Source organism: Lissotriton helveticus, chromosome 6 (assembly GCF_964261635.1).
Source record: "Lissotriton helveticus chromosome 6, aLisHel1.1, whole genome shotgun sequence".
Lineage (NCBI taxonomy): Eukaryota > Metazoa > Chordata > Amphibia > Caudata > Salamandridae > Lissotriton > Lissotriton helveticus.
This window is the reverse complement of record NC_136067.1, coordinates 1,421,905,511-1,422,910,389: the sequence shown is the minus strand read 5'-3', so window position 1 is coordinate 1,422,910,389 and position 1,004,879 is coordinate 1,421,905,511. Positions and strand designations below refer to the sequence as shown.

General features: G+C 45.8%; 1 protein-coding gene and 1 pseudogene across 3 annotated transcripts; both read left to right on the top strand.

Moving 5' to 3' along the window:
* Window positions 1-197,125: 197,125 nt before the first annotated feature.
* Window positions 197,126-881,644, top strand: MED23 (mediator complex subunit 23). Of its 3 annotated transcripts, none has more exons than XM_078649213.1 (30): window positions 197,126-197,293; window positions 249,459-249,490; window positions 249,595-249,682; window positions 250,098-250,222; window positions 251,942-252,053; window positions 265,541-265,639; window positions 266,369-266,470; window positions 321,589-321,658; window positions 344,768-344,880; window positions 376,758-376,853; window positions 377,437-377,454; window positions 406,892-407,092; window positions 411,378-411,521; window positions 441,489-441,634; window positions 458,915-459,160; window positions 514,758-514,900; window positions 560,276-560,450; window positions 591,243-591,406; window positions 627,730-627,854; window positions 636,552-636,757; window positions 700,303-700,483; window positions 732,067-732,237; window positions 771,108-771,321; window positions 793,271-793,507; window positions 813,842-814,007; window positions 827,564-827,636; window positions 847,849-848,063; window positions 856,048-856,168; window positions 869,749-869,880; window positions 880,807-881,644. In XM_078649213.1, exons 1-30 carry the CDS (start codon window positions 197,234-197,236, stop codon window positions 880,978-880,980), a joined length of 4,149 nt encoding a protein of 1,382 aa, XP_078505339.1. In that variant the 5' UTR covers window positions 197,126-197,233; the 3' UTR covers window positions 880,981-881,644. The 3 variants fall into 3 exon arrangements, with proteins under 3 accessions (XP_078505339.1, XP_078505338.1, XP_078505341.1); XM_078649212.1 differs by having other exon boundaries at window positions 771,105-771,321; XM_078649215.1 differs by lacking the exon at window positions 377,437-377,454 and having other exon boundaries at window positions 771,105-771,321.
* Window positions 881,645-994,117: 112,473 nt separating this feature from the next.
* LOC144765825 (5S ribosomal RNA) lies at window positions 994,118-994,236 on the top strand (annotated as a pseudogene).
* Window positions 994,237-1,004,879: the final 10,643 nt, after the last annotated feature.

Sequence of the window (1,004,879 nt, the reverse complement as noted above, 5' to 3'; positions counted from 1 at the left end):
ATTAGGAAGCTAAACAAGGCAATTTATGATTTCAAAAGAAATAGTAGATGGAAGAGAACAGTTAATCGTAGTAATTTTTGTGAAGTTTTTTCCGGAGAATGGATGCATAGTTCAAGTTGTGAGGCATTTTTTAATGAGGAGAGTTATTTCCAGGATAATGATTTGGTGCATGCAGTTGACATCAGTGGTCGAGCTTATGAGGTGAAAGATGGTTGTCCAGTTGAAAAAGAAAAACTTGTGACAACAGAGACAGAAGAGGTGTTAGGTAATGAGGTTTTAGGAAGACGTCCTAAGGGTCCTGTGTACACCTGGAAGTGTAGTAGTATTTGCAGTGTGCGACAGGATTCCATCAATTTGCTTTGTGATTTTGTACGGACATTTAATAAGAAAAGTTTGAAGCAGAAAATGAAGTTGTTGCAAGAATTAGATCCTTGCAGAGTGAGAGAAGTGACAGGTTTGCATGGTCATTCACTGGCTTGTCTTTCCAGGAGAGTATGCCAGAGTGTTTTTCATCATTTCAGGATGCTAGCAGTGCATCATAATAAAGTGAGGAAATTAGTTAGAATGTTGTATTATGCTAAGAGTCCAGCAGTTATGCTTAAACAATTATGCGCTGCTCTTTTGCATGGTTCTGAAATAGATGTGAAGAATATTTGTGAAGAAATTGAGTTTTGTTACTTTGGAAGTAAAGAGGAGAATGTTGAAATTGACCAAGAAGAAGAGGGTAATGTGGAAGATAGTGTACAGGTTTCCAGTACAGATAATTTTCAGAGGGAAATTGCGACGTTTCAGGTGAAATCAAGTGAGAGGCCTAATTTCACTAGTGTGTGTTGTCGACGCACTTGTTATAAGAATCAGACTAAGTTAGTGGATTTATATGCAAAAAGTGAAAGGGAAAATAATAGTGAATGGAAGGATTTCACAACATACTTGATGGTAGAAAATTGTTTTGATTTGGGATCGGATCAACGTGTGTGTACTTATTGTTGTAGCAAATTAAATCAAAACCAGATGCCTGCTAGAGCAGTTCATAATAATCTGGAATTGGTTGAGATTCCTTCTGAATTGAAGGATTTAAATACTTATGAATCTATTTTGATTCAAAGTATCCATCCCTTTCAGGCTATTGTAAGAATGGAGCCAAAGACAGGGAAATTGCCTCCATCAGATTTACAGAGAGGATTAAAGGGAAGAGTTGTTTATTTGCCTCTAGATTTGAAGAAAAACATTAACACAATTGGAGTAGAAAAAGTGGAAGAGGACCCTCTGGTTATCTTAGTTAATGGGGTTCCGACAAAGAATAAGAAAATATGGCAAGATTTAGTGGATGTTAGGAAAGTCAAAAAGGCAACATTGTATTTGAAAAAAAATAATAAGTACTATAAGAATATATATGTTGCAGAAGAGGAAGTAAGTGAGGAAGAGGATAGCGATTTGTGTGCTGGTCAAATTGAGAAAGTAGAACCCTCTACTAGTGAAGAAATATATGAACATTATAGTGTTCATCCTTTGCATTCCAAGGAAGTCATGGGGAATGCTATTGAGTTGTTTCAAATGAAACAAGCCAAAGGGAGTCCCATTAGTGTTTGGGAGGAAAGTTTGGAAGCTCGGTGTTTCCCACAGCTTTTTCCAACAGGTCAGGGAGGAAGATATGATGAGCGACCTCATCAAATTCCTGCTTCTCAATACCGGACTTTGCGATTGTATGCAGGAGATGCTAGGTTTCGACAATGTATTCCCTATTTGTTTCATCTCCTGTTTGAAAGCGATCTGTCTGGACTGTCATATGCAGTGAACCACATCTTGAAAAGTGGTATACACATGCAAAACATCTCGGCAAGTGACTTTATGGATAAAGTCAATGTCCAAGACAGTATTTTGGATTCTCACCTGATTAATCTCATGGCATGTCAGCGTGGTACTAATGAGTACTGGTACCGTCGTCATGGTGATTTAAAATGTATGCTGAGGAACTTAGGAACTCCCACATGGTTCCTCACTCTGAGCTGTGCCGAGTATGGCTGGGAAGACTTACTTGAATTTCTAGGAGAGGCAAATGGAAACATCGAAAACATCGAATTCAAGACACCCGGAGAACTGTGCTCTTTGGATCCAGTCAATGTATGCCGGTACTTCAATCATAGATTTGAAGCTATGATGTCTTTCATCATGAATAAGAAGAATCCACCTCTTGGAGAGGTGTTGGATTTCTTCTGGAGAAAGGAGTACCAAGCAAGAGGTGCTCCTCACATACATATGCTGTTGTGGATCAAGGATGCACCTAAATTTGGAACAGATCCAGAAGACTCAGTGATGAGTTTCATACAACAGTATTCTACGTGTGCTGTTCCAAACGCAAAGGAGAAGAAAAGCCTAAGAGAAAAAGTTCTACGTTTCCAAAGCCATCGTTGTGGAAAGTACTGTCGTCGTAAATTCCGAAACAAGGACAAGTTCTACACCAAATGTCGTTTCGGCTTTCCACGACCGGTGATTTCTAAAGGAAGAGTAAACAGTTTGATGTCTTCGCTGCGACATAATGTGATGAAGAAATCACCTAAAAACACATACAATTTGAAGAGGAATGAAGAGTCCAAGTACATCAACGACTACAACCCAGTGATTTTGTCCATGTGGAATGCTAACATGGATATACAGTTTGTGGCTGATAACTGTATGGCTGTGGCTCGGTATGTGACATCTTACATCACCAAAAAAGAAAAGACAGAATTGAAGGATATGTGGGAGGACATTTGCCATGAAAAGAGCCTCAGTAAGAAGTTGTACAGTTTCAGTCTGAAGATGTTGTCGCATCGAGAAATCGGAGCTTACGAATGTTCTGACCGGTTGTCTTCAGCAAGTCTCTATGCCAAATCTAGGAGTATCGTTTGGGCGAGTCTTGGTCTTGCTGCAACACGTAATTGAGTTCTGAAACCTGTGCGGGAAATTGAGTATTTGGCGGAAAAGGAGCCAAACAGTACCGACATTTTGAAGAGCAACATGTTGGATACATATTATCCAAATCGAAGCAGTCACCTCGAGAATGTTTGTCTGTATGAGGTTCTACAAAATTACATATTCAAGAGGAACATCAAAGAAGATACTGAGAAAGGAGTGTATGCTGTAATTGGAAGTGAGGGATGTCTGGTCAAGCAAAGAAAATGCCACTTGGTAAACCATCGGAAATTGAGTGGCGAATCTCCTGAAAAAAAGGAGTTTTTCTATTTAGCACTTTTGCAACTTTTCAAGCCTTGGCGTGCAGAAGAGGAACTGCTTGGAGATTTCCTCTGTTACGAAGACTCTTTCACTGCCGCCAAGGAGACCATAGAATGTCCTGCTTTTCCTAAATATGTAGAAATGTTGAATGCGGAAATCGAGCAGGAAGCAACGATTGCAGCCCAGATTGCCAGAGACAGTTCTCAGGACAGTCAGAGTTCTGCTTCATTGAGTCAGGATCCACTAGGAGGACCTGTTATCGAAAATGAAGCTGCCACTGCCATGAATGAAGTGGAAAGAGCCATGGCACATGCTCAGGAGGATGCAGTTAACTTAGAAGACTTGGAAAGACAACTCAACGTTGAGCAGAGGAAAATATATGACGAAGTTACCAAGCAAATTGATCATGGATTAAGTCATGAGAAGAAAGAGTGCTCATGTACGTCGTTGAAGCCTGTCCGACTGTACGTGAGTGGAGAAGCGGGAACTGGAAAAAGTTTCCTCATTAAAGCAATTTCATGTTATTTGCAGGAAAGGACTGAGTCATCGCTGTCTTGTGTTGTCACCGCTCCAACTGGACTGGCAGCACATAACATTAAAGGTATTACTTTGCATCGTCTATTGATGCTGCCAGTGGAGCATGACAACAAATTACAATATCACAAGCTATCTGGAGATGCTTGTTGTGAAGTTTCAAGAATCTTGAGGAAAATGAAACTTCTTATCATTGACGAAGTAAGCATGGTTTCCAATGTCATGCTTGCCTTTGTACATTTGAGAATGCAAGAAGTTCTCAAAACAGAGTATGATGTGTTATTTGGTGGCAAACACATCATTGTTTTCGGAGATCTTCTGCAGCTGACACCAGTGAAAGGACAACCTGTGTTCAAAATGCTCACGCATGAAGATACCAGGAAGTGCCTAGGGAGCATTGGCAACGTCAATATATGGTTAAACTTCAATTATGCTGAACTGCATGAAAATATGCGTCAGGCGAAGGATGAAGTTTACAAGAATATTCTACAAGATGTTAGAATTGGAAAAGTGACCGAGCATGGGAAAGAAGCTTTACATGCACGATTACTGTCAAATTTATATCCAGAACAAGATGTTGTGCCTGAGAATATTTTTCAGAAAATTACTGAGAAGAAATCTGGAATATGTTTGATGCCAACTCTTGCAGAATGTGCCATCTTCAACAACAAAATGTTGCATTTAGAAAAGCAAGAGATTGTGAAACTGGAAGCTATTGACAGAGTAGAGCATATGGGATCAACAATTATTTTGTCTGAGAATTTGAAAACAAAATTGGATTCATTAGAGAAGACTATATCTAAAACTGCAGGTTTTGAAAAGACTCTGAATGTGTGCTTAAACTGCAGTATAATTTTAAGAAGGAATTTACATGTTGAAAGAGGTCTGGTAAATGGATCAATGGGTAATGTTGTTGATTTTGTGAAATACAGAAATAGAGATGGAATTGAATTTTTAAAAATTAAATTTGATGGCATTGAGGAACTACAGCTAATTGGTCGTTGTTCTGCTAGATTTTTGCTTGTAAAAGACTTATATGTTCGCCGTAAGCAGTTTCCTGTTTGCTTGGCATATGCGGTGACAATCCATAAATCGCAAGGTTTAAGTGTAGACAGTGCATTGGTGAATATTGGCAGTTCTGTGTTCAAGGAGGGTATGGCATATGTGGCATTGTCACGAGTTAGAACTTTATCGGGATTGTACTTGATTGAGTGTGATGTCACAAACATTTGTGCGGATCTAGATTGTGTTAAGGAATACAATAGGTTAAGAAGAGAGTATGCGCCACATTTGCCTCAATATCCTTTGTTTGAGAAACGTGTGGTAGGCCGGAAACGAAGAAATGTGACCAATACTAGGGAGGTTGTAGCAAAAAGACGAAAAGTCGATGAACCTGAAATTATAAGCAGAAACAAAAAAAATTCTGTTGAAGATGTTGTTGGTTTTCAATTTGAAAACAGTTCTGGTGTCAACTGCTATGCTAATGTAGTGGTTAATGTTTTGTTTTCTCTAGAAAATGTAAAAGAAGAGATTGTGGTCAATTCTGATCAAAGATTTTGCAGTTTGTTAAATTCTGTGTTAGAGAAATGTAGCACTGATAGAACAAAAATAGAAAGTGTGTCTGAAATTCGAAATCTGTTAGACAGATGTTCAGGTCAAACACAATTCTCTCAAAATATTCAGCAAGATTGTCAGGAGTTTTTAATGTATATACTTGATGTATTGCATGCTGAAGGTGTAGATGTAGATCACCTGTTTGGGCTTTCTTATCAATGGCAGCATGACTGCGAGAACTGTAGGGTATCAAGTACTACTAGTGTAGACTCAGAAAGATTTATATATTTAACTTTGCCAGACAGTAAATCAGTCTCTTTTAATAAGCTAGTAAAAGCAGCTGATCACAACATGGAGTGTAGCCAATGTAAATCTGAAATGATGTCAACATTATTTATACGAACATATGGCCAGTATGTCATTTTAATGTTCCAACGATGTAGGCCTGATGGAACAAAATTGACAACTTTAATTAAAAATTTTGTGGCTTCACAGTTGTCAATATCAGGAAGGACTTTTGTAACTGCAGCAATTATATATCATGACGGTCCTTCAATAACATCAGGACATTACACAGCTTATTTAAAGTCTAGAAATGGCTGGTCATTCTGCAACGATTCTGTTTTAATTTTCAAAAAAAAATTGCCGTATGACCTTAAAAATTCTTACCTGGTGTTTTTAAAACCAAAATTTTAGGGAAAGAATCTCGGGATGTGCTCTGAGGAATTTCAAGAAGTTCTAATGGCTCCTACACGATTTGGCCTTGAGGATAAGTGTAGTACAGAGACATAACTTCTTACCATAACACTGGACGTCATGGAAAAATAACTGCACTTTGAATGAGTTCAGAAAAACTATTTCTTTTTATAAGCTAATTCAAGCAGCCAATCAAAACATGGAGTAGAGGGAATGTAAGTCTGCAATGCTGTCTACTGTTTTATATTGCTTTGTGATTAAAAGTGATGTAGAGAATTAAATAATTGTAGTAGTCATAGAGGTAGTGTAAGTCTGCTTCATAGTAAGCAGTATCAGTGTCATAGGACATGTAGAACATGAGTGAGCAAGAAGGGTAAGATATTACTAGTCCAGGATTGTGAAAATTATCTTCAACATTTTAATTCTGAAAGTTGCGGAAATACAAAATGACGGGATTGGCTTACAAGAATTCCAAGAGTTATAAATGGCTCTTACATGATTTGGCCTTGTGGAAACGTGTGGTAGAGAGCGAGAAGTCATTTATTGTATGTAACATATTTTTCAAAACGATGGAGGTTTTCTTTCAGAAAGTGGCGGGCTGAAAGTAATAACAGCACAACAGAGTGTAAGCTGTTCATAGGACATCCTTCGACGTCATGGAAAGTAAGTTAATTTTAAGGAGTTCTGAATTCTGATTTGTTATGTTGTATGGGTTTTTTAAACACAATCATTTTGATTGTGTTTTTTTTCCCCCGCTGTTATATGATGAATACCTTCAAGTCACTGTTTTTAGTGAAATTTGATACATTCTGAGAACAGCAAAAATAAACCATTTAACATGTATAATTAATTCTGTACTGTTTGTATTTATGATGTACATTTAGAACTGTGTAGGAGGCATGGAGAAGGAGAGGCTTCTGTAAGTGTCAAAGTTGTTGCATACAGTGCTCACATTCTACGTAGTCTTTCATATGATAGACTACATTTCCACAATGAGATACCTAAGCAAAGGAAACACAGGTGATATGATTGTGGAATGAGCAAAAAAAATTGCACGTTTTTCAATTATATTACCTGTGTTTCCTAACATTACACATCACATTGTGTAGATGAGGTTTAGGCCTGTTCCAGGAGACAGAGGAGGTCTGACATTTGTTCAAGAGTGCAGTGGACATTGTGGAAAAGTAAATTTTGCCATGTTCTGTGTCCCTACGCGTTCTCCATCATATGTTATCTGTGCATGATTAATATGCATATGTATTCCCTATGTTCGATTAAAGACGCAATTACAGTTGTGTCCACCTCCAGTATGTCAGTTTCCAGTTCTCGTGAATACTACGAATATCAGGCCTATGTAAAGCTACGTTGCCACGTTTCTCAGTGTGCACGTTATTTCATTGTAAAGTCCCCGTTTCTAGGCCTCAAAAGGGCCTGGACACCAGATTCAGCTCCTGACTCCTGAGCCTCGCTGAGGAGCGATACAGCCCCCACCTGTGTTCCTGACCCTTCACTTACTTCCTGCCTCGCGGTGCCCGGCTCAGCCTGGCTCTGCCTCTGAGTCTGCCAAGAGTATGTTATGATTCCAGTTATCAGTTAGTCCTCCTTCTCTGCATTCCTAAAGCTACTGAATCGCATCAATAGTTTCCGTCATTGTCTAGCCTTTACGTCTCCATGTAAGAGAAATACTGTATTAATGGTCCTTTAATATTCTTCATCACGCACTACATGTAGAATAATGCATGCTCCAGTCTTAGAGTCTGTTAGCCTTTACCCCGATAACTTTTGGATTCTATCAACATGTTCTCTAAACATCAGATACTAGATACTGCTTAGGTACATGTCGCCCTGACTCTCCAGACTTCAGTCTCTGCTCCTAGCACAGAGTTCGTAGCCCCCAGCTTCTCCTAGTAACACGTCATTGCCAGTTTGCGCGCACCATTAGGTCAGAGGTCCCGGCTCCTTAGGTAGCCCCCTCCATGTCTCCACCCCATTCATGACATATTCTGTTACGTTTGCATCACATGTCTATGTATACGCCTCTGTTACACCTACTTTCACCCTTATCTTTCGCGACTGCTATTGACCACACCCACTGCTCCGCCTATCGTATGTATTGTAATGCAACTGTTTTAGTATATATGATCGTGCACTGTTATTAAATGGTACGCCGATCCCGATTCTGCCCCCGGCAGTGCTGCCATCCTGTTCCCGTGCAGGTCGTCCTGTTCCTGTCCTTATGCTGTATTAAACCTGCAAAACTCCTACTACCTCGAATCTTGACTCTTATTTATTGAGCTATCTGTTATTCATTTATCCATTAAAAAATAGAGGTATTATTTATTTATTTACCACATAATGGCGCCCGAACAGGGACTTGCCCTTTCCCCACGCGCCGGTGAAGCCACGCCGGCCCCCTGACCCTCTGCAGCCGTGACGGAACCATACCGTGCACGTGCAGATATTTCTGCTTCAAGTATCCCTCAGGCCCACGGAGGAGACGGAGGTGGCGGTCCAGCATCCAGACGAGGCGGTGGAGGAACGCGGCGAGTCCCGACCAGAGCCCAAGCCAAGAGTCCAAGGTCCGAGGTATCCGGAGGCCCACCCGTAACAGAAGTCCGAAGTTCGTCCGTCCGGCGTCGAAGCAGTCCAGTCCAGTCCGAGGCCTTCCGTTCTTGCTGCCCGGTGAGTACCGTTGCTGGGGTAGTATCTAGACAGGGTCAATCTAATTGACTCTGGTCTGTGGGTTGGTGGTACACAGGCCCACAAACGAAGTGTCCACTTCGGTGGATGCGGGTCCTGACGTGTCTCTGTATGAGACCGGTAAGTTTCGTACTGTTTCAGCAGTGCATCTAGTTTCTGTTCTAGTCAGTTCTGTTCTCGAGAAAATTCATGTATTCTGTTTTCCGTATTCCAGGTAGTATTCTGTTCGAACTGTTATTCTGAATGTTATTCATGTATTTTAATGTCGTGGTATGAGTGCGAAGTAATTATCGTGTTTTATTGTGTATTGTGTTGTGTCCAGATTATAGTTCAGTCATGCCGCTATTTTCAAAACTGCGTCAGTTAAAAACCAGAAAAGGTCTGCTAGAAGCAGCAGTTCCTGTCCCGCCTAGGGACAGTCCAGGTCATTTTATGTATCAAAAGCATGGCATAAGTGCCATACTATATCTAGATTTATGGGTAGAGTATACCAAACAGTTAGAAGAAAAGTATAGATGGCCCGTATCGGGTACATGGGATGCCGAGTGCATCATGCGAGTAGAAGAAGCATTATGGAAAAAGAAAGCCAGACAGTCACAGAAAGATGCCATCGAGTTATGGCGCAAAGAATCTCATAAAAGAACCGAAAAAGAAATCAGAAAGTCAGAATTAAGTAGAGAATCCTTAGAACGAGCCCAAGAAAGGGAATTAATCGAGATAGGTGAACGAGTCAAAACCGAACAGACAGACAGACAGAGGAACGCCCTCATTAAGGGTATGTATCCTCTTCTTGCCGAGGGCTTGCCAAAAGCGACCCCGGAGGCATCCAGTAATTTCCCGCCACCATTAGTTCCGACCAAGCTACGTCACAAACCGACCGCAACTGATATTTTCATTTCGTCCTATTTGGACGACACAGTCCCAGAATATGCAAATCCTGTTCCTACTCCGCCAGTCCCTGTAAATCAGGCACTTCCCGCTCCTCCAGACACCGGAGTACCTGTTACGGTACCCCCGGTCCAGCCCGCCATACAAGTCCAGCCTACATTTCCATTTCCCACTCTGCCAGGACGAAGAGCATCAGTGGACGACTCTAGTTTAGGGGCCGCAGGGGGAGGTCCTCCTCAGACCCCGCCGCCACACAAGCGTTTAACGTTAGCCGAATTACATGCACAAGCGTCACAGCGTACGCCCAGGTATCAGTCTGTTGCAGAAATAAGAAAAGCCCTTAATGAATGTGGCTATGATCCAGTCCCAGGCGAGGATAGTATGGTTTTATATTCATTACGTGTGAGAAAGGTGACCGAGTATCTAGTTACCCTACCAGATATGAAAGAAGATCTAGACAGAATATATCGTTTCATCCGTACAGGGAATGATCCAGAAAGTATTAGTGACGTCATGTGCCAAAGAAAAGTTGAAGTCCAGCTCATGATATTAAAGTTTCTGATTAATTGTCTAATAAGAGAACAAGATTATCCGACCAAAGATCGAGCCGAAATGAAAATCCTGACAAGGTGGAGTGATAATATAGCCGAGGGTAAGCATAAGACCATCAGTAGTATAGAGAGTATGTACAAGAAGATTCGTAAAGAAATAATAAGGGTACACGAACAACGTAAAGAAGCACAAGTAAGCGAGAAAGAAAATGACTCTTCTACAGAAGAGGTAGAGGACGAGAATCCCGACAGAATAGCGTATGTAGGAAAATCTAGATTTCCAGATCGCCATTTACGCCTAGAACACAAGTCAACTTTCCATCATCCAGCACCAGAACAAGGTTCTCTAGAACAAGTATTTCAAGTTACCGATCACATTCTGAAATCACGAATCGGTTATAGCGAGTTAAGTACCATGCATGAACAAGAACTAGTCCGATCAGCAGTCCGATGGATTACTGATTCTACCACTTTTCCAGACGAAATAGTGGCACAAATGTTTCTGAAATTGCCCCCAGCCGAGCAGCGACTGGCGGGTATGTATATGATCCAGCACCTCATTACTTTGTATGAGGGTCAACATTCTGATCCAGGTCCGTTACACGATGTCCTGAACGAGTTACTCCAGTACAAATGGAAAGGTTTAGGTACCGATTTAATTAGTGTCATTCTAGAACAGCGCCACAAATATAGTATGTTTTTGAACCTGCATTTTGTTCATGTCTCACCCCCAGAAAGTAAACCCTTTTACATAGATAGACAGAATCCGTTACGAGAAGTGCATCCAGTTAAGACAGACGGTGGTGAAATGCAACGAGTGTTTGTTTACACCCCTATCACAAAGATGGAACTCTTAGAGATGAAAAAGTTAATTCCCTGTCATGATAAAGATCCAGCAGGGTTCCACCGAGAATTAAAAGACATGCTCCGTATGGGAGAATACACGTATCCAGATATTATTAAAATGTTAAAGGTCCTGTTGCCCGCAGGGGTATATGAGAAACTCAAGGAAAAAGAATGGGAGGTGGGGGAGAAAAAGATCGATTGGACAGTCCTAGAAGCTGAAGACAAGGCACGAGTACCAGGTACCGGTCTTGGAGATAAATGTAAAGAATTACCAGAATTATTAATACAAGTTTTGCCCAGACTATTAGCAACTAAAAAGGAAGACTGGGATGCAATCTCAGCATGTAAACAGAAACAAGACGAAGACACTAGTGATTATTATTCCAGATCTGAAAAATGTTTTACCATAAACAGTGGCCTCAAGACGAGTAGCGAGTCATACCCTCATCTTTTTGTTACTAAACTAGTCGAGAATTCAAGTCCACAAGTTAAGAATCGAGTTTTGAAAGTCGAAAGTACCTGGCAAGCTAATACCCCGTCCCAAATGTTACAGATGCTTCAATATCACCAGAATAGAATCAGAGAAGAGCAAGAACACGAGAGAAAACGTATGAAAGACACAAAAATGAAAGTACTAGTTGCACAATCTGTTCCTCAAGACAGTCAGAAAAGGGGTCCGAATCAAGCCAGTCATCCTGCAGCTCCCGGTAAAGGAAACTGCAATTATTGTAAACAGCCAGGTCATTTTATAAACGAGTGTGCAGTTCTGAAACACAACATAGCTACCGGTAAGACTAAAGAAAGACCACGTCCGCCGAGACAAGAACAAGTTATACAGACTCCTCAGTCACAGAATGCACCACAGACAGTTACAGCACCGCAGCCTATCGCTGCAACACAGCATGTTACACAGCAGATGTACCAGTATGCACAGTCTGAGTATCCAGAGTATCAGCCATATTCATGAAATAGCCTAGAGAGGGAGGTAGGCTTGCCTCTCATCGAGATACCTGTAGATCAAGAAGGTCCCTATGTTCATAGTCAAGTATTAGGGAAAGACAGAAAGTTTTTGATTGATACAGGGGCAAGTAGGACCACTATAAGTCACGCCGAAGTTCCAGGGGCTCCGCTCTCAGGCTCTAGAAATGTTTCCCTTGGATTTTCAGGAAAACCTATTGTAAATGAAATATCAAAGCCAGTTATTCTAGAAGTAGGTCCATTGTCCCGCACTACTGATCTGTTACTTACTAAGTCATGTCCAGAAAATCTATTAGGCATTAAGACACTGAAAGAGTTAGGTGCAGTTATATGCTGTTCCCCAGAAGGAATACGATTGTTCCTACGTGACTTCAAGGGTCACTATGTATTACGAGATTTTGATCCAAGACTGTCTAATGTTCCGCAACATCTATGGGCGCAAGGTCCAACTGATGTTGGCTTTATGCAAATCACACCCCATCGTGTGACTCTCAAGCCAGGTGTAGTCCTACCACGAATAAGACAGTACAGATTGCCACCAGAGGCTGTAGCAGCCTTATCCAAAATTATTGACGAGCTCATGGCTCAAGGAGTAGTTGTAGAAACTGACTCCAATGTATGCAATTCTCCGATCATTCCAGTCATGAAACGTACTGATCCGAATGCACCTCCAGTATATCGTTTAGTGATTGATCTCCGAGAACTTAATAAATGTATTATTCCCCAGTATCCAGTTGTCCCAGATATCTCTTCCCTATTGACAGCCATTGATTCCGAAGCCTCATTTTTTTCAGTCATAGACCTCAAGAACGCGTTTTTCAGTGTCCCCATTCATCCAGACAGCCAGTTTCTTTTCGGATTTTGTTTAAATGGAAGGAGCTATATGTTCACACGCGCTCCTCAAGGTTTCACAGAAAGTCCTAGTATTTACAGTCAAGCACTCAAGAGACAACTAGACAACATTCACATGCCAACTGACACTGCCCTGCTCCAGTATGTCGATGATCTACTGATCACAGCCCGTTCTGAATGTGCTTGCGAGCGAGCATCCCTTACAGTCTTGTATTTCCTAGCCGAGATGGGACACAAGGTGTCCCCTTCGAAGCTTCAATTCTGTGTCCAGCAAGTGGTCTACTTAGGACACTTACTGTCCAAGAGGGGTAGGCAGTTGACACCAGACCGTATCCAGTTAATAGCGAGTCTTCCTCAGCCCAAGACCCAGAAGGAGGTACGTGCTTTTATTGGCCTCACTTCTTACTGCAGACAATGGATTCCTCAGTATGCATTTCTAGCCAAGCCACTGATACAGTTAACGACACAGGAGGCAGCCGTATCGACTGTCCTCCCTTGGACATCTGAACATACACTTAGTTTCAATGAGTTAAAGAAAGCCCTATGTCAAGCTCCAGTTCTAGCAACACCGAACTACAGTAAGCCTTTTACACTTTTCGTCACTGAACGCGAAGGTACAGCATTATCTGTTCTCACACAAGATCAAGCAGGACAATACAAGCCCTGTGCTTATTTTTCGAGCACATTAGATCCTGTAGCCCAGGCTCTGCCTGCGTGCCTCAAGTCAGTTGCAGCCACAGCACTAGCTATCAGACAAAGTGATTCCATAGTATTAGGACACTCCCTGACAGTACAAGTTCCACACTCCGTGGAAGTTCTTTTAAACCGAACACAAACTCAGCACTTGACAATTGCACGTTTAACAGGTTATGAATTGACACTGTTCCAGCCACACATAGAAATCAGACGCTGCAACGTCCTAAACCCTGCTACATTGTTACGATCAGTTACTTTGAATCCTGCCACACACGACTGTGTGGAAGTAGTTAACATCATGACAAAGCCAAGACAAGATCTGACAGATATTCCATTACCAGATCCCGACCTGACACTTTATGTGGATGGTTCATGCATGAGAACTAGTACAGGAGAACTAGTAGCCGCGTATGCAGTGACTACTGACACTGAAGTTATTGAAACACACCGCATTGACACCGTGTCTGCTCAAGCAGCAGAGCTAGTTGCTCTGACTCAAGCCTGCATTCACGCCAAGAACCTGAAAGTTAATGTTTACACAGATTCACGTTACGCATTTGGAGTTGTACACGACTTCGGAGTGCTCTGGCAAGAGAGAGGTTTCATGACTTCTCATGGAACCAAGATTCAGCATGGTCTCCTTATTCAGGCTCTGTTAGATGCCATACATTTACCGACATCCATTGCTATCATGAAGTGCAAAGCACATACGAAAGTTACTGACACTATTTCTCAAGGTAATGATCTAGCAGATCGCACAGCCAAGCTTACAGCTCAGACTCCAGACATTCCAGTTAATAAGACACCGACACCTACTCCAGATCCGACTACATGTATGACAGTTAAAGACCCTACTCAAGATGTCATAGATATCCAGTTACATGCTACTCCCGATGAAATCAAGAAATGGTCCGAACAAGGAGGGGTCCAGACAGATCAGGGATGGGTAACAAAGGGTAGAACCACATGGTTTCTCCCCGACTCTATGGTTCAAGTCATTATTAATACCGCACATAGTCCAGCACATTTAGGAGAAAAAGCCATGTTAGACAGTATCCAGAACCTTTGGTTCAACAAGCATTTACGAGCTGCAGCCAAGCAGAAAGTCCGTACCTGTATGATATGTTGTCAGTTTAATCCAGGTAAAAGTGTCCCGGTGGAACAAGGTGGATTCCAGCCCCCTGACCACCCTTTTGAAGTCCTCCAGATGGATTACATTCAGATGGAGCGATGTCGAGGTTTCAAGTATGTCCTTGTAGTTGTATGCGCTTTGTCCAGGTGGACGGAGGCATATCCAGTCCCAGATTACACAGCCGCGACCACTGCCAAGCAGTTGGTTCGTGAGTTCTTCCCCCGTTATGGACTCCCTAGGGTCGTATATTCTGACACCGGCCAGCCATTCTCATCTGAACTCATGAAACACGTGTCCCTTTTGTTAGGGTACCAGTGGAAGTTCCATTGTGTACGCCATCCTGAAGCAGCCGGTCTCGTAGAGAGACATAATCAGACCCTGAAAATCCGAATTGCAAAGGTTTGTCAAGAGAAAGGTGTGGACTGGCTCATAGCTCTGCCAGTCGCTTTGTTTTATATGCGCATGGTCGCACATTCCAGATCAGGTCTGTCCCCGTATGAGGTCGTTTTCGGCCGCCCCCCTAACATGTGGGGTACTCCTAGACCCCGAAGTATTACCGATGTTTCAAGTAATATGCTGACAGATTACCTAGCTTCCTTGATGTCTGCCCTCAACTCTTGTCGTTCACAGGTTGCTGCCGCATTTCCAGACAATACCGAGGTGGCACCGCATGAAATCGTTCCCGGATCCATGGTCCTAGTGCGAAATTTCGATCGCTCAAGTCCGCTGGAGCCTCGCTGGAAGGAGCCCCGACAGGTCCTCCTGGCCACCCGCACAGCCGTGAAGTTGGAGGGACTCAAAGGCTGGGTGCATCTTTCGCATATCAAAAGGTTTCATGGATTGAAACCAGTTTCAAAGAACATTTCCGAGGATTCTAAAGACTGCCAAAGTACTATTCTTAAGGACTGTCCCGCAAAAGACATTGCTACGAACCCTTCCCAGTTAGAGACAACTCCGCAACAGGAGTATAAGAAAAAGCTAAGGTCTAGTAAAATAAGTCAGCCAGTTTGATTGTCTAAGTCCTCCCCTAGGTGAAACGGTTAGACCGGTTTCTGACATGTATAAAATAGACCCCCATAGTGAGAGAGTTAGTCAAAACTCAATCCGATGTATCGTTTTTCTATGTTTCATATTATTTCTCAGTATTATGATTTCCTGCACCAGTTATGCGTTTTATCTGTATTTCCCAGTTTCTCATGTAAATAAGTCTTCTAATGCTACAGTAGAGCACACGTTTAGTGATCTGCCTCCTCATGAACTCTCTTACCGCCTCGCTATGCGTAACAATTCTTTTGTCCGCATGTTACATTATTCACACCAGACCAGCAATGCCACTAATTGTTGGGTGTGTGGTCGACTCCCCCCTTTCCAGACCCCGAAGGGAGTTCTGCCACTCTTTCCTTATCCATTTTCACATAATGGTTCGTGTGGCGCATGGTCCACGTTAACATCATCTTCAACAGATATGTCTTTTCTTAACAGTACATGTTTCCCAGACAAGCAAGGTCTTCCCCACAGAACAGGGTTAGATCTAGAAAACGAAGTTTACAATTTAGGTAATTATTCTTTGAATTTCATGGTCCTGAATGTTCAGTCTGATTCCACTCCAGACTTACCTGCTATTTCAGTACTACCAGTCAAAGGCGAATTATGTGTCCGAAATAATGGTTCCGTACATGTAGGACATAGTGATTGTAATACTATTGTCAAATATAGTGACAGTGGGAAATCTATTTTCAAAGCTTCCCGTCATTCTTATTTTATTTGTGGTCAGACCGCATATGTTCGTCTGCCCCTCGATTGGGAGGGAACCTGTTACATTGCCTTCCTACTGCCACCTGTTTTCCTAGCCCCATCTGATTACCATAGAAACACACATCTAGTACACCTTAGACATAGAAGGGAGTCCCCCATTGTCGATTATACTGAAACTGCCCTAGAACAGTATACAGATTTCAATAGAGGTTTCTTCTTCTTTATAGGACCTATCCAGAATAGTAAGCTAATTCGTAGGTTAACCAGAACCCTTGAAGCAGTAGTTAATGAGACTGCCTCTGCTCTAGGTAACTTAACTGAAGAGCAATCTGCTATGAGATTTGTCGTTTTACAGAATCGTCTCGTCCTTGACGTCATATTGGCCGATAGGGGCGGGGCCTGTAGAGTCATCGGATCTAGTTGCTGCATTTTCATTCCAAATAACGCGCCGTCTGTTTATTCAGCTATAACCAGACTCCATAAAATTGCCCATCTGTTACACCAAGACCCAGGCACCTGGACATGGTCCGGTTGGTTCTGGAATATAATTTCCGCTTGGGGATGGAAAGTCTTGTCCTTTCTAGGTATTGCAGTAGCGATCATATTCAGCTGCTGCCTCTGTATACAATGTGGCCCTGCGATTTGCGGCATTTGTGCTACCTCTTGTATTCCTAGTCCCAAGTCCCGTTCTAAAACACGTTCCCAGAAAATTCGAGACGAGCAAATGATACTGTATGAAATGATAGATGGTATCATGAATATTGATGTTTCCTGATGGAAACGTAGTGACAAGGAGGGAATGTGGAAAAGTAAATTTTGCCATGTTCTGTGTCCCTACGCGTTCTCCATCATATGTTATCTGTGCATGATTAATATGCATATGTATTCCCTATGTTCGATTAAAGACGCAATTACAGTTGTGTCCACCTCCAGTATGTCAGTTTCCAGTTCTCGTGAATACTACGAATATCAGGCCTATGTAAAGCTACGTTGCCACGTTTCTCAGTGTGCACGTTATTTCATTGTAAAGTCCCCGTTTCTAGGCCTCAAAAGGGCCTGGACACCAGATTCAGCTCCTGACTCCTGAGCCTCGCTGAGGAGCGATACAGCCCCCACCTGTGTTCCTGACCCTTCACTTACTTCCTGCCTCGCGGTGCCCGGCTCAGCCTGGCTCTGCCTCTGAGTCTGCCAAGAGTATGTTATGATTCCAGTTATCAGTTAGTCCTCCTTCTCTGCATTCCTAAAGCTACTGAATCGCATCAATAGTTTCCGTCATTGTCTAGCCTTTACGTCTCCATGTAAGAGAAATACTGTATTAATGGTCCTTTAATATTCTTCATCACGCACTACATGTAGAATAATGCATGCTCCAGTCTTAGAGTCTGTTAGCCTTTACCCCGATAACTTTTGGATTCTATCAACATGTTCTCTAAACATCAGATACTAGATACTGCTTAGGTACATATCGCCCTGACTCTCCAGACTTCAGTCTCTGCTCCTAGCACAGAGTTCGTAGCCCCCAGCTTCTCCTAGTAACACGTCATTGCCAGTTTGCGCGCACCATTAGGTCAGAGGTCCCGGCTCCTTAGGTAGCCCCCTCCATGTCTCCACCCCATTCATGACATATTCTGTTACGTTTGCATCACATGTCTATGTATACGCCTCTGTTACACCTACTTTCACCCTTATCTTTCGCGACTGCTATTGACCACACCCACTGCTCCGCCTATCGTATGTATTGTAATGCAACTGTTTTAGTATATATGATCGTGCACTGTTATTAAATGGTACGCCGATCCCGATTCTGCCCCCGGCAGCGCTGCCATCCTGTTCCCGTGCAGGTCGTCCTGTTCCTGTCCTTATGCTGTATTAAACCTGCAAAACTCCTACTACCTCGAATCTTGACTCTTATTTATTGAGCTATCTGTTATTCATTTATCCATTCAAAAATAGAGGTATTATTTATTTATTTACCACAACATGACTCACTTCGTTGGTAGGTCTGCACATGTATTATCTCCTCTGTATTCTTCAACAAACCTAAATTTCATCTGCAACCCTGAGTAGGACTTACCTGAAACAAATCTGTGGATAGGTTACACCTTATCGGCATCTTGAAACAATCATTTAAAATGTTGGGATCAGATTTATGATGGCCGTGCGCCTCTTTTGCGCCGCTGTGGGTCAGTTTTGTGTAAAAGATGCACCATGTTGCAAGATAGGTTTTAGTTCATCTCCAGCAAGATACCATCAGTTTGAAATGTATATAATTAGCACTGTGTAGGGAGCATGCAGAAGCTGAAGCTTTTGTAAGTGTCAAAGTTCTTGCATGCAGTGTGCATTTCTGGGTACTGTTTCATATGCTGGACTACATCTGCACTATGAGATACCTAAGCAAAGGCAACACAGGTGATGTGATTGTGAAATGAGGAAAAGAAACTCCACATTTTTCAATTACATCACCTGTGTTTCCTAAGTTTACGACTGACATTGTGCAGATGAAGTTTAGGTCTGTCCACGGACACAGAGGAGGTCTGGCCTTTGTTCAAGAGTGAAGTGGACATGACTTACTTCATTGGTAGCCTTTCACATGTATTATGTCCTTTGTATTCTTCAACAAGCGTAAATTTGATCTGCAACCCTGAGTAGGCCTCACCTTAAACAAACTTCTGGAGAGGCCACACCTTATCGTCATCCTGAAGTAATCATTTAAAATGTTAGGGACAGATTTATGATAGGTGTATGCCTCTTTTGCGACACTGTGCGTCACTTTTGTGACGCATTGGCGGTGGAAAAGATTTGCTATGAGGCGACAAAATTACAAATTGATGCATCTAGGCAGATGTGTCATGCTGTAAAAAACCCGTGCCACATGAAACGATGCAGCAGTGATGCAAAAGATGCATCATGTTGCAAGACAGGCCTCACTTCATCTCCAACAAGATAAGAAGCTGAGTCTTCTGTAAATGTCAAAATTGTTGTATACACTGCTCAACTTCTGTGTACTCTTTGATATGCTAGACTCCATCTGCACTATGAGATACCTAAGCAAAGGAAACACAGGTGATGTGATTGTGAAATGAGGAAAAGAAACTCCACATTTTTCAATTACATCACCTGTGTTTCCTAAGTTTACGAATGACATTGTGCAGATTAAGTTTAGGTCTGTCCACAGACACAAAAGAGGTCTGGCCTTTGTTCAAGAGTGAAGTGTACATGACTTACTTCATTGGTAGGCCTTCACATGTATTATCTCCTCTGTACTCTTCAACAACTCGAAATTTCATTTGGAACCCTGAGTAGGCCTCACCTGAAACAAACCTCTGGATAGGACACATCTTATTGGCATCCTGAAACAATTATTTAAAATGTTAAGGGCAATTTTATGATGGCTTTGCACCTCTTTTGCGCTGCCATTGCATCACTGTTGTGAGACAGCAGCAGTGCAAAAGATGCACCATATTGCAAGATAGGCCTCACTTCATCTGCATCAGGATACTGTTAGTTTAAAATGTATATTTTTAGGACTGTGTAGGGGCATGGAGAAGCAGAGGCTTCTGTAAGTGTCAAAGTTATTGAAAAACTGTTTGTCCTTCAATCTTTTCCCTTGTCTTTTCTAATTTTTAAATACATGTTTTAATATTTTTCAAATGTTTGTTCTCTCTCTCACAGATTGAAAGTATAAAAATTACAAGTGACTAAGTTAACGACAATTATAAGGTAAATGTTTTGTACTCTTTTCGTTACATTTCTATCACATTTAACTTCTATTAGTTTCACTACTTCATTTCTTTAACCCTCACTTTCCTGCCTTTGCTACTTCCCTCAATCCTTTCTCTATTACTTACTTACTCTACTCCTTCCACTATTTTTGTCAGTCCCTCTCTTCTCATACTTCGTCACTCTTGTTCACTCACTCTGTCTCTATTACTCTCACTGTTTCTGACTGATCACTCTTTCACTACTTGTTCATTATGCTTTCTCTCTGTAGTTCAAGCACAGTAAGGGGCATATTATCAACACAGGCAATACATTTATCAGTGTTTTTATCGGCAGAAAACTGCTGCAAAAGTGGCTTTAGCAGCAGTTTTCTTCAGGAAAAGCGGCTTTAGCGGCAGTTTTCTGCCGATATAAGCAGTAATTATTGGCAGAAAACTGCCGCAAAAGCGTCTTTAGTGTCAGATTTCTGCTGATAAAAGCAGCAAATTTTTTATCGCCTATGTTGATAATATGCCCCTATGTTATTTACATTTCTTTGCTGTTTCAATCATTCCTTTTCTGTTACTTCTTCTTTTCTGCATTGTGTTTTTTCTCTCTGTTATTCCGATGTTTTAATCTTAATTTGATTATTCATTCACATTCTCTAAGAAACTCTTGTTTGTTATTCTTCTACTCTCTTTTTTTTCTCACTTCCTTATCTATTTTGTTTTTCACAATTATACTCTCTTAAATCTTTTCTTCAGTAAATAGATCTATTAAACAGTATCTCTACTTTACTCCCTATAGCTGTCTTTCTTTTAACATAACTGTCTGTTTCCTTCCCTTATAATTACTCTTCTTTTTTTTTTTTTTTTTTTTTTTGGTTCGCTCCCGGTTCGCGTACCGGAGAGCGAACGGGGAAGCGAACCAAAAGAAATAGAGGTTGGCAGAGTTCCAAATATTCTACCAATTTTTTTATAACAGGGAGGTAGTTCTGAAAAGAACTTTTTTTTTTATTGTTTTTGTTTTATATTTTTTTAATTATTTTTCCGAACATTTTTTTACTTTTTTTGTATTTTCTGAACAGTTTTATATTTTTTGGGGGTTTTTTTGGGGGGGGGAACGAAAACGATTCATTGTAAAGGGCTCAACAGGAGCAACAAAAAAAAAAGAATTTATTGTCTGGGGCGTTTCGGACAATCATGATTGTCGATAGCTCTGTCGATCAGAGTGATGCTACTTTCTCTGTAGCAAATGAACCCATTGCAATGCACGCACACTTGTTTCACTTCCCCGAATTTCATCTGAATATTTGGGACCAACTCCCTCGCCTCTGGTCCCGTCACTTCCGGCACAACTGATCTTCTGGCCATAGAAGGAGGATTATCTTGCTGGTCACGTAACTGCGCAGCACTGTAGTTGTTAGGATGCCACCTACTCATATGGCGATGCATCGTGTAATTGCCGTAACTCTACTTCTTCTCGGTGCCTCTGGACAGGCTTTCTTTACATATAAGGCAAGTTACGTACCGTGCATTGACTTTTTTTTGGCCCTGGGGATAACTAAAAAATTGACAAATATAATTGACTTTCACATGAGACCTCCTGGGCTCCTCACGCAAAAATTGCCTCTCTTGCTGCTCTTCCTCTTCTTCCTCTTCTTCCTCCTCTTGCTGAATAATAACTTCAGCAGGTGGTCCTCTCTTCTTTGGATGTGGTGGAGGTGGTGGGGAAGCACCAGCTGAAGCTACTAATGAAGCCATTGCTCACTAATCACAAAGGGTCTTTCTCTCACAAAGATGAAAGTCAGAGTGAGGAAAGAAGGAGGGGTTTTCATCATTTGGAAAAATAATAGTTCTAAACCAATGAAAAGTGTTACTTTTAGGTCACATGACCTAGTCTTACATCATTAGGAAACCAAAAGTGAAATGAACCAATGAAAAGTGTTATTACCGAGTCACATGACTTGTTGTGTTTACGTTACGCGCTTTGGGCCGTGTCCCGGATCGCTTCCGGGAAGCAGCGCTTCGCGCCTCGGTTCGCGTACCAGTTCGCTTCCGGGTACGCTACCTTGGCGCGTCATATGACGTATTACGCGACAACGCGATACGTCACGCTGACGCGACGCGTCACGATGTTGTTTTCTAACGCAGCAGTTGCGCAAATGGAACGTTTACCGGTTCGCGGACCGGGTCGCGGCACCAAATTGCGCTAACGGGAAGCTAACCGGTTCGCGTACCGGGAGCGAAACAAAAAATGTAATAAAAAAAAAAAAGTATTAAAAACATGTAAAATATATTTTTTGATTTAAAGAAAAATACATTTTAAAGCTTTTGTTATTTGCTATTAAAAAACCATTGAAATTCACTGAAAAAACCATAGGTTATAGACCATATATAGTTAGGAATTAGCATTTAAAAAACCTTTTTTTACTCACACAAAACCATTGAAATTCCATATATAGTTAGTTGTACTAACTATATATCGCGCACCCGCAATCCACTGCTGATCATGTCACATATTACATCATTCATGACATGGTCAATGACATCACTGATGACATCACTGATGACATCTCAAATGACATCACTGATGACATCACTGATGACATCTCAAATGACATCACTGATGACATCACTGATGACATCTCATTTGACATTACTGATCACATCACTGATGACATCATTCATGTGATAATACGATGAACCTCTTCAGACTCTAATATAACCTTAGATACACTCAGTGTAAACAGACTGTCACTCATCCATGGAGTTACTCAGACACTTAGTCAGTCATGCAAAGAATCAATCACACCTCCATTTCCTCAACTATACAGTTATACACACCTTACTTATTCAAACATATACTAACACATATTTACTCTCTTTTACAATGCCTGATACAAGTACACAATGATCCATACAGCCACTCACACATTCACTGGCTCTTATGCACAGTTATTTATATATGTCAACTGTCACATGTACTGTGTTTTACATATGTACTTACTTTGACATGTAGCACTGAGATATCCATTCACTCACCAATGCACTCAGTCAACCGCCCATACAGGTGTTTCCACATGCACTTTTGAACCCATACATCTATTGAATTAACTGCTAACACATCTATGCACAGAGTCATACACCTCCCAGCCACCCACACACACACACTCAGTCTCCCATACAAATACTTGGGCAACCAATCAATAACCCATATACTTACTCATATAGCTACTGATCAACACATGCAGCAGTTTACAGAACAACAGACATAATGATGCACAAATTAAGACAGTTTAGTCACTAACTCATGCACTCAGTGACACACATTTATTCACTCACTCATACAGTCAATCATGCACCTAATAAATCCTTCATCCAGACACTTATACATCCACTCATTCTTCAATATGTAAGACATATTTTAACTTTACAGAAACATACAGTCACTGGATGTTGTCATCAGTGATGTCATTTGAGATGTCATCAGTGATGTCATCAGTGATGTCATTTGAGATGTAATCAGTGATGTCATCAGTGATGTCACTGACCATGTCATGAATGATGTAATATGTGACATGATCAGCAGTGGATTGCGGGTGCGCTATATATAGTTAGTACAACTAACTATATATGGAATTTCAATGGTTTTGTGTGAGTAAAAAAAGGTTTTTTAAATGCTAATTCCTAACTCCGATTCTGGCCCTCCGATTCTTGCCCCTATGGTTCGCCCTTACAAGCCCACACGCTTACTGCGTTCGGACCAAAGACATCTCTTGCAGTCAACTAGAGTAAAGAGAGCTCGCTCTGGGGGGAGGCGTTTCTCAGTGCAAGTGGCGGCACTGTGGAACTCCCTTCCCTTTAAGATCCGTTCAGAGCCTAAGATCCTACCTTTTAGGAAACTTTTGAAGACCTACTTGTTTCCAGCGTAGTGACAAATTGCGCTACTTCTTGTTCTGTACTGCGCCGGGATGCCCCTGGGTAACTGAGCGCACTATAAATTTCATATAATAATAATAATAATAATAACTATATATGGTCTATAACCTATGGTTTTTTCAGTGAATATATATATTTAAATATATATATATATATATATATATATATTTATATATATATGTATATATATATAAAGAAATATATAAATATATATATATATATATATATATATATTTATTTTTATTTTTTTACCTACTGGCAGTCACCAGTAGGTAGTTATAGTTAGGACCTATTATGCATAGGAAATCCGCAACATTCTATTGCCAATAACTTTGGCGCCAATTGATGAATCTTCTCGAAAGTTTCCAAACGTTGTGCCAGCTCAGTTCCGCTCCTTCCCTGAAAGTTTGAGGGTGATTCGTCAAGTGGGGGCCGAGAAAAAGGGGGCTCTCAAAACAGGTTTTCCCCATGCAATTTCCCATAGGACCTTTAGCCACTGCTACAGCCAGAACGGCTGAACGGAATTACACCAAATTTGGCAAAGAGGTAATCCTCAGTTCAGACTTGTGCCTTTTCCTTCAATGGTGTTAATCTGTTCAGTAGTTCCTGAGAAAATTACGGTTAAAGTCATTTATATATCTATAGGCGCGGGGGATCCGCGGATTGTGCGAGGACTGTCATCGTATCATAAGCGCACCGTCGCGATCACGTGCTCAATCCTAATTGGCTGTCAAGTGGTTGTAAACATTTGAAACCAGGAACTGTTGGCAGCCATTTTGTGCGTCGGTAGAAGCGAGGCTGAGGAAGTCAGTGGAATATGTGTTCAAAACGGAGAAAGGGGGCAGGGTAGAAATAATTTTACCCTCTAGACCTGCTTAGGGGGTCCCAGAAGGACCCCCAGGGCCGACATTTTTTATTTTTTTTTAAAACCGGCAGGTGCGTGTAGGGTCAATACGAAAGGGGCCCCCTGGAAGCGATATAGGGCAGACAGCAGGGGGAAATTACACTACTACAATAGAACAAGTCCACCCTACCCACATAGGAAGATGGCCCACAAGGAGTCCACGGATTTAAATACGCAACATTGAGCTCATCAACCAGCGACGGGCAGGCCACAGGATAGGTAAGACTCCAAATTATAAATGTACCAAATCTTTATTTTCTTTTTTGTAGTTTCTTCACACACATATCATTGATAAAGGTGATTGATAAAGTGATCCATAGGTTCATCAATTCATTTAAATAACACACAAATCAATAAATACATTTTACATAAAAACCCCACATCAACCTCTCATCATACAACCTCATACCCTCATCCAATCACACACAAGCATCCGCTTCAACATCAGGCACTTTATACACATTCCTCAACGCAATCCCCAGAGTGACACATGAGTAGGATCCTGCGGAGTCTTCTCAGCAAAATGCCGGAGAGTCCAGATCAATATGGCAGGACCCCCAAAAGTAACGCCAATGCGCGTTTCGGTGCTCGGCCCGATCTACGGCCGCACCTTCATCAGGGCTCTCACGCCGAGGGAGTGGGGAAAACACAGCACAATTGAAACACACCCGTGGCCAATCTGTTGTAAACAAAAAACAGTTTTTAGAATCTAATACTTCACAGAAATTTCTATTGCATTCTAGCTTCAGTTGATACATAAGCGATAAAACATCCAAACATTATTATTTTCCTAGAATTCAGAAGTCTGTCCCATGTTATGCAGATATCATCAGAAAGAGAGACATATATGGTTTATACATTCTATTCAGCTCTTTATCAATGACATCTTCTCTTCAATCACAGCCCCGCATGTGGTGAGCTCAACTGTTGCTGTTAAGTAATTTCAAAGTATACTCATGGTAATAACGCACAAAAAGGCACACACAGGAATCCCTAGATCAGCAATGTACATAACATTCTACCCGAAGGAGTCAGTTAATCACCATTCTCTCCACTCATATTTGAACGGTCATGTAATAGCGACAAACCCCATTAAAGAACATTTCTACCCTCCGTCGAGGGATGATATATTTCATCTATAGACAGGTCAACCCAATTTCTCTCAGCGATACTCCATCTTTTAAAACTGTGCTCAGGGTGTTTACCTGTGTCCCGGGTCTAAGTGTCAGTCTCACTAGCAGAGTTCTCAGTGGTCACCCCCAGGTGCCCAAAAGTATTGGAGCAGTGGCAAGCACCCATCCAGTTCGTATAGGTTTCTAATACACGAAAAATAGATTTGTATAAAAAACTTGAACTCAAGCCAGAGAATTGCCCTGCTATTCAGTAGTGCAACCCACTACAGTTGCCCCTTACCGAACTTACCCGATGTACTGATTTTTTAAGATAGATATCTTATTCGGGCCGAAAATACAGCGACTTCCTGCGCCGGGTGGCAAAAACGTACAAGCCTAGATAAAACAAAGACAAGGGTGTCAGAGACAATCGCCCTAGACTCAATTGGTGCTGAGTCAGTTCCAAAAGGCAGTACTAACATGGCTTTGTTTCACGGGCCATGTAGAGGCCTGATTAATTCTCTTTTTAGATATCGAGGCCGTTAAGGACGGCTCGACTCAGAAGGTGCGGTTCGCCGTAATGCCTCAGATGGGGGAGGCTACAATAGATAAAGACAAAGTCCACATACCGTTTATACAGAAAACGGTGTGTTAGAAAGATTCCAGGTACTCGGTTGGAGAAGTCAGCTGGGTTTTCCACGAGTGGGTGCAGATCCTCAGCGTTCTGGGGAAGATCGAGAATACAATGCACACGATAAAGTGCAAAGAAGCAACATAAAATTTCCTCAAAACAAATAAACCATGAATCTTCAAACAATTCACATATTAGTAGCTCTGTAGTCGACTCCTCCCTAGATTACAAAAAATAGCGTCTGGTAAAAATAATCATCATGACGCTTTATGGAGGAGGTTTAAGATTAGAGTCTTACGGAGACAGTTTCAAAGAGCGGCGAAAAATAAACGATCAAGATCTCATGCCACAGAGTCCCTATCACCTGATGTCGGATAGTACGGATTAGACTCTCCTCTCGTACCGAGCCCTCAAAAGTGGCCAGTGGGTTTCAACGGACGCCAACGTCAAGAATCTAAGCCGTTTTAAAGGGCCAAAGACACGCCCCTCACACATAACTGAGAGCACCTGGGGAATACGTTCTCGACATCCCCGGGCTCGCTACAAAACATGGGGCGGATCCGAGGACCGTTGCTCACTGACAGGCAAGGCATGCCGATCCGTTCTGTGACAGCAAAGATGATCAAACACAGTTCGTTACATATGGCAAGGCAGCAAGCAACGCAAACGGGGGGATATAAATTGCAATGCATATTTCCATAATCTCACAGAAGGAGTATCTACAAGCGATCAAATAACAGGGAGGATCTCAAACCTGTTCACAGAATCGCATTCTCCCAGGGGCACCAATCGTTCAGACCTGATTTAGCAGCATCCAGAAGGAAAAACCAGAATACCTCCCTTTTCTTCCTCACAGCAGTCACATCTTTTCCTGGGATGCTGCGGATTTTTTCGAGGACAGACCATTTCAAGTCAGTGTCACAATGGTTCGCCATGCTCCAATGGGCTACGAGTGGAGCCCCACTCTTCAGATTCCGGATATTGGATTTGTGCTCACCAATCCTGGTTCTGCACTCACGTCCAGTCTCTCCCACATAGGGGAGCCCACAGGGGCAAATAATAACATAGATGATGTTCGAGGTCCGGCAGTTGCTACTCAGTTTGATATTCCGATTGCCAATTTGCAGGGTGCTGCCGATCAGAACCTGAGGGCAGGTGTGGCAATTCCCACAACGGTGGTTTCCAACCACGAGGGGAAGGCCAAACACTCCCAGCTGTTTGGGTTCCCCAGTGGTCTCCACTGTCCCTTTCACCAAATGGTTGCGGAGATTTTTGTTGAGGCGAAATGCAAAGATGGGTCTAGGTATCTGATTTTCAGAGTCATTCACATTTAAGATATGCCAAAGAGAGTTGACTACTTGTCAAAGTTTATTATTCACTACAGAGTGTTTGGTGATGCATATTAGGCTTTCAGGATTCGTTCGATCTCGCTCTCGGAACATGCTGTCCCTGTTGAAATATCTCGCTCTCTTAAATGAGTCCCTGATAAGGCGCCGAGGGTATCCCCTTCGAGACAACTTCTCTTTCAAGATATCAGATTGAAGAAGGAAATCCCTCATTTGGGAGCAATTTCTCCTTATTCTGAGGAACTGACTAAAGGGAATAGAGTTGCGTTGGCTCCGCGGATGAAAACTTCCATACTCCAACAGCGTGTTCTTGGCAGTAGGTTTCGTGTATAATGAAACGTAGAGTACTCTATCCGCATGTCTCACCCACACGTCAAGAAACTCCACCTGCACACAGCTGGCATTGGCAGTACAATGAAGGTTCGGGTCAGCAGCGTTGACCCATGCGAAAAATTCGTCCAATGAAGCCTGGTCGCCGCTCCAGATGAAGAAAATGTCATCAATGAAGCGCGACCAGGCTCGGATGTTCTCGAAGAATGGCGCCATCTCGTTGTAGATGTTAATCTCTTCGAAATGGCCCATATAAAGGCATGCCACGCTGGGGGCACAAGAGGCTCCCATGCTGACTCCCTTGACTTGATGAAAGTCCTGTCCATTAAACTCAAAGTAATTTTCTCCAAGAACACTCCTCAGGAAGCTAACTATGATGGACGCGTTAGAGAGATTCACTTGCCTTGTCAAAATCTCCTCCACAACAGAAAGGGCTACTTCCTGGGGTATGTTGGAGTATAATGACTCCAGATCCATGGTTACCAACAACTCAGTGTTGGGATCAAAAGGAAGACTTTCAATTTTCGAAATGAAGTGACCTGTGTCCCTCACAAAAGATCGCAGTTCACTCACCAAGGGTTTCAGGAATTTATCGATATATTTCGATAAAGGTTCCGTAGATGCTCCAATTGTGGAAACAATGGGGCGCATCGGCGGGTCTTTACTGTCCTTGTGGACTTTAGGGAGCCCATAAATGATGGGCATTCTCGTAAAGGATGGAGTTAGGTATTCAGCCTCTTTGGTACAGATGAAACCCCCATCGACAGCCGCCGTCACTAGGTGGAGGATGCGTTGTTTGAGAGCCTCCTCAGGATTTCTCAAGATTCGTCGATAGTGAGCATCCGAGGATAAGAGAGAGTTCATCTTCTCAATGTATTTGGAGGTTTTAAATACTACAATTCCCCCGCCTTTGTCGCAAGGCTTAATGGTGAGTTTGGGGCTGTCACCTAGTTCTCTCAAGGCCGTATTCTCCTCGCCAGAAAGATTGTTGGCGGGCTGCGGGACAAATTTCAACACTTTACTCAATTTATTGATTACTGCTTTCTCAAACACCCCTACCTCAGGTCCTATTACATCAAGGCTAGGAGTGAAATTAGAAGGAGGCTTTAAACCGGAGGTAGGAACAAATGACAGACCATGGGATAAAAGAGCCATAGACTCGGCCGAGATATCAGTTCCAGATAGGTTGAATACTGGGATATTGCTCACCTTCTCCAGTATTGGGTATTCCTGGTCTGGATATACCTCTGAGGACGGCCCTGGCCCTGATTGAATTGTGGCACTTGAGGTGTCCGATTCCTTAGTCTCTGGTTGCCCCGCGGTTGGATAAAAAATGGTCCTGGCCATTCGGTCTCTCAAAGTGATCTGGGCGTTGTTGAAAGCCACCATTGTACTGGGGATCCTGGTAGGGACCACTCTCCCCCTCCGAGTCTGTCGTATCGGAGAAGGTCTGTACTCTCCTGTTGTTCCCTCTGAAGTTAGTCTGATACCTGCCTCCATTATCCGCGTTAGTATAGAATTGGGAGGTTAAATAAGGGTAGGCCTTCTCCTGAGAGAATAATCATACATCCTTTCTAAATTTGGCCTCCCCTATGTGGGAGAGACTGGACGTGAGTGCAGAACCAGGATTGGTGAGCACAAATCCAATATCCGGAATCTGAAGAGTGGGGCTCCACTCGTAGCCCATTGGAGCATGGCGAAGCATTGTGACACTGACTTGAAATGGTCTGTCCTCGAAAAAATCCGCAGCATCCCAGGAAAAATGTGACCGCTGTGAGGAAGAAAAGGGAGGTATTTTGGATTTTCCTTCTGGGTGCTGCTTAATCAGGTCTGAACGATTGGTGCCCCTGGGAGAATGCGATTCTGTGAACAGGTTTGAGATCCTCCCTGTTATTTGATCGCTTGTAGATACTCCTGTCAGATTTTGGAAAATGCATTGCAATTTATATCCCCCCGTTTGCGATGCTTGCTGCCTTGCCGAGTGTAACGAACTGTGTTTGATCATCCTTGCTGTCACAGAACGGATCGTCATGCCTTGCCTATCAGTGAGCAACGGTCCTCGGATCCGCCCCATGTTTTGTAGCGAGCCCGGGGATGTCGAGAACGTATTCCCCAGGTGCTCTCACTTATGTGTGAGGGGCGTGTCTTTGGCCCTTTAAAACGGCTTAGATTCTTGACGTCGGCGTCCGTTGAAACCCACTGGCCACTTTTGAGGGCTCGGTACGAGAGGAGAGTCTAATCCGTACTATACGACATCAGGTGAGAGGGACTCTGTGGCATGAGATCTTGATCGTTTATTTTTCGCCGCTCTTTGAAACTGTCTCCGTAAGACTCTAATCTTAAACCTCCTCTATATAGCATCATGACGATTAATTTAACCAGACGCTATTTTTCGTAATCTAGGGAGGAGTCGACTACAGAGCTACTAATATGTGAATTGTTTGAAGATTCATGGTTTATTGGTTTTGAGGAAGTTTGATGTTGCTTCTTTGCACTTTATCGTGTGGATTGTTTTCTCGATCTTCCCCAGAATGCTGAGGATCTGCACCCACTCGTGGAAAACCGAGCTGACTTCTCCAACCGAGTACCTGGAATCTTTCTAACACACCGTTTTCTGTATAAACGGTATGTGGACTTTGTCTTTATCTATTGTAGCCTCCCCCATCTGAGGCATTACGGCGAACCGCACCTTCTGAGTCGAGCCGTCCTTGACAAACTCGATATCTAAAAAGAGAATTAATCAGGCCTCTACATGGCCCGTGAAACAAAGCCATGTTAGTACTGCCTTTTGGAACTGACTCAGCGCCCATTGAGTCTAGGGCGATTGTCTCTAATACCCTTGTCTTTGTTTTATCTAGGCTTGTACGTTTTTGCTGCCAGGCGCAGGAAGTCGCTGTATTTTCGGCCCGAATAAGATATCTATCTTAAAAGATCAGTACATCGGGTAAGTTCGGTAAGGGGCAACTGTAGTGGGTTGCACTACTGAATAGCAGGGCAATTCTCTGGCTTGAGATCAAGTTTTTTATACAAATCTATTTTTCGTGTATTAGAAACCTATACGAACTGGATGGGTGCTTGCTACTGCTCCAATACTTTTGGGCACTTGGCGGCGACCACTGAGAACTCTGCTAGTGAGACTGACACTTAGACCCGGGACACAGGTAAACACCCTGAGCACAGTTTTAAAAGATGGAGCATCGCTGAGATCGCAGGGTTGACCTGTCTATAGATGAAATATATCATCCCTCGAGGGAGGGTAAAAATGTTCTTTAATGGGGTTTGCCGCTATTACATGACCATTCAAATATGAGTGGAGAGAATTGTGATTAACTGACTCCTTCGGGTAGAATGTTATGTACATTGCTGATCTAGGGATTCCTGTGTGTGCCTTTTTGTGCGTTATTACCATGAGTATACTTTGAAATTACTTAACTGCAACAGTTGAGCTCACCACATGCGAGGCTGTGATTGAAGAGAAGATGTCATTGATAAAGAGCTGAATAGAATGTATAAACCATATATGTCTCTCTTTCTGATGATATCTGCATAACATGGGACAGACTTCTGAATTCTAGGAAAATAATAATGTTTGGATGTTTTATCGCTTATGTATCAACTGAAGCTAGAATGCAATAGAAATTTCTGTGAAGTATTAGATTCTAAAAACTGTTTTTTGTTTACAACAGATTGGCCACGGCTGTGTTTCAATTGTGCTGTGTTTTCCCCACTCCCTCGGCGTGAGAGCCCTGATGAAGGTGCGGCCGTAGATCGGGCCGAGCACCGAAACGCGCGTTGGCGTTACTTTTGGGGGTCCTGCCATATCGATCTGGACTCTTCGGCATTTTGCTGAGAAGACTCCGCAGAATCCTACTTATGTGTCACTCTGGGGATTACGTTGAGGAATGTGTATAAAGTGCCTGATGTTGAAGCGGATGCTTGTGTGTGATTGGATGAGGGTATGAGGTTGTATGATGAGAGGTTGATGTGGGTTTTTTATGTAAAATGATTTATTGATTTGTGTGTTATTTAAATGAATTGATGAACCTATGGATCACTTTATCAATCACCTTTATCAATGATATGTGTGTGAAGAAACTACAAAAAAGAAAATAAAGATTTGGCACATTTATAATTTGGAGTCCTATCTATCCTGTGGCCTGCCCGTCGCTGGTTGGTGAGCTCAATGTTGCGTATTTAAATCTGTGGACTCCTTGTGGGCCATCTTCCTATATGGGTAGGGTGGACTTGTTCTAGTGTAGTAGGTGCGTGTAGGGTGCCTGGACTGTGCCATAAAAGCCCTGTCGTAAGGGCTACGTTGGTGAAACAGGAAGACAATTTCGGATGCGATTTTGCGAGCATAAGTCATCCATCCATAATCTTCACACTGGGGCACCGTTAGTCGCCCATTGGAAGGAATTCAAGCATTCTATTGAAGACCTTAAATGCCTTATTCTGGAACATGTCAACTGCCCTAAAGATGGAAATATTGATGCCCTTAGAGGCAAGAGGGAGGTGTTCTGGATTTTCACTCTCCAGACAGCTGTGACAGGTCTAAATGAATGTCTTCCGTGGGAAAATGCCATCATTTAATTAGCCAGTCATTTCTTATTTTTTCTTCTTTATTTATGGTCTTTACCTTCTGATCTTTTAAAGTCTGAACTTAATACTTTTATGTTTGCTGTGATATAATACTCTTTTGCGTTTTGGTATTATCCCTTTTTGATATTGAGTTGATGTTTATTCATTTTCTACTTGTTTTGGTGCATGATATTAAAAGGCTTACACCTTTCTTTATCAATATATTTTTATCTGGCTTCAGTCCACTCTTTAACTTTATCTCTGGTTAGCTGCCAGTGATGAAATAATGATTTGCGGTACTCCATCACCGCATTATTTCTCGTGGTTATTTGGTTCTTCTCTTTTTTGCAGTGCACACTTTTGCGGATTTGCCCAAGTCCGATCTCTATTGAATTCAGGCTATTTTTAGGGAAGTACTGTCGTCTTACCCTTTCTGCCTTAGTCGCTCCAGTCCACTTTTTATTATTACTATCTTTGGTTAGCTTTCAGTGCCGAAAAATGGCATGTGATATTTTTCACCGCGCTATCTTCTGTGGCGGTCTAGCTCTTCTTTCTAGCACACGTAGGTGCAACTCTTCCCGGTTTTGATTGGGCCAACGTAGTATTTAGGGTAGGGCGTTTTTTCCAAGATTTTCCCGGCCGACCGCGTTTGACGACGGTACCGTGATCCAGACGCCACGATGAGGAATCTCTAATACAGGTTAGCGGTGGTGAGGGGCTTTGGCATGATTTGGTTTCTAGCTATTCCCTTCACGTACAGACTTTTAACTCGATCATCTTTCTGTCTGTCTTTTTGCCTGTCCAGGATTTGTAATTACCCCGGCAGGAAGTCTGCGTCACTTTCTTAATTTCACTTACAAGGATTCGCCCTCTTGAAGTACATCCTTTAGTAAGCCTGTGCCCCCGGGGCCACGGGGGTGTGTGGGGGGGGGTCTTTTAGCTTGATTGTGTGACAAATGTGCACATTATATCCAAGCTTTTATACTCCTTGTGTGATGTGGGTTGGATCCCACCCATTGAGTGTTCTTGGTTTAATTCTCTTTTAGATTTTTGCCCTTAACCATTACGGAAATGTTTGGATCTTCTACATGTTTTTCTGCACCATATCCATTAGGAAATAGACCTTTTGGTCTCCCTCTCCAGTTTTCGGGCCTATATAGGTGAGCGATGGGTTTCCCCCCCCCCTTTTCCATTCTTCATTGGGTTTTTTTGGTAGTAAATTGTGTGAGAACAATCTCCTCATTTCTCCTTTATTCCTTTAGGAGTGTGTGTAGGGATTTTAAATTAGTGGTCCACAGTTAGAGTACATAGCCTAGATTATTTTCAGTGCGCGTAGTAAATATCAACTCATGGTTGCCATAGTCCCCCTTATTTTCTCATCGTTTTGGCTTTATCTATCCAGGACAATAGCCCCACATAGGATATCTTCTGTTGGGACCTCTATTGATTGAAGGAATCTCACCACTCTCGACCCCAGACTTTTGAGGGTTGTACTACTGTTGACACGTTTTCGGTTCTACTGGGCATATAAGGTGCAACAATAATGGTGACTGATGTCTGAGTCACTTTTATTTTTATTTTGTGTGGATGTGGTATGTTTCTTGTGATTGTCTTGCTCAATGGTTGACTGTCATTTTTAGTTTCTTTGATATATAGAAAAATATTGTATCTTCTTTTCGCCCACAGATATGCTTCGTCAGCCCTGATGTTCACATTGGTTCATATTTCAATATTATGATGACTGAATCCTGGGTCACTAATGGTCTATGAAACATAATATGTGCGCCCTGATGAAGGATTTCTATAAAATTGTTCTTGGTACTTTCCAAAAAGCGCGTCAGTGCTTTTTTTCTGTGTTTGCTACAGTGGTCTATTGTTTTATTGATTGTTGCTTGTATTGTCTTATGTCTTTGAATGTAATTTTGGACTTTGTGTCCGTTTTTTTATGTGATTATTTCTTGGCTGCTGAACCTTATTCATGTGAACTTTTATCTACATATTTTTGAATACTGTTATTTATGGGTTGCCTTCCTGTTCTCATATGTCTAATGGAATACTATGGGGTACCTAAATGAGACTAAGTCACTGTGATGATTTATACAAATGGATTAATGTAAGTGATCTGTTCTATATTTAGCTCACCTTGTTCCCAAAAAAAGAGAATAATATAACAAAAAATAAAATGAAAAATAAATAATGAAACATAAGTGAGCGGTTCTGTGGGTGTAATATTCTACATTTTGGAACTTTTGTCCTTCTCTTATATATATTGGGGGCACCCTTTTCATGTTGTTTAGTGCGTGTAGGGTGCCTGGACTGTGCCATAAAATAAATAAAATAAAACAGAGTTTTTTTAATAATTAGTCTCCGGGGGTCAAATACCGGGGGCAAAATTATAAAGTTTTATGTGGGGCCCATATAAAAATCCCCCGGGTCTACATGAGTCGTCCGAACCACCAGGACGGGCCATCACAGCGCTTGCGATGGGAGCAACTCTAAAATGGCAGAGAGCACGTGCGCCCCGGCTTTTTTATAGGTGGGATCACCTGTGTAGTGACGCATGTGCTGGATGGGTGTGGTGTGGGTGTATACCAATAATCAAATGGGGAAGGATCACTTGTCCTGCATGAACCAGGGTATGCAGGAAGCGGAATAACTGTCTCCAATAAAAAACCCTCATGCACGTGTTTGGGAAGTGTGGTTAGCGGTATATCTTGGTTCTCCGCTCTTCATACACGTGTGTGTATAATCATAGGGTTAGTTTGTTAGTATGCAGCCTCCACCAGGAGGATCTTACCCTTGGTTGATAGCAGTAGTGACCCAGTGATGTGGACAGTGATTAATATAAAATATACCTGGATAACCAGAAAAATAATTTTATTGAATCTGGGTTCAGGTAACTCCCAAAAAGGGGGAATGCTCTATATAGTGCGTACTATTGAAAAAATTAGGTTTTTCAGGACGTACCAGCATTAAAGTATCAATAAAAAATGGCCGACATGTTTCAGCCCCATACGCCGGGATTCGGACTTGGGGGCTTTCTTCAGGACCAATAGTGGTATGTGAAAGTGATAATACTTGACTAAATTTAGCAAGCAAGTGTGTAAAAACAAGGAAAATTGAACCTGTTTTCAGCTTCGAGGTAGCAATGTACTTGTGAATCAAAAAAAATTACAAACATATACAGACAAGACAAGGGAAAGTGGTAAAGGAGACTCTCGAGACCCTGTACAGCGGATTTAGCGCTGCAGAGGGCGAGGCTGGGCTTGATTGAACCGCCGCCTTCCTCGCGGTGCATAGGCCACGCCCACTTTTTTAGGCCACGCCCCCCCCGCTCGCCAGCATACTTAAAGCGCTGATCACAAGCGCTGCTGGTCTTCACTAATCTCCTGAGGCACAGCCGGGAGCCACGCTATTACTGCTCTTTTTAAAACTGAATTGTGTACTATTCTTTTAATCTTTGTTATTTGCCTGACTCTCGAGACCCTGTACAGCGGATTTAGCGCTGCAGAGGGCGAGGCTGGGCTTGATTGAACCGCCGCCTTCCTCGTGGTGCATAGGCCACGCCCACTTTTTTAGGCCACGCCCCTTCCCTCTCCAATCCTCTACAAGCATATAGGATGTGTCCATACCGGAAGCGCAGCGGACGAGCGCAGCGGGCGCGCCGTCTGCGCGCCGAAGGCGCGCCTAAGGCAAGCCCGTCTGCGCCCGTCTGCGGCCGGACGGGGCCCGGGCCATGTCACTCTGCCCAAACTACTACCCTCACTCCCAGGGACTTGATTGCCCTACACTCAATGAGGTCACTGGACACCACCAGCTCCACATGCCTGCAACAACTAGGTATTTATCAACCTCGGAGTACTTTCCCTGAGCTACAGTCCCTCCCGTCCCTACTCACGTCCAAACCCCCAGCTCCTCCTCCTCCTCCTAAACCCTCACTTGCCCAGGCACCCACCAATATGGAATTAACGGTTATTTACCTTAATACTCGTTCACTTGTCAGACACCAACTTGACATCTTCCACCTCCTAGACTCGGACCGACCCGATATTCTTCTCCTAACCAAGACTTGGCTGACTGAGGATTCCTCCCCCGACATCCTAGCAGCCACCCCTCCAGGGTATTATATACTTCATGCCAATAGGCTTGCCGGCAAACTAGGAGGCGGTGTAGCCGCCATTATCAATCTCTCCCTCAGGTTCACTTCCCTCTCCCTTCTCAACATCCCTCAGGTGGACTGTCTGGGAATTAGACTCGAATCTTCTGTTTCCCCTCTTACCTGCGTTCTGGTTTACCGTCCCCCACAATCTATGCCCAATTTCTACTCGAACTTTGGTGACCTGCTCTCTCAGCTCACCATCAACAATTCTAAACTCCTAGTTCTGGGTGACTTCAATTACTGGCCGGCAGATACCCATGAAAGCCCCCAATCCCTGGCTTTCACCGATCTTTTAATTGGGCTCAACGGTATCCAACACATCCATCTACCCACCCACTCCAAGGGACACACCCTTGACCAGGTGTGGACCTATAACCTTGAAATCAAGTCGCTCACGATCTCACCCTGCCACTGGTCCGACCACCATTTAATTTCCTTTCTCCTCCTGGTTCCTCCCCCGCCCCGCGCAGCCGAGGTCCTAGCCTCCAAGCTCGCAATTGGAACAAAGCAGACCTTGACTTATTCCTCACCTCTTTATCATCCTCGGCTTTGGTTACTCTAGGCCCCATCGACTCTCAAGAAGCTGCACTAGTCGACTGGCTAGAACAGGCCAGCGACAAGGTTGCTCCCCTTAAACTAATAAGATCCAAGCGCCCCCACGACGCACATCGATGGTTTTCTGATAGTCTTAAAACCTTAAAACTAGGTCTCCGCCAGGCCGAGCGCCGCTGGCGCAGAAACTACGACCCTGTAAAGAAACAACTCTTTCTAAAATCATTGGGAGAATACAAATTAGCCATATCAGCTGCAAAAACTACTTACTTTTCCACCAAAATCCTTAACTCTGCGCAGAAATCTAAAGACATTTTTGCAATCGTTGACGAGCTCTCACACCCGGATAGGGTAACTCTCAAACCCCTTCCGTCTCAAGCACTCTGTGACTCCCTCAACTGCTTCTTTATAGAAAAAATTATCAAAATCAAAAATAGCATCTCCTCCACTCCCCCGGCTGCACCCTCCACTGAGGCTGCACCCTCTGTCAACCCTCAATCTCTGACTCAGTTCCCCCCGATATCAGAAGAAGTCCTCATCAGTCTGCTTAATAAAGTCTCCTCTGGTTCCCCCACAGACTGCTGCCCCCCCGCGATTCTCCAGGCTGCCTTCTCAGCCTGCCCCACCCCTCCACTGGCCCTCCTGAACAACTCCCTTCGGCTCGGCGAGGTTCCCAGTCTGTTTAAGAACGCGGAAGTAGTACCCATCTTGAAGAAACCCTGCGCCGATCCCACAATCATGGCCAACTTCCGTCCCATTTCCCTCCTTCCCTACCTTAGCAAGGTACTTGAGTCATATGTCACCAGCATCCTCAGTTCCTTTGTCGAGGACTCCAACTTCTTGGACCCTCAACAGGCTGGGTTCAGACCAGCCCACTCAACCGAGGCGGTCATTCTCTCTGTAATGGAGGAACTCCGCAGAGGTGCTGACTCTAACACCAGCCAAGCCTTAATCCTCCTGGACCTGTCGGCAGCCTTTGACACGGTCGACCACTCCATCTTGGTCGACCGTGTCAAGGAGGCTGGTATTGGAGGGACGGCCCTTGACTGGGTTCGTTCCTTTCTGACGAACCGCCACCAATCTGTTCGAATCTCCCAATTTTCGGCGGATAGGACGAAACTCACCTGCGGGTCCCGCAGGGCTCGTCTTTGTCCCCCCTCCTTTTTAATTTATACCTCACCCCCCTGATCCGCTCCCTCTGGGGAAGGAATGTCACTGCATTTAATTATGCAGATGACATCCAGCTCATCTTCAACCTTGACTCGCAGGAAGCGGCCCAGGATTTCCAGTCCACCCTCTGCCACATCAGCGACTGGATGGGCGCTCACCACCTTAAGCTTAACCCCGACAAGACGGAGCTCGTTCTTGTCGGAGGCTCAGCCAATCCATGGAACTCCACCTTCTGGCCCCTTTCCCTCGCCCCCCCCCTCCCCCTATTCCCGCCGAAAAAGTAAAAAGCCTAGGGGTCTACATCTCACAAGATCTTTCCATGAACCATCAGATCAGTGCCACAGTATCCTCCTGCTTCCACCAGCTCAGAAAAATCCGGAAAATAGCTCACTTCCTGACCACTGAAGCTCTCACCTTGGCGCTGCTGGCGCTAGTCATCTCCCGGATTGACTACGCCAACGCCCTATACGCAGGCATTCCGCAATACCAAATCAAGAGACTTCAGTTAATCCAGAATCAGGCCGCCCGTCTCATCTACCATCAGCCAAAACATCACCACGTCCGCCCCCTCCTCAAAGCCCTTCATTGGCTTCCTGTGTCGGAACGCTGCAAGTTCAAACTTGTCTGCCTAACCCATAAATCCTTGGCCGGCATCGGCCCCTCTTTCATTTCCTCTCTTCTTCATCCGTACGCCCCCCCCAGACACCTCCGTTCCTCCCATCACTCCCTTCTCCAGACACCTAGGTTCAGGCGAAAAAAGCACGGAGGCCTTAGATTCTCCTTCTTGGCCCCTTCACTCTGGAACTCTCTACCTCTAGACCTCAGACTCCCCTCTTCCTACCCTCACTTTCGGTCTCTCCTAAAAACTCACCTTTTCCGCGGTGTCTTTACATAATGCTCTCCTTTCTCCCCTCTCTGCCTCTTCCTGGGTTAGTGATCAGCGCCAAGAAACCGTCCGGTGAACGCAGCGCTCTACAAATCCTTTTTACATTACATTACATTACATAAAAAGTAGTGAATATACTACTACTTATACAATATTGATGCAACTTAAAATGGCAATACTTTGTAACCTTCAGTAACTGGCAGTGTCAACTCTCTCTTTCTCCACAAACGTGTGTCATGCAAAAAGGTTGTTGGTGACAAAGGTGATGGTATGTTTCTTATTGTCATACCGGGTCAAAGCAAATAGACAAGTAACCATTAAATGGAAACATGATGTATACATTGCTTTAAAATAGATCTCACGTGAAAATCCCGTCAGTTGAGTAATTAGTCATCTGTTTTTCTTTAAGAATGTTAACTGCGTAATTCGAGTGAATGGAACAGATAATTACAGCGTGCACGATCTAGTGGATCAATGTATACATGCTAATAAAGTATGGCGAGTCACTTCAAACAAGTTAATTTTTACCACAAATGCATACCTGAAGTGTAATAATGTTACACCTCCTTCGGGTTATACGAGGGCCTCGAGGGGGCTAAAATTTAAAGGAATTAAGCAAAGGGATACTTTAGGACCAGCTTCTAAAATACTTGCGGTTTTGTCGCCGTGCGCTCGGAGGGTGTTGTGTACCTGGCACTCCGCTCCTCGCGCCTCGCATTACGCTGTGGCTGCCTCTCGTAACCCGGAAGTAGTCGTACTGGGCTACCGGGTTGATTATAATCCCTCAAGTAAGCGAAGTAGAGAGGGGACTACATTGAAAGAGGAACTAAAGTGTCTTAATGTTAAGTAATCACGATGCAAGGTGGATGATTTTAAACATAAACAGAGGGCGGGAAACATGAAATTCCCCATGGTTAATTTAATAACTCATGATGTACGAGATTTGGAATTAGCGAAGTGCATGACACCAATTACACACATAGGAGAGAGACTTCGTGCAACCGGTTTGACATTAGACCTTGACACATCGTATATATTTGGTGGGGGCATGTTGTAGGATACGTTTAGTGTTTGCAGTATAGACTCGAGGGATTTGAGAAAGAGTGTATATAATAAGAGGCTAATCTTTTGTTGGTCAGGTCGGGAGGGGGGGCGCCGGGGAGGGGTGGGGGGAGGAGGAAAGAGGGGGTGGTGTGGGGGGGCCATTCGGAATTGCTTTAGACCAAAATGGGGTAGAATCTCTGAATATTCAGGGCCCATAATATCATTACGGGAATGTTGGTCCCATAATTGGACTAGATCTGTAGAAAGGAAAGGTTAGTTCTTATTTTAGAAACCGAGGTTGACTTCATCGCAATAGGCTTAGCCATGGAATATTATCATTCAAGCCATCTGTATCTGTGCCCAAACGGTGTATCCAACGCTGCTCTTTTTCAAAAAGGATTTTTTCAGCATTATTGTCCTTGGTTTCTAGAGTCTCCAGAATAACCCAGTTCAAATCTTCCACTGTGTGGTTCTTTTCAAGATAATGACTGGCCATCTTTGTGGTGCTCTTTTTACATCTGACATTACTCTGATGTTCTCCAATCCTTTGTTTCACTTTTCTGCATGTCATCCCGATGTACCTTTGGAGACACGGACAGGTTATCATGTAGATAACATGACTGGTGTTTCAATTCGTATGTTTTAATATTCTCCTTTTAAAGTTCGTAAGCAGTTGTAATTCTTTTGTGGGTTGTGTCAGACTGCACACTGAGCAAGAACCACAGGGGTAATGGCCAGTTACTGGAGCGTTCCCCCATAGGTTTGGTTTGTCACGTTGTTTCACCGGGGGTGGTCTTGTGTGAACCAAAATGTCCTTTAGGTTACGGCTCAGTTTATTTGCGAACCTGGGTTTTGGCCATGAAAGTGCTCCAGATGTGAGGATCCTCCAGTTTTTGTTAATGATTTTTTTAACTTTATCAGTCACAGGGCTGTACGTGGTGACACAAGTCATCAAGTTCTCTGGTTCTATTTTTGTAGATGTCTCCAACAGGCCCTCTCTGTTCTGATTCCGAGCCCGTTTCTTACATATGTTTATTACTCGTCTCGGGTAATCACGATCTGCCAGTTTTTCACAGAGGTCTTCTGCTTGCGCTCTGTATTCAAAGTTCTTACTACAGTTCCTTCGTAGCCTGAGGAACTGGCTATAGGGAAGGTTTTCCCTCAGAGGGCGGGGATGAAAGCTGTTAAAGGATAAAAGACTATTTTTCGCTGTTTCCTTGAAGAAGGTGCGTGTTTGCAGGGATCCGTTGTCTGCATAGATGGTGATAGCTAGGAAATCTAAGGTCCTCTTGTCAGCACTATAGGTGAATTTCAAACAGTTATCTTTGGTGTTAATCCAGGTGTGGAAGTCTTTAAGATTGTCTTCATTCCCTTTCCAGATTAGCAGAATATCGTCAATATACCGCTTCCAAAGCAGTATATGACGAAAAAAGGGTTAGTTTCTGTGTGAATGTGGGTCCTTTCAAAGGTGCTCACGTACAGCCTCGCCACGCTTGGGGCAAAAGTACTGCCCATCGAGGTCCCGTGGCATTGCAAATATAATGTCTCTTTATATTGGAATTAATTTTCTGTTAGGGCGAGACGGCAGCACTCCAGGATAAAATGTCTTGGTGTCTTATGTGGCCAATCTATATTGAAGACGATTGTCTCCAACATCTCGAGGGTCTCTTGTTGGGGCAGACTTGTATAAAGACTTTCCACGTCGAGTCCTACTAGCATCATAGTGTCAGGTGAGTACTCGACGTCCTTCAGGATATTCAGAAGGTCCCTAGTATCTTTGAGATAAGTTGGCGTTTTTTGTACCAACGGTTTCAGGTAATGATCAGAAAATTGTGAAAGGGGCTCAAGAACTGATCCGATCCCGAAAACGATGGGTCTTCCAGGCGGTGGCGTTCGACCTTTATGCGTTTTCGGTAATGAGTAAAAGTATGGGATTTTAGGATTCTTTGTCTCCAGGAAAGCGGCCTCTTTTTTGGATAGCCAATTGTTGGCTTCTGCTTCTACAATCATCATGCCTATTGTTGTTTGTAACCTATTGGTGGGATCCAAAGTCAATTTTTTGTAGAATTTTTTATCCGATAATAAATCTAGGCATTGTATGTCATGCAGTGAGTATGACCACTCCCCCGCCTTTGTCCGCCGGTTTGATTATGATTTGTCCATCTTTTTTCAGATCATCCAGTGCCATCTGTTCTGCTCTTGTTATATTACAGAATGGTCTTTGTTGGTCTAATGCAATATCATCTATTTCTCTCATAATTGCTTGCTCAAAGGTAGCAATCTCAATTGGTACCTGTGAGTTCAGTGGGCAGAAAGTAGACTTATTCCTTAATGATGTATCTCCGTCTTGGATGTTCTTTGGTTGGTCCTTAAAGAAGGCTTTAAGTTTCAGGGTGCGACAGAATTCCGCTAATTCACATTTTGTCTTGAAAATGTCAGTTCTCGGGGTAGGGACAAAGCCCAAACCTTTATTAAGGACGTTCTCTTGTTCTTTTGTTAGAACTTTATCAGTTAAATTTACAATGCGGGAGTTGTGTCTGGTCCTGTCTTGGCTTTTGTGACGCTCCTCGTTTGAACCTGCCGAGTCTGGTCGGACCATGTTATTCCTCGTTTTCTCCCTCGTTGTTGTGTTTGGCCATTCCCTGAAAAAGGAACCCTGGGTTGAAAATGTTGTCCCTGTTGATGAGGCATTTGTTGGTTCAACGGGGGGGGGGACCTGGAAAGAACGGATTCTTCCAGCCTTGGAATTGAGGATTGAAGGGTTGGAAAGGCATCCCTTGATGACCTAATTGAAAAAATGGTGGGCGCCATGAATTCCTACCTCTGCGGTTGCCTCTTCTATTCTGGAATCTCCCTCTATTTTGATTGGAGAATTCGTCACCACTTTGGTCTGATCCGTCTCCTGACGACCCACTTGTAGACCCATAGTTTGATGTATTGTCATTAAATTTGTGATCCTTACTACTATAAGGATGTGCGCGTTCTAGAGAGAACCTTTTGAGTTCTTTAGGCAACTTCTGTAGTTTTGTTTGGGTAAGATATTCCTGGGTATCATCCATCTCTTTGTTAATCTCTTCAAGTCTTTTTTTGTAAATTGTTACATTCACTGTGTTGTTAAGTTTTGTCTCCAAAATCTGTATTTTGATGGTAAGTTCATCTGTTAATCTGGAAGCAGTCTTGATGATCAGGACTAAATAGTCTCTCGTGCATTTCCAGGAAATGGCTGACCAGTCCTTTCTAAATGCAAGATCCTTCAAAAAAATTCGAGGGGCATTAGTCACCCAGAGACCTCTGGGCGCCGCATTGACTCTTAGGTATTCAGTCATGATTATGCCATGAACAGCGGTTCTTACTTGTTCTTTCCTTATCTCGGTCAGTTCATCCCAATCTGTAGTGTTTGTTAGAGTCTGAGTGAGGTCACTGTCCAGAAAACGTAGAGGTCATTGTAAATTTAACTGATAAAGTTCTAACAAAAGAACAAGAGAACGTCCTTAATAAAGGTTTGGGCTTTGTCCCTACCCTGAGAACTGACATTTTCAAGACAAAATGTGAATTAGCGGAATTCTGTCGCACCCTGAAACTTAAAGCCTTCTTTAAGGACCAACCAAAGAACATCCAAGATGGAGATACATCATTAAGGAATAAGTCTACTTTCTGCCCACTGAACTCACAGGTCCCAATTGAGATTGCTACCTTTGAGCAAGCAATTATGAGAGAAATAGATGATATTGCATTAGACCAACAAAGACCATTCTGTAATATAACAAGAGCAGAACAAATGGCACTGGATGATCTGAAAAAAGATGGACAAATCATAATCAAACCGGCGGACAAAGGCGGGGGAGTGGTCATACTCACTGCAGCCGGCTATGACAAACAATGCCTAGATTTATTATCGGATGAAAAATTCTACAAAAAATTGACTTTGGATCCCACCAATAGGTTACAAACAACGATAGGCATGATGATTGTAGAAGCAGAAGCCAACAATTGGCTATCCAAAAAAGAGGCTGCTTTCCTGGAGACAAAGAATCCTAAAATCCCATACTTTTACTCATTACCGAAAACGCATAAAGGTCGAATGCCACCGCCTGGAAGACCCATCGTTTCCGGGATCGGATCAGTTCTTGAGCCCCTTTCACAATTTTCTGATCATTACCTGAAACCGTTGGTACAAAAAACGCCAACTTATCTCAAAGATACTAGGGACCTTCTGAATATCCTGAAGGACGTCGAGTACTCACCTGACACTATGATGCTAGTAGGACTCGACGTGGAAAGTCTTTATACAAGTCTGCCCCAACAAGAGACCCTGGAGATGTTGGAGACAATCGTCTTCAATATATATTGGCCACATAAGACACCAAGACATTTTATCCTGGAGTGCTGCCGTCTCGCCCTAACAGAAAATTATTTCCAATATAAAGAGACATTATATTTGCAATGCCACGGGACCTCGATGGGCAGTACTTTTGCCCCAAGCGTGGCGGGGCTGTACGTGAGGACCTTTGAAAGGACCCACATTCACACAGAAACTAACCCTTTTTTTCGTCATATACTGCTTTGGAAGCGGTACATTGACGATATTCTGCTAATCTGGAAAGGGAATGAAGACAAACTTAAAGACTTCCACACCTGGATTAACACCAAAGATAACTGTTTGAAATTCACCTATAGTGCTGACAAGAGGACCTTAGATTTCCTAGATATCACCATCTATGCAGACAACGGATCCCTGCAAACACGCACCTTCTTCAAGGAAACAGCGAAAAATAGTCTTTTATCCTTTAACAGCTTTCATCCCCGCCCTCTGAGGGAAAACCTTCCCTATAGCCAGTTCCTCAGGCTACGAAGGAACTGTAGTAAGAACTTTGAATACAGAGCGCAAGCAGAAGACCTCTGTGAAAAACTGGCAGATTGTGATTACCCGAGACGAGTAATAAACAAATGTAAGAAACGGGCTCGGAATCAGAACAGAGAGGGCCTGTTGGAGACATCTACAAAAATAGAACCAGAGAACTTGATGACTTGTGTCACCACGTACAGCCCTGTGACTGATAAAGTTAAAAAAATCATTAACAAAAACTGGAGGATCCTCACATCTGGAGCACTTTCATGGCCAAAACCCAGGTTCGCAAATAAACGGAGCCGTAACCTAAAGGACATTTTGGTTCACACAAGACCACCCCCGGTGAAACAACGTGACAAACCAAACCTATGGGGGAACGCTCCAGTAACTGGCCATTACCCCTGTGGTTCCTGCTCAGTGTGCAGTCTGACACAACCCACAAAAGAATTACTACTGCTTACGAACTTTAAATGGAGAATATTAAAACATACGAATTGCAACACCAGTCATGTTATCTACATGATAACCTGTCCGTGTCTCGAAAGGTACATCGGGATGACATGCAGAAAAGTGAAACAAAGGATTGGAGAACATTGGAGTAATGTCAGATGTAAAAAGAGCACCACAAAGATGGCCAGTCATTATCTTGAAAAGAACCACACAGTGGAAGATTTGAACTGGGTTATTCTGGAGACTCTAGAAACCAAGGACAATAATGCTGAAAAAATCCTTTTTGAAAAAGAGCAGCGTTGGATACACCGTTTGGGCACAGATACAGGTGGCTTGAATGATAATATTCCATGGCTAAGCCTCTTGCGATGAAGTCAACCTCGGTTTCTAAAATAAGAACTAACCTTTCCTTTCTACAGTCTAGTCCAATTATGGGACCAACATTCCCGTAATGATATTCAGGGCCCTGAATATTCAGAGATTCTACCCCATTTTGGTCTAAAGCAATTCCGAATGGCCTCCCCACACCCCCCCTCTTTCCCCCTCAACGGCGCGCCCCCCCCGACCTGACCAACAAAAGATTAGCCTCTTATTATATACACTCTTTCTCAAATCCCTCGAGTCTATACTGCAAACACTAAACGTATCCTACAACATGCCCACACCAAATATATACGATGTGTCAAGGTCTAATGTCAAACCGGTTGCACGAAGTCTCTCTCCTATGTGTGTAATTGGTGTCATGCACTTCGCTAATTCCAAATCTCATACATCATGAGTTATTAAATTAACCATGGGGAATTTCATGTTTCCCGCCCTCTGTTTATGTTTAAAATCATCCACCTTGCATCGTGATTACTTAACATTAAGACACTTTAGTTCCTCTTTCAATGTAGTCCCCTCTCTACTTCGCTTACTTGAGGGATTATAATCAACCCGGTAGCCCAGTACGACTACTTCCGGGTTACGAGAGGCAGCCACAGCGTAATGCGAGGCGCGAGGAGCGGAGCGCCAGGTACACAACACCCTCCGAGCGCACGGCGACAAAACCGCAAGTATTTTAGAAGCTGGTCCTAAAATATCCCTTTGCTTAATTCCTTTAAATTTTAGCCCCCTCGAGGCCCTCGTATAACCCGAAGGAGGTGTAACATTATTACACTTCAGGTATGCATTTGTGGTAAAAATTTACTTGTTTGAAGTGACTCGCCATACTTTATTAGCATGTATACATTGATCCACTAGATCGTGCACGCTGTAATTATCTGTTCCATTCACTCGAATTACGCAGTTAACATTCTTAAAGAAAAACAGATGACTAATTACTCAACTGACGGGATTTTCACGTTAGATCTATTTTAAAGCAATGTATACATCATGTTTCCATTTAATGGTTACTTGTCTATTTGCTTTGACCCGGTATGACAATAAGAAACATACCATCACCTTTGTCACCAACAACCTTTTTGCATGACACACGTTTGTGGAGAAAGAGAGAGTTGGCACTGCCAGTTACTGAAGGTTACAAAGTATTGCCTTTTTAAGTTGCATCAATATTGTATAAGTAGTAGTATATTCACTACTTTTTATGTCTCCTTTACCACTTTCCCTTGTCTTGTCTGTATATGTTTGTAATTTTTTTTGATTCACAGGTACATTGCTACCTCGAAGCTGAAAACAGGTTCAATTTTCCTTGTTTTTACACACTTGCTTGCTAAATTTAGTCAAGTATTATCACTTTCACATACCACTATTGGTCCTGAAGAAAGCCCCCAAGTCCGAATCCCGGCGTATGGGGCTGAAACATGTCGGCCATTTTTTATTGATACTTTAATGCTGGTACGTCCTGAAAAACCTAATTTTTTCAATAGTACGCACTATATAGAGCATTCCCCCTTTTTGGGAGTTACCTGAACCCAGATTCAATAAAATTATTTTTCTGGTTATCCAGGTATATTTTATATTAATCACTGTCCACATCACTGGGTCACTACTGCTATCAACCAAGGGTAAGATCCTCCTGGTGGAGGCTGCATACTAACAAACTAACCCTATGATTATGCACACACGTGTATGAAGAGCGGAGAACCTAGATATACCGCTAACCACACTTCCCAAACACGTGCATGAGGGTTTTTTATTGGAGACAGTTATTGCGCTTCCTGCATACCCTGGTTCATGCAGGACAAGTGATCCTTCCCCATTTGATTATTTGTATTGATATAAGGAAATTGAAGGATCACAATTTCCTCCTCCCTCCCTTTGATTATAAGTGGGTGTATACCAGCCATGAGGGAGGGTGTGTGCCGTTCTGACAATTAGACCTGGAACTAAGAAATCACTACAATTGAAATCTGGGCCATGTAGCGTTGTTGTGTTTTCCTGGAAACGTAAGTGCAGTGGGCTGGCCTGATGTATGCCAGTGCTGCGTGAGGCTCTGAACCATGACTCCGGCGCTATGGGCATGGTCCCGTCGTGAGCTATACTAGAAATTAAGCTATTCGGGTGTCCGTTTTGTAGTGCTGACGTCACCCGGGTCTTAAAAGCAAATGTGTCATTATATCTGTAAAGTTCCACAACTTGGCCAACATGGAAGGTACGGGGTATCACTGACTCTATATTCGTTCATAGTTGCATAGATAAAAGATGGTGGGCATGACACATTTCTGTGATTATGAATGTTTGTTGTACATTCAGTGGAGTGTTGTAGCTGTAGTAATACAGGGCTGTGAAAGGTTTAAGTTGTAATTTTTTGGCACATGAAGGGCAGCTAATTTATATACGTATGTTTATATACTGTACAACTTGATGCTGAAAGTCAGTGTTCGAGTCTCGGAGTTGCATGCACATCCTGTTATTGTAGAATAATGACATAATGTACGTGTGCCTGAAAGTGTATTGTAAATATGGTGCTCATAAAAATAGATGATATCGTTTTGGGTGGATTTTGCGCTATAAAAATATACTTTAAAAAAAAAAGAGGTATAGCCCACACTGACTGTCACAGGTAAGTTGGTTGCATACGCTATTTATAGCACAATATAAAGTGGTAGGGTGGAGGAGCAGCATTTTACAAACACAATGAATACACAGAGACAGATAGATAGCTGAAGTGGGTACGGGCACGTGTGCTCGACTCCATTTTAATCATAACGGTTTATGACTTCTGTTGTACAAAGGTATGAATATTGTATGTGAAATAATGTACAGAACATTCTATCGTAAAGGGTTCATGAGTTGTGGGGCACTGAAGTAGGTGTGGTTTGTGTGGAGCCTGCGATGATGCGTGGTTCAGGCAGACTGCACTGGTAAAAATGTGTCTTGACTATTAAATTTTGCCATAACAAGGGCACGTGGCGATTTGCTACTGGAATAGTGGTATTATACTAGGTTGGTGGCGCCACAGGGAGATGTGCACTTTTCTTGTATACAAGTAAATAGATTACAATTTCCTCACGGTGCTAAAAGGAGAAGAGAACCACTTCCCTCTTCTGTCTAGGCAATGCCACAAAATGTTTGTTACTCCTTAGCACACGTTTTAGTATTAAATGATAATGTTAGATACACGTGTTTCCACAATACAGTTCATCCATCAGCAAATAAAATGTCTTAATCCTTTTGTTCAGGGTTTGTCGCTGTTTATTGAAGAAGACGTCACAGCCAACACGTGTTTCGTCGTACTGGGGAATGTAACCCCCGACTTTTTCAAGGCTATTCTCCGTTGCTGTTTCACGTTGTTAGTTGAGGTGATACTTCCAACCCTCAAGGGGTTCTGGTGTGGATATCGTGGGTGCTATTCAAGCTTTGGTGATATGAAGACCAAAATAATGGTTCTCTATCTTTTCGTTGTTTTCTACCGGGAGTGAATCCGTCCCGCCTGCCTCGTGTAAGATGCAGCATCTTACACGAGGCAGGCGGGACGGATTCACTCCCGGTAGAAAACAACGAAAAGATAGAGAACCATTATTTTGGTCTTCATATCACCAAAGCTTGAATAGCACCCACGATATCCACACCAGAACCCCTTGAGGGTTGGAAGTATCACCTCAACTAACAACGTGAAACAGCAACGGAGAATAGCCTTGAAAAAGTCGGGGGTTACATTCCCCAGTACGACGAAACACGTGTTGGCTGTGACGTCTTCTTCAATAAACAGCGACAAACCCTGAACAAAAGGATTAAGACATTTTATTTGCTGATGGATGAACTGTATTGTGGAAACACGTGTATCTAACATTATCATTTAATACTAAAACGTGTGCTAAGGAGTAACAAACGGCACGTGGCGATTATTTATGGTGTACTGAGCTAGTGGTACGTGTGGTGTTTATCGTGTGCTCACCCTGCGATGATGCGTGGTCTGAGCAGGCTGCACTCAAACCATTCACTGTTGCATACTGGACTATATGAACTTTGAGGGGGGGAACTAGCATTGATGGTTATTAATTGCTCTGTAAACTAGGTCTACTGATTGCCCCCAAAACAAATGAAACAATTGCATTTCACGTAGTGCATTCTAACTTTCTCAAAATGGGGACGTATGTCTGGTGGCGATGTTGAAGGTGATGTCCCAGAGGTGCTTGGTATTGCCGGTGGTGGAGGTACATTTTGCCGCAATTTTCTACATTCTTTGTTATCATAGTTCATAGAATGCAACGATTGAAGGAGCTTGCGCATACTAGCAGTGCAACAGCACTATTTTTTTCTCTGCTTTAAATTAATCAAGGCTGAATTTAATTCTGTCTGTAGTGTAGATGAAAAAGGTAAATTCAAGTTGTAAGCCCTACTGTGCACAGTGTATATGGAAGCTAGTAGTCAGAACAGTTATAGAACAATGCTTTTTTTCACTTGTTTTAACAAAATCGGAATACATACAGTATAATTGTCTCTGCATTAAATAAATCAAGGTTGAATTTCATACTGTCTATAGAGTAGATGCAAAGGTGAATTGAAGTTGTAAACCCTGCTGTCCGCAGTGTACATCTTAGGGTGGAGTGTATCATCAGCAATCATAGTGGAAGTGGAAGATCGAGCATGTATGCAGCGTGCATTTTATTATTCAACTAAATCTATAAGTGATATGAAAAAAATTTGAAGTAATCATACTAAAGGGACATTGTCTCGGTTTTGATAGGTGTTATACTTATTTTGGTTTCCACTGAGTTAGTGGTACCTGAAATAACAAGGTTCTGTGGAGCCTGCGATGATGTGTGGACTGGACAGGACGTACTGTTTTTTGTCTTGGGAATTCTGGCTTAGTAGGGGCAAGTGGCGATTTTGTGTAGGTTTGAGGGAGGTTACTTTATTTGGTACTGCACTTTATACATAATGAATGAAGAATCAGTTAAAGTCTGCCTGAATACAGCCAGGTGGTGATGAATTATGGTGCACTGAGTTAGTAGTAACTTTGGGACTGAGCGTATACGTAACCTGCGATGATGCGTGGTCCGGATAGGCCACACTGGGGATAATTTTTTTTTACTACAGAATTTTTCGTTAATAAAGGCGTGTGGTGATTATTTATGGTGTACTGAGTTAGTGGTATGTCTGGTGTTTAGCGTGTGCTCATCCTGCGATGATGTGTGGTCTGAACGGGCTGCATGCATTCAAAGAATTGAATGTTGCATACTAGATTGTATGTATTTTGAGGGGGGGGGAGTGCTATCGATGGTTATGAATTCTCCAACAAGAAAATAATCAGAATCAGATGATTGTTCCAGTAGTGTAGCCATTTTTGTCTCCAAAAAAGAGATTCAGGTTTCCAATGAAGAAAAAGTGAGGTTCAAATTGTGACCTATGCTATCCACAGGGTAGACTATCATTAAGTGTACCTTTGCACTTGCAGCGTGAAATGTATTATTCAAGAAAATCTATTTGTGATATTAAAAAAGTTGTTAAAGGAAGCATAATAAAGGGATATTGTATAGGTTTTGTTAAATGTTATACTTAGTTTGGAATTGTAGTCTGCAAATAATAAATCAACAGTGTAATTAATTGTAAGCTCTGATGACCGCAGTGTAGGCAGGAGGCAGTGGTTAGCAAGAGCCCATGTCTACGTGACATTGATTAGAGCTGCACAGTATTGGTAATTTAGTGTATGTGCACGCAGAGATGATAAGTGGTGGAAAGAGTTAGTGGCACCTGAAGCAACAAAGTTCTGTGGAGTCTGCGATGATGCGTGGTCCAAGCAGGACGCCCTGGTAGCAAAGTCTTTAAAATCAAGTTTTCTAATAAATTTTGGTTGTCCATTCATAGAAGTAAGTTGAAGTATATCTCCAAAAACTATGATATATTTTTTTCTAAATAAGTCATAACATTCAATACGGTCATGTGGCGATGATTTCTGGTGCACTGAGTTAGTAGTACCTTTGGCGCTGAACTTGTACGTACCCAGCGATGATGCGGGGTTGGGGGGGAGGCACAGTAATTGAAGTAATGTATTTTGTCAATTGAATTCTGCATGAATTCCATTTAAAAGTGACATTATGCCTCACTGTGACATAAAACTGTTCACTCTTCTTTGCGTTGATTAATGGTGCACTGAGTTAGTAGTATCTTTGGCGCTGAGCTTGTACGTACCCTGCGATAATCTATACTACTATTATAAAGAAAGAACTGTGTCCTTTTAGCCAGGTAAACTCGAAAAGTACACAACCAATCGCAACACCCAATACAGCGTTGGAAAGGGGGGGTCCTGTAGATGGATATAGGCTATAAAAAAATAAAAATAAACGTTATTTAAAAAATAAACAATAAAAAAAGTAGTCCCTAAGAAGTAGCGCCGGCCGTGTGAGCAAACAACGTGGACGTGCGTGCTGACATCATCTAGCGTGGGAAGGAGCGGCGGACAGTAGCGGTGAAGTCGGGCTGAGATAGATGAAGCGCGGGTAGGAGCGGAACGTGTGCGGCTGACTGAAGCAATGGGAGGAGGCGGAACGAGGAGCGGTGAAGTCGGGCTGAGGTAGGTGCGGAAAGTGTGCGGCTGACTGAAGCAATGGGAGGAGGCAGAACGAGGAGCGGTGAAGTCGGGCTGAGGTAGGTGAAGCGCGGGAGCGCTGGGAGGAGGCGGAACATGTGCGGCTGAGTGAAGTGCTGGGAGTAGGTGGAACGTGTGCGGCTAAGTGAAGCGCGGGGAGGAGTGGCCCGTTAGCTCGGGGAGGAGCGGTGAACTGTGTGCGGATGATTGGGGGCCATGAAGGTCGCGATTCGGCTGATTGGGGGCCCTGAAGGTGGCGGTTGTGCTCCAGGGGACCCCCGGACAACGTCGGGACGGGCTGCGGCCCTGAAGCAGCCTTTTGCTCCCGGGCAACGTCGGGACGGGCTGCTAGTGAGTGATAAAGTGGGGGGCCGCATTCTGACCAATGTCTTTTCTCTATTGAATTCTGCTTGAATACGGCCATGTGGTGATGAATTATGGTGCACTGAGTTACTAGTACCTTTGGGACTGAGCGTACACGTAACCTGTGATGATGCATAGTCCGGGCAGGCCGCACTGGGAGCAGTGTTTTTTGCGTAGTGAATTCTGCCTTAATAAGGCCACATGGAGATGACTTGTGGTGCAGTGAGTTAGTGGAACCTGAAGAACTCAGCGTGTGCGCACCCTGAGATGATTCGTGGTTCGGGCTGGTCGAACTGGTACAATGTCTCTTGGCTATTCCAATGCGTCATGTGCAATCGCCATTCCACCTGAATCGTGAGCCGTCACAATGTAGCTTGTAGGCAGTTGTCAGCACAGATATCGACGAATGATTTTTATGACTTATGTAAAAAAAATCTGAACATATACAGTAGAATTGTCCCTACATTACATAAATATAGGCTGAATTCCCTACTGTTCGTACTGTAGATGGAAAGTTGAATTCAAGTTGTGAACCCTGCTGTCGGCAAAGTAAATTTTGGCAAGAATCCACAGAAACATCGACAAATGCTTTTTTGACACATACGTTAACAAAATCTGACAACACAGTAGAATTGCCTCTGTCTTCAATAAATCAAGAATGAATTCAGTGTTGATTGTAGTGCTTCACCGCTTCTGGTATTAAGTGGTGAACTCTGTTGATCGCAGTGTACACTTGAAGGTAGTACTTAGTACAGACATAGATGAACTTTTTTGTGGCATCCATTAATAAAATTGACTCTTCCTTTCATAAATCAAGGCTAACTTGCATGCTGCCCATAATTGTCTCTGTATTAAATCAATGAAGGCTGAATTTCCTACTGTTCAAACTTTAACAACATCTGAGGACATAGTGCAATTGTCTCTGTTTTAAATAAATCAATACTGAATTCAATGTTTTCTGTAGTGCTGATGCGCAACTGGTATCAGGCTGTCACTCTACTGACCGCAGAATAGATTGAAGGCAGTTCTCAGCACAGATACTGAAGACAAATTTAGATCCAAAGTTGAATTCAAGTTGTGAACCCTGCTGTCCGGAGTGTCGATGGAAAACACTAGTCGATACAGACATAAGTCTGCGGTGGTGTGGCGCTGAGTTCGCAGTCGGCTTGTATCGAGGAAGCACACGGTCATGGCGGCAGCCACGTGGGAGGGTGGGGACCTTCGCTGCGGCGCAGTCTCTTTTCTTTGCAGAAGTGAACCACGCCCAAGGCGTAGTCTAATTATTTATAGTCTTATGTTGACGTTGTTTACGTTGGACTAGCCCACTCCGCTTCTGTTTCAAAGGTGGTGGGTGAACACAGGTACATGACCGTAATATTCCCCAGCGTCTGAGATAATATGGTTGCGTCCACTATTCAGTACACTACACTTATCAATGGTATATGTACATACTGAAAGGTTTTTGATTTCTATAGTGAATTGTGTATAGTATTTCACCGGTAGTCTTAGCGTTGTGTACATTATTGTTGATGTTCAAGTTCTTTCCCTTATACATACTTGGTTGTCACATCTCTATAGATTGAGCAAGTGTACTGTTGAGGAGATATATTATTTTAGAAAGGTCCGTAGTACTGTTTTGCGCTGCCTCTGAGGTAGTAGGGGGGAGGGGTTCGTGGATATGGTTGTGGTGATCGTGGCGCTGGGTATTTTGATTTTGTTGGGTGTTGGAAGTGTATAATTAGAAACTCTATGACATATTGCTCTTTAAACATGGGTGTGAGTTGAATGTAATTCACACAGTACATATTCGACGTTCTTACAGTACTTAAATGTTGATGTTAATTTGTTAGTGGTAAGTGGAACTATTGCCTGATTTTTAGGTAGCATTGCAGATTTGGTTACTTGTTGAAAATATGGGAAAGTGGTCAATATTATAATTAGGAATTGTCATTTAAAAAACCTTCGGAATTCACTGAAAAAAACATAGCTTTCAAGCAGGTTATAGTTAGGAATTTGCATTTAAAAACCCTTAGAAATTCACTGAAAAAAACATAGGTTTCAGGGGTGTTATAGTTAGCTGGACATTTCACTCATACAAAACCATTGAAATTCCTCCATTACTCTCGCGCCCGCAATCCACTGGTGATGATGTCACATATTACATCATTCATGACATGGTCAGTGACATTACTGATGACATCACTAATGCCATCTCAAATGACATCAGTGATGACAAGTTGGCTATCAAACCTGTCATTGTATTATAGATATGTAGTTGATTCAGTTGGTACTGGAGTCCTTTCGGATTTAGGGACAAGATTACTATGTCATCTGCATATGCTAGGTATGATATTTTTTGCCTCCTAGTTTAGTTGCCACACCCATATCGGAACTTAGTGCCAAATCTATTTCTGCAATATTGAGAGAAAATAACAGCGGTGCAAGGACACAGCCTTGCTGAAGACCATTTGTGGTATCCATTTTTGGCTATAGTCTATTGTCATGAACCAATTTCACCTGTAGCCATGTTTCCAATTGCAGGCCAATAATAACATTCAAAAGATTTGGATCAATTTCCCATACTGTTAATTTACTTCACAGCCTTTGTCGGTTGACCTTATCAAACACTGTGGAATAATCCACAAAACAGACGTATAGCGTTATTTTCCGTATGCTTGCTTTTTTTCCTAACAGGGCCAATGAAATTATGTTATTGAGTTTCGAACATCCTGAGCGAAATCCGGTTTGTGTTATTGATATTAATGACTTTCCTCTACCCATGACCTTAATTTATTTTGAAGGTGTTTTGCAAAAATTTCCCTTTAAAGTCCAACAATGCTATTAATCTGTAGCTGGATGGATCGTATTTTGGGCCACGTTTATAAATTGGATGGACAATCGCTCCTTACCAGGAAGGTGGTATCCTTCCATATTTGATTACCTGGGAAAACAGCTGTTTTAGCATCGCACTCCAAAAGGTTATGTTTAACTTTATCAAGTCTATAGGGATACCATTTGGTCCTGCTGCCTTGGATGAGCGTGCGCTCATTATAAGTTCAACTATTTCTTCTTCAGTTATATCTGCAAATGTTCCATCAACTTTTGATAACGTATAATTACAGGTTAAAATTGTTTTATATAGAAATTTTATTTAATTTTCCCACTTATTGCTTGGCATAAATAGGTTGTCTGGCTGTTTATATGAATTTGTGCCATGTCCCACCAGGGACCAGTATGCTCTTTCATTCCTAGTTGATATAGCATGATATAATTTTGCATAGGCATTATTCACGCTATCCCGCTTTATCTGTAAATTCTTGTTATTGAATTCTTTCTTTATGTCTTGTATTCTCAAGTTACGCTCATTAGATATCAGGAGTTTTAAGATATGTCTCATCTTCTTGCAATAAATTCTCTTAGATTCAATTAATTCTGAAGTCTTCAGTGCGTTAATGTTTGGTCTCGACTCCTGTAAGCTTGCAACAAGACTAGATAATATATTTTTTTAGCATCGATTGCCAGGCATCCAACCAGCCCTCCACAGACTTTAGTAGTACAATATCTTTTTCGCTACTCAATGTCATGATTTATTCAAGATTGGATGCCTTCACTTTTAGCATATTGTTCCAAATAAGTATTTTTCCATTCACAGCGGTCAATCTGCCCCTATTGGCCTTTGCATGGGTTTCCCAATAATCATGATTAATGTTGATGACTAGTCTTTGAGGATCGTGATCACTCTCGGATCTTGGTATATTATGTAAAATCTATGAAGGAAGGCCCTGTCGGCCCGCGGAAGTTTAAAGAGGCTGGTTGATCTTCTACTAGTCTTCCATTAAGAATTCTGTATCCTGAGTCAGTCAATAAATCATATGTGCACTTAATTGAGGTACTGATCTTTTTAGGCTTATTCCGTGAAGGAAATATAACTTGCGGGATATTATAACATATGTCTGGTTCATCACTACTTGAAGGATTGGTCGCCAAAGGCAATAAAGTTTGATTAAAATCTCTTGTTATTATAACAAACATTTATTATTATTATTTGGAGTTTTGTATAGCGCGTGGTTACCCTAGGGCATCCCAGCGCTCTTCATATCTCAAGGAAATCAAGCAAGGAGGACAGCACTAGGCGGGAAACAGATGAATCTTGAGTAACTTCCGAAACTGAGTAATGCAAACCTCAGTCCGCAAGTTAAGAGGTAGCGCATTCCATAACTTGGCTGCGTTCACCGAAAATCTCCTACCACCCGTCCGGGCTCTTTTAACTCTGACCACTTGTACCAGGGATTTATGGTCAGAGCGCAGGGCTCTAGTAGCCCTGTAGGGGAGCACCATATTAACCAAGATAGGAGGTCCCTTCCCATAAAGGATTTTATGGGCCGTACAGAGGGATTTAAATTTAATCCTCTCCCGCACCGGGAGCCAGTGCAGCGCTTTTAAAACCGGCTTTGCAGACTGTCTCCTTGGGATGTTCATCAGGAGCCTTGCTGCTGCGTTCTGCACTTGTTGAAGTTTGTTAAGTGTTGCTTCCGGTGCGCCCAAAAAAATCGCATTACTGTAATCCAGTCTCGAGACAATTAATCCCTGGATGAGGAGTTTCCTAGAGGCCGGGGGAAGAAGAGGTATCACCTTACGGGCTGACCGGAGCATACCAAAACAGACTCCAGCGGTTTTTCTTGCATGGGTCTTAAAAGACAGGTCTTGCTCCAACCACACCCCAAGGCTTTTGATCTCATTTTTCGGGGTTGGAGGGTCGCCAAGACAGTCCGGCCAGCTACCTGGTGGAAGCGAAGGCCCCGAATGTCCAAGCAGCATCATCTCTGTTTTAGAGCCGTTCAATTTTAATGCTGAGTTGCACATCCATGTGTGCACCTTGGACATACAGGAGTGGAGTAAGTCCGGTTGGTTTACCAGTTGGGAAAGGGCCACCACCAACTGGGTATCATCAGCATAGCTGATAATTTTAATACCCAGTGGTGCCACCACATTCTCCAATGGTGCCATATAGACATTAAACAATGTGGGGCTCAGGGATGAACCCTGAGGCACACCACATTGGAGGGGGATAGGGGCTGACTTTGCGCTACCTTCCCAAACTTGGTAGGTTCGCTGATTTAGAAAGGACGCGAGCCACCTTAAGGCCATTCCTGTCACTCCTACCTCTGACAGTCGTTGGAGCAGCACCTGGTGGTTTACGGTATCAAAAGCCGCACTGAGGTCCAGGAGGATCACTGCCACTGATCCTCCTGAATCCAAAATGCTCCTAGCTTCTTACACGACTGCCAGCAGGGCAGTGTCAGTGCCTTGGCCTGGCCTGAATCCCGTTTGGGACTTCCGCAACAAGCCATTGGACTCGAGGTACTGTGACAATCGCCTATTTACCAGTTTCTCCGCGATCTTACCAAGCCCAGGCAGCAGAGAAATCGGTCTGAAATTAGCCAGGTCAGATGGATCTAGACCCGGTTTTTTCAGAAGGGCTTTTACTACCACTTTTTTCCAACTGGGTGGAACCACCCCCTGCACCAATGATAAGTTGATAAGGTCTGTTACTGGTGCAGCGATAGTAGTTGCAATCTGCTTGAGGTATTTCATCGGGACGGGGTCGCTAGATGAGCCACTCTTAATGGCTCCTAACACCTTAAGTACTTCGTCTGTTGTTACTGGTCCTAAAGCTTGAAGCTCGATTTCCACGTTACTCCCCTGCTTGCCTATATCCAATCCCCGGACTGGTCGTGGTAGGGAACTTACGATATTTTCTACTTTCATATGAAAGAAGTTAGCCAGTTCCTTACATTTCTCCTGGGGACTTTCATGGGTCACTGGGGGTTTGGGCGTTTTTAACAGGTCTCTAAAGACCTTGAAGGACTCTCTAGGAGAATTGACAGCATTGCCGATTCTCTCTTCGAAGAACTTAACTTTAGCTTCCCGGAGGGCGGCTTTATAACCTCTCATTGCCGTCCGATACTCTTTTCGGGTTATCTCTCCCCAATCCTTTCTCCAATTCCGCTCTAACCTCTTGCAGTCTTTCCTAAGAGTTCTCAAAGTCTGTTCATAGGCTGCCATTATTTGCTCCAGTTCGTCTAATGTTGTCTGATATCTGCACTTATTTTTCACCAAATGATGAGGGAGCATATGTTCATAATCAAACCCTTTGTAGAGTTTGGATGTATTAAAAGAACTGGCAATATATATATTGATGACGTTTTATATCTTTTTGCTTTTCATGCATAGTTTAGTGCTAATTAATGTTTTGCCACTTGGTCTTCCAAAGGCATTCTTTTTTGCTTTAATTTCATGTGTTGTATAGTTGTGAATATTTAGATTAACTGATTGCCAGGTTCCCTGTAAATATATTACACACTTATCTTGTAGAAAGCGCATCATTTTTTCCCTGGCCTTTTTTAGTTGTTGCTCAAAGTCGGCTTTTTTCCATGATAAAATGGAGAACTCATTGTGTTGGGTTTACCTTACATCAGTTCTATTAGGAATACTTCTTTGCCACATGTGTGTACTGCATCACTCCTGAATATGGAGCATCTGCAACTGATTGACCATTAACATGTATTTTCCCTGCAGTGATTTGAATATTTTCAAATCTAATGTTAACCTCAGCACCTTTATATGATGGTCTGGTACTTAGTAGCTTTTTTCATATTCAGCTCGTATTTTGGCTGTTCTCAGAATATGTGGGATGCCCATGCTGTTCTAGTGATTTCGTGAGCAGAATTAACTTTATTATCTGAGATAAGGCAGACAGCAACAAGTGATTTTGAGTTAAGTTCTTTCAGACTTTCAAAGCAATTTAATAACTTTAGTATATTTTGCCAATTTAGTATGTCGTGGAGACCTTTGGATTTATATATAGGTATAAAGTCAATTATAACATTTTCTTCACTAAATGAGCATTCTTTATATAATGGTTTGTTCTCTTCAATTAACTTATCTTTATTTGCTCTTAGGGTTTCCCCCCTATTTGTCTGTTGAATACCCACAAGACCGTCATTTTGTGCATTTTCTGACTTCGAGCAATTTTTAACTTCCTCAGTTTTCCCTAGATTCATTGTATTTGCTGGACGTCTTAAATCCCTGTCTTCTAACTTTTCAGTTATCCCTAATATGCCGTCCATAATCTGTTTCATTGGAACTTCATTGTTGCTTGGGCGAGGTGCAACTCTAGCCTCATTTTGAATATTTGCGTTGACCATAGATGTACTAGTGTTTTATGTTCCATGCTGTACTACTTCACTAAACCTTAGTTGTGGTACTGTTGTTACAAGGCAAGTATTTGTTGGTGCCTTGATTTTAGGTGAATTAAGTGACGTTGATACAGCCCTATTTACCACTCTTGGTGTGCTTTTCTGCACCTGTTCTGATGTTTTGTCTTCTGATATTGTAACTTTATCTTGATTTACTAAAAGACATGGCCTATTTACGTCATACTTATGAATACCATCAATGTTAATATTGTTATATTCTTTTGCCTTTTTTGTTGACTTATTGAATGTTGGAAGTTATCACTTTCCTTTGGGACTAGAGCATCAGGGAGTGTTTGTTTGATGTCATTTTTTCTCTCAAGTTTTCTTAATTTTTTAAGTCGCCTCTTACTCAAATATGGAGCGAAGCCCTCTTGATGTCCATCAACTTGTATTCCACTACAGATGTTTATCTTGTTTATTTTTGCCTCTGCCACTATATTCACAACATCTTTTCTATGTTCAAAGCTGTCTAGAATTACATTGCTTATTTCATTGTTTGTTTCCTTAATCTTCTCTTCAATACCCGGAAGTGCAGTTTTATTAATACAATTCAAGCCGCAGTTCCGATTTTTCTTGGTAATGACTGTTGTGGGTCGACAATATCATCCATATGCTCCAAATGTTTTAAGGCTTTAGTTAGTTCGCTCATATCCTTTTTTTATCGATGACAATGTTGCAGAATTTGCCTTTATTAATATCATTTCTGCTGCAATTTGTCTGAGATAGTTGACCTGTTCTGTCAATAGGTTTGATTGTGTTGTTAAAATATCTGACATTTGAGACAGTGTACTACTTATTGCCCCCATTGCGGACAGTACCGGGAATTCTGGAGGCGTATCTTCATCTCCTGTTAATTTGCCTTCATTTATTTCCATTTCCGTCTTTTTGTTTCCAAATCCTGATCTTGTTTACTACACCGTCTTGTACCTGAGACATTTTGTGTGGTATTATACTGTAACCTCGATGTAATTGAGTTAAAGTTCGTTTTTGAGTTTGGTGAATTAACTAAAAAATCCAGCTCCAGCAATTGACTGGATGAAATTGAAGCATTAAATGAATCGTATGAGACTTCAACTTGCTCGGATGCTGAATCATCAATAGTATTCTCATCCCCTGATATGTTTGGATCTTCACGTCCGTATATCGAATTAGTTTCCGAGTTTATTGCCTCATTACTTCCTACATTGCTTTCTACATCTATTTTATCATGTATCATTGATTTCTCATTCTCCTTTTCCACCACTCTGAGCAAGGAAGACAGGAGCGAACTTTCTGATGTAATCGAAAGATCTCCTCTTCTGTTATTGCCTCCGTGGGTGCTCTGTACGACTGGTGTGGATTGTGTAGGTGATGAGGTTTCCTTGGCTCGAATCGTCGGTGTAGGCGCACCTTGTACCTTGGATTTATTCATGCCAATCTCATTTCTCACTTTGACATTATCTCTATGCCCTCAACCCGCTGTATTCTCTTTTCTCCCAAAGCATTCCTTGATTGACTTCTGTTTCAAGGCTGGTGAATTCATTGAAACCGTTAAATCGTATGATAACTTTCTTGATGTGTTTCTTGAACTGGTTTTTAGTAGTGTATCACGGGCAGAACATATTTCCACATTTCTCTTTTTTGCTCTGACACCTCTATGTCTACCTTGAAGGATCAGCGTATTCAAAGTAATTGGACTTGCACCTCCCTCAATACGGGCCCCTTGGTCATGCCCTCTTTGGGGTGCCTCACTTCCTTTGTGTTCTGCTGCTTGTACTTTGCTTCTTCTGTGCCAAGGTTTTTGCTGATCTAGTTTTCATCATCAGATCATCTCTTGTTGTTATTTTTTCAATGTGAGCACATTGCCTATACTATACAGCTCTGTAGTCTGTTATCCCACACTATAACAGCTACATTCTGGTAACCGCTGATATAACAGTTTACAGCAGCCCACCACTCACTGTACTTTCGCTGCACTTTCAACTGATTTCTGTAAGCTACATTCTGCCCTTGTTTTAAATAACCTGACTCAATCAGTGCCCAATAAACGAGCCATAGTAGTAAGGCCAGGACACAGTGGGGCAGGAAGGCGAAACGGTAAGGAGGAAGCAAGGCCTCGGACACAGGCACAGGGAGCAACAGCAATGTGGGAAACAGGGGAAACAAGGGCTTATATTGGAATATAATAAAGCGCTCACCCAGAAAACGTGTCATTGATACAGCAATCCAAAAGCGTCTTTTACTTCCATACTTTTCATTGTTCCATGGCATTGGACAATAGTTGGTCAACGGTTGATAAAACCACAGTGGAGTTTGAGGAGCAGAGGACTGACTATTCACCAAGCCCCAGGCTTCCAGAGTGCAATGGTACAGAGGTGTGTAATCATCTCACTATTTATATTTATATATTACTGACAACCAATAGAGCCTTGTACCTTCGGAGCACCTTCAGAACAGGTGTCCCATGCTGGAGAGATTTCCGATACAGAGGGAAAGGTAGCCACGAGGCCAGGCCAAACACCAATACAACCTCTGGCTTGCAGTCTTGCAGTCTCCTGCAGCCTGTAGTCTGCTACACCTCTTAGTAGTAACGTCCTGCGGCTTCCGGCCTCTAGGATTAAATCTAGGCGATTGGCTGAGCGATCGGTTGAACAGCCTCCCACCCTGCTCACCTCTTTTTCTTCAGGGCACTGCCACCCCCTCAATGAGAAGGCAGACAAGTAGGGACACAACGGGCCATCCCGCAGGCCACTGAGTCTCACACTCAGCGGCCACCAGCTAACGGTGGGCACACTTGTCACGCACTTCCTCAACACACACCGCACTGCACAGAATCCGGCAAAAGCAGTGCAATCTCCAACAGCGCAATTCGGCAGTTAACGGAACCCCCAGTTGGAGCAGAAGAGAAGAGGAGCTGAGCCGCACTCGTCAGCTTGTCCCTTCATTACGCGCACCACGTCACTGCGTCACACAGCGGCAGGTGCAACACTCCTGACTGCAGAGCTCATTCAAGGCCACTAACCTAGTTCCATTTTTTAAGAAGGTCATTACCTCCTCGTCCAGTCTCCCCGTCCCATTCCTTAACAGTGAGCAGTTAGTCTGCTCCACAGAAACGTATAACCTAGCTGAGCTTTTTGCACTTCCCCCAACATGGCGTCACTATCACGTGACAATAAAGGGGGAAGTGCCGGAAAGAAACATCCTGTTCTTTTTTTTCTGCCTACGCGGTGTGCCTTAATGCCTGGCTGAGCTCGGGGGAAGTTCCCTGTTTTTTTAATTTATTCGTTGTGCTGTTGGGCGGCCTGCCTTAGCGGCCGCCTTTGTTTTTTCTTCTTTGCCCCCGCGCTGCCTGCTTTGCTGGTATTTTCACGCGGTTCGCGCTAGCGGCAGCCTCTGCCTAGCACCCTTACCTGTTGGGACACGGCCTGCTTCAGCGGCCGTTTTCCTCGTGTTTCCCGGTCCCGCTGTGCCCTGCTTTAGCGGGCGGGGATTGCTGGGTTGGTGCTGCAGCGCGTTTGTTTTTGGCTTCATGGGGACGAATTCTGGCGGCCAGCTGTGCTTTTATGCCGGCCCCTTTTCTCTGGTCCCACGGGAGCTCGGGTCCTCGGGACTTCGTTGCTGCTATAAGTGGGGTCCTTGCTTTCAGGTTTTTTTCCTTGGTGTGCGCCTGTTTTGGTACTTGGGTCTTGCTTGTTTGCTGTCATGTATTCTGAGGCCTCTTCCTCTGCTTCTCCTCTTGATGCCCTGCGCCTGATGATTAATGAGGCGGTGGCTGCTGCTTTCCTGGCTAGGGACGCGGCTGGCCCTCCTCCCAAGGTGCCTCATGGTTCTGGGGATCAGCTGGCTGTTCCTGATGAGAAGATGGGTCCTGATGAGGATGAGGGTGTCCGTAGGTGCTTTGTTCAGGGTGCTGAGCTCTCTGACCTGTTTACCCATGTAAGGGCCTATTTGGGATTTTCTCCTCCTGTTGCTGATGTTCTGGAGGATGACTTCTTTACGCAGTATGTCCAGCCTGCTGCTGACTCTTTTCCTTTGCACGGGGCTGTGCGCAATGTGCTGGCTCATGAGTGGAAGGAGGTGGATAAGTTCGCCTTCCTCGTTTCTTGTCCAGGCGTTACCCTCTGGAGGGCTTTGCTGATGAGTTCCCTCAGGCAGTGAAGATCGACAATTTGATGGCTGGTCTTTCCTCTCAGGGTTTGGTCCTCTCGGATTACGCCCTTCCTGCGGACGCTGTGGATAAGCGTGTTGAGGGGGCGGTGAAGCTTTCTTATGCTGCTTCTAATTTTTCTGTCCATGCAACTGCCTATTCTAACTACATGGTCCAGTCCCTCCTCAAGGATTTTCAGTCCCTGTCCCTTCTGTTGCAGGACGGTGAGGATGCAACACCTCTTTTGTCTATGATGGAGTTGCAGGTGCGGTACTTGTCGGATCTTTCCTTTGACAATTTGGAGGCAGCGGCGGCTGCTTCTGGTACTTCCATCGCTGCACGACGTCATATCTGGATGCGTTCCTGGAAGGCTGAGTCTTCCCAGAAGTCGGTCCTCCTTAAGCTGCCCTTTGGGGGTTCCAAGGTGTTCGGTCCTCAGCTGGAGCAGATGGTTAAGCAATCAGCGGAGAACCGCAAGCTTGTGAATCCGGTCCGCCCTCCTTCTCGGGGGCGTGGTTTTGGCTACCGTCGCGCTTTTGGGCCTCCTGTTGGGGGCGCTTCACAGCACTTTCGTGGCAGGGGTCATGGCTGGGGAGCCCCTGGAGGTGCTAAGTCCCGGGCCCCTGCCAGTGCTGCTGCCTCCACTTCCTCCTCTTCCCAATGACTGTCTGCCTTTGCCAGTTGGTGGTCACCTCCAGTCCTTCCTGTCCCAGTGGGTGTCAGTTCCGGATGCCTGGGCGGTTCGGACTGTGTTGAAAGGTTGCCGGATAGAGTTTTCCACTCCTCCTCCTCTGGTTTTCATTCTGACTCCCTTGCCCCATCTTCCTCTGCGACGGGAGGATTTGCTAGCAGGTGTGCGGCTTCTGTTGGAGAACAAAGCTGTTGTGGAGGTTCCTCCTCTGGAAAGGGGCGGGGGTTGCTATTCAATCCTCTTTCTGGTCTCCAAGAAGGATACTTCGGATCTCCGCCCTGTTTTGGATCTAATGCAGGTCAATCGCTTTGTTCTCCATCGTCCGTTCAAGATGGTGAATCTGCAGTCCATCCTGCCTCTGGTGCTTCCGGGTGGCTTTCTGGCATCCCTGGATCTGATGGATGCGTATCTGCACGTCCCTGTCCATCCGGCGGACCAGCGGTTTCTCCGGTTTGCTGTGGGTTCCCTTCACTACCAGTTCTGGGTGCTCCCAATTGGCCTTTCCTCGGCGCCCAGGATTTTCACCAAGCTCTTGGCCCCTCTGGTGGGTATTCTTCATTCAAGGGGACTACAGGTGTTTCCCTATCTGGATGACTGGTTGATTGTCTCTCCTTCTTTTTGTCAGGCTCTGTCAGATGTGGACCAGGTGTGTCTTCTCCTGGGTTCTTTTGGGTTCCTCATCAATCAGCGGAAGTCCTCCCTGGTACCCTCCCAGTCCCTGAAGTTCCTGGGGGTTCTCTTCCGCATGGATCTGGGCATGGTGTTCCTCTCCCTGGAGCGCCAGTTGACTTTGTTTCATCACCTTTCTTGGCTTCTGTCCCAGTCCCGGGTGTCTGCCCGTCTCTGGTTACGGAGTCTGGGGGAGATGGTGTCCTCTTTGCATCACCTCCCTTGGGCCAGGCTGCATCTGTATCCCCTATTGCATCATGTCCTGTCGCACTGGGATCCTGCCTCCCTGGATTACGAGACACTGATACCTATCTCTCTGGGGATTCAGGCGGATCTCCAATGGTGGTTGTCCCCTCAGTCTCTCTCCCGGGGGTTCGATCTCCTTCCTCCTCGGTCTGTGGTTGTGTTGTCCACGGATGCCAGTGCCTTGGGTTAGGGTGCCGTACTGGGTGCCTCCAAGGCTCAGGGTCGGTGGTCCCATTTCGAGTCCCTCCAGTCCTTGAACTGGAAGGAGTGGAGGGCGGTTTGGTTAGCTATTCTGAGGTTCGCTCCTTTCCTTTGGGGTCAGGCGGTCTCGGTGCAGACCGACAACCAGGTGGTTCGTGCTTACATCAATCGCCAAGGGGGCATGTGTCGGTCTCTGTTTCTCCTCTCCCGGAAGATCGGGCTTTGGGCCGAGTTGAATCTGTTGTCTCTGATGGCGGTCTATCTTCCGGGGAAGGAGAATGGGCCTGTGGACTCTTTGAGCAGGGTGTTCCCCTCCTCGGTGTCTCTGTGTCTGTCCCCGGATCTGTACGTCCAGATTGTCCTCAGATTCCGCCGTCCTTGGCTGGATCTCTTTGCCTCAGAGGATTCTGCCCTTCTTCCTCGGTTTTGCAGCCTCATTCCCTTCCGGTTGGCGTGGGCCACCGATGCTTTCTCAGTTCCATGGTCCCAAGGGCTGCTGTTTGCCTTCCCTCCGTTTGCCTTAATTCCGCGGGTCCTCCGGAAGATTCGGTTGGATCGGGCGGAGGTTCTGATGGTGGTGCCGGAGTGGTCTTGTCAGTCTTGGTTTCCCCTGCTGCTGACCTTATCTGTTTGTCCACATTGGAGGTTTCCCCTGTGTCCCTCCCCTCTGCGGGCTCCTCTTCTCGGGATTGCCTCCCTGCGCCGCCTCCGGCTGGGGGTTTGGCACTTGAAAGGTTGAGTTTGCTGGGTCAGGGTTGCTCTGTAGAGGTTGTGCAATGTCTCTAGCTGTCTCGGCGCCCTTCCATCTTGAAATCCTATGCCTGTCATTGGAAGAATTTCTCCTCCTGGTGTCTTGGGAGGGGTCTCTCTTCTGACTCCTGTGAGGCTGTACGAGTGTTGGACTTCTTGCGGGAGGGTTTCGTCTTGGGGCTTGTGGTTTCTTCCCTGCGGGCGCAGTGGGCTGCCATTCTTGCCTTTTGGGGTTCCTCTGTGTCCTCTGTTTCCCCGTTGGTGGCTCGCCTTCTGAGGAGTTTTTTGCTTCAGCGTCCTGTTTTACGCTCTCCTGTGCCTCCTTGGGATCTTCCCTTGGTTCTCCAGGCTTTAACGGGACCCCCTTTCGAGCCTTTGTACTCCGTGGCCCTGAAGTACCTCTCTGCTAAGGTCCTTTTCCTGGTGGCCATTACTTCTGGGCGGAGGGTTGGCGAGATTGGGGCTTTGATGGCTTCTCCCCCCTTTTTGCGCTTTTGTGCTGACAAAGTCATTCTCCGTCCCAGTCAGTTTTCTCTGCCTAAGGTGTTGTCTGCCTTTCACTGTCAAGAGGGTATTGTTGTTCCGGTCTTTTTTCCGGATCCTGCCTCTCCTGAAGAGGTGGTCGTCCATTCTTTGGATGTGCTGAGGGCTCTACGCATCTACTTGGAGCTGCCCTCTAGTTTCCGTAAGGTTGATTCCTTGTTTGTCACATCTGGCCTCTCTGGGATGGGTCTTCGTCCTTCTTTGTCCACCTTGTCCCGTTGGGTCAAGGGTGCTGTGGCTTCTGTTTACGAGTCTGCCCACTGTCCTCTCCCTTCTTCTGTTCAGGGTAGGTCGACCAGGGGTGTTTCCTCCTCCTGGGCCATGTTCAAAGAGGCCTCCTTGTGAGACATTTGTAATGCTTCCACTTGGGCCACTCCCCATACTTTTGTTTCACATTATCGTCTTCATTTGGAGATGGCGGCCTCTGCTGCCTTTGGTGCTCATGTCCTGTCTGCGGTACATGGTTTGTGATATGTACTGTTTTCTGTTGATTAAATGGACATGTTTTTCTTGCACTTTTTGGTCTGTTTTTTCTTACAATCACCTTGTGCTTGGGTATGGGCTCACTGTTAAGGAATAGGACGGGGAGACTGGACGAGGAGGTAATGCCCGGTTACTCACCGGTAATACTCATTACTCCGAGTCCTGGTCTCCCCGTCCCATTCCTGAGCCCTTCCCTCCCTCCCTGGGTTGCATTGTTGCTTTGGGGGGATTGTTTCGCTTTCTGGGATTGTTTTCTTAGGTATTCTCAGGATGTTTCTTTCCGGCACTTCCCCCTTTATTGTCATGTGATAGTGACGCCATGTTGGGGGAAGTGCAAAAAGCTCAGCTAGGTTATAGGTTTCTGTGGAGCAGACTAGCTGCTCACTGTTAAGGAATGGGACGGGGAGACCAGGACTCGGAGTAATGAGTATTACCGGTGAGTAACCGGGCATCTTCGAATCATTTATGGCGCAATAAAAAATGCAACCCCATTTCTATCTTGTAGCGCTTAAAGTAATGCGTGGGCAGTGATAGGGTGCTGTGTCCCATGCAAATTCGGGTTCAAACAGCACTCTCAGATTAATCTTTAGTTCCGACTGAGGCTGACATTAAAATTCAATAGATTTCAATAATGTGAAACATGTTAGGCTCCACAAGGATGCCAGAGAGTACTTAAGTTCATAACCATAAAAGTTTATTAAAGGATTGGCAAAGTTACAAACTAAAATCATCACTATTAGTTGCGATCAATAACCAATACTTGAATGCATTAGTCAATGAATAGTTCAATGCAGTTCAAATTGATAAAACCTAAGGCGAGCTATTATAAAGTTGTCTCAAAAGAAAATGTGAGCAAAACCAGTTCTCCCAATGAGAGAGGACCCTACACTGCTAAGTCATTGGAAAAGAAGCTTCTATAAGCAAGTAGAAACTGATATGTGAATTTAAAGGACAGCAGAAAGGCATCTGAACTCCTGTCTACATTGCATTAGTTTAAAACACACGTCAAACATTTTGCTACTCCTAAACATGATTCAAAGGCGAAGAACAAATCTGGGTGAGGCACAAACTGATAATACAACTTCGTTATTTTTCTCATGCTAAAACTCAATTAGCTCACCCCTAGCCCCCTGCAAACGAACAGTTATCTGAAACATAATGACAAGCATTCGGTTTAGGCAATAAACTGAAGGTACACATTAGTGCACTTCACAAAGAGTGCATAAAAAAAACAATTTCACATGGGAAAAGAAAACAAGTGATACATGCTGGTTTGGTTTTCTCCTGAAAGAAAGGTACACGACATGGACAGAATAGCAACCATGTTAACCATTATAAAATGCGACCTTCATTCACTATGCTCTCATCAGTAGCAGACTTGACTACAGCAACACTCTCAATGCTGGAATCAACAAGAAACTCCTTTGCAAACTCCAGACCAGCCAGAACGCCACAGCTGGACTGATCCTCGACATCCCCGCCCCATCCACAACACCCAACACCCCAGCGAGCTGCACTCGCTCCCAGTCAAAAGAAGAATACATTTTAACATCCTCATCCACATATACAAGGCCCTTCATAACACTGGACCAACATACCTGAACAACCGCCTCTCCTTCCAGCGCCTTGAGACCATCGTGGGTGAGGAGCTGCGCTTTACCAACCCTGATTCATTGATTAACTACGATCATGCTAAATGTGAACATTTGTATGTTCCATGATACTATTGATATTGAAGTAAAACATTTAATTATGAATAAATCTCCATAGCAGTGGTTCACAAAGGGCCTAGCATGTGAACATCGGCAGTGTAAAACTTCCTGTGAGAGGGTCGCATTGGTTTACATGGGAAAACGTGAGGAAGCAGCTCGGGCGTAGATCTAAGACAATAATGCAGACAGTATGTAACATAAATATGTCCATAGTTCTGTCACAATATAAGTTTTCAATTTTGGGTACACGTCAGTACTGATTTACAAGAGTAGTTTGTTACCTCTTTGAACAAAATACTGGCAAATAACTTCATGCGATATCATAAGGCCATTTTCAACAGCCAGCAAAAACTGACATACTTTCAGCCATTGCTTTGGATAACACGTATCCTCAACAACATAACCATTCTGACATTTAGAAAGTCTGTTAAAACATGGTTTTGGCACAGTGTATGTTTCTCTACAGCACTCATGAAATCATTATTTACTTCAAATTTCATGGAATGCTTTGTTCTCCTGCTGTTTAATACATCAACCATCAGGCAGTCTGTTACCCAAATTAGTTAATTACTTTCTACTTACCACAGCTGCATCACTTGCCCCAGGACACTCAGCATGTACCCAAAAGACAAATCATCTCCAGACAGAGGGCCTTGGGTGGTCAAACCGCTATTGCACCTCAGCAACCGCCAGGGATAAGAGATCCCTGGTGGTGGTGCGGCGTTCTTGAGCCTGCAATAGGCTTGGTGGGACCACTACTGTCCAGCCAAGCATGTTACGAGTCTCCTCGCACCCACGGTTTTCATGGCGGTTCCTCCTCCATGAAAACTGTGGCTGAGAGGAAACAAAGGGGACCCTACAAGTCCCCCTGTTGCCTCAGGGCCATGGGGGTGCATGCAGGGGGGACCTGTTGTGCCCCCCCCCTGTGTGCATGCACACCAGTACCTGCACGATGTGTGAATATAACCAAGAACAATCCTAACAAAGAGAAGGGTGATTGCAAAAAGAAGAAACCTGTCGATATATTTCAGTACAAAATTCTATTCTTTTTAATAGATTTTCATGTTAAAAACAAACATAATATACAAATTACATCAAATTAACACACAAAACCAATTTATACAAAATTCATAAAATATTATCATATAATGTTAAAAAAGGGCAAAAAGTGGCAATCAATACTTTCGACGCGCGTTTCGGCGTTCTGAAAAAACGCCTTCCTCAGGAGCCACAAATATATCTGAAATACATAATTAATAAACATAAAAATACAAACACTAACATTTACTAAAAGAATTTATTTCAATTAACAGTAAAACATCGTGTAAGATATAATTAATACGACATATTTACAACAATCTTTTTATGCAACACACCTTCCCTACTTGCTATAGCAAAGTGGTATTTGCTAGACAAGTTACAAAGCTAATAGTTCTATATTTGAGCAGTTGTTTAGTAATCATATCAAAGTAGATAGGGACTCAATAGAGAATAACCATCCCAGGTTAAGAAGATATTTGGGGCGATTGTATCTAAAGGGTAAAGACCCAAGACATCCAGTCATTGAATAATGATGACCCCCATTATAAGTCCTAAAGAGTATCATAGGTAATTATGTAGTACAGGATGGACACTACTTACTTTTAAAATTTCATCACAATGGCTAGAATCCACTTCTAATTCCTTAACAACTGATAGTTCGCTGTTGCAAAGGATATGACACTAAATCACTACGGATGGAAGAGGACATACATTAGATGCATTAGATGCCGTACTTCAGTATAAACCTATAATGCAGCTCAATCACATGATGACAAACATAGCATAGTTTGCTCACCCAAAGGATCGAATTGTTGTTTCTAATTAGTGTTAGATGATTCTAATCGTCGCATGTAGAGACCACACAACCACGCTTGTAGTTCAGAATGTGGTTTCGTTTCATAAGATATCACTTAGTATCTATATGGTAAACAAAATTTAAGCCATAATTACTTGTATATTTGTGAAAACGATGGACGAAATGAAACGTCAAGAGCGAACCACTATCAACATAATGTGTTTACCTAGATACATTCTAAACATAATCTCCTTATGGCGATTATGAAGAAGCTCAATACTCTCATCCTACGTCCTGGTAGACCTTGTGTCGTATGGTTAGATTCTTTGGTTCCCCTGGACAGAAACAATACCCACACTAATTGATATTTTGATCTATAATCTTTAAGGTTATTAACTGATCATCATCTAATCTTTACGATTATCGTTCGTCACTCTATTAAGCAAGGGCGTAACTATATACATACGCTTACCTATAGATAAAAACAGAAATCCGATGACATGTGGAGTTCAATTAAAACCAACACGTTCCCCTTAATCACTTGCCTCACGTCTGGTCTCTTGTATGAAACCGAAGAAGGGCCATGAAAAAAGGAGAAAGAGAAAAAGTAATAATTCTTACAGTATTGCTAAATGCATCTATTTTAATATCGAAACCTCCCAAAAAAACATTCAGGGCTTCTCATTTGAAAATATACATAACTTACATGTAGCTATGATTTGTACTAGACCAGACAGCCAAACCGATTATGATCGTGTCCGTGAGGGTTACAATCTTCGAAATCCGGGCATTAAATAACCGGTCCTTTCCCTCGCTCCGCGTGATTCTAGATTACAAAAACAAACACAACCCACAGTGTTTGTAATTAAGAACACAAAGTTCATCACGGTTCAGGCAACATAAAACGTCAGGCCAAATGGCTTGTGCGATTATCCTTACCGTCAGAGGTTATACATGTCCATGTCGTGCAGGTAATGACTTTGAATTTCCCATTGCAGTGCCTATGAAATAGGCACAGCCGTGTGACAGCCAAAAAACTGCCCACCAGTGTAAAAAAAGTAATAATCTGGTATGTGGTGTACACGGGTTTGGCGGTGCGGAGCTGGGCGGCGGCATGGAATACCCCTCCCACACTGCCAATCTCGTAATCAGGCCCAGATTGATTCCTCTCTGGGCCATGCTTTTGGAGTTGTGAGATACAGTGTTTCACATGCAAGTATAATGAGAATGTAGTGAGGACGAGCCTTACATTCACACAGTGTTAAGTTAGCATGGTTTATTAGAAGCGTAAACGCCATTTTTGCTTTCCTTCTCTGCTTTGCACACAACACGCACTTGCGATATTGTTTAGAGAAGGCTTTTGCTTCAGATGAGAATAACTTGTTATGCTACATTTCTAAACTGTCTCGCTAGTCTGCACATAGAGAGCCGAGACTGTCAAGGTTATCTTGGACACTGTGGGCCCGATGTAGGTCGCCAATTACCGGTCGGTAACGGCCGATTTCGGCCGTTACCAACCGGTATTTGGGATTTGACATGTAGGTAGACTTAATTTACAGAATCGGTATATTTACCGATTCGGTAAATTTACCGATTCTGTAAAATACCGAATCGGTAAATTTACCGAATTGGTAAATACAGATGTAGGTGGCACAGAAAACAGTGCCACAGGCCATTACCGATTCGTTATTTACCATGTAATACTATTACATGGTAAATAACGAATTCCAGTGTACATGCACATCTGTGCATGTACACCTGTGCCATGTGGCACACATACATGCCCTAAGGGCATGTATGTGTGTCACATAGCACACAAGCCAGAAACAGGGGTGCAACAGGGTGTCAAAGTGACACCCTGTCCCCCTTGTAAAATCTGTAATTTTACCGATTCGGTAATTACCGAATGTTAGAAGCGGCTGTCTCTAGTTGGCAGAGGTATACACTTCTGACAAATAGGGACACACCTTTTCTAGTCAGGGCAAGGAGATCCCACACTTAGATAACCCCTGCTCACCCCCTTGGTAGCTTGGCAAAGCAGACAGGCTTATCTCAGAGGCAGTGCGTTAAGCATTTATGACCACATACAGTAATAAAGTGAATACACTACAAATGGACACGACACAGTAGTATTATAAAAATAAGTATTTTTATATAAGGCTTAGCACAAGACCAAATAACGATAAAAAATATACCACAGTCTCAATAAATACTCTTGGAAGGAAAAATAATAGTTCAAGCACGGTTTCTTCTTAGCACAAAAGTCTTTAGTATCAAAAGCAACTCTTCTTCTCTAAAACACAGTTCTTGGCAACAATGTAACCCACACGGGAGTCACACGACGTCGAGGCAAAGTTAATCCAAAGGTTCGGCGTCGACCGCGAGGAGCGCTACGTCGAGCCCGGAGTCGCACAGACCCCAACAACACAGTACCTTGGAAAAGTGAAGCACTCGATGATCAGCGGCGTCGAGATGTCCGGCGTCGCGTCTTCGGCGTCGATCGGGCCTCGGAGTCGGGGCGATCTGCAGCGGCGTCGACCGAAGTCAGGCGGGAGCAGCGCTCACGGGATGAAGCAGGATACGGCGTCGTCGATGTCGATGTTGCAAGAGTGAGCAGCGCTCACGGCGTCGAGAGGGCTCGAAGTCGATGCGATCAGCAGCGGTGCAGACACGGGGTCACTTGGAGCTGGAGCCGAACTCACTACTCACTGGCGTTGCTGCTGGCGTCGATCGGGCCCGGCGGCCGGCGTCGAGGAAGCGGGACACTGGAGCCGTTACTCACGATGTCGAGCTGGATTCGGCGGCGTCCGTCGGCGTCGAGATTGCTGGATTCTTTCAGAGGTGCTGGATTCACAAATCCCAGCAAATAGCACTTTAAGCAGATGAAGTCCTTTAGCCCTGTGACTTCAACAGGAGACTGGCACTCTTCCAGCCCTTGGAGATTTTCTCAGCAAAGAGTGAGAGTACACACAAAGTTCCTCTCTCCTGGTTCCTTGGCAAAAATAAAGAAGCAATGCAGGATTCCCCCAACAAACAGCACTCTGGCAGAAGGGGTAGGCAGTCCTTAGATCAGCAGGCTTCTTGTCCTTGGTTCAGGTTTCCTTGTCAGAAGTGATCTAAATTCTTGGTTCAGGGGTCCTTCTCTTATACCCCTTTTTGGCTTTGATCCCTTTGTCCATGCAGGGGAATTTCCCCCCATCCTGGTTTTGTTGTGGGTGTTGCCAGGCCAGAGCACCTGGCCTATTCACTGGGCAGGGCAGAGTCCTCAGCCGCTCAGCAGGAGCGGAGCCAGCATTGTTACTGGCAGGGGCAGGGCCATCAGCTGCCCGGCAGGAGGCGGGCCAGGAAAGTCCCAGGCAAGCACAGAGTCATCAGTCGCCTGGCAGGGGGGGCGGAGCCAACATTGTATCAGGCAGGGCAGGCTATCAAGAGCTACTCTCCCCTACTCTCAATGCAAATGCCCCACTCATCCCACACTGACTCATTCAGACTCTCTGGAGCCACCCAGCTCCTGTCACACGCACACCAGAACCAGCAGAGACCGGTAGACAGTTAGACAAGAAAATAGCTACTTTCTAAAAGTGCTATTTTCAAACACAGAGTCCAAAAACCATCCATACAAACGGATGCGTTATTAAACCCTGAGTTCAGGGATACCAAACTCGACATTGCACCATGCTCCCCGAGCCCGCTAGGATTATAGCATTAATAATCCTGGCAGCCCATTCTAACTGATGGAGAGCAGGCTACCTTACAATAGTGAAAAACGACTATGGATGTAATTCACTATTAGGACATGCCAACCTTGTCAGGCTTGTCCTACCTTATGCTTACAATGCACCCTGCCCGCGGGCCTATCATAGGGGTGACTAACATGAAGTTAAGGGAAGGTTTAGGGACTGGCAAGTAGGTGTACTTGCGCAGTCTTCGTGACAGTCAGACTGCACGTGGTCTGGCAATGGCAGACCTTCAGACATACTTTTACTAGGCCGCTCTTGTGGGTGGCACAACATGTGCTGCAGGCCCACTAGCAGCATTTGTATTTACAAGCCCTGGCACTCCTGGTGCACTCTACTAGGGACTGATAGTAAACCAAATAAGCCAAACATGGAAGTCAATCAATACAGCAATTTCACATAGGGAGCACTTGCACTGTGGCACTGATCAGCAGTGGCACAGTGCCCAAAGCATATACCAGCAAAAACATCGTAAACAGAGGAGGCAAACAGAAAAAATGGAGGAGAGACTCATGCCAATGATGCCAGGTCTAACACGTGTCCCCTCCAGCTGAAATGTGGGGAGAACTACCCTTACCCTAGGGAGTCCTCATCACTAAGGCGGAAAAATCTGGACAGACCATCAGCATTGGCGTGATCTGTGCCAGGGCGGTGTTCCACCGTGAAGTCCATCCCCTGTAGGGAAATGGACCACCTCAACAGCTTTGGATTCTCACCCCTCATCTGCATCAACCATCTGAGGGGCCTGTGGTCTGTCTGCACCCGGAAGTGAGTCCCAAACAGGTAGGGTCTCAGCTTTTTCAGTGCCCAGACCACAGCAAATGCTTCTCTTTCTATCGCACTCCACCTCTGTTCCCTGGGAAGTAACCTCCTGCTGATGAAGGCTACAGGTAAGTCTCGGCCCTCTTCATTCACCTGAGCTAGAACAGCCCCCACGCCATGCTCTGAAGCGTCCGTCTGAACAACAAATTCTTTAGAAAAGTCGGGTGCCTGGAGTATGGGTGCTGTGCACATTGCAGTTTTCAGGGTGTCAAAGGCCGTCTGACAGGCGTCAGTCCAGTTCACAAGTCGTGGCTGCTTCCTGGAAGTCAGCGAAGTCAAGGGGTGCACAATGTTACCATAATCCTTGACAAACCTCCTGTAGTAACCCGTGAGACCCAGGAAGGCTCTCACCTGAGTCTGGGTTTTGGGCGGTGCCCATGCCAGGATGGTATCAATCTTGGGTTGCAGGGGGGCCACCTTGCCGCTCCCTACTTGGTGCCCCAAGTACACCACTGAACCCTGCCCAATCTGGCACTTACTGGCCTTGATTGTGAGGCCTGCTCTGCGCAGGGCCAACAACACTTCCTGGAGGTGGCACAAGTGTTCTTCCCAGCTGGCGCTGAACACTGCGATGTCGTCCAGGTAGGCGGCACTGAAATCCTCCAGTCCAGCCAAGACCTGGTTGACCAACCTCTGGAAGGTGGCAGGGGCATTCTTCATCCCAAAGGGCATAACCCGGAACTGGTAGTGCCCATCTGGTGTGGAGAATGCTGACCTCTCTTTTGCCCCATCGGTCAAGGCGATCTGCCAGTACCCAGACGTTAGATCAAACGTACTAAGGTACTGGGCAGCCCCTAACCGATCGATGAGCTCATCAGCTCTGGGGATGGGGTGCGCGTCAGTCTTGGTGACTGAATTGAGTCCTCGGTAATCCACACAGAACCGAAGTTCCGGTGAAGCACCAGGCGCTGCAGCCTTTGGAACCAAGACCACGGGGCTGGCCCAAGGACTGCTAGAGGACTCAACCACCCCTAGGGCAAACATCTTGGAGACCTCCTCCTTGATGTATGCTCTGACCTTGTCAGTCACTCTGTAAGCCTTGTGCTTGACAGGAGTGCTGTCCCCGGTGTCTACATCATGGACACACCACTGAGTAACACCAGGAATCAAGGAAAACAGATCAGGGAATTGCCCCAACAAATGGCGACAATCCTGCTGCTGTTCAGGGGTCAGTGTGTCAGAGAGGACAACACCATCCACTGACCCATCTTGCTCTTTTGCATACAGGAGGTCAGGAAGAGGCTCACTCTCCTCCTCCATTCCAGCATCTGTAGCTAGGAGCATGCCCACTTCGGACCTTTCTAAGTGGGGCTTCAAACGGTTGACATGCAGGACCCGCAAGGGGTTCCTGGGAGACTTTAAATCCACCAGGTAGGTGACATCGCTCTTCTTCTCCACAACCTCGAATGGTCCAGTCCACCTGTCCTTGAGCGCACAAGGTTCCACAGGGGACATGACCCAAACTTTCTGTCCAGGCTGAAGCTCTACCAGAGTGGCCCTCTGGTCGTACCACCGCTTCATCTCCTCCTGGCTGGCCTCCAGATTTGCCTGAGCAAGATCCCTGAAGCGCCTAGTCTGGTTCCTAAAGGCCAGCATGTAACTGTATACATCCTGGGGAGGTTTCCTGGGAGATTGCTCCCAGCCTTCTTTGACCAGACTTAAAGGTCCTCTTACCGGGTGACCATACAAAAGCTCAAAGGGGCTGAACCCTAGAGACTTCTGTGGCACCTCACGGTAAGCAAACAACAGGCATGGCAAGAGGACGTCCCATTTACGCCTCATTGGTTCTTCAAGACCCATGATCATGCCTTTAAGGGTACGGTTGAATCTTTCAACCAACCCATTACCTTGAGGGTGGTAAGGAGTGGTGAACTTATAAGTTACCCCACACTCCTTCCACAGAGACTTCATATAGTTGGAAATGAAGTTGGTGCCCCGGTCTGACACCACCTCTCTGGGGAACCCCATTCGGGAGAAAACACCCATCAGCGCCCGTCCCACCACGGGGGCAGTCACTGTTCTGAGAGGGATGGCTTCCGGGTACCGTGTGGCATGGTCCACCAAGACCAGGATGAACCTGTTGCCCAGGGCTGTCTTGGGGTCCAGTGGCCCAACAATGTCAATCCCCACCCGGTCAAAGGGGGTACTGACCACGGGAAAAGGTTGGAGGGGAGCCTTCTGCTTCCGCCCGCTCTTCCCACTTGCCTGGCAAGTCTGACAGGTCTTGCACTGGATGTCTACATCCCTTCGCATCTGAGGCCAATAGAAATGGGTGACAAGCCTGTCATAGGTCTTGTCCTGCCCCAGATGTCCAGCTAAAGGAACGTCATGAGCCAAACCCAGTAGGAAGGCTCTGAAGCGCTGGGGTACCACCAGCACACGGGCTGACCCAGGCTCAGCAGCCTTAGGCTCGCTATACAGGAGGTCGTTCTCCCAGTACACAAAATGTGACCCTGACTGATCACCTGAGGTTTGGGCTGAGGCCTGCTGCCTCATACCCACAAGAGAAGGGCACACTTTCTGTTCTGCACAGAATTCCTCCCTGGAGGGACCACCATCCTGCTGCCAATGGGTCAGCTCGGGCAGGTCTCCCAGTTCGGCAACTTGTTCACCTGTGGGTTCCAGGGCATCCCCCTCGAGGTCTGCCTCCTCCTGGACCACGGGAACTACGGGGGACGGTTTCCCGCGCCCCCTGCCTCTTCTCTTCACAGCTGGGTCCTGGGCCATACTTTCAGGCTCCAGAACCCCATCAACACCCTTACTTGCTGTCATGGATCGAGTGGTTGCACACACCCACTCTGGCACACCCAACATTTTCAAATGTGTCTCCCTCTCCACCTTAGCCCAAGGGGAGTCTTCTAAATCGTTGCCCAGGAGACAATCAACAGGCATGGCGGGCCTCACAGCAACCTGAAGAGTACCTGAAACTCCCCCCCATTCAAAGGAAACTTGAGCTACCTCACACTCTTTCTGGGAGTTGTCAGCAGCTATCACAGGGTAGAATGCGTGGGGAACAACCTGCTCTCTGGACACCAAGTGACACTTGACAGCTGTCACACTCGCTCCGGTGTCTCTGAGAGCTTCCACTCTATGGCCATTAATGGTCACCCACTGCCTATATTTCTTAGTGTTACTAGGCAGAGGGGGTGGCGGGACCAATTCCATGTCTCCTAGGGAGACCAGGGACATCTCTGCGGGACCCTCCCCACCATGGGCAACCATCTCCTCCCCTCCCAGAGCTACACTCGCCAACTGACGGGGAGCTGCACGGGGTGGTGCAGTAGAGTTCTTCAAGGGACACTGAGGGTCATAAAAACGGTGTCCCACCTGCTTACAAGCGAAGCAAGTCATGGGGCCCCTACGACCAGGTTTACCTGTCGGGGCCTCTGACTTCTTATCTGGGGGAGGCTGGGAACCCTTCCCTTGGTTCCCTTGGGGATTACTTTGGGGCCCTTTCTGGAACTCCTTCTGTTTACCCTTGTCCCCCCCACTCTTCTGCTGGGGACCCTGCCCACCTTTGGCTGAGTCTCCCACTGGACCCTTGTGGACCCTGGTACTGACCCAGCGGTCCGCCTCCTCAGCAAGTTTTCTAGGGTTAGATATCTTGCTATCAATAAGGTGCTGGCGCAGCTCTGGAAAACAGTTATTAGACAAGTGCTCCCAAGCAAACAAATCATAAAGAGCATCATAACTTTCCACTTTGCTGCCCTTTACCCAACCATCCATGGCTCTGCAAAAATATGACACATACTCCACCCACGTGGTACCAGGCAACTTCTTACATTCTCTAAAGGCCTGTCTGTACTTTTCTGGGGTTAGGCCATACCTCAACATTAAAGCATCCTTCATATGAGCATAAGACATCCTATCCTCAACAGGCATGTCTAACAGGGTATCTCTCCCCTCATTCACAAAGCGACCCCACAACCCCGCTCCCCAATCCTTCTCAGGGACCCGGTGGGCCAACAATGCTAACTCATATGCTTTAAACCATTGACCAATATCCTCATTCTTCTGAAAATCTTTGATCACATCTTTGGGAAAATAAAACCTACTTTCTGCAGGCACAGATGGGATGCTGCCACCAGAGGGATTCAATTCTAACTCTTTAGCTTTGAGCTCCAACTCCCTCAACTTGGTATCACGCTCAAAAGCTAACTTCTCCCTTTCAAACTCTAACCTTTTGATCTCCAAATCAGCTTCTCTCCTGCCTCTTGCATTCTCTATCTCCAACTGCCCATTTATCTTAAGTTTTGCCATTTCCATGTTGTAGGCTCGCTCCTTCGCCCTTTCTTCTCTTTCTTCAGGGGAAAGACCTTTGGAGGAAACACTGCTGCCAGGAGGGGATACAGGCCCAGTCACGGGCACTTCCTCCTCCCCTTCCCCTGTCGGTACCACCACCGGATCAGAGGGATTTCTGGCCTCTAACCAGGCTTCCAATGCTTTGAAATATTCTGCTTTCTTGGAGAGGCCTGGAGTAGGGACTTTCAATTGTTTGCAAAAGTGTTTCAGCTCCTTTAAGGAATAATCATTTATCTTACTCCTATCAAATTCCTCCACAACAGCAACAACAGGGGCAGTGACTCCGGCGTCACTCATGGTCAAAACTGGCAGTTTCAAAAATCAAGCTTCAGGAAATTGGAGAACAAAAATAGAATATCCAACCAAAACAGATTGTGGCTGCGCTATGGTCTGCTTTCACTATGTAGCGCACACTAATCACTGCACATGGGTCATAAATGCAAAGTTCAAATCCCACCGCTGACCCACCAATGTTAGAAGCGGCTGTCTCTAGTTGGCAGAGGTATACACTTCTGACAAATAGGGACACACCTTTTCTAGTCAGGGCAAGGAGATCCCACACTTAGATAACCCCTGCTCACCCCCTTGGTAGCTTGGCAAAGCAGACAGGCTTATCTCAGAGGCAGTGCGTTAAGCATTTATGACCACATACAGTAATAAAGTGAATACACTACAAATGGACACGACACAGTAGTATTATAAAAATAAGTATTTTTATATAAGGCTTAGCACAAGACCAAATAACGATAAAAAATATACCACAGTCTCAATAAATACTCTTGGAAGGAAAAATAATAGTTCAAGCACGGTTTCTTCTTAGCACAAAAGTCTTTAGTATCAAAAGCAACTCTTCTTCTCTAAAACACAGTTCTTGGCAACAATGTAACCCACACGGGAGTCACACGACGTCGAGGCAAAGTTAATCCAAAGGTTCGGCGTCGACCGCGAGGAGCGCTACGTCGAGCCCGGAGTCGCACAGACCCCAACAACACAGTACCTTGGAAAAGTGAAGCACTCGATGATCAGCGGCGTCGAGATGTCCGGCGTCGCGTCTTCGGCGTCGATCGGGCCTCGGAGTCGGGGCGATCTGCAGCGGCGTCGACCGAAGTCAGGCGGGAGCAGCGCTCACGGGATGAAGCAGGATACGGCGTCGTCGATGTCGATGTTGCAAGAGTGAGCAGCGCTCACGGCGTCGAGAGGGCTCGAAGTCGATGCGATCAGCAGCGGTGCAGACACGGGGTCACTTGGAGCTGGAGCCGAACTCACTACTCACTGGCGTTGCTGCTGGCGTCGATCGGGCCCGGCGGCCGGCGTCGAGGAAGCGGGACACTGGAGCCGTTACTCACGATGTCGAGCTGGATTCGGCGGCGTCCGTCGGCGTCGAGATTGCTGGATTCTTTCAGAGGTGCTGGATTCACAAATCCCAGCAAATAGCACTTTAAGCAGATGAAGTCCTTTAGCCCTGTGACTTCAACAGGAGACTGGCACTCTTCCAGCCCTTGGAGATTTTCTCAGCAAAGAGTGAGAGTACACACAAAGTTCCTCTCTCCTGGTTCCTTGGCAAAAATAAAGAAGCAATGCAGGATTCCCCCAACAAACAGCACTCTGGCAGAAGGGGTAGGCAGTCCTTAGATCAGCAGGCTTCTTGTCCTTGGTTCAGGTTTCCTTGTCAGAAGTGATCTAAATTCTTGGTTCAGGGGTCCTTCTCTTATACCCCTTTTTGGCTTTGATCCCTTTGTCCATGCAGGGGAATTTCCCCCCATCCTGGTTTTGTTGTGGGTGTTGCCAGGCCAGAGCACCTGGCCTATTCACTGGGCAGGGCAGAGTCCTCAGCCGCTCAGCAGGAGCGGAGCCAGCATTGTTACTGGCAGGGGCAGGGCCATCAGCTGCCCGGCAGGAGGCGGGCCAGGAAAGTCCCAGGCAAGCACAGAGTCATCAGTCGCCTGGCAGGGGGGGCGGAGCCAACATTGTATCAGGCAGGGCAGGCTATCAAGAGCTACTCTCCCCTACTCTCAATGCAAATGCCCCACTCATCCCACACTGACTCATTCAGACTCTCTGGAGCCACCCAGCTCCTGTCACACGCACACCAGAACCAGCAGAGACCGGTAGACAGTTAGACAAGAAAATAGCTACTTTCTAAAAGTGCTATTTTCAAACACAGAGTCCAAAAACCATCCATACAAACGGATGCGTTATTAAACCCTGAGTTCAGGGATACCAAACTCGACATTGCACCATGCTCCCCGAGCCCGCTAGGATTATAGCATTAATAATCCTGGCAGCCCATTCTAACTGATGGAGAGCAGGCTACCTTACAATAGTGAAAAACGACTATGGATGTAATTCACTATTAGGACATGCCAACCTTGTCAGGCTTGTCCTACCTTATGCTTACAATGCACCCTGCCCGCGGGCCTATCATAGGGGTGACTAACATGAAGTTAAGGGAAGGTTTAGGGACTGGCAAGTAGGTGTACTTGCGCAGTCTTCGTGACAGTCAGACTGCACGTGGTCTGGCAATGGCAGACCTTCAGACATACTTTTACTAGGCCGCTCTTGTGGGTGGCACAACATGTGCTGCAGGCCCACTAGCAGCATTTGTATTTACAAGCCCTGGCACTCCTGGTGCACTCTACTAGGGACTGATAGTAAACCAAATAAGCCAAACATGGAAGTCAATCAATACAGCAATTTCACATAGGGAGCACTTGCACTGTGGCACTGATCAGCAGTGGCACAGTGCCCAAAGCATATACCAGCAAAAACATCGTAAACAGAGGAGGCAAACAGAAAAAATGGAGGAGAGACTCATGCCAATGATGCCAGGTCTAACACGTGTCCCCTCCAGCTGAAATGTGGGGAGAACTACCCTTACCCTAGGGAGTCCTCATCACTAAGGCGGAAAAATCTGGACAGACCATCAGCATTGGCGTGATCTGTGCCAGGGCGGTGTTCCACCGTGAAGTCCATCCCCTGTAGGGAAATGGACCACCTCAACAGCTTTGGATTCTCACCCCTCATCTGCATCAACCATCTGAGGGGCCTGTGGTCTGTCTGCACCCGGAAGTGAGTCCCAAACAGGTAGGGTCTCAGCTTTTTCAGTGCCCAGACCACAGCAAATGCTTCTCTTTCTATCGCACTCCACCTCTGTTCCCTGGGAAGTAACCTCCTGCTGATGAAGGCTACAGGTAAGTCTCGGCCCTCTTCATTCACCTGAGCTAGAACAGCCCCCACGCCATGCTCTGAAGCGTCCGTCTGAACAACAAATTCTTTAGAAAAGTCGGGTGCCTGGAGTATGGGTGCTGTGCACATTGCAGTTTTCAGGGTGTCAAAGGCCGTCTGACAGGCGTCAGTCCAGTTCACAAGTCGTGGCTGCTTCCTGGAAGTCAGCGAAGTCAAGGGGTGCACAATGTTACCATAATCCTTGACAAACCTCCTGTAGTAACCCGTGAGACCCAGGAAGGCTCTCACCTGAGTCTGGGTTTTGGGCGGTGCCCATGCCAGGATGGTATCAATCTTGGGTTGCAGGGGGGCCACCTTGCCGCTCCCTACTTGGTGCCCCAAGTACACCACTGAACCCTGCCCAATCTGGCACTTACTGGCCTTGATTGTGAGGCCTGCTCTGCGCAGGGCCAACAACACTTCCTGGAGGTGGCACAAGTGTTCTTCCCAGCTGGCGCTGAACACTGCGATGTCGTCCAGGTAGGCGGCACTGAAATCCTCCAGTCCAGCCAAGACCTGGTTGACCAACCTCTGGAAGGTGGCAGGGGCATTCTTCATCCCAAAGGGCATAACCCGGAACTGGTAGTGCCCATCTGGTGTGGAGAATGCTGACCTCTCTTTTGCCCCATCGGTCAAGGCGATCTGCCAGTACCCAGACGTTAGATCAAACGTACTAAGGTACTGGGCAGCCCCTAACCGATCGATGAGCTCATCAGCTCTGGGGATGGGGTGCGCGTCAGTCTTGGTGACTGAATTGAGTCCTCGGTAATCCACACAGAACCGAAGTTCCGGTGAAGCACCAGGCGCTGCAGCCTTTGGAACCAAGACCACGGGGCTGGCCCAAGGACTGCTAGAGGACTCAACCACCCCTAGGGCAAACATCTTGGAGACCTCCTCCTTGATGTATGCTCTGACCTTGTCAGTCACTCTGTAAGCCTTGTGCTTGACAGGAGTGCTGTCCCCGGTGTCTACATCATGGACACACCACTGAGTAACACCAGGAATCAAGGAAAACAGATCAGGGAATTGCCCCAACAAATGGCGACAATCCTGCTGCTGTTCAGGGGTCAGTGTGTCAGAGAGGACAACACCATCCACTGACCCATCTTGCTCTTTTGCATACAGGAGGTCAGGAAGAGGCTCACTCTCCTCCTCCATTCCAGCATCTGTAGCTAGGAGCATGCCCACTTCGGACCTTTCTAAGTGGGGCTTCAAACGGTTGACATGCAGGACCCGCAAGGGGTTCCTGGGAGACTTTAAATCCACCAGGTAGGTGACATCGCTCTTCTTCTCCACAACCTCGAATGGTCCAGTCCACCTGTCCTTGAGCGCACAAGGTTCCACAGGGGACATGACCCAAACTTTCTGTCCAGGCTGAAGCTCTACCAGAGTGGCCCTCTGGTCGTACCACCGCTTCATCTCCTCCTGGCTGGCCTCCAGATTTGCCTGAGCAAGATCCCTGAAGCGCCTAGTCTGGTTCCTAAAGGCCAGCATGTAACTGTATACATCCTGGGGAGGTTTCCTGGGAGATTGCTCCCAGCCTTCTTTGACCAGACTTAAAGGTCCTCTTACCGGGTGACCATACAAAAGCTCAAAGGGGCTGAACCCTAGAGACTTCTGTGGCACCTCACGGTAAGCAAACAACAGGCATGGCAAGAGGACGTCCCATTTACGCCTCATTGGTTCTTCAAGACCCATGATCATGCCTTTAAGGGTACGGTTGAATCTTTCAACCAACCCATTACCTTGAGGGTGGTAAGGAGTGGTGAACTTATAAGTTACCCCACACTCCTTCCACAGAGACTTCATATAGTTGGAAATGAAGTTGGTGCCCCGGTCTGACACCACCTCTCTGGGGAACCCCATTCGGGAGAAAACACCCATCAGCGCCCGTCCCACCACGGGGGCAGTCACTGTTCTGAGAGGGATGGCTTCCGGGTACCGTGTGGCATGGTCCACCAAGACCAGGATGAACCTGTTGCCCAGGGCTGTCTTGGGGTCCAGTGGCCCAACAATGTCAATCCCCACCCGGTCAAAGGGGGTACTGACCACGGGAAAAGGTTGGAGGGGAGCCTTCTGCTTCCGCCCGCTCTTCCCACTTGCCTGGCAAGTCTGACAGGTCTTGCACTGGATGTCTACATCCCTTCGCATCTGAGGCCAATAGAAATGGGTGACAAGCCTGTCATAGGTCTTGTCCTGCCCCAGATGTCCAGCTAAAGGAACGTCATGAGCCAAACCCAGTAGGAAGGCTCTGAAGCGCTGGGGTACCACCAGCACACGGGCTGACCCAGGCTCAGCAGCCTTAGGCTCGCTATACAGGAGGTCGTTCTCCCAGTACACAAAATGTGACCCTGACTGATCACCTGAGGTTTGGGCTGAGGCCTGCTGCCTCATACCCACAAGAGAAGGGCACACTTTCTGTTCTGCACAGAATTCCTCCCTGGAGGGACCACCATCCTGCTGCCAATGGGTCAGCTCGGGCAGGTCTCCCAGTTCGGCAACTTGTTCACCTGTGGGTTCCAGGGCATCCCCCTCGAGGTCTGCCTCCTCCTGGACCACGGGAACTACGGGGGACGGTTTCCCGCGCCCCCTGCCTCTTCTCTTCACAGCTGGGTCCTGGGCCATACTTTCAGGCTCCAGAACCCCATCAACACCCTTACTTGCTGTCATGGATCGAGTGGTTGCACACACCCACTCTGGCACACCCAACATTTTCAAATGTGTCTCCCTCTCCACCTTAGCCCAAGGGGAGTCTTCTAAATCGTTGCCCAGGAGACAATCAACAGGCATGGCGGGCCTCACAGCAACCTGAAGAGTACCTGAAACTCCCCCCCATTCAAAGGAAACTTGAGCTACCTCACACTCTTTCTGGGAGTTGTCAGCAGCTATCACAGGGTAGAATGCGTGGGGAACAACCTGCTCTCTGGACACCAAGTGACACTTGACAGCTGTCACACTCGCTCCGGTGTCTCTGAGAGCTTCCACTCTATGGCCATTAATGGTCACCCACTGCCTATATTTCTTAGTGTTACTAGGCAGAGGGGGTGGCGGGACCAATTCCATGTCTCCTAGGGAGACCAGGGACATCTCTGCGGGACCCTCCCCACCATGGGCAACCATCTCCTCCCCTCCCAGAGCTACACTCGCCAACTGACGGGGAGCTGCACGGGGTGGTGCAGTAGAGTTCTTCAAGGGACACTGAGGGTCATAAAAACGGTGTCCCACCTGCTTACAAGCGAAGCAAGTCATGGGGCCCCTACGACCAGGTTTACCTGTCGGGGCCTCTGACTTCTTATCTGGGGGAGGCTGGGAACCCTTCCCTTGGTTCCCTTGGGGATTACTTTGGGGCCCTTTCTGGAACTCCTTCTGTTTACCCTTGTCCCCCCCACTCTTCTGCTGGGGACCCTGCCCACCTTTGGCTGAGTCTCCCACTGGACCCTTGTGGACCCTGGTACTGACCCAGCGGTCCGCCTCCTCAGCAAGTTTTCTAGGGTTAGATATCTTGCTATCAATAAGGTGCTGGCGCAGCTCTGGAAAACAGTTATTAGACAAGTGCTCCCAAGCAAACAAATCATAAAGAGCATCATAACTTTCCACTTTGCTGCCCTTTACCCAACCATCCATGGCTCTGCAAAAATATGACACATACTCCACCCACGTGGTACCAGGCAACTTCTTACATTCTCTAAAGGCCTGTCTGTACTTTTCTGGGGTTAGGCCATACCTCAACATTAAAGCATCCTTCATATGAGCATAAGACATCCTATCCTCAACAGGCATGTCTAACAGGGTATCTCTCCCCTCATTCACAAAGCGACCCCACAACCCCGCTCCCCAATCCTTCTCAGGGACCCGGTGGGCCAACAATGCTAACTCATATGCTTTAAACCATTGACCAATATCCTCATTCTTCTGAAAATCTTTGATCACATCTTTGGGAAAATAAAACCTACTTTCTGCAGGCACAGATGGGATGCTGCCACCAGAGGGATTCAATTCTAACTCTTTAGCTTTGAGCTCCAACTCCCTCAACTTGGTATCACGCTCAAAAGCTAACTTCTCCCTTTCAAACTCTAACCTTTTGATCTCCAAATCAGCTTCTCTCCTGCCTCTTGCATTCTCTATCTCCAACTGCCCATTTATCTTAAGTTTTGCCATTTCCATGTTGTAGGCTCGCTCCTTCGCCCTTTCTTCTCTTTCTTCAGGGGAAAGACCTTTGGAGGAAACACTGCTGCCAGGAGGGGATACAGGCCCAGTCACGGGCACTTCCTCCTCCCCTTCCCCTGTCGGTACCACCACCGGATCAGAGGGATTTCTGGCCTCTAACCAGGCTTCCAATGCTTTGAAATATTCTGCTTTCTTGGAGAGGCCTGGAGTAGGGACTTTCAATTGTTTGCAAAAGTGTTTCAGCTCCTTCAAGGAATAATCATTTATCTTACTCCTATCAAATTCCTCCACAACAGCAACAACAGGGGCAGTGACTCCGGCGTCACTCATGGTCAAAACTGGCAGTTTCAAAAATCAAGCTTCAGGAAATTGGAGAACAAAAATAGAATATCCAACCAAAACAGATTGTGGCTGCGCTATGGTCTGCTTTCACTATGTAGCGCACACTAATCACTGCACATGGGTCATAAATGCAAAGTTCAAATCCCACCGCTGACCCACCAATGTTAGAAGCGGCTGTCTCTAGTTGGCAGAGGTATACACTTCTGACAAATAGGGACACACCTTTTCTAGTCAGGGCAAGGAGATCCCACACTTAGATAACCCCTGCTCACCCCCTTGGTAGCTTGGCAAAGCAGACAGGCTTATCTCAGAGGCAGTGCGTTAAGCATTTATGACCACATACAGTAATAAAGTGAATACACTACAAATGGACACGACACAGTAGTATTATAAAAATAAGTATTTTTATATAAGGCTTAGCACAAGACCAAATAACGATAAAAAATATACCACAGTCTCAATAAATACTCTTGGAAGGAAAAATAATAGTTCAAGCACGGTTTCTTCTTAGCACAAAAGTCTTTAGTATCAAAAGCAACTCTTCTTCTCTAAAACACAGTTCTTGGCAACAATGTAACCCACACGGGAGTCACACGACGTCGAGGCAAAGTTAATCCAAAGGTTCGGCGTCGACCGCGAGGAGCGCTACGTCGAGCCCGGAGTCGCACAGACCCCAACAACACAGTACCTTGGAAAAGTGAAGCACTCGATGATCAGCGGCGTCGAGATGTCCGGCGTCGCGTCTTCGGCGTCGATCGGGCCTCGGAGTCGGGGCGATCTGCAGCGGCGTCGACCGAAGTCAGGCGGGAGCAGCGCTCACGGGATGAAGCAGGATACGGCGTCGTCGATGTCGATGTTGCAAGAGTGAGCAGCGCTCACGGCGTCGAGAGGGCTCGAAGTCGATGCGATCAGCAGCGGTGCAGACACGGGGTCACTTGGAGCTGGAGCCGAACTCACTACTCACTGGCGTTGCTGCTGGCGTCGATCGGGCCCGGCGGCCGGCGTCGAGGAAGCGGGACACTGGAGCCGTTACTCACGATGTCGAGCTGGATTCGGCGGCGTCCGTCGGCGTCGAGATTGCTGGATTCTTTCAGAGGTGCTGGATTCACAAATCCCAGCAAATAGCACTTTAAGCAGATGAAGTCCTTTAGCCCTGTGACTTCAACAGGAGACTGGCACTCTTCCAGCCCTTGGAGATTTTCTCAGCAAAGAGTGAGAGTACACACAAAGTTCCTCTCTCCTGGTTCCTTGGCAAAAATAAAGAAGCAATGCAGGATTCCCCCAACAAACAGCACTCTGGCAGAAGGGGTAGGCAGTCCTTAGATCAGCAGGCTTCTTGTCCTTGGTTCAGGTTTCCTTGTCAGAAGTGATCTAAATTCTTGGTTCAGGGGTCCTTCTCTTATACCCCTTTTTGGCTTTGATCCCTTTGTCCATGCAGGGGAATTTCCCCCCATCCTGGTTTTGTTGTGGGTGTTGCCAGGCCAGAGCACCTGGCCTATTCACTGGGCAGGGCAGAGTCCTCAGCCGCTCAGCAGGAGCGGAGCCAGCATTGTTACTGGCAGGGGCAGGGCCATCAGCTGCCCGGCAGGAGGCGGGCCAGGAAAGTCCCAGGCAAGCACAGAGTCATCAGTCGCCTGGCAGGGGGGGCGGAGCCAACATTGTATCAGGCAGGGCAGGCTATCAAGAGCTACTCTCCCCTACTCTCAATGCAAATGCCCCACTCATCCCACACTGACTCATTCAGACTCTCTGGAGCCACCCAGCTCCTGTCACACGCACACCAGAACCAGCAGAGACCGGTAGACAGTTAGACAAGAAAATAGCTACTTTCTAAAAGTGCTATTTTCAAACACAGAGTCCAAAAACCATCCATACAAACGGATGCGTTATTAAACCCTGAGTTCAGGGATACCAAACTCGACATTGCACCATGCTCCCCGAGCCCGCTAGGATTATAGCATTAATAATCCTGGCAGCCCATTCTAACTGATGGAGAGCAGGCTACCTTACAATAGTGAAAAACGACTATGGATGTAATTCACTATTAGGACATGCCAACCTTGTCAGGCTTGTCCTACCTTATGCTTACAATGCACCCTGCCCGCGGGCCTATCATAGGGGTGACTAACATGAAGTTAAGGGAAGGTTTAGGGACTGGCAAGTAGGTGTACTTGCGCAGTCTTCGTGACAGTCAGACTGCACGTGGTCTGGCAATGGCAGACCTTCAGACATACTTTTACTAGGCCGCTCTTGTGGGTGGCACAACATGTGCTGCAGGCCCACTAGCAGCATTTGTATTTACAAGCCCTGGCACTCCTGGTGCACTCTACTAGGGACTGATAGTAAACCAAATAAGCCAAACATGGAAGTCAATCAATACAGCAATTTCACATAGGGAGCACTTGCACTGTGGCACTGATCAGCAGTGGCACAGTGCCCAAAGCATATACCAGCAAAAACATCGTAAACAGAGGAGGCAAACAGAAAAAATGGAGGAGAGACTCATGCCAATGATGCCAGGTCTAACACCGAATTAGCGAATCGGTAATTACCGAATCTTACCGATTCGGTATTTTTACCGATTTTTTTTCCGACATAGCAGTTACCGATTAGTAAACACCGAATCTGTAAAATTCGGTATTTACCATTCAGTAATTTGCTATTACCTACATCTAGGCCTGTGTCTGTTATTCGGAATGATCCTCGCACGTTCTAGCCATAACACATATGCAGCTGTGCCCACCTCTGATACTGGCGCGTTTAATAATGCACTATGCAGGCATGATCACACACACTTGGAGAACTTTCGTATCCTGACAGCCTGTGCAGAACTCGATGTGATCCACTACTGCTGAGTATCAGAGGTATGGGGCGGCCCAAGTAATCCTATGAGACCTTCATTAGTTATAAACTAACTCACTAACTAAGGAGGGTGAAATATAGGTATATTTTAAACCTGTTTCAGATTAGCAATATAAGATGCTTTCTCCCTTTGTATTTTATGGAATAGTAACAATGCTGACAACCTTGTTTCAGATAATATGTTTGCTTGTATTATCTAAAGTACTGCGCATGAGATCACAGCGTTAGAAATAAACATTTCAAACTTGCATGTGTCTCTATTTACTCCTTGTTTTGGACTGGTGTAAGACTGACACGAAAGAGTGCTCTTGTTAGCCACCTTACCTGAGGTAACCTAAGTCGCATGTTCTGGGTTGACTAATCATTGGTGTTTTTGCAATAGGACGAAGAACCAATGAGTCACTGATTGCTAGTCTGGTAGGGGGTTTGGGTACTATGGTGGGTTTTGGTACACCCTAATTCACTGAGGTCCTAAGTCTCTATGCACAGTTCTGTGTAGGAGCAGAATCCCTGCAGAATGGCGCCCAATGTGGTTTGGTCGTATTTACAAGGCGCTTGAGTAGTGCTTATATCAGTCCTTAACCCCCTCACTATCGTTTCCGGATAACGGTGGTGACGGATAAACCTACCTATAATTACATAAGTCTTTTCAAGCTTGAATCTATCAAAATAGTTTTCTTTTGAGTTACTACCCAGTTGTGCTACATAGATTTTCACAGTACCACTTTCTTACTGTGTTGTTATGGGTGACGTTGACATACTGCAGGATAGTCGCATTGCGGTTCGCAATCATTTGCAAACTTATAACGTCGACCTGGAAGGCATGGCGGTTATTATGGTTGTGAGTGCTGAAGAAGCTTACCCTTTTGAGATCTTTTACTCGTGGGTGACCTTCCCTGCTGTAAACGCAAATACTGGTGTGTTTCACACGTATACTCACACAGCGTGCCCGCAGAATATGTTCCTTATAGGACTCAGGAAGTTCCAATTAATGCTTGGCAGCATCGAGTTTGGTTTAATGGCGCCCTTCCCCACTCTTTAACGACAATTAGGTTAGGTCCTTTGTCCATTCCAGGCGCTACTTGGCCTGTTTTGGCGGGACTCACACCGCATCCTCAAGCAGGAGCGGTTCCCGTTGCAGATGTAAGGCACCTACATACTGTCGCGATTAGCGTGATTAGGTCCTTAGTACAATACATAACCCGCAATCTCCCGGGCGGGGCCCCAGGTGTTGCGGCGCATCCACCCGGACCGAGCGAAATGAAACTTAGTCCTGTAATGGTTAATGTAGTAATGGGCAAGCGTCCCTGGTCATTTTAAATGTAAAGTAAATGTAAAAAGGCTCAGCATATTACTGTCAAGACTACAATGTATAATTCTATTGTCCTGAAGATGATGCCTTGTATTTAATAGTAAAAAACACAGTTGATGGACAGAATGTAGAACAATGTCATACATTCACCCCAGTACAAGGATCTGGGCCTAAATCCATCGTTTTTTTGCACTCCACACCACCCTGGGTTAGACACTGGCTATATGCAAATCAGCTCTGACCCTGTGCCTCATGGGAACAGTCCAGTCCGAACTACCAAGCCATGTCTTTCCCAGACCAGAATCAAGCATCCAAGGACCGGTTTCTGGCTATCAGCCTTCATCAGCCTGGATAGCTTGACTCCAGTGATGTGGAGTGCCTGGGACTCACGTCTGAGCATACCCAGCCCCACTCGGGGTGAAAATTGCAAAAAACACAGTTGATGGACAGAATGTAGAACAATGTCATACATTCACCCCAGTACAAGGATCTGGGCCTAAATCCATCGTTTTTTTGCACTCCACACCACCCTGGGTTAGACACTGGCTATATGCAAATCAGCTCTGACCCTGTGCCTCATGGGAACAGTCCAGTCCGAACTACCAAGCCATGTCTTTCCCAGACCGGAATCAAGCATCCATGGACCGGTTTCTGGCTATCAGCCTTCATCAGCCTGGATAGCTTGACTCCAGTGGTGTGGAGTGCCTGGGACTCACGTCTGAGCATACCCAGCCCACTCGGGGTGAAAATTGCAAAAAACACAGTTGATGGACAGAATGTAGAACAATGTCATACATTCACCCCAGTACAAGGATCTGGGCCTAAATCCATCGTTTTTTTGCACTCCACACCACCCTGGGTTAGACACTGGCTATATGCAAATCAGCTCTGACCCTGTGCCTCATGGGAACAGTCCAGTCCGAACTACCAAGCCATGTCTTTCCCAGACCGGAATCAAGCATCCAAGGACCGGTTTCTGGCTATCAGCCTTCATCAGCCTGGATAGCTTGACTCCAGTGGTGTGGAGTGCCTGGGACTCACGTCTGAGCATACCCAGCCCACTCGGGGTGAAAATTGCAAAAAACACAGTTGATGGACAGAATGTAGAACAATGTCATACATTCACCCCAGTACAAGGATCTGGGCCTAAATCCATCGTTTTTTTGCACTCCACACCACCCTGGGTTAGACACTGGCTATATGCAAATCAGCTCTGACCCTCTGCCTCATGGGAACAGTCCAGTCCGAACTACCAAGCCATGTCTTTCCCAGACCGGAATCAAGCATCCAAGGACCGGTTTCTGGCTATCAGCCTTCATCAGCCTGGATAGCTTTACTCCAGTGGTGTGGAGTGCCTGGGACTCACGTCTGAGCATACCCAGCCCACTCGGGGTGAAAATTGCAAAAAACACAGTTGATGGACAGAATGTAGAACAATGTCATACATTCACCCCAGTACAAGGATCTGGGCCTAAATCCATCGTTTTTTTGCACTCCACACCACCCTGGGTTAGACACTGGCTATATGCAAATCAGCTCTGACCCTGTGCCTCATGGGAACAGTCCAGTCCGAACTACCAAGCCATGTCTTTCCCAGACCGGAACCAAGCATCCAAGGACCGGTTTCTGGCTATCAGCCTTCATCAGCCTGGATAGCTTGACTCCAGTGGTGTGGAGTGCCTGGGACTCACGTCTGAGCATACCCAGCCCACTCGGGGTGAAAATTGCAAAAAACACAGTTGATGGACAGAATGTAGAACAATGTCATACATTCACCCCAGTACAAGGATCTGGGCCTAAATCCATCGTTTTTTTGCACTCCACACCACCCTGGGTTAGACACTGGCTATATGCAAATCAGCTCTGACCCTGTGCCTCATGGGAACAGTCCAGTCCGATCTACCAAGCCATGTCTTTCCCAGACCAGAATCAAGCATCCAAGGACCGGTTTCTGGCTATCAGCCTTCATCAGCCTGGATAGTTTGACTCCAGTGGTGTGGAGAGCCTGGGACTCACGTCTGAGCATACCCAGCCCACTCGGGGTGAAAATTGCAAAAAACACAGTTGATGGACAGAATGTAGAACAATGTCATACATTCACCCCAGTACAAGGATCTGGGCCTAAATCCATCATTTTTTTGCATTCCACACCAACTTGGATTAGACACTGGCTATATGCAAATCAGCTCTGACCCTGTGCCTCATGGGAACAGTCTGGGCTGGGTATGCTCAGACGTGAGTCCCAGGCTCTCCACACCACTGGAGTCAAGCTATCCAGGCTGATGAAGGCTGATAGCCAGAAACCGGTCCTTGGATGCTTGATTCCGGTCTGGGAAAGACATGGCTTGGTAGTTCGGACTGGACTGTTCCCATGAGGCACAGGGTCAGAGCTGATTTGCATATACCCAGTGTCTAATCCAAGTTGGTGTGGAATGCAAAAAAATGATGGATTTAGGCCCAGATCCTTGTACTGGGGTGAATGTATGACATTGTTCTACATTCTGTCCATCAACTGTGTTTTTTGCAATTTTCACCCCGAGTGGGCTGGGTATGCTCAGACGTGAGTCCCAGGCTCTCCACACCACTGGAGTCAAGCTATCCAGGCTGATGAAGGCTGATAGCCAGAAACCGGTCCTTGGATGCTTGATAACCGGTCTGGGAAAGACATGGCTTGGTAGTTCGGACTGGACTGTTCCCATGAGGCACAGGGTCAGAGCTGATTTGCATATAGCCAGTGTCTAACCCAGGATGGTGTGGAGTGCAAAAAAACGATGGATTTAGGCCCAGATCCTTGTACTGGGGTGAATGTATGACATTGTTCTACATTCTGTCCATCAACTGTGTTTTTTGCAATTTTCACCCCGAGTGGGCTGGGTATGCTCAGACGTGAGTCCCAGGCTCTCCACACCACTGGAGTCAAGCACTGATGAAGGCTGATAGCCAGAAACCGGTCCTTGGATGCTTGATTCCGGTCTGGGAAAGACATGGCTTGGTAGTTCAGACTGGACTGTTCCCATGAGGCACAGGGTCAGAGCTGATTTGCATATAGCCAGTGTCTAACCCAGGGTGGTGTGGAGTGCAAAAAAAGATGGATTTAGGCCCAGATCCTTGTACTGGGGTGAATGTATGACATTGTTCTACATTCTGTCCATCAACTGTGTTTTTTGCAATTTTCACCCCGAGTGGGCTGGGTATGCTCAGACGTGAGTCCCACGCTCTCCACACCACTGGAGTCAAGCTATCCAGGCTGATGAAGGCTGATAGCCAGAAACCGGTCCTTGGATGCTTGATTCCGGTCTGGGAAAGACATGGCTTGGTAGTTCGGACTGGACTGTTCCCATGAGGCACAGGGTCAGAGCTGATTTGCATATAGCCAGTGTCTAACCCAGGGTGGTGTGGAGTGCAAAAAAACGATGCATTTAGGCCCAGATCCTTGTACTGGGGTGAATGTATGACATTGTTCTACATTCTGTCCATCAACTGTGTTTTTTGCAATTTTCACCCCGAGTGGGCTGGGTATGCTCAGACGTGAGTCCCAGGCTCTCCACACCACTGGAGTCAAGCTATCCAGGCTGATGAAGGCTGATAGCCAGAAACCGGTCCTTGGATGCTTGATTCCGGTCTGGGAAAGACATGGCTTGGTAGTTCGGACTGGACTGTTCCCATGAGGCACAGGGTCAGAGCTGATTTGCATATAGCCAGTGTCTAACCCAGGGTGGTGTGGAGTGCAAAAAAACGATGGATTTAGGCCCAGATCCTTGTACTGGGGTGAATGTATGACATTGTTCTACATTCTGTCCATCAACTGTGTTTTTTGTATTTAATAGTGGCATCGAAACGTCGTCGACACCAATACACCTTATGCACTAAGATTGAGCTTTATTAGAGTGGGCAATGGTGTTTAGAAGTTAATCTATGTCTGTGTAAACTGAGTACAAGTATACAGACCCATTTTGGCTTGCCTTTTGGCCAATCCTTTTCGTTGTTTTGTCTTGTGTTTTGTGGGTCACGGCTGTGCCCACTTGTTATTGACTGTTTCTTAAACGCTACTAATTGAAAACTATTATGAAAATAAATTCTTGTCCGGCTGGACAAAAGACATACTTTCTATCTAGTGTATGATTATCTCCCCTTGTTTATTCTTTTAGAATAGGGAGCACTGTTCTCTATAATATGATACTACCCAAGGTCCCTACCGAATGACCTTTGGGTTCCCTTGTCCTTGTATAATAGTACTGGGACAGCTCAGGCAGGTTTCCCAGTTCAGCCAGATCTTCTTGTGTAGGTTCCAGAGCATCCCCTACAGGTTTAGTCCACTCCATGATCGTGGGAATTTCTAGAGCGGGTTTCTCACATCCCCTGAGCTTCCCCTTCTTGGCAGGAACCTGGGCCATCCTTTCAGGCTCCAGGTCCTTCTGACCAACCTCACGTATTGCCATTGACCATGTGGCAGGCACACCTATTCAGGCAATCCCAACATCTCCAAGTGTGACCTGAGCTCCACCTCCTTCCGGGCGGTATGCTCTAGGCCAGTGGTTCCCAAACTTTTGACTCCTGAGGACCCCCATTGAGTCACCACTGGAAGCCAGGGACCCCCAAGCAATTTGTATGAATAAAATTTCAAATATTAAAACAGTAATAAAAAAAACACACACACGTGTTCACACAAAACAAATACTCAAAGTACTAAGGATTTTGGGGCAGATGTACGACCATTTCATTTAGCGCCTTGCAAGTGTTTTGCGACCGAAAAACATTTGTACATGGTTGAGACTCGCTATTTGGAAGGGAATGCTCCATCCAAATAGCAAGTTGCAAAACCTATTTAGCGAGTCGCAATCAAATTGTGACTCGCGAAATAGGCTATGTACATGGCCCAATAGGTTTTTGCATGCGCAAATGGGTTCACGAACCCATTCGCGCATATAAAAACGAATCGCACATCTGGCCCGTAGTATTTTATATTGAAGGAACAGCCCCTCTGTCACATGTATTTCATTTGTTTTATAGCATCTCTCATACCATTGTAGGATGTCAGAGCACTTTAAATCACACACATATAGAGACATTGAATCATACATGTAAGTTACATAAGGTAAAGGGGACTACAAGGTTCACATGTCATTCATACTGGTAGGCATTTTTAAAGAGTGCTTGGTCTGGAAAAGCACAAACTCAGGATTCAGAACATAACAGTGGCTAGTAACATTAAAAATGGATTTCCGACCAAATAAATCTTTTTAGCAGCATCAGGATAATAAATAATTGGAAAAAACATAAGTTACTAACTGGTACTATGCAGTTTGCAAGCAGCTCTATAATGACAGTTTATAGGTCCCTCTGCTAGATTACGATTGCCACTTATGAAGTGCACAGTAACAAAATAATCTCTGTGACAAAAGCAGTAACCACAAACCTATGCACATAAAATACTGCTTTTCTAAAATGCATGTTACACGTTCTTTGCAGTAGGTACATTAACCCTCTGTGCCAGAGGCGCAACTAGAGTCAAATTTCGGGGGGGGCTAAGAAAAAATTTCGGCGGGGCTGAATCTTTAGGCACTCGGCAGAGTCGAGCTGCAGGGGCTCTTACAAGGGGTGAAACAACAACAAAGCCCCATTAACATGCACACGGTCTTTCAAAGACTTGTGAAGTGCCCGGGTGCGGCTGTGAGCAGGCCCCGGGAAGTGTCTCATCCCGGGCTACCACACACGACGGGGGGCTGAAGCCCTTTGAGGCCAATGGGTGTTGCCCGCCTGCCTGGGCCCATGCCATAGTGCAGTGGTTCCCAAACTTTTCCAACCTACGGCTCCCTTTACCTATTGACTGTTGGCCGCGGCTCCCCATTATGGTACCTTTTGTGGCGGATGGTGAATGTAAGCCCATTCTCTGGAGTACTTTCATGTTTTTCCCTAAAAATAATTGGGATAAAGCTGAAGGTATTCTAAAACATAGATGTAATCATATCCTGGCCACTGCAGAGCCCCATGCTGTATCAACAACTGATTGGACTAATTGGAGAGAAATAGTGTTCTCAGAGAAGTGAACTGTAAATGCACGTCAGTGTTCATGCCTGAAACACATTGGCGTGTGCACTGCAGACTGTTTGACACACTGCATCAGACAAAACCCCAACAAGGTTTATTCACCTCAAATCAGAGCATGCCGTGTTTCTTAGCCATTTACAAATTCTGAAAAAGACAGCAGGTGAGGAATTCACAAATGAATTACCAACACGTTGTGAGAAACAAAATATGCCATTGCTGCGGAACTAAATATTCACTTTTGCAAACAAATATATATTGGATGATACTATTAATAGTGATCACTGTTCTCTGCTGTTTATTCCAATTTCCTTTTCAATATAATGTGTAAAACGTGGACAATGGAATAAAAGAATTAAAACGAACATGATCTAGACACATTCAAGCACAATCAAGGTTTGGAGTAAGTCTGCAGCAATTTTTGGCAAACAGAAAAGGCAAACAAAAAACATTTGATTGAGCACTGGCAATGCATGTGGTTTTCCTGCAATTTCAATATTATCTCATTTGATTTGATGATCACAGGTGATTCTGTTTGCTAGGCTCCTGGGTTCTCTATTCAGGAAAGAGAATAAGAAAGGCACAATAGGGAGCTAAAGCGAAGGCGTGATAACAAATTGTTTACTTACAATAATATGTCAGACTGTAAAGGCATATACCTGAAACTTATTTTCTAAAGTGAATAAGCAGATTTTTTCACCTAAAAATAAATAAATCCTAAAGCAGCCTTGGAATTTGGACACATGGATGTTAACCCTGGTTTCTATCAGGTCAAAAATCATGCAATTGTGGACAAACTTCTGTGTTTGTATGCTCCCTAAATTGTAAATATTTGTGATAAAAAAACCAGTGTAAAAACAAATATTATATTGTGTTGTTCGCTACTGCCCCGTTAACCCAAAAGGCTACTACTGGCATTTGCACTTGTGACCTGCAGGTCTGTTGCTCGCATATGATTACAGCAGACTCTCAACCCTCTGAATGATCTTACTGAGACTGGAGCATGTTTTATGTATACTGTAAGTCGCACTGTTTCATATCCCTTGCTCCCCACCCTCACCCCCACCCCCACCTTTTTCCAAATAAGTGTATAAATAATACATGTCCCGCCTTGCAAAGAGATACTTTCTCTTACCGCGTATCTCTGGCTAAGGCCTCAGCAGCAGCTTTCAAATTTTGAAAGACCCCAGGAGAGTCTGGGCTGAGCTATACTGCAATTCCGGGCAAAAACCCTCTAGATTAGGACAGAAAAAAGGAGACAAACAGCACCGGACAGCATGAAAGCAAAGACATTGAAACATCCTCGCCTCCCTCCTGATCTGATAGTAGACGCCTTGAAAGTAAGGTTACACTGCCCTCTCATTGCCCAGGGCAACCACTGCAGGCCTGACCACACGGAGCAGTGTTCAATTTAGATGCACGTAAGTGAAAAACATACTATTTATTTGTGATTCCCAAACTGTGCGAGAATCTGTCCGTGGCGCCCTTGGCTAGTTTTCATGGCGCACCAGGGCGCCGGGGTGCACAGATTGGGAACCACAGCCATAGTGTCACAAGACTTATGTCTCTCCATCTCAGGCAGACAACTTGGACATCTGCCTGAATGCATGTCTCACCAGTGGCAGACTCCCTCGGCACAGATCTACCCTGGTTCTTGGACATCTGTCTCTCAAATGTCAGACTCCTTGAGCCCCTATCTCACTAGTGTGACAAATTCCTTCGGCCTAGGTCTACCCTGGTTCTTGGACATCGGTCTTTCAGATGTCAGACCCCTTGTACCTCTATCTTACTAGTGTGACAGACTCCCTTGACCCAGGCCTATCATGATGCCTCAGCAATACCACAGAAGCCATCCTGGAGAACTCGTCATGCATGAACATCAGCAATGTCCCAATGAGGTCTGCATCAGATATGTTTAAAACAATAACTTGAGACATTTCTAGTTATACAGACAATTAAGTACTTACACAATCACTGACACATTATTTATTTTTAAAACATATCTGAAGTACGGGTCATTGGAAGATGGTTAAGGATAATATAATGAAATCGCGGGCATCTGTCTGTCAGGTGTCAGAAGCATTGAAACAGTGTCTCACTAATGTCAGTCTCCCTTGCCCCAGTCTCTTGGACATTTGTCTCCGAGGCCACAGACCCCCGAACCCATGCCCCACTAGTCTCAGGTCCTCTGCCCTGCCTCTACCAGGCCACCTTTTTATTGGGTCCCCGGGCTCAGGTTTCTGCAGTGTAAGACCCCTCACCTCCCCATCGCTCTTCAATGTCAGCCACATGGACCCCTGCCTCTTATTTCTTTTTCTGCTACTGACTTTCATCCCTCGGCCACTGGAGCGCCGTGGGTGAGATGGCGAGCCGGCTGTGAGGAGGTGCCCGGAGGATGCCCGAGGGATCAGGTGAGGGCCGCGCTCGTCGCTGTTGTGTTTGTCTGTAGCTGCTGCTGCATCCATCGGTGTCCGCGGCATGGACCACCCCCGCCACCACCGGTCTGTCAGTGTGGTTTCCGACAAATCACAGTACGCTCTCCGCTATTCTCAATTGCCTCAGCCCCCCCTCTCTCCAAGTGCATCAGCACCCCACCAAACGGTGTCTCTGCCCCCCTCTCCAAGTGCATCAGCACCCCACCAAACGGTGTCTCTGCCCCCCTTTCCAAGTGCATCAGCGCCCCCCACCAAATGGTGTCTTGCCCCCCCCCCCAAGTGCCCCAAACCCCTCACCAACCGGTATCTCTCTCCTCCCTCTCTCAAAGTGGCCAAGCCCCTTACCCCTTAGAGTTGAACTCTCAGGACTATGTGCCTTCAATCTCCCATTGTCTTATGTCTCTCCCCTTTGCATGCTCTCTATCTCTCGAGTCCTTTGTGCCCGCATTCTCCCTGTCGATAACACTCTCGGGTACTCTGCTCCTTCATTCTCCCTGTGCCTCTGTCTCTCATTCTCTCGAGTTCCCGGCAGTGGCGTAACGAAACATGAGGGGGCCCCCCTGCAAAGTACATGGAGGGGGCCCCCCTAAGGACTCACTCGGGATCTTTCAGGCCAGGTCACTGACCTGAAGGGGACCCTTGGAGCTCTAGGGCTCTCTGCATTGCAGGGGCAGCGGGGGCATTGTTATGCCACTGCCACAAGGCTCTCACAAATATGCCCCCTGTCTTTACAAACCAGTTCCGATATGGCAATGTTGGGGTCTGAATGTTCCTCTTAACCTGCAACCTTTCCTCCTTGGTGGAGGAACGTTCTATTCTGGCCCCCAGAAAGGACATCTCCTGGTCCTGGGAGACCTCAGCGTATGGTTGAAGACTTCTGATGGTCCTGGGAGACCCAGGTCTATGGCTTGAGTCTCCTGGTGGTGTCCTGGTATATATTTGGAGTCTCCTGATGGTCCTGGGAGACCTCAGGCTCCATCTGGAGTTTCCTGATGGTCCTGGGAGAACTCAGGTTATGGCTGGAGTCTCCTGATGGTCCTGGGAGACCTCAGGCTCCATCTGGAGTCTCCTGATGGTCCTGGGAGACCTCAGGCTCCATCTGGAGTCTCCTGATGGTCCTGGGAGAACTCAGGTTATGGCTGGAGTCTCCTGATGGTCCTGGGAGAACTCAGGCTCCATATGGAGTCTCCTGATGGTCCTGGGAGACCTCAGGCTCCATCTAGAGTCTCCTGGTGGTCCTGGGAGACCTCAGTTTATGGCTGGAGTATCCTGATGGTGCAGCTCTTACATGTTCACATGATGTGGACTCTGTGAATTTGCATTTATTGAACACATCATTCATTCTGCTGCTCTCTTACTAGGCCTTCATCTTTGTCTCTCGTCACTTATTTGTTGGCAGAGACCCTTTCCCAAGTGCTTTTTAGATTGCATTTCTCCAGCTCTGAACCTCTCGAAAGAGTCAATTAATTTATTAGAGAGATTGCAATCTCCCAATATTTGTTCAGGTGCTCTCTAAAAGTCTCAACAACTTTGCAACGGTCTGGCACTTTCTTTTTAAGATTAAAGAAATATGTGAAAACATTCTGACTGAAATAATGCCTACACCCAACAATCTTTCTTTAAGATCGTACCACCTGTACCTCCTTTGCACCTGTTGCTGCAACCAACCTTGATACTGCACCTCCTGTGCACATGTTGATGCAACCAACCTTGCTGCCACCCTTGCAGGCTGCGCCCACAAGACCCCAGTCAGATTCTGCCCGGAGAAGCTAAAGGAGCTCTGTTTCTGCTTCTCAAGATCCCCTTGTTGGAATTGTTGAGTCCTCCTTTAGGACAAGGCACCTTTCTCACTGCCAGGAAAAATGCCGCAGTGAAACCCCTCCTGAAAAAGGTTTGCTGCACCCTCTGGATATTATTAACTTCAGTCCAATCTCTCTCTCACCATTCTGGGTCAGTTAATTGAAACACTACTTTTCCAAGATCTTCAAACATTCGCAGGAGAAAGCAATATTTATACCTTTCTCGACTGGATTTGCAGTTTTGCTGGAAATACTTGAGAGTTCCTGGAAAGCTCCACCGCCCCCTGCAAAGGAGTTAGATCTATCACTGAAGGCAGACGGCGGCACCCAAATGTCAGCCCTGCGGACAGTGTGAAGCCCTTGGCTGGATAACTGTCTCCTGTGTGGAACAAGCTGCGCCTGTCTGCTCCTGTCAGATCCTGACTGCACCTGTCTACCCCTGCCTCCTCCTGCCTGTCCCTGCCTGTCCCTGCCTCCTCCTGTCAGATCCTGACTGCTCTTCTTTGCTCCTGCCTGCCCTGCCTGCTCCTGTCAGACCCTGCCTACCCCGCCTGCTCCTTCCTGCCCGCCTGCTCCTGCCCGTGCCGCCTGCTCTTGTTAGGCCCTGCCTGCTCTTGTTAGGCCCTGCCTGCTACTGTCTGCCCCTGCCTGCTCCTGTGAGACCTTGCTTGCCCCTGACTGCTCCTGTCAGATCATCACTGCTCCTGTCAGATCCTTACTTCTCCTGTCAGATCCTGACTGCTCCTGTCTGCCCCTGCCTGCTCCAGTCAGACACTGCCTGCTCCTGTCTGCCCCTGCATCCTCCTGTCAGGTCCTGCCTACTCCCGTCTGTCCCAGCCTCTGTCTGCCTGGTCGTGTCTGACCTTGTAAGATCATGCCTGCTCCTGTCGGCCCCTGCCTGCTCCTGTCAGACCCTGCCTGCCCCTGCCTGCTCCTGTCTGCTCCTACCTGCCCATGTCTGCCCCTGCCTGCTCCTGCCTTCCCCTGCCTTCTCCTGACAGCCCCTGCCTGCTCCTGTCTACCTCTGTCTTCTGATATGTTCATAACCACCTCAAACACAACGGGCCCAATTCACAAAGGCAAAGTTAGACTTTTGGTCTAAGTTTTGATCAAAAGTCCAACTTTAGTACTTTTCAGTGTGCACAACATAAGTTGCGAGTAAAATCTTTACGACTGCAGAGTTTCCACACTCATAGCAGAATCGCTGCATTCGGAGTGGAATCTCCGCACTTGGGGCAGAGGTCCACCTGGGTGCGGAAACTCCTCAATCATAAAGGGACTACTCGTAACTTATATTTGTGAATACCAAAAAGTAGTAAAGTTAGCCTTTTGTTCAAAACTTAGACCAAAAGCCTAACTTTACCTTTGCCCAATGCTGGCTATAGCCTTAGGGCTGCAATTCTTTGGAACAGCTTTGACCCCCATGGCATGATACTGCTCACTCCTATGAGATGACTGAAATGGCATATTTGAGGTTATTCTTTATATATTGTGGACATTGTTGGTATAATAGTGCCTATGCTTGGTGTAATGCTTGCACTGGCATAATGTTGGCAATCCCTAGCATTTTAATAACATTATCACTTCTGCCATTGATTAGTTTAACCTCTCTGCACCTATCCGTGCCATCACACATTCATCCATTATACATTTTATTTTACTATTCTTTCAAGCAATTGCCCATTCAAATACCCATACATGCATTCATTCACTTACCTATCAAGTATCCATTCATTGAAACACTCATTTATCCATTCATGTACACACCCATTCAACATTTTGTACATTGTCAGATTCACCAATGAAGCCACTAAAACACAGCACAAACTCGGCAATAAAGAGGCAATGCCAGTGAAGCCTTTAGCCAGATGTATTGGCTTTACCAATGCTTAAATATTTTGCCGAACACAGAGGTGTTTTGTTTTGCTGTGGCAAACACCATTCTATTGATTTAGTTTGATCCTGAGAGCTAGCTTCCAAGAGTGAATATTTTAACACTCATTTACCATAGTTTCGGTGACGGGGGAATGCTAGGCAGAATGGCAGATAGGAAATGCTAGTTGCATGAGCATGGTGGCATTTGCGTTTTTCTTAATAAATGGAAGTATTTTCTTAAATACTTGGACACATGTATATTGTGCTCGCTGTAGTTTTCTCTTCGGTTTGATTACATCAACTATAGTGAGGCCCCCGCCCCAGATTTCATCTAGAGCTCTCCGGCCTCATTACTGTGCTGAGGGGGCTCCCTGCAGCTCGGGGCCCCCTGCAGCTCTGGGCCCCCACGCACTGCGGGGGCTGCAGAGGCCTGTGTTACGCCCCTGGTTCCCGGTGTCTCTCTATCACAGCGTTCCCTGTGTCACTCTTTCGGGTTCTCTGTCTCTCACTCTCTAGGAAGCCTCATTTACATTTAAATGGTCTTTAACAGACCTGTGAAGACTTCGGGTGCGGCTGCAATTAGACGCCGCCAGCCGCGAAGGAAGCTGTGTCAGCCCGGGCTGACACACACGACGGGGGGGGCTGAAGCCCCGTGAGCCCAATGGGTGTTGCGCGCCTGCTCTGTGCTACATTTGTTAAGTCAAAGCTGCCACTGAACAAAACTCGCCTCACTCTCCAGCAGGTACATTAATCACTGGCATTATCTTGACACTTTTATTGCTGCTGGAAAGCTGCTAATTACACAAGAAACTTTTCTGTGCTTTTAAAACCGCTGCCTACGGACCCCCTGGGAATGTGTCAAGGACCCCTGGGGGTCCGCGGACCACAGTTTGGGAAACACTGCTCTAGGTGATTGCCTAGCAGACAATCCACAGGTATGGATGGACTCACAGACCTACCCTTAAGGAACCTGAGACTCCTTCCTATTCAAAGAGAACCTCAGCTACCAAACGTTGGCACTCACTGTTGTATACTGCAAGGACTTGGTGGACCACATTAGGGACTACCTGCTCTGAGGATATCAGGGGACACTGGACGGTTGTCATGCTGGCTCCTGTATCTCTCTGAGCCTCCACTCACTGATCGTCACCCACTGCCTGTACTTCCTAGTATTGTCAGCCTTGAGTGTTTTCTGGACCATCTCACTGTCACCAAGAGAAACTAGGGTTATCTCAGCTGGCTCCCCACCACTAACTGGGACCAATTCCTCCTCAATCACCATCCTCAGTGACTGCCCACCAGTGGGGGACTGTGCCTGCTTTGGATACTTGGGATCCCCCTTGAAGTGCCCTTCCTGACTACAGGCAAAACATTTCAGAAGTCCCTTCCCTGCAGGCTTTCCTGAAGGGAACCAACTCTTCTTCTGAACAGGAGGTTGGGAATATTTACCCTGGAAACTACTCTGGGATCCTTTAATGAACTCCTTACTTTTATTTTTGTCTCCACTCCTTCCTTTGTTGTGTACCCTGTCTACCCTTGGCTGAGTGTCCCACACACAACTTCTAATGGACCCTGGTGCTGAGCCAGAGGTGTTCCTCCTTAGCAAGTGTCCTGGGGTCAGTAAACTTACTATCAACCAAGTTCTGGCATGGCTCCAGAAAACATAGACCAAACATGTACTCATGTGCAATCAAATAGTACGGCCCCTGATAGTCTCTCACCTCACTGCCCTTCACCCAACCATCCAGTGCTCTGCAAAAGGAATCCACACACTCAAACCAGGTCTGGGAACCAAGTTTAGGGCTCTCCCTAGACTTACTCTATAGGCTTCTGAAGTCAGACCATAGCTTCTAATCGGGGCTTCCTTCCTGTTGGGATACCTCATCTGTTTTGCTGGCCCTAGTGCCAACAAGGTGTCCCTCCCCTCCTCTGCAATATGCTTCCATATGCCTGCCCTCATCTCGGTCAGGGACCTTGTGCATATGTAAAGCTGCTTCATAGCCCTGAATCCACTAATCTATGTCAACTCTGCTGCAAGCAGGCTCCTAGATGAAATACTACTGCTAGGTCTGAAGGGAAATCTTCGGCCATTCAGGCTCATCCCCCACCCCACAGGCAATGCTGGATCCTGCTGCCATTCTAGGTACAAACTTGGTTCCAACTCCTCCACAACACCCTTCTCATCCTCTGGGTGCACAGATTGTATCCCTAGCTGCTAATCAGGAGCTCAGGGCCTTTTGCAGTGCCTCTTTTTTAGTAAGGCCTATAAAAGAGCACTTGAGATCCCTGAAGAACTTCTTGAGCTAAGGCACCGTATAGGTTTCCAACCTCTCCTGCTCAAACTCCAAATCTGCAGGTACAGCTAATGGCTCTCCAGACTGAGACATGATAGCAAAAACTCAAAACAGTTGCCAAAGCAAAAAAAGACAAAAATAGTATTTTGGTATTTAGTGGTCTGAGACATAGAAGTAGAGTACACCAATTACTGTATGTAATGTGCAAATACACCTACCCTGATCACCAGTGTTAGAAATTGGGACCCACAGTCCAAATCAGGGTAAGTATAGTACACACCACATTTACCTGTGCTCCCCCTCTGGTAACTTGGCTCAGAGCAGTCAGCCTACACTAAAGAGGCAATGTGTAAAGTATTTGTGCATGTTCACACACACACATACACACATAGTAACACAGTGAAAACACCACAAAAATAATCCACACCAGTTTAGAAAAATAGGCAATTTATATCTGACTAAAACAAGACCAAAACGGTAAAACTCCAAATACACAAGTCAAGACATGAATTTTTAAAGATTAAATCAAGATATAGCTCTTAAAAACACAAAAGCTCTGGCTGGGGCTATTCCAACGTGCTTGACGGAGTCTAATCCACAAGTTCAGGCCGACTGCGAAGGAGCGCGGGTCGGCTACAAAGTCGAACAAACACCATGTACAGTACCTCGGAAACGTTGAGTAACAAAGATGTTGCAATGCCCCGGGGAGGTTAGGCGTCGCTGAGGAAGTTGCGGCATTGGTTCCTTACTGCTATGCAGGTCATTGGCATGTCGACGCTCAGGGACTGTGCGTTGCACAAGGGAGGCGAGGCGTCACTGAATCAAGTGAGGCGTAGATTCCTGGAGGTGGTGCAGAGTCGTTGAGCTGCAGACACCCGGGTACATTTCAAGGCGCAAGGGGGGTGATGCTTTGGCTGTGGTGAGGAGTCGGTTCTGCTGGAGGTGTGGTGTTGATGAAGCATTGAGAGTCAAGCCACAAGGTGTTGATTTCGCAGCATCTATGTCACACCATGGGGTCACCAATTCGGTGGCGGAGTTGGGTGCCCTGGACTTCGGTGGCACGGTATTGAGGACTCCCTCTGTGGCAGTTCTTCGGAGGAGCTGCAGCTGCGCCAGTGCTTGCATTGTGAGTCGCAGTTGTTGCGTTCAGCTGGGACCACGACTTCAGTGTGTTGTGTAGTTCCTATATATCCTATACAGGATCTGCATGTTCGGATAACATAAACTGTGGGTTTGGTGCAGGCTGGTTCCGAGCACCCCCTCCGGATATGTTAGCCTGTTTGCATTAGCTAGCTCACGCTGCCACTAGAATCTCTTCTTATTGGAGAGAGAATTGTTTCTGCCAACCTCAGAACATGACAACCCTGATCCCCCAGGATCGTGGAAACAATATACTACTTTTCGCTCAGTCAGTCGTGCTCACTTAATTTGTCTCAGAGATACACAGAATAATCAGTCTGGGCTTTTCAATAAGGATTTATTGAACAGTTGTTATTCTAGTGTAGAATAGATTTGCTGTAACAACCATCAGACAGTAGAAGAGATATATGATTAGCAGTACTACGAAAGTAAATAGATGGTACAGTTCTACCATTTTGCAGTTATCATGAATATATACAAGTACATAAAACAAATGATAAGAAAGTACGTACTCCAGTGATGTCTCCCTAACTAGATATACCTAAATGTACCTAGTATCTGTGTAGATGTTCTGGCAAGAATCCCTCTAAGGTCTAGTCACCCCATTACCTGAGAAAGGAGAGAATATGGGACCCCTATCTCGTCTTGAGTTGGACACCCCGCGAAGGATGTTAGACCACTGCTAGCTGGAGTGTCTGCATGCAGGAACCTCAGGGTCTCTGGTCAGTGTGTCAGCCTGGAAGTCACGGTCTCCTCTGTCTGTCTAAGCAGGACATGATGTATATATACCCACAGGTCTCCCCAGGGGTCCTACCTTGCTGTGTTACTGTGTCGGCCTGAAGGATGAAGTTGGACTTGAACTTTATACATAGATATTATACAGGAGATGTTCGTCCTGCTGTCAGTCCTGCTGTGCTTCCAAGAAGCCTCAAGCATAATGTATGAGTTTCGAACTAGGGAAAAACCCACGTTCTGAATGCAGTGTTGTATCTAAGTAAAAGGTCAGTTCAGATGAACTGTTATGTATGTAATGTAGGAAAGGATATAGGTGAAAGGTTGCAGTGTTACCTGCACCTATATAGGGTACCCACAAGGAATATAACAAGTGCAGGGAGCAGTGTCGGAGTGCAGCCCCAGTTCTGAAGAAATCAAAGTGTTGCCTTCTTTTTTTTAGCACAGCAACTCACTTCCAAGGGCCCAGGAACTGGATTTGGCACCACTTGGCAGTGTAGTGTAAGGATCTCAGCAGAGGAGCCCCTATGCTGCAGGTGAGGTTTTTGATGGATGGACTTGAGACAACCAACAGGAGGCAAGCTCAACTGAAGCTCTTTGAGAACCTTTAGAAAGCAGGATGCCGAGAGCAAAGTCCAATCCTCTGATTCCCTAAGACAGAAGCAGCAGGCCAACACAGCAAGGCAAGCAGCAAAGTGGCAGTCCCTATTTGAGACATAATTGAAAAACACACTTCATAAGAAAACCGCTTCAAAGAAAATAGCTCTATATTAGGGTGCACATGTGTAATCAAGAGTGAAATACTTTCTACATTTTATTAATGAACTACAAAAATATAAGAGAACAAAAATCCTTAACAACTTGACTTATTTCAAAGTATGCCCTGTGCAGGAGTAACATGCTAGATTAAAAAAAAACACACAAAACCAACACTCTAAGGGAATGCAAGAATAGGTAAAATGTGTGAAATATAAACAGGAACTAAGGGGGTCATTATGATGGCGGGTGGATCGCCACCACCCGGCTGGCAGTGGCGATCCACCCGCCATAACAACATGATTTACCCCCACCACATTGGCATGGCGGGGGGGTACCGCGGCAGACGGAAAGTCCGGCTGCCGCTTTTCCGACAGTTGGCAGTCGTTACGATTGCCGGCCGGGCGGACCTGGGGTATAACATGGTGGCGGTACATTCCAGGAACCGCCAACCATATTATATTAAAGGGCAGACAAGGCCTTTCCATGGATGCACAATGGAAAAGCTGACGGGAATTGCTTTGAGGGCCTGTTGAGGGCCCCCGGTAGGGGTGGGGAGATGCACTTGGGGGTACCTATAGTACCCCCCTTCATTGCCATGCACAAGGTGGCAGGCACCGCGCGGTGTCTGTCACCTTGTGCATGGCAATTCACAGCATGCCTCATTGGCATTGGGGCGGGTGTTGCTTACCGCATCACCCGTCGCAATGTTAATGATGCAGAATGCGACCACCAGGGTGGCAGACGCATCTTAATTGGCGGTGCAGGACCGCCACACCGCTGGTGGCTGGTCCCAGCACCGCTAGAGTGGCGGGCGGGCTGGCATTAAGGTTGAGAAAACAATCACTCACTCACGCACACATGCACGCACGCACACACATGCGCACACACATGCTCATTCAATATTGCCACCACGTTTGTCAACATTATTAATGTTAATGACGTGAACTTACAGTTCAATGGGCAGATGGACAAGTTAGTCATTTACTTTTTAGAGGTGCACATCCAATTAGCAAGGCAATTAATGAGAATCAACTCTACATCGCAAGAGTATTGCAGGAAATTCAACTTTGTATGCCTTGAGTTTCGATCCGCACCATCTTATCAAGAGTATTCCCTATGGTGAATTTTTAAGACTATGCAGGATAAATAGCACTGTGCAGAAATACCACTGTCTAGATGAGGCTAAACCTAGATTCTCAGAAAGGGGTTATGATGACCACATTGTTCAACAAGCTCTAGATAAAGCGACTAATATTAAACAAGAAGAAATGCTCTTTCATGAATCTCAAAGCAAAAAATGTCATATGTGTCTAAGATAGAACGAAAGGTAGCGCTGAGCTGTAGAGCCGCCTCATAACGACGTACAGTAGACAACAGAGACAGATAAGGTCTATCATCAACAATCAGTGGCCAATCGTTATGACAGATGCCATCCTGGGTGAGCGCTTACTTTCTCAACCCACTCGGACTTTTAGACGTGCCCCTTCCATGAAAAGTGCATTAGTAAGAAGCAGTCCTGAAATAGCATCTTGCAATTCTACATCCCAAACCAATTGGCTCACTCTGAAACATGGCTTCTACAAATGTAGTTCTTTTAGAGAAGGCAAATTTGGAAAAAATACCTTTGAATACACTTCTGCCTTTGGTAGTAAAACCATCCAGTTAAAAGGAAGTCTACAATTACAGAATGGAATTTGCGGTTTATGTTTTGACCGGCACATTTGGACTCCAATATGTGGGAAGTACGACGTTACAAGTTCATGTAAGAGTCCTGCAACACTTGAGGGCCATAGTCAATTCCGATTCCACGTACCCTGTAGCCAGACATTTCAAAACAGTACAAAATAATGACCTCAACTGCCTCAAATATTTTGTGATTGTGGCAGTGTCCCCATTAAGAAGAGGCTACAACAGGGAGAAATTGCTTAGACAGCTGGAGTCCAAGTTCATTTTGGAATTGGACTCCAGAACCCCTAACGGTCTCAACAATGGAGAGGATCTTCACAATTTTCTTTAAATCCTCCCAGGTTGAAGGATTTTAATTGTGTCCTTTACCTGTCCCTTCTGATTCCTGTGGTCCCTATGTGAGTCCTAAGTCATGATGTCTATTGCTGCGATTCCTTTACTAGCCCAATACTTTACCCTAATGTCATCCGTTTCGATTCTAATTAACTCAGGATCCCAGGATCAATACAGATACATATCTAATTACCTTTTAGCTGTGGAGTACATGTCAATTTAATCTACTGTTTCATTGGTCTCTGACTTTTGACAGGGATTCATATCACTTAGCACCGAGCACTTTATAATATTGTGGCACTTTAAAGTATTTGCACTTTGTACACAGTTGTGTTATTATATATAACTGGATGACTATAGGCAATATTTGCACATGATTTCCGGGTATTAACCCTGCTATGAACAGCGTTGAACATATATTTTGTTTGCAATAGAATACGTTTGCATTTGTGCCCGATTCAGGTGGACTCCAAAAATGGCATCATTTTGGCTGTCTCCGGCCTGAAATGATCTCTGCTTCCAAAGAAGTTAATGGGGAAATGCATTCTCCGGACTCTTTTTTTTCACTCTCTCACTTTCCTCTTCTAAAATGTCAGAATATACAATATGCTGCAAATTAAAAACAACAATACTGACTGTGAAAATGGGGTTGCTGTGAGGCATGGGAAAGTAAAGTGCAATCACATGGTTCTCCCCGGTTGCTCGTAAACATCCTATGGCCGCTGGCGCTACCTGCTATTACTCAAACTGACTGGTGTCCTCCACTCAAGAGTTGCTCGAGTCACAAGGTGTCCCTTGTCTGGGCATCTGCCAGCAAAGAGGTAAAACAATCTGTCATTGGTGTGCAGCACTGCTCACCTGGACCAATGCTCAGAAACATGGGTGAAAAAAGTCATAACAATAAATCAATCTAAATATTTGTGTATAGAGGTCTGGCCTATTTTTTATCAGTTACGTTATTGTAGATTATATGTATAGAGTCTAAACGACCCAAGCTATTGTGATGCACTCACCACTTAAGTACCATTGGCTTTTTAAACAGAAATAGGGAAGCAAAGTGTAGTAAATGATGAACAATGAAACAGAAGGAGCAGGAAACTGGTTTATTTCAAGTAAATGAGGTTCACAGGAAACACAGCAAAATGGCTTTGCTACAGCACCCCTCTCCCGTCAACTGACCACCCAACATTCCTGCCTCAAAATACCCTTACCTCAACACGAATGGAATGTAAAAAAAGTTCCATTCCAATACTACTTAATAACGTAATATATCTCTTTCCTTAACAAAAACATAAAAATAAAAAAATTCAATCATTTGTAATTATATATATATACTAGCAGCCCATCCCGACTTTGTCCGGGTATGAATTGCTGCTGGCCAGTAGTATATTGTTTTGTAGGATTTCGTTTTGTTAGCATTTCTTATCTGTGACAGGCCTGTGAAACTCTCCGATTCGCAGTGCACTGCTGATGTGAACTCGAGTTTCCCTACTTTATTTTTCCTTGCAATATTATATAGCGTGAACTCGACAACATGGCATGAGCACAATTTACATTACAGAAGAACACATTCATTTGTGGTAGGCACGGGGAGACAAAGCGATTTGACTGGAATCACAGGATGTTGAGCTGATGCCGAGATTCGAACTTAGCTCCCCAGCTCTAAAGTTCGCAATTCTAGAACTTGTGGCGGGAGGTGTGTCTAAAAGTGTATGTCGGTGCTGGCCATCAATGAGAGAGACCTGTGCATTTTTCAAATCGGTGGTTAAAAATATGAGTATGTTGCTGGAGATGTGGGCCGCCGTGCCACCAATGTACTTACCGGGGGAGGGTAAACACCCATTATTCCGCAACTTTCTTTCCGCATACCATCACTCCGCGTACTTTCATTACGAAAGTACCATGACTCCGCAATGCCATTATAACGCATGGCATTACATTTTAAATGCTTTTACCACGCATACATTTACAACGAAATTCGTTGTAAATGCATGAATGGTAAAAGCATGTTTTTTTTTAATGTTTGGATAAGGTAAGTATGGGTATAGGGGTATATGTTTTGGGGTACTGAGGTAAATGTTTTGGGGTGTTTGGGTATTTTAAGGGTTCAGATATAGTTTTGGGTTATGGGGTACAGGGGTAGTTTTAGGATTTAGGGATAGGTATGGGTTTTGGGGTACATGGGTATTTTTAGGGTTCAGGGCCAGGTTTGGGTTTTGGGGTATAGGGGTATTTTTAGGGTTCAGGGTTAGGTTTGGGTTTTGGGGTACAGAGGTATTTTTAGGGTTCAGGGCTAGGTTTGGGATTTGGGGTACAGGGGTATTTTAGGGTTCAGGGGTAGGTTTGGGTGTTGGGGTACAGGGTTATTTTTATGGTTCAGGGCTAGGTTTGGGTTTTGGGGTACAGGGGTATTTTTAGGGTTCAGGGGTCGGTTTGGGTTTCGAGGTACAGGGGTATTTATAGGGTTCAGAGCTAGGTTTGGGTTTTGGGGTACAGGGGTATTTTTAGGGTTCAGGGGTAGGTTTGGGTTTTTGGGTACGGGGTATTTTTAGGGTTCAGGGCTCGGTTTGGGTTTTGGTGCACAGGGGTATTTTTAGGGTTCAGGGGTAGGTTTGGGTTTTGAGGTACAGGGGTAATTATAGGGTTCAGGGGTAGGTTTGGGTTTTGGGGTTCAGGGGTATTTTAAGGGTTCAGGGCTAGGTTTGCGTTTTGGGGTACAGGGGTATTTTAGGGTTCAGGGGTAGGTTTGGGTTTTGGGGTACAGGGGTATTTTTAGGGTTCAGGGCTAGGTTTGGGTTTTGGGGTATTTTTAGGGTTCAGGGATAGGTTTTGGGTTTGAGGTACAGGGGTATTTATAGGGTTCAGGGCTAGGTTTGGGTTTTGGGGTACAGGGGTATTTTTAGGGTTTAGGGATAGGTTTGGGTTTTGGGGTACAGGGTATATTTATAGGGTTAAGATGGGTTAGTGTTTAAGGGTGTTGGGGTATTTTAAGGAGTAAGGGTGGGTTATGATTATGGGGTGCAGGGGTATTTAAAGGGAGCAGGGTGGACACCCGGAGCTGGAATGTACAGAACCTGGGAAGAAAAAACAATGAAATATTGGGCACAACGCTAGTTTTTTTCCCCGTAATCCCGCGCCCCGCACACGCCCACGCCCCCAGCACACGCCCACAGCACACGATATGAGACATGGCATGAAGAGCGGAACGTACCACACGCCCCCAGCACACGCCCACAGCACAACGCAGACACGCCCACAAGGGACTACTTTGCTGGCACGGTTCTTTTACCTTTTAAATGTATATGATGGGCGTCTGCATAGCCTATGTCCTTCTGCTGCAACTGCCCTTTCCAACGCTGTATTGGGTGTTGTGATTGGTGCTGTGGTTCCTGAGATTACCCGCCTCAAAGGTTTGGGCTCTCTCTTTATTATATTAGTATAGATATATATATATTTGAATCAAAGAAAAGGCAATAAGTAGAAAACTCAAATATATATACATATCACAAAGGTTTTTAGCGCGTATAGATACACAAGCAAGTTGAAAATACTAAAACAGTATTCTGGGACCGATTCACAGAACTAATTTAAGACAAAATCCTAAACTTACTACTTTTGGTATTCACAGAAGTTAGGATTTTGTCTTAAATTTGTCTTAAGACAGACTTAAGACAAAATCCTAACTTAAGTCTGTCTTAAGACAAACTTAAGACCAAACCCTAACTTCTGTGAATACCAAAAGTATTAAGTTTAGGATTTTGTCTTAAGTTAGTTCTGTGAATCGGGCCCATAGTCATTAAATTTTGCTGGAAAATTAATCCTTCTACCGCTGCATTCTGAAAATACTGTTCCGGAACTTGAACTAGCTTTAGCTGTTTGTTGTTCATTGCAACTTTCACATTGTTGTTAACCTGTGTTTGAGGTATTACATTCCTCATAATAGTCACAATTTCTAGTTGTAGTTTGTATTTCCTTATCGCCAGAGAAATTGTATGTGTCTAATTCATTTTCTTCCATGTCAGCACTAAGATGTTTTTCTTGTCCTGGTTTAAGTAACGCAACACACCCTTTATTCCACCAACTTATATTTTCTGATAAAACTGTACTTTTTGTAACTTTCATCACCAAGCTGGTTTAGTGTATTTGGTCTCACCTTACGGTGTCCTCACAGGTTTTCTAACCATGACCCAATCTCTAACAATGATTTGTTTAGTTTTGTATCTATGTACATGATCGTGATAGACCTTATCTATTTTCCGTTTTTCTTCACATTTTCGTTTACATGCAGATTCTCATCTCTTATGATATTTGTGGTAGTATTTTTTGTTTCTGTCAAATACTGGCATGAGCGTGGTACAGCTGAATCTACCCCTTAATAAATAAAAATGTGTAAACCCTGTTACAGAATGTGGTGTGTTGTTGTATGTGAAGACTATTTTTTTAAATAAAGTTTCTAACACATAGATTTGATGTAAGTGCCATTTGAACTCCTTCCTTTAATTTCCTATTAACGCTTTCCACAAGTCAGTTGGAAGATTGACTATATAAAGGTGTTTTCTGTTGTGTAATACTATACCTGGCAAAATATGAAACCATTTTTTTAATTTATTTGTTTTCCATTATCTGATACCACAATATCAGGATAACCTTTTTTTGAAAATACTCCTTCCATAAAGTCAATCACCCTTTCTGAAGTGATAATGTTCACAAACTCATATCAAATCCAGTTATTATAGTAATCTGCTAATATAATTATGTAACACATTCCTTGCCCCAAACTCATGTATAGTCCTGCAAAATTAATGGCCAAGTTTGACCATGGTTTGTTTGGTATATCCACCAAATGCATTTCCTCCTTCATACATTTCCAATGTTAGTCCAACTTACGGCATTCTATACAACTATTAACATGAAGATCTATTTCATAGTCCATACCAGGCCACCAGTAATGTTCTCTCAACAATTTTTATTGTGGCAGTTTAACCTGGATGACTCTCATGTGCCCAACAATGAGCCTTTTCCTGGGACTTGAAGGTGGTATAAACAAATCATTTCATAAAAGAAAACTACATTGAATGGTCAACTCAATCAATAAACCAATCAATCAATCACTAAAACTTTATTCGGCTTTTGCGAAAAAACCCATAAAAGTCATAAATACCACAAAGCTATGAGCTCCTGTCCAATTGATATAATCGAACACCATATTTCATACAAAAAGATAAAACACAATTTTAAAATGAGTAGATATAAAAATTCATCCATCGAGCCTACTCTATACATGGTGCTAATCACAGCTAGATCTGATCTAAGCTGAACTGCGGCATTTAAAAAACTAAGAACATACCATAACGTGGACTCTGAGAGTTTAGCTAGAAAAGTAAATGCAGGACGGACTTGATTAAAATTTGCTGATTTTAAAATTGGGGTTAAGTAGGTCTTCCTTGGCACCTTGTAATAGCTACAAAACATTAAAAAATGAATCATGGAGGAGGGCCTTCGCAGGCATCCAAGATGGTCGCGTGAGCACAGAGCTCCCCGGACGCCCGCCACCCTTCACGGATATCCTGACTACATCCTGATTTTAAGGACGGGCTTTTGTTTGCACATCCTCGCTGATCTTCCTATCCTTTGAAAAATCGAATTCGGACGCTGGGGTACACTTTTACATCGCTGCTACTTTTTGCGGCCCACCCCGAAGCAGACCGGGGGCTCAGTTGCTTGGCAGGCCGGGGAGTAGTTGAACAACAACGGCTGTCTGGTCGACCCCCTCTTGACTTTCGGTTTCGTTTTCTACTCCCGGCTCGGATTGACGGAAGCGCAGCCCTGATCCTCCTTCGGCTGACCTGGTGTCTCTCTGCTGTTTAGTGCTGGCCCTATTGAGTGCCCAAACTCCGACTTCTTGGTGCCTATGCACATCTGATCTGGTCTTGTTGTCTGTCTGGCCACTCCACGACCGGCCATTTTTACCAGGTCGCGAGGACCCCTTCGGGGTCCCTTCTCCAATATGGCCACCGGACCTGCTCCCGAGAGGCGCAAGATCAAAACACCTCTCCATGGGGGCCAAACCCAGACGAACATTATGGACCACTATTCGCAGATAAAGGGGTCCCCTGGCGGTTCTGGTCGCACTTCAGATGATCCTAAGACTGTCTCTTCAGCGCCTTCGGAAATATCCTTGCAGGACGTCATGGGCGCCATTACCAACATGCAGGCCTCTATGGGACAGCAGTACGAGGCCCTTGCCTCTAAGATCGACACGGTGGCCGTCGACATCACGCTGATTAGAGCGGATCTGGCGAAGACCAACGAGAGGGTCAAGTCATTGGATTTGAAGACTTCTAGTCTCACTACGGATGTCGCGGAGGCCCAGACTGAGATTGGTAATCTGCGTTCCTTACACAACCTGATGGCTCGTCATCTCGAGGATTACGAAAACAGAGCCCGTCGCAATAACGTACGTCTTATTGGTGTCCCGGAGAATCCCGAGATGCTGGCGGTTGACCTTTTGGTGGAGGATCTGGTTACGAATGATCTTGCTCCCGCCAGACTTAGCAAATTCTTTGCTGTTGAACGCGCTCATCGAGTCCCTGGCGGGAAGGCGAAGTCGGGTGCTCCCCAGAGGCCCATTATTGCCAGATTATTCCACTTTAGGGATCGGGATGCTATTCTTCAGGCCTCTCGGGATAAGGGCCCAGTGAAATTCGAAAATGCCTCTGTTTCTTTTCATCCTGACTTTTCACCGCTTGTTCAGAGACAAAGACTTGGATTTCAGGGTGTGAAGAGACGATTGCGGGACTTGGGCCTCAAGTACGCCATGTTGTTCCCGACCAGGCTTCGGATTGAATATGGAGAACGTACATTTTTCTTTGATCGCCCGGAAAATGTTAGTGACTGGCTTGACTCCCTGCCTAGAAGAGACGAACGTACTGGGCACCCAGGAGGCGCCATCGGGGGCGCACCAGAGTGAAGGTTGCCCCGTGGATCCTGGCGTCTGAACTTTTCTACTTTTGCAGCTGAGTCTGGACTTTGGTCTTCTTTTTTAAGCCTAGATTAGCCTGGGGGTGGCGGGGGGTAAATGGGGACTCTTCCTCCTCCTGGGTTCTTTGCGTAGCTTAGTTTAATAATGGGGCGACAGGCACACTGCAAGTTAGGGTGGCTCATGAGTCGTACGCAGGGGTGCAGGGTGGGGGGTGTTGTAACATGTTCAAGTTGGGGGGGGGGTGCGGGGGTGTGTATGTGTTTCCTTTTATTCACGAGGCATCGTATTGTTTTCTTCCTTTGCTCTGATCATTGGGCCCTGTGTGGGTGCTGCTCTGCCTACTTCTCGGGGATGGGGGGTGGCGAGTTGAGACTGCTATCCTGGAATGTCAATGGATTGGGTGACAGGATTAAGCGTGGGATTGTGTTGCGGTTCCTTAGGCGTCATTCTCCCGACATTGTTCTCCTGCAGGAGACGCATCTAATAGGTAATGCATGTCAGGCTATGAACCGGCGTGGATATCGTCTGGTGGCCCACGCTGGGTTTACTTCTGGTTCCAGGGGGGCCGGTATTCTTATCCGGTCCTCTCTCCCGTTCGAAGTTGATGAAGTAAGGCTTGATGACAGGGGGCGCTATGCAACGCTAACTGGTAGATGGGAGGGGAAGACATTGTCCATACTCTCAGTGTATGTCCCCCCGGGCCTACAGACCTTGACCTACGCTGATCTCTGCAGGGTCCTTATGGAACTTCCTGAGGGCCTTCTGATCATGGGTGGGGATTTTAATTCGGTTGTCTCAGGCACCTCTGATCGTCATCCTCCTAGGGATTTGCCCAGGGCTCAAATGTGGCTGAGTGATTTGCTTGAAACCTTCGGGCTGGTAGACGGCTGGAGATTACTGCACCCCACACAACTACAGTACACTTTCCACTCTGGGTCACATGGTAGTCTTTCAAGATTGGATTACTTCTTAATGCCATTGGTCCAATCCTCCTCCATTAGAGAGATTTGTCAGCTCCCTAGGGGAATTTCCGATCACTCCCCCTTGTGGCTTCGTTATGAGGTCGGGGCGAGCAGTGAGGGTAGGGTCGCCCCTATCAACCCCTGGTACTTCCGCAATCCTAAAACCCGCTCTGAACTTGTGAAAGCTATTGAACATTATTTTGACGAAAATGTGGGGTCTGTTTCTTCTGCTGTTTCATTGTGGGAGGCTTTCAAGACAGTTGTACGTGGGCAGTCCCTGTCCTTGATTGCCGCTGCTAAGAAGGCTGCACATGTGGAGGTGGTGCGATTGGAATCTGAGATAACCGCACTTGAGGACGATCTTCAGACAGGCGTCTCCAGTGTAAAGTTGCATTCCCTTGCTTTGAAACACACTGATTACAGGGCTCTTGTGACTGATGCGGCGAGAATGATGCATAGGGAGCAGCAGGGCAGGCTGTATAATGTGGGAGACAAGGCGGGTAAATTGCTTGCGTGGTTGGACAAGAAAGAGAGAGTGAATCGTGTTGTTCCCGTGATTGAACGGCCTGATGGAGAGTGTGTTATTGACCCAGTTGGGATCGTTCAGTGTTTCGCGGACCACTTTAGGACTGGGTACACCTCGGTTTGTGGTAGGGATGAGGAGGACTCTCGTTTGCTGCTGCGGGATATCGCTTTGCCTTGCCTTTCTGATGCTGACAGGGACCTCATGGATGCTCCGCTCACAGTGGACGAAGTCCCTGTGGCTATTCGTTCCCTTCGTTCCGGTAAGGCGACGGGCCCCAATGGTTTGCCCATTGAATTGTACAAGCTGCGACCCGACAAAATGGCGCCCTACTTAAGGGACATATTCCTTGAGGCTTTGGAGTCTGGTTCCCTCCCCTCGGACCAACGACTTGCTACCATCGTAGTTATCCATAAGGAGGGTAAGCCGCGGGATTGTTGTACTTCGTACAGACCCATTTCCTTGCTCAATGCCGAACCTAAAATTTTGGCTAAATTATTGGCTAATCGCTTGATTACCATGATCGGGGACTTGATCCATCCAGATCAATCCGGTTTTATCCCGCACAGCAATACTGCTCTGAATCTTCGCAGACTCCATGGAGTTCTCGCGAGAGCCGGGACGCTCACTGAACCGGCCATTTTGGCTTCCCTTGACGCTACCATGGCCTTCGACACCATCGAGTGGCCTTATCTTTGGGTGGCCCTCTCGAAGTTCGGGTTTGGGCCTGTGTGAAACTTCTTTACGAGATGCCCCTGGCTCAGGTGGTAGTTAATGGGAGAATGTCTTGCGTTTTTACGCTTGGGCGTGGTACCCGGCAGGGCTGTCCGCTGTCTCCATTGCTTTTCGCTCTCGCTCTGGAACCTCTCGCGGAGTGGCTCCGTTGGGAGCCTTCTATGCGGGGTATCCGATGGACTCCCGACTTTGAGGATCGAGTCTCGCTATATGCGGATGACATCCTTCTCTATCTCACCTCCCCTCGGAAGTCCCTGAATGTACTTTTTGATGTTCTGACCTCCTTCGGAAAGAACTCGGGTCTCATTATTAATTGGGCTAAATCTTGCGTCTACGTTTTGGCTGGGGATCTCCCTCCACTGCCTCGTAGATTTCCGATTCAAGTAACTGAGACCGGTTTTAAGTACCTGGGGATCTACGTTTCCCTGGACCCTTCTAGGCGATATGAGCGTAATTTGCTACCCCCCCTTCCACGGCTCAAACTGGATGTTGCGCGCTGGCGTAGGTAGCCGTTATCGCCCCTCGGTAGAGCAGCGCTTTTTAAAATGATGTCGCTGCCTCGTTTTTTATACGCACTTCAGAACTCCTTTGACCCGATCGCCTCGGGCTATTTTCGTGAAGTGGAGAGCCTGCAGAGAGAACTGGTCTGGGATGGGCGTGCCCGTATCGCTCTTTCTAAACTCACACTTCCGTGGTATGATGGCGGTATTGCCCTCCCGGACATCAGGCGTTATTACTGGGCATCTCAGTTGAGTGCGATTAACCATGCGACCTACGCACCGGGCCCTACCCCGGCTTTCTCCATGGATACATTTCTTTTGCCAGGGGGGACCTTTAACAGAGCGTTGTACTCCGGGGGACTCCATGGAACACTGACTAGTCCCACCAAAATTGCTGTGAGGGTGTGGCGGGATGCGAATGCGGCATTGGGTTGGTGTGGCAGATTTACTCGGGCTACCCCTTTGTATGATTCTGAATGTTTGGGACATCTTTGGAGAACGAAAGGCTTCGATAAATGGGATATGATTGGTATAAGCAAGGTGGGTGATCTGTGGTCGAAAGGTACCGTCAAGTCCTTCGACATGTTGAAAGTGGAGTACGAGCTTGGTGACACGGAATTCTTCAGGTATGCCCAGGTCCGTCACGCTTTATTATCTGTGTTTGCTGCGGGTGATGATATTCCTGAATCCTCCCCCCTGGAGGACCGTATTCTGGATGACCATGTGCCCGACAGCACGATTTCATTGATCTACAAGAAACTGATCAATAATAGAGCTGACTTGCTGGTGCGCCTTAGGGCCTCGTGGAGCACTGACGGACTAGAACTGGATGACGAGGACTGGCAATCTGCTTTGTCCTCGCCCAAGGAAGTCGCTATTCCTGCTCGCCTGAGGTTCGTCCAGCTTAAGATACTCCATCGAGTGTATGTTACCGGGCTGTGTCTGGTTCGCATGGGCTATTCCTTGGATGGGTTGTGTAAGCGTGGCTGTGGAATGTCTGGCACCTTCCTCCACATATTGTGGGAATGCCCGGAGGTGGTTGAGTTTTGGTCCCGATTACATGTTGTGATGGAGAATGTCACGGGTGTGTCGCTGCTGCCCGAGGCCAGGCATTGTCTGTTGAATGTTTGGGAGCCCAATGACTACAGCACCGCACAGATCGCATGGGCGACCCTTGGAAACATGGTCGCAAAAAGAGACATTGCTCTGCTTTGGGGATCTCACAGACCGCCCACCATTTCCAAGTGGAAGGAGAACATGGACTGGTGCATGTTCCGGAAGAAGACTGTGTACCTTTCCCGGGGCCGGCCCGGGAAATGGGGTAGGATCTGGTCCCAATGGAATGCTTATCGTGGGAATATATGTACTCCCCCACAGGATGTAAACCCTGATGTTTCTACGTCCCCCTAATTGGCATCCAGCTCACCTTTATCGTCAATATTTTTGCTTGTTTCCTTGTCCGCCCCTTTTACCCCACGCTAATTGATTGCAATACATGTATCTAACTCTGGAGCTCTGCCCGCATGGACTCATGATCATGTACCACTGTACTTTTGCCTTGTGAGTTTTTTTTGTTTTTTTTTGTATGTTTGTTTGATTTAATAAAAATGTATAAAAAAAATGAATCATGTACTGAGGGGACTTGCTGTCACAGCAGCATGGCGGCAGGGTCTCACCTTTGCTACTCTCTCGAGGATGCGCGAGGAGGAGATAAAATAGGTAAACACTGAACCTTGCCAAAAGAAAACGGTTGTATGTATTGGAAAGCCCAAGAAGATATGGTTCCAAAGTGTGTACAATTTTCAGGATGATGTATTTATGTACACTGGGCTTCATTAACTCTCACTCCTCCCTGTTCCCCGCACGGAGTCTGCAAAAAGACTCTTTAGCCCAAAGTAAGTCCTTTCTTTTGATTGAATCCGGCTTACTAAAGAGATCCGACCTGTCAAGAGTCCAGAACCCTTCCCGAATATATTTGAACCAAGGGATATGATGGGCATGGTTGAGGGCCATACAATCCCTTAGGATGTCTTTGTGTAAGGGTGTCCCCTTGTTCAACCAAACTTTAAGCCAATAGGATAATGGGTGAAATGACAACAGGTCTGACAGGTAACACATACCCAGTTCTACATGTACGGAAAAAGTGGAGGCTCCCTGAGGTACACAAAGGAGTCGTCTGAGGAACCTATTTTCGACTCTATGTAACTCTTCATGCGATGTATAACCCCAAATTTCACTGCCATAAGTTACCTATGCTAAACACTTAGGGTTCTATTAGGATGGCAGTCGGTAAACAACCCCGGACGCCATGGTAGCAGAAACCAACCGTCCGCTGGTACCAAAGCAAAACCGGTGGTCTGATTAGGATCAACTGCCACAAAATTCAGACCGCGGCGCAATGATGCCCCGAGAGGGCGGAGCAGGTGAAAATCCGACCGGGGCAGTCAGATTCACGACGGAAACTCACAAAACTGCCGTGAGGCCAGCGGAGTGACTGCAAGGGAAATTAGGATACCATTGAGGTGACAGCGGAACGATCCGCTGTTTCCGACCTACGCAATCGTAAACAGTGATGAATGGGTGAGCTGGCCGAAGGCCAGTTGCATGGCCACAGCCGCGAAAGTGCCGTGACAATATGGCGGTCAACCAAAAAAACATACAAGGCCACCAAGTGCACACATCAAACAAGCTCAGCCCCCAAAAACACCTAACACACCCCAATCACAAACACCCATGGCAACCTCAAAAATACAAATCCCAGGACAACCCACACAACACACCTGACAGCAATTCTCCATTTTTTGACACACCCACATAGATGAGAATAAAACCAGTTCATTCCCTAATCAGAATCCTTTGCACTACTCCAGCCCTGAAGGAATCAAACCCTGCAGCACATTGGATAGGCAAAAGTAAACACCACACGTCTCACCAGCACAACAACACACACACCCTACACCACCCTAACAACTGCACCTCAAACCATTTGCACATCACACACCATGGTACAAAAGAAAAAAACAAAATTCACTGGCAGTGAGTTGTCAGTCATGGTAGATGAGATAATCAGAGTAGAACCACAATTGTTTGGTACCCTGATCCAACAGACACCATCAGCCACCAGAGAACATATGTGGACAAGGCTAGTCAGCAAGGTCAATGCAGTAGGAACTGTCCCGCGCAACAAGAAGGAAATCATGAAGCGGTGGAATGATCTCAAGAGCAAGGTGAAAGAGAAGAATAACAAGAACCGTCAGCTGGCTCAGATGACTGGCGGAGACCCTCCCATTCCACCATGAACATTCACTGCATGGGCGGGGAAGGTGCTTGCCATACTGCATTCAGAGAGTCTCACAGGAATACCTAGGGGAGTGCAGGCTGGTAAGTACAAACAAATGTCTACCATTAAACTGCTATGTACTGTCTCGCACAACTACAAAGCTACACCTCCTAGGCCAAATCCCATCCAACTGCACAACAATACCCAACACAGGTCTCACAGATGTACAATTCACCCCATTTGATTCACCCCAAAGGTAGCCAGCTACATTCCCAGGGTTAAGTGTGTACAGGCAGCAGCACTACAAATGCCGGCCCTTGTTCCACAGCTCAGCAATATGGAGCCCCCCCCTACCCAGAAGCATGTGGCAGCCATTGTATGGTTCACCTTCACCTAATAGGTAGGTAGCCATCTTCCCAGGGAGGGCTGATGGTGGGTGAGAGGCCTGCACTACAAACCCCCCGCCCAACCCCTGAGCAGGATGGGCACCCCCACCCAGCCAGAAGCATGTAGCAGCCATTGTAAGGTTCACCTTCACCTAACAGGTAGGTATCCATCTCCCCAGGGAGGGCTGCTGGTAGGTGGGAGGCCTGCACTACAACTCCCACGATCCCCCCTGTCCCACCCCTAAGCAGGATGGAGCACCCCCACCCAGCCAGAAGCATGTGGCAGCCATTGTATTCCCCAAACAGCGCAGATGCCTGACCGGAGTACCGACGGATAGAGCGGTGCCCCAAATTCCTGAGCTGTGGCCAGGTGAGGAGCGGCGCTGGTCCCTCAAACTCTAGAAGCATTGGGAGGACGGATTCAGGTGATATCTTGGTAGATTTTGTTTTCATTATCCATGCACGCACTTTATAAGCAGTAGCAAAGAAGATTGTTGGTCCTGAAGAAGCAGGAGATACCTTTAGGATCTATCAACTGCAGAAACATGTCGACCTTTTCATACACGCAGTAGATATTTGTTACAAACTACTGTCACTTTGCACTTTACGTTTTTAATCTTGGAAGTGGTCTGCTCTTCATTATAGTTACTTGTGCACCCACTATCCATTTTTAATTGTATCACTTTCACTCACATTTTTTGTTTAGCACTGCTTACAATTACCACTATTCAGAATAATTGTATGTACGATGTGGACATACCACCTTGTGAAAATGGCCCAAATGATGACAATAAGGGCGGCTCAGAGTGCGTAACTGATGGGAATACATATCATATAGTGATGAGTCCCGATATATTTCATAGCAGATCAGACACTTTTTGAATACAGAGACCTGAGTTTCTTTAGACGCACAGTTATTATTTTTGTATATACAGCCATTGTATTTCACCAACCAAACCTACAGGTAGGTAGCCATCTTCGCAGGGAGGGCTGTTTCGGCGTGGGAGGCCTGTACTACAACTCCCATGATCCCTCTTCCCCACCCCTGAGCAGGATGGAGCACTCCCCCCACCCAGAAGCATGTGGCAGCCAGTGTATCACAACAAACAAACTTACAGATAGGTAGCCATCTTCCCAGGGTGGGCTGCTGGTGAGTGAGAGGCCTGCACTACAACTCCTACCATCCCCACTGTCCCACCCCTGAGCTGGATGGAGCACCCCCACGCAGCCAGAAGCATGTGGCAGCAATTGTATGGTTCACCTTCACCTAACAGGTAGGTAGCCATCTTCCCAGGGAGGGCTGCTGGTGGGTGCGAGGCCTGCACTACAACTCCCACCATCCCCCCTGTCCAACCCCTGAGCAGGATGGGCTCCCCCACCCAGCCAGAAGCATGTAGTAGCCATTGTATGGTTCACCCTCACCTAACAGGTAGGTAGCCATCTTTCCAGGGAGGGCTACTGGTGGATGGGAGTCCTGCACTACAACTCCCACCATCCCCCCTGTCCCACCCCTGAGCAGGATGGAGCACCCCCACCCAGCCAGAAGCATGTGGCAGCCATTGTATTTCACCAACCAAACCTACAGGTAGGTAGCCATCTTCGCAGGGAGGGCTTTTTGGGGGTGGGAGGCCTGCACTACAGCTCCCATAATCCCCCTGCCCCATCCCTGAGCAGGATGGAGCACTCCCTCCCCACCCAGAAGCATGTGGCAGCTATTGTATCACAACAAACAAACTTACAGGTAGGTAGCCATCTTCCAAGGGTGGGTTGCTGGTGAGTGAGAGGCCTGCACTACAACTCCCACCATCCCCCCTGTCCCACACCTGAGCAGGATGGAGCTCCCCGACGCAGCCAGAAGCATGTGGCAGCCATTGTATGGTTCACCTTCACCTAACAGGTAGGTAGCCGTCTTCCCAGGGAGAGCTGCTGGTGGGTGGGATGCCTGCACTACAACTCACACCATCCCCGAGCAGGATGGAGGACCCCCACCCAGCCAGAAGCATGTGGCAGCCATTGTATCTCACCAACCAAACTTACAGATAGGTAGGCATCTTCCCAGGGAGGGCTGTTTGGGGATGGGAGGCCTGCACTACAACTCCCACCAGCCCCCCAGTTCCACCCCTGAGCAGGATGGAGCATTCCCCCCCACCCAGAAGCATGCGGCAGCCATTGTATGGTTCGCCTTCACCTAACAGGTAGGTAGCCATCTTCCCAGGGAGGGCTGCTGGTGGGTGGGAGGCCTGCACTACAACTACCACCATCCCCCCTGTCCCACCCCTGAGCAGGATGGAGCACCCCCACCCAGCCAGAAGCATCTGGCAGCCATTGTATCTCACCAACCAAACTTACAGATAGGTAGCCATCTTCCCAGGGAGAGCAGTGTGCGGGTGGGAGGCCTGCACTACAACTCCCACCATCCCCCCATTCCCATCCCTGAGCAGGATGGAGCACCCCCACCCAGCCAGAATCACGTGGCAGCCATTGTATCTCACTAACCAAACTTACAGATAGGTAGCCATCTTCCCAGTGAGGGCTGTTTGGGGATGGGAGGTCTGCACTACAGCTCCCACCATCCCCCAGTCCCACCCCTGTGCAGGATGGAGCACTCCCCTCCCCCACCCAGAAGCACGTGGCAGCCATTGTATGGTTCACCTTCACCTAACAGGTAGGTAGCCATCTTCCCAGGGAGGGCTGCTGGTGGGTAGGAGGCCTGCACTGCAACTCCCACCATCCCCCCTGTCCCACCCCTGAGCAGGATGGAGCACCCCCACCCAGCCAGAAGCATGTGGCAGCCATTGTATCTCACCAACCAAACTTACAGATAGGTAGCCATCTTCCCAGGGAGAGCAGTGTGCGGGTGGGAGGCCTGCACTACAACTCCCACCATTCCCCCTGTCCCACCCCTGAGCAGAATGGAGCACTCCCCTTCCCCGCCCAGAAGCATGTGGCAGCCATTGTAGCACAACAAACAAACTTACAGGTAGGTAGCCATCTTCCCAGGGTGGGCTGCTGGTGGGTGGGAGGCCTGTACGTCAACTCCCATCATCCCCCCCTGCCCCACCCCTGTGCAGGATGGAGCACCCCCACCCAGCCTGAAGGGCGTGGCAGTCATTGTATCTCACCAACCAAACTTACAGGTAGGTAGCCATCTTCCCAGGGAGGGCTGTTTGGGGGTGGGAGACCTGCACTACAACTCCCACCAGCCCCCCTGTCCCACCCATGACCAGGATGGAGCACACAAACACACACCCATAGAGATGTGGCAGAAATCCCACCCCTATGTGACAACAGAACAGGTGAGCAGACAGTGCATTCACCCCATCATTCCTCTAGAAAGGCATCGAACCATATGACAATGCCAGCCCTCACATTCCACCAAAATTGACACAGATCAAATATCCAATTACAGTGTGCAGACAGCTAAGCGTATGTAACTGTCACGGAAATCAAAGTGTGACTCACCAAATCACATGTCGAAGAAATTCATGGCACAAGTATGCACAGCACTGAATGCAATCTGTAAGTTCCATTGGGGCAGAGCTTGAGGATCACATGAAAACAAAGCAAGCATGGTCTGTAGAACAAATAAAGCTAAGCATTGGTCATGACAGAGGTATGCATGAGATAACAATGGCTAGTTCATGCGCAGATGTTACGCCTGCCAGGCAGAGTAATCAGCAAAGATTCATCACATCAATTCGTAGTGCCGCTAGTCATGTGATGACAAAATGTCCTCGTAATCACAAATTCTGCACGTGGGGCATGGTATCCATTGACATGTCACACCATGGACAAGTAATTTATGCACCTCAACATCATGTCATGATGCACATCATTGTGCAAACATACAATGTGACAACTAGTAAACTGTGTGTTGCATAAGCTGTAAATAAGATACATTGAACACCAAGCTTTCGGGGGTGCACGTCAATGACCATTTCCCCTCTGTAACACAGGTGACCAAGAATTGACTGCAGAGGATGACAACACCAACCTGCAGAGCCAGTCCCCTCCCCCTGAACGTCGACTTTCTGATGATGACTCCCTGGATTTGAGGATACGGAGCAAAAAGACGGCCCATCTGGCATGCCAGGGCGGTACAGGTCCCACAACCCTACTGTCCCCCCGCCACCACATCAGCAACAACAACTACGCTGACCTCTCCTGTAATTACATGACATGTCTCCACCACCACCACCAGTGCTGCCTGCAACACTGTCCCTGCCCCAGAGGATGACCACCCCACCAACTGAGGAGGGCAGGGAGAGTAGGCGGGTGCTAACAGTGGTGAGGCAACAGGTCTGTGACAGCAGGGCAGGTGGGAGGGCAAGGGGGAGTCAAAGCCAAACTGACACTGGGACCGAAGCCCTGGACAACATCACCAGAGTCCTTGGGGCCTATGACAAACGGACCAGGCTCAGGAAGATTCCCGTGAGCTCCACCTACTGCTGAGGTCCTTAGAAACCCTCATGGGCCAAATCGTGGACCTCTTAGGCTAGCTAGTGGCGATTCTGAGGGACAGGCCTGCTGCCCAAACAACACCTCCACCTCCTTCCAGTGGCCCTCAGCATGACTGTCCTTCCCCACACTGCCATGTTAATGGCATCCGTCTGTTGAACTGGGTCACCTGATTGTCTCATCTTACATCATTGACAACTCATTGATTCACTAACCACTGTTTTGTAAATATTCACTTCACAGTCACATGTACCCATTGTAAATAAACACTCCTTACACACCTATGTAGGTGTGTCTGCTCCATGTTTCTCACAGGATATACAATGTTCACCATTATAACAATGTACCTAGAGCACAGATTGTTTGTAGGCAAGGAGAGGCTGAAGGGACCTAGGAAAAAACAACAGAACAATATTCACTAGTCAGGCTGTGGCATCACAGCCATCATACAACACTTGTCATCAAGGTACTCAAATCTATACACATTACAATGAGAAACAGTACCGACACAGACATCTTGTATATGTGCTAAACTACCCTGTCCCAGAAACATTAGCAGCCAGCACAGAGTCAACTAAAGGCTGCAGTCACAAAGCTCACCTAGACCTTTACACCAACAACGACATCAGCAGACAATGGCACTGTTGTATGTTGTCACTCACCTTCAAGGGAAGCAGCGGTTGATGAGCTGTTGACGTAGGTCGACACCTTCCTCCTCTCCACTATCCCTGTCACTGGACATGGTTTGGTTAGCAGGTGGGGGCCTCGGTTGCTCATCTGCGTCCAGGAGCAGTGGAATCTCCTTGTGCAAGGCCAGGTTGTGGAGCATTCAACTATAATCTGACACACCTTTTAGGACGAGTAGATCAGTGCACCTCCGGTCTTGTCCAGGCAGCAAAATAGTGACTTCAGGAGACTAAAAGTACGCTCTACCATCATTGTAGCGGACTTCACTTGGGGTCCTGGGATTTGGCAGTGGGCTCAGCAACGAAGGACGGTTGGGATATACAGAGTCACCTATGTGTGAGATACACAGACCAACTTTGTAATATAACTATGGCAGAGGACACCATGTCACACACATAGCACGCTACCTGACTCTGCGTACTCGCCCACAATCCATGCACGCTCCAGAAGCAGATTAGCCATCAGCTGTAGCACAATGCGGTTATGCAGGATGTACGAGTCACGGGCCGGTCCAGGAAATTTGGCACAGATGAGTGAGATCATCATATCTGCCTGGCACACCACTTGCACATTGATGGAATGGAAATGTTTCCTGTTCCTATAGATGTGCTCACGTGCCTGTAGTGGAACCAGGCCAACATGTGTGCAGTCAATGGCACCCATAACATTAGGGATGTGGCCAAGGGCATAAAAATCAGCCTTCACAGCCGCCAATTCATGCCTCCCGGGGAAATGGATATATCTGTCCTTGTAGGTCATCATAGCGGACAGGACATCACTTAGGGCCCGATGTAGGTGGCCATTACCGGTCGGTAACGGCCGAATTCGGCCGTTACCGACCGGTAAATGGGTCATTGAGATGTAGGGGACCATTTTTACAGAATTGGTAAATTTCCCGAATCAGTAAATTTACCGATTCTGTAAAATACCGAATCGGTAATTTTACCGATTCGGTAAATCTCACATGTAGGTGGCACTGCAAACAGTGCCACAGGCCTTTAGGAGTCGGTATTTTACCACCCAATCCAATTGGGTGGTGAAATACCGAATCCAGGTGTGCATGCACATCTGTGCATGCACACCTGTGTCATGTGACACACAGACATGCCCTTAGGGCATGTATGTGTGCCACATGGCACACATGCCTGTAATTGGGGTGCCAGAGGGTGTCAAAGTGACACCCCCTGCACCCTTGCAAAATTCGGTATTTACCGATTCGGTAAATACCGAATCGGTAATGCCCATTGATTCCTATGGGCTTCAATGCCCATAGGAATCAATGTTCGTTACGAAAAAGGGGTTGAACCCATGCAGTCGCGGGGACCTGGGTGCTAAGTAGTACATAAACAGAGGGGTCCCCACAAGAATAGCGTATTGTACACTACATACACTAAAGACTAAAACACAATACAAAAGGTACTAAAGAAAGTTTAAGTATTGGCATTTATTTGTCAACACTACGTATTTGCCAGATAGCAATCAAAATTCACAATTAATTGATAGCCCCATAGGAAAGGGGGGGCAAGGGACAGAGGAGGAGGGAAGAAGGTGCTCGTGGAGAAAGTGAAGAAAAACTGAACACAGTTCCAGGACGAAATCAATTGCAACTTTATCAATCAATCACAATACATAAAATACACAAGCCCTAAATAAGGGCGGTCAGTGAAACTAAATAAACAAATGACAATCAACGGTCACATACAAAATTTGAAACAATCTGGGGCATGTGCCGGAAGTCCAAGGGAAAACAGTCGACGTTTCGACCCCTGTCTATAGGCTATCTTGAGTCCTTTTACGGGGTCTTCATCAGGACATAGAACCGGGATGTAGGGAGGGAAGAATGGGGCGATAGTATCTGAAAAATTAAAGGAAAATTGCACTTAGTATAGCGAAGGTGGATATAATCCAACCATCCATATGGCGTTCTAACATAATAAAGTGGTGAATTACCATGGAGTAAAGGCCCGCAAAGGCTCTGAACATGGAAACGAAGATGATGCCACGCAATGTGTCGTGATCAATCTCATCAATAAAAATCCGCAACTACAGAGGGGGGACAGTAAATCACGGAGGTGAGTACAATCTGACATCAGTTAACATGATCTCCTAAAATGGAACATAATGAAGGACTTACACATGACTCAAAGAGGTATTGCCATGATGAACGGTAAGTGAGTCAATTTCAAATTCAAATTCAAGGCCAGTCCAGCCCGCAAAAGCGCCGGCTGTGAATAGAAATCATTATACTACGTGAGAATAATGATAATACCATTAAAAAAGGGAGAACAGATCAACCTCAGCTGACCGTGTGTGTCTAGGCCAAAGGTACATACCGTTGCTTTGGCGTTCAACCAAACATGTGTCCTGTTGAAGTTTGAAAGGATTTTCAACTGTGGTAGATATTACTGTAATGTACAAAAATTGGGAACTTAGTTGGTAATCAATTGTAACATGCACTTCGTAGGACTGGCGTCTACAACATACCTCCAAAATGAGCAGCGAGGTGCTTTACAGCGTTGTTATTATCAAACTTGATTCAAGATTGAAGGACCATTTATTCATGGGTAAATTCACTCGTGGGTGAAAAAACGTAATTCACACTATGAAAATGAATAAATAAATGACCGGGATTAGTGATTAAATTATATCATCCATTGCTTCTAGAAAACAAGCAAAATCTGTTGCCTACCTCCGAGTTCAAACGGGCTGTCTGCAAGCTTACTCGAATGAGGGCCGGCACCAATGGCGCGGGGCAAGGAAAGCAGGGTAGAGCGGTGATCTGTCCAACCGCCTAAACAGAGTCAATCCTGCAGATTAACAGAGAGACGCTAAGTGAGCGCGTGATCTCTCTAAGATCTAGAGAGATACTTGGCAGGACCCACCGCTACTTACATGTATCCGAGGGGATACTGCCTTGTGAGACAGTCGCGCGAAAGTCAGCCAAACCGCTACGCGTGGTTGGAGGCGGAGTCTCTAGATTAAACGAAGTTAACACTAAAAAGGGAAGAAAGACTTCTCAGGTGTTCGAAGCGTTTGGTGGACAAGGGAGCAGACTCATTTACAATTAATAAACTATCACTATTTACGATCAGAAGTAGAAATAATGCATTACAGTGTATTTAACATGTACTTGCTCCCGTGCAACTCTCACACAGGAGGTTGAACGGGTGCGACCATAGTAAAACTCTACGTGCCACAATACACAATCCTATTAGTTGGTAATTTAAAAACAAAGCATTAGATGAGCAGACCGAACTACAGTATCAATAAGCAATAACGCGCAACTCTCTATACATGAGGTTGTAGGCGAACATTGATACATATTTATACTTGATCTCACAATCTGCAACAATCAATGACACTACTACAGGATTTAGAGTGTGCATAAAATGACAGAAGTTAGTGGCAGTTTCCGATGAGTAATATTAACCCAATGATGCCAATTGTGCCAAGCTGCTGTCCTGCTCATTCAACCCATTATTAATTGAATCAAGGATGGACATCCATTTGGATTCACGTGTGTTTTGTACCAACGGAAGGTTACCTCCTCTCCTACCAAGGACCACCTTTTCAATTACAAACCATCTCAAGTCTAATACAGTATGGCCTGCAATCTGCCAGTGTTCTACCAGCGGCGCGCCCGCCACTTTGCATCGCAGTCTACTGCAATGGGAGGAAATCCGAGATTTGATTTTTTGTTGGGTTTGTCCCACATAGACTAAACTGCAAGGACACTGGATGATATAAATCACACCAGTAGAGTTGCAGTTTCCTATGGGGCTATCAATTAATTGTGAATTTTGATTGCTATCTGGCAAATACGTAGTGTTGACAAATAAATGCCAATACTTAAACTTTCTTTAGTACCTTTTGTATTGTGTTTTAGTCTTTAGTGTATGTACTGTAGAATACGCTATTCTTGTGGGGACCCCTCTGTTTATGTACTATATAGGAATCAATGGGCATTACCAATTCGGTATTTACCGAATCGGTAAATACCGATTACTTCCGATTCGGTAATTATTTACCTACATCTGCCCTCCTCTTTTTTACCACTTCTTAAATACCGATTCGGTATGATTCGGTATTTAAGAAGTGGTAAAAAAGATTCACCTACATCGGGCCCAAGGTACCATGCTGAACATAGGTTGTGACATCCCACCTGCGCTGGACACCCTGTACTGGAATGAACCAGTAGCAAAGAAATGCAGGGCCGCCATCACCTTACACATTGGTGTCAAAGGAGTTGGATACGTTCTGTGAGGCCACAGGTGGGGTTCCAACTGAACACATAGGTCTTTCAGGGTGGGTCGATCCAGACAGAATTTCCGTAAGACGTCCTCATCCTCCATGTCCGCCAGCCCTGTGAAGGGACGATGCACATTTGGTCGCCTCCTATGTGAGATGAAAGGGAAAACATGTCATTACAATCCACCATGTGATGTGTCCGACATCTTAAGCTTTGACTGACACAACGCCAACAATGACTGGCATCAAACCTCAGCTTACAGCACAAATTACATGCTGTGACACCTTCAGCTACACTAGTTGTACACTTGTCGACTGTACACACAGTGAGTATCTCACAAACAATATCTGACTATGAGAATGCCCTAAGGCATATGGCCACATCTTGCATAAGCAGCACTGACAGTAGTTCATACAGCATATGTTGGAAACAGCAACACTACTGTCTCCTACCTAGCTGCTGTACCTGCCACCCCTTCTTGTGTAAGTCGAACAGGGCACACATCAACAACACAATGAGCACAGTCTGCGCGTTAAGAAAAAGTATGTGCATGGGCCAAGCAAAGTAGACAGTCAATTATGCACATTGTGTAAACAGACATTCATCACTGCGAGTTGCTCAGCCCTATCACACATTGACATGTGTACCTGTTGGACTTGGCCCTTTTTGCAGGGGCATCCCTGAACTTTTTGCCTTCCTCCTGTATTTTGTCTGACCTATTTTTGTTGGTTTTATGACTCTGGGCACTTTACCACTGCTGATCAGTGCTAAAGTGCATATGCTCTCCCTCTAGTAAATTGATGTATGGATTAGTGACTCCATGATTGGCTTATTTGATTTACTGTCAGACCCTAGTACAGTGCACTGCGGGTGCCCAGGGCTGGTAAATCAAATGCTGTACCTAACCTTTCCCTTTTCTGCATATTAGTCACCCCTATGGTAGGCCCAAGGGGATGGCGCATTGTAAGTAAAAGGTAGGACAAGCCCTGATGTGTGGGGCATGTCCTAATAGTGAATTACAGCCATTTTCGTTTTTCACTATTGCAAGGCTACCTGTTACCTACAGGCCAGAATGGGCGGTTTGATTATAACATCTTATAATCCTAATGGACTCAGGGAACTAGGTAGAAATTCTAGTTTAGTAGGCCTGAACTCAGAATGATAACATACATCTTTTAGTGAAGTTGTTTTTAACATTCTGTGTTTGAAAATACCACTTTTCGAAAGTAGGTATTTCCTTGTCTAAGCTATCCAAGCCTGCCTCTGCTAGGTTGTGTATTCCTTGTCTGGAGTTTGAGTGACAGGGGCTGGGGGATTCTAGGAGACAGGGTGAGTCGGCATAGGGCTGAATAGAGAGATCTGCATGCAGATGGGAGGGAGGAGTTGTACCTGGGACCTGAATAGGGCTGTGCCTTCCATCCACAATGCTGGCTCCACCTCCTGTGGTGCGTCTGATGTCTCTGCCCTGCACTGTGAAAGGAAAGAAGGAGTCATGTAAACAGAGTGCTCCAGGACTGACCAGAACTGGTTTGGACTAGGCAAAGGCCTCTCTGCCTTCAGAGAACAAAGAGAAACTGTGTATAAAAGAGGGGACCCAGACCCAAGAACTTTAGATCACTACTGGGAAACAAGAAAAAAACCTTTGCCGAGGAGAGGAACCAGAGAGACTGAGAAGAGACTATCCCTAAGCTGGAAGTGCTGCTTGGGGGATTGGCCTGCAGTTTTGGCCTGACTGCCAAAGAAAGGAGAGGGGAACTTTGTGTGTACTCTCTGCAACTTGTGAAGGTTCTCCAAGGGCTTGAGAAAGAGCTTGCCTTCTGCTGAAGTCTCAGGGACAACAGACTTCAGCCACCAGCTCCCCAGGAGTTCTTTGGAAGTGCCTGCAGTTGTGTTGGGCTTTCTGGAGGACTGCGTGTCGCAAGGAGCTAGAAGCGTGACACAAGAGGAAGAAGCGTGTCACCGCCACTGCCGTCGCATCACTGAACAAGGGTGTCACCACTAGGGCTGTCGCATCACACCGCAGAAGCGTCTCGCATTACCGGAGAAGAGTGTCGCTGCCGCATCACTGAACAAGGGTTCGCCGCTGGGGCTGTCGCATCGCAGAAGCGTCTCGCATCACCGGAGAAGAGAGCCGCTGCCACTCTCGTCCCATCACTGAACAAGGGTGTCGCTGCTGCAGTTATCGCATCGCCTCACCAGAGCGCCCCGCATCACCAGAGAATCGGGTCGCAGGGCCTGTCGCTGCTCAGAAGAATCGTTGAGTCACTGCACGTTCATCGGGCATGCACGAATCATGTTGCAGATAGGAGAAGACGCAATCTTTGTTTTCATCGCACCAGATTTTAATCGGATCACGGCGCTGCAAGCCGCATCGCCACGGAAGCGCAGTAAGAAACCGACGCATCACCGTTCCTGCATGTAAGGAAACCGACGCATCACCTTCCCTGCAACACTTTCGTTGTATAGCGTTACGCATCCAAAGGTACATTGAACTCAAAGTGTCGCATTTTAACATCTAAAGAGAGCTAAGCTAATTTTACCATTTTAAGTACAGTATTGTGGATTTTTGTCGTTTGTGGTCTTGTGATAAGTCTATATAAAGAATACTAAGTTTTGATATAAAACTTGTGTCGTGTCCATCTGTAGTGTTGTCACTGGGTTACTGTATGTGTTCACAAATGCTTTACACACGGCCTCTGAGATAAGTATGTCTGCTTGTGCCAAGCTACCAAGGGGTTTAGGAGTGTACCCACTTACCCTGACTAGACGCAAGGGTCCCTATTAGTCACAGGTACCCTACCTATGCCAAATAGAGACCCCCAAATCTAACAGTACCCATTTGAGAGTCCATCACAACACTGTTCTGTGTACATGCCCAGAAATATCACAAGTGACATGTGAGTGAGTACATGCTGATGTTTGCAATCATATACACCAAGATGGCATGTGCAGTCAGCAGTGGGCTAAATGTAACATTGGCATTGTGTGCACTATCTTGTGCCATGAATCAGGTGTCTACTGTGCACCATTGGGAGCTGGCCATTGCCATTGACACAGCATGATATGTCCATAGATGCCGTCAACGTGCTCCGCCACCCAAATCACGGTCATTGGCACCAATGTATAGCAGCCACATTGCAGTAGCAACCGCCTGGCCCCTGCGGTGTGTCACCGCCATCGCCCATGCCCTTACATCCCATAGGAACCGCAATTGCGGTAACCCAATGCAGTTTTTTAATATAGCGCTAGGCGTGCTCTGCTACCACGGGGCCGGTCATTGGATGCAATTGAAAGATACATGATCGCGGTAGTGACCGCCTGGCCCCTGCGGTGTTTCACCGCCATGGCCCATGCCCTACAGCTAATTGGAAATGCAATCGCTGTAGCCCAATGCATTTTTTTAAAATAGCGGTAGGCGTGAATTTGAAAAAAAAGCGGACTTGGAACAACAATTGCAGCAGTTTAAAACCACTGAAACTATCCCAGGGGGCTATATATGTGTGGGAGAGAGCCTCACATTTCCACAGCTTCCAGACAGCTGCCTAACACTTCTCACCACCAACTGCTGCTGCTCCTGCCTCCTGTCCCCAGACACTGCTCCCTGACACTCCTCACCACCAACTGCTGCTGATCCTGTCCCCTGGACTCCAATGATGGTGAGGACTGAGATCATCAGGGCCCGTCTCTTCACCACAGAGGAGCTGGAGATCCTGATGGACGAGGTGTTCACACACTATGGGAGGCTATATGGTGCTCCAGATGTCATGGTAAGTGTTTCAGAGTGGGAGTGAGAGTGTAGGGAGTGCACACATGAAGTTAATCTGCTGCACTATGTGCCGCAGAGTGTGGGTTTGTGTCTTACACTGCCTAGCATGCTGACTCCAGGGTAAAGGGGTGTGTAGCCTATTTTGGACATGTCCCTGGCTGCACATCAGGATGGGAGGGACATGTGTTGTTTTAGCAGCCATACAGGGACATAGCATTGTTGAGCTGGAGTCAGGACAGGAATTGCCTGTGTGAATGGATGTGTGGGTCCATGATGTTCTTCACAGGCTCATCTGTGACATTACCAAGGGTTTATGCCCAGAGGGTACTGATGGAAGTGTGTCTGACTTAATATTGCCACCATGTATGGGTCAGCATTAAGCATAAGAATGAAATGCCAGAGGGTGGAAATTCACCTCTGACACAGAAGAATGTTGTACTTTTCAACTGACCCCTTCCATCTTCATTATCATGTGTACTGACTCGCATGTGTAGGCACTGTTTGCCCTTTCATTATGTCCCTGCAAGTGACATTCCTGAAGCCCCACATTGAATCTCAGTGTGATCCCCCCTGCTCTGCATAGTCACTGCCCAATTTGACAAGGACACATCACTGAATGTACAGAGTGAGACATATGGGTTGTCTGCTACTCAATCCATCAAAGAGCTATCTCAAACCAGTAGATTGCACATGGCAGACATTTTGATAAGGGTGTGAGATTGTAAGATCATGTCCTTAAATGTGACCTCCATGACACAGTGAGCCATTCACAGGGCAAGGACATTGAGGGCTGTGCAGTTTTGGACACAGTGGCTCTGCCCCAACACATCATTTCCAATGTAATGTATGCCTTGCTCACCCACCAACTGGAGAGCAGATGTTGGCCTCCTACACATAGCTTTCTGTGCTGGCATCCTGCATGTGTATGGGATGGGCAGGTACTGTGTTCACCCATATACCTGCATGCTTTTTGGTATGATTATCCCATGCTTATGTACTACGTGTCATGCTGTATTGTCTCTGCTCAACATATCTGTGAAGTAGTGCTGAGTTAGTATCATGCTCCTGTACTGAGAGATAGTGGTACACAACCCAGTGTCACTGACATTTCCCCCTCTTGTCTCCCATGCCTGCAGCTCAAAGTCTACTAGTGTAAGGCCGTGTGGATGGCCATTGCACGCAAGGTGCGGGCTCTGGGTGTCTCCAATCGACGGCACACACACTGTCACAAGAGGTGGGATGACATCGGCGGGCTGAGCAAAAATGTGGCAGAGATGACGCTGGGGCTGCTTCCTTGGACTGGCAGGTTGGTGCGCAGGAGTATGACACCACTAATGGCCCGTATTTTAGCAGTGACACAGCAAGAGCTGGATGCACGTTTGAAGGACCATCAGCAGCAAGCTTGGGGTGAGTATTCTGGCAAGGGTGACTTTGGTTGTGAGTGATTGCATGTATTCCAAGCCTGAGCCAGTGCTGAGTTCTGTGATGTTGCTAGTGTGATGCAATGGTGTGTAAGTGGCTTCTGTGTTGGGTGCAGCTGTCATGCATTTTCCCTGCCTGTACTTTCTCATGTCATTGACGTAATGATGCTTGACAATGCATTCTGAGTTGTGGCCTTATGGCATCGGCTGCATTGGGGGAGTCAGGGACATCCCATGGAAGTGAACGTCAGTGTGCATCATCTGAGTCTGGTTTCATCAATGTGTGCAGTGCCTGACCTCAAAATTTTAAGAACTACACATCTGACAACAATGTGCAACTGTAGTTGTGCCCCAAACTGTGACATGGTGGATGGCATGAGTTATGGCCATTGTGAACTGATATTTAGAAGTCTGTATCTGTGTTGTCCCCTTATGCTGACTCCAGATGTGACTGTGACAACATTTTGGGAGGTACATCTTTTCCCCCCTTCAGAGCCCTAATTATGCTCAGAGGGATCTGTATGTCTGGTTACACGGAGGCACGGGCAGGCTATTTGGCTGTGTGGGCATCACATGGGTCAGTTATGCCATGTTTGCATGATAACATGCAGTTTGTGACTTATGAACTGAGGTTGCACAAGTTACTGCACAGGGTGGTGTAAAACATGGGGGTATCATCAACTTGTGTTGTGCTTTGCTTGCATATGATGTTTGTGTGAATGGCACTAAACTGAACCTACGTCTCTGTCTCTTGCAGCATCTACCATGGGCACAGAAGGACAGGGGATGGACATCAGTGGTGAGGCATCAGGCACAACTGCTACACACGAGCACACTGACACTGATGTGACCAGCGCCTTGGAGGGGGACAGGAGTCTGCTTGAGGAATCACAGCCATAGACACCAACCTCATAATCATCTGATGCCAGTGGTGACTCATCTAGGTTGGTGGGCACAGGGAGCGTGGACTCTGCCTCCTCTTCCACCACACATTGTCCAGTGCCCAAACTCCCAGCTACTTCCACTAGTGCTGCGCGTGCTTGCATCATTAAGAAGGGAAGAGTGTCCTTCACCCCAGGCACTGCTGCCCCTGCTTCGGTCTCCCCTGCTGCCCTCAGTGCTGAGGCTGTGGACCTTTTGTGCCAGCTGTAAGTGGGTCAGACAACTCTCCTCAATGCCTTCCTTGACCATGACAAGAAGTTGGCACAGGTGGTTGCCTTCATGGAGGGAATTCATTTAGACGTGGGTGGGCTACACAGGACTGTCCAGTCTTTGTCCGCCACAGTGACGGCAGACATTCAGCTGTCACAGGCTCAGAGTCCAGCTCCAGTCCCCTTGGCCACCCCCACCCCCGCCGGTGGCTACTTCTGACGAGAGGGACCACACACCACAGACCTCAGGCTCAATGTACAGCACACGCAGCACACAACAGCAGCAGCAGCCCAAGCAGGCCAGAGCGCAGACACCATCCCCCAAACAATCAAAAGCCACTCCAGAGCTCAAAGGGAAAAGCCCTTCAGATGACACTCAGGGGCATCACGCCAAAAAGCAGGCCTCTGGGTCACATGCCTCAAATGCATCCCCAGGCAATGTCACACCTGTCCCAAAAGTGTCTTGCAGAGAAAAGCAGTCAGTTCCTCTGCCTGCTGTGAAGCTGGTCCCTGCTAAGAGTCCACATAAAAAGCCCTCTAAATCAGATTCACCCACAACCTCAACTCCCACCCAGACCCATGTGAAACAGGTGAAGGAGGTCACTGTAGGGGGTTCACCTGCTCAACAGGTGATATAGGGGAAAAAGAAGGGGCAGGCCAAGCGTACCGCCGGATCCAGCAGGTCCCCAGAGGGAGGCCCACCGGCTGCACCTGATGCAGCCTTGGTGGAGAGCGTGCCTGTTGTCCCGTCCCACTTCCCACTCCTCCCAAGACAATCATTCCACATATCCTCCCCAAAAAGTGGAAAGGCACCCCTCCACAATCTCCCACCCACAGTGTGTCTCACTGCAGCATGGCTCCACCTCCACGTGCCACCACACCACCCGGTCCAAGCAGCCCTCCGGCTCCCAAAGCCATTGATGCCTCTACCTCAGCTGGTCCTCTCTCTCCCAGGTCCAGTTCTCCAGCTGGCCAGACACTCAGCCAACTGCCAGTCCAACTGCCAGCCAAGTCTGAGTCAAAGTTGCCCTTACACACCTGTCTCTCCCACAGCGGTGCCTGGACTGCCCCTTGTTATCACCTTAACTGTGTTGCTGACCATGGCAGTGTACATCTCACCCATTCCCTCTGCAGACTCTCATGCACACATGTGCCTACTCTGCACTCTGGACTGTCCACTGGCCTTGCTGTTCAATACTGTGTTTGACCATTCCCTGTACAGCTTCTTGTGTGCCTACTCTGCACTTTGGACTGGCCACTTGCCTGGCTGTTCAATACTGTGCTTGTCCATTCCCTATGCAGCCTCTCATGTACCTACACTGCACTTTGGACTGGCCCCTGGTATTGCTCTTGTCTACTTTTGATGCCTAACTGTGTATTATGTAATAAAGACAGTTACTCCTGTTGTCTGCTTTGTCAGTCTTCTTTATAAATAAAGGGTTTTCTGTGTGGGGATGGTTTAATGTGGCACATGCTCTGTATGCCACTTTATCATTGCCAATGACTTGCATCACTTTTTCAGGGTTTTGCAGTTGTGACAGGCACTTCAGTTCTTCTTCACTCTGAGGTTTGGGGGTGCAATGATGGTTGGTTGTGAAGTACTACTGTTATCCTAATCATTCTATGGTCAGGTTAGCCAAATTGTACACATGTCATGTTTGGATGCACTGCCAGCACAGGGTAGGATTCTATCCACAGGATTGCAGGCAGGCTGGCCAGGGTCCATCATGTCTGTGTGATCTTTCTTGATGTGTGAAGAGCAGTGTTGGTGTATGGTCATCTTGTGATGGCCAGTCATCCTAGTCACATGAGTACATTTCAATGTGTGCACTTGGGGTGGGGGTCACGGAGTATGCAGTGTGAAGGGGTGACTTTGTAGTATTGATGTGTGTGTGCCCCTGCAATGGCAACTGCACACATGTGTCACCCAGGAGTCGAGTGCCTGTTAGTTTAATTAATCAGTCCTGTGCTTGTGATTGTGTGCAAATGTGGGAGTTGTAGGTCTGGCAACTGTGCAGTGTGTTGGTGTGTCCTTGCACTTCTGTGGTACACCTACTTGTTGTTGGTGCCAATTGTATGTAGAGGGTGTGACGGGTAAGTCAGTGTTGTGTTTTGTTGATCAGCCATGTGTCTTGATACTGTTTGTGCTCACTGTGCAGACCTGCTCAGCCACATTGACATTGTGGGTGTGTTTTCTTATGCATTGCTGTCACTTGAGGCTTTTTTGTCTCCAGTATGGCATGTGGAATGTGGAGTTATAACATCCCCTATCTGTGCTTCTGATGCCTACCCATTGAGAGTGAGCACTCCATCTATTTGTGTATGGTGCACTCCTGACATGTCCACTACTGATATACACACCACTTCACTCTCATTTCAGCTATCCCCTTGGGTTGCCAGTGTGTGTGCCTCCCCACCATTTCATTTGTTACTCTATGCTTTGTGGTGCTGGTCTGTGCACAGGAGCAATGTGCCACTCTGGACAGTTTCCAAATTGATTATGTGTGATTTTCTTGTACTGGTTTGCAGTCAGTTTTGCTCACATGCAGTGCATCTGTTTGTGCTGCACAGTCCTCTGGTCATGTTGTTTGCACCTGGGTGTCCATGAGTTGTGCCTCTGTGAGTGATGAGTGAGCTGTATGTGTGTTTGCTGAGGTACTGCTACCCTTCATGAGTGTGATGTCTGTGTGCTGTGGTGATTCGTGTTGTAGGGGTTCATGTTGTGGCACTCAGATATGTGTGCAATTTGTTTGGATGTTGTGCACACACTACTTGTTGTGCATGCAGTGCTGTGAGCGTATGTTGCCTTGTAATTGCCTGTTGTGCTTCCTCTGATGTACAGCTGTGATTGAAGTGTGGTGGTTTGGCAGGTGCATGTGTTGTGTGTTTGATGTGGATGTGTGCAGTGTTTGGCCTGTGTTGTCTCTTACAGCTGACAGACGCTCTGTGTGTGATGTTCTATTTGCATGCCATTGTGTGTGAGTTGTTTGTGCATTGTGATACATTCAGATGTGTGTTGCAAATGTAGTGTGCATTACTTGTGTGTCTGTCACATGCCCTTATGAGTATTCTTGTTCCTGAGCTTGTTTTGAGTGCACCTTGGTGGTTTCTTCTCTTATATTTGACCTGTCACTTGTCAGGATTGTGCATGTGCATGCATGTGGTACACTGTTGCACCATGTTGACTTGATGGGTGGTGTGGGATGTTTTCTTATTGTCCCATGCTCCCAGTTTCTGTCCATGATTGTTTTGTGATGATACACTTCTTCTCAGTGTTGGGGTATGGTGTCTGTGCATTGGTCCTGAGTGATGATGTTGTGTACTCCTGTTCTGTCTGGGCTCCCATTGCCTTTCTACTGTTTGTCTGCACATGTCTGAGCTTGTTGGACTTCTGTGTATGTTTGTGAGTTTTGTGTTTGGCTCTTGTTTTATTGCCATCATTGGTTCAGGCCTCCCTGAGTGTGTGTGTGTGATGTTTGTGGATGCCCCCCAGGGAGTGTGATTGTTTGTCAGTGTACTCCCAAGACATTATTTGCACCATTTTGTATGTTTAACAGTGGTGTTGAGTGTTGCAGGTGTGAGGTGGGTGGAGGAAGGGTATGTGTAAAGGATCCAACTTGCGTTTGACAGTCATTGAGTGTGTCAATGAGCCCTGTGTGTTGTGCTGATGACATTCACATGTCAGGTAAGGAGATACAGATATGTGGCTGATCACTGTTTGACTTCAGACACTTCCTATCATCCCTATGCCTATGCATGGCTTGCTTTTCTGTCTTCCTGAGTTGTGGCACAGAGGTCACTGTGGTTTAATTTCACTCACTGTGCCAGCCATGTGTGATTTGTTGGCCCAAGGGTGTTGCGATATGTTCCTTCTCTTGCATGTGATGTGCACATGCTTTGTGGCTAGCTCCTTGTCTTCCCATCACTGTCCACCTCACCTTTGTCTTGCCCATTTTTTGTCCTCCATTGCTGCTGACATCTGGTATGTGTATGTGGCTGTGTGTCATGGTGGGGTGTGTCTGGGTGACGACAGGCAGTGTGTACAGTTATGTGATTGTTCATGTTCAGTGTGATTGTTCATTTTGTGATTGGATTCAGTTTGCTTGACATGACAAGTGTGGGTGTGGGCTGGAGGGTTGCCCTGGCCCTGAGCTCCTGTGCTGTGTGTTCATCTGCAGCCCCACCTGCTGAAACTGGCTCCCTGTTTGTTTGGTTGTGTGGTGCAGGGTCTGGGTTCACCTGGCTGGTTAGTTGTGCAGGGAAGAGCACAGGAGGGGCACACAGCATGTCCCCTAATGGTGTGAGGCTGTTACTTTTTGTGGACTTCCCATGCCTGGCACTGGCCCTGCCAATTACATTGTGCTCATGTTTCCCGCGTCTTCACCGCTGCGGTAACGTGACCGGGAGATTGCATATATTTCGAGGTTGATGGGTGATCTGGATGCGGAGGGGTGATTTTGAGACAGGTAGGACATGTGTGGGTACACTTGTGGATGTGTTCCTGTCCCCACCAGAGTGTCTGGTGTGGACAGGAACAGTCTATCAGCCCAGGAGTTGTGTGTTGTGGTTGTGTGCAGGATTGTATCATTGCGTACTTGCAGCGTTGTCCGCGACGGTGCTTTGCTTGCTGGTAGTGTATCCGGTACAGCACCGGAAAGGCGTGTAAAGTTGGAACCATTGCGGTTCAGATCGGGAGTCTGTTTTGGCGCTCTGCTGAGCGTGCTTCCGCAGTCTCCGGTTCGGTGGTTTCTCCGCCGCGGTGTGACCAATTAATGGATACACAATCAATGTTAGCAGGCTCCTAATAGTAGGGACTGGGGATTGGTCGTTTCTGTAACAACATTGAAACCTTGTTTTTATGTCACAAAAGTCAAAATCGGTATTCGTAGGTTTCTCCTTTTTTCACTTGGGACACTCAGCACTGAGAATTCATAACAAATGTGAATTTTCATATATAAAACAGCTTGTTTCTCTACACACTCTGTGTTACATGTCCTTCTTTCTCTGACATTTATGTAACCCCATTTTACTGCGATTGTGCTGATATGTATATTGTAATATTACTGTTTGTTGTCTAAATTGCCCCCACCTGCTTAACATATGACTTAGAGTTGTTAACTAAAGTGTCCCGGTCCTCCATAAACTTCACAAAATTGTTGAGTAGGGTTTGCAGGCCCCTTGGTGTCCGGGCCATAAGGACAGCTTCATCTGCACACAATAATAGCGGCAGGCCACGCCGTCCCACCTGAGGGAAGTCTACCTTAGTGTCAACTAGTACCCTCTTCGAGTCGTTGATATATAAGTTAAATAAGAAAGGGGCCAAGATACAGCCCTGTCACACCCCTCTCTGAATTGGGAATTGATAGGTGACCTTATCGTCATTTGTGTACTGTACCTCTGCTTTAGCATCCCTGTGATTCTCACGGAGGAAGAGGATGATGTCTTTGTCCACGCCCATACTCAATAGGGTCTCCCATAACTTGTTTCTGTTTACACAGTCGAAAGCGGAAGACAAGTCCATGACGGTCAAATATATACTACCAGATCGAGCAATGGTATATTTTTTAATGATCATGTATAAATTCAAACATTGATCGACTGTAGACCTCCCTGGACAAAAACCATATTGGATGTCTGTTAGGATGTTATTATCATCTGCCCATGTGGATAGCCTGTCCAACAGAATACGCCCCATCACTTTGACTGATAAGTCCAATAGGGATATGGGTCTATAACAGAGGGTACTATCCCTATTCTCTTTTTTAAAGACCGGAACGATGGTGGATAGGGACCAAGTGCAAGCCTAGTCCCCTCTTATTGCGGCGTTTAAAACTATGGTAAGGATTGGTACCCACAACTGGGGATTAGATAAGTAGAGGTCCAGAGGGATGCCATCAGGTCCTGGCGCCTTGTTCCTGGACAACGCTGCTATACCCTTACTAACGTCATCTGCTGTGAAGACAAGGGATGACTTCCCTCTGCCACCAGCTACACTTGGATCTGATGGACTGCTGAACATATCCTGGAAATAGCCAACCCATTCCTCTTCTGTAATATGTGCGTCAAGGGTCTGTGAGTTTACACCGGACAGAAAAGCACAGTTGACAATACTCCAGAACTGATTACTATATTTCATTGTACATACCTCAATAATCTTACTCCATGCCTCCTCCCTTAGCTCAGACTTGCGCCTTGTTATTGTTTGGCTTTATATATCCCTCTACACTCTTTTACCAGAGCAGAATCCCTTGGTTTAGTGCCTAGCGCCCCCCTCAGGTTCCTGGCCGCACAGGAGCAATCGTGCTCAAACCATCTCGTAATTTGACCCTTCGAGGACGTGGGCGGTGCCTTAATCAGGTGACCAATTGTAAATGAGATGGCCAAGAATGCTTCCAGAACAGCCCCTGTCTCCCCAGGTCCAAATAAGCAGAAATTGATCTCCCTCTTGCACTCGGCCAAAAGGGACTCGTAAAAGGTGTCTAGGGTTATCTGCGCCCACCTTAACCTTCTGTCCGGATCTGTTGTCCTTAATGTTCCCCTAGATACTTGCATACAGGTTTCCCAGGTCTTGGCCAAGTGGTCGAGATGCACAGCGGATTATAATCACTGTAAATACTCTCTTCAACACTATATTCCCAAAAAAATTGGAAGAAGGGGCTAGAGATAAAATGAAGTCTTTAAATGTTGAGCTCCCCCTCCCAGTAAATGTCGGATTAATATGGTTCCTGCCGTGGGCCACCCTGCTCATAGACATGATTAGATCAAACTCATCGACTAGGGAATTAAGACTATCTCTCTGTGGGGTGTGTTCAACATGCAAACCCACCATCCAAGGGCATCCTATGTGGATTATAGTGCCTGCGTTTGGATCCCCACATAGATGAATGTTGAAATCTCCTGCGATCATACGATTTGGAGATGCAGAGTTGGCATTATAAAAGTTCAACACAACAAGTTTACCAACCCCTGGGAAAAAGATAAAACCTGCAGACAATCATTATCAGTTGGTAATTCCTTCAGGCAGCACTGTATGTTCAGGGAGACATAAATTAGCATCCCACCCTTAGGTCTTCCCATGTTGAGCTCCCCCTCCCAGTAAATGTCGGATTAATATGGTTCCTGCCGTGGGCCACCCTGCTCATAGACATGATTAGATCAAACTCATCGACTAGGGAATTAAGACTATCTCCCTGTGGGGTGTGTTCAACATGCAAACCCACCATCCAAGGGCATCCTATGTGGATTATAGTGGCTGCGTTTAGATCCCCACATAGATGAATGTTGAAATCTCCTGCGATCATAAGATTTGGAGATGCAGAGTTGGCATTATAAAAGTTCAACACAACAAGTTTACCAACCCCTGGGAAAAAGATAAAACCTGCAGACAATCATTATCAGTTGGTAATTCCTTCAGGCGGCACTGTATGTTCAGGGAGACATAAATTAGCAGCCCACCCTTAGGTCTTCCCACCCGTGAAGGAATGGCTGGTACAAAAAAGGTCTTAAATCCCTCAAGAAAGAAACTGTTAGTAATAGACCACGTCTCCTGGAGACAGATTACATTAAAACCTTTTATATAACTAATCCATCCGGGGTCTTCAATCTTTTTAGCTATTCCGGCAACATTCCATGAAATGAATTTACAAGCTTTACCATCCCCAGGACCTATAGAAGGAGACCCTGTTTTCCTATGGTGAGTTGATGCCGTCTCCATGGAGTCTTTAACAGTATCAGTGAGTCAATCACAAGCGTCCAATGATTGCAGACGTGTGAAAGACCTGTGAAGGGGTATGTCTTGAGCTGCCATCTGACGGTTCAATTCAGGACGATCGGGATAAACTGGGAGCCTCCAGGAGCCCACCCTATTGGGCATCAAAGCACAGGTGAAGGATCGGTAAAAATACCCCAGGGGGAAGGCCATGATGGACGATACAAGCCCACCCTTGTTATTCTGTGACACTGAATGTAAGATTCTCTCAATTAATTGGGGTCTGTCAAAGTTGACAATTATACCGTCTCCGGACAGGATTTTTATAGTCCTCCCAACCCAGGACACTCTTTGTGCCATAATGATGTGTTTTTCCAACCTGAGGCCAAAAGACGTATTATGATCCAACCAATGCAGTACCTTGTCCTTGAGTTGCTCAAATTCTTCCACGGTGCCAAGAGTTAGCACCGGAACATTACTAAGTACTCCTACATATGGAGAGGATTCTGGTGGAAGATGTACCGTTGGTAGCCTCTGCCTCGGTCTCTACCCCATAGAGTCTGATGCTTGGGGCTCTGGGAGAAAACCCCTACCTCTTCCAAGCTCTCCCTTGGGGGTTTGGCTGAACCAGAACAAACTGCGAGACCCTGTAACTTCAGTGCCCCAGCTCCACCCATAGGGACCACCACCCATTGGTTTATGTCCACCAAAGGCTGTGAAAGGAGGTTGGCACTACTTTGCACTGGTGTTAATGGAGGCCTATACCCACATGAGCTTTGCTCACCGTTTGTGTTGCCTATGGGACAGGCGCCAGTTGCAGCCCCGCCAGGAGCAACCATCTTCCCAGCAGGACTATTTGGCAAATCCTTGTGAGCTCCTGCTCCAGTGAGACAAGACTTTGCATGATGGGGTCTAGTTTACGGTCAATATTAATCATCAAGGCACACATCCAGCTGTCCATAATGGCATCCATGTCCTCCTTAGACAGAGGTTCCGGATTACTAACACACTGTCATGACCCCTCTGCCCTTGGGCGTTTGTCTTTAGCCCCTGTCGCCGGACCTTTCCTTTTTACTCCCATACCTGCCCATGCTAGTGATCCCCTGGGCCTGACCTTAACCCCCAGGCCCTTGATCGATACAATTGGGCCTGTAGGCTCGAGTCCATTGTTGCTGACTATGGCTACCTCTGGGCCATGGTCTCCCTCAATCCCCAAGGATGGTGATCCAGCTTAGCTTAATGAGGGTCCATGTTCAAGTTGGGTCTCCAGGGCATGATGCGATACAATACCCCCCACCGCACCTAGTGGTCGAGATACAGGCGAATGAGAGAGCCAGAAGGCCACCAGCTCAATTTCCTTATCTATAATCCCGTAGCCCGTAATAAAAAAGCATCTATCGTCGTGGCTGAAGGGCCTGGGGGTGCTAACATTGGGCCTTTGCGTTTCCCCATAACTCCCACACAAGGGTAAATATTGATTAAACAGGATAGACAGCTCCAGTATTAAGGGGGACTAAGGTGCAGCCGCTGGCTGAGCAGAAAATCCTCTCACTTCTATTCAGTTTGATAACAGAGACGCCTCCTACCTTCGAGTGTTTATAGCTGGGATCAATCCACGCGGGTCCTTTCTTTATGCTTTCTTTTGGGATTCCAGTCCTGGTTGTCCAACGAGTACCAGAGTCAATAGAGGTGGCCCAGCCTCCTCCGGGCTCTGAATGGCGCGGACAGGCCCGTCCTAGGCCTGGGCGTGGCCCATGCGCTTCCTGCACCGCGGGAGGCACTCAGCACTTTTCAGCACGTGCGGCTCGGGCGTGCTGCCCAACTCCTCCTCCTCGCAGTGTCTGGTGGGTTTCTGGGACACCAAGTCACTTAGGGTAAAGACAGTGGCACTACAGGTAGCAACAAGATCCTTGAAGCAAGGCAGAAACACATCTAACTCATCCCTAAATTGACAAAACTGTTTGATGACTGTCTAAATTCTGACTGGTGGCCATTCCTTAACCACATGTTCTTTAACTGTTTGGAAATTAACATCTTTTGCCATGGCTTCTAACCAGCCTCTTTCACTTATTACACTCTCACTCATTTGGATAGCATCAATCATGGCAACAACACATTCCTCCTATGATTGGGCACCTACACTATCATCTGCTTTTACTAATGGCAATCTTTTTTTTTTTTTTTTTTTTTTTAAAAACCTTTATTGAAAGACACGTATAAGTACAAGCGCTGGCCTACAACCACAGGGGCCGGCCGCAAAGTCAGGAGAATCAAAATAACAAAGCAATGTATACGATAGGGAGAATACAGGATGGATGCAAATAAAGTCGTTACATCGCCAGCGCCAGGATAAAAGAGGTTTCATTTTACATTATATAAAGGAGGCAGCAACCATATCTACCAGCGCGTCATGCAACATATACAGAAAAGAAGGGGGGGGGGCGGGAGGGAAATAGCCCCCCACGCAAGCAGACGACCACAGTAGGGCAAAGCCCAAAGACCTCACACGCCCATACCAGATGCAGAATAGAGGAAGAATACCAGCAAACAAAGAAAGTGGACGCCACACGTATAGCCCACCCGCCCCGAAAAAGGAGAAAGTGCAGACGCTAGCGATACAGAGGAGTAAACACCAAGGGACATAGCCCACCCCCTAGAAAAAGGCAATAAAGGGACCATAGAATAAAACAAACTAAAATAACAAACACCCCCCCCACCCTACATCACTGTAATGGCTACGGCCTACCCCACTAAACAGCGTGCCTGTCGCCCAGAGTCACCCGAAATATAGAAAAAGAGAAAGGGAATTATAACGAAGAAAGAGAGGGGAATAGGAAAAGGAAACAGAGGATAAGGAAGAAAGAGAGAGGAGAGGAGCCAGCGACCGAGACATAAAACACTACCCCCCCGCAACAATAATGCACTAATCGAGGTCGAAAAGGAGAGTCAAGAAAAGCCTACACCGGGATGTAAACAGGAACCATCCAGAATAACGAGGCCCGGAGATGCCATGTAAAAAGGGTCCCACAGGCATCCGGGCACGATCACCCCTGTCCACTTTTATGAAGAGTCGAGCTTCCCAACCCCGCCACAGCCAAAAAACAGCAGAACACAGTGGGTCCACACCAGTCAGGAAAAGCCGGTGGGATCTCCGCAAAACACCGTCCCGGCAAACCAGAAGCAACCAGGAGAACTCGGCAGCAGTCAGAATGCAAAAGTTCCTCAAGGATCCATGTGACCAAGCACAGTATCTGAGCCGTCCAGAACGAAGCAAAGAAAACAGGATGTAGAAAGCACTGCAGCATCGGCACCGGGTCCGCTAGATCCCATAGAATCGAGCACCCAGCCGGAGATCCCAGCACAGCCGCCGGCGAAGTTCCAGGCAGTACAATTCGGGGAGACGACACTTCGTCACAAAATGGCGGAGCCACCATGGCAGCTATCCGCAATTCCATGGCTCGACATTTCAAGGACAGGTCGATCCGCAGAGCAGACAGGGCAAACAAGATAGCACTCCGAGTAGGGGCCGCCCAAACCACGCGAGGGCTGGAGAAAGCAAATGCGGCAGCCTCCCTGTCTCCAGGAGAAAGACACCCCGAGGGGCCATCCGCCATCTTAAGTACAGCACCCTCCGCCATCGCCACAGGTTCTTCCAAGTCCACCAGGAGCACCGGCGGCCCCAGGGCTCACCGCCAAACCGCGGCGGAAGGCGCTCGGCGGAGAAAGGAGAGTCACCAGAAGAACGGGCGTGCTCCCCACAGCACTCGGGGGGAGCCCAGCACCGGATCCCGGTCGGGATTAACAACAGGAGTGGGTTTCTCACTTGAGGGGTGCCGGACAGCGCGGCTTCTCTTCTTCGGGCCGGTAGGCGAACGGACATGCGGGGTGGCCCACCAGCGGGGGCGGGTCCGCCCCGGGGGTCCCGGCCCGCGGCTCTCAGGCTCCCACCATCGGGTCTCTCCACCGGTTCCGGACCGCCGGCACTCCGAACATCTCCGGGCAGGCACAGCACTCGAGGCCCCGGCGTCAGGGCCGGGAAGGCCAACAAGGTGACCAGGGCAGAACGCCGAAATCACTGCACGCCAGAGCCCCGGAGAAGGATGGTAAGTGACGGCTCTTCCTCAGTGACCAAATTCGGAACACCCCGAACAGGATGAAATACAGGATAGGTGGCGGGGAGGAAGAGATCACGGAGCGAGGCGGTTATGCGACCGTTCCGATCGCCATCTTGGCTCCTCCACTAATGGCAATCTTGATAAGCAATCAGCTCTACATTTAAGCCCTCCTGAAATATATTTAATTCTGAAATTGTGTTCTTGAAGTTTAAGAAGTAGTCTGACTAATCTTGACAAAGCTGTTGAATTTCCACGTCTTGAGCCATCCATCATATAAATAAATGGTTTGTGATCTGTTACTAGAGTGAAAATTCTTCCCCATAAATACGTTTTTTATTACTCTACTGCCCAAACACAATTTAATATCTCTCTTTCTATTGTGCTATAGTGTTTTTCGGCATTCGTAATGTTCAATTAAAGAATAGCCACGGTTTGTTTTTTCCCTTCTGATATCTGAGTAAAAACAACTCCAAATCCTAATGCACTTGCATCTACTGTCACCACATTCTCTCCTTCATGATCATATGCTTTCAGTGATGGTGCTCTCATAATCATATCTTTCACTTTACTGAAAGCTTGCTGTTGTTCCTCACCCTAGACAAATGTTGCTTTTTTACGCAACAAAGACCTAAGTGGTTCAACAAAAAATGAATAATTATTTACAAAGCATGAATAGTACTCGCTTACCCTGAGAAATGACCCTTTAGGCATCCCTGTTCTCTGGTACTGGTGCTTCTCAAATAGTTTTAACAGTATCTACTTTGGGTGAAATTCCTTCTGAAGAAACTGTATGGCCTAAATAGTCAACAACATTTGTTTGCAAAAAATAACATTTTCCTTTGCTGACAGTAATCCCTTTACCTTTCAAAATTCCCAGTACATGTGCTAAGATCCTGTTATGTTCTTTCACATTTGTGCCATATATCACTATATCGTCTTGAAATGTTTGCACTCCTTCTACCTGACCAGACAAAATGTCCATTCATTTTTAAAAGACGCATGCCGATGACGCAAGGCCAAATTGCAGGCCTAAATATCGATATGCACCAAATGGTGTTACAAATGTGTTAGATCTTTTGATTCATTGGTTCATTTGACTTGATGGTAAGCTGATTTAAGATCAATTATAGTGAAATATGATGATCTATGTATTGCTGCGAACATTTAATTGATTTTTGGTGATGGTTGACAGTCTACAATGATATTCTTAATTAATGATCTCAAATCAGCACAAAGACGGATGTCCCCTGTATTTTCTTTGTGATAACAATCGTGGAAACCCATTTAGATGAATCTGTAGGTTTAATTATACCATCACTACACATTTCATGTAATAATTTTTTTAGATCACTCTCAACAGACAATGTTACACGTCGTACTTTGTGAAACATGGGTACTGCATCACTTTTCAGCTTTATTTTGTGTTCAAAACCTTTGATGCATCCTACATTTGCAAAAAACACTTTGGTATATTTCTCTAAAATTCACTCAGTGCTTACTTCTTCTAACCTTTCTTCCTTTATGTTTTAAATGGGCATATCACCTAAAACAACGAGGTCTTCTGATACAGGTTGAAGCCAAATCCTTAACCATCCTAAGACTTGCCACCCAACTATATTTCTCCCGTTCTCTGCAACATAAATCTTTGTTCTGGACACATTTCTTTGAAATTCAAGATCATCTTCAAAATAACCTAACAAAATTATCTTTTTTTTTTTGGGGGGGGGGGTTTGTCCTCATATGCTACCTAGGTTCCAATTATGCAAACTGCCGGTGAGTGCAACATGCTTCTTCAGTACTGTCGACTGGTGGGGATAGAAGAAAGGAACGGGGTGCTCATCCCTCAGCAGTTGCGCCTAGACCTGCAGCTATCGCAAAACAGAATCCTGTAAAGGTGTCAAGAATGCAGCCAAAATGCTAGGTTAGCATGTTAATTCGGCTCTACCCAAGGATGGGAATGATGGCTTAATCATTGGACCTGGGGAAAAATAAACCCAGACTGTCAATGATCCCACCTCAGGAGATGCCAAAAAGATTTTTCCACAGTCGTCCCGGTACTGGCCAGATCCAACTTGGAAACCTGTAAGGCCGAAGTGTACCAGTCATTAATTGAGGGAGATAAAGAGTCTTTCCATTTTTTACATATCTGCCTCCTAGCGAGTAGGATAGAATAGAAAATCAGCTTCCTTGCCGAAGAGGGAACCCCATCTATAAGACTAAATATTACGGAAGTAAGGTCAAGAACAATATTTGTTCCAATTGAAATTGATAGAGTCTTACTTATGGATTCCCAAAATATACCTAGTTGGGGGCACTCAAAGAACATGTGGGTATCAGCTGCGGCTATAAGACCACATCTTGCACATGCTACTCTGTTCCCCTGGTCAAATTTGGACAATCTCAGGGGCGAGTAGTAAGCTCGGTGTATAGTAAAAATATGGTTCCTACGTAACCACGCCGGCTTAACAATATCCCACAACATGTCACATGAAGTAGTCCAAAGATCTTGCAGGTTGGGGTTGCTCAGATGTGATGCCCAAAGCTGATCTCGTAACAAAAATTCCCCATCCAATTCTTCCAGAATTAAATTGTACCAAGATGAAATTTCTTTTTTAAACGGGGGCTTGTCCAGTAGAAGGGTGATAAGATAACTGTGTGAGCCCAACGGAAATTTAGGTCCTCGAGATGGTAAAGTACTGTATGATCTGGACCAGCTGGATATTTGTAGATATTTAAGTCTCGCAAAATTAGGACCTATTGTATTTCGTAAAGACTCCCAGGGTAAAAGAACACCATCAACAAATAAATCTCCCCACACCATAAGGCCCGCATCTCTGATAGGTTGAGCAAGTGTATCATCCAACCAGGTCGGACTGTTGGGAAGACCCCACAAAGGCGCTCTACTACCATAGTACCCTATTTTAATAGCTTTTGTCAGCTCAGCCCATATTCTTGCCATGCCCCGTAAAATCTTCAGCTTGATTTTTTTTTTAAACTTGGGATCTCCAAATTTAAAAAGGAAGCATGACTGTCTCACACCCTCTACCAACAACAATGTAGAGTATATATAGCCTATTCGAAGATCAGTTGGATTCTTTAATAACATCCTAGCATGTGCTAGCTGAAAAGCCCAGGCATAGATCTGCAAGTCTGGTGCAGCAAGGCCCCCCTTATCCCTACGTCTCCTGATTTTTTTCCAAGAAATTCTTGGAAGATGTTTATTCCAAATAAAATAATTAATGTCGGCCTGTAATTTTTTAATTAAGGAAGGTTCAAAATATAAAGGGATGATATTAAATAAGAAAGTTATTTTGGGTAAGATGGACATTTTGATAAGATTCACCCTACCCAATAAAGATAATGGAAGATGAGCCCAATTTTGAAGCTACTTGCGACATTCCTTAGCCACCCTCGAGAAGTTATTGGAAGCAATCTGATCAATATCCCCACCAACCTCCAGTCCCAAATACCTCATCCCCTTGCTCGGTCGTACATCAGGACTTAGGGAATTCTGGTCAATATTCCAAGTCATCATCTCAGTCTTTATTGTGTTAATTTCATAGCCCGACACCTCACCAAATTCTGATGCCAACTTGAAAATTACCGGAAGGGCCAAATTAGGTGCAGACGTGAAAATGAGGATATCGTCCGCATACAGGGCCACCTTTCTCTCCCAACCCCTACATACAAAACCCCTGATGTTAACATTATCCCTCAAAGTCTGGGCAAAGGGTTCGGCATATAGGTCAAAAAGGAGTGGGGAGAGAGGGCAGCCCTGCCGGGTACCCCTGGAGATATTAAAAGGGTCAGATAAGATCCCATTGATCAGAACACTTGCAGTAGGGTGCTGGTACAAAAGACTAATCGCCTGACGAAAACGGCTCCCCACATTGAACTTAGCCAAGGCCTCCGACAGGTACAACCAATTGACCCTGTCGAAGGCCTTGGTGGCGTCCAACATAAGGGTGGCCAAAGGAAGGGATTCCAAAACAGCTAAATCTATTGCTCCCAATAGATCATAAGTTAATTCAAAAAGCTGGCGCCCCCTAACGAACCCCCTCTGATCTGGATGTAAAATTGTGGGAGCGACTGAGGCTAGTCTATCCGCAAGAATCGAGGAGAATAGTTTCTAATCTCCATTTAAAATTGAGATTGGTCTGTATTCAAAAAGCTGGCGCCCCCTAACGAACCCCCTCTGGGATAGTCCCTCAAGATTGGAAACTAGCCATGGTAAAGGCCTTGTTAAAAAAAAAAAAACCTCAACCCTGAAGATTTTTCTAATTACCGTCCCATTTCCCTCCTCCCCGGCATTAGCAAGCTGGCTGAAAAGTGGGTCAACAAACAACTGGCATCATACTTGGAGTCTCAAAACCTGCTCCATCCCACACAAACAGGCTTCCGAAAGGGACAGGGAACGGAAACAGCCTTGCTGAGGGTGGTTGAGGTATCCAGGAGGATTCTGGACGCAGGTGGCAGTGCGGCCATTATCCTCCTGGACCTCAGCGCCGCCTTCGACACGGTTAATCACCGTGTCCTACTCGCCCGCCTAGAGAGAATTGGAGTTACAGGCAAAGCTCTCGCATGGCTTGAATCTTTTCTCAGTAACAGATTCTTTAAAGTCTTCTCAGACACCAACTGCTCCCTTCCAATACCATTACAGTGTGGGGTGCCACAGGGTTCTTCCCTCAGCCCCACACTGTTTAATGTGTACATGGCACCCTTGGCAGAGGTAGTAGCCCCTTTCGGAATCCAATTGGTGAGCTACGCTGACGATACCCAGCTAGTAGTCTCACTCACCCAGGCAGACTCCCCTCAAAGCAATCTCTGTGGCTGCCTGGTTGAAGTCGCAGGATGGATGGATGCCTCCCAATTAAAACTGAATGGAGGAAAAACGGAGCTGATGTTGCTCGGAAGAAAGGCCTCCTTTAACACCCCCTCCATGTGGCCTCCCTGCATGGGACCCGGGCCCACCCCCAAAACGGAGATAAAAAGTCTAGGGTTCTGGCTCGACACAGAGCTCTCCTTCAAAACTCAGGCGAAAAAGACAGTGGCTACGTGCTTCGGTCTAATAAAAACAATCCGGAAAATTCTCCCCCAGTTGCCGGAAACTGCGAAGAAAACCATAGTCCAGTCCCTCATTCTATCTAGGCTGGACTATGGGAATGCTCTCTACTTAGGAGCCCCCACCTCAGTTATCCGTCAACTGCAGATAGCTCAAAACTCTGCAGCAAGGCTACTTACCGGAACCAGCCGTCGTATCACCGCAGCCCCTGCATTAAGGGCCTTACACTGGCTCCCAATAAAGGAGCGAATCCATTTCAAGACCCTTTGTCTGGTCCATAAAACACTTCAGGGGAACGGCCCCCCCATTTTGAAGGATATGATTAAACCATACATTCCAACCAGGCACCTTCGGTCCAACCATCAAAACCTCCTCATAACGCCCAGGACCAATAAGGTCCGGTCTGGGGACCGCCTTTTCTCCCGAAATGCAGCAAAACTATGGAACGCCCTACCATTATCACTCCGTCTAGAACCCAGCCTTCTGATGTTCCGAAAACAACTAAAAACATCATTGTTTCCCAGGCCATAAACCATCCTTCTCTTTTTCCTAGTCTCTGCATCAACTTTCATCTTTCTTTAAGCGCTGGGATGCTTCCGAGTAGCCATGCGCTATATAAGAACCTTCCAATTCCAATTCCAATTCCAATGAGCCACATGCTGATGATGGCTTCCCAGGTTTTAATATTACAGTAATGGAAGCATTATTCCATGATACTGGAGGAGGCACCCCATTCAAGAGTATCTGATTAAACAGGGTTGTCAAAAGGGGGACAAGTTCTTGTTCCAGGTTTTTATAGATTTCAGCAGGTAGGCCATCTGGCCCGGATGCCTTCCCCTTCTTGGCCTTCCGAATAGCTGTCATCACTTCTCCTTCAGAGATTTCTCTATCTAGCATCTCTCTCTGATCAACAGAAAGACGTGGGAGAGAGATTTTATCAAGCCAATCTTTAATTAAGTCAGGATCCAATACCCTGTTCTCATGATATATGTCCTGAAAATAATCTCTGAAGGCTTCTCTGATATCACTATCTGCAGACAGAGGGACATTGTTTACTTTAATCATGTCAATGTTATTACAGACCTGATCCGTTTTGGCTTTCCATGCCAGTAGTTTCCCAGCACTTTCCCCATACTGGAAATGTGCAATTTTACTGGCCTCCCATCTTTACTGTATCCTCTGATTTAGAATTGTGGCTAATTGACCCTTTAAGGAAAGCATTTGTTCTCGTAAAGATGACTGAGCTTGATCCGTACAGGTGGTATTAGAGTCAATGTCTGATTGGACCTTAGCTATATTCGCCTCAACAGAGGCCACTGCCTCTCTATACTCTCTTCTTCTATAGGCAACTTTGTTTGTAATTAAGCCCCTTAAAAATGCCTTAAGAGAGTCCCAGACGAGTCCTACTCCAGCCGAGCCAACATGTATTTCTATAAAGGACGCTACCTCGGTCTTTAAAATAAGAAGATCTTCGGAGTGGGAGAGTAGCGAACGATCAAAAGACCAGATCCTTGCTGGCACTGTTAATGATATTATAAGTTCCAACAACACCGCCGAGTGATCTGATAGGTGTAGGGGAAGGTATTTGATGGTCTTAACAGCGTCTACCAATCTCTGATTAATCAGTATAAAGTCTATTCTCGATTGGTGATGGTACTTATAATTCCTAAAAGAAAAACTCTGTTGCTGGCCGGACCTTAACCTCCAACTATCCACGTATCCATATTGCTTCATTGCATTCAGCAAAAAGGATCTTGATTTTGACGGGACTTTGGATCGATTGTTAGGAGATTTGTCTAAAATGGGGTCTAAAACTATATTAAAGTCCCCTGCAATTAGTACCGGCTCAGGGAAGGACAGAAGATGGTAAAAGATAGTTTTCAAAGCAGATGGATCATCTTGGTTGGGACCATAGTATCCTACTATGGTCAGGTGAAAACTCAAGATCGCCAAAGAAGCAATAACCCATCTACCCTCCGGATCGACCTTCGAGTCCAAAAGCCTACCCTTAAGACTTTTCTTAAAAATAAGCGATACCCCTCTAGATGTCAAGGACTGAGAAGTAGAAATCGCAAAATCAATCCATTTATTAACCTTAACCAATACTTCGATTTCTGCCTGAACCAAATGTGTCTCCTGAAGGATGATTACCTGAGCATCGGAGTCTCTAAGGTACTGCATCAAGGTTCTGGCTCTAGCCTTAGTTCGCAAACCATTAACATTCCATGATAGTATCTTTAGATTGGCCATCATGAATGTTCAAAACCCCCTCCAACCTCAGTTCGAGACAAGAAAGGAGCAAGAAAAATGCCGCTAAGCAGGCCACCCCCATTGAATTTAATAGCACAGCACAAAAAGATGTATAACCGACATAGTGTTAGAAAGCATCAAAATGACAAATGAGGAATTTTCTATATATTCTTACCCCCCCACTATCCCTGTGCCCCCTCCCCTCTCCACCCCCAACCCATGGAGAACCTGTGCTATATCTAACCGGATTAGTTCCAGTAGAATAGCACCCCTGCCTCAGGTTACCGCTACCCCTCACCCGCCCCAAGCCTAACTTATATAAAGTAATAAAGTAGTAAAAGTAATAAAGTAGTAAAGTAATGATTAGTGAATAGTGCAACAAGAGCGAAAACAAGAGTGAAACAAGATTGAAACAAGAGTGAAAACAGGAGAAAATACCCATAAATATAGTAAAACAAAAAATTTCCTTTCCATTTTTTTTCTTTCTTTCTCTTTTTTTTTATTTCTTTAACCCATTTTTTTCCATTTTCTCCCTTATCCTCTTCCTCTCCTGCTTGTTTTCCTCTTTTTTTTTATACATTAGTACCGATAAATTTCTTATAATACATTTCATTTCTTCCTATCTTAATTTGATATTTTTTAAAATGCACGCTAACTTCAAGATAGTAAGATTCCCCTAGTTTAATCTAATTCTCTAAAGGGGACCAAAACCAAATCCTTATCTTAAACTCACAAAATGCTTTGGGATTGATGTCAGGTTTCAGCAATGTAACAGTTTTCCAAGATCTTTTAAATACTTCCTCATCTAATATAGTTATTGGCAACCCTGAGTCAGGTATAATATTCATCTCCACTCCACCATTGTGAACCGTACCAAATGGTCCCTTAAATCTAGTTGTGCCAGTACTTACTTCTACAGTTAGAACTATGTTCGCACACATATCTTCCTCACATTCCTCAACCGAATTTACCCTAACACTTGGTTTACTACTCCTACACACTGTAGAGAAATGTCAAATTTTTAAGCATTTTGGCATTTTTTTCCATACGCCGGAGAGCTAGGAATATTGCCCAAATGCATTTTTGACCCACATCTCTAACACACAATTTGTCATTTATTAAATGTTTTACCGCTTTTGCATTTTTCATTACCACTTCCACCAGCATAGTTTCCACCAATCAAACTTGCAGTATTACTAACATAGTTTTTTTGTAATTTGTTTTTCACTGACAGCATACACATTAGATGACATACTCTCATCAGATGCTAAGACTTTAGCAGAAATAATTGACCTCTCTAATCCTTTAGCAATGTCAATCACTTCTGACAAAGTTGGGTTCCAACAAGCTAACAACCTTTCCTTAATTTTCTTTGAATAGCAATACAAAACAAATTGATCTCTTATATAAACATCACTATTATTTTCAAATTCGCATGTAGACGCCAGTATTTGTAGCGCCGCTATATATTCTTCCACATTCTTGTCTGGTGCTTTGTTTCCTCAAGTAAAATAATAGTTGGTTCACTTGTATACTGTTTCTCCATTCTTTCTACTGCCTCTGTATATTTATCCCACCGACCAAATTGATCATGAGGCACATCGACCTCAGATAGATTGCAAAACACTTCTTGTCCTGCGGTCCCTAGCAAAACATACATAAGTGCTTTCTTCCTTTCTGCATCAAATTTTTTGCCATCCATTGCTATCAAGTAACTTTAACCATTTTGGTGCCAATTCTTCAATTTTATTAGTGGATTTACAGGACTTTGTAAAAGAAAGTCCAGGAGGGGTAGCATACTGATTGTTTGCCATACTTAAGATTTTTTTTTATTGAAATGTAATTTTGGGAATGTTTTTCTTTTTCTTTTCTTTAAAACTATGTATTTGTACTTTAGTTACGTACCGTGATTATACTTTTAAGCTTGCCTGTCGCTGAAAGAAGGCAACAAGATAGATCTCCATTAAAAGATCTGATTATGTTGTGGCTTTGAATCAAATTCAGTTTGAAGAACAGGTTGCAATAAGAAGTGCATATCGCCGTAGATATCCACTTAGTTCAAAGTGTTTTGGATGCCATGTAAGCCACGTATGTGCTTTCTACAGGAAATTTGCCTCTTAAGCAATACCCAGTGATGATCAGCGTATGCGGCTGATAGCACGGAGAACGGTATAGACAATGGGAGTCACGTGTCAAAGAGAATCAGCCTACTGCTGCGAATGATAAGTGCGTGCAAGCCCGAGCGCATGAAAGGGTTCCGCTGTAAGTATGTTAAACAGCTAATCAGCTCGCACAGTAACTGGCAAAGCAATACCACCGCAGAGTAGCTAATTGCTTTTAATTAAAAACAGAACTCACGTGTTGGATTCAAGATAAACACTCCAGAAATGCGTTAAAGATGTTTACTCCTTAGAACACATGCATTTAAAGGTAAATTAACCTACACAACATCGAGTTGAAGATATAAACAGTGTGAAACCCTATGATTAATAAAGTACTTGCTGTGTCTTTGGCAGGCGGCCCAAACGGTATATTGTCTATGGACCTCTCGTAATTACACATCCAACAGGCTGTGTTCAATCCCATCCTCAAGCTGCCAACTGTAGTAAATGATGAACGATGAAACAGCAGGAGCAGGAAACTTGTTTATTTCAAGTAAAGGATGCTGTGAAAGCGGCCAAAAATGCACGGGACGCTTTCATGGAAACCATACAACGTTTATTAAGGTTCAAAGATCAACCTGAAACGACCTCAGCCACAGCATCAATCAGAGTCAGTTTCTCACACTCGCCCCCGGCGCTCGCCTTGGAACGCTGGTCGCGGTGACATTCTATGTGATGTCACCGCGAGCAGCTCCATTACATGCGGAGCCGCCGGGGGGAAATAAAGGTGGGCGATACCACACATCCCCCTCCCCTGCGGAATGAAACATGAGAATTAAACAAAAGAACATTAGCATTGCAGTGCGTCACATCATAACATATTGATCAAAATGTCTGGGGGGTCTGGTCACTCTCCTTCTAGACCTACCACCTGGGTGGGGGACCGGCAACTGCTTCTTAGTGTTAGAACCTTTGCTCTCCACCACAACACCTTCCCTCTCCCCTTCACTATTGGAGTCATTCCCGGGTGGGTGAAATCTCACTACTCTTCCCAGGTTCCAGATCTTCCCCTCTTGAGTCTTCACAGCATTCTTGAACAATTTGGTGATCTTGGTTGGACCACTGTAACCAGACCAACTTGCTCTACCAGTAGGGGTCCTGATCTTGATGTCATCCCCTACTTTGAACCCGGCCTCCCGTGTTGATTTGAGCCTGTCGTATCTTACTTTTCTTTCCATCATGGCTCGCTCTTGTTTCTCCAGACTCTTCGCTTCTTTGGAGTGATCCGACCATCCCTTGTTCCACCCCATCCATCCTGGGGATAGCTTGGTGTTTGGTATCCTTGCTCAGAACAACTCGAAAGGGGTGACTCCCATTGTTTGGTGCGGGGTGAACCTGTACGCTTCTACCCGCCTCCATATTTCTTCCTTCCAGCTTAAGCCACCAGCCTTGGCTAGTTGGATGCTTTCCTTGAGGGTTTTACTAAAACGCTCGATCATGCCGTTGGTCTCGGGGTGATACAGAGCACACCGTTTGTGTGTGATTCCTCTTCCCTCCAGAAAGTCTTCCATCTCTTTAGAGCAAAATTGTACCCCATTGTCTGTGAGTAGGCTGCTGGGTAACCCTTCCCTGACAAACAGCTCTTGCAAGAATTCGATGACGACCTTAGTTGTGACTTCACCCACAAGTCTCACCTCCGGCCACCTAGAATACCTGTCCATGAGCACCAGAATGTACGGTGTGCGTACTTCTCCAGTCAATGGTCCCACAATGTCCAGTGCCAACTCCTCCCAGGGTCCTGACGGTGGCGGCCTGCACACCATTGGAGGTGTCAGTTGTTTCAAGATTTTGTCGCTGTGGCTGCACGGAATGCAGTCCCTTATTTTCCTTTCAATAGCAAGGTCCATGCTTGGCCACCAGTAGTTCTCTCTCAGCCTTTGCTTCGTCTTGGTGATTCCCATGTGGCCTTCGTGGGCAATCTCAACAAGGTTCTCTCTCACCGACGCAGGTGGTACTAGTCTTGTTCCCCTGAACAGGCACTCATCGACTATGGACAGCTCGTCTTTGACAACCCAGTTTTCCATTGTTTCCTACCTTCGGACTCGCGGCTGTGCCTCCAGTTTCCCGTTCAGCGGCCGGGCTTGGCTCCGCGCCCCCCCCCCCCCTCTGCTGCAAACGACCGGCCGGGCTTGGCTCCGCCGGTCGGACGGTAGGGACTGCAATCCCCAGGATCCCATGGGGGAAATTGGTCACGCGACTAGCCAGCGCGCCAGGAGGCGCATATAACAGCGGCAGGGGCTGAGTTCCCCGTTTTCCATTGTTTCCTACCTTCGGACTCGCGGCTGTGCCTCCAGTTTCCTGTTCAGCGGCCGGGCTTGGCTCCGCCCCCCCCCTCTGCTGCAAACGACCGGCCGGGCTTGGCTCCGCCGGTCGGACGGTAGAGACTGCAATCCCCAGGATCCCACGGGGGAAATTGGTCACGCGACTAGCCAGCGCGCCAGGAGGCGCATATAACAACGTCAGAGCCTTCGTCCCGCGAGGACGCGCGCCGGACTAAGCCCGGACAAAGGGCGGGCCCTCTGTGGCCCTCAGTGGCTGAAGTAGGCTGGGCTGGGCCCATATACTTATATTTTTTATTGGAATTTTTTTATTTTGTATTTCGTCTAGCCTGTTAGCCTTTTATTTGTCATTCATGCTTACATAGACATTGACTTGTTCACTAACATTGGAACTCTGACTCACGTTATCCAATCATTTTTTTAAATTTATTTTAAGCTGTTAAATATTATCTGTCTTACTGGCACTGTGTTCTGACTTCGTCTTGGATATAAGACTAAGGATGACTGCTAAAAAGTTACGCTCTGGGAGACTCTTGGGGGGAAGGTCATGTGTTAAAACAAGATCTAACCCCCTTAGAAACAAGGAGTCAAAAAAACTCCAAATAAAGGGTCAAAGCCAGCTATTCCAGTTATGGGAAAAGACTTTGGATAAAGATCTGTTGAAGGAGGCTGACTCGGAAGAAATTACAATAAACGAGGACTTAGGGGTAGCTCTTTCTCTTGGCGCAGATCCTGTGATAATTAATAAGAGTCCTGTTTTGATAGAAAAACTGAGTCCCGATTTACAATCTGGTGAGGGGTTCAATTTAAAACCGGGAGAAAGCTCTTGTACTGCTAATGTGATTGTTTCTAGAATAGAGAATGTGCTTCAAAATAATGTCCCCTTAAAGATTGACTCGTATTTGTCTAATGATTTAGTGGGACGTACCCAGCCAAAGGAGGTATATAATGGTGACTCCCTAGGGCTAGATATTGACTTGGAGTTGTGTGGTCGTTACCTAGCAGAAGGGTCACTTAAATTATTTGAACCCACTAAGACCCCGATTCTCACCATTCCTTCTGGCTTACAGCTGTATAGTAGCACCCGCTCCCTCAAATCTCAAGAATCATCTACACAGTCTAACCTTTCAAAAAGCCCTATGTTTAATATTTCAGGTATTGATCCTATTATACCACCAGGCTTGGATAGACATGAAAAACCTATTTCAGAGTCTTTGATTGTTTTGGAGCATCTGTTGTCTTCGATATTACGATTATTGAGTAAATTTTTTGGGAAGCTCAGACTGTGTTTTGGAATCCGTCACTCAAATATTAAAGGCTTTATTGCTTAGAATTCCAGAGAAGACACTGGAACCAGATCCTAGAGTGGGGGCGCAGGAACCGGTGTCCTCTGGTGCTTCTCCTTCCGGAAATAATCCTTTGTGCATGTCTTATAATTCTGATCAAATTATTTCGGGGGTTCCAGCCAGAAGTGAGCCTCCTCTAGTCCCTAAATCTTCAGCTTATAATTGTATAAGGGATTCTGATCTTGAAATTGTAGAAGAAGACGGGTTTCCGCAGACTATAAACCTGATAAAGCGCTCTTCCCAATTTTCATGCCAGAATCCAAGGGGACTGAGAATGAAGAAAAAGAAATAATAGGGAAGCACAAAAGGTGTAGAGGAAAAAAGAGAAAACCAATTCGCAGATATAGGAAAAAAGAGTGAGACAAATAATATTTGAGAATTCCCAAGAACAGTCAACTGCCCTACCTAGTACAGAAGAACCAAGTAAGGGGTTCTCGAAGCAAGATTCTAATATTTGTATCCCCAATATCCAAGTACCCTCTGCAGAATGCTATAAAACGTTCCCTACTTGTGCCATTTCTACTATAGGAGGACCGCCCCCAGAGGGGGGGAGAGCCTTGAGTCTCCTCCCAAAAATAGAAGAGACAAAGATAACATCACCTGTCCCAGTTGTCCTTAATCCAGCTGCTCCTATTTTTCATTCTCTGGTGGAAGGTACAATCTGTTCGCAAGAACCACGTGGAAAAATTACGGAAGATTTTGTAGATACATTGATTCTTGATTTTCTTCCGTTGTTTGACCACGATGTGGCATTAAATAGAACATGGTTACTTAAATGTTTTAGAGATATAGAGAGTCTAAAATTAATCCAATCAAATGATATTGATTTAGTTTCTATGTCAAGAATTGATAATACATCTCATACTAGGGTAACGTTCTATTCTAAGCTAATAGTGAACCTCATCTTGAATCAAGCTGAAAACTTCCAAAGTCGAGGAATTGATGTGATACCTGTTTTGTCGAATGGTGGAGATAGACTTTGTGAAAATAGACCTTTTCAACGGGGACTGGGACAAGCAGGTCACCCCCCTCTTTTTGAGGAATTAAAAATATGTGTATTAAAAACCAAACGGCTAGTGTCCCATGTAATTCCTGCCCCACAAAATATTGACACCACTTCAAGAGAGGATAACCAACAATGGAATTGGCTTCCTGGGGCTCTGTTAAGTAAATCAAAAGATAACAAAAAGCTATTTCCTAACCTTTAGCAGTAGCTTAAAAATTCTTTTCTGGAATGCCGCGGGGTTCAACAATAGTTCTGAAAAACTACAATATCTTCTTTCATTGAACCCCGACGTGATCTGTATCCAAGAGACCTGGTGCACAGATAGAATTGATATGGGGGAGGGATTATTTTGTGCTTGATGTCGCAGCCTCCCCCTCTAGGAGAGGGCATGCAAAAGGAGGAATTGCGTGCCTTCTCTCGAATAGAATAGATTGGAATTTCTCCCATTATGTGGATCAGAGTAATCTTTTTCAGGCGGTCTCCCTTAGTAGCTTTGGTAGTGGGGAAAATAAAAACCCACTGGTTATAATAAATGCTTATATCCCTCCTGAGGAATGTTACAACAGTGTATTAAAGAAAGTTTTTAATTTTATTGAAATGATAAAGCAGACAACAATTACTCCTCAGGTGCTGTTAGTGGGGGATTTCAATTGTAGAGTTTCTAATTATAGCTTAGAGCTTCTTAGAAATAAATCCAAAGAGGAAGCCCTCTTGATACCCCAAGCTCTTTTCCCCGATAAAATCAAAACTAATAAAAGAGGGAAAATGCTACTGGACGAATTGTTTCATATGGAGGGGCTAATAGTGAATGGTAGGCTCACATCCGATGTCCCAGCAAAATATACCCATAAATCCAGCACAAGTGAGTCCATTTGGACTATGTAATCACAGACTACCACACCTTCTCATTACTTGGAGATTTGATAGTTTCAGAGAATATATTCAGTGATCATAGGTTGATAACTCTAAATCTTTTAATTCAACCCCCTAAATCTGACCCGTGGTCACTCAATGGTGATGTGGTTAATTTTCACAAGAAGTCTGGAAGATGTTTTTGGGACTCTAAAGCCATAAAGGGCCTGGGACGTATCCTTGAGAAAACCATATTAGAATTAAATAATTGGAAAGGGTCTGAATTAATCCTTTTTGAGGACTTTATGTGGAAGATCACTCTGGCTTGTAAAAAATCACATTTGCCACCAAAAAAGATCCTCCCCCCAAGATCGATTACTCTCCTCAATAAGGAAATAAATAAGTTAGTGCGGGAGCAATATCTGTGCAGATCATTTGAAAGGCTCTGCAAAATTGATTGTTTAAAAAGAAGGAGAAGTAGGACCAAGAAAAAGATAAAAAAAGAAAAAGAGGATTCTCTATGGATAAGTTTACGGGAGGCTGTGGCTCATGGCAAAGCCAGACAGTTTTGGTCTCTCATTGGGGAGGGATGTGGTGCAAGAGTTCGTCCCCGCCCAATTCCTATTTCTGAATCGTCATGGGTCAATTATATCTCCACTTTATATGCTATGAATGGGCAGTTGGTGGAACTTAGGGGCCTCAGTACTGAACTTGATTCCCCAATAGAGTCCCCCTCTGAAAGAACAATTGAACAGGCGATTAGGGACATGCGTATTTCAGGAGCCATGGGACCAGATGAACTCCCGATTTCTGTCTTGAAGCAGGAACCAGTATTATGGAGTAAAATGCTGTTTCCTGTCTTCAGATTCTGTTTTAATAAGAAAATTATCCCCTCTTCTTGGAAAGGGAGTATACTGGTGCCACTGTTCAAAAAAGGCAATAGGGATATTCCAAAGAATTATCGTCAAATAGCCCTCCTCGACGCAATTGGAAACGTTTTTACTCCTGACCCCAGTTGAACTCCGTCTCTTTCTTTAGTAGCAGCCTGATGGCGTACGTCCTTCCTGCAAGGTTCCGTATGTATTTCCCGTAGAACTCCAGCATTCCCATGAATGACTTGATTTCGTCTTTACTTGTGGGGGGCATCAAACTTACAATGGTGTTCTGGAGCTCGGCCTTAGGGCAGATTCCTTCAGCTGTCACCTTGTGACCCAAAAAGTCTAATTCTGCACAGCCAAACACGCACTTTATCCTTAATTAATGATTGGGTTGATGCGAACCATATTCTACCCCTAGAACAGACTGGCTTCCGCAAAGGGCACGGCACCCTAGATAACCTCACTGCACTTCAGATTATTTCTGATAAATATGTTAGGGTTCGTGGGGGATATGTGTACACGGCATTTATTGACTTCTCCACAGCATTTGACAAAGTGGAATGTCCATTGCTGTGGAGAAAGCTGTCAGTTATGGGCATGCCTCCCCATTTGCTTGATCTGGTGCAGATTTTACATACTGATACATGGTGTCGTGTTCTGCAAGGTGGAGAAAGGGGATTATCACGTGTCATTCCATCAGTTAATGGATTAAAACAAGGTTGCCTTCTTGCCCCACTGCTTTTTTCACTGTATATTGCAGATCTCCCTGCATCTGTCTCCTCAAGTATTGGCATAGCCCCGGTAGTAGAGGGAACCCCTATTTCCTGCTTGTTATATGCAGATGACATTATTATACTGGATTTAACTCCTAAAGGGTTGGCCAATCGTCTTCATGCACTACATCTTTTTGCCGAAGCCCATTTCTTGAGGATAAATACAACAAAAAGCAAAATTATGTGTATTGCAGGGAGAAAAAAGTTAAAATACAAGAACTTTGAGTGGACAGTGGGTGGCCAAAAATTGGAGGTAGTAAAGACCTATGTTTTTTTAGGGAAAATCATTTCCAATAATTTGAGCGATAAGCCCCATACTGATAACAACACTCGTAAAGCCCTATCCCAGGGAAAAGGCTTGAGTGGGTTATACTCAGCCACGGGGAGAAGACACTTTAATTGCTTACTGGAAGTCTTTAGGGCAAAAATCCCTTCTTCCCTTTTGTATGGAATGGAATTAGTTGACCTAAGGCAATGGAATTTTTTATATTCTGTAGCAGGGAAGTTGTTAAGATCTTTATCTTCTCTTAATACCGCTTGTTCAGTAGCTGCTTGTAGACTTGAATATGGCCTTCGCAGTAGTTGGGTGCAGGGCCTTGCAGCTATAGTACGGTGGGTTGCCAGCTTAGCTAGAGGAGAAATGGGTTCACTAAGAAATCTTATGAAGGTTGAACTGCTGGGCAGCTTAAATGAGTATTCGCAAATTGTTAAAAATTTTAGAAAGGCGGCTGTCCTTCTCCAATTGGAAGAGAGCACACTTTTTACTGTTTCGGCTGCACAGTTAAAAACGATTTTGAAAAAGGCATCCTGGGACCTTAGTTTTAAAATGGATAAGGAGGCTATGTATCTAAAAAAGGGAGCTAACCATCTGACTGACTCGTATGTTAGTACAGTTATGCAACCCTATGTCGCCTGGAATTTACCACATGGCATTCGGCGATTTTGGTTCCTCCTAAGACAGGACTTGTTGCCATTATACAATCTATTGGCAAAGTGGTATGGTACTCCTGCAATCTGTAATTTTTGCAACTTATCCACCCAGGATCGCTTGCATGTTCTCTTCATATGCCCTGCTCTGCGTCCATTTCGGCGTAAGTGGTTAAGATTTGTATGTTTGCAATTGGGTATTCTAAATGCCAACTCTTTTTTACTTGCACTGTATAACCCCCCAAATGAAATTTTCTGCTTTAACATTTTTAACATTTTTAAATGTTTTTTAGCTATTTATTGATGGCTTTTGTGATATGTGAATCTGAGTATTTTTTGCTTTGTAAAGATTGTAGATGTCTGTCTTGCATTGAATGTATTATGTATTGTAAATGGTTTTTATGTGGACCTCCTCAGAGTTCCTAAACATAATAAAGAATTATTAGGGACAACCCAGTACGGCCGCAGAGCCTCCTCCCGTTTATCTTCGTGTTTCCACCTGCCTTTTATTCTTTTGAACACCTCCTCCAAGATTTCATCTTCCTTCATCGCATTTTTCCATGTTTCTTCTCCTAATGCCCTCTGGATTGCGCAGACATTTTCCAACTGATGTTCATCCGCTTCATCATCCGCCTTGTCATGCGTCTCCTTCGCCTCCTCTTCATTTACAAGTCTTGACAAGCAGTCTGCTGCAAAATTACGTGTTCCCGGGACGTACTCGACGCAGAAGGTGTATTCCTGAAGGCCGACCACCCAACGCCTGATCCTGCTGGAGATGGCCTCTAGGCCCTTCTTGCTGAATACTTCTACCAACGGCTTGTGATCAGTACGAAGCGTGAATTGTGTGCCCCACAGGAAGTCTCTGAATTTTCCCACTGCCCAGGATACTGCCAGAGCCTCTTTTTCGATCACCGAGTAGTTGTTTTCAGACTTCTGGAGTGATCTAGAGGCGAACGCTATCGTTTCTTCACCGTCTTTGCTTACTTGGGTGAGGACTGCTCCCAGTCCTTTTGCGCTTGCATCGGTGGTGACCACTGTCGCCCGGTTGGGTATGTAGGACTTAAGGCTGGGGGCTTCTGCCAGTGCCCTTCTCACATCTTCAAACTCCCTCTGACACTCCTGACCCCAGTTGAACTCCGTCTCTTTCTTTAGTAGCAGCCTGATGGCGTACGTCCTTCCTGCAAGGTTCCGTATGAATTTCCCGTAGAACTACAGCATTCCCATGAATGACTTGATTTCGTCTTTACTTGTGGGGGGCATCAAACTTACAATGGTGTTCTGGAGCTCGGCCTTAGGGCAGATTCCTTCAGCTGTCACCTTGTGACCCAAAAAAGTCTAATTCTGCACAGCCAAACACGCACTTTTCTCTCTTCACCGTTAGCCCTTGCGACCTGAACCGTCCCAGCACGCGTTTCAGCCTCTCATCATGCTCTTCATGGTCTTTAGCAAATATCAGCACATCGTCCTGATAACACACGACGCCTGGGATGCCTTTCAAGATGTTCCCCATGAGCCTCTGAAACACGGCAGCCGCCGAGACTAACCCAAATGGCATCCTTTTGAACTTGTACGCGCCCATGGGTGTCACAAACGCTGTGAGTTCTTGCGATTCTTCGTGCAGTTTGATCTGAAAGTACGCCGAGGTGAGGTCGAGTGTGGAGAACACCTTTGCCCCCTCTAGCATGCTCATCATCTGGGTGATGTTCGGTAGAGGAAATCGATCGACCACAACCTCTCTGTTCAGTGCTCTCAGATCGATGCAGATCCGAACCGAACCATCTTTTTTCTTCGCGGCCACGATGGGTGCCAACCATTCCGTCGCTTCCACCGGTTCGATGACTCCTGCCTTGCAAAGTTTCTCCAGTTCAGACTTCAGCTCTTCTTGAATGGCAATTGGAAGCTTCCTGACCTTGGCCATGACTGGCATAGCGTTCTCTTTCAGCTTTATCTTGTGACAGTAGTTCTTTAAGCATCCTAGCTCTTCTCTGAATACTTCTTTGAACTCAGACACTACGTCTTCCTTTTGTTCCTGTATCTCCTGTATCAAGATCTGGGGATTACTATTGGGATTGAGATAGACCCCCAACTCCTTCTGCGCTTGCCACCCCAAAATGTTATCCCCAACTGTAGACACATACACCTTGGACACTGTTGACCTGTTCCTGTATTCTATTTTGTCCCAAAAGTACCCTTTCATTGAGATGGGGCGGCCCGCATACCCTACAGGCCTCAAATCCATTTTCCTCAAAATTATCTTCCCCTTGGACACACGGGCGAATTCTCTTGCACTAATGATCGTTATCCTAGAGCAGGAATCGAACAATGCCTCTAACTCAGTGCTTCCCACTTTTATGATGTCTTTAGGGCTGCTGACCTGACCCTCATCAACCTGCACTACAATTTCTTCACACATGGTGTCGTTATGGCTTTTTACCTGGCTTTCGTCAACCTGTACTACAATTTCATCACAAACTGCATTCGTCCTGTCTCTACTCTGTCTACTGAATCCTTGTCCACTCTTGCAATACTGTTTAAAGTGACCTTTTTTCCCGCACTTGTTACATGTGAACCTGAGGGCGGGACGCTCTTTGTCATTTGCTAGATGCCCCTGCTTGCCGCATCTATAGCAGGTGCCCTTGAACGATCCTCCCACTCTGTTTTCCTTCTGCTCTCTACCTGCTACTTTCTGGCCTTTGATCACAGACACAGCCTCGCATTCGGTCACCACTCCACTCACACCGGGCTTATCTTCGTTTCTTTTCTCCCCAGTGTCTTGCTTTATTTCCTTGACGCACTGCAACATGTACTCAACCTGTTTTGCAATAATCAAAACTTCCCTCAAGGGCGGATCATCCTTAAGCCACAGCTCCTCACGCACACGCTCCATGCTGCAAGCTAACACAAACTGATCCCTGATGCTTTCTTCACTAGCACCACCAAATTTGCATGTCGCAGCTAGTTTCCTTAATTCAGAGACAAAATCTTCAATAGATTCCCCCTCCTTCTGTGCTCTCTTCCCAAAATGGTATCTCTCCATTATGGTGCTAGTCTTGGGGAGGTAGTGTAAATCTAATTTTTTCAGACTTACTTCTAGCTCATTAAGGCCCCTCGCTTCCTGCGTCCCTAAATCTGGAAGGTGATCTAACACTTCTTCCCCTTCTGCTCCTAGGTAGTATGCCAATAATGCTACCTTCCTTTCTAGTCCAAGGTTTGGCCCACACACAGTGGCATAATTCAAAAACACTTTCTTCCACTTTTTCCATTGAATGGTGGGATCACCCGGGTTAATCAGGAAAAAGGGCGGAGGAGTCACACTCTGCATGGTACCGTGTCACAGAGTGTAAAGCAACGAGGGAACCCAAATAATCTATGTATGCTGAACTACAGTGATGAGGTGGGGAACAGAGCTATACCCAACCCACTAGTATTGCAAGGTTCTAGGATTAGCTACCATACACTTTGTACTAGTGGGTAATTACCACATTAGAGGCATAGTGGCGAGGGGATACAGATCATACACTAAAAGATGCTTTTCCTTTGACTTGCACAGAATAAATCCCAGACAAGCAGTGAAAGGCCCACAGTTATGGTTAACAACTACCATGCATTTTGTATTAGAGTAATTACAACATAAGTAGGCACAGTGGCAAGAACGCCAGTCCACAAGGATACTGATCATGCACTAGGAGATGCTTTTCTTTTGACTTGCACAGAGTAATCCCTGACAAGCTGTGAAAGGCCCACAGTTACAATTATACGCTCCGCCAAAGGCGTCTAACCATCCAACACTCCTCTGAGGAGGATGCCACAGGCCAGAGAGGGGGATCCGCACCAATTCCGTGGTGGTACACAGGCCAAGGTTCACGAAAACATTGCGTCTATGCAGTTACAAGTACGGGTACATCGCAAAGGTTTTCATTTATCCTCGTGCGCAGGAGCAGGGGTGGAGCGCTGCTTACTCTGCCAGTCACTTCGCTTGGTGCGTCCAGTAAGGAGATGACTGAATAGTAAAATGTCTTTTCGCGCTGACAGCTTCTAGTTGAAGGCAATACAAACGCTGCCGTTGGTGCGAGGGTAGTCCATATTAAAATCGCGCCTCTACTGCTACTATTCCACGTGATGCTAGCACTTCGAAACCAATTCAAGCCGTGCAGTGCACTACGCGCTACCCTTCAAATGCGCTACGCTGCACTCGAGTCAGGCGTGGGTTTAGATTGTCTGTTCCACGCTTCCGTGACTGCCTGTCACAAACTCGCCATAAAATCCTCATGTGGGTGGAGGAACAGGGTGCCTGGCTCTCGCATGTCAGATCGATACAGCTGGTGCTTCGCTTCGCCGTTTGTCAGACACTCGCCGCACCAAAACGCCTCACCCGCATACGTGACCACAGAGGCCAGTTCACAACATGCAGTTCGTTGATCGCGGGTCTATGTGCAGCGCGCCTAGAACAGCTGGCAGGCGTTACCTCACTTCTTGCTGTCGCACTGACGGGTGATATATTCTCACTGACCCGCAGTCGCCCTTTTCTTCATTCCTTCTTCCGCACAACCTTCTGCTACAGGATCGTCACTTCACCTCTCGACCCCGCTGCTGCTCCTTATTTCGGAAATACTCCGCGGCGCGGTCTGCTTCAGGAGCGTTCGAATACTTTTCCCCGTCAGTTGTCACCTTCTTTATTTCGTGCGTGTTGAGGTCGCAGGTTAACACAGGTCCTCGTCGCCAGTGTGAAAGCGGCCAAAAATGCACGGGACTCTTTCATGGAAACCATACAACGTTTATTAAGGTTCAAAGATCAACCTGAAACGACCTCAGCCACAGCATCAATCAGAGTCAGCTTCTCACACTCGCCCCCGGCGCTCGCCTTGGAACGCTGGTCGCGGTGACATTCTATGTGATGTCACCGCGAGCAGCTCCATTACATGCGGAGCCGCCGGGGGGAAATAAAGGTGGGCGATACCACAGATGCCCACAGGAAACACAGCAAAATGGCTTCGCTAGAGCGCCCCTCTGCCATCAACTGATCACCCAACATTCCAGCCTCAGAATACCCTTACCTCAACATAAATGCAATGTAAAAGAGGTTCCTTTACAATACTACATAATAACGTATTACTACATGAAGATCCTGAAACGAAATGCGATCTTAGAATGTCTGTCCCCCCCATCCCCGGACGGCTCAGGACAGATTACTCCCAACGCGCTCTATCATCTGGCCAGCAGAGGCCATGGTATGGCGGGATATCACCTCAGAAATAACGTTGTGATGTCAAAAGGCCGGCTTTCAGGAGGGGAGAAGAGTGTGTAAGGAATAATGCTGCCCTGCATACTGTCTAATTGCAGAGGAAGTCACTTCTTGCTGTTCCTTCAGCTGAACTGAAGCTCCCACCTTCAGCTGACGCAAACGCACACACACAATGCCATCTTTCATCACTGCGCCAACAATAATAACCTCCCCATTGTCTATTCTCTTCGAGTGTTATAACTGAAGGGCCCTGCAATTTCACAAAATCAACCTTCTCTTTATCAGTGATAGAGCGCGCAGGTCACCCGACTCAGATTACCATACTCGCCATACTCATCTGGACCCACCTGGACCCATAAACAAGATATGATGAGATTTAATCAGGTAACCTGTCCACTTACTCTAATCAGTGATTTATACATTTCATTTAGGACCTATACCATTGTCTTACCAATCTTCGTCATCGGTACCTAAGTCCTAAGGGATCAAAGGTGTTAGAATAATAGGTAGAATATGAACATTTGTACTCTTAAAATAACCACAACTCAGGAAAGGTTTAAACTATTTCTCTAAAATCTTTAGAATGTCATAATCCAAGCATTGAATAATAGAAAATTCTCAATTTGGAAAATAACGATTAGAATGAAAATATGCAGAGTTTTTATAAAGCTGTTTTTACTCATTTGACAAGAGGGTGGGAAGAGAGAAGGAAACAGTACAATGACATACCCACATTTAATATTTGCTACAATACAGCAGAGCCTCAGAGCGGTTAATGCTGGGAGTAGGACTGCTGATAATGATAGACCCATAGCATTGCCTACCCATATTATGGAGACATTTACCCCCCCCTCAGTGGAAGACACCTTGCTTGTGATTAAGTCTCTGAGATCCAGTGCCCCTGGTGATACATGCCCGGCCCGAGAGTTGGCTGCAGTGGCAGAATCAGTGGCAATAGAGGTCTCGCAAATAATGGGCATATCCTTTAAAACATCTAAAGTTCCCGAGGAATGGAAACAGGCAAAGCTTCTTCCTTTATTGAAGAAAACGGGTGCTGATCCTGCTGTGCCGGGCAACTATAGGCCTATTTCCCTGCTTCCAGCCATGGCGAAAATTGGAGAGAAACTTGCTTTTCGTCAGCTTAATGCCTTTTTTTAATCTTCTGAGGCTCTCCACCCTGCCCAGTCCGGCTTTCGTGCAGCACATAGCACAGAGTCAGCTTTGGTGGAGACCACAGAGGCTATTAGGGAGTGTTTGGACAGTGGCGTCAGAGCGGTTCTAATTCTATTGGACCTCTCTGCCGCGTTTGACACTGTCCCGCACTCTCTCCTCCTGACTCGATTGGCTGAGATTGGTGTGCTGGGTTCAGCGCTGGAATGGGTGAAATCTTTTTTGTCCGATAGGTCCCAGCAGGTTTGGATCCCACCTTTTTCTTCCTCGGCCAAGCCTCTTACTACCTGGGTACCCCAGGGGTCCACATTGAGCCACTTGCTTTTTAATGTATATCTTACCCCGCTTATAGTGATGGCGGAACAAATGGGGGGCCAAAATTATAGCGTATGCAGATGATACGCAACTTTTATTTACATGGCCTGATACAGCACTCGACACTGAGGTCATCTGTTCCTGTCTTTCTTCAGTTTTTAATTGGTTAGCAGCGGCTCAGCTGAAGTGCAACGAAGACAAAACAGAAATTTTGTTGTATGGCCTATTTCCGCCTAATTTTAGAGAACTATTGTGGCCTCTGGATTTTCCCCAGCCAAGCTCAGTTACCATCCCTGCAAGGTACTTGGGAGTATGGTTTGGGGAGGATCTGAGGTTTGAGGCACACATAAAAAACTTACAGGGGTGTGCTTCGGTTCTCTTAAGGCTATGAGAAAGTTCTTTCCATATCTTCCATCTTCGGCAAGAGAGTCGGTCGCGAGGGCTTTAATACTATCACGGCTCGACTATGCTAATTATCTTCTTAGTGGAACCCCAGCCTTCCTAGTCGCTAGATTACAGATCATCCAAAATGCGACGGCGAGACTTCTCTACAATGTGCCCTGTTGAGAGAGTGTACGAATCCATCTGAAAGAGCTACATTGGCTACCAGTGACTCAAAGGATTACTTTTAAAATCCTAACATTAGCATTTAAAGCAGTCAATGATCTTGGGCCTTCGTATCTGAAGAAAAGATTCAGCCGCTACACCCCCACTCGATCTTTACGCTCAGCTGATTGTAATTTACTGAGTGTACCCCGCTTTCAGCGAGTGCGCCTTGGAGGCCAGTCAATTGCTGTCCTTGCGGCTTCGGCCTGGAACACTCTGCCTTTGTTTCTGAGATCAATTCAGAATTTTATACCTTTTAAAAAAGGCACTGAAAACGCATCTTTTTAGGTTTGCTTATTAGATTTTTTTTTTTTTTTTTTCTTCTTCTCTTTTTTCGTTTCCTTTGGCCACCTGCTTGTTTTCCCTTACGGGCCAGGACACTCTGGTAGTAACAGAGCGCGTTATAAAACAGCCAAATAAAATATTTACCTAGAATGGTGAGAATAACTAACCCTGGCCACGGGTCAGTTTAAAGGACAGAACCCCGAAAGTGAAGGCACCATAAAGGCAGGCAGGTGCAGATCGGAATCAGAACAGGTAAAGCCAAATTGGATCAGGACAGGACCACCAAGGCTAAGACCAGCACCCGCAGTTAATGTCGCAAAGCCTGCGTTACTCCCTCTCTGCAGCTAACAGCCAGATCCCGGTAAAAGTTATCGATTTCTCGAAAAAGTGCTTCGCCAGCACTTCAGCTTTCAAACCCCGATCTGGGTTTCGAACCTTCTGACAGAGGGCTCCGCCAGCACCTCTGCTCCCGATCACCTATTGAGTGCGTTGGGTCAGTGACAGGTCAGCTATTCGGACAAGTCAGACAAATTAACTAGCTAAGCCTACCCTAGTTATACTATTTTCCAGGTCAGTGTACCACCCCCCAAAGTTGCAAGTGTAAGGATCCCCAATTTTGATTGGACAAAAGAATGAGGAAAGGTCATCACACCATACCAAAATGAAACTTTTCTCCTGAATATTCTATTAATGTTCCCGCCCATCAATTTAATTTTTCTCATGCATCTTTATTCCACCCAACAATGGATGTTCTTATAGAAATACAATGTTAACAATTTGTCTTCCGCTTGGGGTCATCAAGTCAGGCTCCTCTTCTAGTGTGATGAAATCTTGGCTTTGGTTCAATAACGAATGACTTAAGCTCCTTCTGGAGTTCGACATGCGCAGTGCGGTTTTTCAAGATGGAGTAATAGCCTCTGCCATGCCCAAAGATTACGATACATGAAAAATAGAGAAGAAACAGTTTTAGAACACAGAATAAATGAATGCACGGTATACCACTTACTTCTATTCTATTCCCATTACTTTATTTTAACTATTGCATTAGAAATTTGGCAGAACAAACAGCTTAGCAAAAGCAGCAGTGCAAGCTTCATGCATGCTGTAACACAGAGCAGCCATCTTAGTTTTTAATACGCAGAAGCGAAAGATTCCCTCCAAAGCAAAGTGTACGTCATGTCTCGTGAGAGTGACAGACGCATGCGCAGTAAGAAATCCCGCGTAGCAGCGGCCATTTTAGTGCAAGCAGATTATTGTTAGTAGGAACACATATGCAAGCTTCTTCTAGATACCCAATGTTTTTGTGCAATGCAATATTAATAAACAAACATGTTGGTTAGTACTTTAACGTTATGTCGAGAGGACTGAATTCAAGCAAGTTGCATTACGTGCAAATCCTTGCTCCATCAATCCCCTCTTTGATGATATTTTATATCATCACCAATTAATGAAACAGATGCCAACTTTTCACATCTCACCCAGCTCAATTTCTTCAAACTTTCTATTTTGTTTCTTTTCATTGTTTGTGTGAAAGTTTTTCACTTTCTTGTATATATTTCCATTCAACTCTTCTAATTCAAGCTCATCAATATTTCTCTTGTTCCCTCTCTTATTTACTGTATATGTCTTTTTGTGCTTCCGACATTTACAACAAATTATTATCGCTAAAATCAGTAGGCCTATTCCCACCATTGGCATCAGTATTCTACCAACAAAACTTTTTCCTATATTAGAAGGCCAACTACCTATAGAGGAGAGACCATCAGTAAGTCTCTTCCATGCACTATCAACCTCCAGTGGTATGAGCTCTTTTTCCAAATGTGTAATATTTCTTACGTACCCTTTAATTTCAACACTTTTGTCAGGTATGTAAGTGCAACAATGTTGCGCTTTCAACATTCTACAGACTCCGCCCTCTTTTGCTAATAATGTATCAAGAGCAAGTCGATTTTGTAAAACCATTGATCTGATCGCAACCAATTCGGTATTGACCATTAAGAACCCTCCAGCAGTATCAGTCGATAACCGATCCACTACTGTTGACAATTTGCAAATTCTTTGCGTATTCAGAGCCACTCCTACTGTAGGTATTAATGCACTAAATATATCACTTACTATTTCTCCAAAACTAGCTCTTTTGCTACGTATTAATCCGTTAGTTTCTTCATTGTTTCCAGTGATTTTGTTTACATGATATATCTTTGGGAATACTATTCCAAAATAACAGCTCCCATAACAATGATCTGGCAATTTGTAATAAGCTTTGTTTCCACATATAAAATACATTCCAGGAAACACAGGTTTGGTTCCATCTTTGAAACCCCAACCCCCAATTACTTTATAATTGTGTTCACATTTACTGGAACCAATGAATATATTGTTATAATAACTAGTTCTTTCCCTGTGGCGACAGAGTTTCCCATTCTTTTAAAAATCCAGCAACATAGCAGCATGAACATTGCCATTTGGGGTGAACCCTATATTTTCAGCCCATTTAGGAATTTTATGATTCTTATCATTTGCTTTTCTTTGGAAATTCTCTCTCCTTTTCTCAACCATATTCAAAAATATTTTCTCTTTTCCTCGTAATAAGCATGTTAAATTATTTTTATGTGCTTCAGCTATATCTATTGTACCTATAGTTAGAAAGTATTCACCCATATAACGTGTTACATCACTCTTAGTATGTACAGGATTTAGGTTACTACATATAGGAAGTTCAGAAAATATCACATCTGAATTAGAATAGTAATACTGCAAAGGTCCTTTCTTATAGAATAAACTAGCTAAAATAGTACATGAAATACCATATGTTAGCGGTAAATGGTGGTAAGTCACACCTTCGGCTACCGAAATAGGTAACTTCATTCAAACATAGCAATCTTCTATTTCCATAGCTTCTACATCGTGTACTAATAGGTTTGCAAATACATTTAAGTGAATTCTGTTTTTAATTGCAGTATAATGTAGTCCTTCCTCATCTGATGCATCTAAATCTACCTTATGTTGGTTAATGCTAAGTGCTTTCTCTTGTGTATCTATTTTTCTAGGTGTATCAATCGTTTATAGCTCATTAGTATCATTCTTCATGTCTCTACTCATTATGTAAGGAATAGCTATTGTCAGTCCTAACCATACTATGAGTACTACTATTGCTATACTACATTTGCATATTCTACAGCATGTTTTTAAACAGTTTCTTTTCGATCTTCCATTAACAGTATGATCAGCCATTTCTGACCAAGGAGACTTAACCCCTCTTTGTAGCTTTTACACAGTCTTTTCACTTGTGAAATTTTTCAAGTGGGTCTCACTTCTCCGTCAGTCTGATCAGCAATCAATTCGTTATCACTTTCATCACTTATTTCTAAGTTTTTGAAATCTTCAAGAACGATGTAAGTCCATTCAGGGCCTCTGAATTTAATATTTAGTCTCTTTAAACGTGAACTTCTCCTTCTTGATTGTACTGTAGATTGTTCAGATTGACTTGTTATTTCATTTACTTGTTCTGGTTCTTCATTTATTGTCTTTAGACAAAATCTCAGCCTTTTAACAAACCTAGGCCACTTGTCTCCTTTTCTGAGCCTTTTTGCTGGCACTGTGCTCTGCCCTTCTTCGAGTGTGCTCTTATTTTCATTCAGTTGTGGCACATCTATTTCAATGCTGTCTTGTGTATTCCTCTCTATCTGACTAGGTCCAGGTCTTATTTCTGTTTCTTCTGCCTGGTTACTGATCTGGCCTTGTTCAGGTATCTGCTGAATTTGACTTTGATTTGGATTTGTTTCGCCTTCTTCTTCCTGAACACTTTTTTCTACTTCTATCTGGTCCTGCTCAAGCTCTTCGAACCCTTGATTTTCTTCTGCCTGAGCTCTCACCCTATTATCTGTCCCTCCTCAGACTCAAGAGTTCTTGATGTAGTGTCATTTGTCTCAGTATTCTGATCTTTCTTTATCTGTTCCTCCTCAGGATTACTACTGGCTTGTATTTCTGTAATCTGAGTACGTTCTTCTAGACCTATCTCGTCCTCACTATCACTCTGACTGTCTAGATAAATCAGACTTCTGGTTCTCACGTATTCTGCAGTTATGTCAACTACTGAAATCCAGTCATCTTGACTGGTGCTCCGTTGTACCTCTTCAGCTACTTCAGAATCGATATCTTGAGACCCCTCAGCTGCACATCCTTCAGCTTCAGATTCATCAGGTTCAGTCACTCTTTTCGTTTGACTTGCATGGATCCATTGTGGAACTCCTTCGCACTTTACAGCTGTGGTGGTAACCAGAATTACTTGTCGTGGTTTTCCCCACCTCGGTGCAAGGCAAGATTTTCGAGTATGTTTCTTTAGCACTACCTAGTCACCTGGGTTCAGGTCATGTGCTGGAGTTGCTTGTCTGGCGACAACGTCTTCCCCAACCTGGTGAGAGATAGAACGCACTTGGTCAGCCAGTTCCTTGCAGTACTCCAGTACTAAATCATCAGATATATTTATCAGCTTGTGTCCTGGCACCCATGCTTGCCTCATTGCTCTTCCCATTAGTATTTCATGAGGACTCAAGCCTGTTCAGGTCTGGAATACTTCTGAGTCCCATCAGAACAAAAGTAAAGCATCTGGCCACTCTAATCGGGTAGATTCATACATCTGTCCCAATCTCGACTTGATTGTGCCATTTAGTTGTTCTACCACTCCAGAAGCCTCTGGGCGGTATGCACAGTGTAGGTTTTGTTTAACATTAAATGCTTCACAGATTAGGCCAATTATTTCTATTATTAAAATGGCAGCCTCGGTCTGATTCAATCGTTACTGGAAAACCGAAACATGGTACGAGTTCTCTGAGTAGGAGTTTGGCTACAGTGATGCTATAATTCCTACGTGTGGGGTAAGCTTCCACCCATTTTGACAAATAGGCAGACAATGACAAGAATGTATTTTAGTCCTTGACAAGGGGGTAACTGAATGAAATCAATCTGCAATCGTATGAAGGGACCCTCTGCCTTCCCAATCTTTCCTGGTAACACTACAGTTTTCTTTCCAGGATTCATTTGTTGACAAATTAAACACCTCTGGCAAAGTGCTTCTGCTATGTTCCTGAATTTCACATTGAACCTCGACTGTCTGAACAGACGTATCATGGCATCTCTCCCCAAATGAGAATCTCCGTGGAACATCCTAGCCATAGGAGCAAGCAAACAGTCTGGTAACACAGGCCTACCATCAAGGTAAACAATGACACCATCTTCAACCCTTCTCTGACAACCTATCTTTTTCCACTCTTCCTTTTCTTTCGGTTCTGCTTCATTTTGCAAGTCTCTCACTTCTTCCCACATTCTCACACCTTCAAGCAATATAAGTTGGCAGCTGTTTCCTCCTACTCCAATTTTCTTGTTTACAGCTATTCTAAATTTGGCGCAATGTTGGGCTAACTGGTCAGCATGTCGGTTACCAGCTGTCACTTTGTCATTTCCAGATTTGGGAGCAGCACACTTGACCACAGCCACTTCTTTTGGCAATTGGATTGCTTCAAGTAAATCTTTTACATAATGACCATTTTTAATTGGAGTACCTGAAGAAGTCAGAAACTCCCTTTGCATCCATAATTGGCCATAGTCGTGCACAACCCCGTAACCATACTGGCTATCAGTGTATATGGTTACTTTCCAATTTTTCCCAAATTTGCAGGCTTTTGTCAATGCAATCAATTCTGCTACTTGTGCAGACTTGACTCCAGGTAAATAGGATGCTTCAATTGGACCTCCCAATGTGCACACTGCATAGGCTGCACTCAAACCTCCTTCTTCATGTCTCATACATGAGCCATCTACAAATAGCTCATATTCAGAATCAATTAATGGCTTTTCTCTTATGTCTGGACGTGGTTTTGTACTGTATTTAGTTAAGTCGATACAATCATGTTCGACTTCTCCCTTCACTTCTGCAAAGTGTGAATTAGGTAGCAGTGTTGCTGGGTTCAAAATATTACACCTAGCAATGGTTACATTCCCTGCACCTACAAGGATTCGCTCATACTTAGTCAGCCGACTAGGAATGAGGTACTCAGTCTTGGTCCTTGTTAACAAAATCACAACTACGTGTGGAACATACACTGTCACTGGATGTCCCATAACAATGGACTCACTTTGCTCAAGGCTCATGCAGGCTGCAGCTACTGCTTTCAGACATCCGGGCAATGCAGATGCCACTGGGTCTAGTGTGGAAGAAAAATATGCCACAGGACGTCTCATCAGACCGTGAGTTTGGGTCAAGACTGAAAATGCACAATTATCTCGTGTGTCACAGAATAGTGCAAAATCTTTTGAATAGTCAGGCATCCCTAATACTGGAGCTGTACACAGACATTCTCGTAATTTCATGAAAGCAGTCATGCTTTCGTCATCCCATTCTACTGGGTCTTTTGCTCTTTTCTTTGTCATTTGTATCAATGGTTTTGCTAGAACTGCAAATCCCACAATCCACTGCCTGCAGTAACCTACAACTCCGAAAAACATTCTGATCTCCTTCTGAGTTTGAGGTAGATTCATGTTTTTGATTATTCTGATTCTTTCTGAGGTAACCCTTCTGACACCTCTTTCTATCTGGTGCACCAGATATTTCACTGATGTGGTGCAAAACTGTAATTTCTCAGGTGACACTTTATGCCCTCCTTCACCCAAATGATTCGGCAAGGCAATGGTATCTACAACACAGTCATTTCGAGTTTTAGACGCCACCAATAGGTCGTCTATATACTGAGCCGGTACTGACTGTCCGGGCAGCCCCAAAGACTCAAGGCACTTTTTCAAAATCTGATTAAAAATCGATGGACTTTCTATATACCCCTGAGGAACGTGGTTCCAGACGTACACATGACTGTCGAATTCAAAAGAAAAAAGAAATTTGCTATCTGGATGCAATGGAATCGAGAAAAATGCGTGCCACAAATCGATTACGGTAAACCATCCAGCTTCCCACGGTATCTGATACAGAATCGACTGCAGGATTTGGCACAACTGGACAGCCGGGGACAACAATCTTATTAATCTTACAGAGGTCTTGTACGACCCTATACTTGCCACTTGGCTTCTTTATGCCAATTATAGGCGAATTACACGGACTGATCATTATTTCTTGTAAAATGCCTGCTTCAATCAAACGCTTTATTTCTGCTGCAACACCTGCTTTTATTGCTGGGCTCATTTTGTACTGTCGAGTATTTGGGTAAACTGCACCTTCTTTTACTGTAACTTTTATTGGATCAGTATTTGCCATTAATCCTACATCTTTTCCAGTAAAATCCCACAAATTAGGATTTACAGCATGCTGTAATTCTCCTGGTAAATCTTCTATAGTTAACTTTTTATTTTCTGTTTCTTGTTTTGCTAACATTAGTTTATAAATTCCGTCTTCCTCTGGGGTTTGAATTTCAACACCACTTGGGGTGCAAAAGATGGTGCAATTCATTTTGCACAACAAGTCGCTGCCTAACAGGTTTACTGGACTTGAATCACACACAACAAATCTATGCATTTCTTTGAAATTGCCTATTCTAACTTCCATTGGTTCTGTAACTGGGGTACTAATTTGTTTATTAGAAACACCCACTACTTGGATCGCTTCTCCTGAGAGGGGTAGGTTTGGAACGTCTGCTGTTCTCACAGTAGAACGGGTAGCACCAGTGTCCAATAGAAAGGTGACATCATTTCCTTCAACCTTTCCTTCAATGTATGGACCTGACTGATCTACCGGCAAGGAGGTGCCAAGTACGCACTCCTCGTCCTCCCCTCTCAGGCACCGTCAGTATGTATCCTCACTGAAAAACGTATCACTCAAAAGAAATTGTGATGTCGCTGTGTCTCTCCTCTCACTTTCCTCCCAATTTGTGGTATCCACACTCTGATGTGCTTTGCTCCTAAAATTGTGCATAGGTGCAAGGGGTAACTGGTTTTATATTACCTGCTGCTGTTGTTTCCGTGGCATTTCATTCTGCGTCTGTGGATTTAAATAATTATTTTGCATGTTACCGTTTGGCACAGCCTTACTCTCGTTCTTCCAGTGCCCCAAACTTGCCACACCCATGACAGGGAAATTTCTTTTTGGCTTCTTCTCTATTGAATTTACCCCTTGGCTTACCCCCATTCCCATCACCCTGAGTCTTGTTATTATTTATTTGGCTTAACTGGAGTTCCTGTTGCTCTGCTAATTTCACTTGTGCCCACATTACTTTTTCTTTTAATTCTTTTCGTTTATTGTCGAGTTCATCTTCACAATATTTTGCATATTTAAGGATTTCATCAATTGGCTTGGCCTGCCAGCAAATTTTATGGTCTTTAATCCATTGCGAAATTTCTGGCCTTAATCCTGACACAAACCGATAATGATATGCGTCATGTCTTTCATATCGATATTATCTAAACCACTATACTGTTTGAATACTTGTAATAGATGTTGATAATATGCATGCACAGATTCATCTTTATTCTGAGTGGTTCTATTTATCCTAGTCCAATCCATCTCTTTTGCAGGCACCTTTCCTTTGAGTATTACCTGGTTGTACTTCTTCATCATCTCATCAGAAGGTGCCCCTCTCTTCGGATCTCTAGGATATTCATCACTAATCAATAGCAATTTTACATTCTGTCCACAAATCTACAGGAACAACAATGTGAAATAGTCCATCTAAATCTTTCAAAAGACATTTTGAAACCTTCACAAATCTCTCAACTTGTCTGTACCACTCTACAGGTTTTTCGCAAAGTTTAGGGAAGTCATTTGTAAATGACAAAATATCCTGTCGGGACCATGGGACATGTACATAACCTCCACCTGGTACCTCTCTCATGGGACATAAACTTTCCATTTTGTCTGTTTCTTTTAACACATATTCGGATGCAGTTTGTTTTGATCGGGCCTCTTCTTTTTTCTTTGCCCACCTAGTTTTCCATTTTTCTATGTCACCCCATTTCTGAAATAATGTCATAAACTCCGTAATTTGTACTTTTCTACCTGACACATTCATATTTTCCAGATCTTTTTCAGAAAATTCAGCTCGGTATGGTTTCTGTAACACTTTAGATTTGCCAATATAAATTCCCATGTTAGCTGCCATATCCATTAATTTTTCATGAAACACTCTTGTATTTCTGGTAATACTTTTCATATGAACAACAATTCCCCTAGTGCACCATCACGGGTATGCCTCAGTAAAGAACCAGGTCTTTAATGCTTTACGGAAAAGCACAAGGGAGGGTTGCCCTGCAATTTCAGGGGGAAGCGAGTTCCATAGCCTAGTAACAACGGTAGCGAACGCTCTACCTCCCCATGTTGCTTTTGCAAATCTAGGAATCAAGAGGAGATTTTTATTGGATGAACGAAGAACTCTACTGGGGGAGTAAGGGTAGAGGAGGGACCTAATACCCTCTAGGCCAGTACCGTACAGAGCCCCATGCGCGAAACATAGGATCTTAAAAGAGATCCTAGACTGGATGGGCAACCAGTGCAGGTTTCTTCTAGCCAATGATGCAGAAGAAAGCCTGGGTAGATTGAGGACCATCTTAGCCACCGCATTCTGGACTATCTGCAAGCGATGGATAAGGCTCTTATTAATACCCACATAAAGTGCATTGCAGTAGTCCAGTCCTGAGGAGACAAGTGCCATGGTGGCTTGCTTCCGAGCATCAGGGGAGAGATAGTGAGCGATCTTTCTGAGGATCCTGATGATACCACAGCAGGTGGAAACAGCCCTACTGACCTGACGGCCAAAAGAAAGTGAGGTATCTAACAGAACCCCTAGATTCCTAGCGAATTGACAGGAAGGAGGACAGTCCCCAAGGGAAACTGGCCACCAGTCATTTGACCAGATGTCCTGATTACCCCCGAAGATCAAGACCTCCGTCTTCTCCCCATTTAACTTCAGGAAGTTCTGGATCATCCATTGTGATACCGCCTCCATACAGTTCCTGAAGTTCAGGGCAGAGTTCCTCACGGACTGGGTGAGAGAGACCATAATTTGGGTGTCGTCGGCATACGACAACACCTCAAGCCCAAAAGATCTCACTACCCTGGCACGTGGGGCCACATAGATGTTAGAGAGTATGGGACTCAATGAAGAGCCCTGGGGGACCCCACATTGCACAGGTTTTGTGGGGGAAAGAAACTCACCCAACTTCACCCTTTGTTCTCTTTGATTGAGAAAGACGGCCAAAAGGCTCAGAGCTGGACCTCCGACTCCTATCTCCCTAAGACGATTGACCAGGAGACAGGGCATCGAAGGCCGCCGTGAGGTCAAGCAGGACCAAGAGGGTAGTGACTATGGCTTCTCTATTTCTTGTGTCCATCTCTCTATTTCTTCTGGGGTTACTACTGTGGTATTTCTTGTACCTGAGGATGTCTCCATTTGTACTTCTCTCGAATTTATAGGAGTGGTTTTTCTGACCGAGACACCCACTGGTTCTGTTATGGGCAAATCCATCAGGGAAATCACTGATTCACATTCACTTGCTTGATCATCAACTATTAAGGGTTCTTTTCTTGGCTGAACTACACGTGTAGTCAGAACGGGAGTTTTAGGACTAGCTTGCTTATCTCCGTACAAAGGAACAACTGGGCCAATAGTTACCGGAATTTTTAGGGCTTCAGGACTTGTATTTAATTGGGAAATTTTCTGAATCAACTCACTTCTCTGTTTATTTAATGCTTCTCTTTCCCTGTCTTGCAGTACTTTTTCTAACGAAGTCTCATGTACCACTTGCGGAATCAAAGGTGGTTTCAGAAACGGAGCATTTGGATTAACTGTGCTTGGTTCCTCATTATAAGGTGGTGGATTTTTCAATAACAAATCCTCCAAATAATCATCATCCGCCTCACCACTAGTCATTAAATGTTTCGTTTTCTCTGTCCTTTTACTTCCAGTGGGTTCTTCTAAAGTTAATACAGGATACAAGCCTTCCACTAACATAGACTGTCTCCATTGTTTCATTAATTTATCTCTTGTATCTTTTGGAAATCGGGGATAAAACTTACTCCAATTACCATTACTTCTGGGTCTATCTCGCTCAAAAGCCTCAGTTTCCCATTCCTCCAATGCCTCATACTGCGTTAATCTAGGTCTGCGATCTAATTCATTCATGCGAGTTTTCAAATTGTGCAAAACTCTGCCATTAAATGTACCATTTTCTGGAAATGCTAAACACCATCATCTTTTGTGTACTCCATCCAATTTTCTAACCACACACAAGTATGATAGCCCCTTTCGACCATCATGTGTGATGCAGGCATATTTGGTGGTGGAATAATAATCCCTTCTCTTGTTTTAATTGCTTTATCTTTCTTGAAATAATTCTTGATTCTTTTAATGAATGACATCATCCATTTTCCTCCGTACATGATAAAAGTTCTTCCTCTTATATGCTGTTCTTGTGCAAACCCTAAATATCTCCTATCGGGTCTATTTCCTACAAGCGGACCTATATGCCACATATATTTTAAACGCAAGTCTTCTGGATATTCTCAATTTGTTTACAAATTACTTCCAATACCAGCGCGTCTTTTATTTTTCAGTGACCAATCAAAATTTAGAATTCAAATAAATTCAACCAATGGTTGCGCTGCTTTTCTCATGAGACTAGTTCTCCCGCTCCTGTACTCACCCCTCCTTTACAATTATTACCTCAGCTACACACCCGCTGTCTCGACCAATACCAGCGCGGCTCTGAGTGACGTCAGCGCAGCTCCGCGACTGACTCCCTCCTTTGCAAGGTAATACGAGAACTTAATTTCTTTCACTTTAAATGCTGATTTTTTTTTATTATTCAACAACGTAAAAACATTCGCCACTGTACCTGAGTGACTAATTTAAAGGAAAGATATACTTCACTCACTACGAGTAAATCCCTTCCGCTTACTCTTCATATACTACGAGTAGAGCCCTTCCGTCTACGCTTCACGCAAGCATTAGAGAACCTGCTACTCCTTTAGACTTATCCTTTCTGGGATATACTAAGGCCAAAGTTTCACCAGCGAACCCCTTTGCTATCAATCAAGCTCAGATGAACCTGCTACTCCTTCCGTGTGACACTTTCTAGGTGATATCACACAAAAAGTTTTGCTAGCGAACTCTTTGCTATCATTTACTCACACATTCATACAGAAAACCCTAAATAGTGCTTCCGGTTTTACCTAACCATGCACTTATTTCCTACAGGTAAGTGATCTCACTGCAGTGTGGCTTCCATTTACCACCCGCTATTCTGCCCCCAGGGATTGCAGACAAAACATATAACAGGTACGAACAATTTTGGTTAATACATAAATCAATACAATCAATAATACAGTTTCAAATATGTAAAAATATTTTCCATTAACCAACTAACTACAACAAATACCTATCTTAACTAAACCCTAACCATACTGCTGCTACCAAAAGAATTACTGATAGAGAGCGCAGGTCACCCGACTCAGATTACCATACTCACCTGGGCCCATAAACAACATATGATGAGATTTAATCAGGTAACCTGTGCACTTACTCTAATCAGTGATTTATAAATTTCATTTAGGACCTATACCATTGTCTTACCAATCTTCGTCATCTGTACCTAAGTCCTAAGGGGTCAAAGGTGTTAGAATAATAGGTAGAATATGAACATTTGCACTCATTAAATAACCACAACTCGGGAAAGGTTTAAACTATTTATTTAAAATCTTTAGAATGTCATAATCCAAGCATTGAATAATAGAAAATTCTCATTTAGGAAAATAACAATTAGAATGAAAATATGCAGAGTTTTTATAAAGCGGTTTTTAATCATTTGAAAAGAGGGTGGGAAGAGAGAAGGAAACAGTACAATGACATACCCACATTTAATATTTACCTAGAATCGTGTGAAGAACTAACCCTGGCCACGGGTCAGTTTAAAGGACAGCACCCCGAAGGTGCAGGCACCATAAAGGCAGGCAGGTGCAGATCGGAATCAGGACAGGTAAAGTCAAATTGGATCAGGACAGGACCACCAAGGCTAAGACCAGCACCCACAGTTAAAGTCGCAACGCCTGCGTTACTCCCTCTCTGCAGCTAACAGCCAGAACCCGGTAAAAGTTATCGATTTCTCCCAAAAAAGTGCTTCGCCAGCACTTCAGCTTTCAAACCCCGATCTGGGTTTCGAACCTTCTGACAGAGGGCTCTGCCAGCACCTCTGCTCCCGATCACCTATTGAGTGCATTGGGTCAGTGACAGGTGAGCTATTCGGACAAGTCGGACAAATTAACTAGCTAAGCCTACCCTAGTTATACTATTTTCCAGGTCAGTGTACCACCCCCCAAAGTTGCAAGTGTAAGGATCCCCAATTTTGATTGGACAAAAGAATGAGGAAAGGTCATCACACCATACCAAAATGAAACTTTTCTCCTGAATATTCTATTAATGTTCCCGCCCATCAATTTAATTTTTCTCATGCATCTTTATTCCACCCAACAATGGATGTTCTTAAAGAAATACAATGTTAACAATTTGTCTTCCGCTTGGGGTCTTCAAGTCAGGTTCCCAGGCGCATCTTCTAGTGGGATGAAATCTTGGCTTTGGTTCAATAACGAATGACTTAAGCTCCTTCTGGTGTTCGACATGCGCAGTGTGGTTTTTCAAGATGTAGTAATAGCGCCTCCCATGCCCAAAGATTACGATACATGAAAAATAGAGAAGAAACAGTTTTAGAACACAGAATAAATGAATGCACGGTATACCACTTACTTCTATACTATTCCCATTACTTTATTTTAAGTATTGCATTAGAAATTAGGCAGAACAAACAGCCTAGCAAAAGCAGCAGTGCAAGCTTCATGCATGCTGTAACACAGAGCAGCCATCTTAGTTTTTAATGCGCAGAAGCGAAAGATTCCCTCCAAAGCAAAGAGTATGTCATGTCACGTGAGTGTGACAGACGCATGCGCAGTAAGAAATCCAGCGTAGCAGCGGCCATTTTAGTGCAAGCAGATTATCGTTAGTAGGAACACATATGCAAGCTTCTTCTAGTTACCCAATGTTTTTTTTAAATGCAATATTAATAAACAAACATGTTGGTTAGTGCATCAATGTTATGTCGAGAGGACTGAATTCAAGCAAGTCGCATTACTTGCGAATCCTTGCTCCATCATCAGCCCATCCAAACAGCCTCGACCCTGTTACAGCAGGCAGGGACGGCTTTAGGGCAGTTTGACCAGTGTCACTGCTCCAGGCACCGATGTCAGGGGCACCGGGTGCACTTGCTGGGACTTTCCTGGGATAGTGAATTACCCGGGACTTTCCCGGCAAAAATGGTACAGTTGGCAGCTATGTCAGCAGCGGCAGGCCAGTCCCGGTAAAGCAACAAAAGGCATCGGATCTAGGTGAGTCAGGCTGGAGTCAGCGTTTCTGTATCTTTGTTTATGCTTTTTCCACCATGTTCAGAAACAAAAGTATCCAACTGCAGTGTAGGACACAATAGCAACGACTTACAAAGGAGTCCCAAGCCGACCACAGGATATTAACTAGAAAGTTGCCAGGGCAGGGCTGCTTTCATTCAGCTGAGCACTTCATGAATCCAGGGCTTTAAGTGGGCCGGGTCTCACCGGTGCTGAGCACCGGCAGTTTTTTAAAGGGGGACTTCAAACGGGTCTCTATCGGGCTTAGTTTTGTGCCCTGGCACAGGCTGTCAGTTTTTTACGGACTGCAGTTACAGCAGGCACATCAGTGTGCGCGTGCTCACACTGATCACTTCTCACTAGTGGAGAAGTTACGGCATGACGTCATGCCAGATAAGCATTGTAGGGGAAGGGAAATCCTTTAAAGAGAGTCATTTTTGTCTCTGGATTTCCCTTCTCTTTCTGAAACTCAGGAGCAGCAACATTGTTGTGATGTCACCAGGGCATTAAGTGGAAGATTTTTCAATATTATATACAAGCCACAGTTGCTGCTTATTTATCTTATGCAACTAACAACCATTGACAAAGCCAATAGTCCTGACTTTTTAGGTCTCGCCTAGACGAAAGCAAAAGCGAAAGCTTTTGCTGTCTAGGGAGACAACTTATGTTGCCGCTTTCTGGGGAATGAAGGGGAATGTGGACAGCAGACTGTTACGAATTTCTTCTGCTGGAGTTTTGACCTCGTGAGCGCGCCTTGACTGCATCTAATGCGTGTGGTTTTTTTTTTTTAACGTGGGCCGGGCGCTTGCTTTAGTCAGTTTCACTTTGAAGTGCAGGCGTCAATGGGTCTGGTAGTTGTTCATGTGGAGTGCCTTTTGACCTCGTGAGCGCGCTTTGCCTGCATCTAATGTGCACACGCATGTACACATACAGAGACATTCCCCCCCGCCCTGCCGCATACACAGAAGCGCCCCCGGCCGCCGCATACATACAGAGACATCTCCCCCCCCTCCCCCGCCCCCGCCGCAGCTCTCCCCCCCCTCCCCCGCCCCCGCCGCAGCTCTCCCCCCCTCCCCCGCCCCTGCCGCAGCTCTCCCCCCCTCCCCCGCCCCCGCCGCAGCTCTCCCCCCCACCTGACAACACTCACCGGCACCGGGCTCTGCTGGCGGGGGCTACACGAGAGCTCCCGCTCCTCGGGGCTCTTTCCGCAGCACTTCTCTTTGCTCCCGGTGTGACTCCTCGGCTCTGCAGCTCTTCTCCGGGGCCGCGGGACAAAAGCTACTCCTCTGCGCAGGCGGCTCCGGGGCACTCCGCAGCTCACGGGAGCCCCGGGCCGCGGGAAGACTTTTCCTCTCCTTTCTCGGGTGCTCGAGGAGGCGGGACTTCCGGCCGGGCCGCGATGCAATTGGCTGGTTTTACCATACCAGTCTCTGTTTCCTTTAGTTAGACAGACCCTGCCTGGCTTCGCTACTCTGGTTTGGCCAAAGAAAATCTAGTTCTCACCTATATTCAATCATTACACGGGGCCCTGTTAAATCACGGCCCCTTCTTCCTGGCCTCCCTCAGTCTTTGGCGTTTTATGACCAACTTCCTGTGGGGTGTAGACAGAAAAAGCCCCCAGCATTGCATGCCATCTGCCAGACCTCCAGGCACCAGCCGCCACGCCACACGAGTCCACGTGACTGTTCCAGCCTGCGGCGCGGGAAAAGGATGCGGGGTCTCGGGGAGGGCGCCGAGAAGCCTCGGAGGACTGCTAGGTGCAGAGGTGTGCCCGGCAGGGCTGAGAGGCGTTCCTGACCCCGAGGCCTGAAGCCCATCGTCGAAAGCGCCACGACGCAAGGCAGGCGCGAGACTCTTCGGTTGGTAACTATTTTGTATACTTCTGGCTGTGCTTTTTTTTTTTTTTTTTGCTGCTGTGGTGTAACTTGGTAGTGACTCCAGAGCCGTCCTTAAGGGGTTAAACACCTCAGTATCGGACTGTCCCCGACACCAGACTTAGTAAGGCTGCTATATATGTGCTAATGAGCGAAAACTTCATACAGGGGTAGGCACAGTGTTAGCAGCATAAACTGTAGTTACAAACGGAGCTGCTTGAGTTTCAAAGGTTTTTTTCAAGCCCACATACTATCTTTTATATTGTTCATCATATTATTTTTTCCTCTCTAATTTCGTCTTTGGACGTTCCTCCCTGCACATCAATAATTTTCTTCAATATATACGACTTGCTTCTTTAACGCTTCGAAATGCACAAATAGTGTCTGTGCACTGCACGCTGCTCCGAAGCAGGCCCTTATCCTGCCGCCAGTACTCTGCTACCGTATAAAGTGCTGTATGCGGGTCTTTAAAGCACAGAAGACCCAGACGTGGCCGCAGGCATAGAGGAGCGTAGAGGGGCAGATATACACAGGTGCAGTGACAGTGGTGAATGTACATTTGGTCCAGTTAAGGTACCCAATGCCTGAGTGTCCAGGGCCCTTCCCTCGGTAATAAAATGAGACAGGATGCATCTACCTGCAGACCAGCTTGATAGCCCACGCCAGACAGCACCTGTTCCTGACGCGCAATACAACCAACGCCTCTAGAATTACCAGTTTTCTTTTTTACGCGCATTTTTTGGACACTGGCATTTTGGTCCAGAGAATGTTAAGGGGGCTTCTTTATGCGGCTGCAAGTCGTTAAACTGTGAACACGGCCAAACGGATGTTGAATGCTAACCATTCAGGGGCCTTATTTATGAAGGCCTTGCGCCACCGGTGCGTCACTTTTAAAATGGGAAAAAGTGACGCACCTGTAGCGCAAGGCCTTCATAAATAAGGCCCCAGGTGCCTTGGGCGCGCTTCGTGTGCTCGGTCCGTGTGGTGTGCACTCCCGCCCAGACACCCCCAGTAAGGGGCCATCGGTAGGTAAAGCTTTGAATTCGTGCACAGTCAATGGGCGCATCACCCTCTTAGACTACTTGCTTATTCTGTACTTATTATTTTGTTTTTAGAGAGATTTATCAATCTCTATGGTGCACATTCCCTTAGTTGTCCACTTTATTCTCTACCCTACTAGGCTTTCCATACTCAAAGGTCTCTATGATGCTAATGTCAACATGCTCTTGCTTCTGCTGTTTAATTAGCTGCGCGGTTTGCCACATTTTGCCTAAATTGTTCCGTGCGCTTGTATATCTGCACTGATCTGCTTGCGACCTAAATTAGCGGGTATGCTGCTTTTCCAACCAACCTGTGTCTCTTTACCTAGTACTGTATGCGCCCACTGCAGCACGCATCCTCCCATTATCAAATACACCAAGGTAAAGAGGCCAACAGCTGTGCAACTATATCCTGCTGTCCTGTTTGGATATCAGACTGCACATTGCTTTGAAACCTGCTTGGGTGAAGTCTGCAGTATAGGATACCATACACAAATAACAAGCATTTGCAATGCAATAGGTCTCTTACTTACGAGAGTTTGACCTATTTGCAGTGTAAATGACATTGCCTTTTATTTATCTGATGATTTTTAAAACAAAGTAAAAGGCATTGTCATTTACAATGCCACTACCTTAAACTCTCGCAAATGCGAGACCTATTGCATTGCAAATGCTTGTTGTTGGTATGATGCTACTTGTTGTATAGTATATCTGGATGCAATGACAGAAACAGCAAAATACAAGCACACTATGTTAAGCACAGATTTTTAGCTCACAACTTTTTAAGCCACGCCGTAAATTACATTGGCCACGCCCCTTTGAGAGACCCCCTTAGTTTTTTCATCCCACTTAAAGCCCGGCATGAATTTACAGGAGCTTTAGAAATGCGTGACTACTACATTTTAGTGCAGCGATGCGAACACCAGCATTAAAATGTGTTAGTCTAACCCGAAGTGTGTAGTACTTTGCAGAACTGAAGGGGCTGACTGGAGACTCGCTTACTCTGTATTTATTAGTAACAATAGGTTTGACCAATACACAGCTAAACCTGTCTGTAGCTGAGACATAAAAATAGAACGAATGCCGTTGGGCCAAGTTCAGGCTATGCAGAACCGCAAGAAAACAGAATGAGCTACTAATGTGAGATAGGGGACAAAAAAGAATGAACTACTAGTGTGTAACATGAGACAACTTAAGACATTTTATTATTTCAGGTTTGCGCTATTCAAAACGTTCCATAACAGAATGCATTGTAAACCTCTAGAATGGGTGCTTTTGTCTTTCTCAAATCTGTTTCAATGATTCTTAGTGCTGCGAGACTAGTCCTTTTTCCATGTCGGCGGGTGCTGACATTCTTTCAGCCTCCATAATCGCTGACATTTTAGTGCTGGAGTTTCTAGGTCTGTGCCCTGTGTAAAGTTTTTTGATTTTGAAAAATCTGATCGGAAAAGTTTGCACCCCAATCACTCTCGTAGTTCACAGCAGTCGCTGGTCCAAACCTAAACAACAAAGCTAGTTGGCGAGTATAGACGCAGAAAGCTAAGCATTTAATGTTCGTTTATCCTCTCAATTATAGACGTGCATTGGACAATAACAATGCCGCGAATCTCCACTGTTTCGTTAACGACAGCCATATTATATGGCAGTGCTCGAACGGCTTAAAACGAACTTTTTATGTAACAATCTCATCATGTTTACATGTGGGTCATTTTGTAAAAGAATAATGTATCTACAGTATTTTAAGATAGTGCGACAGTGTTATTTTTTTAAAGACTAAAGAATTATTTAAGTTTTGTTTAATTGCTCAACGCACAAATGTTTCCATAATCATTTATTACAAATAACTTGTTATACTTTTGCCAACAATTTCTTCACCAGCCGCTCAATGCCTCTCAAAGAATAGCACTTATGTTCCTTTCCAAGATGGCAATTACGGTTGCATCTCGCCAGCGGGTGTTATTCCGGGCATGTCCTTCCTCTATGTCAGGGGCTCCTTCCGGCCTCTTGGAGCCCTGTTGTGCTTCTCTCGTGCTCAGGGGTCTCTAAAACGGAGGTGCTTGGCACCGGCTTCGCGGGTGGGGAAGAGAGGTCATGGCGCTCCCCATGGTGCCCATGGAGTCGCAGTTGCAGAGCATCTTCGAGGAGGTGGTGGTGAGTCATTCATACTTCTAGGGCTGTATCGCGCCTGTGGTGGATGTCAGTGACAGCAGACACCGCATCTCTTTTGCTGTCCCATTCTCGTGGGCAGTGCTTTAAATGGGAAAATATAAGTGCAGGTGTTGTAGTCAGAGTCTGACACTGGATAGATGATTTAAGTATTTATTATGTAAATCATAAGGCTCACAAAGAAACGTCAGCGATCAACAAGGCGGAACAGCTGAATGCTCATGTGGAATATGTGACGTCACATAAATACCATCGGAGAGTTCCATGATGGAATTATGTGACGTGACACAGTAAACATAGTAAAGGTAATGAGGGCAAACGTGGCAATAGAAGAAATACAATATACAACATCTCCCTTCCTCAATGGAAACAAAACATCTATCACAGGTAACTGTTACAGGGTGATATAGGATAATCATTCCAGTACATAACTGTCATAACGTTTGGGAATACATATTTCCCTACCAGACCTAGTATGGTTGCGTATGTCAACATGTCTGTTGTCCATTACATTCTCATTTCTTTTGCAACCCTCTCTCTCTTTGGATCCCTCCAAAACATATGATCTTCCTTCTATGTTCTCGTGTCCACCATCCATACTTGCATTTCTCTCTTCCTCTTGTCCTTGAGTATTGACATTGTCATTGATAATTTGATCACTGTGGTGCACAGGCACTTCATCCCATTCCAGAATGCTGTCATCCAATTTGCTTTCCTCATCCTCCATACCTTTCATTATTAGTGATTCCTGACCTTTTTTTAATCTTACAACATCGTCTTTGCTGCGCCATCCTTTTCCATCTATGAATACTGCACCTTTGGATGCTCTACTCACTTGTTCTGGTCTACTGAAAATAGATTCTCCTTTGTTCACTTTGAATGGTTTCCTTACTAGAATCCAGTCTCCTTTTTCCATTTCTTTGCTCTTCACTTTATTGACCTCATCAGAATATTCTTTAGTCTTTAACTGTTTATTCACAATGTTCTCCCTCACTTTGAGTGTTTTATCATTTATGCTCTCCGTAGACACATCAATTTTGTACTCTTTCCCAAACTTGGGAGTCAGTTCACTTTTGCACCTCCTTCCTCTCATTAAGTAAAATGGGGTGAATTTTGTAGTACCATTTGGTGTAATATTGTACGTGTTTACTTTATCTCTTAGAAAACATTTGATGTTCAATTTAGAAGCAATTGCCAATTGAATACCTTCCTTCATGAATTTGTTCATGCGTTCAACTTGGCCATTACTTTTTGGGCTGTAAAGAGGTGTTTTTTCTTGCCTTACACCTATATTTTCCAAAATCTCAGTAATTTGCTTTGACACTAGCTGAGTTCCATTGTCAGACACCAAGGTTTTTGGTTGGCCTTCTATAGCAAAGATTTTCTTAAGATACTTTATCACATTTTCTGTGGTCACATTTTTCACAAATTTAAAATCAACCCATTTCGAGTAATAGTCTGTTAGAACTATCATATACTTTTCATATTCTGGTAGCAAATTAAATGGTCCTGCAAAGTCAATTGCTATTTTCGACCAAGGTTCCTCTGGTATGTCCACCATCTGCAATTCTCCTTTACTGGTCTTCCAGTGCTTATCTGCTTTCAGACACTGTACACACCTGTCAATGAAACTGCACACATCGTTGTCCATTCCTGGCCACCAGTAGTGCTTTCTTAACAGACTCTTCGTTGCACTACTTCCGGGATGGCCCTTGTGTGCTAGAGATATTAACTTAGGTCTGATGTTTGCAGGTGGCACAAACAGGTCACATCTCTTTAGGAACCCTCCTTCGATAGTCAACTCATCACTAACTTGTTGGAAGCTTCTTAATTCATTATGAAGATTTCTGACTGGTGGCCACTTTGTTTTCACATGACTCAACACTCTTTCCATTACTTTATCTTCTTCCTGGCACTTCAACCATTCTTCCTCAGTTACTGACCCGTTGCACATTTCAGTCGCATCGATCCATGCTACAACACATTCAGTTTCGTCAAGAGTAGTTTCAGAAGGACCTTTTATCGGCAATCGTGATAAGCAGTCAGCTCTGCAATTCATACCCCCCTTTATGTGATGTATGGTGAAGGTATACTCTTGCAATTTTGACATTAACCTTATCAACCTGGAACTCGCTTTGCCATTGCCACGCCCTTCCCCATCCATCATGTAAATCAATGGTTTGTGGTCTGTGATAATTTCAAAACTTTTTCCCCACAGGTAACTTTTGAGTCTTTGCACTGCCCAAACACATGCGAGTGTTTCCCGCTCAATAGTGCTATAGCTTGTCTCGGCCTCACTTAACCTCCTGGAAATGAAAGCTATTGTGTTTTCCTTCTTCCCTTGTTTCTGACAGAAAACTGCGCCTATGCCCTTTGCACTGGCATCTACTGTGATGACATTTTCTAACTCAGGGTCATAAGGTTTTAAGGCAGGAGCCTTGGCAATGTCATTTTTTATTTCATTGAAAGACTTATCTTGGTCTTCTGTCCATTGGTAACTCACGTTTTTTCTGAGAAGCTTTCTCAGTGGTTCAACTTTGGTGGCATATGCTTGAACGAACTTGGAATAGTATTCGCTTAATCCTAAGAAGGACTTTAGTGTTTCCTTGTCTTGAGGCTGGGGTGCCTCTCTAATTGCTTCCACCAGGTCATCTTTTGGCGTTATACCATTTGAAGTCAATACATGTCCCAAATACTCAATGCTGCTCTCCATAAACTTGCACTTGTCTTTGGACACTGTCATGCCCCTTTCATTTAGTGTTTTTAGTACTTGATCCATTAGTTTAAGGTGCTCTGTTTCAGTCTTTGAATGGATCAAAATGTCGTCCTGAAACGCTTCAACCCCATTTACTTCTCCAAAAAGACTATCCATGAGTTTTTGAAACACACCTGAAGAAGAGGCAAGACCAAATGGCAGTCTGATGTACCTGTACGCCCCAAAAGGAGTCACAAAAGTGGTCAATTTCTTTGATTCTTCTGTCAAGCAAACCTGATGGTAAGCTGCTTTCAGGTCAATCAATGAAAAGTACTTGGACCCTGCTATGGACTGTAGTATGTCTTGTATCATGGGGAGTGGATGGCAATTTATCAGAATGTTTCGGTTTAGCGATCTTAGATCTACACACAGCCTGATCTCCCCTGTTTTCTTCTTCTTTGAAACGACAATAGCCGACACCCATTCAGAGGCATCTGCTTCTTCTATTACTCCCTCTCCTTTCAGTTTTTCTAATACACCTTTTAATTCTTTCCTTATTTACAAGGGTACAGACCTCACTCTATGCTTTGTTGGCATTGCTCCATCTTTCAGTTTAATTGCATGTGTGAATCCTTTTACACAACCAATCTCATTTCTGAATACATTTTCATATTTCTTCAGTAATTCCTCTATGTCATTTTCTTTTACTCCCAGTTTTATGCTATTTATAAAATCCTCCCTCAATATTATAGGATTCTCAGAACCTGGTTGCAGGATCACTCCAATCTTTGCTAGATCCTTCCACCCTACCAGTATTCTACCTCTCTTGGCTACATACACTTTGGTCTCAATGGTTCTCCCTTTGAACGTCACAGTGTCATTGAAGTAGCCCACCATGTCTATGTCCTGTTCCCCAAATGCTTTTGGGTTTACATCAGTTTCCTGTAATTCAATACCATTCCACTTTTCATCAAAAATTTTATCTGATATAATTGTTATGGGTGAACCAGAGTCTGCAGTGAATTGTAATTTAACATCTCCTATTTTACCTTCTCCTATCGGCCCTTTTATTTTGCCATCTACCATTTCCACATAAAGCACTATGCTTCCACACATTTCCTCATCAAAATCTCCAACAGCATTTACATTAACATTACCTGTTGCTTTCCTGGTTTTGCACAATGATGTATAATGACCGTATTTTTTACACTTCATACATTTCTTTCCTATGGCGGGACATGCCTTACAATCAGCTAGGTGTTCTTGAGAACCACATCTATAACAACACACATTTCTGCCTCCTACCTTTTTATCACCCCATGTTCTCTCATTACCTTTGCGTTCATTTCTCCTCTTGTCCTGTAAGTAAAATACATTAGAATTACCACTGGTACAAGATAACTCTTTAGTAGAAATTAATGATCTTTCAATCCCCTTGGCAATGTCCACTACTTCCTGTAAGGTTGGTTTCCTACAAGCTAATAATCTCTCCTGCACTTTTTTAGAATAGCAGTAAAACACCACCTGGTCTCTTATGTACGTATCGGTCAAATCGTCATATTCACAATCTCTTGCCAGTACTCTTAGGCACGCTATATACTCCTCTACAGTCTCTCCTTCCTCCTGCTTTCTCAAAGCGAATTTGTGCCTTCCCACCATTATGTTAGTTTCTTCATCATATTGTTTTTCAAGCCTTTTTATAGCCTCCTCATACTCATTCATAGGTATAAATACACCTGGTGGATATTCAAATTCTGGCAGGCTGTCAAATACTTCTTGACCAACTTTTCCTAAGAGACCAAATAATAGCGACTTTTTCCTTTCGGCGTCATATTTCTTGCCATCAATAGACACAATATAATTTTCAAATGCCCTTAACCAACTCTTCCACTTCATAGCTGGCTTTCCTGGTTCTTCTAAGAAAAGTGGTGGCACACATATATTATTGCTTTGCGCCATTTGTTTTACTCTGTTCAGATGTCTGGCTGTAGTTCTTTATATAAGTTTATGCTCAGTCCCTCTTTTCAATCCTTTCACAGAATGTCACACACTTAAAATATTTTTATTTTCCTCCTTACTTTTATGGGATATTCCTTAATATTTCCCTGTATAGTCATTCATATACCTTTTAAAAATGATTGGTATACAGGCGCGCTGTTTATTTTATTATTTGCACTTCAATATCGTTTTTTCAAACATTTGTGCTTGTTTCCGCCTCAGAACTGAAATTGACCCGATGAAAATGGCCGCTTAGACGCTGCAATGGTGACGTATGGAGCTGTACAACCAATGGCAATGGTTAACACGCTCGTGCCACTCCCAGAATGCTTCACGCGTTAGGTCTGTCAGAAGCTCTGTCACATTTCCATCGCCTGTTTTCCTTGCGCGTAGCTCTCAATCAGCTGTGCTTGCGCGCGCAGGTATTTTACTTACTTCGCTGATTCCTGCTCATTACCGGTTAGGCATCTCACTTTCTAACCGCTGCGGGTGATTTTCTCAAACCCGATACAGTTTTTCTTCGTGAGCCTGTTCCTCATCAGATTCGTTTCTTAGCCCTCGTCGCCACTTGTTGTAGTCAGAGTCTGACACTGGATAGATGATTTAAGTATTTATTATGTAAATCATAAGGCTCACAAAGAAACGGCAGAACGTCGGCGATCAACAAGGCGGAACAGCTGAATGCTCGTGTGGAATGTGTGACGTCACATAAATACCATCGGAGAGTTCCATGATGGAATTATGTGACGTGACACAGTAAACATAGTAAAGGTAATGAGGGCAAACGTGGCAATAGAAGAAATACAATATACAACAGCAGGTACTCTTAAATTTATTGATTGATAGCAAGTGGGCGGGGCTAAGGACAAGACATAGAAGACATTTCTACTATGTGGCCGAATATTTATATATTCTTGATTTCGCACTCACATAAACAAGCAGCAATGCTCACTCAAAGCATTTCAAGAATGTTCTTTAAAATACCCCCCTAGTGTCTGGATTCTCTCCCTCTTTCACTCGCTTTTCTCTCTCACACACACACACAAACATGCACACACAAGCAGGGCCACACAAGCAGGCAAACGCCCAGACAGAAGCAGACAGACACTCACACAAAAGACTCAGTTGAGATAAAGGCCATTTTACACCCCTTATCTCCGGTGGCTTTCTTAATTGCTGCAGTCACTGGGATGCCTGGATTCGAGGGTGTGCACAAATGCTCATCATGGTGTGAATGGACACTGCTCTGTCAAACACAGCTTGGCGGTGAACACCGGACATTATGCTGATGAGCCCTGCTGAATTGTTTAGAGGTGGCTCAGCTTGGGCTAGAGGCGCTTTGGCTTTCAGACAGCCTCGTTCGTGCGCGCGTGAGCCAAAGCAACGATGAACCTACCGTTGATGAGTACCGATACTCTCCTTGGTAGCAGAGAAGTGCTGGTACTCAGAGTGGTAAAAATTAGAAGTGCCGGTACTCAGTACCGGTGAGTACCGGCCCATTTAAAGCACTGCTCGTGAGTAGTAGTTTATGTTGACGAGGCATATACATGTAATGAGAGGAGGCTCGAGTGCTTTGAAGACTTGTGCCCCCTCTCTCATGCAGTGTGAGGTAATTTTGGTTGGCTGATGAAAGCAAAAAGTATATTCCTCCCAGGGGTGTGGGATACACAAAATTTCTCTTGGAGGGGCTGTGGTGTTGGGCCTCAGGCCCACATGACGTGAATAACTGTGACAGACACCAGAAGATTGGGTACAGTAACTGGCCACGAGCACGTGCACTCAGGCCCTTTTATTAACGGGGCCACGTCACTCGTGATGGATGGGTGAGGGGGTGCAGTGTGTTTAGCCCTCGAGGGAGTGGCTGGGATGACAGCTTCCTGCGGGACACTAGAACGTGTCCCGCAGGACATTACATTCCTCCCAACTTTATTGAGGAACGAACAAGGGGTTAGTCCAACCTGTGGGGATAAAACAAACAATTAAAGAAATACCACAGGGTGCATCAGTCTCTCGAGTCAGGTGACAGGAAGGACATCAGACATGGGCTGGTGACTTTGCTTGCAGCAGAACCTTCTCAGCGGGCACCCGTAGTTTAACCTGAGGGGCTCCGGACACGACCGCTGGCTCGGAGACGTCCGCTGCATACGGTCGATCCTCTGTTAATGACATGTCTTGCTGGGCTCCCACTTGGCTGACGTCGGTGATGGTCTGTGGTGAATTCTAAACAGTTCCTTTTAGTGAGGTTGCGTCGTGAAACCTGGATGGAGTCCCAAGTGAGAATTCACAGAGGTGTTGCTGGGCCGACTGTCCCTGTGGAGCTGCTTGGCTGTGACCGGTAACTTGTCGGTGGGGCAATGTCTCTTCTCGCTCTCCCGCCTGGGGCGGCCCATTGTCGGGGTTGCTGGGGGCTGCTTGTGTGCCGTCTGGGGGCAGATGCAGGACCGCTGAGGAGCCGTTACTGAGTCACACGCACAACTCTCACTGGTGGATGAGTCTTGGCCAAGACTTGTACACGCTGCCGCGGTTCCAGTGTAGGCCAGGTTCCCAGGTGGCTTCTGATTTGTTTTGGTCGGCTGGTGTGGCAACGGTGTAGGACTCCAGTCCACATGTGCTCTGGTAGTGGTGTTTGACGCATGTGGTGATGGCTGGCGTGATGGCGGTTGCCAGCCAATTGGTGAGCCGGAATGATAGGTGGTGGTGACTTGCTGGGAGAGTTCAGATGGCAGGAGGGACTTGGCAGCCAGGTGTCTCCTCTTCGTTGAGGTTGATCTCCGGTGGCGGCTTGACACGTAGAGTGTACGGATCCTGTCTTGCCTGTTTTGGGGCCACTGCCGACTCCATCTTGAGGCGGTGTGAGGGCGGGCACTCAGTGCTGATCTTCACCCATGGCATCTGTGGACAGGAGCAGGGATGCAGATTGACTCAGACTGCCGACGCTCGGGATGGACAGTCGTCTGGGGAAGCGTTGGGATGAGACACGGTCTGCGCTTGCTGCGGCTTATGTTCGGTTCATCCGTTACGCTGTATCCTGGTACGTCGGTCCGCCTTGGCGGCTGTCTGATGTGTCAGGGTGTGCTCTTGGCTTGCTGTGGATCTTCGGTCTTCTCCCTTTGTTGGTCTCTTTAGCCCACCTTTGTTTCTCCGATTTACGGGGTGACAGGGCTGTCACTCTCTTCTTTTCTTCGAGGGCGTTGCGCTTGGACTTCGAGGCGGCGCTGTCAGGGCGCCGGCTTCTGCCTTCGCTCCGGTGTGCTTGTCTGGACTGGTCACTTTGTGACGTGCTCCTTGCTTGCTGGGCGATGTGACGTTCGGTCTCGTGTCGCTGTTTGTTGGAGCGCATTGTGCTGTGGTGGCCTGCCACGTGGGGTGTGCAACTCCTCTCTTGCCAATCTTGGGTCGCGGTCTTTAGGCAGTGTGAGGGAGGACACAGTGTGTGGTTTTCGGCCTACTGCGGGGCTTCGCTGGGGCGGTGGAGACGTGGGTGCTCTCTTACCTGCATTCAGCAGTGCTTCTTTGTGGAGATGTCTCTGTTTCCTGGTTGCTCACCCATTCGTCAAGTTCACTGGCACTGCTTTGTGCGTGCATCTGACTTAGCACACTCCGCCTTCTCCTTGGGTGCTTTCTTTGGGCAAGTGGTATGCATGCAGTGTTGCTTGTGGTTATTCCTGTGTACTAGGAGGGGCGAGTGAGGCGATCTCTCCTCCGGCAGTGGCGTTGGGCAGTCACGTGTGGTGTGTACTCTGGCGCTGTTGCTGGGGGCAGTTCCCCTGAGACATTGCTGTCTGGCTGGTAGGCCACTCTTGCTGATGTGGGCTGTCTTTGGTGTTACTGCGTGTGTTTGGTCAGCGCTTGCTTGGGCTGGAGAAGTTTCGGGCTTCCTGGGGACCCTTGGTGACGTGCAGCAGTCTTTCTCCTTTGAACAGTCTAGGCAGCCCATGGGAGGGGACATGCAAGGCACCTCGCCTTCGTGTGATTCTCTTGGGGCTTGCCGTCTTGCTGGGTGTTGTTGTCGTTTGCTTTGTGGCACGCTCTGTGCTGTGTTCGTCCTGGGCCCCTGGTATCTCTCCGCTTGTCTTGCCGGGAAGTGGGCTCAGGATGGCGTCACGTGCCGGCAGACTTCCGTGGATGTCTTGTTACTTCCTCCTTGACGTGCAGAGACCGGCTGACGTGTCTTGAGGTTTGTTGTGCTCTGCGGGGGCTGCATGGGAGCAGGAACTTTTCGTGGCACTGCTTCTCCTATTTGCGAGTCAGTGCTGGGAGTGTGGCTGCTGTTGCCTTTAACAGGGCGTCCTGGGCACTCTCTGGGATTTGCTGACTGCTGTTGGCGGCTGGTTAGCAGGACACTGCGCTGTATTCTAGTATCGCTGTTCTGTACGGTGCAGTGCCGCCACGCTTGCCATTGATCTGTCGCTCTTGTCTGCTGACGTCGGTCGTGGTGGGCAGTTAGTGCGCTTGACCGCTCTTGGGATGCACCGGTGTGGACCCTCCTGCCCGGATCACTCTGCAACTTTCTCTTGCTGCTCCTGCCCTTTCCGGTAGGGTAGTGGGCGTCAGTGCTTCTCCTCCGGCCTACCTCGCTGCTGGGGACGCCGGTCCTCGGGGCACAGCTGGCAGTCGGTTCTGGCTGGGCAGCCTTCAGCACGCTGCTTCTGGGGAGCCAACCAGTGGCGCTGCGGTCGTTTTGGTGGCTCTTTCCTTGATTTGTGCAGATTTTGGGTGTTGGAGGAGCTGGTGCAGGGTTCTGTGCAGGGCTGACACGTGACACTACATATGTGGATTCGGTGTGCAGTGTTGGCCACCAGGTGGCGCTGACATCGATCCTGGTGTGAGAGCTGTTGTTAAAAGCAGGGTCCCTTCCCGGGGTCAAAAGGTGTCTTCAGTGTTCTGTTTTCTTACGAGCTGGCGTGCAGCTTACGTGGAACACTAGGTGGCGCTACTGTCCTTTGCTAGGCTGCGGCAATGGGCCTTGGGGCGTGTCCGCGCCGAGACATTGGTGTCTCCTTGCCACCTCCTTTAGCCGGTGCAGTGCTGCTCGTGTCAGTGAGGGGCGCTTTCAGCCCACGTGTCGCGGTGGCCTATGGCCGTGACGCTGTGGCCCTTCCCTCAGGCAAACTGCTGGCTCATTTGCAGGTGCGCTCCGTGTCTTTTCGGGGCCGTGGCAGCTCTCTTCCCTCGCTGTATTCTCTGTGGGTGGGGCATTCCCTCACTCCATTTTATTATGACACCAGCTAGACGTCCCGCACTGCTCGAGCCCCGATGTGCATAGATCATCGACGCGCTAGAACGTGGAGTCTTGGAAGGTGGGTGTGAGGGGGGGCTGCGTGGCACGGCAGGTGCTGCGGTTCGCAGGCTTCACCGCTGCTGCGGGTTGCGCGCAGTGCTAGCGTGGGGGCTTGTCTGCGGGTGCGGCTATGGCTTGCTTCTTGTGTACCTTCAGCCCGTCGCTGGCTGCACGGCCTCCGGGTCTTTGTTGGGTGCTCTTCTGTGGCACCTCACTGGTGGGACAAGCGTTGACCAGCTGGAACGGACTGCCACTGTCGGGCAATTGCTAGTACCGGTGAGAGTCAATCGGGCTATGTTGTGGGGTCCTCGCTTCCACCAGGATCGCTTGCCCCCCTTATCCTCTTCTAACGGGGGAAGGGGGGGGGGTTGATGCACGGCTAGTCTCAGCTGGGGCTCCGTGGCTGCATGAAGGAGTGGTGTTGGGCCGATCACTACTGCGGTCCTCGCCGGTGGCTAGGAACAGCGCTGTGGGAGTGTCGCTTGTCAGGCCTCTTTCCTCCCCCACAAGGGGAGATGACACAGAGCGGCAGGCATGCGGGGTCAGCTACCTGCCTCGTCGCCAATGTGGTGTTGGGCCTCAGGGCCACATGGCGTGAATAACTGCGACAGACACAAGAAGATTGGGTACAGTAGCTGGCCACGAGCATGTGCACTCGGGCCCTTTTATTGACGGGGCCACGTCACTCGTGATGGATGGGTGAGGGGGTGAAGTGTGTCCAGCCCTCGAGGGAGTGGCTGGGATGACCGCTTCCTGCGAGACACTAGAACGTGTTGCGCAGGACATTACAGGGGGAAGGGGTGGGGGGCAGGGATTGCCTTTGTGACTTTCTATTGACCATATACAAAGTGCCTATGATCTGCGAGCCGCAGGTTTTGATAAACGTATGCAATCATAGTTTTATAGTCCAATAGTTAAAAAGACGAGCAGGTAGTCACAGTTTGCAAGTATGCTTTATTACTGTTTACACTCTGCAATGTAATTAGGAAATAGATAGAACTGAACCTTGCATCTTCATGCACCAAGCATACAAGAGGGGGTGGGGGTGGGGGGGTGCAAAAGGAAGAATAAAATCTTCCTCGCCTTATTCCTAAATCTCAAACGGCAATTGTACTAATCAGAAACCGTTCTTTTTTCGCTGCAGGGAGTCATAATGAAATCCTGAACTTAAGTTTTAAATAACTAACATTTTTTTGCCCACGTCAGTGTGTAGAACAAATTATTTTGCTATTGGCTTTGTCAACTGACTCCATCATTTCTTAATGTATGTTGCGTATAGCACCATTGCTTTTCTGGCAGCAAAGACGGTGTAATATGCAGAATGAGATGCATATGGGTAATGCTTGGTTAATAAGCAAATCTAAGGGTTACTTTGAAGTTAGTATAGGCTTTAATTCAGAAAATCATTTGAAGCTTTGTGGTATCAGATTTTTCTTTTTGGAAAGGTACTTTGAGGTTTTTACCAGTCCTGGAAAGGTTTGCACTAGGTACAGTCTGAACGTGTAGTATTAAAATAATATTTTGAAAGTACTGAAGGGCAAATTTGTAACTTGATACAACACAATACTGCAACCAAAGCTGCTTTCCTGCTTCAATCGGCTAGAGTAGTACATCACCATATCTACTAAGATAAAGCGCAGGTTTTATCTCACTCTGCCCTGGTGCATTTTGGCCGCCATGCGCCAATGCTCACAACTATGCCTTCTAGTGCATGGGTGTGTGAGTGTGATGTCAAGTATAGGGGTTGTAGTGGAAGGACATGGTTCTAGCACAAAAACTATGCTTGACATAGTTTATTATTGTTACCTCTGTATGTATGCTGTGAAGTAATGTATATGTGTAAAGTTTGAAAGGTTTAGAGAAAAGAAAACCTTTCCCAAATTTTATGCCTGCCTCGAGGAGGCGAGTGTTTTTGGTATAAAGTCCTGTCTACCTTTTTTGGTAGATAAGGGTATGTATTAAAACCATGTGTGGTTATTTGGGAATGCCTGTGTACTTGCCTTGAAGTAGCATGTATCTCTACTTTGCGTTATGTTAGACAAATTTCCAATGTAAATCAGAATGTGTTGGAAAGTAATTCCAGCACAACGCTTTGTCCCAGGTTAGCATCACACTTTTTGTGAGACAAACCTGGTGAAAAAAGATAGTAAATTTACCCCGAGTCTTTCTGCACATTTTCTGGCAGTTTGCCTCATCATGATTTTAGCATATAGTTAATTTTAGTGAATTAGTTTTATTAACCTAGTGAACTTTTCTCCAGAACAATCAATTTCCCAAAGATTAGTTTATTATGCATTTATTTTTCATGTAAGGTGTTTGCAAGTTTATTTTACATCCAGGTATTGTCCGTGGTCAGGGCCACTAGAATAATGTAGTAAAGAAATTATGTGACGGCATTGACTAAATTATGCAGCCATTAAAAAAGCACATAATGCTGCATAACGCGGCACATTATCCGATTGTAATTCTTCATTATTTTGACATTTCTACTAATCTTAACTGTGCCTAGGTTAAGGTTCTACCTCATTAGAACCGATTTACTGCCCAAATGTTGTGCATATGTTGTATGTGATGATCAGAATTGTGCTCTTAACATGTTGTTTCTCCGCTCATATGCATTATATTTGAAGTGAAAAGTATTGAGAGAATAATGGTTGCTCTTGGATGATTCTAATGAATTGATGGATAGAAGCGTGTGAGTGCTTTGTGTTCTATGTTATGAATGTTTTGATATGAGATCAATAAGTACCGTCCTTCAGAGGTACAAGTGATTGAAACAGTTAAAAGGCGAAGAAGTTCACCCAAAAGCCCCCAAAGCAGCTTCTGTGAAATGGAAATGACACATGCATGTTGGACTACAAGAGGGCGTACATCACACAAAGCACACGTTGCCAAACGCATCTGCAACCTAGAATGAGATGGGTGGAGGAACATGGAGGGTTGGTCGATTAAACTAATAATTTATAGAACCTGATGACAGAATATAACTTTTTTCATGAACGTTTCTGTTTAAGTAGTGCCTTATGCTATGAATGGTTTCAAGACAGTAAGAAAATATATATATTTTTTTAAAGTTACTATTTGTATTGTAATGTCATAAATATTTATGGCACCGAGCCTTTGGGCTCACAAGCGTGGGAAAAGCACGATAGAAAGATAATATAATGCAATGCACTGTCTCGCTCAGTTACATTTTAAATAAAATTTCCATAACCTCCTCTTCATTTTTGTTAAATCTGTTTGAGTTTTTCATTTATGAGTAATCGTACCAGCTTCCATAGCTTCCCCTTTATAGTATTAAAGAGTGTGACAAAGTACTACTGTCGTGTATTTGTCAGGGGGAAGAGATATAACAATAGAACCATTCTTCCTTGTTGGTCTCTCCCTACCAAGTCTTTATTTAACACCTTGCAAGTGGGCTGAAGTGAGAGCAGACTTCAGGGTGTACAAGAAGCAGTCAAAAACCAAACTCTCCTTTATTTTTTAAAAACCTGTGAAGGGCCTGCAAAGTTACTATAGCCAGCACTCAGCTAAAAGAATTCTGTGTGTCATCAAAGCTGCTACAGCCTCTGCTACAGCACACGACTGTGTGGGGCGGAGGATCTGAAGAGCGTTTTTAGCAAAATGGGTGCTGCTTACCAGGATCTGTAAATCGGAGGCATGCTGAATTTAAATCGACAGTCTCTGTGTAAACTTTGTTTTTCAGTCCCCATGCTTTTAATGAACTGAAAAATAAATGTAGTTTAAGTAGGGGCTGCATTGCTGAACAACCTTTAAGTTGTAATAGAGACAGTGTGAAGCTCGACTTTGAGGTGACAAGCAAGATAGGGCTGAAAAGGGATGGGGCTGGTTCTCCCATTCTTTACCACTGGGCCCCCCTTTCCAAAATCTGGGGGTGATAAATCCCTGTGCCCCCAACCAACTCTTCCTACGACCATAATTCCACTGTTCTGAATTAATGCCAAGGCATCCTCAATCATCAGGAATGAGACTGGTACGTTTGTTAGGTCTAGTTGACATCTTCAGTCGCGCTCTGCTAAATCTTACACGTAGCGAGTGCAAGGCCCTGATCTCAAGCTGGTTAATAGCTCACCTTCATATTAAGTGGTTCTTGTCGGCCCAAGTGACTACTAGAAGTTTACCTACCACATTGGATCCCTACTACAACATCCTTAGTGAGGAGTAGCAGATGAGGATGATATATTTTTCAGTTTTAATTTGTATTTTATGTTTTAGTGAGGTCTGCTGGCAGTCTAGTCATTTCTAATTTACTGTAATTTTGCACTCACTCATTAATCACTCACTCAGACTTTGACTGTTTAATCTATGCATGGTCCCACTCATTTATCCAACCAGTGACACTTTCTCCAGTCCACCCACTCAAACTCCCCCCGTCACGGAATAAGCCAATCATTACACTTATTAAAAAAGCCAAACCTATTGTTTTGGTCTTTGCTAGTTTTGTTGCTCTGCATAGCTTGTCAGCAATCTTTGAATTGCTTGGCAAGCCAGTCGAGGTAGAATCATTGTTCTTTCTTGAATCTCTGTATTTTGCTGTTGTTTTTAAAATTAAAACAACATATTTTTTACTTTCTTCTATTCCTTGGCTTACCTCCGTTGCAGTTTACCTTTTTTTAACGGTAGCACATTTACTTTTCATTGTTGACTGCCAGGCAGTGAATGTGCTACAATCTTCTCATAATGTGCTTTAAATGTATTAGTTCATTCATTCATTCAATATAGTTTATTCGGGTTACATATTAGAAAACCATAAAAAGTTACAAGTCTTCACAAAATTATACAAAACACATATATACATATCAATACAAACTGTACAAATAACCAAATTTTTTGTGTTTTTAAAAATATGAGAGGATATGGGTACACCATCATCAAAATGTAAAAGGTTGCTTCTTAGACAAATAAAATACAGCAGCCAACTTTTAGATTTCCAGACAGTTTCTATACCTTAGAGAGCATTTAAAAAATCCAACCACAAATGGGATACATTCTGGCTTTAATAATTGTAAAAAATAGAGAGCTGGGCCGACCGGAGTAAAATTTAGCTTTATTAAAAGTAATTTTAAAAAGAACCTCCGGGGGGCTTCATAAAATGTATTAGTTGACATTGTAAACATTTGGAAAGTTTGTTACTGGCCAGAGAAGTGGTACAATAACAAACAAATAGCATGATCCGTGTTAAAACCCCATTATGATTGCAGTAGCAGTACTGGCATTAAGCTGCTGTTTGTTGCACAGTAAGGATAGATCCAGACTGACCTCTTCCTTTTACCTTCCATAGTCTCACATCATTATGGTGCATCTCACCTACTTGATTACTTCCCGTTTGACATTTCCAGGTGATCTGTGTCATAGTGGGTTCTTTTTGTGGCAGAAGCGCATTTTTTAACATCAGTGTATGTAGATAACATTGTCATCAGACAGTCAGCTGTGTATATGTATGGTATTGAAACATTGAGTAGAAGACTTCAAGGCACAATAAACACAGAGCAGCAGACTTGTAGAATAATGAAAGGACAATGTAATGTATCATTATACGTTCTTTGCTTTACTTAGCCACATCCAACCATCCACATAACATGTGAGAAAGCTGACAAATTAGAAACTTATGACATTTTGTTGTTGCTGACACAATAGACCCTAAAACGTGCACGTCAAATGTGCATGTTTCTTTTTCGGTGAAAAAGAAACATTTTGTGAATTAGATTAAACTGTCTGGTTTGCTGGTCGTTGTATTTTTCCATGACTAACAGATGTAATATAGCAAGCATGAAACCTGCAGCATGTTCTGATAGAAATGCAATTGCTTTCATATTGTTATATTTACGCACTGCTTTGTCTGCAGCCTGTTGTGCAAATAGAATGAGTTCATGCAATATATTTTGAAATTATTTTCCCAGTGGTGGAAAATTACGTGAATGTAATGAATGCTCAATAGAAAATCATAGTGTATTTGTGTTGTAAACTGTCCATACGGAAATAAAGAGAAAATGTTTCAATTTGTATGTAATATTTCGGTTCTGGGTCACGTTGTTGACGGAATGTCATGTATTAAATATGTTTCTATTTTTTTTCTATATACACCAATTGTTCATATTGTTCAAAATCCTATTCATATTTATTGGCAAGTAGCATATTTGATGAATGTGTGCGGGTATTGCACTCAATTCCCCTTATTTTATATGTTTATGCGGTACGTGTGCAGTGTTGGATTAGTGCCTGCCCACTGTGATAACTAATTGTATTCAGCCTGGCCCTTGAAAGTGACCAGGACTCCAACACGCACTACAAGAATTCAATTAAACCTGTTGAACATTTCAATGTAATTTTATCAATGTATCAAATTAGATCATCACAATTTCACAATTCAAGTGTACATGTTGAAGGGTTATTTACAATGCAAATAATTATATATGCATAACATCAATATGTACTCAAAACATAGTGTTTTCAAACAAATTCTATAGAAACCCAATGCATTTCGGGGCATGGGCCCCTTCGTCAGGGGTCTGTTTACAAGAAGAACTAAACATTCCTGCTTATATACAATCTCTCTCAAAGTTTCCTTTCTTTCTTTTTCTTTTTCTTCTTGTAAACAGATACATACCCGCACACATTCATTACTATTCCTCTACTGCAAACGACGGGTATTAGCACCACACTAAAAATGTCTTTTGATTCGATTGCTGCAATCAAAGACAACAGAGCAAACACTAAAGTATACACTACAGATGAAGCGACCCAAATCTACAAATTAATTAAGGAAACGAAAACTTTTGATGCCTGAGGAGGGTCTACCGCACAACAATTAAAACAACTAGAATATCTGACGAGGCGAGAATTGAATCAACGTTTACACGCATCAACATTGATACAATATCACAGCGTAAAATGAATCCCGAGAGGCCTTAGATTGGCTATACGACCGATGTTATATAGATTAAATAACAATCCCCAATTCATGGAAAAGTGGTTTGAGATATTAAACAAATGCTCGCTCGACTTAATTTTACTATTGATTGAAGAACTTGCCAAGACAATAAATGATCTAGAGGAAGAAATTTTCAACATAAAGAAAGATTTGTCTGCTAAAATGGAAGAAAAACCATGGAATACATTTTTGGAAGAGATTGAAATTAAACTAGATAAGTACGGAAAAGAGCTTCAAGAAACAAAACTACGTAAATTCAAACGTGACACGATTGATTACAAGTTGAATGAGGCCTACACCTGGGCTGAAATTTATGCAACAAGACGCTACACGGGCGGAAAACAACAAGCTGCCTCATCAGAAGAAAGTGTAGTATCGGACAACGACACAAGTATTTCGAGGCAACCTGTGGGCCAACAACAGCGCCCCAAACCTAGTTTGCAAATATCAACAGCAACAGATTTGGCATCCGTATCATTAGCCAATACTTTTTTAGAACAGGGCCAACTTCAAAGCAAACCACCGGATCAATCCACCACTCAACAGAGCGACAAAAAACGCGAAGAGGAAAAGGAAAAAGAAAAGGAACGAGAGAGGAAAACGGGTCTACGGAGCCAGACCAAAACCTCGTGATTAATATCTCTAAATACTCATTGTCCAAGTTTGAAGTAAAATTACTGAATAAAGGAACAACCTTCGTGAGTACTTATCGCACAAATGAGTTGAAAACTGAAGTAGCTTTTTTTAAATTCATGAGGATCCTACGATTAAAACATTTTTTACAATATTAAATCCAATTGAAACAGAAGACAACTCCACAACTATGTTCAAACCTAAAAGCACCTTTCTAGCTCCGATCTCCCACAAAAGTCTTGACACGTTTGAAACTCTGGTTAAAGCAGATATGAGTAAAATCCAATACAGGAGTAAGTTGAAGAACTTGACAAGAGCGGAACATAGTGCCTTACAAGCTTTGGCAAAAAATATATCAATTGTAATTCAAAAGGCGGATAAAGGAGGAGGAATAGTCCTAATGGACGCTGACTTCTACATACGAAAGGGCAATGAACACGTTCAGGATGTGAACACATATGCTAAATTGGATAAAGATCCCACCACAGAAGTCGTGCAACTTCTGGACAATATTCTTGATAAAGCGGAAGATTTGGGTTGGATCAACAACACAACCAAACGCTATCTAAGACAAGTTTATCCTAGAAGACCAAAGATATATTTCTTGCCCAAGATACATAAGGACTTAAACAATCCTCCTTTTAGACCTATAGTATCTGGATGCTCATCAATTTTTGAAAACCTAGGGATATATATTGATGCCCATATGCAGCCATTTATCCGACAGTGGCCGACATACCTGGAAGATACATCAGATTTTCTAAGAAGCCTTTCAACAATCAAAACAGAAGGATGCAAGGACTGGACCCTATGTACAATAGACGTGACATCTTTGTACACATCAATCCCGCACAAACAAGGACTGGAAGCCATGGAATGGGCTCTACTTAGACATGATAAACCAGAGGGACTCAAATGCATAATCCTACAACTGTTAGAATTTTGCTTAGAAAACAGTTACTTTTCGTGGTTGGAAGACTATTACATCCAGCTCACTGGAACAGCGATGGGATTCCCTGGAGCATGCATATATGCAAATATTTTCATGGCTAAATTTGAACTGGACTATATCCTGGAAGATCTTACTTGGCAAGAAGGAATCGTATATTACAAAAGATATATAGATGATATCTTCATAATTTGGAAGCGATCAACATCGGAGCTTATCCAAAATATTAAAAGTTTGAATTTAGCAAATTCAAGAATCCAATTCACTCACAATATTAGTCCTTCAGCATTACCATTCCTTGATGTCATGGTAGAGATAACGGGTGATTCTATCCATACAAGTCTTTACAAGAAAGCAACAGACAAGAACACAGCATTGTTATATGGAAGTTTTCATCCTGCAAGTTTAATCAACAACCTCCCAGTATCACAATTTATGAGGATAAAGAGGGTATCCTCGGACAGTACAATTTGTGATAAACATTTCGAAGAGCAAAAACAAAGATATTTAGACAGAGGGTATCCTAAGAAACTATTGGAAGCCCAGATTGACAAAATCAAAACTATTCCAAGGACAGAACTTTTGCAAAAGAAAGTAAAAACAGCGAACAAAAGACTGGTGTTTGTATCCAAATACTCGACAGCTTCGAGGGATATAAAAAGGATAATTCAGAGAAGATGGGAAATCTTGAAAGTTGAGAATGATTTTGGAACACTGTTTGTTGAAAAACCATTATTTGCCTACAAAAGAGCGCAACATTTGAAGGAACTTTTGAACAAACCGGCACAAAAGGTGGGGTATCCTGAACAATGTGAAACCTACAAAGGAACCTCCCAATGTTTTAACTGTAATAATCTCAAAACAAAATGAGGGTTGCTCCCTCTCAACCCCAAAGGGAATGGAGCACCAGTACGTTCAGTAAAAAAGGATTTATCCCTTAGGGTATAGACTGTACTTTTTTATATATAAACTCCAGCAGCACACGGAACTTCTCTCTATACAATTGCAACCACCACTCTTAGTGTACTACAGTGAAACACTTGCAAAAGAAATTATACATTCAAATCTATCAAGGATATACTATTTAGTTTTTGAAAATGTTAAAAACACATATAAAAAAAGACATGTACATAAAATTGATTAAAAAACATGTTAGAAAACATAACAATTCATACAATAGTTTTGGAGAAATCTCAAAGAAAGACACTCAAATCTGTCTTGTATTAAGTTAATTCAGAACATTTTTGGTACAACATAAGGTTTGGAACCAGTTCCTTATCCCCTCATCAGTGTTGACCACTCCAAATTTAACTTCAATAAAAGCGTCGACGCGTTTCGGCGGTGTTGAATTATTGTAAACCACCTTCTTCAGGACAATTAAATACGACTTCTCCTTTTAGTCAGCATATCCCATACTATCGGACATAAGTCACGTTGTATGGAGGTAGGTATCCTCGTAATTCTTTATCGGGAACCCTGTCTCCCTATTAAAATTCAATATCTTCGTTAGGTATTATCAACTGCTTTTATATGCTTCCTTCACTTATATAAATTCTGGATTTTACTGTTCCTTATATTGTATCGATTTCGCTTTGCTCCTTTTATCTTTTTTTCTAGCGTTGTTTATCTCTCCTTGGATTGGGATAGTAACTTAAGTAATTTATGCCGATGTCCCGCATTCGGGTCTTCACTGTGGGTACTATTCGCTCGTAGCTTATGTTTAATACGATGCGTTTCCCCGTGTGGCGTGTTAGGTCCCGTCGTATGTTTCGTCTCGTTTCAAAATAGTAAAACCTTAATACAAGACAGATTTGAGTGTCTTTCTTTGAGATTTCTCCAGAACTATTGTATGAATTGTTATGTTTTTTTAACATGTTTTTTAATCAATTTTATGTACGTCTTTTTTTATATGTGTTTTTAACATTTTCAAAAATAAATAGTATATCCTTGATAGATTTGAATGTATAAATTCTTTTGCAAGTGTTTCACTGTAGTACATTGAGTGGTGGTTGCAATTGTATGGAGAGAAGTTCCGTGTGCTGCTGGAGTTTATATATAAAAAAGTACAGTCTATACCCTAAGGGATAAATCCTTTTTTACTGAAAGAACTGTAATAATGTCATCCCTGGTAATGTCCTACTGCACCCACGCACTGGAGAAAAAATTCAGCTTAGGCATACCACTAATTGCAATTCAGAACATGTGGTTTACTCCATCAAATGCCCCTGCGGACTACTATATATTGGCAAAACGGATAGAAAATTGAAATTACGGCTCTCCGAGCCTAAAAGCCGGATTCGCAACAAGAATTCCACCTCACCAATAGCAAAACATTGGATGGAAGCAGGACATACAATAGCACAGTTAAGATTTCAAATCATTGAACTGATTCCACAGCGGCCAGGAATGGACAATGCTAAAATTCTCCTCCAGAGGGAGACCTTCTGGATACGTAGACTCCAGACACTGATCCCAAATGGGCTAAATGATAAAATGGAGATGAGTTGTTTTTTGTAGAAGGCCAACCCAACAAAAAAATTATATACAATAAGAACCTCAAGGGATTCTAATTCGTAGTGTTGTGTATATATATATACACTGTATAATAGCATGTCACAACAAACTTACTGATACAAATTTCAAGATACATTCACACATGTCAGTGGGGCAATTGCAAACAATTTACTAAATGATATAATTGGTTTGAGAGAGATTGTATATAAGCAGGAATGTTTAGAGATGAATATTCATATCGCCCAGTGTTTAACTTCTTGTATATAATTTGCTTTCTTTTCTTCTTTTTTACACCTCTCAGTATAGTCTCCTAAAAATGTAAACATTGAGAACACTTTCCGTTATTTCACATACCAAATAGGTTAAAGTGTAAGCATGGCCGCTTTGCGAATAACAATAAACGAAAGTCCTCTTTCTATTACCACGTTGTTAGGCATAGTGAGTAGGCAAGCGAAAAGGGACTATAAACACAGGAGACTAGCTCCGGTCGCCACCCTCGATCCGAGACGTTACTACGAGTGGTTTTGATTGCGAAAACGGTAAGCCCCGAACTTTTCTTTGAACTCCTGGAGCCTTAAGCAACCTTGACGTTCGTTGAACCTTTAATTAATAACAGTCTACTGAATGCGTTTTTTCCGCGTCTTTCACCCACAGCTAAAAAAGCATGCAAACTTAAATAGCGAGACCAATGGATCATCGAAAGAAGGCTCGCAGGTAAAGACAAATCTTTAATAACGCGGCATAGACTTTGGAACTAATATTACGATGTTCAATGGGACTTTTTCATCTTTTTATCCCTTAAGTTAACAGTCTAACGTGAAAACAAGACGAGTACAGGTGAGCGCTAGATACCATAGAACAATTGCCCCTCGACACTGACTAGGTTTTAAGTTGTGATTAAAACCCAAAACGAGATCAAAATACTTTTCTTTTTACTATTTTTTTCAGATACCCTTCAAACAAACTAGGCTCGGGTATAGTAAATAAAAGTTTGGATAACCTTATACTAGTGTATAGAAACAGTCAATATAATTTTCTTTATTAATAAAATTCTCCTATTTTAGATCTACTGTAGCGACGCTACAGATTTCGCAGTCTAAGATTGATTGAGTCACCTCACACTTGAGGTAAGATAGGCGGTATACATTACTAGTTATGATAACTAGAAAAAATTTTGAATCCTCTAAAGACATCATAAGTAACTAAAGTTTCCTTTCTTTCTTTTTCTTTTTCTTCTTGTAAACAGACCCCTGACGAAGGGGCCCATGCCCCAAAATGCATTGGGTTTCTATAGAATTTGTTTGAAAACACTATGTTTTTAGTACATATTGATGTTATGCATATATAATTATTTGCATTGTAAATAACCCTTCAACATGTACACTAGAATTGTGAAATTTTGATGATCTAATTTGATACATTGATAAAATTACATTGAAATGTTCAACAGGTTTAATTGAATTCTTGTAGTGCGTGTTGGAGTCCTGGTCACTTTCAAGGGCCAGGCTGAATACAATAAGTAGCATATTTGAGCCTATTTTTATAGAAGCACATGTTACAGGCACTTTTCACACGTAGTTCTTGTAGTGCAGAGCGCTCTGTATCTCAGGTTAATGATTTTGGCTTTTTGATCATACTCTATTGATTTGGCTTGCATATTGGTTTTGTAGGCTGTTTGTGCTGTTAGTATACAATTTTACTGATTATTGGTACTATTTGTGCTAGTCACTTTACTACTGTAATATTAACTGTATTTAGAGAATAAATGTAATACTTTAAAAAGACGAAGTGAGGGTCTTTGGTAGAATAATTTGCTGCAAAGTTTCTGAATCCATTTTGCCTCCTACTGATCCTGCATATTAAGCTTTCCTGGTATAACAGAAGCGTCAACACATGCCCTCCCAAGAACAATTATAACCTTCATATTCTATTCCCCAGGATCAACAGTAGAACTTAAACAGCAGTAGTGCACTCAATGCATCACACATCTCTCACTGGAAAGTGAAGGCCCCCACACATGGACTAACATACACAGGACCCAGCACCAGCAAAGGTATCATACATTTTTTTTCAGAAAATACAGCAAAGGAAACTAATGAATCTGTGAAAACCTATTAATAGAGACATAGAAGCTAAGGGATTTGAATGGAATGTAGTGAAATATTGTAGTGAAATAATTATGGATTCGGCCTTTTACATGAAAATTAAGGTCTATGGGATAAGTATCAGTAAATTATTAAACTCTAAGTAATTGTGTTGTAGGACACTTGCGCAGACACTGGTCTGGACCAGGCTTACCACAGGCTCAGTAAGTCAGCTAGTGCCATATCATGATCGTCTTACCACTATCCTTGAACGCGTGAACCATGTTGAATATTCTGGGCTAATGGAATCAAAAGTAAAGGAATTACAGAATTTGAGGAAGGCAAGAGTGAAGATTGCGGATACCAGGCTTATCACTCCACAAAGCACTTCTGTACTTCCCAAGACCTCTGATTCCCTAAACCCCGTGACAAGAGCTGGGGAAGCCTTTGTGATACACTTTTTAAACAATATCTTCAGTTTTCCTTAGAATATTTTCTTAATTCCCTCTTTATCCCTTTCTTCATTTATCCCAGTAGATCATTTTCTCAGCTCTATTTAATGTTTTTTGTAACATTGCTCGCATTTAATGTCATTTTTCATTATGCTGTTCTGAAAGCTAAAGTTTGCTCCTAAGAATGAAGGCGATATTTGTTTGTACTCTTGCCTAATAGGGGTTTTAGTGTCTGTAGTATTAAAATTTTTATTTGCCGTAAGTAGTTGCACCTGCTCTGGACCTCATCTGCGTTACTTTGCCAAGCTGTTTGTTGCTAGGGTGCTAGGTGGTGTTCCTTTATATAAAGGCCTGATGGTATAAACCTAATTGGCACTTTTGCACCAAATATACTATAATGGCATTTCAGATAATAGAGCTCTGAACTACACCCACAAGCCATGACCAGGTTTCTAGTTCATGTTCATGTATTCAGGGCACCATATTTATCAACCTAATGTGTTCTGGAATTTATAATTATAGTTTGCTTCCAATAACCAATTGGACGGTTATATTGAATGACAATTTGCAACAGGAAAACCCTGCCTTGGAAACATGGTATCCTTATGATATGAAGAAAAGTGCTTAATGAATTGGACAGTCCCAGATATATTTAAATTACAAAAAGGTTAATCTTTGATTCTTGAAAGACCTGCATGTGGAAAGAAAAACGCTGTATACTTTTGGCACCAAAATCCTTTTCCAGAAAACCTGGTACAGCAAACAGAATGAGAACATATTTCAAAGTTTAATCTACGTATATCAAAATGAAGCTAGACCAAGAAAAAAACCTGACCAAAAAAGATTTTTGATTTGAGGGGCAGTTGAGAAGTTTGACTTGGGACCGTGCAAAGAGAGGTGGGTCTAAGATCTCTTGGGTGGATGAATGCAATACCTGTGTAAATATTGTGGGTTTTGTTATGAAAGGCCATGCTACATTTCCACACAGCCACAAAGGATTTAAGTACTATGGGCAGTTTTTGGAGTGCATTATGTCCTCAGCAAGCCAATATCTTAAGGAAATCTTAAGCATGTAGCTTGTCCTTAAATCCAATTTGAGCATCTGATTGACCTGTAGTCCAACACATACACAGTAATTGTCTGACTACCTTCAATCCAGAGATTTTATTGAATACATTTTCCTTTGAATAGTTTGATTTGTGGATATTTCACCAAAGGTCATGTACTAGAGCACTCTTGGCAAAGGTGATTGTCCTCCTGCTTTTTAGGTCTCGCAGACCTGCTTTGCAGCGCACAAGCGCTGCTCGCGCTGCGAGGCTTCTTGTAATCAAGCCGATTTCAGAAGTGGAGTATAGGCTCCGCCCCTTCTTTCCATTGGCTTGCGTCATCGTTGATGCTAAACGCTAGCTTTGGATTGTGGGTGAGGCTTCTTAGCCCCTCCTTGTTACTGCCCTGTCTCCTTTTGGCCCTGCCCACCCGGACTGGATCGTTTCCTTGCGGTGTTACACCCAAGGTCTCCATAAGTCTGTAAGCACTTTTATGTTTGGTCCGCTTGGCCGTGCTTGTTTAACTGGTCTGCTTCGGCCACGCTTGTTTATTTATGTAATTTTTTTGCCACACGGGCCATGAGGGAGCGTTTCTCCTCACTAATGCAGTCTGCTTTATTTTCAGCGCAGTCCGCTTCGGCTGTGCTTGTCTGTTAATGTTGCGCTTACATGGGGTTTAGCTTCCGCTCCCAGCCCTCCCCAGTTTCTGTCGGAGTTCCAGTGTTTGGAAGCAAGTTTCAGGGCAAGTCGACATCTGACACCGTTCCGAGCCAGGATAACCTTTCTGCCGCAGCTCCTCGCTACTATGTTACTTTCTGCCTTCACTCGTGACCGGTCCGCTTCGACTGTGCTTGTTTGTTAATGTTGCGCTTTCATGATGTTTAGCTTCTTCTCCCAGCCCTCCCCCAGTTTGTGTCAGGGTTTGGGAGCAAGTTTCATGGCAAGGTTGACATCTGACACCGTCCAGAGCCAGGAATACCTTTCTGCTGCCGCTCCTTGCTACTTTGTTGCTGTCTGCCATCGCTCATGACCGTTCTACATAGTGGCAGCCATAAACCAGACCAGAAGGACATATTCATTATTTGGTGGGCACGGGAAGATTGTGCGGAGATTAAGTGATGCACCCAGATTCACCTGATGATGAGCCCACGCTCGTTTTTTTAAAATTATTGGAAGTCTGCCCACTGGCTCTCCAGTCTGTAAACTGTATGAGTAGGATTTGGGAAACGTAAGCTTAGGTACCCGTTTATAGTTCCACCGTACATATGGAAATTCAAGTGCTGTAGGAGGCCCCTGTCCATTCGTGGAGGTCAGTGCTTCCTGTCCGTGCTCTCTATCCGTGTCTCACATAAACTTCAAACAGGCAACTACCACACACATTTAAACACATACACGTTTTTTAAATACTCTACCTACGACCATCTGTTCATAAGACACCTAAAGGAGGCACCACTGCAAACAACAATTAATCAAAAAAGTGTCTAATATTAATCGGCATCCACGCTGCAACCACCAAAAACTGAATGGGCTTTGTAGCGCATCTCAAAGTGATAACAAGCTGAGTGAGGCATTCAGAGATGTGTGGGAAATATAGACATCCCAAAAGAAGGCGCAGTCTCCCACCGAGTTATCCCGCCAGGTGGAGCCCTGGTCTATGTAAAGGTCGCATTAATTTTCGGTGATACCCAGGGACATTTTAAAATACTAAGGAAGCAGTGTGAACACGTCACAGACTCCATATTCCGGCTTAATTTGCATCGGCCCCATTCATTTATTGTATCGGCGTGGTTTGTGTAGCGCTCCCTGCAAAAGGATTCGCCTCAAGCTGTTTAGTTTAGCACACACTTCTGGTCGAAGATCAGCGATTAGCGGAAGGATGAGGTGACCACTGGCCTAACTGAGAGTCTTAACTGCCAAGTGCACCCATGTCCGTGCGCCTGTCAGTCAATGCTTTTCTGCCAACCAGGCGTTGCATTTTGGGGCTTGTAGTCGGGCCCAACCTTTAGCATATGTATGCTGGGCCCAGGGCGCCAACCTCCAGAGGGGCACATCTGTCTGCAAGAAGCTTCACTTCCACCTGGGACAAATAGACAATTAAAGAAGATGAGTGAGAGGTTTGGGGAGGGGATGCATAGTGTATTTCGCCCAGGGCGCTCCCTGATCAAAGGCCAGCTCTGTTCGTGGTCCAGCTTTACCCATTATAAACACGATTCTACATTACGTCACTGCTGCTGGCACATTGAACCAGCCATGGCGGGTTGATGAGGGTTGGGAAAACTCTGTTTTCATTACTTTTCTTAGTGTTTTTACTTTTGCAGTTGGATGTAGCTCGAAGTCGACCGTTAGGTATTGGAGCGCTTTACATGACCTTCAGTTACATTACACAAGGACACGTTGGATGTTGGTAGGCACAGGGAGATGAAGTGATTTGCCCTGTATCACAAGATATTGAGCCGACGCGGGGACTGAAACCTCCTTACGTGGTAGCAAAGGCGGAAGCTCTGGCCGTTACGCCACATTCTCGATGTGCCACTTGCAGCTCAGCTGTTCATTTTGCTGGGGGTAGGAGATGTGATGGGGGTTGAAGGTTAAGGGGGACTCCGGAGGGGTATTGGTTGCACTATTGTAACACCTCACTAGTTGTTATTGGAGGGGTAACCAGACGATTGAGTCCATTTCACTGGAACATTATGTCCTAGACCTGAAATTTCAAGTCCCCATCTGTTAGATTCTGGGAGCTGTAGTCTTATCCTAAGGGGTGAGGGGGTGGTGATGCCATCAGCTAGTTCTGGCTATTAAATCAGCAACTTTGCATTTTGGGTTGTGTAGCTTGCATCCTACTATTGGATGTGTGAGGTAAATGTCAGCGCAGGAGGAAAGTGTCACACAAGGCACTGGACTACTTAACAGCTGTAGGATTTTGTTTAATTTGAAGTGCAGCCAGAAATGTACAACTTTGCAAAATGCACGCCACCCAGGACTGAAACATAATTGCCCCAGTGGCATAGATACATCTGCTGCCACATGAGTGGAGGAAGGCATACACTCATCTGCTTTGCAGACCGGTTTTACATCAGGGGCAAGCACCACTCAGCAAAACTCTTCATCCCATCCTTCTTTAGTTTTTACCGTTACACACTGCAGGACTACAAGAACCAAAATGCAACAGGTAAATTAAACCTAGACGAAATGCCGCAGTTGAGAGGTGTTGCCCTCACTCGAACGTGGAGTCAAATGTAAAAGTGTGAACTATGGGAGCCTTTCTGTGATGAGCTATGAAAAGTGCCTGCTCTCATCCTTTCCCCTGCAGAAGGGATGCTGCCTGCGTACAGGTGCTTGTAGGCAGAGTTTTCATAAGCACGAGATGAATTTTAGACGAAGATGGATTTTGAGTGCTGTTACAAACAATAATTTGCAATGCAGTAGGTCTCGCATTTATGCGAGTTTGAGCTATTGACATTTGAAATAACAATGCCTTTTATTATTATTTTTTTTTAAAACCGAAATAAGTCATTGTCACTTACAATGCCAATAGCTATAACTTGCGTAAATGCGAGACCGATTGCATTGCAAATGCTTTTTTCTTTTGCTGTTTTTCCTACTCTTTCATGTTTTTTAAGAGTAGTGGGTTGCATTTATTTTAAGCATGTGGACATCTAGGTCGCATTCTGCATAATGAATGAAAAAACCACCTTCCTCTCTGCCACAGAAACAAGAAAGGGAAGCAGGAACCCCTAAATGAGTGTAACTTTATGCCTAAACAGAAGAAAAAGGGCATTCTCCTGTTGTCTCAGAGAGAGGCCGTGTTAGTCCCCCTATTGAAGCTTGGGCCGCCCTTAAATTACCCTTCCTCCTGTAACACCCATGGCAATTCTAAATTCGCATTATAATATAGAGTAAAGTCCTGGCCACTTGAATGCTCCCACTTGCCCTGCAACTAATCCACCCTCATGAAAATGGGCTCATTTCATCAAGTAACACCTCACATAATCTCCATTTGTCTCTACAGAATCCTTGATGCATCTCCTCAAACCTGACCAAGATTCATGGCCCCTAGCCTGCATCTCAAAAAAGTATTCAATATTGTTTGTTGGGACTACCTTTTGTGAAGTTATTAATTTATTTTGGATTTGGCCCCCGAATCATCTGGCTCATACAAATACTTTAATTTGACTGGACAACACAAGTATGTGTCTGTGAATCCATTTCTCCCCACTTTGACGTGGGTCAAGGAGTGCACCAGGTTTGTCCCCTGTCCCCACTCTTATTTGCCCTGTCAATGAAGCTGTTGGTGATTAAGCTTCGTGCCACAGGGGCAATCTGGGGAATTCTTTTACCAGATGGGGTACACACCATCTCCCTTCATGAAAACGACCTCCTCTCGTATAACAAACATTTTCAAGACACTAAATCTGAGTAAAACTACTCTTTGAAGTCTTTACGGCCACTTCTGGGTCAAGTAGCTGAAGTTGTACGCCTTCTCATTAGTTCCTGAAACCATGATAGCACAACATGGGGTTCCTGTCTGCTGGGCACAACATTCAGCTACCTAGGCTTCAGGACCCACCATTCAGATAGGAACCTCCTGGATGGCAACCTGACCAGAACAGTGCCTGCCATTTCCTTCCAGATATTGTTTTGGAGATTCCTTTCCCTGTCTCCGAGTGGACTCGTAGCCCTTTCAAAAGTGGTGGTCCGTCCCCACCTTCTTTATTATGTAGTGTAGTTGCCATAGGCTTTACCCTTTCTGACACGGAAACCCTATAATCACTAGGGACCTGGGGTGGCAATTAAAAAAAACAAGCATTTGCAATGCAATAGGTCTCGGATTTATGAGAGTTTGAGCTATTGACATTGCATACGACAATGCCTTTTATTTTTGTTTTCGTTTTTAAAACATAAATAGAAGGCATTGTGATTTACAATGCCAATAGCTTAAACTTGTGTAAATTCAAGACCTATTGCATTCTGTAACTTAAATCGAGTAGGAGACTCGGGATTCCATACAAGAGCATTTAACCACAGGTACACAGCTGTTGAAAGTATTACACCCCACATTGTCCTCTAGTAAGTAATATGCAGAGGAATTTAAAATTCCTCTATCTTTTAGGACAACTCCTGTGTGGTAGATGTTGGGTGTAAATTCGGACATCCATATACTGGTCTTGTTTACCAGGAATGCAGCCTTATCCGAGTACAAATATTAACTCACTCTATCAGCAGCTGAAGGCCCACAGACAGCAGGAGAGCTGGTACCCTGAGTGTCAGCACGGGGGTCGCATCAGTCCCAGGACCGAGTACAAATATTAACTCACTCTATCAGCAGCTGAAGGCCCACAGACAGCAGGAGAGCTGGTACCCTGAGTGTCAGCACGGGGGTCGCATCAGTCCCAGGACCGAGTACAAATATTAACTCACTCTATCAGCAGCTGAAGGCCCACAGACAGCAGGAGAGCTGGTACCCTGAGTGTCAGCACGGGGGTCGCATCAGTCCCAGGACACGGGGAGCCCCTTGTATCTACCGCCCTCGTTCTTTGCATCCTGTTTGCTGTGTTACAAACACTCCGATGATGCATATGACTAAAACATATTTTACTCAGTTCTCGCACACATCTGCATTTGTTGTTATCATTATTTTTAAATCTCAATGAATAAATACATTTTGGAAACAATTTCCCCCTCTAACCTAATGTCCTTCCAAAGCCTGCCTTCGATTTTTTTTTTACCCATTACAATAGTATTTTTTTCAAGACATCTCTAGACATAAATAACCCAAAACATAACTCAAGATGAGGCTGCAACGACAAACACTCCTTCTCTGTCAGGGAGGGTCGTCGGGCCTCCGTGGTGCCGAAAGACACTTTATAATGGAATTCTTGCTATAAGTTCTTTAATAAAATGTATGTTGGGATTGTTCATGTGCTTCTGTGAAACGGGCGAGTGAGAGAAGCAGCGAAAGAGCCTTAGATGCCGAACACGGCTCGGAGGCCGGATATTTACATTTAAACCAAAGATATTTACTTTGCAAAGACGAGTGTATGAAGGGGGGAGACAGTCAAACCCGGCCCGTGCCCGGCCCGAGGGGGGGCGATGGGCCCCTCGCCAGGCTCCCCCCGTCTGAAGACGCATCCTCCGAGGGCACTTGACCCCTGCCTTGTAATCTGTGGGCACACTGTGACCCCTCTGAACTGTGCTCGGTCTTTGCTTAAAAAAGATCTTCACATTTGAGGCCAGAGTGAGACCCAAATCCAGTGCAACAATCCCCCCATCCGGCAGCTGCAGGTGGTCCCTGGCGGACTCCAGCCGCCGGTCCCCGGGCAGAAGCTGGTGGTAAATGGTCTGGACGTGTGCCCACTTCCTCCAGAGCCAGCAGGCCACGTCGGGGTCGGAGAACCGCCGGAGCACCTTCAGCAGGCAGTTGGCCAGAGCGGAGGGCTTGCAGATCAGCCTGCAGCCGCAGGGGAAGCGCAGGGAGCGCTGCCATCTGGGTCAAGGGAACGCCTGAGGGGCGGGCACTGTAAAAACTGCGACCTGAACTGCACACGGACGCACGGCTAGGCGGGTGAGGCAACCACTTTCACACGGGGAGGGGGGGGGCGGAACGGACTCACGGGGAGGGGGGGGCGGAACGGACACACGGGGAGGGGGGAGGGAACGGCAACACTCACCTCGACTTCCTCCAGCGGCGGTCGGCCGCGTAATAGGAAAAACTAACAAAATAAAAAATAAACGAAACTCCGCCCACCGCCGCGATGACGACATCGCAGAGGCGGAGAGGGAAAAAATCACGGGAACGCCCCCGAATCTGGTCCGGCCTTTGACGGACAGATCCGGCTCCCAATGGCTAGCCTCCATTTATGGAGCTAGCCAATGGGAGGAGGGGGCGAGGAGGGGGCGGGATACCCGACCCAACAGAGAAACATAAGGATTTTGCAAGCGCATGCGTACTTCGTACGCATTGCCAGCAAAACCTAAAAAATGAGCGATTTCACTAATAGGTGGCGCAAATTACCATGAAGTTGAACTTCATGGTAATTTGCAAAAACTTTGAAAAATGCACTAAAGTTCCATTTTACACACACATGCCCTTGGGGCATGTGTGTGTGCAAGATGTACTCATATGCAGATTTCAGGGGTGCAACAGGGTGTTCTTTTGACACTCTGGCACCCTTGAAATTGCATTCTCAATTTGCGATTATCTAATTGAGAATCGCAATGTCTTCCCATTCGTTCCTATGGGCCTCTAGGTCCATAGGAATGAATGGGGAGGTATTCCTTAATTGCAACTCGCAATTTGCGACTCGCAATTAAGGAATGTATAGAAATCGCAATTTTTTAAGCGATTTCTACATGCATAGGCTTTAGCGATTCCTTAATTGCGATTCCTTAAAACTAGCAATTAAGAAATCGCAAAAGCCAACATTGATGCATGTGCCTGTATATGTTTTACAAACTAAGCACTGGCTTAGTGAATATTTGTGTTAAATGTCAGAGAATATTCATCTAGTGCCATGTTGCAAAACTTGCACCAACATTTATTAGCATTTTGAGCAGGGTATAAAGTCTAGAATAAATAGCCCAAGTGATGTGTATCCAGGGGCGTAACACAGGCCCACGCATCCCCCGCAGTGCGGGGGGGCCCTCAAGCTCAAGGGGGCCCTCTCAGCACTGCACTTCGGCCTGAGAGCTCCTAATAGAGTCCGGAGGGGGCCCCTCCACGTAGCTGGCAGGGGGGCCCCCTTCAATTATCGTTACGCCACTGTGTGTATCAGATGGTGCTCCCATTTTTCATAATTATATAGAAATTTGTATATAGGGCACTCTAGAAACAGAATTGTTTCTCATCTTTATTGAACCACGCAATAGTACTTATTTAACCAACCTCAAAAAAGAGAAAGACCAAGTCATGTATGAGAATTGTATTTTCCTCTTCGCTTGAGGGGCCCTTTAAACTTTTGGTAAGGCACACCTTGGAACCACATAGATGCCAACTGTACAACATTTTGGTTAAGGCAAGTTTTTATATTTAAATTATTTAAATGTAGGTGAGGCTTTAACTTTCTATTGCATAGAAAATGGCAACATGTACACTTCATGATTGTAACAAAAGCAAAGGTGTATATTTTTTAGTAACAAAAAAGCTGGGAGAACGACAGTCGGACTCTGCCATAGCAGGTCTGTTGACATTTATGGAAGGAGGCTGACAGACTACTGCGACATGCCCCGCCCTTCATGACCCAACCTTCCAATGGTAGGGACAACAGCATTTTTTAAAGCCAGGAAACAATCTCAAGTTTTTCAACTTATATATCGTATTTGATATTTATGTTTATGGGTAACTCCTTTGGTTTAACCCTAGAGCTTAATAAAAAAGTCCCAGTCAGATGTGAGTACTGTCAGATAAAAGTGGTTTGTCAGGCAAGTCCATTGTACCTGTCACACGATAACCAATCCACGTGCGTCGATATGCGCATTTTAAAGATTTTTATTTCTGTACTTTGCATTAGTGTTAATGATATCATGGAAAATGTCATCAAAAAAGTAGTTTTTGCATGAAATGTGTAACAGTTAAGGGAAAACACTGAGCGCATTTTGAAAGGCTGGTTGGAAATGATAAAAGGAGCATTTCTTTACCAACTGCAAATGTGCTGCCCACGCCGAACGTCACCTTCAACAACATGCTGTACTCGTGTTTCTTTTAAAAACACGTTGGAATCATGGTAGTGTTTCGTTGCTTTGCTCTAGTAATTGCTAAAAGTGATTGCGGCCTGCGAAGCAAGCAATATTTTGTGGTCACCCGGGGAGCGTGTTTAGTGAGGAGAGGCGAGCGTGTCGCGCGCTGGCCTGGCCCCGGCTTCTGTTCTGAGAGAAGTGGCTGTATTGTATTTCTTGACCTTTGTGGTTCCACTTGTCTGGCGTGGTTAGCGTATGCCACAGGCAATACAATTAGTGAAAGGAATCCGCAGGCCCGCACATGCACCTGCTTTACGGGGAGGGGCTGTGGCGGGGGCCGCGATCTAATCTCCTCAGACAGAGATTGTTTCCTAACGTTATTTCGGATAAATAAAGTGCAACAATTGTTCCAGAGAAATTACACATGTGAAACGAGAACTCGCTAAAAGTATGTAAGGGGTGCCAAAGTAAACAGTACACGTTGAGGCTTGCCTAGGCCGACTTTGCCCCTGTCAAGATGTCTGTCACAGAGACAGAGTTAAACACGAGCAATAAATAGAACAAGCACGAGCACGGAATCGAAACCGGCCGACGCGGGAATAGAAACCAGTGGTGCGCGCGCACCAGAGGAGCGGGGGCAAGGGAGCGCGATGACAAGCCGAGACGAGGTAGGAGATTTGTGTGTGTAAGGGGGGGTTCTGTGTGTGTATGCGCGGCGGGGGGGGCCTGTATGTGTGTATGCGCGGCGGGGGGGCTGTATGTGTGTGTGTGTGTGTGTGTGTGTGTGTGTGTGTGTGTGTGCGTGTGAGTCTGCTTCCAAGGAGCCATGGGAGACAGGAGGCGCGCGACCTGGTCCCAGTTCCAAGGTTGCGCGTGCACCGCAATTGTCTGTCTCCCTTGACTCCTTGAAACCGAGAATGATTACAATAGAGTCTCGGAACGACAGATTGCTTCGCAATCTGTTCGCAGTTCCGAGACCTAAAAAGAGAACAATGATCCCAAATAACAACATGTCAGGGAATTCATATAGTCATTATTTTCTGTGATTAAATAATCATATATATATATATAAATTCATATCCAACAATAAATCCCAATATACAATGAGGTGCAAAAGTGTTTGTCCTCGGTGTTCAGAAGAGTGACACGCTCTGTAATCGAGAGCGTGAAACAAGTTGTGTTTCACAAAGCTTCCTTAAGCGATGACCAAGAGAATAAGTTGAGATTAAAATTTGATTGATTTCGCCTAATTTGTCGATACTGTCAATCCCTATTATTGGCGGGGTCATCTTTAGGACTCCTAATATATTTGATCCCGAGAAGACGCTCTATGTAGTTGGGTGAGAGAAAACAGGGGAGGGGTAACATAGTAATTAGGAAACCTGAATAAAATAATAAATACACGGGCACATTGTATACAATCATAAAAAGCATGCAACAAACTCAGCACATACCATTTTCTCTAGTAACTTCCTCCTTTTTAGGTCTCGTGTTTGGCAGCGCATGCGCTGTCTCAGCGAGCCCTATAGTAATCTATATGTTGGGTGAAACTCTGTGTCATTTGTTATACAGCTTGTGATTCGTTTAACTGTAAAACTGCTTTTCTTATCTTGCTTTCTGTTGGCCCCATAGTAACTTCCTTGAAGTCCTGAAGCAGCGGTGCCTAACTACTGTTTCCTCCGCTCGCACTTGTTTTAATTGGCAGTGATGCTCTTTAGCTGAGGAAGAGCAGCCTCCTGGCCTCTTCTTGACCGATAGGGAGCTAGGAATTGCATCAGCATGGTGCTGTGAAAGCCAGCGTTCATTTTCAACATGATAGGGTGGCCGCCGTACTCCCTGATTCACTGCAGTGCAGCCCAGACCTGGTATTGTATTTGAAGTAGCGCCACGTCCCGCATTCCGATCACGTCGGGAATTTGGATGCCTGTTCCCTGGACCCCGCCTTGCATCGAGTCCCTGGGGCTTCGGTGGAGCGGGCAAGGAAGAGGCTTATCAGCACAGGCCGTGGGGGAACCCGGCTCCCAAGGAAGGCAGCAGCTTCCGAATCCACTCTGCCTGCCCGTCGGAGGCAGCCCAGTAGTCAACCCGAGGGCGGGGAACCGACAACCCCACCCTGTCCGCCCGCCGAAAGCACTGCATCCCGCCCCGCCCGCCGAAAGCACTGCATCATGCCCCGCCCGCCGAAAGCTGTACATCCTGCACCGCCCGCCAAAAGCACTACATCCCCGCTCCCCCTCCCCCTGCAGCACCCTGGCAACACACAAGCACACAACCTCTTCACACAGCAGCAGCCTGTTCCTACATCCCTGCTCCCCCTCCCCGTATCTCAGTACCTCAGCCACGGGCACCACGGTCCCCCAGATGCTGCAAAACACCAGCTGGGGCAACAAACACTACCGAGCCCAATTGAACCACGGCGCCACACCATCCCCTGGGAAATACAACACCGGCCAGCCGAAAACGCTTCTTCTGCGCCACCACCACTGCCCGTTGCGCAGCCCCCAATGCACCCGTGACTGACCTGAAGGTGTAACCGTGAAGCCCCCCAACCACCGGCGTCCCTATGGTGGTGCCAACGCTATCAGTCATGCTCACACCTGGTCAGCACCCAGGACGTGCTAACATGCTGTCCAGCCTCCCGGGACTGCAGTATCACCCCCACGTATCCCCACTGACTCGCGCCCCTAGAGCCCACTCCCCCTTTCCTGAAGGTGACCGTCCGCTCCCCAACCACCTGCGAAAACTACCTCTTGCCGCTCCCACAGCTCCTTACGACCTTTAACCCAACTCCGCCATTCCAACCCGACTCTCCACCCCAGTCTCTCCTTCAGAATTTTTTTTTTCTTCTCTTGGACGGCCTTGCCCCCCCCCACCCCCCTCCCTTACCCCTCAATCCCTAAATCAGACCCTGTGCTGCCTGGTCCCGACCCCAGCTGCCCAAACCAGTGCTCCCCACTTCTCCTACTGGCGCTTCCCCGTCTCCCTCCACTCCCAATCAGTGCTTGTGTGTGTATTCCAGACTTGACCACCACGTCACACCCGGCTAACGTCCCTTCCGTACTATTTCCAGGACTATTCCCAGGATACTAACCCATCTGCCTAGGATCACCGGATGTGATCAACACTGAAATCTGCACGCCATCCCACCGCCCTAAAGTCAACAGCCTTGCACACAATGCCTGACGCCTCCCCATGGGACCCCCACATTGCCCACCATATGCCTGCTCTAACAACACTGTGCCCTGACCACCCCTCGCAATCCGCCACCTCCAAAGCGCGCACCAGCAGTCCGAGAAACAGTCTCCCTTCACCAGCTCCACCCAGCCCTCCCGCACCCCTTCCCGTGCGCATTTCCACCCATCACCCACTTGTGTAAATTCGCACCCAAACTCCCTACATCCCACCCCCTAACCACGTGCATTGAACCCTCTGCAGCACTTCCAATTCCCCACCCATAACCACCGGCAAAAAAAACAAACCTCCATGCAAAGCACCCTAGAAAGCTATTTTGTCGCAACTTTGCAAACTTATTCATATACCATCTAAAGCGTACAGTCAAAACATTCTCTAAAAAGAATCCTCTTAACCTCTTCTGCAAAGCCCCTTCTATATCGCCTCTGCAAATAACCTATTCCGACCAATCTACGTTTACATCCTGAAAACGTACCCCTCTCTGCAAAGCCCGAGTCAGAAATCCTCTCTGCAGCCTGCTGCGACACTCAATCCAGGTAATCTCTAAAACATAATGGGTCCCCTTTTCAAAACCACACTTACTTTCAAATCGTAAAAAACCCCTTCCCTAGAAGGTCCTATCTAATCTCCTTCCTCGAATCTTAAACAGCCTCCCTTTTGTAGAGCCCCATACTGTCCCATTTAGAAAGTCCCACACATCTCTCATTGTTTAAATGCATCTACCATTGCTTTTGCATTAATTTCTCATGTCTCATATAGTATGCCCTCTTGAAATTCGCATCGAGCTTCTCTTAAAAACAGTCAATCGAGACTTGGCTTCACTCATCAATAATTTGTCTTTGAAAACTACCTGGAATCTGGTCTCAACTGAAAGCAACACATTGATGGGAACTCCCGTAAGCTTTGGATGATAAAGTTAGCTGTCTAAATACAGCAGGAAGGATTAAAATGAGTATATCCATTTATTTTTTACCTGGCACTGCTATTTTTTTTAGATTGTTTAAAGGCAGGGCTTTTCCTGTGTAAGCTTCCCTTTGCATGCAGCATAGATTCAATTAGGTCAGTGCATGGAAGCTTTACAAGAACTACTATATTATGGGCCACTTTGTAAATGAATGCACAAAAGTCTATCAAATAGGATTATAATGATCCCTGTGCCATGTGCCTCTGTGCTACATACCACAAGGTAAATGCCCATAATTTCTCTTTCAGGCAGCACCCACCTGCCTTGGGGACCGCTTCTTCCTCTTCACCCCAAGAATACTGCCTATCGAGCCTAACTTTGCTCGCTGTTTTTGCTGCTCTTTGAAGAAACCTGATACACCTATATGGCACCAGCTCCCCTGTACACTTTTAAGGTCTGGGTTGACAGCGCAGCTGTTGTCAGACCTTATGAGATCAACCTAAACAAAAACGCAATAGGTCTCGCATTTGCGTTAGTTTAAGCTATTGGCATTGTAAATGACAATGCCTTTTTATTTGTTTTAAAAACCGAAACATAAATAAAAGGCATTCTCATTACAATGCCAATAGCTCAAACTCTTGTAAATGCGAGACCTATTGCATTGCAAATGCTTGTTGTATTCTGCCGTTTTATTGTTCTCTGCTTCTGTCTGCTTCCCCTATACCGATTCTACACTACTACTCTCTTTTACTATTTGATTTCCATGATTTTTTGTTATTAGGGACAACTGTTCTTTCTTCTTTAATTAGCTTTAGCCTTGACATTTTTCCAGGACCTAGACTTGCTTCTGGGTGACCTGATTGGCACACAGGGAGAAGGAGAATGGCAATTGCCAAGCTCCGCCTTCTGGTTGACTCGGGAGGAGTGGGCGCTTCACAGTTTGAGCTTTAAAAGTAGCAGGCCTTGGCTGAGCACATAAAAAGACACACAATTGATGGACGGAATGCAGAACAAATCAAAACATTCACCCCCACTGAAGATATCTGGGTTAAATCCATCATTCTTTGGCTCCCCATGCCACCCCAGTTTAGACCTGGCCATATGCCAATCAGTCTTGACCCTGTGCCTCATGGGAGCAGTCCAGCTCGAACTGTCAAGCCAGTTATTAGGGACCACTGTTCTTTCTTCTTTAATTAGCTTTAGCCTTGAAATTATTCCAGGAGCTAGACAGGCTTCTGGGTGACCTAATCTAGCACACAGGGCAAAGGAGAGTGGCAATTGCCAAGCTCCGGTTTCTGGTTTATTCGGGAGGAGTGAGCGCTTCACAGTTTGAGCTTTACAAGTAGCAGGCCTTGGCTGAGCAAATGGCTTGTGAGACTTTCCCTTGAGGAAAAGGCTATACGGTCTCCCCCACTTCAGGTGGGAGACTTTTTAATACTCTTGCTTACAACCTCTCACCACCCACAGCCATGCTCCTGGCCCTTCCGGGTATTGTGAAGTTTCTACTCCTGTCCATTTATTCTCACCAAGAGGGTGATCCCTATGCCCTGATGGTCTCCCTCAACCCCCCTGGTCTTTCCCACCCCTTCTGCCACGCTTAGCTCCTGGGATCTCCAACTCTAGCATAAGTCAAACCTCCTGACAGTGGGTGATTTTTTTGAGGATGACCGCCTGCTTCCTTTTGAGGAGCATGTTAATAAATGTGGCCTGCACCGGGGCTAAGTCCTATTATTTAATACTATTCGACATGCTCCACATAAACGATGGTCTTTCACTGATTCACTGCTCCCCATCCCTTTGTTCATGCGCCTTACACAATGGGTCATGGCCGCTTGCATATTTCCTGATTCTAAAAATACCTCCTTCTGTAGGTTTAAATGATAATGACCCAACTTAGGGATAGGTGGGTAATGGAAGCCAACATAGGCTTTCTCACTATGAGGAATGGGCCCGCGCTCTTCAAATGCCCGTATAACATCACACACTGAGAATTTATTTTGATGCGGTGCTAGGTACTGCAAAGACCCTATCTTTCCCCTGCTACCCTCAATGAACGCTTCTCAGAAGTTGCAGCCTCCTGCCCTCCTTATTTGGCTCCTGTAGCTGATTTTGCACACATACTTTGGCCCTGCTCAATCCTCAGGTTTTCTGGACTTGTACTACAAACCTATTGTCCAGCATTACAGCCAAACCAATCCCTTTATATTGGTCTTTCATAGCACTGTGAATATACAAGCACTCAAGAAAAGAACCTGTGATCCCTAAACTATCCATCTTAGCCCGACTCCTGCCTATGTGTATGATTACATCACCCTCGAGGTCTAAATCTCTGCCCCTTTTGCAGCCTAGTAACGAGAGTTCCAGGGGCAGCTCCTCCGTTATGGAGAAGGAGCGTCACTCCACTGTCAGCAGATAATAAATAAAACTATAATAATACCCACTGTTAGTATTGTTTTATTTATCTCTGTTAGAGTTACTTGCGTTTGACAGGAGGGATCAGGCCGGGCCATAGCAGGGAGGAGTACTGTGCACTTATAAGGCCTCCCTAGGCTGGCCGTTAAAACACACAGGCGCACTTAAGTTTCTCCAACCCGGCTGTATTGTACAGCTAGGTTGGAGAAACCCTACAGGCTCCCAGGCATCGTCTAAGCGGCAAACGAGGCCACTCAGACCAATCCTACCTCTGCTCTGTTGCTAGAGAGCAGCGTCTGGATTGGGTGGGTAGCCTGTGCCTTTAGACTCAATTGCTTCTGGGATGAGAGGGGCAGGAGGAACAAGGCGGTCGGCAGCAGAAGCAGAGCGGAGTGGCAGGTAACTGAATTTTATTTTTTATTTAATTATTTCCTAACCTCTCCCTCTGGCCAGGCTGCCCTGCCGGTTTTCATCGGCGGCAGCCACTACTGGAGAGCTCTCAAATTGAGCTGAGGGATCAGCATTGCATAGGGATACGCCCCTAGAGCACTTAAAGACTGCGTTTCATGAGCATAACCGCCCTCCTCCCACCCCCCCCAACTAGGATACGTTGTTAATATGTCTGGACTATTCATTGTTACTGCTGACCCAAAGCAATGCAACCACTGGACTTTTTTAAGTTCAAAAGGATTTTATTTGATAATAATAAAAAGATAAGAACAGGTGTCAAAACAAAATACAATGGAATACAAAGTTAAAGACTCTTAAAAGGACATAAACGTACAAATGCATTTGCAATAAAAAAGAAATATGGGTACAAAATGAAAAATAAGGAAGAGAGAACGGAAAAATGCATGAGCGTAAAATATGGCAATCATAAAATCATTGGGAAAATTTAAGAGAGTGATACAATGAAGGATAGATGGAATGTATTGAGCGTTTAGGGGGGTTTGGGAACTTCTTGTTGTGAGGGCAGTGGATGAAACAGACGTTTACTGCAAGAGTCCAAATAAAGTGTAACTGGAGTCCATAAGTCCATGCGTTTAACAGCCAAACATGCCGGGAAAACATGGGTGGTATCGAGTCTGTGGTTATGGCAGACATTAAACCACCACGCTTTGAAAGAAATTTTGGAGAAATCCTTCCAGTTAACTGTTATTTGTTGGAAAGCAGCAGCAAGTAAAAGGTCAATAATCTGGGGTTTTAAGTCAACATCATCCCAGCAAGGGGAGAGGCTACCCATAAAAATATGCGTGTGGGAGAAAGGGATGGAAGTATGAAAAATCACATTAAGTTGAGCCCATACTTGTAACCAAAAACTACGAACATGAGTGCATAAAAATAACATGTGGAATAAGTCAGCTTGTGGAGAGGAGCAAGACCAGCATGTGTGAGGAGTATTGGGAAGGCGTTTGTGTAGGTCAGAGGGTGTGAAGAGGAGTCTATTGTAAATAAAGAATAAAGTCTGAGTGAGTGTTGCTGCTCTTGAAGATTTGCGGAGTTTGATCCAGATTTTGTCCCAGAAGGGAACTGACCAAGATACAGACAAGTCATGCTCCCAGGATTCCTCGACTTTGGATTTAGGTCTTGGAGTCCTAGTAGCGTGGAGATATTTATAAATAGTAGTAGCCTTTGGTGCAGTGCGCAAAAAGGAGTGGAGCGAGATAGCGGGTGTGGGTGAGGAAGAAGGAGGGTTGGGTTGAGCGAGGAGATCATATTTCGATAGAACTGCATTTTTAAGCGAGTGATATTTGCGTGCGAAGGAGGTGGGTAAGTCATAGAGGATACGAAGTTCATGAAAAGGTAAAAAAGAAGAGTCGGAAAAAAGTTGGGAAATCCATTGCAGACCCCGAGTGTGCCAAGATTTCCAGAAAAAGGGTCTGTCTCGGATGAGTAAGGAGGTATTATGCCATATGGGGGAGGATAGGAAATCGGCAATAGTGGTAGGGGGTGAATGAGAGGAAGAGAGGAGTATTTTTGTGGTAAACTTATGAATCGGGGTAGAAACAGATGCAGGTTTGCGAGAGAAGGAGAGGTATTCGGAAAAAGAGAAGGGGGATAGAAGAAGGCGTTCAAGTTTGGCCCATAATGGACATGGAGTATCAGGATCCTGGAGCCAAAAAGAGGCTTGTCTCAATTGGAACGCCTTGTGATAGGCTGGGAAATCAGGGAAGTTGACCCCACCCTCTGATTTGGGACGAATCAAGCGTGCCAAGGACATTCGTGGTTTCTTTTTGTTCCAGAGAAAGGAGGTTAAAATGGAGTTGATCTGTTTAAAAAATTTGGATGGGATAGGGACCGGAATATTAGAGAGTGTGTATAAAACAATGGGAGATAGCATCATTTTTATAGTGTCTAAACGGCCCCACCAGGAGAGGTAAAGGGGGTGCCATTTGGACGTGAGATCTATCAATTTTTGAACACATTTGGACATACACAAGGAAACAGTATCTGGGATGGTGGGGGCAACATGCATTCCAAGGTACTTGATATGGGAAGGTTTCCATGTGAAGTTGGAAGCAGCAAAATCTGGCTTGAATGTAAATTTGGTTAAAGGAAGGATTTCGCATTTATCATTATTAAGTTTGTAACCAGAGATTTGGGAATAAGCATGGACTTCAGTAAGAAAAGCAGGAATGGAGACAGAGGGGTTGGAGACAAATAACAGAATGTCATCCGCATAAGCAGCTAGTTTGACGTGGGAATCTGGTAGTTGGTAGCCATGGATGGAGGAGTTTTGACGAAGCTTGGAGAGGAAGGGTTCTAACGCCAAGTTAAAAAGAAAGGGAGATAGGGGACATCCTTGACGAACGCCTCTGTTTAAATCAAAAAATGAAGAAAGTTGACCATTAGCACAAACCGCTGCGCGTGGGTTAGAATAAAGTAGCGAAATTAAAGACGTGAAAACAGGGCCAAAACCGAACCATTGGAGGGTATGAAACAAGTAAGTCCACTGTTGTAACCTAGTTCTGTTTCCCCCCTGCAACCTTTGGCAAGTGGTGCCTACCAGCTCTCCTGCGCGAGAGCATCCATTGTCCCCTGCCCTCCTGATTGGTTCCCCCCACACTCCGCACTGTCCTGGTTCCGTCCCCCTGCCCCCAACTGTCATAATGATTCTAACTAACTGACCGACGCACCGCCTTAAGGTGTGGGGCTGATTTAATAAAACTTCTACTTCGTTATCTTACCTTGACTCTGTCTTCAATTCAACAGTGGCGACGAGGACCTCAGCCCCTCACCGCGAACCCACTGCCGACTTTTGAGTGAGTCGAGCGTGAAATGAGCCATCGACTTGTGAGTGAGTCGAATGTGAAAAGAACCAAGGACGCTTAGCAGATTGATCCGACCAGTGAAGACCATTTGAGACTCGAGCGTTCTTGTGAAACTGACGGAGTAAGACTCGAGATAAGGGTAACTGGATTCTGCGCAAGCAACCTCTTCTAAGGGCTCGGTGCTGCAGCTGGTTCAGGGAAGAACTGGCTTGATATTTACAAGTCGGGAGCAATTAATAGCTCCGTAATTCCGGCGAGTCGACTTTTGAGTAAGTCGAACGTGTAATGAGGCATCGACTTTTGAGTGAGTCGAATGTGAATTGAACCATGGACTCATAGCAGATTTATTCGACCAGTGAATACCTTTTGAAACTTGGGCTTCTTGTGGAACTGACTAAGAAAGACTCGAGATAAGGACGACTGGACTCTGCGCAAGTTCATGTGGTGAGCCGTGAAGTACAGTGAGGAAACTGAGCAGCCTCCATCAATCTCGGCAAGTTTAATTGAATAGTGAAAGTGATAAATGAACCTTGGATTTTCTAAAAAGTAATTGTGACCGGTGATTACTAATGAAACTCTGGGCGTTTTTGTGGAGCTAGTAAAGCAAAAAAAAAAAAAAACGCTAGACCCGAAGCAGATGAACACTGGATCCTGAACAAGTCCTGGAGGTGAGCCTGGGCAGCCGGGTGGTGGTGAAGTGAGCGGAGCAGGGAACCATACTAAAATAATCTCTGTTACCGCGTTTATTGATATTTAAGCTGCGCGTTAGCGTGTGAAGTGAGACCTTCTTCACATACAGCGCAAACCCAAAGCCAAACGAGACAACGCTGTGTGAAAAACAAAGAATTACCAGTTGATAGTATATAAGCGTTGAAAGGATTTAGTGTGTAAAGTTCTCCACAATACTGAAGATCAGTGCAGCGCATGTCAAATGAGCAGCGTCTTACGTGAAAGTGAGGTGCATTTTAGTGAAAGTGAGGTGCGGCGTAAATCCTTGAGTTTGTAACTGTTCGAATGAAAAAAGGGTGATACCTGGTGAAGCCTTCTCGCTTATGAATGAAAATGGACTTTCTGTTGTGAAATAATGATGAAGACATCACTCACTGAGGTCGGAGGTGTGTGCCGATCCTCTGCGGTGTAAGAACCTGCTGGTGTCAACTTCTGGTGCAGAGATTTGAGTGTCTCGAGTTGTGGATGCCTAAGGTGGACCACAGTCATCGATGAAGTTTTTCTCTGTCGGCCGAACCTTCGTTTCATGCGCATATTCTCTGAGGCAAATCCAGTCAGCTGTTTTCGCGCTTCTTCTTCAAGCCAATCTGCGCATGCTCAACTGCGTGTGACGTCACTGGAACGCAGCGCTGGAGGCCATTTTGAGTAATAAGTAAACAAAGGCGTCCCACTCACGCCTCCCACGAGTCAGTGTTCAAGCCTGCCAACGTTGTGATTGCGAACTGTGCACTAATTAAAAACAAAAGCTACTAATACTACAAGCATAACGTGAAAGTACTAGATGTGTAACACCAACTGAAATAACACACGCTTCCGCTGCAATTACACAGATCGTGTTGCTCCTGTTCCTGTGGTTTAATCCCTTCCCCTAATGTGAATAGAAGGTAAACGCGAAAGGTAATCCACTCTACCTGGTGACATTTCATGAACTGCTGCAATTCCCTCCTCACACATTGCAAAATTCTATTTCATAATAATTACATAGACTTCATGTACACAATAATTCCGAGCAATAACGAAATCAAGTGGTACTGCAAATGAATGAATAGTACCCCCTGGTGGAATTTACTAGCAACACTTCAAGAATTTACTGTGAAGAGAAATCTGTATCCTTTAATAAGTTAATACCAAGAACTGCTTGCTGTGTGTGAATTCAAAGAGATAAGGGATAAGGGAAGCGACATTGTCCTTTAATAAGTCAGCGCCTAGATCTGCTTGTGTGTGTGAATTCAAAATTTGATAAGAGAAACGACATCATTTATATCATTGCGCATCCTAAAACAAACAGAGCAGTAATATATACGTGCGTCCTAGTTTTATCCTGCACAGGATTATAGTTTCTCTGACTTCATTGGAAATCCTTGTTTAGGAATATTGGATATTCTAACTGAAGAAACGGAGATACTGGGACATATAAAGGCGAAATTATTGGAATAAATATAAATGGATGTAAAAGATATGTACATCATAGTAGGAGGAATAAAAATTAAAATCATCGCAGATTCAGGGTCACACTACACGGTTATCAGCGCGAGCATGTGGAGTAAGAAATTTGCAAAAATACATGGGTTCAATTTGAAGGTGGCCAATGTATCCCTGAAATTGTTCACGGGAGAAGACATTATATTGATAGGGTACAAAGTGATGGATTTATGTTACAAAGAGAGGAGCACTAGGAGTGCTATATACATTTCTGATAACCAACTCTCCATGCTCGGGTGGAATGATCAGAGGAAATTGAGAATATCTCTTGACCAAAATTGGAATGAACACCAAAGTAATCTGGCGCTTTGCAAAAGCATACAATTGACAAAGTGCGAAATGGAGAATGAAAGTACGCCACCATCTATTAGCCTAGTTGACAAGGAGGAAACTGCTAGGAGGAAGATAAGGAAAAAAGAAGCAGCTGAGGACAAGGTCAATAAGAAGCAAGAGGCTTACTGTGTATTTAAGGATAAGTTGAATTCAAGCAAGTGGTATGAAAGAATAGACAGTGAAGAGAATTTTGGGAAAAATGGTAATTGCGAGAAATTAGGAAAACAAATTGTTACACAATCCACAAATGGACGATCAGAAAGAAAGAGTAACCCTTTCAATTTCCGGGCAGTGCGGCAAAGAGCTGCATTCGCAGGACTCATGTCAAACACAGGAGATGTGTATGGGGGTTGTATGACTAAGGAAAGGGAAAACAATTTGAGTTTCGAATACTGGAAGACTAGACACAAAGCAAATTATTCTAAATGGTTGAATTGTGGTATGCTGTTGGATAAGAGCAGGGAAGCACAAGATCTCTTTCCATATCCTCCAAATAAAGTTGCATCAGGGAGGATGGATGTGCTCGATGAGTACCTAAAGAAACATGAGTCATCCAGTCCAGTAGACCCAACGGAGTTTTTCCACGGAAGTCAGTTGAGGGAACTGGAGGATGGACTGTTCACAGTTGAGGCTAGTACCAATGTAGCAGAATGGCCTGAAGTGAAAAGTGATAGTGGCTTTGATAACGTCCAAAACCAAGGAAATAAAGCAAGAAGTTGGTCAAATACAAATACAGATGATGACATCGAAAAGGTGGCTGGTTGCAGTAAAGGACATAGACGCAATGTAGTGGATACTGAAGTAGCCCACGTTTCAATGCTATTCTTACCACGTGACGTCCCCCAGGGTGCTCAAGGGGTGCTTGATGTCGTTACAGGAGAAGATGTGTTCCGGAAATCCAAGGTCTCAGCAACATCCACTAATGAATGTCGTTCATCCAAGTGGGAGGTTGGACCGGTCTTTGCTGTGACCCTTGCAGAACGTATGAACCTCTTATTCTACAATGTCACCAGAGATTCCAGTGCTGATGATAACTAGCAGTTATTTAGGCTCTCCTGAATGTGACTCTTGAATAAGGATACTCTCTTTTATGTACATGGAATCCCATTCTGACACAGTGAGTGTTCCTCATGCCCTTGTTGCCAAGAGAACATCAGTGAGAACCACCCACAATTCCAAATGTTATTAAGACTGTGTTTGTGACTAATGTTTACTAGTTCACTTATCACCCAAAGTTCCCTTTGCCACACGTTGGGCCCACCTGTCAAAACCCTCAAGAGAGGAAGATGTGTTGTAACCTAGTTCTGTTTCCCCCCTGCAACCTTTGGCAAGTGGTGCCTACCAGCTCTCCTGCGCGAGAGCATCCATTGTCCCCTGCCCTCCTGATTGGTTCCCCCCACACTCCGCACTGTCCTGGTTCCGTCCCCCTGCCCCCAACTGTCATAATGATTCTAACTAACTGACCGACGCACCGCCTTAAGGTGTGGGGCTGATTTAATAAAACTTCTACTTCGTTATCTTACCTTGACTCTGTCTTCAATTCAACATCCACTCAACTCTATCAAACGCTTTTTCAGCGTCCAAAGCAATGGCCGCAAGAGGGTGAGGTAAAGGGCGGGATTTAGAGAGAATGTTAAAGAGGAGTCTGGTGTTATCAGTAATAAATCGGCCTTTGACAAAGCCGGACTGTTCTTCACCCAATAAGTCTGGAAGAAGAAGGTCGAGTCGAGCTGCGAGGGATTTTGCAAAAATTTTGTAATCAATATTGACCAGAGAAATCTGCCTGTAATTCTTGCAGTATTGAGGATCCTTCCCCTCCTTGGGTATGAGGCAGATATGAGCGTCTGAAAAGGAGCCAGAGGAGGAACCCAAGGAAAGGAAGGTGCCAATAAGGGAATGGAGTCTGGGTATGAGAAGCTTAGAAAAGTGGAGAAAGAATTCTACCGTAAAGCCGTCGGGCCCAGGGGCTTTGTCTTTTTGGAGGGCTTGAAGTGCTTTGAGTAATTCTTGTTGGGATATATCGTGTTCTAATTGAGAAAGGTCAAGTGGAAAATGTGATGGCTTTTGGATGGTGGAAAAAAAAGTATCCAGTGAATGGGAGGATGGTTGAGTTTCAGAAGAATATAAGGTCTTATAGAAAGTAGAGAATGCAGTGAGAATGTCTGCGTCTGTGTGTTTAAGGTTTAAGTCATTGTCGTAGATAGATTCAATGTTTAGTTTGTTATGTTTCACCTTTAAATAATTGGCTAAGATCTTGCCAGCCTTATTTTTGCCTCCATAGAACTTGGCGCTAGATTTTAATAGATATAGTGATGCATCATCAGTGGATTTTTTGTTAAATTTCATCTTAGCGCTGATGAGGGCGGTCAGAGTTGACTGTGAGCGAGAAGTAAAATAAGAATGCTCCAGTTTCTTAATGTCTAGAAGGATGGTTTTAGTAGCTTCTCGAGCAGCTCTACGTTTTTTAGCAACAAATCTAATGATAAAGTCCCTCGCTGCTGCTTTAAAAGCATCCCAAATAGTATGTTTGGGAACAGGAGAGTCATCGTTTAGGGCAAAGAATTCATGGGAGAAAGAGGTGAAGGCGGTAGTAAATTTGGGGTCGAGGAGAAGAGAATTGTTGAAACGCCAACGTTTAGGACCTGTTAATTTGGGTAAGAGATTCAATTGAACTAATGTAGGGGCATGGGCAGAAAGTAAAATTGGACCTATTTCTGCATAAGAGATAGTTTGGGCAATATTGTGAGTAACAAAAATGTAGTCAATTCGAGATTGGGAATGATGACATGGGGAGTAGAACGTAAATTCTTGGAGATTCGGATTACAAAGACGCCAAGCATCAGTGAGTTTATGTTGGGAGATGGTGTGGGAAAAGGATTTGTGAGGTTTATTAGGAATAAAATGTGCTTTGGAGTTCCTGTCTAAAAAGGGATCCAAGGGCTGATTGCAGTCTCCCGCTAAAATAAAATTATCATCAATGAATCTGGTGACATGTTGGGAAAATGAATGCCAGAAAGTGGGATCACCAGTGGTAGGGGCATATACATTTAGGAGAGAAACTGGAACATTCCTAACAGAGAGTTTAACATAAGTCCAGCGGCCCTCAGTATCTGACTCTTGAGCAATCATAGAAGGAGAAAGAGCTTTGTGACAAAGGATAGCAACTCCATTGCGTTTACCATCCCCAGGGGAAAAATAAACATCACCCACCCAGCTTCTTTTCAGCTTAACAGATTCTTCAGCAGACAGATGGGTTTCTTGTAAAAAAGCAATGTCCACATTTAAACGAGAAAGATGAGACAAGATTCTTTGTCGTTTGATGGGGGAGTTGACGCCCTTAACATTCCAAGTGATTATTTTAAGAGACATATCATATCAAAGAAGAAGAAAAAAAAAGAGAAGCAAAAGAAGAGAATAAAAAAGTACTGAAAAAGAAGATGCGGAAAAAATGAGAAGGTGGTCCAGGGACACATCATGTCAAAGAAAAAGAAGAAGACCAAAGAGAGAGAAAGGAGTGCAAAAGAGACCCAAAGGATTAAAAAGCCAAGAAGAATAAGAGAGTCAATAAAAAGCAGTGCAGTACAATAGAGAGTAAAAGGATGAGGGAAGAAGAAATAGGGTGAGGAAAAGAAAAGTAGAAGCGAGTTGTGTAGAGGAGAAGATGAGGTAGTCCAAGAAGTAGGCAGAATAATAGATATAAGACAACAAAAGAAGAGTATTCGAGAACTAAGAAGAAGAGACACCTGTGAAACAGAGAAAATTGGGAGACATAAAAGCAAAAAAGATACAAGGAGGAAAGTGAACACCTGGGACGAAAGGGAAAACATACTTACGAAGGGTAGAGATGGGGAGGGTTGAGCACCAGGGGGAGGGTACGCGAGGAGATGAGTGAGGGGGGGAGCACCAGGCAAAGGAAGCAAGCGCCCGATGCAAACGAACCAACAGGTCGGGGGAATGACGCCAAACATATGGGAAAACCTGCAAGGAGAAGGGAGGAAAGACAATAATGAATGAGACGCATGAAAGAGGATGGGAACAAGGCAATAATGAGTAGCAAAAAGGTACATAAACAGGCGGCAGTAAACAATACTAAGTATTGAACAGGGAGAGAAGAGATACGAAGGGAAATGAGGGGGAGAACAGGGGAACATGAGAACAAGAGCCGCCTGACAACATAACAAGGACAAGCAAAAAGACGTTTAACCATGCACGACAAGCATGCAAATTAACTGAAATTGCAAAGCTGTAACACATAGAAATCATGGCGGAAAGGCTGATGATGAGCTGGAGAAGTCCATATCGGAGGCTTGAGTTGCATTCAAAAAGCTTCGTAGACGGACAGGATCTTCATATGTCGTAGTCTTGTTGTTGTAGGTCACTCGGAATAGGCATGGGTGGAAAAGACCGTATCTGGCTCCAATGGCGCGAAGATCTGGTCGCATGTCCAAGAAGGCCTTGCGTCGAGTAGCTGTAGCTCTTGCGTAATCCTGTGCAAAGAAAAGGTTAGAACCTAACCATTGCAGTCGAGGTGTGGCACGGGCTGCTGAAATAACTTTGAGGAGGTCAGTGTATTCTAAGAAGTACATGATGACACCTCTTGGCCGTGAAGAAGGAGAGGAAGTAGAAGGGGGGCGTCCCAACCGGTGCGCACGCTGGATATTAAGTGCAGTATCTTCAGGTAGGTGAAGGAGCTTGGGTAGAAATGATTTGAAGAAGGCAATAGGATCAGTCCCCTCACAGTTCTCCGCCAGGCCGTAAAGACGAAGATTATTGCGCCTATTTCGATTTTCCAATTCTTCAACTTGCTTTTGGAGAGAGGAAATCTGAGATTGCATGTGTGATACCTTGGAGGATGACTCCTGGAGAGAAATGATAGAGTGTTCCACTGTAGTCACTCTGGCATCCATTTGGGCCCAATTGTCGGTAAGAACTTGCAACTTAGAATTGGTTTCTTCCATGAAGGGCCTGAGAGCACGAATCTCTTCCAATAACAGATCCATAGAGACAGCCGATGTGGACCCCGTTGGCGATGGAGGATCTTTTTTGAGACGTTTCGTCGTGATTTTCCCTGAAGACTGAGTAGGTCGTTCCGCAGATGACTGCGACATTGGAGTGACAAGATTCTGAGAGGCCTCAAGGTGTGCCAGTGCAGAGAAGACTTTGGAGTTTTTGATGAAGATACGACGCGGGTTTTTGGGGGCCCGAGAGAATGTCTTCTTATCCATAAAAGTGAAATAGAAGTGAATCGTTGGTAAGGAAAACAAGAAAGATAAAGTCCGATGATAAGCACTGCTTGTTCAAAGACAGCAGAAGACTGCACAGAATGTAATAGCGCCAAAGAGTCAAAGAGATGGGTAGAGCTGCAGCCAATTCCCTTTGTGAGACAGAAAGGATTCTTCAGGTGAAAAACATCAAAAAGATATGGATGGTAGATGTGGAGAGCGTGTAAAAGTCAATTTGAAAGCTGCCCTGAGAATATAGGAGCGTGAGAGAAAACAGCGCCTCCAACACAAAGGTGACTCAGTCCAATAACACCAACAGGGTATTTGAGGAGAGGAAATTCAATTTACTTAAAATGGCTGCCCAAGACATGCTGAACGCTGAAAAAACTCGTTTGGCTTCATTGAAGAGCAGCTCGTATTAAACTTGCGCAGCGTTGAGATAAAAGTGCAGAAGAAAATCTCACCAGAAGGAGTTGACAATGCCCGGGTGTCATAAAGAAGCTCGCATGGTCGGGTGAGAGATGCGCCGCAGTCCGCGCTGACTGAAAACAAAATGGCGGGCGCGACTCTCACTCAGCCGCGTCCGCTACGTTATTGCTGAAACCAACCATCTCGGCGCTTAATGAAGCCAGCGCCCGGAACCGCTTTGTGGGCTGTGGTCTCCGCTTCAAGGAAAACTGATTTGCAGGTGGAATTGGTGAGTTGGTAGCGGCGGAATCCCCGAGCGACCGGGAGCGCTCACATCCGCGCTGCCGTCCTCGCCGGGCGCCAAGCCACGCCCCCAACCACTGGACTTTTAATCCCTATCACTCCCCATGGTTTATCTTTAAGATCCATATTTAAAGTCCGCCTATCTCTACACACCCACCAGCTCCTCCTCACATAAAAGCTCTTTGTGTTCCTCGGTTCCACCCTACATTCTCACCCTAGTTGTATTGAGTGGTTGAATATATCAACGTCTAGTTTCTAAATGCATTTATTGAGCTATACCCATATAGTAACAACCACAGTGCAATTTACCTGTAAATGTGCTATACAGCCGCTAACAGAAAGTACCATCATTGTAGCTTGTAATGTTTAAAATAATAACATGCCAATAAAACTTGTTGGAAAAAAAAAGAGCTGCAAGATGCGTATTTAAAAAAAAAATAATAATAATAATAATTGTGGGAAATATTAGTGTATGCTCAGGATTCAGTGCTTTCTACTTGCCGGCATTGCCACAGTTTTGGAGCTACTGTTTTGTCTCCCATGATCCCTGAACGTTTCTCTTATTAATAAGTACAACTTTTAAGATACAACTGTCTTTTTATTTTCTGTCTTTTAGAAAACTGAAATTATAGAGGAAGCCTTTCCGGGGTGAGTTTGCTTTTAGTCCAAAAACTATTATTTGTATTTCGAAAGCATTCCCTGTCTAAGAGCGTTTTGCATATGTTTTTTTTCTTTTTGTATCTTTCTAATAGCATGTTTATGGATACACCAGATGATGAGAGAACCAAATTGATTAGCTGCTTGGGTGCTTTCCGTCAGTTTTGGAGTAGTCTATCCCAGGTACCAATGCTTGTTATATTTCTTCGTTTCTGTAACCACGAAATGAGCATCTAAGCTATTGACTAAGTAGTTGAGAGTGAGTTTGTGCTTTTGTGCATGTCTTCGACTCTGAATATCTAATGAGGTAATAATATGATGAGTTTGAGCTATATTCGTCTACAGCAGTTGTGCCACAAACAGCTCTCAGTTGTCTTGTTTGTTTCTGGTGTTCTAGTTTAAGCATCCATTTCAATGTCATGCCTTTTATAATTCATATGAGTGTCTGTGAGTGATTACTTTAGGCATCCTAGAGCCTCCAACCAAAGAGATCTCAAGGTTATGAAGTGACCTCCGCGAAAAGCCACTTAATTAGTTGGATTGTTATATGCTTGTTTTTCGGGTCACTGTTAAAATAAATACACTTGCTCTTTTCTAGGATTCTCATGAACAGTGTGTCCAGTGGATTGTGAGATTCATACATGGCCAGCACAGCCCTAAAAGGATCTCCTTCCTCTATGACTGCCTGGCAATGGCTGTTGAGACAGGCCTTTTGCCACCAAGGTATTGTTTATTTCTCATTTACATAGATAACCATCTCAGTACCTGGAATATTTAGATGTGCATTTTTTGGTAGTGTTCGATGTATGTTTACGGTTCTAACTTTATGCATACCGTGTAATGTATGAGTGAAAGAACATCAGTTCCCATTTTTTCTGTATGTGGGATAAACTTAAGTTGGAAAATGGGTAGCACACATCATCAGGCTTTAAACAGACTTTTGACTGCACATAACGTAAATCCCTCGTGCATTCGTAGTGAGCAGATCTACTGCTTTTCAACATTTACAGTGTAGCATCTGGAAACTGGTAACCGCTGCACTCTCAAGTTTTGGGGAACTGTGTGAAGTGTTGACTACATGGATGCTAAATGCATTATCGGTTTCCTGAAACCGCTTAATGTTTTGTTTGATTCATGCAAAAGTTTATAAAGGATACAGCTGAAATTGTTACTCCTTTGAGCATGAAGTAAAATTAACAATTAGATGGGTCAGCCTGGGGCGTGGTAGGCAGTCTGCAACCTCATGTAAATGCCCTATATGCTGTTTTGCAGTGATGTCCATTCAGTTCCACTCTCTGTAATTTAAGGCAGAAAACAAACGATGCGTCTTATATAAAAGTACCCAGAAGAAGCAGCATATTTGTACTGCTTTGTGTAGATGTCTAGAGACGGGGGAAGGTTTGGTTGAAAGGCGCATCCTGTGGGATCCTGATTGTGGAGGTGGAGGGGCACAAATCTCTAATGAATTTCTTCATTACCTTGTTTATGAATAATTAAGGAGTCTCGTGGCAAAGTGTTTTGGAGCATACTATATACCACTACCTTTAAATGCTAAAGTAGAAAATCCATATTCAGCGGCATCAGAACCCTTCCCTCGGATCTGGGAAGAAATATGTATGCAGAATATTGAGCAGATACACTGTTTGCTTAACTGCTGCACACATCTCAGTTTGACAGATTAGGATTCAAAGACATTCACGCAGGTGGTCAAATCTGTTTGGGTCTACTAGTGATCTACAATGCCGCATACAGAATATTTCCATTATGGCTGCCCTAAATTATCCACTCGTCCAGCCTCCGTGTAAGACAAGTGAATGCATTTACATACTTCCCTGGACGGTGGACTAGCATGTCTGTGCTAAGATGCATATTCATGCAAGAGAAATGGAGACAGAGGGAGACTGAGATTCCTTTTCTAATGGAGGGACGTGGAAAGTGACTTGCAGAGTTCAGGGCAGTTAGTAAATACATTTGGGTCGAAGATCTGTTCCGTGATGAAAGGCAAAAAAGCAAATCCTAAATCTCTCCCTTAGTGTGCTGCTGTCATTAAAGTGGGAATCCTAACTCAGTGGCTCATTTCGATTGTTTTAGAACAGCCAGATCATTGCATCTTAAAGGTTCACTTACATTACATTTAAATCCTTTTTATTATAAAAATGTTTGTTTTACCAGTTAGTACAGTACTGTATCACACAGGAACACAAATTGTAAATCCAAGTTTCATAGTGGTTGTACGAGGAAGGTGTTGCAACTCAAATGTTTTAGAGATTAGCAAATGACTGCTGTTTGAAATGCAACCATCACCCACTGGTCTTCATAGATCTGTTTGACATACTAAAAGTGACGTGTTATTCATTGAAATAGTTTATCTCTCGATGAGTAGCTACATTTTCTTTTACGGTTATGAAAAAATAAAGTGATTTTTGTTTTTAAATTTTCTAGAATGGTATGTGAAGCTCTCATAAATTCGGACACCTTGGAATGGGAAAGAACGCAGCTTTGGGCACTAACATTTAAGCTTGTCCGTAAAATAATCGGTGGTGTGGACTACAAGGTATGAGCTGGATTTCAAGCATGGCTGTTCTTTTTAATTTGTAGTCAATAACTGCAGAAACATTTTGGCTCTGCTGTCCAAGGACATGGGGACTTGCTGCAGTGTTGAGTGTGTCTGAAAATATGCAGTTGACAGCCAAGGAGTGTACTATGTATTCTTCCATATCACACGAGTTTGTTTGAAATCTGTTTTTAGCATTAGTTATTTTGCTACAGTCATCAAGAAACAATTATCAGAAATTCCCCACACCCAATCAGACCGTGCTTCCTAATTTGTTTTTCTAGGTTTCTATAGCGTTGTACCAAATTTATATCAACAAATAAACATCTTTTCATCAAAAACAACCGATCATTGCCCTTTCCAAACAACTATTCCGAGATTGCTACTCGTTGTTTTGCCATGTTTTTGGACTGCGTTGGTTTACCTCCCAACAAAACGAATGACCAGCCCAAAATCCTATAACATTACAGTGCTGAACCTTACAAGAAAGAAGTGCTGGAAGAAACATACCAGATCCCAAATGAGCCAGACTGCATGACCCATCCCACTACCAATTTATCTTGCATTTGTTGAATTATGTGCAGGCCCTGAATTTAGTGGCTAAGGCGTCATCAGGCTGTCTCTGGACAAGTGTTTGTGTCTAGTGTTGCAAGTAAAAGACTTTGCAGTGGCCATCATAATCCATTTTCACAGATTCAACTTCCATTGGCTAGGCACTGACCTTGGTAGGAGCTGACCGCTTCTGTCTAGATTGGCACCAGGCTCCACAGCGCACATATCCTCCTAGCACACCTGTCTTGTTGTGGATTTCCAAACATTAATGAATGACTTATGTGGAAGGTACAGTGGCCGATACAAGCTGCAGTTTCTTTCTGCTCACATTAAGCAATATGACATACTTTGTGCCGCAGGGAAGGTCACCCATGGCTCTCTTCTCCTGCAGGTATGGATGCTGGAGAAGGGAGAGTGAAACCTACAAACCTGGTTGGGAATGAGTGCAGGATATTTGGGCTGATGGCACATAGCTTTACACATACCCATGAGGTAGGCTTGTATGCTATCACACATAGCTTTTCCACAGGCAATATTAGTATCCAAGGGCCTTATTTATCTTGATTGAAGAGTGCTTTTACTGGTGCATTTTTGAATTTGGTTTTACTTGCGATACCCTTCATGTGCATTTTGTTAACCTCCTGACTTGTGGATATTGTTTGTTGTATAATTCATACCTTCTGTTTTATTTCAAAAGCCGTTTGCATCTCAAGATTGTTCATTTGATCCCAACCATTCCTTTTCAAAATTTAAACCGTTACAGATCTTATTGCTTTGTATAATGAGTGAAAGTCCATTTCTGATGCGAAGGAATACAGTTCTCTTTACAGTATGTTATGGGGAACAATGGTGCAAGATCCCCTGTATATGTTTGAGCTGTAGAGTGTATAACCAGGCATCCTCCAAAATGGTCTCAAAAGGTTAAGTGCGACTGAGGTAAAAGTGCAATTTCTCATTGTGCATAACCTGGAGTCTGGTGGGCAGTGGTACCAGAGGTTAAATCAGTTTAATGTGTAGCCTGCAATATATTTTTTCCTATAAAGGGAATTTTAAAACTGTCTTCGTGTCCATAAACTGCTCTGTGGCCCCTGAAACAATGAAAACAATAACCTCTGTCCTCTTAACTCATCAAGCAAAATGACAAACTTAAATTTGCCTGTAATTTATTGATGATGGCTTGATTCTTTCTGGGTTGTCTGTGCTTGGCTTGTCCCTTCTTAAAACCACGCTTGTGTCTTAGACTTGGCTACACATGTTTTAACAAAGTGCCTGTATTTACAAATACATATGTATGTATGGGAGCACTGTCTCTTGGTCTATTCTTATTAATGGGTACTTTACATTCCCTTCTATGTGGGCTGTGGTTTATTGACTGGTCTGATTTGGTTTTCTGTTTATAGTCGAAAGAAACCCGTGATCTTTACTTCTTAACTTATTATCTGAATACCAACCAATACACTTTGCTTGAGGATATAGCCAAAACATTTTTTGTCATCATGTAATCAAAGAAGCCTCAAATTGTCCTACCTACTAACCATTTTAAAAATGTGTTAAATAGTTAGACAATCTTTTGGAGTTTAGGTACAGATGTCCTATCGAAAATTAATTAAACTGTGCTTAGAAGGAATCCCAATCATGGAAAATAGGAGTGCTCTACCATACTTTGAAGCCACGTCACATGCCAATTAAAGAATTAGAAATTCAAATCTGCTTGGATAACTATATGATGAATGTGTGTGGTTTTTAGAGTTTAAAGAGTTACGTGGTTACTGAACATTTCACCTAACTATAACATTACTTTACCCTGGTGTGAGTTTGTCCCACCAGTCTTACTCCTCTAAGAGACCACACCAGGACAGCAAGACACCAGGACAGCAAAAAACTGTTTTTCATGACTGCTGGTGCACCATTAAATGATTTGCTATTGTGAACGGGCTTCATTCAAGAATAACTGCTAGGGGAGGGACATCAAGGAAAGAGAGGTGTGGAGATGCTGATTGGGAAAGCAAGGGAAAGGTACGTAGGTGGCAAAATAGAGCGTGCAAACGTTAGACACCAGTGTTCCCATGGAGGCAGCATAAACCAGATAGATCCAAATCCCATTCTCCACTTACCACTGCATCACTTCTTCTCCGCATTGTACACCTGTTTAGTTTCTTCAGAAACGCATATGGTTGCCCCTTCTATTCGCCCCTCAATCTCACCAGATACCAAAAGAAGACAAAAAAAAACAAATGCGCAAACTCCTGCCTTATTACCTGGAGGTCTTTTCATCATGTGAACATAGCTGACTTAGAAAGCACAGGATCTTCCATTTCTGGTTCTTTCATGGTTACTCTAATAGTGCCCCCATATTCATATCAGATATCCATTCCACTTGGCCTTTCCCACACTCCAGACTCCTTCAAATCCAGGTGGTCTGAGATGTTGCACAAATATTTATTTTCTATTTCCCTTATTACACTTATCCTCTGACATGGGTTCTGCTTCTCAAAGTGTGCTTCCACTATATACTGTTCGTGCCCCTGTCACTATGTCTTGGAAGTCTTCATTGCTTTCAAATATTCATCACTTTCACTCACTCTGGCCTTCCCCCAATATCAGTTACTGACATTTCTATTTGCTGCGCCGTGCGTTCCACCCTCTTGAGGTAATCATCCATAGCCAGTGACCTCTCTTAACTATGTCCAGAGGACAGATTCAATGCTAGGCATTATTCTGTTTTGGCACACTTCATATCTCCACGTTTTGGCTTTTTGCCTCCCTTGCTCCTCTGTCATCGCCACCTCTGTTGGGCTGAAAGTGGCAACACAATTCCCACTTTTCCCTTTTTTGACATTAACTGACCTTGAAAGTGGCTACTGTTGTGAAATAGTGGTCTGATTTCCAAGTCGATCTACTACAACCACCTCCCCACCAGGGCAGCACTTCCCTACTCTCTTTCATCACTCCAGTCCATCTCCTCCAAGTCTAGAATGTCTGCACAGACACTGATTATGCTAACATCTGCTCTCCACTAATTTGGTTTCCCAGACTTCTTTGATCCATAGTGGAGAAGGTAACACAGGGTGAAATCTGTTTGCGTCTCTCACCAGCTGGCAGAGTCCGAGAGTTCTAAATACCCACCAGTGTATTCTTGAAACCACCACCACCATTACTTAGGGCATGGGTGTTGACAGTCTTGTCTATAGGTGAAGGATATGAGGAGGTTTCTGCAGCAAAATTATAATCCTTGAACATAGCAATTGCTGTTGATCGTAGGAATCTTTTTTTGTACTCATAACTAATCTGGACTACATTTCAATTGGATATTAGCATATATATCAGTTAATAACCGTTCCAAAATTTAACCTAAAGATGCTCAACATCCTAAGGCACCTTGTTACGTTGAATGATAAGCTTTTGCGAACACTTTAGGATAACTTAACATGTGTATTTTTAAAGGGCACGTTCACCCGTAGGTATCCTGGCGCTGAATAACAGATGTTTATTGTTACCCAACTGAATGGTACTCATTTTATCGACCTCAGATGGATGAAAGGCTGAGTAGAACCACCACGATTTGAACCTGTGACCATGAGGTCGAACACAGGCCCCTGCAGTGGGCACATTAGTCCACTGAGCCACCAGACCAGGATCTGTTCACAAACCTAAATTCAGTAGTAAAAATAAGATTTTTACCGAATTTACCTGTTTTATGCCCCTAAAGAATAGATAAAGATTCATGGCATACGTTAAAACCCATTTATGAGTGCAGAGATCTCTGACACGAATGTGGAGTTCTTCGCACTGAAACTTTGTTCTGGGGTGGAAAAAACAGCATTCCACTGTTCGGCATACAAAAAGATATATTCCAACTACCCGCATGCACCAGAAACAATCTAGTGCGGTTAGAATTTAATCTAAATCAACAAAAACTGGAAGAGATGGCTTCCCTGAGCAAATACTTCTTTCTCACCACGGCAGCAACAGTGAACACACTGAAGTCTACCTTAAAAAGTATTTTTTTGGAGCCTGACAACCCCTGGTCAATTAGCCTTTCTGCCGCCAAAGAAGCTTTGAATCTTGCACTGGAAAACTGGGACCCCAAGTTAACTAAGTATACCGCCATCAAAAGTGCGATTAAAAAAACGGGTCCGCCTCTGCTCTCGCACCTCAGACCTGGAATCATTGGAAGTAAGAGGGTTCCATGAGTCCCAAAGCCGCCCACATACAGAACACATGTCCAAACTCCATCTTACCCAGGCAGTGGGAAGACAAGCTCTCCAAAGGATCATAGCGTTCAGATTACATCCTCTCCCCCTTAAAGAACTATATCCCTCAAAGTCGACAAGGTCGGGGTACACGGAGTGTCGGCTATGTAAATATAAACAGGAGAGTTTGGCCCATATTCTACTTTGCTGTCCGGTCTTGCTTTTAGAGCGTAGACTTTACCTCAAGACAATTTTACTACAACAAGGGATCAGAATGACAAAGGAGGCTGTGCAACATCTGTACACACTGGAAACAGTGAAACATATGGCTATGTTCGTCAAATTTATACAACAGACCCGTCGGAAACTGATGGAGTTCCACTGCTAACTAACCGGGATAGTACTTGCACCGATGTGTTACACTGCCGAGACTGTACAGCACATCCCATTGTGACTAGGCAAGACTGTCGGCTGAGTATAAATGGACTAATGAATTTTAGATTTTAATGTCTCTTTGTTAACAAAGCTTACGGTTTTAAATATTTAATCTTTCATAATAATGCCATTTTCTTGTCTTATTTTAATGGTTTTGAGTAACCACAAATAAAATTCATTAATTCAGTGAGATTTGTGTTGTAAATCTCCGACTTTCTTTGTGAATCTGGCCTTTGGTATCCAGTAATAATGCTCTGATGACCTCCCATTTGTTGTTTGTTTAGGTAGAAGAAAGCTGGTTTGTTTTGATATTATTCGTGGATATTCACCCTTTTTCAGAGAATCTCAATAGAGTGTGAATTTGCGGAATATACTCATGCTGTAAAAGAGATAACATTCTGGGCTACTAACCATTCACTTTACTTAGCACCAAGTCACATACGATATTGTATCAGTCTCATTGGCTGCTTCATTCAAGGATATTTATAATATTAAACTCTGGTTGTGAATGTTTGTTCTGTCAAAGTTGTTCAGCTTGGCTCTTAGAGTTACTCTGCATGGTGTTTTCTTGTATCCACTGTAAGAAATTGAGTTATTAGGAGATGGTGTTGGCTTGCAATCCCAGTTAGTGGGCACTCAATAATGCTCAATAAATTATTGTCCAACCAGCTCTTTTTTGGCTAAAGCAAAAGTACATGTATCTCACACACTCCCTATAAAATACTGCTCATTAAATTACATTACTCCTTAAATTACAAATATATACACGCAGGTAGATGGAAAATCATTGGTGACACCCTCATATCCCATTAACTCCTAGTGGGTCCTGCACCTCACAATACCTCCCACCTATACTAGTTGCAGCATCACAATATAAGGGGTGTCACTTTAAATAAATCAAACCTGATGGCTTTGCCAGGGGGTCACCACATTAATAAAAACAATGACCTGTTATCCTCCGTCAGTGTAGCACATTAAAAGGGGTGTTAGTATATAGAAGGCAGGTCTACTGGCTTTGTTGGGGCATCACCATGTTACTAGAATCACCCACATGCCATGACTCCACCTTGCATCACCATTTAAATCTAAGGAACCCTTGAAAATAGTTATTTACATTTATTATAATGGTAAACGTTCATTGGCCAATCTGTAAATTGTTAAAAAGCATTGAAATTCAAACCAACATCTATGTATAAATCTTTCTTCACAATGTACAGGTAATGTAATGCAGTCATAGGACCCGCCACAAGGGTTACCTGCACTCCTAAGACTGGGAGCATACAGCTGCATCTCTCAGAGCTTTTACATGTAAGTTAAACTTCTCCCCAGGGCATGCCTATACCTCCCTGCAAAACCTAGGGTGCGCTTTCTAAAGAACACTTTTGAGGGTCTGCAGCACTCTTTACAGTCCCCAACAACACTTAAAAACATACTCTGGTGATGCCCCTCATTGGTGTATCATGGACAACGCATGTTAACTTCCAGCCCTTGCACGCGGCATTAGGGGCCTCTCTGACCCAATACTGGTGAATTTTAAATTTGGTGGCTTTGCTGGTTTATTTTCCCCTCTTCGCTGCCTTACACTGTTTGTCTTCTGTTTTGAATTCCCATCCTTTTGGCGTTTTTGGTGTTTTGTTTAATGGCAGTGCAGGGAGTCCTCTCCCACGCAGCTGAGCTTCCTGTGTGCCCTGCCTACCCATGCCTGCCCATGCTAGTGTGTGCAGGGAGTAAACCGGTCTCTTTCTTCCGCCTGAGTGAGGTACAGCTGCCTTGGTCACCCTCCGCCCTTCCTCTTGTAGTGTAGTTCCTATATTCCCAATGGGCTCTGCGCATTGGAATAATATATTCAGCAGTGTAGACGTAGGACTGAGGTTATCTAGGTCTCTACTGACTATATTAGACTTAAGGTTTGCCAGCTAGCTCAGAGGTCACTAGAAACTTTCTCAAATAAACGAGGAGGAGTTTAACCTCCCTGGATAGACGAGAAGGGATTAGCTTCTGACAACCATAAAACATGACAACTTTGCTCTCCCAGAATAAGAGTATATCTCTAGAGTCGTGTGAAAACAATAGACAGCTATTTCACTCAGTCAAGTGTGCGTACTTAGTTTCACCAGAATGCAGAGAAAAGAGAGACGGGCGTTTTCAATAAAAAGGTGTTATTTATTGAGCAGTCTTCTTCCTCATACAAGAGAAATGAATTGCCACGATTGTAATGCTCATGGTAAAGTAAAGTGCGTACAGTAAAAGGAGGATTATAAAATAATACTGTAAAAGCATTGATATGGTTTCTTAGCCATATGATACTTGAAAATAGATAAAATATATACATACATATATACATTGACTAATCGTACTCAACTGGTGCTTCTAAATACGCCTACCCCGGTGTACCTAACCTAAGCCTAATACATGGGAGGGAGTAAGGAAGTAGCAGTTTAAGTTAAGTTTGTTTAGCCAAGAATCTGACTCAAGAATTCTCTGTAAGGGTTTAGTCAGTTCCGTACCTGGGTAATAGAAAGCAGGAGGTCTGGTATCTCTCTCTCAGGACTCGATATCCCAGCAACCCGCAAGGGTAGGCTGGAAACGCCGGAGCTGGATTTCTCGGCAGGAGAAAAGACAGCATCTTTCTCAGCGCATCAAAGAGGAGGGGCAGCTTCCGTGGGCTCTCGCATCAGCTGGGCTTTCAGGCAAGTAGATAGCTGCTCTGCTCCAGATTCACCACCGTGTGTTTGCTTAAGGCAACGTTGGTATATTTATACCTGAAAGGTGCCTGGGTTTGACGTAAGGTTGGACATAAGACGTCAATAAAGATGTCACTAAGAACTGGCCGTTCTTACAGTGCTTTACAGGAGTTCTAGGACGAAATCAAAACAAAAGCAAGGGGGATTTCCCAGGTTGCTGGAGGCTTGGTTTAGTTTAGAGAACTCGGTGTGCTTACTAGGGGGCCGGGGAAGTAGCCTTGCTTAATGTGACAGCATGTGCTACGACTGAATTATGGATATGGTCATTATGCCGTTGTATGGATATTATTGATTATAGCCGGACAAGGGCATAAAATAGGAATATCGATTCAGGTTTCCTAGATAAAACACTACACTCTACTCCTGTAAATGGTTGCATAGAGAGGTGGAAGAAGTACGCTGCATTTCTCCGGGGATCTAGGAACAAAGAGCGTATGGGAGCTCCAGTGGTCTACTTTCCTTGTCTGCCCCTAGGTGGAAAGCATTCAGTTCGGGAAGCGGGCCTCACGCATGGACCCTCTCCAATAATTTGAAAAATAAGAATCCACTTTTGTGCTGACCCCTGGGGATGTAGTCCACCCTGGGGGTATTTCCTGAAAATGCAGTGGAGCGTCACATGCTTTTATTTTATTTTTATTTTTTAAAACAGGGTGCAAGTCTTTAATAATGCTTATGTAGGGCCTGCTACGCCAATTTGTATGTTGAAACCTATCAAAAAGTGCAGCTGTCTGGTTTGCTAAAGAAATCGTGGGGATATTCAGAAAGCTTCCCATGGAATGCATTCTGCCCCTTGCTCACCATTTTGCTTTGTGGTTTGTAACTCACATTTATTTGCCTTCTATTTGCAGGCTCTATTTGTTTTCAGACTGTCCAGCTCGAATTTGTCCCTTCTCTTGCCAAACCATGTTTGCTGTATCCATCCGAGATCTTGCTTTCTGTAAACGACCCTTTAAATCTTGCTCTTATCTGGGCACCTTTGTTGTGCATTTTAAAAACAAAGGTCAAATGTCAGACTCAGTTTTCTGAGGGAGCTTGGTGTTTTTCTTTCTTTCTGTGACTTCAAAGTGAGTGTTTATATGTAAGCAAGAGGAATGCAGATTGCTCTCCCCTTTTCCTCTCCTATGCTCCAATTTGCGATGATGTAACATAACCCTTAAAACAGGTGTGCAGGGAGAAGGTGAACTCACAATCTAAAGCGGTGCTAAACAAATATTCATGTCCAGTTTCTTCTGTCAAAACATTCTTGGCTTTTGCTTAGTGTGACCCTCAAGTGAATGTCACATGATCTTTGTTTACAGTCAGCGAGTAAGAGTACCAAACCCTTCTAATAACACGCATTGGCAAGCCAAAAGGTGTAGCCTGCACAACTACAACTAATGAGCAATAGCCTCAATATGGGCTGTACGTGCAATAAGCATTGTGCCATAAAAACCTAGATTATACCGATTACTGCTTTCCTGAAAACTACAAACTGGACATGAACCCGTAAACCCAATACTTGCACTACAGCCTCAAACATCTTGCCTATGTCAAAGCATAGTTTTTATACTATTTGGTGGATGCTTGTGCTGTTCTCAATGAAATAGGTGAAAGTGTTTCACTGAAACAACAGTCTACCACCAGGACCGGCTTTAGCACTGCTGATGTCTGGTGTAACACTTTACGCCACTTTGCTCTAATCCTCTCTACTCAACTCAACTATGCACCCCTCTAATCTAAGCCAGTGCACTCTAACCATTCTGCTGTGCCCACTGCACTCTTCGCCACTGCACTCTACATCAGTCCAGTTTAAGCCACTCCACTCTACGCCACTACTCAATGCCACCGCACTCTGTCCTGCACCACCGCACTCTGTCCTGCACCACCGCACTCTGTCCTGCACCAACGCAGTCTGCCCTGCACCACCGCACTCTGTCCTGCACCACCGCACTCTGTCCTGCACCACCGCACTCTGTCCTGCACCACCGCACTCTGTCCTGCACCACCGCACTCTGTCCTGCACCACCGCACTCTGTCCTGCACCACCGCACTCTGTCCTGCACCACCGCACTCTGTCCTGCACCACCGCACTCTACCCCTGTCCTGCACCCTGTCCTGCACCACTGCACCCTGTCCTGCACCAATGCACCCTGTCCTGCACCGCCGCACCCTGTCCTGCACCGCCGCACCCTGTCCTGCACCGCCGCACCCTGTCCTGCACCGCCGCACCCTGTCCTGCACCGCCGCACCCTGTCCTGCACCGCCGCACCCTGTCCTGCACCGCCGCACCCTGTCCTGCACCGCCGCACCCTGTCCCGCACCGCCGCACCCTGTCCCTCACCGCCGCACCCTGTCCCTCACCGCCGCACTCTGTCCCTCACCGCCGCACTCTGTCCCTCACCGCCGCACTCTGTCCCTCACCGCCGCACTCTGTCCCTCACCGCCGCACTCTGTCCCTCACCGCCGCACTCTGTCCCTCACCGCCGCACTCTGTCCTGCAACACTGCTCTCTACCCTGCACCCCCTCACTCTACCACAATCTACTCTGCTCCACTCTACTTTACGCCACTGCACTCTACTCCACTCTCCTGCACTGTATGCCACTACTTTATGCTACTGCACTCTGCCCTGCACCATTCCGCTCTTCCCTGCACTATTCAACTCTATGCCACTTCACTCGGAAACACTCTACTCTATACAACTGCACTCTACTCTGCACCACTCTTCTCCCCTCTGCGCCTTTACGCTCTACGTCATTCTACTCTTATCCACTGCACTCTAGGCCAGGGCACTCAACACCACTTTACTCAAAACCAAACACACTCTACACCAACTACTTTGCACCACTTCACTCTACACCACTATACCCTATTCTGCAACACTCTGCGCAACTGCACTCTGCCTGACTCTGCTCTGCAAGACTGCACTCTCGGCCACTGAAGTCCACACCACTCTTCTCTGCGCCACTGCAAGCTACGCCACTCTACACTATTGGTTATGTGTCACTACACTCTGTCACTCTGTTCTACTCTGCGCCACAACACTCTATGACACTCTACTCTGCAAGACGGCACTCTGTGTCACTGAACTCCTCACCACTGTACTCTTCTCGACTGCACTCAATGCCACTGTATGCTATGCCACTCTACACCATTGCGCTCTCTGTTACTGCATTCTATGCCACTCTATTCTACTCTGCATCACTGCACTCTACTCTCCACAACTCAACTCTAAGCCACTACACTTTGCGTCACTCTGATCTATTCTGCACCACTGTACTCCACATCACTGCACTCTACCCAATTATACACCTCTCTACTCTATGCTGCACCACTCCACTGTACCCTGAACCACTCCACTTTACTCTGCCACGTTACTCTGCCACGTTACTCTGCCACGTTACTCTGCCACGTTACTCTGCCACGTTACTCTGCCACGTTACTCTGCCACGTTACTCTGCCACGTTACTCTGCCACGTTACTCTGCCACGTTACTCTGCCACGTTACTCTGCCACGTTACTCTGCCACGTTACTCTGCCACTTTACTCTGCCACTTTACTCTGCCACTTCACTCCATGCCACTTTACTCCATGCCACTTCACTCCATGCCACTTCACTCCATGCCACTTCACTCCATGCCACTTCACTCCATGCCACTTCACTCCATGCCACTTCACTCCATGCCACTTCACTCCATGCCACTTCACTCCATGCCACTTGACTCCATGCCACTTCACTCCATGCCACTTGACTCTGCCACTTCACTCCATGCCACTTCACTCTACTGTGAAACAATCTTCTCTACGCCTCTGCACTCTAGTGTGCACACCACTCTATGCCACTGCACTCTACACCACTTTACTCAAAACCAATGCACTCTACTCCACTGCACTCTAAGCCAATCTACTCAGTACTCCACTCTGTCCCTCTACTCCAATCTACAAACTGTCACTCTACAACACTGTCACTCTACAATGCTCTACTCAACTCCCTCTGTGCCACTCCATGCCACTTTGCTTCACTCTATTCTTTGATACCCTACTCCACTCTGCGCCACTTCACTCTACTCCATTTTTATGCCACTCCTCTTGACACTATGCCACTTGACTCTACAACACTATACTCTACAACACTCTGCTATTCCACTCTCTTACACTACTCTACTCTATGCCACTCCACTCTATGACTATCTACTCTGCTCTAGGCCACTATACTCTACAACAATCTGCGCAACACCCTCTATTGCACTCCTTCCTGCTGTACACCAGTCCCTAACAATAATTGATTCAACGCCCTTCCACTCTACAACACTCCAGAGCACTCCACTCCGACACTCCTTGCCACTTTAATTTACCCCACTAATATTTAGCCATGCTGTACAGCAGCCACGCTAAGGTGCAGCATCGCTAAAACATATTGACAAAGGCAACATATGCAAGACCGATTGGCTTTGCCAATGCTTGTTTTCTTTTTGTGCTTGCCGTGCTGCTGGTGGCCAGGTGCCGTCTGATTATCCGATTCAGATTTCCTGTCCACCGCTTAGTTTCTCAGGACCTGCGTCAATCACTGTTGATTGCCCCTTTTGTGTGGGAAGGCCTTTGATCCCTCTGCTGGGGAGAATAGTAATACACTTGGCTTGATGGGGGGAGGGAACAACGTTCTGGAATCGGAGCTGAGCTGGAGAAATATGCAAAATCATGAAGTTCCATGAGATGTTGGATATTGGGAACTGCAAATGCAAGCTCTGCATGTATGTTTTACTTCGGGTTGGTACCTGGCAGGATCCTATAGGCCTAAGTAGAGCAAAACTGTACTTTAGGGCAGATTTCACCTAGCCCAGTGCCTCACACCCTAACTGCCAGCAGTGACTTTATCTTAAAAGGTGTACACTTGCTGTTAGCATGGCCAGTCCAATTAATGTGAATTTATGGTGAGTAAGACTCGGGTAGCAAGACTAACTCACAGTTATATGTCTAAAAACTGAGGAGTCAAAAGCGAAAAATTCTGGTGAACTAAATGGTTGGAATACATTTTCTATACCCACTGTGCCGGTGTTACCTTCCTTCATACTTGTGTCAACAGATGTCTTCTTTGTGTGCTCAGTATACAATGAGAGGGATTCAACTACTCTCGTTGTGGTGGTATTTGTATATCTAAAAGTACTCATGTCGGTTTGGGCTAAATGTTCCACTCCTAACTTTTAAGTGCAGCAGGCCATCAGAGAGTCTTACTGGCTCCTTTTAGGTCTCTTTTTATTTGAAGGGTAAACTCTGTGCACAGTTGTGTGTGTCGTGACTCTTACTCATGCAGGAGCATGGCTAATTTAAGAGAAATGCGGATGTCTTGTGGTGCTGCAGGTACTTTAAGCGCTACATATTTTTGAACATTTTGTCCTTCAATTGTTTTTTTTTACAGATTTTTGATAGGCACCTGGATTCACTGAATAGCCTTTTCAGCACTTTAACACCACTATTTCTTTAGGTTTTCATTACTTGACTGCCTGGACAATGTGCTTAGGAAGGATCAAAGAAAGATCTAGTTGACAATACATTTATATTCATAATGTTTATCTTTGTTTCTTCAGGGTGTGAGAGATCTGTTGAAAGTAATTCTGGAGAAAATCCACACCATTCCCAACACAGTGAGCTCTGCAGTGGTACAGCAGCTCCTTGAAGCAAGAGAGGTAAGAGTTAGCAGCGCTACATTGGCTGTATGTGTGTCTGATGTCAGAACGTCACAGCTTGTCAATGCTTGCAACCTAAAAACTAGTCAGAAAAATAATCTCCATACCATAACAAAACCCCTACCAACATTTCGTAGAAGTTGCTGAATTATTACCCTTCCAAATGCCTTCTTTTTTTACTCGAGGTCTGTTGTATTAGGTTTTCAACAAACAATACAGTAACTTACAGTAAAGTTGCATGAGATTTGTGTCCATTCAAAGGCAAGTTTGGTACATGCATTCACATTACAGTGTAGCACAATTGTGACATAGGCAAAGAAAGCAACAAGCTGATGAAGTGGCAGAGGCGCAGATCGATGATAAAAAAGAACAGCTGGGGAATACACTAAAGAATTACAAACAGGAGTACTGAAATAAGCCCCTAAGTCTGTGCTTTCTGATGAGCAAGTAAGGGGGTAGAACCCACTAGGAGGTCCAAATGCTTTCCTCATATGATAAAGCACTTCCACAAAGAAACCCCTTGACTGCAACAGTCACAAATAACAGTTAATGTAGTCAATTTGTCCCCAAGTGGTGTATATATATCAGTGGGTCAGTTAGAAAGAGAATGGAAGCGAAATTGTGACGCGGGGACTTGTAATGTTCCTTTGAGTTCAAAACATGCATGTATCTTTTCCTGAAGAGCTGTTCTTATTAAATTCATGCCGTTTTGTTTCATTTTCCTTTTAGGTGGTTGCCTACATTCTGAATAGAAATGCTTGCCTATTACCAGCTTACTTTGCAGTGACTGAGATCAGAAAGTTGTACCCAGAGGGCAAGCTTCCACACTGGGTAAATGTTTGCTAGCTTGAAAAACTGAATACCTTTCCTGCGTACATAGTTGATTAATATATTTATTAAACATTTATTAATGGGTAATACTGTAGTTTGGTTGCAATTCCATTCAGACCTATACACTCATGCAAACCCAAGTTCTTAGTAACCCACCGTACGTTAACTTATTTTTCATACTAATTTATTTATTTATTTATTTATTCAAAGTTTTATATAGCGCGAACAAGATCCTTACGGATATCAGAGCGCTTCACAGAGACAGGGGTAGGGGCAGCAGGAATGGACAGAGATAATGGGAGCAGTATAATAGTCACTAACATAATAGGATAACAATAACGTACAGAAAACATAGCAATATACAATCAGGTAAACAAGTAATATAAGGCGGCACAAGTCATTGATCCCACTACAGAAGGGTTCAGGTAAACCTTGGATGTGTGGATGGCTTATATCAATTTCTTAGGATAGAGAGAACACTGGGTGGGGGCATCGGGAGGGTGATTCAGTAATCCAAAGTGTGTCATATATTGGTTGGTAGTAAGAGAGTAGCGTAGTAGTGTCACCATCAAGTAGGAGTATAGTGCCAAGGACAAGGTGATCAGTGGTACAAAGCGATGCAGAGTCTCTGATCCAGCACCTACAAAGTTCAGGAGATCTTGGCCAGAAGGAAGGTTTTCACCTCTTTCTTGAAGAGTGCAGTAATGATGATAAGCAAGCTTGTAAAGCGCCTGGTTACACCACCTGAAGTGTGTCCCCGCGCTGCAGCAAAAACTCAACAGACCGGAGATATAGGAGCAAGTGAAAATCGGATCCTAAAAACTATGCGCGAAAGAGCCATGTTTTTATTTTTTTCCTGAAGAGTGTTTCAGACTGTTCTATGCGTAAAGAGTAGGGGTGGGCATTCCAGTGTTTAGAGGCGAGATAACTGAAGGAACGTTCTCCCATTCTCGCTTTTTTCATTTTCGGGACTCCGACCAGATGGGCCTCAGCTGATCTAAGATTGCGGGAGGGAATGTAGGGAGTGAGAAGATTATGTAGATAACTTGGCCTTTCCCCTGCAAGATGCGGTGGCTGATACACAAAGCCTTGAAGAGTATTCTCTCTCTCATTGGCAACCAGTGTAGAGTAGAAAGAGCTTTCCTCGACGGGACTCTTCAAGGCTGCATCTGCACAAGGCGGGCTGCCAATTCTGAATGTATGGAAGCCTGTGTTTGCACTTTTCCGTAGCTCCCAAATATAATACATTTCCATAGTCCAGGTTAGAGGTGACCAATGCATGGACTAGGGTTTTCCTGGCAGATATGGGAAGCATATGTAATTAATAACTTGAAATCTTTGTGAGTTGGCTTGTTGCAGGTTGGGGTTGCATTGATCATTACTGGTAGCAGGTCAATTTCAAGTATTGTGGCTTATTTTCAAGAAGTACATCAGGTTTTAAGGTTGAAGCCTACCAGACAACGCAGCTCTCTGGTTGCAAAGACATATTGAGAACATTCTGAAAGCTGACCTAGGAAAGCATTCCGCCCATTGCTTACCATTAGCTTTTTGTTTTGTCACTCACAGATGCTGTCTTTCCATTAGCTAGCTCTACTTGTTTTTAGCCTGTCCAATATGTATATTGCCCTCCTGTGGAGCATTGTCTGTTTACAACTTATCTGGTTGGCTTTTTCATTTCTTCCACATGTGGCTTGCTTTTCTGGAACTTTTTCACTTTTTTTCCTGAAGCACTCTATGAGAATGCATGTGTTTTCGAGTTGTCTCTCTTGCGTGCTGCTCTCCCTGTTGCTCTCTTATTTTCGTTTTTGTTAGGCACTTCATAAGAGTGCATGTGTGGCCTTCACATGCTACCCCTCTCTGAGTTGCTCCACTCTCAGATCCCTCCCCCTTCTCTGCTCGCCTGCGTAATCCCAAACTCCCCCTTCAGCCGTTAGGCTTGCCTGTTGTTTCCCCCTTTGGATTTTTATAACACTATCGTTTTAAAAGTGTAAATCTACATGGGCTGGTGAATTGCTTTCCCAGGATGACATCATCCTGTTCCACTACTCGTACCAGTCGCGTTCTTGAGCAGCAAGCATACTGATCTCGCTCTAACGTCTTTGAAGCCTGTCAGCGTTCCTTGCCTGCTGGTGACATTAGCACCGCAAACACTCTGTTACTGTAAGCAGAAGTACCCATCTCATCCGACCCCTATAAAGACTGGGGTGGAGACCGCATTCCATTTAGGGAGCTGCTTAAAAGAAGCGATGCTGCATAAACCGCAGGACTTGGCTGCTTGCATGCAATGCTTGCCAGCCGAACGGAAGCTTTACTTTAGAAAGGACTATTCCAAGTATTGAAATTATTGTAGAAACTAAAGTTGTGTAACCATCAGTCAAGTGCTACCTTTTTTTAAATTGAAGATTTTTCTCTTTGCTGCTAAGCAATACTTTATCTTTGGGTGATTTAGTTCTGCTTTACATACTAGCAGCCAGGGACTCCATCTTCATGGCATTTTCAGCACCATCCTTTTCAATTTCCATGTGTGACCCCAATCCCCAGTTGCTCATTTTTCCTTAACATTTGGGGAGAAGAATGTAATTAATTATTTGAAGAAGGTTGAATCTGTTTTCATTCGAGGCTTGCTTACTTTTCAGTCCTCCAACCCCTAGATGAATCTTGCTTGCAATTGTGCATATATTTAAAGGTGTTTTTTGCAGGTTAAAAATGATCCAATTGCCTAGTATGTGGGCATTGCACTTGTTTAAATTTATGTGTGTGTATGTATATATATATATATATTACCTACTGGCGATAGCCAGTAGGTATATATAGTTAGAATTTTCAAAAATCCCATAGGGAAAAAATCCTATGTCGAATAACTTTGGCGTTTGAGGACAGAATTGGCTGAAATTTTCAGGAAAATGGAACATTTTGTTTCTGAGCAGCCCCTGAAAATTTGAGGGGGTTTTGTCAAGGGGGGGGCCGAGAAAAAAGGGGGGTCCCAAAACGTGCTTTTCCCATGCAATTTTCCATAGGGCGGTTGGCCTCACTTTTAGCCCGAACGGCTGAATGGATTTACACCAAACTTGGCAAAATTGTAGGGACTGGTAGCACGATGTGCCTTTGCTATGTCTCAAGATATAGGCTCCAGTGGTTTTTACGAAAATTAACTTTGAAAAACTTATATTGGGGTACATTGGGCTATATATATGTTGGAGCCCAAATGTAGCCCAATGTAGCCCAATGTAGCCCAAAGATGGCCACCAGAGACAAAAAAAAACAAATGTAGCCCAAATATCAGCCAGATGTAGCCCAACTATAGCCCAATGACAGAATGTCCCAGAGTGTTCTAAAGAACAACTAGAGTGCTAACAGTCCTACTTATTACAAAGGTATGGCACACCTGAAGCCATCTTGATTGGAATAAAGTGGTAACTCTTAAAACATTTAATTTAAAAAGGAACAAAATGAGGGGGTTCATTTTGCCATAGAAAGTATGATTAGCGAATATATGACGAAATCCCGCATACCATCAGTCCGCAAAAAAAATCCTGCATGTACTATTAGGCCGCAAATTAAAATAACGAAAACTTTTAGAACGAATATGCCTTTAGCATACACTAAACAACTAAACTACCCTAAACCCTAAAACACTACTCCCAGCATGACCCTACACTACACAAACAGTACAACACTACCCTAAACCCTAAAACACTACCCCCAGCATGACCCTACACTACACAAACACTACAACACAACCCTAAACCCTAAAACACTACCCCCAGCATGACCCTACACTACACAAAAACTACAACACTACCCTAAACCCTAAAACACTACCCCCAGCATGACCCTACACTACACAAACACTACAACACAACCCTAAACCCTAAAACACTACACCCCAGCATGACCCTACACTACGCAAACACTACAACACTACCCTAAACCCTAAAACACTACCCCAGCATGACCCTACACTACGCAAACACTACAACACTACCCTAAACCCTAAAACACTACCCCCAGCATGACCCTACACTACGCAAACACTACAACACTACCCTAAACCCTAAAACACTACCCCCAGCATGACCCTACACTACGCAAACACTACAACACTACCCAAAACCCTAAAACACTACACCCCAGCATGACCCTACACTACGCAAACACTACAACACTACCCAAAACCCTAAAACTCTACACCCCAGCATGACCCTACACTACGCAAACACTACAACACTACCCTAAACCCTAAAACACTACCCCCAGCATGGCCCTACTCTACGCAAACACTACAACACTACCCTAAACCCTAAAACACTACCCCCAGCATGACCCTACACTACGCAAACACTACAACACTACCCTAAACCCTAAAACACTACCCCCAGCATGACCCTACACTACGGAAACACTACAACACTACCCAAAACCCTAAAACACTACACCCCAGCATGACCCTACACTACGCAAACACTACAACACTACCCTAAACCCTAAAACACTACCCCCAGCATGACCCTACACTACGCAAACACTACAACACTACCCTAAACCCTAAAACACTACCCCCAGCATGACCCTACACTACGCAAACACTACAACACTACCCTAAACCCTAAAACACTACCCCCAGCATGACCCTACACTACGCAAACACTACAACACTACCCTAAACCCTAAAACACAACCCCCAGCATGACCCTACACTACGCAAACACTACAACACTACCCTAAACCCTAAAACACTACCCCCAGCATGACCCTACACTACGCAAACACTACAACACTACCCTAAACCCTAAAACACTACCCCCAGCATGACCCTACACTACGCAAACACTACAACACTACCCTAAACCCTAAAACACTACACCCCAGCATGACCCTACACTACGCAAACACTACAACACTACCCTAAACCCTAAAACACTACCCCAGCATGACCCTACACTACGCAAACACTACCCTAAACCCTAAAACACTACACCCAGCATGACCCTACACTACGCAAACACTACAACACTACCCTAAACCCTAAAACACTACCCCCCAGCATGACCCTACACTACGCAAACACTACAACACTACCCTAAACCCTAAAACACTACCCCCAGCATGACCCTACACTACGCAAACACTACAACACTACCCAAAACCCTAAATCACTACCCCCAGCATGACCCTACACTACGCAAACACTACAACACTACCCTAAACCCTAAAACACTACCCCCAGCATGACCCTACACTACGCAAACACTACAACACTACCCTAAACCCTAAAACACAACCCCCAGCATGACCCTACACTACGCAAACACTACAACACTACCCAAAACCCTAAAACACAACCCCCAGCATGACCCTACACTACGCAAACACTACAACACTACCCAAAACCCTAAATCACTACCCCCAGCATGACCCTACACTACGCAAACACTACAACACTACCCTAAACCCTAAAACACTACCCCCAGCATGACCCTACACTACACAAAAACTACAACACTACCCTAAACCCTAAAACACTACCCCCAGCATGACCCTACACTACACAAACACTACAACACAACCCTAAACCCTAAAACACTACACCCCAGCATGACCCTACACTACGCAAACACTACAACACTACCCTAAACCCTAAAACACTACCCCAGCATGACCCTACACTACGCAAACACTACAACACTACCCTAAACCCTAAAACACTACCCCCAGCATGACCCTACACTACGCAAACACTACAACACTACCCTAAACCCTAAAACACTACCCCCAGCATGACCCTACACTACGCAAACACTACAACACTACCCAAAACCCTAAAACACTACACCCCAGCATGACCCTACACTACGCAAACACTACAACACTACCCTAAACCCTAAAACACTACCCCCAGCATGACCCTACACTACGCAAACATTACAACACTACCCTAAACCCTAAAACACTACCCCCAGCATGACCCTACACTACGCAAACACTACAACACTACCCAAAACCCTAAAACTCTACACCCCAGCATGACCCTACACTACGCAAACACTACAACACTACCCTAAACCCTAAAACACTACCCCCAGCATGGCCCTACTCTACGCAAACACTACAACACTACCCTAAACCCTAAAACACTACCCCCAGCATGACCCTACACTACGCAAACACTACAACACTACCCTAAACCCTAAAACACTACCCCCAGCATGACCCTACACTACGGAAACACTACAACACTACCCAAAACCCTAAAACACTACACCCCAGCATGACCCTACACTACGCAAACACTACAACACTACCCTAAACCCTAAAACACTACCCCCAGCATGACCCTACACTACGCAAACACTACAACACTACCCTAAACCCTAAAACACTACCCCCAGCATGACCCTACACTACGCAAACACTACAACACTACCCTAAACCCTAAAACACTACCCCCAGCATGACCCTACACTACGCAAACACTACAACACTACCCTAAACCCTAAAACACAACCCCCAGCATGACCCTACACTACGCAAACACTACAACACTACCCTAAACCCTAAAACACTACCCCCAGCATGACCCTACACTACGCAAACACTACAACACTACCCTAAACCCTAAAACACTACCCCCAGCATGACCCTACACTACGCAAACACTACAACACTACCCTAAACCCTAAAACACTACACCCCAGCATGACCCTACACTACGCAAACACTACAACACTACCCTAAACCCTAAAACACTACCCCAGCATGACCCTACACTACGCAAACACTACCCTAAACCCTAAAACACTACACCCAGCATGACCCTACACTACGCAAACACTACAACACTACCCTAAACCCTAAAACACTACCCCCCAGCATGACCCTACACTACGCAAACACTACAACACTACCCTAAACCCTAAAACACTACCCCCAGCATGACCCTACACTACGCAAACACTACAACACTACCCAAAACCCTAAATCACTACCCCCAGCATGACCCTACACTACGCAAACACTACAACACTACCCTACACCCTAAAACACTACCCCCAGCATGACCCTACACTACGCAAACACTACAACACAACCCTAAACCCTAAAACACTACCCCCAGCATGACCCTACACTAAACAACCACCACAACTCTACACTACACTAACACAACACTACACTACACAACACTACACTACACAATCACTAACCCACGAAAAAATTAACAAAAACCCACTTACCTCTCTCGTCATCGTGGTTTTCACAACGCAAATGCATTTACCATACATGCCTTTAAAACGTAATTCTTTGTAAAGGCATGCGCGATAAATGCACATGCGTTTTGAAAAAATGCGGGATAATGGTATGTGAGGTCAATGTAATACAATGAAAAGGGAGGTCTCCTCACAATCCGTAAGGGGACGAGGAGAGACACAATAGTTGCAACTAACAAGTAGTCCCTAGTAGGCCTATCGATAAGGCAGAGAAGGAGGTTCCTCAGTTGGATTTGACAATGGGGTAAAGGGGAAGGGGGGGGAAGCCTAATAGCCACCAAATGCCATAACCACATGAAAAATAAAACACAGAGAATGAGGGAAAATTATCAAAATACAATTCAAAACACAAAGTATATGTACTTGCACAATTTTTAATTCACAATATACAACAGTTAATATATGGTAGCAATTTAAAAAACATAAAAATGTACTTGAAAATGTACATGGGTGCACAGGAATAAATTTAAAAACACAAGAACACAGGTTGTCGACGCAGCGTTTCGGTATCTATGATTTTGACCTTCATCAGGACAGGGTTTCTAAAAGAAGAAACATCTTATTTAGTAGAGGATATATTACATTTTGATCATCAATTTATTCACATATTCACAGTATTACAAGGAAGACCCATGTTGTCTAGCATGATTGCCTGGCAAGTACAGTGTCACATTATTTCTTTACACAAAGTGGGCACATTTTCGCCTCTTTTATTAAGCATGTGGTATGGTCTTGGAAGGATAAAGGGGGAACCATTTGGGAGGGTAGGGTTTGTGGATATTCCATAAGCCCAGGGCCTGAAGTTAGGATAGCGCATTCGTAGTCAAATATTGTATTACAGCCAGTTTTTATTAAACAGTACTGGAACAAAAAAGGGGACTGTACATTTCTTACCCATACAGAAACTCATTAGAATGGAGTTATATGAGTACCTTTGAAAGGAGAAGACAAGATCCTCTCTATTCGGAACTGTATAGGTGTTGTGACATCCAACCTTCTGGGGGCACGTTCCCTTAGGTGATGTGGTAATACTAAAAGTTTTTTTTAAAAGAAATTTATTGGTATTATTCATATGGGACATAATAACAATTGTTCCTGCAGTCTGAGTGTGATGTGAAGAATTACCTTTGCAGTTAATCTTCTTGGTGTGTCCTTTGGTACTAAGCACCAATGAGATGGTTCAGATGTGAACTCTCTGGGGACTACCTTCATGGATTGGATAGTCTCTGTGAGGGCCCTGTGTGGTGGCAAAAGACGGGTAGATACAGTATATTATCTCTACTTAGATCGTGAGAGTATCTACTGAGGGCAGTTTGTATGTTTACCTTCAATGAATTTAGTATTCCTGGTTTGCGTGTGATTATTGAACGTCGCTCAGGTAGATCACGGGGATCTCTTTGGAGTTTACTGTCGTCAATTAGTAAAGCTCTGTGGGAGTCCTCTGGCGTCCTCTATATTTGGAAGAACAATATATAGTATGTAGTGTCCCTCATTAGGAATCAATTGGCATGTCTACAGTTCTAAACTATTTCGTGATTACCTTGTAACTTTAAGAAGCAAAAAGTGGGAGAGTGCAGGTAGCCACCGGTTATTCCTTCATCCCTGGTCAATTCTGGGGGAAGATTAATAGGCACCGTTTAGTGATAAGCCTATTTTGCATTCATTATGGAGTAAGAACATAGTCGTTCAGTACTTACCCCAGTGTCCATCTTTTTCAATGTGATTCTTAAAAAAGTGGTCCCGAGTCTGATATCGAGACGCAGATAATTCTTTACTGCGGGGAAATGATCTGTTACTGCGCTGGGTACGTAATATCACCAGGCTGAAGAAAAATATGCAGAATATTTATTTGCGCTATTTTTTTAAAGTTATTATCAAGATGCTAAATATCTCTGCAATTTGGAAAGCTCTTGTTCTAACGTATTTTACCGCTATGTTTCTAAATGCCATTCTTACGTGTAGTTGTAACAAATAATTAGTTAGGACAAACAGTATTCTATTTATTTTATCTATGGCCACTAGAGGGGGCTTACTGCTTACAGCTAAGGTTTGCTCTACTCTTCATTGAGCCTGACATTGCCTTACTTTAAAGAGATTTTTACTTTCTTATGAACTGTGGAATCAGACAGTTCAGTGCCGCTGAGGGTGTTTGACCTAATTTCGCCCTACCCACGGGAAAGCTTACCTTCAAAACGCGCTTCGGCCTCCCTGCTACCTCGCAACTCTCCGTCCACGAATGCAGCAGGGCGGAGGTCGCGTCTTTTTATATACAACGCCTGGGCACTTAGCTCAGCCGGCGCTCGTTCGGCTGATTATTTGGCGCGCTATTTTTTTCACAAGTAGAACTACTCGAGTAGTTCAGGTGATGGAACTACTGGTGTAGTTTGGGATGGATTCTTATCTAAACTTATGCTTCACTTCCTGTCGGGCAGAAGTGCTTCAAACCCAGCGGAAAAATGAATTACCGCGCGGATTCCGCCGCGTGTCTGACCGATCTAGTTGTGCATAAAAACTATATGTTTAGTTTATACCATTTAACTTACGATCGGAGGGGCTCCTTTATTCGCCACATGCAAACCGGGGACCCGCCCTCATGATAAGATGTTTATTTATGGGTAGAGGTAACCACCTAGATGTCCATCGTGTGTCATTACTGGAAACAGAAGCACATAGCGATGGTAACCTTTGTGGAATATGTCTCCTAAGTAAAAATGCATTCTTAACACTTAGAGGACTACCAGCAATGCCTCTTGTGGTAAAGTCTATAGGGCTTCATACAATATGTTGTGCATTCTTATAGTTGTCATCGAAACACCCGAGGGGCATATAATATTGGTAGTTAAAAATATAAGGATAGTTCCGGTATCGGAGGGCGCAAAAAGGTGCATATATATCTTTGGGGGCACTACTAGACTAAGATACGCTCCCAATCCTCTTTGTTATTCAATCCTTTCTTAACTGTTTTGAATTTTGACATGAAGAATTGTTCTCTTTTCCTTCGTTTGGCTTCAGTGTCACCGCCTCTGGCGCTCATGTGTATTTGTTCCAACACACACCAGGATAGGTCTTCTAGTGTGTGGTTGGCCTCCTGCCAGTGTTCGGTCAGGGGTGCTCCTTTCTTTTTGGTTCTTATGGCAGATCTATGTTCATTAAGTCTTAATCGAACTTCTCTGGAGGTTTCGCCTATGTAGGGTAAGTTGCACGGGCATTTAATCAAATATATTAAGTTTTTAGTCCTGCAGTTCATCATTGATTGAATTTTATGAGTGTTTTTGTTTACATCTATGCAGGCACCCTTAATTATTGACTTGCAGTTGCCACAATTCCCACATGGGAAAGTTCCTGTTGGCAGGGGAGCATTGTTAATGCTTAGTTGTGGATCAGGTTTAGTTTCCCTATACGTGTGGACTAAGCTATTTCTTATCGTTTTATTGCGTCTGAACGCAAACATAGGTTTGGGTAATTTTTCTTTCTTTTTATTAGTCACTAAGTGCCAATTTCGGTTTATAATGTTCTTTATTTTGTTACTGACAGAACTATAGTTAGTTACAAAAATAAGAGGTTTGGTTGCTTCAGTTTTCTGTTGTTTGTTCTGCAGGAGGTTGTCCCTATTATAATATTTTGCTCTTTTATAAGCGTGTCTGATCATCTATTGTGTCTCTCCTCGTCCCCTTACGGATTGTGAGGAGACCTCCCTTTTCATTGTATTGTCTTTACACGGTTTGTTAACCGGGGAGGTGGTTCTTTACATACCTCAGAGCAAATCCTGCTCTCTAGGCCACTATGGAAGGCCTGAAAACACTCAGCTATAGTGAGGATCAATTTAACAAGATCATAAATAGCACTATCAAAAATGTAACAACTATCAATGCTAATAACAGTGATGAGGAAGAATGGCGTATCCTGTGGAACAACAAAAAAAGGATAATAAGAACAGAATTACATTCAGATTTCCTAATAGATTACTGCAGACATGGGACTATTCCCAAAGGTCTCCAGGTGACTAATGAGCCCGGTATTTTTATAAACAATCAAAAATTCATCAAAAATTGGACCCTTATAGCAAACAGATGCAGCAGAGACTGGATGCTGTTAATAATAGAAACGGCAACCGACATCCTGATCATAGAGAGAGAGGAATTAAAAGAACTAGAGAAAAAATTAGAAGAATGCACTGGTCTGGAAGAAGCCCGAAAAAAGTTAGAAGACATCCAAAATGATGTGAATGGCTACAGGGATTATCTGATAAACAAAAAGAGTAATAAACTGAAGAAAGATATAGAAAAATACAATCCGGAACATGTTTATCCCTATCTTCAGAAAGATTATTACGAGCGACCACGCGAATACCCCCAGTTCCGCAGACCAGGACAACAAAATCAAAGACAAAATTTCAATCGTAAAAAAGTGAGGTTTTTCGATACCTCGTATACGAGCTCTGACTCAGAAACTGAATCAACTGAGCATGGTCAACACTCTTCCCTAAAAGAGAAGGATACGATCGGAATTCAATCGAGAGATACCCTCTCTTTTTTAGAGCAGCGACAAAATTTTCCCCACAACCGTGGGAGAGCGAGAGGCAAGAGCAACTACACCCCTCGACCTCAATACAATCACCGATACCAGACAAGGAGCCAGAAAACCTGGGAAACATAAATAAGGCACCTGTAATCAATCTATCAGAGATTAATCTAACAGAGATAGAAATACAACTTTTAGAAAAGGGTTTAGGCTTTGCCATTGCATCCCCCATAGATAGGTTCAACTTAGAGAGAGACCTCCAGGCTTTCTTCAGAAAAGTCAGATTACTAACCTTCTTTGAAGGGAAAGAAAAATTACCCTCTTCCAATAAGTCCGGACTGAAACCTAAATCCTCATGGACCCCAAACATAAGCCAGATTAACAAAGACATAGAAGCCTTTGAGATAGTAGTTGAGAAGGGTATTTCTGACCTCTTGGACCAAAAGAATTGGACCAACTTAAATTTAAAAAAAGAAGAAAAACAGGCTCTAGAGAAACTACAGAATTGCCAAACATTGACGATTAAACCCGCAGATAAAGGCGGTAGCATTGTGATCATGTCTACACAACAATACACTGAAAAAATGCGGGGTTTATTAAACAATCAGGATCACTATAAACAGGTCAAAAGAGAAGATTGGCTACAACTAAAAACCACAGTCAAAAGAACACTAGACCTAGCATTAGAAGATGAGGTGATTTGCAACGAAGAACATAAATACCTCTGCAATGAAAACCCAGTGATACCGGCCCTCTACGGGTTACCGAAAGTTCACAAAGACATTCTGAACCCACCCATGAGGCCCATTGTCTCTAGTATAGGCTCCCTCACAGAGCCATTAAGTCAATACGCAGATATCTTTCTCCAACCCCATGTCGTTAACCAAAGAGCCTACGTTAAAGATACAGGAGATATCATTCAGAAACTTGAGGGAATTCCTTTTAATAGTGACACCCAAATTTTAGTAACCCTCGATATAGAGGCTTTGTATACAAACATACCCCAGGACAGCACTATTGAAATGATAGAAAGCCTCTTTTCAAGTCAAGAGAGGGATCTTACTGCACAAGAAACCTTTATAGTGGACTGTGTGACATTAGTCCTGAAAAATAACATTTTTATGTTCCAAAACGATTTTTTTAAACAAATCAAGGGGACCAGCATGGGAGCCACCTGTGCGCCGAGCCTGGCTTGTTTATACGTGGCCAGGTTCGAAGATAACCATATTTTTAACCCCATGGCACCATTCTATGAGAACATATCCAACTGGTCTAGGTATATAGACGATGTTTTCTTCATATGGACAGGCCCAGTAGAAACTTTGGAAGAATTCATCATATGGCTGAACTTAGGTGACAGCAATTTGAAATTTACCTCTAATCATGATACACAGCAGTGTGAATTTTTAGATATTTTGATTAAAAATGAGGAGAATAAACTATTAGTTGAGTTGTTTACAAAAAAAACTGATCGCAACACCATGCTGCATTATGATAGCTTCCATCCACCATGCCAGAAAGACAATATACCTTTCGGCCAATTCCTCAGGTTGAGACGAAACTGCACCAAGATGCAAGATTTCGACAAACATGCCAACATTCTCACCGAGAAATTTGTTAATCGAGGTTATCCGAAACGAATGATCAGACACGCTTATAAAAGAGCAAAATATTATAATAGGGACAACCTCCTGCAGAACAAACAACAGAAAACTGAAGCAACCAAACCTCTTATTTTTGTAACTAACTATAGTTCTGTCAGTAACAAAATAAAGAACATTATAAACCGAAATTGGCACTTAGTGACTAATAAAAAGAAAGAAAAATTACCCAAACCTATGTTTGCGTTCAGACGCAATAAAACGATAAGAAATAGCTTAGTCCACACGTATAGGGAAACTAAACCTGATCCACAACTAAGCATTAACAATGCTCCCCTGCCAACAGGAACTTTCCCATGTGGGAATTGTGGCAACTGCAAGTCAATAATTAAGGGTGCCTGCATAGATGTAAACAAAAACACTCATAAAATTCAATCAATGATGAACTGCAGGACTAAAAACTTAATATATTTGATTAAATGCCCGTGCAACTTACCCTACATAGGCGAAACCTCCAGAGAAGTTCGATTAAGACTTAATGAACATAGATCTGCCATAAGAACCAAAAAGAAAGGAGCACCCCTGACCGAACACTGGCAGGAGGCCAACCACACACTAGAAGACCTATCCTGGTGTGTGTTGGAACAAATACACATGAGCGCCAGAGGCGGTGACACTGAAGCCAAACGAAGGAAAAGAGAACAATTCTTCATGTCAAAATTCAAAACAGTTAAGAAAGGATTGAATAACAAAGAGGATTGGGAGCGTATCTTAGTCTAGTAGGGCCCCCAAAGATATATATGCACCTTTTTGCGCCCTCCGATACCGGAACTATCCTTATATTTTCAACTACCAATATTATATGCCCCTCGGGTGTTTCGATGACAACTATAAGAATGCACAACATATTGTATGAAGCCCTATAGACTTTACCACAAGAGGCATTGCTGGTAGTCCTCTAAGTGTTAAGAATGCATTTTTACTTAGGAGACATATTCCACAAAGGTTACCATCGCTATGTGCTTCTGTTTCCAGTAATGACACACGATGGACATCTAGGTGGTTACCTCTACCCATAAATAAACATCTTATCATGAGGGCGGGTCCCCGGTTTGCATGTGGCGAATAAAGGAGCCCCTCCGATCGTAAGTTAAATGGTATAAACTAAACATATAGTTTTTATGCACAACTAGATCGGTCAGACACGCGGCGGAATCCGCGCGGTAATTCATTTTTCCGCTGGGTTTGAAGCACTTCTGCCCGACAGGAAGTGAAGCATAAGTTTAGATAAGAATCCATCCCAAACTACACCAGTAGTTCCATCACCTGAACTACTCGAGTAGTTCTACTTGTGAAAAAAATAGCGCGCCAAATAATCAGCCGAACGAGCGCCGGCTGAGCTAAGTGCCCAGGCGTTGTATATAAAAAGACGCGACCTCCGCCCTGCTGCATTCGTGGACGGAGAGTTGCGAGGTAGCAGGGAGGCCGAAGCGCGTTTTGAAGGTAAGCTTTCCCGTGGGTAGGGCGAAATTAGGTCAAACACCCTCAGCGGCACTGAACTGTCTGATTCCACAGTTCATAAGAAAGTAAAAATCTCTTTAAAGTAAGGCAATGTCAGGCTCAATGAAGAGTAGAGCAAACCTTAGCTGTAAGCAGTAAGCCCCCTCTAGTGGCCATAGATAAAATAAATAGAATACTGTTTGTCCTAACTAATTATTTGTTACAACTACACGTAAGAATGGCATTTAGAAACATAGCGGTAAAATACGTTAGAACAAGAGCTTTCCAAATTGCAGAGATATTTAGCATCTTGATAATAACTTTAAAAAAATAGCGCAAATAAATATTCTGCATATTTTTCTTCAGCCTGGTGATATTACGTACCCAGCGCAGTAACAGATCATTTCCCAGCAGTAAAGAATTATCTGCGTCTCGATATCAGACTCGGGACCACTTTTTTAAGAATCACATTGAAAAAGATGGACACTGGGGTAAGTACTGAACGACTATGTTCTTACTCCATAATGAATGCAAAATAGGCTTATCACTAAACGGTGCCTATTAATCTTCCCCCAGAATTGACCAGGGATGAAGGAATAACCGGTGGCTACCTGCACTCTCCCACTTTTTGCTTCTTAAAGTTACAAGGTAATCACGAAATAGTTTAGAACTGTAGACATGCCAATTGATTCCTAATGAGGGACACTACATACTATATATTGTTCTTCCAAATATAGAGGACGCCAGAGGACTCCCACAGAGCTTTACTAATTGACGACAGTAAACTCCAAAGAGATCCCCGTGATCTACCTGAGCGACGTTCAATAATCACACGCAAACCAGGAATACTAAATTCATTGAAGGTAAACATACAAACTGCCCTCAGTAGATACTCTCACGATCTAAGTAGAGATAATATACTGTATCTACCCGTCTTTTGCCACCACACAGGGCCCTCACAGAGACTATCCAATCCATGAAGGTAGTCCCCAGAGAGTTCACATCTGAACCATCTCATTGGTGCTTAGTACCAAAGGACACACCAAGAAGATTAACTGCAAAGGTAATTCTTCACATCACACTCAGACTGCAGGAACAATTGTTATTATGTCCCATATGAATAATACCAATAAATTTCTTTTAAAAAAAACTTTTAGTATTACCACATCACCTAAGGGAACGTGCCCCCAGAAGGTTGGATGTCACAACACCTATACAGTTCCGAATAGAGAGGATCTTGTCTTCTCCTTTCAAAGGTACTCATATAACTCCATTCTAATGAGTTTCTGTATGGGTAAGAAATGTACAGTCCCCTTTTTTGTTCCAGTACTGTTTAATAAAAACTGGCTGTAATACAATATTTGACTACGAATGCGCTATCCTAACTTCAGGCCCTGGGCTTATGGAATATCCACAAACCCTACCCTCCCAAATGGTTCCCCCTTTATCCTTCCAAGACCATACCACATGCTTAATAAAAGAGGCGAAAATGTGCCCACTTTGTGTAAAGAAATAATGTGACACTGTACTTGCCAGGCAATCATGCTAGACAACATGGGTCTTCCTTGTAATACTGTGAATATGTGAATAAATTGATGATCAAAATGTAATATATCCTCTACTAAATAAGATGTTTCTTCTTTTAGAAACCCTGTCCTGATGAAGGTCAAAATCATAGATACCGAAACGCTGCGTCGACAACCTGTGTTCTTGTGTTTTTAAATTTATTCCTGTGCACCCATGTACATTTTCAAGTACATTTTTATGTTTTTTAAATTGCTACCATATATTAACTGTTGTATATTGTGAATTAAAAATTGTGCAAGTACATATACTTTGTGTTTTGAATTGTATTTTGATAATTTTCCCTCATTCTCTGTGTTTTATTTTTCATGTGGTTATGGCATTTGGTGGCTATTAGGCTTCCCCCCCCTTCCCCTTTACCCCATTGTCAAATCCAACTGAGGAACCTCCTTCTCTGCCTTATCGATAGGCCTACTAGGGACTATATGTGAGGTCAATGACCTTGCGGGATAATGGTATGCGGACTGAAAGTCTGCGGGATAAAAAATGCGGGAAAATGGCTGCAAACCATGATTAGCAGCAGACTTCCCTGGTGAGCACTAGCTTTACTACAGTGATCTAATGAGCAACTAGAGTGCTAACATTCAGAATTTATGGCAAATGTGTGACACATCTGAATGCCTTCTTGATAGAACCAAAGTAAACAAGCATTGAAAATGCAATAGATCTCGCCCTCGTTTAAGTTAAAGCCATTCTGTTTGTAATGAGGTGGCTTTTTAGCTTTGCTTTTATTAGTGTTTTTAAAACTTTCATGTAAATAACATGCATATGTATGCATATATGTATATGTATGCATGCATTTATATTTATATAGATATGCAGATTATATATGTTTATATATGTATATTACCTACTGGCGATAGCCAGTGGGTATATATAGTTAGGATTTTTTCTCTATGGGATTTCTGAAAATTCTATGTCTAATAACTTTGGCGTTTGTGGACGGAATTGGCTGAAATTTTCAGGAAAATGGCACATTTTGTTTCTGAGCAGCCCCTGAAAATTTGGGGGGGTTTCGTAAAGGGGGGGGCCGAGAAAAAAGGGGGGTCCCAAAACGCGTTTTTCACATTCATTTTTCCATAGGGCGGTTGGACTCACTTTTAGCTCGAACGGCTGAATAGATTTACATGAAATTTGGCAAAATTGTAGATATGGTTTGCCCGACGTGCCTTTGCTATGTCTCAATATATGTGCTCCAGTGGATTTTGAGAAATTAACGTTTAAAAAAAAAATATATATCTGTGACAGCGCTCCGGTTAGCGCCCCGGTTCGCGTACCTGACGCGTAACGGAACTTCGCGAAGCGAAGCTGATTGGCTCTCCGGTGTCTGTCAACATTCTAAACAGTCCGGAGCGGCCGCCATCTTGTCTCTCGGTAGGATCGAGAGACAAGATGTGGTGAAAAACGAAAGGGGAAATGAAGGAAAGGGGGCAAGGTAGACCCCTCCTGACCCCCTAGGATTGATGAGGGGGATATTAAAGTGCCCCGCGGGGCAAAAAATAAAAAAAAATATTTTTTTGCGATTTTACGCCGTAGAAGCGCATCCCGGTACGCGAACCGGGCAGCTCACCGGGCAGCTAACCGGGCAGCTAACCGGCAGCGTAGCTGTCAACATTGTAAACAGTCCGGAGCGGCCGCCATCTTGTCTCTCGGTAGGTTCGAGAGACAAGATGTGGTGAAAAAAGAAGGGGGAAATGAAGGAAAGGGGGCAAGGTAAACCCCTCCTGACCCCCTAGGATTGATGAGGGGGATATTAAAGTCCCCCGCGATTTTTCGCGGTAGAGGCGCTTCCCGGTACGCGAACCGGGCAGCTAACCGGCAGCGTAACGGGAGTCCGCCATCTTGTGTTTTTGGAGCGTCCGGTTCGCGTACCGGGTAGCGTCCCGGTAAGCGTAACAAGGGGAAGAAAACCAAGGGAAACAGTAAAAAAAAAAAATGAAGGGAATAGATTTCCAGCAAACTTGGCAAAATTGTAGGGACTGTTTGTTTGATGTGCCTTTGCAAGGCCTCAAGATATGTGCACGTGTGGATTTTGTCTAATTAAGGTTAAAAAAAATATATATATCTGTAAGCGTGCTCCGGCACGCTTACGTTACGGGTTTTGTTTGCGCTGCAGAGCCGATACGTCACGGTTATGCGACGCGTCATGAGGCGTCTCACGTGGCTACGTGATACGTCACGTAATAAAGAATATATTTTACCGCTATAGATATTAGCTTTTAAAAAACCAATGAAATTCACTGAAAAGACCATATATAGTTAGGAATTTGCATTTACAAAACCTTGAAAATTCACTGAAAAAACCATAGGTTAGAGACCATATATAGTTAGCTGGACATTTTATTGACATAAAACCAATGAAATTCCATATATAGTTAGTTGCACTAACTATATATCGCGCACCCGCAATCCACTGCTGATGATGTCACATATTACATCATTCATGACATGGTCAGTGACATCACTGATGACATCTCAAATGACATCACTGATGACATCACTGATGACATCTCAAATGACATCTCAAATGACATCACTGATGACATCACTGATGACATCTCAAATGACATCACTGATGACATCATGACACACCAATACCAGTTACTACATACGCACTCACTGATTCCTACGTCTACACACACATTCACTCATTCACCCATACAATCACTCATACATACAGTCACTCATTATTACAACACTATCATATGCACTCATACACCTATGCAGACACTCACACACTGCCACTCATCCATGGAGTTACTCACACACCTAGTCAGTCCTGTAAAGAATCAATCACACTTCCATTTCCTCATCTATACAGTTAAACACAGAACACCATACTTCAGTGACATCACTGATGACATCTCAAATGACATCACTGATGACATCTCAAATGACATCACTGATGACATCATGACACACCAATACCAGTTACTACATACGCACTCACTGATTCCTACGTCTACACACGCATTCACTCATTCACCCATACAATCACTCATACATACAGTCACTCATTATTACAACACTATCATATGCACTCATACACCTAGTCAGTCCTGTGAAGAATCAATCACACTTCGATTTCCTCATCTATACAGTTAAACACAGAACACCATACTTTTTCACACATATACTAACACATACTTACTCTCTTATACAATCACTGATACAAGTACACATTGATATGCACAGTCACACACCTCCCAGCCAGCCACACACACACTCAGTCTTCCATACATCCACTCATTCTTCAATATGTAAAACATATTTAAACTTTACAAAAACACAGACACTAGATGATGTCATCAGTGATGTCATTTGAGATGTCATCAGTGATGTCATCAGTGATGTCACTGACCATGTCATGAATGATGTAATATGTGACATCATCAGCAGTGGATTGCGGGTGCGCGATATATAGTTAGTGCAACTAACTATATATGGAATTTCATTGGTTTTATGTCAATAAAATGTCCAGCTAACTATATATGGTCTCTAACCTATGGTTTTTTCAGTGAATATATATATATATATATTTGGATCTAATTGTGTTTGATTTCCACATTTCATTTCACTTCGAGCACAATGTTTTTCATTTAAAGCTCAATCAGACGAATTGTGAACTATTGTGAAAAAGGCTGGCATGGGTGTAAGCCTGAGAGTTTTGCATGAGAGGTAAGCACGAGAGAGTTGTTGTGAAACATCAGCGAACATCCTTTTACCTACGTATGACTTTTATTGATGTACATATGTATTTGGTAAGATATAAGTGTGGTTTACGTTCAGGAAGGTCATCTAGCATGATGCTGCCACCTCAGAAAGTAGACCGCTGCATTCCTCTGTCTTCTTCATACTACCTTGCAATAATCTTAGCATTTTCTCACCTTGTTTGCCACACTTGTTGTCGATTCTTTACATAGACCATTTTCCTCAAGTACTTGAGGTCCGTGATATAAAATCGTCCTTTGTGGCAGGTGAGTAAATGCCTCCAAGTAAACAAGCTGCATTTGCTGAATGCATGTTGCCGGTATCAGATAGTTTATTTAGCCTTTAAATGCCTGCTGTTTCTTTTGATAATGCACAATAGGATATATCAGTGTCAGCTGCACACCATCATCTTCCCAGCAGTTCTGCACTAACCAGCAACTTAGAAAGTCTTTCTTGCAATCATTTTAATTTTTTTGCAGCATTGCAACAGTCTTTTTTGTGGTGTCAATAATTTGAGGCATACATTTGTCATACTTAATTTCTAGTTTTTTAAAGTTTAAGTTTCTGTGTCTGAATTTGTCTGATAAGCGAACTGAATAAAGTGTGATAAAGGGGGTAGGTAGGACTAGAAAGGCAGTTTCTCAATGAAGCATCTAACCACATTCACAAATCTAGCTTTAAATGGTGTGTGCTGGTTGGATTCCAATATTAAGATAACACATTTCTTATCTTAGAATCCATTGTGTACGACATGTCATTATATCTACAGGCATTTAACTATCAGCCAATTTTGGGCTGGGGGGAAATGGAAGATGGCGGATGTTTGCCGCCGCTGAAGGACGCTCGGCTGCTCCTCTCCGAAGTCTCGGCTGCCTGCCATGATGCTCTCCTGAGAACCCTGCTCCCAGTGCGGCTGGATGAAATCTTTAATCGCCGCTGCGGCGGTTAAAGAAAATCAGAGGAAAAGTGGCAGAGGTGGTTTCTTTTTCCAGACGCCGCTTGAGACAAACGATCGGCAGAGCCCAGCTGTCCCGTCCCTGCTTCGCCACCGTTTTCTGGCTCTGGCTCCTGGCTTCATGTTTTTCCCCGGCTCCCGGCTCCTAGCGGCTGAAAAAAACCACAAAAAAAAAAACGCGAGGAAAGGATATGATTCTGGTTTTTCCTTCCCAACGACGCCGCTTTCGATCAGGACTGGCGGAATACAGTAGTTATTGCCCCGACTCTGACTCCTCTGATTACCAGCTCCCGGCTCAATTTTTTCCGCATCTTGTGTGGGACAGGTTGTTGGCGGTGGCTGAGTGTTGAAAGTAATGGTATAACATCAGCTAGGATTGCAGTTTGATGGTGCGTTTGGGGCTTTCGGACCTTCAGTAAGATTATTATTTTTTGGCTGGTTCTTTTGCCCATTTCTACGGATGTGCCGTTTCACTGGTGTTAGTTCTCTGCTCGGAACGGCTAGGTGGACTACAACTAGGTGGGAGCTTCGAAAGCTGGCCTGGTGCAGCCAGCCGAAATCTCCTGTTCGAAGTAATAGCTGTTTTTTTGGATCCAGGGGTGAGCAGCAAAGTCATATAAAAGTGACATCGACGCCTGGGGCCTTTGTTGAAGCAGGGGAAAAGTATAAGAAAACACAGAGATGGCTCCACCACGTGCAACCAAGAGAGGGCGTGCTGAGGCTCACGCTGAAAATTTGACAACCACAGGAGCAGAAGCTGAAGGTATGAATGGAGAGACTGTGTTGCAAGATAATTCTTCTGTAGATAACATATCAATGTTTGAAAAAACTTTAACAAGTAATAGCGCTTGCAGCTCTCAGGTGGACACGCAGGTGGGGGAAGCCCATTCTGAAACTTCTGCGCTCTGGAAAAGCGACAGCGCTTCTCCGGTCCTTCAGGTCTGAATCTGCTGTTCCCCTCACTCAGATGGCAGAAGTTTTAAATGCTGCAGTTAATGAGGAATGGGGGAATACGGAGCACTGTGATCGCAGAATGGATATTTCTCCTACTACTACTGCCTCTCCCCTCTCTCCAGGGGGTATATGCGTAGTAGCAGCTGCTAGCGAGACTGGTAATATTTCCCCTGGTTCTGCAAAGCCACAAATCGAAAGTACAAATGCCAAAGGACCCCGCCGCCTGTCGAACGTTATAGCACAGGACAGTAGTCCAAGTAGGAATGATCTTTGCCTCGCACAGAGCCTTGGAGACGGAGCCAGTGAAATTGAGGAACAGATAAGCGATACGGCAGGGGTCGGGAGTGTTACTAATGTGGAGGTGATAAAAGCCCACTCCTCAGCAAATCCGGATCCTGTCAGCTGCAGCCTGGGAGGCAATCCGACCCCCCAGGATATAGCGGCATGGATTGGCAAATTTAGCGGCACAAAAATGAAAATTTAGCGGCACAAAAATGAACATTTAGCGCCATTTTATTTTGGGTTTTTTCGACAGCAAACACAGATATCTTAGTTTGAGTTATTTGCCAACATGGAGCTATGTACATTTTGTTTATTTACAATTCAGCCCATTTGTTTTGGTTAAAAGGCATGTTAATCTTGGCCATGTACGTTCAGTTCTTCTGAGCACTCCAAATCTAGACCAGTATTGTGCTGCTGGTTATAATGTAAAAACAATAATGCCCGGATCGATCAGTACAGTGCAACAAAGTTAAAAAACATGAATTTGGGCCCCCCCGGGGCACGCTGCGTGCCCCTGTGTGCAGCAGGCCACCACAACAAAGTTAAAAAACTGGATTTGGGCCCCCCGGGGCCCGCCGCGTGCCCCGTGTGCGGCGGGCCCCCACCGGAAAGGAAAGAAAAGGATTTTTGGCCCCCGGGGGCCCGCCGCGTGCCCCGTGTGCGGCGGGCCCCCACCGGAAAGGAAAGAAAAGGATTTTTGGCCCCCACAGCAAAGTACAAAAATAGCATTTTGGGCCCCCGGGGCCCGCCGCGTGCCCCGTGTGCGGCGGTCCCCCACAGCAAAGGAAAGAAAAGGATTTTTGGCCCCCGGGGGCCCGCCGCGTGCCCCGTGTGCGGCGGGCCCCCACAGCAAAGTACAAAAATAGCATTTTGGGCCCCCGGGGCCCGCCGCGTGCCCCGTGTGCGGCGGGCCCCCACCGGACAGGAAAGAAAAGGATTTTTGGCCCCCGGGGGCCCGCCGCGTGCCCCGCGTGCGTCGGGTCCCCACCAGAAAGTACGGCGTGAAGGACGTACCTGTTCTCTGTTCGCCGGCTGTCTCCTGCTTGCCGGTTGCCGGGGTGCCGCTCCCACTTCCGTGTTCCTGGGGGCTGGAGAAGAGTCGTCGTATCTGGTCTCCTTCCTGCTCTCCGCTCTCCTCCTCTCGTCGCCCCTCGCCGCTGCTGGATCGTGTGAATGGGATTGATTTGGTGGCGCACGAAAACGGCGGATTTCGCGGGCGTTTGTGCAAATATCGCGGCATTTGCACGGATCGGCTGATTTCGCGTTTTTTTTGCAAATCGCGAAATCGCGATAAGCTGGAGGGTCTGGGCAATGCCCCGGTGGGGGGGATAACTCCGAAAGGAAAGGAAAAAGGGCCCAAGATCATTCGGAATGTGAAAGGTGGAAGAGGGTGTGGAGGGACCGGCAATACTGTGCAGATCCAGAAGCACTTGGTTGACTAAAGGGTGCAGCCAGTTCTTCTAAATCCATGTCAGGAATAAGACCTCTGCGCAAATGGGTCTCATCTAAGGGAGAAGTACCATCCATTATATCAAGGCTCCCTACCCCCTCGAAGGGAGGCACTGATTCACATGTTAGTTTGAATAGTACAACTACTGCGACACAGCAAGGCACTTATAATCCGTCGCCTAGAGATATCAACCCAAAAAATGTGGATCTGCCAATATTTTCAGTAATAGACGCCGCGTACTGCCATGGTCAAAAGGAGGCTGGTGGGATACCCTCTCAGTCAAAGGAGGTCAGAAGTCTCGGACTTAACAGCTCTTCAACAGTGTTCGGCTCCTCTCCCCCCCCCCCATGTTTCATGACTCTAGTGCAGTGGAAATAAGACCTAATGTTGGTCGGAACTACCTGAGTAGGGGGGGTGAGGGGGGCGCGGGGGTGAGCCCTCGCTCTGGCATCATGCATGCTCTTGTTGCTCAGAGAGCGGAAGCACAGGCATATTACCAACAGGCAAGGGTGGACTCTAGTGAAATCAAAAGAGTTCTATCTGAAGTTACCAGCAAGGTCTAGCATCTGTCGGTGGAGGTCTCTGAGCTACAGGAGCGAGTGGCAGGTGCTGAACAGATCAACTCCCATACTGTCAAGGTGGTTACTGCACAGTAGTCGCAACTTGCTTCGATGCAACTCAAAATTGATGACCTGGAAAATCGCCAGCGGCGCCATAATTTGAGGATTTGTGGGATACCAGAGGGGAATGAAGGCACCGATTCTCGGGCTTTTGTTGTGGATCTTTTACAGAAGGCATTTCCAGACCTGGAGGATTGGGACATGGACACGCAGGTCCAAAGAGCACATCGGCTCCCACTCTTTCTGTAGCCTAATATGCAAGCTAAAAAAAACGACTCCCGTCCGATTCTGGTCTTTTTTGGTAACTTTCTGCTTCGTCAGGCTATTTTTTTTTTAAAGGTCGGCCAACGGCCTCTGTTCAAGTAAACGCTATGGCGATTTTCGTCAGATCTGACCTGTGCAAATCATCAATGGACAAGAGATGGCAACTACGCCAACTTATGGATTCGTTTAAGTCTGTCTGTTCTCAGGTTTTTTTGCAGGAGCCTGCCCGGCTTAAAGTTGGTAAGGATGGCCGCTCCTATTTTTTTGTTAATGTGCAGGAGGCCAAAAAAGCTTTGGCCAGCTGGCAAACTTCTCGTGACTAATGATTAGCCTAAGGGCTTGGCTTATTTTGAATTGTCTGTCCGGGGGTGGGGTCAGAGGTAAGGGGGTAGGAAGCATGGTGGTAAAGCTATAATTTTGTAATAAGTTAAAGGCTTATCCTGTCAGTACTAAACTGCAAAGCTGCCAGAGGATAAATGTAGCTTAATTGCTGGGGTGGTGGTTGGGGGGAGTATTGTGTGTGGGTTTGTCCGTGGGCTTCTGGGGAGGGGCGGTCGGGCTGTCCTTCATTTGCTGTCATCCAGGACAGCTTCCAGGGGGGTGATTCCTTTTTCAAGAAACGGGGTGGGGAGCCCGGGGGGGGCCTTTGAGGGGTCGGGTGCAAGGGGGAGTTAAATAGTCACATTTTGCATATAATAGCATAGGTAAATTCTGGAAATAAAAATGAGCTCTTGTCACGCAGGAAAATGGATAATTGGGTTTGGTTAGAGTATCAAGTAGCCAATTTGATTCTTTATAATGTCTAGAGTTAAGATTATGAGTTGGAATGTCTGTGGGCTCAACACAGCCGGTAAAAGGCGTTTGGTCGCAGAAGAACTTAAAGGATTCAAGCCCCAAATAATGGGGCTGGCTGAAACTCATCTCGCGTATAAGGATAGAAAGTTATTTAAACAACTAGGTTATGATTTGATTATTTGTTCCTCACAGACAGTATCTTTAAGGGGTGTTGCGCTATTGAAAGATAAGTACTCGAAAATGACCGTACTTAGAACTCTGGCAGATAGTCGGGGGAGGTGGGCAATCACGCAGTTTCTGATTCTGGGAAAAAAGATTACAGTCTGTATGGTATATGGTCCTAATATTGATTGCCCTGAGGTCGTTTCTGTCTTGAACTCTGAACTTTTGGATTAGGAGGGCGAATGTATTGTAATGGGTGATTTTAATTTTACTATGGATAAAAAAATCAATACTACTAATGCACGTGCAAGGGCCAGAATGGTTCGGGTAAGGGCCAGTATGCTTGATTTAATGCATATCCATCAATTAGACGATGCCTGGCGAACCTTATATCCCTCACTACCGGGTTTTACATTCTACTCCCATCCCCATAAACAATATTCTAGGATCGATATGATTTGCATGAATTACGGGTTGTTGGTCAACGCAACAATGATCATCTGTCCAAAGATAACCTCGGACCACAACCCTATTATGATTAATGTAACTCATGCAGGGTTTAGATCACATCAAGCAAAGGAGTTTTCATTCCCACGACATTTGCTAAATAACCAGGACTATGTCGCTTATATGCATAAGGTTTTAGAGGAATTCATTCTGATCAACCTTCACTCTTCGTCCTTGGCTATAGTATGGGACTGTTTAAAAGCGGGTGTGAGAGGGGCAACTCTCCAGTATATAGTAAAACAGAATAGACAATATAACATCCAAAGTGCTAATGAACATAACCGGCTTATTCAATTAGAGCAGCAACATGCCGCTGCATTAGCATCTAAAGACAGTGGTGAGCAAGAGATGTATGCCCAGATTATTGAGACCAAAGCCAAACTTCAGAGGAAACTTAAAGATAAAGTGGCTAATAACTTCCTCAAATACAGAATAAAGCAGTATGAATATGGAGAAAGAGTAGGAAGAGTGCTGGCCTATCAACTTGCTGATCAGCGGGCAAATTCTCACATCAAGCATATTAAGGGTGTGGACTCTAATAACTATACAAAATCTGAAGACATAGCAGAGGAATTTAGGAAATTTTACGGCATCTTATATGAAGAAACCAGATTATATAATCAACAAGCTGTAGGGCGGTATTTGCAAGAGAGTGTTCTTCCTACTTTGGACATATTTCAATCGGAGAGTCTAGAGACCTTGGTTGACATTGAGGAATTGAAGCGGGCCCTGGGGGCCCTTCCCAGTGGTAAGGCGGTCGGAGAGGACACCATTCCGCTAGAGTTTTATAAAATCTTTAAGGAATTATTGTCACCAGTTCTTCTTGAATTGTTCAACGACATATTCGATGGAGGAGACGCTCCCCCTTCCTTGAACAAAACTAATATCGTGGTATTCCCCAAAAAGGATAAACCGGTGGAGGAGATGGGGTCATACCAACCTATTTCACTTATTAATTCTGATGCTAAAATATTTTCGAAATTGCTTGCTTCTGGTCTAGCCCCATGTATGTACTTATGGGTTTCAGAAGAATAACATGGTTTTGTTCCAGGCTGGGATACGGTGCGCATATAAATACAACCTACGTGGCTTTTGACGTATCTGGTCAACTAGAGGAGCGGATTGGCATGTTAATGCCGGACGCCGAGAAGGCCTTCGACCAGGTCGCTTGGGGGTTTTTATGGAGTACTATGCAATCATTTGGCCTTGGTCGGAGGTTCATCTCGGCGGTCCAGCAACTGTATCGTAATCCGGTGGCAGCTATCAAGTTGAATGGCTGTACATCCGGGGTAGTCAACATTCAGCGGGGCACCCGCCAGGGTTGCCCTCTTTCCCCATTATTATTTTCTCTTTACATTGAGCCCTATATTAGGCACCTTCTCTATAACAATTTTATTTCTCCTGTTTGCTTTAATGGTATAACCCTAAAAATTACGGCCTATGCAGATGACATTGCAGTATTTACTTCTGGACCTGAAGTTGCGATTGATGCAATTATACAAGAGGCGCAATATTTTGGCTCCCTTTCTGGCTATAAGCTTAATCTTAACAAAACGCAGACCATTCTTAACTATGTTCCTGCATCTCCTGTAGCGCAGCTTGGTGTTGCTACAGCTACTTATCTCGGAATTCGTCTCAGTGGATGTATGAATTACTTCATGTCATTGAACTATGAACGTCTACTTGGACAAATCACTGTAGATTTGCGTAGATGGCATAGGCTGCCGCTGACTATAATTGGGAGATGCAACATAGTAACAAGCATTTACAATGCAACGGTTTCGCCTTTGGAAAAGTTTGAGCTATTGGCATTGTAAATGACAAAAATTTTATTTATGTGTTGGTTTTGAAAACAGATAAATAAATGGCATTGTCATTTACATTGCCAATAGCTCTAACTTTTCCAAAGGCGAAACCGTTGCATTGTAAATGCTTGTTCATTCATGATGTCCATACACTTCCTTATCGTTGTATTAATTCCCTTTGGTCTCTGCCCTTTATCAGTTTCCCCCTTCCCTCTTCCCTGTCCTACCCCCGCTTTTTAAGAGGGTTTGGATCAGCTCAGAATGTTAGTCATCCACCTTAACCACACACTGTGCGAAGCCGATCTCATGTGCAGACAGCAGTAAAAACTATTCTACCTTTATAATACAGACTGTAGCTGGCAAAGTGTCTAATGACAGCAAATCCAACACTGACTGGTGGACTCATCAAAAGGGTACACGTTCACTTATCATCAATGAACGGCAGATCAAAGCTTACAATATTAAACAATTGTTTCCCGATCCCCAAATGTTGCAGCGACCCTCCCCATTGGGCAACCAAAAAAGGTGCCTTCGAGCGATGACAACCACGTCACTACCCACGGGACACCTAATCTTCTCCACCACTTCCCCGCAGTGACAGCTCACCTGTGTCTTCAAGCCCAAAAGCTACAAAGGCAACTGGTGTCCGAAGCACACGCTTCCGGTGAAGGCGTGCTGTGTGGGAATGGACAGGCTCACTTGTGCGCTAACCCTACAGTTGGTATTGTGGGCGCCATCTTTAGTTGGGCAGAAGTGGCCTCGGAATGAACGATTGTTGTTCTCGCACAGTGTTTGAATGGGAAAACACTATTTGTTTTTGTTCTGCAAGCAACGAATAAACCTCTATTGCTAGGTTGACCAGATTTTCAAAGCCATAAACCGGAACATTCTACCGACACAGGAGGAACATAATCATATCCTTCTTCGACCTGGTCTACAATAACACACATGATAGATACATTGTTATGCGCATGTTACTGTTATATTAACAGCGACACCCATTGGAAAAGCATTAGATAGGCATTTTTGTGGTAAGCACAAGTGGAATTAAATACAACGGTTCTGATCCATATTAATTTACATACATGGGTATAACATCATGAAACGACTGACTAAACAAATACAGGATTAGGATTGTAAAAATGGAAATGTACTACTCCAGTGGCACCGCTGACATGATTTGTCCGGTCTCTTTCTAATCCTTGTTTTTATTGTCACTCAAGTTTTGCAGCCAGGTTTCAAAATAACGTTTTTGCAATTGTTTTAAAACAAGTGTGGAAAAAAGAAGGAACGACTGCAAAGTCTAATGTATCACACACTAAAGGAGTTCACGAGTCGACAAGAAAACTTTACCGACACTTACCAACTGCCTTTGCAAGCCGCAAGAAGTTACTGCCGAGGAGGGGGCGGGAGAGGACACGAACGGCGGGAGGGGGGCGGGAGAGGAAACGGAGGGCGGGAGGGGGCGGGAGAGGACACGAACGGCGGGAGGGGGGCGGGAGAGGACACGGAGGGCGGGAGGGGGCGGGAGAGAACACGGACGGCGGGAGGGGGCGGGAGAGGACACGGACGGCGGGAAAGGGGAGGGAACGGGAAAAACGTAACTCCGCCCAGGGAAAAAATCTCGGGAACGCCCCCGAATCTGGTCCGGCCTTGACGGACAGATCCGGCACCCAATGGCTAGCCTCCATTTATGGAGCTAGCCAATGGGACAGGGGGGCGTATTCCATTTTCCTTACTGGAAATCAAGAGATTTCTCTGGAGGCGGAGCTAAGAGCTCCGCCCTCCAGCGAAACCTAAAAATGAATATCCTGCCCAAATTTCTTTATTTGTTTCGTTCAATTCCTTTAAGGGTCCCAAATTCTTTTTTTAAGCGACTTGACTCTGTTATTGGTAGTTTTATATGGGGCTATCGTAAGGCTAGGAGAGCTCTCGCATATATTAAGCTGACTTATGAGCAAGGTGGTTTTCATCGTCCCGATTTCAAAACCTACTTTTGGGCTTCCTTTCTGAGTCGTATTCAGAGTGTACTCTTTGGACCAACGGTGGGTAAAACCTGGTTAGCGTATCAGCTTACATTTGGTCTTAACAGTGGTTTTCGGTTATACTATATGTTGGACCCAAACTATTTCAAGAGAGTTCGTTTCAAGGTAACCAGGCATATTTATAATATATGGCAAGATATCTGTAAAACCTATTCTTTGCCTGACTTGCATGAATATTCTTATTTATGGGATGACCCTAGGCTCCCGGGAATTTTCTAGGATGGTGTCTGCAGAAAGTGGCAGCAGACTGGAATATTTCGACTGGGGCAGATTTATGATGAAGGGGGCTTTAGGTCATTTGCTTCCTTAAAAGGTGAGTTTGGGATATCACAGAACTCATTTTTTAAGTATTTGCAAATCAGAAACTATTTCTGCAAGGGAAGGGTTTGTATGCTCTTCCCCCATACTACTGCTGTACTTCGGGCTATTTTTCACACCTCTGCCCGGGGCCAGATTGGTAAAGCTTATCAGTGTTTTATGCAAGAAACAATGGATGATGGCGTGACGATGGTAGCTAAGATTAACCATATGTTTCTAACTGGAATCACTATGGAAGATTTTCACAAGTCCTTGGCTACAATTAATACTGCTGTTTCTTCAATCAATCTAAAGTTGCACCAGCATCGTATTATGTTTGTGCTATATTATACTCCGCAGATTATTTCAAAATGGGCAAACTCCCAGGGCTCATCGAAATTGTTCTGCCCAAAGTGCAACTTGTGTGCTGCGGATCTTAGACACATGTTTATTTCATGACCACGCTTAAATACATTCTGGTTGGAGATTGCCTCGGTGTTGAGTAGGTTGTCAGGTATATCAATGCAGCTAATGGAAAGAGAAATAATTCTGCGGGTGGTCACTGAGTCAGGTAATTTACCTAAATCACTAGTCTCAATTGTTATTATTGCGGTGCGGCTCTGCATTGCCAGGGCCTGGATTGAGGCAGCGAGTCCTAAGATTAGTGATTTCTGGTGGCTATCAGAACTAGCGTTAGCAAAAGCACGGGGCTTACGTTCAAGGGTCAAATTCGGGAAGGTGTGGGCAAGTTTGCAATAGGATTAATTGCTGTCGCTTGTTCTAAGTCTTTTCTCTTTTCCTTTTCTTTATTTTCGGTGGTTTCATCTGTGTTGGTATCACTTATTATTCCATATGTACGTACATCTCTTATCATTCCAAGTGGCCACGATTTGGATTCAGATTTTTACTTGTTCAGATTATTACTTTTTTGACTGTCCTATCCGAGATACGTGGAATTTGTTTCTAATGGTTGATTAATTTGTGATGCTCTTGCTGGTTCTATCATTGTTTGTGTTATGTATGTTTGGTTGTTTCCTCTCTTTTGTTTTGCTTGTGACATTAAAATAAAAAAAAATAAAAAAAAAACTATCAGCCAATTTTACTTCATGTTCACTACAGAATGGTGATTAATAAAAGTTCAACTTGAGTTCATCACATTTCATTTTGAGTGTTGAAACTAATAGGGTAACATTTAATACTAAATGAAAACCAGAATGACCTCACACATCCGTGCATTCATCCTTTTATTGCTAATAAAATATGCTTGATAATTTTATTTTAACAATCAACTTAAAGCAAATGTAATATTATGTTGCCGTGAGTTAAACAGAATTCCCACCGTAAGCTGCAGCTAAGGCTTTAAGTGCGATGAAAAAGGTAGGTGGCAGGGGTTGGGGTTGTCTTTAAAAAGTGGGTGACAAAAGAAGTGTAACTATGAATCCCTTTCAAGAGGCGTGGCCAATGTGTACGAAGTTGGCTCTCTATTTAGCGCACCAAAATGAGGTACCCTGTGCATAAAGTCCAGGCGACCCGTACCGGTTTACAGGGGCTTGCTTTAACAATCCCAAAGTGCTCTATTTTGTGGTAGTGTGGATGAGTAGCTTTAGGCTTATCAGAGGGGAGTTTTGAGCAAGAATTGTACGCACACGGGGTCAAAGTTAGACAAGCATTGGAAATGCAATAGGTCTCGCACCATTAGAGTTAGTGCTTTTAGAATTGTTTATGGGTTTTTTTTGTAAATGTTTAGCATTTTTGTTTCCTGTAGCCTATGCTAAAGAATTACAAATAAAAAAAGCCATAAACCTTTCTAAAAGCTCTAACTGAAATGGTCTGAGACCTATTGCACTGTGTGAGGGTGAGGGGTTGAGGGTGAGTGAGGGTGAGGGTGAGGGTGGGTGAGGGTGAGTGAGGGTGAGGGGTTGAGGGTGAGTGAGGGTGAGGGTGAGGGGTTGAGGGTGAGTGAGGGTGAGGGTGAGTGAGGTGTTGAGGTTGAGTGAGGGTGAGTGAGGGTGAGTGAGGGTGAGTGAGGGTGAGTGAGGGTGAGGGTGAGTGAGGATGAGTGAGGGTGAGGGTGAGGGGTTGAGGGTGGTGAGGGTGAGGGTGAGTGAGGGTGAGGTGTTGAGGGTGAGTGAGGGTGAGGAGTTGAGGGTGAGTGAGGGTGAGTGAGGGGTTGAGTGAGGGTGAGGGTGAGTTAGGGTGAGGTGTTGAGGGTGAGTGAGTGTGAGGGTGAGGGGTTGAGGGTGAGTGAGGATGAGTGAGAGTGAGGGTGAGTGAGGGTGAGTGGTTGAGGGTGAGTGAGGGTGAGTGAGGGTGAGGGTGAGTGAGGGTGAGGGTAAGTGAGGGTGAGGGGTTGAGGGTGGGTGAGGGTGAGTGAGTGTGAGGGGTTAAGGGTGAGTGAGGGTGAGGGTGAGTGAGGGTGAGACCTAAAAACGACTTGAAAAAACAAGATCACACAGAAAACCAGCTTCTACTTCAAGTTATTTGTTGGAGCCCTCACACCTCTCAGAAAGTAGGCACTCTGAACTTTTTTTAAATGTATTTTCTTTTCTTTAATGGTACACATTCGCAACTCAAAAGTGTAAAGGAGTTGATAAACCAAAGGAACAGTGAATTATATTTAATTTCGATAATTTTATGGAGATTTCATCGACCTCTGCAGCAACAGCATGTCTGTCTGCATGCGTTTGTGTTTGGGAGAGAAATAAAACGTGTCTTGCAAATCACCTGTGTACCAGGTATGCTGGAGTCTCCGAAATACGATTTATTATTAATGTTAATACATGACAACATACACAAGAAGCACCTTCTCTACATGCTACCACGCGAGAATGAGCATGTTAAACTCTGCAGAGCACACTTTGGCATGAAGCACCCGGCTGCGGTGCGGTGTACAGTCTGTCTGCAAATAACTCGGCGCTGGCAGGCAATTAGTGTGCATGAACAAGTGAAGTTTTTATCGCACCGACCACGCGCGCTGAGCTCTGAGGAACATTCCCTAAATGTGCTGATATTTTGTGAAACGGGCACATGCCAAATGCGTGATGTGTGGCGCTGCTCAGTGAGACACAACACCACAACTTAAAAACAGTGTTCACAACAAGTTCTCACTTCCACTCTCTTGACAAACAACAGGCATGTCTAATTCGATATCAGCACGTTGTTATTGTTCACGTGCTCCTGAAAAGTAAAGTTATTTTCACATGCTGTGTTAGCTTTTCATGTAGCGCGGTACTTGTTAAAGCATATAGCACACCTTTGTTAGCGGAACTTGAATTTCAACACACAGCATTTACTGTTCGTAATACATGCAGTTCTGATTATGTAAACATCATTAAAATGCTGTGTTGCACCTTTCAGTTATCTGAAAGAAAACGCATTGATAAATCATTTAAATACAAAGTACCCTAAATGTTTTTCGACTGGGTTAATTACTTGGTTTGATTTGAATTCACCTGCGCCTAGCACCGCGATGCCATCCAAACAGCTACATTAGAACAACTACTTCACTTTACAGACACTTCTGTGCGAAAGTTTAAGTTTGAGACCAACAAGAAGTAACCATACCGAACATGAAAAGAGTATGGGGCTATACAAATAAAAATAAACAACACGCAATTCCTTTCCCGCATTAAAACACCGCCCAGCCGAGAAGAAAGTCACAAACACCCAACTCCAATGACATTCCAACTTCAAAGGAGCCAACAGAAACACAGGAAACGAAAGAAAACTGCTGCAGAGAAGCTCTTCCAACTGCACAAAAGCCAGACACCTACCTAGGAGCGAGGAAACGCTGCATCCACCGGCGTCAAGGCGAAGGAAAAGTTAATCACTAGTGAAAAAAAAGCGAAAGAGAAAGCAGGGTAACCTGACCCAGGAGGGGGGAGGAGGGAGGAGAAATGCGTCTCGGCCGGAGCAGGGGGCGGAGCAGGGAGAGCGGGCTTTGAAATGCACTTCACACGGCCGGCCGGTCGTGAAACTGAAAGCATGGCCGGCCGGCCGTGAAAGCCTTTGATGCCGCAGGGGGTGGAGCGGCACCAGCTGGGAGAGTAGGCAAGGCAGGCGGCTGGGGGCATGTGCACGCGCTTTTAAGCTCAATGCGCATGCGCATTGAGCTTAAAAGTCACGGGCACTGCAAGGAATCGCCACGATTCCTTGCAAGTTGGACAAAGAGTGGATAAGCCCCCATAGTCTCGCTTGCTCGATGCGCATGCGCATCGACAGGCGAGACCTAAAAAACAACATGTATTTTTACATTGATTTAGGCATCCAGATCCTCGGGATCATGCAAGTACTTTTTAGGTTATTGATTATTGGAAAAACACTGCAAATACAGCTGTCAGATTGGAGGCATGAGCATCAAATGCTGTAATGTTATCCTATGGGAGAAACATACACTGCATAGGTATACTTGCAATCGAGTTACAGGGTTGATCTCTTGGATTTAGGATAAGTAGGTGCAAAGGACCTTACAACCACCAGCAGTTTTGGTTTACCTGCCCTGTTGTGTCTGGGTGCAGAGTTGCTGGTCGCTAGGATAGCTTTGAATGCTACTGTTTGATATGGGGCCCTTGCTTTTTACATATAAGTCTACGGAGAAACCTGTAACAAGAACAATGCTGCAAGTGGGAACTTGGGGACAAGTCTGTAGGAACCCAAAGGTGGGCTGGGGGCTCGGTTCTTGAGGGCCTCTGGGGCAAGGGAGTACCGTCAGTTGGTCTGGACCCGGGCTGAGGGGCTTGGGGGCAGTAATGTTTTGTCCAGTGGGTCGCTTGCTTTGGAGGCTCTCACCTTTGGAGTTGACCTGGAGATGGGGACAAAACAGGACAGCTGGGCCACTCTCGAAGCTGATGTCCCTCGTCGGTCTTGGCGGTGTTGGTGTCTGGATTGGACAACAAAGAAGCTTTGGCGGCTGCAAGGGCTCAAGTACCCATGGTATTCGTGCTGCTGGGCTCCTGGAGGGTATAGCATCTCGAAACTTGCTGGAGAGACGGAACTGACACCTGGGAGCTTGGAAACCCTCCTTCTGGGGGTGCTGCTTCTTCGGTGGACCAGTGGGTCAGCGAAACGGTTAACCAAATTGATGAGATCGGTGCCTGCAGGAAGTGGCTCCTCCACTTCAAGAGAGATGCTGGCTTGTTGTCAAAGTGCTAGCAGACCTGTAAGGCTTTAGGAGGATGCACAATTGCTGGACGAATCAGGTGTTTGATATTGTCAGGACAGCAGCAAGCATGCATGGTTTGACACCATTTCCGATGCTGTTTCACAGTGCTCGTGTTTTTTGTTGTTAGTGTCCTCTTCTGTTCCTAGTAGATGAATCTAAGTTCCTGGTGTCAGGGTGCCACCTAAATACTGCATTTTGGGGTGTTAAGGGGAGTCTCTTAATGTAGTAGCCAGTGGGCTACTTGCATCTGTCCCTGTATGACCACATCCTGTTGGGAATGAGCATAACCCTGTCCCATAGTTCTAATTCCACCTAAAACAAAATGGTGGAATCCTTATTTTGTGGAGCACATCAGGTATCCCACATTAGGGGAGTGACTAGCCTAGGAGTGCAACATGTCTACTTGTATAGATATTTTCCCTCCTGTCCTGGTGCCAAATGGTCCTCCTGGCAGGGGGTGGTATTCTCCAGGTCTGGAGAAAGCTGGGGTCCCATATCAAAGGCGGCAGGGTCTTTAAAGCCATGGCCTTGATGTGGTAAATCTCTAGCCATGCTGCTGGAGGAGGTGTAAACACCTCCTGCCAGAACAGGCATTGTTTCTGATCTCTGAGGGCGCTAGCTCTCACCTGCACGTTGTCAGAAACCTGTCTGTGGTGTCCGGTTGGTAGATACCTGTCAGCCAGCTCACTAAGAGACTGGTTTGTTCTCAGGTGGCACCTCTGAGTTGCCCTCTAGCTGCATGATATAACAAATCCACTACTGGCAACAGTAAGGATTTATTAAGACCGAGTGCGTGATACCAAGCGATGTTATTTTCAGTACAGCCAATATGTAGCTTGGTAGCTCGTAATGACCAGTGCCCAGTACATATCCCTAAAATGGCTGCCTAATCACTTGCAATACCTTAGCAATGGTGCTAGGCATCACAGGGGAATATCTGCCCATGCAGCAGTGCCCTCACATGTATCAGAATTAGGGCCACTGGAATATGTGGCAGAGGCGGGCCAAATTATGCACCAGGGTTGGGTAAGTTATGTGGCAAAAAAGCTAAATTATGCGGCATAATGCACCACATTTTGTGATAGTATTAATTATTTTCTTATTTTCAAAGTTGTTAGCGCTGTGTGGGAGTTGGGTGCACCTCATTAGTACCAGTTTAACACTCATTTGTAGCAATAAGCAACAAAAATGTGCCTAGTCAATCTTTTTAATGGGCCTTCCACTGCACAGCAACACTTGTCACCTCATTTTTAGTAACTTTTAAACTGTTTGAGCTAGTCATAATTTTTTTTTGTAAAAATCTGCAGATTATGCGTTAGATGATGTATTATGTGGCAAATCTATAATTATGTGAAAATCGCTGCAGCCTGACGATCACATAATTCCAGTGGCCCTGAACATAATGTATTTTGCCTTGGGACTATAAGTCCTGCTTTAGAGGTGACTTACATATCATATATGCAGTGTGATTTAAGCATGGCACACAGGGAGTGTGTAATGTTGTGTTTTCACAACGGTTTGCACCCTTTGCATGCAGCCTGCCATTGCAGGATGTGTGAGTTTGTGTGTGGGTCCCTTAGGGCGGCATAAAACAAGCAGCAGCCCTTAGGCACCCTCTTTAGTACCCCTGGTACCCATGCTGTGGGTACCAGGAGTACCATTTATGAGGGACTTAACAGGGGTAATGAAGTCCTTGTCAATTGATGAATAGTTGAGCATGTCTTTTGTTTTAGAGAAAGAGGACTGGCACTGGGGCCTTGGTTAGCAGGGACCCCAGTCCTAAAGAAAAATATCTACTCGCCCACTCGCAATGGCAATTCAGATTCAGAATCAGGTTAAGATATTTTTATCAACTACTAGTCCATTAGGTGAGTGAACTAGGGACCAAATGTAGGTAAATCTGATTTACTGACTCTAGAATACCGAATTTTACCGATTCGGTAAATCAGATGTAGGTAAAAATTCGGTAATTGTTACCGAATCTGTATGATTCGATAATTACCGAATCGGTATTTACCGATTCGGTAATTGCCATTGATTCCTATGGGCCTACAGGCCCATAGGAATCAATGGCAATTACCGAATCGGTAAATACCGATTCGGTAAAATTACCGAATTTGCAAGGGTGACAGGGTGTCACTTTGACACCCTGTTGCACCCCTGATTTTGGCTTGTGTGCCATGTGACACACATACATGCCCTTAGGGCATGTATGTGTACCACATGGCACAGGTGTACATGCACAGATGTGCATGTACACAGGTATTCGTTATTTACCATACAATTGTATTACATGGTAAATAACGAATCGGTAATGGCCTGTGGCACTGTTTGAAGTGCCACCTACATCTGGATTTACCGATTCGGTATATTTACCGATTCTGTATTTTACAGAATCGGTAAATTTACAGATTCTGTAAATTTGAAGGCCCCTACATCTCCATTTGCAAATACCGGTCGGTAACGGCCGAAATCGGCCTTTACCGACCGGTATTTGCCGACCTACATCTGGCCCATAATCTGTAAAGGAACAGGTGTTCTGTTCATTCATAAAGTGAATGAACAATAGAGATGCCTTTAAATCTTGTTTTCATCTTGACACATTTGCTGTCTATTCAAGGAAAGAGGTCAAATGTCAGTTTGTCTTTTCACTAATTGCTGCTTGGAAATATAGTTTATTTTTCTTTCTCTTATTACAATTAGAGTTTTTTTTGTTCAAGTGAGCTATCTGACAATCATTGTGAAACAAGAGGTACACACCATTTAACAAGCTTGTAAATGTATAGTAGAAATATTTCAAAATGTATCCCAATTTACGAATGCACATTTTTTGTAAGTGAATAGTATGATGCAAACAACACTTTTTATATATATAATCCTCTGGTAGCCGCAGACGGATGTCTGGGCCGACCTAAAGCATTCCACCATTCAAAGTTAGTTTTCTTGCCCAATCAGGGAAAAGAGCATCTTACTTCTTAAATCTAGTTTTCACAATCTCTTGGTGGAGACCATTTTGATTGAGGTTTCCTAAGCTATGCAGAGAACTTTTGACCAAATAGTTGTGTTACTTGTAAAATGGCTCGCTGCAGTTCTGTATTGGCTTGCAGTCAGCAAGGCTTTGTGAAGCTAGCACTGTGTCTTGGCAGGTCGAAAAACAGGTTGCAAACAGTAGGTGCTCCTTTTTCTGTTTGATGAAGCAAGAATTTGACATTTGCTAGCTACTCAATATGGCCTTGAGACTGATACTTAAGGTTTCTCTTGAGGATTCTGTATTGCTTTTATATTCCTGCTTCTTTTGAGAGGGTCTTTGTAGAGAATGTGAAATTTTAATTTGACAAGAAGTAACTAGAATGGTATAGTTTTCCATAGTGTATTATGCAAAATCAATTTCGTATTCGTGACCCTAGGTTCACACGAGCCACAGACCATGTCTCGTGAACAGAACAGTGTAGGGGTTGGGAACCTCTAAGGATAAAGATCTATTTTTAATTAACATATGGCTGATGAATGAAGCTTATTGATTTTTATTGCTGTGGTGCTCTATTTCTGGAACCCTTGAAAAGAAAAAGTTACCTTTATCTACAGTTTTTTAGCATTGGGTACTTTCATAGATTAACATGCTTGAATTGCTACCCAACTACCCCTGACTCTGCATTGAAGCGCAGTATGCCAAGCAGCACGCTGCTCCGCAACTTAAGGTTAGTGGTTAGTCCAGTGGTATTGGTTACTGTTAGTTACTGGCATTAGTCTTGTGGGCTCAGGCAAACCATTACATGCAGTTCAGTTTCTTTATTGTGGAATAAATTACAAATAAAATAAAAAAATTGTGACAACGGGAGAAAGCAGGGATGAAGATTAAGAACCAGCAACTGTGAGATGAAGCAACAGGATGTGTAGAGTGGAAGAAAGAGGAATGTGGTGGAATGAAGTTTGGACAGCCTTGTTTTTCGAAGATCCCAGCATTTGGCTGCTGGGTCTTAAAAACTTTGAGACCCTGCACTTTAGAAAGAAATCACACACACAAATTAGGCACTTCTCTCTCTCCAATTCATTTGTATCCTTCTTTTGGCCCTTTAACATTGTCTTGAGATGCTGGGAGGAAGCATAGGCTTACAATTACAAAATGAGCAATCAATTTAATTGTATAATAGCTTTTAGCTAAGCTTGGCCATGTTGTAACAAGCCTAAGACTCCTTTAATGAGGTCTAATGATGAAGACTGGATGTTGTTTAGTGAGTAAACTCTCATAGAGTGTGTTCATGCCATTGTTGATAACTTTAAAGATTGTTTGCCTATTTTCCTGACCTATTTGTTTGATTCTTTCTAAAGCTTTCTTTTCTGAGTATTTATTACATTCATTATAAATGCCCTAGATTCCTGTTGCCAAACATTGTTTTTTTCTGGTGGGATGTTGTCCTAGAATGAAGTTAAAAAAATCCATGTTTTCTTTAATTGATGTCAATGCTGTTTTATAGCCGGTAGACTCAAATATGCTAACCATCGTTGGCTCAGTTTGCCTACAGTATATGTGGTAACTATTGTAGTTGTTTCTGTTTTGTATCATGTGTTGGGTTGATTAGCTTTTAGGACTGGATGAGTGTGGGAACTAATGGATTACTCTTGTATAATGCAGGTAACCGGGCTCAAAGTTCTGCTTGTTGCACAGTGATGTCACCTTAGATCTTAGTATAGTTGCGCTGTGGATAGAATTCACACCCTGCACTACTGTGCAGGTTGCAGAGTACTTTAATTTTGTTCCTACTTCTGGTTGAGCAGAGCCATCAGTGTTGAATATAATCTGTAAGACTCTATGGATAAGGTTTTGGAGTAGGAGGAATGCGTTGTTCGTATTGGAGAAAAGCTTGCGTATGTGGAGTGGGATGCGACTGAAACTTTACAACCACTGCACTTAGAGAAGAGGCCCACTGCACCCACTAGGAATGCTGGCTTTAGTGGCTGCCTGTAGTACTGGTCCTGGAGAAATTGTAATCGAGTTTTCCTTTTGCTTATGGGTGCTCCATTAAACAAGCCGTTTGCACAGCTGTAAGAATTTTTCAATAGAAGCAAAACGTGTTTCAACTGAAGAACACAAGTGAGACTTGATTGCAATAGGAACAGTCTGTCCATCATTGTAATTCACATAGGTATAACCGGTATGACCTGAAGAATTAGGTTGGTTTTACTGTCCATTGTTTGTTAATATTTTGTCTCAAGCATGTCTGTTTGCAAAGCATGCAAGATAACAATGTGCCTGCTCATCCATTGTTTTGATGAAAACGTGGGAGAAATATAGCTGTACAAGGGATTTACTGCATGATGCAGCAAGTAAGTTAGTCAGAAGCTAATAAATTCCAGGAGGGATTGCAACTTCTTCAGTGTGTTAGAAGAGGCTGCAAGGTAGCACACTTCAGAAGAAAATCAGAAGTCAATACCTTGCCCTCATTGGATCGTTCGTATCTGAGGAAGGGCATCATAGGGTAGACAATCTTCAATATATATGGATCTATGTACATACTTTAAGTTAATCCTGTAACCATGTGATGTTAATAATGAAACATCTTTGTCCACCGTGGTCAGATATGCATCCAAGTCGTCATCTGTAATGCCTTGGGGTCTGGTTAAAGATCTCCATTATGCCCGCTGGGAGTAGGCCAGGACTGTTCTTATAGCCCATGGGCAAACGTCGATATGAGAGCTGCACCCTATTGACACTAAAGGCTGTTAGATATTCTCTTTGAGGTGCGCTATTTTGACTAAAAAAAACATTAGCAATGTCAAGAGTTGCTTTTTATATTTTTTCTGCACCAGATTCGTCATTAAACTTGTGCTATGTGTATTTTGCACCACATATGTTTTCGTTATGGCCTTTTAAATTCCTATTCCATATATAAGACTATTCTATAGGAGTCAGCAGGTTTAACGATGGGATAAAGGGACGTGTTCATTGGCGAAATATATTGCAGCTGATCATATATTGCTTTAATATCATGCTTTCCTTTTGGTTTGATGAGGAATTGAACTTTGTGCTTGAGGTTCTCTGTGTAAGGGAATGACATGTGGAATTGAATGTTTGTTCCACCCACTTGGTTTCTGTAATAGGCCGGAACCTGTTTTACAGCCCGTTCACTTGTGTACATTTTCATGATGTCTTCAGGTACTATGAAAGCAAAAGCTACTCTAATAACTTCCTCTCCCGGGTTGCTCCCCTAATAAAGACTGGGGGCTAGTCTTCCTCAGCCAATATGTTGGCATAATCATCAGATTAATGTGCTGAGAAGACTGCTTTAATAATGCGTAGTATGTCCCATTCAATCTGTAAGTCTGATTCATAAATCTTGTCAGGAGGATTTTAATGTTTATTCATTTATATGAACTCATCAGTTGGACTCGCTACTAGAAACCTCTGAAACGTCTGATATACTATTGTGACCTCTGCTGCGCTGCCTATGAGAGCTCTTGCGCTAGTTCTGTTTTTCAGAATAAATCCTTAGTTGAATCGGCATATTTCTTGAAAAATGCTGCTGCTATCTTTTTAGGTTTTGCCTACGCAGCGCACAAGCGCTGCTTAGTAGAGACCGCTTGGCATTGCTCTGTACTTTCTTGGAAACTCGTGCATGTTTTGCACTGTTTCCAATGAGTACTCGTGCATGTAGTGTTTGCCTTGTGGGAGCGAGCAGCGGTGCCATCTGTTTGCAATTATCGCTCCTGCCGCTGTTCGCTCCCGCAAGGCAATCGATCTGCATGCACCTACCTAGACCTCTGGAAATCCACATCCGTTTTACCTCTTCTCAAGAAACCGAACTTAGATCCACTAGTACTTGAAAACTACAGACCAATAGCGAGGATTCCCTTCGGTGCCAAGGTTCTGGAGAAACTACCGAACAAACAACTTGTCCAATTCATTACGGAAGCAGACATCCTGGACCCTTCCCAATACGGTTTCCGTGAGGGGCACGGCACTGAAACAGCCTTGCTGATGGCAGTGGAAGAATTCAGAAGTGTACTGGATGCCGGGGGGAAGGCCGCCTTGATCCTGCTGGATCTCCCGGCGGCTTTCGATACGGTAAACCATGCTACACTCCTGGGTCGACTAGCAATAGCCGGGGTCCACCAGGACGCAATAAAACTGCTGGCGTCATTCCTGAACAATAGGACCTTCACAGTAGAGCTGGGAGAGGTTAAATCTAAACCTTTCAGCTCCCCGTGCGGGGTCCCACAGGGGTCATCTTTAAGCCCAACTCTTTTTAACTTATATGTAGCGCCGCTGGCTGGCATCATCAGGGCTTGTGGTTTCCTCCCAGTGTCATACGCAGACAACACTCAAATTGTTGTCTCAATCACAGATGATACCTCAGATACAGCTGATAAATATAATAACTGTATGAGGCAGGTCAGCCTGTGGATGGAGAGAAACTGCCTAAAACTTAATGGGGATAAAAGTGAAGTCATGATGCTGGGAACAAATAACAAAATCTGATCCCGGAATGGTGGCCAGCTAAACTCCTTAATTGCCCTACGCCTGTCAACAAAGTTAAGCATCTAGGTATGATGCTGGATAATAGACTAACATTCAATGCCCAAACGAATAAACTAGTAAGCACCATGTGTTTTTTTCTGAAAATGATCAGAAAATTACTACCATACATACCTATGGATACTCGGAAAACTGTGGTCACCACTCTAGCACTATCGAGACTTGATTATGGAAACGCACTGTACGCCGGGATGCAGGCCCAGTACCTGGCGAAACTGCAGCGTCTGCAAAACTCAGCAGCCAGGCTGATACTAGATATCCCGAGATCAGAACATATATCTCCCCACCTTGATACCCTACATTGGCTCCCTTTGGCAAAACGTATTAAGTTCAAGTCCTTATGTCTAACTTACAAGGCACTCCAGGGCTCTGGATCACTGTTCCTTAGATCACGTCTCAAGCCATATATCCCCAAAAGAGATTTACGCTCCAGTCAGGCTAAACTGTTACAGGTACCGCGTTTCAAACAAGCAAGATGGGGAGGTAGAAGCTTCCTACTACATGTTGCCAAGGAATGGAATCGACTCCCACTTGCTATCAAAAACAGCACCTCCTTGCTGTCTTTCAGGAAATCTGTAAAAACCTGGTTGTTCGTATCATGCTAAATCATGCCTCCCTCTCTGCACTAATCATACGTTTCTATAGCGCTAAGACGCCTTTGGGCATATGCGCGCTTTACAAAACCACAAATCAAATCAAATACATGAGTACTCTTTAACTTCAACGGCCGTGGAACCACGCTTATTTGTGGAGGGCTGCGAATGTAATTATCCGCTTCAACCTCGTTTATGAAGACGTGTTCTTCAGTGGTGTTCACTCCCCTCCCTCTGTGAGTTAACCTGTGACTTCCAGTTATCATTCCCCTGCGCCATCCTTTCAATTCAGTCATCCCATGCCATTCAGCGCTTCCTTTGCAGCACGCTTAAATGCTTCTCCGGCATTCGGTGATATTAGTCCGATTTTCAATTTCCAATTTAAATACTTTTTGTAACTTCCTGTACGTTGGGAAGGAGATTGCTTAAAACTGCATGGAATTGGTGGCAAACATGCAGGAGGAAGAGACAGGCATGTTAGGAAGAGTGAGGGAGGCGTGAGAGGGAGCCGTGAGATTACGTGCCAACGCCTAGAAGCAGTGCAGCCGCCAGCAGGATTTACCTCCATCTTCTCTGTGAGATAAAGTAACGGGCTGCCTTTACCTTGGAGATTAAAGACAAGGAAAGGTGTATGAATCACACTCGCAGTAGGCTCCACCAAAGGGATTAACGGTCCATTCAGTGGTCTAAGCCAAGGGGGTTAAGGCGCCGATGGGGTGGCTCAGTAGCATCGAGGTTGACTGGTTGGCGCCGGGAGGACACCCCGAGGATCGTTCGGTTCAGATACTTTGCTAGAAGGGTACTAGCAAGTTCTTTGACTTCACACTTTGCGAATGTGCATGAAGTTTGACTACTTCGGTTAATTTGAAGTTTCAGCTTCCTGTCTTTCCTATGGCTACTACCGCCAAAGAAGGGCAGGGCAACCTGTGGCAGGGGGTCATGTTTTTAAACTTCCAAAGTTTAAAAAAATATGAAGACCTCATTCACTGTTCCTTTTTCAATCACCTCTGCGAATTGTGTAACTGAACAACTGGGCCCACCCCCAGTGGCTTTAGAGCTGTGAAAAATGTAATTCGTGGAATACGTTTGAGGCAATTAAGTTGCATTATTAGAATTGAGTTGGCAATATTGTTTAAAGTATGTCTTTAACTTAATATACAGGCCCTTTGTAAGCATTACCCAGTTGAATCCATGCCCAGAAGTTTTACATTGCTTTAACTCAGTGGTAAATATATATAACATAGATCAAAATTATTTCAAAAGCAACATGAAAACCGAAATACCCCTCAAAGTAAAGAAACATTGGCATAGCCAATAGTTCTCGCCTTTGGGACCTTATAAGTGTTTAGTTATCCAACACAATATCCTTGGTGCAACAACATTAACTGTGGCATGGCTAAACACTTATAAGGTCCCAAAGGCGAGACCTATTGGCTATGCCAATGCTTGTTCTTAATGGGAGTCTTTGATTCCAATCCTTTCTCATTCCTGACTGAAGCCCTTCGTCCTGTTTCACCTTTTCTGCTATACTTCTCCTTTTTGCGGAAGTCGGATCGCCTATCCCTCTCTGCTCGTTTACCGTCATAGTCCTGAAAAGAAAGTGGAGAGCTGATCAAAATACAGATACCGATCTGTTTTTTAATTTTCTTGCTGTCCCTTAAATTATAACCATCCCTGCCAGATTGCTGAGATGCGGGGAGATCATGTCCGTCTCTTTTCTTTACCCCTCTATTTCTTCCTTCTTTCCATTGCAAATTAAATTTTTAACTAAAACCTCAATGTCCCTTTTAGGTTTTAAATGTATCGTAACGTCTCGCAAACCTACGGTATGCGGCCCACAGAGGTGTATACTTCTCAGATTATTTTTGGGATTTCCCGTTCACGATCTGGAACTGCTTTCAATCTAACATATTATCAGAACTGAAGCTTCTCCCTTAATTTTATTCAGGATGATAGAAGAAACTGTTGAAGATCCCGGTTACCTTTGTTCCTACACCCAGAGCTGGTGCACTCCATGCTTGTTCTGTATTTCTTTCAGTACCTCAGGAAGAACTGCTAATGAAGGCATGTGTTGCGTCCTGGTGTAAATGCATGTAAATATGCTTCCTCTAGGTGTTACATTCCTCTTCATGGGGCACCATTCCTAAAGGGAGACACATAGTCAATATTCTGTGTTTGCTTTGAGTGTTGTGAATGGATAAACCGCTTCTAACAGGTTAGTCTTGCGAGTAACCCAGAAGAGAATATCTTTACGCTTTGTGGGGGCTTTACACTTGATAGCATTAATACACTTTGGACTCCTAGATTGTATTGGTGCTAGAGCAGTCGGTCCTGCTGCGAAAGCAGGTCTACAACGTATGTTACGTAATACAGGCCTTTTGTATCAGGTGACTGTCATTTAACACCCCTGCCACTTCAATATGTGCTACAGTTTCGGGACAAGAAACGGGCATGTAGTCAGCCAAGACTGGCCACGTGGCCATTTCATTGCTCCGGGATCTCAGACAAACATTCCACGTGTGTTAACTGACCAGCAGACCATTTATGGTATTCCTGGTAAGTCAAAGGGATTTCCAAATCTTGGTAAGCTCTATAATGTGCAGGCGGTCATGCTGCCATATTTGTCTGAAACTGCCCTTAGGCAGCATATATAGCCTCAAACGCCACCCATGAGTAAAATGTCTCCAAGGCATAGGCTGCGTGAGCAGTTATTAAAAAATAGCTGCTTCGCCCCCCAGTCTCCCTGAAACCCACCCCTCCCCCTTACATTGGGGAAAGTGAAAGACAGGGTTTTGTAGCCCGGCCAAACTGCTCTCAATACATAGTTGAAGTGTTGTCAATGCTTTCAGATTTCTAAGTCTCAGGGACACTGTGGTGATCAGAAAAATATTTTCCGTTCTTCTCAATCGTGCAATGACAAGATGCGCAAAGAAAAAGACACTTTAACTAAAAAGTGCGTTTATTTCAACAGGTGCATCCTATTGCTCAACACATCTAAAATAACCACATAGAATAGGAAGAAAACTGCACAAATGCACTTTGCGAACAACCAGAATAAAATGAACATTTCTAACATGGTTTAAAATATCTAAAAACCTAACACACTAAACCCTACTTCTATGCGCAATGCTAGGAGAGTATGACAAGTAAAATAACTTAAAACAGCTTTTCTTAGTCAGGATGAGTGCACTACCTGTTTACAGCAAAACACTAATCATTGGGGTCAGAAAGGCAGTATTCCGTGGGAAAGGCAAACCTGTGTTCGTCATCAACTGCTCCTAGGTTCGTACTCTATATCAGCTTCCAGCAGTAGACGATGTAATATGGTGGCAATATCCCTGGCAGGCAGGATTGTTCTCTGGTCTGGCAGTATGTTGCTTCCGATAATCTGGGGAAAGGACCTCCCCGGACAGATGGTCAAGTCGCACTCCTTATGTACTGTATCTTCTCTGAGATGGATTTTGCGATGTCACCGTGGGAATATTTAATATAACCAGTAAACATCAAGATGCTAGTTTAGAGGACATCCTTTTATACATAATAGGTGAAAATACAACAATTCAGACTACACTTTTTGTTTATTGTTCTTTGCTTGACCTTGAAATAGAGATAACAAGACTGTTTTTACAGACTAACGTTGCATCCGGTGTTATGTTTAGGTCTAGATCTACATGACTTGACACTTTCAGGGTTCTTGGAAAGATAAGGAAAGACAACATCTGCGTCAAAGGCAGCCATGTTGATAATTTTTCAGCAATACAGAAAATGGAGTTGCAGTCTACTCAAAATGAAGTCGGGCCTTAAATCAATTACGTCCCACTCAGCATCTTACTAGATGGACAAAAGCTGGGGCCTTTCCAGGTGTCACCTAACATGTACTTGTGGCAGGAAAGGTCCCTTTCAAGTAAATTAAGTTCCTTAGCCCACCCAATGGGCCTCCCTGACAAAGGAAGAAAACTCCACCACACTCCAGGCCATTGTCTCTTATATGAGGAAAGTTTTCACGCATCTAATTCAGGAAAAGCACAGGCTTGGTATGGGGCGAGTTCAGGCTGAACTGTCAGTGCAGGTCCTCCCTTGACCGGAAAACAAGCATCCTTGGACTGATTTCAGGGTATCAACCCTCATCAGCCAGGTTATCCTGAATCCAGTGGCATAAAGAGCCCGGGACCCATGTCTGGACATACACATTCCGCTAAGGGTGACTTCTAGCAGCACAAAAAGATGGACAGAATGCTGAATATTGTCTAGCATTCACACCGGTCACAGACCTGGGTTAAATCGGTTCCAGGATGCTTGTCTGTTTGTGTTCCTATAGTCACCCCAAGGGGAAGGGTATTCACAGATGTGGGTCCCATGCTCACTATACCATTAGATTCAAGCTGACCTAACTGATGTGAGGTGATACCTTGAAACCGGTCCCAGAATGCTTGTGTCGGGTCCAGGGAGGACTTGTCCTGGCAGGGCTGGACTCTTGCCATGGGTGCAGGGCCTAGACTAATTTGCATATGGCTGGATCCAAACTGGAATGGCATGGTGAGCAAAAAAATTATGGATTCAATCAATCAATCAATCAATCATGCCATTTGTATAGCGCACTACTCACCCGGGAGGGTCTCAAGGCGCTTGGGGGGAGGGGTATGCTACTGCTCGAACAGCCAGGTCTTGAGTTGTTTCCTGAAGGCGAGATGGTCCTGGGTCAGCCGAAGGTGGATGGGGAGGGAGTTCCAAGTCTTGGCAGCCAGGTAAGAGAAGGATATTCCTCCGGCGGTGGCTCTTCGGATGCGTGGTACGGCTGCGAGGGCGAGGCTGGTGGACCGTAGCTGGTGGGTGGGCGTGTAGAAGGTCAGGCGGTCGTTGAGGTACTTGGGGCCCAGGTCGTGGAGAGACTTGTGTGCGTGGGTGAGGAGCCGGAACGTGATCCTCTTGTCGACGGGGAGCCAGTGCAGGTTCCTCAGGTGGCTGGAGATGTGGCTGCGTCGGGGGACATCCAGGATGAGTCGGGCGGAGGCGTTCTGGATGCGCTGGAGTCTTTTCTGTAGCTTGGCTGTGGTTCCGGTGTAGAGGGCGTTTCCGTAGTCCAGTCGGCTGGTGACGAGTGCCTGGGTGACAGTCTTCCTGGTCTCGGTCGGGATCCAGCGGAAGATCTTGCGAAGCATACGCAGGGTGTTGAAGCACGATGAGGAGACGGCGTTGACTTGTCTGGTCATCGCGAGGGAGGGGTCCAGGATGAAGCCCAGGTTGCGTGCGTGGTCGGTTGGCGTGGGTGCGGTGCCCAGGGCTGGGGGCCACCAGGAGTCGTCCCAGGCGGAGGGCGAAGATCCCAGGATGAGGACTTCCGTCTTGTCCGAGTTCAGTTTCAGGCGGCTGTACTTCATCCACTCGGCGACGTCTTTCATCCCTTCGTGTAGGCAGGTTCTGGCGGTGTCGGGGTCTCTGGTGAGGGAGAGGATCAGCTGGGTGTCGTCGGCGTAAGAGATGATGTTGAGGTTGTGCTGGCGTGCGATGGCTGCGAGAGGTTTCATGTAGATGTTGAAGAGGGTGGGGCTGAGTGAAGATCCTTGCGGGACGCCGCAGATGACTTCGGTGGCCTCGGAGCGAAACGGGGGGAGGCGGACTCTTTGTGTTCTTCCGGCGAGGAACGAGATGATCCACTCCAGTGCCTTCTCTTGGATACCGATGTTGCTGAGGCGCTGGACTAGGGTGCGGTGGCAGACCGTGTCGAACGCAGCGGAGAGGTCCAGGAGGATGAGGGCCACTGTTTCCCCCTTGTCGAGCAGGGTCCGGATGTCGTCGGTGGCTGCGATGAGGGCGGTCTCGGTTCTGTGGTTGGCTCTGAAGCCGGACTGCGAGGGGTCGAGGGATCCGTTCGTCTCGAGGAAGGCGGTCAGCTGTCTGTTGACGATCTTCTCGATGACTTTAGCAGGAAAAGGGAGGAGCGAGATGGGGCGGAAGTTTTTGAGATCGGTGGGGTCCACTGTAGGTTTCTTCAGGAGGGCGCTGATCTCGGCGTGCTTCCAGCTCTCCGGGAAGGTGGCGGTGTTGAAGGAGGCGTTGATGATGTTCCGGAGTTGGGGTGCGATGGTGGAGTCGGCCTTGTTGAAGACGTGGTGTGGGCAGGGGTCGGTCGGTGATCCGGAGTGGATGGTGTTCATCGTGCGGGCTGTGTCTTCGGTGGTCACCGTGGTCCAGGTGCGAAGGGTGGCGGTGGGGGGCATTGGTTCGACGGTTGGGTGCGTGGGTGGGGCGCCGAAGCTGTTGTGGATGTCGGCGATCTTGCGGTGGAAGAACGAGGCGAGGGAGTCGCAGAGGTCTTGTGACGGAGTGATGTCGTTGGTGCCGGTGCTGGGGTTGGAGAACTCCTTGACGATAGTGAAGAGCTCTTTGCTGTCGTGGGCGTTGTTGTCCAGTCGTTCCTTCAGGGATTTCTTCTTGGTGGTGCGGATGAGCTGGTGGTGCTTGCGGGTAGCGTGTTTGAGGGCAGTCATGTTGTCGGTGGTCCGGTCGAGGAGCCAGGCTTTCTCGAGGGTGCGGCAGGTCTTCTTGGAGTCCTTGAGGTCGTCGGTGAACCAGGATGCCTTCTTGCTTCTGGGTCTGCTGGGAGGGTTCTTTAGTGGCGCGAGGTCGTCGGCGCAGGCGGTCAGCCACTGTGTGAAGTTGCGGGCTTCTTCGTTGGGGTCCGTTGTGTTGGCGGGTGGGCTCTGGCTGAGGGAGGTTGTGAGCTGGTCTGCGGTGATCTTGCTCAAATTCCTGTGAGGTACCTGTTGCGGGTGGTGGTGGGTCGTGGATCTTTTGACGCTGATGTGGACGCAGCTGTGGTCGGTCCAGTGGAGTCCGGTGGCGTGGCTGAAGGTGATGTACTTGCTGGAAGAGAAGACGGGATCAAGCGTGTGGCCGGCGTAGTGGGTGGGGGTGTTGACCAGTTGCTTGAGTCCGAGGTTGGCGAGGTTTTCCAGCAGGGCGGTGGTGTTGCGGTCCTTGTTGTTCTCCAGGTGGAAGTTGAGGTCCCCGAGGAGGATGTAGTCAGTGGAGGGGAGGGTGTGCGGGCCGATGAAGTCTGTGATGTCTTCGCTGAATTGTGTGCGTGGTCCCGGGGGTCTGTAGACGAGGGTGCCTCTGAGGGTCGTCTTAGGGTCGATGTAAATCTGGAAGTGGAGATGTTCGGCTGCGGCGAAGTAGTCGTTGGCGTCGGTTGTGATGCCGATGGTGTTCCTGTGGACGATGGCGATGCCACCTCCGGTCTGGTTGATGCGGTCCCTCTTGATGATCTTGTACCCGTCCGGGATGGCGATGGCGATGTCGGGTGCAGAGGAGGCGTTCATCCAGGTTTCCGTGAGGAAGGCGACGTCCGGTGATGTAGCGTCGAGGAGGTTCCAGAGTTCCACGGCGTGTCTGTGGACGGAGCGGGTGTTGATCAGGATGCACTTGAGGTGGTTGCTGCTGGTGTTTGTCTTGGCGGGTGCGGGGCAGGTTCGGAGGCAGGTGAACTTGCAGGTGCAGCAGGTGAAGGGTCCGTGGGTGCGTCTCGGGGTGGCTCGGCAGCAGGCGTGGGTCCGGCCGGCATTGAGTGCGTTGAGAGTGGCGGCGTCGTAGGTCAGTCGGGTCGTCTTGCCTCGGCGGAGAGGGCCAGGGGTCATGGCGCTGGGCGCGGGCCAGGCGCGGACGGGCGCAGACTGGCTTACCTTTGGCGCACCTTCGGCACTCAATCGGTGCTCCCGCTGCGCGCGTCCGCTGCGCGGTCGCTCTGGGGGCGTCATAAGTAAGGAGCCGGGAGGGAGGAGCAGCTGGGTGGCGGGAGCGGGGCGGCGAATGGAATCACAGGGGGGCGGGCCGCAGGGAGGCAGCGGCGGGAAATTCCAAGAAGCAGCGGGTTGCGGGAAATTCCCAGGAGCAGCGGGAAATTCCCAGGAGCAGCGGGCAGCGAGCGAAGGAATCTGCAGGCAGGAGGCGGCAAAGGCAGGCAGGAGCGGCAGCAGTGAGTGGGGCGACCAAGCCCTGTGGAGGGCTGAGCGGTCACACTCTGTGGTCCCCTACGGTCCCCTTAAGTAAGGAGCCGGGAGAGAGGAGCAGCTGGGTGGCGGGGCGGCGAATGGAATCACAGGGGGGCGGGGCCGCAGGGAGGCAGCGGAGGGGAATTCCAAGAAGCAGCGGGCAGCGGGAAATTCCCAGGAGCAGTGGGAAATTCCCAGGAGCAGCGGGCAGCGAGCGAAGGAATCTGCAGGCAGGAGGCGGCAAAGGCAGGCAGGAGCGGCAGCAGTGAGTGGGGCGACCAAGCCCTGTGGAGGGCTGAGCGGTCATTTAGGCCCAGATCTCTGTATTAGGTGTGAATTTTTGAATGTTCAGCATTCCATCATTTTTTTGTTTTGCTTTGACTTTCCATGCCATATGTGTACTATCACAATATACTATGGCCATATAGGAATGTTCAATGTGTCAATAAGGCTAAAAGCCAATTTCAACATGTTCTAGTTGTCAGAGCAAATATGCTGGGCACTTGATCGCGTTGCTCCAGTGTTGAATATCAAGATTACCAGCAGATGACGTCTAAAAAAAGAAAAAATTAAAAGCTTAAGTTGACCTCCCAAAGGGGGTCTTTTTGCAACAAAGAGTTTAAATGAGTCCAAGAAATCTGCAATCACTTGAACAATTGGTAGCATAGGGAAAATACCTCTTGTGATGATGTTGTGGCCGACGATCGTAATTTTTTTTTTTTCTCTCTATCTCTCTGTCTTTATCACATATAAATTGTATTTGTAATTTCTCATGTGATTATTCCTTTGAGTGTTCTTGCTGACTGTCATCGGAGTCTATGACTTGCATCATCTCTTCGGCCGCCTTGTCATTCCTCATCCTCATCATCCTATCTTTCACATAACAGTGGCGGCTACAGCATGATCTGGATCTGTGAGAAAAATGATTGGAGCGGAACGGTAGGCAAAGAGGATGAATTGGCAGCATAGAGCTCAAAGCCGTCATTGGCAACGATTTAAGAGTTGGTGCGAATATTGTAGGTTGCTTCATTGTCAGGATCATTGTGGTGCTCTCATTGTTGAAGGGACCTTGGTGGCTGTCAACAGAGGAACTGACTGCGACCATTTTTGCGACAACTGTGGTGGCATCGGCAACCGAATTTGCATTGCTTTAACTGAAGATTTCACTGCTGAAGACCATTTGTGAAACCTCTTCAGGTTAACCCTAGTACAGCTTTCACTGGTTATCTGGATCGTTCCCCTTGACCGAGGACTTATCCCATGTCCAGAAGTCTGGTCCCTACTGACCGAGCTAATGGGTGCTTCAGAGGCCGAAGATGATGGATTCACAGAGGTGTCTGAATCATATTTGGGCTTCTTGGATTTAGTGTCTGGGGATAGGCCTTTAATAGCGACCCCACCAGGCGGATATGTCTTAAGTGTCAAGAGACGCACCTCTTTCTATTTTATAAGTTTCTGGCCCCTAAGTTCTTAGATAAAGAGCTCTTTTTTTGCCGAATATCCATCATTGGGGAGACGAAGTAGACACTTTGTGAGGATCTTTAGCAAAAAACTTTCTTACCCTAAATGTGTCAGACTTTTCCTTTTGGAAGACTCTGAAATGTTGATGGAAAAACATTATTTATTTTATTTGTTTTTTATTTTATTTTTGACATTTATAGAGCGCGAACGAATACCCGCAGACGTCTCGGCGCTAACAATTCACATACTTGGAGTTGGTGTTGAAACTAGTGAGGAATAGATGGGTCTTATTGGTCGAACAGCCATGTCTTTAGATGTTTGCGGAACTGAAGAAGTGAAGGGCTCGTCCTGATGTTTTGAGGAAGAGTGTTCCATAATTTGGGTGCTGCCACTAGAAAGCGGCGATCACCCCAAGACACTGTTTTGGATCGTGGGATCACTAGTTGGTTTAGGGTGGAGGAACGAAGCTGTCTGCACGGTGTGTAGGGTTTCAATTGATCCTTCAGAAAGTGAGGCCCTTGATTGTTAAGTGTCTTGTACACTATACATAGGGATTTAAACTTTATTCTGTTTTGGATTGTCAGCCAGTGGTATTCCTTAATGATTTCGGATATGGCCTCAAATTTACGTGTTCCAGAGAGCAGACGTGCTGCAGCATTCTGTATTGACTGTAACTTCATCATGACCCTGACCTGGGCATTAAGGAATAGACCGTTACAATAATCGAGGGAAGACAGAACTAGGGAGCTGACCAGTGTTTTAGTCGCTGCCTCTGGGAGGAAGGGGCAGATTTTTCTAATCATTCTAAGTTTGTAGTGGGCAGTGGTTGCTACTTTATTTGCGTGATCCATAAAATTGAGACCTTCGTCAAAAATAACTCCCAGATTCCTGACCTTAGTTGTCGGACTGGGAGGTGTTCCGAAGGCTGATGGCCACCAGCTTGATGACCAAGCTGGTAAAAGGGGTCCAAAAATAACTACCTCAGTTTTTTCTGAGTTCAGCTTGAGGCAGTTTGTAGCCATCCAGTCTCCTATTTCAAGCATTCCGTTTTTAAAGTCTTGTGCCGCTTGTCCTCCATCACCTTTGATGTATGAGGTATCTGGATCATCCACTGAGTCACAAGAGAAAGTAGAAGATAAGGTTCACCTTCTGCAGAAAGGTGTGATAGATGTACGACTAGTGACTGAAGAAACTGGAAATTTTACTGGAAAGATTTCTGGAGAACAGCAGAGAGGATTTCCATCCAATTACCAGACGTGTGGTAAGAATCTGACAGTGATGCCTCTGAACAATGTTCTCCTTTATTGGCTGAACTTCGATTGGACAGGCTACTGGTAGTGAATGATTGTTTCCAATTTGTTCTCAATGTTGGTTTCTGTATTGGAATTCTTCTTTGTGAACATTGAAGGTTCCTAATCTGACGTCGAAGAACAATTTAAACACTGAAGCTATGAGCGATTCAATGCTGGAGAACCTGGAATCACCTCCATATGAGGACAAAGTATATGATACTTGACCGTGTATTGTGATTGTATAATATGTGATGCATTGACACAGGCTGTTTGTTGCATGGCATGTAAGATTCTAGCACTAATCCATATGTGAAAGGAGTCAGGATTGGGGAAAGAAGGTTGTGGGTGAATTAAAAGGCAATAGTAAAAGCCCAAAAGAAGGCCTTCCCTGTAAAGTATGTTTGAGAATAATAGTCCATAAAAGGAAGAACTATTAAGAAGAGGCACGTCTTTCTTCTCTATCTGAAGTATTTTCAGTTCTTTGACAAGTGCAACCTAGAATGTGTCTGAACTCCGAAGTGAAATTTAAGCATGTTTTGCTATTGGTAATTAGTGTACGCTCCAAAAATGTATTTCCTCATGTACAGCATGGCATAGACCTTCATTTGAAATTAATGGGATGTAGTTGAGCTCCGGTGTTTTGGTCAAAGGCATATATGTCTTTATCATTCCATTTATTTATGTAATGCTGATAACTAGATTTTCAGATTGTTTTAAACTAGTGACAACGTTATTTTACACAACTGATGTTCTTTCTACCATTTGCAGCTGTTGGGGACCCTTGTATCTGACTTTGTGGACAGCTTTCGCCCTACTGCACGTATCAATTCCATTTGTGGTAAGAATGTTTGTTAATTAGTGATTAACCTTTATTTGGAGTTATTCGAGTTGACCATTCTGTAACCTATAGTTTCAAGTGGGTTTATTAAAGTAATGCATTGCAATCTCAATGTAAGTTTTTTTTTTTTTTTGCCTCTGGCCAATATGAAAATAAAAGAATAAGTTTCGTCAATGTTGTCCTGAGGTATTGGTGTCTTCCATTTATATTGGAATGCTCCAGAATATACTTTTTAAATTGGAATGTATTGATGTAACTGAGATTGTGGAATCCAGTTGATAAAATGCAGATTAATAACTGCTGGAACTGCGATGTGGCAGTCACTAGGAGTGCTGCACCAAGCGAAAGCTTCTTCTGTTATCCATTACATTTCTATTTGGTATGGCGTCAGCTAGTAGAGCAAGCATAAGAAATCAATAGTTTCGTGTGTAATCAATGGCGTACTGTAATACTATTTTAAGACTACTCCTAGGCTAGGTATTAGCCCGTAGCCTACTCATTTTGTTTTGCTTTAAACACGTCTGTATGTCCATTACCAGACTTTCAGAACTGAGGGGTAGATTTTCACCTTCGATGTATGAAATGTACATATATAAAATAAAGTTCCTATAGTTATCTTTAACTAAAAACAAGTATTGTAATCACAATGACCAAAAAGTTGACTTGCATTGTTACTGCATTTATAGGCCATTTCAAATTTGACGTTGGAGTGGTAGCATTACACTATTTAACATTTGCATTATTAGCATGTTTAACACGTAACTTAAAGTAGTATAATGCTATCTTTTCTGTAAAACTAAGACGTCTATATATAGTACCACAAGTGTACTGACTATTCTGCTTCAGTGTGGCTAACACCAGTAAGTACTAGGTTAATTCCAGCAAACTCTCTGCATTGTCAATCCTAGAAATGATTAGGGCATACCCTTGAAATTTGGTCAGCCAAAGATATCTGGCTGACACATCGCAGGTGCCATTGCTCTCTCAAATGAAGATAGGTGACTGATACAGGTAACCTCAGCTCAAGGTACAAAATTGCCACTGAATGTGACTGTGAGTTTTCTTGACCATCTGGGTAGCTATATGTAAGCAGCCAATGCATTCCTCAAAGGAGATTAGTGATGCGCTGCTGTATATAGTCCAGCACAGTTATCATAGTTCCAAAAAGGTATGACTCTCCAGCAGCTTTGTATGAGAACCCAACTTTTAATGTATTCTATGTATTTGCAGTGTATCAAAATAGTTTTATTGAGTAATTGAATAAAACTCAATAGAAAATTGCAAGGTGAGGCTGATCTTCGCTCAGCCCGACGTTGTTTAATGTCTATATGAGGCCGCTGGCTGGGATCGTCCGTCCATATGGTATTAAGATCGTGACCTATGCGGACGATACCCAGCTGGTGGTCTCTTTGGCGCGGGCTGGGGACCCTGTGGGTACAGTGGATCTGGTGGGCTGCCTGAGTGAGGTCAGCAGCTGGATGACCCTGTCTTGTCTCAAACTTAATGGGGACAAGACAGAGGTCATGCTGTTGGGCCACTCAGCTCCATCTGCGATCGATCAGATCTGGCCAGCTTGCTTGGGCACTCCTCCAATCCCTAGGGACGCCATCAAGAGATTGGGTGTCTGGTTGGACAAGTCCTTGACGTTTGACCATCAGGCTGTTGTACTATCTGCCACTTATTTTGGCCTCATTAGAATGTTGAGAAAGATTCTTCCGTTGTTACCTTTTGAGGCGAGACAAATTGTGGTCCAAGGACTGATTCTTTCGAGGTTGGATTTCGGAAATGCGCTTTACCTCGGGCCCCAGATTTCACACTAAAGAAGCTGCAGGTGATTCAAAACTGTGCGGCTCGGACCCTGCTTCAAATCCCCCGCAGGACCTCTGTGAAAGCCGGACTAACAAGACTACACTGGCTCCCGGTGAAGGACAGGATTAGTTTTAAATCTCTCTGTCGCCCACCAGTCCTTCTGGGAAACTGGTCCAGTGATCAGTCGCCCCTTAATCACTCCCTACCTTCCTTGCAGACAGCTACGGTCTACCAATGCTTCACGTGCTGTTGTGCCAAAGGTCAAACGGTCTAGATCAGGAGGTCGTTCCTTTTCCCTGAATGCGGCCAGGCTTTGGAACAGTTTACCTTTTTATTTAAGGTCCAATTCGGACCTTACCTCTTTTAGGAAACATTTGAAAACGTTTGTTTAATAAATAGTTTGTTTCTGGTGGCACATCAACTCAACTGACAACACATTGTTAGCATTCAGCGCTTGGACGCCCCCGGGCAGCTATCTCCGCTCTACAAAACTCATTTTCATTTCATTTCATCTTCAATGAAAACAAAGTTATATAGAAATTGGTACTCTGAAATAAACTGTAATGGCTACCTGAAATATGGTAATAAGAGTACAGTAATGCAACTAGGGCCTCTTCTTAAACACCATGTATAAAGATTCTGAAGCTCAGATGGTCATGAAGATTTAAGGTTGACAAAGTTGGCACACATTTATATCGGAAATAGCGAGCGAGAGCAAATACGATGCAGAACTTGTATGGAAGCTTACAGTTTGCAAACAACTGATTGTGCAGCAATAATTAGACAGTGTAGCTAAAAATGAGGTTCTCTTTATTTCTCTCAAAATGAATGACTTTCCTTTGATATCCACTGCCTTTATCGACCATAAACAATTTTGAACATCTGAAAATACAAAATAGAGTTTCACCTAAAGTCTCTAGGGTACCTGCAAAGAAACCACTGTGCTTCTTTGTTTTTCATTTTGTGCCTAGCAATCAAGTACACTGACCTCACGGTGTTGAACTCGAAATGCACAGGTATCTTGGAACAGTCTATGAAGCTCCCTGTATCTGGTTAATCAGTGATGCTTGGGGCCACTGCAATCATTAAGGGCTAGAATGTAGCAGACGAAATTGATAAAATTAGGGCTGAGCTTTGAGAAGAGTCAAGTGAGAGCAAATATAGTCTCACCTGAATGCCATATCAGTCGATATTTGAAGGGGCCATTCTCTGTTTCTCATAAGGAAATTGAGTGGCTCACCAGATATAAGTAAACACTGCCATGTGAAGAGGTTGATCTTTCAGCAGCCTGATTCCGGTCTCTTTGGTCTTCGTGAAGTATGAAGTGGGTTTTAAGGCATGGAGTCACTTCTTTGGTTTCGACTTTGTAGGGTTCAACGCAAGGTAGTACAGTATAACCTGCCTTTAACTTAGTCCTAGCTAGGAATGAAGTGACAGGGCTGGAGCTGCACAGTCTGTATGCTTTAGCAACATAGGATCAACATATCTCCAGTCCTCAGTGATGTTCCGTGAGCTGAAGGGATGGTCCTGCTTATATTTACAGAGTCGGACAGTTGGGCAGATGCTCACTGCCAATTAGCGTCAAGTTCATACTTGCAATTTAAAGGCTTAGCTGAATTGGCTAAAGCTTAGTCTCCTTTCTCAGCAGGGAGTCTGGGATAAATCGGCCTCACACAATCAACTGTGGTCGCACATAATAAATAAGAACAGTGAAGGAGTGGCAAATGCTCTCATCTTCTGTGTACAGCACTTACAGTCTCTTGCAAATGCCTTTTTTATAGATGTCCATAAACAGTAGTAGCTAACGATTATGGCAGGTGCAAGCGTAATGTTTACGAAACCTTTACTGTACTTGTACATTTAAATTTTTCCAATGGGTCACATCAATGAGGATTGCATGTAATGCTCCCTAATATTAAATTTATTTTTAAAAGTATATATAAAACACAGCCAGCAGGCACGCAAGCCTCCAGACGTCCTTTATTGTAGGGAGGCCAGTATGCAAGTCTGTTGGTTGCACCTAAGCTCAACTGCTACCAGCCAAAGCTTGTTTAGAGGCGTCTTTACTTAGGGAGATGTTACCCCACAGTTGGGGTGTCCCAAGGGATTAGGGCCCAGATGCTACCAAAAATATTTAAAAATGTTAGGGAAACTGCTGCAGACAAATTACCAATGAAGATGGCACTTCCGCTCTGGTGGTCTTGGACTTTCAACGCTACGTATTTCCTCTACCATATAGTGATACCCTGAGGGCCAGGACATTTGATATGGGACTATTGTAGTTTTTCAGAGTATATTCTATATTGATTAAAGAACTTCCAAGCTATTATTTTATCAAAACACACACACACAAAACTGTTCGGTCTTGATAGCGCTAAAAAATGCAGTGTTTGCTAGCAATCTTAAAGATATTTACACTTGTTGTCACAAAATCATGCATGTGATCTTCATTCATATCTCAGATCCGTTGATCATGATCCAATCCAAAGATTAGTAAACTTAGCAATGATGACATTTATTTCCAGTTGTGCTTTGTATACACCTTTTGAAGTGTTACTTCTTTTAAACTTAAGAGAACCTGCCAAATATTTCTACTTTTTGAAATGAAAGTGGTATTAGTTTCGAATGCAGGGCTAAAAGCATGGCGTCTTCAGATTGCAAAATAGTTGGTAAATTAAATGTACTCGTCTCATGTAGTACATTTTCTGTTAATGTACATGTGGTTCTATCATTGTTTGCTTTGTGCCTGTTGAATGTAATCATATAGAATGCATGAGCTAATGCAACAAATTGTTTATCAAATATGGCAAATTATAAAAATTAGCACAGTCATATACAGATGTGCTCAGGAGCAACAAGCACCTTGTCGGGAAGAGCTGTGGATACAACACAGACAATCAGTGAGTGTAGAGTCCCTCAAGGCATCGTTCTCGGTTGCTGATGACTTAAAACTAGTGGAGTGTAAACAACAGTTACAGAAAGCCCTGAACCGACGGACCCTCGTCTGGCATGTTCTGAGAGACACTTCCCTGCAAAGAAAATTATAGAAAATGAGTTGAAATTGTGAATTGTACTGCTGGATTTGTTTTCACTAATAACCGAAAGAATAGTTCTTATCGAAAACTTGTGAAAAAATTCCAATACTTCAATGTCTGCTGTATACCCAAAAGCATTAGTCCTCCACTTAGAAAAGTGGTGTATACCTATACTTATATTCTTCACCTGTAGACCGATAGTAGACAAGTATTTGTGACAAACAAAAAACAATACCATTCTGACAGTTCACCACAATCTTTCTTTAGACCAAGAGAATGAGAAAAACTCCAGTACTGTGCAAGGAAATGCAGTATACATCACAGGCCATCTCTTTGGTTTTGTTTGTTACTTAATAGACGATCAGAATTTGTATTCCTAAAAATAAAATGCCTCAAGTCTGCTTTTTTGCTTCTGGTTTATAAGTGTTGCACAATTAACCTAGGGTGTAGCCATTAACATAAAGCTTAATGTGGCAGAGTTAGGGAACACTTTCCTAAAGTGTTGTTAGGCATGCCCCACAAGTCTGAAGTCTTTCAGCAGACTCCGAACAGCACAAAAAACACCGAATATAGGGTTTAGAATAGCCACCTCTTTGATTTCTTCCACTTTTAGATCAGTGTAATCCAGTATTAATTACTATTCTAAAGTTCCTTTCTATCACTCCGTCTGCAAGGTACATCTAACCCAGACCCTGTGTGCTCATTCCAAGCCCAGGAATGTCCTCTTAGCTCATATGAGTTCAGCACATTTCCATCAGTGCCCTCTTACCACATGAGCCCCCTCTACTCAACCATCAGCCCCATCAACACTCCCCTCACGCCTGTGCCATCAATGTACTCTATAACTGAAGCAACCCAGTAACTTTATTCTCTTGTGATTTTTACAATCCGTATCGACACTGCACAAAGGATTAGTAGTGACAGATCATACATATTTTTGTTGTCCTGGCAAGAACTCCTAAAACAGCAAACGAGATTTAAAAAGAAGCGTATTAAAGGAAGAAAGTATGCTTTACAATTGCAATACTTGTTATGCGAGCAGCTGTTATAGAAACCAAAATATGCAAGCTTGAAGAAATTATATCTGTGCTGTGTGAATGTGTTATTCAGTGTCTGTACGCTATGAAGGGCTTTCATTCACAGTGCACAAATAGTATTGTTTCCAAGTTGTGAATGGGGAAAATAGGGTCAGTGAATATGACAAAGTAAACCTAAAAGGTGTTATGATGAAGAGCAGATGAAGAAGCTATGGGAAGAACCATGTATCACTAAAGGAGATTCATAACCATTGTGAATGGAATTAATGATGCACAATGCAGAATTTCCACATATTAATCTTGGTTTTCTCAAACGCAAGATTTGAAAGGGGCAACATAAGCAAATCTCTCTACATTAAGGAGAATGTTAGAGACTTTAATCAACCTCCGGATTACCAGACATATTGAAAAAACCAATATTGTGCATGCTTTGCAATCTGGCAATCATGTGGCTATAGTACTGAATAAGCCCTCTTAGAGGTAATTTCATCAGAACTGAATTTGAAGTCTGAACATATCTTTGGTTATCCTCCTTGAATTGTCTGCTGCCTTTGATACGGTATCACATGACATTTTCCTGCAGCAATTGGAAAAGGCGGCATACTTGACACTTCATGGAATTGACTAAAATCTTATCTTTCCATTAGAAAACATTCCTCTTGCTACATACAGCTGAGTTATGGGGTTTTGCAGTGGTTAGCACTCAGCCCCCCTTTTAAAAAAATATTTGCATAGCTCCACTAGCCCCTATTGCACAATCCTGTGGCTTCAATATCGTGTTATATGCAGATGACACTCCGCTAATGTTTGCTTTGAACCTAATGGAGTATTCAAGAACTAGTAATTTTCAGGGTGCCTTTTGGCAAATGGAGATTGAAAGCACAACAGCTGCCTATGGCTTAAGTACGACAAATCCGAAATTTTGGTCTTTAGTACCTCCTTCCCTTTGGAAATTATGAAAATATGGCCTACAGAGTGGGTGAACCCTACCCTCCAACATCAGTTGCAAAAAATCTTGGGGTGAGAATAGACACAGTCTTATCATTTAAACCTCATGTACATTCCAATGCAGGGTTTTGTTTTTCTCTACTTAAATCTTTGAGAGAGAATTCAAAATATCTTCCAGAAGTCACTTTGAATGGCATTGTTCACACGCTGAGAACAACAAGATTTGACTATGCTATTGCCCTCGTTCTGGGGGCACCTCTGGAGTTGACTAATAGGTTACAATGTGTTTAGAATGTGACAGCTCGACTTGTTCTAAACATCCCTAAATGTCAGCCTATTTGGCAAGGTCTAAAATCACTAAATTGGCTACTGATCAAGCAGTGAATAAAGTTTAAAGCCCTCATGATCACCCATAGGGCTGTACATAAAAGGGCCTATCCTATATCCAGGACACAATTAAGACCTAAAGACCCCCTAGGGCATTCAACCCTGGTAGTCAAAATCATTTATATATTCCTAGTTTGCATAGAGCAAAAGCAGGGGTAGGATCTTTCCCCTTTTTGGCTCCCAGCCTGTGGAACTCCCTTCCGGAGCATCTTCGTAAAATATCTCTGGAATATCTTTTCAAGGCTCACATGTAGACTTTTCTGTTTAGAGAAGTGTAATTTGAACCATGTTTCCCTAACTTAGCCTAGCGCCTGGATGCTCTTGTTGGAGCAGATGTTTGCGATTTAGAAGTTGGTTGTATTCATTCATTCATAAGGAGAATTTTGAAATATTCTTCATATTTATTGTTGGGAAAGAGGTCAAACATAGCTCTATGAAAAGCCATAAAATACTGATCAGACCAATTGGTCTTCTTTTCTACTTTTTTGCATACAGATAAAGAGGATAGTTGGTTGGTGTGTTTTACAATGGCACAATAAGAAAGTGAGCCAGTGTTTACTTGACTTTTAACAGTGTCTTTACTAGCAGTTGTGCTGCTCTGTAACATTAGTTATGGTTTTCCTGATTATTACTGTCAATCTTTCTAAAGTTGTAACACTGGAGATGTTAGTAACCATCTACCTTTTACAAGCAATGGTGTAGTTCTTATAGCTAAAAATCTATACATGTAGAAGCATGCATATTCCTCATTCTGAAATTAAAATTAACCTTACATTTCTGAATTTGTTTTGTGATATATACAAAAAGAAATAGGCACACAAGCTACCTGACTCAGGCTAGAATCGATTATCAAAATGTAATGTAAATGTCTGCAGCATTGCTGTTATCTTTTTTTCCTTTCTATCAGTCTTTTGGAAGGTGGGAAATTACACAAGGAGATGTTGGTCCTCCATTTCAGGAGGCAGAGGCTTCAGCTGTCTGCTGCCTGAGTCCAGCGGACAGCTTTAGTTCCCGCGCACAGACCGGGCAAACAGGACACTGGGTCTAGACTGTGAGAGGCATAGGGAAATTACATTGGCTGAGACTGGTGGATGATCTATACTGTCCACCCCCGGGTTTTCTCCTGTTTCTCTAAATGACTGAGCCTAAATTAGGAAAGGAGTTGTAGCCCTGTAGGCTCTGTCAAGCTATTGCCTGTTCTGTGAGCACTCAATTTTACCGCCCCATATAGGGAAGAAACATCCAGTTTTGGAAACTGTCTCAGCCCTCACTGCTCCTATCAGATGCAAGCGTTGAGCATATTAGTTTTGGCAATAAGTAAATTGCACCACACTTACATGCACAGTGTATATGCAGTGCGTTTCTGCACGCACTCTAAAAGTCATGTGTCTGTCAGACTGCTAAAGTAAAGCAAACTAGTCTTTGGACTTCTTCCCCCTCCTGCCTTCTCCAGGGGAGCACCACCCACAACGCCCTGCAAGTCACAGACATTTGATTTATATAAATGGAAAGCTAGCAGGCATCAATTATACATTAATATAGTGGGAAACTATCCCAGGGGCATGAGCCAGATTAATCTCCATCACTATCTCTGTAACATGCGATGGCTACTAATATTACAACCTGTGTTGCTGGCAAAACTGAGAACATTACAGATGCTATATTGATAAAGCATCCAAAACTGATAGCCTTTAGGGTTACCACTTGGAGTAGCTCAACATTTGGGAGTCTCAGGTGCCTCTTTCAGGGTTATACTGAAACTGCAAATGTGTTTTAGTGACCCATCTTGTCTTCATCATTGGAAAGGATACAGGATAAGACTCCAAGGCAGTGATGGGTAAGCTTGAATAAAACCGAGCAGGGAGCAAATCTAAGACCTCCCGTCACCCAATCACCTCTTGTGCACCGTCACCACAGACACAGGGACAATAACATATGTTTAAAGTAGATTTGCGTATCTCACATTGACATGGTGATGTATTCCAATTAAAGTATTGGAGACATTAGGTACATGCTCAGTGCAAATTGTTCTAATTAAACATGGTAAAAAGATAAGGGTTATACATCAGTGAAAAATGTTTTTAACATCCAGCAGAACCTTTGCCAGGTACATTTCAGTTGCCTGTAAAGGTTTAATAAACAGAAGAATTCTTTCCTCTGTAAAAAGTCAGTGTGAGCCCTTGTTTATAATCTGCACTCGTACACTATGCCTCTCATGCTCAACAATGATATATTTTCTAGTCAGAGGTGGAGTAAACAAGCAATAGGAGTACAAAGATGAATTTAAGCACTTATGTATGCACTATCTATTGCATCTAAGCATTGTTACATGAAATAATTAAAATATTAGATATTTGCTATGTGGATGTTGTAGCCTGCTTAACTGACTACTCCTTTTTTAATGCAGTTTAAAACAGCATTCTGACTATTATTCTTAATTGTGCAGTAGGGCTGGCTTGATTGTTGACCTTCTCCATTAATGTAAAACTGGATGAAGCGTTGTTAGGAATTGGGGTGTGTTATATGATGAAGTTGTGCAACCTCACCGTGTAGTACACTTCCCAACCCCATCAGGAAAAGTAGGCTTTGTTTATCAAACCTTTATCATGATCTTGGGTAGCTGTGGCTCTGAGCAGCAAAGCTTACACAAAGAAGCAACTGTAAAACATCTAAACAGCACCAAAACAATTGAAGAAGAAATCGACAAGACACTCAAGAAATCCAACATCAATTTATAAAAATAGATTGTATTTTTATGTATTGTTAGACACCACAATGGAAAAAGATCCACTGAAGGGTTCCAGAGATATAGGATTTACAAGTTCTAGTAAATCAAAGCATTTCACACAACCGTGAACAAGCATTGGCAAATTTGGGTTAGTTTTTATGGAGTCTCTTAGTCACATAAGATGATCAACTCCCGTAGAGAGCCAGTCAGGGAGACCACCAAGGTCCTCAGAAACAGTTACCTCTGCAGGTGAAACAACCGTTAGTCAATTCCAGGCATTTTTATTTGTTATAATGGTTTCCTATAGCAGTGGTCCTGTTGCAATGAATGAAGGTTACTGAAGATGCTCAAGGATGCTGTGGATATGATGTTGTCGATAAGAGTCTTCTTATGGCTACTCCTCGATCCTAAAGACAAACCACTTATGAAGGGTCCTAGGGCATGTTTTCAGACCTCGCATGGACACAGCCCCAACAAAATACTTAGAAAACAGAGTGCCCATGGGTCTATAGTGACAAAACCTTAGTATGACATGAACCAACAGAGTAAATGTAATATAAGGATCCTAAAGGTGTAGCTAATAAAATGAGGGTATCCTTTGGTGAGTAAGGATACCCATCAGTTGCTATCCGATACCTCCCTGGTCATCATCTGGGCTTCCTTATACTACTCATACCATGGAACTTACGGGCCAACCACAAGGACTAGATGTATATGTCCAATGACTCCGGATGTATGAGGTAGAATAAGATCAGGGTATCAAATGATATGTAGCGACTGAATTGCAGTGCATAAGAATATGTGAAAGAAATAGTGTGGATAAAATTGGAGTAATGAGAGAGATTCAAATGTATTATTATCCCTCAGTTGTCCAAGATTAAAAACAGTGGAAAAAATAGCAGTTTAAACAAATATCTGCTCGTGAAAATTATACGGTCAACATGTTTCAGCAGAACGGACACACTTGTCCTCTGCCTTCGTCAGGACCTTGATGTATATTTGCTACTGCAATAAGTGAAAATATTATACAAAAACATAAACCATTTCACCTAGAATCCTAGGGTTTTCTGGTTTCACCTCTTGTTAGTGGATCACTGTTGTGAGATGTTGATTTCATGCCATAGAAAGGAAATGCAAAAGACAAACCTTGTTGGTGTCATTATAAATTAACATCCAAACGTAGCATAATCGCTACTAAGTCAGTGTCCTACACAAAGTAACAACCAACCCAATGTACTCACAATATGTGCACAGCCCTGCTTACCTATTAAACAGGAGAGTATGGCCTTCGCTTCACCTGTCTGCAGCTCAGGCGAATGGAGCACCGCTCTAATAAAAACAAAAAGAAGTTATGAACATCACCAGTGTCACCAAGCCTACTTCTTGTGATCAGTATGTGCATATTCAAATAGATCACACTATCCTAGTAACAAATAGTGCTGCTCAAACTAAAATCCCAAAGGGGCATTGATTTATATGGTAAAATGGAGGCCCACTCGTTTGATGTTCATGAAGACTCCATGTATATAGGATGGTGTGGTAACAACTAAAACTCCTGTGTGGCAAATGTTAGCAAGCGGGCAATGACCCAAATGTCTAATATGCCAGGAAAACCTCCTTAGTAAAAGTGCCATTAAACCCTGAACCGGGGCATACAAGCACCCATACGCTCCACACAATCGAGCACATAGAAGGCAACAATTCCTTGTTAACGAGTCCTAGCAACTTTTTACGCTATCAGGAACACACACAGAGCAGCCCATCTTAGTCAGTTTTACACATGGGGAGTATTCTTATGAACTCAATAGAGTTCCTGCAGTGTGACGGAGGCTGCCACTGGTATAGATTCAACTTTAACCAAACGAATTCAACCGCGCTGCCGACCCGCACATTAAGCAAGAAGAGCTTTCGCTGGTATGAATTAAACGCTCACCAGACCCCTCCTAAACACTGCTAACTCACCTCTCCGTCGGTACTCCTGACCATCAGCTGAACCGTCTCGGGGAGGTGATCGGCAGTGTAAGGATGCCATCTTTATTTCTTGTAATCGTAGAAACAGTCACGTGACCGGAAAACGCGTATTCGCGTCCTAGTATGTTAAAGGAATCATGGGAAATGTAGTTTGATTACTTCAGTGTTGGTGACAAATGCCTATTAAAGTGCGAAACCACTAGATTTAATGTACCAGTAGTAAAAACCTATTGAGACTTTCTCAGTTAAACGTGTCTCTACTCCTCTTGGTAATATAGGTGCAATGCTGTACTGTACTCAGTGTACCTGTTCATGTCTATTAGTCATTTCAATAAAACTTTATTAGGTACTGATAGTCAGCAGCAATGAACAAAAGCCCTTATCATACAGTCATATATCCCTCTCGTAAAGAGTACATACTCTGGCCATCATACGTGGGAATTGAATAGTTACTTCCGATATTGATTCAATTTTGTAAAGCATTCGTCATGATAAGCTAATAAAGCTCTATCGATATTGTAATGAACATCCTCATCAGAATCAGGGCCCCGATTCGTCAATTGCTGTACATGTCAATGATACTACTAGAAAAGCGCAATGGTGTTTACAGTGTCAGTCACTGCGTACCCTAGTTCGAGGCATGTGGGCTGCTAAATTCATATCTTTTGCATTAGATCGCCGCCTAGTGTTGGGTCCGGATGATCGCACATTGTTGTCCTGGAAGAGTCTTCGAAGTATCCTGAGATAGGTGGCTCCTCCCCTGGACTACAGTGCGCATGGGCATCGGCTCCATCCCCAGATTGTTTTTTTCCGCCATTGGGTTCGGATGCGGTCTCGACGTCTCTCTGTCGGAACCGAGAAAACTAGCTTCTTTAAGGCCAAAAGGCCTTCGTTTCATTACGTCGGTATTGTTTGCGTACGGTCTCGAGTTCTTCCGTCTCTTTGAGTCGGAATCTGCGGAGTCGTATCACTCTTCGGACATCGAGGCCTTCTCATCGCAGCACGACCACAACTTTTCAACATGGAGCGGAGCCCGTTTAAGTACTGTCCCGTCTGTGGGTCCAAATACCCACATATCGACGTGCACCCGGTCTGTAACAAATGCCTCTCGCCAGACCATAACGAGGACAGCTGCATGGCCTGCTCCAGATTCAGGTCGAAGAAGACGCTCAAGCTTCGGCGCGCGGTGCGCCTTGAGGCCAGACAAGCGGCCCCAGCTCCAGATAACATCTTCGGCGACCAGGAAGAAGAGGGCCTAGGCCATCATCTTGAAATCTCACCGCCCGCGACGGAGGTCGAGTCTGATCCTGAAGACAACGACGAGGTCGTGGATCTCGGCCTTGAATACGTCGACGAGGTAGGGGACGTCGAAGAAGTTTATGGGGCCGCGGAAGATAGCTCAGGGGATGAGCTATGCCCCGAAAGTTACGTGGATCAGGCTCGGGTCACGGGATCGCCACTCGGCCTTACCCAAGACCCCGCATCGCAAGCCACGGCCCCGCCTTCAGGCCCGGCCACGGACATACTTGCTACGCAGCCCGTATCGAAACCGAAACTAAAAGCATCGGTATCGACTACGCCTAAAATGGCCGACCCGAAAACGAAACCGAAACTAACGGATTCGAGTGCACCTAAGATGGCGGTCGTTCCACCAAAAATGCCAAAGCCTGCTACCTCATCGGCTCCGTCGGCCTCCGGTCCACAGAAGTCGAAGAAAACTGTTGATTCGACAGTGCCGAAGTCGTCAGCGGAGGAGGCATCCTCTAAGAAGGTCGTCCGGCACGGGTCGACCGGGGCGACGCCGTCAAAGTCCACCAAAGTCGGAGACAGGACTCCAGTACCGACTGGGACGTCGTTAGTCGGACGCGTGGTTGAGACGGAGTCTGCAACATCACACGGATCGAAGAGCGGAGGCTCAACACATCGGTCCAAGGACTCTGTGTCTACGGCTGCAGCATCGACGTCTAAGATTCCGAAGGGGCAACACGACGTCTGAACCGAAGGCAAGGTGAAGGCCTCCTCGTCGGCGCCAAGTGCCGCTGTGAGTGACGCATCCCTCATCGCCACTTCACTCCAAAGAATTCGGGATAAGGCCTCTGCGACGTCGGCTCCGGCGCCGTCGCACCAGAAGCCGATGGACATGCCGGCAAAGCCTGCTGGCAAGCTTCTCTTCCTTCTGCCGCCAAAGGAGGCACCAAAGGCCTTTGCGCCAAAGACGGCGCCAAAGACATCGGACTCGTCCACGTCTGCTGGAGTATTGGGTCGACAACTCGACTCAGGAGACGATTCTGAGCGTTTTATCGACGCAGACACGGGCAAGTTGACCCTTTACAAGCGGAAGATCACTTCCCAACCAGTGGACTCCTATGTTATCCCACTGAAGAAGAAAAGGCCTACACAGGACGCTCCAGCCCTGATTGAACCTATCCAGCCTCCTCCTAGAAGGAGTCCAACACCTTCCCCCGACCACTCTGAGGGAGAGGAATATGGACAAGATGACCAGTACACTTTCCCCATCAATGACCCCGATGCACAACAGGATTCCTATGACGACATAGGTGACCAGGGAATCCAAAAGGTGGGGCAGGACCCACAGCCTTTCAGTGCACGTGAATCCCCAACAGAAGACTCTGCAGGATTTCATGCACTCATTGAACGGGCAGCTGCTAATCATGATGTGGACATGCATGCTGACCCAGTGGAGGAAGATTTTCTGTTTGACACTTTTTCAGTCTCTGAAAGGACAGTCAAAACACTTCCTATGCTCAAAGGTGTCCTTAAGCATGCTGCGGAAATCTTTAAAGAGCCTACCAGGGCGAGGGTGGTCAATCCACGCATCGAGAAGAAATACAAACCAGCACCTGCAGACCCTGCATACATTCGGGGACAGTTGCCACTAGACTCTCTTGTGGTCGCAAATGCCCGCAAGAGGGCAAACTCCCAGACAACGGGTGAAGCTCCTCCCCCGGACAAGGAGTCTAAAGTGCTTGAGGCAGGGGGCAAAAGGGTAGCTGCGCAGGCTGCCAATTTCTGGCGTATTGCGAACACACAGGCGCTATTGGCACGTTATGATAGGGCGCATTACGACACCCTAGAGCAACTTTTACAACACCTGCCTTCGCAGTTTCAAGAGGGTACCAAACTGCTTATAGAGGAGGGAAAACTCATCTCCAACGCAGCCATAAAGTGTGCACTTGATGCCGCAGACACAGCAGCTAGGGCTATTAACACTAGCGTCATGCTGAGACGACAAGCGTGGCTACGCATATCGGGGTTTAAACCAGACATTCAAACGACCATACTCAATCAGCCCGTCAATCCTGATAGACTGTTTGGTCCTGATGTTGACACCACCCTCGAAAAGATTAAGAAAGACAACGAAACAGCTAAGTCTATGGGGGCCCTTCAGTCACAACAATTCCGGGGCAACACTTTTCGTCGCTCAGGTGCACGTGGAGTCACCCGAGGACAGTTGGGTCAACAATCACAGTTCACTAGAGGTGGAGCACAGTCCTCGTACCCCAAACAGAATAAAGGGGGTTATCGAGGAAACAGCACCAGAGGACGTGGCAGAGGAAACAACAACTCCCGTTCCTCTGCCCCAAACAAACAGTGACTCTCTGTCACTGCCCCCCGACCATTTAACACCTGTCGGGGGGAGACTCCAGCAGTTCCTGCCAGTCTGGACAAACATCACCACAGACAGGTGGGTACGACAACTTGTCCAGTACGGTTATTGTCTAGAGTTAAAGTCCACTCCACCCAACATTCCACCAAGGCAACGGCCTATGTCCGCAGAGCACTTGCACTTATTGCAGCAAGAAGTAGTGGTGATGCTGCAAAAAGGCGCAATCGAGCTCGTGCCAGTGGACGAGGAAGACACAGGGGTATATTCCCTGTACTTCCTTATTCCAAAGAAGGACGGATCCCTCAGACCCATTCTAGATCTGCGTCCCCTCAACCTGTATATACTATCAGAACATTTCCATATGCTTACACTGCAACAGATTCTTCCCTTGCTGAACCAAGGGGACTTCTTAGCAACCTTAGACCTCAAGGATGCTTATTTCCACATACCACTACACCCGTCCCACAGAAAATATCTCAGGTTCACTATCCAAGGCAGGCATTATCAGTTCAAAGTCCTACCCTTCGGAGTGACAACCGCCCCAAGAGTGTTTACCAAGTGTCTGGCGACGGTAGCGGCGCACCTCAGGAGGCAGAACATCCATGTCTACCCCTACCTAAACGACTGGCTCGTTCAAGCCAAGTCGGAACAACAGTGCGCCGCGGACATGTCGACTACCATTCACCTCCTTCACAATCTGGGCTTCTCGCTGAACTACCCAAAGTCGCACCTTCAACCAGCACATGTGCAACAGTTTCTGGGCGCGACGATAAATACCCTGACAGCCATGGCTCAGCCAAACAAGGTCAGGATAGACAGCATGCAGTCTCTAATACAGAAGTTCAAACCACAACACTCGCTCCCAGCGCGAGTATTCATGCAGTTGATTGGCATGATGGCCTCCTGCATCTTCATAGTCCCTCACGCAAGGTTGCATATGCGTCCGCTGCAAGAGTGCTTAGCAAATCAGTGGACACAGGCTCGGGGACAATTGACTGACCTAGTGTTGGTTACCAGTCGGGCGTACAACTCTCTGCATTGGTGGAATCCACACAACCTTTGCAAGGGCCGACTGTTCCAAGAGCCAGTGCCACAGATTACCCTGACAACGGACGCATCTCTCCAGGGATGGGGAGCTCATCTGCTCACTTACACTGTGCAGGGACTATGGACCACGCAGCAACAGAAGATGCACATCAACTATCTGGAACTGATGGCAATCTTCATGGCACTCAAGTCCTTCAATGTACATCTGTGCAACAAGGTAGTGTTAGTCCGGACGGACAACATGACAGCGATGTACTACATTCAAAAGCAGGGAGGCACCCACTCGCCGCAGCTGTCTCATCTGGCTCAGAGCATGTGGAAGTGGGCCATTCAGAGGAACATCTTCCTCATGGCAGAACACCTCCCGGGCAAGGACAATCTGATGGCGGATCTGCTCAGCAGATACAGCCATCAAATGCACGAGTGGGAGTTACATCCATCAGTACTCCTCCCGTACTTCCAGCAGTGGGGTCATCCGGAGATAGACCTGTTTGCCACACACGAAAACGCAAAATGCCAACACTTTGCCGCCAGGTTCCCTCACCCACAGTCGCAGGGGAATGCGATATGGATGAACTGGTCAGGCAAATTTGCGTACGCTTTTCCCCCAGCACCTCTGATACCGCTGGTGGCAAGAAAACTAAGGCAGCACTCGATGACACTCATCCTAGTTGCTCCAATGTGGGCACGCCAAGCATGGTACACCACGTTTCTGGAACTCTCGGTGGTGCCGCATCAAAGGCTGCGCCTAACGCCCAGGCTTTTGACGCAGAACCATGGAGACATTCAGCATCCAGATCCGCAACAGCTCAACCTGGCGATCTGGCTCCTGAAGTCCTAGAGTTTGGCTACCTTCACCTACCTCCAGAATGCATGGACATCATCAAAGAGGCAAGGAAGCCGACTACCAGAGCATGCTATGCTGCAAAATGGAAGCGTTTCGTCCTTCACTGTACAGCCAATAGCATAAACCCGCTAGATGCATCTATCCCTAACATCATTTGCTATCTGTTACATCTTTACAAGTGCAATCTAGCGTACACTTCCATTCGGATACATCTATCCGCCATAGCAGCTTATGTTCAGAACAGGCAGCATCTCTCTGTCTTCAGAGTGCCTGCCATTAAGGCTTTCCTTGAAGGTCTGAAACGAGTCATTCCCCCAAGAACACCGCCAGCTCCGGTGTGGAACCTCAATGTGGTCCTCACCAGGCTGATGGGACCACCTTTTGAGCCACTACACTCGTGTGAACTCCAGTTCCTAACATGGAAAGTGGCTTTCCTTATTGCTATCACTTCACTGAGACGTGTCAGTGAGCTGCAAGCGCTCACAATCCAAGAGCCATTCATACAAATTCATCCAAATAGGGTGGTACTGCGTACTAACCCCAAATTCCTTCCGAAGGTGGTGTCACAGTTTCATCTCAACCAAACTATTGACTTGCCTGCATTCTTCCAAAACCCACAAACGGTGGCGGAAAGAATGCTCCATACTTTGGACGTTAGGAGGGCGTTGATGTACTATATTGACAGGACACAACACTTTAGGAAAACAAAGCAACTTTTTGTTGCCTTCTCGCCACAGCACAAGGGCAACCCTATTTCCAAAGCAGGAATCGCCAGATGGATTGTTAAGTGCATCCAGATATGCTATCAAAAGGCTAAACGCACCTTAACAATACCCCCAAGGGCGCACTCCACACGCAAATTGGGGGCATCCATGGCTTTCCTGGGGAACATTCCTTTAGAGGACATTTGTAGAGCAGCCACATGGGTTACACCACATACCTTTACAAAACACTACTGTGTTGATGTGCATTCCAAACAGCAAGCAGCTGTTGGGCAGGCTGTTCTCAAGACACTTTTTCAAGTTTCTGCAGCTGGCACGGGCAACCGCCGCTAATGGAGGGACTGCTATACATTCTATGCAAAAGATATGAATTTAGCAGCCCACATGCCTCGAACTGAATATGCTACTTACCAGTATGCATCTGTTCTTGGCATGTAGGGCTGCTAACATTCATATCGCCCACCCTCCTCCCCGGTGCCTGTCGCAGCTGCAGACATACTCTTGCATTCAATCATTAGCATGGACATCCTTTACACTTTACACTCCATCTCTGCCACAATGGCTAAAAACAATCTGGGGATGGAGCTGATGCCCATGCGCACTGTAGTCCAGGGGAGGAGCCACCTATCTCAGGATACTTCGAAGACTCTTCCAGGACAACAATGTGCGATCATCCGGACCCAACACTAGGCGGCGATCTAATGCAAAAGATATGAATGTTAGCAGCCCTACATGCCAAGAACAGATGCATACTGGTAAGTAGCATATTCATTGTATGGCATCATTTATGTAGATAATGAAATGTACATGTTGGTGAGTGTAATAGCTTGTGTCAGATTAGAGTGACATCCAGGGAATATCATCATTTAGACCTTCTTTGTCTGTCCCTAGCTTATACACCCATTTCTGTTCCTTCATCAGCAGATATTTACTGATGTCTGCTATATGGTCAGGAATGAACGGCTGTTCTACCACAGTCCACGTGAATTCTGTCGGGCCATGTTTTGCTTCCAAAAAATGCTAGTTAGCTTTGTGGCTTGTTTTCTTAAAGAGTACTTTTATGTTCTGAAATGCACACTTTGATTTTCCTTGTCGTCATGCCTATATATCTAAGTTGGCATGGGCATATAATCATATAAATTAGTTTCTCACTATTGCAATTAGTGAACTTTCTATGCTGCCATGGACGACTAGTGCCATTATCTATGGTAACTGATCTGTATGTTTGTGGGCAGGGTACGCATGTACAACATGGATGGTGACCCTCGACAGCTGGCAAATCCCACAGGGTACCAACTGCCTGTGGTATCTTAGTTTTGGGTCGAGTATGAATTAATTTGTCTTTCAGGTTGGGGCCGCGTTTGAATGCAAAAAGATGAGGCGGTAAAGCCTCTGATCCAGTGTTCAAAATTGACCAGTGTTTCCTGACAATTTTTTGTATTTGGTTTGACATCGTGCTGTAGGTGTTCACAAAGGTCAGTCTCTGGGTATAAATTATGCAATCACTGGCAGATTAAAACTACAGTTTTAAACTGTGACAACCACAGGCAAAGACAGTTAAAGAAAAAATAAGATGATGCAATCACAGGTAGGGAACATCGTATTTTAAACTTTTTTAGGAAGGAGACAGCACTAGTCTGCCTCCTTACCACTTCCTGGACTCTGCTCACTACACATTAGGTGCAGTCCACATCGTAGTAGTCCCGACAAGTATAGTGTCTTTGCACAATGTTTAGCTTCGCAGTCTTTCATCGGTTCTTCTTCCAGTCCAGTTGAGATCGGAGTTCTGAGTCCCAGGGGCGCCCTATTTATGCTCAAAAAATGTCCTTGGTATAGGATGCAGTTTCTAGTCATTGGGCTGATGACTGGGTGTGGCTTCCGGCATTCCCAGGATGAACCATTCTGCCTACTCCCAATATGGTAGAAACCCTCTTACGGGGTTCAGAGCTCCTTAGCCCAACCCAGAAGTGTTCTTACCTAGGGGGCTACATGCTCCTGGAAATTGATTTGACAACTGACTGACAAATGACTACCTCTTCCTTGTCCCTAGAGCCAGCTTGCCTACCTCACAATAGAGCAGCCCCTGTCCTAAGTGCTGGCCATTTGTCTTTCTGTTGCAGCTTCTCATTTGAAGCCCGCCTTTTAGTCTTACATCCGTGGGGCTTCCTGCGAGAGGGAGATAACACCTCTCTCCAGCCAGACCCCTATTGTCTTCTGTCCTGGGAGTCGTTAGCACGTCTCCCCAGGAGGATAGAAGGCTGTCTGCAGGACAGACCCTGAGTACAACAGTAAGCGGGCAACTAAAGTGGCAACGTTTAAAGATGCACTTTGCCTATCGGTCACATTAAATAATTAGATTTAACAATTACATTGGATTTATTATGCACTAATTCTTTTGATACCTTACCCTACCAACTTTAGTAGTCTCATTCAGAAGTTTGCATAGCTGAGTTGTCAGCCTGTACTCTGTTCTTGTCAATGTTTCTACGAGCCTATCCACAGTAAAAATGACAAAGTAGGGTTTTTACTACTGGAGCTTGTAAAAGTACAAGTTCCACTTTTTAACACACAGCACCCTCCCTTAGGCTTACTTTAGGGGTGACTTGCATGTGTTAAAAAGAGAGGTTTGGGCATTGTCATGGCGTCAAATGACAAAGTTGAATTGGTAGTTTTAAACTGCTATTCTAGTCTGTAATTGTGTTTACCCTTTCGTACTTATGGTGGAACAACCAATGCTGCATTCCATGAGAGACACCACTGCTTACAGGCCAGAGGTATCAATGGTACCATATACTAGGGACTTAAAAGTAAGTTGAGCAATGCCAATTGGGGACAAGCCAATCACACATATACCATTTCTATGTTCACAGTATATACAATGACTCTTGTTTAGCAGGGCTCAGGGCATTTCTAAGCCATTACAGCAGTACCTAGTGGTCACAAATGAGAGCAAAATGTGGGGGTAAACGTGCAAAAAGCCTGTTTCTTTATAAGCTTTATACCCTAGCCTCCCTCCCCAGATCATCTTCTCTTTAATACATGGAAAGAATATCCCAGACATGCAGTTTGCAATGGATGAGTGATAAGGTAAATACTGGCATCTTTCTGTGCTTCCTCAATTGCTCTCTTTTTATGCAAGGGGAAAATACCAAGCTAATGAGTGCTAGAAGGTTTAATCTGTTACCCCTTGTGGCCGATTGGGTGGGAATAGGCAATAGACGAGTCTTTGTAGGGTTCAGACAAGGTTTTATTGAATGGAACAGTCTGTCTGTACAAGTTGGACGAACGCCTACAGGTCGGGGGACCGGCTTCTTTCCTTCCTAGTCTTTATGTTGCCTTCCGGTTCTCGCCGCCGTATCGGGCTCCTTCTCCCAGGCACGTCGGGCTCCGTCTTGCCCCAGACTCCACCGAAGGGGGGAGACAAAAAAACAGAGGAGGTCTTAGTACCCAGTTAGCTCCTACAGACTGTAACAGGGAAGGGGGTGAGGGATACTCTGTGCTACAATGCTGTTTCACTCAGTGAGGGGAGTGCAGGGGGTATGTTAACCTAAGGGATAGTGGGTCCTCCTTTCCCAAACCTCAACCACCCTGTAACCCGACCCCGTACCTCTGTTAGCCACGCCCCTCCGGGGGAGTGGCTGGGCGAAGCGTGGGTCCGTTGCCCTCCTGGGTCCGTCGCTGCCGCGGGTCTCCGAAATGCTCCTCGAAGTCGGCTTCCCGTCTCTTCCTCCTCTCCGCAGGATACTCCCCTTCCTGATGCGCCGCCGCCCTGTTGCTTTCCCGAGTCCTCCGTTCCTTTCCCGATCCCGGCTCTGTCCGAGGGCCCCGCTGGTCCGCTGCTCCGCTCCTCTCCCCCTCTCCAAGTTAGTCCTCTGTTCCAGTCTTCTCCTCCGCTCCACGTCTCGTCTCCCTTCCTCTTCGTTCTCCGCTTCTCCTCGATTCCGCTGCTCCACGCCTCTCCTCCACTCTGTTCCTCTCTGACCGCTCCTCCGGTGTATAGACACACCTGATCCAGGTTCTGGGTGTCTCTTGTAGGGAAGACCAGCCCCTCCTCCTCATCATCTGCTCTGGGCCAGTTAAAGGGGCCGTGTTCGAAGTCCTCTTCGTCGCAGCTATATGTGACTGCTCCAGGGGTCCAGCTCGTGGTCTCTGACACCTGTTGAGAGAAGAGGGGGGGTCACAGTTTATAGGCTCAGTCCGGGGTGCAGGGGGGGGGGGGGGTGCAGGGGGGGGGGCGCCCCCCCCCCCTGCACCCCCCCTCCCGGTTACACCCCTTTAGAGGAAAAATGCTTCAGGAGCAACTAATGTTGGCCCCTGCGAGTTGATTGCCATTTGTAAATCAATTATCTCCCTTCTGGGATTAAAAAAGAAAGAGTAAGGAAGCAACTTGCTGACCTAGTAGAACAAAGTATTTTTATTTTATTTTAGGATCGACCTCGTTTCAATATAGAGTTTAATAAAAAACTGACCCCACCAGAGTTTAATTCACAAGTCAGATTTGACCTTCATTAAGCACTTTAATTTTCCATGGTTCACTTAATGCACAAAGGGTCTCAATGTACTGTACATTTTTAGTGATTTACAAAACAAATTACTTTAAAGTCTGATGCAGTAGCCTAAAGAAGTTTCTAGACCATTGAATATTAGGAAATATTGAGTTTATTTCATAGCTCAACATCCACTGATTGCAACAGCTCCATGGCCCTCTAAAGATTTCAGTAGCATGGGTCAAAAGCCATAAAGCTTCAGTCTTAACTCATCTTTGTGTGTGTACACTCCTAATAAAGTGCTGTTTGGTTGCGAGAGTGTAGATCTCTAGTGGTCTGTATGTTTTTTATAGCTATTTTGGAGATTTCATTATTTATTAGGTGGTTACTGTATACTTTTGTATTCCCTACTTGGATGCACTGCCAATTTTCATTATTTTCCTTTCCCCAATGCTGCTTGTAGGACGTTGTAGCCTTCTGCCTGTGGTGAACAATTCTGGTGCAATTTGCAACTCATGGAAATTAGATCCCACAACCCTACGCTTCCCTTTGAAAGGACTCCTGCCCTATGACAAGGTGAGTATCTTTGGTTTATCGAGTTATGAGAGGTTTAATATTTTTAAAAGTGTTTTCTTAACTGCATCGATGCGGCGCATATTTCCGCTGTGCACTAACCGCAAACGGAAACCTATGCGTTCATGACGAGCTCAGCTCGTCATGAGCGTAGGAGAGGTGTACCTCATGACGAGCTGAGCTTGTCATCAGCATCGAAGGTGTTATACGGATATTTCTATTTCAAAATTGATTCTAGTACATACTACTTTAAGTCCTTCTTATAACCACGGCTATTTATAATGTATGTCTACTAATTTTATGGTAAATAGCGTGTGGCCCCAGTATTGATACAGTTTGTGAATATGTGCATCTTACATGTGGCATAATATCTTGAACAACTTAGCACATTTTGCATGATAAGCCTTTATCTGTGAACTGGAGAATGCTACCTGTTTTTTTACATTGAACTCTGATTAAAATGATGATTCTTCTAGAGGTTGTGAGACTGGGACTTTTACTAGAGAAGCATACCCAACATCTTTGGGATATATCAAGCACACACAGGTGCAGCTCTTGTACTTAGTAGGTTGTAAAGAGAGCACTTGGGCATTTTATATTTTCCTTGCTTACTTTCAGCCAAGGAAGGACATTGTCTGCATTGCTTTATGACCTGTGCCATGCAACTGGACAACATGTATCCTCTTTTAGACCTCTCCGAAGCATTGAACACAATTGATCACACTATTAAGCTTGCATCTTGTACTGTTTGGTTTTGGTGGACAGAATCCACCCTCTGATCTTGGATTTTCTCTTTCATTCCGGACACGATGTATAGCTTGACTTTCCTTTACCTCAAGATAACAGCCTCTGACTTGAGGAATTCTATATGGCTTCTCACTCACTCCGCCCACTCAAAAGAACTCTTCAACATCATCAGATAACAAACCTTGCCAAACCCCACACTACAAACAATGGAAACCGCGTAACAGTGCAAAGAATTCTCAAAATTCTTTACTGTACAACTTCTCGAAAATAGAAGCATCCCTGAACAGTAATGGAAACAACAACCAGGCCCTGTTGACTACAAACGCACACTGAAATCAAAACAACAGGAATGAAGAGACCACAGCACTGCAACCTTTGCTACCCCTTCTTATGACAGGAATTACAAAATACTCGAAGATAACTAAATTATTAAAGTCATATCAGAACTAAATCCAACAATTCACCTTGCAGACTATCTGCATAAATAAAAGAACTCAAACACACAATTGCTCTGATATGGAACCTCATCATCCACTCCTTACTAACACAAGGCACAATGCCTAAAACTTACACATTTAGGTTGCTCTTTACTTGTTAAATATAAAACTTGTACATATCACTCCCCTCCTCAAAAACCAGGGGCTCACCCTAAAGACCTAAAGAACTTCCGCCCCATAACCGACGTACCTTTTCTTGGCAAAAGCCATTGAAAAATATGTACGGTCACAGCTCGGCCAACACATTGAAGACCACAACCTTCTTGAACATCTTTCAGTCTGGATTTAGAACAGAAACAGCTATATTAAATAATATAGATGACATACACAGGACGCTTGACACAGGTAACTCATTTCTGCTGATTCTTTTAGACCTCTCCTCCTCCTTTGACATGTTTGACCACACACACTGCTCAACACCCTTGAAACATGCATGGGAATCAAGGTTCTCTAGTATTGGATCTTTCATAGATTCACATGCTTAAATTACACCCCGTCGTTGAAGTGGGAGTTCCACGGTACCATAGGAAAGAAGTATGTTTCAATATCATACACTATCATGGCAGTTCAAAGTCAATTCAATCGCCTATCTTTGTCCTATTATATTTTTTTTAAAGGACCAAACGTGAACTATGACCAATCCGGTGACAGCACACTCTAGAACACTCCCAAAAGAGGCTGCATCCCTCAGAGGTTCTACCGCATAACATGTAAGGGAGTGAGCTCTGTTCAGTTTTTTTCTATACATTGAAGATTTGCCTACAAATACTATGTCCGAGACTTATAAGAAGGGCCTATTCAGATCCTGCAGGACCTGTAGGAAGAAAAAGCCACATGTGGATGATCCACACCAAGACCATGTTTACTGCCTCTACTCTCAGCATCAGGTAAAGGAGTGCAAAATATTTTGCACTTTCACTTTTAAAACCTTAAAGGACAGGTAGGGAAAGCTAGTTCTGTGGCTACAGAAGTCTGAATCTCAGAAATACACCACTTCAGAGGAGGACAGTGATACATATGTGAGATTCCACAAAAGGTCAAGATCATCTGACCTAGAGGCTTCTAAGGAGAGCAGAAAGACCTTAAAATCCATCATAATGACTCTCTGAGAAAGGAGAAGCTAAAACTCCTTGCAACCTTTTACTCCATCTATGAAGACAGGGGAGCATAAGCTTTCTTCTTCCTCTAAACCGTCATGATGAGGTAAAAAAAAATCCTCTCTAAACGCTGTTGATGTCATCACCGTTGATGCCGGTATCGATTACGACAGTCACTACAATCTCTTCTATGAGACCATTGACGTCGTTGAGTACTTCGACAGCCAGCGATGCACCCATCTTATTGCAAGGGTAATATCCATCAAGACACAGGCTGCGTGACTGACGACAACATTGACGACTACACAGTCGATAATGACACTGTTGACAGCAGCAACATCTATAAAGACAGCGTTGACGACTGCACCGAAAATGAAGTTTCTATGGTCGACGCCCAAGCTCACATTCACGTCGTTGACGACCTCTCCCACAGTGATAAAAATCACCAAAATTATAAAAATAGCTTTTAGACCTGAATTGACACCCCCCAGCAAGGTTTCACCTTTGCCACCAAGTCACTTGAAGAGTCGGATGATGACAGGCTATTCGAGCTCAGGGTAAGGTGGAAGGTAAGGAACAGCATTATTATGCCCCTCTCATGCTGCACTATGAACATTACCAATGCCATCCTCATTCTCAGCCCAGGTATGATGAAGTCAAAATGCCCATATTGCTAATCCAGGATCTGCAGGCCATGCTGCAGGATTATAGAATATTTCCTGACCCTCCACAGGAGCAGCCGGTAGCACCACCTCAACCTGCTTCTCCTGCTATGCCAAGGCATATTTTTCCGCCTGTAACTACCTAGATGACCATCACCACCAAGAGACAATCAAACATATGAAGATGAAAAGGGAGGAAGGCGAAGTCCCTGAATCCCAACATCCAGGGGATGAGTTGGAGGACTACCTTGTCCCCTCTCCATCGCCGCCACCACTGCACCCTTCAGACTCTTCCCCCAGAAGACATCGGGTGCTTTCATAACCTGATGGACCAGGCTGCAACGAAGTTTCATCTCGCAGCCTCTTTAGAAGTCTATTTGTTTTCTTTTTGATTTCAAGGAGCAAGAAAGGAAGTCTGTGAGGTCCATCCCCACCATTGACTATATCTAGGAGGAGGGATTAAGATAATGAACAACCCAGCTACAGTAGCAGCAGTACCACCTAGCTTAGACAAGAAGTACTAGGCTACAGGGATTCCCCCGCTTGCCTCACAAGTCATCCTAAACCTGACTCTGTCATCTCATAAGCGGCGCAAAGATGTTCAAAAAGCCTTCTGCTCCCATCTCCGCACCACCAGACAAAGAAGCCAGGTGCTTGGACATCATAGGGAAGTGATTCTCCCTCTTGTCTGCCATCACAGTTCGAGTGGCCAACTTGCTAGCGATCCTGGGTCGCAATGACCGTCCAATGTGATCCGATGTCAGTGGCCTAGTCGACTTGGTGCCTGAAGCCAAAGAGGCGGAAGCTAAAAAGGTCCTCGAGGAGGGTGAGTGCACATCCTCTGAGATAATAGATTGCGCAATTGACATCACCTCTACAGGTTTCTGCCAATTAGCTGGCGCAGGGGTCACAAGACTCTAGGGATGACTTCAAGCTACGTCCTTTAGGCTGTAGGGCCAATCAAAGATCTTGGACACAGCCTAAGACTGAGAAACTTTGCTCAGAAAACATATAGATGACGCATTACTGGCGATAAAGACGTACACTAAAATCGCTAGGTATCTAGAGACCCTTCAGTTTGGGAAGTTGCCCTTTCGGGGGCTAGAGTAAGAGGTTTCTCTACCTGCAGAGGGGGTTATCAACAATCTCATCAATACCAACCCTTTCAATCACAGTATAGGCCTGCCTACCAACATCATGTGTACCGTCAACTACTCTCAGCACATCACACCTACTCCCTTAATGGCATTACTTGGATATGTTAAGACCCTCCCCAAGACATCCGGATGCCTCTGTGCATTGGCGTTGCTGTTAGCGAAGAGAGAAGTAGCGCTGAAATGGGGGAGCAAGTACTTGCCAATGTTGAAGGATTGGCTATTTAGCATGTCCTACTGTAATACCAATAGTGATTTGTATGCCCAGTTGCAACCCAGAGTTCAAGACCACTAGACATATGGCAGCAATATAAATCCTACTTATTAACACAAACGTCTGTAGGCTCACAATCGGATCAAGACCCATTAGTGGGAAATCCCACAGGGGGACGGGAAGTGACTGGTCAAGGGGCGGTGATGATTGGGCCTGACGCTTAAAATGATCTCACTCCAGGATGGTATAAATCGCATAATTTTATCGATCGCAATGTACGTCTATGAACAGACTAAATGCTGTTTGTCTTTGTGGAAAATATAAATCATGCTTTAAAAAAGAAAAGTTAGCAACTACTCTCAGCAGGTTATAACAAACAATGCCCGTCCGGAAGCAAACGCCCCTCCCCTCAGGTTTGAGATGCAGGTCATAAACAGTGACCTAGACCAGGTACTGGCTACATCCACTCCTCTTCATGTAGGTGTGAATATTTCCAACTGCCTACCTCAATGGAAAGTGATAATGTCAGACAAATGGGTATTCGAATCAGTAAACTTCGGATATACCCTGGAATATGTGCAGAGACCACCAAACAATCCTCCAAAAGGGACGCACCCTCCTCAGGAGTAAAGCTCTAATAAAGCTGGCAATAGAAAAGGTCCCTTGTTCTCAGAAGCAGTACAAAAGGGGGTGGTGATGGACGGAGCATCTGAACCAATCAAACACTCACACCCAGTCAAAAAGATCTGGGTTTAATCCATCACCTTCTTTAACCCACTCTACCACCCCAGTTCAGACATGGCCATATGCAAATCAGTCCGACCCTGTGCCTATGGGAACAGTCCAGCCCGAACTGCCAAGCCATGCCTTCCCTGGACTGGAAACAAGCTTCCTAGGATCGGTTTCTGGCATTTCAGCTGTCTTCAGCCAGGCTTGCTTGAATCCAGTGGCAAAGTGAGCAAGGGACTCCCGTCTGAGCATACCCTGCCAACTTATGGCAAACAGAGCGGTACAAAAGGGGGTGGTGATGGACGGAGCATCTGAACCAATCAAACACTCACACCAAGTCAAAAGATCTGGGTTTAATCCATCACCGTTCTTTAACCCACTCTACCACCCCAGTTCAAACATGGCCATATGCAAATCAGTCTGACCCTGTGCCTATTGTTCTCAGAAAGGCATGAAATTCTGCTCACATGTTATCTTTGTACGAAAGAAAATGGGAATGGAGACCCATCCTAGACCTCAGGAAACTAAACAAATTTCTCCGCAAACAATCTTTATTATTACTCTCTCTGACATCCTGCACCTGCTAAACAACTGAGATTACATGACCTCTTTAGATTTACTAGATGCATATTTCTGCATTCCCATACATCCAAAGCATCGCATATTTCTCTGCTTCACCGTAGCCGGTACCCATTACCAGTTCAAAGTCCTCCCATTTGGCCTTAAGTCAGCTCCTCAGATATTCACCAAATGTCTCCCCCTGTAGCAGCCACACTCCGAAAAAAGGTAATCCGGTATTCCCCTACCTAGACATCTGGCTGCTAAAAGCCTCATCACGACAACAAGCTGCCAAAGCTACCAAGGCTTGCCTCTCACTGTTTCACGGACTGGGGATAGTCTAACATTTTGAATAAATCGCCATTAAGCCCAAGTCACAATGTTTTTGGGAGCCAACTGGATACAATCAAAAACAAAGCCTATCTGTTGCAAAACAGGCAGCGAAGGTTGACAAACTTGCCTCTAAAGATTTCCAAAAGTAAGTCTGTTCAGTGCGGCTAATAACCCTGTTCTCTTCGGCAATAAACCTGGTTCCTTTACCACGACTGAAGATGAGACCACTGCAAGAGGAGCTCTAAATGCACTGGATCCAGTCGAAAGGCTCTTTCGAAGACTTGATCAGAATTACCTCAAGAATACTAGAAATGTTAGCATGGTGGTCTCAAATATCTCATCTGCCACAAGGCCAACCATTCTTTTTTTTTTTTTTCAATAATCTTTTTATTATACATTGAGTTAACATATATCAGTTTGGTTACAGATTAGCAAAGATACATACATGCGTCATATCACAAACAGCCTCTCCCGATGAGGTTATACAATCGTTGAATTGCTAATGTAGTAACGTGAATAACATTGTTTTGCTTCCTTTATTCACTGTCTGTTGCTGACTCGGCAGGCGCTGGGTCACAGATATTCCCTCTAAAATAGTTCCACTCTCCCCAAACCTGCTTCCACTTCTTAAGGTACCCCCTATGTGTATATACTGCCTTCTCCGCCACCATGGCTCCATTCATGTCGCTACACCGTTCCCGATATGTTGGAGTAACCTGTGCTCCCCAGTGTTTAGCGAGGTTACTTTTGGCTAACATCATACCCAGCGTTGCCCAGTCTTGAGCCGCATGGTTTAGATCCGTTGGATCCCAGATGTTTAGGAGACACCTCTTGGGTTCTGGAGATACGGTGGCTCCGCTAACTTGTGTAATTGTATGCATAATTACTCCCCAATATGTCGCAATCTCCTGGCATTGTGATGTGATGTCATGTGAAATGGCACTTGTATAGCGCGCTACCACTCCAGGGAGTATCTTGGCGCTTAGATTCCTGATAGTCCGTTGGCAGCAAAATGTCATGGCAAAACTACCTGTCTGCAGAGAGGATTAAAGAAGCACCATGCATCCGGAGTCTGGCTGGGAATAGATCCATGTTTTTAATAATTTTCTAAATTTTTTCTCTATTGCAGATTGACGCAGGGATGGAGGTAAATTATTCCATGCTCTGGCGCCAATCACTGCAATGGATTTTCCTCCTCTTGTCATCATTTTAAACCTGGGAACATAGAGCAAGTTTGCTGTGGAAGACCTGAGTGTCCGTGACGGATGATATTGTCTAAAGTACTTGCGCAAATACAGTGGGCCTTGGTGGTGGAAGGCTCTGTATGTGATGGTAAGAACCTTGAACATGATGCGCTTATGTACTGGGAGCCAATGTAAGGCATCCAAATCTGCAGAAGCCGAGGACTTTCTAGGCAGTCTGAGGACCAACCTGGCGGCTGCATGCTGGACCACTTGAAGTCTGTGCACGGCTGATTTATTTAGCCCCGTATACAGACTATTACAATAGTCCAGCCTGGCTGTTATTAGAGCTACAGCAACAGTACGTCTGGCACTCAGGGGGAGAAGATCAAAAAATTTCTTGAGACTCCTGATGATACCAAAGCATATCCCTGCTACTTCTTTGGCTTGCTGATTAAATGACAAAGTATTGTCGAACTTAATGCCCAGATTTTGAGCGGCATTGATAGTCTTCGGGGGAGCCTCTACCTTTTCAGGCCACCAATCTTGTGGGGAAAAACAGTTGTTAGGACCAAAAGGCACAATCTCTGTTTTTGCCGAGTTACATTTTAGGTGATTTTGTGTCATCCATTTAAAAGTTGCTGACAGGCATTCTTTCAGTGTCAATTCTGCATTAGATTGATTCTTATCAAGAGTCAGAACAAGCTGGGTGTCATCAGCGTAGGCGATAGTACTGATGTTAAAGGAAGAGATTAATTTTAATAGGGGGACCATATAAAGGTTAAATAAAGTGGGGCTCAAACTAGGGCCCTGTGGAACCCCTGTTTTCATGGTTTTTTCTTCCGCACAAAAATCGCCCAACGTAACGATCTGGCGCCTGTGCGCCAGATAGTTTTTGAACCATTCGAGCACGGTTCCTGCTATGCCTGCATTAGCAAGGCGATGTAAAAGGATAGCATGGGATACCGTGTCAAATGCTGCAGAGAGATCTAATAAGATCAGGACAGCCAGCTTGCCCTGATCCAATGCAGCACGAATGGTTTCGGTAGATGACAAAAGTGCAGATTCGGTGGAATGGTGGGTCCTGAAACCTGCTTGACAGGGATGCAGAATTTCATTTTCTTCTAGGAATGCCATCAGTTGTTTATTAGCACAGGATTCTGTGATCTTGCAAATGGCAGGGAGAAGAGAGATAGGGCGTAGGTTGGACAAAGTTGTAGGGTCCTGTAGCGTCTTTTTCTGTAACGGTCTCACTGCCGCCACCTTCCATTTTGGGGGAATCTCCCCTGATTGCAGGGACGAGTTGATGATGGAGTTAATACACGGATCGACCTCCTGTATTATGGATTTAAGCAACGTAGGGGAGCAGGGGTCGAAAGGGGATCCTGTTTTAAGGGCAGAAATTCCCTGAAGGGAATCTTCTAGACTAATATGGCTAAAGCTTTCCCATCTGGGATGAAGAAGGTTCATTTCGGTTTCATTCCCAGACACTTCTTCCTCGACTTCTTTTGTGAGTGTATCTATTTTCTGGGTGAAATAGTTGGCGATGTCATTACACAAAGTCTGAGACGGGGGAATCTCTTGGGTTAGAATTTTAGGCTTAGTGAAGCTATTAACAATTTTAAAAATGTATTTTTGTTTGTTGTTGGATGCTTCAATGCGGGAAGTAAAATACTTGATTTTTGCAGCTTTAATAGAGGCATGATATGATCTCCTAGCATTCTTATATATCTCCTTTGCATCATTCTCATAGCTCCGTCGCCATTTACGCTTCAAGAGTTTGACTTCCACCAATTGTTCTTTTAATTTGTCCTGGAACCAAGGAGCGGAAGATCTCCTTTTCCCTATGCAACCTCTAGTTCTTTCCGGGTTTCTAATTTTATTTCCGATCTCTGTCATCCATCTCTCAAACCGCTGGTAGTCTATGATGGTGTTCCCTAAGAGAGTTGGTTCACTCTCCTTGGCCCAACTACCAAGATCAGGATGCTCCATAATTTTTCCCCAACTAGGTAGGGTTTTCCCTTTATTTGCAACCTCCATTGCCATCATCTTGTTCCCTTTTATTTCAATATTAAATTCAATGAAATAATGGTCCGTCCAAGTCTGTGGTACGGGGTCTTTAACCGTCATTTCCTCTAGATTGGAACTAATACAATCAAGGGAGTGCCCCGCCTTATGAGTAGCTTCTAAAGTTCTGAGCGATAATCCCAGAACCTGCAGAGTTTCTTTGAAATTAGAGGGGTAGTGGTCATTGGGGTCATCTAAATGGAGGTTCAGATTCCCGACAATAGTAAAGTTGGCATATCTGAGGGTCAAAACACCCAACACTTCCCCTACGCTGGCAAGAAACTGCGTGGGTTGGCGATAAAGCAATGCTCCCGAAAAAGTAAAGGTGTCGTTCACTTGTATGCAGAAATTCAGGCTCTCAGCTCCTCTAATATCTGTAAGCTCCCTAATTGAGCATTTAAAGATGTCCCTAAAGATAATGGCTAAACCACCCCCACGCTGTTATACGCGATCTTGTCTGTAAATAGAACAAGCATTGGCATTGCCAATAGGTCTCGCTTTTGGGCCCTTATAAGTAGTTATGCAGCATAATTTCCTTGTTGCAACAACATAAAATGTCGCATGCATAAACACTTAGATGGTCCCAAAAGCGAGCCCTATTGGCAATGCAATAAGTCTTGCATTTAGGCAACTTTAAGCTGTTGGCATAGTAAATGACAATGCCTTTTCAATTTATTGTAAAAGTAAAATTTTTTGAAAGTTATTGTCATTTACAATGCCATTATGTTCAATTTAAGTAAATGGGAGACCTATAGCATTGCAAATGATTGTTATTTATGATGTGTAGCCTGGCGTTGCGTGTGTGAGTGGCGTTGCGTGTGTGAGTGGCGTTGCGTGTGTGAGTGGCGTTGCGTGTTTGAGTGGCGTTGCGTGTGTGAGTGGCGTTGCGTGTGTGAGTGGCGTTGCGTGTGTGAGTGGGGTTGCGTGGATGAGTGGGGTTGCGTGGATGAGTGGGGTTGCGTGGATGAGTTGCGTTGCGTGTGTGAGTGGTGTTGCTTGGGTGAGTGGCGTTGCGTGGGTGAGTGTGGTGTTGCGTGGATGATAGTGGGCTTGCGTGGGTGTGAGTGGCGTTGCGTGTCTGTAAGTGTTGCTGTGTGGGTGAAAGTGGCACAGAGCCTTTGATGTGGCCTGGCGCAGGAGAAATGCTGCTGCTGCTAATTAAATACAAGAGCGGCCGGGAAACACAAGTACGGCCGGCCACATAATTAGGGGAGGAGAAGCCGCACAGCACACGCTGGGAGAAGCCCTTTGATGTGCTGTGCGGCCGCGATGCGCGCTCTGTGCTGGGGGAGGGCCATTAGCCTGAACTCGAGGCAAGATCAAACGAAGGGTGGGAGGGACATTGAGGAACAGATGGCCATGAAAGTGTATGGGCCAAAAGCGCGTGCCTGTGGCCACGTGCACTCGAAGAAAACGCCACGAAAAAATGCGGTGGTTTGACAATCAGTTCGAGCACTTGAATTCTCGCCATTTCCCATTCCTTCGGAATGGTAAAGGACGAGACCTAACCAGGGGGTAGGGCATGAACTATGTCTGGTTTAGACCACTCACAAAGCCAAGTTTCTGTTATGAATAGGCAGTCCAGCTCATTTTCATTGACCAAATCGAATATGTGGAAAGAATTTTTGCACATTGAACGTGCATTTATCAGACCACATTTCATATATTTGGGTTTCTCTTTCTTAACATTAGGAAGGTAAGATTCTAATGTGTGTCTACAGACAGGGCAGCTAATGGGGCCTGCCCACTTATCAACGTTAAGAGCATGATTGCAGTTGGTGTATGCATATTTATTCAAGGCTAAGATATTCCCTCTCGATAAATTCGTCACCTGTGCATAGTGGTTGGCCCTTGGCCCGTCCTCGTCGCGGACGAGCTCAGACGGGCTGGACTCAGGCTCGACTCCGGCGCGACAATGGCGCGCTCGCTGCTCGCGTTCGCTGCGCGAAGCGGTGGCCATCTTCCTTTGTAGTCCCTTCTAAAGCGCAAGGGCGCTGGGACTTGTAGTTCTAACCTGCAATCGTGAGGGGGCTGATCCTGCGTCTCCGGCCACAGCACCTAATCGTCTGTGAGCTCGGAGGGACAACGCGCAGACAATGTGGTATGTGAATTAACGATTGGGCAATATTAAAACACAAATAACGCCGCAAATAAAAAGCAATGAATAACACAATATTTTTAAAAACACGAACAGGCTATCACCCGGCTACCGCCTCAGGTGCAAAAGAATATTTAGGCGCAGTAGTCAGAGGAAATATGGTAGGGTTTTGCCAGGCTACTGCCTCAGATGGAAAGAGGAATCTCAGTATGTGATAGAAGGTGCTGACTACCCCGCAGTTCTGTAAGCAAATTTGGCTATTAGTTTTCCCTATCTTCTGCAGGGTTACCCTCATGTTATAAATTTGATGGATTATTTTCAACTGCAGTAGTTTTAATTTTGACGCTTTCCCCACTTTTTGTGGGAATGTGAGAGCCTCCTGCCGGTCGGTTTCGTTCAGCTCTCCCATATCAGCCTGCCATTTTTCTCGAAGAGAGGGTCTGGTTGGTTGTTAATAATTTTACGATAGGTTAGTGAAAAGGCTTACTTGTCCATATACTCGGTAAGGAGCCTATCCTCTAGTGGTGAGGCCTCCGGGAGGGTAGTGCCTGATGGGATGGCTGCCTTGAGCGCATATCTGATTTGAGTGAGTAAAGGCGATGACCTCACCCTTACACCCAAGATCCCCAACTCTTGATATCCCTAGGGCCTATTGAGTCCCATTGGTGGAATCCCTTATAACCGCTGAGTCTACCCAGCCGTTGGGTTTCCCAACGCGGAGTTAGTTGTGTTATAATACCGTCCCAGCCCAACTTTTTGAGCACTATATGCAATATTTGAACTGAATGTGCGGTTGGTCCCATTAGGGGTGTCTTTTGGGATTTATTGTAGAGCGCTCTCGTGATTCCCCCCTCTCCCAGGTAATATCTGTCCATGCGGAATGCCGGTTCCGTTTGAGGGGCATGGAGCCACTGGTTAAGTACGATCAATTTGGAGGCCCAGTAGTATGTTTGTACATTGAGGAGGGAAATTCCGCCATCATACCACCCCTTAATCAATATGCGCACGGCCATTGGGTCCCTTCCCTAGGGTGGGTACACCCCCTATTATGCCAATCTCCAGTTGGAGGGGTGCATGTGCCTGTTCCTGGTTGGCTGAGTCCCCCCCCCATCTTCAAGATGGCATGGACTGAGAGTTGTGCTTCACCTCGCCTCCCGCACTTGAGGGGTGTAGTTGGCAGAGGTGGACACACCTCTCTTCCTCACTTGTTTTTCCCGCTGGTTCTCCCGCCCAAAGTGGGAGTCAGAACCAGTGGGGGCCAGTTGCTGAAAGCAGCAACTGGCCAGGGGCCTGGGGAAGCTCATAAAGGCGACAAGCCTTTGAAGCTTCCCCTTCGCGAACCCTGTCCATCCTCTGGGAGGAGGCTTGGCACCTCGTCCCAGGATGTGCATTGTTTCAGGCCCCAGAGAACAGCAGGCTCTTGACCCAGGGGTCCATAAACATGTCTGGTGGTGGCAGCTGAAAGCAGCCACTCAGCCTGGACACTAGTGGTTGGTTAGTTTTCAGGGGGCATCTCTAAGATGCCCTCTGTGTGCATTTTTTATTAAATCCCACACTGGCATCAGCTTGGGTTTAATGTGCTGAGAAGTTTGATACCAAACGTCTCAGTTTTCAGTGTAGCCATTATGGTGGTGGGGAGTTCTTAATGACAAGCTCCCAGCACCGTACACTCTTAATGGCAGTACTGCACTTACAATGTCTAAGAATGGACTTAGACACTGTAGGGGTACATGGCTCAGGCACCTGTACCCTCACCACTGGTATACTGCACCCAGCTAGAGGGGTGACTGACCTATGCCAGGGCAGTGGGTTGTAGGCAGGGCACTCAGAGATGTGTGCCATGTCTACTCTTCACTTTGTTTTGTACCAAAACATGCAGCCTGCAAAGGCAGTGTGTGAGTGTAGTGGTACAGGACCTCTAAGGGTGGCACAGGACCTCTAAGGGTGGCACAGTAAGGGCTGCAGCCCTTAAAGGCCTTCTCTGGACACAGTGCCCTGTGGTACCATTTACCAGGGACTGACCTGTGGCCAAAGATGCCAATTGGGTTAGTTTTGGGGAAAGAATAATACAGGCCCTGGGAACCTGATTGGGAGGGACCCAGGGCACACCAAGTAAAAGTGCATCAGTAGTCTGGCAAAAATGTTGGGGGGTTACTGCAACAGAAACCCACTTTCCTACACAACCCCCTCTTTATTTTATCGCTGAGGCCATTTACGTTCCATGAAAGAATTGAGAAAGGTGGTCCAGCTATAGGGTGGGGCATCGCAGTGTCAGCTGATGATGCTGGCCGAGTCATATATCGTAATTATGGAAAGAAGATTAGCTGGATGGTGTATCTGATGTGTTGTGCAGAAGCATTGAATTCGTACCGTGTACTGTTTTGAACTTTAAAAAATATAGTGAATAAGAACCCAGTAACTCTATTCCCTTACCCAGCCCCCTCCCTGCCTCCCTGCATGACTGCCTTAAAACTGCCCACCTCCTCAACAACGCAGAGTGCTTTTTTCCCATACCTTAGTACTTGCGTGGGGAAGAGAGCAGACCAGCAACTCCCCTGGAGCCGCCCCTTACCCGTAGCGTAATTCGCAGGCAAACTTATCTTAGCATTATAGAATAGTCCTGTGGTGCAAAGGGCGCAAACTGGAACAGTCTACAGTAGTCTGATATTTGTCTATGTCGGTTTGAGTCACCTTGGCTAACGTGTGCGGGCCTCTGATTTTGGCACTGTGGTCTCAGGATGCCGTCTCATCATAGCGGGTCTACATGCATTTCAATCTGGCCATTATGTACTGTGCTGTTGAGTATGTACTCCCAGTCTTAGGAACTAGTGAGCAAGAGGGCCTTCTCACCCACCACTGCTCGCCCAAGTGGATTCGTCCTCGGGTCTTGTCTCGTCCGACTCCAGTAAAGTCGCATCCTGTGAACCTGATTGAATTTCTTGCCAGTCCTCCCTGAACTCACGGTTTGTCACCATCCCTCTAGCCATTCCTGAGCCTCCGCAGGTGTCGTGAAAAACCAAGTCTTGCCCTCATCCTCAACTCTTAATTTTGGTGGGAATAGCATGGAGTACTTTAGTTTACGGTTCCTCGGTTCTTTCTTCACTTCAAGAAAGCTGCGGCTCTGCCTTGTCACCTCAGATGTGTAGTCCGGATTTTTTTTTACTGTGGCATGGTCGAGTCTCCGTGGAGGGGTGACGCGAGCTGTTTGGAGGATCAAGTCACGGTCGCGTAAATAAAAAATGTGGGCCAGAATGGGCCGGGAAGGGGGGGCCTGATCTGGGTCTGCCTCCCGGAACTCGGTGGGCCCTTTCCACCAAGAAGTAGTCAGAGAGTCCCCTTGGCTGCAGATGATTCTTGACGATGTGTTCAACCAATAGATCCAGAGCAGGTCCCCCGTCTACTATGGCACCCCAATAATTCTGATGTCGCCCTTCTTGATCATCAATTTTGGCGGCCATGATCTTGTTATCTGCTTCAAGTTGCCGCACTTTGCGCTGCAGAGCTGCCATGCCTTTTTTTAAAAAATATGCGCGTATTAAGGAGAGTTCTATGGAGATCGATCCTATTTGGGAGTCCAGGGAGGTATGTACATTGTTCAGTGTAGGCATAATGTCCTGCAACGTGACCTCTGGTGTCGCCGGCTTGGAAGGACTCCGTGCCCGAGCATTTTCGTGCTCCAACAGTTCCGTTGGACGTTTGGCGCAGGTATATTTGTCCAGCTTCATCTGATGTGTGCCGCGCGGATGCCTCCTTGGAGAGCGGGTGTGGCCACTTGCAGGACCTGCAAATCCAAGGGAAGTTGTCAACACTTCAGAAGTTAATGCACTTTAATCGTCTGGAACTGAAAGCGATGTCTCTCACTCTTCAAGCTTTTCTGCCATGAATAGCAAAAGCCTTCATGCTGGACTGTACAGACACTACGACCAGCATGCATTACATCACCAAGCAAGGGGGGTACAAGTTTGCTAGCTCTAGATCAGAAAGCCCAAGACCTTTTAAACTGGCTCACAGCCCACAAAATATCTCTGTAAGTCGAACACGTGTCAGAAGTGTACAGCACTTTAGCAGATACTCTCCGCAAAACCAGGCGCAGTTGCCACGAGTGGGAACTGGATCAGTTGGAGCTGGAAAAATTATGTTCGAGGCATGTGGGCTGCTGAATTCATATCTGTGCATAGATCGCCGTCTAGTGTTGGGTCCGGATGATTGCACATTGTTGTCCTGGAAGAGTCTTCGAAGTATCACAAGATAGGTGGCTCCTCCCTCGGACTACAGTGCGCATGGGCATCCTCTCCATCCTCAGATTGTTTTTCTCCGCCATTGGGTTCGGATGTAATTTCCTAATCTCCAAGTTCGGAATCAAGATAAACTTTCCCAAAGGGCCAAAAGGCCTTTGGTTCCGTCGGTATTGTTCAGCGCTCGGTGCCGCTACACTTTTTCAAACTTTGTTGCACTCCGGTTGTCGAATCGGGCCGTAAGGCCTTTTCGACACCACGTGGACCGACCGTCGATGGAACGAAGTCCATTCAAGTTCTGCCCTCAGTGCAACTCGAAGTTCCCGCACACAGACAAACATCCAGTGTGCAACAAATGCCTATCTCCAGATCACAATGAAGATAGTTGCCTAGCCTGCGCCCAGTTCAGATTGAAAAAGACTATTCGGAATAGACGGGCGGCGAGGCAAGAAATGCAACGGTCGGCGCCAGAGCCAGATAACATCTTCGATGACGAAGAAGATCTAGCGAGCGCGGAAGACTCGGATCAAGGCGACAGACAATACTCGGAGCCCGACTCCGAATATTACCCCAAGGAGGGAGAACTGATTGTCGATCTCGAGGCCTATGATCAGGACATCGTAGCAGTTGAAGACGACTCCGATGACGACATTGGGCGAACCGTGAGTACACCGCCCCATATAGACACTGCACCTCTATCAGAGACTCAGGTCAAGGCATCGCCAGCAGGCCTTAGCCGAGATCAACCTCCTCGTTCTACAGCCCCGCTATACCGCCCGGCTAAGAACATATCAAAAGAGCCCTCTGAGACACATCACAAGACATCGGTTCCACCGCAACCGAAACTGATCGACAATACAGTCTTCGGACCGAATAATGTCGAACCGAAAGTATCGACGCCAAAGAGCGTCAAACCGAAGGCCGTAATACCACTACAACCTTCAAAAACAAAGACCGTTGAGTCGACATCGAAGAACAAAGCAGTCGAGTCGAGCTCAAAATCAAAGGCCGTCGAGTCAGCCTCGAAGCCGAAATACGTCGAGTCGACACAAAAACAAAAGCACGTCGAATCGACCCCAAAAAAGAACGTCGATTCGAGCAAGACAGCCTCAGGTATCGACAAGGGGAAGAAACCGGTCGACGACAGAACAAGGTCTATGCCCAAAACTAGCGTCGAGCCAAAACCGGAACCGAAGGTGGACGAAAGGAAAACGGTCGAGCCAAAGCCCATCGAACCGAAAAAGGGCATCGAGCAAAAACAGCAGGCTCCAAAACCCCATAAAGACACTGCTGAACCGACAAAAATACTCGGTCCGAAACAGGTTGTGAAGCCAGCAAAGGACGTTCAAACAACAAAACCTGTTGAAAAACGGCCAAAACCAATCCAACCACCAAAAGCAGTCGACAGCATAAAGAGCATCGACCCAAAGACACCAAAACCAAAGGTTGCAGCGCCAAAAACAAAGACTGTGGAAGAGGAACTTCTTCACCCAGATCCCTCCACAGAAGACCAGTCAAAAATCTACATTGACCCAAAAACTGGCAAAGTTTCTGTCTATACCAAAAAGAAAAGACCTCTAACAACTGAAGATCTTTCTACGATCCCCCACAAGAAAAAGAGAGACTGTACTACCTCTCCCATTTTCTTTGAACCTATCACTCCTGCTATGCCTGCTACTCCTTATACCCCAACATCACCGGCACGCTCTGACTACGCCCCTAATGAAGATCAGGACGTAGATGTAGGTTTTGGTTATCCACAAAACCCTCTTCAAGAGCCAAACACACAGCCATGGGGTGGAGGAGGGGAACCAGACACTGAAGGGACTCTACCCATTACAGACCCTGCAGTATACCCTACTAAGCCATCACCCACAGAGGATACAGTAGCATTCAATTTACTACTGGATAGAGCAGCAACCTACCACAACGTAGAGATGCACTCTGATGCTGTGGAGGAAGACTTCCTTTTTGATACACTCACAACATCTGAGAGACACGTTAAAACACTCCCAATGTTAAAAGGGGTCTTAAAACATGCAAGTGACATTTTTAAAGACACTGCTAGGGCACGGGTCATAAACCCTAGAATTAAAAAAAAATACAGGGCTGCACCTACAGATCCTACATATATCAAAGGACAGCTACCCCTAGATTCCTCGGTTGTATCCAACGCACGTAAGCGTGCAAACTCACAGACTACTGGTGAGGCTGCACCACCAGACAAAGAGTCTAAAATCTTTGAGGCATCAGGCAAAAGAGTGGCGGCTCAGGCAGCAAACTCCTGGAGAATAGCCAATACACAGGCCTTGCTAGCCAGATATGATAGAGCGCACTACGAAAGGTTGGAAGAAGTTCTCCAACACTTACCTGATCCATTTAAACAGCAGGCAGATGAACTCATACAAGAGGGCAAGCTCATCACCAATGCATCCATTAAATGTGCCCTGGACGCGGCAGACACAGCTGCCAGGTCCATCAATACAAGCGTGCTACTGAGGCGCCACGCATGGCTTCGTATATCAGGCTTTAAGAATGAAGTCCAATCTACAATTCTTAATCAGCCAATCAACCCAGACTTTTTATTTGGTCCAGCAGTTGATTCAATCATGGACAAAATGAAAAAGGATGCAGAAACTGCAAAGTCTATTGGACCTCTTCAGTCCCAACAACACAGGGGCTCCTTTCGTCGCTCCAATTACAGAGGAGGAACACGAGGAACATCACAGCAGTCCTCCAACTACAAGACTAACACACAATCCACATATAACAAAAACACCAGTAGGGGTGGTTATAGAGGGAACAATACCAAGGTAAGAGGTCGTGGAGGCAATGCAAATAGATCCTCCACTAACACAAAGCAATGACTTCTTCACACTATGCTCTTCCCGTTGAAATTAAGGCCCTTCCCACTCTTCAGTCTTTTAGGAAAGCTCTGAAGTCACGACTATTTGCCAAAGCATACCTGTAGTTTTGCCTCTGCCTTTTAAGATTTATTTTATAGGCGCCTTGATGCCTTCGGGTTTTAGTTGCGCGGTTATAAATTTTCTTTCATTTCATTCACACTACCCCCAGACCACATAACACTGGTCGGGGGAAAGAATACAATTTCGACATGCCTGGTTAAATATCACCACAGACAAGTGGGTCAGGCAAATTATCCAACATGGCTATTGCCTAGAACTCACCTCAACTCCACCCAACATACCACCCGTGCACCGTCCCATGTCACAGGAACATATAACGCTCCTTAGGCAAGAGGTCATCAGTATGCTGAAAAAGGGGGCCATAGAACCAGTCCCACTGCAACATCAGGGAACAGGAGTATACTCCCTATACTTCCTAATTCCAAAGAAGGACAGGTCTCTCAGACCAATATTGGACCTCAGGCCCCTCAACATGTACATTCTGTCGGAGCATTTTCACATGCTCACTCTACAGCAAGTCTTACCATTGCTTCACCAGGGAGACTTTCTAGCAACCCTAGACCTCAAAGACGCATACTTTCATATTCCAATACACCCTGCTCACAGAAAGTACTTGAGGTTCACCATTCAAGGGCAACACTACCAGTTCAAGGTCCTGCCATTTGGGGTGACAACAGCTCCAAGAGTGTTCATCAAATGTCTAGCTACAGTGGCAGCACATCTCAGAAGGCAACACATCCATGTGTACCCTTATCTGGACGACTGGCTAATACAAGCGCCAACAGCCCAGCAGTGTGCCGACAACATGTAAAAAAACATACACCTACTGCACAATTTAGGATTCTCACTAAACTATCCAAAGTCACATCTACAACCCTCCCACGTCCAACAGTACCTGGGAGCAACAATAGATACACTGTCAGCAAAAGCATATCCCAACACAGCACGGGTTCAGGGAATGCAAACGCTAATACAAAAGTTCAGACCCCAACACTCACTACCAGCTCAAGTGTTTATGCAGCTAATAGGCATGATGGCCTCGTGCATATTCATAGTCCCTCACGCCAGACTACATATGTGTCCACTACAAGAATGCCTAGCGAGGCAGTGGAACCAGGCTCATGGGCAATTAAAAGACCTAGTGTTGGTGACCAGTCGGGCATACAACTCTCTGCATTGGTGGAATCCACAAAACCTTTGCAAAGGACGACTGTTCCAAGAGCCTGTTCCACAAATAGTTGTAACAGCGGACGCATCCCTAGTAGGATGGGGATCCCATGTCCTACACTACACAGTACAGGGACTCTGGACTATACAGCAAAAGAAAATGCATATCAACCTCCTAGAGTTGATGGCCATATTTCTAGCACTGAAAGCTTTCGCGACACACTTGCGCAACAAAGCTGTGTTGATCCGGACGGACAACATGACAGCTATGTATTACATTCAAAAGCAGGGAGGAACACACTCGCCACAGCTGTCGCACCTGGCTCAAGCAATGTGGAAATGGGCCATTCAGAGGAACATTTTCCTCATGGCAGAACACCTCCCGGGCAAGGACAACCAAGTTGCAGACCTAGTAAGCAGGCACCGCCAACAGATGCACAAATGGGAAATTCACCCCAAAGTGCTCCAACCATTCTTCCGGAAGTGGGGACACCCGGAAATAGATCTGTTTGCCACAAGTGAAAACGCAAAATGCCAGTACTTTACCGCCAGGTTCCCACATCCGCAGTCGCAGGGCAATGCGATATGGATGAACTGGTCTGGCAAATTTGCGTACGCTTTTCCCTCAGCTCCATTAATACCGCTGGTGGCACGCAAAATGCGCCAACATTCCCTGACGCTAATTCTAGTTGCTCCCATGTGGGCGAGGCAACCATGGTACACAACGTTCCTAGAACTATCAGTGGTGCCTCATCAAAGACTGCGACTCACACCCAGTCTTCTAACTCAGAGCCATGGCGAAATCCAACACCCAGATCCGCAACAGCTGAACCTGGCGATCTGGCTCCTGAAATCCTAGAATTTGGATACCTCAACTTGCCTCCAGACCGCATGAACATTATCAAAGAGGCAAGGAAGCCCACTACCAGAGCATGCTATGCAACAAAGTGGAAACGTTTCGTCATTTACTGTAACAACAATGACATTAACCCACTTGATGCTTCCACTCAAAACATCATCTGCTACCTATTACACCTCCAACGGTGCAATTTAGCCTTTTTTTCCATCAGAATACACCTAGCTGCGCTAGCAGCATCTCTGCAAAACAGGCAACACCTTTCACTATTTAGGGTGCCAGCAATTAAAGCTTTTATGGAAGGACTTAAACGCGTAATTCCTCCAAGACACCCACCTTCACCAGTCTGGAATCTAAACGTTGTCTTAACCAGACTAATGGGACCACCTTTTGAACCACTACATTCATGCGAACTACAATTTCTTACTTGGAAAGTGGCTTTCCTTATTGCCATTACTTCGCTTCGAAGAGTTAGTGAGCTGCAGGCCCTAACGATTCAAGAGCCATTCATTCAAGTACATGCAAAAAGAGTAGTTCTTAGAACAAACCCTAAATTCATGCCAAATGTGGTATCTCATTTCCATATAAATCAAACGATAGAACTACTAGTGTTCTTTCAGAACCCACAAACAGTAGCTGAAAGTGCCTTGCATACCCTAGATGTCAAAAGAGCTCTGCTATATTACATAGACATAACTAAAAAATTTCGGAAGACGAAACAATTGTTTGTTGCCTTCTCTCCACAACACAAAGGTAATCCTATTTCAAAATCAGGTATAGCCAGATGGATAGTTAAGTGCATCCAAATTATGTTATTTGAAGGCAAAACGCACCTTAACAGTTCCCCCTAGGGCGCATTCAACACGCAAGCTAGGAGCATCCATGGCTTTCCTAGGAAATATTCCTTTACACGAAATTTGTAGAGCAGCCACATGGTCAACCACACATACATTTACAAAACACTACTGTGTAGATGTACACTCAAAACAGCAAGCTGCTGTAGGACAAGCTGTTCTCAAAACTCTTTTCCAGACTGCTGCAGCTGACACAGTTAGCCACCGCTAAGGGAGATACTGCTATACATTCTATGCACAGATATGAATTCAGCAGCCCACATGCCTCGAACGGAATATGCTACTTACCAGTATGCATCTGTTCTTGGCATGTAGGGCTGCCGACATTCATATCGCCCACCCACCTCCCCGGTGCCTGTCGCAGCTGTAGCATTCACTCTTTGCATGGACATCTCTTACTGTACTATACTCCATCTCTGCTACAATGGCGAAAAACAATCTGAGGATGGAGAGGATGCCCATGCGCACTGTAGTCCGAGGGAGGAGCCACCTATCTCGTGATTATTCGAAGACTCTTCCAGGACAACAATGTGCAATCATCCGGACCCAACACTAGGCGGCGATCTATGCACAGATATGAATGTCAGCAGCCCTACATGCCAAGAACAGATGCAAACTGGTAAGTAGCATATTCCTTTCACGGTGTGACCAGCCAGCATTGGATCTCTTTGTCACAGACCGGAACACCAAATGCCAGTTCTACACCAGTTGATACCCTCTTTTTGGGTCATGGGGGAATGCCCTTTCAATGACATGCTCCAAGATTTATGCATACGCCCCCCCACCATCCCTCTCATATCGAGGATTCTCAACTAGATAAAAATGAAGCACTGTAACCTCATTATAATCGCTCATAAATGGCACAGGCAGCATTGGTTTATGGAGCTCTTGCTGGTGTCCGAGTCCAAACCCATCCACCTACTGAATATTCAAACAATCTTGATGAGGAACAAAAGGCAGATCCCACACCCAGAACCAGCCTCTCTCCAATTGAATACCTGGCTCATGCATTCAACAAGTTCCGAGAATTAGACATCCGTCAGGTTTGTAGAGAGATTTTATCCAAAGCAAGAGTGGAAGCTACAAAGAAGAGGTATACATTAAAATTGAAGTAATTCTGTTTATGGTGTCTACAATCTAAAATGCATTCATTGGAAGCATCACCTGAACAGATTCTACCCTACCTACTGTCGCTAGCCAGATCAGGATTGGTACATGCGACTGAAGGTTCACTTATCCGCAATTTCAAGATACAGACGATCCGCACATTGTCCCTCTCCCTCTGCTCCACGAGAATAGTCAAACAGTTCATGAAGCAGTTGTTCAGAGGTCCCCCCCCCACAAACTCCCCCCCCCCCCCCATCCAAACGAGCCTCCATTCAAGCCAATTCACAGGGCAGATCTGAAATTTCTCACGTGGAAGGTCGCTTTGCTGTTGACTCTCACTTCAACTAGCAGTGTCGGCGAAATTCAGGCTTTCATAACACTGGAACCGTTATTACTTTTCATTGACAATTATGTGCTTCTCAAAACTAACCCAAGGTTCATCCCCAAGGTTCCAACGCATTTTCACCCCAATGAGCCTATCATACTTAGTATTTCTTTTTCAAATCCGGCATCTCCAGCTGAAAGGTCTCTTCACACCTTGGACATTAAACGTTGTCTTAAATTCTATCTCCATTGTACCAAACAACCCTGAAAAAATGCTAGGTTTTTGATTTTTTGACATTCTTGTCAAGGTATGGCAGTCACGAAACCAACCATTGCAAGATGGATTTCTGTGTTTTGCCATACCAAGGCTAGCAAGCTATTCTCAGCAAGGTCGAAGGGGCACTAAACAAGGGCAGAATACCTCGGCTGCTCTGTTTGCAGGAATCTGCTGGAGAGGATAAGTCACGCTGCGATGTGGAAGAACATCAACACGTTCACGCAGCACTGCTGCCTATAATTGGCACAGAAAAGTGATGCATCTGTAGGACAGGCGCTTTTACGCCATATGTTTCAATAAGGTGAGCTTTTGTAACTGTGGGTGATGTTAATGTCTTTACTAAGGTGTATGAAGGCGTTGTATACGTCAAAATATTTGTCTCTTCATATATGGACTAATTACGTAAAATTATGCATACATGTATATATGTATAACAAGCATTGGCATAGCCAATAGGTCTCACTTTTGGGACCGTATAAGTATTTAGTTATGCAGCACAATATCCTTGGTGCAACAACATTAACTGTTGCATGGTTAAACACATATAAGGTCCCAAAGGCGAGACCTATTGGCTATGCAAATTCTTCTTTTTGGTGTGCCCTGGCAGGATTTTGATACTCATCCAACCCTTCCCATCACACCCCAGTTATGGCTGTCTCTATTGCTGTGTTATAGCAATGATCGAGGGAGGAAGGTAGCAGGATGTTGGAAGCTCTTTTTTTCTTTTTGTTTTGCAAAGCTATTGAGGCAGCCTGCTTTGAGCCTCAGAGGGATGGCAGGTAGTTGGCGGGAAAAGGATGAGACTCAAAAGAGGCAGCAGAGATAGACAGCTCTGCGTGGCCCCAGTAATCATTAATGCAGCAGATGCAGTGGCTCCTGGGCCATGGATGTCAGGGTGCACTGAACCCAATTATAGCTGTTTTACTAGCAAAAGGGTAGAAAGGCTGCAAAACGTTTTGAGATCTCCTTAGAGCATTAGGTATGTAGGGAGGCTTAGCCTACCAAAATAGCAGATTAAACGCAAGAGGCCAGATCCCCCAGAGTACCTGATAGTCTTGAGACAGATGACAACATCCAAGATTCTTCATCTTTCGAACCCCGGCATGACTTTTGACCCCTTTTCTGGAGGGTGAGACCTGTTGAGTCGTGGTTGGGCGTGATGCCAGGACCTGTGCGGCATGGAGCTGTGCACAGCGGACTCCTGAGACAAATGGCAACCCAGCAGTAATTTGCCAACTATGCAGCAAGGCCTTAGGTGGGCATGTGGTCCGGTCTGAGCCATGTAACATAGGCGTGCGGCTGAGGGTTTCCTGTGCCCATGCAAGCTTGGAGCAAGATTGCTGGAGCACAGGCACTGTCGATGGCAGGGGCACCAACAGGAAGGCGGAAGAAAATCTGTTTATATAGGGGTGAAGCATACCTGTCACTCAGAAGGAAGCGACAGCCAGCAAATTCTCTCGAGCCTCTCCCCCGTGGATGGGGCACATTACTGTCAAATGAGTAAGGGAAGAACCCCACCACCGCTGATGGGGACAGAGGCAGCGTGGCTTGGTCAGCCCCTCGAGGATGGACACAAAGTGCCGGAGGGACAATTCTCACATGGCAGTACCCAATTACTGAACCTCTGCTTCTTTGTTCCGGAAGTGTTCAGGGCACGTAACTAGAGCTGCAGAGTGTAGAAGAGAGCTGCAGCGTGAGCAAGCAGCAGCAAGAGGAGAGTACTGAGCGGAGCAAGCAGGAGTGGTCCTCCGCTATTGGGTAGGGAAGCTGCAGAGAGAGTCTGCGTTAGGGGAGTTCCCTGAGCATTGCAGTGCAAGTGCCGAGGGACATGCTCCTCAGCTGCCGCGTTCTTGGCCGACGCCGCCCAGGGCCTGCTCTCGGCCTGGGCTTGGCTCACACGACTCCTACAGGTCGTGGTTGTACATTCAGCCCGCGTTAGTTGTTTATCACGGTGGCCCGCACTGCTCCTGTTGCCCTGCCGACTCCCTTCCCTTCTGGCACCTCCGCTCTCTGATCACCAGACGGAGTCCAAAAGGCTCAAACCTGAAAGCTGTAAAAATCTGCAAGCGACGTTACAAACTGAGGACCCTGTCGGCAGGAGTAGTGACAGACAAGTAGTCCGACTCCTAGAGAGCTCACAGAAGCGGCCCAGGTGTGCTCGCCGTCTCATCCTCCACCTTTCCTCTAGCTACAGTGTTGCTTGCACTGTGCTCCGCTAACCCTTGGCCTCTGCTGCGCCCTCCACTCACGTCGTGGAGGTGTGGTGAGGTGGGGGTGTGGGCTACGGGGTAGGAGGGAGGAGGTAACCCAGAGCAATTGGGTGACCAGCAGGTGGCAGATAGTAGGCGGAGCATGGACACATGATGAGGTCGGAGGCTGAGTTTTGCTGACGCACTTCTACTTTTCCATTGCTAGCACTGTTGTCCCATTACACTACGTGCAGGGAAATCAAGAAGTAGCTATAGAACTAGCTATAAGTAACACATCAGTGTGAGACCAGAAGGGACTCGGCGTCAGAGACTGTCTGAGGGTGCTCCTGCAACTGGTAAGAAGAGTAGAGGGCACGAGGGATCCGAAGCAGTGAAAGCAGCCCTGATAAGATCCACTGAACCATCAAGGCGTTAAATACAAAAATGCATTGGCAGCACGCGGGTGGTGCACGCGCATTAGTGATCGCACTGGAAGGGAGGCAGATGGCGGCTGCGCGCAAAAGAATGCGAGTGGTGCGCGCGCATTAGTGATCACGCTGGAAGGGAGGCAGATGGCGGCTGCGAGCGTGCACACGAGCGTAACCGCAAGCTTGAGGCCAGCGAAAACCCCAGTATAAATGTCTTGCAGAGCAGCGCATGCACTGGCTCAGGCGAGACCTAAAATATGTGTTAAACTGTTCCCTACCGTCTTAAAGAGTACTTCTCTTACTATATATTTACCTACAAAAACTGCTTACTATTCGGATACAAGCATGTGAATCTATAAAAGATCCGATACTGGAGAGGAAAATCTGTTACTTACCTTTAATTGTAGTTCTCCAGTATTGGTATCTTTCATAGATTCACATGCGACCCACCCTCGCCCCTTTAGAGGCTCCTCTCATAGATTGGGATACATTATTCCCACTTGTGCTTGAAAATCTGAGGCATTTAGCCTCTGTTGGGAGTGTTCTAGAGGGCGCAGTCGCCTGATTGGTTATAGTTCAAGTTTCTATTAAACTGACCTTGCATTGCCATTATAGCCTATGCTACTGATACATACTACTTTACTATGGTACTGTTCGACTCCCACTTGCAGAGAATGATTCAAGCATGTGAATTTATTAATAATAACAAAGCTGGAGAACTGAAGTTACAGGTAAGTAACTTATTTTCTCATACCTCGACAGATGCTCACAACTAGTCAAAATAAATTACTTGGAGAGAATTGACAAGATGCCCTTCAAGGCTCAATCCGATCCTCCACATTATTCAATCTCTTCATGTAAGCACTGACCTCATTCTTGAAAAATACCAATCTCGATTACCATATCCATGCAGAGGATATGCAATTATATCTTAAAAGCTCGTCACCAAAGGATATTTTCTACCTCAATAAACCGTAATGGACATTCAAACCTGTCTGTATTTAAACCACTTAAAATTCAAACACCAAAAGGCAGAATTCCACTGATATCCCTCCAAACAGCACATCTCTGATACAGATATGCATCGCTAAAGTGGACATTTGCAACGGCCTACCAACTGCAGAAGACGATGCCAAATCACTACGGCTCATACTTGACAAACACCTGAACATGACGACACACATAAAAACCAGAGCAAAGATTGCCCTGAACAATCTCAAGCTCATCAGACATATCAAACCCTTCAATCCAGAGGAGGACCTCCAAGAATGTGATGCAAGCATCGGTGATAACCAGACGGGACTACAGGATCGCAACCCTCACTGGGACTCTCAAAATACACTTAGTCCCTATGAAAGCAACTCTCAATGCGGTAACCAGCTCATTTTTGTTGTAAAACAGTATGACCACATCACCCCCACCCTTTTACGATTAAAATGGCTCACAATAGAAGCAACATGCATTCTCAAAACAGCCGGCCTCATACACAAGGCACTTTACCGTGATACCCCAAAATATTTATCAAAAAGCTTCCAATATCAGGAAAAAAGTGCACGCTCATGAGCTCAGTACACTGCTTCTGGTACCACCAAAATGTAAAAGAGAAAAATCTTATACGTGCTATTTCACTGGAAATGCACCGAGAATTTGGAACTTTATCTCACTGTAAATTCAAACAAACCTATCAACAGCCAGCTTAAACAAGCATTGGCATAGCCAATAGGTCTCGCTTTTGGGACCTTATAAGTATTTAGTTATGTAGCACAATATCCTTACCTCAACTACTGCATGGCTAAACACTTATAAGGTCCCAATGGCGAGACCTATTGGTTAAGCCTATGCTTGTTAATGAGAGTGGCCATATCTGAAAGAAACAGGTTAGTGTTAGATTCCTTACCTTAGAATATCCCCAGGCGTCGGATCCGGAAAGTTTTGCGTAGCAGTACCCCTGCGTGTCGGTAGTCGTCGTCTGCGGCTCCGCGTCCATCGTCGGCGTTGTGATCGCCGGGATGAAGTCGTCGGAATACTTAGACGCCGCCCTATAAAAACGTGCTTCTGATCTAATAGCCCCTCATCTTCCCAGCAATGTATCTTAATAGCCTGGAAGCCAGGGAATTGCCGCAAGACCAACGTATGGCTACCATAGTCGCGCTGCCTAAACCGGTCAAACCCCTAGATGAATGTTCATCATACCGTTCAATATCCTTACTCAACGCCAAAGCTAAGATCCTTGCTAAAATGATTGCCGTCCGACTGACCCCTCATCTCAGTACCCTGATCCACCCGGGCCAATCTGGGTTTATGCCCAATAGGAATACCGCACTTAATTTACGGAGGGTGCACGCAGTGATAGCTCGCATGCCCAGTATCCAGGAGCCCACAGTACTCCTCTCTTTAGATGCCCGCATGGTGTTTGATATGGTGGAATGGCCATATTTGTTTGCGGTTCTTAGACATCTGGGTTTCGGTCCCAAATTCTGTGCTTGGGTGAAGTTGTTATATTCGCATCCTCTAGCACACGTGGTAGCTAATGGCCACATCTCCAGGGACTTTCCGTTGAGTCGTGGGACGCGCCAGGGCTGTCCGCTGCCTCCTTTGCTTTTTGAATTGGCATTGGAGCTACTGGCGACCTGGGTCCGATGGGATCCCATGATTAGTGGGTTGAATTGGACAGCATCATGGGAAGACCGCATCTCTTTATATGCGGACGATGTGCTTTTATATTTGACTTCCCCCAGGCGGTCTATAAGTGTGCTACTGGATATTTGTGAAATTTTTGGGCGGGCATCTGGGTACACCATCAATTGGTCCAAATCTGTCCTGTTTGTCACAAAGCCCCCCCCCCCCCCCCCCCCACTGCTCCCGCCAAATTGCCCATTACGGGTTACGGAAGATTCCTTTAAATACCTGGGTGTGTGGGTGACACCTAATTGGGATGCTTTCTTCCTTAGAAACTTGGAACCCCCCCAGAGCGGTTCCGGAATGATGGGCAGCACCGGCATAACCAGCCCCTGACACTACTGGGCAAGGCGGCCCTTTATAAAATGATGACACTTCCCCGATTGTTGTACATTTTGGAAAATACCCCCTTTCCGGTCCCCTTGAAATATTTTAAAAGCATAGAAACATTGGTCTCAGGCCTGCTCTGGGGTAGTAAACCTGTGCGTATATCGCATGGCAAGTTAATCAGGAGTTGGTACGACGGAGGCATTGTTCTACCGGATGTCCAGTTATATTACTGGGCTGCCCACTTAAAAATAATGAACCACTGGCTGCACACACCCCAAACGGAACCGGCATTTCAGGCGGACAGGTATGAGCTGGGGGAGGCAGGAGTTCTTTCTGCGCTCTATGACAAAAGAAGCACTTCATCCCTCCTGGGCCCTACGGCACACAAAGTGGGTATTTGGTACAAAGCCCAGGGTCGCCTTAAATGTAAGGCCATTATTACCCAAATGACACCGCTTTGGTGCACACGACAGCTGGGTAAACTTTGCAATACTAAGGGCTTCAAGGAGTGGGACCTAATAGGAATTTCTACGGTGGGTGACCTATGGAAGAAAGGTGCTGTAATATCATTTGATCAGCTCCAAGTCCAATATGATCTAGCGCCCGCCGAGAGATTCAGGTACCTCCAGATTAGTCATGCCTTGGTGTCTGTCCTCCCCCTGGCACTGATGTGCCTGAAGCCACACCATTAGAGGACGCTAAAACTAAAACATAGTTGGTCCAATGATGTGGGTGACTTCGATGTAGCGGACTGGCAGACAGCACTGTCTTCCCCACGGGAGGTAGCCATACCCTCTAGATTACGTTTGGTTCAGCTAAAGAACCTTCACAGGGTGTATTACAACAGGGTTACTTTACACACCATGGGGAGACCGGAACACCGCCTCTGCCTGAGAGGTTGTGGGGAGCAAGGAACCTTTTTCCACACGATATGGCAGTGCCCTGGGATTGCGGCGTATTGGGCTCAGGTTATGAGAACAGTGTCACAGGTGGCGAAGGAGTCAGTGGTCCTCGAACCGAGACGCTGTCTGCTGAACATATGGGAACCAAACGACCTTACCCACCCAGCTCAGGATTGGGTGACACTGGGGGTAATGTACACCAAGCGAAATGTAGCCAAACACTGGAGATCTGGGGAGGTACCTATGCTTACTGATTGGTGCAGGGATCTTGATGCAGTAATGTTGGCAGAGAAAGTGATATACTTGAACCGGGGGTGTCCCCGGAAATGGGGCAAAATCTGGGGGTCTTGGAATGAATATAGGGGTTATCTGTGTGACCCACCATTGACAGATGGGGAAGGTGACTCTGATGGGGGGGGGGGGGGAGGGAGGGTTTGGGTACATCGAGTTGTGTACCAATGTCCATGCAAGTCTGAATTGTTTTGTCATCGTAAAATATGTACTGACATTGATGAGTATAATGCACAGTCGTATCCATTATATGTACTGTATGTCTATCACATGCCCTGCTAATGTTCTTAATAAAATCAAATGTAACTGTAACAAGAGAAAGGACAGCCAGTGCCTCCTTCCGAGGGGAGGAGATGTGTGCAGTTTCAAAGCATGTGTCAAAAATCAGCGGGCTTATTTTGTCATCCGGGTCAGCTGGCTACAGTTTAGTCATACATTTTCGTTTGTAAGGGACAAGGTAGGCTTTATGCAGAGTATTAATTGAATACATTTGAATCCAGCATTACAGAATAACTTGCTTGTATATTCCAGAGCCTGCTGCCATTCCTTATCATTGTAGGTATGCACATAGGATTCCTTCTGTTCATGAAGCCAAAGATGGGACTACCTTGTGAGCTCTAGAATTGCTTTATAAAACCGTGTAGTTAGCCTGTGCCCATGCCCTGTAGTAGGCTGCATTTATATAACCGCATGTGTGTCCTGCTCGTATTGTGTGTAAACCTTATTGCCCACCATATTGTGTGAAGGGCATCTGTAATTTTCCCATATTAACTGGAATTGGCCTTCATATAAGCCGCAAATGGCGACTAAAGTTGGGAAGTCTTGGAGCGCACCTTCTTCATAGAAATCTCCTCTGTGTGGATGTTAGCATCCAATCCATCATATGAGCAAGTAGGGCCGATGTGTGACCCTCCCGGTAGGAAGGCTCTGCAGTGATAAGTCTTTAAAATGGAGATTGGTCCATAGGAGGATATGATTAATGGATCACTTTCTGGCTTTGGGGTAGAAGTGACTATTGCCTCTTTGATCATCTATGGGAGGCATTTCTGGTCTTTTGCTGCATGGTAGTGCTTGAGCAGTTTTGGGACTAATAAGGGATTGCATGCAGCTTAAAGTACCATGGGTAGCAATCAGATCCTGGTGTTTTCCTTTTGGTATGTGAATGGATTGCATGCTGTATTTCCTGCTCAGGTTCGGAAGCTACTAAATCTTTAGCAGCGACATCAGTCAACTGTGTAAAATGTACATCTTGTAAGAAGCAGTCTACGAGTATTTCCGAGTACTGCTCAGGGCTAGACTACAACATAGTGTAGTAGTCTCAGAAGCACTGATTAATTTCCTCCTGTGTATAAACTGCCACTCCCCTGGGTCCTAATTGTTTGTTCAGGAGGTTGTTAATTGGGAAGTCAGGAAATCATTCAAGTGCTGGAGGAGAGCTGGAATGTAAATAAATCTACAGGAAGGGTGGGGCTAACCGCGTGAGGGGAGGCTGAAGCAGTGATTCAGTTTCCTGGTTTCATCTAGCCACATCTTTTTATGTTTCCATTTCTCCTTCAATTCCTCACTTGTCATTTTTCTAGCAGGTCCTCATTGATAATTTGCTTGCCAATTCCTCACACGTTCTGTTTCTCCTGTAAGCCTGGTAGTCCTTATTTGCAGTTTTCCTGCAAGGTATTACGTTCTCTTTCCCGGAGAGCCCATATCGCCCAGTTATCTTCTCTTTCTATTTGATCTCTAGGTACAATCTATTATGTACACTTGCTAGATTCTGCTCACGGTTACTAAATTGGGATTCACATGTAAGTATTGGGCAGTTCTATATTGATCTAATGTATGGTTTAACATGGTTTACAAGATTTTATTAATCTATGTCTCAAGTAATCATTACAAATAAATCACTAACATTACTATTTCTCTGAATGCCTCAATACTAAGTTTTTAAAAATTACTTTGCTGTCTCCATTTTGTGTCTCCTAGGATCTGTTTGAGCCACAGACCGCCTTGCTGCGGTATGTGCTGGAGCAACCTTACTCCAGGGATATGGTCTGCAACATGCTTGGGCTGAACAAGCAGGTACTGCAGTGTTCTGTAACACACTCCAAAGGCTGCTCTGAGTTTGCACTATTCTTCTTCTTTTCTTTGCTGTAGCTAACTAAACAAAACAGTTAGATTCAGCCAGTAATTTTAATTTGATTTTCTTTCCACTATCTTCTAGTTTATTGGACCTGGTACTGTCATTCTTTTGTAGTGTGATCTAGGGGTGTTCTAAACAAAAGCCTAATTATTTAAATTTTACCTTCCGTTATTTATTTTTTGCATTGCTTTTTTCCTATAAGGCCATCCTCAGGTAAACCTTCTGCCAGACCAGTAGCTAAATGCATCATTAGAAATGTTTTGATTGATTTATCTCGAAATTAAGTCTCCATCATGTAGGAAATGACACTCCATTATTTTGTTTTCTGGTATGTTTGTGTTCCTTGAAAGCCAGTATTCACAGATCCATAGGACAGTCAGTCCTTGGTCAGGGAGGTGGACTTTGTCATCTGACTTTGGGTTCCTTGAGGTTGGCCTCATAGTCACTGTTTTGTCTTTTCTTTTTTTCTTCCTTTATTTTTGTTCTGTCCTGTCTTGTCCTGCCCATCCTCCAATGCTCTAGACCCTGAACATTGCTCAGGTATGTTCACAACTTTACTGTTGTATTGTGACTAACGGTACGCTGGCTGCTTGTAGCCACTGATTCCAGTTAGAGAACATATACGTGGTCAGGGCTTGAAATTGGCTGGACCAACCCCCAAAATGAAATAGCATCTTAATTATCTTTTTCATTGTCCCCTTTCACACTCCAAATTTCAGCTAAAAATAAATACAATCTGATTAGCCCTAATGCTGTTTTTTATCATTCTTATTGAGTTTAAAGAAGAAACAACCGTGCAGTAAGTAACAGTCATCAGCAATGTAAAATTCATACAAATCAATAAACACAACACTTTTGAGTGATACTGGTTTTAGAATGGAAAGACATCATTTGAATATTGCCCATCTTTGTTTTTACAGTCCATGTTGGTGTATTCAAATACTTCCCCTTTGACAATACAGTCCATCCCTCCAAGCCATTTGGTTAGTAGCGATCTGGCTTTCCCTATTATATTAATTTCAGGTAATTAATTGGCTGCTCTGCTGATTCCTATATGTCCTGGCTTCTAGTTTTGCTGTTGATGAAGGATCAAGTGCACAGGCCCGTGTATGTATTTTATTGGTGCTCAAGGGCCCAAAGGACTTGGTTCAATTATCTCTGACTAAGGAATTGAAGAGGTGTGGTTTCTAATTGCCTATAATAATAGTTTAGGGTTCACTGTAAGAACAGTATAGTTAAAAAAAAAAAAAAGCGAAACCCAACAGCGTTAACATGACTTGTCTTCCTTTAGAAGTCTTTCTCACTCACATTTAATACATAAAAAAGTAAGGATTTGTTTCCAATGAGACGTATGTTTTGGTCACCTATGGTGGACCTCTCCCAGAAGCATTTTTGTTACTGCATTCAAAATATAACTAGATGCCATGTTTCACTGAATGTGAAAATTGTAATTAAAGACAAAAGATTGACCTTCAGTGGTGAGTCAGCAATGGCCCCTAAAGATAAAGTCATCAAATGACTGCTTTATAAGTCTGATTCAGAGTGTTTAATTGATGGAGTTGTTCTTGAGGAAAGTGTTGGATTATTTTACAGAGTGGAGCCTTAAGGGGTGGGTGGCTTGCTTCCCTTGTAATATTTATCTGATTCTGTCCCTCTGGGTTAAGGAGGGTTGTTTTTCAGATTCTCCCAGTATTCTCACTAGCTTCTGAGGCATGAGATCATATAGTACTCAGTTTGTGGCTTAGTACCGTGAATGTTTTGGCCTCATTGTTTTCAGATTGAACACAGGTCTGCATGTAGATCTGTAGTCACTGGGTTAGATGGCGGTGAAGGTGTGGTGTTTGGGATGTTTCTGAAGAAAGCTTAGCAATGAATGTATGCCTCTTGCATAATATCCAGTCTTTAAAATGATTCCATATTCTTCCAGAAGCCAATGCAGGAATTTTAGTATAGGGGTGATAAGAGTAGATCTTTTAAATCCTAAATTATGTTGTGATTTCTTTGAAGATCACCTACCTACAAGTAGTTTCTTTTGCAGTACTCAAATCTAAATTGAAACAGAACTCTTGTAACACCCACACAATAATTGAATTGAAATAGAGTAAGGGTGTGGTTTCTTACCTATTGACCTTTTTATGTCATGAAAAACTGATTTAATAGGATGTAATTATGTTTTGCCAGAATTCAACATATGGAGATTGAAGTTTGTTAATGTTCTACAGTATCAGTATGAGTATGGTAAAATTTGCAGGTGCAGCATTGATGACAAAGTTGTGTACAAGGCAAGGGAATTTATATCTATGATGTGCTGTACCTTAAGGTAGTGGCCTGAACATGAAATCACAAATTCTCTCTCTGGTTTTTTAGCCACCATCAAGCTTTTTGAGTGAAATGTTGTTTGCCTTTCAATAGTTGCTAATTTCTAGGTACTTGGAAGTGCTATAATGAATTGGACGGGTTACGAATCTGTCCATAAGGATATTGTGAAGGCAAGAATAGATTTAGAAAATCACTTTCCTTACTTTGGACAAGTGAAAGAATGTTACCCTAATTGGCTGTCCATTGAAAATGTCACATTAAGATGAACTTGACAATTCTCTTGTTATGTTTAGGTTTTATTATAGGTTGATCAGGTAGCGTCATGACTTCTTTGAAGTTGGGAAAATATATATTCCCTTCTATGCTGTTCTGTGCATATTGAATGTAGGTTCACACAGGCTGCTACTGCCTCAGAAGCTGTTGTGTTATGCCATGGTAAACTGCATTGTTTATATCTACTAGTTTACATTTTAAAGAGATTTATTCTTCTGTACTAAGTTTACTTCATGTGTTATTCTTCCTTTGCATGACAACCATATTCTTATGGTTTGACTCGGACTAAACCCCTTGAGAACAGGACGTTCTGGAAGGCCGCTTTGAAAAATACGTAAATCCCTAAAATACTCTAGTTACCAGTTTCTTCCCATTCTTTTTGCACTCTTGGGAAGCCAACGGTAGAAAACTATTGAGGTACTTCATTATCCTTATTCTTTCTTGGGGAGCTAAAAAAACTCAACAGAAAAAACAGCAGAAATAGCAGATTTGAGTTAGTTTTGGCCATGTTTTGGGAAACCAACCGTAAGTAGCTGATATTGGAAAGAATTCACAAAGTACGCAGGTGTAATGTCTTTACATGGCTGTGAGATAGCTGCGCTCTGCATCCGAGACCGCTGCGCGGACCTAAAAGATTTTCATGATTTCTGGTTGATAGGCTAGCTAGCTGCTCCATATGGAGCTCAATCAAAAACAAATTTGAAGAAGCTTATGGTTCTTTGCTCAAAAGACCAAATAATGCTTGTTATAAAAAAAAATGCCTTAACGTACACCATCTGCTCATGGGATGTTATTGTTGCATGCAAAACCGAAAAACCACAGAATGTTTCCAGTTATGGTAATGAAAGCAATTAAAACTTTCCAAATGCAGTGCTTATCACCAAACCTATTACGCCACAGGTAATATCACACATGACATTGATAACCTCAAAAACGGAAAGTGTAGGAAAGTGCCCCTTTTTGACATGGTCAACCCCACATTTTGACTGGTAATTGATGCAATTTTGACCAAAGTACACTGGTTTCCTGCTACCCAGGTACCCAGTGCCAGATCTTTCCCTAAAACTATTCAGTTTTTCGCCCAATTCCCAATACCTTTAGCACCCCTGTAAGTCCTTAGTAAATGGTATCCCTGGTACCTAGGACCAGGTTACTAAAGAGGGTCTGTAAGGGCTACAGCATGTTTGGGCCACCCTAAAGGACCCCACACCTTGCTTGTACACACTACCATTGAAGTCTGCGTGACATGGTGAAGACAAGAGTGAAGACATGATATGGCACACTTCCTGTGTGCCAAGCCTGCAGACACTGCATGCAATATATATGTCCCCACTACAGCAGGCCTTACAGCCTAAGGGTGCATTACATTACATGTGAGGACATATCTGCATGAGCATATATGCCCCTGTGATTTCCAAGTCGACTCTTGGACAAATCCAGTGACCAGGGAAGCCACCTCGAGTATACGTACTAGGCACTGGTGATTACGAGTTCCCCAGTGACATGATGGCTTCACTGAAACCAAAGATGCTTGGTGTCAAACATCTCTTATTAATAAACTCGCACCAATTTCAGTGATTGATTTATTCATATATTCACCCAGAGGGTACCTTAGAGATATCCCCTGAAACCTACCAGTCCACTAGTGTGCTTACTTGCTAGTACAGTCCAACCTGCCCCCACAGACGTGTTTCTGACCCCCGAGGACGTGAGAGCCTCGCTCTCAGAAGTCAGGAAAAATTCCTGCTCTGGCAGGAAGTGTTTACACCTCCTCCAAACAGGATGGCTAGCAATCAGCATAGCTGGACAGGAGGCTTCAAAACCATGCTGCCTTTGATAAGCGACTCCGGCAACCTCGCAGAACTGGGAGATGCCACCCCCTGCTCTGAGGCCCATTTGGCACAGGACAGGTGGGAAATTAGTGTGCGAAGTAAGCGTGGAACACACACTGGTCAGTCATACCCCTACGGTGAGCTGCATGATCTGCCCCACTTTAGTAAACAGGGATGTGGAATTTATTAAAATATCTACTTGTCCATGGGGCAGGTTGATTCATGAATCTACTTGTACTGTAACAAAATCCACTTGTCCCTCTGATCTCATGTAGTGCAGCAACAAATTATGGCACTAATCTCATTATATAGGAGCTCTTATAGACTCTCTGATTATGCCAGGGCTCATACCATTGTAGTGTTTGAATACTAGCAATGCCTTTATGTTGCCACGTTTCTGCAGTTTTACATACTGGGTCTGAAGGTAGTGGCAAGCAATAGATCCATGGTTGGAATGCCTTTTTGAGTCTGTGCAAACCTACCGACTTGCATGTTTTAAGGGTTTTTCAACAACTCTTTTCTAATATTTTTCCATACTGAGAAATGTTGGAAATTTACTCCTGACAGTGGCAGATGTAAACCTACTTCCAGAGTTAGGAAAAAAGTAGTTGGAGGGAAAATGAACTTGCAAACACTCAGGTTTTCGCATTAGCAAATCTGCACATGAATATTTGCTCATGCTAAAATGAAGTTCGCAAATACTTTCTAGGAGTACAATTTCTTGCCCTACTTCTGTAAATTCTTGTGAATTCATGAAAGACATTCAGCTGCAGTTAATGCAAGAACATATACCATGGGTGCACTTTTGAGACTTTCTTTAATAATTGGGCCCCTAATTTGGTCTGGCGTTAACCATGACCTTTTCTGTTTATTAAAATTCTCTCTCTCTCTCTGTATTGGTTGGCTTCTCTGTGAGTGACAGCATTCTGCTCTTTCACAAGGAGTATATCGGCACACAGAGTAGTTTTGATCAGTGCCAATAACTAATGTGGCAGTGTGTGCTTTTTTGAGACCAAAAACTATTTTTGCTTTTGCCAATGTTTGTTATAATGGTGAGGGCCCAGCAGCTCTCACATCAATAAGGTTTTACAAAAACCATGCCAAAACAAGCCACATATTGCCAAAACTGAAAGGCTGACCACCGATTTCAGAACTACTGGCTTTGCCACTGCTTTTTTATTTTTATGTTTCCCATAATCTTATTGAAACTGGTTACACTGATTTTCCAATATGAGTATTTTTGGGAAATACTAGAATGCATCAACACATTTTGCTAAATGATGTTGCAAAGAAAAGGTACCTGAAATTTTACAGTAGTTTAGCTAAATGTTTTTTCCCTACTTTAATTTTTTTAGGAACATTTTATATTGAAAGCAAAGAATCATTAATGTTGCTTTCAAGCTTCTGCAAATATGTGCATCTAGAGTCAGAGTCAGAGCATTTTGGGAGCATTATGCATAGCCTCATATTGCTAAACTTTGAAACTGTGTGGACACATTTTTATACTAGAACCACTGTTAGTAGTGCAGTCAGAACTTACATTTACTTAGAGCGCTCACCCTAATAATAAAGGCTTTCAATTAATGAACCATAAATAGAAGTTTGTACAGCATAAATATATGCACACAAATATTAACTTAACTGCAGGCAGTGCCCTTCCTTGACCCTTAAAGTGATACTGAAAATTGGCAGCCAAAGGGTTTGTGCCGCAGGGGGTTAGGCCAACTTGTCCCAAGGACAAAATACACATAAAAACTTGTTGCCCTTGACCCCAAACAATATGTCCTGGGCATCGGGCTATAGGAATTCCACATCCCTGCAGTAAAATTCCTCCATCTCGGGGATGGCAGAATTTAGGAAACTGGGACAGGGTTATGCCCACTTCTCACAGGACGTGTTTTTTTTTTTTGTTTTGCAGAGTTTTATATAGCGCGAACTAGACCCGAACCGAATCAGGTATCAGAGCGCTTTACATAGCACCAGTTATGATACATGAGGACACACTTTCATTTTAGGCGCGGGGAGATTAAGTGATTTGCCCAGAATCACAGGAGGTTTTTTGGCGTCGTTACCGAGGCTCGAACCCAGATCCCCAGGTCCGAGGTCGAGCGCCTTAGCCGTTAGGCCAACTCCTCTCCCCTAATGCCCCTAAATTTAGTATTTAGGGGGCTCCCTAAATCCAGAACTTCAGATTTCACTAAATGGAAAGAAGAGGAGGATACTGAAGAGCCGCCCCTGCAAGAACTGAAGACTGCTATGGACTTACGGCGGCAAACTCTGCCTGCCGCACAGTGACTCAACAATTGCAAAAACCTGACTCGTCCTGCAGCTGTGCATCCGCCACAAGCCCTAGAGCAGTGGTTCCCAAACTTTTGACTCCTGAGGACCCCCATTGAGTCACCACTGGAAGCCGGGGACCCCCAAGCAATTTGTATGGGTTACATTTCAAACATTAAAACAGTAATTCGAAAAAAATACACACGTGTGCACACAAAACAAGTACTCGAAGTACCAACCCCTAGATTTATCATTGTTCCGTTTTGCGAGTCCTTAATTGCGATTATTAAGGGATCGCTATTAAAGACTCGCAAAACGGGATTCATGTAGAAATCGCAAAATAAATTGCGATTCCTACAGCTTCCTTATTTGCGATTAGCAAATTGCTAATCGCAAATAAGGAATATCGCAAATAAGGAATAACTCCCCATTCATTCCTATGGGCCTAAAGGCCCATAGGAATGAATAGGGAGTCAATCCTTATTTGCGATTAGCAATTTGCTAATCGCAAATAAGGATGCTATTTCAAGGGTGCCAGGGGTGTCCAAAGGACACCCTGTAGCACCCCTGAAATGGAAATGTAGCCTGATGTTGCGCACACACATGTCCAAAGGACATGTGTGTGTGTAACATACCACTTAGAGAAATGCACTAAAGTGCATTTTTCTAAGTTTTCGCTATTTACCACGAAGTCAGACTTCGCGGTAAATAGCGGCCAAAAATTGCGAATTCGCAATTCTTAAATGGTTCATGAATTGCATTTAAGGAATCTCAAATAGAGATTCCTTAAATGCAATTCCTCGCAATATAGCGATTTCGCATTTTGCGATTTTTGCCTTTGGGATGATGAATCCCAAATGCAAAAATTGCGCTCGCAAAGGGCCAGATTCTCAGAATCTGGCCCTTTGCGAGCCCATTTTCCCTTGATGAATCTGGCTGTAAGGATTTTGGGGCCAGATGTACGACCATTTCATTTAGCGCCTCGCAATTAGCGACACATTGGGAGTGGCTTTTAAATAAAGCAGTTTTTAAAAAAAATGCAGCCTGTTTACCATGCATTTAAAAAAAAAAAAAAAGAAAGCGTTTTCGTTTCATTTTCTAAGGGCAGGCAGAGGTCCCTGGGACCACTGCCTGACCTTAAAAAATAATTTTGCATGAATTTGCAAAGGTCCCCTGGGAACCCCTTCCCATTTGCGAATGCAGTACCATCTACTTGAAGTAGGTGGTAATTGTGACTGTTTTGCGACCGCAAAACATTTGTACATGGTTTTGAGACTCGCTATTTGGAAGGGAATGCCCCTTCCAAATAGCAGGTTGCAAAACCTATTTAGAGAGTCGCAAACAAATTGCGACTCACGAAATAGGCTATGTACATGGCCCAATAGGTTTTTGCATGCGCAAATGGGTTTGCAAACCTGTTTGCGCATATAAAAACAGGTCGTACATCTGGCCCTTAGTATTTTATATTGAAGTAATAGCCCCTCTGTCACATTTATTTCATTTGTTTTGTAGCATCTCTCATACCATTGTAGGATGTCAGAGCACTTTACATCACACACATATAGAGACATTGAATCATACATGTAAATCAGTGTGTATACAAAATATTTAAAGAATGCTTGGTCTGGAAAAACACAAACTCAGGATTCAGAGCATAACACAGTGGCTAGCATTGACTTTAACATTAAAAATGTATTTCCACCCAAATATATCTTTTTAGCAGCATCAGTATAACAAAATATAAGTTACTAACTGGTACCATGCAGTTTGCAAGCAGCTCTGATGACAGTTTAAAGGTCCCTCTGCTAGATTACGATTGTCACTTATGAAGTGCACAGTAATAAAGGAATCTCTGTGACAAAAGTAGTAACCACGAACCTAGGTGCATCAAATGCTGCTTTTTAAGATGCATGTTGCACGTTCTTTGCAGTAGGCACAATAACCCTCTGTGCTACATTAGTTAAATCAAAGCTGTCACTGAACAAAACTCTCCTCTCCAGCAGGTACATTAATCACTGGCATTCTCTTGACACTTTTATTGTTGCTGGAAAGCTGCTAATTATACAAGAAATGTTTCTGTGCTTTTAAAACTGTGGCCTACAGACCCCCTGGGAATGTGTCACGGACCCCTGGGGGTCCGCGGACCACAGTTTGGGAAACACTGCCCTAGAGTATTGCCAGCACTTCGTCCAGCATCCAGCATCTCCTTTGGAGTAGAGTAGCTACTTGCCTGCAGGCACCAACTGCAGCGTCCATTTTAAAGCAGCGTCTGTCCACTTGGTCCACCGAGCAGTAGCCGTCCAGTGAGAGGTCAGTGCACTCAAGGAGGTCATATTGGTCTGCCTGCCAAGCCTGAAGACGCCAGGACCCCCACGAGGCCTCCTGCACCAATACTCTGGATACCGGACTCATGCCATGACCAAATCTTGTTAATTTTCATTTCATTCTTCGTTTGATTAATTAAAACCTTACAATGTAATGGCAAGCGTGCCAGAAGTGAAAACGAACAAGTGGTAAAAACATGAATAAAAATGGATTACATTTGATAATATCATTTTCATAATACTATTTACATATTAATATACATATTACAGTACATATCAATTTAGTTCTGCTGGTCTAATTTTGATCCAGTACTTATTAAAAAGTTACAACGGCTCAGTTCAATGTTATATCGTCAGAATGTAAGCACTTTATCAAAGCTTGCCTGCAAATCCGAACTCCTCGTGCGTTAAAATGCCCCTTAAGAATAGTTTTTCTTTCATTTTTCAGTTCTGGGCATACACACAGCAAGTGGATAATGTTTTCCTCTCCCATTTTGCATAAACGACGATGCGACCGTTCCTCTGTTCTTAGCCATGGCATAAGATGACATAAGCCAGGAAATGCACCAAAACGAGCGTTTATGAAAATATGATTGTGCTTCAGTGACAATGGGGTTTCCAGGTTTGGTTGTGCTTTCACCTTTGTGAAACCATTCATTAGTGGCCAGGCATGTTTCCTTTTTGCAAAAGAGTTTTTATCCATAAGCAGCGATAGATGTCTTGTTATCTTATTAATAGATTTTTTGAATGAATCTGTAGTCATTGACGTGTTCCAAGTAGGAGTTGCTTAGTATTCATCAAGTGCAGCATGTAAATATTTCCAGGCGTATGATTTACTATTTGTATTTATTTCCTGCCAAAATAGTTGGGACATTTGATTTACGTTATCATTTTTTATTCTGTTCCATACTTTAAAAAAATGGCCCTTTAGTGTAAATAATTGGTTAGCTAATCCAAATTCCAATCTTATCTGCGCCAGAGATGCAGTGAGGAAGATGAGAGGGTTTTAAAAGTTTTTTCACTGCAGTATTGATGGTCTCCGAGTCTTTCCCGCACAGCCCTTTGCTACCATATGTTAAAGTTGCCAATAGTTTTGCCAATATTACTTTTATAAACGGTCGGTAACTCAGCTCTCCTAGCGTTTTCTGCAAGATTTTCAATGCAGCTATCAAGGTATTTGCTTTCCTTTGCATATCAGCCTTATATGGGAGAAAACATCTTTTATTGTCAAATAATAACCCAAAATATTTATAGGATTCTACTTGTTCTAATTGCTTATTGTCAAGGAACCATTTATGCTTGCATTTTGACCTTGAATCTTTGTTAACCTCCATGATTTTTGTCTTTGTTTCATTTATAATCATTCCATTTTCTTTTGAGTATGATGATCTCCTGTTTATCAGACGTTGCAGACCCACTTTTGTTTGACTAAGTAAAATGACATTGTCTGCGTATAGTAGATTTTAATCTGAGTATTAGCTAATTTGGTAGCATGTGCATTGACTTCGTTCAGTGGGGCCCTTAGGTCTGCTAAAAAAAAGTTAAAAAGGAGTGGGGCCAATACACACCCTTGTTTTAAGCCAGGCGAGGTTGCAATTTCCTTCGTTAATGTTGAGCCGTCTCCCATCTGAACTCTGACCCAAATATCAGAATAGAGGAGTTGGATGGATATTAAAAGGGAAACTGGGATACCTTGTCCCTTCAATTTTTGCCATAAAAGTTGTCTGTGTACACAACCAATAGCCGATCTAAAATCCAAATCTTGGTGAAAGTCCAGTACCGACTTTAACAACATCACCGAATACCAGCCGGCGAGGGACATCAGCACTCAAAGGCCAGCACCAAGAGCGACCCAGTTGTTGTGTTTTTGTTCCCCCTGGCTGGTCCTGACCAGCGTTGCCGTCCTTGATGCACAAGAGCCAGCCAACTGTGCAAACCCTCTGCGCCCGAGCCGCCCGGGTCCAAGAAAAACAACTTGTCTCCTGTGCTCCCAGGGCTCTCCTGAACCGAGCTCCCAGTCTTGTCCCTAAGTCCCCCCCTTGCAGCATATTTCCAGGTGGCCTTCATCCACTGCATAGTGTGCAATGCTACAAACACGTCGAGCACCTATGCACCCGGACTCACCAGGACAGATGCAACCGATCTGCTGATGGAACTTTGGTCCTTGTCCCTCTATGACGTCACAACCGAAAGGGATCCCACAGAAATGCATTGCAAGTATATGTATAATGTTAATGTTCTTTCTCTAACACTATATACATGGTAACTATAACACTATATATGGTAAATATAGGGTATTGCTAGAAATTCTTGTAGATTTTGATGCTCATTGGTATGACAACACCCTACTACCAAAGGTGTTAGTTAGTTATTGGCCAGAAGACCCCAACTTTCTACAAAATTGCAATTCTTGTCAAACCAAGTACTCCAGCTTTATTAATACAATTTGAAAATTCAAACACAACGATAATTAAAGTAGAAACATGATTTTATTGAGCACATAAAGTATAGCGATGTTCATCTGTACAATCTGTACAATCCATCTCTTAACAGGTTTTCGCTCCAAAAAAACAGCTGACACGTGTTTCGTCACCAACGTGGCTTTTTCAAGGCTTGCCAGGTATAGGATACTCTCCAGAAAAGATCTTATTCCAGCGAGTTGAAAAGAATGTCCCAAAAGAACACGGTAATGTGTGATCCTCGTCTGTCTAGTCAATTGAACGACAAAATACAGTTGGAAATCTAATTGTGTGTAGCCGGAATTACTAAGAGAACCCTATTTCAAAATATTGCGGTGATCCATAAACTGTAGAAGTGATTCCAGGTCTTTTCCTGCGCCTCCGTAGACGCGGGAGAAGACTTTACTGGACGGGAGCTTATTATGGACTCCGTCCATCTATTATTTCAGGTGGGGAAGCTATCTACCTTAACTTAGTAGAGGCTCCAGACCTGGAATCACTTCTACTGTTTATGGAGTAGCTTATGTTCTCCTTGTTTTCAAATTGAAAACGAGGAGAACAGAAGCTACGGGCTACCATGCCACGTCTGACAATATCTACTATATAAGAAGTCTTCCGAAAATTGGATTCTCAGACACCTACTTGAACTATATGAACATCATAATGAATACCCTCTGTATTACTTTGTGAATCCCTGAAGAAGTCTCTTTTAGAGACGAAACAAGTCGGCTATGATCTTCCATTCTTATGAAAATATGAAATAAAGAAGACTCTTTTAAGAAATTCACATTGGTTATCTGGACATCCTTTTGTGTGTTCACTGGTTCTTGAACGGCTGACATTGTATTAATATAATTTTTTGAATAGTGCTGAACCCTTTTGTGTTCTTCATCGCTGGAATAAGATCTTTGCTGCATGAAGAGTACCCTATACCTGGCAAGCCTTCAAAAACTCACGTTCGTGACGAAACACATGTGTGCTGTTTTTCTGGAGCGAACACCTGTTAAGAGATGGATTGTACAGATGAACATCACTATATTTTATGTCCTGAAACCATGTTTCTACTTCAATTATCGTGTGTTTGAACTTCCAAATTGTTTTACTACAGCCTGAGTGCTTGGTTTGCAAGAATTGAAAAAAAGTACTTACCTGATTCTTGGGTTCAAAATCTATATAAAAATACCAGTTCTTATTCTAATGGGTGTGAATCTCAGAAACATGGATCACTTCCAGGGGGCTCAGAAATTTAGTCCTCTGGTAGAACACATAAGGTGTGCCAGAAGAAATTACAAACGAGTTGGGGATAGTTTTTCCAACACATGCTAGGACTTGTTTACCTAAAGACCACAGAAAGGTTGATAGTTTCAAGTTGCATGACTTAGTCAACAGTGAGACAACAGTCTGTGACATGGCGTTCATCAGGGTGTCTTTTGCATCCTGTTGAATCAGAACATGTTTCATGATGTGTCAACAGCTGAGCAGTGACCTTGATTTCAGTAATTTTCAAAAGCCAGCAATGTCCCAGAATAAGTCAAAAGATAAACAGTACTTTTTGTGTCACTTGGGCTTTTTATGTAGTTCAGTGATCATCCAATGCTTGAATTTAGTGGGGACTTATCTGTTGCCGAGGAGCATGCTGATGAGTTCTGTCTCGTTTGGGTCAATTGTGATGAGATCATGCTTGACCCTCTTGGAATTGAATATTTAGGAGGATGTTGCTGTAGTCCTCACTGCAGCTTTCCTTTTTCCATCTCCTTCTCTTGCTCACTGCCTTATTTTGTTTTCTTCCTCTTAGTCTTGTAGTCATCCTGTAAATTTGTTGCATGAAAATTAGTGTAACCCTCATTATTTTCTGTGATGCACTCTTTATTTTGTATTTTGAGGTAGAGCAAAATGTTATGGTATCTTCAGGTCCTGAGACTGTCTTTGGCAATTCTTGATCATAGCTTTCAAATGGCCTGTCCAGAGTACTTTGTTCCACAAGTCTTCATGTTCATTCTATTGCCTTTTTAGCAGCGTAAGCCATGCAGGAAGTATTATTGGTGTGGAGTTTTCTATGCGCTACACTTTCACTAATACCATACTTGTTCATTCATAATGGTAGAATCATGAACACTATAAGTAACTGTATTTCACAGTGGCCTGTAGACCACTAAGTATAGGTTTGGGATTTAGCTCTAGGAGCATCTTGAAGTCTGATCTCGGGGTGATGTTACCCAAAACCTGAATGTTCTAGACCAATGTGACAAAAGTTTATCATCTTATATACAGGTGCTACTGCCTGGTGATGAGTAATCTTGTGCACTTCTTTAGCAGCGTTGTTTCTAGTTACCTTTTTAAATGAAGAGGAAGCAGTTAGAATGCACCAATTCTTTCACACAGGTTTTCAGATTGTCGACTAGTTTTTGTTTAATAAATGATGACAAAGTGAAATTTGCGGTTAAATGTCACATGAGATTACACTTATCTACTGTCAGAAGTTGGTGAGGACTAGATCATGTAAAATGTGTTTTAACCCCTTCGATGCTCATGACGAGCTTAGCTCGTCATGACCACACCCATTTACATTATGGCCCAGCACAGGAGAGGGATAGCTCAAGCAACCAAGGTGTTAATATATAGAACAGAAGCACTGGAAGAAGGCGCCCATGGGATCGTTAACTCTCTCAGAACAACAAATATTCTATTACACAAGTCTAAACACTAAGTTCCCCATGACCAGGCCTGCTCCCCGAAGGAAATAGTTTGTGCAGAATGAACCGGTTCGTGCCATTGTCCATGGAAATCTGCTGTGTTGTCAGTTTTTGAAGGCTGTCCCAGATCATGAGGGGATTCTGACTGACTCTTCGGAATGGTGCCAAATGAGGGTACAGATATTTGCAAATTCCATGAAAGTGCTAGTAGAACAAGAAATTACACTTATGAGCTCCAGTCGGGCATCATACAAACTATATCCACCTTCTTTCTCTTCACTTGAGTGGATAATTTGGGAGTCATTATGAAGGGCTAAAAGCCTAAATCAAGCTGTAACTGAACTGCTATTGGAATGCATGTACTAACTCTCCCTCTGAGTCTAGTCTGAAGATTAAGGGCTAGCTGGTCTCCAGTATGTGCTCATCCTACTTATTACTGCTCTTAATACCTTGGGATGCAGTTGCCAATAGATGGAATACCTCAGGAAACATGAGTTCTAGTCCGCGATCACATTCATCTTTCCTAGGAGATGCTGCACGCTGCCAGAAATTTCAAAGAAATGCTAAAATCCATGACAAATTCTGTAGGCATCCATATTTCCATGCCCTCACAAGCCATTGATGCACCTGATGACTGATATGTTGTTTGTTCTTAAGTGAATGGAGCAACCAGTCCTGTCCTTAGGCAGTGGAGTTTGAAAGAGCCGGTCAGAAATCCTAGAGCATTGATGTGTGCAGCTCTTCTTACCCATTTTCGTTGATGTATAAACTCTCAGAAAGCATCACACTTTAGGATAATGGCCACTAAGGAGCCAAAGATGACCCAGGATTTCCAGGCCTGCCTCTGTTCTAGCCAACACTGAATCTCAAATCTGGCTACCTGGGATCCTCTTATTTTCTATGGATAGAATAGACCTTTCCTTTAATTTATTATCGCATCGTCTTGAGGGGGTTGATAATGCTGACATATGGGGAATATCGACAGTCGGGAGGAAGCCAACTGTCCAACTATCCTGACCAGGAACCTCAAAAGTATACGTTGGCTAGTCAGAACTTGCCTCAGCCATGTTTTGGTTACTGCCAGTTTGGATTCAGAAAGCTGCAGTGACACTTTCACCAAGTCTACAGTGAAGCATAAGAAATCCATAATTCTGTTGCCAACAACGCTATACTTATATTTCATCAGAAAACCCTCCATAAGATCGCCATTTGCAGGCCCTGAACCGGACATTACGTTCCCGGTCCATAAAAAATATATTGTCCAAGTAGAAAATTATCCTCAACCTCAACCCTTGGGCTTAGATGGTGAGCAAGCGCTGCAATGACCAGAGAACTTTGAACTTGATAGTCAGTTTATGCTAGGAAAAATGGAGGAAATGCTGGTGGGGCAGAGGTTCAGCACCCAAAGATAAGCATTCTAGGGTTCTAATCAGGCCACCCATTCACCTTCCATCAACCAATCCCATAACTTTTTAACAACCTCTGTCTTAAAATGCTTTTAAATGGTGCAGATATGGAACACTTGTAGACTTGTCACAGGACAAAGACCGGGTGGAAGAAAAGATCTTTTAATGCTCCCTGTCTTTAGTATGTTGCTGACATCTTGATCTACTAGTTCTTGGTATTAAAGAGAGAAACTGATGGGATTTTGTCTTGTCAGTTAAACTTTGGTTGCACAGCGCTGTTATGTTATGTTAAAAATTCTTGTAGAGCGCACGTACACCAAGTGGTATCATGGCGCAGGAGTCCTTGGAGAACTGCTGCATGGGAGATTTAGTTATAAACTTATCGGATCAGGCAGGTCTTTAACTGTTTTCTTAAACAGTGCATAAGAGGTCAGAGATCTAATCTCCAGGGGGAGAGAATTCCAGAATTGAGGAGCCAGGACCGCAAATCTGAGAAGCACCAACACTCTTCTTCTCATACCCCCTACTCAAAAAAGCTGCCTCGAAATCCCGCTCTTTCTCTGGTAAGGCCCCAACCATTTGGAATGCCCTACCCAAAGACCTTTGTTGCAACCCTTCCTACTCTAGATTAAAAAAAGACCTTTAAAGTCATTTGCTCACTAAATTTTGGGGAAATTAAATCCCGGATCTCCTTTATGACTACCTCTCCTTCTCCCTACTTAGACTTCTCCACTTCCCAAATTCACCCCCCTTCTTTTTCTCTTGCCACATCACTCTCCCCTCTCCCCCGCTCTTCTCCCCGCAATACCTACTTTGTCCTTTGAACCCTCCTCGACATACTGTTAAATTTACTATTTTCAGTAATCATCCTGGTTCCGGCAACTTGCTTCTCTTTCTCTATCTCCAAACACTTGTACCTCTAATCACTATGTTCCATAAATTACCCCCTGTATTTTTTTAGTTTGAGCACCTGTATAAGCCGTTTTGGTTCAACTGTCATGATTGTTTTTAATATGTACTTTCATTGCTGATGTAAAGCGCTCTGATACCCTCGGGTGGAGCTAGCGCTATATAAAACCTTCAAAATAAATAAAAATAAAATAAATACCCCGTGTTTCTTCCGTTTAGAAGACGGGATGGCCAACAGATTCAGATGAGAAAACTTAAGGTCTCAAAGAGAAACATAGCGCTGAATCTGGGAGGATATAAATGCCGGACTGTTGCCATGAAGAGCCTTGAAGTTGATGCACCCCAGCTTAAATGCGCAACGTTTGGTTACTGACAGCCAGTGAAGTCTGACCATTAATGGCGTAACATGGTGCCATTTGGGCTGATGGTAAATCAGTCTGGCAAACATTTTAGTTGATATACCGGGATGCCCACGTAGAGTGAGTTGGCGTAGTCAATGCGGGAAATGACTAGAGCCAAGCCAACTTGGGTCAGGGCTTCTATGGTAAAGAAACTACTAATCTTCTTGATCCTTCACAGCTGGAAGAAGCAGGAATAGACCACTGTCCCAATCTGGGCCTTTACGGACAGATCACTGTTGATGCCCAGACTTTTAACTGAACGTGCTGGGAGTAGGGGGTTTCCCAATTCGGGTGGCCTGAAATTGGAATCCCAGGGATTGGCTGGTTCACCGATCAGGATCAGCTCAGTTTTATCGTGATTCAGCTTCAGTTGGTTACTGTTCATCCACTCATAAATTTAATGGTGGATTGGAAATTAAGAACAGAAGAAGCCAATTGCTTGATGTCAAATATCAATTGAATGTCGTCTGCATAGTTAAAGGTGCTGACCTTCCTTTATCCAAGGGAGCGGATCAGGTGCAGTAGGTACATAATAAACAAGCATTTACAATGCAACGGTTTTGCCTTTGGAAAAGTTAGAGCTATTGGCATTGTAAATGACAATTTTTTTATTTATGTTTTCTTTTTGAAAACGATAAATAAATTGCATTGTCATTTACAATGCCAATAGCTTAATCTCTCGCAAATGCCACACACACCCACACCCACACCCACAGAGCCCCCCACACACACACCCACACAGAGCCCCCCCCACACACCCACACAGAGCCCTCACACACACTGCGAGCCTCCCCACACACCCAGACAGAGCCCTCCACACACCCACACAGAGCCCCCCACACAGAGTCCCCCCACACAGAGCCCTCCACACACCCACACAGAGCCCCCCACACAGAGTCCCCCCACACACCCACACAGAGCCCTCCACACACCCACACAGAGCCCCCCACACACCCACACAGAGCCCCCCACACACCCACACAGAGCCCTTCACACACCCACACAGAGCCCTCCACACACCCACACAGAGCCACCCACACAGAGCCCTCCACACACTACGAGCCCCCTGTGCAAGTTATACACTGTTGTTAGAGATGAACCGACCGCATAGGTAACCAACAGGTGTAAAAAGGACTTCAAAGGTGACCGACTGGGGAGAGAGATGATGATGTAGGAGTGAGAGAGAGAGGGATTGTGCAGATAAAAGAGGAGTGTGAAAAGGGTTGTACACAGCAAGAAGTCTGAGAGGGAGTGTGTAGATAATGGGTAGGTTTGGGTTTGCAAGAGATTAAGCTATTGGCAATGTAAATGACAATGCCATTTATTTATCTGTTTTCAAAACCAACACATAAATAAAAATTTTGTCATTTACAATGCCAATAGCTCTAACTTTTGCAAAGGCGAAACCGTTGCATTGTAAATGCTTGTTATTTTTGGTTTAACACTCCATCAGAGTGCATGTGTTTTCCAGCTCTCTCTGTAGTCTTTCCCTCCCCTCTCCCTGCCAAATACCTGCCGCCACTCTCTGTTTGCTCTCACCCTCTTTGCTGCTGGCTCCCGCACGCAAATGTACCTCTCCCTGCCCCCATGGTTGATGCTGCAGTCACCCGTGTGGGTTTGTCCCTCCTTCCCTTGTCTCCCGCATGTGCTTCTCCACCTACAGCTCATGTTGCGCTCTCTCCCTCTTATGCTCCCTAGTCACACCCTGATACTTCACCTCAACCCACTCCCTGCTGCACTTTTTTTTTAAATTCACATTTTTGGAAGAGCCAGGCAAATTGCTGCAGGTCCTCCACAAAAAGCGCATTTGCACACTTATAGTGTCAAAGTAGATCATTCACACAAACAAAATGTTGCCTGTATCATTCTGTAGCCACATGCATGCACTGTGACTCATGCACATGCCGACAGAATGAAGCTAGCACCAGCAGCGTCTTAGTTGTTGCATTGCACCTTCTTTTCTCTCTTTTTTTGGCAGATACAAAGAGCATTGGCAAAAGCTTTGCCATATCGAGGCTGTTCAGAATCGTCAAAAAGCATTGGGGCAAATCCAGTAGGTTCCAAAGATTAGAACAGTTGGCTTTGACAGTGCTTATTTTTAAACTAGTATTCAGCGTCCAGCTGGAGAAGACAGGCAGTAAGTACAGTAGTCGAGTGCCTCATTCAGTCTCCCTAGTGGTGGTAGCTGGCGAGTTGGCGGCAAGGCAAACAAATTATGATGGTCATTATGGTGCAGCAGGGGTAGCCCAGTTTTTGGGCCAGTGAGCCCAGTTCATCTGTCTGCCAATCAGGGTGTATGGAGCGGGACCGGGACGAAGAAGGACTGCGGGCGGAGGGAGGGGGGAAGAGCAGGACGGAAGGAGCTGCGGGCGGAGGGGAGGGGGGGGAGCGGGACCGGGACGAAGAAGGACTGCGGGCGGAGGGGGGGGGGAAGAGCAGGACGGAAGGAGCTGCGGGCGGAGGGGAGGGGGGGGAGCGGGACCGGGACCTGGACGAAGATGCACATTCATTAACAAACACTCACCTCGACTTCCTCCAGCGGCGGTCAGCCGCGTAATGGGAAAAACAACCAAATAAAAAAAAAAAAAAAACTCTGCCCACCACCGCGATGACGACATCGCAGAGGCGGAGAGGGAAAAAATGTCGGGAACGCCCCCGAATCTGGTCCGGCCTTTGACGGACAGATCCGGCTCCCAATGGCTAGCCTCCATTTATGGAGCTAGCCAATGGGAGGAGGGGGCGAGGAGGGGGCGGATACCCGACCCAAACAGAGAAACATAAGGATTTTGCTAGCGCATGCGTACTTCGTACGCATTGCCAGCAAAAGACAATGATGTACTCTCCTCCTGGCCATTACGCCACATCCTCGCCCATTACACCGCACTCTCTCGATCCACTCTGCCACCACGATCCACGTTTACACAATCTATGCCTAATTCTTGTAGTATACCTTTAGTGTCTATTCACCACGAGTGCCAAGCAAACGATATGCTGTCGCTACACATGTATAATTCTTCTTATTTCTGTTCTCTTTGCATCGGAGGTCTATTTTTCGAATGGCACCAGACTGTGACTCCCTATCCCGCGCCCATAACCTTATTACCCTACCTTCATTCTCCTTGTAGGCCCCCTCCCCCCAACCAAATTCATCCCTCCTTTACCCTGCAACCCGACCCCTTATGCCTCTTCCATGGCTACCTCGTTGGCGCCCTTTTTCGCTATCTTTGAATGTACGTTCTTGCGCATCCCATAGTCAATCCGCACCTTCCTTCTCTACCTTACTGTTATTATCTTTAAGAGGTGACATTGCCCTCTTACTCGAATGACGTTTCCACTCCGTGGGGCCGCCACCAAGACCTCTGCCGGCAGCTCTTGCATACCCATCCCGATTCCTTGAAACTGCACTTACAGTCCAGCCGTAGACCCTCCCGCCACCCCTGACTTTCGTCCACCGCTCCGTCCTTCCAACCCGCCCCCCAGCATTCCTTCCTTTGAACCCCCGCAGTCCGGGGTCCCACCGCCGCCCGCCCTGCGCCCATCCACCTTTTGGTCTCCTACTGAGCCCTCCCTCAGTCATTGAGAGGCAGACGTCTGTCACGAACAATCCCCCCCTGTGCCCCCTATCTACCCACTTGTTCTGTATCCCCGTAGGGCTGACCCATGCCTCCTTATTTGACTACGGGGGGTGGGGGGTGGGGGGGGTGATGTCCCGAACTCCTTGCTGGCACTTCTCGAGCTCCCTGCACCCCCCCCAACCCCCGCCACCCTTATCTACCGCTCACTGCCATGCCTTGTTGAGCCGGCTCCGCCCCGCCTCCCCACTAATTCGCCCGCCCTTAGTACCATAAGCGGCCCTCCCTGTTGTCCTCGCCTTACAAATTCCTTTCCTGTGATGACTCCACCTTTCCTGTCCCTACCCCCTCCGCTGTATCTTCCTTAGCTGCCTGCGTTGGTGCCCCCTCTTGCTCCCGACCAGAACCACGCATTCCCGAACCTCCCCTGCGCGCCCCAACTCTTCACAAGCAGGCACCCTTTCCCCGGCGCCCTTCCCTGCGCACCTTTCCCGAGGCCCACTTCTCCCATCCTTCACACCTACTCTCATGTGCTCGGCCTCGCCCCTCTGCTGTTATTCTTGTTACCCGAGCACCATGGTAACCCTGCACAATTCCGACGTGCGCAACTGCCCACCTGACATCGAGCCGACCCTCTCTTGGGCGCGATGCCTTTGTCACCATACTTGAAAACTCTGCAATGTCCTCGCCTGCGCGCGGAACTAGCCCCTCAGACCCCACCGTATCCCCACTGCCAAGAGCCTTGTATCTGCCTGCCCAGAGCCCTACCCCCCAGCCTCCCTCCATCCTCACATCCTCTGCCGCCCCCTGCGCCGTTATTATACTTTCGCTCCTTTGCCACTTACACACCTGCCGCCTCCCCCCATCATGTACCGTTCGCTGCCTCCTGTATCCTGTTCGTTCTTCATTGCCACATGTCCGTCCTGAGGCCCCACGTGCCCCCTTCTTTCCTCCACCGCTCTGTCTATCCTGTGCTAAATTTTAAACTATTTAGACGAGAACGCTAAGGGCCTAGTACCGAACCAGTTATTTATACACGTGCATTTGTTCTTTCTGAATGCAACCTACTTGCGTGCTAAGGGACAAGTGCTGCAAACTGCGCGAGGTGGCCACAATGTATAGCGCTTCACAGCAAATTTCTACGCGCTGTAAATTAAGGCAAATCAATGAACTGCGACTTGCTCTGTCAGCTTCGAGGAGCTCAAAGAGTGATGTAGCTTATGGGCCATTTTATGGCCTGTGAAATCCCTGTATGTGAGTTACCTTTGGGGCTGTATTTTTATGCGTTGGTACGTATGTGACTTTACCGTTCCATTTGCTATTGCTACTCGCACGCTTGATGCACGAAGGCTGTGCCTTCCTTCGAAAACAGAGCCCCCAATACCAAGAACCAGCCCCTCCCATCTTGTTACGCCACTCTCCGATCCTCAACCCCCTGACACCAAGGGGCATCAACTACCCAGCCCCCATCTCCGTAACCTGCAAGCCAGCCTCTTACCTTTCAACTCCGTCCTCCTGGGGGGGGGGCCCTCCCCAAGACTTAGCGCCTGCCCTGCTCGTGCTCGACCTTCACGGGCAAAACGGCTGTGCACACGACGGCCGGAGAAGGAAGGCGGGCATCAGGAAACAAGCGGGAGGGGGCGGGAAAGGGGGAGGAGAGACGCAGCGCCATCATCAGGCAACAAGCGGGAGGGGGCGGGAAAGGGGGGTGGAGAGACGCAGAAGTGCCGGCAATGCCGGACCAGATTCGGGGGCGTTCCCGGCTTTCGGCTGACGTCGCGTGACGTCGGCAAAAGCCAAAGAATCTCGGGAACGCCCCCAAATCTGGTCCGGCATTGACGGACAGGCCCCTCGTCCAATGGCTAGGCTCCATTTATGGAGCCAGCCAATGAATGACGAGGGCCGACCCAAACCCACACTACAGTTCTCATCAGGTTTTCGCCTGCGCGAAAAAGATGCGCAGAGCGCATCTTTTCGCCAGGCAAAACCTAAAAAGGAGCGGCAACGAGAGGAGCCCTGCTGCACACCACAAGCCAATTTCATTTTGGGGAAGGAATTGTGAGTGAGACGTACAGCCTGAGAGCGATCATTGAGAAAAGATAGGATCCACTCAAGAGCCAGGCCCGGATCCCGGCATTGCTGACAAGATCGACCAAAAGATCATGGTCAACCGTGTCAAAGGCTGCTGAGAGATCAAGAAGAACCAGGGCCTGAGTAATGCCCATGCCCACCCCCTTCCTAAATTTGTACACGACCGTGAGAATAGCGGTCTCAGTGGAGTGAACCGGTCAGAAGCACTCAATCTGGAGCTTCTCTGCAGAACCCAGGCCTCAGAATTTATACCTGACAGACAGCATACTATCCCCCTCCCCACCTTTACATAGGAAGTAGGGGAAAGGCTTACCTACAGTATTTCCCTCACTATGTTTGGTGCCTTGAGTAAATCTTCATGCACACTTCAAGCGCTCAGTCTAGAATGAAAGAATGGACTAAATTTGCAATGTACCTGGCTGAATCCCCATCATCTTGTGTCTTAAGCATCTTTCTGTTTCTTGCTGTGTCCGACCCCTCCAAAAACCCAAGAAGAGAATACCTTGTGCAGAGATTTCGTGGTTTTGTCCAAGGCTATTAAGGTCTAGAAAAACCTTCCCTAGTCATCCACAAACTGCTCCCCAAAGAACTTACCATGCGCAACCACTCTTGCTTCTAAAAAGCCCTTCTTGCCCTTAAGAGTGTTGACCTTCACCTTAGTGTGAAAATCAAACTCTAGACATTCATTAGAAGACAGTGGATGTGCTGCGCTCAACCAGACAAAATATCAGAAATAACGGGGGTTGCCTGTTTCCTTGGCAGAATCCACTATTATCTTTGTGCCAGTACCTGTGATGTCCTACAGTTCATACTGGCATGTGTGGAGTCCTAAATTTGAATCTAATTTCTAACCGCTTTATCAAGAAACTTGCAGATTTTTGCCTGGGTTTATGGAGCCACCTATTGGGTGGGGGCCTAATTGGTGTATCACAGATAGTATAACTCAGCAGAATTGGGAGACCCCCTTCCAATGTACTTCCCTCTACGTCCAAGGCTGTCTTAGTCTCTCTGGTTGTTGGTTTATACTCCTTCAAGAAGGGTTTGTACAAACATATAACCAGAAAAGTAAATCAACCTGCTGATGCAGAGAGCAATACATTAGCAGGAAGCTATGTGAGGGTTCCTTTGGGAATCATCTGATAAGTAACCCTTGTCAATTTCCTCTTCCTAGAAACATTTCATCAGCCGCACCCGGCTTGAGAGTGGGACATGGCTTTTGGTCTTCCTGAGTGGAGGTAGGCATGCAGTCTTCTGTGGGATAGTATTGAGCGCAGATTCCAGTTTCTTGATGAGATCAGTGTCCCGAAATGGGCCCTCCTTTGTAGCTTTCTGTGTTGAATGTTGAAGGAGGTGAATCCTCCCTCTCTGCTTCGTGGGGTGGCTAGAGCACAGTCACAGGTAGCCGGTACAGGTGTTTGCCCAAGGGCTTCATTGCCATAGAAACTACTTTGCACACTGACCGTTGCACAATTTAATATAAGGCATAAGAGAACTCTGCCCCCATGTACTCCACTTGTATATAAGATGCTGTGCCTGTAATGTCAACCATATTGGACTGTACCTTTTGATGCACTACAGACCACAAAGAAAATTAATTCAGGAAACCATTGCAGAAGAGTGTAAGAGTTTTGCCTAACCAGCAAACTCTGTAAAAGCCCCTGCCAGCAGAGACATTGAAATGTATGGAGAAAATGATATTCCATCAGAATGAATACAAAAGCAAAATGAACAGAGACCCCTGCTGGCCCTCTAGTATGAACTTGTATCACATGCTCTGAGGCTTGAGCAGGGTAGCCATCTGTGTCAGGGATGGGCAGGCCAATGACTGGTAGCACGGTGAGGCTATGTTGTGAGAACAGAAGGAAGACAAGCTGCTCATTATCACAAACAATTTGCAATATGAAGTGAAGCCATAACTTTACATTGGACAAAGGTAATTAACTGGCTGCTGAGCAACAAAATTCGCACATGGCTGCTGCTGTTTAAAAAAATATATAATCATAATATAGGACCCGGAGGCTCTCATTTGGTTTATTTCACCTGTTATTTTCAGATTTAATCGCATTGTGGCCATGGGATTTGTGATTGTTTTTATTCTTTATTGGCTGCTGTTTCATTCACGGTAATGGGACTAAAGAACAATCCTCCTCTCGGGTCCTGCCAGAGAACTTGATCTAAATGGAAGAGGTGTTGTGCTGATAGTTTCTTATTTGGGATCGTAAAACACAGGGAATGCAATAACATATTTTATCTTTTAAAGACTACAGAGGCTCCCCGATACCTCGGAGTCCGACTTTACCATTCTCCTACAGACATATTTGAGGGCAACCATTGCAGAGCGCTCACTAGCCTTCGTTCGGCGGTCGGGTTTTGGACCAAGCTCCCACTAGCCCCAATTGGCCGAGTGGCCTTAGCTAAAATGATAATGCTCCCCCGGCTCCTGTATCACTTTACGAATCTGTCGGTGATTATACCCAAAACTTTCTTTCGCGACCTCAACTCCCTTCTTGGTACACTCCCCGGCTCCTGTATCACTTTACGAATCTGTCGGTGATTATACCCAAAACTTTCTTTCGCGACCTCAACTCCCTTCTTGGTACACTCATCTGGGGATCAGGCAGACACAGAATAGCGCTGAAGACCCTCCAACTGCCAACCACCATGGGGGGCCTCGGGGCCCCGTCCTTCGAGTCTTACTTCCTAGCGGCACAACTCCAATGGCTGTCTTACTGGACGGCGGGCCGGCACGCACATGAAACATGTACCCCAACAGATAGGGTTCCCACACCGGAGCTTACCTGCCTCCTTCTCCCGGGCACCAAACCGCAACGCACATATTCCCTACAGGTTACGATGGCGCGCCGGTGCATGCTCCGGCTTCACCGGATGTCACCCGGTGCACCTCCATACTCCCCTTTACTCCCGTTGGCTGGCTGGCCTAGACTCGAGTCGTACTTCCCGACCAACATGCTCACGGCATGGACGGCGTGCGGGATCACGGACATGGAGTCCCTATTTGAAGAAGGACAGCTTAAACCATTCCACCGCCTAGTGGCTGAGTACGATCTCCCCCCGGGTCAATTCCTGCGGTATCGCCAACTCCTCGATGGCTTCCGTCCCCATCACAACCGCCACACCGGAGAACCAGACACACATCCAGTCATACATGCTATCCTGCGCATGGGGGTGGGTCGACATTTAATCACCTGGTTATACAAGGCGCTACGCGAACTGGCAAATACACCCCTGGTGACTTTACGTGCCACATGGGAGGAGGACATTGGACGTCCACTGCATGAGTTGGAATGGGTCAAGGCCCTCGGCCCCCAAAAAAATATCTAGGAACACCCGATTCAAAAACATACAGTACAACATACTCCATAGGGCGTATCTGACGCCAGCACGTTTACAAAAATTCTATCCCGACACTCAATTCCTTTGTCCCAGGTGCCACTCCCCGGACGCTGACTTTTGCCACATGTTTTGGAGCTGCCCTGACCTCCACTCCTTATGGCGGACTGTACATGATACTCTGAGAGACCTTACGGGACTTACGACCCTGGCCACTTGGGAAGCTAGCACGTTAGGCATATTCAGAATACAGAAGCATCTTACAGCGCATAAGCGTTTCATCTCACTAGCATTACTGCTGACAAAAAGATGTATAGCCATGCACTGGCGATCTCCCACGGGCCCCCTTACAGAGGCTTGGGTGGCAGCGCTATGTAAATGGGCAGCGGCAGAGGAGGATGCTCTACGCGAAGAGGAGATTAAGGGAGCCCGAAAACACCCCATTTCCATGGAATGGGCCATGCTACTCCACCACTTTAGACAGTTGACACGCGACGAAGACCCGGATACACACTCGCCCGCTGCCCCTCTTCCTCCCGCGCAGGCACGTCCGCGATCCCAGAACTCCCGCTGATGACACACCTGTGCTGCCTACAGCTGCATTCTACACCCCGTACTTCTGTCGACTGGTCCCTACATACGACCTGACACAGAAACTCCCCCCCCCCTCTAGCGACCCTGGCATATTATCGCACGACTCACTGACCCATTAGTCACCCAACCCGTATCCTTCCTGATCTGCTCACACTCTGCGCCCACATGCATCTTTCCCGAGTTTACACCCCCCCCCCCACCCCAATTCTCCAACGATGCTGGTACGTGGACTCTACAGAATCGACCCACTTGCCACCGATATGAAGGAACTTTGTAAGAATGTTCTACTTTTTATTGCCTATATATCGAACAATAAGATCTGTATTGTTCAAATAATAAAATGCCAATAAAAATAAGTTAAAAAAAAACATTTTATCTTTTAAATAAGACATCTCAAAACATTTATCAGCATGACTATTATTGGTCCTGCTAGGTATTTCCAAAGATATTGCAATTTGAGGAACACCAATTTAGTAATGTCATTTGGTGATGGGTTACCTTATAATAACCACTGACTCCATCGCTATTTACTTAAGGCTTACGTATTCTTGCATGTGTGCCTATTCCATCTGCTGAGAGCAGTAATAAAATACTTATGTTTGCTTTTAATTTATATGCCTTTTTGCAGTATACCAAAACCAGTGCCTGCCTAGCCTGTCATGGTGCATACAATATTCAAGGTACTGGCCACTATACGTGGGAACCCGGGCAAAACACAATATAGTACGAAGGGGTTTCTTTGGGTTGATTTAATGGAAGTTTGAAGATGAGAGGAGCAAACAAATGAGACACATTAGATAAATATAAGGTTCAGTCAATGAAACCTGTAGAGTAGTGATAGTACAGATGCAAAGAGAGGCAGTATAACAACGTAAAAAAGAAAAAAGTAACTTTTTATATGAGCTGTATATTAAAATCAACATTGAATCAGGCAAAGTCGCAACTCTGGTAAAGTGGTTATCAGTGTAGTGCTACTTGTGACCGAAACGTGTAAGCAGTGAGCTGTATATGATAAGAATCAACAAGGAGTCAGCAATCATCTGTACAAGTCTTGTATGAATGAACGGTAATTTATTGTAAGTAGTCCAGAACTGCTTAGTAATGTTGATGTATGATTTCCCCCCTAGGTAGAACTTTAAAGGTGGCCTTGTCAGTAAAAAGGATGGTCGTCACTGAGACTGTTGCTCTGCTGCAGCTTAAACGCTCTTTGTAGTTAAATTTCTTTTTCTCACTGCAGGCTTCCTAGGATTATGTCATTGCTCTGAAGGATTTGATTGATTAAACCTTTTAATTATCAAATGTTTTTTTTCTTTTTTGCACAGTAAAATTGCATTAGTTGTACCTTTGATCTATAAACCTCACTTAAATGATCCTAAAGGAATCCTTTGTTCTATATTGTATACCACAGTAGCAGACAGACCAGTTAAAATACTATCCATTTAGAAGATAGTCTGTAAACTGTAAAAAAGTATTTTTTTATTTTAATTCACAGGACTTAATTAAGAAACTTTTTTTCCTGATTCCCCAAATCATTTAAATATTTGAACGGGTAACACCAAACCCTCCACCATAAATACTACATTCTGTTATTTATCCATATCTTCAGACCACTTCTGTAGGTTTTTTGTGATATATTGCTAAAAATTGATGACGTGCAACTTGCATAACTCTTCTATCAGTTCAGACAGGGAGCTCCTAAGATGGCCCTAACAAGTGCATTATTTTTCCATCATTTAGCCAGCTTTTTGTTTTTTATCACCATGAATTTGCTGGTCAAGCTACAGAGAAAATGTAGCAGACTATTTTAACAACACCTTTCCAATACAGATTTGCCCTTTTTTCTCAACATGTTTTTGGGTAGTTTTTTTGTTTTTTGAAGTAGTCGCAAATACATTTTTCGGAACTTGCCAAAATGGTTTTCTCTATGAACACTAATAGCCATGATTAGAGCAAAATATTTTGAATGATGCTGCAGAAAGGATGCCTTGTTCACTCTTAATGCGTGAGATGTGGCATGTCTGCATGATCTGACTTTTTTATTTCCATTTGGTATACTAACTTGCACGGTTTAGAAATACAAACTATGGGTTGTGGCCAGTTCGCTGTACACCAGTTTTCTTGGAAATTTCTGTAAAAGAAAAGAAGCATGTGCAACCTCTTTGCCATTGTGCTGGACAAGGCTCATGGACTCTCTGGACTAGTGAATTTCAAGCCCTGGTCACCGTAAAGTGTTGCATGTTGAAATCTAACTAAGCCCATAGTCTTTGTCTTTTGTGTTTTGCTGCATAATCATCAGTGACGTTTAGATGAAAATAAGTGTTCACTGCTAGTGGTGTTTGTTACTCCTGTTGTAAGGCTAGTGTAATCATGGTGTATTATTGGAAGAGGTGAACCAACAGTTTTTCTTCGCTCTTTAGCAGCATGCCTTATGAAAGCGCACCACGTTATGTAGCTTTCTACTATTTTACGCTGGCAAAGAGTGGGGGTGCTGTTTATTTGATCTTTTCCCCAATCATTTTTGTATCTTTCTTTTAACAAGGATGACATCCCTTTTTCCTGGCAAAGTTAAACAACCAGCATCTCCTAAGGTTAGAAGTTGTGTGTCTCTCGATTCATAAACATATATGCATTAATAGCGTCAGAGTCTGTTACTATCGGGATCACAACAATATTTTAGAAATTCAAGTAAAGGCAGCAAGTCTCCTAATGGTAGGTGTCTACCAGATTAATTGAAAAGTTAAATGTTTGCCTGTAGAAAGGGACCCAAATCCATCTAAATTCTCTGGTGTTGAAGAGCACCTTGTCCTTTTTGTTTTATTATTTTTCTCACACAGCCCACCCCTCCATGAAAGCTGCATTATGGTGAGGAGTGGAACTCTTGACCTGGTGCTACATACTTTGTTTGCACTTTTGATCCAGTTATGATCATAAAGGTCCCAGTCTGAAGTTGACCTAGCCATGTGTCCCTTATGTAACTAATAACAACATTCTTACTTCACTTGCAACATGTTTTTCCTTTTCACCTAAGATGTCCTACAACTCCCAGATTCCCTAATCTTCTTCTCAAATGGTTGTGGAGGTCTATGCAAATTAGAACCAGCAGTGATGCATATGTTACTCCTGCTTTTTAATAATGTCATTGGTATATTCCGATTAACTTGCCAATGTACTCTTGTCAGTTGGTGAATATTAAATCCCCACTGTTAAGATGAAAAAGGGGGTTATCTTCCTGCATTTGTGAAGCTGCAGTTTACAGAGCAGCAGCTTCATGTTTCCTATTCTTTTTCTTTTGCATGTGCTAAATACTGTCGGACTTTCCCAAATGCAGCATGGTGCAGCTCTGATGGATGCCATCCTTTGAACTTCTAGAGTTCAAATTTCATTTCATGCTTCTCTGCTTTGTGTGTGAAGATGTCATTCCATGATACACCTGATGCAAAACTTTTGGAATACTGTATTTGATCTCTGCCTTACAGCACAAGCAGCGCTGCCCTGTGCTGGAGGACCAGCTGGTCGATCTGGTGGTCTATGCCATGGAACGCTCGGAGACGGAGGAGAAATTTGACGACGGGGGCACCAGCCAGCTTCTGTGGCAGCACCTATCCAGCCAGCTCATTTTCTTTGTGCTCTTTCAGTTTGCCAGCTTTCCTCACATGGTCCTGTCACTTCATCAAAAGGTATACGTTGCATGTGTGCATTGCCATATTACCATTCCCTGTGATGGACACCTAAAGTTAGTGTCAGCGAGGAGGTAGGGTTTTGTATGTCTCTCTCTTAACTTGCTGAGCATACATTGGCTGTGCCAATTTGCAGCAGCCTCGTCATTGCAATATTTTTTAACTTTACTTGCATATGAATCTTTAGAAAAAAAAGTACGTTAACTTTCATTCTTAGTCCAGCATAGAGGCATGATGGCATGAGTAGTTTTATTAGTGAACTACACCGTAACGTTTTTAAAATGTATTTAGTACTGACCAGACCGCCTTACTGTTGCCATAGTTACTTTTCTTTCTCCTAAAGCTGCTGTGATATTTAAGAAAAATCTTAAAATCAATTGATACGAATGCTGCTCCAAACAAAATGTTTCATAACAATGGATCCTGTAACTCTTTAATAGAACAGAGTTAAAATATTTAGAGGTACTGAGTATTAAAAGGAGTTTATTTAAAAGTAGGAAGGGACTCCAAATATTGAAGTACTCGATACGAACATGTCAGAAATGTAGTTGCTAGACTACGCAGAATTGTGAAACAATAGCGGTTTAATTTCACTTGCGGGTCTGTACATATGAATAGAGATCTATGTAAAACTGTTATAACTGTATTACATTTATGTCACAAAAATACTTTTTTTCACAAAAATGAAAAATGTTGTATTTATGCTGCCAGGTGACTGACACCGAAGATGCAATGTAGGATATTTCCCTAAGTGTTTTAGAAAGGGTGATAGACTGGCACAGTAATTACAAGATGCAGTACAGTAGTAGTACAAAGGATTACAAGATTAAATAAGTGTTTTTTCAATATCTCGATTAAACAATAATACTCAAAAAGCATCTACTGGTGAATGGGTGGTGTTAATGATGTCTTTATTCTATCATTCTAGTTGGTAAGCCAAGTCCACTTCAAGACATTGACAAGAGCGTGTTCTTCATAATCATTTATAAACTGCTGTGTCTCTGGTGTCAGTGACAAACCAGACACACCAAATTGGTTGGTTGATAGTTGTAACATTCATAGGTCCATAGTAGTTTGTTTCTCAGCAGTGCCCTGACATCTATATTGTGTCACTACAGTATAGTTAAAATATAGAATGAGGTAAGGACATTGATTGTAGTAATTTTTCTATTACTACTGAGTATGTATTTGAATGTTCACCTGATCAATACCCAAGAGCCTTTTTATGACTACTAATGGCTAATTGTCATCAATAGTCACTCAAGTACTGCTGTTACTGTAAACCCTGAAAACAAAAATATATTATTGCTCTTCTACTATCTAGGCAGTCTCATTTGCGTCCTGCACTAAAAATTAACATTCTTAACATTGATTTCTGAGTCTGTCATCTGTTCATCAGTCATCTGTTCATCACACTGTGTGTGTGTATATATATATATATATATATATATCGATCTATCACCCCCTCCAACGGCGAGAGTGAAGAGGCCAACAACGGAGTACAGGTGGAAACAGCATTTATTCCATTCAAGCAGGTAGGAGACTCCCTTGTCACCCGCTTAAAAGCGAATGCATTTCGGCTTAGGTTTAGCCTTCTTCAGCGCCGCGGGTGTAACTGCTTCAGGTGGTGGCACATTTCTCTGATACAAATACCACGCCCCACCTTTTTAGTCCTGCATTACTCCACCCCTTCTGGCCCAAATGCCAATCGCAATTGTCCATAGTAAGTTGCATCGTGCACCGCGACTACTAGTCCCAGAATGCAGTTCATGTGTTCATTTCTGGTAATGGTTGCGTGGGGATAGGAAAATGCTGTGTCAAATCAAAGTCTTCACCCCTCTATCTTTGTAAATGTCATGCCACAATCAACTAAAGATTTGTATAAGATAGCTGCAGAAATCCTCAAACCCTGTAACATCTGAAACTAATTTGTAATATCGGGTGTACCACCTGAAATTATGGAATTAATGTTCTTAAACATGTCCTTCAGTATCTCCTAATGCCCTCTCTCTTTTCTACTAGTTTATATTTTAAATTTAGATATTCAGAATTGACTATTGCATTGACAGATCATGTGTGACGCAATATAAAAATAGCTGTCTCTGCCCAGTTATTTCAAAACAGTTTTTAGGTTTCGCAGCAGGTATTGTCAAAATTGAAGCTTCCTCATGGCAAGTAGTAAATGGGTACCTATTTTCTGTTTTACCAACACTTCTCCATTTGATTCATGTCTAAGGAACAGGAGAAGGTCCGAACCATTTATTTTTATTGATTAATTGATAAACATGAAGTATGTGGTAACGGGCCTCAAATTAGCTTCTCATATCAACACAACATGGATTTCACCGACGTTTTTCTACTGTACATGCAAGTCTTTCAAGCAAAAGGACAAATGATAATTTTTCGGTTTTGGAAATCTAGAATCTAACATTCTTGGTTTGGCCCAAAAGCACACCGTTTGATAGCTTTACCATCTTTCGCACGCTTTATTGCAAAGGAGCGGAGAACTTTATGAATATTGTTCACATCATTAGTAATCAATGGTATTGGTAGACCATTCAAATCCAATAAGAGGTTTGGTGCATTTACGTTCTCCCAGGAGGTAAGCTTGAAAGATGCTCATTGTTTATACCTCTGTCTAACCTTCACTATTTTATATGTAATCCATTTGGAGCTCCATAAACCCATTTCCTTCAGCGCTCCAAATAATTTCAAATCACTAAAATAACATATGAAAGAAGCATGATACAGTTGTCACGCAATTGGTAATGGGTTGGATAAAACAGCCTATTACTTGCTTAAGAGTGTGCATTAAAAAAGCTAACCTATCTTATAAAATGCCGTATCGATATCAATACTAATACGTGTCTTTGGAATTGTCTCTTTTTCACTCAAATCAAAGCTTAATCAACTTTCCATATATTATTCGTTATAAGTTACCCTTTAATATCACCAGACTGGGAATGGTTACACATTTATTCATAAATTGAGCGATACTTAAGACCCTTAAACCTCATCTGAACTTAAAGTTGTGCCTGTGTTAAACATTAAAGCACACTGCAAATATAGTGCTTAAAATTATCTTAAAACCCTTACTTGTATTCTAATCAAACGTTGTACATTGTAGGTATGCTGGCTTGACCTTAAGTTCTTTGTAGAACAACGGTGTAATTAAGGTAAAAATCTAAAAATAGTAGTGGATGTCTCAATACTTTGAGCCATTATGGAAAATGGCTTTCCACATTATCTGCTTGGTATTGACTGCAAAGTCCATCTGTGGGTAATGGCAGTTGTGACTACGAATATATGATGTTACCACGAATACAAGTTCCACGCATGGCAATACCACGCGAATTTTAGTTCGCAAGTGGCTTTACCACGCTGGAATTTGCAACGAAGGATTATACCACGCATTTTAACCTTCGTTTAAACACAAATAATAAAGAATATTTTCTTACCTGACACCTTCCCGTCTTTCACGAGCAGCCCGTACTTCCATCCACCATCGAAACAAGCGTCAAAACACGTCTGCCAAAATTAAAAAAGGACTACTATTTTGACGTAACGGCACGTCTTTGGGGGAGGCACTTTCCTTTTACCTCGGTGGTACTGAAGTGCGTTTTTTTTAAATTTAATTAACCCGCTCCTTTGTTTATTTTTGGGGGGGAGACCCCCCCAGGCCCCCCCAGCCCCTCCCCCAGCCGACCCCCGCCAACCCCCCAATCCCACGCTGAACGACTGGAAGGAATTCCACGCCTCCCCCTAGCCAGAACGTATATGCGTGGTAAAGACTGTCGTTGAAGGCATACGCGTGGAAAAGACGTTTGCGAGGTAAGTGCCTCGTAGTAAACGTCACGCGTAGAAAAACCTTCGTTGAAAATGATGTTTCCCGTGACTACTGCATCATTGAAAGACTAATACTTAGCATGCTGAGGCCTATAGTGGATGCCCAATGTTAAAACGTTGTGTTGCCTCAATGCAGACAATTGGTGCTAGCCTCCTTACTGGACAGTACCACTTTGGCAAGACATGCCTCCATGCTGGACAAAAGAATAGTGATCGGGTGTGAGAAAGGAAGCTTTGATTTAGCAAAGAGAAGAAAACTCATTGTAACACTATGCTGGATGTAATTTTTGGTTGGCCTTGACTCTATCCTTCCCCACATCTGTATGTTGCCAGAATATGGTGGACCGAGGAAACGTCAAACTGGAGAAACTGTAAAGGGGGTAAAATAATATCCACAGTAATGTCCTTTATTTGTGTGCACTTAAATGTTTCTTTTCAGTTGGCAGGAAGAGGCCTAATCAAAGGCAGAGATCATTTGATGTGGGTTTTGCTGCAGTTCATCTCGGGCAGCATCCAGAAGAATGCACTGGCTGACTTCCTTCCTGTCATGAAGCTCTTTGACCTATTGTACCCAGAAAAAGAAGTAAGCTTTTAACTATTTTTTATTATGAAATGTAAACAAAATATTTGGAATAACGTCCATTGCAAATGTATTTGCCTGAAAATCTGCATCAATAAAGTGCCTTGTGTTGACATTTTTTGTTGTTGTGCTGCGTTGACATTGTGATAGTATACAGATGTTTATTCTAAAGGTCAGTGTGTTGCTTTTGGATAGTTCAAAGAAGTTACTTGTTACTTTCCAACCTCCAGCCTCCATGATTTTTTCAGCTTTTCTTTACTGAGCCTTCAATGTCACACCCATCCATTACTTGCTTGACATATTCTTCTGGGTTTGAGAAAGGACTGCTGCACCTGCCAACGTACTTGAAGGGAAGCCGGGTACACCCATAGCTTTGCCTCTTCCTCACTTGCCCTGTTATGCTTTGACTTCCCTTCCCAGAAGTGGGTGGATGCGTCCTTTTATTTGTGTCTTCTTTGCTGTTGTGGATTTGAGATGGTTCTGCCATTTAGTTGTTTTTCCAGACAAAAGAAACTGGTGATTGTAATTGTGCATTACAGCATGAATCGCTCATATCTTCCCTTTTTGGACCTATAAGTGTCTTAGAAACATATGAATAGCCGCATCCATTCAGGTTGGCTGCCACATAGCCTATTATAATTAATTAGGAGCCACATCCATCTGACTGGCTACCACAACATCAGAATGGACTGAACAAACTGAATAATTCTTACTAGCTGAGACAGTTCAGTGAATACCACAATGTATCAACTTTTCGTATTGGCATCTTTTCAGCCGATCACAGGGCACTGTAGAGCACTTGAAGTTTCTACTGCCCAAGAATTGTTGAAAATGATGAAATCCTTCTCATTCGTATTGCAGTAATTTTTGTTGCACTCCATTCTTAACAATCCCTTTTATGTTTGCTTGAGACTATGCAGTTTTTAAGGGCTTTTTTGTTGGAAATCACATGAGTAAACTAGTTTTGCATCCTCTTCCCACCTCCCCCCTGTTTTCTTTGTCATTCTGAAAGTAAACATCATCAGGGCATGGAAAGGACTCTGCAAGAGATAGTGAGCTGTCTCCACAGACCTTTTAGTGATGACAATTCTGAGTTACCTGTAAGGCGACCGCCAGTACTCGGTGGTTTGGCATGGTTTAATGCTTTTTCTAAAACTGTGCTTTATTAAAAAGAGAACTCTTTGCATTCTGTTTATGCTTAGTTTTGTTTTTAAAGAGTATTGGTCTTTGCCAAATTTTAAGTGTGCATGTTTTGGGTTCCTTTATTTTTTCAAAGAAGACAAATATGATCCCACTCGCACTTTTAATTTGAAAAAGGCACTTACAATATATAACTCCTGATTCCAAGTAATAGTTTAATGGTGTTATTTGAATCGTTGATTTGCTGGATTAGCCATCGTTCAGGATTGTGAACTTGTATTTATTTGTGGGTGACCTAGCTCAAGAGCCCGGTAGGGTCATCTGCTGTGACGTTTCAGTGGATTATTTGACTGAATTTTGATAAGGTGCATGGGGCCAGAGGTAGGGATGTAAGGAGAGAACATGAGATGGATTAGAGAAAGGAAATTTTGCCAGGACTATCAACTTGGTGAGCTGGTATTCTCAGCTGCCTCTCATGCCTTTTAACTTTATAGTCTACAGGCCTACTGTAACTCTTGTGATGTGGGATAAATGACAGCCTGCCATACTATGATAATGTAGTGTTTTACACTCTTTCCCGCTATATATTTAATAATGGTATGGGTCCTCCAACTGTGTATTGCTGTGTGAAATGGACAGTGACTTGGCATGTTCATAATGTGATGAATCCTCCTTACTGTTAGTCAGGTGTAACACAGTATGTTACCAGAGAAATATTAGATTTGTTTATCAGGATAGGTATGGTTCACTCAGTTACACATCTTATTTTGCTTATCAGGATGGGTATGATTCACTCATTTGCACACGTCAGTTCTCCTAAGTATTATTGTTTGGAATATACAACCTTTGTATACTTTTTAACCACCATTCCTTTCAGGTATTTCATTTTATAAACATTTTAAATAGATTACATTTAATGTGTTTCCTATGTTATGTTCCTTAGTTACAATCTGCCAGTGAGTATGGCTATAAATAAACGTCTTTTATCCCAGATGAAGGGGGCATGTGTAGAAATGCCTTTACACCTGATTTTAAGGGTTCTGTTGCATTCTAACTCTACTTGTACTTGATATGTATTGGGGTCTTCTATTTTTACTCATTGTGTGGCAGTGCCTAAATGTATTGAGCTGCGGTTTGACTCTTGTGTTACAGAGGTGTGACTGGTGGGTTTTATTGATGTTTATCATCTTTCTGTCTTTGTATTTACAGAGCGATTCAGAACTGAGTTTATTGCTTTCGCAAATGCATATTGGAGCTATGTTGGGCATGTATTATGTCTAAATTGGTGTTTGATTTGTGGTTGTCTTTGTAGAGGTTGTTTCATGTTGGTCTAGCCATGTGGATAGCTGTGTGTGAAATGTCTCTCCAACGTGTCTTGTGATTGAGTACTTTCTTGTTGAGTGAGTGCAGCCGATAGACATATTTGAAAACTGCATTGCTTGTCTATGCTGCAGCGGACGTACATTAAATGTTCTGTCTATTGTGTTCTTAAGATTTATTAGCAAGAGAATGAATGTCGTGTTGGGTTTCTGCGTGTCATAACCTGGTTTGTTGTTCAATTGTGAAAAATGTGGAAATTACCACTGTGGTGTCTCTTCTGTTAGGTGTATGTGAGATCTTCGGGCTAATGAATTTTGATAGGTGTTCATGTATGTGCTTTTTTAATTGTATTTTCATTACTGTTGACAGTACTGTGATTACCTACTGTAAGGTATATTAGTGCTGTGACAGATGTATATAGTTTCTGTTCGAGGCTATAACTGTCTCCTACGCCTGCTATCCCAACTTAAAAGTAATACGTTATATGACTTTAAAACAACCATTTTAATTATCTTTTATAACCAAACATAACAAAGGTTACATGCGTTCCTTTTAGCATAGGCATTGAAGACATCATGAATTACATCATAATAGTTTGCTTCACAAAGTGAACCTTCACATCATGAACAATGCGTCTATAATTCTGTCTCATGATGACACAGCACCCATATTGATACCACACAACCGGTTGATAACGTTTTCAAGCCCTATAACATTCAGTAATGTAAGTTATGCAGCAGCTGCTGTAAATAACAAAGGATATGAGATTCTTATCAGGGGTTTTCTGCCATAGATCCGTTACTGTGCATCTCATCAGGCATCTGGTTCGTACTCGTATCCGGGCGCTCTGCACTAGTGATGTCTGCTGTCTGTGCGGCAATATAGCTTTGATAGCGCCCCCAAAAATGTTTTGTCCGGCTCCGGGGTGGGAGCAATTCACTGTAAAGTTCTGACTGCGTACTACAGTACACCATATTCCTGGACCAGCAAGTCAGCGTGGGAACGGGACCTCTGGCCCAGGCAGTCGCTACTGTACGCCTAGCTAGTAGTTGTCCCATATCCACTAGATGCCTCACTGCTTCTGGCAAGTTTTTGGAATAGCCTAACAACGCTAATCTGGGGTCAATGTCGTGGAGGCATTGTCGCCCAGCGCTTTAAAAATCAGTTCCCAAAAATGTGCAATTTCTGGACACAGCCAGGCTAAATGTAAAAACCCCGCTGGACCCGCACTTCAGTGATCACAATGAGCTGATTCACGGAGCCCATATCTCTGCAGCCGCTCTGGAGTTTAATAAACCTTGTTAAGGAACTTGAAATGAATTAGTCTGTGTCTTCCATTTAAGGAGATTTGCCTTGTGCTTTCACAGCAGTATTTCCATTTATCGTCATCCAAGCTCACCCCTAAGTTTGCATGCCATTCTAGTCTGGCTTTGGCATGTTGATTTTTCCTAAAATCTTGTGTGATCTTGTATATACTGGAGGCTATTTTTACGGGAGTATTTGACTTTATGACGTATGCAAGTGCTGCGACGTCAGGTGGTTCTGTTAAGTCATTTCCTAGTATGTCTTTCAGTGCCTGTCCCATCCTGTGATATTGGAGCCTAGTGAGCAGAGTGCTCTGATGCTCACCCATCTCCCCGTCCGACCACTTTTGACTGCGCCGTCGTTTAACATGTCGCCTATTGTAGTGATGTTCACCGACTCAAGCGCGCTTATCACTCATATATCACAGCATAGCAGTAGCCAGTGGCACCATTCCTTTGGCATCAGTGGGGAGTATAGTATGGTAGATTAGGTAGCTTTTGCCAGGCATGTGTAACCGCATTTACGGAATCTAGCACTCCGGTTCTGCGAGAAGGGGGCTTGAATAATGGTGCTGGTAGTGGGTGGAGGGGCTGCCACAATTTTTTCAATCTGTGTGGAGGCCCAGGTGTCTCATGTATCCAGCAGTGTGCATGGGAACTTTGTGCCGCACTGTAATACAGTTCTAAGACCGGAGCGCCCAATCCGCCCATGTTGTGCGGTAATGTAAGTGTACTTCAGCTGACTCTTGCATGTTTCCCAGCCCACGCCAAGTCAATTAAAAGTGATTTGATTATTTTAAAAGAGAATTTTGGGAGAACCATTGGGGTGTTAGCAAATAAAAACAGGAATCTAGGAAGAATGACCATCTTCATGAGTGATAATTGTCCCGCCAGAGATAGGGGCAGGCGCTTCCAATATGTTATGTCGTCTTCTAGTTTACTTACTGTCATCCCATAGTTTTCCCAGAATGCCACTTCTGAGTCCGTGTGTATCTTTACCCCCAAGTAGCGTACTGGCTCTGTTGTCCATTGTAAGGGGTATTCAGGTGCAAAGGGCTGCGCCGGTGGAGTAATCGGCAATATAATAGATTTAGGCCAATTGACCTTGAGGCCCGACAGCCCTCCATATTTAACAACCTCTTGAAGCATCGGTGACCGGTTTTCCTCCGGATCAGTACAATAACGTATCATCCGCATAGATTTATTGTAGCTTGGGGAGCAAATGCCCTTCTGACTGTGGTATTCACGGAGAGCGCAGGCTAGTGGCTCCGCTACAAGAGCATAGAGCAGCGGCGTGAGTCGGCATCCTTGATGAGTGCCTCTAGTTATCTTAATGGGGCAGTGACCTGGTCGCCCAGTCTGATTCTAGCTATAGGGGAGTTGACAAAACACCTATCATCAGTAAAAACATTTTGCCCAGTCTCATCCGCAATAAAACGTGCCTCATAAACACCCATTTCACTGAATCAAATGCTTTTTCCATGTCTTAAAAGACTGTGACTGCTTTGTTTCCTGCCTTGTATGTTGTATAGACCCAAAAGCTGTTCTCAGATTATACGTCAAGCTACGCTTTGGGACGAAGCTGGCTTGTTCCGGCGCTACTAGGATCTGGATCAAGGGGGCCATGCGGTTTGCTAGGATTTTGGCATATGTTTTAGTATCAACATTTAAGAAGTAAAGCAGACGGTAGGAGGAGGACTTGGCGGAGGGTTTGTTAGGTTATAGTATAGTAACTATTAGTGCTTCCCTCATTGAGGAGGGCATTCGGCCCTCTGAGCTCATTTCTTCGAATAGGGTTATTAAGTGTGGTATCAGTAGGTCCGCAGACTCTTTGTAAAATGATACCGTCAGTCCATCTACACCCGGGGCACTGCCTGTCCTCATGCCAGCCAGAGTTGCCCTAACTTTGTTGAGTGGCCTCAATAGGTATTCTCTGTACTCGTCCATCAACCACGGTAGCTTAATGTGCTCCAGGTAGTCCAGTATTTCTGCTTCTCCCACTTCCACCTTGGTGCAGTATAACATTGAGTAATATTGTTGGAATCTATCAGCTATCGCAGCCGGTTCAGTGATCGGCTCTCCCTCTTTTGCGTTTATTTCCGTCACTGCTGTCTTTTATTTCTGGACTTTATTAATGAAGCTAGTACTGAACCCGGTCTTTCTCCCTCTTCATAAATACGGGCAGTGGCATATTTCCCTAAATGTTTGACTTCTTTGTCTGCAGTGTCATAGAATCCCTGTGGTGCAAACGTAAGTTTTTTTTCAGCGCCGTTGTGTGTCCTTGCTGACAATTCACGCTCTAGTGCTTTCACGCATACCTCCAAAGAAACCTTAAATGCCTGAAGGACCCCAGAGTGTTTGGCCATCGCGATCCCTTGAATGTAGACCTTAAATGTGTCCCATACTGTTGTAAATTCATCAACTGAACCTATGTTTATATCAAAGTAACTATCAATGGCTTCTGCTAGATCTGCCTTAACCCCTTGCTTGCTTCTGTTGGCCAACATCGGCCGATGGCCGATACGGCCTGCCCACTCTGCTAAACCGCCGCACTGCGACAGAATTGATGCCGCGGTTAAGCAGTTAAATACCGGGTCTATCAGCGAGTAAGTTGGGAATCTCCAAATAAAAGGGGGAATCATCATCTGCGGGCAGTCAACAATGTTTTGTATCGGAGTGGTCTCAATATGTGCGTGGGTGTATTTTACAATTACGAATCTGATTGTTTATAGTCCGTGAAGATAGCCAATAATCAATTCTGGTGTGCAAGTCGTGATAGTCTGAGTAATGGGTGAATCCCCCCGTGTGTGCGATCTCACCCTCCACACATCACATAAATCTAGGCGTACAGTAGCGTCTAAGATAGCTCTGGCTGCAGCTCAGGGGCTCTGAGTCGGGCCTCCTGATCTATCCAGAGTCGGGTCTATAACACAATTAAAATCTCCCCCTTAAAGCTGTATTCGAGCGTCATATCCGCACATTTTCTGCATCAGATCTAGATAAAAATGAGGGTTGTCGTAGTTAGGCCCATATATATTCACTATTATCAGGCCTCGCCCCTTTCCACGGCACATGGATATTACAAATCTACCCTCTGAGACAGTTTCCAGTGCTTCCAGTGTCATCCCCGATTTCGGGTTCGCCCATGTGATGACTCCCCTAGCATATGACGTGAATCCCGCTGCGTTAAGGCTGCCTCTTGGACAGCTGCGTGTCCACATATTACTGCTGATAGGCAGATGCGTCTCCTGGAGGAGCGCGATATCCATCCTGTGTCGGGTAAGATAATGAAATAATTTCCGCAGCTTTCTATGATCGTTAAGGCCTCGAACATTCCATGTCATTATGTTTACACTACCGGTATGGGACAGCATTGTGGTTGGTATACATCATTAATCTGGTGGAATGTATCAGAGGGGTGTCAGTGCCGTGTTCTCCATAGATGCCTAACATACTACGAATGCATGTTTGAAACCTTCTTGCTATAAAGTCTAACATTGAAGTGAAACTCCGAGCCGTCTCTCCCACCCTGCGCTCTCCCCAACTTTGCACTGACGGATTTCCCCCTCCTCCCCTTCTCCAAGTATACGTTATGTGAATCACATGTTACTATGTCCTTACATAAACCGTCCTGGCATTTCGTCCGTGTTGTGGATCTCACTCGTGGGCGGATTTTGCCTGCTCCCCCTCGACTAATCTCAAGTAGATCAGTCCTCCGTTATATGCCATCGCGCATATCTTGTGAATCTGAGCTTCTTATCAGCTATCTAGTCTTATGGTGCTTCAGTCGAAAGAGGTTAGGGCAGGTTGGCCACAAGAGCTGTGTTTCAAGGCTTTCAATGCCCCCCCTCCAATGTTCAGTTGAGACCTGTATATGCTATTCCATTTCATCAAAGAGTTTCCCTCGCCTCAGTCATTTTAGAGACGTGCGTCTACCCCAACAAATCAGTCTCAAACATTAGCGGACTCTTGTGTCTGCGATTCATTCAATCTTGCTCTTCCAGGCTCCCTCCATGGGTGCCTTCGCCGTCATCTTAGACTTTAATTCTTGTGTCTTGTTTGGACCATATTTTGTGAGCATTCTGTATCAGCTTAGGATCCGTGAATATTCTAGATTTTCCCTGCCTGTTCACTCTAAGGTGTGCTGTGTAAAGCATTGCATAATCAAGGTTCTGCTCTTTCAATTGCTTTTTCAGGAGTGCAAACTGTTTTCTCGCTTCCTGCACCCACAGAGTGAAGTCAGGAAATCAAGAGATTGTGGAGCCCTCATGTTGGAGGCTTCTCTTCTCTCTTGCGCCTCTCGGTGCCGCATCTCGGGCTCTATAGTTCAACAATTATGCTATTATGGGTCTTGGCGGGGGACCTGGCCGTGGTCTTGGGCCAAGTGATTGATGGGCACGCTCTACCACGAACATAGGGGAAAAGGATTCCCGGCCCAGCTGCGACACTGGCAAGTTTTCCACATACATTTCCATGTTACCCATGCTGGTAGATTCCGGAAGGCCTATTATTCATATGTTATTCATATGTTGCTCCTTCGCAAGCGAGCCTCCAAATCTTCTGCTTTGTCCTGAAGGTTACTCAGCAGCCTCCTCATCTGTCGTTGCTCCGAGTCCAGTCTGTCTGGCCTTCTTCTACTTCCATCATCCTTCTATCCGTTCTGTCTATCCGTTCTGCCTGCTTATCGAGACGTTCCGTCATGCGATCCATCTGGTACGCTAAGGAGTCTATCTTGCCATCAATGGTTGCCAAGGTCTTCTGAACGGCTGCTAGTATTGTGCGTATATCTTCTTCCGCTGGGCCCGCCATTTCTGCTGGCGCAGTCGTTGCTTGTTAAGGTTCCAATTCCTTCTGCTTCTGTCTACACTGATCAAAGTTAATTTTTAGCTGGGTTTTGTCTACCTTGCCCATGATCTCCACTGCTTTTCAATCCAATCTGCACGCTTATCTGTACGCTTGCGGCCCTTATTGCTCCCCGATGTGGTGTTCTCGCCTCTCTGGGTTTCTGCACTCGGACCTGGCAGGTATCTAGGCAGTCTATGGTAGCCACCTTGCTCTGTGTATTTGTTTCAACCAATGTTGTAGCACTGTGCGTTCTAGTCTGCTAAGCGGGCAGTGTTGGTTTTCCCTCTCCGCGCTAGGTAGGGTGCTCAATCCGGCGTGGTGATACTGTTCTCCTTATGTCCCTCTTGTGTGTGTCCCTGGTACTTTAACTCTCATATAGATCACACTGGTGCATTAGTCTGGGGGCTAAGAATTGTCCTCAGCCTCTATTCTCTAGCTGCTTGGGGCAGGGTGCCTGCAGTAATAGAAGTGATAATGAAGTTTTTCAGAACCAACTTCGGAGCGGCTGCCAGTTTGCCGAGCGTAGCTGCTTCGTTTTCTACTCTTCCACTACTCTACTTACTGCGGTCAGCGCTGTTCAACCGCTGCACTCCACTTATTCCAAGGGCCGCAAACTCTCTTCCCAGAGCCACTGCTCAGTTTGCAATCGCCCCAGCACTCACCGCAGCAGTCATTGCCCAGGTGAACACAAGTGCACCACCAGCACAACTCCGGCCTCTACCTGCTCGGCGTCCTCGTTCATCATCGAAGGGCATGCACCGTTTCCATCTGACTCGTCCGCTCTCGCCAGTCTTTCAGAGCTCACCATGGCAGGCAGTGTACACGCGTTCTCTTTGCGTCTCTCACCTCAACTTGCAGAGGAGTCCTTCTGTGGCCGCTACGCGCTAGTACTCACCTGCACACCCCAACCGGCCTCCGGGCACTCAGCTCTTCACGGGGGCTTCTCCCTCATCAGCAATCTGGTCCGGGGCTTCTATCACGTCGCTCTGCTGCCGCTTTGCTTCTGGTGTCGGCAGCCAGGACTCACGTCTGATCTCGACGGAGGATGTACCCCTCGTGGCTCCAGCTGCTTAAGCAGTCTTTCCTAGGCCTCCACTCTTCGCTGTCACTCGGCAGTGGGATCTCCGCTCGCTCCTGGGCTTCTGCCTTGCCTGCAGGCCGGGTCCGGGCTTCATACGCAGCAGATGGGCGCCATGCTCGCGCTCCTCCTCAGGCGCTGGTAAGCTGATTATTCAGTAGAGTGTCCGTTTCTCCACTTCTGGGTGGTGTTTCTGGACCATTAACGTAGCTCAGAAGCAGGATAAATGAAGGATTTTGTGACAGCAACACAGAGCTCCCGGCTTATGCGGCCATCTTGGGCTCAGGCAAGCTCCGCCCTAGTTATGACTTTTTTAAAGTGTACCTGGGACCTGTACTTTAATAAATGGCTATATTCAGCCGTAAATTTGAGGAGGTCAACATTCAGGATATCCATTTACAGCTTTAGTCTGGGTTACTATAGCACCGAGTTGGGCTCATCATGCCTTAATGGATCCTATCTGAAAAAGGCAAAATAGGGTATTTAATAAGTTGGCCTCTGCTCAGGCAAGCTCCGCCCTAGTTATGACTTTTTTAAAGTGTACCTGGGACCTGTACTTTAATAAATGGCTATATTCAGCCGTGAATTTGAGGAGGTCAACATTCAGGATATCCATTTACAGCTTTAGTCTGGGTTACTATAGCACCGAGTTGGGCTCATCATGTCTTAATGGATCCTATCTGAAAAGGGCAAAATAGGGTATTTAATAAGTTGGCCTCTGCTTTCACTATCATAAGCAGACCAGGTTTGACCTTTTTGCCCCGTCTTACTGTACCTTAATTGGCCCTAGCAGGTAATGTCAAATCACAGCCTATCTACTGTCCCTTAACATTTGAATCAGAATTCCAAGAAAGATTCACATTTTCATTCGTAAAGTTCAAAACATTTTTCCCATTCTCAAGTCCTGTTTGTGGAGCAGTAGAGTCTCCAACTTTCTATGGGGCACAAGTTTTAGGAGATGAAGGTTTCTTAGTGGTTAAGAACAGGCGTTGATGAGCAGGCATGTTTGATAAAGGAACTAATTGCTCCTACCTAAAAGTATTTTCTTTGTTCTCATCCAGGGGATACTCATCAAAGTCATAATCTATGAATAATCCCCGCCCATGTGCAGGATCCTGGAGCGTATAGAAAATACATATATATAACTATATATGCATATGTGAATATATATATATATATATATATATATATATATCAGTCGGTGAAGAGTCTCGGGGTCACTCTTAATTCGGACCTCTCACTGAAAAGTCAGGTCGGAACAGTGATCTCCTCCAGCCTATTCCAATTACGGAAGATCAAGAAAATTGCCCATCTATTTACACACTCTGCTCTTATCCAGGTGGTAATCGCCCTGGTTCTCTCCCGACTTGACTTTTCCAACTCTATATATCTGGGCCTTCCCCTTGCTCTGTCCAAACGCCTGCAGATTGTTCAAAACCAAGCTGCTAGATTAATATTCAAAAGCAATCGCAGGGACTCGGCGAAACCTCTGCTAGCCTCTCTCCACTGACTTCCTATTGCTCACCGGATTACTTTCAAAGTAGGCTGTTTAGTTTGCAAGGCCCTCCATGGAAAAAGCCCTAGGTTCATTAATCATCTAATAAATAAATACGAACTGACCCGTAACCTTCGCTCTGCCCATTTGTCCTTCCTCACGCTACCATTGTATAAAAAGAAACGTCTGGGCGGATGCCGATTTGCTTACCTCGCCCCCAAGATATGGAACTCTTTTCCCCTTTCACTCCGGACCTGCACCGAACTGGCGAAATTCAGGGGTGCCCTGAAGACTTGGTTATTCAAGCAAGCGCACGGTTAGGCTATTGTTTTACCGTCCGTCTCACTTTAGCGCCATGAAACCTCTGGGTGACCGTGCGCTTGACACTATAGCGAAGTAACAGGTGAACACGTTTTATTTTTTTTAACAAACAAAAAAAACATTCAAAGCAACTATTTACATGACAAACGGCTGCAACGACAAACGAATAACATAACATAACATATATACACACAGCCTAAAACATTTCCACAATGGCCAAAATGCTGAAATTACATAGGTTTGCAATGTAGCACCTATTCTCTCCCAACCCCTAAGGAAGAAATAGAGCAGTAAACACTTGTTGTACAACAATGCTTTATTGCCATAGAGAAAACCTGTAATTGCAGGTATTTGCCAATAGGCTGCAGTAGAGTATAAGGAAACAAAGAAAAACTAACACCTTGCCTTTAAGGCATTAGAGTAGGGGTACCGTGCCTTTAAGACATGCAGGAGACCCCCTTGCTCCCATGATGCACCACAGGTGGCAGTTAGGTCAGTTCTTTTTTCCGGCTCCTTCTGAGAGGATCCAGGAGCTTGAGCGCTTCAGTTTTGTGACTAAAACTGATTTTGAAGAGATTTTTTCAGAAAATTCGACGTTTTCTGCTTTCTAAAGGCTTCTTATGCTCGTTTTGTGGTCTTCCATAATTATTTTCCAGTCAGAATGCCAGCCTTATTCAGGAAATGTCCTTCCTGTGACAAGAAGATGGCACTGGCAGATCCACACTCGGTGTGTATTGTGTATCTTCCATTCTCACACAATCCTGACCAGTGCCACCGTTGCCAGAAGTTCTCCAGGCGGACCCTGCGCGACAGGGAACGCATAAAACTCCATGCACTGCTGGAAAAGGACAAAAGTCATCAGGGTGGTGGCCAAGGAGGCCTCAGACCACCATCTTCCAGCAAACCTCAAAAGCGGCGACATTCCACCTCTCCTGACCCCAGAAAGAGGAAGGGAACAAGAGATTCACCGTCGACGTCGAAGAGGCCCAGATACTCTTCAGCGTCGAGGGACAGAACACCATCTCGACGTCGAGAGTCTCCGCCTCATGCAAATAAGTCTGCATCAAGGCTCCACACTTCGGGCTCAAGGCTGTGGGTGCTGCGAGACCTAAGTCTCCGTCGACGTCAAGGCTTCCCTTGACGTCGAGACGCTCTCTGCCGCCCTTGAGGGGGTCAGCGTCGAGAGTTGCGACGGCAAACATCTCTCCACCAGTGGGCTTGCCGTGTCTAGGTCCCACCACTTGACATCAAGAAGATCGACGTCGACACAACGGCATGAAAGATCGCCGTCGACATGACGTCATGAAAGATCGCCGTCGACATGACGTCATGAAAGATCGCCGTCGACTCGACGCCATGGCAGATCGGCGTCGAGATCTCCAAATCGACGCCGAAGGTCGACTTCGAGGTCACCTCATCGCCGTAGGTGATCGACGTCAAGACCACCATCAAGACCTCATTCAACGCCGATGGCGACTCAGACCTCATCGCCGTTGAGGCCCTCGATGTCGAGAGAAAAGATTACAGAAATCACAGAGGAGTCCCAGCGGCAGTCGGTTCCAAGGTCCGGATCGTCATCTGGAGACCGGTCATTGTCTCCAGGACTGCATATTGTGAAGATCTCACCAGAGGTATCCCCCAGACCTGCAGGGGAGAGGGCCCACGGTCTGTCGCCTCGCCGTCCTCAAGGTGCTGGGTCAGGTGGCCGCAGTAGTCCGGGCTCGGATTACTCCCGCACATATACGCCATCCAGCCATCCAGGACCACTCCTCGGGGAAGCACTCCGGCTGGACCCTCGAAGTCTCCCCCTAGGAGACCAAGATCGCCTTCCAGACCAAGATCACCCTCTACACGTCGGTCTAGGTCCAGGGGTCGTCACGGCCATCATCACGACAGACCCCATTAAAGAAGGCGCACAAGATCACCCACATGGTCTTCCTCTACAAGTTCTTCGGTCCGGGACTACCCCCGACCTTCTCCTCAACTCCTCCATCACGGGTGTCGCCCATCGATGACATCACGACTTTCACAGATGTTCTGGGTAGGGGTGCAAAGAAACTCAACATCATTTTGCATACCCCGGTGGTTCCCACGTCCGTCATCTTTGATACCTTACATCACCGTACAGCTCCTAGACCGCTGCTACCGCTGGTGTCAGGATTTTTGGAACCGCCTATGGCCACCTTCCTCACCCCTGCGACGATGGGTTCCGTTCCATCCAGAATTGCAAAAAAATACAAGGCCCCAGCAGAGGACCCCTTGTTTCTCAGGGCTGACCCACCAGCGGACTCGGTCATTGTGGCTGCAGCCATGAAGTCCCACTCAGCTTCTGCGGCATCCTCTATTCCCCTGAGAAGGACAGTAAACAGATGGACTCCTATGGGAGGAAGATGTGCAATACTTCAGTGTCATCAATAAAGGTTGCGAGTGCCTCTGCCCTCTCTGGAGATATGACCGATCTATTTGTGACTCCCTGGCAGGATTCACCGAGAAGCTTCCCAAAGAGGACCAGCAGGAGTTCACTGAAATTCTGCAAGCAGGGGGGCTAGTAGCCAATTAGGTGATAAGTGCTGCAGCAGATGCTTCAGATCTCGCCGCTCAGGGCTACTCCCATGGAGTCTGTTCACGACGCTCAGCCTGGCTGCGCCTCACAGGCCTCAAGCCTAATGCCCAGAAAAAGATTCTGAACCTTCCATTTAATGGCTTGTCTTTGTTTGGGGCTCACGCTGACGAGTAAATGAACAAAATGAAGGCAGAGATGTACACTGTCAAGGTTGTTGGCCTGGAAAAGCGCAAAGAGTTCAAGAAACGTTTCTGTCAGGGTGACAAACGTTCTTTTCAACAGAGGGTTCAAACCCCTCAATGGTTCTCCCAGAACCAACAAAGATCCCAGTTCCAACAAAGGCCCCCTGGAAGAGGAAGAGGCAATAACAAACAGCAGTCCACCTCTAAGCAGCCTCCCAAGCCTTGAGTCGTTACTTCCTCCGCAACCGTTCGCCACTCCAGTAGGAGGCTGTGTAACTTTTCACCTGGAAGAGTGGGAAACCATAACAAGAGACAAGTGGGTGCTGAATATTGTGCAGCATGGTTACTTGTTGAGGTTCACATCTCCTCCTCCGCAAGTGCCCCAGCAATTCAAGCGCCTTCCTCAAATTCAAAGTCAGCTGTTAACGGACAAAGTATTTATCCTTCTCGCAAAGAAGGCCATAGAGGAGGTCCCGCCCCTCCAAAGACATCAGGGGGTATATTCCCGCTACTTCCTAGTCCAAAAGTGAGGAGTAGACAAAGAGTACAGACCTATCCTCGACCTGCCCCTGCTAAACAGGTTTATCAGAAAGGAGACATTTCGTATGCTAGCCCTGCATCAGATGTTTCCGCACCTTCACCAGGGAGACTGGATGTGTGCCATCGACCTGCAGGACGCCTGCTTTCATATACCTGTCTCAGTGAAGCATTGCAAATTTCTCAGGTTCCAAATCTCTTGTCACCACTATCCGTATCAAGTACCTCCGTTCGGCCTCAAATCCGCCTGCGGACATTCTCTAAGTGCATAGTGGTGGTGGCTGCCTTCCTCCGCAGACTGAAGATATTAGTTTTAACATACCTAGACGACTGGCTCCTGAAAAGCTCCACACCTGCTCTACTTCAGAGCCATCTCACATACTGCCTCAACCTGATGCATTCCTTGGAGTTGCAAGTCAACTACAAAAAGTCGGTCCTCAACCCCACCCAACGAATACACTACCTGGGCGCCTCCCTGGACTCCGCAGAGACAAGCGTGTGTCCTTCGGAGGAGAGGTTGTCATCGATGCTTCTGAAGTGCTGCACCCTACTCGACACCCAAAGTCCTACAGCCAGACAAGTGTCATCACTACTGGGATCGATGGCCTCGTGCATCTACATTGAACCCAATGAACCCCTTCACATGCGGCCTCTGCAGCAGGCACTCGAGGATAAATGGTCTGAGGTCAGGTCACTGTGGGACACCCCCGCGCCGCACGGCCACCAGCTGCTGCGTGTGCCCCCAGTGCCTGCCTCTGCCTCAGCGCCGGCCTCGCTGCCGCCCTGAGCGCTCTCCTTGGTTTTTTCCTAGTTTTGCCTGAAATTGTGCTTGTATTTTTTTCTTCCCCAGAGCGTGTCACTGTCTTTTTTCCCCGTGTTTTTGCCTGTAATTGTGCTTGTTTTTTCCTCCCCAGAGCGTTTCACTGTCTTTTTTTCCCCGTGTCTCTGACTGTAATTGTGCTTGTTTTTTCCTCCCCAGAGCGTGTCACTGTCTTTTTTTCCCCGTGTTTTTGCCTGTAATTGTGCTTGTTTTTTCCTCCCCAGAGCGTTTCACTGTCTTTTTCCCCCGTGTCTCTGACTGTAATTGTGCTTGCTTTTTGCCGCTTCTCGTCGTGCTTGGCCCCCTCGCCGCCCCCCGCTCCCGCTTCCCGCCACCGCCTTCAGCCCCGCCCCTTTTCTCTTCTGTTTCCCTCCCCGCTCCCGCCTCCCAGCTGCTCCGCCCACCCGCGCACTTCGCCTTAAATGGCGACCGTGCGAACGCGCAGCGGTCACGCGCAGCGGTCACGCGCAGCGGGCGCGCCGATTGTGCGCCGAAGGCGCGCCAAAGGTAAGCCCGTCTGCGCCCGTCCGCGACCGGATCGCGCCCAGCGCCAGGACCCCTGGCCCCCACCGACGGAAGCCGACCCGACGAACCTACAGCGCCGCCGACCTCACCGCACTCAACACCGGCCACATCCCAGGATGTCACCGAGCCGCCCCGAAGCACACCCACGGACCCTTCAGCTGCCACGCCTGCAAGTTCACCTGCATCCGGACCTTCCCTGCACCCGCCAAGCCGAACTCCAGCAGCACCCACCTCAAGTGTATCCTGCTCAACACCCGCTCCGTCCACAGACACGCCGTAGAACTCTGGAACCTGCTCGACACCACCGCCCCCGACGTTGCCTTCATCACCGAGACCTGGATGAACGCCTCCTCAGCCCCAGACATCGCCATCGCCATCCCAGAGGGCTACAAGATCACCCGGAGGGACCGCGACAACCAGACCGGAGGAGGCATCGCCATCATCCACAGAGACACCATCCGCATCACTACCAACACCGATGACACCCTCACCACCGCTGAACACCTGCACTTCCAGATCCACACCAACCCAAAGACCACCCTCAGAGGCACCCTGATCTACCGACCCCCGGGACCACGCACACGATTCAGCGAGGACATCGCCGACTTCGTCAGCCCGCACGCTCTCCCCTCCGCTGACTACATCCTCCTGGGGGACCTCAACTTCCACCTGGAGAACAACAACGACCGCAACACCATCAGCCTGCTCGACAACCTCGACAACCTAGGACTCAAGCAACTGGTGACCACCCCCACCCACTACGCCGGACACACACTCGACGCCGTCTTCTCATCCAGCAAAGACGTCACCTTCAGCCACGCAACAGAACTCCACTGGACGGACCACAGCTGCGTCCACTTCACCTTCAGAAGAACGACGATCCACCACCACCAGCAACAGGTTGCTCGAAGAAGCTGGAACAAGATCACAGCCGACCAGCTCACCGCTTCCCTGAGCCAGCACCCTCCCGCCAACTCAGCGAACCCCAGCCAGGCCGCCGACAACCTCACGAAATGGATCAACGACTGCGCGGACGAACTCGCCCCTCTGAGAACCCCACCCAGCAGACCCTGCAGCAGAAAAACACCATGGTTCACCGACGAACTCAAGAGCTCCAAGAAGAACTGCCGAGCCCTCGAGAAAGCATGGAGAAGGGAACCAACGACGGACAACATGACCACCCTCAAGCTCGCCACCCGGAAGCACCACCAACTGATCCGCGCCACCAAGAAAAATGCATACAAGGACCGGCTGGACAACAACGCACACAACTGCAAGGAGCTCTTCAACATCGTGAAAGAGCTATCCAACCCCAACGCCGGAAACAATGACATCACCCCGTCGCAAGAACTCTGCAACTCCCTCGCGTCCTACTTCCACAACAAGATCACGGACATACACAACAGCTTCAACAACCAACCAACGCCAGCCACAACCGCAACGACGCCACCCACCACCACCCTCCGCACCTGGACCCCGATCAGCACCGAAGACACCATCCGCACCATGAACTCCATCCATTCCGGATCTCCGACTGACCCCTGCCCTCACCACATCTTCAACGAAGCCGACACTGTCCTCGCACCCCACCTGCGGGACATCATCAACACCTCCTTCGACTCCGCCACCTTCCCTGAGAGCTGGAAGCACGCCGAACTCAGCGCTCTCCTCAAGAAACCCACAGCAGACCCCACCGACCTCAAGAACTACCGTCCCATCTCGCTCCTCCCGTTCCCGGCCAAAGTCATCGAGAAGACCGTCAACAAACAGCTGGCCGCCTTCCTCGAGACGAATGGATCCCTCGACCCCTCACAGTCTGGCTTCCGAGCGAACCACAGCACCGAGACCGCCCTCATCGCCGCCACCGACGACCTTCGAACCCTGATGGACAACGGAGAAACAGCGGCCCTCATCCTCCTGGACCTCTCCGCGGCTTTCGACACTGTCTGCCACCGCACCCTAATACAGCGCCTCAGCAACATCGGAATCCGGGAGAAGGCACTGGAATGGATCACCTCCTTCCTCGACGGAAGAACACAAAGAGTCCGCCTACCACCGTACAAGTCAGAGGCCACCAAAGTCATCTGCGGCGTCCCTCAAGGATCCTCGTTGAGTCCCACCCTCTTCAACGTCTACATGAGCCCCCTCGCGGCCATCGCACGCCAACACAACCTCAACATAATCTCCTACGCTGACGACACCCAGCTGATCCTCTCCCTGACCAACGACCCCACCACCGCCAGAGCCAACCTGCACGAAGGGATGAGAGACGTAGCCGAATGGATGACGACCAGCCGCCTGAAACTGAACTCAGACAAGACGGAGGTCCTCATCCTGGGCTCCTCACCCTCTGCCTGGGACGACTCCTGGTGGCCTCCCGCCCTAGGCACCGCACCCAAACCAACGGACCACGCACGCAACCTGGGCTTCATCCTGGACTCCTCCCTCTCCATGACCAGGCAAGTCAACGCCGTCTCCTCATCATGCTTCAACATCCTGCGCATGCTACGTAAGATCTTCCGGTGGATCCCCACCGAGACGAGGAAGACGGTCACCCAAGCCCTCGTCACCAGCCGACTGGACTACGGCAACGCCCTCTACGCCGGAACCACTGCCAAACTCCAGAAGAGACTCCAGCGGATCCAGAACGCCTCGGCGAGACTCATCCTCGACATCCCCCGACGCAGCCACATCTCCGGACACCTGAGAGATCTGCACTGGCTCCCGGTCAACAAGAGAATCACCTTCCGCCTCCTCACCCACGCACACAAAGCCCTACACGACCAAGGCCCGAGCTACCTCAACAACCGGATCAACTTCTACACTCCCAAGCGCCTCCTCAGATCAACCAACCACGCCCTCGCCGCCGTCCCCCGCATCCGAAGAGCGACAACAGGAGGAAGATCCTTCTCCTACCTGGCCGCCAAGACCTGGAACTCACTTCCCACCAATCTGCGCCTGACCCAAGACCACCTCTCCTTCAGGAAGAAGCTCAAGACCTGGCTGTTCGAGCAGTAGCGGCACCCCCCCCCCTCCCAGCGCCTTGAGACCCTACGGGTGAGTAGTGCGCTCTACAAATGACCTGATTGATTGATTGATTGGTCACTGGGAAGATCGTGTCTCTCTCCACCAAGTTGCCAGAGACTCCATCAGATGGTGGATGAAACGCTCTCACCTGCTGCAAGGGGTTCTGTTTCATCAGTCACCTCCAACGCAGATGGTGGTCACAGATGCCTCAATGCAAGGCTGGGGAGCTCACGTGGACCAGCTTCAGGTACAAGGTCTCTGGTCTGAGACCAAAAGAAGCTATCATATCAACTTCTTGGAGCTGTGGGCGGTCTATCTGGCGCTCAATTCCCTGTACCCGTCTCTTCAGTCCAGCCTCATTCAAGTTCAGACAGACAACACAACAACGATGTTCTATCTGAACAAACAAGGAGGCACCAGGTCACGAGTTCTGTCTCTGGAAGCTCAATCCATTTGGCGGTGGCTTCTGGCGAGAGGTCTCTCCATTGTTGCAGTTCACCTTCCAGGGATCCTGAATGTTCAGGCAGACGGTCTAAGCAGAGACTTCGTAGAAGCGCATGACTGGGTGCTCAATGAAGACGTCGCCCAGGAGGTATTTCGGCAACGGGGAGTGCCAGACATTGAGCTGTTCGCATACGCGGCAAATGCGAAATGCCCCGTCTTCGCGTCCAGATTCCACCAGCAGGGATCACGGGGGAATGCACTTTTGATCAACTGGTCGCAGACATTGCTGTGCTCTTTTCCTCCACACCCTCTGATCGCGGCGGTGATACAGAAGTTCTACAGGTCCAACAACAGAATGATCCTGATAGCGCCGGAGTGGCCATGCCAGTGGTTGTACCCGGATCTCCTCCAATTGTCAGAGGTTCCTCACCGGAGGCTATCATGCCGCCCAGACTTACTGACCAAGGACAAGGGGAGGGTGTTTCATCCCAACCTTTCTTCCCTTTGATTGACAGCATGACTCCTGAGATCATCCAGTATGGCCACCTAGACCTTTCGGCTGACTGTATGAACATACTTAGAGAAGCGAAGAGACCCTCCACCAGAAAGTCTTATGCTTTCAAGTGCAAGAGGTTTTACATTTGGTGTAAGGACAATGCTCTCGATCCAATTCAAGGTCAGGAGCAGGTGATTCTCCCATACTTATTACACTTGGCAAGGTCAGACCTGAAGTACCCCTCCATCAGGGTTCACTTAGATGCTATCACAGCGCACAGCAAGTCTCTTTCCCAGACCTCATTCTTCCTTATGCCTGTGGTCAAAGATTTCCTACAGGGGCTTAAGAAGGTGTTTCCACCAGTGAGGTCCGTAAAACCAAGATAGGGTACTCCCAAATTAAATTTTAGGTCTAGAGGAGGGAGAAACAAGAAATAGGATAAAGGACCTCTAAACTGACCTGTACTATTTTTCAACGTGAATCAATCTCTATTTTTTAATAGATGCTGCACACATATAGAATTTCAAACAATCATATTCTTTTCATTGTATTTATTTTTCTTTCAACAGATTTTGTATCATTACAATATCATTTTTCAAAGGGAAGAAAGTTTTTTGAAAGATTGTTTTCAAACTCATTATTGTGACATATAAAAATACATTGTTAAACACGTTTATTATATACAAAACATCAAATCAAAAAGCTCATAAACACCCCCAGTAGACAGTAATTCTTTTTTTCAGATTTCTCCAAGACAATCATTCCTAACTATCTCACCATCACATATACTCCTTCATACTCACTCTCATACTGTGCAAAAGTGCTAAAAAGCAAACCGAACAAAACATCTGAGATGCAAGGGACAAAGTAAATTATTATCATCAGTGATCTGATGGCTTGGAATCCCATATATTATATTATGCTTTAGTCCTGATTTCCTATGGTCTTCTCTGGTAAGGTTCTCGAATGTATATGGCCGTCAGATCCGGAGGGCTGACGGGGTTGCAGGCTCCATCTTCGGTGGGGCAGTGGTGGGCTACAGGTAAGCGCTGCAGCCTTCGCGCTCCCTTTTCCTTAAAAGGGACGCCCCATGCGCACGCGCAGCGGACGCGCACAGCGGGCGCGCCGAAGGCGCGCCAAAGGCAAGCCCGTCGCCGGCCGGGGCCAGGGGCACTCCACTCTGCCCAATTTTTAACTTTCACACCCGCCCAACTCTACTCCCTGCAGGGCCCGTGGACTTTGGCAGATTCCATCATTGCCAAAATCTCTAAATTCGGCCTCACGCCGTCTGCCCTTACCCCCATAGTTCCTCCTGCCTGTGGCCCCCTTGAGCCGCCCCTTTCTTGTCCTGTGACCCCTGTAACCTCCGTCCTCCTTTTGAATACCAGATTGGCGGTAAAGCATTTTCATGAACTTTTTGTTCTGCTAGACACGCGTCAACCTGATCTATTATTCCTTACGGAGACTTGGTTCTGTTTAGACTCACTTCCTACTCTTTTGGCTGCCCTACCCTCCCCTTATTATGCCATCGGCGCCGACAGACCGGGTGGTAAGGCGGGTGGCGGTGTTGCTATCATTGCCCGTGCCGATATTGATTTTCAGTCACTTCCAACCTCTCCTATTGCAACAGCCGACTATTTAGTGGTCCGATCTGCATCTTTTTTGCCACCTCTCACTTGCTTGCTTATGTACCGTCCCCCACAATCTGCTTCGCACTTCCTCCCCGCTTTCCAAGACCTGCTGGCTACCTTGGCAGTGAACAATACCTCCATCCTGGTACTTGGAGATTTCAACTATTGGCCCTCTGATCCGGCTGAGGACTTTTCCTCCAAAGAATTTTCTGACTCTCTTTGTTCCCTCAATTTCGTATCTCATGTTCACACCCCACTCACGTTCACGGTCATATCTTAGACCAGGTTTGGTCGCTCAATTGTCCCGTCTCTCCCCCGGTGGCTTTCCCATGTGTATGGTCTGATCATTTTTTAATTTCTTTTTCTATATCTCCCTGCCTTGTTAAACCCCCCCTCCCCCCCTTCCCAGGAACGTTTGGGCCCGCAACTGGACTCATGTGGACACGACATCTCTTTGTTCCTCCCTTTCTGTCTCTTGTCCCGATTTTCTTGATTCCCCTTTTCATTCTCAAATGGACTCCTTAAATAATTGGCTCAGCAGTGGCTGCGACCAGGTGGCTCCACTTAGACGAGTCACCGCCAGGCGCAATTACGACGCCAATAGGTGGTTTAATGCCACACTTAAAGAGGAAAAACTGGCTCTACGGCAAGCAGAGCGTGCCTGGCGCCGCGCCTACTGCCCTCTTTTTAAAACTCAATATTTCACGCTTTTAAATAAATATAAAAAATCCATTCTCCGTACCAAAACAGAATATTTCTCGTCCAAAATTTTGCTCGCCGAGAGAGATATTCTCTGTTGTGCATGATTTAGCTTTCTCGGATAGAGTCACTCTTAAAGCTTCCCCATCCCAGACTCTCTGTGACTCACTCAACAGTCATTTTATAGAGAAAATTGCTGTCATTAAGTCTAATGTTGCCGCCCCCTTCCCCTTCTTTCTTGGATCTACAGCCCTTCTCTCCCCGAATACATCTCAACCACTTCCCCTCTTTGACTGAAGAATCTTTTCGTGCCCTTCTTTCAACGGTAAAGTCAGGTTCCCCATCAGACATCTGCCCTGCACATATTCTAAAACAAATTTACTCAGCCTGTCCCTCCCCTCCGCTCACTTTCCTTAACAATTCCCTGGCCCATGGCATTGTTCCCCAGCCCCACAAATCCGCTATTATCCCCATTTTGAAAAAGCCTGGTGCAGACCCATCTTTACTTGTTAATTACCGTCCCATCTCCCTTCTCCCATTCCTAACCAAAATCCTGGAGCGTCATATCACCCGTACTCTCAGTGCCTTTGTGGAGGAAAACAGCTGTTTAGCCTCTCGCCAGGCGGGTTTCCGCCCGGCACATTCCACGGAGTCCGTAGTCCTCTCGGTGATGGTCAACCTCAGAGAAGGCATGGATGCCAGCCAGCCCCAGGCGCTGGTTCTCCTTGATTTGTCCGCCGCCTTTGACACGGTAGACCATTCCATCCTCCTTTCCCGTGTCGGGGTGGCTGGCATCGGGGGGACTGCCCTGGTCTGGCTGGCTTCCTTTCTGAGGGACCGCACCCAGGCCGTCCATCTGGCCAACTTCTCCGCTCCCTCTCAAAGGGTTCACTGTGGAGTCTCACAAGGATCTTCATTGTCTCCCTTGCTGTTTAATTTGTATATCTCCCCTCTTATTTTTGCACTTCAGCAGATGGATGTCAGTATTTACAATTATGCCGACGATCTTCAACTGGTTTTTAATTTATCTTCCTCTTCAGAATCCATTCACAATTTTCACTCCACTATGCTTTTCATCAGGGACTGGATGAGTTTTAACCATCTAAAACTCAACCCCGACAAAACCGAGTTGGTTCTGACGGGTGGTACCTCCAGTCCCTGGAATTCTTCCTTTTGGCCTCCTTCCCTGGGTTCCCCTCCCGTCCCCTCTTTTTCAGTTAAAACCTTAGGAATCAAACTTAATGCTCATCTCACTCTGCACTCTCAGATTAGCTCAGTTGTTTCCTCCTGCTTTCTCACTCTTCGCACTATCCGTAAGGTGTCCCGTTTTTTTTCTTTCAGTGCCCTCAAACTCATTCTGTCTGCGATGGTGATCTCCCGTTTAGACTACGGAAACGTCTTGTATACCGGTGTCCCTGCGTATAACCTTCGGAGACTTCAACTGGTGCAGAACCAGGCAGCCCGACTTGTGTATAATCTGTCTAAATCTCACCATGTCACCCCGCTGCTTAAAGCTCTGCACTGGTTGCCTGTCCAGGAACGAGCGTTGTTCAAAATGGGTTGTATCACCTTCCAGGCGAGGGCGGGGACGGCTCCGGGCTTTATCTCTTCTGAGATTAAGGCATATCACCCTAGCAGGGACCTGCGCTCTTCCTCACAATCCCTTCTGATTGTTCCTCGCTTTAAGAAGAAGAGGTCAGGTGGTGCAAAATTTTCTACATTGCGCCCACCTTCTGGAACACCCTTCCCCTTCCCCTCATGTCTTCCTCCCACTATTTTGAGTTCCGTAAAGCTCTGAAAACTTTTCTTTTTGCTCAAGCTTTCCCTCACCAGTAGTTCGTCCTCCCCACTGTCCGATGGTCTGTGCTCCTAGCGCCAAGAAACCGCATGGTGAACGTGCGCTTTATAAGTATTTTAATTTCAATTTCAATTTACGTACGTTTCGGTGAACAACAGATTATTTATACCATCTTCATTAGGGCCGACATAAGCATACAAATATTCATATAAAAACTGGGGGATCTTCTCATGTTTCGGTGAACAACAGATTATTTATACCACCTTCATCAGGGCCGACATAAGCATACAAATATTCATATAAAAACTGGGGGATCTTCTCATATGAATACTGGTTTTTTAGTATCGCTGGAATTAGATGTGGTCACGCTGACTCTTCCTAAACATAGACAGCAAAAATAGCGAGGAGGTGGTCTTCCATATATAGATTTCAGTCTTTCCTTATTTTGGTTTTAAATCCTACTTTTTAGGAATGCCTGGTTTCAAAATCCTCTAGACTCTATGTATTACTCTGCAGTGGATTGGCAGTCTTAACAGCGCACGCTATCGGTATTAACACGCCGTCGTAGATGCTGGGCTCGTTTCAACTTTGAGCCTGGTCCTCCAGTATTCATATGAGAAGATCCCCCAGTTTTTATATGAATATTTGTATGCTTATGTCGGTCCTGATGAAGGTGGTATGAATAATCTGTTTTTCACCGAAACGTACGTAGGCCATATACATCTGAGAACCTTACCAGAGAAGACCATAGGAAATCAGGACCAAAGCATAATACAGTATATGGGATTCCAAGCCATCAGATCACTGATGATAATAATTGACTTTGTCCCTTGCATCTCAAAAGTTTTGTTCTGTTTGCTTTTTAGCACTTTTGCACAGTATGAGAGTGAGTATGAATGATTATATGTGATGGTGAGATAGTTAGGAATGATTGTTTGTCTTGGAGAAATATAAAACATTTTTTTTACTGTCGACTGGGGGTGTTTATGAGCTTTTTGATTGATTTGTTTGTATATAATAAATGTGTTTAACAATGTATTTTTATGTCACAATAATGAGTTTGAAAAAAATCTTTAAAAAAACTTTCTTCCCTTTGAAAAATGATATTGTAATGATGAAAAATCTGTTGAAAGAAAAATAAATACAATGAAAAGAATATGATTGTTTGAAATTCTATATGTGTGCAGCATCTATTAAAAAATCGAGATTGATTCACGTTGAAAAATAGTACAGGTCAGTTTAGAGGTCCTTTATTGCTTTATCCACCAGTGAGATCCCCCTCTCCTCCCCGGGAGCTTAACATCGTACTTACCAAATTGAATGGGTGCTCCTTTCGAGCCTAATCATAAGGCATCTATGCAGCATTTGACCTGGAAAGCTGCTTTCTTGGTAGACATTACCTCAGCCTGCAGGGTGAGTGAAATTCAGGCCATGTGCTGCAAGGAGCCTTACACGGTCTTTCATGCCAATAGAGTGGTGCTACGAACTCATCCAGGCTTCCTGCCCAAGGTGGTCTCTGATTTCCACATCAATCGGACCATCACACTGCCTACTTCCTTCCCTCAACCAACCACTCCCCCAGAGAGATCTTTACACTCCCTAGATCTCCGGAGGGTTTTGAAATTGTACCAGGCTAAGACTCTTCCACTTAGAAAGTCTGACCGGCTCTTTGTCAATTATGGTTCAACTAATACCGGTCTGGCAGCTACAAAAAGGTCTATCTCTAGATGGATCGTCTCATGTATAGCTTTGTCATATCAGCTAGCTAACAAGGCTTTGCAGGGCAGACCACGTGCACATTCCACCAGAGGGAAAGCTTCTACCACAGCTCTCCTTCGCAACATTCCGATATCTGAGATTTGCAAGGCAGCTACATGACTCTCAGTACATACCTTTACCCCCATTACTGCCTAGATTTAGATGCACAGGCCGATGCCCAGCTGGCGAAGGCCTCTTTGAGGAATTTGTTTGCATAACTGCAATTTGAATGTGATGTTTATTCATGTTGTATCTATTTGTTGCTCGTCCGGGAGACTTTGGGTATGGGCTTGCTACTCTATTCATAGATTATGACTATTGATGAGTATCCCCTGGATGAGAAGGATTAGTTACTTACCTGTAATCCTAATTCTCATCCAGGGGTATACTCATCAAAGTCATAAGCGACCCACCCACCTCCCTGGACAAGCATTACTGGGAAGTAATTGTATGATGATTGCCGATCTACACAGGTGCTTATGCACCTCCAAAAAGAACTGACCTAACTGCCACCTGTGGTGCATCATGGGAGCTAGGGGTCTCCTGCATGTCTTAAAGGCACGGTACCCCTACTCTAATGCCTTAAAGGCAAGGTGTCAGTTTTTCTTTGTTTCCTTATACTCTACTGCAGCCTACTGGCAAATGCCTGCAATTACAGGTTTTCTCTATGGCAATAAAGCATTGTTGTATGGCAAGTGTTTACTGCTCTCTTTCTTCCTTAGGGGTTGGGAGAGTATAGGTGCTACAATGCAAACCTATGTAATTTCAGCATTTAGGCCATTGTGGAAATGTTTTAGGCTTCATATATATATATATTACCTACTGGCGGTCGCCAGTAGGTAGTTATAGTTAGGATCGTTTTCCATAGGAAATCCGCAACATTCTATTGGGAATAACTTTAGCGCCGAATGAGGGATCTGCCTGTAATTTTCCTTAACTTTGCCTCGCTCCGCTCCTTCCCTGAAAGTTTCGGGGGGATCCGTCAAGCGGGGGCCGAGATAAAAGGGGGGTCCCAAAACGTGTTTTCCCCATGTTAATTTCCATAGGGCGGTTGGACTCACTTTTAGCCTGAATGACTGAATGGATTTCCACCAAACTTGGCAAAATTGTATGGACTGGTACCTCGATGTGCCTTTGCTATGTCTCAAGATATATGCTCCAGTGGTTTTTACGAAAATTAACTTTGAAAAAATATATATTGGGCTACATTGGGCTATATATATGTTCGAGCCCAAATGTAGCCCAATGTAGCCCAATGTAGCCCAAAGATGGCCACCAGAGACAAAAAAAACCAAATGTAGCCCAAATATCAGACAGATGTAGCCCAACTATAGCCCAATGACAGAATGTCCCAGACTGTTCTAAAGAACAACTAGAGCGCTAACAGTCTTACTTATGACAAAAGTATGGCACACCTGAAGTCATCTTGATTGGAATAAAGTTTTAACACTTAAAACATTTAATTTGCAAAGGAACAAAATGAGGGAGTTCATTTTGCCATAGAAATTATGATTAGTGCTGAAGAAAGAAAAATTAGGACACATTTTGAGTGACTTCTCAAATCCTCTTATATTTCATTAAAAAAATTCTGATATGCAGTCTCCCAAGATGGCCACCAGAGACAAAAGAGCCCAAATGTAGCCCAAATATCAGCCACATGTAGCCCAACTATAGCCCAATGACAGAATGTCCCAGAGTGTTCTAAAGAACAACTAGAACGCTAACAGTCTTACTTATGACAAAAGTATGGCACACCAGAAGTCATCTTGATTGGAATAAAGTGGTAACACTTAATACATTTAATTTGAAAAGGAACAAAATGAGGGGTTTCATTTTGCCATAGAAATTTATATATATATATATATATATATATATATATATATATATATATATATATATTCACTGAAAAAACCATAGGTTACACACCAGTTATAGTTAGGAATTAGCATTTAAAAAACCTTTGAAATTCACTGAAAAAACCATAGGTTTCACACCAGTTATAGTTAGCTGGAAATTTTACTCGCATAAAACCATTGAAATTCCCACGTTATAGTTAGTTGGACTCACTATAACTTGCGTGTGCAATGCACTGCTGATGACGTCACATATTACATCACTCATGACATGGTCAGTGACATCACTCATGACATCACTGATGGCACCATCCAGTGAATGTGTGTCTTTTTAAAAAATAAATATGTGTTATATATGTATATGTAAAAGTTGATGGAAGAATAAATGTTTAAATAAGTGTTTACATGGATGTTTTAAAAAAAAAAATTGATTCGTTAACTGGCTTATTAAGTGTATCTTAGTGAATACATATATTAGAGAGTAATGTTTAAATATTCAAATATATGTATTAGTGTTTCACTTTGTGTATAAGTGCCTGCATGGGTTGGTGAGTTGCTACATGTGTATGTATATGGGTTATTAGATGTTTTTCTTAGTATCAGTATGAGTGTCTGTATGGTTTGGTGGGGGTATTACTTAGCACATAGATGCATGAATGACTGACTCTCTGTATGTGTTTTGAAGACAGCATATGTGCAGGACTGTATGGGTGGATGAGTGTGTATATGTGTGTGTTAGTGAGTGAATGACTGTCTCACTAGTGTGTTTACCAGTAACTACATATGTTTTAATCTAGTATATGTGAAGATTGATGTATATAAGTGAGTATATGTGAGAGTGAGGAATTGTAAGAGTTCCTGTTTAAATTAGTATGTGTTTCTATAAGTGATTGTTTAAGAGAGTAAGTATGTGTAAGTTTCCTTAGAAGTAAAGTGGTAGTGTGTGTATAGCTGTATATGCAAATAAATGGATGTTCAATAGTTTATTTGCATGTGTGAGTATGTGTGAGAGTATCTTTAGGATGACTGTCGGTGTGTAAGAGGATGTATAGGTGTATCACTTCATATGAAGAGTGAGTATATGTATGAGTGACTATATAGAACTGTTGGTGAATGAGTGCATGAGTATATAGATGGTGGAATAATTGAATTGGTTGTTGTAACTGGTATGGCTATCTCCATCTTTTTGAAAATGTTAGTTTTTATTTTTGAATGTGTTTCAAGGGTTACATTTCAGTGAAAGGAGGTCTGTCACAAGGATGGTGTCATCAGTGATGTCATGAGTGATGTCACTGACCATGTCATGAGTGATGTAATATGTGACGTCATTAGCAGTGCATTGCACGCGCAAGTTATAGTGAGTCCACCTAACTATAACGTGGGAATTTCAATGGTTTTATGCGAGTAAAATTTCCAGCTAACTATAACTGGTGTGAAACCTATGGTTTTTTCAGTGAATATATATATATCTATATATATCTATATATATATATATATATATATATATATATGTTTTCACATATGCATATATAGGTATATATATGTATTTTCTATATGCTCCGGGATCCCGCTCATGGGCGGGATTATTCATAGATTATGACTTTGATGAGTATACCCCTGGATGAGAACTAGGATTACAGGTAAGTAACTAATCCTTACTGTATGTACATGTGCAAACAGCAATTTAATGAATACTCTAAGACACAAACTGCGTCATTTTAATATTTGATGTAATATTACCATTTTATTATATTTAGCATTAGTAAGATGCAGACCTAACAAATCGAATTTCTTTACAGTGTGGAGTATCTGTAGACCTTAACAAAGCTCGTATAGTCCGGTAATGGACGTATGCTTTAGTCCATAATGACGCAGTAGTAGTTGTGGATTTTCAGTTATGATCATCTTTTACACAATTAAGCTATCAAACAGCTTCCTCAAGCTGCAAGAGTTTGTTCTTCAGGGAGCTCTGTTCTTAAAGTAAACCTTTTAAACAACTATCACCTGATTTAATTAGATTGGCTTTAAAGATCCTAAATTGTGTACCACAGGTTTTCCAGGCCATCATGCTACACACCTTTAAGTAATGAGTTAACATGTGATACAACACAATGTTTCTCTTTTTTCTCTCTAGTGTATTCCTGTACCTGATATTAATAAACCCCAGTCAACTCACGCCTTTGCCATGACCTGCATTTGGATACATCTCAACAGGAAAGCACAGAATGACAACTCCAAGCTGCAGATACCCATCCCACATTCTCTCAAGCTTCATCACGAGTAAGTGTTTGATGGGTGTATGCTACCTTGAATCACTGAGCTTTACAACCACTGTACGAATAGTTTTATCTCCCTTTCTTGAAGTTGTATTAGGTGACAGCATATTTTCATAGGTTTTGGAAATTAAACTGTAACATCTCATGGTTACCTTTTTATTTAGTTTCAAGGTGTTCTGCAGTAAATTGATTTATCAAAGCCAAAGGAGGGTGGGAATAGTGTTTCAGGGCTGTGATTGCACGCTATGTATGAACAAGAGCATAGCATGAAATTACTAGTATGATTATCAGACCTTTGTGGATGTAGCGGAGGACACTGATTCACCAATATGGTAATGATAGTGGTGTTTTAATGATGGGGCTAGTAAAGTTAACATTGTACACCCTTTAACCCCTATTGCAGGGCTTTTGATCTCTTTTAGAATTGAAGAGCCCCAACACTGCATATTTTTTCTGCAGGGCTGGAGATAGGGCGAAAAGTAGGCACTGTAGAAAGGAAACTGACTCAGTGAGCTGGCTATCCACGGTTGTGATTGAAATTATTTCTATTGAGGATATAACTACCCTCTTAAGGCCCTGACCGAAGTTGTTAGATATTCAGTATTCAGCCACTTTAATAAAATCAAACCTAATTTTCCTGATGAGCCTGGCCATTTGTACACTTAAAGGGCACTTTATCTCATGTGCACTTGCCAAAATTACCTTTTGCCTGCACACATGCACATATACACATATTCATTCACTGAAAAAATCAAAGGTTAAAGTGATGTCCTAGTTAGGTGACTATGTTGGTTACAACTTTAAAGTGTTGAACAAAAATAAACTCAGACATTCACCTGTTCACCAGCAGAGCTAACTATAACTTGTTCCGGTGGCATGCTCTGATTATGGCCTCACCTTGGTAGCCATGGGGGAAGCCCTAGGCCACCAGCCGGCTCCCTGTATAGTTCGGGAGGCGGCAATACACCTGCCCGGAGGAAGCAGCTAATTATGCTGCTCCCTCTGGGCGGGAGTAATATGTTGTTCTGTTTCTTTGCCCTGCATCAGTGCAGGCCGGGAAACAGATCGCGAGTCTGCTCTCAGCCGGTGGGAGCATTTATAAAACTCCCGTCGGTTGGGGGCAGACTTAGTGTTTGCTTCCGCTGGTCGGGAGATTTGAAAATGCTTCCTCCAGATGGAATCAAACATCTGTTTCATTGCCCACTGTAGAGTGGTCAAGCAAACTGTGTCCCCTGAGTGGGCTCCCCGAAACACAGTAATTGAGTCTGTCTTTTTAAGACATCGAGGGGGGGCTGCTGGGGAGGGGGTCCTCGGGGGGGGGGGGTGCCCCCACCACTTAAATACATTGGAGGATGGGGTCCCTAGGGCCGAAAATAGCTTGAGAAGGGGCAGTGCTAACTCCCTGCCTTTTTTTTCCATTGGGCTCCTGGGATAGACGCCTCAGGGCAAAAATGGCTCGTGGAGGGGGGCTCCCCTTAAGTTTACCTGACCCGAGGGATGGGGTTCCCAGAGCCCTAAATGGGGGCTGTACTGACACACCAATCCCATATAATTATTGTAAAGTGGTGGGCCACCATTTAAAAAAACATTGCTGCAGGACTCCAGCGGTAATCCATCAATGTGACCATTTTTACATTTTAGCCCCATGGAGGAGTCTCTCTCTCTCCATGGGGCTAAAATGTAAAACATATATATATATATATATATATATATATATATATATATATATATATATATATATATATATATATATCAAATCGACAAAGCGACCATCAATAAGCCTTTTCTTGAAAGGTGCAGTTCTTCAGCAATATATCAAACATACACATTAATCATGATGAGAGGAATACAAGAAGTACAAAACATGATAACAAATATTTTTAAACCTTCCCTTCTCAAAAGCTATTAAAAAGGCTTCCTTTTTTGCAGTAGCACTGCTTAAAGAATTTAGGAAGCTGACTCTTTTTATAGTATACCAAAAAGAGGTGTGCTGTGTAAAGAGTCGAGGTATCCCTTATCAGTGGACAGGGCCTTGTTTTAGCCCTCCCAAGGTGCTCTATCTAGGGTAGTTCAGTCACACGCAGTCTTGGACTTATCAGAGAGGAGTTTTGGATATTTGTTGCACACTCAAAGTCACTAAATGATGCACACTCATCCAGGATCTCAAGGTCACTTTAGAGGGCAAGATGGGGGAACGCAAGGAGGTTGACCTGGCACTAATCCAACAACATCGCCGCAATACCACGCATAGGGTCCTGGAAGTGCGGGGCCGGCTATCCGAGTTTGAAGGCACTGTTAAGTCCGATGAATAATGCCTGGTGCATACATTAAAAAGGCTGGTTTGAGCTTTGTTATTCAGGCCTTGAGCAATCTACTCACCCACTCATTGTGGCGAGTCAGATTTCATCAGGGCGAGCAATTTTAGACCACCTGGTGACCACTTCCTCTGGAGTGTGACATCTGGGTATCCCAGGATGCGCAATTCTTGCCACTCCCCGCTCTCGGTGTCCAGACCTCATTGGGCCAGGCAACTGGTTTCTCCTCTCTGGGTTCCATGCCAGCCTTTCTACCACAACAATGGAGCAGCCATCCCCTAAGCTCCCCCCGACCACTCCACTCCGGTGTTACATATCTGGCCTTCAAAGGCTGCTTCACCTGGCCTTCAAAGGCACTTTGGGGCTAACACCCAAGTGCCTTTCTGCAGGAGGGAGGTAAAACACACAAGATGATGGACGGAATGTTGCACAATGGCAAAACATTCACCCCCAGTCACAGATCTGGGTTTAAGCCATCGTTATTTTGCTCACCAAGCCACCCCAGTTCAGACATGGCCATATGCAAATCAGTCTTGACCCTGTGCCTCATGGGAACAATCGAGACCGAACTGCCAAGCCATGTCTTCCCTGGACTGGAACCAAGCATCCTAGGACCGGTTTCTGGCTATCAGCCTTCATCAGCCAGGATAGCTTGACTCCAGTGGCCTAGTGAGCACGGGACCCACGTCTGGGCATACCCTTCCCACATAGGGTGAACAGCAAAACACACAAGATGATGGATGGAATGTGGCACAATGGCAAAACATTCACCCCCAGTCACAGATCTGGGTTTAATCCATCGTGACACCCCCCTTGCCTGCAGTCCCTCATTGTTCTCCTTCCTGAGAGTTGTTGGCATGTCTTACCAGGAGGGCAGATAGCGGTCTCGTGGAGTAGGCTCCATGGTTGCCCAGGAAGTCATAGGAGTTATAACCCCTTCGCTGCGGGATATTTACCCCCGCTGTGCGAGGGGGGGGGTGCGCTCGGCGCCGCTGTGCTTGTGACTAGCTCGGCTCGTCATGAGGCACAGTGCAGCTCCACTCATGACGAGCGGAACTCGTCACAACCACACCCGTTTTGGAATGTTCAGTACAGCGGGGAAATTATCCCCGCGTGTGAACGTTCCAACGGTCATGACGAGTTCAGCTCGTCATGAGTGCAGCTGAACCGTGCCTCATGACGAGCTGAGCTCGTTGTGAGCATGGAAGAGGTTAAAGACAACAAAGTGGTAACTTTGCTACACCTGCACACTGCAACAAGTTATATTAATTTTGTCTCGAGTTACAGCTCACTTTTTTTTTGAAAATATTTTATTGAACATAAGCAGAGTAAGTAATCAATTGGCAGTCATTAAGTACAAAAATTGACATAGAAGGCATACATTACAGCGGTGCATTAGTAGTGCGAGTGTGGGGAGGACCACTCCTGGTCATCGCCATATCAGTTGTAGGGGAACTACAAAGCTCGCCTCTATAGACATTCCAGTGACCCCATTTCATATCCCAAGTCCTAGGACACCCCCTGACCTTGTACACCGTTTTTTCGGACAACATACATGTATCCATTGTAGCGACCCATCTGATCAAGAGCGGTTTATTTGGTGAGCCCCATTGCATTGCTATTTCACGTTTTAATAAAAGAAAGCCCAGAGCCGCCCATTGTCGTTCTAGCGCAGTGAGATCTGTGGGGTCCCACACATTAAGGAGTCCGCCTTTGGGGGATAGAGGGACAGGTTTTCCCAGTGCATCAGACATCTTGCGGGTCGCTCGCTCCCCCAGGTCTTGGATCATCTGGCAGCCCCAGATAGTGTGGTAAAAAGTGCCGACAAGCCCACAGTTACGGAGACAGAGATCGGTTGCGCGCCTACCAATTTTGGCTAAGAGGGGAGCAGACATGTACGTTCTATGTAATATCTTCAATTGTATAAACTTGAATCTGTGGTTGATAGCCGACTCATGTGGGGACATCAATGCCACCTGCCATTCGGCATCCTCCATGGCCCCAATGTCGCCTTGCCATTTATCTCTCAGGAGTTGGAAGGTATTAGGCATGTTACTGCATAGCTTGCGGTAGATATAGGATATCGCCTTAGCCTGGAGGGGTTCTGATAATAGTCTATCTTCCAGAGGTGAGGATTGTGGGAGAGAAGAGAGATCATGGACATTAGCGAGTATGGCATGTTTGATTTGGAGGTAGCGGAAGGCCTCAGAGTGGGCTAGGTCATATTTCTTCTGGAGCTCTACGAATGTCAGCAGTTTACCCTTATGGATCATGTCACCCAGGGTAGAGATGCCGATCAAGTCCCATTTGTCAAAGCCCTGATAATGACAGAGGGATCCCAGTGTATGTGAGGCCCAGAGCGGGGTGGCTAACGTGTGAGTGTCAGACCAGCCGAGGCGCTTGTTCGCTCGGTGCCAGATTGCTAGTGTTTGCAACATCGGGCCTATATAGCGAGTGCGGGAAGGCTTACCATATAGAGCACCCAGGTAGCCCTCACGACCCGTCTGATATCGTTCAAGGTGGAAAGCAGGGTTGGTTGGTGGCCCATATATCCAAGAGTTGGTGGCAACCAATTGAGATGCCCAATAGTAGAGTCGAATATTTGGCAAGGCAATACCACCATCGTACCATCCCTGCGTAAGTGTAAGAAGAGCTATGCGGGGAGAACCGCCGTCCCATAGAAGGAGGCGGAGGTCTCCTTCTAGTGCATTAAAATAGGAGTCGGCAATGGGGAATGGGCAATTCTGCAAGGCGTATAAAAAGCGAGGAAGTGCAAGTATTTTAAAAAGGGCTGCTCTGCCTGGGAGAGACAGAGGCAGCGATCTCCAATGTGATATGTCATTATGGAGTCTTTGTAGCGGGCCCTTTAGGTTACGGTCATAGAAGACTATGGGATCTGGAGTAACAAAGATGCCTAGGTATTTGAATCCATCCTGGGCCACATCAATCGAATACTCCCTCGGGAGAGGAGGGGGTGGGCCATGTAGACCGTATCGCACTGATTTGGACCGATTGATGGAGAAGCCCGAGTATTTGCCAAAATTGGTGATGATGTGCAGTAAACTATTAATAGAGGATTTGGGGGAGGAGACATAGACGAGAATGTTGTCCGCGTGTAGTGAGATCTTGTCAATTGTATCGTCATTCCATCGAAGGCCTCGGATAGAGTTATCAGTTCTAACCCAATGGGCCAAAGGCTCTAGGGTGAGTGCGAACAATAATGGGGATAGGGGACATCCCTGTCTAGTTCCCCTGTGTAGAGGAAATCGTCTGGATGTATGACCGTTGACATAAACTTGACCCCAGAGATCAGTATAGAGCAACCGGATCCACTGAATAAAGTTCGAACCGAAGCCATAGTGGGTTAAGACCTCGAGAAGGTAGGACCATTCTATGGAATCGAAGGCGAGCGTGGCGTCAAGGGAAAGGATAGCTGCGTCTTCTTGGAGATATGGTATTCTACTCATAACGTTATGAACTCTACGGAGATTTAGTGCCGTATTACGGCCTGGGAGGAAGCCCGATTGATCCTCGTGAATTAAGGAGGGGAGGACTGTCATAAGTCTGGTGGCGAGGAGTTTCGCCAGAATCTTCACCTCAGAGTTAATGAGTGAAATCGGCCTGTAAGAGCTGCAATCAGTAACTGGTTTATTAGGTTTGTGAATTATAACTATTGATGCCAACCGTTGGTCTAGTGGCAGGCATCCGGCGTCACGGCTCTCCTCGAACATTGCCTTCAGGTGTGGGATAACCTCACCCGCCATGCCTTTCAGAAATTCAATAGGGACACCATTGGGGCCCATAGCTTTACCCGATTTTACAGCAAACATTGCATTTCCAATCTCCTCCGTTGTGAGGTCTGCCTCTAAGTCCTTCGAGTCAGTCCCAGAAAGTGTGGGTAAGCGCATTTCATTCAAAAGTAGTCTAGATTCCTCGGCAGTATAATGCGCCCTGGCTGTGTACACTCCTTCTAGATGGGTAGCAATGGCCTCTGCTATCTCCCCGGGATCTGTGATAAGAGATTTGCCTGGTCCGGACAGTTCCGGGATCCATCTAGAGCCTTGCTCACGTTTTTCGAGCCATGCCAGCTCTTACCTGCTCTATCACCCAGTTCATATACTTGGTGTCGAGTTTTTAGAAGCTTGGCCTGTGCCTTCTCCAGGGCTAGTGCTCTATATTCTAGTTGTTTCGTACGGAGACGGGTTGCTGTCTCCTCCGAGGGGTTCGCGTTGTGGGCCAACTCCAGGTGGACTAGGTCTACTTCGGCCTGGATTAGGTGTTCACTCTGTTTGTGTATATAGCCAGTCTTGAGAGCCAACGCCTTCCCTTTAAGTACAGCCTTATAGGCCTCCCAGACGGTTATAGCCGTCTTCACTGACCCGACATTTTTAGCGAAATAATACTCCGTATGTTCTAGCAGGCAGTCTTTTATGTCGGGATTTTTAGAAGCCAAGGGGTTATTATAATGTGACCGCGGGACCTCTGGCGATGGTACGTAAATTCTACAAGAAGTGGGGAGTGGTCTGAGATTCCCCTGGGGAGTCCCTTAGGGTGACGAAAAAGCTCTACATCAGTTGTGGGGGAGAAAAAATAATCTATACGGGAGCTACTATTATGGGCATTAGAGTAGTGTGTGAAATAAGAAGTAGTCTGGTGAAACGAACGCCATAGATCTTTGAGTCCCATTGCCTGTGTAAAATCTAGGAGATCGGAACCTTGCCTATGGGACGAACGCTGGAGGTGGCCATCGAGGGCGTCGTTCATTGTCATATTGAAATCACCCCCAATAAGCAGGGGTCCTTGTGGGAGATCTAGTATGAGTCGCTGCAAGGTCTGCAATGCGTCTATTCCCAGAGTTGGAGGAATGTAAACTGAAATAACATTTAACGGTTTTCCCTCCCAGATGGCCTCTATCACAGCAAAGCGACCAAGCGGGTCAGCCCATGTCTTTGTACACGTTAGTGCAACATTTTTCCGAACAAGGATACCGGTTCCTCTGGACCCGGAGGTAAATCCTGCGTGGACGAGCATTTTGTAACCCCCCTGGTGTAGTGCTTGACATGTGTTACCCATCAAGTGTGTTTCTTGGAGAAGAACCAGGTCCGGAGCGTGGCGTTTGAGATATTGCATGACTATCCCCCTTTTTAGGTCTCGGCTAGAAACGCGCTGAAAGCGCGTTCTCGCCAGAGAACTATAGTCGGCGTCTCAGCAGTTTGAAGACGACGAAGTGAGACAAGACCTGGCTGCGCGCAGCGTTTTCCCATAGGATAACGTTGTGCGCGCGGCCAGGTCTTGTCTCCACAGCATGGCATTGCATACCGCATCGCGTTGCGCGCCTCTCTGGAATGCAGGGGGAGTCTGCAGAGGGGTGCGCGGCGCAGATAAACAGGCTGACTGCTGCACATGGCGTGCTTTCACTTTCCTATGCCCCGCAGCCGTCAGGCTGCAGTAGGTGGAGTGCTTAGATGCGGAGACCTTGTGTGTGAACAAATGACCTAGTGCGTGTCTATCCGCGTTATACGCCCGCAGAGCCAGCGTCCTTTGCGTTACTTCTCATTCTCTGTACACTATTCTTCTGTGGGATATAAATGGCGAAGCCTAAAGCAGCGGAAGGGTGCAGTCGAGTCTTGTCTCCCGCGTTTACTTCTGTGCTCAGTGCTTATAGGAACCAATATAGCGCTGCTGCTGTCTTGGTACTTCGTAGTTCGAGTTACACGCAGATTTCTGCGGTGATCGCACTGGCCCAAAGGACTCCATCGCCCCAGAGTGCCGTGAGCCTCAGCCTGTGGGAGAGTCCCCGCTTCGGCCACATGCTCCCAGGTTATCCTTGAACGAGGAGCCGCGCTCGCGCGGAAATAGGGAAAGAAATCAAAGTGTCCGATAAGAGTGTTTGTGCGTAGCGTCCCCTCAGACTGCCCCATCAACCAGCAGCTAGCACTGGCACCTGTCGATCATCTGGGTGAACTCTGCCGCAGCCTGTGAGGTGTGGTAACCCACAAAACTGCACCTCGGTGATCGCCTGCAGCTAACCTGCCCCCTTTTAATCGTCTATGGCTGAAACTACCACCTGTCAATCGCTGGCAGATAACACTGCCCCCTATTGTTCGTCTGCAGCTATCACTGCTCAAGAGCCGCATTTAATTAAAACCCCGCCCACTGGTGCGGGTTTAAGAGCAGTCTCTGCCACGCTTCTAGGGGTGCCATACTTTTGGGTTAGGGGAAGGGGTTTGAAGGTGGCTCTAAAAGAGGCGTGGCCAAAGAAGTGCAACTAAGAAACCTTTTTAAGAGGCTTGGCTTAAACATACAAACTAAAACTAAAACTCCCAGAATGCAAACAGTACATAAAGAAAAGGAGGGGAGTGCTACGTGGTGCTCATGAGTACTAGCAGTTGAAATTGAATTATAAACGTGAACTCAGTCACTGTCTGAGTACCTAATTAGCTCCGGGGATTGGGAAATGCGGGTTCTCCTTATTAAAACTATTGGCCAGTACTTTCCATTTCACAGTAAACCCAAAAGAGACAATCTGTACCTGATATGGCCTTACCCGTTTAAAGCAATGCCGATTACTGAAAGTACGGCAGTGACCTTTTCAGGGCACCGGAATGTGCGTTTTCCTTCGCCTGGCACTAAATCCGCATTGCGCCAACCCCTCCCGCCTGTGCCAAGGTCAGGCTTTAATCTCTGTAAATTAAACACTCAAGTGTGGGAACATCGCTGCCAACGCCGCCTGCTGCGCGCCCTGGCCTCCAGGAGGGGCAGGGCGGCCGCCAGTCAGGAGGTGTGATTCCCAGCCATTCCTCACAGAATCAAATCTTCCCGGAGCGCCTCACACCGACGCTCCTGTGTGTGTACACGGACTGCGCGTAACGCAAGCACCTGCAGTGCGAGGTGGGGCATGCGAGGGGCTCCCATTCAATTAAAGGCTTCTCTATATCTGATTTACGGAACCGCAAATACATCCCCGCCCGCATAATCAAGCGTAGTATCCGGCGCCCTATGTAAAGCAAATGCAGGCGCAGGTTCTACTGTGGGGGCAGCGCCCCGTGCTGTAGGGAAACCTGCGTGAGACCTAATCAACCGACGCCGCAGGGAAGCCCTTCAATTCTGCAAAGCTGCTCACGGCACTTAGGCGTGCGTGCACCTGAGTCTTTTTAGGCACGTTATTTTGTTTCAGAATTAAAGCAAAAAAAGTTTAGTTTACCCTCAAGTTCAGTTCGTTTCCTGCTGCCATCTACTGAGAACGTGTACTGTGTTAGAGGGGGGTATTGTTTTCAAAGCTTGGAGGCACCTCATTTCTACTGGTATGCATCATGAGCTTGGACCGTGCTTAATCTTGGTCCTCTTTTACTTTGGATACGTAGGCTCTCAAAACCTTGATAAAAACAATTGAATCAAATAACACTTGTAAGCAAAAAAAAGCAATGGCTTATTGTGCTAACATACTTTTGAGCGCTACTTTAGCTTCTTATTGCACCTGGCACTCCTGCATTACATACCAATGTGAAGACATGTGTGTGATCCTAAGAGCTAGGATACTACCATTCCATAGGAACAGCCCTGTTTCCGCCTCGAAGCTCACACCCTGACCCCAGAAATGGCATTTCAATGCTCTGAAAGCCAAAAGCCTGCCGCAGGAATGGGCCTACACAAGCGGAACAGAAGTAAACAGCCCTAGCAATGGACCTGCTTGGGTCTGAAAGAGCAACCTCCCCTACTAACAGGGGCGTTCCGGGCCCTCAGCCGAGGCCCCACACTAACATCTGTCAGATATGGGCTGCTCAGGAGCCACGCTTCACGTTCTGCAAGAGCCCTATCGTTTTGCATTATGGCACTGCCTACTAATTGGTCTGTAGGGGTCCAAAGGATAAACAATGCCTCACGAATGGGCCCATATTTGTTTGAAAACTAGCAGACAGCCATACAAAATGACCCACGTGGGCCTGAAAGCTAAAAGCCCGTCCTATGAATTGGCCTTTCTGGGTCTGTAGGCTCAAGTTAGCATAATGGAATATTCAGTCATGAAGTGAACAAATCATTTGCACAGCTGCTTTATGTGAATGATTCTGTGTTTATAGGGAAGGGGAAAGGTGGCCATGGGACACCCTTCGCGCGCAGTAGTAAGGAAGTTAATTCTACCCCGCAGCCTCCCCGTGAGTCTAGGATCTCCTGGTATCGGTCTGCAGCTCCCACCCCTTCACGGCTCCATGCATTGATATTGCCTCTCCTGGCCCTGCTGGCAGGAGCCATCGGGACTCTTGCCTGGCTGTACATGGCACAGAGGGATGGGCTGCGGGAACTGCACCAAGAGCTGCTGTCCTTGCGGAACAGGCTCCCCCGGGAGCTGGAGGGACTGAAGGAGCAGATGCTGCAGAGCAAGAGGACAAGGTATATTTTAGAAATAATTACGTTTTATCCGTCCTGTCAATATATTGGATCATTTGCACGTTTGCCTCGCTTTTCCCACCCTTCTTTACCCAAGTCCTTCCAGGCTCTTCTGCACATGTTCTCCACCTGTCCACCAAAGTTCCTCCTCACGCCTTCATTTCCGTATAAGCCATACGCAAGTTGTTTCTTATTCATGCACTACAAAATTGAGTGGAACGGTGTAATGTGCGCCATATTGAGGGGGGAGGTTAGGGCGCAGTTGTTTTTTTTTATTTGTAGGCATGGGGACATGACATGATTTGCCCAGGAGAAGCCCCTGTGTATTACTCTTTACCTTCTGTCTTTGTGCACCTCACAAGAGAGCTGCCAGTAAGTCACATGCAAAACTATCCCTACTACACCCTCACACACCCTCACGCTCACATACCCCCACCCTCACACACCCTCACCCTCACCCTCCCTCACACCTCACCCTCACACCTCACCCTCACCCCTCCTCACCCTCAAACCCCCTCACCCTCACACCTCCTCACACCCCTCTCAAACTGACACACCCTCACTCACCCTTACACCCTCACCCCCCTCACCCTCACACCCACTCACCCTCACACCCCCCCTCACCCCCACACCCCTTCACCCCTACACCCCTTCACCCCCACACCCCTTCACCCCCACACCCTCACCCCCCCACACCCTCACCCCCCCACACACCCTCACACCCCCCCACACCCTCACACCCCCCACACCCTCACACCCCCCACACCCTCACACCCCCCACACCCTCACACCCCTCACACCCTCACACACCCTCACCCTCACACACCCTCACACACCCTCACCCTCACACACCCTCACCCTCACACACCCTCTCTCACCCTCACACACCCTCACTCACCCTCTCTCACCCTCACACACCCTCTCTCACCCTCACACACCCTCACTCACCCTCACTCACCCTCACACACCCTCACTCACCCTCACCAGCATAGCATAACAAAACATAGCATAACAAAACACAGCATAATTATTCCCAACTCTCCTTATTATTGAGCAACATCTGACAGTTTGCAAATCATCTTTAGAAAAATGTATGCAACGCATTGTCATAGTGGTGGACATGTTAGTCTGTTATTTGGATTGCGCCAATACAGACTTTGCAAAAAAATTCATGCAACACATTGTCATATACAATGCCAATAACTCAAACTTTAATGCTGCGAGACCTATTGCATTGCAAATGCTTGTTACTCTACTGCCTAGACCGTTGACATTCCATGTCATGAGGGAGAGAGACTTAGTCGGGGGGTGTCATGGCGGCTTAAAGAATGGAAGATGTTTACGGAGGGCCCTTGAGTCTCAGAGTGTTTCCCAGAGCCGATAGCGGACATGAAACAATCGGGGGTGGAATCCAAAGGAGACCAGGTATATCTCAAGGAAGAGCTTGGAATGCCTTGCGAGAGCACGAAACACTGTGCAGTAAGCCCCATGCTCAAAATAACTCTGCATCGTGTAAACAAAAACAGAAACAAAAACAATACCATAATCATAACAGACTTCTCAACTACCCACATCCCTCCCAGATCAACCCCCCTCCCTACCACCCTGCCCCCAACCCCCCTCCCTGCCCGCGGACCTGAAACTATCCACTCCCCAACTAGGCAGAGTGCCTGTCGCCCTCCCAAACATTAATGGGGTGCGTGGAGAGCCATGGGTGCCCTCGCTTAAAGTTAACAGGAGTGTATTGCCTAGTGCACCTAGAAACAAGTTACATCAGCAGTAGCATGCACATAGTACAAAAGGTAATGAAACAATCTGGATGGTCCACATGTTCGGACAGGGAAAAGGATACGTGGACCCAGGGGTGGGCATCAACCGGTGGACCCCGGGCCGGTCAGGAATAGGAGGTCTAAACAGTACCAAATCAGGCACAGGATAACGTCCTGGATGAACAGCGGAAAAGGAACGGGCAGCTGCAAAAGTCTCGTGTGTAGTCTACAAAAGGAAGGAGTTTAATGCAACTTAAGGCAGTGATGGTAGCAATTCCATACACATAACAGAACAGTGCAAAAAGAACTGGACGGACCCCAGCATCGAATCCACAAAGGAAAGTGCACAAAGAACAGGGGTAGTTACATATCAGTCAATATACAGCCGGACCAAGGTAAATAAGCTCTGTGTTATACAGCAGATCGTTGAGCAAAAAGAAGAACCCCCCTCCGGACCAACCAGCGGAGTGGGGTCAGACAACTCGGAACTTCAGCGGTCATCTTGAGCAACGTCCGTGAACAGATCCTGGCTCTCTGGCAGCATGTCCGGGTTGGAGTGGTCGGCCGACCGACGGCGGCGATTTTGAGTGGTACTCGACTGACGCCATCCCTCAAGCCAGTCCCAAACCTCAGCAGGGGACTCAAAGAACCAAGTCTTGCCCTCCGATTCAACACGTAGCTTAGCGGGAAACAACATAGCATACTTTATGGACTGAGCACGGAGTGCCTTTTTGACTTCCAGAAAACTGCGCCGCCGAGCCTGAACCTTCACCGTAAAGTCAGGGAAGATCGTGATCTGGGCATTTTCCAGGCGTAGGGGTGGTCCCGTTCGTGCCGTCTGAAGGATGACATCACGGTCACGAAAGTTGAATAATCGAGCAATGATGGGGCGGGGGGGAGCACCCACCTTTGGCCTACCCCCCCTCGGGCCCCTATGTGCCCGCTCAATGGAGAAGTAATTAGATAATTGCTTTGGCTGGAGATGGTTCAGTACCAGGTTCTCTACAAATAGGTCCGTAGCCGGCCCTTCCAGTCGCTCCGGAACCCCTAAGATGCGGAGGTTGTTGCGCCTCGCGCGCCCTTAATAGTCATTGAGGAGCTCCCCCATTTGCTGTTGTTGCTTTTGGAGTTGGGCCACTTGCTGTTGGAGGGTGGAGGTGTCATCCAACAGCGCCGCGGTTTTAACTTCCATGTCCTTCACCTTGGTGTCCATTTTGCGGAGATCTGCCCGCAGCAATGTCACCTCAATATTAACAGAGTCAATGTGGGTCTCCAGCGACGAACGGACACCAGCGATCGCCTCCATTAAGTCTTCCAGAGTGGGGGACCTCGCTGCAGGAGGAGGAGTTGCGGTTTTAGGTAAAGTTTCAGGGTTGGCATCTTTAGGCTCCCCTTTAGAGCCCCACAAGAGTTTATTAATCTGTCTCTGGGTAGGGGGCTTATTTCCCCTGCTAGAGGCCATCGTGGAGTCCAATACGTACAGTATATCCCAGTGGCGCTGGATTGGAGTACGTGTAATCAAGAGGGGATCGCCGTCACCCTCGGATGGAGAAGTAGACACCACACCTGTCAGTGCAGTACCCACAGAAAGATGCGGGATCAGGTGCGAGCAGGGGAAGGCGAGGCTGAGCGGCAGCAGGGAACGGGGGGGGGACCGGGCTCTCTTCTCACGATTGTTGGCCCCGACCTTTGGCTCTCCACACCTCGGGGAGCGCAGCCTGTCTGATCAGAAGCGAGGAGGGGGATCTCTCGGGTCCAGTCCGCGCCACAAATGTCTGAGGCTGTGGGAGAGACCTCGGTATCGCTGTGTCGGATCATGGATTGGCAAGGAAGGCCTTCCAGGGGCACCAAGGCCAGGCCCAAGGGAACGTCCAGCCGTCCCCCGGTCACAGCCTCCAGTCGGCCCCCTCAGTGCAAAGAAGACAGGGCTCTTCCAGCGCGAACCACTTTAGCCCCAGCAGGGTTCCAAGGCCGGGCAGAGGCTCCCCATGATGCTCCATGGGCACGGAGAGGGGAGCAACGCCCTCCGCGCACTCGACCCGAGCCCCAGCCCGCTCCGGTCCCCCGCCGGCAGTATAGGCTCAAAAAAGTACCAAATTGTCTCTTGCGGCGCCAGGAGTAGGGCACAGAGGCAAGGAGCAGTTCAGATAGGCAGCACAAATGGCAGCGATCCGTGCCAACAGATCTGGGCGCATCCGGGCATCTGAGAAGCGGTCCCCGGCAGCAGGCCCAAAGCCGGCGACTCGCGTAGCCACAGTCCCAAGCGCCGGGGGGGGGGCCCAATCTCGCCCGCTTCGACCGTCACCGGTGGGGCCCAGCGGGACAGGACCAACAGGAATCGAGCTCCGCCGGGGCAGGAAAACAACCTTCACGGCAGCCCGGCTGTCACAGCGGCCCCAGAGTCAGGCCAAACATCGGACGGCGGTCTCGGCTGCCATATTGAAGCTGGGGGTGAGCAAGGCCTCAGGAGTTAGTTGTTTTGATCGGGGGGTCCGGCAGCATATGGAGAGCATGTGGGGCCGTCCAGGCTGTCAGCGAATCGGTACCCCCAAGCGCGGGGGTAAAAACAGGCACTGGCACAGGAGCAATGACCAGAATATCAGCGAGGGCCGAGGAGCCGCCTTAGAGTGCGGCCGTTCCCCACGGCTGCAGACCACGCCCCCCTACAGCTCACTCTTAATATAACGAAGTGTATGATATCTTGGAGTGCCCAATTCGGTCACACAGTTCAGGACTTAGATCAGCTGAGGGGTCAGCATGTAACTCTGTACTTGCAAATTGGACGCCCCCCTACAGCTCACTCTTAATATAACGAAGTGTATGATATCTTGGAGTGCCCAATTCGGTCACACAGTTCAGGACTTAGATCAGCTGAGGGGTCAGCATGTAACTCTGTACTTGCAAATTGGACGACCAAGCCTTTCCACAGTACAAACTGTAGTTTCACTGGTTTTACTGTCAGGATATGTAAAGTACATTTCCTGGCTGTGTCTTATGTTACACCCTGCTTTTAGGACTCAGTAGGCTTGCCAGAGGGGGTGACCTACAGATATGTCCAGGGGAACCAGTGGCTTTGCTATTGCTTTCAATGGCAAAGTCGGGCTAGCAGTGCACAAGTGCTCTATCATTTTGCAATGGCAGAAGGGGTCGACATTTTTTACTTGAGAGACCTTCAGTGTGGCACAAACATTTCTTTAAGCCCTGAATACCCTTGTAACCTACATGCCCTGGGTACCAGAGTACTATTTGCTAGGACATAAAAGCAAGCTAGCCATTTTCAATTGGATACAGCCGATTTGCTATACACTTTAGCGTCAGGGCACTGAGGTCTGGTTAGCAGGCCTCCATGCACTCTCCGAGTCAAAAAACCTGCAGCATCCGTCGAAAAACTTGGGAATGACCATATGAAAAGAGACTTTTCATACATTCATATTCAAGACTTGTAAGGTTTTCAGTTGATCTCTCATTTTAAAAGTCTATGATCAATAAGAGCTGATAAGGCAGGCTGTTAATGCACCTATGCAGACATCTAAGCTAAAGAGCAACAATTCAACCCTAAGTTAGGTCAACTTTTCCTTTGAGGTGAAAATTAGGAATTTGCTTTAAACTAAGGGGTGTAAGTGCCAGAGCTAAGACAACATACCCTTCTTCAGGAAACTTTTTGGCTGAATTTCGTTTTTACATGTTCTGCAGTTACCTTTTAAACATGCCAGCACTGCAAACTAAGGTTTCCAGCAAAATTTGAATCAAATGAGGGTGACTGTAAGATGAAGGTCAGTTAGCACTCTAGTCTCTAGCCAGAGATGTCTTATGGCCATATTACCTACTCTCATTCTTGGCACAGGCTTGATTGCTCCACCTAGGCTCCGAACCAGCCCTTCCGCAGGTCAGTCATGAATGTAAACTGAGGCAAGCACTATTGTAGCTAATATGCAGCCAGCAATAGTGATATTCAAGGTATGTCAGATCTGCCTATTACTTCCTTGCAAATCTCAGGTACCTTGTGTTTAAACCAAAAAAAACCACTTCTTAAAATGATCCGAATTTGTCGATCATCTCACCAAGCTCTCGATCTGAAATAAGAGCCACATTCTTATGAGACGTGCAAGACTGGCCACGGCTCGTTTTCATTTAACATGTTCCTATTCCTGTAGTTTGCTTTGCGTGATTTACACTATTTTATTACCAAACCTGCTAGATGGTTACTGCATATATCCCTTCGAACATTTCACTGGGGTCTCCCTCCTTCACTGCATATGATTTATTCCCACCTTCCCCTCCCACACCCCTCTGTCCCTCCATCTAGGGATTTTCCTTTGGGAAATGTATGTAGGTTTTTCATTTGCATTTGGTATATTTTAAAGTGGTCATCAACTTCTCTTCTCCCTTGTTTATGTTCCATTTTGCTGTGCTTGCATGTATTGTTTAGAATTAACTTCTTTGAAACTGCCAGAATGTCATTGAGATTTTGGTTGGCTTTCTTTTGAAGTTTTTTTACTTCATAGCAGATGTGTCTCTTGTTGTGAGGTCTTCTGAACTGAGCAGTCTAGTTTGGGTTTTGTGCTAAAGTGCAGTTAGATCATTTTATTATTATGTTCTTTTTAACACTTTTGACTGCACTGCCCCAAAATGTGGTGTTTCAGTAAATTACAAGACAAGGTCACTCTAATGATTGTTCTTGATCTAGGTCATCGCTCCCCTTTAATTATGGTCATCCTTGAGTTATGACAAGCTGCATATAAGAATCGTACTACAGATTGTGATTCTTTTTTGTATCCTCCTTCTCCCCAACCCAACCATGATTTTCCACAACAGGTTCTTGCAGCAGAGTTTGAGGAATAAAAGTTTACAAATGAACGATTACAAAATTGCACTGTTGTGCAACGCCTATTCTACAAATTCTGAGTGTTTTACGTTACCCATGGGAGTTCTGGTGGAGACGATTTATGGTAACGGAAATATGAGGATCCCTCTTCCTGGGACCAGCTGTTTGGCTTCTGGGTCTGTTACTCCTTTGCCAATGAACCTGCTGGATTCACTCACTGTTCATGCAAAAATGAGGTACTTTTATTTGCTTATTTATTTGTTTCTGAGAATGATTACTCTTATTTTATACATCTGGAGAATGGAAGTGAAATTCCTGTGATCTGTTGTTATTTTTTTTTTTGGATGAATTTTTTGGATGAATGCAGACCTTGAAGCCCAAATGCTAAATGAGGCTCTTCCATACCACTACCTACCACCTTTGTGTCTTTATTTAAATCTTTGTTCAATGTTACAATGATGCTACTTTTTGGTTGGAAGAGATGGTTTGACCTTTGAATGAGCCAGTGCATCTGTGATGGCAATGAAATGATTCAGGAATATTTAGTATTTTAAAAATATAAAGCCTCTGAATACATCACCATTTATTATCCTTGAATAATTATGTTTGATATGGAAATGACTACCAGCCCTACTATGCGGCGATTAATTGTTTTTAACCATTCTGAAATTTAAGAAAATCTTTGACAGTGATTTAGGATGGGGGGTGGGCTTATCTGCTATACATTACTTCTAATGCCATTTTGTGCATACCCATATGACATTAGTCACAAGATGTTCATTAATTCTTTCAAATATCTTAAACTTCCCTCGGAAAAATGTTTGAGGCATGTGTTTGACTGTAGATACACATGCTATACATACTCCTGCCATGTGGTGTTGGTATGTACAGGTTGTTTTGTATCGGATTAATCAGATGGCCAGGTTGGTGCCGGGTGAGGAGCAGGCAGTGCTAAGGAAGTCCGCTTCAAGATTTTCTTCAGCACTGAGCTGAAACTGGGCGCAGGGTCTAAATTCAACTGTTGGTACAGTAGTGTCTCAGAATCCTGCCTCTGTGGGTACAGAGTGGCTGAAGGCCCCTTGTGGTAGGGAAGCTCTGAGTGGTGTCGGGTGGAGGTGGAGCTGTACTCCTGACTTGTTGAGCTGGCGGGTCTTTGATCTCTAGGTCAGAGCCAGAACTCTCTTCAGGAGGAAGTCTCCTTGTTGGCGGCCGAAGGCTCGGGATGATGTTTCCCCTCGAAGTCCTGGGAGCCGAAGAGGTTTGGAGTATCTTCGCAGTTCCTGCATGGTATTTCGAAATGACATGGAGAATCTTTCTCGACCAGAAGGACCAGCAGGCGTCACAAGAGGCCTCGTCATGCTTCGTGAGAAGCAAAGGTTACAGACCTGGTGGAGGTCATCCCAGGGGTATTTTACGCGACACAGAGGGCAGTATCAAAAGTGCATCAGCGTATTATGGAGGATCCAAGACCACGCTTCCCAGATCCTCTACGTCTTTACAATGTGAGACTGCTCAACAAACCTTCACTAGAGGCTGCTTCAGAAGTGGCTACTGTTGAAACAGTACCAGGTTAGAGGCAATAGTAGTCCCCCCCCCCCAAAGGAGCTTCCCCAGCCTAACAATGACTTGCCACTCCTTCCCCCACCACACAACACCCATCGGGGGACGACTTCAGATGTTCTTCTCTGCTTAGAAAAATATCACTTCTGACCAGTGGGTATTAGACATAATTTAACACGGTTCCTGCGTGGAACTGATCTCCACACCAACCAACATACCACCCTGCAGAGATCCTCTCCTCAGAAATCCAACGCCTGCTTCAGAAAGAGATTCAAACGCTCCTTCTCAAAGGGGCCATAGAGCCTGTGCAGCCACACCACAGGCCTCAAGGTTGTATGCTCTCTACTTTCTCATTCCCAAAAAGGATGGGTTCCTAAGTCCTATCGTGGACTTCATGCACCTCAACAAGTGCATCCTGTCAGAACACTTCTGTTAGAAGCTAGGTTTCTGTTGCAGTAACCCTCTCACTCTCTGCCAGGCTACTGATGCACTTTTGACTTGATGTGCCCTGGGTCCCTTCCAATCAGATTCCCAGGGCTTGTTTTCCTTCCTCAAAACGAACCCAAACCTCATTGGCATCTCTGGCCACAGGTCAGCCTTTGGTAAATTGCACCACAGGTACCCAGGGCGCTGTGACTACGGAAGACCTCTAAGGATTGCAGCACTTATTGTGCCACCCTTAGAGAGGCCCCCGTACCTTTACACACACACACACTGCCTTTTCAGGCTGTGTGTCTTGGTGCAGAACAAAGTGAAGAGTCGACATGGCATACACATCCCGGTGTGTCATGCCTATAACCTACTGCCCTGGCATACATCAGTCACCCCTCTAGCTGGGTGCCCTATACCAGTGGTGAGGGTGCAGGTGCATTAGCTCTGTACCCCTACAGAGTCTAAGTCTATTCTTAGACATTCTAAGTACAGTGCTGACATTAGGAGCATATGGTGCTATGAGTTTGTCATTACGAACTCCACAGCACCATAATGGCTACACTGAAAACTGAAGTTTAGTATCAAACTTCTCAGCACATTAAACCCACACTGATGCCAGTGTGGGATTTAATGAAAAATGCACACAGAGAGCATCTTAGAGATGCCTCCTGAAAAACGACCTACCACTAGTGTCCAGGCTGACTGTCTGCTTTTAGCTGCCACCACCAGACATGTTTCTAGACCCCTGGGTCGAGAACCTGCTGCTTTCGGGGGCTTGAAACCATGCACATCCTGGGATGAGGTGCCAGGCCTCCTCCCCCAGGATGGGCAGGGTTCACGAAAGGGAAGCTTCAAAGGCTTGCTGCCTTTTGCGAGCTTCCCCTGGCCACTTGCTGCTTTCAGCAACTGGTCCCCACTAGTTCTGATCCCCACGTTGGGCTTGAGAGCTGGCGGGAAAAACAAATGAGGAAGATGGGTGTGCCCACCTCTGCCAACTCCACCCCTCAGGTTTTGATGGCGAGGTGAAGCACAACTCTCAGTTCCCGCCATCTTACCTCCCTGTAACACCCCGAAGTCTAGTTTTTAGGGGCTCCCCTGAACCTTGCTTCCTCAGACAAGAGCCTGGAAGAAGAAAAGAAGGACCGAACAGCCATGCCGAAGCTAACAAGAGGAGGAAGCCCACTGACTTTCCCCCAGCCCTACCCGCCTGTCCCCACCTTGAACCACCTCCAATGAAATTCCGGTGTGTCCTGCAGCCAGCAACCTCAATAAACCCGGAGGACCTGCCTGGCTTCAATCCCAAAGAGGCTGTCTACCATGAGCACCGGATTTGTTCAAACAACAGACTCCAGTTCCGCAAGGATCCGCAGGTCTGCACCACTCTGCACCCGACACCCACTGCTTGAGTTTGAGTGGCCCAACACCAAGAGGAGGTCCCCCCAGCGATCCTGACTTGAGATCCGGTGACCCCTGACCTGCCTCAAGCCGACACCTGCAGCCTCAAACTGGAAGGTCCACCCAACCGCGACCAGGAGGTGGTAAGAAGATCCGTTCCTAAAAGGCACCCCTGCACCCGACGCCCCATGGCCTTGGGTGGCCCAACCAATGGTGCGTAACCAACCCCCAAGATCCTAACTTACCTCTCCACATGGTGGTTGCACCCAGAAGACACTCGTCCCCGAACCTGCAGTGCCTTTGCAAACCGGAGACTCCCCATTGAAAGCTACAGGGCTTCCGGCACCAAAACAGCACTCTGCAACTGGCTGCCCCAGTGCCGCTGAGGGTGTGTGTTTTGTGCTGGCCTAAACCCCCATTTGCCCTGAGCTTAAGTCCAGGAGCTTTGCTCCCACAACCCAGTGCCTTCTCGTCAGAGGCCCCCTACCCCCCATTGGATAACAATGGTCCTCAGCACTCTGCACCCGGCAGCCCTAGTGCTGCTGAGGGTGTAACAAGAGTTCATCCGTGACCCTGGGGGACCCCTGAGTCTAACCCCAGAACACCAACTCCCACAACAAAGTACTTACCTTAAAACCAATAACACTATTTTCCTCCATAGGATAACATTGCCTGTTTTTCTATGAAAAGTGTTAAAAATTGTACCAACCCTAACAAAAACGTTTTTACTTACCTGTTTACAGGAAATGTCCCAGTGCAGTATCCAAGCATAATGCAAAGTGTAAGAAAAGTAATCTCAAAAGTTGCTTACCTGTAATTTTACCAAAAATCCTATACAAATTATATGCACTGTATTCTGAAAAGCATTGCATTATCAGTAACACTACTGTAATCAAATCAGAGTACAAGTACACTTGCAATTTAAACTATTTACAAACTGCATTACTACTGCAAAGTATTTATTGCTTACATGTGCCAGGCTTGCTTGGTTCTAGAAAATAAAATAAGTAAAAGAATATTTTTATACAAAAACAATTGGTCTGAAGTTCAGTCTTAGAGTGTGCGAATTCTTTTGCTGACTGAGTGTGTACAACAAATGCTTAACACTGCCCTCTGATAAAGCCTTACTGCTCGCCCACACTACCACAAATAGAGAATGAGGAGCGATCTACTTTACCTCTGCCCACCTTGTGGGTTCCACTGGACTCTGTGCACACTATACCTCACTTTGGTTTAGTATATTCAGAGCCAGCTTCCTACAACCTCCACAAGGTCACTCTTCAGAATGTCATTCCACTGCTACAGCAATGGAACTTCCACATCCCGAATCATCCAGCGCATCCGCACTATCTCCGGTGTGTGGTAAGGGCCCAACACAACCAGTTCAAAGTGCTGCCCTTCGGGGTCACCACCGCACCTCAAATATTACCCAATGCCTTGCAGTAGTAACTGAGCACTTCCGAAGACAGGGTAACCATGTATTCCCATACCTGGACAATTGGCTGATAAAAAGTACAATGCAACAGCAGTGCCGTGCCACTATACACCTCCTTCACAAACTGGGCTTTTCCATTAACGCTGTAAAGTTCCTTCACCAGCCCCTTTAAATTCAACTGTATTTGGAAGCCATCCTCAATGCAGAGGTCAACCAAGCCTATCCAGTGCAGCTAGAGTCCAGTCCATCCATGTGCTGCTCCCTCTTTATCAGCCAAATCAATAGGTCAGTCTGCACAGTCATGCACGCTCCTATGCCTGATGGCCTCTTGTTTCGCCATAGTACCACCAAGCAAGAATGCTCATGCTCCCCGCTGCAGGGAATGCTTATTGCATCAGTAGTCTCAGGCGGATGGTCATTAGGATGATCTAGTATTGAGCAGCCAACACACGTATTGCTATCTGCATGTTTGTAACACTAACCATGTGTTGCAAGGGCGGCCTTTTCTTGACCCAGTTGCTCAGATGACCATTACAATGGACGCATCTCTCGGTGGGAAGGCTCATCGACAAAACCGGACTGTCCAGGATCAGTGAGATTCTAGTCACAGGGGTCTCTACATCAACTATCTGAAGTTATTAACTATCCATCTAGCCCTCGAGGCCTTCCTTTCCCACATTGTGGTCGAGGTAGTCCTCATCCTGCATGACAGCCTTGTATTAGATACAGAAGCAGGGAGGCAATCTATCTCCTCAGCTTTTTCTGCTAGCTAAGTCCATCTGACGCTGGGCTCTCCATCACAGAATCCACTTGCTGACTGAGTTCCTCCCGTGGATGGGGAACGATTTTGCTGACCTTCTGAGCAGGACGCGGCAACACAACCACAAGTGGGAACTCCACCTGGGAGTCCTCCACCATTTCCAGTTCTCGGGTTTCCGGATGTGTACCTCTTCACAGCAGGAAACACAAATTGCCCAAATTTCACATCAAGATTACCACACCTACAGTCAATGGGCAGTGCACTATGGATGAACTGGTCAGGGTTATTAGGCCTATGCTTTCCCACCTCTCCCTCAATTCAGTTTTTCTTTCGTAAACTGCTACAAACCTCTCTCACCCTCATCCTGATGGCTTCCACTTGGACCAGACAACCTTGGTTCACCACTCTCATTGAGTTTTCGGTGGTTCTGCACAAGAGGCTCCCAAACAGGCTGAACTTTCTCACACAGAACCATGCAGAAATCAGGCACCCAATCACAAGAGTCTCAACCTTGCATTCTGGCTCCTAAAGTATTAGAATTTAGTTGCATCAATCTTCCTCTCGAATACATGAACAATCTGAAGGAAGTCCGCAGACCCACAACTTGTGCCTACTATTATGCCAAATCGAAAGGGTTTATTTGCTGTTGCCTTTCAAAGCACATTGTTTCCCCCTAACAGCCACTGTTCAAAATAATGTTGGTTACCTAGCACACCTACAGACATGTGGGCTTGTCGTCACCTTCATTCGACTACACTTGGCTGTGGTGGCTGCTTATCTCCCGAATAGGCAACATTTCTCTCTCTTCAGGACTCCAATCATTAAAGCTTTTGTAGAGGGACTTAAAAGAGTCAATCAGTATTTTATTTGGTTTCTAAAATCATCAAAGTACATTAAAAGAAAAGCAATATGCCGTAAATCAAGATATATAAAAAAACATAGATTGTGGGAAAACCGCATATTAAAAAACTCAAATTTCACATAGTAAATGTTGAAAGCTTCCTGTGCAGGAAAGAGGTTGACACATGAAAATATGGTTCCTGCATATCCAAAAAAACTAACCAAGTCTGAGCCTGAAGAACTAAATGTGTACGTTGATGTTAATTAACCCGACATCCAGGATTAGTCCCAGACCTCTATCCTCTTTCAGCACAACTAAGGTCAACTTGAATAACACCCCTGAAATCTCTCAGAGCTGGGAACGAGCTCTTTTGAACCCTTGGACATGAGCAAGAACATCGCCTTCAACAAGATGTTTGTATGGTGAGATCAGGAAAAGAATAGTGATGGACATAAAGAGGTGTTTCAGGAATTGCGGAAAATAACCAATGAGTATAAGTGAAGGATGTACTGCTCGTTATTAATTGTCCACCAGTGGTGAAGAAACAATGCCCATGCCAGGTAAGACAGGGGCGTGGACATCAACAAAGCCGAAGGAGAATAGTTCTACTGGCATCTACTCCCCAAACCTCGGACCACTTTTTGAACCTCTACCCTTTAAGGAATGATGTTCTGCTGCTGCGCAAACTGGTGACTGTAACTGCGTAGCTTGCTGTAACAAAGGTGGAACCGCTTTGCTGGTGAGGAAAGTCCCAATGTTATTTGACTCTAAGGAGGATGTACTCATGTTACCAAGGAGATGCTGTCATCAAAGAGTCTGTTCAGACATTGGACCTAGACATCTGAAAATGACAGTGCCCATTTCCAAGAATGGCGTCTCCGAACAAATGCGGAGCCTATGGAGTGCGACACCATATGCACAGTGCCCAATCTTGTCTGCTGAAAAGCATCCATTCCATTAGTACAGAGGTTAAATTGTTTCTTACGTGTTAGGCCAGGTCGTCCATCTCCTAGACTGCATGGTTGTAATGTGCCAAAAGGCGTGATGCATTGAAAGAGTCAAGCTGTCCATGCCAAAAATATTTTCACTAAGGGTGCAGATATCTTACTCCATGTAGGCAATATAAAATGTATGTGATTTGCTTTTAAATTACTGGAGGAAAGCAGCAAATAAACTTTCTAGACTTGGATGTGAGAATAAATTAAGGCTCCAGTTGGTACAGGTCTGTATTTCTGTGCCCCAGACCTAGACAGTGTTCAGATGGACTGTGGCAAAACCCACAAACTAGGTAGTGTTGGTATGGCCTGGGGCAAACCCCAAGTCTGTGCAATAGAGGACTCCTGGCCTCTATAAAAGACAAAACGCCACCTGAAATCTTATCTGAAAAGAGCTTTGTTAAGTGAGACTTGGGATGCAGAGTGTAGCAGCACCTTTTTCAGGGAAAACTGAAAAGTGCACCTGATCCATGAAAGCAAGCTCTCTAGAGTACTTAATTCAGTTTACAGATAGATGTCTAGGCGTAAGGTGTTATTGAGGTATTGTAGCACATTGTGAGCAACAAGTGATAACTTTAGCAGTCATCATTTGCAGTGTAAAAAGGCAGTAAGTGCATCCACACTATATTAGAGTCTAGCCAACACAGATGGTGCAAGCGTTAGAAAGCCTTCTGCTTATTCATGGTAGTTGTGTCCTCATACTCGATCCTTTGGCTATACCTCTCAGACTTCACCTTGAATGCCTCTAAAATCTATTATGCCTTACGTTTTGGCATCTGATGTTAAAACCCCAAAAGAGTTGTCAGAAAAACAAAACTGTATTAAAATATTGGAATGTTGAGAGCTCCATTTAGGACCATGGAGTAGCTCCAGTCTTCTAATGGTTGGTATAAGTTCGGAGGTCCAACATTCCATTGTTTGTCTTCATGTTACTCACTTCATAAATTTTAAATTTAAACATTCTACACTTAGTTGGTGTAATGTTCTAACAATCTTGTAACCTTACTGCCGTGGGCTATACCATTTTGTTAAAGGCCCTCTCCCTCGATGTAATCCCTTGCCTGTGGCTCGTTCCTATGACTCCGGTTCAGGGCCTTTAACAACCGATATAGCCCTTGGTAGCAGACTATAATAATGTTCCTGCTTGTTTCCATTTACGGTCTTGATGTTCACTTAAGATTTATTCTTTCTATTTTAGCACTGCTCATATTCCATATGACCAGGTCTGGTGACTTAGTGGACTAATGCGTCCACTGACGGGGCATGCCTTTGACCACATGGTCACAGGTTCAAATCCCTGCGGGGTCCACTCAGCCTTTCATCCTTTTAAAGTCAATAAAATGAGCACCATTACATTGGATAACAGTAAACTTCTGTTATTCCGTGCCAAGATACCGTTTGGGGTGTACATGCGTTTTACAAATACAGATTTTCTTATGACTGAGCACTTAGTTGTTAGTATGCACTCAACACTTCATTTATTAATCTTGTGCAAATAGTGTTTTAATAAGTGTTGAATTTTTTTAATGGAAAGATATATTTGACAAAATGCTTAATAAAAACGGTTGCACTGTTAAACGATTAGAGTAGACACAAGCACGGAGGTACACAGCAAGGGGTGAGCAGAAGGCAGCTCAAGAAGAGGCGCTGGATAAACTTCATAGATAAAGGTGCAGCTGAAGCCAGAGGGGCTTGAGCCCCGGCTGCCAAATAGGAGTCCGGTGAGGGAACAAAGGCCTCATAATAGGTGGAAACCGTGTGTCACAGGGTGCATAAGCAAAAACTGAATTTATAAAAGACCCTCACTCTTGAGCTGTAGAACTTGCCACTGGGAAATTCAGTCAGAACTGGAATGGGTTCTGAAAAGTAGAATCTCTCCTTGAAATGCTTTCTTTCATTCTCATGGCTTGATGGAGGAAATATTCCTGATTGTTCGTATACCTGCCAGGTAGCGAGCAACAAATCATTTGAGATGTATGTCATCTACCTCTGGAAGGAGAACGTGTTGTTTCCCTCAATGATGCCATGATCTGCTTGGTCTCCATTTCCTCGATGGCCTTATGGTGTATTTGTACATAATATGCATGATGTAGTATTGTGGGAATTACCCAAAAACCACAGTGTGAGTCATGTCTGTCACTGACATGTGGCTATGACGAGCCTCAAAACCCTTAAACTCCAAAGATTTAACGAGGCATATGTCCAAAAATGTGTGAAATAGTCAACACCGTCACAAAAGAACCAATGAAAACTCAGTGGCTCTGGATATAGAGCGCATGAAGGAATAAAAGGGAAATGGCAACACTTGTGACCATGCACCATATATACCCTTTGTTGCAGTAATTCCAGCTGAGCCAATTCATGTAGGTACGGACATTCTGCATTACCACCAAGTACCAGTGACAGTTAATTACTGCAACATTTCAGGATCCAGACCAGAAAAAAGATGTATTCATCTGTGGGGGTGGCTATCCATTAGAACAGAGTGTGCAAAACATCATAAGGTTATTGCATCCAGACTTCTTCTCTCAAGCACAGAGAGAAATTATTCAGCAAATATGTAGCCTGGGTGCATCCCATCTCTTCCCTCTGGCAAGGATGGCCTTTACATTCAAAGCAAGGCAACCTGCAATGGAACAGTCCATAAATCCAAACATGGCGCCTATATGCCATGGAGCCAGATAATAATAACTACGTAATGATTAGTGTCTTAACACATGAACACAAACAATACTTTCTTCAATTATAACACAGGTGGATAAAAGAAATACAGTCTGCATTCGAGAGATGTGTGCCCCAAAGAACAGTGCTTCAATGGAAACACCAGTCGAATTGTTCTTATAATTTTCTTATCCATACAGCCTCTTCACATAAAGGAAAATGTTACTTATACTGTATGCATCTGTTTGCGGCATTTAGTGCTGTAGATTCACATGCTGTGCATACTCCTGCCATCTAGTGTTGGGACCGAATGTGTACAAGCTGTTTTTCATCAAAGAATTCTTCTAGAGTTCCGAGGTACTGTGACTCCACCTCTTGCTTGCAAGGCGATAGCCATCGCCTTCATTGTTAGATAGTTTTCTGCACCGCTGAAGCAAAGCAATGTAGGAGAGAGAGCTAGAAAGATGACCATACAATGGAAGAAAGAAGGAATGGTAACTGCGGCAGCCAGATGCGTCTGGGGAGGAGGGTGGATGTATGTAAATCTACAGCATAAATGCTTACAGGGTAAGTGACATGTTCCAGGCATGTATGCTGTAGATACACATGCCTTGCATACTCCTGCCATCTAATGTAGAGAGGAGTTGGCCTAACGGCTAGGGCGCTCGACCTCGGACCTGGGGATCTGGGTTCGAGTCTCGGTAACGACGCCAAAAACCTCCTGTGATTCTGGGCAAATCACTTAATCTCCCCGTGCCTAAAAATGAATGTGTGTCTGTCCTCATGTAACGTAACTGGTGCTATGTAAAGCGCTCTGATACCTGATTCGGTTCGGGTCTAGTTCGCGCTATATAAAACTCTGCAAAAAAAATAATAATAATAATGTTGGGTCCGGATGTTTGCAAGTTGTTTTTCTTCAAAGAAGTCTTTTCCAGTCAGGAGGTAAAGTGACTCCTCCTTTCAGGTGATAACCACATGGGCATCTACTCCATTGATAGATTGTTTTCTTTCCACCATCAGGTTCAGACGTGGTTTGCGTGCTCCGGTTCCGTGTGCAATCCACTGTACCCGTGCCGATATTGTTTCATAAGTATTTCTACTCCTCCGTATGTCGAAATAAATCTGAAAACTCAATTTTCGATCGAGAAGACATCATTGGCGGCCTTCGAGCATAGCCACTTCAGTTTACTTCCACTCTGTCACATTTCATCGAGTCTTCTGCCGATGGAATGGACTCCATTACAATACTGTCCTCGTGGCACTCTAAATATCCGCACAGACCTGCATAAAGTCTGCAACTTGTGCCTCTCAGTGGAGCACAAAGAAAGAAGATTGCGATGTTTGTCTGATGTTCCGTTCAAAAAAGACTTTGCGGGACCGTCGGGCTCGGAGAAGAGACATCCAGCGGCAGAACATTGAACACACCCCAGGTATCTTGGGAGAAGATGCGAGCAGACTGATAAGGAGATGGAAGCATCAGCAGCGAAAGAGGAGGAAGCACTCCCCATCCAAGATTCAGATTCTGAACTGGAGATCAAGCTAGAGTTTGTAGACGTCCCAGCTAGACAGGGTGCCATGATTAACAAAGCCCCTTTGCCCCACCACACTTGCTTCCACCAAACAAAAGACTTCTGAGCCACCATTGCCTCTGCCCTTGGTCGGTACTGAGACACTGCTTCCAGCGCCCCACCACCGAAATAGCACACTGAGCCTTCAGGCTCTGGCTCGAGCCGAGACAAAACACCTTTGACACTGAAACCTTTGGATCCAAAGGATAAAAAGGCAGATCCAGCAGAAATAAACCAAAGGATGCCCTTCAAAGCCTCCAGAACCAATCCTTGAAACTATGAAGGAAAAGTTGGATCCTACGCCAAAGAAAATTGACATTAATCCAGCCACTGGACAAATATTTGCAAAGTCTGAAACATCTTCCAAAAGGAAAATTCCTTCAGAGGACATAACCTACAAAATCCCTCTAAAAGAGAAGGACGTGGCTTCAACCCCTTTCCACCATATCCTTCAATCCCCTCCACCAACTTCACCACTACCATGCTCAAACCCTTTAGACATTACACCACAGGGTATTCCGCATACACAGCCTGATATAGGGGATGGGGTGACAAAAGTCTTACACCAATAGATCCATGGAATGATTACGATATTGAGTCACCAATGGATAATGATCCTGAATTATAACTTGCAAAACCACCGCCACCTCCTAAAGACCATACATCATGCCCAGAGTTAATTTCCAGGGCAGCTTCATACCATGGAGTTACACTACACAATGAATCTTTAGAGGAGGATTTTTTATTTAAAACTTTAGGAACTACTCACCGAAAAAATCTTTACCCATGTTAAAATGCATGAAGCTCCATGCTGATATTTTTAAGGACCCTGTACGTGCACGTGTTTCAACACCCAGGGTTTTTTTTTTTATTGATTTATTTTGCAAGTTTCAAAAAGGCAAAAAACAGTGGCCCCAGAAGTGTACATCAAAACCCCCCTCCCACCCTTCAAGGTAAAGACAAATCCACGTAGCCATCATCATTGTTCCTACTACAAGACAGGTGGTACACAGCCATTTAGCCAACAACCCAAAAAAGTAGGGCAGGCGGCACATAAATCCCACAGTTCAGCTCTTACATCAAATACAACATAAAATTGTCGAACACATCGCCAGTCCCAACAGCGTCCCAGGGGCGGGGCTGCAAACCACAGAGCGACTCGGGGGCAGCACTCAAAGCTCTAGCCAAATCTAGCCCTCCTGTACCCCAGCGGCCGCAGCCCCCTCTTCTTTGCCTGCTAGATACGTTTGGTAGAGACCCCAGTAGTTTTTGGGCCTGCTAGTAGGGGGAAGAAGTTCGCAGTAATTTTCAGATTGCGTACAGCAGTATACCATCTCACGTGCCCATCGCGCAGGGGTAGGAGCCGGTCATCTCATCCAGGAGCACGCCACTACCTTACGTGCTATTAACAGTCCCATGCCCACTAGTCTGCGCACAGACACCGGCAGCTGCTTTGTGTATCCCAATAGGGCCATCCCCGGGTCCGGAGCTATGTCCGATTCAACCGCAACGCTAATTGCAAGAAAGATCTTATCCCAGAAAGTACTCACCCCGGGGCACTGCCAAGCCAGGTGTAGGAACCCTACATCAGGGGCTCGGCACCTGTCACATTCCGCTGTGGCCCTCTGGCCGTATCTGTAAAGTCTATCAGGTGTATAATATATTCTGTTTATAAATTTGAAATGTATCAGCTGATGTCGGCCATTCAATGAGAGCGTCTTAGTGGCAGTTAAACAGTATTTCCACATATCGTCATCGATCACCATATGCAAATCCAACTGCCATGCCAGCCGTGATTTAAGGTATGTGTTTGCTCTATGTGTTTGCTCTATGTGTTTGTGAAAGTGAGTACAGGTGAGACTGCAGTTTCTGGGGAAGAGGTGGCCTTAATAACGTGCGTGAGCTCGTGCACCTCAGGCGGTTCCGCCATGTCTCCTCCCAGAAGCTCAGAGAGTGCATGTCGGACTCTGTAGAACTGGAATTTCAATAGTGGAGACGGGGATTCCAATTCAGTGATCACCTGGCCCCAGGTCTTGAGAGTACCTTCCAGAAAAAGAGCCCCTGCTGTCGTGATATTAAGGGGTAGCATGGCAGTCACCACCCCTTCTCTCGGAGTGGGGGCAACCACCGCACCCAGTCAATAGGCATGATAGGGGAATACAATAACGCATCGCCCTGGATGTGTAAGAGCCTGGACCATGCATGGTTAGTAGAGGTCAAAGAGTCAAGGATTCCGGTCCTACGATCTGTAGATTCAAAGACTATGTGAGGGAGTGCGAGGGGCTTAGCGAACAAGGTTTCCAACTTAACATGTGGTATGTCCCGGTTCCCATGAACCCAGGTGTGTAGATGTGCGGCTTGCGCGACCCTGTAGTACACCTCGAGGTCAGGTGCACCCAGCCCCCCTCATGGAGTAGGGTAAAGTGAGAAGTGACCTTTTAGCGGGGGGTTGGCCCCCCGCCCATGCGAGCTTCGTCAGTAATTGTTGCAGCCTCTGGAAGAACACTCTCGGGAGCACCATTGGAATAGCGGAGAACAAAAAGAGGAATCTCGGGAGTACCACCATCTTCATAATGGCAATCCGTCCGAGCAGGAAGAGGGGGACTTTACACCATACCTCCACGTCGTCCTCAAGTTTGCTAAACGCTGTACCGTAATTCGCCCTAAACAGGGTCTCCGGGTCTATATGTAGTTGAGCCCCCAAATATCTAATCGTGTCAGTGGTCCATTGAAGTGGGTATTCCATGGTGGTCAGTTGTGTACTGGGGGTCAAGGGGAATGCTAGGGATTTTGACCAGTTGACTTTTAAGCCAGATAAGGCGCCGTAGCGGACCACCTCCCTGAGAACAGGCGACAAGTTGGTGTCAGGGTCGCGGACATAAAGCAATGTATCGTCCACATACATAGACGCCACTATCTGGTAGGTGGGAAAACATACTCCCCTAGCACCATGATATTCCCGCAGGGCGCAGGCCAAGGGTTCAGCAACCAGGGCATACTACAATGTTGAAAGTGGGCATCCCTGCCTAGTACCCCGGGTGATAGGAAACGAGTTAGTAACTAAGTCATTCAATCGGAGCCTAGCTGCGGGCGGGAATACAACGCCCCTATCATTTGTAGGAAAGGCTGACCCAAGCCCATCCTCTTCAAAACCTTACCCATGAATGACCATTCAACGGAGTCAAAGGCCTTCTCCATGTCGAGGAAGACCGCCAGCGCCCTCCTGTCTTGACGAACATGCTGTAACACCCCCTGGACAGTCCTGATGTTGTACGTCAGGTTTCTGCTCGGGATAAACCCTGCCTGCCTGCGCAGGCGCAAGTAATGCCAGCCGAGTAGCCAAAACCTTGGCAAATAGTTTTGTGTCAACATTTAGCAAGGAGAGGGGCCGATAGGGTCCACAGTCCTCCGGGGCTTGCCCGGCTTCAGTATTGTTATCAGAAGCGCTTCCCTCATAGAGTCGAGCATACTGCCTTCCAAGCAAATGTCATCGAATAGGGCTGACAGGTGTGGGATGAGCTGGTCCTTAAAGGCTTTATAGAAGGCAGCAGTAAGACCGTCTGTGCCAGGGGCGCTTCCCGATTTCATAGCAGCTAGAGCATCCGAGATTTCATCCTTTTCTATCGTCTGCATAAGGAATTCTCTATCAGAGTTCGATAGCATGGGGATATCTATATGGACAAGGTAGTCCTCAATGTCATCATCTAGGTTTCCACCCCGAGACGTGTATAGTTCAGAGTAGTAATCTTTAAAGGCGCCCGCCACATCGGCGGGATCAGAAAGGAGGGCTCCATTTGGTGACTTTATTTCTATAATGGAGTGCCGTTTTCTAGTTCCTCCAATAATCCTGGCTAGCAAGGAACCAGGTCGGTCCCGCTCTCCATAGATTCTGGCAGTGGCGTACTTCCCCATGTGTTTGATTTCCCTGTCCGCTTCCTCGTGGTATTCAGATAGTAACCTGTTGATGTCAGCTATCACCGTCCCGTCTGCTTGTTCCCTTTGCCTCTTCTCCATTTCCCCTAGCTGTTTCTCTAACTCAGCTAATCTCTGCCTGATAGATTTAATTATCCCGAGTGCTTTGACATAGCCACACCACGTATATATACTTTAAAAGTTTCCCAGACCGTTTGAAAGCTCTCGACAGAGCCTAAATTAGTCTAAAAAAAGTGTCAATAGCTTCCGCCAGTTCCCCTCTGAATACCGGGTCAAATAGCGAGTATGGCGGGAACCGCCAAGTAAAAAGGGGGATAGATCTGCCAGGAGTCAGTAGTTCTATGAGTACAGGAGAGTGATCCGACAGCGTCCTAGGGAGCACCCTACAATCTCGAACCGCACCCAAACTGCATGAGGGAACCAACATGTAGTCTATTCTGGTGTGTATGTTGTGGTAGGCCGAGTAATGAGTGTAACCTCCCTGTTTCGAGTGTCTGGACCGCCATACATCCTCGAGGCCCAGGCAGGTCATAGCCCTCTGCAACTCTATTGCTGCCGCCGCCGGTCTGCGGTGTGGCCCAGCTGACCTATCCAGGGGCGGGTCAAGGGTGAGATTCATATCCCCCGCCCAGAGTAGTGAATTCGGGTCATAGTGGCGTGCCTTGGCCTCGACGGCCCGATAAAACTCCGGGGAGTCAAAGTTGGGACCATAGGTGTTGATAATTACAAAGGAATTTCCATGACCTGTGCACCTGGATATAACATATCTACCCTCAGGGTCCGCTTCTAGTGTGTGCTGCGTTAGTGTGGATTTTGGATTGATCCAAGTCATCACTCCCCTGGCGTAAGTTGTAAAACCCGCAGTGGCTGTGTTTCCCTCCAGACCCCTACATTTTAGCATCTCGCTGTTATTTGGGAGATGAGTCTCCTGAATTAGCGCAACATCAATATGCTGACGCTGTAAGTAACTTGGCACCTTCCTGACCTTTCTGTGGTCATTGAGACCCCTGACGTTCCAAGTAAGAATCGTAAGCTTGGGCATAGGCGCGTGAGCCGCGCTATCAGCTGACATCACAATTAATGCTGGTCTTGTGTTCCACAGTGATTGGCGGCGCACACTTACACCACATGAGTCCTGCACAAGTAGGAAATGAGTACAATTTACCTTGAGCAACTGGAACAACCCATCCCGGACCCCCTCCACCCCCCACCCACAGTAGACCAACCCCAACTTGGCCTAACATGTTAGCCCCTTTCTCCGAAAAAACTCCCCTATGAACAGCAAAGGGCTCCAAAAGGAGCAAAAAATGCACGCAGCGCTGGGGCAGAGGTTGCCAGAGGTGAAGTCAGTAACTCAAGGAGGTTACGACTTGGACATCGCCCCTGGCGCCATCGCCCTGCCTGCCATACGTAACGGACTTCAATATGACCATATCATATACAACTCCTTAGTCATTAGGCCTCTCGCTCCTGCAGAATGTACAGTCTACTCCCGCCTCCTTCTCAGAGTGCGTGGTTAGCGCAAACAGTCCAACATTGTCATAAACCAGCATTACACGCCCATACAATTCGGAATGATCTCACCCATAAATAAAGCAGGTCGTGTCCATTCGCCAATCCAGGGGGCCCAGTAGCCACCCCCGAGCCAGGGCAGTAAGTTGAGTCTCAGCAGGGTCAGGAAGCGACGCCGAGAAGCTACGGCATATCATAGGGTGTGCCCTGTTACGAGTCTTACTCAGCATACCAACACCCTTTTTCACTCCTGGTCATCTAAGTGGCTGTTATTGCTCCCACCCTCTGCCTGAGTTCCGAGGTCTCTTCGATAGTCCTTGGTCCACGCCTTTAGAGTTTTTGAGAGATCTTTAGGGTCCGTAAAAAAGTGGGAATGGCCCTGCCGGTTAATTCTCAGCTTCGCTGGGTACATCATGGCGTAGTCCGGTCCCAGATCTATCAGCTGTTATTTGTATGGAGCGAAACGCTTACGCTCCTCCTGAACCTTAGCCGTAAAGTCCGGATATATAGAAATCGCTGAACCCTCGTATTGCAAAGTCTTCTTTTCTCGGGCAATCCGAAGGGCCGTGTCACGATCCCTGTAGTTCAGCAACTTCGCAATAATGGGCCTTGGGGGGGAACCCCGGGCGGGGCTAAGGTCCCAGCGTGCGGTGTGCTCTCTCCACAATAAACATTGGCGAGAAGACATCATCTCCAAGCAGCAAGAGAAGAAGTTTTTCAACGAATAATTCCATTTTCCCAGTTGGAGTCGACTCCGCAACGCCAGTGATCCGTATGTTAGATCGACGTGAGCGGGCTTCCAAGTCCTCCGACTTGTCCTGTATCACCTGAAGAAGTTTTCCAATCTGCTGTCGGTCCTTGTCTAATTCCGTTTGTGCCTCCTCCACTTCAGTCAAGCGCCTCTCGGACATGTTCAGGCGCTCTGCGTGCTTGTCAACGCGCTCCGCCATGCGGTCCATCGGTATGTGAGCGCGTAGATCTTGGTGCCAATGGACGTTATACTGTCTTGGAGGCCCTTTTCCATGGTGATCAGCAGACCTTTTATGTCCGAGTAGATGGTGCTGTCTGGGCTCTTAGACATGGCCGCGCCATCCGAATCCGGGGCGTCAGAGGGCCTAGCGCGGCGGCTCTCAAATGGGAGCTTGCTTTGCGATTTATCGCCTTTACCCATCTCGGTGTGAATTGCCGCTACGGTGCAGGGAGAAGCCACCACTGTTGATGATAAGCGCCAGGCAGCAGCAGCGGCAATGCCCGCAGCACGCCACACCAGTATAGTCCCGCTTTGAGCGCTGATCACGAGTGCGTCGCTGGCCTCCTCAGTGCAGTGCGCCAGGAAAGTCGTCCCTCGCCGTCCGCGACTCCCCAGCCGTCGCCGTGACACCCCGAGTAAGGGCAGTGGAGCTCCTGCGTAATCTGGTAAGTAGTAATGCTGCAATGGCCTAGTTAAACCCCTTGGCAAGGGGGCCCCCGGCCACTCTTCGTCCTCCACTTAGTTTCACCCAGGGCCAGCTCTCAGGGGACACCACGTTCAATGGGCGGTCAGGTCCGAGGCAAAGGGGGCACAGATTGGATGATGTTCGGTTGCCTCTTGCACTCCGGGGGGGGGAACGCCAGCAGAGGAGAGAGCTCCACGCGGGAGCCGGCCAGATATGCCACTCACCCTCAATGCTAGTGCCGCACCAATGCCACGCCGTGTCTCTGTAGCGTGAAAGGCTGAAGGGGCCAGTCATCGCGCCCCTCCGTCAGCCCCACCTGAGTCCTCCGGGCCGGTCCTCTGGGCCAATTCATCCGCTGGGCATCGAACGCACTGCTGAGCCGCACGTCGGGTGACGCAAGGCGGCAAGCGCTCAACCGAGGCCCGCGGCTTCAGGGCCTAGCACCCGCCGCCCTTCAGCGCTCGTCACGGGCAACACAGGAGTGGAGCACAGGGAATTTTGCCTTGCAGGGGTGTCGGAGGTGTCCAGCTAGGTGGGGACGTGATTTTCAGCCCCCGTAGTCCGTGATATGAGGATATTTGAAGGATATTTCCGGCGATGGCGCAGAGCACTGGAATCAGGCGTCCGCCATTGACGCCGGCAAGCTCCGCCCCCCTTCAACACCCAGGGTTGCCAAAAAATACCTTTAAATTCCTTAGCTGTATCCAATGCTCGAAAAAGAGCACACTCACAGACTTCGGCATGTGCACCACCTCTGGACAAAGAGTCTAAATTAATAGATGCTTCAGGTAAAAGAGTTCCTGCACAACCCGCCAGCCATTGGCGTAAAGCCAACACACAAGAACTATTAGCTAGGTATGATAGGCCCTCTGGGTCGAAATGGAGGACTTACTCCAGTACCTGCCAGAAGGACATAAGAACAAGCATTAAAAATGCAATAGGTCTCGCCTTTGATCAAGTTAAAGCCATTGCTTTGCTAATGGTATTGTATAGCAAAGCAAATGGCTTTAACTCAATAAAAGGGGAGTCCTATTGCATTTATAATGCTTGTTATATAAGAGATATGCCTGCACTGTAAGAATGCCAAAGGTGCTGTTGGCCTGTTACAGTATTTACACAAATAACAATTTAAATACCACTATTTCGTTTTATTTCTCTTATAGCGCAACTCATCCCAAAGCACGGTGTCGGAGTGCTTTACATCACGCGTACACATTGTATATTGACAATGAATCAAATGTGCGTAAATCAATGTACGGGGTGTGTAATGCTCAGTGAGGTTTACAATGTGTAGGAATCATATATCCTTTATAATTCACTGTGCTATGTCACACTCAGACCCCTGAACATGTCTCCTCGTGCACACATGTTCCATAAGAGGGGGGTCGGATGAGGCAGGAGACGGTGTCAGACTGCCGGGGGTGGTCAAGCTATCCTGGCTGAAGACGGCTGATAGCCAGAAACCGGTCCTAGGATGCTTGATTCCGGTCCAGGGAAGACATGGCTTGGCAGTTCGGACTGGACTGTTCCCATGAGGTACAGGGTCAAGGCTGATTTGCATATGGCCATGTCTGAACTGGGGTGGCTTAGTGAGCAAAATAACGATGGATTAAACCCAGATCTGTGACTGGGGGTGAATGTTTTGCCATTGTGCAACATTCCGTCCATCATGATGTGTGTTTTGGGGGTGGAGACAGCGGCACGGGTGTGTATGTGGTTGGGGGACAACATAAAGGGATCCGAAATGAAACGAGGGAAGGTGACAGCTCAGAGGGTAAAGGGGACAAGGTGATGAAGGTGTGGAAGGGGGGTGCAAGGCAGTACAGTGATTCCGAAATGAAACGAGTACACACAGCACCTCTGAGGGGCAAACAAACACACAGGCCTGGCAAGAACATGTAACCAACATGTAACCACAAACACGCACACACAAACACAAACTGAATGCTGCCAACACACAGACTCCCGCAACGAGAGACTGAAAGCACATGATCTTAGACCCTCACAGCTCTGATAACACACATGCACTCTGTAAGTACTAGTAATTTAGCGTCTCCCACATCTGACTGACAACACACAGTCTAACAACCACCCACAGAGCTCTGACAGCAGACCGACTCTGACATATTGAATTCTACTGAAACCTAGAGTCCCACACCTGGAACCTTAGTATCCCTACCCCCGCCCCCCCACCCCAAAAGGAAATTCCAGTCTGCATGTCTTCTGAGAAGACAACCCCCTAAATTAACTCGAAGGCCCCTCCACAGACCCTGGCCCGTCTCCCTCCCTAACCATCCCTCATACACCCCCTTTCGCGCACCTCCGTCTCCGCGTGACCCGCTCTCCTCCGTCATTGTCTGACATCTTTTTATTGTGAAGCCCGCCACGAGCGGCCCCCACTCCACAGATGCATCCGCAGCGCCTGCGATCTTGCATTGTACACTCACATATGCCTATGTGCACATGATACATTTAAGCACCCAACAAACATGGCCGACGCATCCATTCAAGTGGTACAAAAAAGGGGTGGTGATGGACGGAGCATCTGAACCAATCAAACACTCATACCCAGTCAACAGATCTGTGTTTAATCCATCACCGCTCTTTAGCCCACTCTGTTAACTTGTCACCTCTGCTAAGAAGAAGCACCCCAGCGTAGGAAAGGAAAGGCCACCGAGGATGCTTATTTGATAACCGAAGGAACTGTATCACCTACGGCTGGGCCCTTGGTGTCAGCCCTGTATATAATCAGCAAGATCATTCGCTTGGAGGACAAACTAGTAAATATAATTTCTGCTGTGATGGATAGGTTGGACTCCTTGGAGGCTCAAATGCTGGGTATTAACCATAGTGGCCACTTGTCTAGGCTTTTATTAATTATGCAAGCACAGATACCAGAATAGATTGGGGCCATGTTACAGATCAAAGGGATTTTTCAGCTCTTTTTAGGCCCTCTTCGCAAACTCAGACTACTTAGCAATGCCCAGCTCGGTAGATTCATGGCACAGGGTACAGTCATAAGATGATCTCAGGAGACAACACTGCTCAAATACATGTCACGAAAGAGCCCTGAATATCATCTCCATCTTGCCACCAAACTCTCCAACTACATTCACGGGCCACCCCTTTTGTGCTAGTTCTCAAAGGTGCACACCTGTTAAAGCCCGGCATTCGCTAAAACTATGACCAGTTGTTGAACAAGGTAGTGCACTGTGTAAGTAGGAGGGTGGATGGTTTAGGACAACTACACAGCGAGATCAACCATGTGTGAAGGGTCTCCTGGGTAGGCAATCTCCCAAAACTGGACAGCAACAATTGTATTATTGTTAATTTCAGGAATAGTGCAACTGTCAAGAACCTTGATGGCTATTTCTACAAACCAGTTAAAAATCCTATCCGGGCATTACGAAGTGCTACCAGTTGTGTCACTACTACAAATAGATTTCTACCCTTGACAGAGTAAGATTGACTAGACTGACTTGCAAACATGCCTGCCGACCCCAAGGTCTTTATGGGCAAAGCTGTAGGTTGCAACACACCCATTCCTCCATTGAGGGTGGTTGGTCTCCCATCCCAGTGGAGGAAAGCCCTGTTACGAAGTGTTTTGAAAGCAATGAAGAAATAAGATTTGCATTTTAGAATGTGGCAGAACTGTGTGCAAAACTGGCAAACCTAGACTGATTAAAATTCATTAAACCCTGCGCAGTTCTTTGTTTTTAAGAAACATGGCTCCCAAAACCCGCCTTCATTGACCGGTTTGTGACGTATTCTCTCCTGCGACTACAGGATCTGTGGGCAGGGCTTAAGGGGGTTAAGTCACAATGTTGGCCCTTTCTTTCCCGGTCGAATTATATAGACAAGTCTGGCATAGCCCCATTATCAGATTATATCTGTAAAATGTAATAACTTTTATAGCTATGTTTTTGATGCCTATAACTTCTCCATTTTGAAAGCTTTGCAGCAGGATATAGAGCAAAGTCTGATCAAATTTGATGGTTGCTATGTGGTTGTAAGGATGGGGGACTTCAATTGAAAACACTAAGTGTCCTCAGAATTTTCATGTGGACCTCTAAATATCAAAGGGGAGCCCACCACACATTTTTGGTCTTAGCCCATACAGGGAGGAATTTATTTTGCTATTAATAAGGTATCAGTTCATGTTTGCTTTTGATTTTTCAAACAGTGTCTTAGTTCCCCGTCCTAGATTCATTGTGTATGGCCGTTTTAGCTTCATGGATTTTGTTTTATTGTCATACAACTTGGTGTCATGGGTGGGACACTATGTGGTCTTGGAATACCCTCTGAGTGACCATAGGCTTATAATGTATCGATAAGTAATTGCCTCTTTGAAAAGCAGCAGGTGACAGCCCACCCAAGACCTTTGACTTTTGGGGATCATCATGAGTTGGGTGAGAGCTGTCAAAATTATTTTCCTTTCAAATGTAATACCTGCAACCTACTGTAATTTAAAAATATTGCTGGTGGTGATCAATGAGGCGGGCTTGAGATGATCATTAGTTTTGATAGAATAAGTGGGACCGCACAGAAAATGCTCAGAGTTACGACAAACACCCATCATAACAAACGTGCTAGGTGGTTTGATACAACTTGTACCAAAGCCCATCACTGGTTATTGTTGACACTCAAAGCGGTGCCAAGAGACCCAGAATGGGTCTGCACTTGTAGAAAGAGGTACAAGACTGCCTTATCAGCCCAGAAAAGAACACTCGAAGAAGAAGCCTACCATGCCTTAGTAAAGGCCTGCGATCTCACAGATAGTAAGCTTTTCTGGCAAATATTGAATCGTAATTGCAAAGTTCACAAAACAGAGCTTGATACAGTGATCCCCCATGGGGTCTGGGTAAGGCATTTTCCTAGTTGTACTTGGATCTTGTCCCTCATGATGACAATGACAGTCCCCGTCCAGCCACTTTGCACCCTTGAGATTGATATAAATGATGTGATAGAGGCCATCAACAGGTATCCTACTGTGAAAGCTCCTGGCCCGAATTGGATTGGGCCTTCTCAAAGCAACTCCGCCCCTCTGGGCCCCCCCCTTCTGTCACATGTTCTTAAGGCTTCCTTATTCACTGGTCCACCAAAGACTTGGTCACATGGGACAATCGTTGTGATCTTTAAGAAAGGATCTAAGGAGAACCCAAAGTGTTATCTCACTACTTCTTTAATGAATTCTACAGATAAAAAAATGGGCTGGGTCCTGCTAGAACGTTTGCAAACCTGGGTAATTGAAAACAATGTGCTGTTGGGTCTTCAGTTTGGGTTTTGTTTTGATCTTGGAGCTGTAGACCAATACCTCAACCTTTAACTTCTAATTAATAAATACACTATAGCGATGGAAGCCAAAGCTTATATAGCTGTCATGGACCTGAGCTCGGCCTTTGATTCAGTCTATAGGTTAAAACCCTGGGCAATTATAACAGAATCGGGTTTCGAGCCTAGTGCTATATATTTTTGAGGGAACTTCATTTAGAGGTAACTGCAAGTGTGAGAAATGGCCCAGCTGGGGAAAAAACACAACGTTTTAAACTATATCTTGGCATGCACCAGGGTTGCGTACTGGTCCCTTTTCTTTTTCCTTGTACGTCGAAGGTGTGGAAAAGTAATTACTGAAACTTAGAGCTGATTGTTCCATGGTTGGCAAATGCAGTATACCTACCATGGTTTATGCCGACGCCACAGTTTTACTGGCCAGGACTGTGATTGGCTTGGTGCAATTGCTAGATCAATTCTGTACCTTCATGAACAGCTTCGATCGGATAGTAAGTTAATCAAACACACATATAATGGTCTTTGGATATTGAAAAAAGTGAAATAGGGCTTTTCTTGGTAATGGTGTGAAAATTAGAAAGGTCCCTTCTTATCCTTATTTGGAAATATTATTTGATGAGACTGGCTAGGTGCACCCTGTGAGCTGGCAGGGTATCTGCTCTAACTAGGAGCACAGAAGCAGTTTTAGGTTTTGCAATCAGATTAAGCAGTAAGCCAGTCAAAGAGGTGTAAACAATTTGCAAATCTAAATGCAGCCCAGGTGCCACATACGGGGCCGGTGTCTGGGGATTTTTGCGATCAACTGGGGCTGAATATGGTAGAGAATGGTTTTACAAAATTGTTGTTAGGTGTGCCAAAGTCCACCAGTAATTGTATAGAAGTACCTTGTAAGGCTGCAACCCCTCCTGCTATGGATGAAAATGTGACCTAAGGAGGAAAATGCATTGAATCGCACAATTCTAGCTGATTGTAGGAAGCTGGCTCTGTATAGGGTGTACCACTAGTTGGTTATATCTTGCACAGAGTCCAGAGATACCCCCAGAAGTGTGCAGGCCTCAATACAAACCCAAGATGCTCTATTAGTGGTAGGGGGTCAATAGTCTTTGGCCTAGCACAGTAGTGTGTAAGACATTTATTGCACACACATGATCAATAACTGACACACAACTGAAAAAGTAAATCACACCAATTTTTATAAAAATAAGCTTTGTTTGTGTTTTATTTTACCACGATATCTCTTTACTTTAGATTAGGACCTCCATAACATGGTAAGATTGCGTCCTGTGTGGTGATTGTACTGGCGTTATATCTTTTTTAACGACATCGCTTGTGAAGACCTCCTTAGGTTTCCGAATACTTGAGCCATTAGAGCAACATGGTGGTCGGTTTGGAATTATCACCGACTGCTCGTTCTCGCCATCTGCGGCCTTACCTTACAGCTGCCTGCATTCTAGTGTGCAGTTACTTTCCATTACTTTCCCTTTTGATGGACTTGTACCCCACCGGGTTGGAATTCCCTTCTACTTCCCTTCCACCTCGTGACCCCAGGAAAAAGGAACTCAAGCGGAACTACAGGAGGATTAAAAATGATACACTAGCCCCTCTCATGACTAACCCTAGGCCATCCCCCTTAGGAGATATCAATGCCGCTGTTCTCGATCTCTCCAACTCCATTGAGAGAGCAGTGGACCTCCTGGCCCCCGCCTTACATTGCTATTCTGCCAGAAAGAGACCCTCGCCCCCCTGGTTTTCAGAAACACTCAGGCTACTAAGGCAGGGCTGTAGGAAACAGGAGAGGCTCTGGCGAACTCTTTTTGACCCCAGGGAGAAGGAAAAACACAAACTCCTCCTTAGAGAGTATAAAGCAAAGGTAATTGAGGAAAAGAAGGCCCATGTTTCTAACCTAACGGCCTACCTCAATTCCCCAAGGGAGTTATTCAAGATTGTAGACTCCCTTTGTACTCTGCAAACACCAGACCCCATAGTGGGTTCTCAAGAGTTGTATAATAAGATCTCCATGTTCTTTCACACAAAAATAGCTGACATGGCCTTCTGGGTCCTCCTTCCCCTCTGGCCTCGCCCCCTACAGAATGCCGGGTAAATGAACCCCATTGTAGTCTGCTTAACTTTCCCCTCCTCACCTCCCAGCAGCTGGATCTGCTTCTGGATAAAACCAAATCTGGATCTCCTCTGGACCCGTGTCCCCTTAGGATCCTGAAGGACTGTAGGGAGGTCTTGCTGCCCCTCTTTCTAGAGGTGATGAACCGTGCCATTACTGAAGGCATTTTCCCCTCTTCTTGGAAAATGGCTGTGGTCAAGCCCCTCCTGAAAAAGCCTACTCTGGATCCTGAGATTTTAAAGAACTTCCGCCCAATATCCTTGTTGCCGGCCCCAGCAAAGATGCTGGAGACTCATCTCAATCAACATCTAACTGCTTTACTAGATACCTCTGGCCTGTTGGATTCTTCCCAACATGGCTTTCGAAAATTTCATAGCACCGAGTCGGCTCTTACGGTGGTTGTAAATAACATCCGCACAAAGGTCGACCGGGGCCAGACCACTCTTCTGGTCCTGCTCGACCTGACAGCAGCTTTCGACACCTTGTCTCCCTCCATTCTGGTAGCTCGCTGTCACCTTTCGGTCACAAGAAGGGAAGGAGCCAAGACTAGAGGGCGACTGTTTATCTAGTTTATTGCGGTTTACAGACTGTAGAACAACAAAACAAAGTCTTTCAGTCAGACACGGGGTCGGTGGTAGGTTTGTGATCCTCGGGGCACTTCCTGGGTCGGGGTCCGGGACACTCCAGCACATGGAAGAAAAGAAAAGAACGTGGCTTTTAGTGGGTTGTTCCGTTTACTAGAAACTCTTGGAATAGGGAGGGTGTGAGGGATAAAGCAAAAACCACCACCACATTCAGTGAGCTATACACGGCTTTGCTAAACGAGGTGCCCCGGTGTTTGCACGGTCCCCTATCCGGTCCCTCCCTTCTTAAAGTTTAACAAAGAACCCAAACGAGCACGCACCTGGGAGAGCCACGCGTCCTCCTTTGCGTGGCTGGGCGAAACGCGGTGTCGTTGGCCTCCTGGCTTTACAGCTGCCTCCGTCCGCTCCTCTTCTGTTCTCGGTCCGGCACCTTCTCTGCTCCTGGTGTCGACCACTTCCAAGGAATCCGTCCCCACGGTGCTTTCCGTCCTCCCGGTCGCGTGGTTCTCCTGGCGTCTAACTTCCTCCTCCCACGACGAAGACACAGCGTCTTCCGGGTCTCTCCTCATATGGTGAGAGGCCACTCCTGATAGGCCCGAAAAGTCAGGTGGTCCAGATGCGAAGCCTCCGTCACGTACACAAAGGCTATCCTTAAAGGGCCCGTAGTAATTCGCCTGTTGAGGAGACGGACAATCAGTTAGCCCTGTCGGGGCTGAGCATGGGACCCCCTGACAAATCCCTCCCCTAGACTTTTCCCGTTCGGGGGAAAGTGGATAACGGGACAAGTAGTCAGCATTCGTTTGAGCCGTACCCTGACGGTGACAGACTACAAAGTCGTACGGCTGTAAGGACAGAAACCAACGGAGTATACGCTCATTGCGCCCTTTGTTCCGCTGGAGCCACTGCAAAGGGGCATGGTCAGAGTACAGCGTAAAACGCCGACCATCCAGATAATAATGCAGCCTCTCTATGCTCCACTTCACCGCAAGGCACTCTTTTTCTATGGTAGGATAGACAGTCTCTCTGGGGAAAAGTTTCCTGCTTAAGTACAGAATAGGACGTTCCTTCCCCTCTTGATCCAATTGAGACAGAACAGCCCCCAGTCCCACCCCGGAAGCATCCGTTTGCAAAAAGAAAGGTTTGCCAAAGTCAGGTGTAATCAGGACTGGAGACGAGGAGAGAACATCTTTCAGTGCCTGAAAGGCGGACTGAGCTTGGGCAGAGGGTTGCTTGAACGGAACAGAAGAGGCCGTTTTCTTTAACATATCCGTCAAAGGGGCTGAGAGCGTGGCAAAGTGTGGTATAAACCGTCGATAGTAACCAACCAAACCAAGAAAGGCCCGGAGATCTCGCCTATTTTTAGGAAACTCCTGTTGTTGTATAGCCTTCACTTTTTCTTGTTGCGGAAACAACTGACCGTTACCCAGCATGTAGCCCAGGTACTTCACCTGAGAGAAGGCAAAACGTGATTTCTTTGCATTTATGTGTAGTCCTGCCTTTTCCAAAGCCGTAAGGATTTGATTTAAGTGAATTAGATGGGTCTGCCAATCTGGACTATGGATGACAATGTCGTCTATGTAGGCTGCCGCAAAGTGTCTATAAGGGGCCAACACAGTGTCCATAAGACGTTGGAAGGTAGCAGGGGCCCCATGAAGTCCAAAGGGCAAGACAGTGAAATGAAAGAGACCATCAGGGGTGGTGAACGCTGTCTTTTCCTGATCTTTGGGGGAAAGAGGCACCTGCCAATAACCTTTGGTGAGGTCAATGGTTGTTATGTATTGAGCCTCCCCAAGGCGTTCTATCAGCTCATCTACCCTGGGTAAAGGATAACCGTCTTGTTTTGACACTTTGTTCACTGCTCTGAAGTCAATGCAAAACCTCTTACTCCCGTCAGGCTTTGGCACCAATACCACTGGGGAAGACCAATTGCTTTTAGAGGGGACTATAATCCCTGCTTCTAACATTTTCTGTACCTCCTCTTTTATCACTGATCTTCGCGCTTCGGGGACCCTATACGGTTTCTGTTTTACAACTACCCCCGGAGCTGTCGGAATATGGTGTTCAGCCAAGGTAGTTCGACCTGGCTGGTCCGAGAATATGGCCTGGTGGGTTAGCATCAGCGCCTTCAGTTCACACCTCTTAGGATCTGTAAGGTCGTCATTTACAACAGCATGCTCGATGGTATGAGCAGGCGGTGTTGCTAGTGACACTGAGACATGAGGCTTTGGAGGGGTACCCAACCACTTCTTCAATATATTAATGTGGTAAATCTGGGTTCGGGAAGGAGATAGTTTCAGCGCATATGTGGTCCTACCTATTTTCCTGACGACCTGAAAAGGTCCTTGCCACTCCTTCCGAAGCTTGTGAGTAGAAGTAGGAAGAAGGACCAGACCCCAATCACCTATGTCCAACTCTCTCCACTTCTTGCCTTTATCGTAAAAGGTCTTTTGCCTGTCTTGAGCTTTCTCTAGGGTTTCATAGGACAGGGTCCTTAGCTTGTGTAACCGGGATTTCAGCTGCTGGGAATAGTCCAACAATTCTTCAGCATCTTTTGAGCTGGTCTTTTCCCAACTATCCCTGGTTATTTCTAACAAGGTACGGGGTTTCCTGCCAAACAGTAACTCAAAGGGGGAAGTCCCTAAACTGGATTGGTACTGGCTTCTTAACACATAAAGTGCCAACGGTAGAAGTTGATCCCACTGTTTACCATCTCCTGTCAAAAGTTTCTTTAGAGTGGTTTTGATCAACCCGTTGTAACGTTCAACCAGACCATCGGTTTGTGGATGGTACACAGAGGTACGCAGATGTTTCACATCGAGGAGCTTACACACTTGTTTCATGAGGCGAGACACGAACGGTGTCCCTTGGTCGGTTATAAGATCTTTAGGGAATCCCATCCGTGCAAACAACTCAACCAGTTTTTGGGAAATGGCGCTAGTGGTAGCTGCTCGTAATGGGAACGCCTCTGGATAACGTGTCGCATAGTCAACTATTACCATAACGTATTGGTAACCCCTATGTGATTTCGGTAAAGGGCCTATGATGTCTACCCCTATCCTTTCAAAAGGTTTCCCTATGATTGGTAGTGGAACAAGGGGAACCTTAGGTGGGATGTAAGGATTCCTCTTCTGACAAATCTGGCATTCCTGGCAGTACTTCTTCACTTGTGCATACACCCCGGGCCAATAGAAATGCTCAATGATGGAATTAGTGGTCTTTTCGGCACCAGAATGACCGGCTAACAGATGTGCATGAGCATAAAACATTACTTGCTCACGGAACAGGGTAGGAACTATTAGCTGTGGAGTGGCCTGACTCTGCCCTACTCTGTACAGAAGACCGTTTTGTTCAATGAAACAGGGATAAGTAGGGGGATTCTGATTCTTATTATCCTGTGCGTTTTGCCAGGCAGAGGTCAATGAGGCATCATTTAGCTGCGCAGCTCTAAAGTTGGTATCGGTGGACCAAGGTTCTTCCGCTAACAGACCCTCCCTGACCCCGCTTCTACCTTGTTTCTCTAACACTTCTGTCATCAGGGTAGAAAACCACTTATTGTCTGTACCTATAATGAGTGGTTCTGGTAGATTAGGAAGGACTCCTACTTCACACTGTACTTGGGTTCCTTTTTCTGTTGTTATCGTGACCCTGGCTAGGGAGTAAGTACGTACGTCCCCGTGTACACATTTTATCCGTACACTACGGTCTAAGAGCAAAGAGGAACTGTTCAGGGCGTTTTTCTGGATCACCGAATGGCGACAACCAGAGTCCAACAGGGCACGGGTTTTCTTACCGTCTACCAAGACACTTACATAAAAGGCTGGACCAGTCTCTTGTGCATATAAGAGGGCACGCGGAGCATACCCCACCTCCATGGGCTCTTCCTCCTTCTCTTTCTTTTTACGGCAGTACTTGGCAATATGTCCCCACTCGCCGCATTCATAACACTGAGGACTTGTAAAGACTGGTGGCTCGGGCTTCAAAGGTCTAGGTTTTATAGGAGGAGGCTCGTTTTGAGGTTTGTAGGGTTTTTTCTCAGTTTTCGTAAAGTTTTTGTTCACAACAGGTTTTTCGGATTCTCGGAAGACAGGCCTGGTTTGGGCTCTTGCATAGGAATTAGCCATTTCAATGGCGTGTTCTAACGTCAACCCTGCGTGCTGTCGGAGCCACCTTTGGGTGCCATAGGGTAAGGCATCAAGAAATTGTTCCAAATAAATTTTATTCATAACATTCTCGATATTCCCCTCTTGTGGTTTTAACCACCTATCTGCTGCATCTTTCAGCTTATAGAAGAGAGTTTTAGGAGCATCAGTTGGGGATCCCCTCTCCTGTCGAAATTGTAAACGATGAGTCTCATCATCGACTCCCAGTCTATCAAGGATTAATTGTTTCACATGTCCATAGGTCGCAGTACCGTCCTTATTGGCCAACTGATAGGCTGCCTGGGCTTCTCCGGTAAGGAGAGGTGCTAGATAAAAGGGCCATCTCTCACCCGGCCAGGTACTAGCGCGGGCTGCCCTTTCGAAATTTAGGAAGAAGGAAACAGGGTCGTCTCCGGGAACATATTTTTGGAGCGGCACGACTGCCCCGGGTGGGTGTGCGGCTCGACTTTGACCCAAAACAGCCAACAGCTGCGTTTGTCCCTCTGAGAGTTTAGTAAGGTGATCAGCCTGTGTCTGTATGGACGCAGTGAACGTCGCTCTATCACTGTCCGCTTGTTCGTTAGAACGGTTAATTGCCCACTCTAGCTTGGACTGGCCTTCGCTCAATTGATTTAGTAAGGTCTCCATCTTGTTTAATTCAGATGGAATGGCTCCTGGCTGGCTCGCCACTTGTCACCTTTCGGTCACAAGAAGGGAAGGAGCCAAGACTAGAGGGCGACTGTTTATCTAGTTTATTGCGGTTTACAGACTGTAGAACAACAAAACAAAGTCTTTCAGTCAGACACGGGGTCGGTGGTAGGTTTGTGATCCTCGGGGCACTTCCTGGGTCGGGGTCCGGGACACTCCAGCACATGGAAGAAAAGAAAAGAACGTGGCTTTTAGTGGGTTGTTCCGTTTACTAGAAACTCTTGGAATAGGGAGGGTGTGAGGGATAAAGCAAAAACCACCACCACATTCAGTGAGCTATACACGGCTTTGCTAAACGAGGTGCCCCGGTGTTTGCACGGTCCCCTATCCGGTCCCTCCCTTCTTAAAGTTTAACAAAGAACCCAAACGAGCACGCACCTGGGAGAGCCACGCGTCCTCCTTTGCGTGGCTGGGCGAAACGCGGTGTCGTTGGCCTCCTGGCTTTACAGCTGCCTCCGTCCCACGACGAAGACACAGCGTCTTCCGGGTCTCTCCTCATATGGTGAGAGGCCACTCCTGATAGGCCCGAAAAGTCAGGTGGTCCAGATGCGAAGCCTCCGTCACGTACACAAAGGCTATCCTTAAAGGGCCCGTAGTAATTCGCCTGTTGAGGAGACGGACAATCAGTTAGCCCTGTCGGGGCTGAGCATGGGACCCCCTGACACTCGCCTTAGGGAGATTGGGGTGGAGGGTCCAGCACTGAGCCTCCTGGCCTCCTTTCTCAATCAGAGGGAGCAGAAGGTTAAGTTGGGAGAATACCTGTCCCCCGCCAAACCTGTGCAGTGTGGGGTTCCACAGGGGTCGGCCTTGAGCCCCACGCTTTTTAACATCTATGTGGCCCCACTCGCCAGGTTAGTAAGATCTTTCGGGTTGGAGGTGTTGTCATATGCTGACGACACCCAAATCATGGTCTCTCTCTCTCTCCCACTCGGTGAGTTCCTCCGCTCTTAACTTCAGGAACTGCATGGAGGCAGTTTCACAGTGGATGATCCTGAATTCACTGAAGTTGAATGTAGAGAAAACCGAGGTCCTGGTTTTCGGTGGAGATCAGGACATCTGGTCAGGCGACTGGTGGCCTCCATCCCTTGGAGCCTGTCCTCTGCCCTCGAAATCCGCCCGGAATCTGGGCGTGCTGATTGACACCTCGCTCGCTATGGACCAGCAGGTAAACAGAACTGTCTCTACTTGCTGTGGCGTTATCAGGATTCTGAGGAAAATAACCCATTATCTTTCCTTGGAAGCCCGTAAGCAGATCGTGGTTGCCCTTGTATCATCTAGATTGGACTACTGCAATGCGCTCTATGCGGGCATTAATAAAGGCCTGATACAGCGCTTGCAGGTTGTCCAAAATGCGGCAGCCAGATTTGTTCTTGATGTCCCTAGTCTCTCCTCTGCCACATCAGTTAGGAAGAGACTGCACTGGCTTCCGATTCAGGCTAGGATCACTTTTAAAATCATGTGCCTGGTTCATGGGGCCTTGCTTGGAGTAAGCTCAGAAGGCATAAGATCACTGCTGGTTCCTTAAACTCCCAGCAGAATTCTTCGCTCCTCCAGCAAAAACCTCTTGTCTGTCCCTCGGGTTTCTAGAGCCAGATGGGGAGGGAGGGCTTTCTCGCTCTTGGCTCCGAAGTTGTGGAACACCCTCCCCCCGGAGCTTAAAGTGCAACCATCGGTCATGCTTTTTAGGAAAGCATTAAAAACGTGGCTCTTCGCAGAGGCCTATATGTAATCTGGCACTTGGCTCATATGACATGTTATATCATTTGTTAGGCGCCTTGATGCCCTTGGGCTAAGTTGCGCACTATAAGACTACCTTCATTCATTCATTCAATTATCACCGGCTGAGGGACTACACTGAGTTGTGAACTTTCCACACAGCCCTGAAGAATCAGAGGCCACTGTTTCTCTGATGAAACATGTGTTGGCTGACTGCTTTGTGTAACTACCAATTAAAACAACAAAAGATATACAAGTTGGAATTTGCACTAATTTGCTTACAATTTACACTTGCATTGTCTATTTTAATAACTGTGTGTGCACGGGATTGTCATTTCAAAGAAAGGCAGGAGATACTGGAGAACGTATTCAATATGTGGCATTCCCTGTATATCCATCTATTCATGGTCACTTGAAGCAAGAAATGTCCTCTGTCCTGTTTCAGACATTAGTCTCCACAAAAAAACTCTGAGGGGTGTGATGTGTCTCCTGTAGACTTGTTGCCTGCACTGTGACTTTCTGTCCGATACTTCTTCTTTAAATGTTAATTCACAAAATAACATTCTGCAAAGTTCTGGTTTCTTGGTAGAAGCTTCCTGGTGTCCCATTAAATTCTTGTTTCTGCTCCATTTCAGGTAGCACGTATTCTTCAATTCTCTCTCTTTGGTAAAGAATGAGTTGAGGATTGATATGGTGAAAGGATACCCTTCTGAGATCGGAGGGTGTCTTTTCTCCTCCTACCTCTTTCAATTACATGCGGTCAATTAAATTCTGGAATGCGTGCAGGACACATTTCCTGGCACTTCCTTTTCAGTTGCCCAGTGGGACTTTAATATGGTACTCTTGTTCATTATGGGCCAGCCCTTAAATAACTGTGTGAGAAGTTGGCCTGATATATAATGTTCACTATTCTAGTGAGCACTTTGTATCAGTCCAAACAACCCTTATTGATGATTGGTTGTAAGTCAACCTTATAGACCAGCTATCCTAGTAGCATGGATACGAGCAGTCTAAGGCTAAGACTCTAGAGGGCGTGTTAAGCCAGCTGTTTTACCATCACATTACCCCTTGAACACCAAGTGAAAGGACACCACACAAGTTGTTATGAAAAGAAACAGATATTTATTTATAACAAGACTACCCTGAACTCTTTATGAGTCAGGGAGCTAAGCACACAACAAAACTCTTAAGAAAATACTTTAAGTCGCACAATTTACACAAATGCCCGAGGGGCACGAAAAACCATATACTACAAAAGTGGAATGCGAAATTACTAGCAGGTAAGTACTACTCTCATAGGCTTTGGGATCGCTAGGACTGGACTACTGAACCTTTAGATTACTAGCAGGAGACCTAGGGACGCGTGTGCAGAGTGGGAACTCTCACGCGTAATGCGGAACAAAGTCTATGGATCCTAGTAAATGCAAAGTTAGTGTTTTCGGGCGAACCCGACTAGGTAGGTCAAAAACGAAAGTGGATCTAGACACTTAGAGAGTGGGCCTACGCTGGAGCACCGGAGTACTCGGTTTACCTAGCCCAGGGGCTGCGGCTGCATAGGGTTCAAGTGTCGTCGGGTTTCTTCGTTGATGAACCAGGAGCCTGAAGAAAGAGTTGCTGGCAGGCGGCCAGTGAAGAAAGTTCGGAGTGATCCAAGCCTGGATCAGGGAAGAAGAAACCTGTAAGCAGAGGGGACCAAGTTCTGAATCACTAGCCAGTGATTTGAGTGGGCACCAGGATGGCACCGGACGAAGTCACCTCAGCCAGGTGAGTGGGCGCTGCTGGGCTCTGCAGTCTCTCGGACCAGGAGGCGTTGTCGACGACCAGGATGGAGGGGCGAGCTGTCCCACGAAGGTTCTTGCTGTCGACGACGCTGGACCCAGGATTGGGCAACAAGTCTTGGCAAATGCAAGGCCCACGCGGTGGACCTAAAATGGCGTCTTGAGTGGACCAGGAGGGTCCAGGGTGCTCCTCTGTTGGAGGGGAGCAAGGGCTAGTCTGGGGCAACCAGACCAGCAGTGGTTGTCGTCGTGGAGCGTCGTGAGGGGGCCACTAGCCAACGGGCAAGCGACCTGGACAACGCGGTTGGCAGCAAAGAGCAGAAGGGCCCCACGCAGATCTCGTGGATGCAGGGGGGCTGAACTTCGGTGCTGGAGCTGCTCAGGGTCGGGGCTTCTCTTACCCCAAAGCACTCAGTCGAGGGTCACTCGGGAGTCGTGCTGGACAAGCGTCGTGCAGTTCTGAAGATGGCCGGTCCCTCGAGGTCTCGTCACACCCACGGATCACAGCTGGGCTGATGATGTAGGTTGAGGTCAGAGGTGCCAGGGAAGCCGGTTCTCGTCGTGCTGGAGCAGTCTTGATCCGAAGGAGAGACTGGCAACAAACCGCGATGCTTGGTTGGTGCCTGCTGCTGCAGGGTGACTACTCCTTAGTCACAAGGGAGAATCTTGGGAAGAAGTCTTGAGTTCCTTTCGTGGAAAGTAGTTTCAGGATTCAAAGATGATCTGATTTGGAAGGGGGCCAGTTCCTACCTTTATCCTGCAAAAAGGGGCTGGCACGCGACTAAGTCCTGCCCTATGGGTGGGACTAGGAGGGGGGTGGTTACACCCCTCTCCTTTGGCGGGCTTTCCCCAGGCCAGGGGCTGGAGTGCCCCTGGAACTGGTTTCAGCCGGCCTATGCACAGTGAGCACCGGGGTGCCACTTGCAGTCACCTTCCTCTAAAGCCCTGCCTACCTAGAATACACAAAACCCTGTCTGGGACGGTGCTGGCACCGCCCCTGGCAGGAAACCCTTTGTCCTTGCCTCCTGTGCTGGGAGGACTCCCAGCAGCAGGAGGGCAGACTTGTGTCTCGGTGGAGGCATCCATCTTGTGGAGCTGAGGCTATGTCTGACTTTAACCGGGGTTACAGGTTACATACATGTCGTGTCCCTCTAGAAGGGTGGAATGCTAACCCCGTCGCCAGAATTGGCGAGGGGTTAGTATTCCAATTCGTATGACACCTTACTCGACATGTTTTGATAAAGCGATACCAGAGTTGGCATATAACCGCGAGGATTATAATGCACTTAAGAGTATATGGTATGCGATATCATGGAAACGGCTAAGGGATGGATCCCGAAGGCCGCAGACAGGCTCAGCTCATGCCAGAGCACTATCTCACACGATTCCAAGCACTCTGCCTTCAGGATTGTCAAGGCCTGCCATAGGAGTGACTGATAGGAGATCTGTGTGTCCATTTTTAGGGTTAGATATAGGTATACTATATCTAAAGCAAAGGGTGATTACACCACCTTGCCCCAGCTGTCAAGCAGCCTGTTGTGTCAGATTTGGATGGCCAGCCAGGGGTGGCATAATACATGCTGCAGCCCCTGGTAGGCCCTGGGTACACCTATGCCCTGGGTACCTAAGGTACACTGTACAGGGACTGATAAGGTGACTCAGTATCCAATTAGATATGTACCTAAGGTACATGGAATCCATTTTACAGAGAGAGCAGTAGGTCTGGGGCCCTGAATAGCAGGGTCCCAGGTCAACTAAGTCGGAAAACCAGCAAAACACCAGGCAAAAAGTTGGGGGCAACCATAGTCAGGGATCTACCTTCCTACATAACCCCCCCAAACGAAAGGAGATAAGGCTATCCTTGCCAGGTAAGCCTATATTGCCTGAGTGGCCATATAAGGAAGTACCAGCACTGGCATGGTTACCCCCTATCTCATGGTCCACTAAGCAATCCCTCACCCTAAGGGTATCTGAGGGTCTCCACCATAGGGAATCTCTACCTGTGGTGTGTTTTGGCAAAGGAAAAGGCTGGTGCTGAAATGGAGTACTGAAGTGAGGCTCCACTAATTTTGGGCTCAGCTTCCTCCAATCATTTTCCACCATAGAGGCCTTTCTTTCCAAGACTGAGTTGTTTTGGGCTCTCAGGGTCAACCTCTGGCTACCTACAGCTGGAGGTTGGGTCCCTCTGTTTGGCTTACTGGAGGGACAGGTCAGGTTTGGGGCCCTTAGGTCCCAGGTCTGGCTGTGCCCAACAGTGTCCATCTGTGGGAGGTCCCTAACTAAATTTAAGGGGGATCCCTCAGGAGTTTGTTTTATTTTCACTTGGCTAGGACTGCTAGCTTCAGTGCCCTTAATCTGCTGATTGGGGGATTCTTTTGGACAGGGGGCCCTTTGGGGTCCAACACTGGCCTCCCTGACCTCTACAGCCCTGGGCTGACTGAGGCAGGGTAGAGAGGGGCAGGTTACCTGCTCCAGACTGGGTCCCACCTTGGAAGGGTCCACTGACATCAGGGGTTCTGCCAGGCTAGGCCTGACTACCTCTGTGGCAGTTTCTTCACAAGGGGTCAGATCAGTTCCCTGAGGAGGCTGACCCTTTCCTAAAGTCTGGTGGGAGGGAGATTTCTCTTCCTCCTCAATGCTCTCTGTCTGAGTGGAGTGATCCATAGTTTCAGGCTTCACAACACTATCATCTGTCTGAGTTTGAGCTGTGGCCATCACAACTCTCCCAACCTTTTCAGGAGGGGGCTCAGTTTGGGTGTGGGCTGTGACCATCACAGCCTTGACAACCTGTTCTGGGAAGGAAGTTGTCTGAGATTGGGCTGTGACTGGCACAGCCCTCCTGACCTGTTCAGGGAGGATATCTTGGACTGGGGCTGTGGCTATCACTGCCCCACTAACCTTACCATGGATGTTTACCATTCTAAAATGGGTTTCTTGCTCTACTTCAGCCCAGGCTGAGAGCTCTAAATCATTCCCCAGTAGGCAATCTACAGGCAAGTTTGGTGACACTGCCACTCTCTTGTGGCCAGTGACACCTCCCCAGCTGAGATTGACCACTGCCATGGGATGATCTCTCTGTACTCCATCAATATTGGTCACCTGGTATGTGGCACCAGGTAAAAGTTGCCTTGAGGGGACTAGACTCTCAGTCACCATAGTGATGCTAGCCCCTGTATCTCTATAGGCCTCAACTTTTATACCATTGATGAGGGGCTCCTGTCTGTACTTGCCCAAAGTGTTGGGACAAGTTGTGAAGTTGGCAAACCCCATGCCAGTCTCACAGACAAGAGTATCTAAGTTTGGGGACCTGGTTAGGCCAGAGTCCCCAGGAACTCCCAAAGTAAATGCACCCAAATTCTTGGGGGCACTCCCACCACCTGGGGGATTACTACTAGTAGTAACAGGAGGTTTGGGGATGTTACTTGGGGGTATGTTCTCCTTATTGTTGTTCTTTGGGCAACTGCTGTCAGTTTTCAAATGACCCACCTGTTTACAGGGATAACAATAAGGTTTCTTCTGGGCATTGGAAGGAGTCTGGGACCCACCCCCCTCAGAGTATTTTTGGGGCCCTGATGTGGTTTGATCTGCAGATTTATTCCCACCCTTCTCTTGAGGCTTGGTTGATTCCTTTTTCTGGTCACCACCTTGGTTCTTAGGCCTAATCCTGGTTCTGACCCATTTGTCTGCCCTGTTACCCAATTCTTGGGGAGAGGTCAGATCAGAGTCTACCAGGTGCTGGTGTAATAACTGGTTCTGACAATTATTTAAGACTTGCTCTCTCATAATAAGATTATACAATCCTGTGAAGTCAGTAACCTTGCTACCCAGTAGCCAGCCTTCCAAAGCCTTAGTGGCACAATCAACAAAGTCAGACCAGTCCTGAGACTGAGTTTTCTGGGTGTCTCTGAACAGCAACCTGTACTGCTCAGTGGTTAAGCCAAACCCATCAACCAGTGCATTTTTCAGGACCTGGTAATTGTTAGCATCCTCAACTCTAGTAGTGAGGAGCTTATCTCTACCTTTGCCATCAAAGGAGAGCCACAGTATAGCTGCCCACTGACTCTGGGGAATGCACTGCACAGTGCAGGCCCTCCCCAGAGCAGCCATCCATTTCTGGATGTCATCCCCTTGCTTAAAGGGGGGCACTATCTTAGGTGTTTAGTATCTAAACCCTTCTCTTTATCTCTTGGGAGATTGCTGCCACCAGTGGGAGCTAACCCACTCATCTGCTGCTCTTTAGCAAAGGCAAGCTTCTCTTTGGCCAGGGCAAGTTCTTCCCTTTCAATCCTCAGTTTAGCTTGTCTCATCCTTGCTTCATGCTCTCTTCTCTGAGGGGAAGTCAATCTCCTCTGGGGAGAGTTCCTTCTCCCCTGAGAAGAGGCATTAGAGTGCAGAGATCTAATGGAGTCCCTAGAAAGAGATCTATCTCTCCTAACTCCAAGGTTAGGCCTACTTAGGGTCAGTACTGGGGGTCCCCCAGATCCTAGCCCAAGCAAGTCTAAGTTGGCCCTAGTTAGCCTTCTGACTACCTCAAGACCTTTGTCTGCCTCATCCCCAGAGAGTTCCTCAGGATCCTCCTCCCCAACTGCATTTACAGTGTTGTGGAGGTCTGGATCCCCAGTGGTACCCTCTAAGGCTGGCATATTCCCATCTAGCTGAGAAAGCTTTCTCGCATCATAGGTCTCTAAGAGACCTATCAGAAAGGGAATGGTGGGGTTAGACCCCTGTTTCAGTTTCCTGGAGGTACACACTTGTCTCATCTCCTGGAAACTGAGAGCTGCATATCTTGAAGTGACCTGTGGAGGGTCAATAACCACAAGGGGAGTCTCTGAAGACTCTCCATGGGTAGACATGCTTTTCTAGTGAGGTGTAAGTGGTGCACTTACCTACACTATATGTTTGCCTACTGATCCCTTGCTAGAGTTGTAGTTTAGGGTGTGCTAGGCCCTAGGAGCTACAACAGCTGGTTCAGTAGAACTCAGAGTATTCTAAGCTAAGTTATATGTACCTTTAGTACTTATGTGATCTTTCACAATGATATTCTTAGGATATGTGTGGTAAAACAACAGCAAGCTCAAATCCCAACCGCTGCTCACCAATGTGAGAAGTTGGCCTGATATATAATGTTCACTATTCTAGTGAGCACTTTGTATCAGTCCAAACAACCCTTATTGATGATTGGTTGTAAGTCAACCTTATAGACCAGCTATCCTAGTAGCATGGATACGAGCAGTCTAAGGCTAAGACTCTAGAGGGCGTGTTAAGCCAGCTGTTTTACCATCACATTACCCCTTGAACACCAAGTGAAAGGACACCACACAAGTTGTTATGAAAATAAACAGATATTTATTTATAACAAGACTACCCTGAACTCTTTGAGTCAGGGAGCTAAGCACACAACAAAACTCTTAAGAAAATACTTTAAGTCGCACAATTTACACAAATGCCCGAGGGGCACGAAAAACCATATACTACAAAAGTGGAATGCGAAATTACTAGCAGGTAAGTACTACTCTCATAGGCTTTGGGATCGCTAGGACTGGACTACTGAACCTTTAGATTACTAGCAGGAGACCTAGGGACGTCGTGTGCAGAGTGGGAACTCTCACGCGTAATGCGGAACAAAGTCTATGGATCCTAGTAAATGCAAAGTTAGTGTTTTCGGGCGAACCCGACTAGGTAGGTCAAAAACGAAAGTGGATCTAGACACTTAGAGAGTGGGCCTACGCTGGAGCACCGGAGTACTCGGTTTACCTAGCCCAGGGGCTGCGGCTGCATAGGGTTCAAGTGTCGTCGGGTTTCTTCGTTGATGAACCAGGAGCCTGAAGAAAGAGTTGCTGGCAGGCGGCCAGTGAAGAAAGTTCGGAGTGATCCAAGCCTGGATCAGGGAAGAAGAAACCTGTAAGCAGAGGGGACCAAGTTCTGAATCACTAGCCAGTGATTTGAGTGGGCACCAGGATGGCACCGGACGAAGTCACCTCAGCCAGGTGAGTGGGCGCTGCTGGGCTCTGCAGTCTCTCGGACCAGGAGGCGTTGTCGGCGACCAGGATGGAGGGGCGAGCTGTCCCACGAAGGTTCTTGCTGTCGACGTCGCTGGACCCAGGATTGGGCAACAAGTCTTGGCAAATGCAAGGCCCACGCGGTGGACCTAAAATGGCGTCTTGAGTGGACCAGGAGGGTCCAGGGTGCTCCTCTGTTGGAGGGGAGCAAGGGCTAGTCTGGGGCAACCAGACCAGCAGTGGTTGTCGTCGTGGAGCGCCGTGAGGGGGCCACTAGCCAACGGGCAAGCGACCTGGACAACGCGGTTGGCAGCAAAGAGCAGAAGGGCCCCACGCAGATCTCGTGGATGCCGGGGGGCTGAACTTCGGTGCTGGAGCTGCTCAGGGTCGGGGCTTCTCTTACCCCAAAGCACTCAGTCGAGGGTCACTCAGGAGTCGTGCTGGACAAGCGTCATGCAGTTCTGAAGATGGCCGGTCCCTCGAGGTCTCGTCACACCCACGGATCACAGCTGGGCTGATGATGTAATTTGAGGTCAGAGGTGCCAGGGAAGCCGGTTCTCGTCGTGCTGGAGCAGTCTTGATCCGAAGGAGAGACTGGCAACAAACCGCGATGCTTGGTTGGTGCCTGCTGCTGCAGGGTGACTACTCCTTAGTCACAAGGGAGAATCTTGGGAAGAAGTCTTGAGTTCCTTTCGTGGAAAGTAGTTTCAGGATTCAAAGATGATCTGATTTGGAAGGGGGCCAGTTCCTACCTTTATCCTGCAAAAAGGGGCTGGCACGCGACTAAGTCCTGCCCTATGGGTGGGACTAGGAGGGGGGTGGTTACACCCCTCTCCTTTGGCGGGCTTTCCCCAGGCCAGGGGCTGGAGTGCCCCTGGAACTGGTTTCAGCCGGCCTATGCACAGTGAGCACCGGGGTGCCACTTGCAGTCACCTTCCTCTAAAGCCCTGCCTACCTAGAATACACAAAACCCTGTCTGGGACGGTGCTGGCACCGCCCCTGGCAGGAAACCCTTTGTCCTTGCCTCCTGTGCTGGGAGGACTCCCAGCAGCAGGAGGGCAGACTTGTGTCTCGGTGGCAGCATCCATCTTGTGGAGCTGAGGCTATGTCTGACTTTAACCGGGGTTACAGGTTGCATACATGTCGTGTCCCTCTAGAAGGGTGGAATGCTAACCCCGTCGCCAGAATTGGCGAGGGGTTAGTATTCCAATTCGTATGACACCTTACTCGACATGTTTTGATAAAGCGATACCAGAGTTGGCATATAACCGCGAGGATTATAATGCACTTAAGAGTATATGGTATGCGATATCATGGAAACGGCTAAGGGATGGATCCCGAAGGCTGCAGACAGGCTCAGCTCATGCCAGAGCACTATCTCACACGATTCCAAGCACTCTGCCTTCAGGATTGTCAAGGCCTGCCATAGGAGTGACTGATAGGAGATCTGTGTGTCCATTTTTAGGGTTAGATATAGGTATACTATATCTAAAGCAAAGGGTGATTACACCACCTTGCCCCAGCTGTCAAGCAGCCAGTTGTGTCAGATTTGGATGGCCAGCCAGGGGTGGCATAATACATGCTGCAGCCCCTGGTAGGCCCTGGGTACACCTATGCCCTGGGTACCTAAGGTACACTGTACAGGGACTGATAAGGTGACTCAGTATCCAATTAGATATGTACCTAAGGTACATGGAATCCATTTTACAGAGAGAGCAGTAGGCCTGGGGCCCTGAATAGCAGGGTCCCAGGTCAAATAAGTCGGAAAACCAGCAAAACACCAGGCAAAAAGTTGGGGGCAACCATAGTCAGGGATCTACCTTCCTACAAACTGCCACATGGTTCTCAGATAAAATAGCTTTATTAAAAACTACTTTTTTTCTCTCACAGTAATGTCAACTTAAATCAAGTCCGTGAACTTCAGACATTTTGTTTTGCCAAGCCTCGGTACTTTATCCAAACGAAAGTTTGTTCTCAGGGACAAGAAGGAAACATCTTGAGAGTATCCCTTCAACAAAAGGGAACTGGGCAAAACCCTAAAACAGGAGCTTGTTCCCTTTGAACAACTGTACGTAGTCCCACCACATAAATCTCAATACCACAAATAACTCACATAGAATCTTGCTCAGACACAGAGGCAAGTATATCCTAGAGTACCAAGAGGTGGTAAGGATAAGAAAGAAAAATAAAATGGAATGAAAGATCACTAAGACAGTGTGTTAAAAACATATATATTCTCGGATTTATTCACAAGTTTTCTTAACTCCTTTGCTGCGGGGGTAATTCCCCCAAGGCGCGGGGGAAGGTGGGGGCGCGGTGCTCGTGACGAGCCCAGCTCATCATGAGTCACAGTAGAGCTGTGCTCGTAACGACTCCGCCCACTGATTAATTCGTCCACACAGGCGGGGAATCAATCGCGGGCGGACCGCGGCAGTTATGACGAGCCCAGCTCGTCATGAGCACAGCTCTACTGTGACTCATGACGAGCTGGGCTCGTCATGAGCATGGAGGAGGTTAAAAAAAAAATTGTAATGCATATTATATTCCATGTGTTTCGAAAGCAGTTAAAATACAGCATCCATATTGTGGTGAGTAACAACTCATCACTTGTACAAACAATAGCGTTTGACGTTTAATAGTGGTTCATCCAAATATTTAATCCTAATTCATATAAAAATACACAAAAACACAATACTGAAAACAGTATAATTCATTAAAACCCAATAATCTTTTGAGAAAAAAGAGTGTTGACGCATTTCGGTGGGTATCGCATATATGCTCCACCTTCCTCAGGACGAATTTTAAAATGACATGAAGAATCTCACACCCTTGTTGGGGCAGATATTTTTCAGTTCTTTTGGATTTTATAATTTCATTCTCAATTTATACTTGAATTCTTCCCAAGGTTTTTACATTCCTGTGGTTTTCTTGACCCAGTATTATTGAATGGGAAGTCCTCATGTGCGTCATTTTTATATAATGCACTTTTTATTCAAGTAGATCCTGATTACCGATTATCATTTCTTTTACTTAGTTATAAGTAGCATTAAAAACTTGCTGTTATGTTCTCCTTTTGAGATGTATTTCCTTATGTCTTAAATGATCACAGTAGCCTCCTATGTGAGCTCATATTACTTCAAGCTTCACTGCCATTGATGATTGGCACAATTCCTTTCATTCAAACAGGACAGCCTCGTTCGTACGTTCTCCTTCTATAATCGTGCAGCTGGTGTTCCCAGGGACAAGCCTTTGTACCTCTGCAAGGCGGGAATGGAGTTTCAGATTTCACAGGCAACTTCTCTTCCATTCTTCTTGCTGACTCTTCAGCTTTCCAGATAGTTGGAGCGCATTCGTATAGTGTACCCCTGCAAAACTTTAAGCTATTTCATCAACAGGAGGCCATTTTTCAGGGTGCAAGAGCTTTTCAAGCTTCTGAGATTGAGAAAACAGTGAGAAAATTGATTATTTCAAAGCGCATATCCCTGGCGGGTAAGCATTTCCACAAGTAGTCAAGCGAACTTCAAGCAAACTAGCCTCTGAGAAAATTCTAGCTCACTCAGCCTGGCAGATAGTGGCTAGCTCTGTGATTTGGTGCAGCGTTCCCTTTCATAGTGTATGCCATTGTTCATTCTTTTACTTAACATTACTGTTGTGTCTACACTCTCAACTTGACTAAACAATGCCCCAATACTTCTAGTAGTAAACTCTGCCCTGCTCCCTGAAAGATGTTATGGAAGAGGTGCATTCAATTAATATACGAAATATGCGGAAAGGGTATCCATAAGGAGATAAACTTATTTACCTTTGATGTTCTTTTTCATAGATACAATAGCTCCTGTAACTTCTCAACTACTCTCTTTGCTACCCTCTCGAGTAAGGTTTTTTTTGGTTCATTTTTAGGGCTCGGGCCTAAGCCTCCACTTCGTGGAGGCGGAGCTTGCGAGCCCTAATGTGTTCAATGCAGAAAGGGGTCCAGGCTGGCACATTCCTTAGTTTTTATGGAATCTGCCTAGTGATTCGTCTTCGCTGTGCTGTGTATTTAGTAGTGTTGACCTGATAGGCTGTAAGTAATTTACTCGTGCCCGATGTGGCATATTCTGTGCGAGAACGAGCACGGCAGAGTGATTAATCTTAATTAGGAGCTGTCAGTGGCCGTGTAATGCAATCCAGATGGTGCGAGCGCTGCATAAAGTGTTCGGCAGAAGAATACATAAATCCTCAATTACCAGCTGTCCGAGGTGCCGGTAATTGAAGGCAGATGGTGCTGGGAGCGTGTGCACTGCTGTGTTTTTTGTAGAGAATCACATGCATCAGATCTGGTGCGTAGTGCAGAGGCGTAGTGCAGAGGCGTAGTGCGTAGTGCAGAGGTGTAGTGCGTAGTGCATAGTGCAGAGGCGTAGTGCAGAGGCGTAGTGCAGAGGCGTAGTGCAGAGTGCGTAGTGCAGAGGCGTAGTGCGTAGTGCAGAGGCGTAGTGCGTAGTGCAGAGGCGTAGTGCGTAGTGCAGAGGCGTAGTGCAGAGGCGTAGTGCGTAGTGCAGAGGCGTAGTGCAGAGGCATAGTGCAGAGGCGTAGTGCGTAGTGCAGAGTGCGTAGTGCAGAGGCGTAGTGCGTAGTGCAGAGGCGTAGTGCAGAGGCGTAGTGCGTAGTGCAGAGGCGTAGTGCGTAGTGCAGAGGCGTAGTGCAGAGGCGTAGTGCAGAGGCGTAGTGCGTAGTGCAGAGGCGTAGTGCAGAGGCGTAGTGCGTAGTGCAGAGGCGTGCGTAGTGCAGAGGCGTAGGGCGTAGTGCAGAGGCGTAGTGCAGAGGCGTAGTGCGTAGTGCATAGGCGTAGTGCGTAGTGCAGAGTGCGTAGTGCAGAGGCGTAGTGCGTAGTGCAGAGGCGTAGTGCAGAGGCGTAGTGCGTAGTGCAGAGGCGTAGTGCGTAGTGCAGAGGCGTAGTGCAGAGGCGTAGTGCGTAGTGCAGAGGCGTAGTGCAGAGGCGTAGTGCGTAGTGCAGAGGCGTAGTGCAGAGGCGTAGTGCGTAGTGCAGAGGCGTAGTGCAGAGGCGTAGTGCGTAGTGCAGAGGCGTAGTGCGTAGTGCATAGGCGTAGTGCAGAGTGCAGAGTGCGTAGTGCAGAGGCGTAGTGCAGAGGCGTAGTGCAGAGGCGTAGTGCGTAGTGCAGAGGCGTAGTGCGTAGTGCAGAGGCGTAGTGCAGAGGCGTAGTGCGTAGTGCAGAGGCGTAGTGCAGAGTGCAGAGGCGTAGTGCGTAGTGCAGAGGCGTAGTGCGTAGTGCAGAGGCGTAGTGCAGAGGCGTAGTGCGTAGTGCAGAGGCGTAGTGCGTAGTGCAGAGGCGTAGTGCGTAGTGCAGAGGCGTAGTGCGTAGTGCAGAGGCGTAGTGTGTAGTGCAGAGGCGTAGTGCAGAGGCATAGTGCGTAGTGCAGAGGCGTAGTGCAGAGTGCAGAGGCGTAGTGCAGAGTGCAGAGGCGTAGTGCGTAGTGCAGAGGCGTAGTGCGTAGTGCAGAGTGCAGAGGCGTAGTGCGTAGTGCAGAGGGGTAGTGCGTAGTGCAGAGGCGTAGTGCAGAGGCGTAGTGCGTAGTGCAGAGGCGTAGTGCATAGTGCAGAGGCGTAGTGCGTAGTGCTGAGGCGTAGTGCAGAGGCGTAGTGCGTAGTGCAGAGGCGTAGTGCGTAGTGCAGAGGCAGAGTGCAGAGGCGTAGTGCAGAGGCGTAGTGCAGAGTGCAGAGGCGTAGTGCAGAGGGGTAGTGCATAGTGCAGAGGCGTAGTGCGTAGTGCAGAGGCGTAGTGCGTAGTGCAGAGGCGTAGTGCGTAGTGCAGAGGCGTAGTGCGTAGTGCAGAGGCGTAGTGCGTAGTGCAGAGGCGTGCGTAGTGCAGAGGCGTAGTGCAGAGTGCAGAGGCGTAGTGCAGAGTGCAGAGGCGTAGTGCAGAGTGCAGAGGCGTAGTGCAGAGTGCAGAGGCGTAGTGCAGAGTGCAGAGGCGTAGTGCTTAGTGCAGAGGCGTAGTGCTTAGTGCAGAGGCGTAGTGCTTAGTGCAGAGGCGTAGTGCAGAGTGCAGAGGCGTAGTGCAGAGTGCAGAGGCGTAGTGCAGAGGCGTAGTGCAGAGGCGTAGTGCAGAGGCGTAGTGCAGAGGCGTAGTGCAGAGGCGTTGTGCAGAGGCGTAGTGCGTAGTGCAGAGGCGTAGTGCAGAGGCGTAGTGCAGAGTGCAGAGGCATAGTGCAGAGGTGTAGTGCGTAGTGCAGAGGCGTAGTGCAGAGGCGTAGTGCAGAGGCATAGTGCGTAGTGCAGAGGCGTAGTGCAGAGTGCAGAGGTGTAGTGCAGAGGCGTAGTGCAGAGTGCAGAGGCGTAGTGCAGAGGCGTAGTGCAGATTGCAGAGGCGTAGTGCGTAGTGCAGAGGCGTAGTGTGTAGTGCGTAGTGCAGAGGCATAGTGCGTAGTGCAGAGGCGTAGTGCAGAGTGCAGAGGTGTAGTGCAGAGGCGTAGTGCAGAGTGCAGAGGCGTAGTGCAGAGTGCAGAGGTGTAGTGCAGAGGCGTAGTGCAGAGTGCAGAGGCGTAGTGCAGAGTGCAGAGGCGTAGTGCAGAGGCGTAGTGCGTAGTGCAGAGGCGTAGTGCAGAGTGCAGAGGTGTAGTGCAGAGTGCAGAGGCGTAGTGCAGAGGCGTAGTGCAGATGCGTAGTGCGTAGTGCAGAGGCGTAGTGCGTAGTGCAGAGGCGTAGTGCAGAGGCGTAGTGCAGAGTGCAGAGTGCAGAGGCGTAGTGCAGAGTGCAGAGTGCAGAGGCGTAGTGCAGAGGCGTAGTGCGTAGTGCAGAGGCGTAGTGCGTAGTGCAGAGGCGTAGTGCGTAGTGCAGAGGTGTAGTGCGTAGTGCAGAGGCGTAGTGCAGAGTGCAGAGGCGTGCGTAGTGCAGAGGCGTAGTGCAGAGGCGTAGTGCAGAGGCGTAGTGCAGAGGCGTAGTGCAGAGGCGTAGTGCAGAGGCGTAGTGCAGAGGCGTAGTGCAGAGGCGTAGTGCAGAGTGCGTAGTGCAGAGGCGTAGTGCGTAGTGCAGAGGCGTAGTGCGTAGTGCAGAGGCGTAGTGCAGAGGCGTAGTGCAGAGTGCAGAGGCGTAGTGCAGAGTGCAGAGGCGTAGTGCAGAGTGCAGAGGCGTAGTGCAGGTGCGTAGTGCAGAGTGCAGAGGCGTAGTGCGTAGTGCAGAGGCGTAGTGCGTAGTGCAGAGGCGTAGTGCAGAGTGCGTAGTGCAGAGGCGTAGTGCGTAGTGCAGAGGCGTAGTGCAGAGTGCGTAGTGCAGAGGCGTAGTGCGTAGTGCAGAGGCGTTGTGCAGAGGCGTAGTGCGTAGTGCAGAGGCGTAGTGCAGAGGCGTAGTGCAGAGTGCAGAGGCGTAGTGCATAGTGCAGAGGTGTAGTGCGTAGTGCAGAGGTGTAGTGCGTAGTGCAGAGGTGTAGTGCGTAGTGCAGAGGCGTAGTGCGTAGTGCAGAGGCGTAGTGCAGAGGCGTAGTGTGTAGTGCATAGTGCAGAGGCATAGTGCGTAGTGCAGAGGCGTAGTGCAGAGTGTAGAGGTGTAGTGCAGAGGCGTAGTGCGTAGTGCAGAGTGCAGAGGCGTAGTGCAGAGGCGTAGTGCAGAGTGCAGAGGCGTAGTGCAGAGGCGTAGTGCAGAGTGCAGAGGCGTAGTGCAGAGGCGTAGTGCGTAGTGCAGAGGCGTAGTGCGTAGTGCAGAGGCGTAGTGTGTAGTGCGTAGTGCAGAGGCGTAGTGCAGAGTGCAGAGGCGTAGTGCAGAGGCATAGTGCAGAGGCGTAGTGCAGAGTGCAGAGGCGTAGTGCAGAGGCGTAGTGCGTAGTGCAGAGGCGTAGTGCAGAGTGCAGAGGTGTAGTGCAGAGTGCAGAGGCGTAGTGCAGAGGCGTAGTGCGTAGTGCAGAGGCGTAGTGCGTAGTGCAGAGGTGTAGTGCAGAGGCGTTGTGCAGAGGCGTAGTGCGTAGTGCAGAGTGCAGAGGCGTAGTGCGTAGTGCAGAGGCGTAGTGCGTAGTGCAGAGTGCAGAGGCGTAGTGCGTAGTGCAGAGGCGTAGTGCGTAGTGCAGAGGCGTAGTGTGTAGTGCAGAGGCGTAGTGCGTAGTGCAGAGGCGTAGTGCGTAGTGCGTAGTGCAGAGGCGTAGTGCGTAGTGCAGAGGCGTAGTGCGTAGTGCAGAGGCGTAGTGCAGAGTGCAGAGGCGTGCGTAGTGCAGAGGCGTAGTGCAGAGGCGTAGTGCAGAGGCGTAGTGCAGAGGCGTAGTGCAGAGGCGTAGTGCAGAGGCGTAGTGCAGAGGCGTAGTGCAGAGGCGTAGTGCAGAGGCGTAGTGCAGAGTGCGTAGTGCAGAGGCGTAGTGCGTAGTGCAGAGGCGTAGTGCGTAGTGCAGAGGCGTAGTGCGTAGTGCAGAGACGTAGTGCAGAGGCGTAGTGCAGAGGCGTAGTGCAGAGTGCAGAGGCGTAGTGCAGAGTGCAGAGGCGTAGTGCAGAGGCGTAGTGCGTAGTGCAGAGTGCAGAGGCGTAGTGCGTAGTGCAGAGGCGTAGTGCGTAGTGCAGAGGCGTAGTGCAGAGTGCGTAGTGCAGAGGCGTAGTGCGTAGTGCAGAGGCGTTGTGCAGAGGCGTAGTGCGTAGTGCAGAGGCGTAGTGCAGAGGCGTAGTGCAGAGTGCAGAGGCATAGTGCAGAGGCGTAGTGCAGAGGTGTAGTGCAGAGGCGTAGTGCGTAGTGCAGAGGCGTAGTGCAGAGGCGTAGTGTGTAGTGCGTAGTGCAGAGGCATAGTGCGTAGTGCAGAGGCGTAGTGCAGAGTGCAGAGGTGTAGTGCAGAGGCGTAGTGCGTAGTGCAGAGTGCAGAGGCGTAGTGCAGAGCCCAGAGGCGTAGTGCAGAGGCGTAGTGCAGAGTGCAGAGGCGTAGTGCAGAGGCGTAGTGCAGAGGCGTAGTGCGTAGTGCAGAGGCGTAGTGTGTAGTGCGTAGTGCAGAGGCGTAGTGCAGAGGCGTAGTGCAGAGGCGTAGTGCAGAGACATAGTGCAGAGGCGTAGTGCAGAGTGCAGAGGCGTAGTGCAGAGGCGTAGTGCGTAGTGCAGAGGCGTAGTGCAGAGTGCAGAGGTGTAGTGCAGAGTGCAGAGGCGTAGTGCGTAGTGCAGAGGCGTAGTGCAGAGGTGTAGTGCAGAGGCGTTGTGCAGAGGCGTAGTGCGTAGTGCAGAGTGCAGAGGCGTAGTGCAGAGGCGTAGTGCAGAGTGCAGAGGCGCAGTGCGTAGTGCAGAGTGCAGAGGCGTAGTGCGTAGTGCAGAGGCGTAGTGCGTAGTGCAGAGGCGTAGTGCAGAGTGCAGAGGCATAGTGCAGAGGCGTAGTGCAGAGGCGTAGTGCAGAGTGCGTAGTGCAGAGGCGTAGTGCGTAGTGCAGAGGCGTAGTGCGTAGTGCAGAGGCGTAGTGCAGAGGCGTAGTGCAGAGTGCAGAGGCGTAGTGCAGAGTGCAGAGGCGTAGTGCGTAGTGCAGAGGCGTAGTGCGTAGTGCAGAGGCGTAGTGCGTAGTGCAGAGGCGTAGTGCGTAGTGCAGAGGCGTAGTGCAGAGTGCAGAGGCGTAGTACGTAGTGCAGAGGCGTAGTGCGTAGTGCAGAGGCGTAGTGCAGAGTGCAGAGGTGTAGTGCGTAGTGCAGAGTGCAGAGGCGTAGTGCAGAGGCGTAGTGCAGAGGCGTAGTGCAGAGGCGTAGTGCAGAGGCGTAGTGCAGAGGCGTAGTGCAGAGGCGTAGTGCAGAGGCGTAGTGCAGAGTGCAGAAGCGTAGTGCGTAGTGCAGAGGCGTAGTGCATAGTGCAGAGGCGTAGTGCAGAGGCGTAGTGCAGAGTGCAGAGGCGTAGTGCAGAGGCGTAGTGCAGAGTGCAGAGGCATAGTGCAGAGGCGTAGTGCGTAGTGCAGAGGCGTAGTGCATAGTGCAGAGGCGTAGTGCGTAGTGCAGAGGCGTAGTGCGTAGTGCAGAGGCGTAGTGCGTAGTGCAGAGTGCAGAGGCGTAGTGCAGAGGGGTAGTGCATAGTGCAGAGGCGTAGTGCGTAGTGCAGAGGCGTAGTGCGTAGTGCAGAGGCGTAGTGCGTAGTGCAGAGGCGTAGTGCGTAGTGCAGAGGCGTAGTGTGTAGTGCAGAGGCGTAGTGCAGAGGCGTAGTGCGTAGTGCAGAGGCGTAGTGCAGAGTGCAGAGGCGTAGTGCAGAGTGCAGAGGCGTAGTGCAGAGGCGTAGTGCGTAGTGCAGAGGCGTAGTGCGTAGTGCAGAGTCGTAGTGCGTAGTGCGTAGTGCAGAGGCGTAGTGCAGAGGCGTAGTGCAGAGGCGTAGTGCGTAGTGCAGAGGCGTAGTGCGTAGTGCAGAGGCGTAGTGCGTTGTGCAGAGGCGTAGTGCAGAGGCGTAGTGCAGAGTGCAGAGGCGTAGTGCGTAGTGCAGAGGCGTAGTGCAGAGTGCAGAGGCATAGTGCAGAGGCGTAGTGCAGAGGCATAGTGCAGAGGCGTAGTGCAGAGGCGTAGTGCAGAGGCGTAGTGCAGAGTGCGTAGTGCAGAGGCGTAGTGCGTAGTGCAGAGGCGTAGTGCAGAGGCGTAGTGCGTAGTGCAGAGGCGTAGTGCGTAGTGCAGAGTGCAGAGGCGTAGTGCGTAGTGCAGAGGCGTAGTGCGTAGTGCAGAGGCGTAGTGCGTAGTGCAGAGGCGTAGTGCAGAGTGCAGAGGCGTAGTGCAGAGTGCAGAGGCGTAGTGCGTAGTGCAGAGGCGTAGTGCGTAGTGCAGAGGCGTAGTGCAGAGGCGTAGTGTGTAGTGCAGAGGCGTAGTGCGTAGTGCAGAGGTGTAGTGCGTAGTGCAGAGTGCAGAGGCGTAGTGCAGAGTGCAGAGGCGTAGTGCGTAGTGCAGAGGCGTAGTGCAGAGTGCAGAGGCGTAGTGCGTAGTGCAGAGGCGTAGTGCGTAGTGCAGAGGTGTAGTGCGTAGTGCAGAGGCGTAGTGCGTAGTGCAGAGGCGTAGTGCGTAGTGCAGAGTGCAGAGGCGTAGTGCAGAGGCATAGTGCAGAGGCGTAGTGCAGAGTGCAGAGGCGTAGTGCAGAGTGCAGAGGCGTAGTGCGGAGGCGTAGTGCGTAGTGCAGAGGCGTAGTGCAGAGTGCAGAGGCGTAGTGCGTAGTGCAGAGGCGTAGTGCAGAGGCGTAGTGTGTAGTGCAGAGGCGTAGTGCAGAGGCGTAGTGCGTAGTGCAGAGGCGTAGTGCGTAGTGCAGAGGCGTGGTGCGTAGTACAGAGGCGTGGTGCGTAGTACAGAGGCGTGGTGCGTAGTGCAGAGGCGTAGTGCGTAGTGCAGAGGCGTAGTGCAGAGGCGTAGTGCGTAGTGCAGAGGCGTAGTGCGTAGTGCAGAGGCGTAGTGCGTAGTGCAGAGGCGTAGTGCGTAGTGCAGAGGCGTAGTGCGTAGTGCAGAGGCGTAGTGCAGAGGCGTAGTGCAGAGGCGTAGTGCAGAGGCGTAGTGCAGAGGCGTAGTGCGTAGTGCAGAGTGCGTAGTGCAGAGGCGTAGTGCGTAGTGCAGAGGCGTAGTGCGTAGTGCAGAGGCGTAGTGCGTAGTGCAGAGGCGTACTGCGTAGTGCAGAGTGCAGAGGCGTAGTGCGTAGTGCAGAGGCGTGGTGCAGAGGCATAGTGCGTAGTGCAGAGGCATAGTGCGTAGTGCAGAGGCGTAGTGCAGAGGCGTAGTGCAGAGACGTAGTGCGTAGTGCAGAGGCGTAGTGCGTAGTGCAGAGGCGTAGTGCAGAGGCGTGGTGCGTAGTGCAGAGTGAAGCCAATGCATATCTACAGGCTAGCGATGACAGTGCATATCTACAGGCTAGTGAAGCTAATGCATATCTACAGGCTAGCAATGACAGAGCATATCTACAGGCTAGTGAAGCCAATGCATATCTACAGGCTAGCAATGACAGTGCATATCTACAGGCTTTTGAAGCCAATGCATATCTACAGGCTAGCGATGACAGTGCATATCTACAGGCTCGCGATGACAGTGCATATCTACAGGCTAGCGATGACAGAGCATATCTACAGGCTAGCGATGACAGTGCATAACTACAGGCTAGTGAAGCCAATGCATATCTACAGGCTAGCGATGACAGAGCATATCTACAGGCTAGCGATGACAGTGCATAGCTACAGGCTAGCGATGACAGTGCATAGCTACAGGCTAGCGATGACAGTGCATATCTACAGGCTCGCGATGACAGTGCATTTCTACAGGCTAGCGATGACAGTGCATATCTACAGGCTAGCGATGACAGTGCATATCTACAGGCTAGCGAAGTCAGTGCATATCTACAGGCTAGCGATGACAGTGCATATCTACAGGCTAGCGATGACAGAGCATATCTACAGGCTAGCGATGACAGTGCATAGCTACAGGCTAGCGATGACAGTGCATAGCTACAGGCTAGCGATGACAGTGCATAGCTACAGGCTAGCGATGACAGTGCATATCTACAGGCTAGCGATGACAGTGCATATCTACAGGCTAGCGATGACAGTGCATATCTACAGGCTAGCAATGACAGAGCATATCTACAGGCTAGCGATGACAGTGCATATCTACAGGCTTTTGAAGCCAATGCATATCTACAGGCTAGCGATGACAGTGCATATCTACAGGCTAGCGATGACAGTGCATATCTACAGGATAGCGATGACAGTGCATATCTACAGGCTAGCGATGACAGTGCATATCTACAGGCTAGCGATGACAGAGCATATCTACAGGCTAGCGTTGACAGTGCATATCTACAGGCTAGCGATGACAGTGCATATCTACAGGCTAGCGATGACAGTGCATATCTACAGGCTAGCGATGACAATGCATATGTACAGGCTAGCAATGACAGAGCATATGTACAGGCTAGCGATGACAGTGCATATCTACAGGCTTTTGAAGCCAATGCATATCTACAGGCTAGCGATGACAGTGCATATCTACAGGCTAGCGATGACAGTGCATATCTACAGGCTAGCGATGACAGTGCATAACTACAGGCTAGTGAAGCCAATGCATATCTACAGGCTAGCGATGACAGAGCATATCTACAGGCTAGCGATGACAGTGCATATCTACAGGCTAGCGAAGCCAATGCATATCTACAGGCTAGCGAAGCCAATGCATATCTACAGGCTAGCGATAACAGTGTATATCTACAGGCTAGCGATGACAGAGCATATCTACAGGCTAGTGATGACAGTGCATATCTACAGGCTAGCGATGACAGTGCATATCTACAGGCTAGCGATAACAGTGCATATCTACATGCTAGTGAAGCCAATGCATATCTACAGGCTAGCGATGACAGAGCATATCTACAGGTTAGCGATGACATGGCATATCTACTGACTAGCGATGACGGTGCATATCTACAGGCTAGTGAAGCCAATGCATATCTACAGGCTAGCGATGACAGTGCATATCTACATGCTAGCGATGACCGAGCATATCTACAGGCTAGCGATGACAGTGCATATCTACAGGCTAGCGATGATAATGCATATCTACAGGCTAGCGACGACAGCGCATATCTACAGGATAGCAATGACAGCGCATATCTACAGGCTAGCGATGACAGTGCATATCTACAGGCTAGCGATGACGGTGCATACCTACAGGCTAGTGAAGCCAATGCATATCTAGCTAGGCTAGCGATGACAGTGCATATCTACAGGCTAGCGATGACAGCGCATATCTACAGGCTAGCGATGACAGTGCATAACTACAGGCTAGTGAAGCAAATGCATATTTACAGGTTAGCAATGACAGTGCATATCTACAGGCTAGCGATGACGGTGCATATCTACAGGCTAGTGAAGCCAATGCATATCTACAGGCTAGCAATGACAGTGCATATCTACAGGCTAGCGATGACAGTGCATATCTACAGGCTAGCTATGATAATGCATATCTACAGGCTAGCGACGACAGCGCATATCTACAGGATAGCAATGACAGCGCATATCTACAGGCTAGCAATGACAGTGCATATCTACAGGCTAGCGATGACGGTGCATACCCACAGGCTAGTGACGCCAATGCATATCTACAGGCTAGCGATGACAGTGCATAGACTCACAAGGAGACCACAGGCAGCTGAGGTGCAATCTTCTCCCACTCACAAGAACGACATCACAGGCAGCAGCAGTGCAAGCTTCTTACACTCACAAGGAGACCACAGGCAGCAGAGGTGCAAGCTTCTCACACTCACAAGAAGGACATCACAGGCAAGTGGTGCAATATTCGCACACTCACAAGGAGATTACTGGCAGTACACACCACATGAACACACTCCATAACACATAGCAACAATACATTGGCGTTTACAATGCCATTAGCTCAAACTCAAATAAATCCGAGCCCGATTGCATTTCTAATGCTTGTTTTTATTGCTCCTGTCATTAACCTGCATTTCCCATTGTGAGGAGTAGAAAAATTGCACAGAACTTTTGCCACCAGTTCCTCTGTGCCAAGCATTCCCACCAGTGCATCACTTCTGGTGGAGTCGTGAGACACTTGTCAGTTTGTCGGACAGTGAATCTAGTGATGGTGAGGTTATTGTTTCAAAATTTAAGGATACAGTCGGACGCCTGCAGGAAGAGTTCATTCAAGAAATCTGAGGTAGCTTTTGTATCTAAAGATAAGTAGCTTGTTCTTTGTAGCTAAAGTATAGCACAGGCCGTTTTAATTTTAGACTTCAAGGTGAAATGAAATTCTTCTATGACTTGAATGAATTACATGGGGAATACTTGGACATAACAAGATTAAGTATTGCAGCCTTTGTAATAATGCAGTGGACCACTTGTTGAAAGTAAATTCTGTTAAAGTATGGCAGTTACACTTCAGTCTTAGTAATTCCGTGCAAAAGGAGGAGCTTGCTTTGTACATTCGTTTCTCTTTGCTGTACCATTGTGTGATGAAATGCTCTGCTTTTACTCACAAAATCTAATTTTTACCTATGAGACTAATATGAAAACAATTGTTCTCCAGTCTTATTCACAGCATTGCTACCAGAGTGATTAAACTAGCCCATGCTAAATCTTCTCTGGCTCTGGCCCCAGCTCTCGTGGAAACATACAGTCGCCTTTTGGTTTACATGGAGATTGAATCTTTGGGCATTAAAGGGTTCATAAGTAAGTTGTTAAGTTTGTTTTTATTTCGGCCTAATTATCTTATTTAGACTTGTATACCCATGTGAATATAGATGCTTTGTGTGATTTAAAAGAATTGAACGTGTAGGGGTAATTTTATAAAATAACCATGGGTTTACATAGAATGTGGGTCTTGGAAATCATTCAGCCATTCATTCAAGTCAGCAGTTCATTTCTTGATAAGTATCCTTCTAACGCTGTATGCTTTATCCTGTGAGTTGCTAATTGTATAGACTCATCTCACCTTTCTTTCATTGATATCCTATCCAAATAGTCAAGTGTTTTCTTGTGTTGAAATTCTATTTTGTTTATCACCACTCTGTTCCAATGACTTGTGTGGTTATGAGTTTGCCTTCTTGGCAAGAGAAACACTGAGAAGTACTGCAGCCACACTTTCACTGTTAACCTAGGCACTGAGAGGCCCCAACTGCCACCCTGATGGCCTCTTCCTCCTCAAGGTATTTGGCTTTACCAAATCCTTCTCAGAAAAATTGTGTTTTGGAGAAATAAGAAGAGATAACAATCCAAGGCCTACGGGGGGGGGTGGCTTAAGGAGTGAAGATTGTACTTTAGGCCTCTTGATAAAGAGAAGGCCCACTTCAATACGACATATTTAGGGATGGTTTGCGAAAGCACATTCCTCAGCTGATTGGATTAGTGAGGAGTGAGCTATTCCTTGTTTTGCGAGGAGACTGCAGAGAAGGTTGGAGACTATTATAACCTCATTGTGTACATTATAGAAATGTAAAAACGTGGAACATGATTATACACTAATGCGTAATACAGTGACATATAAAATATGATTTGAAATCATTATAGAAAGCCACAAAAAGACTACACTTGTCCACACAGATTCATGTCCTTCGCTTCCTCATGCAGGTCCCATCCAACTAAACAAAGCTGTGTCTACAAATTTACTACCTTTTTACTATATCATAGCTTACTCTTCCTGGATAGCAATCTGAATAGGTGTACTTGGTTAAGAAAATATATATATTGTTCCGTGCTTACATTTTGGTCATAAATTCTGGCCCACTGTTATACCACATCAGCCCTGTGTAGCAGGGGAAACACAGATGAGCCCAGGACTCCTTTGGATTAGACTGATTCGATTTAGAATAAAACCTGCAAGAGACCCTATCAGTTATTTTTTGGAGGGCTACCACTTTATTGGCCCCCAGCGTGGCCCACCCAGGCCATATAAGTGCCATCCTAGTTATACACTAACTAGGTACAGACTGTAGCAAGATTAGAACCGTAATCCGAATTACATTGGAAATGGCAAACAGAATAAATGTAAATGCGATGAGTTTGCCCAAAGTTTTATTTGTTGATATATGTCCTAAAGGTTTACCCTAAAAGTGGTTCATTGTGAGACAGTAGTGTTTTTTTGTTTTATTTTTTAAGCCTGACCCAGTTGACGAACCAACTGAATTCAGATGTTATTTTTGCATTGTGGGAGTACTCCATGGTTTTTTTTTTAGGTCTCGCTGGCGTGGACTGCGCACATGCGCAGTCTCACTCGCAAGATTTTATGTTTTTTAGTACCTTTGAGTATCGGGCTTTAAGCCCCGCCCCTCTTTCCCATTGGCCGGCGTCACTATTTATGCTAAACGTGGCCAGCCATTGGTAAAGAGATTAGTGTGACGTACAGTTTTCTCTTTGTCCGATGGCCCACTTGGACGGGCTCATCCGACTTCCTTCTGCTGTAAAAGGATTCTTATCGTTATCGGGCCATGTGTTGTTTGAAACACATGGCCCCATAAAGACAAGCTCCGCTGCGTGTTCATTTTTGCATCTGGCTTTCACTTTAAAGTGAAAGCGAGATGCGACAATAAACCGTTGCTGCCTGGCAAGGGCTCTGTAGGAAGGTGGATACCTGACTATGGTTACCCCAGATTTTTTGCCTTGTGTTTAGCTGGTTTTCGACTTAGTTGGCCTGGGATCCTGCTAATCAGTCTCCCAGGCTATATGCTCTCTCTTTAAATGGACTCCATGTACTATAGGTACATCACCAATTTGGTACTGGACACCTTGTCAGCCCCTGTACCATGCACTATATGTGCCCAGGGCATAGGTGCATCCAAGGCCTACCAGGGGATGCAGCATATCTTTTGCCACCCCTGGCTGGTACTTAAATCGACACAACTGGCTGTTCACACAGCTGGGGCAAGGTGGTGTAATCACCCCTTGCTTAGATATAGTATACCTATATCTAAACCTATATCTGGACACATATATACCTATCAGTCACTCCTATGGCTGGCCTTTACAATCCTGGAGGCAGAGTGCTTGGTTTTATGTGAGATGGTGCTCTAGCATGAGCTGAGCCTGTCTGCAGTGTTCGGAACCATTCCCTTACTCCTGTTCCAGTGATACTGCCATACCATATACTCTTAAGTGCATTATAATCCTCGCGGTTAATGCTAACTTTGGTTTGGCTTTATCAAAACATGTCGTGTTTGGTGTCATACATTTTGGAATACTACCCCCTCGCAAATTCTGGTGACGGGGGTAGCATTCCACCATTCTAGAGGGAGAAGACATGTTACTTACTGCAAATGCGGTTGATCCTAACCAGAGCCCCAGCATCACAAAATGCATGCTTTTGCCATAGACACTTGTCTGCCCTCCTGCTGCTGACCGAAACTCGACAGAGGAGTCTTGATCAAAGGATCTCCTGTCACAGGGAGGTATTACACCACCCCAGACAGGAGATAGTGGATTGTAGCAGGGAGGGTTGAATGAAACTAGACACTGCCTGGGGCGCACAAGGTGTCCCTGGGCAGATTCCAGTCAAACCGGTTCTGGGGCACTCCAGCACCAGTCCTGGCGGCAAACTGGACAAAGGAAAGGGGTGTAACCACCCCCTTCCTGGGTCCCACCCATAGGAGGGACCTAGCAGGTAATCCAGCCCCCAGATTTGGAATATAGGTGGGAGCAGTGCCAATGCACATCAGATTATCCTGACTGAAACTTATGAAACAAAACTCTGGACCCTTCGACATCCCACTCGATGTGGAAGACTGAAGAATCTCCCTTGTGGTCAAGGAGTGACCACCTTGTGCAAACAGGCACCATCCAGCACCTCGACGTTTGCTTTGTTGCAGTTCCCGCCGGAACTCGAGCGACAGAGACTGACAAGAGCCAGCTATCCTGACTTCCAACAGCCTGATCCACAGTCCATGCAGAGCTGGGACCCGTGGAGGAGACCTGAAGCGTGGGAGCGGCCATCTTGAATAAACCACGAAGCGCTGACCGTGCAGCACCCGAGGCTCCCTCGAAGCTGTGCATTGGAGTTTGAGAAGCTCCAGCCCCGAGCAGCTTTTGCACCGAAGCTCACCCCTCCACACTCGACGAGTGCTGCGTGGGGCCCTTTTGCATTTTCCTGCTCGACGCGTTGGTCCGGTCGCTTGCCCGTTGGCTAGTGGCCCCAGAACCGACGAACCTTCAAACTTGAACAGCTGTTCTGGTTGCTCCAGACTGGCACTCGCTCCCCTGAAAAGGAGCACCCGCTCAGACCTTGCTGGTCCGAGTATTAAGCCATCTTCGAATCCTGCGTGGGTTGCCTTTGCCAAGGCTTGTTGACTCCGATCGTGAAGCCGACACAGCCGACAGCGAGAGCCTTCGTAGGACAGCTCGTGATTCACTCCGGGACATCCTCGGTGCCCCAGAGTCCACGTGGCAGCGGAGACAAGGCACCCGACATCGACCTGATTGCGCCCGACATTGCCTGGTTCCTTCCTGGTTCCTTCCTGGTCACTGCCCAGTGACCCAGACTCTGTCCCCTCTGCTTTCAGGTACCCTTCAGCTTCGATCCACCCTTGGATCGCACCGGACACTTCTCTTCTGGACGCCTGCAGCATCTTCATCTTCAGGCACCATCTTACTGCGTAATGAAACCCGACACACTTTGGCACCTATGCACCCGCTTCCTGTGGGTGAGGTAACTCACTAGCACCGGTGTTCTTACACTGGTACACACCTCTAGTGCCTAACTCTAAAGTTTGGTAGTCCTAGTCCAGTCGGAAGACTCTTTAATCTGTAAAACGATAACTTTTACGCACCATTGACTTTACATTGGTGCATGCGTGCGCTTTCTGCACTGCACCCGAATCCCGCGGGCTACTCCCGTCCTAACTGTGGTTAGTCCAGTGTAGTCCCAGCGATTCCCAAGGCCCAATACGTCATGTTACTGAAAGGAAACCAACTAGCGCATCCCCTGACACACTTTATCTAGAGTTGCCAACTTACTGCCTAAAAGCTTAAAACTGTTAAATATTTACAACACTTAGAGGGCGTCGCAGAGAAATATCAGCATTTGCTGAAATGCAGCTTCGGCTCGGTGTTCCACTTCCCCCTCTGCTTAGTCACAAGCTTCTCTGAAGCTTTTTCGCGCTTTGTCTGTTTTCATGCTTCCTGGCTCGCGAGGGCCCCCGATTGATTAGTGATTGTTATACCACTTTTTTGATATATGGTTTGAGTGGCCACCGGCCTCATCCAAAAACGTGCAACTTGTATATGTTATAGTGTGCTTTTGTTTAAACGCTTGTGCTTCATTGCTCATAAAGAGTAGTGGGGATTATTCTGAGAATAAATACATATATTTTTATAATATATAACTTGTGTGGTGTCCTTTCATTTGATATTACAGGATTGCATATGGTAAAACAGCTGGATTCACATGCCCTCTTGAGTTAAGCCTTTAAGGCTGCTTAGTCCATGCTACCCCTAGGATAGCTTGTCTATAAGGTTGATTTACAACTATCACCATAAGGGATTGTTTGGACTGATACAAGGTGCCCACAGAACTGTGGACATCATACATCAGGCCAACTTCTCACAGGCTCGTTTTATTTATTTAACCCCTTCGGTGCTGATGACGGCTCCCGGTCGTCATCAGTTACGGTGGGCTTGTGCTGATGACGGCCGGGAGCCGTCATGACCATGCCTGCGATCAATTCCGGCCGCAGCCAGGGGGTTAATCCAGGACTATTTCAACTGAAAAAAATATCAAGGCTTTAATGGCAAAATTTTGCCCACAAAAATAAACCAAACTATTCCCCAATGTATTTGCTTTGCTGGTAGGAATATTGTAGGGGGGAAGTTGAAGACTATCAACATTGCTGAGAAACAATAGAATGAACCCTTCATCATCACGATTAAAGCACACTTGATGTTTTCTTGTAAAAGTATGCTCTGTATCCAAAGAAAGTCTGACCAGAGATTCCCAAATCGGAGGGGCTTCTATGATGCACACAAGGGGGCCGCGTCCGCCCCCTGCCTAACGTCGTGGTGACGCTCTCAGGCTACTCCCGGTGCGGCAGCGGATGGTGTCGCTGCTACTGAGCAACAAGTAACAGGAGCCGAGGCTCGAGTTATCTCACAGCCGGGCAAGGAGAGGTCCGGCTGAACGTGCAGTACCGGGGGACCCGGGCACACGCTGCTTGCAGTGCCCCGAGAGGAGGCGGCCGGCGGCACACGGTGATCTGGGGATGTGTTGTCCTCGGGCCTGAGGAAGGCAACGCAGCTTCCAGTCTGTGGAATATCTGCGTGTCTCCCTGTGTTCGAGTGTCTCCTTCTGTGTCTTTCTGTTGCCGGGGAGAGGAGGGAAGCCGTATGATCAGTAGGCACTTGAATCGGGAGCAAGAAACATGCCCGAAGGCGCTTGTTTACTAACATTCCTGCCGCCTTACTCACACGCTTTGCTGCGCTGCATTGGATGAGGGTTTTCTGGGAAAGGATGCGGTGCAAATGTGCGCAGAAGTTTTCCCCATGTGATGCCGCTGTACTACAGTGACAGCCAATAGCAATGCTCAAATTATTAAGTTCTCTTTGCCACTGTGCTTGTACTGACTGAAATGTGTGTACTGCACGCGCTCGCGGGCACCCTTAATGCGCGCGCGTTCACAAGTACTTGTTAATTAACTTTTGCAGCCGCTGGGCCGCGCTTGTGTTTTAGCGCGTGCTCTCTCTCAAAAGGCAGCCTCGTCCACGATTTATACACTTTGCATTTAAGAGATGGACAAGAACACGGACCTAGACCTCGCGCCCCCTTGAAGACTTCTGGTGCAGCGTTAAAGCACCAGGGTTGTACAAGCACACTCGAGAGCACCAAGAGATTTCTGATCTTTGAGCATCTCTTAAAAACAGCGTTCGCACTTGAGCTCTCTTTTAACAGAAAGTTGCTCATCTGCACATAATGGAGAATCTCTTACAATACGTCATGTTACTGAAAGGAAACCAACTAGCGCATCCCCTGACACACTTTATCTAGAGTTGCCAACTTACTGCCTAAAAGTTTACAACTGTTAAATATTTACAACACTTAGAGGGCGTCGCAGAGAAATATCAGCATTTGCTGAAATGCAGCTTCGGCTCGGTGTTCCACTTCCCCCTCTGCTTAGTCACAAACTTCTCTGAAGCTTTTTCGCGCTTTGTCTGTTTTCATGCTTCCTGGCTCGCGAGGGCAGGCCCCTACTCCCCCCGAGACTCGTGATGCTACTCCACTGTCTCAGATGTCCACTCTTAATTTTCACCCCTCTCCTGTGGGGTGCTCAGCTGCGTCCCTTCCTGCTACTACTGTGGACACACCCCACCCCTCCCTTCTCCACCCATGAGAGCTCCTGCTTCCCCTCCTTCGGTACCCTTGAAGCTCCTGTTAACTGGGTACATGCTTGGCTTATCACAAACCACGCTGTAAAAAAGGCACAAGTTCACGCGCTTACACGAGTCTCTATCATTCAGGCACACCCTCCACCACCCAGCATCACTTAGTACCACCACAGCATCACTCTGCAGCACCACAGTGTCAAACCGCATCACCACAGCATCAGTCAGCACCACCACAGCATCACTCAGGGGGGACGATAAATTGTGGCCATGAAATAGTCTTTCACCTTTATTCTGAGGTATCCAGTGTTAAAGACACATCTAGTTCAGGCATAGGAAATAGCACCATAAGGTTCTGTTACCTAGAGAAATTCCAACTTGACCAAGGGTGAGGATGGAAAAATACACCACTGCCATCCGAATGATGACTTTGAATTTTTCTCGTCTGCATTCTATCCAACATAACAAATATAATGATGGAAGCAATGGTGCTACTGGGCAACTCGAACAACAAGCATTTCCAAGTGTTTAAGCTATTGGCATTGTAAATGACAATGCCTTTTAATTATCTATTTTAAAACCCCAACACGTTAATAAAAGGCATTGTCATTTACAATGCCAATAGTTTAAACACTTGCAAATGCGAGACCTGTTGCATTGCAAATGCTTGTTTAAAACATTATTGTGATAAAGTTTCCTGAATACGAAGATCTGCCTGGTAGTAGTAACTAACGCTTTTCTTTTAGTTTGAGGCAGAGGCGTTGTTAATTGTGAATAGTATGCTTTAGTTGACCTGCACAAGATACTCATATATGTTAGTTGCAAGTAGTTTTCAAAGAATGACCAGTAAGATAGAAGACATGGTCAGCCAATCACAAGCAGTTAGGTCAGCAAATAGCACGCTGAGGCATTATGAAAGAGGACGCATAGAAGTTGCCACGCTGTACAGGCACTACGCAGTGTTTCCTCTCATGGTGAGTGCTCATTGATGTCCCATGAAGCGGCATGCCATGATCAGAGCGCATGCTCAGGGCTGGCTTTCAGGAGTGCACATCCCTTAAGACGTGCTTTAGGCGACAGGCGCTCATGTTCGCGAACTCTCAAGCAGGGAGTCTGGGTGGAAACCCATTTCCGGTGACATAGTGAATATCCACAAACATGCTGCCACTAGCTGAGATGAAAGAGACATTTATGGTGGGTGGCTGTTTCCTCAAAATAGTTTTGCGTTACGGACTAACACTCGGCAACAGGTGACAGAGAGTAATAAAGGATGTGTTGATTTCACGCTCGCAGGAGGATACAGCACACAACGCCTCTCCGGTGACTGCTCCGGGCTCCATCGAGCACTTGAATCAAGCTGGGAGCACTCATAGTAAGAAGCCATTGCTGGAAAACAATTCAAACATTTATAGAGGCACCGTGAATTACAAGCATTTTCAATGCAATAGGTCTTGCATATGCGAGAGTCAGGGCCGGACTGGGAACAACAACCGGCCCTGGCAAAATGCTCGGCCTGCGGACCCCCCCCACTCGGGGGATTGGAGGTGCCGCCGAGCAGTTTGCCGGGCCGGTTTTCGGCCGATTTTGGTACAGGGCCGATTTTGAAGCCATGCTGCAACAACGGCCCTGTACCAAAAACGGCCCCCAGGGGCCCAAAACCGGTCCCCAACCGTGCGGCGCACTGGGGGATTGCCCGGTGCCTGCTATGGCCAGTCCGGCCCTGGCGAGAATTTAAGCTTTTTGCATTGTAAATGACAATTCTTTTTATTTATGTGTTTTTAAAACAAACACACATATAAAACACTTTGGGCTAGATGTAGGTAAATCTAATTTACCGATTCATACATACCGAATTTTAACGATTCGGTATTTATGAATCGGTAAATTAGATGTAGATAAATAATCGGTAATTTTTACCGATTCGGTAAGATTCGGTATTTACCGATTCGGTAAATACCGAATCGGTATTTGCCATTGATTCCTGTGGGCCTTGAAGCCCATAGGAATCAATAGCAAATACCGATTCGGTAATTACCGAATCGGTAAAATTACCGAATTGACAGGGGGAATAGGGTGTCATTTTGACACCCTGTTGCACCCCTGTTTCAGGCTTGTGTGCCATGTGACACACATACATGCCCTTAGGGCATGTCTGTGTTACAGGTGTACATGCACAGATGTGCATGTACACAGGGATTCGTTATTTACCATGTAATAGTATTACATGGTAAATACTGAATCCTGAAAGCCCTGTAGCACTGTTAAGAATGCTACCTACATTTGAAAATATGTATTCGGTAATTTTACCGATCGGTAAAATTTACCGAATCGGTAAAATTTACAGATTCGGTAAATTTACCGATTCTGTAATTTTACCGATTCGGTAAAATTACCGAATCTGTATGTTTTCAACACCCCTACATAACAATGCCCAAATACCGGTCGGAAACGGCCGAAAATCTGTATTTTCGGCCGTTTCCGACAGGTATTTGGGCACCTACACCTGGCCCTTTGTTATTTATAATACCAATAGCTCAAACTCTCACAAATCCGAGACCACTTTGATGGTGGCTACGTCCCTTTCTTTTGACCTCAGAAAAAAGGTGAAAGACCATTTCATGGCCACAATTTATCGTCCCCAATAGACAAATCTTCAGTATCAAAATCAGGAGTTAATTTGGAAAGAGAGGAATTACTTAAGGTGAGAGACCTTGGCCAGGGCTGGTCAGTATTACTCCTCAACTTTTCTGTCATCTTCAGGACAGTAGACCATAATATCTTCCTCCCATTTGAAGGCTACCTACCTAATTGAGACTTCAGGACTCCATTGGTTCTGGTCCTTTCTTTCTTATCACACCTAGCACATACAACTTTACTCCTTCTTCTCTCTAACTGCAAAAGTGTCCTCTTGTGCGCACTAAGGATCTTCCCTTTGAAATCTTTATTCATCAAATACATGACACCTCTCATCCATCTTGGAATAACCATAACACTGACTTTCACTAATACTCTCATACCTAAATTCCTATCAAGATACCAAACAAACAACAGCAATGACTGCCTTTGCTTTAATGACTTTGCCTCAGAAGTTCAAAAATGACCTCTTAAGTCGACCAAACCTCATAAGTTTCCAGTTTTACTGGACCTACTACCATGTTCATCACAATTGTTCTCTATCATAATCATTCATTTGGATGTTAGTTTTCATGCTGAGCTGTCGTGCATCTCTCCATTTGACATAATGACTCTTAAAGAGTAAATATGAAAGAAACACGTAGTGATGAATTCCTTACCTTAGAATTACCCCCAGGAGTCAGACTGGATCCAGAAAGTTTTTTGTCAGCAGTACCCGTGCGCGTCGGTAGGCATAGTCGTGCGGCTCCATGTGCGTCATTGGTGCTGGGATGACGTCGCCGTAGCTACTTGGACGCGCGGTGACGTCAGTTCTTTCTTTTTCCGCGCCAGCAAGCGCAGATCCGGGAAGAGCAAGTACCCCTAGTCACTTTTTGACTGAGTTTTTTTAGGCCTTTTGCCTCAACTTTTCGAAACAATTGACTCCTGATGTCATAGGGGGAAACATCCTTTACAACACAACTTTTACCACGCAGTGCCTTTACGACGCAACTTTTAGAACGCAAACTATTACAGCGCATTGCGCTGGGGGGTGCTCTAGGATAGGGAATAAGTTTAATTTACTATCCAACACCTTCCATTGTGTCCACGGGGACTGGAGTTGGAATAGTAAATTAAACTATTCACTTTCCAGCACCCCAAAGCGCTATGCGTTGTAAAGGTTTGCGTTGTAAAAACCGCGTTGTAAAGGCATGCGTGGTAAAAGCATGCGTTGTAATGTCATACATCCGTCGTAGGGATGCCCAGGTTCAAGAACTGTGGAGACTGTCTCCGCATGATGTCGGTGACGGACCCACACCACGTGTGTCTCTACTGCCTGGGGCGCGGTCACGACCCCAAGTCGTACCTCTACTGCCGGGCCATGGTGCCGAAGACTTTGCGGGAGCTGTCCTGAAAGTTGCTTAAAGCCCGGCAGTCGGCTCAGAGCCGCTCAAGGTCCCGGTCCCGTGGGAGGTCGATGGACCGGTCGCGGAGTCGTCACCATCATTCTTCTGGATGCAAGTCTAAGCATTCCAAGAAGAAGTCAAAGAAGCATTGTCGCTCTTAGACTTCCCCTCGCCCATCAAGCGACGCAGCTGAGGGTGTGGGCGGTGCCACCCCGGGGTTCCGGCGGAGCCTGCGACGTCGTCCCCAGTCTACATCCCCCCCCCTACCCGGGTGCTGGGGCGACTCCTGCTCAGGTGAAAGAGTTTTTTGCTCCCATGGCTTGACTCTATGGGCCGTCTGGCCCCGTCGGTGCGCACGCGGGCCCGACTGGGGGTCCTGCTTCACCATTTCTGGCGGCTCCGGCCCTGACGCCGCAGGCCCCCCAAGGATCCAGGATCAGTTCCCTATCTACGCCGGTTGACCTAGTGACACCTCCCCTGGCGCCGATCTCCCCGGCACCGCTCCAGACGTCGCCCGCTCCTCAAGACGACGGCGTCCCCAGGTTCAGCCCTGACCCGAACCAGAAAATAATTCCCACGTAGCCCAAATTTCTTTACCCATGTCATATACTTTCTACTTTCAAAGAAGTCCTTCCAAACATAACGGACAAATTTGTTTATTTCATATTTATACCTTCTTTATTTATTCTTCTTATACTTTTTTGCAAAATTATTTTTTATATACTTTTTTTTGAATTCATTATATTGATATCTCATAAAAGTTAGTACATGTATCTAATTAACAGTGCATGAATGAACAATATGTGAACAATAAAAAATATCAGACAGAGAACACATCTCAATCACTCTCACCAATTCATCATCCATACACTCTCATACAATCCAAATATACTCTTTATTTTGTGTCTAAGGAGTCACAGATCTTTCTGTGAACTGTCACGCTAGGTCGACGTGTTTCGGTGGGTTCGGGCCACCTTCCTCAGGACCTTTGACGGAACAAAGCTCGTCACAACAGTTTGTGGACTCTGTGTGGTTATCTGTAATAATAAATAGAATATAATGTATCTATAACATAATCATTTAGGAGCAACAAACAGTTAATCCTGACTTAAAAAGATATCATTTGTCCATAACAGTTATCACTTGATGAAGGACCAACAATTTTTGCATAATAATTCACATTACTCATTTGTTTTTCATCGTTGCCTTATTTGTGTCACAGACTACCACTGACTTGGTTAGGTAATTACATAAATGTTAGACATTTGTCCAAATAAATAACTTGTGGAAACTGAAAGTTATCATATGGAACTTTAGAATCGCTTGGACTTTGTAGTGAGAAGAAAAGGATAAAAGGCAAGAGTGAAATTTAGAATGAAAGAAGGAAAACTGAGATCAATTTGTAAGATCGCATAATTAAATTTTGAAGAAATCTAAAGAACCAACTCTCCATGCCAGCCGGCATGATGAAGTATCCAATATTTATTAGCAATTACTCTTACCCTAGCAAAATTTCAGGGTGATGGTCTCTATGCAGATTTTCAGCCGTCAATTGGTAGGTAATTCGTCCTATAGTGATGTTAAAAATTCTTTCTCTTAGTTTAAGTATGTATAAATATTGAAGTTACAGTACATACATTTCAAAACTACTTACATAATGTAAATTCTGTTTAGTGCTGTCTTTCATATAGTGCAGTTCCTGAATGTTTTCTCGTCATATAGGGTGTGCACCATTTGCCACGGAACTCTCTGTTCAAAATGTATAAACAAGTTCTCAGTATATACCCTACGGGTCTTATTAAGAGAAATTCTAATACTTAAAATTGAACAAACTGACCTGATTTTAAGAATGTTATCTCAATTTCACCCTTAGGTTCGAAGACGATATTTCCTCACTTTTTCATAATTTTCATGTATTTCCGATTTTGTACGTGTTGCATTAGTGCTGTAACGACATATTTAACCAGGGTTTTAGAAACATATTAAGTATATTAAGGGTTCTTAGATTTATTGATCTCCTACAGTTCTAATATTTTTTACGAATATTGCTGGCACTCTTGGTTCGTATTTCTGCACATTGATATCATTATCTACCAACTAACTCCGTATTTCTCTGATACTGCATACGCGTTTTGAAAAAACATTCCTGCGCCTCCAACCCCATACAAGCTCCGCTGTCATGGTTCTCACCACATGAGAACCCGCCGCCAAAGGCTAATCATTCTACTCAATGCCGCAACCGCTCAAACCGAGCATCAGACAGTACGTGTTCGCCCATCAACCGGCCGTCTCACAGTTCTATTAAATATTCTATATAGTGCTTACCACAGTTCCCAGACGCCGCAGGCCCCCCAAGGATCCGCGATCAGATCCCGATCGACGCCGGTTGACCTAGTGACACCTCGGCTGGCGCAGATCTCCCCGGCACCGCTCCCAGGTTCAGGCCCGACCCGGACACAGTGCCTGATCAACGTCGTCCGATGCCGATGGGCCCTTTTGTGCCCTATGTCCCTCCTCCTTATTTTGAGCCTGTTCCACAGACTTCAGAGGAAGGGGAGGACTGGGAGGGGTCTCTAGAACAGGACTGTGCTTATGATCTGGACTGGGTAGAGGACTTGGGGGAGGCCAGTGGTCCTGACACCTCGCCTGACCTTGGCATGCTGTCTCCTCCTACCGTGGCTACGGAGGAGGGAGGCAGTTATGCAGTGGTATTGCAAAGGGCGGCCGAGGCTCTCCACCTCGAACTCCCTACGGTGGCCGTCAGAACTGATCTCCTGACAGAAGTGCTTCAACCGGCGGCTACCTCTTCGGAGCCCTTGCTGCCTTTTAATGAAGCACTATCCGACGTTCTTTGGACACCTTGTCCAGGCCCAACACAGGGGCTCCTGTGGATAGGAACGTGGCTCGACACCATCGCCCGGCTCCGGGTGACCCCCCTCTTTCATACCCAACACCCCACCCCTGAAAGCTTTGTTGTCCAAGCCTCTACATTCCAGAGCATGTTCCCTACCGCTCCTCTGGATAGGGAATCCAAGAAGCTGGATCAGTTTGGTAAGAAACTGTTTTCATCTGCCAGCTTAGGGCTGCAGTCGGTGAATACCGCATGCCTCTTGGGCCATCATACCCACTCTCTGTGGGACACCGTTGCGCAGGTGCTGCCTAACTGCCCGGAGGAGGTTCAGGTAGTTCTTTCCCAGGCGATTGCGGCTGGGAGAGACGCAGCAAAGTTTACCATACGTTGTGGGCTAGACACCGCTGACTCACTGGGTAGGTCGATTTCTATGACGGTGGCGCTTCGGCGCCACGCCTGGTTGAGGACCACTGGCTTCTCAGGGGATGTCCAGAACATTCTGATGGACATGCCCTTTGATGGCATTCACCTTTTTGGCCATAAGGTAGATAGTGCGTTGGAGCGCTTCAAGGACTCACGAGCTACGGCCAAGTCCTTGGGCCTGTCGGCCGTTCAGCCTTCTCCGCCTTCTGCTTTTCATTCCTTTCGTGGCCACGGAAGGGGTGCCCCACCGCATTCGCAGAGCCATACACAACAGCAGCAACAACCTCAGAGTGGTCGCGGACGTGGGAACCGTCGAGGCGGCTCGTGGGGGCAAGCGGGCGTTTGAGTCCACCTCCTCCCCCGCAGCATCCACTTCGAAGCCTTCCTAGTCTGACCTTTCAGGCGTATCAGACGCCTGTGGGTGGACGAATACGCCATCATCTCAACCACTGGCGAGTAGCAAGTCCGGGACATTAAGGCTATGATTCCGATCTTTCAGCCTCTGTCCCGGGTTTCGGTCAGAATGACCCTTCGACTACTGTGTCTGATGGCCTCCTGCATCCTGCTGGTGGATCATGCCAGATGGCATATGCGGGTTCTGCAGTATGACCTGCAGTTCCAGTGGGCACAGCATCAGGGCAACCTGTCCGATCACGTCCAGATCTCGGAGGGCACTGCTCGGCAATTGCAGTGGTGGCTCACGAATCGCGATTGGGTCAGTGGCAGATCCCTCTCCCTTCCCCACCTGGAACATACATTTGTGACGGTCCCGTCCCTTATGGGTTGAGGCGGCCACATGGGGGAGGTGGAGATCAGAGGCCTCTGGTCTACGGCGGAGTCCAAGCTCCACATCAACCTTCTGGAGCTTCGGGCGATCTTACTTGCACTGAAGGCATTCCTTCCTTCTGTCATGGGGAGTGTAGTGCAGGTGTTCTCCGACAACACCACAGCCATGTGGTACTGCAACAAACAGGGTGGGGTTGTGGACCCTTTCCCAAGAAGCTCTGCACTTCTGGACTTGGCTGGAACATCAGGGCATGTACCTGGTGGTTCAACACCGGGCAGGTTCTTTGCACACCAGGGCGGACAAACTCAGCCGCCGGTGAATGATGGATCACGAATGGCGTCTGAACTCTGACGTGGCGCACGGTCTCTTTCAGCAATGGCATCAGTTCTGCGCGTTGGAATTTCCAAGGCAGCCCTCGCTCGGCGACTTTTTTCGTCGCGAGTGGAGTTGCGGTCTGTTGTACGCCTTTCCGCCTATACCACTTCTACTCAGAGTGCTGAAGAAGATCAGGCGCGACCGTGCCAAAGTCATACTGTGGCTCCGGACTGGGCTAGAAGAGTTTGTATCCCGAGCTACTTAGTATGAGCATTGATTTCCCGATCCGTTTGCTTCTTCGGGAGGACCTTTTGTCGCCGCAGCAGCAGAGGACGGTCTTCCACCCAAACCTGTCCAGTCTCCACCTCCTTGCGTGGAGATTGAGCGGCAGCAGTTGACGTCTTTCGACCTGCCTCCCGAAGACTGTTATGTTATCTTGGCAGCCAGCCGTTCCTCCACTAAGACGGTGCTATCCCACCCAAGGTAGCTGTCTATGAGCAAGCCATCTCCAAGGATATTGAAGCACTGAGCGAGGACCACACATTCCAAAACACCAGCACAGTAGAACATGCTGCCATACAATCCCGGAGATCCAACCAATCGATCATTATCAAACCCGCCGACAAGGGCAGAGGGACAGTCATCTTGAATAGAGAGGACTACAGATTAGAATGTGAGAGACTCCTCAGTGACACTAAAAAGTATGCAAAATTAAATCAGGACCCGAGCAAAAACCTGAGAGCACGCATCCATTCCCTAGTGGAGTAAGCTGAAACAACGGGACAAATCACACCCAATAAGCCAAGTTCCTCTCCTCCACCATGGGCAAAATACCATACTTCTATATACTACCTAGGACTCAAAAAAACAAACTACCCCCTCCGGGTCGCCCCATTGTATCGGGCATAGGTTCTGTAGTAGGGGATCTCTGTGTATAGTCATAATCTAGTGAATAGTCCCGCCCATGTGCGTGGACCCCGGAGCAATCAAAAATAATCTCTTAAAGTGTCGGGAAAAAAATGCAGACCTGCACAGACACTTAAGAGAGAATTAAAGACAGATAATGCAGCCTTTAAAAAAAGGCTACACTGTCCAGTACTTCAACTAGAAATTCCACCAAAAAATACACAAAACAGCAAAGCCTGTACAGATTTCCCTTGCTTCAGCAGCAAAAACCCTCTGGAATGATAGAGAGGAGGATCTGGACAGACAAGCCCCATAGGCTGCCATTATGTGGCTCAGAACAGGATACTGTGCCTTTAAGAGAACTTTTCAGAACTTCACAGTATCCCAGAATGCACTGCAGGTCCCTTTTACTTTCAGTTCTTTTTGAAGGCGTAACACGCCAGACCTGTAGCATTCCTTACATGAATATCTCTCTCCACCGGGGAGGAGGGCGGGCGCTTATGACTATAACAGAGATACCCCTACTACAGAACTGGAGTTACAGGACAGAAACTACTCCTTCTGTAGTAGGGGATCTCTGTGTATAGTCATAATCGAGTGAATAGAATGGCAAGCCCATCCCCAAACCAAAGCGGCGGTGGAGAAACGAGAAATAACACCACTATTGTGCGAACAGATTTCGCAGCGAAGCCTGCCCAACTTGAGCGTCTGCTCTGGCATCAGTGTCCAGGCAATAATGCTTAGCAAAGGTATGGACCGACTTCCAAGTGGCCGCCTTGCAGATCTCTGCAATGGGAACATTACAAAGCAAAGCCGTCGTGGCAGCTTTGCCCCTGGTGGAATGAGCCTTAGCTTTGCCCCCTAAGGTCTTATTAGCCTTTTGGTAACACAATTGTATGCAGGACACAATCCACCTCGAGATGGACTGCTTAGAGGTAGCAAGACCCGTCCTGACTGATCCATAATTGATAAACAATTGGTCTGACCTACGAATATCTTTGGTTTTATCCAGATACAATTTCAACACCCTCCTAACATCCAGGGAATGTAAACACCTTTCCGCTGGAGATGAAGGATTCTGAAAAAACGTAGGCAAAGTTATAGTCTGGTTGACATGAAAATCAGAAATAACCTTGGGAAGAAATTTAGGGTGAGTACGCATAACAACCTTAGCAGCATGAAATACAGTATAAGGTTCTTGGCAACACAACGCCTGAATTTCACTCACCCTGCGGGCCGATGTAATGGCCACGAGGAACGCCGCCTTCCAGGACAGGTGCTGCAACGAAGCCTCATGAATAGGTTCAAAAGGCTCCTTCATCAATCTGGACAGCACTACATTCAATTCCCATGAAGGCGAAGGAAGCCTGACAGGAGGGAATACTTTCTTCAAGCCTTCCAAAAAGTCTTTGATCACAGGGATCTGGAAGAAGGAAGTCTGTGAAGGGCATTTCCTGTAGGCAGTCAATGCAGCCAGATGGACCTTAATGGAATGGACATTAAGGCCCGACTGCGCCAGATGTAGAAGATATGGAAGGATGACATCTTCCTTACATGTCGTCGGGTCATAGTTCTTGGACTTGCACCAGATGCAAAATCTCTTCCACTTGTAAGCATAAGAAGTCCTAGTGGAAGGGCGCTTAGCCTCCTTCAGTATGTCCATGCAATCTTCCGGGAGATTAAGATGGCCATATTGCACTATCTCAGGAGCCATGCCGCCAAACTCAAAGACGAGAGGTTGGGGTGCAACATCTGCCCCCCGAACTTCGTGAGAAGGTTCGGCCTGCACGGCAGCTTCATGTGAGGAAGGAGAGACCGGTGAAGCAGGTCCGTGAACCACCACTGTCTGGGCCATTCCGGGGCAATCAGTATCATCCGCGCCCTGGACCGGGCCAGCTTGATGAGAACCGTCGGAATCAGGGGAATGGGTGGAAAAGCGTACAGAAAGCTGTCCGACCAGTTGATCCATAACGCATTCCCCAGCGTCCCCGGCTGGTAGTACCTGGAGGCGAAGTCTCGGCATTTGCTGTTTTCTGCGGTGGCGAACAGATCTACGTCTGGAGTCCCCCACCTTGCGAAGACTTCTCCTAGCACTTCGTCGTTTATGACCCATTCATTGTTTTCCTGAATCAGTCTGCTCAGTGCGTCTGCCTGAACATTCTGCACACCTGGCAGATGGGTAGCCGTTATCGTCAGTCCTCGAGCCAGAAGCCAGTGCCAGATCGCCTGCGCCTCCTGCGAAAGGGTGCGTGATCTCGAGCCCCCCTGCTTGTTGAGGTAATACATCGTGGTCGTATTGTCCGTCTGTACAAGCAGAGAGTCGGTCTGGAAGGACGGGTGAAAGGCCTTCAGTGCCAAGTGAACAGCTCTGAGTTCCAGGAAATTGATGTGGTACGTGGACTCCGTCGGGGACCACGTCCCTTGAATCTGTAAGTCTGCGGAGTGCGCTCCCCAGCCCTGGAGAGAAGCATCCGTCACGATAGTCTGAGTGGGAATGTCCATGTGGAAGGGAACCCCTCTGAGGAGATTCTCCGCTGAACACCACTACTTCAGAGACTGAAGAGCATTGCAGAGACAGTCGCATCTTGTCGTCCCAAGATCCTCTCCTCTGGTCCCACTGATCCTCCAAGCACTCCTGCAGTGGTCTCATGTGCAGCCGCGCATGTGGCGTCAGGAAGATACAAGAGGCCATCGATCCCAGTAGAGAAGACACCGTCCTCACTGTTGCAGATGGAGTGGTCATAAGAGCCTGAGCCTTCCGAAGGAATGATAATCGTCGCTCCTCCGAAGGAGACACGCCTGCTGACATCGTATCGATGGTGGCCCCCAAGTACTGAATGCACTGGACCGGAGTCGGGACAGACTTGGACATGTTGATGTGCAACCCCAGCTTGTTCAAAAGAACGCATGTCTTCTGGAAGTGCGCTTGAGCTTCCGAGAAGGAGGAGGCCTTGATCAACCAATCGTCCAGGTACGGGTAGACAAACACCTTGTTCTTCCTCAGGTGTGCCGCTACCACTGCCATGCACTTCGAGAAAGTCCTGGGCGCGGACTTCAGCCCGAATGGAAGTACCGTGTACTGATAGTGATTGGTGCCGACTAGAAATCGCAGGAACTTCCTGTGTTTGTGTGCAATGGGCACATGGAAGTACGCATCCTGTAGGTCTATTGCACATAGCCAGTCTCCCTGTTGCAACTGAGGATAAATCTGATGCAACGACAGCATGCAAAACTTTTCTCTGTGAATCCACTTGTTGGCCTGTGGCAAGTCCAGAATGGGCCTGAACTCGTTCTTGTCCTTCTTGCGGACCATAAAAGAACCGGGAGTACAGACCTCTTCCTCTTTGAGACAGAGGTACATCTTCTATTGCCCTTTTCCTTAGCAGGATATCGGCCTCCGCCTGGAGCGCGCGCAGTTGATACTGCGAGCTGACCGGAGGAATCGATGGAGGAGGGCTGGTGAATCGAAGACTGTATCCATTGCAAACAATATTCAGCACCCACTTGTCCTGAGTAATTTTTCTCCACTCTGCTAGGAAAAAATTGAACGCTTCCCCCCACCAGAGCGGGTAACGGATGAAGGGGAAGTAACCGCTCAGGGTCGAGACCCGGCCGGGCCTTTGTTAGCTGTAGAGGACTGCTGTCCACCTCTACCCTTCTGGCGCTTCTGGAAGGGTCTCCGGAACTGCTGCTGTTGTTGCTGCTGCTGTCCCAAAGACTGTCCTCGCCCTCTGCCCTGCGCACCGAACCGTCTCTGGAGCGGTCGGTAGCACTTCTTTTCCTTGGGCTTCTCCAAGCCCACCGCCGTCAGGGTCTCTGCCTCCGCCTTCATGCGGGCCATCTCATCATCGGCATGTTTTCCGAACAGAGTTTCTCCTGAAAACGGCAGATTGGCCACTCGCTGCTGGGCCTCCGGCTTGAGTGACGTCCGCCTGAGCCATGCATGACGGCGCTGGTTGATCCCATGACAATAACCATGGGCTCCCAAAAGAGAAATATCCGCAGCCGCGCTGATGACCTGGTTTGAAACCAGCATCCCTTCCTTAATGATCTCTAGGAAGTCCTCCCTCTTGTCTCGTGGTAGAAGATCCGTGAACTGTTGCAGGGAATCCCACAGGGCACGGTCATACCGCCCCAGCAAAGCCGAATCGCTGGAGGCTTTCATGGTAGTGGAAGCAGTCCCACACGCCTTCCTCCCAGCCGACTCGATCCATCGACTTTCCTTATCAGGCGGCACGGTGGAGGACGGGGAGGTAGAGTGTAACTTCCTGGCCGCCGTCACTATAACGGAGTCGGGTACTGGATCCATGCGCAGGAAAGCCGGGTCCGAATCCGGTGCCCTGTACTTCTTCAGAAGTCGGGAGGGAGCGGCCTTCACCACCGCTGGCGTAAGGAACAGCTTCTCTGCAGGTTCTACCAAACCTGGCACCAACGGCAGCAGGGGGAGAGACAAATGCTTCTTGTGAAGTGTCTCAAAGATCACGGACGTCGTAGGTGTAGGAGCCGTCACCGTGATGCCCAACTTTGCCGCCCCCCTCAGGAGAACCTTTTGGAACGTGCTGATGTCGTCCACCGGAGACACCCTTGTCCCCGGGGAATCCGACAGGGTCGGCGAATAGGATCGTGTCCTGGAGGAGTCCGAGCGGGACCTGGATCCTCACCTCCTATGGCGGCGTCTAGATCTAGTGGAGGATCTGAGCCGACTCCTAGATCTTCCTCTCCGTCCGGAGCGCGATCTAGACTTCCTAGGCCTCGGGCGATTCGCCGGTTCCACCGGCGCGGGCGTCTTAGGTTTGGCCGGGGCCTGCGGCTTAGGAGTCCCCTTGGGAGGTGTCGGAAACCTGGGCAATGAAAACGACCTCGGAGGAACCGGAGGAGGCTTCAGTGGCATCTGAGGTTGAGGTATGGGTTGCGGAAGCGGAGGCAAAGGAGGAGGGGTAGGAACCCTCGGAGGGGGACCCCTCGGCAATGGCGGCGGAGGCGTAACCTGCGAAGGTGTATACACCTCGGCATACCCCGAGTCAGGTGATCCACCACCAGCCTGGGACGTCGGAGAGCCTCCCATGGTATCAGGCCTCTTCTCCCTTTTCTTCGACGTCGAAGAACGGCGACCAGACGGCGAGCGTCGGCCCCTCGACGTCGAGCGTCTCTTCCTCGGCGTCGAGCGTCTCTTCCTCGGCGTCGACCGTCTCTTCCTCGGCGTCGACCGTCCATGCCTCGACGTCGAGAAACTCTGTTCGGAAAACATGCCAATGATGAGATGGCCCTCATGAAGTCTGGCTTCCGGGCCAACCACAGCACCGAGACCGCCCTGATCGCAGCCACCGATGACATCCGAGCACTGCTCGACAGCGGAGAAACAGCAGCCCTCATCCTCCTAGACCTCTCCGCGGCCTTCGACACTGTCTGCCACCGTACACTAGTGCAGCGACTCAGCAACGTCGGAATCCAGGAGAAGGCACTAGAATGGATCATCTCCTTCCTCGCCGGAAGGACAGAGAGAGTCCGCCTACCCCCTTTCAGATCAAAAGCCACCGAAGTCATCTGCGGCGTTCCTCAAGGCTCCTCGCTCAGCCCCACCCTCTTCAATGTCTACATGAGCCCCCTCGCAGACATCGCACGCCAGCACAACCTCAACATCATCTCCTACACCGACGACACCCAGCTGATTCTCTCCCTCACCAACGACCCCGCCACCGCCAGAGCCAACCTCCACGAAGGGATGAAAGAGGTAGCCGAATGGATGAAGAACAGCCGCCTGAAACTAAACTCGGACAAGACGGAAGTCCTCATCCTGGGATCCTCACCCTCTGCCTGGGACGACTCCTGGTGGCCCCCCGCCCTAGGCAGCGCGCCCAAACCAACAGACCACGCACGCAACCTGGGCTTCATCCTGGACTCCTCGCTCTCCATGACCAGACAAGTCAACGCCGTCCCCTCGTCATGCTTCAACATCCTACGCATGCTACGTAAGATCTTCCGGTGGATCCCCACCGAGACCAGGAAGACGGTCACCCAGGCCCTCGTCACCAGCCGTCTGGACTACGGCAACTCCCTCTACGCCGGAACTACCGCCAAACTCCAGAAGAGACTCCAGCGGATCCAGAACGCCTCAAAACGACTCATCCTGGACATCCCCCGCCACAGCCACATCTCCGGACACCTGAGAGACCTGCACTGGCTCCCGGTCAACAAGAGAATCACCTTCCGACTCCTCACCCACGCACACAAAGCCCTACACAACCAAGGCCCAGGATACCTCAACAGCCGCCTCAACTTCTACACTCCCAAACGCCCGCTTCGATCGACCGGCCACGCCCTCGCCGCCGTCCCCCGCATCCGAAGAGCCACCACAGGGGGACGGTCCTTCTCCTACCTCGCCGCCAAGACATGGAACTCCCTCCCGACCCACCTCCGCCTGACCCAGGACCACCTCGCCTTCAGGAAGCAACTCAAGACCTGGCTGTTCGAGCAGTAGCGGACCCCCCTCCCCTAGCGCCTTGAGACCCTCTGGGTGAGTAGTGCGCTATATAAATGCATTGATTGATTGATTGATTGAGGCAGAGACCCTGACGGCGGTGGGCTTGGAGAAGCCCAAGGAAAAGAAGTCCTACCGACCGTTCCAGAGACGGTTCGGTGCGCAGGGCAGAGGGCGAGGACAGTCTTCGGGACAGCAGCAGCAACAACAGCAGCAGTTCCGGAGACCCTTCCAGAAGCGCCAGAAGGGTAGAGGTGGACAGCAGTCCTCTACAGATAACAAAGGCCCGGCCGGGTCTCGACCCTGAGCGGTTACTTCCCCTTCATCCATTACCCGCTCCGGTGGGGGGAAGCGTTCAATTTTTTCTGGCAGAGTGGAGAAAAATTACTCAGGACAAGTGGGTGCTGAATATTGTTTGCAATGGATACAGTCTTCGATTCACCAGCCCTCCTCCATCGATTCCTCCGGTCAGCTCGCAGTATCAACTGCGCGAGCTCCAGGCAGAGGCCGATATCCTTTTAAGGAAAAGGGCGATAGAAGACGTACCTCTGTCTCAAAGAGGAAGAGGTCTGTACTCCCGGTTCTTTCTGGTCCGCAAGAAGGACAAGAACGAGTTCAGGCCCATTCTGGACTTGCGACAGGCCAACAAGTGGATTTGCAGAGAAAAGTTTTGCATGCTGTTGTTGCATCGGATTTATCCTCAGTTGCAACAGGGAGACTGGCTATGTGCAATAGACCTACAGGATGCGTACTTCCATGTGCCCATTGCACACAAACACAGGAAGTTCCTGCGATTTCTAGTCGGCACCAATCACTATCAGTACACGGTACTTCCATTCGGGCTGAAGTCCGCGCCCAGGACTTTCTCGAAGTGCATGGCAGTGGTAGCGGCACACCTGAGGAAGAACAAGGTGTTTGTCTACCTGTACCTGGACGATTGGTTGATCAAGGCCTCCTCCTTCTCGGAAGCTCAAGCGCACTTCCAGAAGACATGCGTTCTTTTGAACAAGCTGGGGTTGCACATCAACATGTCCAAGTCTGTCCCGACTCCGGTCCAGTGCATTCAGTACTTGGGGGCCACCATCGATACGATGTCAGCAAGCGTGTCTCCTTCGGAGGAGCGACGATTATCACTCCTTCGGAAGGCTCAGGCTCTTATGACCACTCCATCTGCAACAGTGAGGACGGTGTCTTCTCTACTGGGATCGATGGCCTCTTGTATCTTCCTGACGCCACATGCGCGGCTGCACATGAGACCGCTGCAGGAGTGCTTGGAGGATCAGTGGGACCAGAGGAGAGGATCTTGGGACGACAAGATGCGACTGTCTCTGCATGCTCTTCAGTCTCTGAAGTGGTGGTGTTCAGCGGAGAATCTCCTCATAGGGGTTCCCTTCCACATGGACATTCCCACTCAGACTATTGTGACGGATGCTTCTCTCCAGGGCTGGGGAGCGCACTCCGGAGACTTACAGATTCAAGGGACGTGGTCCCCGACGGAGTCCACATACCACATCAATTTCCTGGAACTCAGAGCTGTTCACTTGGCACTGAAGGCCTTTCACCCGTCCTTCCAGACCGACTCTCTGCTTGTACAGACGGACAATACGACCACGATGTATTACCTCAACAAGCAGGGGGGCTCGAGATCACGCACCCTGTCGCAGGAGGCGCAGGCGATCTGGCACTGGCTTCTGGCTCGAGGACTGACGATAACGGCTACCCATCTGCCAGGTGTGCAGAATGTTCAGGCAGATGCACTGAGCAGACTGATTCAGGAAAACCACGAATGGGTCATAAACGACGAAGTGCTAGGAGAAGTCTTCGCAACGTGGGGGACTCCAGACGTAGATCTGTTCGCCACCGCAGAAAACAGCAAATGCCGAGACTTCGCCTCCAGGTACTACCAGCCGGGGGCGCTGGGGAATGCGTTATGGATCAACTGGTCGGACAGCTTTCTGTACGCTTTTCCACGCCATTCCCCTGATTCCGACGGTTCTCATCAAGCTGGCCCGGTCCAGGGCGCGGATGATACTGATTGCCCCGGAATGGCCCAGACAGTGGTGGTTCACAGACCTGCTTCACCGGTCTCTCCTTCCTCACATGAAGCTGCCGTGCAGACCGGACCTTCTCACGAAGTTCGGGGGGCAGATGTTGCACCCCAACCTCTCGTCTTTGAGTTTGGCGGCATGGCTCCTGAGATAGTGCAATATGGCCATCTTAATCTCCTGGAAGATTGCATGGACATACTGAAGGAGGCTAAGCGCCCTTCCACTAGGACTTCTTATGCTTACAAGTGGAAGAGGTTTTGCATCTGGTGCAAGTCCAAGAACTATGACCCGACGACATGTAAGGAAGATGTCATCCTTCCATATCTTCTACATCTGGCGCAGTCGGGCCTTAATGTCCATTCCATTAAAGTCCATCTGGCTGCATTGACTGCCTACAGGAAATGCCCTTCACAGACTTCCTTCTTCCAGATCCCTGTGATCAAAGACTTTTTGGAAGGCTTGAAGAAAGTATTCCCTCCTGTCAGGCTTCCTTCGCCTTCATGGGAATTGAATGTGGTGCTGTCCAGATTGATGAAGGAGCCTTTTGAACCTATTCATAAGGCTTCGTTGCAGCACCTGTCCTGGAAGGCGGCGTTCCTCGTGGCCATTACATCGGCCCGCAGGGTGAGTGAAATTCAGGCGTTGTGTTGCCAAGAACCTTATACTGTATTTCATGCTGCTACGGTTGTTATGCGTACTCACCTTAAATTTCTTCCCAAGGTTATTTCTGATTTTCATGTCAACCAGACTATAACTTTGCCTACGTTTTTTCAGAATCCTTCATCTCCAGCGGAAAGGTCTTTACATTCCCTGGATGTTAGGAGTTTGTTGAAATTTTATCTGGATAAAACTAAAAATATTCGTAGGTCAGACCAATTGTTTATCAATTATGGATCAGTCAGGACGGGTCTTGCTACCTCTAAGCAGTCCATCTCGAGGTGGATTGTGTCCTGCATACAATTGTGTTACCAAAAGGCTAATAAGACCTTAGGGGGCAAACCTAAGGCTCATTCCACCAGGGGCAAAGCTGCCACGACTGCTTTGCTTCGTAATGTTCCCATTGCAGAGATCTGCAAGGCGGCCACTTGGAAGTCGGTCCATACCTTTGCTAAGCATTATTGCCTGGACACTGATGCCAGAGCAGACGCTCAGGTTGGGCAGGCTTCGCTGCGAAATCTGTTCGCACAATAGTGGTGTTATTTCTCGTTTCTCCACCGCCGCTTTGGTGTGGGGATGGGCTTGCCATTCTATTCACTAGATTATGACTATACACAGAGATCCCCTACTACAGAAGGAGTAGTTTCTGTCCTGTAACTCCAGTTCTGTAGTAGGGGTATCTCTGTTATAGTCATAAGCGCCCGCCCTCCTCCCCGGTGGAGCGAGATATTCATGTAAGGAATGCTACAGGTCTGGCGTGTTACGCCTTCAAAAAGAACTGAAAGTAAAAGGGACCTGCAGTGCATTCTGGGATACTGTGAAGTTCTGGAAAGTTCTCTTAAAGGCACAGTATCCTGTTCTGAGCCACATAATGGCAGCCTATGGGGCTTGTCTGTCCAGATCCTCCTCTCTATCATTCCAGAGGATTTTTGCTGCTGAAGCAAGGGAAATCTGTACAGGCTTTGCTGTTTTGTGGATTTTTTGGTTGAATTTCTAGTTGAAGTACTGGACAGTGTAGCCTTTTTTATAGGCTGCATTATCTGTCTTTAATTCTCTCTTAAGTGTCTGTGCAGGTCTGCATTTTTTTTCCGACACTTTAAGAGATTATTTTTGATTGCTCCGGGGTCCACGCACATGGGCGGGACTATTCACTAGATTATGAGTATAACAGAGATACCCCTACTACAGAACTGGAGTTACAGGACAGAAACTACTCCTTCTTTATTAGAACCACTGTCCCGGTATTGTGACTGTTTTCTCCAACCAATGGTCCAATCCACCAACCCCTATCTCCAAGACACAAAGGATCTCCTGAGACTACTCAACAACATGGCCTATGATCTAGGGACCTCCTTTTTAGTGAGCCTCGACGTAGAAAGCCTCTACACCAGCCTCCCACAAGACGACACACTGAGCGTCCTGGAGACAGTTTTGGAGAAAACTGACTGAAAGTACCACACGTCCAGGAGATTCATCTGGGAATGCGCCAAACTCACGCTGAAAGACAACTTCTTCGAATTCGAAGGGCAACTTTACCTCCAGAAATACGGCACATCCATGGGGAGCGTTTTCGCCCCCAGTGTGGCAGGCCTGTATGTTCACGATTTCGAGTCCAAGCAGTGTGAGCCATTGGGTTTTTAATGTTTATTGTCTCTAGAGTGCCGCTCTATTCTCTGAATATGTGGTGAACTGTTTCAAGATTTTTCCATATTCATAGTAATGAAGGGCAGGACTGTGAGGTGGTGAATGGTTTTCATTGCTATCAGGGACAGCTTTGAGCATTTTCAGGCTGTATCTTATGATGTCTCGGTATGGAACACTCACTGATCGATAGAGGTGTTCATGATACTTTGCCTTGGTTGGATGTCACAGAACCATAGAGGTAGCGGGGTGGTTTGGTGGCCATCCTAATTTCTCTCTCTCTCGATTCATAGGTGATCAGGCTCCAGGAGTTCCAGATCAGGCTGCAGGAATCTGAGATTATTTTCAGTTCTGGTCAAGATGCGATGAGATCAGATTTAGCCCTTGTTCAGAGATTTAAATTACAAACCATTTGTGTCTTTACAAAGAAATTAGCTATTTCTTGTGGATTTAATGATCTTTACAGGTGACTGTTTAGGTTTTGACAATGCTGAATAGTTTTATTGTCTGATAATTCTTTTCTTTTATTTGGTTAGTAATAAAGATGATTTTGATGTTTGTATGTTAGATTTAAAGTCTCTTGTGGTTTTCGGTTTTTAGTTGAGATGAGTGTAAGTAGTTTTTTCCATTTAAGCTCCAGGGTGTGACTGCATTGTCTCCCTGTTACAAGATATGGCATAAACCAGATTTTGTAACAGGAGCTGTACGCTAAACCAACAAGCATTTGCAATGCAATAGGTCTTGCATTATTAAACTTTGAGCTATTGGTGTTGCATTATTTAGCAATGCCAATAGCTCAAACTTTAATAATGCGAGACCTATTGCATTGCAAATGCTTGTTTTACTACTGTCTTGACAGTTTTTAATTAATCACTATTGGTCAAGGAGCATCTAATCACTGTATGTATATACTCCTGGCCACGAGCGCACTACGCGCCTAGGACCACTTGTCACAGTGCTAGTGGCCCGATACCGGGTTCTCATTTGCATAGCCCGCAGACTGCACAGGGTGCACTTCAGTATTTTAAACGGCCTCCTCCCACTAAGGAGCCACACAGCACCTCAATGTCAGTCTAAGATTAGCGCCTTTAACTTCCTACTAAATGCGCGCACATCATTCATTTGCCCTTGCTGTCCTTCATGAATTTTGACGCAGCATGCATAGTACCACCTGCATGCAGTCACAAGCATGGGCTACATGCCAATCAATCACTGTAGTAGTCATAGAGACACTTGACTACAACACTCCTTTTGCCACTATGGTTGCATTTTATTGTTGCGAAAAATTATATGTTATGTTATGTCTCTTCTTTTCCCTACAGGTATTTTTCAAGTGTCAGTGAGTACGCCGACACACTAAACCACACACCTTAGCGCGTGTGTAGGTATTACAAAAGGTTTCATGTGGAGCAATTCACCTTCGCCCCTCACTATTCACTTACCTGGTCCTGAAGAAAGCCCTTTCACTTTTTTTATGGGCTGAAACATGTAGACCGCCACACATAGTCAACTTATGGTAAATAATTCCTGATTAGTTGCACGACACATACTGTTTTTTAACTTTATCCTGAGCCGCCATTATTAAAGTTGTAGGCAAGGATCCTCAGAGATATTTTTAACTGTAAATAATTCACCTTACACCACATTTATGTACAACACCAGCTCCGCTGTAATCAGGCGTCGTAGCACAACCGTGAGGTACTCGGCTGCCCGGTTGGGACCCCAATGATGAAGAATGACACCAACCAGGTTGGTGTGTGAGGGTTCTTTTAAGAACACCTAATGGGTCCATGTTCTTACTACTCACAGGGATTTAATTGCATACACATAGTGGGTCCGTCCACATTGTTTAAGTCTTGTATTCATTTGGGGAAGGGACGTAACCTGTACTTATTCCCTAGCTCTCCCTTTGATTTTGTACAGTCCCTTTCTTCCTCCCACTCTTCCCTGGCCATGTCTAAGAGGGTTCTAGGCGGTCTCCCATACAACAGTTTGAAGGGGGAATAACCCAAACTTTTTTGCTGAGTACATCTAATAGCGAATGAGGCTAAAAGAAGCATGTCCTCCCATTTCCTCGCTTCTAGGTTCAATAATTTCTTTAGGGTTGTCTTAAGCGTGGAATTGTGCCATTCCACTAAGCTGTCTGTCTGGGAGTGGTAGGCTGCAGTGCGAAATTGCTTAATCTGAAGCTGTTGGCGTACCTGTTGAATCAGGCAGGATGTAAAGGGAGTCCCTTGATCAGTAATGACCTCCCGTGGGAAACCCACCCTAGAAAAGACATTGATCATGGCTTTCGCTATTTGTGTCATATTGGGGTGTCGTAAGGCTACTGCCTCAGGAACTTTTGTGGCGTAGTCCACAAATACTAACACATACCGATATCCACTCCTGGAGGGAAGGAGAGGGCCTATGATATCCATTCCCACTCTAGCAAAGGGTTAATCGATGACAGGAAGTGGTCTCAACAGAACTCTAGGGGGAATGGAGCGACTATATTTCTGGCACCCCGAGCATTCTTTACAATATCTATGGATTTGTTGGAAGATCCCTGGCCAGTAGAACCTATCTAGGATTGCCTTTTCTGTTTTATTCACTCCAAAGTGTCCCCCCCCCAGTAGATGGCTATGCGCTAAAAATAGAACCTTCCCCCGGAAGGGTTGGGGTATTAGTAATTGTGTTGGCAAGGTTTCCCCCCCTTTCCGATATAACAAGCCCCGATGCAGGAAGAATTTAGGGCCTAGGTGATGGGGGTCTTCCTGATCCGTGGCTTGTCTCGAGGCTTCTTGTAAAGTGGGATCTTCTTGCTGGGCCGAATGGAAGTTCTGATCATGGTCCCATAGTTCCTGGCCTGTGTTGGTTAGAACTGCTGCGGTCCATTCTTTCTTTTCCTTTCTTCTCTGTTTTTCACTTTTCCGATTCTTCCCTATATTCAAGTCGGGCTCTGGGTCTTGGGCAAAGGGCGCTGTTTCCCTCCACTGAGTTCCCTCCTTCCACACTCCTTGAAGGAGCTCGTTCATATGAGTGTAATTGTTTCCCAGTACTAGGGGTTCAGGCAATTTCAGGATCAGTCCTACCTTCAGGGGGACTGGTGGCGTATTGAGTTGGTGTTGTATAGTGACGTCTGTCACAGGATATGCTTTACTATCTCCATGTACACATTGTATGTGGACAACCCCTGTCGTCGTGGGATCTCCCCTAGGACCTCTTGTGGTCTCATGACTCTTTGTAAACACCCTGTGTCCACCAAGGCATTATGGGGTTCTCCGTTAACAAGTACTCTCTTATGAAAAGATGGATGTTCCCTTCAGGAACTGGCAGTATAGGGCTCAGGAAAAACCCACCTCCATGGGTTCTTTCTGGGGACAGGATCGGGCAATATGCCCAAAAGCGCCACAGTGGAAACACTGTGGACCTAAAAATGCTGCTGGTTTCGGGCAGGGGGGGGGGGAAAGGGGATGGTGGGGGGGTGGGGAGGGTGAACCGGGCTTGGGATCAGAGTGACCGGTTCTTGTTTTCTGGTATCAGGGAGGGTCTTGGCTGTTTTCGGAGGTGTCCCACCAGGGTGCCTCCAAGGTAGTTTGTTTCCCTTTTGTAATTCCTGTGCCCGATTAAAAGCAGTAGCAATTTCCACAGCTCTGTCCAGAGTGAGGCCCGCGTGTTGTCTAACCCATCTTTGTATGGGAGGGTGCAGGGAATTCAGGAACTGTTCCAGGCATATTTTCTCTAGTTCCTCCTTGGTAGAGGAGCCAGGTTTCAGCCACCTTTCTACTAGAACCTTAACTCTGAAATATAGGGCTTGTGGCGTTTCTTGTGGATCCTCTTTGACCTGATGTAGCCTAACCCTATGTGTTTCTTCATCAATGCCCATACGTTCAAGGACACTGCGCTTTATATCATGATAGGAGGTGGTGGCTTGGGGGTTGGCTGCCTGATAGGCAGATTGTAACTCGCCCGTCAGAAGGGGGCCCAGATAATGACCCCATTTATCTTCCGGCCACATGGCGGCTCTTGACATTCGTTCATAGTTGTAAAAGAAAAAATCAGGGTCCTCTCCTGGTACGTATTTTTGTAGCACAACCGAGGGTAAAGAGGTTTGTCCCCGGGGCTGCCCCAGTGTCTCTTCCAATTTCCCTATTGTAGTTCCCTGGGACTGAGTCTGTTCAGTAAGGGCCTAATGTAGGGTCACTGTCGGCCTCTGCTACCTCTAGGAATCGACCCATGATTCTTTCTAGATGTTCCTGTCCTTCCTCCATCTTGGACACGACGGCCTCCATTTCCCCCAATACTTCTGACACCACTTGTTGGAGGGATGGGCGGAAACAGAAGCGAGGAGGCCGTAGCTGGTGTATAGTGAGGGTTTTATTGTCAGCTTAGCAACAGATGCAGACATGGTTATGGGATGAAAAGGGTGTTTAAAGAGTCGTTTCCCCTGGTGTGCAGCCAGTTGATGGGATGTCTTCGGTCAGTGATGCTTCTTGGACCTTTCCTCGCTCACACTCTCTCTCTCGTCCGTGGAGGTGGTCCAGAAGAATATGGCTTCCCCAGAGGTTCATAAGGCAGGATAACCCAAAGGAGGAAAGAGAGTGGATAAGTATCCCTATGATTGTTGCACTATTTCTACCACCACACCCAGGTGAGGTTTGTGCTTGTTTCAGGGTGCCAGTAAAAGAAGGCGGTGCTGGAAGCACGGTCCCTTCCCTCAGGGTCCTTCCCTATTTTTCCCCTTTTGCACAGGCTGTGGTATGAGCTCCATTAAAGTAAAAAAAACAAATGTGCACAAAAGTTAGCGTAAGAGTGGTCAAAAGCAGTTCAGAAACCGGGGGAATGGTAAAAAGGAAAGTGCCAAGATCCCACTAAATATAATGTTGCTAAAAAGTGCAAAACCTTTTGGGGTGTGGCGCGGTTTAAACGTGCCTAGTGCGTTTCTCTTTCACCTGCCACTCACATTGGCCTCCCCGTGCCTCGACACGTACCGCCTCAAGCCGCAACTCTCCTGAATTGTTGCGGTTCCTGCATGTCCTTAGGGGTCCACCACTCTTCCCACCACTCGTCTGGGTCCTCTTCGGTATTGGAGTCAGTTTTCTCCGCTCTCAGGTAGTTGCTCCCTACCGGTACTGCCCAGTCTTCCGCGTTCCTTTCGGCGTCCCAGGCTCCGGTCCTCCTGGCGTCTTCTTCCAGTCCCTCCTCCGCTTCGCTGCCCTTCTGATGACGCGGCCTCCTTTTCTCCTCCTGTCGGGACAGCCCATTGGTCACCCCCTGTCAGATGTGTGCGTGAGGGCGGGCTCGATTCCGAGCACGCAGATTCCCCGCCCTGTGGTGGAGAGTGACAGCTCTCGATTAATGGAGCACCTCCCGCACTATCCCCGTTGTTGCCCTCAGCGTCTGACTGCCCCGTCAAAGGTAAGCCCGGGTGTTGTAGCCGCCACCTTTTCTCACAGGGTACTGTTGACAAAAAACTTTCCGAATCCAGTCTGACACCTGGGGGTAATTCTAAGGTAAGGAATCTATTGCTACTAATGTTTCTTACAGATATATAGTTACCGAAGGTAAGTAACTTGTGCATCAATACATTTGTCACCTCCATCCGATTCTTTCTTTGTCAGACCATATTTGAATGTACTTGGTCGTTGTGGTGGGCTTTTTTCTCCGTTTTTAACCTGTGTGTTTTTTAACCATATTCTAATCCCAGTTTCCCAGCCTAAGTGATGAACATTCTCTTGGGAAAATAACATTCTGCAGCCCAACTTATGCTGAAAACTAAAAAGATCTCATCACATTTTTCCTGCACTGATAATGCTTAGTTGGTTGCCCGATAAGAACAGAAATAAATTCAAAACATACGTTATGCATAAGGCCTTAAGCAATACCACTCAGCACCTTTTCAAGATTCTTCTTAATAGCCCTAAACAGATGCCTACGGTCAGACACCCAGAACTTTCTTTCTATTCGCCCAGGGCAATACAAACTGCTTGGGTAGCTATCTTTGTAATCTCAAAGATTTTCATTCTGAAACTCTTTACTTCGAACTCTCCACATGTCATAATATTATGATGACTTTAGAAGATAGCTGTTTGTTTAAAAGACACAGTCTATGAATGTTATGCCAAATTACCAAAGACCATGTTTTGCCTCTACTGCCACTTATCTGGCATGGAGCCAGAACATTCAGGTGAACCACTAAAGTATGTTGCATTGTTCCTTAGCTAGCAAAGGGATGCCCAGGATTTCAAGACACTGGATTGCTAATGTTCTATGAGTACATCCCTTTTCAATTCTTCGTTTTTATTCCAAGATCCCTCAATAAATTTTCCCTTATTCTCCTGAAGTAGTTTTCTGAGAGGTGGTGGATCTACTCTTTCAGTAATTGCCTGCTCAGTGTTAAGACTACTTGCCTCTAAGGGTAAAAGGAAGCTGACAGATTCACATCACGAAAGTGATAAGGGACATTTCCCCAGGAGGCACCTTCCTAGATTATTGGGCAATACTTCTAAATGTATTTCCATGGGCATTATTAATTCCAGAAGTGACCCTGGTACAAATTCTGGAATTTTCCAGATCTGCAGGAGTCTGATTTCTAAAACAAGAGTACAGTGACTTAGTTTAATGCTCTACGCTAAGGAAGAAATACCATTTGGGCCTCAGACCTGTCACTAATTCACATAGCAGTCCTGCATGGATATTGTTGTCAGGTTACTTATCAATCTCGTTCAAGTTTCAGGGACACCGGGGTAATCCTTGCAATCTTTTTCTTGGACAACACAATCCAGCATAGCGCTAGGAGCAATAGGATTACATTTAAAATATTTATTTTAAAAATCGAATAGTATAAAATGGAAATACCATGAGAGGAATGTGCAATTGTTTGAATATAAACAAATAAATCAGCTTGGACATTAGAGGGGATAGCTGTTTAGAAGGAATCTAAGATGGAGTTACACAAAAAGTGATATTTAGGAAGATCTGATTTAGTCAAACCAAATCTTGATTGTAACAATTCAAAAGAGATAAAAGTATCATCAGTATATACTTTTACTTTACTTTTATTTCATTTGTATAACGCATAAATCACCCGAAGGTCTCAGAGCGCTTATATACATCTTTGAGGTAAAAAATACCAGCTTTAATCCATGAAGACCAGTAAGTAACCTTCTTATTTAATTTAATAACAGAACTATACCACAATGAAAGATCTTCAGTAGTATTCATGGGAGAAAGAAAAATTAAATCAAGATCATTAAATATCATTTTTGTAGATTAATAATAACCGATTTGTTTAGAAATTTATTATTGTTGGACATGGTTAACAAAGTAGGCAAAGGAAATGGATTTACAATAGCTTTCTCAATAAATAGCCACTTAGGGGGATTATTCAACAAAGAGGAATGAAGCCATAATGAACTTTGCTTTAAAATAAAGGCAGAATGGTAAAGAAAAAAGTCAGGGATACCAAATCCCGCATTACGTTTAGGTACTTTTAACATTTTATAACTGATTCGAGGAGCTTTATTACTCCATAAAAACTTTGATAACAGTTTATCCACATCTTTATAAAACTTTAATTGAAACTGAGTAGGGATCATGGCCAAAGTATAAAATATTTTGGGGGCAATATTCATTTTGATAGAATCTAATCTACCCCACCACGAAAGATGTAATGACGATCATTTAGAGGTTTTATTTTTAATAAAATTTACGATAAAATCACAATTTAAGGTTATTGTTGATTTGATGGAGGAAGAAAATAAACTACCCAGATATTTTAACTTAGTCTTTTGCCAAATAATTTCATGCATATGGAGCATATCAGGAGTACAATAAACATTTAAAGGGACAAATTCAGTTTTATTGGTATTTAGAGTGTATCCGGAGACTTCAGAGTATTTCAATATAATATCCATTAACCGGGGAAAAGAATATATAGGGTCACTAATAAATAATAATACATCATCCGCATAAGCAAGAGTTTTAACAGTGACACCATTAATAGTAATTCCCTGAAAATTGTCACAATTTCTTATATAAAAAAATTATCAGATACGCTTGGTAGTAATATTGATACGATTGCCAACTTTTGGAATTAAGAACTTTCTATTTCATTATCTGCTGACGTATGGCAAGCTATTTGGATTAGTAGTATATCTGGCTGGATACCTGTGTCAATATATCAAACCAATTCTTATATTTTATTTAATCGTTTATGGACTCCTTCACGATTATTTCAAGCTAAACTTATTCCCTCTGCTGATTGTTGGCATTGTAAATTACATCCAGGTACCCTACAACATATGCTTTTTGATTGTCCTTTAGTTTTTAAATTTTGGTCTGAAGTTTGGGATATCATAAAAAAGATTTTGAATATTCATGTTACTATTTCATTTCCTATAATTCTATGTAAATCTGCATTACTTTTTCCAAAGTTGAATGAGTTAGAGAGTAAACTCTTTAATTTTCTTGTTTCTGCTGCATTAAAATCTATTACTTTTTGTTGGAAAGATATTTCTAAATTATCTGTTCATGCTTGGTGGTCATGGGTTATCGTTACTAGAAAAGGGGCTCAATTATCCATGAATGGGATTAATCATAACTCTATCTCTTATCAATAATTCTGAATACCTGTTGATATTTATTTATCTTCTTAATGTTGTATATATCTCTATATTGGCTTTAGGTTTTTGTCATTTTAAAAGAATGCTTTTTATACTGTAGGATATAGTAGCTCATTTGTGTTTTTCTACGATGCTTATTTGCTTGTTTCCCTTTTTTCCTTCCCCTTTTATGTTAATTTACATTTATGAATTTTCTCTTTTTTACCTACTGTAATTTCTTCCTATGAAGTAGGTCATATAATGTTACTGAGGTATTTTCGATTATTTGTACTATTTTTTGTAATGTCTTTGTATTGTGCTTATTATCAACACAATTCAATAAAATTATTCTGAACTTAAAAAAAAATAAAAAAAAATTGAATAGTAAAAGTTTGCATAGTAACCACACAACATGAAAATATAAAAGCAATCATGCACGTTATAAGCAGTGAGACTAAAATTAAAATTTCCTAAATTCTAGCTGTTTTATAGTGCTACACTAGGGTTTTAATCATCGGTTTTAATAGCGGATACGCCTCAAGTTTTTTTAAGGATGACCTCACATCATACCTTTAGACCGCTAATACAGCTGTCCTTTATTGGAGTTGGAATGGGGGAGGAAATGTGAACAAGGCAAAAGAAGCATCCTCTACTAGGCTTCTTGATGAAGCACTCTGACTGAGGGTGGGTGATCCGGCAATCGGGTATGACTTCTTATGATTGTAGTGCGAAGACCTCTCCTAATCAGTGGTTAAATCCTGAGCTTTATATAGGGCTTGACCCCTGATGTTATCTTGCGTTCTTAAAATAACATGAGGCCAAAGGCATGTAATTCAATCTAGACTAAGGCTATCAGGACATAAAAGGCATCTGCTCCATCCACATGTTGATTTTTAAGAGGCCATTACTGACACCTTGTAATCTATACAGCAAGGGGCCATAGTAGAATTGTGGTACCTTTTTATTGAAGATTCTAAACAAGAAGTGAGCCGCCGTGAGCTTGACCATCACACATTTGGCCTAAGATATGCAGACTAGAAATGTAAAAACAGGCCAGCTTAACCCAGCGAAAATGGAGTCTGTCATGGTGTTCACAACACCCGCACATTCCAGTGCAGGTCTCTGTTGTGGAACATCATGAGTGTGAGGAAATGGCGTTTATTATATGGTGTGGTTGTGCAACCTCACAGTGTAAAACACTTACCAAACCTTTTAGGTCCAGTGGATTTCATCTGTAAACCCTCAGCTCAACCCTGGGCAACTGTGGCACTGAGCAGCAAGGCTTACATGAGGAACAAGTGTAAACCATTTAAACAGCACCAAAATAATTGCAGAAGAACTCAACATGGCACTCAAGAAATCCAACACCAATTTATAAAAAGAGACCGTATTTATAAGAATTGAGACATTGGAATGAAAAAGTACCACCAGAGGTTTCTGTAGATATGGATTTTACAAGCAATAATAAATACAAGCAATTTCCCTCCTCCGCAAACAAGCCTTGGCCAAGCCAAGGAATTGATCACTTGAATTTTTTTTCAAATAAACTTAGATAAGCGTCCATTCTGTTGGTTAGAAATAGTTGTGACTACCAACTCCAACAGAGAGCAAGACACGGGGACCAGCAGGGTCCACAAATACGGTTATCCTCTCAGAGTTAGCAGTTTTTTAGCAGTTCCATACACTCTACCTGCAATGCAATAGATTCCTATGGAGTGGTTCTGATGCAAGGGAAGAAGGGTGCTGAAGATGCTATAAGGATGCTGTGGATGCAATGTGATTGACAGGGTTCTCCCTGCAGGGTTTACTTGGTCCACAAAGAAGATGAGGGGGTCCTGGCTGCAGGGTTGACATCCCACAAAGTCCTAACACACAGCGATAGGCCTGTCACCCAAGACACTCCTAGGAAAATACTAATATGGCATGGATAATGGTGATACAAATAAACTTTATGTTTTATCACCACCCCTCAGTTTTTCTGGTGATTCAAATCCAGCCAAGTGTCAAACATTAATGCGGTACAAACACGGTAAACTATCAATCTGTTGTGATACCACCACCCACCAGACGCTACTTGTGGAAAAAGTGTGGAGAAGAGAGTGAGCCCCTCACGGAAGAACCGCCAATCGGGTTATCTGACTCACAATTGCCAGTATACCCAATTATCATCATTGGTGACTCACTCTCATAACAGTGGGAAATGGGAACAGAAAAAAACTAACAACATGTAACAGTGTTTTTTCGATATCAGCCCCACAATCTGCTGATAGTTCCTATCAAAACAAGTCAACGTATTGCCCTTGCTGTACTTTTGTGCACATATAACACAAACCACAAAACCAAGAAACCCCCAGTGAGAAAGAAACGTGAATCTCACACAGTTAAAACAGAAGAGTTCACTGGCCACTCATCATTTATTCTGGGCTGTGAATCCTTCTAACATAAAAATTACTTACACCATATATACTCTTAGGTGGGTCATAGTCGCCAACATGTTTCGTTGCTTGTACTTTCTGCAACTTCTTCAGGGCAAATGGGGGTTGCCCACTGTTATTGCCACTGTATTTCAAAACACACCTGTGATGGAAAACACGACAGATTTACAAAATACAATGAGCCATAGGTTAAAAACTTCCCATCTTCACTGATGAATTTGAGTTTTAAACATAATCCAAGACTGTGGTACTTAAAACAGATGTCAATGCACATAATCACCTGGGGTTAGCGTTTCTCACGCATACCTGCTACCCCTAAAATCAGTATGCCCGTGTCCTCAAGAGATCACGTGTTGGTTACGAAAACCCGCTATCGTCGGGTGTCCTGCACACAGAAACAAGGAGAAGAGCCGATTTTAATCAAAATGACGCTCCACCGTCAACTATCACACAACCCCCCGCACATTAAGTAAGGCAGTACTTGTAGTTAGATTTTGGGGCAACAAATGTTTGCACGAAGAAAAATTATTATTATTATTTACATTGTGCCCTTCTCAATGAAGAACCACCGGTCACCGCCCCTATCAAAGCCCGGGACCCCCATCCTTCATTACTCGTTTCCAGTCGCCTCGCCAGATCAATGGCAAGGAGCTTACCCACGCTGGATCACCGGTACTGCCGAGTATCAGCCGCGCACCGTCCCGACTCCAACCTGCCGGATATCAAAGGACGCGTGATGACGTGCGGGTCCTCGCGAGTCATATGACACAGTTACTGCCCGTGTGCCGGCCATCTTGTAGTGTGTTCCGCAAACTCACGTAATGGGCAAAGAACACTTCTCAATAAAACAAAACATTGCTGAACATCATTAGGGGGCTGGGATGGAGGAGATAATCTACCATATATTCATAGGGAACTGCTCCTCGGGGGGCAGACAAGACCATTTACAGAAACTGAAACACTATTATCGTTAGTTCCACAAACTCACATAATGAGCACAGAACACTTCTGAGCAAAGCCAAACATTGCTGAACAACATTGGAGGGCTAGGAGGAAGGAACTAATCTGCCATATAATCATGGGGAACTGCTCCTGGAAGGGCAAACCAGACTATTTACAGCGAATGAAACACAATTATTTTATGTTATGGAAATAAAAATAATGAAAATTAAAATAATGAAATCAAGAACGTCTACTCCCCAAGTGTGAACATTTATGTCAAAGAGATCGAATAATCACAGAGGTCACAAATGGGTGATATAAGCTGTACTCTATGTCTAGTACACTCAGGCAATGGTGTCCCCAGGCTGCAAAATCCACTGATTAGAGATATACATAGTCCTTATGGATCATCGTTTGGTAATTTTGTTCCATTCAATGAGGTCGTTCAACCCCTCACGGTCGACTTGTTCCTGATAGATCCAGCGAGCTTCCTTTCTCGCCAAAATGCTGTCTACATTATGACTCTCGCACATCACCCTTTAGAGTACAACCCACTCCAGATCTTTTGGATCATGTCCCATATCATTGAAGTGTTGCACTAATCTCGTTGTCAATTTTTTTGCCCTGATGGTGCTAAGGTGTTCTTGAATGCGGACTTTCACCTTTCTAGATGTAAGTCCAATGTAGTGCAGTCCACATTTGCATGTCAGTCTGTAGATTACATTTACAGTATTGCAATTACTGAACTTGGTGAGATGCCAAATTCTGCCATTTCTCAGGGTCACCGCCTTCGTGGTCCTTGTTAAATTGCAAACTGAACAGCCCGCGCAAGGATGATGGCCAGGGGGTAGCCTTTCTGTATAAACAGGGAGCGAGGTCCGGGTGTGGACAAATTTGTCCTTTAGATTTGTAGCTCTTTTAAAGGCAAACCGTGGGGGTGGCATCTTGCCCATGTTGGTATCAAGGATTGACCAGTGCTTTCTCACGATCTGCCTTAATTTGGTGGATAAGGGATCAAAAGTTGTTATCACCGGTATGCACTCCTGTTTAGTTTTTACATGACGTTCCAGGAGTGCTTCCCGGGGCGTGTTCAATGCACGTTTGCGTGCTTGCCTAACCACCTTCTTAGGGTAAGCCCTTGCAGTCAATTTCACAGCCAATTCTTCTGATTGTTCCACAAATAACTCTGTAGTGGAGCAATTACGCCTGTAGCGCAAAAATTGTCCCACCGGAAGGTTATCTCGTAAGGCTCTTGGGTGGAAAGAGTTGTAGTGGAGCAATGAGTTCTTATCGGTTTTCTTGTGATGTACGGTCGTCACCAATTTATGGTCAACCGCTACAATGTCAACATCCAAGTAAACTGCTGTGGTTCTATTAATAGACCAAGTGAATTTGAGGCAGTCGTCTATCTGGTTAAGCCATGAGAGGAATTCCAGGAGATGGTCCTCTGTACCTGTCCAGATACAGAGGACGTCATCAATATACCTCCTCCATAGGGAGATATGTTCCCTGAAGGGGTTGTTGTTCCGATGGAGGACCACATTCACCTCAAACTGGCCCACATAAATGCAGGCCAGGCTTGGGGCAAAAGTGGCCCCCATAGATGTCCCAGACACCTGAAGGTATAGTTGATTCTTATACTCGAAGAAATGTTTTGTCAATGCAAGCTCAATGCACTGCATGACAAACGTGATGGGCGTGTCATAGAACCACTCCAGTTCCCCCAGGGCCCGTGCTGCTGCCACCAGCGTGGCGTCCTGGGGGATACTGGTGTAGAGTGACTCAATATCGATGGTAACTAGCAGCTGTGACTCAGGGTCAAAATGAACTCCCTCAAGGATATTCAGAATGTCAGTCGTGTCCTGAACATAGGACTCCTGGGTAACCACTGCTTCGCGCAGAAAAAAGTCCGCAAACTGCGACAGGGGCTCCAGAACTGACTGGATGCCCGACACTATAGGGCGTCCCGGGGGTGGCCTCTGGGGTTTGTGGATCTTCGGCAAGATGTAGAACGCCGGAATGCGAGACTTTTTGTTGACAATAAAGTCTGCCTCTTTGGGTGTTATCCACTTCTTCCCTAAGGCATCTGCCACCATGCTGGTAATCAATTCCAGTAGATCAGGTGTAGGATCTCTGGCGAGGGGGTGATAATTGGCGCGTACACTCAGTAACCTTAGTACTTCTGCCTCATAGTCGCATGTATTTAGCACAACGACCGCACCCCCCTTGTCAGCCTGTTTGATGGTTAACAGTGTATTGTCTTGAAGGGATTTCACCGCTTGCCAGTCTGATTTGTTCATATTACAACCCTGATGTACTTGGGGGACTTGCTCCAAGGTGGCCACATCGTGAAGCACTTTCTGTTCAAAAACTGCCACCTCAGGACCCAATGAACCACTGGGTGGACAGAAATTGGAAGGGCGACGGAGATCCGTACTGAACAGCGATTGGTTCACCTTATCTTTGTCAGTGAAGAACTTGTGCAATTTGATTTTCCTCATCATTTCGTGTAGTTCTAGTCTACAGGTAAAGGCGTCATGACGGGGAGTTGGCACAAACCCCAACCCCTTATTTAAAACCCTCACTTCTGCCGACGTCAACACATGATCAGACAGGTTCACCACGATGTCATTGGATACTATTTGTATTTCATCGGAACTCATGGCTGGGTTGTTCTGCCCCTCTGGCGGGTTACCCGAGGGGAGTATTGTTGCCAGTTGGGCTGGAATTGTCCTCTGGGTGGTGGTATCACGACAGATTGATAGTTTACCGTGTTTGTACCGCATTAATGTTTGACACTTGGCTGGATTTGAATCACCAGAAAAACTGAGGGGTGGTGATAAAACATAAAGTTTATTTGTATCACCATTATCCATGCCATATTAGTATTTTCCTAAGAGTGTCTTGGGTGACAGGCCTATCGCTGTGTGTTATGGTTTGAGTGGGGGGCGGCCTGTGCCCTTTTTTTCCCCCTTAGACTCCTCTTATTTGGACATCTCACAAAGTCCTCTCTGCTCTGTCCGAAATCCATTCGGCCGTAGTTACGATCATCGGCTAATCCTTCCTGGGACGATAACTTACCTTCTGAGGGTCCCAGCAACTCTCCAACAACACTCCTGGTCTCAGCAAATTCTGATGCAACTCTGTATGTCTGGTTTTGGTCCTCTGTGCTGGGGCACACTCTAACTTACAGGCCCTGGGTACCACAGGTATCATATACTAGAAGACTTGCAAGCAAGTTAGACTATGCAAATTGGGCACACGCCAATTAAACGTACACCATTTTAAGGGTCAGAGCACACACAAACGTTGTTGCTAGTAAGTTTTACCCTATTTTGTTTGACCCATAGCCTAACAATCAAGTCAAGTAACACAAAGTTCATGATAATCAACCCTCCTAAACAATTCAGGGGGACACTACGATTGAGTAAACCAAGTCTTAAGAGTCACTGAGTTTGGCTACCTAAGATTACGACTGTTCAGCTGAAACTCATGGTTTTACCAAATTTAGAAAAGTGTGGTACTGCTAAAGCATGGGGCGGCTGTTATCAGCAGATTTGCTAACATAACATTTTGCCCTGTTACCACAGCTCTAGAAATCTGTAGGACCCAAGCGGTTGCTGGTGCTGTTTATGGTTGAGAATTGTACGGCAATAGTAATGCTAACTTTATGGAGGTGGCTGAAAACAGTTTTTAAAGAGGTATTGTAAAACTCCCACAAAGCACCCCATTATGGCCCATAAGATTGGTCATTGACATGAAACCTGTAGAGGGTATAATTAAGCTAAATTCCAATCCTCTACTGTTTTTTTATTTGGCCAGTGGAGGAGTCGGAACCCTACAGGTTATGTCTCAGATATTTCATCATGCCCTGGGGCATGAAGATTACTTTGTGCAAGTTAAAACAGGGCATCTTTGACCAAGTTGGGTCTGAGCGATTTGTGGTCCAACAAAGGAGCCATTACTACCACGTCCCGCAAGTCTGTCAGGAACTGCTTTTGGGATTAGGAGTGGGTAAAACTTCAGCAATCCACAAGTTTGAGAACCTTGACAGCCAGATTGTTAAAAGTAAAACCTGGCCCTAGATTTGAAACATTCTTGGACTGTGTAAACCCTCCATTTACTCGATCATTATATATCAAGTTAAGACTAGGGACATTGTCCTTAGCATACTTACTAGTAGCTGGAGGGCTTTTTATCTCAATCAACTGTACTTTGCTGCTGATGAAATGGAGGTACACATCCTATTTTTTTGCCCGTCATATGAAAAACAGAGGGCTTAATAAATTGTTACCCTCTGTAGGCACATAGGGGTTTGACAATATAGGGTAGCCCTGAGAGTTTGTAAATACAATACTGGGGCCCACGTAGTATTCTCGTTTCAAAATTCCTCGATTCAGTTTGGCATAGGAGAAAAGGGTTAATTGGCCATAGATTCAAGTAAACTGTGGGCTAGTAAATGTAACTTTTGCAGAAAGTCTCTTGTGTAACTTTCTGGCATTTGTAATTTTGTATGAATTGTGCTAACACACTTTTGTCTGTTTAAAATTCTTTTTAAGACTTATCATGTAGTGTGACTATCTTACTTGTTTATTCGATCTCTTTTTACTCCATTGAAAGATTTTTATGAGATGTTATTTATCTATCTTGCATGTATTTGTCAATGCATTTTATCTAAAATGTTAAACTTTGATTGATTGAGTAATATTTTAATACAAAAGCGACAATTGATGGACCGAATGCAGAACAATCTAATACATTCACCGCAGTACAGAGATCTGGGCAGAAATCCATCGTTTTTTTGCTCACCATGCCATTCCAGTTTGAACCCAGCCATATGCAAATCAGTCTTGACCCTGCGCCCAATGGGAACAGTCCAGACCTAACTGCCAGGCCAGGTCCTCCCTGGACTTGAAACAAGCATCCTAGGACAGGTTTCGGGGTTTTCACCCCTCATCAGCCAGGATTGCTTGACTCCAGAGGCATGGAGAGCACGGAACCCACGTCTGGGCATTTCAGGCTAGACTGTTCCTATAAGGAACAGGGTCAAGACTGATTTGCATATGGCTAGGTCCAAACTGGGGTGGTGTGGTCAGCAAATGAATGGTGGATTAAACCCCGATCCTTGTGACTGGGGGTGAGTGTTTGAATTGTTCGGCATTCCGTCTATCAATTGTTTCTTTTTAGTATTTTAATAAACATTCATGACCTATGACTTTGTGGCTGGTTAAAGATTAATATTTCACTGTGCCATTTTTTGTGATTGGTTGTTTGACAGTAATTGATCTGAGATTCTTCTATCTCTATAATGCTCTATTACTTTATTGCACATCTTCCCAGCTTTGGTTTCCTGTATGAATTATATATGTCATGCCTGTCTGTGGTTGATGTATTTTAGAACTGACGCTATTTTTATTTTGCGCAATGAAACTTTCAGCGTGCTTTGTGATGGGCTACTCCTTGATGGGCTACTCCACTTTATGTGGAAACTTCCATGTTGGCATTTAAGCTCGTAAAAGGCAATTTACCCAGTTTGTTGAGCATTAGTAGGGAACAAGTAGCAGTTGTTCGTAGTAAAAAAACATTGACAGTTTTCCATAACTGATCATTCATTTTCCTAACAATCCATCTAAAGTCCTGAGAATGTCTTCATCTATCAAAAGGTCGTCTAAGAGCTTTTATCCCTAGAATCTTTCTGCTCTTCTGATGGCACTTTGACACCCTCAGTGGTCCTAAAGTATTGAACTTTCAAGACTTCTATATCCAGCCATGTAGTGGTGGGCATCACTAAACTTGACTCCATGTTCTGGCTTCATCTCCATCTGTGAATTACTCCTTATGCAGCTGTGTGACAAGGGCAGCATTCATGTGCTTACAGAGGCAAATCGTGCTAGAAGTGCTCCACCTGGAGTAATCCCCATTCCTTCAGGTGCTAGATATTCTGAGTTGCTACTCACTTCTGTCAAGCAAATCTTAATAGTATTGTTAGATTAATCCATTCTAATCTTGTCATCCCGCATGTACAAATTCACTTGTGGCTGAGACTAATATTCAGTTTTGAGGTACTGCCCTCCCTACTATAATCTTGTTTTCAGTGTCTCTCTTTTCAGTTTTTATAGATGCCTATGTGTCGTTCCTTAACACGCTGGGCATCCCATTCACAGCACATATTGGATGAGGACTAAATATTTGAAATATCGCACAGAGCATAGGTTCTTCTGCTTTGCTTTGGATGGTCCAGCCCCACATGTTTGAGGTTTTGCAGGTACCTCAACAGTATGGGCATTGTCTTGAATTTACATGTGCTGTCAGTTACATTTCTGTTTTATGTGGGTGTCGGGTACAGGATCTGTGGCACATTAAATGTCCCGTATCAAAAAAACAAAAAAAACATGTTGGTTAGTTTATGTTAAACTTCCACTTTACAGCCTTGAACTGTGTGACACCCAACATCTCATTGTCAACGTAAGTAGTATTCGTCTGTAAATGTTGCTTGCTGTGATGTAAAGGATTTTCTTTATGCTGTCAATGGGAACAGAAATCCCTTTGCATTGCTTGTAAGCATACATAGAATACATTATCATTCTAGATATGCACACAGTCTTAGCCAAGAATAGTATGTATGCAGAACTTTTACTTTAGGGTTATTTTCTTTCAGGTCAGCTTTTGCCCACGGTGTTCAAATCTCATGCTTGGGGGATCCTTCACACTCTACTAGAGATGTTTAGTTACCGTATGCACCACATTCAGCCTCATTACAGGGTCCAGCTGTTGAGTCACCTTCATTCTCTTGCTGCTTTTCCACAAACAAATCAAAACCAGCTCCACTTGTGGTGAGTAGAAAAGGAAAATAATTACGACATGAATTTATAGCATTTATATTACCAACTGAGAGCAAATACAGGTATGCTGCGCTAAGCTGATTGCTGTGTTTGAATTGTTTAAATCTAAATATTGCTTATTTTGTGTCCTTGAATGCTAGTGTATGTATTGTTGTAAACTGGGGGTTTTCACTCCTTTGTTCTGGGCCCATATCAATACAGAGCACACAGTTCCTTTCCCCTATCTTTGCATTGCTAAATTCCATTATAATTGGGTACCTTTCTCCCTCAGACATTTTTCTAACATCTGCAGTATTGTGAGTGGTCCACAGTCTCTTGTGACATACACTGAGTTAGATGTTGAAGACTGAATTTTACTGTGCATGTATTAGTTGACATATCGCATTTTTTAGGACAGAGCCTACCAGGCAACTGTGCTGTCTGGTTTGCTAAAGGCATCTTGGGGAAAATCGTAAAACATCCCTGGGAATGCATTTTGCACATCTCTTACCATTGGCTTTGTGGTTTGTTGCTCACATTTGCTTGCTTTCGATTTGCTGACTTTATTTGTTTTAGGCTGTCCAGCTTAAGTTTGCCCTTCTAGTGGAGCAGAACCTATTTACTGTATCTTCCACCAGTGTTCGATTTCAGTAAACAGGCCTTTAAATCTTGTTCTTAGCTTGTCACATATCTGGTCTTTCAAAGACAGAGGTCAAATGTCAGGCTCTGTCTTCCAAGGGAGCTTGGTGTTTACCTTTCTTTCTCTGACTTAAAAGTGAGAGGATTCATGTGACAATCATGCTGGCTCCTCGGGGTGTGCTGGAGGAAGGCTGTAGGATGTTACTATTCTCTAGCACACAACAGAATGTAAATTTCAATAAATGATCTTTAAAGATATTTAAGAATATATTGGAATTCGGACAGCACAAATGAAGCACTTTCTTGGGAAATTCTGAAGGGTGGTGGGTGGAGGGTTATGTTACTGCCCATTTGCAAAGCACACATCCACCAGATGGTCTCTGCGCTAGGTAACCTGTCAAGTTCAACCTCCCTTAGTAATAAGCCTGTCTAAAAAGCAGTGTTTTCAGGAGTTTCCTAAATGTGGCAAGGTCCATTGAGGCCCTGAGGTCCAAAGGCAGGCTATTCCATACACAAGGGGCGATAACGGCAAACCTACGCCCGCTGATCCTTTGTTTTTTCCAGAGTAGAATTGGCAAGAGGTTCGAGTTGCTAGATCTTAAAGCTCTGGTTGGGCAGTATTCAATAATGCTACACATTTCACGAAGGCAGGGTAGCTCAGGTAAAGGGACTTAAAAACCACGCAACATGCTTTAAGCATTGATCTCTGTACAACTGGCAGCCAGTGAAGGTCCACCATTACCTGGAAGGTGTGCCAAGTTTGGGCAGGGTGTAAATCAGCATTGCAGCCTGATTTTGAACAAGCTGGAGCCTGCACTAAAGGATTTTAGGGAGATCCAGGTAAATTGTGTTAGCATAGTCTAATCTAGACAAGAATAGAGCTGTGATTACTTGGATCAAATCCTCCTTAATAAGGATTTTTAAAATCTTTTTTATGCTACGTAGCTGGCAGAAGAAGGTAGAAGTCACAGCTCCTACGGTAGAATAAAAAGCCTTTTTAGGGGCTCACTGATGCACCGGTCCTTAAACTAACAAAGAAGAGATTGGCACGGAAGCTGTAATAGCAAGAGAATAAATGTATTAACCTCACATGAGGGAGACTGCGTCAATACGGTACCCTCAGGCCACTGTATGAGGCAGTCTAAGGTGTAGAGAAACCAAGAGCCTTTTATGGCTAGTTGATACCTGAGTTAGCATGGAGACTCAACAACAGGCAGTACAAGTATACACACAAATACATATAAGGATACATAAGAATGGCTTTGTCAACCGAGTGAGAGGAGTTACTATATTGCTGACATTAGTTAAAATAGCCTGACAGTTACTCTAAGATCAGGTGCATTCTGGCCGCTACAGGCCTTTCTGAGCATGTGAAGTGCTCTGACTCAATGCTGAAGGAGTTAACTGTAACTGATGACTCAAGCAGAATACAAGGGCAGGTAGCAGTGAAGAGGAGAAGTACATGGCAAGTACATGGCTAACTAAAATGGCTGCCAAAAACAAAATGGCTTGAGATGATGCTAACAGCGATTTCAGCTAGTTTCCACTACCTGATGCTTAAAAGAAAGTTCTGCATCTATTATGACTCCCAGGCTTTTTACAGCTTTTTCAGTTGAGGAGGGAGAACCCATCTCGCTAGGCCAGAACGAGGGGCACCAATAGTTCACCTTACTTTTTGTGACCATTATCTCCGTTTTATTGGGGTTCAGCTTCAAATGATTGCTGTTCATTCAGTCTCGGATGAACCTTATAGTATCCTGAAACAAATAGCGAGATGAAGGGCAATCACGAAGCATAAATAATAGTTGTATGTCATCTGCTTAATTAAAAATGTTAATAACTTTGTGTTTGAGGACATTGATTAGGGGACAAATATAGATGTTTAAAAGGTGGGGAGACAGCGAAGAACCTTGAGGAACCCCGCAATTCAGTTGCACCTCTGAAGATGAGTAAGGAGGTAGCCTAACTGATTGCGATCTGTCCCTCAAAAAGGAAAGAAGCCAGTTCAATACTGAATCTTGAAGCCCCTGGCCCTGATCCGGTCAGCCAAAATACTATGGTCGACCTTATCAAAGGCCGCAGACAAGTCCAATAGCACCGGGACTTGGGTGTTGCCATTATCTACCTCTTTTCGCATGTCATCAACAACAGACATAATCACAGCTTCTGTAGAGTGTGCAGGTTGAAATCCTGCTTGTGCAGGAGCCAAGAAGCCTGACTCTTCAGTGAAGAGACCTAGATGACGCGCTATGTGGGCATCGAGTATTTTGGCAAAAAAGGATAAAAGCGAGATAGGCCTAAAGTTTTTCGTATCCGTAGGATAAGCAGCAGCTTTCTTTATAATTGGGGCAATAATCGCTTTCTTAAAGAAACGGCCAAGGGACCACACCCATTTTGACAGATTGGTTAAGAAATGACTATATAGGGTCAGGCATCCAAGATAATACTGCTTTCAGGAACTTTGGGGGGCAGATGTCAGTTGAAGAACCGGACATTACCTTTGTCAATAGGAGTGCTAGGTCCTCTTGCGTTAAGTTGGAGAAGCAGGTAAGAGTTTGACTATTCACCACATCCATGAACAGATTAATAATTGGTGAACAGGGAGGGATGCTGTTTGTAATAGCCTCAATCTTATTTCCAAGGAAGACATTCAGAGAGTCACACACATCTTAAGTGGATCGAATCGGCAAAGTAACTCGGTCAGGGTTAGAGAGATCAGAGACAATCCTGAAGATCTCTTTAGATTGATTAGTGGCATTCATGGTTATGCTTTAAGTAGGCCAGTGAGTACATACAGCACTGGAAGAAAGTAACATCCATTTAGAAGAAAGATGACAAACGAGATCCAGGGTGAATTAGCAGCTGTTCATGAACACCGACTGTGACTTCTGAGTCTGTAGCATCTGATTCACCTGGAGTACACCAAAGTACCCTAAATCCAAATCCTGTTGGTCTATGTAACTTGTGAGATAGCCGAGTAATTCAGTGCTTGTGATGGTAGGGAGTGCTGAAAAAGACATGATAGGGATATGGGGCTGCCCCCTAAGGTTTTTTACACCAGGGTGCATTGGCAGAGAGAGCCTCATCAGTGAAATGTAGCTTGTGTCCATGTGGCGTAAAGTACGTTTAATAATTAGTGAGTTACTTCTGCCATTTATAGTGATGAATAAACCAGCTGCCCACAGGCTGATTCAGTTATTGTCAATTATTAAAACATATTTGAATAAAACAAAGAACCAAACTGAATGTGTTCCTTCTTACCTTAATTTCATCATTGTAGGGCAGGACTCTTATAAAATTATTCACAGGTTACTGCCACACTGGCGTCTTGGTACTATTTCTTTCTTTATAACCGCTCAGAGAGATTAGCTGCACTTAGCAGCTCTGTGCGGTCTTTATGGCCTGACAAATGGCTTTCATGCAGCCTACATAAACTGGTTTGCTGAAAGCAAACACTTTCAAATGCAAGCAGTACAATTCAAGCCATTTGTCAGGACATAACTAAAAACACAGGGCCCTGGTCACAGATTCAATGGGGTGGCACTGACATGTTGCCTCGGACTGTTCTCTGTTCTAGAGTAATGTAATCTAGCTTTGAGAAAGGAAATCCCAGGAGACCCCACTCTGCCATTGATGCACTATGTTCTTGTGAACACTGCACTGCAGGAAGTTAGCAGGTATGACAAGATCAGGTCAGAAGTGGATAATTACTTGGAAGCAAATATGGAACATCTACAGCATATTATTTTTATAGCGCAGGAATTAACAGCCGTCTCAATTTTTCTTGGAAATGCACCATATGACCACTCTTTTTTTCATCTTCATCATCATCAATAAATCTTTATTCAGCTGCAAATCAACCATAAAAAAATTACATAATAAAAACATTTCATACAATTAAAACAATCAAGTTTATGTTAAAATATTGTTTTAAGCAATACAAAATCATTTACCAACAATGTTCCGAAGCCGTACCGCTGTGGAAATGTATTTATAAATCATTAAACAAATAAATTCATCTTTCAAGAGGAGCAAATATTGTAACGCAGCCCTGCACTTTCTTATATTTAAAAATCTTAACAGTGGTTTTAAAAAAGTGTGTCTAGGAGTAGTATAGAGTCCACAGAAAAACATAAAATGTAAAGTGCTCTGTGCTGATTCAGAGTCTCAAGAACACAAATCCAGTTTTGCGTCACAATGTGCATCACGCAGATAGGAAACCAATAAATGGGCAATACCCATCCTGAATTCTATGAGATAAAACATCTTAGGGTGATTAAAATAGAAAGGGAGATAGGGTTCAGTACCTGAAGAACAAACCAGCAAGGAGTGTTCAACAACTCTTTTCTTGCTATATTCTAAACGATCTCTGACTTCATAACTATATGTCATAAACATTCTTTTCAGTTTAACTCTTTGAATTTTGACTATATTACCGGGGGTGTCAATACAGTCTGGGAGCCCCAGCTTCCCCAGTAATTCGTGTATATACATAATCCAGGGAATTTTCTTGACACAAACCAGTTTCATACTGTCAGTGATTATAGCACGATTTAGGACAGTCTCTTATTTCACCCATATACTACGCCATAACAGAAGTGGTGATAACTGGCGACAAAAAGATAGTGGGGTTACACCTAATTCATTATGACAAATAGTAACTGTAGTACTTTTAGGCACTGTTAACAACCTTTTAAGAAACATATTTTCAACTCTGTAAGCCAGCAGTGTTACAAAACCCCCAGACACCAGCCCCGTACTAAGTGATGGCGCACGTGCGAGCCTTATATGTATCTGTGATGACTTGTATGGGCCGGGAGCCTAGTTTTTTGTGAACCTAAACATAGCCTCAACGTTACGATTACAATCTCCAATTCTTGCCTCCACTAAGTGGGACCATGTGTTTTTTTTTTATTGAAAAGAATACCCAAGTAGGAAAAGGTGGGTACACAAAGTAATTTTTCATTATTAATAAAACGTTTTTGTGTTCATGGGAGGTTTGCTCACCACCAAAACATGGGATTTAGCAACATTTGTTTCCAGTCCAAGGTCACTCATAAAACCATTAAAACTAGTTACAAGCCTCTGCAGCCCCACCCTTGTTCTGGACATTAAAACACAATCATCGGCACTGTTTTTTTTTCTCTTCTCATGACAGGCCTGGGACATTCTAAGCCCAAGTTAAATTTCTTAATGCAGTTCTGCCCCTCAGTAATTTGTATTCAGGAAATTTGGTTATGTTCTGATTTTAACTCTGATGATTATTTTCTTTATTCTTGTGTGTGCAAAATCCACGATAGAAGGGCACACTAGTGAAGGCATAGCCATCTTACTTAGCAGTAGCATAAACTGCAATCCAAAGATGTGTGGCAATCCTTTAAAATTGTACATTTGCCTAAAGCTAGCTTTGAGTAACATGACAGACTTTACACGTCTTTTCTCTTGGCAAATGTTTATAGCCCCCTTGGAAGGTCATGTGATACCTTAGTTGAGTCCATGTTCTCTTTTATACACAATATTAGCGTATTGAACGAATGTACATTGATAATCATCGTGGGAGATTTTAATGCAAATATTGTTCTTCTTTGATTTTTGGAAACTCAGAAGGTATGGAATATTGCATAGGCTATTTTGCCTGGTAATATTAGTTCAGGCAGGCCGGGTCTTAGACTTTTGGACTGCCTGAGATCTAATGACCTTACTGTTTTAAATGGTAGGTTCTTGGAGGATTTGCCAGCTTCTTTCACCTTTCTGAGTCAATCATTAATTAATTATATGATGGTATCTTATTAAATGTTTGTCGCTTGCTCCAACTTTGAGGTTTTAGAAATGGATTAATGTGATCATGGTATTCTTCCGGTGTTTTTAGATTTTGAGGTCAAGCTTATTAAGAGCTGGAACTCAAGAAATCACACAATTGTGTATAGTAAAACCAAATGGACGTACTTTTTAGTCAGAAAATAATATGATGAATCTGGCTTTAAAAAGTGCTGCTCTTGTTAAACCCCATGTAGCTACCTCTTGGGAGGTAAAGAGGGTAAACTGTGACATAAATTCACTCGTAAGAAAACAAATTAAGCAGTAGTTGCCATCGAGGCAAAGAGAAACTGACTGAAACGGGTAAGAACTAGATTGAATGTGTCTGAATGCAGGAGTGAGGAGGACCAGAAACGGATTAAACTGAGAATGGTTTCCTCTTCTGGTGACTCGCGTAAACACTGGTCACTGATAGCAGAATACTGTGATACTAGAATTAAGGCTGAGACCATTCCAATTTCTGACGTAGAAGGGTCCTATTATATCTCACAGTAATATACCATCAATCCCACATGTGGGACGTTGCTGGACTTGAGGGATGAACCTCCCTCTCTGGGCGATTATGGCCCGCCCTACAGTGAGGAGATCGAGGGTTTTATTAAAGGCGCCAGATTTTCTGGGACAATGAGACCAGATAATATTCCGATATCATCAAACAAGAGGTCTCTGCATGGGCCTCGCTGTTTTGCCCGGTGTTTTTCATCGCCTGGAAACGTAGCACAGTGCTACCCCTATGTAAAAAGGGCCTGAAAACCTCCCCTTGCAGTTTTAGACAGATTGCGTTGTTGAATGCAATCAGTAACTGTTGACAAAGAGCATTCTTCTTTGCCTCCAGGATTAGGAATTTGGTAATAATCTAGTTCCAGAAGAGCAAGCTGGATTTCACAGGAACTGTGGAACTTTCAACAGTATTATGGCCCTCCAAACACTGATAGCTAAGTATCCTGTGGGCAAGGGAATGGCCTTATATTCGGCTTTTATTGATTTCTCCACAGAGCTGGATAGGGTTGACAATGGGACACTGGAGGAAACTAGTGTCACTGAGGATGCCGGCGCACTTGCTTAGGTTGATAATCACCTTGCACCCTTCAACTTGGTCCCAGATTTTGATGGGAGGGAATCAGGGTCTCTTGAGTAAAGTAGAGAAACCTACTGTTTTGAAGAAAAGGTGCTTATTAGCGCCCCTCCTTTTTTCCCCTTTACATATATGATCTACTTTGTAGAGTCAGTGTAAGAGGGATCAGCCTATACTAAGGAGAAAATACTATTGGCTGTTTACTCTACAGTGACGACATTGTTATGTTGGATTTACTTTCGATAGGGCTGCACAGGCATCTCTCTGAGGTGGGGAAATTATTCCGATGACATTTTTAAAAATAAATATCCTTAAGAGTAAAGTTATGACTTTTAGGATGAGAGGGTGTAGAGTTAGGAAGAGTTTGCACTGGTCCCTGGGGATAGGCAACTTGGAAGTGATGAAACTGCACCCATACCTAGCCAGAATGTTTTCTAATAGTTGCCTAAATAAGGATCACATTGCTCAGTGTAGAAGGAAGGCTAAAACTCAAGCTACTGCCATTAGTAGACTATATAAGTGTTGTGGACAAAGGCTTATTGACGGTTTATACGATTAAGATTCCACCTGCATTGAGCTATGCCTGTGCGGTAATGGAAGAGTGGCATTAGTCTCTTTTTTTTTTTTCTAGAAAGTTAAAGGGGGAACTTGGTGCCAAATCTGCAATCTGAATTCCTTGGCTGCCCTATTGGCCCTTCGGCTGGAATTTGGGCTTCTCTCCACAAATGTGTTTGCCATGGCTGCTGTTTTAGGTTTAAAGCATTTTATTGCATTTTAATGAACAAGGGAAACAATACATACAATGAATACAGTCGCCGTAAGGATGTAGTGCAAAGTCTCTGCTCCTGGAGCGCCATCAGTATTCCAGACATTACAATCAGAACCCTTTGTAGAGCTTCAGGCTAGGTGTGAGTGCAGTGACGACAAGTTCCAGAACCAACAACCCCCCCCAACTCCCCCCTTCCTACCCCCCCTGCAAAACCCCCCTCCCCCCTGTGCTGAGCGAAAGTTTTGCACCTCCATCACCTCTGCGATGGATCCATACCTCTCATCATGTTCTCCATGCATACCAACTAGGTAAGCGGGTTAGTCAGGGATGTTAGCCGCATTAGTCTGAGATATCGGGGACAAGTGATTTCTTTGAATTCCGACAGTAGCAAGGTGTGGAAAGGTTGCCACAGGTCCTCAAACCTATCCACTTCCCCTGCCACTGTGAGGGACAGTTTCTCCATTCCCAGAACGTGCCATAACCTGTGTAACCAGCCCGTCGTGGTGGGAAGGTTGGTGGTGCGCCAAGATATGAGTATGTTCTGAATCGCCGAGCCTAAAGCGATCGCTATCTGCCTACCCCTCCTAGACCTTAGAGGATACATCAAGCCGTTAGGTAATCCCAGCAGGACATAGGCAGGGAAGCGAGGCAATTCAATGTTAAAGCACTGGTCTATCTCATCTAAGATCTCTTTCCAGTAAGGACACAGTAACGGACAGTCCCACAAAATGTGTGTAAGTGTGCCAGTCTGCCCACATTCGCGCCAGCAAGTGTTCGGGATGTTACGGTTCATTTCATGCAGCCTCTGAGGCGTGTAGTACCAGTAAGTGGATATCTTAGTGAAGGTTTCAGTGAGCCCAGTGTGATATGCTGAATGACGCGCCCGGTAGGAAATGTTGTCCCAGTCTTTGTGGCTCAGTTCCCTCCCTAGCTCCCGCTCCCAGCGATCCCGTCCGGGGTTGTGGATGTGGAAAGGGGGGGCTGTAAGAGTCGGTAAATGTCCGAGATGAGCCTGGCGTCCGAGGAGCGTGTCGCCAGCCACATCTCATATGGAGTGAGTTTCCGGTCGGCTAGGTCCCGCACTTGCGGTTGAAGCACCCAATGGCGTACCTGCAGATACCGCATACGTTCAGTCTCGGGTAGGTGGTAGTCCCGTCTGAGGTCTTGAAATGACACGGCTCCCTCCGGACCGTATATGTGAAACAAAGCGCAGCATCTGGCAGCCCGCCAGAGCGAGAATGCACCAGGTTCCATCCCGGGTTGAAAGTCGGGGTTCCCAATCAGTGGTGTAAGTGGTGACTGGAAGGTGGTGAGCTCATGCGTAACATTCACGGCATCCCATACTCGGAGCGGAACTTGTGTGACAAAGGACGCATAGAGATTGGGGGGGGCGGGGAGCTCTGCGCATGAAGGGTATCTCCTGTAGGGTCCTGCCCGCCACCGCCTGGTCCTGAAACAGCCAGTGTCTGTCAGATTCCCACTTGCTCCACCTCACTAAATACCGCAATTGCGCCGCCTGAAAGTACTTGTGTAGATCCGGCACGCCAAGTCCACCGGACTCAGGTGCCAGTGTGGACAGGGCTCTCCTGAGTCTGGGCTTGCGGCCCTGCCAGACAAAGCGTGCGACGTCGGCCTGAGCCTGTCGGATCCACCCCTTCGGTGGCTGAAGCGGTAGGGCCTGAAACAAATATAGTACCTGCGGCAAGAGAGTCATCTTCACCGCGGCAATCCGACCCAGCAATGACAACGTACCTTTGCTCCAGCGGGACAGCTCCTCCTTAATTTTCTTGCCTAAGGCTGCGTAATTGGCCGACACCATGGCAGGCAAAGAGGGTGCCAGTAGTAAGCCCAAGTACGGGACCAGATCCTTAGACCAACGCATGGGGAAGCGTCCTTGTAAATCAAGTCTCGTCGCAGTAGTTAGCGAGATGTCTAGGGCTGCCGACTTTCTCATATTCATTTTGAAACCCGCTACCGTGGCGAAGGCGTCCAGCTCGGCAATGCAAGCGGGGAGCGCCTCCCTCGGATTATCAAGCATTAAGATCACATCATCCGCATACAAACTAATGGTGTGAACGTAGCCCCCCATCCGGACGCCAGTCACTACCGGGTTCCGACGAATCCTCTGAGCAAATGGCTCCATGTAGAGAGCGAAGAGAAGCGGTGACAGTGGGCACCCTTGTCTGGTCCCCCTCTCTATCGCCAATCGGCTGGAGCTGCACCCATTCACCCGCACCAACGCGGAAGGGGATCTGTAACAGTTAAATATGAAGGTGCGGAATTTCTCACCTATACCTAGTTTGCAGAGCACTTTCTCAAGGTAAGACCAATGCACTCGGTCGAACGCTTTCTCCGCGTCAACCGAGAGCAGCATGCGTTCCCCGGGAATACGGGAGGCCTTCTCTAGGATGTGGATCACCCTCTTAGTGTTGTCCACCGTTTGCCGACCGGGGACAAACCCGGCCTGATCCGGGTCCGCTAGCCCCGGCCGATGGGGCGCCAAACGGGCCGCTAGGATCCCCGTGTAGAGCTTGAGGTCCACATTCAATAGCGAGATTGGCCGGTAGGAGTCGCATTCAGTCCAGTCCTTCCCCGGTTTGGGGATAACCGACACCGTTGCCTGGAGCAGGTCTGGAGGGATAGCTCCTGGTTCAGAAAAGGAGTTAGAGCCGCGTTAACAGCGGCGCCAGTTCCTGGCAGAACGTTTTGTAGAAAAGCGGGGTGTAGCCGTCGGGACCCGGGGCTTTCCCATGCTTGAGCCGGGATATAGCCGCAATCACCTCCTCTGGTCGAATGTCCCGCTCCAGGTGTTCTGCCTGCTCCGGGGCGAGGGTGGGGAGTTCGACCGATGCGAGGTAATCAGCCTCGGCCGATGCCGAGGGGGGTTCGCCCGCGTATAAGGCGGCGTAATAGCGACAGAACCTGTCTGCTATCTGGTGGTCCTCTGTAGCCGTCGCCCCGCCGGGAATCAACAGTTCTTTAACCCGCTGGTGTTGGTGTTTTACCCGAAGTTTGTTCGCGAGTAATCGCCCGCACCTGTCGCCGCCAGTGTAATACGCATGCTTCAGGCGGAGCGCTGCATACTCCGCCCTGTCCATGTCCAGTGCGGATAGGAGTTTCCGGGCAGCCTTGAGTTGCCTCCAGACTCTGGGGGCCCCCGTCCTCTGATGCACCTGTTCCAGTTCCCGCACCGTAGCCGTAAGTTCGTCCCTTTTTTGTTGTCGTTCTCTATTCTCCGCGGAGGAAATGGCGATAAACTCACCACGGAGCACCGCCTTCAAGGCGGCCCACTGCGTCGCTCGGGTGGTATCTCCATTATCATTATGTTTCTGATACTCAGCGATCGCGTCTCACACCTGTTTTACTACCGTCTGCCTATGTAACAGGGTATCCCGAAGGCGCCAGACCCCTCTTGAGGGAGACACCGGCGGCAGTTGGAAAGAGCCCGATACCGGGGCGTGGTCTGACAACGTAAGAACCCCTATATCGGAAGCCGTCGCCAGTTCGGCCACCGGTCCTGTAACCAGGAGATGGTCCAGTCTCGCGTACGTCTTGTGCGCGTGGGAGTAGTAGGAGTAGGCCTGGGTGGTGGGGCGTAGGCGTCTCCACAAATCATGCATATCGAGATCACCTAAGCGGGAGTTGCTCAGCTGTGAGAACTCCCCGGTATTTGGGCGTCGCTGCGCGGATCTATCTAAGGATGAGTTAAAGACCATATTCAAGTCCCCTCCAAGGATTATGTGCCTGTCCGGGGTAGTCGCAATGTCTTCAAGGGCCGAGTGCAAAAACAGGTCTTGGCGGTCGTTAGGGCTATATATTGAACCTACAGTAAATAAAAATCCCCCCAACTTGACCCTGTAAGCCAGGAGCCTCCCCCTCTGCTCTGCTACCTTGTGCAGGACCTCACCCTTAAACTTTCTAGACACCAAGAGTGCAACCCCGCCGTCTTGGTAGCCCCTGAGGAAAAGAGCTGTACCGGGAATTTCGGTGACCTCATCCTGTGGCAATCTCGGGCTAGGAGGTGAGTTTCTTGTAAAAGACAGATGTCTGCCTGGGTGTTTTCAAGTAGGGACAACATAGCTCTACGCTTAACCGGGTTGTTCAGCCCCTTCACATTAATGGTAACTATCTTAAGGGTCATGAATGATCATCGTGAGGATGGCGCTCAATGAACCTGAGTCAGCAGCGACTGCCGTGTGGTATGGTGGTGTGGGACGTAAAAAATGCAATAACCAACTAGCACGACACCCGTAACACTGTACCCGTGGTGGGAGGTCAAGGCAGGAGCAACAGCAAAACACGACAGCACAGCACAAACCCCGGATCCCCCCCCCGAACTTCCCCCAACCAGCCCAACTTCCCACCTCCCCTCACCCCAACTGGAGGCCCTCCCACCCCCCTCCCCGCCCCCCTCAAGCCCAACCGTTCAAAGAACACCATTGTCCCAGTCTGGTCCGGAACGGACCAGCCCGTGGAAAGTTATTCGAGTGGACGTCCAGCCACCACCGATGCCCTCCCGCTGCCCCCTCCCCCCCCGGAGCCCTCGCACCTGCAATGATGACAATGCCAAAAAGATCTCCCCCCGGAGCTTGCTCAGGCCGTCAAGGCCACATCACCAGATGAGGTGTCTCTGGACACCTCTCTTATCGCGCAGTCCATTTCTGCTCGGATTGTGGGCGAGTCAGGTCGCAGAGGCAAGTTTGTGGAGCGTCGCCGTCTAGTTGTCTGCCAACCCTCCCTGGTGTTGCGTCGGCGGGTAGGCGTGGGAGCATCTTCGTCCGTCGCGGTGATTCCCAACACTCGACAGGTGTCCTGAAGGGACCGTAGCTGATGCAAAGTCCCGTTCCAACGGAAAATGAGCCTGAAGGGGTGGCCCCAGGAGTATTGCGTGTCATGTTCTCTCAAAAAGTCCGTGGCAATCTTGAAGGATTTGCGTTTCTGCAATGTGACCGTTGACAAATCCTGGTAAAGGGCCACCTGATGTCCTCGGAAATTCACCGGCTGCTGCCGCCTTGCCTCGCGTAGAATTCGCTCTTTCAAAGGGAAGTCCGGTAGGAAGGCCAGGATGTCTGGTGGTGGCGCCGAGGCGCGCCGCGGGGGGCCCACTCTGTGCGCCCTATCAATTCTCACCGGGAAATCGCTGGGTTCGTCTAAAATGTCGCGGAACAGGTCTCTCAGGAAGGCGGCTACGTCGTCCCCCTCCGCGTTAGATGGAACACCGCGGACCCTGATGTTGTTGCGCCTGGACCTGTTCTCGAGATCCTCGGCATGGGCCTGGAGGTCAATCTGTTGATCTCTGAGTCGTAGGACCTCTTGCTGTAAGTGCGCGATCTCCTCATCACGGGAGTGGCCGCCTTCCTCCATGGTGGACACGCGCTCTCCAAGGGAGTCGACTTCTCTCCTTACTTCACGGATCTCCCCGGCCACCTCCTGTTTCAGTGATTGAAAGTCCTCCCTGAGGGTGCCGAACAGCGACTCCAGGAAAGATTGAGTTACTGGGGGTTCCCCTCCTTCAGCACCTCGAGAGCTAGTCGGGGGGCTCGGGACCGGCTGAGTCCTATCATGTCTTGGGGCCCCTCTGCCCAGCATTTCTGGCAAGGTGCGGTCTCCTTTCTTTCCCCCCCTATTGCCTGACATCGTGGAGGGGGGGGTGCGCCGCAAAAGTTCTGAATGACCGGATGACGTAGGGGCTGGGATTCACGCAAAGGTTCCCCCTGGTGCGTCACGCTTCGGCGAAGTCCTAGCCGGGGAGCGTCCCGTACCTCAGGAGTGTCGCCTCTAGGACAGGCGGGGTAGTCCCCCCTTAGCTGCAGGGCACCCCCTCTGCTTCGCGAAGTACAAGGGAATGTCTATAGGTTTGAGACTGTGGGGTGTCCCCCTTCCCAGACAAGAACAAAGCGCCTCGTCGTCAGGGCTCCCTCCACACCTTTGGGATGATGTCCATGGCACAGCTCGTCTGCAGGAGTCGGGATCACCTCCACCGTGCCCCAGTGATCAGCTTCGCGGGCAGACCGCCCCGGGGTCGGCGCCCGGCACCGCAGTTCGAGGCGCGTGTTGCAGGGGCTAGGCGGTCTCCGCTTCTCCAAGGAGGCCACCCTCGAGGGAGCCCATTGTAGCGGCCGAGCTCCGGCCCAATGTAGAGGAGGGCGACGAGGCAGAGGCCCTTCTCCGGCCAGGCCCGCAGGATCTGCGTCACCTCCGCACAATAGGCCCAGCCAGGACCTCCTCGGAATTGTGGCGGGGGTCCCTCGTCGTGTGTGGGGCCAGTGAGTCTCCTCCGGGTGTCTCTCCACCTCCGCTCTCCGCGTCTAGGCCTGTGGGGCCCCGGGGGGGGGCACCGAGGAGGGCGCGCAAATACAGGCCTCCCGGCCTACTCAAGCCCGGGCTCTCGTAGTTGCCTCCCGCCGTCCCCGTCCCCTGGGTCGTTGGACGGCGCGTTATCGTCTCACCGGGGCCTGGTCAGTCATCTTGTATGGGGCATGGATGTCACTGGCTGTTTGCAGCCAGCAAGAGAGGTTATTTTCTGCTGTGTTAATGTCAGGATGATGAGGTGGAATGGAAGTGGCAATTGTTTGATGAAATTCCGACCTTTCTAGGGAATTCCATTTCCTGGCTCGTCCACCCATAGCTGTAGCGGTGATCTTTTTAGGGGGATAGACGAGATTAAATGTGTGAAGAAAATGATCAGACCATAGACATGGGGTATTTACTGGAGTTGTAACTAAAAGGGAATTGGAACAGACCTGATCCAAGATGTGACCTTTGTGATGGGTAGGTAAGAGCACATGTTGTTCAAAGTTTAGGTTTGTGAGAAGCTCCGTGAGTTCACGCGACTGAGGGCCTTTCCAAAGGGTCATTGAACCAGTAATTGAAGTCCCCAACCAGAAGAATCCTGGCATGGTCAATGGCCAGGTTGGCGATTTGTTCGCTAAGCGTTAAAGGAAAGGACAGCATATTGTTAGGGGGTCTATACAGGAGGACGCATGCCATTGTTGTGTAGGAGGTATCAATTTTTAGAACCAAATTTTCAGTATCTGGAAGTTCAGGCTAGTCAAGGCGGTGACACCCAGGTCGTGGCGAAAGATAGCCGCCACTCCCCCACCAGGTTTACCTGAATCGCGATCAGCGTGAATAATGCAATAGTTTGGTGGCAGTGCCGCAATTATATCTGGGGCAGAGTCTTGAGTCAACCATGTCTCGGTAAGTAAAAGGATGTCGGGTTTATCCATATCCAGTAAAAGAAAGCGGTCCAAATTGTGTTTCACCATGGAGCGGGTGTTTAGATAGGCTATGGACATGGAATGGGGATAGGAATCAGACGCAGTGTGGCTGGTGAGGCTTGAATTTGTCATTGTGGTGGTTTCAGGGGTAAAGGAGCAATTAGCTAAAATTCCCAATCTCTGGGCCCGATTGAGTGTTAGCTCATTCAAGTGGCCCTGACCGTTGTAATGATCAGCAACTCCTCACGGGAGTAAGTAGTCAGCCCGGCAGCATGGCAGGCCCCAGGGCCCGTCTGGGCGCAGACGGGCTTTCCTTTGGCGCGCCTCTGGCGCGCCCGCTGCGCTCCCTGAACGAGGGGGCCATTTTGTACCATTGAGGGCGGGAGGGGCGGAGCACTGGACCGCTCGCCTGCTCCTCACCCAAGATGGCGGTGACACCCAAGCAACGCCTAATCGGCTGCAGTGGGCCACGAGAGAGCAAGGAGAGTAGTTGGGCCAATAGTGGAGCAGTCCCCTGTCAGCCCGGGGGTGCAGATCGATTTTTTTAAATTATCGGCGAGGTGAGTCCTAGTGATCAGAACTCCGTGAATTAAGTGAATTAAAAACCAAGAACCACACACACACACTCACACGTCCCGGCTTTCTGCCACAGGACACGAGCACTCTGTCAATCGGTGCACGGGAGGCTGTGGGCTTTGTACCAGTGAGGGCGGGAGGGGCGGAGCACTGGACCGATCGCCTGCTCCTCACTAAGATGGCGGTGGCACCCAAGCAGCGCCTAATCGGCTGCAATGGGCCACAAGAGAGCAAGGAGAGTAGTTGGGCCAATAGTGGAGCAGTCCCCTGTCAGCACGGGGGTGCAGATCGATTTTTTAAAATTATCGGCGAGGTGAGTCCTAGTGATCAGAACTCCGTGAATTAAAAACCAAGAGCCACACACACACTCACACGTCCTGGCTTTCCGCCTCAGGACACAAGCACTCTGTGGAGCAGTGTGTGGAAGGAGGTTTCGGGGAGGGCATTAAGCTTAAAGTAATTGGTGATTCCTTGACGTTTCTCCTCTACTTCTTCAGGATCGCACAAAAGATGCAGTGGGGGGGGGTGGTGTTGACGCCAGTGTGGTTTGGTCCCAGGGTGGGTCGCGTTAGCTCCCCATGTGAGGTCTAAGTGTGCATGAGCTGAGATGATGTCTGAGAGCTCCACCATACTTAGCCGATGGAGGAGGGAAGGAGTAATGAAAGCGTAATCTAGGCGGTAGTAGGAGGCGTGGACATGCGAGTAAAAAGAGTAGGCTTGTGCGTCAGGAGGCTTATAGTGCCATGCGTCTTCAAGGCCACGGTGCTCTATATCCCTCTTTAAGTGCAAAGACACAGCCTAGTGTTCTGAAAAGTTGTTCAGCTTCGATCTATTGAAGGGTCCCACACCAGGTTAAAGTCCCCACAAACTATGTCACCCTCCACCCCCTCTATATGCTCTCACAGGATATGCCTAATATATGTGTCCTGTGAAGTATTTGGGGCATATAGGTTAAGCATCGTCAGTTTGCATTGTCCCCAGAGTAGGTCTAATAGCAAATAGCGACCCTCCTTATCACAGACCTCTTTCACCACAGATGCGTAAAAGCTTGCCTTACAGAGAATGCCCACCCCAGCGTTTAGGAAGTCATGTATGCCCAGTGCAGTTTATGGTATTTTGAATGTGCCATACGATGGCAGTCTGCTCCCGTCAAGTGGGTCTCCTGAAGCGAAGGACATCCTGGTCAAGCTGAGAACATAGCGCCAAATGTATTTACGTTTGTTTGGAAAGTTTAAGCCTTGCACATTCAGGGATATCAGTTTAAGGCCCCCCAGAGTAGGTATATATTGGGGAGTGGGCAAAAAGTGTATGTGTAAGGGGGCAAATGACTGTAGAAGTGCTGCCTGCTTGCCAATTAGAAGGGCCGTGAAGGGGATAGTTATCAATCTGGAAACTGGGCCCCACCCTCACCTCTTGGGCCTGCAGGCCAGCTATACCATCCGACATGCCCGCAGCCAATAGGATACGACCTGCAAAAAGAAAACATGTCAAAACAAATGGTAACAATAGACCAACAGGGTCAAACTGTGACTTCTTCATCTTGCAGCGGTCGGCACCGCAGTGCTCCAAACCTGCTGGAGGAGTCACCCTCCAGAAGAGAAAGTCGATAGGTGCTTCCATCAGTGAAGGCACCGGGATGTCTGAGTCCTAAAGACGCCAGTTGCCCTCTCCACCCATGAGGTCCACCGCCACTGTCAGTAGGAAAGGGAGAGAGGCAGGCAGTAGCAGTTCAGTCTCATTGAGCATGCTTGTGCCAGGTGGTGTTTGAGTTCAGAGGGAGTCTGCGGTTGAGCGAGCAGAGGAGGCATCCCTGCTAAGATTACGGAGGAGCTGGATAATGTTGCGCTTGGATTCTTGTGAGGATGTCTCTTGCTGCCGTTTATACAGCTGCCGTGGTTGAACCGGGGACCATTTGGACTTGAAATCTCGCCCCAGGGGCCCCAAAAACGGGGAGGCGCCTTCTTTCTGAGAGTCATCTGGAAGTCCCAGCAGTTCTTTTGCCTCCGCTAGAGACCTCAGTGAGCTGCGCTTACCTTCCCATTGTTAAAAAAGAGCAAAGGGATGACCCCATTTATAGTGGATTCCCAGGGTATGTAGCTTATCAGTGACCAGTTTGAAGTCACGTCGTTTCCTCAAGGTTATAGGAGAGAGATCTTGGTAGAGTTGTATCGCATAGCCTGGAAGCGTAAGTTCAGTCTTATCCCTGGCTGCATGCATGATAGCTTCTTTCTCCGTGAAAAAATTTACTCTAATCACGATATCCGGAATCATCTCTTCGTGACTGTTGGCGGTAGTCACCCAGTGGGCCCTATCTAAAGTGGGTGGGGAGGCAACAACACAATATGATGTTGGTGCCTTCCACACCCTGTGGCACTCCCCGGATACGGATGTTGTTGCGTCGGCTCCTATTTTCTAAGTCGTCTTGCTTGGTTTGTAGGTCGAAGTTCTGTTCTTTCCAGGCCGTTATCCTCCTCCATAGCAACCCCTGATCTTCTGACCTGGCATCAACTGTCGGTTTGAAGTTGTCCACCCTATCTTCTATTTCGGATACATCTCTCTGAATGTCGCTTAGGCAGGATTTTAATTCATCCTTGATTGAGGTCATATCTGTGCGAATTTCTTGCAAGAAACGGACCATGTATCTTTGAGTGACGGGGGTAGAAGATGTATCCCCAGCCCATGGAGAGAGCGAGGGCGAAGGCACCAATGTGTCCACCTGTGGGCCCTTACTCCAGTGAGACATCACCCGATTGTCCTTTGCTGTTTTAGAGCGTGGCATAATGGGGTGACGTGTGCCATCAAGTACAAGGCCGATAGATGTGCCGGGCCTGCCTCACTCCAATCCGGTGTTCCGTTGAAAGGACTGGTGCTGTTAGTGACTCTGCACTAAAAGGCATAGTTTACATTGCGGGATTCAAGAAGTGGTCCCCAAATCATCTCTCGCCATCCCGAGGCTAGCAGGGCCTGCTTCTCGCAGTCCCCCTGAGAGCAATCAGCTTCGTGCCAACTCAGACAGATCAAAGTATTTGTCCGCCTCTTAGCAGTAGTCCCAGATAATTTATCAGCTATACTGGATTGTTAAACATTGGGCTGGCTGTCTCATTTGATCAGCTGCATCCAGGAAGGCCCCTTCACCATGCCACCTCACTCCCCAGTTGTTGTTAACAAGGCCCTTAAGTGTCTCTAGGCACTGTCTGCTTGTTGAAGGTATGTCTTTGCAGGGATTTGGCTCCTGGGAGACGAGGACTTAGCTCTTAGCCATGGGTGCGTCGACCGGGCCAGCGTCTCCCAGGGGACCTCCCCTAGGCTTTCTCAGCGTTGTTGTTGTTGACCGCCTTCAGGCCCGGAGCTTTTTAACTTGCATCGGCCCATTAAGGTCCCATGCCACTGACACCATCACCTCCACCTTGTGTCTTCCCAGGCAGGCCCCCTGACTGGTCCCAGGCCGGGGGCCCAGTCGAGCACTCGTCTCGCGGGCTGCAAGGCACGTCCACAAGCAGCGAAGAAGCCAGTCCACCAACCGGGCCCAAGAGAGCACGGAGCACCCATCTCCGGCGGGCCCAGGCGGTGATCTCACTGTCAGCAGCAGAGGGCCCTAGGTCTCAGCCACTCCTTGGTCTCGCTTCTGATCTGGTATATGCTTTGGGACGCTTGGCCCTTTATCTTCACCACACTCACCGTAGAGGGCGCAGTGTCACGGCTGTCAATGTAGGCCCACAGCAGGGATCCGCTTCAGCAGCGGCAGAGCTCCTCCGGCATCAGCAGCGCTGCACGCAGCAGGTAGGTTGCCCCCTCTCCGGCGGCAAGGCCTTAAACACCGGGTGGGGGCAGGGTGTGCGCCTCCAGGCAGGGGAGAGGGGCACCGGCCCCTGGGGTCGCTCTACAGCACCGTTGCACCAGTGGGCTCTTTACCAATCAGCTTCAGGGGTCTCCCCCCCCCCCCCTCAGAAAATCACAGTAGGGAGCCCCCACCACCAAGCCCAACACGGAGCGGGCCTGCCCAGCATCTCAGGGCAGCCCCAAAATCGGCGGCGGTGCAGCAGCCCCCGGAGAAAAGATGGCGTTGATGGTCCGCATTCACCGCCACAGGCCTACCCGTCACTTTGGCTGCTCCGGGCCCCCTCTTCGAAACATCCGACCCCCTCAGTCACACGCGGGGCAGTGACAGGGGTCGGTAACGCTGCAGGATGCCAGCTTGATTGTCTTGTGACGGTCATTGGTCTTTCGATGGGCCTCGGGGAGACGGAGAGCAAGGATAACACGTCCTACTCCATTGCCTCTCAGGCCACACCCCTGTCTTAATCACTTCTGAACAGCATAAAATAGATGTACAGTATTAATTCTCTGTATATAATGATGGACGTAATGAGCAAACTAGAAATGCTGTATTTAGTCTTGCACTTTAAAATATTGTATATTACTTGTTTACTGTATTTATTCAGTCATCTTAAGTATCACATTATAATGTAAAAGAATTGCCTGCGTATTTGCACCTTTTATGTGTGTGGGGCCTTTGAGTTTAGTTGTATGTTGATTGGTTGTTACCTTGCATTAAGGGTTCTGTGTATTGTATATTGTATGTATCGCTTCCTAAAAAAAAAATTAAAATGTATTTTATGTGGACCGTATCAAGCTACAAATCATAATAAATAAAAATCGTAAAAAAATTGACGATATTAAAAAAAACGGAATAATGCACCTAAAATGGAAAAAATACAGTATTCCGGCCCAACCATTAGATAGCAGAATAATGCACAGGATGTGAATCCAGAAACTCTTCAAGCTGCAGAACTCCTCCTACTGTTAAGTAACTATTTTGCTTTGATCGCACAACTCTGTGTTACCTTTGAATGGTTTGAAGGACCCAAGTTTCCCTGATGATGTTTTGTCGCTTGTGGATAAACTGGCCTATTTATGCTAAACCGGGAACCCAGTAGGGAGGCATCTCATGACTCTCCAAAAGAAAGAAAAACCCTATTATTCTTATAAATCCCTCGCCCACCAGGGTTGCCCCTTGGTGGCATGCTTCATCAACGGGTCCATCCCGATCTGCTGCGGATTGGATGTGCTACAACCTACGGCTTTGTGGAAGCACTTATTTGGTGTTTTTATAAAATGATAAAGAGGCTCTTAAAGGAGGGGAGTGGAGGTTAATGCTAAGCTAAGTTAAAAAGTACCTGACTAGTAGGTCTAACTACTTTATTCCTGCCGCTAGTCGGTATGATTAAAAACGGGTTGATTTTGAAAAAATTGAGGTTATGATGTCCCTGCGTTTTTTAAGGTCAACATGTTTCGGGCCATGCCCCTATATTGGCTCTTCTTCAGGACTACGGGAACCTAGTTCCTTTAGTACCGCTCCTATGGGTTCCTTATTAGGAACACGCATGCCATGCAATGTGCTGAACATTTATACATTTAGCACCTATTTGGTAAATATGAAAGTGGGGTTTATAAATTAAAACAAGAGAGGTTTTAAATCAAACCAAAGAAGGCTTCTTCGAAGAAAAACAAAGTGCGAACATCCGGACCCAACACTAGATGGCAGGCTATGCAAAGTATGTGAATCTACAGCTCTGCATGCCAAGAACAGATGCATACTGGGTAAGTAGTATTTTCCATATATATATTTGTTTTGGCTGAAACTGTATATATTGAGAACTCAACGAAAACATCAAAACATGAAAGTACCCTAACAAAATCAATGTTTCTTCGAGGAGAAAAAAACATAGTTAATGCATAGTCTATTTCTTTACTGAAAACCATGTTTCAACACAATGATAAAGTAATTAGAAACTCAGTTCATTTTCAACATATGAATACCACAATGGAACCCAGTGGTCACTCCATGTGAAGGGGCCATTTAAAGACAATTAACGGTCTAGTTTGTGAGAGAATGTAGGCGAGAATGTCCCGTCGCCGCGCTATGTCTAATAACAAAATATCACGGAAGAACGCACATCGGCAAGATGCTGTCCCTGGGGAAAGCCGAGTAGATACATTGGACAAGGGTCTGCCTAGACTAAGTAAGGACCTTTCCCGATCCCCTTTTCTCAAGGAACGCTGATTACCCTTATACAGACCTTCAGCCGTGATACCACGAGTACCGTTTCCCGAGAATCGGTATCAGATTTACAAATGCTGACTAATTTTCTAAAGTCGTTCATCTTCTCCCCCTCCCCCCCCCCCTTTTTTCTTAGAGTGTGACAACAGGCCACCCTCGACCCGGAGGGACCATGACATAATAATATAGCATCCAGTATGTATGTGGATTTCTGTTTTGTTAATTTTGTTTCTTTGGTTTGATTTAAAACTTCTCTTATTTTTATTTATAAACCCGACTAGTATTATCAAACTATGCTCCAAACGTCGGCTTATCCTGCACCGTATGATACCAGGTTGAGGGATTTGTTCAATTGAACAACACTAATAATGTTCACTCATTCCTGTTCTCAATTACGCTTTCTCACGCCATGGTGTTTCACTAGTGTATTTTTAAGTGATGACATTCAGCCTTAGGCTGAAACACCTAAACACTCCTTTATATATCCACAGAAAAGCAGTAGAAGAACACCAACTAGGTGGTAAAATTATAAATATTCAGCACATTGCATGGCATGCAAATAGCGTGTTCCTAATAAGGAACCCATATGAGTGGTACCATAGGAACTAGGTTCCCATGGTCCTGAAGAAGAGCCAATAGGAGCATGGCTCTAAGCATGTTGACCTTGAAAAACGCAGGTACATCATAACCTCGTTTCTTAAAAAAACCGACCCCTGTTTTTAATCATACCAACTAGAGGCGAGAATAAAGTAGATAGACCTACTGGTCAGGTATTTTTAACTTAGTTTAGCACTACCCTTCGCTCTCTTCCTTTAAGATCCTCTTTATCATTTTATAAAAACACCCTAAAAAAATGCTCCCACATAACCGTAGATCGTAGCATGCCCCAATCCGCAACGGTTAGGGATGGACCAGATGATGAATCATGCCACCAAGGGGCAAACCCTGGTGGTTGAGGGTTTTTATAAGAAACACTATGTTTTTCTTTCTTTTGGAGAGTTACGAGATGTCTCCCTGCTGGGTTCCCGGCCCAGACATATTCCCACCTTTGCTTAAAAAAAAAGAGGTAATCTGTATCTGATATTCCACCTGGGCGTTGACAGCAAGCCAGAAAGTTCTTCTTCCTCAATGATCTCTGCCAGTGCCTTACGAGGGGAAAAATCCTCTGACCTTCCGATCTTGCCACTGAAAGCCTCACCTTAGAGATTGTACTCCTTGGGAAACAGGAAGAACTGTCAGCCAGTTGAGCGCCCCTGTTCCTCCACCGGCCCCTCCATAAACATTTTTGCCCAAACACCATTTTCATGACTGTTGGGCCTTGTCTAGAGGTGAAAATGTTGGAAAGATTTTCTTTAGCTCTTTTATGAAGGGTTTTCCAAAGACCACTCCTCCACCTCTTGGTCTGCCTCAGATGTCACCAATTCTCCTAGCTTGGGGTCTATTTTGATGAGCAGTGATCGGTGTAGTTCTGTTTAGAAGGCACAGTTTGCATTGCAGAGGAAGCATATAGCTTGTTAAACCCACCCAGAGAGAATGTCTGGGGAAATCTTGTCCCAGGTCTCCCTGGCCTCCTTCGCCAGCTCAATAGCTTTGAATAGTGGGCAGGTTATATCTAAAAGCTTGTCTGGGCAATCCTTTCTAGAACAGTTGGTCCAGTTTTTTGGATCCTTCTCAAACTTGTATAGGAAAGTAGCACATTTCCCATCAGTTTTGGGGTCATATGAACCTTATCCTCCAATGAGGGTCTGAGGTATTTCACCTAAGGCAGTTTCTCACCTTCTTGTCAAGAGGTTTGTTTAAACATATCGCCATATATTGTGTCACTTTATCCGCTGGAGACTATTCTGAGAAACAGGAAATGTGGATGTCCTCAGGATCCAGCATGTTTAAGGTTACCTTACTTGTGGGATCTCTGATCTGTAATGCATTGGAGTGACCAGGTCAGCTGTAACCCGGTTCATCCTCATCATCCGGGGTAGGGTTGATTTCATTTATTATCATTATTTATTTATTTTGAAAAGAAAGGCCACCTTGAGGTGTTCAAAGCATCCATGTTGACCTCTGATGCTTGGGTTGTTTTGGCCTGAAAAGGCTGCGGAGTGCCTCGGGGTGGTTCAAAGGGAGTAGGATACAGAGGATCTTTCCCCTAAGGAGTGTTTAGGGTCTGTGGCAGCCAGTATCATTATCTGTCTTCCCAAGGGCTCACAGTGAACAAAACATAGACAACATTAATGACCCTAATGATATTCCTGGGCCATCAGGTGACCCATGGGAAGAGTATAATGCACCAGATCTGCCACAAGACGATGTATACCCATCTAGACCATCTCCCCCAGATGACACTATTGGGTTTACGCAGCTCATTCATAGAGCAGCCACTTTCCATGGAGTAGATTTACACACAGATACAGTGGAAGAAGACTTCCTAATGGACACACTAATGTCGTCACATAAGACCACAACCACACTTCCAATACTTAGTGGAGTGGTAAGACATGCACCCAAAATATTTAAAGACCCAGTTAGAGCCAGGGTAATTAACCCCAGACTAGAAAAGAAGTACAAAGCGGCTCCAACTGATCCAGCATACATTAACCGCATGCGCGCTAGCGGGTTTTCCCGCTGCGAGCAGAGATTTTGAAAATTGCGCGTTACGTGACAGTCAGCTCGTCATGCGCGTAACGCAGGTAACGCCCATGACGAGCTGGCTTTGTCATGCGCGTCGAAGGGGTTAAAGGACAGTTGCCATTGGACTCACTAGTAGTGTCAAATGCGAGAAAAAGAGCTAACTCGCAGACAACGGGGGATGCTCCACCCACTGACAAACAGTCGAAGCTTTTAGATGCTTCGGGAAAACGCACCATTTCACAAGCAGCCAATGTCTGGAGGATTGCTAACACTCAAGCTTTGTTAGCAAGATATGATAGAGCTCATTATGATGAGTTAGAGTCACTCATGCAACACTTGCCAGAACAATATAAAACCAGGGCTTCTGACCTAACACAGGAAAGCAAGGTTGTTACAAATACCTCCATACGCTGTGCACTAGACTCGGCACACACAGCCTCTAGAGCAATAAATACAGGGGTATTGTTGCGTAGACATGCATGGCTACACATCTCCGGGTTCAAACCAGAAGTACAAGCCAGTATCTTAAACCAGCCTATTGACTAACAACGTCTTTTTGGTCCATCAGTCGATAGTGCACCAGAAAAGATGAAGAAGGATACAGACACGGCAAAATCCATGGGAGCTTTACAAACGCAAACCCATAGACCTTCTTTTCGTCGCTCCTCAATTAGGGGCGCCTCTAAGGGTTTACAAACCAACAATACCTCCTCTTCTTATAAAGCGCCCCAACAAACCTCGCCCAGTAAAAGATATTATAGAGGAGGGTATAGAGGAAACAACAATAAGGGCAGAGGTAGAGGAAACAACAATCGCAACGCCTCTACTCCCAAACAGTGACTTTCCTTCCATCCCCCCAGACCATTCCACTCCTGTCGGGTGGAGGTTACAACAGGTCCCACCTGTCTGGAACTCCATCACCACAGACAGGTGGGTAAAACAAATAATTCAGTCAGGTTATTGCCTGGAGCTCACTTCCACTCCTCCAACAATACCACCCAGGCAGCGTCCTATGTCACAAGAACACCTCATACTGCTAAGACAAGAGGTGACATCTCTACTGCAAAAGAATGCAATAGAACCAGTCCAAAACAAAATCAAAACACAGGAGTTTATTCTCTATACTTTCTCATATCCAAAAAGGACGGGTCCCTCAGACCTATTTTAGATCTAAGACCCCTAAACCTGTACATACAATCAGACCACTTTCATATGGTCACACTACAACAGGTACTACCGTTGCTAAATAAGGTCGACTTCCTGGCCACATTAGATCTCAAGGACACCTACTTCCACATTCCCATCCATCAATCGCACAGAAAGTACCTACGGTTCATTCTAGGAGGTCAACACTACCAAATCAAGGTACTCCCTTTCGGAGTAACTACAGCACCTCGAGTGTTCACAAATTGTCTAGCAGTAGTAGCAGCACACTTAAGAAAGGACAACATTCATGTCTTCCCATATCTGGACGACTGGTTAATAAAATCCAAGTCCTACAACCAGCACATGCATCAAACGATATGCCTGCTACACAAACTGGGATTCACAGTAAATCAAAAGAAGTCAAATCTCCAACCGTCCCTGTCTCAGCAGTATCTAGGTGCTACAATAGAAACCTCCAAGGCAATAGCGTACCCCAACCCAACAAGAATACAAAGTATGCAGGATCTTATCAAAAGATTCCAGCCACAACACTCACTACCAGCTCGAGTGTTCATGCAACTAATAGGAATGATGGCATCTTGCATTTTCATAGTACCATATGCAAGACTACAAATGCTTGGCAAGTCAGTGGAATCAGGCTCAGCAACAAATAACAGATCTGGTGGTGGTAGACAACCGGACATATCGCTCTCTGCAATGGTGAAATACCAAAAACCTTTCCAAGGCCGGACATTTATAGAACCTGTTCCACAAATGATACTAACCACAGACACATCACTCACAGGATGGGGAGCGCATTTACAAAGACACACAGTACAGGGTACATGGACAATGTAACAAAAACTACTCCACATAAATCATCTTGAGTTACTAGCGATTTTTCTAGCTCTAAAATAGTTTCAGTATTACCTATCAAACAAAGCTGTACTAGTCCGGACGGACAATATGACAGCAATGTACTACATTCAAAAAGAAGGAGGAACACACTCCTTATAGCTCTCCCGGCTGGCGCAGAGCATATGGAGGTGGGCCATTCCGCAGAACATTTTTCTATTAGCAGAACATCTACCTGGAGTTCACAATCAAGTTGCAGATCTGGTAAGTCGTCAGAGACAACAGATACACGAATGGGAACTTCATCATCAAGTTCTTCAACCAATTTTTCAAAAGTGTGGTCAACCAGAGATAGATCTGTTTGCTACAAACCACAACTCTAAATGCCCAAGCTTCGCCGCCAAATACCCACACCCATTATCCAAAGGCAATGCGGTATGGATGAACTGGTCAAACAAATTTGCGTACGCTTTTCCACCTCTTCCACTAATTCCATTAGAGGTACGCAAGCTACATCAACATTCTCTCACATTGATTCTCATAGCACCAACGTGGGCAAGATAACCCTGGTACACCACGCTACTAGAGCTCTCAGTAGTACCACATCACAAACTAAAACTCTCCCCACATCTACTGACACAGAACCATGGAGAGATTATGCATCCAGACCCAATGCAGCTCAATCTAGCAATTTGGTTTCTGAGGTCTTAGAATTTGGATATCTAAATTTACCACCTGATTACATGAATGTCATTAAAGAAGCAAGACGCCCTACCACTAGAGCATGTTATGCAGCAAAGTGGAAAAGGTTTGTTGCATATTGCACAAATAACAACATCAACCCCTTCGATGTTTCCATACAAAACATCATATGCTATCTGTTACATCTGCAAAGATCTAACTTAGCGTACTCCTCAATCAGGTTACATCTTGCTGCTATAGCAGCATATCTTCAAAACAGACAACATTTGTCATTGTGTAGAGTACCTGCAATCAAAGCGTTTATGGAAGGACTCAAAAGAATAATTCCTCCCAGAATACCACCCTCTCCAGTGTGGAATTTAAATATTGTTCTTACAAGACTTATGGGTCCTCCTTTCGAACCATTGAATAAGTGTGAATTACAGTTCCTTACATGCTTTTTTAGTAGGTGTTTCCTCACTTAGAAGAGTAAGTGAGATCCAGGCATTAACAATTCAAGAACCATTTATACAACTTCATCACAATAAAGTGGTTCTTAAAACAAATTCAAAGTTTCTGCCAAAGGTCATTTCACCTTTCCAAGTCAACCAATCTATTGAGTCGCCAGTATTTTTCCCCAACCACAAACGGTTGCAGAAAGAGCTCTACATACATTAGAAGTAAAAAGAGCGCTTCTCTACTACATTGATAGGACTAAGCCATTTCGTAAAACTAAACAACTGTTTGTGTCCTTTTCTCCTCCACATAAGAGAAATCCTATTTCAAAATCAGGCATTGCAAGATGGATTGTTAAGTGCATTCAAATTAGTTACCAAGAAGCAAAACGCCCCTAGGGCTCATTTCACCCGTAAATTAGGGGCATCTACCGCATTCCTAAGAAATATACCATTAGATGACATCTGTACATGGTCTACTCCGCACACATTTACAAAACACTACTATGTAGATGTGCAGGCAATACAACAAGCAAGTGTGGGCCAGGCTGGACTCGAAACATTATTTCAAACTACTGCAACAGATGCGGGTGGTCGCTGCTAAGGGAGAAACTGCTGTGCAATCTATGCAATAGGGTGTGGTCTGCATAAGCAAAGCTCTCGCAACCACAAATTAGTATAATCAAAGACAGAAAATCATCTCAACAAAGTAAGTGACAGTTCTGTAATAAACAACAGCAGATCTTTGTGTCTTTTTGTCTTTATCCTTTAGGAAGGTTGTTTATTTGATCCACATTCAGCCGACACGCCGCAGGCTCGCCGTGTTAGAGTTGAGTCAACACGACTCTTCAGGGCTAGTGGTGTGACCCACTGGTCAGTAGGTCGGACTTAATGGACACTTTAGCTTCGGGTGGATGGTACAGTATATGAAGTTAATAAACATCGGAATATAAGCAATGATTCTCCGCTCTGAGTTTAGAGCAATTGGTTTTTCATCTGTGTATACGATCTCCAAACCAAGTATGGTGGATGAACGCAAAGGTATACTGGATACGTGTGTGTACCAAGTCGTACCGGGAGGGGATCCAATTAAAGGTTTCCAGAAAGTAGTTAAGGTTCGATCCCTCTGTGGATTGCGAACAAGGTTGTGGTATCCCTCCTCTGTGTGTTCCCGGTCGCCGTGTTTCGAAAGAGGGTGTGGTCTGCAGCCCATATGCCTCAAACGGAAAATACTACTTACCAGTATGCATCTGTTATTGGCATGTAGGGCTGCAGAACCACACACGTCCACCTGCCACCCCGGCTACCTCTATCTGTTCCAGTATTATCTTATTTAGATACACAATACCTGGTCATCTCTATCTGTACTCGTACAACTCCATCATTTACCCAATGGCAAAAACAATCTGGAGATGGAGTCGATGCCCATGAGCACTACGATCTAAGGGAGGAGTCATCCAACAGACAAAGACTCTTCCAAGACAACAACAAAGTGTAATCATCCAGGCCCACCACCAGATGGTGATCAAATGCAATAGTGTGTGGTTCTGCAGCCCTACATGCCAAGAACAGATGCATACTGGTAAGTAGCATTTTCCTTCTCAGGACCCTGCCATGGAGATTAGGATTGTTTACATTTCTTAGGGTTTAAGATGAGGGCACCTTAATTATCTTATCCCAGACAGATCCTCAATAGGGTACCCTGTCAGTATTTCGAGCAACACCCACCTGTTGCTGGTGATACATATTTCCCAATGTAGGTCTTGCTGATGACTGTTCTCTGGATATTTGCTGGTGTATTTATAATTATTTAAGCATATCAGAAGGGTCTGGAGGCAGCTACTCTAATGCCCAGAAAGAAGAGCAGACAGCCAGAACGTCTCTGCACTCACATCGTCCCTGGTAGCCACCACATGTAACTGGGCTCAGCCTTGGCAGCTCGATCTGCAAGTGCACAGGCTGTAAGGTGCATTACCACGCCACCCCACCCACCATGATGCGGGTTGGGCAATAAATGCAAACACTATGAAACCGCTCTGTGAGCCTGCCCACTGGAACCCTTCCACCAGGTGTTGTGGTCCAGAAAGGGGTCCCTCTAGCGCGTACATCCAGGATTGAGCAGACTATAATCTAGCCAATGTTAGGCTACTATTCAATACCATAAGTATATAGAGTATGAACTCTGTCCAGATCCATAATTTATCAAAGCGTCCGACATATCAATTAAAGTAAAGCTAAAAAGCACACCATGTTCACCAATATTGTCTATAACAATAAACAGTCATCAAGGTCATCACATATCTGGCTGCTGAGCAGCGAAGAAAGCGGAAATGTTATTCTTGATGATTGGTACATTGCAGCACTGGTCATCTGATTGTAGAAATCAAAATGAGACCTATAACCAGAGACTCATGGGGCATGTGGTTCTCTGGCTTTAATTACGTTAAATGTTGATTGGCAGCTGAGTTGATAAAAAGAAGCTGAATGTATAATTCTCGCCTCTGGTCCTGACCTAGATTTGTGTAGGGATGTGGATAAAGATTAGTACTTGCATGTCTGTTACCTCGATTAATATCAATGGTTAAGGCGCACAATTGTTTTTTCCTCCTTCCATACATGACCTATGAATAATTGCCATAACTTAGATAACCTTTTGTTGTTCACCTCAAGAAGGAAGCGGAGATCGTGGAATGTGCCTTAACAAACACCTAATATACTATCTACCTTAAGAGTTACATTTGATGATGAATGAATATAGCAAGAGTATACTGGACTTTGTCAAAAATGCATAATGGTTTCTTAGTGGGTCTGAATCAGTCCCTAATATTTAAACATTAACATTATTTAACTAAAGCTCCTACTTTCTTATGTGTCTTTTTCAGTGTGGAGAGCACTGCCCTTCGCCTCATAACGGCACTTGGCAGTTCTGAGGTCCAGCCACAGTTTACCCGTTTTCTGAGCGACCCAAAAACAGTTTTGTCTGCTGAATCAGAAGAACTAAATAGAGCTCTCATTTTGACACTTGCTCGAGCAACTCATGTGACCGGTAAGTCCTTTAAAGTCACTTTTATGACACAGGCTGGTTATAGTTCAGAGAAACAGTCAGGCCCTGTAGCTTATCAACTCAAATTAGCAGTCACAAATTGAATCCACCTCTATAAAGTCTGTAAATCATTGTTAAATATAATTACCACATTCTCATTAGACACCTCATGAAAGCGGACCCATTTCTGCTCCTATTTTGCCAGTGTCAACAACTGCATACTTAAGAAATAAATTATGCTTAATGTGTAAATGAAACAAAAAAAGCTCAACATGAGACTGCACAAGAGGTGACAGAAGTGGGTTTGTAACTCCATCATTTGTGGGAACATTTCATATGAATTTTGTTGATAACAGTTCACGCTTTCATCTGCTGATGAAAAAGTTTGAATGCTTCTTGCTGCCCTCTTAGCTCTTCTGGTCGTTGGCTGTTTCTGCTTTTTTTTTGTGAACTTGCTAAACATGCAAAACTTTGCCACTAGACATGTTCTTGAAGCTAACAAAATGACTTGCTCATGATTGTCCCAGAGACCTGAAAATTAAGCTTTCAAAATTAAACAAAAACTGTATCAGTCCGTTTCTCTCTGAGATCTTGATCATTTGTTGCCTTAGCCTTCTATGTAACCAATAATTACAAATTGAAAATAATTTAATGGAGTAAAGTCTACCTACAATCAAGAAAATGTAGGAACACACTGTTTTAATTATGTACCACAAGTCTTCTTGTTCAATCAGAGTTGGGTTCCATATATTCATGCACTAGCATGCCACAAATCATTCAATATAAACTTGCCACTACTATTATTGAGCGACTGCAAGATGTTTGAACTTTCTGTGAATCTGTAACACTACAATGTTTGTAAGCACATTGTGCCTAATTAGAAGTTAAGTAGGGACAAAGGTGTACATACTATTTGGGCAAACAAGAGATGATTCCGGGCATTTGAAACGATAACTGCAAATTAGACGCAACATTTGTAAAATTTGTAATGAGCTATTTAATTTGGAAGTAGGTGTTCAAAAACAGGGAAAGATGTTGTGAGGAAGTGGGGTGCATTTCAGCGTGGGCTCCTCGCTTTGATTAGGAGCTCCCACCCACCTGCCTCAAAAGTTTAAAATTAAAACGATAATAAAACAGATTTATTATAATTTTATTTTTCAAGTTCTAAGGGCCAAGTCTTAGGGTGAGGCCATGGTAATGACAGTCACAGAGGGGGAGTGGTTGCTCTGCTGTCCATGAGCATGTGGGTTTGGCCAGCAGTTTTAGGATTGCCAAATTGGCATGTTCACTGAGCTGTCTCCAACCCGAGCTTGGTTGCTGGGTTAGATACAGCAGGCACAGGCTCCCAGTCTATTTCGGAGCGTACATCCAGGCCGCTCAGGCCTTCCTGACGCTGCCATCATGCTAATAGCAGCATGAGAGCAGCGCCAGAATTGGCCATAGGGGAGTCTAGATCCTGTGTGGACCCAGAGAGAAGCAGAAGAGTGTGGGGTTGTGGCGGGCAGTAGTTATTTATTTTCTTTTTTTAATGTATTTTCCTTGTTGTTTATGATTCCTCCTCCCCAACAAACACAAACACATACACCCCGCTCGACACTCTGCTGTGACACCAGCCGCTACTGGTGTATTTACATGATTTTGTTGTGTAATCACCAACTACTTTACGTCAATAGGTTTCGTCTGTAAAACCCTCAGCTCATCCATGGTTAGCTGTGGTACTGAGCAGCAAGGCTTACTCAGAGGAACAAGTGTTAAGCATTTAAACAGCACCTATGCAATTGAAGAAGAAATCGACACAACACTCATTAAATAAGACACCAATTTATAAAAATAGACTGTTTAAAAAAAAAAAAAAAAAAAAATTGTACACTAGAACAGAAAAGATCCACCAGAGGGTTCCGGATATATAGATTTTGCGAGCAGTGCAGTTTCATTCAAGTGCAAAAAAGCCATGGCAAAATCAACAAATTGGACACTTGCAAACTTTTTCAAGGAAAACATAGGTAAGTGTCACTACTGTCAGTAAGAGGTACTTGGGGCGAACAACTCCAGCTGGAAGTAACTGAGGGGGGCCATCAAAATCTTCAAGAACAGTTACATTCACATTTAAAGCAGTCCTTCAGCAGTTCCAGGCACTTTGTCCACAGTGCAATGGATTCCTATGAAGTGGTCCGGGTGCAAGGGATTAAGAATGCTGAAGATGCTATAAAGATGCTGTGAATGCGACACTATCTTCTAGGACCTTCCTGCAGGGATTCCTCGGTCCACGAAGATGGTGAGAGGGTCCTGGTTGCAGTGTCGGCTTTCCACTAAGTCCTCTCCGGTCTGGCCGAAGTCCAGTTGCCACTGTACTATCAGTCAATTTCAATTTAATAAAGCTTTATTCGATTTCTTAAATAAGAGAATCATAAAAGCAGATAAAAAAGCACATAATACATAACGATCAAGCCCACAAATTTTTAAATAACAAAATATACAAACTTAAGGGATCCAGTATTCACGCAGACACATCAAACCAATTTCTTTATCGTCCACTTTTCTAAATTCACATCATAATCGTTTTCCTAAATGTAAAAATGTTTTGTAAGAACACAGTTATAGATGTAATAAACAGATCATTATCTAAAAGTTGTAAAACCAGTACAGCAGGGCGACGTTGTCTGAGTCCAAGTGTTCTTAAAATCGGGAGGCTCCACCGCCTCCTCTGCATGGAATACAATTTACAAAATGAGAGTACATGTAGTGTCGACTGTAGAGATAAATCGTCACATGGACATTTACACATAGTTCTTGAACAGTCGTTCAAGTCTGTAAAACTAATTGTACCATGAATGATACCCAATATGAAATGCCTTAGCAAGAATCTGTCAAAGCCAGCTTCTGTATTCTTTAAATATAGGTGGATACTATGCGAGTTTAGAGTAAGCTGATGCACTTGCACAGTAGATTTCGACATTTCACCAGAAGTTCTATGTGTTTCAAGTAAAGACAGACAGCTACTTTTAAGGTCTTCCCTAGCTACTACACTTAAAGTGTGAGGATCATTGTAATATTCTGGATGGCCAAGATTAATTACAAAAGTTGTTATGTACTTTAGCCACCTAATATGCATGGCCACTTGCATTTGATACTATCACACAAAATTTGATGATTAAGTGCTGTTTTTTCTGACGTCCAGATCCTATGCCATAGGAGAACTGGCTGAATTTTTATAATATCCGCAATATGCGGCATGCCCAGCTCTGCGTGACAGATATAGGAAGAGGTACTATTTGGGACTGCCATTAGAAATCTAAAGAAAGTATTCTCTATTGTCTGGAGTGAATTAATATCTACATGACCCCAAATGCCAGATCCATAATTGGCAATTGACAGACTTTCAGCTTTGTAGATTTGCAGTAATTCTACTGGAGGACGTCTGCCCAATGTTCTACTAAAGTTGGATAAGGCAGCTATAGCCTTAATAAACAGCAGTCTTCTGACTCTGACCGCATGAGTCCAAGTCCCTAATCGATCAAACAAAATACCTAAATACGAAAAGGTTCTAGAGATTTCAATCATTTTATTATCAATATATATATATATATATATATATATATATATATATATATATATATATATCTCTACACGCATTGCTGCCTTCTCCAACTTTCATAATAAATGTTTTTGAGGAGTTGACAGCGAGTCCCAGGTTAGACATAAATGCCACAAAAAATGACACCATGGAGTACGCTCCATGAGGACCGCGTCATCCAAGTATAAAAGGGCCGGGACGGGACGTTTATCAATTATCGGTAAATCCTGGCACTCATTTGCCAACACCTATCCTAAATCATTTATATATAAGAGAAGAGAAAGGGTGCCAAAATGCACCCTTGTTTCATTCCTCTTCCTATGCTAAATGGCAACGTACATTCCCCTCCTGCTCCGTATCGAACACTAGCCTTTGCACCCACATAAAATTGCCTCCTAAAGTGTATGAGTTAGATCTCTACCCACATGCCCTCTAAAATCTTCCAAAGCTTGTCATGGATGTCACAGTCAAAGGCAGCAGTTAGGTCAACAAAGGCCAAGTAAAACCTTCCCCTTTTTGCCGTGGTGTATTTACCCATGAGAATATTTAAATTAAGACTCTGTTCCACAGTGCCTAGTCCTTTGGAGAAAAGCAAAAGACACACAATTGATGGACGGAATGCAGAACATATCAAAACATTCTCCCCCCAGTCAAGAGATCTGGGTTAAATCCATCATTGTTTTGCTCACCATGCCACCCCAGTTTAGACCTGGCCATTTGCAAATCAGTCTTGACCCTGTGCCTCATGGGAACAGTCCAGCCCGAACTGCCAAGCCAGTTCCTCCCTGGACCGGAAACCAGCATCCTAGGACCGGTTTCAAATCCTTTGCGGAAGCCATATTGAATGTCAGAGACAATAGTATTCTAGTCTGCCCAGTCCTGCAGTCTAGATAAAATAACTCGACCCATCACTTTCACCATTGAATCCAACAATGAAATGGGTCTATAACACAAGGTATTTTCCCTATCACCTTTTTTTAAAATGGGAACCAATATTGATTCTGACCAGGACAGTAAGAAGTGACTAAAACAGCTCGCATTATTAACCTGAGTCAGAAGTGGTCCCCAGAATAAAATGTTAGATTTAAAAAGATCTACAGGAATGCCGTCGGGCCAGGCCCTTTCCTCCCCCGGACTTGACATTATGGCCTCACTGATTTCCACAAGGTCAAAGCGTAAGTCCATTAAACAGTCCCTGGATGGTAAATCTAGGGAATCTGTTATCAACCTCTCCCCTAGCTTTGTGAGGCAGTTTATTATACAAAATGGAAAAATGGTTAACCCACTCAGCCTCACTAATAGCAATCTCAATCGAAGGACTATCTTTATTAACCAAAAAAGGGGCATTTACAGCCTTCCAAAAGGCGGAATTGCCCCTAGTCACTGAGGCTGCATGTAAGGCTGCCCAGGCCTCTTTTTTAAAAGCCTGCTTTCGCTTTTTTAAAGCACTCTTATATTTCCTTCTCGCTTCTTTAATTTATTCTCTATTTTTAACACTTTTATGTAAAACATGCTTAAGTCTAGATAGTGCCTTGGTTCATTTGGAATCAACCCACCCTTTTCCTTTATTTATTAATTTTCTATTTTCCATACAAAGTGCTTGTTTTATATAAACCAATATAGTGGAGACATTTTCTAAAATATCCTTATGAGACGTTGTCAAGTCAAGCGAGAAAGGCAGTTTCACAGTTTACCACTGCCTTTCTTAGGAACTCTTGAGGGTCCACATTTGTCCAGCGAAGTGAATACCCATCCTACTCAGTGATATGTTTTTTATTTTTTTATTTCTTTATTGAATTTCGAGCATCAGCAAAATAGCATCTGCCTCACAGGGCAGTGCAATCAAGACAAAGGAACAGCAAAAAGAATATCAAGGTTAACTGTAACTTCAGTGATTGGAACGGTTGTAGCAAGGTTTATCAAAATCTCAACACACACATGGTATTGTAGACTTAACGAACATTTCAGCTTGACAGTATTAGAGATCTCTCAGATGATGTCATCCATTTGGGCCTTTGTCAACAAGTAATGCCCCCGTGGCTCCCTGATGTCTTTGGGTCTCGATGCTGATGGTAATTCCTCTGGAAATAATTCCATGTGATCGTGGCAATACACCAGATCTGTAACCCATCACTCAGGCTTTGGACTACGTTTGCTCTCCCATGTGAACATGACTCTTCGCTTGGCCATCAGGAGGGCCACTCTGGTGAACCTGCCCATAGTACCCTTCAGTTGCGGGACATAACCAAGTAAACATGTAAGAGGTGTACACTGTAACATAGTGCCTGTCATGATCTGTAATCTCTGTATGACTACCACCCAGTAATTCGCGACAGCTCTGCACCCCCAGGCCAAGTGAAGAAAATCGGCTGCCTCTTGACCACATCTTTTGCAACAATCTGAGTCCCATTTTGTGCAATTTGACAGGAGTATAATAAATTTGATGTATAGATTTTAAATGAATGACCTGCAGGTTGCCATTGGGCGTCAGTTTGCCAGTTAGGGTGCAAATGTTCTCCCACTCCTTCAGAGTAATTTGAGTGTCTACTATAACATTCCATCGTTCATAGCTTTTAGTCTCAGATCTCGCTGCTTCTTCCTGTACCGAATTGTATAATTTAGTAATGAGTTTTTTCTTGGAAGGGGCAGTCAGTAGTATTTGCAGCGAATGAAGCTGAGATGGCTCATCAGGGAAACTCGGGTAGTGTTCTTTAATCGCTCTCTTCAAGTTGTGGCAGGTGTATTGAAAGAGTGGAGTGGTATTGGTAATGTACGCAAGTTCGGCTTCTGTAAGATAGCTACCCTCACAATAAAGATCACGAATATGTGTAATACCGACCTCTTGGAGTGATCTCATAGGACCAATCTCCTGAGTGACTGAGAGTGCAGCACGATCAGCTAGGGGAAGAGCAGGGGCATATATAGGGAGCTTGTGAGCTAATTTGCCTATCATATGCCATACCTTGATAGTGGTATCTATGGTATTTATTTCTGATTTGGGAGTACCCCTTTGAACATGTGTGATCAAACCTGCCAGCGGTGTTGGATAGGCATCCCCTTCCTCCACTGCTAGATGAGTTGTGTAGTCATGCGGTCTTAACCAGTAATAGGCGTATTGGGCCTGAGCGCATAAATAATATATGTAAAAATCCGGAGAACCGAACTCTCCCCTCGAATAAGAAAGTGTTAGTGTGGCCCAGCTAATCCCGGCTGTCTTGCCTCCTCATACCAGTTTCAAGAGTTGTGTTTTTATCGCGGCAAATAAGTGCTTGGTTAGACAGATGGGGATGTTCTAGAACAGATGCAAGAAACGGGGGAGGATGACCATCTTAATGACCGCTATGCGATCCGCTAAAGAGAGTGGTAGATATATCCATTTATCCACCTGACACACCAGCGCATCATAAGCAAGGCCCTAGATTTCTTTTATCACAGTCTCGGGATCCCGATGCACCCACACTCCAAGATATTTGACCTGATCTTCGGTCCATGTTAACGGGAGTTCTACCGGGGGGGGGGACAGTGTTTTGTGTTAGAGGGATCATGACCAATTTCTCCCAGTTAATCGTTAATCGTGAATAGAGACCGAATCTAATGTATTTACGAATAATCGGAGAAAGATTTTGTTTAGGTTCTCGGACAAAAAGGACCATATCGTCCGCATACATGGAAATGCCGACGGGTCGATGATGAAAATTGAGTGCGGAGCTCCTGTGATGTTGGCGTATTATGCACGCCAACGGTTCCAATATGATGGCAAATAGAAGGGGGGACAGGGGACAACCCTGCCTCGTGCCCCTCTCAATATGAACAGGGTCAGATCTGAAACCTCCCACTCATACCCTCGCCGACTCGTCGGTGTATAATACTTTCAGCCATTGTTGTAACACTAGAGGGAACCCCATGCACTTGAGAACATAAAACATATAACTCCACTCCACAGAGTCAAATGCTTTCGCAGCATCAAGCATGACTGCTGCAGCTGGAAGCTCGGGATTTAAATCATGAAAAATGGCAAATATGGTCCTGAGGTTGTGTGAAGTGGACTGCTCAGATATGAACCCCGATTGATCTGAGAGCACTAGCATGGGCATGAGTGGTTGGAGCTTGGTGGCCAAAATTTTCGCTAGAATTTTCGCATCGAGGTTAATCAGCGAGAGCGGACGGTATGATTCACAGTGCGTGGGGGGTTTATCCTTCTTAAGGAGTGTGATAAGTGCCTGTCTTAAGGAGGGAGGTAAGACACCAGACTCATGGGCTCTGCATACATTTCCAGTAGATAAGGGACAAGAATGTCTGCGTAAGCCTTGTAAAATTCCGCCATCAGGCCCTGGTGCTTTATTATTAGGGAGTGAAAGAATTGCGTCTTTAAGGTCGTTCTCATCAATGGGGCGACTTAGATATTCACGCTGACCGTCAGACAACCAAGCACCGGCAATGTCAGATAAATATTCATAGAGATCAGCTTTCTCTCCACCCCCCCGTGTGGCGTACATTGCACGATAGTAACGTTTAAATTGATCAAGTATTGCATGGGGCGTATAATGTTCTGTCTCATCATCGTCCACAATTTTAGTAATATGATGATGGTTCTCCCTAAATTTCAGTTTGAAGGCCAGATTTCTGCCCGGTCGGCCGCCCTCCCCATACGGCCTGGCCACGCGTCCCCAGTGATATACCTCACCTCTGAATCAGCTAACACATTGTACTCAGTGATAAGCTCCTGGATACGAGCAAGAGAAGCAGCTGGTGGTTAAAGAGTGCTGCGCCTCTAATTCACCCAGTGCTTTCTCCGTTTTAGAAATTTGGCTTCTGATATCCTTCAATATGCCCGATGTGGTGCTTATGCACACCCCACGCACCGTGACTTTAAATGCCTCCCATAGCACGGAAAAGCTGTCTACCAATCCCACATTTAGTTCAAAATACTGTTTTATTGCCTGTCTGATTGTGTCTTCATATATAGGGTCAAGTAGGGCCTCCGCGCGAAACCTGAAAGTGAAGGGACGATGCGGATTTGTGGGAATCTGAATACTCAGATATACAGGGTTATGATACCACCCATTAGCCACTACTGGGCCATATATGTTTATAAGTGTGAGCAGAGTCATACCCAATTCGCCCTGCAAAATCGCCCAACGACCCTCCGTGTCAGTGTGCGTGTGAACAGGGAGGAAGAGTATTCCTTTTTTGATCAATATTAGAACCCCTCGAGCATAGGTGGAGAAAGATGAGGCTAGTTTGAATCCCGCCCATTTGTGTGCAATATTAACCTCCGTTCGTCTGTTCAGATGTGTTTCTTGTAGTAACGCAATATGTACATTGTGCCTCTCCAAATATGCAATCACTTGACGAGCTGTGGGAGTATTAGGCCCACGTATATTCCAAGTTATACAATTATACCTCTCGCCTGTCAGGCAGTGTTGACAATGTAAAGTGTACTTGTAGGTAGAACATTCTGTATTTTGTAGATGCCGTGTCTTGACCTGTACTACATAGCATGGGTCCAATCACACACGAAAAGAAAAACATACAGACAACAATGAAACCCCCTCCCCCACCCACCTTGGCATCCCCAAAGTGCCAAAGCCATGATCCCATAATACAACCAAGCATGCCCTTCATGTACAATATGAAACATTTGTAATACATCGCATAGGCGTCACTCTAACTCGATATATAGAACACAACCAGAAAAGGGAGGGCATTATTCATCAATGTCTGAGGTTGAACCAGACACACGTTGTCCACGTCTCAGGGATCTGGCGTAGTCCATTGCCAGTTTTGGATTCAGAAAGATCTTCACTTTACTCTCCCCCTATTATGCGTAATCAGGCCGGGTACAGCATGGTGTAGGGGATTTGTTCCTTCATTAACAGTTTTTTAACCCCCTGAAATTCCTTGCGCGCTGCTTGAACTGTGGCTGTTAAATCAGGGTAGAAAGATAGGACGTTACCCTGGTAATTAATGGTGCCTTTCTGACGGGTGGTACGCAAGACCGTGTCACGGTCCCTGAAATTCGGTAAGCGCGCAATTATAGGCCTGGGTGGCGCACCTGGTGGCGGATGCGCTGCCAAGACCGGTGAGCACGCTCAACAACCAGCATTTGTGAAAGATTCTCTGAGCCACACACATCAGGGAACAGGGTCTCAACATACTCCTCCAGCTTCCCCACATTCGTGGATTCCGGCAAACCTAAACTTCGCACATTATTGCGCTGAGAGCGCGCTTCAGTGTCCTCGTTTTTATCACAAATCAGTGATGGAATTTTTTCAATGTCGGTAGTCCGAAATCCGCCGTTCCGCCTCTCCTATTCTAACTGCCCGCTTATCTAGCTTGGCAGAGAAATGATCCATGCGGCCGTTCAGTGCTTCAATTTTACCATCAATAGACTGAAGGCTGGCTTGAATGGCAGATAGTGTTTTTTCTGGGGCGGTTGGGGTCTGCACAGTAGTATCCAGCTCAAAGTCAGAAACCGTGGTTTGTGAGGATTTGCTGCCCCTGCGCAGTTCGAAATTCAGGAACGGCGGGGTTTTATCTGGCTTGCTCATGACTGGCTGTATCCGGTCAGTAAGGCACTCCGCGCGAAGGGGGGCGCCACTGATGCACAAGGGAGCCTCCTATGATTATTTGCCTGTCACCAATAAAATAGCCAGAGTCAGCTGAATCTTAGGGTGCGACAGTGTGCAGTGTGCTCAGATGGTGCTGAGAGGCCCGTGGATATTTTTCACTAAATGCAGACGATATCTGCCCTACGCATCAGCTCCCCAGCCACTCGCGTAAGCCCTGTGCAATCAGTGAAGGGCTGTCACAAGTTTGCCATGGTCCAGGTCAGGAGCGCGCTACATAGCTGCCAAGGTTTCAGATGGCCATGTGTGACATTTTTATAATTTTGGTGTAATTATGAGTGATATTTCAACCACAATGAGTGACACTTTTTCTCAAACAAAATCAAGTAATAAAGACAAGGGAAACCTATAAATATACGAAAGGACACCCATTTGAGCAACAAGAAACTAAGAAAATGTTAAAACTGCTGCAAATCACAGAAGCGGAAACTAGTGCCCTTGAAATCTGATCGTAATGTTGGGAATATGCAATGCAACATTTGGTACAGCCAATTGCTTTCAACAGGGATATTTAACCCCTCTGTGCGAAATCACTGTTACCTTTTCTCCAGTAAAGTTACAACACTACCGTCCCGCACCTAGGCTGGGAAAAATAAACAAGCATTGGCATTGCCAATAGGTCTCGCTTGTGGGACCTTATAAGTATTTAGTTTTGCAGCACAATATGATGAGTGGCGTAGCGTGTGTGAGTGGCGTTGCGTGTGTGAGTGGCGTTGCGTGTGTGAGTGGCGTTGCGTGGGTGAGTGGCGTTGCGTGGGTGAGTGGCGTTGCGTGTGTGAGTTGCGTGTGTGAGTGGCGTTGCGTGTGTGAGTGGCGTTGCGTGTGTGAGTGGCGTTGCGTGTGTGAGTGGCGTTGCGTGTGTGAGTGGCGTTGCGTGTGCGATGAGTGGGGTTGCGTGGATGAGTTGCGTTGCGTGTGTGAGTGGTGTTGCTGTGTGTGAATTGCTGGTTGGGGGAGTGGGGGGGGTGGGCGGGGGAGCAGCAGGCAGATGCGAGTGGAGCGCGCGCTGGAGAGGGAGGGGGTGGGAGGACTAGGCAGTGGGAGAGAGGGAGAAAGGAGCGCGAGGGAGGCGTTTTTAGATACATGAAGCCAAAATTACAAGTGAGCATGTTACAAAAGCAAACGTTACGTTACATGAGACAATAGTGACAGTTGTGCAAGTATCAAGAGCAACAAAATACAAGAGGTAGCAAACGATATGCAGTAGCATATCTGAGGGAACACGGCCTGGGGGAAGCTGGCTGGGGAGGGGGGAGGAGAAATGAAAGGAAGGCTGTGTTTGCGGGGAGAGAGAGGGGAGGTGCTGGTGTGGGCGGGGGGAGGTGCTGGTGTGGGAGGAGTGCTGCTACGGCAAGGCTGTGTTTGCGGGGAGAGAGAGGGGAGGTGCTGGTGTGGGAGGGGGGAGTTGCTGGTGTGGGAGGAGTGCTGCTAGGGGAGGAGAAGCCCTGGCCGTGAATGCTCGTGCATGTTCACGTGAACTGCAAGAAAACGCCGGGCTGAAACCCCTTAGTTTGAAGAGGATTTTGCCGACATGAATTCGATCCTATCCATTCCTGCGGAATGGGACAGGCTCGACCTAAAAATAGTGCATCTGCCGAAGTCCTTGAGAGAAATATCTATGTCTGCTCAGCCGGCTGCATACTCTCTAGCCTGCTGCACAGTATCGAAGTCGGTCTGTACCCAGTCACGACTGCTGAGGACCTCTGAATGAAAAACTGGCCACTGAGATGCATATTTATGTTTTGTGCATTAATGGGAACCTTTATTATCTGAATTAGAGATGCTTAAAGCATGCATGGTTTGTTTCTGTTAAACAATTACTTTGATTGGATTTGTAGTTCCCTGCTAGGCGTGTATGAGAGGCGTGCCTTAAACACGACCTGCTCCCGGACTCAGAACAGTGTTCAGGAGTTCTAGTGTCACCAGGCGACAGCAAGAATTTCTAGGGGCCCGGGCAGAGGCAGGAAATAAACATCGGAAAGCACTAGAAATGCGCGCACACATGAAGAAGTTTTTTTTAAGATGCAATGTATTATTACAGTTAAGATTTCCTGCTCTCCCAGGCACTTACTGAAAAATCATGATCCTCACAGGGCAGCTGAGCCCGGCTGGGGGTGGTGAGGCCCGGTGCGCTGGGCGAATGTCCTGGTTGTGTCAGATATTAGGGCTGCCACTGTCATGCCATTAATCATGCTGCACCCACTCTCACTGCAACTGGCCCCCGGAGCTGCAGCCTCGATGATGATACTGATTCGTGAGACAGCAGCTCTGGCCCTGTCTGTGGCCGAGTGGTGCAGGTGGGATCCAATTCCAGATTGGATTCCTGAGCCATGCCGACGGCGGAAATCCAGCACCTCATCCCCAGGCACGCACCCGCTGCAGTGAGAACAGCGAGGTCAGGAGCTGCGCAATTGAACTTCGAAAAGCGCGGGTGGCAGCAGTTGGACGGACCCTGACTCAAGGTAGCTATTGAATCTCGCTGTCAGTCAGAGTCTACCATTGGACTGTAGTGACGTCAGTCTAAATTCGGCGCCACGTGAGTCGACCCCCAGTGTATGCCTAACTTGCCTACAATTACATTGTGGCAGTCAGTACTTGTAGAGCTGCAAGCAGTTTAGCCAGCCTCTGCCTACCGGGAGAAGTGCGCACGGCGCTGAGAGGCACCCCAGGCAATCATATGTTCATTATAGCAGCGCTCCACGTGGCAGCTGAGGAGGCGCTATGATGCGTGACAATGCATTTCAGTGCGGTGATGCGGATCACCACACTGAAATGCGTTAGTGTCACACGTGAAGCGTGATACTTGACAGGACTGGCGCTATAACTCTCTCAGTGCGTGAGATTGGCCATGGGAGAGCGAAGCGCCGCAAGGCCCAGAGCGCGGCTGCCTCCGATCGGGCCGATGCACACTAGCGCTCCCGCTCAGACCAGAGTCGCTTCCACGCCTCCCCCTCAGCGGTCAACGATCGCACAGCGCACAGTGCGCCTACCAGCAATCAGCTTCCTCTCAGCGTCAATCGCGGCCACATGACTTCAAGCAATGCCCCGCTCAATGCAGCCGCATCCCCAGCCGCGTCTCACCGTCTGGCAGGCAGCCGCTACGCCAGTCACGTGGCCGCGATTTTAGGTACGGTCACTCGCACCGAGGTCCATTATATTCCACAGCGTTGACGCTCCGTGCTCACAAGCACCACATTTCGGGCGCCCAGATTATCCGCCACCCACTCCACCTGGAAAATCACTTCGATGGTCACAATAGGAGCAGGATAATGGAAGGATGATAGTGGCGGCCGGCAGAGCTGCATTACAGTGCAGCCAAATTGCCGCGCGCCAAGCCACGCCACCTACTCAGTGATATGTTATCGACAATATGAGTTGAACTATCCTTTCTATTTACCAGGTTACTCTGGGTTAGTAAAGCTATGCTTAGCGAAAAATGATCGCTCAGGGGGTTAGTGTGGGTACAGAAATCACAAATAATGGAAGAATGTCTACTTGACATTAAAATATAGTCAATTGTAGGCGACTATAAAAGTGGGACTAAAGGGCATGGGGGAGAACATAGATTATTTACATATCCCAAATCAACACCAAAAATAATTTCATTTAAGAGATCCCCAGACACTGTGTGGGAGAAATGTGGGAAACTATTATCATCAGTCAAAATTCCACAGAGATTACCATCCAAATATTGACACAGTGTGGAATTAAAGTCTCCTCCCCAAATAATAGGCACATCTTTGGTTTTGATAGACTGCAAACTATATATAAGGTTAATTATTTTCCTTAAAACACCCTCATCAAATCGTGGGATACATTGTTATAATAGTTAATCAAGGCAATAAAGAATGAAATATCAACATCGATAGGAATGATGTGAAAGTATCGGTCGGAAACTTCCAATGTAATTTTAGTAACGTTCACGCAGTTAGAAACAAAGGTACATAAGCCCTCCCTTAGATCTCCCATGTATCGAGGCAACTGCTTCCGTATGGTAAGTTTTGTAACCATTAATGTAGATAGGGTCCTCCACCCATGTTTCCTGAGTACAGACTATATCAAACTCCCCACAAAGTCCAACCATAGCGGATTATTTTTCTTCGAATTTAAGCTTACTACATTCCAAAACCGGATGTTAGAACAATCTTTCCTGTTTCGACCTTTAAACTTCTCAGCCTTGGGATCAGCACACAAAACACTATGAGGATCTATGGCGGGATCAACTTCATTACCCAAGGTGTCCCCGGGCAGTGATAAAATCTCAGGAACCCTACAAGTAGACAATGGGAAATTAGGTGGAATGGAAGTAATATTATCTCGAGAGCTAAACTTTTCTGTAGTCGGAGTGCATAAACGTGACACTTGAAAAGTTATATAAATGTTCTGCCTTTTCTCCGTTATCCTTGAACCTGAAAAAGGTAGTCAGTCAACTTCCTCTAAGGTTGGGAGCAGATCAAAACGATTATGCACTGGGTCATTATATAAAGGCGAAGCAATAACTTTATTTAGCCCATTGACTATCCCAAAGGAGTTGTTGTTTGCAGGCTGATAAAAATATCCCAGGGGGAATAAGTTAATGCCCACAGCTGAGATCCTATGCGTGCCTGCACTACTTAATATCGCTTGTACTGACTGCGGAGTTCTAAAAGTCAATACTATGCAATCTCCATAACAATGTAACAATGTTTGTGTCCTCTGCCTAGCCGACTCACTCTCCTGGCCATTTTAAACTCAGCGAAGAGCATCTCAGTTAGACCAGTTTTTGTTCCCAGCCAAAATAAGGACTTGTTTCTTAAAGTGTCCCACGTTTCGGGGACCCCAGGAGTCAGTCTCGGCACATTGGCTAACACTACTGTATAAGGGGTACAGCAGGGGGAAGATCCATTAATAATATCTTCAGGCTCGTTTCTGTTCAAATACGAGGGAGGTTTAAGGCTCCCGGGCGTCGGGGAACCACATTATGCGCACCCTGAGTACTCCCCTCCATCGGGTGTACTGTGTTCTACCCTGCTAAAGGGGGGTGAGTATGAATAGGCCTACTAGAAGCTGAAAATAGTGAGGGGTATGAGGTTGAGTTATTAGCTGGCGACGTCTGCTGGTCCCTATTATGGGGGACCCCCATCGGATTTGGAAACTTCAGTGTGTGTCAGGCTATTACTCTCTGAGTGGGGCGAGGCATCATTATTGTTAGCAGGTTTATTAACCGCTAACATGCGATTGTCCGTACATCTCAATAACGTTTCTTCCTTCGCCCCAACTCTTCTAGTTAAACTAGTTAGAGTGTCTCTCAGAAAAGCATTCAAAGCATCAACCTTAGCGTGTAAGCCAGGTTTTTTACTGGTTTGGGGCTTTGCCTTACTTATGGGTTTTTAGGGATTGATGGGAAATGCCCCTTTTTAATGACTTTTTATGTGATTTGCTGATCTGCTCCCTTGCTTCTGATGACACCTCCTCAGTTGGAGCTGTGGGAGTGTCTGGATTTCTTTGCTGCGTGGTTTGCGGTTGGGGGATCACTCTCCTGATCGCTCTCTGAAATACTCTCCAACATGTTCAATATACATTCGTTTGCATTCCGATGTTTATTGTGGGGATCTTAGATGGGAGAACAAGAGCCCTGAGCATCATCTGCTATAATTGACCCTTTTCTCTGGGTTCATGGACCCCTCAACCGATTTAATTTGCTATTCAATTGCCCCATAGCCCCTGTTAAATAATTCAGTAGAGTCAGACGAGGGCTATCCCCTGTCTTAGATTTAGGTTTAATCTGAGGGGTAGCTTTCCTCTTACCCATAATGCCAGATTTATACTATGCAGGCGAAGCTAAGATTATACCCAGAAAGCCTTTATCCGTCTCAAGCAGATCAAACACAGTGAGCATAAAATGTTAACAAAGCCTCGGTATCAGGGCAGGGGTCTAATTGGCGTTAGCAGTAAGGTTATTTGTGCAAATCTCTCTCCAGGTGATCAACAGATGTAACCAGTTAATAAACGGTCCCGGGGTAAAAAACTATTGTGCAAGCAGGCAAAAGGTCCGTAAGCAAGAGCAACTCACCCCACATCGATGTGTCGTTATAGCAGCAATTTGCTGGGCCGCCTGAGCATAGAACCAAGAGTAATGACCCAGCCCAGCCTAATCTGTCCTATAACCGGCTAAAACGGGCCCGTCTTTGCACGGTCTTAGCCTGTGCTTAGCCCGCGCGCCCCGCGTTGTGGGACCGATTCTGTGGTTAAATAGTGGTCGTCCACCTCCAGGGGCCGGGACAAAATGTGGCGTGCTGTCCGGTGGCCAAAGGCAGGGGCAGTCAATTAAGTGCTACATGCAGGCTTTGCTGGATGCAGTCCGTTGCAGAGCGATCTGCCACGGTGTGGGACCTACTCTGGTTAAATAGTGTTCGCCCACCTCCAGGGGCCGGGTCAAAATGCTGCTTGCTGTCCGGTGGCCAAAGGCAGGGGCAGTCAATGAAGTGCTACGTGCAGGTTGTGCTGGATGCAGTCCGTAGCAGAGCGGTCTCCCAGTCACGTTGTTGCGGGCACAGGTCAATCCTTCTTTGGTCAATAACTTTCTGTCTGAGAGTCCCAGCAACTCTGACAGCGAACGTGGGTGCAAGTCTATGTGTAGGCTTTCGGTCCGCGGTGCTGCACAGCAGTGGTGGTAGGGGCGTGAAGATTTTGTGCTACCTTCTTGCCCCCCACAGGCTTTTACAGTAGTTGTGTCCCTGTGCTGTTAAATAAGATGCCAACCAATTGCCCCTTGGAGTTCTCTTGGCTTGATTGGGTTCTGGAGATTGCTTCTCCTTGAGCAGGACACAGCAGACATAGTTCTTCACTAGCCAGCAGGTGCAGTCCTCATTGGTGCAGCCTCTCTTTGCTTGTCCCTCGGTGCTGCAGGGCAGTCCTCCATCAGTCCTGACCTGACAGTTCGGGCTGGACTGTTCCCATGGAGAGCAGGGCCAAGACTGATTTGCATATACCGGGGCCCAAATTGGGGTGGCATGGTGAGCAAACAACAATGGCTTAAACCCACATCTGTGACAGGGGGTGAATGTTTGATTTGTTCAGCATTCCATCCGTTATATGTTTTTGCTTACCTCAACAATGAGGCAGCCCTTCCCCCTGGTGAACGGCTTCTAAGGTCCATAAGTTCTGGATAAATCTCAGACTGTCCTTGTGTTAAAAATAGTATGGGGTACTTGTTTTGTTTCAAAAAGGTGCCCTCTGATCTTTCATTGTTCTTTATTTTGAAAGTTTTATATAGGGCGAACAAGATCTTTGCAGATATCAGAGCGCTTTACAGAGCAGGGAATACCAAACAAGAGAATGAATACGTGAGGGAACATAATAGTACAGATGAATCAATAATGCAAGTAATTAGTCATAATAGTAGGTGAAACAACAATAAAGGTAAAACACATATTCGTAGGGATCTAGCAGAATAATACAGGAAAAACACAATCATCGGGATCGATCTGGGTAAAATAGATCGGTGCCGATACTTTATAGATTCAAGTTGAACGCTCAAGTGTATTTGGCCATGAGAAGAGCTTTTACTTCTTTCTTAAAAAGTGTGATTGAGGAGATGCGCCTTGTTTCAGGAGGGAGTGAGTTCCAGATCCTGGGTGCCATTCCTGAGAAAGAGCGCTTATACGTTTTTTCCTTCCTGAATCTTCGAGGTTTTAGCAGCAGATTGTTTGTGCCTCTAGTGTATCTAGAGCCGCCAGAGATTGACAGCTTCTGAGTGAGGTATCCGGGAGAGCTCAGGCGTACAGCCTTGTGTGTCATGCAGGCGATTTTCAGATGTATTCTGGCTTCAAAAGACAGCCAGTTCAGGGCAGGTCCCTTGGAGGGCAGAAAGCTGCCTAGTGGAGTAGGCTCCATGTGTGCCCAGGAAGGCACAGGAGTTTTATATCGTTTCATTGTTTATAGAGAAACATTTAATACAACAACGTCCCACCTACATCCAGTGGCCCATGGTGATGGCACAGCTGAGGAACGTGTGTATAATAGTGAAAAAGAGTAGCACAGGACTAAAGGGACAGAAGGAATTACAATATGAATATTGAGGAGAGAAGAGTGTGATATTTGCATGAAGGTTACTGGCTGAGAGAGTGCAGTGGTTAGCGTGGTGGTGGTGTTTTCAGAGGAGAATCGCCTGAGGATGTTAGTCGTAGAATGCGCAAATAAAGTAGGCAGTATGCGGAATTCCTCTGATAGGTATTGAATACATGGTTGCCACGACTTATTAAATATGGGGAGGGTATGTGTGGCGACAGCTGTTAACTTCTCCATTCACAACAGTGCACCTGGATGACCTCTGAACCCCATCTAGAGAGAAAAACTTGTTTCGCGGTGCCAGTGCAATCGCTTTGCCTCTTCTTGATTTTCAGAGGATACGTTAGAGGATTGGGAAAACCCAATGGCGCATTGATGGGAAATCTAGGGATGTCTGTGTTGTATATAGTGTTTACTGCGTCCAAGAACCCATCCCAAAAGGTTTACAACTTGGGACACTGCCATAACAGATGAGTGAGAGTGCCCTGTAGTTCACATCAGCGCCAACAACGTCCATCTTTGCTCGGATGCCATCGAGCAATTCTAACTGGGGTGTAATACCTGTAGTGAGCAATCTTTAAGAACATCTTCTTACTGGTGGTGTTAATCGCTGTAGCTCGGGTGAGGTGTAAAATGTCATTCTGTTCTTTATCCATAAAAGGACGTCCACATTCCCCCTCACATCTACTTCGTGCCAAAGATTTCAATGAGGTCCTAGGAATAAGAAGAAAGGTGTGTATGTCTGACTATATCTTCTTGTCGAATAGGCAGGAGATAAGCCATTTCACAAAGGGCATCAGCTCTCGGCTAGCATGGGGACGAAGCCAAGGCAGCATCACCCAGTGAGGAATAGCAGTTGTGAGAAAGTGCCATCTTTCTTGCATGGTATGCCCCCCACTTTTTGCTGAATTCCTGATGTACTTTGAGTGTGCCCTGGGTTCCTGCCAATAGGGTACCCAGGGCCTGTGTTCCTTCCCAAAAACTGCATTGAAGCCTAAGCCCAATTGGCATCTCTGGCCACAGGTCAGCCCCTGGTAAATGGTACCCTAGGTACCCAGGGCACTGTGACCAGAGAAGCCCCCTAAGGGCTGCAGCACTTATTGTGCCACCCTTAGAGGCTCTGTACCCTGACACAAACACCCTGCCTTTGCAGGCTGAGTGTCTTGGTGCAGAACTAAACAGAGAGTCGACGTGGCACACATCCCTGTGTGCCATGCCCACAAATGCCCTGCGCTGGCATACCGCAGTCACCCCTCTAGCACTACAGTACCCCGGGCCATTCCTGGGCACTGTAAGTGCAGTGATGCCATTAAGAGTATATGGTGCTAGGAGGTTGTCATTACCAACTCCACAGCACCATAATGGCTACACTGAAGACTGAGAAGTTTGGTATCAAACTTCTCAGCACATTAAACCCGCACTGATGCCAGTGTGGGATTTAATGTAAAATGCACAACAGAGGGCATCTTAGAGATGCCCCCTGAAACCTAACCAACTCCCAGTGTCCTGCCTGCGTGGCTACCGAGGCTGCCACCACCAGACATGTTTCTGGACCCCTGGGTTGAGAGCTTGCCGCTCTCGGGAACCTGAAACAATTCTCATCCTGGAACGAGGTGCCAAGGCTCCTCCCCCAGGATGGGCAGGGGAAGCTTCAAAGGCATGCCACCTTTTGTGAGCTTCTCCAGGCCACTTGCTGTACTCAGCAACTGGCCCCCAACCGGTTCTGACCCCCACTCTGGCTGGAAGACAGGCGGGAAACCTTAAGTAAGGTAAGGGGGTGTGCCAGCCTCTGCCAACCCCACCCCTCAGGTGGGAGAGGCGAGATGAAGCATAACTCCGGGCTCCCGCCATCTTGAGGATGGGGAGCCCCACCCAATCAGAGGCAGGCTCCTGCCCCCCTGCCACAGTAGAGGAGTAGGATAGGGGGTGTACTCACCCCAGGGAAGGGACCTATTGGTCCCTGACCTTCCCGTGCCCGTAACGCCCCTAAATTTAGTATTTAGGGGCACCTTGAACCTTCCTTCCTCAGATCCCGATCCTGAAACTACAAGAAGAAAGAAGACCTGCTGTGCAGCTGCTAACAAGAGGACACCACCACCTGACTTGGCCACAGCCCTACCGGCCTGTTGATCCTTTAACTGGCTCCTGCTAAATCCCGGCTTCTCCTGTGGTCAGTAACCTCGAAAACCCCAAAGGACCTGACTGCCTTGCTCACCCAAAGACTGGGACTCCCACGAGCAGTGGTTCTGCTCAAACAGCAACAACCCCTGGTGCCAGCCAGGAAGCACAAATCCAGCACACACTTCACGCTCCGAGCCAGCCCTGTGCCTGAGTGAACAATGACTATGAAGACGTCCCCCCGGCGATTGTGACCACGAGTCCAGTGCCCAAGGACACTCCTCGACACTCCTGATGACGCCTGCAGCCTCACAACAAGGGACCCCTCCAACCGCGACCAGCTGAGGGTAAGATTTCCTGATGCCAAAAGACACCTCTGCAACCGGCGCCCCACGGCCCCCTGTGCCCAACTCCCGGGTGTCTACCTATCCTCCATGACCCCAACTTAACTCTCAAAGTGGTGGTTGCACCTGAAGAATCTCCGTCTGCGAGTCTGCAGCCTTTGTTCAACATCCAGCTTTCCCATTGAAATACACTGGGCGCCCGACGGCCCAAAAGCACCCTGCTCCCAGCCACCCGAGTGCCACTGGGAGTGCAACATCTATCCTACTCTACTAACCCACTTGCCCTGAGTAAGTGACCAGGGGCTCAGCTCCCACAGCCGCGTGGTCTGCCTGCTAGCAGCCACCAACCAAAGGCCCCCTGTCCTCCATAGGAAGACATTGGGCCTACTCACTCTGCACCCGGCTGCCCCTGTGCCGCTGAGGGTGCGACGACTGTACCTGCCTGACCCTGGGAGACCCCTGAGTCTACCCCCAGAACCTTAACTCTGCCAGTCGAGTACTTACCGTAAGACCGATAACTTGATTTTCTCCATGGCGTAATAATGGCTGGGTTTCCCTCCGAATTTCTTCTAAGTGTCGAGTTTTACACCTTTAAAATATTAACTAAAAATCAGTCGATCAACGAAAACGAGATTACTCACCTGCTATCAGAGAGGTCCCAGTGCTGTATCTTTAAGCCCGGTAATTGCAAACACAACAGTGATGGACAGAATGTGGATCAATGTCACACATTCGCCCGAGTCAAAAGATCTGGGCCCAAATCCATCGTTTTTCCACTCCACACCACCCTGGGTTAGACAATGGCGATATGCAAATCAGCGCTGACCCTGTGCCCCATGGGAACAGTCCAGTCCGAACTACAAAAGCCATGTCCTTCCCAGAACGGAAACAAGCATCCGAGGACCGGCCCGGTTTCGAGGTAACACCTCATCAGCCCGGCTAGCTTGACTCCAGTGGTGTGGAGTGCCTGGGACTCACGTCTGAGCATCCCCAGTACACTTAGAGCGGTAATTGCAAACACAACAGTGATGGACAGAATGTGGATCAATGTCACACATTCGCCCCAGTCAAAAGATCTGGGCCCAAATCCATCGTTTTTCCACTCCATACCACCCTGGGTTAGACAATGGCGATATGCAAATCAGCGCTGACCCTGTGCCCCATGGGAACAGTCCAGTCCGAACTACAAAAGCCATGTCCTTCCCAGAACGGAAACAAGCATCCGAGGACCGGCCCGGTTTCGAGGTAACACCTCTCATCAGCCCGGCTAGCTTGACTCCAGTGGTGTGGAGTGCCTGGGACTCACGTCTGAGCATCCCCAGTACACTTAGAGCGGTAATTGCAAACACAACAGTGATGGACAGAATGTGGATCAATGTCACACATTCGCCCCAGTCAAAAGATCTGGGCCCAAATCCATCGTTTTTCCACTCCACACCACCCTGGGTTAGACAATGGCGATATGCAAATCAGCGCTGACCCTGTGCCCCATGGGAACAGTCCAGTCCGAACTACAAAAGCCATGTCCTTCCCAGAACGGAAACACGCATCCGAGGACCGGCCCGGTTTCGAGGTAACACCTCTCATCAGCCCGGCTAGCTTGACTCCAGTGGTGTGGAGTGCCTGGGACTCACGTCTGAGCATCCCCAGTACACTTAGAGCGGTAATTGCAAACACAACAGTGATGGACAGAATGTGGATCAATGTCACACATTCGCCCCAGTCAAAAGATCTGGGCCCAAATCCATCGTTTTTCCACTCCACACCACCCTGGTTTAGACAATGGCGATATGCAAATCAGCGCTGACCCTGTGCCCCATGGGAACAGTCCAGTCCGAACTACAAAAGCCATGTCCTTCCCAGAACGGAAACAAGCATCCGAGGACCGGCCCGGTTTCGAGGTAACACCTCTCATCAGCCCGGCTAGCTTGACTCCAGTGGTGTGGAGTGCCTGGGACTCACGTCTGAGCATCCCCAGTACACTTAGAGCGGTAATTGCAAACACAACAGTGATGGACAGAATGTGGATCAATGTCACACATTCGCCCCAGTCAAAAGATCTGGGCCCAAATCCATCGTTTTTCCACTCCACACCACCCTGGGTTAGACAATGGCGATATGCAAATCAGCGCTGACCCTGTGCCCCATGGGAACAGTCCAGTCCGAACTACAAAAGCCATGTCCTTCCCAGAAGGGGTGAATGTGTGACATTGATCCACATTCTGTCCATCACTGTTGTGTTTGCAATTACCGCTCTAAGTGTACTGGGGATGCTCAGACGTGAGTCCCAGGCCCTCCACACCACTGGAGTCAAGCTAGCCGGGCTGATGAGAGGTGTTACCTCGAAACCGGGCCGGTCCTCGGATGCTTGTTTCCGTTCTGGGAAGGACATGGCTTTTGTAGTTCGGACTGGACTGTTCCCATGGGGCACAGGGTCAGCGCTGATTTGCATATCGCCATTGTCTAACCCAGGGTGGTGTGGAGTGGAAAAAGATGGATTTGGGCCCAGATCTTTTGACTGGGGTGAATGTGTGACATTGATCCACATTCTGTCCATCACTGTTGTGTTTGCAATTACCGCTCTAAGTGTACTGGGGATGCTCAGACGTGAGTCCCAGGCACTCCACACCACTGGAGTCAAGCTAGCCGGGCTGATGAGAGGTGTTACCTCGAAACCGGGCCGGTCCTCGGATGCTTGTTTCCGTTCTAGGAAGGACATGGCTTTTGTAGTTCGGACTGGACTGTTCCCATGGGGCACAGGGTCAGCGCTGATTTGCATATCGCCATTGTCTAACCCAGGGTGGTGTGGAGTGGAAAAAGATGGATTTGGGCCCAGATCTTTTGACTGGGGTGAATGTGTGACATTGATCCACATTCTGTCCATCACTGTTGTGTTTGCAATTACCGCTCTAAGTGTACTGGGGATGCTCAGACGTGAGTCCCAGGCACTCCACACCACTGGAGTCAAGCTAGCCGGGCTGATGAGAGGTGTTACCTCGAAACCGGGCCGGTCCTCGGATGCTTGTTTCCGTTCTAGGAAGGACATGGCTTTTGTAGTTCGGACTGGACTGTTCCCATGGGGCACAGGGTCAGCGCTGATTTGCATATCGCCATTGTCTAACCCAGGGTGGTGTGGAGTGGAAAAAGATGGATTTGGGCCCAGATCTTTTGACTGGGGTGAATGTGTGACATTGATCCACATTCTGTCCATCACTGTTGTGTTTGCAATTACCGCTCTAAGTGTACTGGGGATGCTCAGACGTGAGTCCCAGGCACTCCACACCACTGGAGTCAAGCTAGCCGGGCTGATGAGAGGTGTTACCTCGAAATCGGGCCGGTCCTCGGATGCTTGTTTCCGTTCTGGGAAGGACATGGCTTTTGTAGTTCGGACTGGACTGTTCCCATGGGGCACAGGGTCAGCGCTGATTTGCATATCGCCATTGTCTAACCCAGGGTGGTGTGGAGTGGAAAAAGATGGATTTGGGCCCAGATCTTTTGACTGGGGTGAATGTGTGACATTGATCCACATTCTGTCCATCACTGTTGTGTTTGCAATTACCGCTCTAAGTGTACTGGGGATGCTCAGACGTGAGTCCCAGGCACTCCACACCACTGGAGTCAAGCTAGCCGGGCTGATGAGAGGTGTTACCTCGAAACCGGGCCGGTCCTCGGATGCTTGTTTCCGTTCTGGGAAGGACATGGCTTTTGTAGTTCGGACTGGACTGTTCCCATGGGGCACAGGGTCAGCGCTGATTTGCATATCGCCATTGTCTAACCCAGGGTGGTGTGGAGTGGAAAAAGATGGATTTGGGCCCAGATCTTTTGACTGGGGTGAATGTGTGACATTGATCCACATTCTGTCCATCACTGTTGTGTTTGCAATTACCGCTCTAAGTGTACTGGGGATGCTCAGACGTGAGTCCCAGGCACTCCACACCACTGGAGTCAAGCTAGCCGGGCTGATGAGAGGTGTTACCTCGAAACCGGGCCGGTCCTCGGATGCTTGTTTCCGTTCTGGGAAGGACATGGCTTTTGTAGTTCGGACTGGACTGTTCCCATGGGGCACAGGGTCAGCGCTGATTTGCATATCGCCATTGTCTAACCCAGGGTGGTGTGGAGTGGAAAAAGAAGGATTTGGGCCCAGATCTTTTGACTGGGGTGAATGTGTGACATTGATCCACATTCTGTCCATCACTGTTGTGTTTGCAATTTACGTATCTTTAAGCCCAGCACTGAACCTGAAAAGTAATTATAACCGTGAATGACTTTTAACCCAATTTTCCTCCATTACATTGCCTGTTTTTGCTAGAATTTCTTTTGTTTTGATTTTCAAGACATCCAAATATTCCTTAAAAATCACCTGTGTAACAAAAACGATTTCTTTCAACTGTTTACCAGAAATGCACCCGGGCTGAATCCAGGATCCAGCCCTGAGTAAGAAAAACATTTGTAAAGTAATTTTATTGCATTTACTTAAAACTTCCTATTGAGCTCAATGTTATTTTATGTTTAACTTGTATTGCATATTGCAACAACTATATCTATTGCATCTAAAAGTCTATTGCTATTTGAAAGTATTCAATTGCAACATCTCATTCTGAGAAAGTATTTGATACCTACTGTGGTTCTAAAATAACTATATGTTCGAGGCTTATGAGCTGCAGATCCTACACTTAGCATTAGAGCGCCACCTGGTGTTGGGCTCGGATGAGTGCATGTTGTTGTCGTCTTGGAAAAAGTCTTTGTAGTCACGAGATAGGTGACTCCTCCCTTCGACGATAGTGCGCATGGGCATCGGCTCCATCCTCAGATTGTTTTTTTCCTTCACTGGGTTCGGATGAAACTTTTCCGCTCCGGTTTGAAATCTACTTTTCAAGTACTTTGACGCGTACAAATTTTCTTCAAACTTCACCAAACAACTTTCGATACCAATAAACATCGACTAGACTTGGTCAGCTCGATTCCATTCGTCGACGCGGGCCGTTGGGTCTACCCACGCCATTAGGCCTACACCTCATGGAAAGGACGCCATTCAAAAGATGCCCTGAGTGTGGAGCAAAATTTCCACACAGTGACCATCACGAGGTCTGTAACCTGTAGTTATCGCCAGATCACGACGAATCCAGCTGCACAGTCTGTGCATCCTTTCGATAGAAAAAGACCATTTGAGATCGGAAGGCCCGTCGACGCGACATGCAGAGATCCGCGCCGGAACCAGTGGATATCTTAGACGAAGGTCCATGTGTTCCGGAGGAAGATTCCGATGACCTCCAGATCGTATCCGAGGCAGATGACTCCATACCTTCGGGTCAATGCATGAGTACCACTGCCACTGCCCCTGCCCCCAGCCCAAACACCAAAATCGAAGGCAAAGGTCAACACTCCACCTGCGCGGCCCTGTCGAGACCGAAAAAACACTTCGAAAGCCCCGCCATCGAGCCCGGCTCCGAAGAAAATAATGAAGCCTTCCGGTAGCTCCATACGGAGCAAACCGCATGTGCCGATACCACCTGCTCCCTCGGCACAGAAACAAAAAGAAGTCCTGGTTCCGAAAGACACTCCGAAACCGTCGACTCCGAGAGACAAATCGGCTCCGAAGACAATGAAGCCTGTTTCCGATGCCCCGAAAACAGCTTCCACTCCGAAGCCAATACGCTTGATGCTGAAACAAACAAAGCCTGCTTCCGATCCTTCCAAGTCCAGGAAACAGGCTTCGGCTTCAAAGACAATACCTTCGGTGCCAAAATCTATGCCAAAGTACTCAACATCGGCTACTAAGGCTAAATACAAGCAACAAACCGGTTCGGAACCGAAAAGATCGGCGCCGAAGGCTGTGCCTCAAGAAGAGGAGCTTTTCCACCCAGATCCTTTACAAAAAAGGATCTACATTGATCCAGAAACAGGACATGTTTCCACTACACCACACAGGAAGAGGAAGTCAGATACAGCACCTACACCTCCAGTGCCTGTCAAGAAGGACTCTGCCACATCTTCTTTGCACCCTTCTTCTCCTGTATCTCCTTCTCCTGCTCTTCCTTTAAACATTTCACCTCCGAATTCTACTCCTCATTCTCCACAACATACACCTCCTCAGGGTGTTGATGATGATGAGTATAGCATGGGGGGAGAGAGAGAGACCCAGATGACCCCCAACAGGTTCTCCAGACTGGGAGTATCCCAACCCACAGGATATACCAGATATTCCTGACCCACATATATATCCCTCTAAACCTTCTCCTCCAGAAGACAATATTGGGTTTGCACACTTAATTAATAGGGCTGCCATCTATCACAATGTCACCATGCATTCAGAGGAGGCAGAGGAAGATTTTTTACTAGACACTTTTGAACACTCCCAAAAATCTGTGCAAATACCGCCAATGATTAAATGAGTCATTAAGCATGCACCAGAAGTGTTTGAAGATCATGTAAGGGCTAGAATCATAAACCCAAGGATAGAGAAAAAGTACAGAGCAGCTCCTGGGGATCCTGCCTACATTAAAGGACAGCTACCTTTAGACTCCCTAGTAGTTTCAAACGCTAGGAAAAGAGCAAATTCCCAAACATCAGGTGAAGCACCACCTCCTGATAAAGAATCAAAGATCATAGATGCTTCAGGGAAAAGAATAGCTGCCCAAGCTAGCAATACATGGCGCATCGCTGGCACACAGGCCCTCCTCGCAAGAAACGACAGGGGTCACTATGATCAGCTATAGAAGCTCTTACAACACCTGCCTGACCAATATAAGGCACAAGCAGATGACCTCATACAAGAGGGTAAGCTTATATCAAATGCCTCCATTAAATGCGCACTAGATGTAGCAGACACTGCATCCAGAGCAATAAACACCAGTGTCCTCTTTAGACGTCACGCGTGGCTACGCATTTCAGGATTTAAGCAAGAGGTGCAAACTACTATCTTAAATGAACCATTCAACCAATAACAATTGTTTGGTCCAGAGGTAGACACAGCACTGGAAAAAATGAAAAAAGACAACTGACTCAGCCAAGTCTATGGGAGCTCTGCAGTCCACCCAAGCAAGAGGCTCCTTTCGTCGCTCCTTCAACAGAGGAGGCTCCAAACAAGCTGGAGCAGACAATTCAGCTTCCTTTTAAAACAAATACACAAACATCCTCTAATAAAGGATACTTTAGAGGGGGATACAGAGGCAACAACAACAAGGGAAGAGGTCGAGGAAATAACAATAATCGAACATCTCCCAACACAAAACAGTGACTTCCTTCTGCTCCCCCAACAGCATTCCACTCCTGTAGGGGGCAGACTAACACATTTCCTACCCGTCTGGAATTCCATCACAACAGACAAGTGGGTAAGGCAAATTATCCAGTATGGTTACTGCCTAGAGCTTACAACTACCCCATCACATATACCACCCAGACAGCATCCAATGTCCAAAGAACATCTAACGCTGCTCCAACAAGAGGTTCTCTCATTGCTGCAAAAAGATGCAATAGAGCTAGTTCCGTTAAAACATCAAGGAACAGGGGCTTACTCACTCTTATTTCCTAATACCCAAAAAGGATGGAACACTAAGACCAATTCTAGACCTAAGGCCTCTCAATCTGTATATACACTCAGATAATTTTCACATGATCACTTTACAACAAGTGCTCCCATTGTTGCAACAAGGCGATTTCCTAACCACGCTAGACCTCAAGGACACCTACTTCCACATTCCCATACATCCTTCTCACAGGAAGTATCTCAGATTTGTACTAGAAGGACAACACTATCAGTTCAAAGTCCTTCCATTCGGGGTCACAACTGCACCACGAGTGTTTACAAAGTGCCTAGCAGTAGTAGCAGCACATCTCAGAAGACAACATATCCACGTCTTCCCATACTTAGACGATTGGCTCATAAAAGCCAAGTCATTCCATCAGTGTGTCCAACACACTTCTCAAACTATTCAAACATTACACGACTTGGGGTTTACAATCAACTACTCCAAGTCACATCTCCAGCCCTCTCATGTACATCAATACCTTGGGGCTACCATAAACACCTATACAGCTCTAGCGTATCCCAGTCCAGCCAGGAAACAGAGCATTCAAGCCTTAGTTACAAGGTTTCAAAACCAACACTCTCTCCCAGCCAGAGTGTTCATGCAATTAATAGGCATGATGGCATCTTGCATTTGTATTGTACCATATGCAAGACTGCAAATGCGTCCATTGCAGGAATGTCTAGCACAGCAGTGGAATCAGGCACAAGGACAACTAACAGACCTGGTGTTGGTGGACAGCCGCACACATCGCTCTATGCAGTGGTGGAACACCAAAAACTTGTCCAAAGGGTGGCCGTTCCTCGAGCCAGTTCCACATATAGTACTGAAAACAGACGCATCCCTGACAGGATGGGGAGCACATCTGCTCCACCACACAGCTCAGGGAAGATGGATCGCTCAACAAAAGGTGCTTCACATCAATCACCTAGAGTTGATGGCAATTTTCTTAGCACTGAAGTCCTTCCAAGTCCGCATACGGAACAAAGCTGTCTTGATCCAGGCGGACAACATGACAGCCATGTACTACATACAAAAACAAGGAGACACACATTCCCTGCAACTGTCCCAGCTCGCACAAAACATTTGGAAATGGGCCATTCCACAAAAGATATATCTGCTTGCAGAACACCTTCCAGGAGTTCACAATCAGATAGCCGATCTGTTAAGTCGACAAACACAACAGATTCACGAATGGGAACTACATGTACAAGTTCTTCAACCATTCTTTCACAAGTGGGGTCATCCAGACATAGACCTGTTTGCCACACACGAAAATGCAAATTGCCCAACCTTTGCCGCCAGGTTTCCACACCCATTGTCCAAGGGCAATGCGATATGGATGAATTGGTCAGGCAGATTTGCGTACGCTTTTCCGCCAATCCCACTAATACCACTAGTGGTACGCAAGCTCAGACAACAGTCTCTCTAACTGATCCTGATAGCTCCCACATGGGCACGCCAACCGTGGTTCACCACACTGCTGGAACTCTCTCTTATTTCCACACCAAAAAACTGTTTCTGAAACCATCCATGCTAACGCAGAACCATGGAGACATCAGGCATCCAGATCCAAGTCAACTGAATCTGGCAATCTGGATCCTGAAGTCTTAGAGTTTGGTTACCTTAACCTGCCTCCAGACTGTATGAATATCATTAAGGAAGCCAGAAGACCTACTCCTAGAGCTTGCTATGCTGCTAAATGGAAAAGATTTGCCATTTAATGCACTAATAATCAAATTGATACTTTAGATGTTTCCATCCAAAATATTATCTGTTGCCTTCTCCATTTACAGTGACTTAATCTGGCATATTCATCTATACGCTTACATCTTGCAGCCATTGCGGCATATCTACAAAACAGACAACACATGTTGTTGTTTAGAGTACCAGCAATAAAAGCTTTTATGGAAGAATTAAAAAGAATTATTCCTCCTAGGTTACCACCCTCTCCAGAGTGGAACCTAAACATTGTTCTTACCAGGCTCATGGGACCCCCTTTTGAACCTTTACACAAATGTGTACTGCAATTTCTCACATGGAAAACTGCTTTCCTCATTGCTATTACCTCTCTTAGAAGAGTTAGTGAGATTCAAGCTTTCACTATACAAGAACCATTCTTACAATTACGCCGTAACAAAGTGGTTCTAAGGACTAATCCTAAATTCCTTCCTAAAGTAATTACTCCTTTTCATCTAAACTAATCTGTAGAGTTGCCAGTGTTTTTTCAAAACCCAGACTCTGTAGCAGAGCGAGCTCCACACACACTAGATGTCAAAAGAGCTCTTCTCTATTACATCGATAGGACCAAATCCTTTCGCAAAATAAAGCAACTATTTGTAGCTTTCTCTCCACCACATAAAAGCAACCCCATTTCTAAATCCGGAATTGCAAGCTGGATTGTTAAATGTATACAAATATGCTAGCACAAGGCAAAACGCACAATAACAGTTCCTCCTAGAGCGCACTCCACATGCAAACTAGGAGCCTCCATGGCTTTCTTAGGGAACATTCCCCTAGAAGACATCTGCAAAGCAGCAATATGGTCTACAACACACACCTTCACTAAACACTATTGTGTTGATGTGCATGCCAAGCAGCAAGCTGCAGTAGGCCAAGCAGTCCTCAAAACTCTCTTTCAAACTACTGCAATGGATACAGGTGACCACCGCTAGGGGAGACACTGCTGCACAATCGATGCAAATTGTTGAATCTGCACCTCATATGCCTCGAACAGAAAAATGCTACTTACCAGTATGCATCTGTTCTTGGCATGTAGAGCTGCAGATTTCTACACGCCCTCCCGCCTCCCCGGGACCTGTATGTGTTCCAGTTTTATCTTAATTAAATATACATGCATGGACATCCTTTCTTTCTTTCTACTAACTCCATCATATCCCATCATGGCGAAAAACAATCTAAGGATGGAGCCGATGCCCATACGCACTATCGTCCAAGGGAGGAGTCACCTATCTCGTGACTACAAAGACTTCTTCCAAGATGACAACAACATGCAATCATCCAAGCCCAACACCAGGTGGTGATCTAATGCAAAGTGTAAACATCTGCAGGTCTACATGCCAAGAACAGATGCATACTGGTAAGTAGCATTTTCCATTTTTACATACAAAACAATTGGCCTAGAGTTCAGTACTTGAGTGTGTGAGACCATTTGCTGACTGAGTGGGTACAACAAATGCTTTACACTGTCCTCTGATACTGCCTTACTGCTCGACCAAGCTACCACTTTAGAGAGTAAGGTTATATCTAACTTTAGCCTCTGCCATACCTCTGGGGAATGTGGGGGGGGCCAACGTTGGAAAGTCCATAAGCCCTTCCTCATCAAAAAGGTCTCCTACCTGTTTGCAGTTAGTCTTGCCAGACTATAGTAAATGCATTAAGAACTGGATGGAAATCTGGATTGCCTATTATGGGTATCTGTGGAGATAACTGAGTGGAAAGACCATGCTTTAGTAGTAGCTTATCCAAACCCCCAACCGTGGCTTGCACTATTTGGATAATATAGACTCCTGCAGGTCTGTGGGACTTAGGCAGCCAGGGTACTTTCCAAATATGTATGCCAACAACATCTTGATTCATAGAACATCATGGTTTTTCGGTGTTGGGTTGGGACCACTCCACCATATACCTCAGCTGTGCTGCCTGGAAATAGCACCTCAAATTCGGGACTCCTTGGCCACCAGGCGACTACAGAAGGTATGTGCCGGCTTTAGCTGTCCGCACTCGTTCATTCTCCCAGATGAAGTCCCAGATAATAGATTGCAGCTTATCCAGTTGTGGAAGGTAGGATCATTCTGCATGGGTTACCCCCACGTTTTGCTTGGTGCTAAGCTGTATTTGGACTAGTCTGACTGGGACCTTGATAATCAGGACCCCAGTCTCTCTGCTTTCTCTTAAATTGTTGTGGTAAATACTTAGGTGCATCCCAGATTGGATACTGGGGTATCCTTATAATTCCCTAGTATGTGGTACTAAGGTACCCAGTGCATAGGTACCCCTGAGGTCCCCCATGGGCTAAAGCATGCATTATGCCACCCATGGGAGACCACTCAAAATGGAACTGCAGGCCTGCCATTGCAGCCTGTGTAAGCAGGTGCTAGCACTACTTACTAAAGTTATAGGTTTCCTATATCTAGGGTCACTGCACTTAAAACCTATAAGTCTCCCCTATGGCAGGCCTTTACAATTCTGAAGGCAGGGTGCTTGGTTCTAAGTGAGAGGGTGCTCCTGCATGAGCAGGACAGCCCTACAGCCTACTGAGTCTATTCTCCTGGGTGGTCAGTGAAGCAGCCCTATACTATATAGAGGGACACCGCATAATTACGCAATGACCATGGCGCAAAACTGTACAAAGGACATGGGAGTAACCTCCCCCCTGTCTAGACCTTCCCATGGGAGGGTCCCCTGAATCGTCCTAACCCTTTCCCTTGGGTACTTAAGGGCTTACCTGGGTGTAGGTCCCTAGATTCGCCGTGGGACAAGATTCAGATTAGACACCACTTCTACCGTCTGGGCACTCTGGACTTCGCTGGACTTCGTTTCGGCACAACTTCATCTCCCTTCCAGTCTGCTGCATCTTCTGTGCCTGTGCACCATACAGGTACCTAGCAAAGCCTGTGAGCATCAAAGACACCTGAAGGAATCTCCCTTGGAGGGTAGGAGTCACTTCCCTGCATTGGCAGGCACCGCAACTAAGTCGACCGGTCTGCTGATCCTGAGCACCTCCGGACTCTGTAAGGTCTGCAACACCTGTGATGGTTTTCCACAGTTCCCAAGGCCTGCCCTGCCCTCTCACAAAGTTTGAGGCCTGTAACCCTCGTGGGGGTTGAAATAACCGAACCCCTGTGCTCAGCATCAACCTGCAGTTGCAAAGGCTTGTTGGCTTCCTTCCAAGGAGACCTTAGGTCTCCAAGCAGCCCCTACCTCAAGCATCTCCAGTGAGCAGAATCTTCAGGCACATCGCATTGTGTGCACCGTGGCCTACATCTTTTGGTGAGCTGCTCTTGGTCCTCTGGCGACTCCAGTGCCTCCGGCCTGTGGGGCCATTTGAGGGTCACCTTTGTTTCTTTTGGGCTCCCCTGATTGCTAGGGCCTGCTCTGACTCCCCTGCTTGTTGTGAGTCTCCTGGACCTTGCTGGTTCAGACGTTGCTCCTTCTTCAATTTCTGCGTTGGTTGTATTTTCCTAGGTTTGTTGGTGCTCCCGCCAGCCACCGACCCCTCAACACTCGACATCCTTCATGGGACAGCTTGTGCATGGCTCCTGGTCCTCCTCAGCGTTGCCTGGTCCTCACAGCTGCAGAGTCAAGGTCATCGTCACCCATCCTGCAACACCCGACATCTGAGGGCATTCGTCTTCCAAGTCTCCTGGTCACTTCCGAGTGACATAGACTCTGCTTGCAGGTCCCTCTCATCTAGAATCCACCTTCGGATTTCACCGGACACTTTCTCCTTCATCAGCAGCGGCACTTTCCTGAAGTCCTCCATTGGGTTATACAGCGGTTTCCAACACCACTTAGCACGTATGCACCCAGCTTCCCTGGTGTAGGTACGTGGGAATCCACAGGTGGGGTGGCTCTCCAACCTTCTGTCTTCCACAGGGTTTCTTCAGGGTCACTGGGAAGGGTCCTTAATCTTTAAAAATCCAACCCCGACTTACGCTACAATACAGGGCTACTTTTGCAGCATATTGGCTCAGCATAAGTGCCTGAAAGGGTTTTGACCCATTTTTAAAGATGTGTTTGTTGTTTTAGGGTAAATTATTGTTAATATTTTTTTAAAGCGCCTGTTGGTTTCTTCCCTCTTATTTTATCCTATGAACATTAGCGATAAAGGAAAGTCCCCATAGAACCAATAAGATCATTCTCTTTCTTTACCTAATCATCTTTTTTCCGCACTTCTGTGCCAGCACTACCTGATGGGGTGGGTGGAAAGGTTCAGTGAAGTTGTTGAAAACTATCTCCTTTGCCACTGTGAACCTTCTGAATGTACTACACCGTGATCATCCCAGACAAAGGAGGATGGGGGGGGGGGGGGGGGGGTTCAAAATGAACTGTGCTTCCTATAACCTGCAGTATTATTTCAAATTAAATGCACAGGAAACAAAATGACTTCACACATGCATCGTCTTTCTAGACTTTGTCAAGATTTGTAGGGGAGTGTATTAAAAGCCATTACTCAAAAAAGTGTCTTGAGAGCGGCCTTTTATTGCTTTCAAAATTTGCAAGCAATGTGACAAGGCAGTTTATTATGCTGTGCAATCCTGCAGTGACAAAGGAGTGTTTCAGCCAGAAATTAGGTTTTACCTTATGAATTTTTTATAAGATGAAGCTGGAATTGAGAGCATTCTATGGTTGTGCTAAACATCTTAAGGGTTCTACAGACAAGATTATGCAAGTTAGTTAATTCTAAAACAGACAGAAAGCTGAAAGAGCAGTGTCTCACATGCTATGCACACTCCTGCCATTTAGTGTTGAGCTTGAAATGTTGCAAGTTGTTTATCTTTGAAGGAGTTTGTTTCAGAATGATTTGTGATACCTCCCTTTATGCCTCAAGGGCGCACGCTTCACCTCGCAAAATTTCTTTTTTCCACCATCTGGTTCGGACATATTTTGACTGCTTTACTAAAGCTGCACATCAGATGGAATATTTCGACTACAGAGGACCAAAGACAGCGTCGAGCAGGAGTTGAATATCAGCTGAGGCAGGATTGCGTGGATGAAAGAACCTGAGTTGTACAGCTACATAAGCTGCAAACAGAAAAAATAATTACTGGTAACAGTTGGTTTGCAGCAATGTTGTAGATGCACATGCCTTAACCCGAATGTGGCACAAAAAACGGATATAGTTGACATACTGTGCAATGACATTAGAAATTACATGTTCCTTCTCCAGGACCTCGGCCTAATAATGCTTTGCATCTCCACGTACACACTTACCCTCAAGGAAAACCACCATTTTGGGTCAAATCTGTGGCTTGATGTATTTCGGGGTTTTAGGGGGTGCGTCACAAGTCACCCTGAGACCAAATCTCCTCTGAAGAAAAACAAAAGCAACTTTTGACGTCCCAAGCCCAACACTAAAGGCAGGCGCGTGAACACTATTTTAATATACAGCACTGCAAGCTGCAAACCGATTCTTAGAAGACAGTAACATTATCTTTCCTTATTTTACCACTTAATATGTTATGCATGATGCCTTGATTGGACTCTTGAGACAATGGTTTAAGGCTACATGCCGGAAAAAATTGCACTTTATCTTGAAATTGTTCTCGGGATATTGACCAAGGCTTTGCTATGAGCTCTCAAAAAATGATAACGTCGAAGCAAGGGCTTCATTCATTATTTTGTGGATGAGGAGAGGGAGTTGGAAGATGTGAAGATTAGTTTGAGATCTCATGTATAAATACTGTACAGGACGTTATAATATCCCTCGGCGCTTACAGTTCATGAACAAGGGGTCTAAAGATAGGTCTTGCTTGGGCAATGCTCTGAGGAAAACTTAGTTTTTCCTCGAGAAAATGTTACCACTGACTTCTTGCAGGGGGTGCTGGGAAAAGTCAAGAGACTTGAAAAGACCTTGAGAGGACAGCACAAGAGTATTAGTAGCAACATGGCTGGAAACTGTGTATTGGCTATAACATAACAGAAGTCATGGAAAGAGACAAACTCTTAGAATATAGGCAATAGGATGGTTCAGTGAGTTGCACATTCATTTCTTAACTGTGCTATGATCAGGTCGAAACCCAACAAGGCAGATTTAGCCTTCCATCTTTCAGAAAGTTGGTAAATTAGATAATAGAAGCACTAGTTATTTGCCGCACTTAGAATTGGCAGAGATGCCATATGAAACGTCAGTCAATTCATATTACTGTTAATATTACAATTGTTTACATTCCGTCATTATCAAAGCTTTACTTTAGGTTACTTAATGCTACCTCCTGCTGTGTTGTCTTTGTGTCTCACTTTTCCAGTCATTGTGCACTGCTTTTTTATCTCCAACTTATTGCAGGCATCTTTGATGAGAAGAGCCAAGTAGAGTGTTACTAAAATTGTTCAAATTTCATAGATTTTTTCACAGGTTCCGATTCAATACAGGGAACATGGTGCAAAGACATTCTTCAAACTATCATGAGTTTTACTCCGCACAATTGGGCTTCACACACGCTAAGCTGCTTTCCAGCACCGCTCCAGGTAACATTCTAAATATTTTGTGTCTGAATTATAAAGAGCTGCCTATTTTGTCGTAGGTAGGGTCTCAAATAATGTAATTCTTTCCATTGTTGGCAATTGGTTGTCACCTTGAGCGGATGTTTGTCAGGAACCACTGCTCTACAAGCTGAGATATAATGTGTGGCTTCACATGGGCAGCCTGAATGGGTCTGGCATAACTCATTACCTTTTAATTTTACTAAATTATATGTATAGTTTATTTACCTAAATATACTTTCAGGGGGGGCGTGGCTAGCAACCAAGCATGGCGGCTGCGTAGCGAGAGAGCTCTCTGAGCAGAGCGGCATAATCCATTAATCCGTTCATATTATCCGCACTAACTCCACCCGAAGAGGCGGATCCCGAGCCTGGGAGCGGCTGGCACTGTCCGGCCCAACCCCGGTAAAAATCCGACGTCGGGAACCGGCCCGGCCTTGAGGAACGGAAGTGAGGCCTGTCAGCAGGGGCGCAGCACCGGCCTAAAGTGATCACTGGCCCCGGCGGAAGTGGGAGGTGAACGGCTACAAGCAGGCGAAGCGGACCGGACCTCCGGAAGTGCGGCGACGCAACACCCAACGAAAAGAGCAACACACACCGACCTGCATCAAGGTCTATCCGTCGCCGTCCTTGCACCACGGAAGCTGAGGCGAGGGTACGAGTCGCAGCATCGACGGGATGACGGTGCGGCATGCCGAAGGCCTGAAGTTCTGCACACAGTGAGGCGTCTACGACAAGGCCTGGGCCTGCGGGAAGCAGCAGAAGAAGTGCTCCGACGATTGCCGAGGACTTGCGACGCCGCCACGGGAGGAGCTGCACCAGATGAACCGCACAGCGAGGCGGCCGGCCGCCATTGCTGGGCCATTGACATCGCGGCTCCCGGTGGTGGGGAAAAGACCGGGAGACTGACTGAGTAGCCTCTGGATCAGCCTGCACATCGGAGGCTGGTAGGCTGGCATGCACGCTCCAAAAACGGTCATAGGTTGATGCGGGTTGCTACGAACAGATAAGGTGCGACCCTCACGCCGCAGCGGCAACGTTGGGGGCAGTGGAAAGTCCTTGCTCGAGTCCATGAGGCAGAGACACTGCCAGTGTCTACACGGCCCGACCTGGCCCCATCAGTGACAGTGCAGAGTGACCAGGAGACGGGGGCAGAGCGGTGATTGCTCTCAGGGGAGGCAACGGAAACAGCGCATATTGGAATGGTTGCCCCTCCCCCCCCCCCACCCCACCCCCCCCCAGCCCCCTTCGTGTACATTGTTGGAAGGTGAGCAGATCCTATATTGCCGTCGCCCGAAGCCGCATGGGCAGGAATAGGACCGCGGTCACTCGGTAGGGCCACAGCTAGAGGCCGCCAACTACCCTGATCAAGCACTCTGAGTTACCAGCGCCCCAGCAAGGCACACAGTGGGTCAGGCACAAGCGGTGGCCTACTGAGGGCAGAGGGCTAGCAGGAGACAACTGGACACCCGAAACAGGAGGCAGTGCGGTGGACCCCGGGAGAGGGGCAGTATGCTGCGGCGCGAGACACGGACTACGGAGTCGCAAACAGGCAACTTCCGGTGCGGTGACTGAGGGATCCAGACAACGCGCTCATTGAACTAGGGGCCTCGCCCTGAGGGATTGACAGTACCACAACTCCTGCCAGCGTGTACGCTGGCACTCCCCTGGGTCGCACGGTCATCGGCGCGGTAGGCTTCTATTGGAGTGCCGTCTGCCCGCAGTGGACCGCTACTGGACAGTTCTATTCACCACGGATCGGAGTGCGAGGCGCAAACGCCATAACGAACACTACCATAGCATAAATTCCTCCCAGTGGCGCAGTGACGACGATCGTCATGGCAGGCAGGGGGCCTAAAAATATGTCCACGCAAGCCAAACTGGACAAATATGCTTACGAGAAGCATAACTCGCCACAAACAGAGGGGCGCACCGCTGCGGGCAAAGGTCAAGATGCAGAAGGGGCCAAAAAGGTGACGCTGGAGGACATCATGAAGACACTCTCCAACGTGCAAACGACGGTAGGATCAATCTCTACAGATGTGACTTTACTGAGAGCGGATTTCCATAAAATGTCGGAAGGGGTGGCGCAAGTGGAAGTGGTCACAAAATCCTTAGTAGAAGACAACTCAGAACTGCAACTAGCAATGGAACGCATGGAGGCGGTGACCAAACAACTTCAGGAGAAGCTGGATGATCAGGAGGGGCACTCAAGGAGGAACAACGTGCGCATTTTGGGTGTTCCAGAATCGGAAGGTAAAAGAGCGATGGACCTCTACATCAAGGACCTAATAAAGACTAAACTGCAGCCTAAAGGTCTGTCCCAATTCTTCTCCGTAGAGAGAGCGCATAGGGTGCCCGGCGGAGCACCGAAGCCGGGTGCGGCACCGCGTCCAGTACTGGCTCGGTTATTCAACTTTAGAGATAGGGATGTCATATTGCAAGCAGCACCAGTATCACCACCCATTAAGATCCAGAACTAAACGCTGGCATTCTTTCCAGATTACACGGCGGAAGTGGCCCGACGTCGGAAGACCTTCCTGGAGGTAAAGAAAGCACTGAGGGCGAAAGAGCTGCCCTATTCAATGTTATTCCCAGCGAAACTCCGGGTTGTAGTTGACGGAAAGACGTGGTTTTTCGACACGCCTGAGACGGCGCAAGACTGGCTAGACGTCTGGCGACACGTGGGGGCGCCTCGCCGCTCCAACAGAGGACAAAGAAACCAACAGACCGGATCGCACACGGACGCACAGACGTCGAGAACAGGAACTCAGGAAGGGTCATCGGAGGCGGGATCGGAGGATGGTAGGCAACAGCAAGGCTCCTAACTAACCACACCTCTGTAACTAAGACAATGTTCATCTCCGGTGCCGGACTGGCTGTCCTTGGACTCAAGGCGGGGAGAAGCTGAGTAGGGTGGAGTGACCCGCCACTGTTAAGAGACTATATACCCCAACGAGCAAGTAAGATGGTTTGGGTTGGATTTAAGCACTCTGCTAGGTTGGGGAAGCGGGCGGTGTTATGCCCGTGGAGCAGGGAGGGGGAGGGGAGGGGATGTTCATTTGTTTTGGTGCAGGATACACACATCACACCACGATCTGTCACAAACTGTACGCACAGGTTCCCGCATGGCGGCGACTACATTACACCGATGGCGATAGGAGAGCATGGCACGTTCATGCCACCTCATGATGGCACAACACTCACACTCCGCAGCCACTGAGGGCACGGCACTCCACATGGCGGTCCCCCCCCTTCGACTGCTCACTTGGAATGTGAGGGGGCTGGGTGACAAAATAAAGAGAGGGTTGGTCCTACAAGCACTTAAACGCCAGGGCCCTGCGCTAGTGCTACTCCAGGAAACACACCTTACAGGGAAAGCATGCCAGGCGCTTGACAGACGAGGCTATAAAATGGTGGCACACGCGGAGTTCACCTCGGGATCGAGGGGGACTGGTATTTTGGTGAAAAAGACCTCGCCCTTCATTGTTCTACAACATAAAGTGGATGATCAAGGCCGCTTCGCGGCAGTCCACGGACAGTGGGAAGGCAGACTTCTGAATGTAGTGTCTGTATATATCCTTCCGGCCCTCGAATCACTAGCGATGCCAGCACTGGGGGAGTTTCTACTGAACCTCCTGACGGGGGACACGATCATTGGGGGGACTTCAATTCAGTTGTGGACCCAACACTGGACACGTTTCCTGTGCGGTCACGCACGTCAGGAACATCCACCTTCCCGGGCTTTCTAGAGGCAATGGGCCTAGCGGATGTCTTGCGACACAAACACCCCACTACAAAACAATACACCTATCATTCAACGGTGCTTAATAGCTTATCCCGCATTGATTATTTCCTGCTACTTGGTAATGGCATGAGCGACATAGCTTCCATAGACATATTGCCCAGGGGGATATCGGACCACTCCCCCGTGGTGTTGACCCTATCCAGCTGGGAGAAGACTCGCGCGAGAATATACCCCATATACCCCAACTATCTGACGGTCCACAAGATCAAGAAGGACCTTAAAACAACAACCACTTATTATTTTGCTGAAAACGCGGCATCACTAACCTCGCCCTCGATCCTATAGGAAGCCTATAAGACGGTCCTGCGAGGGCAGGCCATTGCGTCCATACCGGGACACAAACAAGCGCACCGGCAGGAGCTTTTGGAGCTGGAGCTGGCGCTTCACGAGGCTAATGTGGCGCACATGTCAGATCCCACGACAGATTCCTCACACGCGCTGAAACTACGCCAGCAGCAGCATCAGGACCACCTCCAGTCAAAAGTCACACACGGCTCATAGAATCTACGACATTTGAGACAAGGCAGGGAAAATGCTGGCCTGGTTAGACAAAAGGGGAGGGAGCAGTAGAGGCACACAACAGATATTTACCCGTGAGGGTCAGATACAGTCGCACCCTGAAGAGATAGTGCAGGCACTAGCGGAACACTTTCAGGAAGTCTATACTCCAGAGAGAGATGTCACGGAACGGGCGGCGCGAGAATCCCTTAATCATATAGAAATCCCGATGCTCCCACCGGAAGCGGTCCAAGAACTGGAGGCAGATCTGACGGTGGAAGAAATACAACGAGCGATCCACATGATACAATCAGGGAAAGCTCTAGGCCCTAACGGGATTCCCATAGAATGGTATAAGCTCATGTCTGACAACCTCGGTATGCCACTGTTGGGATGTACACAGAAAGCTTGGCAGACGGTGTACTCCCGTTGGAACAACGCACCGCAACAATCATAGCCATTCCAAAGCCCGGTAAACCGCCGGCAGATTGCTCATCATACCGCCCGATATCCCTTTTTAATGCTGAAGTAAAGGTTCTTGCCAAACTACTGGCGAATAGACTGATGAGCCACCTTTCACTGCTGATCCACCCAGATCAGTCGGGCTTCATGCTCCATAGGAGCACAGCCCTTAATCTCAGACGTGTGCACTGAGTCTTGGTGCGAGCCCCTTCACTATCGGAGGCAGCGGTGATCCTTTCCCTGGATGCCAAAATAGCATTTGATTTAGTGGAGTGGGAGTACTTGTTCGCAGTCCTGTCCCATATGGGCTTCGGCCCCAGATACATTGCTTGGATCCGTCTCCTGTACACCAACCCAGTCGCTCAGGTCACCGCCAACGGCCACCTCTCACACACGTTCCCGTTGGCGTGGGGAACCCATCAGGGCTGCCCCCTGTCACCCATACTCTTTGCCCTGGTTTTAGAGCCCCTGGCGACGCTGATTAGGACAACGCCGTTGCTAAAGGGAATTAGATGGAAGTAGGGTTGGGAGGACCATGTATCACTCTACGCTGATGATATGCTGATATAGTTAACAGATCCAGACAGGAGCATCCCAGCATTCCTGACACTCTGTGACACGCACGGGAAAACGTCGGGATATACAATAAATTGGTCGAAACCAGTGATATACATGTTAAAGGGGCCGCAACCCTCGCTCACGGCAGATTGTCCGCTCATGCTAACATCGGGTTCCTTTAGGTATCTTGGTATACACATTACCGATAACGCGGCGGAATTCTTCGACAAAAACCTAAAACCTCCCTTGGAGCGTCTCCGTACAGACGTGAAACACTGGGCGACCCTACCGCTGACCCTCCTAGGGCGAGCGGCCCTCTACAAGATGATGGCACTACCAAGATTTCTATACGCCCTGGAAAATACCCCGCACCCAGTCGCGCCGCGATATTTTCAGCAAGTCACAGCATTGGTTTCCAACTTGTTGTGGAGTAATCGGCTGGCTCGCATTGCCCATATCAAAATGACCAGAAGTTGGTAGGAGGGGGGTATTGCTTTGCCACACCTGCAGTTGTACTACTGGGCGGCACAACTCAAAATTGTGAACTAATGGATACACGCATCGAGAGATGACCCGGCATACAGAACTGACAGGGCACAACTAGGAACTGACTGCATGCTCTCAGCACTCTACAACAGACACCCGGCTCAGAAATTGATAGGACCCACGAGACACACAACCATCTTGTGGCACACGGCACAGGCAAAGTTGGGATGGAAGGGGAAGATCTCTAAACTCACCCCGCTCTGGGACACGAAAGCACTAGGGCGCTTGAGACAAAGTAAGGGGTTTGCACAATGGAATAGCATCAGCATATCCACGGTGGGGGATCTGTGGGACAAGGGGACGGTGATCCCTTTCACACAGCTCCAGCAACAATACGACCTGGGCCTACACGAAACCTACAGATATGTACAGATCAGACATGCACTATTACAGGCAATACCGGCAGGCACTGAGGTACCGGAATCCTCGCCATTGGAGGATAGGCTACTCACTGATTACATACAGCAGGGTGCGAATTCCCTTACATACCGGAAATTACTGAATAACCTGACGGACCCTACACTGCAGCTGAGGGAGAAGTGGGTGGAGGAAATTGGAGAAATTGATGACTCGGAATGGAATGAGGCACTAGCATCCCCCAAGGAGGTGGGCATCTCGTCTAAATTTAGACGAGTACAATTGAAAATCATACACCGCATATACTACACTAGGCATTTGGTACATAAATTACATAGAGCGCCGCATCCATTTTGTCTTCGTGGCTGTGGGGAGGAAGGTACACTATTCCATACACTTTGGGACTGCCCACTCATAGTTGAACACTGGCGGCAGGTGATGCACACTATCTCAAAAACACTTCAGGTTTCCCTGGTACCAGAGCCGCGTAAATGTTTGCGGAACATTTGGGAACCGACCGACTTATCTAGACTCGGCCACATATGGGGCACACTAGCCATTATGGTAGCTAAAAGAGATATAGCGCAGAAGTGGGGCGCGTCTGACTTGCCCACGGTGTCGCAGTGGAGCAGGAACATGGACTTGTTGATGTTCACAGAGCGGGCGGTGTATGTGCTATGGGCCTGCCCCCGTAAGTGGAACAAAGTATGGTCTGCATGGAATGTATACAGAGGGGAGCTGTGTGACCCGTTACCAGAAGAGGTAAATGTAAGCTCAGATGAGGAGGGAGAGGGGAGAGTAGATAGGGAATGGGGGGTGGATGACCTAGGGGGTGAGATTGCGATATCCCACAAACGTAACGTAACTAATGACTACATCCTTTAAATACATATGGTGCTTCACAATGTGTCGCCACGGCTGTGGCAAAGGTCAATATGTGTGATTTTATATCTTGAACCCAGTTGTAGGTTAAGTTCACAATAAAAAATGGAAAAATGTAATGTAAGACCTGAAATGTTGACAAACTTGACACAGAAGGCAGAAAATCCAAACTTAATTGCTACGCCGCCGGACCCCAAGGTTGTCGGCAATGAGGCTGTGTATAAACCGAAAATGTTGAAAGGAAATTGCAAATGTCGCGGCCGGCCCTAGAGTTTGTAGGCCATACGCTGTGTTTTTTCTCGTGAAGATCCAATAAAGGTCTTTCAAAAAAAAAAATATATATATATACTTTCAGCTAGCGATTCTAATCCATTGATCAGTTATTGTTTAATTCACATTTGTGTTCGGTCACCATACATCATGGACTATTTGGTCAGCCCACATTAGCCACGGCTAACTTCACTGTGAATGATGGCATTCTGCTGTTTCACAAAAGGGCATCTCCACAAAGTAGTTACTTGAGTGCCAGTCAGTGTGCTTTTTGAGACCATCTAAAAATATTTAGATTTATAACTATTTTTGTGTATTATTTTTTCAAGATAGATGGGGACCTGGCAGCGTTCCCAACAATCAAGTTTTGCAAAAACCATAACAAAACAAACATCAACAAAAGTTAAAAGGTTGCTGGCCGATGCCAGACTTATTTGCTTTTCAAGTGTGTATTTTTCATAGCCTGATTAATTATCATTGAATTTCTGTTTTGTTTGCACCTGTTGACTGTAAAGGCAATTGCCAACTTTGTGTCAAAGTTTTAATTGCAAAGTTCTTTTCGGTATTCGAATAATAGCAGTGTGCAGTTCCCGAGAGGAAACTCGCCTCACCAAAAATACAGTTTAATCTCTTGACAGTTTCTCATTTAATTGTTATGATTATAGGCAACATGATTGCTGAGCACAAACCCTCACCCACTAAGCTTGGCAACGTTTTTCATTGGGATGTGCTCCTCGTTTGGCTGGCACTGAAATGCTCAACGGGTCCCAAAAGGGGCTCTTTGCTGTAGATCTTTTTCTAAAAATCCAACAAGGGCCCAGTCTGTCTAGCCCCAATATTATCAAGTAGATCGGCCAACAAAGGTGAAAAATAAGTTTACATTTAACTAAAGATACCATGGGAAATTCGTCTTCAATATCGGGAATCTCGCACCGCTTGGTGGTGGAGGGCTTGTGCTCTGCAACCATGTTGCCTATGTGCATAACAATTAAATGAGACAAATTGTCTAAAGATTATGGGTGGGATTAGTTTCCTCTCTCCCCGTTACTCCAAACTTTATTATTGCTATTACATGCCCTTGGGAAATTGTGTGCTGTACCTTCAACCCTCTGTTCCCCTCTTACGGATCAATCACGTTTTAGAAATTAGACAGCAGCCCTGTTTGGTTGGATTATGCCCACAAACTTGACACATGCATCTCCTGTCGTGAAAGTCCTTCTACGGTAGTAAGTGTTGTGAGTCTATAAGCAGTGATCCTTCCCAAAGATTTCATTCTCTTTTTCCAATGTATTTTACGTCAGGCATTCTTCAGACAGAACAACGTCCCCCAGGAAAGTCGCTTCAACCTAAAGAAGAACGTAGAGGAAGAGTACAGGAAGTGGAAGTCTATGACCATTGAGGACGACATCATTACACACTTCTCCATGCAGGGCTCTCCGCCACTGTTTCTGTGCCTACTATGGAAGATGCTGCTTGAGACGGATCACATAAATCAGATCGGCTACAGGTAAACTTAAACACTCTGACATAGATATTCTTTTATGTGTTTTTTAACCATTTTGTAGTGTTATCTTTTTCACCCCATATATAATATTTTTGATCTAAATAATCTTTTTACCCTTTGAAGATGGCTTCTGTGAGTTTGGTGTATGGAAAGTCATGTAAACAGGAGAGGCATTTTGAAGAAGACGAGACGCAACGCTCTCTGTTTAAGACATTAGACTAGTTGAAACCTGTCGCAGTGCCTTTGAGTGCGTCCACTTTCTTACATTCTTTTCACCATTTAAACCTTATTATTCTTCAAAGCAAGAGACATTAGCTTTTAAATGATGTGTTAGTCAAATCATTGGGGTTTCTGCTCTTGGTCTAGTTTCAGGTGTCTCAAAGACCTACATTTTTTGTTCATGGATTTATTTTAGTGCTTACGATCTGAAGGGTGTTTAGGTAAAGTGTTCCATGCAACAATGGTGACATGATTTGTTAAAATCACTGTAATAAATTCTCAAATGAGGCAGTGCCACAATGTCTCGAAAATAATAGGCGTTGCAGAAATAACCTTCAGCACATTATTAACCCATTTACATTAAACAATTGTCATGATTATAATTTTCTGTTGTTGAAAGCTTAAACCTGCACAGTATCACTAAACAGTGTTTGGTGAGTCGTGCAAAGTCCACCTGTATAGAAAAAAAATAGCAGAATAACACTTACTTTTGAAGGATAGGTAATTAGATAAATGAAGGCGGATTCAAAGCAGTTCAAGTGGGTTGTGACCAGAAACCTAGGTGTATCAGCTTTCCGTAGCTAACCTAAATGATGCCCTCATTATTAGAACCATAGTGATCTCTTACTGATCCACAAAAGAACATAGTAAATGCTTTCCACCATGCAAGAATAGACTGCATCAATGGAATTTAAACTTTCTTCTGACAAAAGTTGTGATGTGTATATGGTAAAGTTATAGAAGTGTGTAAATATACTTAGGGACTATACCATATAGACAATAGATCTATTTTTTGCTAATATCTTTGGTGCCATTTTGCGAATCTTCATGAAGTGCACAAAAAAAAGTTCACCATTGCTTGGTCCTGGAAAGCTTTGGGATGATCTGTCATGTGGGGGCTGAGAAAAGGGGGGGGGGGGGGGGTTCAATACTCAATTTCCCCATTCATTTTCTATAGGGAACTTAAATACAGCATTATTGTTCACGCTACAGTAAATAAGAAGTCCAGTCTTCAAGTGTTGTACACGATCTTCAATGTTTGAGAGCTACTTTATTCAAGGATCAGCTTCAATCCAACTTTTGCTAATCTAACTATAGCCAAAACGTATTTCTTCGCATCCATGACTTCATCAGGGCTGCATATCTGTGAAGACAACGGCTTTTAAGATTACCAATTTAATTGGTATATCCACTGTCAACCCAACATTTATTTCGATGTTGTCAAATCATCCAAAATAAGATCTCAATTCATATATGAGCTCCGTGAGTTCACTAAAGTAGTATTCCAAGCATAAACTTCCGAGTAGGGGTTTGCCGTAATGCTCACTCTGGGTGCCTTCACGTCATAGTGGGATAGCGCAATTAGTGATGAGTCCACAAACATTTACAGTATAAATTGACTGTATTTACATGTGCACCCATGAAATATGAATAGGATAGCCCTTGAGACAAGTGATTAGATTCAGTATGGTAAAACGGAAATGGTGCACAGGTTAATAGCACTTTTTTAGCAGTGAACATCACTTCATTTAAACAAGGTAGAAATTGTTTGCAACTAATGTGAGTGGCAGGAGTATGTTACAAATAAGTTGTGGCTTAAATCAGTCCTTTGGACAAAATATGAGAGAAAAATTAAAGCTATGTTTACAATACATTGTTTACCTGTGGGTTTCTGTGCATGCTGACATTAAAGAGTTGCCATGTAGTGCTATTGACAATGTTGATATAAACTGGAGATTTATATGGTACAGATATTTATTTCCAGGAATTCAATGAAAATTCTGAGAAATTGTACATTGTTGAAAAATGTATAATCTATGACTCTACAGCGTTCTGCTCACTTTCTCACATTCTTTTCACTATTAAAACCGTAATATTTCTTCAAACAGGAGTACTTAGCTTTTAGACTGCGATGTGTTCATTGTCAAATCATTGGGTTTTCTGCTCTTGTTCTATTTCCAGGTGTCTCAAGGGAATATATTTTTTATGCATGGATTGATTTTAGTGCTTACGGTCTGAAGGATGTTTGGGCAAAGTACACCATGCAACATTATTGACATGATTTTCTCAAATCAATGCTATAATTACTCCAATGAGACAGTGCCATAATGTATCCAAAATAATAGGCCTTGCAGAAAAATGTCATGAATATGTGTTCGGTATTTTACAAACATGCATTGTAACTGGTTAAAGCATAGATGTGAAGCTGTTGACTTAAAATTAAATGTAAAGCTGTTGACTGAAATTTCTGTTAGATTAGGTATTTACCAGGCCCATGTCATCAAGGTAAATGAGGGTCCTTGTCCTCCCTTGTCCATATGCGTGCCCATGCCTCATCACCCTTGCCCTCCATGGTCCATTATTCTGCCACTGCCCTCCTGCGTGCCCTGTGTGGTCTATTGTCCACCATTACCCTTGCTGTCTGAACTATGTGGTCAGCTTGCCCACCTTGCCACGTTTCTCCTGCCCTTCATTGTCCTGGTCTGTGTCCTGCACCCTATCCCTCCTTCCCTTCATGGCCCTTTGTGCTGCCACTGCTCCTCCTTCCTGCCCTCCATGGTTCATTGTGCTGCCAATCTCCCTCCTTCCTGACCTCCTTGGTTTGTTGTATTGCCGCAGCCTCTCTTGTCGGTCCTGCATTGGCTTGCTGCTCTTGCCCACCTCCCTCCTGCCCTATTGTATTCCACTGCACCTCCCGCCTGACCTACATGGTCCTTGGTTAGGACATGTAAGTCCGTCACAATGTGATGGGCGTATACACCTGCCCTGAGTGCCCCTGGTGCAATGATGTCTAAATCCCTGGTGCTGATTTTTGTTGTCATGGGCGAACCTAGATGACGCATGTGCGCCATGACATAGGCCTGTCCCACAGATTGTGGTCTTGTTGGACCGGGAGAGGCACTTAAAGTCTTTTCTTCATAGTGGTGAAAGGCTACTGCCTCTGCTAGGAGTACAAGTGCATTGGTGGCAGCATTCAGTTAGTGATCAGTAAAAGTGAACATGCCTTTTTATCTCTGTCATTGCAGTGAGGTCTACTGGCTCACTCTGTAAAGTTCCACTGCTGTGTGCTTAACTTACCTTTGGCCTACATCAGGTTTGTGTGTGTGTGTTTAGTGTGTGTGTTGTATGCATCTGCTTGGGTGTATGCTTGCCCGTGAATGGTAGAACACATGGAAGATTCTGGATTCATTTTGGGAGCCCCAGGGCTGATTGGAGGAACATATGGAGTTAGAGGCATCCGCCAAGACAGATTTATGGATTACTGCATTCCTGTGAGCTGGGTGAAACACGCACTGGAGTGAGTAGAGCCAGGCTGTGCTGCACAGTTTAAAGGGTGCTCTTTGATTCTGAGAGAAGTCAATGGAAGGGGGCCTGGGTACATGTCAGGAAGAAGATGGGCCTCGTAAGAGAATCCTAAAGAGTAGTGCTGAGGCCCTGGGGTAACCTTTTGATACTCATATCACTGTAGCTGACACGCAGGTGTGAACCTCTAGTCGCTCCAGTCTGATCACCTGTGCCGTGCAGGAGTTGGAGTCACTTCTTATGTGACAGACTGCTTTCTGGAGGAAGGGCACAGCAGAGGGAGGGCACTTCAAAAGGAAGCAGATTCCCCTCCTCCCCCTAACCCAAACTACAAAGACTCAGACCATAAATCATATTAGGTCTCTGGAAAAGAACTAAAAGAATAGGAGCTTGAGGCCCCCAAATTGACAACTTTCGAACAGCCATAGGGGCTGCGCGAGGATGGGAAGCTCCGCAAGACTTCTGACTGGCCAAGTCTGGAGACACAGGTCTGCAGGCAAAGTCTACAAGTCTCACTGCTGGGTGAGGGGGACATTACCAAGACCACTTACCTCTGGAACGGCAGTGTTTACCCACTTGCCAAAACCAGTGAGACCTGTGCGGAATATGAGAGCTGAATGGAGCAAGGTGCAGTGTATGGTCCTAGTGAATGAACCGGTATAAGGAGACAGCTGCTGCACCAATTTGGTCATTTCTCATGTGAAAGTTTGTCGGCGACCCGTGTATGACAGACTAGGGCCACCTTGAAATGAGCAATGTACTTTGCTGCATCAATCTGGTCGTTACCCATGTGCAGGTTTGAGTTGTTGACCCCTGTGCCTGAGGGAGCTGCCCTGAAGATTACCATGCCAATTGGGCTGTCGTCCATGTGCAGTGTGAGTCGGTGACCCCATATGCCAGAGGGGGCTGTCGTGAAGAGGAATCTGCTACTGCGCCGACCGGGCTGTTGCCCAAGTAAAGAGCGTATGTGGTTACCCCATGTGCCTGATCAAGTCACTGGAGGAAGACCAGGAGCACAGCCTGCTGGATGCCATCTTCATGAGGAGAGGCCGCCATGGTGATCCTTGTGGGCCCGAACCCTGACTGAAGCTAGGAACCAGGAACCTCTGACAATATCACCCTCCCCCCCCCCCCCCAACCCCTTCCTTGAGGATTAGACCAATGGAGATTTACCATTACTTTGGAGGAGTACCAAGGACCCCAAGCCACAGCCCCTCAGAACCCCCATTGTGATAATCAATCGAGTCATTCATTGCAGCTGTCGCACCTGCGAGACAGACACTCTCGGAATTTCTATCGGGCAAGGCCTACTGGTGGGGGTAAGACTGAGCTACGGGTCGGAAGGGACTGGGGGGAACTTGTCTGTCAGCTAGCACTTCGGCGCTGGAACACTTCTGACTTTTCTAACGCAGTCGGAGTAGGATTCCCGAGACTCTGACTGCTGAGACTCGGACTGCTAGTGGGGGTCTAACCTGAATGTCGGCTGTAGTGAATGGGGAATTTCAACCAGTGAGAGGGAGGTGGGATTTAGGAGACTGCCATTAAATACTAGAAGCCAAACCTTAGGGGGCTGTGTGTATTGTTTATGTATGCCATATTTTGCTTTCTGTTCGTATATAAATACTACTTTTGTCATAAAAGAAAGTGCTATTGAACGTATTTTGTGTTGTAAGCCTGTACTCATCCCCTGTTATCTACCTCCCTCTTGAATAGCCTTGGACTGTTTTACCTGCGCTGCCAGTGAGAGTCCGGTGCTGAAGGTGGACTAGGCCCAGTTGCTCAGGATCCATAGTAAGGCAGGCCCTGCGACATCAAGAGTAAAAGGCCTCAACTCCCATGGTTTGTGCCCAATAGCTCCTGTTTGCCCTGTGGCACTCTGCATGGGGTTCTGACATCCATTGTCTGGCAATGCTCCACCCGTGGTGTGTTTAGTTTGATGCCTCTGCCCCCTTCCCCTGGCCTCCGTTGCTCGGGTCCATGCCTTTGCCCCCTCACTCCGCACAGTGTTCTAATAAACTACTAAAGTGCTTAAATTCCTTATATATGATAAAAGTGTGACACACCTGAAGTCATCTTGATGGAATCAAAACTGTAAGACCTAGAGCATTGAATTCGAAATTAACAAAATGTGTGTTTTTTTGCTCATAGAAATTGTGGTTAGTGTTCCAGAAAGCTAAAATGAGGGCACATTTTCTTAGTTCTTAAATTGCTACAAAGACATTTTAAACTAGTTGCCATGTTTTTTTTTTATCCAGTTGATCACTTGATTATTTGTGCTTGGGTTATTTAAGCTTTTTGCATACTTATATCATTGGACTATATCTGGGGCTAACTTGGGGTGTTAGTGGTGCTACATCAGCTCCTTATTATTGGGTGGCCATGTTTGGAGATTTTGTGTTATCAAACTCCCTCATTTCTTCATTTACTGCAGTATCCCCTGTAGCTAATGCTTTTAGTTTTAACGTTTTGATTCTGTCAAGACTGTGGCCTGTTTTGCCACATTTTTGTCCTAAATAAAGAATGTTAACACTCTAGTTGTTCCTTAGAATACTGGGATAAAGCTGCATTTAATCACCAGTTACTTAACTGTCATACAAAATGTGTTATATCGACAAAAAAGGGGAACCGGGGAGGGCTATTTTTAACATGGTCCAGTGTATAAGCCCTGATACTATGTTAAACCAAGAAGATACACAGTTCCCCAAAGAAAGGGGGGGTTTTCCTTGGGAGTAAGAGAACCAAGCAAATGAGGAGAAGGGGAAATTCCCCTTTCGGAACTAAAACCCTCACACACCCAGCAAGCTAGGTGTCATGCTTCATCATCTGGGCTTTGCTCCTCGTCAGACTGGCAATGCAATGTCTGACGGGCACCCATAAAGGGGCTCTTTATCGGAGATCTTTTGTTCCTGCCAGTTGGTGCATGTGGGTATGAGGGTTTCAGGTGAAGTCTAGACGTGCAAAGTGGGTGATAGTTAAAAAAGGTTAGGTAATCCAGGACTTAGTCTTTCCTGCCCTTGTTAAAACCACTTGAGCTGTGCCCTTCTCTTTTGGTTCTCTGTACCCTTGAGAACCCCATATTTGGTATGCACCTTTCCAAATACTTGTCTCATTGTTATTCGCCTACCAACGGATAGTTTTTATCCCTACCTTTGACAGACCTCCTCTCCACTTACACTACAAGAAGGCCGCCGCTTTTGACTGTTGTCAATTGTGGGCTTGACACAATTGATTCTCCAGGCAGAGCCATAGTTATCACTATGACCTTTCATCTGCACTGTTGGATGCCGCTTATTGGTTTTTTAAGTGATGTCCAAGCTAGCTTGATGGACATGCAACTTGATGTTTCCACTTTGAGACGGCCCTTGAGCACTTTATGGATAGCCGTGCCACAATGCGGTCTCAGTCTTTGGGTCTGACTGCCTCCCTGGCCAGCCGCACCCTCAGTTTCACCCCCTTTGGGGCTGTGGGACGGGTATTCCATACTACCAACAACTGCACCTGGTGCAACAACCCCTTATTCCTTCCGTGCGTGGGACCTCCGTACCCACAGATCACATTGTCAACAGAAGCAGCTTGCTGCTCAGTCTTCCACAGCCCCAGGCCTCTTTAATATGTCCATATTGACACACAGCCACCCCATCAGAGGAAAGATTCAGTACTTCATGTGTGGAATGCATAACGTTTGAGAAGTAGATGTTACAAATAGCTCAATGTGGCTTTGCACGACCATTTATCGACTAATTATTCCCTCACCTGATCCACCATTGTCAAACGGGTTACGGAGGACCATCTGTCCCCTTTCCAAAAGAAGGGTCAGGCTCTGTTGGCCAAAGGTACAATAGAGAGGGAGCTTATACTAAAAGTAGGTTGTGGTTGTTGTTCCTGGTACTTCTGGTGCTGAAGAAGGACTGAGGCATTTGCCATATTCTAGATTCTCCATATGCTTTCCCATATGCTTTCCTGCAGAAGGACAAATTAAAGATGCTCACCCTGGCCCAGGTCTCCTCTGCCCCCTACACTGGATACTGGATGGTAGCAATGAACCTGCAGAAGGCTTATTTTCACATGCTCATCCTGAAAGGCAACAGACACTATTTGTGGTTCACGGTGGGTCAGGATCATTTTCAGTTTGTTGTGCTTTCTTTTTGCCTCACCAGTGGATGTCCTCATGTTTCAACTTCTGTCCTTTCAGTGAGGATGACTGAAGTTTCTTCAGTTGATTACCTCTTGCATCCTGCTGATCAAGCATGGCAGATGGCATATACAGGCTCTGCAGTGGGACCTAATGTCACAGTGGGCTCAACATCAGGGGACTCTCTGACCTGGTTCAGATTTCTGACGAGACAGAAAGACCAGCTGTGGTGGCTGTACTGCGATTGTGTCATTGGCAGACCCCTCTCCGTAATCCACCCAGAGATGATGGTGGCCGATGCATCCCTTCTAGGTTAGGTTGGCCACCAGGGTCAGGTGTAGATCATAAGGCTCTGGTCTCTGTCAGAGGCTCAGCTCCACATCAACATCATTTGCTGGGCGTTGAAAGCCTCACTCCCAACCATCAAAGTGAGGATGGTTCAGGTTTTCACAGACAACGCCACCTCCATGTGCTACTGCAACAAGCAGGGCGTGATGTGGTTGTGAACCCTGGCAGGAAACTTTGTACTTCTGATGGCTGAACACCAGGGAATGTCCCCGGTCGTGCAGCACCTAGCAGGATCTTTGAATACCCGGGTGGAGGAACTCTGCTATCAAAGTCTTGCGGTTCGCCAATCCTGAATACACCCAGATATGGTCCAAGATCCCTTTCACGAATGGGGAGAAGCTTGGCTCAAACTGTTCTCCATTGTAGAGAATGCATTATGTTAGCACTTCTGTGGGTTTGTGTTTCCAAAGAGTCTCTCACTTAGAGACGCATTCCGCTTATAGTAGAATTCAGGACTCCGGAATTCCTTCGTGCCGATACTTCTCATACTCTGACTACTGAAGATTAGGAACAACCTGGCCCAAGAAGCCATTCTAGTTGCTCTGCTTTGAGCACAGAGAATTTGATATCCCTCACTCCTGGGCATGTACATCGGTTCTCTGAATAGACTAAGGAGGATCTCCTGTAACAGCAGCAGGTCCCTGCATCCAGGTTTGCAAACTTTCCACCTCCATGTTTGGAGACTGAGCTGCAGCAGTTGACTGCCTTTGACCATTGTCACAAAGTTGTCGGTTATTTTGGCAGCCAGGCGCCCCTCAACCAGGTGTGTATACGCCTGCTGTTGTGGCTAGCTTTGCTACTAAACAGATGTACCCACTTCATGCCAAGCGGTCTGAAGTAGTGTTGTCCCTTGCACAGGAAGTGGAGGGTTGGGACAGGTTTGGTTCGCTTGCTATTTATGGTTTGGTATTGGGTACGAATGCAGAAAATGTATTTTTGAGATTCACGGAGGGAAGCTACTTCAAAAGAACACGATCTAAGACGGTTATGGCCGCACATAATATATGGAAAGGGTTTTCTAAAAAGGTGGGAATAGGGAAGTACAATGTATACACTAGACTAAAAGATAACCCCTCCCTTCCTAGTGAGGTTTTTTCGGGAGCTGTCTTTCAAGAGTGGGAGAGGCGGGGGATAAGAAAGTTTGGAGATATGTTGGGTCTTCATGGTATATTACAATTCACGGAACTACAAAACAGTTATGCTTTGGATACAAAACATTTCTTTAAATACCTTCAAATAAGAAGCTGCATACTAAATAAACAAGGGGGTACATCGGGATTCGAAAGAAATGTGGTTATGGACCTTATAGAAGGTGGCAGTGATTGCACTATTAAGAGGTTTTATTTAGAAATGACAAAATTAAAGAAGGATGATTTAGAGAAATGGATAGATAAGTGGACTATTGATTTAGATATAGGCAGGGATATCTTTACAGAGTCATTAGAAATGGGGAGTAAAATGCTGTGCTCATCCTCCCTTCAGGCCCAACATTATAAGATACTTTATCATCTATATTATACACCCGCGAAGATTGCCCAGTGGGGAGGGTTATCTGGTACTACTTGTTTTAGATGTGGTAGTACAGATGCTGATCTGCTACATATTTTTTCTGTTTGTCCCCATTTGGATAAGATGAAACAGGATATTGAGAATTTTTTTCGGAATGCACTGTCAACAACAATAGAGTTAACTAACACCAGCAATTATGTTATTGGGGATAGATGTCGATGGGCAGTCGAGTTGTAGAAATTTTATATTTGTAGCAATGGCGATCATGAGATTGTTAGTGGCTTCTGCTTGGCTTGATCCTAACCCTCCATCATATCATCAATGGTTAGGCAAACTATTGTCAATTCAAAAACTGGAAACAGCCATATATGCTAGGAAGGGAAAAAAGGGTAAGAAATTGGGCATGCAAATTTGGGGTCCTTTTATTCGATGGAAATTAGGTACTGATTGTTAAAAGATTAAGAACTTGTCTAGATGGATATTTGAATATGTATGTATGATTTTGTGTTCTATTCTATTTTACTGTAATTATTGTGCCCTGCTCATGTTATAAAGAAAATGGGGAAAAAATCTTGAATAAAAAAAAAAATTTAAAAAAAAGGAAGGCATTTCTTTGGGAACTGTAAAAGAGTATCTGTTGGCTCTTCCGGCCTTCCTACAGTTGCAGGATCAGTCCTTATTGTTTAACTCACCTGTTGTGATGCATTTTCTTAAGGGTTCATAGTATTTTGTGACCCTAATCCTTTTGTTATGCCCTTTTGGAACTTATATTTGGTTATGATATTCCTCATGTATGCTGTCTTTGAACCTCTGCACAGCTGTCCTCTACCAGTGCTTATCCTTCAAACAGGCTTTCATGTTTCCATAGCGTTGGCCGGGTGGTGAGCATGCTGCCAGCCCTCTCTGTCAACCCACCATACACCACTTTCCACCCAAACAAACTTGTTCTAAGAACTCAAGCGTCCTTTTTTCTGAAGGTAGTCACCCCATTTCACGTTGGGCATAACATCACCTTTCCAGCATTCTTTGCTGTGCCTCACCCCTCTAAGGAGGAGGAGGAGGAGAAACTACGTCGGCGGGATCCAAAACTGTCTCCCAGCTTCTATATAGATTGTACTAGAGAGTGCCTGCTGGACAATCAGCTGTGTGTTGAATTCACTGTAGCAAAGAAAGGCCAGGTAGTGCAGAAGAGGACAATCTCTTGTGAATTGTACTCTGTATTAAGATCTGCTACCCATTGGTCAACACAGGGAGCACCACTGTCTGGACAGCCAGATCCGTACAGATTCACTTTACCTGCTCGTTCCTGCAGGGCTTTTTCATTTGAGTCAGTTCACAGACCCATTTATGGGAGGGTGCCGCTCGGTATCTGTTCAACTGGTGACTATTTAATGGTTAGAAGGCTCTATCGGAAGTAACTTACCCTCAGTAACACAATTTCCGATGGAGACTCTTATCTAACTGCTGATTCCTCAGTGGCACTCCCATTCTCCCTGTTCTGTGAATTGGACTATTTACACCGAAAAAGGTCCCACTTTAGATACCTATACACTGGCCACATCTAAGAGTGGGCTCCCCATCTGTGGGTGTGGACGAGTCAGAAAGTAATCGATGGTAGGCGCACACTTGTGGCACCAATATAGGGCCCCATGCACAATTTCCGCAGTGGCGTTGATACAGAGCTGCATATTTTCACCAACCGGTGCGCAGCTGTACTGCTGAAGATTTTCAAGATCCAGTCTTACACCTGGGGAATATTCAAATTCGAGGAATCTGCAGGTAAATAGAGGACCAGCAAAGGAGTTAGCGCAAGTAATTTGTTTATCAATACACTTTTTTTTTTTTAGAGGATGCTAAAGAAGGGAATTTCTATGTTAAGATATATATATATATATATATATATATATATCTATCAAGAACAACCAGGGTTGTTCGAAACGCGTTATCCTCGATCGCTTGCTGTGCCACAATAAATACCGAAACAAAGGACTACGGGCTCGTTTGAATTCTTGTTGACTCACCGAATTCTGTTGCTATATATATATATATATATATATATATATATATATATATATATATATATATATATATATATATATATATATATATATATATATATATATATATATATATATATATATACATATATATACATATATATATATATATATATATATATATATATATATATATATACACTGAAAAAAACATAGGTTTGACACCAGTTATAGTTAGCTGGAAATTTTACTGACATAAAACCATTGAAATTCCCACGTTATAGTTAGTTGGACTCACTATAACTCGCGCGCCCGCAATGCACTGCTGATGATGTCACATATTACATCATTCATGACATGGTTAGTGACATCACTGATGACATCTCAAATGACATCACTGATGACATCACTGATGACATCACTGATGACATCTCAATTGACATCACTGATGACATCATCCAGTGTCTGTGTGTTTCTGTAAAGTTAAATATGTTTTACATATTGAAGAGTGAGTGTATGTATGAGTGTCTGGATGAAGGATTTAGTAGGTGCGTGACTGTATGAGTGAGTGTGTCTTAGTGAATGCATGGGTTAGTGACTAAACTGTCTGAATGTGTACATCATTGTTTGTTGTTGTGTAAGCTGCTGCATGTGAGAGTTGTCATATATAAATGACTATATATAACAGCCTGGGATTGCATAAGTGACTGTATCTATCAATATGTACTTGTATCAGTGATTGTAAAAGACAGTAAGTATGTGTTAGTCTATGTTTAAATAAGCAAGGTTTTGTGTGTATAACTGTATAGTTGTGGAAATGGGAGTGTGATTGATTCTTTACATGACTGACTAGGTGTATGAGTAACTCCATGGATGAGTGGCAGTGTGTGAGTCTCTGTATAGGTGTATGAGTGCATATATTGGTCTTGTATTGATGAGTGACTGTATGTATGAAAGATTGTATGGGTGAATGAGTGGATGTGTGTGTAGACCTAGAAATCAGTGAGTGCGTATGTGGTAAGTGGTTTTACTGTGTCAATGGTTTCAGGTATGGTAGTTTGTATTTAACACTAGGTGTATCATGTGTTAGATTAGAGTGTGAGGAGGTGTATTGTATTATCACATGGATGATGTCATCAGTGATGTCATCAGTGATGTCATCAGTGATGTCATTTGAGATGTCATCAGTGATGTCATCAGTGATGTCACTAACCATGTCATTAATGATGTAATATGTGACATCAGCAGTGCATTGCGGGCGCGAGAGTTATAGTGAGTCCAACTAACTATAACGTGGGAATTTCAATGGTTTTATGTCAGTAAAATTTCCAGCTAACTATAACTGGTGTCAAACCTATGGTTTTTTCAGGGAATTTAATACGTTTTTTAAATGCTAATTCCTAACTATAACTGGTGTGAAACCTATGGTTTTTTCAGTGAATTTCATAGGTTTTTTTAATAGCTAATTTCTATAGCTATGAAATATAATATTTTTTATAATGAATCCTATATTGTATATTTATGTAATACTATTTTTTTTATGTATATTGTTCATGTTTATTTATTTTTTTGCCCTGTAGCGCTCCCGGTGCGCGTACCGGTGAGCGCACCGGTAAGCGCAGTTGCGGCACGACCCGGTGCGCGTACTGGTGAGCGTCCCTTTAGCGCTATTGCCGCGAACGAAAACATCATCGTGACGTATCGCGTAGCCACGTGATGCGTCTTATGACGCACGGCGTAAGCGCACCCGGAAGCGCCCGAGCGCATACGATTGCGCAACGTAAGCGCCCCCGGGCGCGTAGCGTAAGCGTGTCGGGTCATGTGACCGGAAAATAACACTTTTCATTGGTTCAGAACAGTTTTGTTTTCCAAATGATGAAAGCCCGGGTCATGTGACCTGAAAATAACACTTTTCATTGGTTCAGAACAGTTTTGTTTTCCAAATTATGAAAGCCCCCACATTTTTTCCTCATTCTCACTTTGTTCTTTGAGTGAGGAACACCTGTTTCTATTCATTGAGATATGGCTACAGTAGTAGCAGCAGCAGGAGCATCTGCACCACCACCACCACCAACACCACCACCAGGACCACCAGGACCACCACAACACCACATTGGAGAAGAAGAAGAAGAAGAAGAAGAAGAAGAACTACTGCCTGAAGATAATCCCCCCTATAAACCGAGAGAGCACATTGTGTGGGAGTTTTTTAAAATCCCAAGGGGCCTAAATAAAGTCAATGCGCCAAAAGTGACATGTCTGATCTGTGGCTCTATACTTTCCAGGGGGAACCCTAACAAAAAGTATTCTTTTGGCAATTATACCATGATTCGCCAAATGCAACGCAGGCATCCCAACAACTATTCTGCGGCAGAGGTCAGAGAACTGACCAGAAACCCTCCCCAATCTTCTCCCAGCACCTCCAGAAGCAAACAACCCACTCCATCGGGTCCAGAGGCAAGGGAGATGGTCCCAAACCCAGTTTGGAGATTTTAAAATAGTTTGCATATCTTGCGGGACTACAATTTCCTATGGAGAACAAAGCAACAAATTGATGAACCGTGCTGGAGACAACCACAAGTGCAAAAAGAAACCTTAATTTTTTCCTTTTTTTTTTTTGCTCCAGTTGAGCCGTTTACAATTCCCTGTTTTTTGTTCGTCCCAATAAAAAATACAAAAAAAATATAAAATTGTTCATAAAAGCCAAAAAAAGTAAAAAAAATTCAAAAAAACAATAAAAATATAAAACAACAAAAAGAATAAAAAAACAGTTCTTTTTAGAACTACCTCCAATTTATAAAAAAATGATACATTTTTTAAAAACTCTCATTCTTTTTTTTCCATTGTACGCTCCCCGGTACGCTCCCCGGTGCGTGTACGGGGGCTCACCCCGCGAAAATTTTATGGCCCCCCACATCAAACCTAGGGGGTCAGGGGGGTCTACCCTGCCCCCTTTTGGTCATTGCCCCCCTTTGTTTTTGCCACCTCTTGTGTCTCGATCCTACCGAGACACAAGATGGCGGCCGCTCCGGACTGTTTGGCATGTTGACAGACACCCGAGAGCCAATCAGCTTTCCGCTCGCGAACTCTCGTAGCGCGCTGGTACGTGCCCCAGTGCGCCTACCGGGGCGCGCTTATAGATATATATATTTTTTTGAACCTAAATTACTCAAAATCCACTGGAGCACATATCTTGAGACATAGCAAAGGCACATCGGGCTACCAGTCCCTACAATTTTGCCAAGTTTGGTGGAAATCCATTCAGCCGTTCGGGCTAAAAGTGAGTCCAACCGCCCTATGGAAATTAACATGGGGAAAACACGTTTTGGGAACCCCCTTTTATCTCGGCCCCCGCTTCACGAATCCCCCCCAAACTTTCAGGGAAGGAGCGGAGCTGGCCATTTTCTTTGAGAAATTCAGCCAATTCCGTCCATCAACGCCAAAGTTGTTCCCAATAGAATGTTGTGGATTTCCTATGGAAACTAGGTCCTAACTATAACTACCCACTGGCGACCGATATATATATATATATATATATATATATGTGTATATACACAAATCCACGTACTATACCAGTACCACGCACTCCACACAGGAAATTATGATTAGTACTCCGTCTGTATGGTCATATTAGGTTTTATTCATAAACCTTAAGCCAAAAAAGAAAGGAAACCCTACGCGTTTCGGCGGATGACCGCCTTGCTCACGGCGTTGTATGTATATATATTTATTTGTGTGTATGTATGTGTGTGTGTGTATGTGTATGTATGTGTGTGTGTATATATATATATATATATATATATGTGTGTGTATGAATCCCAACTCCTCCACAGAAAGAAGAGCAGAGGCCACAACGGGGGAGTCCTTAGGAAGTAGCTTTATTGTATTTATAATGGCGAATGCATTTCGGCGATTTTATGCCTTCCTCAGGGCCCAAGATGTGTTGCACTTCCTTCCACATTTCGCCAAATGACCAGTCGAGCCGCCCCCTCATGATACAGCAGAGCGGCTCCGCCCCCTGATAACATGGCGCTCACCTGTTTCAGTTCCATGCAGGATGGTGAACTGCAAATCCCAGAATGCCGTTCCCAATTCCAGGTATGTAGCGCTATATAATTTTGACACAGTGGTTTGGGCGTTGTCTGACTAGCAAACGGGAATTCAAATCGTGCAGTCTTGAAATAAAAAACAACGGAGCTCTCCCTTGAGTCCCCACGCCGCCTCAGCCTGCCAGTCCAAGTGTTAATAACAGCAGGGGCAAGTCTGTAGAACATCTCGCCCAGTGTCAGGTCAAATACCTGACAACTGCTCCATCTTTCACTGAACGTCTTGGCGGGCTCCGGAGCAAATCAATCCCTTGAAAGACAAGCATTTGCAATGCAATAGGTCTCGCAGTTGTGCGACTTTAAGCTATTGGCATTGTAAATGGCAATGCCTTTTAATTACGTGTTGGTTTTTAAAACATAAATGAAAGGCATTGTCATTTACGATGCCAATAGCTTAAACTCTTGCAAATGCGAGACCTATTGCATTGCAAATGCTTGTTTGGTTTGGCAACGTCGGATACAATTTACTATCTGAAATTTGAGGCTTGAAAGAAGCTATGTATGGTAGATTGAATGAAAGAGTCCAATTCTAGATTGTAAGAGTATTGTCCTGATGGAGTGACTCATTTAATGGTCTTTTTTGTGAAGCCATTTCAAGCGGTGACTACTGCAGCTATTGCTAGATTGGGGAAATATATTATGCAACAAGCTGGTTTTGATTTACAACAGTTTAAAGCACATTCAGGGAGAGGTGCAATGGCAAGCCAAGCCTTCTGGAAAGGTAGAAGGTTTGAAGACATTATTAGAGTGGCTAAGTGGTCGAATGCTTCTTTTTTCACTAAACATTATTGCAAGCGAATTGAACATATGCAAACGTAGTGCTAGAGGGCTACCAACATGCATTATGATGACCTCTGGTCTCGTAATGAAATAGCAATTCTCCCGGGAGGGGCGAGCATTATCCCGTCCGCCTCTCCCTGTTTCAGTAGTAAGAAAAAGATATGTATATAAGAAATTTAAATATGTAAGTGTGAAGAACAAGATAACATTATTGCTAGTTAATCCAGGATTAATCTTCCCAGAATAGAAGTCATTTGTTTCGGGGCATCTGCATTCCTTTGCAGCACGTGTTTAGAGGTAATGTTACTGCAAAGCTGCCTTTTGGTGTGACCCTGTTTTGGCACCTCGACACCAGGTACACAGGTACAACAGCTTGTGGTCAATAAATGTATAGTTGCCAAGACAACATTTTGCAGTTATTGAAATTATCACGAGACCAACTGTGAATAATTGTAATAAGCCAGGGCTTTCTCAAGGCTGAAGGCGGGGTAGTGAGGTAATAGGAAGCTAGGTATGTTAAGTGGGTGGTGGGTGGATAGGGAACGGGTCAGTTGGAGCGTCATGAAGTTGAAAAGGAGTAAGAAGGTGCGAAGTTCAGAAGAAGGAGTAAGATAATGCGAAGAATACAAAGGATGAGGAGAAGGAAAGGTAGACACGAGTTGCGAGCGGAGAGAGAGGAAAGACTATAAGACACAACCAGGATAAGTGGTTGATACAATGTGGGGGGGGGTTCGTGGGTGACACATATTGAAGTCCGGGGTGTATTGGGGAATGTTGAAAGTGAGAGGGGAATTGTGACTCAAATGACGGCAGAGAAGGGAAGGAAGAAAAGGTAAGTTGAAAGTGAAACAAGACGGAGGGCATTGCTGTGGGGAGGGGGGAAGAGAAATGCGACACGGCCGCAGCAGGGGGCGGAGCGGGGTGAGCGGCGATGAGGGAGTGTGAATAGTGTGAAGCAGCAGGGGCCTTTGAAGTGAAGCTACTCTTCACTTCATAGGTGTGGGAGAAGTGCGGCTCAGGCAGAGCGCACGCTGAGGGAAGCTTGTGGGGCGGAGCGGGAAGAGCTGCTGGGGAACAGATGGCTGGCGATTTGATGCTGTGCACGCGCATTTTAGGTCAATGCGCTTGCGCATTGACCTAAAAGCGCACGGGCACAGCATCAAATCGCCAGTTAGTTAAAGTCTGTTTAAGCCCCTATAGTCTCGCTCCGCTCAATGCGCATGGACAGGTCGCGAGACCTAAAAAACAAAGCCGAAGCGTTACCAGTGTCCTCCGGGCCACTTGTGAGGCAGGGGCCTCTGTTGTTACGTCTCTGGCCACCGCAAATTACTTGAATCCCAACTCCTCCACAGAAAGAAGAGCAGAGGACACAACGGGGCAGTCCTTTAAAATATATATATATATATATATATATATATATATATATATATATATATATATCCTACTGGCGGTCGCCAGTAGGTATATATAGTTAGGATTTTTTCTCTATGGGATTTTTGAAAATTCTATGTCTAATAACTTTGGCGTTTGTGGACGGAATTGGCTGAAATTTTCAGGAAAATGGAACATTTTGTTTCTGAGCAGCCCCTGAAAATTGGGGGGGGGTTCGTCAAGGGGGGGCCGAGAAAAAAGGGGGGTCCCAAAACGTGTTTTTAACATTGAGTTTTCCATAGGGCGGTTGGCCTCACTTTTAGCCCGAACGGCTGAATGGATTTGCACGAAACTTGGCAAAATTGTAGGGACTGGTAGCCCGATGTGCCTTTTGTAGGTCTCAATATATGTGCTTCAGTGGATTTTGAGAAATTAACGTTCAAAAAAAGATATACATCTGTAACAGCGGACCGGGCAGCGCTCCGGTTCGCGGACTTTTCGCGCAACGGAGCTTTGTGAAGCGAAGCTGATTGGTTCTCCGGCGTCTGTAAACATTCCAAACAGTCCGTAGCGGCCGCCATCTTGTCTCTCGGTAGGATCGAGAGACAAGAGGAGGCCAAAGCGAAGGGGCAAATGACCATAAGGGGGCATAGTAGATCCTCGCTGACCCCCTAGGTTTGATGTGGAGGTTTTAAAAGGGCCCCGCGGGGCAAAAAAAAAAAATAATAATAATCGAACGGCTGAATGGATTTGCACGAAACTTGGCAAAATATTAGGGACTGGTAGCCCGATGTGCCTTTGCTAGGTCTCAATATATGTGCTCCAGTGGATTTTGAGAAATTAACGTTAAAAAAAAGATATATATCTGTAACAGCGCTCCGCTTCGCGTACTTTTCGCGTTACGGAGCTTTGCGAAGCTGATTGGTTCTCCGGCGTCTGTCAACATTCCAAACAGTCCGTAGCGGCCGCCATCTTGTCTCTCGGTAGGATTGAGAGACAAGAGGAGGCCAAAGCAAAGGGGGAAATGACCATAAGGGGGCATAGTAGATCCTTCCTGACCTCTTAGGTTTGATGTACCATTTTGCCAAGTTTGGTGTAATTCCGTTCAGCCATTCAGGCTGTAGACGTATGTAAATGTCCTATGGAAAATTGCATGGGGAAAACACATTTGAAAGTGTTGAAATTTAGAACCAATTAAAATGTTACTTTGGTTTTGTATTTGTGTGTGATGAAAGTTAATTGGTTATGTATATATGTCAAATGAGAGGAAACCACAGCCATTTTGTGATACTACTGTCTGAGGTACATTTGTGAGGAATTTTTGGTGGTGAATTTCTGGTGTTTGATTTACACAGTACTAACACTTCTCCTACTTTTAAAAAGGTGAGTTGTTAATTTGTAAGGGGAACTATGTTGTACACTTGAAGATAATTTGAAAAATGTTTTCTGTTATTTATTTGTAGTCCTTCTGTTATACTAAATACTTGATAAAGTTAGTTTTATATTATGTATTACTAAAAACGATAAATGAAAGTGATTATTTTTTTCTGCAATTTACAGCAAGCAATTTCAAAATAAATGGCTCACAATGAAGAGACCGTGGCAATTTCTTTGTAAGGGGAACTATGTTGTACACTTGAAGATAATTTGAAAAATGTTTTCTGTTATTTATTTGCAGTCCTTCTGTTATACTAAATACTTGATAAAGTTAGTTTTATATTATGTATTACTAAAAACGATAAATGAAAGTGATTATTTTTTTCTGCAATTTACAGCAAGCAATTTCAAAATAAAATGGCTCACAATGAAGAGACCGTGGCAATTTCTTTTGAATTGTCCACTACATTGATTGAAATTGAGAGCACCAATAATGAAATATTGTCACAAGGAGGAGATGACTTGTATGATTCCATTAGATTGATTGAAATGGACAGCACCAATAATGAAATATTGTCACAAGGAGATGACTTGAATGATTCCACTACTTTGATTGAAATTGAGAGCACCAATAATGAAATATTGTCACAAGGAGGAGATGACTTGTATGATTCCATTAGATTGATTGAAATGGACAGCACCAATAATGAAATATTGTCACAAGGAGGAGATGACTTGAATGATTCCACTACATTGATTGAAATTGAGAGCTCCAATAATGAAATATTGTCACGAGGAGATGACTTGAATGATTCCACTACATTGATTGAAATTGACAGCACCAATAATGAAATATTGTCACAAGGAGGAGATGACTTGAATGATTTTTTTGATCAATCTGTTGATGGCGAATTTATCGAATGTTTGGAGACCATAGAGTTACAAGAATCATCATTGCAGACTTTTCATGAGGAAATTGCTGATGAGGACATGTTACTAGTTCTTTCAAATTTAGAAAATTCTGAAGAATAAATTTATATTTAGAAATCAAAAATTGTTTGAGACATTATTCATTTTTATTTTTAATTTATGAGGTTGTAGCGAAGTGATTGTAGTATAAAATGAGACTTATAGTATAGAGTGCAACATTTTTATGTTACATGGTAAGTTTACTCATATTTACTTCCCTTCTGCCACTATATTATCTCCAATGTGTATTTGACATCTCTTCTTCATCTCCGGCCTCCTTTCTCTCACTGTGTGTCTCCGATGCATCTTATCGCTGCTATTTTGTGTAATTACAGAAGAGAGTAAAATAAAATAGTTCGGAACGTGAAAAGGGGGCAAAGTAGAGTACCCCTCACCCCCTAGGCCTTTTTAGGCGGTCCCAAAAGGATCAGTTTCTGCTTTCCTGAGAGATTATGGTATGAGTTCCATATACCACAATAATTTGCATTACAACATGCAAGATATCTATCTCCTATTACCAACTTTTGGAGATATTCGCGCTAAGCGCGAATATCTCCAAAAAGTAACACCTGCCCTGAGCAGTTCTTAGCCATGTTATCCAATGGGAGGTGGATAACATGGCTAAGAGCATTAGCTCGGTAATGCATGAATATCGCTGACTTTTTAGCGATATTCATGCATTGCGGCCGTTTATTATCGCATTTGCGATAAACCTTGATAATAGCAAGGTTTATCTTCGATAATTTCTGACGATGCTTAGCGGTAAAAAATTTGTTGGTAAGCATCGTTAGCGATAAATATCGCTTAACTTTGGTAATATGCACCAACGTCTGTTAACGTTCGATTCGAAGGAAATGAGGAAGTGTTGAAAAACATTGTCTGCGCCATCTTGCCTTTTTTGAAATGCCACACTTTTGTGGTGCACGGCAGCCATTTTAGATGTCTTGACCAGACCCACTCTCTGCACGCTGTCGATTCGTAGCATGGCTCCCCACCCTCGCAAGCATCTTCCCCAGGCACTGGTCACCCCCGCTCTCTGTCTTATGCATCGGCAATAAACCTCCCCCCATCTGCGCTGCTCTTCCCTGAAAATCACACTCTGTGCCCGCCCGACACCTCCCTTTCGCCCTATTCACTACCGCACCCTCTGACACTCCTCTTCCTCTGTGTCCGATTGTCCAGGCTATCACCTAGCCCTGCAGATGTAGTTTATGGCCCCAGCTGTAAAGAATCACCCCTCTTCAAAGGAGTTATAGTAGATCAAGGCCCACACCCGATGAGATCCGTCACACCACACGTGTTCCTACTATCTGAAAACCATCCTGTATTGTGATTGGGGAGGGGACCGAGCCTGAAGCGGAAGATTCCAGGAATGACTCTTTGTACATCAAAGTTTTTACAATTATGTGTCACATTAAAAATATATAGCACTCCAACAAAGTAGTAGGAATATAAAACTTTAATAACATATAAATATATACAACAAAACAAAAACAGTAAAAACATTTAAACAACGAAGAGACCGTGGCAATTTCTTTTGAATTCCTGATGAGGACATGTTACTAGTTCTTTCAAATTATGAAAATTCAGAAGATGTTGCCTGGGGGTGGGTCGTCAGTAGCAGTCTGTTGTGCGAATAGTTCCAAGGCAGCAGAACGCGCTGAAATCTAGATGGCACGAAAGTGATGTCTAGTAAGTTGCCGCCCAGCAAATAACGGAGTGGGGCGCCGCGGGGGTGAGTGAGTCCAGTAGGCACCACAGCTATTCTTACCGGCATTGCAGAATTACTGCTGGGGACAATGCCTGTGCTGTAGCAGGGTCACAGCAGAAACAAAAAGGATTCTGTTGAAGATGTTGTTGGTTTTCAATTTGAAAACAGTTCTGGTGTCAACTGCTATGCTAATGTAGTGGTTAATGTTTTGTTTTCTCTAGAAAATGTAAAAGAGGGGGAGGCAGTCCAAAGTTCCGTTAAAAGGGCAAAGGAAAGGATCGGTGGTTTGAACTATCAGTCAAAAAGGGGAGGGGGTGCAACAATTTTTCCTACCGGGTCACACTGTGCTTTCACCGGAACTGAGGTCTGCAGGATTCTAGTAATTCAAAGTGAGGCTGGCGCCAGCATGGGAGCGCCGACGTCCCGCGGATACAGTTTCGTCACTCCACGGGCGATCATGGCAGTCATTCCCCATCGGGGGTCGGAGACTCCCGCGGCTCCTCTAGAATCTTCAAGGTCGTGGAGGACTGCGGTGGTGGAGTCAACCAGTGACCGGGCCATTTCTTTATGCTGGGCCCGCTCTTGCCAGGTCGACCGCCATTTTGAGAGTTCGGTAGCTACTGGCGATCGCGGGGTCAAATGAGCGGACGGGCTCCACCCTGCCGGGCGAGACGTTGCAGCATGGCCACAGTGGAAGAACCCTTTTCCGGGCGCCTGGAGCGCTGAGGGTGCAGCTGGGAAGCCTCCACCTGGGGAGGCGGGAGAGGCCTGTTCGCACCGTCTCTACCTCCCAGTGCACCCCACGGCGTCTCGCTTGAGATTTGTTATGGCCGGACCAGGCGATGAGGACGAGGGGGGGGGGGGTCGGAGGCATGTGCAAGACATCCCCCCCCAGTGTTGTCGCAGCCATTATTCAAGAAAGAAGAAGTGTCCCGTCCGTCTTCGGGCCGGGCTTCCGGTAGATGTCGGCCGGACGCCCCTGGCTCTGGCCCCATGAACGGGTTTCTTGGTTTATCGGCTGCAGCCGGATCCCGTCGGCCTCGGCCCCCCGACCGTTGGTGGCCGGACCGGAAGAGCATGTGGCGGGACTACCTGCAACTCTCAAGGGCCACCGCGGCCGGACTGGGAGAGAGAGGGGAGGGTCGAGGAGACATTCCCCCCCCCCTGCAACTGTTCAGCGTTGTAAAGGCAATCCCCTGGCCGGGTCCCGCTGGCCTCGGCCTCTCCTCCGGCTACACCCTACGTTAGGATCTCCTGGCCGAGGCGTGGCAGCAGGACCCGACTTATAAGATTGGGGAGGGGACCGAGCCTGAAGCGGAAGATTCCAGGAATGACTCTTGGTACATCAAAGTTTTTACAATTATGTGTCACATTAAAAATATGTAGCACTCCAACAAAGTAGTAGGAATATAAAACTTTAATAACATATAAATATATACAACAAAACAAAAACAGTAAAAACATTTAAACAACGAAGAGACCGTGGCAATTTCTTTTGAATTATCCAATAGATTTATTGAAATTGACAGCACCAATAATGAAATATTCTTGTCAGTAGCGGTCTGTTGTGCGAATAGTTACAAGGCAGCAGAACGCGCTGAAATCTAGATGGCACGAAAGTGATGTCTAGTAAGTTGCCGCCCAGCAAATAACGGCGTGGGGCGCCGCGGGGGTGAGTGAGTCCAGTAGGCACCACAGCTATTCTTACCGGCATCGCAGAATTACTGCTGGGGACAATGCCTGTGCTGTAGCAGGGTCACAGCAGAAACAAAAAGGATTTTGTTGAAGATGTTGTTGGTTTTAAATTTGAAAACAGTTCTGGTGTCAACTGCTATGCTAATGTAGTGGTTAATGTTTTGTTTTCTCTAGAAAATGTAAAAGAGGGGGAGGCAGTCCAAAGTTCCGTTAAAAGGGCAAAGGAAAGGATCGGTGGTTTGAACTATCAGTGAAAAAGGGGAGGGGGTGCAACAATTTTTCCTACCGGGTCACACTGTGCTTTCACCGGAACTGAGGTCTGCAGGATTCTAGTAATTCAAAGTGAGGCTGGCGCCAGCATGGGAGCGCCGACGTCCCGCGGATACAGTTTCGTCACTCCACGGGCGATCATGGCAGTCATTCCCCATCGGGGGTCGGAGACTCCCGCGGCTCCTCTAGAATCTTCAAGGTCGTGGAGGACTACGGTGGTGGAGTCAAGCAGTGACCGGGCCATTTCTTTATTCTGGGCCCGCTCTTGCCAGGTCGACCGCCATTTTGAGAGTTCGGTAGCTACTGGCGATCGCGGGGTCAAATGAGCGGACGGGCTCCACCCTGCCGGGCGAGACGTTGCAGCATGGCCACAGTGGAAGAACCCTTTTCCGGGCGCCTGGAGCGCTGAGGGTGCAGCTGGGAAGCCTCCACCTGGGGAGGCGGGAGAGGCCTGTTCGCACCGTCTCTGAGACGTCTTGAGATTTGTTATGGCCGGACCAGGCGATGAGGACGAGGGGGGGGGGGTCGGAGGCATGTGCAAGAAATCCCCCCCCAGTGTTGTCGCAGCCATTATTCAAGAAAGAAGAAGTGTCCCGTCCGTCTTCGGGCCGGGCTTCCGGTAGATGTCGGCCGGACGCCCCTGGCTCTGGCCCCATGAACGGGTTTCTTGGTTTATCGGCTGCAGCCGGATCCCGTCGGCCTCGGCCCCCCGACCGTTGGTGGCCGGACCGGAAGAGCATGAGGCGGGAGTACCTGCAACTCTCAAGGGCCACCGCGGCTGGACTGGGAGAGAGAGGGGAGGGTCGAGGAGACATTCCCCCCCCCTGCAACTGTTCAGCGTTGTAAAGGCAATCCCCTGGCCGGGTCCCGCTGGCCTCGGCCTCTCCTCCGGCTACACCCTACGTTAGGATCTCCTGGCCGAGGCGTGGCAGCAGGACCCGCCTTATATGGGCTGCTCCCGGCTGGGCGTAGCCGCAACCCTGCCCCACCTTGGAAGTTTCCAGAGTGGGGGCGGATGTTCTACTGACTTGCATTTTCCCTAGTCTATCGATTTTTTGGGCGTGGCAGGCGGTGGGACAGCGAGGGGTGATTTGGTTTCTCTTACTGTTTTTCTGGTCTCTCACCACTGGCATATTTTAACGTTTTCTTGTTTCTAGGACATTAATAGGTTTTATCATTACGTTATGTTATCGTTTCTTTGTTCGTTGTTTAATAAAAGTTCATGTTCATCAGTGGCCTACTGATTTTCGTTTTCCTATTCTTTTCTTTCCAGGTTGTTTCATGCTAAAGTTTCTGTTAACAGGATACAGTGATCACTTCGTTATTATTGCATATGTCCTTTTCACTAGGGGTGCTCTCTGGTCGGGCCAGATGACCTATCTCTAGTAAATGGTCCGGGTGAAACAGGTGCATCAATCAGTGGGGAGTAGATAGGCATGACAGATTACAACGGGGGAGAAAGGTCCGCATTACGTACCCTTTCACTACTTGCAAAGATTTTCCTACGTTTATTTGCAAACCGGGAATACCTCCAAAAAGAACTAATTCCCAAACAGTCAATGTTCAGACAATCAATCAATCAATGAGGAATGAAATAGGTACGACGTGTTAAAGGCTTGCGTTACCTACCCATCACTATCTGCAAAGGGAGAGAGAATATTCCTATTCTTCCTCGTTTGCAGGCAGAGAAGATCCTTAAGAGAACCAACTTCGAACAATTCAATGCTCGATTCAAACAATCAACAAGGGGTACTGTGAACACAAATGAACGCCGCTTATGTACATACACATTGCTATTTTCAACAGGTTGTTCCTAATGTTTGTATTTTAGCGAGGTCAAAAAGAGATCCCATTAGTGGCCTACTGATTTTGCTCGATTCCTTTTGTTTTTTTACACGATTTTTCGCTATCTGCAAAGACTAAACAGAGTATTGCGACTCTGTGCTTGTTTGTAAATAGAGAATGAACCAAAGAGAACAATCAATCAAATGGAGAGAGAAGCAGGCACGACGGATTACAACGGGGGCAAAGGCCTGCGTTAACTACCCTTCACTATCTGCAAAGAGAGAGTACTCCTAATAGAAATGAGGGGTGGGGGACAGCATTCAAAGCAGATCAGTGTGCATAAACACGAAAATGTTTTTACTTACCACGTACTTGACATTCGACAGTTTATGATATTTGCTATTAAAAAACCATTGAAATTCACTGAAAAAACCATAGGTTATAGACCATATATAGTTAGGAATTAGCATTTACAAAACCTTGAAAATTCACTGAAAAAACCATAGGTTATAGACCATATATAGTTAGGAATTAGCATTTAAAAAACCTTATTTTACTCACACAAAACCATTGAAATTCCATATATAGTTAGTTGCACTAACTATATATCGCGCACCCGCAATCCACTGCTGATCATGTCACATATTACATCATTCATGACATGGTCAGTGACATCACTGATGACATCACTGATGACATCTCAAATGACATCACTGATGACATCAATGATGACATCTCATTTGACATCATTCTTGTGCTAATACGATAAACCTCTTAGATACACTCAGTGTATACAGACACTCACACACTGTCACTCATCCATGGAGTTACTCACACACCTAGTCAGTCATGCAAAGAAACAATCTCACCTCCATTTCTTCAACTATACAGTTATACACACCTTACTTATTCAAACATATACTAACACATATTTACTCTCTTATACAATCCCTGATACAAGTTCACAATGATCCATACAACCATTCACACATTCAGTGGCTCTCATGCACAGTTATTTATATATGCCAACTCTCACATGTACTGTGTTTTACATATGTACTTACTATGACATGTAGCATTGAGATATCCATTCACTCATCAATACACTCATGCACACAGTCAACTGCCCATGTAGCTGTTTCCACATGCACTCTTGAACTCATACACCTAGTGAATCAACTGCTCACACATCTATGCACAGAGTCACACACCTCCCAGCCACCCCTACACAAACTCAATCTCCCATACAAATACTTGGGCAACCAATCAATAACACATATAGCCTCTCGTATAGCTAATGATCAACACATGCAGCAGTTTACATCACAACAGACATAATAATGCACAAATTAAGACAGTTTAGTCACTAACCCATGCATTCAGTGAGACACATTTAATCACTCACTCATACAGTCAGTCACGCACCTACTAAATCCTTCATCCAGACACTTATACATCCACTCATTCTTCAATATGTAAGACATATTTTAACTTTACAGAAACATACAGTCACTGGATGTTGTCATCAGTGATGTCATCAGTGATGTCATTTGAGATGTCATCAGTGATGTCATCAGTGATGTCACTGACCATGTCATGAATGATGTAATATGTGACATGATCAGCAGTGGATTGCGGGTGCGCGATATATAGTTAGTGCAACTAACTATATATGGAATTTCAATGGTTTTGTGTGAGTAAAATAAGGTTTTTTAAATGCTAATTCCTAACTATATATGGTCTATAACCTATGGTTTTTTCAGTGAATATATATATATATATATATACACACACACGTCACAGCAGTCACGATGTAAAATGACGAGACGAACCCAGGAATCAGTGCTGGTTATTTTATTCTGCTCACCACCATTACGCGTTTCGGCCGACCACGGCCTTAATCACATGACAACGTGTAGGGGCGTATGTGCTCAATTTAAAGTGCTGGTGCCAATTATTTTTTACTAGACATAGACAACATACTGTCGTAAAGTTTTGCTGCATAAATGCAATTAACTACAAGCCAGTCTATTTAATGCAACTGCTCATGGAATCAGTAGTCAAGCAAAAATCTTACTGTGTAAGTACACATGTAACTGTTAGTGGTTTCTCATAGAAATACATTGTATAAATACATGGATATATAAATATATAAAATTATGTATACAAATACAAAAATATATATACCATCTAAAATTAAATAGGTCTACACATATATATCAAAATAAATGAAATTTTTTGGATCATGAATCTGAATATACACACAATCATAAATATAGCAGCAATTCTATGAGATAACAACATTGGTGTACTAAATACTACACAATAAATGTTGCTTTACCATATTAGATATAAATTCTAATTTATCTTCATATCAAATATCTAATAGAACAAAACCACAATTTGACGTATCATGAGCAGAGAAGGCTTATGTGCAAAATCAGCAATGAATATTGGCATGAAAAATAAGTGCTACCACAAGTGAATAGTGCAATTAGCTAAAAGTTTGTAAAAACAGTTCTTAGAAAAATAGGAATGGAAGCGGACTCTTAGTATGAGTACCATTTTTAAGTTAAATACCTGAAAAAAGTTTCTGTTTACAGGTAAGTATGACAGTCTTCACCTGCATTAAGACCATTAGGGGTCTTGGTATCCAACAAAATGATATGTCTAGTCTCAAGTCTACGCAACATTGCTTCACGATCACCTCCCCTCCTCTGCGGAGGCACAGTATCGATTACAAAATACCTTAATTCAGATGGATTTTTGCCGTGCAATTCATCAAAATGCCTAGCCACAGGGTGAGCCATATCTCCATTCGTTATTGCCCTGAGGTGCTGCAGAATGCGTTTGTATACGTGTGGTCTTGTGCTACCAACATAGCGCAAACCACACGGGCATTCCAACACATACACCGCATATTCTGTACGGCAAGTTAGTTGGCATTTAATGGCAACAGGCTTACTGCTGAATGGAGTGGTATATTCTTTTCTGCTAACTCCATTCTTGCAAGCTTTACACGAAGCACATTTACGGAACCCTCTGCTAGCATCCAACCATGTTGTTGTGCTTCTGGTTTCAGGGCTGCTGGAGACTAAACAATCACCCATGCTTCTTGCTCGTTTGTAAGTGATGTTGGGGCTCTCTTTAACAAGATTACATAATACCGGGTCACTGGAAATCAATGTCCAGTTATGTTTAATTATGTTTCTGATGACCTGGTGTTGGTTGTTAAATGTTAGAATAAGCCGAGTCTCATTGTTGGCAATTGGAGAAGGCAAGGTTCTATTTTGAGTCGAACTGGGCACCAAAGCTGTTCTGTCTCTGGAATTAGCTCTACTGATGGCTTTATCTATGCAGTCCTGTGAGTATCCTCGCTTTAAAAATCTTAGTTTACATGCATATTGAGCCTCCCTGCAATCACTTTCATCACTGCATATCCGTCTTATGCGGAGCATTTCTCCATAAGGGATGCTCCTAATGAGATGGGCAGGGTGGTGGCCACCTGCGTGGATGATACTATTGCCAGCAGTTGGTTTCCGGTATAGCTTTGTTTCAAGTTTTCCCCCTCCGGGAAAAGACCTCTACATCCAGAAAACATACTTTTGTCTCACTGATCTGTGCCGTGAACTGCAAGTTGAGATTGTTTACATTGAGCTGTGTGATAAAAGCCTTAGCATCGCTAACTGACCCGTCCCAAATTATAAACAGGTCATCGATGTACCTGAGCCATCTTACTACCTTAGTCTGCATTATTTCAGTAAAGCTTTGCATAAGGACCTGCTCCTCCCAGTACCCCATGTGCAAACAGGCGAAACTGGGAGAGAAGCAGGCCCCCATTGCCACACCCCTCGTCTGTTGAAACAATTGCTTACCAAATAAGAAAAAGTTGTTGTCTAAGCACATAGAAATCATAGATAGTATCATACGAGTGTGCTCAGCTAAGTCACTTGGTCTTGATTCCAGATAGTGTTGGACTGCACGCAGACCATCCCTATGAAAGATGCTAGTGTAAAGAGATGTTACATCAAGAGAAATTAACAAGTAACTCTGTTTCCATTCAACATCTTTTATCTTGCTCAGAAAATCCCCTGTATCGAGTACAAATGAAGGTAAGGTCCTAACAAACTCCTGCAAAAAAAAGTCAACGTATTTGCTCACATTTTCTAAAATACTGTTGCATGCGGAGATGATAGGACGACCCGGTGGAATTGCTTTGTTCTTATGTATCTTGGGAATGAAGTACGCAACAGGTGTTACTGGATTTTCCTTTTTCATGAACTTATATTCATCCATTGAAATGATACCTGTGCTACGCCATGCCATCAATTTGGAATAGATAATGCCCATAGCTTGTTGAACTTGATTGGCATCTGTTCGTTGGTAGCATGCTCGATCATTCAATTGTTCCAATGCAACTTCCATATATATATATATATATGTGTGTGTGTGTATATATATGTGTGTGTGTGTATATATATATGTGTGTGTGTGTATATATATATGTGTGTGTGTGTGTGTGTGTGTATATATATGTGTGTGTGTGTGTGTATATATATATATGTATATATATATGTGTGTGTGTATATATTACCTACTGGCGGTCGCCAGTAGGTATATATAGTTAGGATTTTTTCTCTATGGGTTTTTTGAAAATTCTATGTCTAATAACTTTGGCGTTTGTGGACGGAATTGGCTGAAATTTTCAGGAAAATGGCACATTTTGTTTCTGAGCAGCCCTTGAAAATTTGGGGGGGGTTCGTCCAGTGGGGGCCGAGAAAAAAGGGGGGGTCCCAAAACGTGTTTTTAACATTGAGTTTTCCATAGGGCGGTTGGCCTCACTTTTAGCCCGAACGGCTGAATGGATTTGCACGAAACTTGGCAAAATTGTAGGGACTGGTAGCCCGATGTGCCTTTTGTAGGTCTCAATATATGTGCTCCAGTGGATTTTGAGAAATTAACGTTTAAAAAAAGATATATATCTGTAACAGCGGACCGGTTAGCGCTCTGGTTCGCGGACTTTTCGCGCAACGGAGCTTTGTGAAGCGAAGCTGATTGGTTCTCCGGCGTCTGTCAACATTCCAAACAGTCCGTAGCGGCCGCCATCTTGTCTCTCGGTAGGATCGAGAGACAAGAGGAGGTCAAAACAAAGGGGGAAATAACTATAAGGGGGCATAGTAGATCCTCGCTGACCCCCTAGGTTTGATGTGGAGGTTTTAAAAGGGCCCCGCGGGGCAAAAAAAAACCAAAATAATAATAATCGAACGGCTGAATGGATTTGCACGAAACTTGGCAAAATATTAGGGACTGGTAGCCCGATGTGCCTTTGCTAGGTCTCAATATATGTGCTCCAGTGGATTTTGAGAAATTAACGTTGAAAAAAAGATATATATCTGTAACAGCGCTCCGCTTCGCGTACTTTTCGCGTTACGGAGCTTTGCGAAGCTGATTGGTTCTCCGGCGTCTGTCAACATTCCAAACAGTCCGTAGCGGCCGCCATCTTGTCCCTCGGTAGGATTGAGAGACAAGAGGAGGCCAAAGCGAAGGGGGAAATGACCATAAGGGGGCATAGTAGATCCTTCCTGACCTCTTAGGTTTGATGTACCATTTTGCCAAGTTTGGTGTAATTCCGTTCAGCCATTCAGGCTGTAGACGTATGTAAATGTCCTATGGAAAATTGCATGGGGAAAACACATTTGAAAGTGTTGAAATTTAGAACCAATTAAAATGTTACTTTGGTTTTGTATTTGTGTGTGATGAAAGTTAATTGGTTATGTATATATGTCAAATGAGAGGAAACCACAGCCATTTTGTGATACTACTGTCTGAGGTACATTTGTGAGGAATTTTTGGTGGTGAATTTCTGGTGTTTGATTTACACAGTACCAACACTTCTGCTACTTTTAAAAAGGTGAGTTGTTAATTTGTATGGGGAACTATGTTGTACACTTGAAGATAATTTGAAAAATGTTTTCTGTTATTTATTTGCAGTCCTTCTGTTATACTAAATACTTGATAAAGTTAGTTTTATATTATGTATTACTAAAGACGATAAATGAAAGTGATTATTTTTTTCTGCAATTTACAGCAAGCAATTTCAAAATAAAATGGCTCACAATGAAGAGACCGTGGCAATTTCTTTTGAATTGTCCAACACATTGATTGAAATTGAGAGCACCAATAATGAAATATTGTCACAAGGAGGACATGACTTGTATGATTCCATTAGATTGATTGAAATGGACAGCACCAAGAATGAAATATTGTCACAAGGAGATGACTTGAATGATTCCACTACATTGATTGAAATTGAGAGCACCAATAATGAAATATTGTCACAAGGAGGAGATGGCTTGTATGATTCCATTAGATTGATTGAAATGGACAGCACCAATAATGAAATATTGTCACAAGGAGGAGATGACTTGAATGATTCCACTACATTGATTGAAATTGAGAGCACCAATAATGAAATATTGTCACGAGGAGATGACTTGAATGATTCCACTACATTGATTGAAATTGACAGCACCAATAATGAAATATTGTCACAAGGAGGAGATGACTTGAATGATTTTTTTGATCAATCTCTTGATGGCGAATTTATCGAGTGTTTGGAGACCATAGAGTTACAAGAATCATCATTGGAGACTTTTAATGAGGACATTGCTGATGAGGACATGTTACTAGTTCTTTCAAATTTAGAAAATTCTGAAGAATAAATTTATATTTAGAAATCAAAAATTGTTTGAGACATTATTCATTTTTATTTTTAATTTATGAGGTTGTAGCGAAGTGATTGTAGTATAAAATGAGACTTATAGTATAGAGTGCAACATTTTTATGTTACATGGTAAGTTTACTCATATTTACTTCCCTTCTGCCACTATATTATCTCCAATGTGTATTTGACATGTCTTCTTCATCTCCGGCCTCCTTTCTCTCACTGTGTGTCTCCGATGCATCTTATCGCTGGTATTTTGTGTAATTACAGAAGAGAGTAAAATAAAATAGTTCGGAACGTGAAAAGGGGGCAAAGTAGAGTACTCCTCACCCCCTAGGCCTTTTTAGGCGGTCCCAAAAGGATCAGTTTCTGCTTTCCTGAGAGATTATGGTATGAGTTCCATATACCACAATAACTTGCATTACAACATGCAAGATATCTATCTCCTATTACCAACTTTTGGAGATATTCGCGCTAAGCGCGAATATCTCCAAAAAGTAACACCTGCCCTGAGCAGTTCTTAGCCATGTTATCCAATGGGAGGTGGATAACATGGCTAAGAGTATTAGCTCGGTAATGCATGAATATCGCTGAGTTTTTAGCGATATTCATGCATTGCGGCCGTTTATTATCGCATTTGCGATAAACCTTGATAATAGTAAGGTTTATCTTCGATAATTTCTGACGATGCTTAGTGGTAAAAAATTGGTTGGTAAGCATCGTTAGCGATAAATATCGCTTAACTTTGGTAATATGCCCCAACGTCTGTTAACGTTCGATTCGAAGGAAATGAGGAAGTGTTGAAAAACATTGTCTGCGCCATCTTGCCTTTTTTGAAATGCCACACTTTTGTCGTGCACGGCAGCCATTTTAGATGTCTTGACCAGACCCACTCTCTGCACGCTGTCGATTCGTAGCATGGCTCCTCACCCTCGTAAGCATCTCCCCCAGGCACTGGTCATCACCGCTCTCTGTCTTATGCATGGGCAATAAACCTCCCCCCATCTGCGCTGCTCTTCCCTGAGAATCACACTCTGTGCCCGCCCGACACCTCCCTTTCGCCCTATTCACTACCGCACCCTCTGACACTCCTCTTTCTCTGTGTCCGATTGTCCAGGCTATCAGCTAGCCCTGCAGATGTAGTTTATGGCCCCAGCTGTAAAGAATCACCCCTCTTCAAAGGAGTTATAGTAGATCAAGGCCCACACTCGATGAGATCCGTCACACCACACGTGTTCCTACTATCTGAAAACCATCCTGTATTGTGATTGGGGAGGGGACCGAGCCTGAAGCGGAAGATTCCAGGAATGACTCTTTGTACATCAAAGTTTTTACAATTATGTGTCACATTAAAAATATATAGCACTCCAACAAAGTAGTAGGAATATAAAACTTTAATAACATATAAATATATACAACAAAACAAAAACAGTAAAAACATTTAAACAACGAAGAGACCGTGGCAATTTCTTTTTAATTATCCAATAGATTTATTGAAATTGACAGCACCAATAATGAAATATTCTTGTCAGTAGCGGTCTGTTGTGCGAATAGTTCCAAGGCAGCAGAACGCGCTGAAATCTAGATGGCACGAAAGTGATGTCTAGTAAGTTGCCGCCCAGCAAAAAACGGCGTGGGGCGCCGCGGGGGTGAGTGAGTCCAGTAGGCACCACAGCTATTCTTACCGGCATTGCAGAATTACTGCTGGGGACAATGCCTGTGCTGTAGCAGGGTCACAGCAGAAACAAAAAGGATTCTGTTGAAGATGTTGTTGGTTTTCAATTTGAAAACAGTTCTGGTGTCAACTGCTATGCTAATGTAGTGGTTAATGTTTTGTTTTCTCTAGAAAATGTAAAAGAGGGGGAGGCAGTCCAAAGTTCCGTTAAAAGGGCAAAGGAAAGGATCGGTGGTTTGAACTATCAGTCAAAAAGGGGAGGGGGTGCAATAATTTTTCCTACCGGGTCACACTGTGCTTTCACCGGAAGTGAGGTCTGCAGGATTGTAGTAATTCAAAGTGAGGCTGGCGCCAGCATGGGAGCGCCGACGTCCCGCGGATACAGTTTCGTCACTCCACGGGCGATCATGGCAGTCATTCCCCATCGGGGGTCGGAGACTCCCGCGGCTCCTCTAGAATCTTCAAGGTCGTGGAGGACTACGGTGGTGGAGTCAACCAGTGACCGGGCCATTTCTTTATGTTGGGCCCGCTCTTGCCAGGTCGACCGCCATTTTGAGAGTTCGGCAGCTACCGGCGATCGCGGGGTCACATGAGCGGACGGGCTCCACCCTGCCGGGCGAGACGTTGCAGCATGGCCACAGTGGAAGAACCGTTATCTAGGTCGTTCCGAAACTGTGCAGCACTGTAGTTGTTAGGATGCCACCGCCTGGAGCGCTGAGGGTGCAGCTGGGAAGTCTCCACCTGGGGAGGCGGGAGAGGCCTGTTCGCACCGTCTCTCCCTCCCAGTGCACCCCACGGCGTCTCGCTTGAGATTTGTTATGGCCGGACCAGGCGATGAGGACGAGGGGGGGGTCGGAGGCATGTGCAAGACATCCCCCCCCAGTGTTGTCGCAGCCATTATAAAAGAAAGAAGTGTCCCGTCCGTCTTCGGGCCGGGCTTCCGGTGGATGTCGGCCGGACGCCCCTGGCTCTGGCCCCATGAACGGGTTTCTTGGTTTATCGGCTGCAGCCGGATCCCGTCGGCCTCGGCCCCCCGACCGTTGGTGGTCGGACCGGAAGAGCATGTGGCGGGACTACCTGCAACTCTCAAGGGCCACCGCGGCCGGACTGGGAGAGAGAGGGGAGGGTCGAGGAGACATTCCCCCCCCCCTGCAACTGTTCAGCGTTGTAAAGGCAATCCCCTGGCCGGGTCCCGCTGGCCTCGGCCTCTCCTTCGGCTACACCCTACGTTAGGATCTCCTGGCCGAGGCGTGGCAGCAGGACCTGCCTTATATGGGCTGCTCCCGGCTGGGCGTAGCCGGAACCCTGCCCCACCTTGGAAGTTTCCAGAGTGGGGGTGGATGTTCTACTGACTTGCATTTTCCCTAGTCTATCGATTTTTTGGGCGTGGCAGGCGGTGGGACAGCGAGGGGTGATTTGGTTTCTCTTACTGTTTTTCTGGTCTCTCACCACTGGCATATTTTAACGTTTTCTTGTTTCTAGGACATTAATAGGTTTTATCATTACGTTATGTTATCGTTTCTTTGTTCGTTGTTTAATAAAAGTTCATGTTCATCAGTGGCCTACTGATTTTCGTTTTCCTATTTTTTTCTTTCCAGGTTGTTTCATGGTAAAGTTTCTGTTAACAGGATACAGTGATCACTTCGTTATTATTGCATATGTCCTTTTCACTAGGGGTGCTCTCTGGTCGGGCCAGATGACGTATCTCTAGTAAATGGTCCGGGTGAAAAAGGTGCATCAATCAGTGGGGAGTAGATAGGCATGACAGATTACAACGGGGGAGAACGGTCCGCATTACGTACCCTTTCACTACTTGCAAAGATTTTCCTACGTTTATTTGCAAACAGGGAATACCTCCAAAAAGAACTAATTCCCAAACAGTCAATGTTCGGACAATCAATCAATCAATGAGGAATGAAATAGGTACGACGTGTTAAAGGCTTGCGTTACCTACCCTTCACTATCTGCAAAGGGAGATAGAATATTCCTATTCTTCCTCGTTTGCAGGTAGAGAAGATCGTTAAGAGAATTAACTTCGAACAATTCAATGCTCGATTGAAACAATCAACAAGGGGTACTGTGAACACAAATGAACGCCGCTTATATACATACGCATTGCTATTTTCAACAGGTTGTTCCTAATGTTTCTATTTTAGCGAGGTCAAAAGAGATCCCATTAGTGGCCTACTGATTTTGCTCGATTCCTTTTGTTTTTTTACACGATTTTTTGCTATCTGCAAAGACTAAACAGAGTATTGCGACTCTGTGCTTGTTTGTAAATAGAGAATGAACCAAAGAGAACAATCAATCAAATGGAGAGAGAAGCAGGCACGACGGATTACAAAGGGGGAAAGGGCTGCGTTAACTACCCTTCACTATCTGCAAAGAGAGAGTACTCCTAATAGAAATGAGGGGTGGGGGGCAGCAATCAAAGCAGATCAGTGTGCATAAACACGAAAAAAAAAATTCTTACCACGTACTTGACATTCGACAGCTTATGATATTTGCTATTAAAAAACCATTGAAATTCACTGAAAAAACCATAGGTTATAGACCATATATAGTTAGGAATTAGCATTTACAAAACCTTGAAAATTCACTGAAAAAACCATAGGTTATAGACCATATATAGTTAGGAATTAGCATTTACAAAACCTTGAAAATTCACTGAAAAAACCATAGGTTATAGACCATATATAGTTAGGAATTAGCATTTAAAAAACCTTATTTTACTCACACAAAACCATTGAAATTCCATATATAGTTAGTTGCACTAACTATATATCGCGCACCCGCAATCCACTGTTGATGATGTCACATATTACATCATTCATGACATGGTCAGTGACATCACTGATGACATCACTGATGACATCTCAAATGACATCACTGATGACATCACTGATGACATCTCATTTGACATCAATGACCACATCACTGATGATATCATTCATGTGACAATACAATGCATCTCTTCACACTTTAATATAACCTCTGTTACACCCAGTGTTAAATACAGAGTATAATTTTTGAAACCATTGACACACCAATACTAGTTACTACATACGCACTCAGTGATTCCTATGTTTACACACACATTCACTCATTTACCCATACAATCATTCATACATACAATCACTCATCTTTACAACACTATCATATGCACTCATACACCTATACAGACTCTCACACTCTGTCACTCATCCATGGAGTTACTCACACACCTAGTCAGTCCTGTAAAGAATCAATCACACTTCCATTTTCTAATCTATACAGTTAAACATAGAGCACCTTACATTTTGAAACATATACTAACACATAATTACTCTCTTATACAATCATTGATACAAGTACACATTGATCTGCACAGAGTCACACACCTCCCAGCCAGCCACACACACACTCAGTCTCCCATACAAATATTTGGGCAATCAATCAATAACCCATATAGTTACTCATATAGCTACTGATCAACACATGCAGCAGTTTACAGAACAACAGACATAATGATGCACAAATTAAGACAGTTTAGTCACTAACCCATGCACTCAGTGAGACACATTTAATCACTCACTCATACAGTCAGTCACGCACCTACTAAATCCTTCATCCAGACACTTCTACATCTACTCATTCTTCAATATGTAAAACATATTTAAACTTTACAGAAACACACAGTCACTGGATGATGTCATCAGTGATGTCATCAGTGATGTCATTTGAGATGTCATCAGTGATGTCATCAGTGATGTCACTGACCATGTCATGAATGATGTAATATGTGACATCATCAACAGTGGATTGCGGGTGCGCGATATATAGTTAGTGCAACTAACTATATATGGAATTTCAATGGTTTTGTGTGAGTAAAATAAGGTTTTTTAAATGCTAATTCCTAACTATATATGGTCTATAACCTATGGTTTTTTCAGTGAATATATATATGTATGTGTGTGTGTATATATATATATATATATATATATATATATATATATATATATATATATATATATATTCACTGAAAAAACCATAGGTTATAGACCATATATAGTTAGGAATTAGCATTTACAAAACCTTGAAAATTCACTGAAAAAACCATAGGTTATAGACCATATATAGTTAGGAATTAGCATTTACAAAACCTTGAAAATTCACTGCAAAAACCATAGGTTAGAGACCATATATAGTTAGCTGGACATTTTATTGACATAAAACCAATGAAATTCCATATATAGTTAGTTGCACTAACTATATATCGCGCACCCGCAATCCACTGCTGATGATGTCACATATTACATCATTCATGACATGGTCAGTGACATCACTGATGACATCTCAAATGACATAAATAAAATGTCCAGCTAACTATATATGGTCTCTAACCTATGGTTTTTGCAGTGAATTTTCAAGGTTTTGTAAATGCTAATTCCTAACTATATATGGTCTATAACCTATGGTTTTTTCAGTGAATTTTCAAGGTTTTGTAAATGCTAATTCCTAACTATATATGGTCTATAACCTATGGTTTTTTCAGTGAATTTCAATGTTTTTTTTTTTTTTTTTATATATATTTTTATTAGTAAATCACAAGAGGAGAAATATATGTACAGGGTGTCAGCAAACGAAATACAACACATTTGCGGACCAGCAATAGAAGTGAAGAAGCGCTGCACAGTTCGAATCAACTGAGAAATCAACACCATCATATAGCCGAAGCAAAAACAATTAAACAGTACCGACCGCATTCACAGGATATACGAAGCAAACACAGGACACCCAGCTACGTGGAGACAGAACAGGATAATACGCCACATCTCTCGTGAAGAAGGGAAAAGGGAGATAGAATGGTCATAGAAAATAACAAAGGAAACATAAAAAACCCCGCCATGTCCCCCCACCCTACACCCCTGCAGATGGCTATGACCTAACCCCATTAGCAGTGTGCCTGTCGCCCCCTAAACTACACCCCAAGGAAGGGGAAAAAGTTGGAGGAGGAGAAAGTTACAAATCAATACGGGCTCCCGGACTCCCATCCCCCCACGAAAGGCTGACGCCCCCTACCTTAGTAAGTAGCAAGTTTTAACAAATCAAGAGACAGCCGGAAGCAGGGGAGCAGCAATCAGAAAAGGACCATCCCACCCGACCCCGTTACACTAAAGAACTAAGATCGGGGGATCCAATATACGCCCACAACGCCTCCCGGTAGTAATGTTCAAGGTGGAACCCACAAATTTACCGCTCAAATCAATGTCCGCTCAGATCAATGTCTCAAAACAGAAATCGTCCTCAGCCTAGACCCGCGCGATCATGCACACAGTAGTACGGCCCCCGAGCCGCCGCCATCTTAGAAGAGTCAACAAACCGGAGATGAATGTCGAAATGCACACAGAAGCAAACCCAAAACAAATGTACACATTCGAGTCCACTGTCTCCAGGTCCCAGCCATGCCGACAAAAATGTTCGGAGTCGCTTCAAGTCCTGACGCACCAACTCAAAAGAGGGCGAGCGTACCGCCCGGACGATCTTCCACGGTTTCTGCACAGAAGCCAGCAGCCTCGACACATGGCTCGATTGTCCTCGTATCCGTCGCAGTGTCCCACACTCTGACACAGTCGGCACAGCCAGTACCCGGGCATGATCAGAGACACCCTCCCGAGAATCATGTATCCCACGCATCTCAGGGTCGACCTCAATAAGACTGGGTTCAGTGGACTCCAGTACTCTGGCAATACCACCAGTTTCAGAAACAGCCGTTTGTAAATGTCCCCATCCAAGAGCAGCGGCATCTAGTTTACTCCCCAGGATATGTGTCCTCCGGGCCAAGAAAAGACAGAGACCATCGAGTGCTGCAAGTATTACTCCAAGCGTAAGCTGAACTCCGGGCCGTTCCGTAAGCATCAGCCCGCAAGCGGCTTCCCGGACAGGAGATGGAGAGTCCGCACAAAGAACATGGCCGTCCGGCTCATCTGCAGAACTGAGCTCGGGCGCCTTGGCGGAGCGGGTCTGGCTCACCGAGGGGTCGACGTGAGGCACCATACCTTGCTCTCGGCTCCCGGTCCGTCTCCCGGGCCCCCAGAGACAGACCCTCCAAAGATTATGGGTAGAACCAGCAAGTCAATCCATCCGCGTGAGAGGGGGTCACTGCCTGATCAGGATATACCCGCGACCAGCAGACCGACACCCCTCCGTGCTCCGGCAGAACAATACGCCACTTGTACCCACAGCTGAAGTAGTAGTACACTTCACTCCGGTGCCAAAAACCCCCGAATAGTGAGTTGCGATATCAGCGCAAACCTCCCCTCCGCTCCGACGGGCCGGCTCCTCCTCATTTTATGGCCGATGACATCGAGCCGATGGCCGGCCGCACTCGCACTCGCGGCCCCGCTGAGGCAGGCAGCAAACTTCAGGGCGACGTTACAGCGCAATCAGAGCAGTAAAATCTTCGGGGTTACACGAGTCGGCACCATTCCAATTCCGCTACACGGGGGCAGCGCGCAGGTACAGGATGGGTGGCAGGATTTTGCAGCAGGATTAGGAGGGTCACGGAGCCGGGAGCCTAAGCGGCCATCGCGGTCGCCATCTTGGCTCCTTTCAATGGTTTTTTTAATAGCAAATATCATAAGCTGTCGAATGTCAAGTACGTGGTAAGTAAAAACATTTTCGTGTTTATGCACACTGATCTGCTTTGAATGCTGCCCCCCACCCCTCATTTCTATTAGGAGTACTCTCTCTTTGCAGATAGTGAAGGGTAGTTAACGCAGCCCTTTGCCCCCTTTGTAATCCGTCGTGCCTGCTTCTCTCTCCATTTGATTGATTGTTCTCTTTGGTTCATTCTCTATTTACAAACAAGCACAGAGTCGCAATACTCTGTTTAGTCTTTGCAGATAGCGAAAAATCGTGTAAAAAAACAAAAGGAATCGAACAAAATCAGTAGGCCACTAATGGGATCTCTTTTTGACCTCGCTAAAATAGAAACATTAGGAACAACCTGTTGAAAATAGCAATGCGTATGTACATAAGCGGCGTTCATTTGTGTTCACAGTACCCCTTGTTGATTGTTTCAATCGAGCATTGAATTGTTCGAAGTTGGTTCTCTTAAGGATCTTCTCTGCCTGCAAACGAGGAAGAATAGGAATATTCTCTCTCCCTTTGCAGATAGTGAAGGGTAGGTAACGCAAGCCTTTAACACGTCGTACCTATTTCATTCCTCATTGATTGATTGATTGTCCGAACATTGACTGTTTGGGAATTAGTTCTTTTTGGAGGTATTCCCTGTTTGCAAATAAACGTAGGAAAATCTTTGCAAGTAGTGAAAGGGTACGTAATGCGGACCTTTCTCCCCCGTTGTAATCTGTCATGCCTATCTACTCCCCACTGATTGATGCACCTGTTTCACCCGGACCATTTACTAGAGATACGTTATCTGGCCCGACCAGAGAGCACCCCTAGTGAAAAGGACATATGCAATAATAACGAAGTGATCACTGTATCCTGTTAACAGAAACTTTAGCATGAAACAACCTGGAAAGAAAAGAATAGGAAAACGAAAATCAGTAGGCCACTGATGAACATGAACTTTTATTAAACAACGAACAAAGAAACGATAACATAACGTAATGATAAAACCTATTAATGTCCTAGAAACAAGAAAACGTTAAAATATGCCAGTGGTGAGAGACCAGAAAAACAGTAAGAGAAACCAAATCACCCCTCGCTGTCCCACCGCCTGCCACGCCCAAAAAATCGATAGACTAGGGAAAATGCAAGTCAGTAGAACATCCGCCCCCACTCTGGAAACTTCCAAGGTGGGGCAGGGTTGCGGCTACGCCCAGCCGGGAGCAGCCCATATAAGTCGGGTCTTGCTGCCACGCCTCGGCCAGGAGATCCTAACGTAGGGTGTAGCCGGAGGAGAGGCCGAGGCCAGCGGGACCCGGCCAGGGGATTGCCTTTACAACGCTGAACAGTTGCGGGGGGGGGAATGTCTCCTCAACCCTCCCCTCTCTCTCCCAGTCCAGCCGCGGTGGCCCTTGAGAGTTGCAGGTACTCCCGCCTCATGCTCTTCCGGTCCGGCCACCAACGGTCGGGGGGCCGAGGCCGACGGGATCCGGCTGCAGCCGATAAACCAAGAAACCCGTTCATGGGGCCAGAGCCAGGGGCGTCCGGCCGACATCTACCGGAAGCCCGGCCCGAAGACGGACGGGACACTTCTTCTTTCTTGAATAATGGCTGCGACAACACTGGGGGGGGATTTCTTGCACATGCCTCCGACCCCCCCCCCCCTCGTCCTCATCGCCTGGTCCGGCCATAACAAATCTCAAGACGTCTCAGAGACGGTGCGAACAGGCCTCTCCCGCCTCCCCAGGTGGAGGCTTCCCAGCTGCACCCTCAGCGCTCCAGGCGCCCGGAAAAGGGTTCTTCCACTGTGGCCATGCTGCAACGTCTCGCCCGGCAGGGTGGAGCCCGTCCGCTCATTTGACCCCGCGATCGCCAGTAGCTACCGAACTCTCAAAATGGCGGTCGACCTGGCAAGAGCGGGCCCAGCATAAAGAAATGGCCCGGTCACTGCTTGACTCCACCACCGTAGTCCTCCACGACCTTGAAGATTCTAGAGGAGCCGCGGGAGTCTCCGACCCCCGATGGGGAATGACTGCCATGATCGCCCGTGGAGTGACGAAACTGTATCCGCGGGACGTCGGCGCTCCCATGCTGGCGCCAGCCTCACTTTGAATTACTAGAATCCTGCAGACCTCAGTTCCGGTGAAAGCACAGTGTGACCCGGTAGGAAAAATTGTTGCACCCCCTCCCCTTTTTCACTGATAGTTCAAACCACCGATCCTTTCCTTTGCCCTTTTAACGGAACTTTGGACTGCCTCCCCCTCTTTTACATTTTCTAGAGAAAACAAAACATTAACCACTACATTAGCATAGCAGTTGACACCAGAACTGTTTTCAAATTTAAAACCAACAACATCTTCAACAAAATCCTTTTTGTTTCTGCTGTGACCCTGCTACAGCACAGGCATTGTCCCCAGCAGTAATTCTGCGATGCCGGTAAGAATAGCTGTGGTGCCTACTGGACTCACTCACCCCCGCGGCGCCCCACGCCGTTATTTGCTGGGCGGCAACTTACTAGACATCACTTTCGTGCCATCTAGATTTCAGCGCGTTCTGCTGCCTTGTAACTATTCGCACAACAGACCGCTACTGACAAGAATATTTCATTATTGGTGCTGTCAATTTCAATAAATCTATTGGATAATTCAAAAGAAATTGCCACGGTCTCTTCGTTGTTTAAATGTTTTTACTGTTTTTGTTTTGTTGTATATATTTATATGTTATTAAAGTTTTATATTCCTACTACTTTGTTGGAGTGCTACATATTTTTAATGTGACACATAATTGTAAAAACTTTGATGTACCAAGAGTCATTCCTGGAATCTTCCGCTTCAGGCTCGGTCCCCTCCCCAATCACAATACAGGATGGTTTTCAGATAGTAGGAACGCGTGTGGTGTGACGGATCTCATCGGGTGTGGGCCTTGATCTACTATAACTCCTTTGAAGAGGGGTGATTCTTTACAGCTGGGGCCATAAACTACATCTGCAGGGCTAGCTGATAGCCTGGACAATCGGACACAGAGGAAGAGGAGTGTCAGAGGGTGCGGTAGTGAATAGGGCGAAAGGGAGGTGTCGGGCGGGCACAGAGTGTGATTTTCAGGGAAGAGCAGCGCAGATGGGGGGAGGTTTATTGCCCATGCATAAGACAGAGAGCGGGGGTGACCAGTGCCTGGGGAAGATGCTTGCAAGGGTGAGGAGCCATGCTACGAATCGACAGCGTGCAGAGAGTGGGTCTGGTCAAGACATCTAAAATGGCTGCCGTGCACCACAAAAGTGTGGCATTTCAAAAAAGGCAAGATGGCGGAAACAATGTTTTTCAACACTTCCTCATTTCCTTCGAATCGAACGTTAACAGACGTTGGGGCATATTACCAAAGTTAAGCGATATTTATCGCTAACGATGCTTACCAACGAATTTTTTACCGCTAAGCATCGTCAGAAATTATCGAACATAAACCTTGCTATTATCAAGGTTTATCGCAAATGCGATAATAAACGGCCGCAATGCATCAATATCGCTAAAAACTCAGCGATATTCATGCATTACCGAGCTAATGCTCTTAGCCATGTTATCCACCTCCCATTGGATAACATGGCTAAGAACTGCTCAGGGCAGGCGTTACTTTTTGGAGATATTCGCGCTTAGCGCGAATATCTCCAAAAGGAGATAGATATCTTGCATGTTGTAATGCAAGTTATTGTGGTATATGGAACTCATACCATAATCTCTCAGGAAAGCAGAAACTGATCCTTTTGGGACCGCCTAAAAAGGCCTAGGGGGTGAGGAGTACCCTACTTTGCCCCCTTTTCACGTTCCGAACTATTTTATTTTACTCTCTTCTGTAATTACACAAAATAGCAGCGATAAGATGCATCGGAGACACAGTGAGAGAAAGGAGGCCGGAGATGAAGAAGAGATGTCAAATACACATTGGAGATAATATAGTGGCAGAAGGGAAGTAAATATGAGTAAACTTACCATGTAACATAAAAATGTTGCACTCTATACTATAAGTCTCATTTTATACTACAATCACTTCGCTACAACCTCATAAATTAAAAATAAAAATGAATAATGTCTCAAACAATTTTTGATTTCTAAATATAAATTTATTCTTCAGAATTTTCTAAATTTGAAAGAACTAGTAACATGTCCTCATCAGCAATGTCCTCATGAAAAGTCTGCAATGATGATTCTTGTACCTCTATGGTCTCCAAACATTCGATAAATTCGCCATCAAGAGATTGATCAAAAAAATCATTCAAGTCATCTCCTCCTTGTGACAATATTTCATTATTGGTGCTGTCAATTTCAATCAATGTAGTGGAATCATTCAAGTCATCTCCTCGTGACAATATTTCATTATTGGTGCTCTCAATTTCAATCAATGTAGTGGAATCATTCAAGTCATCTCCTCCTTGTGACAATATTTCATTATTGGTGCTGTCCATTTCAATCAATCTAATGGAATCATACAAGTCATCTCCTCCTTGTGACAATATTTCATTATTGGTGCTCTCAATTTCAATCAATGTAGTGGAATCATTCAAGTCATCTCCTTGTGCCAATATTTCATTATTGGTGCTGTCCATTTCAATCAATCTAATGGAATCATACAAGTCATCTCCTCCTTGTGACAATATTTCATTATTGGTGCTCTCAATTTCAATCAATGTAGTGGACAATTCAAAAGAAATTGCCACGGTCTCTTCATTGTGAGCCATTTTATTTTGAAATTGCTTGCTGTAAATTGCAGAAAAAAATAATCACTTTCATTTATCGTTTTTAGTAATACATAATATAAAACTAACTTTATCAAGTATTTAGTATAACAGAAGGACTGCAAATAAATAACAGAAAACATTTTTCAAATTATCTTCAAGTGTACAACATAGTTCCCCTTACAAATTAACAACTCACCTTTTTAAAAGTAGGAGAAGTGTTAGTACTGTGTAAATCAAACACCAGAAATTCACCACCAAAAATTCCTCACAAATGTACCTCAGACAGTAGTATCACAAAATGGCTGTGGTTTCCTCTCATTTGAAATATATACATAACCAATTAACTTTCATCACACACAAATACAAAATTAAACTAACATTTTAATTGGTTCTAAATTTCAACACTTTCAAATGTGTTTTCCCCATGCAATTTTCCATAGGACATTTACATACGTCTACAGCCTGAATGGCTGAACGGAATTACACCAAACTTGGCAAAATGGTACATCAAACCTAAGAGGTCAGGAAGGATCTACTATGCCCCCTTATGGTCATTTCCCCCTTCGCTTTGGCCTCCTCTTGTCTCTCAATCCTACCGAGAGACAAGATGGCGGCCGCTACGGACTGTTTGGAATGTTGACAGACGCCGGAGAACCAATCCGCTTCGCAAAGCTCCGTAACGCGAAAAGTACGCGAAGCGGAGCGCTGTTACAGATATATATCTTTTTTTGAACGTTAATTTCTCAAAATCCACTGGAGCACATATATTGAGACCTAGCAAAGGCACATCGGGCTACCAGTCCCTAATATTTTGCCAAGTTTTGTGCAAATCCATTCAGCCGTTCGATTATTATTATTTTTTTTTTTTTTGCCCCGCGGGGCCCTTTTAAAACCTCCACATCAAACGTAGGGGGTCAGCGAGGATCCACTATTCCCCCTTATGGTCATTTGCCCCTTCGCTTTGGCCTCCTCTTGTCTCTCGATCCTACCGAGAGACAAGATGGCGGCCGCTACGGACTGTTTGGAATGTTGACAGACGCCGGAGAACCAATCAGCTTCGCTTCAGAAAGCTCCGTTGCGCGAAAAGTACGCGTCCTGGAGCGCTGCCCGGTCCGCTGTTACAGATATATATCTTTTTTTAAACGTTAATTTCTCAAAATCCACTGTAGCACATATATTGAGACCTACAAAAGGCACATCGGGCTACCAGTCCCTACAATTTTGCCAAGTTTCGTGCAAATCCATTCAGCCGTTCGGGCTAAAAGTGAGGCCAACCGCCCTATGGAAAACTCAATGTTAAAAACACGTTTTGGGACCCCCCTTTTTTCTCAGCCCCCCCCTTGACGAACCCCCCCCCCCAAATTTTCAAGGGCTGCTCAGAAACAAAATGTGCCATTTTCCTGAAAATTTCAGCCAATTCCGTCCACAAACGCCAAAGTTATTAGACATAGAATTTTCAAAAAACCCATAGAGAAAAAATCCTAACTATATATACCTACTGGCGACCGCCAGTAGGTAATATGTGTGTGTATATATGTATATATGTGTATATATATATATATATATATATATATATATATATATATGTATGTGTGTATATATATATATATATATACATACATACATACATACATACATGTACATATATACACAGCCAAGTACGTCGCGAAGCTCCGGCCTTTTTTGTGAGGAGTGGTCGGCGAGGCAGCGAACCTCATATAGCCCACAACAACTGATGTAATTTCCTAATACGATTCCTCCAGTCAAATAACTCAGGACCTCCACTCGTGTTCCAGCAGAGCGTATGTTTATTCACACACGGACAACCAAGAAAAACCCAAAGCGTTTCGGTGTTAAACCCACTCCTTGCTCACGAGTTAGGCAAATGCGTGTTTAGAGACTATTTAAAGAAGCATGGTGTGTTTTCAATTCTTAAACATAAAAGATATACTATGCATGTACGTTCTAGTTTTGTAAATCAAAAGGCACAGTGACGTAAATTCACAAAAACTGCATCAAGAGTAGCATTAATTCATGAAAATGGATACGGACAGATAAATATCTTGCATTGCATAACTTGTGAAAATAATTACTTTTAGACCCGTGATGGCAGTTGCCGAAATTCATAATACATAAATTGTGCATAAAGAGGCTGTCGGACACAATAATCAACATACCGAGAGGCGAACATTTGACGTTCATTCAATCTAGTCTTTTAAACTGTTGTGCTCCAATGAGCATCTCAGTATTGCCACACATATATTCATTGTTGGCATTGGCATTTAAACAAGAGTGATCTTTATCGTATTGCAAGTTGTCCATGAGAAAAACAGAAAGAAGAAAACAATTATGCCCAAGTGGGCCGATACGGCATCTATATCCAAGCAGGTCAACTTGTAACTTGCTTCTGCTCAATGAAAATCATATCAATTCAGCCCAAGTGGGCAAATAATCACGAGTTATTCTGCCTGATAGGTGTCAAACAATGTCTATAAATTTGTGTAATTGTAAGTACGGCACAGTGCCAAATCGATAATAGTTGCACACTATACATCCTACGATCTCCTAGCCCATGTCAAAATGTATACATGCACTCGCTCAGGTATAGCATAAACAGTAAATAGAGTAATGCCAATGACTGGTCAGTACTTTATCTTGTAAGAAGAAAGACTTTAATTAAAAATCGTTTATACACAGAAAATTGGAATATACAGCTTCTGGGAATGAGATACTACCACAAACATGTTTATAACTGCAGTGCCATAGGAGCTACATTTTGTTTAACATTGGTCCGGTGATCATTGTTATCCTGTTGGCTGCTTTCGGTCGGCTTTGGCAACTTGGGAAACACATGCGTCTCTAATGTTTTAGGAGTACTTGTTTCCCGCAAGGGATTCAGGTTTGTGAAATGTGCCGATGTGAGGACTCTAAGCACTAATATGGTTCTGTTTCAACTCTTTCGTTCGAAGCTTCAGCTGATTAATTTCCTGGCATTTAAGCAAACTTAATAGCTGTCTCACTGCAGTTACTTGTGCTGAAAACCCCACCAGCCAAACCTCAAGGACCCCACACCACTGAAAACACTGGTGCTTCCAAAGATTCAGTGATGAAATCCAGTCACTGAAATCAAACCTCCAGCTAATGACTTTACTGGCTGTGACATTGCAGAATATGACAGACGTAGTAGTGGACACTAACACACAATGGAGCCCTAAGGCACCTAAAACTATTCCTGTGTGCACATTTGGATCTGTCAGTTGCGGTCCAGATTGTCAAGTGCTGGTGTTCTCAAGGAATTAAGGGCACCCACTGCATTCCCTTTCTTCCCCAGTTTATCATGAATATAGGGAACTAGTGTTAATATTTGGTCACAATCTAAAAAATGTGCTTAAAATTATCCTAAAAACAGGACCGACTCATTCAGCTAACTGAACCAGACCTGATGCTGTTGGTGTTACGTTAGACTAAGATCTGGTCCTTCTCAGGCTGGGTAAGCAGGAGGGGCTTCTAGGCACCCTAAAGGTTTTTGATGAGCTCAGGACGCTGAAGCCTTACTTGGCCTTGTGACAACAGTAAAGATGCGGTGTACCCACCCAAGTTGTTCTCTTCAGTTGTTTTGCCTTTTCCTACATAGCTGTGGTGCAAGAATCTTAAGGCTTTTGTACACTTACAGTTCTCTGAGACAACGTGTTAGTGCAATTTTCTAAATAATAAATGACTATTTAGTGGCATGAATGATTTGCATTTAAAACAAATTTGCTGCACTTTACAGAGCTGTTTCTTGAATTTGGCCTGCCTAGGCCCTAACTCCATCTAGAAATTCAAACAATTTTATTTTTTATTGTGATTTGCAGAGAATATGTATCATTTTACTCCCCTTATGCTGACTGTTTGATTTTTGTTTTGAAATTTGGCATCAAAGAATGCTGATTTTGGAGGTGTGTCAGAGTACGCTGTTGCTTGCCCTGATTCTTGGAGAGCAGACTCAATATCTGTCTTAAGCCTGACCTTAAGTCCCCCTTCATTCTGCATTTAACTGAGCTCTATACTAATTCACTGTATATAAGTTAATGCACTTTTGACAGATTAACCATATTTTGCCTTATGTAAATTATCTTAATCTCACCATGTTTTCTATCTTTATCTTTTGTCAAAAAGGCGTATATAACTGATATTACTATTTGATTTATTGACAATCATAATCTATTCAGGGGCACATTTCCTCATATATATATTTGAGGACAACACTCCCCTGAGACTATGTATGAACTTCTTCTTTAGATGATCTGATAAAATAGTACAAACAACCTCCAAACAGATGTTTGAGTCATCTTAGCCTAGAGCAGGTCTTCCTCGAATCAAGTCAGCATCTGTTCGCATGATCAGTCCTGCTCCTTGTGCAGGTAAACTTTCCACTCCACAAGTCACAGTAGCGAGGCCACACACATAGACTTACTCTGTAAGGAGAGTAGCAACCATTAGAAGTTCCACTCTTTTTCAGATGCCTTCTTCATACATTGATAAGCCAACAATCCTCAGCTATGCATCCATTGTGTCAGGATAAGGGACTGGAGTCTAGAGGGAGCCCTGTCCTTGGGCAGCTTTAGTTGCCCCAGTATTGGAACTTTCATAGATTCCCATGCTTTGTATCATTCCCCGTCGTCGGAATGGGAGCCTCGGTAGTATAAAAACCATAGAAACAAAAGAGAAACTTAGGTCTAGGCTACATCTTATTTTGTATCCTATCACCCTCTTTTTGTAAAAAGAGACCAAACTTTTGCCAGGACCAATCGGAGCAGCCTCACCCTCTGGAACCTTCCTGAGAGAGCTCAGAGCCTCAGATTTTTCTACCGCACGTTGTGCTAGGGAGTCTCCACTGAGCTCTGCTCAGCTTTTCATTCTACTTCTGGATTTCTTCAAGTTTCTACTGGATCAACATGTCTGACAAGGAGAAGAAGGCCTTGTTCAGGGCCTGTGCCTCTTGTGGGAAAAAACGTCTTTTTGTGGAGGATAAGCATGACAATTGTATTTACTGCTTATATCCTGACCACAAGGCCACAGAGTGCAAGATCTGCAGAACCTTCTCCAACAAGACTCTTCGGGACAGGGAAGGTCGTCTGTTAACCTGGCTTCAAAAAATGAAGACTCGCAAAGATGTGCTCTCTTCGGAGGAGGAAGATTCCACGTCTTGTGCTTCCTCTCACAGATCGAGGAAGAGGGGTAGGTCTCCTCCAGGATCTTCTACATCTCAGCCCTCCTTTCAGGCCCCTCACAAGATCTCTGATAGGTCTGAGAGGGCTGGTCCCCTTCAATCTCCTCACGGAAGTGTAAAGGAGAGGCAGGGACAGGCTGCTGGAGTGAGTGCAGCTTTAAAGGACGTGAAGGAGGTTCCTCTGTCTCCCCCTCCGTCCATAAAGGTCAAATCTAGTGACAAACACTCTTCAGTCACTTCAGGACCTGGGCCGGAAAAGAAACAGCGCCCGTCGACGACGAAAACACCAGGTACGTCGTCGACCGTTTCTTCAGTTAAAGTTCCCGCCGTTTCTGTGGCTCCGTCGACGGGCTCGTCGACGGTAGCGCCCTCCACGATGACTTCGTCGTCATTCAAGGTCCCCAGTTCGTTGGCGCTAACATCTTCCACGTCGACGACGGCAAGCAAGGTACTGTCGACGGCAGCGGTGTCGACGAGAACTACGTCGACGACGACGACGACCACCTCGACGTCGACGACGATGTTGATGACGATGAGTTAGTCTACGAAGCCGTCGACGGTGGTTCCGTCGACGACGAGACCGGCGTCGACGAAAGCTATGGTACCGTCGACCATTCCGCTGACATCTTCGTCGACGACTGCTACACCGTCGACGACGGCATCGTCGACGGGACCGTCGACGGGGCAAAAGATGCCTTTTTCAACGCAGAAGATGAAGATTACACACGGAGATGACTTCTCCGCGACGGGTCTCTGCGCATCTTCCTACTATGCTTCTAGGCGATGAATCTGAGGAGGATGAAGTTGAAGTTGAGGACGATGATTATGGTCCTGCCTATAGTCCCTCTGACTTGAACGTCAAGATGCAGGAGACAGACACGGAGGAGTGTTACGAACATGCGGGTGGCCAGCAGTCGTATCCATATGTTCGGGAAGAGAGACATGCTCCGAGTTTGGGCCAGGGCATGGTAGCCATGCCCTCTTCGCTCATTTCTGACCTGCAGCTGATGCTGCAGGATTATCGGAATAGGTTTCCGTCGGAACCTTCTGGACAGTCTGCAGTTCCTACACAGTCACAAGTGCAGCAGGCTATTAGTCTTCCAGTGGCACACCCCTCGCCACCACCGGTTGTACCTGCGGTCCGAGTCCCCACTCCGGATCCCACACCCTTTCATGATGTCCAACAGGATACCTCTCCGGATGAGGAGGCGATACAGGTGGATCCCTTGGTTGATCCGTTGCAAGACCCGGATTTGGATCACGGAGACAGTGGGCCACAAGATCCGGACGCTGCTGGTCGTGACACGTCCATCTCCCCTCCTGTGGATATAGGGGGTTTTCATCACCTGATGGAAAGGGCAGCTAAAAGATTTGGATTGCTGATTTCGAGAGAAGAATCGGAATGTTTCCTTTATGACTTTAAGGAACAACACCGGAGATCGGTCAAGTCTATTCCCATCATTGAACATGTATGGGAGGGAGGGATGAAAATTATGCAGAATCCGGCCACGGTGATTCCAGTCCTCCCGCGGCTGGAAAAGAAGTATAAGGCTCCGGACGGCAGTCCTGCTTGCCTTCTTGGTCAGCCGAAGCCTGATTCAGTCATCTCTCAGGCGGCTCAAAGCAAGTCCAAGAACCCGTCCACACCTTTGACCACACCACCGGATAAGGACGGTCGACGCCTAGATAACGTGGGGAAGCGGTTTTCCTCAATGGCCAGCTTGCTTGTTAGAGCGTCCAATGCTCTTGCCATCCTCGGCCGATACGACCGACAGATGTGGTGCGACATGGAACCCTTCGTGGAGCAGTTACCAGAACCCACAAAGGAGGAAGCCAAGAAGGTGCTTATAGAGGGGGAAAAGTCTTCTGCTGAGGTTATACACTGTGCAATGGACATTGCTTCCACGGCATTTCGAGCCTTGGCTTGCTCGGCAGTACTACGACGCCAGGGCTGGTTGAGAGCCACCTGGTTTCGCCAGGAGGTCCAGAATAGGATCCTGGATCTACCATTCGATGGGGACATGCTGTTTGGCAAGCACGTGGACGATGCTCTGCAGAATATCAATAAGGACACGGACACTGCAAAGGCCTTAGGGTCCCTCACCTACCGGAAAGTTCCCTTTAGGGGCGCACGAGGCAGAGGATTTACATCATACAGAGGGAACCAACAGAGATATTCCTCTCAGCCTTCTCAGTCCTATAAGCCCCAGTCCTCCAATCAGCGCCAGGGACAATCGGCGTCTTTCTCTCGCCATCAGCCGCGGGCCGTCAGACCCGGCAGGGACGTGACAACACCAAGCGTCAATAGCGGCTTTCCGGCTCTACCTACTGTTCCTTCCCTCCCAGTCACATCAGTGGGGGGCAGGATTTCTCTGTGTCTGGAGAACTGGAGATCAATAACATCGGACCTATGGGTCCTCAAAATTGTAGAGAGTGGCCATGTGTTGGAGTTCCAAGACCTTCCTCCGACAAGAGCTCCGGGCACCATCCGCAGGGGACATTTGGGACAACTCCACCTCGAAGCCCATCAACTGTTCCTCAAGGGAGCGATAGAACCGGTGCCTCTGTCCCAGAGGGGCCGGGGTTTCTATTCAAGGTTCTTCCTCGTGCGGAAGACGATAGACACTTGGCGCCCCATCCTAGACCTGCGGGAGCTCAACACCTATCTCATCAAGCTCTCCTTCAGGATGGTCACTCTCCAGGAAATTCTTCCTCTCTTGAATCCAGGCGACTACTTGGCGTCTCTGGATTTAGAAGACGCGTATTTCCATATTCCGATACATCCAGCTCACAGACAATACCTACGCTTCACAGTGGGAAAGAGCCATTTTCAATTTAAGGTGCTTCCGTTCGGCCTTCGGTCGGCACCAAGAGTGTTCACCAAGGTGTTGGCGCCGGTTGCAGCCTTTCTTCGGAAACAATCTTTAGAAGTTTTTCCTTACTTAGACGACTGGCTCGTCAAGGCACCATCTTTCGAGGACACTTCTCATGCAGTGGCAACTTGCATCCATTTGTTCCGTTGCCTGGGCCTTCACCTGAACGAACGCAAGTCAGTCCTGCTGCCCTCCAGAACGGCCAGATTCCTGGGATCCGTGTTGGACACCACGCAATGTACAGCTCGTCCCTCGGAGGAACGACAACAAAAGTTGATGATTTCGGCTCGACTACTCTGCCGCAAACAATTCCTGTCTGTCCGCCAATACAAATCCCTTATCTGGTCGATGTCATCCTGCATACCATTGGTACCACATTGCAGGCTACGAATGTGTCCTCTGCAGGAGGAGCTAGACAAGCAATGGCGCCAGGCAGAGGGGTCATTCAACGACAAGGTGGTGGTGACAGCAGCGATGAGACAGGCGAGCAAATGGTGGCTTCTAAAAAGCAATATCGCCCAGGGTCTGTCATTCAGGAGTTCACCTTCACCCATGGTACTGACCACAGACGCGTCACTGGAGGGCTGGGGTGCAGTTCTCCGAGAGCTTCAAGTCAGTGGCCACTGGAGTCCAGGACAGCGCCAGTGCCATATCAATTTCCTGGAACTGACGGCCATTCGGTTGGCCTTGCAAGCTTTTCTGCCCAGAGTTCGCAACCATTCAGTGCTGGTCCGGACGGACAATACTACGGCCATGCACTACGTCAACAAACAAGGAGGCACCAAATCGCTGACTCTGTCCGCAGAAGCTCAGCGGATTTGGGATTTTGCGATTCTGAACAACATCACTCTGAAAGCCGAACACCTGGCGGGAACTCTCAATGTCAAGGCGGATGCCTTGAGTCGACAGACGGAGGTGACTCACGAGTGGGAGTTGAATCAAACCATTCTGGACAGGGTGTTCTCAGTCTGGGGGACACCAACCATCGACCTCTTTGCTTCACCGGAGAACGCCAAATGCCGGTTCTACGCAAGCAAAGTTCACCATCAGGGGTCCCTGGGGAACGCTCTTTCGATGGCTTGGTACAGCGCATTCTTTTACGCTTTTCCTCCAATTCCCCTCATTCCTCGAGTCCTCAGGAAATTGAAGGTGGAGCCCTGCAAAATGATTCTAATTGCTCCAGCATGGCCCAGACAATTCTGGTACACCGAGCTTCTGAGGCTCTCCCGAGCTCCTCCGATCCACTTCCAACCCATTCCGTCCCTGTTGTCCAGAATTCAGGGGCAGGTTTACCATCCGGATCCGACATCACTCCACTTGACAGCGTGGCTCCTGAACACAGAGAGTTCAGTCATCTAATGCTCTCTCAGGAATGCCGGGAGGTCCTGGCTCATGCCCGAGCACCAAGTACCAATAAGACTTACAAGGCGAAATGGAAAAGATTCTGCCTGTGGTGTCAACGTCAAGGTCTCCATCCTTACACAGGAAGGTTCCAGAGGGTGAGGCTGCTCTGATTGGTCCTGGCAAAAGTTTGGTCTCTTTTTACAAAAAGAGGGTGATAGGATACAAAATGAGATGAGGCCTAGGCCTAAGTTTCTCTTTTGTTTCTATGGTTTTTATACTACCGAGGCTCCCATTCCGACGACGGGGAATGATACAAAGCATGGGAATCTATGAAAGTTACCAATACTGGGGAACCAAAGTTACAGGTAAGTAACTTGTTTTCTTTTTTCAACCCCCCCCCCTCCCTTTGAGTTGACCCTGAACTAATACTAGTCCCTTGCTCCAAACAACTTTTCCTAGTGGGCTGAGATGTGATGGTGGCAGCGAACAGTTTTTGTTGTGTCATGGGGTTTCAGCGCCCCTGCATTTACATACCACTTTCAGATCTGTGCCCTTCATGGCTATTAGCTTTCAACCCTGCCTAGGTGAAACTCACCTATCACCCATTTCCTGTATTGTAGCCATCTCCGTTACAGAAGACACCTTGAGAAGTCTGAATCGATGTGAGTAGAGACCCTAGACCCAGTAGTGTGAAAGATCTGGCCAGCAAGAGTGACAGTATGTTTGTCCATCATAAGGAGGACCAGAAAAAAAACTTTAACATTTTGCAAACCCTCTTTGCTATGGAATCTGCCTTGACAACCAATGGTGGAGTATAAATATTGGACCCCTAATTCATTTTTTAATCTACATATTGAAGCAACCTAAACACCATTGCAAGAACAGAAGACAGTGTGTGTGGAGTGAAACCTCTGCGTGGAAAACATGCAGTTAGTTTCTGCAGTAGCTGCAGTGACCTTAAAAAAGAAGGAAAATCAACCTGTTTGAGTAGTTACCTGGTTGCAAGGAAGACCTGCATATGACCTTACTGACAGTAAGTATCTCCTCGAAGACTTCTCAGTGGGCTTCGGCTGCAATAGAGGCACAAGTTTGTCGCATCCCATCTGCCAAGGAGGAAACAAGAGGCGCATCCACTCATGTAACTTATCCTTCACAAGATGAGTGTACCTTCATTTACCACAACCCATCCTGAATTTCAGGGTACCTATATCCTCCTTTCTTTAGACCCAGAAAGCAACAGTTGGTATTCATACACGCAGTGCAGGGCTTGGTCCAGCTGGCGGAGCTACATCATCCAGATTTTGGGACCGTTTATAGCCCTTGTTGTTCTGGATGTGTTACAGTATGAAGGCACTTTGAAGCCTATCCCTTAACAGATCATTGCCCTGTGGCTTTGGCTCTCATAAGTGACTGAAGTGGGTACGACTTGGAAATCTTGCCTTTGGCTGGTAGATCCCAATTAATCGGCCCTTAAAAATAGTTCCCTTGGAACACTGTTGTGAGCTAGCCTACTATTGTTATTTAATCTTTTTTATTCAGTCAGATGAGTATCCAGAAAGCATATTTGCATCCAGAGTCCCCAAATTTGTATCCCTTGCCTTTCATTTTTGTTCCTAAATTTGCCTCTGCTAAGATTGATAGACACAAGTTCGTTCAGAGATTCCCCAGTAGACCTGAACTAAGCCCTATAGGATAATAGCTGCCATAGCACCAGTGTTAACAAGTACTAAGTGTGTAGCAATGTTATTGAGTGTTACTATGTCATACAGAATCCTATTTTCTAACTCCTCCACCTCTTTGGATATTTTTTGCTGATTGTTTTTGCTACCCTGGAACAGTCAAGTGCCTAAAAGTCATAGGTTATCTTTCCAATTTCATGTGCACCAGTATTGTGAACTCCACAACTCGACCCGTCCCAGACATCGTCTTTGAATAACAAGGTTTTCCCCGCCTTTTGGGGCAACTCATCCTCCTTAATTATGCCGGAGAATGAGGACACGTAGAAGGTAATAGAATAGGCACCTTTCAACAAATGCCCCCAGTTCCACCCAAAGTACCCTTGGGCCGACCTCCACACCATCTGTAACCTGTACCTCTCTCCAGAGCACAATGAGACCTGCTGAACTCTTCCTCTGCCTTCAGGAGGAAAAATACCTTTTGGCAGCAGAGAGACTGTTGGTGGGTCCACGACAAAGTGTATCGTTCATCGTCGGAGACAACGGACATCTTCGGCAATGCAGACCTGCTCAGCATCCAAGAAAAAGAATCCCGTGAGTCACCTGATCTTCAGGCCCACCATCCCAGTTCCAAGATCATAGTTTCTGATTCCTCAGAGACTGAGGAAGATGAAGTTCAAGAAGAGGAAGAGGCAACCGAAAACGTCCCCTCTGAAGACCATGTTGAAACACGCAAGTACAGTCGACTCTCAAACCTCTTCTAAGACACATAAGCGGCTGCACTTTGAAGCAGAGCACCACCCTATCAGGGGTCGAACCCTGTGCATAAGTCATGGCCACTCTCAGGTGCGATGTCACCCTCTGTCTCTGGTCGACACTAAAGCAAGGCCGATGAATCCGGGACCAGGTAATACCCAGAATTGTAAAGAAGTTTAAGCTGGCACCCTCAGATCCACTCTAACTCAGGGGTCATATCCCACTGGACACCCTGGTCGTTTCCACCTCCGGCAAAAGAACGGCAGCCCAGGCCACAGTCAATGCCCACTCTCCTGATAAGGAAAGCAAGTGTATCAATACTGCTGGCAAGAGGGTAGTGATTCGGCCACTGCACACTGGAACAGCACTAATTAGGTAGGCCTCCTGTTTCATTACAAGCGGGCTCAATGGGAAGAGATTTAGGCTCTACTCCAACATGACCCTAACCAATAACAAAAAGGCGGAGGAAATAGTAGAACAAGGGGTGGGTCCAATGCCATTTCCCCAAAGCCAATCCAGTCCTATCTACGACGGCAACAGAGTTACCAATGCAGGGCGATCGAGGTTACGGGCAGGGCTCCTTCAGAGGAACAGCTCCAAATGTCACAACAGAGGTGCTTCCTCCAAGGGAGCAGCCACCTCCAAGAAATTACTTGCCCGCATCCCCTGTGACACCAGGGATTTCCTTCTTTCTGGAAGATCACCTCAGACTGGTGGCTACTATCTATCGTCGAGAATGGCTAGTGCCTCAAACTCATTTCAACCTCACCATACATACCACTCTACACACACAATGTCAGCCAGTAACACTTAGCCCTATTGCAAGAGGCGGTTCGGGTGCTCCTTCTAAAAGGGGTCATGGCCAGTGCCCTCTCAACCGTTTCATCCTGTCTGAGCATTCCCATATGGTGACCCCACAGGCTGTCATCCCCCTGCTGCAGCAAGATTACTTCATGGCCACACTAGAGCTTAAGGACACCCATTAACACATCTCAATCCATCCAGCTAATCAGTGCAACCTGTGCTTCATGGTAAGTTATCAGCACTACCATTTCATAGTGTTGCCCTTTGGAGTCTCCATGGCCCCAAGGTTTTTCGACAAATGTCTAGGAATAGTAGACACCAGTGCTAACAAATGCCTCGTACCTCTGTGAAGCTGTTTGGAATCACCTACACACTGACACAGCACTAATTAGGTAGGCCTCCTGTTTCGTTAAGAGCGGGCTCAACGGGAAGAGATGTAGGCTGTACTCCAACATGACCCTAACCAATACCGCAAAGGGGGAGTAAATAGCAGAACAAGGGGTGGGTCCAAGGCCTCTTCCCCAGAGCCAGCCCAGTCCTATCTACGACGGCAACAGAGTTACCAAAGCAGGGCGGTCGAGGTTACGGGCAGGGCTCCTTCAGAAGAACAGCTCCAAATGTCACAACAGAGGTGCTCAATAACATTGCTACACACTTAGTACCTGCTGTGTTGCTGAGTAGAAATGGTTTGTCTGCTAAAATATGAGAAACACGCGCTTCCGCGGCTCCTGTACCAAATTCAGAACTTCCCATACCCCATTCCCCTGGAGTGGTTCCGTCAGGTTAACTCAGTGCTGGGCCGCTTCCTGTGGGGGGGGTGGTGCGGCCAGAGTGGCGTTGAAGGCGTGCTTTCTGTCCACATACAGTGGTGGCCTGGCCACCTCGGACCTCCTCTCTTACTACCAGGCTTCCCATCTGCTGGTCCTAAATGAATGGTGGTATGGTGATAGAGGAGATCCGGCTTATGCCCTGGAACGGTTGCTCATGGGTGACCGCACGCTCCACACGATTCTCTATTCCGCTCGCTTACGCCGTGCATTGCCATCGGTCACCGGAGTGGTCTTTGCGGTGTGGCGACAGTCATTGCGCCGCATGGGATGGTGGGGCAGGCTGACGGCTGAGACGCCGCTTTGGCACAATGGTTTGCTCCCGGAGCTGGCGGCCCTGACTGGGTTTGAGGGTTGGGAGGCCTTTGGGATTACTCAGCTGGGCCAGGTTGTGTCGGGCACCACCCTCAGATCCTTTGAAGAGCTCCGTGCAGAGTTCCAAATGCCTTTTTTTTTAAGGCACTCTTCGTACGAAGGATCAATTCTTTCGGGGGGAGTCACCCTCCCCACTGGAGGTTTTCTATTATGTGCGGCTTCGGCAGGGTCTACGGGCTATACTCCCACAATTTCCAAACGAACCCGGGGTTGCCTTACCACTGCATGCACTACTAGTGTCTGATGGTAGACATATGGTCTCTAAATTGTACAACACCATTAGGACACAGAGAGACCCTCTGCCTAGTAATGCGAGGGGACAATGGGCTCTTGAGTTGGGTATAGATATCACTGATGAACAATGGACATATTGCTGTGGCGTTACTGCTAATATTTCATCTAGCTGTAGATTGAAGATAATACATTATAAATTTGTGCAGAGGTTTTACTATACTCCGGTTAGGAAATTCAGATTTCGCCTGGCGGACGATGATAAATGTGCTCGCTGTCGGGCGGAGGGAGCTGGTTTTCTTCATTTGGCCTGGGAATGCGATGCGATTCATGCCTACTGGCTACAAGTCCATGAGGCATTGGAAATCATGACTAACAGGGCTGTCCCGTTTGATCCCTTGATTATGGTGTTGGGGTACACGAAGGACGTACCACCCCCCTATCGCAGATTTGCAGATGTGGCCCTGCTACTGGCCAAGCGCAGGATAGCCTGTAGATGGGGTAGAGGCAGGGCTCCGAAATTTAAGGACTGGCTAGACGACATGGTGTATTGTCAGGACCAATATAATATATATGCTGACTTGATGCCGGTACGGTGCAGGCCTAAAGATTTCTGGAGCCCGCTGCAGGTTTACTGGCTGACCAGACCCGCCCACAGTGAGGACTCTGACGACATTGGCCGGGGAGAGCTCCCATAGAAGGTCTCACCCTTGCTAACTTTACGGCACTCCTTTTTCAGGTTACCCATTGATGGACCATGTATTGTATGCTCTGGTGGGGTGAGATGGGCATGTCATGACTGTTACCCATAATCTCTGATGCGGCACTGTCTACCACTGCTCACCCTGTCGTGCTCTTTTCATGTCTACTGCTGGCACCTGCTATCGGCAGAGGTTTGTTATTATATGTTAATGTACTGCTTTCTGCCCTGTGATGCGAGGGGCCTCGTTGGTTGTGTTGTGCTCCCTTTCCAGGGTGACGTATTCCTGCTGCGTAACGTCATCTTTGTTTCATGCTGATCCGTTCCACCAAGTGCAGTATGTATTGTGTGATTTGGAGGCTGCCCACATTCCCATTTCCTTATCGTCATTATTATGTGCCTGCCATTATGCCTGCATCTACTGTAATCAATCTGTGTATGTGCCACTGTATGGTTTCTTGTTCCTAATAAAGGTTTAAAAAAAAAAAAAAAAAGAGTTCCAAATGCCTCAGTCCCAGTTCTTCCGCTACCTCCAGCTGCGGCATGCCCTCGCCCCGAGCATTGCCGGTCTCGACTCCCTGCCGGAATTTAGTCCAGTAGAGGCCAAGGTATTTATGGGGGACTTGGGGGACAGGAAGGTCTCTAGGATCTACCAGACACTTGTAATTCATTGCTCCTCCACCCTACACTCCCTTCGGGAGGCGTGGGAAGTGGACGTGGGCCCCCTTGATGAAGACGACTGGAGGGAGGCACTGGAATCCCCACGTGGAACTGCCATTGCGATCCGGCTCCGGCTAATTCAATTCAAATATCTGCATCGTGCCTATTATACCCGTGAGCGGTTGTGGAAGGCTGGGTTGATTGCGTCCTCGGAATGCCTGCGTTGTGGAGTGGGGCCTGCCTCTCTGGTGCATACGGTGTGGTCGTGTGGCCGATTGACTGGGTTCTGGAGGGGCGTGTGGAGTTGTCTGGCTGAGGTCCTGGGCTGGGATCTTCCCCGTACCCACCGGCTGGGCCTCTTGCATATCATGGAAGGGATTGGTGGTAATGTATATAAGCGCCACTTGTTGCTATTGGGGCTGGTGGTGGCTAAGCGGGACCTGGCCCGAGCGTGGAAGTCAGTGAGGGCTCCCCCCTTGTCTGCGTGGAAGGCTGGGCTGGATTATTTCATGGGTCTGGAGAGGCCGATCTTTGAGGCGAGGGGGTGCCTGCGCAAACACTACAAAATTTGGAAGCGTTGGGCCGACTATCGTGGTCTGTCCTTGGACCCCCCGGCGGAGCAGGAGGAGGACATTTGATCGCAGTGACAATCTTGGCCCGCAGCGATAACGCCCTGGTGGAATTACACCCACATATTTCTCTTCCCTGTTGCTATATATACACGTGTGGTGGGGGGGTTGGGGGGGGGGGTTCTTAGAATGGGGGGGGGGGTGGCGTTGGGGGTTAGGGTAGGGTGTTGGGGAATTTCTATACTAAGCCTATTCTGAATCTGTTTTATTATTTGCTGCCTGTGTAATTGCTATATTGATTTTGTTGTGGTGTTCTTGATGTGTGGAGATGCCACATTTGTGATGATCATTTGCTTAATAAACTTGGTTGTGAAAAAAAAAAAATATGAGAAACACATACACCCTCGCACATCTACAGTACAAGACATAATTTGCTACCTTCTATATCTGCAAAAGTGATGCTTAGCCTACACCTCTAGTTTACTGCACATAGCTGCTGTTGCTGCATACATAGAGAATAGGAAGCACTCCTCACTCTTCAAAATCATTGTTGTTAAAGCCTTTTTTGAGGGCCTTAAATGTGTCATCCCACCTAGGGTTCCACCTGGCCCAGTCTGGCATCTCAATATTGTCATCACTAGACACATGGGAGCTCTTTTTCGAATCACTTCATTCTTGCCCTAGTTCTCCTGGAAAGTCGTTTTTCTGGTAGCCATAACATCCCTTAGCATATTAGTGAGCTACAGGCCCCTGCACTTAAAAAAACCTTTCTTCCAGGTCCATAATGACAGGGTAGTTCTTAGGACCAACCCTAAGTTCCTGCCATAGGTTTTTTTTCCCCATTTCACTTTAACCAAGTAATTGAGCCATTCTTTTTTCCACTACCTGACTCAGTAGCTGAAAGAGCACTTCACACACTTGATGTCAAGCATACTCTTGTGTATTATATAAACAGGACCACATATTTCTGTAAAACACAAGAGCTTTGTGTTGCCTTTTGCTCATCCTCATAAAGCCCATCCATATTGAAGGCAGGTATTGCCAAATGGATTGTTAAATGCATCCAGACCTGTTACCTCAAAGCCAAAAGGACCCTACTTGCTCACCTGAGGCCGCATTTCATCCACATGCATGATGCCACTATGTTTTATTCTTGGAAACATATCCTAGCTGATATCTACAAATCTGCCACTTGACATCTTCACAAATCATTATTGTGTGGATGACCTTCCAAAGCAGAAAGTTAGAGTGGGTCACACTGTCTTTAGAACTCTGTTTCAGACCTCGGCACCATCGACTGGCAAGCCGCCACTTAGGGGAGTACTGCTTTACAGTCAATGCTGAATATTTGTATTTACAGCCACTCATGCTACAAATGTTTTCTCTTACCCTATGAGCATCTGTTTGTTGCATGCAGTCCTGCAGATTCACATGCTCTCGCCCTTCTCCACGGAAGCCAGTGTTTGCTACAGATATCTTCAACCATCAGTATTCTGTATTCTACATGCATGGCCACTGTTCTATCCTACTCACTACTCAATACCTACTCTCTAACCAGCTGTGTGAAAACCAGTCTAACAATGGAGTCTGTGCCCATGCGCATTCACAACCAAGGTAGAAATCACCAAGATCTTTTTACTCTAAAGACTTTAAGAAAAACAAGTTGCAAAAGTCCGAGCCCAACACAAGATTAATCTACAGCTTTACATGCAATGAACAGATGCTCAAGGATAAGCAATATAATTCTTCTTAATTATATTTAACGAAAGGATATGCAATGCAGGTATGGCCATAAGGGTAGCTAATTATCTCCCCCCAGTTCTGCATTACATTCTTAAAATTATGTACACCGTTATAGTAGTTAAAATGCCCAGGTCGGTTGGAGAAGTCATGGGTTTAACAAGTTAATAAACCTTTAGCCTGGTTGCAATTTATCGATAGTTCAAGCCCTGAAATGTTCCTTCACATTTTGGATTGATATCAAAGAGAAGTACATGTAACTGCATCGAAATGTAATCCCCCCCTCCATGATAGCTTAATTTATTTGTCTCGTAAGATGATTATGGATAGTGTTTGCTGTGCTATTGTATGAATATGTTTGTTAAAAAATGTAATTGTCTTGGTCAGTAATACTTTATTAAACGTTCTTCAGTTTCTGTGTAACTATTTTATTTATTCAAACACTGCTGAAATGCACTCTTCTGTTTTTCAGGGTTCTTGAAAGAATTGGAGCCAGAGCTCTTGTAGCTCATGTCAGAACTTTTGCTGACTTCTTGGTGTACGAGTTTTCTACATCAGCAGGAGGGCAGCAGCTTAATAAATGCATTGAGATTCTGAATGATATGGTGTGGAAGTATAACATTGTGACTCTTGACAGACTGATCCTTTGTCTGGTAAGTATTACCTGGGATATGGGTATAATGAATGTGCATCACTCAACAGGAAATCCCAGTTGTTCAGGCCTAGAAAGATTCAGGTAATCCTTCTCACAAATTTATCATGTCACATCACAAAAAAACACAGAAACCTGAACCCATATGCCTTATGAATTTGATTTAAACTAGCCTTTCTATTCTTTCAGGGGCCCCTTGTTTTTTGTGAGGGGATAACCCTCACCAGAACAAGGACTTACTTGAATACCTTTTGGCAATCCCTGTCTCGGACATAGCCCGAATAAACACAGCCCCACACTGTAAATGTTGTGGTTAATTAATATTGTTAAAGTCTATATCTTCTTAATGAAGTTTATGTACACATGAAAAGGAGATACTAGGAATGATTTGTGAATTACTTTGTTTTATCTGTGGGCTCCTTAACTTAGTTCAGAGACCTAGAAATTATCTTTATCAGAGCGTAATACATCAGCAGTGGAGCCCTGTAAATGATCCACAAAAGATACCTTACATGTCATGGCCGGTCGCAGTTCTGACTGACTAAAAAGGATCACTTGCTTCTGTCTACCTGAACTACCTAATACCAAGGTAATACACCTCAAAATACCAGCAAACATGCTTGTTAATTATCTTGTTAGTAATTGCCACAGAACCAACAAAGGTTAGTGACACTATGAGTTCTTTTGGCATGTTGTGTACTAATAGTCCTCCGTGACAGCTAGTTCTTTCCTTATCCAACACATCTGCAGGCACAACTGACACACTTAGCTTACCAGCAAGGGATCAGAATTGAGCAGCAGTTGCATTATTAAAAACACCTTTGCTCTCATCTCCTAGTTGCCGTGACGTAAGGAATTTCCATAGCCTTGTAGATGAGCTAGACCTTCGTTTGATGTGAGATCATTAATTTTCAACAGCTATGCTACATAGCTTGTTCCATGCTTCTTAGGAATGAACTGATTGATCTAGGTTTTAATCTGCACATGACTATGCCATTGACTCCTGTGCTATTTGGAGTCCTGGAGACACATATGGGAGTCTGTCAGGTGCATGACTCTGCTTTGAATGTTATTGGTGTGTTTGTTTTCCATTTGTACAGAAGGCTGTCTGTCAATGGTATGGCAATGCATTGCTTTTTGGAAATTAGTGAGTAACTTGGACATACACTGTACCCAAAGTCTTATTTACTTACGGTCTGTGGGGCGTGTGACTTCACTGCGTTGGTACTTATAGGCAGGAACACCTGCCAAGAGCTTTCATAAAGAGCACAGCATTTCTGAAATACAAATCCTGTAATTAATTCCAGCTGGCAAAGAATGGGAATTGATGACACAAGCATGACAACCTTTTCTGCAGCTGTATAATATCTAATAGAGACGTCTAGACTCAGGTTCCTCTCCTTTGAGATCCAGTCTATTGCCTGGGGAATATTCTAAGTTTTTGAGCAGTTCCCCTGCATGCCAGTAGTTGGTGTTATTCAGAAATGACGTACGTGGTGTCTATGTAGATGCCACGCCCGCATGCTGACTTCAGTTCTTTTCTTTACATGCCAGTCCCTGTAGATTCGGAGACAGCTACCCCCAGTAATTATTTCCTCAACTTATCGTTTCCGCTTTTTCATCTCCTGGTGGGTGTTGATTGTCCCTTAAAAAGCCAGCAGGCTTTAAACCGCGTGGTGCTTGTCACAGACAGATGTCTGTGAAAGACCCTCATTTTTTTGCCTGTGATGATTGGAGCAGGAACACGACTGCAAGACCTGCAAGGATTGCTGTGCCATGAATTTGAAGAAGCTGAGGCGACGCGGTTGATCCTGGTCACGCAGAAGGTCCCAGGACCGCTCACGGAGTCACTCGGCGCTATAGGCTTTGTTTAGTGGTGGAGTCAGTGCCAGGGTCTGCTATGCACCTCCCTGAATTTTCCTGACCGGATCAATCCATTCTCAAGTCAAGAAATTTTACTATGAGGCTATGCACCTCATAATTCGGTAGTTTAACAGCTTATGAGCGCCTTTGGGCTCCACAGGTACGGGAAGATACCTTTCTGGTTCTTTGCCAGAAGGCCCACCCTTTGTGCCAGTCGGGCTCCTTAGATTTATTGCTGGATCTGGAGCAGCGCCACCCGCAAACTTCCTCCGCCGGCTTCACTGCCATCGCTCCCAGTGCCGCTGACACCTCACAGTGGCACAGGCCCCATGGTCATACCCAGCTTTGACATGGAACCGATGGGTGTCGTCCGGCGTCTACTGGCAGTATGCCTTCCGACCCAGAGCCAGTGCCTTTTTCCTTTGACTGGCCTGGAGAGAGTGACCACCATCCCCTTGATGACACAGAGGACAAATGGTACAAGGAACTGGCACATGTGAGTCCTGCTGCAGCTCGCCGCTGTCACCGCCTCCTGCCTGCGCTGTGTGCCGACTCAGGTTCCCGGATCCTTGCCGTCCCTGCTGTCGCCGCCCTCTGCAGGACCCCACCCGCTCCCCGCGCTTGCCCCTGTTTTCCCGCCGCTGCCTCCCCTGCGGCCACGACCCCCTGCCACCGATTCGCTCTCCCCTCCTGCCCCACCCCCTCCCAGCTGAGCCGCCCTCCCACTCCTCCTCTTATGGTGGCCGCGCCTAAGGCAAGCCCGTCTGCGCCTGGACTGCGCTCAGCGTCACGACCCCTGGATCACGCTCCTCTCACGAAGCCCGCACTCGGTACGATGCCAACACCCTCATCGCACTCAACCTCAGACGACCATCCAGCTGCCACAAAGCCGCCCGTAAGCGCACCCACGGCCCCTTCACCTGCCGGAACTGCTGCTTCTCCTCCACCAAAGACGCCGGACCTCCGACCGCGACCACCAAAGACGCCGAACCTCCGACCACGACGGAACTCAACCAGCTCCGCTGCATCCTGCTCAACACCCGCTCCTCACGCAAACACGCTGTCGAGCTCAGGGACCTGCCAGACTCCACATCACCTGACATCGCCTTCCTGACCGAGACCTGGATGACCGAAGCCTCCCCCACAGACATCGCAGTGGCCATCCCCGACGGATACAAAATCACCCGCAGAGACCGCGCCAACGGAGTCAGCGGGGGGATCGCAATCATCCAGAAGAGCACCATCAGGATCTCCACAAGCACCACAGACACCCTCAGCACCGCTGAACACTTGCACTTCCAAATTCACACGGACCCCTAGACCACCCTAAGAGGCACCCTCGTCTACAGACCACCTGGACCCCGTCCCCAATTCTGCAACTCCATCGCCGACTTTATCAGCACGCATGCCCTGACCTCCTCCAACTACATCCTCCTCGGCGACCTGAACTACTACCTGGAAAACAACAATGACAGCAACTCATCCACCTGGATCGAAAACCTCACCACCCTGGGACTGACACAGATCGGCGGACCTGAGCGACCTCAAGAACTTCTGGCCCATCTCCCTGCTCCCGTTCCCGGCGAAGGTCATCGAAAGGATCGTCAACACCCAGCTCACCCGGTACCTGGAAGAGAACAAGATCCTCGACCCCTCCCAGTCAGGCTTCCGCAAGAATCACAGCACTGAGACCGCCCTCATCGCCGCCACAGACGACGTCAGAGTCCTACTCGACAACGGCAAGACAGCAGCCCTCATCCTCCTGGACCTCTCCGCTGCCTTTGACACCGTCTGTCATCGCACACTACGCACACGCCTCCATGACGCAGGGATCAGCGACAAGGCCCTGGAATGGATCACCTCCTTCCTCTCCGACAGAACCCAAAGAGTCCGCCTCCTCCCGTTCCACTCAGGAATCACAAAGACCATCTGCGGCGTCCCGCAAGGATCATCCCTCAGCCCGACACTCTTCAACATCTACATGGCTCCACTCGCACGCATCGCCAGACTCCACGACCTCAACTTGATCTCGTATGCCGACGACACCCAGCTGATCCTCTCCCTCACCAAAGACCCCCTCACCGCCAAAGCCAACCTCCACCGGGGTATGAGGGCCGTCGCCAACTGGATGGAAGACAGCCGGCTCAAACTGAACACGGACAAGACAGAGATCCTCCTCCTCGGACCCAACCCCTCCGCCTGGGACGACTCCTGGTGGCCCACCTCCCTGGGCGCCACCCCAACACCAACCAACCAACCACGCACGCAACCTGGGAGTCATCCTCGACTCGAAACTCACCATGGCCAACCAAATCAACGCAGTCTCCTCAACCTGCTTCTACACCCTCCGCATGCTCCGAAAGATCTTCAGATGGATCCCTACAGGCACACGGAAAACCGTCACCCACGCCCTCATCAGCAGCAGACTTGACTACGGCAACGCCCTCTACGCCGGAGCCCCGGCCAAGCTCATCAGCAGACTTCAAAGAATCCAGAACGCCTCGGCACGCCTGGTCCTCGACGTCCCCCGCCGAGACCATATCATCCCCCACCTGAGAGACCTGCACTGGCTCCCCGTCAACAAAAGAATCACCTTCAAACTCCTGACCCACGCACACAAAGCACTCCACAACACCGGCCCTGACTACCTCAACAGCCGACTTTCATTCTACGTACCCAACAGAGAACTTCGCTCAACCGACATCTCACTGGCCACCGTCCCACGCATCCACAGAACTTCCTCCGGGGGAAGATCCTTCTCCCACCTAGCTGCCAAGACCTGGAACGCCCTCCCTCTACACCTACGGCAGACCGACGACCCACAGACCTTCAGGAGACACCAAGACCTGGCTCTTCGACCGCTAGCTGCAGCCACCCTCCCCAGCGCCTTGAGACCCTCACGGGTATGTAGTGCGCTCTATAAATCCTTGATTGATTTGATTGATTTTTGGACACCTCACCAGACTCTGGCCTTGTCTGTCCCCTTACCATGGTAAAGGAGGGTGCCTCATTCGTAGTGGTGCTGCAGAGGGTAGCTAATGTGTTGGACATTCAGTTGCTCACATTGGCAGTCAAGACGCATGTCATGACCGAGGTACTTCAGCTGGGAATAGCCCGTTCTGAACTTTTTCTCCCATTCAATGAAGACCTTACAGATGTCCTCTTTAGGGCCTGGTCCACTCCTTATACAGGGGCTCCTGCGCACAGGACAATTGCCCCCCATCACTCTGCTCCTGGGGACCCCAACTTCCTCCCTCAGTACCCTACCCTAGAGAGCTAAGTGCCACAAGCTTCCACTTTTTAGATCAATCCTGGGGCATTCCCTGGCACTCCATCGAATATGAATCCAAAAGGATGGATACCTTCGCTAAGAGAATGTTCTTTTACACAAACCTAGCAGTGAGGTCAGTGAAAACCTCGCCCATTTTTGGATTATACACTCACATTGTGTGGGATTCAGTTGGGCAAGTGCTGCATGGTCTCTGTGGAGGCCCAAGCCATAAACTCCTAGCTATTGCTGATGGGCGAGATGCAGCAAAGCTCACAATCAGATATTGACTTGACATGACTGGCTTGCTGGACAAATTGATGTATTCGTCAATGTCACCGCGATGCCACGCCTGGCTGAGAACCACTCGCTTCCCAGGAGGTGACCAAGCTTCACTATAGCCTTATAGCCCGCCGTAGCGGGCTATACCGGCTATTAAAGGCCCACTGAATCGTTAAAGGCCCGAGCCGAAGGCGAGGGACTTTAATGAAACAGCGGGACTTTAATAGCCGGTATAGCCCTGCTACGAAGGGCTGTAAGGCTATTAGAACATTCTGCCACTAGAGGGCAGAATGTTCCAACAAATTAAACAAAGGGTTCTTGAAGCTCGAGGGGATATAAATCCCCTCGAGCTTCGAGAAGCCTTTGTAGAACATTGGAATGTTGCTCAGCGGGCCTTTACCGGCCCGTAGAAGCAGGGAGCACTCCATTGTCTGCAATGGAGCTCCCAACATTCCAATGTTCTAATCATGAATATAACCTTTGATGGATTTTGCCTCATTGGTGAGAAGGCAGACTCCGTGATGGAGCCTTTTAGGGACAGTTGAAGTACGGCCAAGTCCTTGGGTCTATCCATGGCTCTTCGCCAACTCCAAACCGCCTTTCACCCCTTCTGTTTCTACAGTGGGGGCTACCAACCATGTCCCTTACTGCCCAGCCACCACGGCCAACAGGCTTGTTGTTTCAGGTTGCGGTTCCCACAGACCATGTGGGACCACCTGCCAGGGGTTGGGTCAGGCTACCCCCACCTCCCCCAGCAGCAGAAGCCTCCGAACCCCTTTAGTTTGCTCTTATTCCAGCACAGGCACCCAGTGGGAGGCAAGATCTGCCATCATCTGCCTCATTGTCAATCTAGAACATTGGACTGGGTTTTACAAATAGTCCAGAGGGACTACTCCACCCCCTTTTGGAGACTCCCCCAACCATTCCTCCCAGCTGAAAGAGGATCATCTCTCCCTGCTCTGGTAGGATTTATCAGCTCTTTTGGCCATAGAGAGGGTGCCAGCATCAGACGTAGGTCTTGGTTGCTATTCCTGCTACTTTCTGGTGCCCAAAACGCATGGAGGCCTCTGTCCTATCCTAGACCTGCACCTTCTCAGCTGTTTCCTGGAAAAGAACAAATTCAAGATGCTAATTTAGGTCAGGTCATGTCTGCTCTGTAGGCTGGATGGTAGTGTTGGACTTGTAGGTTGCATACGTCCACATCCCTGTCCTGCCCGCTCAATGGTGCTACATGCGGTTCACTGTGGGCCAAGAGCACTTTCAGTTTGCCAGGCTCCCCTTTGACCTCACCAGCACCTCTTGGGTTCTCCAAGGTGATGGCGGTGGTTTCAGCACATTTACGTAGGTCAGGGATTCCAGTCTTCTCCTTCCCCGCTAACTAGCTGTTTAAGGCTGGCTTGCCCCACCTCCGGACTACAGCGAACCTCATGCATTTTCTAGTGTTCACTATCAGTGTACCAAATTGACACCTGACTCCCTCTCTGACGCTCTCTTTCATCCGGGTCACTCTGGAAACAATGGAGTATCGGGCCTATCTTGCTGAACGTCGCATCCAGGATATTCAGGGTGTGATAATGATGTTTCAGCCTCTATCCTGGGTTTCAGTGACACTCTGAGGCTGTTGGGTCTCATGGTCTCCTGAATACTTCTAGTGACAAATACCGTTGGCAAATAAGGACCCTGCAGTGGGACCTGACATTGAAGTGGGCACAGCATCTGAAAACCTTTCCATCCTAGTCCAGACCTCGATGAGAACTCCAAAAGTTCTGCAGTGTTGGCTGTGAATCATGATTGGGTCAGCGGCAGTCTCTCTCCCTTCTCCAGCCCGAGCTGACTGTAAAATGTCTTAATTTCTAGGTTTATATAGCGCTGCTCATCACCCATGTGGGTATCCAGGTGCTGTCCAAGGGCACGGGGAGATTGAGCGATTTGCTCAGAATCACTGGTTGTTGAGTCGACGCCAAGACTCTAATCCGGATCCTCAGCTCCTGAGTCAGCAGCTCTCTCCCTTGCTCCATGATTCAATCCTTGGCTGAGGCAGCTATGTTGGAGAGGTGAAGATCAAAGGACTCTGGTCTCTGGCAGAGTCTGGGCTTCACATCAATCTTTTGGAGCACCGGGTGATCTGGTTGGCATTGAAAGCTTTCTCCACTCAATCAAGGGAAGGCTGGTACAGGTGTTCACGGACAACACCATTGCCATGTGGTACTGATACAAACAGGGCAGGGTGGCGGTCGTGAACGGTTTATCAAGAGGCCCCGCACCCCTGGGCATGTGTAGAACATCAGGGCATTTCCCGCTTTCTCTGCAGTGGGGAACAAATCTAACTAACGCTCTCCTCACTCTTGAAAGAGGCCTTGCACCACCTCCGGATGGAGATGCCATTCGTGATCCACTGGGTAGCGACAGCTAAGTTATTCTGCCCTGACATTCAGAGAGAAGTAATGAAGTGGAAATGCCCACTTCCTAGGAAATGCCCAGGAATTCTCTCTATTAGTTCCTTTTCTCTGTATTTTATCGTGCTCGTAGTTAACCATTTGCTGCCATTTCTGTCCTTGTGTGATGTCTGCTGTATGTACGCACAAGAGCCCTTTGTCGTGGTCTACATCTGCTCATTCTTTTGTCCATCATTAAGTATGGAAGCACAATGAGAACTGCAGAGCTGAAGGAGTGTGCAAATCCAGCACAAACCAATCATCTAAAGATCTGGGCTTTTCATTCGACAAAGAAAACCCCAAAGCAATTAAACTGGCAAAAGCAGAAGGCTCAAGCGTCGAATAAGTCATCAACAGAGAAAAGAGGCCAGAGAGAATGTCGAAATAGGGCGACAGCAAGAAACACCAGGTAACCAAGTCAAGCTGAAACCTTCAGACTCAAAGCATGCTAAGTTGAACTCAGTCCCAAAACACCAGTGTTCAAAAGGCTGTAAAGGCAAAAACTGCCCCACAGGTCAAGATCAAAAGTTACTTTGGAGGCAAACCCTCAGAACCGGCCTCAACTCATAAGGGTGATGTTGAGTGTGATAAAGTATCCTGCAAAAAGGAGGGTTTAACGCCAAATAGAAGATCAAGCAATGCAAGACGACAAACAAAAGGCCCACATCAATTGGAAGAAACTGCAACTCAGGACAAAGATGGAGGCTGAACTGAGGAGAAAGGAGGAGTTCCACGACTCTTTGAAGACATTCCGAATCCCACTCAAACCATCGAGGGAAAGACCTGCGAAATAGAACCTATAGAGCTGGAGACTTCTATCATGCCAGAGTCCCAGTAAGAGGTACAAGAGGAGTTATTTGAAAACAAAGAGGAACAAGAGGACAAATAGAGCACAAATGTTTCCAGGCAGGAGCAGCTAACGAGCAGTGGTAGGTTTTCTATGTGGATTCCCTTGAGCAAGGTATCCATTCCTACCCATCCAAACCATCGCGCCTGGATGACATAGTGATATACTGTCTTCTTAATAAAATGGGGAGGAAAACTTGGGTGCAGAAGAAAGAGGAACAGGAGGATTTATGTTTCCTCCTAGAAACGCTGCTACCCTCAAAGAAAAAGAACCAATACCTGTCCCTGCTGCCCATCATACTGGACCAAGGACGATAGGCAATCAGAGAACCAGCTGCAGCAAAAGAGAATGACATGGATCTAAAAGAAGTGCAAGCACTCTACCAGGTCCCACTTTACAGCAAAGGCAATGAGGCTATAGACTCTTTCATAGTCACACTGCACCTAAAAACACAAGCACCAACCACCATTGTATCTCCTCCGTTGAAGTAGACCCATTGAGTTGGCTGCAAGACATTGACACATTGCCAACTTTTGATATGCTTTCTAGATTCTCCTGCACTGTGGTACTCCATGTGCAGCCCGGGGGTGGCTGGCAGACCTTTCCTTTTGGCTGGCAGACTTCCCCTTGGGAACGAACTGCAAAAAAACAAAGCTGCTCGAGTTCTGTTTTTTTCCTGTTACCCAAGCAAGTTCTTTTTCTGATTCTGGCCTTTTTTTCTGTAGTCACTTCGGCTTATTTTAGGATCATGGTAGCCCTGTTAATAGAACATGTTATAGAAGACAGGGTTTAACCCAAAATAAGTCACTGGGACCTGGGTAATTAAGTATTATAAACAGCGGGGTCCCAGACTGGGAAAGGTAAAGTTAGAGAGAAATGGAAAATAACTGTGTTCAACAGAAATCAAGGCAGGAACAATCCAAGGTACGATGTTTTTATTACAAAGTACTCCAAAAACCTTATCATTGGTTATCAGATATGTATCATAAACAAATTCACTCTTTTTTAATAAAGTTTGTGCCCACAGTGGAAGAAGAGAGTGAAAGGGAAAGGGGAGTGCTGTGAGGGAATTCTGTGAAAAATAGCAAGGACATAGTATTCATTTATGTGACAGATAAATCCAATATTCATATATTCATATATGCAATTTTTGAAGTGATCCCCCAGAATCGGGGCCACACAAACGATAAGCACATGTCACACTTTTCTATGACCAGACTTCTATGGCAGCTGTATCAATCTTGCTGGGGGTAGAAGCCGGTAAGGTAGGCGGAAGTGGTCTGTGTTTCGACCCTGTATCATGTAGGGGTAGTAGCCCTTACAGTTCGGGTCTTCGTCAGGATGGGGGGTAGTGTGGGCTGAAAGAATTGAATTAATAAGAGTCTAGGGTCTACGATGTAAATCCCTATATTAGCCATAGCGGGATTTCCCACTTGGACAGATTAAAACACATACTAAACAGAGAACTAAAGAGGCAAATGAGAATCCAAATTAAATCATTATTCAGGCATCTGCGGGGGGCTTATTGGTGATTACCTTATAAGCCGGACATACTGCCGAGCGGGCTGCGGACCACGCGGTCCTGTTCATTCGGCCGTGATTTGATCTGAGGGCCCGAATGAAGAAAGTTAAAATACAAATACCATTTGTGGCGGAGCCATCATGGTTGAAAAATACACCAGTGATTTACCTTGTGTAACGAGGTTCAGGGTCCGCAAGGGCTGGAGAATGGATCCGATTTCCCGATTCTCCTAGAATGGGAAGAAGGATAAGTATCCCCGTTTTTTTAGGGTTTTTTGGAAAAGAACCCAAAGGAGCTTCACACGGCGCCGTAGGGCACTCACCTATCAAATCAATTGATAGCCAGGGAGAGCTGGACAAACACGTTGTGCAGGCTGGGGCAGTGAATGCACGAGATCGAACCAGCGTCTCCCGTAACCAGGAAATGGACAGTAGAGGGCGTGGCCGAATTTGATGGAGAGGGTAGAAAGACTCAAAATGGTCAAGCGTGTATGTTGCTAGGGAACCTGTGATAACCGCGACTTCAGGATGGAAAAGGATAGACTATTCTAAATATTAAATAGTAAAATAGTAACCCGGCGGGTACCCAATTAGTAGAACGTCGGCTAATATTGATCAAGCTGAGCACAAGCCTCGCAGGGTAGTGTAACAGCCTTAGCGAGCATGTCATCATAATTTACGATATAAATTTCAAAAACTTGTACTATTGGCATCACATTAAAGAACATGACCTTAAAGACACCCAGTCATGTCAACCGTTAAACGCAAGGTGTGTGTACCTGCCAAGCATGGTAGTAAAACACAGGGAGGTTCAAGGCATTGGTGTAACAGAATTGGCAGTCGCCAGAAAAGGTTTGACAGAGACCAATTTACAAATTAGCTAGCTGTGCAAAACTACTCTCGAGCTCATTAAGCCCAATGTTTACAGAATCAAAAAAGTTTATCCATTTGAGTTCCCTGACATTTAGGATTGGAGCTATATTACCACCCCTAGGGCCAAGAGTTACTTGTTCCAATACAATCCACTTGAGGCTTTCAGGTGGGTGATTTTCTTTCATGCAGTGATCTACCATTGGAGCACCAATCACTTTGCACCTGATGCGGCTACAGTGTTGCAAAAAACGCATCTTTACACGTTGTTGAGTTTGTCCAACATAAATCAGATCACACGGGCAGGTTATGCAATATACTACGTCCGTTGTGTTGCAATTGGTATGTGATTTTAATCTGATTCGATGGTGTTTGTAGTGAAATTCCTTCGTTTGGATAGCCTGAGAGCAGGCTTTGCAGCTTCCACATTTGTAGTGGCCTAAAATTGGTGGAAGATTCCAAAGCGAGTTCAAAGTGGGTGAGGACGGGGTTTCCAAGTAAGAACAAACCACATGGTCACGAATTTTTTTGGCCTTTTTGAAGGAATGCATGGGTAAAATGTTACTACCCAGGTCTTCTGATACCATTGTCTAATGTTTGTTTATGGTTTTCTTTATGTCATTGCTCCTGGTGGAAAAAGTGGTTACGCATATAAGGCGTTGGTTCTCATTCTTGTCACGTTCACTGGGTTCCAACAAGGATTCTCGGGGGCTAAACCACGCTCTCTTCCTTGCCTTTTTTATTAGACGCTTGGGGTAACCACGTGCAATCAAGCGGTCCATCAGGTTCTCCGATTCATCCATGTAATCATCTTTCTTGCTGCAATTGTGGCGGATCCTAAGAAATTGGCCGAAGGGCAGATTGTCCCTAAGGCCCCTTGGATGGTGGCTGGAGTATTGGAGCAATGAGTTACGCTCTGCCGGTTTCCTAAAAAGAGTCGTGTGGAGCACTTCATTCTCGGCGATGATGGAAAGATCTAAAAAGTCTATCTTGTTTTTGTTGGATTGAATGGTAAATTGGATATCTTGAGATCTCATATTCAACCATGTGTGGAACTCCACTATTTCTGATTCCGTTCCTGCCCATATCAAGAGAATGTCATCGATATAACGCATCCATAGTTGTATATTCGACCTGAAAGGGTTGGAGTCATTCAAAATGAAGGTGTTTTCAAAAGTTGACATAAAGATTATTGCCAGGTCAGGGGCAAAGGCTGCCCCCATCGCTACTCCCTTGGTTTGTAGATAGAAGCAATTCTGAAATACAAAAAAGTTCCTCATCATTGCAATCTTAAGTAGCAAGATAATGAACGAGGTGGGAACACGTGTCGGAGCTTCACGTTGGTCCAGAGCCATAGCAACCACCGGTAGAGCTTCTTCTTGGAGGATACTTGTGTAGAGTGATACAATGTCGCACGTGGCCAAGAGTTCCACATCAGGATTAAAGGGACGTCCGTCCATGATGTTGATAGTGTGGGTCGTATCACGTAGATATGTTTCTGTTGCTTCAGCTAAAGGTTTCAAGAAAAAAATCAATGTAACGGCATAGAGGTTCCAATATCGAGCCGCACCCTGATACTATCGGGCGGGCGGGGGGATTTTGCATGTCCTTGTGCACTTTTGGGGGTGTATATATGGTTGGGAGGCGAGGGTTCTTTTTATTCAGGTAATGGTATTCCTGTTCGGAAACAAAACCCTGATCCAAGCCTTCCTTCGTGACTCGTTAAATTTCTGCTGCAAGATCTTTAGACGGGTCACTGGGCAATTTTTTATAACTGATCCCATCACCAAGTTGTTTCATGATCTCATCTTTGTATTTATTTACATCTTGGATAATGATTGCACCGCCTTTGTCTGCTGGCTTCACAATGACGTCTTTGTTGTCTTTTAGGGATGATAGGGCCATCTTCTCAGCTTTACTGATATTAAATTTAATGTATTTTTTCTTATTGAGAATCTTCTTTACATCACGTAGGACTATGCTTTATATGAATATATGAATATTGGATTTATCTGTCACATAAATGAATACTATGTCCTTGCTATTTTTCACAGAATTCCCTCACAGCACTCCCCTTTCCCTTTCACTCTCTTCTTCCACTGTGGGCACAAACTTTATTAAAAAAGAGTGAATTTGTTTATGATACATATCTGATAACCAATGATAAGGTTTTTGGAGTACTTTGTAATAAAAACATCGTACCTTGGATTGTTCCTGCCTTGATTTCTGTTGAACACAGTTATTTTCCATTTCTCTCTAACTTTACCTTTCCCAGTCTGGGACCCCGCTGTTTATAACACTGTTAATAGAACAAGCTAAAATCACTGTAGAAACAAAACCCAGAATCGTAAATAAATAGGATGCTAGGATTAACTTCTCTTTACGCTCTTTTGGCTATGGACTTTATTTCTACAGCTCCTTCAGCTTGTACTAACAGGTAAGCAGTCCTGCTCAGAGAGGAAGTCTTATCTGATTGGTTTGTGGAAGTGTATAGCAAAACAAGGGGAACTGTGAACCTAAGTATAAAAGGCTGGGTTAGTAAGTTTGGGGAGTGGGTCAGGAGGTACGTAAACAATATTCTGTAAATACTTTGCTGGTTTATTACCTAAAGTAAATTGCATATAAATGTGATGCACATATCTTCAATAAAGCAATGAATGCAAGTTAAACAAAAAGTGGAAATGCATTGTTTTGGTAGAAAAGCACAGTTTACTCACTACCAAAGTTTCCCAGGTTCAGGCATTATGGACTGCTCCAGGCCAGCCTTTTTGGAATAACCTAGGCTAAAAGTCACAAAATTTAAATAAAAAACCTGGACTGGGGCAGCACATCATGATTGGAACTGAGTGGGACACTTAGCAGGGGTGCTACAGACTTTAGATGACTGTGTGTAACTGTAGGGTCTCCGACTTCAATCCTGGTTGGTGCACTGGAGAAATGTGATGTGTATTTATATTGCTTTTGGGTCCCATCCTGAAACACTACACAATGTGCACCTCTTTCATTTAAACTACAAAATTGTAAAAATGTGTAGGTTGCACGAAGTATAAGATAGGCTGCTTCAAAATCATGCATTCTAATAGACCCCATGTAGACAGGGACTCCTGACGTTTGGAGTAAACAATGACTATATTTTATGTGCCTCCCGCCTAAAATTCCCTCTTTTTCAACATAAGCCAATGGGGGTTATACATTCCCGAATTTTCTGTTTTTGATTTTTTTTTTTTGTCCAATATCTCCCAGTTTGAAAATGTTGGCATGTGTGCAAAATCAGCACACACAAAAAAGATGTAAAAGAAAGCATTTTCCCAGTGATCTTTTGAAAAGCTGTGGTTTATTTTCTGTCCTGGTAATCCTCCTTTCCACCCTGTCTCCGTAGAGATAGGCAAGCCTTGAAGCAGCTTCTAAGCACACCCCAAATTAATTTGTTTCCCCTGAGAAAATGTTTGAGTACCCATGCTCTATGGCTGGGAAAATAGGCATTTCTAGACTCCCAAGTACTTATGACTTTGCCTATGTGCCAACCTGAGACCGAAAGCTAGCTGGACTGCAGCCAAATCGCAAATTACTAAGCAGTATTTGAGTGAGCTGCATTTCAGGTAACCATCAATCTTGTAAAACATCAAATGAGCTGCAGTGTTCATGAATAATGTGAACAGAAGAAAATGTTCCAACAATAGGCTATGTAACGTTAGATCAATCTCATTCTCTTATCTTTGGCTTACTAAACTGAACTTAGCACAAAAAGAAAAGCCTAAGTTTAGTTTCAAAGATGTTACACACTCTTACCTGCTTCTAACAGTGAAGACAATGTTCAATATATTAGCATAGTCTGCAATCCTGCGTTATGCTGGAAGGAAGGCTGATAATCCCCGAGCAAGTGAAGGCTGAATGTTCCTCCCGTTGTCTCCAGCAAAAGTAGGCGAAGCGATTCAGCATGGCCTTTGTCGTCTATCACATTGCATGCAATCTTCACACCACAAAGTGGTACATCAAAAGCACCATCAGAGTGGAAGTACTCTTCTCCATCGACGTACACCTTTTATGGAAGACCCAGAGAAAAAGAACGGCCCGCGTGGTCGGTACCCTCCAGTAAGGGACTTTCCAACAGATAGGAGGCAGGATTGAAGGTTTCACTTAAGAGTGGAAGAAAATTAACTTTGAGAACTAAGTATTGAAAATAATCCAGCATGGCCACTGCATAGATCTGTTAGGAAAACCTCAAACAGTTAAACCAAAGACAAAGACCTTCAGCAAAGAATGTTGTGCGGCTAGGGGTCGCAGCCCTCTTTCTCAAGATGAAAATAGAAAGAATACTATCAAAGTTATAGAACCAAAGAGTCTACTTTGTTTACTTTCTCGTGCCAAAACAGAACAAGACACTCATGCCCATACCAGAACAAATGCAGGTTTATAAAGACAGAAAGATTCAAGGTGACAACATTGCAGGAGGTTTTCCCATGCAAGGCAAGAAGGGAGTATATGGCAACTATAGACCTCAAGGACACCTGCCAATACATACCAATCAACAGCGGACACAGGACGTTCCTTCGGTTTGTCGAGGCTTCTACGAAGGGCTTTCGCAAAGTACTTTGCTGTAGAAGCAGCACACCCATCGATACAGGAATTGCACATTAATCGTTACTAAGGCCATTAGCTGGTAAAGGTGAAATCAATCAAACAGTGCAAGAACAATATGGACACTGTGATAAAGATACTCTATTAACTGGGTTTCTCCCTCAACATAGGAAAATCCTCCCGAATGCCAGAATGGAAGCTGACAGAGCAAGCTCGCTTCTACAAGAAGGGTTACAGGTCCGACAGTGAGACCGGTGGGGAAACGAACAGACATGATGGCTTAGTGCATACTCTTGACACTCTGTACAAGACTTCACATTCGACCACTTCAGGAGTGGCTTTAGCTGCAGCAATAGCAACAGGCAACCAGGAGTTTGGAGGATCTAATGGGTATCACATGCAGAGTGCCCAAAGAGATACTGTGGTGGTGGAACACAAACATTATTGTGGACTAAAGATTCAAACAACCAACTCTCTCTGTATCTTTCAAAATGGGTGCATACAAAACAGTGTTGGAAGCCCTCAAGGACAAGATGAACATCAGATGCTTATGGAGCCAGCGGAAGGCAGTGAAACATATAAATGTATTAGAACTAAACAGTCTTGGTAGCCCTCAAAGCTTTATGGACATTTGTGGGGAAGAAAAGTTCAGATCCAGACAGAGCCCTCGAGCAGCATATTCACCCATAACAAGCAGAACCGGACATGGTCTTGCGTTCTTTCCAACAAGCACAGGACACATGAAACTGGACTATTTAGAGAAGTGTAACACAAATACAATACACCTATCTGGTGCAGAACACAGAAGCGGACCGGCTAAAAAGGCAGACAGACTCTTCATAGGAGAGAGAATTAAAGCAACAGCTAGTGGCGATAACTTTTCAGAGGTTGGACACACCACTCCTAGATTTTATCAGAACACAAGGAAACTCAAAATTCCTACATTTTGCTTCAAGGTATCTACATCTCTTGTCACTCGGGAATTCCCTCTCAATAGAATGGTTGGGGACTTTTGCTGACAACTTTTCCAAATTCAGTTGATACCACTCATGTTAGAGAAAGGCAACCAAGTGCCATTGACTGTAATCTTCATAGCACCCTAGTAGGCCAGACAAACATGGTTTACCAACCTTGTGGAGCTGACACAGATAGTGATATGAGGCTGCCAGGTCATCAGGATTTGTTGACAATTCAATGGGTCTGGTATACCATCTGAAACCAGCTACACAAAGCCTGAGAGTATGGCTCTGGAGGACCTAGAGTTTGGTCACCTGGGTCTACCTTAAGCTTGTGGAGTCCCACAAAGAAGTCCGAAGGCATACCACAAGGTGGAACCGGCTCTTTCATTATTGTAATAAGAAAGTCCTTGGTAAAAGCTGGCCTGCCGGCAGCCCTTCTGACCCCTGTCCGCCACAAACTTTCAAGACAATTCTTTTAACAACCTCTGCTGCCACTCCAGTAAGAAGAATCATCAAAGACTCATTAACTACTGGAATATTTCCATAAGAACTCAAAAAGTCATACATACGCCCTATACTGAAGAAAACAAACTTGGACCCGCTGAACCCTGACAACTACAGACCCATTACAAATGGACCGTTCCTGGGCAAACTGATAGAAAGAGCAGCGTTCGTCCAGATGTCACAATTCATTGAAGAGAATGACATACTTTCAGACTTCCAAACAGGATTCCGTCCGGGAAGAGGCACTGAATCTGCCCTCCTTGCCATCTGGGATGACCTAAAGAATACAGTTGACTGCAACGGGGTTGCTGCGCTACTCCTCTTGGACCTCTCAGCTGCCTTTGACATGGTTGACCATGACACTCTGAAACAAAGACTCTATGAAGCCGACATAGAGGGAACTGCTTTAGACTGGTTAGCGTCCTACCTTCGAAACAGAACTAATGTCATCCATACCCCACCTTTATCGTCCAAACCATACTCCACAAAAGCAGGGGTCCATCAAGGTTCTATCATCTCGCCCATGCTTTTCAACATCTACATGGAGTCATTACCAGTACTGATCAATAAATTTCACCTCATGTGCTATAACTATGCAGATGACACGCAAATACTCCTTCAACTGGAATGCCCCAAAGACATTGGAAAATCACCAATTTTCAGCTCTCAGAGCCGTAGATCAGTGGATGACCTGGAGCCATCTCAAATTGAATGCTTCAAAAACTGAAATACTCACGTGTGGCGATTGAAAACATTACAACCCGCTTGCCTCATGACCTGATGAACTGGGATCACTGCCTAAAGTATCGAAGGAAGGAAGAAACCTCGGAATGACCATGGACTCCAAGCTGTCGATGAATGCCCAAGTGGATAAACTAGCAAGATCAAGCTTTGCTACTATAAAAACGCTATGACGAATTTTCCCTCATTTGGGATTTCCACACAAGGTCCAAACTACCATCTCCCTTGTTCTGTCCAAACTCGATTACGCCAATAGCCTCTACCACGGATCACCTTTAACGACCATGAAAAGGCTACAACGGATTCAGAACTCTGCTGCCAGACTAATCTTGCATATCAAACCGCGAGACCACATCTCCCCTGCCTTGAAAGCCATGCATTGGTTACCGGTTGCCAGAAGATCCACGTTCAAGCTGCTTTGTATCACCCACAAAGCAATACATGGAATGGGACCGCTCTTAATCAGGAATAAAATCACCAAACACATTCAACAAAGGAACCTCCGGTCTAAAGGAGCATCTCGCCTCAAAATCCCACCATACAAGAAAAAAACATGGGTTGCACATCCTTCTCTGTTCAAGCAGCCAAACTATGGAACTCTTTACCCCCAACATAAGGTCCACCAACAACCACCTTATCTTCAGAAAACTACTCAAGATTTGGCTCTTCCCCACATAAGCACCATATGCAAACAGAAATTTACAGCATATCCCTCTGTATACAAGCTTTTTTTCCACTATAGATATGTACCTATCTTTGTGTATTACTTTGTATAAACATGTAAAATAATTATGTTGTTGAGAGAAAAATCACCTTTGGTCTACATGTACATACTTCCATTGTGCATCTATGTACCTTCCATGTACTTGGATCTGTGTGTCTGTTACTTTTCTCCTGAAAAAGCATATCCAATGCACTACCCTATTTCTCATCCTGTACCTCTATCAATATCTTTAATCTACATATACTTACCTCTTTTATGTATCTATATACTTTCAATGTAATTATGGATCTCTACATTTATCACTTTCTTCTAATTTAGTATTTCCAATGCACTACCCTATTTCTCAGCCTATACTTCGCTCAATATATCTTCTAGCCCAAACTTCTGACTCATCTCAAACTACTTCTACTACTCCTTCCAATGCACTACCCTATATCTCATCCTATACATCTATCAATATATCCTCTACATCTACTCTCTCATTTATCCCAAACCCCATACCACTACTATGATTGCCAAAATAACCCTTTCTAGACTCTCTCCTACTCTACCCCTCCTTGCATCATCTGATACCTCTTGTACTATACTGATCCCCTAAAACAAATTTTTCTAAACTCTTTCCTCTGAGTCCTCCCCTCCAAAACTCCTTTTTACTCACCCAAAAGCCTCCTCCCATTGCTAAGACCTAAAAAAAAATTGTTCACTCCTTTATCCCTCCACTATCCTTTTCAATCAAAATTAACAGACTAACATGTTCACTTCTCAAATTCCATATTAAACTATACTAATATACTACCCACATAACTGAATAACATATCCACTACTCAAATTACTTCCTATTTTTAAAAACTTTTTACTATTCTAATTTTCAACAGTAATCCTTTATGGGTTCAGGAGTGGCGTGCTACTCGCCAGAAAAGCGATTCAACACCCATCAGGGGTAACAAGTGCTATATGAATGCAAATCTTTCTTCCCCTTTAATCCCTCCGCTATCCTTCTCACTCCAAGTAACTGACTAATCTCCACCACTGAAATTACTATTTCACGATATTAATTCACCACTAATCCTTTGTAGGCTTCCTGAATAGCGTGCGTCAACAAGCGCTATATAAATAGAAACCTTTGTCCTCATCTATCCTTCTGCTATCATTCCAAATCCACATAACTGACTAACCTATCCACCACTTAAAATGTACTTGCATGTTTCACTATACTAATTCAACACTAATCCTCTATGGGTCCCGGAGTAGCGTGCTACTCGCCGAAAAAGCGTTTTGACGCCTCGTCAGGGGTAGTAAGCGCTATATAAATGCAATTACAATACAATACTATCAAACGCCTCAATTAGGTATATCTGGCGGCCATAGTGGTGTACACCCGGAGAGTAATAGTAGACGTTTGTTGACACATCAGCCATCAGAAGGTTCCTGGTGGGGCCAGGAACGCTCACCTTCATTATTCCAACAGCATAAGTCTCAAGCAAAAAGGGCCCTGGATATATTGGATTTCAGAAAACAGATATGTATTACCTACAGAAAACAATCAGGAAAGGGAACCAATTTTTAATTTCCTTTGCCCTTTCAAGCAGGGACTTCCCCGCAGGACCAATCACAAGATTTGATAGTCCTGACAATACAGATATGCTAAAAAGGCAGTGGGAGTACCAAGGGCACACTCCACATTGAAAAACTTTCATTGCGAACGTCTCCCTAAACAACATCTGTATAGGACCCAACTTGTACCGGTTGGCCTATAACCTAAGGCAAGAAAGGCCCCAAAATGCTATGTGTAAACATCAAGGCTTTCCTTTGAATTTCAATCATTATGGGAATGTCGGAAGCTGTGGTACCTGGACCTGGGGTTGACAGGCACCCAGGCAAACCTACCAACCCCAAACATTTTTTAAAACAAATAGCCACCCACGGGTGTCCATAGTGATGCGTTAATCACACTATCTTTTTTTTTGTCTTTTTCTTTTACGGAGAAGGCCCTGCAAATATCAATGTTTAACTATAATCACTGTATTTACTCACTTTCTTGGTACTGAAAGTTCCAGATTCTGCAGGGATCAACAGAAGTATTCTTCCACCCAGCATTCCTGTTTTTCCCAGTAAGAAAAGTGCACCTTATTTGTATTGGTGGGTGTTTGCCCATGGAGTTTAAAGGCCTCTAAATGCAATATGCATACATATAGAATTTTAATTTGAATTTCAATCATTCTCGGGATGTGGGTAGCAGCGTTGTTTGAGTTAGCGATCGTCCTGCACCCAAAGAAACCTTCTGTCTCCTGATGTTTCTGAAAACTAGACACACAGAGGAATCTAGGGTGGTCTGGCTTGTGTTGACCACACTGCCTTTTCTTACCCAAAATAGATTGAAAAGAGAGGGAGCAGAAATAGAGTAAACTCTCCATTCTGCCTCTCCAGGTAGGGTGAGAGGGCCTGTCTTGGACCCACTTGTGTGAGAGCAGCCCAATGCCAGGGGGTCAGATTGGGAGTAAACGTTCAAGCTGGTTAAACTGCAGAAAGGTCTTCTTGGGCCCAGGGTGAGAGGGTCGGCAGGTGCAGGCCGGCCCCCGCTCTAGATATAATAAAGTAGTCAAGTAATCCATGTTGTCTAGTGGTTTGTCCTATGCTGCCCACAGCTCCACGAGGAGAGACTCCCCTTTCCAGTGGTACCTCTACAATCTGTGCCCTGGGTCTGAGCTGTTCCCGAGTACTAATGAAATTGAAAGCAACAGGAGCTGAGGCCGTAGCACGCTAACCATCATCAACTTTGGCCGCAGGAAAGATTTTAATTAAGCATTCTATTCAGTTGCATAGCTAGGTCTTTTGCCGCACGTGGCAGCGCCGGTGTTTGCCAGTCGCGGCGGCTGAATTTAAGAGTGGGGGTGCTGGCGATTACCCCGCGAGGGCCTCAGATAAGAGTGGGGCTGGCCTCCGCCTCCAAAACTCATGTTGGTCGGAGTGGACCTTAAACATTCGAGTTCAATCGGTGCCATTGTTCACTGCACCTTGTAGAGAACAGCTTGAGCAGTCTTTCCCTTGGTTTTTTTTCCTTTCTAAACAAGGCTTTGGGTGTGTTTTTGAAAATCTACGTACTTCACATACTGAGCTAAACTTCATAATCATTGAATTCAAGTATTTCACTTACTTTAATAGACCTCTCCCTTTTTGAAGAAAATAAATTTTTTCAAGCAAACTTTCACAAAATAAACACGTAGAGCAGACACAAAGCTTGTATCATGATACATCATCCTATATGGTCATTTTAGGATTTGGTGACCTTCACAAACATCACAGTTTAAAATATCACCTGAATTCCCTCATGGCAGTATAAGACCTTTATGTATCATTCTATCTATTTATCTCTCTCTCTCGCTCCTTCTCTCTGTCTCTCTCTCTCTCTCCTTCTCCCCTCTCTCTCTCTCGCTCTCTCTCCTTCTCCCTCTTTCTCGCTCTCCTTCTCCCTCCTTCTTCTTCGCTCTCCTTCTCCCTTTCTCTTTCTCCCTCTCTCCCTTTCTACCTCTCTCTCCTTCTGCCTCTCCCTTTCCACAGTACTTCAACCTTTTCTGTCATATGCTATTGGTGCCAACAACTGGTTGTGGAGCCCGTCCAAATATCTACTCCTAAGACATTTATTAATGTTGTTGAGTGTTGGGAGAGGTCATGATTAACAAGAAAAAAAACCTTGAGTGGGTCATGTCGCCCTTAAGCTCCACCAACAATAGTAATAAGTAGCCTAGTACACTCTGCACCTCTGCCTATATAGTTTATGCCTAAGCATTTTTTCTTATGTATTTGTTTTCTTTTTTTAATATTTAACCAAAACTAGGATGCAAAGGGTTAACTTTGCAAAGCAAGCTAACATTGCATTGAAGAAGTCTTGTGACACTTTGGAAAGTAAAAGTACCTGTAACTTGAAGTCTGTAAGGTGGTAATCAGTAAGTTTATTTCAGCTGTGGTACAAAACTAAAATATGACATTTTCCCTGTAATAATAAATGCATTATTTAGAGAAACGCACTAATGAATCCACATTGAGATGTTTTATGGTCCTCATTTATTTTCACTGCAATGACATATAGAGTCCATATGCATATGGGCAGAGTTGAAATATGCTATGTATTATTTTTGTTGAGTGTGCAGGTGGTCCATAACTCACAAAAGGTGAAGCTTCAAGTACATCATACTGCTCCCCTCCTTCTGCACTATTGGTAATAAACTGTTCCTAATGTTAGTTTTGCTGTCCTGTGGTAATAACTTTAATTGAACCCTTGCACTGTAGTAAACTTGTGTTAGATGTGCATTGGCTCAGTTGATCTAAATGTGATGCGTTACTGGGCTACGTTTAGTAACTTTCATTGAAAACATCTATATAACTTTGCTGTTATATGACCAATCTGCACAGAACTTTCCAAAAAATACGCTTAATCCATTTTTAACAGGTTACACGGCGCTCAGCCAGGGGCTGTAGGATGGGCATGTTCTCCATGCAGGCTGTAATGCAGCCTGCATGAAGAACAGGGGAGTGCGCATGACTGTTTTGGGTGGCCTGAGAGGGCTGACCAAACAGTCATTGCGCACAGGAGTGTCTACCACTCCTCCCCTGCAGCTCCGCCTGTCCCTTCATCCACTGTGGCAGCAGGAGGAAAAAATTAGAGTAACATTACTTTTTTAATCATTTTATTTTTTTCTTTCTTTGCTCCTCCTGTCAGTGGGGAGACGCTCCTCTGTCTTAGCAGAGGAGCCGCCACAGGCAAGGACACCCGTTTGGTACCACAGTACCAAAAACAATTGACCAAAAAATTACAAGGGTTTGCTCATAAGACCCTTCGTCTGTGCGTAGAGTGGGGGCAGAGGGGGATGGGGGGGCCTGGCAGAAAAGAGTGGTGGGGGGGTGCAGAAAGTAAGAACTGTGATTTGGTGTACATCCCTTCAGCCGTGTTTGAGAAATTAGTATTTAAAGTAGTGGCTGGGGTTGAAATGTCATGTATATCTGGAAAGTTGTTCCCAAAATATATATGTATCCCCAATGACATCAGGGGTGGAGATAGAGAGAAGAGGTTACGACGTCTGGAGTCTAGATATATTATCGAACTCCAGACCAAGTCTCCCAATGGGCTAAACGCTGGAGAGGAGCTGATAACTCATTTGTGACAAGATTAATTTGAACAGCACTATTGTATGTCTTGGCAAAGAATTGAAGGACTATAACATAGTATATCACAGTTCAACATAAATTGTAATGAAATCAAAATATCAACAAGTAATTAAATATAGTTACAACTTAATCTGGGGCACAGGACAAAATTGCGAGATATTCATCCCCAAATAGAAAAATGTGCCTGCCCATCCACGGCTGAATAATTCAGTTATATTTTACAATGTCACATGTTGAACAATGTGCAATTTCTATTGAAATTATGAGAGGTAGAGCGTAATAACAGTCTCCTTCTAATAAGTAAAACTATTTAATTTGCATATCGGGTATTTAAATCATGAAATAGGACAGTGATGAACTGCATATAATGATTTAAAACAAATGAATTGTACTGATAGCGATTTGCACACTCTAATATGGCGCTGGTGATTTCTTTTGTATAGTCCTCCATTTACTTTTATGTATTTTGTAAATATTATCTTCTGCTTACATGACGCTTGCCGACACTGATGAAAGCTACGGCTGAAACGCGTCTGTTTGTCTTTGCACGAATAAATCGTAATTGGGTTTAGGTCTAACTTGAGTGCTGGTCCTTTCTGTCAAATGGCAGCGGAGCATTATATATATATATATATATATATATATATATATATATATATATATATCGCCACCACGAACCAGGCTCCAGACCAAGAAACCAATGACGAAAAGCAGACCCAAACTTTGTGCTTTAATCAGGGTGTTTTATTTTTCAGTCAGCCCGCCGCTGGGGATATGCCGAAGTGCCTGTGTTGCACTCTGGCCCTGCAGCTAATCCCGCACTGTGCACAGCTAACGTCTGTACTCAGTGGAGGGGTTAAGCGCAGCCCAGTCCACAGGCAAGGTTCAACACACATGGTGGTTGGGATCAAGGCCCAGTGGCCAACCCCCCACTTTGCACGGCCTAAGGCCTAGCGCAGTGGGGTGTTGACCACCTGCAGCAGGAGGAGGGTTTGGGTGCCACAGGGGGTGTACGTAGGGGACTGACTAGTGTCATTGCACAGAAATACATATGTACCACCCATTGAAGGCCCAATTGAACCAAAGTTACACATACCACCACTTGCTTTACTTTGCTCAACTTTCTAATGCAAATCTGGATATGCTTGGAAAAATAAAGATAGCCGCAAAGTTTTGCACTGGATTTGTGTTACAAAAATATCATAGAGTGCAGTGTAAGTAAATCTGGAACATGTTGGTATATTACAAAACATTGAACTAAACCAAATCAAATATGCCCATCATTGTATATTAAGACACAGACAAGACATACTGTGTAATTTTATTTCTATTTTCAACCAAGAAAAGTGCTTTTTAACAGTACCTTTGCCAATTTTGTTTCTTGTTTATTAAAAATATTTTTGTAAATTTTTCCTGTAATTTTCTATTTTTATTCGGGTTCATCTAAAAATAATTAAAAAGTGTGGCCTCTGCACTCTGATCCAAAAAATTAAACGAAAAATAATATTTTGCTGTTTGCTTTGTGAGCAGCCAAGAGTTAGTTTCGAGCTGCTGTGTGCTCTTTTCTCCAACTTACTTTTTTACCAGCTTTCGTGCAATACAAGGTAATATCTGCCTATAGCGGGTTGGTGACTTGAGTGAGGGTGTGAACAACCTCCTCAGGCAGAGAATAAAGTAGGGGAGAGTGTGGAGAGTAGTAGATTATGATAAGGCTTCTTTATCTTCGATACACCTTTTCTTGCAGAGAATGTCAATACACTCAAGAGCCACTCCCTAATAAAAGCAATAATGTGGGATTTTCTTAAATGTATAAATACAATGACTTCAGCCAATCAGATCTGCTTTTAGCTGAAAGTCGCAGGTCGGACGGTACTGTAATGCTTAAAGAATTTGAATTAAAACTACAGCAGATCATCTTTATTTTTGCCTGTGAGGTAATCCCTAGGTTCAAACTTAAAATCAAATGATCCCTTCTAACTAAACACAAATGTTTTAATGCTTCGGAGTCCCACAGGACCCAGAAAAGAAAGTAACAGCCTAGGGGGAGTGACACACAACTCTCTCATTGGTTCTGTGAGTCCTGCTAGAGTACTGATAGAACACCACTAAAAAACCAAGCAAACCGCTTCAAATGGTTTTCCCGCCCACCATTAGCAGATTGGTGTTTAAGAGAGGCAGTTTGGTGTACATGCAATCACAGCCTATCATAGCCTCAGACAGAACTGGAGACTTAGAGACACCAAGCTTACCATCCACCAGGCCGATCACAAGTAGAGCATCAGGTTTGAGACAAAGATGCATAAGCAATTTGGTCTAGGCTTGATCCGTGACCGAGGAAAAAAGCCTTGCTCCCTAGACGAGCTCTGCAAAAGTTCGGTATAATAAGAATACCAGCCGATGTGGAGAGAAGCAACCTTGAGGAACAATATCTTTGAAACAAATCTGGCATATAAGAGTTGTGAATTGTAGGATAAATAGCTTTCTGAGCCATGCAGAGGGCTTTTAACTGACATCACTTCTTAATGGGCATCCAGTGAGGCTTTCTAATAGTGGGAGAAACACTATCAAATTTTCTTTTCTCAAAAATCAACCAGGTCATCGCATTTAGATGAGTTGCAGTTTCCACATTAGATACTCAGGTAGCCCTAAATATAGGGGTTTGCAATAATCCATTCCGTTTAGTACCAATATTTGCCCTAGCAGCTGCCTGAATTCACGAGTTATCTTCTTAAGATGCCTCGGAAGTAAAAACAACAAAAAAAAACAAGTAGACTTCAATTTATTGATATGTAACTCAAAGGAATGTCTGCTATCAAAGAGCACTCCCAAGTTTTGATCTGATGTGGTTGGTACTGGGCATTTGCCCATAGAGTGTTGTACCACCTATGGGACCAGATTGATAAAGTCCTAAAAATCAAGACTCCGGTTTTATCCGAATTTAGGCGAACCAAGTTATTGTTCATCCAGTTCACCAACTTAATCAGACGTTCCTAAATTGTTCCTGAAGTAATGACAAATCGCCCTCTGTTCAAATGTTTATTTGGGTGTCATCTGCGTACCTGTAAAAATTAAAATCCAGAAGCTTAAATTAGATGCACATGAGGAACCACATAAATATTAAAAAGCGTAGGGCTGATGGCAGACTGCTGTGGCACACCCCATGCGATATCCTTAAAATCCATGCAGAAGGAAGCCAGCTGCACAGCCTGTCGTCTATTTAGGATGGATTCCAACCAAGCCAATGGCTTTTCCCTCAGTCCAGTAGCGCTAGGACGGTTCAATAAAAAAGTATATGAGACTGTGTTGTACGCAGCCAACAGATCAAGAAGTATTAATGCAGCCTAGTTACCCGTGTCCAAAATCATCTGAATGTCCTTGGTGGTGGCAATTAACACAGTTATGGTGCAAAAACATCAGAAGGTGATTAAATTATAGTCTTTCTACCCACTTCGGCAGCACCACAACTACTGAGACCTGAGAAAGAATAAGCGGTGGGGCAGTTTTCCGAACTTCCAACTGGCCATAGAAAATTAGGGCACAGGCGGTTATGTACACTATCAACAACTAGGTGCTGCATTGCAGAAAGGGTGGACAATATTCTCATGGTACCAGTGGGATGTGGAAGTACCTAATGGATACGCATCCCAAAAGCATTGCTCTTGCTGAGATGCAAAACAGCCGTGCAGCTGAAGTACAACTGATTTTTCCACAGGAAGGGCTTTGTCAATAGAGGGAGAAAAGTGACAGCATTTTACAGTGTACTGCAGGCAGTGCCTCAAAGTATGGGCCTCTGGGGAAACTAATAAAATAATCTTTTCAAAGTTCACAAAAGAGAATCTCCACACAGAACACAAAGACTTGTTGAAAAAACTAAAGAAATTAAAACATTTTTTCAAAAATAACATTTTCCAAAAAGTTTTTTTTAAGTTGCTCCAAACCAAAAAAACATGAAGCACACCACAAAAAGCTAAAATGAGTGTGCTTCCAATCTCTTGCCATGTTGAATGATGTTACAAAGTTTGGCGCAATGTCTAATCGTCAGGCATTTTCTCCAGTTCTGTACAGCATACATCTGTGGGCCATCTGCAGAGGTTCTCCCCACCTGAAGAACACATTACACATCCTAAATGTAGAATGTGATAACAGAAATGTACTGAAAACATCAAAGATTAATGAGACGTTATAGTTGGGTATGGAAATAACACCTTATCTTACAAAAAACCCAGAATCCACACAAAAAAAACAACGGTTAAACCAACATTATAGTTGGATGATGAAGTCGCACAAGACCTAGCATTTAACAATTGACAAACCACGGAAATTTGCCAATTGTGTTTCAGTGAGCTGATTATAACTTGCACTCCATGCTGCTTATGCTCTCACATATTGCATCACTCATGGCATGCTAAATGACATCATTGTTGACATTGCTGATGCTATAGCAAATTACATCATTAATGACATCATTAATATCAAGGATGACCTCATCCAATGAATGTGACAGTGTGCTATCTGCTTTTTGGACTGGAATATATTCAATAGGCTACACCTAGAGCCAATTTACAATCCCCATAACACTGCTAATGGATGCAACCTTTCACAACATACAAGAGAAGAACCATGTCTGTGAAATCATCCGCATTCATGAAATGAAAAGAAATTAAAATACGTTTTATAAAGAGCTCGACTGCCCAAAGGCGTCTTGGCGTTGGCTAAAGACAGGAACGATAAAGTTAGTAAACCCTGCTCAGGGGGTTTAGGTTAAAAAGCCAAGTTTTGAGATTCTTTCCAAATTCCTACAGGGATGGGCTGGTCTTTAAGTGAAGCAGTAGGGCATTCCATTGTTTGGTTGTACCATAAATAAAACTTCTTCCTCCCCAGCAAGTTATTTTCAAATTGGGCACTATAAGGTTGGCTGCTGAAGAAAATCGAAGTGGCATTGATGGAATGTATCTAGCAAATTTCTTTTTAAAGTAGTCAAGACCTTCGTCATGTAAGGCTTTAAAGGCGATACAAGCGCCTTAAACTCTATCCTCTTCTCTACTGGCAGCCAGTGAAGCTCCACTAATGTCTTTGACAACTGAGTTTTTCTTGGTAAAAGCATGCTGCTGAATTCTGGAAGATCTGTAACTTATTGGGGAGTTTTTCTGTAGATTGATGTATAGACCATTACAGTCATCTATTTTGGACCAGGTAAGGATGGTTATTGCTAATTTACTCCGCTCCAGTGGGATGAAAGGCAAAATCTTTCTCAGAATTTTCAGCGTAAAGAAGGTGCTGGAAGTGATAGCATTTACCTGCTTGTCAGAAGACAGATGATTATCAATAATCACCCCCAAATTGTTCACCTTTGTTACTGGGGTCGGAACCAATCCAGGATTACCTGGTCACCAATCAGGGGACAAGAAAGAAACATTGCTTCCCAGTAGTAGTACCTCCTTCTTATCAGAATTTAGCTTTAAGCGATTTCACATCATCCAGTTGTTAACTTGTTGCATGCAGTTGCGGGAAATGCCAGCTGATTTTTTGTGATTGCCAGCAACTGAGACAACAACTTGGGTGTCGTAGGCGTAAGTGACTACTGAGAAACCCACATTTGTGATCAAAGTGGCTAGAGGAGTGATGTTTAGATTAAAATGGTTGGGCTCAAAGATTAACCCTGCGTAACACCACAAGGGAGAGGGAAGTAATCATATAGGTAATCATCCATAGATACAGATTGCACTCTCTCAGTGAGGAAAGAAGATAACACTAGGGTGGAACCACTGATGCTCAAAGATTCGACACGGTCATTCAGAATTTTATCATTGACCGCGGCGAACACCGTCCAAAAATTGCAGAGAATGACGGCTGCAGAATCACTCTTATTGAACGATGCCCTAATTTCCCCCGAGGCAGTGAATAAACCTGATTCAGTGCTTGTTGGCTACGAAACCCAAACTGTGAGTGATTCGAAGAATAGATTCAATTACTTGTTGATTGCCTTTCCCGCAATTTTTGCAGGAAAGTGGAGCCTAGAGATGGCAATAGTTATTTGCCCCAGAGGTATCCAAATGTGATTTCTTAAAGAATGGAAGAAGCAAAGCAACTTTCAGGTCTGATGGAAAAGAGCCCTGCCTAAACATTTCATTAATGATGGGCGTTAATACGCCAGCTACAGTACTGGATACGAATGGAGGGTATTATTATCTTTTTGCCGTGTAAGAAACAAAATGCAATCCACAACTAATTGCGGCTTGAATACCATCCAAAAAAGTGTTTGGTCTTTATTTACCTTGTTGGAGTTTGCCTGTTAAACACCTCATCTGACATACAATCTTAAGTCAGAGGCTTCATATCTATCCGTTAATCACTGAGAAGGCATTTACAGCAATGCCCTAATAAAATACTCTACACATGCTTGCAAAATTAGCAGATTGGTGTACACCCTTACAACAACACTGTCTTACATTCTTCAACAATGTATAACGTCTCAAAATGTTCAGTCTACTTTGTGAATTACTTATCTGCAACTTTCAATCCTCCAGTTTGTACAGAAATTGTCTGGTACTGTATAAGAACAGGGAGTGTCAGTACTTTTGCACATTGGAGTTTCCAAAGCAGGTACCTGTTGGATACGACCATCTAGTGCAGCTTGGGATTCCTGAATGCCTTCCCGCCACTGTCTCATCCTGGCAGCATGGCTATCCTATACAAAATCTGTGTACGCTAGTCTTTGGGACAGATGTGTGAATTGTTGCAGCTCCTGACATGCTGACCGGTTACAAGCCACGTTACCTGAAGTTTTGTTGTTTGGTCTCCGTATCCAAGCAAAATCTTGCTTTTGGCACTGTTACGGGCTAATTATTTGCTCTTTTGTTTTTTTGGGGTCGTTTTAGGACCAGCCTTCGTTATTTAAAGCGCTTTTAAAGAGAGCTTGGATTATGCTCAGAAGTCTGCATATATGGTTTATGCCATATTGTTTTCTTATGTGAAGTGGTTCTAAGCAGAAGTCCTTAGCCAGATCCAATGTTCAGCGGGTTAAATCCTTGCATTGAGATAAAATCACTTGAAAAAGGTCTTGTGATAATTATAAATATTGATTTTATTTGTGAAGTCAATGTAACATGCATTCTGTTAGTCAGTAAACTTTGTTTTCTCACTGCTGTACTGTTAAAATATCATTAAATTTGTCCTTGGGCATTGTAGTAGTAAATGTGTGAAGGAACATTTATTAGTATGCTTGCTCTAAATAGCCTGTGCTATGGGGCCACATTTAATTTGACTTTGTTGTGTGTGTCAACCTGTACTCTTCAAAGTGTGGCTAGCTATCAATGAGCACTGATTTAAATTAGAATATGTAGATGTTGTTTCCCTTTCAATAATAAATTGTTGATAAAACAATGGTGAATGCCTGTGGATTCATTCGGTTCTGTGGCTGGAGCATTCACTGCATAATTAGGGCTTTTTCACATTTACTACATAATTTTACCACATAATTTGCGAATTACAACAAAAGGTCCTGTTTCTAGCTCAAATTGATTTAAAAAAAATCAAATTGACAAAGAATGTTTCATGTACTTTGTTTTTTTGTTTTTTTTACCGATGAGAGCTAGACTACCGTGCTGCATTATTCGATCATCCATTGTCGTACACTCCTTGTACCACTGACAATGATACAGCTCTGTAGAGTGGTTTGGGGCTGTCTTTTTGAGGATTAAATCCATATTTCACAGGGGAACTTTAAAATGTTTTCCATTTTTGAGCCTTGCAGTACCGGAAGCCCTTGGATGATCTGTGTACATATTGTTTTTTTACTGAATTTTCTGGTTGCTTATATGTCTTTACAGGCTATGCGTAGTCATGAAGGCAATGAAGCCCAGGTCTGCTACTTCATAATTCAGCTGCTGTTGCTGAAACCCAATGATTTTAGGAACCGAGTGAGTGATTTTGTGAAGGAGAACTCCCCGGAACACTGGCTACAGAATGATTGGCATACGAAGCATATGAATTATCACAAGGTAAAACCTATTTAGTTAATTTTGATAAACAATTCAACTGGTTTAGTACATTTTGCACATTGTTTCCAGCTTTCAGCTCAACGCGTTCAGACCCCATTTTCTAAAATACTTTGCTAAGTTTTTGTGCAGTATGTTTAGTTTAGTTGAAGTGATCCCTGATATTGTATTATTGTATGTAAAATGCCATCCCTTGATTACAGATAATAAAACTGCCTGTGTATATAATGGCAAAACTTCACATGAGCAAACACACTGAGACAATGGACGGAGCACTGAAACTTTTCAGACACTCACCTCCAGTCACAGATCTGGGTAGAATCCCTCATCGTTCTTTAGCTAACTCGCCACCCCAGTTCAAACCCACCTATATCCAAATCAGTCTTGACCCTGTACCTCATGGCAACAGTCCAGACCGAACTGCCAAGCCAGGTCCTCACTAGGCCAGAAAGCATCCTGGGACCGGTTTCGGGGTAACGCACCTCATCAGCCAGACTAGCTTGAATCCAGTGGCAAAGTGAGCAAGGGACCCACGTCTGGGCATAACTTGCCAACCTGGATGCTTGTTTCCAGTCCAGGGAGGACCTCGCCTGGCAGTTTGGGCTGTGCTGTTCCCATTGGGTGCAGGGTCAAGACTGATTTGCAAATGACTGGGTTCAAACTGGAATGACATTGGGAGCAAAAAAATAATGGATTTAGTCCCAGATCTCCGTACGGGGTGAATGTATGACATTGTTCAGCATTCTGTCCATAAATTGTTATTTTTGCATTTGTCACCCCGAGTGGGGCGGGTATGCCCAGACATGGGTTCCGTGCTATCCATGCCACTAGAGTCAAGCTATCCTGGCTAAAAACAGTTGAAAAGATGTTTAAGGAACATCAATTCGCAAGACCTGAGGGTTCTCTGTGATAGCATCTTGCCACCACCTTTGAACATGTCGGATGTCTATGACCTGATGGCCCACTATAACCATGCAATACTTAATGGTCTTGACTCAGTAGCACCACACAGCTTAAATGAGTGTCCTCTAAATGCTCCAAACCGTGGTTCAATGATAGTCGTAATGCTGACAAAAGAAATCTAAGACTTGCAGAAAAGAAATGGCGATCGCATCCCTCCCTTGAACATCTTTGTCACTTGAGATCCTTGCAAAGCACATACAATAAACACATCAGATACTCGAAGGCCACGTTCTTCAGAACTCAACTAAATCAAGCAAAAAAAGTCCAAAAAAACTGTTCGAACTCATCAAGTCCCAAGCTAACAATCATCCTAACCTCTCCCCTCCGAGTCAAGGGTCACTCCCGAACTGCGAAGAATTTGCTGTTTTCTTTACTGATAAGTCTACTAAGATTGAGAGGGAATTAAGCTTGGCCTGTGATCTTCTCCCGAGTGGTCCACTGAAAACCCTACGCCCTTCAGAGTCGATTAGCACTGACCCTTCCCAGCCCTTCCTCCCCAAAAATAATGCATCTTGGAGTCTATTCCAAACCGTGGATGTACCCACTATACACAAAATGCTGTTAAAGTTGAAACCAATCACTACAATGACCCTTTGCCATCGAACCTGTTCCCGGAAGACAATGCTTCTCTTATGCAAGGTGCTATTCCGGATTGCCTTAAATCAGGGCAAGTTAACCCGATCATAAAGAAACCAAATGCTGATCCCACGGACCATCTTAACTGTCGCCCAATCACCAACTTACCCACCTTAGCAAAACTCCTGGAGAAATGTGTGCTTGCCCAACTCTGTCATCACATCGACCACTTCAAGCTCCTGGACCAATGCCAATCTGGTTTTCGCCCAGGTCGTAGTACAGTCTCTGCGCTAACACACATCGTGGATGATGCACTTAGAATTTTGATCACAATGTAGCGTGCCTATTGATCCTTCTTGACCTCTGGTCAGCATTTGACACTGTCAAACACGATTACCTAATTGACCTCCTGGAATATAGGATGGGGCTGTCTTGACCGGTTTTAAACTGGTTCTCTTTGTTCCTTCACAACAGATCCCAAAGCTTCACGGTGAACAACTCCTTGTCACATCTTGCACCGGTCACCTTGGGGGTTCCCCAAGGTTCAGCACTGTCCCCACGCTCTTTAACCTGTTCATGGAGCCTCTGACAGAAATTCTAAAATCATCTAGCATTTATTATCATATGTACGCGAATGATACCCAACTATACCTGAAGATCGCCTCCCCCTAAGACATTCAGTCCCTCAACTCAGTCCTGCTGGAAATGCAGAGTTGGTTGACAAGTAATCACCTGAAGTTAAATGCTCTTAAATCAGAATTCTGACTGATCTCCCCCCACAGCCAATCGCTTGTCATGGAGCAATGGCTGAATCAGCTGACTGCTCTTAACCGCAGATTGCACCTCATGGACTCAGCACCTTCTCTAGGTATCATTCTGGACAAAAGTCTGAACATGCAGAAGAACATCAGTTCTCTCACCAAAGGAGCGAACGTCCAACTCAGCCTACTCAGGAAACTCAAACCCTTTCTCCCTGCCTGACCTAAAAGTTGCAGTACAAGCATTAGTGATTTCAAAGCTGGACTATGGTAGCGCAACACTTTGCCTCCTGCCTAGAGTGAGGACGGCTCCTCTTAGGGCCTCCCTAAATTCAGCTGCTAGGCTCCTAACTGTTACAAAAGGGGGTGGTGATGGACGGAGCATCTGAACCAATCAAACACTCACACCCAGTCAAAAGATCTGGGTTTAATCCATCACCGTTCTTTAGCTCACTCTGCCACCCCAGTTCAGACATGGCCATATGCAAATCAGTCTGACCCTGTGCCTCATGGGAACAGTCCAGCCCGAACTGCCAAGCCATGCCTTCCCTGGACCGGAAACAAGCTTCCTAGGTCCGGTTTCTGGCATTTCAGCCAGCTCTTAACTGGTACAAAAAAATTCCTCCACATCTCTCCGGACTTGCGGGACCTGAATGGGCTTCCATATGAAGGTCGGATACAGTTAAAAATTGCATGTATGGCTCACAATGCCATCCACTTCAAGACATCACTGTAATTTGCTTGTAAACTGGAGCTGTCCTGTTTTTCTAGAGCCTCCAGAAGCACCCTTTTGCTAAAACCACAAAAATTCAAGAAAAAAGTGATATATACCCGAACCTTCTCAGGGATGGCTCCAAGGATCTGGAACTCCCTTCCTCCCAAAGTCAGTGTGAACCCCTCCACTGCCTTCTTCAAAAAAGAAGTCAAAGGACTCTTGTTTAAGAAATTTCTAACTTAACATGGCTCCTTCATTTGGTTCTGGGTCCATACACGTTGATTCTGGCCCAGCCACCTGGTTCACGAGTTTCTTGGACAATTCTAGATTGTGACCTTGTAGCGCTGTCCATTCTGGTTTATTTTTTTGCCTTGTTTATTCTGTTTTATTTACTTATAACCTACGTGATGCATAATCTGTAAAGCGCTCTGATACCCTTGGTGGTCATGTTCCCGCTATATAAAACTTTCAAAATAAATAAATAGGATGCTTGTTTCCAGTCTAGGGAGGACCTGGCCTGGCAGTTCGGGCTGGACTATTCCCATTGGGTGCAGGGTCAAGACTGATAGGCATATACCTGGGTTCAAACTGGAATGGCATGGGGAGCAACAAAACAATATAGACCCAGATCTCTGGACTGGTGTGAATGTATGACAGTGTTCTACATTCTGTCCATCAATTGTTCTTTTTGCAAAACTTCTCATGAAACAATTTCTTATACAAACATGATTTAAATTTCATAGGAGCAAGCAGCAAATTTCTTTATTCTTGACCTGACGTTCCTCAATGGCGGATGCCTATTGTGAATGCTAAGCTCCTTCATTCATAACTCACCCATATTTGTTGATGATCTGTTTTTTTACCGCCTTTATTCAGAATGTTGTTTTCTCTTTGGATTCCTGATAAAACAAATGCAATTCATTCACTGCATATCAGTTTAAGATACAGTAATTTCCCCCATGTTCGATGTCGGGTACCCTCCCTCCCACCTCCCAAATTGACCTTTTAAATTCAGTGACTTCGGCTTTAACTGCATTATCTTCAGTGTTGGATTTTTTTATAGAAGCACCAATGGTGTTTATTTATTTTTATTTATTTATTTATTCAAAGTTTTATATAGCGCGAACAAGATCCTTACAGATATCAGAGCACTTCACAGAGACAGGGGTAGGGGCAGCAGCAATGAACAAGATAATGGGAGCAGTATAATAATCACTAACATAATAGGATAACAGTAATGTACAGAAACATATCAATTTACAATCGGGTAAACAAGTAATATAAGACGGCACAAGTCATTGATCCCACTACAGAGGGTTCAGGTAAAACCTTGGATGTGTGGATGGCTTATACCAATTTCTTAGGATAAAGAAGGCACTGGGTGGGGGCATCGGGGAGGGTGATTCAATGAACCAAAGTGTATCATATATTGGGTAGTGTACCATCAAGTAGGAGTATAGTGCCAAAGAGCAAGGTGATCAGTGATACAAAGCGATGCAGAGTCTCAGATCCAGTACCTATAAAGATCAGGAGATCTTGGCCAGAAGGATTGTTTTCACCTCTTTCTTGAAGAGTGCAGTGGAGGAAATAAGCCTGATTTCCGGAGGGAGCGCATTCCAGATCCTGGGTGCCATTCCTGAGAAGGAGCGCTTGTATGTTTTCTCTTTCCGGAATCTACGAGGTTTCAGGAGTAGATTTTTTGTACTTCTATTGGATCTCGAACCTCCTGATATAGACAACTTTTGAGCGAGGTAGTTGGGTGCATTGTGGTGCACGGCCGAGTGTGTCATAACTGCAATTTTTAGCTGTATTCTGGCTTCAAAAGGCAGCCATTTTAGAGATTTTAAGTCTGGGGATATATGCGAATGTTTTCTTGAGCCAGTAATGAGTCTCGCGGCAGCGTTCAGGGAGGCTCTTAGGGGTGCTGTTGTGGATAGAGGGAGTCCGCTGAGGGCCACAATTCCGTAGTCTATGCGAGGGATGACTAAAGCTTGTACAGCAGTTTGGAAGTCTTTGGCAGGGAGGAAGGGCTTAAGTTTCCTCAGTGTGTTGATTTGGAAATTAGCTCCTTTTGTGGCTTTGCTAATGTGCTGTTGCATGTTGAGCTTGGCGTCGAGTGTGATGCCTAGGGATTTCGCGGAGTCCACGATGGTAGGTTGGACATTGAGTGCTGTTAGGTTATTGAGCCAAGTTTGGGTGGTGGAAATTTTCGCCGGGGGTGAGATGAGTAGGAACTCAGTTTTCAGCGCATTTAGTTTGAGGTGATTATCAGCCAACCAAGATTGAGTGTTACTAAGTGTGGAATTCAGAAGTTTGATGTCTTCCGGGGATTGTAGCTTTAGGTAAAGTTGTGTGTCATTGGCGTACATATGGAATTGAACATTGGATGCTTGGAGCAAGGTGGCGAGCGGTTCCATGACGAGGTTGAACAGTGTGGGGGAGAGGGAGGATCCTTGTGGAACACCTAGATCTGCAGGCACCGATGTAGATAGTACTTGTCGATCTTGAACTTCTGAGACCGGTTATGAAGGAAGGAAGGAAGAAAACCATCTGAGAACAGTTCCCGATAGACCCATTCTAGTGCTTAGCAGCTCCAGTAAGTTCTCATGTTTGACCGTGTCAAATGCTGAAGAGAGGTCAAGAAGGATGAGGAGGCAGGACTCATTGCGATCAAGGATTTGGAGGGCGTCATCAATTATGTGTGTCATAGCTGTTTCCGTGCTATGTTTCGCTCTGAAGCCTGATTGGTGAGGGTTGAGGAGGTCAAATTGGTCAATGTGTTTTGTTAGTTGGAGTTGGACACATTTCTCCAGCAGTTTGGCCAGGGTGGGGATATTGGTGATAGGCCGGTAATTGTTCAGGTCAGATGGGTCAGCTGTGGGTTTCTTGAGTATAGGCGTGACTTGCCCCACCTTGAGGGAGTCTGGAATGAGACCTTGTTGAAGGGAGCTGTTGATGATTTTGGTCCAAAGAGGGAGGAGCAAGGGGATGAAGTCTTTTACTGCATTAGCAGGTAGGGGGGTCTGTGAGATGATTAGAGGGCTTCAAGGTGCAGAGCAGTTTGTGTATTGCTTCTTCCGAGTAGGTGTCGAAGTACAGCCAGGATGCCTTGTTTTTAGGTTGAATGTTAGACATTCTGGTGTGGTTGGGGAATCGGCTTACATCCATGATGAGGTCATTTCTTATGTTGTCGGTCTTAAGCTTAAAGAAGGCAGAGAAGGCTTCACAGTGTGGGGTGTCGCTTGTTGCGCTGTTTGATTGTAAGGGTTGTGTCTTTGTTTGAGTCTTGATTAGTTCGAACAGTTTTCTTGGCCTGTTTTTTGCTTGGTCCAGCTGGCGGCTAAAGAAGTCCGACTTTGTGCGCTTTATTTTCCTAAAGTAGGCATTTCTCTTGTTTTTACGCGTTTTTAGATGCAGTGGTGAGGGGTCAGATCTCCAGGTACGTTCTGCCATTCGCATAGTACGCCTGTCGTCATTGAGTCTGCCGTCATACCAGGGGTTAGAAATTTTGGTGGAGACTCTCTTCAGTTGCAATGGGGCGACTTCATTGACTATTGAATTCATAGAGTCACGGTAGTGGTCGGTCAGTGATTGAACATCCGAGGCACCTGAAGGAGGAAGGAGGAGACTGCCGATGTGGGGAGGGAGGGTAGTGGGGTTAAGATTCTTCATGTCCCTTTTCCAGGTTTTGGATTTGGTGGGTTGAGCCGGGTTAGGTTTAACTTTTTCATTGATAAAGAAGGTGATAATGTGGTGATCTGACCAGTCGCAGGGTTGGATCGCCTCCAGTTGGGTAGAGTCCTCTTTGGCAATGATGAGATCGAGTATCGAGCCTTTGTCGTGAGTTGGTCTATCACATATTTGGGTGAGGTCAAGCGCATTAAGGAAAGTTTTGAGACTATTCACCGCTGTGTCTTTCTGATCATTCCAGTGGAGATTAAAGTCACCCAGGTAGACTTGGGTGATCTGACGTCCGGCATTGGATGTGATCGTGTCCATGAGTTGTTGGGTGAATATGAGGTTGTCGCCAGACGGGTGATAGATGAGATGCAAAGAACAAACTTGTTTGCCCTCGCTGGTGATATCGAGGCAGAGGAGTTCACAGGAAGTAAGGGAGGGGGAGGTGGCTTTAGTAACGGAGAGGTTGCTCCGTAAGAATTAGTAATCTTCTGCCCTGCAGTTTGTAGTTGCATCATTTCAGAATAGATAGTGAATACTGCAGTTGTGCCCCTGACATACCCATTCCATTTCTTCTACTCGATATAGACTACAAATGCTTGCCAGCCCTATTTACCATTGTCAAGTAGGTAAGTACCATTCTCTATTGATTTAAAGTGTGCGATTTTTAATTTTTTTCTGCACATTTAGTCCTCACCTCATGATTCTGTCTATGACACGATGTTTCATTTTCCTGAATTGCTGGCTCTGTCTGTGGTATGCCTCTGTGACCTTTCAGCCTTTTGTAATTTATGTATTGTGAGTTTGACAGTGCTATTAGTTACTAAGAAGTGTGGTTTCACCCTGCCCTTAGCCGTCTCCCTTGCCAAGTACAACTTTTTCTCTCTGGCCTATGCATTCCTAAAATAATCCTTGAACTAAACATATTTTCCCGATATATATCTGCCTTACATTTTTTTAAATAAAAGGAGACCGTGTCTCTCACTGGAATTTCTGGTTTTGTCTTCAGAGGCTTGGTACAATGTATGCCTCGAGATCTGTCACACTCCAAACAACCCTCCCAAACAGGATATGGGGTTCTCCCACTCCCAATCCACAGAACTCTTTTTCTGTTTTTCTGTGGTCTATTAGAAGGCTGGAGTCCTTTTTGCCCCACATCCCCTGGACACTGGATAAGCATTCTTCAGTTGCGCAATCTTCAGGTTCCTCCACCTTTGGCTGGCTCATAGAATGCTTTTGACAACTATTCAGCATCACATCTTGAGAGTTAAAACATTTCAACATGTTGTTAGATGGTACTTTTAGAAGAGTTTTCACAGAAAAAGATTTTTACTTCTATTTGAATTAGATTGTTACATTTGTCATATCTGACATATTAACCATAAAGTCCCTAACAGGGGCGTGCTAGCATAGGGGTGGTGGGGGTGCTGCAGCACCCCCAGAAAAAATTATGCTGGACTTCAGAAGGAGAATGAGCAATAAAGATGCCTATAGATTTTGGGTTTATCTTGTCACATTTGCTTCACATTCAAAGACAAAGGTCAAATATCAGGCTAGAGTACTTTTATTTCTCTAATTGCAAAGTGAAAGCATAATGTAATAGCTGATCCTCTCCCTGACCAACGACCCCGCCGCCGCCAGAGCCAACCTACACGAAGGGATGAAAGAGGTAGCCGAGTGGATGACGACCAGCCGCCTGAAACTGAACTCGGACAAGACGGAGGTCCTCATCCTGGGCTCCTCACCCTCCGCCTGGGACGACTCCTGGTGGCCTCCCGCCCTGGGCACCGCACCCAAACCAACAGACCACGCACGAAACCTGGGCTTCATCCTGGACTCCTCCCTCTCCATGACCAGACAAGTCAACAACGTCTCCTCGGCGTGCTTCAACATCCTACGCATGCTACGGAAGATCTTCTGGTGGATCCCCACCGAGACCAGGAAGACCGTCACCCAGGCCCTCGTCACCAGTCGACTGGACTACGGCAACGCCCTCTACGCCGGTACCACCGCCAAGCTCCAGAAGAGACTCCAGCGGATCCAGAACGCCTCAGCCAGACTCATCCTCGACATCCCACGAACCAGCCACATCTCCGGACATCTGAGAGACCTGCATTGGCTCCCCGTCAACAAAAGAATCACCTTCCGCCTCCTCACCCACGCACACAAAGCCCTACACGACCAGGGCCCGAGCTACCTCAACAACCGAGTCAACTTCTACGCTCCCAAACGCCACCTCCGATCAGCCAACCACGCCCTCGCCGCCGTCCCCCGCGTCCGAAGAGCGACTACAGGAGGAAGGTCCTTCTCCTACCTGGCCGCCAAGACCTGGAACTCCCTCCCGACCGACCTGCGCCTGACCCAGGACCACCTCTCCTTCAGGAAGAAGCTGAAGACATGGCTGTTCGAGCAGTAGCGCCCCCCCCCCCTGTCCCCCCCAGCGCCTTGAGACCCTACGGGTAAGTAGTGCGCTCTATAAATGTCCTTGATTGATTGATTGATTGAGGTGATAATCCTGATGGGTTACCGGAAACTAAAGGAAAGACTGTAGCATGTCAGGATTTTATTTTTAACCATCAGCGACTTTAAAAAAACAGAAAATTAATTGAATTGAATTGCAAATGTTCTTGTATACCACAAACTGCCACCCTACGGGTATCCTGACGCTTAGACTGAGAGAATTAACCAGGGTACAGATAGATCAAGATGACGGAAGGAAAAAGAGATCAGTCCTTAGGAAAGAGCCAGGTTTTAAGACTCTTTCTAAACTCGATCAAGGAGTTAATTTGTCTAATGAGGAAAGCACAAACAAAACACTTTTTTGTAATTCTGAAGTGTGCTGGGAACAATGATTTCAATAGGATCAAAATAAATCAAGACACTTTACTTGATAATCTGCAAATAATAGATATAAATTGAAACCCGATATCTACACATTGTTTTTTTGCTATATAGTTTTACCAGTAAAATTGCATGTCTATGCAAATTTAGAGGCCTTTTCAACAGAAAATATGCTGTCTGTAAATGACCATTTTCTACCATTCCAGTGCTCCAAAATATACCACCAACTATGTGCCACACCTTTACCACTATCTCTCTGAATGGGCAAGGCACATTTGCTACACTTGATTTCTTCTATGACGCTTGAATTTTCCACAGTCTTTCAGATTTCAGTGATGTAGCATTAATGGCAGCACCTCCACATTATAAATTGTTCCACCACCACTGCGTGCTAGATCCAATTTGATCTAATACCTGTCCAGCTTTTGTCGCTGGCCAAGCTGTTGCAAAATCTTAATTACTCCGATTGGTAACGTTGTTATCTTTTTAACTTGTTTGCAAGTCTACGTTGTTGGTGAAGATTGCCTTAGGTGTCATGTACTCACCTGGTGTCAACTGCAGAAATGACAATGGAGCCAATGTTAGACCTACTTTCCCTCCCGAGGACAATGCAGATCCAGGAACCAAAACCTGAGAGTCCACAATGTCACACTTGGGGAAGGGGGTTTGGGATGAAAGAAGAAAAGATAGGCTTGGAGTACTGGATCTGCCCAGCGGCTGTGCGACACTGCGTAACAGGATTTGTCTCTTCTGAGACCTCCTATGTTTGCGAGGTAGATGTGAACTGGACCAGAACCGCTGACTTTGCAGTGAAGCAATGCACTGAAAATAACAAGATGAGGGAGTTACCATCAGTAAACTAACAAGTCTTTACATACAATGAACATGCATTAACTTAAGTGACACAAACTTACAAGTTTCAGCTTGGCTTGATAGCAGAAACACTAAAATTACAGATTGGGGTATGGCACTCCTATGATTAAACTTGAAATACAGATTGAAGTTATTCACACTCCCCAAGATACACTCGAAGCAGAGGTGGGAGATATTGCACTCCTAAATATACACTCTGAGCAAATGTTGGAGTGACTTGCACTCCTAGGGAAACACAGAGTGGGGTACAAGGTTAATACATTTATCAAATACTCTGAAGTGCTTTCTCTTGGCACTATTGTTCATCAGAGAAACACAGGACTAAAGTCTTTAATCCATGAACGGTGGCAGTTGTGGCATCAAGGTTGTAGGGTGTGTCCAGAGTATAAACACACAAACGCTGGAGTAATTCACAGAGAGGACATGAGGTAAAAATATCTACTCTGTGAAGATGGGGATACTTGGTCCTGTTTACTACTGTAAGAGGTTTATTGCACACTAACCTGAAATCAAGTACTTAGCCTAGTTCTTCAACTTGTCTGAAATTCGAAGAAGATCTCAAAGCCTTGACTTAGGGAGATGTGGAGGGGCTGGAGTAGCCATGCAGGAGGTAGAGAGGAGGAAGATGTCAAGGGAGTAGGTGCCACAGGTAGGACTGGTTCAGATGGACTTTAAAGAGACTGGAGCGGCGCTTGGTTCCGGCAGGATTCTTCAAGTGAGTGGAAAGGGTGCAGCTTGTTCTCCAGGCTACAAGGCCAAGCCACGATTCTGGATAGGGTGGAGTTGATATACCTCCTCAATGGATGTTGCTAGATCACGTGGATCACATGGCCATCTGAAAGCTTCTCGGTCCTTGGGGAAAATCGCATGTTAGTACACTCTATGAACTTACGGAATGGACAGGTGGAACTAAATGGGAAACCAATGTATAGTTTTTGCTCAAACTTGCATAGTGGAAAACAACACCATGACCCCAGTTACAGCGAGAGCAAGGCTTGCCATTGGCTTACAGGATTCTGGGGGGAGCATTGCAGGGACACCAAGGCCCTAGGAACAGCGAGAGTGGTTAATCCATTGGTTCACAGGATGTGGGGAACATTTGCCGGGGTTCATGCGTAATGCAAATTACAGGTGCTGGAGAAGCATCAGTCATGAGGGCGCTGGGGGAGAACTAGCCATGAAGGATGCTGGGGGCCCATCAATCATGGGGGAGCTGGGGGAACATCAGTCATGAGGGATGCTGGGGAAGCATTCATTGGGGGTGTTGGGGGACCTTAGTTATGAGACATGCTGGGGGAGGATCAGTAATGTGTGTTCGGGGAAAGATCAGTTAGCAATATCATAGCATGCGTAGGGCGCCATACTTTAAAACCTAGCTGTTCGACTGATGACCCACAAAGAACAGCACCACTCCTCCCAGCACCTGGAATTATGGCATGGATGATAAGCAGCGCTGTAAAAATCCTGATTGATTGATTGATTGATATAATGTAAAGGGATATGTAGCGCATGGGCTAATCACCTATCAGAGTCTCTAGGTGCTGATTAGGTGGCGAAACTCTGATTCTCTTGTTGACGGGGAGCCAGTGCAGGTCTCTCAGGTGACCGGATATGTGGTTGTGGCGAGGTAAGTCTAGGATGAGTCGAGCGGAGGCGTTCTGAATGCGTTGAAGTCTTTTCTGCAATTTGGCTGTGGTTCCGGCGTAGAGGGTGTTTCCGTAGTCCAGTCGGCTGGTGACAAGTGCTTGGGTGACCGTCTTCCTTGTTTCGGTGGGGATCCATCGGAAGATCTTTCGGAGCATGCGTAGGATGTTAAAACATGAGGATGAGACGGCGTTGACTTGTCTGGTCATTGAGAGGGAGGAGTCTAGGATGAATCCCAAGTTGCGAGCATCGTCCATTGGTTTGGGTGCGCTGCCTAGGGCCGGGGGCCACCATGAGTCGTCCCAGGCAGAGGGGAATGATCCTAGGATGAGGACTTCCGTCTTGTCTGAGTTCAGTTTAAGGCGGCTGTTCTTCATCCACTCGGCTACGTCTTTCATCCCTTCGTGTAGGTTGGTTTTGGCGGTGGTTGGGTCTTTGGTGAGGGAGAGGATCAGCTGGGTGTCGTCTGCGTAGGAGATGATGTTGAGGTTGTGTTGGCGTGCGATGGATGCGAGGGGGCTCATGTAGACGTTGAAGAGGGTGGGGCTCAGCGATGATCCTTGTGGAACGCCGCATATGACTTCGGTGGCCTCTGATCTGAAAGGGGGGAGGTGGACTCTCTGTGTTCTTCCGGCGAGGAACGAGATGATCCAATCCAATGCCTTATCTTGTATCCCGACGTCTCTGAGGCGTTGTACAAGGGTGCGGTGGCAGACCGTGTCGAACGCTGCGGAGAGGTCCAGGAGGATGAGGGCCGCTGTTTCCCCGTTGTCGAGCAGAGTCCGGATGTCGTCTGTGGCTGCGATGAGGGCGGTCTCGGTGCTGTGGTTGGCTCAGAAGCCGGACTGTGAAGGGTCGAGGGAATCGTTAGACTCGAGGAAGGCAGCGAGCTGATTGTTGACGGTCTTCTCTATAACTTTGGCGGGGAACGGGAGGAGAGAGATGGGGCGGTAGTTCTTAAGTTCGGTGGGATCTGCTGTAGGTTTCTTCAGGAGGGCGCTGAGTTCGGCATGTTTCCAGCTTTCCGGGAAGGTAGCGGTGTTGAAGGAGCAGTTGATGATGTCCCGGAGATGGGGTGCGATGACGGAGTCGGCCTTGTTGAAGATATGATGGGGGCATGGGTCGGTTGGTGATCCGGAGTGGATGGAGCTCATCAAGCGGATGGTGTCTTCAGTGCTGATCGGTGTCCAGGCGTGAAGAGTGGTGGTGAGGGGTTTCGGTTTAGTGGTGAGGGGAGTGGACTGGTCGCCGAAGCTGTTATGAATGTCTGCGATCTTGCTGTGGAAGAACGAGGCTAGAGAGTGGCAGAGGTCTTGAGAGGGAGTGATGTCGTTGTTGCCGGCGCTGGGATTGGTGAGCTCTTTGACAATGCTGAAGAGTTCCTTGCTGTTGTGGGCGTTGTTGTCTAGTCGATCCTTGAATGCTGATTTCTTGGTGGTGCGTATCAGCTGGTGGTGTTTGCGGGTGGCGTTCTTGAGGGCGGTCATGTTGTCTGTGGTTGGGTTTCTTCGCCAGGCTTTCTCGAGGGTGCGGCAGTTCTTTTTGGAATTCTTGAGGTCGTCGGTGAACCAGGACGCTTTTTTGCTTCCTGGCTTGTTGGGATGGTTTTTCAAGGGTGCTAGTTCGTTAGCGCATTGGGTGATCCACTGTGCGAGATTGATGGCTGCTTGATTTGGGTCCATTGATATGGCGGGAGGGTTTTGGGTCAGAGATGTGGTGAGCTGGTTGGTGGTGATTTTGATCCAGTTTCTGCGGGTAATTTGTTGCGGGTGGTGGTGGGTTGTGGTCTTTCTGAAGCTAAAGTGGACGCCGCTGTGGTCTGCCCAGTGGAGTCCCGTGGTGTGATTGAAAGAGATGTGCTTGCTGGAGGAGAAGATTGGGTCGAGCGTGTGTCCGGCGTAGTTGGTGGGGGTGTTCACCAGTTGTTTGAGTCCAAGATTGGCGAGGTTATCCAGCAGGGTGGTGGTGGTGGTGTTGTTGTTGTTGTTTTCCAGGTGGAAGTTGAGGTCCCCTAGGAGAATGTAGTCATCGGAGGGGAGGGCGTGCGGGCTGACAAATTCAGCGATGTCTTCGCTGAATTGTGTGCGGGGTCTTGGGGGGTCTGTAAATGAGGGTGCCTCTGAGTGTGGTCTTGGGGTCGGTGTGTATCTGGAAGTGGAGGTGTTCGGTGGCTATGGGGTTGTCGTCGGAGTTGGTCGAGATGCGGATGGTGTTCTTGTGGACGATGGCGATACCTCTTCCTGTTTGGTTGATGCGGTCCCTTCCGATGATCTTGTATCCGTCCAGGATGGCTATGGCGATGTCGGGTGCTGATGAGGCGTTCATCCAGGTTTCCGTGAGAAAGGCGACGTCCGGCGATGTGATGTCGAGTAGGTTCCATAGTTCAATGGCATGTCTGTGGACCGAGCGGGTGTTGAGCAGGATGCACTTCAGGTGGTTGTTGTTGGAGCTCTGTTTGGCGTTTGTGGTTGTAATGTGGGTCCTGATGCAGCAGAACTTGCAGGATTGGCAGGTGAAGGGTCCATGGGTGCTTCCTGGGGCCGCTCGGTGGCAGTCGCGGAGGCGGCCGGTGTTGAGTGCGGTAAGGGTTGCGGCGTCGTAAGTTCGGCGGGCGGGATGGCCTTTGCGGGGTCTGGCGCTGGGTGCGGTCCAGGTGCGGACGGGCGTAGATGGGCTTACCTTTGGCGCGCCCGCTGCGCGTGACTGCTGCGCGTGTGCGACTCTGCCATAAGTGGAGAGTGGAGGGGGCGGAGCGTTGGAGGAGCAGCTGGGAGGCGGGAGCGGGGTGGCGAGGTCCGGGGATGCTCGAGGGAACGGGGGTGGGGCCGCGGGGGAGCAGCGGCAGGGAGCGGGGAGGGTTAAGAGCACAAAAACAATTCAGGCGAGATCGGGGCCACAAGTAAGGCAATACAGTAAGGCAATACGATACCAGGCTCTAATGGGGCACAATCAGGAATACAGTAAGGCAGTACGATACCAGGCTCTATTGGGGCACAATCAGGAATACAGTAAGGTAATACAATACCAGGCTGGCGATTGCAGGCGAGATCGGCACAAGGAAAGGCCAAGGAGGCACAAGGAAGGCCAAGGAGCGGGTGGAGCGACCGTTTCTGACTAGGTCAGGACGGTCACAGCTCTTCACGTCACGGGACTTCCTTTTTGTTTATCAGTGGGAGGGAGGAGCAGCTGGGAGGCGGGAGCGGGGTGGCGAGGTCCGGGGATGCTCGAGAGAACGGGGGTGGGGCCACGGGGGAGCAGCGGCAGGGAGCGGGGAGGGTTAAGAGCACAAAAACAATGCAGGCGAGATCGGGGCCACAAGTAAGGCAATACAGTAAGGCAATCCGATACCAGGCTCTAATGGGGCACAATCAGGAATACAGTAAGGCAGTACGATACCAGGCTCTATTGGGGCACAATCAGGAATACAGTAAGGCAATACGATACCAGGCTGGCGATTGCAGGCGAGATCGGCACAAGGAAAGGCCAAGGAGGCACAAGGAAGGCCAAGAAGCGGGTGGAGCGACAGTTTCTGACTAGGTCAGGACGGTCGCAGCTCTTCACGTCGCGGGACTTCCTTTTTGTTTATCAGTGGGAGGGAGGAGCAGCTGGGAGGCGGGAGCGGGGTGGCGAGGTCCGGGGATGCTCGAGGGAACGGGGGTGGGGCCGCGGGGGAGCAGCGGCAGGGAGCGGGGAGGGTTAAGAGCACAAAAACAATGCAGGCGAGATCGGGAGGTGGGCAGGTATTCTGTAATAGTGTGTGTTGCCGTAGTTTAACCTGCTCGTAATCAGAGCCTGGGTGACTTTTTTTCTGGTGCCATTTGAAGATCTCTCTGAGCATGCGGAGGATGTTGAAGGCGGATGTGACAGAGTTCATTTGGGGGTCTCATGGCAAGTGTGGCATCCAAGATGATGCCCAGGTTCCAAGTCCTATAGCTGGGAGTTGGGTGGGGTCCCAGTTCGTTGAGCTACCAGGTGGTGCCTCATTGGGAGTGGTTGGGTCCGTAAATCAGAACTTCTGTTTTCTTGGCGTTCAGTTTCAGGCACTTGGTGCACATTCAGGTGGTGACTTGGTCATGCAGCTTTTGAAGTTGCTTTTGGTGTTGATGGGGTCTTCTGAGAGGGGCAGGTTGTGTTGCATGTCGTCGGCATACAAGACGATGCTGAGTCGGTGGGAGCGGGTGATGATCGCAAAGGGCGCAAGGTAAATGTTTAAGATTGTGGGGCTGTGGGATGACCTTGTGTGACTTCGAAGATGTCTGAGTACGGAGGTGAAAGGGGCAGCCTTACACGGTGCATTCTTCTGGACAGGAAGTAGCGCATCCATTGGAGGGCTGGTCCTTCGGTTCCTGCATTGTGGAGTCTGGTGATGAGTATTTAGTAGGAAACCATGTCGAAAATGGTGGAGAGATCGAGCAGAATTAGGGCTGCAGAGCGTCCTCAGTCTATAATAGTGCAAATGTCTGTTGCAGCGATGAGGACCGTCTCTGTGCTATAGTTGCTGCGAAATCCTGATTTTGAGTTGTGAAGGAGTCATGTTGTTCGGTGTAGCGGCAAAGCTGGCTGTTGATGGCTTTTTCCAAGATTGGTCCATAGTTGTTGAGGACTTCCCGGTCTTCGGATGGTTTGTTGAGAAGATTGGTGATATCTGTGTGTTTCCGTGGGGTACTAGAGTAGGTGAATGCCATGATAGCTGTGGTTTCTGGTGGTCAGCGGGTTCCCGTTGAGGGCCTGAGGTGCATGTGTACGGGTCGAGGGAAAAGGTGGAGGATCAAAGTTCTTGCTTATGTTTGAGAATTATGTTTGAGAATTTGTCCTGGAAGAAGTCTGAGATTTGATTGTAAAGGTCCTGTAATGGGGTCATGGACTTGTATGTGGCTGTGGGGTTGGTCAATTCTTTGTCAATCCTGAAGAGATCTTTAGGTATGTTGTTGCTGGCTTCGATTCTCTGGGACTAGGCCCTCTTCTTGGCCTTGTCCCAGAGAATCGAAGTCCTTATAGACCTTTCTCTTTGGGTTTTTGAGAATATCTCAACTTCCTTTCCAGCTGTCTGCAGTGTCTCTTGGAGTTCCTGAAGTTGTCTGTTTACAAGTTTGCATGTTTTCGGGTTTTCCTGGTTTTGTTAACCTTGAGGGAAGTGAGCCTGTTTGTGCAGGCGGTGAGCCATTCGTTGAGGCACTGGGCATTTAGGTTGGCATGATCGAAGAGGGTGGTAAAGTGTAGGTTGATGGTGTTGATACATGCTTGTTGGATGAGGTTTTTCCAGTTGCAGTTCTGGGAGGGGGAGTTGCGGGGGCATGAAGATGCTGAAATGGATGCTGAAATGGTCCGTCCAGGTAAGTAGGAGGGTGTGGTTGATTTTGGCTGTGTTGCAAGTGGAGAAGATGGGGTCCATTGTGTAGCCTGATGTGTGCATTGGGCAAGTCACTAGCTACGGGAGGCCATTCACTAACTATGTGAGACAGATGTTGAGGAGGCTGTCCAGAAGGTCTGTGGAGTCGTCCAGATGGTAGCTGAGGTCACTGAGGAGGAGAAAGTTTTTGGAGCAGGGGGTGGCGAAGGTGAAGAGGCCATTGATGAGGTTGCTGAAAATCCTTTGTGGACCCTGTGATCTTTAGACGTGGATTCTCTTAGTGTTTGAATCTGAAGTGGAGGTGCTCTATGAAGGTAGTATCCGGGTCGTTGGTGGCAGTGCACTTTATGTTCTCTTTGTGGATTATTGCAACACCTCCTCTGGGTTTTGAAGTTCTGCCTTGGTGCAGGATCTTGTAGCCTGCTGGGATCCATTGCCGATGTCTGGGGCAGAGGACAAATTGAGCCATGTTTCTGTGAGGAAGGCGAGGTCTGATATATGTGTGTGTGGATGAGGTCCCAAACCTTTGTAGAGTGTTAGTTGAGGGAACAGGTGTTGAGTAGCATGCATACCAGTGGTGGTTGGTTGGTGCGTATGTGTGTGGTGGTCAGGAGTGGAGCTGGGTGCTCGTGAGTAACTCGGGGGGGGGGGGGGAGAAGATGAAAAGTAGCAGTGTGAGCTCTACCTCCGGGGTTCAGCCAATGGAGTTCTGCGGAGGGGTAACTGGGGGTGGTGGGGACGAAGATTTCTGGCACTGGGCGTAGTCGGGTGCTGGCGGGCTTTGCTTTGGCGCACTAGCGGCGCAGTTGCACAGTGGCCACCATTAAGTAGTTACTGGGGTGCCGAGCTCGGGAGTTGGAGCCAGAGACGGCAGGAAGCTGCTGTGGCGTTCTGGCATCACCCAACACGTGAATAACATAAGAAACAAAATCAACAATGTGGCAAGCTCTAGGAGGCAGGCTGGCGGCAGGAGAGAAGGCCAGGTGTCTGCTCAATTGGGTTGGCTTGTGAGCGCCATTAAGTAGGTCCTGGGAAGGGCAGAGCTTGGGTGGCAGGGCCAAAACGGCAGGAAGCCACTGTGGCATCCAGGCATCACCCAAAGCTAACAAATTAACAAAGTCAAAAATGCTGCAAGTGCTAAGAGGCAGGCAGGAAGGAAAGCGGACCTGAGGCGGCTGGGGCATTCTGGTGGAACTCTGCTCATAATCGATGTAAGAACAATCATAAGATAATTTGGACAGCAAAACTGAAAAAGCAGACACAACTAATAATCCAGAATCTCCTATACTCATACTATGAAGATCCAGTAAGTGAGCTATTGGTTGATTATGAAGAATGAATAAGTAATGTTAGACGGCTCGTACCTAAGCTCAGAAATGTGTCTAAAAAGTCAACGGCCATATCTTGGTCCGACAAAGAAAAAGTTAAAGAAGCATTGAACAAGATAATCAGGGATGCGTATACATTTGACCCTCAAACTAGAAAGTTCTTGATAAAAGAATATAGGAGGGAGTTTAGGAGCGAAATAAGACATATCAATTGGAATGAGAAGGATTGTATTTCGTTGAAAGTTATCCTGGCCCCACACGGAGGGAGAATGGAACCTTTGATAATCAGTTGGTAAAAGTCTAGGGGGGGTCAAGAAATTAGAGCCATGATCCGTGAATAAAGAACAGTGGGTGAATTCTCAACTCTTTATTGTACTGAAGAATGCAAAAATAATGAGGTACAGTAAGACATTCAGAATGATGTGCTGTGCAAGTAATGATTGCGAAACTTTAATCCATACACAAAGGAGATCGCAATACTAATAAAAAATCATAAGATTTCTCTTGATCAAGGACAATATGGCGCACCATCAGATATACTAAAATTAGACCCCGACCTTTGGGCACAAGTTCTAATGCTCTTGGTGGCCGAGGTAGTTTGTGGCAATAAAATCCTAGACTCCTAGGAAGGAAGTATTCAAGTACAAAAAAGCACTGTAAGCAGTTAGAACGCGCTTGGAGACGCTCCTATGAGCCGGCAGCTAAGTCAGTATATCGGGCAGCCATCAAACAGTACCACAAAAGTATTCGCAGAGCCCGGGCTGACTATGTGACCAGTAAAATCTTATCCAGCGTTAATCCCGCTAAAACAATCTTTTTGCTACTTAACAATATGAAGAGTGCAGGGATTAAGAGGACCTCTTTCATTAATTCTAACCAAAAATGCGAGGAGCTAGCTCAGTTCTTCCTAAATAAAATGGAGCTGATCTATAGGGGGTTACCGACAATGCTTTCCCTCCCTGATGCTGGGCTGCCAGGCGTGCCTGGCATCTCTGGGGCAGTCAGTCTGTCCTCATTTCCTCTACTGACTCTGTCAGGCTTTGAGACTTTGTGCTCAAAAATTAGATCTGGCTCCCCGGCAGATCCACTGCCACCCGCCCTTCTTCGTCAACTCTGTCCCTCAATCTCCCCGGAATGTCTTGAGCTGGTCAATCTATCTTTGAGCTCAGCGTCCGCCCCCCAGGCCTGTAAGCACGCCAAAGTGGTCCCATTATTAAAAAAGCCTTCTCTGGACCCGACTGACCCTGGGAATTATCGACCAATTTCCTAGCTCCCTTTTCTGGTCAAGCTGGTGAAATCCCATGTCAACTCAATTCTGGCCGAATTCCTTGAGCAGAATGAGAGCCTTGATATAACCCAGCACGGGTTTCGGCCGCGGCACAGCACCGAGACTGCCTTACTTACCGTATCAGAGTGCATCGGTGGAAGTTTGGAAACAGGGGACTCTGCGGGATTGGTTTTTCTGGACCTTAGTACCGCCTTTGATATGGTCTCCCACGAGATCCTCTTGAACCGTCTCAGGGAGGTAGGACTGAGGGACCGGACACTGGCTTGGTTCCGGTCCTTCCTTGAGGACAGGTCCTTCCCGATCTCAGTTCCTCCATACCACTCCCGGGAGGCTGCTTTACATCGGGGAGTACCGCAGGGTTCCGTTCTGAGTCCCTTGTTCAACCTGTACGTCAGACCTCTGGCCGAAGTGGCCAGGAGTAGGGGGCTGTCACTGGTGTCCTACGCTGATGACACCCAACTGGTGTTCGCCTTTTTGAAGAGGTGTGACAACAATCTGATTAAGTTTAAGGACGACCTCTTGGCAATCTCGGACTGGATGGCGGCTAACTATCTACAGCTGAACGCCAGCAAGTCCGAGAATCTCCTCTTCGGCAGGGATCGCGAGTTGTGGTCCGATCAGTGCTGGCCAGATCGCCTTAACCCGCCACTCTCCCCAAGGAGGCAGTAAAAAATACGGGCATATGGTTTGACAGCAATCTGTCTTTCGACAAACAGTCAAAGGCCATCGCAGGGACCTGTTTCGGACTGTTACGTGGCCTTAGACCTTTGCTCGGTTTCTTTCCCCCTAAGGTGTGACAGACTATCATCCAGACATCTGTGGTGTCCAGACTGGATTATGCTAACTGTCTCTACCTTGGCGCCAACAAAGCGAGCATTCAACGTCTCCAGAGGGCACAAAATGCGGCTGCTCGGCTTTTGGTCGCTCGGTCTAGATCGCACTCAGTTGCCCATGTACTTCCCAGACTTCATTGGCTGCCAGTAGAACAGCGGATCGAGTTCAAGGCACTGTGCTATTCCCACAAGATTCTGGCACGACAAGCCCTGTTAGGGCTGTTCCATCTGTTGGAGCATTACAAGATAGGCCATAGGCTTCGCTCTGCTGATCTTGCTTTAGTCCATGTTCCTCTCATCCGGAGAGCGCGGGTCGGCGGTCGCTCTTCCGGCTACTTGGCCGCTAAACTCTGGAACTCTCTACCCTTCTCGATGAGAGTAATGTCGAATCATCTGGCCTTTCGCAAAACCTTAAAAACTTGGCTTTTCCCCTGCAAGTAACGTACCGTCCGCCAGTCCTACTCGGCTCTGGTTCTTGGGTGTCTGATAGTGCTGGGACGCCTCGTCGCTGTGGCAGCTACGCGCTTTATAAATCCAAAAATAAATCAATAAAACAAAATACATATCTTTAAAAAAGGGGTCGCAAACTGTCCCAAACAATCATAGAATGATATTGTTAGATATTCCAAGTAAAAACTATGCAAAACATCTGCTACAAGCCCTCACATATTGGGTGGTAAGGGAGAGGTTCTTGCCTAAAGTGTAGGTAGGATTTAGAAGGGGTACTTCAACTCTAGTTGGATAATTTGCTTTGAAGATGATGATGATGGAAGAATGTTTGTAAAAGAAATCCGCTAGTTTACACAGCTTTCATAGATCGATCTCCCATTTACGACCTGATTAATAGGAGAACCTTTGAAAAAAACTTCTGAATTGGAAGATATAACCCGGCTTATTGAAAGTAATCATACAACTACACGAAGGTGCTTGGACCAATGTGGAACTGAGGAGATATGGTGCCCTAACTAGGAAAATTAATACGCCTAATGAACTAAAAGAAGGCTGTATGCTGGCATCACTTCTTTTTCTTACATTTTGCAGATGTACCTGCAAAACATTGGTCTGAGGACACTCCTCCACATCAAAACTGGGATGAGTGTTAATTCCAGCTACATTAAATGCTGACGACACCATCTAACTGCACACCTTATGGGGCCAGATATACGACCGGGGGATTTAGCTAGTCGCAAATTGCGCTCAAAGGCGAGTCGCAATGTATGAGTCGCTAAATGCCATGTACAACAGTGACACAGAGACACTGTTTGCGATTCCCAATGGGGTCGCAAATTGCTTGCCTCATCAGTATTCATGGGGCCCTCGCAATTTGCGACCCCCATTAGGAATGGCTGGCCCTCCCAAGTATGTTGGCCTGCTGGGCTCAGCAGACCTCCATGTCTGGGACTGCTTTTCAATAAAGCAGTTTTTGTTTTTTTAAATGCAGCCCGTTTTCCTTAAATAAAAACGGGATGCATGTAAAATAAAAAAATGAACGTTTTTGTTTCGTTTTTTAAGGGCAGGTAGTGGTCCCTGGGACCACTGCCTGCCCCCCAAAAATATTTTCTCCTGCATTTGCAACGGGGAAGGGGTCCCCTGGGGGCCCCTTCCCATTTGCGAGTGCATTACCACCCTCTTGAAGAGGGCAGTAAATTGCGGGTGTAAAACAAAGTAATATCGAAGTGTACAAAAATGAAAAATACCTGTAGTGATGGATTAAATCAGACAAATTTGAGATTGTACATGAATATACGTACATATTTGGGTTTCCTTTTTAAGGTAGTCTTAATTTTAAGGCACATATGAGCAACCAAGAACAGAAGGCTAAAGCAGTCGCCTGTTCCTTAAAGCATATGGATCCAGTCCTGGGATATGAATCCTTTGACGTGCTCAAGGAGACCTGTAATATAAAAATTGTAAGTTTGCTGCTTATGGCTGTCAAATGTTTGTAGATGCCGATATATTCGAATTGCAGTCCATAGAGATGTTTATCTGGAAAGCTGGCTTAGTCTTCCACAAGAAACAATAAATACTGTGTTCATTCTGTAGCTGGAAGTTATGAATATTAAACTAAAGTACTGGCATAGAATTTTAAAGTATGGCACGTGTATATGGTCAGCCTAGGAAGGGACATTTAGGCATCTGCTTAAATGTTAGGTAAATGTTAGGTACATGTGCAAGAGACCACTCCGTGGATAAAGAATCAAGGAAATATGAAGTATCAGAATTAATCTTTTTCTGATATTTTTTATGACATTCGACCTCTTGTAGTGAAGAAAATGACAAAAAAACTCATCAAAAGCTATGCGATGCAATGTGGCTTGCGCGCCGCTGCAGCATGGCGTGGTGCGCTTGAGCTCCGAGGCGAGAGTGTCCCGTCGGATTAATTTCTCCGCTTCCTGACTGCCCCTGTGTGCGGAAACGGCATCCTTCTGCAGCGGAATATGCAGGGACCTGCTTGACGGCGTTTTTAGAGATTTCTGCCATCAGCTGAATGCCTTCTCTGCCGAGCGCCTGTGACGCTTGATTCTCTCACGGGCGGCCGCCATTTTACCGCTTCTGACGCAGCTGGCATTTTTCTCTTCAGAAGTGCCGCTTTGGTTACATTATTGCCGGTTGTGGTGGCTGTCCAGGACATTTCTTCTACGATGCCTAAAGTTGGTAACATTTCTTTCTTTTTCCTGCTATTTTTTGCTGCTTGGCTGGATATTAAGTTGCCTATGCGCTGTTTTTCTCAGTGCAGCTATTCCTTACTGGTGTAGCTCTTTTTCTTACGAAGTCAGTGCTGTGCCCTCCTGCTCTATTTGTGGCTCTGTCATTACTTTGGTATCTGCCTGCCCTGCATATAAGTCCGCCGCTATTATTTATTTAGCGCCCATTGCGCTCAGTGTGCTGTATTTCTCTATTTGGGTACACAATACGCAGTTTTTGTTCTTCTCCGCAAGTGGCTGTGTATTTTTTCTTGAAGGCTGCTCCTCCATGGCTGCAAATATGGGTCGTTCCACGAGCAACAAAGATTCAAAGGATGCTGGCGCTTCGCTTAAGAGACTTAAACCATTGTCCCCTACGCCTGAGTCTGTTCAGTCAGACACTAACTCCACTCTGGACACAATATTAACGCGCCTTAATGAAGTGCATGATATTGCGCAGTCAACGAAAACTAATACGGATTTACTGCAAGTGGAGGTGTCTGCTATTATAACTGACTTCAAAGCCCTCTCTCTTCGTGTATCTGCTACGGAATCACGAATCAGCTGTGCAGGGGATGGTATGCAGAAACAATCCAGATACCTCAGCCACTTAGAGCGCTCCATGGCGGCATTGCGAAGAGATCTCACTGAGCAGGAGGACCGTAATCGTAGATCTAACCTACGCATTTTTGGTCTGCCGGAAGATGCAGAGAAATCGTCTTCGTCTATGATTGAGTTCTTATCTCATTGGCTTCCGGATACCTTACAAATCTCATTCCAGAGAGAATTTGAGATAGAAAGAGCACATCGTGTTCCAACGTTTCGGTCTAAATCAGCAACCCAGCCAAGAGCAATAATTTTCAAGCCGCTGCGGCATCAACATACTGAACCGATTCTTTCTTATATGCGGAAAGCTAAACAGGTCGTCTGGGAAGGTCATCGAATCTCAATTTCTCAGGACTTTGCCAGAGATACGGTTATAAGAAGAAAGGGCTTCCTTAATCTTCGGAAACGTCTTTCTGAGATGAACATTCCCTTTTCGTTTTCTGGTCCGTCGAAGTTCCGCATTACTTACAAAGGACGTTCCAGAATTTTCGATGAGCCGGCCGACTTAGCTACATTCCTGGACAACCAATTGGAGATAGAGATGGAGATTCAAAGAGTGACATCGCAAGATCCTGGTGCCTCGGGCACTTGAAATGTCTCCTTGTTTTTTTCTTGATGGTGTTTTTCTGTATGCCTGGGTTTTTCTCCTCTCTCCTGTTGAGCTTCTATTTCGGTCTTGACCTCCAACTCTGTTGCTGAAGTTTCTCTGTTCTCCTTGTGTCCGCAATGTCTTCTTTGGGTATCCCTCTTCTTTGGATTTCGGCTTTTTAGATTGCCTTCTGTTTCTCTTTCCATTATTGTTCTTATTTATTTTTCTATAGGTTTCCTGATCTTCTTCTATTTTACTCCTCTCTTTCCCATTTCTCCTTTATATATTCTTTTTTCTGTCAGAGTCATGTTGTTTACTCTATTTCTACATGTCATTTTCTCTTCTCTTGATCGTGTTTACAGCCATTGTTGTCTATATTTCATCTCGATGTTCATTTCCGGTCCGTTTTTCCTTTCTTGACTCTTATCTATTCCTACTAGTTACCTTTGATATGTGTCATTTTCTATTTTCTTCTGTGTTTCTATTCTCATATTTTCTTCCTTTCTTCTCTTATATGCATATATGTTCCTGCATTCTCAATTCCAGTTACATAATGTTGACTTTATACAGTTATAGATTGTTCATTAACTACATATTTATTTCGAGGCTATACATAAGTATCTGCATGCATTCATCTATTGTTTATGCTTTACCACATTGTTTTGTTTCCTTATCAGATTGTCTGGTATTATTCCTTAGTATAAATATAACTCTTGCTATTGGAGTAATAACTCACTGTGACTGTCCAAATTGCTTAGTTACATTACGATAGTTTCCAATATTAAGCTGATATACGTTGCTATTTTTGATTGTTCCCAGCTCTTATTTTGATGCCATCAGCTTGGTATATTATTGGGGCTATTGATATTACTTACTTTTCCTCCTTGTACGGGTCCCTTGCTCGCCTTTCCACGTTCTCCCTAGTATGAAGTTGGTCTTTTTTAGGCCTCCCCTCCTGCTTCTTCTCTCCCTTCTCTTTTCTTTCTTTTTTTCTATTTCGGATTCCCCACATGGATTCTCCCTCTTTGTTCCTTATGTTCTCTGGTTGGTTCCTTGTCTCTGTGAGGTTGGCTGTTTCTATGGCGTCTTTTTTCTATCTTTATGTACTTCCATGCCGGGTTTAAATGTATTATCCCTTAATGTTAAGGGTTTGAACCATCCGGTGAAGAGGTCGAAAATCTTAGATTATTGTAAATCTCTATCTTCTGACCTGGTCCTTTTTTCAGGAGACCAAGGTCACTGCCAGAGAGGCGTCGTTTTTGAAGAAGGAGTGGGTTTCGGATGTTTGCTGTTCTGATGCCTCGGGGAAACGAAATGGGGTCGTTACATTAATTTCAAACAATTCTGGATTGTCTATACTTTCTTCTGATCATGATTCTGAGGGTCGTTGGTTGTTATCTAAACTGTCGGATGGACATCATGATCTTTATGTGATGAATATCTATGCTCCTAACGTTGACGATTCGACCTTTTAGAAATCGGTTACCAAAAAATTTAATGACACTCCGCATTCTGGCAATCTTATTGTGGGCGGAGATTTTAATTTACCGATGGATCCTCTGTTAGATAGGAATTCTGCGTTTCAGTTTCGCCCTCCTAAATCCCACAAACAAATGCTTAACATGTGTTCCTTTACTCACCTTCAAGATATATGGCGTCTTCACAATCCCACTGGTAGTGACTTTTCTTTCTTTTCTTCGCCTCATTCTTCCTTTTCTCGTATTGATTATCTTCTTGTTCATTCTTCTTTTGTTTCATCTTCCTCTTCTCCGCTTATACATCCTATTTTGATTTCTGATCACGCTGCGGTTACTTTTACGCTATCATCCTTTGCCCCTAAATCATGTGCTCGTTCCTGGAGATTGAATACCGAAGTTTTGCATGATGTTTCTCAGGTTAATGAATTTTCTAAGGCTATAGAAACTTTTTTCCATGAGAACGACGGCTCTGTCTCTTCCCCAATCGTCCTCTGGGATTCGTTTAAATGCACTTTCCGTGGTCAAGTTATTAAATGCATGTCCAAACGGAATTCTGCTATTAAACAGGAGCTTACAGATTTAGCCTCTGAAATTAAAACTCTGGAAGCCACTTTTAGGCACTCTAAGGATTCATCTTGTTTACAGATAATAAAACAACTGAAATACAAATATAATACTATTGTTACTAAAAGAGCCCATATTGGAGTACAAGCGCAAAAATCCCAAAAACTATTGTTAAAAAATCGAGCTGGGAAGATTCTGGCGGCTACACTGAAATTCCAAGATTTCTCCTTTAAGTCCTCGCAAATTTCTTCTATTACTGACCACTCGGGATCTAAAAAATTCCAAACTGGTGAAATACTTGAAGTTTTTCGTGATTTTTATAACAAATTATATACTCCTTCTAATCAATCCTCTTTTGACCATTGTCAGGATTTTTTAAAATCGGTTCCGGTTCAGTCGGTCTCTGAGGATGATCGCATTTTTTTAAATAGGCCAATCTCCCCTGAGGAAATTGTTACCGCAATTAAGGCTACGCGTTCTGGCAAGGCCCCAGGCCCTGATGGTTATCCTATTTTATTTTATAAAACTTTTCTCCCTGCACTTGTTCCCAAATTGCAATCTGTGTTTGATTCTTTTGTTAAGGATGGGTCTGTTTCTGGTACTGCTGCTGAAGCAACTATAGTAGTGATCCCGAAAGAAGGGAAAGACCATTCGGATCCCAAAAACTTCCGTCCTATCTCTCTTCTTAACATGGAAGCTAAGATTTTTGCTAAAATCCTGGCCAAAAGATTGGAATCTTTTATCCCTCATCTTGTTCATCCTTCTCAAACCGGTTTTGTAAAGGGTAGTCTTGCGCGAGACAATATACGCACCTTTTGTCATATTCTTGGTGCAGCTAAACGGTCTCACCTCCCTGCCGCGGCCTTGGCCCTTGACGCGGAAAAGGCCTTCGACAAGGTCTCTTGGCCGTTTCTTCGTGCTGTTTTATGTGCACACAACCTTGGCGACTTTCATTAACATGGTAATGTCCTTATATTCTCAACCTAGAGCTAACATTAGAGTTAATGGTGCTACGTCGTCATTTTTTAATCTTCGTCAGGGCACTAGACAAGGTTGTCCTTTATCCCCACTTTTATTATTATCTATTGATCCTCTTCTTCGATTAATTGAATTACACCCAGATATTAAAGGTTTTTCATTCGGGCCTCACTGTATTGAAACTGCTGCCTACGCAGATGATGTTCTTATTTTTTCAGATAATATACCCTTGGCAATACCTGCTATTTCAAATACCATTTCCCTCTTGTCATCGGTTTCAGGTTATACCCTAAATAAAGATAAGACGGAAATGTTCCCTCTGAATGCCTACTGTTTCCCGTCTCATATGGGATCTGCGGGCTTTAAGTGGCAGTCTACACACCTGAAATACTTAGGGATTTACTTCTGTTCTACCCTTTATGCCACTACTGCCTATAATGAATCCCAGACTCTCCTTAAAGTGCGTCGTCTTTTGGATACATGGTCTCCGACACATATCTCCTGGTGGGGTCGCCTCCAGACTCTCAAAATGATGATCACACCTATTATTAATTTTGTTTCATCCATGCTTCCGGTTAAGTTATCAGACTCCTTTTTTCGCAAAATTGATGTTCTGAAATCTAAATTTCTATGGAATGACAAACGTGCTAGACTTGCATACAAATTTTTGCGCCGGACTTGTGATATGGGGGGTTGCAATTTTCCTGATTGGGAAAAATACCAAACTGCCTTTTTGGCCTCTCAAGGTGCCTTGTGGTTCTCTCCTCCATCTCCTCATGTTCCTTCTTGGCTGCTAATAGAGCAGGACTTAGCATCTCCTTTGCCTATTGCCTCTTTTTGCACCACATCTACTTTGCATATCCTGTTTTCTCGTTCTATAATTCTAGATACAATTGCTGCGGTCAGGAAAATAGATAAGAAAGTGGCAATCCCCTTACATAAAACTAGGTGGTCGTCTATTTGGCGGAATTCTAAAATTAAACTCAATATTACTCCCGTCCTCATGTCATACTGGGCAGCTAAAGGGATCTCTCTTGTTAAACATCTTTATGGCGCTTCTGATGAGACATTACCTTTTTCCACCTTGGCTATGAAACACTCTTTAACGAACCTTGATTTTTATACTTTTCTTAAAATTAAAGTGGCCCTTGCTAAGGTACGTCTTCAGCCTACCTCTTCTACTATTTCACTTTTTCATATCTGGATTAAATCTGGTCACGTAGCCTCCAAGATTTATAAATTTGTATCATCTGCTTCAATACCCACACAGACGGTTGCTCAACAAAAATGGTTACATCATTTTGATCATAACATTACGGATCATATTTCCTCAGATACTTGGCAATTGATTGGTAAACTCTCTCTTTGCAATAAAATCGCTCCATCTTTAATGCAGTCTAAATTTTTCTCTCTCAATCTCCTTCATTGGACGCCTGTGCGTCTACATTCGCTCAATCTTAAAGATGACAATTTATGTTGGAGTTGTGGATTGTTGGCGGGCGATTTTCAACATATGTTTTTTGGTTGTTCCCTGCTTCAGCCTTTTTGGAGCCTCATCCACAAACATCTCTCTCTTATCTTTGGTATTGAGTTCCATCTCTCGTTCCCTTTAATTTTATTGGGTCCACTGGCTGCCCCTACTCCTCTCCCCTTAGATCCCATGGAAATACAGTTGATGGATCTTCTTCTGACTGTTGCGGTGAAAATCATCCTTATGGAGTGGAAATCCTTTTCTTCGATTTCCTATCATACATGGTGGGCTTGGGTCTCCTTTTTGCGCAGCGCTCACATTTCGATTGATCAAGCTCATCTTTCTCCTTCTATCTCTAGTGGGGTTTGGAAAGCTTTGGATGATTATATGGACTTGTCATCAAAAGGGTTGGTTGCTCAGTTTCCTTTTTGATTTGTCTGTCTACTTGGTGTCTTATGATTTAGTATGATGGGTTAATCCTGTGGGAATCCTCCTTCTTCCTTCTTCTCTTTTCTTCCTCTATCCCTTTTCATCTTTCCTATCGCTCTCTCTTTCTTTCTTCTTTCTTTTATTCTATTTCCTCCCCTGTCTCTGTTTCAATATTTGATAGTGATACTTTTGTTTATTGCTTTCATGGTAATTTTTACCTAATCGGTTTCTGTATTCTATAATAGGTTACTTTTCCTTTTATACGCATTTACTTTGCTTACACCTCATTTTTAGCCCCTGATTGCGTATTTATCTTGATTCAATTGTATCACTTCTATTGTATTTTGCTCCTTCTATTCTTTGTCACTTCTTTATAAATAAAATATTTTGAAATCAAAAAAAAAGAAAAAGAAAAAAAAAAGCTATGCGATGCAATGTGATATTGATGATTGCCTCAGTTGGCATATTTACTATGTAGGGACAATTTCTGAGGCTCCGTAGGAACTGTACCACCACTTCTGATTACCAAAAGGAAGCTAACCTCCTTCAACATAAGCTCCAGGAAAGGGGATATCCTACAAGATTACTCCGACACTCAGCTAAAAGAGCCCTGAACAACAACAGGGCATCCCTATTGGAAACCAATATCAAAGAGAAAGAGGAGCTGATCACGTGTGTAACATCTTACACCAAGAATTCTTCTTTTATCAAAAAAACTGTGAACTCCCATTGGGGCATTTTGAACTCAGTTGACCTGGACATACCTCGCCCACGCTTTGCGTTCAAAAGAACCTCGAATCTGAAGGACCAACTGGTCCACACCCGTCCGAAACAGACAAGCACCCGACCCCATAACACCCTGTGGGATCTACCCCCAGTAACGGGGCACTATCGCTGTGGCAACTGTGTCGTTGGCCCCCAAACCATCCAGACCAAAACTGTTCAACTTTCAGATACTTTCACGTGGCACCTTAACAGACACACAAACTGTAACAGCAATAAATGCGTCTACTTGTTGACATGCCCCTGTGATCTGAAATATGTCGGAATGACGACACGTACAGTTAAGACCCGCATCATGGAACACAACAGCAACATCCGTTGCCAGAAGACCCACACTCGCCTGTATGAACACTGTCAACAACGGAACCATGCGGCAGAGGATATGCGGTGGTTGGTCCTGGAGTGGCATCCTTCATCAAACCAACAGACCCTGTTCAAAATTGAACAGCGATGGGTGCATCGCTTACATTTAGACAAGGAGGGACTGAATGATTCCGTCCCCTGGAACACACTCAGTCGATAAGTGCGGGCGCTGCTACCACCCCTGTTAGAATGGTACAGTAGAGACACTGCCACCCGGGTGGCATTAGACATCTTTTTCAAATACAATGTTATTAGATGCATCTTTTTACACCCGGCTGGCACTCCAGTTGTTATAACGACGGCCATCACACAAACCTAACCAACCCCCCCCCACCCCCCCTTGAAATATTTCTCTATGCATGTTCGGTAACATGACGTCCATCCACCAACAAATAGACATCTTACTTGTGTATAATCCTATACTTGGATTGAAGCACCTATGCCCTGCATACAAGTGTGACAAACCGATAGAGCAGTGAAACGGGATCTTAGCGCAGTGGGAACTTCTTACTTAAGCTGACACGTTCATCCCACGCACCTCGGAGTACATGATGTGCTGTCCCAACCCAAGATGGCGCCCAGACTACTCCGTAGATGTGAGACCATTGCGCATGCGCCTGGAGTAGTCACTGAGTGATCGGCATCATCACCCCGCCCCCAGGTCAAACAAACAATTATGAATTAAAAGCGCGCTAAGATGCGCCGCCCATCACCAGCTGCTCCATGATCGAGTTACACCGGTCAAGCGGACCTAGGTTTGGAGGTAACGTCTTCACGCCACGAAGGTAAGGGGGTTACCGGGCTCGAGACTTTCTCCAGTCCGCCTCGGTGGACTGATTTTTTTGACAGACCGCGTCGACGGACTACGGTCTCTCTGCCGAGCAGGTAAACGGCGGGGGGAGTGTCCCTACCACTGGGATGTACACGCCGGACCGGGGCCGCGTTACGAGGGTACAAGGGCCTCTGGCCACCATGGGTGCCATCCCCACGGGCCGTATTTGGGCTAACGAACCTGGCACCCGCCTCTATCCTTCCTTGAGACGCTGTTGTCAGGCTCAGCTGGTCCACTTAGCCGTGTCATCCTGATGACACCACGGATCCTTCCCGGGGAGGCGCTATGGCTGCTGCGCCCACCATACACCACGTTACCCCACGGGGCACCCGGTTTGGTTGCAACTTACCCTACGTGGGCTAACTCCGCCGCCGGGGCCAGATGGGCAGTCAAACCATCCCAAGACCGACTATCTGTGAAGTGAGGCTCTGGCACCAAATCGCCTCGCCTGGAGCCTAACTACTGCCCAGGCCTAATTTACTCAATATTTTCTTTATATCCCCCCATCCTCCTAGACTCACAGTCGAGTACACTGGTCCCGCTTGAGCAGACTGCGGGGACCGTCAACAACGATTAAGGGTAAGTCCCATCAAGGGGTTTCCCGCTCTAAATAATGAATTGTAAGAGCCCCCCCCCCCCTTTTTGGTATATAATCCCTCTACACTGCTATCCAACCTTAAATGCCTACTCCTGCAAATTGGGAAAATAGTCATTTTATGATGGCAATCATACAAGGGATGATCACGACCACTATGGTCTTTTACGTCACTCCACCTCTCTCCACCTTTCTAGTTATCCACAATCCGGGTGAATGTATTACACAGCGGCTTTAACCATTATCACAGGATTGTAAGATAACCGCACAGAGAACAGACATAACTATATGCCTTTTCTCCCCTATAGGGTGAACTACAACTCAGGAACTCCTCCTGTTCCAGTTCGTGACCCCTCAGGTTGTATCCACTACATAGTGCGGCCCACCTGGGGCTCCTTCCTAGTATATGAGCAATTTCTAGGTCCTGATGAATTGCCGTTATGGCATGAAACATGTCGACCTGACCACTTCTGAGGGTTGAACGGGTTATCCCACACATAGCTTGGTGGATTTCCCATACCCCTCTTACTCTTAATGAAAGCAGTTAGCTACCAGAATAAAATTGCCCAGAGTAGACTATACTGACTTTTTTTAAACCACACCTCCACGCTCACTACTTACACACCTGGGCCCCTCACACTCACCCACACATCGGCCAGGAATAAAAGATCTCCGCAAAAGAGTAGCACTTTGTGCTACCCGTCAGGCATTGCAGCGCCGGCCTGACGCAGGAGCAGGGAGCCGATGATGACACGAAACAATTGGTTGGTGACATGACAGTAGCCGTAGAACCGACCTGTTGTGTGAGGTTTCCCTAATTCCGATAAGGGGCAACCGTCCCTGTTTCTCGCATACAACCACCCTTGAAGAGAGGTGGATCAATCATCCATACATACCTACCCCCAAGGGGAACTTTGTGCATCAGTGTTGAACGGGACTATAAGGATACCTTACAGCACTACTTAAAAGATATGTAAGCAAACATATATCAGCTGATGGATGCTGAAGCTAAGATAAGGCCAACTGCAGGCTTTTATAAAAATGGAAATGGAACGTTATGATCCATGAAAAAGAGTCCCGAACTGAAGTTATTTGCCCGTATTCTAAACAATATTCTCTGTATTTATGCCATGAACTGTATTCTGTACTGCTTTTGGCTACGAAAGAAGGAAACTTTGATTTGCCTGTTTTTGATAGCCCCAGATACAATGTCTTCAGGATGTATTTTCAAACATATTGGCATACAATGAGGCCAGGCAATATGCTATATGGTTGGTAAATCTTCAGAAACAGTGAAGAATAGTCTGAGTTACAGTGGGGACCTTTTTTTCTAATGAAGTAACCATTGATGTTGCGGCTAAACAACTGTATGCCTGAATATGCCCTTTACATTACCTGCACTATAATATCTTATTGTTTTATTAGATATAATGCACATGGTCACTTTATAAACAAATAACTGTTGTAAGGCTATTTAACTAGAAGAATTATTAATACGGCTTATGAAAGCTGATTAGAAACAAAAATGAATATTGAGTCGAATCTGATTGAATATGAATTTGGCACCCTTTGGCGTTACAATGCCTGATTGTGAATACTTGTTTTATTTGCCATAATGCACGAGGTCACTTAATATGCAAATACGTTTTTGGTATCAGTTCGGAGCAAAATGAAGCTTTACAGTCATTTGACATGATTAATTATTAATGATGATATTGATGAGTTGGAATTTTATCCAATATTCAAATCATCACCTGATTACATTTGAATGGCCTATGGGGTATGGGTTACATTAAAAGAGGTTTGTATTTTCACATTGAATTATTGAATAAATGATTAGGTTGGCCTATGTTGGATCATGGGTACATAGTACCTTATGTCAATATCATATGTAAACATAGACATTTGGTTATACAAATTTAGATAAAGTGGTTTTATTCCTTGTTAAATCATTATTTTAAGAACTGATAAACGCAACATCTTATGCCAGGTACTTTAATAGTGGATATTCATTGATTGTGTTTGGGTGGAGTTTTAACTTATTTTAAATATATGTCATATTTTTTGGGGGGTATGCATTTCAGTATTCGTTAAGGGGCATTGGATTATGGCTGTCTTGCAGTTCATGATCGAGTTTTTTATGGAGATATTGCAATGTTAAGAATTTGAGTCTTTGGAGTAAATATTAAATGATTAGCTATAGAATATCTGTTTCTTCTAATTTTAGTAACATGTGTGATTGTGCTCTGTGTGTGAGCCTCTTAAAATAAACTGAAACTGCAACACTTCTGGCCATAAGATTCAATTTTCTGGTTATTCTATGCAGAATGCGTAATCGATTATCCATTACCATCTGGCAGAGAGCTGTTCTAAATGCATAAGAGGAGGTACAGGCCCTCATCCCTCTCTTCTAGATGGTATCAACGTGGATTCCTTCAATAGATGCTACCACCATTCAGATGCTACCACCATTCAGTTTATTAACGAAAAAGCTGTTGTCAACTTATGGGTCCTTGTTTTCGAGCATGCATTTCGGACCTTCGTTTTCTGAGGTGTTTCAATGGCTCTTCCACATTACACAATAATTCAATATTAACACTTAATACTAACACTCTTGTGTGCTTGTCAGGCATTATCATCAGGCTCACCATCGAGAACATGTTGATCTGCATTCTCATATTTTAAAAAAATCCCTAAAGATGAAGAAACAGTTTTTAAGACATTCACTGTTGGCTGAACTATCACAACCTTTGGCAAGCCACGTTTCCTCCTTCCGTCTCACCACTTCCATCATCTGTGAAATTGAAAATCATGAATGCAAAAGTACCAATTTTCTACTTTTGTTATATGTTCAGAGTTTTGTTGATATTCAATAGAAAAGCAGCATCAAGTGGTGCCACTTTCTCGAGATGAGGTGACGATTCAAGACACCAGTAAGTGTAGAACACTTCAGAGACAATCTTCATGCCACTAAAAAGGAGCCATTAAATTCATATCTTACTTACTGGTAAGCACTTGACTATATACTATTGGCATTGTCCATTTGAGAAGATGCCTGAACGTGCTTGTCCTGCTTTGATCTTCATGTATTAGGGCAGCCAAAGTGTGCTGGGTTACCACTCTCATGTTGCTATTAATCAGAGCTGGTGGCCTAGCCAATGACCTTATTTTACTTTAAGAGGCCAAACCAGTCAGAATACAACAGAAAGTTTTCTATAAGTTCTAACATCTCCTCCCTTAACCTGGTAGCTTGAGCTGGGTTTCTTGGCTGGAGTAATTGGGGGGTTAAGAAAGGAGCAGCTCGTCCTAGTTGGAGGAAGCCTGGAAAGCGAAATCTTGCCACCTCATAGATATAGAGCAAGGGAATGCCTCATGAAACAGCACGTCAACTGACCAGAAGGGAAGGAAGCCTTCAAGGGAAACCAAGAAAGCAAGCACACGTTCACACACAGTTTGATCTCAAAACACACTATGCCTGCAAACTCAGTAGCTCTACCGTAGTCATTTATTTGGTTATTCCATAATATAGTAAGTTGCACGTGGACTGTAAAGAGAAAATAAAAATCCTAAACTGTTATATGGATTACTATTTCACCCTACTGTATGCCTTTAGGCTAAGACTGGTGCTTGTTTCTGGTGCCGGAATGGTTTCTCTCTATTCCTAGATCCCCCTAGAAGATGGAGGGCTCAGACTGCAGCATTAACAAAATTCATCCTGACCCCTAGAAATCGATGCATCTTTTGAGCTGTGCTAGTTCCTAGACTCCCATATAGCTGGTACCCAGAGAACTGTGACCAGTGAAGACCTCTAAGGGCTGCAGCACTTATTGTGCCACCCTTAGAGGACCTGTCCCCCTACACATACATAATGCCTTTGCAGGCTGCGTGTTTTGGTGCAAAACAAAGTGAAGAGTCGCAATGGCGCACATCTCTCTGTGCCTTGCCTACAACCCTCTGCCCTGGCATAGATCAGTCACCCTTCTAGCTGGGTGTACTATACAGTGTCTAAGTCCATTCTTAGACATTGTAATTGCAGTGCTGCTAATCAGAGTATATGGTGCTGGGAGTTTGTCATTACGAACCCACAGCACCATAATGGCTACACTGAAAACTGAGAAGTTTGGTATCAAACTTCTCAGCACATTAAACCTACACTGATGCCAGTGGGGGATTTAATGGAAAAGGCACACAAAGGGCATTTTACAGATGCCCCCTGAAAACGAACCCACTAGTAGTGTCCAGGCTGAGTGGCTGCTTTCAGCTGCTTTCAGCTGCCATCACCAGTCATGTTTCTGGACCCCTGGTCGAGAGCCTGCTGCTCTCTGGGGCCTGAGAAAATGCATATCCTGGGATGGGATGCCAAGTGTCCTCCCCCAGGATGAGCAGAGTTCACGAAGGGGAAGCTTCAAAGCTTGCCGCCTTTGTGAGCTTCCCCAGGCCACTTGCTGCTTTCAGCAACTGGTCCCCACTGGTTCTGACCCCCACTTTAGGCAGGAGAACCAGCGGGAAAAACAAGTGAGGAAGAACGGTGTGCCTACCTCTGCCAACTCCACCCCTTGGGTGTGGGAGGCGAGGTGAAGCACAACTCCCAATCCCTGCCATCTTGCAGATGGGGAGACTCAGCCAACCAGGGACAAACTCATGCCCCCTCTCCCACTGGAGGGTGGCATAATAGGGGGTGTACCCACCCCAGGGAAGGGACCCATTGGTCCCTGACTGTTACCTACCTTTAACGCCCCTAAACCTAGTATTTAGGTGCACCCCTGAACCTTGCTTCCTCTGACAAGAAGAAACTACAAGAAGCAGAAGAACCAAACAGCCGTGCAGCAGCTAACAAGAGGAAGACGCCCACTGACTTGGCCCCAGCCCTACCGGCCTGTCTCCCCCTCAAACCTGCTTCTGCGAAATCCTGGTGTGTCCTGCAGTCGGCAACCTCGAAAACCCCTGAGGACCCGCCTGCCTTCAACTACAAAGACTTTGTCTTCCCTGAACACCGGATTTTTCATCTGCAACCTCTGGCTCCGGCCGGACAGCGCGGATCAGCACAACTCTGCAACCGCCATCCACAGCACGAGCTCAAGTGGGCAAACACCACGAGGAGGTCACCCCGGCGATACTGACAGGTGACGCCTGACCTGCCTCCAGCCGACGCCTGCAGCCTAAATCCAGAAGGTCCCCGCAACCAGGAGCTGATAAGATGATCCGACCCTAAAAGGCACCTCTGCACCCGATGCCCCACGGCTTGTGTGACCAAACAGACGGTGCGTAGCCAAACCCTAACTTCCCAACTTAACTCTCGAAGTGGTGGTCGCACCCAGAAGACCTTCGTCCCCAAGCCTGCAGTGCCTTTGCAAACCAGAGGTTCCCCATTGAAAACAACAGGGCGCCCAACATCGAAACAGCACCCTGCACCCGGCCGCCCTAGTGCCGCTGAGGGTGCACCTTTGGTGCTACTGCGTTTCCCCATTTGTCCTGAGCTAATGTCCAGGTGCTTTGCTCCCGCAGCCGAGTGACCTGCTAGCCAGCAGCCACCAACCGGAGGCCCCCTATCCCCCGTTGGATAACATTGGGCCACAGCACTCTGCTACCTGCTGCCCTAGTGCCGCTGGGGGGGTGTAACGAGAGTGCACCTTTGCCCCCGGGGGAACCCTTGTTCTAACCCCAGAAGCTCAACTCCAAAACTGATTACTTAACTTGTAACTGTTAACTTAATTTCTCTCCATAGGAACCTATTGACTGTTTTTCCTCTGAAAAATGTTTTAAGTGTGGAGTTGATTTGTACGGAAACTTGAAAAGTAACAATTGTGCAAAACTGACTTTACTTACCTTTTCTCTAGGAAATGTCCCAGTGTGATATCTAGGCATATCACACTGAGTAGAAAAAGTAATCTCAAAAGTAACGTAAAAGTAACTTACCTGTAATTATCATTGCAAGATCAATACAACGTATATGTACATCATTCCACAGTAATGCATTACCAGTAATTCAAGCTGTAACCATTTCAAAGTCCATTTACAATTGCATTTCAAACTGTATATTTACTGCAAAGTATTTATCAACTTACCTGTGCCAGGCTTGCTTCTTTCTAGAAAATAAAATAACTAAAAGAATATTTTTTTTACAAAAACAATTGGTCTGAAGTTCAGTCTATGAGTGTGTGAATTAATTTGCTGACTGAGTATGTACAACAGATGCTTAACACTGTCCTCTGATACTGCCTTACTGCTCGACCACACTACCACAAATAGAGAGTGAGGTGCTATCTATCTTTACCTCTGCCTACCTTTAGGGATCCACTGGACTCTGTACACACTATACCTCACTTTGGTACAGTATATACAGAACCAGCTTCCTACAGTACATTTTTGAAGTTCTTTGCATTTAATTATCTTCTGCCCTTCATCTTGCTATCTCTCTTGATCTATCTTTCTCGGTGCTAATCTTCCTTAACCTTCTTCCCACATATCCCGAATGGGCACACATTTCCTCTGTTATTTGTGGTGATAAATATTGTATCTATACGCTTATATAAAGAATAAACTCCTGTCCCCTCTTAATTGTTGTCCTGTTTTTTTTTTTCTAGCAGTTACTTGAAGTTTTATTTGTTATTACTGGGAAAACATAAAACCTATCTCCTGCTTTTTCCTCAGAAGTATCCGGAAAAGCTTTACTTTGAAGGACTAGCTGAGCAAGTGAATCCTCCTGTGCAGCTTCAACATCACTATCTGCCCATCTACTTTGGAAATGTGTGTCTTCGCTTTCTTCCAGTGTTCGACATTGTGATCCACAGATTTCTTGAACTGCTTCCAGTTTCCAAATCGTTGGAAACTCTACTTGATCACCTTGGTGGCTTGTACAAATTTCATGGTGAGTGCTTCATGTGAATCAACTCATTTATCTGTTTAGTAAAAACATTGCAGATGTCACGACCCACTACCAATGGCAGCAAAATAGTACAATATTAATTTGCCGGTTCTGTATGTTCCCACTGTCTTTTCTATGGATCATCTCTCCGTTCTTTCTGGGGTACAAATTATAGCTGCTAGGCAATGCACCAACCAGTGTGCTATCCTTTCCTCGCAGTCAGTATTTCGAGGGTTGTTAAGCTGTGGTATGTACTTCTCAGGTAAGTACATCAAGGATTTCAGTACTTTTAATCATTGTACTTTACCTCACAGGTAATATTTAAGTGACATAACCTTAAACAATTGTGTTTTAGCATGTGTCACTGTAAATACACATCATCTGCATTCCTCTGCCACATAGTTTTGGGTACTTGCAATTTTTTTTTTTTAAGGATTGAGTCACAAGACGTGTTGTAACTCAACCCTTGATATACAATGTACCGAGACATTGTCTCCATCTCAGCTTGATTTTGTCCACCACAAGGACCAGACATTCGAAAATGCTGCTCTTAGGACTCATGTGTGCCTTCCCACCTCTAACTCTCTTGCCCAAAGTTTCAAAGAAGATCAGGTCGACCAGGCCCAAGTCATCCTTGTGTCTCCAGACTGGACGAGGAGAGTGAGGTACCAAAAACGTCTGGCCATTAAGCATGGGCGGATCTAGCGGATCTCGCGTACGCGAATTTGCGGATTTACGGATTCGCAATCCGCAAAATCCGCGAACTCTCGCGGATTAGCGGATGTTTCCGTTTTTTTTGTTGGCGAGCGTTCGCGAGGATTTGTGGACCATTTCGCAATTGCGAACTTACTTTTCGGCTCGCAACGGCCGCTACTATGTTGTTTCTACGTCTGGTTCATCATCACAGGTTCACAGCACCCTCTGTTTCACCACTGCCACCCTCTGGTACACCCATGCCACCCTCTGGTACATCCTGACTGCCACCCATTAGGTTTGTTTATCACTGTAGATTATGGGGGTGAAAAAAAGCAAGCACACCGCCCTGCTTCAACTGCCATGAATTAATTTGGGCTTGATTAATGTGTCACTTATTTTTAAACTTCCAGTCTGGCTGGCACCTGCTTCCTTCCTTATCTGTAATTTGCTTTCTGTTGCAGTGAAAGCAAGCACACCTGCCCTTCTTCAACTGCCATGAATTAATTAGGGGGGGATTAATGTGTCAGTAATTTTGAAACTTCCAGTCTGGCTGGCACCTGCTTCCTTCCTTATCTGTAATTTGCTTTCTGTTGCAGTGCAATTTTTTTTCACAGGACCTTTATGGTCTACTTGTAGCTATTCTATGAGCCTGCTGTTTGGGTCATAGCAGGGTCATGGAATAGTTGCAAATAGGCAACTGAACTCTGGAGGGGCCCCTCAGGAAGCACTAGAGTGAATGGTTACTAATGTTAAGTTTGAACTTTTGCACCTGCTGATTGCTTTCAGTTTAGCAAAAATCGTTTTTCTGCAATTTCGCGTCATTTGCGGGGCGCGAATCCGTGCGAGATCGATTTCGGAAGCCGCGAATACACTTTTTTTTTTTTGCGGCGTGTATGTTCGCGTGATTTTTTTCGTGTTCGCAAGGCGCTTGTAGCTATACGTTTGCGAATTTACCCTAGCGGTCGTACACGGGCGCAGCCATCTTGTTTGCGTGACGTAATTCCGTTTCCGGCCGCTATGTGTAATCTCGCAAAGTGTGCTGCTCGCTAGTACAATTTCGCACGTGCTCGCGAGGAAAATCTCGCGCGAACTTACCCACGCGGTCGTGAATGGGCGCGGCCATCTTGTTTCTCATTCATTGCTATGGTTCTGGGCATGCTTTCTGTATCCTCTCTGAATCTCTGCCATCCTTTGCTTTTTTTGAAGTTTATTTGATCTATTTTACTTAATATCTATCCCTCTATTTTTCTACCTCTATATTTTTGTGTTTTCTGCTACTTTTTGTTAATTTTAAACTACTTTTTTAAACTCTTTTATTTTCTTCTTCCCTATTCTATTTCTTCTTTATTATTTAACTCATTTCTGCCCAGACCATGGTAAAGGGAGCCGGGAAGCACCCTGAGAAGGGGAAGGGTCCCGCACCCCGTGCCCGGCTCCCGTGCGGGCGTTTGAGGGGGGAGCAAGTGATGCCACGGGAGATCTTTAGCGCGGAGGAGGTGGCCGCACTCATCTTCCACGTCCAGCGCCGCCTCCCCAAGACGATCCTGGGAGGCGGCAAGATCGCAACCGGCTATGGCATCCGGGAGCGCCGGAAGCGGTGGGAGAAGGTGTGCCGGGCCATGTTTAAGCTCTCTGGGGTCCGGCGCACCTATAACCAGGCCACCCACCGCTGGACGGATGTCATGGACCGGGAACGGGACTTGCTGGACGCGCTCGGCGTAGAGGTCCCCAGGCTTGGTGAGTAGTAGTAGCCATTTCTAGCTATTTCATCACTAATCTGTTTTATCCAGCTCTGATATTTGCTAATGTTTGTTCTTTACCAAGAGCAATAATGCTGCCGATTACATTAGGTAAATTATATTTCAAAATCTTCCATGCATTTCAGGTGCACTGCTCTCCTTCTCAGTAGCCTTGCTTGCTACTATGCCTATTTGTTTTGTATTTTGTGTTCATTTCATTGGCCTGAGAAATTATGTATGAGTGTAGTGTAAAGAACTGCGTAATGCTAGACACTAAGGGTCATATTTTCAATTACCGGCGCATCCCTGCAAAGTAGCAGGGATGCGGCAGTAATTGTGCGCCATGCCACCACCACCCATTGGCCCAAAACGTCACAGAAGCCTTACGCATCTGTGGCGTAAAGGCGGCGCATTGCTGGAGTTGCGTGCCAACGATGGCGCAGCTCCAGCAATGCTCTGGGGTGCCCTATCGCCCCAATGCTGCATCAAGCCGTACGTCGGCTTCAAGCAGGCGCAGGGTTTGAGTCACGCATCATTGTCCTAAAAGTGACTGATTGACATCTTGTACATTTCCCTCACCCACTTCTAGGATTCGTCCCTGCGCAGGAACGCCCTCCCTTGCGCCGGAACGCCCCCTGATGGTGCAGGGCTTTACAACGTGATGCATCTCCCATATGCGTTTTTTTTTTATATATACGTCGCACCATGGCGACTCTTTTGTTCTGCCGCTGCGTCACAAAAGTCACGCAACAATGGAGGAAAATGAGCCGCAAGGGACTTCTAAATCAGCCCCAACAGACTGAAGTCCAGTCCTTCCTTTAGACACATGGCTATAAGAAGAAATAGTGGTGGTGGTCGGTGGATTGATAGTTTGAGTATTCACTGATCTGCAAGCAGGATGGACTTTGTCTGTCACTTTGCGTGCTGCGGACTGCTGCCTGCCAGGCCTAGGCAAACCTTTTTAGTAGTCTGTTTATTGAGTTACATAGGAACTTTGAAAGTCAACGGTCCGCAAATCAGGCAATACGAATAACGTAGTATACCACATGAGATAGGTCAATATATCCCTTGGAATAGTTGTCTATCTATTTGCTATTTCTCAAAAATATTTTGTTATAGTTCTTTTGAAATGTTTGATTTGGTTGACAAATCTCATCCATGTTTTCTGGTCTTTCTTTCTTTCATGTTGTACATCAGCTCCCCCCAAGGGCAAGAGGACACAGGAGGAGGGTGCTGTTCAGGAGGATGCAGGCGAGGGCTCCTTTGCTGGCCCCAGTAAGTTTTAATTTTAATAAAGAGTACCTATTTTTTCCTAGCGTTCCTCATTCGATTTTTTCTAAATCGTCTTTGATCTTCTTGTAGACTGGATCTAAATTCTTATCCTGCCTCGACTATGACTCCCTGTGGTATTACTAGATTATTCTTATTAGTCTGTGTGTGTAGCTAACTAAGATTGCACATTTGGCAATTCCATTGGACTCCCATTCTAGTCAGCAATAGCTCTATGCACTGAGTGCAGTCCTCTGGGATTGTCCATAATGTCTTTTCAAGTCTTCTAAATGTTTATGCTTTGACAATTGCCAACAATAAAAAGGTGAATGACCACCAAGAAAGAATAAGATACTACTTTACTTTTGTTTTGGATAGGAGGACAATCCATTCTACTACTGTTGCAGGGACAAATCTGCACAAACCGAACTATGAACACTAAATAGTGCATTGTTTATCAATTATAATAGGCGCAGGTAGACTTTCTTTCCACATACCTCAGTGATATCAGACTTTGAAGAACCCCCAATCTCCTTACTGACTAGATAGTGTGGCAGAGTCATTTAGCTCCCTAAGTCACCGATGATTGATCCCCAATGATCATTAGATTATCCTACGCAGGGCAAGAGTACGGAGTCACAGTCAAGAAGTACTCATGCTTGCAAAAATTCCAAAACCTTTAGCTCATCCACTCTAGTCTGGAGGACCAAAAACCACAGAGTCTATTTAAGTTTAAAAGCTTTATTAAAACTAAACACATTTATTAAAATCAACTTTGTCATAAAAGTAACCGTTTAACTGAAAATGGAAAAGTGCTTAGTGCTAACGATTAATTGGACACATTTCTTGTGGTCGAGCTGAGCTCTCACCTGGTTTGAACTTGAGCTTGACCCTGATCGTGTTCTTAGAAGTCAAGCTTTTGTTAGGAGAAAAAGTGTTGTGTGTTAAAAATAAAAAGCAAGCATTCATCAGTTGTGCCAAAAAGTGCAGCTAGACAACAGCCTTCCCTGGAAAAAGGGACATTTTTACTGTAGAGTATACAGTTACAAATTATTACATTGTATTTCGTTTTTTTTAACTTTCTTTATTCCTCCTAGACCAAATATTATACAGTAGTGAGTGGTGTATTCTAACATTCTAAAAATGTACTTTGTAGGTGGAACATCTGGTGGCGGGGCCAGCACGGAGGTGGTGGATGAGGAGGACAACACTTCTGGGGAGGAGGCGGTGCGAGTGCCGGACGACACCAATGTGCCTGTGAGGGTTGACACGGTGGTGGCGGGCACAGGTAAGCTATATATTCGAAAAGCGAAAGAAGGGTGTAAGTAAGTGTGGAAGGACGAGACATTTTATGATGGCTGGCAAAGAAGAATGATATGTGTTTGCTTCGCCCCCGAGGTCGCTGGGAAGGAAAGAATATGGTATGGTGCATGGCTGGGTCAATGATGAAGCAAGGATGGGTGGAAGGACAACAGCCTGGGTGGGTGAAACATAAACTGTATGTGTGCATATACTTTGAATGGATGGATGCCTGGAGCATGGTATTATCTGACTCTTAGATAGCACATGTGTATCTAGAGAGAGTAGATGGTCACTGGATGAACTAAGTGTTACCTTGAAGAGCATGTAACACCGCACCCGCACGTCCGTTCCAGTGTAGGGAAGGCAAGGAAAAGAAATTGTAAATTTGTCCAATACTACCATGAATAGTAGCAATAGTTTGTATTGCAACTGCAAGCACAGCATATATCCGGTTATTACGGTGGACACTCCGTACCTCTCTTAATAACTTTAGTTTAGTAGTAGTACGTCATTCATGTGTGGGTGTATCACTGTTCACTCAATAATAAGCAAAGCACCTAAAGTCATCCCATATGTCATCAAATACATCCCATGTGAAGTGATAGATAATCTAATTATTTAGCTTCTTCATTTTCCTTTTCTAGTACTCATTTGCACTGTAGGGTGAAAGGTAAATTAATTAAGCAGTAGCCCTTGTAACCGAGTATTCTCAGTGCCACCCGTAATAGAAAAGTAATAGCTTCACCACCTGCATGTACTGGACCGGTACAGTAACGCAAGTCTGTCTCACTCATCATGGTGTGCGTCTGTTTTTCTCGGGTGCAAGTTCACTGCGCTGGCATTCTGCCGGCTTGCATAAGATAACGTACCAATTTTCCGAAACAAGAGAGAAGAAGAAGAATAAGACTGGTGTACTGTCATAGTCGACTGTAATGGAAGTCCATAGTGGTCGTAGAATTTGTTCATTAAACTACCACTAATGTTAGAGCAAGGATGCAGAAGTGGGCGGTTAGATAGATACTTTCCTCAATAGTTATGTACTGTGCTTTCAATTTGCTACTTGTACTGTGACACAACTTTCGGCTCAATCACTTTGTGTTATTAATGTTAAGGAGCATTGGTTACAGACTATGTCTTTCTTTCTTCATATAGTTGCTCCTTCCAAATCGACATCACGGAGGGAGCAGGCTCGAATGGCCCGGCAACGGAGGCTGGATGCCACTGTCGCGGAATATCGGCGGCTGGTGGCCCTGGAGGAGTCGGAGGACACGCAGTCGACCGGTGCAACCACAACATCCTCGACTGGGACAGCTGCATCCTCCTCCGTGACCCCACGGGCTGCCAGCCAGCGCAGTGCTCCAGCGGTACGGAGCCGGGCTAACAAAGCCAACCGCCACCGCCAAGCAGCAAAAAGACCAGCTGCCCCCCACAGGATCTGCAAGGCACGCCAGCGCCGCCTAGGAGTGAGAATGTCCTACCTGGAGCAGGAGGTCCATAGGTACAAGAACTTGGTGGAGGGCCTCCGCTTCGAGCATGCCACCCTCCGCAAGGAGTATGATGCCCTGGCCGCAAAATTCACCAGCACCCTCCAGTAGTGGAGTGTCCCTTGCCCTTTAGAGACTTTTGGGGGGTGGGATTTGGGAGTTGGGTGCTTTTTGGGACTTTTCAAAGACAATCGTTGGGGTTAGGGAGGGTCTTGAGGGAGATTATTTTGTTAGGGCTACATAAATATACTTTTTTAAACTTTATCTGACCATACCTGTTTTTTACTGCTTTTCAGTCTGTTGGGTGGGGGTGTAACAGTAAGTTTGTTTTCCTGAAGAGTCCTAGGACTTTAGTAGTACTACCGTCAATCTCTCGTCTAGTCCTAATACTCCATTATACTACCTCCCACCAAACGCTTATCTTACCTGTAATTTGTGTTAGAAATTAGGGCTAGGCCCAGGGCTGGCTCCACGTGAAATGGGGATTAAGGTTGGCAATCCTGGGCGGATGAAATTTCCTCATTGCGGTGGTACTAGTGGTGTGACACAGTGGCAGTTGCATGCCTATGGAAAAAAAGAAAACGAAACCTGGTTTGTCCTTACTGTAGCATTACAACGGTTACGGTACGCTCGAGAATATAGCAGGTGACAGTACACTAGAACAGTGCCACAATGTAGCCTAACAAATGGTAAAGTATTGCAAGTATAACTAGTACTTGCGTTGAATTTATTTGACATTGGCTCCTACTACTACAAGAAATAGTACTGAAGCTGAGTAAGTCTAGAATATATCCTCGTATTCCTTCACCAGCCTGTTGCTATGACCTTATCCTCCCCAGCAAGTGTGTGGAATTATTGATGTCATTTAGTCAGACATCAAGCAAAACCACACAGCCCGGGGGAAGAGGGTTAGGGTTTGGAAAATGGATGGGAATGGGGGTGTCTTTTTGGGTAGGTTTTGTTGAGAGAAGAAAAAAAAAGCACAGCATGGACAAACAATAATTGAAGATAAAGAAATCTTTGGGTACAAACTAAAGCTAACCACATGCAGTCACACTCATAGAAGAAAACAATGGATACTGTATCTGTATTCTGTATGTTGTTGGAGTTGTCCTGTTGAATTTGGTAAGTAAGTTGCATGCAGCAAACAATTCCTCTTATTAGCGGCACTCCTCCATTCCAGCTGACGCTTCGTCCATCAATGTTGGTGACCACTGACAGAAGACACCCTGTCCACTGCCTGCCTGGCGGATGTTGACTGAAACCCGGCCTGTGATTATTGAACGGAAAACAGGAAGTGCTATTACAATACCACTGATAAATAAATATAAGGTATGTACGCTGTGTGGTGCAAAAAGTCACACTTTGATTTCCCTAATAGACAGTACAATATTTTTGAAATTGCGTACTCTGTCTGAGTCACCTTGTTAAGGATAAATAAGTATGGCCAAAATATTATAGCGGATCTTTCCCCTCAAGGTAGGTGTACTGTAAACTGTGTTTTAGAACAAAATTTGACCTTCCCAGCAATGCTCCCACCAAGACCCTTACTAAAGCCAGTCGCAAATGTAGAAGACCCCCAATCAGATCTCAAAAAACGAGGCCTAGCAGAAAAATGGTGACAAAACGTACTTTAAAAGTAAAAGTAGGCCCAAATACACCCTTACCCACCGTGGATTGTATTCAAACCACTTGCAAGCAAGCAAAAGTATCCATAGCCAGCATCGCTCCAAGAGTGCTCTAAAACCCCAGAACTGAGTTGCAATAGAACACCCCGAAACACATGCAATCCTGCGGCTAGGGCTAACCCTAACGAACCCTAAGTTACAAAAAGTGGCAAAAGGTTTTGCCTTATGGATTTTGTCCAAAACACTTCTATCCGGTATTAGACCTTCCCAGGAATGCCCCAAGACCCGCCAACCCACCCGCAAAAAAGCACGCGACAACACCCCCAAACAGCCAAAAAGCAAAATCTCATACTTACAATATCTCTCGGCCTTCGGTCCAAACGCGCTGTGCAGCTAGGTCATCATCATCATAACTCCTGTTTTCCACCACGGATTTCCTGAAAAGGAAATGCAATCAAGATTAGACTGTCGCAGCAGTGCTTCCACAGAGACCCCGCAACCCACCCACAAACACCAGGAAGCCCCCCAGAACGCTACATTGAGCAAGATGTCAGAAGAAATAGCAAAAAAAAGGCTTTTCCTTATGGATTTTGTCCAAACCACTGCTATCCGGTATTAGACCTTCACAGGAATGCCCCAAGAGACCCGCCAACCCACCCGCAAAAAAGCACGCGACAACACCCCCAAACAGCCAAAAAGCAAAATCTCATACTTACAATATCTCTCGGCCTTCGGTCCAAACGCGCTGTGCAGCTAGGTCATCATCATCATAACTCCTGTTTTCCACCACGGATTTCCTGAAAAGCAAATGCAATCAATATTAGACTGTCGCAGCAGTGCTTCGACAGAGACCTCGCAACCCACCCACAAACACCAGGAAGCCCCCCAAAACGCTACATTGAGCAAGATGTCAGAAGAAATAGCAAAAAAAAGGCTTTTCCTTATGGATTTTATCCAAAACACTTCTATCCGGTAAAACGGCAAGAAATTTCCGCCTCATATTTGGTCCTAAACACTCCGTTATTAGAGCTTCACAGCAATGGGCCCAGAGCCGTCAACTCACCCGCAAAGAAGTAGAAAACCCCCACAAGTGCTGAGTCTTTCTTCATTGGGCGTAATCCAGCCCTCTGCTTCGAGGGAAATAGGAGGAGGAGGATAGAGGAGCATGTTCTTCTGAACTTGTGAACCTGAGGAATGTAGACTGCGGCACCTTCAAATCAATAAGCAAACAAGTGAAGACAGTTCTGCTGATGGGCTTGTTTTTGGGATTAGGTGATTAAAGTTTGAATTAAATTAACTGTGCAAAACAAAGAAAGACAGACACACAGGAATAAAAGTGAATAAGGACGAAAAAGAAAGTTATTGATTCATTGTCTCATTTTCAGGGCTCGGCGTCAGGGAATAAGAAGAAGATTTCGTCATCATACTCTGCGAATTCAGGCAGGATGAGGTCAGTGTCACCGAACAGAGAACAAATCCCCTCATCTACGTTGCCGTCCTCCTCGTCTTCATGCGGCGTGCTTTCTCGTACTTTGTAATCTGGTGGTATGAGGTGCTGATTCATCTTGATCATTGTCAGCCGCTCCACATTTTTGGGCGAGAGGCGGCTCCGTTTGGGAGTTACAATGCCACCAGCAGCACTGAAAACACGTTCAGAAGACACACTTGCGAGTGGGCAAGACAAATAGTTTATAGCCAGGTTGGAGAGCTGTGGCCACAATTGTTTTTTCCCATGCCAATACTGCAATGGCTCATCATTAAGAAAGACCTCTGTTGAGTCATTCAGATAGTCCTGCACCATCGACTCAAGGTCCCCAACGGTTCCTCCACTTTGCTTACTTTTTGCTGTGCCTGTGACATTTTTTCGAGAACCATACCCAAGCAAAGTTAGCCAATCCTCTACAGCAGCCACTGTTACTGTTGTGTGTGGTGCAGATGATCCGGTTGCCGGTGTCTTTAACGGCTGAGAGGTCACTTGTGCCACAGCCACAGGTGCAGAAGTGGATTCTTTTGACTGGGGATGGCCTGCTGATGCTGATGCTGATGTACTGCCTTCTCCTTCAATATCCTGCCGTTCTTTTTCAAACCTCTTGGCTGACCAGGCTAGCCAACGTTTGTACTTTTTAACATCTTCATCAGCAAAAGGAAAGAATGCTTGGCCTGCCAGCGCCTTTTTGTAGCGTGGATCCAGAATAGTAGCACAAATGTAATGCTGTTCTGAGTTGATCTTTTTAAGACGTTCATCACCACGTAGGCGCTCTAATAATTTCTCCGACAAAAGAAAAGGTTCTTTGTTTTTTTCATCTTTTTCTAACTCAGAAGACACCGCCTTCAGTTGGTGCTCCAGCATGCACAACAATGGGATAGCTTGTCCCAAATTACAGTCCTCCTGGCTGACTGCACGCGTGAAGAACTCAAAAGGACGAAGCATGTCTGTCAGGCTTTTAACTATGTCCCATTGCGCCGCACCCATCCGCAGGTCCTTCTGAGCTGTACCCTCTGTTAAGAAATAGTGATCGAGTACCGTATACTGCTCATACAGACGCTCAAGCATGTAGAAGGTTGAGTTCCAACGTGTTGCCACCTCCTGGATGAGTGCTTTCACTGGCATTCGACGTTCAAGTAGCAGCCTCCTCAAATGCTTCCGGGCCTTAAAAGAATGGCTGAAATGGTTGCACATTTTGCGGCAGGTGGCCATTACCTCGAACGCTGTACTGTCTCTGTCACTCAAGAATTTTTGAACTACCAGGTTGATACAGTGCGCCAAACACGGCACTCTGAAATATGCACCCATCGCCATGGCCTTAACTACATTGGCGCCATTATCCGTGGAAACATAACCAATCTGGCGTTTTTTTGGGGACAGCCAGTGAAAGACCTTTTTGTTAAACTCGTCCAAAATGTTTTCTGCTGTGTGACTTTTCTCCAAGCCAAACATGGCTAGTGTTGCATGTTTCCGAGCAGCTTTAAAAACTTGGTCCGAGTCAACACCTGCGTTTAGCTTTGCTTTAACACCTGAAAAAGAGACCCAGTGTGCAGTGATGCACATGTAATCAGCGCCTGCGCCACTGGTCCACATGTCTGTTGTCAGATGTATAGTGTGAACAGCACTCTTCTGCAAAGTTGCCCCAATCGCCTCCAGCACATCTTCATGTAGTGCTGGAACCGCAACTCTGGCAAAATAGAACCGGCTAGGAACCTTCCATTTAGGGCAGAGCGTTGCCACTAATTCTAGAAAACCTACCGCTTCTACAAAAGAAAAAGGGAGAAGGTCCACAGCTAGCATTTTAGCCAGCTTAGTGTTATACAGACGCGTCAGTGGGTGGTTGCGTTCATATGGCGCGTCTGAAGAAAACATGGTTCTAATGTTGCCCTGGACCAAGCATTTACGGGATGATAATGACTTCGTTGACCCAATTATGCTCGCTGGTGAACTTTTGCGCGTTGGTGTCTCACTCGCTCCAACACTCTTAGTGTGCCTCACACGGGGTGTGCTGCTGACAGGGGTACTGGGTGTAAGTGAAGTGTTTGACACGTCTTCTTCCTCCTCGTCATCATCAGATGCAACATCAACGTTTTCTTGACTTCCAATTCGGGCTTCCTTGATCGCATCTAGGTGCGCAAACCATTGGACAGTGTGCTGTCTCTCAAGATGACCTCTCTGGCCTCCGGTACCATAGTTGGTACCTGACTTACCACGACTAACTGCAAGCTTACAAAGGGTACAAATGGCGAACTTTTCCCTTTTTGGGCAAACAGTAAAGAAGTCCCAAACTGGGGACTTGAAGTGTCTGTGGGGCCTGGAGGAGGCGGCGATACTAGTGGTGGTGGTCATGCTGCTAATGCCAGATGAAGTGGAGGATCTGGATTGCCCAACTTTTGTACGTTGTGCACTTTCACCGCCACTAATTAAGGTCGAGGTGGATGGAGGCCCCTTCTTGTGAGAAAGAAATATGGAAGCGGTACGAGTTGGTGTACTTAACTCCAATGATTGTGGTGTTTCCACTGCCTCCTCGTCGACAACATCATCATCATCACGCTCAGCAGCTTTTCGGGCTAGGTATCAAAATGTCTGTTTACTGCATGGCCGCTGGGGCTGCAGTGACCTTTATGATGACTGGGTCGTCGTTGTCAGAGTCTTCATCAGCAGCAGTATCCGCCACTTCTTGTTGAGCCTCATCATCACACTCCATAACTCTGAGACTTTGGACGAGCTTCCTTTTACGCTTAACTACCTTTGTCAGATCATGTGCCTCACTCTCAGACGGCAGTGGTGCTGGTTCCCAATTTTGATCCGTATCATCAGAAGGAGGTGTGCTTGAAGAAGATGTAGACACCACCCTTGATCTCTTCCTTGCTAGGGGTGTGGAAGACAATGAATGATCATCAGGAGGAGTGTCTTCCTCAAATGATACCTCGCCTTGATTGTCGATTTCCTGATGTGCCCCTACTTCGGGAGGAACAACTATTGTGGGCACTTGTGACCCTCCATGCACCTCTGCTTGCGCATCTCCTTGCGCTGCCTCTCCTTGCGCTGCCTCTCCTTCCACATGTACTTGGGGGCTTGTACTTGCACATGTGGTTTTTGTTGCGGCTGTGGTTGTTCAACACTCGTCAGATGAGTTACAACAACCTGTGTTGATTGAGGGACATTGCTGCTACTTTCTTGCGATGAGCCAACATCACTGGTCGATGGTGATTGAACAACTAGACTAAGTGCCTCTGCAGCACTGAAGGGCTTGGACTTAAGTTGGCGTGGTGGTGGTGGTGGCACTGAGCCCAATGGAGCGGGGGTGCTGCTCCCAGCTTGGTCCCCAGCAGATCCTGCTGCTGCTGCAGGCATACTTTTTTTTTTACTCCCAAAAAAAGGGGCGGCCGCCACACCAGTCTCCTTGGTAACTTGCTTCTTCTGCTCCTTACTGGCAACTTTCTTGCTAGAGGAGCTACGGGTAACTTTTTTGGGGGCATCTTCTTCAGAACAGCAGGCAGCAGTTGCACAAGTTGCAGAGTTGTCTGTGTCCAGACGTGACGTCGCGTGACGTTATGCTGCACACACACACCGCTGCAGGACTTCTTCCTGGCACTGGTGGTACACCTAAAAGCAATGGAAGACAGAGGAACATCAGTTCAGTTATACACCCCAAAAAATGGAAAAACACAGAAAAATAAGCACAATCCCATGCCATCCATGATGTTTACATTCAAGACACCACACAGAAAGACTAGGCCCATGCAACACTGAGTCACTACCCCTGGGGATAATGGATGAAAAGTAGGCTAAATAAGTGCAGGCCTCAGACACTGCCTCTCTTCAAAATGGCCCTTTGCACCCCAAGCACATGTTGCCTGTAACAGCCAGCACTCAAGATGGCCACCACCACCACCCACATGGCCAGTCCACATCAACAGTACACCCCAAAAAAACAGAAAAACACCCAAAAATCACCACAATCCAATGCCATCCAGGATGTTTACATTAAAGAGATAGAGACCACACTACAGGCACACTCAGTCCATGCACCACTACCCCTGGGCAAAAGGCCACACCAGCAGCCCCCAAAAAAAGACAAAAACCACAAAAAACAGCACAATCCCAGCCCATCCATGGCCTCAATGGTGTTTAAATTCAAGAAGACACCCCACAGAAAGACTAGACCCATGTAACACTCACTACCCCTGGGCATAATGGATGAAAAGTAGGCAAAATAAGTGCAGGCCTCAGACACTGCCTCTCTTCAAAATGGCCCCCCTTACACCCCAAGCCAGTCCACATCAACAGTCCACCCCCAAAAAAACAGAAACACACCCACAAATCACCACAATCCAATGCCATCCAGGATGTTTACATTAAAGAGATAGAGACCACACTACAGGCACACTCAGTCCATGCACCACTACCCCTGGGCAAAAGGCCACACCAGCAGCCCCCAAAAAAAGACAAAAACCACAAAAAACAGCACAATCCCAGCCCATCCATGGCCTCAATGGTGTTTAAATTCAAAAGGACACCCCACAGAAAGGCTAGGCCCATGCAGCACTCACCACCCCTGGGCAAAGGGCCCCACCAGCAGCCCCAAAAAAACGACAAAAAACAATAAAATCAGCACAATCCCAGCCCATCCATGGCCTCAATGGTGTTTAAATTCAAAAAGACTTTCAAGAATTGGCGCCATTATCCGTGGAAACATAACCAATCTGGCGTTTTTTTGGGGACAGCCAGTGAAAGACCTTTTTGTTAAACTCGTCCAAAATGTTTTCTGCTGTGTGACTTTTCTCCAAGCCAAACATGGCTAGTGTTGCATGTTTCCGAGCAGCTTTAAAAACTTGGTCCGAGTCAACACCTGCGTTTAGCTTTGCTTTAACACCTGAAAAAGAGACCCAGTGTGCAGTGATGCACATGTAATCAGCGCCTGCGCCACTGATCCACATGTCTGTTGTCAGATGTATAGTGTGAACAGCACTCTTCTGCAAAGCTGCCCCAATCGCCTCCAGCACATCTTCATGTAGTGCTGGAACCGCAACTCTGGCAAAATAGAACCGGCTAGGAACCTTCCATTTAGGGCAGAGCGTTGCCACTAATTCTAGAAAGCCTACCGCTTCTACAAAAGAAAAAGGGAGAAGGTCCACAGCTAGCATTTTAGCCAGCTTAGTGTTATACAGACGCGTCAGTGGGTGGTTGCGTGCATATGGCGCGTCTGAAGAAAACATGGTTCTAATGTTGCCCTGGACCAAGCATTTACGGGATGATAATGACTTCGTTGACCCAATTATGCTCGCTGGTGAACTTTTGCGCGTTGGTGTCTCACTCGCTCCAACACTCTTAGTGTGCCTCACACGGGGTGTGCTGCTGACAGGGGTACTGGGTGTAAGTGAAGTGTTTGACACGTCTTCTTCCTCCTCGTCATCATCAGATGCAACATCAACGTTTTCTTGACTTCCAATTCGGGCTTCCTTGATCGCATCTAGGTGCGCAAACCATTGGACAGTGTGCTGTCTCTCAAGATGACCTCTCTGGCCTCCGGTACTATAGTTGGTACCTGACTTACCACGACTAACTGCAAGCTTACAAAGGGTACAAATGGCGAACTTTTCCCTTTTTGCGCAAACAGTAAAGAAGTCCCAAACTGGGGACTTGAAGTGTCTGTGGGGCCTGGAGGAGGCGGCGATACTGGTGGTGGTGGTCATGCTGCTAATGCCAGATGAAGTGGAGGATCTGGATTGCCCAACTTTTGTACGTTGTGCACTTTCACCGCCACTAATTAAGGTCGAGGTGGATGGAGGTCCCTTCTTGTGAGAAAGAAATATGGAAGCGGTACGAGTTGGTGTACTTAACTCCAATGATTGTGGTGTTTCCACTGCCTCCTCGTCGACAACATCATCATCATCACGCTCAGCAGCTTTTCGGGCTAGGTATCAAAATGTCTGTTTGCTGCATGGCCGCTGGGGCTGCAGTGACCTTTATGATGACTGGGTCGTCGTTGTCAGAGTCTTCATCAGCAGCAGTATCCGCCACTTCTTGTTGAGCCTCATCATCACACTCCATAACTCTGAGACTTTGGACGAGCTTCCTTTTACGCTTAACTACCTTTGTCAGATCATGTGCCTCACTCTCAGACGGCAGTGGTGCTGGTTCCCAATTTTGATCCGTATCATCAGAAGGAGGTGTGCTTGAAGAAGATGTAGACACCACCCTTGATCTCTTCCTTGCTAGGGGTGTGGAAGACAATGAATGATCATCAGGAGGAGTGTCTTCCTCAAATGATACCTCGCCTTGATTGTCGATTTCCTGATGTGCCCCTACTTCGGGAGGAACAACTATTGTGGGCACTTGTGACCCTCCATGCACCTCTGCTTGCGCATCTCCTTGCGCTGCCTCTCCTTCCACATGTACTTGGGGGCTTGTACTTGCACATGTGGTTTTTGTTGCGGCTGTGGTTGTTCAACACTCGTCAGATGAGTTACAACAACCTGTGTTGATTGAGGGACATTGCTGCTACTTTCTTGCGATGAGCCAACATCACTGGTCGATGGTGATTGAACAACTAGACTAAGTGCCTCTGCAGCACTGAAGGGCTTGGACTTAAGTTGGCGTGGTGGTGGTGGTGGCACTGAGCCCAATGGAGCGGGGGTGCTGCTCCCAGCTTGGTCCCCAGCAGATCCTGCTGCTGCTGCAGGCATACTTTTTTTTTTACTCCCAAAAAAAGGGGCGGCCGCCACACCAGTCTCCTTGGTAACTTGCTTCTTCTGCTCCTTACTGGCAACTTTCTTGCTAGAGGAGCTACGGGTAACTTTTTTGGGGGGCATCTTCTTCAGAACAGCAGGCAGCAGTTGCACAAGTTGCAGAGTTGTCTGTGTCCAGACGTGACGTCGCGTGACGTTATGCTGCACACACACACCGCTGCAGGACTTCTTCCTGGCACTGGTGGTGCACCTAAAAGCAATGGAAGACAGAGGAACATCAGTTCAGTTATACACCCCAAAAAATGGAAAAACACAGAAAAATAAGCACAATCCCATGCCATCCATGATGTTTACATTCAAGACACCACACAGAAAGACTAGGCCCATGCAACACTGAGTCACTACCCCTGGGAATAATGGATGAAAAGTAGGCTAAATAAGTGCAGGCCTCAGACACTGCCTCTCTTCAAAATGGCCCCTTGCACCCCAAGCACATGTTGCCTGTACCAGCCAGCACTCAAGATGGCCACCACCACCACCCACATGGCCAGTCCACATCAACAGTACACCCCAAAAAAACAGAAAAACACCCAAAAATCACCACAATCCAATGCCATCCAGGATGTTTACAGTAAAGAGAGTGAGACCCCACAGGCACACTCAGTCCATGCACCACTACCCCTGGGCAAAAGGCCACACCAGCAGCCCCAAAAAAACGACAAAAAACAGCACAATCCCAGCCCATCCAAGGCCTCAATGGTGTTTAAATTCAAGAAGACACCCCACAGAAAGACTAGACCCATGTAACACTCACTACCCCTGGGCATAATGGATGAAAAGTAGGCAAAATAAGTGCAGGCCTCAGACACTGCCTCTCTTCAAAATGGCCCCCCTTACACCCCAAGCCAGTCCACATCAACAGTCCACCCCCAAAAAAACAGAAAAACACCCACAAATCACCACAATCCAATGCCATCCAGGATGTTTACATTAAAGAGATTGAGACCACACTACAGGCACACTCAGTCCATGCACCACTACCCCTGGGCAAAAGGCCACACCAGCAGCCCCCAAAAAAAGACAAAAACCACAAAAAACAGCACAATCCCAGCCCATCCATGGCCTCAATGGTGTTTAAATTCAAAAGGACACCCCACAGAAAGGCTAGGCCCATGCAACACTCACCACCCCTGGGCAAAGGGCCCCACCAGCAGCCCCAAAAAAACGACAAAAAACAATAAAATCAGCACAATCCCAGCCCATCCATGGCCTCAATGGTGTTTAAATTCAAGAAGACACCCCACAGAAAGACTAGGCCCATGCAACACTCACTACCCCTGGGCATAATGGATGAAAAGTAGGCAAAATAAGTGCAGGCCTCAGACACTGCCTCTCTTCAAAATGGCCCCCCTTACACCCCAAGCCAGTCCACATCAACAGTACACCCCAAAAAAACAGAAAAACACCCACAAATCACCACAATCCAATGCCATCCAGGATGTTTACATTAAGAGAGTGAGACCACACTACAGGCACACTCAGTCCATGCACCACTACCCCTGGGCAAAAGGCCACCCCCAGCAGCCCCCAAAAAAACGACAAAAACCACAAAAAACAGCACAATCCCAGCCCATCCATGGCCTCAATGGTGTTTAAATCAAAAGGACACCCCACAGAAAGGCTAGGCCCATGCAACACTCACCACCCCTGGGCAAAGGGCCCCACCAGCAGCCCCAAGACAAAAAAAATAAAATCAGCACAATCCCAAACCCATCCATGGCCTCAATGGTGTTTAAATTCAAGAAGACACCCCTCAGAAAGACTAGGCCCATGCAACACTCACTCCCCTCAGAAAGACTAGGCCCATGCAACACTCACTACCCCTGGGCATAATGGATGAAAAGTAGGCAAAATAAGTGCAGGCCTCAGACACTGCCTCTCTTCAAAATGGCCCCTTGCACCCCAAGCACATGTTGCCTGTACCAGCCAGCACTCAAGATGGCCACCACCACCACCCACATGGCCAGTCCACATCAACAGTACACCCCCAAAAAACTGAAAAACAGCCAAAAATCACCACAATCCAATGCCATCCATGATGTTTACATTAAAGAGAGTGAGACCACACCACAGGCACACTCAGTCCATGCACCACCACCCCTGGGCAAAAGGCCCCACCAGCAGCCCCAAAAAAACGACAAAAACAACAAAAAATAAGCACAATCCCAGCCCATCCATGGCCTCAATGGTGTTTAAATTCAACAAAACAGTTGTATCATGCACCCATAACCAACCCTGGTCCTACTGGATACTGTGGCTACCCACAATATAATTTATTTAATGTTCTGAAAAAGTTCCAAAATTGTAGTTGCAGCAACTGTAATGCCCTAAACAAACTTACTTGTGAAAGTTGATTTCTAATCCAAAAGTGATCCAAAGAAAGTCAAAAAGGCCTCAAATCCAAATATCCAGCAGCACCCACAAAAAGTAATCCTTCCAGCTCCAGATCCAAATGAAAGTGACCAGGAGATGGACAAAGCACTGGGAGGAGCCTGCTGGACAGAAACAGGAAGTTGGAGACTGTGGGGCACTTCCTTCCCCCCCCCCCCCAAAAATGGACTCCTTGCAAAAAAAAGGCCATGCAAATGTCAACCTGAGGAGTGATTCTGATAAAAATCATAATTTTCTGAAGGTTTATCCTGTTTGCTGGTGGATTTCTTGTGCAGAATTGCAAAATCTCTATTTCGCGAGTGCGAGATTGTTCCTTTCCGCCGCAACTACGTGTTCGCAATTGCGAACTCTCGCGAGGTGTGCTGTGCAAGGTGGCAAGCCGCGATGACGTATTTGCGGGCGCCAAACTCCCGCGGGATCACGCAGCAAGATCCAAAATGGCGCAGCACTCGCAAAATATGATCGAGAAAAACAACTCGGCAAACGCTTAATGATGGAAAGTGAACGCCGTGCACCACGCCGCGCGCCGCAACCAAGCAAAAAATCCGCCGCGAGCGGATTCACGGATTTTCGACAAATTCGCGAGAGTTCGCGGATTGCGAATTTGCCGAAAATCCGAAAAATCCGCGAGCGGAGCGGATTTTACGCCCATGCTTACTGGCCATGAATATCTGTCCTCCGATCTGGCTGCCTCTTTGGGAGGGAATCCGGTCTCAAAAGCAGGGCAAAGTTATGCATCCAAGCTGGCACAATTTACACCTCCATGCATGCAGATTGAGCAGCAAATGTTGACTGCCTTCAATCTTCCTTGAGACCTCATTAATGTCAGTTTGGCAGCCTGGTGACCTTCAACTAAGAACATCCATGCGAACACTAAGAGACGTTTGTTGTCTTGTTTTCCCCCCAACGTATCCAACCTTAACAAGTCCAGTTGTATGATGTTTTCCTTTTCTCCCTATCACTAGCCAAGCAAGGACTTGCTATAACAATATTTAAATACTATTTGTCAGTCCTATCAGCCTTTTTATGATGATCTGATCAGCCACCCTTGTTCAAATCATCTGTTGTACTGTTTTCACAGTGGACTGACCCACATGCTCTTCCCATATCTCTTTTTGATGCCCTGGTGGGACCATGACCTGGTCCTCACATTTCTGATGTGCACCCCATTTGAGCCAAAGCACATTGTTCTCTGAGGTTGCTTACAAGACTTCCCCATAGTGATCACAGCTTATCATATGAGTGAGCTATGGGCACTTTGTCCAGTAAACATACACTGCATTCTTACCAGACAAGCTAGTATTAAGGACTAAGTCAGTTTTCCTCCCAAAGTTACCCTGCCAGCTTCCTTCTCCCCATGTCATCCACCCAAGGAGAAAGAGAGACTGTATCGCCGAAGTGAGCTCTGCGCTTTTAAATTGATCTTACCTAGGAACATCGGCTGAATGATCCGAACTTTGTAGTGTATTCTGGGACAAAGAAAGGAAGAGCTGTGCAAAACTGAACCATCTCCTGATGAATTGTACTTTGTATCAAAATCTGCTTTATACTGGCCAAGACACAGCCTCCAAAAGGTTTGCGGGTTCATACTACCATAGCCAAACCTGCTACTAACCCACTGGTGCGTGGAGCGCCTGTTTTTAATATATTGTCAAGATGCAACGTGGACAACAGTTCACACGTCCACGAAGCACAGCTGCCTGGATAGTCAGGTCCCGCCTAGAGGACACACACGCCGATTTTGGATACAGAACTGTTGACTTGAGGGCACTGGGAATACCCGAGATATTTATGATGGTTCCTTAGTGTGAAGGCGGATTCTGCCTGGTGTTTATTACCGAATTACAATGGAATGACATTGTTTCTGGAACGGTTCTTGAGAGCGTTTTTAAGGAATTTCAAACATAGTGGTCTGATACGATCAGAACTTTATAAAGCTGTAAGTGAGAACTACCAAGGCCCTGAAGAAGTCATTGGGTATAACTTCCCCAGACGAAACACGTGTTGGCGTTTGGCTGTTTTAAATTGTATCAAGATTGTATTGCTGTATCCACAAGTCTTCAAGAAAACCTATGGACTGAGAATAAAAATAAGGATTTCTTCACTACTTGGATGTGTCGATATGGACAATTATTTGTGAAATCAATATTATCTGTAGGACTCACAGATACATGTACTTTGTGCTCAGGGAATCTACTTTAATCTCCCGCCTAGAGGAGCACTATGCTTATTCGGCCCTGCAAGACTTTCTGGTCTGAGCCATTCCAAATGCATATCACCTGGGGGAGATACTGCTTTACAAAGAGAAAAATCTACAGTTAGAAGTATCCAACAGAACATCAAGTTGCTTACCTTCAGTAACTCTTTGTCTTATGGTGCAGATTTCTCATCAACCCACCAGCGTTCTCACTTTGTGGAACAGACTCTGGAAGTCATACTAAAAAGATTCCAACTTGGAGCTCTGCACACTGGCATAATCTGATTCCTACAGGCTCAGCGTTTGACGGTGCGGACAATTATCCGACAGAAACTGACAATGCATGGAAGTAGTGGTTATATTGTTGCCCCAACATCACTTCTGGGGTTAAACCGAACTGACACAAGGTGAGAAATCTGCTGTCGGGTAGAGTGTTCACCAGAAGCAGTATTCTAGAAGGTAAGTAGCTTGTTCTTCTGGTGGATAGTTCATCTAACTGAAGATTATTTGCTGCAGTCCCACCTTCACGTTCTTTGGAGTGGCCTCTTTTTAACTTCAAAAAATTTCCCAACTTAGATATGTGCACACTGGTACTTCCAATTGTTCTCCCTCTGTTTCTGAGAGCATATAAAGAAACAATCAAGCAACTGGCATGAGCTTGGAAGAGCAGAGCTTGTATGCAGCTCTGTTCCATCACTTCCACGGTGCAACAAAGTGAACGTTGAGCCACACGATTTAAGTTGGGCTAGACAGGTTTTTTGGCTTCATAGTCACTAGTACTACTGGGCTCCTTTTGCTGTCTCTATTGGGGAGGTAGTCTCTACTCAAAAGGAGGGTTGTGGTGGAGGGACTAAGAGCACAAATGTATTTTGGTGATTAAAATACTTCTCTTTGTCACATTTTATACTAATACTGCTACTTCTTCCACTGTTTAAAATGTCAGTTGACAGATTTGACCTCCAAGATTTTGAATATTAATCCTTTCTTTTTGTTTCCTGTTTCCAGACCGGCCAGTTACATACTTATACAATACTCTGCACTACTACGAGCTGCATCTCCGAGAACGTACAAACCTGAAAAGGAAGCTTGTACATGCTATAATTGGCTCCTTAAAAGATAACCGACCTCTGGGCTGGTGTTTGAGTGACAATTATCTCAAGTGTGCAATGAATGTAAGAGAAGACAATCCATGGATCCCAGATGACACCTATTACTGCAAATTGATTGGTCGACTGGTTGACAATATCCTTTACGAATTATTGTAGTGAACTGTTGCTAGTGTATGTTTAAACCAGGATTCACAAGTTCATATTCCAGCAAGGTAGTCTTAGACTTCCATGTTTTTAGACCATTTATTGAGCATCATTAAATTGGGTAGAAACTGTCATTTACAGAGCCTTCAAACAGCAACTGTGCTATATGAACTGCTCTGTTTAAAAATCCAATATCTGATAGAGACATCTAGCCGCAGATTCCTTAACTTTGAACTTCCAGGTGTCAGACTGGATCTGGAAGATTTTTCTTAGCAGTACCCGTACGCGCTGGTAGGTGGCGGCAGTCGACTCCAAGTGACGTCGTCCGTGTCGTGTCCGTCGTCGTCGTGAAATCCGTGTCGTCAATATAACCGCTACTTCGGTGCTCTGACGTCCCTTCTTTTCTTTCTGCACAAGCCAGCGCTAAGCCGGCACAGCTGAAGGAGTTCAGATGCCTTGTGCACAATATTTGGATGGCCTGGCCCTTCTAGTGCACATTTGGGCCCCAAAGGCTCAGAGGATGATGGGGCCCTCGTGGTTTGCATGCCTGCAGCTCCGGCCCTTCTCCACGGCCTCTGATTGGACCCTTTCCTGGGTCTGCACCGATGCCAGTCGCAGCGCCACGGCGACCTTCCCTGGCATCGCGTCCGACGCGGAGGTCCTCGGCATCTCTTGTGCCCTCTGGTGGCGCCTCCCCTATCCTCATTCCCGACGACAGAGACGGTCGGTGTCCCAACCGTATGGCTCCAAGACATTCACCCTGTCCTATTCTGAAGGTTTAGGGATGTCGGAAGAGGATTTGGAAGGGGGAGCAGGATCCCTTCAAAATCCTGCACCAACAAGTAGTGGACTGGTACAAGGAGTTGGGTGATGCCAGTGGTTTGGACACCTCCCCAGACTCTGGCATTCTTTCCCCTACTACCCTGGCTATGGAGGAGGGAGCATCATTTGCTGTTTTGGCACATAGGGCTGCAGAGGTCCTGGACTAATGTCTTGACAGAGGTCCTGCAGCCTGGGGTCTCAGCTCGGAATCCCTACTACTGTTTAAGGAGGCCTTAACAGATATCCTTCTAGGTACCTGGTCCAAACCCAGCAAAGGGGCTCTTGTGAATAAGACGGTCACCCGCTGCCATTGCCCTGCACCGGGCGGCCCACTTTTCCTAGCCAACCACCCCACCCCACAAAGCTTGGTGGTCCAGGCTTCAACTTCCTGTGGCGCGTTCCCTTCTGCAACCCCGGACAGGGAATCCAAGAGACTGTTGAGTTTCGGAAAGAAAAAAAATGTTCGAGGCATGTGGGCTGCTGAATTCATATCTGTGCATAGATCGCCGCCTAGTGTTGGGTCCGGATGATTGCACTTTGTTGTCTTGGAAGAGTCTTCGAAGTATCACGAGATATGTGACTCCTCCCCTGGACTACAGTGCGCATGGGCATCTACTCCATCCTCGGATTGTTTTTTTCCGCCATTGGGTTCGGATGCTAACTCCTATACTCCAACTTCGGAATCGAAAACAAAACTTTTCTAAAGGCCAAAAGGCCTTCGGCTTCGACTGTATTGTTCTCGTTCGGTACCTCTCTACTCGATCCAGCTTTCCATCTCAACTCGGTTGTCGACGCGGGCCGTTGGGCCTTTTCGACGCCACGTGAGCCGACTGTCGATGGAAAGAAGCCCGTTTAAAAGGTGCCCACAATGCCACTCCAACTTCCCACATACTGACAAACACTCAGTATGCAACAAGTGCCTTTCCCCAGACCATAGAGAAGAAATCTGCCCAGCCTGCGCCCAGTTTCGGTCGAAGAAAACCATACGGATCCGACGGGCCGCCAGGCAAGAAATGCAGCGACAGGCACCGGAACCGGACAACATCTTTGATGATGACCAGGAATTACCGGAAGCTCCAGACTCGGACCTAGAAATCGTCACCGTCGAGGACTACTCGGACTCCGATGACGAGATCCCGTCGGGGCAAATCGTGAGTACACAGCCCCCGACACCAATTAGCCCGTTACCAACGGCTCCGGTCGAGGCATATGGAAATACTTTTATTCCACTGGTGCTTCGACGTCTTGGCCTTAGCCAAGATCCTAAAAAAGTTTCGCCAGCCACGCCATCCGGCTCGGCTCCGAAACTGAAACCTTCAGACACCCCTGGGCCCAGTACCATCGTCCCAAAGAAGGTTCCACAGCCAACAACGGTTGTCGACCCGAATGGCGTCGAACCGAAAAAGGCCGTACAGCCCAAAAGCGTCGAGCCAAAGAAGACTGTCGACCACAAAAAGGCCGCTCAGCCAAAAATGTCGACCCAAAAAAGGTAGTCGAACCAAACAAGGGCACGCAGCCAAAGGGCGCCGAACCAAAGAAGGTCGCCGACCCGAACAAGCCTACTGTTCCAAAATCTGTCGACCCGGCAAAGGTCGCCGACAAAAAGGGTGCCGTACAAAAGCCCGTAGCACGGCCGGAAAAACCTGCCGACCCAAAGATAAGTGCTCCGAAGACACCAGTCGATCCGAAAAAGAACATCGACTTGGAAAAGGACACTCAACCCAAAAAGCCTGCAGAGCACAAAAAAAGTGTTGAGCCAAAAGTTCTGGTCAACCCCAAATCACTCGTTGACCCGAAAAAAGGGCCAGAGCCGAAGAAAACCAATAAAACACCAAAAGTCGTCAAAAAACAAGGTGTTACCGACCCAAAAAAGTCAAACCCTCAACCTAGGACTGTAGAGGAAGAACTCTTCCACCCAGATCCATCAGACGACCAGGTAAAAATATATATTAATCCAGAGACTGGTAAAGTTACCATCCTACACAGGAAGAAGAGGCCATTGGACACTGGCTCTCATTCCCCTATTCCATTAAAGAAAAAGGACTTTGGGACTTCTCCCTCTAGACCCTTCATCCCTTTTCAGCCTATCATGCCTACCACACCCTTTGTTCCTTACTCTCCTTACTCTCCTTCTCACCACGGGGACAATGAGGGTAACATGGGGACGAGCCACAGCCTCAATATGATTTCCCACAAGATCCTCAACCACAAGAGGAACCATGGGAGGAGCCAACCGACCCTTACAACACCCATCCCATCCCTGATGTACCCTCTTATCCAACTAAGCCGTCACCTACTGATGACACCATAGTCTTCAATCAACTCATAGACAGGGCAGCACAATACCACAACGTAGACATGCATAATGACCCTGTTGAAGAAGACTTCTTATTTGACACCTTCCCTACTTCAGAAAAAAGTGTCAGAACACTCCCCATGTTAAAGGGAGTTATAAAACATGCACCTGACATTTTTAAAGATACAGCCAGGGCACGGGTAATCATTCCCAGAATAGAAAAAAAGTATAGGGCAGCTCCTACAGACCCTACTTACATCAGAGGGCAGTTACCACTAGACTCACTGGTAGTGGCTACACGAGGAAATACCTCGCAAACATCTGCCTCATACAAAAGTAACACACAAGGTTCCTTCAACAAGAACACAAACAGAGGAGGTTATAGGGGCAACAATAATAAGGGAAGAGGACGTGGAGGCAATAACACCAGAGCCTCCGCTGCCACAAAACAGTGACTTCCGCATGCTACCTCCAGACCACCTAACACCGGTCGGAGGCAGACTTCAACAGTTCCTACCTGTCTGGCACGCAATTACCACGGACAGGTGGGTGAGAGAAATTATCCAGTTTGGTTATTGCCTAGAACTGACTTCTACACCACCAAACATACCACCCAGACATCATCCTATGTCCACGGAACACATCACCCTGCTCCAACAAGAGGTGAAATGCATGCTGGAAAAGGGGGCCATAGAGCAAGTCCCTTTCCACCAGCAAGGGACAGGAGTATACTCCCTAATGTTAATGTTAATGTTAAGTTGGTCTTCTATAGCGCACGGCTACTCCGAAGGAGTGTCCCGGCGCTTTTATTAGTGACCAGAGAAGACAATCGACACACAACAAAACGGGACCACTACAGAGGAATAAGGGAGATCCAGCAATATAGAGGAAAAAAACGCACTAACAGGCACTCCCTATACTTCCTTATTCCCAAGAAGGACGGTTCCCTCAGACCCCTAAATCAATATATACTATCGGAGCACTTCCATATGATCACACTACAGTAAGTGCTCCCGTTGTTACAAAAAGGAGATTTCCTAGCAACACTGGACCTCAAAGATGCATATTTTCACATACCCATCCATCCAGCCCACAGAAAATATCTCATATTCACAATAGAAGGTCAACACTACCAATTCAATGTTTTGCCCTTCGGGGTTACCACGGCTCCAAGAGTGTTTACAAAATGCTTAGCGACAGTAGCAGCACATCTCAGAAGGCAACACCTCCATGTGTACCCTTATCTGGACCATTGGCTAATACAAGCAAAATCGTACCAACAGTGTGCAACACACACGTCTCAAACACTTCAGCTGCTACACAGCCTAGGGTTTTCAATCCTGTTCAATCAACTACCCAAAATCGCATCTGCAACCATCCCACACACAGCAATACCTGGGAGCCACTATAAATACCTCAGTGGCAAAGGCATATCCAAACTCAGCAAGGATAGCCAGCATGCAGATACTCATTCGCAAATTCCTGCCACAACACTCTCTGCCAGCTCGAGTCTTTATGCAGCTCATAGGCATGATGGCCTAATGCATATTCATTGTCCCCCATGCCAGACTCCAAATGCGCCCATTACAAGAATGCCTAGCACGGCAATGGAACCAGGCTCGAGGACAACTAAAAGACCTAGTGTTTGGTAGACAGTCGCGCTCACAACTCTCTGCAGTGGTGGAACCCACAAAACCTTTCCTTTTTTTTTTTTAAACAATTCTTTATTCAGCATATTTTGAGTTTAGTCCCTTACCACCCTTTGTCCTTCCCCAGCCCATGCCCCACCGGCTTTTGCACATTTTTGGTCAAGAATTCCATTACAGCAGCATAAATATATACACTTATTTCACCAGATTTTGCTAAGATATTGTAACATACAATGGAAGACATACTAGTACATAGTCATAGACGAGAGGGAAAGGAGAAAAAGAGTAAAGTAGTTAGATAATTAGATAAATAAATTATAAAAGTTAGAGATATTTATTCTCTATTTCCATACCTGCTCGTCCGTTCGTTTGCAAGTTATTAAGTCATGTTAATTTCACACGACTTATAAATTAATTATTGCCTATCAATATTCATTATCTTGCAGCCAATTGATTAAGGGACGCCATATCTGGAGACCTTTTTTTTCCTATGTGTCCCCTTTCTCCTGTATATAGCTATTTCTAGGCTATAGCTAGCTAGCAGTCTTGATCGCCACTGTTGGAATAGTGGAGGAGTAGGATCCAGCCATCCGGTTGCTAGACAAATCCTAAAGATGGCCATAGATATGGATATCAGGCCCTGTGTTTCCCTGGATCTTAGACCTTGTTCTCGTCCCAACATAATTTCTGTTGTCGTGATAACGACGGGAATTTGAAAAATTTCAGAAAGAAATTTAGAGATTTCTGATCTGATAATAGTTAGTGAATTGCATGTTGCAAATATGTGTACTATATCGGCGGCATGTGTAGCACATCTTGGACAATTCGTGCCTTTCCCCATACTCCATTTGGCGATCTGAGATGGTGTGTAATATAGTTGAAAGAAAGTCTTATAATATTGAGCCTGTAATTTCGTGGATATTAGTGATGTTTGAGAGAATTGAAATGCTGATTGTACGCCGTCTATAGTGATATTTAATTTGTTTTGCCATTTGAGACTATGTCTATCCAGATCATCTGGTAGCAGTGAGATTAAAGTTTTATAAATATCTCCTATTTTGATAGGAATCTTACCAATAATAGCTTCTATTATCGGAACTTTCTGAAACTCAGCCCTGCCTCCCCCTTTTTTTATTATGAAATCTCTGATTTGGAGGTATTTAAAAAAATCCCTATGTTCAAGCCCAAATTCCAACTTTAATTCCTCGAAAGATTTAATGGCCAATGGTGAAAAAAATACCCCCAAATGTGTAATCCCGGTATTGATCTATCTGATTATGCACGTATCCTGAAATATTCCTGGGAGATTATGATTTCGGATGAGACTGGTGTAATGAGAGTATCTACCGATTCCTAGTATTTTACGGATGTTAGACCAAGCGTTGTAAATACCTAACAGTGTTTTAAATCGCACTTTTTTGAAGTGGTTGTCATATGTTAGTCGCCACAAATGACCACCAGTTTCTGCTCCCAGAATAAGTCTACACGGAGTAGGGACGTCCCCTTCAACAATTGGAGAACCATCCGACATGAGTAAGCCTTTACTGTAACTCATCAATGTAGCCCACCAATATGTTTTAAGATTTGGGGCTGCAAGACCCCCTCTCATTCTTGGAAGTGAGATATGCTTATATGCTCGGCGTGTTTTTTGATATCCCCATATAAATCGGGAAAAAAGCGTATCTATTTGTTTGAATATTAGTAGATCAAAATTTAAGCATATGGTGCGAAAAAAATATACAAATTTCGGTAAATAAATCATTTTGATAACATTGCATCTCCCTATAAGAGTTAGATGTAAATTGTTTAGTTTACTGAGGCTGTCCGATGATTGTTTTAGAAGCGGATCTATGTTGATTTTAACAAGTTCATCCAAATTAGAGGTAATATTAACGCCGAGATATGTAGCATTTCCCACTATTCTTTCATCGCTTAAGTTGATATTTTTGTTGATTATTATCTGAGTTTTAGTTTCATTTAATTTATATCCAGAGATTTCTCCAAAGCGTGAGGCCTCTTCTTCTAACAGCTTTATTGTTATACAGGGATTGCTTGTGGTGATCGCGATGTCGTCAGCGTAAGCTAGTGTTTTAGTATTTCCGTTCAGTGTTATTATTGGTAAGATATTTTGATTACATTCTAATTTACTGATAAAGGGATCGATGAATATTGCAACTAGTAGGGGGGAGCATGGACAACCTTGTCTGGTTCCCCTAGTTACTTTGATCTTGCCCGTCATTCCGCCATTTATCATCACAACGGCTTCAGGTTTATAATATAAGCTCCGAATAGCGTTAATAAATTGATCTCCGATTCCACTCTTTGTCATGGCTGTCCAAAGATATTCCCAGGAGACCCTATCGAATGCTTTTTCTGCATCCAATAATATAAGTGCCATAGGATCTCCTGTGACCTCTGTTATATCGAAGAGTGTAATCACCCTTTGTATGTGGTCTGTAGTTGAGCGACCGGGGACAAATCCATGTTGTCGTACCGATACGATTTTATGGATGATCGGGGCTAATCGGGTGGCTAACATCTTAGAGTAGATTTTTGAATCGGAGTTAATCAGAGTTATGGGGCGGTATGATCCGAGTTCAGTTGGATCCTTGTTTTTGTGGGGGAAAATTACTATTTTTGCCATTGACCAAGATTTTGGTGGTTTCCCGTTATGAATACTTGAATCATGAGAGCCGTGAGTATTGCTTTAAGTGGTTTGTAAAATTTAACATAAAATTCGACCGGTATACCGTCCAATCCTGCGGCTTTCCCCGAAGGCAACCTGTTAATAGAGAGTAGAATCTCGATCCATTGGGGTACAGCTTCAAGGCTGTCATAATCATTTTGTGAAAATTTAGGTCTCGATTCTTGGTCTAGATATGTATTGATTAGATGTTGATTTTTGTCTGTCTCTGTATATAAATTTTGATAATAGGCCTGAAATTCTGCTTTAATTACTTCTGGGTCTTGCGTTAATAGATTATTTGTATCTTTGATTTCTTTTATAGTATTTATAATATTCTGATTTCTTGTGCGGATAGCTAAATGATGCCCTACTTGCTCACTTAATTCGTAAGCCTTTTCTTTATTTGAGGTAGCCTTGTCAATAGCTCTTGTAGCAAGGATTTCAATTATTCTGTTTTTGGCTATTGATACCTTTTGTAGTACACTTTCAATATTTTGACCCGCTGCAACAGTTTTTACAAGTTCCTCCTCAGCTTCGGCTAGTTTCCCATTTAATTCAGTTATTGTTTGTTTTTTTCCTTATTATATCTTATGGAGAATCGGATTGTTTCACCCCTGATAGCAGTTTTGAGTGTGTCCCAGACCACATCTAGGGATGTACTGCCTATATTATCTTCAAGAAATTCTGGTATCCATTTTTCCATCATTTGACAGTATTTTTCGTTCAATAATAGTATCCTTTCAAATGTCCAACTAACCTGATCTTGCTGCATTTTATCAATATCTATTTTTAAAAGCAAGGGATTATGATCCGAAAACACCATAGGTAGTCTTTCCAGATGACACCTTGTTATGATATTATTTGAGACTAGCATATAATCCAGTCTTGAGAATGTATGATGGGGATGTGAAAAATAGGTGTATCCAGCATTTTGGGGGAACTTATATTGCCATAAATCTGTTAATCCCTGTGTTTTACATAATGTTACGAATTCCCTAAATAACCTAGGTTTCCTACCGTTATATTTGAAGTTTTGATCAGGAGTCCAATCTGACGGTAGGTTTAGATTAAAGTCCCCACACATAACAATCGGTAATGGCCAGTTGGATAATTTGCTGGTGATAAATTCCAGAAGATCTGGACCGTCAGTAACGCATCCATAAATGGAGCAGATAGTTATACGCTTCCCAGCCCCATAGATACATTCGGCGATCACCCATCTCCCGAATTTATCTGCTGCAGTGCGGGGAAATTTGATTTCTTTATCTGTTGCCAGGATAGCAACCCACAAAACCTTTCCAAGGGGCGACTGTTCCAAGAGCCGGTTCCACAACTAGTACTAACAGTGGACGCATCACTGACAGGCTGGGGAGCTCAGCTCCTTCAATACACAGTACAAGGGCTCTGGACAAACAAACAGAAAAAGCTGCATATCAACCAATTAGAGTTGTTAGCGATATTCCTAGCCCTGAAACATTTCAGAAATACTTGTACAGCAAGACGGTGTTGATCCGGACGGACAACATGACCGCAATGTACTATATCCAGAAACAGGGAGGAACACACACTCCACAGCTGTCCCATCTGGCACAAAGCATATGGAAGTGGGCGAATCCAAAAAACATTTTACTCCTAGCAGAACACCTTCCAGGGAAGAACAATCAGATTGCCGACCTGCTCAGCAGGCACAGCCAACAACTACACGAATGGGAGATTCACCCCCAAGTTCTCCAGCCATTCTTCGAAGAGTGGGGTCACCCAGAGGTAGATCTGTTTGCCACAAAAGAAAACTCCAAATGCCAGTACTTTGCCGCCAGGTTCCCACATCCGTTGTCACAGGGCAATGCGATATGGATGAACTGGTCAGGCAGATTTGTGTACGCTTTTCCCCCAGCACCGCTGATCCCGCTGGTGGCACGCTAATCCTAGTTGCTCCCACATGGGCGAGACAACCATGGTACACGACGTTCCTAGAACTTTCAGTAGTTCCTCATCAAAGACTGTGCCTTGCACCCCATCTTCTAACTCAGAACCATGGAGAAATCAGACACACAGATCCCAATCAGATGAACCTAGCGATCTGGCTCCTGAGGTCTTAGAGTTTGGATACCTTAACTTGCCCCCAGACTGCATGAACATCATTAGGGAGGCAAGACGACCAAGCACACGAGCGTGCTATGCAGCTAAATGGAAGATATTTGTTATTTACTGCAACAATAACCAAATCAACCCATTAGACGCTTCCATACAAAACATTATATGTTACCTGCTGCATCTACAAAGATGTAACTTAGCATACTCTTCTATACGACTGCACCTCGCTGCTATAGCAGCATATCTTCAAAACAGGCAACACCTTTCACTGTTTAGAGTACCAGCAATCAAAGCCTTCATGGAGGGTCTGAAAAGGGTGATCCCTCCAAGACACCCCCCTTCCCCAGTCTGGAATCTAAATATAGTGCTTACCAGACTTATGGGACCTCCTTTCAAACCTCTACACTCATGCGAACTACATTTCTTAACGTGGAAGGTTGCATTCTTAGTTGCCATTACCTCACTCAGAAGAGTGAGCGAATTACAAGCACTAACAATTCAAGAACCTTTCATGCAGGTACAGGCCAACAGGGTTGTTCTTAGAACCAACCCTAAGTTCATGCCTAAAGTTGTATCCAATTTCCAGATCAACCAATCAATAGAACTGCCAGTATTTTTTCAAAATCCACAGTCAGTAGCTGAGAGAGCCCTACACACATTAGATGTAAAAAGAGCTCTACTTTATTATGTGGACAGAAGTAAATCATTTAGAAAAACAAAACAACTATTTGTTGCTTTTACACCACAACACAAGTCAGGAATAGCCGGATGGATAGTTAAATGCATTCAAATATGTTATCAAAAGGCAAAACGCACTTTAACCGTCCCCCCAAGAGCACACTCTACAAGGAAAATGGGGGCATCCATGGCTTTCCTAGGAAATATTCCTCTTGAAGACATCTGTAAGGCAGCCACATTGACCACCATACACACTTTCACAAAACACTACTGTGTAGACGTGCAAGCAAAACAGAAAGCTGCTGTAGGCCAGACAAAAGTGTAGTGCAAACAGTCACGGGCAATTCCCTCCATTATGCCTCCAGTGTACGATCGACTGACAGAGGATCGCCTTGTCTTACTCTACTAGGAAGTCAAGACTCTCTTGGCCAAGGGAGCTATAGAGGGGGTTCCTGGGCCAGAAGTAGGCAGTGGTTTTATTCCCGCAACTTTCTGGTCCAAAAGAAGGACAGAGGCCTTCGTCCTATCCTAGACCTTAGAGCCCTCAATTACTTCCTCAGAAGGGAGAAGTTCAAGATGCTTACCCTAGCTCAGGTCTTGTCTGCCCTGAACCCGGGAGACTGGATGGTAGTGCTGGACTTGCAGGATGCTTATTTTCATATCCCCATCCTGCCTCCCCATGGTCGCTACTTGCTGCTTATGGTGGGCCACAAGCACTTCAGTTTACAGTGCTTCACATCGGCCTCACCCGTGCCACTCGGGTGTTCACAATGATGATGTTGGTGTTCGCAGCCCATTTGCGGAGTTCAGGGGTTCCAGTCTTCCTCTATCTCGATGACTGGTTGTTGAAGGCGGGCTCGCCCCAAACAGTTGTCTCCCACCTCCAGACTGCGGTGAACCTCCTGCATTCTCTGATGTTCATTATCAACGTGCCGAAGTCACACCTGACCCCCTCTCAGACGCTCCCTTTCATTGGAGCGGTTCTGGACACGGTGCAATTTCAGGCATATACTCTCGAAAGACAAGTCCAGGATATTCAGGCTATGATACCGATGTTTCAGCCTCTATTCTTGATTTCGGTGAGAATGACTCTGAGGCTGTTGGGCCTCATGGCCTCCTGCATCCTGCTAGTGACCCATGCACAGTGGCACAAGCAGGCTCTGCAGTGGGACCTGAAGTTACAATGGGCACAGCATCGAAGAAATCTCACCAACCTGGTTCAGATTTCAGAGGGCACTGCGAGAGACCTGCAGAGGAGGCTAACAGACCGCGGTTAGTCCAAGGGCAGACCCCTCTCCCTTCCCTACCTAGATCTCACAGTAATGATGGGATGCATCTCTTCTGGGATGGGGTGGCCATCTGGGGAGGTGGAGATCAGAGCACTAACGTCTCCTGCGGAATCCAAGCTCCATATCAATCTGTTGGAGTTTGGGCGATCCGACTGGTACTGAAAGCCTTTTTGCTGTCAATAAAGGGAAGGCACGTGCAGGTGTTGAAGGACAACACTACCGCCATGTGGTACTGCAACAAACAGGGCGGAGAGGAGTTGTGTACTCTGTCAAGAGGCCCTTCATCTCTGAACTTGGCTGGAACAACAGGGCATTTTCCTGGTGGTTCAACACTAAGCCAGTTCTTCGAATATCAGGGCATACGAGCTCAGCCGCAGATGCCTTGCGGATCACAAGTGGTGTCTCCATCCGGAGGTGGGACAAGGTCTCTTTCAGCGGAGGGGAGATCCTTGGTTAGATCTGTTTGCCTCCGAAGAGAATGTGCAATGTCATCAGTTCTACGCGTTGGAGTTTACAAGGCGGCTCCTGCTCCATGATTCTTTGTGTTGTAAGTGGAGCTCAGGCCTCCTATAAGCCTTTCCGCCCATACGACTCCTGCCCAGAGTGCTCAAGAAGATCAAGAATGAACGAGCACCAGTCATTTTCGTGGCTCCGTACTGGGCACAGAGAGTTTGGTATTCTGAGCTTCTGGACATGAGCATTGATCCTCCGGTCAGGTTGCGCCTACGGGGGGATCTTCTGTTGCAGCAGCAGGGGAGGGACCTCCACCCAAACCTGCCCACTCCGCGCCTCCTTGCGAGATTTAGCGACGACAGTTGACAGCTTTCGACCTCCCTCCCGAAGTCTGTGCGGTTATTTTGGCAGCCAGGTGTCCCTCCACAAAATTGGTATACGCCTGCAAATGGAACACATTTTGTAAATATTGTACAGACCGGTCTAGTGACCGTCTAGCTGCATCTTTATCTAATGTCCTCCTGTTCAGAGTCCTTGGCCCATCTGGACTCTCTCTGGCCACCTTGAGGGGCTATCTTTCTGTCCTTTTCTCTTTTCTTCGGCTGCCTGATCAGCCTTCTCTTTTCAAAGCCCTTCTGGTGCAGAGATTCTTGAAGAGTTTAATGCACTTGTTCCCCCTTCACCCTTTATTATGCCACAGTGTAACCTTCATTTGGTTCTCACATTTTTAAATTGCCCACCATTTGAGCCGCTGCACAACCTCCCTCTTCGGCTACTCACCATCAAAACAGCCTTCTTAGTATCAATTACATCTGCCAGGCACTGTCATCACAGCCTCCTTACCTGACAGTCTTCCCAGACAAAGTGTTGCTCCGTACAAGTGCATCTTTTCTCCCTAATTCGGTGACACCCTTTCACATGGGACAGTGGTTACTCTTCCCACCTTCTATGCACCACCTCACCCTTCCAAGGAAGAGAAGCTGCGCCATCGTCTGGACCCAAAATGAGCGTTATCGTTCTATCTCGATCAAACTAAAGAGTTCCAGGTGGATCACTATCTCCTTATAGGGTACGTGGGTGCAAAGAAAGGGCGATCTGTCCAAAAGAGGACTTATCCTTTGTATAAAAATTTGCTTCGTCTTAGTGAAGAAACTTCCCCCTGAAGGGCTTAGGATCCATTCCACCAGGGCCAAAGCGGCCACCACAGCTCTCCACCATGGAGTTCATGTTTCTGTTATCTGCCAAGCAGCACGTGGGCATCGCTGCACACGTTCGCCAGACACTACTGCCTGGATTTCCAACCTGTTTGGTTGCTCCGATTTACAGGATTTTCTGATATAACCTTTCAGCAGTCCCTCGGGGGATGGTTTTGCTTGGGTATCTGTTCAAAGGTAAGGAATCTGCGGCTAGATGTTTCTATCAGATGGACAAGTTACTTACCTTCACTAACGTCTAACCTGGTAGAGACAAGATCTAGCCGCAGAGTCCTTACTGACCCGCCCATCCTCCCGGCTCTGCGGAATTGTTTTTCGTGTCAGGGATGTTCCCCTTCAGGGCACTAGCTGTTCATTTTTTAACACACCCTGGTCAGTTACTGCATGGCTTTGCGCTTCTCGGTGGAAAGTCATGAAAAGTACTGATGTCAGCGTGCCGGAGTGGTGGTTATATTGATAACGCGCACATCATGATGACGATGAACACGATGACGTCACATGGAGTCGACCGGCGTGCAGGAGTACTGCTAAGAAAAATCTTATCAATCCAGCCTGACACCTGGAAGTTCAAAGGTAAGGAATCTGCAGCTAGATCACATCTCTACCAGATAAGGCGTTGTAGAAGGTAAGTAACCTGTGCAACATGAATACAAAATAAATTCGAAATGTGGTACTAAAACGCTCTCTCATTCATAATCCCATTCATGATTCCATCCCACTCTACCGAAACTAGGCTTAGTACTAACCCCAAACCCTGTTCTCAGGCGAGATGTACCATATCCCAAATACTTCACTTTTGAGATGAGGTGGCTACAATTATAAGTATGTCCACAGTGGGAGAAATGTTGACAACAGCATCAAGACTTGCAGGAAATAAGAACTGTACAGCATATCAGCATTTTTAGAGAATATTTCCTTCTAGAATTTGATGCCCAAGATTTTATTTGAAAGGTCAAATTCAGAAATATTTACAGCAGCAGTTTTTTCCACAGAAAGATTACAAATGCCTGTTGTACAGACAGCAGCAGTATAGGTATAAAGAAATCATGTTGGCCTCAGGTAGATGAAGAAGCTCAAACTTTATGCTTCTCTTGGCAGGGGCGAACAGATGAGCAATTCAAACAGAGTTCCTCCGGAGGACCTGATTGAAGCGCATTACAAGTACTTTTCCCGCTACAGAAAATGTTCCATATGTTGTAATCTTAAGGGGCCTGATTGGGGTGCAATTAGTAAATGCACTGTATGTGTGTGTCAACTGGTGTTGACAAAGCTTTACTTTTGATGGAGTCTTTTCTATTGTTTATTGTAAAGGTCAGTCAAAAGTGGAATAGGACCGCTCCCTGGGTCCAGACCTCCTAGAGAAATGGAAGGAGATAATTCTTTACCGCTGCAAAGTAGACTAGAACTGTAACTTTAAACATTTCCAAGTCAGAGTTCAAAAGAAAAACTCTGTATGAAAGGATGGGTGTAGTCTTCTAAACAGCATACTTCTAAAGAAGACCCATAATTTGGTTTCTGTTTTAAAATTATCGGTCATAAATTAAAACAAAACTGTCCATCTGCGCAAGGTACTAATCTATGTGGTCCAGCCACTCTAAAGTTCTGTTGGTGTATTTTCCTTTTAGCTGTTACTAGTAAGAAGCAGCCGTATATGTTGGTGTCATCGTCCTTACTGCTGACCTTTGTTCATCCCCTGGGACATAAAGCTGTATTACAACCTGGTTCCTTGATTTAATGCTGCAAGATACGTTTTGCCCAGATCCACCTTAGCAACATAATGTGTGTTCCAAATAACTGCCTGGTTGTTAATATTGTACTTATTTACTACCAGGCTTACTTTATGCCAAATCTTGCATTGGTACTAATTTGTTTAATAATGTTATATTCCATTCAGTTTTACTTTCATTCAGTTATCTGTTTCCCAGCTTCCTTCCCTTTCAGTTAACAAAAGATAGCAACCTGTCACAATACACTATAATGTTGCAAGCCCAAATCATGTCCCCAAGTATTTTTCTATCTTAGGTTATTTGTCACCTCCAAAGGTAAATACCCTCCACTATCTATACCTTAGACCATTGTTTCCAAATCATTATTGTATAGTTCTACAGGTGCTATACTCTAATGCTTCTTAATGTTCTGTTTAAGAACAGTGGCATTTCACATGAATTTGCCCAAAGATATCCATCACAAGAATCTACCCCACATCCTCCTGCAACTGCACATGGCCAAGGTCATCCAAGGTCTTCACTGTACGAGCGGCGAGGGGTAGGTTTTCCAGCCCACTCCAGCGACCACAAATCGACACCAGACTATAGGTGTCCCGGTACTGCATCGGACACAGATTGGAGTGTGTTATAGTACTGAGTTAGGTCACCCGACATTCGTGGAGAGACTGTTTTCCATAGTAATCGATGTGGTAGGTAGCACCTGCACCCACCATTTTGTGTAAATAGTTTCTTTACACTAGGTCCTGAAGGTATTGCTGAGGATCACTAGGACCACGAGGCATGAAACATGTTGAGCGTAGTTGAACTGAACCCTTACATCAGCAAGCTGCCGCTCTTATTTTGTTTTTAATCAGGGGGATAGCCAGCCTGAATAAAAGTCATATTTTGGACTATCCAACCTGATTTAAACCACCTTTATTTACCTACTTCTACACTACAAGGCCTCTCACACGCACTGCACCATACGGCCAGGAACAGAAGAGCACCGCTAAAGAGCCCCTTTATGGGTGCCCATCAGGTATTGCATCGCTGACCCGGCGAGGAGCAGGTCCATATGATGAAGCATGACACCTAGCTTGCTGGGTGTGTGAGGACCCTAGTTCCGATAAGAGGAATTCCCTTCCTCTCTCTTTGTGAGCCTGATTAATCTTTTGATTAACCAGCTCTGTTTTGTTTCCTCTGTTCTCTCTTTCCTACCCGAGGAACTACATACCCTCTTCTCCCACAAGGGCATCCATCATCATCACTTTGGTATGTATGTCAGCATCGATATTTAGCGGAACCGTGACTGATGACTGTTGTGGCTTGCGTCTGCTCTCCCCATGTCACCAGCCGGAAGATTCACCATCATGTATCGATTTCCGCCTTAATGTTGACAAACCTCTTCCTCTCGTATCAGTGAACACTGTTTTTGCCAGGCATAACTAGGCCATCAGTATTTGTATCACAGTGTTCTGTAACACCGTGACGGGCCTTTTTTTGTTCACACGTTGAGTGATACAATGACAGCCGTATACCTGGAACATTTGGCTTTAATCTCTGGCTATAAATATTTCATTATCACACTAATATATGCATGTTTCTGATGGATACTGCTACCTGCAGATTGCTCACCTATTGAGTATCTGGATCTAGAAACTTCAAAGATACTACACCGCCGGTAGGGAGTGCTGGATTCGGATGATGCCGTAAGTGACATCAGGTGACGTCACAATGCCATATAGCACTTGCCCTTGCGCAACAACGTCATTTTGCCTTTTTTCCACACCTTATAGACCGATCCGGAGCTTGCGCTCTCTGTGGAGATTTTCCTCTCACAAATTTCTAATAAAATGCAATACAGTGTCTCCCTCCAAAAATCAAAAAGAACAGAAGTTGATCACGGCCCCCCCCTTGTCGTTTTCCTCTAGTGGCTGATGTTGGACCATGGCTCCCGGGCCTCCTCTTCATGCTAAAATATGCTTCCCAAGGCTATGAAGGAGTGCGTGGCTAAGCTCTTTATGGCTTGAGTTAAGGAGGACAAATGAAGTAGAAAATGTTCCAGACATCGTTCCATGTCACCATCTTCTTCATCTGAAGACAAACGGAAGATGATGAGGAAGTGCTCCATGGGTAAGTCACCCTATCTTTCTTTCCCACTCCCACAGGTCATTCATCCTCTGAGCTGGAGTTAGTCAGCCTGCTCTTGTGGCTCCCCTCGGAGTGTCCGTACTCTGGTGGCCTCACTGGACCCTGCCTCGGATTGGACTCCAACTCCACTGGATTTTGTGGCACCAAGACCACTTCCTAGCCTAAATTCTGACACCAACCTTCCCAGCGTTCCCAATGCCAGGATCGGACCCAATGGTGTAATTGAATGCCATGTATTCTGTTTTCGCAAGGGCGTCTATCCCATCTGGTGGACCTGCGCAACCACCTGCTCGAATCAGGCAACCATTGTTCCTCTCTATTCCCACGATGTCAGTCTGTGGAGGTCCATCGACCTCATTGCTGACTCGGCTTTGCTTTGACCCAGTCATTTGATACACAACACCTTGGGCCGTGCCAATACCACTGACGCCGCCACCACAACTGCCTCCGGCACCAGTCAAGACTCACCGGCACCGTTATCCACTGCCACTCCAGAAAACAAAGCATGAAGAGATGCCCAATGGCTCACTGAGGGAGAAGGATACAGAAATAGGCTCCATGAACTGTTTGGCACGGACATGGACCCTCTCGACCTCGCCTGGGATGAGGTACCCCTATGATGAAGCATGACACCTCTGGTGTGTGAGGGGAACTGTTCTTAAAAGGGAATCCCCTGTTATGCACTAGAGCACATCGAGTCACTTGTGAGACCTCCCTAGAATTACGGATCCATCATTCAATCCAGGCCTTCTCTCCCAGTCAGGGGAATGGTTCTCCACCCCAATCTCTGAGACCTTCACCTACATGCTTGGAAATTTAGTGGGGGACACCTGCTCTCCTTTCATCTGCTTCCAGGGATATTTGACGTCATTTTATCAGTGCGTCGCCACTCCACCAAGTCTGCTTAATTGGGCAGATGGAGCAACTTTGTTGCATGATGTGCAATAACGTGGACCCCAAGTAATCCAAGCGGTCTCAGGTCCTGCAATACACACTTTACGTTGCTCAGAGGAGTAGTGCGGTAGTCAAGGCCACAGGAATTAAGGGACAGGGAAGGATCAAATTATATGGCAGGGTTAAGTAATTATGCGCAAGAAAAGGCAAATTATGCATCACAGTGTGGCACATTTTGCGATAGTATTGATTTTGTCAATTTTACATGTGGTAATGCCTGGGAAAAGATTTCACCCTATTGAAAACAATTTAACACACAAATACAGCAAGAACCAGTTAAAGGGTGACCGGTCAACACTTGCAAAGGGCTTTCCGCTATGCTGGGACTGGTGTTGCTACTCTTTCAGTAACTTTTGATCAGTTTGAGCTAGAAACAATTTGGTTTGTTAAAATCTGCCGATAATGTATTATTGTGTGAAAAATGCCACTGCCGCATACTCACATAATTCCAGTGGCCCTGGTGATAGACCATGTCAAGGGTTATTTCGCTGCCCGGTTTACATTCCTCTGGGTGGCATCCCTTTTCAAGTCCCACACTGCCAAGCGCTTTTTGAAAGGGTTGACAAATATGTATCCTCCTACCCCCTTCGTTGTGGCCCAGTGGGACTTAGGATTAGTCTTGACTTTTCTTATGGGAACTCCATTTGAGCTACTACATAGTTGTCCCTTAAGCATGTTGACATTCAAAACTGTGTTTTTGGTGGCCATCACAGCAACTATACGGGTCTGCGAGTTACTAGCTCTCATTTCCCATCCTCCTTTTACCTCTTTTTAGCCACAAAAATTGGTGTTGCGAGCATGGGCTGCTTTCCTGCCAAAAGTAGTGAATCCCTTCAATCAATCAATCAAGCATTTATAAAGCGCGCTACATACCCGTGAGGGTCTCAAGGCGCTGGGAGGGGGGCTGCTACTGATTGAAGAGCCAGGTCTTGAGTAGTCTTCTGAAGGCCAGCAGGTCCTGGCTCTGTCGTAGGCTGGCAGGGAGATCGTTCCAGGTCTTGGCGGCAAGGTAGGAGAAGGATCTGCCGCCGGCGGTGGTTTTCCGGATACGGGGAACTGTGGCGCGGGCGAGGGTGGCTTCCACCTAGTCCAGTCCATCACCTTCCCAACCTCTTATTCCCCTGCCCATCTTGCTAAGGAGGAGGACCGTTTGCACCGGCTGGATCCTAGGCAGGCGGTCAGCTACTAGCTCAACCGAACTAAGGACATACAACTAGATGACTAGCTCTTTAATACTGCAGAGCTAAGAAAGGGAATGTGATATAGAAGAGGACCCTTTCTAGGTGTATTATCTCTTCTATCACGACCTATAACCCTCTAGCCAAAAAGATCCTCCTGAAGGACCTCATTCCACCAGGGCAAGCTCTACAACTTTGGCCCTTGCCGGGGAAGTTCCCATCGCAGACATCTGCAAGACGGCGACGGGGATGTCCCTGAACACTTTTGTCGAGCCCTATTGTCTGGATTCTGAAGTGTATGGGGATGGGCTTTTTGCCACATCTTCTTTGCTGGACTTCCTTGTTTAACCATCCATTAACCCTGCTCCAAAAGCAGGGTATTGCTGTTTAATTTGTTATACAATTGTGGAAGCTTCAGGTAGAAGTATCCATGAGAAGAAAAATGTCCTTGCCTTTAGTAACAATCTTTCTGGTGGATGGTCATCTACCTGCAGATTCCTTACTGAACCACCCACCTCCCTGTTAAATGGATGTGTTATAGGGAAAGTAATAAGATCCCAATGTATTATTTTTGGTACCGCACTCGATCAATAGCATAACGTGTATTTGTAAAGGGCACTCTCACTTGTAGGCATCTAGGCGTTGAAAACAGATGTTTATTGCTACCCAACTCAATGGTACTCGTTTTATCGACCTCAAATGGATGAAAGGCTGAGTGGACCAGCTGAGATTTGAACCTGTGACATGAGGTCAAACACATGCTTTTGCAGTGGACGCATTAGCCCACTGTGCCACCAGACCTGGGAATCTGTCCACTTGCCTCGAAGGCTGTAAAAATGCATGGGAACTGTTGCACCGCTATATGGCTTCGGGGACGTCGTCTGACGTCCCGTCCGGTGTCATCTGAAGCCAGCACTCCTTATTGTTGAAGCGAGATCTTTGAAGTTTCCAGATCTAGCCTGACTCTTGGTGGTGTTTTACAGGTGAGGACATTGCAGATGGAGTCTCTTTCCCCCAGAAACATCGTTACCGCAGGTAAGTAACTTCTTGATCTTGAAGCTTTTCTACACCTGTTTTTGACGCTGTAATTTTATGTTTAAAAAGGTTTGAGTTATGCCACGAGAGAGATTGCTTTCCTTAATCACAGCATTACCAATGGCTGGCAAGTCACCGGGTCCATTTCCAAACTGTGACTGGAGATTCAACGAGTTTCCGAACCCAGCAGCGCATGCTCTCCACGTCACCTGTGTTGAACTCATGGCCTTGGCTGTTCCTGGAAAGGACGTTGGTAATGCCCTCCTGAATGTGGTGCTGAAGAGGTACTGTTCCATTGCTGTGTTTTAGAACTGTGTTTTGCACCACACTTAGTAAATAAAAAAACTAAAAAAAAACAGCACCAGCAATTTATGTTCCTGAAGTTGGCACAAGACAAAAGCAGAGCCAGGGGGGTGACGATGTTCATTCAGTGATGCTTATGAGCTAAACAAGTGCAAAATATGGAAAACCTACAAGAATATTGGCCTTCTGGGTACATGCCTAATATTATCTTAATATATGTATTTTTTTTATTGCCAAAAGAGGAAAATCATAAAGCATTAGGCATTATAATGTAACATTACAATAATGCAATTAGAATACAATGAAAAAACTTGTGAATCACGTAATTTAGTGATACTACCAACTTAACCGTAAATGCGTATTACAACAGAAAACGAAAAAGGGGAAAGAGAAAATATATATATGTATATATATATATATATATATATATATATATTACCTACTGGCGGTCGCCAGTAGGTATATATAGTTAGGATTTTTTCCCTATGGGATTTTTGAAAATTCTATGTCTAATAACTTTGGCGTTTGTGGACGGAATTGGCTGAAATTTTCAGGAAAATGGCACATTTTGTTTCTGAGCAGCCCCTGAAAATTTTGGGGGGGTTCGTCAAGGGGGGGCCGAGAAAAAAGGGGGGTCCCAAAACGCGTTTTTCCCATGTTAATTTCCATAGGGCGGTTGGCCTCACTTTTAGCCCGAACGGCTGAATGGATTTGCACGAAACTTGGCAAAATTGTAGGGACTGGTAGCCCAATGTGCCTTTTGTAGGTCTCAATATATGTGCTCCAGTGGATTTTGAGAAATTAACGTTTAAAAAAAGATATATATCTGTAACAGCGGACTGGGCAGCGCCCCAGGACGCGTACTTTTCGCGCAACGGAGCTTTGTGAAGCGAAGCTGATTGGTTCTCCGGCGTCTGTCAACATTCCAAACAGTCCGTAGCGGCCGCCATCTTGTCTCTCGGTAGGATCGAGAGACAAGAGGAGGCCAAAGCGAAGGGGCAAATGACCATAAGGGGGCATAGTACATTGTCGCTCACCCCCTAGGTTTGATGTGGAGGTTTTAAAAGGGCCCCGCGGGGCAAAAAAAAATAAAAATAATAATAATCGAACAGCTGAATGGATTTGCACGAAACTTGGCAAAATTGTAGGGACTGGTAGCCCGATGTGCCTTTGCTAGATCTCAATATATGTGCTCCAGTGGATTTTGTGAAATTAACGTTCAAAAAAAGATATATATCTGTAACAGCGCACCGCTTCGCGTACTTTTCGCGTTACGGAGCTTTGCGAAGCGAAGCTGATTGGCTCTCCGGTGTCTGTAAACATTCCAAACAGTCCGTAGCGGCCGCCATCTTGTCTCTCGGTAGGATCGAACAGCTGAATGGATTTGCACGAAACTTGGCAAAATTGTAGGGACTGGTAGCCCGATGTGCCTTTGCTAGGTCTCAATATATGTGCTTCAGTGCATTTTGAGAAATTAACGTTCAGAAACAAGATATATATCTGTAACAGCGCTCCGCTTCGCGGAGATAAAATTATATGTGTATTACCTAGCTGTTGCTAACACCAGTTAGCGACGGCTAGTAGAAGATAGCGACCATCTTGGGCCCCACTTTGCATGTGAGTGATATTTATCACTAATGACATGCAAAGTGGGCATGCCAAGATGTTAGCGACTGGAAACAGTCGCTAACATCGCTATCTCCTATTATCAACTTTTGGAAATATTCGAGATAAGCGCGAATATCTCCAAAAGCTACCACCTGCCCTGAGCAGTTCATAGCCATGTTATCCAATGGGAGGTGGATAACATGGCTAAGAGCATTAGCTCGGTAATGCATGAATATCGCTGAGTTTTCAGCGATATTAATGCATTGCGGTCGTTTTTTATCGTATTTCCGATAAACCTTGATAATAGCAAGGTTTATCTGCGATAATTTCTGACGGTAAAAAAATCGTTGCTAAGCATCGTTAGGGATAAATATCGCTTAACTTTGGTAATATGCCCCAACGTCTGTTAACGTTCGATTCGAAGGAAATCAGGAAGTGTTGAAAAACATTGTCTGCGCCATCTTGTCTTTTTTCAAATGCCACACTTTTGTCGTGCACGGCAGCCATTTTAGATGCCTTGACCAGACCCACTCTGTGCACGCTGTCGATCCTTAGCATGGCTCCCCACCCTCGCAAGCATCTCCCCCAGGCAGTGGTCACCCCCGCTCTCTGTCTTATGCATGGGTAATAAACCTCCCCCCATCTGCGCTGCTCTTCCCTGAGAATCACACCCTGTGCCCGCCCGACACCTCCCTTTCGCCCTATTCACTACCGCACCCTCTGACACTCCTTTTCCTCTGTGTCCGATTGTCCAGGCTGGTCCTAGGGTATCAGCTAGCCCTGCAGATGTAGTTTATGGCCACAGCTGTAAAGAATCACCCCTCTTCAAAGGAGTTATAGTAGATCAAGGCCCACACTCGAAGAGATCCGTCACAGCAGAAGCGTTGCTATTATCTGAAAACCATCCTGTATTGTGATTGGGGAGGGGACCGAGCCTGAAGCGGAAGATTCCAGGGATGACTCTTTGTACATCAAAGTTTTTACAATTATGTGTCACATTAAAAATATATAGCACTCCGACAAAGTAGTAAGATTATAAAACTTTAATAATTTATAAATATATACAAGAAAACAAAAATAGTAATAACATATAAACATTTTTAGGGAAAAACAACGAAGTAGCGGTCGGCTGTGCGAATAGTCCCAACGCAGCACAACGTCCAGATTTCCGGCGTGGGGCGTCGCGGGGGGTGGGTCATCAGTAGCAAACTGTTGTGCGAATAGTTCCAAGGCAGCAGAACGCGCTGAAATCTAGATGACACGAAAGTGATGTCTAGTAAGTTGCCACCCAGCAAATAACGGCATGGGGCGTCGCGGGGGGTGGGTCATCAGTAGCAAACTGTTGCGCGAATAGTTCCAAGGCAGCAGAACGATGGCACCAAGGTGATGTCCAGTAAGTTGCCGCACTGGTTTTGGTATCCTACAATGCTGCTCCGAATAACGGCGTGGGGCGCCCCGGGGGAGGCGGCGTGAACGGGCCTCTCCAGGTGGAGTGTCATCTGTTGTAGTGGGGCGCCCCTTTACCGTTTCAGTTGCCATTCCGTCCGTTTTTGGTCCACTGTGTCAAATGCCGCAATTCAGCTGAGTTGCGCCCACTCTTGCGGTGCAGCGATAGGCGGCTGTCACAGGACTCTCAAAATGGCGGCAGGCTGTTTCCTTTTTGGGCCTGGTCCACTGAAATGGCCCTGGGACACCTTGGAAATCGGACGCTTGTCTGCTAGGTCTTGGACCCCATTCTCGAAAGCGTCCCCTCCGCCTTGAGAATTCATCAAAAGTTTTGGGGGCTCCGACTCCTGCAGGCTTCTGGTGGGGAGCGGCTGCCATGATTGCTCGCGGAATGACCACGACTGAGCTATGAGATGGTGGTGCTCTCATGCTGACGCCAGCTTCAGTCTGAAACATCCAGAAACAAGGTGGGGCTTTCATCGTTTGGGAAAAAAAAAAAGTTTTCATCCAATGAAAAGTTTTTAGGTCACATGATCAAGCCTTCCATCATTAGGAAACCAAAAGTAAAATGAACCAATGAAAAGTTTTATAAACAAGTCACATGACCTGTTATGCGGCATAGGGTGTAAAATGCGGAGAAAATACGTTGGCACGTGAGGCGGCGTCAGTAGCGGACCGATGTGCGAATAGGCCGAAGGCAACACAACGCGCCAAGATCCGGATGGCACCGAGGTGGTGTCCAGCAAGTTGCAGCACTGGTGTGGCCATCCTACAATGCTGAAAGTCGGCGTGGGGCGCCCCGTTGGCCTGTGAGTTTGCGTCAGTAGCGGACCGATGTGCGAATAGGCCGAAGGCAGCACAACGCGCCAAGATCCGGATGGCACCGAGGTGGTGTCTAGTAAGTTGCCGCACTGGCGTGGCCATCCAACAATGCTGAAAGTCGGCGTGGGGCGCCCCATTGGCCTGTGAGTTTGCGTCAGTAGCGGACCGATGTGCGAATAGGCCGAAGGCAGCACAACGCGCCAAGATCCGGATGGCACCGAGGTGGTGTCTAGTAAGTTGCCGCACTGGTGTGGCCATCCTACAATGCTGAAAGTCGGCGTGGGGCGCCCCGTTGGACTGTGAGATGGCGTCAGTAGCGGACCGATGTGTGAATGGGGCCGAAGGCAGCGCAACAATATTTTCGGAATAGAAGACACCACTAGGCGCTGAGATGCCAAGATCCGGATGGCACCGAGGTGGTGTGTAGCAAGTTGCCGCACTGGTGTGGCCATCCTACAATGCTGAAAGTCGGCGTGGGGCGCCCCGTTGGCCTGTGAGTTTGCGTCAGTAGCGGACCGATGTGCGAATAGGCCGAAGGCAGCACAACGCGCCAAGATCCGGATGGCACCGAGGTGGTGTCTAGTAAGTTGTCGCACTTCTGTGGCCATCCTACAATGTTGAAAGTCGGCGTGGGGCGCCCCGTTGGCCTGTGAGATGGCGTCAGTAGCGGACCGATGTGCGAATGGGGCCAAAGGCAGCGCAACAATATTTTCTGATTTGAAGACACCACAAGGCGCGGAGATGCCAAGATCCGGATGGCACCGAGGTGGTGTCTAGCAAGTTGTGGCACTGGTGTGGCCATCGTACAATGGTAAAAGTCGGCGTGGGGCGCCCCGTTGGCCTGTGAGATGGTGTCAGTAGCGGACTGATGTGTGAATGGGGCCAAAGGCAGCGCAACAATATTTTCTGCAATATTTTCGGAGTAGAAGACACCACAAGGCGCTGAGATGCCAAGATCCGGATGGCACCGAGGTGATGTCTAAGTTGCGGACCGATGTGCGAATGGGGCCAAAGGCAGCTCAACAATATTTTCTGAAGAGAATACACCACAAGGCGCTGAGATGCCAAGATCCGGATGGCACCGAGGTGATGTCTAAGTTGCGGACCGATGTGCGAATGGGGCCAAAGGTAGCGTAACAAGATTTTCTGTATGGAAGATACCACTAGGCGTTGAGATGCCAAGATTCGGATGGCACCGAGGTGATGTCTAGCAAGTTGGTGTGGTCATCCTACAATGCTGAAACTCGGCGTGGGTCGCCCCATTAGCCTGTGAGATGACGTCAGTAGCGGACCGATGTGCGAATAGGCCGAAGGCAGCACAACGCGCCAAGATCCGGATGTCACCGTGGTGGTTTCATAGTTGAGAGGCACTTCATCTGCAGTGGGGCGCCGAGATCCGGATGGCACCGAGGTGATGTCTAGCAAGTTGCTGTACTGGTGTGGTCATCCTACAATGCTGAAATGTAGTGGGGCGCCCATTTACCGTTTCAGTTGCCATTCAGCTGAGTTTCGGCTGCTCTTGATGCTACAGCGACAGGCGGCTGCAAGAGGACTCTCAAAATGGCGGCCTGTTCTTTGGATTTGGGCCTGGTCCACTAAAATGGCCCTGGGACACCTTAGAACTCGGACGCTCGATTTTTTTTTCCTTTCCTGTACATGCAAAAAAAGGTAAAGGCCCGGTACGTTACACGCTTCATCTGCCACGATGAACTCTCCAGAGGAACCGAAAAAAAATATAGTTGTGGTAACTATACCATGCATCGTCATATGGAGAGGTGGCACCAATTAATTATAGTGCTGCATAAAAGAGAGATTTGGAGGAGAACCCCTGACCTGCTAGTACATTCATCAAAGAAGTGGCACTGAGAGCTTCAGAGGCAAGGGAAACGGTCCCAAATATTTAGAAGAACTTTGGAAAGATTAAAATGACATGTTTAGATTGTGGTAAATTAATTTCATGTGGACAGATGAGTGTTACTCTAATAAATACAGCATATGAACATCATCATAGTCGATGGTTGGTAGAGACATTTTGACTATATCCTGGACCTGCCCGTCCTCGCCCAAAATGGCGCCGGAATAAATGGGACTCGTAACTCCTTGTTGTGTACTGGTTGCAGAACCTTGAAATCACGAGATACGTATGCAGTTTTGAAGCACATGGCGGGCGGGGACGAGAATTGATTGAATATTTCGACATCCCTATTGATATTAAGTTCTGATGTGTTATTGATTACTGTACTGTTGAAAATTCGAATTAACGTCACCCATGGTACTTGCCCGCAAATGTATATCTAGATAATTTTATTGTAACTGGCCCTGTCGTATTTTAATTATAAAATGTACGTCCACCGATTCCGTAACTGTTAGACACCTTAGTTCTTGCAACCTAATGGCCCGCCCGTTACGTTCCTCTACAGTGTAAATGTCTATTCATCATATACGATTACAGTTTGCTCCGTGGCAGGCCCACGTGGTTATAGGCTCGTATTTGTATAATGAAATTTTCACAATAAAGGTTTTTAAAAGAAAACATGGTAGTAGTATATACATTGGTAAAGTTTTTAATAATAGTCACTGTTTTAGAATCATTAAAAGGCAAGTGAAATAAAGCAGACCAATTACATGAAGGGTAAAAGGTATAATACGAAGGAACGCAGTAAAGATAAATGGTCAAGGGCTGTTGTGTTTTCTATTCCTGCAACATAAAGTGATCGATAAGAATCTCATATTCAGGCGTATCGGCGACTAAGACAGCAGGTCGACCCTCTTTTGCTCAACGGCTCCGTCATGGGACGAAGAAACACTCTTTTTCTCGAAAAAAGAATATATTTTACTTGCAGGACAGTTGTAAAATTTCCGGGAAAGTACATTAGCCTGGAACATTATAACATATATTTAAGAAAAAATAATGTTCGGAAGTAATTAAAAGCGTAATTTTTAGGTGATATGACCAAGGCTTTCATCATTAGAATAAGAAAAGTAAAATGAACCAATGAAAAGTTTTATTAACAAGTCACATGACTTGTTATGCTTACGTTACGCGCTGCGCGCCCCGGATGACTTCCGGATGCGCTAACGCGGCGCGTCATATGACGCATTACGCGACAACGCAGGTCCAGAATATAGTCAAAATGTCTCCACCAACCAGCGGTCGAAACACAACCCCTTTCAGCAGGCTAAATAGTTCTGTTAAATGACAACAGAAGGGACAGGCAACAAGAACCATCAGTCAAAGAGGGGAGGGCTAGTTCTTCTCTACCGGGTTACATTGGGGCGCTACCGGAACTGATCGAATTGGTAGTCTACAGTGTTTCTGGATGTTTCAGACTGAAGCTGGGGTTAGCATGAGAGCACCACCATTTCGTAGCTCCGTTGTGGCCATTCCGCAACCAATCATGGCAGCCGCTCTTTATCGTTATTTTGGGCGGGGTGGGTGGCGGAGCCGAGCTGTTTTGCAGCCATCATTGTGTGGAGTTCAGTTCATCTCACTAGTTTTGTATTTGTCATGAGGGGTTGTTCCTAATGTTTCTATTTTAGCGAGGTCAAAAAGAGATCCCATTAGTGGCCTACTGATTTTGCTCGATTCCTTTTCTTTTTTTTACACGATTTTTCGTTATCTGCAAAGACTAAACAGAGTATTGCGACTCTGTGTTTGTTTGTAAATAGAGAATGAACCAAAGAGAACTAATTCTAAAACAGTAAATACTTGGATAACAATCAATCAAATGGAGAGAGAAGCAGGCACGACGGATTACAACGGGGGCAAAGGCCTGCGTTAACTACCTTTCACTATCTGCAAAGAGAGAGTACTCCTAATAGAAATGAGGGGGGGGGGGCACCATTCAAAGCAGATCAGTGTGCATAAACACGAAAATGTTTTCACTTACCACGTACTTGACATTCGACAGCTTATGATATTTGCTATTAAAAAACCATTGAAATTCACTGAAAAAACCATAGGTTATAGACCATATATAGTTAGGAATTAGCATTTACAAAACCTTGAAAATTCACTGAAAAAACCATAGGTTATAGACCATATATAGTTAGGAATTAGCATTTAAAAAACCTTATTTTACTCACACAAAACCATTGAAATTCCATATATAGTTAGTTGCACTAACTATATATCGCGCACCCGCAATCCACTGCTGATCATGTCACATATTACATCATTCATGACATGGTCAGTGACATCACTGATGACATCACTGATGACATCTCAAATGACATCACTGATGAGATCACTGATGACATCTCATTTGACATCATTCTTGTGCTAATACGATAAACCTCTTCAGACTCTAATATAACCTTAGATACACTCAGTGTATACAGACACTCACACACTGCCACTCATCCATGGAGTTACTCACACACCCAGTCAGTCATGCAAAGAAACAATCTCACCTCCATTTCTTCAACTATACAGTTAAACACACCTTACTTATTGAAACATATACTAACACATATTTACTCTCTTATACAATCCCTGATACAAGTTCACAATGATCGATACAACCACTCACTCATTCAGTGGCTCTCATGCACAGTTATTTATATATGCCAACTCTCACATGTACTGTGTTTAACATATGTACTTACTATGACATGTAGCATTGAGATATCCATTCACTCATCAATACACTCATGCACACAGTCAACTGCCCATGTAGCTGTTTCCACATGCACTCTTGAACTCATACACCTAGTGAATAAACTGCTCACACATCTATGCATAGAGTCACACACCTTCCAGCCACCCCCACACAAACTCAATCTGCCATAGAAATACTTGGGCAACCAATTAATAACACATATAGCCTCTCGTATAGCTAATGATCAACACATGCAGCAGTTTACAGAACAACAGACATAATGATGCACAAATTAAGACAGTTTAGTCACTAACCCATGCACTCAGTGAGACACATTTAATCACTCACTCATACATTCAGTCATGCACCTACTAAATCCTTCGTCCAGACACTTATACATCTACTCATTCTTCAATATGTAAAACATATTTAAACTTTACAGAAACACACAGTCACTGGATGACGTCATCAGTGATCTCATCAGTGATGTCATTTGAGATGTCATCAGTGATGTCATCAGTGATGTCACTGACCATGTCATGAATGATGTAATATGTGACATGATCAGCAGTGGATTGCGGGTGCGCGATATATAGTTAGTGCAACTAACTATATATGGAATTTCAATGGTTTTGTGTGAGTAAAATAAGGTTTTTTAAATGCTAATTCCTAACTATATATGGTCTATAACCTATGGTTTTTTCAGTGAATTTTCAAGGTTTTGTAAATGCTAATTCCTAACTATATATGGTCTATAACCTATGGTTTTTTCAGTGAATATATATATATATATATATATATATATATATATATATATATATTTAGTACCTACTGGCGATAGCCAGTAGGTATATATAGTTAGGATTGTTTTCCATAGGGAAATCGCAACATTCTATTGGGAATAACTTTGGCGCCGGTTAAGGAATCTTCCTGAAATTTTCCTTAACTTTGCCTCGCGGCAAAGTTTGGGGGGGATTCGTCAAGCGGGGGCCGAGATAAAAGGGGGGTCCCAAAACATGTTTTCCCCATGTTAATTTCCATAGGGCGGTTGGACTCACATTTAGCCCGAACGGCTGAATGGTTTTCCACCAAACTTGGCAAAATTGTAGGGACTGGTAGCCCGATGTGCCTTTGCTATGTCTCAAGACATGTGCTCCAGTGGTTTTTACGAAAATTAACTTTGAAAAAATATATATTGGGCTACATTGGGCTATATACATGTTAGAGCCCAAATGTAGCCCAATGTAGCCCAAAGATGGCCACCAGAGACAAAAAAAACAAATGTAGCCCAAATATCAGCCAGATGTAGCCCAACTATAGCCCAATGACAGAATGTCCCAGAGTGTTCTAAAGAACAACTAGAGCGCTAACAGTCTTACTTATGACAAAAGTATGGCACACCTGAAGTCATCTTGATTGGAATAAAGTGTTAACACTTTAAACATTTAATTTGCAAAGGAACAAAATGAGGGGGTTCATTTTGCCATAGAAATTATGATTAGTGCTGAAGAAAGAAAAATTAGGGCACATTTTGAGTGACTTCTCAAATCCTCTTATATTTCATTAAAAAAATTCTGATATGCAGTCTCCCAAGATGGCCACCAGAGACAAAAGAGCCCAAATGTAGCCCAAATATCAGCCAGATGTAGCCCAACTATAGCACAATGACAGAATGTCCCAGAGTGTTCTAAAGAACAACTAGAACGCTAACAGTCTTACTTATGACAAAAGTATGGCACACCTGAAGTCATCTTGATTGGAATAAAGTGGTAACACTTAATACATTTAATTTGAAAAGGAACAAAATGAGGGGTTTCATTTTGCCATACAAATTTTATATATATATATATATATATATATATATATATATCTATTCACTGAAAAAACCATAGGTTACACACCAGTTATAGTTAGGAATTAACATTTAAAAAACCTTTGAAATTCACTGAAAAAAACATAGGTTTCACACCAGTTATAGTTAGCTGGAAATTTTACCCGCATAAAACCATTGAAATTCCCACGTTATAGTTAGTTGGACTCACTACAACTTGCACGTCTGCAATGCACTGCTGATGACGTCACATATTACATCACCCATGCATATATTTAAATATTTAAACATTACTCGCTAATATATGTATTCACTAAGATACACTTAATAAGCCAGTTAACCAATCAATTTTTTTTTTAAAAACACTGAAAAAACCATAGGTTTCAGGCCTTATATAGTTAGGAATTAGCATTTAAAAAACCTTTGAAATTCACTGAAAAAAAACATAGGTTTCAGGCCTTCTATAGTTAGGAATTAGCATTTAAAAAACCTTTGAAATTCACTGAAAAAACCATAGGTTTCAGGCCTTATATAGTTAGGAATCAGCATTTAAAAAACCTTTGAAATTCACTGAAAAAACCATAGGTTTCAGGCCTTATATAGTTAGGAATTAGCATTTTAAAAAAACCTTTGAAATTCACTGACAAAACCATAGGTTTCAGGAGTTATATAGTTAGGAATTCGTTTTTAAAAAACCTTTGAAATTCACTCAAAAAACTATAAGTTTTAGTGGTGTTATAGTTAGCTGTACATTTTACTCATACAAAACCAATGAAATTGCTCCTATATAGTTAGTTGTACTAACTATATTTCGCGCACCCGCAATCCACTGCTGATGATGTCACATATTAGATCATTCATGACATGGTCAGTGACATCACTGATGACATCTCAAATGACATCACTGATGACATCATCCACGTGACAATCTCATACACCTTTTCATACACTATTACAATTTTTCATCACTGTTTGTAAAATACAGAGTATCATATTTAAATCCATTGTCACAGCAATACAAGTATCTAAAAATCCACTCAGTGATTCATAGATGTATACACACATCTAATCACTTACCTATGGATTCACTCATACATGCTGTCAATGAACAATAGAACACTATCAAAAATACTTATACATCTATATCGACATTAAACAACAGCACGCATCCTATTCACATATGAAGTCATCCTACTCACTTATGCAAACAATGGATCATACTTACATATTTACTTAGCAAAACACTTCTACAAACACCACTTCTTCTATTCATTTAGATAGTAAGTCATACTTAGTGAATTATAAAATCATTATTACAAGTATACAGTTATCCATACAGTCACTCACACAATCATTGTGTCTTATGTATACTTATTTATATACAACAACTGACACATACACTGCCTTTTATTTTTCTAGTTTGTTGGACCTGTACCTTTGAGAAATATATTTGCTCATCACCACACCCATAAAGAGATTCCCTCACCCAAACTGTTAGAACATGTAGTTTTAACTTCATATATCTACTGAATCAACTATTCACACATCTTTGGACAGTCACACCCCCCCCACCGAACCACACACACTTTCACACTCCCATACAACTACTCAGTTAACTAATCAATAACTAATATAGACTTTCACATAGCTAGTAACCAACTGTAGAATCAATTTACACAACACCTGACAACGTGATACAGATATTCACACAGTTTAGTCACTATCCACTATATTTAGTGAGACATTATAAATTGGTCAAGTAAACAGTCAATTACACTGCTACTAAATCCTCCATCCAAATATTTATTTATATATATCCACTCATTCTTCAATGTAAATTGCTATATATATAATGCATATTTAAATAACAAAGCAAACCACATTCACTGGATAATGTCATCAGTGATGTCATTTGAGATGTCACTGACCATGTCATGAATGATCTAATATGTGACATCATCAGCAGTGGATTGCGGGTGCGCGAAATATAGTTAGTACAACTAACTATATAGGTGCAATTTCATTGGTTTTGTATGAGTAAAATGTACAGCTAACTATAACACCACTAAAACTTATAGTTTTTTGAGTGAATTTCAGAGGTTTTTTAAAAACTAATTCCTAACTATATAACTCCTGAAACCTATGGTTTTTTCAGTGAATTTCAAAGGTTTTTTTAAATGCTAATTCCTAACTATATAAGGCCTGAAACCTATGGTTTTTTCAGTGAATATATATATATATATATTTTTTTTTTAATCAATCCCCCAATCGGGCCTGATAATCTAAAGTCTATCCCCATAAAGAATCGAATTTCCTCAAAGAGCTGATTCCTCTGGCTCTGGTCAGGGCCTTCTCCCTTTCATAAATTTGGGTGCAAGTGCATACCTATTGCAAAATAAATTTACGGGAGAACGTGGACAGTAAGCTCAATACGGCTTTGGTGGGTAAAGTGTCAGAGGTGCAGGTCCTCAGACAAGGCCTCTTAGGTTAGCGATCATGGTTAGTCAGGCATGGGAAGGGTACACTGGCCACGGTATGAATGCACGTTCTAGTCAGGGCTGTAGTTATAGCCGTGGCCACAAAACTGTGTGCTATAGATTAGTCACTTTCATATCTAATGAGATTTCAGAGCGAGAGTATTACCAAAAATTAGAACATTGGAATGTTGGGAGCTCCTTTGAAAACAGTGGAGTGCTCCTGGCTTATAATGGCTGGTATAAGCCTGGAGCTCCAACATTCCAATGTTTCTTTCTTCACAGCACTGGCTGTGAACAAAGGCTTCAGGGAGCCTGAGGGGATTCCAATCGCCTCACGCTCCCATAAGGCTTTGTTCTTTTTTGTTAGAACATTCTGCCCTCTAGTGGCAGAATGTTCTAATAGCCTTTCGTAGCTGGGCTATACCGGCTATTAAAGTCCCTCTCCCTTGTCAAAGGGCCTCGCCTTCGGCTCGGGCCTTTAACGCTGGAGAGGGCCTTTAATAGCCGGTATAGCCCTCTACGGCGGGCTATAAGGCTATAGTAAAAAATGGACCGAGTGTTAATGTATCCTTTGCATTCTCTTTCATTTCTTTTCATTTGTTGCTCTGGTTTGTTATGGCATTTTGTTTTTTGGTCAAGGGCCACTATAACGGGACATTGTGAAAGTAATGTGCGTTACATGGAAATGTCAATAAAAACCATCATGAAAAGTAAACATAAACGCATTGCAATGCTTTTTTTGTTTCCTGTAGCCAGCCGTTAGTGCCAAGAGAGAACATTACAGCTTGGATGAATGCAATCGGTTTGATCATCACAGCCTTGCCAGTGAGTTGAGTATAACCGTTTGTTCTAAGTCCACACAAAAAGTGCAGTAACAAAGTGCTGAGTTGTGTTTGAATCTTTCCTTTTACTCTTCTTTTTATACACTCTCACATCCACGCCCTTCTTGTGACACTCTTTTCAGGGTGTAAACATTGGATGAAACTACTGGCAATAGTTATTAATATGCAGAATTGTTTCAATATTGAACGCTCTTCTGATAATTGATGTTATTTTGAAGTTAATCCAGAATGGTTTTGATTGTATGTCTGGGACAGCACTTTTCTGGGGTGTCTATCTCGTTATATTTAAATTAATGCCTGAACAATGTAATGTGTGAGAATCATTGTTTAACATAGCTCAATGGGTCTCCGTCCCTGTGACAAATGATTACTTAATAGCTACTCGTGAGCATGGTCAAAATTTGCCCAATTTGTTGATTTCCAAAATGAAGACCACAACAGATGAATTCTTTGTGAATACTAAGCAACATTCAATCCCAGCTATGCCACCTTTGAACGGCGACTTATGCCTGTTTGTCTGAATATTTATTTTAAAAAATCTGGAGGACCTTTTGAATCACAATCGCACTTAAGAAAAAATAACCACTACAATAATTATGAATATGATTTGATCAAAACACTGTCAGTTGAGATTTTTTTTTATAACAGATTATTTAAGTAAGTGGCTAAATATACTAAGCTGTATTCAGTAATTTGATTAGTCAATTTTATATACATAGAAATAAATGGGAACTCCTACAAAGTGTTACCTGGAAATAGAGGTCCACCTCCCATGGTCAAGAAGTGAGGCAATTCATATCCTGTATTATGCTGGCAAACATACGCTTTGGAGTCCTACCAGTTCATTTGCCTGGGGGAAAGTCTCTTACACATAGGTTTGCTAACGAAATACTACCTGAACTTCATCCTTTAAGAGGGAACCAAAACGAAATCATACTTGCCGTTGAATGTAATCTTTAAATGGACTGACCGGTTTGATCCATTCTTTCAACAAATATCTTTGCAAATATTGTTGCAGAGTCAGATATGTACATGACATTGGCCACGGCTAGAGATATGTCAATGATTATATCCAGTCCAAACATGTGGGCAAAATGCTCCAAACTATCTCTGATTGGGTGAAGAGGGCTTTGTGAGTTTTTTTTCTTTCTTTTTTTTTTCCTTTGATAAACCAGTTTTAATGTTTTCTTAACAAACATTACAGTCCATTGAAATTGCGTACAGTCCATCTGTACACGTTCCATCTGCGACTCATGATGTAACAGTCCATCACCCCACTTTTCCCATACTATATAGTATGACCACCACCACCTGCCCCAAATCTTTTTTTAATAACGTTTTATTGGAAAAAGGCATGTTACATAGGTAAAGCAAGAATAGGCAGTTTGACATTATAGGTTACACAGTGAATGGTGCCCTGGAAAGTACCCATCGTCCAATGTCCGATCCCACAAGTGAAAATTTCTCTGACTCTTAGTGGTTCACAAATCTCCCCCCTGTAAGTGTTCCACTGCCCCCATATTTGCGTCCATTTGTTCGGGCACACCCTGGCTATATAAATGGATTTTTCTGTTGCCATGCACCAATCCATATAATTGGCCCAATCCACTATCTTCGGTGGGCTCTGAGCCCTCCACAACCATGCAATGTTCCTTTTAGCAATCATAAGCCCCAATGTGACCCATGTGCGCTCCCTGGAGTTCAAATCTGTAGGGTCCGAGATGTTTAACAATGCCAACTTAATATTACAGTGAATCTGGTGCCCTAGCCCTCACTCCATCTGGTATACCACCCGTTCCCAGTACCCCTGGATCACTGCGCACTCTCAGAGTGTGAATAAAGGTGCCCTCCTGCCCGCATCGTCGTACACAACCCCCGTCCAAGATATAACCCATGCTAACCAGTAGAGGCCCGACAAGTAGGATCTGTGGAGAAGTTTTAACTGGACCAGGTGGAGCCTAGATAATATAGCCACCTCACAAGGGGAGGCCACCGCTGTCCGCCACTCGTCATCGTCTAGGCCCGCAACATCGCGGTCCCATTTGGCTCTCAAGAGGATCAGGGGATCCGCCATATTGTTGATGATCTTCTTGTAAATAAGGGATATGGCTTTTTCCGGTAGGTCGCCGGCCAGGATCCTGTCCTCAAGTGGGGAGGACTCAGGGAGAGCATCACCCTTGGGAAGAACCGCGAGCAGGGCATGCCTAATTTGAAGGTATCGAAAATATTCGGACTGGGCTAGTTCATACTCCTGCTGCAATCGGGAAAAGGGAACCACCGCACCCGACTTTCAGATGTCACCCACCTTGGAAATACCTATAGGGTCCCATCGGTCGAAGCCCTTTCAACGGATCAATCTACCCAATTGCTCACAGTGCCAAAGAGGCGTGGCCCGTGTGAGTTTACCCTCCTAGTCCCGACTCCTATTGGCCACCCTCCATACATGCACTGGATGCCCCGTCGGTCCGGTCAAGACAGGTCTCAAAGATCATGCGTATAACGCACCCTCGAAACCGCCCCCCCCCCCCCCCGAGAGGAGCCACCTGTCGATTCGAAAGGCCGGGTCCTTCTACGGGCTATACATGCATTGGTTAATCGCTGCAAGTTGCGAGGCCCAATAGTACCTCTTAATATCCGGGAGCCCAATGCCCCCATCAAACCATCCAAGCGTGAGTTTGTGTGTTGCGATATGGGGTGGTTTGCCCTCCCACAGCAGATATCGAACAATGCCATCAAGTTCCTTGAAATACGAGGCGGCGACTGGAAGTGGAGTGTTCGGCAATGCATATAAAAGTCTAGGAAGGCACATCATCTTGAATAGGGCCGCGCGCCCCAAAAGAGTCAACTGGAGCAACTTCCAGTGTTGAACATCCGATTTAAGACGCACTAGAGGCGGCAAAAGATTATTGTCGTGGAATCTGGCCAGATCTTTGGAAACCCAGATCCCCAGGTATTTAAAGCCTTCCGTAGCCCCCGCTAATTGGCAACCCCGGGGGAGCGAGGGCCGTTTGCTGTACAGAAGATAGAGCACTGATTTAGACCAATTTATCGTATACCCCGCAAACCTACCAAACACTCGAAATATGTCCAGAACCACATTGAGGGATGCCGCCGGGGAAGCAAAGTAGAGCAAAATGTCGTCCGCATGCAGCGATATGCGGTCCTCCCAACCGGAAGCCCACCTAAGGCCCCTGATAGCGGGGTCTTGTCGGACCCTCTCCGCTAACGGCTCCAGGGCCAGAGCAAAGAGAAGCGGTGACAAGGGGCATCCCTGTCTGGTGCCTATGCCAAGAACAAACACAGGGGATTTCTTATTGTTGCCAATTATTTGTGCAAGTGGGTGGTGGTACAGAAGCCGCACCCAGTTGATGAATTCGGGCCCGAAACCCAATTTGCGGAGCACGGCGAACATGTAGGGCCATTCGATGGTGTTGAACGCTGATGCGGCATCCAAGGACACCACGACTGCATCTTCCCTGATTGTGTCCACCCGGCACAGCACTCCGTGGAGTCTGCGCAGGTTGAGGGAGGTGTTTCCCGCAGGCATGAAATCCGATTGATCCGGTTGGACCAGGCGGGCCAAGACCCTGAGCAAGCGCATGGCAAGAACCTTCGCCAGAATTTTAGCTTCACAGTTGAGCAATGATATGAGCCTATAGGACGAACACTTATTTGCTGGCTTGCCCGCTTTATGAATGACCAAAATGTTGGCAATTCTTTGATCCTCTGGAAGGATACCCCTTTTTAGGTCTCGCCTGTCGATGCGCATGCGCATCGAGCTTGCGAGACTATTGCGGCTTAACCACTCTTTAACTAACAAGCAAGGAATCGTGGCCCGTGCCCGTGACTTTTAAGCTCAATGCGCATGTGCATTGAGCTTAAAAGCGCGTGCACATCAGTTCCCTCAGCCGCAATCGCCGTCTGTTCCCTCAGCCGCATTCCTCCGACACCTTTTGAAGTGAAGCTTAGCTTCACTTCAAAGGCCCCGGCTTCTTCACACCCACATGCCGCTCTCCCCGCTCCGCCCCCTCCCCTGCCCGCCGTGTGCATTTCTCCTCCACCCCCTCCCCACAGCAATGCCCTCCGTCTTGTTTTTTTTTTTTTTGCATTACCAGCTTTTCAGTCTTTTTCCTTTGGGGGGCCTGCAGTGTTGTGTTTAAAGGCCTATATGATTAAGGCACACTGGCTTGTCTTCAGTCTGTATGACAGGGCACCCCCTCCCTCCCTTACGTTTGTAGTAATAGACAGCATGTGGTGAAGGTCACACGGAGGTCAGCTAATGGGACGCCTGCCCACTTCTTGCTCTGTGCATGCTCCGGGTGTGTGATAGTAAGCTCGACTCCCCCACCCCTCCCGGCCCCGTGGTTCTCTCTGAATACAGTGGGTGGGATTCTGAAACTGTTTACGGTGTTCCCCACTTACCATAACACACCCCTAACCACAGTCTCTCCTAATGTCACTTTTCCATGACTGTCTTCTGCCCCTAAAAAAATCACTTTCTTTTCGTTAATCAGTACGGCTTTTAAATCAATTACAGCTTAATCTCTGCGCCACCAAACCACATGTAAGTCATCACAGTAGAATTGAAGCAGTCATTTTCGGTGCTTTGGAGGTGTTGAAGCTGCGCAGCCGCAGTGCAACCTCTGCCAGCAGGGCCCGTGCCTTCCAGGTCTCTCGGCACCATTATATTGCATTAAACGGAGAGTGTGTGTTGGATTGTTGGGACCTGGAGTTCGAGGTCGCCTTTTTCTTACCGCCCCCCCTCCCCCACTACAACTTCGCAATTTAAGAATGCAAACGGTATTTCCTGCCTCTCGGAAGCCCGGCGAGGACCCACAGGCGGCCGTTGTACATTTGTACCCTAAAAACCATCGTATGAGGGGCAGGGATCCACTTGTGTTTGCACTTCGGTTGCCTTTGAAAAGAAACGCTGTCACCCTCACTCACCCTCAACACCTCACCCACCCTCAACCCCTCACCCTCACTCACCCTCACCCACCCTCACCCACCCTCACCCACCCTCACCCTCAACCCCTCACCCACCCTCACCCACCCCCACCCACCCTCACCCTCACTCACCCTCAACCCCTCACCCTCACTCACCCTCAACCCCTCACCCACCCTCACCCACCCCCACCCACCCTCACCCTCACTCACCCTCAACCCCTCACCCTCACTCACCCTCAACCCCTCACCCTCACTCACCCTCACTCACCCTCACTCACCCTCACTCACCCTCAACCCCTCACCCTCACTCACCCTCACTCACCCTCACCCTCAATCACCCTCACCCACACTCACCCTCACCCTCACTCACCCTCAACGCCTCACCCTCACTCACCCTCACTCACCCTCACCCTCACTCACCCTCACCCTCACTCACCCTCACCCTCACCCTCACTCACCCTCAACGCCTCACCCTCACTCACCCTCAACCCCTCAACCCCTCACCCTCACTCACCCTCAACCCCTCACCCTCACCCACCCTCAACCCTTCACCCTCAACCACTCACTCACCCTCACTCTCACTCACCCTCACTCACCCTCAACCCCTCAGCCTCACCCTCACTCACCCTCAACCCCTCACCCTCACTCACCCTCACCCTCAACCCCTCATACTCACTCACCCTCACTCACCCTCAACCCCTCACCCTCACTCACCCTCAACCCCTCACCCTCACTCACCCTCACTCACTCTCACTCACCCTCAACCCCTCACCCTCACTCACCCTCACTCACCCTCACTCACCCTCACTCACCCTCACCCTCACTCACCCTCACTCACCCTCACCCACACTCACCCTCACTCACCCTCAACGCCTCACCCTCACTCACCCTCAACCTCACTCACCCTCAACCCCTCACCCTCACCCACCCTCAACCCCTCACTCACCCTCACTCTCACTCACTCACCCTCAACCCCTCAGCCTAACCCTCACCCTCACTCACCCTCAACCCCTCACCCTCACTCACCCTCACTCACCCTCAACCCCTCACACTCACTCACCCTCACCCTCACTCACCCTCAACCCCTCACCCTCACTCACCCTCAACACCTCACCCTCACTCACCCTCACCCACACTCACCCTCAACCCCTCACCCTCAACCCCTCACCCTCACCCACCCTCAACCCTTCACCCTCAACCCCTCACTCACCCTCACTCTCACTCACCCTCACTCACCCTCAACCCCTCAGCCTCACCCTCACCCACCCTCAACCCCTCACCCTCAACCCCTCACCCTCACTCACCCTCAACCCCTCACCCTCACTCACCCTCAACCCCTCACCATCACTCACCCTCACTCACCCTCAACCCCCTCAACCCCTCACCCTCACTCACCCTCAACCCCTCACCCTCACTCACCCTCAACCCCTCACCCTCACTCACCCTCAACCCCTCACCCTCACTCACCCTCACTCACCCTCACTCACCCTCACCCTCACTCACCCTCACTCACCCTCACCCACACTCACCCTCACTCACCCTCAACCCCTCACCCTCACCCACCCTCAACCCTTCACCCTCACCCACCCTCAACCCTTCACCCTCAACCCCTCACTCACCCTCACTCTCACTCACCCTCACTCACCCTCAACCCCTCAGCCTCACCCTCACTCACCCTCAACCCCTCACCCTCACTCACCCTCACCCTCACTCACCCTCACCCTCACTCACCCTCAACCCCTCACACTCACTCACCCTCACCCTCACTCACCCTCAACCCCTCACCCTCACTCACCCTCAACACCTCACCCTCACTCACCCTCACCCACACTCACCCTCACTCACCCTCAACCCCTCACCCTCACCCACCCTCAACCCTTCACCCTCAACCCCTCACTCACCCTCACTCACCCTCACTCACCCTCAACCCCTCAGCCTCACCCTCACCCACCCTCAACCCCTCACCCTCACTCACCCTCAACCCCTCACCCTCACTCACCCTCACCCTCACTCACCCTCAACCCCTCACACTCACTCACCCTCACTCACCCTCAACCCCTCACCCTCACTCACCCTCAACCCCTCACCCTCACTCACCCTCAACACCTCACCCTCAACACCTCACCCTCAACACCTCACCCTCAACCCCTCACCCTCACCCACCCTCAACCCCTCACCCTCAACCCCTCACCCTCACTCACCCTCACAACACATATTGTGTTACAATAGGTGTCACATTTGCGAAAGATAAAACTATCTAGAGATGTAGCATAACGACCAGAGCTGCCATATAAGTCACGTAAATACAAAACATGTTGCATTCCAAATGCTATAGGTGTCACTCATCCATTTGCAAAACGAAAAATGTCAAACTCTTCTATTGCGAGACCTATTGCATTTTCAATGCTTGTTTTACTTTCTCAATACTACATTTTGGTGGGAAAGGTCGCAGTCTTACCCGCTGTGAGCTTGAACAATTCTATGGGGATACCGTCTAGACCCGATGCCTTCCCCCCTTGCAGGTCGTGTATGGCTTTCTCAACTTGCGCCACTGTAATGTCGAGATCAGAGCACTCCTCCTCAGTAGGGAATGGTATCGAAATATCGCGTAGGAGATAGGAATCCTCCTCCTCTGTATGCGTCATGTGGGACGTGTATAGCAATTGATAACACTGGCCAAATGCGACCGCTATATCTTGTGGTGCAGTGAGGTGGGTTTGTGAATCTGTTTCAATCTCAACCACAGCGCACTGAGCCCTGTCCCGACGCTCTCACCAGGCCAATAGTTTCACCGCCGTATCGCCTACGTCGTAAATTCCGCTGAACGTGGCCCTATAGTGTGTCTTGGCAGCCTCTGTAGCTAGATCTGAGAATTCCTTTATTTTTAGGCGCAGCTTCTGGCGCACTTCTATCGAGTCCTGCAACTGGACCGTTAGTTCTTACTCTAAAATTTCTCCCTCCAAACTGCCATATTAGCTCCCTTCTCCTGTCCCTGTCCGGCGATCTGGGCCAGGACCACCCCGTATAACAGCCTTATAGGCCTCCCAAAGTACGTTTATCGAGTCGACGGACCTTAGTACTCCTGAAAGTAAAGGTCCGACTTGCTCAAGACCTTGTCTCTGATGGAGGGGGTCGTGAGATACCAAGGATTAATCGTGCCACCCGGCCAGCCGTGGGCTCGCCCTTCTCTAAACGAAACTGCATGGGTGAATGATCGGAGATCCCCTGGCCAGATGTTGTGTTTCTCTGACAGTGTGAAGTTGGGGTGCCAGCGTCAACATTTAGTCTATGCGGGACATGCTACGATGAGGCCCAGAATAAAGGTGTACTGTAGCTCAGTAGGATGCAGGGCTCTCCAAATATCCACTAGGCCCATCGCGTCCAGAAAGCTATGGATTCGTTTGTCGGACGGAGGCAAGTCCCTCTGGGGCCACCGATCGAGGGAGTCAGAGACAATGGAATTAAAGTCGCCCCGATCAACAATCGTCTGTCTGGTAAGCCAAGAAGGAGATCCCCGAGGTCAGCGAAGGCCTGAGTGTGCTGACCCGGTGGTATATAAGCCGAAACAAGATTGAGTGTGTGCCCCTCCCAGAACCCAGAGACGACAACAAAGCGATCCAGGGCGTCTGAGCGGACCGAATCAACAGTTAGGGGGAATGGTTTCCGGACCAGTGTGCCAAGACCCAGGGAACCAGAGCCTAAAGCTGAGTGGGCCGCTAGCTGGAATACCCATCTTGAAAATGCCTTGCATGCTTTCCCAAGCAGGTGGGTCTCTTGAAGAGGAACATCATCAGGAGAGTATCGCTTTAGGAATTGAAGAACCATACCCCTCTTAATCTTGTCCCCCAATCCGTTGACATTCCAAGATAGTAACTTAAGATCTTGCCTAGTCGTTTCGCCCCTCACTCCGTTTCCGAGGTACATGTATGTCCGGAGATGACCACCCAGAAAGGCTCCCGGGGGAAAACGTTTTGGTATACCATGGACTTTTCACCAACACGTACACCAACAATGTGGAACCAGCGTCCGCCTTTGCCAAAGGCCAATCAGATATGCCATGCCTAGTCAACAAATAAACTACAATACAAACGAAAACAATCCCCCCCAACCCCCCGACAGACCCAAAAAACATTCTCCAAAGCCCCCCTCCCTGCCTCCCTGCTTGACGGTGTCAAAACCTCCCGCCCACCCAAGCTAGCAGAGTGCCTATCGCCCATCCCTCAAAAATCTGTGGGTGCGTGCAACCAACCAGGCACCCGTCACTGATCAATAAGCAACTGGTAATCACACTTCCCCAATGAAAGATAGCCCGGGAGCAGCAATCTGATCCCATGAAATACTGTGTGACCGTTACAAAGTGATCTGGGAATCATGGACAGTCACAATAAGTCTGCTCTGAAAGAGACCCAAAAGTAACCATGTCACAGATCAATTGCAAGGTCTGTAACTCCGAGGGGGCCAATACCCCAATATATCCCGCAGATAGTATAGAAGCCCACCACCTTTGAAAAATGGAGCATACAGACCAGTCATTCGGACCCTCCTGTCGCTGCCTCCTGTTCCTCACTCGGGGTGTCTCTGCCAGAGCCCCCGACGCTTAGATCAATCCGTGCTCTCCAGGCATCAATTTTTCCAGCCTGCCAGGCGCCAACCGTTCAACCAGTCCCAGGCCTCCTCAGGGGTGGTAAAAAATCAAGCCTTCCCCTCAGACTCCACCCTCAGTTTGGCGGGGAAGAGTATGGCATATTTCAACTCTTTCTCACAAAGCGCCTTTTTCACATCCAGGAAGCTGTACTGTTGTAGCTGCACCTTGAGGGTGAAGTCCGGGAAGAAGGTGATACGGCCGTTTTGATATTCCACCGGTGGCCCCGAACTGGCACTCTGCAAAATGGCATATCTGTCCCGGAAGTTAAAAATCCTAGCCAACAAGAGCTGCGGGCGCCCCGGGCTTCGGCCGGCCACCCGGCACTTAGTGCGCCTTTCAACAGAGAAAAAATTGGAGAGCCCTTTCGGTTTGAGATGGGTGATGATCAAATCCTCCATGAACAGGTCCACTGATTGCCCTTCTGCTCTTTCCAGTACACCCAATATGCGGACGTTGTTACACCTAGAGCGCCCTTTGTAGTCGTCCAACTGCGCTTCCAGTTTCGACCAATGAACCCGTTGTGATCTCAACATCTTTTAAGCGCGAGTTCATCGAGCACATATCTGCTCGGATAAGGGATACCTCTGAGGACACACAGTCAATGCGCAATTCCAACCACGTGCGCACGGTTGTAATGGCCTCAAGAATGTCCTGCAGTGTCGGTTCTTTCTGCTTCTCACCAGACTGTATCTTCTCCTGTGTCGTGCGTCCCCTCTTTGGACTCGCGCCGGGGCCTCCATCCCTCGCAAATTTGGTCAAGTTGGCCTGGACTGCCGCTTTGGAGCTTCGCCACCCTGCCATGGTGTAGCCGGTTCTGTCTGTGCGCACTCCAGGGAAGAAAGGGCAAGTTCGGCCTGCACAGGTCACTCCTCAAGCCATGTCTGTCAGGACCCGGCGTGGCACCCCAGGCCAGAAGGCGCAATCACACTTTCTCCAATAGCAGATGAGGCCGCACCTCCCAGGGGGCCGGGTGGCACTCCTTTCACTAGCCCACAAATCAATCCGGGCGCATCCCCCAGATAGCCTGGCCCTCCACTAGTGTACAAAGTCGACGGGGCCCAGCGCCTCCCTCCCGCAGCTTCCTACTACAGTGTGGATGGATTCCCAGAGGGCCACACCATTCTCAACGTCTTGCCAAGGTCCCTTGAGGAAAGGCAAAACTCCCAGCTGCTCCTCATGTGTGGCTGCGCCCGTCCCGAAGTCCTCAAGTAGCCACTGGACTAAATTGGCGCCAGTGAGGGCGGTGTGGAGAGCCAGGGGTAGGGAGTTTAATGGAGCTAGTCGCTTCACTCTGGCCGCTTCCGTCCACCAGTGGCGGGCGGTGCCACATTCAAGTCCACTCACCGCAGTTAAAAGCCGCCGCCCCATATCAAGACACAGCGGGCGGCATCTGGATTCACCCACCAGCCGCGCAGAGTAGATTGCAGTCTCCTCCAGCCGACACCTGATGTGAGGCGCAATCAAGAGTCCCAGCGGCCTAAGGCAGGCAGGCAGTCGGGGCGGCTCTGGGCTCACGTTTCCTCGGATCCCAGACACAGTCGGCCCCCAGCAGCAAGCGCCAGGTCCAAATTGACTCTCCTTAGTCCCCGGTGACTTGTCAGCCCAATGCTACGCCCCAGAAGACAAAGGCGTTGTAGCTCCGTCGGGTCGCAGACGCGGGTGGCAGCTTCACGCGGGCCAGGTTCCGTCGGTTGCGGAACTACTAGACAGATTCAGCCGGGACTCAGCGCAATCAACCCCCGGAATATTCCTGGTATCCCGGTATGCAATTGTACCAGCTACCGGATCATTATATGGCGAATATAGTTGTAAACGGGCGCACTGGGACGGAGCCGCCTTAGGAAGCGGCCATTGCTCTCGGTGGTTGGCCACGCCCCTCACCTGCCCCAAATCTTGGCGTGCTTCTGTAGTGACCCCCTAGCCTGATATACTGGTTATTCAATCTTGGCACATCAGTCCGCCGGGCGGGAGGTTGGGATGATTTCCATTAATGGGCAATGTCCCTTTTGGCCACTAGGGTAGTCAGCAAATTCTGATCCATTGCCTAAAGCCTTCAAGGTGGGCCGTGTGGTGCAGCCATCTTCCCATCCTCAGAAAGGTCCATTGCCTAACCATCCCATCCCATTTTGTGAAGCATAGTGCCGCTTGCCAAGTCTGAATCGCAATAGTTGTCAGGGCTAGGAAGTGATTAGGGAACGTGCCACCATAGAGCAATTCCAAAATAGTATCAAGTCCTAGGCAATAAAGTGATAGTTGGTAGTCAGGGTCATCCTTCTCTCCGGGCAGCCATTTATTGATCACTGTTAAATGGTTCACCCAGTAGTAAAGCCTGATGTCTACCATCCCCAGTACCCTGTGGTAAACGGACTGCTGGCATTTATCAAACTGTATTCAGTAATTGCCGCAACAATTTCCTCGATCGGCAGAGGCGCATCCAGCTTGGAACGGAGAGCCATTGGTAGGTGTGGTAGGGAAATGGCATTAACAATGGGGCAGTCCCCTTCCTCTAAAGGCCGGGGCCGGTCCCGGCATAGAGTGTGCTGTAGTAATCCCCGAAGGCAGCAGCAATGCCTGCCGCTGTTAATCGGAGGGTCCCAGAAGGCTCCACTATCTCGGGGACTATCCTAGAAGTCCTATCACTGGTAGCAAGCCAATACAGCAGGTTCCCACTTTTGCCTCCTGGACTCATCAACTAAAATCTGTTTTAGGGAGACCCTGGTGATTCGAAGGTGCTTATGGAGGGCCTCCATCAGCCTAAGCACACTTTATTTTTCAAGATCCAGAATCAGGTGCTCTAGTGACATCTGGCTAAGTTTTACTCCCACCCTCTAAGATATCTCTCTGCCCCCTGACAGTAGCTTTATTCCGCCGCCCATAGGCTCCCGGGTATGGAGACTGTTCTGCTGTTAAGATCAAAATAAGCATAAAGTTTAGTCGCTATATGCCTGTTGCATGCAGGGTCAAGAAGGTGCCAGACATTAAGACATCAAAGAGGGTGTCATACCCGATCTGCCACTCCAAAGTGGCCCATGATGAAAGAGTAGTCAGAAATACCTTGCAGAAGGATTGTGACTCCTGTCGTCCTGTAGAAGATTGTGGCGGGGAGTAGGAGCAGATCTATATGGGGATGGATCCCATATGAGGCTGACATGTGGGTATATTCCCAGTTCCTGGAGTGGCAGGTTCTCCAAGCATCGTACAACCCCAGGGATTTCATCGAAGTCCGGAGCTGTTTGGCCTGGGACAGTTGGCCTGCTGTGGGCAGCCCGAGGCATCAAGGTCAGGGTTGGGGTAGGCATTGAAGTCTTCACCAGTTATTGTAATTCCCAGCGAAAACACGACCACCGCGTTCTTCCATGCCGTTAACACCAGGGAGGGGGACTAGGATGATGTATATATGCACTCATGTAGTTGTAGCGTTGGCCCTCGAGGAAGCCATCTATGCCCATAAAGCTGCCCTATGCATCCCCAGCAGTGGAGGTCACCACCAACGGCAGTGATTTATGGAAGAAGCGCCACACCCCAAGACCCTTGCGCGGATCCCGAGTGGTATACGCGGTCATACCCATAGTGTTTCAGAAGATGGCATTGTGTGCCCAACTGGTGGGTCTCCTGCTGCATCAACACCTCAGGCATAAATCTTTTGGCAAGGCAAAGGACCATGGACCACTTAATGTGGCCTAATAGGCAGTTGACGTTCCACAACATAATCTTAAAATGTACCATTAGGGCATCGGTGGTCAGGCTATGGATCCACGCCAAACAGAAATTTGGGATTGGGAAACGGGAGGAGGAACCTGATCATGGATGTGTGCAACATTCAGTAGTCAGAGGATATGAGTGTGTATCACAGTGCATGGTACTGAAGGATGGACAAAAATGAAAAAACATCTACAAACAAAAACAAACAACTCTCCCCCCAACTCCCACACTTCCCCAACTCAAGCCTCTGTCGCCCTGTAACCCCCAAAAACACAAACCATCAAAACCATACAGGTAAATTCACAGCATGGGTACTCCTCCGATTCAGGATATTGTGGGGCATGTATGCAAGTTCAGCACTGAAGTGGACCTGGCCAGCTCATCACTGGCAGACAGCACAGGTATGGCCTACACTCCATATTGATGCTTCAAGGTTGTCTTTTGGTGCTAGCCGAGGCCCAGAATGCATCCCTCTTGGGTTCCAGGTGGATAATTGTGCTGTGGGATCATGCATTATCTGGATCCGGGGAAACCAATGATCTCTGGGTATGCCTCCTGTTCTTCTGCGACCGCATGTTCCGTCGTGACCCAGTGCGAGGGGGCCGGTAGCACTTGAGCTGGTGGAAGGCTTTTTGCTGGTAACTGGTGGCAGAAGGTCAACACCGCACTGACCCAATCTCAGGCTGCTTCGGGAGTCTCCAAGAAGTGTGTTACAGAATCATGGATCACTATATGAGCTTGGCAGGAAATACGAATATGTATTGTATATTTAGGACCCTAAGCTTCTGTTTGACCTTCTCGAAGGAACTCCGACGCTGCTAGACCGCCTGGTACAGTCAGGAAAGATCATGAAGCGGGTGGATTCAATAGCCAGTGCACTAGCTTGGCGGGCAGCTCATAGAATTGTGTCCCTATCTCTATAGATCAAAACACGAGCTATCAGAGGGTGGGTAGGGGCTCCCAAAGGGGGGCGCTGAGCCGGCGAGCGGTGCAGCCTTTCAGTTGTAAATCCTGGTGACCACTTTCCCTTGGACACCCAGGAATCCAGCCAGGCCTCCAAGAAACGCTCCAGGTGGGGGGCTTAGACGTTTTCAGGAAACCTGATGAGACGCAGGTTATTCCTCCTGAATCTGTTTTCTACCTCTTCCATGTGTTTTTCAAGGGTAGCGGTGGTGTAGAGGAGTTTAGCAACTGTTCGCTTAAGAGTAGTAATCTCATCTTCTAGAGTAGAGACTCGGCCTTCTACCTCCGATACTCTGTTACCCACATTCACACGAAGATTGGCTGGCCTGCAGTATGGTCCCCAAGTCATAGGCTGCTGCTGTAGATGCAGTTCTTCTGCTGGCGCTCCAACCCCAGTGGAGGTCTGTATTGTGTACCGATCCTTCTTAGCCTGGGTGCGCGCACTGGCTCCTTCATCTCTCCTCATGGTAGGCAGAGCGACAAAATACACATCTCGTCAAGCGAGCCAGTGGAATGCAATTTATACATGTAATGTGGGGCCGCAATCAAACAGATATAGTCCGTAGGGTGGGGGAGGTATCAAACCGGTATGGCGGATGGGAGAAGAAGGCGGTAGTATGAGCAGCTGGAATGTTCGGGTGCCACCGATCTTGGAGGGCAAATTAGTCTATGAGCAAGTCTCCAGGTTTGAGTTAGGCCACTCACTCCCACAGCGTACCGCTCTGCAAACCTTTTGAAGGCCCTTGAGACCGTTCTAGCCAAGCTACAAGGGGGTCAGATGGCTGCTCCTGCAGTGCCCTGCAGCAGCATAGCAGATGTTTAGGGGCTATAAATGTGCCTTACTGCAAGGGGGTGTCTACCCCATAGCAGCCATCCTCAGTTCCAGGCTAAGTAGGCTTGGGGTGCCTGGGGTCACGGTGGATCATGGGCCACCAATTCCACAGATGGGAGGCCCCATAGGTAGTGTTACACCTGTGAAGACCGCCCCCAGGGCACCAGCACAAGCAGCCAGTCGGATTGTTGCAGGGCACCCATCGGGCTCAGTCAATGTCTCCAGAAGCCGCTTCACAATGACCTTTCACAGCTGCCCGGTGTACAGCTGAGCATTAATGGTGCTGTCGGCCCGTGGGGACAGCCACAGCACCCTGTCGCCACAGCAGTCTTAGTCCATGCTCCTTGTTAGAAATGGGATCTCTGGTTGGCTAAGGCTTGTGCCAAAGCCAGGCAGAGACCACCACTCTAGTCAGGGCAAGGGTGTTACACGTCAAAGATTACCCCTGCTCACCCCCTTGGTAGCTTGGCACGAGCAGTCCGGCTTATCCCGGAGGCCATGTGTAAAGCATTTGCGCACGCACACAACCGCAACAACATCCCAGGCACACTACAAAAGGAACTCCACACAAGGTTATATCAAAAATAGTCTTTGTATTCTCAAAACACATTAGAATAGTAATCACTGGCACTGGGCAATATTTACAAGGGATTATGTACACCTGACAGGGCCACATGGACCACTGTCAGAACCATCACAAGGTGAACTTGGTAAGAGTAAAATAGATAACTTGGTAAAAGTAAAATAGATCATAAAACGTACAACCAGTAAACACTGGTAATCCCTGTACTTTGCATCAGTCTGAAACATAAACTACATTATGCACAGTATCCCACAAGTCTAAATACATTAGACCCTAACCACCTAAGTATAAATCACACTAGGGGCGTAAATCACACAGTGAAGTGTAATCTCACTAACCCAAACCAAAATAGGTAAAACAACCTCATAATCATAAACCATATTTAAAAGTATCACATAGGGAGTGCGTAAAACATACTATACACAATACATTTCCTAGCACCAAAATCACATTAGCACATAAATCACATTAGGGCCTGGCCCCCTATAAATGTAATAATCCAACTGGCCATCTCAAATGGGGGCTCAAATGCCCTACGTCCACAAAGTCAGGGCTGCTGCCTAGGCAGCAAAGGCCAAGGGTGCGCCACTGCGCAAAACCTAAATGTTGCAGCTGCCCACTACTTGCTGGGCAGCTGAGAACCACAACCTGGGGGCCTAAACGATGCAGCTGGCACTAAGTGCTGCGCAGCTGTGGAAGGCCTGGCACCTCTGTGCCACTTCTGTCCCTCTCAGGGACTCTCTTTAGAATTGCGCCTAAACGGTGCAGCTGCCCACTACTTGCTGGGCAGCTGGGAAGTAGGGAAATTGCGGCATGGGCTCTCAAGAGGCCCTTTAAACAAATTGCGCCCAAGGTTGGAGCCATCTGGCTCTAAAATTAAACCGGGTAGAGCCAGCACGGGCTCTAAATTACATATGTCCCAAGCAGGAGCCACACAGGGCTCTGTAGAGGAATTAAGCCTAACGATGGGGCCCTTTCGGCTCTGGAAACAACTGGGGCTTCGTTTGAGCCCTCACGCTCTAGGAATAATGGAGCCAACAACAGTGGTATTGGCACCAGGGGTGGGCACTGACAATATGCCCCGACACTACCTCCCTAAACAATAAAGCATGAGCCCCTCTGGGCCCGAGTAAACAATGAGGCAAAGCGTCATAGCAGCCCTCTGCAAAGCGGGGCTGCTCTGGAGAGAGGCACCGGCAGGGTGCCTTGACTCAACTCCCCCCAGCCGGCTTTACTCACCGGCTCTTCTGGGCAGCTCTCTCCTCTTCGGTGCGGCGGCACGCGGGCTCTCCCTACTCATGGGAGCCCCGCCTCACCTGCTTCACCCGGTCCCCCATCTCGGGACCGGGACTAAGTGTGGAGCCTGCGAGGCTCCAGGCTGCTTCCTCCTTATTCCGGTCCTGCCGCGGCCTCGCCCACGTCACAGGCAGACTTGCCTGACTTCCGGGGCGGCCGCGGCGGGACTGCAGCGGCGGTCGGCGGCGAGAAAGAAGGGTTAGGCTCCCTCGGTAATAAAAAATAAAGTTAGCCTGCGGGGTGGGCACCCGTTAGGACTCAAAGGAGCGGGGTGGGCACCGGCATATAGAAATAAAAAGGTAGCGCATACGCAGGGTGGGCACCTGCTTAAATCAATAGTCAATTAAGCGGCAATCATGCGAGGTGGGCACCCGCATTAGGAATAATGAAATTAGCGGGGTAGGCTCCCGCCAAAGATAAATACTCAGCAGCCAGGCAGGGTGGGCACCCGCAAGGCTCAAGAGCAGGGGGGAAATCCCTACGAGGGGGATTCCCTCAGCCAGGGCTGCAGCGCCTTGTTGCTCAGCCCCTAGGCTCTCAGGCTGTACCAAGCCTTGGCAAAGGCAAAGTAAAGTAACAGGTCCAAGAAGTCCATCCGGCATTTGGGGGCAGGGCAGGGCCCAGGGAGGCAAGCCTCTCCCTGGGCCCCAGCAGCAGCACGCCCCTGGTAGTTTCAAGTCAAAGAACAAGAACATCTTCATGGGGTCACAGCCCCTTATTTATACAGTAAAATCCTTTTGTGACACAGCACAGGACTAGGAGAGAACCAGTTACCACTGGTTCAGGAGCACTTTGTTTTGCTCAGCCCCTCTCCTCTATTCACAGGACAGCCAAGGACATCAGACGCACCACAGGGGGTGGAGCCAGCATTGTGGAGGGGAGGCCCAGCCCTATTCAGGTCCCAGGTGCAACTCCTCCCTCCCATCTGCATGCAGATCTCACTATACATCTCCGGGCAGACCCATCCTGGCTCCTGGGGCAACGGGTGTAAGAGGAGGAGTCCCAGAGCGTTAGAGAAACGTGTCCATCATCTTGGCCTTGTTGGATACGCCCAGGCTTTGTGAGTAGTCGGGGGTGTCTCATCCAATTCAATTTGTTCTTCATTGCATCAGAATCAGAGTAAAACGTCTTCTGTTTGGAAAAAAAAATCTGTAACTAATTTTTAACAGTATAGAACGGGATGGAAATGCATAGGTAAAACATTTTGACTATAGGGCTCGAACGTTTATGCCTTCGGAGTAACATTCCAGAATTCTATAAATACCTGAGCTGGTTTCTATTTATGCATCAGTTGCTGTTTGTTTTTCTTTCCATGGTAAAAAAGAATGTATCACTTGTAGGCCAGCATGAAGTGTTCCTCTCTGTGGGACAACAAATCCAAATGTCACACTGCTATATCTACAGTACTACGCAATTTACGAGGCAAGAACATGAATTAAAAGCATAAATCGCTATTTGGGAGGTAGTGGAGGACTGTCTATGAGGACTTGCAAGTAGGTGTGAGTTTTTTTGTGTGCGCATTTTTAACCTTCTAAAGCAGTAATCTGGAGGGTCTGAAAGGGGAAATATGTCCACCAGCCATAATATCTGTAGGGGTGCCATTTGTCCTGTGCCGTTTCAAAATGTTTATGAAGTCACGTCTTGCGGAAGGTAAGGCATTTAGGATGAATTTTGCTTTTAAGCTGTTAATTCGTGGAAGTCCACCAGCATTCAGTAGTTTAACTGCTGTAAGGCACAGGCTACGTTACAGGACAAATACTTCACTTAGCGACTTTCTATCCCAATGGGATTAATTGATACTTTTTTCTTTGTTATTTTTATAGGAAAGTGCAAATATGCAGTTTCAATTTGTTTCCACCGTAATATCTTGTAGCTGACGTTCATAGAGAACTCTAAACTGAAACGAAAAGAAATCCACTTCAACTGTCATGTTTATTTAAAAGTTATTATAAAAAGTCAGTCAGAAAAGAGGAGTTAATTAAATACACTCCATAACATCTTGTAATATAAACATATAGATAACTAAATAAAATCAATACTAATTTTCTTAGTGGAGCTACAGAAATAAGTTTCATCCTGTCACTCACATTTCATTCTGTCTCTTAGCATTTTCTACAAACAATTTGGAAAAAGTCATCGGCTTTCCTGACAGAAAAAGTTAACATTCCCATTGTTGCTGGTTTCAGAGGGCTATCTGATTCTTATACTAAAACAACGTGCCAGAACAAAACTCCTTTTTTTATTTTATCCTAGATGGTGTAATGAACCAAGAACCCTCCAAAATAATAAGTTGTTGGCTCAAATCCTCATCACCAGTGTGTTCTGCTGCATCCTGCTCTTTTTATCCTGGTTATGGATTATTTATTGTCAATGAATACTATAAACCGGCATGGTTCAGTTATGCCAGTGGGCGTTATCCAGCGCTCACCAAATTTAGATAATCCCTGCTTTGGGTGATCAAGAATACAGTAGCAGGACAGTGCTCTGGCAAATACTTTGGGAGGCTTTACCTTAAACTTTGCTAAAGTGTACCTGGACCCAGGTTGGAATACGTGCTTGTCTTCTAAGCACTGTGTATTAGGTGCACAATTGTGACCAGAGAGAGGCTCTGATTACATTGGTCAAATATGCATCAACCTATGGGACTCAACATGGCCGATCTGTCTAATCGGTCCCTTTAATGTTAAAAAGTGAAAGCTGTGCCATGGGCCCAAATAAAAGCAATGGAATGTGCTGTCCTGCCATACACTTGCATAGGAAAATATAGCCTTAATTGGAACATAGCGGGCCCTGGGCTTCTTGAGGTGCAACTGCACCAAGCTCCTGCGCCCCAGCTCTCAACTCCACACAGACTAAAAAGAACAGTCTCACAATTAGGAGGGAACTCAAAACTCCACTTTTGTAGCTCTCTAATCTTATTGTGTTCATGTTCAACTGCTAGCACCACCAGAGTGATTTAATCAATTTTGTTGTACAATATGAATACCACGAATCAATTCATGCAACGTTTTTCACAAACCAGTGTGTGTTTTTTTAACATTTGGACCATTAATTAGGGAAAATGTACAAAGGCAAAAATACATATGTTTTGTGATGGTCTTATTTTAGCTGAATGAAAAATAATGTAAAATGAGTGTAAAGACATGCATGGACATATTGCGGTTGCATAGATTTACAATTGAAGATGTTATGACAATTCCCATCTTTCCTGTGTTTTTTCCCTGTAGGAGCCTTACTGGATAGTTCTACATGAACGGATTGTGAGTGTCATCAACAGCCCCAGCCTGACGTCGGAGACTGAATGGGTCGGATATCCATTTCAGCTGTTCGACTTTACAGCTTGCCACCAGGCATATTCAGAGATGAGCTGTAGCTACACTCTGGCATTGGCTCACGCCGTATGGCATCATTCAAGCATTGGACAGCTCTCCCTCATTCCAAAGTATGTAGAATTCTGTTAATCTGTTTATCTCTTTACATCATTGACATTTCCCCTTTGAAGCAACTCGAAGCTAACCTATGCTATTGTGGTAGGGTGGTTTGAGTCCTTAATTCCTCCCAGGAATTAGTTTGATGTCAAACTTAGCTAAAGTGAGCTTGGTGACCATGTTTTATAGAATTAATGGATAGTGCTTTGTGTCTTTTACTTCACAATTACCACATTTTAGTACTTACAGAAAGATTAGATTGGGAAGGGTCAATGCCACAGAGTTGGTCGTCATTCAGTGCAGCAATGAGATCTTTTCTGCTGTTTGCTTGTAGGATCTTGATTTGCCACTGTTGCCTCAAGCCAAACACTTTTCCTGGAGTTTCTTAAAGCCACTCTCCAGGAATTGCTGTAGTAGGGAAACTTAGCAATGAGTATAACATTTGGCAAATTCTTTCAGGTGTGTCTTAAGTTTACATTAAGTAGTGACATAATTGCTAACTGTTTCATCTGGCCTCTGCTGTGAATGTTCAAAGAGCACAATGATATTGGCTCAAGTTCAGTAAATAACTTTTAGTGATGGTTTGGTAATGGGTTTTACTGCTGAGTCGGCCGTCCTTAAATCCTGTTTACTAAACTCTGATTGTATATCATCAGTTCCATGAGTCTACTGATGCAACATACCATTTACAGATTCTGCAACAATTAACTCTGCAGTATGCATGTTTAGGTCCTGCGCTTTAACTTGGGATGCATTTTGCTTACTAAATAGGACTTGAAGCCACCCCATTTCTTATCTTCTGTTGGCTTTATTGTCACTCTTACTTGCTGGTCCGCGAATCCAGTTTCACTTTCTCTTTATTAATTTCTCTCTTCCGTGAAACATAGAGCATAGATTGCATATTTTTTATTAGTGTCCTTCCGCTGCTCGCGATGGGACTGAGGAACTTTTTTTTTCCTTCTTCTCCATCTTCCTTATTGGTGCATGTTCACCCGTCCTCCTTACTGAGTCAGTATGTGTACATCACTATACCACTACAGCCCTACCGCCACCACCCCACACCACCCTTCCATTCCACACACTACTCTACCATCACCATCCTTCCACCACCATAACTCCTACCACTAACCTAATCACCCCCACTCTAACCACCTTAACACTATCACCTTAGCCACTACTCTAACGATCACCAAAGCCACCCTAACCATCATCATCACCACCACCCAACTGCTAACTACCCCTCTACCCTAAACATTCACCCTAACCACCACCCTACAACTAGTTGCCCACTCCACCCTAACCACTGTCACTGTAACCACAACCCCACCTGCCCTAACCACAGCATCATCCTACAACTAACCACCACACCCTAACCACCAGCACCCCCTTAACCACCACCATGTCCTACCCACCACCACACTGTCTTCCATCTCCTAACCTTCGCCACCAGTTTAACCACAACCATCACCACCCTAACTATTAGCACCCTACCACCACCACCCTGTTACCGCCCTGATGACCACCACCTTAACTACCCTACCACCACCTTCACCACAAACCTAACCACCACCTTCATCACCCTTAGCCTAACCACTATCACCTTTACCACAACCACCGTTTCCACTCTCAGCATAACTACCACCATGCCAACCACCACCACCCAAACCACTAACCGAACAACATCCTCACAACTGTCACCCTAATTATTACCATCTGCCTAGCTACCACCACCATAACAACCTTAACCAGCCTACCACCACCACCCTAACCACCATGCCACCTTAACCACCACTACTTTACCTTAATCTCCACCACCGTACCCTAACCACCACCAAACCCTAAACACTCCCACACTACCTTAACAACTACCTTCGCCCTACCCCCACAGCCCTAACCATGATCTCCCAACCACCACCATCCCCTCATCATGCTATCCACCACCCTACCTTAACCACTACCACCATACCTCTACTACTGCCACCACCACCATAGCCTAAACACCACCAACCTACCCTAACCACTACCCTACCCACTCCTCTACATGTTGAGTTTTCTCTTCTGTGCCTGTGTTTCTGTTCCTTCGCACTGCAGGTTGTCCTCCTTGTTGTGTACTTCTCCCACCTTGCTTCATGTTTTTTCCAACCTTGTTCTCCTTGATCCTTTCCCCACCAGCGCCATGTGTGTTGCTTCCATACCTGCTCTCCTTGTTGCATCCATCCACCTACATTTCTTTTTAAAAACACTTTAGCACCACCTTTTTCTATTTTTTATTTATTTATTTATTTATTTAATGGTTTTATAAAGCGCGTAGTAACTCGGTGAGCATCCCAGCGCTGGCCTGTTTCTCCTGGGGCTTCAGCCGCCTGACTGGGGTTTATGGTTGCGGGAAAAGGAGGGTCTTTAAGGATTTCCTGAACTGGAGATGGTTTGATTCTGTCCTCAGACTACGTGGTAAGCAGTTCCAGTGTTTGGCCGTGTGGACTGAAAAACGACGGCCACCGGTTTTGGCTTTTTTGACTCTGGGTACTGAGATGAGATTTTCCCCGTTGGACCGGAGGTCTCTTTTCGCTTTGTAGGGGATTAGGAGTTCTTTAAGAAGGGGGGACCGTTGTTATTGAGGGTCTTGTGGGCCAGGCAGAGGGCCTTGAAGATAATTCTTTCTCTGACTGGCAGCCAATGCAGAGACCTGAGGGCTGGCTTAGCAGAGGATCTTGTAGGAGTGCCCGTGAGTAGGCGGGCAGCGGCGTTTTGAACTTTCTGCAGCGCGTTCAGGGTAGCTTCAGGAGCTCCCAGATAGATGGCGTTGCAGTAGTCTAATCTCGCCAGGATAAGGCCCTGTATAAGGAGCTTCCTTGCAGTGGCCGGGAGTAGAGGGAAGATCTTCCTGCAGGCTCGGAGGAGACCGAAGCATGTCCCTGCTGTCTTTTTTGCCTGGGTTTTGAAGCTCGTGTCCTTGTCAATCCAAACACCCAGGCTTTTGACCTCGTCCTTAGGTGCGGGGGGGGCGCCCAGACAGCTGGGCCAGAGGTGAGGTGGGAGGGCGGGGCCCGTGTTACCTAACAGTAGTATCTCGGTCTTTGATCCGTTCAATTTTAACGAAGAAAGATTCATCCATCGGTGGACTTCCGAGAGGCAGCTGTGGAGGTCAGAGGGGGCATGATGGGGGTGGGTATTTTTGCCAATACAGTTTGGGTCAGTAAATAAAAAGAAAAGCTACCCTGGACTTTTTGTTGGCACATACAATTGTGGTGCATGTAGCTACATAATGACACAGCCACTGTGGCTGCGCTATGACACTTTTTGTTTTAGGTTCCTCTTTAGTAATGCTACACAGCAGCTCTAAAAACCATTGGCGACACCAATAGTTCCTAAAGATAAGACATGTGTGCTCTGCAGAGAGGCCAATCTTCTGATGGGCTCTTTGCTTTGGCTCCAGAATCAGAGCTCTTAATCAAAGCCCCTCAGAAACACCTGGCATGGTTCAACGTATGCATGGAAAAAACCCACAGAAAGAAACACGATTAAATAGCTAATGTTTGAGGAAGGCAAGATAGGTAAAATTTGAAATAAGAGAGGAACTAAATCACTAGACATGCATCCTGGCTGAAAACAAATTAACGAAGCCAATAGATCTCACATAGGTGAGACCAGTTGGCTTTGCCAGTGCTTGTCTGTTTTAGAATTTGTAGCACTTTCATTTTCGGCTATAAATTCAAACCTAAAAGTATGAGATGGATAAGCTACTTAAACCTGAAATCGAACAACTCGAGATCTCTAAAGAACGGATTTGGATGGTTTTGGACCTGGCCGTCTCTGCAGGTTCACCCCCAAACATTTTGCCTTTACCCTCCACTTTTTGTTTAGTTAATTTTTCCTGGCCTTAGGACTCTGTGCACTTTACCACTCCTACCCAGTGCTAGAGTAGTTGTGCTTTTTCCTTAAAACATGGTAGTTTTGCTTACACCCAGCTGTCATATTTATTTAATTTACTTGTAAGTCCCTGGTAAAGTGGGGCTACATGTATACAAGGCATGTAAATTAAATCCTACTAGTGGGCCTGCAGCACTGATTGTAACATCAACTTAAGTAGCACTTTTAAAATTGGCCCAGATTTGCCATTGCACTTGTGTGGGCAGTTTTAAACTGCCATTTCGACCTGGCATAATACATTTTTTGCCTGGCCCAAACCTTGCTTTTTAATACATATAACTCACACCTAGATAAGGCCCTGAACAGCTCAGGGGGCAGCCTGTAGAATTTTTAAAAAGTTGGACTTCCTAGGAGTTTTATATGTTGTGGTAGTGAAAAACTTTTACATTTGTTTTTCACTACTGCAAGGACTACCTCTCCCATAGAATAACATTGGAATTATCTTACTACATTAAATAAGTTTAATTTCCAAATGGGAATAGGTACCCAGTTCATGTTTGGTGTCTCTGGAATAGCTAATTTAAAATCCTAACTTATGGTGAAGTCGGATTTTAAATTTCAATTTTGATAATGCCACATTTAGAAAGTTGCCATTTTCCTGTCTTAGCCCCTTAATGCCTGTAGCCTGTACCTGGATCACATGACTGGGGGTAGCTGGCAGTTGGCCGTTGCCTTGTCAGCCACACCAATAGGGGAGCTTAGGTATGCCTGGATTGGCCATCACTGGCAGGATGTGACGGAGGTGCTGGCCACAGCCCCACTTAAACTTGAATAGACTGTGTCCTGCCTCCACACAAAGGGCTGCATACCCCCTGTAGTTTAGTCTGGAGCGAGGACAGAGAAGGCATAATGCCTGCAGACTTAAAAGGGAAACCCCTAGAAGCTTCTCCCCTACTTCAAAGGCACAACCGGGTATAAATACTGGACCTCATACACCAACTCTTCAGTACACTTCTGGGCCTGTGAATACTCTGCCAGCAAGAATGACTGCTGTGCTGCTGAAAGGACTGCCACTCTGCTAAACTGCTGCTCTGAAGGAACTGCTGTCCTCTTGTCTTGGGAGGAAGACCTGGAAATGCAACTTCATCTTTAATCCATGGCTCCCAGCGTGACTAGTCTGCAGGCCTCCTGACTGGGGACAAAAAAAAAATCCTCTAGGTCCTGCACCAACCCCTGGACCCAGCTGCAGCGAGTTCCTGATCCCCAACTGGTGCCATTCAGGTCCTGGTAACTTGGTGTGGCTTAGTGAGCTGAAATCAAGCTTTTGGACCCTTTGTAACCACGAACAGCCCAGTTTGCATCCAAACCTCACCACTCACCCCGCGATTCAGCACAAAGCTCTGTCAGCCCAACTCTTCGTGCTCTAGCATCAATCACTCGCGAGGACTACCAACGCAGAGCTACAGCAACGCCTGCCCGCGATGCAGGATGACTCTTTGTGCTATGCCAACAGCCTCCAGCAATGCAGTCAGTGATCCTCCTTGGCACTCTTCAGTGCCAATGGGACTCTTGGCAAGAACTTGAGACGGTCAACTCCAGCGCGCCCAACCTGGTGGCTGTGGTCGACATGTGCTCAATTGCTGTCAGCCTGAAATTGTGACTTTAACCTGGTCGTGCATTATCAGATATCCCAAGTTAGCACTTTATACTTTTTGGCACTATATGCACTAAATTCTTTAAAAATCAAATCTCTGGCTCTACTAACTGGAACTTTGTCGTTTTGCTCTTGGTTTATTTATTACATTTTACTCTGTCTGTCTACTTTGGTGCAGGATCCTTTTTGTGTGGTGTTTTCACTATATTACTGTTTGAAGTGTTGCACAAATTCACTACACAGTGCCTCGAAGGTAAGCATGACTGCTCTGTGCCTAGCTTCCAGAGGATTGAGCACAGGTTAATTTAGGGTTGACTTGTACCTCACCCTGACAAGAATTGTGGTTGCTGCTTGACCAGGGTTCACACACCAGTCAGCCTACGCCCCAATTTCTCACAGATGGCATGACAAAGTTTAAAAGGGAGAGGGAATGACGAGAAAGCAATGACGGGTAGGTAATAGTGAGATAGAGAGAAGGTGCATGGAGGAAGCAGGGAGAGAGGCATAAGGAGGGAGATAAAGGTAATGGAGAAGGTGGGCGAAAGCTGAGGTGCGTGTATTACGTAGAGGAAGCAGAGTAAAGACATGGTGAGGGGGCAGAGCCATCAAACTATAATCTGGAGTCGTCCGAAGTTAAGTGAGTGTCTTATGTCTTTGTATTCTAGTATTTGGGGTTATACATTTACAATTTCAATTACAGGATTAGAAATCCCAAACTGCAAATTAATAATGAGATTTGATGAGCCAGGTACATTTGAAATTGGACAAACTGAATTGTCGAAGAAAAGAGAGATTGAAAATGAGGTGCAGATGTATAAAATGTTGAGAAAGAAGTGATGAACCAGAAGGGGCTAGAAAAGGGTATAGAGGTGAAAGTGAAGGGCCGGAAAAGAGAGGATTTGGGCTAGAGATAAAAAAGGAGTGCAAAGGAAGGAACATGGCAAGAGGTGGCAAGTGAGAATGGATAAGAGGGCTAGGAGCATAGAGCAGGGTGCGCAGCCTCCTTTGATAGTTATTGCATCCCAGTCGTCCCATTTTTGCTCATATCCTCCACGTTTATCAGAAGCATCTACCAGTCGTGCTGTCAAACTGCCTTGCATCTTCCCAGAGGATAAGCCTGCTGTTACCACATTGCATGCATCAGTACTTCTCCCTGTGCTTGCATCAGACTACCAATCTCCTTGATTTCCTGTTGCAACTATCAGCCCACCCTTACCAACCTCAGTTTGCCCTCACTTGCCAATTGACAGTTTCAAATTACATTTTGTCTACCTGTACAGGGTACCTGGCAGCCCACAACCAGCGGCCACATAGCACTCCCTCCTCCAGTACCAGCACTCCCTCCTCCAGTACCAGCCCAGTACTTACAAACTCCATGTTTTTGACATTCCGGGTAGAAGTCCCCAAAAACTAACACAGTATATGGTTATCTCGTCCAGTACTAGTCTCCTATGGCTTCCTTGTATACTCCTCCTTTACTGATAACTGACCCCAGGGACTTCTTTGGTAGACCTTCATGTATCTTTAGGAGATGTCCCCCATTACCAGGGTCCGTCCACCTGCCACTTGCTTAGTGTTGGTGCCATTGCCAGCGTGAAGGCCGATACCACATACTGTTCAATAAGGCCTGCATGACTAGATTCTGAGCATCACGCCATGAATACCCTTCCTTCATCAAGATCACTTCCAAATTGCTGGCCTCCAGAGTTCTGTTGCTCCTTAGCTAGGCATTCTGTACATAAATAACAATTTGTTATAACAGGGCCCGGCATTGCCTTCTCCTCCAATATACAATGCACCCCTCAAACCTCCATGACTCCCACCTTGTCAGTAGTAGTGGTGCATTAGCAACTTTAATGCTTTTCCTCCTCCCATAGTACCAGTCACCTTTTGCTATCTTTCGTTGATCTTCAACTCTCATGTTAGTGCTTCCATGCTTAAGCACCTTCCCTCAAGTAGAATTCCGCCCAACATTAGCAGCGATCATTCTGTGCAACCTCTACCCACTTAGGACCTCCATGCATTACTACCCTTTAGGAATGCAGCATCTAAGCCATCCATGCATCTAAGACTGTGCCACTTCCAATATGTGCAGATTGGTAGGTATAGCTGGGCTGCGAGGTAGAGCGGGGGGTTGCGTGTGTGTGCTCTGTTCGGTCTGTGTTGACTATTTGACATCACTTAGACTATCTTGTGTGTGATACATCTTGTGGTAGTGGTATTAGTGGAACATAGTAACTAATTCCACAATTTACACTGGTCTTGTGCTACAGCTGTATGTTTCATTGATGGCAATTATGCACCCCATTCCATTGCATAGGTAATTGTAAAAAAAATATATATATACATATATATTTATTCTAAATATTCATGAAGTTGGTGAGAAAACGAAAGCCTTCTTCGGATTTAATATAGGAATGTGCTGCATGTATAATTTCTCAAGTTTAGTTTGTGTTGTTTCTAATGTTATACAGGTTCCTTGCTGAAGTGCTGAATCCCTTGGTGAAGACAGAATTCCAGTTGCTCTACTTATATCACCTGGTGGGGCCTTTTCTACAGAGATTTCAGCAAGAAAGAACTCGATGCATGATCGAGGTATTTACTCTTCTGTGTGCTTTCACACTCTCTCATCCCAGGCTTCATTACTGCATTTCTTGTGAAATTATTACCAGTTACAGCTGAATACTAAACAAATCCTGAAAAAAATTACTTCCTTAAAACATTAGTTACTGAAATACAACTGCATTCAGTACATTAAATGTGATTAATAAGTAGCGGGTGATGCTTGGTAGCATTTTTTCTCACAGTTATGCATTTTTCCGGAAGTGCTCTTCAAAACATTGACCTCCTTTATGGTCCTTTCCTTCGTTGTGGCATGCTATTACTCTATGTCAGATAGCACACAGATGTATCTAGAGGTCAGCAGCCATAGAGGTGGTTTAATCGCTGTGTTATAGTGCCTCATTTGAGGGATTTGCTAGCCTTTCTCCACCATCACATTACGTCACTATTACCTGTTCATCCTTGATTTTCAGGTAGATGACCATGTTTGCTGAACATGTTTAGAATGGTGACGTTGACACAAAGACCTTCGTATGAGGTCCAGCACTGCACATGAACCCTTTTTTCTGGAAAGTGTTGCTCCAGAGACCTCCATTTTATAACACATGCTTCGTATCTGTCAAGGAGGGGATCATCTTCAAGTCCCAGATCATATGAATGTGGGTGGTGCCCGCTTACCAGTTTCAGGGCCTGAATTGAGTGAAGATAGCTGCAGGTCACTTCGTCCTTGGACTATGAAATGAGTGACCCTCTTTCTCTTTATTTGAGCTGTCTTTTGTGCTAGATTCTCGTGCCTGGTTCGGCCAACTCAGTATTCCTCCTTGGTTAATTAGGCAGAAGGTTTGCTGTCCAGCTCTATAGTTGCAGAATTTTCTTTATTGATACTGTTACTCCCTACGTTGCCGCAGTTCAGCAAACACTAAAAGATGCCCAGTTTTCATGATTCTTCTTTGTTTCAATTATCTTTTCTGGTCTAGCAATTCTTGTGCTAGAGAAAAAAAAAGAAAATTATCCAATCATTTTTTCTAAACATTCCTTGTAAGTTTTAGTCATATTCATGAGCGGTTTTGAAGAAAGAAAATACATTGGCCGCGTTGCATGATTTATAGATTTTTAAAATGTATCCTGTCATCAAACAGAATCCTCAGGAAGTAAATGTTTGTCGCATACGTGGCTGTAGATACACAGACCCTGCCATCTAATGTTGAACTCTGACAAGGTAACCTGTAACTCATCACTTAGCCAGCAATGTGCATGTATTCCATTGTTAGATTGTTTTTTTTTGGCTTCGGGTTCGGACACATGCCAAAGAGACTCTTGGGCTTGTCATGTTCCAGGTTCATTGCTTAGGCCCCTACAGTAATACTCCTAGTTCCATTATCATCAGACTTCTGCAGTACTTGTATCCAGTTTCTTCTATGCTTTGGAGACCACAGTAGAAGATGCTGTCACTGACTCTCGGGCTTCATTTCCATTCCTTCTATCGGCTTTGGGGGCCTAAATGGTGATGAAACATACCCCCTTCAAAAAGTGCCCTTAATGGCATGTGAAATACCCCTAGACCGACCTTCACAGGGTGTGTAATCTATGACTCTCTCCCGACCACAAAAATAGAGTATACCTTATCCTATGCCTAGTTTTTTGCTGCAAGATAGCACTTTGGCAATGGAGAGACCCCTGCATGCACATAAATATGCAAAGGCATTCAACATACGTCACACCCAACGTATTCGGTGAGGGGAATCTGCGTAGTGGCATTGAAGAGGAGGATGACAGTGAATCACAAGACCTGCCTGCACAACAGCCTAGCCCAGAGATAATTGACTCCAGCTCCTCCAAGCCATAAGAACAGGAGTGAGACTGTGTCCGCTCCACCCTCCCAACCTGTCCTCAAACCAAGTCAACTCAGAGGACCATGACTATGGCTGAAGTCAACATCATGTGCCTTACCAAAGGGCACTTGACTCCACCAAGAGGCTCAATTCCAATCGGTTGTCACCAAAAAGCCAAAGCACTTTTTTTTTGTAAATCTTTTTATTAAACAGTCTCGACATGGAGGTACAAATCACAGAATCAATTGGGTTCACAGTAAAATCGGGTTATACACAATACAGCAATGCAATTCATTGGAATTCAAGGGGATGGAGGGTCATCATCCTCTGCATCACGGGGAGGTGTACATATATCTCCCCGGTATGTGTTCCAGGGGGCCCAAACCTTGGACCATTTGCTGGGACAACCCCGAGCCACATAGACTGTTTTCTCTCTCAGCATACACCAGTCTAGGTCTTGTTACCAGGCTACAACTGTGGGAGGGTGTGGGGCTTCCCCGAGCTGTGCGATATTTCTCTCGGCAATCATGCAGCCAAGCGTGACCCATTTTGTAGTGTCGGCGTTAAGGTCGGTAGGTTCCCAGATATTAAAGAGACACCTGGGTGCTTCGGGTCCAAGTTCCACCCCCAACACTTCACTCATGACCGAATGGAGTTTGCGCCAGTATTCCTGGATTTGCTCACCGTGCCATAGAATGTGTATGAATGTGCCCAGTTGTGTGCATCCCCTCCTACAAGAGCCATCTGTCAGCCCACCCATGTGTACCGTTTGGGGACCAGTTATATAAATTCTGTGGAGGATCTTTAATTGCACCAGCCTGAGTCTCGCTGGGATGGCACCCGTCTTAGGAGAGGAGACCGCCTCTTGCCAGGTTTCATTATCTAATTCTAGTCCGTCCTCAGTCCATTTCTCTCACAAGTTTAGAAGAAGGTTGTCTATGTTGTTGATGAGTTTTCGATACGTTAGGGAAATGTCTGGTAGGTGGCCATCCAATAGTCTGTCCGCTAGTGGGGAGGTGTCTGGTATAGCAGAGTCCTCAGGAATAGCTGTTTGCAGCGAATGTCTGATTTGTAGGTAACAATAATATTCGGAATCCGTCAGGGCATATTGAGTTTGCCGAGTGTCAAAGGGCTTCACTCCCCCAACACCCCAAAGGTCTTTCACATGGGAAATCCCTATTAAGTTTCATTTATCAAAGCCTTTTGAGTTCCCCCATATATCCTAGTTTTTGTGAGTCCCACAAAGGTGTGGCCATCGTCATTTTGTTTTGCCAGCCAATCGATTTAGTAGCAGAGTGCCAGATTTTAACTGTGTGAGCCGTGGGTCCAGTGAGCGGGCATTTATTTGGTGTTGAATATAGTGCTCTCGAAAAGGTCCCTTTGGGTAAAAGCCAGCGATCCATCAGGAACCCCCGGTTGTCAGGGTGTCCATACGTGCAATGGTTGATAGCAGCGAGATGTGAAGCCCAGTAATATTTTTTATATCGGCCAACCCAATTCCCCCATCATACCAGCCAAGTGTCAGTTTTTTCATCGCTATGCGCGGCCTCCCTCCCCTTCGAGGTCTTTAAAGTATGGGTTCGGGACAAGGTCAGCTGAGTTCTGTAGCGCGAATAAAAAGCGGGGCAAATACATCATTTTAAATAAAGCAGCCTTGCCCAATAATGAGAGCAGGAGGGATTTCCAATGTATAATATCACTCTTGAGCCGTTGCAGTGGGGGAAGTAGATTGTGGGCGTAGCGAATCGAATGGTCTAAAGATATTAAAATGCCCAGGTACTTGAAGCCTTCCGAGACCACTGGAATTGGGAAATTTCGGGGCAGAGGTGGAGGAGTTCCCCAAAGGACGTACAGGAGTGACTTCTGCCAATTGACTCGAAACCCAGAGTACCTCCCAAAAGTATCCAATATGTCAAAAGCTGCTATTAGGGATCTCTTAGGGGACGTAAGAAAAAGGAGAATATCAACGTACAGGGAAATCTTGTCCTCCCATTCCGCCAACCAGCGCATTCCATGGATCATTACATCTTTACGGATCCACGCTGTGAGTGGTTCAAGGGCCAGAGCAAATAGTAAGGGAGAAAGGGGGTATCCCTGACTGGTTCCTCGGCTGAGTTCAAAGGGTTCAGGCTTTCTGTTATTTACTACTACTTGAGCCAGTGGCTCGCTGTACAACAGTCGTATCCAGCGGCCAAAATTTGGCCCAAAGCCCAGTTTGGCGAGTACTGCAAAAAGATAGGGCCACACCAGTGTATCGAAAGCCATGGTGGCATCTAGTGAGACTACAACGTCGTCCTCTCATATCGTCGGTACCCTGCCCAGGACTCCATGTAGCCGGCGCATATTGAGGGCCGTGTTTCTTTTAGGCATGAACCCTGACTGGTCTGGATGGACTAGGTCGCCAATCACCTTGACCAGCCGGTTGGCAAGTACTTTAGCTAGAATTTTGGGTTCTGCATTTAGCAGCGATATAGGCCGATAAGAGGTACATTCCGTTCTGGGCTTCCCTTCTTTGTGAATTGTGACTGGTCGCGTGGTAATGTTCCCTCCTTTAGGCTATCCTCAAACATATCAGAAAGGGGGCCAGATTGTCTGGTCGGTACCCTGCCCAGGACTCCGTGTAGCCGGTGCAGATTGAGGGCCGTGTTTCTTTTAAGCATGAACCCTGATTGGTCTGGATGGACTAGGTCGCCTATCACATTGACCTGCCGGTTGGCAAGTACTTTAGCTAGAATTTTGGGTTCTGCATTTAGCAGCGATATAGGCCGATAAGAGGTACATTCCGTTATGGGCTTCCCTTCTTTGTGAATTATGACTGGCTGCGTGGTAATGTTCCCTCCTTTAGGCTATCCTCAAACATATCAGATAGGGGGCCAGTTTGTCTGGTCGAAGCTTGTAGAGCTCAATTGGAATACCATTTGGACCCAAAGCTTTCCCCGAGTTCAGCGCTCTAATTGCCATTGCTATTTCGTCAGTGGTTAATGCATTGTCCATGAACGTGAAGTCGGAATCCAATTATCTCGGAAGTGTTATGTCTTTAATAAGATCAGTAAAGTCTGCTTCTTGGTATGGCACCCCCGAACTATACACAGTTTGGAAGTGGGCTGCAAAGTGGTTAGCTATGTCTTGGGGATCCGTCACTGAGAAACCATCAGCGCTCTTAACTTCTGGCACGAGTCTGCTGGCCTGTTCTCTTTTGTCTAACCATGCGAGCCATTTGCCAGCCTAGTCTCCCCACTCATATATCCGTCCTAACCTTTCTTGCCCCATTAGTTTGGCACGGTCAGTGACCAATGTCCGTTATTCTTCCTGTCGCAGGCGTAAGGAGTGGAGGGCTTCAGGCGTGGCGTCTGAGGCGACATCCTGTTCCAGACTGTATAACTCCTGCTCTATGTCAGAGATTTCTCTCACACTGTCTTTTTTTGAACCCGCTACCAAGGAAAGGGCTTGTCCTCGGCTCACCATTTTGAAAGCTTTCCATAGTGTCAGGGGTGACTCCACTGTGTGTTAGTTTTCCCGAAAGTATTCCTCGATAGTTTTAGTTAAGCCTTTCCATATTTTGGGGTTCTTGAGATACCAGGGGTTTATTGGGACAACCCTTCCCACCTGTGTATAATCAAGATCTATATGGACCCATAGTGGGGAATAGTCTGAGATACCTCTTGCCAAATGGCGGATTTCGTGTATATTTGCAATTTGCGAAGCCGGGACCAGTACATAATCTAGTCGGGATAAGCTGTTGTGTGCCCCTGAATGGAAGGTGTGTTGTACCTTATCGGGGTTATGTGCCCTCCAGCCATCCATTAGTCCCATTGCCTCTAGAAAACTGGAGAACGCCTGAGCGGCCTGAGGGGTTGCCCGGGGTGGGTGTCTGTCTCAAGCGCCCAAGACGATTGAGTTAAAGTCGCCTCTGAGCACCAGGTGTCCGTCAGGCAATGTCAAGAGTATAGCACTCAAGTCAGTGAAAGTCGTGCCCTGCATCCCGGGAGGTGCATATATTGACAGAAAGGTGATGGGTCTGCCCTTCCAAGAGCCTGTGATTCCAACAGATCTACCTCGGTCGTCTATGTATGTAGAGGTGAGTGAAAAAGGAAACCATTTTTTCTGCATAAGGCCTACTCCCCTGGAGCTAGAGGTGAAACTCCCATGCGCCACCATCGAATATCCCCACCTGTGCATTGCCTTACATGAGTTGCAGACGAGGTGCGTTTCCGCCTAAGCACTTTTGGAGGATGAGGAACACATCAGTGTCGACACAGCATTCTTCATTGAACCCAATGCCCGCCTCAAACAGCTCAGAAGGCACTGCAGTGAAAACACCTTTGGGCCGAAACCTCCCTCTGTCGCAGGCTCCGATGACTTTCAGAAACCACAGATGGAAACACTTTAGGAAGAAATAGATGATGGGCAAAAGTTACATTTCATCCATCCCAGACAAGGAAGATCACTTCTAAGGATCTGAAGACCTTGGAGCCTCTCCAATAAAAGAGGAGGCTGGCCTTTGAAGAGGAGCCACAATGATACTCCTTCAGAGCCTCTCCCACAACCCAAAAGGTTCAGAGATGCAACGACTACCCCTGCCACCTTAGATATCTCCTCCTCCACACTACCACTAGAAATGCTTCCACTACCTTCCCATTCCCCATCATAGTCTTCACAATCTTACTCGGAGAGAAGTAGCCCCAGCACTTTACCCCCTGAGGGCTACGAGGCACCTTTCTATCCTAAATCCACTGAAGAACCTCCGGGAGATGCAGACCTAAAGCCAGTTCCACTCAGGCCCTCTCCCCCAGATGAGAGAGTCGTATTTTATGGGGTCATACAGACAGTTCCATCATACCACAAGGTATACCTGCCCACATCCTTATGGAAGAAGACTTACACAGAGAAACACTCAAAGTCAGAACGCTCAATGCAGTTTCTTTCAGTGCTCAAAGGGATGCTTATGTCTGACATGGACACTTTGAAAGAGCCTTTCAAGACCCCAGTGGTTATTCTGCAACTGGAGAAAAAATATAAGCATTATCCCTCAGATCTTACTTACACTAAGGTATGCATTTCTTCAGACTCTCTGGTGGTGAAAATATATAAATGGGCTGCTGCACAGACCTCAGGGGATGCTACCCCGCCGGATAAGGAGAGCAAAAGAAATCATTCTGCAGGCAAAAGGGTTGTGATGGAGGCCGCCACTTATTGGTGTATTGCTAACTTTGTGGGTCTCCTCTCACGGTACAATAGAGCACAGTGGGAGGAGATGGAGGGTTGTTACAACGCTCCCTAGAACAAATTAGAAACGGTAGAAGAAATTGTTTGAGAGGGCAAAATAATCTCCAGTGCGATGTTCTTTACTAGATGCAGCTGATACAGCAACTAAGAAGGTGAACATCTCAGTTATCCTATGACGACCCCAATGACTCTGTATATGTGGTTTTAAACGAGAGTGCAACAGCATCTAATCAATCTACCTTTTGATGGTGAACACCTCTTTCGTCCCCAAGTACACCAAAGGTTGGAACATTTTTAGGGAGGATATGAAAGTAACCAAGAGTATGGGGACCCTTCAAACACAATAAACTAGTGGTTCTTCTGTAGAGAACAGTAAGGTGGTGCAGCAACTGACCCATCTCCAGAATACCTTCAGTCATACCAAAGAGTGCTGTATGCCTACCCCCAACAAGGAGGCATAGCCTACACATGTGGATTATATCTCTAACAACTCCAGCATGCGCAAGGATAGAGGTACTCCCACTAAGGGAGTGTCCACCTCAAAACACTGACGTGCCACTTATCTTCCCGAACACTTAACACCTGTTGGGGGGAAATTACAGTGGTGTCTTGCCCGTTGAGAAGAATTCACCTCATATCATTGGGTTCTAACCATAGACTGACGAGTATTGCTAGAGCTCCTCTTAGCTTCACCAAACATTCCACCCTGTCCACACACCCTAACCACAGAACATTGACTCCTCCACGAAGAGATACACGCACTGCTGCTCAAGGGGGCTACTGTGCCATTGCCCTTGCAAAACAAGGCAGAGGGAATTATTCCCTGTGCTTTCTAATCCCCAAAAAGGGTAGCTCCCTCAGACCAATCCTCAACTCCTTAAACTGATACATCCTATGAGAACATTTCCAGATGACAGCCCAACAGGATGTCTTTCCCTGCTGCAGCAAAGCCTCTTCATGGCCGCTCTAGATCTGAAGGATACCTTCTTCCACATAACCATCTATCCTGCTCATCTGCACGATCTTCACTTCAGGGTAACAATAACAGTTCAAGGTGCTACCCTTCGGGGTTACCATAGCCCCAAAGATGTTTACAAAATGCCTTGAGGTCTTAGCTGCCCACCTCAGAAGAGGGAAAATGCATATTTTCCCATATCTGGACATTAGTCCAGAGCGTCGTCAGGCATCTGTGTCTAACACACTCAAACTTCCATCTCCTTCCTCCACAGCTTAGGATTTACAATAAGCGCCATCACATTTCACCTTGACCCGCCTACAAATTTAGCCTTTTCTAGGATCAATTCTCAATGCGATCACTGGCTAGCCGAATCCTAACCCTTTGCTAAATTTCCAGTAGCTTCTACCTCCTTTTCAGCCAAATCGGCTTCCAGTCAGAACAATGATGCATTTCTATGGGATGATCACCACTTGCATCAGCATAGTTCTCCATACCAGGCTACAAATGCTCCCATTGCAGGAATGCATCTCAATATAATGGTCTCAATCTGAGGGTTAGCTACAGGATTTAGTGTTGGTAAGTGCCGGTACCTATCACACTTAGCCTTAGTGGAGAACCAAAAACCTGTTACAGGGCAGCCCCTTTAGAAGCCCCATTCCGCAGATGACCATCAGCATGGCCGTAGCTCTTGTTGACTGGAAAGCACGTTTACAGCTTAACAGCTCAGGGTCGCTGGTTACTTCAGCAGCCGGTGTTCCACATCAACTCTGGAGCTTCTTGCTATCCACCTAGCCTTCAAAGCCTTTTTCGACAGCATGCAAGGAAAGGTTGTGCTGATAAAAACCGACAAAATAACACCCCATGTACCCCCTGCAGAAACAGGGCATTACTTACTCACCACAGCTTTCAGCACTATCACTGAAGATTTGGTATTGGGCTATTCCCCACCACATTCACCGCCTTCCGTAGTTCCTAACGTAAGTGGACAACAATTTTCCTGACCTGCTCAGCAGGATGCATCAGCATGTCCACACTTGGAAACTTTAGTCACAATTCTTACTTCCTTACTTCCAACACGAGGGAATTATTTAGATAGACTTATTTGTCAAACATTATATTATTTGCCTCTAGGTTTCCAGACCCATCAATCAATCAATCATAATACTTGTATAGCGAGCTACTCAACCGGAAGGGTCTCAAGGCGCTTGGGGGAAGGGGGCCGCTACTGCTCGAACAGCCAGGTCTTGAGTTGTCTCCTGAAGGCGAGGTGGTCCTGGTCAGCCGAAGGTGGATGGGGAGGGAGTTCCATGTCTTGGCCGCCAGGTAGGAGAAGGATCTGCCTCCGGCGGTGGCTCTTCGGATGCGTGGTACGGCGGCGAGGGCGTGGCTAGCGGATTGCAGCTGGCGGGTGGGCGTGTGGAAGGTCAGGCGGTCGTTGAGGTACTTGGGGCCCAGGTTGTGGAGAGACTTGTGTGCGTGGGTGAGGAGCCTGAACGTGATCCTCTTGTTGACGAGGAGCCAGTGCAGGTTCCTCAGGTGGTTGGAGATGTGGCTGCGTCGGGGGATGTCTAGGATGAGTCGGGCGGAGGCATTCTGGATTCGTTGTAGTCTTTTCTGTAGCTTGGCTGTGGTTCCGGCGTAGAGGGTGTTTCCGTAGTCTAGCCGGCTGGTGACGAGGGCCTGGGTGACCGTCTTCCTGGTTTCGATCGGGATCCATTGGAAGATCTGGTCATGGAGAGGGAGGAGAACAGGATGTTGCGTGCGTGGTCTGTCGGCTTGGGGGCGGTGTCCAGGGCAGGGGGCCACCAGGAGTCGTCCCAGGCGGAGGGTGATGGCCCAAGGATGAGGACTTCCGTCTTGTCTGAGTTCAGTTTCAAGCGGCTGTTCTTCATCCACTCTGCGACCCACAGTCCATGGGCAGACTGCGATAGATTAACTTTTCAGTGATATTTGCCTACGCTTTTCCTCCTCACCCACTCCTTCAGTACGCGGTAAAGAAGCTATGGAAAACGTCTCTCACCTTCATTGTGGTGCCTCCCACTTGGGGCAGGCAACCATGGTTCTCAATCCTCCTCAACATGTCTGGTTCTCCTCGTACGCCTACACTTTGTTGCCATTGCCGCATACATGCAAAACAGGGAGCATTCTTCCCTTTTCAGAATCCGTTATTAAAGATTTTATGTAAGGCCTTAAAATGATTATCCAATTCAGAGTTTTGCCTACAATCCCCTGGAATCTCTATATAGTACTTACGAGACACATGGGTATGGTTCCTCTTCCCATAACTGACATCTGTAAAGTAATAATATGGTCAACAACACACACCTCTACTAAGCATATCCTCACCTGTCAGCAGGCTATGCTTGGCCAAACTCTACCTAAAGCATTATTTCAGACCTCTGCATCATCCACAGACTAGCCACCACTTTGGGAAGTACTGCTGTACTGTCTATGCACTTCATGGGTTCAAACAGCACTGCAAACTGCGAGCAGATGCTTTCATGGTAAGTAGCATTTTCCTTCTATCCATTACTTCTTGAGGAGACATCTGTTAGTCACCACTACAGCAACTTCCTCTTTAATCTCTTGCTCACCTTTGCCCCAGTCAGTGACTTTGCCATCCACAACTTCATGGGCACCAGTTCACATGTGCACAAAACGGTACTTCAAGGATAATCAGGTCTGGCGAGAGGGGCACTTTGGTCGTTCAAACTTGTAAGATTTCCTGGTCTTAGCCATTTCACAGACTCACCACCAGGGGCAGTACTGCGCTGGTATCTATTCACGAGGAAAGGGATTTGGGGTTAGAAGTATCCATCCAAAGAAAACGTCACTTAATTCTCTTTTTGGTGACTACTCTATGTAAACACAGATTTCTCCCCGATCACCGTTTTGGCAGATGAGCTCTTTCAATTCAATTCAATTCAATTAATTTATATAGCGCGCTACATACCCAGAGGGTCTCAAGGCGCTTGGAGAAGGGTGGGGGATTACTTGTCGAATATCCAGGTTTTAAGTTGCTTTCTGAATGCTAGGTGGTTCTGAGTGAGGCGAAGGTGAATGGGAAGTGAGTTCCAGGTTTTAGCCGCCAGGTAGGAGAAGGATCTTCCTCCCATGGTAGTTTTGTTGATGCGAGGTACAGCAGCAAGGGCTTGGTTGGAGGAGAGTAGCTGGCGGGAGGGGGAGTAGAAGGAAAGTCGTGTGTTGAGGCATTCGGGTCCGAGTTCGTAAAGTGCTTTGTGTGCGTGGGTTAGGAGACGGAATGTTATCCTCTTATTGACGGGGAGCCAGTGGAGGTTTTTCAGGTGACCAGAAATTTGGTCGTTACGCGGGATGTCTAGTATGAGTCTGGCTGATGCGTTCTGGGTTCATTCTAAAAAGATTTCAATTTAGGGATCTGCACACTGGCATAATCTGATTACTAAAGCCTCCACATCTGACAGCTTGGGCAGATATCACAAAGAAACTGAGGTTGACACTCTGAGGTGGCCGTTATATTGTGGTCCCAACGTTCTTTCTAGGTTAGGACAGACCAGACACAGACCCACACAATGCCACCTACATTCGCTCAAGGAAATGAATGAGAAAAAAATATTTTGATCCAGTATGGCGCCTTGGTGTATTAACAGGTTAATCTGCAGTTAGAGTATCTACCAGAAAGAACATTACCAAAGGCAAGTAACTTGTTTCTCTTGCATAGTTCCTCCCTTGGTGACAATTCACGCTAAATAGTAGTGGTGTGGGCTAGCCCACATCCAGGAAAAGCAAACTCTACCATCATTCCAAGGTATTCACTCTCCCACACTTCATTGAGGAGAGTTGCAAGGAGTGAGACTTTCCTAGTCCCCAAAGACTTTCAAATAGATTCCTTAATGCAGACAGGTATTTTCTATTCTAACACTATTATTTGAAAAGCTTGATGGCACAGCTAATGGAATTGCCTGAAAAACACTTTTCTCATCTGGAGCACGAGGTCATTACGGTGTTATTAAAATGGACTGTGCAGTTGTCAACAAAGCAGAAAGGAGATGCTTCTTGCTACAGAAAATAAGAGGATGGCAGCCTATATTTTCGAAAAAGAGTCTCAGTGAACGGTACTTCCACAGGGTCCCACTGTAGACGATCATTCCACTGTTACAGAGCTCTGACTTCTTGGCAGCCATAGAGTTGAAAAAGGCATATTTCCATTTCCCGTTTGCCGAAAGCATAGCAACGAACTCTGATAGTGGTCGCACCTATTGTCGGGAATCTATCTGTCAGGATATAGTAGAAATAAGTGATATCTTTATATTGCTCTTTGAAAATAACCAGGCATTATTCAAGTTTGTTGAAGCTCAGGAATGTGCAGCTTCTAAAGGTTTTCGCCTAGCAAGTTTGAAATAAACTATTTTACCCTCTGCTGTACTTTCATATAGAAATTAGCGGAATTAAGTAAATACAGTAGATCTGTAGGGCAGCAAAACCTGCAGTATCCCCTTGCTTCATCCCACCTACTTTTACACTGCCACCTAACCGATATACAAGCCTAATGTAAGGGATTGTTGAATCTCACTGTCAGTCGAGTAGGAATCCTAAAACCTCTGGATAGGTTGAGAGCAGGATTTTTTTTTTTTTTTAGAGGAACCTGCGTTTTAAATCTGTTGGCTAGCCTCCCTTCTGTACACCTTCCTTGCTTCTTTTAAGAACACAGTGGTGAAAGGAAGTCAACACGGTTCTTTATTTGCCCAACTTGGACCACATATTGATGTTTCTAAGAACATCTGTTAATGTCTCAAGAGTTCCGAATGTTCTTTAAAGTTAACCAGCATCTGCCCCTTGGAGCGAGGATCCTCCATTCTCAATCAGGCAGTCTCAACCTCACCCTGATACATGAACAGCTAGAATTTGAAACATTACAGCTCTGTAGTTGATGTGGGTAGGATTTAAGATTCGGATCTGTCCCTGTTTTTGTTGAACGTTAAAACTGTAGAGAGAGTTCATGTGACAGAAACGACGACTAGTGCCTATATAGCCAAACGATGTGGAATATTGGAAATTTTAAGAAATTACAGATATTTCTGGAAGCAAATGTGGTGTGTTTGTGGGTGTCCAACATGTCTTGGAGAGCCTCGTTCGATGCGCTCTCCTGGTCACCTGATGTTTTGTGAAGGACACATAAGATGTGCCTTTCCTTAACCTTTTAATGTTGAACTCCACTTTTGGCAAGCGCAGAGTTCAACACCGTCGCTCGAATGCACCACAAAGGTCTAGATCTGTAGTTACAAGTAAGAAATGTTGTTAGTTTAACCAATATAAATTCATCTTCCAGGCTACATTAAGTTGTGTTCATTTTAGAAAGACTTTTGGCGTAGTAAAATGATTACATTAATTCCAAGGCATTCTGTGATGGCGCATACTCCAAGTGTAAGTGAACGTAGCTAGCAGGTCTTGGTTATAATATTTATCTCAGCAGTGCAGTAGGACAGTAAAATCAAATTCTTGTTGATCTGTGATTAAAGATGTATCAATTGTTTTATCAGGTTATTGAACTGAGTTTGTAAACGTCCTTTACCTTTTCAACTTAATGTTTTTTGTTTTGTTTTCATACTTAAATCCAGATCGGCGTGGCGTTTTACGAAATGCTCCTGAATGTCGACCAGTGCAGCGCACACCTTAATTATATAGATCCCATCTGTGACTTTTTGTACCACATGAAGTACATGTTCACCGGGGACAGCGTAAAGGACCCGGTAAGGAATCATGAAAAATGTGTTTACTGTGCACCTTTTTTGTTTACTGGTTATCAGTTTTGCAGCATGAATTATTTTCTGGATTCACATGCTGTGCATTATTGCGCCATCTAGTGTTTGGATCCTAAATTGTCTGTTTCCTTTTTTTATTTTCGTGGGGCGTCGTTAACAACAATTTACTGCTAGGTCCATCCCTTGTGTGATGTCGGTCAGCACCCCAGAAGTTCCTGTACATGGTAGCCATCTTAAGATTCTTTTTTCCGCTGTTTAGTCTGATAGTTAGGGGAGACACTCCAAAGTTTTGGACAAAATCCCTGAGACAATCTAGGAATTTTGGAGGAAAAAACCTTAGTTCATTGAGAAGACACTGGCGAAGGAGAGACACCTATGGACACATTTCCCCATCGGGGGATCCAGATGGAGCAACGACTACGCAGACGGACCAAGATGATGCAAGGTAGGGGCAATGGAATATACCCCTTTCAAATTTTGCCCACATTGCCACCATAAATTTGCGCAACGTGATCCATACTACGTCTGTAACCTCTGCCTGCTGCGGGATCACAAGGATAATGACTGCGAGGCCTGCACTGTTTTTGTCGAAGACCCTCAAGGCCCGTCGAGAACAGAGCGAGGACCATCATGCAGCCATACTTGTCAGTCAGAAATAACAGGTATCACTGCAGGACTTGGGCCTCTCAAGCGACAAAGACGAACAGGGGGTGACCACAGAATCTACACGCGGAGAGTTGAACATCGAGATCCTCGAAGGGGACGCCAAGAGGAGGTGTACCTCAAAAAGAATTCCCAATGACAGCGAGAAGAAAACAGACAAGATAACAAAAACCCCTCAGATACCAAGGACCTTGAAAAGAAGGCACAAAAGGCAGCCCAGGCGTAGATGAAAATGACAACTGAGGGTCAGCCGCAGCCAAGAGAACCCCACGGATCCCATTCCACGGATACAAACGTGGGCAAAACATCAAAATCAACAAAGACAGGTGCTGGACGAGAGGCTGCGAAGAACAAAAACATACCTTTGGAGGCAGAATCCAACACACCCAAGAATAGGATCTCCCTGGCTTCAGATGCCGAAAAGGCCCTTGAGGTGGAGAAGAAGAAAAGACGTCTGGAGGCAGAAATGGCAGTACTCCTTCAATGAAAGAAGGAGTTTGACAAGGCGCTAAAGGAGTTCAGGATTCCTGCAAAGCCCTCTACTACCACAGAGGCTGTGGAAAAAGAGGATACCCTCGAAGCTCCGGCAACCCCCGAACCTCACGAGGTGGTTGTCAAAGAGGAACTCGATGTTCCAGAAGAGGAGGAATCAACAGGAACTTTCGAGGAACAGTGGGATGACCTTGACACAGAAAGCCCTGAAGAAGTCTGTAGGTATCCCAGGAAGGCTTCACAACCCGATGACCTAGCCTTCTACAACAGCCTCATCAGGAGAGCAGCTGATAATTTCGAGGACCTCTTAGAGGAGGAGAAAGGAGACTTATAGTTTCTACTAGAAACATTAGCACCTTCCATGAAAGGTACACAATACCTCCCAATGCTGCCAAGCATTCTGGACAAGGGCAAGGAGGTTTTCAAGGAGCCTGCCTCAGCAAAGGGAGAAACACCCAGGGTGGGGAATAAAATACAAACCCTCCGCAAGGGACCCTAAATATATTCAAGGGAACACAGTGGCTGACTGAATCATTGTTACCGCAGCAAGAAAGAGGAGCAACGCTCATTCCTCCACTGGCCCACCTCCAGAGAGTGAAAGTAGCAGAATGGACATTGCGGGAAGAAGGATGGGGAAGAAGGCAGCAAAAACTGGAGCATTTTGACTCTAATGCCCTCCTCAGTAGGTATGGCTACCAATAATGGGATGACATTGAAGAACTAAGGAACATAGTCCCAGAAGAAGATAAAAAGAGAGCAAAATGCATCATACAGGAGGGAAAAAAACATAGCTAACACCTGCCTGAAATCCGCTCTAGACGCAGCCGATACAGCCAGCAGACAAATGTGACGGGCACAACACTAAGAAGGCCTGCCTGACTCGGAATTTCAGGCTACAAACAGGAAGTACAAACCTCCATAATCAATAAACCCTTCACAGGAGAAACGTTGTTTGGGAGTGAGGTAGATGAATCCGTAAAACAAATACAAAAGTACAATGAGACTGCCAGGGCTATGGGAGCCCCACAACAGAGGGGCACTTTCAGAAGATGAGGATTTAACCTAAGAAGACCCACAGGAAGTTCTTCTCAATAGGGCAACAACCACAACATCAACCACAAGGCAACAGATAGCAGTCAAACCAGCAGTCTGGATACCAATCCTATCAACAACAGCCAAAGCAGTCCTTTTGTGGCAGAGGAAGAACCAGGGGACAACTCTCGAGAGGGGGAGGAGCAAACCCCAAGTGACTTGCCCACAAAGGAGGACCCCCCACACAACACCAGTGGGAAGCAGAACAGTGCATTACCCACTTCAGTGGGAAAACATAATTACAGACAGTTGGATTTTAAATGTGGTGCGCCATGACTATTGTATAGAAGTAACAAAGAAACTCCACCAAATCAATCAAGGAAGAAAAGGTTCCCAACTAACAGAACTCTTACGAATAAGGGAGGAAAAAAGTAACTCCTAGAAAAACAAGCAATAGAGAAAGTACCAACAAGGGAACACAAGGGAAACTTTTCACCTTATTTCTAGGTGCCGAAGCAAAATCTCATGCTAAGACGTATCTTAGATCTCAGATTCATAAACAAATTCATCAGCACGCAGTATTTCAAGATGTCAACACTACAAGAGGTAATCCCACAACTACAAAAAGGGCACTTCATGGCAAGAACTGACCTAAAGAACTCCTATCTGCCCAACCCCATGAACCAAGCACACAAGAGATACCTCCTGTTCATCCACGAGCACACCTAGAAAGGTACAGAAGTAGATACATTGATGGGCCTCTAACAACATAACACTAGGCAGACCTTTCAAATCACCATCGCCCTCAGTGACCATCACAACAGATGTGTACCACAAGGATAGGGGAGCACATTCAGGATACCTGAGGGTACGGGGTCAATGGAATGGTGTAGACTCCATAAAACATATCAACTTCCTAGAGATGAAAACTGTGTTACTGGCACTAAAGGCATTCCAAGCCCACATAGGAGGGAAGACAGTATTGATCCAGAAGGACAATACCACAACAAACCGAGAGTAACGAAATAAGTTACCCAAGTTACCCTAAGCAAGCTAGCTCTGGAAATATGGCAATGGGTCAATTCAAGAAGAATCAACCTGCAGACAATTCACCTGCCAGAAAAGGACAACACAGAAGTAGATCAGCTCAGGAGGCAAAACAGCAGCTCACGCCAATGGGAGATAAAGCATAGGAGCCTGCAAAGGTTCTTCAGCATCTGGGGAACACAAGAAATAGACCTATTTGCAACAGAGGAGAACAAGAAATGCTAATTATCCAGTATTATGGGTATCTTTCATAGATTCACATGCCTGAATCATTCCCCGTCGTCGGGGTGGGAGTCCCTGGTACATAACAATAGTAATGTCATATAGACATATACATACTAATAGGCCAGAGGCCTCACATTAGTAACCTATCTGAGTCCTTTTGTAAAAAAGGACCAAAGTTTGGCCAGTAGCCAATCAGCTACTACCACCCTCTAGAACCTTCCTGGAAGGAGCCCTAGTCCCTCAGATTTTCTACCGCACGTCGTGCTAAGGGAGTCTCCTCTGAGCTCTGCTCAGCTTTCTCATATTTCTGGATTGATTCCATATTTTTCTCTCTGAACTTTTTCTTGTGGAGGAGTACTTCAGTCCACCATGTCTGACACTCCTAAAAAAGGGCTTTTTAGACCCTGTGCTTCGTGCAGCAAGTTGAGACTACATGTGGATGACAGGCATGAAGACTGCCTTTGCTGTCTTTATCCTGACCACTCTGCGAAGGATTGCAAGGTCTGTCGCACCTTCTCTGCCAAGACCCTGAAGGACAGAGAGGGGCGCCTGCTTTTATGGCTCAGGAGACTTAAAGAGAAGGATCAGACAGTCTCTTCAGGTGAGAGCGAGTGTTCCTTTAGGAGCTCACACTCCTCCTCCAAAAGGCTCAGACCGTCATCTCCAGGCCGATCTGCAGAGCCACCTCAGAAGAAGACGTCCAAGTCTTCAGAGGTTCGTCCACAGGCCATGGCAGGGTCAAGTTCTCTTCAGGATGTCACCTTCAAGAAGCCTTTGCTGGTCACTTCGGCCATGCCTGTGACGACGTCGACAGTAACATTATCCACGTCGACGGCATCGTCCTTCTCCGCCATGTCTACTACCACGGCATCATCGTCGACGGGTAGGTCGATTGTATCTGTCATTGCCATTAAAAAATCGTCGTCGACGCCTCCGTCGACGACATCTAGCACGTCGACGAAAACAAAGTCATCGTCGTCGACGAGAGTCACTTCAGCGTCGACGATTTCCTCATCGGCATCTAAGGCACCGTCGACGGCTCCATCGTCGACGAAGCCATCGACACCGGCGTCGAAGAAGTCATCGACGCGACATCAGTATCGACGAGACCGTCGACGCAAACTTCGATGAAGCCGACGTCGACGAGATCATCGACGAAGCCATCGACGACAGGTCCAACGTTGACGCTGCCGTCGCCGAAGAAAGATCCGTCGACGCTGCCGTCGTCAGCATCGTCGATGAAGACAACTGAGTCGTCTACTAAGGCCATTGATGCTCCACCGTCGACGACCTCTTCGACTACGGGGTCTCCTACGCTGCAGTACTCTTATACTCACTACAGGATGACAACGAGTACTTTAACACCGGAATTGACGTCACCTAGCAGGGTCCAGTCACTACCGCCGACCCATCTGCTGGACACAGAGAATTCTGATGACGGTTCCATGTTCCAACCTGCGACAAGTCCGTCAGAACTCCATGTTAAGGTACATGAAAGCTCTGACTATGAAGACCTGGATCAGGATGAAGGGCGAGATCAGGAAGAACGTTAAATTACTCCGCCTCCTTCCTCGGAACCTATGGTATGCCTCCCAGCATCAATAGTGACGGACCTGCAATTTCTTATAGCGGATTACAAACAGCGGTTTCCGCCCACTCCGCCTCCTCCGGTACAGCAGAGGAGGAAGTAGTAGGAGAAGAGGAAGAACAGCAGGAGGAAGGAGAAATTCAAGACGATGAATGGAATAATTATGTCATTGAGGATCCAGCATCCCCTGACCAGCCACAAGCCGATTCGCCCCCAGAGGATATCGGGGGATTTCATAATATTGTGGAAAGAGCTGCGGCACGGTTTAAAATCGAAATGACCACGCAAACCCAGGATTGCTTCCTGTATGACTTCAGAGAGCCATTCAAGAAGATTGTACGATCCATCCCTATCATTGAATATATCTGGGATCAAGGAGTGAAGATTATGCAGAACCCCTCATCTCTGATTCCAGTTCCGCCCAGACTTGACAAGAAATATAAGGCCTCAGCCACGGCTCCGGCATGCCTCATAGGCCAAATGAAACCGGACTCCGTTATTACACAGGCTGCACAGCGTAAATCAAGCAATCCGTCTGCAGCGTTGACTGCTCCACCGGATAAGGAAGGCCGTAAACTTGATAACATTGGTAAAAAGTTTTCGTCCATGTCGGCCCTTTCGATACGGGCAGCAAACTCTCTGGCCCTCTTAGGACGATACAATCGCCAGATGTGGGCGGATATTTCCCCATACTTAGGAGCCATACCAGAGGACCAGAAGGAAGAGGCAAGGAAGATACTCCTTGAGGGCGAGCGATCTGCCTCGGAAATGATAGATGTGGCGATGGATATAGCCTCTACAGACTTTAGACAGATGGCAGGGGCAGCAGTCCTGAGGCGCCAAGGGTGGCTTAAAGCCACTTCGTTCCGGCCTGAGGTACAAACCAGAGTACTGGACATGCCGTTCGATGGAACACTGCTCTTTGGGGGGCATATTGATGAGATGCTGCAGGGTATCAAAAAAGATACCGAGACCGCGAAAGCCCTGGATACCCTCCAGTATAAAAATACTTCCTTTCGGGGCTCCAGAGGACGAGGACAACAAACAAGAGGTGGCTATCAGGGATACAAAACCTCCTATGGCTCCTCACAGCAGTACAAGCCGCGATACCAGCAGCGCCAACAACAAGGCCACTCATCGTACAACAAGCCTTCCTTTCGGGGGCGAGGAGGAGGAAAGAAGGACACAGCCAGAAGGCAATGACCTCTTTCTCCTACAGGCCTCCACTTTTTCTCCGCATTACGCAGTTGGAGGGAAAATATCGATCTTCTTCCACAATTGGCAAGGAATCACGACGGATCGTTGGGTTCTCCAGCTGGTTCGGTTCGGCCATACTTTGGAGTTCGTAGAGACTCCTCCTCCGAACCCCCCACGTCCTATGCAGCACAAGAATCTGCATCTCCTTCAAAAAGAACTCTCTCTAATGCTCCAGAAAAGGGCCGTGGAAAGAGTTCCCAGAGGTCAGAGGGGGAAAGGATTCTACTCCAGATTCTTCCTAATACGAAAAAAGGAGAAAAAATGGAGACCTATCTTGGACCTAAGAAGCCTCAACAGATACCTCAAGAAACAATCATTCCGTATGATATCCGTTCAAGAGGTGTTGCAGCTACTCAATTCCAAAGATTTCATGGTGTCCTTAGACCTCCAGGACTCCTACTTTCACATATTGTTCCACAAGAGTCATCGACAATTCCTGAGATTTGTGGTGGCGGGACGGCACTACCAATTCAGAGTGTTGCCATTTGGCCTGAAGTCGGCACCACGCATTTTTACAAAATGTCTGTCTCCTGTGGCAGCGTACCTTCGCCAACTCCATCACCAGGTTTTCCCCTACTTGGACGACTAGCTTGTCAAGGCTCCTACTCTGATAGGCGTAACCAAATCTTCCAACGCCTGTCTTCAACTTTTCGAGAGCCTAGGACTTACTTTTCCTGGTTGAGTGTATGTCCTTCAACCATCGCAATGTCTCACTTTCCTGGGAGCAACTCTGGAGACACGCCAGGGAAAGGCCTTCCCTTCTCAGGAGCGTCAACTTAAACTAAGGTCTCTGGCACGCCGAGTTCAGACCAGGAAGACCATCAAGGTGCAACTCTTCAAATCCAGCCAATTATTCATTGCCTTTAGTAGGCCCAGGAAAGGTCATCCATTGACAAAGCAGAGTATTTCAAGATGGATCTCTGCGGCCATCGCCTTCTGCCACCAACAGGCGGGACATCCTCTACCTTCCAAGGTTCGAGCTCATTCCACAAGAGCAGTCTCCACTTCCATGGCGCTCTTTGCTGGGGTGCCCATTGTCGACATTTGTAGAGCGGCGACCTGGAAGACACCTCATACGTTCACCAGGCACTACTGCTTGGACTCAGAACTTATGAAGGATGCAGCAGTGGGACAAGCGGTGCTCCATCATCTATTTCAGTAGAGGTGAGCCTTCTTCCTTTCATCCCACCTTCCTATTGCCTTCTTGCACATTTCTTCCTACTGATAATGTTTACATGCTCGTGGGATTGCACTAATGATAAGGGGTTATTAAGTGTTTTCCATGATGTACTAGACGAAATGTGCTGGCTATTGCTCGCTACTCTGATTCAGGTATGTGAATCTATGAAAGATACCCATAATACTGGATAAGAAATGCGTTACTTACCTCTAACTGCAGTTATCCAGTATTGGTATCTTTCATAGATTCACATGCAACCCACCCGCCTCCCCTGGAAGGGCTCACCATGGTTCTCTCAGTAGGTACTACTTAGCACTGTGCTTACGAAAATCTGAGGGACTAGGGCTCCTTCCAGGAAGGTTCTAGAGGGTGGTAGTAGCTGATTGGCTACTGGCCAAACTTTGTTCCTGTTTTACAAACGGACTCAGATAGGTTACTAATGTGAGGCCTCTGGCCTATTAGTATGTATATGTCCATATGACATTACTATTGTTATGTACCGGGGACTCCCAATCCCGACGACGGGGAATGATTCAGGCATGTGAATCTATGAAAGATACCAATACTGGATAACTGCAGTTACAGGTAAGTAACGCATTTCTTCTTCGTCTCCAGGATTCAACACCACCTATCAAAATGGAATGAATGCCCCTTCGCTAAACTGGTCAGGGATATTTACATACGATTTTCCTCCAATTCCTCTACTACAAAGGGTACAGGAAAACAGCCAGACAACCAGGAAGAGACCGATTTCTCATAGCCCCTCAATGGGCAAGGCAAACCTGGTACTCAAGCCTACTCGAACTGCCCACGGAACAGAGAATCAAATTCAAGGCAGAGAAGGACCTTTTCACAATGCAGGGTGCTCAGATATTTGACCCGTAATCAGTTACACTCAGCCTAGCAGCCTGGAGTACATAGGGTTCAAACATTGAAACTTACTGCAAAGAACAGTGGAGATACTAAAGGAGGCAAGAAAACAAATCATTAGACAGTGCTACTCAGCTAATTGGTAAAGGTATGACGTACTGTACGGAGAACAATACCCTAAATTCAATATCCACACAGGAAACGTTGCTCATATATCTTATGCACTTGCTAGACAGCAAGATCAACTACTCATGCCTAAAGGTGCACCTGGCAGTGATTGTAGCTGACACCAGGGGAGCTTCATGTAAAGGCTTTTTCACATTACCAGTCTTCAAAAGATTCTTGAAAGGTTCCAAAAGAATTGCACCCCAAGGAAGGCTCCAGCTCCGATGTGAAGCTTAAACACAGTTCTAACACAACTAATGACAGAACCACTTGAACCAATGCACAAAGCAGAACTCAGATACTTCACAGTAAAGTCTGCCTTCTTAATAGCTATTTTTTTTTAAAAAGTTACCTGGCCACCAATTTCAGTACTGCTAATTAATACAGCAGATTCGAAATACAACGCAAACAATCATTGTACTTTACTTTCATATTTCTATTGATTCAACTTCATTTTAAACAACTATTCATCACTCTTGATGCATAGGAGGAATACACATTTCATTCAGTATATTGTGCGACTCAAAATTATATGAAAAACATTTTACAAAAACATATTAGAAAGTCAAAAACAAAGGCAAAACACTGTTGTATTTGTATCAATTAATTACACCAGTCCAAAATTTCAACACTTGCCTCTCAAAATTCAAATTCTATGTGGCACTATGACAGGCAGACTGCGGGGAAAATTATTTTTTATAAAAGTTCGCTCTCGGGGTATATTTCAATTATGACACCCTCACTAGAGTCCCATTCAATGTTGGTCCCTCGCAGACGATTAAAGACGCGCCGACGCGTTTCCAATCCCCTTCTGCATTGGGGGATTATCATCAGGGCTTTAGACCACAGTGCAATCCTTATAGCTTTTGACTCTTTGGAGTGTAAGTGAACTACAGGCATTAAATATTGAGGAACCATACATGCAATTCCGCAAGGATAATGCTATCCTAAGGAACAACTCTCAATTCCTACCTAAGGTAGTAAGCAAATTCCACATGAATCAACGCATACAGCTAGCAGTTTTCTTCATACACGACGAGAAAGAAGCTTTCATACCCAAAATGTAAGAAGGGCTTTTCTATACTATTTACAGGAGACAAAATATTTCTGTAAGGTGAATCAATTGTTCGTCTCTCACTCCAAATCCAATAAAGGAGCATCTGTGACCAACGGGACAAATGCACGGTGGATTGTAGAAGCAATTCTAGTATGCTATTCCTCAGTGGGAAAAACACTAAACACCCGGCCAAAAGCCCAATCAACAAAGAAAAAAGGGGCTACCCTGGCCTTCATGGCCAATGTGCCAGTAGACACTATATGTGCAGTTGTGACATAGGCATCTCTACACATCTTCACCAAGCATTACTGCATGGCTATACATATGAGAAAGGAAGCTCAAGAGGGACAAAAAGTTCTTCAACACCTGTTCGCAAGGTCTTCCTCTTCTTACCACAACCACCCCAATGAGGGAGGAAACTGCGACATAATCTAATGCACAGCATGTGAATTGACAAAAGGATTCGTGCTGCAAAACGAAATGTTTATTTACCAGTAGCAGTAGTTTTGCAGCTTTAAGAGTTTTCTGGATTCACATGAGATGCACCCACCTCCCCTCAGAAGAGTAATGCAAATAGGTGGGAGAAAAGATCATGTAAAAGGAAAATAAAGAACTAAAGACAAGAAAAGTGAAGACATACCCTATTTTACCAAACAAAGAAAAGGGAAAAAAGAATCTGAAGATGGCTACCACGCACAGGAACTTCCGGGTCACCGTCTGACGTCACATAAAGATTGGACCTAGCACCAAATGGTGGTCGACGATGTCCCACAGGCTAAAAAAACACCAGAAACAATTCTGGCCCAACCACGAGATGGCAGAATAATGCATAGCATGTGAATCCAGAAAACTCTTCCAGCTACTCCTACTGGTAAGTAACCATTTCGTTATGCTCTATACCAGTACCCATTATGGTATGGTACCCTTGGGATATGACACAAAAATGATATTCATCTCATTCAGTTAACTTGAGGATGTAATTTGATGAGAGTTGGTAGGGAAACCTCCGAAAGCAGTGACAGTGGCTGCTTTGATTGCATCTTAGTTTTTTATGCCTAACCCATCCGCTGCTTTGGTTCTTTGTCGTCTGTCTTCCAAAATATGGGGTGTTGTCCATCAGTTTCAACCAGCACTTTTCCCTTTTAAGCATAGCAGATCACGGCTATATGGATAACACAAGTTATATGAGTTGATTGTGATTTTTCACGTAACTGTTAGTCATTCAGAGGAAGTTTGTGAAGTTTCTCGTTAGAGTAAACCATCTTGTGGCTCAACTTGTACCTACTAAAGATATTTAAATTTTTTGCCTTGTCTCTGCTTCATTTTTTTTTTGTACAGGTAGAGAAAATCATCTGTAATCTAAGGCCGGCTCTGAAACTTCGTTTGCGTTTCATCACACACATCAGCAAAACGGAGCCCGCTCCTGTGCCTCCGCAGCCAGTCAGCAGTGGATCTCCAGCTCCACAAACAAGCCAGTCTGCAGTCAGTGTCACTCTTCCAGGCGCGCAGTGAGTCTGAAAAAGAGAATTCTACTGAAAGGAAGCAATACTATAAGCAGCCAGAAAGTGGATTCATCGAAGAGAACGATGAAGGCTTGGGATGGTTTCTTTATGGGAATTTAAGACTAAACTAACCGTGTTGCATCTACTTCCAGCCACTCACCTTTACTGTAGTTGAAGGTCGTCAGAAAAGGCAGCAAGTGGCAAAGTATGTAATCCACAGAGGATGGAGGAGTTTTAAGCGTCACCAAACATTTTAAATTGCTGCAATCAATTTTTACAGTGAAGGGAATGAATGAATTCCCTTGCAAAAGTGCTACAATTTCTCCAGATTTTCTAACTTGTGCATAGTTGGGACTGTGGTGAAAGACCTAAGTGACTGCGGGACTGTTGCTCTGCATTGTAAATTCTGCAAGTGGCCAAAGTTCATGCCCACGGTTCTCACCCAACCTTTTCTTGGATTTAATACGGAGTGTGTGAAAAATGCTGACATTACTGTTCCCTATGGGGAATAATCATTGTGTGTAACTTTTAAAGTTACTTCTGTTTTAGTTTTTGGATAAAAAAAAAGAGCCGATGCGAAATCTGATCCTGACTACATAGCGCTTTTTTATTGACCTTTGATCGCTGTTGTTCTTATTTCTTAAATATATATATAAATATTTTTTACAAATAAATTGCGTATTTTGTCATTTGTTAGATTTCTGTTTGGTATATACCTGGTATGTTTATTCTGGCAAACTAGAAGTAAAAACACTATTTCTGGTCAGTGCCTTAAACTGTGCTTAACGCTGACAAATACTTAAATCTGTCAAGTGTAATTTATTGAACAATATGTTTATGATCCAGTTCTTTGTATCTGGGTATTGTATACATTGCAGGGATTGTAATCTACTCATTTGCTGTACAAAGTTTAACCATGTACCATTTAATGATAATATTTTATTTAAAGTACTTTAAAATCTGCATGCCTGCATGCACCCCTGAGCCCACATCAAAGTGTGAAGGGGCAACACAATCATCAATCACTCGGCTTGTATCCATAAGGAACCTCGGCTGTCCAAACCCTTTAAATTGCTTCCTGAAAAAACATGTTTTTCACAAGTTTTAAGAATGGAAGGTGATTCTCTTTATCCCCTATTTTTTATGGTAAATAAGTATGTAGTCTACCCTCAAGCCAGCAGTGTTCTGCTGTCTCTTTTGAGCCATATTTTTACAGCTCTGTGGCTTTGACAAGTTCTCCATGAGGCAGAACACAGTGTGCAGCTCAGTTGATGTCTTGGTAAGCTCTTCCTAAAATAGACATAGTGTCCTTTCTCCCAATGTACCCTGTGTCATGAGATTTCATTTACTTTCATGCTAGCATTAATACAAGCTATCCTTCTGTTTCAGTTCACAGCGTCAAGGACACAAAGTCCAGTGAAGTTATGAGCTATTCACTGATGTCTACGAAAAACTCCCTTTCTTATGAACATGAACATGACCATGTTACAAGCCTCAACCCACCCTGCCTTCCCATTTCCCTCTATTGGATGGGATAATTGTATCTCTTGCTAGGTTCAAAATAGTTTCACTATGAAAACCTAGTCTTATATCTTTGGTGGCTATAGTCTAAAGCTTGGGCGTCAAAGAAATCTGTTATGTAAATAAGCAGCACCAAAACATTATTAACGTCAGAAAAGCAGACAATGAACTTCACACATACATTTATTAAAATAAATTAGAAAAATGTAATAAATGAAATAAAACAAAAATCGATGAAATTAGAAATAGGATTTATTTGAAGTAAAAACAGATTAAAGTAGATGGTTATTGCTGATGGGAATCTAGGTACAATTTTAGGCCAACCACAATGGAGTGGGGTTCAGGTAATCCAAGAGGATTTGCACCGATCAAACGTTTTTTCTTTGGTCTTGTTTTTTTGGGGAGTCAGTCGTTTTTTCTTGAAGGCAAACTCTGCCTGGATAGCAAGGCAGGATGCAGTAGCAGGCAAGGCTCACTCGGCACTGGATTGTATGAGTCTGGAATCCCACTGAGGCATCCATTTATTTGGGCCGAAAACTCTGAGAAAGGCAAAGCTTGGATTCTCAAGCTGCTAAAGACGCTTCACCAGTGGGAAAATTTTGCAGCCCTGTCTCGGTCCCAAATGTTACTGTTGGACTTAATCACTTTTTTGAATCTCAAAATCCTCCTATGAGCCTGGCAGGATGATATTGCTTTTGACATCTTTAAGATATCTAATGCGTTTCCAGGATTCCCATAGTAGCCTCAAACTGTGCTTTAAAAGCCTTCGCACAAGACAAACCAGGGATTTATAGCGACCTGGTTGCACTAATTTTTTACTACTCGTGCATTCCGCTTCTACTGACCTGGTTGTGGATAGTGCTCTATCCCGTCTCCGGTCGTGGAAGACAGGTGGGAGGTCTCTTGCCGGCCGTCTCTAGTGCTCTGAGGGCAGCCGCCATCTTTCCTCCAGGGACAGCCACAGCGGCCATCTTTGGTAGTGCACGCTCTAGCATCCCAATTAGGCTGATGCATTTAAACTGGACCACTGCGTGGATGCGCACAAGCGGGCGTGCCAATGTCAAGCCTGTCTGCGCCCGTCAGTGTCCCAGTAGCGACCAGTGCCTGCCACTATGCCCAAATGAGTAAATGTGGTAAGCACCGTCATACCTACAACTCCTCACAACTTAATTCCCTCAATATCACTCCTAGTTGTACACCGCTGAGCTTGAACACACTAGATCCCTTTGGAAACCTATGCACATCCTGCAATTTTACCTTGACGCATAATAAATCTGCACCTTGACACTACTCTGAGCAGGTCCCTTCATTCAAGGCGGCATTAATCAATGCACGCTCCCTCCCAAAGCATGCTATTGATATATATGACCTCCTTGGTGAGGACGACTTCGATGCTCTCTTTGTAACAGAGACCTGGCTCCCGGACTCCTCGGGTCCTGACATTTGGACAGCTGTTCCCGAGGGTTATAAAATTGTACGGAAGGATAGAAATGGAGGCAAAGGTGGTGGGATAGCCATTATTTTTAAAGACTGCTATACCCTGACACAGCTGCCCGAGGTGAACCTGGAGATGGCAGAGATACTGGGGTTTACCCTTTCTTTCTCTCCTAAACAATCAATATCCAGGGGCCTTAGATACAGACCCCCGGCATGTCTGCAGGATTTGTATCTGCACTTTGTGAAATGGTATCCCCTCTGACCCCGAAGTACGGACATTGCGTCCTGCTGGGGGACTTCAATCTACACATGGATTGTGATCAGCTAAAGGAAAGCCATACACTTACGGAGAGCTGCATGGCCATGGGCCTTAAGCCTACCGCTAGGGCCCGACTCATTTGGCAGGACATACGCTAGACCAAATATTTAAGTCAATTCCCCTTGATGTTGATCCTCCCTCTCCTTTGGTCTGGTCTGACCATTTTATGCTCCGGTTCAGATTGCCAAAACTCAGCAATGTCTCTCTCAAAGAGAAACTTTCCCCGTACGGTTAGGGCCCTCTGTAAAATTAAATTGGACATACGGAGTAACAAGCTGAATGCCACAAGTCCCTCTCTGACTGGCATGATTAGCATTGATATATACCTGGTTGAGGGCTGGATTGAGCCCGCCTGTCAATCTTTGGCTCCGGAAAGTAGCACCAAACAGCTTTGGTCAAAAGTGCCTATCCCTTGGTTCACCCCATCCTTAAAAAAATCGAAATTAGCCTGTTAACGTAAAGAGAGGCTATTCAGGACAAATTACTGTCCAGCAGACAATAAACAGAGCTAGGGAACTATTATAAAGAAATTAAAATGGTGAAAAAAGCGTATTTTGAGGCCAGAATTCTAAAGGCAGGCAATCACTCCAGAGAAATTTTCAAAATTGTGAATTCTTCTGAAGCCGGTTCTAATGTGAAACCACCCTCTGAGGAATGGGGTGAGATATTCACCTCATTCTTCCAAGAAAAAGTAGATTCTATCCAGGCCATCCTCCCTCCACGTGAGGTGGGATATGACCAGTGCTTAATTTGAGCAGGTGCTTTCAGGTGCTCAGCACCTGCACTTCTTTCACAGGGCCAAGGCTACAATTTCTGAACCTGCAGGTGGTGGCCTCAATATTAATTGTTCAAATTCAAAATAAAAGGAATAACATACATTGCATGGTGACTGGCTGGTAAATGTTCATAGGCAGGCAGACATACGCCTGCCCAGGCAGGCATGATTGTGTATCACCACGTTAGTGATGATATCATCATGCTGATCACAAATCCAAGAAGTCATCGACAAACTATGGCTTGCATTCTATTCCCCTAGTCTGCTGCACCCTGCCACTGCCTGAGCCTAAACCTCCCATTGGATAATTGTAGCTGGGGGCTGTCTCATGACCGAGTTGAGGCAAGGAAGCTGCAAGAGCGCATTTGGAACTTGGGAGTGAGGGCCCTTGAGGAAGAATAAATGAAAGTAAGTGTGGACTTTCCACTTGTTGTTTCTTAGCCCTAGTAGCATATCCGGCAGCCCTTCATTGCTGCTATCCTCAATGTGGCCCAACCAACTTTTGCACGCCATGGCATCACCTGTAGAATCTGTACGCTGCACCCCAGCATGGTAATTGCTGAGCGTGAGTGAGTCCAGTAGGCACCCCAGCTATACTTACCGGCATTGGCAGCATTACTGCTGGAGACAATGCCTGTCCTGTAACAGGCAGGGTGACAGTAAGCTGAGCAGTGGATGTCGATGCCGTCGCCATCCCTGGACCTACTAATTGCAGGCAGCATAGCAGTAACATGACCTGCTGTGCTCAAGCAGCCACATGTTCCGCAATAAACCCAGTCATACTACACTGATTAATATATGCAAGAAATCATTTTAATTTGGTGTACATTTTGTTTTTGCACTCAGTGTAGGTAAGAAAGTAAAACACGTCATCTTCCGTATTCTTTAGGAATGAAAACAGGAAAACGCAGAGTTCAAAATAGCAGGGACATCTACAGGCTGACGACAAGGGTCACAGGCAGCAGCAGTGTTATAGATGAGAGACAGCAAGTGTAAAGAGGAGAAGAAACAACAAGAGAGAAAAAGAGATGTAACAGAGCAAAGTAGAAGAAAAGGAGGAGAGCTAATCAGATACAAAGAGAAAGCAGCCATGATGTAAAGAAGAAAACATTAAGAAGAGAGAAGATAGAATGAAAGGATGTGGAGGACAGGACAGAGGGTAAAAAGCAGACAAATGATAAATTGGAGACACAGCTAATCCCTGCTAGAGAGTGATAGTAAAGAGCCAAGATCGAGGGGAGAGAGAGCAGAGCATGGATAAAAGTGAAGAGAAAAAAGGGCAGGGCTAAAATGAATATAGGGCAAATCAGAAATACAGGGTGTGACAAAGATGATAGAAAACAAGTAGAAAGGTAAGAGGATAGACTCTTAGATCAAAGACTTAGGGGACAGACAACAAATCAAGGTTAGAAGATAGAGACTGAAGCAGTGAGAGTGTTGAAAGTGGGGCTCACCGGAGGAAGACGTAAGCAGTGGCCTCCTTGGAAAAATGTTCAGCACCTGCACTTCTTTTTTTACAAATTAAGCACTGGGTATGACACATCAGGGCCTCCTTTAGAGGTGGTTAACTATGAGGAAATACTTAACGACATTCTACCCTCTACTACGGAAGTATGTTCCCTGAACTTGTTCGACCCCATCTCTCTGGGAGACTCGTAAAGGACCCTAAAATGCCTTAAATCGGGCTCTCCATTGGACCCTGTCCCCGCTTCCATTCTTGTACTAGGAGCGGAGGCTATTAATCGGCCCATGAAGCAGCTATTAAATGCCTCCCTCTCGCCTGCCATGGTTCACACTAAATGGAAACAGGCTAAGGTTATTCCATTGCTTAAAAAAAAGGCCCAGGCTAACCCCTCTGACCCTGCCAACTACAGGCCTATCTTCCTGCTCCCGGCCTTATTGAAGCTCCTTGAGAAACATGTGAATCAGCAGGGATCAGCCTTTCTTGAAAAGCATTGCCTACTTCAGCCTAGCCAGTCGGGCTTTCCCGCTAACCATAGCACGGAAACCACTCTGCTAGAAGTGGTTGATTAGCTTCCGACGGAGTCAGGAGGCAGGTAAGAGTACGTTGCTGATCCTGCTTGATCTATCGGCCGCTTTCGATACGGTCTCGCACCAGATTCTCCTGACTTTGCTCCACTCGATTGGCATCAGGGGTTTGGCCTGGAAATGGTTGGCATCTTTTCTAGAGGGGAGGGGGCAGGACGTCTGGTGTCATCCCTATTCAGCTTCATCTTGCTCACTGAAGGTGGGTGTCCCGCAGGGTTCGGCCTTGAGTCCGACCCTGTTTAACATCTACCTCAAACCCCTGGCCGCAATGGTTGAATCACTGGGGGCCAAAATTGTGCCCTATGGCGCGCAGCTGCTGTTTACATGGAAGGAAAATAAGCCCTGTCCTGGTATACTAATTAACTCTTGCCTCTCAGCTGTTTTCGGATGGCTTGCTGCGAACCAGTTGAAATGCAAAGCGGGAAAGACAGAGCTACTTTTTTTGGGCAAAGGTGTAGAGACTGCACTGCAGGTCTTCTGGCCAGCTGGCGCTCCTGCCCCCACGGCGAACAACTTGGTGGTGAAAAACCTGGGATTTAAATTGGAACACTAGCTGTTATTCTGTGCCCAAGTTAACACAGTGGTAGGCACCTGTTTTGCTCTGCGAAAATTTCAATTCTTTCGGTCTAGAGCTGCCAGACCACAGGTGATTCTTTCTTTCTTTCTTTTTTTTGTTGTTGTTAAAGCGCGACAGCTGCCCCGGCAACGAGGCGTCCCGGCGCTGAGAAACGAGAACATAACCAACTGAGAGGGGGGGGGGGGGAGGCAAAAGGCTAATGCAGAGGGAACAGATGGGTTTTAATTGCCTTCCGGAAAGCAGAAAGATTGTCCAGGCGGCGAATGTACGGAGGAAGTGAGTTCCAGAGTTTCGCTCCCAAGACTCTGAATGAGCGACCCCCTACATGGCAGAGTTTTGTGCGAGGAACCACAACCAGATGTTGACCAAGAGAGCGCAAATTGCGTTGAGGGGTGTAGGGTACTAGGAGGGGACGAAGGAGTTCAGGGCCATCTGTTTTGAGGATTTTAAAGGCAGTGGTGAGGGCCTTGAAGTGGATTCTAGATTCGACCGGGAGCCAATGAAGTCTTTGTATGGTGGCTCTAGCAGAGCATTTTCTAGGGAGACCCACTATGGCCCTAGCCGCTGAATTCTGAATCCGCTGTAGCCTTGTTAACTCAGCTTTGTTCGCGCCTAGCAATAGGACGCTGGCATAGTCCAACCGGGAAAGGATGATAGATTGGACTATAAGCTGACGTGTTTTGGGATAGAAGAAGCCAAGAATAGGATTGAGGCTTCTCAGCAAGCCCACACAGGTAGCAGCCACTCTTTTAGTGTGGGATTGGTAACTCAACGAGGAGTCTAACCAGACACCCAGGTTTTTTACCAGAGCTTTAAGTGGAGGAATGGGACCCAGCAAGGAAGGCCACCAGTGGTCGCTCCAGCAGCTGGGGTTCCTTCCAAGGAGCAGCACCTCAGTTTTCCCTGCATTCAGCTGTAAGCAGTTGCCCGTCATCCAGTGGGCGACAGTGGCCAGTCCATCCCTAAATCTCGTGGCAGAGATAGAGGGGCCCTCAGTGAGAGTAATAACCAGCTGGGTATCGTCGGCTTACGACATTAGCGTGAGGTCCCATTCCCTGGCCACAGCTGAGAGGGGCTGCACGTAAAGGTTGAAAAGGGAGGGACTGAGTGCCGAACCCTGCGGGACTCCCTGGCCGATAGAGTGAGATTGGGAGATGAACGGGGGAGCTGAGACTCGGAAGGATCTACCAGTCAAGAAAGAGCGAAACCATTCGAGGGCCATGTCACTAATCCCTATATCTTCCAAGCGTTTCAGCAGGATGTTGTGGGAAACCGTGTCAAAGGCTGCGCTGAGATCCAGCAGTATCAGCGCAGCACTTTGACCGGCATCAAGTATCTTCCGGAGGTGTTCAGTGGTGGATAGAAGGGTGGACTCCATACTGTGCTCCGGCCTGAACCCATTCTGGGAGGGGTCCAAGATGTTATTGTGGGCCATATGGTCTGACAACACATTGTTTGCATGGGATTCTGCTAGTTTGGACACCCACGGGAGCAGCGAAATGGGCCTATAGTTCTCTGGTTTTGCGGGATCAAGGGTCGGTTTTTTGATAATGGGGGTGACCCACGCTTGTTTCCAGCAAGTTGGAACTATTGCAGACGAAAAGGAGAGATGGAGAAGCGTGGCCAAAGATGGAAGAAAGAAGTCAAGAGACTCTAAAAATTGGGCAGGTCTCATGGGATATGAGGGGGCGCCGGATTTAACCTTTCTACAAAGTTTGGCCAGATCCCCATGGGAGATTTCCGGTAGGCGTAAAAGTCTGGTGCCTTTAAAGGGGGAGTCGGAGTCAGAGTCCAGCCCTGATCATATCCAGGCTGGGTTACGGGAATGGTTTCTATCTAGGCATGCCTAGGTATTTGCTGGACAGGCTTCAGCTTGTCCAGAATGCAGCAGCCCATACCGTCTTTGAGCTCCCACGAAATGCACGTGTCCCACCTTCTGTGGAGCGTCCATTGGCTCCCAGTAAGGTAAAGAATCATCTGCAAAAGACTACTCGTTACCCAGAAAGCCCTATATGGGTCAGGAACAGGGTATCTCAAACGCAGGATCTCTTTTTATGCCCCACAAAGAAATATCCGTTCCTCCAACCTGTTGCTAGCCAATATCCCCCGTTTTAAAAAGTCTAGGTCTGGAGGTAAGGCCCTCTCCTGCCTCGTACCTTCCCTCTGGAACAAAATGCCTCTGAGAACCATTGAATCTGCACTACTATTCAGAAAAAACAGAAAACTTGGCTCTATTCATGCCCGTAACCCTTCCACCCCGCTACTAGCCCACAGCTTTTTAGCGCCATGACACTCCTTGGAGTAAATGTGCGCTCTATCAATATCCCCACATAGACATAGATCTAGAGCACACATTTCTTGGGGAACATTGGCATTTTGTCCCAGTCCTCCTGAGCTCCAAAAAATGATTGTCACACTTTTGCTATTGAAGCTCATAGATACTCAGAGGCACCCCGGGAAGGCTCCTTGGCTCCAGGTCTCTCTCATGCAAGGACTTCAGCAGGTTTCAGTGCAGTTCTTTCACAGCTGGGCAATTGATTATCTGACAAAGGATGGAGTCAGTCTTCAACCTTTCGCGGTCAGCCACTGACTCACTCCATTCCCTTTGTACAAGTGGAGAGCATGTCGCACCTCAATACTCTTCACAGGCAGGGACGGACAAAACGTTTCTCCTGAGTCTTAACCAGGTTCCGGCTGTGCTCTGATAAGCTGGAGGTGGGTTGCCAATTTAATCATGCACACTATATAATTATTTGTGTCAACTCCTGCTCTTAACAGATTTTCCACAGGCCAATCATTCCACTTATACAGTTGTTTCTGTTTGCCTTCCTTCAAACTATCCAAGAGGATCCTGCTGTGGCGATTCCACCTAGGGCCTGTGTTATGGGAATCCACCCCTGCGAGAAAAAACACCTAAATTGGTTCCCCCCAACTCTTACCTGAGACAAGAAGACTAGAAATGAATCCAGTTGAAATAAGTCTCTTACATTCAACCACAGTTTGGCATAAACGTGCCAAACGTCAGGCCCCAGCTTTGCTGGTTGTAAGACCATCCATCCTTTACACGCCTGATTCCACCATTCCAAAATAGGTGGACGGCGATTCATTCATCATCCCACCCTTACCGCTCTCAGAGGCAGCTCAACTGCCTATTGTGCATGGAAGTATTTCACTTTTCTTCAAGGCTTGGTTACTGTTGGGAGGGAAGACCAGCTGAACATCATTATCACTAAGGCTTCTAAGTAGCACTATGTAAGGATTTCTAGAGAAACATTTCCACTATGTTAGGAAAAGTCTACATCCAATTGACTGGATTGTTGATAATTATTCAAAATAAACTTTCAATGAACATCGTAGCGTCCATGCTGCTCTTTTTCAAGTCCTGCTTTTATACATTAAGCATCTCGCATTGTTGGCTACAAGGCCAAGAGACAGATCGAGTTTAAAGAAGGGTTTTGCAAATGTCAAATGGTTTCCTGTGTTGTGTAACTACAATCTTTCAGGCTGCAACCTCAGGAAACAGTGGCAGGCCTGATGCTGTGTTTTTAGGTTTTGCCTAGTATCATTCGCTTGCGAATGTAATAGGCGAAAATTTCAAGTGCTCAATCGACTAGTGAAACCACTGCGGTTTCTTCACAGTGCATGTGAGTCACAGCGGGTCACGTGACCACACAAGCACGCGCATCTTCCTAATCCGCCTGCCGCCTGCCACACTTCTCCTCCCCTCGCTTGCATTCCCGCCCCCCCACCAGGCTCTCCCGCCCCCATCAGGCTTCCCTCCGGCCATTTGGCAGCATTGCGAGGCCAGCTGACATCTCCCTAATCCGCCTGCCGCACTTCTCCTCCCCTCGCTTGCATTTCCCCCCCCCCCACCAGGCTCTGGACTTTCGCCTCTTGCCGCGTAATCTTCGGTCACAGGGTTGCATCGGTAAATGGTTGGAGGTAGATGTATCTGTTGTATATGGGTCACAGTTTTCTATTTTATGTAAGGTATCTGGTTATTAATGCTTTTGTAGATCATCTCCGGGAAGTGAGACACTTGCATTGACTCGTGACGCAGATAAGTAGAATGGTCAAAACAAAACAGCAGTGCGTTTCAAAGAAAAAGTGGACTAGAGTAACCGAACCATTTCCTGTCTGTAAGAGCCATATCGGTATTTTACAGCGTGGCGGACAAAATATTCAGAGATTCGTGAACCGGGAAATCAAACCTAAAACCAACCTTTTACATATATAAATGGCGTGCAGTAAACATGCACCGTACCCAAAATTATAGTTAAAAACTGAACAAATAGCTGTATTAGTTTGTCAGCATTTTTTTTTTTGTCTGCATCAAAAATAATGAACTTGTTTAAGGACTGTTTTAAAACAACAGACGTACTAGGTTTTGTTTTACATCTTTTAAAGCAAATGATGAATCCGCAGCATTGCGAGGCCAGCTGACATCTCCCTAATCCGCCTGCCGCCTGCCACACTTCTCCTCCCCTCGCTTGCATTCCCGCCCCCCCACCAGGCTCTCCCACCCCCATCCGGCTTCCCTCCGGCCATTTGGCAGCATTGCGAGGCCAGCTGAAGAAACAAGCACTGGCGTTGCCAATAGGTTTCGCATTTGGAAAGTTGGAGCTATTGGTTTTGTAAATGACATTTTATATTTATATATCGTTATTGGCATTGTCATTAACACTATATAAATATAAAATGTCATTTACAAAACCAATAGCTCCAACTTTCCTAATGCGAAACCTATTGGCAACGCCAGTGCTTGTTAATAGTCTTACTTGTGGATGGTGTGACTGGATATTGCAGCACAATTATGACATTGGCTCCTATACCAAATGTGCATTTTTCTACGCGAAATTGCTGTGGCCTTTAAACAAGTGTAATGACATTTCTAAATGTTACAACATAAACAAAAATCATGTTGACCACTGGTAAACTCCTTTAAGGTATTAAGCAATTTACTCCTTTCCGGGATCCTATAAAAGTACGATTGCCGTTGCAAGAAAATTACATTTACGCTCCATTAAGACCTCTCTCGGAAGGTGCAGTTGTTAAGGTAAGGATAGGATAGCTGTTCCCACGAAACTCTGGAACTTGATGGAGAGTAGAGAAACATTTTGCATACAAAACATCTTGCCCTAAAAAGGGCAGCACAAAGAATATACACATTTTTTTGATCATTGCCATGTAGTTTGTTTGCTCATTCTTTTTATTATTGCAAATTAAAATCAAGATTGTTTTAATGTTTAAAGCATGGTCTTTTTTTTTTTAAACAATTTCAAGCATTTTTTGTGTTAATGGGAAAATGTCCAGTGTAATCCCAATGGTCCAATACTTTCACAATAAAACTGAAGAACTTGAACATCACATACATTAATTAAATGCACAAATTATAAAACATCCTACCCAGGTGGCTGTACACCCCCCGCCACTCATATTCCCATATACACCTCTGAGTGTGGATCTTGTTTGTCAACTAAATGGAAGTACGTGTTGTCTGTAAAATAGCATTTTACCTGTTATAATGGAGTTGTTATGATTTGTGTGGTGACCAGTTTGACACTGACGGTGGTTCGGTGCTTGTGCAAAGGGACTCAAGCTGCACCTAACCATCGTGGTCCAACGAGGCCCTAACCGATCAGTGGTTGTTGATGCCCTAATCGTAACGGACATAGCCTAGCAGTACAGGGTTAAATTGATCCTCGTGGAGCCAGACCAAGGATGATGTGATTGTAGGTGCTCCCTTCCTGCAATAGCAAAGACATGCTAACTTGTATTGAAGCCAGCCAGAGTAACTATCAGTGGTTCAGATTAATCCAAGCCTATACACCCTCACTTTTTTCTGCACAAATGTCAATAACTAGCACATTATGTGTGAACTGTAGTAGTCCACGTGGTGCAGGGCATTTTATGCAGACAGCCAAGGGTCTCCTCTTTGGCCATCTTTATTTTGACAGCCATATATCTGAAGCGCCAGTTTTCCAAAATGAATATGTTCGAGTCATTGGAGCTGTAGATCATATGCTTTTGCATAGATCGCCATCTAGTGTTGGGTCTGGATGTTTGCACTTTGCTTTTCTTCGAAGAAGTCTTTTCCAGTTACGAGGTAGGTGACTCCTCCTTTCGGTGATAGTGCGCATGAGCATTGACTCCGTTGTTAGATTGTTTATTTCCACCATCGGGTTCGGATGTGAATTGTTGCGCTCCCGCTCGGCACCGTTTCTTCGGGTCCCCTTCAATGCGCAATCCACTGCCCTTGACGGTATTGTTAATCGAACACGTTTCCCATTATCTGCGTATCGTTTGCTCTCCAAAACCTTTGATCGGAACATTCGTGGAAGGCCGTTGGGCCTACCCGCGCCGGGATCAGTAGCAGCTGATGGAAGGGACTCCATTCTAGTTATGCCCAGGGTTTCGCGCTAAGTTCCCGCGCACCGACTTGCATGAAGTGTGCAATCTTTGCCTATCCCTGGCACACGATGAGAAAGACTGTGACGCGTTTCAGTCGTTTCGATCCAAGAAAACCCTACGTGATCATCGGGCTTGACATCATGAAATGTACCAACAAAGCGGCTCTGCGCCGGAACTCCTCGGCGAAAAGTCCGAACACGAAGAATTGCAAGCGCAGGAAGCCGAAATGGAGGAGGAGCACGTCTCTGTATCCCGACAACGACTCTGATGCTGAAGACCTCACATCGGGACAACGGATTGTGAGTAAAGAGACTTTGTTCCCATACCATCTCCTTTATAAGTAAAAGGCCTCCTCTGCCTTTTGGCCAAGGTCGCCACCGAGAAAATGTTTCGAGCACTCCACCTTCGGCTCAGCACCAAAACATAAACAACAGCCTTCTGGCTCGGAATATACCCCTCCCCATGCCGGTGCCGTCCCGAAAACTTTGGCGTTGAAGGCCAAACACCTTCCGGTTTCTGTGCCACCGTTGCTTAAACCTAAATCTTCGGAGCCAAAAACTTTGGAGCCGAAACGTTTGACGACAAAACCTGCATCTAAAGAAAGTATGACAACCAAAGTGCCTCAGATCGAAAATCCACCGCATCCGAAACCGAAGGAAATCGTGATTCATCTTGAAACTGGTCATATTCACACCAGCTTCCTTAAAAGAGAAATATGGGGTTATCAGAGGACTACCACATTGCTTTAAAGAAGAAAAATTTGGCCACTAACCCTTCTCCACCTTATATTTCAACCATTCATGAAGAAGTGCTTATTACACCTACACATTCCCCTACACCACCATCACCTGACCCACAGGGGATGGGGATATAGACGACTATGCACCACAGGATCCTGATCCATGGGATCATTATAATGTCCCTCAACCAGATAATGACCCTTACTTATATACATCCAAGCCTTCGCCTCCAGATGATAACATTGGGTACATTGAGCTCCTTAATTGGGCCGCACAATATCATGGAGTAGAGCTGCATAAGGAGAGTTTAGAGAAGGGTTTTTGTTAGAGACACATCTGCACCTAATGACCCTGTGAATATCAAAGGCCAGTTACCCTTAGACTCTCTGGTCGTTTCCAATGCTTGTAAAAGAGCTAATTCTCAAACGACAGGGGATGCCCCTCCTGATAAGGAGTGAAGTGATTAGATGCTTCGGGAAAAAGGATTTCCTCACAAGCGGCTAATAACTGGCGCATTGCCAATGCCCAAGCATTGTTGGCAAGGTATGATAGAGCTCATTATGACGAACTCGAAAAGCTCATTGAATTCCTTCCAGATGAGCATAAGACTAAAGCCAGTGACCTTATTCAAGAAGGCAAATTAATAACCAACACCTCTATCAGGTGTGCGTTAGATCAGGCAGATACAGCAGCTCGGGCAGTAAACATTAGTATACTACTCCGTAGACATGCTTGGCTGAGGATTTCAGGGTTCAAGCCTGAAGTACAAGCCTCTATTCTAATCAGCCTTTTGATAAAGAGCATCTTTTTGGCCCAGCTGTAGATGTATCACTAGAAAAGATGAAAAAGGATACTGAAATTGCTAAATCAATGAGAGCCTTCCAATCACCTTCTAACAGGGGTTCAGTTTGTCGCTCATTCAATAGGGGCGGCTCCAAAACTGTATCTACAGAAAATCCCTCCTCCTCCTCCTCTTACAAGGGCAGCAATCAATCGCCCTCTTCAAGAGGTTATTTTAGAGGAGGATATAGAGGATACAACCGCAAGGGAAGTGGCAGAGGTAACTCAACACGCACCTCCCCTGCAAACAACAAGCAGTGACTTCTTTCCCATACCGCCGATCATTCCACTCCTGTCGGGGGACGCCTTTCACAATTTCTACCCTTTTGGAATATGATTACATCAGACAAATGGGTTCTACAAATTATCCAATCTGGTTATTGCCCGGAACTTACAAGCACTCCACCGAATATTCCTCCAAGGTCGCACCTCATGTCACAAGAACAGTGAAGAAATAAAAACCTTCTAAGGGGTTCACTGATGCACCTGGTCCTTTTAACCAACAAAGAAGAAATTGGCACAGAAGCTGTAATATCAAGAAAACATATTTAATTACCTCACATGAGGGAGACTGCGTCCCACAGTACCCTCAGGCCACTGTATGAGACAGTCTAAGGAGTACAGAGAACAGGGGCCTTATATATGCATAGGTTACATTAGTCAGCATAAAACCAAGGGGAGGTCCTGGCACTTGTAAGCATGCTTACTGACTAATATGGGTATACAAAATGTGCTTGCTCAACAAAGTGGGAGGAGAGACATTTCCCCTTACATCAGCAAGAATAGCCTGACAGTTCTATACTAGGAGCAGGTGCATTCTGCCAGCTAGGCCTTTCTGAGCATGTGCAAGGCTCTGGAAGAGGGCGAAAACACATGGCAAGCACATGGCTAACTAAAATGGCTGCCAAGTACAAAATGGCTTTCAGCTCATGCTAACAGCGATTCTTGCAATCTTTAACAGATGCTCCTTTTAGCATGACCTAAAGACATTCCTATGATCTAGTAGGAACATAGAAAATATTTTGCACATTTATTTTCATAAATGTATCAATATCCTAATTCATTGCTGGGTGGGCATTTTTTATTCTAAACATTTCATTAAGCGGGTATACATATAAGGTATTAGCAGGAGTACAAAGGGAACAGAGCATTGGGTCATACAGATTGCAGGAGAGAGTAATGACTATTATCACAAACAGAATTATCAATATTGTTCTAGCCCTAAGCAAAAAGCAAATCCTAGAACCATCTAGTCTAATTCTATGTAAAAAAAAAACATTTTCAAAAGAATTTTCCAGTGTTCCTTTATGAGGGCTAGAGTATCAATTAATATACTTTTAAGGAGGAGGGCAGAGTAACATTGCGAACAAAAAGAAGTCCTTGGGAAATTGAAGCCGCTGTACAACCAGCCAGAGGGGAGTCTTCTCCCTGTGTCCGTTTGAGCCTCTCAGGCAGGCTCTTGTTGTTCCCACAGTGGAGCTGCACAACTCGCAAATCAGGAATCACAGCCCCGTTTGAGAAGAAAAAGTCTTTCAGCGATCCTGTCCAGTGTCTCAGGCAGTGTACCAGTTTTCTTCACTTCAATCTAACAGGCACCAGAGAAACAGCACCTGTACCCTAAACTCAAGTTCTTCTCTAACTCCTGTATTGCTTTGTTGGCACACTGCTCTTTGGTTGGGGCCACTAATTATATCCAGTATGCCCAGGTATCCCTTGATCAACAAACAAAGGTGCAAACATTTCATTCACTTTGGGACCAGAATTCAGGGGCATGATGCTGGGATCTCTGAAGCAACCCTTGTTTCAAAGGGGATCACATCAAGCAAAAGCCTCCTCGCCGTTCTGGTCGGTCTGTGACTCTCAGCTGGGCATCAAAAACTTGATCCATGAATTCTCCTTTCTGATTCGTGACCCCGTCTTTCGCCCAAGACAGTGGCAGGGGCAGGGGCACACACTTCACATCCCAGTGCTTCCGCCTTCACTGAGGTCCTAGTTGCCAGCAACGCCTGTGCTGGTTACCTTCACCTTGGCTTCAAGCTGGACTGGTGCTGACTCCAAGGCTGGATCTGATGTCCGGGCCCCTCTGGCAATGGTCGTAAGGCAGCAGATATCTATTGGTGGACAGAACAAAAGGTCTTTAGACAAGGCATACACATAATCTATCAACAGAGAGAATAGTCTCAGAATACTTCCTAGTCTTGGGTCGCCCCATATATTAGCAAGGCACCCAAGAACCACTTCATCTATCTGAGAGTAAAAAAAAAACCTGGACCTATTACTCTCTTTGAAGCAGCTAAGGAAGTCTGTGTTCATTTACTAAAGGAAAAGAGAAAAACAATACAGACATACTCCAAATCCTTACATTTGTGTATTCCCATATTATTCATCTGAAGACCCTCAAGAAAAAAGGATATGTTCTACACATTTACTCATAGACTTTACATTACTTGTACAGGACTTCATACACTTCTAAAATGATTTCTCTTAATAAAAGCACCTACATTGTACGCTTAGGACCATGCTCGCATGTTATAGGTGCAGCAGGAAAATCTAAAACTACTAATTTAAAAGGGATTCTTATTACATAAAGAACAAAAAAAACTTCAACATAGTGGATACATACATTTCTCCAGCAGAAAATGTTGTGACAAACAAACTCCTATAAAACAATATTTTCTTTACAAAAATGTTTGCTGAGGATCACATGGGCGTCTTTCCTCATTCTACTTTCCACGATCCAAACTATGCAACATCAACTCTAATAAGGACTGTTTATTTACACAGACTAGCTAATAAGAACGGTGTTATCTCCTGAGAATTTTAGAACAAAAACTACCCACATCTAGTTCCCCTTAAAGGTCAAATAAGGAAACAGCAATCTAGACTACTCATCCTTTCATAATTTCATCAGATAGGATGGGCAGTAACATAGCATATTTATATATTCATTTTATTAATGCTAAAATTTTAAAACAGTATTACTGAATAGCCAATTAAATGTCTCATGGCTGATTCACAGACAGCTTAGACAGGCTCAAAAGAGATTGTGAAAAAGGGAGAGAAAACATAAATTTGCCTACCCTTAATTTGTAGAGGAGCTAGCCTCCTTTCCCCATTTCGACAGTAGGAAAACTTGAAACAGGTTTCACTTCTGTCGACACTATCTACTTCTATTTGTGGCTGCTGGGCACAAATACATTTGTAAGAGGTAAATAGCAAATGTAGCTAGCTGGAAAACATTAATAACCTGCCTCCAATTCCTTTAGCAATTGTAGTAGTTGTAACATGAGGGTGCATGAATTCAAACTAAATCCCATTGCCTCCTTATCTCAGCCCTTGCACAGTAATCTTCAGACTAAAAGCATTAGTGCTATAGACATGGCAGAGCTAGCTCTTAATCAGAGCCCACATATACCATTATATTTCCTTCTATTGTTATGAGTGCACAAAAACTTGCTTCTGTCAAAAATAGTAAGCAAAACTTCTCTTTCTCTCTCTGCGCTGTCATCTTGTCTTTCAAAAAGTTTCAGAGGTCGAAGTGTCAAAGCAAACCTTATTCTCAGCGAGCACCCAAGTCTTATTAGACCGCACCATCAAACTCCAGTGGACCGACCACCGCTGCATCCACTTCACCTTCCGGGAAACCACCACACACCACCACATCCAGCAGATGCCTCGCCGCAGCTGGGGCAAGATCACCGAGGTCCAGCTAACCGCCGCCCTCGCCCAGAGACCACCCACAGACCAAACCGATCCCGACGCCACAGCCCGCATCCTCAAACAATGGATCAATGACTGTGCCAACACCCTCGCCCCGCTCAAAAATAAACCCAACACCCACACCAGCAAGAAAGCAGGTTGGTTCACCAAAGACCTCCAGGCCTCCAAGCGAACTTGCAGAAAACTAGAAAAAAACTGGACCCTCGAAGGAACACCGGAAGGCTACACCACCCACAGGAACGCCACCCGCCGACCCCACCAACTCATCAGATCCGCCAAAAGGACCGCCTTCAGAGACTGCCTAGACAACAACACACACAACAGCAAAGAGCTCTTCAGCATCGTGAAGGAACTCTCCAACACCAACGACATCCCACAGTCACAAGACCTGTGCCACTCGCTGGCCACCTTCTTCCATCGCAAGATCGCAGACATCCAAGACAGCTTCGCCGCCGGCACCACCCCGGCAACAGCCGACACCACCGCTCCTACGACTACCACCCGCACCAACCGCCTGCTCGCCTGGACCAATATCAACGACAACACCATCAAGATCATGAACACCGTCCACTCCAGATCACCGGAAGACCCCTGCCCACACCACATTTTCAACAAAGCCAACAGCACCATCGCACCCCACCTCCGTAAAACCATCAACATCTCCTTCGAGACAGAGACCTTCCCGGAGAGCTGGAAGCAAGCAGAGATCAACGCCTTACTAAAGAAACCCAAGGCGGACCCCAAGGACCTCAAGAACTTCCGACCCATCTCCCTGCTCCCGTTCCCGGCGAAGGTCAGACGCGCCACCACCGTACACCTCAAGCAGGGAGACCAGGTGTTAGTGCACCAGAAGCAATGGAGAAAGTCTGACAGTCAAGTCTCCTAGGACCAACTGATAATAACGGAGGTCAAGGGGCCATTGATCACGGCGGAGGCAGGCCCATACCGGATAACAACAAACAGCTCACACTTCAAAGGAGTGAAGACCATCAATGAAGATAGAGAGAACGCTGCAGCAGAGGTCACAGGCAGGAGAGAAACAGAACAACAGACAAGGAAGGAAGATGGATGGATAAGAGTGAAGGACAAGAAGAGGAATCACAAAAAGAAGAGGAAGACACTTGTCCAAAAAGAGTGAGCAAAAACACAAAAAGATTGATTCAAGAAATGTAGCGATGAGGATGACCACATGTCTCACCATCTTTTCCATTTTCCAAATATCTCTCTCTTTATTCTTCCCTTTTTCCCCCTATCGGTTTGACGCAATACATAAAGAACCATCTCTCTGTCCTCACTTTCTTTCGTGACAAAGGAGGAGATGTAGTGACCTGTGGTCAGGGGCACTAGGACCCTGCACTGCGGCTCAGGGGAGGGCCAGGGACCGGACATCACTTCCGGGTCAGGGAGTGGGGCGGGCACTTGACCTGAGGAGAGCAGAGGGCATGGACGTGCATGTGGGCACAAGGAGAAAAATAATAAAGAAAAGAAGAATCACTTACTGGTCTCAGCGTCTCTCATTAAGCAGGGACACGACATACCCTATAGCTTTTCTTCATGGGCTTAGTTACATCTCCAAAATCTTTCTGCCCTTCTTGTTTCAAGTTATCGTGAGAGTATTTCTCAGGTTCACCAATGATTGCCTTTTTGACAGGGGTTGATAGAGTGAGAACAGGTCGTTTGTGGGAGCACTGTATGAAAAAGAAAAGTCAGAGTTTGATTAAAAGTGGACCCAAAGTGGTTAATGTCTTGTGGATTATGGGTTGAAAGCCAGTAGGGAGACCCTGAAAAAGCAGACTCACAAGGGAGACAGCTCTCAAGTATCTTTTGCAGATGTATGTTCTCCAAGAAATGAATAGGCGCTTTTAAGGGCCAGGGTGAGTAAATGGAAGACCCAGGTGATCTGATCAATGCAGAGAGATCCATGGACCTGAGGCACACCTGATGTGAGCGGAAGTAACAAGCAAGTGCAATGCAATAGGTCTTGCATTTGCAAGAGTTGGTGATATTGGCGTTGTAAATGTGAATGTTTTTTACTTATGTGTTTTGGAGTGGAGTGGATGTATGTGGTTTGTAGTGCAATTATGTGTTATGGTATGCAGTGGGATTATATGGATAGAAATGATGTGGAATTTAGTGTATAGGAATTATGTGGAGTGGAACTGTGTGCTATAAGAGTAATTATATAGTATGGTTGGTATTGTAGTGGAGTGTTATGCAGTGGAGTTCAAATATGTGGTGTGCTGTTTAATTTTGTGGTGGATGCGGAAATGTGTGGAGTTGATTGTATGTATGTGGTGTGTTTGTAATTGTGTTGTTGATTTCTATTATGTGGTTTCTGCTTGAATTATGTGGTGTGTAACGGAAAAGTGTTGGGGTGATTGGTGTGGCACTGAGTGAAATTATGCCGATTGTAATTATGTGGCATGCTGTTGAGTGTATTTATGTTGATTGTTGCTGTGTGTTATAGTTTGGTTTTATGTGGCTTTGTGGTTCCTAAAGAGCACTGAAGGAAAGCAAACTGTACACAGCAGTATAAAAGCAGAGTTCGACTGAATGTGAGGTTAAGCACTCCTATTCTGTTTTAGTTGAACGCTTCTACTGTTGATGTAAGAAAAAAAATAACGAGAGTCTGAAAAAGCAGAAGAAAGACCGCGTCAAAAACAAATGCACATACTTACTGTATGTTAACAGTTTACCATTTTCAAATGTTCATAAATGTACTGGTTTCACTTTTTAATGAACATGGGCAATCAATTATAAGAGGCCCAACAATATTGATAGATTACGCCGTAAAGCTTTTTCTGCTCATACATCTGCTATAATGGGTTGTACTTCTGTATAAATCATGCAAGAAATCGCTTCAACATACCCCCTAAAACACCGGACGCCGACGCTCCCACAAATGCAATTTCAAACTCGGCGTTTCATCCTGAACCGCGTAATAGGTTTGTATTTGTACATAGTCGTATTTAACTGGGTTGGGGAATACTCGCAGTGTGCTTGGATTCTACATGGATGTGGCCACAAGGTAAACATGCGTCCGTGTGCGCACCTGGGTCCCATACATTCAAAGGAAGCTGCCGTGGGAGTGCAGCTCTGAGAGTTGCACACACTTGCACATATACAGCCAGGGCCCGTGCCCCGCGCTGTGTGCTCATGGTGCATTCCATAAACAAGCACAAATGCGAGCGAAGGCTACATCAATACACTGAACCGAATGCAAAACTCAGAAGAAAACTACCTCGCTGGGATAGCCCCAGAGCAGCGGAAAGTACCCGAATCTGAGGCGTTGGTGAGAAAAGGCAAGTGACATTCAGGTCTCTGACATGCACAGCAGCTTCGAGGGGAGTTTTGGACTTGTCCAGCCAGTGCATGCAAAATGCAAATAAATAAACAGATTAAAAAACTAAATTATAGAGTGATTTATTAAAGTACTGTGTATGTGAGTTTAATGTGTGTGACACTCTTACACACTCGCACATATATATAGCTGACATGTTGAACAGGGTAGACAGTGTTCGTGCATTTTGCTGCTAACACGCAATACTAGCAGGAATATTGTTTGGGTATTAACTTATCGACAGTCAAACTGCATCGCCCCAAGCCCCCTTCGATAACCTGGTGTCCACAAACAGGCCTCTTTTTGGAGCTGGGGGAGTGCAGAGCCAACACAGACGCTGGAATATCTGCTACGTTTACATCCGAGGGAAGCTGCAGTGGCTATTAGGGGAGAGGATGTAGCCTAACGGTTAGGGCAATCACTTAATCTCCCCGTGCCTAACAAAAACAAGCATTGGCATAGCCAATAGGTCTCCCCTTTGACAATTTATAAGTGTTTAGCCATGTAACACTTGATGTTGTTGCACCAAGGATATTGTGCTGGATAACTAAAGACTAACTAAAGGTCACAACAGCGAGACCTATTGGCTATGCCAATGCTTGTTGGTACTTGGTCTTCCATGACCAGAGCCATCCCAGGAGAGTCTTGGGTTTCTCCCACAAAAGCTAATTCACTTCATGGGGCCCTGGCGGAAATCTGATCTGCCCACCACAATCAACAATAATCGAGCCATTAGGGCTCTCCAGAAGTGCACTAATCATTCCATTTCACTGTTTGATTGCAATGCACTTACCCCGCCTTCTAGCGCACTGGCTATCCACCCAAGCTCGCCTTGCACGAATCTCGAATCCAGGAGCGTCACTGCAAATGAAAAAGAATATGATAAATGCCACTTCTGAGAATGAACAGCGTTTAATGGGTTGTAAAGCGGCCTAGTACATGGGTGTCCAGCACAGGTCCAAGAGGGCCAAGCCCATTTGCGATTTTCAGGAGAGGCACATATGATACATTTGCACACAATTATTGTTAACGAAACTCAATCACAGAGTCAGTGATTATTCAGAAAAGCTGTCACTGATCTGACATTCATGGACTCCTAAATGAGTGGATAATTTGTGGTTTTATACCCACCTTCGGAGCTAGAGTAAACACTTTATGAGTCTATGCACACTGCTTACATTCCCTGTTCCCGAAATTTCAAGTATGCTTAGTTTTTAAAAAGTGTTGATATGTATAAGTAAAAGCAAATGTAATGTATTGTGATTTTTATTGCTGGAGTCATCACCTGCACGACTGCTCCATTTGACCTTGATTAAACACACTGCACTGCCTTGTTAATATTTTCACTTCTCCTTGTAGAACTGCTTTACTTGTAAACGGATACATTTCTTCTCACCAGAGGGGCTCACGTTATGTTTACATTGAATATTTAGTAGGCCTAGCAAATGTTTTACATACACAAAAAAATCTACCCTGTGCCAAAAATATAGTTCTGACAGGATTTTAATAACATTAATAAACCTGTGACTTCACAAACATGTCAGAAAGGAAAATAGGGGAGGCCGGGGGCCAGTTCTGTACCGTGGTAGATGTATTTGGTAGCAAGTTTTCTGCAGGCACGAGAAGCAAAGAGGCATCCATACCTAAATATAAAGGCCTACTCCAGCAGTACAGGCCCGGCTCCAGGAATTTTTATTTGGGTGAACCAAGGGTTCATTTGGGTGGGCTACTGCGGGCTCGATTTGTCGGATATGGTTGTATGATTTTACAACGCATTCCGTTGTAACGCATGCCTTTACCACGCATGTGTTACAACGCGAATGCAATCACCACGCATATCCTTTACCACGGAAATACCTTTTACACGCATACTTTTCCAACAATTTTCGTTGTTAAAGTATGCATGTAAATGGTATTATCATGGTAAAGGATTTTCACCCTAAAAAAGTATTTATTAATTTAACTCTCCGCTACACCACCCGCTCATTCCTCCTTACCTGTCCTCTCCTTGTTTTTCCGTGATGACGTTGTACGTCATTAAGAGGAAGCGGAAGTGTTTTACCGTTTTCTCTTATGACGCCGATCGCCTTCACATCTTCTTTTTTTTTCAAAACAGGTGCGTTTTTTTCTTCTTAAAGCCACGCTTTTTTTGTGCGGGGGGGGGACCTTCCCCAAGCCCCCCCTTTTTTTTTTTTTTACTTTAGCACACATGCCTTTACTACGTATTTCGTAGTAAAAGTATGCGTGGTAAAGATTTCTCGTTGTAACCACGCATGCGTTGTAATGCATGCGTGGTTATGGTGTGCGTGGAAACAGCCGCGTTGTAGTGGCCATTTCCCGTCGGATATATGTCTAGGCAGACCTGCTTCAGGGCCCTCCTTTATCTCTTCTTAGTTTTACAAGGCCCAGTAAAACGCACTCTTTTCCAAATCTCTTTCTAAATATTATCACTCTCAAAAGTGTTTTTTCCATGTAATGTTTCTTTGATGGGAAGAGGTGGTTTCTAAGGTGGAAGTATCAGGCAAGTGACACTTCACAGGCTTTCTCTTTGGGAGCCTTCAAGGAAAATCCCTCTTCATACCTACCTCCACTTGACCCTGGACTCTGCAACGCAGTCCCTTACAGGCTTGATTATACCTACTCCTCTCCAATGCACCTTATCTCATAGCTGACCTTGGGCCCCAACCCCATATCATGCACCATCGGGCTCCACTTTTATTTTTCCCGGTAAAAACATTAGTAAAATCACCTTCAAACTTAACACCTTGTGTGCTGCCGTCGGCCGTTGAACGTCGCGCGCACTACCTTCCTAGTGCTGCGCACGTTTAAAGGCCGACGCGGCCCCGCGCAAGGAAATGCCTGCATTCCGCCGCGGTTAACGGGTTAAAACATTGAAGATAGCAGTAAATGTAATTAGCACGCACTTTAAAGTATGTTCCACAGTAGCCCTTATGACCCGACTGCTAATTAAATAAACAAAAACAGAAAGGCCATGACAGGGCCGGCTTCAGCGTTGGTGCGAAAGTCTTTTTTGGCGCCACACCAATAACCTCTTTCTCCGTAAATACCTTTACTACCACCTTCCAACAGTGCCCCTCATCCCTCCATGCGCCCCCCCCCTATTAACCTCCTCCTCGGATTCCCTCACTGCCACGCCACATGCGCCCCTCATCTCACCATAACCCCTCCTCCTTATGACCTCCTCCTCGGATTCCCTCACTGCCACCCTCTACCAGTGCCCCTCATCTCTCTGTAGCCATCCCCCTCATGATCTCCTCCTCAGACTCCTCACTACCACCCTCCAACAGTGGCCCTCATCTCTCCCTAGCTCCCCCCTCCACCCCATCACCTCTTCCTCAGATTCCCTCACTGTCACCCGCCAACAGTATCCCTCATCACTCCATAGCCCCTTCCACTACCTCCTCCTCGGATTCCCCCACTGCCAAATCCCACAAGTGCCCCTCATCTCCCCATAGCCCCTCCCCGTCATGACCACCACCTCGGATTCCCTCGCTGCCACGCTCCACCAGTGCCCCTCATCTCTCAGTAGCCCCTCCCCCTCGTGATCTCCTCCTCAGACTCCTCACTACCACCCTCCAACAGTGCCCCATATATCTCCCTAGCTCCCCCTCCATCCCATGACCACATCCTCAGATTCCCTCACAGCCACCCTCCAAAAGTGCCCCTCATCCCTCCATGCCCCCCCTATTGACCTCCTCCTCGGATTCCCTCACTACCACCCTCCACCAGTACCCCTCATCACTCTGTAGCCCCTCCCCCTAATGACCTCCTCCTCAGACTTCCTCACTACCACCCGCCACCAGTGCCCCTCATCTCTCCCTAGCTCCCCCCTCCACCCCATGACCTCTTCCTCAGATTCTCTCACTGGCAACCTCCACCAGTGCCCCTCATCTCTCCCTAGCTCGCCCCTCCACCCCATGACCTCTTCCTCGGATTCTCTCACTGCCAACCTCCACCAGTGCCCCTCATCTCTCTGTAGCCCCTCCCCCTCATGACCTCCTCCTAAGACTTCCTCACTACCACCCTCCACCAGTGCCCCTCATCTCTCCATCGCCCCCCAATGGACCTCCTCCTCTGATTCCCTCACTGCCACCCTTCTCCATTGCCCTCATCTCTACGTAGCCACTCTCTCATATGCATTTCATTTGTTGTATAGCGCTACTCATATCAGTGCAGTGTGTGTCAGTACTTTACACCACGCACACATTATACAGAGAAAATAAATAATACAAGTATGTAAATCAGTCTACAGGGAATGTCACATTAGCCGATGAGGATTACAAGGTGTAGGAATCACGTCATCCATACTGGTGGGCAGTATATTTTAAAAGGGTTTGGCCTGGAGAAATACAACCTTAGGATTTAAAAAGTATTCCACAGGGGTCAGCTTTACTGATAAAAAGTTATATCTGCCCAAACATACTCATTTTAGCAACATTAGAATAATGAAAGACTGAGGAAGTTCGAACTATATCAAAAAACAAAAAAAGCAAAGTTCTAACTATACCATTCATGTTTGTATGCAGCTCTTCGGTGACAATTCATTGGTCACTGTCAGGGTACAAGTCCTAAAAAAAATGGAAGTGGGGGGACGCGGTCACCGGAAGTGAAGTCACAACAGGAATCTCATGAGTATTCATATGCCTTTAGATGAGTCTGCAACCTGCCGCACCCAACACCACGCCTGAGGCCTGGTGCCAAGGTGAAACGCAGGGCAGAGCACTTGAAAAACCATCACAAACAATTACACAAAAACTGATTACCGCTGTTTGGAAGAGGCTGCCGGTTTGTTTCCTAATACAAAGCCTCACCTGTAATTACGCATCGGCGGATTTTGCGGCTCAGCGCTCGAATTGCCAGGCTGACGAGCTGCCAGAGAGGCCAAAAAGTGAAGTCCAGTTTTTGGGCAGGGGGGCGCCGTCCACCCGGTAAAATAAGTAGGGGGACGCCGTCCTCCCGTGTGGTACCCCGACTTGAGCCCTGGTCACTGCCCTATGTTAGGATTGTAACTTCTGAACTGCAAGTAACACAAGGATCTCTGTGACGGACGCAGTAATCCACTGAGCTTCCACATAAAATACAGTTCATCTGCATTTAAAAACTACTAACAGACACATGATTGCTCTCCAGCAGGATCATTAATCACCAGCGTTATCTGGGCATTTTGTATTGTCTAATTGTTGTCCTGCATCACCCATGATAATGATAAAAACTGTTTAAATGAAGCGCACATGAAGTATGCGTGGTGCTGGGCCTGTGCAGATTTTTAAAAGAAAAACAAATAGTTACACATTCTCTTACCTACTACTCAATTAGTCAAACTTTGTGTCACAGACAGCCTAATCTGATAAGCAGCTGCAGGGGTCAGGAAAGGTGAATAGGAATAAACAAACTTCTTTTCTCCTGAGCTGCATAGAAAAATATCCACACAGCAGAACAGTAGGCAAAGGTTACCATTGTCAAAGAAAGGATTTGTCGCCTTTCACCATGTGGAGATGAAGGGGTGAAAAAATAAACCAAGCCTCGTTTATATGTAAATGGTCTTTTAAAGACCTGTGAAGTACTCAGCGGCTGCGATAATCTCACAAACTGTCTGTGTGTGTCTTTGCGCCCCCGGGAAGCTGTCTCAGCCGCCTGCCTTCAAGCCCTAACTGCGAGGGCCAAGGCTCCTGTTTGGGTGGGCCTGGCCCACCCGGCCCACCCGCTAGAACCGGGCCTGCAGCAGTATGAGCGCCACTTCCAGCTACGGCTTTAGTCTTACATTACATTTACCACAAAAAAGCACGATGGTTTTGCACTTTTGCTTAGTGTGGGCCTGGGCTCAAGTTGTGCACAATGTATGCCTTTGTGAGATTGTTTTGAGTATAAATCATCGAGCAAAGAAACATTTTCTCCCTTTCTATTTTGTTGCAAGCTCACAGGGAAAGTTTGCTAGTAATACCAGTGAAAAGAATTTCGTCAGATGCACTAATATTTTGTGAAAATTGCACTTATTCTATGAAAAATAACTGACATTTTTGCTCGCCCCTAATTTTGTGACATGTTCGGCTTTGTGTTACTATGAAAAAAAGCATTTTAATTTATTAGCGCCTTTTACGAGACGTGTTCTAGCAGCAAACCCCTGAGGTAAATCCGAAAGTGCATTTCGAGCCCCAGGTCTGCTTATTACCGCCATCTTTTTTTTCCACACGTGCAGAAATGGAGCGGCCACATTTAACTGCGCCATAAGCGCGAGCCTGACTGCTTACCCGGAGGCTGAGACCTGAGGTTCCGTGACAATTGTAAGTGATGTTTTCGACTCGCACGAATATGGTCGAGTCTGGTATCTAAGAACCGCAAATGACGAGTTTAGTAAGTATGCGCAGTTTCGCTGTGCTAACTTAAACCGTTCGTTTGATATGTGGGTTTTTCATCTGTACCCACGGGTTCCATCTTAGATACGGCATCCATTTTGTCTCTTGCCCTCAAGTAGCCAGCGAACGGACACTGTCCGCTTCGTTACCCTGGGACTCTCAAGATATTTGTGGAAGACACATGTTCTTTGTAAATATCTTTTACGATGAGGGGGATGATACTGTAAGGCAGATGGCCCCGCTTGAGGCTCATCTTGCCGTGCCGATTTATTGTCTCAGCCGTGCATCTCATTAGGCACGTCCCTTTGATGCCTGTATCTCATGTTCCCCGATACCTCCCCTTTTACACCCTTTTCGATCTCCCCACTGTCTCCATCTTCCTCTGCACCTGTCTTTGTCCCTATTTCGATCTGTTTTACTGCCGATTGGAATTCACTAATGTTGAGAAGATGGGTTTTTACAGTTGGGAACCGCCAAATGTTTCCGCACTTATGTTCCGGACTTTATGTGTACCAAAGTGACCAAAGCGACCCCTCTGAGGGATAATTATGGGAACCAGGTTGTAAACTTTTGTGTACCATGTTGTCCTATGAGTAAATTCTGTATAAAAGGAGCACTCCACAGAACCAATTTGAAGCAGTCTCCCCAAGTTGCACGTGTTGTACTTGTTGTGACTTCTGTGTTCCCTGCAGTAAATAAACCTTGAATCTTTGACGCTGAAGGAAGTGTCCCGTGTCTCTGTAGTTTGTGCGCCGAAACAGGTATCCCATGAAGGTTATAGGTGTTGTTCCCTGGCACCGCTGGTACTGTTAAAAAGTCCAGTCCTTCAGTTGGCGCCCAACGTGGGGCGACTTCAGCGGTACCGGTCCAAAGCCTGATGATCGTGAGGAACTTCGTGTGAAATCTCCGAGGGAAGGTGCACCCCGCTTCATCGATCCTGTTGTCGAAATAAGTGGCCCGAAGTTTTTCCCTGCGAAGATTCCCGCCTCCTGACGGCTGCGACGGACCGATGCCCTGACTGTCGACCTGTCTTCGACGCCCGGCGTAGACCTTATGTACAAGCGAGACGATAGACGGGCCTTCCTGGTGACGCCATTGAAGTTCTGAGTTAAGTATTTGTGGGTCGCTCCCAGTCCTTAGTGGTTGTTCTAGCTTTTGAAAGCTTTGTGGTTAGCCTTTAAGGCTTTGTGGTAATAGCTCACTGAGCTTTGTAATAGCCTCCTCAGGCTTTGTGGTTAGCTCTCCGAGCTTTGTGATAGCCTTAAGGCTTTGTTGTATTGCATGGTTCCATTGCATTTGTGGTTCTTAGTATTGGTCCTTAGTATTATTTGACAGTTGCAATTGCCAAAAACCGAGGGTTTTGACTTACACGAGGTTTTATTGCTTCGGTAATCCTTGAAGTTTGATACTAGGTTAGTGTGCACGATGCCTAGCCATAGTGATTTGTTTCGTATTTTCAAATGTTGCGCAATGGATTCCCGGTTGGAGGACTCGTGTCCGATACCTCCAGTTGGAACTCCGATACATGATCTTTATAGTCGACATGGGGTAGGTCCTATAATCTATAATGATTACTGGATCCGTTATACAAAGAAAGACGGTGATCTTAGATGGCCACCACATGGAACTTTTGAACTTTCGATTTTAGATAATCTTGAGGCTAAATTATTTTTAAAGAAAGCTAGGCCAGCTATGTTTGATTCCTTTCGGATATGGCGTAAAGAGGCCAAGCAGAAAGAAATCAAACAACTTAAAAAGGATCAAAAGCAAGAGTTCGTTCCTGTAATGCAAGCTATAAAAGAATGTAGACAAGACAAAGAAGAAAAGGACATGGAAATCTCTACTAGATTGCATCACATGAAAATAGATAAATGTTACCCAGTTTTACCGAATAAATCAGAAAAGAAAGAAGAAGATTTGAAGGAGGATTCCTTGTTATCATATTTGATGAAATCACCACCTCCTTATGTGCAGGGTGCTACTGCCCCTGTAGTTGCTCCTGTAGTACCTCCTGTTATACCTCTTGTTGCTCCAGCGGCTGCGGGCCAGCCCGCTGTTAACCCTACGTTTGTTTCACCACCTGTTCTTGTTCCTACTGCTCCTGTACCTGTACCTTCGCAGACTGTTGTTTCTGCTACTCCAACTATCTTGTCCGTTCCTACTATGCCTTCTTTCACCTCCAGTGTTGTTGCCCCTGTTTTTCTTTCTCCTTCTGTTCGTAAGCGTGTTCCTAACTCTGTTGCTACTCTTTATTCACCTCTTTCTGGTCCGTTATTTTCGTCTGATTCATCTGAAACTCCTCAGAGACGGAGTCAGATCCCTAGTGGTAGGGAGAAAGAGACGTTAGTAACAATGGCACATAGGTGGATAAGACATCCTGCTAATTACACTCCACGTGTAGTCTTTGATACGTTTTCTCAGTTTAATGAGCCTACGCAGAGATTCGTATTTGAGGAGATGTGTAACTTTTTGAGGGAAGAATGGTATAATGATGATGTAGATAATGTACCGTCCGACATAATTGAACTTCAGAGTCAGTTTTCAAACGGTATGATTATAGGAGACGATGTACGACGTGCCGTGGAACGCTTATTAGCATTCAGACCCACAGCACATTCTCGGATATCATTAGATGATACCACTGAGAACTGGAAAGCGGTTCCTGGTCAGTATCCTATGAGAGAGGTTCCGCCACTGTGGGTGCCTGGTGATCCTAATGCAAACCCTGTGGTGCTACCGCATTTTCGAAGGGTGTGGATACATCTTCCATGGAAACGATCAGAAGTTTTGCAAGTGAAGCAATCCTTGCCCGATCCGCGTAAAAATCCGGCTGGTTATTATAAGGAGTTATCACAACTGGTAGAAGCTACTATTATGAATATTGCCGACATCGACATGTTGTTTGGCAATGTGGTACCGCAACCAGTTTGGGCTAAAATTCGTCAAGCCAATCACGCAGTTGAATTAGGGGGTGATTGGGCTGCACTGCTAGCAGCTGATGCATTACAAGTTGGTGGGGCCAAGCCTGAACAGCTGATTTTGGACTTGCCTCAGAAAATCATTACGCTCATGAAAACTCTCATGCCAGCGATGAAGGTGAACTGGGATAAGTTATCAGCTTGCAAACAAAAGAAAGACGAGAGTGTCTCAGATTTCTTTACAAGGTTTGAGGAAGCGTTTGTCGACCACAGCGGCCAGGACATGGGCGCTGAGGGAGGCCAGCGGTTATTCGTTGACAAATTCGTGTCGAATTTGTTGCCTGAACTAAGCAACAAATTAAAGAATTCAGAAAGTGCGTGGGCAGTTTCAACCCCTGCGCAAATACTAGCAACGGCCCAGTATTATGAGAATAGGGAAAAGGAAGAAAGTGATCGTGTAGAAAAGAAAACGAAAGAACTCAAAACGAAGGTTTTGTTGCAGCAAGCATACCCTCCACGATCAAACCAAAATGATTCGCAACAGCAGTATCGACCACGAGCACAGCCCGATAGGACACAGCCGCGCTCTGACAACTTTGATTATAGATCTTCACTTGGGTATAATCAGTGCGCATATTGTAGGAAAGAGGGACACCTAAAATATGATTGTCTTGCCTTACGGGACCGTCTGAATGGTGTGTCGATACGTGGAAACCGTGGTGGTGGTCCTCAACAGGCACCTCGTGGTAGAGGTCGTGGTTCATTCCACAATCAGAGTGATCGTTATCAAAATCAATCAGACGCAAATAATTGTTTTGACCAGCGAAATGCGGGGTCAGTTCGATCTGCACAGTATAATGTTGATGATTATTATGCAGACCATGAAACTGTTGTAAATGACCATTACTAGGACAGCCAACGACAAAGAGAGGGAGTAGTGTCAGTTCCGGTCGATCAGAGTGGGCCTTACGTTGCAGTGGCTACATCAGGTGTAGTTGAGCCTTTTCTGTTAGACACTGGTGCGACGAAAAGTTCCATCATGCATTCAAAACTCCCTGGCGCACCTTTGTCTGGCTTAACGAATGTTTCCGTTGGATTCTCTGGCGCCCCTGTTAGTAACCCAGTCTCTAACCCTTTGCCTCTTATGATTGGACCCCGTGAGCTAACCGCTCCACTGATTCTATCTACAGGTTGTGGTGAAAATCTTTTGGGCCTGGATTTGTTGAAACGATTATATGCAACATTGTATTGTTCCCCCGAAGGAGTGGAACTTACATTGGGACGGAGAGTGATCTCTCCCATGTATTTATCGGTTGATAAATTCCCACCGGAATTGAGGTCCCTCCCTGCGTCTTTATGGGCCACAGGTCCCAATGACGTGGGCCTGTTAGACATTCCACCCTATGTGATTCAATTGAAACCAAATGCGCGATTACCGCGTTTACCTCAATATTGTATTTCTCTTGAGGGCGAACGAGCGCTGTTAGCAATTGTTTATGATCTCATTGGAAAGGGTGTTGTTGAAGAAACTCGTGGAAATGTATGTAATAGCCCTGTATTGCCAATTCTGAAACGAACTGACCCAACTAAACCTCCTGTGTACCGTTTCGTTATAGATTTGAGAGAGGTAAATAAAATAGTGGTTCCACAATTTCCTGTGGTCCCTGACATTACGGCTTTATTAACAATGATTCCGGCATCTGCCTCCTGGTTCACAGTGATCGATCTAAAGAATGCTTTCTTTAGCATCCCGATTGCAGAGGAAAGCAGAGACCTATTCGGATTTTCATTAGGAGGTCGCAGTTTTAGGCTAACACGCGCTCCACAGGGCTACTGTGAGAGTCCGTCAATCTACAGCCAAGCACTTAAAGGTCAGCTTGATGCCTTTGTATTACCTAAAGGTGCAGCTTTGATTCAATACGTAGACGATCTTTTAGTGGCAGCTGATACAGAAGCTATTTGCAAAACGGCTACAGTATCATTATTGCACTATCTACATGACTTACACCACAAGGTATCGCTTTCAAAGCTACAGTATTGTTGTCAAGAAGTTACCCATCTAGGTCACTTATTGTCAAAAGAAGGGAGAAGGTTGACCCCAGAGAGAATTGCAGCGATTTCCCGAATGACTGTGCCAAAAACCCAAAGAGATGTTCGCGCCTTTTTGGGTATTACGTCCTACTGCAGACAATGGATTCCAAATTTTTCATTGTTGGCGAAACCATTGATAGCCCTTACATGCAAAGATGTTTCATCCCCAGTACCTTGGTCTGAAGAATGTCAGAAAAGTTTTTCTGAATTGCGTAATGCGTTGTGTTCGGCTCCTGTGTTGGGCACTCCTGACTACAGTAAGCCGTTTACACTATACGTTCACGAGAGGGATGGTTGCGCGTTGAGTGTTCTGACACAACCTTTTGGTGGTAAGCAACGCCCATGTGCCTACTTTTCTTCGACTTTAGACCCAGTAGCAAGAGCCTTGCCAAGTTGCTTAAGGGCAACAGCGGCAGCTGCGGCGTCCATTCGACAGTCCGCAGGTCTAGTCATGGATAATATGCTCACGGTAATGGTTCCGCATGCAGTCGACACTTTATTGAACCGAACGAAAACTCAACATCTGACAAGTGCAAGATTGTCTGGTTATGAATTGACGTTGCTGGCCAGTCATATACGGATAAGACGATGTAATGTGTTGAATCCAGCAACATTGCTGCCGATCGACACAGAATCAAGTGGTGAAGCAGTACATGACTGCTATCTCAGAACTGAAGAGGAAACCAAGGGTCGCATTGACCTAAGAGATACTCCATTGACAGATCCCGATGGTACTTTATATGTGGATGGTTCTTGTTTCAAGTTGCCGAATGGTGATGTGACAACTGCGTATGCTGTAGTTACATTGAGAACGATTGTGGAAAACGCAAGGTTAAGTCAGAATTCGGCTCAGGCTGCTGAGTTAATTGCTTTGACGAGAGCGTGTGTGTTGTCTAAAGATAAACGGGTGAATGTGTTTACAGATAGCCAGTATGCGTTTGGTGTGGCACATAGTTTTGGACGACTGTGGAGAGAGAGAGGATTCCTTACGTCACATGGCACGAAGATTCAACATGGCCAGCTTGTAAATGATCTTTTGGATGCACTTACGTTGCCTAAGCAAGTGGCGATTGTTAAATGTAGTGCGCATCGTAAGGTGACGGATGATGTTGGTCGTGGTAATGCGTTTGCAGATGAGACTGCTAAGGAGACTGCCCGGAACCTTAGCACTCGAATGTATGTGACGAGTTCGGTTAGGTGGCCTGCAGAATCAAGTATGTGTGAAAACACTATCGAGAGTGTGAAAGCAATTCAGAATAAGGCCACCGAGACTGAAAAGGCGAAGTGGAAAGAAAGTACGGGAAAGTTGGATGCGAATGGTTGTTGGATTGACTTATCGGAACAGAAAAGATGGATGTTGCCTGATGCGTATGTGCTGGCTGTTGTGACTATGGCACATGGGTTAGCACATATTAGCGCGAAAGGTATCTGTAAATTGCTGTTTCCTGTGTGGAAGAATGATGGTATTACGAAATGTGCTGAACGTTTGGTTAAGAATTGTATGGTATGTATGTTGTACAATCCTGGTAAGGGAACCCCAACTCCTCCTGGTAGTTTTGCTCCCCCTTCATGTCCCTTTGAGGTGATCCAATTGGACTTCATCCATATGGAGCGATGCAATAACTTGAAATACGTTTTAGTTGTTGTTTGCGCATTCTCCCGATGGATTGAGGCCTATCCTCTCAAAGACAATACTGCTTTATCCACTGCGAAAATCCTACTGAAGGAATACTTTCCTCGGTATGGAATGCCTAGAATTGTGTGGTCAGACAACGGAAGTGAGTTTGTGGGGAGTGTGATGAAGAGTGTGTGCAAGGGCCTTGGAATTAATCAGAAATTCCATAGTGCCAATCATCCTCAGTCAGCTGGTTTGGTTGAAGGGTACAATGGCACCCTTAAACTAAAACTAGCAAAGATTCAGGCTACGACAGGTCTTTCATGGCCTGACGCTTTACCCTTAGCATTGCTGTCAACAAGGGCAACTGTACACTCCCGAGTAGGGCTCAGCCCCTATGAAATAGTGTTCGGTCGTCCTGCCAATGTTTGGGGGGTCCCTAGACCGGGTGCCTTTTGTGATCTTGAGTATCCAATGTTGATCGATTATCTTTATGACTTGACTGCTAAACTGAGGTTAATTCACCAACAGGTTCACGAAGCATTGCCGACGCAGACGGAGGGTCCAGGCCACCCGCTCCAGCCCGGAGATTGGGTGGTAACACAAAACTTTTCGCGCAAGAACAATTTGGATCCCAGGTTCACTGGACCCTATCAGGTCCTCCTTGCCACGAGAACTGCAGTTCGTCTCGAGGGGCGGAAGAATTGGGTGCATGCCACCCATACCAAGAAAGTCCCCATCCCGTTGCCAGCAGACTCGTGGGTGAGGAAAGGCAGTGCATCAACTGAAACCGAAGGATTGCCGGCGTTTGTACCTTTCAGCGACGCACAACCTGTCGGAGAATCCTCAGTGCAGCAAAAAGGCATTGTTGAACACTTGTCACCAGAAGACTCAAGACCAGAACATTCAGCTGATCAACAGGGCGTTGTCCCTTCGACGGATCTTTTGTTTAACGAACAGACACGTCCTGGGAAAACCCGATATTTTTTGCGATCCAGCACTAAAGACTAATAAAAAACCGTTCTGTCCCTTGACAAGTGCATTATCCCGTTTTCCATGATCAGTTTGAACACTCATACTATTGTAATTATTTTGTACATATTCATTGAGCTTCGTTCCTTACACTTTTTGTTTCCACAGCTGAGAGACATTGTTTTCACATATATATATATTTGTGAAATGAAGGCCGTAGGGCCGCGCGCGTACTTCCTCCTGGTTAGTAGGTCTTGACGCTAGGTTAAAGACCGTCGGTTCCTGGGAACTCCTAGGAATTGACTATTGCTACACAGAACGAAGTGCGTCAAGAAACGTTGCGGACGGTCATAGGGAATGGCATTTTCAAAGCTGATGGACTTGGAAAGAGCTCAAGCACAAAGATTCAAGCTGCAGCAACTCAGTCGTACCAAATGTTTTGTGTTCCAAATATTTGTACTGTTTGTGACTGTTTCCGCGTTATTGGCGGGTGGAGTATATTACACGATGTCTTACTTCTTGCCTTCTACCATACCTACTCCTACCCCTGACCTTAAACTCACCTCCACTGTTTCTCCTCATTCTTTTCACATCTTACCTGAACACGAGCAGGCTAGACGAGCAGAATTCCGCAACAATTCCTTTATTCAGCTCCTTCATCAGCATCAGTTAGTGGTTAACACTACTAATTGTTGGGTGTGTGGGTTGATGCCGCATACTACGGATAAGGGAATTCCATATCTGGTGTTACCGTATAGCTCCCAAGGGTCTGCTCGAGCATTTCAAACAATGTTTCAAAGCGCACTAGGTTTCCACCCCATTCGAGAACCACGTTCCCCCTACTCTGGTCCTACCTCGTACCAACAATCTTTGTCTATAGCAATAGAGGATTTAGATAGCGATATTTATGATCCCTCGCTTATCCCTGAAGAAGAGGTACAAGCCTATAGGGTCCTAAGTAGAGGCGAATATAGTGTGTTCACTGGTGAAAAACAGCTTAAAAGCTCGCCTCCGATATGGGTCGTACCCCACATTGGTAATTTTTGTTTAATAGGTCGCGGCCGTAGATCGAAAGCCCGACTTGGAGAGAGTGCTTGCACTGAAAATTATATTTTGCCAATGGTCTCGTCCCCTGTGTTTTTGGCTGCCAAGGGTACATACTTTATTTGTCATGATCGTGCGTATGCATGGTTGCCCTCTGACTTCATGGGCTCATGTTTTATCGCAAACTTGTTGCCTCCGACGTTTACTGTAGATGCAGATTATCACAAAACTAGAGTTGTGAGAGGCGTAATTAGCGAAGAGGATACTGCCGGTCAAGAGGCAGGAGACTTTTTCAAGGGTTTCCTCCCATTTTGGGGACCTATGGTTAATAGTAGGAACCTGAGACAGTTGACTCGAGTGGTAGAATCGACAGCTAATATTACTGCCAGTGCCCTTGGTAATATCACCACAGAACTTCAGGCGGATAGACTTATGACGTTACAAAACCGTATGGTTTTAGACGTGATCTTAGCAGATCGAGGTGGGGTATGTAAGGTGATCCATTCGAGCTGCTGTATTTTCATTCCTGATAACGCTCCGACTGTCTATCAAGCCATCTCGAAGTTGCATAAGATCTCCGAATCCATACACGTGGATGTAGGGGATTGGACGCTACTTGGATGGATTTGGGGCCTGATGTCGACTTGGGGTTGGAAGATTCTGATGATCATTGGAGTTGTTGTAGCGTTCCTGTTCACGTGTTGCCTTTGCGTGCAGTGCGGCCCTGCCTTATGTGGCCTCTGTGCTACAACGTGTATGAGACAGCCACCTGTTACCAAAGGGTCTCGGTTGGACAGAGCTATGCTACAGCAACATCTCGAGGGTCTGATGAATATCGAATATGATTCCGACTAGTGCTTGCCTACATGAGGGCAAAAGGAGCGTCTGAGGTTCCGTGACAATTGTAAGTGATGTTTTCGACTCGCACGAATATGGTCGAGTCTGGTATCTAAGAACCGCAAATGACGAGTTTAGTAAGTATGCGCAGTTTCGCTGTGCTAACTTAAACCGTTCGTTTGATATGTGGGTTTTTCATCTGTACCCACGGGTTCCATCTTAGATACGGCATCCATTTTGTCTCTTGCCCTCAAGTAGCCAGCGAACGGACACTGTCCGCTTCGTTACCCTGGGACTCTCAAGATATTTGTGGAAGACACATGTTCTTTGTAAATATCTTTTACGATGAGGGGGATGATACTGTAAGGCAGATGGCCCCGCTTGAGGCTCATCTTGCCGTGCCGATTTATTGTCTCAGCCGTGCATCTCATTAGGCACGTCCCTTTGATGCCTGTATCTCATGTTCCCCGATACCTCCCCTTTTACACCCTTTTCGATCTCCCCACTGTCTCCATCTTCCTCTGCACCTGTCTTTGTCCCTATTTCGATCTGTTTTACTGCCGATTGGAATTCACTAATGTTGAGAAGATGGGTTTTTACAGTTGGGAACCGCCAAATGTTTCCGCACTTATGTTCCGGACTTTATGTGTACCAAAGTGACCAAAGCGACCCCTCTGAGGGATAATTATGGGAACCAGGTTGTAAACTTTTGTGTACCATGTTGTCCTATGAGTAAATTCTATATAAAAGGAGCGCTCCACAGAACCAATTTGAAGCAGTCTCCCCAAGTTGCACGTGTTGTACTTGTTGTGACTTCTGTGTTCCCTGCAGTAAATAAACCTTGAATCTTTGACGCTGAAGGAAGTGTCCCGTGTCTCTGTAGTTTGTGCGCCGAAACAGGTATCCCATGAAGGTTATAGGTGTTGTTCCCTGGCACCGCTGGTACTGTTAAAAAGTCCAGTCCTTCAGACCGGGAACAGTGCAGCAGCATTTCCGCTATCAAAGGCAAATTAGTCAAGCAGAACAGAGACAAAAAATCATTACGCGGGACCTCGTTCCAGAACCACGGGGCTTATTAGCAAGAACCTCGTTAAAATTATCGCCGTCTTAGCGGCAGGAAACTGGCGCTAAAACGGCGATAGTGGGCTTGCTAATATGCGTTATAGAATTCCAATAGAAGCCCAGGTTAGATGTGCAGGACATCTGACCCGGGCTGTATTGGAATTCTATAACGCATATTAGCAAGCCCATTATCGCCGTTTTAGTGGCAGTTTCCTGCCGTTAAAACTGCAATCATTTTAACGAGGTTCTTGCGAATATGCCCCCACATTTCTTACACCTGCGAGGACGTGCCAGAGTGTTTCACCCAGGAGGTGAGTGCTGCCAGGGAGGCGTCTCTGTCCCGTCGCCCTACCTCCCGTCTAGCGTCCCCGAGGAAAGTAGGTGCCTATCCGTGGCTTCAATTTAAGAGGGCCACGGGAGACAAAGGCCACAATGAGGCCCGATTCATGAGATGGGAGAAGGAAAAAAAGAGGACGTGAGGCGAATGAAAAGAAGCAATAAAGTGCAGTCTCTCGAGTCCAGGGGGCGCTGAGTAGTGGCACTTATGGGAGCAAGGTCCCCCTGGAGATCATGGCCACTCGGAGCAGAAGGCCCGGCCACAGGAACATGATCACTCATGGGAGCAGGGCCTTCCTACAGGACAAGCAACTCACACCACCAGGGAAATCCGGGAGAATGTGTCACTCATAGCAGCAGGGCGCTCCTAGAGACCAAACAGCTCATACCAGCAGGGCCATCAGAGATAATGCATCACTTGTGGCAGCAAGGCCTTCCCAGAGAACAAACCACTCACAGCAGCAGGGCCCTTTTAGAGAACAAACCACTCATAGCAGCAGGGCCCTTCCTAAATAACAAACCACTTTTAGCAGCAGGCCCTTCCTAGAGAACAAACCACTCATAGCAGCAGGGCCCTTGTAGAGAACAAACCACTCATAGCAGCAGGTTCCTTCCCAGAAAACAAACCACTCATAGCAGCAAGGCCCTTCTAGAGAATAAACCACTCATAGCAGCAGGGCCCATCTAGAGAAGAAACCACTCATAGCAGCGGGCCCCTCCTAGAGAACAAACCACTCATAGCAGCAGGGCCCGTCTAGAGAAGAAACCACTCATAGCAGCAGGGCCTTCCTAGAGAACAAACCACTCATACCAGCAAGGCCCTTCTAGAGAACAAACGAGTCATAGCAACAGAGCCTTCTGAGGGCAAATCACTCATAGCAGCATTACCACTCAGACAGAAAAAAATAAGCATAGGAACAGGGCTCTCGTAGCAGGGATTCTCTCTGTGAGAACACGCCAACTCATAAATACAGGGCCTTGCCCTTACGAAAGAACATGGTGTCTCACCTAGCAGGGCCCTCCTAAAAAACAAACGACTCATATCAGCAGGTAAATCCAAGAGAATGGGTCTCTTGAGGCAACCGGACCTGACCCTCTTGCTGATCTCAACAGTCATAGTAGCAGTTTTTCCTGAATAATAAACCACTCATAGCAGTAGGTGGGGGCCGCCTAGAGGACAAACCATTCATAGCAGTACAGGCCTCCTGGAAGAGGTGTGATTAGTGGCAGCAGCGCCCTTCTAGAGAAGAAACCTCTCCTAGAAGCTGGGCCATCCAAGAAAACATGCCAGCACAGCAGCAGACACTCGTAGATGGAAAAAGAAAACAGTCCGGGCATCAGGGCCCCCTCGATAACAAACTAATCCTAGCAGAGGGGCCACCCGAAAGGACTGTGCCCCCACAGCAACAGGGCCGCCCTAGAGTAGGGTCCTCCCAGAGAGAGTGCCTCACATGACAGCAGAGCCCTCTGATGGAATGACCCACTCGGGACATCGGGTTCACCAAGGCACCAGAGGATGCCCGGGGGTCTTAAGTTACTCATGGTGGCAGTGCCATCCCATAGAACATGGGCTGATGCAGCAGACCCCTCCTGGAGATTCCAGTCACGTTGGGGCCACCCATCGCATAGACCACACTAGAAAACACAATCACTCAAGCGGCTCATACCTGAGACCAGAATCTCTCATGACGACAGAGACCACGGCTGTGTATTACAGCAAGTCCAGCAGTGAAACAGCACAGCTACCCATGACCGCAGGACAGAGAGAATGACCCCCACATAAGGAGTGTCAATAAACTGAGCACAGACACCGAAAGCTGCAGGACCATGAAAATGAAAAAGGCTGTTCGGAACAGCACCACCACCATGGTGCACTTTGTCGTCCATGGCGTGCAATGCCACTGCACAGTTCACTGCACCAGGCTCTGTGCATCATGGCCATCACAGACAACACTCGATGCAATAACACCAGATTAACGTGGGAGAAATATCGAGAATCAAACAACACCACAGAGGGTATATACAGGCGCATAGAGATGCACTGTGCTTGCTATGCTTAACTCAACAAGTAAGTATCCTGGTGTGCAGTCAATAAAACCGACGCTGCGCTTACATAATTCCCTTCATAATGTTTCGGGACTGTATATTCGACCACGGCACTCTTGCATCACAACATTTTTGGCCTCAACATTCTGGAGTACATTTTTGGGCATTACCTGGGTCTCTCCTCATGTCAGCACGGCATGCTGCCTGCTGCATAAAAGAGTGCAAACCTCCCTCACCCCAACCCAATAAAAGGGAAATGTATGGCTCTTGTTTTCACCTTATACGAACACTTAGGGGCAGATTTACAAGCCCCTTACGCCACTTTTACACCGGGTGGCGCAAAGCCAGTGGCATGCTGCGGGGTACTTACAACGTGACGTATCTGGGAGATGCGTCACGTTGTAAAGCCCTGCGCCACATGTGGGCGTTCCAACGCGGGGGGCGATTTCACTCAGTCCCTTTGAAGGCCATGCTGCGTCAAAACCCTGCGCCTGCTTGAAGCAGGCGTAAGGATTGACGCAGCATGTTAGGGATAGGGCACCCCCGAGCCTTGCTGAAGCTGCTTCGCGCTTGCGATGCAACTCCAACAATGCGCTGCCTTTCCGACGGGGGATCCGTCACGCATCTGCCCATCCGTGCGCCACGGTGTGTTAGATTTGGGGGTCTCTAGTTGGCACAGGTAGGTACTTGTGACAAATAGGGACCCTCTCCTCTAGTCAGGACAGGGGATTACACTCCTAAAATAACCCCTGCTCACCCTCTAGGTTGAGTGGCGCGAGCAGTCAAGGCTTATTTCAGAGGCGTTGTAATTTAAGCAGTTGTGATCACATACAGTAACCCAGTGACAACAGTACAAATGGACACCACACATGTTTTATATAAAAAATAAGTAGACTTTATATAGAGTTACCACAAGACTATAAACAACAAAAATACACACTATGATTACTTTAAGATGGTAGATTTAAGCTTAGTTCAGTTCAGTTCTGAGATGCGATACTCTGCGTCAATGTACCTTAAGTTGCGTTGCGCTTCCACGACAAGCAATGTCGCAGCGATGGGAAATGCGGCACAGTTCAGATACAAAGAAATAAAGACGTGAAGATCTTCCAGATGCGCCTTGCTTCTCAGGGATGCCAGAAGTCCTCTGTTCAATGCGTGGACTGCAGCGGCGACACCCTTACGATGCGACAGCAACAGCTCCAGCGGCAACACTCTTCTCCCACGATGCGTGAAGCTTCCGCTCAATGCGACAACTACAGCGGCGACATCCAAGATGCGACGGGAGCAGCTCCGACAGCGGCGTGCTTCTCAGGGATGCGAGAGCTCTTGGTCGATGCGGTGCAATGCGACAGTTCCAGCGGCGACACCCTCCTTCGGAGTTGCATTGGCAGGCGCTGAGGTACTGGGTTTTTCAGAACCAGCACAGACACCGGTAACCCAGCGGTGTCAGGGTACACCCAGAGACCTCGGGTTCTTCCTGATCCAGACCACAGAAACTCAGAGTCTTCTAGGTGAAGTCAAAGATTAGTTTATTGGCTGCAACCAAGGTAACAAGTGTCCTAGAAGTACAACACGGGGAAGTATATTCTCAGGAGACTGCTCGAATTTACAAAGTCAGGCTTCTCTCTTTATACAGAATATTCAGCTTCAGGCAAACATTCTTCGAATTCGTAGTATGTCATTTACAGTTATTGGTTTACAAAAGAAAAGCAGAGTCATGATGACATGTACATATTTCACGTCGTGCTGTCCATAACAAATCACCTGGCAAGGCCCAACATTTCATCAGATATCAGTGGACCCCCAATAAAACAGGCACCTCCCCATCATAAAGTAAGTGAAGCAAAAGAGAAAAGACAGATGTGAGCAAGATACGGCAGGTGTGCGCGCTGAAATGGTTTTATGGCTTGTTGAGCCTAGATGTTATCTTGCTCGGCCACTGGGAGGGGAACTGACCTAACGAGTTCGGCCTGGGGCAATGGTTCCAACTTGCACAGGTCATGGAAAAGTCGATTAAGGAGTATGTGTCCTTGTGGAATTGAATTCAACTGGATTAAGGCCTATGTAAAGGGCAACACATAAATGGAAGCCAAGGGTTCAGAACTCAAATGACGATTTCGAGGTGAAATCGTCACTCGAATATGCTGAAAATATATGTACATGATGTACTCGTCATTCTCGGTCTTTTGATACCAAATTCGTCATGTTTCGACGAAGTTTTAATTCTCGAGTCCAGAACGATTACACGAATCCAGATTTTCAGAACCACAATCCCTCCTTTTGCCCCTACATAGGCAATTAATCTATCCTCATGTTAGTCTGAGTCCAGATCTATATTCCGAAAGTCATTGAGATGTTGCTGTAACATCATTCTAGTACTTAGTTCATCTCTTGACACAGGTTTCCTTACACATGATGTAGCACAGAGGCCACATATTACAGGAGCACACTGTATGCATAGACAGAACAGGAAAAGAATGGCTAAGACCATCCCAATGACCATTAGAATTTTCCATCCCCAGGCGGATATTAGTTCCCAGAACCATCCCATCAATGACCAATCTCCTTTATCCACATGAATAGATTCGGAAATCTTATGTAGTTTGGAGATGGCCTGGTACACTGTTGGAGCGTTATCAGGGATGAAGATACAGCAACTAGATTGGATCAATCTGCATACTCCACCTCGGTCTGCAAGGATGACATTTAAAGCGACCCTGTTCTGAAGGGTCATAAGCCGATCCGACTGGAGCTCAGCAGTCAGGTTACTAAGGGCACCAGTAGTTTCTATCAAGGTGGACTCAACTACCCTTGTCAATTGCCTTATGTTTCTGCTGTTAGCCATGGAGCCCCAGAACGGCAGAAAACCCTTTGCAAAGTCACCAAATTCTTGACCTGCAGTGTCCTCTTTACTTAAGACACCTCTAACTATCCTTGTCCTGTGGTAATCCGCCGCTGCTGTGTAGGTGGGAGGCAACAGGAAGGAAACAAAACATGAGCCCGAAAAGTCAGGGGGCAACCATGTATAGGCTCTATCGTGGCAGATGAAATAAGTACCCTTAGCTGCTAAAAACGCAGGGGAGGTCTGAGATCCAAACATATATGTTTCAGTACAGACACTCTTCCCTAACTGAGCCCTGGGATTCGTGCCATCACCTTGCAGACACAGGTGACCCTGATGGGGTACAATCCAAATCGGGGACGACCTCTTAGCCTGCTGTTTCTCACTCAGGGTAGCTCCATATCCAGTCATGTTCCATCCTATGTATAATAGTGTCTCATCTCTAGGGATAGTCTCATAAGAAATACCTTCCTTAATCATGTCAACTATACCTTTGACTAGAGCACTTTTTCTAGGATTGTCTGTTGTAGAACGCAGGGGGTAGATTTCGTGTGCATATATGAACATTGTCCTATATGCCCATACAGAACCATTGTGACTAAATGGCAGGACCAAATAGGGGACACCTTTATCCGTTGTGTGAGGCATGAGACCGCACACCCAACAGTTAGTTGTGTTCATTACAAGTTGGTGTTGGTGTAACAACTGTACAAAGGAGTTATTAACGAACTCCAATCTCCTATTTGATTCGTGGTCGGGCAGAGGGTGGAAAGAATGAGCGGAAACAATAGGGGGAGGTATAGGTGATGCAGTGTGCGCAAATGTTACATGGAAAGAGAATAAAAAATAACTTATAAAAAAGATCATTACGCTGAATAGCATAAAAATACACAATATTATAAAACTTTTCTTGGTCATCGTGTTACACAGTCTCTGCTTAAAGTTCATTTGTTTGGTAGGTCTCTCCACATCGGGAAACTCCATCCTCTCTAAAGTGCTGCCCGCGGTGGGAGGTTGCCTCTGCTAAGGGATGCTTCCGTCAGTCTAGGGCAACTCCCTTGGACCAACCAGAACTACCGACCTAACGTCGTCAGCTGCACCCCAAAGACTTTAATCAACCGCGGCCCTAGCAGCGGAACCCGGATGGCGGTTCGAAAAACAAAAATAAGCAAGTTTCCTAGATGGGAGATCTGCACTTTCAAAAATAGTACTTGGGGGGGGAAAAAGAAGTATCTTTTTTATTTGTCCATGAATCTTAGTCTCAAATTGCAAAAGAAATGACTTTATTAGTTCGTTTTTCTCGGTCTCAAATTATACCGTTGCTTCCCAGATATTGTGTGATCTGGGAACAAAAGGTCAGGCTCTGTAATGTTCACTCGCTTGGAAGGTGGCACAGCCTTGTGCAAAATGTCTTCGTTTTCTTGTTCAGAGTCAGTTCCATTTACATGTGAATCATTAAAAGGGACGGTATTTGGCACAGCATCAAGTTCTTTAATCTGGTCATAGGGCAGAGGTAAGGGTACCCTTTTACAGTGGACCCCGTGGATCCAGGCCTTCTTCCCTTCCACTGCCGATCTGGTAGAGAGAAGGGCGAGGTGTGGTCCCGTCCACCTGGGCTGGTCGTTTTTAGTCCTTTGGAAATTCCGCACCAGCACCCAGGTTCCAGGGTCAATGCTGTGTCCCGGAGTCTCAGAGGCCGGAGGCAGGGAGTCATGTACCTGTTGATGCAAAACACGCAATTTAGCCGTCAATTCATACAGGTAATCAAGCAAAATAGGGTGTTCTAGCTCACTGAACTTCTTGGGCCTAGGCACTCCCCATATGTTGGCTGGCCGGCCAAAGACAATTTCATAAGGGCTGATTTTCGCGAATGCACAGTCATTCTGGTGGATAGGAGTGCTAAGGGTAGAGCGTCAGGCCATTTAAGACCTGTGCTTGCTTGGATTTTGGCCAATTTAAGTTTAAGCGTGCCATTGTAACATTCTACTAATCCAGCTGATTGGGGGTGATTTGCAGCGTGGAACTTCTGCCTAATGCCTAGCCCTTCACACACTCTTTTCATCACACGGCCCACAAATTCACTTCCGTTATCAGACCAGACCATTCTAGGCATTCCAAACCTGGGGAAGTACTCTTTCGCAAGGGCTTTCGCTGGGACAAGGCAGTGTTGTCTTTCAGGGGATATGCTTCTACCCATTTTGAGAAAGCACAAACTACAACGAGCACGTATTTTAAGTTGTTGCACCTCTCCATGTGTATGAAATCCAGCTGTAAAACCTCGAACGGATACGTAGGAGGTGCAAAATGACCAGCTGGAGTTGGGGTTCCCCTACCAGGATTGTGCTTCAGACATACCATGCAATTCTTGACAACATTCTCTGCACACTTGGGAATCCCTGAATTCTTCCACACTGGGACCAACAACTTGCAAATCCCTTTCACGCTGATATGAGCCATTCCATGAGCCATTGTAACCACTGCAAGCACATATGCATCGGGTAGCAACCATCTCTGATGCTCTGTCAATTCAATCCAACAACCATTTGCATCCATTCTACCTGTACTCTCTCTCCACGTGCTCAACTCTTTCTCCGTGGCCTCAGCTTGGATGGACTTCACACTCTCTACCGTGTCCTCACATATTCCAACATCACCAATCCATCTTGCAGGGCCTGCAACATACATTCGGCTCATCACATACTTTGCCGTTTCTTTAGCGATCTCGTCAGCAAATGCATTCCCACGACCAACATCATCAGTCACCTTCTTGTGAGCACTACATTTCACAATCGCCATTTGCAGGGGCAAGGTCAGTGATTCAAGAAGCTCATTCACCAACTGACCATGCTGAATCTTAGCTCCATGCGAAGTCAGGAACCCACGTTCTCTCCACAATCGTCCAAAACTGTGAGCCACTCCAAACGCGTACTGGCTGTCGGTGTAGACAGTCACTTTCATTCCTTTCGACAATACACACGCTCTCGTGAGTGCAACTAATTATGCAGCTTGAGCTGAACCATGTGGTACTCGTGCAGTTTCAACAACTGTGTGCAAAGTCGTGACAGCATATGCTGCAGTCACGTTACCATTTGGGAGCTTGAAGCATGAACCATCCACCCATAATGTACCATCACATTCAGCAAGAGGAGTGTAAAATAAATCTACTCTCCCTTTTGTTTCTTCCTCTGTTGCGAGAAAACAATTGTGCTGTTCTAAAGCATCTGATTCCTCTGCAATTGGTAACAACGTAGCTAGATTCAAGGTACTGCACCTTTTTATGTGCACATGACTCGCTAGCAGTGTCAATTCGTAACTGGACAGTCGAGCACTAGTTAAGTGCTGTGTCTTGGTTCTATTTAACAATGTGTCTACTGCATGTGGGACCATCACGATTAGTGTATTATTCATTACTAGACCAGCAGACTGTTGAATAGAAACAGCTGCTGCTGCTGTGGCTCTTAAACAACTTGGCAATGCTTTAGCTACCAAATCCAAAGTTGACAAAAAATAGGCGCATGGGCGCTGCCTACCTCCAAATAACTGAGTCAGCACAGACAATGCACAGCCCTCCTTCTCGTGAACATACAATGTGAAAGGCTTACTGTAGTTGGGGGTACCTAACACAGGAGCCGAACATAATGCTGTGCGTAATTCAAGAAAAATGTTCTGACACTCTTCAGACCAAGGAATGGGATTGGGTGTATTTTTACATGTTAATGCCACCAAGGGTTTGGCCAGTAACAAAAAATTTGAAATCCACTGTCTACAGTACGATGTAATGCCCAAGAAAGCACGCACTTCTCTCTGTGTTCTTGGCACATTCAATTTCGCTATTGCCTGAATTCTTTCTGGGGTCAGTTTCCTTCCCTCCTTCGATAAGAGGTGACCTAAGTAGGTCACTTCTTGTCGGCAATATTGCAGTTTGGAAAGTGACACCTTGTGATGCAGATCACACAGATGACTCAATAATGTCAACGTGGCCTTTTTACAAATTTTCTTAGTATCTGCAGCAATGAGAAAATCATCCACATACTGTACGAGAGTAGCACCTTTAGGTAAAATAACCGTATCAAGCTGTGTTTTTAGCGCTCGACTGTATATTGATGGACTTTCACAGTAGCCCTGAGGAGCGCGTTTAAAGCGGAAGCTTCGACCTCCTAAACTGAAGGAAAAGATATCCCTGCTCTCCTCAGCAATCGGGATACTGAAGAAAGCATTCTTCAGGTCAATCACCGAAAACCAAGAGGCAGAGGCTGGAATCATAGTCAATAATGTGGTAATGTCGGGTACAACTGGAAATTGTGGCACAACAATTTTATTCACTTCTCTAAGGTCAATCACGAATCTGTACACAGGTGGCTTAGAAGGGTCAGTTCGTTTTAAAACAGGCAGAACAGGACTATTGCAAACATTTCCTCGTGTTTCTTCAATGACATCCTTTTCAATCAATTCGTAAACGATCGCTAGCAAAGCTTTTTCACCCTCACTAGAAATTTTGTATTGGGGGATTCGTGGCATTTTAACGTTGGCTTTCAATGTTACAACATATGGTGGAATTTCTAAAAGACCTACATCATTAGGACCAGTGGCCCAAAGAATATCTGGGAGAAACGACAATTCTGCAGGAAGTGCATCTCTCGACAAATACATGGGAGAAACTACTTTCTTACCTAAAGTAAGTTGTACTCCTGACGGAGAACAGTACAAAGTTGCATACAATCTTTTTAACAAATCCAATCCTAGCAAGTTTTTACCACAACCTGTTGTCAGAATAAGGGGTGCTTCTAATTCACAAGGACCAACAGAAAGAGACAAAGGGTCAGAAATCGGATTCCTAACTGGGGCGCCAGAAAAACCTACAGAAACGTTCATTTCGCCAGACAAAGGTGCGCCAGGGAGTTTGGAGTGCATAATAGAACTCTTTGTAGCACCAGTATCCAACAGAAAAGGTTCTGACACACCTGATGTAATCACCTCAACGTATGGTCCACTCTGATCTACTGGAACTGAAACAACTCTCTCTCTTTGTCTTTGGCTGTCCTAGCAATCATTATTCTCCAAATACTCATCTTCTGTATAGTAATCATCAACGTAGTATTGAGCTGTCCTATCAGATGCGTTATTTTGCTGATCAAACCTGTTCATAGAGTTTTGTGGTGGAAGGGGACGTGCGTTCTGAGGGGCGTTTCCACGCCCTCTACCTCTAGGCGCTTGCTGACTGCCACGACCTCTAACACCAGAAACTCCATTTGCACGTTGTAATAGAATAGGACAATTATACTTGAAATGACCCTCTTGTCTGCAATATGAACACTGGTTGGGGCCTACAGGTACACGGGGTTGAGTATACTCGACTCTTTGCGAGTTCCTCTGATATTGTTGAGGCTGCTGAAAATTATTCTGGTAGTGATTCTGACCAGTATTGTTTTGGTTACCACCACCACGTGGTGGATAGGCTTGCTGTAGCAAAACCTTCGTTTTTAGTTCTTTAGTTTTCTTTTCTACTCTATCTTTCTCATCCTTGTCTCTATTTTCGTAATATTGTGCAGTAGCCAATATCTGGGCTGAAGAATGACACTGCCCAAGAACTTTCTGAATCCTTTAACTTTTTACACAATTCTGGAAGCAGATTGTGCACGAATTTATCGACAAACAATCTCTGACCACCGTCTGTGGTCATATCTTGACCGCTGTGGTCAACGAATGTTTCTTCAAATCTGGTGAAAAAATCTGAAACAGTTTCTTCTTTCTTTTGCTTGCATGCAGATAACTTATCCCAATTTACACGTATTGCAGGCATTATCATTTTCATATAATCAATTATTTTACCAGGCAGTTCTGCTATCAAAGGTTCAGGCTTAGCGCCACCTACTTGTAGGGCATCTGTCGCAGTAATGTTAGCCCATGAGTCACCTAATTCCTGATCATGATCTAAATGACGAATTTTACCCCATAAAGGCTGTGGAACAACATTCCCAAATAGCATATCGATATCGGCTAAATTCATTATACATGACCCAGCAGTTTGCGACAACTCTTTGTAATACCCTGCAGGATTTTTACGCGGATCAGGTAATATTTGTTTAAGGGCTAAAACTTCAGCTCGCTTCCATGGGACATGTACCCATACACGCTGAAAGTGTGGCAGGATAGGTGGGACAGCAGTCGTGTCACCCTCTCTCCATTGTGGGGGAACTTCTATCATAGGGTATTGTCGCGCCTTTTTCCTACTAGATGTACTAGATTCAGATGGTGACCCAGAACTGCTTCCCTTACTCCGATATGATAACAACATTTCAACTGCTTTTTCCACATCTGGACCTACAATCATACCCTCTCTGAACTTAAACCGTACACGACACATCTCTTGCGGGATGTATTCTAGATCATTGTCTTCTAAATCTTCGCAAAGAAAAACACACATCTGTTCGAAAACATATCTCTGTGTCGCTGCTTCCCATTGATGGAAGACTTCCATGACAGACTGTACATCATATTTTACAGTGTCCAAGACCCATTTCCGTGCTAAACTATTCAGTGAATCTCTCTCTTGATAATCAGGCAGTCGACTTCGCAACTGTCTTCTTCCCATGTTAGGGGTCGTAGTAGGCGACCCGAAAAGAGGTAAAAGAAGGTTAGTAACAGTGCTGGCCATTTTCTGCCGAATGGAAGGTGAAACTGAAGGAAGAACGGATGGAAAAACGGGGTGAGATAAGGCAGGGGCAGAGATAGCAGAAGAGGTATCAGGTGAAATAGAAGGAGCACTAGGCAAAATCGTAGAGGGAGCATTAGGAGAAGTAAAAGGTACATTAGGCGAAATCGTAGAAAACACAGGTGAAGCGAGTGTGGTTGGTGAGCCTGGAGCAGGCTGCACCATAGAGACAGGAGTCAGCTGGAGAACAGCTGGAGGGTGCTGTGGAAGAACAGGAGGCGTAGTTTGCGCAACTAAAGGTTGCGGGGGTGCCGTGGCATTTTGCGCATAGGGGGGTGGCGAATTTAGTAAATGCGACATTAATGGGTCTTTTTCGCACTCCTTTTCTGCCTCTTGCTGAAGAGACGGCAAAACTGGATAACATTTATCTATTGCCATTTTATGTTGCCTGTGCAACTGCTCACTCATCTGCTCTTCTTCATTATCTTTAAACTGCATAGCAGCTTGCATTACTGAGAGTCCCTCTTCTCTCTTATTTTTCTTAGCTAATTTGATTTCTTTTTGTTTGGCTTCTTTACGCCATAAGCGGAAAGAGTCAAACATCGCCGGCCGGGCTTTCTTTTTAAAGAGTTTAACTTCAAGGTTGTCTAAGATTTCGGAATCAAAACTACCATATTGGGGCCATTTTAAAACACCATCTTTCCTGGTGTATTTAATCCATACTTCGTTGTAGGTGATGGGGCCTACCCCATGTTTCACATATAGCTCGTAAGTTGGAGTTCCAACTGGAGGAACCGGACATGAGTCCTCCAATCGGGAGTCCCTATTATTATAACCAAGACAAAACAAATTTCCAAGTCTAAGACTAGGCATCTTCGCTCTCTAGTCTAGTTCCAAACTTCAAAGGATTATCGATTACGATATTTCTCGTGAATACACGAGTCCTTCGGTTTTGGTGCTTGCAAGTACCAACACAAAACTTTTTATCCCAAGGATACCAAAACTAAGATCAACTAAGGACTGGGAGACGCTCCACTTATACTTAACTGAAATATCGATGACGTCACCAGAAGACTCGTCTTAGTGTTTCGCTCTACCAAACTTCAAGGGTCCAAATCAGGGCGATAGCCAGGGCAGCAGTCCTTGTAGCCTTCGGGAAGCGGGGAACCTCGCAGCAAAGACCTTCGGACCACGCCGACATGCAGGGGTCGATGAGGTGGTTGGCCGTCCTCCGGAATTTTCACATGAAGCTCCTCACGATCCTCTGGCTGACTGGTACCACTGGAATCGCCCCAAACGTTGGGCGCCAGCTGAGGTACTGGGTTTTTCAGAACCAGCACAGACACCGGTAACCCAGCGGTGTCAGGGTACACCCAGAGACCTCGGGTTCTTCCTGATCCAGACTACAGAATCTCCGAGTCTTCTAGGTGAAGTCAAAGATTAGTTTATTGGCTGCAACCAAGGTAACAAGTGTCCTAGAAGTACAACACGGGGAAGTATATTCTCAGGAGACTGCTCGAATTTACAAAGTCAGGCTTCTCTCTTTACACAGAATATTCAGCTTCAGGCAAACATTCTTCGAATTCGTAGTATGTCATTTACAGTTATTGGTTTACAAAAGAAAAGCAGAGTCAGGATGACATGTACATATTTCACGTCGTGCTGTCCATAACAAATCACCTGGCAAGGCCCAACATTTCATCAGATATCAGTGGACCCCCAATAAAACAGGTACCTCCCCGTCATAAAGTAAGTGAAGCAAAAAAGAAAAGACAGATGTGAGCAAGATACGGCAGGTGTGCGCGCTGAAATGGTTTTATGGCTTGTTGAGCCTAGATGTTATCTTGCTCGGCCACTGGGAGGGGAACTGACCTAACGAGTTTGGCCTGGGGCAATGGTTCCAACTTGCACAGGTCATGGAAAAGTCGATTAAGGAGTATGTGTCCTTGTGGAATTGAATTCAACTGGATTAAGGCCTATGTAAAGGGCAACACATAAATGGAAGCCAAGGGTTCAGAACGCAAATGACGATTTCGAGGTGAAATCGTCACTCGAATATGCTGAAAATATATGTACATGATGTACTCGTCATTCTCGGTCTTTTGATACCAAATTCATCATGTTTCGACGAAGTGTTAATTCTCGAGTCCAGAACGATTACACGAATCCAGATTTTCAGAACCACAGCAACGGCGACACGCTCTGACCTCGTTGCGAGATTCTGCTCCTGATGTGGTGCAGTGCGACAACTACAGCGGCGACACCCTCCTTCTTCAGAGTTGTGATGGCAGCAGCAGCGACGGCGACACGCTTCCTCTTCGTTGCGGCACGCTTCTCTCCGATGTGGTGCAGTGCGACAGATCTGGCTGCGACACCCTCCTTCCGGGTTGCGACGGCAGGCACATCGACGGCGACACTCTTCTTCTCATTGAGTCGCGCTTCCAGCTCCTTGCGACACGCAGTTCCTCAGCGGCACTTCCACAAGAACTCTAGGGAGCGGGGGGGGTGAAGTCTGTTGTCCCTGAGACTTCAGCAGGAGGCAAGCTATTTTCCAATCCCTTGGAGATCCTTCACAAGTTGAAAGCAAAGTACACAAAGTTCCTTTCTCCTTCCTTTTGCAGTAAGGCACCCACTGCAGGCCAATCCCCCAAGCAGCACTTCAGCTTGGGAATAGTCTCTCCTCAGTTTCTTCAGGTTCCTCTCCTCAGTAAAGGTTTCTTCTTGTAGTCCAAAGTGATCGAATTTTATTTTTACTCCAAAATCCTTTGTTCTCTGAGGGGAGAGGGGCCTTTGCCCAGTCCAAACCAGTTCTGAAGCACTCTGTTTACTAGACTTCTCCTTTCCTTTCACAGTGCAGGGCAGAAACATCAGACGCCCCACAGGAGGTGGAGCCAGCATTGTGGAAGGCAAGTACAGTCCTGGAGCACTTTGTTTACAGGACTCCTTCTCTTCTTTCAGTGTGCATGGCAGAGACATCAGCCGCTCCCTAGGGGGTGGAGCCAGCATTGTGGAAGGCAGGCACAGCCCTATTCAAGGTTCAGGTGCAACTCCTCCCTCCCATCTTGATGCAGATCTCTCTATTCACCACTGGGTGACTCAGCCTGTCTCTTGGGATTCCCCAGCCCTGTTCCTCTCAAAACCAGACATAGGAATACACAACCTAGCAGAGGCAGGTTTGAATGATTAGACAAGCAAATACCTAATTCTAAAAGTGGTATTTGCAAACACAGAATATTAAAACCAACTACACTAAAAGATGTATTTTATTATTCTGAGTTCAGGCATACTATACTCGAATTTCTACCATGTTCCCTTAGACAGTTAGGAATATAAAATGTAATAACTCTAACAGCCCATTCTGGCCTATGGAAAACAGGTGGCCTTGCAATAGTGAAAAACGAAAATGGCTGTAATTCACTATTAGGACATGCCACACACATCAGGGCTAGTCCTACCTTATCCCTACAATGCCCCCTGCCCTTGGGCCTATCATAGGGCTGACTGATATGAAGAAAAGGGAAGTGGGTGCACTTGCCCAGTCAGCATGACAGTACCAGACTGCACGCAGGCTCTGCAATGGCAGACCTTAGACACATTTTACCAGCTGCTTCGGTGGGTGACACAACCAGTGCTGCAAGCCCACCAGCAGCATTTGGATTTACACGCCCTGGGCACACTCAGTGCACTGTACTAGGGTCTGACATGTAAACCAAATAGCCAAACATGGAACCACTGATTAGTACATCAATTTACAATAGGGAGCACTTGCACTGTGGCACTGGATAACAGTGGCACAGTGCCCAAAGCATCTAACACCAGCAAAAATACATGAGGCAACAACAAAAATGAAAGAGAGACCCACACCAATGGTGCCGGATCTAACACGGCGCATCAATGGTGGCGCACCGGTTAGCAGATGCGTCGCACCTCTTCTGGCGCATCCCTGCTGATCAGCAGAGATGCGCCAGAAGTAGTAAATCTGCCTCTTTATCTTTAAGCAAGCTGCTGCCCTGCCATACTTCTGGCTTACCACAGCAAATGGTGCCATAACAATTTGACCATCCCCCAACCCCTCTATTACACCTTGAGTGGGTCGTCCGTCTGGGGATACCAGTCAAGATAAAGTACGTACGGAAGCTTCTATCTGACTACTAGTATTTTCTACAACAGTCTAAAAAGGAAAAGAGGGTACAAACAAAAATGGAAGACAGGCTTTGACGTTAAACATGGTCTAAATGCAGAGCGCACAACTAATTATTTCTCCATTGCACAATTAAAAAAAATGCAATAATTCATTGCTTATTATTATATATTACTGTGCACACACACAAATTTTGCTGTCACTTAACACTGTGGATGGCGTACTGATTTTATCGTCCTTCAAGGTAGAAAGACAGCACCTACTTGAAAATGGCTGTCTGGAGCTTGCTCGTAAATCTATACAACAGTCGCTTTGACCCACTGAGCTATTTCACTCGTGCCTCACAGTACAGCTCTATCGTTGGAGCTGCCGAAGATAAGAGATTCAGTGTAAAAATGCACCGCCGGCTCTGCCACTAATACAATAACGTTGAAACGCTGACACCGGTGTCTGTTTAGTGGACGTTAAGTTCGTACCAGGTATTGCAGGTGGCTTGAATATATCGTCAGGCATAATATACATAATATAGCTCCAGATTAAACTCTGATCCAGCTCTTTAAAAACGTGCATCTAGCGCCTACCTACAAAGCAAGTGCACAGAAACCAGGTCATCCAGTGCCACAAAAAGAACACAGGCTCTCAAGCGCCTGACTGACACACCGAAAATGGTGACACTGTGCAGGTCTGCATAAAAAACCTTACCACCAATGGAGAACCCCAAAAATACGGCGATGAAGCATCCGGTAGATGTCCAGAGAGTACCCCCACAATATTTGGGGTAGCCGAGAACATCACCGTAAACATAGGGAGGTGTTTAATTGACGAAGCCAAGGAAGAGCACAAGACACTTCGGTATTAAGCAAAGATGAGTGAGAAGGAAAAAAAGTCAAAAATGTGTAGAGAAAGATAGCCATGGGTGGAAAGAGTAACAAGTGCGGGCGCGCCTCGCGCTAAAAGTGGGAGGGTTGAGGAGAGTGCGGCCCAGAGCACACAAAGCGTTCCCCTTGCAGGAGCGAGCCAGGGGCAACATGTGTTTACAAGTTAGTTACAAACATATGGTGTTAAAGCTCGCTCCCACAAGGGAATCGCCAAACGTGCTCGCATTGCATTCAAAGCAATGCAATGCGTGCACGTTTTTGGTAGCAAAGATGAAGCGATTGCTAAAGGTCTTTTCCTATGCAGCGCATGCGCTGTGTAGGCGAGACCTAATGAATGTGTCCTCATGTAAGGCAACTGGCACCCATGTGAAGCGCTCTGATACCTGATTTCTGGTCCAGTTTGCGCTATGTAAAACTTAGAAAACAAAAACAAAATTACAAACCGGGAAAGAGAAATACAAGTTCCTTACGATATAATGCCTGTTCTATGACACGATAATTCAGTGGTAGGGCGGAACTGTAAGAACCAATGACAATACTATAATAATTGTTATCACAAAATGTATTATTTTTGCAACTTAAGACAGTCTGAGGATTCTGTAAAGCATCATGGCAATCTACATGAAACTAATGATGACAGAACAGTTCTGGCGAGGAGATGGGTATATAAACACGGCAGAAAGTGATGGCGGAAACTAACGTTTAACAAGCCTTTGCAATACATTAGGTCGCGCATTTGCTAAAGTTACAGCTGTTGGCATTGAAAAAGGTAATGATTTTATGTACTTTTTTATTTGCAGTGGAGTCATTATATTTGCATAGCGCTATTGCCGTTGCTAAAGTAAAAAACCTTCAGCCAGATGCATCAACAGATGGAATTGCGATTCCTAAATAGCGATTTTTAAGGAATCGTTATTTAGGAATCGCAAAAGCCCATGCATGTAGCAATCGCTATAAAAATAGCGATTCCTACACTTTCCTTAATTGCGACTCACAAATTGCGAGTCACAATTAAGGAATACCTCCCCATTCATTCCTAAGGGCCTAGAGGCCCATAGGAATGAATGGGAAGGCATTCTTAATTTGCGATTCGCAATTAGCAAATCGCTAATTGACAATGCAATTTCAAGGGTACAGGGGTGTCCAAAGGACACCCTGTTGCACCCCTGAAATTAATTTGTGCACATATGTTGCGCACACACATGCCCTAAGGGCATGTGTGTGCGCAACATGAAACTTTGAAAAATGCACAAAAGTGCATTTTTCAAAGTTTTTGCAAATTACCATGAAGTTCAACTTCATGGTAATTTGCTCCCCCTATTAGCGAAATCGCTAATTTTTTTACTTTGTTGCATTGCATTTAAGGAATCTCAATTTGGGATTCCTTAAATGCAATCGCAATTTAAGGAATCTCAATTTAGAGATTCCTTAAATTGCGATTTTTGCATTTGGGATGATGCATCCCAAATGCAAAAATACAGGTCGCAAAGGGGCAGATTCTGAGAATCTGCCCGTTTGCGACCGCTTTTTAGGTTGATGCATCTGGTTGATTGTTTTTTTGAACGCCAAGAGCTCTAACTTTAACAAAGGCAAGATGCACGGTAGATAGATGGCGCCCCCCTGAGGTCGCAGTCTAATGGACCTGCGCATTGAAAGGACATGAGGTTTCACCAGTGTCTTGCAAAATAAAGTACCGCCTAACTCACCTAAACGTCCCAATACGATTGCGTGGCTAAATACACATTGGAGTCATTTGTAAAAGAGCAGGGGATTATTTATGAACAAGTACGTCGAATATGTATTTGGGTGGCATACAACAACATAGCGATAATAAGCGAGGCACGTTTTATTATTTTTTCATTGTAATAACGCCTTATTTGAGGCAGCTCTAGCAAGGAATCTGGTTAGGGAAAAGGGAAGTGAAAAAGGCTACAAAGTGCGCAAATTTGGATGGGTGCAAAGGAAAATCTATTCCTTGAGCTGCAGTGGCATAAACGGATGCTAAGAACGCTCATCATGTGCATTTGTTCTACTGTCCACAAGAGGGCGCCATTACAACCATTTTGGGTTTCAGAAATGCGGATACACGAGTTGAGTGGGCTAAAGTGAGTGCTTTTCTGAGTCCAGCTTCGCCACCCACCATTGGCAGAAATGCATTGACCTACAATGAAATACATGAGGTCATGGTGAGCAGAAGCACTGCACGTTGGTATGGTCAGTGTTATGGCGTCGACATTCGACCAACAATAAAACGTCACTTCTTCGCCAAAATAGCGTAGCAAATGTATGTCATTAGAACAGCGACCATTTAAAAGTTTCGGCAAGCCTCAACTGGCACGACAGAAGTTCACCAAGCAACTTAAAGTGATCTTAGTATTAGCAACCGCCTTGCTCGAATGAAGTTAGTATATTGATGCGACCCAGCCACCCAGAAGGCCTGTTACATCACGGCAATTTAAATACTGCGCATAGCGCACTTCTCGTTAGGGTAAATGCATTTGTTTAATGCAGTGACCATCATAAAACAGCATAATTCCAGATAGAGCACCACCCAGCATGAATATAAAGCCTCTGACGTAGCTGCTTAAAATATGAATGATGCACAATTGCTCCTGTGTGAAATAGATCTGGACAATCTGTGGGCGAGCAGGGGCGAGTGCAGCGACGCGCAGCATTTACGTAGCGGGAGCGAGTGCGATAATTGCTAACAGATGGCGCCGCTCCTCGCTCCCGCAAGGGAAGCGCCAAACATGCACGAGTCGCAATAGAAACCAATGGAAGACATGCACACGTTTAGGCAAAAGTCCTGAGCGATAGCTAAAGGTTCCCTCCTAAGCAGCGCTTGTGCGCTGCGTAGGCAAGTCCTAAAAATCAGTTAGGGTAGCGGTGTCGGCAGAAGTCCGTGATGAGCGGAAAGCGATACATTTGTTTTTAAAGTTCTCCAAAAGGACAGATACAGATTGTAAGGAACCTGTACTTGCCCGGTTCTCCTGAGCCTTAAACAGAAGTGATGTATTGGTCAAGTGAACGAGTTAGGAGGCAGCCAAGAAGCGTGACACAGGAGTGAACCTATGGCAAGTAGAAGGTGGGAAACACGTTGTTTGTATTGAATACAGCAGGTCTTGCAGACAACGCATGCATGCTGCCTAAACTCAATCTAAAAATTGCATTGAGGAGATGTCCTCCTCAGTGTGTAGGCTCAGAGTTTGGCTGCAAGAGATTGTCTAGTTCTGGGTATTTTAAAAGATTGCTGATATTGCCTGTAATTGCTCTAGCAAGTAGTTAAAATCACCCAAAGTTCAAATGTGAGTGGTATTTAAAATAAAGATCCAGGTGTCTTCTGTGATGGTCAGGGACACTTCTGCAGTGGATTGAGACAGGTGGTAGACTAGCAAGAGGTAAAACACAGAAGGCAGAAGTTTTCCTTTACATGTTAGGAGTTTTCCTTTGGATTAGTTCTAAAAAGCTTGAGTTTGAGTACTATCTCAATTTGTGTGCAGTCTTTCTGGCTTGCATTTAGGTGGATACATACAGAAAGAAACTGTAGTGCAGAATACTGTGATACAGATTTTTGACAGTGCGGCTATCGATGAATCAGTTAGTTTGTGGAAGGGTAAAAAACTTCCTATATTTCAAATGGACTGTAATGTAGTGCTGAAAATCTGTTTTTTTAACCTGCAGTAGACGAGGAAGTAGTATGACCATACCTAATGTGAGAGGTAGTCTGGCTTTGAAAGGTGTATAATTGTGAGCGATTTCACAGTGGGATTTTTTATTTTTTAGAACAACCACAAATGTGTGAGTCAGTGGGAGATAACACCACCAAACCCAACTAGATTTGGTCTGTTTACATTCCTCCATAGTCCAGAAATGTCCAAGAGGCCAAATCCCATTTGTTAAGATAAAATTCCACCGTTCTAGATTCAGTGAATCAGGAACGGGGCTTGTTATAGCTAGATATGCAAAACCATGTATGATTTACACCATAAACATCTGTCTAATGTACTTCGGTAGACGTGATTACAGTAACTGAGTTTTCAAGTCTGAAATGTTTACCTATGAAGTTTGCATTTCAGAATTACGCAAACAGGAAAGAAACATCATAAGGGACATTATAACACCCAGGGTGAGAGACTAATCAAACTGACCTTATGTTGTACATGAGGTATCTTTTGTTTGGCACATTCTGTCACAAAGAACCCATACTGTAAAATTGTAAGATGTGCTGGGCATCAATCAATCAATCAATCATGCCATTTGTATAGCGCACTACTCACCCGGGAGGGTCTCAAGGCGCTTGGGGGAGGGGTATGCTACTGCTCGAACAGCCAGGTCTTGAGTTGTTTCCGGAAGGCGAGATGGTCCTGGGTCAGCCCAAGGTGGATGGGGAGGGAGTTCCAAGTCTTGGCAGCCAGGTAAGAGAAGGATCTTCCCCAGGCCGTGGCTCTTCGGATGCGTGGTACGGCTGCGAGGGCGAGGCTGGTGGACCGTAGCTGGCGGATGGGCGTGTAGAAGGTCAGGCGGTCGTTGAGGTACTTGGGGCCCAGGTCGTGGAGAGACTTGTGTGCGTGGGTGAGGAGCCGGAACATGATCCTCTTGTCGACGGGGAGCCAGTGCAGGTTCCTCAGGTGGCTGGAGATGTGGCTGCGTCGGGGGACATCCAGGATGATTCGGGCGGAGGCGTTCTGGATGCGCTGGAGTCTTTTCTGTAGCTTGGCTGTGGTTCTGGCGTAGAGGGCGTTTCCGTAGTCCAGTCGGCTGGTGACGAGTGCCTGGGTGACAGTCTTCCTGGTCTTGGTCGGGATCCAGCGGAAGATCTTGCGAAGCATACGCAGGGTGTTAAAGCACGATGAGGAGACGGCGTTGACTTGTCTGATCATCGAGAGGGAGGGGTCCAGGATGAAGCCCAGGTTGCGTGCGTGCGTGGTCGGTTGGCTTGGGTGCGGTGCCCAGGGCTGGGGGCCACCAGGAGTCGTCCCAGGCGGAGGGCGAAGATCCCAGGATGAGGACTTCCGTCTTGTCCGAGTTCAGTTTCAGGCGGCTGTCCTTCATCCACTCGGTGACGTCTTTCATCCCTTCGTGTAGGCAGGTTCTGGCGGTGTCGGGGTCTCTGGTGAGGGAGAGGATCAGCTGGGTGTCGTCGGCGTAAGAGATGATGTTGAGGTTGTGCTGGCGTGCAATGGCTGCGAGAGGTTTCATGTAGATGTTGAAGAGGGTGGGGCTGAATGAAGATCCTTGCGGGACGCCGCAGATGACTTCGGTGGCCTCGGAGCGAAACGGGGGGAGGCGGACTCTTTGTGTTCTTCCGGCGAGGAACGAGATGATCCACTCCAGTGCCTTCTCTTGGATACCGATATTGCTGAGGCGCTGGACTAGGGTGCGGTGGCAGACCGTGTCGAACGCAGCGGAGAGGTCCAGGAGGATGAGGGCCACTGTTTCCCCCTTGTCGAGCAGGGTCCGGATGTCGTCGGTGGCTGCGATGAGGGCGGTCTCGGTGCTGTGGTTGGCTCTGAAGCCGGACTGCGAGGGGTCGAGGGATCCGTTCGTCTCGAGGAAGGCGGTCAGCTGTCTGTTGACGATCTTCTCGATGACTTTAGCAGGAAAAGGGAGGAGCGAGATGGGGTGGAAGTTTTTGAGATCGGTGGGGTCCGCTGTAGGTTTCTTCAGGAGGGCGCTGATCTCGGCGTGCTTCCAGCTCTCCGGGAAGGTGGCGGTGTTGAAGGAGGCATTGATGATGTTCCGGAGTTGGGGTGCGATGGTGGAGTCGGCCTTGTTGAAGACGTGGTGTGGGCAGGGGTTGGTCGGTGATCCGGAGTGGATGGTGTTCATCGTGCGGGCTGTGTCTTCGGTGGTCACCGTGGTCCAGGTGCGAAGGGTGGCGGTGGGGGGCGTTGGTTCGACGGTTGGGTGCGTGGGTGGGGCGCCGAAGCTGTTGTGGATGTCGGCGATCTTGCGGTGGAAGAACTAGGTGAGGGAGTCGCAGAGGTCTTGTGACGGAGTGATGTCGTTGGTGCCGGTGCTGGGGTTGGATAACTCCTTGACGATAGTGAAGAGCTCTTTGCTGTCTTGGGCGTTGTTGTCCAGTCGTTCCTTCAGGGATTTCTTCTTGGTGGTGCGGATGAGCTGGTGGTGCTTGCGGGTAGCGTGTTTGAGGGCGGTCAAGTTGTCGGTGGTCCAGTCGAGGAGCCAGGCTTTCTCGAGGGTGCGGCAGGTCTTCTTGGAGTCCTTGAGGTCGTCGGTGAACCAGGATGCCTTCTTGCTTCTGGGTCTGCTGGGAGTTTTCTTTAGTGGCGCGAGGTCGTCGGCGCAGGCGGTCAGCCACTGTGTGAAGTTGCGGGCTGCTTCGTTGGGGTCCGTTGTGTTGGCGGGTGGGCTCTGGCTGAGGGAGGTGGTGAGCTGGTCTGCGGTGATCTTCCTCCAATTCCTGTGAGGTACCTGTTGCGGGTGGTGGTGGGTCGTGGATCTTTTGAAGCTGAAGTGGACGCAGCTGTGGTCGGTCCAGTGGAGTCCGGTGGCGTGGCTGAAGGTGATGTACTTGCTGGAAGAGAAGACGGGATCAAGCGTGTGGCCGGCGTAGTGGGTGGGGGTGTTGACCAGTTGCTTGAGTCCGAGGTTGGCGAGGTTTTCCAGCAGGGCGGTGGTGTTGCGGTCCTTGTTGTTCTCCAGGTGGAAGTTGAGGTCCCCGAGGAGGATGTAGTCGGTGAAGGGGAGGGCGTGCGGGCTGATGAAGTCTGTGATGTCTTCGCTGAATTATGTGCGTGGTCCCGGGGGTCTGTAGACGAGGGTGCCTCTGAGGGTCGTCTTAGGGTCGGTGTGAATCTGGAAGTGGAGATGTTCGGCTGCGGCGAGGGAGTCGTTGGCGTCGGTCGTGATGCGGATGGTGTTCCTGTGGACGATGGCGATGCCACCTCCGGTCTGGTTGATGCGGTCCCTCCTGATGATCTTGTACCCGTCCGGGATGGCGATGGCGATGGCGATGTCGGGTGCAGAGGAGGCGTTCATCCAGGTTTCCGTGAGGAAGGCGACGTCCGGTGATGTAGCGTCGAGGAGGTTCCAGAGTTCCTCGGCGTGTCTGTGGACGGAGCGGGTGTTGATCAGGATGCACTTTAGGTGGTTGCTGCTGGTGTTTGTCTTGGCGGGTGCGGGGCAGGTTCGGAGGCAGGTGAACTTGCAGGTGCAGCAGGTGAAGGGTCCGTGGGTGCGTCTCGGGGTGGCTCGGCAGCAGGCGTGGGTCCGGCCGGCATTAGGACCAACACGGAAAGTGTAGAAGTGGGAGGAGAATGGAAGGTGGAACAGGAGGGGTTGAGGGTCAGGAGTTAGTTCGGAGCAGGGAAGTAATGAAAGAAGTTGCATGCATATAAAGCTGCTCACCAAGAAAGCTTGTCGGTGTAGTCCATTCCTTCAAGGCGACACTACATCTGGCGACGAAGGTGGTCGTGGACCGTGGCTGCCTTCCTTGTGGTCTGCTGAGCACTCCGCTGCCTCAGAGCTGCTGTGCCGTGCTGCGCACCGGGAGCTCACTCCGGTCGCATTGTGCCCCTGCCATATTTGCTGTTTGCTCCGCTGCCTCGGAGCTGTGGGCTGGGCCGCGACCTGGGAATCCACCCCAGCCGTGTGTGCCCCTACGGTACATTTTGCTGCCACGACCTGGGAGCCCACCCCGGTCGTATGTGCCCCTGAAGTGCACTCTCGCTGCTGCGACCTGGGAGCCCACCCGGTCACGTGTGCCTGGGCTGTTCACCGCATCACCGTGTTCTGGGAGCCCACCCCGGTCGCGCTGGATTGGGGCTGTGAATGCCCGTGCTGCTGCCTGGAAATATTCTCTAAGGAGCGTGGGGTCTCATGCCCGTGCTGCTGCTGCCTGTGAGTCTTCTCCAGGGCATGTGGGGTCTCGTCCTAGACCCGAGAACTGCCTTCATTCCGCCCAGAGGTACTGGTGCTTTCCTGTTTTCCTCGCTGCCAGTATTGCACGATTGAAGACTGTATTCTCGCGAGGTGGGAGATTTCACCGGTGGCCATCTTGGATTCAGATGCCTCGTCCAATCCCCTGCGAGGATTACCTGGCAGCAATTTTAAGGTCAGGTAGGTGCTGGAATTCAATTTAATTCTGCAACAAATGGGTTTTCCTTATGCGTTTTGCACCAGTACTGACTGATACTAGCGTGAGGAGTGGATCACACGTTTTTCTCCTGTTGCACATTCTTAATCTCCAATATTGCACATGGTAGTGACCATACGTCGCGTGGCTGTTGAAACTGCGACATACCTAGGCTCCCTGCTGCTGAGCCTGCACCGTACCTTACCTGCTGATAGTGTCAATAATGTTGTATGTGCGCCAGGTGACAGGCGCTGTGAGACGTCCGGTGTTCCAACTCTTTGATACCAATCTGTCACTTACCTGCGTCTTGCTCCTCAGTTCATCATGTCTGGGTCCCCAGCGTCACGACAGCTTCATGTTAACGCCAATGCCAGGCCGGAGTCCCCTACGTCTACATCACAACTTGGAGGCCACAGACTTGGCATGCTGGGAGTCTCTTTTCTACGTTCGCCGGAACCCCAAGCCCTCATTACGGGGGGAGGCATGGGCCTTCGCTGGCAGGAATGGCTGGAAGACTTTGAAGACTTCATGAAAGTCTCCCATGTGACCGAGGAGGATCAGCAACTAATTGCACTGCGCAATCTTATCGTGAAAGATGTTGGTCAGATTATAAAGGAATTTCCGGCTGATGCGGCTTCATCCTACGTAAATGTGCGTGATGCACTAAACAGAAAATTTCTTCACAAACGGGACATTGATTATGAAATGGGGAACATCCATTACGATGCGGTGTTTACACCGCCCTACCATTACAACACAGGTATGACAACGCAAGTCGTTACAACGACTTGCGCTGGATGGCGCTAGAGACTAAGGAATAGTAGATTTACTATTCCAACACCTTTCCTACTGATGCGTAGGCTGGAGTTGGAATAGTAAATCGTACTATTCCTAAGTCCAGCACCTACAGCGCAAGTCGTTGTAACGACTTGCATTGTCATACCTGCGTTGTAATGGTAGCGCGGTGTAAACACCGCGTCTTATTGACATACATCCTTATGAAATGTACACATTCAATCTGGCATCCCAAGAAAAAGATGAGCCCATGAGTACATTCATCACAAGACTTAGATGCCTGGCTCGCTACTGTGACTTCGACTCGTTCACAACGGAAGACGCCCTTCGACTGCGAATCGTAGAAGGATGCCAGTCTGAGTCGTTACGCAGATGTTTATAAAAGAAAAGTTATTCTCTGGATGAAATTGAAGAAATGACGCGAGTACATGATCAGGCAGAAGAACATGCCAAGCGAATGGAAGCTGGAAGAGGTGAAAAACGTGAACAGGCATTCTGGCTCCAATCTCACAACACCAATAGATCTTCCCCTGCAAAGCAACGATCATCCAGATCCAAAGTTCAGTCTCACTACACAAGCCATCGGCTTCGCAGTACCAGTCGGACTGACAAATGACAGGAGCGCCAACTTAAATGCTGTAGCTGTGGATATGACTTCCCTCACATGGATACTTGCCCTGCATTAGGCCAAAAATGCAGGAAGTGTGGCAGGGAAAACCACTTTGAGAACATCAGCAGAGCACCTTGCAAAGACACCCACAGAGACAATTACAGAAAATCCAGACAATCCAACACTCGCCATCATGCCAAAGCAGTGTGGGACCGCAGAGATTCTTCCACTGGCTCTTCACAGTCCAGCCGTCCCTCTCATGGGACATACCAATCCCGTTGATCAGAATCTCGTGAGTCCAGGTCGCTGTCGCCAATATCGCAAGACAGCGATGAATATGTCTGCATGGTCGCAGATCCTGACAGGCTGAAGAAATATCTGCGATTACATATTCAAATGGACACACACTTGGCCAAGTTTGTTTTGGACAGTGGGGCATCTCTCAACTACATTTCCGTTGCAGAGTACAGAAAAATGAACCCGCAACCAAACCTGCTCAACGCTAACGTACGGGTATACACATGGATGTCAAAAGAACCGCTTCCTTGTCTAGGACAATTTCAGACTAATCTCACATACAAGGACAGGACTATTCCAGCCCGCATTCCTGTCATTGAGGGCCCTGAAGCAGATTGTCTTCTCAGCTTGCCCAAGGCCGAACGACTTTGACTAGTGGAAATATTATACAAAGTTGATGACGAACCCGACATAGTTCACAAGTTTCCAAAATTATTCACTGGACTCAGAAACATGGCTCATTGTCAAGTTCGATTGCATATAAATGAACAAGTGACCCCCACAGCACAACATCACAGGAAAATTCCATTTCATCTTCAACAGTCTGTAGAGGAGGAACTGCAGGATCTTCTCCGGGCTGACATCATCAAGAGGACATCAGGACCCACCCCTTGGGTCGCTCCAGTGGTTATAGTACCAAAAAAAGGCTCGCCTGACAAAGTGCGTCTCTGTGTGGATATGAGAGCACCCAACACCATCAGTGAAAGGGAGTGACACGCAGGACCGCACATCAGTGGCATGATTGCGTCACTCAATGGTGCGCAAATATTCTCCAAACTAGATCTCAACAAGGGCTATCACCAGCTGGAACTCCACGAAAAATCGAGATATATCACCACATTCTCGACTCACCAAGGTCTATTTAGATACAAAAGACTCTGTTTTGGGGTTTCATCTGCCGCTGAGATGTTTCAAGAGGCCATCAGGAAAGTGATCCATCACATTCCTAACACCTTAAACTACAGTGATGACATTTTCGTCTATGGAGCAACAATGGAAGAACATGACACAGCCCTGGATCGAGTTTGCCATGCTCTGTTGGATGGCAACCTCACACTAAACAAAGACAAATGTGAATTCCACAAATCCACTCTAAAGTTCTTTCGATACATCTTCTCAGGCGCCGGCATGAGACCTGATCCTGAAAAGATCGCAGCTCCGAATGATACTCCCAGGCCACGAGATGCTGTCGTTTTTAGGCATGGTAAGCTACTGTGCACGCTACATCAAGGATTATGCCACAATCAGCTACCCTCTGAGAAAGTTGACCAAATAGGGCCACCCATTCCACTGGACCACAAGATGTGATCAAGCTTTTCATGCGATTAAAGCTTCTGTTGAATCTGCCAACAACCTTGCATATTTCAATCCCCAACGAAAAACTGAAATCACTGTGGATGCCAGTCCCATGGGACTTGGAGCTATATTAGCTCAATATGACAAGGACAGTGATCAACGAAACATTATAGCATATGCCAGTTGGAGCCTCACCGATACAGAGAGAGCATACTCTCAGCCCGAAAAGGAAAGCTTGGAGGTAGTCTGGGCCTGTGAACATTTTCACATTTTTATATATGGAAAATACTTCACGCTCATCGCGGACTATCAGGCGTTGATAACCATTTTCGGAAATCCCTGAGCCAAAATGCCACCCCGAATAGAGTGCTGGGGCATTCGACTTCAAGAGTACACTTACACCATCATTGACAAACCTGGAAAAGCTGCAAATCCAGCCGACTACATGTCAAGGCATCCTAAGGCAACATCCAAATCCAATCCATCGCTAGCGGAGGAATATATTCATTTTGTAGTGGCTCAAGCCAAGCCACCAGCAGTCCCGTTGGAGGCCATACTTGAAGCCACCAAGGAAGATGTCACCTTACAAAATGTAAAACATCGGGTCCAGACAAACAGTTGGCGGCATCTGGAGGAATCGGGACAGAGTGATCAAATTGACAGTCATGAACTGTCCTCTTTTAGACATGTCAAGGAGGAACTGTCCATCACCTCGGATGGTCTTTAACTAAGAGACAAACGGTTCATCATTCCAAAACAGCTGCGGCAAGGGATCATTAACTTAGCACATGAAGGGCACAGAGGTATTGTAGCCGCGAAGAGAGCGCTGCGGGAGAGAGTCTGGTTCCCTACACTCGATCAGATGGCTGAACTTACTCTGAAAGACTGCCCACAATGTCAGCTAGTAAGTCAAGAGGATCCCCCTGCGCCTCTACAAATGTCCAAATTGCCGGATGGCGTCTGGCATCACGTTGCAGTAGACTTCTTTGACCCATTGCAATCTGGCAAGTACATTCTGGTCATCATGGACGAATACTCATGTTTCCCAATTGTGCACCTCATAGCGTCAACCAAAGCTGCCACCAGCATACCTGTGCTGGATGAGGTGTTCGCAGCATGGGGCAGACTGAAGATAGAAAAAACAGATAATGGCCCACCATTTAATGGGCAAGAATTTGCTGCATTTGCCAACCAGTTGAATTTCAGACACCAGACGATTACCCCGTTGTGGCCGCAAGCCAACGGGATGGTAGAAGATTCATGGCACTCTAAAAAAAAAAATACATCCAGCAAGCAGAACTTTCAAAGTGTGATGTGCAAGTGGCTCTAAATGAGGTGTTACGAGCCTATCGAACCACCCCACATACTACCACAGACAGATGCCCTGCAACTTTAATGTTAGGTCGCACGGTGCGCACAAGAATACCGGCTTGGGGCGATGTAGCTAGTGGTATTCATCAAGACTATGATCAGGAAAAATTAGTACCAAGAGACAGACTGAAGAAGGAGAAGATGAAGGAATATGCAGACAGAAGGAGAAGAGCTACACAACCATCTATCCAGCAGGGAGATTGGGTACTAGTGCGGCAAGAACAACAGAGAAAAGAGCACTGTCGATATCATGCATGCCCACTCCTGGTGACATGACAAAAAGGAACCATGATCACAGCCACATCAGAGGACAAGAGGATCACAAGGAATGTGACACACTTTCAGAAGTGTACACCTAATCTCAGAGAAGTGTTGACTGCACCCAACAGTGCGTCTAAAGGGGCCACACCTGAGTTAGCAAGTGATCATCGTCCGTCCACATCTCCTGATGAAGGGGAGCAGGTGACTCAGGAGGCAGCTGTCCGGCCGCAGCATATTCACAGAAGACCTGTTCGCCTGATTAAAGAACTGTAACTATGTTGTTCTATTTTATTGGTTAATCTATGTCCCCGGACATTTCTGAGGTGTTTTCTTCAAGTTTTTTAAGAAGGGGGGAGATGTAACGTTGTAAGATGTGCTGGGCGTTAGGACCATCACGGAAAGTGTTGAAGTGGAAGGAGAATGGGAGGCGGAACAGGAGGGGATGAGGGTCAGGAGTTAATTCGGAGCAGGGAAGTAATGAAAGAAGTTGCATGCAAATAAAGCTCCTCACCAAGTAAGTGTGTCAGTGTAGTCCATTTCTTCAAGGTGACACTACACATACCATCTTTTCTCTATCACCTCGGGGGGATTCGGAATATGCACAAACACATTACCTCATTAATCCATCATGCAATGTGACTAAAACATTGCAGAGCTACTCTCTCATACAAGCAGTGAAAAAAACGACATTTTTCTCTTCAAGTTGTCACTGTCTAATACAAAATTAAACCTCCTGAGGAGGTACAGTGGGAAAGATGGCGGTGCAGCACTAATCATGCACAAAGTTCTCTCCTGAGCGGCACCGGCCAAGTTGAGCTGACAGCGTTTTTGGTTTGCCAGAGACAAGGTGGATGGATGTACGGCTGATCCACCGACCTGAGCTGGCGATGCTGGGGACTTCTTTCACTTTTTGAAGTACAGATATCTCGGCCATGGGTGGCCAGCTATGTGAGACGGTGGACCGCGGGGGCCGCCAATTTCCCCGCTGATGGTGTTCTCGAGTACAGCAGAATGGGCCAGAGCCTTCTCAGCAGTATATGGAAGGGCGATTTAGATTCCCTGGTGAGAACTGAATCGAAAGCGGTGAGCGGTGTTTTTCTTCCCTGCGGAGGGGGGCTTATGCCTGGAATTTGATGTGGCTCTCCCTCCCTTGCTGAATTCTGGCTTACAAAGTTTCCTTGGTCACCTTGCTGCCTTGCCATATTTAGGATGCCTTCAAAATCAATGGTCAGGGGGGCTGCACTCACACACCCTAATATCAATAGCCCACAGATCAGTTCAAAGCCTCAGAATCCCCGTGAGGATGTGCCCCGCCTTACTTTAAGGTATTTTATATATATTTAGTGCCCCATCCACCCTCTTTAAAACCCTGAGAACTCCCAGGGGAGATATACTTATTATCACACCTTCCATTTTTCAGGTTGCATACGACCCAGATTCTGTTGAGATCTCTGAATATCGAGAGGGATTTGGGATTGATCTGCTCCTAGGTAACCGCCCCACAGATTATCAACAACTGCCCCCAGTCGTATTAATAGACGCCTGACCCTAACTGACTGTGTTCTCTCCCACGCTTGTTTAGAAACCCCTAAGAGAGAATTTTTGTGTTGGATACCCCTGAAGTTTACCTGTGTATCCCCAACTTTTTTCCATTTTCTGTGAGTAGACGTTGGTCCATGTACCTATACCCTCTGTATACTATCCTTGTTAGAATTTGCTTTGTAAATCTAGAGTTCCTCCTTAATAGGCTTTGAAGCTACCCTTAATTATAGTGTATCATTCTATTGTCCTTAGCTTAGATATAATCCGTAGCGCCACCCTGAAAAGTATGAATGGATTAGGGTATATGAGTGAGTGAACTTGGAATTGAATGAATGTGGATGTGTCCACCTTTACTAAGGTCCATTAGGTTTGACCTCCTACTTCTCTATTAAGGGAAGTGTCCCAATTAGGGAGTGACCTTTTGATATCAGAGCCTTGACTAACTGATAATATTAAAGAAGATGCTTAAAAGAGAAGATGTGGCTATAAATTTGTACTGTATTGAACCTGTATTTGAATTGTTCACTGAAAACTGTTTTTTATTCACAGCCTGTGTGTTCCCCTCCCTGATTGTACACCTCCGCACTGAAGAAGGTGCGACCATTCTTGGCCAACACCGAAAGGCGCGTCGGCGCAATCTCTATGGATGGCAGCACTTTAGTTCTTGTCAACCTTTTTTCCACCAGCCCTGCCTCCGTATTCTATTCTCAGCTCTTGCAACCATATTCTACCAACTGTTACAGGCGCCGTTGTACTTGTATGAGAACATGTATGAATGAATGAGGAAGTTAATGAATATCTGAGTGATGATGTATATATGAAATTCCCTTGTGTGTACGGGAGTGTGAGGAACATCCTTGTATGTCTTATCTATTTCCTTATGACCCCTGGTGGGATATACCTTTTTCCCCCCCTTTGTTTTAAAGTTCATTATATATCTACTTGAAATGTACCCAATCGTCTATATATTTATGGGAAGAAAAACGTTGTATAAAAAAATAAAAGTATCATGTACTAAAAATAGTACTGGTGAAGTCTTTGGCTCTGATTTTCATGTTCACCCCACCTCTAACTGTATGGATCCTGTAGGGGAACTTAAACCATAACACAAACAATAAAAATGATATCAAAAATAGTGTATTTTAATAAAAACAGAGATAAATTTCTTTTACAGTGTAGATAAACAATTATGATGAATTATTATCAACAATTCATCATAATTGTTTATCTACACTGTAAAAGAAATTTATCTCTGTTTTTATTAAAATACACTATTTTTGATATCATTTTTATTGTTTGTGTTATGGTTTAAGTTCTCTGATCTTGGGAATGTTGCAGTTGAATATATAGCCTGTGTTTGCTATACGAATAGCCTGGGTGGTTACCCTCACATTGTATGTTTTCCCTGACCCAGGATTCTCATCCTTACCAGGGGGCCCTTGTTTCTTCACAAAAATGGATCCTGTAGGGGACCTTTGATATCCATTGTGGCAGGGTTATTTTGTTCTGTTGATACATAGGGAAAAAAGACCACAGCATGGCAAGTTGAGTGCTAGTCAGGATACTGCCCCAGCTTCCACAGCAAAAGAGGGGGCATCATCATCATCTCTCTGAGGGCTACCACTGAGAGCAGCAAATTACAAAGTTTGGTTAAAGTCTACGAATGCATCTCGAGTCATGTGGACACTAGGGTGGCAGGCCCTCTACCCATACCAGTTACCTCATGTAGGAAACTGGTTTTTTGTTGCACTAGTCCCCCACTTCTCCCTGGGATTTGATGCAACTTTGACCGAAGTAAACTGGGTTCCTCTTAACCAGTTTCTTAGTGTCAGTGTTCTTTTCCAAAAACTTTGCAATTGTTCCCCTGATTGGCAATGCCTTTACCACTCTCTATAAGCCTCTAGTAAACGGTACCCTGGTACCTAGGGCCTGAGGTACTAAAGGGGGTCCCCAAGGACTGCAGCAGAAATTGTGCTAACCTAAGGGAACCAATGGCAAACTCATGCAGGGCTCCAATCGCAGGCTGCATGTGTTGGTGCAGACAAAAGTGAAAACACAACATGTCACACATCCATGTGTGTGCCATTTTCACTAACCCTGTATGTAATATTTATGTCACCCCTACAGAAGGCCTTACAGGCTATGACAGGGTGCCTTATATTACATGTAAGGATATATCAGCATGAGCAGATATGCCCCTGTGCTGGCCAGTTCAATTACCGCCAAAACAAGTGAACAGGAAAGTCATTTTTAAACATTTACTGGACACTGGTGAAAAGGAGTTCCCCAGGTACATCATGCCTTCACAGAAAATAGGGATGTTTGGTATCAAACATCTCACAATCACAAACTCACCATGATTTCAGTGGAGGATTTGTAAATACATGCACACAGAGGGCACCTTAGAGGTGCTCGCTGAAAACCTACCAGCCCCTGGTGCTTTGGCTGACGGGTGTCTGCCAGCCTGTCACCCTAGACAGGTTTCTGGCCTCCCAGGCAAGGTCTTTGCTCTCAGGAGGTCGGAAACAAAGCCTGCATGAGAAGAGGGTGTTCCCACCCTCTCCCTCAGGTTGACATGCTGATTAGCATTTCTATATTAAACTAAACAAATGCCAATACTGTTATTTTATTTATAGCCTAATTAGTGCAACCATATTGAAAGACCAAACGTGTTATAGACTTCTAGTTCTGTCATGAATACATCTTTTCTTTCTAATGATTTTTTGTCAAAACGAGAAATTTTTTTCAAATTTGCAACACATTTAAATTTTTCACATCATGATTGCAACACAAATATCACATTAAAACATTTACATATACATATTTTGAATTACCCCCCTTCAATCTCTCATTCAACATTTTCACACAATCAAACACACATCCACTGCATTCACAGCTGTCACTGTCTATTTACAATTCAATTTTGTTCAATCTTTTTTGATTTGGAAAAATACCATAGAAACCAAAATCATCCTATTGAATTTGTTTTAACACAATTCAAGCTTTGTTGAACATTCTTAAGGCTAGAAAAGACTGGTCTACGCGTTTCGAACTCTTGATAGCTGTAGAGTTCTCTTCAGGACCCAATAGTTGCAAGAAAAACTAAAAGGATTTTTTCTCTAGCACTTTGTCTTGAAATCTCACTGCTCACCACCTTTATACCTCTTGGGCCACTCTTACCTTCTCTTAAACAAGCTTTTTTGATCAAATCAACGTTAGGAACTGTACCAAAAAACAAAACGACAACAATCACTATCACTAGTCAGGGAAGTTATCTAGTTTGATACTTTCTCGTCCAAAAATGTAAAGAGAGCTACACTTACATCAAACTTTTAATCCCACATCTTATTCAGACTCGGCGCCTTCGCCTTCAGACCTAAAGGACATACCAACACTGATAAGGATTTCCGCTAGTCCCAATATGTGTGTGTGTTAACACAAGAGGTCGTGGACTTACTTGTTGCCATCCGGTGGATTCTATTCTATTCTTTTTTTGGATAATGTTATGGCAGTTGACCAAGCGGGGGGAACCTGAGATGGAAAGACGACTCATTTAAGCGGATAATTCACACTTTTACAGAATGGCGGGCCATAGCGCTTGATCGAAGGTCCAAAACTTACCTATGTGCTCTTTTAGCTAGCTCCGGCTGCCTATTTCAGCACACACCATTGTCACAATCATAGAGTGGAGGCGTACTACGTGAATGACTTGTGTTGGCTTCCCGGCGTAAGGCTTTTGGGATATGTAGTCACTTGGACGTTCGCGGCTGAAAAGCCCGCAACGTCTTATCGAAACAATCTATGTAATGTCAAATGTTCGGTTCTCAAATTGCTTTCCATTTTGGCATGTGCTCAGCTTGGCACACTTAATAATCTTACATGGGTGCTTTATCATTCATCTTTTGGTTTACCTGGCATAATGATTATTAGAGTGTGTGGTGACTGAAAACACTTGCGGTTCCGTGTTTTCGAATCACTCTATGAGGTTACAATTGTTGATACTCAGTTGGAACAGCCACTTTATATTTGGAATGATACATGGCCTGCATCAAGGGATTACACGGTGGGGGCCCTCATCGTGTGTTGTTTGAATTCAATTATTGTCAAACTTTATTGATCTATAGGTAATTCTTGCGTTCTCGTATATGTGTGTTCCACTATTGTTCTCCTTATTGCTAGATTGAATTGACATTAACCCTTATATGAAAGGCATCATTTTTTCCAGGTAGATTGTCCTTAGTCTGCGATATAGGCGGTCCAGATTGCTACGGGTTCGGACATAGGTCCTATTTTGGATTCAGTCTGGATGGACCATAATTATTCAGGGCAAGCTTGTGCCCAGAAGTAAACTAGTGGTGGTTGCATGGTCTATCTTGTGTTCCCCCTCAAAAAAATTGACATTAGCTCAATTTATACATTTCTGACAATTCATTGAGTCCATCAACTGCAGTATTAAAATTGACAATTAGCATTGCTTCTCTTCTGGACAATTTTGCATTGAGGTCACCACCTCTTATATCCTGCTCTACTTTAGTGATGATTGTCCAGATCAGATCTCTTTCTGTGTGATTAAATAGCCGCCAATGGTTCACCAACGGGGCTGTTTGGATGCTTTTTTTTATTCTTGATTTGTGTTGTGTGATCCTACCAACACCAGCAGGTTCCTTTTTTAAGAAGAGGCCAGCAAAGAGCACGGGGTCGGTTAAGATTCAATAAACAACCTTGGGAAATGTCCACCCGTCGACACAACTACCTAAATTGACAGTGTCCAATATACAACCTGTCAAAGAAGATCTTAACTAAAGAAGAGGAAAGTATATTATAAAAAGGTCTATCATTTTTACTGATGGAGCAGATTTCATCTGGAGCCAGGCATTGTTATTTTTTGTGATTCAGACAGACTGCATTTAAATTGCCACGCACATTTTGGTGCAAGTTAAAACACATGGCCCATGAAAAATAAAATGTCTGCAAAAACTTTGCAGACATTTTATATTGACCCATTACCTGTTGATTCAGCACTGACAGTGATACCTCAAGGTGTTACTGCTTCAAATGTGCCTGATTCAGTCCAGGAATTACAAACTGCAGATACACAGATAATGCATAGAAAAATTATGACTTTCCCAATTAATATGGTCCCTACTGAAAAGGTTCAAAGAGCTGTAGAAGGAGTGATTATGGCAGAGTTTATTTCAGAAACTCAGATTACACAGATTATTGAACAGAAAGTACCCCAAGCACTGAAAGGTGAGGGAAAATGGTATTTACAACATCTGCAGCCCAGGATAAAATAAATATATTTGAAAATGGGATTTTTCAAACCTGCTTAGAGGAAGCAGCAGTGATGAAAAAGATAGAGAACATGGGGGAACATATTAACACAGACAATGAAAAAGATAGACAGCTTAGTGTTAAATTCAACATGTGAACATGAAGAAATTAACAGCCCCTGCTGTTTAAATAATGAAAATGTGAACCAGTGTCAGGAAAAATAATGAATTTCCCTGAGTATGGAAACAGCTGCATGTGGACTAACCGATTTGGCTAAAAAATATGAAACTGATGGTTCAGGAAGTTTTCCATTTCAGAAAGGTTTTAGGGTACATATGGATGATGAAGCGAATGAGAAAATGTGTTCTTCAAGAATGCATTTGCACATTGCAGAAATAAAGTATATTTTTAAATGCAATGGGCTTGAGAAATTAGGAGACAAATGGGCAAGAAAATGTGAGAAGAAAAAGAAACCACCAGACCTAGCATGGAAACTGGATAAGGAAAATAAGCCACCAGATCTAGTTGAGAAAAATAACAAGCAGAATGAGGGAGAAGCTTTTGCTTACTCTTTGAGAGAAAAGGTGGGAGAAATGTATGTGCATATGCCACAGAATAAAAGTGAACTTGCAGCATTTCTGAACATAATCCCACAATTGAGAGACAAACCTATGCTGTGGTACCCACAAGTTGATGGATTTGATGACATTTTAAAAGGATGTTGCATTAATTTGGGAATTTTCTTTTACATTGCCATACAAACTGAATTGTGGTTTGAATCTAAAGTTGTTGTTAAAAAGACAGGTGAGGAGACAGTGAAAAGGGTTTGCATGAATACACCATCATTTTCTGTTGTTATGGAGGAAAATATAGCATTGATTACTTTCCTGAAGGGCAGAGTGCCAGCAAAGGATGCTGATTGGGTACAGATTAACCCCATCCCTGCGGTGGCAATCCCCCCGCAGCGCTAGGGGGGTGGGGGGGCCGCGCGGTGCTCCCATGCTCGTGACGGAACCGCTCCGTCACGAGCCTCGGGTGCGCTGTGCTGATAACGGAGCGGTTCCGTCACGGCCCCGCCCGCTCATCAGAACGTCCAGTGCAGGCCCGCCGAGTGGGCCGTGACGGAACCATTCCGTCATCAGCACAGCGCGTCCGTAGCTGGTGACGGAGCGGTTCCGTCACCAGCATGGGAGGGGTTAAAAGAACACAGGATGGTAGTAAAGGGGCTTTGGCTTGTGAAAATGCAGGTATGGATGTTGTACTGCTGGAAAATGTGTCCTTTTGCCATCTTTATAACTGATGTGAGCATTGGAGGAAGAAAAATAACTTTAAAAATGATGCACAAAAACATGGAGAAATGCAGATGCAAAATATGCCAGCTAAGCAAATGCAAATGTCAGTTCAGAAACAGGTACCTATGGCAGGAATTTTTCAAGCACAGACGGGCCCACAAAATATGGAAAATGCTAAAGTTAATTTAAATAAGGTGTCCAGAGCAAATGTGAATAATTTCCAGAGACAAAATCAGAATCCAGTCCAACAGGTTGCTGTGTTTGAAAATGAGAGTTTTAACCCTCACAATTCTGAATTTACCAAGTCCATTGAGAAGGCAGTGGAAGGTCCAGATTTAATTGCAGGAGTTTTAAACAAAGAAATTACAAACCCAGTTTTAGAAGAATTTCCATCCAAAATAGGCCCATTTGAGGAAAATTGCCAAGTTGTTGTCTGTGACTCAGGCCTAGCAGAAAAACAATTGTTTTGCAAATTGAGAAGCACCAATTACTGTACACCAGATAATGTTATTTTTCAGATTCCTGATGAGGAGGTACATTTTAAAATGGCCCAAGAGACAGCTGTAGCATTATTTTCAGAAAAGACAGTTGAAAAATTGCGTTCTGCTTTGGAAAAAATAATAAACACAGAAATAAGAGAGTTCACAGAGAAGGATGTCAGATTAATAAAATGTGCAGAACATGTCTTATTAAAATTAGAACCAAGTGACATGTATTCAGGAACACCATCAGTTGCAGGAATTCTACCAATAAAAGGATTTTTGATTGAATTGATTGGAAGTTTGTGTAACTTTCTGATCACAGGTTCACAGAAAATAAATGAAAAGAACAGAATAGTGCAGGAGATTAAAAGCATATTTTTTCTATGTTGTCCTGTGGTACCGAATCCAGCCAATATATTTTTTCACATTCCATGTGCTGAAGAATGGCTTACTTTTATTGATTTTTGCCAAGTTCATGTCACAGTGACATTACATGAGAATAGTCATGAGTACTGTCAAAAAGAAGATGAATACCTGGGACACAAAATTAGAAAGGGAGGTAGAAAGATGTCACCAGAGAGAGTGGAAATAATTTCCAAGATGAATCCACCTCAAATTCAGAAAGAAGTCAGGAAATTTTGGGGAATGGTTAGCTGCTGTAGAGAGTGGTTACTAAACCCTTGACTAGTGGCTAAGCCTTTACTGAGGCTGACACACAAGGGTGTGTCTGATCCGCTTCCATTGGACAACAATTGCACAAAAGCATTCCTAGAGTAGAAAGAGAAAAAATGTGGTGCCCCAGCACTAGGAATGAAAGTTTATTTGAAAGAAAATACACCAATTTGCAGTGAGAGGGAGGGCTGAACTCTCATTGCATATTCAAAAAGATGAGTGTGTTCAAAGGTCTGTGATGTATTGCCCAATGAACTTTGACCCTAACTTCACAAAAATGTCAGCAAATGAATTGAATTGTGATGAAACTGAATATGAGTGTCTAAATATCATGAACATATGCATAAAGCCAAAATCAGACTTTAAGGATGAACGTCTGAGTCAGCCCAACAATGTCCATTTTGTAGATGGCCCATATTTGAAAGGTATCAATGACACATTAACCGCTACCGCGTTTTCCCGCGGTACGCGGGAATTTAAAAAATGGCTTGATCGTGACAAAGCCAGCTCGTCATCCGCGCACCGCAGGTAACGTTGATGACGAGCTGGCTTTGTCATCAGCATCGAAGGGGTTAAAAGCAGTACATGCTGTGCTCCTCATACATTATGTTGTCAAGGCTTCATGGCTTTTGGTAGTTACCACAGCCCATAATTCGAAATTGATTGCCCTTACCATAACATGCAATATATCTGCTCAAATGAGAGTCACTGTTGTCATGGGAGAGAGAAATGCTTATTTAGTTGCACAAAATTGTGTTCTGTTAGCATACACATTCAATAGAATCTTCAGAGTTGAATTAAAAGAGGCTCAAGAAAATGTTTCAGAAGCAGAACAACAGGGTTGTATCAGAACTGTTTTTGAGACAAATGACAACTGCAAAGTGGCAAATGTGTCATTGCAAAAACTGATGCCCGGGTATAGATTGCCAGTTTCTCTGAAATCAAATCATAATGAGTCTCAAAGATAATGAGTGCAGAACAACAGATTGGACAAGGAATGGATTGTAGCTATCTGCCTGAAGTGTCAAGCATAATAAGGCAACACAATGGCAGCACAGAGTTACCTTTTGCAAAAGACTGTGTTTCAGCATCACCAAAGTGGCTTGAAAATGCATATGCAAATGCACTTGTGGAAAACACTGTTGAGAACACTAGCCATTGCTATGTAGGTCTGGTTGATGTACATTGTGCAGTTTCTCACCAGATTGCAGCAGCTACACAAGATCTGCATAATGGATGGTGCAGCGACTTTGATCAGAGAGATGCTGTGAATCTGATCAAAGTGAAAATAAGAGTAAATGGCCTAGGTTGAAAAAGTGCAAAGGATTGATGGTGCTCTGTCAGAGTTTCTCAGCACCAAAGTAGTCTAATTGCATGGAAAAGGGTACAGAATGCCACACTGTATGAGCCATTCTGATGGCAAGCTGATGACAAAGAGCAACGAAATGCTGAAACTGTCCTGTTGAATTCTCCTTTTATTATTTTAGTTACTTATTTCAAAGAAGACTAACTGTTCCAAGAAGCTACTTACAGAACTCTGCACTAAAACATTTGAGCTTGGCTATTTATGATCTGATTACCGAGGACTTGTGTTTGCCTTCGAAAAAGAAGTAAAATTGTTATATGCTCAGCTTTTGCAATAAAAATATCACCTGTGAAATTAAATATGTGTGATGAATTATAAATCATTTTACTATGATTTGAATCAGCAGAATGGTGGATTGATGGAGCAGATTTCATCTGGAGCCAGGCATTGTTTATGTTTGTGCTTCAGACAGACTGCATTTAAATTGCCACACACATTTTGGTGCAAGTTAAAACACATTTCTTAAATTAACAAGGGAACCCAAACAGTTGGCTGAGGACCATGGGGAATTATGCTTTGGAAAACAAGGGTCCTAAGCGTATACACATAACGAAATTGAATGAAATATAGGCCATAATAGGAAGCTATATTTGTCCTCTGCCCAGCCGTCACAGCAGCGGACCGATAGGACATTGCTCCTTCGTCCCACCAGAACCCCAACTACAACAGAGTCATCATACTTGAAAGACGTAACCCACAAACTCTAAACGGCATGGAAATATAGGATAGCGTTCCTCTCTGCCCTCAGAACCTCTTTTTCCCAGAACCCCATCTTCAACGGAGTCATCGTACTTGAAAGACGTAACCCATAAACTTTAAACGGCATGGAGATATAGGACAGTGTTCCTCCCAGCCCTCAGAACCCCGTCTTTTTCGTGGTCAATACACCACACTGATGCAGCGTCCTTACCTCCGCGGACCTGCACTAGAAATCAGTTCCATAGGACGTACAGGCAGAACTTCTAACCGGAGCCTCTGAAAACCGCGTTGGCAACCAGCCATACTGGCGGTTGCATTATAAGTACAGGCAGGCAAATGTGTGTCAATTGTTGTCCTGATAATGATCCCATGTAACTAGAGCGTAAAGGGGTTGAAACGTCGACTTTAAGTAGTACTTCCACAACCTAACCATTGTGTTGTATTCTAGTTGTGTTTAGTACTGACTGGCAAAAACTTTAATGGAATACTGATTTAAAAGTGGCCAGTTTTGATCTTCTTTGCCTGTGGAATCCCCTCCCCTACATGTTGTTTGTCCCTCTTGAGTAAGGTACAGGACTGTGCCTACAAACGATTCATACAAGTGTTTTTCATTGTGTTTAAAATAAATACCCTGTCCGGCTGGACAGAGGACAAATATAGCTTCCTATTATGGCCTATATTTCATTCAATTTCGTTATGTGTATAAGCTTAGGACCCTTGTTTTCTAAAGCAGTTAAAACACATGGCCCATGAAAAATATGAAAGTAAGGCCTAGTCAGTCTGAAAAGCTTGTGCTGAATTAACGTGTTTTTGCAGTGTAGAAAAAGTGGCCTTTTTAGCTTTGAAGATTAATAGAATGTGTCTCTCTCTCTTCCCAGGTCATCCCTTGTAATCTAAATTCACTATTTCTGTCTTAAGAGACTTTGACTTATTGCATATTTTGATAAACAAGTTTAGTTTGAAACACCTCTTTTTATAATGTGTGTGAATTAGCAATGCACAAAACACTACACATGGGGCTAAATGCTTTTTGCATGAAAAGCTACCTAAAACATTAAAGCATGTTGCTGTGTGCGCTGTATTAACTGTGTGCGCTTTTAAATTTTACCCTAATGCATAATAATGCTATGTTGTACATTGCACATTTTTGCATGTTGTACACAAATGATATAAAAAGCTGCTTTAAACTAATAGCTTGGCTAGGTAAATATTTATAAGGGGTATTATTATGAGGGAGGGAAACAATTGGCTGATTTACAAGAAATTAATATTCTCTTTTGTGTCTGTTTTGTTTTTGGGCCTATTATTAAATGGCTGCCTGTGAATCCAGCAAGGCTATGACTTGCATTAAAGAGAAGAGAGCATGCGCAGACACCAGCTTGACTCAAACCGCGGAAGGAGTCAAGGCCACTTTGAACATTCTTGTGATTGTGCCAATGTACCAGTTAACTAAAGTATCCTTCTAGCCTGCGCTGTGGAAGGAAGGAAGGGGAAAAGATAGAAACATTTTTCCTAGTAAATGTTGCTAAACATATAAAACGTTTTCATCATTTGCGCTTCTTTTGTTAAAACTGGTATGCTCTAGAATTTTAGAATGAGTCAGGATAGTGAGATCTCATGCCATCATGGCTGACCAATCATGTACAAGTTTTCCTGAAGATGCAACATTTTTGTGTAGTCTGCCAATAATTAGAGTATAAATAATGACCTCTTTGGAGGCGTGGTTGGCTTTTTTGCTCATTTTGTTTTTTGGCTTAGGCTGTGCTTCATTCGTATGGGTAAGGTATGAGAAACGTTGCGGGAGATAGCTGAAGGGTGGAGATTGCTTCCGAGGACAGGGGAGTTTTTTTTTCAGAGAGTCCTAGCACGTCATATTATGGCACCAGGCCACATTCCTTTAAGGTCTGGTGAAGGAAGGGTACTTTCAAGGAGCAGCTCCTATTAGACACACAGAGATGCAGAGAGCAGCAACAGATAGAAAGGCTTTTTAGATTGAGATGCTAAACTTTAAGTTTATGCTTTGACTAATTAATTAGATCTGAAAAGATGTATTTGACTTATGCATTTATTTCTCTTAATGGGAGATTTTTGCAAACTATTTAATTATTGATTAGCCTTGCAAGACTATTTTTCTTAGAAACTCTATTAGAGTTTTAACTGATATTTTGCACCACATTTTCTTTCCTACATGTAATGCTTATATGCAGACTGTAATATGTTCTGTATTAATGCTATTTTTCCAGTTTTCCACATTCTGTAACCTGATTGATATTTTAACAATGAATAAAGGGTCAGATAAAAATTAGCTTTTGACTAGAAAATAAAACCCTTTAAAATACTCAACAACTCTCTTTATTTGCTTAAATAATAATTGCATTTTTGACTCTTCATGGTTAGTTAAAGTCTCCTGAAGGTAATACATGGTATGAAGGGCCCAACACCTTTTCAGCGGTAAAATAGAGGTAGCATGAGGTTTTTGCATTGAGAAATTGCCAGATGAAATTACCGCTCTATCAGTTTTTGGTAGCAGAGGATGGTTATTATTGATTAGTTTGGTGATTAATGATTACTGATTTCACCATCAACTAACGGATCATTGACCTTAAGAGGGAAGTAAAATAATTGCCCAAGTTAGATAAATGTCCAAGTCCTGATTCCTGACTCCAATGCTCAGAACCTGAAGACTGGCAAAGCAGTACTGGAAGGTGATGCAAGAAGTGGTGTGAGTATCAATAGGGTTGTGAAATGTTGTTAATGTGCTAGGATGTATTTCGTGAAGTGTTGAAAATGTTAAAGTTTTTTTTACTGTTGGTGAAATTTTGCTCATTTGAATTGATGGTGTTATTGATTATATTGGTAATTTCATAGGACATAATTTTTTTGATTATTGATTACATGTTTTAACTCTTCATGTTAAGTAAGTTAGTGTCTTGTTCTATGTTGTCTGGAATCGCAGGTATGCACACCTGTGGAAATCCCAGGAAGGAATAGCGGGTGGTAAATGGAAGCCACACTGCTTTGAGGTAACTCGTCTGTTGGAATAACACTGAAAAGCTAGGTAGGGCTGGCAGTGTTAAATTAGGGACTATTTTCTGTGTAAAAGTGTGAGTGATTGATAGCAAAGAGTTCGCTGGTGAAACTTTGGTGTGATATCACCTAGAAAGGATCACACTGAAGGAGCAGCAGGTTCTTCTGAGCTTGAGTGAAAGGTAAGCGGAAGGGATTTACCTGTAGTGTTTGAAGAGTAAAAGGAAGTTCTTACTTTGTGAAGAGTAAGCGGAATGTGCTACTTGCAGTGAAAATAAATCTATCTTTATTTAGTGGAACAGACAGAGTAGCAAATGTTTTTATGTTGTTATTAACAGAATTGTGATTAAGAAAAACTCAGATAATATTGCAGTAAGATTTTGTGGAGAGTCAGTGGTAGGAGTAAAACTGACTGAAATTGAAACTGACAGCTTCGGAAAAAAGAAATTGCATTGAACTATTACAAAAATGAAATTGTTTGAAGGTTTAAAGAAGCTGTTGGGAGGTAAGTGAAAAATTTGTTTTTTATTGGTGATGCTCCTGAAGGAACACCTGTGCATTTTATGTCTACCAATTTGGGACAAAATTCATGTATGTGGGTTCACCAATGGTGCAAGGTTACTGAAAAAAGGGGTGCTTCGAGATTTCCCAAAGATGGTACCTTTGAATTGCAAATCATTGACAAATTAAGGGAAGTGTTATGTGAAATAAAGACACCATCTAAAGGTGCACAATTTGAGGCCTTAAACCTGTGGGAAAAGACAGCAAGAGAGAAAGCAAGTGAGGATTAAAAGATAAAGCACCAGATGCAGGAGAAGGGAATTAATGATGATAAAGAGCTTCAAATAAATAATAATTCAGGGGATGAAATAATGGATGAATTGTTAACTGAGTGTCCACCACTTTATGTGGTTCCCATTACAAATACTGAAAATAGTGTACCAGTAAGTACTACAGGGGCTACTGCTTCTGTTGAACAGGCAGAAAAACAGATTGAGAGAACTTTGCAGACATTTTATATTGACCCATTACCTGTTGATTCAGCACTGACAGTGATACCTCAAGGTGTTACTGCTTCAAATGTGCCTGATTCAGTCCAGGAAATACAAACTGCAGATACACAGATAATGCATAGAAAAATTATGACTTTCCCAATTAATATGGTCCCTACTGAAAAGGTTCAAAGAGCTGTAGAAGGAGTGATTATGGCAGGGTTTATTTCAGAAACTCAGATTACACAGATTATTGAACAGAAAGTACCCCAAGCACTGAAAGGTGAGGGGAAAATGGTATTTACAACATCTGCAGCCCAGGACAAAATAAATATATTTGAAAATGGGATTTTTCAAACCTGCTTAGAGGAAGCAGCAGTGATTAAAAAGATAGAGAACATGGGGGAACATATTAACACAGACAATGAAAAAGATAGACAGCTTAATGTTTTAAATTCAACAAGTGAACATGAAGAAATTAACAGTCCCTGCTGTTTAAATAATGAAAATGTGAACCAGTGTCAGGAAAAATAATTAATTTCCCTGAGTATGGAAACAGCTGCGTGTGCATTCACTACACATAATGGACTGACAGATTTGGCTCAAAAATATGAAACTGATGGTTCAGGAAGTTTTCCATTTCACACAAATTTTAGGGTATATAAGGATGATGAAGCAAATGAGAAAATGTGTTCTTCAGGAATGCATTTGCACATTGCAGAAATATGTATATTTTTAAATGCAATGGGCTTGAGAAATTAGGAGCCAAATGGGCAAGAAAATGTGAGAAGAAAAAGAAACCACCAGACCTAGCAAGGAAACTGGATAAGGAAAATAAGCCACCAGATCTAGTTGAGAAAAATAACAAGCAGAATGAGGGAGAAGCTTTTGCTTACTCATTGAGAGAAAAGGTGGGAGAAATGTATGTGCATATGCCACAGAATAAAAGTGAACTTGCAGCATTTCTGAACATAATCCCACAATTGAGAGACAAACCTATGCTGTGGTACCCACAAGTTGATGAATGTTATGACATTTTAAAAGGATGTTGCATTCATTTGGGAATTTTCTTTTACATTGCCATGCAAACTGAATTGTGGTTTGAATCTAAAGTTGTTGTTAAAAAGCCAGGTGAGGAGACAGTGAAAAGGGTTTGCATGAATACACCATCATTTTCTGTTGTTATGGAGGAAAATATAGAATTGATTACTTTCCTGAAGGGCAGAGTGCCAGTAAAGGATGTTGATTGGGTACAGATTAACCCCTTCGCTTCGTGATGGAGCGGTTCTGTCACGGCCCCGCCCGCTCATCAGAACTTCCAGCGCAGGCACGCCGAGCGGGCCGTGACGGAACCCCTCCATCATCAGCACAGTGCGTCCGTGGCTGGTGACGCAGCGGTTCCGTCATCAGCATGGGAGGGGTTAAAAGAACACAGGATGGTAGTAAAGGGGCTTTGGTTTGTGAAAATGCAGGTATGGATGTTGTACTGCTGGAAAATGTGTCCTTTTGCCATCTTTATAACAGATGTGAGCATTGGAAGAAGAAAAATAACTTTACAAATGATGCAAGAAAACTTGGAGAAATGCAGATGCAAAATATGCCAGCTAAGCAAATGCAAATGTCAGTTCAGAAACAGGTACCTATGGCAGGAATTTTTCAAGCACAGACGGTCCCACAAAATATGGAAAATGCTAAAGTTAATTTAAATAGGGTGTCCAGAGCAAATGTAAATTATTTCCAGAGACAAAATCAGAATCCAGTCCAACAGGTTGCTGTGTTTGAAAATGAGTTTTAACCCACATAATTCTGAATTTACCAAGTCCATTGAGAAGGCAGTGTAAGGTCCAGATTTAATTGCAGGAGTTTTAAACAAAGAACTTACAAACCCAGTATTAGAAGAATTTGCATTAAAAATAGGCCCATTTGAGGAAAATTGCCAAGTTGTTGTCTGTGACTCAGGCCTAGCAGAAAAACAATTGTTTTGCAAATTAAGAAGCACCAATAACTGTACACCAGATAATGTTATTTTTCAGATTCCTGATGAGGAGGTACATTTTAAAATGGGAACCAACGACGGACAACATGACCACCCTCAAGCTCGCCACCCGGAAACACCACCAACTGATCCGCGCCACCAAGAAAAATACATACAAGGACCGGCTGGACAACAACGCACACGACAGCAAGGAACTCTTCAACATCGTGAAAGAGCTCTCCAACCCCAACGCCGGAAACAATGACATCACCCCGTCGCAGGACCTCTGCAACTCCCTCGCATCCTACTTCCACAACAAGATCGCGGACATACACAACAGCTTCAGCAACCAACCAACGCAAGCCACAACCGCAACAACGCCACCCACCACCACCCTCCGCACCTGGACTCCAATCAGCACCGAAGACACCATCCGCACAATGAACTCCATCCATTCCGGATCTCCGACTGACCCCTGCCCTCACCACGTCTTCAACAAGGCCGACGCTGTCATCGCACCCCACCTGCGGGACATCATCAACACCTCCTTCGACACCGCCACCTTCCCTGAGAGCTGGAAGCACGCCGAACTCAGCGCTCTTCTCAAGAAACCCACAGCAGACCCCACCGACCTCAAGAACTACCGTCCCATCTCGCTCCTCCCGTTCCCGGCCAAAGTCATCGAGAAGACCGTCAACAAACAGCTGGCCGCCTTCCTCGAGACGAACGGATCCCTCGACCCCTCACAGTCTGGCTTCCGAGCGAACCACAGCACCGAGACCGCCCTCATCGCTGCCACCGATGACATACGAACTCTGATGGACAACGGAGAGACAGCGGCCCTCATCCTCCTGGACCTCTCCGCGGCTTTCGACACTGTCTGCCACCGCACTCTAATACAGCGCCTCGGCAACATCGGAATCCAGGACAAGGCACTGGAATGGATCGTCTCCTTTCTCGCCGGAAGAACACAAAGAGTCCGCCTACCACCGTTCAAGTCAGAGGCCACCAAAGTCATCTGCGGCGTCCCTCAAGGATCCTCACTGAGCCCCACCCTCTTCAACGTCTACATGAGCCCCCTCGCGGCCATCGCACGCCAACACAACCTCAACATAATCTCCTACGCCGACGACACCCAGCTGATCCTCTCCCTGACCAACGACCCCGCCACCGCCAGAGCCAACCTGCACGAAGGGATGAGAGAGGTAGCCGAAAGGATGACGACCAGCCGCCTGAAACTGAACTCGGACAAGACGGAGGTCCTCATCCTGGGCTCCGCGCCCTCCGCCTGGGACGACTCCTGGTGGCCCCCCGCCCTGGGCACCGCACCCAAACCGACGGACCACGCACGCAACCTGGGCTTCATCCTGGACTCCTCCCTCTCCATGACCAGACAAGTAAACGCCGTCTCCTCGTCTTGCTTCAACATCCTGCGCATGCTACGCAAGATCTTCCGGTGGATCCCCACCGAGACGAGGAAGACGGTCACCCAGGCCCTCGTCACCAGCCGACTGGACTACGGCAACGCCCTCTACGCCGGAACCACCGCCAAGCTCCAGAAGAGACTCCAGCGGATCCAGAACGCCTCGGCCAGACTCATCCTCGACATCCCCCGACGCAGTCACATCTCCGGACCCCTGAGAGATCTGCATTGGCTCCCGGTCAACAAGAGAATCACCTTCCGTCTCCTCACCCACGCACACAAAGCCCTACACAACCAAGGCCCGAGCTACATCAACAACCGGATCAACTTCTACACCCCCAAGCGCCTCCTCAGATCAACCAGCCACGCCCTCGCCGCCGTCCCCCGCATCCGAAGAGCGACAACAGGAGGAAGGTCCTTCTCCTACCTGGCCGCCAAGACCTGGAACTCACTCCCAACCGACCTGCGCCTGACCCAAGACCACCTCTCCTTCAGGAAGAAGCTCAAGACCTGGCTGTTCGAGCAGTAACGGCACCCCCCCCCCCCAAACCAGCGCCTTGAGACCCTACGGGTGAGTAGTGCGCTCTATAAATGACCTGATTGATTGATTGATTGAAAATGGCCCAAGAGACAGCTGTAGCATTATTTTCAGAAAAGACAGTTGAAAAATTACCTTCTGCTTTGGAAAAAACTAATAAACACAGAAATAAGAGAGTTCACAGACAAGGATGTCAGATTTATAAAATGTGCAGAACATGTCTTATTAAAATTAGAACCAAGTGACATGTATTCAGGAACACCATCAGTTGCAGGAATTCTACCAATAAAAGGATTTTTGATTGAATTGATTAGAAGTTTGTGTGACTTCCCGCGGAACGCCGTGCAGCGGCTCAGGCAGACGGCGCTGAACGCGAACTGATGCAGGGGAGGCAGGACGACCGGGACATGGTAAAAGAGGTGAGAGAGGCTGATGGCGGGGCAGGGATGTCAAATACAGGACAAATGTTAGAGGCCCTTATAGAGGTGGAGGCAGAAATACGAGAGGAGCAGGCTCAAGCTCAAAAAAAAGATAACGCTGCGCTGGGGGAGGACACTGCGTGTCATAGACTGCATAACAACATGGCAGAGGTGGATCTTACAGAAGGGGCTGAGGGGGACAGGTTTTTCTCTGTCCCTGAAGAATCTGAATCAACGCTGGCAAGCAGTGAAGAAGAGAGGGACTCTTCAGACTCATGCTCGAGCTCTGGTGATAGTGGTAGCTTCAGGGGGAGAGGCACGCAAAAAAGGCGCAAAATGACATCCAGAAAGACAGGCTCCCCCCTGAGCTCGTATAAGGGTACACATAAAAAGCTTGTATGGGATTACTCCGCTACCTCCAATATTTATAAAGAAGATGAGCAAGAGCCTCAAAATGATGGAGGGAAACTGGATATAATGTTTGCCACATTAAAACAGATGCAAATGGAGGCTAGGGCTGAAAGTCGGAGGGCCAGGCATGATACTAAAAAAATCCAAGCGTCAATCAGGAAAATAAATAAAAAGTTTGAGGAAGTGGAGGAGAGAGTTATCGGAGTCGAAGAAAGAACTGGAAGATTAGAGGATGAGGTAACTGATTGGCAATCATCCAGAGAGGAACAGACTAAGATCGTGGAGGACTTACAATGGAAGGTGGAGGACTTGGAGAATCGCCAGAGGCGCAATAATGCCAGGCTTCTTGGAATAGAGGAAGGGATGGAGGGGCAAGACCCCAGAGGCTTTGTCATCAAGTTATTAAAGGGAGCCTTCCCGGAGGTGCCATGGAACTGGGAACAAGAAGTGCAGAGAGCCCATAGATTCCCGCTTTTTGCAAGGAAAACTCACAAAGAGGGTTCAGGGGCTCTCCCTAGGGCCATGTTAGTATTTTTCGGCAACTTCCTGGCAAGGCAAGAACTAATGGAAAAAGCCAGGCCTGATTCTAAAAAAACGGTCGAAGGAATAACATTTTTTGCCAGACCTGACTTTTGTCACGTAACAGTTGAAAGGCGTTGGAGGCTCAGGCACTTGATTTCTGCATTTCAGACCCAAGGGGCAGAGGCTTATCTAATGTTTCCTGCGAAGTTAAAGGTTATCTCTGCGGGTCGTACAAGAATGTTTTTTTCTGAGATAAAAGCAGGGGAATTTCTGGCAGAGTTAAAAGAGCAAGGGGGAGCCAGAAGGAAATAGATAGGAAAAGGGGGGAGTAGGCACATAAAACACATATAATGAAAGTATAATTGCTGGATAACCTACTAAGCCTGACAGTTAAGAACAGCATTAGGCAAGAGGGGAGGAGAGGGGGAGCGACGCTACAACGTTCAGTGGACACGCATAGGTCAGGAGTGACCTATTTGCCTGTCACAGGGGGGGTGGGGCAGCAGTTGGGGTGGGGGGGGATAAAGGGGGGGGGAGGTGGAAGGGACGAAGACATTGGTGAAGGTTGGTGGTGTAACACGGTACAGATTTGTAAGGTATACAAGGAAGCAGAAAGAAAATTTACAGTTGAAGTCAAAATAGTAGCTGAGGTGTTGTTAAAAGCAAAACTAAAGGTATGGCAGTTAGGATAATGACGATCAATATCTGTGGTTTAAATAATAAGGAGAAAAGACAGAAGCTCTCTGCATTGTTGCGTTATTGGAGAATTGATATAATTTGCTTACAGGAAACACATGTAGCAGTTAAAGACAAATTTATTTTGGATCAAATGGGATTTGAGGTTCTTGCTTATACGGGACAAGAGGGGAGAAACAGGGGGGTAGCAGTCCTGGCTAGAAAAGGTGTCGCAAAAATCAAAAAGAAAAAGGAGGATCATGAAGGGAGATGGTTAATGTTAGACATAGAAACTGCCGCAGGTAGATGTACACTGTCCTCATTGTATGGATCAAATGAGGACGAGCCTGAATTATTCGAATTCATTGACAACGAATTAGCAGTGTGGCCAGAGCCTGTGATTTGTTGCGGGGATTTTAATATTAATGGCTTGAATGGCCTAATAGATATGAAGGGGGGCAGATATCAAGGGAGAAAAAAGAAGGTGCTCAAAGCGGTACAGAATCTTGCTTACCATAATGCGCTGGTGGATACGTGGGCGGAATTTAACCCTTTAGGTACAGGTAGCACTTTCTACTCAGCTCCACATCAAACAATAGCCAGATTGGATTATTTCTTTATCTCTAGTTCACTTGTTAGCAGAGCTAAAATAGAATGTCTCCCTAGAATAATGTCAGACCACAACCCGCTGGTCCTAAGCTTAGCAGTGCTCCAAAAGACAGAAAGGATAAACTCGACATGGACGTTTGAGAGAGGGCTGTTGAAGGAGGAGGAGTATATTATAAGAATGCAAGAATGGATAACGCAATTTTGGGACATGAATAGGTATTCAGCTTCAGCAGACATGGTGTGGGACAGCTTTAAAGCAGGAGTGAGGGGAGAGACATTAAGTTATACTCTGGTAAGAAGCAAACAGGAAAAGGAGAAGGTGGAAGAGGAGATCAGAACTCTGATGGGTTTGGAAAGAATGCTAGTAGATGCAATAGGCAGGCAAGACCCCATTGAACAGATCCTGGTGGCTATGGAAGTACAGAAGGCAGAAACGGGGGTTACCCTGGCACAGAAAACAGCAAGGAATTATTTAGCAAAAAAAGAGAAATGCTATGAATTCAATGAGAGGGTCGGCCACTTGCTTGCAGTTAGAACTAGGCAAACGCTAGCAGCAGGTGAGATAAAAGAAATCAAGGACTGTACCGGGGCAATTGTCAATAAAGTGGAGGAGATACAGGAGGTATTCAGAAGGTTCTATGAGGTGTTATATGAACAAGACATTAACAACGAAAACATAGAGGCAGAAAGTTTGGAATATCTCATGCAAGGTCCACAGGATGGGTTGAGTATAGAAGAAAGGGTCAAGCTAGATGCACAACTAACAGTCCAGGAGATAAAAGATGCGATATTTAGCTTACCATCCGGGAAAGCAACTGGTCAAGACCAGATCCCTGTAGAATTTTATAAAACATTTTGGGATGTGCTAGCTAAGGATATTTGGGCAATTTGCTGTTTGGCACAGGGGGGCAGAATAGTTCCTCAGTCCTGGGCGGGTGCGGATATAATAGTGATCCTGAAAAAAGACAAGCCACCTACCGAACCAGGCTCCTATAGGCCGATCACACTGCTTAATGCTGATGCAAAAATATTCTCCAAGCACTGGCTAATAGATTGAGTAAGGTAATAGAAAGAGTGGTTTCTCCTACACAACATGGCTTCATACCTGGCAAAGGAACTACCCAACACACTAGACAGCTGATCACTATTCTAGACGCTGCAGAGGCCTCAGGAGATCCTGTCGCGGCTATCTTCTTGGATGCCGAAAAGGCTTTTGACAGGGTCTCCTGGGCATACTTATGGAAGGCTATGGAGTGGGCTGGTATAGGCAGAGGATACATAACAGCAATCCAGGCACTTTACAAACATCCCAGTGCTAGGATACGTATTAATAGATCCTATTCCAATGCGGTACAGATTAGACGGGGGACTAGGCAGGGATGCCCAGCTTCACCCCTACTGTTTGCGATATATTTGGATCCCTTTTTAAGAAGACTTACACAAAATATGGGGATTACTCCAGTTACACTGCATGAGAAAGAATACAAATTATTTGCCTATGCAGACGATGTGGCTGTTATAACACCGACACCAGAGGAATCACTGATTGAAATAGAACAGGAGGCAAGGAAATTCGGCGAGGTGTCCGGGTACCTAATAAACAGGGGAAAGACACAAGTAGTACAGAACAGATACACCACATTTGCAGACACAAGAGTAGTTCCGGATGCAAGGTATTTGGGAGTTAGGGTGACGGCAGAGTTAGAGAAACTAGTGGAGATAAATATGGAACCCTTGCTTGGAAAGGTTAAAAGTAACATGGAGAGGGTTAATAACTTACACTTGACTCTTATGGGCCGAATTAATTTTATTAAAATGGTTACCTTTCCAAAATTCTTATATCTGTTCAGAGCAATTCCACTATATTTTGAAGGCATATGGTTCAACAGAATAGAATCAACAGTAAATAAATTAATTTGGGCACAGGGGAGGACACGTAGGGCATACCGCTTTTTGACATTACCACGAGAGAGGGGAGGCTGGGGGGCACCTGATTTTAAATATTATTATTGGGCGACAGCTCTACAATATTCTAAAGGGATACTAGGTGGAGGTGCTCAACAGGACGAGAGAGCATGCCCAGCTAATGTTTATGAAGCACTTTTGGGAAAGGCGGCAGAGAACGCCTTAGTAACAACTGTGGACTATGCCTACTTCAAACACACAAGATTTAAGACCCTGAGCACAATATACAAAGTTTGGAGGGCAATAAAGAAAAAATTGGGGCTGGGAAGATATAACAGATATCTGAGGCTCTACATGAATAAGGATCTTCCATTAGAAATTTTTAGGGATACAGTCATGAGAGAGTGGGATGAAAAAAGGGATTAAGAAATTGGGAGACTTAATGGATACAGGAGGAGGGTTTTTAATGTTCCAAGATATACAGTATAGGTATAAAATAGCAGGGAATAGCTTCTTTAAATACTTACAAGTGAGGAGTTACTTTCATACAAAACTGGGGGGAACAGGAGGAATGACAAGTTGTAGGATAATGGATTATCTGGGAAGCAGCTTATTGTGCTCAATTAGGCAGTTGTATGCAGAGCTACAGGTCTATAAAGCAGACGACAGAGAGAGATATAGTAACAAATGGGGCGAACAAGTGAGAGCCCGCCCTGAAGATTTGCAAACCTCATTAGACCTTGGCCGATCCATTTTGTGTTCAGCCACATTACAAACCCAACATTATAAAACAGTCTATTCACTATATCACACACCTGCTAGAATTGCCCAATGGGGGGGAACCACTGGAATAACCTGCCCACGCTGCAATTCAACAGGTGCTAACATCACACACATGTTTGCACAATGCCCGCAACTATACACCTTAAAATTGGCAATAGAGGAGTTTTTGGAAAAATCGTTGGGAATAAAAACTAAACTAACTGATGAATTGATAATATTGGGTATAAGTATAGGAGAAAATATCATGCATCCAGAATTCCTATTTATGGTTACAGCAGTATTTAGGATAATTGTTGCAAAAGCTTGGAAAGAGAAATCAGCACCGTCGTTCCAGATCTGGATGGCAAGATTACTTTCTACATATAATTTAGAGAGGGCTATATACGACAGAAAAGGCAGAAAGGCAAGAGCCTTGGGGGGTAGGATATGGCTTCCCATTGATCAATGGAGGAGTGGAAAGAGTTAAAAGTATGTTTCTTTGCTTCTTTTGTTATTACTTGTGAAATCTGTACAGGCTACAATTATGTAATGTATGATGCATCTTATTCATGTTACTTTGCTATTAGTATTTGTATAATTTTTTTAAAAAAAACAAATCTGTACATGGTTAAAAAACTCTTTGTAATGTTACAAATGTACTGGTTGTAACAGAAAAAATGCGGGGGGGGGGAATCGAATAAAGATATTTAAAAAAAAAAAAAAAAGAAGTTTGTGTGACTTTCTGATCACAGGTTCACAGAAAATAAATGAAAAGAACAGAATAGTGCAGGAGATTAAAAGCATATTTTTTCTATGTTGTCCTGTGGTACCGAATCCAGCCAATATATTTTTTCACATTCCATGTGCTGAAGAATGGCTTACTTTTATTGATTTTTGCCGAGTTCATGTCACAGTGCCATTACATGAGAATAGTCATGAGTACTGTCAATAAGAAGATGAATACATGGGACACAAAATTGGAAAGGGAGGTAGAAAGATGCCACCAGAGAGAGTCGAAATAATTTCCAAGGTGAATCCACCTCAAATTCAGAAAGAAGTCAGGAAATTTTGGGGAATGGTTAGCTGCTGTAGAGAGTGGTTACTAAACCCTTCCCTAGTGGCTAAGCCTTTACTGAGGCTGACACACAAGGGTGTGTCTGATCCGCTTCCATTGGGCAACAATTGTACAAAAGCATTCCTAGAGTAGAAAGAGAAAAAATGTCGGCCCCAGCACTAGGAATGAAAGTTTATTTGAAAGAAAATACTCCAATTTGCAGTGAGAGGGAGGGCTGAACTCTCATTGCATATTCAAAAGATGAATGTGTTCAAAGGTCTGTGATGTATTGCCCAATGAACTTTGACCCTAACTTCACAGAAATGTCAGCAAATGAATTGAATTGTGATGAAACTGAATATGAGTGTCTAAATATCATGAAAATATGCATAAAGCCAAAATCAGACTTTAAGGATGAATGTCTGAGTCAGCCCAACAATGTCCATTTTGTAGATGGCCCATATTTGAAAGGTAACACTGACACATTAAAAGTAGTACATGCTGTGCTCCTTATACATTATGTTGTCAAGGCTTCATGGCTTTTAGTAGTTACCACAGCCCAAAATTCAAAATTGATTGCCCTTACCATAACATGCAATATATCTGCTCAAATGAGAGTCACAGTTGTCATGGGAGAGAGAAATGCTAATTTAGTTGCACAAAATTGTGTTCTGTTAGCATACACATTCAATAGAATCTTCAGAGTTGAATTAAAAGAGGCTCAAGAAAATGTTTCAGATGCAGAACAGCAGGGTTGTATCAGAACTGTTTTTGAGACAAATGACAACTGCAAAGTGGCAAATGTGTCATTGCAAAAACTGATGCCCGGGTATAGATTGCCAGTTTCTCTGAAATCAGATCATAATGGGTCTCAAAGATAATGAGTGCAGAACAACAGATTGGACAAGGAATGGATTGTAGCTATCTGCCTGAGGTGTCAAGCATTATAAGGCAACACAATGGCAGCACAGAGTTACCTTTTGCAAAAGACTGTGTTTCAGCATCACCAAAGTTGCTTGAAAATGCATATGCAAATGCACTTGTGGAAAACACTGATGAGAACACTAGCCATTGCTATGTAGGTCTGGTTGATGTACGTTGTGCAGTTTCTCACCAGATTGCAGCTGCTACATAAGATCTGCATAATGGATGATGCGGCGACTTTGATCAGAGAGATGCTGTGAATCTGATCAAAGTGAAAATAAGAGTGAAAGGCCTAGGTTGAAAAAGTGCAAAGGATTGATGGTGCTCTGTCAGAGTTTCTCAGCACCTAAGTAGTCTAATTGCATGGAAAAAGGTACAGAATGCCACACTGTATGAGCCATTCTGATGGCAAGCTGATGACAAAGAGCAACAAAATGCTGAAACTGTCCTGTTGAATACTCCTTTTATTATTTTAGTTACTTATTTCAAAGAAGACTAACTGTTCCAAGAAGCTACTTACAGAACTCTGCACTAAAACATTTGAGCTTGGCTATTTATGATCTGATTACCGAGGACTTGTGTTTGCCTTAGAAATAGAAGTAAAATTGTTATATGCTCAGCTTTTGCAATAAAAATGTCACCTGTGAAATTAAATATGTGTGATGAATTATAAATCATTTTATTATGATTTGAATCATCAGAAGGGTGGATTGATGGAGCAGATTTAATCTAGAGTCAGGCATTGTTTATTTTTGTGCTTCAGACAGACTGCATTTAAATTGCCACGCACATTTTGGTGCAAGTTAAAACACATGGCCCATGAAAAATTTGAAAGTAAGGCCTAGTCAGTCTGAAAAGCTTGTGCTGAATTAACATGTGTTTTTGCAGTGTAGAGAAAGGTGGCCTTTTTAGATTTGAAGATTAATAGAATATGTCTCTCTCTCTTCCCAGGTCTCCCTTGTAATCTAAATTCACTATTTCTGTCTTAAGAGACTTTGACTTATTGCATATTTTGATAAACAAGTTTAGTTTGAAACACCTCTTTTTATAATGTGTGTGAATTACCAATGCACCAAACACTACACATGGGGCTAAATGCTTTTGGCATGAAAAGCTACCTAAAACATTAAAGCATGTTGCTGTGTGCGCTGTATTAACTGTGTGTGCTGTATTAACTGTGTGCGCTTTTAAATTTTACCCTAATGCATAATAATGCTATGTTGTACATTGCACATTTTTGCATGTTGTACACAAATGATATAAAAAGCTGCTTTAAACTAATAGCTTGGCTAGGTAAACATTTCTAAGGGGTATTAGTATGAGGGAGGGAAACATAATTGGCTGATTTACATGAAATTAATATTCTCTTTTGTGTCTGTTTTGTTTTTGGGCCTATTATTAAATGGCTGCCTGTGAATCCAGCAAGGCTATGACTTGCATTAAAGAGAAGAGAGCATGCGCAGACACCAGCTTGACTCAAACCGCGGAAGGAGTCAAGGCCACTTTGAACATTCTTGTGATTGTGCCAATGTACCAGTTAACTAAAGTATCCTTCTAGCCTGCGCTGTGGAAGGAAGGAAGGGGAAAAGATAGAAAAAATTTTCCTAGTAAATGTTGCTAAACATATAAAACGTTTTCATCATCTGCGCTTATTTTGTTAAAACTGGTATGCTCTAGAATTTTAGAATGAGTCAGGATAGTGAGATCTCATGCCATCATGGCTGACCAATCATGTACAAGTTTTCCTGAAGATGCAACATTTTTGTGTAGTCTGCCAATAATTAGAGTATAAATAATGACCTCTTTGGAGGCGTGGTTGGCTTTTTTGCTCATTTTGTTTTTTGGCTTAGGCTGTGCTTCATTCGTATGGGTAAGGTATGAGAAACGTTGCGGGAGATAGCTGAAGGGTGAAGATTGCTTCCGAGGACAGGGGAGTTTTTTTTTCAGAGAGTCCTAGCACGTCATATTATGGCACCAGGCCACATTCCTTTAAGGTCTGGTGAAGGAAGGGTACTTTCAAGGAGCAGCTCCTATTAGACACACGGAGATGCAGAGAGCAGCAACAGATAGAAAGGCTTTTTAGATTGAGATGCTAAACTTTAAGTTTATGCTTTGACTAATTAATTAAATCTGAAAAGATGTATTTGACTTATGCATTTATTTCTCTTAATGGGAGATTTTTGCAAACTATTTAATTATTGATTAGCCTTGCAAGACTATTTTTCTTAGAAACTCTATTAGAGTTTTAACTGATATTTTGCTCCACATTTTCTTTCCTACATGTATTGCTTATATGCAGACTGTAATATGTTCTGTATTAATGCTATTTTCCCTGTTTTCCAAATTATGTAACTTGATTGATATTTCACTAATGAATAAAGGGTCAGAGAAAAATTAACTTTTGACTAGAAAATAAAACCCTTTCAAATACTCAACAACTCTCTTCATTGACTGTTCATGATTATTTAAAGTCTCCTGAAGGTAATACATGGTGTGAAGGGCACAACAACTTTTCAGCTGTAAAATAGAGGTAGCATGAGGGTTTTGCATTGAGAAATTACCAGATGAAATTACCGCTCTAAAAGTAACTTAAAAAAATACAGATTTTGTCAAACTAAAAACGTAAGCAATAGAATTCTGCCGCAAGATAAGGCTCAAAACCTTCTTTGCATACAATCCTTTTGATATAACTGTGGAGACAATGGGCCTTAGGAAAAAATCTGTCTTTTGCCCGCCAACAAATAAAGTCCCAAAGGAAATGTTAACTTTTGAAAGAACTATCTTATCAGCAATAACGGAAATGGAAAAGAAAAAATAATGGATCAAACATAATACAACCAAATTAGAGATTGAGTCTTTGAAAAACCTGAAGAAGGACACCTTGGTTATAATCAGACAGGCCGACAAAGGAGGTTCTATTGTTGTATGGGACACGTCAAATTACATCTCTGAAACCATGATACAACTCAACGACACAGAATGTTATAAGAGAATCAGTAAGGACCCTACATCTGAGCTAAAAAAAACAACTGTATTCAATCCTGGATATAGGCCAAGTCCAAGGGTTTATTGGCAAAAAGGAATTTGAATATCTGAAAATTAAAAGTCGAAGGATCCCTCTATTCTATGTACTCCCAAAAGTACATAAGAATGAGACTACACCACCTGGAAGGCCTATAGTTTCTGGATGCGAGTCTCTCATGGAGCCAATCTCCAAATTTGTTGATTTCTTCCTAAACCCTTTCTACCTGAAGGGAAGTCTTTTTTGAGAGATACAACTGATGTTATTAACAGATAAGCGTGGAAGGGTATACTCAGATGTGAGTCCCTTGCTCATTGCACCATCAGGATTCAAGCAAGCCGGGCCGACGACGCCTGAAATGGCAGAAACCGGTCCCCGGAAGCTTGTTTCCTTCCCAGTATAAGAATTGGCTTGGTAGTTTGGTTTGCCCTGTTCCCATCATGCACTGGGACAGGAACAGACTAATTTGCATATAGCCAAGTTCTGAGCTGGGATGGTGCAGTGAGCTAAAAAACCGTGATGGATCAAGCCCTGATCTTTGGACTGGGTAAGAGTGGTCTGCTTAATTCAGGCACTCTGTTCATCACCACCCCCTTTTCTGAATCATTAACAGATTGTCAGCACTAGAATTTGAAGAGAATATCCATTACCTTGTGACACTTGATGTGGTGTCACTGTACACCCAGATTCCCCAAAACGAGGGGTTGTACGTGATTGAGTCTTTTCTTGAAACCCGTGAAAGACCTCTAAAAGTGCCCACTGATTTTATTATGAAATTAGCGAGCTGTGCACTAAGAAAAAACTATTTTAATTTCAATGGCGACTTCTATTACCAAGTAAGAGGAGTTGCCATGGGTTGCCCCTTTGCAACGGAGCTAGCCGTATTGTTTATGCCAAAGTATGAAGAGATGTACATCTACCAGAATAACCCATTTGCAGAATTCATCGGCAATTGGAGTCGTTATATCGACGACGTTTTCATGGTATGGACCGGAAACGGAGAGAATTTGATTAAATTCCATGAATGGCTAAACAACCGAACTCAGGAAATCAAGTTCAGTTTAAACCATTCAAAAACCAGAAGGCCTTTTCTAGACGTGGAGGTCTATCCATCGGAGGGAGGGTTGGTAACAACCCTTTTTAAAAAACAAATGGATCGGAATAAGGCCCTCCATTTCCCAAGTAATCATCCTCAGAATTTAAAAGAGAACTTGCCTCATGGGCAATATCTTCGAGTTAGACGAAATTGCCATTTCAAAGACGAATATCAATTGCACGCTATGAAATTGACCGAAAATCTAAAAGAAAGGGGTTACCCGAAGAAATTACTCAAAAATGTCTTCTAGAAAAAAGAACAAAAAACGAGATGGACATAATTGTATGTGTCTCTACGTTCTGCCCGAATTCGAACATGTTAAAGAAAGTGATAACCCAGAATTGGCATCTGGTTAAAAACTTAAATAAGACACTAAATAATGCACCGTTGTTTGCTTTCAAAACAGATTCCAGTATCGCTAATCAAATAGTGCGGGCTGCACTACCTTAAAAAAATCCAGTCTCAGTGAGAATCTTCGTGGGGCTACCTCCCGTACAAGGACACCACAAGTGCGGTACCTGTATATGCTGTGCCACTACAGAAGAAGGAAGTCTTTTTGAACATAATAACATTCATTGGAAGCATGAGACATTTACGAACTGCAAATCACGATACGTCATTTACGGAATAAAATGCTCATGTAACATGTTGTATATAGGGAAACCAATCAAGAAATAAGAACACGGATCACACAACACAAATCAAGAATGAAAATAAAACATCCAAACGGCCCCGTTGGTGAACCATTGGCAGCTACATAATCACACAGAAAGAGATCTGATCTGGACAATCATCTCTAAAGTAGAGCAGGATATAAGAGGTGGTGACCTTGAGGCAAAATTGTCTAGAAGAGAAGCAATGCTAATTGTCAAATTTAATACTGCAGTTGATGGACTCAATGAATTGTCAGAAATGTATAAATTTAGCTTATGTCCATTTTTTTGAGGGGGAAACACAAGATAGCCTGTGCAACTACCACTAGTTTACGTCTGGGCACAAGCTTGCCCTGAATAATTATGATCCATCCGGACTGAATCCAGAATAGGACCTATGCCCGAACCCGTAGCAATCTGGACCGCCTATATCGCAGACTAAGGACAATCTACCTGGAAAAAATGATGCCTTTCATATGAGGGTTAATGTCAATTCAATCTAGCAATACGGAGAACAATAGTAGAAAACACATATACGAGAATGCAAGAATTACCTATAGAACAATAAAGTTTGACAATAATTGATTTCAAACGACACACGATGAGGGCCCCCACGGTGTAATCCCTTGATGCGGGCCATGTATCATTCCAAATATAAAGTGGTTGTTCCAACTGAGTATCGAAAATTTGAAACCTCATAGAGTGATTCGAAAACACGGAACCGCAAGTGTTTTCAGTCACCACACACTCCAATAATCATTATGCTAGGTAAACTAAAAGATGAATGATAAAGCACCCATGTAGGATTATTAAGTGAGCCAAGCTGAGCACATGCCAAAATGGAAAGCAATTTGAGAACCGAATATTTGACATTACATAGATTGTTTCGATAAGACGTCGCGGGCATTTCAGCCGTGAACGTCCAAGTGACTACATATCCCAAAGACCCTTGCGCCCGGAAGCCAACATAAGTCATTCACGTAGTACGCCTCCACTCTATGATTGCGACAATGGTGTGCGCTGAAATAGGCTGTCGGGGCTAACTAAAAGAGCACATAGGTAATTTTTGGACCTTCGATCAAGCGCTATGGTCCGCCATTCCGTAAAAGTGTGAATTATCCGCTTAAATGAGCCGTCTTTCCATCTCAGGTTCCCCCCGCATGGTCAACTGCCATAACATTATACAAAAAAAGAATAGAATAGAATCCACAGGATGGCAACAAGTAAGTCCACGACCTCTTGTGTTAACACACCCACATATTGGGACTAGCGGAAATCCTTATCAGTGTTGGTATGTCCTTTACCTCTGAAGGCGAAGGCGCAGAGTCTAAATAAGACGTGGGATTAAATGTCTGATGAAAGTGTAGCTCTCTTTGCATTTTTGGACGAGAAAGTATCAAACTAGATAACTTCCCCAACTAGTGAAAGTGCTTGTTGTCGTTTTGTTTTTTGGTACAGTTCCTAATGTCGGTTTGATCAAAAAAGCTTTTTTAAGAGAAAATAAGAGTGGCCCAATAGGTGTAAAGGGGGTGAGCAGTGAGATTTCAAGACAAAGTGCTAGAGAAAAAAATTATTTTCGTTTTTCTTGAAGCTATTGGGTCCTGAAGAGAACTCTACAGCTATCAAGAGTTCAAAACGCGTAGACCAGTCTTTTCTAGCCATAAGAATGTTCGACAAAGCTTGAATTGTGTTAAAAAAATGCAAAAGGATGATTTTGGTTTCTATGGTATCTTTCTAAATCAAAAAAGATTGAACAAAATTGAATTGTAAATAGATAGTGACAGCTGTGAATGCAGTGGATGTGTGTTTGAATGTGTGAAAAGGTTGAATCAGAGATTGAATAGGGGCAATTCGAAATATGTATATGTAAATGTTTTAATGTGATATTTGTGTGCAAATCATGATGTGAAAAAATGTAAATGTTTTGCAAATTTGAAAAAAATTCTCATTTTGACAAAAAATTATTAAAAAGAAAAGATTTATTCATGACAGAACTAGAGGTCTATAGCACATGTTGTTTGGTCTTTCAATATTGTTGCATTAATTAGGCTATAAATAAAATAACAGTATTGACATTTGTTTAGTTTAATACAGATCAGTGGCTTGGCCTTACTGTTGGGAGCCCAAACCCAGTGGTGGTATTAGATTAGCATTTCGAGGCAGGGGAGCTTCAAAGAAGCCACTGTCTTTGAAATTCGATCCTGACTCCCTTCACAGGAGAGGAAGCCAACCCCCTTTGTCAGAGCCCTTTGGCACCTGGACGGGCAGAAAAATTAGCCAGCCAGGTAGGTGTGCCCACCCCCAGGCTAGTACCACCCCTAAGGTAGTCTAACTAAGGTAGCCGCAACTTTTCAGAGTAAGCCATCTTTGTGACAGCAAACTTAGGCATTTTGGGACAGGGTTTTGCCCCCTTCGACAAGAAGTGGTCATACAGGGGGCGTAGTGACCCCAAAGGTAGGTAGCCCATTGGAGACTACCCTACACTCCCCTAAATTCAGTATTTAGGGGAGCCCCTGGCACCAGAAAAACAGATCTTACTGACCTTAAAGAACTTCAAACAGCAAAACTGAAGACCCAGCAACTGAACTGGTGCCAACCCTGCGGGCCTGCCAGCTGACTTTAACAATTGTGCCAAAAGACGAATTGTCCTGCAGCTACTGAGTCTCCAAGGCCTGGGAGACCTGCCAGCACTTAACCCAAGAACCAAGACCTGCTGTGAGACACTGTAACTGTCCCCTGCATCCTGCACACACCAAAAGAAGGACCTCAAGGACTCAGGTACACCAAAACTCGAAGCCACAAAGCAGCAGTGCCCTCGAGCTCCCCAGTCCGAATCAAAGATGGCCAACAGTGTCAGTGTGGTCCGCAAGCTCTCCAGGGACTGAGTTCACCGTGAAGTGACCCCTCGTTTACTCCCCGATGTCACTTGCTACCTCTGAGTGTATGCCCCCCTCAACCGCAAGTGTTGCCGGACGAAGTAATTTGACACTGCAAAGACCCTTCTGCACCCGGATGCCCCGTCCCAAGGGGAAGAGGACCAGAGGTGTCCCCACATCCCCCAACATCACAAGACCCAATGCCACTCGTTGGTTTCACTTGACTGACCTCAGTCCCTCCCTGCAGCCTCTTTATGACCAGACCAATCCCCATTGGATTGCTTTGGGCATCCGACGCAGTTAGCACCACTGCACCTGCTGCCCTAATGCCGCTGAAGGTGACGTGCAGGTTCTACCTTGGACCTCGCCCTTTACTCACCTTTAATCCAGGAGACTGGTTCCCTCAGTCGCTGCACAGAACTGGTAAACTGCATATGTTTTTTCTCCCATAGGTTAACATTGAAGCCTTCAAAAACTACACTGTCAACTTTCTAAAACCTAAAGAATTTCTCTTACAAAATGTACCTACCTGATCTTATTGAATCTACTGCCTAAATATATATAAAGATTTGTATTATTTTATTTTAAAATTTTATATCACGCAAACATGACCCTTGAGGGTATCAGAGCACTTTACAAACAAGAAGAGACATAACAAACCAACAATAACATAATTGAACTCAATATAGGATATGGCAACTCCCCAGTTGAGGGGGAGACTACCTCCAAATCAAGTCTGACAAATCAAAAACAATATTGTAACAAGCGAGAAATAGTCATGGGTGTAGTCAACGTGCTATGACAGGCACAGAGAGTAGAATTCCTGGGTTCTAGGGCAGAAATGTGTTTATTAGTAGTACTTTAACTTCCTTCTTGAAAGTTGCAGTTGAGAGATTCAGTCTGATTTCAGGAGGCAAGGAGTTCCAAATTCTCTGGTAGATGCCAGAGAAGGCTCAGTTGTAAGTTTCTTTTTACGGAATTTCTGTGGATTCAGCAGTAAGGCGATGGAACCTGTAGAGGATCTGCAGCTGGTAGAAAATTGCAGTTTTTATGTGAGATATCTCTGTTTTTAAATTGGTGTGGCTCTCCTTATTGAGTCGTGTATCATTTATTGACTATGTTGTGTATTTGTGAATGTCTAACACTTTCCACTTGGGCCACCCTTTCAGGCTCCAGTTCCTCTTGAATGCCCTTAAGGGCTGCCATAGACCGAGTGGTCACACACGCCCGCTCAGGCAGACCCAACATCTCTAAATGAGACTTCTGCTCCACCTTCGCCCAAGGGGAGCTCTCCAAATCATTGTCTAGCCGAGAGTCCACAGGCATGGCTGGCCTCACAACTACTTTCAAGATACCTGAGACCGCCCCCCCACTCAAAGAGTACCTGTGCCACTTTGCAGAGGCACTTTAAATTGTCAGTGGCAACTACTGGGTAGAATGCGTTGGGGACCACCTGCTCTTCAGACACCAGCTGACAACTCACAGCTATCACACTGGCTCCGGTGTCTCTCAGAGCCTCCACACTATGACCATTGATGGTCACCCACTGCCTGTACTTTTTAGTGTTATCAGGCAGCTGAGCTCTTGGGAAAAGAACAATTGATGGACAGATTGCAGAACAATGTCATGCATTTACCCCAGTACAGAGATCCAGGCCAGGTCCTCCCTAGACTGGAAACAAGCATCCTAGGACCGGTTTTGGGCTTTCAGCCCTCATCAGCCAGGATAGCTTGACTCCAGTGGCACGGAGAGCACATGACCCATTTCTGGGCATACCTGTCCCACTTGGGGTGACAAACGCAAAAAGAACAATTGATGGACAGAATGCAGAACAATGTCATGCATTCACCCCAGTACAGAGATCTGGGCCTAAATTCATCTTTTCTTTGCTTACCATGCCATTCAAGTTTGGACCCAGCCATATGCAAATCAGTCTTGACCCTGCACCCAATGGGAACAGTCCAGCCTGAACTGCCAGGCCAGGTCCTCCCTGGACTGGAAACAAGCATCCTAGGACCGGTTTTGGGCTATCAGCCCTCATCAGTCAGGAAAGCTTGACTCCAGTGGCATGGAGAGCACGGGACCCACATCTGGGCATACCCGTCCAACTCGGGTTGAAAAATGCAAAAAGAACAATTGATGGACAGAATGCAGAACAATGTCATGCATTCACCCCAGTACAGAGATCTGGGTATAAATCCATCTTTTCTTTGCTCACCCTGCCATTCCGGTTTGGAACCAGCCATATGCAAATCAGTCTTGACCCTGCGCCCAATGGGAAAGTCCAACCCGAACTGCCAGGCACGGTCCTCCTAGGACTGGAAACCAGCATCCTAGGACCGGTTTCGGGCTTTCAGCCCTCATCAGCCAGGAAAGCTTGACTCCAGTGGCATGGAGAGCACGGGACCCACGTCTGGGCATACCCGTCCCACTCGGGTTGACAAATGCAAAAAGAACAATTGATGGACAGAATGCAGAACAATGTCATGCATTCGCCCCAGTACAGAGATCTGGGCCTACATCCATCGTTTTTTTGCTCACCATGCCATCCCAGTTTGGACCCAACCATATGCAAATCAGTCTTGACCCTGCACCCAATGGGAACAGTCCAACCCGAACTGCCAGGCCAGGTCCTCCCTGGACTGAAAATTTGCATCTGAGGACCGGTTTCGGGCTTTCAGCCCTCATCAGCCAGGATAGTTTGACTCCAGTGGCATGGAGAGAACAGGACCCACCTCACCCGTCCCACTCAGGGTGACAAATGCAAAAAGAACAATTCATGGACAGAATGCAGAACAATGTCATGCATTCACCCCAGTACAGTGATCTGGGCCTAAATCCATTGTTTTTTGCCGACCATGCCATTCCAGGTTTGACCCAGCCATATGCAAATCAGTCTTGAGCTCTTGGGACCATCGCACTGTCTCCTAAAGAGACCAGGGACATTTCTGCGGGACCCTACCCATCTTGGGCACCCGACTCCTCCCCCAAGGCTACACTAGCCATTTGCCCGGGCGGTGCATCAGTGGGTGCGGTGGTAACCTTGTTGGGACACCTAGGATCCCCTTGGAAGTGGCCCAACTGACCACAACTAAAACCCCTATGAACAGGCTTATCTGTCTGGATCCATGGCTTGTTTTCAGTGGGAGGCTGGGAACCCTTACCTTGGTTCCCTTGAGGATTACTTTGGGGCCCTTTTTCGAACTCCTTCTCTTTACCCTTGTTCCCCCCACTCTTCTGCTGGGGACCCTGCACACCTTTGGCGGAGTCTCCCACACGACCCTTGTGGACCCTGGTGCTGACCCACTGGTCCACTTCCACAGCAAGATTCCTAGGATCAGTCAGCTTAATGTCAATCAAGTGCTGACATAGCTCTGGAATACACTTATCTGACAAGTGCTCCCATGCAACCAAATCATAGAGCCCCTGCAAATCATTCACCTTGCTACCCTTCACACAACCATCCAATGTTCTGCAAAAGTAGGACACATACGCCACCCAGGTACTTGACTCCAGCTTCTTGCAGTTTCTAAATTTCTGCCTGTACAGCTCTGGGGTCAACCCATACCTGGCTACTAAGGCTTCCTTCATGGGGGCATAGGACATCTGATCCTCAGTGGGCAAGTTTAGCAATGTTTCCCTTCCTTCGCTAAGAAAGCGGCCCTACAACCCCGCTCCCCAATCTCTCTCAGGGACTCTGTGGGACTTCATTGCTACCTCATAGGCCCTGAACCACTGACCAATGTCCTCATGCTTAATGGAATCCTTGATAACCTCCTTGGGGATGTATACCTTCCCTTCTCCAGGCACTGATGGTGCGCTGCTACAATGGGGAGTGATCTCTAGGCTCTTTGCGTTCAGATCAAACTCCCTCAAACCTCTCTCATGTTCTAAAAGCATCCTCTTTTCCTCCATGGCCAATTTCTGCGTTTCCTACTCCAACTTCATATTCTCTATCTCACCCTCCTTCCCCAGCCTGAGCTTAGCAAGCTTCCTCTCATGTACCCTCTCTCTCTGTCCGCCATCTCCTCTGGAGACAGACCCCTTTTGAGAAACACTGCTGCGATCCACAGAAGGTACCCTCCCTCCTGGCAGATTCAATTGCCCCTCCTGTTGCTCATCCAAATGCTCTGCCTGCACCAGAGGTTCCTCTTCCTGCCCACTGGCATTTCTGGATTCCAACCAGGCCCTCAGCGCCTTTTTGTATTCATCCTTCTTGGTGAGGCTTTTCACAGAGACTTTAAATTTCGTTCGGGTAGCTATCAGTTGAGACACATTGTAGGTTTCCACCCTATCTTCCTTAAATTCTATATCAATGGATGCAATGGATTCTGGCTTGGTCATGATGACAAAATTGGCAGTTCTTGACTTTGCAGAAAAAACAATCCAAGGGAAAAGTTCAGTAAAGGTTTGTCGTCACGTAATGGCCTGCACTATGCTAGTAGTGTACACCAATCATTGAACGTAAATCACAAATGCAAGTCCAGGATCCTCACCTCTGACCACCAATGTTAGAAATGGGGGTCTCTAGTTGGCAGAGGTAGGTACCTTTGTCCAAATAGGGGCCCTTGATTCTAGTCAGGGTAAGGGGCATACACTCCTAAAATAACCCCTGCTCACCCCCTTGGTAGCATGGCACAAGCAGGCAGGCTTATCTCAGAGGCAGTGTGTAAAGCATTTGTGAACACATACAGTAATACAGTGAAAACACTACAAATGGACACCACACCAGTTAAAAAAAATAGTAAATCTTTATCTAAACTATCAAGATCAAGTACGATAAAAATCCAACATACAATACTCTTGAAAAATAGTACTTGTGCAAAATAACCTTTAAATTGCAGGAAAATCAATAACACACAGTTCTTCCGACTCTGTAGCTCCTCCTGGGGCTACCACAATACTGAATACGACAGAGTCTAACAATTCCAGCTGACTGCGTCGATTCGGGCCAGCTAAAGCATCGACAGACTTGGACACAGTACCTTTCTTGTTGCGACCAACACGTTGGTGCGAGTCTGTCGGGGCAAACATTGCAGTTGCGTTGTGAAATGTAGCATTGTGGTGGACGATGTCCTCATGATTTGGTGCAGGCAGCGGCTTGTTAATGGAGGCCGTGAGACCAGGGCTTGCGTTGAAAGGTGAGGCGATGCTCGCTACGGTGCTAGCAGGTCACCATGCGGCGACGGAGCCGGTCGATGTTCGGGTCGGGCAGAGACGGAGTCGGTGATGTCCTTGCAGATTGCGGATTGCGGTGCCCACATGACATGACCCTCCTTCGTGGGTGCTCGTATCCCTAATCTTCACATAAAGGACCTTCCTCTGGAAAATTAATGGATTAACAAGTTTACCCCTATGTCAACTTTAAAATGGCGGTCGGCGAGAAGAGACCCCCTGTTGTCACACTTACTCCAAGGGTGGTATTCCTCCTAATTGGTGCTCGCCGGCCCCCGTCATGTAGGTATAGCATACCTATATGGAGCCACTTTAACCTGACATAGGGGTAAACTCGTAAATCCACTAATTTTCTACAGGAAGTTCCTTTATGTGAGGATTAGAGTTACGGACACCCACCAACCTCGAACAGAGGTTCAGAGCACCACAGATTACACTGGGACCAGGAAAGTCCTGAAGAAGGCCGGCGTGACCCTGATTACTGGACACATACACACGGCTGAAACATGTTGACTACCTGGCAGTAAGGAGGGGTGAAAGGAGCACATTATAGCTCCCTATAGCTGAAGTCGTCAAGCAATGGGACATGACTATGGTCTCATATGCGGACGACACTCAGCTAGCGGTTACGATCAGCGGGGATGCGGACCGGGACGCCCCTAGGTTTCAGAGTGGTCTTAGGGCGGTGGCAAGCTGGATGAAGAACAACTGTCTCCAGCTCAACGCAAAGAAAACAGAGATCATGATCGTTGGTAGGAGGGCGGAACTTTGGGGGGACAAGTGGTGGCCCGCTGAACTGGGGCCGGTCCCCCGCCCGGTCACTGAACTAAAGAATTTGGGAGTATGGATGGACCCCGCTCTCAGCTATGTGGGCCATTCGAAGAAAATCGCGGCCTGCTGTTTTGGTATCTTGCGGTCGCTGCGTCCCATTCTGAAGTTCTTTGACCGTGGTACCAGGCAGCTGATAGTCCAGGCCACTGTGCTATCTCGCCTGGACTATGCAAGCTCTCTCCTGGTAGGGACCAATGTGGCAGAGACTATTCGCCTCCAACGGGTGCAGAACGCCGCGGCGAGAGCCATTGTTGGCTTACCTCGAACGAGTTCCGTCTCTGGCACTCTGAGATCGCTGCACTGGCTGCCCATCAAGTCACGCATTCAGTTTAAAGTGCTTTGTCTGGCGTTTAAGATCTTGAGGGGAGGAGGTCCCCAAATTCTTGAAGATCTTTTGTCTTGGTACGTCCCTACCCGTTCTTTGAGATCGGGGGGCCAAGCTCTCGCCGTGATCCCCCGATACAGGTTGTGTCGGGTTGGTGGCCGGTCCTTCCGGGTCAAGGCAGCTGAGCTTTGGAACTCCCTCCCAGTTGAACTGCGGTTAATAGACAATCTGTTAGCGTTCCGTAAAGCTCTGAAAACTTTTCTTTTTTAAACTGCCCCTCTGCTTTTATTTGTTGTGTTTTTGGTATTGGTCGCACATTTGCCTGCCATGCGCCAGGACGCCCCTTAGCTGGGGCAGCTGTGCGCAATACAAATGTGCGTAACATAACATAACATAACTATCACCACCATCCTTCACGTTTTTAATCCTGGCCGGAGGGTCTTGGAATAAAGTATAGGTACAGAGATACCTCCGAGCTAGTTTAAAACTCACATCACACTGCACTTTCAATTCCGGCATTCCCAATCACAATTGAAAGCCTTGTTTTCTCTCTTTTGTGTTGTGCTTGTCTCGCCCTACCCTATCGCTCCACCCCAGTCGTTGGCTGCGCCGGGGTGTATTGTAAGCAGCCCTTTGATAAAGCATGTCACACATCTGTGTGAGTGAGGGCAGTATTAGGATACACAACACGTGCCACCACTGGATCACTACTTCACATTCTTCATTCCCTACTCCTTTTGCTGTGTATCAGTATTTGACAGTGGGTTCGGAGCAGGTGAGTTCCGTACCCTCGCCCCTTCCTGTTTCTGTTCTTCTGCCCACTGAGCCTGCAGCATCTGCAATATAGTGAACAGAATTGTCTCCTGCTTACTGTCCAATAAGAATTGATTGGGTATAGCAGCTGCTGGAGAGCAGGCGCGGGGGTGCATTGCCTAGCGAGTAAAGACTAGATTCCAGTGTGGGCCAATTTTTCTGGGCTACTAGTGATTGAAAAAGATAGTTCTGGAGAGCCTTGTCTGTTTTGGCAGGATTTCAAGAGTCCACTGAGGCAGTAAATAAGCGTGATAGTAATGCCTTTACCTATTTCTTTGACATCACCCAGTCCCATAATGGACTGCCTTTAACCACCTGTCTGGCTCTCGTGCCATGTGAAGGTAGATTTGCCACCCTGCCCTCTTTTTAAATACACCCTGAGGCTTCTTCATGCCACCACCAGTGGTTTTAAGTGACAACTCGTGTTTTGCAGAAGTACCAGCATCCAATTTAGTCACAGCCCCATCTAGTGTGCTCAAGGTAGTATTTGTGTGGCCTACACCAGTAGTATCAGTGTTGCCTGCATCAGTCAGTTGTGCACAAGCAGTGGCCACTGTACCTACTGTAGTTACTGTGACTGCTGCAGAAAGAGACACAGAGGGCTCACATACCCTATCTGCTTGGGCTGGGGATATCTGAGGCATAATGGGAGCTACATGGCAAGCTCCCTGCCCTTCACCTGCCCCCATGTTCTGCTGGTCCCACTATCCACTTCAACACACAAAGTCAATTGAACACTTAGCCCCTTCATTACTCACAGTTTCTGCAGCTGTCACAAATAGAGGATACCTTCCATGCAGAGACAATGCTATTCCCTCGTGAACTCCTGCAACAATGTTACCACCCGAAGAAATCCTTGCGGTAACCGTGATCCCAGCCAGAGCAACAGCCATCAGCATATCGCTGAGTGAGGACTCATCCCCCATGTCCTCCATAGTGTACACCTGCAATATGAATGCTGCGGCATCCATCTTGAGCAGTTTTAATATTGGGCGTCCCATAATGGATTGCTTCTAACCATTGCCCTGCCACTGAGGCGTCCCATCTGAGTGTCCATTATTCAACTCAACAACAGCCTTGGCTGGGTTAGAGGCTCCCAGCCGCCAATGTGCGTGTTTGTGCGTGGTGGTGCCATTGAAACAGGATTTACAGACCAGGCTCCACTGACAGCCTGCTGCAAAACTTCTCAGAAAAACCAGTGCCAAAAGTCCAAGCTGTCCCCCCTTGAGAAACTGCCACATTACCTCCTCGTAAGTCTTCCTCGCCACATGACTTACAAAGTGAGCTTCAGCTCCACAACAGAACCCTCCAAAGCAAAGGTCAGCCTCCCATGCCTCCCATTCCTTCCCAATATGGCCGACCCATTACACCCTTGACCTCTATAAGAGGCGGGCCGGCCCAACCCTTCAGCCTGTTTTTTTAGTTCTGCGCACATTGACTTTCCAGATGCGCTGTCAGGTAAGTGGTTCCTGCTTTAGCGGGATCATTGGTCCTTGGTTGGTAGTCCTGCTCTAGCGGACTCTGGGAATCTTGGACCTCTCCCCTTCCTTCCCCAGGTCTCCTGTCGGGTACGGTTAGGCTCTGCATTAGCAAACCAGCGGTATACGGGTGGGGCGGACGGGGTGGTCTGGGGCTCTACTTTGTTCCTTCTGACCCCTCTTTTCGCTTTTGTTGGCCACGGGCTGTTCCCATGGTATGTGCTTCTCCCTTCGCTACTTTTTTCCTCTGGGTTTTACTTTCTTCCCTGAGATGTACTCGCGGGGAAACTCCCCTGGGTCCCCGGGGGAGGGGGGCGACCCTACGTGGGTCGGGCTCCTGAGGCTGTCGATGCGTTGGGGGTTGGACACAGGTGCAGGCTGTCTGTTTCCTTTCCCGCTGCCACGCCCCCATGTTTGCCGGGGAGTTTGCATGCACGCATGGTTCATGGTTGCTGGGTCGCAAGCAATGTGGCCTTTTGTGCACCTGTTACCACGAGTTCCCTCGGCTGCGTTGCCGGACTGTGCTGTCAGTCCTGTGCGGCTGGCGTTCGGCACGGCGTCGAGGGGTCTTCGCGGCTTGTGCTCTTGCCTGCCTGCCACGATGCTCGTGGGTTTACCTGCTGACCCCCAGGCGGTTAAGGGCCTCAGCACTTGTGTCTCACAGTCTTGGCAGACTGGCCTCTCCTACTAGGTGTCGCTCGCTTCCGCATTTCTTGTCTGGCCACCGAGGGCTGGGTCGGGCTCAGCCGGCTTTCTGGTGTGCGATTTTCACTCTGGTGATGCCGGTCCCGCTGCTTTCATTGGCGGTTCTTTTCCTGGAGGCTATTTGTTCCAGGGCTGGGTCGGTTGTGCCTTCTTGGCTGTCCTAAGGGGATGTGGTGTTTTTCCCCTTTTCCTGTGTGGTTGTTCCTTTGATGTAATGTTGTGGTGCTCCCAAGGCCCTGCTGGGCCTTCACCTTGCAGTCCTTCCTGGATTTGGTTCCGGCTGCAGTGTCTGATGCCTTTGGTCGGCGCGGTGGGGGCCCTTCTTCCCATGTACGACCACGCTTGCTGATCATCCGTGGCCGGTAGGTCCAGGCTCAGGAGCTGCTCCTTCACATCATGGAGTGCGTGGAGTATATTAATATTTGTATATGTTTTCTGATTCCTGGAGGGGTCTCCTACGCCTGTTGCTGCATTAGGTCTGTGTTTGCCCCGCAGTTTTCATTGGATGATAGGGGTTAGTTTTTCTTCCCCACTCTGGGTGTTGCTTGGTCGTTGGTTCCACCCCATTATTGACTTGTGTTGTTGGACCTGCTTCTATGCACAGTATGTATATGGCACATTTCAAATTTGTGCTGGTTTACGTTGGTTCTCTGCGTACTACTTTTGTGGCTTTCACTCTTTGTGTGTCTTTCCGGCTGGTCATTGTTGACTAGTGTTGTAGTGCGGATTGTTGCTGGGCTACTTTCGTGGTCACCGGGTGGGATTTTGCTTCTGCTGGGTTTGCCTTTTTTTGTCTAGGGCCGCGGTTATGGTGCCCCCTCCTCCTCCTGCTCCCTGGCTCGGCTGGCGGCTCTTGCATCCCCTTCCTGGTCGTGTTTCTCCTCGCTTCCTAGGGGTTTGCCTCTGTGGGGGCTTTCTGTTGTCCCTCCTCCTGTCCTGGGTGGCCTCTGTCTCAGTTACGTGGGTCCTGCCCGCTGCTGGGCTGCTCCGGTTGTCGGTTATTGGGCTCCAAGGTACTGTGCTGCCTTTGGGTGGTGTCTGCTTGGTAGGGCCTGGGGCTTGTAGCTCGCCTCTGCGGGGAGGGTGGTTGCGTTTTGGTCTGTTCTTGCAGGATCACTTTTTGGCGGTCTCACTAGTCCTTCTCTGGCGGGTCTTGTTCATCCGGTTCCGGGTCTCCAGTGGGGTATTGGTGTTTTCCCCATCCTCTTTCTGGTTTTCCAGTTTATTAATTGCCTTCCTCCCAGTTCCTGTCCCCCTTCAGCTGGTTTTGGGTGGCTCCTCGGCTGTTCGGGTTGGGGTTGTCTGCTTTGGTAGGGGCCTTCCACGGGGAGTGTTTTGGGTAGCCCGCAGCCATACCTCCCTGTAATCACCTGTTCTCGTCTAATCTCAGAAGTTAGGCAGGGTCAGGCCTAGTTAGTGCCTAGATTGGAGTCCACCTGGGAATACCAGGTGCTGTGGGCTTCTCTTCCCCGGTTCTGTCCCTTGTGGGTCCTCCCCGTCCGGTTGGTCTCATGGCTTCTGGGCCTTCCTGGGTTCCGGTTCATTCCTGGCTTCGCCGGTTCCCGTGGGGGTCTCTTCTCTTGCCCCGGTGACTCCCTTCCTGCCATGTCTACTGGTGCGGCCAGTGGTCTTTCTGTTCTGGTGTCCCCTTTCAGGGTTTTGACGGCCTTTGCCATCCTGTGGGGCATGCTTGGGTTCCTGGTCTGTACAGGGTCGGTTGGTGCACCTGATGGCAGGTTTCCCGTCTGGCTTCTGTTGGCTGTTCCTTGGGTTTTCTGGGATTTGCCCCTGCCCTGCGGGAGCTTCTTGTGGTTTTTCTGGGCAGTTTTCCACCTGCCTCATTCTCCGGCGGGTTGCTGGGTTTACGGCCTCCTTGAGAGCATCTGTTCTCGCCTATCTGAGTAGTTGTACTGTGTCAGGCCTGTTTTTGTGCCTGTATGGGGGACTTCCTGGGTGTGCCGGGTGCTGTTGTCTTCTGTTTTCCCCTTTGTTTTTTTTAGCACGGTTGAGTTGTCCTTGAATAGGTCACTTGTTCCGGCTTGTGTCCCCGGTGGAGGCTCTTTCTGCCTTCTCGTCCTGGCTCCCGGCTTGGCGCTTTCCTCTGGTTCCTTTTGCTTCCAGGGGGTATGGGCTTGTCTGGCCTGTACAGGGCGTTTGACCTGTTGGTGGTGCTCGCCTGGGTGCTTCTCCCTTGGTTTATGCTGCAAATGTTGGACCGTGGGGCTTTGGGGTGATGGTCATTATTGTGCTTTGGGGGGCACGTTCTTGCACAGGCCATGGGTTTGTTTCCTGCCACGGCTTTCGAATTCTCCCGCGGTGGTATGTGTTCGAACTGTGCTTTTCATTGTCCGGGGCTGCTGGGTTTTCCCGGTTCTCCTTCTCTGGGCGGGGCCCTGCACTTCCTGTATGGAATTTGCATCCTCTTCCTCTTTGTCCCTGGTTTTGAGGTGCTGGGGCCTGCTGGCTCAGGTTTGCTCCCTGGATGTGTTGACGTTGCTTGGGCTCGTTTCGCACAGATCTGCTGTCCTTCCCGCCTTTGGTGTGTTTCTGCCTGTGGCTTTTCCTCCCTGTGCGCTCCTGTTCCTGTCGGTTCTTCATTGTTCGGCTGGGCCAGGCCTGGTTGTTGGCTGGCTGTGTGGCCGCCTGGGTGCTTGCTTCGGCGGCTCGCTTCCTTCTTGTGGTACGTTACTGGGACGGTTTGCCTGGTGCCTGTGCAGGGCGGTCTCGCTCCTCTGTGCTGCGTTCCCCTCCTTGCTGGGCTATATGTGCTTTATTCGGCATGGTGGCCTCTGGTTGACATTTGCTTCCTTTCTGGTGGCTTGGCCTTGGGCCTGGTACCTTCCGCTCTTCGGGCTCCGTGGGCGGCCTTGTGGGCTTTCCGTTTTTTCGCTGTTGGCCAGTTGGGTTCCCTTGGTGACCGGGTCTCTTTGGAATGGTTCCTGCGCCTTCCTGGGTCTGTTTTGCCTTGTGTCTGCCTTGGTTCTCTCCTTGGTGTCACGCACCCATCCGGGGTGTCCTTTGTGCGACTGGGGTCCGTGTCCCACCTGTTTATATCCTTGCGAGTGGGGTTGTGGTGACCTTCATTTTTTTTAGTTGTTTGGTTGACGTGCTGGGTTCCTTTTGCACCTCTATCCGTTCTTGCAGCTCCTGCTAGTCTGTTTCATTGCGTGTGGTTCCGCTGCCCAGTTCCTCTGATGGTTTCAGCTGACTCGCAGTTGGTGGTCCACCGTGCAGTGTGGCTGTGTTTCGGGCGGACTGCATCTTTTTTCTGCTGTGGCTTTTTGTTGGGTCACTGTGGTGGATATGCCCTCTGTTTCTTCGGTTCCACTCTCTGGCCTTTTGCTTCCCTCTCGCTTTTGGCTGTCCATTGGGCTGTCTTGGTGTGTTTGGACCGGCTTGCTGCTTTCTGTTCTGGGGCCTGTTTGTTGTTGCTTTTGGCTCAGTGCAGTCTGATTCCGTGCCCTCTCTGTCCTCTTTCAGACATTCGTTCCGGTGGATTTTCAGGCGGCCCTACGTGTCTCGGGGGTCTGGGTTTTCGGCCCTCCCAGTGTCTCTCTGTCTCGGGCTTGTTCTTCCTACTCATGGTCTCTTGGGTGGTCCTTCCACTCGTCTGGTCTTTTGGGTTTGCCCTCTTTCGTGGGCGTCCCCTTCTGGTCTGTTGGTTTCTTGTGAGTTTCCATAAAGTCGCTTGGCTTTGGTATGTGTTCACTTTGTTGGTCATGTGGCAAGGAAGGAAATGCCCCGGTTACTTACCGATAATCTTCATCACTCCGAGTATAGTCTTCCTCGCCTCATGAGTTCCCATCCCTCCCTCCCTGTCTGGCTATCGGCTTCATGTTTATGCTTGGTGGTTTAGGCTGAAGGGTTGGGCTGGCCCGCCTCTTATAAAGGTCAAGGGTGTAATGGGTCGGCCATATTGGGAAGGCATGGGAGGCTGACTTTTGCTTTGGAGGGTTCTGGTGTGGAGCTGAAGCTCACTTTGTTAGTCATGTGGCGAGGAAGACTATACTCGGTGTAATGAAGATTACCGGTAAGTAACCGGGGCATTTATCGTCCCACGCACAGCCTTAATTTTTTAAAACAAGAACAGGGAATCCAATTCAGCTAGGATGGGTGCTGCGAGGTGCTATGGCCAGCATCAGGTGAGAGAGGCAAAGGGGAAAGCTCCCTACGGTGAGATCATTGGTTAGTAGCCTGCTACAACTGGTGTTGAGTTTTTTCAGCATTGCTCAGGAACCGTACCAGTGAAGTGAGACCTATTGGAGCTGTCAATGTTTTTAGGCATGTTGCACAGCAGCACAGGCTGCTGTGTAATATGGCTTGAAGTTAATAAAAACAAAGCGCTATGGTACCGTCAGTATTGACCGCCTAATTGCGCTTTGTTTGTTTACTTTGCCATGTTGCACAGCAGCCTGTACTGCTGTATAATATCTTTAAAAACATTCTCAAACAAAAGCACAAAAAGGCTATTAAACTGGACCCTAATCTTTTCTTAGAGAGTTCCTGGAGTGCAAAAGGCGTACATGTCATAGGTGATCTAGGTTCCAGACAATATCCTTTCCCATTTTCGGAAGTCAAACGGAGATAAAGCATAGATGCCACTGATTTATATGACTTCCTTAAACTAAAAGTAGCCACAGCCAAATACACTGCATTTCCATTTAAAGAGACCTCCTTGATTTAGTCCCTTGCTGTTAGCAGGAAAGGGGGGCATGTTGCTTCCCAAATATATTTAAAACTGAAGTCCTTAAAATAAATCAAAACTGTGTAATTCAATGCAACAGAAATGGGTTGTCACTTTTTGTGACGCACCAGTGGCTTAAAAATGAGCCATGTTGCGCCCTATTTACAATGTGATGCATCTAGGCAGATGCATCAGTTTGTAAACCCCAGCCACACATTATACCTGCTCCAGGTGTGTATGCAGGGTGTGCTTTACCCCTCAAAAAGCCTTGTAGAAGTGGCGCATTGAAATCTATACGATTTCAGTGAGGCACTTCTAGGACGACACATTGCTGGAGTTGCGTCAGTTTTCAGACGCTGTCCAGCAATGCACCACTTCTGTGCCTACAGATACGTCAGAAATACTAATGCATCTGTAACTCCTTGCAACATGGAGCGCCGTACATTAAATACGGTGCATTCATCCTGTCGCAAGGAGGGCGCAGTGAATACTGTTGCATCGCTGTTTTCACGCAGCAATGCAACTGTTTTCATAAATGAGGCCCCTAATGTTTATACTTACCAACAAGACCATTTTGTCAAACTGAAAGTCTCATGGTAATGCCTTGAGCAATGCATAGTGGGAATGGCTATGTTAGATCATGTTGCAGCTGACAGCACTAGAGAGTGGTTGGGTGGGCAAATGGGTGGTGGACACATTAATTAAAGAAAATAAAAACACCTTTACCAGCACAAACGTCCTTCGTGGTCCGGTTTTCATCTTCTCATCTCTGCCTCCAGGGCGGAACCCTCAACAACTCCACTAATCAATCCTGGTGCTACTTTCAAGTTTTTAATCAGCATGAGAGCAGCACCAGGATTGGAGGGAGTGGCCTCTCTCTGCGCTTCCAAGGGCACTGGTAGCACAGGCTTGGTCTAACCCAGCTGTCTTAAACAGCTGGGTTAGTGGTTTCAAAGTGCGCATGTCTGGCTGGCCATCTCAAGACGGCCGGCCAAAGAGACATGCACAGTTTTGAAGTGCCTAGGCACCCCACTCTCCTCCCTGTTGCTGTCACTCAGCAGCCGCCCCACCCCCCGCCCAGATGCTCGGGATGGGTGGATGAAAGCTAAAATGGTCATAAATTAACTTTATTATCATTTTATTTTTCATGTCTTGGAATTTTATGGGGCATTTTGGTTAGTGGGGCGAAGCACCTTTGCTCAAATGGAGGACCCGCCCCTGGTTAGATCTGAAGCACGCAAACTATTATGTCTGCACTATTCCCATGGATTTCGGCTAACAAATCGCTTTGGAATAGTTTGCACCTTTACTTACAGTTGATAAAACCTCCATAGATCCTCCTTTGCAGCTCTACATGAGACTAATAACTTTCTTATACTACTGTATTACTTTGCAACCAATATATTTACTATTAATGTATGTGATCGTGACTTTGCCTTCGCTTGCGTGAGCTCAAAATTCATTACAAATGTTTATGCATGTTGTAGGCATTTTTCTATAAGAACTTTTCCTCAGTATCCCTTTTTTCCCTATTATCTCTTTTTTCATACTATATTTGGTCCACCCAATAGTGGTTAACTTGATTACAATGTTTTTGATATCATATTGTGAGATCTGTACTATGCTCACTAAGTATTTACTTTGTGTCACTCTTACTGATACTGTCAATGCAGAAGATATTTTTTCCGTTTACTTATGTTTAAACTTTGCCTTCTGCTTCCTTTTGTTGAAGACTTAATAAAAACTTTTGAAATAAAAAAATTATACCAAAGCCAAATAGTTTTGTGAGAGCTATTTGGTTCTGTTAATGTCACTACAGGAGCAATAAGGGACAGTGAAAGAGGTGGGAAGGCGCACCAACAATGCACAGTGGGAGGACTGGCAATGGGGTGGGGAAAGCTACAAGATGAACGGAAGGGTGGGACACACACTGCAGAGACTTGCACTCTTTGAGAGTGCATGTCCAAAACTAAAGAAAAAAGTGCCTGCAGGAGCCTGTGGCTAGTGGAAGGACACTGGTCGCAGACAGGAAACTACAGGTGGTCCATGCTCCACAACAGTGTCAGAAACCTGAAGCCCAGGAAGAAGTAGCAAGCCGCTGACCAATAAAAAGCAAGGAAACAAGAGTGACAAACAAACCAAGCAATGTATGTTAAGTAAGGGGCATGCTCTCTAAACCCCTTTTAAGCTTTTTTTTTTTACAAGAGGTTTTACAAGAGCAGTGCATGCACTGCATGCACTATTCAGGCAAAACATAAAAAGGATATTAATTGTGGCGAGATCACCACTGAAACTTTAAAATCTCAACAAGGCACTAGAAGAACTCAAAAAGATACTACCTAGGAAAACAAACTGGAATTTAGGAGAAAACAATTTGACTGTTAAGTGGACAGAGTATACATCTTTGCCAAGGCATACAACAACTTCCCCAAGACACCAGAGGATCCAATAAACGAGGACACATCATCATCAAACAAACACGCCAGGATAATACTTAGATCAAGCATCAACCTCTAGGAACATTGTAATATTGTTTAGAGTGAATCCAGAGGTACCACCTTGGATCAACACAATTTTATAGCCAAGGACCAGCTGGATCAGATACAAGAATCGAAAAATGTCAAGATGTAAGGTAAATACTTGTTCTAAGACCAAGGATACAAAACCTGAGCCATCTGGTTCACCTTCAGGACCCTGACCACACATACTGGCTAACACACTACTGGAGAACTATCAAACTGACTGGCTAACAGACTGCAGAAAGAATGCAGAACAGAGATGCTTAACTCTCCACATGTTATTTGAGGAATATGGCCTTTCTCATTTTTCCTCTTCATGTATGACAAGATAGCATTAGCTGTTCATGCACACCAGCAGTTAATCTTGCCAAAAAGACTTGCAATGGCGAGAATTGCATCACTCCGTACCCCAGTACACCTATATTTATATAACAGCTAAAGCAGGAGTTGAGTACATTATAAAAAAAATGGATGGTTGGTTGAAGGGGGAGGGAGCCCTTCTCAAGAGACAGACAAAATCCTCGTCAGGGTGAACCACAAAAAGTCACTAAATTAATCTGTGCTTAACCTTCTGGTAGCTTGGCACAAAAGCAGTCAAACTTCATTCAGAGGCAATGTGTAAAGTATTTATGCAGCACTTAAACAGTACTAAAGAAAAAACACAATACAAGAAACATCCCACACCAATTTAGGAAAATAGAGTAAATTTTCATACAGTATTCGATAGCAAAATGACAATAATACAATCAGTAGAACCAGAGTTATCAATGTTCATAGTTTAAAGTGAAACAGCCCCTAAAAGATCAAAGCATCAACCGCGGACATCTAGTCATGCAAGGCCGGGGCCATAGGAAAGTTATGGCCAACAGCAATGGAGTTTGGTTCGGATACACAAAGTGGAAAGAAGAAAAGTTTTAGAAGGCAATGTTCAGCAGGGTGAGGCAGACAGCGGTGTCTAAGGAGGAGGCGTCTTCATCGGGGAGCCGCTGGACAAAGTCACATTGATGAGTTCAACATTCAGACTTAGACCCTTATTTGGGTTTAGAAAATCTCCAGCGGGATGAAGCTGTATGCTCTGCATGCAAGGGCTCCATGAGGCCAGATACGCTTTTGCTTAGGAACCACTGAGCAGGATTTGATGCTGGGGAGAAGAACGTAGAGGGAGCTAACGCAAAGACAGGCTGACCGGCAATGCAACTTGGGCACATCAGTGAACAGGTAGGTACTCGTCTCCACTTGGTTCTATGAAAACTTTTTGCCTGAAAATTGTCTGAGTCAAGGTTTTGGTTTTCGTCTTTCTGGGCACTTTTGGCACCACTTCCAAGGGCCCAGGACTGGAGGGACAACAATTGGAAGGTCAGGACTCATGATGGGCCCAGGTGCGAAGTCAAGATGGATGGTTGGAACCTTTTCTGTACCTGAGGCTATGATTTGGAGGCAAGCCAGCTAGCCCTTAGAGTCACTCTGGAAGTCTTAGGTTCAAGCAGAGAAGCAGGTCTCAAGAAGCACAGCCGTCCTCTGAGGACACAAGGCAGGCTTCAGGCCAATGGGCAGTCCTCTTGGTGCCGCTGGGCAGTCCTCTGCAGTATACAGTAGGTCACAGACAGCAGGGCAGTCATATGAGAGTCCTCTGAATGTCAAAAAGTTAACTGATGTCTGGGTCTGAGTGCCCTAATTTTATATCTGGTGCCAGCTTTGAAGTGGGATAAACCTCTGGATAAGTATATGGAATTTCCTGCCTCCCTGCCCTGGTCTTAAGATGGCTCGAATCACAAAAGGCTAGTGTGGAGCACGCTGGACCGATTCGCTGCCAGGACGGCACAGTCCATGGATGTTCTTGGTGCCATCTCGGACCTTCCAGACAATGTTGCTCTCCTGGAAGCGATTACCCAATCTAGACAGATTCTTTATTAACTTTTGTTTTTGGCATTTTACACAAATACAAAACAATACAACAGAACAAGTCAGTTTGTTGCTATATCATTACTAAGTGTAGCTTAATCACAGTATATACATCGGCACAGATTACAATCTTTTGGTCATGTCACACTTACATCATTGGTTCTATATAGCACTAACCACAGAAATCCAAACACTCTGTGACATCATTATATGAGAAAATAAGCTGACAGAGTCCAGAAAAACATAGTACATTGCGGGATTTATGCAATGATTCCCACAGTCTTCAAAGCTTTGAAAGCGGGAATCCGCCCCCAAGCTCAGAACATTCACTGGCCCTGCACACCTGTGTCTCAGCGTACGTATCACCAATGCGCTCCGCCCCAGCAAAATCGCTCTGCCCTTGAACCCATATCAGGAAAGGGTCCCAGATGTCACGAGGCTGGGAAGTAGGGGGGCAAGCTCCCAGAAAGTGTTCAATTGTGTGTGCCCGTAGGTGACATCGGCAATCCAATCCTTAATCAATGTTCCGGAATTTGGCGCTTAGCATATAATAGAAACATTGATGTAGCTTGCGCAGCTTGGGCGGGGTGTCTTTAACATAGCCCAATAGCCCTAATATGGGAGATGGGGTTGCGGGCCCTCCAACAATTTGACTCACTGAGGTAAAGACTCTGGACCAAAAATCTGCAATCACCGGGCAGTGCCATGCCATGTGTAGGAATGAAGCAGGGGAGTACTTGCAGCGCCAACAACTGTCATCTTCTCTAAGCCCCATATGATGCAGGCCTATAGGAGTCCTATAACATCTGTGCAGGTATTTAAAATGTATAAGTCGGAGTTTGTAGTTAGGAGAAAGTTCTTTAAGCTGTCCACAGCTAAATTCCCACTGTTCTTCAGTCAATGGGGTGGAAAGGTCTTCATTCCAGTATTGAAGGGATTTAAGCCTCACCAAAGGGGCAGTGTTTTGCATGTGCGTGTAGAGGCGCGTGACAAGTTTGCGGGGAAAAGGGGATCGTAGCAGGTTCTCCAACGTGGGCAATGTTGGAGGGGCCTCAGAGAAATCCCTGCAAAGGGCCCGACATGCCGCTTTTAGTTTATGATACATGAATAGCTCAGAAAAAGGTATCTTCTTATCTTCATCCGCAGTCGGAGGTGACCTAAATGTGTTGTCGGGGAACAAGTCAGCGAAGGTATGCAGTTGCATTTTCTGTTCTAGTGTCTTACTGATTCCGTCTCCAACACAGGGCATCATTGGGTTCTGTGCTAGCGGAATCGAGGGAGCATACAACACTGGGATTCCCGCCCGTCTACGCAGCTCATCCCATGCCCAACGCAGCGTTCCTGCGGTGTCTATATCACCACGGGGCCATTGCGACGGCTTATAAATTGCTACTTTAAGCGGAACAGGAACAGGTGCAACCGCATCAAGCTCTACTGCCACATGAGGCTGGAAGGGCATTGGGTGCACCCAAAAATGAAAGAATTGGGCCCAGTATGGGCCCAGAATTAGGCCCAGTATGGCAAATAAATATGGCCATTCGAGTGTGTTGAACGCTTTGGTGGCATCTAAAACCACCACTGCAGCATGAACCTCTGGGTGCAGGTAATGTAAGACTGAGAAAACAGTTAGTAAGTTATGAGAGGTCGACCTCCCTGGGATGAACCCCGACTGATCCGGGAGTGCAATGATAGGGTGCATTGGTTGTAGCCGATTAGCGATCAGCTTAGCTTGAATTTTAACATCCACATTTATCATGGACAGTGGTTTGTATGAGTCAATTGGATTTCCCAGGCTTTAAAAAAGTAATAATTATGACTTCCCTCATAGATTTTGCAATATTCCCTCCTCCAAAGCCTCTTTATATACCGCCAGCAGCCTAGGCGCCAGTTCCTCAACATAGGTTTTGTAAAAAGATGTGGTCAGACCGTCAGGCCCAGGGGCCTTGTAGAGCGGTAAGCTTTTTATTACCTGGCTACATCTCCAGTAGTGAACGGGAGGGCCATATAATCTATGTGATTGTTATTAAACCATACTAGTGCAATCAAGTGCAGGAATGACTGCAGTCCTCCGGGCATGCATTCTGGGTGGCAGTATAAAGTTTGGAGTAAAAATTAGAGAAAGCATTTAGAATTTCTACCTGACCCCTAACAGCTGTGTCTGGTGCAGTGTGGATTTCATGAATAAACATGATGGATCTAGGTGGTCTAATCATACCGGCTAGCGTGCGTCCCGGCCTATCCCCCTCTCCATATCGTCTTGCCTCTGCATATTTCCCAAGGAACTTAACCTCTCGTTGTGCCTCCTCAGAAAAGTCTAGTAGCTTGGCTTCAGGAGGCCAACAGCCTCTGGGTCACCGGTGGAGTAGAAGCGCTCCTCAAGTTATTTTATTTGAGCCTCCAAGGATGCTATTGTGCCCCTAATTGCCTTCAACACTCCCGCCTGTCTGGCTATGCTATGGCCTCTAATTACAACCTTGAATGCTTTCCAAAGCGAAGCTTTGGTATCCACCAAACCTGTATTCAGAGCGAAGTACTCAGTGATATCTGTCCGTATCTCCTCTTTAAAGGCTTCGTCAAGTAGGGCATATGGTGGGAGTCGCCAAGTAAAGGCACGCTGAATTGAGCTCGGAATCGACACTTTTAGCAGGCATGGAGCATGATCTGACAATGAATGTGGCAGGTGTATTACATCAGAAGTCCAGGTGGCTATATCGCGAGAAACTAGCCAGAAATCTAAGCGGGACCATGCGCTGTGGTGATCAGAGATGCAGGTGCCCTCTCTAGTCAGGGGATGTCCGTTACACCATATATCAATTAAGTGACCGTCAGACATTATAGTACGCAGGGCAGCACTGGCAGCCGGGTGTAGGGAGCGGGAGGTACCCCGACTGTCCCGGTCATCATCTAGTATAGCATTAAAGTCGCCTCCCCATAATATTGTACTGCAGCCTGTCGCTCTGACTTTCGTCCAGACATTCCTAAAAAACTCTGGGGAGTCT

What these genes read in the sequence shown, in the direction of transcription:
- MED23 (XM_078649212.1), top strand. Translation starts at nt 197,234, where the DNA reads ATGGCGCTCCCCATGGTGCCCATGGAGTCGCAGTTGCAGAGCATCTTC. An exon ending in ATAAATCAGATCGGCTACAG is followed by an intron (nt 636,758 to 700,302) that starts GTAAACTTAAAC and finishes TCTGTTTTTCAG; the next exon opens with GGTTCTTGAAAGAATTGGAG. An exon ending in GAACTCGATGCATGATCGAG is followed by an intron (nt 856,169 to 869,748) that starts GTATTTACTCTT and finishes ACTTAAATCCAG; the next exon opens with ATCGGCGTGGCGTTTTACGA.